This window comes from Bombus vosnesenskii, unplaced genomic scaffold (assembly GCF_011952255.1).
Source record: "Bombus vosnesenskii isolate JDL3184/JDL3185 unplaced genomic scaffold, Bvos_JDL3184-5_v1.1 scf7180000013334, whole genome shotgun sequence".
Taxonomy (NCBI): domain Eukaryota; kingdom Metazoa; phylum Arthropoda; class Insecta; order Hymenoptera; family Apidae; genus Bombus; species Bombus vosnesenskii.
Genome location: NW_022882972.1, coordinates 224,280 through 1,135,293, shown reverse-complemented (window position 1 = coordinate 1,135,293; position 911,014 = coordinate 224,280). Strand labels below are relative to the sequence as shown.

The 911,014-nt window shown below is 33.8% G+C and overlaps 88 protein-coding genes, 9 long non-coding RNA genes and 2 other non-coding genes across 190 annotated transcripts; 49 read left to right on the top strand and 50 right to left on the bottom strand.

The window, feature by feature from the left end:
* Positions 1-10,976: 10,976 nt before the first annotated feature.
* LOC117235902 (basic helix-loop-helix transcription factor amos-like) lies at positions 10,977-13,154 on the bottom strand. Its single transcript, XM_033498365.1, has 2 exons — positions 12,996-13,154; positions 10,977-11,264 (listed from the first exon to the last, which is right to left on the bottom strand). The coding sequence occupies exons 1-2, from the start codon at positions 13,152-13,154 to the stop codon at positions 10,986-10,988; spliced, it is 438 nt and encodes a 145-aa protein (XP_033354256.1). The 3' UTR covers positions 10,977-10,985.
* An 848-nt stretch (positions 13,155-14,002) lies between these two features.
* On the bottom strand, positions 14,003-14,414 carry LOC117235931. The gene has a single exon (XM_033498421.1). The coding sequence runs from the start codon at positions 14,301-14,303 to the stop codon at positions 14,004-14,006; it is 300 nt and encodes a 99-aa protein (XP_033354312.1). The 5' UTR covers positions 14,304-14,414; the 3' UTR covers position 14,003.
* A 6,985-nt stretch (positions 14,415-21,399) lies between these two features.
* On the bottom strand, positions 21,400-29,283 carry LOC117235901 (odorant receptor 13a-like). The gene is made up of 8 exons (XM_033498364.1): positions 28,602-29,283; positions 26,871-26,996; positions 26,691-26,811; positions 25,561-25,822; positions 23,622-23,744; positions 23,404-23,494; positions 23,181-23,320; positions 21,400-21,667 (listed from the first exon to the last, which is right to left on the bottom strand). Exons 1-8 carry the CDS (start codon positions 28,743-28,745, stop codon positions 21,400-21,402), a joined length of 1,275 nt encoding a protein of 424 aa, XP_033354255.1. The 5' UTR covers positions 28,746-29,283.
* A 3,270-nt stretch (positions 29,284-32,553) lies between these two features.
* On the bottom strand, positions 32,554-67,995 carry LOC117235889 (soluble guanylate cyclase 88E). Of its 6 annotated transcripts, none has more exons than XM_033498344.1 (13): positions 67,819-67,995; positions 48,511-48,704; positions 47,057-47,270; positions 46,293-46,566; positions 44,829-44,952; positions 44,215-44,356; positions 42,347-42,473; positions 40,506-40,710; positions 39,756-39,902; positions 38,669-38,801; positions 36,087-36,314; positions 35,552-35,881; positions 34,311-34,696 (listed from the first exon to the last, which is right to left on the bottom strand). In XM_033498344.1, the coding sequence occupies exons 2-13, from the start codon at positions 48,676-48,678 to the stop codon at positions 34,311-34,313; spliced, it is 2,478 nt and encodes an 825-aa protein (XP_033354235.1). In that variant the 5' UTR covers positions 48,679-48,704; positions 67,819-67,995. The 6 variants fall into 6 exon arrangements, with proteins under 6 accessions (XP_033354238.1, XP_033354235.1, XP_033354236.1 ...); XM_033498345.1 differs by lacking the exon at positions 67,819-67,995 and adding an exon at positions 67,624-67,645; XM_033498342.1 differs by lacking the exon at positions 67,819-67,995 and adding an exon at positions 63,634-63,789.
* Positions 67,996-69,910: 1,915 nt separating this feature from the next.
* On the bottom strand, positions 69,911-77,051 carry LOC117235891 (sugar transporter SWEET1-like). The gene is made up of 6 exons (XM_033498348.1): positions 76,473-77,051; positions 75,243-75,320; positions 74,855-74,978; positions 71,677-71,832; positions 70,448-70,567; positions 69,911-70,352 (listed from the first exon to the last, which is right to left on the bottom strand). Exons 1-6 carry the CDS (start codon positions 76,547-76,549, stop codon positions 70,245-70,247), a joined length of 663 nt encoding a protein of 220 aa, XP_033354239.1. The 5' UTR covers positions 76,550-77,051; the 3' UTR covers positions 69,911-70,244.
* Positions 77,052-77,808: 757 nt separating this feature from the next.
* On the top strand, positions 77,809-78,643 carry LOC117235892 (26S proteasome complex subunit SEM1). Its single transcript, XM_033498349.1, has 3 exons — positions 77,809-77,979; positions 78,069-78,165; positions 78,402-78,643. The coding sequence occupies exons 1-3, from the start codon at positions 77,895-77,897 to the stop codon at positions 78,448-78,450; spliced, it is 231 nt and encodes a 76-aa protein (XP_033354240.1). The 5' UTR covers positions 77,809-77,894; the 3' UTR covers positions 78,451-78,643.
* LOC117235888 lies at positions 78,539-82,903 on the bottom strand. Its single transcript, XM_033498341.1, has 10 exons — positions 82,756-82,903; positions 82,333-82,669; positions 81,352-82,053; positions 80,955-81,288; positions 80,547-80,881; positions 80,248-80,473; positions 79,833-80,171; positions 79,579-79,732; positions 79,343-79,506; positions 78,539-79,254 (listed from the first exon to the last, which is right to left on the bottom strand). Exons 3-10 carry the CDS (start codon positions 81,999-82,001, stop codon positions 78,955-78,957), a joined length of 2,502 nt encoding a protein of 833 aa, XP_033354232.1. The 5' UTR covers positions 82,002-82,053; positions 82,333-82,669; positions 82,756-82,903; the 3' UTR covers positions 78,539-78,954.
* Positions 82,904-85,280: 2,377 nt separating this feature from the next.
* On the bottom strand, positions 85,281-87,889 carry LOC117235961 (actin, muscle). The gene is made up of 3 exons (XM_033498479.1): positions 87,740-87,889; positions 86,632-86,782; positions 85,281-86,539 (listed from the first exon to the last, which is right to left on the bottom strand). The coding sequence occupies exons 2-3, from the start codon at positions 86,755-86,757 to the stop codon at positions 85,535-85,537; spliced, it is 1,131 nt and encodes a 376-aa protein (XP_033354370.1). The 5' UTR covers positions 86,758-86,782; positions 87,740-87,889; the 3' UTR covers positions 85,281-85,534.
* A 1,939-nt stretch (positions 87,890-89,828) lies between these two features.
* On the top strand, positions 89,829-91,193 carry LOC117235962. The gene is made up of 2 exons (XR_004493755.1): positions 89,829-90,069; positions 90,876-91,193. It is a non-coding gene; the product is annotated as an uncharacterized LOC117235962 (long non-coding RNA).
* A 403-nt stretch (positions 91,194-91,596) lies between these two features.
* Positions 91,597-95,629, bottom strand: LOC117235960 (actin, clone 205-like). The gene is made up of 2 exons (XM_033498478.1): positions 95,478-95,629; positions 91,597-92,997 (listed from the first exon to the last, which is right to left on the bottom strand). Exon 2 carries the CDS (start codon positions 92,969-92,971, stop codon positions 91,841-91,843), a length of 1,131 nt encoding a protein of 376 aa, XP_033354369.1. The 5' UTR covers positions 92,972-92,997; positions 95,478-95,629; the 3' UTR covers positions 91,597-91,840.
* Positions 95,630-98,673: 3,044 nt separating this feature from the next.
* On the bottom strand, positions 98,674-101,348 carry LOC117235959 (actin, clone 205-like). Its single transcript, XM_033498477.1, has 2 exons — positions 101,201-101,348; positions 98,674-100,549 (listed from the first exon to the last, which is right to left on the bottom strand). Exon 2 carries the CDS (start codon positions 100,526-100,528, stop codon positions 99,398-99,400), a length of 1,131 nt encoding a protein of 376 aa, XP_033354368.1. The 5' UTR covers positions 100,529-100,549; positions 101,201-101,348; the 3' UTR covers positions 98,674-99,397.
* Positions 101,349-107,723: 6,375 nt separating this feature from the next.
* On the top strand, positions 107,724-116,637 carry LOC117235883 (angiotensin-converting enzyme-like). The gene is made up of 9 exons (XM_033498335.1): positions 107,724-107,897; positions 111,135-111,492; positions 111,988-112,306; positions 113,525-113,749; positions 114,652-115,015; positions 115,307-115,468; positions 115,712-115,966; positions 116,049-116,224; positions 116,371-116,637. Exons 1-9 carry the CDS (start codon positions 107,887-107,889, stop codon positions 116,427-116,429), a joined length of 1,929 nt encoding a protein of 642 aa, XP_033354226.1. The 5' UTR covers positions 107,724-107,886; the 3' UTR covers positions 116,430-116,637.
* LOC117235881 (replication factor C subunit 1) lies at positions 114,829-122,629 on the bottom strand. The gene is made up of 18 exons (XM_033498334.1): positions 122,271-122,629; positions 121,995-122,126; positions 121,727-121,867; positions 121,100-121,144; positions 120,928-121,033; positions 120,426-120,841; positions 120,173-120,352; positions 119,697-120,101; positions 119,451-119,616; positions 119,153-119,368; positions 118,419-118,645; positions 118,014-118,348; positions 117,524-117,742; positions 117,275-117,448; positions 117,119-117,194; positions 116,855-117,037; positions 116,606-116,777; positions 114,829-115,001 (listed from the first exon to the last, which is right to left on the bottom strand). The coding sequence occupies exons 1-17, from the start codon at positions 122,277-122,279 to the stop codon at positions 116,649-116,651; spliced, it is 3,159 nt and encodes a 1,052-aa protein (XP_033354225.1). The 5' UTR covers positions 122,280-122,629; the 3' UTR covers positions 114,829-115,001; positions 116,606-116,648.
* Positions 122,630-122,894: 265 nt separating this feature from the next.
* LOC117235880 (DNA-directed RNA polymerase III subunit RPC1) lies at positions 122,895-129,264 on the top strand. Its single transcript, XM_033498333.1, has 20 exons — positions 122,895-122,938; positions 123,209-123,344; positions 123,403-123,552; positions 123,629-123,964; positions 124,053-124,385; positions 124,458-124,595; positions 124,704-124,901; positions 125,354-125,590; positions 125,725-126,058; positions 126,134-126,383; positions 126,473-126,702; positions 126,778-127,128; positions 127,184-127,352; positions 127,410-127,749; positions 127,846-128,033; positions 128,155-128,302; positions 128,404-128,556; positions 128,613-128,813; positions 128,908-129,041; positions 129,148-129,264. Exons 1-20 carry the CDS (start codon positions 122,895-122,897, stop codon positions 129,233-129,235), a joined length of 4,158 nt encoding a protein of 1,385 aa, XP_033354224.1. The 3' UTR covers positions 129,236-129,264.
* A 107-nt stretch (positions 129,265-129,371) lies between these two features.
* LOC117235904 (parkin coregulated gene protein homolog) lies at positions 129,372-130,669 on the top strand. Its single transcript, XM_033498370.1, has 4 exons — positions 129,372-129,728; positions 129,793-130,111; positions 130,199-130,348; positions 130,414-130,669. The coding sequence occupies exons 1-4, from the start codon at positions 129,624-129,626 to the stop codon at positions 130,572-130,574; spliced, it is 735 nt and encodes a 244-aa protein (XP_033354261.1). The 5' UTR covers positions 129,372-129,623; the 3' UTR covers positions 130,575-130,669.
* Positions 130,667-134,236, bottom strand: LOC117235903 (probable glutamine--tRNA ligase). 3 transcript variants are annotated; one of them, XM_033498368.1, is made up of 10 exons: positions 133,911-134,236; positions 133,417-133,721; positions 133,120-133,322; positions 132,781-133,036; positions 132,406-132,703; positions 131,876-132,255; positions 131,473-131,791; positions 131,170-131,390; positions 130,895-131,087; positions 130,667-130,827 (listed from the first exon to the last, which is right to left on the bottom strand). In XM_033498368.1, the coding sequence occupies exons 1-10, from the start codon at positions 134,031-134,033 to the stop codon at positions 130,777-130,779; spliced, it is 2,349 nt and encodes a 782-aa protein (XP_033354259.1). In that variant the 5' UTR covers positions 134,034-134,236; the 3' UTR covers positions 130,667-130,776. The 3 variants fall into 3 exon arrangements, with proteins under 3 accessions (XP_033354259.1, XP_033354257.1, XP_033354260.1); XM_033498366.1 differs by having other exon boundaries at positions 132,781-133,057; positions 133,132-133,322; XM_033498369.1 differs by having other exon boundaries at positions 130,668-130,827; positions 133,132-133,322; positions 133,911-134,235.
* Positions 134,237-134,447: 211 nt separating this feature from the next.
* On the top strand, positions 134,448-135,718 carry LOC117235905 (EEF1A lysine methyltransferase 1). Its single transcript, XM_033498371.1, has 5 exons — positions 134,448-134,463; positions 134,670-134,902; positions 135,044-135,191; positions 135,279-135,488; positions 135,551-135,718. Exons 2-5 carry the CDS (start codon positions 134,753-134,755, stop codon positions 135,682-135,684), a joined length of 642 nt encoding a protein of 213 aa, XP_033354262.1. The 5' UTR covers positions 134,448-134,463; positions 134,670-134,752; the 3' UTR covers positions 135,685-135,718.
* A 469-nt stretch (positions 135,719-136,187) lies between these two features.
* Positions 136,188-138,884, top strand: LOC117235965 (myb-like protein D). The gene is made up of 6 exons (XM_033498489.1): positions 136,188-136,418; positions 136,550-136,603; positions 137,060-137,329; positions 137,426-138,221; positions 138,289-138,497; positions 138,620-138,884. The coding sequence occupies exons 1-6, from the start codon at positions 136,323-136,325 to the stop codon at positions 138,695-138,697; spliced, it is 1,503 nt and encodes a 500-aa protein (XP_033354380.1). The 5' UTR covers positions 136,188-136,322; the 3' UTR covers positions 138,698-138,884.
* A 3,450-nt stretch (positions 138,885-142,334) lies between these two features.
* Positions 142,335-143,288, bottom strand: LOC117235971 (mitochondrial import inner membrane translocase subunit Tim13-like). The gene is made up of 3 exons (XM_033498510.1): positions 143,029-143,288; positions 142,887-142,955; positions 142,335-142,469 (listed from the first exon to the last, which is right to left on the bottom strand). Exons 1-3 carry the CDS (start codon positions 143,131-143,133, stop codon positions 142,371-142,373), a joined length of 273 nt encoding a protein of 90 aa, XP_033354401.1. The 5' UTR covers positions 143,134-143,288; the 3' UTR covers positions 142,335-142,370.
* Positions 143,289-143,435: 147 nt separating this feature from the next.
* LOC117235963 lies at positions 143,436-147,249 on the top strand. Of its 2 annotated transcripts, XM_033498482.1 has the most exons (4): positions 143,436-143,727; positions 144,233-144,556; positions 144,804-146,245; positions 146,700-147,249. In XM_033498482.1, the coding sequence occupies exons 2-4, from the start codon at positions 144,307-144,309 to the stop codon at positions 147,150-147,152; spliced, it is 2,145 nt and encodes a 714-aa protein (XP_033354373.1). In that variant the 5' UTR covers positions 143,436-143,727; positions 144,233-144,306; the 3' UTR covers positions 147,153-147,249. The 2 variants fall into 2 exon arrangements, with proteins under 2 accessions (XP_033354373.1, XP_033354372.1); XM_033498481.1 differs by lacking the exon at positions 143,436-143,727 and having other exon boundaries at positions 144,175-144,556.
* Positions 147,250-147,497: 248 nt separating this feature from the next.
* On the bottom strand, positions 147,498-152,115 carry LOC117235968 (venom acid phosphatase Acph-1-like). Of its 3 annotated transcripts, none has more exons than XM_033498501.1 (8): positions 151,896-152,114; positions 151,703-151,825; positions 151,458-151,582; positions 151,175-151,291; positions 149,809-150,022; positions 148,882-149,090; positions 148,201-148,542; positions 147,499-147,816 (listed from the first exon to the last, which is right to left on the bottom strand). In XM_033498501.1, the coding sequence occupies exons 3-8, from the start codon at positions 151,542-151,544 to the stop codon at positions 147,553-147,555; spliced, it is 1,233 nt and encodes a 410-aa protein (XP_033354392.1). In that variant the 5' UTR covers positions 151,545-151,582; positions 151,703-151,825; positions 151,896-152,114; the 3' UTR covers positions 147,499-147,552. The 3 variants fall into 3 exon arrangements, with proteins under 3 accessions (XP_033354394.1, XP_033354392.1, XP_033354393.1); XM_033498502.1 differs by having other exon boundaries at positions 151,703-151,812; XM_033498503.1 differs by lacking the exons at positions 151,458-151,582; positions 151,703-151,825 and having other exon boundaries at positions 147,498-147,816; positions 151,896-152,115.
* A 29-nt stretch (positions 152,116-152,144) lies between these two features.
* On the top strand, positions 152,145-165,774 carry LOC117235967 (venom acid phosphatase Acph-1-like). 3 transcript variants are annotated; one of them, XM_033498497.1, is made up of 7 exons: positions 152,145-152,285; positions 159,892-160,018; positions 160,341-160,451; positions 160,913-161,178; positions 161,548-161,831; positions 162,241-162,449; positions 164,866-165,774. In XM_033498497.1, exons 1-7 carry the CDS (start codon positions 152,245-152,247, stop codon positions 165,100-165,102), a joined length of 1,275 nt encoding a protein of 424 aa, XP_033354388.1. In that variant the 5' UTR covers positions 152,145-152,244; the 3' UTR covers positions 165,103-165,774. The 3 variants fall into 3 exon arrangements, with proteins under 3 accessions (XP_033354388.1, XP_033354390.1, XP_033354391.1); XM_033498499.1 differs by lacking the exon at positions 152,145-152,285 and adding an exon at positions 154,477-154,847; XM_033498500.1 differs by lacking the exon at positions 152,145-152,285 and adding an exon at positions 158,935-159,054.
* Positions 165,775-168,104: 2,330 nt separating this feature from the next.
* LOC117235969 (venom acid phosphatase Acph-1-like) lies at positions 168,105-171,645 on the top strand. 2 transcript variants are annotated; one of them, XM_033498505.1, is made up of 8 exons: positions 168,105-168,142; positions 168,289-168,555; positions 169,163-169,355; positions 169,576-169,751; positions 169,840-170,086; positions 170,739-170,865; positions 171,011-171,213; positions 171,440-171,645. In XM_033498505.1, exons 3-8 carry the CDS (start codon positions 169,167-169,169, stop codon positions 171,578-171,580), a joined length of 1,083 nt encoding a protein of 360 aa, XP_033354396.1. In that variant the 5' UTR covers positions 168,105-168,142; positions 168,289-168,555; positions 169,163-169,166; the 3' UTR covers positions 171,581-171,645. The 2 variants fall into 2 exon arrangements, with proteins under 2 accessions (XP_033354396.1, XP_033354395.1); XM_033498504.1 differs by having other exon boundaries at positions 169,157-169,355.
* Positions 171,646-174,030: 2,385 nt separating this feature from the next.
* On the bottom strand, positions 174,031-176,731 carry LOC117235966 (multiple inositol polyphosphate phosphatase 1). Of its 7 annotated transcripts, none has more exons than XM_033498490.1 (9): positions 176,606-176,731; positions 175,805-175,995; positions 175,389-175,699; positions 175,191-175,316; positions 174,977-175,121; positions 174,797-174,897; positions 174,624-174,733; positions 174,352-174,546; positions 174,107-174,275 (listed from the first exon to the last, which is right to left on the bottom strand). In XM_033498490.1, the coding sequence occupies exons 2-9, from the start codon at positions 175,971-175,973 to the stop codon at positions 174,107-174,109; spliced, it is 1,326 nt and encodes a 441-aa protein (XP_033354381.1). In that variant the 5' UTR covers positions 175,974-175,995; positions 176,606-176,731. The 7 variants fall into 7 exon arrangements, with proteins under 7 accessions (XP_033354386.1, XP_033354387.1, XP_033354381.1 ...); XM_033498491.1 differs by lacking the exon at positions 176,606-176,731 and adding an exon at positions 176,479-176,599; XM_033498492.1 differs by lacking the exon at positions 176,606-176,731 and adding an exon at positions 176,337-176,423.
* Positions 174,569-179,717, top strand: LOC117235970 (protein lin-37 homolog). Of its 3 annotated transcripts, XM_033498509.1 has the most exons (8): positions 176,696-176,781; positions 176,879-176,957; positions 177,061-177,199; positions 177,267-177,482; positions 177,738-177,921; positions 178,027-178,175; positions 178,298-178,355; positions 179,476-179,717. In XM_033498509.1, the coding sequence occupies exons 2-7, from the start codon at positions 176,879-176,881 to the stop codon at positions 178,317-178,319; spliced, it is 789 nt and encodes a 262-aa protein (XP_033354400.1). In that variant the 5' UTR covers positions 176,696-176,781; the 3' UTR covers positions 178,320-178,355; positions 179,476-179,717. The 3 variants fall into 3 exon arrangements, with proteins under 3 accessions (XP_033354397.1, XP_033354400.1, XP_033354398.1); XM_033498506.1 differs by lacking the exons at positions 176,696-176,781; positions 178,298-178,355 and adding an exon at positions 174,569-174,587 and having other exon boundaries at positions 178,027-178,262; XM_033498507.1 differs by lacking the exon at positions 179,476-179,717 and having other exon boundaries at positions 178,298-178,596.
* Positions 178,666-184,374, bottom strand: LOC117235964 (ankyrin repeat domain-containing protein 13D). 5 transcript variants are annotated; one of them, XM_033498487.1, is made up of 15 exons: positions 184,069-184,374; positions 183,184-183,319; positions 182,983-183,107; positions 182,604-182,649; positions 182,388-182,531; positions 182,172-182,243; positions 181,578-181,758; positions 181,268-181,493; positions 181,063-181,191; positions 180,836-180,986; positions 180,592-180,753; positions 180,401-180,501; positions 180,229-180,317; positions 180,109-180,112; positions 178,666-179,818 (listed from the first exon to the last, which is right to left on the bottom strand). In XM_033498487.1, exons 1-15 carry the CDS (start codon positions 184,165-184,167, stop codon positions 179,753-179,755), a joined length of 1,731 nt encoding a protein of 576 aa, XP_033354378.1. In that variant the 5' UTR covers positions 184,168-184,374; the 3' UTR covers positions 178,666-179,752. The 5 variants fall into 5 exon arrangements, with proteins under 5 accessions (XP_033354378.1, XP_033354375.1, XP_033354374.1 ...); XM_033498484.1 differs by lacking the exon at positions 180,109-180,112 and having other exon boundaries at positions 180,401-180,498; positions 184,069-184,373; XM_033498483.1 differs by lacking the exon at positions 180,109-180,112 and having other exon boundaries at positions 184,069-184,372.
* Positions 184,375-186,419: 2,045 nt separating this feature from the next.
* Positions 186,420-191,496, top strand: LOC117235899 (kinase suppressor of Ras 2). Its single transcript, XM_033498362.1, has 16 exons — positions 186,420-186,572; positions 187,116-187,259; positions 187,354-187,501; positions 187,606-187,869; positions 187,932-188,085; positions 188,169-188,347; positions 188,421-188,684; positions 188,767-188,906; positions 189,292-189,415; positions 189,471-189,682; positions 189,763-189,939; positions 190,299-190,484; positions 190,567-190,700; positions 190,772-190,909; positions 190,979-191,108; positions 191,226-191,496. The coding sequence occupies exons 1-16, from the start codon at positions 186,420-186,422 to the stop codon at positions 191,376-191,378; spliced, it is 2,700 nt and encodes an 899-aa protein (XP_033354253.1). The 3' UTR covers positions 191,379-191,496.
* A 51-nt stretch (positions 191,497-191,547) lies between these two features.
* Positions 191,548-193,594, bottom strand: LOC117235900 (lys-63-specific deubiquitinase BRCC36-like). The gene is made up of 7 exons (XM_033498363.1): positions 193,484-193,594; positions 192,868-193,036; positions 192,581-192,785; positions 192,407-192,495; positions 192,237-192,338; positions 191,977-192,079; positions 191,548-191,900 (listed from the first exon to the last, which is right to left on the bottom strand). Exons 1-7 carry the CDS (start codon positions 193,576-193,578, stop codon positions 191,758-191,760), a joined length of 906 nt encoding a protein of 301 aa, XP_033354254.1. The 5' UTR covers positions 193,579-193,594; the 3' UTR covers positions 191,548-191,757.
* A 1,220-nt stretch (positions 193,595-194,814) lies between these two features.
* On the top strand, positions 194,815-200,707 carry LOC117235874 (E3 ubiquitin-protein ligase TRIM37-like). 5 transcript variants are annotated; one of them, XM_033498313.1, is made up of 17 exons: positions 194,815-194,936; positions 195,020-195,196; positions 195,527-195,792; positions 195,886-196,096; positions 196,171-196,487; positions 196,574-196,783; positions 196,840-197,019; positions 197,090-197,204; positions 197,273-197,463; positions 197,553-197,895; positions 197,986-198,100; positions 198,651-198,753; positions 198,831-199,291; positions 199,413-199,605; positions 199,684-199,859; positions 199,928-200,000; positions 200,104-200,233. In XM_033498313.1, the coding sequence occupies exons 2-17, from the start codon at positions 195,128-195,130 to the stop codon at positions 200,126-200,128; spliced, it is 3,048 nt and encodes a 1,015-aa protein (XP_033354204.1). In that variant the 5' UTR covers positions 194,815-194,936; positions 195,020-195,127; the 3' UTR covers positions 200,129-200,233. The 5 variants fall into 5 exon arrangements, 4 of the variants coding, with proteins under 4 accessions (XP_033354204.1, XP_033354206.1, XP_033354207.1 ...); XR_004493743.1 differs by adding an exon at positions 200,462-200,707 and having other exon boundaries at positions 194,821-195,196; positions 200,104-200,286; XM_033498314.1 differs by having other exon boundaries at positions 194,827-194,936; positions 195,075-195,196.
* A 113-nt stretch (positions 200,708-200,820) lies between these two features.
* On the bottom strand, positions 200,821-204,650 carry LOC117235876 (F-box only protein 21-like). Of its 3 annotated transcripts, XM_033498321.1 has the most exons (10): positions 204,330-204,646; positions 204,199-204,270; positions 203,558-203,830; positions 203,052-203,487; positions 202,833-202,963; positions 202,374-202,524; positions 202,080-202,289; positions 201,922-202,017; positions 201,608-201,836; positions 200,821-201,529 (listed from the first exon to the last, which is right to left on the bottom strand). In XM_033498321.1, the coding sequence occupies exons 3-10, from the start codon at positions 203,776-203,778 to the stop codon at positions 201,339-201,341; spliced, it is 1,665 nt and encodes a 554-aa protein (XP_033354212.1). In that variant the 5' UTR covers positions 203,779-203,830; positions 204,199-204,270; positions 204,330-204,646; the 3' UTR covers positions 200,821-201,338. The 3 variants fall into 3 exon arrangements, with proteins under 3 accessions (XP_033354212.1, XP_033354211.1, XP_033354213.1); XM_033498320.1 differs by having other exon boundaries at positions 204,199-204,650; XM_033498322.1 differs by lacking the exon at positions 204,199-204,270 and having other exon boundaries at positions 204,330-204,647.
* A 274-nt stretch (positions 204,651-204,924) lies between these two features.
* Positions 204,925-208,706, bottom strand: LOC117235877 (tektin-1). 5 transcript variants are annotated; one of them, XM_033498323.1, is made up of 8 exons: positions 208,601-208,706; positions 208,044-208,153; positions 207,657-207,872; positions 207,123-207,413; positions 206,746-207,018; positions 206,434-206,656; positions 205,676-205,894; positions 204,925-205,593 (listed from the first exon to the last, which is right to left on the bottom strand). In XM_033498323.1, the coding sequence occupies exons 3-8, from the start codon at positions 207,740-207,742 to the stop codon at positions 205,456-205,458; spliced, it is 1,230 nt and encodes a 409-aa protein (XP_033354214.1). In that variant the 5' UTR covers positions 207,743-207,872; positions 208,044-208,153; positions 208,601-208,706; the 3' UTR covers positions 204,925-205,455. The 5 variants fall into 5 exon arrangements, with proteins under 5 accessions (XP_033354214.1, XP_033354216.1, XP_033354215.1 ...); XM_033498325.1 differs by having other exon boundaries at positions 208,079-208,153; XM_033498324.1 differs by having other exon boundaries at positions 208,621-208,666.
* A 59-nt stretch (positions 208,707-208,765) lies between these two features.
* LOC117235875 (E3 ubiquitin-protein ligase Bre1) lies at positions 208,766-213,901 on the top strand. 2 transcript variants are annotated; one of them, XM_033498319.1, is made up of 16 exons: positions 208,766-208,948; positions 209,057-209,230; positions 209,675-209,861; positions 209,933-210,121; positions 210,193-210,314; positions 210,383-210,619; positions 210,694-210,819; positions 211,040-211,213; positions 211,296-211,553; positions 211,645-211,776; positions 211,867-212,135; positions 212,207-212,360; positions 212,437-212,550; positions 212,647-213,031; positions 213,105-213,199; positions 213,308-213,901. In XM_033498319.1, exons 2-16 carry the CDS (start codon positions 209,081-209,083, stop codon positions 213,587-213,589), a joined length of 2,874 nt encoding a protein of 957 aa, XP_033354210.1. In that variant the 5' UTR covers positions 208,766-208,948; positions 209,057-209,080; the 3' UTR covers positions 213,590-213,901. The 2 variants fall into 2 exon arrangements, with proteins under 2 accessions (XP_033354210.1, XP_033354209.1); XM_033498318.1 differs by having other exon boundaries at positions 212,629-213,031.
* A 4,414-nt stretch (positions 213,902-218,315) lies between these two features.
* On the bottom strand, positions 218,316-252,021 carry LOC117235863 (ATP-binding cassette sub-family A member 5-like). Of its 2 annotated transcripts, none has more exons than XM_033498296.1 (26): positions 251,738-252,021; positions 240,148-240,316; positions 237,999-238,296; positions 233,153-233,274; positions 227,399-227,572; positions 227,133-227,314; positions 226,841-227,045; positions 226,670-226,745; positions 226,370-226,523; positions 226,031-226,217; positions 225,813-225,956; positions 225,577-225,727; positions 225,420-225,493; positions 224,888-225,352; positions 224,452-224,801; positions 223,966-224,372; positions 223,633-223,893; positions 223,286-223,553; positions 222,974-223,148; positions 222,551-222,887; positions 222,115-222,389; positions 221,888-222,034; positions 221,433-221,812; positions 221,134-221,341; positions 220,709-221,048; positions 218,316-220,638 (listed from the first exon to the last, which is right to left on the bottom strand). In XM_033498296.1, exons 4-26 carry the CDS (start codon positions 233,243-233,245, stop codon positions 220,535-220,537), a joined length of 5,157 nt encoding a protein of 1,718 aa, XP_033354187.1. In that variant the 5' UTR covers positions 233,246-233,274; positions 237,999-238,296; positions 240,148-240,316; positions 251,738-252,021; the 3' UTR covers positions 218,316-220,534. The 2 variants fall into 2 exon arrangements, with proteins under 2 accessions (XP_033354187.1, XP_033354188.1); XM_033498297.1 differs by having other exon boundaries at positions 224,888-225,340.
* On the top strand, positions 228,679-230,603 carry LOC117235867 (tubulin polyglutamylase complex subunit 2). The gene is made up of 2 exons (XM_033498307.1): positions 228,679-229,068; positions 229,753-230,603. The coding sequence occupies exons 1-2, from the start codon at positions 228,825-228,827 to the stop codon at positions 230,355-230,357; spliced, it is 849 nt and encodes a 282-aa protein (XP_033354198.1). The 5' UTR covers positions 228,679-228,824; the 3' UTR covers positions 230,358-230,603.
* Positions 252,022-255,734: 3,713 nt separating the features above from the next.
* On the top strand, positions 255,735-255,829 carry Trnay-gua. The gene is made up of 2 exons: positions 255,735-255,771; positions 255,794-255,829. It is a non-coding gene; the product is annotated as a tRNA-Tyr (tRNA).
* Positions 255,830-256,078: 249 nt separating this feature from the next.
* On the bottom strand, positions 256,079-256,151 carry Trnar-ucg. The gene has a single exon. It is a non-coding gene; the product is annotated as a tRNA-Arg (tRNA).
* A 515-nt stretch (positions 256,152-256,666) lies between these two features.
* Positions 256,667-257,923, top strand: LOC117235869 (COMM domain-containing protein 5-like). The gene is made up of 4 exons (XM_033498309.1): positions 256,667-256,965; positions 257,052-257,244; positions 257,318-257,464; positions 257,585-257,923. The coding sequence occupies exons 1-4, from the start codon at positions 256,869-256,871 to the stop codon at positions 257,766-257,768; spliced, it is 621 nt and encodes a 206-aa protein (XP_033354200.1). The 5' UTR covers positions 256,667-256,868; the 3' UTR covers positions 257,769-257,923.
* A 156-nt stretch (positions 257,924-258,079) lies between these two features.
* On the top strand, positions 258,080-259,535 carry LOC117235868 (NADH-ubiquinone oxidoreductase subunit 9). Its single transcript, XM_033498308.1, has 5 exons — positions 258,080-258,295; positions 258,370-258,435; positions 258,586-258,830; positions 258,910-259,155; positions 259,244-259,535. Exons 1-5 carry the CDS (start codon positions 258,232-258,234, stop codon positions 259,406-259,408), a joined length of 786 nt encoding a protein of 261 aa, XP_033354199.1. The 5' UTR covers positions 258,080-258,231; the 3' UTR covers positions 259,409-259,535.
* Positions 259,457-267,424, bottom strand: LOC117235866 (monocarboxylate transporter 13). Its single transcript, XM_033498306.1, has 5 exons — positions 267,133-267,424; positions 266,383-266,595; positions 266,172-266,298; positions 265,896-266,075; positions 259,457-262,054 (listed from the first exon to the last, which is right to left on the bottom strand). The coding sequence occupies exons 1-5, from the start codon at positions 267,275-267,277 to the stop codon at positions 260,845-260,847; spliced, it is 1,875 nt and encodes a 624-aa protein (XP_033354197.1). The 5' UTR covers positions 267,278-267,424; the 3' UTR covers positions 259,457-260,844.
* LOC117235872 lies at positions 263,161-265,889 on the bottom strand. The gene is made up of 5 exons (XR_004493741.1): positions 265,031-265,889; positions 264,024-264,870; positions 263,755-263,911; positions 263,464-263,629; positions 263,161-263,302 (listed from the first exon to the last, which is right to left on the bottom strand). It is a non-coding gene; the product is annotated as an uncharacterized LOC117235872 (long non-coding RNA).
* A 5,096-nt stretch (positions 267,425-272,520) lies between the features above and the next one.
* On the bottom strand, positions 272,521-274,152 carry LOC117235870 (iron-sulfur cluster assembly scaffold protein IscU). Its single transcript, XM_033498311.1, is given in 5 exon segments — positions 272,521-272,800; positions 273,037-273,115; positions 273,184-273,248; positions 273,251-273,407; positions 273,951-274,152. Coding segments are annotated over 5 exon segments (579 nt in total). The 5' UTR covers positions 274,122-274,152; the 3' UTR covers positions 272,521-272,693.
* Positions 274,153-279,175: 5,023 nt separating this feature from the next.
* On the top strand, positions 279,176-280,869 carry LOC117235871 (UPF0547 protein C16orf87-like). The gene is made up of 3 exons (XM_033498312.1): positions 279,176-279,484; positions 279,868-280,056; positions 280,137-280,869. The coding sequence occupies exons 1-3, from the start codon at positions 279,434-279,436 to the stop codon at positions 280,365-280,367; spliced, it is 471 nt and encodes a 156-aa protein (XP_033354203.1). The 5' UTR covers positions 279,176-279,433; the 3' UTR covers positions 280,368-280,869.
* Positions 280,636-285,089, bottom strand: LOC117235865 (monocarboxylate transporter 12). Of its 2 annotated transcripts, XM_033498305.1 has the most exons (7): positions 283,730-285,089; positions 283,184-283,327; positions 282,652-282,935; positions 282,026-282,540; positions 281,520-281,740; positions 281,035-281,349; positions 280,636-280,763 (listed from the first exon to the last, which is right to left on the bottom strand). In XM_033498305.1, the coding sequence occupies exons 1-6, from the start codon at positions 284,343-284,345 to the stop codon at positions 281,174-281,176; spliced, it is 1,956 nt and encodes a 651-aa protein (XP_033354196.1). In that variant the 5' UTR covers positions 284,346-285,089; the 3' UTR covers positions 280,636-280,763; positions 281,035-281,173. The 2 variants fall into 2 exon arrangements, with proteins under 2 accessions (XP_033354196.1, XP_033354195.1); XM_033498304.1 differs by having other exon boundaries at positions 282,026-282,935; positions 283,730-285,088.
* An 825-nt stretch (positions 285,090-285,914) lies between these two features.
* Positions 285,915-294,631, top strand: LOC117235864 (glutamate [NMDA] receptor subunit 1). 5 transcript variants are annotated; one of them, XM_033498301.1, is made up of 18 exons: positions 285,915-286,082; positions 286,375-286,552; positions 286,901-287,152; positions 287,944-288,138; positions 288,292-288,392; positions 288,630-288,803; positions 289,564-289,677; positions 289,756-289,903; positions 290,282-290,495; positions 290,553-290,705; positions 290,821-290,978; positions 291,188-291,422; positions 291,725-291,873; positions 292,239-292,396; positions 292,489-292,661; positions 292,867-293,120; positions 293,202-293,277; positions 294,240-294,371. In XM_033498301.1, the coding sequence occupies exons 2-17, from the start codon at positions 286,391-286,393 to the stop codon at positions 293,244-293,246; spliced, it is 2,685 nt and encodes an 894-aa protein (XP_033354192.1). In that variant the 5' UTR covers positions 285,915-286,082; positions 286,375-286,390; the 3' UTR covers positions 293,247-293,277; positions 294,240-294,371. The 5 variants fall into 5 exon arrangements, with proteins under 5 accessions (XP_033354192.1, XP_033354191.1, XP_033354189.1 ...); XM_033498300.1 differs by lacking the exon at positions 293,202-293,277 and having other exon boundaries at positions 285,916-286,082; positions 290,571-290,705; positions 294,240-294,631; XM_033498298.1 differs by lacking the exon at positions 293,202-293,277 and having other exon boundaries at positions 285,916-286,082; positions 294,240-294,631.
* A 46-nt stretch (positions 294,632-294,677) lies between these two features.
* LOC117235873 lies at positions 294,678-295,339 on the bottom strand. Its single transcript, XR_004493742.1, has 3 exons — positions 295,271-295,339; positions 294,853-295,190; positions 294,678-294,776 (listed from the first exon to the last, which is right to left on the bottom strand). It is a non-coding gene; the product is annotated as an uncharacterized LOC117235873 (long non-coding RNA).
* Positions 295,340-296,326: 987 nt separating this feature from the next.
* Positions 296,327-299,085, top strand: LOC117235907 (sorting nexin-12). The gene is made up of 4 exons (XM_033498375.1): positions 296,327-296,653; positions 297,421-297,516; positions 297,681-297,805; positions 297,903-299,085. Exons 1-4 carry the CDS (start codon positions 296,489-296,491, stop codon positions 298,006-298,008), a joined length of 492 nt encoding a protein of 163 aa, XP_033354266.1. The 5' UTR covers positions 296,327-296,488; the 3' UTR covers positions 298,009-299,085.
* Positions 299,086-299,287: 202 nt separating this feature from the next.
* LOC117235906 lies at positions 299,288-301,821 on the bottom strand. Of its 2 annotated transcripts, none has more exons than XM_033498373.1 (4): positions 301,374-301,821; positions 300,996-301,178; positions 299,772-300,927; positions 299,288-299,688 (listed from the first exon to the last, which is right to left on the bottom strand). In XM_033498373.1, the coding sequence occupies exons 1-4, from the start codon at positions 301,566-301,568 to the stop codon at positions 299,606-299,608; spliced, it is 1,617 nt and encodes a 538-aa protein (XP_033354264.1). In that variant the 5' UTR covers positions 301,569-301,821; the 3' UTR covers positions 299,288-299,605. The 2 variants fall into 2 exon arrangements, with proteins under 2 accessions (XP_033354264.1, XP_033354265.1); XM_033498374.1 differs by having other exon boundaries at positions 301,363-301,460.
* Positions 301,822-302,382: 561 nt separating this feature from the next.
* Positions 302,383-303,997, bottom strand: LOC117235896 (cyclin-Q). 2 transcript variants are annotated; one of them, XM_033498357.1, is made up of 6 exons: positions 303,840-303,997; positions 303,453-303,586; positions 303,286-303,383; positions 302,981-303,199; positions 302,668-302,898; positions 302,383-302,587 (listed from the first exon to the last, which is right to left on the bottom strand). In XM_033498357.1, the coding sequence occupies exons 1-6, from the start codon at positions 303,875-303,877 to the stop codon at positions 302,492-302,494; spliced, it is 816 nt and encodes a 271-aa protein (XP_033354248.1). In that variant the 5' UTR covers positions 303,878-303,997; the 3' UTR covers positions 302,383-302,491. The 2 variants fall into 2 exon arrangements, with proteins under 2 accessions (XP_033354248.1, XP_033354249.1); XM_033498358.1 differs by lacking the exon at positions 303,840-303,997 and adding an exon at positions 303,709-303,800.
* A 278-nt stretch (positions 303,998-304,275) lies between these two features.
* LOC117235895 (alpha-methylacyl-CoA racemase) lies at positions 304,276-307,314 on the top strand. 3 transcript variants are annotated; one of them, XM_033498355.1, is made up of 6 exons: positions 304,278-304,420; positions 304,665-304,800; positions 304,886-305,027; positions 305,099-305,242; positions 305,317-305,563; positions 305,655-307,314. In XM_033498355.1, exons 2-6 carry the CDS (start codon positions 304,693-304,695, stop codon positions 306,160-306,162), a joined length of 1,149 nt encoding a protein of 382 aa, XP_033354246.1. In that variant the 5' UTR covers positions 304,278-304,420; positions 304,665-304,692; the 3' UTR covers positions 306,163-307,314. The 3 variants fall into 3 exon arrangements, with proteins under 3 accessions (XP_033354247.1, XP_033354246.1, XP_033354245.1); XM_033498356.1 differs by having other exon boundaries at positions 304,276-304,800; positions 305,123-305,242; XM_033498354.1 differs by having other exon boundaries at positions 304,278-304,800.
* A 310-nt stretch (positions 307,315-307,624) lies between these two features.
* On the bottom strand, positions 307,625-309,994 carry LOC117235894 (serine/threonine-protein phosphatase 2A activator-like). Its single transcript, XM_033498353.1, has 8 exons — positions 309,668-309,994; positions 309,508-309,593; positions 309,194-309,397; positions 308,916-309,133; positions 308,709-308,833; positions 308,519-308,619; positions 308,331-308,438; positions 307,625-308,262 (listed from the first exon to the last, which is right to left on the bottom strand). The coding sequence occupies exons 1-8, from the start codon at positions 309,693-309,695 to the stop codon at positions 308,131-308,133; spliced, it is 1,002 nt and encodes a 333-aa protein (XP_033354244.1). The 5' UTR covers positions 309,696-309,994; the 3' UTR covers positions 307,625-308,130.
* A 797-nt stretch (positions 309,995-310,791) lies between these two features.
* On the top strand, positions 310,792-314,274 carry LOC117235910 (SWI/SNF-related matrix-associated actin-dependent regulator of chromatin subfamily A-like protein 1). 3 transcript variants are annotated; one of them, XM_033498382.1, is made up of 12 exons: positions 310,792-311,153; positions 311,394-311,656; positions 311,768-311,883; positions 311,957-312,063; positions 312,132-312,266; positions 312,347-312,524; positions 312,602-312,765; positions 312,829-312,993; positions 313,095-313,256; positions 313,377-313,484; positions 313,561-313,735; positions 313,815-314,274. In XM_033498382.1, the coding sequence occupies exons 2-12, from the start codon at positions 311,512-311,514 to the stop codon at positions 314,187-314,189; spliced, it is 1,830 nt and encodes a 609-aa protein (XP_033354273.1). In that variant the 5' UTR covers positions 310,792-311,153; positions 311,394-311,511; the 3' UTR covers positions 314,190-314,274. The 3 variants fall into 3 exon arrangements, with proteins under 3 accessions (XP_033354273.1, XP_033354271.1, XP_033354272.1); XM_033498380.1 differs by having other exon boundaries at positions 311,226-311,656; positions 313,815-314,189; XM_033498381.1 differs by lacking the exon at positions 310,792-311,153 and having other exon boundaries at positions 311,227-311,656.
* Positions 314,275-314,532: 258 nt separating this feature from the next.
* On the top strand, positions 314,533-356,092 carry LOC117235936 (mitoguardin). 3 transcript variants are annotated; one of them, XM_033498430.1, is made up of 9 exons: positions 314,533-314,872; positions 315,081-315,228; positions 315,350-315,493; positions 353,318-353,505; positions 354,219-354,356; positions 354,485-354,597; positions 354,689-354,857; positions 354,967-355,200; positions 355,272-356,092. In XM_033498430.1, exons 1-9 carry the CDS (start codon positions 314,780-314,782, stop codon positions 355,587-355,589), a joined length of 1,545 nt encoding a protein of 514 aa, XP_033354321.1. In that variant the 5' UTR covers positions 314,533-314,779; the 3' UTR covers positions 355,590-356,092. The 3 variants fall into 3 exon arrangements, with proteins under 3 accessions (XP_033354321.1, XP_033354322.1, XP_033354323.1); XM_033498431.1 differs by lacking the exons at positions 314,533-314,872; positions 315,081-315,228; positions 315,350-315,493 and adding exons at positions 350,157-350,483; positions 351,806-351,993; XM_033498432.1 differs by lacking the exons at positions 314,533-314,872; positions 315,081-315,228; positions 315,350-315,493 and adding exons at positions 351,012-351,257; positions 351,806-351,993.
* LOC117235937 (protein unzipped) lies at positions 316,279-350,056 on the bottom strand. The gene is made up of 5 exons (XM_033498433.1): positions 349,712-350,056; positions 323,134-323,332; positions 321,230-321,603; positions 319,388-319,722; positions 316,279-318,728 (listed from the first exon to the last, which is right to left on the bottom strand). Exons 2-5 carry the CDS (start codon positions 323,330-323,332, stop codon positions 318,218-318,220), a joined length of 1,419 nt encoding a protein of 472 aa, XP_033354324.1. The 5' UTR covers positions 349,712-350,056; the 3' UTR covers positions 316,279-318,217.
* A 1,840-nt stretch (positions 356,093-357,932) lies between the features above and the next one.
* Positions 357,933-359,137, bottom strand: LOC117235939. Its single transcript, XM_033498435.1, has 4 exons — positions 358,743-359,137; positions 358,542-358,666; positions 358,354-358,464; positions 357,933-358,153 (listed from the first exon to the last, which is right to left on the bottom strand). Exons 1-4 carry the CDS (start codon positions 358,883-358,885, stop codon positions 358,035-358,037), a joined length of 498 nt encoding a protein of 165 aa, XP_033354326.1. The 5' UTR covers positions 358,886-359,137; the 3' UTR covers positions 357,933-358,034.
* A 351-nt stretch (positions 359,138-359,488) lies between these two features.
* LOC117235940 (actin-related protein 2/3 complex subunit 5-C) lies at positions 359,489-361,259 on the top strand. Its single transcript, XM_033498437.1, has 3 exons — positions 359,489-359,742; positions 359,831-359,903; positions 360,845-361,259. The coding sequence occupies exons 1-3, from the start codon at positions 359,582-359,584 to the stop codon at positions 361,082-361,084; spliced, it is 474 nt and encodes a 157-aa protein (XP_033354328.1). The 5' UTR covers positions 359,489-359,581; the 3' UTR covers positions 361,085-361,259.
* On the bottom strand, positions 361,222-362,967 carry LOC117235938 (programmed cell death protein 10). Its single transcript, XM_033498434.1, has 5 exons — positions 362,659-362,967; positions 362,271-362,448; positions 362,037-362,169; positions 361,788-361,952; positions 361,222-361,707 (listed from the first exon to the last, which is right to left on the bottom strand). Exons 1-5 carry the CDS (start codon positions 362,728-362,730, stop codon positions 361,623-361,625), a joined length of 633 nt encoding a protein of 210 aa, XP_033354325.1. The 5' UTR covers positions 362,731-362,967; the 3' UTR covers positions 361,222-361,622.
* A 412-nt stretch (positions 362,968-363,379) lies between these two features.
* Positions 363,380-367,178, top strand: LOC117235933 (pre-mRNA-splicing factor syf1 homolog). Its single transcript, XM_033498424.1, has 15 exons — positions 363,380-363,421; positions 363,504-363,652; positions 363,729-364,050; positions 364,115-364,414; positions 364,503-364,644; positions 364,751-364,902; positions 364,980-365,200; positions 365,283-365,445; positions 365,507-365,620; positions 365,696-365,858; positions 365,940-366,049; positions 366,125-366,328; positions 366,409-366,622; positions 366,706-366,852; positions 366,971-367,178. Exons 1-15 carry the CDS (start codon positions 363,380-363,382, stop codon positions 367,045-367,047), a joined length of 2,520 nt encoding a protein of 839 aa, XP_033354315.1. The 3' UTR covers positions 367,048-367,178.
* Positions 367,179-367,316: 138 nt separating this feature from the next.
* LOC117235935 (F-box only protein 42-like) lies at positions 367,317-370,057 on the bottom strand. 2 transcript variants are annotated; one of them, XM_033498427.1, is made up of 7 exons: positions 369,801-370,057; positions 368,917-369,260; positions 368,668-368,825; positions 368,457-368,587; positions 368,196-368,335; positions 367,990-368,126; positions 367,317-367,911 (listed from the first exon to the last, which is right to left on the bottom strand). In XM_033498427.1, the coding sequence occupies exons 1-7, from the start codon at positions 369,922-369,924 to the stop codon at positions 367,371-367,373; spliced, it is 1,575 nt and encodes a 524-aa protein (XP_033354318.1). In that variant the 5' UTR covers positions 369,925-370,057; the 3' UTR covers positions 367,317-367,370. The 2 variants fall into 2 exon arrangements, with proteins under 2 accessions (XP_033354318.1, XP_033354320.1); XM_033498429.1 differs by lacking the exon at positions 369,801-370,057 and adding an exon at positions 369,365-369,387.
* On the top strand, positions 369,928-373,139 carry LOC117235934 (protein O-glucosyltransferase 2-like). 2 transcript variants are annotated; one of them, XM_033498426.1, is made up of 8 exons: positions 369,928-370,145; positions 370,815-370,938; positions 371,101-371,312; positions 371,406-371,617; positions 371,690-371,934; positions 372,029-372,266; positions 372,354-372,641; positions 372,736-373,139. In XM_033498426.1, exons 1-8 carry the CDS (start codon positions 369,935-369,937, stop codon positions 372,853-372,855), a joined length of 1,650 nt encoding a protein of 549 aa, XP_033354317.1. In that variant the 5' UTR covers positions 369,928-369,934; the 3' UTR covers positions 372,856-373,139. The 2 variants fall into 2 exon arrangements, with proteins under 2 accessions (XP_033354317.1, XP_033354316.1); XM_033498425.1 differs by having other exon boundaries at positions 372,342-372,641.
* A 504-nt stretch (positions 373,140-373,643) lies between these two features.
* On the bottom strand, positions 373,644-376,650 carry LOC117235908 (basic salivary proline-rich protein 2). Its single transcript, XM_033498376.1, has 6 exons — positions 376,159-376,650; positions 375,932-376,008; positions 375,781-375,862; positions 375,485-375,692; positions 374,210-375,405; positions 373,644-374,122 (listed from the first exon to the last, which is right to left on the bottom strand). Exons 1-6 carry the CDS (start codon positions 376,216-376,218, stop codon positions 373,913-373,915), a joined length of 1,833 nt encoding a protein of 610 aa, XP_033354267.1. The 5' UTR covers positions 376,219-376,650; the 3' UTR covers positions 373,644-373,912.
* A 605-nt stretch (positions 376,651-377,255) lies between these two features.
* LOC117235919 (copper chaperone for superoxide dismutase-like) lies at positions 377,256-379,007 on the top strand. 3 transcript variants are annotated; one of them, XM_033498405.1, is made up of 7 exons: positions 377,256-377,461; positions 377,507-377,730; positions 377,810-377,999; positions 378,077-378,143; positions 378,232-378,413; positions 378,485-378,627; positions 378,922-379,007. In XM_033498405.1, the coding sequence occupies exons 2-7, from the start codon at positions 377,550-377,552 to the stop codon at positions 378,930-378,932; spliced, it is 774 nt and encodes a 257-aa protein (XP_033354296.1). In that variant the 5' UTR covers positions 377,256-377,461; positions 377,507-377,549; the 3' UTR covers positions 378,933-379,007. The 3 variants fall into 3 exon arrangements, with proteins under 3 accessions (XP_033354296.1, XP_033354293.1, XP_033354294.1); XM_033498402.1 differs by having other exon boundaries at positions 377,259-377,461; positions 377,532-377,730; XM_033498403.1 differs by having other exon boundaries at positions 377,447-377,461; positions 377,532-377,730; positions 378,485-378,618.
* A 126-nt stretch (positions 379,008-379,133) lies between these two features.
* Positions 379,134-382,390, top strand: LOC117235912 (protein asteroid-like). 2 transcript variants are annotated; one of them, XM_033498390.1, is made up of 3 exons: positions 379,134-380,259; positions 380,521-380,723; positions 380,829-382,390. In XM_033498390.1, exons 1-3 carry the CDS (start codon positions 379,596-379,598, stop codon positions 381,927-381,929), a joined length of 1,968 nt encoding a protein of 655 aa, XP_033354281.1. In that variant the 5' UTR covers positions 379,134-379,595; the 3' UTR covers positions 381,930-382,390. The 2 variants fall into 2 exon arrangements, with proteins under 2 accessions (XP_033354281.1, XP_033354280.1); XM_033498389.1 differs by having other exon boundaries at positions 379,134-380,723.
* A 4,967-nt stretch (positions 382,391-387,357) lies between these two features.
* On the top strand, positions 387,358-389,970 carry LOC117235913 (protein asteroid-like). The gene is made up of 2 exons (XM_033498391.1): positions 387,358-387,417; positions 387,483-389,970. Exon 2 carries the CDS (start codon positions 387,515-387,517, stop codon positions 389,663-389,665), a length of 2,151 nt encoding a protein of 716 aa, XP_033354282.1. The 5' UTR covers positions 387,358-387,417; positions 387,483-387,514; the 3' UTR covers positions 389,666-389,970.
* Positions 389,971-390,292: 322 nt separating this feature from the next.
* On the bottom strand, positions 390,293-392,547 carry LOC117235920. The gene is made up of 3 exons (XM_033498406.1): positions 392,246-392,547; positions 391,859-392,148; positions 390,293-391,732 (listed from the first exon to the last, which is right to left on the bottom strand). The coding sequence occupies exons 1-3, from the start codon at positions 392,277-392,279 to the stop codon at positions 391,619-391,621; spliced, it is 438 nt and encodes a 145-aa protein (XP_033354297.1). The 5' UTR covers positions 392,280-392,547; the 3' UTR covers positions 390,293-391,618.
* Positions 392,548-395,203: 2,656 nt separating this feature from the next.
* Positions 395,204-405,350, bottom strand: LOC117235911 (oxysterol-binding protein-related protein 8). 5 transcript variants are annotated; one of them, XM_033498383.1, is made up of 18 exons: positions 405,203-405,350; positions 402,988-403,133; positions 402,449-402,490; positions 401,249-401,377; positions 400,045-400,100; positions 399,747-399,977; positions 399,528-399,672; positions 399,248-399,469; positions 398,409-398,563; positions 398,157-398,335; positions 397,902-398,079; positions 397,705-397,801; positions 397,423-397,619; positions 397,217-397,342; positions 396,896-397,144; positions 396,647-396,814; positions 396,210-396,385; positions 395,204-396,126 (listed from the first exon to the last, which is right to left on the bottom strand). In XM_033498383.1, the coding sequence occupies exons 1-18, from the start codon at positions 405,220-405,222 to the stop codon at positions 395,895-395,897; spliced, it is 2,748 nt and encodes a 915-aa protein (XP_033354274.1). In that variant the 5' UTR covers positions 405,223-405,350; the 3' UTR covers positions 395,204-395,894. The 5 variants fall into 5 exon arrangements, with proteins under 5 accessions (XP_033354274.1, XP_033354278.1, XP_033354279.1 ...); XM_033498385.1 differs by lacking the exon at positions 405,203-405,350 and adding an exon at positions 403,843-404,075 and having other exon boundaries at positions 395,895-396,126; XM_033498384.1 differs by lacking the exon at positions 405,203-405,350 and adding an exon at positions 403,624-403,836 and having other exon boundaries at positions 395,895-396,126.
* Positions 405,351-406,673: 1,323 nt separating this feature from the next.
* Positions 406,674-408,683, top strand: LOC117235915 (transcription initiation factor TFIID subunit 7). The gene is made up of 7 exons (XM_033498393.1): positions 406,674-406,949; positions 407,048-407,176; positions 407,269-407,349; positions 407,435-407,801; positions 407,880-408,233; positions 408,314-408,483; positions 408,562-408,683. Exons 1-7 carry the CDS (start codon positions 406,863-406,865, stop codon positions 408,577-408,579), a joined length of 1,206 nt encoding a protein of 401 aa, XP_033354284.1. The 5' UTR covers positions 406,674-406,862; the 3' UTR covers positions 408,580-408,683.
* Positions 408,684-409,081: 398 nt separating this feature from the next.
* On the top strand, positions 409,082-413,661 carry LOC117235922 (small integral membrane protein 14). 3 transcript variants are annotated; one of them, XR_004493746.1, is made up of 6 exons: positions 409,082-409,241; positions 411,767-411,851; positions 412,539-412,593; positions 412,682-412,830; positions 412,920-413,126; positions 413,221-413,661. XR_004493746.1 is itself a non-coding variant. In XM_033498408.1 (5 exons), the coding sequence occupies exons 2-5, from the start codon at positions 411,780-411,782 to the stop codon at positions 412,962-412,964; spliced, it is 321 nt and encodes a 106-aa protein (XP_033354299.1). In that variant the 5' UTR covers positions 409,082-409,241; positions 411,767-411,779; the 3' UTR covers positions 412,965-413,661. The 3 variants fall into 3 exon arrangements, 2 of the variants coding, with proteins under 2 accessions (XP_033354299.1, XP_033354300.1); XM_033498408.1 differs by having other exon boundaries at positions 412,920-413,661; XM_033498409.1 differs by having other exon boundaries at positions 409,086-409,241; positions 411,772-411,851; positions 412,920-413,661.
* A 3,467-nt stretch (positions 413,662-417,128) lies between these two features.
* On the bottom strand, positions 417,129-420,462 carry LOC117235914 (zinc finger CCHC domain-containing protein 8 homolog). Its single transcript, XM_033498392.1, has 7 exons — positions 420,200-420,462; positions 419,592-419,832; positions 419,158-419,471; positions 418,786-418,999; positions 418,525-418,708; positions 418,225-418,421; positions 417,129-418,091 (listed from the first exon to the last, which is right to left on the bottom strand). Exons 1-7 carry the CDS (start codon positions 420,460-420,462, stop codon positions 417,663-417,665), a joined length of 1,842 nt encoding a protein of 613 aa, XP_033354283.1. The 3' UTR covers positions 417,129-417,662.
* A 296-nt stretch (positions 420,463-420,758) lies between these two features.
* LOC117235918 (MORN repeat-containing protein 3-like) lies at positions 420,759-422,732 on the top strand. Of its 2 annotated transcripts, none has more exons than XM_033498400.1 (4): positions 420,759-421,303; positions 421,654-421,946; positions 422,077-422,264; positions 422,345-422,732. In XM_033498400.1, the coding sequence occupies exons 1-4, from the start codon at positions 421,104-421,106 to the stop codon at positions 422,516-422,518; spliced, it is 855 nt and encodes a 284-aa protein (XP_033354291.1). In that variant the 5' UTR covers positions 420,759-421,103; the 3' UTR covers positions 422,519-422,732. The 2 variants fall into 2 exon arrangements, with proteins under 2 accessions (XP_033354291.1, XP_033354292.1); XM_033498401.1 differs by lacking the exon at positions 420,759-421,303 and adding an exon at positions 421,417-421,517.
* On the bottom strand, positions 422,563-440,525 carry LOC117235917 (calcium release-activated calcium channel protein 1-like). Its single transcript, XM_033498399.1, is given in 6 exon segments — positions 422,563-423,964; positions 424,516-424,644; positions 425,356-425,418; positions 425,420-425,431; positions 427,523-427,716; positions 440,272-440,525. Coding segments are annotated over 6 exon segments (1,014 nt in total). The 5' UTR covers positions 440,357-440,525; the 3' UTR covers positions 422,563-423,433.
* Positions 440,526-440,967: 442 nt separating this feature from the next.
* LOC117235916 (SEC14-like protein 2) lies at positions 440,968-455,501 on the top strand. 4 transcript variants are annotated; one of them, XM_033498394.1, is made up of 11 exons: positions 440,968-441,330; positions 442,890-443,066; positions 448,907-448,979; positions 450,672-450,715; positions 453,655-453,772; positions 453,854-454,063; positions 454,366-454,446; positions 454,518-454,717; positions 454,833-454,975; positions 455,054-455,205; positions 455,279-455,501. In XM_033498394.1, the coding sequence occupies exons 2-11, from the start codon at positions 443,016-443,018 to the stop codon at positions 455,389-455,391; spliced, it is 1,185 nt and encodes a 394-aa protein (XP_033354285.1). In that variant the 5' UTR covers positions 440,968-441,330; positions 442,890-443,015; the 3' UTR covers positions 455,392-455,501. The 4 variants fall into 4 exon arrangements, with proteins under 4 accessions (XP_033354285.1, XP_033354287.1, XP_033354288.1 ...); XM_033498396.1 differs by having other exon boundaries at positions 442,814-443,066; XM_033498397.1 differs by lacking the exon at positions 442,890-443,066 and having other exon boundaries at positions 440,970-441,330.
* Positions 455,502-455,772: 271 nt separating this feature from the next.
* On the bottom strand, positions 455,773-456,916 carry LOC117235921 (thioredoxin domain-containing protein 17-like). The gene is made up of 3 exons (XM_033498407.1): positions 456,466-456,916; positions 456,143-456,224; positions 455,773-456,060 (listed from the first exon to the last, which is right to left on the bottom strand). The coding sequence occupies exons 1-3, from the start codon at positions 456,605-456,607 to the stop codon at positions 455,904-455,906; spliced, it is 381 nt and encodes a 126-aa protein (XP_033354298.1). The 5' UTR covers positions 456,608-456,916; the 3' UTR covers positions 455,773-455,903.
* Positions 456,917-457,576: 660 nt separating this feature from the next.
* On the top strand, positions 457,577-463,334 carry LOC117235947 (ribosomal protein S6 kinase beta-1-like). Its single transcript, XM_033498457.1, has 12 exons — positions 457,577-457,858; positions 457,957-457,997; positions 458,107-458,281; positions 458,793-458,876; positions 459,076-459,209; positions 459,295-459,357; positions 459,463-459,591; positions 459,678-459,768; positions 459,836-459,952; positions 460,055-460,294; positions 460,378-460,529; positions 460,631-463,334. Exons 1-12 carry the CDS (start codon positions 457,772-457,774, stop codon positions 460,686-460,688), a joined length of 1,371 nt encoding a protein of 456 aa, XP_033354348.1. The 5' UTR covers positions 457,577-457,771; the 3' UTR covers positions 460,689-463,334.
* A 1,096-nt stretch (positions 463,335-464,430) lies between these two features.
* On the bottom strand, positions 464,431-465,443 carry LOC117235956. The gene is made up of 2 exons (XR_004493752.1): positions 465,170-465,443; positions 464,431-465,048 (listed from the first exon to the last, which is right to left on the bottom strand). It is a non-coding gene; the product is annotated as an uncharacterized LOC117235956 (long non-coding RNA).
* LOC117235948 (CBP80/20-dependent translation initiation factor) lies at positions 464,995-474,132 on the top strand. Of its 2 annotated transcripts, XM_033498458.1 has the most exons (11): positions 464,995-465,144; positions 465,613-465,830; positions 466,198-466,308; positions 468,756-468,888; positions 468,991-469,090; positions 469,684-469,915; positions 470,339-470,570; positions 470,703-470,821; positions 471,001-471,144; positions 471,367-471,495; positions 472,104-474,120. In XM_033498458.1, the coding sequence occupies exons 3-11, from the start codon at positions 466,261-466,263 to the stop codon at positions 472,332-472,334; spliced, it is 1,368 nt and encodes a 455-aa protein (XP_033354349.1). In that variant the 5' UTR covers positions 464,995-465,144; positions 465,613-465,830; positions 466,198-466,260; the 3' UTR covers positions 472,335-474,120. The 2 variants fall into 2 exon arrangements, with proteins under 2 accessions (XP_033354349.1, XP_033354350.1); XM_033498459.1 differs by lacking the exons at positions 464,995-465,144; positions 465,613-465,830; positions 466,198-466,308 and adding an exon at positions 467,742-468,128 and having other exon boundaries at positions 472,104-474,132.
* Positions 474,133-476,738: 2,606 nt separating this feature from the next.
* LOC117235941 (dual oxidase) lies at positions 476,739-493,302 on the top strand. Of its 3 annotated transcripts, XM_033498438.1 has the most exons (21): positions 476,739-476,858; positions 476,926-477,121; positions 478,552-478,632; positions 480,328-480,489; positions 483,542-483,729; positions 484,832-485,036; positions 485,110-485,276; positions 486,035-486,271; positions 486,758-487,203; positions 487,466-487,667; positions 488,179-488,505; positions 489,312-489,536; positions 489,652-489,870; positions 490,219-490,422; positions 490,506-490,818; positions 491,007-491,381; positions 491,467-491,684; positions 491,898-492,359; positions 492,463-492,618; positions 492,700-492,828; positions 492,988-493,302. In XM_033498438.1, exons 2-21 carry the CDS (start codon positions 477,040-477,042, stop codon positions 493,114-493,116), a joined length of 4,527 nt encoding a protein of 1,508 aa, XP_033354329.1. In that variant the 5' UTR covers positions 476,739-476,858; positions 476,926-477,039; the 3' UTR covers positions 493,117-493,302. The 3 variants fall into 3 exon arrangements, with proteins under 3 accessions (XP_033354329.1, XP_033354330.1, XP_033354331.1); XM_033498439.1 differs by lacking the exons at positions 476,739-476,858; positions 476,926-477,121 and having other exon boundaries at positions 480,332-480,489; XM_033498440.1 differs by lacking the exons at positions 476,739-476,858; positions 476,926-477,121; positions 478,552-478,632; positions 480,328-480,489 and having other exon boundaries at positions 483,551-483,729; positions 484,825-485,036.
* Positions 493,303-493,743: 441 nt separating this feature from the next.
* On the bottom strand, positions 493,744-499,252 carry LOC117235949 (dual oxidase maturation factor 1). The gene is made up of 10 exons (XM_033498462.1): positions 499,001-499,252; positions 498,004-498,119; positions 496,332-496,870; positions 495,773-496,029; positions 495,550-495,607; positions 495,322-495,456; positions 494,873-495,092; positions 494,553-494,764; positions 494,183-494,378; positions 493,744-494,067 (listed from the first exon to the last, which is right to left on the bottom strand). The coding sequence occupies exons 4-10, from the start codon at positions 495,935-495,937 to the stop codon at positions 493,887-493,889; spliced, it is 1,167 nt and encodes a 388-aa protein (XP_033354353.1). The 5' UTR covers positions 495,938-496,029; positions 496,332-496,870; positions 498,004-498,119; positions 499,001-499,252; the 3' UTR covers positions 493,744-493,886.
* Positions 499,253-499,383: 131 nt separating this feature from the next.
* On the top strand, positions 499,384-514,046 carry LOC117235942. Of its 7 annotated transcripts, none has more exons than XM_033498441.1 (4): positions 499,386-499,598; positions 505,798-505,842; positions 506,642-506,875; positions 509,060-514,046. In XM_033498441.1, the coding sequence occupies exons 1-4, from the start codon at positions 499,454-499,456 to the stop codon at positions 513,151-513,153; spliced, it is 4,518 nt and encodes a 1,505-aa protein (XP_033354332.1). In that variant the 5' UTR covers positions 499,386-499,453; the 3' UTR covers positions 513,154-514,046. The 7 variants fall into 7 exon arrangements, with proteins under 7 accessions (XP_033354333.1, XP_033354332.1, XP_033354336.1 ...); XM_033498445.1 differs by having other exon boundaries at positions 499,495-499,598; positions 505,798-505,966; XM_033498443.1 differs by lacking the exon at positions 499,386-499,598 and adding an exon at positions 503,209-503,314.
* A 1,210-nt stretch (positions 514,047-515,256) lies between these two features.
* Positions 515,257-520,650, top strand: LOC117235951 (smoothelin-like protein 2). Of its 2 annotated transcripts, none has more exons than XM_033498468.1 (5): positions 515,257-515,354; positions 518,427-518,502; positions 519,115-519,238; positions 519,391-519,542; positions 519,932-520,650. In XM_033498468.1, exons 1-5 carry the CDS (start codon positions 515,282-515,284, stop codon positions 520,053-520,055), a joined length of 549 nt encoding a protein of 182 aa, XP_033354359.1. In that variant the 5' UTR covers positions 515,257-515,281; the 3' UTR covers positions 520,056-520,650. The 2 variants fall into 2 exon arrangements, with proteins under 2 accessions (XP_033354359.1, XP_033354360.1); XM_033498469.1 differs by lacking the exon at positions 515,257-515,354 and adding an exon at positions 516,855-517,160.
* Positions 520,633-522,608, bottom strand: LOC117235952 (geminin). Of its 4 annotated transcripts, none has more exons than XM_033498470.1 (5): positions 522,490-522,608; positions 521,580-521,695; positions 521,380-521,507; positions 521,107-521,279; positions 520,633-521,038 (listed from the first exon to the last, which is right to left on the bottom strand). In XM_033498470.1, the coding sequence occupies exons 1-5, from the start codon at positions 522,550-522,552 to the stop codon at positions 520,982-520,984; spliced, it is 537 nt and encodes a 178-aa protein (XP_033354361.1). In that variant the 5' UTR covers positions 522,553-522,608; the 3' UTR covers positions 520,633-520,981. The 4 variants fall into 4 exon arrangements, with proteins under 4 accessions (XP_033354361.1, XP_033354364.1, XP_033354362.1 ...); XM_033498473.1 differs by having other exon boundaries at positions 521,580-521,662; positions 522,276-522,604; XM_033498471.1 differs by having other exon boundaries at positions 522,276-522,601.
* Positions 522,609-523,185: 577 nt separating this feature from the next.
* On the top strand, positions 523,186-525,504 carry LOC117235954 (transcription elongation factor SPT4-A). The gene is made up of 5 exons (XM_033498476.1): positions 523,186-523,311; positions 523,804-523,884; positions 523,968-524,074; positions 524,167-524,222; positions 525,244-525,504. The coding sequence occupies exons 2-5, from the start codon at positions 523,822-523,824 to the stop codon at positions 525,360-525,362; spliced, it is 345 nt and encodes a 114-aa protein (XP_033354367.1). The 5' UTR covers positions 523,186-523,311; positions 523,804-523,821; the 3' UTR covers positions 525,363-525,504.
* On the bottom strand, positions 524,942-528,751 carry LOC117235944 (synergin gamma-like). 2 transcript variants are annotated; one of them, XM_033498451.1, is made up of 6 exons: positions 527,569-528,751; positions 527,065-527,440; positions 526,816-526,979; positions 526,568-526,709; positions 526,307-526,449; positions 524,942-526,180 (listed from the first exon to the last, which is right to left on the bottom strand). In XM_033498451.1, exons 1-6 carry the CDS (start codon positions 528,712-528,714, stop codon positions 525,959-525,961), a joined length of 2,193 nt encoding a protein of 730 aa, XP_033354342.1. In that variant the 5' UTR covers positions 528,715-528,751; the 3' UTR covers positions 524,942-525,958. The 2 variants fall into 2 exon arrangements, with proteins under 2 accessions (XP_033354342.1, XP_033354343.1); XM_033498452.1 differs by having other exon boundaries at positions 526,042-526,218; positions 526,252-526,449.
* A 576-nt stretch (positions 528,752-529,327) lies between these two features.
* LOC117235953 (protein mago nashi homolog) lies at positions 529,328-530,572 on the top strand. The gene is made up of 2 exons (XM_033498474.1): positions 529,328-529,692; positions 529,770-530,572. Exon 2 carries the CDS (start codon positions 529,799-529,801, stop codon positions 530,237-530,239), a length of 441 nt encoding a protein of 146 aa, XP_033354365.1. The 5' UTR covers positions 529,328-529,692; positions 529,770-529,798; the 3' UTR covers positions 530,240-530,572.
* Positions 530,573-531,606: 1,034 nt separating this feature from the next.
* On the bottom strand, positions 531,607-552,465 carry LOC117235950 (lysophospholipase D GDPD1-like). 4 transcript variants are annotated; one of them, XM_033498464.1, is made up of 9 exons: positions 552,455-552,465; positions 550,477-550,481; positions 534,669-534,847; positions 534,533-534,575; positions 533,735-533,916; positions 533,445-533,665; positions 533,240-533,373; positions 533,057-533,174; positions 531,607-532,926 (listed from the first exon to the last, which is right to left on the bottom strand). In XM_033498464.1, exons 3-9 carry the CDS (start codon positions 534,790-534,792, stop codon positions 532,801-532,803), a joined length of 948 nt encoding a protein of 315 aa, XP_033354355.1. In that variant the 5' UTR covers positions 534,793-534,847; positions 550,477-550,481; positions 552,455-552,465; the 3' UTR covers positions 531,607-532,800. The 4 variants fall into 4 exon arrangements, with proteins under 4 accessions (XP_033354355.1, XP_033354358.1, XP_033354354.1 ...); XM_033498467.1 differs by lacking the exons at positions 534,669-534,847; positions 550,477-550,481; positions 552,455-552,465 and adding an exon at positions 535,784-535,920; XM_033498463.1 differs by lacking the exons at positions 550,477-550,481; positions 552,455-552,465 and having other exon boundaries at positions 534,669-535,022.
* LOC117235943 (SWI/SNF-related matrix-associated actin-dependent regulator of chromatin subfamily A containing DEAD/H box 1 homolog) lies at positions 535,368-540,115 on the top strand. 2 transcript variants are annotated; one of them, XM_033498449.1, is made up of 13 exons: positions 535,368-535,769; positions 535,872-535,999; positions 536,268-536,398; positions 536,578-536,759; positions 536,825-537,053; positions 537,139-537,472; positions 537,545-537,819; positions 537,916-538,053; positions 538,144-538,467; positions 538,550-538,851; positions 538,923-539,135; positions 539,220-539,326; positions 539,388-539,542. In XM_033498449.1, exons 2-13 carry the CDS (start codon positions 535,894-535,896, stop codon positions 539,540-539,542), a joined length of 2,496 nt encoding a protein of 831 aa, XP_033354340.1. In that variant the 5' UTR covers positions 535,368-535,769; positions 535,872-535,893. The 2 variants fall into 2 exon arrangements, with proteins under 2 accessions (XP_033354340.1, XP_033354341.1); XM_033498450.1 differs by having other exon boundaries at positions 535,369-535,761; positions 539,388-540,115.
* LOC117235945 (proton-coupled amino acid transporter-like protein CG1139) lies at positions 544,405-583,800 on the top strand. Its single transcript, XM_033498453.1, has 8 exons — positions 544,405-544,748; positions 562,980-563,026; positions 563,304-563,420; positions 564,877-565,149; positions 566,028-566,112; positions 579,629-579,901; positions 580,434-580,788; positions 582,479-583,800. Exons 1-8 carry the CDS (start codon positions 544,713-544,715, stop codon positions 582,721-582,723), a joined length of 1,431 nt encoding a protein of 476 aa, XP_033354344.1. The 5' UTR covers positions 544,405-544,712; the 3' UTR covers positions 582,724-583,800.
* LOC117235957 lies at positions 544,919-545,523 on the top strand. Its single transcript, XR_004493753.1, has 2 exons — positions 544,919-545,128; positions 545,212-545,523. It is a non-coding gene; the product is annotated as an uncharacterized LOC117235957 (long non-coding RNA).
* LOC117235955 lies at positions 582,571-590,260 on the bottom strand. Of its 3 annotated transcripts, none has more exons than XR_004493749.1 (3): positions 589,997-590,260; positions 586,197-586,344; positions 582,571-582,733 (listed from the first exon to the last, which is right to left on the bottom strand). It is a non-coding gene; the product is annotated as an uncharacterized LOC117235955 (long non-coding RNA). The 3 variants fall into 3 exon arrangements; XR_004493751.1 differs by lacking the exon at positions 589,997-590,260 and adding an exon at positions 589,377-589,612; XR_004493750.1 differs by lacking the exon at positions 589,997-590,260 and adding an exon at positions 588,199-588,665.
* LOC117235958 lies at positions 584,925-586,190 on the bottom strand. The gene is made up of 2 exons (XR_004493754.1): positions 586,025-586,190; positions 584,925-585,896 (listed from the first exon to the last, which is right to left on the bottom strand). It is a non-coding gene; the product is annotated as an uncharacterized LOC117235958 (long non-coding RNA).
* LOC117235946 (proton-coupled amino acid transporter-like protein CG1139) lies at positions 587,011-609,782 on the top strand. 2 transcript variants are annotated; one of them, XM_033498456.1, is made up of 10 exons: positions 587,011-587,252; positions 595,957-596,046; positions 600,834-600,928; positions 601,174-601,290; positions 601,877-602,149; positions 604,206-604,290; positions 604,674-604,946; positions 606,397-606,575; positions 606,660-606,829; positions 609,051-609,782. In XM_033498456.1, exons 3-10 carry the CDS (start codon positions 600,867-600,869, stop codon positions 609,293-609,295), a joined length of 1,404 nt encoding a protein of 467 aa, XP_033354347.1. In that variant the 5' UTR covers positions 587,011-587,252; positions 595,957-596,046; positions 600,834-600,866; the 3' UTR covers positions 609,296-609,782. The 2 variants fall into 2 exon arrangements, with proteins under 2 accessions (XP_033354347.1, XP_033354345.1); XM_033498454.1 differs by lacking the exon at positions 587,011-587,252 and adding an exon at positions 590,276-590,406.
* Positions 609,783-617,958: 8,176 nt separating this feature from the next.
* On the bottom strand, positions 617,959-630,607 carry LOC117235932 (LIM/homeobox protein LMX-1.2-like). Of its 2 annotated transcripts, XM_033498422.1 has the most exons (5): positions 629,713-630,605; positions 624,399-624,818; positions 620,736-621,041; positions 618,966-619,064; positions 617,959-618,421 (listed from the first exon to the last, which is right to left on the bottom strand). In XM_033498422.1, the coding sequence occupies exons 1-5, from the start codon at positions 629,834-629,836 to the stop codon at positions 618,162-618,164; spliced, it is 1,209 nt and encodes a 402-aa protein (XP_033354313.1). In that variant the 5' UTR covers positions 629,837-630,605; the 3' UTR covers positions 617,959-618,161. The 2 variants fall into 2 exon arrangements, with proteins under 2 accessions (XP_033354313.1, XP_033354314.1); XM_033498423.1 differs by lacking the exon at positions 618,966-619,064 and having other exon boundaries at positions 629,713-630,607.
* A 36,720-nt stretch (positions 630,608-667,327) lies between these two features.
* LOC117235893 (protein tramtrack, alpha isoform) lies at positions 667,328-678,243 on the bottom strand. Of its 2 annotated transcripts, XM_033498352.1 has the most exons (9): positions 677,701-678,243; positions 676,769-677,122; positions 676,314-676,667; positions 675,535-675,664; positions 673,381-674,051; positions 672,064-672,074; positions 669,644-669,663; positions 668,795-669,351; positions 667,328-668,005 (listed from the first exon to the last, which is right to left on the bottom strand). In XM_033498352.1, exons 2-9 carry the CDS (start codon positions 677,078-677,080, stop codon positions 667,748-667,750), a joined length of 2,313 nt encoding a protein of 770 aa, XP_033354243.1. In that variant the 5' UTR covers positions 677,081-677,122; positions 677,701-678,243; the 3' UTR covers positions 667,328-667,747. The 2 variants fall into 2 exon arrangements, with proteins under 2 accessions (XP_033354243.1, XP_033354242.1); XM_033498351.1 differs by lacking the exons at positions 669,644-669,663; positions 672,064-672,074; positions 673,381-674,051 and having other exon boundaries at positions 667,329-668,005; positions 677,701-678,242.
* Positions 678,244-681,158: 2,915 nt separating this feature from the next.
* On the bottom strand, positions 681,159-689,712 carry LOC117235885 (beta-1,3-galactosyltransferase 5). 3 transcript variants are annotated; one of them, XM_033498340.1, is made up of 3 exons: positions 689,585-689,712; positions 682,083-682,676; positions 681,159-681,722 (listed from the first exon to the last, which is right to left on the bottom strand). In XM_033498340.1, the coding sequence occupies exons 2-3, from the start codon at positions 682,636-682,638 to the stop codon at positions 681,208-681,210; spliced, it is 1,071 nt and encodes a 356-aa protein (XP_033354231.1). In that variant the 5' UTR covers positions 682,639-682,676; positions 689,585-689,712; the 3' UTR covers positions 681,159-681,207. The 3 variants fall into 3 exon arrangements, with proteins under 3 accessions (XP_033354231.1, XP_033354228.1, XP_033354229.1); XM_033498337.1 differs by lacking the exon at positions 689,585-689,712 and adding an exon at positions 687,440-687,904; XM_033498338.1 differs by lacking the exon at positions 689,585-689,712 and adding an exon at positions 687,447-687,904.
* On the top strand, positions 682,895-683,866 carry LOC117235887. The gene is made up of 2 exons (XR_004493745.1): positions 682,895-683,048; positions 683,185-683,866. It is a non-coding gene; the product is annotated as an uncharacterized LOC117235887 (long non-coding RNA).
* On the top strand, positions 685,178-687,821 carry LOC117235886. Its single transcript, XR_004493744.1, has 2 exons — positions 685,178-685,593; positions 687,230-687,821. It is a non-coding gene; the product is annotated as an uncharacterized LOC117235886 (long non-coding RNA).
* LOC117235884 (NAD-dependent protein deacetylase Sirt6) lies at positions 688,845-693,909 on the top strand. The gene is made up of 7 exons (XM_033498336.1): positions 688,845-689,565; positions 689,709-689,836; positions 690,904-691,022; positions 691,105-691,228; positions 691,320-691,493; positions 691,857-691,980; positions 692,157-693,909. Exons 1-7 carry the CDS (start codon positions 689,500-689,502, stop codon positions 692,643-692,645), a joined length of 1,224 nt encoding a protein of 407 aa, XP_033354227.1. The 5' UTR covers positions 688,845-689,499; the 3' UTR covers positions 692,646-693,909.
* Positions 693,910-697,013: 3,104 nt separating this feature from the next.
* On the bottom strand, positions 697,014-801,896 carry LOC117235909 (ras-responsive element-binding protein 1). Of its 2 annotated transcripts, XM_033498378.1 has the most exons (6): positions 801,793-801,896; positions 800,719-800,873; positions 727,185-727,362; positions 702,704-702,777; positions 698,116-702,501; positions 697,014-697,896 (listed from the first exon to the last, which is right to left on the bottom strand). In XM_033498378.1, exons 3-6 carry the CDS (start codon positions 727,201-727,203, stop codon positions 697,330-697,332), a joined length of 5,046 nt encoding a protein of 1,681 aa, XP_033354269.1. In that variant the 5' UTR covers positions 727,204-727,362; positions 800,719-800,873; positions 801,793-801,896; the 3' UTR covers positions 697,014-697,329. The 2 variants fall into 2 exon arrangements, with proteins under 2 accessions (XP_033354269.1, XP_033354270.1); XM_033498379.1 differs by lacking the exon at positions 727,185-727,362.
* Positions 801,897-892,120: 90,224 nt separating this feature from the next.
* LOC117235898 (dual specificity protein phosphatase CDC14C-like) lies at positions 892,121-896,778 on the top strand. Its single transcript, XM_033498361.1, has 9 exons — positions 892,121-892,530; positions 892,613-892,814; positions 893,156-893,403; positions 893,492-893,753; positions 894,009-894,138; positions 894,220-894,398; positions 894,846-894,958; positions 895,251-895,313; positions 896,469-896,778. Exons 1-9 carry the CDS (start codon positions 892,455-892,457, stop codon positions 896,675-896,677), a joined length of 1,482 nt encoding a protein of 493 aa, XP_033354252.1. The 5' UTR covers positions 892,121-892,454; the 3' UTR covers positions 896,678-896,778.
* Positions 896,779-898,137: 1,359 nt separating this feature from the next.
* On the bottom strand, positions 898,138-902,056 carry LOC117235897 (UPF0183 protein CG7083). Its single transcript, XM_033498360.1, has 8 exons — positions 901,742-902,056; positions 901,150-901,232; positions 900,822-901,049; positions 900,545-900,754; positions 900,314-900,463; positions 899,952-900,116; positions 899,680-899,856; positions 898,138-899,556 (listed from the first exon to the last, which is right to left on the bottom strand). Exons 1-8 carry the CDS (start codon positions 901,803-901,805, stop codon positions 899,359-899,361), a joined length of 1,275 nt encoding a protein of 424 aa, XP_033354251.1. The 5' UTR covers positions 901,806-902,056; the 3' UTR covers positions 898,138-899,358.
* Positions 902,057-911,014: the final 8,958 nt, after the last annotated feature.

Genomic DNA, 911,014 nt, shown 5'->3' with positions numbered 1-911,014 from the left:
AAAACAATCCACAACCTGAAGGTTTCGTCAATCCTGTGAACACAGCCGATCCTTTGGGTTCACCAAAGTCGAAAGGTATATCTGTTCGGGACAGAGCGTGGCACGGTCGTAAATTAACTGTATCGATGACGTGTCGGAAGATGTGTTCCACGTGGACGAAGGGATCGCCACATGGCACGAGTCTATGGGGCGGAGAATAAATGCGGTATCCCTTGTGTAGTGATAGGCTTGGGTGGTGGCATCGAGAAGCCGGTGTCATCTGTTGCATCGGTTACATCCTGACCATCAAAGCGTGACCGTGCTTGGTAACCGGCTACTATAAACGTAGCACAGGGGATCAATTACCTTCTAATTGGCCAGCAGAACGCTGTCACTGCGAATCGATAGTTAAAAATTGTTTCATAACGAGCGACCTTGTCATCGACAAGCAATTTCTAGTTATGTGGCTTTGATACGACGCTTTCGAACGACAAATAAAGGACAAAAGAGGAATATAAACCGATCGACAAGCATCGTTCTCTGCGTTTCTAACGGACGATGCAGGATGTGCTCGTGTTGTTCGTCGCTTAGCCGAATTTTAAATATACAATCGGTATAATTACCGCGACTCCGTGATTACCGACGCGAATAGACTGGATTTTCATGAATTTGTGGGAAACTGGAAAGCACGAAAATGCATACGATGCGTGTAATATGCAAAAATGTACGAAATTTTCAAGTTGCAGAAGATAAATATTTATTGTAGCACGTAGCAGGTGAAGCGAATTTCTATTTCTGGTTCCCAGAGCACAAAGTATATTAATTTTGCGTTAGGTTACAGGAAAATATAGACTTAATGTAATTTTGACAGCCTTTTTACTAATTTTTACTTGTCCTATTTTAACTTGATCTGACTCCTAAGTCCAGATTTAGGTTCTGCTTGTTTGATCGCATTCGTGAACACGTAATAATGCGTGGATATTATCACTGATCCTAAATGTGAATTTGGAAACGCAGTTCAAGACGTAAATCGCGTTACAAGGCGATACTGTCTTTACGACCCACAACGATTGAACTCGACGAGACGACTGCAAGGAATTAGACTATACCTTCCCTTAACTATAGACGCGATAATAGCTGAAGCAAATATATCAGCCTGTTCACACTTGTCGCAAGCTTTTTGAAAAATCCTGATCATAGAATTTAGAACGAACGGTTTCAACTTAATTTATGAGTTGTCATTCGAGTATCGTGTAATCGGTGTCCGCGTTTCTACGACAGAAACGAATCTCGTACGAGCTTCCAGATGCTTGATAGAACAAAAAATATCTGTTCGTTCGTGATCTGGTTGGATTCGTTGGATCTGTTCGAAACACTTGTTCGGCACACGAAGCTTATTCATCTTTCAGCCGTGATACCGAAACGATCGTCCACGAAATTTCGATGTCTACTGTGAATGCACCTACAGCTTTCGGGGTATTCATCGTGATCATCTGTTCGCCATATTTTGGACAGGGCGCGTGCCGTGTCGATAATACGATGGTACGTGTTCAACGACAAGAGGTAAAAAATTGCAGCCCGAAAAAATTGACATCGAGGTAACAATTTATACGGACAATGAAACATATGGTTCGACAGTCGAGCGAAATTGAGCAGCGCGCCGATGATTAAATAATAATTGGTATCTTTAATGAGGCAAATCTTCATCCACGGCGGTGGCATTTATTTTTCTTTCGGAAGTAAATATGCCTATTAAAAGCCTTTTGTATTAATACGAGCGTACATTACGCGAACCAATATTTAATTTGCAAAAATTATTACCAAAATGGTACATACCTGGAACAGCTATACAGCGTAGCTTAGCTGCGACGCGACGTCTATTTGTCAAAATCTGCACGAAGTCTGGGGCTGCATTTTAAACATAAAGTAAAACGTTCATCTCTTTTTTATAAACCTTCTAAAAGTTCAAACTGATTTCAAGTTTGCGCTCTTTGGGTTAAAAATTCTTACGACACGTATAAATAACCGAAATACGTTTACCTGCAAATGCAACTATAACATCGTAATAGAAAACCTGTATTTCGATGCTGTACGATGAAATAATCGGGACAATCAGTTCCGTTGAAGATTCCGTGACTTGATCTTCGTAACGTCGTAATATCACTCATAATATCTGAAACAATATGTGCGGAGTAATAATATATCAAAGTTTCGGTGGATCGTCGATGAAGAAACAATTTTCTCTTTTGTAAATGTTACTGTCGAAGGATTGGATTTGTTACATGCTCGGAGGCAGTTACACGTTGGAGATTTCGAGTTTCTTATTTTCGAGCAACTGACGCGTCGAAGAATCACAGTTACGTAAGAGCGGACGAGACGAAAAACGCGAACAAGAGGTCGATCGACGATAGAGAAAGGAAAGAGATGCGAGTTTTGCATTGAAAGCGGCCAAGCATTTGCGTTTCTGTCGACACGCGGTCCAGTCTAATTTTTTTCTAAAACTGTAATAACTACACGATGCATGGTTTCGCTGTTGCCGATGTCCTACCGTGAATTCGGCAATTTCGCCGCCAACTTTTTTTCTCCTCGCGTCTACTTCTGTCGCCGCATCACGACGCCTCTGCGGTTGCTCGAATACCTGCATCGATATAATACAACTGGATATTACGAATTCTCGGGATCATCACCCTAATCGAAGCGTAATTTAGGCGACGCTTTCAGCAGTCTCAGCACACCGTGAGACACACCGCAGACTTTAGGAGGATGACGATGGTTAGACGTGGAAAGCTGCGGTGGCAAGAAACCAACGATCTCTCGTGTTGCTACACGTTGATACACGTTGCGGATGAAATGGACGAATTTCTTAATGAAACGTTCCACGTTTTCCATTTACTTGGACGTTGCGAAGATTTCGTCTGAAACTATACGTCGATACTTTGCTTGGGCGCAGCCCGAACGATTTCAAATTTACTTTTAGCGAATAAAAGCATTATGTTTGCATCTTTAGCGTGTAAAAGGATAAAACGCGTTAGAGAATAAAATTGCTGCTTATAGCTATCTAGTTGACCTTAGTGTTGCCACTTTTTAATCCAAAGAGCGCAAACTTGAAAGCAGTTTGAAGTTTAAAGTTTTACTTTATGTTTAAAGTGCAGCCCCAGACTTCGTGCAGAACAACCCTGAGTTCATCTTTCGTGACGCTGCAAGTGCAAGGTTGAACTGCTTTCGCGAGTAGTGCCATATCTTGCGCTAAATCGACCTCGTAACGTCGTTGAAATAATTCGCGAAGATTTCTTTGTAAATTTTGAAACGCCCCTGCCGCTAGAGTTTGCTTTCCTTGAGTTGTACCACTGTCAGAGCGAAACAGCGATACGTAGCATCAAGGTAAAAGCAACGAGCCACTCGTTTGTAAAATCGAGCAACTGCCCGGAACAAAAAGTAGAAAAGATCGATGAAATTACGCGATAGAAGTACGAAGCAAGTGGTTCGGGGCTAAAGTTTAAGAAATCTCAAAATGCGAAGTTATTTAGCTTGGTCTCCGAACCGCTCGTATCGCTCTTATCTCCCTAACTAATTAAAAAAGCCAATGGTCGCTGCGTAATTGCTTCCCGTCCTATTCGAACATTTGTCATCAGAAATTAATTACAGAATGCTTCAGAAGAAATCTATTACGCGTACATCGCAGCGAATTATTCAAATTCCTGCATTTTCAAGCATTCAACAAACGTTGAATACTTTCCTCGCTGAAAACCATCGTAATTCCGTTAAACGATAAGATCTTTTTAATACATTTTTACTATCGTCATTTCTATGTATTAGGCTTCTAGAATTTTAACGATCGTCCTCGTTTATAACCTTTGCGATGTTCAGTCTCTGTGAAAGGTACGGCGAATTCTGCAGTTATCGTTATTGCTGCGCCTAGCGGTAGGCTAACAAACGTATCATACTTCCTTGCGGTACATAGGCGTAGCAGAAAGTGCAACTGGTTTCTCGCTAGTGGTCGCATTGTGTACGAGTTTCTATATAATAACGATTTCGAACGTTATACGTTGGTGGGGTCCGAGGCGTCGACATCTACATCGAACGACTTTCTCAATGAAGCACCTCTATCCTCTATCTTTCTTTAGTCATCAGCGGTGTTTTATGACACTGGTTGATCGTCTTATAGCGTTTTTTCACCTGATGTGTGGAATGATAGGTTTCGAATGGCAGTGTCCATTGGCCTCTCCTCTCTTCATTGTTGTTTCGCACTGATGTTCTTCAAAAAACGTTCGAGATTGGGTTGGAGTGTGTGGTGTGACGACTACTTTAGTTCAACAACTGATTTGATACTTGCGCATGTTTCGTGCGTCACCACGCGGTTATCAAACTTGAACGAGAAGAGAAAAGCCGTGTGTGTATAACACTCGGAATTTACTGCTCTGCCATATACGTGTTGGTGTTCTCAACACATGTTTGAGGTGTTTTTCTCTCTTCTCCTTTCTCTCACTCTTTCCAACGAAAGTTTAGTTCATTGTCGATGAATGACGCGACGTTTGACCTCATCTTTTGACAGTTTTCTTCGTTCTTCGACTTTTTTTAACAGCATTTCATTTTTACCTAAATTGCTGTCTCGTTGCTTATAGCGTAACTATAAGTTTATATCTTACTAGAGAAAGGTAAGAAAGAATTCTTTCAGTTTCTATAATATATGCGTTTGTCAATTTTTCCGAACACCTACGCAGAAGTAATACCATTACTTTTGTGTGACATAAATATAAATATAAATATAAATTCCTTATATATAATGCATATATTTTATATCGAAAATCCACAGCTTCGAAACAAAAATTTAGTGAATTTCATTTAGCGTTGATAAGAGACATTTTACGAAAATATTTCCAACGTAGAAGCATGGTAGGAGGAGGAAAGAGAAAGTCTGAGGATTTACCATTTCGTTTAATCGATAGGCATTTTCCATCAAAATGCCTTAATCGGGTCGGTACAACACAATTATCAAGAAGAAAATGTGTCATTTGTGTGAAAAATAAGCGAAGGAGCGACACGCGATACGAATGCAGAAAATGCGATGTCGGATTATGTATCGATAATTGTTTTGAAATTTTTCACACACAACCAAATTATTAACTTGTGTTATATTTACTAAATTTAGTTTTCTAGTTTATCGTTTTCTAGTTTATTATCCAAATTCTAGTTTATTGTAAATTTCAACGTTTATAATAAATAATTAATACTAAAAAATAACGCTCTTGAATCATTTAATCTCGTGCAAAAGAATTACTATAACTTATTACGATTTCCGCCTTGAATAGTCAATCAACAGAGTTCAGTCTAGCGAAAAAGTACTCCGTCCACAGCGATCGTCGCATAGGCACTCTAAGAAAACAAACTTAAAACAGGTTTATTTCCTGGTTATGTTATAATTATAGCGCAAACGTAATATAATTTCTGCAAATATAATTTACGAATATAAGTGAAAAAATGCCACTTGGACAAAAGATTCTTAATGAACGTTTCCAGATATTCCATAAACGAATTGAAATCTCCATCTACCAATCCAGTATACAATAATAAAATTTATCTTTGAATTGTTATGCAACTTTCGGTAATTTACTCTCTCAGATTGTTTTGAATTTCTATACGAAACGGTACGAACAGAACACCGTGCCATTTTCGGATATCGTTTCGATTCCTCCCTCGATTCTTTCCGCTCCCCCTATTCCAGGAAAGTCTACGTTATACTGGACAAACACAATGGATTCCGAAAAAAAAAAAAAAAAACTAAGGAACACGGCGCCATGGGAGTACTCGAGACGAATTTCGACCGTGTTATTTCTCTGAAGCCAGGTCAGACTAGGTTTTTCCAACACAAACTATCCTATGGGTTCCAGTTCCTTGCGGGTTAGATCAACGAGAGTTTTCATCACGAAAAGGGTTAACGAGTTTTGCGGTCGAAAAGTGAGAGAGAAAGAGAGCGGTGGCAAAATCTTTCGACACGGAGTCAGGTGGCTGGGATCGTAATTCCATAGAGGGTGCTGGCTTTGACACCATAAGGGTAGCGAGGTGTCACAAAATTCTCAATGGTACGCTCGGTCTCGCAAACCTGGAACGAATCGTTCTTCCTTTAGGATGCCGTGCACTTAGAACCGTGGCTATGGCTCGTTATCGAACAACACGTCACAGCAATTAGGGTGTAATTTCTGCCAAAGAATCGTCGGTCGCGCGCGAGTTTGACTCTGAAACCGCCCTTTCGTTGCTGTTTTCCCTCTATGACCAAATTGCTGTCCAACTATTTCAACGTTGTAATTTACGGCTCTGCCCAGAGGTTGCCGATACATTGAGATTTGGAAAGGACGTAACGACATCCTCGCATGTAATAAATATTCTTAATAATATTTTTTCGTAATGTTAAAACATTTGAAAAAACGTCCAATTGAAAAGTTATCTGGAATAAGCACGTATTGCTGTTCAAATCGCAATATTTATTATACGAGAAGCTTTATTACGTCGCGTTCGTAATGATCCGTGTGACTTCGTTAATTGTCTGACCGTCAAAGGCCCAGGCTCCTTAATAAATCTAAGGAATCACCATAAACAGGATCTTTATAACGAAATTGCAAGGATATTCGATTTACGAGTGGTCCTTAGAATAGTCCTTAGGTTTATTATTCGTGATAATAATATGAAAATGATAGAGAAAACGGGTACTTATTTAACGGGAAAAGCTTGGGTTTTCCATGAACGATAGCAGCCATGAGCTTCCTCCGCCTATTTTCATTCATTAACGTGGGTCATAACCAATGGGCATTGTTACCCTCGCTTTCCTAACGAAAAGTGTTGATCGATTAGATAAAAGAATAATTTGATTACTTGGAATAATATTTTCCATATTCTCACACCGAATTTTACGCAGACGAAAAACTACAATCGGATTACGCGCCAAAGTGTCAACGAGAGAAGTGCGAAAATTGCTGTTTTGTATCGTCGAATAAACCAGCGTGAAAGATCGTAAGCGGCACGAATTTTACCTGAAATAGCAATTTCGAAAAGTCGACCACTTTTGGTCACGCCCTAACTCCAGCTCTCAGCTCGGTCAAATTCGTCTCGTGAATTCTCTGCTCTGTTCTTTCCCCGCGTGCTCCATTAAACCAAACACACGTTTCAGTTGTCAGACGAACGTCGTTTCAGCGTTCAGCTTGCAACTGAAACGTGTTGTCTTTTTCAGAAATTTCACGATTGTACTCTTTTGTCACTCTTCGTTCGCGTCGCTAATTCGATTACACGCAACGTTCAGGCGTACGTCCTTTTGACAGCGAGTCGAATTTCCACGAAATCTTCATCGACAGAAAAAAGGATACGCACGCGTGTTTCTTCGCTCTTACACTTTTACGCGTGTTTCTTCGCTCTTACACTTTCACGCTTTTATATCGAAGATCTCGTGAAAATAAGATACCTCTGCTGATGCTGATTCGCCTTTTGTTCCATCTTCTTTTTATCATCATCCTTATCGATATTAATTCCATGTAGAAGTTGGTACATACGCGTTTTGCTCATACGATTTTGTTATTTGTTCGATTCGCGTAACACCGAGGGAAGGTGATAAATAAAATCGCGAATAAATATAATTTATTTTCAACTTTGTTTTTAATTCAACGTATCAAAGACTGTAATAAGCGACCAGCAAACTCACTCGAGCTTATTAGATCGAGCTTCACGACTTTTGAGAATATCGGTTTACGTAAATAGTTTTAACAGTTGCAATTTTGATTTAATTGAACGATCGATTTTCCAAGATTGATTGAAATGTCTCTTACACGTAGGTTTATATGCTTTTGCCGGTTGCAATTTTTGAGAAAGTCGAAAATACACGAGCAGGACGATGTACGTATTCGGTGAGACGATCGCAGTTTCTATTCGTAAAAGGTAAATGATTAAAAATTTCAATGTAAAATCCACTGTCGACGTAATAATCGCTCGTAACAGATCACTCGTTAATCGATCCGGAATCATGAAAAAGTGGAAGATGAATCAAGTGAATTGCAGCGGCGCATGAGCTAGAAAACAATACGATTCATGTTGTTGTTTTGCCTCGGTATATCAGGAACATATAATAAATAAAACGCAGCCGAAAAGATTTTAATTACCAACGAGTATCTACCGAGTATCGATCAGTTATCAACGAGTTTATTTTGCAACTTGTACACTGTCTTTACGAACGGTGACTGTATTTATTTATTTAACATTTTAAATATACTTGACGGTTTCAACAACGAGCAATCTCGTCTAAGAAATCTCACGATCAACCATCCTCTACTCAAGTCCTCTACGAAAATTATATCAGAGTGAATCGTGCACGTGCTACGAACAAATTATTTTTCTCAATTTATTTCTACTCGACCAACATTTTAGTGTGAATTTTACTAAATTCCATGTATTTCCAGGAATCTCGTGATCTCGTTTTAGCCTTGGCGAAGTATATGAGTCGCGGCACGTGTCCATCCGAGTAATTAATGATCTTTAATCATCGAACATGTAAGATTGGAAGGAATGCCTATTTATTACAGAAAGGTGGATCTTCGTTTGGAGAAAAAGAGAAACGAGAGAATCGATGCAAAACTGCTAACGAGTTCTATTGTGCGGCACGTGCCGCTGTCCGCCCACGCACCTCCAAACAGACATTTTTTTTCTTTCAATCTCGCCAATCTGCCGCATGGAAAAGGATTGCCGATCACTGTCATCCTTTCCTATCCGCTCCATCGCCAACCAATGTTCCTTTTTAATTTCTTACGAACGAAATTCCAAGACTTCGACAGGGCAACCTGCTTAACGTTACTTTGGAAATTCTGTGGATAATATCTTCATCGTTTTCCTTGTGAATCGCAAAAGATTCCCGTCTTTCCGTTTAGTTTTCTCGCTATTCCTATCTTATACGTAGTAATAACGCTATGTTATATTAAACATGTTATTAAAACAGCCATCTTCTATTAATCAGATACAAAACATCGTTTACGTTGATTTCACGATGAATACGCGTGAACGAGAAAATTTTATTTATTCGCTTAATGATTATTTATCGTTAGATTCCCTGGCAAGTTATCAGCGTGCGCAATTACACGTATTCCATAGACATACAAATTTACTAATTCATCGTTAGTCTATTAAACTGACAATTTTAAAAGTTTCCTACCGAAGATTAATTCATCAAAGCCTCGAAATTTATTCTTCTGGTTTTCCGCTTTCAAGATGATCGACAAGTTTGATCGTTTTGCCTTTGAGAACAGCTGCCAGTTCTTCGGTTTGGAAAAATTTGGATGGACCAGGGTAATGCGTAACGACTTACGAGACATTGTCGTTTTTAATTTACTTTGGAAATTTTCAAGACACGAGAAAATCTTTCGTTCGAATCTTCGGGTATTTTATTTACAATAGTTTACATCGATATAAATTTCCCATAACATATTGATATAATATTCACACGAATCTTCTTTTAAACGACTTAATCTAGAAATTATCACTTACGGTTATTCGACGTCCTCGAATCTTCGCGTCGTTCAACAATTCTTCTTTGGCTTCGTGAATTACTTATTCTATCAAATGGACGGCACGAAATATTATTGTTCCTAGCTCGATAAATGTCGAAATCGTATTTCTCCAATTCCTGACTAGCTACACAATAAATACATAAATATACAATAAACGCACGAGTCACTGGCGTTGCTCTTGAACGTTAGTTCATAAACTATTAGGTTGTCCGTAAAGTTTCTTTCGTTCTATGAGGAAATAATAAACGTACAACAGTTTTTTGTTTTATATTATTTTGTCAAATTACGTACGATCCATTTTATTCTAAACACCGCGACATTTCGCAGACTTAGTTTGTATAAAGGTGCACTGTTGTGAAAAGCATGTTTCTGAAAGAAAGACACTTTTCGGACAACCTAATAAATCGAAACAGAAGAGCATGGTACTAGTTACGAATCTAAAACGTGATAAGTAAAAATTTAGAAAGCTTCTTAAACGATAAATAATTATTACGATCTCGCGTTAATTTTTATTATAAATACAATATGTTTACGATGTCTGTGAAATTAGTATTTATTTAGGTATTACAATAATGGCACCGATATTTAAATTATCCTATTACTCCTTCAATTACGCTTTCCCACTATTTCTATCATTTCTGGCGCGTTTTATCGACTAAAACATTGAATAAATTTACATTAAACGAATGAAATTCTATGTTAAATTCTACATACGTAGCAGAAAATTAGCAGTGATACGAAATATGTATCGCGACAGCAATAATATAAATAGATTACGATAATACGTAGACATTTAAAAATGATTTAATAATAATTTAATTATATACAGGGTGGTTGGTAATTGGAGATACAAGCGGAAAGGGGGTGATTCTACGCGAAAAAAGAAGTCGAAAATATAGAATAAAAATTTTTCACGTCTCGTTATAACGGATCTCACTGTAGATCGTTGTCTCGATGGAAAAATTAAAAAAAAAATTTTTATTCTATATTTTCGACTTCTTTTTTCGCGTAGAATCACCCCCTTTCCGCTTGTACCACCAGTTACCAATCACCCTATATATAAGTTTATCTAATATATCTTTGGACTATTAGCCGTCTGTGATCGTAGTCGTGTACGATTCACGAATAAAAAGTACGAATTACATGCAAATTAACTAAGAACGCAATACACACAACACATATCAATGGAATAAATATTGCCCTGCAGACTTAAAAATCTAAACACATTGTCAGAAAGATTACTTGTACATTTTACAAAGTTATAACGATTATTACTCGATACGATTACAGTTTTGTTTGCAATTTCCTTGCCAATTAGTTAACACCAAGTTAACGCAACATTGGAATCGCCAGGCTCGAAAATATTTTCATACGCGTGAAAAATACATTTCTAAATACTTGTAAGCGATAGTTTACATACGTAGAACGTAGATACTGGAACGTTGGCCTTTCGCAGTTGTTCCTTTTTCACTGCCACTTGCCATCGTGTCTCTGAAGGAGGTCACAGAGCGCGGCGATGTAGGTCTGCGCCATTTGCAACGTCTCGAATTTACTGAGCTTGTGATCCGCCCCAAGGCTCGGTACAACTTCGCGTAATTTATCAAAAGCATCGTTCAAACCGTTCATTCGACGTCTTTCGCGCGCATTCGCGGCCAAACGCCGGCGCTTCAACACGCTTGGCGATGGCGGAATGTCCCTGGAGCGTCGTCTTCCTCTGCGAGGGCTGCTGGTAGGCGATACTTGTTTCTACAAAACCAATTTACACATCTTGCGTCAATGTAAATCGTTCATTCGTGACAGTTCATTCGTTAACCTTTATTCGCCTCTCGCGTCGATCCGACAGGTCGATGTATCGAGACGAAGCTTCGTTCAGATTAGTTACGTCGTTTACGTGTTACGAGCACCGTGCGTTTGAAACGAGATTTCGCGAATCTGCCATGTAAATTTCGATAAATACCCGGTTGAATTCGCTTGTCCGAACTTAGGCTCCTGTCACGCGAATCGAAATTAACATCTGATAGAAAAATTTGGAGCCGCGATTTGGAGAGCTTGCCAAGAAAATTTGGAAATTTGATTCCCACTCTAACGAGATACCGCGTTGTTCATCAAATTTGAAGCTAATCCGATAACGCACATGTTGGGTTGGCAATTAAGTGATTGCGGATTTTGTCATTATCACTTAATGACTTAGTTGCCAACCCAATAGAAATTCCAAGATATTTGATATTTTAAAAATGTATTGGGCTGTTCCCAAAGTTTCTTTCGTTTTGTAAGCAAACGATAGATGCACCACATTTGTGCACTATTTGTAATAACAGAACAAAATGGATATGTATATATTAGGTTGTCCGGAAAGTGTTTTTCTTTCGCAAAACGTGTTTTTTAAAACAGTGCACCTTCGTACAAACGTGAAACCAAGTTTATGAAATGTCACGATGTCTATCTCGACAGGAGAAAATGGATCGTACGTAATTCGACAAAATAAAAGAAAAAACGTTGTGGGTCTGTTATTTCTTCTTAGGCCTCTCTTCACCTGATATAAATATTTTTCTCTACTAAACATCTTGGAATTTTTGCACATACGTATTTTCACCTATTTTATTTATTCATAAATTTCATTCATAAAATGCGTTTACATTCTCCCGCGTACGCAGTGTTTCGCCTTAATGGGGTGTCCTGAATTAGAATGTTCTAAGACAGCGTCTTTTTGTGATTTTTTTTAGAAGGGAAGGAGAGAAATGAAGTTATTGAATTTTGAGATATGCTTTTATATATGTTTAATGAATACAAGCAAATTTTTTTTAAAGTAAAATAAAAAATTGTAACAGATTTCTAAGCCTATTTCATGGGCTGCAGTTTTCAATCGGCTGGAAGGATCCACCTCGTAATTCTTGATCAAAAGAAAAAATCAAAAAAGGATTAAATTATTGTATATTTTTCTTCTAGTTGAAGCAAAAAAGTTCTTCAAAAAGTTCATTTAAATAATTATTGTAGCACCTCAACGTTTATTTTTTCTTTTTATAAAACACATGTTTTCTTTAAACCCGTCGAAACTTTTAATTTCACACTATTTTCTGCCCTTTTTTTTTTAGTTCATCGAGAAGAAAAATACATAATAATTTAATTCTTTTTTGGTTTTTTCTTTCGGTCAATAATTACGAGGTGGATCTTTCCCACCGATTGAAAACTGCAGCCCATGAAATAGACTCAGAAATCCGTTACAATTTCTTTTTTTACTTTAAAAAAAAATTTGTTTGCATTCGTTAAACATATATAAAACCATACCTCAAAATTCAATAACTTCGTGTCTCTGCTTCCTTTCTAAAAAAAATCACAAAAAGACGCTGTTTTAGAACATTCTAATTCAGGACAGCCCCTTAATAGCCACGTCAGTTCAACTCAAGTTTATGTCATTTTCTTTCAGAAACAAAGTCGCGAGATCTTCTCAATTAAAAACTACGATCCATCGAGATTTACCTGCGCCGATGTAACAGGTTCCCAACAATTGCTTCTTTGCTCGACCATCATCTGCATCGGCTTGCCGGCCTCGAGGCTCTGAAATTTTTGTTCTTGAGGCGGAGTTTCGTAGCAATAGGCTGGCGGATGATACTCCACGGAACTGTCCTCGTGCAGCATCGTTCCCGGAGAGGCGGTGTGATTTATCGCGTGCTGCGGCTCGTACCTATCAAAATTATATCGATTATAATGTGATCATTCGAGCCACGCGATTAACACGTAACGAGTCGCATTCGCAAGAAAAATGCTGCTGTACATCCTTCTCATATACGTTACTACTATAGCTATTTCGATTATTTACCTCGTATCGTTTGTTCTCCAGCTGTATTGATATCGTGTAAAATACACATGCGTTGTAACAGACCATCGAGATCGTTTTTACGATTTAGTCATTTCGATAGTCGTTGCGCTAACAACGTTAGTGTTACGATTTCAAAACTGGCAATTATCATCTTAACGTCATTTCACGCTCGAACCAAGCAAAAGCAGATCGTTCGCGATGATCTCCACACTTGTCTAACGTTCATAATTATATATAATCATAATTATACACATATTTTACAAATTAAGTGCGATAGAACAACCGTATTAAACGTTCGTGTCATGCTGTTCGATAACGATAAAGTCGTTGTTGGACTATCGATAGAACACATGCCGAAACTAGGCAGCTACACGACGAGGAAAATCACTTACTTACCAAACCTGTTCGAATGAAATTTCCCTCGATATCTGTCGAAATAAAAACCACTGTAGGAAACTTCAACTTCGACTGAATTCCATTCAAACAATTATATACAACTTTCGTTTTACATAAACGTATACCGCTATTTGGTTTGTACAAAGCTACGATAATACGCGATTTCGCACAAGCGACAGATACGCGAAAACGTTGATTCGCAACTAACGGAGATGTATCGTAAAGACGAGTCGGCGAGAAATATTCGCAGGACTCGAAGCGAAAATATCAACTTACCTTTGAGGCGTTACAGGTGTCAGAACGCTAAACGAGCTTCTTTCGTACGAATCCGGCGTTCTGGAATATTTCGCAACTACCTCTTTCCCATAACTGATCGTCTCTGCTCCTTTTTGCGGGGTGATCTCACCTTTGTGCGCGTAATTCTCACTATACGCGACCTTGATAGAGTCGTAATTCGGGGAATTGTACGGCGACGGATACAAAGTGTCGTAAGTCCTGGTCGTCGTCGGGTACGTAGTTGTTACGATCTCAGTAGAAACTGGATATTCGTGGTGGTTCGACAGTAGAGCCATCCTTTTCCTCACTTGGCTACTTTCCAACGATATCTCATTAAAATAGATTAATTCTCAACACAAACGCGAAATCTCGACAATTCGAAAGACGATCTCGATGAAATTCTTTGCTGTTCCATCGGGTCGAATTTCCATGCGGCGCTTTCCTCTCAACAGCGGCGAATCCGAAGAATTCCTAGTCTCTGTAGAATCCTTATGACGATCGATGACCGATCTTCTTCTTCCAGTTACTTTCCACCTTATGAAAACACTTTTACTTTGCTTCGTGAAAATACTAATCGACAAGGTTTCCACGTTGGCGATATATTTGCACCGCGATCACAGAACAGTCTGGATAGTGCGCCGGTTTCACATGTTACGAGATTCGATCGTGTCGAATCAACAACGTTCGTTACAATTACCCATCGAGATTCGACTAAACCGAAACACAGTTTAACTTCCGTTTCACTCGTAACGAAACACCAAGCTTCGACGAATGTCTTTTCGGTCATCCACCTTCGGCAATGTTCCGTCGTATGGCAGCAAACGTTAAAGTCATCGTTTAAAATAACGCGTGGTTGTCGATCGAAAAGTCAGCGTCGATCGTCGACCATCGGCCCTCGTATTTTCCTGTACTTGCAGCGATTCTAAAAACACGCCAAGTACGCGAAGCACCGGGATCGTTTCGTCGTTTCATCGAGCAACAGCAGCGGTGTCAACAATCGAGAGGAGTGAGCGATGCTCGCGACGTAAAAGCTGGAGTTTGAGTGTGGCGCGTGCCGTGGCGTCCTTCACCGCATCAACATATGGTTCCCACTTCGTTTTATGTCCATTCTGTAGGTGCACCTGGTGGCCCGTTCTGGCTCCTTCTGCATCTACCCTCTCCTTGTCTTCGCCGGCACCGTTTTACCCCGCAGAAACCCACCACCACGAGCCGCGCTCGTCGTGCTCGCCTTTTTCCTTCTCTTCTTTCCTGTGTCCGAGCCCTTTATCGGTCCGCCGTATAACACGGCAGCTAAACGCTTGCCAAAGGACGACGGAAGAGGTAACCTGTTGATTTAGATAACAGGCACGCGAGGAGCGAGCGTACCTGTTGATTGAAATTTCGCTCGGTGCTGCGTGATCCGCGGCGAGAGTTTAAAGAGCAAACGTCGCAGAAACTTGCAACTGAACTGCGGATTTCGTGGATTTTTATTTCCACGTTTATATTATTCTATCTCAATACGAGCGCGTTTACTATATTTTTAAACGAAATCCGAATAGAAATTCGTCTCGTTTGTTAAATATCGTGGTATATTTTTTAATTATTGCGCGATACTTATCTTCTTATTTGCATATTCCGGTAGTTTAGTTCCAGTTCTTAGTTGCACATTTTTGGATTTGGACGAACTCGCGGTCGTGCAATGTGCAATACGCGAGCGATAGAAGTAGTGTTGTAATGTATATTCCACTTTGAATATTTTTTATATTTTTGAACGCGGAATGCGCGTTTCTGTGCCCTCGGACTTTGCCATAAACGCAGAAAAATTGGCAAATTGTTTGCGAGCGAAGATCGCGAGAGAGCAACGTAATACGGTGACTCTTATCGGCCCTTTGCGTTCTATTGGCTCCGCTATGGGGACACTGGCGATTAGACCGCGGATGTTTATAAAATATGCAAATATACACGGAGAATATGTAGAATTTGCGAGGAACGTGTTCGACATAGGTTTATCGTATACAAAATTATCTGGGCTGATGGAGAAGGTTCGGTAATTTTCTTTTAATCGACGACTTGTTCATGGCGAGGCGCCGTACTTTGTATTACGATAAATTATAAGTAATTTTCCTTATTTTATTGTGTTTTGCAAAGCATAATTCGTTACATTTCAAAACGATTAAAAAGTCGAGAAATGCATTTAAAATCGCATCGAAGCGTACAAATGACAACGAGGAAACATCTTTTATTATTCGTAAAGAATTTCGAACGCCGATCTAAAACTGGCAGAGTGGATTCCACGGTGATAATTTACTTCGAATTTCCAATTTTCCGCCCTTTGTACCATTTACAATTCGGAGGATAGAAAGTCTCGCTGCTTCGCTTCTTTGCATCGATCGGACGACAGATGTCTTCTTGATGAAGGAAATACAATAAGCACGCGTAATATGTGAATCTTGTTTGTCGCTGCAAATAGAAAATAATCGTAAAAGAAGCGAAAACGAAGAGGAGTCAGTGTATTTACGCGCGTCGATGAGTCGTCGCGACGTTTCAAGCGTTCAAATTCCTCCGGGAGCAATTACACCTGTGTTGAATATTCAACGAATAATGTACAACATATTTAAAATACATAGAATAAATCCTACTATCTAAAAGATATCTGAAATAACGTTAAAAATTAGTAGAGACGAATATCTATGGCTTTTTGTATCGGTATACTTACGTACAACGATGACGTAAACGTTCAAATTCCTCCAGGAACAATTATCTATGGTGACGAACAAAAGAAAATTATATAATAACAATAATAACAATAGTAACAGTTGCTTGTCGGTTTTCACCTATTGCGATCTTATTTCCATGAGCACAGAGATTTTTCTTATTTTCTACTCTTACGTTCTAAACATCCTCGAGTCTACTAGTTCAAGCAGAAAAATCATTTTTATTTTTAATATTGCTTGTAAAATTTAGCGTATTGCTTTCGCTTGCTCTTCTTTGGTTATCGACAACATTTCGGAGAATTCCTTTGTAGTATGAAATCTACACGCTGAGTATTGTGGACAGTTGTACGATATACACTTTGTAGATTGTTGTATACTCTTGTATAGTCTTTGGTTTCTAGTTGGTAGTCGTCGCGTATCGTACATTGCACCGTCTTTCGAATAATCTTCTTGTAATATGATATCTACTCGTTGACTATTATGGACAGTTGTACACTATACACTATTGTATACTCTTGTATAGTCTTTGGTTTCTAGTTGATAGTCGTCGCGTATCGTACATTGCACCGTCTTTCTAATAATCTTCCTGTAATATGATATCTACTCGTTGACTATTGTGGACGGTTGTACGATATACACTTTGTAGATCGTTGTATAGTCTTGTATAGTCTTTGGTTTCTAGTTGATAGTCGTCGCGTATCGTACATTGCACCGTCTTTCTAATAATCTTCTTGTAATATGATATCTACTCGCTGACTACTGTAGACAGTTGTACGATATACACTGTGTACACTATTGTATACTCTTGTATAGTCTTTGGTTTCTAGTTGATAGTCGTCGCGTATCGTACATTGTACCGTCTTTCTAATAATCTTCCTGTAATACAATATCTACACGCTGACTACTGTGGACAGTTGTACACTATGCACTTTGTAGATTGTTGTATAGTCTTTGGTTTCTAGTTGATAGTCGTCGCGTATCGTACATTGCACCGTCTTTCGAATAATCTTCTTGTAATATGATATCTACACGCCGACTATTGTGGACAGTTGTACGATATACACTTTGTAGATTGTTGTATACTCTTGTATAGTCTTTGGTTTCTAGTTGATAGTCGTCGCGTATCGTACATTGCACCGTCTTTCGAATAATCTTCTTGTAATATGATATCTACACGCCGACTATTGTGGACAGCTGTACAATATACACTTTGTAGATTGTTGTATAATCTTTGGTTTTTAGTTGATAGTCGTCGCGTATCGTACATTGCACCGTCTTTCTAATAATCTTCTTGTAATATGATATCTACTCGCTGACTACTGTGGACAGTTGTACGATATACACTTTGTAGATCGTTGTATGCTTTTGTATAGTCTTTGGTTTTTAGTTGATAGTCGTCGCGTATCGTACATTGCACCGTCTTTCTAATAATCTTCCTGTAATATGATATCTACTCGTTGACTATTGTGGACAGTTGTACGATATACACTTTGTAGATCGTTGTATAGTCTTGTATAGTCTTTGGTTTCTAGTTGATAGTCGTCGCGTGTCGTACATTGCACCGTCTTTCTAATCCCATGGAATACGCTGTGGACGAAAAAAGATTTGTAATCGATACTTGCGTAGTTACATGCGTAACTTTCGTATCAAATCAAATCTTTTTGTCTCTTCCTTTGGTATTTAAATCGCGTTAATTGCTTGATCGTCGACGACTATACTATTTTATATTATTTTTGACATTACATTAATTATATCTAGGAACTCGATGAGGTTTCTTATTCCCTCTACGCGGAGGCTGTCCCTTAACCAATTAACTGCATTCCATGTGCATACTCGTCATTGCTCGATTTTAACTACGCACCCCGTAAAGGATTTTTGAAAGTAAACTTGACAAATTGCTCTACTTATTGGTCTACCTTGCAGGAAACAGCGTTGATCATTATATTTCCGGCAGTAGAGTAACAAATAGTCTACTTTATTTTTAGCAGTTATTTAATAATTTAGTATAATATTTCGGAGTACGTTTTATGCGACCGATTCTTACGATTAGTCCGGTAACCGTTACTTGTTCTCTTCTGGTTAACCCGGTAACATGAAAATCGGAAAGCGACGAGAAAAAGATAGCGATGATTTTTTATATATATTCGAAAATGCATCTGGTGCGACTTCTTCGTCTGTTTTTTCTTCCGTACTAAACATATCGAAACATAGCCGTCTATTCTAATATATACAAGTAAATTCTATAGAATTCAAACTACCTGCCAACCGACATTTTTACTTTCGTTTTATTTTACCGGCAGTCATTTGCTGAGTAGAACAGATCGCGAGAAAAGAACAGTAATTTAGAACTTAGAAAATCGATTTTCTATTTTCCAAATAAAATTTGCCGCAGATTTGTTACTAACTGTTATTGTATTTCATTTAATTATTCCCAAAATAAACTCGATTTTCCAGGATCGATCGTCTGATTCGTATCATACATTCGTCATTTTCGACTGTCATAATTCAATTTCGTAACATTACGCCTCTTTTCAATCTTCCCTCTGTCCACATGTCGCATACTGTATTTTCCATATTCCACGAATAGCATACAACGTACGTACGCATCAAACGAACCACACGACCCATTCTAAGATGTTTCTGAAATAACGCTGCGAGTTAGTCAAAACGAACGTAGTATTCCTCTTGCCATCTTTCGACAATCAAAATTCCAGTACGTTTCAATTCGTTTAATTAACTTAATTAAGTAGCGTACGACCCATGGTTGATCGTACGGGGAAAATGGAGGGGAACGTATCAGAATGCAACGGTCGTTGCTCGGGACGAATCGCCTTGAGACAATTAGCGATATCCATCTTGCACTGGGATCTACCCCTGTGAAAGGGGCCCCTGGCACGGCGCGTGCCCTGCGCCAACGAGCAACTAGGGCGCATGACGAAAGGAGCCGCAAGGTGTTAGTCTGGCAAACGCGGCAGATTTCAGGATAAAGACGGCCAACCGATGGGAAAAAACCTTGTCCCGTGAACGCTCGGTCGTACACGTACAGTCCTTCCAAGGATTCGAGTCCGTTAACCCGGCAAGGACGCAAACTGACCGGAAATCTACCGATCGATGGGAGAACACGCTCGCACAGTGCGGCGTTCGAACGACGATTCGGGAGAAACACCGAAACTGGCTGACCGCGTTCGCAAATTTCCAGGCCACGTTCGCCAGATTCGCGAACAACGTTCGTACGATGGTAAGCCGCGTTAAGCGAATGGAACATCGAGTTTTCTTTGCGACGAGAAGGTATCTCTCTTTCCCACGAACTTGGACCACGTCGATGCACAAGTTTTCCCTTATTTTTGTAATCGTTGTATTGGGTTGGAAACTGAGTGATCGCGGATTTTGTCAATAGGTGGTATTGAGAAAATCCGCAATCACTTAGTTGCCAACCCAATAATTCGATAGTTTCGATCGACCAAGCTTGGGAGCTTTCGTCGCCGAATCTTACGTTTCAGAAGAGAAAGGGAAAGATGCGCAAACGGTGTTCCACGTTTATCGAAAGGAACCGTATGTTTGGCGTGCCATATGGTTGCCGGGGGCCGATTCTTTTTCGAGAAAAATAGATTGTCGACAACGAAACCGGCAACGCCGATCTATCAGAGGCTCGGCACGCGCCCCACCTCCACCTGGGCTTAATTGATTTTCGTTCACCTATCTATCGGACAAGTCATTCGAATGTCGATAAAAACTTGTTAACGACTCGTCACAGTCTATGACGTTGACCATCGGAGAGCAATTTTAATCATCGAAGGGCGGAATGAATCCAAAGGGCAACATGTGCGTGGACGTATAGTGGAATCGGTCATGGCATGGAGAACTATGGTAACCCTTAATATTCTGACGTTTGTTCGTCATGGCGTGAAGAAAGTACGAAATTAGGTGATAAACGTATGTTGAAAAATTATGCAGAGATCGCAAGATCTTAGGCGAAATTAATCGATCAACTACGTATTTGGTTGGCAACTAAGTGATTGCGGTTGTTGTCGATACCACCTAATGACAAAATCCGCAATCACTTAGTCGCCAATCCAATATATCTACATTCGCGTAGTATTTAAAAATTGTAAAAAAAATTAAATAGTATTAAATAGTATTGTAAAAAAATAATCGAAGAAAAATAGGATTAAGCTGAAAACATAACGTTTAGTTAAATGAATAAAAAAAAAATAGCAATTAAAGGAAAATCGAAAGAGTAACAATTAAACTATTTTTTATTTCAAGTACATAGTTCAATCACCTTTACGATAGCTACGCTTCTTTCGTGGCAACAGACGCTTACATTGTTTTTATAAACTCTCTTTCTTCTTTACAAATAATCGTCAATAATCATCGTTCATTGGTTGATAATTATTGAACGGAGCATAAAACCATGGTGTAAGAAAATGACGTTCGTGCAACCTTAAAACGTGAAAGATAATAAAAATGTAGTAAATAATTTAATTACCTGCTTCGTGTCTGAAGATAATAATATTATACATATGTACAATACATATGGAAATAATAATTAATAAAGTAGCAGCAGTGAAAATGGGTGTTTTTGATGGAGCAATCAAGCAAAAGTTTGATTGTAGAAATAAAAATGAACTACGAGATTTTCTTAAATGAATGTTAATTAAGTAAATAATGGTCTACGTGATCCTTCGATTAACGTTAATTAATTGTCAATATCGATATATGTGTAAAATTTGGTATTTATGATGATGATACGATATGGACCTGAATGATCATTCAACTTGAGAATGACTTGACGACGATTTAGAGAACGATCAATGTAGAAAATAAATCTTACCGCACTGAAACTCTCTAAATTTAAAGTGTAGAATTTGTAGGCTGTTAATTTCAGAGGCGTTATGCTTTTTGATAGCATCATCATTAAAAGCTTCCTGCAATTAATCGATGATAGATACCATTTGCCGTTTGTTCTGAAAATATGTACGTTCCTTTGAATCTTTAATTTGTAATCTACAATTTCTACTTTAATCTACATAATTTGATTTGTCGTCTACTTTATTTCACGAATCTATTTATTAAGTAGTACTGGAATTAGCTACTTGACTACTACATGAAACTCTATTAAGGGCGTGTCCTGAATTAGAATGTTCTAAGACAGCGTCTTTTTGTAATTTTTTTTAGAAGGGAAGGAGAGAAATGAAGTTATTGAATTTTGAGGTATGGTTTTATATATGTTTAACGAATACAAGCAAATTTTTTTTAAAGTAAAATATAAAATTGTAACAGATTTCTGAGTCTATTTCATGGGCTGCAGTTTTCAATCGGCGTGAAAGATCCACCTCGTAATTCTTGATCAAAAGAAAAAATCAAAAAAGGATTAAATTATTGTATATTTTTCTTCTAGTTGAAGCAAAAAAGTTCGTCAAAAAGTTTATTTAAATAATTGTTGTAGCACCTTAACGTTTATTTTTTCTTTTTATAAACCACATGTTTTCTTTAAACCCGTCGAAACTTTTAATTTCACACTATTTTCTGCCTTTTTTTTTAGTTCATCGAGAAGAAAAATATATAATAATTTAATCCTTTTTTGGTTTTTTCTTTCGGTCAACAATTACGAGGTGGATCTTTCACGCCGATTGAAAACTGCAGTCCATGAAATAGGCTTAGAAATCCGTTACAATTTCTTTTTTTACTTTAAAAAAAATTTGTTTGCATTCGTTAAACATATATAAAACCATACCTCAAAATTCAATAACTTCATTTCTCTGCTTCCCTTCTAAAAAAAATCACAAAAAGACGCTGTTTTAGAACATTCTAATTCAGGACAGCCCCTTAAATAACATGAAATTTACCACTGAGAAAGGAAAGAAATTTATAGGATTATAAAAGTCCTGCTATTAAAATTTATATACCACGAAAGAATAATTTTCTAATTTGTTTATATACTATCTGTAGTTAAAATTTCCATGCAATCTACGACGATTAAATAATTTATATATCCATCTCTCTTATATTCTTTTATATCGAAGATATTAAAAGGCACACGAATAAGATAAACTATCGTCATTTGTTCAATCATTTTTAAACAGTGCATAAGATATAACATAATTAACAAGTTTTCCAACGTAACACGAGATAGCGGAATGTTCTCATCGAAAGCTGCACTTTTAATTTTTCTAATATTAGCTGCGCATCAAAATCTAACATAACGTGAAATCAGGGCGAAAATATCGCGGAAATTATAGCCAAAGTATCGTTGTCTTCGTATTTCATATTTCAATTACAATTTTTTACCAAAACCTCAAATTCCAAATACTTTCGTACAACATTTTTGTTCTTCATTTTACTCGTATAACGTACAAAATTTGCATCTCTGCCAAACTATAAGACACTCTGCGTTTAATTAACGCAGATCCTTCCTCAGCGCTTTTCATTCGTCAGAAGAAAGTCGATAGATAGAAAAGATTAAAGAAAAATCCTTACGTAAATTCGAATATACGTTCGGTGGAGTCCGACAGCTGTTGTCCTGGCCAGCTTACGAATAGAAGATCGCATAGCAAGGAAATCGTCACCGAGATATATCTAAAAGCCAAGGCTGCGTTTTCTTGTATGTTTATTACCGCCTAATCGCAATGACAAACAATTAACGTGTATATCGTGTTGCTGAGAAACGATAAAATGAACTTGATCCGAATTGGAAACCGACCTGGAACTGCGTGAAGCTTACGCAAATCATGTTGAATCCTATCTGAAGCAAGTAAGACGTTGTATTTGCGTCCTCGAGTATATTAGCGAATCTTGATTAGCGAAGGAGAGATGTAAAGATCGATATTTTTATTTCATTGGAAACACTTAGAAACGAGGAGAAACGCGACAAAGAACGCGAATAGAGAACAATCTGAGACGATTAATAATAATACTGACTCGATTATGTGTTTGTGCAGTATTACGCAGTCCCTGGCATTTTCATACCATTTATCATCGCGTTTATTGGCATGTAGTTTCACGTCCATCGCGTCGCTTTCCACGAAGTTTTCTAGTTTGAATCTAAACAGTTACGATTTCACGATTAAAAGAGTTCTTCGTTTATCTTCTTAAAAGGAACGTTAATTGCATTAATCGTTCGATACAGATTGAAAGAGTATTTGAAAGAGCGTACAATGTTGGCAAAAATAATTTAAACAACGCTATCGACGATCTGCAGACTGTGTAATTTTATATTTTCATGACTACGATTAGAGGAGAAAGAAAAGATCGTTTTATTCGCTATAAATATCATAACAAGTGCTATACTTTTTATATTTCGTAGATTTTTCCATCTTCCGTACGTTTTGTGCATCTTTGCAGCTTACGAAGTTTTCTAGCTTGAATCTAAACAATTACGATTTCACGATTAACAATTTGACGATTAAAAGAGTTTTTCGTTTATCTTCTTACAAGGAACGTTAATTGCATTAATCGTTCGATACAGATTGAAAGAGTATTTGAAAGAGCGTACAATGTTGGCAAAAATAATTTAAACAACGCTATCGACGATCTGCAGACTGTGTAATTTTATATTTTCATGGCTACGATTAGAGAAGAAAGAAAAGATCGTTTTATTCGCTATAAATATCATAACAAGTGCTATACTTTTGATATTTCGTAGATTTTTCCATCTTCTGTACGTTCTGTGCATCTTTGCAGCTTTAAAGTCGAACATACATTGAATGGATAAAGATCTACTGTCTAGAGATTAATTTGGGAGTTGCATCTATTTTTGCGAATTTTTATCGCTTTATCTATTAGGATATTTTTGAACGAACGCATAGAGCTTCTCTTCGTGAAAAAATAATATTCGATTACAACGTGGCAACACGCATTCACTGTACAAAATAAACCTTTGTAACTTACTTGTCGCAAAAGAAAGTTAATAAACGACAAATGGAGCTGACTGCTAAATCAGTTGCAATAGCATTTTTCAAAATATTTTTACCAGCTTCGTAGAGCGCTCTTTCGATTCTTATTAAAAATATGAGATTTCATCGTAGACGATGTCTCTCGTTAGCTTTATTTAATTAGTTTATTTATCTAGTTAGTTTATTTAATCGTGCGTGACAATTTGAAAAATTCGAAACGTTCTAAACTATGATAAAAACACAAATTTCGCAGGAGTTCGTAGGTAATCGTAATCGTTTGAGAAAGTATGAAAAAGATCTCGAAATTTTCGATTAACGAAGATTGCACTTAAGAGAAATCAATTAACGTATTAAACGTTGAAATCTCGTTTTTAAATCGGCTAACGTTAAAAACGTATATGCAATAATATTTCGTATTAATTCGTCTCTTCTCTGGTAACATCGAGTCACAATGTAGAAACCTTTGATATTCGATGCTTTTGGAGGAAATTAATTTCAGAAATTCAGAATTGTTCATTAAATAGTTATATTAACCCTGTCAGTGTCCATAGATCAATCAGAGGAATTTCTCAGAAATATAAAAACGTATGCACTTTTTGCCTGCACAAATATCGTACACACCTTACCACTCGAAGAAACTTTTGCTAAGATTTTAAAAGCTTCATAAAAAATATCGATTGCTTGATAAATAAATTCTTCCTTTTCAACGATTTTCATTAATTGTTTCTTACTTTCCAACAATTTTACGCAGATCGTACTTTTATTTTTCAATTTCACCTTACTTTTCCATACCACTTTTCACATCAAAATAAATATCGCAATCTTTGTCAATTTTTCGCTCTATTCGTAGTCGTATTAACAGCGAAATTTTCGTGAAATTTAATTGAACAGAGGACAACGAAACTGCACGGAGATCGATCGAAAGTTTCGACGGAAATTTCTATCCATACAGTTGATACGGTTACCTTAAAACTTCGCAAAGTCCACTCTCGTGTAGAACATAGACAGCTATTATCGAGTTGATAGCCAAAACAATTGTGGTGTACGCCAAAGTGCCAATGTACGAGTGAACCAAAAGAGGAAAGTAGTATTTGTCCACGTCGACGAAATGTTCAACACGAAACGCCAACGGTCGGTCGTCGGATATATTGCAGAGTCCTAAAGCGTCAGCTGCATTCAGCAGCAATGGCATCGCCGCAAACGGTGTTATTAATCCGAATAAGAAAGCTGTGGTCAACGTAACGAATTAAAGTTGCGGAAATTTGAAAGCATCGTTTCGTCTGTTTTCCTTTCTCCTTCATTTTTCTCTTATTTTTCCAATTTTCTTACTTCCTTGGACGCTCGTAAATTTCGTAAAACGTATTTCTGATATTTATCTTCGCTAAATGAAATCTGAATTTCGAGCGACCCGAGACAAAGGTAACAAATTCTACTGCTCATCGAATTTTGCCCATTTTTTTTTAGGAAATAAAGATCGCTTTGACTGAAATTCGCATTAATCTTCGATATAATCGACAACACGCGTATCGTGCGATTTCAATTTGTCGATCTTTAATTATGCTAGTTTACTGTATGTAGTGCGAATTGTTGAAAGTTCTAAATCGATTTAGAATATTTTAATAATAATAGCAACTCGGTATAAAATCTTCCGCTCGATCTAGTAATTCCGAAAGAATTTTAACACGCGTTGTCGAGTATCTTGAGAATCTTCGAAAATGCTCGCGATATAAAAATTTATCTATCAAAAGTTTGAACAGAGTTTATATAGCGTTCGCTAAAGAGTAAGATCAGAATAAGTAGACATAGAATTTGGAAAACTAAAGCCAAAGAGCAAAAGATAATAAATACATAGATATTATGTTTGAACGATACAGCAATAGCTTCAAAGTGAAATGGATAAAATATTCTCAGGTTTCTAGGACATTCAAATTTTCTTACAATCGATCTACGTTAAGGATACATGACGTAAATGTTATTAATATATTGTATCGTATACGTTACTAATATAAATATTATTAGAAGGTTAGTACGTACGAGATACTCACAGTATTAATCACTTTTAAACGCTGTATCGCAAGTTGCAAGGTCGCCTTACCTACGAAACTGATAGTAATTTTCTTTCCTATCGCGTATTGTTCACAAAGAAGATCGTACTCGTTTCTCAGCTTTTTGTAAATTTCCCAGTCTTCTCGCATAATATCCAGCAAACGTTTCATCTGTGTGATTCACGTGAACGTTAACGTTAACTTCGACACGAGAGACACGGCAAACTTACCTGTTTGAAATTGTAAAAGAAATTGATATACTTTGCGAGGCACATCAAACTGATCATAAAAGGCGCGAAACCTTCCAGTAGCGAGTCTATGTCGTTGGCAGTTATGGCAGTTATCATACCGCCACCCTAAAAGAAGGAAATCCATACAAATTCCAATGAAATTGATATTTCGGTAAAACGTTCCACGAGAGAAGAAATGAAAATTTCTTAATAATATACATATAGCATATGATAACGACTATTACGTAACACAAGACTATTACATTCACATCAGACTATACAGGGTACATCGAAGTAAAATAACATGGAAATAATTACGCGAATCTCAACTTGTACTAATTTTCAAGCATCGTTACACGCAAACCAACTATCAACACTTTGACTGCCACGCCGAAATCACAAGGTTCGCTTAGAACCCCACGAGAGTATTTTTATTATTCAAAACATATAATGGCAAAATAGTAATAAATTGATCATATAAGACGACATTCTTCCCAATGGACCATTTATCTTATTGGTGGTCACCGGTGACCACCGTGGCACCTTGGTAACAGTTGGCAGCGACATATTGTAACAAGGCTTCGTTTATTTCAACAAACCATTCGCATTCGTTATTTCGTCGTAAGCAAAACGCGCAGAATACAGGGTGGTTGGTAACTGGTGGTACAAACGGAAAGGGGGTGATTCTACGCTAAAAAAGAAGTCGAAAATGTAGAATAAAAATTTTTTTTTTAATTTTTCCATCGAGACAACGATCTACAGTGAGATCCGTTATAACGAGACGCGATAAAGTGCACGCGTACCGAGCGAAAATTCAATGTCGATTTTCTCGAAAACAAAACCTCGAACGAAAAATTTGTATTCTATATTTTCGACTTCTTTTTTCGCGTAGAATCACCCCCTTTCCGCTTGTACCACCAGTTACCTGTATATTGTTGAAACGTGTAGAAGATATTAGTAAACGGTATTTGTTCATTCTATGTATAATAGTAAGGTATGTACACGCTTCTAACTTCAATTATACGATTAGAAAGCAGCATTTACGATTACTTTCTGAGCTGTGTTTATAATAATATTCGTAGATTACTCCTCAAAGATATGGATGCAGACACAGTGCACCGTTATATGCAAGAACTGTTTTCATTTTTTTTTTTTTTATTGACGTTCTAATAAAAATGTTTAATTGCTCGATGCGGCACTTTATATTTCAAGGTATCTTCTATTCATCGGTTATATTCAAAATGCCCTAACTGTCAATTTTCATACAATTTTTACAATTGTAAGAAGTTCGAGCGCTCCGGTCACCAATGACCACCGTGGAAAATCGACCAAGTAACGTACGCAAAAATGCAGGAAATCTTGTAGATAAAAATGTTATTTTTTAGATCGTTCATTGAGTCATTCGCCGCTTTATTACACTGTCAAAGCATGAAGACGATCGGATGTCGAAAATATTTAAAATATAACGTTTGTAAAACTATATTTGATAGCGGAACGAAAATGAAAATACGCGCAGTTATTTCGATACATTGATATTTGTTTCGCCGGGTTTCAGCGAACAGCAGAGTATACACTGAGTAACGTAATTAATCGGCGGAATAAGTCGAGGTGCGAATAATTCGAGGTTCGTTGCAATGAACAAAATAGCTCTGCAGATACAGATATTTATAAATCAAGTCCGATATCTGACTGTGAGGTGGAATATATTTGTTTCACAATGTACATCAATACCTGTAGGATCACTTGAGCAACAATGATGGGAATGAAAACGATCGCAACCAAACTCCTTTGCAGAGTAGTTTGATACGGCCAGATACCGATCGTAAATAGAAGGTACTTATTGAGTCTCAAGTACTCATATTGAGTACTATCCATGCCGAGATGTTCGATGTTTCAATGTATTTTCCACGACTACTTGCCAAAGACTGGCCTATGAAGTTTAGCCAGACCTATCAATTGTAGAACATTGAAGATCCGTTCAACAGGGACGATTACTGTCATTAAATATTCCGTTTCATAGTCGATATTCAAGGAACAGCTACGCGAAATTGATTCGTTCAATCCGTCACGCAAACGATTCCAAGCAATAGGTGAAACCACGGTTGACGATTTGTTTAATTGAAAGACTGAATTGCGTTAATTAAATTCTTCCGAGAATCTATTATTTCTGCATAAAGAATCAAAGGCGAATGAGAAACGTACGACCGAAGTGGCGTTTTCAAGTCGACTATTCATGCTGGTACACGCAATCTGGAAAATACGTAAAATGAAGTGAGACATTCTGCGAAGTTACATGCCAGTTTCGATTTATAATTAAAGGATACAGCATCGATTACTAATTAATGGACATCTAACTTGCGGTACAGTTCTTGGTTGCCAGTATTGGTCACAGCTGTGTAAAATATTATTTCAAGTTGTAAATAGCAAATAGTCGTACTTTTTTTTGGCAATAAAATATTTTATTTGCGAGAAAACTTTTTAAACGTGTTTATATTCAAACATTTATAGTCGAGATATTTCGTTTATTTTAATTTATTTTTGTCGGCCATCCAACGTGAATATTACGCTGGATTCTGAAATAAAATATGAATAATAATACGGAATAAAACGGTATTGAAAATGTGCACGTGATGTTACTCGATTCTTTATTTTTTATTTCAAGAAACGAACAGAGATGCGTTTTAAGATGAATATAAAAGCCCTTGGTGGAAGGTAGTAAGTATCGCGTAATATAAATTTTTATTCTCGATATTTATATAATCGTAAGGATTAACGATTTTCAATCGCATTAAAATCCGGAACAAGCAACGATATTCAGAAAATTATTCGTACAGCGATAATTTAATAACACGATCTTTTTCATATTTCGTAATACGTACGATGAGACGAAATAATAATATTGCGAGTAATTACGCTATTACAAGTAACGTTATTAAGAAACAATTGCAAATTTGAAAATTACATATATAACAAGCTCTTACATATATTCGTCATTTTTATTTTAAGAAACAGAGTAAGTTTTTTTTTGTATACAATTCTTCACAATTTTTGTATACAATTCATTCACAGCGATTTCGTAACGCTCGTTATCTTCGTTTTAAAAAACAAAATATGTTGTTAACTATACACATTTAGTCTTTTAATCTTTCGTTATTTCAAAATTGTTTCTTTACGTATCTGCTATAATTCTTTAGATTCGCTGTAAAGTCGTACGTATGGTTTTGTAAACGTAACACGATTGCTATTCCTTTATCGAATTTATCGAGCAACGTTCGTTGACAGCCAACAGATATGCGATCGAAGAAAATTAATTTTCAGTTAAGGGGACGATATTAAATTTATAGAAGTTGGTTCTTGAATTGTTTTTATAAAATACAGCATAAATATTAAGAGATACATCCATAATTATATTGAAAATACTTAACATATTTATTATTTGTGTTACTTCTTACAGCATGATATTCCTCATTAAATAAACCCAATGAAAATTCAACAGATCAATGTAAAAGAAAATACCGATTACGTGCCAATTGAATTGTTCCGAAATGAATTTATTACGCGAATTAAATGTAAATGAATCTATCAGACTTTAGCGTAATTTATAGCGCCAGGTGCAAGTTGTAACAGAAAATAGTTCTAACTTTATAATATCATCGTAACGAATTAACGCTTGAGATCAAGATTAATTAATCAATTAATGCAGGCAAACATTTCAAACGATATTCTTCACAGACAAAGCTTAAAACTAATTATCAAAAGAAGAAGAAAAGAGACTACTACTCTCCGCTAATTCGTTCGCTTATCTGGTCAATTTTTCGTTCACTTCGTTACATCTCGTCTTATCGTATTTCGTCGATCAATCGGTGATAAACGTCACCTCCGTTTAATAGATTTAAAGCTATCGACGCGACGAACCATGTTCGTGAAAACAGAGATTACAATCGGATATGAAAGGAGTATCTGACAGAGAAACTGGAAGAGTCACACGCGACGAGTATTAAAAGAAACCTAAGTTCTTGGTGACTTTCTGCTTCTTATTCGATTTAAAATGTACGATACGAGTATCGATATTAACTTACGTGACAAGAATATACTATATATAAATTTCATTTAAGACACTTTTGAATTGCAATCGTTGAGAATTGCAGAACGTCGGTTTCGATCGACAACGCACACGGTCCACTTTCAAATTTCCGCTAAAACCAAGTGCTACGTTTCTCGCTTGTTCCCTTTTCGTGCGCCGGCCAAATCGCTGCAAACTGTCGTTTGAAATATTAAATACGCGTTATACGTACAGCAAACAATGTTATTCGTGCACCGAGTCGCGAAAACTATTCGACTACTCGCGGACAATGTATTGCGTGCGTTATACGAGAAAACATTTTGAAATTTGTTGTTGCCACTGTTACGAAACTCGATTACCATGATTACCATTGATAACGTTTCAAATCGATCTGAAGATGTCAGTACATAGAACTACGAGGCATTTAACGCGAACACGCGAGCAGGACGCGATCGAACGTGGAAAGATGAGAGAAGACCGTGAAGTAAAATTTGTTTATTCTCGACTTGAGCTTTTAACGATTAGAGAAAATCTAGTTCGAAAATTTATCAAGTATGATTGAACGTGGCCGATTTCACTGATTGGGCTGGACAGGAATAAATAATCGTTGTACGTGTGAGAGTAACATTTGTTCGGGAGACTCTTCGTTTGCGAGAAAAATAAGTTTGAAAATTCATCCTATTTTCTTGAAAATAAAATTTTAAATGGGAAAATATCATTCTACGTTTCTGATTTATTTTCACGCGTAGAATAACTTCTCGTTGATAGTTTAACCCTGTCCAGTTTCGAATCAACCACGTTCGGGTGTACTCGATAAATTTTCAAATTTCATATTCTCGAAAACTGATCCGAGAAATTTGATTCCATACTTTTCCTTATTTTTCCGCAAAGAATCGCGTCCTGCCCGATTTTACGTGTTAGTCGAACAGACTCTGTATTTATATTTCGTAGAGATGACAAAAGTATTTAAAAACAGTCGATTAAGCGTTACATTGTTAAACCTGGATATTAACAATTATTATTGTTATCGTATCCTTCGGATGGCTACTTGTAACTGTATATTAATTTTTTATTAACGCATTTGCAATAAGTGTTTTGCAATTTTTATATTCATATTCAGACTGATTTCATATTTTACCAATACAATCGTGACAAGTATCGTAGTACTAATGAATTTTCGTTATCAAATACCTTTCATTATAGTACTAACAAAGTTTCAAAATGTTTAATATACAATATGCACATAAAATTGTTCTAAAATCGTAAGTGTTCTAATACTATCGTGAGTCAGTATACATATATCGTAAATAGACTGCGGATTTTTATACGTTTTTTGGGAAATCTGAGAATGCAAAAATACACAGAATGAAGATACGCGAATATATATACGCAAAATATTCAGAGTATTTTATCGTTTGTTAATATATTTGGTAGATAAGATAAACTATCTAGGTTTCGTTTTAATTATTTACAAAGATACAAAGTTGCTTAAATATCCGCAGTCTAATTATTTAATAACATTTATAGACACGATATTTCTATTATTTATAATCGATAGAATGTCGATTAAAAGGAAGGTGATGATAATAAATCTCTACCCTTTTTTTTTTTTTATTGTTGATCGAGATCTTTTCTTTTCGTCACTGATGTTACATCTTTCGTTCCTCGTAACATTAAAAAATTCAATAATTTAAACTACTATCTAAACGTTACTTTGCTTATCCTTCTTATGTCTGTAACGTATCTATAATAAATACTTTCTTAAAACAGCAGCGCTTAGAATTCTAAATTTATGTCTACGTATCTGTACATAAATTCAAAAATTCCAACATTGCGTATGAAGGACCATCCATCGTTCGATTCCCGACAAATTAATCGACGAACGTGCATTTTAACAGAAACGTTAAGGCATTTTTTAAAAAATGGAATTATTCAGCTTGTCTTACTATACTCTCTCTCTCTCTCTCTCTCTCTCTCTCTCTCTTCGGTATCGTTTTACGTACATTATCGGACAACTTGAAATCACTTGCTCAACTGTATTTTACATATACAGCGAATCGTCTATCAATTTCATTTATTATTTCGATTAATTCGAAACATAATAGACATATTAATTCGAAATCAATGCTATGGTATCTCTTGCTCGAATAAAATTCCGCGCGTAAAGCTTTCTTGCAAATTTTTACTTTTCATGGGATTACCTAACGATCTCATATTTTGAACAATAATGTACAATGACATGATATTTGTATATTATACGTACGATGAATGAAACGATAGATCTATAGTAGAACAACTAGAAAACGAAGACAACGAGAAACATGGAATTTGCGTCAATTGGCGCAATCTCGTCTCACATCGAAAGTGTCTTAAACTTATGCTTGCGATAGTGTAGCTTTATCGGAGTTCACACGTTGATAGTAGCGTGTGTCACTCGTCACCGTCACAAAGTTAACACTGCAATTCCAGTGAAACGTCGAAATTTATCTCTCTCGAATTTAATAAACGAAAATATTTCAAACGACAGTTTCCAACGACTGACGCAACCTCTGCGACGCTAATCCCGCGATCAAAATATAAAAGCGACCATCAGCGAAATATAAAGCGGGTTCCACGTCGTCCTAAGGGTGTCAGTGCTCGACCAATGAAAAATGAACGATATACTAAGTGTCCCACGCAACTTGGACAAGCTGTCGTTCTGACACGCTAAAAGATAGAAGAGAGTTTCGTTAGACAGAGTTTCGCTTTTTCTTAATGTAATCTTAAGATCGTCCCTGTTTCTTCAAACAACGATAAGATCACGAAGATGCGAGAACTCGATGGCTGCCCATTTTTCGTTACAGAAAATCTCAACAGACGTGTCAAAGCAGACACGCGATATCTTTTGCGAAATTGAAAAAGTTCTCGAGTGGAGAACGCTATTCAGGAAACGGTGATTCGAACAAACGGCGCGAGTCGATGCTCGGGTGAACTCGCGACGAAAGTGTACGTTGTAATCGTTCGAATCAAACTGATATCGCGAGAAACGCCCAAGTACACGTACCAAAGTTGCGATCAAAGAATCTTTTCAGAATGCATTTGTATCGTCGTCGAGTCAACACTACTTGGGTCGTCAGTCTCTGAACGATCCTGCTACTCTAAACAGGTGATTTCGGAATATTCGAAGCGATTAATTACCATCGCCCTCGATTGATTTTGTCCAACGAATTTTCCTTTCTATCTTCTATCCTTTCAGAGCTGTAGCTTGTTCCAGTTGCGTGGGACACTCTGTATACTCGCAACCATGAGTTCGATCACGCTCGGTGTACACACCGTCGAAACAACGAGGTCAACTCGTCGAGAAGGCAAATCGATGGATAGACTCTCGGCTTGTCCTACTAGGCGATGCAGCATCCGTTGCTCTGATGGCGCGTTTTGCCGCTCTTCGACATCGTGAAACCAGGACAACACTGATCCTGGTGCGTCAACGACTGCGAGTTGCTGAGATCGCTATGGAACGTGGTGTAATTCTCTTTGCTCTTCTGTCGCTTCGAGACATCGGAATCGGCAGACGCAGCTCTGTCGTCGCGAGACTCCTCCGACGACGAGCTCGAGCTCGTCACGTTCAGCTCTGGTTTCGGGTGTATCCCGGCCGATCGGTTCTCCGCGCGGGGCGATAGACTGTCCCTGTGCTGTCTGAAGTGTTCCTCGGTGTCGCTCACAAGGCAGCTGAACATCTCCGAGTTCCTGGTCATCACCGCACCCATCGAGTTCGACCTGCATTCTGAAAGTAGACAGGTTTTGAGGGAGAAATTATTAATGTTTCACTGGTAAGGATCACTATAATGAATAATGGCCTTCCGATGGCCTAATTCTATCGAGTTGGCCGAAGAGTTCGTTCGGTTTTTCTTGCAAGGTGTCTTTAGTGGCATTTAGTCGTGTCCCATTTCATTCTAAATATCATTGTTAGGATCGTGCTGTGAAAGCTACCACATTCAGCTTGCATTAAAAAAAGAAAAAGGAGCTTGTCGAGATCGACGAATCACCGCGTAACCATTTCGACGACAAATTTAGATTTCGAATTATTCGATTCGTCGGGGAATCTCTCGATAAGACGTGGACAAGCTGATACGTATAAGCACACGTAAACGTATAATTACGTCTGCCGCGTATTTTGGATCGTTGCCTTGTACAAATACAACGTTCTGATTAATTTCTTGTTCTATCTTTCCCTTTCATTTATCTTTCACTGTCCTTCGCCTTCTGGTTCTGCTTTCAACCACCGAGTTAACATCTCAACTGAAACTCGAGCTTAGAACGCGCGTCTCGCGTTCCTCGTTCTCTGTGCTTTTACCACCTAAACTTGTCGCGTCGCCTAAACTTCGAAAACATGAAAATCCAGACGGAAACGTGAAATACGAAACTCAAACGGTAGAATGTAAAAATACAAAAATATCGTGCGAAACTGTAAATTTAACACTCGGTTCTATCTTCACCGAGTATCTTCTTACATCTCCCAATGGATAGCTTTTGTAAATTACAAGCCATCGAAATTTCAGACTCTTCGCGCTCTTTCTAGCATCCTATAGCGCAATCGTATTTACGAGGAAATGATCTATCGTTTCAGAATTTTAGTTACCTTTCGAATCGGCGTTCTTCGTCGGTGAATTTGCCACTGATCGACGAGCAACGTCTTGGAACGTGATAGGCGAGTAAATTCTTCTTTCTTCAGGGATGAACGTCGAATCTGCAGGCGTTGGCGAGACAATATTCGAACCTCTCCTAGACAACGTGTCCAAGCAATTTTGATTTTCGTACATGGTGGCTGCCGTGAAAGCAGCCGGCGCCCCTGCGGATACTCTCTTCTCGGTGTTTCTCGTATTCCACTGTGTCGGTTCTTGAATGGTAATTCCTTTCGTCGATGACGATCTATGCTCCCTTTTTTCTAACCAGTAAGTCTTCATCGTACCTGAAATACACGCGATATTCTGTAATACTGCACGTTTGGAGTCGTTTCGATGCCACCTTTTTCGACCATTTCGTTGAATCTTGACGATATTTGTAATATTGGATTGGCAACTAAGTGATTGCGGATTTTCCCATTAGGTGGTATTGACAAAATCTGCAATCACTTAGTTGCCAAGTCAATATATCTCATAATGCTAATTTCATACCTTTACCCTTCACTTCTATCTCCCCTCGTTCTTTAACTTTATACGACGGTGACAATAGTTCTCGCGTGGATTCTGATATGTGTATTTGCATTGCCTGGCTGGTTGCCTCCATACGAGATGCCGTGTTCACCGAATCGCCGAACAAACAATATCGTGGCATTTTCAAGCCGACTATACCGGCCACCACAGCACCGCTATGAATACCGACTCGTATTTGAAGATGAAGACCTGAAGTAAGAAATTACAAGAGTGTTACAATCGCTAGAAAAAAGGAAACGAAAAGAAAAGAGAGGAGATGAATACGCAGGATGAAGGAGCCACGAGTGATTTCAACGACTTTAAAGTATGTCGTCGATATCGTCGTTATAAATCATTTTTTCCCTGTACATTAGGTTGTCCCAAAAGTTTCTTTCGTTTCGTAAGCAAATAATAGACACGCAATGGTTTTTGCTTTATATCATTTTATTGAATTACGATCCATTTTGTTGTTATTGGAAAATGTTGTGCGTCTGCTATTTCCTTCTAAAGTGAAATTAACTTTTGGGACAAGCTAATATATGTCGGAGATGAAAGAACATCGGTGCCTTTCTTTTGGAATTTTTAAGAAGACCCCCAATACTTTAGTCTGGACTTTTCATTATGACTGTGCTTAAATAATAAAACTTAGAAGTAGTTGTTTATGATTTAATCCGATTATGTGTGCCCGGCATTTATGATAATAGGTTTGGATTCGAAGTGACACAGCAGATCGCTGAACGTAGCCACAGTCACGGAATGGACGTTTTTACCTAACAGAGTTATGGAGTAATTGTATAGCACTCCTTAAAAATATAGTTGACCCGAGGGGTACAGAAAGATACGGAGAAGAGTATATAAATGCAGTTCGACTTGGACAAAGAGAGTTAGTTGAGTTCTACTTGTACTGTGGACAAGTAAGTTGAGTTCTACTTGTACTGTGGTCAAGTTAGTTCTACTTGTACTGTGGACAAGTTAGTTGAGTTCTACTTGTACTGTGGATAAGTAAGTTGAGTTCTACTTGTACTGTGGACAAGCAAGTTGAGTTCTACTTGTACTGTGGTCAAGTTAGTTCTACTTGTACTGTGGACAAGTTAGTTGAGTTCTACTCGTACTGTGGATAAGTAAGTTGAGTTCTACTTGTACTGTGGACAAGTTAGTTGAGTTCTACTTGTACTGTGGACAAGTTGAGTTTTACTTGCACTGTGGACAAGTAAGTTGAGTTCTACTTGCACTGTGGATAAGTAAGTTGAATTCTACTTGTACTGTGGACAAGTAAGTTGAGTTCTACTTGTACTGTGGTCAAGTTAGTTCTACTTGTACTGTGGACAAGTTAGTTGAGTTCTACTTGTACTGTGGATAAGTAAGTTGAGTTCTACTTGTACTGTGGACAAGTTAGTTGAGTTCTACTTGTACTGTGGATAAGTAAGTTGAGTTCTACTTGTACTGTGGACAAGTAAGTTGAGTTCTACTTGTACTGTGGTCAAGTTAGTTCTACTTGTACTGTGGACAAGTTAGTTGAGTTCTACTTGTACTGTGGATAAGTAAGTTGAGTTCTACTTGTACTGTGGACAAGTTAGTTGAGTTCTACTTGCACTGTGGACAAGTTGAGTTCTACTTGCACTGTGGACAAGTTGAGTTCTACTTGCACTGTGGACAAGTTGAGTTCTACTTGCACTGTGGACAATTAAGTTGAGTTCTACTTGTACTGTGGACAAGTTGAGCTCTACTTGCACCGTGGACAAGTAAGTTGAGTTCTACTTGTACTGTGGACAAGTTAGTTCTACTTGCTGTGGACCAGTAAGTTAAGTTCGACCTAGACTTTAAAAGAAAACACATTTGCTACCCTGTTGACCGTGGATTCGTGAATTGAACCTAAGATCATTGTCATTAGCATCTCGAGTATCTAATCGCCACTAATCATATTTGTACCAATAAATATCATCCACATTGTATAACAACAATGGCTAATCCAAATGGAGATTCGTTACACGCCGCAAACCCTAATGAGATATAATAGTGAGATACTTCTAACGAATCATTTTTAATAAAATTAATGATCAAGTCTTCGAAATATTCGCAAAAATACGTTTACCATTGCTAAGTGCTATATACAGTGCTAAGCGTTCTTTAACATTTCCTCTTGACTCAAGAGTAAATATTCGCAGTATTTGCGCATTATGGACGTGTTAGGAGGCGAAAGCGTGGGCGGAGGAGGAGCAGACTCGTTGTTCTACTTATTTGAAACCGAAGAAAGAATTTGTAAGCGGCAGAATCGTTTAATCCTATACAGGGTGAGTCAAGCTATGGGAATGGAAAGAACAGATCGTAGGAGGGAATATTAATTTATATAAATAACTAATAATATTTCTATAATGTCGCTTTTACTAGCAACGATATACACGGTGAGCGTGAAACGTATCTTTCCTTTTTCAAATGGAATTCAATATACGTGGTATCTGTACATAAATCAATTTTTCAGAACATTTCGCGAAATATATCGATCTTCTTAACGCGAACAGAATTTTATCCGAAATATAATTAAGTTACCTGCCGCGGAAATTTACCTGTGGATCGGTCTTTGAGATCCGTTATCGCTTCAACCATATCGAGCGCCATATCGCACACACGATCTGCGTGATCGTTCTCCTTCACTGGTGCACCAGATACCACCATGTAGGCGTCGCCGATAGTTTCAACCTAGCGGAACAAATTGCAAGGATTGTCATCAAATATACGGGAAATATTCAATACCCTGGATGAAAAAAACTATCGAAATACGTGGAAACGAACGTTTGACCCTTTCGCCTCGGCAGTCCAGTCCGCCTAAGTACTGTCACTCAACGGAAACGCTCGCCAGAGATACGCACAGTGCGCGTGGTTGCTGTATATACGTTTTCCTAAGTCTTAAAGTAACAATAATTCTTGTAAGAACCGTATATGAAATATCGTCTCACTGTCAATGTATTTAATAAATTTTTTAGCATGAAACATTATACGATCGTTTGGATGTTTGAAATATGTTGCGTGAAACGTTTTGATGTTGTTTCAACAACGAGTAACTTTAAGAAGTGATTAATAAAATATGTCGATAAAATCAACAGAAAATGTTCTGACGATAACGAAAAAATATATTATTGGCCACAGATAGCACTTGTATATGCATCATTTGGATGTCGGATATATGGGGTGTCAGACCCAGGAGTCATCGCGTACAAGCGGCGCTCGAAGCGAAAGGGTTAAAGCAAACTAACCGTGCTGGTTCTCAAGTTTCTACAAATTTTCCATCTCCTCTTCTTTCGCTAAGAATACAACGTTCCCGATATTCCGACGAAATAATTAATTAAATCGTTACTAATTGGTGTGACTGAAATATTCAACGATAATTTCTTCGTACGTAATCCGCTGAAATATTTCATATCTCGAATGTTACGTATGGTGGTATTTTTTTTTTTTTTTTTTTTTTTTTTTTGAACGTTTTAACGTTAGAAGAGTAGACTCGCATCGAGGATGACGGAGAACGCAGCAAGATTAAGAAAGAATTTTGAAAAAGACGCGCGGTTTCTTTTAATGATCGTGCGTCGCGTTGTCGAATAAAGCAAGAGAATGATTTTGAGGACGAATAAATGTCTAACTCTTACTACCTAAGAATACCTTATACACCCGGTTCCGTTCTGTTAACGTGTCGAAAAGGGAGTACATCGCGTTCAACATGGACACCACCTCCATCGGTGTGATTCTGCTGCAGATCTCTGTAAATGTCACTACGTCCGAGAATAAAATTGAAACGCTGTCGAACATCTGAAATAGTCATGATAGTGAAACGTGTTAATCAATCACGGTCAGAGATGATTACTCTTCTTCGACATCCATCGCTTTCACGTACGATAGCGTAAATGGTAGTCGTAACGAGAGGACACGGTACGTAATTTCGGTAAACGTAGCAATCGATAATTTCGTAATTATTTACAAAAGGGACGATCTGATCGATTTCAACCACTTTGAAATACGTTGTCAAGGTCGGTGTTCCGAACAACTTTTACCTGTACGCGTTATTGCAAAGTTTCTGTTTCAATGAAATAATTTGGCAAATAATTACCGATAACTTTAGACGAGAAACAATTTCTAAAATAATACGCTAAAATGTTCAAAGATTCGAAACTGTCGTGTACGTTTGTACATCGAATCATCTTGCATCGAGTTATAAAGTTCGCGATGAAAAATGTGATTCGCGAAATCTATAAAGACGTTCGAATTCTAAAATTTCTAACATCGACGATGACGAGAAACTGGTTGCTTTATGACAAAGAAAAATACTTTCGTAGTATCGGTATTCGATGGATGATAGACGATTTATTAGCGTATAACAGACAACGAAGATTCGTCTTAAAGCATTGCTCTTACCTCGCACGTGTCTATCGGACTCTCGCCGTTTCTCAAACGATCTGCCACCTGTTTCGGTATCATCTGATACAGCAATTCGTCCGTGCGTTTCATCTCCTCGTCCAACTTTCTCATAGACTCCTCTAGCTTTTTGCTTTTCAATTGCTCCTGGTCTAAAGCTAACTTCAGTTCCACCGATTGTTGAGTGCCAGCAAGCATTAGATCTCTATAACAAAAGGGTCACGTGCTACCTATCTATACAATCTGTTTCATCATAATCATCGTGCTACTGGTTTTTCGCAGCAACCGAGCAACTGTAGCACTCGCACACGCACTTTGTATTTGCACTTACGCTTCACATTTGCACTCGCACTTGCATTTTGTATTTGCACTCGCACTTGCACTTTGTATTTGCACTTCGCACCTGAATTTCCCGTTTGTTCCTTGCGCTAACGTTCCGTACACGCTGCACTTTCAAGTCTGCTCTCAAGAAGTAGACTGCAATGTGTAAGAAACGTTTGCGCTAAAGATAAAGGAAAGTGCAAGCGTATGTGTATGTGCATGTGCATGTGCATGTGCAAGTGCAAGTGCAAGTGCAAGTGCAAGTGCAAGTGCAAGTGCAAGTGCAAGTGCAAGTGCAAGTGCAAGTGCAAGTGCAAGTGCAAGTGCAAGTGCAAGTGCAAGTGCAAGTGCAAGTGCAAAGTGCAAAGTGCAAGTGCTGCCAAGAAACCAATATCACGACGTCTCGCCACCGTGAAAATTTTAAATGTAAAAGTAGCTATGATTAGAATTGCGTATAACAATGTATCGTGCTGATAAATCTCTATGGATATCGCGTACGAAATTCGTCTCTCAGTCGACGTTAATTGGTAAAGCGCCGTTTGTTAAGGATTGTGAAAAGTTTATCGCTGTTAAGAACAACGACTGAAATATTAACATTCTGGGGCTTAATAAATAAAAAGAAAAGTAGAAACTTTCTAAAGTTTTACAGTTAACCCATTAAGCACCAACATTCATCTGTGATTTTTTTTTTAATCGATTCTCGCTATTTGTATCGTAATTATGAGAAAGAATTCCAAAAATTTGTTTAATATTCCTCTCTGGATGCTGTAACTTTTGTGGAATTTGAAAAAATTGAAGTACTCTATAGTACTGGAATAAACTATAATACTTGTTTGCTAGATTATTTTTTGTTTCCAATTTGTATAATATGTTCATTGTTCTAATATATTTCTCAACCTTGGAAAAATAATAATCTACGTTCTTTTAACAACGTTGAATTATTTTACTTATTAATCACTAGTTAATCCTCTTACTTTTTCTTTTTCCCTTTTATTGTTATTCTTATTGCGTTAGGCTTTCGCCCGTTACAAGCATAATTAATAAACGGTAATAGGTAAATAAAAATTTAATTTAGAAAAAAGAAAAATAGATAAATAAAGATGAAAATAGATAATACAAATTTAACAAATAAAAGTGAGAGTGTAACGATACTACAAAAGCATATAAACAGATGTGTAAGCAACAAGTAAATAACAGATTGCATCAACAACGGCTGAACAATCAGCCCAATGATCCAGTGAACCCAACCATGAAATTATTGTACAGCAAATAAAAATACACAAAACAAAGAGACGTCGCTTTATACATCTACCATACAAATTTAACGACGTAAGTTAAATAATATCGATAATATCCATGTCAATTTATTGTATGATAGATTGCTCGTACGCAGATTATAACAAAAAAAAGAAAATGATACGTAACGATACCTCGATAAAATTTTCTCCGAATTTAAACGAAACAACATGTACATTAGGACAACTTAGGAAGGCAGAAGTAATAAAGAAATGCACTGATACCTGCTAAAGTCATGCATCGATAGATCATTAATGTAGAGACCCGTTGCGATCAGGGAATTCAAATCTGGCATAACGGGCGTACCAAGATACATCATCATCTTCCAGTTATCCATGTATATCATCTGACCTAATGAACGTCGTGGATATTTGTTACAAAGGTTCAAACAATCAATGTTGAAACGATGAAATTGCTTTGTGTCTATCGCTTTCTTACGTTGTCTCGTATTTTACGAACGCGAAACACGCGGTTCACTGTATTCGTTTCGAATTAAATCGCTCGAAACGTTTACACGTTCGAATTCGGAAAATATTTTAAACTATACGTGTTACTCGATAATATGCGTTCTTTTTTCTCTAAATCGATGATTTTTAAATTGCAAACTAGAAGCTTCCATTAAATAACAATGTCTATGTATTGCACTTTTGATACGTACGTAGTCTGTTCCAAAAGCGTGTGCAAGATTTATTTATAGAAACATTTCTGGGTAACATTTTTCGGAATTAGAACGATCGCCATAGTCGACGATGATTTTCTCTTTTCTTAAGCATATGGGTGTTTTACGGCCTCGGTGTTTCAAACGAGATAATAATTCCAGTATCGATAATTTGCTAATGGTTCTTCTCATTATTTCGCGTGTCTTAATGCCGACGAACAAGGCTATGTGTAACGTGAATATTTTAATAAACTCCCCAGTCTACGATTGTGCGAATGTTCTTTCTCGGAAGTAACAATCTAAATTATAAAGCAGACAGAGTCGTTATCTTTGGAACAGACTATACGTAAAATATAGGAAATAGAGTAAGAGAACTAAAAAAAAAATTTTTTTTTGTCACTATCGCCTATTAAATTAAAGAAAAAACGTTGCAAAATACGTGTCGTTGAAACTCAGTCGACATAACAGTTAACATAGAAAGTCACCGCTATCTTCTTCCTGTTGCATAAAAATGATTTATAAACTTGCGAGACACTCTGCATGTACATAATTTCAGGCGACGCGTCAATTTAATCAAGAATTTAAATAAAAGAAAATATGGACAAATTATACTGCAATTACGTCATACGTGGATGATACATTGAGAAGAAATTTCAAAGACTCTGATTAGGTTCATATTTGTTTCGCAAATTGACGGCGACGTAAAATCGATTTAAAATCGGCAAAGTTTTTACAGATAGTAAAACTTTTTAAGTTAAAATTGTTGTCAAAGTTAGCAGAGCCCTTTGCGTCGGTAGGCTAATTAATTCAACGGAATAATTAATATATTTACAAAAGCACGTAACAACGTGGCGATAGCAAGTAAATTTGTATAAATTGCAGCAATATATTATTCAATGACGTGGTATGTTAACTACAGCCCGATAACAAGAGCTACGATCACCGAGTTTATTAGGCTCGGTTAATTAGAAATTAATTAGAAAATATACGACTGACCGAAGTAATCGATCGAACAATTTCTGACAGAACATCGATCGCTGCTTCGTGCGTTTCCCGCCTTAGCCGTGAGTCTTACAAAGAAAATGCTTGTCTTTCGCTAGAACCGTTCACGTACCTATTTCATATACATAGATATACGTTATCATAAATAATATTTCCATCGTTCGAGGTGATAATGTCGAGGGACACCGATACACGATCTAATTTAAGCAAAAAAGAACGAGCCTCGACGTAACAGCGAATGTTTCGCCTCGTTGTAAGTGGAATATTTGTAAAAGCCTAAAACATAGTACGAAAAATCGAGATATACAATACACGATATAAACAAATGGTATAGTGTTAAATTCTTTAACGGAACAAAATAACAGTATCAAGTGGGAGAATAATCGATCTTTACGAGTGTAAACCGTTAAATGGAAATGTCAAAGAAATTACCTTTCAATCTCAAGGTTCTGTCATCTACCGAGTCGAGTTCGTCGCTCAATAAAATTTCATTTTTCTGTCGATCTGGTGGCCGTTCTGTGAGAATTGGTTCCACGGTGACTAGCTCGAAGATATTATTCGTTCTGTTTAAAATCTGCAAAGAACAGGTCACGATTATTTCCGTGAATATGCGTAGCTTATTTTAACGATTTAATTCGATGTATGAACCTAATTAAAGAAACGAGACCTGAACGAAGATTTAAGTATAACACAAATTAAATATAACAATTTAAGATATTTTTCTCTCGTAATATCCATTTTGCTGAGAAATGTGCAAAGGTTCGTGGGTTAAATATACGCGGAAATAAAAGCTATAGATGTAAATTATAACATAGAACAGGAGTAACAAGGAAAGACAAGATTTTGGCAAGATCCAATGAAGTAAACTGAGGAAAAGAGAGATTAAAGAACGACATAATGGTAAGAAGATATTACCAAAGGGAGATAGTTCGTATTGCCAGTTGAAAATAAAGGAAAGCTGGAAGGGATCAAGGAATAAGAAAAATCACAGTACAGAATGAGCAGAGAGGTGAGAAAAATAGAACATTTTTTAAAAATATACGTACCGAGTGAAATTTGAATGCAATGAGTGGCCTGACAAGGTCGAAGAAGTGTGTAATCTTTTTGCCAACTAGATCGGGTAATATTACCATCAAGGAATTTCCGATACTCCTTACGATCATGTCTGATCTAAAAACGAAAGCTTAATTACGCGCTGTACACGCGGATCGATCGATAAAAAGATAAATAAATATCATTGGTAAAGATAGAAGCTTCACCAGGACAAGGAAAATGTTTTATTGTATTATTTATAAACGATGACAGTCTTGAGATTTTCTGACCGAGACGTTTCTGCATTGCCAGCATCGCAACTAGCTTCATCGGTGACCTCTAGACACGCACCGATGCTGTATCAGCTACTTGCAACGGGATATGTGCATTCTTTATATTCCAATGTTCCAAATGAAATAATCCGACAGTTTTCGAGAAGAACAAATTGCTTGACGTGTCGTCAGCGTTGCAACTAGCTTCGTCTAGACACGTCACCGATGCTGTACCAGCCAGTTGCAAACTAGCTGATCAACCGTGGAATATGTTGATTCTTTATGTTCCAATGTCCCAAGCAAAGTAATCTAAAGGCCGCTGTCCACGAAGGGTCGCGCATTCGTATGATCTTAGACTGTGAATTTTGCCAACGTTTCGAGGTTCTCAAGTAAAAGGATCGAGGTGGATAGGTCGTGATAGGCACTGCTGCTGGTGTACGAGATTTTGTCTTCGTCCGGGTTGCCTTCTTCTCAGTTAGGAATCGCGTAAAAGCCCGGACTGTGAGCGCCGGGATTCAAACCTGGTCTTGAACGTTCGTAACCAGTTGCGCAAACCACAGCTCTGCCGTCGTCTGGCCGAGGATAGGGTCTTTGTGTAGCAATCCGTTGGAAAGTTTGCTGTCGAGTGCCGCTACAGGATCAACCTGTATCGTCCATACAATATCCTCATTATTTATTGACAAATTGGATTTTCGTCGAGCACCTCGAAATATCGACGATGTTATTGATCAGCTGAAGACATCTGTCGGACGTGCATCTGTCATCGAATTGAGCCGAATTTACGTGGTTTCAATTTGGCGGAACACGACGAACGAACGATGCCTGCTCGTACTCGCCTGATCGGCGCAAGAAACGAGGACGAAGACAGCGTCGATCCACTGTGTTCCTGCAAAGTGAAAGAACATAAATTCGGCTATGACATCGCCGGTAACACGTTGCAACTATAAAGAACGTAGCGATCGAGGACGAAAGCGTGACATTTTAATAACGCGACAAAATGAATCCTGCTAGTCGTAGATGGATCATCCAGCAGACCAAATGTCTTGCGCGTCTACGAAGCGACTCTGATGGACACGACGTTCCGCTGACGTTCGTGGACAGCGAGCCTAAGAGTTTGTAACAAGATTCCTCGGAACTTCACGATTTGTTATTCGGTTTTCTTGATATTCTATGAACGAAGATGTAAATAAACTTGCTGAAACATACCCGAAAACGATACAAAAAGGAAATATTTCAAACAAGACGGAGGCTCCTATTGGCAAATGCTTCTCCTCGCGTGTCATAGTCAACGAGGCTTGGGTAAAAGCTCTGTTATCAAAGGTGAGCTGAAAAGTGACGTGCACGGTGTCGAATAGAATCTCCTCGCGCACCAGCTGGATCTGTAATTCCTTGTGATAAAAGTGTCGGGCCACCTCTCTTATCTGACCCATCGTGTAATAAACGAATCCGCGTCGTTTGCTCCTGTAATGGAGGGTCAGGCCTGCAATGCACGTAATGAAAGTAAATGTAGACCACGAATTCTATTCTTAGCCGATGATATTACGAATAGTCTGTTTTTTCTATTTTAACGCTTCGTAATTATAGACCAGTGAGACTGGGAGTAACGAGGATGACAGTTGATGATGAAAGAAGTACTTTTTGGCTAATAGACGCGTGCTCGATGCTGCTTTGTTCTTTCGCTGGTAAAAATGTAAAATCTACACACTCGCAGGGGTCACACCGATCGACTCGGAAAATTGAAAATTGGGCAAAAATTACTTCTTGACGTTAAAAGCGCTATTTTTTGTAAACTTGCGGAAACGAGTGGTTCGTCTTTATGGAATTAAACGTTCTTCGTTCTAGCTGGACCAATGGCGTCGCAAAGCTTATTATAAGAAATGCGATTGATCGTTTTACTTTCTGAGATGATCGTGTGAAATGACGAATCGCGTAATTTCGCGGTACATGCGATTCATTTGGAAGTTTTTTACCTTGCCGCGTCTCGTTCTCGCAAATAAACGAAGGCGCTCTCATCCTAGGGTAGGAGAATTTCAGATATTCGTGTAAATTGTCCAATCCATTAAGGAAATCTCTTACGTGACGCCCAAGTACTGAAAGCACACGATCATAACCGTACTGGCCAACGAATCCTACGAAGTGTACACCCATCTGATCGAAAAATTCTTTTTCCGTTACGCCAAGTACCTGCAGTACAAGTTAGAAATGTATTCGATTGAATTAAACGATATCAATACACAGGGTATACAGTATAAAGGTACGTAAGTGATAAGGTAGAGTAAAGCTTTTCTAATTAACCCATTAAAAAACCAGACAGTGAAATAGCACGTGATAGTCACGTAAATGTAACATTAGCGAGGAAACGTAGAAAGAAAGTGGTCTGTGTACTCCTTCAGGCTGCCAATGTGCAGAGTGAGTCACCTAAGAGTTTAAACTGAAATGTTCTCGATATTATTATAACCGATTAGCTGTTTTCGACGAGTATACTCGTCACGAAGAAACGGCAATGTTTCGTGTTGTAGCGAGCCCTGTAATTCAGTAATAAAATTAAAAAACAGTCGTTTTATTACAATTCTTAATTCTTAATTCCATGTTATAACAGCCACGCGTACTCTGCGTTTGACGAGTATACTCGTCATCGCTTACCTTTTGCGACATATTTTAGGTGCAGAGTTTTCAAAGAAGTCGAAACAGCTAACTGGTTAATTATATCGGAAAATGTATCGGATAAAAGTCGAATGGCTTCAAGGGAAGCATTTTTCTTTCGACGAAACCTTTTATTTGCACGTGTTCTTTTCTTCAAATTTGTTCTTTTAAACAACGCGTGTCTCACCTATACGTGTCTCCCTTCGTCTCTTAAATGAAAACTTTTAATCTTAATGATATTCATTAACTATGCCGAATATGCCGAGATAAATTAATCCTACGGACAACTTGTTCGAAAAGCGAGTAGTTTTGAAAAGCAAATGTGAACTTGACCATCGAAAAATAGCCATGTTGATTTCATCTTCCTTTCATTGTACAAGAAAGAACATTTATTTATGTATTATCGTTTGTTTCCAATTTAAATCCAAATGAAAAATAAGATAAAACAATAAATTATCTCTGGCGTCGTTCAAACGACTTTTGTTTAAATAAGAAATCTTATTCGAGATTAAAATATTGTTTCATTATGTTATTTATTATTTACTTGGTAAATAGGACCTTGACCAACACTGACTATAACGATATACATATATCGAAATAACTTAAGTACCTAGCACAAGTATTAAGTACATAGCATTAGTATTAGTCTGATTAAACTTCATCGATACCTACTTCCACTAAATGTCCACTTATTTTTGTCTCCGACTACTGTAAGTCATGTGTTCCTTTTACAATCGATCATTAATCATGCACTTGCGTAACGAAATTAACAAACACATACGTGAATAGCCTTCTTCGCTAATCTCGGTATAAGGTTCTCAGGGTAGACCTGATGAACGCTGAAACTAGGTTGATCTACGGATGCTTGTCGTCGGATCTCCTCCCATCTATCTTCCCCGTACACCTGTCGTATGTACTCGGACATGTTTTCCAGAATTAGGCCGTACATCTTCGCTAATTTTCACTCGTTTTCTACTATAAACAGAAGAAGAAGAAAAAGTATAGAGAATGTAAAAAAAACGAAGAGTTTGATAGCTTGAGGTTCTTATTTCATTTTCTACGCATCGATCTTTCCGTTAACATCAAATGATGGGATAAAATTGGATTTCCAGTCAAGTTATACGATTTATCTTGTAATTCGCCAATTCCTGTTACGAACGATGCTTACTATTCGATGTAACGAAGTACAAGTTGGAAACTTGTTATTAGTGGCACGATAAATAGTACAATATTAGATTGCCACAAAAGTTCTTTTCGTTTTATATGGAAATAATGGATGCACAACATTCTGTGTTTTATATTATTTTATTGAATCATGTGTGGTCCATTTTATAGTAGTAGAACAAAGTAATAGAAGTACAACATTTTATGCTTTATATTATCTTATTGAATTGTGTAGGATCCTTTGTGTAGTAATAGAACAAAGTAATAGAAGTACAACATTTCATGTTTTATAGTATTTCACTACATCATGTGTGGTCCATTTTATAATAGTAGAACAAAGTAATAGAAGCACAACATTTTATGTTTCATATTATTTCACTATATCATGTATGGTCCATTTTATAATAATAGAACAAAGTAATAGAAGTACAACATTTTATGCTTTATATTATCTTATTGAATTGTGTAGGATCCTTTGTGTAGTAATAGAACAAAGTAATAGAAGTACAACATTTCATGTTTTATAGTATTTCACTGAATCATGTATAGTCCATTTTGTAGTACTAGAACAAAATAATAGAAGCACAACATTTTATGTTTCATATTATTTCACTACATCATGTATGGTCCATTTTATAATAATAGAACAACATAATAGAAGCACAACATTTTATGTTTTATGTTATTTCACTGAATCTTGTGTGGTCCATTCTGTAGTAGTAGAACAAAACAATAGAAACACAACATTTTTTGTTTTATATTACCTTATTGAATTGTGTAGGATCCTTTGTGTAGTACTAGAACAAAGTAATAGAAGTACAACATTTTATGTTTTGTATTATTTCATTGAATTATGTAGGTCCATTTTGTAATAATAGAACAAAATAATAGAAACACAACATTTTATGTTTTATACTATTTCACTGAATCATGTATGGTCCATTTAATAGAAGTAGAACAAAATAATAGAAGCACAACATTTTATGTTTCATATTGTTTCACTACATCATGTATGGTCCATTTTGTAGTAGTAGAACAAACTAATAGAAGCACAACATTTTATCCGAATTTTCGATTATCCGAGGTAAGCGCCGATCCTCACCACGCCGTTTTCTTAAAAACGAAAAGATCGATTATGATCGTGAAAACCGATACGATGATTAGTCAAACTGTTGACGTAAAATATCGATCAATTGTTATATTGATCGCTACAGATGTAACATAATATAGATAGGATACAATATAAAGTTTGAAGTGGTTGCCCGTAAAATATTTTTCATCCGAAGACGAAGAGTCTTCTGCGAATGGGCCATGCAAGATTTATGACACAAAGCTCGTAATATTTCACCACTTTACATCTGTATAATGATTCAGCATGGAATTAAAATGAAATGCTTGTCAGATATGAGCGGAGTGCATTTGATTTATTTCCGAAATGCTTTACATTTCAAATGTTTCAACTTAATCTTCTTAAAATAGTCGATGCACCGTGTACAGAAAGAAGCAGAAATCCGAGAACGAAGACACGTTGAAACAAAGAACGATATATTTGTAAAAGGAAAGATCACATGGGGGCAACAAAATCGTAAAAGTTGTAAGAAGTTAACTTTGTGTCGCGTACAGTTGTAACGTTACAATTGAATCCGATAATAATCAATCTCGTGCCTCGGTGATGCACCGTAAAACGAAAACTAGAGGAAATGTTAGAAAATACTTTATTATTGAGAAAGAAAATACCTCGATATCAGCGTAAATTTCGTATTTCTTAAATTACTTCTTAAATTTTTATTCTGTGCTTTACTGTGTATTTTAATTGTGACGAATTAATGTGTATTTTAGTTGTAACGATAGAAAACCATTTGATCATAGAGTTATCAATGATATGTCAAATACATGATACATACATGACATTAAGTTTAGAAAATTTCTTAAATTTTCTAAAACCATAAGCTTCTTGAAACTTAACGCAACGACAACAAAATAATTTAACAACAAACGAGATCTGTGAAGTGCGGAATGTAATAATACGTATTCTGATTTATATTTAACTAATGATATTGTTATATATACAATATATCTGCATATACAGTATATCATAATACCCTACACGTTTCAAATTAATTTCCAATTTTCAATTTTATTACGTACATTTAATACGATTAATATTCGACGTGTGAAAAACCGAGAGATTTGTTTCCAGAATTTGCTTCTTCCAAGAAGATAGTGTAAATTATCCTCCACATTTCGATTCATGAAATTACCAAAATATCTTTTGTGATATCTGTTCTATGGTTTCATTTCTAACTTTCTACCGTTCTATCAGATACACTTGTCAGATAACTGTCGATGACTATGTGCATAAGTAGATCGCTTGCGATATCTCGATAAAAGCGATGCTCTTAGAAACTTGACTTAACTTACATTTAATTATCCCGTTTCGAAAATAGATACAGCCGCTCGCAAAAGTGTTCGAACACTTAGCACGATAAATTTTTATCAACACGTTGTGCGCACTACGCGAAACATTCGGAAATTTCGTTGCCAGTGTAACGAGCCACTGCCATCGTCATTATAACATCGTGATTTATAATTGTAAACTTTGAAACAAATTTTTAAAAAATAATAGTAAACCATAGAAATTACGACAAATTTATTACCAATTTTTTTACACCTGGTCAGAAATTGGTACGTGGCAATTAATACAATTAATGATAAAGATGATAATCATTCAGATATCGTGGCTTATTAATATAGCGAATGACCGACTGTTCAAATACTTTGGTCGTCTTTGCAAGGTATAATACGTACGTCCAATAGATATCTTCTAACGTTGATATAAAATTTCACATTCGTTTCAATTATTACGACTATGATCGAGATGGTCGTGTTCCGTTACAGTGAACTTTATATTTGAATGAAAATGTTTTGTACAGGGTGGTTGGTAACTCGTGGTACAAGCGGAAAGGGGGTGATTCTACGCGAAAAAGGAAGTCGAAAATATAGAATACAAATTTTTCGTTCGAGGCTTTGTTTTCGAGAAAATCGACTTTGAATTTTCGCTCGGTACGCGTGCGGTACGTTATAACAGTCTCAATGGAAAAATTAAAAAAAAAAAAATTTTTATTCTATATTTTCGATTTCTTTTTTCGCGTAGAATCATCCCCTTTCCGCTTGTACCACCAGTTACCAACCACCCTGTATATAAAAAAGTTTCTAAAGGATCGCATATTTCAATTAATTTCAAGCGATCTTCTAGCCTAATTACGTTTAATGATTTTTAGACGATTTCCAATCCTTGTCATAAGAATAGATACGTTGCAAACGTTCCATCGATTATTCTTTATCTCGCTTGTATCAACTGCTGACAAATAAAACACAGTAAATAAAAATATAAATATAAATGTCACAAAGTAGTTGTAGTAAGGTAAAAAAAGTGTCATAAAAGTTACAATAAATATAAATGTTACGTGTGATTCCTTCAAGATTCCAATAATTACAGACGATACTTACAGAGTTTACAGAATATTACGAACTGTCTATATTTCATTGAAAAGATCGTACATTTAGAACTTATCGGAATCGTGTTAATCATTGGATGCTTAAGTCGATGTGCCGTCAAAGATACGAATGGTAATGCTATTTTATATTCGTCATAGTAATATAGTATGTCTAAATTTATTTTTAAGTAATTAAGTAATTTATTTTTAACTTTTAAAATTATTACTCTGAATTGACCGGTCAATATGTCGATTCGATAACACGGAAATTTTTATATCGTTACGTACGTTGACATGGGACCAATAATACGGTTAAAAAATTAAAAAAAAAAACTATGCAATCCAAATGTAAAAAATTTCTAATCCGGAAAGAAAGGACCGAAGCGATGATAAATCAGGAAGAAATATAAAAAGTTTGGAAGAGCGAGTTGGGAATACTTTCGCGAGCCAGCTGTATGCAAATATCCGACGCAATCCGATTCACTTAACTCAACTATGTTAAGCAAACTGTTTATTACATCGCTTCTTGGCATTGATACCAGGTCGGATAATAAAAAAAAGCTGGATTTTATATTTATTGCACAAAATAAACTTTAGAAATCTTCTCACTTGTCGCGATTTATTCTGGCCCGTTGCTGTCGCTGGACCAAGTCCTTTTACCATAACCGACGAAAATAACTGAAGATCAAGGAATTCGCGTTGGAACGATATTTCCCGAGCGATACGCGGGACGATTTTGACCGCTTTCGGATGCTCCTCGCGTTTTTCGATTATGATGATCACTGACCCCGCGCACCAAAGGACGAGGTCTGGCCGACGGTTTAGCTTGAATTAAAATCAAGCGTCCATATAAGTAAGAGCCTGGTTATTATTAGACCGTTCACAATTTCGCTCACGTATGCACCTTTACCGATGGATATACGCGGATAGGTTCGCCCGCGGATGAAAAACGAGAGTCCACCTTCCTTTGTGGCCGAGCGTAGCTGCACGATTTTTCAGCGATCGCTTTTACTTTTCCTAGCGTGGCAGAATTTACCGAACGTCGATCGGACGAATTTTCAAGTTGCGATAAATAAATAAAAAAGAAGAAGTTTGACTTTGAGTAATTACTTTATCGATCATCGTATTTTTAATATTTACTTTTTTATTTTGTTATTGATCACTGTTTATATGGTAATTCTATTTCGCGTAAATTATTTCTTTTTTCTTTTTCTTTTTTTTTTTTTTTATCGTATTCCACGTGTTATTTCGTTGAGCTACGATTTACAGCGTCTGACATTTTTAACGACAACACGTAGTGTTAAAAGTTTTATCGTTTCGGTAAATATAGAAAATAATCGAATTTGCTTCGGAATTTTACTTTCGCGTGTTATTTCAATTTTAATTGCGTTTAAACTTCATCGGTCGATCACTTTAACTTTCAATCGCGGTTAAATTTTTAGCATTTCGTTAAACCTTTGCGCTGCGAGTTATTTCTCGCGAAATAATTACGATGGAATTTGTAGAGATTTTGCTTTGCAATAATTAAATGAACAGGCGAGTTTTACATTCTGCGCGTACAGAAAACGAAACGATTTCAATGTTAGCATAAATAACGACGTATGATCAAACGTCGCGGTTCTAGATCGTAGAGACGATATTACACAATTTCCAAAAATATACAGTTATTACATTATCTACTAATTTAACTCGTCCCATGCAATTACGTGTTTCCACGAAACCAGCTGAGAAATATTCACGCTTAATATTTATTCTGTTAACATTGGAGATGAACCAAAGGATCAATTGGGTCACGTTGACCTATTAAAAAATCAGCAAGGGTCGTTAATGCCACCGATAATTAGAAAAATGTTCATTTTCATTTCGACATTCACAGCAACATTAGCTATTTATGACTTTAATAACTGACTTTTCAAAATAGAAGAAAAGATGCTTAGAAACATTTCGAACTTTAAAATGCCGCTTCTAACTAAATACTTTGTTAAAGAATATGTGCTAATTGTTCCCGATTTAGAAGATTTCGTGGAAAATAATTCGATTAAATTAAATTCTTCAAAATTTCATCAATCCCTCGTTGAATGTGCTTTTATAAATAACAACAGCTATCGAGCTTTTCCAACGCCTACTTTCATTCCTATTAACTCTAAGGGACCATTTCTCTTCTGCTCTCAAATTTCTTCTACTCCGATCTTTCGTCAACGTTGCGTAAAAAAGGAAAGAACGTCTTTCCCCAAAAACCGTCTGTTCGAAAAATTACTTACGATCGTTCAGGTTCAGTCGATCTTAACGAGCAAATCACAGCACCGTGGAATTCAAAGAAATTGTCAATTATCGTACATTATCCTACAGATTATTAGAAAAGTGGACGAAATTGAAAAACAACGTCACCAATGCGAAATGTTCAAAACTAGTTTTATTACCAAAGAACAAAATTTCACTCGCGTTTCGATTATTTGCCGATGAAATTATACCGTTCACGATGCAAAACTATATCGCTCGAATTTCGTAATACCATCGATATTCTCTCTCTCTCTCTTTCTCTCTTTCTTTCTTTCTTTTTCTCGCGATAAATTTCGAACGATCAATGGAAGCACACATATCTGGCAGCCGCATCTGCAACTTCTATTTATATGATGGACTAGCGGAGGACCGCGGAGTCACTAGAAAAATATCCTGAAATAAACACCCTCCCTATTAATGATTTTACTTTAACGAGCAATTTCTGTTGTGAACGCCGACTACGATCGGTTCAACTTTTATCCGAGGCTTCTTACGGCTTTCGATGGAAAAGAAATTTTCACGCGTAGGATCGTTTATGCGTGTACCATTCGATGGAAATACACATTGGCAATTTTCTGCAGATTTTCTTCTCTACGTCGTTCCAACGTATAGAGTTACGAACAAATTGTAGGACTTTGATACGTTTAAAAAAAAAAACAATTTCATTGGTTTCGCGACTCTTTGGAATTTCGGATAAAGAAGAAACTTCCCCGTGTAAGATAATTTATTATACAGTGTAATTTATTATAATTTACACCACTCGGATTCAAATACCACACATTTTCTTGAAAGCTCGCTGCTACCTGATTTATTGGATTTTACTCGGTTCCCGTTATTTTGCGTGGGTATTTTTTAACGCGTGCTTAGTATCGTTGAAAAATTCTAGGATTTCGAGAAATTTTGCAAAAAATTGCCAGGTAGTTCGTACTCTGGTATTTGGCGAAAACTTTGCGAATTATCTTGAAATTTCAGCGATAGAGAACTTTGCACGTGTTTAATATGCGCATATTTAATGCACAAGTTTAACGCTCGCGGGAGACATCTGCTTCAAGAGAAAGAGACTGCACGACTACTTTAGGTAATTGTAAGGACCTTTTCTTTTAAAGATTCGCGGATTTTATTCCTTTGTTAGTCAGAAATATTTTAACGGCCGGTCTACGATTCCGCGACGCTCATTTTCTTGCATGCTCAATGATACACCGCCGCGACATTTCGTTCTCGTTGTATTTACGTTTTTGCATTTCGCGTAATAAATGCATGCATGTCTTGAATACTTGTTTTTGTTTCAAGCACACGTCATGAACATGCTACGACGATTTTCATCTTTTAACCTCGAGTAAACGATATCGAAATAGTAATCCGTTCTCGTGTTTCGTCTATCAAAACACTGAACTATCGTTGCGTTAAGAAGCTTCTGTTCTCGTTAGAAATTTTCTAGAACCGAGAGGCGAACATTCAAACTAGACAGTCGTTGAATCGACGCGTTTTGTGTTTCGAATAATTCCACTTTTGGCGTTCTGTTGCTTTCAACGTTACTTAGTGCGATAATTATAGTTGAAGGATATTCGACGAATAATTTTTTTCAATTATTTCATACGATATCAAGTAGTTCCAATTGTTTGTTATTACAATTTTGATCATATCACATCGAGTTTCGTTCGAGACGAAATTTTTACGAACGTCAATTATCAATACTTTGAATTTGAAAATTACAAAAAAGATAGTATTCTAATGACTGAACTGGGCAAAATTATAATATCTTCGGAGTGATAGTTATTTAAAGATCAATTTCTTTGATACACCTCATTAAGGAGCTCTGTTCCACGCGAACAAATATATTCGCGGTTTAACTTTTACACGAATATTTAAGAACAAAATACCTGTTTGGTAATCTCGATATTGTTGTATCGAAGCGGACGATTAATCGATGAAATCTTGTTGGGAGGCGTTACGTTGAAATTTGTGAAACCTGAATATTCGTAAATGCATGGTATTCTTTCACAAGTTGTTCGAATAAATATACTTAGACAGTCAAATGTCCATGTATCGATTATATAATATAACGATACACACGTAGCCACGTATTTAAATAGAATTAGACATGACATAATGAATATGAATTAAAAACCTTTAATATTCGTAACGCACGTTACACATGTCCCATGTGATTCTCCAATTAGAACTATGAACACTGCTAAGTGTATCGGTTGGGAAATATCGTGTTTTCTCCAAACATTATTAAAAAATAGCGGAATGTGTGTTTATGAGAAATGTTACTGATCGTAGAGTCAACTACAATGCGCAGTTATACGTCGAGATCATCGTTATTTCATGTAGCAACGTAACGACAAAATCTTAAGAACCGACAGTGTATCAAATAGCAATCGTTTGATCTGCCGATAATGCGCTACTCTTCTCTTGCTTTTACGAAACAGGCTGGAAAAATAATTGAAAGATACGTGCACAGATAGACGTTTGAAAAAAAGCGATCTCGTCGCTCGAATTAAATTTGACCACGTAATTGCAAGATCTAAAGAATCGACGATGTATCAGATAACTATTACTCGACTTTTCAACTTCTTTTTCTTCTTTCCTGGCTCCTTTTTCGAGAGGTTTCGATAGGAAAATACCGTGTTTCGATAAAAAGCAATCGGCACCACTCGCAGGAAATTTGGCCGAGTAATTGGAAAATCTAAAGAACCGACGGTGTATCGAACGATCTCATCGTTTCCTTTTTCAAAATAATTCTAATGTAAAATAGAGAACGAGAAGAGCGTACGATATGAAACATATCGGTAAGAAGCGAGAAGCAACGATTATTGAAAATAATTTTATATACGCGTCACTCGTATCGAATTTCGCTATGTGTATAATTCGCGAATATCGCAAAAGCAAACGTATGAAATAGCTATTACACGATCTCTTAGGAAGTTGGAAGAAAATCCTGGACGAAGAAACATTTTGATAAAAAGCAATCGAGTCACTGTCACGAAACTTCGCCAAGTACAGTCGCAAATCCTTAAACATTCCGACAGCGTAACAGCGCGATCTCTTAACCGATTCGTTCGCTTCTCCCTTCGATTCGAACGTAGCGACAAAAAGAAGCGTCCGCGCGAAGATACAAAGTTTTGGTAAAAAGCATTCGCCTCACTTACGTGAACTGGTTTCGACGGTAGAATCGAAAGGTCGCAAGCCCAGAACCGGAAACACGGGTGTAAGAAGCGGTAAATAGCGACCGTTTGGGGGAGATTCTTTCTGCGGGACGGTTCTCGACCGTGCGATCTATCGACTGTGTGTCACTTCACTTGCGTCACTCGTTCTGGAAGTTGCGGCCGGAAAGAAGACGCGGCGTTACCCGCGCGCACGAAAGGAATCGTCGTTAAAACTGTGGTGGAAAATTCGCGCGGCCGTGCGCCTCGTCGGCCAGGGAAACCGAAAGGGAGATCCTCTCGAGTTGGTTAGAGCGGCGCGTTACACATTTCGTGAAAGCGTCGATTCACGTGTCCTGCGGGACTGTGTGCCGTGTACGGAATAGTCGGCCGGCCAGGAACTCCCTCTTTTTCCGTCTTATCCTACTCATCCCCCTCTCACCCTGCTCCCACCTTTTCTTCCTTCCGTCGTCGACTCGTCAAGACTACAGCGACGTCAGAAGCTGCGGATCTCCACCGCCTTTTAGGAAACGAAATCCACCTTCGCTTCCGGGACAACTCCCTCGCCTGCTGGAATTGAACGATCGCTATCAAGGGTCCTTCTGTATACTATATATTGTATACGTTAACGCGACTCGTATGGTAGATAGAATTTGACGATGCAGGTGTCATGTCAACGACGAAATCGACTATACGACGTGCTCACCGCGTCGTTTCATAGTAATTTTTCTCTTGTTTTTCTTTTTTGTTAGCAGGTTTTTTTAGGGAATGGAGTAGAAGACGAAGATTCTTTGGCGATTTTATGTGTGCTATGACTAACGATAGGTGTGTTCATGATGTCAATTATCAGGGATATTTTATTTCGTAAGTGGATTTGTAAGGAATGGAGAAGAAACTTTCTTGAATATGAATAACTTTTTAGGATTTTAATATTTGTTACGAGTAATTATAGGTGTGTTCACGATATCAGTTGTCAGGGATATTTTATTTCGTAAGTAGATTTGTAAGGAATGGAGGAGAAACTTTCTTGAATTAGAATATTTCTTGCACATTTTATACGTACTATAAATAAAAATTTATGTGTTCATGCTATCAATTATCAGAGATATTTTATTTCGTAAGTAGATTTGTAAGGAATGGAGAAGAAACTTTCTTGAATTAGAATATTTTTTTGCACATTTTATACGTATTATAAGTAAAGATATATGTGTTCATGATGTCAATTATCGGGGATATTTTATTTCGTAAGTGGATTTGTAAAGAATGGAGAAGAAACTTTCTTGAATATGAATAACTTTTTAGGATTGTAATATTTGTTACGAGTAACTATAAGTGTATTCACGATATCAGTTGTCAGAGATATTTTATTTCGTAAGTAGATTTGTAAGGAATGGAGAAGGAACTTTCTTGAATTAGAATATTTCTTGCACATTTTATACGTATCATAAATAAAAATTTATGTGTTCATGCTATCAATTATCAGGAATATTTTATTTCGTAAATAGATTTGTAAAGAATGGAGAAGAAACCTTTTCGAATAGAAATATTTTTTGAAGATTTTGTATATGTTACGAGTAACGATAGGTGTGTTCATGATATCAATCGCTAGAAACTAGTTTCTTTAGTAAGTAGACTGGTAATATTCTTCTAGTAGACTTCTTATATTTTATGTATGTACATAAGTAACAATTGATTAATATGGAATCACCACTTTTAACACGTAACAAGTGTAATTCGTACGAGTGTATTTAAAGAAATCAAGGATCGAAGTAAGAAAAATTTCTACCTTTAATATACATTTCTTTAACATCAAAAATTCGATTAGATGAAGACGACTGGTGAAGAAATCGACAGGAGTTATTATTTTCGCTAATAATCATAGACATTTCTATGTAATATTTCATTTTTATTTTAACTATTCTTCACGAGATTTTACTACACTTTTCTTCGTCATAGACATTTTTAGAAGAATTAAAACAGAATTTTTGAATCGAACCAAATTAACGATATGAATATTACGTACGCGTAACTCTACAAGGACTTTTGAAATACTTTTTTCATTAAACGCATTACGAACTCGTACAATTTTCATTTCTGATACATTCTTACTGAATAATTTTGAAAACATTTCAAAGTGAAATATCGAAGCTCCAATCTGCCAACAGGAAACTTTCGTCATATGAAAGTTTCTGTAAATACGAGTCTCAGACAATCTCATAGCATCTGTCACCGCTGTACAATACCTAACTTTGGTTATGCAGTAATTTTGCCCTACACTCGTTACGAATAATTAGTCCCTCCGAAAATCTTTTTCATGCGCATTTCTATGGATTTATGAGTTCTTTGCAACCAAATTTCCTCCTCCCTTCAAACTTACAAATTAATACGAACCGTCCTCCCTTCCCCTCGATGATACGTTAAAACAGTTTTATGATTCCTATTAGAATTTTTTCACCATTATTCGCGTTTCTCTCGGAGAAGGGAAGTCGATGAAAAGAATACAAACAGCGTTAAAAACGTACCGTTTCGCGCGACGAATTCCACCACGATTAATTTACGCAATTTCGCAACTCGATTAACACGATTCGTCAATTATAAAAAATATATATAAACGAACACGTAACAAAGAATATAAGTGACATTTTAAGACGATAAGTGGACGTAAAGCCGAACTGAAAGGACGAGACAAACAATCCGAAGACACCTAAATTATCTAAAGCTCGCCAAACCGTACAACAAACTGTGAACTTGCTTCTTAAGCTCCGTTCACACCAGCGATTACGGTACGATCACACCAATCAGACACCCGTCAACGCCAAAATTCCTTACACGTAATCCAACGAGAAGGATTTGCCGTAAGCGATTCGGCTAAGTCAAATGAAAATCTATCTAATGAAAAGAAATTCGAAGCGCTAACATTTAATCGAATTTAGACGAAACTACAGCGAAGTAGATGATTTCGGTCATTAAAGATATTGCGACGAATCTCGCAAAATGAAATCGAAATTAGCATTCGATCGTTTCTCGTCGTTTAGTGCGAATGCCTCGATAAAATCACAGGTTTTGATTGATCGTGACGAACTCTGGCCGCTAGTGTGAATCGAGCTTTACGTCGCTGATAATAAACCGTAAGCGGTTGATGCGACGCTAAATAATTAAAAACAGAAAGAAGGAATTGCTTTCGATTTATCGCTCGAAATAAGCGTAAAAACGTGATACAGATACATACATATTGTATATCATACGTTAATTCGTCGTGATGTCACAGTTGCTGAAAAATGAATTCGAGTTATTCGGACTGACGTGTAATTGGAAAATTTCGAGAATTTTCATCGTGCGATTTTCGTTGCAGATTTGTACGAACGTACGTGTCTAATATTCTTCTTGTTTCTCGTTTTTTCATCGTTGTTCGTACTTCTTGAAAATCCAGAATTTAGCGCGTCTTGTTAGCTAATAAGATCCTTAAGGGCGCGTGTTGCAACCATTTGACCGACTCGTGCGACCTCGTCATTATTGGATACGGTTATAATTGTCCAGATATACTTAACGAACGTTCAAGCAAATTACACGGCATCGAAATACTCCCTGTATTGTGCTCTAAATTGATATTAAGTCTAATGGGAGAGAGGGCTGCCGTTTCTGGATGTGCCTCTGCCATGTGAACGCAGAGGGAAACGTTCTACTTTCCGTAGCGTCCATAATTTACGAACTTGCTTCGAAAAGGCGAGTGAAAAAGTACATCGACCACGTTGACAGTTCAGGAAAAAGTTTCCAAATTACGTATATGTATATATATATATATATATATCCTTTATTCTTCTTTATTCTTCTGCTATTTTCTGTTATTTGTAATCCTCGATATAGTACGTTCTCGTTTAAAAGGAAAACTGAATTAAAATTGAAACGGAGAATTTATTCCAATTTGAATAAAATTGGAAAGAAAAATTGGGAACCTACGAACAATTTACGCTTATTGCCAATTAATCCTCCATCTATTGTATATACCGAGTCGACCAGTAGTTTCTCATTTTCTCTGTATTTTTTCTTCAAGCTTTGCTTTTTTCTCAAAACGATTAAAGTAAAGCGTAGCAATAGAATCTGTTGGACGATATTATAGAAACTTGGAAGAGTATTATTCAAGAAGTTTCAGGGATTCGTCGAAGCACGAAAATCTGAGAAACTGCCCTTAAAAAACACCCACTTAAACGATCCAATATGCAGACGACGTCAGTGAAAATAAGGTAGCAAGCGAAAGGTTGAGAACGATTTTTAAAAAAGAAATACGCCATTCGATCTAACGAGACATGATCCAAGTATCGACTTGTCTGTAAAAGAGAAAATCCACCAACTTATCAACAGAATATGCATCATCCTGCGATGAAAGAAATATTCGTCCTAAGAACAAGAAATTTCAATATAAAATATTCCTCGTATCGATCGTTAATGACGTTAATTGGTAGTATACGTTCTATTAGCTGTAGCTAATATACTGTTTGTACGAACGTTTAATGGAACATTTATTTGCAATAAATAAATAAACGTGCGTATATATCGAGCATACCAAATAAAGTTTACAATTTGCGAATCGATTTATATAAAAGACCACTTTTTTATGCTGATGATTAAATATAAAAAATTACCGAGTATAATAAGCCGCGCTTAATTAATTAATCACAGTCTTTCGAGATCCTGACATTAAAGAAATTAGCTTCATACATTTTTATTACGTGTATCGCGTGATGATCATGAAACGTTCGTATTTATGATAACATAATTATAATTTAATTGTTATATTTTAGTGAGGAGTATAAGACTGGTAATAATTACATGTATGACTATAATTATAGCATATATTCGATCATTAACCATGGAATTATTTCATCGTAAAAAGATACCTCGCCATCAATTGATCTCATTTAACAATTTCGTCAATAACTTCTCGCTTAATTGCTTTTTAATTACGATTTCATTATTTCTCATTCGATTAACATACCGAATATCGAATGCTTATAATCGCGTTCCTACTGACGTATTATCAATTGGAAACGTCAAATAACATCGTAGTTGAATATTATTATTATATTTAGGCGAACACAAATGTACAGCGATATATATGTATCGAACGCTTAATTAGACTCGATACAGAACAAAATTATTCTGCGAATTCTCTCAGAATTAACGAACCTCTCTGTTCGACGATCGAAAGAATCATTTCCATGGTCTACGTATAAACGTTACAGCCATTTACGATCTTTTTTCGAAAAACATGAGAAATCACATTTTCCATGATCTTTGCATAAAACGATAATTGTTTAATTCGTTGCGTTTAGTTCGTTACGTCGATTCTAATTTAGTTCGATTTTTCTTTGAGTACCTCAAAAATATGAATACCGTTTAATCACGCGGACTAATATCGATCAATTTAATTAAAACAACACCTAAGCGAAACATCATAGAAATTTTGTCGTATCTTAAAAATGTTCATTGCCCCTCGACTATCTCGTATCCGCCAAAATACTTCGATAATCGTACAAAAGGTCAACAAAAATGGACTAATCGTATTCATTTGGCTCGATGTTCCTTTATTATCCCGCTCGTGGAATCTCGAACATCTCTTATATGTTGTATTATGCGTGATGAAAAGGTAATACGAACACGTGTACGTAGGATCGTGAACGCTTGACTGTTGGGAAATGCCTGCCAAGCACATTTACCCTACGTATCTTGGAATCGCGGAAACTACATTTGCGCGGCTGCAATGGCAGTTCTTATTCTCTACGATGTTTATCTGACCGTGCGCTCTGTTATACGAACCATCAGCTGATTCACATGACTCGAACGCGACGAGAGGATCAGGGGATGCAGCAGGTGTTACAACGAGTCCACCTCCACAGAACAGGAACACACTCACGTTAACCTAGCTATTTTCCTGTGTGTGAACATTATACTAACAACGAGCCGAGGCGCACACTCGGGATCAATCACGAAGGGAAGTCGTGCGCGGACATGAATTTCGTGGATGCGCGCCATCCACGCGACTCTTCCGGCTACGATCGAACTTCCTTCGTGCGACCACGCTTGTCAGCACCGAAAACCGCCGTACCGAATTCTTCGTCGTTTTTCTTCTCTTCTTTTTTCTCTTCTCTTGCAATTTCCTTTTATTTGCTGTTTTTTACCAGGAAGTTTCGAAACTTTCAGGATGCGGTCAGATTATCTTCGATATACAGGGTGTTGCATACTTGAGTCGTCGAACAGCAAGGGCTTAGCTAAGAGGGAAGAATGTTACGGGAAGTTCGTCGATAAACGCTGCGTTACAGAGTTACAAAGGAGTAATCGTACGTATGAAGTAGACGGCGATCGATTTTTCATTACAGCGCACGAAAGTCGACCGTGTTATGGTGTGGGTGTAGTCGCGCGTCTTTCTATCACATGGTAGCACTTACATGTCGTTCATAGTTCTGACAATAAACGTGGCAGGACTCGAAGCTTCATATCGATAACGATGGAATTAGCATATCACGGGCCCTGAGAATTTCGTTGAATTTCAAGGATTGCGTCTTTTATTCCTCGCGTGAATTCTTCGTGCAAAGTCACTTGCGTAGAATGAACCTTTCGTTTTACGGTTGCTAAAAGTCAAGGGGTGTAAGGTCCGGTGACCTTGCAGACCGATGAATTGGTCCACCATGACCTATCGGTGTACTTGAACAAAGAACTAGCGCAAAGAACAAAAAAGCAGCAGTTTTTGACATTTTTGTACTATAATAAGACAATAGAAAATGATCAGCTAGTATTTTTAGTTGCTCGTTCGAAGATGTTCTTGCGTCCGGGCACGAGCTTCGCGTCGATGAACAACGGAATGCTAACATCTCGCAATTTCTAAGGATTCTCTTGAGTTTCAAAAATTGCGTCTTTTATTCTTTGTGTTAATTCTGCCAAGTACGTACAATTCTGCCGAGTATAGTGAAAGATGGATAGAAAATTGTTATGGACCAATTTTTCGACCTCCAAGGTCACCGTTTGATTTTTACTCCCGGCGAACTATAAAAGAAAAGTTTCATTTCACGGGAGCGAGTTTGCGCGAAGAAGTAGCGCGAGGAATAGAAAAGCGCAGTTCTTGAAAGTCGACAAAATTCTCAGAAGCTGCGAGACGTTATTTTAACTCCATTGTTCATCTTCATTAATTTATCGTTGTGAAGCTCGTGTCCGAGTGCAAGAACGACGTTTTCAAACGAGAAACTAAAAACACTAGCTAATCACTTTTTATTGCATCATTATCATGACCGTTAACCACACGAAACACCGCACAATGGAAAACGTGTAACTACACAAGGATATAGGTAACTTTTGTGCGCCGATAAAAAGTACGTCGTTGTCTGTTTCATACGTACGATCGTTATTTGCTTATAATTCTCTAACGAAGCGTTTATCCACAAGCGTTATACGATATATTCTTTTCCTTCTTAATTTCGATAGATTAAGCCCTTGCGCTTTAAGTTTGGGACACCCTGTATATTGTCAATAGAATGGAACTCCATTCGTAAGAACGAAATGTTAGTAATGGCCGATCTGGTCGAATCAACAGTTTCAAAATTTGTTTTTACTTTCGTTCATCTAACTTTATGCGATCCCTTTATTATTCCTACATTGTCTGATCGATCAATTTGTCAATTTTTGTTAATATAAGAATTTACGTGAACTTCGACGAATGTACGATTTTAAATTAAATCGTGAAACTGCTCGTACGACCGGGTCTGGTAAGGTTAGTGTTAACCGAACTTTAACTGTGCTCCTATTACCAACGAACCGCTTTTACGAACGTCACTAACATGTAAACAGTAGAGGCACGCGTTGTACGACTACTGTGACACGCTATAACGCCTTGCAGTCGATACAAGTCCGCGACATTGTTATCCGTTTAAAGAGGAAATGTTTCGTGAAATCCTCTCATACGTAAGTGAACTGCTATCAATTGAACGAAACATCGTAAGTGGTGAAGAGGAATAGGTGGACTCCTGTCATATGAACGACGTGGTTACATCGTGTGGATGATTATAAAAATGGCTTAAGCCGTTTACTTTTCGTTTCGAGATATTTACAGCTTTGCGTTTGAGGAAAGAAATGAATTCTGTTCAACGGGCGCGAAACGATCGTCTTCTGCAAAACCGACTCGATCCTACGACTCGACTTCTACTACTCTACAAAGATGGTTTCGGATTATAGGGTAACGTAAATAAACGCAACGTGAAATAAGCGATAAACTCATTTATGCTAGATTCTTGACTCTGGCCACTTTTCGTAATCGTCGACACATACGAATCGACTCTTTCCCCGGTTGGACAGGTTCGTATAAACGAATTTCTACCGTATTCGATATTCTTAACCTAAAAGGATCGATACACGCGTATGTATCATCGATATTGTCAATATTTATCGACGAATTATCTTCGTTGAAAACCTTGAAATATTGACGATATTAGCGATCGTCTGAAGGCATCCTTGGGTGTACACATATTTTCTTCGAAGGAAAAAGAATGATATTAATTTTGATGGAAGAAAGATATTAATTTTATTTTGTCACGTTGCCTCAAGTCAATTAACCTGTTGAATTACGATAGCCAGTCACAGTTTCGTGACGTAAATCACGGACCAAATGTGTCGGTCGTGAATCATGCTTCTTTTATGTTTTGCAACATTAATTTAAGAAAGTAGAAATTTTGTCGCATTTTCGTTAAGATAAATATGGAATCCGTAATATCATAGTATAATGCGAAATACAAGTATCGGGTTATGTTTCCGTTGCATGAAAATTCTTTCCATGCCTTTTTCGTTATATACATTTATATACAATATGAAATAGAACTCGTACGATTTTCATTTATTTGAATTAATGATAATATGGTATTGCGATGCGAAATAGAAATTCCGCGGAGTGTAAAACATTCATGCGACAGGTTTTATATGGGAAAGGGGAATAGAAAGTTACAGGAGTTTCATATTGTTCTCAAGCTTTTAGCACAGGATCGTATAAAATGTCTTCTTCACGGGAGAGAAACGATGTTTTTGTTAGTCACGTTTTAAAAACAGAATTTTAAATCAAGATTGATCATGGTAACAAAAATATCCGATATTTTCAAACTTTTAAGAATAAAATTCTCTCCATTGAACGATACTGATGACAATATACAATATACGACACAGTTACTTAGAAAGAGACAGATTTTATTTCGATACCTTTTACAGAGCCAGTTTTCTCAAATTACCTGGATCGCTAGAAACGTTCTCAGAATTGAATGGAAAGACAGTGTACCTCCCAAATTATTTTTATTTCTCAACGTAACTTTAACATTGATATATTTGAACCAACGATGCTTCAAGATCGTTTCATCAAAATATTTACCAATAATTGCCAATACAAGCCGTCTTAACTCCCGTGTCTGACAAGAATTTCCTTCGGCCAAGTACTTTTGCAGTCGTGGAGATCGATGAAAATCGCGAAGTCAAAGATTGAAATTAAAATGGAATTTAATGAATACGCTAGATGCGGTAATAAATGGTATCTTAATTAGACAATAATTAATTATTTATTTTTGCTCACACAAGCTTCACTTATAAGTGGTAAATGACTCATTTTTACCGAACCTATGAAGGAACCATGAAGGATCCTTTCATGCACCAAATAAAAATTTGGCGAGCTGAAATTTCCAATAATACTGCTATAATTTGCGCTTCGTTCCAAGTTCTTTTTTGTCAAACGACAAAGCCGTACATTTTCAAACGCAAACGAAAACTACGAAATTTACTTACGATCATCGATATCTTTTAATTTAACGCGAAATAAACAAAATATCGAATTTTGTTCCAACAATAGCCAGTAATACGTCGCTTCGTTCAATACATCGGAACGCTTGAGACACGAACAAACCTGATAACACCAACGCAAATCATCAACAAATAACTCGAGGATTTCATTGGATGGAAAATCGAACGAGACACACTTACCTCGTGCCATCTTCTTCTTTAGACCGTTCCTCGGCAATGAGGCTATCAAAGCAGCTAAAGAAATTATTGAAATTTCCAACACACTGCAAACAATTACCCTGCTTGCTCAAGGTAGCACAAATGAAACACGCGTTGCTACGAAAATCATTTACATCGTATCGTGCCGAAACTTGCAAAACTCAAGAAACTCGCGTCACTGGCGCTTTTTCTACTAATACGAGACGTACAATTAAGCTGCTAATTTGTCACGCTGCTCGATGAGATTACCAACAGACAAAGAGAAGAGCAATATTTCGAACGTTTCTGTAATTTAACGAACGTAACGAGATCTGTCGTGGAGATCGAAAAATAATTGAACGTTCGTCGATTTAGCGTGCAAAATCATAGAGTACCGGGTGCCCGTCAAACAATCGGACACTTTACTGGCCACCACATACCCAGACATGCTACTGTCTACTAAATAGAAGGTCACTGTTTCCTGTTATTAGTCGGCAAACTCGATCAGAAAGTCAAGCGATGATGTACGTCGTTCATATAATAAGCCGATACCAAGAGCGACTACTAACGAGCCATCGCAGACGTAAATCGCAAGGGAACCGCAGCCAGTTGCCAAGAGAATATTGCATTTGCATGCTGTGTAACGTGGCCCCCGTAGAAAGTAAAATGGTAATCACCTTTGGTTATTCTTAATAGCGCGGATCCGAGGCGAGCGCGCACACACGCTCCGCATCATACGAAGAGCGTGTCGGTCATTGAGAAATATACGTTTATTAGTAGACATACAATTGAATTTACGTAATGAATTCAATGGAAGAAGAAACGCACCTCTGTTAGCGGAGTCGGTAACCGTGACTTTCAGGAGAATAATAAAGATAAGATAAGATTTATTACGCTACAGATTGATCGTTACGATCATTACACGTATCTAAGGAATAGTAGAAAATAGTGATTTTAAAAGATAAATCGTTTTTAAAAATACGGCTGAACCACTTACTTGCCAGATCGATTAACTCTACAAGATAACAAGTAGAGGGAATTGATGAAATTACGTAACCAATGAATCGTTTGGGCAATCAAACGGTTGGCTAAAATTTAACAAGAAGCGGAGTTAACCATTTTGACCTGTGAACAGTTAAAATGATAAGATTGAAAGACTCGTAGCAAAAGCGATCCTTGTTATATTCAAAATTTGTTTGTTTTTTTTTTTTCATTTAAAATATTCTAATGAAATGATTGTCCGGTTAGTTAAACGAATAATAGGAAACGTTCAGTTATTGCGATTGAACTAGAAATAAATTGATTCTTCATGGTTAATAACGAAGAGTTATCGCATGTAGTCACTTACCAAAATCTACCATCATTTGGAGCATTGTTATTCAATTGAAAAGATCTTCCTGTTTTAAATATAACGTACAACTGAATGAATAACAGGGGAGAGATCTCTCCCCTTTTTGCGTACCACGTACTATTAATACATGTACAAAGAATGGATTTTTATAGAAAGTTTAAATGTGTAACTAGAAATAAGATATAAAAGTATAATATCGCTTAATAATCTGTGGATACTAAAAGTAATATAGACTTGGAGAAGATTTTAACCATATTTTGTACAATATCGACAATGGAAACCTCTGTACGCTGGAAATTCATGTACCGTAAATGTTTTACTTAAGCTTAAAGTATTGTTTAAAGATTATGCGATTAAAAGATATATCTAACTGATTAATTAAATATGTTACTCTGATAAAATTATAAACTTCACGATCGCAACCATCATATTAAACACGATTATATATAATATTGTGCATTTCAATTCTGAAGAGAAGTTACTTTGTAGCGTAGAATATGAAGATTGCTAAATATAAATATATAACCGATGATTTAGAAGATAGAAGCATTTATAAATTTGTCAACTGTTTTAATAGCTGACAAAGTACTCCGACTATAACCGTCTAAGTATTATTCCGCCGTAAAACTTCCGCAATGTACACAAATTCTGATTAACTTTCAATTATTTGATTCCTATATGTATATTCTAATATGTCTTAAATTATGCTAATATGTATTTTACGGCACATTGAAGATTGGTGACTTGATTTATCGTGTCACGTTAATTGTACAAATTAATCTGGTAAAGATTACGAGTAAAAATAACAGCATTAAACAAAGTCTTAGCCTATATAGAGATTTTTACGCTCGAGAATATTCAGGATCTAAAAAAATGTATGTTTCATTAGAAAATTCGTCGTTTAATAAGAATCGTCTAGATATAACAATTAACATCAATGGCTATCGGCGTTAATTATTATCCAATTCATATTTGTAGACCTTATTTTAGTTGCTAATTTGTAGGCGTGTAGAAAAATTGTAACAGTTGGAGGCACAAGACATCCTACACAGTTCCAATATTTACAATATCACTTTTCTTAATCCTTCTTTTCTTGGCTGGAAGCTTTGTCTTTCGATTTCGATGGATATATCACGAACAGGGACAATTGCGCCACAGACAAAACAAAACCAACCGAGTTCTGAAACTTTAAAAATACATAATACATTAGCGAGTGATAATCTGCGAATTTTGTAGTAATTTAGATAGTACGAAGGAATAAGAAATAGAAAATCTACTTACGATAATGAAGACGTTATTAATTATAATCCCGTACAATAGCCATAAAGATATAACAATAGTGCCCATAAATATCAGTGGGAACGGAAGGATATCCGTGTTTTTCGTCCTTATGATCTCCCTCTGATGAATCAAAAAACAAAAGATTATTGCAATCGTATAAACAAATTTCGTAAATACAGTTAATTCAGACAATCTAAATATCATTAAAGATAATGTCTAGCGTTTAAAAAATTATTAACGAAACTTCTGATTCGTATTATTTGTTTCGTGCGAACCATAATAGCAGTGTTTCTTAAACATTATGTTTGAGAATATCAGAGTATGTTTTTCTAACTCGCTCTTGTGCCGCATTCGTTCGAAATAGAAATACGTTTAACAAAGAAATCACTCACTAACTAAATTGATTCTTCGTTCGAAGTCAAGTAAAAGTACGAAGAGATATATTTAGAACTGTTTGTATGAATAAATTGGATACTAAGATGTATAATATCTCAGGAAAGTACACAGAAACTGCTACACGTTTGAAAATGAATCTCATCTGGTAAAATACTGTTACGCTCGATGGCGTGCAAAGAACATCTCGATCAACGAGAAATTGAGGCAATACGTAACGGAACTACAATAATACGGCTGTTAGATATATCCTAATTTAGCCGAGAAAATTTGAAGAACATAAAATCAACGTTAAATTCTTTAAAACATCGCAATCGTGATTAAAGAAGCTCGATAAATTTCATCGAAATCTTACCGAAGGCAATAAAATTTTACGATAACAATATCTGAAAGTTTCCAATCCAGTTGCGCTATTTCTATTTGGATGATTACACGATTTCGCATTTCGTTTGTTACGGCTCACAACTTCTTACAACTTCTTGTCGCAACGCAGAAATGTTACTCAACGATTGCAAAATTTCTCATCGATTATTGCATAAAAAAAAAAAAAATAGCTAACTATTTGAAAAGAGACATTGTATCATCGACAGAACTACATTGATAAGATAAAACATTCATATAACATATATACATGCAATGATCTTTCAATAATTATTTTTAACATTTAACATATTTATCGAAATTTGAAGAACTGAATAAAAATCTAGAGTAAAATGCTAAGGATGTAAAATAAGTAAAGAAAGATTTATGCAAACGAATAATAATGCTTGTATTATTCGTTTCGTGGGTATTAAGTTTGTTAGAGCTCTTAGCTACGTTCGTGGAATTTTACTTACAATATGTAGAAGAGGAGACGCTATTAAGAGGAAAAATAATCCTGTCACAATCAAACCGAATCTGAACTCGAGCTTCTCGGGATCTTCCACTTGTGCATACGCGAGGAAGGCCGCTACAAAGGCTGCTACCTTGCCTATTAAAGCACGTGTATCCTTCTAAAAATGCGGAAGACGATGTAAAATATTTATTCAGACATTGATACGGTTAGAAATATTTGTTCAAAGTTTCTTCGCAAAACACCAACTTAGGTTCTACGTAAAGTCTTAATTTTGCCTGACTATCGATACACAGGGTGTCCGATAACTGATAGTACAACCGGACAGGGGGTGGTTCTACATGAAAAAATAAGATAATTATATTTATAGGTACACCAACTTCACCGATTTCCATGATTTTTGAGCATATTGTAGAAATCAACATACTCTTCTTATTGTGACGTTAAATTTAAAATCCTTTGGCGACTACCAAATCGCACTCGCCTAATTATACTTGTAGCAACAGCTCATAGACGATAACGACATTTGATTGTAGTAGTAAGCGTATATGATACACTGTAGCCATTCTCCTATGTTAATGTTAAAGCATAATTCCAAGTTAAGTGGATACGAGTCTTGTTATCATCTTTGACAATGTAGCCATTGTTTGTGTACAGTATAGCATCTGTCACAGTCATCAGAAATTTTCTTAAAGGCAGATATAGATTACACTTTGATTGAAACTGTTTTTGAAATCAAAGCACGAAAGATTGGAAAGTTCTAGCGTTCAGAGGAAAAATTTACTTTTTTTCTATTGTTTAAAAAGATATTGTTAATAAGTAAATAATCAACTATTTGAATTTGAGGTTCAACCCTTGGTCAAATTTAAATCAACTTTGTCCTAAATTGAGTAATCAGTCAGTTTCTCAGTTTAAAAAGTTACCAAACGTGGCAATTTAAAAATTTAATAAACGATAAGAAGAATTGATATAAAAGAGATTACGTTTGTACTTGAAGACTGTATTTGCATCCCGAAAACGTCTAGTTCCATATAATTAGTAGTTAGTCTACAAAAAGATTTACAAAAATCATTTCCTTCTATTGTTGTCACACGAGAATTCCCCTTCAAAGGCCTCGTGCACAACTGCACACGCGAGGCTGCAAGAAATGCCAGTTATAATTCAATTAAGAACACCAATCTACATATTAGGTTTTCGCTTCGCGTTAGTCCTTTGAATCTGGCTACCGTGAGGCGGCTGGCAACGCTTACGTGAAACGATAAGAAATTAATTATAAAAATAGCAGGCGAATGAATAATTGATGTTATTTTACGAAAAGAATAATTGTTATTATCTTCATTCGTTACAGAACTAACTCAAGCCCAAATCCAATACATTGTAAGTTATAACACATATTTTTTACAATCTCGCATATGCAGTTGTGCACGGACCTTTAGCCAAACTCGCCAAAATCTCGTTTATACGTACCAGAAATAAAAGATAAGAGCTAGTTTTCGCTTGGGTCATTATACCTGCTCGCCGCAAGGCTGCTGTCAGCCAATACTAACGCATAGGCCATTACCAAGGCACAATTATAAACAAAATAAATTTTTGGCCAATATCTTAAAAACTATGACCGAGCGAGGGTTATATATGTACATAGAAAACAGTTGCTCAACATTTGGATTTCTACAATATATTCAGAAATCTTTTCTATCATTCTTGCACTATTTCCACACTCATGCAATATACACTTTCTTTCATCCTGTGCCCTCAACATTCAAGTCATCTGAAATTGTTAACTATTATTAGAAACGTTTAGTAATATGGATGAAGATAGCCTACAGTAAAATCCGCTGAGCTGGGTTAAACGTACGTGTACCGCAAACATTTTCAAACTTGATTTTCTCAAAAGCGAAGGGTGAAATGAAACAATTTTAGTCTTTCTTTTCGACTTACTTTTTCATGCGGGATCAGCCACTGGACGGTTATACTACCAGCTATCGGATATCCTGTGTTTTTATTTTATTACAATTGTTTGTAATTCAATAAAGACAATGTCTCGTTATATATTCAGCCGCGTATCTATCGGCTGTGCAACAGATTAGCAAATAGTAAATACACGTACACGTTATCTTGAAAATGTTACAAGTGTTTGCGAATGTTTGTCGCGCCTTTTGCACTACTGATGGATACATGACTTTGCTAGATGTAGCTACATTTTGGTTTCGCAAAAAAGAGAAAAAGAAATCCAACAAACTGAAAATATTATAATTTTGTATACAGGGCGGGACAGATAAAGTGTTAGGGGCTGTTCCCTCCGAAGCCATTGTAAATACTAACTTGAAATTTTTAGGTATTGAAGGGTAGAGGCACCAACATTTTAGGGATGTAAAATATTGTGGGATATATGATGCTATCCTCGTTCTTTCTTAATCAGCTATTAATTTTTCGATATTAGAGCTCATGTTATCAAACTTAACAACTTTTATCTAAAGCATTTTTTCGCGAAGTTTCGCAAAGCTATTATCACAAGAATAAATGCGTGTTTGGAAGCGAATGGGGAACTCTTTGAACATTTAACAAAATAATTCTCAAAGCAATATACATTTCTTTTGATATCTTTCGACATCTTCGCGGAGCTCCACTTATGCAAGTTATTTTCCGCTATAATTCCTTAACTATACAAAATTGAAACAGTGCCTTAGATAAAAGTTGTTAGGTTTGATAACATCTGCCCGAATATCGAAAAATTAATATGTCATCTTATTTGATAAAAAAGTAGGCGTAGCACCCTTTCCAGTCCTAAAACACTCATGCTCTCAATATCTTACAATCTAAAATTGTAGCCTCTCTGCACCATTTAACATCTAAAAATTTCAGGTTGATATCTGCAATAGCTTCGGAGAAAACAACTTGTAATATTTTACTTCTGCCTCATCCTGTATGATGCATGATGTATGATACAATAAGGAAAATTGCAATATATACAAAAATTAAAGCTACATGCTTCTAAGAGTCTTTTAGTTTCTTAAAATTTAGCAGCAAAATATACAACTTCATCTATGGTGTATATCGTAACAGAATATTAATTCAAACGTTCAAACATGGAAACTAAAAAGGGAAATAATTTACAAAGAAAGAAAGTAACATGCCAGAAAGTAACACATCATGCATTTGAATTTAGAAATATAAACTCGTACCGTGTGTGGTGAGTAATAATAATATACAGCCATGTATGCTGTATTTGTGAGTAATCCAAAAACATTAACATTAATCATTGCAGGATCCCTCACAATCCATGCATATTGAAGCATCAAGATGCACCTATAAAAAGTTTTTGATTCACTATATGTCTATCTGAATAGTCTGTATATATGAATTTCCTTCTTATACTATGATCTATAATACTTTTTTCACAGTTATGAACAGAAAACAACGTGAAATATTTCTATTATAAGCAAAAGTATTAATACTGTATTTAGATATCTTTACTTCACAAGAACAGAACAACCAGTAATATGTTTTAAATAACATTACACACTGCGTATTTATCTTTATGTCATCTATGTTAAGTAATAATGCACTTACATTCCTATGCCACCCAAAAAAGGCATGGGATCAAATCCTTTAGACGAGCCCTTTTGATAAATATCCTTACATATCAATCTACAATTAAATGACAATCAAAAATGTTATTTTTTATTACTTAATATACTTCAAATTGATAGTAATAATGTAAACAGCTAGTATGTAAAATCACACATACAATTTTTGACTTATATCTTTACAATATTTTGAAGTCACATTGATAAAATACAAAAATTTAATATTTCAAATGACCTATAAATCTACATATGATAGATATAATATATTATATATACAATTTGCTTATACAAATTGGTATATTATATTTCTATTATATAAACTATATGCTATTAGATAACTTCATATATTCATGAATCATGTTATGTCAGCACTTTTCTTTAAAATTATTATTAGGTATAGGTACAAATAACGAGAATGAAATTTGCAAAGTTTATGTATAAATATTTACGATTAATCATATAAAAAGTAATTATTTGTTAATTTTAGTTACTAATTAGTTACTAGTTATAAATTTCTTTAATCCTAATTGCTCAATTTCATACATATCTCACATGTTATAAATACATAAAAAATATCAAATAGATGTTTTTATTGTACATCAATAATAGTTCAAACATATAATTAATACTATCATTTTTGGTATTTTAATTTACAAAGATCAATGTGAAACATATATAAAAATTTCGTATGTAATATACCTAATTATTCTTATGATAAGTTTATAAAAACATATATACATATTTGTTACATTATAATTAGTCATTTAAAAAAATGGGCGACACATACGCATATTCGCAAATAAACTGGTTTAAATATTTTAATACCGTAATAATGAAAAAAAAATGATGTGGCACTTCTAAAAGAAACATACATTTACGATTTAAATTATATCATAACATTCAGGACTTTACTAGTACATATATACATATTTTTTAAATTTTATAACTTATAATTGATGGCTTTATATCAAAGTAACACAACTTCTCTCAATTTTGCCGCAATGCATGAAAAAAACAAAGAAATCTATTGTTCGGCGTATCACGTGGAATATTAAAAAAGTAGTTTGAATATAAATGTCAATGTCAAAGAACAGTTACACGCTCACGTAGTTTGTAATACACTTCTATTCCAAAACGTATAGTTTGTAATAGAAATCGAACGTTGTATTTCAGAAAAAACATAAATCGAAATTTTTTTATTTCCTCAACTTACGTGCCAGCTGACATTTGGGCCATTGTACAAATTGAGGCACATGATGCCACAAGTTCTTTGTAATCCTCCAAACCCATCGCGTTTTAACAGTTATCTTCCTTAATACTCAATGACTACTATGAGACTACGACTACGAATCACTTCATCATTACGAAACTGAATGTCCCCACCATAAACGGGGAGATTGGGGAAAAAAGTACCTAATGATTGGTTATTCCATTTACGACATTGGTGTGTTGCCCCTCGCCCCACTACGATGCGACACACCGGTAAGCGCACTCTTACACTCGTTTGCTTATCAACACGAATTCCAATTTTAATTTTAATTTCTGATGAATTGAACTATCAACGGTGAAACGTAATATTTACGATTACCTATGTTGCGTCACGTGAAAAAAAGGATACAAGGAATTTTCCGTTGTACACGATAAAGTAATCGAATATATACTTAGTTATATATATCTTTAATGTCTTAAAAGTGTTGGTAATTCGTATACCTGATAACGTTAAATTATACGATATCAATCATTAATTTACAGATTTGAAATTTATGCTTTTCGGTTTACACAGTACTTTCTGTGATATAATTTTATTATACAGCAGTGGATGTACATTCATACATACACGTATAACAAAGAGTAGGGGTATGCATGGATACAATAGTTGTATCCCTACTCTTTGCTTATAATAGTATTTTATACCTAAAAGTACATACAAGATAGTAAATTAATGTTAAGTATCTATCAGTGGTCAGCGCAATCTAGTGATATAACGAAGATTTAACTTTCTTTAGCGCAAATTTTGAATGCCTATGATGATTTGACGATTTCGAGAAATTCAATTACTTATATTTTTTCCTTAACAAAATATATAATTACAATACATTTATTTAATTTATATTATGTATATCTATTTAATCTATATTACGATATATGTATTTAAAAGATTAAAATAATTATATTATCTTCATCGGGCCAGCTTTATTATTTATTGTTATTATTAATATCATATAATCAGTTTCAATTAAGAGAACTGGTTAAATTATAGATACTTTTTTAAAGTCAAGTGCAATAATTTTCAAACCAAGTGCTATACTCCCTATATTACTTATTTTAAGCATTTTTTATGACATTTTTAGTATATGATGAAGAATACTATTATAGAATCAATATCTTTTTATAAAATTTACTATTCACTTATAGGAAAATACGTGAGGAACGATAATTTAATTTCTTTATATTAAAATAAATTTATTATAATGATTTATAGAATTCTTCTTCTGAGTCAAAGTTGGTAGCTTTGAACTTTTATTTCATGCTCGATCGTCTTTTATGCAGCAAGGAAAGTCTCTAGAAGATTCAAACGTGTTCTGTCTCTACCTCCGTAAGTGACATATTCACGTGATAATTATAAAATTTCACAATGTCAGAAAACAAGAACGATAAAGCAAAGGTTGATCTCGGATTATTAGAGGAAGATGATGAATTTGAGGAGTTCCCTGCAGAAGGTACAATAATTTAATGCTATACACTTATTATAATTGTTAAAATGGTTCGTACAGTATTCTAACCTCAATTTGACTGAATGACTTGATAGATTGGACTGCAGTTGATGAAGACAATGAAGATATTAGTGTTTGGGAAGACAACTGGGATGACGATGATGTAGAAGATGATTTTAATCAACAATTAAGGTAATTTTTATCATAACACTGTTTTAAGAAGCACATGGCTTTCAGGTTTATAAACCATCAAATAATAAACAATTCAATCTCATTAGTATGATATTTTTACTGCAATACTATTGTAATTTATAGCAATATTGTTTAATACTGAAAAATATAAATTCCTTTAAAATATTAAGAACATTATGAGCGGTTAAAAAATTGTCAAATCATATAATTTTTTAAAATACAATTATTTGTTTCAGGGCACAATTAGAAAAACAAAAGGGTCACAACAAAGGGAAGGATTCTTAATTAAATTATAAATTAGATGTTATTATTCATAAGAATAAATATGTATTAATTTCCTAAGATTTTGCATACATGTAAGTTTCATTTGATGTATATTGATAGACTTTTATTAATTGTGAAATATAATGATTTTTCATAAATATTTGTACAAAACTTAAACATTAAATACAAATGTACAATTTAAATGCATATAGTACCTAATATGCGTGAATTACATCATACAACTCATAAAGAGTCTTGTATTAATGAAAAAAATACTTGGCATCCTTAGTTTATATAATCAGGTACATAGTCTGTTTTTGAAAATTTTATATAATTCTACATTATTAAATCAACAAATTTAGTTACATATGGCACATCAATTCCTTTCGACTAAAACATATTTTAAACATATTTTAAAACATAATTAGCAACTCCTAAGACCTGTAACTTGATCAATGGTTAAATAAAATTGAGAAAAGGAATTGAATCAACCTTTTGTTATTGAATTAAAATAAAATTAAATTATTAAAGAGTTGTACTATGTTTTGACCTACATGTACTTAATAGCTGTGATGCTAGAACATCTAATATTTGTAGGTTTAAGTCTACATTAATCTTCTTTATTTCATAAGAATCAAGTAAATACTTTAAAATATTTAACGTGTCATCTTCGCCAAATACTAATTTTACATCATTTGGAAGTTTATCTAATAGTTCTTGCAACAGTCTTTTTTTTAATAGTTCCAGTGGTTCCTCAGAAAGTTTATTTTGGACGTTATGAAGTGATATATTACCCAATTGATCAAAAATTTGTAAAGTAACAGTCTGTAATTATAAGAAATTCATAACTGAACATAAAAATAATAGTACTTCTTATAACAATAAAAAATAATAAATAAATATGAATTATTACTTGTAATATAGGTTCAGTAACATTTCCAAAGAGTAGCTTTGCCCATCGAACAACTGCCTCTTGCTGCAAGGCATTATTACTTCCAACTCCTGCCAATAATTCACAAATAAGATCGACAGCAACACATGTTAATATTAGATGTGAATCCAAATCATCAAGGTCCTCTGAAAATAAAAGTAAAAGAAAAGAAACATTTTATAACATACTCAATAATTTTTATAATACATTATATTTACCTTCATAAGAACTTTTTACAGTTTCCCACCAATGAGTTAATAATGCAGAATCATTAGCACTCTCCATTGAATCAACAGCTTCGTAAGCAGAATCCACGCAAGAATATTCAGTTCTTTCAGTTATTAATTGTTGAAGTTCAGCTGCTAGACTTTTCTATTATAATAAGAGAGGTGAAATTTTATATATAATGATATGATTTATAAATTTCATTTAATTTGAAATATTTTGTCCATTAAAATTTACATTTAGTTACCGATTTAATATTCTCGACGAATCTCCACGGAATATCAGCTAAAGGCATTAATGTTGGTAACGGAACACTTTCTTCTTCTTGTTCAATTTCAAAACCTGGAACGACTGTTCTTAAAGTATTAAAAACACCACTTACTGTTTTGACTAAAAACTTGTCAAATCGAGGTGCAACCACATCTGCTTTTTTATTAGCGTTACTACTTGGACGTAAAAAATGTCGCAATTGCGGTGGACATTCACTAGCCAAGCGTGTAGTTAAAGTTTTCAAATAATTCTCTAATTCAAGACGACCGCCTTTTGGTAATACCAAATTTGACATAATAGATGCTAATTCTGGAATCTATATATTTTACATTGCACAAAATAAATCAAAAAGTACCATAAAACAGTTAATAGGTATAAAATGTTAAATTCACCTCTTGTAGACTAGTATGTAACTGAGCAAAATCGCGATATTGTCTTCTAACAGTAGCAGTTGTAGTTTCAAATAGATCAACCCCCCGTTGTTCTATATCATCAAATTGAATACAATAAAGTAATTGTTGTGATCCATCAAGAGCTGTATGAAATTCTGTCCAAGGAATTGACAAATTTGTAAATTGACTACCTTCATATACTACATAAGATTTTTCTTCCACATGTCTGAAAAATATAATATAGATATATATTTGATTTATTAAATTATTTATTAAAATTGAAAAATATTAATACCCACAATGGTGTATTTACAGTTGACTTTTGCTGCAATACATTTCTAAGTCTAGCAATTGTTGTAGCAAAATCTGTAGGTTCCTCATATACAGGAGATATTTTATCCCCTTCTATTTCAGCATCTATCTCTACTATACTTTGACCCCATAGACCTCTATGTTCTGTACCTAAGTTATGTAAATGTAAAGTAGGTCTCTTATCATTTATAGATACTGAGGTATTCTCGTGTTTAATTAAAGGTTTAGTAGATGATTCAGATTTTGGTTTTGGTAGTGATCGTGGAATCACAGCTGCTGTTGCAGATGTTATACCATCTTCTAGAGCATTGGATATAACTTTCTGAAATAGTTCTTTTATTAGTTTGTAATAATCAATGATAAGTAAAATAAGCATTATAGAATTCTGCACATACTTTGACATGTGGAATATTCTCTTCCTGTTTACTTTGAACTTTGGCAACATTTTTTGGTGTTTGTTGCAGTAAAAAGTCAGATAAATTTTGAAATAACCAATTTGGAGAACTTACTGTTTCAACAACTATTAATAATCTTTTTGCTAAGATAGATAGTAACAGTTTACATGGTAATGAACTTGTTAACTCCCATTGTAAAAATTCTTGTGCTAGGATAGTAACCATTCGATGAAGCATATGTTCTAACGCTGGCATATTACGAGAACCAGGATGTAAATATCTAAATGCTTCTTCAATATTTGGTGCAGTTCCTTTCTCAACCCGTCGTAATGCTCTACAATATAATATAATTAGTTTGAATAATTTATATTATAAACATATATATAAAACATCGTACCTTTGATATTCTTTTAAATGTAATAAGAACACATTAAACAGCTTATGAGTAAGCTTTATTTTGTCTATTAAACTGATCTTATGAAACAGTTTGGTCAGTAATTTTTTTAGCAATTCTTGTGCTTCATTAGGGAATGATTTATCATCACTGATAGATTTATACCAAACCTTTATGCATTTTAAATTTATTTCTGTTACTAAATTATATATTTCTACTGCTCTCTTTCTTTTTAAAGAAGTATCTTTTCCACTAGATCTAATTACTACTTTTTCCTTTCGCTTTTCTTTAGATACTTGTGTTGAATTTGTGTTTTTATTTGTTCTTACTTCATTCTCATATTTACTAATACATTCACTCTTTTCTTTGGAATCAATTTGTAATTTCAAATTATTTACAAATTTGTTATATAACCAATTATTAACAAATCTTATATTAAGTGGTCTATTAGCTTTTAATGCAACTTGAAATAAAAAACAACTGAGCCACACTGATAATATTATAATAAAAATAGCCCATGAAATAGAAATATATAATGGTGTCAGACCAGCCCATTCTTGTATAATTACAGATAACAATGTAACTAATATACTTAAAATCAACAATATCTGGTTCAACCAGCTCATTGGTATAACTTCCTTCATTGTAAACATAATATAAGAATACTACTTTTAATATTACATTTTGTGCCAATATAATATAAATCTGCAAAAAAAAAAATAAATATTTTTATTCCTTTACAAACTTACCATATTGTTCAGATATAAATACAAAAATGCTATTCATATAATAATTTTAATACTGGGAACATAAAAAGCTTTCCTTTCAGTAAGCATTAATTAACATAACATTGTTGCATAAAAAATTCACTGTATCATTTAAAATTATGTCGTTAGAAAATCAAATATTTTTGTAATTATTAAATCATTTTTTAAATTAAACTTATTTCCTATTAAAATGACTTTAATAATTTATGAAATTTACCTTATGTATCTAAAACATTCCTATATTACTTGTATTGACATATTGATGTTTTATACTGCAACCTCGGCATGTTTTATTCTCGTTCGAATTGGATCATAAAATTCCTTAACGAACGTAACTCGTTTCACAGATACACATCAATAATCACAGATCATTAACTTAATCCCTTTATACTTAAATACATCTGAATTTCTATCAACATTTTATTTTCTTTCGTGACTATACGATGAGACATAGATTACATTTTAGAAAGAATGGCGATCTTTGTCATCGCTTGATTATTCTCGTTTTAATAGAATAGGATACAAGATACACATGACAGTAATAATCACTGTAACTATTTCACAAATAAACGATACTTTATACAAACAAGATATATTGTTAAATTGTATTTAAATAAAGTCCTTAGATAATAAAACGTACCTGGTACTGTATCTCGAATTCGAGGTTACGAAAGTAATTGTTTTTCGCTTTTTGTTGATAAAGAACCACGTTACATATGTATGCGCCGTTGCAAGTGTTGTGACACATGCGTACTTAAATATGTAGAACGTAGAAGATAACTGAATACAGAGTGCATAGATATAAGTTTAGTATTTTTTTATTTTATCATAAAATCTAGGAAAGTATTTGAATCGTACACGTAATATCACTATTTAAATCAGGATTTTCATACCTATTTAATACAAATTGAATTTGAAAATTGATAAATGTTAAAACTATACTCCAAAATCCGCAGTCTAATTATGATATTACAAAACAATATGTTATGTGTTATATTACCATATATATGTATTATCTCAACATATTATCATTAAAATTATTTATCGACATACCTAAAAAAATATTTAGAAATTAATAATGATAATACAAGTTATAATTGAACAATTAATTAACATTATTTAAGATTCCAATAATATATTTATTATTTATTTATAAGTATGACATGTATAAGGTACAAATTTATCAAAGATATTTGTGTATAGGAAAATGTTTCATATATTTTATTAAAAGCGAAATTCCAATTAAAAAGAGGAAATATTTATAGTATACGATTCAAATCACTTAATTATTATTACTTACAATTATTAGGTATATACGTGTAATATGTACCTGTGTTTAGAAGATCAAGATAATTTCATTATAATCATCGAGAAACTAATAATTTTCTGTCCGTTCTCGATGAACATAATTTATCTATAACCTAAACCACGATCATTATATCTATATTATCACATAACTAGAAAAGAAAACTGTTCGTTAACTTATCTAATAAATCTTATTTATGACGCTTGATAATAAATTTTTAAATTTTCTTTCAGCCAAAGTCAGTAATTAACGACTCTATCTTTGAAAAAATAAATTATCAATTCTTTCCTTCTGCATCTATTCCGTTACACGTATAATAGACCGAAGAATTATGCCGTACAGTCGTTTTTCACGTTTCACTATTTCATACAAAGACAAGTCATACGATACGGTAATAATTTAAGTGGTAAAGAGCAACGATTCGTAATACATACGAATTACTCGTCGAGCTTGCTCGTAAAGCTATCCGTTTTCTAGCATTAGCATTTTCAACACGTGGCTGTCTCGTGAAGAGGCACGGAGTGTGATAAAGTCATCCTAAACTGGAGCACCTCCACCCCATGCAGGTGCACGCACGTATGCATACACGTCCCAAAACTCCCAAAGAGTGCGGGCTCTAATTTTAGTTGGTGAAGCGTCAAAATAAGCGTAAGTCACCCGGGGGCCTTGTAAGGCTAGGGAGGCAATCCCGGGGACCCCCGGCATGCACTCCCCGACAGCCACGGCATCCACGTACCGACAACTCTATTTTTGTTATTTCTTTATTTGTAGCGCAGTTTTATCGCTCGTCTTGGGTTACGGATTTTCCTTCGAACAAGAGTCTATAATCGACCGTCTTCGAACTCGAAAGATGTGAGAGATGTTTTTGTTGTGGGATTAAAGTACGATCATTGATGCTGGAGATAATTACTTTGACTGATGTCGAAACGAGTAATAGATAAATATTAGGTAATTTAGATAATTATATCCAGAAAGATAAATGGACAAGGAAATAAATGAGATGTTTCGTTTTACGATGAAATTAAATTTCACGAATAAATCGTACGGAGAATTGATAAATTTAATTATTTCTATTTTAAAGGATTTGCTGTGATCTTCTAATTGGCTCGTAATGTCTTCGTAAATTGTTATGGCTGAACAGGTGTAGCCTGTAGATCTATTTCTGGATCGAAGTATCGTCGGTTCTTAATATAGAGTAACTAATCCTCTTGAAGATTTAACGCTTACATTATATCTAATTCTCAGTGTCATATAAATAATAATAATAATAATGATAAGCGAACAGAGAATTATTCATAATTTTTCTTAATTACTGTGTAACTCTATAGTCTGTTGAAAGAAATGAAAATATGTATAGTCACTTAAAGTTGCACACAAACTGGCCAGCTGCCAGAGCACACTGTAGTTAAATGTCATGAGAACCCAAAACACAATAATTCTCTTGAACTTTATCTATAAAATCGTAATTTGTACCCGTCCATTATGTCATTGTTTTGAGTAACCGCCAGAAATATCACGTACGATAAGGTTCACATAATCCGACATTGAATTATTATATAATACAGTTTTATTATCATCAATTATATGATATAATAAGAACAATACGCCAGGCAGCAATATGAGCCGACGTTGATGCGCCTGGTCATGGTTTCCCATATCATATACTTCACTCTCGTCGATTACCACCCCGTGCGTATCGCAAATGCCAAATTACGTGCGCTTACGATTTCAAGAAAGCCTTTGTATCTGTATGTGTATGTGTGCGTGTCTGTACGATACATGTAAGTCAGCGTATACATAATGACAAGGCCGAGAAGGGCTTGTTGCAATGGCCGAGGAGATTATTATCAATAAATTAATTAACGTTAAAATAACAAACAGTCATGTTGTACAAACTAAAAAGTAAAGTACAGTCTGATAAATGTGTAGAATAAAGGCACTTCAGTAATTTTCCTTTCCCAAATCTCGTTTTCCCCCATTCTACCTTCTTCTCTCTTTCTTCCCCTTGGCATCGGTGAATCCATATGTGAAAGGGTCACAGCTCGAGCACGAATAGAAAAAAAAGAAAAGAAAGCAGGTGAAAATCATGAACCCCTGTGATCGGTGCACCACCTTAGAAGCACTTGCGGTGCACGATGCCAGGTCCGGACTCGTCGTACTCCTGCTTGGAGATCCACATCTGTTGGAAGGTGGACAGTGAGGCCAAGATGGATCCACCGATCCACACGGAGTACTTCCTCTCGGGGGGAGCGATGATCTTGATCTTGATGGTCGATGGAGCCAGGGCAGTGATTTCTTTCTGCATACGGTCGGCAATACCGGGGTACATGGTGGTACCGCCAGAGAGTACGGTGTTGGCGTACAGATCCTTACGGATGTCGACGTCGCACTTCATGATGGAGTTGTAGACGGTTTCATGGATACCGCAGGATTCCATACCCAGGAAGGAAGGTTGGAACAGGGCTTCTGGGCAACGGAACCTCTCGTTACCGATGGTGATCACCTGTCCATCGGGCAACTCGTAGCTCTTCTCGAGGGAGGTGCTGGCAGCAGCGGTGGCCATTTCCTGTTCGAAGTCCAGGGCGACATAGCAAAGTTTCTCCTTGATGTCGCGCACGATTTCTCGTTCAGCCGTGGTCGTGAAGCTGTAACCTCTCTCGGTGAGGATCTTCATGAGGTAGTCGGTCAAATCGCGACCGGCCAAGTCCAGTCGGAGGATGGCGTGAGGAAGGGCGTAACCTTCGTAGATGGGTACGGTGTGCGAGACACCATCTCCCGAGTCCAAGACGATACCGGTGGTACGACCGGAAGCGTACAGGGAGAGCACGGCCTGGATGGCGACGTACATGGCCGGGCTGTTGAAGGTTTCGAACATGATCTGGGTCATCTTTTCGCGGTTAGCTTTCGGATTCAGAGGGGCTTCGGTGAGAAGGACTGGATGTTCCTCAGGAGCAACTCGCAATTCATTGTAGAAGGTGTGGTGCCAGATCTTCTCCATATCATCCCAATTGGTAATGATACCGTGTTCTATAGGATACTTTAAGGTAAGTATACCTCTTTTACTTTGGGCCTCGTCTCCTACGTAGCTGTCTTTCTGACCCATACCGACCATCACACCCTGCGATAATTATTAACAGTGTTAGCGAGACATGGTAACAAAAAAATGGCGTACATATTGGAATTTCATGGTAATTTTCAAAATTTCCATACCTGATGACGTGGGCGGCCAACAATGCTGGGGAAGACAGCACGCGGTGCGTCATCTCCAGCGAATCCCGCCTTGCACATACCGGACCCATTGTCCACGACTAGTGCCGCAACATCATCGTCACACATCTTGTTTGATTATTAGTGTTACCTACTGTAGAAATGAAATTTGAAATGCATATGAACCTGTATTTCGTGCGTTTGTTTGCGATCATATTTTTTTTTTATTAGGTGGTTAATAGTTAGATATTGATATTTTAATGCGATTTTTACTTCTTCGCAGGCATCTTGATAAGAGGTTTGAGAATTAGGGGTTTGAATCAGTAAAAGGACGAAAATCATACGATTTTTTATGGAGCAAATGCGCGGTATTAAAAATAGGTAGAAGAAATCCGTTTCAATCACTAGAATTTGAATTGCGAAAAAGAATGTTTGGTATAATCAATAAAATATCGAGAATTTCATTAGATACTACTTACAAGCAGAATAAATATCAAAATAAATATCGTTAGCAATTTTAACAAGAGATACTAAAAAGGAACTGATAATTTAAACTAAATATTTGTCACAAGAATTAGTCGACATACTGCAGCTATCTAATCGTTGATTATTAAAATACTACCATATTTGTACGATCGAATAATTATCATCGTTAAACGTTTGCTACTCGTTGTTTTAAAAGAAGAGCGTCTAATCGTATACCAATCGAACAAAGAATCGCCTATTAAAGCCAACGGTAGCAACGTATACTAAAAAGAGCACAGGCATTGGTATCACATTTGCGGAACATCACTTCACAATGAGGATTCGATGACATGCAAGGATCCTGCAACGATCGACTGCGTTCGGTCCTCGTACACTCTCTTGGCAAGGTCGATACTGATTTCCGGTGCGAAGTCACTGAAACGACGCGAATTACACCTTGCAAAAAACCTCGTTTCTACACACTACTGTTTCCTGTTCTCCAAGGCACGAGGACCGAGCCGATCGTCCGCGATTATCATGCGTGCAACCCTCGTCTCGATCCAACGATCAAGAAGAAAGCTCACCGGTTACACACCAGCACGCTGTTTCAGCGGATGCAAACTAACGGAACACTCGTTCGATTTACCGTTCGCTAATGAGTCGAGAGATCGGCAATGGTCGCTTAGGGCGTACGTCGTGCAAGAGACCGAGAGCGGCGAGTGGCACAGTGCCGGCTCTGTGGGGTCCCTTTATCCATATCGGTTCGCAGCCGAAAATAGCGATCCGCCCCTTAGATGGAAATCTATCGTGCATTAACACTCGTCTCGGCCCGCCGCCACCGCCTAGTCCTTAGCCGCCCTAACCGTGACGCCGAGAAGGAGAGACGCCGTGCGTCGCGACGAGGCGGCGGCCGACGGCCCCCCAATCCAAATAAGGACTCGTCACGCGCCAGGGCCGTCTTCCGTTAGGCGCTAATCGGCCGAGGGTCGAAGGGCACCAGCGTCCAATCTGATTCATCCTCCAATTTATGTGCCGTCATATTCATTAACCGGAAGGTAGACACAGAGCACATGTACAGCTTGTTCTTCTTACCTAACGTGTCCTGTATCTGACGTTTCTTCATTTTTCAAAATACGTTGGAACATTCGAGGTACCTGGTACGTTTTAAATAAAGTTACGTTATAGACAAAGGCTGTAAGAAAATGACAAAATATTTTCGATCGAAGAACAACGGAGATGATTTAAAGTAGACGACGAAGTTTAGTTTCCTTTCAACTTAAATGTAGATAGAACATTTGATTTCCATCGTCGAAGAAAGGAAGAGGCGATCTCCGAACCACTATAGACTATGACGTTCCTGCATTTATGGCAGGATCAAAGGTGCAAAAATGTATATAAAATGTCCGAAGTTTATGATATTTGGCGGGTGTTTTGTTTAGATTCTATTTCTTTAGTTGTCTTAAATATGAATCTACGTGTATTTGCGTATTTGTATCTGGTAATGCGATTACGAGTGTATAAATACTTGCTGCTGTATTTAACCGGAAAATTAGGATTTACGTGTAAGTTGAATTTAATTAATTAAAAGTAAAAGAAAAATTTATGTGTGTATTAGCAGTAGTAATAGTCTATAAATATAGAGCTTAGTGAAGCTTATGGGATCTTGAGATTGCAATGTTTTTGAATGAAAAGTTTAGATCGGTGTGTCGGTAGCTTTTAATAGACATGAAAGTTTATGAGGTTCGGACGAAACGTGCTTCGTGAAAGGAAGATTCAACAAAGTGGATTTCGATGTTTACGATACGTAGTAAATGAATGTTTATCAATTAATGAACGTTTCGTTTAGGATTGCGTTATTTTCGAATTCAAGTTAGGAAGATACGCATCCGGTTAATAAGAAGGGATAAACCCAAAGAGAAACCTGGAATAAATTTCTTAAATACGAGATGATCTCTCGACAAAAGAAATCTTTCAATAAACACGTTATAGTTAAAATTTAATCGCTAGATACGTGTAACTGAAATTAAGTTGAATTTTGCGTGCCTTGCGAAATATATTTCGTGCGTTCTCCTCCGACTGAATCGACAATATCTCGGAACTATCCGTAACAAATTTAAAAAATTTGTACAAAAATTTCCACGCAGAATTTACGGTACAACGATAAAACTGTAAAAAAGTGTCGGATCGAAATAAATAAAAAGATCGATCTGCTTAAAATCTACGAAAAGTAAAATACTAAAACAACGAAAAGCATAAAAGCAAAAGCGTAACAGCCGTAGAAGTAGCATAATAGAAATTTAAATATTATCCCTCTAAAACGAACGTATTAGCCCAACCGATTATCGTTCTAATTTCACCGATTGACGTTCGATTTCTCTGATTTCGTAATTTCGAACTTTCATAAATTCGGAACTTTTCTCTTGAAATATTAAATTTTTAAGGCCGCTGATCTCTAAAATGTTCACGACAAGCGCATTATTTCGCGGCTGTCGTTCATACTCGTAAACGAATAATATATGACTTGATATGACCGCAGCGTGCCAACAATAATAATCCGAATTACAGTTGGGACGCGACGCCATTTTCGATGCTAAACGATCCGTATATTATGGTTGCGTGCAACGCCGGGTGTAAATGGCTCAATCAGCCATTTACGGCCGATGAAATGCATATAGAATCGAATTATTGGACGATTAGGCTGCTTTCTATAATTGGGAGTGCACGGGGCGACCACGTAGCTCGAGCCACCACCGATCCCCTCCACCTTTTTGCAAGAGCCACCGTCGAACCGTGCGACCGATTCGCAGATTCGCATTGCCGTGTTTCAACCCCGAAACGGCACGTCTTTATCGCAAACGAACTTCCACACGGAATCCCCTTGTACGCATACAGACGGTGATTCGATCGATCGACCAACAAGTTTCCAAGTTTCGTGACCGTGCAAGAAGATGACAATGTTCGGTGGAATGTTCGAAGGTGATGAGATTTTCATTTATATAAGAATATCGGTAGAGATTGAGGGGCTCGTGACAAAGACGACCCTTGCCAAGCCTTTTCGCTATTTAGATAGTAACGCGTTTCAGAAAATTCACGACTTAGCGGAATCGGTATTACGAAAAATGATCTATGCCCTGATCTATCGTCGAACGAAAATCGAACAGTTGTGCCAAAATTTTATAATTGAATTAGATATAGCTGTTGGATATAGCTCGATATACTTAGAGACACGCTCGTAGTTATAATGCGATACGATGAATATTTCGTTAAGAGAAATTGTAATGTACGAAAGACGCTGCGGGGTATTCTTTGAATTTCCTGAGAAAAGACAAACATAAACAAGAGTCGTTTTTGCTATCTGGCCTTTGATTAAAGTATAGCTTTCGCGGAGAATTAAGTACGTTAAAGTACTTTATCAATGTACGTTGTCAGTGATGTAATTATCGGATAAAGAAAGATATCGACGATAATAATTGTTATTTAACTTAAGTGCTGATATCTTTCATCGTAACCGTAGAGTATATTATAGAGTTGTAAAGAATTCGAGTTGCACGTAGAATTGCAAGAATCGCAATTGCAAGAGAGAGGAAACTTTATAGAAGTATGGAGGAATTTTGAAGAACCAAATTCTTCTTTTCATGCATGTGCGCTTAGTGTGTAATTCGACAATTTTAAGGAAGTAAGAAGACGGCAAAATAATTCTACGTATAAGGATATTCGGACTACCTTTTGTATAAATATCACAATTTGAGCAATTGATTAGCGTGATGAATGCAAATTTGCAGATACTGCGATGCGAAAGACACAAACAGGACAAGCACTCAATGTATGGACTACGCTAAAGGAGAAAGCCAGCATTAAAGGGGAGCGTGTTCCTGGATGAGGGCGCGTCTATCCTTAACAAATTGGCGACGAAGCTTACGATAACGTAAAGAAGTCCGTTTGGATACCCCGGTAATTTTGATAGAAGCAATGAGTTACTCCTTCGCGTAATTCAATCCATGCATGGTAGATGACGATACGTATATTACTGTCCCTTCCAAAATGTTATTTATGTTGAATACGAGTGTTGAGATTTGAATAAATATATTTTTCTAGAAATTCTAGAAATTTTAAGTTTGTTAAGCCGACATTTTACCCAGTTTTTATTGATGTATGCAAAACTTTTTTCTAGTACAGCCTATCAATACGAACGTATAGTAATTGATGGCTAGCCCCTTCCTTTCAATTTGATCCTAATATTTGCAGTGTCTCCCCCCATTGCAAATGCACGATTCTAATGAGAAATTATCCGGTTTGTATCTCATTGTAACATATTTAATCGTAATGTAGTGTGAAATAATGTTTTGATCAAACAAAGATGAAATATTTTTCGATTGGATCAGAAGAATAGATACTTCATGATTGAAGAATAATGTGCGGAAGATATAATAGAATTGAAAATAAATCGATTATTAAACAGCAATTGATATTCAGGGAATCGTAAAATGAAAAGCTACGTTTTGATTAGTTGTAAGAATATAAGACTGATTTATTCCGTAGATGTAAACTTATATACAAAAGATGACGTGTATGTTCAGACCATGTTCGTCGGAAAAAATCTCACCGCCACGTAGAAACAGTGCCGATAGAATTGAACTAACGGAGTCGCAGCTAGACGAAGCGGTACGGCAGTGAACGGTGTGTTTGGGGAAAAGGTGTAGCAATAACAATATCGATAGTAATAATAATTTGAATCGAGCATAACTGCTTAGAAGCACTTGCGGTGAACGATGCCAGGGCCGGACTCGTCGTACTCCTGCTTGGAGATCCACATCTGTTGGAAGGTGGACAGGGAGGCCAAGATGGATCCACCGATCCATACGGAGTATTTCCTCTCGGGGGGAGCGATGATCTTGATCTTGATGGTCGATGGGGCCAGAGCAGTGATTTCTTTCTGCATACGGTCGGCAATACCGGGGTACATGGTGGTACCGCCAGAGAGTACGTTGTTGGCGTACAGATCCTTACGGATGTCGACGTCGCACTTCATGATGGAGTTGTAGACGGTTTCATGGATACCGCAGGATTCCATACCCAGGAAGGAAGGTTGGAACAGGGCTTCTGGGCAACGGAACCTCTCGTTACCGATGGTGATCACCTGTCCATCGGGCAACTCGTAGCTCTTCTCGAGGGAGGTGCTGGCAGCAGCGGTGGCCATTTCCTGTTCGAAGTCCAGGGCGACATAGCAAAGTTTCTCCTTGATGTCGCGCACGATTTCTCGCTCAGCCGTGGTCGTGAAGCTGTAACCTCTCTCGGTGAGGATCTTCATGAGGTAGTCGGTCAAATCGCGACCGGCCAAGTCCAGACGGAGGATGGCGTGAGGAAGGGCGTAACCTTCGTAGATGGGTACGGTGTGCGAGACACCATCTCCGGAGTCCAAGACGATACCGGTGGTACGACCGGAAGCGTACAGGGAGAGCACGGCCTGGATGGCGACGTACATGGCCGGGCTGTTGAAGGTTTCGAACATGATCTGGGTCATCTTTTCGCGGTTAGCTTTTGGGTTCAGGGGAGCCTCGGTGAGGAGGACTGGGTGTTCCTCAGGGGCAACACGCAATTCGTTGTAGAAGGTGTGATGCCAGATCTTCTCCATATCATCCCAGTTGGTGATGATGCCGTGCTCGATCGGGTATTTCAAGGTGAGAATACCTCTCTTGCTCTGTGCCTCGTCGCCGACATAGCTGTCTTTCTGACCCATACCGACCATCACACCCTGATGTCTGGGGCGACCTACGATCGAGGGGAATACGGCACGGGGAGCGTCGTCTCCGGCGAAACCGGCCTTGCACATACCGGATCCATTGTCGACAACAAGGGCTGCTACTTCGTCGTCGCACATTTTGCTTTTTCTTCGATTTTAAGTGTCTGTAACAGAAATCGCAGTCGTTCTTAATTTCACATCGTTACTTTCTTTATATGACCGTTTGATAACATTGGTGTCTAGTATCATCAAATATTTGATTTTATCAAATACATATCTGTTTCCAATGTTATCGTAGCGAGTAAATCTATTTCCGTAGATTTTGCACTGATTTATTGCGAAAACCTGTCGGAGATTTGTGACGTATGGCACTGATACTTGATGGGTTGTAAAATTCGCTCGACAATCGTGTTTATATCAGGAAAAAAATGTGAGCAAAATCGTAAGAAATGTACGTGTAGCTGAAAGGGCTAGGAGTAAAATTCTATCATCATTTTCAGCAACTCAATAATTTCGAGAGAAAGAATTCTCGTACAAAATCCCGATTCTTCTATTTTAACTCAACAACGCAGAAAATGATTTTTATAACTTGCAAAATCCTACTTTACGTTATATTTAATTTACTAAACGAAAATCTAAGAGTCAGTTTTTAAGTAGCAAAAATATTCTCACGAAACAAAATGAAAACAAAAAGAAGAATTCAAAATAATTCTCCAACGAAAGAAAAAACAATCGTTCGCTCGATAAATATCGTTCAGTTAGAAGATATATGTACGCAAAAGTGTAGGAAGCTAGTGAAACGGTATAGGCATCGTGCAGCGCGATGAAGTTTTCGCGGAAAGCATCGACGCTCGCCAGAATTGACCCAGTTGCCTATAAAACGATAGGCAAGCGGCCCCGGCGTCGCGGCACTATTTCGGGGCGCCGCGACGCTAACTTTAGACGTACGACCGACGGACGATCCCTAATAAGTGCAAGCGACGATTATGGTGGGTAACATCGTCTCTGCTCGCCGCGACTTCGCTCGGACCACGAAAGATACAGCATAACGACGTGGCTCGCGCGTGCCAAAATTATGCTCTGCTCGCAAAAGGACTAACTTCGCACACGGGCAAAGACCTCGAATATGCCTAAACATGACGATAGAGTCGGCCATTCGCCCCGCGCAGGTATTTTTGGCACTCGTGATTAGCTGGTTAGAAGAATTTCGATATCGAGAGAAGAAATTCGCGCGTAAAATGACGATACACCAGCGAGGAAATTTTTAAAACGATTGAAAATTCGTCGATGACAGCTGTCTTTTGTAATCAGAGCGAGTATTCTTTCGAGTATACAGTTATATGTAATTTTGCAAGCAGAAAGCAGTTAGTTTGAGGTTTTAGGTTTCGATATCTTTTCATATCGTTAAGTGGATTTTGCGTTGCCGTAAATGGGATAGTAATTTATGATTTTACCGTTGGATAGGTGTTAGCAAGATGCGATGATTTTAAAGTAGATATTTTGTGAGTGCAGAGAACAGATGTAATTTGTAGAACTTGCTGTTTAATGATCTCAAATTTACTAAGATAAATGTTATCAAATAATTCAAAGACGACTTGGACCAATTTAAAGGTTCTCGTATGTCAAAATTAAACGATAGCGTGATAATATTAAATTTCATATATATCTTTCTTTTTTTAAAAATTCGAACGACAAGCGAGAAAATCTACTCTAAAAATAGTATTTCTAACTATTCTCGGTAACTTAATAAGGCCAGCGAAATCGTGTACACAAAACGTATAGAACGAATAAAAAGTTTCAATGGTGCCGTATGATTGATTCAAATCGACGATAAGAAATAAAAATTCCTTTAGAAAATAAATATCCCCAATATAATATTCGTTGATGCGTAATTTACAAATGGATATGAAATTTAAACACTAACCTGATTTAGTATTTCAAATATTACGATAAAAATATATAAAATATTAGCAAAAAAATAGATATCTAGTGTTGGATACTTTCGATTGCAAGAACGAATTTTCCTAAAGAGATCGTATTACTTGTTGCGTTTAAAACAAAGGTAGATATCAAAAGATCGAATAAAACAATTGCTTCGACATTTGACGGAAAGAAAATCTAAAACCAATTATTATTATCCGAACTTTTCGATAAAAGCCAAGATTCTATATCGCATTAATAAGCTGCAAACAAATATCGAAATACGATTTAACGTACACGATGCAGCTGAGGGAACTCTTTTAAAATTAAGCTATCGTACAAATCTAAATCGTAAATAATCGATCGTTTTCTATAAAAAAAAAATTAATCAGTTAAGTGATTTCTATTACACAAATGCTAGAAAATTACTTCTGGTTCTCAGAACACACGCAATTAACCCTCGATGCTATTTCAGATGCGAGATACCGGAAGGAAACTCGACCACTCCCTTAAAAGTCTAACAGCGTACCGCTACGCCTCCAACTATGGCTCTCTTCTATCCAAAGGATCGGTTGAAAAATCCTACGACCCGATCGATATAACAAAATCAATCGCAGGAATCGATCGGCTTCCGGTATCTTCGATGGTGTCGAGGGTTCTTGGTGGTAGCCGATAGCGTCCGTGATAAATGAAATATCGTTTCCAGAGAACAGTTTCTACGTACCGTGCACGGGACAGAGTTGGAGTGGCGTCTGTGCCTCGGGAGCGTCCCGACGTCGAATATATGCTCTCGTCAGAACGCCCCCGCATTCTCGTGGGATGCTTCTTGCCCGACAGGCACGAAAAAGGCTTGCCTCGCGTGGCGTCGCGACGCTCGCCGAACTAGGCGGCCCCAGGCCCTAAGCGGACCGAGGAAAATGCGCCGCTTTGAAAATTCACACTATCGTCTCTTCCTATGCTTCTACCATCTTTCGTTCTTGTTTTACTCTATAACGCTTCGTTTCTTCTCTTGGCCCTTCTTCGTATCCGAAGGATATCTTTTCCGAAACACGGCGTCCAAGTTTCCATCGATACCGTTTCTTCTTTCTGGTTTCTTTCCTAAATATCTTTTCTCTTATCTAAATAATTTTTTCGAAACAGTTTCGAGAAGGATTTCCACGCATACCGTTTCTCCTTCTGTTTTCTTCTTTACTTTCGTATTTGAAATACGATTTCTTCGAAAAAATGTCTAAAAGAAAGTTCCCGTAAATATCGTTTCCTCTTCCGTTGCTTTTCTTCGAATCTATGGAATAATTTTCCTGAAATAGTTTCGAAAGAAGTTTTCATAGATACCGTTCCGTCTCATTTGCGTCTTTTCTTCGTATCTGAAGAATAATTTTTCTAAGGGAGCTTCGTCAAGCATCGTTTCTTCTCCCATTTCGGGAAGAAACGGCGAACCGCTGATCTTAAGATCGCGAATCGTTTATTCTAAGAATTAACTGAAACAAACGGAGAATTTTATCGAACGGATTATCAGAGAATTTGTGCCCGAGCTTGCGTTTAGTAGCCTGTTTTGTTTCAACATGTTCCATGAAAGCTAAGTTAAACTTAGGGGCTAAGGTGTACGCTACTAGTTCTCCAAGTCACCAGTTAGGTTTTCATCTTGTTTTATTACGGAAGTCGGCTTTCGTGCCTCTATCGTTTTGCTTAAAGTGCCATGTAATGTAAGAGCTGGCTGCGCTTTGCTTGCACGGAGTATGATGTATATAGAAAGCGGGAGCACTGATTTATCTCATGTACAAATAGAGTTCCGCGTAAATTCTCCAAGTACTTATGCTAGACTTAATATCGTACTTCAGAAAGATGCAAATTGGCTGTTAACTGTTAATGTTTCAATGTCTGGAAATTGTCTCGACTCGTTGTTAAACGAGACTTTTCCATGGAGAAGTAAGAGGCAATCGTAGTTTCAGTTACGTAAATGTGGCACGTAACTGAAGCATATTTTCAAATTTTTGTTTATTTCTGTGGGTATGAACAAGTGCTAGAAATTTCATGTCGTTTCTCTCTAAGAAAAAGACAGCTTTTCCGCTTGATTTGGAGTGAAATTCACCGCAAAATACGATCACCGTCTAGAAATATAGGACACGACGAACGCTAAGAATTTTCAATACCACAAAGACCAAATGTGCTGTTGTGAATTTTGTTTGTACTTCGTGTCACCATCTTTCGTGAATTTTACTTTAAATTGTAAATTGAAAAGTTATCTTCCATGCTAATCACTTACTTTTATCTTTCATAAAATAGAAAATAGTATATTTGTTGCATGTCTCATTCCTACGAATTAAAATTTGTCTAACTCCAAACGTTATCATAGTTATCAGACAGTGTCAAAAGTCTAATGTTTAATAAACTCTTGTAAGATTATGTTTTGTCAGCACGTACAGACTTTAATCCATATTCATTTAACGTTTAAATTATTAATACATTTCCACAAACATTTTCCCTGAGCCAAACCTAACGTTTACTATAATCCTTATCGATCTTTTCATAAAAAGTACATGATGGGTCATGAAATTTAAATTATTTTTCGATTTTACTAGGGAATCGTTCAGTGCTAAAATTACATAAAATACAAACAACGGATTGCTACAGAAAATATAGACGTCTCGATGGATCAACACATTAGCTGCCACTGACATGGCCAATTGTTAATCACTAAGAAAGCAAGAATTTCAATTCTTATCGTAACTATAGAAATTATTTAAGAAATTAATTGTAGCAACCAGTGACCTTAATTGCCATTTTCTGCTTTGAGATTCTCGTAAAATTATCAGCTGCAAATGTGTTGAGCAGATCGTTTCTTCAATACGAACAAATTTAGTTTTACTCGTAGGCTGACAACGGATCGAGCTTGATCCCTGCGCGATACGTGCTCTCCTCTTTCCCCCAGATATCACAGTAGGAGGAATATTTCGAGATTACGCACCGGGACGAAAATAAATCGCAGGATCCGTAGCTCTTTTATCGGCCATCGTATTCGCTTATCGACGGAAAAGGCTTTCGGTGAACGAAGCGGGCAAAATTACGAAAATGACCAAACTCCTGGCACGTTGCACGGTTACCAAACGGCTGAGTAAAAAAAGAAAGTTTGAATTTTTCTAGTGAATATTTCCGTGGATTTAGAAAAATATATAGTAAAGGGGACCGTGCAGGAGTAGATTAGTCATTTTAGGCCAAGGTCATTCGTTAAGTCCACGTCACAACAATAGTTATTTTAAAACCACTCGAACGCCGACTTTACCCTGCTCTCGCAGACATATTCGGACTTGAGCATCGCGAAGAAAAGAGCAATTCTTTTCTACATAAATTCCTGTATATCAGATACATGTACGATGAAACACGTGTATAACAGATACACATACGACACGTGCAGCATCGGATGCTGATAATATGTAGCGAATAAAAATTCCTATGTAAATATTTGGCGAACGGATAATAGACATGTGGAATTATAATTAAACGAGAGTTGTGTTTGTTGTGTTTGTGTTTGAGATGTATTTCCGTATTTGATCGCTTATCCTCTAAACTTAGTTCTGAATAATTTAAATTCAGCAACGCCGATATGCGATACGTTGCTCGGAGTGAACGCGAAAGGATATCGAAATCTAGGGAAAAGTCAATGTCTAGTTAATCCTATTAGGGTCGAGCTTTTTGAATAAGTGTATATATTTTTATGTAACAATTTACGTTACAGGTGTTTCACCGACAAAGTCGACAAGAATCGCAGACTTACGAGAGACGGAACAACATTCTTAAGGAGATCGAACGCGAACATTTCCCAAAAGAGTTTCTGCTCTCGAGCAAGGACATCGTACATTTTAGGTACGTATTAAGGAAAGCAAATACGCCGAATGTAACAAAGCATAATTAACGCATCGAAGTTGAAAGATATGACTAATGATATGAGAGAATGTATATTTAATTTGACTTTTTGATATATCGTATAACAATATAGCAATATAATGTATAATATTTACAAAATAAATTAAAATAGAAGTATATATCGATGGTGAATTCGCTTCAATTAGCAGGCTAGGTAGAAGTAGGATTTGAGAAATTTGTTGAAGGTGCAGGGATCTCGCGTAACAGTGAGACAAGCGCAGCTTCCCTCGTAGTTGGTCCAATTCTCTCGAAGATCCTGTTTTCTTCTTGCGTGTCCAGAATGTCCCTTTCATAATCGAAAGATGCATTTGGTAGGTAGGTCAGCCGATCTGGCATCGTTCATGGGCCTCGTTTTGATACTAGACGAGGAATGGCCATCCGCGAGTGAGCTCTGTATCGAGAACCAACACCTTTGCCGGGTTCCTCGGTCATGATGAAACAACGGATGAGTGTGACTTTGACAGCCCGTTAAAGAGTTGTAGAGTCAACATATATATGATCAGCCAGGTTGTCGCATCTTACAGAGCGACACAGATGACCACAATAATGAACATTCGATGAGATCTGGTGATGATCTGGATATTGTGATATTTTGATAAAATTTCTTTATCGCAGCATGTGAGTTGCTTAAAGGAAACCGATGGATCGTATTCTCGATTTCCCCGAAGTCGATCGATGTTTCTTCGACGTTCGTGCGACGTTGCTGAATCGTCAGCAATGCGCTTAGAAGCACTTGCGGTGGACAATGCCAGGGCCGGACTCGTCGTACTCCTGCTTGGAGATCCACATCTGTTGGAAGGTGGACAGGGAGGCCAAGATGGATCCACCGATCCATACGGAGTATTTCCTCTCGGGGGGAGCGATGATCTTGATCTTGATGGTCGATGGGGCCAGGGCAGTGATTTCTTTCTGCATACGGTCGGCAATACCGGGGTACATGGTGGTACCGCCAGAGAGTACGTTGTTGGCGTACAGATCCTTACGGATGTCGACGTCGCACTTCATGATGGAGTTGTAGACGGTTTCATGGATACCGCAGGATTCCATACCCAGGAAGGAAGGTTGGAACAGGGCTTCTGGGCAACGGAACCTCTCGTTACCGATGGTGATCACCTGTCCATCGGGCAACTCGTAGCTCTTCTCGAGGGAGGTGCTGGCAGCAGCGGTAGCCATTTCCTGTTCGAAGTCCAGGGCGACATAGCAAAGTTTCTCCTTGATGTCGCGCACGATTTCTCGCTCAGCCGTGGTCGTAAAGCTGTAACCTCTCTCGGTGAGGATCTTCATGAGGTAGTCGGTCAAATCGCGACCGGCCAAGTCCAGACGGAGGATGGCGTGAGGAAGGGCGTAACCTTCGTAGATGGGTACGGTGTGCGAGACACCATCTCCGGAGTCCAAGACGATACCAGTGGTACGACCGGAAGCATACAGGGAGAGCACGGCCTGGATGGCGACGTACATGGCCGGGCTGTTGAAGGTTTCGAACATGATCTGGGTCATCTTTTCGCGGTTAGCTTTTGGGTTCAGGGGAGCCTCGGTGAGGAGGACTGGGTGTTCCTCAGGGGCAACACGCAATTCGTTGTAGAAGGTGTGATGCCAGATCTTCTCCATATCATCCCAGTTGGTGATGATGCCGTGCTCGATCGGGTATTTCAAGGTGAGAATACCTCTCTTGCTCTGTGCCTCGTCGCCGACATAGCTGTCTTTCTGTCCCATACCGACCATCACACCCTGATGTCTGGGGCGACCTACGATCGAGGGGAATACGGCACGGGGAGCGTCGTCTCCGGCGAAACCGGCCTTGCACATACCGGATCCATTGTCGACAACAAGGGCTGCTACTTCGTCGTCGCACATTTTGCTGCTTTTTTAGTGTCTCTGAAAAAGAATTTATCGTCGGTTATGCAACCAATTCTGCTGCTATATTTCCTTTCTTCATAACTAAACTTCAATCGTAACATTTATAAATCATCCAACAGCTACTGAGTCTAAGATTAAAGAGTTAGAAATTTTGTACTAAAGGTGAATTGAATTTGAATTTGTTGCTTACGAATTTATTAATCATTGCAAGAAATATGACACTTTTTCGTAAGGAAGGAGTTTTATAAGAGAAGCTTCTATTACCGATCATTCTTGAATGTACCAATTCTATCGATTTAACAATTAATTTTTACTTCTAAATCTTTTTAGTGTTTCAAAAGAATTATTGTCTACTTCAAAATCTTTATCGATATCTCAAAATAGTTGAATCGTAGGACGATGCCAGTTTCACTTTTCGTCCAAGTTTGTCTACTTCGTCCAACCCTTGTAACAATTTTCCACACTCGATAAAATGTATCCGTGCACCTATTTCCACATGACAATTGTGAAATCCTATTAATCGATTCCCTAGTTGATCACTTGCGTCACCACAAAGCACCGATCGTCCAAGACGAGCGCTACACTACACAACCTTCTTCGATACTTCTTTTCGATATACGAAAGAGAGAAAAAAAAAATGTAATGTGGAGGCTTGGCAGAATTACTAACCGTGGGGGTGAGTTGTGAATCGACGGGCGACTGAGGAGCGGCTGAGGCTCGAGGGCGCCGCGACGCCAGATATAACATCCGCAGCGTACGCGACGCTACCGAAGATGGGCACGCGGGACGCCTCCAGGGCTGGCCAGTGCGTCTGCCCACGCGAAAGCTTCGTGTGACGATGTCTGCGGACCAGACACGCTACGAACCAGGAAATTAGTATAGCGCTCGGCGTTGGAATCTCGGTAGAGGGTGGACAGTAATACGAATTTGGACGGCCCTGGCCGTCCGAGAACAGCGGGGAGAATTATGCGGCTGCCTCCCACCGGCTCCCCAACCTTATCCAAGTAGCGCATAATCTTGGCTAGAATTAGTTTTTGCATTGAACCATCGGTATTTGCGATTTTTCAACGTTAGCACGCTGCTCGAACAAATCGTCGCTTCCTACGTGATATGGCTATGTAAATCGATCAACGTTCAGGATAATTTGATATTTTATTCGGAACTCAAACGTTGCTTGTGTATCATCATCAAACGTTTCGCGATGGCTAATTGATTTTATCAGAGAGTAAGGTTTCATCGATATTTCCATGTTTATTACTAAGTTAATGATAGAAATCAGAAGGTGATTCCGCATTGGTAATGTGTTTGAGCTAATTCGTATTTCTTACGCTTTTCTATGCAGATTTGAAACGTTCTTATAGCTTGCCGGTAATTCAACAGGTCACTGGCTCGACTTGAGCGCGTGTGTAACCAAATCAAGGCACTGACGGCACCGGAGACAAGTATTAATCATTATTTTGAATCTTTCCAGCTTTTATCAGATTGATTTTATGTAGATTAGTCGATTTTAGATTCCGTCTAAAATTTAGCTATCAACTCTAAAATTGTATCTGCAAATTGAACCAGGCACAGATGATAATTTATTAAATTAATACGAGGCTTTTGTCACTTTTATCAGAATCTATGATAATCAAAGTTAATAATCAAGGATTATTTCATGACGATTTAATCAGTTTTTCAATGATAATTTTTTTAATTTACTATAATTTCATACGACTTCTTTTTTATGAAATGATGTATGTCTAATGTACAAGAAAATTTGGTATTTTGAAGAATATCGCAAATTGTAGGAAGTGTGGTTGTTTATCGTGTTAAATTTGTTACACTCGTCACACCGATATTGTGCACGAAAATATGCGCGTGGAGTATATTCGCTGCGTCATTACGTAAGATTACTCTGTCTTCCAAATCAGCAAATTTTCTGATAATTCCAATAAACAGTTGTATTCTTTTTAAAATTAACCGATGAACTTCATTATCGCAAATATTTTCATTCCTTTAATTAAAATTACTACATTTTCTTTTCCCTACTCTTGTAAGAGAACAGTCTTTGCCGATACGATGAGCTTTATGTTAGCAGAGTGTATCTTAATTATTTACAAATTATAGAATTATAATTTTACATTTTGGCGCTAAACTGTTTTTTATTTAAATACATCACTTTCCTCACATTACCATATTTTCACAGTTGTTAATATATTTTTTACTAACGGTTGCTCATTATTTACAAACGATAAGTATTTCAAACTATAAATAATAGTGGGTAGAGTGCGAATTCATTTCAATTTATGCAAATTCATATTTTTAAGCTAAACAGAAGATAACCAAAGGTCCGTTTCACCGAATATTACAGGTTATAACAGGTACTATACTTTGGATATTTTATATAGTTTTGTACACGTCTATTCTGCGCATTTCTACACTTTCAAATACATAAACATCCGCGGTCTAATAATGAGGTTCACTATTATCGTGTCTGACTCATGAAGGATGCATTTCACTTACTTTCAACATTCAATGAGTATGGTCAAGCTTCCGTACACGAGTATTCAGAATATTTTTCATTCGTGTTACCTTCTAATTTTCTTTAAAAAATGACGCCAATTTCTCTAAGTAAAAATAGCGTTAAATTCGATTTCTCAGGTTATATTCTCATACAATTGCTTTCGTCTTTTTATTTTTTGTCATACACCTATCTTATCTTTCTTTAATATCATTTTTTAATACAGTATAACGTGAATTATGATTTTCAATCAATTAGAATTGCTTCTTCTTCTCGAAATAAAAGTTTCGAATTATTAAATCGTATACTTCTAAAAATATCAATGCTTGGAAAAAATTGCTGAAAAAATTTAATCAAATAAAAAGCCTTATGGCTTTCGTAATTACCGTTAACCGCGCATAAGTTGCATTTAATATTAATTATTGTGAATTCGACTGGAATTTCGATCTGAAACAGGTGAATATATTTCCTTTAAAAGCCAGTTGTATTCGCAAACATGTGAGTAATTTCGTGAATAATGCCTTTACTATGTCGAGGGTGCTATTTTAAACTTTATGTAGATCTTGTATGTAGATATATGAGGAATACAGTTGCAGCACAGCACCCTTCTAATTTATTTCATCCAGATCAATTTATCGAACTAAAAATGGAATTTAACTATTCGTATACATTAACACGTTTTTACCGATGACATGCGTATTTTCTTATCTAAGTAACCAATCTCTTAACTGGTTTTGATAGTAGCTACTACTATTTTTATCGCGTGTATTCTCTTGTTCAAAAATTTGATTCTTTCGTACTTTATTTATTTCTCAAAACCAAGAATATAGCGAAAATATTAAGAATAAAATTTCACAATTATATAATTTGTTACTGTTCTTCGTTGAATATAATCTCGAGCGACGAATTCCTTATCGGAACAATTCCATTGAATATCTTGTCGACATCTAATTATAAAAATCAACGACATCATGATCAGATATCTTACATATTATTCGTATAAAAGAAGATGGAATTATTGAAGTTATTTATAATGATATATGTAACAAGTTTTATTGTACAATTTTTTAAATAAAAATATAAAGTTCGTTAATAAGGAAATTCTATAGAAACGTTTTTTCATAAAATATCTTATTTCTATTTTTGATTGAACATAAGCAGATATAATTATATATACAGGTCATTTTTATATTCTAAATAATATTGGGTGCCGTTACTACGAATATACATTGTAAATTCATTTTAATCTGCTATAGTGAGTTGTGGAAAAATATTGTTGATACATTAAGCAGACAACTAGAAACTGTGCACGTGCATATGGATCATCGATCACAAGAACAAACAATTTTAAGTTATGCGTTGATAATCATATGTGCACAGATGATAGAAGAGAGTCTGCTTGCTAAACGTTAATAGTTGCTTTCCAAAGTAATAATAATAGCGAGGCAAACAATTTTTTCGAAATTACGTTGAATGTTTTCGAGAAATATATTGGAGTATTGATATCAATTTACCGGCCACTACGTGGTATCGTATAATTTCGTGTTGTAAAAAAAGAAAGAATCGAAGAAGGCCTAGAAATTCTGTAAAAAAGATGAAGTCGACCTTGAAATCCTCCTTATGCCTACAGTTGCAAGAAAAAATCTATCGTTACCGTATTCTGACCTTCTTCGCGATATAAAATATCTGTCTGCAATTTTTTAACACGTTCAAGATATTTCAGTAATATTTCACATGAATAAAATTATTATTTCATATGAAAAAAAATTGAAGTATACGACGAAAAGGAAATCTTGAAAGCCATTTCACAAAATCATAATCTTTCTCCCATAAGTCTCAATTTTTCATGGTATATTTAATTCGTAAATTGTACGATATGATAAGTGGTCGGTCCTGACTATGAAGTAGCATAAATCAAGCATTTTTTGTTATTGTAATAATAAGAACGATAGCTTCTTCAAGAAAGTTATTTTTCATTTCGAGCAAAAAAACAGCTGATGCTGAGAGATAAAACTTATTTCGTGGACTGCAGTTGCATACAAGTTAGATGACGATGAAACTCGAGACTGGTTCCATTTTGGTTTATGAGGTTGTTGTTGTTATAGCCGCCAATAATAATGTTCAAAATAACATTCAGCAATTTAGGGAATTTATTTCTCCGCAAAATTGAATTCTTTTAATTCGGATACTGTAAATTCTAGATAAACTTTGACAGTGTTTTCTACAGAGAATTATTTTGTATTCTGTCGTTATTTATAATTAGGAAAATTATTATACAGAATCGCTGCATTTCACGATCAAGTAATAAATTCATCCACTTACGTTTAAATTTTTTAATTTCGTCCACTTTCTCCTATTCTTCTAAATCTTCTTTCTTAGTCTTAAAGTGACATCAAAATAAAAATATCAACAAAAACATATCACATTTTCCGTCATATTACAAATAAATAAAATCTTCTAAATCTTCTTTCTTAGTCTTAAAGTGACATCAAAATAAAAATATCAACAAAAACATATCACATTTTCCGTCATATTACGAATAAATAAAATCTTCTAAATCTTCTTTTTTAGTCTTAAAGTGACATCAAAATAAAAATATCAACAAAAACATGTCACATTTTCCATCATATTACAAATAAATAAAATAAATAAAAAAATATTACAAATTCCCTTCACAAAAGGGAAGTCAACCTGCAAATTTTTAATCATTCCCAAATACTCTATCAATCACGTTCTTACCAATTTCCTAAAATACAGTAGCTGCTGAAATGAATTTTCAAATCGGTATACCATGAATTTTAGCAACTTCTGCATGAAAAATGTTTTACCATATTGGCAGTAGCCATCTATTCTACGGTGTACGTTACATTCACTCATCGATCTTATTGAATATTAAATCGTCGTCGTGTCTTTTTGTGTCTCTTATTTCGTAAGCTTCCTTTTGTCCGCCACTATAGTTCGAACTACAGCGGTTGCTACTGATCTCACAACGATCCTCATAAATGCAATCGTCGTACAAGCGGCATGAGACTTTTTGCATTCAATTGCCGTAAGAGGAGCCCTTGAAATGAGCATGATCATCGAGAAGTACAATGATGATCGTGCGTACGCGAGCGAACATTAAAAAAGAAACCGGAGAACATTACAGTGTAAACAGGCAAGGACATTCGACCCTACGAATCAGGAATGTTAAACTGGTCGTTTGAGATGTCTGAACAGCCAGTTGATAATATTAAGCAACCGGCTCGTTAGTTTCGACTAGGGATAAACGATAAAAATGAATCCGCAAGACCTTGCGGAAAGTCGAGATACGGTTCTGTGCGCTCAACGATGCAACGTGTTCTTTCAAGGTTTTCCAAACGCTACGGTCGCGGCCGTTCCTTCAACTGTTCGCGTTTATGGGTTCATCCGAAGGATCAACTACGATGACGATAACACATTCCTGAATGTATTATTACTTTGCCAGCGTCGAACTAGACAATTTTGATTTTGTTTTATGTCTCGATAAACCAATCGACTGTTCGTCGGAGTCAGAACTCGATGAAATTTAAAGGAAAAATATTTGACACACTGAATGATAATTTTCTTGGATAGTTCAGAGAAAATAACATTTTAGGTGGTAAGTGAAAGTTCGACAAATGAAACGGTTTTATTTCGGTCGCATAATAAATAAAATATTTCAACTTTGCATTCTAACTGTGCATATGAAGTAGAATGATTGTTCAAACACGTCCGATCGGAAGGCATGGATTTGTTATATCCAGGGAGGGAAAGGGGAAAGAATAAAAATAAATGACGCGAAAACGTGCAAGCTACGTGATATATGGAGAAGAGAAACCCTGAAATATTTTATACCAATATGTCGCCAATATCAGAAATACGAGGTGCAAGAAGAGAGAAGAGAAAACTTCTGCCAGGTACTAACCATTGAGAGCAGAGAGTTTGTAAAAAAACATCTTGAATTACGTGCAATCAGCCATAAAGGCCAGAACACTATACTTAGACGAATAATAAACTGTACTTTTAAAAGAATATACCTTTATATAGAAATATAAATGTAAAAACTAATAACACGACTACACTACATTAAGATAGATAAGTACTAATCGATAAGAAAGAGTTAGGCAATGATATTAACAATATAACGTAGTAACTGAGAGAGAAATATAAGAATATAATACGATGCGAGAAATTAGAAATAAGAACCCAACAACCTCCTTAATATAATCTACGAGTCTAAAATACAAATAAATACATTATTATTATTTTAGCTATGCATTCGAAATGTTTCAATGTAGATCGAGGATAGAGATAATATTAAAACGCAAATATCCGCGAAGTAAATTTCCTATGTTTCTAAGTACGACCATTCGCGAGCAAAAAAGTACATCGCTCAAAGCCTTCATCAGCCAGGCTACTCTACTCTCTCATGGACAGAGAATCGATCTAATGAAGATAAACAAATCTTGCAACGTGTAGCAGATCATGGAATCGACATACAGTACATTGAAAGTAACTGCTCTATAATAAAAGCCGAAAAGAAGGATCGAGAGTAAAATTCCCATTACAATGTAAGACGATGGGTCCGTCAATATTAGCAGAACAGGTCCGCCGCGAATAATGTCGCGTTTGTTCATAGTGAGGAAAACATTACACCGGCAGAGAGTGGGGACGGTGCATAAAAGTTGGCGTATCTCGTGGTTCGACATCATTCGATGTGTGTTCGCCAGAGAGTGTTACACAAGGCAACGGGGATTTTGTTAGACTCGTGAAAGTTGCTCCTTAATCGAACGTAATCGTCGGTCAACTGTTCCGTTGATTCATCCAACTTCAACGCGAGCTACGAAAGGAAATGCTGCGCCCGTGAGTATCTGCTATATTTCGTACAAGCCAAAGACAAAATGATCGTTCGATCGCTTAAACTCCAACTTGGACGGTTCTAGCAACTGTTATTGGATTTTCGACCAGCCATCAACAAGTATTCGCTGTTTTCCTGTAGTTCGTTACAACACTGGTAAATACATAACAGACGTTTGCTCGCTATCTACGTTTCGTAACGAAAATCCAATCGTATCGTGATCGAACTTTTCATAATTATCAGATTATGCAGTTGTCGACGTGATACGAAATGATATGGTGTACGATCAGAACGCACTGCTATTTCTCTTTCTTTTTCCTACTCGCTGCAGCAATTGTAATTTGATTTTGAAACAATATTTTCTTCTATTAAATAGAAATGCAAAACGACGCGAGCAATGTGCACGAGTTAGATTAATTTGGACGTACGTATTTAAGGAAAAGCGAAATTTGTAAGTGGTATGGAAAATTTGATATACGAATATCTGATGTATGTAGCAAAAAAATTGAACAAATTCAGTCTCGAGAAAGTAGAGTAAACCACATGTAATGCGTATGTTAGATTGCTATGAAATTAGATGATATTTAGTATCGTGGAATTTGCTTCAGAATTAATACCTGTAGTAATTTTAAGTTAATAACAAATTAATGAATGAGATAGATTATCGTATAGGATTATGTAATGTTTATTTACTTTTGTAGATATTTTGTTTCGTAATAGTATAATGAAATTCATGTTTCAACTAGGAAATTTCACGTATACAATATTCATAAAAAAATACGTGTATTTTATGGAAACATTTTTATCAGTTACATTTAAGCTGTGTAAATATCAAATTTGATTTTATATTCGTTTCATATATCTCTTTACATTATTGTACTTTATTATTATTGAACATGGATAAATATAATTTTTTAATATTCACGGATAGAAGCAAAGCTCGAGATATGTTATAAACATTTTTGAGCAAAATTAATAGAATCTGATAAGCATTTATAGAGTAACGATCAAGTTTCGATAGATTCCAACGCGTGTTGTCTTTTATCGTTGGCTTCACGATCAAATAGAAATATAATTACATCCTGTTAATTTGTTTAAACGGACACAGATATGAACGAAACTATCGCACTTGTCTAATTAAACTATCAAGCATAGTATTTCTATAAATTTGAAAACTATCGCGCAATAAATACAAAGTACGAAACTTTTGATACAATTATCGATATTAGTAATTTTGATCGTAGTAGCTATTAGTAAATTAAAAAGTTACAAGTTACAGGTCACAGACTTCTCTTTTACCATTTCATAATTTTACATCGAATAGGTAGATTTGTGTCTTATTATAATTTATAAAATTAACTTTACGATAAAATAAAGCAAAGTTTCATTTGTTTCGTTTTACCAAACTTCCTACTGTTACGCAAAGGTATTTGTTACCGCTAATAACTTGTAATTTGTGACTTGTAGAGTTTCGCTAATAATATTAATCCGATTGTACAACGACCAACTTGGATTATAACATTTTCCTTTACGTGACTAGTCAATCCAAACATTAGAATTCTCACGAATCCTCATGAATCTGTCTGTAACAGTGATAAATTTAGTTAGACTCGTTTGCTTACGTGCTTTTAAATAAAGAACAGATTTGTTAGAAGATTTATTCCTTTATTCCTATCGCGTTGTAACATTACACGGTTGGTTGTTAGGAGCAGTTATCTTATTTTAGTCGATTGAAAAATACAAAGACCGCGGATGATTAAAGCACTATGGCCACGCGATATTATAATTTAACGCGCTTACTCTCATGAATGTACTATACTATCAGAACTCGTTACTTATCGCCTATATATGTGTGTAAAATAAATATCCTACAGTATATCTTTTTTACCAAGTTTCCCATTCAATTTCATTCAATTCTTTTACCTTACTTTGCATATTACACTCGAATGTATATCTTTTAAAACTATTAGGGCCAGCTACATAATCGTAATAGTCGTAATAGTCGTGTCTCATTCTCGATGCTAGCGATCAGACTGCGGAATTTTATGCGTTTATGAGAAGTTCGAAGATGTAAAAGCGCAGAGAACGCATATAATATGCAAATATGTATGAAATATCCAAAGCAAAATATTTGTTATAATATTTCGTAAATGAAACAAATTTCTATTTCGATTCGATTTCTTTTTTCTTTTTTTTTTTTTTATTAGTTATATTCATAAAAATACGAAAGCTATCGATCTAAGCTAAATACGAATCTATTAAGGATATTTCAAAATGTTTTATATAACACAGGCGATGTATCCTACTGTACGAGTTAGAGTATTTGTTGTATATCAGTAAATGTAAAACGTATTTCGAACTCGTTAAAGGCCTTCGGATACTAGTCATAAAATTTCACTATAATGATATCTCGAAGGACGATTTCTACATACTCTTTGGACCATGATCCGTTTTCGATCGTTTCAATGCATGATAGGAATGCAACAATGTGGCAATTCGTTAGAAGGATACGGACGAACCAAATGAAAAATATTCTAACGAGTTCTTCGACGATGTAGACTTTCAAATCGTTGAACCAAACGACTATCCTCGACCTCGTCGCTATTTGAGAATCTAACGTCGCACATGGCCGAGTATAAAACGAGAAAAATAGATAACAACGTTCCTAAATGATCAATTTATAGTGAAACGTCTTAGACGTGTTTTTCTGTCTCCTTCTCTTCTGTCGACGTATGTTTGGATTAGAGATAATATTATTAGTTTTAGGCGTAAAATTTTCATAATTGCGTTGTGAGGAAATACAAGGACAAGTCAAAAGGTACGAAGAGATTTGAGAAATTAAAACAGTTTAATATTTCATTTTTCTATATAAATCCTGCCACAAGTTTCGATCAAAATATGAAACTACTTCTATCGCTATATTTATTATATAATTTCTCACTTTAGCATGAAGTTAATGATTTCCCAAGAATATTAAAAATCAGAATTTTATATTTGCGAAAACGAGGGCTAAATTGAAATATAAAAATATAAAAATTACACCAGGACTGACGAGCCTTCGAGTACTTGGCTCAAATATTTCATAATTTTATAACGTTCCGCTCTGTTGTTAGATTCAGAAAAGATCTGCTGTTAGATTTAGAAAAATCCTATCTTTAGATTTTCGACATTCACAAATTATTTATTGAAACGTTCATTAAAATATCTATCGAACGTTACGAAATTTATGTAAAAATTCGCAGACTATTAGTGGCAGCCCTGGTGACGCTGGCACTGGGCATACCAACGTCCCAGGATGTCGACAACGTTGCAGTAGATTCGGAAGCAGATCTGCTAAAGGCCAAACAATTTCTCGAAAAGATCAACAACGAACACGCGCAATGGAGCAACAAGTATACGCTGGCCGATTGGGACTACGCGTCGAATTTGACTTCAGAAAATTTAGCAAACAAACTGAACACGTCCACAGAAGCGGCACAGTACTTCAAATCCGCCTGGAAGAAAGTGAACGAGTATCCTTGGAGCGACATTAAGGACTCAAATGTCAGACGGCAATTCAAGAAGTTCAGCGTTTTAGGACGTTCAGCGCTTCCCGAAGATGTAACGATTCAATTATTATCAAGCTACAGCATATTGACTTTCAAGTACACTGACTCGCGAAAGTATTTAAACGCTCGCTACACAAAATTGTACGATTATCGTGATCACATTGGTAAAATTTGAAATCGATCAGAGAATGTGTATAGAAGTTACAAGACATTTATTGCGAACATATATTTGATACAAAAATTAGTATACCGCGTGAATAATGGTCTTGAAGATGTAATTAGTACTAAAAATTATCTCATTAAATTTAAATTGTTTAAATTAATACTATCGTTGGTGATCGTTGCGAAGATTTGCAAAGATTCGTTCGAAATTCTACCAATATAAAGACGATAGTCGCTTCTCATCGCAATATCAGCGAAATTTCAAAATGTTTTGTATAAGAAATTTCTGTGAGCGTTGGGATATATTCGAGAGCCGCTGTACGTACAGCCGAGGAAACCGGAGATGAAAAGTGCTGGATGATAATCGATCGAACGTTTGCTACAGAGCTACCAAGAATACGAGAAAATTGTAAGTGACATGGAGAACATCTATAGCACCGCGAAAATCTGCGATTACAAGAACCGAAGTAAATGCGATCTCGCTTTGGAACCGGAGCTCACGGAGATTCTGATGAAGAGCCACGATCCGGAGGAATTGAAGTACATTTGGGTCGAATGGAGGAAAGCAACTGGCGAAAAGATGAAACCATTGTATGAAAGATACGTTGAACTGAGCAACTTAGCTGCTACATTAAACAATTATTCCGACAACGCGGCTTACTGGCTGAAGGATTACGAGGCTGATGACTTCCCCGAGCAAATTGGTAAGTTAAACATTGAGAGATGATATATCAGTAATACAGCGTATTCTACAAGAGAAAATAAGAAATAAATATCACATAAGCCATAGATCTACAATTTCATTAAAAAGTTGGAACAAAAATAGGAAATAACAGCAGATTGGTTTTTAATATTATAATATTAGAATTTAAACTATAATTTGATAAAAATTTAAAGGAGATTTAATATCTTTTTAATATTAAGAGAAATATACAGCTCTAAACGACTCTCTCATAAATTTATCGTTAGAAACATTTCTACTATAATTAATATCTCATAAAAGATTCATTTACAGAAGTAGCGACTTTTGTAAGAAATATTTCTAGCAAGTTTTAATTAAAATATAAATATTTCTGTCGATGATAACAAGTGAAACGTGGAATGATGTTTTATAAATATTCTATAAACACTTTATTGCGGGAAAACACAAATATTTCGTAAAGAAGCGTAGAAAGTTTACAGGAGAATGTTTAGTAATCGTTTCGAAATTGTTCAAACAGAAAAAGATGAAAAAAAAGTATCTAGTCCTTAACATAAATACTTAATGAGTTAGAAAATATTCAGAAACGAAATACGTATCGCGTCTCATGCATCGATATATGAACTGTGATGAATTAATATTTTCGTTACATAACGTGATTGTTAAAATTAATATTTCTTTTTTAATTTTAATACAATACATTATATTTTTCAAGGAAATATACTTCTCTCGTTAAATTCAATCCTTGTCGTTAAAAGACAATATTATCAAAAGTAAAATTAATATATCTCTACGAAAAGTATTGTGTGCTTAAAAATCGAAGACAAAAGAAAATAAATTCTAATTGTCACTGAATATTAGACTTCCAATGATGAAACCAACAACTATTTCCATTCTATTTGAAGAAACTGTAAAGTCATAAATGGTCCTTACATCGACATATGAGACGTGAAATTTCTATTACCAAGTATCTGATAAACTATCTAAATGTATTTATGTAAATATACATAATACATATAACATTTTATTTTATTGAAACGCTTACTAGCTTAATAATCATCTTGCTTCCAAAACGAAAATATTTTTTCTTTGACTTCGATAATACTTATGAAAATAGAAGTTCAAAAATGTTTCAGTGACACTGTTTAACATCTAATTCTCAACATAAGTCCGAATAAATATTACTGAAATGCTACATTCATTTGTAATAAAATATTTTCAGAGGCACTCTGGCAACAACTGAAACCTCTCTATTTGCAATTGCACGCATACGTTCGCCGAGAACTTCGGAAAAAATACGGTGAGGATATCGTTTCGAAAGATGGTCCCATCCCAGCACATTTATTGGGCAATATGTGGGCGCAAACTTGGGCGAACGTCGCAGAGTTCGCTATTCCATATCCGGGAAAACAAATGCCAGATGTCACCAATGCAATGATTAAACAAGGTTTGATTAGCATTTAGACGTCAATTAATAACATACATATACATACATATAGTAAAATTTATTTCGTAAAGAAAAAATTGGCAACAGAAATTGTATAACTCACTCTCTATAACGTTAGAATCTGTAATTTCATATTAATTATGAATGTATAAACGAATTTATTGTGCTATATTCTAATTTATATGAATTCGTTTCGATGCCCGGCGTACATTATGCTGGTGTTTATATTATGTCTGTAAATTTTACATTTAGATATAAAATCTCTGATCCTGATAGTACAAAATTATTTGAAACATTTTGAAATGTTTACTTTATAATTCTGACGAGTTGTTCAAAGGTCGCTAATTTATTTTTATATTTCGATTTTGTAGTCAATATGTAGAGATTAAATTAAGTGGAGAAAATCCACAAATATTAACAACACAGGAGAAATATTATGTCGATGTAGGATATAAAGAATACAATAATATTAATTATTATAGAGGACTAAAATCCTTAAAAGATTAATAGACAATATGTTTAAAAAAGAACTTCTCGTATGATGATCAAAATAATGGTAAATACTAATATGCATAAATAGTAATATACAAAAAATATTTGTAAAATAGGAAACTATAGTATAGTATATTTTTAATTATAAGTATAATATACTGAAATACTAATAGATATATCAATCAATAACATATGCCTTAAAATATTTAGAGATCATTTGATAATTAAAAAAAAATAATATTTAGAAATTACTTCTAGTATGTAAATCTAACGTATCTTTTCAGTTTTTGATATACAATTTTTCTTCAAATACGAGATTTTTTTCATTATGTTGATCAATGTATCAAGCTAAGAAGTTAGAAGTCAAACTTACAGATAGATTCCTGTATTCTTTATATAATCGTTCTCAGGATACAACGCAACAACTATTTTCCGTGTTGCTGAAGATTTCTTCACCTCAATCAATCTCACCGCAATGCCAGATCTGTTCTGGGAACGATCGATATTAGAAAAGCCAAAGGATCGCGAACTGATCTGTCACGCGAGCGCTTGGGACTTCTATGATGGCAAGGACTTTAGAATTAAACAGTGTACCAGAGTTAACATGGAAGATCTGTTGACCGCGCATCACGAGATGGGTCACGTGGAATATTTTTTGCAATACAAAAATCAACCCAACATTTTCAAGGAGGGTGCGAATCCTGGATTCCATGAAGCTGTCGGCGACGTTATATCGCTTAGCGCATCTACTCCGAGTCACCTGAAAACCATTAAGTAAATGATATTAATTATACATACTTTACAAAATATTAATTTATATATTTTGAACTTCAAACTTTGATTAGTTCATCTATAAAGTGTATATAATGAATTCAAATACTGAAATAATTTGTATACATTTAATTTAATGAGGTATTAATACAACTACATATATGTGCAATCTTTTCAGTAGGGACGTAATCTTTATATAAATTAATTCCTTGTATCATAGTGTATGAAAATATAAAAATTTGATAATTAAAAACTGAATATTTTATAATGGAAATACATTTTATTATATCTTAGATTATTGGATGATGATTCAACCGACATGGAGACCAATATCAATCACCTTTTCCTGAAAGGCCTTGAAAAAATTGTCTTCTTACCATTTGCATACATGATGGACAAATGGCGCTGGAATGTATTCCAGGGACGAGTCACACCAGATAATTATAATTGTAACTGGTTAGTACTGTCTCTGAGTTATTAATATATAAATTACAATAATTAAAATTTGGAGAGATTACAAAGAGAAAGAGACAAACGAAAAATTGCAAATTCTATTGACTAAAATAATTTAATTATTATAGATTAATGTAATTATTAAATTTAATTTATCATATATCTCCTTTGATATACAACGATTTTATAATGCTGATGTATTCTTTTTAACTTGAAATTCATAAATTTTTAATTATTAATAATTAGGTGGGATCTTGCTGAAGAATTTCAAGGTATTGAACCACCAGTGGATCGATCAGAAGATGATTTTGACCCTGGTGCGAAATATCATATAATAGCAGATGTTGAGTATTTGAGATATTTCGTAAGCTTTGTGGTGCAATTCCAATTCCATAAAGCACTTTGTACAGAAGCAAAACAATACGATCCACAAAATCCAAATTCAAAACTACTACATGAATGTGATATTTATAATAACAAAGCAGCAGGAAACTTATTAAAGTAAGTTTCCACTTTTCCAATTTTATAATTCACTTGATATAAAATGACTTAGAATTTATGGAAATTTATTATTGGAATATAGGTCCATGTTGGAACTGGGAGCCTCGAAACCTTGGCAAGATGCAATGGAAAAAATTACAGGCCAGAAAAACATGGACTCTGCTGGACTCTTGGAATACTTCAAACCACTGACAGATTGGCTCACAGAAGAAAACAAGAAAACTAATGAATATATTGGATGGAAACCTAGAGCAAGACGTATGTATTCTTACAATAAAATATGATTCATATATATAATACAATACAATTCAATTTAAATACAACTACACTACACAAAATACACGACTACACAAATACAGCAATACAAAAATGTGTAGTAATTTATCAAAATTTATTTGCTCCAGAATGTGTACAAACCAGATCAGAACTTGCAGCTGTTGAAACAACTGAAGCATTAGAGTAAAAAATACATTCTTCTGAATAGTATCTCATTGAATACTCCAAAAAAATTATTTCTCCGTTTTGACATAAAAGACGCATCAAATAATAGTTTATGGCATTATTTCTTGCAGAATAAAAGACAAAAATATGTAAGTATCCAGTGATAAATAAGTACATTACGAAATCGTAAATTCTTACTTTTTCCAAATAAAAATCACGTTCCAATTTTACGATGTTTGTGTTATTTTGCTTTCCCCCGTCCTCTTCCACGTTTATTAGACTTATCACTACTATTTTTGCCTTTCTTCTCAGTTTTATCAGTACTTTTACCCTTTGATTCAGTATTCTTGTTTATACCAGCTTTCTTTGCCTGAAATGCATTCTAATCAATAAATAATATCGTAATAAACATATAATTTCAATAATGTAAACTATTTTCCAATAAACCTTAATCATCTTATCTGCATCAAGGTTATCGTCGTTTTGATCAGAGTCAATTTCTTCTTCCTCCTCTTCTAAGAAACCTTCTTCTTGTATACTTGATGTTACTTTTTTCTTTGATGTTCCACTCACTATATAAGGTAGAGCCACAGAACTTTTATTATATGCTCTTGTAAAAGCAGCTTTCACCTATAAAATGAGTTTTTATTATACTTTTCTATACATCACTATGTCAAAATGATTAAAAATTATCTGGAATTTATAACATACCTTACTATCTATAATTTGAAACGGATCACGATCACCAGGCCATAGAGAAATTTCTACCAATGAATCTAGATCTTCTCTATTAACAATAAAAAATAATAAAGTTTAATACTATAAAAACTCTAATTTTTATATAACTGATCTTAATGAAATATTAACCTGAGTAAATGATAGTGGTTCATAACATCAATTGCTGTATCTACATTTTCAATACCTCCAACTGCTAAAGGTCTGAGAATAGTATTTCTAAGAGGTCTAATGTAGTCCAAGTTTATAGCCTCCTTACTTGCACCCGTAGCCAAACGTGCATGTAAAGTGATTTCCTGCATTAAGCTATAAATCATATCATTAAAAACTTCACATACAAAATATAATAATAAATGAAAAAGCTAATAATTATGACATTACCGATTAAGTTTACCAGTTTTTGAATTACGTCCAAGCCAAGCTGGAAAATTAATTTGACCACCAATGTGACCAGACATTGCTGTTCCAGGTATTACAGAAGAATAATAAGCTTGTATTGGTAAAAGAGACCAAGCATTATTACTTCTTATGGATTTTTCAACTACATCTCCTAATGCTATACTTTCAGCACTTTCTGCTACCCTTCCTAACAATTCATTTCTATATAAAAATATAAAAATAACGTTAAATACAAACAATGCTAAAATCAATATAAAGAATGAGGCATTTAACTAATATTGATTTTTTTTAATATTCCATAGATAACAACTTCTTATTAAATGAATTTAATTCTTTTTATAATATAATTCATTTTCTTGTGTATCTTTTTATAATTTCTGGTATGTAAGACGACAGACTCTAAATTACGTAATCCACCTTGCACATATAGAAGAAAAAAAGAATAAATACATTATTTTACTGAAATACATACTTTGGCACTTGAGGTATAACCATCAAGTAATTTTCTTGTACAAATAATGGTGCTATATTGTAATCATGGAAAAATAAGTTACTTTTGTCACTTATACTCATATGTTTATGTTCTTCTACGGAAAATACTTTTTTTACAACATCCCAAGGACCTAATCTCAAATCCTTATTTATATGTTTCTTTTCATTTTTTTCCTGAGAACCAGTTTGTCCAACAAATAATGCCAAATGATTTATAACTTGACGAATATCCTGATTAGTTGATTCAATTAAACGATCGAGATCTTCATTCGAAATTTGAATATTTTCTTTAAAACACATAGATTTCATCGCACCCTGCATGAAAAGAAAGAAGTCAAATAATGTGAATAACCATTAAACATAGTTGAATTCAATATTGTTTTACCCTAATTTGTTCCAATCTAGGTTTTTGAAATCGAAGATCAAATGTATAATTAGAAAGTGTTCTCATTTTAGGATTATTTCGATCATTGCAAATACAAACAATAGGTATATCAGTTGATTTGATCAAAGTAATTAATTCCTGTAGACCACCGCGATCCTCGTTACCAGCCATTCCATCTACTTCATCCATTAACAATACGTGTTTCGATGATGGTTTGCTTTTAACATCTATAATATAGAGCATTTAAAAATAACAATGTAATTTTGTTTAAATTTATAAACTTGATATTTTTAGCGCATTTGATTATACTTTAGTAGTGTATTTTATTAATTATACTTACAAAAATGCGTTCTATAAGAATTGAAAGAAATAAATACTAATAATATATATACAATAATAACTAAAATTAACTAATCCATAATCCTTTTCTCCACTAAAAAAACATCTCAAATAATTATTCACTGAAGACCAATTATTTGTTTATTAGATTTTTGTGAACACCATCATGTAATTTAAAATATATAAGGATATTTCTATATTCCATATAATAAAGATCACTTTTTTAATTAAACAGTCAACATCTATTTTGTAGTCTAAAGCTTTAAATTATTTGTTGAAATAAAATATTTATAGATTTACATTTTTTCACTAGTATAATTAGTAAAATACGGATTAATAAGAATTAATTAGTTATTTCAAACTAACTTAGAAAATATGTTAATAAATAGATATACCTTTAAAATAATTTTTTATTGTGGTATTAGATAAAAGTTCTGATACTTCTTCTTGCAGAAGTTTTTTGCTTCTGGTATTTGATGCATTAAATTCTATAAGATCAAAACCTAATGCATTACAGACAACTTGGACAGTTGTGGTTTTCCCAATTCCAGGAGGACCAGATAACAAAGCAGCTTTGAAAAAAGCTCCATTATCATCTTTTGCCCAAGGACCTAACAAACAAAATTAATAAAGGTTTAAATTGTATTAAGCATATACCAAAAATATTTTACACATGAAGAATAAAATAGTTACTAGGTCTTGTATGTTTCACTTGACCACTTTGATTTTTATGCCAATTCATTAACCAAGTGTGTATTTTCTTAGCATTACTTTTGTCCCCTTGTTGCCCCAAAATTTGTTTCATAGTTTTTGGCCTATATTTTTCAACCAATGCCTGCACTGGTATGTTCCCACTTATCTAAAAGAAAAATCTAAACAATATAAAACTGATAAAAAGGACTAATATTATTACTATTGTACTTATTTATTATTTCTTACATCTTGCAAAGTATTCATTTGTATTTTTATATCTTTCACATCAATTATTTCTTTTTTATCCTGTACAAGCGATTCTTTATATTCATTCTGTTTCTTTTCAATTGAAGATTTTATTTTTTCATCCTTATTATAAAGTTCTTGTTTTAATGAGTCCTCAATTTCTCTTTTACTACTTTCGGTTTTATGTGGTGAATGTACTTTTGCTGCTTTTTTCGTTTCCTCGTTTACAGTAATTTTTTTCTTCTTTGGTGTTGACTCTTCGCTAGATTCTGCAAATTTTCTCTTTGATCTTTCTTTTGATTTTGTACGAGGTTGTGTTACATTATCACTTTGACCTGCAGGCCTTGTACGTATCAGCTCAAGCAAATCATCTTCTGATATTTTTTTTATGTTTAAGTTGGTAGCCTAAAGAATTTATAATATACAATATAATAAGTCTAAATAAGATTTAAATATATATTGTTAATCAATATTACCTTTGACAGTTTTGCAGGACCAGCTTGGTCACCTACTATAACATAGTCAGTCTTTTTTGAAATTTGGTGTAAAATTCGTCCACCATATTGTTTAATAAGTTCTTCAGCTTCTTCTCTTTCTAAAGAATCCAAAACGCCAGTTATTACAAAACTTAATCCTGTTAGACACTGTTCAGCACCCTGAAATTTAGACATTTTTTTTTAGACATATTTTAAATTTTTCTACAAGCGATAATGCTCACTTATTACATACAACAGGGATTTCTTTTGAGCCTGGATTTCTGGCTCCTCCTCTTTGAAGATATTGCTGATACATTGCAGCATTTTGTTTTTTCTTTTCAATCTTTTCCTCATATACATCAGAAGTGTCTATCTTTTTGGGAGAAGTTTCGTTTTTTTCTTTCAGATATTCTACTTCCATCTTAGAAATAGCAGATGAAGTTTTAGAAGATTTCTTTGTATGTTTAAATTTGCTACTATTTTCAGACCCCTTATGCTTAATGTCCTCGTCTAAAATATTATTAGAATGTTTTTTATTCTTTGGTTCGTGTTCTTTATTATCCTTTTCTTGATTTGTTTTATCAGGTCTTGTTTTCTTTTTAATATCCTCTTTATTTTTAATGGGTGTCTTTTCTTTATTTTCAATACTGCTTTCATGTAAACTTGTATCTATAAATACAAACAATTAGTATATTAACACAATATGTTAATAAGTTTGGCATATTGTTTATTACAACTTGTTGATTAATTGATACCTTCATTAACTTTCTCTCTCTCTGTTAAATATCTCTGCTCAATATCAGATGTATCTAACTGACGTAAGGTAGCTTCAAAATCATCATCATTATGACCTTCAGCCTCCTGTAATATTTAATAAAATATGTATATATAATCACTTTGCAACATTATTCAAATATTGTAAATTACCTTCTTTTGTAACTTTTTAGATATCTTAGGTACTTCTTCTGCTTTCTATAATATTTAATAAAATTAATATGTATATAATTACTTTATATTATCATTAAAATATTATAAAGGATGATAAGAAGAAGGATTCAGAAGTTTTAGGAAAATGAAGAAAAAAGCCCTAATAAATGTAAATGGAAAAATTAATATTTTCAGTTATAAAAACTTTTCATTTCAATTAAAACAAATGACCTGCTTGCTTTGAGAACTATTATGCTGGATGAAAATAATGAATTATTTTATTATGATAAAATAAGTGTTTGATTACAGAAGATTTCTACACCCTGTTCCTTCCATATATATGTTTGACAACTTTATACTAGAAATTGTGTATTCTTTCAGAGATTTCTAGACATACTTTAACTATTTCATTGGTAAAATATTTTACTTTCTGACAGAACAGATAATTTATTGTTTTCATGTAGTATGTTAGTAAGTTACTTGTTTTAACCAAGACAAAGAATTATATTGTAACATTGAAAATAATTTTTTGACCTATATTTATTATAACTCTTTTCCTTTATTTGACCGGTATTATTTGTTCTAAAAATTTTGAATCCTTTTCTTATTGTCTTCCATATGTATTACCTGCTTTAATGACTGTCTAGATATCTTAGTTGCTTCTTGTCTGTTTACTGGATTTTTACCAAACATATCAGCAGGAGAAATAATTTTAATATCTTCATTGGAATCAGATTTAATAGCTTTCTTCTCCAATAACTTTGTCTTCTATGACAACCAGAATATATTATATTATATTTATCGACACAAATACCACAATATCCCCATTTTAAAAGTAATGACCAAGATTTGAAACTTTAATAACTTAAACTACGATAAATAATTATATTAAAACCTTGGGCCGTTTACGTGGCGATTGAGATTTGTCCTCATCTTCGTCAGACGAAATAATAATTCGTTTTTTGGTAGCTTTCACTGGAGCAACATTGGAATTTGTTTTAATAGTTTGAAAATAGGATCGTATATCCTAAAATGAAATAACAAAATATTGAGTTATAAAATCTGAATTCTAATTTCAATAAGTATGTAATCCTAAAATGTAGATATACTGATGAAAACAAATGTAGTTAACCTCGATTATTAGTTTTTAATAGAAAATTTCAAAACTTACCCTTGGCATGTTTCAAACGTACTTTAATTTGATAGAGACGCAATATTTAGATCAACCGAATGATATTTTATACGAGAAAAATAAACAGATAATATAATTAAAAGCACACTGGTTTAATGAATGACGCATCAACGCATGCTTTTACGATACATGCTGTTATAGTATTGGTATGTTGGCATCATAATTTTGAACTTCAGTAACGAATCTAAGTCTACTTATAATCTCTATTATATAAAACATAAAAAGATATATAAAATCTGACCTAGTGAGAAAAATATGAATCAATTAATGTTAATATTGCCATAAAGAAGTTTCATTCATATATTATAACATTGCAAGGCGATTGTTTAATTGACATAAGATTGTGGGTAATGCCGTAATGCGACGTGAGACAGCTTGTACAAAACTGTCAAATTCAAGATGGCACCACGAGTAGAGAACAACACGTGTTTAAAGAATTCTCTGAATTCTTTCGGATGTTTAATACATGATCTACGTAAAAGAGTAGTGCATGTTTTACAATAGTTTGAAATTTATTTATTTGATATCGTACAATATTTATAAATAAGCTTATACTATAGATAGCATATATTGAACGAAAGGAAATAAAATATAACCTTCACAATGGTAAAAGAACAATTCAGAGAAACAGACGTAGCTCGCAAAATGTATGTAAATTACTTTAATTTGCTTTTCTAATAGATTTTTTATTATTATTTCCATTATTTTTAATATTAAGTGCTTTTAGAAAAATATATAGATTTGATAATATGAATAACTGAATTTCTTGTTAAATTATTTATCTTTGTATTTATCTAATTGATTAGATCTTTTGGTTAATGGAAAAAGTTAATAATAAAACTGTAATGCTTATCATATGTAACTGATATCTATTACTCTTTATCTACTTTATTCATTCACTTTTTATAATTAATTAGCTCTCATGTATCATTCGGAGTGGATAGCCGCCATAACATGGAAAGGCAAGCCCATATACATATTGTGGCTAAAAATTTATATAATCAGGATGTTGAACATACTCCAGTTCCATATGGAGTTCTTGATAGGAAAATGGTAATTTTTTCATATGTTAATGCTTTCTTTATAAATAATTGTTGATGTTAATTTATAGGGTACTTGTAATAATACTACCAATTGTATATCATGTGGTAAATCTTTAAACGAATGTATTGGACACTTTGGCTACATTGATTTAGAACTGCCTGTTTTTCATGTTGGTTATTTTAGGTCTATTATTGGTATTCTTCAAACTATTTGTAAAGTAATTCATCATTTATTTCATTTAATTTCAAATTAGTTAATAACAGTGATAATAATTGTAATATTTTACTTCATAGAATTGTTCTCATGTTATGCTATCTGAAGCAGACAAAAAGCATTATTTAGCCAGAGTATTAAATCCTAATTTGGGATATTTAACACGTAAAGCATTACGTAAACAGATTCTAGATAAAGCTAAGAAAACTACAGTTTGTCAACATTGTCGGGATCTTAATGGAACTGTTAAAAAAGCCGGTTTACTTAAAATAGTGCATGAAAAGTATAAAGGTAAAAAGAAAATAGATGCTATTGTTCAACAAAAATTAGCAGAATATAACAATGTGCTTGAGGATAATAAAGCATTAGAAGGAGTACTTCAAACTGGTTTGATTAGTGTATTAAATCCTTTGGAGGTAAAAAATAAAATTCATTTATAATATTTTTTTCTATTTACCCCTTTTTGTAAAATTCTGTATTACAGAAACTATGTCATATTTTAAGGTACAAAGCATTTTGGAAAAAATACCAGAAAGTGACATTCCTTTGTTATTGATGAATTCGGAGTATGCATTACCAAAAGACTTAATATTGACAAGAATTCCTGTGCCACCAATTTGTATTAGACCTAGTGTTGTGTCTGATCTAAAAGCTGGTACAACAGAAGATCATTTAACAATGAAATTATCAGAAATAGTTTTTATCAATGATGTTATTCAGAAACATAGACAAAGTGGAGCTAAAGTACAAATGTACAATGAAGATTGGGAATTTCTACAATTGCATTGTGCCCTTTATATAAATAGTGAAATGTCTGGTATACCCCTTAATATGCAAGTATGTTATAAAGAATTATTGAATCTTTTGCTTACTTTAATATTTTAACGATAAATTATTGAACTATTTTAGCCAAAAAAATCTGGTAGAGGATTGGTTCAAAGATTAAAAGGAAAACAGGGTCGTTTTCGAGGAAATTTATCTGGTAAACGTGTAGATTTTTCTAGTCGTACTGTTATTTCACCAGATCCTAATCTGAGGATTGAGCAAGTAAGATTTCATTTAAATAAATTGTTTCAAACATTTAAATAATATATATATTTAGTAATAAAATTGAATATATATATATATATATATATTTTTTACATTTTTTATTAGGTTGGTGTACCTATTCATGTTGCCAAAATTTTAACATATCCTGAAAGAGTAAATCCATCAAATATAGAACTAATGCGAAAACTTGTAAGGAATGGTCCAGATATACATCCAGGTGCAAATTTCATACAACAAGGGAAAACACAATTTAAAAAATTTTTAAAATATGGTAACCGACAAAAAATTGCTCAAGATTTACAGGTAATTTCACGTGTATAAAATGTTGTTATGTACTTTATATGTACAAAATAATTAGTCATAATTAGCCTAAATTATATAGTGCATAGTGGAATATGGTATATTAATGAAAAGCTTAGAAGTAGAGGACTTCAACTAAGAGGGTCTCAACTATTGCAAACCTATTTAGAAAATACAGGCTAAGATGTATAAACCCGACGCTGGTAATATTGTTCCTTCTCGTGAATGTCTTTTTGCCAGTGAAATTGGCATATGTGTATCATCAGTATGTCAGTTACTAGAATGAGTCGATATTGGCTTGGATTAGATAAGGATGGGGCCGCTATTAGACTGTTGCTTGTGTTAGTGCCAAGTTAAAACATTTTAGACTATATTTTCTAAATGGGATATTTGCAGTGGATGTTGGCCGGCATATTATACTGCAGCAAAATAATTATATACATTTTGTTCAATAGTACGGTGATATCGTTGAAAGGCATCTGAGAGACGATGATGTAGTATTATTCAATAGGCAGCCGTCGTTGCATAAATTAAGCATCATGGCACATAAAGCAAAAGTATTAGATCACAGAACATTTAGATTTAATGAGTGTGTTTGTACACCATATAATGCCGATTTTGACGGGGACGAAATGAATTTACACCTTCCCCAAACTGAAGAAGCAAGAGCAGAGGCTTTAATTTTAATGGGGGTAATATGCAAATGTTATATTATTTCCTGCTTAAGGGGTGAATTATATTATGTTCCATATTAACGTGTATATATATATATATATATATATATTATAGTATTATAATAATGATATTATCATTTACTTGCTTATAGAATAAATCAAATTTAGTTACACCTCGCAATGGAGAACTTTTAATAGCTGCAACACAAGATTTCATTACTGGTGGATATCTGCTGACACAAAAGGACATGTTTTTAAATAAAGCTCAAGCAAGTCAACTAGCTGGTTGTCTTCTAGCAGGACCTGATATTGCCATGTCTATAACTCTTCCTGAACCAGCTATTTTAAAGCCAAGCATGTTATGGACAGGGAAACAAATCTTTAGTTTAATTTTAAAACCTAATAGTACTTGTAATATTAAAGCTAATTTAAAAACAAAAGGAAGAGCTTATACTAGCAATCAGGAATTATGTATTAATGATTCTTGTACGTATAATTTTGTAGTATAATTTGTTGCTCTCCTTAAAACTGCAGGAAAATAATGAAAGTGATGAATTGCAGATGTTATTATCCGGAATTCAGAATTATTAGCAGGAACCATGGATAAATCGACTTTAGGTTCAGGATCAAAGCAGAATATATTTTATATTCTATTACGCGACTGGGGCGAAGATATTGCAACAATAGCTATGTGGCGACTAGCAAGAATGGCAAGTTTCTTTCTTATGAATAGAGGTTTTTCTATTGGTATTGGAGATGTTACACCAGGACAAGGACTTCTTAAAGCCAAAGAAAAGCTTTTAAATGCCGGGTAAATGTGCATTTTTTTTGTAAATTATTAAATATCATGAATAAAAGTATCTACGAATAAGGTAGATTTGTTTTTTAACTATGATTTAGGTATTCTAAATGTACAGAATACATTCGTCAAATGGAAGAAGGACGTCTTGTATGTCAACCTGGCTGTTCAGAGGAAGAAACATTAGAAGCAATGATATTGAAAGAACTTTCAGTAATTCGTGATCATGCTGGTAAAGCATGTTTAAAAGAACTCCATCCAAGTAACAGTCCATTAATTATGGCATTGTCTGGCAGTAAAGGAAGCTTTATCAATATTTCTCAAATGATTGGTATGCTTGTCTATATACATATGTGTATATATATACAAAGAATATTTTGTTATGTAATATTTTCATTCTAATTAGCGTGTGTGGGACAACAAGCTATTAGCGGTCATAGAGTTCCAAATGGATTTGAAGACAGAGCTCTACCACACTTTGAAAGACATTCAAAAATCCCTGCAGCTAAAGGTTTCGTAGAAAATTCGTTCTATTCTGGTTTAACGCCAACGGAATTTTTCTTCCACACTATGGGTGGAAGAGAAGGTCTTGTTGATACAGCAGTTAAAACTGCAGAGACTGGTTACATGCAACGACGACTAGTTAAGAGTTTAGAAGATCTGTGCCTTCATTATGATATGACAGTTCGTAATTCAGTGGGGGATATTGTACAAATATTGTATGGTGGCGATGGTCTAGATCCTACATACATGGAAGGTAAGATATTATTTATAATATCGATCACAAAGTAATCAAACAATTATTTTAATAGGAAAAGATTGTCCAGTAGATTATAAGAGAGTATTGGATCACGTAACAGCTAAGTCGCCATGCAAAAATGAAGAACCACTAGACGGTCCTGATCTTATTAAAGCTACAAATGAATTACTAGGTTCCAAAGATTGTGAATGTCTCAGTGAAGAATTTAAACAAGAATTATCGTAAGTATTAAGCATAACTACTGAAAATAAGATATTAAATATTATTTATTTTTGCAGCACATTCCTTAAAGGTGTAGCACGCAAAATAATACACCTACGATATAATGCTCCATCGAATATACCTGTAATTTTCCAACTCGAACGAATCACAGTTTCTCAATTAGTTGAATTTATTCATACCTGTAAAGAAAAATATATGAAAGCAAAAATAGAACCAGGTACCGCTGTAGGTGCACTTGCCGCACAAAGTATTGGAGAACCGGGTACACAAATGACATTAAAAACATTTCACTTCGCCGGTGTAGCATCTATGAATATTACTCAGGGTGTACCGCGTATTAAAGAAATCATTAATGCAAATCCTAAGATTAGTACTCCAATCATCTCAGCAGCTTTAGTAAGTTCTACATTTAAATGCATTATAATGCATCTCAATAGCTATGTGTGTGAAAAAATAAACATGTTATGTTTTATTTATTGATTCATTTACTAGGAAAATGACGTAGATCCGGAATATGCTAGAAGAGTAAAAGGCAGGATTGAAAAAACTACTTTAGGAGAAGTGACAGAATATATTGAAGAAGTTTATTTGCCCGATGATTGTTTCTTATTGGTCAAGTTAGATATTGATAGAATAAAATTATTGAAGTTAGAAGTAGATGTTAACTCCATACGTTATTCGTAAGTGTACAAATTTACAACATAAAATAAAATATATTTTTTGGTAATAAAAATTTACATAAGTATACATTTAATTAATTGACAACTAAATAATTAAATTAATAAATGATAATTCATGTAGGATCTGTACATCAAAATTAAGATTGAATCCAAAATTAGTAAATGTTAGAGGAGATTCTATTATCACTGTAAATCCAAGCAAAAGTAAATACAGCATAAATTATGCCCTCACACAGCTTAAAGAGACAATTCCAAATATTGTTATAAAGGTAAAATGAGAAAATATACATATTAATATACTCATTATGAACAAAAATATACTTCCATAATTTTTAAACTGTATATGTCTTTATGATTATATAATTTATAGGGTTTACCATCAGTTTCTAGAGCTGTAATTCATAACGATGATTCAAGTGGTAAAACAAGGTATAAATTGTTTGTAGAAGGAAACAATATGCGAGAAGTAATGGCAACTCTTGGCGTTCTGGGCAGAAAAACAACTTCAAACAATACTATTGAGGTAAGTATAAAATTCACTTTTATTTACTTATCCATTATATAAATATGATGTTTTAGGTTTTCAAAACTTTAGGAATTGAGGCTGCAAGAGCAACTATAATGACAGAAATCAAATTGGTGATGGAAAATCATGGAATGAGTATTGATCGAAGACATCCAATGCTTGTAGCAGATTTAATGACTAGTAGAGGTGAAGTACTGGGTATTACAAGACAAGGCTTAGCTAAAATGAAAGAATCTGTCTTAAATTTAGCTTCGGTAAAATGTTATATATATTTATACTTTTTTAATATTACATTTAAATATATATTATGTACGTATACAAAAATACTAATAGATGATTGTTTAACAGTTTGAAAAAACATCTGATCATCTATTTGATGCAGCTTATTATGGTCAAAAGGATGTTATTTGTGGAGTGTCTGAATCAATCATAATGGGTATTCCAGTTCCTGTAGGAACAGGAATTTTCAAATTACTTCACAAATATCCTTTTCAAATTCATTTCTTCAAATTTAAAGAGACTAGTCAATTTACTATTTTAATTATTTGTTATATTTTTAATATATTATTTTTCTTAATAATAAAATACAGCTGACAAAGATGAGCCAAGAATAAAGGAGTTGATATTTGACGATCCACAATTCAACAAAACTACAAAAACCACAAAAAAATTGTAAAGTAACTGTTGTATATTTTATAGCAAAATATTTAATGTACATAAATAAAAATATGTATATTAATAGAACTCGTACATTTTTTATATTTAGTAATTTGTTTCATTTAGAACTTATGTTTAAAATAAAAATGTGTTTCTAAATATAGATATACATATGTATAGCTGTATGTAACATATGTAAGTATAGTTGCTAAGAAACATGTTTGATCCATATTTGTTGTACATTAAATTACCATAACGCAATATATCTAGGATGAATCGACGATATTAGTTACGGTGACGTGTTTAGAATTTTAATATTTTCTTCATGAATAAAATTGTATAAGATATTCTACAACATTTCATTTATCAAATCATCTTTTGATTAAACGCGAGAAAAGAATATCGGAATGGTAAATGAAACAAAATTTTGGGATGAAATTCGAAAAGACCTACCACGATATAAAAAGAGAAAACCCAGAGTTGTTCCTGCTTTCACCATTCAAGCTTTACAGGTAACACTTCAATATTCTAAACATTATATTTATGTGAACTGATACTTATATATAATATATTTAGGAAAACACTGTAGTTAAAAAACCTCCTCGATATGAATTGTATAAACCTCAACCACCTAAACCATCAACTTTTCGAAAATTCTATGAATGGGGCGTATTTCCAGTTGCATTGGAAAAGGATAAATATGGGACAAAACTTAGCTGGAAAGTTAACATCGAGGATTTAGATTTTCATCATTATTTACCGTTATTTTTTGATGGGTTAACGGAAACTGAACAACCGATTAAGTTTATAGTAGAACAGGGAATATCTGACATGTTAGAACACGGTGGTCCTAAAATTTTACCTGTTGTGCCACAATTAATAATTCCTATTAAAAGTGATTTTTCTTTTTATTCTAATAAAAGATTTTGCAAACTGTATAAAATTGTGTTTATACGATTTTATAAATTCTTGTTTATTGTAGAAGCCTTAAATACAAAAATGCCAGAAATTATGTGTACAACACTGAGAGCTCTTCAAAATCTTGTACGTTCAACAGATTGTGTTGGAGAAGCTTTAGTACCGTATTTTAGACAAATTTTACCAGTGCTTAATTTATTAAAAGATAGAAATGGTAAGATTTTAATCTATATTTATAATTTTATATAAAAATGATAAAAATTAAATTTGACATTCCAGTGAATCTTGGAGAAGGTATCGATTACTCACAACAAAAAGGTGAAAACGTCGCAGATATAATACAAGAAACTCTTGAATTACTTGAAATATATGGAGGTGAAGATGCTTTTATAAATATTAAATATATGATTCCTACATACGAATCTTGTATGATGAATTAAATAATACCTATTTATATTGTCCACTAATTATCTAGTAATGATTTTAAAATGTAAAACTCTAAAACTATAAAAAAATACATATTATCTTAACAACATAATTGTTATTTATAAATATTATACAAAACATTATAAAGCATGGTAAATTATATAACACTCAATTATTCATACATAATGTTTGAATGCATGTTTCATTTCATTTCATTTACACTTTCCCAGCATCTTCCTTTAACGTTACCGTTCTGTTAAAAACGAGCTGTAAAAAGCGAATGAAATTAGTAAGAATAGTAATATTTAAATTTAGATACCACAATTATAATTACTTTTTCTGATGTTGTATCCGGATCTACAGAGAAAAAGCCAATACGTTCAAATTGAAATTTTTCAAAAACTTTCGCTGAACGTGCCAAACTTGCATCAATATATCCAACGATTTCTTTCTTACTCTGTGGATTAATATCACTCAAGAAACCGTTTGGTACTTCATTAGAATCTTCAGGATTTTTGTGTTTAAATCTGAAAATTGTATTATGAACAAATAGAACATTGTAACTATTAGATCAATAATAATAAATTATTACATTAACTCAATACTTACAAACGTTCATATAATCTAATGGATGCTAATATAGGATTTGATACCCAGTGTATAAAAGCTTTAGGCTTGTTAGTTTCAGAAATGGATTCTTGTGTAACAATCAAATTCACGATATTACCCATGTTATCTTTTTCAATTTTTTTTATCGTTAATACTATCCCTACATGCTTTAAACCAACAGATTGATTTGGCGTTAAACGTCTAAAATCTTTTTCTGCTTTCTATAAATGCATAATGACATCTTTAATAGAATGATAACAAATATTTTCTATCATATATTTGAACTGAAATAGCATTATATACCTCTTTGAAATCAGATGCCTCAATATATACAATTTCATCAAAGACAATCTCATGTTGTCCTTTATCTGGTTCATTAGGAAAGTTAGGAACTGTTAGTTTTATAGAATTTTCATGAGGAAAATTGCTAATGGTTACTTTTAATGGTTCTAGAACTGCCATATGTCGACTTGCAGTTACATTTAAAAAATCTCTCACAGATGCCTCTAAAACAGCTGGATCAACAATTACTTGAGCACCAGTCACACCCATTTGTGCACAAAAATTATTTATAGCATCAGGTGGAAAACCACGTCTGCGAAGAGCTGTTAATGTAAATAATCTACAAAAAATATATGTACAATAAGCATCAAAAATTTATATTTTCAAATGTATTAATGTAATGAATTTTTACATTAAAACATACCTTGGGTCATCCCAATCAGATACAATACCTTCATCAATCAACTTACTGATTTTTCTTTTAGAAACAACTGTATAGCATACATTTAATCTACCATACTCCCACTGCACAGGACAGTAAATTTCTAAAGCATTACAAAGCCAATAATAAGATGATCTTCTTGACTGAAATTCTTTGGTGCAAAGAGAATGAGTTATATTTTCTATGCTGTCACATAAGCAATGTGTATAATCATAAGTTGGATAAATACACCATTTATCTCCTGTCCTATGATGAGGAACATATTTTATTCTATATGCAACTGGATCTTGTTTCCCTTCTTCCAATGTTACTTTCATTCTTAATGTAGCTTCACCTTCCTCAAGCAACCCATCCTTCATATCCTATATAGAAAATTATAGAGTTAATCAAGAAATTTTATGATATAACTTAAAATTTTGTACATACCCATAAAACATTTAAACCCATTAAAAACATTTAAATAATCAAAAATTTTAAGCTACAATAATTTATCTGAAATAAATAATTATTACGTGAAATAATTGTAAACTCTCTGAAATAGGTCTATCACGCCAGGGACTTGGAGGTGGGTTGAAACCTTTTATTTCTTCACTAGACTGATGACAAACATATGCTAAATCCTTTTCAATGAGAACTATAGCCCATTCATACAACTGCTGAAAGTAATCAGAAGAATGAGTAATTTTAGCTGGTTTATACCCAAGCCATTCTACCATTTCACGAATACCAATAAAAAATTTCTCTTCTTCTTTTTCAGGATTTGTATCATCATAACGTAGATAACATATTCCATCATGGGCTGCTGCATACCTGCAATGGAATTATACTTGAAATATAATTTATATTACAGAAATTAAGAATCATATCTATAATAGGATACAGCATACCCAAAATTAATATTAATTGCTTTTGCATGACCAATATGTAGAATTCCATTAGGTTCTGGTGGAAATCTAGTTATTACTTTGCCACCTGTTATTTTTAAATGTTCTTGAAGTAATTTGTGTGTATTTGGTGTTATAATATATCCTTCAGTTTTATAATTTTCGCCTGGTTTATGAAAATGAACTTTAGTTTTCATTAATTCACTTATTGTCTGAGCATCTGTTTTCTCATTTGTTGCTGTCACACCTTTTGGTTCCACTAAATAACAGTTAGGAAGCTTTTAAATAATGAATTATAATACATAAATTACATATAGATGAACATATTATTTGCATTAATACCATTTGATTTACCTTTTTCTTTTCCTGATTTTTGTGCTTTTGCTTGCTTTGCTGGTTTAGGTAGTGGTACAAGATCAGAGTCACATTTTGGACCTAACAAATCAAGCATTTGAACATTAAATTCATTTTTCACTGCTTTTCCATCAGCCCATTTTAGAGTATTACGTACATGTTGCATTAATGGACCAATATTAAAATGGTACCTGTAAAAACATTTTGTTTTGTAAAACTCATAAAATTCTTAACAATATGAATGCTAAATTTTCAATATTAATGTTAAAAATATAACATATATACCTTTTCTCTATTATTTCCACTTTATGTGTGCTTATTACTTTCTCAACTTCACGTTCTATTTCTTCTGGAGATATAACAATACCTATACCACATTCTTTCTCAAAAGCAGATACATTGACATATCCTTCTATATGATTAAGTAAATAATCTAACCCAGCATCTAATCTTTGAGTTGTATCTAATTTCTTTTCAGCTATGTATTTAGCAAGAAATGACAATTTATTTGCAATCTGATTCTTAATTTTCGAAGCAAGTTGATATAACAAAATTCCAATTTCTGATGTAATAATTCCATACTTATTAGCCTACAAAAAATAACACATGGTATAATCAGATATTACAAAGGTATACCATATGTAGCAATAATGCTTACATTTTGTTCAAATATAAACAAGTGAAAAGGTTTATAATATGTAATTCAAACTTATAAGATTACATCACTAAATAATAAAAAACGTAATTAAAAAGATATCTTGTATGTATAACTTACTAACCTCTATTATAGCAAGTTTCAAATTATTGGAAACTTGTTTGTTTTTTAGAGTTTCTTTAGCTTTTTGTTCACTTAAACCAATAGACTGAAATAATTTTACGTCGTCTTGTGAATCCATCATCATATTTTCTTCTTTTCTTCAATACGTAATTTAGTGTGATTTTGAAGCCGGGAATTAAGACATATGTGTACAAGATACTTGGTAAAATTACTTGGTAAATACGTGGATTTTAAAGCAATAATGTGATAAGGAATATAATCTTTTCCAAGGAAATTATTATATCTTTCTACATATTAAATCTCGTATATTTATCGTTATGCTTATGTTTTACAACCAATCAATTACATTTAAGATTTTTACATTTTATTAATTAAAAAATATGATAAAAAATTTATGTATATGCAAATTTTATATAAGGATTATATTAAATTACTTTAATATTAAATAATGAAATCAATAAATTAATAAATTGACAAACTTTAAAAATATAAAATTTATTTTGCAGAAATATCCTAATCAACTATCATAAAATTACTAAATTTTTAATAGATAGGTACAATATGTTTTACTTTCGATAAGATACCTATATTATCTTAAGTGTCAAATTGATAGTATTCTTCATTGAAAAATTTTATATAACTGATATTTATTATTTTAAAAATAATACAAATTTAACACATGTTTTAATTAATTAAAAGTTAATATTGGTTATGTTACACATATATTTGTGTACAATTAAAACTAATTGCTTTTCAACAGATACACAAAATGTGACATTTTAAATTATTATTTATAAATAAAATACATATATGTACATACACATATACAAAAAGTAGTTAAAAATGAATGAAAGCGATGATGATGATTTACAGTTATGTCCTACGACACTTGCTGCCTTAAAAGAGTTTCTTAAAGAAAAGGAAGAAAGAGAAAATCAGTTAAAACATACTTTAGAAAATCAACATTTAGATGTCTCTTTTGATGAGAATTGGGTAAGTTAATTTTTACTAAATAGATTAGTAGTCCTTAACAATTCATATTTATTTGTAAATTTGTAATTTGTGAAATAGTTTATTAATTAATTTTATATTTTACGATTAAGATGTTTAATGATTTAATAATTTGAATTTTAGCAATTAAGTCAGTTTTGGTATGATGACAAAACAACAGATACTCTTGTAAAAGGTGCTATACAGTGTACAGAGTCTGATGGAAAAATTGCATTAATATCATGCCCTACACTTTATAGTAAATTGAAAAAAACTTCTGGTGAACGAAAAGGTTTGAAAATATGTTATTTGTAATTTCATGATTTATGTAATATCAAATATGTTATTGTTATTATTAATATTAATTATTTATTTACAGTCACCCTTTTTGAGTATGATGAACGTTTTAAAGCATATGGTTCAGATTTTGTACCATACAATTATAAATTTCCTTTAAAAATACCTGGAGATATGTCAAACTTTTATGATTTAGTGATAGCTGATCCGCCATTTCTTTCTGATGAATGTTTAACAAAAACTGCCCTTACAATAAAATTCTTAGCCAAAAAGGATATTGTACTTTGTACAGGTACTTTTCATAATCAATAATCAATTTTTTAGTTCTTAATTACTTTTATTCTTACATTGCAGGTGCTATTATGAGCGATTTGGCAGAGAGATTATTGAATGTTAAAATTTGCAACTTTGTACCTCAACATCGAAATAATCTTGCAAATGAATTTTACTGTTATTCAAATTTCGATTTTGATAAAATGTTACAATAAAACTGTGTAATAAAGAAATTGTACGCATATAAAATTTTAGCGTTCTATGTTACCTGGTATTACTAACTTAACTCAATATAAAAAGAAATTTAAATTTACGATTATTCGTTATTTTCAAATTTCATATATATTTTTTTGAGCTTATGTTACTTCCGATATATTAAATACAATTTTTAATGTTTCTCATATACGAATATTATCGAATATTTAATGAAAATATTTTTCTACCTAATCAAGTAATTTTCAGTATTGTAAAGAAAATTTTTATATAAATTTAATTTCTTTTAATTAAGAAGTGAAAGATATTGGTAATACTGATACATTTGTAACATATTCGAATAAAATAATAAAATTTGATAATTTAGTTTACAATTTACTACATATTAGTTATTTTACAATGTCTACTATAAAATATGCTCTATTTTTGTTTTATATATACTAATATATAAAGTAGCAATCAATATATGATCATAACAATAATCAGATAGAAATAAAATTTTTTTCAGTTTCTGAATTTAAACTCCCTAGACAGAAAAATATAATCTCTAGGTAAACAGATGTGAAAAGAAGACACGCGATGGAAAGCGTAAATATTTACATTTCTTGAGTGTTTGTGAGAGTAATTTTTATTTATAATCATGATAGACGGAAACATTTCCATGGAGGAGGATACAGAATTACGAGATTTGGTGGTACAAACACTTGAAAACAATGGTGTTCTTGCAAAAGTCCGGGTACGATAAAAATTTTTTTAAGAACTATATTTTTTTTATAGGTTATGTAGAACACATCAAAGAACTTTCTCCCATCAAAATTATATTTTTTGTCGTAGTATTGATTTAACAATTTTTTATAATGTTTATAGGCGGAACTCAGGGCAAGTGTTTTCTTAGCTCTAGAAGAACAAGAATCTGTAATGGTATGTTCTACAGTAGATAAATGCAAACAATTTTTTTTATATATTCATGCACAAAAGTTGTTCTTTTACATCATTTTAAATCATAGCTGGTAATAATAAAATGTACAAAATAACAAAAGTAAATAACAAACTTGAATTAATAAGAGTTGCAATTAAATTTCAAAATTATATAATATTTGTCAAAGTCAACAAAATTATTTTGGATTAATTAATTTTGATCATAATTTTGATGTCCATCAGTAACAGTAGATAGAAGAATGTATTTTGTTGCTCCAGCACTACAGCATCTGTGTGTATGCATAGTTTGTCATAGTTTATTTTTACATTATTTAAATAAATGTTCATTCCTATATAGATTTATAAATAGCAAATATACATTTGATATATATTAAAGTAAATAACAACATCAGACAATGTTATAATTATAGTTTTCATCATGTAAATTAAATATTTCAGAACCCTGAACCACTTCTCAATAAAACTGTAAAACAGTACCTGGCTAATTCAGAGGGAAAATTATTGTTTTCCTTGGTTAGGGAGTTCCTAGAGTATTTTGGTCTTGATTATACAATATCTGTATATGATCCAGAAACTTATTTTGGAAAAGAATATAATTATGTTGGAAGAAATAAATTATGTGAAGAATTAGGTATTGAATCCAATGAGCCATTGCTTGGAGAAATTTTAAAAAATAGCATGAACAGTGCCTTTAATAACACACAGAAGGTATGTAGGTTAAGATTGTAAGATAAAATATTATAAATATTTTAAAAAATTAATTACCCAGAAATAAAACTGTTACAATTACGAATATTTTTATAGAATGAAACTGACAGCAAATTTAGTACAACTGAAACTACAACAAATATTGCTAATGCCACATTTGAAATTTCCATTCCAAAAGTATTAAATAATGAAACTACATCATTGTCAAATGATAATGATGTATCGGATAAATTAGAAAGCATTTCACAGCAAAGTCCAAAACTTCCAATAAATGTGACAATAACTGATAAGAGAAATAAAGAAACATCTGTTCATGTTTCAATAGATGATTTAAAGTGTGAGATGCAAAATGATTCTCTCAGGAATAGTACAACTTCTGAATACAATGAAAAGAACGATGGAATTGATAGCAAAGGGAACAATAGTATGAATTTTGATACACTCCCTACAAGTCCAAATGGCACAAGTACAGTGATGAATCATACAACAAAGGAGACTGAGATAGATACACTCATTCAAACAAGTTTACTAAATAAAACCGAGCCTTTAATTAAGTTTGATGAATCTATAGTTACTGAAATGCAAACAAATCAAAATGAAGATATAAGTAAGCAAAATAATATAAATAGTTTGGAATTACAAATAGTAAATAATATACAAAACAGAAAACCAGTTAATACTGGAAACAGTTTTGGAAAAACTGTATACTTCGAAGAAATTATTGTTGACGGAAAAAGAGAAAATATTAATGATATACGTAATACTGATACCTTTTTACAAGATTTACCATCTTTAGATAAAAAATCACATTCTATACTTAGCGATCTCCCACCATTAAATAGTAAAAAAACTAATATTAATGATTTGAAGGAATTAATGGATATTGGGCTTGGTATGTTGTTGCATATCTTTGAAACATATTTCTCATAATCTTTGTATCATAAACATAATATTTTCAGGAACTGATGGTATAGATAATTATGAAGAAGATTTTGTTTCATCTGCGTCTGGTAGTGCTTATGATCAAAGTCCTTCGAAGGATCCTGAAAAATCAAATAGTCCAATAAAATTACAAACGAAAAAACAAGATAAAATTCACAGTACTAATAGCGAGGACATAAGTGAAGAAATTGAAGATATAAATGATATACTAAGCAGCACATCATGTGTAAGTAAATTTTATATGAATTTAGATGCATTTTTTGATACATAATTTTCCATATAAAGATGGTTTTACATATATATATATATACATTTTTTTTGAGTATTGCATGTATAATTCCATTTTAGCTTGAAGATATAAACATGGATAAAAACATGTCAAATTTTGCAACGGGTATTACAGCAAATTGTGCAAAGGAACTGTAATTCATAAATTGCACTAGTGAATTACTGTAAGAACTAAAATGTTATTTCATTTAGAGCATTGATATTCAATATCCTCCTATGTCAGGGCATCAAGTATATTAATGCAAATTGCTATGAATTCATGAATTTGCAAAATTATTTTGGTTTCTAACATGGCACTGCCATTTGTGGCTCAATACTTATAAGTTCCCTACAAAAAAACGTAGAAGGGAAATGTCTGAATATATATTTATAAATGTTATATTTTCACTACTTTGTAAGAACTTTTTGTCAAAAATGTATTTTTATAAATCATGAATTTCATTTTAACAGTATTTAAGAAAAATAATTTTTAAACAAAAAATATTCTACGAAGGATATTATATTGGTTATGACATGAGAAAACTCAACTTTTTATAAAAATATTACACAAATTTTATTAAAAAAGATGAGATGTTATAAACTGATAAACTGCCATTACTCTCTGCTATTATTGTAATAAAGTGTTAAATTATATTTTTAGAAATTGAGAATATTAAAAATAAGAATCATATAAAAGTTCCATTAAAAATTTTTTATAAAATACACGTTGTAAACATATTTATAATTTTATAATGTAATAAGAAGTAGTTACTTAAAAATTCAAAAATTAAGTTGATATCAAAAACAAAGAAACACTATTTAATTAAAATGAATATACTATTAAATCATCTTTTTAAGTTATGATACATTATTAACTAAATTAGAAGAGTAATATTAAAACTCTTGCTTGTAAGCTTTCAGACAAACTGCCTTCTACGTTATTCTGTAAATATGTCTAGTATTATTACTTATAAAGCCAATTATCTCAATGTTAAAATATCTTAAAAAAGTGAAAAGTAATCAGTTACATTAATGGTTGTTGAATACTTAGTTATATCTTTCTGAAAAAATTTTGTAGCAATTTTGTTATGTTTATCAAAATAATTCCTGTGTCTGATTTTATGACTGAAGTATCATTACCTCATTTAACTAAAGTTACTGGTATAGTATTGATAGCAATATCAGTAAATCATCCGTCTAAAAATGGATTGCCTAAAAAATATATAAAATTATTTTTCTTCAAAGATAATGGTGCTAAATGCATAAAACGAAAAGTATTTATAAAAGTTGAAGTTGATATTCAATGAAAGATTAGGTGCTTATATGTTTTCTTGCATCCATGAATCGTAATATTTAAATAACTAACGAGAGCTTTAGACTAAGTAATTCAATTTTTGGGCAATCCAATACCTTGATAAACATATTGTTATAAATATACTATGCCCCAAATAAGATGCAATAACTAAGTACAATTCATAATGGATCAACTGGATGCTTGACAAATCAAAATCTGTTTGTACAGCCTGCTTCCTTCACAAAACTTTGAGTAGCACACAATTACTGTAATGTCATCAATAGTAAATATTGTAAATGATTCAAACAAAGAGATTTCATAGCTGATTAATACGTCTTAGAATTTTAATTGTATAACAAGAGTTTATTTATAATAATATTATAATTATGTCATTAACTTATTCTACATACCACATAACTCTAGTTCTACATAACTAGAAAATTGCTGTTCTTATTATAAAGATATCTAAGATATACACATAAATAAACATATTATTTTTAGTAAAACAAAATACTGTTATAACATATTTTATTTTTCATCTTTTTTTTATAACACATATTAAAAAATAAGTTGTTTATTTAGAAATTATACCATTAATCATATAAATCATTTGAATGAAGTAAAATCTTTACTTTTACAGTATTAAGTATAATGAAATCCCTTAGTTTGAATCAGCTTTTATTTCTATGTATATATTAAAGCAGGTGTGTTCCTGACCAATCAACGTGGTTACATTTTAATATTGATATAACATATAATTTTATAAAAACAATTTCAGGATGATACTGAACATTCCTACACTTTATAGAATGTAAAATATAGATACATTCCATTGTTATTAAGATTATTGCACTTTTGTTGTATTGTTAGCATTAGTAAAGAAATTTACATAAGTATTTTTCACCATAAATTATAAGAGAGAAGAAGAGAGAGAGTAATTTAAGAAATGTTTCACAACTTATCACAATATATCGACAAATTTTATTTCACATTCTGATGAAACTAGAAAGTGTTTTTGTGTAAGCATTTCTATTGCAGGGTACACAAACATTTTTATATTTATGTAATTTTGGAAATGATTTCAATTAATCCTAAGCTGATTAATATGAAATCTCACATTTCATATGCATTTTGGTATATATGGAAGTCTTGTTATATATATATAAATATATATATATATAGGATGAATTAATAAGAATTCTTACCTGAAATGCCTCATTATTATTAAAGGATATCTCATATGAAATGCATAGTAGAGTCAAAGGATCCAATTAATGTATTTTAACTTCCTTATACCTCCTCAAAGGCAATGTATTTCATATGAAACACTTTTTAATCAAATCAACGGACATTTCAGGACATCAGGATATTTCAGATAACAATTTTTATTGGTTCACTCTGTATATAAATACTTCTTTCTTTTTCCCTTTGGAAAATTCATAACATGAATACATAATTTTTTATTTTCTATACCAAACATATAAGTAAGTACAGTATAAAAGAGATTGAAAAGATATATTTTTTAAAATTAGAAGAAATATTAATGAATTTCTTTTTTATACACATATATATCTACACCTATATACACATATCTTTGCAGCTGTTTTTTGATAACAAAAAGATATGTATAACTAATAACATCGATTTGTTATGTTACAAACTGTCTGTATTGATCTGTATATATGATAATGGCATATAATGCACTGGTATGCAAATTAATTATAGATTTTGCAAACATTGATATGAAATAGTTGTAATTATTGTTATTTACTAATTTATATTATCAAATTGAACAGATGAAGTATTAATAAACCACTCACAATATTTTTTCATACAGTTCTAGAGATTTATTTTTGTAACCACGTTGAAGTATTGGTAGCTATATTGTGCCTTTTAGTGTGTATGAATAAGAAACAATGCAAATACATACTATGGAATTGCGGGATTTACAAAATACCTAAGTTACTTATTTATGATTTTGAAGTACGATGTAACAATATTCATGTATATGTTATTTATTTTATAAAGATTTTTCTCTTTTGCAATTGCTGTGTATTTTACACCTTATAATCAATCCTAGCTTATACTTCATCAAACTTATTTAACAAAATTTTATATTTTTAAGTATTTATTAATTTTTCTGTAATTCTGGGAGAGATTATCTACAGATATATTAACAGATATACGAAAGATGGGAAAAAAGTACATTAAATAAATGAGACACAAATTATAAATTTATGCATCTCTATTTATTTGTTAACGCTTTAGAAATACAGGTGGCAGTGTAATGTCACTGTGTAATATTAAAATTGGGTTTCTAATTTTTAAAATGTTACAAATGTAAAAATCTGTCTTGAAACTTAATCAGAAGTAATAACATTATATACAAAATTATTCAATATTTATATTGACATAGATTTGCTAATAAATATACATAATAATTACAGTTATAATATTTCCTAAACAATATTTGGAAAATAGTTGGTATACAATTACACAATGTACAACCAGAAACAATTTATTTAACAATTTGTACTGTTACATTCTGTCATGCTCTCTCTGTATTCGAGCACTGTACGTTTTTGATACAAGATGAAATGCATCCATATATCGATCCATACACATTGCTACACATTTCTGTAAGTAAATTAAAATTACTTACATTGTTATATTAATATTAATGAAAATGTGCACTTACATCAAATATACTTTAATATATTTTATATTCTATGAGGTCTTATAACAATTTTTATTCTTATATTTTATTTATATTTGTTTACATTTATATATAGTATAATTCAATATATTTAATATAATTTCCACATATTGTTTATATAAATATTCACAATATTTATATAACATCATTAAATAGCTTTTTTATTATTCGTATTTAATAAAATATTTGCTATATCTTTTCTACGTCTGCTTAAATAATATTTACTTAATAGTGATATAAAAAATATTACATTTAAATTTATTTTATACTTTTAAGGCTTCGAACACGATAGGTTACATTTTATACTAAGGTTACGTTCTACAAACAAAAGAGGTTACCTGTTCGGTATTATCCAGAGAAGTACCGGGCCTAATCACGCATTTTTTAAAGCATTTTTCTGACATTTTCTGAAAATACGAAACCAGGTGATATATGTTATTCATTCATTTTAAATTTGTAAATGTATTTCTACAATCGTACCGAAAGCATTTCCTGTGCATTTGCAACGGCAACTTCTTGTTTAATTTGTTGCATAAGATCACTCTTTTCTTTATCAGTCAGGGATTCAGATGTAAGTGAATTCATATTTACAGTAAAGTATTAAGTGTTTCTTCAATGTAATAATAGCAAAATCAAAAACCACTTTGCTCCCGTTTGTTAAATCCAAACTACTATGTTCTTACCGGTTCGATCGATAAACCGGAAGCACGTGAAACTGCATCTTAAAAGGTCGTTTACAAATTTACAATTCTGAAATGTTGAACGAATTAATGTTTGTAATGTATTTGTATATATATTAATATATATATATATATATATTATATTAAAAGATATTTAATTATTATGCATTCATTAATGTTTTTTTTATCTTTATGCATATCTACTATAATCGCGGTGTTACGAAACTATTAGGATGAATTCTAATTTAAATGTTATTCTCATTTCAAAGAATTGGAACACATGAACTGTATACACTAGAGATTAGTAAGGACATCGCCGATGAGCATAGAAGAAATTGAGTCAAAAGTATGCTCCACGAATTACCGTCCCTAGCGATTAAACGGCCAAACTATATGCATGTTTCTTCTTCCGGTTCTTTCGATGGGAAAAACGTGCGTAATGTGTACTTACGTACATAGCATGGAAATGCATGACTGGAAAGCAGAGTGTATGATCTAGGTATGATTCGTGGTGAGATTGGCAGTACTGTTTTTAAGTCAATTAACGGGCGCATCAACCTGAGTTGAATAGAAAATTGAAACATTACAAAATGCTGTCTAGTAAAGTATATATATTGTTTAAAAAATATATCAGTAAACATGACACAATATATAGTTTATAATGGTGTACTTTTAAAAATTCCTGTTATTACTTTATAATTCTACATATCATTCTGTCCAAAATGGAAAACGATATTAATAAAAATGAACGATTGAAACTACATGTTGAAAGCCGGAACAACGTTATTTCTGAATTACAATGTGCATATGCGAAATATTCGTACCGTAACTCATGCGAATTAGGTTGTTTGATAAATGTTATCTTTATTCAATAATTATTTAATATAATTCATCTTTATGCTAATAAATTTGATGACTACCTAATAATAATTATTGAATAATTATGTTCAACGCAATTAATAAAATATTAATAAACTTTTTTATAAATAATTATTGATGCACAGGAAATTTTACAAGTAGTTTATCAGAAACAGATGGAAAATTGTATTCTTCTATCGTCGAGGATCTTTTAATAGAAATGAATGGAAGGGAATTAGAAAAATTTAGTGATAGTAATAATACAAGCTGTTGTCGGTGTAGACATTTGTTGAATATTCCTCGAGATCTTATTCAAACTTCTGAGAAGATATCGGATTATACGGGAGAATGTGTGGATGATTTAAATTTTGTGCAAAGTATGGTCTGGTTAAAGTCAGCCACAATGTTTATGAAAACTATTTCCGTCGAGCAATTTCATTCGGTATTTTATAAACAATGGAAGAACACAGGTAATGATACAAGAACTCGATATTTAATATTTTTAACAGATATCTTTTTTAATATATTAAATTATTTCATTTATTTCATTATTTAGTTCGAAGTAGACAAATTTCAATTGGAATTTATTACAGATTATTTAAGTAGTTGTTTCAAATAACTTCATGTGAATTTGTATCTTCAAACGGATAGTTAATATGTTGTAGTAAAATAATAAAAATAAAATTCCTATTTAAGGGTATACTACATTTTTTCTAGGAAAAGATTTTAATCTTTATAGTCAAAACTTAATGTCTGATATTGAAGAGGACGATTATAAAAATTTGAGCAATTCATTAAATGATGATCAACAGAATGATACGAATTTCGACATTGATTCAGAGTATATTAGTAATACTGATCCATCACGAGATGTACACAATGAAAAACATAACACATTGCAACCTTATCACCAACAAATAAATCAAGAAATTGGAATTTTCACCGAAAAAGGAGTCAGCCCCTCCGTTTTTACTTCTTCTCAAAGTCTTGATAGATTCTTCAATGTACAATCTCGCATGCATCAAGATATTACTATGAAAAATTATATCATTCAAGATTCAGACGAAGAGTGCTCTTCTGTTTCTGACCTAATTAAAGATTCTCTGGAGAGTCAAAATACTAATAACATAGTACGAAACGAGAAAGATAAAACATTACTCGAAGGAAGCGATTTTATCAAGGAAAAATCGGCAGAATTATTTTCCGAGGACAGCGATGTTTTAACGAGAACTTTATTCGGAACAAGAGATGATCTAACTGTTGCTTCAGACGATAACGATTTTTCAGACATTATTTTATCTAACAAAAATTATTCATCATATAAACAGAATTGTAGTCAGTTAAGAGAACAATTAATTTCAAAATCGAATAAGCAGATAGTGAAACCATTGACACAAACTTGTGATTCGAATTTTTTCAATGAAAGTCCTATAATTTCACCGAATCGGATTAATAACGCATGCTCGCTTCAAGAAGACAGCGCTTACGATACTTATCAATTAAGCACAGAATGGTTACCAACGACGAATTGCATTTATAATGAAGATATTAGTATCTCGCCTAGTCAAAAAATTGCTAATATTACTCCTTATGAAAAAAAAGATATCGTGAATTACACGCATGATCTGGAGTCTCTTACCATAGATATGACACAGAAAAATTGGACTTCCAAACAAAATTTATCTTGTTCACAACAAGAAAATGATAAAAACATAAACGATGACGGTGAAGAATTGTGCGTACAAAATAGACAAAGATATAAAAATTTGATCGAAGATGCAGAATACGAAAGAAGTAGCAGTAAGAGAAAGAAATTAAAATCTGTCCATGAAACGACTGTATCTAAGGCTACCAAAAAAGAAGAGAAGAAAATTTCTTCGAAATGGTTGAAATTTACGCTTGATACTCTAAATGTGGACGACATTGCTTTTAAGTCGATAAAGGCGATTCTTATGGTTCTCCAAAATGAGAGAATAGCGAAACAATATATGAGAAAAAGATGTTGGAAAGATACTTTAGAAGAACAGGCTGTAAACGCGATATTGGATTACTGTGACGTTTCTGAAGCTGAAAATAAAACTAATGAGTATACGCAAGAAATTGTGCAGGTAGTGACTGATATCCTGGATAAGAGTATAGGAACTAGTGAGTTTAACAAGGTAAATTATAATATATATAATTTCTATTATGGATACAATACATAAAATTAGCTATATTTATTAACTTTTAATAATAATTTTTAATGCGCAATTGCTAATGTTAAATTGAATGCTATAGCGCGTATTGCATAATACATGTTAGATATACTTGTAAGTATAATATATGTACAGACATTTAAGGAATAGAATATGTCAATTCCTTGTCGTTAGAGATAAGAGGAGAAGTAAAAGTTGAACATAAAAGTTATAGCCATAATAAATGGGTAAAGTTATTAGTCATAATACAAGGAAATTATGATAGTAGCTTTTAAAAAATGCATTGTTTTAAAATACAAAACACATCTTTACACTTTGTTAGAATTGGAGATATTCCTAAAAAATTTTTAAATATTTATATGGTAATATTTAGACACGAAATTATTCTCTTATTTAATGTCATGTTTTTTTTATTTAGGTTACAATACTGACTCATCAGATCTCCATTATTTTACAATTATGCAGTTCTATGAAAGTTTGTGTCGAAATAATAAATTACTTAACTGCAAAACTAAAATCTTACGGAAATATTTTAATCTCTCTGATAAATAACAAAAAGGCCGATGTACATAGTGTAATAAATCAATTACATATTATCTTTTATACTTTAAATTTTTGCTTACAAAAATATCGAGCAGTTTTCTGTAATAAAGAAAATAATCAACTTGAAAAAGAAGAAGTAATACCACCTGTCGTCGATTTATGGAAAAAACAACTGAATTTCGAAGGTATAATAGTAAAGGATAGTATACAGACAAGGGAACGAAGGTGGTTAATGATTTTGGATGATTTTGCAGTAATTGCTATAGAAAATTTTGTTCAATTTGCAAAAAAAGCGCAAAAATTAGTCAATTTATTGACGTATGAATAAATGATTTCGTTTTAAGTGCACCATTTTAAACGTAATTTTAGTATATTGAGATATATACCAGGTACTAAATATCATATTCTATATGTATATAAAAGTCTTATAATATTTTGTATATAGTAAATACATTTTAAATATTAAAGCATTAAGTATGTTCTTTATTTGATTTATACAATTTTCATTAAAATTTCACAACTATTTGTAAATTATAATATCTACGTACTCAATATATCATATTTTATATATTCCAATTACCTATACAATGACTATATTACTATAAACTGTTATTAAAGATATTGAGATTTCAATGTTGAGAGCAAGAGATTACAGAGAGAGAGAGAGAGAGATATGTTTTAAAGAGTTTTTTAAAATTATTCGAATACTTGCAACGAATCTGAATTGATTAATACAAATTAATTACTAATAAAGTAATAACTAATAACAACGTAAATGTAATACTTTTCAATGTATGCGATACAGATCTGCTATAAATAGCATTATCTGGTATTATAGGAAGATCAATCTTTTTCCAGTTACATAATCGTTCTGCGTTTTGCGGTAATAGATCCATTATCGAATACAAAAACGTTTTAATCGGGCAAATTTCTGTACAATTTGGCATTTTCAAAGAGAGAGTGATACCATCTACTCCCGTATAGTAATTAATCTGAAATAATAATAATTTTAATATCGTTTAATCAGTTAATTAATAGGATTTATTATGTATGTATAAATGCTTAAAGTAATTAGAAAAATTACGCTGTTAATAATATTATCGATTAATAAAAATTAAATTAAGTTCTTTTAATTAACTATTACATAAAATCTTTTGTTACGTCTTTCTCTCTTATGAATATATGTATGTCACATTCTTAATTATTCCATATTGATTATTATTTTGTTTTTATCTTGCTTAAGTAAATAGCACTATCATCGTATTTTATAATTATTGTCGAAAATATATTTTAGCTTTTAATTATTTTACGAATCTCGTAATTATTTTCAACATTCGTATCTGTAATGAAATAAAATAATGTAAGAGTATGTATACCTTCACTCCGTAACTTTCTGTTTCATTGTCAAAGTACAGTTCAAATATCACAGAGGCGGCTTCGTTAGGAATATGTGGTGACCATAGATTTAGGCCTTTCAAAACACCAACGATATTTCTTTCATTGCCGCTATACATCATGAGCTTCCGTTGTTTAGGAATGCGTCCATTGATATACATCAGCGAATTTGCTAAAATTTCTTTTAGAATCGTTCCTCCATTTAATTGCTTTTGTAATGAGGTTTGCCAAAGGAGATCATATTCCAACAACGACACAGTGTACATTGCTCCATCAGGAAAGATGTCTTTTGCCCAGTGCGGGAGCGATTGTTCTAAGTCAGCCTGCAATAACATTCATTTTCACTTATGTTCTCTAAGGTTCATTTAACCGATACACGTGCTACGCTTGACACTTTGAACTTGTCGTCAATAATAATAATCCGACGGCGATAAATTAAAAAACCTAACTAACTTAAAAACCTTCTAACTTAAAAAATAACGAAAGACTATCGAAGTAATAAAAGTTAAGCATTATAAACGATGTACACACATTTTACCTCAAAAAACTTTTACATTGCGATATTTTTGTTTCAGATATGATTAATAATAGGAACGTATCGATTATACATCATGTTCGTTCATGTCCAATTTTACAAGGAGCTGCTCATTTAAATATCTTACTTTTGTCTCAAGGACAGCATATAGTAAAGCCACTTCCGATGGTCGTTGAACTTTTATTCCAATAGATCGAGATATATGATCGAACAAAGATGAATAATCCGATACTCTATCCCGCACTTGAGCCATATTCAGCACTTTTCCCATTTCGAGAACGAAATTCGGACACTGTATTCCCATTAATAAAGTATCTTCCTGTGCGACAGTGTAATCTACAAAATTGATAAATTACTATAATTTTTCTATATCGTTTGCCTATTGCACTTTCTTTACGAATTTTTCACAGGTTCGTTTGTCAGGATGCTTGAAAAATTTGTAGCGAAAGTTAAAAAAGATTTAACTAGAATTACACGTTTTATCATCTACGACTTCGTAAGCTTCTTCTTGAAAACATATTTCGCCATTCGATAATGAATGTTTTTAAATAGATTTTATAGGCTTCTATACAGAGTACTTAATATCTTGTCTTATACAGTTATATTTATATTTGTGAGGAACTTAAAGATGAAAAAATCCACAGAATGAGTATGATATGCAAAAACGTATAAAATATCCAAAATATAATATTTGTTCTGATATCTAGGGGAGAAATAAATTTTTTCGTAGCTTCCACTTCTTTATCTATATCTTAGTAAAAATATAAATTTGCCATTAAATTGTATCTGCAGTCTAATGATGACATTATGTTGTATTCGATGAATAAGACTAGTAGAGGCACATTCCAGATGAGATCGTCTCACTGTCAGAAAGAAATTATTTCCATTTGGATATACGAGGTCCAACATTGTGTATCACTGTCTCTTGAACGAAATTGATATGTTTCCCTTAATTCTCTTTAGTACCGAACTAAGGACAGTACTTGTTCGAATATTTCATTATTTGATAGAAATTGACAAATGAGAAATGAATGAAAATGCTATGAATTTTTACCTGTGGATATTGGCTGCCAATTTATATCGGCGCTCCACCTTTGAATTTCTGCTGGAGGCCAAAGACCTGCATTTACTAATTGACCAGATAGCATCGACAGTGGATATTCGGCCGTTTGCATTTTCATCGTCTCAGACATGTAAAGATCACCCAAAAATTCACCGTACACCTTTCGTAAATGGACTCCTAGATTATACATGTTAAGCATGCTGGCCTGTTAAACAAGATTAATCTAGAGTTATCATTCGTCATACTCTTAATTTATATCATGCTTTATTAAGTAGTAGAACAAATAAAAATGTTAAATCAAGTATTATCCACACGCACGATACAAAGATACTTCCAAAAAATTTCGATCAGGATGAATTCCAAAGGATCGAAAGATCATGATTGATCATAAATTTAAATTATTTCCACGACTCTATGGAGTATTTGTCTGTTTGATAAACTTGCAAAGTCATTAAAGTTATTTAGATTCATCATATTGACTGAGTCACTATTGATAGTTGTCCAAAGTACAACTTTCATTTAATGAACAAATATCTTTCAATGTATAAAAAGAAATTCGCGTGGAATTTTAAATATCATACGATAATTTGTAATGCTATTTCTATCAAATTTTTATAAAAATTTGTATAATTCATAAAGCGCTAAGTAAATATAAGATAAATATCAATTTGTAGATTCATCAGAAAGTTGCATCGTTAACTGTATAGTAACTGTTAAAATGAAAATTATAAAAAGAGTTATGAAAACGATATAATCATTTTTGGATCAATTGCTGTATCCACGCGCACGGTACGAAGATTGTTTTAAGAATTTCCATCAAAGAACAATAAGTTATCTCCTGTATTTGCTTCGATTATCTTCAATATTTGTTTAGATTTCCAGGAAATTGTCTATACAGAAGATACTCAACACCAATGGTAAGAATTCGGCTATAAAATCAATGGGAGAATATTCTAATAAAACAAATTAAAAATTATCCACCGACCGAGTAAATAAATTTCTGGATGATTAAAAGACGAAATATTATATGAAAAACGAATTAACGAAAACTTTAGCCAGAAATGACTGATTTCATTTCTTTTAGAAAGAAATTGACAAAAATGTCCAATTGGCTTAATATGTAATTTTAACACAACAGTTTTCTGTTGAAAATAAAATTCATTACATAAGCTGGCTCGTTATCAATGTTAATGTCTACATATGCTCGTAGATAATACATGAATATATGTAATTAGCTGACATATTTTCCAAAACTATATTTTAATTTTCTCTACTAATGAAGGTCAGTACTGAACTTTCTTTAGCAGGGCGTTTTAATTTATCAGTTTTTTTTTTAAAAGGAAGGAAAGGAACTTACGTTAGGCATACTGAGTGGAGCTGTGTTAAAGTATTCGTAAGTTAAACTGCGTGGTAAATTCATATCGTTGTTACCTATCAAATCCAAAATTGGAGCGTGCGTTTTATGAGCGAATACCTGAAAAATTATTTCGAGTGTTATAGCAGCTTATTCTGTTAGGTTCTCGCTTTTTAAGGAAGAATAAAATAAAATTAAAGTAAAAGAAAAACAAATAAGAAAGCTTTTAGCGAAATGCATTTGGTCTCACGCAATTTTTATTTTATTTAAATATCCTGATCCTTACGATCTGCACTAACTGCAATTCTGGTACACATTCGGCAGATCTTATTACGATATACAGTATGCTTAGCACAGATACAACCACTTTCATCTTCAGTTCTTTCGGTTCTTATTTCACGACACAAATCCCTAAAAACCATTCGACTTTAATTAAGATTTTATTTCTTTTATTTTATTTCTTTATTTCATTTTCGTCTCTCGCGACACTATCGTATTTATTTATTTTTTTTTTTCATATTTCTATCTTACCTTTCCAAATTAAGAGGAACGTTCCGTTCATTTACGGCGAACGAAAAAAGTAAATATTTTTTCTAAGTCGTTTCACTTTTAGTCTTTCGTTAACAATAGAACATGATTTGCTTGAATAGATAACTACACGATTAATTATTAGACCGACAGATGCCTTGAAATAATACCGGCGTGTTTATAGGCAATTATCTACCTGTCGATGCTTTTGTGTTCACCGCAGACACATTTGTGATGCTGACACTTGTTCTAACTTCCCATGGTAACCGCGTCGCAGTGTCTGGTTCTTGGTGTGATGATAGCAATTAGATAAAGTATTTCTCGATGGTGTCCCCGAGCATTCGTGCATCAGCCGTGTATAAATTTAATCGGTAACCTTCGCGTGGAATCGTCAACTTATCACTGGTAGCGATCTACTGGGCTTTGTACAATTCCTGGCAATCAGTTCGCTTCCAGTTATAAAGCTTCGTAATCAAAAGATCACGGATCTTATAAAATGAAAGCGCATTCGATCGAAATTGTTTAATCTTGTGACATACCATGGTATGAGTTTATCACCGATTTATGGGAGGTATCGCAGTTCAAAGTAAGAACGTCTTGATTGTTTGTTGCTTTCTCGTATAGTGAGCGTTTACCGGCATTTTTCCCCCTAATATTATTATTTTCACGTTTTCGTTTTATTAACGCGAGTTTGAATCGATTAATTAATCAATTAATTACAATAAAATTTATCATTTTTAAGGGATCATGCTTCTGAGGAACAACGTATTCGAAGATTCGTTCGTCGTTACCTCTTTTCTCTACCGTGACTTCCTCGTCATTTTCGTTGTATCACTTTAAAATTGTATTTCCAATATTTTCTTCAAAAGATCATTCATCCTTCAATTGAATTCTGACGATATCACATAATACGTGAAAACTATAGCTTGAAAACAGTATTACTTGGCTCGAGTGAATCATAAATTCCACCTTTTGTAATACAAGAACCCATGACATTTTCATTTTGGATATTGGAAGGACAAGAAATTATTGGCGATTTCACTAACTTTCTTAGAGCTAGATCGGTCCTTTGAATTTGTAAACTATTTTTGTTATAGATCCTCTGGGATAAGTCGTAGTAATTTGTTCGATAAAACAGTTGTAAGAATTGTAAATAGTCGATAAGAAGCTGATAGATAAATTTGTTTCTATTTGTGACAATAAATCTCCTAAATGAAAGAGCGTACGTTTATAATATCAAGAACGATAACCTCCACTATCTCACTTTTATTAATTGCATCAGATAATACGTAATTTTGATAAAATGAACTTTTTAAGAGGGGGTGGAATCACGATGCTCCATGATTTATTTGGGCTATCGGGCGAGAATTTTTATTTTGACACGGAACAATTCACAATGAAACGTAATTAACAAGTAAGTCTAATTATGACAGAAATGCATCTGATCAAAGGAGTGGAACTTTCTTTTCGAAAAATTAGACGTTCGAGTTGAAAATAGACTACAATATTTCGCAAGCCTATCGACATAGAAATGTTTATAAATTATATCATTTGCAATTAATAACTCTTGGAATCAATGAATGATATTTTGCAATCTAATCTCTGTATAATTCTAAATATATATATTACCTTCAGATAAAGAAACTTTTAATTACGTTTATATTGTATACATAGAAAAATATAAAAATACATCTTTCTGAATATGCATGTCATATGTTTATTATTTTGTAATGTATCCATTAGATACAAATTAGATGTGCAGTATAATATGATAAATATATTTAACAGGAACAAATAAATCAACTTGTAGAGACATACTTTTATAGTCATTTAAATGATTATTATTTTTTATCGATAAAATTTTGAATATGCTTTCCGATTCCGACAGACAATTATTTCAATAAGAGTACTTGCATATGTTCATCCAAATGAAAAATTAAAATTAGGAATTAAATTAAATTAGAAAAATACGTAGAGGATAAACTTTAATAACATATTTTAGTTAAATAATAATTAACGAACATGACATATGCTTAATAGAAACTCAGTGCATAGAGACTGATCAATAATACGTGATTAATTCGCGAATAATCATTACTTTCCATATTTTCATATTGTGTACTTATATTTACAAATTAATCAGAATTTTCGATTGCGACGCTTCGTAATTTTTGCTAATCAACGCCTATGAATCGTATATTCTTAGCGTTAATTAACGATGATATTGGAAAATATTTTTTTTAACTTTTACATTACTATAACATAAGTATAGAAATTCTATTGTCTAACATTTCTGCAGAAGACAAAAAATTATTTCGCTACAGTCGTCACTAATTACAACTCGTTCAATATGTTGATTCGTTTGATTTTCAGGTATCATGTTTGTTAATAGTTGTTCAAAAGAGAAAGGTATCAAATTTTATTTCATCTTGACTTTCTCTAAATGATTAAAACCATATAAATTTCTTCTGATCATTTTGTTTATCGGTAACCGGGTTTCCACAAACCAGTTTTCTGCATATCAGTGGAACATGTTTGGTGACAGCACAAATCATAAACCTTATCATCTACTTTCAGGTTTGAAGATTGTGTTCACGTGATAAAACATACGACCACGTGCTAAACATGCATGGTACGCTATAATAACGGATAATATTACCATTTCTTAACGTATTCATACTTAGATTAAAACTAGCGTGTTTCAGTTATCTTTATGAAGACTACGTCAAACAAGAAATCTATCCTCCCTACTTCCACTATGAGATGATATTATCTGTTATCATCGTCGATTTACTTTTAAATCAAATTTCGAAACTTAATCTTGTTCAACGAGGTTAATTTCTTTTGTTTAAGTATTGTACAGATTTATATTTACCGCGAACAATTTAACGATAGTATCGTGAGTTACTGGTCGAATAATTGTTGAGATAATACATTTCTGCGCTCGTGTTGCGATTAGTACGCAAGTAAGCTATCAACAAGACTGAACATTTAAATGCAAGGAATGTGTGTAACTTAGCGCTTGATAAAGTTTACTTTTTCACATTTCACACGCAATATTTGGAACGTTGCGCTAGAAACCTGCCTGTACATATATCAATTCCAAATCCACGCTCGGCGTCAGTTGATATTTGAACTGGAAACAAAGGTAAGACGTCAATTCTTTAAAAGTGCATACGTTTCTGCATAATATTTGAAAGTAGACGTTTCGTTCAAACATCATGAAGAAATTGTGTGTTAGATTTATATTTTCTTGTGTTAAATATTAACCACGAAGAGCAAGCAATTAAAAATATCGAACGAAAGTTTGTTATTCTTTTGTTATTAATACTAGTGATCAGCTTCTTCTTAAAATCTTCTCAATGTTTTCTAGTGCTAACATATAGATAAGGATTTGATAAATACAAATTTTCTTCTTTCTTTTCGTCTGTAGATTATTATTTTCGGTTAGGCACGATAATAACTTTTTATGTACAGTAGCAAGCATTTTGTACTGATAACAATGGAACATAATAATGAAGTGCGTATAACAATGATACAGAGAACAAAGAGTACATGCATACAACTGAATTATTCTCGATATACTAAACATTATTTGGGGAGATTCTTTCGTGAAATGAAAAAATAACTTTTGGTGAATGTTCGTATGAATGGAATAATTTAATACAATTTTAAGCTATTTATATTAAAAATTTCACCCTGTGCTACTGCAATTCTATTTAATACTACTTAAGAGTAATATTTAATGAATTCTCCAAACTATATTCCTTTCTTGTAAATCTATTCTCTTTATTCTTAAGTAAAAGAATTCTTTAAAAAAAAAATCTTTAATCTTTATTCCTTAAATAATTGCTATTATATTTTAATATATTTATTATTTACTCACATTATCACAAAAATAATTCGAAACAATCGTGTACTCTCGATATTCATGTTGTCTTAAAAATACGGTGAAAGAATAACTAATATTGAAACTTGCAAATAATAATTAAATGCCACGTTTTTTTTCCTTCACCTAGTTTTTATATATACCATGCTTATGCTATAGTTTCGTATTTTCGCACACAATCGCCTGATTATTTATAATTACACGCGAAGAGAACTAGGAAGGCGACAGCGTGTCTTTGCCGTGAGAAAATTAATGATTTTGTTGATCGTATATCAAATATCAGTCACACAGGTATAATGTGTTCGTTTCGTATTCATTATTCTACCGGAATTTATGTAACTACGAGTCCGTATCCGCAAAATCGCAGATTGGCTAATTTTTCGTATAAATCCTCGACTTATCATCGTACGATCTTTCATGAATATCGTTTCTAAGTAACTGCAAATTTTATGGTTTAACGATTCAGCTAATGATCGAACCGATTACGTGATTTTATAGTTTTTCAAAGCTTCGAAAGAATTACACAACTGCTTGTACGTGTAGTTGCAATTGTGCTACATCCTTACGCTCCTCAAAATATCCAATGGTACAGTTGTTAATTTGCGGAGTAAATCAAATTTACTAAAGACGAAGTCTTTAACGATCATGATATGATGATTTCGAACATATTTCGATATGTTAAATTATACCATAAATATACTAATATGTATAAATATACTATATCGGTGAAAAGAAGTCACCATGATAATTAATATTAAATTGATTAGCGAAAATATCAGTTATTATAGAAAACTGTAGTACATTTGTATTATAAATATGTTTTTCTAAGATCTTATTTTTTTCTCTTTAAATTATTGACCTAAATGTTGAACATATGATTATGGAAAGTAACCTTCACCATATTTTACATATGGACTAAAAATAGTTTATACTTTTTATTCAAAGTATATAAAATAGACCAACAAGATGACATTGTATTCTTAAACATAATCATTCCCATTAAAAAAAATAACATACAACTGAATTTTAATTCTTAATATATTAATTGATAGATATTTTACCAGACACCTACCTTTTATACGTAAGACAGCTGCAAGTGATTTTTGAAGAAGAATAATATAATAGAACTTTCTCTATATTAGTATTCTTCTTTTATAATAATAAAAATAGTAATAAAAATCGTGCAGTACTGTGCGATAAGCTGCACGTGTTGCGTTTAAGTTTAATCAATTAAAGCCAATTCGTGATACTACAAAATCTAATGAAATAGAAATTGATTAATTACATTAATCTGATATTCGATCTGATTATTAACACGCGATTAAGAAAGGATCAGTCTAAAAAATCGTGTTTTTATTTATATAAATTTCGTAATTATAAATCTGATATAATTTCTATTCATATATACTAGTAACTCCTGATAAATGTCTATCGTAATTCTATGTTGATAAAATATTCGTGCCTTCCGTATTTCATAAAAGAATCGAAATTGTAAGCGAATAGCAATCCTACTTGCAAAGATAATTATTGTCATAAAGCTATTTCTTTGAAAATTGTTACGTATCTTATAATTTATTATTTACAGTCATTTACACTATCAGTAAATATAGATTTAATCAACTAACATGGATCACCTTTATAGAAATACCAATTCAATAGAAACGATAAGTTTTTCCAAGAATAATTTATTCGCTGTGTCATTATTATCAATATATTGCGAGAAAGTACGCACGAACAATTGCTGAATAATTCCTATATCTTGTAAAAAGTCTTAATACATCTCTTTCCTTTCTCTCTTTTCGTGTGTTTGTCCACGTACTAAACAGCGTACAATAAGTTACGTTTGTCTCTAAAAGCTTAAGAAGTGAATAAAATATCAGATAAGACTATAAAACGTTGACGCTCATTGTCACTAAAATGTACAAGTTATTAGACTTTGAGACAACTGCATTTTGCATACTATTTGTTTTCGTTCCTTAACGTTATACCTGCTATATACAACTAGAATAAATCAATTATACAAACGAAATATTCAGACACACGTATTACAAGAACATCTTTTCTTCCACTATTTATATGGAAATGCTAAACCAGATTCATATTGTGTTATTTCACTATTTTTCGATTCGTTATAGTACACTACTTATCTAATGGTGGATATAAAAAGTATTTGTACACGATTGTATTTATTTTATTATATGTACATTGTACATTGATTAATTCGGCCCAAGTATATTAAATTGCGTATCGTTTACCAATACCAATACGTTATATGATTATGAAATTTTGATATTAAAAGTGAAATGTGAAATCTCATAAAAGAAAGTGTTTCATTAGAAAATAAGAATATCTGCAAATACTTTTAGTAATTGCTGTGTATATAAATATAATCCAATAGCAAATTTCCATATCGTTTGTACCATTAAACATTTACTAAAGGTAATTTTTAAACGCTATCCAATGTGTAATGAACAATCAAGGAAATATCAACATGTATACATAACATAAATCAATATGTATACAGAGTGAGTTAAGAAGTATTATATAAAATAACTCGTTATCTATTGATTTTATCGAAAAACGTATTAAATGAATGATTTAGCATTTCAAGGGACTTATCGGATGGATACAATTTTATTTCCCAATATCTTATACTTTCTGAGATATTAAACTAACCTTGAGTTTTTTAAATAGCACTTATTTTATAACATTAGTCGTACCAGCTGGATACTCTACAGAAAAAGATTAAGTTATTTATGCCGAAAAACCATAAATTTAGCTACTAAATTTAATACTTAAGCTACTTATCTACGTAGCTATTAGATATTTTAACTTTAACTTGTCAAGTTTAATGTATGAAAGACAAGGAAAGACACAAAACGGTGTCTTCGTAATATTATCTTTGTAGTAATTATAGTCATAACTCATTTAAAATGTTTATTTTAGATAGTATTTCTTAATTACTTTCCCTGTATACATATATATAAGATATATGACGATTCAAGGAAAAAAAGTACACAAGGAAAAGGAATGATCCGCTAGGAAATTTCGGTGTTCTTTGAATATTTCCTAATGAGTAATCCTGTTAATTCCCATGACATAGCATTTTTAGGACCACCATTTGGAACACGTGTCATCATTTAAAAAACCTTGATACGGTTTCTCTTATCGTCCTGCGTGTAATTATATGATGAAGGCCCATATGTAATGCGTTTCGCATGTAACCTGAAAATGGGGACTTCCATTTCGTATAAATACCATGCATATTCTAATGGCACCGAAATCAGCGATTGTGAAACCATTCCACAGAAAGATATGTCCGTTTGACGTATTACTGTCCTTTAAAATCATTTGCACATAGGCAACATGACCAGTATTTCACTGGCTGGTCTCACAATCGATACTACAGTGATATTAATTGCTTGTTGCAGTGTACCATTACGATAGATATTTAAATTGTGCAGACGTAAGTGTATTTCAGTTTATCACTATACTAATACAAAAAAAGAGTGAGGCGATAAAATTAAAATTGCATTGAATATAAGAGATATACTATGTGATTATTTTTTTTAATTACTTTCACAAATTTTTTTCTTCAAAATTTTTTGAATTATATATATATATTAAGAATTATTATTAAATTATAAGATATGTATATTACTAAAATTAAAAAATATATATATATATATTAAAAGATATTATCGATAAATATAAATAAAAATTTGTGGATACAATGGTATCTGATAATAAAAATATTACTACAATTTTTCTATGGAGATAGTAGTTTCTCCATGCAGAAAACATTACGTTAAGATTTTTCGCCATTGTTTAAATAACAAATTCCATGAATATAAGATACCGGTTTTTGCTAAATCATTGCTTCGCATAGCTTACAGAATAGTATGCACTTGAAAATTAATGTTTTCGCGCAAAGATATGCAGAAGACCATTCTTCAATCTATCCGTTGATACTTCACTGTTTTTATGGCTATTAACTGTTTGATTTATGACGCTGTTTATTTGATCAACAAATGAAACATGTTGCATCCTTAAAATTCTTGCCGATAACCGGTAAATGCTGACTTACAGTATTTGGACGATTTACGAGAACTGTATAGGGACAATTTAAAAAAAACATATAGATAAAAGTGTTCAAACAAATTTGAAACAAATGTTCAAACAAATGTTCAAACAAAAAAAATTGAAAATATTTACAGAATGTTCTTACTGTTTATCCAACTAAAAAATAATAATTATTTTATTAATGGAAGAAATTTCATTCGAACATTTTTACTGCTTCCAGGTCCAACATGAACAATATGGTTTCGTTTAATTATCTCAAGAATTTTGTATCGATATACATGGTCGTGGCTTTGGCTGCCATAATTGGTATCACAACTGTTCAAGCAGAGCTCAAACTAGTGAATGTGGTAAAAATTACGGTTATTTATACTTAGCGCGTTCCCTAGTACCGAGACATTCGTTCAAGCGTTCAGGATTTATGTCGAATTTTGAATAATTTTAAGTTAAAATAAGCAACGCAATCGTGCTCGAAATTTGTCATAATATGTTCTGGTTTTTCGTGAAACAGTCTACTCGCAATAATCCTTGATCAATCTCGAGTATTTGAAGTTATTTTAAATGAAATACGAATTTGAGTGATTCAAATGTTACGGCACATTCGTGAAAAAGCGAAATCAGTTAAAAGGATAGCTTAATCACGGATCTTACACGTACCTTGTATAATTTCAGTTATTCCGTCATGGCGATAGGACACCCGATGCCACTAACGATGAAAAATATCCAAACGACCCTTACCTGGATAATCCTTTTTATCCAATGGGTCGGGGCCAGTTAACTAACGTGAGTATCTCGTCTCTTCTAAATTCTCGTCGTTCCTCGAACAGTTTCTAGCTTGAACATTATAAGCAGTAGCATCTTTCTGGCAATTGCAATTGATCGATCGTTAAAAATTTTAGTCCTTGATACTAAAATTTAATTTGAATATTAATAACACATAGTTTAAGGGAATGAAAGTTTGATGATCTGTTCAAACGAGTAAGAGTTTAATATTTCCATCTATTTTATTAACCCTCGTTTAGTACTCTTGAACCGTAGACGATCCATAATGATTTGGATTTAAGTCGTTTAATTTTGTTTTACGCGACAAACATCATTGATGGCATTTGTCGCGTAAGACAAATCTTACAAAAAAAGAAAGTGAATACAAAGCAGTTTCAATGCATTACATGATGATGTTATATATACATGAAATACTTGAGGAATTTTTGATAAAAAGGATGTTGATTTTATGTGAAATTTAGAATGGCAAAATGAGAGAATATGTACTGGGACAATTCTTGAGACAGAGGTACGATCACTTCCTCGGAGATGTTTATAGAAGCGAAGCTGTCTCAGCTATCAGTTCAGATTATGACAGAACGAAAATGTCTTTGCAACTTGTTCTCGCTGGTCTCTTCCCGCCAAGTAATTTGCAACGATGGAATCACGATCTAAATTGGCAACCTATCCCCGCGAAATATTTACGACGCTACGAGGATAATCTCTTTCTGCCAGAGGATTGTCTTTTGTAAGTCACAATCTGACATTATATAATAATAACATCGTATTACAATTCGATATGTAAAAAATTTTCTGAAAGAAAAAAGGATAACGAGATTTAATAAATAAATGAAATTTCAGTTGTAACAGAAATTAAGGATTGTTCGATATACAAATCATACTTACAATTAGTGGATAGGATCAGATAATTATATATAAGCCCATTTTTTATACAATAAAAATTGCTATTATCCAAATAAGTATCAAAGCTATCGTAGAATTTATGGAAATATTATGCAATTTTGTGTATGTTATTCTTACAGAGAAACGTAGTAAGCGTAGTATGTAAAATTTACTTAATTTTTCTCTTTCTATAATATTAATTTATCGATTACAGGTTTACGATCGAATATAATAGAGTATTGCAGTCACCGGCGGGAAAACAGGAAATTGGGAAATATAGCAAACTTATGAGACAATTAACAGAGTGGACTGGTAAAAACATATCTACACCATGGGATATGTATTACATATATCATACACTGATGGCCGAGAGTTCTCTCGGTCTTACTTTACCAGAATGGTCACACGCAATATTTCCAAATGGAGAGTTATTGAATGCAACGATATTTTCGTATAACATCGCTAATTCGACTCCTTTGTTGAAAAGATTGTACGGAGGTAATATAATTTGTATTTGCACATTCATTGAGCTTAAACTTGCTAATTATCTTCTGTTATAAATCTTGTAGTAGTATAACCATTTTAAACGTAACCGCTGTCAAACTATAATTCTGCCCATTGTTATTCTACATTTTCGTTCAACTTCAGTGCATTTTATTGTTGTTTATAATATCAATTATTATTGCATATATAAACTTCACATTTTTATAAGCTATTGAAATGCACCTTTTGTACCACTTCATGTCGAATATATTCTAATTTTATTATTTCGTTAAATTATAAAATGTTTAGTTATTAATAAATCGTTTGCACGCTGATTTATCGAGCTTGCACTTTTCCAATCGCCATCGCTGTTTTATATCGTGTTTCTTCGATTTTACAATTTAAATTGCCACTTCAATTTCAGGTCCGTTCCTCCGGATCGTTACAAGGCATATGTTAAATCATGTAACCGGTGCACAAAATCGAGAACGAAAAATTAATTTATTTAGTGGACACGAAAGTAACGTTGCCGCCGTTTTGCACGCTCTTGGAGTTTTTTATCCACACGTTCCCGAATATTCCAGTTCTGTTATATTGGAACTTCATCAAAACAACAACGCTTACTACGTAAAGGTACGTAATGAGACGTGCATAAACCACATCCACATTTTTATATGAAAGTAATATTTCCAAAGACAGCGTATCATCGAATTAATGCCGATGCCGATATTAATTTATGATATTCATATAAATATTGACTTTTGACGACGATAACAAACGAATATCTTATTTATTAACGACCAGAGTTTAAAGTCAACGATCATAAAATGTATTAGTAGCTGATCTCATTAATATTCTCATTTTCTTTGCTTCCTCTGATATGTGTACATGTGCATACAATATTGCAAACATATTTAAAGTTAACGTTAATTCTTCGATACTTTTATAGTTGTGATAACGTGAATTATTGCTTATTAAAAGTCTGAGATCCCTATGTTGTTTTTATATTCACATTTCGTACAATCAACTTTTAACGCTAGTCGCTAATTAAAAAATTTTTCAACGCTAGATATTCATTTGATTGTTGTACGAAGAGTGTTCGAAGAATTTAGATACGGAATATCTTCGATAGTGTATAGTACAGTGTGTATAGTGAATATGATAGATCCAGATAGCGAATTAGTGTAAATTTAACAGCTACACTAAAAGAATAATATTTTAGGAAATTTTTAAAATTGAAAATATTAACTCACTAAAAAATATTTTTCAGCCTTTGACTCTAATAATAGCTAGAAAGTATATATTTACATAAATAGTCGTGAAGAATTACAATTAATAAACGCCTTGTTAATAGACGTGGAATTAGTTCTGCCATTCATAGAAATTGTTCCGACACTTTGTGTTGCTTCTTATTCATCATATCTCGATCAGCTATGAATCATCAAAAATAAGAATACAATTTTTATAGCTTTTAGTTTGCAATTATTTTATTATCCTTTTCAAATTGCCGCGGTCTAGCGAATAGAACTTATACCAAATATGACTATGTTTAAATGAATTTGATTTATACGGATAATATGAGACATCAGATCTAATTAATATGACAGTATGACACATAAAAAAGAAATAATTATCGAATGAATTATTCTACTCTACAATATGGAACCTCTGATACATTTAAGTAGCGAAAGAACCGAGACAATTACTCAGAAAATTACTCCCCTCGTTAATAGATTCTTTTTGCAACGAGTCAATGCTATACTGGCATAGTAATATTGTATGTAATTATCTTTGTATCATATTCCAAAAAAAGGATCATTATACAAGAATTTTATATAGAAAGTTATTATCTTCCACGATAATAATTTTCTTAGTGATTATTTATTTTATTTAAATTAATGTTCTACTACTTCGAAAAAATCTTTATTCAAGATATTTAATATTATATTTATTTGAAATAATTTTTACATTCTATCTTAGTTCGCTAAATAATATTCTTTATCTTCAGCCTAGCGACTAAGAAATTAGCTTTGTCTATAGAATCCTAGCTAGTATATGTACACTACATTTATCAACACCATCCTTTCACTTCTCCCATTCGCTCAACTTCTCTCATTTACATTTTTTTTATTCCCTATTTCCTCACTATATCTTTACTTACTATATCTTTTTTAGTAACCTATCTTATTAACATTACTTAATACAGTAGAACTCTATTTATCCGAATGAAATTTTAATTAATGTCCCGTTAATCCCTTAAGGACATATTAAATTGCAATAAGTAATCGCCTATTTTTATTTTATTATTTTATTACATAAATGTTAACAAATTCATATCGAGCAAAATTTTTCGAAGATGCCTTCTATCTTCAACAATACAGAAAAACGACCTAATCAATATGATAGATTATGGAAAGTGTACAACTCTCTTCCAAAGATAATCCTCAGCTAATCGAACAAAAAATATTCTTTAGATATTCGTACGAGTTATCCCACTACTGCGCTGTAAAAAGATGAGAATATGGCCAGCAGAATGGCACAGGGGCAAAAGGAATATTGCTCTATTTCGTTTCTCTTTGCCTCGCATTGTTGAGAATCGAAAAATTTTCGGCCAAATGCTACCTGCTTGTCTATGCGATTATGTTACACATATAGTAATAGAATTCCCTTTCTTAGTCGAGCCATCTTCTCATTACTGCATAGTCCCCTCCGAATCAATCTAGTACAGAAAAGACAATCGTATATCTATCGAAAGTAATGTTACGGAGGTAGATTTTAAGGGATTAACTGAACTTCTTCTAGTTGATTAATATTTATCTGAACGTGAGTTGTTACGTGAACGGAAAATAATAATAGTTAACGAGCTTCTATTATATGAACTCGAATTACATAATTACATAAACTGTTTATCTCCTGATAAATTCAAATAAATAGAGTTCTCCTATATATACTATTGCTTCCTCTCCTACTCTTCTATACTCTTATCTTCTATATTGGTTTACTTAAAATTATTTGTTTATGTATCTTCTATTATTTGTTATCATCGTAGGTACTTAACTACTTGGGCATTCCATCCGAAGCAAAAGAACTTCAACTACCTGGATGTGAGATACTTTGTCCTTTGGACAAGTATTTACAGTTGATAGAAGGAGTGATGCCATCAAACGACGAACTGATTTGCGACAAAGGTCTGTCACAAGCATTTGTAGACAGAAAGTCAATCGAGGAATTGAGTTTATTGAAATACAATCTGATAAGAACTGCAGGAATCATTGAAAGTAAATAATACGTGTATGAAAATGTAATTGTTAAAGATGAATTACATTCCTTTGAAACCAAAGAAAACTTCATGTTAAAAATGAAGTGTTACATAATAAATGCGTAATATACAATAGAAATGAATTTAGAATAGCTTTTAATTTATAAATTAGCGATATTAATTACATATCATTGATCTTATGCGACAAGATTAGACATGAGGAATGTAATTCATATTTCTAATTATATTTGCTCTTCCTATAAGTAATATCGTCCTTTTACTTATTTGATACTACTAAAAAGGTACGTTATTTGACGAATTTGTTTCAAATAAAGAACAGTATTATCGTTCAAATTCGAAGTTTCTGTCCCTTTTTTAGTATCTTTGGTTCTCTCGTATTTGTAGAATGTTTAATAATATGCCATATCAAACTGAAAATTAACGTTAATGGTTCATCAAAAGCATCGTCTCAAAATTGTAATTAGCGTTATTAATATCTTCTGACATTTAAAATATACGTTTGTTGCATTTTCCCATTCAGAGTCTGGACGAGTTAAATGGCAGAAAATATTATGTATATCGAAAGCATATTATAAAATTTCTGTACGTATGTATTTTATAAATAACGACGTTACTTCTGGGATGACATAGTTTATAAAATTTTATGTGTGTAAAAATATACATGAAAGAGCACCGATATTTTTGCAATTTAATTATTTATATTTTACTATAAAGAAATTAGAAATTATTGGCCACAAAGGTATTCAAATATATTTAAATATACAATGATATTTATGCACATTATATAATTATTTTGTATTTAATTCATTAAAGTATTTAACGCGCGATTAATTTAATAGATTATTTATTTTGTAACCAAAGCACGACTTGATATACATATTCACAGTGAAAATGCATTGTTTCATTCTGAATACATATTTATTCGATGTATTATGTATCAATTCACCTAACATCAATTAAATACATTTAAAATCTACAAGTCTAGTTTCATTTCATTTGTATGCCCTTATATTCACAACTTGCAGTATCGATTTTATTTAAAAATATACAATTTCAAATATATAGGATGGTGCTCAAATTATAATATATTATTTATATACTCGCAATATCGGATGTATTCATAAAAATTGATAATTGAAGAAAGAAAGATCGATCGTCAAAAGGAAATACTAAAATAATGTACTTATACAGAGTAACTCGTTTAAATCGAACATGCAAATTATTTTAGCAGCTGTTAAAGCTAAGAAAAAATGAATAAGAAGAATAAGAACGAATAGTTTCAAGATACGTATCTGATGATAATAAAAGAAGCTCCCTAAAAATCGTCTTAAACTTCATTCCAAGATCATTTTTTTGCATATCTATTAATATCTATTTTTTCGCAATGCTATGTCTTAATTTGTAACAAGACGAGTTTCACAATCCATGGCATTATTACTTTAAAGCAACAACGAACAAGAAAACTGAATTTAAAGCGGAGTACCTGCTGTAAAAATAATAAGTCAACTTATTTTATTTTCATTTCTTATGGAATTTCCATCGTAAATATACTATAATAATAATAATATGAAAATCTTGTAGCTATCGTACAGTCCATTCTCAAAAATATTTTATTCGCTAAATTGTAGGCTTAATCTAAATTAATGCCACATATGCAGACGGACTAATTAATTTATTATATGTGACGCATTAACGTATCGATAAAAGTTGTTATTTTCAAGAACTGTAATTATTCGGAAACAAAGATAAGCGATTAAAAATACTAAAAGCGAAAAATATTAAGAATAAAAGTGCCAAAATAAGGAAACTATAGTATTTCTAGCGTTTAATGCAATAGCAATAACTGCACGGTGGAAGCTACATTATAGAATGCGGATGATAATTTTGTTGATGAATTAAACTAAATATGAACGATTTAAGAATCAGTATAACATTGAAAAATCCTTGTTACTTTTGTAGCTCGCAATATTCTTTTTCCTTCTTTCCCTATTCGTATGTTGCTACGTTTCTCCTTTAATATATTGTCAGCTCGATAAGAAGGAAACCAAAGGTTGAAGTATCTGTGCGATTATATAGTTCTATTCGTGAGAACCAATAGCGTTAGAAAATATGTTATTGATTTAAGAAATCTTACATAACTTAATTTCTTTGTCTAGTAGTGACACACGCGAAAAAGATCTATGCGTCACTGTGAATTTATGACAGAATTTCAACATATGAATTCTCGCGGTTCCCGGTACTAACAATTTAAAACAATTTTCATATCATCTTCATTCATGCCAGTTTCAGTCTGCGTTGACATTCGCACATACCGTGTTTTATTTTTAAAGCCTTGACTCTGAGATTATTGTAAGAGTCTGTGATCCACTAAAGGTATTGTATAAAAAGTACAGTTCAGAAAATTGTTATCTGTTGTGTATGCAAACTTAGTTATTTTTGTTCCTGTTTCTTCAACGTGTCAACATAATACACAAGTGAGTAAAAAATTCAAGCGAAAACTCTCAAGTTTTTCTCATTGCACTTTTAGTATTTTATTTTATTTTAGATTAGTAAATAATAGATTTCTCCGTATTTGCACAATTTTTCTTTATGCTTGCTGTGAAATATATATAAAAAATTACATACGGAGAATGGAACACAATGAAATTACTGGAAAGAAAACGTTCGTTCACAAGTATGAATAAAGTTAATCTTTCTGAAATAAATGAATGATAGTACATTCTCATATTGTTTTTGTGATTATTCATATAGAAGGAAATTATCGCTACCATTAGAAAAAGGATGGAAAATAGTTTTATTGTCATTCTCTTAGAGACTTATTCTTCCTTGAATATATTATCAATAGTTTTTCGAAGTGTTTCAAATAGTTTCTTCATTTGAATGTTTGACGTTAGCAAGCTACAAAAAAATGACATTGTCTACAGATAACAATACTTTTTTTTTATTGTTTACGAATATCTAATGAATATGACATACATATATATATATATATTGTGTCTGCGATATCGATTCAAATATTATATTATCGACTACTTTACGAGATTAAGTAAGTTAACGTTTTGTTTATGTCTACGGAAACTACAAAATTATTCAAAATTTATAAAACCTTGTATAATTGAATTGTATAATAGTAAATTCAAAGTTTTAAGAACTAGTGACCTATAACGTATCCGTACTTTCTAAATGTTTTAGAACCACATAACTCGGACGTCATCGAAATTTAAATAATCAGAACGATGTTGCAGAACCAGATTATATCCGTTTAGTCTATTGACACGTGCTATGCATAAAACATAAATTGAAAGAAGTATATAAATCAAGTAGACAGAAACAAGGCGGAAGTATTTCCTAAAAAGCAATCAAGTGTTATGTAAATATAAGTTGAAAAAGTGAACAAGACTAAGGCGAAAATATTTCCTAAAAATCAATAGAGTGTTACAGAGTACAATACTCTTCTAGGTATATTTATTAATTTCTTAAAAATTTTTAATCGAACTTTCTGGCAAATTATATTGTGGTAAATAATACGGTGAATAAAATATTCATAATCATTATGATCGTGGATATATTTTATTCTATAGCCATAAGAAAAAAAAACAATAGAATATGAATTAACTGATAATGTTGATTTTATCGATAGACTATCTTCAATGATAATTTATGTGACACACCAATGAAATTTCGCAGTATGAACGAGCGAGTTCACTAAAATAGAATTACAGTCAACGAGATTCGGTAAGGTTACAATATGGTCTGTTATATGAATACTATAAAAGTATCAGGTTTTATCAATTTGTCAATAAAAGTTTCAAAGCATGTAAATATTTAGTGAAAATAGCGCTTAAGAAGTTCAATGATCTATGTTATTCTTACTAAATTCCATTGAAATATTGTAACTTTACAATTAAGTTTATAACGAGTCCTACAACATGCCTCACTGAAATAAAGCATCATAAAATTCATGCAATAAATTAAGGCAACGTCATGATAATAAATATGTATAATGATGTTACCTTAAATTAAAAAAATTTGTTCAAAGTATTGAGCATTTTTCAATTAGTTCCAGAAACATGGATATTAAATGGATCTCAAGGATCATCATTTGCCTCCTTTATTGTCAAGCATCTTGGGCCGAGCTGAAGCTCATACAAACGATATTTAGACATGGAAACAGAATGCCATCGAATATCAAGTACTATCCGAACGATCCTTACGTTAACTACACTTACGAACCAGCCGGACGAGGAGGTTTAACAAACGTATGTTACTTCTTGTATAACTATCATCATAAAAACTGTGAAATATTTATGAATTTGCACGTGTTAAAATTCCGATTCCTTCAAATTTTGCACATTCGATAGAAGATAAATTAAATGTCAATGGTGCTTGATGATACAAAATAATTAATGTCAATAATAAATCAATTCATTTTAATAATAAATGATTTTGACGATACAAAAATATTAATTTATATATTAGGTTGGTAAACTGTCCTTGTACAAACTTGGCCAATATTTTCGTGAAAGATACGACCAATTTTTAGGACGAATTTACACTTCAAAAGATATTTGGTTCCGTGCCGATGAGGTAGAGAGAGTTGTAATGAGTGGACAACTAGTAGCAGCTGGATTATATCCTCCGTGTGAAGAACAAAGGTCCTAAATAAAATTTTAGCTGCCTGATAAACAATTAACTTCTAATACAATTATACGGTAATTTGATCTAAAAAAATAAGCTTTATAGGTGGGATTCTAATTTAAATTGGCAACCGATACCTGTATGGACACCGCTGAATTCGAACGATTGCCTGTATAATGGGCAATTTTTAACAAATTTCTATACATGGAGAAATAACGTGGAGAAAACAGATGAGGCTATAGTGCAATTTCAAAAACAGAATAAAGATGTTTATAGGTATTTATCTGAACATACAGGTGGTAATATCATACAATCTAGAACGTTCAACTTACGTCAATTCTTGTACGCACAGGTAAATAATATCTTTTCATAGCAAATATTACGAGCTAGATGTTTAAAATAAATATACAATCGAAGATAAAAATAAGTAACAGGTAGTGAAAATAGGTATCAGTAAGGTTTACTCGAATTAGTACTAATATTATACAACACAAATTTGATTTATCATTGGACTGCGCTATTTATTGTTATTTTTATGAATAATACTAAAGAAAAATAGTACCTCAGTAAATATTTGTTTTTTACCACTAAATATTATAACAAATGTTGTACTTTGAATATTTGGTATATCTTTACAGATTATGTGTATCCTATGCATTTTAATATCTTTACATTTTCCATAAATGCACAAAAATCTGCAGTTTACTTATTCTTATAGCATACACGTATAGAGTATCTAGAAAATAATGGAAATTAATACATATTTCCATTTTTATGTAAACAATTTGTACTTAATGAAACTTTATTAGTACCCATTTCTACTACCTGCCCATTTATTTTTATTTTCGGCTGCATATTTATTTTTATAGTATTAATATGCTAAACATTTTCAATCATATATAATACATATCTAAATATTAATAAATAATTATATAAATAATGAGAGTTTGGTTTGACAACCAAGGTGATAGATATATTTTTGAATATTTAAAATACTCATTTAGAAAGATATTGGTTTAAAATTACCCGAATGGACAAAATCTGTTTTTCCACATGGAAAGCTAGATGAGTTAGCCGTAAACGATATTTACATTCGGACTCGTACTCCACAAATGAAGCAATTATTAGCTGGTAAATATTAAATCTTATAACTTTTAATTTTTTATTCTTCTTATGTTCGCGTCAGAATAAAAATTATTTTACCCATATATCTATATTTAATATCTACTATAATATTAATTTATCTTATACAATTAAAATAAATTCTACTTGACAGGAATGTGGATTCGCGAATGGTTAAATCATGTTGATGATCATTTAAATAAGAATGATACACGAAAAGCATTTATGTATGCGGCACATGATCTAAATATTGCTTACATACTTGCAGCACTAGACAATTTTGATAACGAAATTCCTTACTATGGTAGTACTCTGATATTTGAATTACATGAAGAGGATAACGAATATTATATTCAGGTAACAATATGATTACGCATGTATATATGCAAATTATTATTAAAAAATCATCTTTCTATAAAATATGTCTCTACAGAGTATTAATTTTGAAGTTGGGAGATAAAGATACAATTTAATATAAAAATGTATATTACGGAAAATTTCAACATTTAATTTTTGAAACTTTCACGATTAATAATATTGTTCATAATTTTTCTACATACACGATTATAACCTTTATTCACAGATGCTTTATAGAAACAAAGAAAATATTCAATTACTCAAATTCCCTAATTGTGATGACAAAATGTGTCCATTGGATAAGTTCAAAAAATTTGTAATGCCTATAATACCGACAAATCTGGAAGAAATATGTGGACAGGAATAAAAAAGTAAAGTATTAATATAAATATGGATAGTAATAAACCAATACTAAATGGATTCATAAAATGATTTCTATAATATTCTACTATTTACTCATATAAATTCAATAATAAATGTGTAATATTAAAACAATGTTTATTAAAAACATGTCATTTGTACTACAACTGCTTATTAAAACCCGAAACTTAGACTACCTATAAATCTTGTTGCTCAAATGTATTTCCTTCAATTACAAAATAACAAGGTAAAACTGTAAAAAGACTGTCTAAACTTCGGTTTCGATGATTTTTGGATATATTGTAAAACTCAACATTTTGATCAACCTTTTCTTATAAATATAAAAGCTATACTCGTTTAGTTCCGAAATATTCGCGAAAAACTCCCGATAACAATGAATTCTGCCTATAACTGTACTTATGGTTTATTTATTAACTTATGGTTAACTTATGGTTAAAGTATTGGTTTCCGACGGTCGGCCACTTATCTTCTGTTTATAATTAATTCCTATGTCCATGGTTTACTTCAAATGTTTTGAAGTTGCGAATACGCAACATGTTACATATTTAATCGGATACTTAACAATAACCTATCACACAGGTCAATAAAATCAATAAAAAAAACAATATAAACGTATACTTGCATCCATTTTTGTTAAAATAACTCAAACGTTAATAATCGCTACGCATCAAATGTTGACGATTTATAATTCACCATAATTGTCATCGTTAATTGTTATAACGTCTATATATCTCCATTCTTCCGAAATGATATGCACAAAACATAACCAAAGGTCTAAAGTTAATATATAGAACTGAACCAGTTGTGTCTAAATGAAGCAATAATCAAACTCAAATTCTGTTTCAAAAACTTACAATGTAAGCTGTTGGTAGCACTAACACTAAAATAAGCGATCGACGACAAAAGAACACAGGAAGTTCGGAAAACTACAGCACTTTGTTACAACAATATCTAGCAAAATAAGAACGTATAAGAACTAAATAAGAACGTATTAGTTAAATGAACCTAATGATAATCGATAAAAGATAATAAAACAGTAACACAAATACTACGTAGTTAAAAACACGCACTATGAAGGATATATCTTGAAGCCACGATTTTTCACAATAAAAATGATATTCTGCGCCAAAACTTCGTCCAACTGACTCCCACTTAGCTGAGAACGGCTTTTCATTTGTTTTAAACCCGCTCACAGATTAAAATATTATATGCCGGGAAGTTTATTTCAGTCAACGAACTATACAGTATTAAAATAGATAATCATAAGGAGTTTTTAAAGTTTGCTATCTTCATCAGTTTACTATATATTGCTATAATTAAGTATAGTGGATATAATGCTTTTTATTTATTAAATAAAATAATATAAATAATTAAAATAGTAAATAAATTAGAGCAATATTTTAGCATAATCTTGTATTACAAACTAAAACAGACTTGAGCGAATGTATAAGATTTATTCCACAGGCCTCGTTATTTAAGAAAAATGCATTGTATTTAACGAGTGACTTGTCTTGAGAAAATATTTAAAAAAAACTGTGTTTTCAAAATTTATATTAAAAAATTGTTAATCTAATTTATTAAAAATAAGCTTTTTTTCATATTTACGTAAATTTATTTCATTTTAACACCCTTCTCCATTTTTTTTATGAAAGAGGTCACTTCTGGGTCAATAATCCTAGGTCTCAAAAATTTTAACTCGGTCCTGCTGATCGGCCGTCTTTTTCTTATACGCCTGCGCAAGGATGTCTATATACAAACTTCGCGAATTTGATTTAATGACTCCAAAATTGAACGAATGCGGATCTTTGTAATAACACAAAATTATGAATAAAGTGTTAGTAACTTCATTTTCTTTCTGCCGTTCTAAGTTAAATAAGTATCTTTGACACGAAGTGCTGCTAGTAAAATTACTAATATAAAACTCCCTTGTAAAATATCGCTGGACAAAGATAAATATTCCGCAACTTAGGAAATATCTCTCCCTACGCGAGCAAGTAGAGTCAATATTCCATATTCTTCTTAACAGCTTAAATGCCAAGATTTATTTATAATATTGAGTTGTTTATGAAGGGATCTCGTAATTAACATAGTCTTCTAAAAGATAATTTTTATATTGTTTTTATATCAAACAATTAGTCTTTGATATATCATATCAAGCTAAGTACTATGCTCTCTACGGTGCAGTCTAAATTTTGCCGATTAAGTGATGCTGTTTTATAACTAAATGGTTTTATTCGTCAAAATAATTTTTGTTTGTAATTTGTAATTTCATAGCCAATGGCGTGATGTCGTGTAGCCCATTTTTATCCCTTTCGATGATTGAATTGTATATAATTCAAACACTCTGATCTTTTACGAGGTCGATATTTCAAGTCGGTACATACATATGTCATATATTATGTCATATTAAAATGGAACGTTCGATTCATTTCATTTTTTTTTTAAGTATAATAAACTGTAAATATATATACTTGATACAATTTATAAAGTCTGTCATGGTCCTGCATCATCCTTATGATGATTCCTCCATTGAACACAATGTTTCGAACTGACATTCCTCTTCTTGGTCAGGGTAAAGTGCTTTCATTGTAGACAGTGGACATGGCACATTCATAGGACAACCTGGTAGATGTAATGGTCTTTCCTGATGCATGAAAAGAATACTGGGACCTCCAGAACAACTAAAATAAAAAGAAAACCATTATTATATTAGATTATTATAGTTAGATTACATATAAAATATATAAATAAATATACTTGTATAAAACGAATGCGATATTAGATGCGAAAGTATCGATAACCCCAGTTCTCCAGGCTCTGTTCTCCGCATATAACGAAAATAAATCATGCGTTAAATGTTGATCTTCCTTAGCGATTCCTAATAGAGCTAATAGTTTCAAAATGGTTCCTGAATGACTAAAATACACCGATACTACCAGTCCTTCATCTGCCCTATAAATTAAGAACAAGATTTTAATAACATAATATTCAATGTAAGTAAATTTTCTAAGAAAATGATGTATTCTTACATAAAAAAGTTAAAAACATCTCTCAAAGCTGGGCAAGCTTGCTCATAAGACAATTTGTAACCATATCCATCGTTCCAATAATATTCCAAATCATCTGCAAATTCGAGTACCTAGAAAAATATCAATTAATTTAGCATAATAATTCAACAAATAATTAGACTTTAAAATTTTACTTTGAACTCATCTAGTGAAAATATTCTACACCATGGTGACTCGGAGTTTTTGTGCCATGCAGTTTCAAATCCACACATCACGTACATCAAATGTACAATTTCTAAAACGTAAATTTTATTTTGATACATTTTTCTTCTTAGTTTTGTGTTTCATAATTAGTTTCCATGTATACTGCATACCGTGATCAACCTGATAACCAATACGTCTAGAAACGTTTTCTAACATCTTCTTATAAACATTACTCTTCAAGAATTTTTCTTTTTCTATTCGCGAATCCGGATTTTTGTCCACTTCAGAACGCCAACGTTGACAACGTTTATAAAACTAGAAACTTAAAACAAAATGATCAAATAACAGAAAATATTATTATTGAATTATATAGTTGAAAATTACTCTTAACACAGGATCCTTGTGTTCTGCTTCTGGATACTGAACTCGATAACTACTGTGTCTTCCAAATAAACCAGTAGCAAAGTTCTTAGCACTTTCCTCTGTGCGTTGAGTGGCAGTGTACTTAAACTAAAAATTCATATTTTTATTTAATAAATATAATAAAAATATGTATTAATATTATACATTGTATATTTTTACTCTATAAGTTTGATTATCATAAATCTCTGGCATAAGAGTGGGAAATCTGGATTGATATCTTTCTCCAATATCGATCATTTCATTTTCTCCTTCTTCTGCTAATTTCATAATATCATCTTCGTTAAAAGTAATTTTCCACCCTTTAAATAAGTCTATATCTTCATCTGTAAATTCTGATTCATTCTCTTTATAGTTATCTAGGATAATCTTTTGTAACTTTGGCAATTTTTCAATCATGGATGGTATATACTTTTTACCAGGATATCTTGTACCATGTCTTAAAATTAACCATATTTTTCTTGAAATACAACCTGTGATTAATAAAAATTCTTTTTTGGTATTGAATAGTAAGATAAAGAATACTTTAATCTTTTATATATTGAATTATTGTATTGAATTAAATACTGGGTTGAAACCTGGGTATTCAAGAGGAGAATCATCATGGTTTGATATAAATCTATATGGTGTTTTAGTTCCTATTCTACATTTATAATCTCTATTGTCCAAAAGGCAATTGTGTGCGAAGATAAATGCTGCACTTATTGCATTAATAATTAAAAATACTTGAGCATTTAATAGTCGCATCTCTTTATTAGTTTCTGACTACCTGCAACATACAAAATTAGTATTTAATTTAAGACATTATTGAAACATTGTTTGATATGAAACTATCAAAAATGCACAATTTTATATTGCACAATTTTCTAATATGCACATACACACATATGTACTTCAATAACTTTTAAATCAGTAAATTCAATTAAAATTACAAAATTTTTAGCACTTAATAAAATGTAATTCAATACAACTAGCCAAGATACAATTTTGAAAAATTTAGGTTTTGTTACAAAAACGTATATAACCAACTAAATTAATAATTCATGTAAAAATAAAAAATATAACATTCATCATGATCGAATTCCAAAAATATAAAAGTTAATTTGGGACCAATAAAAATATTAAAAATTGAATAATTCAGTAGTAAACTATGCTATAGCGAACAAACTCGTAACTTTTACAACTACTGGAGACTACATGCAGAGATGCTTATATATTTGATTTGTGTTCCTACAATACAATAATTACTTACTATCCAACTAACATAACGTAGCTTTTATTTGAAAAGATTAAAAATAAAACAAAAATATAATTGAAAATTATTTCATTTTCGTTTATGTCGAAATATTATAGAATCATGTTAGAGTTTATATTCTAACCTTATATTTTCGAATACGCAATATTACAACATTTATTAATAAATACTTAATATTGATTCATCATATCTCTTTTTCGCAATAATAGTTACGTACAATTTTGTTTCTAAAAGAAAATTGTAATTTGTAAATTGTAATTGTAATTCAATGCTCAAATGAATTAAACTCCTTTGTGGAAGGTATGTTTGTAATACATTATTATGGAGTTTTAGAAATTGATAAGACTATTGTAAATGTTTATATGACATAATGAATGCTAATCATTTTGTGATTTAGATGGGGAAAAAGAGAAATATTCAACCACCACCTGTACCAATACCTGGTCGTGTGAAGATAGAAATAAAAGATGAATTAGGTAATAGAGAATATTATTTATACCTAATTTTTGTAGTAATAATTAGTAGAATATTATAATTGACTGTGTGAAATAATTGATATTAAAATATATTTTGCTCTAGGAGATAATGATGTACTTGTTGCAAGAGATCGTTTAAAAGGTGCTCTGAGAGAATTACTGCAGCATAGTGATACAGGATCATCAGCAGATTCAAGTGAAGAAAGTTCTGCCCAAGATTATAAACATTCAATGAAAAAAATGTAATTTCTTTTAATATGTATAAATGTTTCTTTTTCTTATAATTAAATAATATATTTTTATTTACAGTGATATGTACAGATCAAAATCAATGGGTTTTCAACAACCACGTAAAGTTAGACGCCGTAGACAAGTGCAAATGGATACTGCATTTCATCATACTTATGTAATGAAATTATTTGATAGAAGTGTTGATTTAGCTCAGTTTCAAGAAGATACACCACTTTATCCCATATGTAGAGCATGGATGGCAAATCAACCAAGAAATCCTAATCTTGTACCAAAGTGAGTAAATAGAAGACAGTCGTAAAGCTGTAAATTTCCAATTATTATTCATCTATTTTGATTTCCATGTATAATAATTTTTTAATATTTGTTTATTTCTATTATAGTTTCATAAATATTAACTTTAACATATTATAATTAACATTACTCATAAAATATCATAGAAGGACCCATTTAATTAGTTTATTACATATATTTTGAACTCTAAAAAGTAATATTAAAGAAAAATGATTTTTATACTGTTTTTATATTCAGAGTACGCAGTCCAAGTCCAGAAATAGTGAATGAAGTGAATATAAGTAATAATATATTGGATAGTAATGGAGAAGTTCGTGATGTTTATTACTTGCCACCTCCACTACCTTGTGAAGAAGCTATACCTAGAAATCGTATACCTTCACCAATACCTAGAGAAAAAGAAGAATTGATTTTAGATTATGTGAGATATCTACTTTGATGAATCTTATGTTTATCGATCTAATATGATATCATAATCACTACTTACAGCGTAATATAAATACTTGTTATACATGATACATTATAGGACGGACAAACCCTAAAATCACGAGAAATGTTGTTGAGAGAACATAGAGTACATTGGAATGCTGTGCGCAAAAAATGGCATCAACAAGCACATAAAAATGAACTGCGTTTTACGCAAGGTGCAAATATATTAAATACTATATTTAAGAGGTACATATTAAAAAATTTGGAATTACGTAGGCAAACAAATGGAATTATATAAAAATATCGTTTAGATTATATTTTATACTGTGAAAGGTAATTTTATTATAAAAACATTATTTCTATTTCAGGGCACAATCAGAATTTGAGTAACCCATTATCTGGTAGATTGATTACTATCACCCATTGGTAATAAATATAATTTTAGTTTTAGTGTCATATAAATATCTTTTTTCGTATTTTTCTACACACGTTTTATTTTATACACATAATTATACCTGCTATATACTGCTTGTAGAAATATACCTTTTTATTACAATATAATTAATGTACTGTAACTATATTTTGTTAAGACAAATGAATTCATCTATGAAAGAACTGTTACGACAAGCAATAATTCATTTTTGGAATAAAAATTTTTACAGAATAATGATATGTAGTACAATTTGTTTGTTTTTCGATAAACTGTTGGTATACTGGCAACAAGTTAAGTAATAACTCTGTTTTTGTTTTTTATTTCATACATTTGATTTGTACTAAACTTTTCAACGAAATTACTCGTCTACAATGAATAAACTATAAAGAATAAATAATATACTTTCATTACAGTGGTACTATTCTCAATTAATCGAAACGCTACTTACAATTGTATTATCACGGGTATAAAAAGGAACTTGGAATTGCCCGAACATTAAGAGGCAGTTTTTTAGTAGATTATTATATAGAATATTAATTAAAATATTAATCCGATACATATATCCCTAGATTTTGATGCTAAAAGTTTTTGAAGATTCGAGTCTATAGAGACTAGGAGAAAGGACAAAACGAATACCGTTGAAGGCTTGAGAATTACAAGCTTTTTATTCGAAATATTGACAGTCGTAACTTACAGTACGTACTTTCAACGAGATTTTATCCCTATTTATTTGATGTTATTTGAATAAATGTTAATTGGATATCCGAGAATATTCCGTCCTTTCTATTAGAGCAATTGTAATTTTCAAGACTTCTGAGTATATATATATACTCGTATATACCATGTTCCTCCATACTACTCAATCTTTTCACTCATATAAAATGTAGCTAAGAAATAAATAACATAATTTAAATCATTTACTTTCATAGTTAATGTTATATTATCTCCACCGTTTGACTTGTATTCGTAACTATATATATACATATATGTGTATATGTATATATAGTTATGTATACTGTAACTATATATCTATATATATATATATATATTATAATAACAAATGTCTGTTGTAAACAACTGGATTACTTATTTAATGTGTTTTGTGAACTGTAGGAAATGATTTCGCGCATGACAGCCACATGATGCTTGCGCAGCTGGAAGATTTCACATAGTTGTGGAAGTATAATTTGATCAAATTTTTTAATAAGTATTGCACGTTCACTTGTCTGTAAGAGATAACTCAAGCACTTGTCGAAACGTTTCTTCTTCTAACAATCGACGTTGTTCTTCTTCCAATTGTTGTAGTTCCGAAAGTCTTAATGCCAGTCTTAATTGTTCCGCCGTGTCTTCGAGCGAGTCAGCATTTTCTATATCACTTGTTTTATCCAAGTTATTCCGACCGCTCGCACACCCAGCAGTACTGTCTTGACACAGTGCCAGACTTGCCTGAATCGCTCTGCATTAAAAATGAAGTTGAAGATTTACAATGACTTATTAAACAAATTTCCTAAGAATATTATATTATTATATGTAATTAAATTATTTGCATTAAACAAAATTTATTATAATATTGTTAACATGTACAAAAGATAGAACACCAAGATTAATTGTATTTTTCTCTAATATTTGCTGCAATTCCTTGAATTTTCTGCAAAAATATTTATATATATATTTTGTTGTTAATTTTTTTATTGTCAATTTAAATATTTATTATGCATTTAATACTGATAGCAATCCATCACCCACCTTTCTGAATTTGAATTGTTGCATAAGAACACATGCAAAATAAAATGTTTAGAACTTTTACAATAAAAGCGAAATATCTGAAATGGCATATGCATTCCTATAGATGACGTATTTTCATACCTTTGTAATTGCCTTTCTTCTTCAGTTGTCATATTGGGCGTTGTGGGCCGTGATGGTTTCTGCGCTCGTAAGGCTTCCCATATATCAACCTTAATAAATTGAGTTACATTATTAGAATTTATTTCAATATAAATCTTTTTGGAGAGATATAAGAAGCTTTAGACATCTGTACCTCATCGCGTTCACTACCAACTTCCAACAAACTTTGTTGTATAGCAAATTGTAAAAGATCGTCTTCTTCTTCCATAAATTGCGTCCGAACTTCAGCACCTGCTAAGTAGATAATTACATAATATAATCGTAGATAAAATGCATATTCGATATCTTCCTTTAATATCTAATTTATATAAATATTAAATTTACCTAGTTTTACGTATCCCACTGGTGCTTCAAAACAAATATCATCAACTAAACAAGTCATTCTGTTAGTTTCTTCTAAATGTCCTACATGAGGCACTTCTTGATCCATGCCAAAAATATTTCCAAACGTTATCCTTGCATTTAATATATGAAACAAAGGAATTTCTACAAAAAGGAGAATAATTTCATCATTTGTCAAATAATACCAATTAACTTAAAAAAATAAATAAATAAATTTAAAGCTTACCGATTTTAACAGGAAATCCAGCTGGTAATTGCATTTGGATAAAATCCCTTAATTTTGCAAAGTGTGAACTAGATATTGCCATTAGATCGACGATTGGCATAATCTGTTCTTGAAGACTTAGTGGATACTGTTCACTAAGCCATAAAGTTGCCTGCAATTTCATATTTAATCATATTTACTATATATACAGATATTAGCTTAATATGTATAATGTTTTATTGTAATACCTTAAATTTCTGAATTTTTGTATTAACTTCTTTTGGTCTACCTATATCTCTTCCATTTAAATCAACGTCTGGGTCAAAATATTCCTCAGCTGTTATATTAGAAGGATTTCCGACATTGTTATATTCTTCCTAAAACGAATAATAAATTAATTTTATTATGATCACATAATGTATGTGTAAAGATGTTTAAAAAAAAGAAAATTACACTAGTAGTTGCGCTATTACTGTTTTCCTGCTGTTGTTCCGCCATTCCAAGAAACGACTGAAGAGGTGTACGAGGAGCACGAGCTCGTGCCTTATCAGGATCAGATAAATGTTCTAATCGAGTTTTCGTTATTAATTCTACATTACATGCACTAAACACTTTACACTCATGTCCATTAACTATTTCACTTTTATCAGAGCGCCATCCCCACAAACCAGCTTTATTGCTAGTTGAACATAAATAATTGTTAATGAAAACACGTGAATGTAGTAACACTAATAAAATAGCAATAATAAAGGAAAATAATTACCGTTCAAAGCTAATTTTATCCGTATCTATATAAGTAGTAACAATCGGATTCGTAAGCCGGGTTAAAACACCTTCTTCAGAGGGTTCCATTAATTGCATATCGTCAATATCTACGAGTTTAATATGCTCAACATATACTTTTCTTGTTTTGTGATCTACCTCCATCATTGTTGCTCCATCATCTGCATAAATAAATTTTTTTTATTACTGAAAAGACATATTTTAAGAAAGATTTATCGAAATAAAATTCTCACATTGTTCTATTTAAGTTTGTAATTTTCTACAACTAATTACGTCAACACTAATTCATTTCAAATATTTCTTTTTTATTTAAGTATATTTAACTACTTAGAAAGATATAGAATATATTAGTAGTAATTACTTTTGTTACAATGTCTAGATTGCACTTACCATCTAGAATTTCAACTTATTATATCAACTTTTCAAAAGTAACAAAATTGTAAGAAAATAGTAATAAATAGAAATAGAAATAAATAAATATGTAGATAAGAAAACTTTTCTACTTCACAGAAGTGTTTTACAATATTCTCTACCATTCTGCACACCACATTAATTTTAAAAGTAATTCTGTCACCTGACTCTCGTCCCACCATACTGAACACATAACTCCGTTCACATCTAATTGCCACAGGTACATGTGATGCAGCTTGCATTTAATATATACAATTATAGAACAAATAAAAGATTCTACTATTAATATAAAAGAAAACATACAAAAAAAACCTGGCGATTAAAATAAACTCAAGGAATGTTAATGTGTTCATGCAAAGAACCACATTCAAATACTCACTTTGTCCTTTGAAGATGTAACTACGATTTCCACGTTGCCACTTTGTATGATCAAACCCTAATAAAGTTGTATCGATTCTTACATTGCTGCCCTGTTTGTATACCTTGTATGTGTCACTAGGACATATTCTAGAGGCAAGGGGAACTAATAATAAATAAATTATTAGTTTAATGTTTCTAATCAAAAACAATAAAAAATTATGTAATTTATAATTACCCCAACTAGTAAACTCCCATTTCATTTCTACATAAAAGTCAGGAGCCTAAAAATATTATTCAATTTCAGTTTCATCAAATCAAGATTTCCATCAGCCATGAGAATGATTGACAAACACTTATAAGCTTCTTTAATGGTTGATGAAAAGCACATGACATGCATGTATATGTGTTTGTGAAGGTTTGTCACTGTTTCTGAATATGACAAAATTTATTATTTATGCACATATGAAAGAAAATATTCTTTCTTTTTCATAAGAATTCGTCTCATGGAAATAATTAATAAATTGTTACTACAAATGCTGAATAAGATCTTCAAATGCTCACAAACTTTTCAAGCATTCTGCATGGCTAATAAATACATGACTTAATAAGCTTACTTGTTTAAGTTTATGAAGTAATTCTGGAATACCAGCTACCCGATTACAATATCTTTGATAATCTCTATGTGCTAGCACCATTTGTATTAACTCAGGATTTCCTGTACCAACTGCCTCCTGAACCACTGTAAAAATAATAAGATTAAAATTTGAATACTGATTAATTTGGTAATTTAATAGATACAATTATATGTTTATTACCATTCCATCCTTGAGTGTTCTCTGTATTAACATTAGCTTCATGTTGCAACAATACTCCGACAGACTCCATATGACTTAAAGTCACAGCTAACATCAATGGTGTTCTTCCTCTGTTATCAAGCTTTTCAATATCATGCTATAAAAAATATCATATTATTACTTTATTAATATATAACAATTTAAGACATTTCATAAATATATTATTAAGCTATTTTAAATATATGATCTGAATTTTAAGAAATACATACATATGGATAAATATTAAATGACATTACGTGCTCTCAACATTAATAACTAGCACAGTAGTTTTATTAAGGTTTATCAAATCATTGGTATATTGAACACATAGCATCAGAAGTTACAAGTCATTGAACATTTAGGGTTTCTAACTCATACAAGGTTTCACTCAGCAGCCTCTCTGTCAGTGTATCAAATGATCTTAAATCAATATCATAATATGTAAACAATTTCAATAATTTCAAAATTAACCATCTGACGCAATAAAATATAATTAACAGAAAAATAAAATTTATATGTATGTATATATTGTATTTTATAATCTAAATAACACACATATGTGCAAAAAACAATTTCTTTATATCAAATTTTTAATATCAATAGAGCTATTTTTATCATATTTATATATATTTTTTACTTTTTGACAATTACGAAACAAGTACCCTAATATCTAACATGAAATAAAAACTGTCATCTGTCATGTATACATTTTATAGATGTTTTATAGAAAGAAGAAAACAATTGATGAATATAGTTGCTTCGCGTATCGTTCTTGTCAGTATCTGTTCAATCACAGGTACGATTAAACACGATTAATGACCAAATGACAGTTCCCTTTTTCTTTCTATTTTTTATCATTTTACCAACCAGCTTTGTAGATAATTCTTCTTCGAGTTCTACATAATTATTATTCCACACAAGCCAATGGAGCGGATAATTTTTTTGTATCGTGTCTATATTCACCATTTCTCTGAAGTTTTGTTAACGGTAACATACAACACCAACAATTATTATAAATTCCACGACTTGAATGAACAACATAAAATTTCGTCTAACAAATACATGACACCGAAACGAATAAGCAACGACTAAATTTTGATCATTCATTGACCGAACAAAATAGCTAGATAAGAAACCTTGAATATCATATTGAATGCACCAAAGTCAACGAAAGAAATGTTGCAAGTGGCGCTTATACATATATGACGCTATCAGACTTTTAACGTTCCTAAACCAATGCACTTCAACTCTACGCTATTACAGCCTTAATTCTTCTTCACCTGTGCTTCAAATGAATTTGATGTATCTTTTATTCATTGAAACATATATCGTTCTGTTTTTGTACACATATTACACATATCGTAATAAATATAAAAAAGGAAAAAAAAACAGAATGAATCTAAAATACAACTCCATTGCACGCGTATATATTAGGTCGTCCGAAAAGTTTCTTTCGTTTTATAAGGAAATAATGGATACACAACATTTTTCATTTTATATTATTTTATCAAATTAAGTATGATCCATTTTGTTCTATCAAAATAAAGATCACAACGTTCCACAGATTAGGTTTCATGTTTGTATAAAGATGCGTTGTTGTAAAAGACGTGTCTGTAAAAGAAAGACACTTTTCGGACAACCTAATAGATGATTTCAAAATTCACTCCTGCCTTACGTATCGATATCGCTAGATACATAATCAGGTTCACACGATGGCACAGAGAACATTTTGTATGTACAATAAATAATAAATGAAGACTATAGAGAAGAAATATAATAATTTGCAACTTTCATCTTTTATTGGAAATATAATATTTATATCTCCGTACAGCCAAACCTATTTCTCTGCTTATTTAAAATTTAGAAATTAAATATGTGCTCTTGCTATTTCACTATTCTTGAATATATTTTTAAAATATTGATAGTTGATTAATAGTTATAGTTATTTATAACATTTTATAATTATGTATTGATACCTATATATATTGTAAATATATAGCAATAATCGTCGTGATTTTATACAAAACTTCTTAGGTTTATTACGCATTTTTAAAATGTATTTTAGTTATAGTACGCTTGGTATAAAAAGTATTTTAACATGACATTGCAAGTGGAATTCAAAGATAGAAATGGGTCTTTTAAAAATAGTTTATAAGTTGACGAAATTTTATTAAGAAGGACGAAAAATAATTGTTAGAACTACCAATGTTTTAATATCACAACAAGCAATATTTTTAAAATTATAAAGAATTTCAAAGTCAAAAAAAAGGATAATTTTAGTTATATGGAATCGACAACATATTGAATATTAAAACTGTCCTTTTGTAAAAATAAAAAATGTGATATATTGTGCCCTTCCCTTGTAGCCTTCAATTATAATAGCATTATAATTGATATTTCACTCTAATATAACAGCCAAAATTCTATCCATACTTATCCTATGTCGTCATTTATTTCAGTTCGGAAATTTAACTTGTGATCCATGGACTCCCTGGTGCCGCAAAGCCCGCGAAGTCCTCACACACGCAAGTTATTATTTTATTATCCGAATAAAAAATATTTAATAGGATGTGTATTTATTTATAATAAACCTCTCTTCTTTAAATCTAAATCTTGTTTATGAGCAATTGATTGAATGTTTCAAATATACATATGTCAAACACATTATGGATTAAAATTTTGAGTTAAATCTTGGGTATGCATAGCAACAAAAGATTATTTAAAGGGAATCCGTGGTAGACAAAAGATCAAGAAGCAGTCTTAGAGTAAAAGATATCAAGTATGTAAATGAGATAGAGAGATAAGTATTTTATATTTTTAATATAATGTATCTATGTAAAATTCTTTATAACTCAAAGAACAACCTTCATTTCTTGTTCTATGTTTTTTTATCGTTTTGATATCTAAAGCCCATCCTATAAATAATCCTCCATATATTTTGTGACACCCTGTGCGATCGAGAAAAGCGACTTTAGGAATGCTTGGATGTCGCTCGAATGAACGCACTGAGCACTGAGATCCCGGATTGTCGGGCACCGATTGACGTCACCGATAGGCGGCCAAGATGGTTGTCAATGTTGATAAGTGGTTTGGTTACACGGAGAGTCAGTAATAAATCCGCGACCGATAGGAGCCTCGTGCGAAACGAAATTATGCCTGTGAAATAGGAAATCGGCCTCCCGTTCAACGAAACATCGGAGCCGTCATCGTGGCGCGGGATGGCGGACGACGAAGAGTTGGAGCAAGAAGATGATCGAACCTTAGATGTCGTTCAATCCATGATTGACATCTCCGCTGATCGACTTGAAGGCTTGAGGACTCAATGTTCCACCAGCGCAGAACTGACTCAACACGAAATTCGAACGCTCGAGGTACCTTGAAGAGTGCGCGATCCTTTCAATCCTTCCCTAATTTATCCTTTATTACATTCAGCACGGTTGCCTTGACCTCGCGAAGGGTTGCTTTCTGATTGTCAACAAGTTGCAAATATATTTCTTTATCGTCTTGAAATTTGTATTTATGTGTCTGCTGACGATTTATCATAATGAATATTTCTAAAGCTTTTTCCCTTTGAAAGTAATCTTCTGCTACTTTTTTTCACTATGTATTCTTTACTGGTAATGATTTCAATACAAATTAAGGAATTGTGCTTTATATATTTTAGAGTAGGATGTCTTTCGAGTTGTTGAAAAGATTTGTCTGATTTTTTTTAAATCAATCTTTTAACCACTCCATAATAAGAAGGATTTTTAAATAGTTCATGACTTAAAAATCAATGATTAAGAAGCATTTTTGGTAATCATAAAATTAAACCAAAATTGTAATGAAGTTATTTAATTTACTATTAAAGGAGATGCAAATTGTATGTTCTTTTATTTGTTTTTTGTTATTTGTATGAATGTAATATGTTTTAGGGAAAACTTATCAAATTATATTCAAAGCAACTTGTAACCAAAGCCAGAATGGTTTTAGGAGAATCATTGCCTGCAGAAATGGAACAATACCCATCCTTGCAACAATGGTTAAGAGTAGTGGGTCTTACTCAAGAATCTATTCAGGTACAAATAAATTTTTAGAAACATGAGATTCTTATTCTTATTTAAATAGTTATTGAGATTTTTTTTTTATTTCTACATCATTAACAAATTTTAGATGATTTGTTCTAAAGCTAACTCACTTGAAGCTCTTCAAGAAAAATCTGAGCATGAGTTAGGTACTATGTTGGGAGAAACTACTATTGAACATGAGGAAGAATTACGTAGACTGTGTAGAGCATTGCACAATCTTCGTCGATATACGGGTAATGATTTATTTGATTATATTTAGTAAAATTATTATTATAAATATATATTGAGATATATATACATATTTTATATAACATATTTTATATAACACTTTATTTAGACGTTCTCCTAAAAGGAGATAAGGATAACAGTGATATGAATTTATATTGGGATTCTTGGGATAGACCTCATTTACGTACTGGAGCATCTCCTAGGCCAGCAAGATCACGTACGACAAGGTGCTCTGTTCCTTCAGAAGACAGCATTCCATATCATAATAATAACAACAATCTTAACAGTGATATATTAGCACAAGCTTCTTCCGTTACATCCTTATCTTCAACTAGTCCTCCTTCCACACCTCTTTTACAAAGGCCAGGACGTGGTAAGTGTTTCTTATTTCTTCTAATTTATACAGTTGTAAAAAATGTTCTTTTTTCCAAACAGGAATTAAATTTCCAACAACTCCACCTCCTTGCAAAAAACATCAAATAGGTTTACAAAATACAATATCACAACCAGAAGTGTTTCCTTTAACTAAGTCAAAGTCTCATGAATCACAATTAGCAAACCGTCTTGAAAATGGAGATACAGCTTCAAGGTAATAATTACATTTTTAGTAACATGGTCCTTTTCCTTTTTTAAAGGAAAGTTATATTAAGTACCCTTGTATTATCTTCACAGTTGTGGAAATGATTCTGTTGGTTCTGTCGGGAGAAGAAATCGTTTGCCTACAGAATCAGGATCTTGCAGTAGTAATGCAGACATTACAGGGGAAAATCTCTTGCTAAATAGTAATAGTCCTGTTAAGTCACCACCTTATTCTAGTGCTGAAAGTGATGATAACAGTTTTAAGGGAACAGGTAAATATAATCCTTCATTTTAGAAATTTTATGTTGTTAAATGAATATTAGAAATTGTTTTTATTTATGGTAGTAACAAGTCTCCAAGTGCCAAAGTCACCGCGTACTCCGACTGTAACCCGGGGAATGGGCCATATAATTGCCCACCGCTTTACCAAAACGTTTAAAATGATGACAACCTGCGACTACTGCGATAAGCAGATGTTTATAGGCACAGGTTTGAAATGCAAAGAATGTAAATACAAATGTCATCGAGATTGCGAATCCAAAGTACCACCTTCTTGTGGCCTACCTCAGGAACTCTTTGACGAGTTTAAAAAAACCGTACAAGGCGACGGTATATATATGTCTTTTTCAATTTAATTTTATCGTTTCTTACAAATTCCTCTTCAGAATGTTTTGTAAATTTTAATTTTTAGGTATGGTAAATGTTTCTCCAATATTAAGCAAGCCTGGTATAACATCTCCCAATCATCATAATTCAAATTTATTGAGCTCTTTAAATCGAAGGGATCGAAAACGATCGCATCCACATTCTTCTATGAATATACCTTTTCAGGTATGTTAACCTCTTGCCTTACGATTTAAGTTCCAATATCGCGTGCCATAAACAACAACAAGGTCGGACACACGTCGAGCTATTTCACGGTTTGGCTGAGCGTTTGAAGTTGTGCAAATCCCACATGTCTTTTAATATGTAAATACATGTGTAAGGTACAACTAATTTTTTTTGCAAGATGTTTGATAAATAATTACTATCAATTGATCATTGAACAAGATATATTTATTATCTTGAAATGAATAATAAATCAATAACGTCGACGTACCACCTCTCACACGTGTTGTTTATGTTTGGCCCGATCAACGTACCACGTCTCTCACACGATATTGTAGGTTAAAAGGTTAATGATATAATTTTAATTTTTTTCTTTCTTTTTTTTTAGGGCGCGGATTCTAGTTCAAATACCTCGAGCTGTAACAGCTCAACGCCTTCTAGTCCAGCTTTGCTACCTGCCAATACTAGCCAAACCCCACAGGCACCTGCCAAACAACAGTTTCATTTTCCAGGTAATTCATAATATTCATTGCAATAGATGGCAAATTTATGATACCTTACTTGTAGATGTTGTGCTCAATGAGAAAGGAGGTGTTACATTAGAGACTCATCGACTCGAAGGTACAACCATGTCAAGTGATAGTGAAAGAACTGTGAGTATTTCTGGATCTGGTAGTGTTAGCACAGATTCCGAGCGAACACCGGTTAGAGTTGATTCGCAAGATTCTCAAGTCTCGGATGGAGAACCAGGAGATAGTCGTTGGCCACGACAGAATAGTGTATGTAATGCCAATATATTTTTGCAACATTATTATATTCTAAATCAGTTTGGACTGGGAATTGATGATTTTTATTACAGTTATCTATGCGAGAATGGGACATTCCTTATGATGAATTAAAAATTGGGGAACCTATAGGTATTGGAAGATTTGGTACAGTGTACAGGGGCTATTGGCATGGTAATGTTGCAATTAAAGTTTTAAATATGGATTACTATTTACACGACGACAAAACACTGGAAGCATTCAAATTGGAGGTAAATAAATGTCATAATAAAAAAATATCGTAATTCGAATGCTTCTATTAATATGGTATAGTGCAGTTCTGTTAATTGTAAAATTTCATATAAGGTATTTTACGAGAAAGACAGCTTACTCTAACGCTTATGTATTTGCTTATATATAACATGAACTGATTGATTAATTGTAGTATGTGATTAAAGATATAATGAACTATTATCTCTAATTAAATTTTTGTTCTATGTACAAATGGTTTCATTGTACAAATACTCGTAAACATAAATATTTAAAAATCTATTATGAAATTATATTTTAATATAGAATTATTTTAATACTACTTACTGGAATTAATTGATATGCATTATTGAAATTATAGGTGGCTACATTCCGAAAAACTAGGCACGAAAATCTAGTTTTATTTATGGGAGCTTGCATGAAGCCTCCGCGCTTGGCGATAGTGACTAGTATGAGCAAAGGCATGACTCTTTACACTCACATTCATTTACGTAAAGATAAATTTAATATGAACAAAACCACTATCATCGCTCAACAGATTTCTCAGGTACATAAAGAATATTATATGAATTTTTTAGTATGAAAGTTTAATTACTTTAATAATCTTTAATATGTCCTTCATTATTTAGGGAATGGGATATCTTCATGCTCGTGGTATAATTCATAAAGATCTCAAAAGTAAAAACATATTTTTAGAAAACGGAAAAGTTGTAATTACAGATTTCGGTTTGTTCAGCGTTACAAAACTTTGTTATGTAAACAGGTAAGTTCTTTACTTAGTTTTATATCGCGTGAAATGTGATTTTATATTTATCGATTTTTTTTGATAAACAGAAAAGGAAATGCACTGAGTATACCACCTGGCTGGTTATGTTATTTAGCTCCTGAAATTGTTCGACGATTGAGACCGCAACAGAATTGGGATCAGGAAGAATTACCCTTTACAGAAGCTACCGACGTTTATGCATTTGGGTTAGTGCAAAAAGATGACATAAACTGCAATTTAAAAATATTATCCGTTTCATTAAAAAATTACTATAGGACCGTGTGGTATGAGCTTTTATGTGGAGAATGGCCATTTAAAGGACAACCTCCAGAAGCTATCATTTGGCAAGTTGGTAAAGGAATGAAGCAAACCTTAGCTAATTTGCAAGCTTCGCGTGATGTAAAGGTACAAAGCATATTCAAATATTACTTTATAAAGTTCTAATTAATTTATTTTCAAGCTTCCCTGAAAATTCATAAGTCTTTTTCTTATTTCTTATTGATTTATTTATATATTTCATAGGACATCCTAATGCTTTGCTGGTCATATCATGCAGAAAATCGGCCCGATTTTGCAAAATTGTTAACTACTTTGGAAAAGCTGCCTCGCAAAAGGTTAGCACGTAGTCCTTCTCACCCTATACATCTTTCTCGTTCTGCAGAATCCGTGTTTTGAATACATTTAAGTCTATTTAAATACACTGTTGTTCTCGTAGTGTAAATATAGAACTGTGCAAGTATTGCCAGATCTTTGTTCGTGAAAGGTAAAATAAAAATAATCACTGAAAGATTCATTCGTTTACCTCTCATTTAGGCTAACAAACGTCATTAAAATAAACATGAAAAAAAATTAATGATATTTTATTTCTTAAGTAACATCACAGTTTGTATACAAAACATCGTTTCATCTTTCATAACAATAAATATTACAAAAATTAAGCGGGAATTCATTGTTATAAAATAAAAAAAATACTGAATTTAATGTACTTATATGGTATATTATAACACACAAAAAGATTGAGAAACATTGTTTTTAACCACAACAAAAACTTTCATCAGTTACACATTTTTTGTAGTTCTTGTAGTTGCCTTCGAAGATACGCAGCACGTAATTTATTTAAAGCTATCCTTTTCTTAAACATTAGCACCAAAGGCTTAGTAATTATATCTGTTATGTGAACCAATGTTCGAGTTCTCACTGTAATTAATAACTCAATTAATTTTCTCTTTATAACAAATAGAACTTCTTCATACTATAAAATAAATAAACTAACCAGCGTTATTGTATATGTTGGCAAGAATATCCTGATGATCTTTAAATGTTTCTGCCATCTCATCTTCTTCTTGTACCAAAAGTTTTAGCAAATCTGTCATTGTCTAAAAAATATATAAAGATTAAATTATAATTGAAATTTACTTATAAATTAAAAATAACCAAATCTGTATTCGTCTGAAAAATATATAAAAATTAAATTATAATTGAAATTTACTTGTAGACCAAAAGTAACCAAATCCGTATTATTTGAAAACTTACTTTTAAACATGTATTTGATATTGGTGTATGAACAATTTCTAATGGAATCTCTATTACTTTCTCATTGTGAGATTGGAAACAAATTAAAGAAATCTCTTGTTCCTAAAAAATATTTTATTTAACAAACTGAAAATGTAACACAGCATTAAGATTATTTATTTATTGTTTACCTTAGTTTCTTTACTCTCTGAAAATACTGAAAATATTAAACCCACAAAACCATGATCCATTGTTTGGTAATTTGTTTGAGTTCTAATATCTGGGAAAGTATTCGTTACATGAAAATGATTCTTTTGTAATTATAATCTGTTCTCATAACAATATAAAATAATTTCTATACTGACCAAGATGTGATGGATAAACTGTGATGTGAGGATGAGAATGATACCATCCAAGAACACGCACAGGACGTTTCAATTCTTCACTTAAGCGTTCTGCTTCAGTAACAGCTTTCAACAATTGTTCAGCTGAAATTTCTACCCTGTCTTTCTTTTTGTCCAGACGTCGCAAAATAATGACAGCTATGATTTTTGCAACATCACGTACTGTCTAACATGAATTATTAATGAAGCAATATATATTTTTTTACATATATAACAAATTATATAAATATATATACTCATGAACATACATCCCCCATTAATAGACCCATTACTTCAAAGCTTTCTGTCGATAGGGCATGTTGTAAGCATACCATGTATACGTCAGTCTGTAATTCTACTTTTGACAATGTAAATGCAGACATCGTGCAAATCTTAAACTTAATTATTATTCTCAATGTTTTTTTATAAATGGAAAGCCTGTAATCATATTAAACATGAGATTTGAAAGATTAACTTTTATATTAGTAACCAAAGGTAAATAGTATAATCATTCTTTTATATTTAAAAATATAAACTTTATAAACAAAAAAGAAAAAGTAACCTTTAATACTATTTAAAATAAAAACAAACTTAAAACCAATTATCATTCATATTGTTATTCCAATGTTTATACTTTCAATTATTCCGTTTAACAAACTTATGAAATAATTATTGTTTTATTAATGTTGAAAATCACTAAAGTTTACATACGAATTACACGCATATATATATTTATGCAAATCTTCGGAACGGAAATAACAATATTGTTTAAATTCTCGTATTTTTTAAACTTTTATATATTATTATGCAAATTATATTTCGTGAAATATTAAAATGTTCAAACTAAACTTTGTCACTAATTATGCATCGATGTGCACTTATTACTCTAAGTGGAATCCCCTTTCGCATTTGGAAAATGTGACAACCAAGGTAGGTGGCGTTAAACGACGTTTCTTTTCCAATAAATATAATCTGTACATATGAAAAGTAAATATGCATGTATACCACGTGGAAATATATATCATATACATATGTATATTTTAAAATCGATGAAATTTGCTAAACTGAAAGTATATAAAAGATTTAAAACGAGTGAAAAAGTTATAATTGTAGAAGTTATTTTATTACAAAATATTACATCTTTCTTTTTAAATGAACAAGATAAAATTATTTTAATAAGAGAGAAAAGAATAGAACATTAAAAAATATTTCATTCGTTAATTATAAATGGTAATTCAAATACATTGATTATACAAGTTCCGCCTAACTTCTGCATTTTAAATATTTCTGTAATTTGTAGACATACGGAAAAAATTTTGTTTATAATGTTACAAAGGGGACTGTAGCGTATCATATCAATAATTCTTTCTTTCTTTTTTTAAATGGGGGATTTTCGAAGATTCCAAAATTCCTATTTTTTTAATTGAACTATATGTCTTTGTATATATCAATATATACCAATTGACGTTCTTTTTCATTCTCTATAAAAGAAGTATATTAAAAGTAAGTACTTGTATTTGAGAAGAATTAGTTTGAAAGATATTTTAATTTTAATTTTGTGAAACTTATGGAAGATAAGAAAAATATAAATGCAGGAGTATTATTTTCAGGTATTAAAAGTATTGTCTTCTTTATCTTTCATACGTTGGATTTTTTGAAATTAAAATATTTTTTAAATAGATCATTTCCAAATTGAAATATCATAATACGTTTTAATTAAACATCAATTTAAAAAAATAAGAATCTTGATATTTTAAGAAATATGATTTGAAAAACAATTTTTGCGCCATTATACTTATCTTCTTGAAATAAATAATGTTTTTCCTTGAAAGTTGTTTGATTCATCAAGAACAAATGGTATTTAAAGTCTACTTAGGCAGAACACCCTGTGCATTTTACCTAATGCTCATTAAAAATTGTAGCATATTATTAACAATATTTATTATTATATCTATAAATATTGGTAAGAATAGTCTTTATTTTTTATAAATCTTAATTTTTTATTTTTCTCTTAATATTAACAATATATTGAAATTTAAATTGAAGAACAGTTTACTTTTAAAAAAGGACTATACACAATAGACATATATGTAATTCTCTACGTGCTCGTATTTTATTTTATATAATCATTTTACAGAATCGAATTATAAAAAGCTATTGAATAAAATATCATATACTCGTTTTAAAGAATTTAAAAATAAATTAAATTAACGGGATTAAATGTTTCCTGCACTGCTTGCTATAGATTACTTTACTTCAAGGCGAATTACGATTCATAACAACTTAATATTCAACAATTTTCGTCAAATTTTTAAGAGTACCTGGAGAAGCATTTCGTGTACGTTTGATAATTATTAAGTTATAATGATTAATAATGAACACATTTCACGGAAATAACGTTTCGTTAAATCGGTTATACAGTTGAGCAAATATAAGTTTGCAAAGATGAAATGTCGGAAATGTGCCTAACTTTCAGAGCTGACGATACATGCAACGATCAATAACATTCAATTAATTTTTTATTAATAAATGACTGATAGAATGGCTAGTAGGGAAACATCAATTAATTCGAAAAACTCGGATGACCACAGTGTCGAGGTTCGTAAATTTGCAATGAAATACTCCAAATTTTCATAACTGCTTTTAACAATATGCACTATAAGTCCATAATTTTTATTATTCAATCTTTCATCCAATAATATTACACAAACAATGAAATAAAATTTTAATTCAATAAAATTTCATATTTCAATTCATACACTTAGAAAGAATCATTATTATACATCTGAAAATCTTATATATATAGTAATTATTCTATATATGTACATATTATATTAAAGATTACATGCATATTATAGTAATGTAATTTTAATAGTAAGTGTTCAGCATCCAATATGTGCTAATTATAAATTTGAATTTATATTTTAGACATTGGCAGAAGTCTTCAGGTGTTTCATTTGTATGGAAAAATTGACAGATGCACATCTTTGTCCCCATTGCAGTAAATTATGTTGTTATACGTGTATCAGGAGGTGGTTGACAGAACAACGTTCACAATGTCCTCATTGTAGAGCTTCCTTGCTTTTACACGAATTAGTTAATTGTAGATGGGTTGAAGAAGTAACACAGCAGCTTGATACACTTCAAGCTGTTGGTATTTCAAACTCTAGGCATGATGATTCCAATAGAGACAGGTATTTGTAATTTTAGGCTTATAGTTCTTTGTTAGTTTAGTAATTAATAACTATATATTATTATATAGTAATAACTATGTATTTTTTAAACAGGTGTACTGTGCATCGTGAAAAATTGTCTGTTTATTGCTGGACTTGTCGTAGATGCATATGTCATCAATGTGCTCTTTGGGGTGGTACCCATTCAGGACATACTTTCAAGCCATTAGAAGAAGTTTATGATCAACATGTTACACAAATAAAGGCAGAAGTAGGTCAATTAAAGAGAAGATTGATGGAGTTAATAAGTCTTGTTCAAGAAGTGGTATGTGTAAATTTCATCCAGTATATTGAATATTATAAAATCAAAGTGTTATTTTATATTTAATGTTTTACTAGGAACGAAATGTTGAATCTGTAAGAGCTGCAAAAGATGAAAGAGTTAGAGAAATTAGAAATGCGGTTGAATTGATGATAGCACGTTTAGATTCTCAGTTAAAAGCTAAATTGTTAACATTAATGGGTCAAAAGAATTCTTTGACATTAGAAACAGAACAGCTAGAGGCGTTATTGCAAGAAGTAGAACATCAATTGCACACTTGTACTCGTTCCGAACTTATAATTAAAAGTACAGATCTTTCGCGGATGATACATCAAGTACGAAAGAAACCGATGACAAGTTTTGTTACTGCTCCTGTTCCAGCTGATTTTCATAGGTTTCATATTTATTCTTTATGCTTCTATGTAATGTAAGACCAATGTCAAGAAAATATCAATGTTTAATAATAGTTTACTATTTTAGCGAAATCGTTCCGGGATATGATAGTGCTACATTTGCAATGCAAAATTTTACACAATTGCAGTTAAAAGCAGATCCAGTATATTCTGCGCCCTTACACGTGAATGGATTATGCTGGAGGTTAAAAGTATATCCTGATGGAAATGGTGTTGTACGCGGAAATTATTTATCTGTTTTTCTAGAACTAAGCGCAGGTTTACCGGAAACATCGAAGTACGTAAAGATAATTTTATTTTTAATTACGTTTTAGTCAAAAATTATTTTTCCAGGTATGAATATCGAGTTGAAATGATTCATCAAGGATCTCGAGATACAAGTAAGAACATCGTTCGAGAATTTGCTTCTGATTTCGAAATCGGTGAATGCTGGGGCTACAATAGATTTTTCAGATTAGATTTACTTGCAACCGAGGGTTATTTAAATACTGAATTGGATACTCTTATATTACGGTAAGTTAAATATGTGATATTTCTTCTTTGTCACAATACTGTGTAATTATAACATGAAAATCAATAACAGGTTTCAAGTACGTCCACCAACATTCTATCAGCGTTGCAGAGATCAACAATGGTATATCAGTCAATTACTTACAGTCCAGAATCAATATGCCACTCAAATTAATGAATTGAAAGAGGTACTATGCAGCTTTGAAATATTCAATTGTATATTTGTACATACCTCATCACATACACTTGTTTGTAGAGATTAGCAATTGAAATATCGCGAAATGCTATGGCTGCAACCAGAGTACCTAGTGGAGCAACATTGTGTGGGTCAACATCAAATGTGACATCTATAATGATGCAGCAACAGTCACAAGCTGTTGGTGATCCATTACTTAATTCCAATTCTACACGTTCAGCTGAAACATATCAAAATGGCACATCTACAAGGTAAATTAATATCTTCCTTCTAATTGACATCTTCAAAGTTGTGAGAAACAATGTTTTAAGACCTGAACAATTTTATGTTGTTTATATAGTAGATCAGTACAAAACGTTCTGCCTGGTGGAGGTAACAGTGGTATTTTATCAGATCAATTATTGCCCTTGTGTGAATTGGGAGAACCTTCAAATATGCGTGCTCTTGGTTCCTCTTCAACGTTATCTTCTATTTCGTCCAAAACAAGCTTAAAACAACACAGAATAAATAACTTAAGCGTTGTTGAAGCTGAACCGCCTGGTATGCATAGTACAAACGATAGTTCTGTAGGAGATTGTCCAGCTACGAGTACTCACTCTCCACCTCCTTCATATTCTTCGCCGACAGTGCTTAATCAACAACAACTAAATCTCCTGTCTAGTAGCAGTAGTAGTGATAGTGGAGTAAGATATTGAAATTAACAAATTTTTGAATAATTTAATTTATATTGAATTTATATACTATTTAAATTGACTATTAATATTTATATATAGGAATTAAGTGAACATGATATATATTTGGATGAATGCGAACATAATGAACCACATCTAACTCTTCTGGATGACAATTCTAATGACGAGAATGATGTAGATGATGAAACAATGTCAGGTATACATTGATACCATTCTACTAAACGTGATATCCATAATTTGTAATATCAGATTATTCAAGCAAGCTTGATTTCTTATATTATTTTACATCATATAACATTGCAATATAATGTACTAATGTACTGAACTAGGTACAAGTTCAAACAGAGGTTCTGTAGATGATATGCAGAGACACAGACAATGGGAAAGCAAGTTAGATAAAGGTGTCGAAAATGAAAAACCCACAAATGAGAAACCAGACGAAGATTTTGTGAAAGAGAATCCTACTCCCCATACTCCCAATCACTTTCAAGCAGTTGCATAGGAAATTCTCCGTCTTTTTCTTTTTTAATTATTCTCCGTCCCTTTATGTTTGATTCTATAACAAAAAATAAATATTCCTGTATACGTATTATGTTAGTTCAAGTTACAGAAACTTGATCTTAATTTATTTATAAATCTAATGGATTTTGCTTTATAACTTCTATCAATTGCGATACATAGTTGTATATGCTTCTCTCAGTATATTTATTAATAAAAAGATATTTTTAATATGATTATGTTTGCAGGAGAAAACGACGTAGAAGTTGCAGAATCATTGACACCGTGGATTCAGAATAAGCAACGTACAAAGCAGCAGAGTAATCGAGAGGGTACAGGAGATATTCGGAGGTATGTTATTGAAGTTCAAGTATAGCTATAATTATGCTTTACAAAATAATTTTTAACAGTTTAATTTGCCATTACAGATTAGGCGGGAATGATAGTTTGGAAGATGAGATTATGTTGCAGCTATTCAAAATACAAGATCGAAATTCTGCTTGGAGTTCACTATGCTTTAATCAACATGTAGATGATAACTGTGATTCAAGAACGTCTTTAGCAGCTTTACAACACCATAATTCCAATCCTTTACAACCAGAACATGACTCAACGTCTAATGATCAATTTACTGACAAACGTTCCACGTGTTCCTCGCATCTATGCCAGCCACAAATGATGTGCAGTGGTAGACCAAAATTAAGTCAATTATCTAATATCTGTCAGCAAGAAGTTTCCGGATTAATTGCTTGCGGAAGTCAGACAAGATCTGAACCTGCAACTCGCTCAAATTCAATAGACTGTGAAAAAGAACTTCCAAATATATCTGTCGCTAATAAAATTAATCACGAGGTAGAAACATCCAGATCTGATTTGATAGTGCCAAATGGTAAGTAAACTATGTTATACAATATGTTATACATATAGTAAAATATGTTATACATTTATACACAATTTATGTCTTTATTTATATATACATATATAATCATTTGAAATACATACTGTTTCAGTATTATTGGATAGCAATAAAATTATGTCGAAGCATTTATTATCGCGACGACAATCTTCACCGTCATCGTCTGCTAACGTTAATATTATAAATAATGGAAATAACAAAATATTTGAATTCGAACAATTGCTGGAGACCATTCAATTGTCTTCGATGTTTCAAAAGGACACTGCCAGTTGTTTCAATAAATTAAGGTATCTATCATTTCTAATTATTTTAAAAGATGATATTTAACAAAATTGCATTTTTTAATACCTTAAAACTATTAATAGGAAAAATATTCCGTTAGAAGGAAAATCTAATGGTTGTGTCACTACCACTATCAAATCTACTGCACTTTCATTAGGACATGATGTTCCATTATCGTCCACAAGCAATGCAGTAACAGATTCTATACCGAGTCCCAACAATTACAGCTGGGCACCAGCGCTGTATCAACACAAACACGGTTAGTATAATCATTTATATATAATAATATTAAATGAATATTAAATCATTAAGATGATTTTACTTCAGGTCAGAAGAATGTTTTAGAGACTACCATGCCAGCATCTTCTAATGATTCTTCCAATAAATGTACCGCGGAGAAGTAAATACAATTTACTATTTTGTTAATAAAATATTACTTATACTTCTTAATTTTATAAATATAGTATATTTAAAAACATAAAATGATATTATTATTGTTACAGATCGTTAGAAGAAACTAACTCGTGAAATTCGCTTTGAATTGCATCTGTGACACCTAACATTACAAATGTTCTGTGATTTTTTTTATTTATCTAAACGTTATGTTAACTAATATTATTAAAAGTAATAGAACGATAGTAAGAACAGTAAGATTTGGAGACCTGATATTTCAATATTTTGATGTGGTAAGTGAAATACTTTATTAAAATCAATATTTTGCAGCAGGTGCCAAATACTATTAAAAAGTATAAGATATTGCATGTATATTCACGATTATATAAGAGTGATTCAGTATTTGCTGTAAAACAACTTCTTTAAACCGTAGTCGAACATTAGTAATACAAAACCCATTTTTTTCAGTTTAGAAGGTATATATAAAAAAATATGCTATGTATATAAAATATATCCAAATCTAAGTAAACTTAGGCTCCAATATTAATATATTGTATAGTCAAAATACTCAATACGTTTATCTCTGCAGATGGTTATGGTGTTACAAGTATTATGAGAACAAATTTTATATTATTTTTATGTGATTGCTTGTGATTATACATAAAGCGAGCACAGCCCATGACAGTGGAATAAAATAAAGAATATAACTAATTATATATCCATTATTATTCTACCTATTATGTACTTAAATCTTACTATAAGTACGTAAAAAAGGAGTCTTATTGTGTCGACACGTTAGAGACTTATGTGTAAAAAGTATAAGTTAATTACTGTTTGCAGTTCAAGCTTTGGCGTTTATTACATTTACATAATAAAATGTCATTAAAACACAAACCACTTCTTACTCATCACATATAACAAATACATTCGTACACATCTATATCACATATGAATGGGGTCGAGAGTTAGAAGTAGCTTAATGTTTTCAGGATGCTTATACATTATTACTTTATCTAAGCTGTTAATAGTATACATAAAACAGTGATTAAGATATACAATAGTGTGTACAAATATTTTGTATGCTTTACAAAATCTTTTATATGTATTGTTCTTTATTTTCGTCTATTTACGAGACTTATCCAAAATTATTTAGGCATGTCAAAAGTTATTTAAAGTAAAGAAACTCAATAATGGACCATACAGCAAATAAAAATGATTGTTTTTTATTAAAATTTTTTTATGAAAATATTACCTTTTTTAATATTATATGTGGAATATGCAATAAGAAAAAGATATTTGTTTTATCTTACTGTTATCTTGTATTAGAGCTAAGGAAAATAGATTGTTAAGTGGTATTGTATATCATTCCATTTTGCATGTATGTAACAAGTAATTCATTGCAAATTGTTTCATCTTCTGGATATTCTCTTGCTTTCTCTTCATTTGGTATATAATGAGCACCACTGAATTTATAAAAGTACCTGCCAATTGCGTGATGATGTATCCATCCTGGATTAGAAGCCAACTCTAAATTTTCTAATAATAAATTCATATGTATTATTTAAACATATTCTGTTTTTTTTCTTTATAAGTGAATAATAAGTAATATATTACCTTGTGCCACATAATGGCATGACCCATCATCAACAAATATGTTATAAAATGGTTGACCTGGACCATCCACTAATCCACCTATGTTCATTTCATTCATCCATTCTGTAGTCGCTGTACAACAGGTGTCCCATCCTGTTATTACACACATGTATCCATGTATTTTATGTTTCATTATCAACCCTATCGCATATTTTACGTTTGGATCTCTTCTTTTTGGCTCTACTTCTTCCTGAATAAAATACATGCAACTTATACATTTTTGTAATAAGCTGATATTATTTGAAAATCTTGACATATATTATTGATGATCTTACTTTAGATTCTAACTGCTTCTGATATGATTGGAAAATATGGACATTAAACGTCTGTAATATTAGATTTGCCTGTCCTCTTGATATTAACTCTAAATCCTAAAATTTCTTATGTAAATGAAAACTAATTTTTCGTAACAGATATTAATTTCATAAAATACCTCTGGTATATTTTCTAATTTCTTCACTAATTCACTTAAGTCCATGAATTGTGAGATATATATTCGACCTAGTTGTAAAATCGTATTTGCGTCATTGGGTTGTATCATGTATTGGAGTTCAAGAGCAGAACGTAACCTTGCAATTCTACCGTTTATATGAGTATGTTGCCTAGCAGCTATTTCCAAATTATTTGCCATTCTTGTTACTACCTGTTAAGAAGTATTACTGTACATATTAAATATTCAAAGAACAACAGAAAGAAAAAATTTTCAGGTCAAAGAAAATGTATAAACCTCTATAGGAGTTGCCGCCTCGTGAATATTATATTTTTCTACTGGACATCTTGAAACACCACCAATTCGAGGACAATTCCTCTTAGTTAGAAATTGACCACCATTGAAAACATCAATATAAAAATTTTCCGTATCCTTAAATTGTGGTCCACTAAAATAAAACATGTAATAATATCTAAAAAAAATATAGTATAGATAAAATAAAAAATCAAATGCTTATTGCATTAAGATTATCAGATTCATATAAATCTGAAATATATATTATTATTTTATTTGTTTATTCTTCATCTATATACCACTGTATGTGTGTAGATATATATAAGTCTTATTTCTAACATATAAACTATTACAACTAAAACATAAAACTTAATATAAATTAACTTAACTCAACTTAACCCTATACGAGTTCTGAAATATGTATAATTATATTAATTGTACCCATATTATTTGTAAACTTACTATGTTTCTTTCCAACGTAGCAAAAAATGAGATGGGAAACTAACAGGTTCACAGTGTATGCCAAGTCTTCGAGCAACACTTTCAAATACTATTGCTAAAGTTATAGGAATTCCCCGTCTACGTTCCAAAACCTAGATGAAAAGTTGTAAATATTACATTTATTTTATAATATGAAGTTACATGTTACCTTTTCTACTTTTTATAATATTCATAACTTACACGATCTATGAATGAATTTTCCGATGAATAATACATTTCACTGTTTCCATAGAATCCTAACCTTTTAAATAATACTTCGCATAATGCATCTGTTAGTTGTCTCGTTTCTGTAACATCCCACTGGTTGTCACCAATAATATTATTTTTCCAAAAGTTAAATCTTTCAGTTGGAATTGAAAATATAGTATGATTTGGATATTGTTCTCTGAGCAGCTCTTTAGTTTGTTCTGCAATAGTATCTAATGTTGATGATATTGCAATATATGACACATGTCTTTCTGGTTGACTCCATTGTGCCACAATAGTTGCACCACGTTCTAAGGTCTGTTGTTTTGGTGGTAAAGATAGAAATTTTTTCCATTCATCCTTCAAATGGGTTTGTTTCAAATATCGAACAATTTTAAGAGCATAATACCTATGTGTTAAATTGCTGACTCTGAAAAAGTTTATAATAACATCATTACCCAGAATTCTAAGACAAAAATACCTTATATTCATATACTTACATAGCGGGATGTTTGATTAAGTTAATAAGTTCATCTACCAGAAAATAATAAGCTAAAGGATGAGCACCTTCTTCTGGACAAAATAAAGGATCAAACTCTTTAAATTCCGAATTAGATAATTCTTGCATTCTATAATGTTTACTGGACATAGAAGATAAAAGAGAAAGCAATTTTATTCTACTACTCAAGCTACTCTTTATTTCCTCCTTCCAATTTATCATTCGATGATCCAACTCATTATTTGTTTGATATATTTCTCTCAAATGTGGCCATCTGTTATTAAAAAATAATATTATTGATAATAAAAATAATATCGAATGTTTTAAATAAGATCAGTTGAAAAGTTGTTTAAATTATGTTCAGAAAAGATTTTATCTTGTAACAATCAAAGAAAATATTTCTAACTGGGACATTCTGTATTTATAGTGTTTACAATCTATACTTATAAATAGTACATAAATAAGAATTTATATCTCGAACTTTTAAATAATAATTTGCGTTTCTGGTTTGCTAGTACAAAAATAATTTATTTGATCTATTCAAAATAAGTAAAGTCATAATCGTTCAAAGGACACAAAGGACGTGTGTAATTCACTCAATTTTTATTTGAACAATAATAACTTTGAAAAATAGCGATATACCTTTGAAAAAATTTTGTCTTCCAAAGTTTATTATTTTCATTGACAATTTTGTACAAACTCCTGCAGCTCAAACTGAAATGAACGATATCTGAAAAGCTAAGTCGTTCATCTTCCAAAATGTGCACAATTACCTCCCCAGGTAATATGATTATTGCGTCACTTGACATTTCTTATAATTTCCTTTTCTAACGTGTGATTAAACTAAATCTCCTATACGTAAAATATCATCAACAAATTGAACGAAACACATTCCCAATATATGTCTGCCATTACATTAGCTTAACGACAGAAGTTTTCTACACTCGAGAACACTCAAATTGACACCTTCATAAAGAAACGTGGACAAGGAGGAAAATTCTTACTAATACCGCTGCTTACAGATAAAATACTACCACCGCGGTAATGGCAATAGTCGGCCAGTCAGTATTGCACGAGTCACGAGTATTAACCAATAGGAACAACATTCTTTTCTAAACTAATACAAGAACTTCCAATAGTAGCTCTGTATTAAAATACACGGTTTATAAACTAATAAACAAACTGCGAATATTAATGAGAAATTTATATATGTAAAAATTTATAACATAGTATGCAGAAATATATAAAATATCTAGTGTAAAATATTTAGATTCCACTTCTTTAGTTATATTCGTAAAAATTGTATGAATATCAACAGTTTTCTAGTAACAGATGTATGTATATCTTTTATTCTCACATATGTACGTCTTTTTTTTAACCCTCCATGCAGCCTTCATATCTTACCCGCACCGCGCTTGTATGCAGGGGAATCATCAACACATACTGATGCATGCATTTTTACTTATTTACCGAAAATCAGCACTACACAATCTCAAATACAATTAAATTCTAAAAGTAGTATATATTGTGACACATAAGAGAACTTTCTATGTACGAAGACTTATTAAATAGAATTCGAGTTTTCTAAGAAATAACGAGTTTTTTAAATAAGTGATTGCTTCAACTTTATAAATAGACTGCGAATATTTATCCAAATTCATATTTTTATGAAGAAAGTTTGAAAAAATGGAATTTATGTAGAAAATTATTTGATTTATGTTTGTACTTGATAGTTTTATATGTTTTTGCATATTATTCGCATTCAGTGTATTATCTCGTTCTTAAATTTTCTATAAATACATAAAAACCTGCAGTCTATTTATAATAAATACCGCCACTTCTTTTTTTGCATTTTATTACATAAACATTTTTATGGATTCAGTCGATGCTCGAATTAATTTAATATGTGTGATAATCCATGCTTTGACGAAGAGTCATGCAGTCGACCTCATCGATTTTTAACGTGTTTATTTTAACATTGATATCTTCCTCAATTTGAATTTGTGTTTTGAGTAAATAACGCAACGATGCCTGAGACTGAAACAATAATTGTATTATCATTTATAATAAGCTGATTAAACAACAGAATGATAAACTATAAAACGTATGAACTATAAACCTCGAATATAGTTGCTTGTAGTTTCGACACAATCTCACGTAAATCATATACTTCCTTTACAAGATTAATTTCCACTAGATCTCGTGTAAGTTCTAATCCTGGCCTTTGACAACGATTACCGAGTCTCGTATGCGCCAAAGCTAAAAAACTTTCCTTCTCCGCGATTGATTTCTCAATGCGTGTAATATTATCCTTCATTTCCGCTGCTTGTCGCATGATCTGTTTCGTGTACATACATACATGTAACGTTTTTATTCAATGATTCATATTTAAACTAGAAAATGCAATGAATATTCATGCATAATTAGCAAATTATATGATGCTTACATACAAATGCATGTCAAGATATTTCGTGGTCCAATGGTTAAACTAAAAATGGAGTGTATTCTATGAGCATAATCAAGTAAAAAGTGTTGTGTAAGCATAGTTCATCAAAATGGAAATGAGCTTTCTAAGATATTATATCGAACTTTTTATAAATTTTGTTTGTTGAAATGGAATATTGATAGCTAATGATTACATATATTGATTCTTTAACGTATTTCTGTCTTATAATATAGTAACCACAAGTCTGTTACTGTTTTTTTATTTTTATTATAACTTTTTAATAAACTTTAAATGGCATATATTTATATAACATTTGTTGCTTGATTATACCTATACACTAACAAAGTTTGGCTTTAAACCTTAGGACATGCTACATAGTGGCAGAAATTTTAAGAATCTCTAATTAAACATTAATGATTGTTTCCATGTACCTCAGCGTGTTGTAATTCTAATTTTATTTTCGCTTCTTTCGTTTCTTCGATGCGCCGCCTAAAAGCCTCATCAGTAGCATTTTTCTGATCATTTAGATCATTGATCACTTGCTTTATAATTGTATCGATATAACAGCGCAATGGTCTAGCGCTATTTACCTCTTTCGAAGCGCTAACGATATTGTTATTAGTCTGCATTTCCCATTCGTTCAACTCTATCGTTCTTAATATATAAAAATAAATGTTAAAAGTTAGGTAAACTTAAGAAAACACTGAAATAAGGAAAAATAAGAGAGCTAAAGTGATACTTGCGATGGATCAAGTCGCGATGTACCATGATAAATACTTAAATTTAAATTGGTCTCCTTCAAAGTCAAGTTGTGCTTATCAATGCGCAAATTATTTTCTTTATCCTCGAGCTCGTGATCCATGTAATAAAGCGTCGCTTTAAGACGACGTATTTGTTCCTGCGTTTGTTCCAGAGTCCGAACTAATAAACTTTCGACGCCTTTGATCACTTCACATTCTTTTAATAATTCTTTTTCTATATCGTCGTGAACTAAATCAATTCCTAATCTATGCTCTCTATAATTGAAATAATAGTACAATTTAACAGATATCCTATTTTTATAAAAAGTTAAACCTATATGAAATGGTTACAGTTTTCTTTTTAGTTTTGTATATCGAACCTAAAAATGAGGCATTTTTCGCAAATGACAAAAGCGTTTTTCCTCACAGATGACAGAGCATCCATGATACGCTCCTTGTATATTGACAAAGCATCGATTTCAAGGAGAACTTCCTTCCTTATACGCAGCAGTTCTCTTTTACGAAACTCGATGTCCTCGATTTTTTCTTTCAGCCTGTGATCTGTTTCTTCTTTATTGTTTCGTACTTTCTCGGAGCTTAATTCGCAAACACGCTGAGATTCGTTAAGTAGCCGATCTGCTAGTTCCTGCTGTGCTTCAGAACATCGATACCTAATCGTAATTTTATAGATAATTTCTATATTTATGTAAATATTCTTAATTCTATAATTTAAATTCTATAATTCTAAAATTCTGTAATTCTATAATTATAATAATATAATTATATAATTCTTTTATTAATAATTTATTAATTATATAATGTTTTTTAATTTCAAATAGTTAGTATTTTGGAGTATTATATAAATATAAAGCATATAACTTCTTGTTTATAGAATTGAAATTAAATACTCGTACCTGTGGCGATTATTTAGATGCCATTGATGCAAACTAAATTTCAATGGAGGCGGTGGAGCTATTTCAGGCGGTTGTTTGTTCGGCATTGTATTTTCCAATTTTGAAAATACTGTTGTGCTTCTGAAGGATCAACGCTCTTTTAAAGAGGCGGGTTCACAGGTTTGATCTATATATGGATGAATCAGCGCAAGGATGGTTTCCATGGAAACATTTAACCTATTAAGAAATGGTTTATTTTAATTCATTCGCAATGAGGAAATTATATACTAAGCATAAGACATTGCCTGTAGCGAAATAAATCATATACTCTATATTAATCATTAAATAGATTATTTATAAAGAAATTAAAAAAAGAGCAAATGATTTAAATATAAGCCTAGCGCTCACATATATTGACTCTTAAGGTATCACAATAAATTTACTCTGTCTCACAGTTGATACGGTAGGGATCGTTAAGAATTGAAAGCTATGGATATCTAACGGTGAAACGGAGAAATCTGTAAAATTTCAATTAATTAAAAAAATGTATATATAGTGTTTCTATTTATTCTAATCATGATTTTCATTTTTATTAGTAATAATTTATTATCCACTGAAGATAATTATTTACTAAAAGATAATTTAAATATAACTCATATAAATTATATGCTGGGAATATTTAAATTTATGTACATGCACATAATTATTGTATATTGTATATATGTATGTATGTAATTGTATATTGTAATTGTATATATATACACATACATGTACAAAATATTCAAAGTAAAATAGTTATTCGAATATTTTGAAGGTAATACAACTCTTTATTCCAATTCATTAGTTGTTTCCATAAAAGTATCAATTCGCATATGTAAATATGTACATACATATATGTATGAGTCTGTATTATATGTATCTTTAATGGCAAAAAGTGATGTTATTTGCCTTCTTAGTTACTTCACCTTATATCAAATGGACTCACAGTTTTCGTTTATGAATCCAGCCATAGAATTCAAGGGTGGAAATGCAACGTGGTAACTGCGTTTCTCATCTAACTGAACTCTATAGTCACAGAGAGTGTCGATGTTTTTGCCTTATTTTTTGATTTGCCGCGTATGCAACGCCGTGACACAATGGCGGCTTCCGTTATAAGCACGTACTTTTTGTCGACCGTTTTCATTAAAATGTAAAAAACTGTCGAAAGAATAATCTTTTCGGCAGGTTTTAGGTGTCTAAAATGACATAGCGATATCGAAACTGTAAGGTATTTGCGGAGAGGATCGTTGGATGTATTAATACGCGTTACCGAGGTACGGATTACTTTTGATCAATAATAAAATTATTAGAAACTTTGAATGAGAAATCAAATACAAAGTGTTTGCCTTGTTCGTTTAAAAAACTGCTTTCACATTTTTCAGAAAGAGAAAAACGCTCGCGGCAAAATGTCAAAAAGACCTGTAGATAGTGGGGATTCGGGTTCCCAACCACCTATTAAAAAAGTTCAATTTGAACCGATTTTAATCGGGCCTATTTCAACCCTCGAAGAAATGGACATGAAAGTTTTACAGTTTCAAAATAAAAAATTGGCCCAGGTTAGTATTCAAATCATATTTTGACAAAGGTATTTATAAAACGTCAATAATCGAAAAAAATATTACCTATAAAATATAATCTTTTGACCTATTAATTTATTTATAATTAATAAAATATTGTTTTTCCATAATTAATATTATATGGTATTTTATGATTGTTGTAAATGTAGATATTATTATGAAAAAATTTTCTTCAATGTAAAATGTTAATTTATTATGTAAGCATATGATCTAGCTTTGCTATATTGTTAGTTTGTATTGTATCTTATACTGAATCAATGAACACAGACATTATATTATATTTAGACGTGTTATGATATTTCAATATTCTATTGTTGTTTGTTATTTGAAATTGATTTTTTCCAGTTAGTTACTTTTTTCATATAGTCCTTTCACTATAAGATATGAAATTGTATTGTATATTACGTTATTCTGATTTTGTAGAGATTAGAGCAGCGTCATAGAGTAGAGGCTGAATTAAGGCAACGAATTGAACAGTTGGAAAAACGACAAATGCAAGATGATGCAGTGCTTAATGTTGTCAATCGTTATTGGAATCAATTGAATGAAGATATACGTGTATTACTTCAGAGATTTGATGCTGAAACAGCTGATGAATCTGAAAATAAAAGTAAACAGCTATAGTGAACTGATCTATTAAATGTTTAGACAAATGTTTTAATGACTTTTAATGATTTATAGATGAAAGTGAAGCTACAACATCATTTCTTATGCAGCTTTCTTCATGGGACAAAGAAGAGTTAGATGATAAATTAGCAAATCGTGTTCAAGTGTCCAAACGTGCAGTTTCAAAAGTAGTACAAGCATTTGACCGTCTTTCTCAAAGAAATGAAAAGATTACTCTTGCACTTAAAGGGGAATTTGATGGAGGTATTTAATTCTAATGTATAAAAAAGAAAGTAATATATCAAATAAAAAATGACAATGTTATTATATTTCAGAAGAAGCACCTAATATTGATGAAGTTGTGCGTAGAGCAAATTCTGAGATACAAATGGAAAATAGGAACCTTCAAGCAATAAATATACAACTTCATGAAAAATACCACACTATTTCATTGAAGGTAAATTAAGCTTATTTATATTGATAAATTACATTTTATTGTGTATTAATAAGTATATCTTCTCATAGATGTCAGAACTGCAAGATACCATAACAGGGAAAGATACACTTGCCGCAGAACTTCGTAACCAGGTGGATGATCTTCAGTATGAACTGAATAAAGTGAGAGCGCGTAATGATAAATTAGAACATCACCTTGGAGAAGCAATTGAGAAACTAAAAGCGTTTCAACAAATACACGGTACAGATGAAAAAGGAAGTAATAAACCCAATACTTTAGTTGCTTCAAGTGTGTCACAGACAAAGGTATAATATTCTGTTGTCTATTACTTTTTATTTAAAATCAATGTATATATTTAATCCTGTTTCATATCATATAGCTCGAAGATTTGCAAAGGGAATTGGAAGAAACCAGAGAGTTAGCTAATAACAGGTTACAAGAACTGGATAAACTACATCAACAGCATCGAGATGCATTGAAAGAAGTAGAAAAATTAAAAATGGATGTGAGTTCTTTGGTTTTTGTACACACGTTTATGGTGTCCAGTATAGAATGTAAATTAATGTCTTGTGCAATAAATACCCATGTAGTACTTGCTTTCGCTGATTTCTTGTGTTTTACTTCTTTACATTTGAATAAAGTACACATAAGAAAAATTGGGTGGAAGCCTATTTAATATTATGATAAAATGTTGTTTTCACTTCGAAAATATCTTATATTTGCAGATACGACAACTTCCAGAATCGGTAATTGTTGAGACGACTGAATACAAATGTTTACAATCGCAATTTTCTGTATTGTACAATGAATCTATGCAATTGAAAACACAATTAGATGATGCTCGTCAGCAACTGCAATCCAGTAAAAACGCTCACTTACGGCATATTGAAATGATGGAGGCAAGTGCATTTTATTTTATTTATTTTTCTTCTTCCATTATCAAATTATATAAAAATAATATTTGTATGTTAATATTTTCAGAGCGAAGAGTTAATGGCACAAAAAAAACTACGTGGAGAATGCATACAATTGGAAGATGTTTTGGCTCAATTACGAAAGGAATATGAAATGTTAAGAATTGAATTTGAACAAAATTTAGCTGCAAACGAACAAACAGGACCGATAAATCGAGAAATGAGACATTTGATCACATCTTTGCAAAATCACAATCAACAGCTTAAAGGCGAGGTTCATCGTTATAAACGGAAGTACAAAGAAGCTTCATCAGAAATACCGAAAGTATGTATATCATTGATTTCAAATTATTTAAGGAGAGTGTATTAACAAAAGAATGAAAGTATTTACAGTTGATATCCGTGCTTTGTTGTAGCTGAAGAAAGAAATTGAGGAATTAACGACGAAGTTGGGCCAACAAACATCCCAGGAGAACAAAGAAGGGAATAATTCAGATGGCAGTGGAAAAGAAGAAGATGCATCGAATTCTCTTCCAGGTTCTGCACAGGTAAAATAAATCCTTTAAAGGAACTTATATTTCCAAAGTGTGTTATAAAAATAAGTTTCTGGGAGTTAGATAGCTTTTATGTTAATATAGATAAAGGAAGAGAGTGGAGTTTCAATAAAAAGAGAATCTGGAGAAGAAGAAGTAGAAACTATCGAAGTTGGAGAAGGAGAAGGAAACAAAGGTACCCCAGATTCTTTGACATTAACGTCTCCAACTCTAAAGAAAGAAAAAGATATTAAACGTGAAAAAGATATAAAGAAGGAAGCTGTCAAAACCGAACATCGTGATCCTGCTCATCGTGCCAAAGACACGAAAGTAGCGGAATCAGAACTTGTTAGAGATTTGAAAGCGCAACTAAAGTATGTCATATGTTATATACTATTTTAAATTAATCACTATCATAATTTACATTTGATCATTCTAATTACAGAAAGGCTGTGAATGAAATGAAAGAAATGAAATTATTATTAGATATGTACAAAGGTGTTGGAAAAGAACAAAGAGATAAAGTGCAATTAATGGCAGCTGAACGGAAAACGAGAGCAGAATTAGATGAATTACGCCAACAGATAAAGAAAATTCAGGTATTTGTGCAAGTAGACTTTTAATTGTGAATCTTTTGTCTTTTTTAGAATTTTATGAATAAGTTAATTTTTTCAGGAAAGTAAGAGAGAAGAGCGTAAAAAGTTGGCAGATGAAGATGCACAGATAAAAATTAAGAAATTAGAAGAACAAGCATACACTCTTCAGCGTCAAGTTGCTTCTCAAAAGCAGGTAACTTTATATATTTGATAAATTCTATAAAATACGAATTTTATTTAAAACTGTTGAACTATCGGTAATGCTAAACAGAATTGTGTGTGGTTTCAGGAGGAGGAGGCTCTTTTGAACGAAATGGAGGTAACTGGGCAAGCTTTTGAAGACATGCAAGAACAGAATTCTAGGCTAATTCAACAGTTACGTGAAAAAGATGATGCAAATTTTAAACTTATGACAGAAAGAATTAAAAGTAATCAATTACATAAATTAGCTAGAGAGGAGAAAGATGTTCTAAAAGAACAAGTTTCTACATTAACAACTCAAGTTGAAGCTGCTAATGTCGTCGTTCGTAAATTAGAAGAGAAGGAGCGCCTTTTACAAAATTCCCTTGCTACTGTTGAAAAAGAATTGGCTTTGAGGCAACAGGCAATGGAAATGCATAAAAGAAAAGCTATTGAAAGTGCCCAGTCTGCAGCTGATTTAAAACTTCATCTTGGTAAGAAATTTATTTAATGATACTTGTAATTGTTTTATAAAAATATCTTTCATATACTTTGAATTTTATGTAGAAAAATATCATTCTCAAATGAAAGAAGCACAACAAGTTGTAGCTGAAAAAACTAGTTCTTTGGAGGCAGAAGCATATAAAACAAAAAGATTACAGGTAATATTAACGCCTCAAATAATATATTTTATATATTTCATAGGAAATATTACAGGATGAAAATTATTTTATTCAAGTTATTGCTAACACTGCTATATCTCATTATAGGAAGAAATAGCTCAATTGAGACGTAAAGTTGAAAGAATGAAGAAAATAGAACTTGCTGAAACATTGGATGAAGTAATGGCTGAGGAGCTTCGAGAATATAAAGAAACGCTTACTTGTCCTTCTTGTAAAGTTAAACGTAAAGATGCGGTTCTAACAAAATGTTTTCACGTATTTTGTTGGGATTGTTTACGTACACGATATGAGACTAGGCAACGAAAATGTCCAAAATGTAATTGCGCTTTTGGAGCTAATGATTATCATCGTTTATATTTATCCACATGAAGAAGAAAAGCTTAAATTATTAAAATTCATGTGTCTCTCAGCTGAATTGTGTAAATCTTTCTTACTCTTACGATGTGCATCTTTTCTTATATTTTCTATTTATTGTCGTGATCATTGGTAAATGAAAAATATAGTTGCACATGTCTTGTAAAGAAAGGAGGCTGAAAAACCAAATTCTGTAAAAATATTCCTACTATTTCTTCGAATGTGATATAAAAAATAGTACTACATTTTTAATCTATTTTGTGATGATTTCACTAAATAAGATATTATTTTCATAAATTCTATGTAAGATCAAATCTTACAAAATGTGTTTTGGTTTCTTTTGTTTTTCTTTCTTTTGATAGTAACACAATGGATAAGATAATAAAAACTGAAATGTATGATAATTTTAGATATAAAATTTAGCGCTTGTATCAAATTTATTCATAAAGTTAGAAAATTTGAATTCAGGAGTAGATTCAATTTTATGAATGGTTCGAAATAGCAGGTATATTGTAATATATTATAAATAGACATTTAAAGTATCGTAATTTCACAAAGAAATGAAAACATTTGTTTGACAATTATTATTTTATAAAAAGTCCTTATTTAAAATACTAAGGGACATTTAGCTTTGTAAGAATCACTTGATACTATCCTTTTCTCGAGAAATTGAAATATTAGAAAACTAGAGACATAATTTATTATGATAAAAATATATGTAAAAAGTAGAAAAAAATGCTTAATTTAGATATCTCTACTTATTCAATTGAAATGTTCTTTTAGATTTTGCCTAGTATAATATTATCTTTCTACTTTTGTTAATAAATATCTCAGTTCTATGAAGCGAAGAAATATGAAAATATTCCTATTATATATTACATATTATTATATATATAAATAAACAAGATTAAATGCATTATATGATGTAAAAATAGAATAATAATCGTCGTTCAATAATGTAATTTAGAATATTTTGTAAACAAAGACCAAAAGATATATATCAATAGCTTAAAGCATAAATAGAAGAGAAAATAGCTTTTAAATCAAATTTTTAATGATTTATAATAATTGATTGTATCATGTTTTTAAAAGAAATTAACAAATGTATCAAGTTATATACCCAGTAAAGGATGTTTCCTAACTTACATAGAAGTCTGTTGTTATTTTAATTTGATCTTAATTAAAATTTTCTTTCATGATACTAGCATATAATTACCTCCTTTATTAGAATATTGATAATACTAATAAATATCTAACAAAAATTTGTTAATGCACATTTTGATATTCATATACTTAACTGTGAAATATATAACTGTGTTAACAATGTTTGAAAACTTAAAGCAATTTTATATTATATATGTATATTTTCACAAATTTCTACAAACAAGGTTTTATTATATGTTGATATGGTAAAAAGAAAATTATATCATTTCATTTATATAAGATTATTACAATAAATTTTGTATCTATAGTAAATCGTATAACACTTTATCATCTTTTTAATGACATGCTTGTGAAGAAGCAATGAATTAATAAGGTCTCATTGATAATCCATGAACATTCTTTAACTATAAATGTAGAAATTATTTCAAACAAAACTGAACATGAAATGTGAAAATAAATTATTATAAATCAATTGTACACATACATTAGAGTTCAATATACACAGACACTTAGTCTTTTGCAAATCATTATCACAATCTTGAAAATTAAATTTCACAAAGAAGTTCAAGTTAGCTGCAATATTTGTCAAGATTATTGCACATGCAATAGTTCAGTCAGAAATTTTTCAACTTTGGAAATGTCGAGAAACGTAGCATATTGAATTAAAGTTTTATGAAAAATTGAATTTAATCCTTACAATATTACTTTAGATTCGCATAAACGAACATTTTATTAAAATATGACACCTGATGAAAAAAACGAGCTAGTTATAAATAACATTTTGTTTGCAATTTTGTAAACCGTTTTGTATACATATATTTATTGCAATATAACAATAATACAATAAATTCAATATTGTAAATTTATTTATCCGAAGCGAGGGACCTAACGTCCCTTTTACAGAGTTAATTATTATCGTTATCGTCGGCAATCATTAGTAAACAAATCATCTAAATACCTTATTAAAAGAGACTCGCTATTGTTAAAGGGTAATCGGAAATTCTTTGATACACTTTGCACTTCATGAAATATATGACGAACACTTTTTATTATATGCAAGTTTTCTGTCCGACAAAAAGCATATAGTTATGTACGTGTACCTACGTATACGTGTATATATGTATGTAAAAACTTGTAATGTAAATATGAATGGAGGACAAATACATTTCGTATTAATTATTTCATAATAGAATTCGTGCTATCTATGGTAATGATCAAAAAATCTTCTTCAGCTAGTCTTCCCTGTGAAACGTAAGATATAATTAGTTTATACATAAAACCTTAAATAGAATCAGAGCCAATAATTAATTTAATCGAAAGCTACCGTTTTTTAAATTGTATAAAAAGATTATATAAATTTACCTCCCGTTTAACAAATTTTTTTTGTAAAAATGAACAATGTTATAATAAACGGCACCAGTTGTTTGTCGAATTGTTTATGTTAGTACAATACTTATTTCATTTTTCTCCCCAAAATTTCTAGTGTCTTTCGATACGTTACTATAATTAAATCGTTTGTATAAAAAATCTCTGGTTTATAAGCAAATAATTTCTAATAGTTTCACAAGATAGTAATAAATACACGAAATTTATTAGGTATAAACACGAAATTTTTTTAGGAAGAAAAAAAATATGCCACTGCCGAATGGGGAGAGACAAAAATGAAAAAAAAGAATAGAAAAATCAGAAGCTTAAACTTTGTGTAATCGTTACAATTCTACTTATCCAAACATTTATGCTCTGAAACAAGCAGTCGTATCAGTTTATACAGAATTTATGGATAATCGAAACATCTGCGATATTTTCGTTATTAACGTTCGCAGTACGCTCTAACGTACGCTCTACGAAAAATAAAGATTTATTCAATGGAAATAGTACTTATCCTATTACTCTGCTAATTAGTACATAACAAACACTATTAATTAGATCGAATGTACATTGCTATAAGTTACTCTAAAATTATATACTAAACAACAGTATGGATCGATTTTGAGAAGCAAGAATCTTCTCAAGAATATTTCGTGTGTATTTTTCGGGCCTTCTTGTATTTTCTTCTTTTTTTTTCTTTATATCTGTTTTGTTTATAGTTTTAAAAAACATGAAACGCTTGAAGAAGGACACTTTGTAAATGTTCAACTGATCATCTTTTTATTTGTGAAAAAGCTTCCATTTAACCAATCGATTACATTTACTTTACACAACAAATATTGTAGTTTCGCAAAGTCAACCGTTCATCGACAGGGTGTATTCGACGTGTAGTTTTCTTCTCTTTTTTTTTCTTTTACTCGTGATAATAGCATTATTTTTTTTCTTTAATAATTGTACCTATATATGAGTCTCTTTCTCTCTTAATGTCTTATGTGTGAGTGCATCTATTAAAAAGCGCGAAATCCTTATCCGATGACCGGTCGCGCGCGTGAATGCATGAGTGCGTGCATGCATGTATGGTTGTGTATGTAAATACATTGGTGTGCAAAAGATTTCAGCCGGAAAAAGAAAATTTCTAACATTATATTCGAAAGGTGATGTCTAGATGAATTTGAAATAATATTGTAATATATATGTTAAATAATATTTTAAATAATACACAAACACTGTTATATAATTGTATAATATTACTTAAAATTTTTTAAAATACCGCTTTTGAAATATAAAGTGAAAGATCTATCTGGCCGGAAGCTTTTGCACGCCACTGTATGTATGTGTGTGCAAGAATTTTTCCTTCTTTTGTTTCCACTCTTTCGTTGAAACGAAAGTCGGCCGAACAATGGCCTACGTGTAATGTCTCGATGCGAATATATGTATATATTATCTCTAAAAAATCATATGTAACCAATGACGATCGATTTTATGTTTGATTTACAAGCATCAAGTTCGACTATGCTTGTGATTGTTTGCGATGTCTCTCTATATACATTTCATTAGCTATGCTGCAAATTAATGTAAAGACGAGAAATCTTTAAATGGCAACGATAAAAGTTACTCGGGACGAGTAAAGTTCAAGAAGAACTTCAAATTAATTTAATGATATAAGATATTATTATAATATCAATATCTTATAAATGAATTTAAGTGTTTGCACTAAAAGCAAATTATGAATTCTACACTTTTATATTAATTCTTTGATTTAATTCTTGATAATAATTGATAATAATTGATTTCTATATTTGAAATAAACTTCGAAATCTAGTTTTAATAATAATATCACCTATTTGTAACAATAAAATTGTTCTTATAGAGAAATTTGAAGTCTTTTTATTTTAAATTAGAAGTACTTTTATGTTTTATTTATGATTAAATCGAATAATTCGCGAATTAGTCTAATAAAATTTGAGATAATCTAAGGATCAATGGTCACATTCTCATTGCAAACTCTTTAATTACATAAATATAAATATATATCATTAATATATATATATATAATTTATTATATGTATATATACATATATATCGATCGATGTGAAAAGCTCGACAAATATGAACGAGTCGTAACAGGAAAAGCCAAAAAGTGGCGATTAATATGAGCAGAGAAGATATAATGTAGATATGGCTACAGACAAAAAGAAATAAAAATCGCTTAGCGTGAATGCAAGTTATGTTCTATTTCATAATGTAGCAACAGTACTTGTGTTTAGGAATGTTTTATAATATTCCCGTATCTTGTAATCGTGATATACTTAAAACATAATCGGTGTTAAAAAACGGCATACATATATGTATATATCATGTTTTATATAAATATATAAATATACATGTATTTATATATTTATATATATATATATATAATGTTCATAAAATTATCTGCAGTTTTTCCTTTCATTCAAGTTAATTCCATAATTGACTAAATTGTATATTGATGTAGTATTAGCTAGAACAAGAATTGTGCGTACACAATCCCTTTATAAATGCGCGTACGCCCAACGCACGTTTCCTCTTCATTTTACATTTCCTATAGATGTAAGAATCCTTCTTACACTGAATTTTATTTACAAAAATCAATACCCCCTTACACAATGAAATTTTTATTTTTTGTCTACCTATGCACTATAATCTACAAAATATTTCATTCAGTCCTCCAAACAGTATTCTTACTATTCCTTCCGTTCAATATTTTAAAGTTTTTTTTTAATCACGGAAGATCGAGTGTACGCACATAGATATCTAAAAAAATTTGTTCTCTGATGGGACATCTTGAGAGCACATATTTTTTTCATAACATTTCAACTAATTTTTTTTTAAGCTTTTCTTTTTTACGTTTCAAATGAATTACTCTTGACGCATACCAGGCTCTCTTGGTTATGCTTGAAAACTGATCATATAAAACAAGATATCTAACCCTTTTTAGTTCTACTTATGAAATTCACTTCTAACAAGAGTTAAATTTAATGTAGCTTTATATAATGCAATACAAAATTCTTGTTTTTTAGGTTTTGCTCTTTTCTCAGTATCAACTCGTTTTGTTCAGACTATCTCATTTACTCAATATTTGCATTTGCAGCAAAATAAAGTATTTTTTGAAAAACTAAAACCATTGGGAAATAAATAATTAAATTATAACGCGGAATAGAAAATTATATAAAGAGATATTTATAAATAATTTTATAATAATGAAATTTTTTTAACAGAAATTGTTAAATCATTCATGGACTATTAAAAATTTCCTATAATGTACTTTACTGAATTCAAGTTGTTCCATTATATTTCGATTGCTTCTGCCACAGAAGTTTCATATTAAATTATTATCGTCACATTCTACCGAGGCAAGATTAACAACCTATCATCTCTTTTTCTCGTTATTCAAAAGGCTTCAGTAAAGACCATAAACGAGCTGGAGAAGTATTTATAAATACGTACTACACACTACTTTATACGCTCAAATTAAATCGCCCGATGATTGTATATTACGTAGCTTTTTTCGCTATAATAGCACCCTTTCTGAACAACGGTGCCATTCCTTTTAACAGTGCCCGAAATAATTGCGAGCAATCATAAATATCACTAAAATGAATATACAGGTGTTTTCTTCCTACGTTTATCAATGTAGATAGGTAATTCATTGAATTCACTCCATTTAAAAAGAATTTAATATTGATCCTTGGATCCTTGTTCTCTTCCCTGTCAATATTTAATATTATATTTATAATGATGATAATAACGTTCCAATTCCACAGCAATATTAATTGTGAGACCTATTCGTAATATTCGTAGGAATTGAATAATAGACTATATTACAATATAATTTCAAAATTATGAATATTACTGTTTAAATAGTATTAGTACTGTTTTTTTGCTGACAACCGAATAAATCGTCCACAGTTTCCCACTATTTACAGCTCAATGAATTTTACACATATGTCCATTTATCTCACGACATTACCTCCAGGAAGTCACTGTTTAATTCTGACGAACGTAACAATACGATACATCGGCACAAAAAAAATATGTAATTCTTTTTTTTAGCAATTAGGTCGATCGATGTATACCGTAAAAATACGTTTTCTTTCATTCACAGAATCGTTGAAGATCAAAATATGGTTTATATGGTAATCTTCAAAGTCAGCACATCCAAAGATAATATAAGGTCCTTTTATGTAATTATTAGAATACTCTTGATATTTTAGAATGCAGAAATTGTCTCTGTCATTGTGATTTTCAATAGTATGTGGGAACACTAAAGAACAAATCACTTCTTCCAATAAGAATAACATTTTTTACACTTTTTGCACAACTTGAGCAGTTCCATGAGTATTTCACTATACAACACATGGGAATAAATACACTCATTTGTATGAGTCATCATTCTCCCGAGTTAGATTCGTCATAGTGGGAAAATTTAAGGAAAACTTGCTCCAAAGTGGTTTGGCTGAAGCTATACTCTTCGATATCCAGCTCGAGCTTGGCTAATAATAAAAGTTTCAATTAATTTAATTACGTAATGTATGATAATTGAATCGTTTATTCAATGTTTACCTTTCTCCAACTGCGTAAAACACTCGGCCAGCGAGGTAACTGCATGTTGGGGAACAGCAAAAACTAATCTGTCGGCAAAGCTTTCTTCGAGAGTTGCATCTGGAAAAAGACTGGAAACAAATTCTTTCAGAATCGTAATCCTATCACCGGACGGTGTCGTTGGTGTACAATCACCGCCTAAAAGTTTCATTTCGAGGGTATAGCCTGCACCATATAAATTCTTCAGATGTTGAGTAGAACCAATACATCTTAACTCTCCTTTTACCATTATACCCACTCTAGAACAAAGAGCATCAGCTTCCTCCATTGAATGAGTGGTAAGAATTGCTCCTCTACCACCCTATTAAAAAAAATTTATCAATAATGAAATAACCTTCAACAATCGTGTGTTATAGGAAATGACAAGTTTCAGTAGAGGAACAAACCTGGAAACTAGCAAGGATTGTATCCCATAAAAACCTCTTTGACCTAGGATCCATTCCTGCACTAGGTTCGTCCATTAGAACAACTTTTGGACCTCCGATCATTGCCATGGCAAAACTAAGTTTCCTTCTAGTTCCACCCGAACACTCATGAGCTTGTTTATCGGCGTGCTCATGAATTTGCAAACCGGTGAGGTATAAATCTACGATTCTATAATATGGAACTTTGTTCTTGTTTGTAATTTTTTACTAAATATTTATTTAAGAATTGTACAGATATTCGAATGGGTCGAATTAATTACCTGCCAATATCACTCCATGGTACACCACGAATCGCGGCGTAAGATTCTAAATGTTCCCTAACGGTAATATTCTTCCATTGAGCATCATGTTGGGGACAGTATCCCATTTGTTTGAAAGCTTCTGTCATACTTGAATTAATATTATGACCACCGATCTGTACTCTGCCTCGAGTGGCCGCTTCTTCAGCTATGATAATCTTCATTGTCGTCGTTTTTCCAGCACCATTGTGGCCCAGCAAACCAAACACTTCTCCTGGCTCAACCGCTAACGAAAGATTCCTTACAGCAACTTTTCGTTGTATTTGGCTAGCTTCTTCATCTTGTTTTGAACAGCAACTACATGAACCTGTATCCTGCTGTCGGTACTCCTTTCTCAAGTTCTAATAAATATTTAACTTTAGTTGTATAATATGAATACATTATAATAATGAAAATAATATATAATAAAATAATACCTGTACTAGAACTACAGGTGGTTCTTGAACGGCAGATGAAGTAATGAGATTAAAAACTTTTTGTTTTTCTGCTTTAACGTCTGCATCTTCATGTTCTCCAATATCAGAGTTCTCCATTATTTCTTCACCAATTGAACCACCATTACGCTAGAAATGACAAGAAATATTTTTTAATGGAACAGTTTTATATTTCAATTTTCAACCCATTATATCAATTATACACTAACCAGGAAATACTTTAATACATCACTAACATTGCCACCACTCTTTTTAATGTCCAACAGTAAAAGCACGAAGAACCACACCGGACAATGCAGAAGCACGCCAAAGGCCATTAGAATGATCTCCGTGGTTAAATAATCAGACATAGTCAGATGATGGCAAGCAGCATTGATAGAGCACATTAGATGTACTCTTTCTACATAATACACTGCAGCATATGGTACGTACAATGTGTTCAGTAGAGAAAAAATTACGTGTAAAACAAACGCTGCTGTTCCACCTAAGAAGATTTTTAATTAATCCGTGGTAATAAATTATAATATTTAAACAAATGTATTTCATTATTTTCATATTCATTTATACATAAAAGTCTTAATAAAAATTGGGAGCGATATCTAAACAATTTAATCTCTGAAGTGTTAAATTGAATGTATAACTTACTAAGACCCAGCATGTCAAGAATCGTGACTAGTATAAACGGTATAAGTCCAATGAAAGTTGCAATATTGGGCAAAATGCTTTGAGCGGAATCCATCTTGTCAAAGATGTAACTCAAACACGTAGAGAATAGAATGGATGATGGGCAATAAAGCATGAAAAGACCGGCTAGGGTGATGAGCGCTGGTACTTCTTGAAGCGAAGGCACGTCAAAGAGAAATATGATGCCAAGAATACATAAACAGATGAAAAACATCAGGCCGACAAGTACAATAAAGTACGTCAGAAAGTACATCGAAAATGACAGACCATTCACACGAAGCTGATTCTTCGCTTTTATCTGAAAATAACGGATACCATAAGGAGTATTGCTTTTAAATAGCAAGCATTTATTTAAAAAATGTCATTAATAAAAACAAGACTTACTTCACGATCATAGACCACGTCCACAACTAAAGTTATTGGCAACAATACAAAATTCATTCCAATAAACAGTGCAGTACTCGCTGTGCCAATATTGAATCCCTGTGGCTGAGAAGTTTGTTGGAAAGGATGTGTCTTAACTTCAATCGGTTTTAAATTGTTTTCATTTGAGAGTAATCTAATTGGAATAAAATAAATGAATTTTATACGTGGTTATTTAAATCTACGATTTAATTTTTAATTAAATTAAATTATTAATAATTTATTTTATTTTATTTAATTAAATTTAAATTATTAATAAATTATTGACTGTACCTGTAATAAGTGTTTGATAACAAGTTTATTAAAATTGGTAGGGAATGTTGCATGGTATCATTATATGCGACAGTCAAATTGATCCTGGACAGACTATATTCATTGATATTGAAAGCAGACATATGCGGTGCGATTTTTAACAAATTTGCAAAATTCCCGTAATACTCTTCAATGTACTTCACATCTTGATTTATTCCATCGATTAAATTTGTGATATCATGGTCGGTATTATTCGCGTACAAAAGTTTAGTCTCATTTCCATAAGTATCTGTAAAAGAAAAAACGGTAGACTAAAGTAGACACTAAATTTTCTAAATTCATAAAAATGTAATTATTTTAAAACATACCAGTATTCAATGTAAGAGATTGCATTTTGATTTCAACTGTTTCAATGCTATTTAAATGGAGGCCAACGACTACTAGAAGAAGAGGCGCGAAGATAGTGAAGTACAATAACTGAATGTTCCTGATGAGTCTAAGTATCCTTAGGCGAAGCATAGCGTACAAGGTTTGGAGGAAATTAGGCCGAACTTTTATGGGGTCTAGTCCAAGGCCAAGAACAGGAGGATTTCTATCACTATGGACGCCATCCGGCAAATCTCCTGCCTCTATAGTAAAATACAATAAAATTTATAAATTATGAACTTTATAACAGTTTACAAATATTGAATTGAATGTACCTTTTGCTTGACCATCATTCTGAACAGTGACACCTTCATTCTGCAAACTCTGATAAGAAGTACTCTTAGATTGCAACGATAAAGATCTGCTTAATGCACGATTGCGCACCATCTTTTTTGATAAATTATCCATTGTGTATTCAGGGCCTTCATCCTTTTCTAAATGCAGAAATACTTCTTCTAAAGTAGTCATTGATACTCCATAGCTGCTAATACCTAATCTACTCGATCGGGTTTTAATTTCGTGTTCTATAGCTGAGAAAAGTGGTGCGAAGTTTTCTACTGAATTATGAGGTAAAATAAAGCTCAGTTCACGCCCATGACGTCTTGCTTTTTCCGCTTTTGAGACATGACACGTTACTAATCTGGTAATGGCGTGTTCTCTTGCATTTCCTTCAAGTACTAACCTGTTATACATTCACAAATATGTTTTTATTAAACATGCTTTATTTCTGCTTTTCGTTATTTAAGAAATAACCAACGTACGTTAAGTGATATCCAATACCAAATTTATTTTTTAAGAACAAAGAACTGCCACAGCATCTCAGCTTTCCTTTACTAATAACTGCTTTCCTATCTGCTAATATATCCGCCTCATCCATAAAATGAGTAGTCAATAGAATCACTTTTCCATGACGTCTAGATTGTAAGAAAGACCACATCTGTCTTCTGGAGTAGGGATCAACCCCAGCTGTAGGTTCATCCAGGATAATAATCTTCGGATCACCGATAATGGCGATACCTACAGACAATTTCCTTTTTTGTCCTCCACTCAAGTATTTCGCAAAAGTATTTGCTTTTTCAGTTAAATCGATGTCTTTTAAAGTTTTTTTCACCTAAAAGTAATCATACACGACAATCCTTTTTATTCAAAATGTATGTAAAAAATTTTATGCGACTTGTTCACTATACATTACATTACCTCATGTTCAATCATCGATTTTGGGATACCACGTACAGCAGCGAAAAATTCTAGGTGTTCGCGAGGTGTGAGAAGATCAAAAAGGATATCATGTTGTGGACAAACGCCAGTCATGCTTCTAATCATCTGCATATCATTGGAATCTCGAACGTCATAACCAAATATCAAGGCAGTGCCAGCAGTAGGTGCGGTCAGGCCAGTTAAAATATTGAAGAGACTTGTTTTTCCAGCTCCGTTGTGTCCAAGTATCGCTGTGATTTGTCCCTCGTAAATCGTTAAATTGATGCCATTTACGGCTTTAATTTCTGGCTTACGACATTTTTGGTAGGACTTGTAAAGATCGACTATTCTAATAGCTTCACGACCCTTCATCTCGCGCACCACAGGTTCAACGTCACGATTAGTCTCTTCACCAGGAATAAAAGAATTTGATTCACCATTCGATGATGGTACCTGCAAATACGACTGTGAATATATATTTTTCTATTTTCTTTCATATTCAACACTTTAAATTATTGTTAATGATACTCACCCGTGGAGCTTTTCTTTGACACCAAAACTCAGGTGTGAAGCAAAACCAAGGAGTTCTCTTTGTCCCGTATTCACCTAAATTAAATATATAATATTTGATTATTCACTATTTATCAATAATATAATGAGTATGATAACACGTATTTTAAGAAGCGTACTTGGAATGACGCAGTCAAAATAATAAGCTAAGCAAGCATAGAGAATTATGTCTAAAGTCATCATAATAAGACTTCCTCCAAATGGTATACCAGGACCTGACCAAAGATTGTCAAAGTTAACTCCTTCTCCTTGTAAATCTAATACAAGAGCCTAGGAAAAGATACACATCGTTTTTATTTATAGAATTGCCCATTCTTCATTGTTCTAGTATATTATTGTACACTGTAATACAAACCTTATCCATAGCCAAAGCAACGCCTGTTGGACTAAGAAGAGAGACTAACCAAAACGGAACTGAACTAGAGTCATTCACAAAGACTTGGATAAAATACATTAAGCTCATTATCGTGACTGCAAAATTGCCTAGTACACCGGCAGTCTGATAAGAAAATAGTTATAAATAATTTAATAAAGAACGCACTAAGAGTAGAATAGCATCAATGAAATACTTACTCGTGACGTGTCGAAGAAAGGTGTTATCATAAAAGCGAACATGATTATGGAAAAACTGTAGAGCACTACTAAAAGGAATATCGGTAAAAAGTGTGTGTGTTGAAACATTTGTAGTGTGAAAAGTAGTATTACTGCGACGGCAGAGAGTAATAAGACAAAAACGCTGTAGATAATGAACCATGATAACCTGTAATGAAAATTTTTTCATTTTTCGAAATCTGAATTTTGTTCTTCTAATATATCTTTTTTGTGCGACATAATTCATATATCATTTAGTATATGTTAATATTTGAAGTGAAGCACAATCTACTCGTTGATTTTCAAATAAGATTTACCTACCAGAAAATCGAATCCTTTAGGCCCATTATCTTCATTCCTTCCTTGATCTTTTTCTCCTTTTCGCCGACTATTAGGATCAGAAGATAAGTGACGAATTGTGAAAGAGAGAGGACCATAAAAAGAGGTATAACAACTCTCAAGGCCAGCATCCAGTCTAAATAAAAAATATCCTTAGAAATGTACCCATAAAAGACACATTAATTATTAATTTAAATCCTAAATCATATGTCTTGTTCTTATAGACAAGAATTTAATATACTAATTAGGGATCACCCATAATTAAATATTCTATATTTTTACTTGCGGTGAAAGCTTCTTTAGGGAACATTTCTAGCTTAACATCCGGTACAGTTACATCTGTATTCCCTGTGTCTAGCTACAAATTGTCAATATACAGAATCAATAGATGTATATAATAAAATTTTCATTATTATATTACAAGATTATTAACATAAGCAGCACAAAACATACTCTTATCTTTGTGATATCCATTATCATTTGTAATGCTAGGAAACCTGAGTGCAAATAGTTATTCGCAGGACATGATCCACCAGTCTCCATCGACAATACACCTCCCAGCCAATGGCTCGTATCCTTTCGGCAAGTAACTGGCGCGGAATACAATTCAGTTGGCGAAGGTGGATTCGTATATGATGGATTAGTTCTTATCTCGTATCTAGTACAAATTGCGACATAACGGTTAAACGTCTTCGATTTTTGCTTTTTTAGCTGATTACTTCTATTAAGTGTTTTTAAATATTACGAGAGACGCTGAGATATGGGTTGAGAATCCTCGAAGATTACTGCTAAAGGTACGCTATATGGGTCTCTCCAATACGCTGCTTGCAGATCATCCTTTGTATCGAACACCATGAAATTTAAGGGAAGTTTGCCAGGATAATCCCACATTGATGCCCACAGGGCATTCATCGAATTTAAAAAAGTCTGAAACAAGGATAATATCGTAAAGACGGTTACATGTTTGTAGTGTATGGCAGATTATAATGTCTTAATGACGGGAACATGTACCAAAGTTTCTGTTGAGTTTGGAACAACGGCTATTGTGTTGTTCCTGTAGCCATTGAACGTCTCGAATATACCACCCTCTTGCCTCTGCGTCGTCATTGCGGGATAGTTTGGATTTGGTGGCAAAACTTTTACCACTATCAATACACCTAGGGTGCAAAGGGGGAGGAAGATCTCCTGTAAATAATACAAAAAGATCATTAAAAACCATATCAAGATTTCTACACCTTGCTTCATTATCTGCTTTTATAATAATACAGAAATCATATCAGATTAAAAATTTATTTATCTGAAAGAACAAATTTTATAAGAAATTGAATTTTATGATATTTCAGAAACGTGTTCAGGCAAACTGTATCAAATGATTTATGATGATGAGTTGTTCAATGTAAAAGGGACTAGAAGGACTGCAAAGGAGAGCAATTAGCTACACGAAAAAAGAAGGAAAAGAAATAATATGAGTTTTTAGAAAATAATATGAAACAAATAGACAAACATTTTTAATACTAGACATCGATAACTTTTTAACTGACCCTCGGTCACCATCAGCAGCTGTTTCCTCTCGCCTATGGTTAATAATGCATACGTTAAAAATCGTACACGACGATTTCGATTGAATAGGGTTGCGAAGGTAGTATACACGATAGCTTCTGGAAAGTACCTCCCCCGTGCGTGCATAATAATTATTCTACCTGCACCCTCTTCTCCTACACCTGTCGTGCAACGTAAACCTGCGCAAGCGTTCGATACAACCCCTTGTCGGTCCGTTTGAATAAGGGAAAAGTGGATATGCTGATTCGCTTTCGTATTCCGTCACCATGACGATCAACAACGGACCAGGCTAGTTCGATTCATCAGCACAATTATTCTGGATTTACAGTTTTACGGCCATTCATAAACAATTTACGATTTTCTTTCTATATCACAAATTCTTGTTCGCCAAACAATTAATTTAATAAGAAAACAAGAAATAACGGCGCATGGCAATAAAGTAAAATAGACTGGAAAAGTTATTCTAGAACAATTGGATTGGTTCTAATTTCCGGATTTTTTAAAGTTGAAATTGCCTTTATTGTAGGCACGTTTGATAATTCTTACATAAATAATTAATTATCATTTTATTGGAAATATTTTTGGTTTAAAAATTTTAAAATTGGAAATTTCGGAAATTTCTTCTTTCTGATAAAAGATAATCGATTTTAGTGAAATTTAACTCGTACCTTTTTCAAATATTCGTAAATTTATTTTACATAATTTTAGATATATCCTAAACTTTATCGAAATTAAAAATTTCCATTATTTAAAGAAACACGGTAGTCTAGATTATTAAATATCAACCTAATCCAATTGGATAATATTCCTTCAAAATTATTTTTCATCGCTTGGAATTTCTTGGTGGACAAATTAAAAAATACATATACATAATTAGATGTCGTTCTTCGTTGATATCGTAACGGAGGATTCCTTTTACGAGAATCTCACGTTGGGTGTAGTGAAGATTCTCGAGAGTTTCCCATACGTAAAAAATGTACGAGTCGACCGTAGAAACGGATGTGAGACTATGGCCATTACCAACTGGGAGCAACGTCATTGTGTTACGCTGCCGGAGAACGTTAGAAACTTCTACGCTGCAATCGACGGTTTCCTGCTTCAGTGGAACCTCGAGATAGCAGGTAAGGCGCTCCTAAAATTGTCCACGCATTTTCATGATGCTCTTTAGTGACTTTCATTCGCAACTATTCCTTCTGATCCCGTACATTACTAGTGGTTATTTGACATTGTCATTTCCACTGTTTTAATATATATATATATATATATTCTTGCATCTATAGTTTCTTGCTGTGTAGCTATGGTTTCTCGGATCTTATCTTCTATTTACTCCATTTCTCCTCAAAACAATTATCCTTATATAATTCTGTGTTGTTTCAACGAAAATTATCCTTTTTTCGTTTTTCTTTCCAGAAAATTGTTTTTGTTTTCTTGCTAAAAATAAAGATTTCGATTGTTTTAAAAGAATAAAAGTAGCTATTAATTCTGGCTAGATTAAAAATATTCAGCCCTATTATTCAGAATGAATATCAAATACATAATGATTAATAATTCATGGTTGAAATAATTGATAGGCAGTTTGAAGGGCTACAGATGTTAATTACTTTCATTACCGAAGTCATACAATCGAAAGCAGTTATTTAATATTGTATTTACATATTCATATCTATGGATATTTTCAGATATTATAATAGATCGTATACATAAAAAATGCAATTAAATTAGAGATCCCACATTGAACGAAAACAACTACCTGGTTATTAATTATTATTCTCAAATTATTCTCACGATACACCTTCTTTACACAGGTGAAGAATTTCCTGTAGGACGTATGGAAATTGGCACGCTTTCCTCTCTAAAGCGCTACGCAAACAATCCCAAAGATCATCAAACAGATTCCACCAAGCAAGAACTCGACACCGACGCTCATAAGCCAGATAATGAAATTACTTCCAATAGCATAACTGACCTTGAAAATCCAAATTCAATTAATTTGCAAGGAAATGACCATGGTTGCAAGATGTTTGAAATCGCAAGATGCTTCCCAGAGAGTGGAATGGCCAAAGTTTATTTATTATACCGCATGAAACATGAGGAAGAATCACCAACAATCTGGTTGCATCGAGAAGATACTAATAGATGGTATCATTTGGCAAATAATTTCACCGTGTATTTCCGTATGATGCTGGTCCATTTGGGTTTGCCATTGTGGCAGTGTTGCGTGTCTGGTTTGTCTCTGCCTCCATGGGTCGAGCAAGTCTACTTTCTCATTGGTCCTCATCTACTTCCTTCTGCTGTTGAGCCCACGGAGACCATCTCTACTACCATATGGAATAACGGGCCCATAAATGTTATCGATCCAGCAATTTTTAAAGGGAAGGAAGGAAAGCAGAAGAGCTCCAAGAAAAAGTAATTTGTATGATCTTTTGGTGTTATCTGGTAGTAGTTATTGGAATCTCTACAGCAAAATGGAGTTCCCAAGTAGATAAAATTGATATTCAAGTTTAGTGGAATCTGTTCTAATGAAAGATCTTGTTATACTTTGCGGATGAAACCTTACATAATCATATTTGTATTGCTATGATAGAATAGAAGCCTGCTATATAATTATATAAAGAAATAAATATTGGCAGTAGAAGACTAATATAACTCTATTGAATTTCAGTGTTTAATGTATTTTACCCATAGTACGATTCGAGTAATAATTATCTTTCTCTCTCAAAGAATCCGCTGGTAAGGTGCAACGAAACTCTCCAAAATTCTCCTATAATCCAATATCTCTACCACCCACAGTTCTCGTAGCAATAAATTCTCTCTAACCCCTACCATCATAATACCATATTTCCTTTCTCCAAACAATATCCTCTTCATCCAACCACCATTTACATTCTCAAAAAAACTTATTCCATCGCATAAAGCAATCAGTAGAAATAATATACTCTTTTCCCTTTCTGTTGAAATTGGCCAGGCAAACGACGAAACCATTCGGATGAGTAGGTTTATTTTGAGAACTTGAGATCATGCGATGCTTCAATATTTTAGCGCCATCCTTAGTCACGTGAGTCAATGAAATGAAGTGGGCACTGCGCTTTGTTCTGATCTATTGTTCAAAAGCAATGGAGGAAGATTAAGAAAAAGATATCAATAAAGACAGAAAATTGTATACTTTTCTCCTTTTCGTCTATTTTGTAAGCGTCCACGGCGACCCTTGGCTTAGTTGGCACGAAGCTAACGCAAAAACACCGAATGAAACGAATTGGCAATACGCCCTCCCCCGTTGGCAAACGTGGACGTCTACGGGACGCGGTCACTTCGTCGCCGTCCATGGAAACTATCCGCGCATCTTTCTCTCGATTGTGGCCAGTGAATTCGGATTGCAGCTTTACTGGCATCCAACATTTCCTCTCTTTTCCTTCTTTTTCCCTCCGTCTTCCGGTTCTTCTTCTATCGCATATTCGATTTATCCCCTAGCAATGCTATTCATCGAATCCGCCGATCCGTTCACGTATAAATCTTCATTTTTTTAACTAGCTCCCCCAGGTATTGTTTCCAAAAATATTTTGGTCGGCAAATAAATGATCATTTCAAATGTTGAAATTACCAATTCGAATTTATGTCCAGTCTACAAATGTTATGTTGATTTCTACGTTAGTTCTCCGTATATAACAAGCATATTTTCATATTTTGGGCAATCTGTTGAGCAAACTGTTCACGCCAAGCTCTTTTTATCTGTTCTAGGCTTTCGAACATTTTCTGAAAAAATTCTGTGGCATTTATGGAAGTTTCTACTATATTATACAGTCCATTTTTAATTGAAACGTTTGAAGGTTTCTTGAAGAAAATTAGAATTTTGCTTAGAAGAAATGCACGTATGAAGTTTCATAAACGGTTCAGGTGGTCTGTATTAAAGGGTTGACGCTGAAATCCTTAATAAGTTTCATTTTATTTAATTATCGTGATATTTGATCTTTTCTTCTTCGAGTTCCGTATTAATAGAATGTCTTCTTTCGGGTATGGTCGTGTATTACTGTTCGTCAAAACTTCTGCGTTGACTTGTTAAGATAAAGGGCAGATCGAAGACAAGAGAGGAAAGGCGAACCTAAATATAGCTCGTTAGAGGTAGAGAAAATCGATTTATACATAAAATAAGTATTTGTATCTATACTTAGCCCTGGCCTCCCAACGCGAACCACTATTCGATTAAGACGCCTTGTGCCATAAAACAGTTAAGACGGTCACATAAAAATCCTATGAAACCGCGATCGTGTATTCCTTTTGCATGATTGTTTGAGTCAGATTGCCCGTCCATCGACAATCAGTGAAATATTAGCGCATAGTTTCTCGTTAACGCAATGTATGCCGACACGTTCAATGCAAACTTGAAGGGTTCCACAGAAACTTTAAAATGAGGTCAAACAGCTGCGCAACGATATTTAATTACATAAAAATAGCAATTTCAATGAATGATTTGCGGTTTTGTCGTTTCTATCCTGAGATATTTCACTGAATATTCGCCATTGGTAATTCACATATTATAAACTATTTAAATTGGTAAATCACATATTATAAATTATGATACAATTAACTCTATAGAGAAAATTATATTATGTATATAAATTTTGATAAGATTGATTCCACAGCGATCTTAATGAAAGTTCTATAAAGAATTCGATAAATAAAACAATCAAATCCTCTAGCAAATATACAGTAATTCATGAAAGTATTTGTATTAGTATTTTTATGAGTATAATATATGCGTTACACAAGACTTTTCAATTTCATTAGCAGAGTAACGAGACATCACGATTACATGATCATGATATCATGATTACAATGATAGAATTTCAAACCAATGTGGAAATATACAGGGTAAGTCATCTAACTCCACTACTTGAATTACTTATAAACTGTTGGTCATATGAAAAGATCTTTTAAGTTGTATAGTATCAATGGCTAGTTTACAATAAATAATATTTAATAATATTTGTTTCAAATATTACCAATGTGATCATGATTCATACACTATACAAGACCTTTTGTGTAGTATACATAATATATTTAAAAAATCTTATCAAGCGATCAAATATTTTCATCACCCACTATATAAGAGTACATATTTTGTTCAGTTTCAAGGATCGCTCATCATAAAGGATGTTAAACCTTGTTAAATCAATTTTTTAAGCGTAAATTGCTTTATAATTAACGTACCGCCGTAGTCTTCCGCTTCTCGCGTTTCTTCAACAGGATATTCCTCACGAGCATCGCTCGCAGCTGAGACAAGTAGACCCCGCACATGTCCATTCTGCGAGATGTACTTGTCTTTCTGATTTCTGCAACAGAAACGAGAAACAAATGAATCGGGTTTGAAAGAGAAGAACACATGGGCCTCCTGTTTAAACTAATTAACACGGCAGCTTGGTTCAAGCGTGCTTTAGTTTGTCTTAACGATATTTGTAGTACTGCATTACGATCCTGCCAACGCTCATGTCTCTACCTAAATCCTACGATTTTATTCAAACCTCTAAAACATGCTACTTTCCATAGATTTTTTCTATTCTATTATAACTTCCATTCCATTGATCATTCCTTATTAACGACCTCTTTAATCATAAATCAATTCATCCGATTCCCTGATCCAATCAAACGTCTTTAAACCTTCCATGCTCTCCCTAATTCGAACAAATCCTATCAGAACACAATCGTCTTTCCGTGCCCTATTACAACGTTACCGATGTCCCTAATTACTAGATCGTGGATCTTTATGCGTTTATACCAAGTACAGACACATGAAAATAGATAAAAATAAATAATTTGAAATACACGAAATACTTATTACAATATTTAGAATATAAGACACTTCTCACATGAATTTCACTTTTTTTACCAATATTTCTAAAAATATGAATTTACATATATTATCTATTAGCTACTAGAATCAATAAAATGGAATCAATAACAACCGGTCCAGATAGCGCAGATAAACAAAATATTTGTTTAAAACACGTGATAGGTTCCAGCCATTAACTGGAACGGGATATTTTCTGAGGAGTCGCTATGGTTATTTTTAGCTGAAGGTTTTTAGAATTTACCTGAATACAACTATATTACCATATTTTATTAATGATGTAGTTCTAATCTTTGATAACTCAAGGAACGTAACGCAACATGTTATACCTGCTTAAGAATAACAGAATAGAACTGTTGTATATAAAACTTCTGAATATGAAACCTATACCTTTCCTTGTTTTTTTAATAAACACAATTTAAACGTTGCGATTTGCCCTCTTACTGCTGCGAATTCTTCCAATTTATTAATGTATAATTTCCTCCATCTGTTATCATAACAAATTTATTGTATTCTTTCAAGTCATGAAAACATATCGCAGCAGAGAATGAAAGTAATAATTTAAATTAACGGGGATGATAGTTTTATAGTGATTAAATCCAACTATTCAAAATCTTGATTTACATCACTCTGATCATTAGTCGTGTCAAGAGAGATATCATAGAATATTTGGCTATTAGAAAAGAGAATCGTGACTCAAAAAAGATTAGGAAATTATAGTTCCGCGGTATCGGGCGAACCAACCGCGGGAAAGATTCTTATTGATTAACATCCAGCAGTGGCGGTTTGGCCGATGATTGGCCCCCGGCCGTGACGAGAGTTTTCACTTCGACGTTGGAGCTCTTTGTTGGAAAGTCGTCTGCCTGTGCCACGTACACCTAAGTTACACAGATACAGCCGCGATGTGGTCGATAATTCGTCGTTTGCACTATTTAAGCGTTCGCGCGTGTAAGAGCGAGCAATATGCCACCGAATATGTCAAGGTCTTCGTCATAGTTCCTATACATATTATTGACCTATGAAAAAAAAAAGAAAATATGGTTCGTTAGTCGATAAGAATATGTAGGAAGAACCGGAAGTAAAAGGTGCAACTGGAATAACTAGGTACATATGTGGGATCGGAAATAGAAGATATGGACATGGAATATGAATCTTGGAAATCTATCTCTGATGAAAGTCGTGAATTTAAACGCGTGATTTATTTGGTGATCATCGTCGGTGCTTCGTCCGTGCATTTGATAATGGATGATAAAATATTCGTACGCAGTTGGTAATCTTGCAGATATGCTATTACGTCTTCGATGCAGGAATCAAAGGCGTAAAGGCCAAGTATATCGAAGAATATGTTTGAGTATTATACCTTTATATATAAATGTATTATGTATTATATTCTATCTTATAATAGAAAATTCATTTATATTAAAATGCCTTTATATCATATTTCTTTTATGCATTGTAAGATATTAATGAAAATTGGACAATAGGCATTTAGAAGATGTAAGTTTAGGCATCAATCCCGTAAAAAAATTCACCCAGTTTTCAAAATCATAATTTAAGGCTTGTTGCACGAATTATAAACGATTTAATTTTGCTATTAATCAATAGATATACGCTGGTAGTAACGTATACCAATGAATCAGTTGATAAGCCTTTGCCTCTATTATATTTATACAATACATTTTTCTTATTTTATAATGTCATTCTGCAACATATAGTCTATTACGTATATTAAGCCTTTCTTTATTAAGAAGTTCAATTTCAACACTGACTTTAATTCCAAATTACGAGACTATGAATTATTAAGTACATACTTTCAGTGTTTAATATTTAATATAATGACATTTCAATATTTTATTGTTGGCGTGTATATATATATGGAAATATCATAAGAAAAGAGATCAATAATATTAGAGCTAATTTAATCGTATAGAATAAAGGACACATAAGTATCAGGATCTTTTTGTGGGTGGAGCAAATTTATAAAATTGTAAATATAATGTAATTTAATTGAACGTCTTTTTGAATTACTCTTTTTAAAGCATTACTGTCTACACTTTTGTGGTACAATTTCCCCCACGCGAAGAAGATTGACTACGTGGGTGGCCGAGAATATTTTCCAGAATCTATTTACTATCGCTCTTTGGGCAGAGAAAGTTAATGTTAATAGTGTTTGAACTAGTTCATACGTAGTCTCTACATAAAAATGAATTAAATCTGGGAATCGATGAATAGTGACGACCAAAAGTTTGGACAAACCAGCTTCATAGAGTTGGAAAAAACGAATTAATAAAAATTATTTTCGCTATTAAACATTCAGTGGATTGATTTTTATAAAGATACAAATATCACTGCGTGTTTTGGGAATAGTATTAAATTATCCTTTTCAGTGGCAGTTTTTACCGAAAAATAACTAATATTTTAGTATTAAAAATATCATGATTTCTACCAGATAAACAAACTTTAAAATAGCTACGTAGATATCAAGTTTTGCCATCTGACTAGAAAAATCATACACGAATAACGCCACCATGTTGTACATAAAGTAACGAGAAAAAGATGGCAATTTGCAAGATCACATGTGATACAATTATAATTAATGCGCAACGATAATCAACGATGCAAACAGCCGATAAGAAATTCTTCATGCATTCTTTTCTCTATCATCGCATCACAACGCGGCTGTTGCGTAACACTGACTTCATTCTACGTGCAAATCGAACTTCCGGCCGTATCAAAGAACTCTTCTTTATTGCAGTCGGGAAACTTCTTCATGGAAAGATAAGTAGCAACTTTTTAAATCTTCAAACATGGGCTTATTGTTATAAATCGAGATCCAAGCGGAATAAATCGAGACCAGCGAATCGTCAAATTTTTATGCAAATGTATGTTCTTATGGATACGACTAAAGAAATAGAATTTAAGTAAAGGCGTGTTTTACCTATCAAACATCATAATGGAAATTCTATTCTAGTTATTAAAATGCAAGATATTATTGATACTTTGTAACTTTTACGAACCTTATCGTTATTATCGAACGAAACTGAATTATTTAAAAAGAGATGTGAAAATACAATATTAAACGATAAGAATTAAATTGAAAAAATAGATACCTGAAATTACGGTTGAACTCTCCCAAGAATATATGTTTTAAATAATTTTCTGAGTCGTGTCCCATGGTACGAGCTACGGACGACTGACGACTAGTTGCTTATCGTATATTAAGTAACTATACAGCTGTTAGACGTTTACATCAATAACAAACAAAAATACTCGTACATGATTCATAGAATTCGAATCATAAAAGTTTCGATACTTGGAAATAAAACCGATAACCAAGCATTTAGAATCTAATTTAACCGATAGATAACGAAACGGTGACACGTTTATCGTGAAACCTTCGCAAAAATCAATATTCCCTTTCTTTACACTTGTTTGCGTAACAAAAGACCTGTTTTTTTCACGGCCGAACATTGCCATGGTATCGATAGCAATTTTTGTGCCACTTTCAGAACTGTATTTTTAGATCCTTTTCGCTCTACAAAGCTAACTGCAAAATCAAAAACGTTCTTAAAAATCCTGCTATAAAAACAACTAAATATTGGGATAAAAAATTACAACTTCTAATTACCCATCGATTTAAGACGTCACCTAACTCTAGATTATCTGTTCCCACAAAGAAGATCTAAAAGATAGATATCTAGGAAAAATGATCAAATTAACCAAAGTATAAGTATTTAATTAGAACTTAATAATATGTATAATATACATAATATAATATATATATATAATAATATATATAATAATTAGAACTGTCACCTGTAATAGTCATTGTATATTGAATCATAATCTGAACACTGCTATTTCGAAAAAAAGACCCGATAAACGTTGCAAGTTTTGCTAAGAATTCAACCATTTCATTTGTAACGACTTAATGAGATTTCGGTCGTAAAGCACGTAAAAATCCAAACCTCGATTGCTATAAAGTATCTTAAAAAAGAGTCCATTGACTTTATCCGTTAACAACCCCCTACTCGATAATAAAAGAATGGGGTCGTTCGATATCTTTCTACCAACAAGGAACAAATAAAAATCCCGAAATGCTAAACAGAAAGAAGAGATTAATCTCACGTAGCCGACTGACTGACGCAACAAATGAAAAAGCAAACAAAGAGGAGAGAAGAATTAGTTTGTTGGGGGCGTGGAACTTACGTGAATCACGTGCTGCTGGACAGTTGTATCGAAAAGGGCGACTCTAATCGGCCGTACCCTCTCCCTGATCGAAATTAGCAGAATAGTCGATGTAGTCAGAGGTAGCAGTGTCGTGGCCGTTTCTACCGTACCCGATTCCGATCGATCGTGACTCGTGAGCGGACGTACTACAAGCTGCGACAACGGCATCGCGATGAACGACGACGGTGCAATCGGTGCATCGCCGGTATACGTTTGTAATGCCGCTGCTCCTGGCCATCCTCGTCCCCGTCACCGATTATCCGTGATTTTCTCTTCGCTGTAATTCAACAAACACATTGGGTTTATAATCGCACTAATAAGATAGATAATAAATGACGGAACGAACGGATGAATGAATATTTGTATAAAGAGAAAATATTTGAAGATAAGTTTACTTGTAGTTTTGTTTTGTCTCTGTAAACTATGTAAAACCAAGTCCAATTTCTAGGCCGTCAGGCTGAAACAATCAAATACATACATGATTTTACCGATAACTACTTGCAGTTGGAATTCAACAAGGTGGTCTCTATCGTAAGAGTATAGTTTCGAAATCGATAATATTATAAGAGATATAATGGTAGGCTAAGGCCTGCTGTTCGCCAAGTGACGCTTCATAGGCGCGTATTAGACGCATTGATGCTAACAGTACGTTTCCATGCAACGCTCATTGTAAAGTAATGTGCACCCGTTCACGAAACAGCAACGAACCGTTCTCGTCGTTACGCGTTTTCGTCATGATGACTGGCGTTAACATGGTCAGTAACGAGGCGTACGTTGCAGCTATAAGTGACATATAGTATATCTAATATCTAATATGAAGTGATATATAGGATGAAAACTTGTTCCTCGTCGCTCGCTATTTTAATATTGTAAGAACAAAATGTATCTTAATGTACGCCTCGTAGATCGAACACCGTCGTAGACGTATCATCACGCCTAATAGACTATGCTTAAGCCGAAACTGTTTCACTTTGGAGCAACACTGTGGATGAACGTTGCTTTCATCCTCGTCTCCATCCAGGAATGAAAGTTCCTCCAGAATGGAACAGTGTAGATTCGGTTTTACGCTTCTGAGAAGCGACGCTTTATGGACAATGAGCCTATGGTCCAATTCTAACTGGGTTCGATTCTCTTACTAGCAAATTCCGGATTTTTATAGAAGTTTATACTTGAAAAAGTAGAACTCAAATAGAAGTTCGTTTTATGTATCTATTATGAGACTATAAGGAGTAATATTCTATTGTGAATATTTTATATATTTGTTTATATTATATGTATGCATTCTGTGCATTTTCGTATATTTAAATTTCGCATAATTGCACGAAAATCCGCAGTCGACTTGGTATATCCCAAAATAGTTCCTCTTCATCGAAATCATGTTATACGATATACCTGTTTAGAGTTTACACTATGGTTAACGTAGATGCATGTTCTGCTGAATTAAATGTCTGAAAAGTGATATAACTACTTGTATAAGAATCTATATACATCGATATACACATTTGGTGGATGATTCAAACGTGCCAATTCATCAGGAAATGCATCGACTGTATCCATTTTTGAATTAGAAATCAGTCATTTAGAATATGGCTACATTTTGTAAATTCCTGTGCAAATTGAATAAAATATCTTGTACACTGGTCAATAATCTTTACAGACCTCGATTTTCTCGCAGTTTGCGGTTTTCTACATATATAACAACATCACAAATAAAGTGCAGTTTTCTAAGGATTTTTATACAATATTATTAGAAAAGTAGAATCTCGGTAGAAAATTGTTTAATTTACTAAGCATTATAGAAGACGTTGTATGCTTTGAATATTTTATATATTTTTTCATATTATGTGTATTCCATGCAATTTTTCACTGTGAAATTTCTATGAATGCACAAAAATACGCAGTCTAATCGCGAGATGAGAAGAAATTGGTGGTAATGGATTGGTTCTTAATTTTTTAAATTAATAAGTTTATAAAATATGCGTATAGACTTATCTATGATAACCATAAACACATTGGACTAGTTTTTCTTTTTTCATTGGACAGCGAATCGTCGAACTAGATATGTTGTTTATAAAATCTTCAAGAATGCCGATTATATCTGGCGATAAAAGTGAAAGGTAACACTCACGTTTGGCTACGATAAAATCAATCCAATCCTCAGGCGACGAACACAATTCGATGAGGAAGCGAGTCGGAGGCCAAGGGGTCGACGTGTTTCGGGATGGACTCTTAGTCCTTCCGGTTTGCTCCATCCATGTGGGCTACGTTCGATTGGAACCAAGGGGTTTGCCTTTCATCTACCAACAAATAACAACGAAAAGGCTCTTTTACTTACTCGTTATGGCTCGTATCAAAGAACGAAGAAGCTTTGTTTCGCGTCGAAGGACTTAATGGCCGAAGGAAAGTAATTTCGCGAAAGATTGAAGTCGATTTTCGATACATAGACATCGTGTAAATGCTGTAAGACGAAGAAGAAATATGATACGGCGGAATGAGCTAATAAAGAAAGGAGAATTTCAATTTCTAGTAGAATGTTTTAAGTACGGGGCATCTTTCGCCGATGGTAAAAATCCCTGTCGACCTTTTACGCAGATGTTTAATATCGCAAACAATTAAGCACCGATTTACCGAAGGATGTTACGTCGATTATTCTTTAAATAATGGATGTTACGATAGAGGAAGAGGAAACGCACGTGGTGCCAGGCTTATTGAGAAAGCACTGCAGATGGTGTGACACCTAGTGAGATCATCGTCGATCGATCATTGGAATAATATGCATGCAGTGATCATCCATTTTATGTTTAAATCTTAGCAAGCCTCTTTTATGTTTGACTCTTAATACTATATAATTGTTGAATTCAATGAAATCATTTGCACACATCATATCTTATATTAGTTTCATGCGCATTTTCATGAAATGGAATTCACAAATTTTGAAATTTGCTGTATTAAAGGTGGAGATAATCAATTCATATATTTAGTTAAAAAATGTCTAACATTTTTTATTTAATCTCATTAGTATTTAATTAACATTTCATTAATATTTTAACATCGTCTTTATTATTAATATTTAATCATTGTATATTAGTATATTAAGATATGAACAATACAACTGAAAATTGTCAATATAATTCCTTGTATCCTTTAAAATATTGTTAAAATGCAATTAGAAACAGGGGGAAACGAATCCACGGATGTCACGTACACGTTCAACAAAAAGTCAGCACACGAAACACGCCACATTTCCTTCGTCCCTGAAACTTGATTCATTCTGTTGAATTGTGCGGAAACGCGAGACTCTAATTGTCTTGATTCGGTATGTTATATCTTCAGCAAACCGTATTTTGCCAGGAATTCTCTTAAAGTACTTCCTCCGTGAAAATATAGAAGATACAGAAATAAAAAATCTGATGGAAAAATGAAAAAAACAAAGCGAAAGGAGCTTCAGAAATTTAACAAATATTAATCTTTATATCGATGTCGACTTTTATATTCCGTGAAAATACGTGAAGCTTTCCACTTTATTGTTTTTATTAATAACAGCCTGCATTGTTTATGGAAAATAACGAAAGAATTTCATGTAAATTTAATTGCATAAATTTGTTATTGAAACATTATAAATATTAAAATTTAAACGTTAAAAAAGCGTAATGTATTTCTAGAATTCGAACACTGAAGAAATAATTATTAATATATAGATAATATTTATTAAAAACTTAACTCTACAGTAGAACTTATGGCGAATTGAGTTTCATTTCTATAATAGATTAAAAATAAATTACTTTCCTTGGAATAATATCGTATAAGTATTTCTTTCAATTTAATGAAAAAGTATTTTTCTTCCGTTTTTCAATTGCCCCGACTAAAATATTTAATAAGAACTCTTTCTCTAATAGCTTCATTTCCTTGAGATTTCATTTTCTTTCCATCACTTTTTCATCGACCTATTCTTACACACTATCATATCGATAGCCAGTCTAATATCATTTCATTCCTTATACTTCGCTGTGGACTCATATTTATATCATACTTTCTTCCTATTTTTAGAAATAAGACGCAGTCACAAGGCTAACAAAAATTCATTAAAAAATTATTCTATTACAAGATATCCCTTTTCTGTCGATACTTACAAATGTAGACAAAGTAGAGAAGCAGAAAATCGAAAACCCTGTAATTACAGTCACCGATACCTTTACCTTATCAGTATTCTCCTTTACGTCTTATTTCTTTCAAATTGAATTCATTATGCATATCGTATTAAGCAGAGAAATAAAATATAATTAGTGAATTAATTATAAAAAATTGTAAAAATGTAGCTACAAAGAAAATGAAAAATATTTTGCTTGTATTTCGTGATCACAATCATGATCTAAATAATTAGATTTGAAAATGAAACGTTTAGGCTGGTTAGATTAACGCTTAGGTTATAGTTAAAATGATTGAGTGTGGTCATCACGATCTTTCGCCATGAATCGTGGCTTGTTTTACCAACAACGATATCGACAACTCGTGTAGATATCTCATCTTATTATTCTACTTAAGTTTCGAACTCTGACTTGAGATTTAATCAATACACGAAGGCAACACTTTTCTAAGATTCTTATTCAAATCTAGTTCATGAATGGCGATCATTGTTTGTAATCTAAATTTACATAATTCCAATTGTCATTGCATTTCAATTTCATTCTTCAATTCAGAATTACAATATTCACGACATTACGTGTATTATTCATAATGCATAATGCAAAAAATATCGCTGTTCTCATATCACTAAATAAATATAACTATACAGATTCTTTAATCCAAAAACCTTTGATTATTTTAAAAAAATTCTCGCAGTTTCCTTATCGTGAATTCCATAATACAAATATTACTTGACAAAATTTTTATATTACTATATAATAAAGTTTCTTCAATTTCGGTTATTTGACTCTTATTTTTTTAAAAGCTTTGTTTTATTACTAAAACAAGAAATCAATCGGAAAAGCATGAGAAACTAATACACTTTTTATTATTAAAAAAAGCGTCGTATTTTTACATTTTTCCCTATTTCATAAAAACAAGTAGAAATGTAATATTTTACAATCTAATTAATTCACTTAATATTTGCAATTTTCCAAAAAGATTGAGATAGGTCAGGTTAGATTTCAACAGTATTTAAACATGTTTAAATAAACAGAAATACTCCCATCGTTTAGAAAATTGTTGATCTTAGCCTATTCTTTTTGGTAAATTTTGAACATTACGTGAATTAAACCTAAAATCTGTCCTTATTTCGTAAAAAAGACCAAAGTTAAATTGTTAAAATTTGAAAATTAAAAATTAAACAGTATAATAACTCATCAAATCCTTCCATTATAAAATCTTCAACTATTTTACAAAATTTCAATTAATTTCCTTTTGTTGCAAATTTTGTAATAAAATATTACTGTCTGAAAATTCCCATATTTTTCATTCAACAGAACAATACTATTTCTTTGACGATGGCGAAGTAATCAACAAAGAGTGCGTTTGAAATTCATAAATTTCCTCCACGTTAACTGTATGACGCAGAAGTTCATCTCTCCGTGGTGCGGAATACAGGGCAGAATTTGTCAAAATTACATTCTTATCGGGAAACCTTGGTTGTTTATAGCGGTGACATGTCGCATGATGAAATGAATAATGAAACATGGCACGATCTGACCGAAGAAAACTCGACCACACACTAGCATTTATATCTGAATTACAATTATTTATATCTACGTTCGTTTGTTATTTAAGCAATTGAGAATACGTGTACTTACAAGCAAACAAAAAATACGCACACACGCATCAAAGAAAGAAAAGAATCCAATATTCCTATGAATTTGACATAACGCAGAAGATAGTGGCTTTTTCTAAATTCTACAAATTAAAATTGATATACTGTTATCGTACGAGTAACGAAGTATTATCTAATTTTATTTTTTTTGCTAATTTCATTTTTCGAAAATTTTTGCCTTTGTGTTATTTCTCTTTATCTAATTTCCCAATTATCTTTTACCATATAATAGCTAAATATATCTGGACAATTATCTTAGCTTTTAAAAGAAAGTAATCTATTTTAATATCTGAAAATAATAAGAAATACAGCTTCCGATACGTAATTATTAATAAATATCACATTTGTAATCAAAAAATATATTTATATCCCTTTACAATATTTTACCATAAATACAACAAATATAAAATAAAAACATTTCTTTGGATTTAAAACTATTAATATAAACATCGTTCATGCCAAGTAAATAACCCCACGATTCCACACGCGCAATATCATATTTCTCAATTTACTTATCCTAACCTATCGCAAACCTAACCCTCTTTGTATCAATTTTCATACGACCTTTTTTCTTAGATGTTCAGCTATTTTATTACTGTTTATTCCTGGAAATTCGTTTCGTTCTTACTTACGTTATTTACATATATAAAATGAAAAAACTTACCATGTCACGATATCGAATTTGTATGCTCACTTTAAGAAGTGCCCGACGAGATGCCCCTAATCGTGTAACTCCGCGTCGGAGAGCACGACGCAAGACTTTTAACGAAGTGGATTTCCCGCGCGTATCCTACCGGATGTAGACACTTGCCGGCGTATAAATAATAAATACGAAATGCACGGGAGACTCTGGCTAGACGAGCAGGGTCTTCACCCCACGACATCGAGGGTTGTCGAGGTAAGGAACGAGCCAGACCAGACAAACCGACGCCATAACGACGCCTGTCGACCAACGCCGAATACAATATAACTGTAATTGCTCGAATTACGTGGCAGTAGCGTTACGATTGTTAATTATTAAATGTCCATTAATCACTAGTCTTTCCTTTCTATTACATAAAGCCGATATAAGTAGATAATATAGTTTCGAATTTAACATTGAGGTTATGAATGTGAATTATATAGGGCATTGACTAATGGAAAATTTATGTTAGAATTTTTAGAGTTTCTTTTCTTTTGTAGAGTTTTTTTATGATAAAAATATCCTTATTAAATTAAAGAAATTGAATTCGTTTAATATATACATATGTCTAATGTACTTTAATTATAATTAATGTACCGCACATATAATCTATGTTAAATTGTTTAAATTTAACAATATTTTATTGCTTTCTAGAATGTTTCAACAGCATCCTTTAAGTTTCTTCTAGCCGTTCCATTTTTGAAAATATACAATTTTTAAAGAATTTTGATGAAGGTATATTATATATACGTATACATTAAATATATGTATATTTTGTGTAAAATTGTCTAAAAATTAAAAAATCGTTTAATTTCAGATCGTACAATTCCAAAATTTAAATAGTTAAAAGAAGTTTGACATTAATAAAACATTTTCAAAAAAAAAGAAAATAATGAAGTTTAAAAGATCCAATCTTTTCCTTGTCAATATTTCTTTCTCCCACTCGATAAAAAACGAAGAATACTTATCATAAACTCAGAACTGAGTTTATCAAAAAAAAAAAAAAAAAAAAAAACAAATAATAATGATCCATAAAATTCTGGTCAGACAATATTTACTTCGATGGAGAAAAATATCGAAAAATTCGATCAAGAACTCTCTATTGTTCATACTATACCTATAGTAACACGAATATTCCATTGTAGATACACATTGCATCTGTATCCGCATACGTTGTGCAACACATATGTAAAACGACTGTGCATTATCTTCGAACACGATTGGTATTGATGTGTGCACGTCACAGGACAAGAAATGCTGGCTGTTTACAAGGAAGGATCGTTATCTTTTCTATCGTTTTAAAAATATATAAAGAATGAAAGAAAAAATAAAAGAAATAATGGATAAAAAGCTTGATTTATTTCCGTTGCGCAAGCACTGTGTAAATTCGCATATTATCTCACCTTTGCGAATAAACATGAGATATAAGCATACATGATACATCACGTAAATGAGTTTACAAAATAAAAAAAAAAGAGAAAGAAAATATATCAAGGTTGTAAGAATTTGTAGAAATAAGACAGGTGGATAATACGGTTATTTGTAACTTGTAATTAGACTTAATAGTTATACTAATACTTGTTTGCAATTTGTAAAATTATTTGGTTATTTGGTAGATAATTATGTTATTTATAAAACAATAAATTAGAAAAGAGCCCGAGGGGACTAAGCCTATGAAAAGCGGATTGCGGTGAATTATATTACGATCGTGTTTTTAGATAATTGCTGCGTTAGATCTCTATATTAAAACCATTAAACCTTATTTTCTTCAGCACCTTTTAATTCACTTGCTTTGTATATAAGTGTTCGAAATAATTGGAAGAACATTTAATTTTATTTAATGCTTAAGAAATTTCACATATATATAATATATCTATTATATTATCAGTATTTTAATATTCAATACTTTGGGAAGTAATGCAACGGTAAGTTGAACATATGGAAATAGTCACATTGCTATTTATGTAATTAATTCGCTCACTTCAATACGCCTGAAACAAGATCTTCTAATTATTTTAAACGACATACCTTTGTCGCAGCGGTTATATACAGCGATCCATTAAGTAGGGACCAACTTAACACCAGCTACTGCAGTTGATGTCGCAAATTAATAACGGATAAGAGACTTTAGAGGACAAACGTGACGTAAGAAGTTTCACTCGCGGAGGTAATTTTTTCCTAGGTCAAATTTTTTTAACGGCGATATTATGGCTCTTGCAATTGAATTATTCGAGAAGATATGCTATGGTGGAAAAAGTTCCACTATAATCCTTTTACACCATCTATATTACGTTTCAAAGCAAGATAACAGCAAATAGTTTTTATGAATCACCCTGTATAACCATTAACGTATTAACTTCTTACACTGTTATTTTAAAAGCTTTTACCCAATGGAACTGATTTAAATTACGAACGAATGACTATCTTTAAGAAGCTCCTTCCGTTCGTCAAGAAGTAAAACTTTGCAACGAACAATGAATGTATAAAGGAAAAATAACAGGATTTAATGGTGGCGAGACAAGGGAAAACGAACAAATCTGCGCGTACATAAGCGTATAATCTCGAAGCACTACAAAGACCTTAGGAGATTGCTTGTTGCAGTGTACTCGTCATACATGTATTCAGGATTTAATCGTGTATGACGAAAATCGTGCAAACTATAGATAGCTAGATAGAACATCTCGTTACAATCTGTATTGTTCTCACGGTAAAAACAGGAACTATCAATGTTAATTCAATGTGAATTTACAAGGTTATGTTTACCTCAAAAAATGACGAATAAGTTGATTCTACTTTATGATAAGTTCCTAACCTATTTTATGAAATATACAGCTTCAGATCTCGAATACGAAATATTTAAACATAAATTCATTTTGTATGAAAGCTGATTCTGAGACTTTAATTTATTCATTGAGGTTATGATAAAAATGTAGGTCCTATAACGTATTTTAATTTTGTTCCAGTCATAAATTTTATGAAACATAAACCTATTTTATAAAACACAAGGTTGATCTTCAACACGAAATATTGAGACTTAATTTAATTTCTTATCGGGGGTTCAAATCTCTAATTTATTTCTAATTTATACTATAATTTGGATTTTACGCAATATTTTCAAGAAACTTCAATTGATGGATCTTATAAAGTATCTTATTTTTGTTCCAATCATTATAGATTTGTAACTCATTTCATAAGCATAAATAAGTTTGATATCAGATACGAATTTCTGTAACTTCATTTCATTTTGGATCGAGGCTAACATTTCCAATCTATTCATCGACATTATCATAAAAATTCTGATGTTGTAAGTAAAGTATTTTGTTCCTAGGATAAAGAACTATAATGCCAATATTTTTTGTTAAAAGCATTCTTTCTAGTTTTATCCTTAAAGAAAAGAATTCATGAGTAGATTTTCTGAGAAGCTGATCATTATGGATTCGCCATTGGGGTAATACGAAAGCTCTGATCCTATGTCCCATTTCGCTGTTCCCTATAGAGTTCTCCGTTTGTCCAACTTTATTCATTATCCCGTGTTACTTCATGTTCCCGTCGCGTAATTCTTAACCTATCATTACGACCGTGGTAAAAAATTAAAATACCAGAATAAAAGAAGGATAATTCAACTGGAAGCTAAATCTTCATTATCAATTTCTTGAAAACGTCAACGATAAGACAATTCTGTTTCACCGGTTGAGGAGGCTTTATCAGCCGACATCATTTGCATCACAGTTCCTGTATAGGTTCACTAATTCAATCTGTCAGTTGTTATCAATTTCGCTCGTTTATCTGCATTAACCGGCAACATTTCCATTCCACGAATATGTGAAAGGAAGAAACGAATAGAAATAGAGATGTTACCGACGTGCATTTTCTTAAAATATTGATACGCGAAAATTATACGAGGGAAACATGATAAATCTATATTTGACTGGCTGAGAATCATAGTTCACTGTTATTTTTCATAAAATTGTGTTTTACGTTTATTATTATAAGAAATACATTACACTTTTCCAAGTCATAAAAACATATAACGAATAGCAGAGAGTGAAGTTATAACTTAATTAAGAAACTAAAGAAATAATACCTGTGAGAATTGAAATATGTTACATATATAGTTGACAGTGTATTCAATTTTTAAACGAAAGACAATAATAACTTGTCATGTTTCTCTTCTGTAGTCTTCATTTTTTCCAAGAGTCAAAGGACCGAAATTTTATTCCGCGTTGTCAATTATACACTCGACATTTTCCAGTCTTACTGGTGAGAAAAGAGGCCATAAAGAAGCCGTAAAACATAACTGCGTAAAGGAAGGGGGGGGTCGATCCGCGAAATGCAAAGAAACATCGCATCGTTTCCATCCGGAAGGTCTAACACCACCAGCTGTGTTCTGTGCGCCAGACGATGGGGGATATTTGCATTGAAAAACTGGTCAAAATTGGATTCTAAGAATTGTGCTTCCTCTGCAATATCTTTGTTCACAGAAAAAGTTAAATAAGAAAAATTGTAACATAATTTGTCAAAAGTTTCCTGAGAATTTATACTTATTCATGTTATTTTCTTACAGTAAATAGAAATGAATAATTTATTTCTTTGAGAAGTTCGACACTAGTCACTAGTCACTAGTTACTACGGATTTTTATGCATTTATAAAAATTTAAGAATTACAAAAACGCACGGAATGCATATAATATAAAAATATATATGTAAAATATCCAAACTATTGCACTCGTTATAATATTTGATGAGTGGAACAAATCATTGTATCTTTAAAACTTTAAATTTGCATAAACATCCGATGTCAGTTTGGTTTTTGAGAATAGAATAGCGTCTTTTATAACACGAAAAAAAGGTCGTGCCAATACTGTGTCCCAAATGCAAAGGATTAACACGGCCCGTAAAGCTTCACAATCTCTGTATAGTTTCCTTTCTCCCTACATACTCTTATTCGCTCCTCCTTACGAAATATTTTACGTGATCCAAACCAAACAGATGAAACTCTTACTAGTATTTTTCACTTGTCACTTTGTTTGTCATCATATTGTCGTAGGTTTTCTGCGAGCACTTTGTGGCTGCACGATTATCGATTTGGAAAACGTAGAGCGGAAAGCACCGGACATGTCTCGTTATATATACTATGTACATATAAAGACCATAGGAGGAAACATAAATGTTAATTTATGACTAAACAAAAGAATTTTCAAAGGTCCAAAGATATAAGTCTTTTAAAGATAATTGATCAAGTTTTATGATCCAATTCCAAAAGCCAAAGATACAATTATTAAGACAAGCTCTATTTTAACATCTGCGATACTATAATATTATGACTAGCGATATTTTGACAATTTGAAGCGGACGGAAAAACAAATATATAGACGATTTTGATAATATGGGATTGATTAACAACGTACTGAATCTTAAAACTACTCTATTATAAAAAAGATAGAAAATATGACTTATCGTGCTTTTTTCCTTCATATAGTGTACATAATATATATATATAGATTTGCTCATAAAAGTGTTGATTTGCTCATAAAAGTAAAATAGAAACCTTCTTTGAATATACTACGGGTATTATATGACACATTTTGAAATTTCAAATGTTTTATATAACAAAGATAATATATATATATAAAAGGTGTTCGAATATTTTCATCAGCTACTGTATTAATGTGATGAGCAATAAAGATGGCTATTCATGCTACATACCAACTTTTAACTAAATGTATCTTGCACTCTAGATATCTGCTAACTTTATATCAGTTTCAAATTTGATCAATATAATCATAATAGTCGTGTTTCATTATATGCTCATAATATTTCAAAATGTTTCATATAACATACATACAAATTTCTTGTCGTAAGTGTCCACATACTTTTGTGAACCAATGTATATTCACGATCATAGAATTTTCGTATGTTGCCCGTGGTCGTTTTTTCGCTTCCTTGTCCTTTTCACAAGCACGAGAAAGAGAGAGAGAGAGAGAGAGAGAGAGAAAGAGGGAGAGAGAGGGTATCCCAACGTCAAGTCGGGTCTATCGACCGGAGGAGAATCAGAGGGTGGAAGAGGGTCAGAGACGCGGAACCACACTAGAACGAAAATTCCGTCCAATTACCGTTCTTATAATACGCACACGGTGTCGACATACTATATGTCGTATTTGCACACGGTATAACTGGTTACAAGAGACGCGTCACCTTTTATTCAAACGGTCAATGGTATCTAATTCATTTAGGACGCATTTAAAGCAATTATTGCTTTTGCACTGGTACGTAGAGGTCGCTAAACGTCGTACCACATCCTCGTGGTAATAATACCCTCGATCGAGGATAACATCTTTCATCCAATTGTTTCCATCTTATCATACATATGTTGCGATTCGATGAAGAAATTAGGGTCAGTTTTCACTTGGAAATCAATGGTTCTCGAAGGTAACGTGAAAGTTCGTCCCTCATGCTAATATGCACAAAGTACAATGGCTGAAATTGATCTACTATGAAGTCTCGTTTTTCGTACGAATTACTCAACTTACTTTCCTTTCGTGTTTCTGATATCTTATTATAATTATCCTGATTATTATATTATATTGATCAAACACGAAGATGGAAGATTTACGATTTAATCATGGCTCCGTTGCTAGTCCAAAGTTTCTTTTTGTGAATCGATGCACGATAACATCGCCGATGCAGTACGCAGTACTACACCGGACGTATGTTTCTCGATGCAACGTTCCGATGGAGAGTTCATGTCCCTCTACTGTGTTACGAGACATGTCGAAATGGACAGTTACCCAAAATACACGCGCGCGTACCAACGAACGAAAGCGGAAATTGTAACTGAACCAAGTGAATGAAAGGGTGATTGAAGAATAAGAATATAAACTAATAAAATGGAGAAATAGTAAAATATCGCCAAAAATAGCAAACTACAATTAAGAACATATCTTATACTAAACAAAATATGCTAATGTATATAAAGGAAACAATATAAAATATGGCAAATAAAATAAATATAAAGGAAAAACAATAATACGGGAGGAGGAAAAACTAGATAGTAGATCCTGCCCCTGTTATCTTTCTTCTCTCTTGTTCAACCATAGCATTCTCACGCTCTCTCTCCCTCTCTCGCAACTCCCGCTTCACTCTTCGTGAAAATCGATTCGCTACCGGCCTGGACAGCAGACCATGTCAAACATGTACTCAAAAGTATTACCTTTTCCCGCAATGAAACGTTACCTTATCACTGTCTCGTATCAAACTAGCAATCCTCGTACGAAGATCTTCACGGTACGAGTCACAAAAACTCTTCGACCGGCATAACCAGTCTTTGTCTTGCTATCGTTGTATTACTGCTACGAACTTCGCTAAAACACTGAAAAGGCGACCGTTCTGACCGATACAAAGGCAAACGAACGATATCGCGATTTAAACAGTTGCGAGTACGAATAAATGAAAGAAAGTCACGAGCAAACACACCCTAAGTGAACATCCGTCGACCGACGACGCCAGACTGCGCGAGAGCGCCACCTTTACCTTTCTCGCTTGTTCTGCTCCATCCCCACCACTAACCCTTTGTGTCATTCTGCGTTCGCTATCTCACTCTTTCTTCGAGTCGTTATAACTTGCTCCATCTCTTCTCCTTACCACCCTTTGCTCTATCATGTTACTTCCGTTTCGTATTTCGATAGTTTCTTTATACATTATTAATTTTTCTTATTTACTTTATCTTCATATACTATGCTTTTCTTCAGTCTCTTTAATAAACTACAATCTTCAGTTTCTGTTTTTATTACTTTTTATCATATTGTGCGCAATATATGCAGCACTAAGTAGTACAGTTAAATGAAATTTGCCTCTTCAAATGGCCATTATTATCCCCCCCAGTTTTTTAAATTAACTTCATGGAATGAGCCTCTAGCTCCTCTTTCACAATTTATATTATTACATACACAATTAATATTATTAAAGAAATTTTACAAGTTTTTAACATCGATAAATTCTCTTAGATAATAACAAGCTCGATAACAAAACAGAAGCTGTACATGCAAACTGTACAAATTGCAAATCGTCTCATTATGCTACCAGATGCAAAATTGTAAAATTATAGAAAAGAACTCTATAACCTATAACTTGCGACTTGTCGATTCATTAATACTATTAGTCGATAAATTGTTGTACAAGAGAACCTTGGTGTGTTACATATATAAAAGAAACAAATATGTCAGATACCTATATCACACTTAATGAAGGATAGATTTAGGATTTCCTAAACATATATATACCTCGATAACTAACCTGATAAGTTAATAAAATACATACATAAAACTATATTTTGTCATCATTCTTTCCTTGTTACGTTTCTTTTACGTTTCTTTTTATATTATTTACTTATTTTCTCTACTTCTGTAATGTTTTCGTGGCAACGATCTGTCTTTTTCTATTCTTACTGCCTTCGTTCGCCTTCTCGCTTCGCACCCTGTTCCTAGTCCACGAATCCTGTCTCGATTCGCACATGCGCACAACGCGAAACCGCCGTCGCGAATAAGCCCGCGTCTGCGTTCTTCTAATGTTGTCTGCCTTTCTGTTCCTTTCTCTATTCTTCCACCCCATTCGGTCGAAATCGTCCGTTGAAGTTAGCGTGATCCGAAAGAAATTATCCGTTAGTCCCACCCTTCTATATTTAATAGAAACACGGTGTGTCCGTCTGTCGACGTCAGCCGGTGGATAGCGACATACATTTCCATCCTTCTACCACCCTATCACTATTATTGCGGGGAACGTGACCGCGTGGGGATAAATTATGTATCTCTAAACAAAATGATTGCTTCAACCCCTGACTGTTATCTAAGAGCAAAAAAAAACCAAATTAATAAATATAAATAAGAATGAAATTTCTTCCGAAATAAAGTTAATACCTTAGACAAACCATGTTATTTTAGTATATATTTTCTTATTACGTAATCTAGAATTTAATAGTAAAGCTTAGGATAAATTGTTAAAACAAAAAAAGTGATATGTAATTATGAATAGAAGTTACGTTTATTTCAAAATAGAGTTATTACTTTGTATAGCTTTCAATATTGTAACATATTCTTATTATATTTACTCAATAATTTTTTATATGGTGAAGAGATGGCGCTGGCAATCGTAATCAAAAAGTATATCGGTGTACCGATAGAAATGATTATTTAATGCGACAGAAATGCGTAACATACGTTCTTACTGTTCTCGTGCCATATGTTACCTCCACACACATGCAATAGTTATCCACATGCAATTACGTTTATGTAAATTCGAACTTATAATTAGATTCGTAAATTCATGATTAAAGCGATTATATAACGTTACTTATTAACGACCAATACTACAATCGCACTGTATGACGGGGACACTTGTCTCGAGAAACAAATTGTGTTTGACAGAGGTCTGAGGGTATTTGCCAATATTCGTAAGTATCTTCGAGCGGTCTTGTATCACTGAACTATACTATGAACGAATTTTCAGCTTTCGCTAGAGCAATATCGAATATTTGCTTCTGAGGAGTATGGTGCCTACTATATTATTGATGCATTCTCCTTATAGTCTTCTTCTATCCAAGAACTTCGTACTTCAGTGGTTAAAGAAGTATGTATAATGTATTCGTAGCTTTTGTAGTTAACAATATTATGATATTCCTGCAATTATAAACATAAATTGCAACGATTTTATAATATAAAACACGAAAAATTCATAAAAATAAAAGTTGTAGTTATGGAATATTTTTAATGATAGAAATAAATATTCTATGAAATAAAATATGTTTAACGATCGAAAATATATATAAATGTTCATAATGACAATTTTTGTTACTTTTAATCTAATAAAAAATTCCAGTTTCCAGAAAGCTGGAAATCACAAAGTGGCCATAAACACGTACCACATTATCCGATGAATAGTTGGAACGAAATTGTAAGAAAGGATTTATCGAAAGTACAATTGACATTTAGGTGTGGTCTTATCAAGATATAATCACTAAATTCCGATTAGAAAAACGGCACACCCAAAAAGATTTTGCTATTAAAAATCTAATCAACATCTATCGCTTTACTGATTTCTAAATTAGATATTTTTAATTCAATATACCGATGATTTTATTTTGTTTAATATTTTTATTCATTATATGCTTATAATTTACTATATTTTTCAATCTATTTTAATGAAATAACTGAAAATCGATATTCTTTAAAACCCCATAATCAATAAATAACGGTGCGATAATCGAACGTTAATTATCGAATGATAATTATCGAACCACTAATGGCTCGTTTTCATGTTATGAAAATAATTTCCGTCAGATTATCATATGTTGTCACTTGTTATAACCAGATAATAATTTGCTAATTGGCTACTGGTAATTAAATTCACTCAGCGGTATTTTAGTTACTTGAGAAAGACCTCCTTCTTTCCAAATTGACGGAACATTAAAGGTGCCCGCAGCAAATATAATATTGTTTTAGACAGTAAACCATTACTAAGCAGACAATTTACTTGAATTATAACTTTGGCAAATCCAATTAAAAAAGTAAACAGTTACTTCATTATAAGTCATATTCATTAACTTTTCTTTCAATAAATTTTTCTATGAACATTACATAACCTGTAATGCTAACTCGCTTATTTTTGCAATGTAACGAAACGTCCATATTACTTTTACCAGAGTAATATAAAATCTGATATAATATCTCAAAAAAATATCTTCGATCTTTGTATTCGTAATAATGTCAGGACATGCGAAAACCATTTCGTATCATCTGTGCGTCATATTTATTCCTCTATCTTCCTCTACCAAATGAAATGTTTCCGAGTCACGTTCAGCGTTTACAAACGCGTATTTGTCACCAAAGAATTTAAAATTAGTTTTATAATAACGGAAAAAGAATTAAATATCACATTATTTCATATTATTTTGTATTGGTCTTTAACAAAAAAGTTATCCCTTGCTTTTTCTGCTACATTATACATTGATACTATACCTGAAAAATAATTTCTTATAGTAAATGTCTTAAATTTTTCATTAATTTTGTGTTTCATAATAAAACTAAATCCTACATCTTTAATCATATTTAGTATTTAAATGAGATAAGAACATTAATCATAAAATATATTATATAAATAATTAAAAAAAAACTAAATTACTAACATTTATACATTAATTAACTTCATATACCATCCTGTGGCACAACGAAATTGTAAACCTTCGATAGCTCAGTTGGTAGAGCGGTGGACTGTAGTTGGTTTCTTAAAAATATGGACATCCATAGGTCGCTGGTTCAAATCCGGCTCGAAGGAAATATTTTTTTTAATTTATGTAAAGGTTTATTAATAACAGTTCGATGACACTGAAGTAACATATTTTGATCTAATATTATTAATTAGTAATTCACAAAAATAGTAAGTATTCTTAATTGTTTGATCTTTTTCCCATTCTCTTTTCCAAAAATAATGTATGTAGGATATAAAGAGATCATTGTAGCGAAAGCAATGTATTATATGTAATACAAAAATAATATTGAACGGGAAGAAAAAATTAATTTCTTTCGACCGTGACAGGACTCGAACCTGCAATCTTCGGATCCGAAGTCCGACGCCTTATCCATTAGGCCACACGGTCCCTTGAAAGAACATAACCAAACATAGTATATACGTCAATTTAAAAAAACATAATTATTTATTATATACAAAATTTATTGTTTTACAAAATTTGATAATATACCTTCTCTTTTATACACATAATATGAACAAAGTTAAAACTTATACCATACTTCCTTTCTTATAATATATTCTTGTAATAACTTTATCGTAAAATTCAAATCGAGAAATCTATATTATCTACATTTATAAAATCCATATTTCTCGGAATAGATATCAACTATAATGGCATCCTCATTGATTAAATATAGTAAATATAGGATATACCTTAACATTATATCAAAGATGAAGATTATATTCTTGACTAAGGCATGAATAGACGTAACAATTAATGAGACTTCATGTCTCATGTTCTGAAATATCGACCACGAAAATATAGCGGTGTCTCTTATGCCCTCTGCGATTTGTTATAGCATTCCTACTTCACCATTTGTTAATCAAACAATCATTATCCATATTACCATAGACAAAGTTTTGTACATATCTACTAGGTGGCATTAAACACAGAAAACAAATTGTCAGGCTTAATACATAATAAATTTGACAGACCTGCAGTATTTTATTAACAATTTCTTACAATTTTATAAAAGATATTAATAAATGTACCTATACAGATAAATTGTCACATAAATTTTTCAATTTTTATACAAATAAAATAAATATCAAAGTCAAAATAAAAATGACAACCTTCCAAACTCAACTTTTGTATGCTTTAGGAAATAAAATAAAGGTTCTTCCGGATTTAAGAAAAATATTTCTTCGTCCTTTAATACAAAGTAAGTTTAATTTGTAACACTATACTACTACAATATTTCAAGTATTTTGTATTTTAATAAATAATCGCAATTTATTACTTATATAGTAGCTGTAAAAGCAATAAATCAAGAATACATAGAAGAAGGAATATTAGATAGAATAAGTCAAAAATACAATATACCAGAAGAAACTGTGGATGAATATTATTCAGTCATCTTTACAATATTAAAGATTCATTTGGGCACAATATCGCAAAGTATTAAACCTGCAGAATTTAAACAAATATTAGAAGAACTGAAGTATGTATTTTACCATATATTACATTCGATTATTTTTAATTTTGTTTTAGTAAGTATGATATTATTTCTACAGATTATCTTCAGAATGTATTGATGACCTATCTATAGTAGTATATGGTCAAAAGCGACCAGAATTAATATCAGGATTAATACAGAAAACAAAATTTTATCCACACCTAATAGCCTGCAAGTGGCGTATAGATATTACTATTTCTTCTAGGTACCTGTTTAATAAATTATAAATTTTGTAATGTTGATATGTGTAATACAAAAATTCATTTTACTCATATTTCTATAAATGTTTAAGAAATTATCTGCTTATTAATGTGAATATTTTTAGCATATTAAATAGAGTCTTGGAACCACATATTATAATGGAATGGACATTTAGCAATGGAAAGCGTCAAATATTTGAGTTATCTTTGTCAAAGTTTCATCAATTAAGACATGCCATAGCAACCATACTTGTAGATATGCGAAAGGTTGAAAAACAATGTGCTTCAAAAAATATTCTATGTAGCTGATGGTGGTATGAAAACTAACAATATAAGTCTTTTTCACTCTAACCTTGTGCAATATTGTATTAGAAATAAGGAACAAGATGTAAGATATCCTTTTTACTTCAAGAAACTACATTTCATGTAATAATGTAAATAACTAATAAAATTAGTTAACTTTCCCTTGTTCTTTTATTTTACGGAGTTTATTATTTTTAACTACATGAATTCGAATAAAATAGTTCTAAATAGTTTCTACTAGTTATATCACATTTGATATTTTCACTGTATATGCTATTTTCATCACGTAGAATTAAAAAAATATTTTTAGTATCCTAGTACCTTTAAAAATTTCAATGTGCTATGTAAAGCGCGAAAGACATCGATATCGTTAACTAGAGTGCATACTGAATATCGTATCTACATACATATGCCTAAGTGTAGGTGGATCTGCCTGTATTCTTGAAAAGATCCGAAGCCCTTTAGAAAAATGTCATCGTTGTTAAAAAACTGTTGGAGGCTGTCACAAAATCTATCTATTACAACACCAAAATGTAAGTAAATTTTATTGATAATTCTTTGATTTTCTGTTTTATATCATGTAATAAATTATAAACTATATCGATAGGTTATCCAAAATTTCTTCCCTTCATGAGAACAAGTACCACGGAAACTGAAAAAACAGAATTACAACGTACGTAAAAAATTGTTATTTATAATATATTTAATAATGTAATGTTTTTAAATGTAAAGAATTTTTATCATATATATTTTATAACCTTTTCCTTAATCTTAATACTTCTTTCTCTAAATTACATTTACACAATCTTCTTTTATTAAACAGCAACAATGCGTAAAATCAGAACAGATGTAGAAGCCATAAAGGATATGGGTTTATATATTAGTGCATGCTTACCAAAGTATGTGCAGAAGGTTCAAATAAATGCTGGCGATGAACTTGAAATATTAGTTTGTCCACAAGGAATTATTCCAACGCTAAACTTTTTGAAATGTCATCATAATACTCAGTTCACTTCATTATCAGATCTAACTGCAGTAGATGTTCCTTCTCGAAAATATAGATTTGAGGTAAATTTGTATTTGAAAATTAATACTCCATATAATACTTCATATAATAAATATAGTTATGTAATGTTTTGATTATTAGGTTGTCTACAATCTTCTTTCTCTTACTTTTAATTCACGTATTAGGGTAAAAACATACACAGATGAATTGACACCTATACAGTCAGCAGAAAGTGTTTATAATGCTGCTAACTGGTACGAACGAGAAGTGTGGGACATGTATGGTATACTATTTTTGGGTAATTCAGATCTTCGTAGAATTCTCACAGATTATGGTTTTGAAGGACATCCATTAAGAAAAGATTTTCCTTTAAGCGGTTTTGTTGAGGTAATTTTATAATATAATTCTAATGCTTCACAAATGCTTTGGCTTCAATTGGTAATATATGATGTAAAAATTATATTTTTAAACATAGGTACGCTATGATGATGAATACAAGAGAGTAGTATGCGAACCGCTAGAATTAACGCAAGAATTTCGCAAATTTGAATTATCCACTCCATGGGAACAATTCCCTAATTTTCGTCCTGCTGAACCTGAAAAAAGTAAGGAAGAAGATTCATCTAGAGATAAAAAGTAAATTACATTTTTATTGTATGTTATAAACATGTATTGAAAGAAACATGTGTTAGTCTTTATATTAATATTTATTTAATACTACCGTGCATTCTTTTCAATAAAATAGATACAAAGTATGACAACGAAAATTTTTAGTAATTTGTTTATTGACCCTAGTAGCATGAACAATTTATGTATTTTCCGTGTAAGATAACTTCAAGTGAAATATGCGCATTTTGTATCGTTTTATATTTTACATATTGTATAATATAAACGTAATTCGTTAATTACAAAGTGCTTATATCCTAATTTTAAGGCATATTTTTCGGTGAGTTGTAAACAAATTGAATCAAGAACGAAATTGACTGATCCTATATTCAATATTTACGTGTATATAACAATAGGAATTACTGTATATTCTTTCCTTAAGAGAAGTGTACAAGTACTCAACCTTTGCTTTATACAATTATACATACACTAAGATTATTTTATATGCATTAACCCTTTCGCTTCAAGTGCCGCTTATAGGCGGCATCCGCGAGATGACCTGTGGGTACGAGTACCGCATATAGGCGACGACTCCTGAGTCCGGCACCCCATATATCCGACATCCAAATGATGCATATACAACTGCTATCTGTAGTCAATAATATATTTTTTCGTTATCGGCAGAACATTTTCTGTTGATTTTATTGACATATTGGATTAATCACTTCTTAAAGTTACTCATTGTTGCAACAACATCAAAACATTTCACGCAATATATTTCGAACATCCAAACGATCGTATACTGTTTCATCTTAAAAATTTATTAAATCCATTGACAGTGAAACGATATTTCATATACGGTTCTTACAAGAACTATTGTTATTTAAGAGTTAGGCAAACGTATATACAGCAACCACGCACACTGTGCGTATTTATGGACTGGACTGCCGAAGCGAAAGGGTTAAATTATATTATTGCATCTTTCATTTTTTTTGTTTTACTTATTACGTTAGCACCAGCAATTAGAACGTTTTCTAAACTAAGTACTTAAATATATTCATATATTTTACTTTAGTACTAATAAGAACTTACTTTCGCGAAATAAGTTTTCTTTTCAAATGTAAGGCAAGACACTTCCAATTTACGAGAAAGGAGAACCTTTGTCTTTTTTAAAAATATATCTTTTGAAAATTGTTTCCTTATCAATCCACTTGAAAATGTACGCGTGGATGTATATATATAACGTCATCACAGTGCCAGTAGTATATATGTACTTACATACATAACATTCATTCTAACATCACAGTATTTCGTAAACATGTCTCTCGTTATCGTGTGTGTGCGCGCGTGTGTGAGTGTGTGTGTTTATATGTATATATTGTATGTAATCGATACATGTTAGATGAAATTCTACAATGACCATATAATTAAGCTCTTGTCCATCATGAAATATGCCAGTTAGTGCATAAACTATAGTTTTTCAATTGGACTCGCTTTCTCTGCGACTTTTTGTCGTTTCCTAATAAATGGAACAAAACCCCACAACGACGCGCCTACCACTAGAATAATTCCTAAGATGCTGAAGATCGGCCCGTAACTGCCGATTTGTTCAAATACAACGCCGCAAATTGGAGGGCCAACCAACTGTATGATTCCATTTACGAACAACGAGATACCATAGGAGGAAGTTAACTTCTCGGTCCCTAACATATCGGCCATTATAACCGCGGTGATACCAACGTAAATACCGGAAGCTAATCCGAAAACACCGCAATAAACCGACAGGATGGTGTAGCTTGTGGCTATGGGGAGAAGAGCCAACGAAATTCCAGAAATGAACAAACCGCCAACGAAATACCAATGCTTTGGCATGATCGAGACATCGGATAGCGCTGAGCCTCCGATACGTCCTATCAGGTCTAATATAGAGACGGTCGAAAGAAGAAGGGAAGACATATTTTTGTCGAAACCCAACGATATAGCGTACGCTGGTAACAAGATGACGAAATTCGTATAACTGACAGCGTTCGTTGAATTGGAAACCAAGATTACCAGATAGATAGGATCCTTCAATAAACTTAAGTCAAAGAATTTGTTCCTCTTCTCTTTTACTTCGTTCTTGTTCGTTTCTTCGGTACCCCTCCTCGTGAAGGTGCTCGATATCGCGTTCAAGGTCAACGTAGACGCCCTTTCCGGATGTATAGCGGAAAGCGTGCTTCCATGATACGGCGTGCTGATATAATTAAAAGATGACATGCTCGGTGACTGTAAAGGCGATTTCTGACGTTTCGATAGCCTGGCAGAATCTCCGCCCCGTTCCGGAACAGCGTGCAACGCCGGAGTGCTGTGCATCTGGCCTGTTATCTCCCGTCCCGTGGGCATGCTAATTTTTCTCGTTCGACCTTGAACTGGCGTATTCTTGTAATACTCTAAAGCGACACTGGACGCACTCTTTGGTACCATTGGCGCGGCTTTTTCGTTTTCGTTCGAAGAAGAAACAACATGATTCGATTGCTTCTCATCTTCGGGACTAGCTACTGTGACCGAGGCGGCCTCCAAGTCGACGTCGTTCGATTTGCTCGACGACGATGCTGGTACCATGTGCCTTTCCACCGGTTCGTACAAAAGAGCACTCGCCCATACATTCAAAGTAACAGCACCCATTATTAATACTGCACCTCTGTAAAAAAGTAAAATGAGCTTTAGCGCTTTTTGTTCGGCCCAACGATAAGGTTAGCTATAGCTTACAATATCGTCATCGGGATATTCCACGGCTGTTGAGAGGAAAAAAATCGTCACTTCGTTAAACCAATTACATAAATACTGATTTTTAACAAATACGCTTTTCCTTTAATATCGGTACTTAGTTTTAGCTAATTAACTGTTTAAAATTTTTTCCGTGATATAAATATGAACATTTCAATTAAGTTATGCTGTTAATCAATCACTGAAATACAATGATTGTGCAAGCATGGAATGGAATAGGAAACATTTGAAAATATTTAATGATCAATTTTTTTAGAAAGAATAAAAAAATATTTCTCTATATAGTGATTCATGACGCAATGAAATGAAAATAATTTAAAAGATCATAAATAGAAGCGTAAAAACGCTTTATTATTGTATTTCTTGTGTACTTGCTAATTATTTTATTTTATTATATATATAATTACTTTATATGTATAAAATATCTTTTTATACTATATAAATTGTAAAAAGAGAATACAAAAGATTAATATCAGGTACAGTTTGTTAATACTCTTAAATGATTCACTTATCATAATCTTTGGTAACCAACAGATATAGTATAACATATTCCTAACTTTTACATTAACATAATCTTTTCAATACTGGTTTATACGTATATATCTCGTGAATTACCATCAAGTGTTACAAACAAAGCCTTATATATTCCAAAATACATAAGACTTATACTAATCACAGCTCTTTTTTTAAATAACCTTAATAAAAAATTCATTAAGTATTATACAGATGTTTCATAGTCTGCACCGTTTCCAGTTAGAACAGACTATGATAGATAATTTGTACGTCAATCTGAAACTGTTTTATTTATGAACTAAGAATAAATGAACAAAATAATATTTAATATTTAAATATTTCAATAAAATAAATATAGAATTAAAATGAATTCAACGAGTATGAAACAAAAATAAACGAACAAAGAGCTTAGCAATATTTCTTTGAATATCAACAGACTTCTATAACTAATACTTAATGTTTTCGAGAGAAGAAGAAATACTAAGAAAGAAAGAGTGTTACTCCTTTCCCGTTTTTAAAATAGATTGAGATGGAAATTATATTTTTAGCGTGCGTTTCAGATCGCGTACAATACATTCTGCGGTACGAGAGAAGTTCATCTTCTTCGAAATCGCAATTTGTTCCTGTCTTCTCCCATGGACACATTCTTCTGCAACAAAAGAAAAAATAAAAGGGACGTTTAGACGAATGGAAACGTTCTAGCTTACATCTATCGGTGTAGTAATATATATACATATCGTATATATATATACATATATTGTATATAGCATATATCATAGTACGAATACAGAATATAAAAATTGTGTTTACGTTTTGAGACTCGTTACGTATAACGATATTCCACATTAGCATTCGGCACAGATTAAAATATTCGTTTCGATACACGCGTGTTAAATCAACACGATTAAAGTTCTTCCGACGTAAAACGTGAGTTTTAGACACACCGCGTGCTGTTTCGTGTCGCTGCAAAGTAAAACTATGAGAAAGTGAAAAAAAAGAGAAATATTGGAATTAAAAAAAAAAAAAAAAACAATCTTGAAATGAATATTGAAACTGACTTACATTTGGTATGGCGCAATTTATTAATTAATTTATACGTACTTCGACTTTGTATTTAACTCTGCTACGTCTTTCGGTCATTTTCAACCCAATCGTTTCCTTTATTCTTAAAAATTTTTCAAATTTAAGAAAATTGTGAGAGAATCGTTGTTAAAATTTTTATTAACGTTATCTTCATTTTAATTCCACCAAATTTTTCCTAAAATATCAAAAATCTTTTTGTTTCTAGAAACGAGAGATCGAGATATAAATATTCGAAGATCGTAGCAGGATTAATACACGTAAATCGAGAAAAAAAACAGTCTACTCACATGTTCACGTTCGATCGACAACATATTATCGACATACATATGTACATTATTGTATATTCATAAAACCAAACGAAGAGAATAAGAACTTCAGTATACGTATTTGGTTCTAAAACAAATATAATACGTAACCAGAAAAAAAGAAGATACAAAAGTACAAGGAACAAAATTAATTTTTTGATTACTCCTATTACACAGCCGCGGTTAAACAATGCGAAATGCATAAAAATTGAACTTATCTTAATTCTATTTTTGCTATTACGACACATATTAACTCGAAACACGTGAGCATCACGCGTTCTCCATTTATAATGTGCACACTTAAAATGTGCAAGTACTTTCAACGTCAAACCGTACGTTTCCACAGTTCTCGCATGGACATGATTATTACATATGCACACACAACGAAACGCACGCACGTGTAATTATAATTTTTTACTTTTGACTATTCGATAATGGCATATGCTCTACCTTTTTCCTTCTGTTTTGTTATTTTGTTCTTAAACGAAGCGTATCATTCATAATTAAAGAAGACAAAGAAAGAGGCATATTATCTTCTTTATGTGCACATGTATTCCGAAGACAAAGAATTACACTTTATGCTAAACTGATGGTACTTTAATTCTAATACTTGATTACGATACAGACTGTTTCGTTTGCATCGGCAGTTAAGTATCTAAAGCGAATGGCAATTTCACGACACACAAGGATTGCATCCAGATCTTTAAATAACCGCCCAATGAAGGAACTCGTCTTTATCATCGTGGAAGAAAGTCATCACAATAGGTTGCACGATACTGGCCCAGATCTTATTTCGTCCTTTTTTATTGTAGTCTCGGTGCAGTTGAGTCTAATTTAAAATCAAGCGTTAAAATATATTACGCCTGGCAATTTGGTTTGGTAGAAATGGTAAAAGATAAAAAAGCGTGATAGGAATTTAGATCATTAAAATACGTGGCATAGAACAAAAACGTATATATATGTATATACGAAATATATATGATTCTTACCTAAACCATATCAGATGAATTATGTGGCATTTTCCACATGCAGAATTCGGGTTTAGTACATAGAATATTTCTGCGTGTTTTTGAAATTAGAATAACGTCAACTAGTCGCGAGCCTATCGTCTTTTTGACAGCCAACGTTACCGTGTGTATATCGAATGGTTAATGTTCGTTATCTTTAATGACAACACATTTGATAAGGAGGCTATAAAACAGCTATAGAATGTTGTAAATTTCGCAGAGATATACAATAAAATTGTGTACATAAATGCACGCGCGTGGTTGATCCAAGTATCTTGTAAAAAAGAACTACACACATGCATGATTGATCATCGTCACATTTAATTAGTTGTAATAATGATGTATAAATACTCACCGAAAATAATCTTCACAAAATATATATAAACTTTCTAAGACAATAACACTTTATTTACGGATCTTCATGAGAACAAGATGCACGTGATTATACACAAACGTCTTGTATCTTTTTCTTTTTTCTTTCTTTTTTTTTCGTGACACTAATTGTATCACAAATTATATAAAAGTTGGACAAATCAAGCTCACAAATCACAGATACATTCAATTTTGTCAAAAATAAAACGAACGTGTTAAAGCATATTTTAATTAATTACATCGTTTAATTAATTAATTTTAAAACATCATTAATAAATTATATTAATTACTGTTCTGCAGATAAAATGCTGTTAAATAAACTTTTTATAGAAATAAAAGAAAAATTCAATTTTTAATTTTAATCATTTATAGTGAACCCTTGGTTTGTGGTTTTTTAGCAATCATAAAACAATCTTTCATAGAGATAATAAAGCCATACCTGTTGTTGTTTTAGATACATAACGAAAAAACGTACCTGTAACCATACTCTCGTAGAAGAATTCCTAGGATGGGTGGAAGAAATATTGAACCTAATGCACTACCAGATATGCAGAGCCCATTTGCAAGTCCACGTAACCGTACAAAGTATGAAGTTACTATATACACAGTTGGGGGAAAAGATAACCCTGCTCCAGTTCCTACCAGAACACCATAACTAAAAGATTGAACAAACAATAAGATTACATATTTACATAAAAAATGTAATAGTATGCTTTTAATTTAATAACAATAATAATATATTAATAATTACCTGACACACAAGAAGGCCACAGAGTTGGCAAAATAACTTAGCATCATTCCTGCAGCAGCAAATGTTCCTCCCAGTAAAGTCACTGTTCTATAGGAGTATTTAACTGATAGTACACTGGAAAGGGGTCCTACAACAAAAATTAATTTTCTTATTCTCAATTCCAAATGTTTGCCACTAGGTAATAGTTTCACTTAATTTTAATTAAGCTTACCAAGTGAACTATACAAAAAATAGCATAAAGCTGGTATCCAAGCAGCTGCAGAAGGTGATGCATCAAAAACTTCAAGAAATTCAACAAATAAAACACCAAAGGATTTCACTGTTCCTGGAATAAGTAGATTGACCATAACGGATGCTAAAAGTACAAGCCATCCCCATCCTCCATCTGGTGGGACTAGGTCCTCTTCAGTTGTTACATTTTTAACTAAATAAAAAGAATTATGAATATTATTATTATTTATAAGTATATACGCCTAGATTCTATTAGTTTACTCAATTCATACTTATTGTTTTAGCATATTTTATATATATGAAAAACAGATTTCTTTTAAAAATTTAAAAAGTTCTTATCTTTTATATAGAATTAAAATACTATGTTTTTAACTATAACATATTTGAAATAATTTCGTGTTAGAAAATTTTCCATGACTATCTGGAGAGATAGTAACACTAAACAAAATATGAAAAAAAGAGCGTAAAACATCAATAATTGTATATTTGTATTCATTATTAGAACTCGTTAAGAAAATTTAAAATTTTCAGTGCACATCATATTTTTAGTCATTGCTAAAAAGAAGCAAAAAACGATTTTTAAAAAGATCACAATGAATCTTTATTGCGTTTCCTATCTTTTTACTCGTAAATTAATATATTTACATATAATTAGTGGGCGAACATTGATCCCTTCAGAAAAAAAAGAAAAAAGAAATAAAAATGTAGATTCTCAATGTAAATGACCTACCTTGTTTATTGGTCCCATTGAAGTTGCTTTTTTTCTCGTTCTCAGAGTGCTGCGATACAAGTCTATAGTTTCCTTTCTTATTTTTGCTTGCACCGAATTTGATGTTGATACCATTGTCTTGATCTTGGACTCGTTGCATTGTCATCAACCTTTTCTTTTCCGTTCACACTAGCGCGCGCGCGCGTATACACATGTACAATATATATGTATATCTGAATGTAATTATACAAAGGAAAAGCGAAACGAGAATCCGTTGTTTCGTTGCGAATAAAGAAAATCTAACGTCACCCGTCGGCACTCAAACGCGCTAATAACTCAACTTGATTAAGCCTTAAAAATATCACGGGAATTAACAGAAAAAATAGAAAGAAATAAGCGAGAGAGGAATATAAAGAGAAACGATAATGCACCGAATTACACCGAATAGATAATATCGTGGCCTATGAGTGACCAGCATCAATGTTCACAAACTGCAGGATCAGCAGTCGTGTCCTCCTCTTCGATCGCTTCGGACTTCATCAATTTCAATCTAATGCTGGAGGTCACGGTTAGACCGTAGCTTTTTCTGTTTCTCTGATAAGGCGAGCCTCGTGAACCGGTCATAGACCCCGATGTTCGCATAAACGATTTCCTTCGAAATTGTTGAAACGGGAAGTATCTGCGATCCAATTGACTCGACGACGCCACCAACAGTAACCCGCAATATGATATTCTGTATAATTTCACTGGGGTTACACCACCGCCCGTGCCTTCTGCTTTCGTTACTCCTTCAAATTGCATAGAGCACATAAACAATGGCATGTATACGGAATATTCTTACGCACGATTCACTGTCATTCCATGCAGAAAACGCTTCGATTTGCACTATCGAGTCACGTATAGAGATATCAAAACAACTTGTCCGTCGCGGAACGACTGATCAGCTGTGTATCACGCAGGGCCGTTTACCACTACTTCATCTTGTCTCCCACCATATCCACATTCTCCTGTTTCAGTCTTGCCTACCGGTATTTCTCTCTCACTCTCTTTAAAACAAACATGTATAGGAGTAGCCTTGATAACTGGCCGGAATTCTGCTTTGCTAACTGGTCATCGCTATCCCCACTATTTCTTGTAAATACATATTTCCATAAAGAATGGAAGATTACGCTAGTTCTTGGTTAAATGGCCATGAATGGGGATCTTATCTGGCCAACTACCGAGGGAAATATATTTTTATGAAATACCCAGTATATATCTATTTCCTCTTTCGATTGAATATGAATAAGATACGGATAACATTTCTTTATCTTATATACAGTGGCTACAAAAAGTATTTGCACATATCCTTATTTTCCAACAAAGTAGTTTTATCAGTGTTCTACATTTCATTTTCATAGTATCAAATCTTTGTAGTTATATAAAAGTATTACTAAATGATAAAATTTAATATACTTGAACATAGTTCATTAGTATGTAAATGTAGCATAAATGTAAATATTTAGTAACGATACCTGGTTAATTACAATAGTATGTAAATGCTACAGTACATATAGTGATGTGCAAATACTTTTGAAGTCATTGTACATAGCACCAGAAATAATATTCACCTCCACAAAATCGATTCCAAGAAAAAGTGGGGTTCGAAGTGGTCAGTTAGTATGAACACTTTTGGTATTTCCTTCAGTTCGCTTACCTTAGGCTTGCTTTGCTTACTAATATTCAACTGTTTATATATATATATATATATATATATAACAAAATATATTATATATTTAAAAACTTGGTATCTTAAATTAGATAATGGATATTTATTGTACTATTTCTGTACTCATCCCTGATATTGAGGGCCGAGAATCATAGTGATGTGATTATAAATCACTGTTAGTTCTCGTAAAACAGTGTTGTGTCTTTATCATCTTAAAATCTGATTATAAAAAATGTCGTTATTATGGCAGAGAATTAACTTTTTATTAACAGAACGTTTGTTAATGAAACTACTGCCAAAAATTATATAATGGTATATATGTTGTATTTTGTATTGACCCAGGTTTTGGCAGCATCTACGAAACGTGGCTCAAAATATGTGCAACATACACACAACTGTTCCCGTAAAACCAATACATGACATCTTATAATTGTAAAAGCTTTTATTTTAATAAATATTTTTCAGTTTCATAATAAAATATGACATATTAAAAACTTAAAAGACGCGACTGAATTTAAATTTTCCAAACCTTAATTTACACCATAATCATTTTTAATTCATCATATACATATAGATCATATTAACTGGCCAGATTCAGTCCCAACCAATGATCAGTTAGCAAGGCAGTTAGGTATTACATCTTTTCTTTCTGTCGTCTCCTTTCTCTTATGGAGTTATCTTGCTCTGTTATACCTTCTGCAGGTCAGGTCTGTACAGTAAGAAAGAGGACGTGTATACTAAGGAATAAAGGAATGGAAAATTTAGCATGGTATACACAATAGCGAAGGAACTCACTCTATGAGTCACAGGAACCAAATGTAGGATTTTTGTCCTCTGTGATGCGAACGCAGCATGAATTTAATGTTCCTCGCCCGCGGCCGCGTCCCACTTTGAGAATAGAGAAATCGAGGTAGGAAAAACAAGCTTCACGAGCATCGATAAGCCTCGTGCCCGATACTGAATACCGAATGAAAAACTGTTTACGACCTCGGCTTTCAGCTTATCACAGAGAAGGTAAATTTTGAAGCGACTCATCGTTGAGTTTACCCACCTCTTCAAAAACCATTACTCGATGATCCCTTCTGTGCGTTTGCAATGAACTACTCCATGGGATTTTCCGCCTCACACAATGGATACCTTGCAATTTGTAATGTGGCATTAACACTGGAATTACCGATTATTCTATGAAGTATATATTATACTTCACTATATATACTACACTATATATTATAGTAAGCATGTATATAAAGAATAATATATATTATATAATAATTATAATATATAATATATGGTACAGTATATAATTTTTGTATATAAGATTATAATATATAAATAATTTTTACCAAAAAAATTAAAATGAAAGAAATACGGAATAAAAGTAACTGTTCGTTCATATATTTTACAAATAATTACAGAAAATCTTGCAAAATTCACTGTAGTAAGACCGCAAAATTTCTATGAAAAATTAGGAATTTATTATTTTAACCACTTTGGTAGTTCTAGTATCGATAAATGTATTTTTTATCATGTTAGCGATAATATTTGAATTTTAAAAATAAAATTGATTACTAATAAATCTGCGAATATTACATATATAATTGCAGGTAAACTTAAATAATCTAAATTATAGTTTATCTATAACATTTAAAAATGCATGGAATAAATAATACTTTCAGCAAGTCTACGTAAACAGTTTTCACATAGTGACATTACTTAGTTACGTAGAAAAACAATATTCTATCGTTTCAGTCATATCACAAACTGCTGGCATCGTGTGTTTGTCAGAGAAACCATTGTGCGTACATTTGATGATGACTATTCAAAGAATTAGAACGAAATATTTGTGATAGCGAGACCAACTTAATTTCCTCGTTGAGCATCTATTATGCTATGGCAAACGAAGATATTACAAGCAGAAAAATACCGAAAAATTTTATGTTAATCTTAAATTTATACATTCATGATTTATGTGAAACATGCTAGTATACTGATAATATGTTATCTGTTTGCTATTAATTAATCTATTCCGGTTTTTTAAAAATGATACATGTATATAGTTTATATATAAGGTATATATATATATATAATTAAATTAATTATTATTTTATAAGAATAATTATTTTGAATAAATTATCTCACTTACGTGTACTCTTTTTTTTAATCAAACTGAATGCTCTACTTTTTTCAAGTACATAAAGCCAGGCACTTCATTTTTATCACACATTATATAGAGCGTATATCTGACAATATATGTTGGTACATATATTCATCATACGCATAACAGATTTGTATTAAATCTACAAAATTCTGATAAGCCCGTTCGAACAATTTCCAATATTCGAAAATACATACACGATGCTTCTCATTATATAATTATATTATATAATTACGCATTTTGTAGTACGTCTAAATAAGTATTCATAAGCGATCTTTGTTATCGATCTTTCTCAATGAGGTAGTTTGATTTATCGGTTCGAAAAATAGCGGGGAAACACATATTAGGCACGCATCTAACTATTATCGAATAAAATAGGAAGATAATATCTCGATCTCAAGATGTTAGGATCGTATGCAGCTATGAAAGAAAAGCCATAGACAATGTAAATTACGAATTAACGAGCTAATTGTTCTCCTTCGTGAATTAACTTGAAACGCACAATTGGCAGCAGTAACTACACATGACTCAGTCTATATTCGTTCTTATTAAGCATCAATTGGTGTTGTGATGGCAGTTATTATAAGAGGGATGCATACAAGTCACCGATCCGAGACTTAATTTCTCAAATTCATTTTAATCGTTTCGAATCGAACTCTTATTCTTGGAAATTGCTCGCCCGTGAGTCTATATAATTCCACTATGTGAACAAAGATATAAGAATGTGAGTAAATATTTGATTGTGTATCGCGACTATGAGGAAATTAAAATGCCTTCGTGCAACAATACTTCTCATTCTGCACTGATCACGTACAATATTTACGAGCGGAAATACATACATATTTCTATAGTATAGTGTATAAGAATATTAGAGGATACATACAACAATCAGTATGAATCACGAGATACTGGAAATTTTAATAAATGAGTTTATGCACTAGAAAGATATGATTCTACTTGAATGATATGCCGTGAAATATAGCTTTTGTATCAGGACTTTTTTATCATCAAGTGCGTATTTTTATTCTATCAAATATCCACAGCAGAAGTTGAATCTAAGATTGAAGCTGTTACAATGGGCTATATTGTGATCATTGAAGAAATAATATTTATCGATAAAATGTATCTGTCCCTTGTTCTCTCTCCTTCTCCTGTTCGCTTGATTACGTTATTACATCGCTGATGGCATAATGGGTTCTTGTAAAAACAAGTACAAATAGGCATGTTTCTGTCAACAGCTTAAATTGCCACTGAAATACTTCATTAACGACGTGCATTCGTGTCAACAAAAATGTTTATCACAACGACATGCTGCTTTATTTGTTCGCATATTGTTCTAATAAACAGCAACAGCATTGTAAGAAAGTTTCCCATTGGATGTATCATTTCTTAACTTCTACAATTGAAGAGTAAGAATAATGGAAGATCATTTCAAAGTAATAATACGAAACTTGTAATTGGTACTTCATGAAATTATTTAACGAAATCAGAGGTAATGATAAATTGATGATAGTATTGATATATAAATAAATGTTCTAATAAAAATTTTTTAATTAAATATATTTATTTTCTTTTCTGAAAGAAGAAAAGATAGCATACATCTATAAGTGCTTCTACATATGATTTTAATTTATAACATTTTAATTTATGTAAATGTCACAATTAGTAGAACAGAGCAAAGCTGAACATACTGAATACTACATCTGGATATAGTCCACATTATAGTGCTTCACTTGTCTTATCACTATTCTCATTGATTTTCAATTTTTGCTTTTGTTTTATACTGTAATCTGACAAAGCAGCCTTAATTGCATCTTCTGCAAGCACTACAATATATAAAAGAATAATGTTAAATAATGTAATTATTTTTCTCAATATTAATTATACTGAATACTTCCAGAGTAGAGATAACTAGTTGTTAAATCTTCCATCTAAATGGATACTTTAAGTTTGTCTTACTTTACAAAACTATTGGATATTTATTTCTTTACGACAGTCTTCACAATTTTTCTACTCGTACTCTAATATTTAAATATTAAATTTATTAATAAATACCACTTACTTGAACAATGGAGCTTGACGGGTGGTAAGCATAATTCTTTAGCAATGTCAGTATTTTTGAGGGCCAGTGCTTCATCGACCTATGATAGAAATCAATTAATTACCTTTGTTTTAAACGAATAGTTTTTGGAAACACAATAATACTTACAGTTTTTCCTTTGACCCATTCTGTAGCTAAGGAACTGGAAGCAATAGCAGAACCACAGCCAAAGTTTTAAACTTAGCATCAATGATCTTTCCTTGTTCACAACCTTAATCTGAAGTTTCATTACATCTCCCGCAGGCTGGTGCTCCCACAACACCTGTACCAACCTTGGGGTCATTTTTATCCAAAGAACCTACGTTTCTTGGATTTTCATAATGATCTATCACCTGCAACATAATCAAAATATAAAATATAAAATATGATTATAATATGATTATAATATGTATACAATAAATAAAAATTAATATAAATATGTTATATAATACATGTATATAGTTTACTAGTTGTATATAGTTTACTATATACATGTATTATATATATATGATGCTAATATGATATAAAGCTTTATCGTAATTAATGTTTCATTTGTTTCTTATGTTGTAAAATAATTGGTAAATTATTAATTATACTTATTATATTAACAAACGAATATATTAATTAATTTTGGAAGAGATGATTGTCATTTTGCCAATAAAGTATGAAGATAACCTAAATGCTGTAGAATACTATAAAATCGATATAATATGTAAATTGTTAGGTTTGTAAAAATGTATTTTTAAGATATAACTGCATCAATGTTATACATGAAGGTCAAACTTTCTGTCTATATGTCTTAATAATAGATACAATATTGATTGCAAAATGTAATGCAATACGTCTGTCAAAACTGTCCAAGATCAATACCGCAAGTTAAACCAATAAATACCCACATTTGGATGATAAGATACAGATGGAACGCTTCGAAATGTTAATTTCGAGGCTTTATTGAGCCCCGAAGGCAACGATCGTAGTAGAGACATCGTGTTTAACAGAAGAAACTCATTGTTGTGCTCACACTTTACGCAACTCTTTATTGAAACAATCGATTTCAAGCCGCGCATGAGTATGCCTGAAGTGTTGGTAACTCTGCTTCAGCCTGGAAATATATAAGAACAAGAAAGGGTTCCCTATTACTATTTCGTTGTACCAGCAAATCATATTCATTTAATTAGTCTCATACTTTAAAAATAATAATTTCCGTCATAGCTGATTATATCTATGAAGATCACAGAAAATGTTGTTGATTTTCTGCTTTTGATGTTATTTCATGGTTAAGGAGATATACTTTAATATAACATACTTAAGAAGAGGATCAATCGATTCAGCTCAAAGATATATATAAACCTTTTAGCATCAAAAGACAAATCTACGAGCTTTTCCGAAAACAATTAATGGTATATCTCTAATATTTAGAATATGATAATCAATACTTTTAAGAAATCAATATTTTTAATGTAAATATTTTTTAAAGAAATTCAACAAGCATGTGATTGGTTTATAAGATATTGGATTTTAAAGTCGTTGTCATACAAAAAACCAAAAATATGATCTATCATGCCTTTCTCCTATGTTTTTGTATATGATAATATTTTTAATCGCCAATTAATTTGCCAATTTTAAGTATTATAAGAATTGCTGCGATTTATTTACATGTGAAGTTAATATTAAATCCGATATCTACATATATATTTCAATATCTAACTTACAATTTCAAGAATGACATATCAAATAAGAAATAACAAAATCTAAATAATATTAATACTTTAAGTATGTCGTATATATTTTAAATAAGTTGAAAGGATAGAATATTTACAAAAAATGATAACATAATTGCCTTTATAGCATAAAATAATAAAACTATCGTATCGTAACGCATTCACAATTGTTTTCAAATGATCCTATGGAAGAATTGAATCGTTTTGATGCATCCAGATTGCAGTATTAACGTCTACACTGGATGGACCCAAAAATGGACATCACCAAAACGATTAAAAAAAAAAAAGTATATCGATGTCCATGAAATAGTACGAGGACCATTTTCTTCTCCAAGATTGATGAGCACACAACCATTTATCACGTTTTCGTCTTATCAACGACAAGAAAATTATTCCAATGTGCGTCGAGGTATTCCTGATACTTGGAAAGAGTATTTAATTGCTAAGGGATTTTGTAAGGGATTTTGTACGGAGGCGTACATATTACAGAAAAATTTAATACCTTTCTGTACCAGATATTTCATCACTGACAGGCTATGGAACGATACACGTTTACCTTTTATACAAGGAATTCCTGATCCATGGAAAACTAGAACTCTTCATCGAAGCCAGTCCAGTAAATATCCCCGATTGCGATTTTCTCGCACCAAAAATATTTGTTCTACACGATTTGCGTGCGTGTACGATGGAGACGACGAGGCAGAAATAGAACGCGGTGTCCCGTGTCAATTTAATAAAGTTCATATTGATGATAAAAAAGATCCTCCTCAAGAAGGACACCAAGAATCAAATTATTCGCTAATTGAGAGAACATTCAATGACAATTTGCAGGGAGTCCGGAAAAAAGAAAACAGATACACTAGTCAGTTATCCTTTAAGAAAAACTCGGAATTATCGAATCGCAGGAAACCTACAGAAAAAGTGAAACGTGACCAACGTACTGAGACTGTTGTAGAAAAAACTCGTCCTAAGTCTCAAAAAATTATTTCTAATAAAAATCTTAACAAGCATACTCATTCTAAATATACACATCACAAAAAGGATCAATTGAACGATAAAAAGCAATTTGCATCAAAGAATGATTTAGAAAATGGAATAATTACTAAAAAGGAAGGCCAAACTACTTCTAAAAATGCAGCCGATGGAATTGCACAAACTAGTATAATACTAAAAGATAAAATCGGTGAAGTACAAGAATCTTTTCCCAGAAAACACACAGAGGTAAATACCCAAATGTATCCTAATAATATTGCCTGTTGCAATTGTATACTACATAGTTATATCCTTTCAAGTATACATTGTTTTCGTAATTGTACGAGTCCATTGAAAGATGTGAGCTTGTCGAATAGCGTATTGTGTGAAGAGTGCGAAAATATTTATTGCAAACGGAAACCAGAGAAATTAATTTCTCCGAAAAAAAAGTTAGAATTTTGTACACCAGACCCAAAAAGGTACGCGAAACATAAACAACGAGTATATATGAAGCGAGAGAAAAATTATGAATGGACAAAGCAGAAGATGTACACTTGTGTGCAGAAGGTGAGGAAACAATTTGGGGAACAAAACAGACTAGACCATTGCACAGAAACAAAGGACGCGATCTTCCCTAAGCAAGAACTAAAACTGATGTGTTATTACTGTAATAGCCCTGATCTGAAAATTGAGCAGATCTCTGCAAACACGTCTGGTCGAAACACGCGCTCGTGTATCTGTAAAAAAGCCTCGAACGAACAAAATAAGATCAGGGATTGCGTTACGAAACATTCAGTTACAAAAAGTCGAAGGAATTTTATTCCAGGTTCTAAGAAGCATAGTTACACGTGCATTGGAAACAAAAGGCACGTTTCTAAGTGTGACCTTGACTGGGCGTCACCATCGATGACTGCTAAATGGGCACATAATATGGCTAAAAAGAATGATTGTGAATTCTCGAAGAAAAATGGTTGCCATGATAAAATGTTAAAAGTAGAAACCGAAAGAACTAGAATCGACAAAGAAACGAAGAGGAGCGAAAGTACTCAGACGTTTGGCAATATCGTAACAGGTGAAAAGTAGTCGAAATGAAAAAAGCACCAAAAGACCTTGCTCACGGTGATCAGTTATTTATAAATAGTTATTAGTTATTTGTAGATAGAAAAGGGAAAGGATATAAAAAAGAAGCATCAGGAGATTGCTTTTGCAATGTTATAAATAAAAATAAAGAAATGGATAAACAGACTAATATCATGATTAATGAGTATGAAGAAATCGAAGATGCAGAATTTCAACATTTGGAATCCAATAAACTCGTGCGCTGTTCCATATCAGATAGTGGAGAGAATGCGGACGTATCCGATAATACAAGTGTCGACTTTAATGCCCAAGATAGATCGTCAGTAACTTCAATAACTTTCATAAAACGAATGAATAATATTACTTCAATAAAGAGCCAATATCGGCAAAGAAATCCGAAGAGAGTTTGTCACTTTCGTCGTACATCATCACGAGGAATCGCGTCAAATTTCGGGCAGAATTTAAAAATCGAAGGTAAATACTGAAGTAACTTTCCAATTGCTTCGCGCATTGTTGTTTCTTGTCCTACGACTGGTAAAAAAAAGACGAGGATGTTGTAGGCCATGAAGGATTAATTAATACGATAGAATGGGAAAGACTGAGAAATGCGGAATATACTATGTAATATACAAAAATTTGGTTGCAGAAAATACGTAACACGTACAGTTGTTTACTTAAATCGTCCTAAACACTTATAGAAATCTTCTATTAAATAAGTGTTCGATTACTTTTGTGAGCTACTGCATTTAGTAATGAGTAAAACATTGTTTTAAAAATCATCTCACGTATGTAATATGATAAAGCTGAGAATAGATAACAGAGAAAGATAATTACACAGTTCGTCGACAAGTTACACTATTGTTCTTGTAGTTAACGTGCAGACTCAGTAAAGAATTAGAATAAGATCCTTTATTAACACTGACGTAAAATCAAGATAATTGGATGAATAATATGTAAAAAATTAACAAACTTAATTATGAAATTATTATGCTATAAAATCATATATATATGTATCTAATAAGTGGTTAAAAAGAAATAATTTGAAGAAAATTGTGCGTGGAATAAATACGCGTAAGATGGAACATTCACCTTACTTGGGTATATACTTTGATATCACTCGATGAAGTAAAAAAGTGTTTAAAAAGTCAGGGTAGTATTAATATATGAGATAAGAGAATTATTTTAGGGAACATCTGTCTTTTATCCGATTATTTATCAACGCGGGAAGGCTAAAGAATTATATAAGAAAATACTGCACTAAGTAAAAACGATAACTCTTTGTTTAATACTGGTAGAAAGTTTGCAAAGGTAAAAAGTAAAAAGTAACAGGCTGGAAATAATAAAGTAATAAAACTAAGAGGAAAAGGATATTTTTACCAAAATTATTTAAAATACTTGTGTACTAAAATTATTGAAAAATAAGCAATTAATTTGATTAAAATGTATACCGTTCATTTTAAAAAATAATATTTAGAAGCGAAAAAAGATAAAATCTAGAAATATTAATTAGTAATATGTATATCTTTGTTATTGAACAAAATGTGCATACCCCAACCTAACCAATTCAGATACCTGGTAAAACCAGATCTTTAAAAATTGAAGTGCTTTACAATGAAATTAAAATACTACGATCATCTTAAAAATACGTAACGCATGAGATATGAAAAAGTTATCAATAAATCTTAACCATTAAAGTTCAACATCTTAAGGCAACGAGTGTTCGATTAGAACTCGAAAGATTTAACAACTATTTCAAGAATGATAAAACGCATTTATATTAAACGAGCAAGAAAAGGAGCAATTAAGAATACCATAATCGAATACAATTTAAAAAGATAGGATTTTTAGGTTTATTTTATTAATATAGAATAGATATCAATTAGTTTATGTAAATACATAATGCTACAATGACAATAAACTTTGATCTGATACTAACAATTAACTACCTATATTATTAATAATGTAAGCCACCATGAAAGTTAAATAAATATTAAAAATAAATTTTATGAACATTGATAATATCAGAGATACGTAAATAATTTACATATCGTATATTTACGTATGTAAAACATACATATTACATATAGAAATTTTCGATGTGTACTTATTTAAGTATGTTCATATTTCGTACATTCATTCATTAAAATATGATTAAGTATAATAATATCTACATCTGAGAAAATAACAAAATTGTAATGAAGAGAAAGAGTAGAAAGACTATGACAAGTATCGTGTTATCACAAAGCTTAAATACTTACTAAGCTGAAAACTGGAAATACATTTTCACAATGTGAAATAGCATGAATTCTGCGATTGGTCCATTCTCGTAATTGACTTTCACTGCCATCTATCAATTGAAGTACGAATCATTTTACATTGTGTTCCTTTTATACATTACGGCTGTCATTACTTATTAGCGTTATGTTAAATGTAAAAAAAAAATACTTAACGTTATAGTGAACACTCTTAAAATGCATTCTCATCGATATAAAAGCTATTTTCGTGCTATGATGTCAATATTCAACGACATGGTTTAACGATATAGTTATCTAGTCATATTTTTTAATTGTAAATAACCTTATCCTTATTAAATATTTTTCCGTAATATGGCCAAGACTAAAACAATCAGTAAAGGCTGCCCAAAATGTGAACAGCAGGTAATTTTATATTATAATAATTATTTTATATTTATACCAAACAGTTATACACATATATATATTAATTTTATTTTGAATATTTTTTGTACCTTTATTTATTTATTACACTAAGACTTTTTAAATGAACTGGGAAAATTTCAGTAAAACGGAAATAAGATTATTTTGTCATAAATTTTTCTACTATCTACTATATAATTAATTATTTCATTGTATATTTTAATGTAAGCTTTGAATAATTAATTTTTTTATACGTGTATAAGAAAAAATATTAAATTTTAATTTTGAGTGCAAACAAATCTTATATATTTATTCAATTATATATGTATACAATTGATAACTTATTTATATCACTTTATATTAATTATGTGTATTTGTTTATTAAGGTACCTGTAGCTTGCAAAGCTTGTCCATGTGGTCATTCATTCTTTAATGCAAGACGAAATTCAATAAAAAGTCCTCCTAGTCCTGATAATGGAGTAATGAAAACAAGACGAACCAATCGAATCAAGCGTGAGAAACCAAATTATTATGATGCTTTAGAATACGATAAACAATCAAAAAAGAGTGCAAAAGTAAGATACTCTTTAATATTCTATATATAAATATATATTTTGAAATGAATAATTTGTGTAAAAAAATTCAATCATTATAGATCAGAAAAGCAACAGATGCTGCTAGTGACATAGACTGTAGACAGCTAAACAAGAAGAAGAAACGAAAGGTAAAAGGTAAAGGGAAAAGTGGAAGTAGTAATGGAATAGGAGATGATGATGATGAAATGGAAGGAATCAATGGTCTATCACCAGAGAAACAGCTCACATGCTCTTTGATACTACAAGAATTAAATAATAAAATGAGAGTTGTAGCCTGGAAACCGACATAATTTTTTTCTATTGTATCATATTTTGTACTATAAGAAATACTAGTGTCCATTTTTAGTAGAAAGTAATCATTTTATATAGATGCTGGACTATATTTGAAATGCTATCTATTCATTGCATCAAGGAAAATTAAAATAGTATTACATAATGTTATGCATGAATTAATAGCATTAATTAGCATGAATTAATTTATGGTAATTTTGAGATTTATAAAGTTTTTTGAGCATTAATTTATACATTATCTTCGAAAGTAGACAAATTAAGACTACATAAGTGAAAAGAATACAATTTTTATTAAAGATCATTGTGTTTAATTACATCTGTTTGTATGAAAAATATGTATTTCCTACTAAGAGATTGTTTCTTTCATCGTAGGACCTGCCGCAATTCTTCATTTTCTACAAATAATCATAATGTAACATGTAAATATGAATAATGTACATAGTGTTTATGTGTAATATATAAGACAAATTACAACTGGAAACCAGATTCTGTTTTTTAAAAGTAGTTCTTTACATTGTATATAAATCTAATATGTATAAGAACGTTTTTGTCCTATGTTATTTCTTTTTATTTTTAAACGTAAATGTGTAAATGAGAGTGTCGTTTACCAATAAAACAAAATGAGACATGTGCATTTATATAAAAACTTATAAAAATTACCCTTACCTGCCGCGAACGAGGTATTTTATGTAAACGTTTCGAATACACTGAACGAAGCAATACATCATAGTAGAATAATTGTAGCGACAAATGTTGTGATTTATTAGATTTCTAATACACATTCAATCACATTCGCAAAATATTTTTATTCTTTTGCAACCACCTCTCCTTGACAGTTACTGTTCTCATTATTAACAGTCATCTTCGATGATTCCGATACTTCGTTAAAAACCAGGAGTAAAGGTAGACCTCCCATGACCATGCACGTACCCATGCATAGAAAACATACGGAGTAACTCCCTGTTACATCGCGCAGGTAACCTGCAATATAACATGAAAACATTAACATAAATAACACTGATTATTTGTTTATTTAAGCAAGACAATACCTCTGCGACTACTACACAGAATCGAGTACTTTTAAGTTCATTAATTGCAATTAATATTTATTTTAAACGCTGTACTGTATTAAAATTCAAATGATTTCATACCTGCTAAAGGCGGAATAGAAATAGCTCCAACGCTCTGGAACATCCTGACAAGACCATAAGTAGAGGATATTTTATCAGTTCCGTATTGGTCTGCGAGAAGGACGGGAACCAAGAGGAACCAACAGCCTAAGCATAATCCATACATGCCTACAGAACATGCTAACACGTAGAAAGAATGGGCCATTGGAATTGCCAGTACAGCTACACCAGCACCCACGACACTGTTTAAGAAGAAAATTTTTATTAAATAGTAAAGTTCAATAATACAAAAATAAGGATTATATACAAAAATGATTTGCACACCTATATTTCCTATAGCATGTGCACATTAAATTAGGTTCAAGCGTATTAAATTTCACATCATTTAGTAATACTTCCATATGACTATAAAAATTCAATACTATGAAAATGAAACGTAGAATCTGATAAAAAAAATATTTTATTGGAAAATAAGGATCTATGCAAATGCATTTTGTGGACGCAGTATAAAAATTTCTTGAACGTACCTTCCAATGTATCCTTTCCGCCGATCAAAAAGTTTCAAATCCGAAAGCCATCCAAGTCCTAATCTTCCGCATAAATCAAGCGCAGCGGAAATAGCGACCAGGTATCCAGCTTCCGATTTCGTATAACCAGCAGCGTGTACGTATGCCGGAAGATAGTACAGCATATACGGACTTCCGGTTGACATAAGACTAACGGACAAACACATCATCATGAATTGAGGATTTTTCAATAGAGACAGATCGATGTATTGCGCTATCCTTTGCATCACTGTCTTCTTTTCCTTTGGCAGTTGTGACTCGTTCTGAGGAACTGGATATACCGCCGTGACTGACGACTTCAGCGACTTTAACGACGACCTTGCCTTGTAAACGCACGTAGAATCGGTCGATAGATCTTCGACACTGTGTAATATACTCGAGCTACGTATCTTCGAGATCGGTTTCATCTGTAGACACTCGCCCACAACGTCTTTCTCCTCGTCACTGTCTGTCAGCTCGACCGCCACTACACCGTTCTGATGAAATAATTCGTTCAACAGATTATGTTTCGTAGTCGAATCATTGGCGAATATTAAATCTAACTTCTGTTGTTTTGCCGTCTCTAATTCCTTTGCTGTGCTCTCGACCTTTTCCGCCTTTTCCGGCATCTCTGTGTCTTCTGGCGCGTAATTGTTCTCCAGTGGCCGGTATAGGGTTGCGCTGACACACACGTGAAGCATACAACCACCAAGTAAAAGGATGGTACCGTGGAAACCAAAATTATCCACGAGAACCTTGATCAAAAGCGGAAACACGAAACTGCCAGCTGCTGTACCAGATACGCATATTCCATTTGCTAGTGCTCGATGCTTGTCGAAGTATTGTGAGACGAGAATGATACCTGGTGTTGTCGACAGACCGCTGCCAATGCCTAAAATTGTTATATTAATTGATATGACAATAAATATTGTCATTGTACAAATATTTAGATGTTTATAATTGGATTAATTGTATTGTCCAGTTGTTCGTTCGTATCATATTCTTGCTTTCTTTCTTTCAAGCATGCTATCCGCATTTTCTTACGTAACCCAATGACGAAACCTGATTATATACATATACATACATATATTGAGACGAACGCACGGCGAAGAAATTTGATAAAATCGATTACCCACGAACCTGTCAGAACTCCAAATGTAAAAAAGAGATGTATCAACTTTGTTGCAAAGTAACTTATCGTTAATCCTAAAGCACAGAACAATCCACCGATGAAAACGACAGCCCGACAACTATACTTCTGGCACAGCATGCTCGTCACTGGAGCTGTATTTGGATTATTCACATATTAATATTTAGGATAATAGCACAATCTCTTCACATTGTCATAGTCGCACATGTACTTCAAAAGTGTCACAACTCAAAATAATTCAATCCTGTGTTAGATGAGCATCAAAATCGTCAAAGAACGATCTCAAGAAAGTTAAGAATGGAAAATTACAAAAATAATATTTGATCATCTATCTATCTATCATTCTAGTGTTTATTCTTTACTTTAACATTATGTGTTTAGTAAATAATTTTTTATAAGTTTCCAAATAGTTTCTCGTTTTCCCTGAATAATTTGTTTAGAGTTGTGTCACATTTTTAGTATTATTATTTTATTAAAATATTGATTAGACTTCTAAAAAACCTACTTTTCACTAAAACATCTTGGCAAATACTTACCAAGCGCGAGACAAAGACAAGACAAGATAGCGGGTATCCAAGAAGCGACCGAAGCTGTGGAATCCTTGAACGTTTCCATCACCTCAACGTACAGCACCCCGTAAGATTTCATCAGTCCAGTCACCCAGAACTGAACGAAAAATGCTCCGCAAACGATCACCCAGCCATAACCACCATCTAATGGAACATACTTGATATTTCTCGATTTTTTCGTTTCGCACTTAGGTTTTTTCTTCTTGGTACTAGAAGTTATGCTCGATCGAAGTTCATGAGACTTGGCAATCAATGGCCTGGCCGTGAGACTCGATATGGTCAGGAGATTATCGTTATCCTCGTCCTCGATAGTCTCTGGACTCTGAAGATGCGGTGGCACGATCGGTGTTGAAGTTGCTGTTGCCTGGACGGCCAACGAGGCTGGCCTTTTTGGCGAGGGTACACCTGTGCTCAAATCGAAGACGGGCGCCGAATGTATCGACAAAAGGGAGCCCAGTTGATTTTGTTGATTCATATTCTCGTCGATGACAGTGGTGCCGACCATCTCCTGCGACGCTGTCGCACAGGCGACAGCGTCACGCTCAACCGAATCCTGCAGGCTCCATTCTCGTGGTAATGACATATTTCCGTGGATTCGTTCACGCGAGGGGGACCGTAATACATTGGAGTTACGTTGCTTTTCCTCTCCTTCGTTTGCTTCTGCTGGCAAACAGTCTTCTTTTCACCTGCTTCACCTCTTCAGATTCTCTTTTATCTCTGATAAAAAAACGGAATCTTCGTTTTTCTAACACTCTATATTTCTATTTATGTACTTGTCTCTATGTCTTGGGGTCGTTTTCTATATCTTCCTCTATCTATCTTATTAGATGTCAACTTCTGTTCTATCTACTTTCCTCTATTCTTCTTTTTCTATTGTTTAAACTCTCCAAATGTAATCTTCCTGGTCTTTCGACATGCACCTTATCAAAATCGGTCCACCCCGATTTGACTTTGTTGTTACCTATCTACCGTTGACTTCCTTCTCACCATTTACACGTTCTCCAAGGTTCTCCTGACTCTGTCTAAGGGTGCTTGGTAAATAACCGAAGTGAAAAGGGTGCGCACGCAGAGGAGGTCGCCACCGAGTGGAAACTTACGAGATCAATATGCAGCCACAACTGACGCACTGGCATCTCGCGGTGTAGTCACCACCACGTGGCTTGGAAACAATGCAGGGGCCTATCGGTTTATTGTCCTGCCGGTCGACCCACTTTTCCATCCGCCTTGGCCTCCACTAGCTTGTATGACCATTTCCACCCTGTAGTCCCTACGCCTGGACGATCTTCGATCGGCCTGCATCGCGTGTCCCTTCCCGTTTTGCAGCTTCAATTATTTCAACATCTTTAGAAACGATGGAGGTCATCGGAATTAATCGGTGGAGAGACACTGATTCCAGGGAGATAGTACGAGTTGTTACGAACATTGGGAAGTTCTTTTAAACTCTCCTGGCAATGCTTTTTCTTCTTGTTATGCTATGAATCTATGGAAGAAACAACTTTGAATTAGAATTAAATTATTCTTAGTTGTTTATATTTTGTATGTTTATAGGATGTTCTTAATTGTTTTGATAATAAGCAATTTGGCTAAAAGAATATGAACTAACGTTGGTTACGAAACATGCCAAGTAAGAAAGACAATAAACTGTTGTATAGTTACGCAATATTAATTAAAATTATTTAAGATATCTTTAGGCTGTTCTTTAAAATATTCTTTAAAATATTAAAAATATTTAGGATATATAAAAAGAAATACTATCTGCCCAGAAACTTTTGCACACCACTGTATGATAAGAATTGATCGATTTTTCCCACTATTTATCATTTCTCGTTTACGAAAATAGAACTCAGGTCAACTTAGATAAATGAATTCAATCAGCAGAAGTTGAGTTAGTCTCACTAACTAAAATTTCATTTTGATAAGTGAAATTCTACTGTACTTTAGTTGTATTGGGAGATTAAATGCACATGTTTGGTCGAGATCTAAATAATCCTGAGAATAAGGAAGAAATAAGGAGTTTGAAACGAGCAGGGAAGTGTAGATTATTGCAACGGTCAGAAAGAAATTGTAAGGTTGCCTGGAAAATAGGAAAACATCCTAATATTGCAATAGTGGGGACGAAGTCTGTGCGCAGCATCCAAACGGATCAATGAATCTCCGACTTCTGTCTTTCAGATCCACCTTCGCGCTCGACGTTAACACTGGGTCTGTTCATGGTGCACTCATTGTCAGATAAGGGCGTGAACGGGTTTTAAATGAATCACCAGCCAATCCGTACATCCTTGAATATTACGTGAACGATCAACGACTGTAGACTGATCCGGTACGTTCAGATTTCATTTTTGAGAAAATGTCCTTGGAGATAAACTGCTTCAGAAGAATAACATGTAGTTGAAATTTATGTTCTTGCAAATTATTTACGTTATAACGTTAAATTTATTGTGACATGTTAATATAATTAATTGTAGATCTCCTATTATGATTATAATTATTAAAAACTGCCACAATTTTTATGGTTCATTATGTATGTATGTATAATTCTTTATTGTATATTACCCCTATTTATATTTTAGTTCTTCGATGAAATCCATTTTGAAATTCATTTTTTTTCTTAGATCGAACTTTCTAATAATGAAATACGAGGGTGTCGCATTGTTCATTTCCTTAATTGTTTTGAACGATGAAGTGCACAATGGACTCGTCGCGAGCCAATTCAACAATCCCACCTTCTTTATGATCGGCGGCGTTTTCTCCAATAATGACAGCAAAGAGTATTTCAAACGAACGCTAAACGTAAGTAATATTCAATGAAAACCTTCCCATAATTTAATCTTTTTGTATAAGACCTTCTTATTAGTTAACTTCTTATTTAAAGTAGTTATGTCTGAAACTTAATTCGCTTCATTTTAAGAATTTATTAAATTCTAGTTTAGTTTAATTAAATTATCTTAATTTTTAAATTCAATTCCATCTCTATAATGCAAAGAAGTTCAGTTCGAATATACAATAAATTGAAATTTAACTGTTCTATTTAATGAAACATCGAATAGTTAGTCAAAGGATAATTGTAGATGTTTATTCGTCGTACTTTCCAAGGAAGTATTGAGTCATAATTAATTCCATATTTGTCCCGGTTTCTAGACTTTGAACTTCAACTCGCAATATGTCAATAAGGGAGTGACTTATAAGCACACGGTAATTGAAATGGACTCCAATCCAATTAAGACGGCTTTGAGCGTGTGTAACTCTTTGATAGCGGAACAAGTGTACGCGGTGGTAGTTTCTCATCCCCTTACAGGGGATCTGTCACCAGCTGCTGTTTCTTATACAAGTGGCTTTTATCATATACCCGTTATAGGTATATCTTCAAGAGATTCCGCATTCTCTGACAAAGTGAGTCCATTAGCAAATATAACGAAGATCTCTACTCTACACATGAAAATTGATTAGAATTATTGAGATATTCTAAAGCAGTGAAAAATTTACATACATTTTCTTTTATAAAATGTAATATTAATTGTTCTAGTTATTAAAAATAACTAACTACAAATATAAATTATCTATGATGTTAATTAACATTTAATTTCTAATTTATTATAACAAATATCATACAGCACATTTAACACATTCACTACGTATATTGCAAATTCGATTTCGTCAGGTACTCTTATAAAATATAATATTTGTATGACATCGACTGGCATATAGAAAAAAAATTAAATGTAACGAAATCTTGAAAAAAATAATAATTCGTACAACATAATATTCAGTACTATATCATTGTGCTAGCGTATGAATTATTATATTTGGCGAGTATCGAGTATTGTAATTTGTACAATATGTTTAATATTCAATATTACTATATAATATTCGTTAAATATAATAATTCGCACCAGACATATATGTGCTTATAATTTCGTATTATAGAAATAGAATCTTTTTACATTTATTGGGGCGCGGCACGGGTTATGAAAATACGATCAACAGTGAACACGTTAAATTGTAGTTCGTCAAAGGATTTGTACAAATAAGATTGTCTGTAATACTTACTACGTCATTGTCACATTATCCGTATTACATGTTACGTTAAATATCTGTATAGCATACGTGTGGTGCGCGTTCTAGAAAATATTGTGTAATAACATAAAATAGCAAGATTTATCTGAAGTATAGTATTCTTTCAGAACATTCACGTCTCCTTCCTAAGGACAGTACCACCATATTCGCATCAAGCAGACGTATGGGTTGAATTATTGCAACACTTTAGCTATAAGAAAGTGATCTTCATCCATAGTTCAGATACAGATGGTCGAGCATTGCTTGGAAGATTTCAGACGACTTCCCAGAATTTGGAAGATGATGTTGAAATTAAAGTTCAGGTATATCTAATGAAATTTTCTAATCTTGTTTGAAAGACCTATTAGAAATAATTCTATGAAAACAACGTTGTATAATTACATATAACATAATTTTATGACAATAACGAAATTAGTTTGTTAGTTTCTAATTGAATTGTAATGGATTTGAAACAGGTAGAGTCTGTGATCGAATTTGAACCTGGTTTAGATAGCTTCACGGAACAGTTAATGGAGATGAAAAATGCACAAGCTAGAGTTTGTCTCTTGTACACTTCGTAAGTACCAATTACTTCTATTAAAATATGCTTTACATCAATCTGTATAGCAATAAACTTTTCAAATTATTTAAAATAATTGTAATATATAAATCACTATTATATAAATGATATAAAGCTCGCACAAAGCTCTATCAACAAAGATGTTAAACTTTTATCCTATTTGTTAAGAGAAATAAATACTAAATAACAATAATGAATAAATGAACGAATGAAATTTTGTTTACTCTTCAACAGAAAAACAGACGCAAGTGTGATTTTTCAAGACGCAGCAGCATTGAATATGACTGGTGCAGGATATGTTTGGATCGTGACGGAGCAAGCCTTAGATGCGCCTAACGCACCGGAAGGTCTTCTCGGCTTGAAATTAATTAACGCGGAGAAAGAGAAGTCTCACATCGACGATAGCCTGTCAGTCCCTTTCTAATCACGTATAGACATCCACGCATGTATGTTGCGTCCGTAGTTTCGTGTCTTACTACTGAAAAGGCCTAAAAAAAAAAAAAAAAAAAATGAGAATAAAAGGACACACGATACCTACGCATGAGAAGACTTACAATTAGAGTGATTGAATGGACATCTTTACGATACTTCGCAACAAAACAGAAAGAAACAAAAACAAATGTCTTTCTCACATTTCTTCATTCAAACTTTTTCTGATGTAGAATTGTAAAATTGCATGCAACGCACAGGAAACACGCATCCTGATTTCACAGCAATGTACAACTGATTTCAGATCACTGGATCACATACTCTCTTAGCACACCTTCCAATCTGTCCAATGGATATTCCGTATCGTTCAGCGAAACGCTGAATGTGCTTTGAACGTTTAGGATATGTGTGTACGAGTAACGTTGCCCTGTCCCTCTCTCTCTCTCTCTCTTTCCCTCTTTTTCTTTCTCTCTTTCTCTCTCTCTCTCTCTCTCTCTTTCTCTCTCTTTCTGTGAAACAACCTATTATCCATTTCAGATAAATATAACTAGTAGTTAATGAACATTCCACGGAGTAATAAGTGGTTTTGATGAAAATAGTAGTCTCGGACTACATCTACCATTTGGATATTGTTCGATCAAGAAGAATTTATACCTTAAATTTTACTATTTTAAATTTTCCAATTTTTCTGATGTATGATAGATCATAATTTTACAATCTAACAGAATATACATTTCAGGATAGTGCTTGTATCCGCCTTACGAGAAATGAACAAGTCGAAAGTAATCACGGAGGCGCCAAAGGATTGCGGAGATTCTGGCTCGATATGGGAAACCGGCAAAAGCCTTTTCGAGTACTGTTTACTTCTATTATGTTTTTATTGATATAAATCAAATGGTATCTTGCTGTTATGAGTTCCACTCTGTTTTAGATTCATCCTCAAAGAGGTACTATCAGATGGTAAGACTGGCAAAGTAGCGTTCGATGATAATGGGGATCGCATTTATGCTGAATATGACATCATTAATATCCAGGAGAATGGTAAAAGGGTCTCCGTTGGGCAGTATTTTTATCCAACTGTAAGTGAGATTAAAAAATAAATAGAATTACATATTAAAAATGCAGAAGAATCCTCAAATATTCACAACAAAGTAGATGTTAAAACTCTTTAGCTTAAATCTATTTACCTTCTTCAAAAGTTTTCCTTAAATAATTAATTGAAAAAGTATAGATAGTTATCTTATTAAAATAACTTGAATATACTCTTTAAATATAATATCTTTTTTATATATAGTATCTTTATATATAGTATCTTACAGTAAATTTAATATTTTACTTAATCTGATATTATATCAAAATTTAAATATTAGTATAATATTGAATATTTTCCATAAAAAATTAATTGTTTGAAAGATATCTTTTTACTTCTCTAATATTGGCATTCGTATTATCCGTAGAATGGTACCAAAATGACATTAAGTGTCAACGAGTCCAACATAACGTGGCCTGGCCGACTGCAAACTAAACCCGAAGGTTTTATGATTCCTACGCACTTGAAAGTACTTACTATCGAAGAAAAGCCATTTGTTTACGTTCGCGAGATCGCATCCGGTGAACCATGTCTTCCAGAAGAGATTCCATGCCCTCATTTTAACGTCACAGAACATGAAAGTAAGAATTTACTAAATATCACAAGATATAGCATATCTTATACATTATGTACAATAGATCTTCAAACATTTACAGCTACGAAAACATATTGTTGCAAGGGATACTGCATGGATTTGTTGAAAGAATTATCAAAGACCATTAATTTCACCTATAGTTTGGCTCTGTCTCCCGATGGACAATTTGGCAGCTATGTGATCAAGTACAATTCAGGTGCGACAAGTAGAAGCATGGTAGAACAGTTGTAGATGTAAGGCCTCGTTTCGATGTGAACATACGTGACTATGAAACAGATACTAGTATTTAATTTACAAATTCCTTGTTTCAGTTGGAGGAAAAAAAGAATGGACAGGACTTATCGGAGAATTGGTAAATGAAAGAGCAGATATGATCGTCGCTCCTTTGACGATTAATCCGGAACGCGCCGAATTTATCGAGTTCAGCAAGCCGTTCAAGTATCAAGGCATCACTATTCTTGAAAAAAAGGTACAATAACTGATAATCTAGTAATATTTATTAATAACTAAGTAGTTATATATTTTAAAATGGTTAAAGATTAATTTAAAACTATAATTATATCATAATAATTAAAGAATATTTAAAATAAATCATAGTTCATAGTTAATAATTAGTTAATAGTAATTGAGACTATTAATTAAAAAAATATAAAATTATAAAAAGAATTTTTGGTTTAGCCATCAAGATCATCAACCCTTGTGTCGTTTCTGCAACCATTCAGCAACACTCTATGGATACTGGTGATGGTGTCGGTACACGTAGTGGCTCTAGTTTTGTACCTCCTCGACCGGTTCTCACCTTTCGGGAGGTTCAAGCTAGCAAACACTGACGGTACCGAAGAGGACGCCCTGAATCTGTCCAGCGCCGTTTGGTTCGCCTGGGGAGTACTTCTCAACAGTGGAATCGGGGAAGGTTTGATTTTAATTATATTATTTCCCCATGAAACAATAAAAAGACACTTCATTCAGACGTATAAAAAAATTAAATTCTATACAAATTATTATTTACAAAAATACATTGACATCAATCATTATTAACATTGAACTTCAAAATATTTATAGTAAGCCTTATAACATTCTTTTGTCAATTGAAGTGTAATTAAATTGATTACTCGTGGATGAAAATGCCGCCGCGTAAAAATAGTTTCATCTCTATAAATGAGGATTTTACCTGAATTTTATAAATATTATGGATAAACATAATTATTTTTGCAGGTACTCCACGGAGTTTTTCTGCTCGAGTGTTGGGTATGGTGTGGGCAGGATTTGCAATGATTATCGTTGCTTCTTACACTGCCAACTTGGCTGCTTTCCTCGTGTTGGAACGGCCGAAAACTAAATTAACTGGCATCAACGATGCTCGAGTAAGAATGAAACTAATAAATAATAAAAATAATATTGTTTTTTATATCTTAAGTATCACCTTAAAATTTACAGCAAATTGTTATTACAGCAATTTATATTACATAAATATACATCATATTATATGCATATCAAAGATATTGAATATAAAAATACTAAAAACATTTTACAATCTGTTGTAGTAACAATGATTTACATCTTTAATTTTTCATTGTATTACTTTTGGATCACTCTACATACGTATACAAACGTATATGTAATATATCGATTACATCTATTGTTACCTTTGCTACAGCGTACATATTGATTTTAGTCAAAGTAACGAAGACGTTACACTACCTGTGCAACATCATAAATATACTTGCAGCTTAGAAACACCATGGAGAACCTTACGTGCGCCACGGTGAAGGGCTCAGCTGTGGACATGTACTTCCGTCGACAAGTAGAATTATCCAATATGTATCGTACAATGGAAGCGAACAATTACGACACTGCTGAAGAAGCTATCAGAGATATAAAAATTGGGTAAAAAAAATAAATAAAGAATAAAATTTGGATTATCATAAAAATTTAAAGTTCAAGAATTGACGATTTTAAGGATATTATTGTATTTGTAGGAAACTCATGGCTTTTATCTGGGATAGTTCTCGATTAGAATTCGAAGCTGCTCAGGACTGCGAATTGGTAACTGCTGGAGAGTTATTTGGCCGTTCCGGTTATGGGATTGGTTTGCAAAAAGGTTCCTTATGGGCAGACGCTGTTACTCTTGCTATCTTGGATTTTCACGAAAGTAAATTCAATAAAAATCATTATCTGAAATAATTAAAAACTAATAATGAAATAATTATCATATATCATATATAACCATATATTCAAAATTAATAAGAATCATTAAAAGAATAGAATTAGAATTATTGGATAAATTAACGTCCCGTAATATAAAAATAAACATCAAGTTACCAATAATTGTTACTAAATATTTATTACACTATTAGGTGGCTTTATGGAAAGCCTTGACAACCATTGGATTCTTCGAAGTAACGTACAGCAATGCGAGCAACTTGAGAAAGCTCCAAATACTTTAGGCTTAAAAAATATGGCTGGAGTATTCATAGTGGTCGGTGTTGGAATCATAGGTGGTATTGGACTTATCATCATTGAAGTAGCGTACAAAAAACATCAGATTCGCAAGCAGAAAAAGATGGAACTGGCGAGACATGCGGCTGATAAATGGAGAGGTGCGATCGAGGTAAAGGATAAGCTTGATTATAGATTTTGGATTTGGAATCGAACTTCTTTCGTTCGATGTCTTTTGTTCTCCATTCCTCAGAATTTTGTGTTTGTCAGTAAATCGCAAGCAGCCAGGACAAAATAGGGGAGCAACGCAGGAATTCTAACAGACTTCAGTAACGACACCTAAAAGAACATGATTGTCAAACGAACACAAACATTCTAGATTAAAGCACAACGATTCATACGCTTTGCAAGCTTTAGATATAAACAGGCTAACTTAATGTTAATGTTTAATGCAGTAAAATTCAATTTTGCATTTTAGAAAAAAATAGTGTAAAATACGCAACGAGAAGTACTTCGTCGTATTTGACATTATAATTGCTGCTTTTATGATGCATCAAATATTTATACAGTTAGCATTTTATACTTTTCTCCTTTTATATTTTATTTTGACTCTTTCTTGCAAAAGTGTGTATAAGAAAAGTGGAGCTCTAGTTCTTACAGTCCCGTTGCAGAAAGGTTAAGCTATATATATATATATATATATATATATATATATATATGCAAAATATCATCATTAGATTGCGAATATTTATGCAAATCCATATTCTTATGAGCACAATTAAAGAAGGGGAACCTAAGCCGAAATTTGTATTTCTTATCAAATATTAGAAAAAGTATTCTATCTTGGACTTGTGTTATCTTCAAATGCATCGTGTGCATTTTCGCACCTTTAAATTTCTCTTACACGCATAAAAGTCCGCATTCTAATCATTATAGTTAATCTCAAATACAATTCATACAGTAGTGCTTTGCTAACTGGTCATGAAACTTTATCTGCTCAATTATCGAGGGAAGTATAATTCCAGAAAATTCCTAGTATTTTTCTTCTCTATTAACAGTTATATGACACATTTGTTCTTTTTACATAACGTAACGCCAAAAGCTCATTCTACTAACAATTTAATTCTAAGAGAGAATAAGGATAAAAATAGCGATGACTACTTAACGAAATACTGCTGTATTACGATACAAATTCAGTAGAATTAGCCAAAACAATAAAACGAATGCAGCTTTTTTTCAATACCCCTAGTATATTTGTCTAATTTCTATTCTTTCGATTTTTAAAATGCAGAAACGAAAGACTCTACGAGCTTCGATAGCCGCTCAGCGAAGGATTCAAAGTAACGGCCTTAACGATCCTACGACCGTAAGTTTAGCAGTCGATACGGTAGCTAGATCGAACGTATCTCCGCGAAGTCCTGGTCGGGCATGGCCAGGGGACAGTGACATCCGTCAACGACCTATACCACGTTCAGACGATATCAGATTATCGCCCGCTGCATACACTGCAAACGTCTCACATCTCATAGTGTGAAATAACTCGTTCTCATCGATTACTTGTACATCGTAAAATATCAACATGTTATATTATTACCTGAGAAAAAAGTTTGTTAGATATGACACATATGTAACTGTGTTGAAAATGATAAGTTTGTTTTATACAATAAAGACCGTTACTTTAAAGACTCTCTTACCGTGTTTTAGTACCCATTAATCCTTTAAGGAACAACGTTGCATTGGCGCAACATTTTATTTGCAACATTCTTCAGTTAATCTATATTAGCCAATTTTGTGTTTTAAGGATACTTCTTACACCCATCTCCTACAACTTCATAAAATTTTGAAGAAACAAGTATAATAACAGTTTTTTTTTAATTATGGAATATTCTAATGTAGTCTTTTACCCTGACAAAACAAGTTACTTTATTTGCGTTTTCCAATAATACTACGTTTATGCAACTTCTACGAATTATCTTCCTACTTAATTCTTACTGAATTAACTATGCTTTAATTGATGCCGTATTTGTTATAAAAATTGTCACGTATAGCATTTCTTGTTACTGGATGAAGTCATACTTTTTAAACAGTAACAGATAAAAATATCACAAGATATTGCTTCGGGTTGCTGGCCCGGAAGTGAAGATATTTCAAATATTTAAGGTCATTATTATCTCTTTAAACCGAACTATAGTATATTTAAGTATATTTACTTATAGACCAATCGATGCATTTTTCTTATTTTCTATAAAAGAAATACTAAATAAAATAAAAGTTGATTAATTTAGAAAATTTTAATTTTAATTTTATAAATTCTATACTAACTGTATAAGTGATAAAATAATACATTTCAGCTGTTAGAGCTATCGTATAAAATACATAGAACCAAAATTTGTAAGCGCCACTTTTGTTCAAGGTATCAATGTAATCTTTAATTTAACTAATTCAATACATTTGTATCCTTCTTCTTCACTTCTAGCACACATTATTTACCATCTCGATTGTTTGATTATTAGGCTATTCGAAAAATTCGTAGCTTTTTATATGAATTTCTATAAAATAATAGAACATTCAAACAAATACTGCTTTTAGTTAGATATTGAAGAAAATTAAGAAGAAAGGAATTTGTTAATAAAACAGATTTCTTTTTTCAATGAGACAATATTAAACCTCATATAAAAATATAATACTTTTTTAGTTTAATTCACTCGATATTCAAAACTTACCAAAAACTTCAGATTTGAGTTTATTAATAAATTTATTTAAACAAGTTTGAATGAATGAAAGTACATAAGTATATGCTTTCGTTGTTTAAAAAATTGTTGGCCTTGACAAGAACAATCTAATATCTTTGAATACAAACATAACAGAAACGTTAACCTTTAATAATGTTATTTAATAGATGATGCAGCTGCAAGTAGTAATTGGTATTCGAATCTCACAATTAGTTTCGGAACGATTCGATATTTTTCAAGACCGTCAAAATTTTGAATCACTTTGAATAGGATTCGATGCCCTATAACTCTTGAAAGTCTTATAAGCCTTGGAAATCTTGTAAGTCTTGAAAGTCTTGAAAGTTGCATTGGAATACATTTCCGATACCTCAGACATTTTAGATTTTGTTTAATATCTTATGACAATGAAATATTCAAAATACTTGTAAAATATTGACTACGTGTTAAGCTTTCAAAATTTATTAAAGTAACCAAGACTTTCAAGACTTAAAAGACCTTCAAGATTTCAAAGATTTCCAAAATTTTTAAGGAGTATCAGGGTATTGACTCCTATTCAAAGATCAAATTTTTCGCCACAGTTAAAAATCACGGTCGTATTTGACAACTCATTACTAACTGTGAGTTTAGTTCGTGGGTTTCCTCTCTACGTCCATTTCTTCGTGCCATGATCACAGATATAACACATGAGAACAAATTGTGTCAAGTTTCTCACCGCTGTCATTTGACGAAGTTTCGTTATTCACTGTATCGGATTTGTGTTTCTTAGGTGGTCTTTAAGCGGTTTAATTAATTTACTGTTGAAAAAGGTATGGCGGATACGACAGTGGACGCTACACGTCGTTTAAATGTTAAAAAACAAACACTGGACGACGCTTATGCAGCGCCTGCAAATTTTCTCGAAATTGACGTGATTAATCCAATCACACACGGCGTCGGCAAGAAACGGTATACCGATTATGAAGTTCGCATGAGGGTGAGTGATAGGCCCTTATTGTTTTATTTCATAATTTCATTCTTTGTCAGTTAATGAACATAACCGACCATTTTTTTCATTTTGATGTCAGGTTCTCTTGCAGTTTCGATGTATAAGATATCGTATTGTTATTTAAATATATAAACTTTGTATTTCTCCAAGTATAAAATTTGTTTAATTCCTATTTATTCGTCGACTCAATAAATTAATAAATTTTTTCTGCAATTAATGATATTTTCTGTGAAAAAAATTTCGTATTGCGGTTAATACTTATGTATATACAGTCACGGTATTGTTAAGCCTTGTTTAATAATTTATGAAAGATTATTAAAAAATTTTTATGTTTTCAATATTCTTTTTTCACATTAATTTTGTTTTTTAATACGAAAGTAATACTAGCGATGGCGTTATTAGGACTGCTAATTTTATTGTGGACATTAACCAAATCTATCATGGGCTGTGTCTGCTATCTTACTGTTAATGATAAAATTGGGTAGATACAAAAATATGTATACTGTTGAAACCAGTTATAGGCCTTAGATTAATATATATGAATCGCATTCCAGAATTCAGGGGATAATAATATACATAAGCAAATTTTTTGTAAAATTTATATTGAAATTATTCTAAAATATTATTATATGTATCTTATGATCTTCTTGTTCTTTTAAATAGAATTAAATATAAATTTTATATTACATTCCTTCTTTTGTATTATATTTGAAATGTTGAATAAATGAATTATAAAAAATAATTCTTTATTTCAGACAAATCTACCAGTTTTTAAAGTAAAAGATTCCACAGTAAGAAGAAGATACAGTGATTTTGAATGGCTGAGGACTGAACTAGAAAGAGATAGCAAGGTCAGTTGGTAAAGTATATGTAAAACAAATAAAAGTAAAAGATAAATTCCTTTAAATCAAAGATAATATTAATATCTCATAACAGAGTTAGAAAAATCAATACGTTTTATTTTTTACTAGAAAAAAACAGTATTAGTAAATAGAAAATGTTAATGAACTTACAGATAGTAGTGCCTCCATTACCAGGAAAAGCTTGGAAGCGTCAGATGCCTTTTCGAGGAGATGATGGTATTTTTGAAGAAGATTTTATTGAAGATCGAAGGAAAGGTCTAGAAGCTTTTGTTAATAAGTAAGTACATATTAACCAAGTTAAATATACATTCCATTTATTTTTAATATGTAAAAATATTGGATGAATTATACAGAAATCTTACCTGATATTTCAGAATAGCAGGACATCCATTAGCACAGAATGAACGGTGTTTACATATGTTTCTGCAAGAACCTGTAATAGACAAGAACTACGTACCTGGAAAAATACGTAATACATAAGTTACAATAAGACTTATTGCAAGTATATTTTCCTCCCCACCTTCAATATGTAAAGTTATATTTGAAAAGTTATCTTAAATCTTTAAGTCTAAAATTTATTAAGATCCTTCTGTATTTATGCAATATTTAATCGAGCTTTTTACACTGTGATGTTCAACCAGAATTTGCTTTGTAAAAATTGTGTTTCAAACACATAACTAAATATTTAGAAGGATCTTATTATTCATATCATTATCAGTCATAGGGAAAAATTAACTAAGTTTTTTTCTTTTAATCTTTCCTCTTTTAATAATACTGTAGTTTGATAAAAAAACTTATAACATTGATATTTATCATTTTCAGAAATTGCAATATAATGTTGTATACAACAAATCAATTAATATATAAATATACAAAATTTATGGATTGCAAAATATGGCTTAAAAAATAAAATATTAAGATAAAAATTATTTATTTACAAGTTGTTCAATAGAAAACATAATACAAATTTGACCTTCTTTAATAACTTTTTATCACTCTTTTTTGTATATGAATAGTATCAATTTAGTAAAATAAATTGAATAATTAACTATACCACATTGTTTTCTATTGGATAACTCGTAAGTAGCAATAAGTTCATTTGTAAACAGTGCTATTGCAAATAAGTGGATAAGATAAATCGATTTGAGAATGAAGGTAAACCTCTTAAAAATTGTTTATAATTTGATATTCACTGCATAAGAAATACTGTTAAAAATCTAAAATTTACTAAACTTAGATCCTTGTTTATTAATGATAAAATATATATATGATTAAGGTGTTCTGAATCTTCTTGTTACGCTCCTTGTTTTATTATGAGAATAGGATACAGGAATGATATTACTTCTGTACTGGATATAAAAGTAAAATTAATAATTTGTATATATATTGTGTTTTCATATTTTCTAAACTTACATTAGAAGCAACACTTTTTAAATATTTATAATTATCAAAGGGACTATGTACAGGGCATAGATTAAACTATTTTACAGTGTTTCAATTAAGTTATAATTTGTATTACAGGAGAACTTTCATTAAATATATTTCTTCTCTCATTAATATATAATAAATATATTTGTGTATAAACAAGTGCACATGTAACATTCACATAAGAAATATTGTCTATCAATATAAATAATAAGGAACATACAAAAAATTAAGACTGTGACTTAAATGTCACTTTTAGAGCTCTAATATTTAAATAAGAAAATCTTAACACAAACGGGATTTGTCAGTGTTTATTTTGATTAAAAAGTATATGTAACTTTCAATAAAAAAGAAGTAGTGTTGTAAATTCAAACTTCATTATTTCTTAACAAATTAAAAGATTGCTAGAAACAACTCACAAAATTATTATTCTTTTCTATTGATATTGCAGACATCTTAAACACATTTACGTAAGTAATATTTAACACATTGTCTTTATGATGAAATATGTAATTATGCCCTTTGTTAATCTCAAGCTTAGAACCTCTGAAATTTAAACAAATACAATGTTGATAATTCATGTTGATAATTGTTATGTAAAATGTTCTGTGACATTTCTTTTATTTAATAGATTAAACTATGTAACAAATGTTTATAAATATACATCCTGTTTAGTTCTAATGAATTTTTTATTTTTGAAGTATGTTTCTATATACTTGCTTACACAGTCTTGTTCTGGAAAACAGAAATAAAGTATGTACCGCATATGAGGATATTTTTATTAAATATTTTAATAAAATATTTCAGTAGATACTAACCAGGAAATGTATTCTCGATAATAAGCATATCAGCTATATGCTTGGCAACTACTTTAAAGAGCTGTCTATTTTTTATTCTTCGTTTCTTATAGAACGGCATTAAGTATTTTACAATCCATGGTGCTATTCTTTCTTTACATGCTGCTAAATGTTCTTCTATACAAATTGGTGAATCTGTTATCATACCTTCATCATCACTTTCTCCAAATAATTCAATAAATTTTTCCTTAACTCTTCTATGTCTTCTACAATCTTTTAAAGATAATTCTGTCATTCTTGCCTTTAGTTTTGATACTTGATATACACGTTCAACAAGCCAAATATTGTTTATTCTACGTTTTTGCTTGTTTTCTGTTGTCTCATTTTCTGTTGATGATGATTTATTATTACTTTCTCTGGTTTTCATCTCTTTATAATAACTAAAACTATACTTTCCTCTACTTGTATTTGATGTTTTTATGTTAGTGTTCTTAACCGAGTTAATCTTTATGTCATTACTTTTAGCCGTGTTAATAGAACCATTAGAATTATGTGGGAGAAGAGCATTAATTTCTTTATCCACATTAGCTTTAGTAACGCCTGAATGTTTCTCAATTAATGTCATAAGATCACTACTATCATCACTGTCACAAAACATATCTTCCATGTGTTGCAAAAGAGAATCCTGTGAATTCTCATCATCAATTTGAACATTGGATTGATTTGTAACTTGAATATTAGAATTATCTTGTATACAACTAAAAATATTGCTATCTTCTTCTTTTATTGTGTCTTCATCCACTATCATTTTATTGCATGTCTCTTCATCTAAATCATTGAATTTATTGTTTTTTACATCATTAAGACTAGTAGAATTGACAGTAGGTGAAGCTGTATTATTATAGACAGTCAATTGAGAAGATATATCATCCATATAGTCTTCATTTTCATCATTTATATCATCCTCTTCTTTATGCTTTAATATTTCCTTTGTTGAGGACAATTCTTCACAATTAGAGGTGATACATATACTTTGAATGTTATCTGCCCTTTCTAACTCCGCCCATGAATTAATTGTTTGAACTCCAATGTCTACCTTAGATGGTGCGGTTTTCAAAAATATCACTAATTTTTTATAGGCTTTTTTCTCTGATGTATGTGATTTTACATCTGAAATCTATAAATATCTTAATTTCAACTATTAATCAACTTATTAGATCAAACTACATCAATAAACAGAATTACCAATTTCAATATATTTTGCCTGTATAAAGTGGTTTCTAAAGATGATCGAACTGCAAGTAATTCCATTTGATTTGCACACATTTTCAACTGATTACTTGGAATCTCTTCATTCTTCTCCTTATAACAAAGGATGTAATTGCTAAGTAAGCATTTATGTAAATAGGAAAAATATATAGTACGAACCTGTAATTTAAATTTAATATAATACAAAACATTGAATTAAAACATAATTAAATATTTTTATACTTTACAGATATATATCTGTATTTAATTAATTAATTATAAATTACAAAAATAATTTTTAAATTCAAATATTTAAAATTATATTTAAATTTTAATATATCCAAGTGTTTAATGGATTTTTTACAGAAAACATGCCGTAGTAGTCAGTCGAAGAAATTCATCATTCAGATCAGTGGGAATATGAAATTTGTTCGCTGAAAGTGAAGGTATTGAAATTGAAAGAAGATTGTTAATATCTTCGAGACTAGTGTTATCATCGCTATCCCAAATATCAAACTCTTCCTGTTCTCGTTTCATCGTAAATGGTAAAAATCTTTCCATTTGATCCATCGTTATGATGGATTGAGAACAATTTCTTATCAAAATTTTATGTAAAACTATTTCAAACTTCTCACTGACAAATGCCGTAAATATTCACCGGGCAATAATATTCGATGTTCGACTTTCTTGTGACTCAAATGCCCATTTATTATTTTATAACATGAATATAAATAGACATTAGGTTTTATATCAATGTTAGAATCAAACAGATAAGTATTTTTTTGTAATCATACGAAAATAATTTTACTTATATCTATATATATATTTGACCACACAATAGCGATTTGCCAGCAACTAACTTCACACATGTCAGAACTCAAACTGTATTGTATAATAAATTGATTTTTCTATAATTTATTATGCTAGTTAAACTTTAGGTAAAGATTTCATACATATAAATTTTGTCAATATATGTTATTTTGGAATGTTGAGTAATAATTATTAATTGGGATCTATCAAGAATTACCCGCCACTTTTTTCTACATTATTAAATTCAAAATATGCAAAAATTTATATGAAATATAGAAACAATTTGATGTTATTAAAAATTTTGATGTTCTAAAATTTCTTAATTTTCTAAATATTTTAATATTAATTAAGTAATTAAACTTTTCAAATCTCTATAATGTATTATGATTTTATTATAAAGAAGAAGTAATTAATTTATTTTATATTATGATGAATACTATCAGTTTGCATATTGGTAAAATAAAAAATGCACGTCGCTTTTTCCATACTATTTTCTTATATTTCAAATATCATTGTCTTTTAATTTAAAAATAATATTAATGGTATAGAAAAATACAAAACACAAAATCAGAAATATTCTGTTTGATGGCCTTGATTTATATTTGTACTCTTTCAATACCAAGTTTTATAAAAACGTCGAACTTGTGTTAATATACAATGAACTCAAATATCACTGAAATGCTTCAGTTGTCTCTAGTTTCTGGTTCTTCATCGTATGCTGCCATAACTTTCTCCATTATCTCCCAAAGTTTATCTCTTGTTAGGTCTTTACAGAAGACCTGGAAAAGATAATAACTTTACCTTATGCTTTTAACTAATTCCTGATCTTCATAAATTTAAAAATGTTCTTAATTGTTACATTAAACCAAGGTTGCTGGTCACATTCGTCCATTAATGGTACTACTACACCATAAATTTGAAGTGACAAATTAATACAAGCGATTGCTATTAAATTTGGTGGATAATCAAGTATAGCTGGGGAATGATGAAAATCTTGTAAAAGTGCCATGCTTGTTTTTGCAACTGGATATTTAGACCATTCTTCCTCTCCAAACCATGCTTGCAAAGATCGTAAATAATGTAACATATACTAAAATAATATTTTCTTATTTAGAATAATTATTTATGGTTTATATTTTAAATAACATAAATTATATGCATTTACTACTGACTTTGTGCGGATGTACAGGAGTCACTTGAAACTTGAGCATACGCATAATTAAAAGTTCTGCTTGGACAATTGCATCTCTCATGCTCCAATATTGATCTCCTAATTCTAATGGTTGTGATCCTCTATGTAATGTGCTGTAAGATACATTCATTACATCTCTAATTTTCAAATTATCATCTTTCACTTTTCCTGCTAAGTAAAGACAAGTAGCAGCAATTAGCTGAAACACGTGCACATCTATGTAAATATAAATTATAAAGGACATATATTTGAAACTTTAATTGATATTGTAAATTAATTATTTACACAATTATCATAACCTCCTGGAACAGCTTCTTTTGTAAACCTATGATACAATGTTGCAGCTGTAGCAATAGTCAGAGGATGAGCTTCCAGTTTTAAACCTATAATTTATAAAGGTTAATATCACTTTCCACTATTACAATATAAAACTAAATAATCAAAGAACTTACCACATTCAAATATAAATCGTGAAATTGTAAAACTATCACTGCTCTTTGTGTAATCAATCGTAATGCTCTTTTGCAAAGTGTTTCTCTTCTCCCGTTGCATAGCTAATACATCAATAACGTCTTTCATTTTGGAACTGTATGGATACAATATATTATTTTTAATTTATTACAAATTGTATATATGCATACATATAGTATTACTAAAAATATTGTAAAAATTGACTTAATCAAAGAAAATAATATATGTTTAACATACTATACTTTATCTGGGAAATGAAATTCATTAAACATTGTTGTAAAGTAAGTTATAAAAATCACGAGCCGGCGTACAGTCAAAATTTCGCAAAGAAATTTATTTCAAATAATTCATGTATTTCCTTAAAGTACCTTAAAGTTTCCGTACTAGTAGGTTCCGTCGGATTCATTTTGGTGATATATATTCTATTTGAATTTGTCTACAATTAATGTAATTTGTTTTGTTACAGGTTACAATATGTATTTATTTATTGCACACTGCGTATCAGTGTTACCAGTTAATATATTCCCTTTCCTTAGTGACTTTAATACCAATATTAAAATAACTATATCCGATAAAGATTCTAGAATTACTGATCCTCAGAAATTAGAAATAAATAGAAGCTGTTAAAAATAAATATTATCTGATATTTTGTATGTACCCTTCAAACGAAAATATCTTAAAATTAAATGATGAGAATAGTATAGTTATTAAGGTCGGATAAAGAAGGTTGACTTCGTTTTTTCATGCTCTGCAAGAATATTGAAAAATAGATATATGGTTCTATTTTTAAAAAATAATAATGACCTTGAAATCTCGCAAAAAAAAAATCATAAGAAAAAATTAATTCTACCATTACGCGTGGTCCTTAAAATAATGTAACTTCATACAACAATAAATGGAGAAGATATATAAGTGATTCCATTTAACTGGACCACTCTGTATCGTAAGGGTATAGTTTTTATATTCATACAAATGTATTTAAATAATTTGTTAACAATGTAATATGTACCTCGTTTAATTAAAAATGAATTTTCACTTATCTGTAAAAAAGATTTCATCATTTCTTAAAGAAATTTAATAAGTTTTAGTATCGTTGAATTAATTATTCATATTGATTTCTGTTACTATGCAAGATTGCATAATTAACTTTGATACAACTGTAATTAAAAAAGTGTGAACTCATTCTATGATAGTTTTCATGGCGCAGATAAGATCACAAATATGCCTTTAAAAGGTATAAATGTATTAGAATTAGCTGGGCTAGCACCAGGCCCTTTTTGTGGAATGATATTAGCCCAATTTGGTGCATCTGTAATCAGAGTGGACAAGGTATAACTAATGATTAGGCGATCATGTTTTAAGCTCGTTTTTTGGTCATGTATATATCAATTTTTAAATATTTATTTTTTTATAGATTTATGGATCTTATAATGCCATTGATTGTCTGGGTCATGGAAAAAGATCAATTGCGTTAAATTTAAAAGTTTATGAAGGTTCTAATATATTTAGGAAATTGATCAATCAAAGTGATGTGCTTATAGACCCTTATAGACCTGGTTTGTATTCTTTAATAAATATATTATTGTTATTATATATATCTTTTAGATATTGATTAATATTAAAATAGGAGTAATGGAAAGAATGAAACTAGGACCAGAAGAACTTATGGGAATAAACAAGAGGTTGATATATGCCAGGTTAACAGGATTTGGGCATAATGGACCTTATGCTAATATGGCTGGACATGATATAAATTATTTAGCTTTATCTGGTAATTTAAAAACAACATATGTATTCTAGCTTACTTTATTTTAAGTAAGGCATATTTACTAAACTGCTTTTCAGGTTTATTATCATTATTTGGACGTCACAATCAGAAACCAACACCACCAGTCAATTTAGTAGCTGATTTTGCTGGTGGTGGATTAATGTGTGCTTTTGGTATAATACTAGCATTATTTGAACGTAGCAAGAGTGGTATTGGTCAAGTGATTGATGCATCAATGGTAGATGGATCTGCATATCTAGGCAGTTGGTTCTTTAGATCTCAAAATGTGCCTGGATTATGGGGAAATCCTCGTGGTAAAAATATGTAAGGATCTCTAAGTTATATCATTATCTATTTCCTATTTTTTTAATAGTTTCATATAAATAAATAATTAAATAATATTTCTTACAAATAGATTAGATTCTGGAACACACTTTTATGATACTTATGAAACAAAAGATAAACAATATATGTGCGTTGGAGCAATTGAACCTAAGTTTTATGAGATATTTTTAGAGAAACTTGGAATTTCATCTCATGAAATGCCACAATTTGAGAATTTTGAAGAAAGCCGTGAAAAATTAGAAAAGATATTCAAACAAAAGACTCAAGCAGAATGGTGTGCCATATTTGATGGTACAGATGCTTGCGTAACACCCGTTCTAAATTTAAAAGATGTTGCATCACATGCACACAATAAGGAAAGAAATATATTTAAGACTGGAGACAATGGTTTGGTAACTCCAAATCCTGCTCCACGTTTATCTCGTACTCCTGGAATGTCTAAAAAACATGAAAGAAATGCTAAATTGGGTGAGCACACTACAGAAATTCTTACTGAATTAGATTTTAAACCAGAAGAAATTGTTAATTTAATAGCAAATGGAATTGTTAATCAAGGAATGAAACATTCTAAACTTTAACACGTTGACGCCGGTGTGCGCCATCAGCGGGTCACACATGTCTGTCACGAGGGGCTGCGATGGGTCACACATGTATTTCACAATATAGGTAGTGATCCAGCATTGCCCCACGAAGCAGATAGTGAATTCGGGCACCGGCGTCAACGTGTTAAGCATGTAATTTATTTTCATTAAAATGTTTACATATATTTGTTAATTCATGTAATAATATAAGAAAGGTTGTTAGTGTCCTAAAAAGCGAAAAGCTAGCAGTTTATATTAAAGATTACTAATTACTCTATTTAATGACAATCAAAACTATCAGTAATCATATTTTTATATTTTTTTAATGCAACTTATTGTCATCAAGAAAATAAAGTATCGATACTAATGATAATTTGTGCAACATGACTTTGGTATCTTTTATTGTTTCTGTCAGAATTTACAGAAAATAATATCAAAATAAATATTATTCCTATGACGTATATTTTGTGCATGTTTCATTTCTTATGCAGTCATTCACATGACTGTCCCTGTTAACTCTTGAAGGTCGACACGAACAACGTGCTCTGAATAATTGTATGTTCTTCAGGCACAGTGTATGTATATTTATGGGGAAGAAACGAAAAATTGCACTTTCATTGTTTAACGATATACAATTAAACTTTAATACACTTAAATAAGCTGATACACCATAAGAGTTACGCACGTGATTATGCCCCTATTTGAGGATTGAATGTTTACAGTTGAAAGTTTACAGTGTATCTTGCTTGTATAAATGTTTGAGAACGTTTGACTTCTACAAAAATTGGAAAATACCTGTATAAGTCAATGGGGGAAGAATGTTTGTGTTCTCCTCGGAATGTCCGAGGTTTGTCTCATGTATTCAGAATGCACGTTGATTGGTTGTTATCAAAATTTAATTTTCTAATCAACAGTACCCTGAGTGTCAGGACTACCCTTCCATACGCCTTCTTCTGGTAAGGGCATAACCTGAACTGACACGAGATGTTCGTTTTTCCGGAAAGATCGTGATATTCCTCCTGGTCAGAAACTTCGGCAATTTGTACTGTTATAATATATTTCCAAATTGCCCTTTAGAAATACTGAATTTATAACACATCTCTGGTTATTAAGTGTGCATTAAATTAAAATTCTAAGTAATCCTAAAAATATGCTGTGTATTACTTATAATATTTAATAATTTAAGAATTTAGCTCAAAAATAGCTTTTTTTGCAATCGTGCTAATAGCTTTACCGATGATGGCCTCATGTGTTTCTTTTGTCTGTACCCGACGGAACATCTTATGTGTAATATATATCTTAATAGTTTATAGTGGATAGTTCACTTTACATATTTACATATATATTATGTTGAATTATTTGTAATTGAGAAAGCAGTATTATTATATTAATATATAGATTATTATATTTATATTATATATATATATAGCTGTATTATATATTATTATAAAAGCACTTGTTAGTGATACAATATTTATTCTATCATACAAGAAAATGCTTGTTAGTGGTTGTGTCTGTATACAAACGAATTGCTACTAACTGGGTGAAATTAAAAAGTAATCTATTTTACAGTATGTAAGTATTCATATTGAAGCAATTCTCGTGACAATGTGTGTTACATATTATGAACCATTTTTTGTAACTGATTAATTTTATTTACAATAAATAATCGTATTAACTAATTTCTAGATTATCTTAGATAATTACTAACACATTGTTAACTAATATGACTGACATTTCCTAAAATAAATTTTTAATAATTTACAAATAAAATTTATATATAAAACACATATATTTTACGATTTAACAATGGAAAAATTGGTGCAGCATAAAAGCAACATAATACAATTATTTGTGTCATATATCTTGAAATTTAGCATACAATTGCAACATAGTTTCATTATAAATACCGGATATTTGTTACAAACTACATCAACAGATATGAAGCGTATTTGTACAATACTATTACTGAGTCGGTGGTGGTTGTAATGGTTGATCTCGACGAGGTCCCCTTTTAACAGGTGGAACAGACGCCGGTTTTATCGATAATAAAGAACCAAATAAAACATGTTGTATAACAGGAAATTTTGCTAAAACCTGTGTATGATGTTTAAAACGTCATTATCTAATTATCATATTAATAAGTTGTTAGCAATAATATTTACCTCAGCTCTGTACATTTTAATAAGACCATTATTTACTTTGGCCCAAGAAGATACAGCACTAACATTCCATAACTGATTTGAATGTTCAGCAAATGGACCTATCTTTACCTAAAATAATATTTGCCTTTAAAATATATAAAAACGGCTAACAATACAATATATGTGAGTGCATATATATGTATACAAACCTTTGAAATAAATTCAATACAACCAAGAAACATATATTGCTTGTTAAAAGCTTGAATAATATCTGGTTCAACAAAATGACGAGGTTCTATACGAGGATGCCCTGAAATGTATATCATTTTTTGTGTACATTTATGTATATCTTTGAAATACATTATGATAAAAAATAAAAAAATTGGTACAAGGCAATACCAATTAATTGAGCACTTCCCCATATAAATGGGACAAATTGATAGTCATCTAAGCTCCATACACCATGACTACCTGCTGGTTCCATCCGATAAGTTAATTGTAATCTACGCACTAATTCCAGATATCTTACAAAAAAACAAAAACTATTTTAATCTCTGGAAATACACAAAATATTAGGGTAAGAATATCAAGTTCAATAAAAATTACCTGTTAAATATTTTTACAACTACAGCTACTTTATCATCCTGTGTGAAAGCACCAATTTTGAACATACAACATAAAAACATTAAAAATGCCATTTCATGTCCTGTACCATAATCTATACGCGTTGGATTTCCAAAGCCTTCATATAAATACTGGACTATTTCTGGAACTGCTCTATGTAATTTTTCTGGCAATACTTTTTGTAATTCTGCTATTCCATTCTGAAATATTATGAATCGATAGATTTTGAAGATGGCTATGTAAAAGTAATATATATTTACCTGTTGTAATCTTTCGTGCCATTCTCTAAATGATTTGTTACCAAAACGTTGAGGCTGCTCAGTGGGAGGTATCTGTGTTATCCATTCATCAAATTCATTAAGCATTTGAACAATACTGGCTATTGTAGGACTTTGTGTGTATTCAACATTTAAAGCTTTTCCCTGAACCGATTCATTTAAAGCCAATATAAATCCCAAGTATTCCTACAAAATATTTTTACATGTTTTTTCATACGATAAAGATCCTTGAATATTGAAAATTGTGATAATATCAAATATCATTAATAAAAAAGAAATAGTATGCAAATTCTTACAAAATATGCTTCGGATTTTTCCCAAATTACCATATCAGATGGTACTTTAATCGACTTTTTCGGCATGACGAATTCATGATCGTCGGCTACAATATAATTAAAAGGCAATTACTCGATATTATTAAATATATTTATTTTAATTAATGTTTGAAATACGTACGATTTACAGGTGACTTTGACGTTGACATCGTACTTATCACAGAATTTGGTTATTATTCATTGAAAATATACGTATAATTAATAACAAACAAAAAAGAAGATATATTTACGTTATATATACAAACACATGTATATAAGATGTATGCAAAACATTTGAGTTGCAAACGTATATTATTAAGAGTTAAATTGCTTTGGACATTCGTAATAGAAACGTACGAACCCAACTCTGAAATCGTTAAAATTGAACAAGATAGATATTAAAAAATGTTTTCAATAAGTTGATTTTGATCACAACAAAATTTCGTACGGTCAAAAATTTATAGAAAAATTAAATAATGCACATACATATATCTTTTTTACATTAAATCCACTAAAAGTTAACTAAATCTTCAAAAGTTACTGAAAATATATTTTGACCCATGATTATACAAAACAGGTTTCAACATTCATATACCGAAGCCTAGGGAAAACAGTACAAAAATTGAGTTTTGACTAGTTGTGAAAATCAACATGGAAGACAAGAAGGTTCTCATTCTGCGCATGTGTGATATGTTCTGAATGTCTCAGACAGAGATGGAGACGTTTAGCTCATCTTCGTCTGTCTCGCAAGAACGCGAACTTCGTTGATCATCCATGTTGATTTTTCATAATTAGACACGATTCAATTTTTGGACGATTTTCTCTAGCGAGTTTCGAAACCTGTTTATATGATCGTGTTTTAATCAGCGAGACAAATCAGGAAAGATAAATAAAACCACGTGGTCAAAATCTAGGGGATACTAGGATTCGTAATTTTGAAATATTATAAATAGGAAGTTATTTCTCTAAGTTTGAGCTTTTTAAGTTAAATTATATTGATCAATTTTATGTATAGATCTCATTTATTGTGGTATTATTCACGGTCATATAAACAGGTTTTGTTACTCGTTAGGGAAAATCATCCGAAAATTGAGTCATGAAAAACCAACATGAAAGATAATAAAGTTCTCTTTTTTGCGAGATAGACAGAAATGAGTAGAGTATCTCTGTCTCTGTCTGAGACATTCATACCATGACACGCATGCGCAGAACTGAACCTTTTCGTCTTCCATGACGACTTTTCACGGCTCAATTTCTGGACAATTTCTTCTATGCTTTTGGTATATGAGTGTGGTTTTGTTTATATCCGCTCCTTATGATGATTTACTCAGGTTAACTACTGACAAATATTTTTCCTTAAATTACGTAAACAAATTGTGTTCAAACTTTAAATCGACTTAAATTCTAACTACGTAATTATCAAATACGTCAAATACGTATTAATATTTTTTATATATCTTGTACAAACTGTGAAAGCTGTATTATGCAGAATAAGATGACAGGATAACATAATTTAGATTGTGAAATAAAAGAAAATGGGAAATTATCAGTATTATCATTTATTTTTAAAACTATATTGAATGTGTACGATTTATAAGAAAAAGCGTTTATATATATATATATATCAGGTTTGTATATACTACAACAAAAATCAACATTTTTTTATCATACAAGCTTTTTAATAAAGTTTATATTATAAGCATGAGTTATTCCCAAGAAGAAATAGAAAAAAAGCGTTTGTTAGCTTTACAACGTAGAAAGGAATCTCAATTGAAAAACAGTTCATTAATCCCTAATGCAAATACAAGAAATAGGATTACTTCTGCTAATAGTAGTATCATAACTAATGAAAATAAATCACACAATAGCCCAAAAGTTTTTGGACATGGTTCGTCATCAAAATATGTTGACTATAAAGCAAAATCTGAGAACAATTGCTTCAAGCATAGTGGAAAACTTAATAAACAAAATGAACGATTTAATCCTATGTCAACAAAGAATTTTTTTGGTCAGAAATCTTGCATTACAGCAAAATGTTACATGTTAACTGACGAAAGATTTGTATTAGAAACTTCATCATATTTTCCTCCACTTGTTGAGGCAATAAAGAAAGTTTCAAGCAGATCATATGGTAATATAAGAGTAATATATTCTTAAATTTAACATAAATAAATAAATTTTAATTGCTAAACATAGAATATATAAATAACGGTACCTGTTATATATCATATTTTTATTTTAGATATGAAAACTAAACAATGGAATTTTCTTTTAAAAGACTATGAAACAGTAATAGAAAAGGTTATTAATTTCAAATCTGATATACAAATTACAGGATTACCAAAACCAGTCCTTCAGGTATTATATTGAAGAATAATATATTGTATTTTGTGTGTGTATGTGTATGTATATACATTTGAAATGTTTTTAGATTTTCAGGAAAAATGACACCTCAATGAATACTGAAAATATTGATCTATTAGACATTGATCCTCAGTTAGTAGGGAATTTAATGCCCTTTCAACGAGAAGGAGTTTGGTATAACTACATGATTTACATGTGTTTTTAAATTTAAAATAGGATAGAATTAAATTTATTATTTTCAGCTATGGAATATCTAAAGGTGGTCGTTGTATGATTGCTGATGATATGGGTTTAGGAAAGACCATTCAAGCACTAGGCATTGCGCATTATTTTAGAAAGAATTGGCCCCTCCTTATTGTTACACCCGCTTCAGTCAGGTTTGACAATGAAGAATATGCTAGATAGATATATTTCATTGTATTAAAGCAAATAGTAAAAATGATTTTGAAAAATTTAGGTATCAATGGACAGAAGCAATATATACATTTTTGCCATCTGTACCTGCTCATTACATTCACCAATTTGCAAATACCAAGGACTGTATTGATAGTAGTAAAATCGTTATTACAACATATGATCTTCTAGTCCGAGCGATGGACACGTTTGAACGCCAAATTTTTGGTTTTGTTATTTTGGTATGTTAAAAAACAATATATTGATTAAATATAAATAGGAATATATATATAACAGGAATAAATAAATTTATGTATAGGATGAGTCTCATGCATTGAAAAGTCTTAAAACTGCGAGATTTAACGCTGCACAATGTGTAGTCTTGCAAGCGCGTCACGTTGTTTTGCTATCTGGGACACCTGCTTTATCAAGACCCATGGAATTATATTCTCAAATAAATCTTATAATGCCAAATTTTATGGGGTAATGTAAAATGTTCGTTATATGTAATTTATATATGAGTAAACAAGTATTATTTTTACATAGATATCAAGAATATGGAATTCGGTATTGTGCAGGAGAAAAAACTTCATATGGATGGGACTTTAGTGGATCGTCAAACATGCAAGAATTGCAGTTATTATTAAGACGCACTTGCGTAATTCGAAGATTAAAAAATGATGTTTTAAATCAATTACCGGCAAAAAAAAGGTGAAGAATAAGTATACTTATATCAGATTATTTGGATAGTACATAAGCATACATTTGAATTTGTATAAATATAAATGTTTATTTTACTAAAAAAATTTTAGAGAAGTTATTATACTAGATCCAGGCTTAATAAAAGTTGGTACTAAAGAAATGGTAGAAATTTCCAAGAAACTAGAGCGAGAGGTTCTGAATGGTATAGAAAAACATCGTACTCTTTTGCACTACTATAATGAATCTGGTGTTGCTAAACAAAAGGCTATATGGTATATATAAATAACATTTTTATTTAGTAAATAATCACTAAAGTTACAAATACAATTTTATATAATAAAACTATTTAGTATAGTAATGAATATTGTCTAATATGTATAATATTATTTCAGTGATTACATTTCCAAGCTGTTCATGAATAAACAAAAGTTCATTATATTTGCCCATCATCAAAATGTTATGGATGCTATTTGTGATGTTGCAGAATCTATGGATATAAAGTAATTATACTGTCTGCATACACTAGTGTATAAAGATAAAATTTTTATTTATTCAAAACTTATTTATGCGTTTTAGATATATTAGAATTGATGGAAAAACAAATCCAGAACGCAGAAAATATCAAATCGACCAATTTCAAAACTGTGACGATTGCATGGTAGCAGTATTATCAATCACAGCAGCAAACGCCGGAATTACATTAACATCTGCGAAACTTGTAGTTTTTGCAGAACTATTTTGGAATCCTGGAGTATTTATCGTTTATTTTATTTTTTGAAATCATAATTACTTAAAATCAGATTCATTTAATATAATCTGTTTTATTATAGATATTGTGCCAAGCTGAAGATAGGGTACACAGAATTGGTCAAGATAATAGTGTTATCATTCAATATTTGGTTGCAAAACAAACAGCAGACGATTATTTATGGCCGTTAATTCAAAAAAAGATGAATGTATTGAACGAGGTTGGACTTGATCAAAATTTTTCTCTAAAAGATATTGATGTCACTGTACAAGCATTCAGTTCAGAACAAAAAACCTTAGATAGTTTTATGGATAACTCACAAAAAATAGTACACAGTAACGAGAATGTAACAAAAAATACATCACAAAGTCAATTTTCCACAACTGAAGAGCTTAAAGAATTACTTGATTTAAATGACGAAGACTTCGAATTTTGTGATTGGGATGATATGAAATGAAAAACTTATTTTTATACAGTATTTTGTTTACATTGTGAAAAGTGTATAAATGCATTCAAATAATAAAAGCACGAACTATTTTCTACATATTGTATATAAACATAGCTATTAATAGTAATAAAGTTTTTCATATTAAAGAATGTGGATATTTTAATAATGTTAAAAAATCCATTAAAGAAAATATAAGAATATTACCTAGAATTTCGTAATAATTTTTATTTTTCAATTACGAACGCATAATATCTTTTTATTATACAAACTTTATCTCGTATATACAAAAGTACAAAAATTAGATTTCCTCCAATTTTAAAAATTCGAAATTACTAGTAGTTTTAAGTTGCTATTGCAGTGTTTACACTAGTTTTATTAATTTGTGTTTACAACGAACGATAATTCAATAAATGCGCGAGCAGATTTAAACCCACGTTATTGCACGTCTTATATCAATATAGTAATAGCTTATACTTTGAATATTTACCGCACAAACGAATGTTCTTCAATGCAGTGTTTCTCTCGAATCTAATGTTTATCTGTTGGTTTAAGCCGTGTGAAAATATCCATTTATATTGTTTATAACAAAGATACTTGCAATGTCCATTTTTAACGCGCACCAGTTTTTAGGTGCATTGTGTAAACGTTATGTAATTTCACTGCCATCAATAAATTTATCTAGAACTCAAAAAGCAAGTATCTCTTTTTGAGGTTAGAATAAATATATTTACATTCTATAATTTCTATATTATATAATATTTACGGAATGATATTTTATACTTTTTTAATTATTTTATTACTCTTAGTAATATGATAAATATTTGTATACAAAATTTGTACGATATTAGTTTATAATGGAGTAGTCAATTTTATTCTGATATTTTCCTTTTTTTCTTGTAGATTTTTATTATTTGTCTTACTGGAGGATCATTACTATTAGGAGGACTAGCACAGTTTTTAAAGAGACGTAGAAGACGTCCTCGTCCTTCAAGAAGAACCCTAAGGGAGCTAAAACAAAGATTTACTGCTGCAAAGAGCTCTAATTTTGGTAATTTATTACAATAGCATATAATTTTATAAGTAGATATTAAAGAAATTATGATAAACATATAATGTAAATTTTATTAATGCTATAACAAAATCTTATGATATTTATGTCTTATTTGTAGATGTATTATCGCAAGCATCATGGGCAAGAAAAAGTGAAGCTAGCAGCAAAAGTCATATAAGTGATCGAGTATCACTTATATCTTCTGTTCCAGGAGGTCCAGATGCTGATGTAAGACTTACTCCACAACAGTATGGGGTTCTTGGTAAGTGTTTTTCATACATGGCTCTCATAGTTTTCAATGTAGTTGTGCAATACCTTAAATGTGCCTTTATATTTACTATACCTTATATAATTTCTAAAAGATTCTGGAATATTTTAATAATATTTTTGTGATTATAAAATTTGAAGATAAAATTATATCAACATTATCGATCTATTTATACTTCCTTATCGGAATTAGAAAATGAAATAGTGGAAAACAATCAGATATTTAAATGTTTTTTAACTTTAATGAGAATTTTTATTATACACAGGGCTGGGGGTGTACAGTAAGGTAATATCGTTAAAGAAAAGAATAATGTAGTAATAAGACAATGTAGATACATTTTGTAGCACACGAAATATTTTTCACATGTGTGTGCTTATGCATAGAGAAGGAGAATAAGGGGGAAAGAAACTACATTTGTTTTTACATAATAATTTATATCATAATAATTTATAAATAATGTATCGGTGCAATGCACATATTTCTAAAAAACTGGGTTGTTCTGGGTATTGCTAAATGCAGTCATTTTTACATTGGAGTTTTTATTAACATTTTCTCAAAGGCGTACAGAAATATGAAGAAGCAACTAAAAAATAAGCGGTAATTTCTTTTCTTCCAAATATAGAGATATCCCTATTATCATTTGTATCTTTCATCAATTTTTATCTTGAAAACATACTATCCATTTACTTTGGGCCACGTCCATCGCATCACTTTATTCACAATGAGAAAATATTGCTGACAGTATTAGATATCATTATCTTGCATTACTTTCTACCTACTTTTTTTTTCTTCTGCTTCATTTAAACACGCAACATTCTAAAATTCACATGTCCCAATCTCGCAACAAATTATTGCTTTCTATAATAATTAACAAATTATTTAACAGAATATGTCACATTCCTTTACATCTACATAAAATTTTTACTGAATATCACAATATTGTGATTAGGCTTACTTCGGTTAATGTTATTATAAACTCATGGACAATGTGTTCGTGTTCGAAATGAATGTTTCCTTCTTACATTTTTTCCGTTAGTGCTATAATGTAATAAAATATGGATAATTCGTACGATGTTATTTACCACTGTTAGAAAAAATGATAAATGATTAAATAAGTTCGTAACAATTATACCTAATGAGAGTATAGAAATTACGTTATATACATATACAAATGTATCAAGAAAATATCGTCGAAAGAAAAAAAGAGAACGAACGGCATATATAATTATTTTTCCTGAATTTTCGACATAAAGACGTTTAAAATTAAACGTAGTTATTACGTTATAAGTCCATATTTCTCGTCTCGCTTATTAAACAAATGTACCTTACAAATTATTAACGTATCTATACAAATTAAAATACTGCATTCCTTTGTTATTACAATTTCCATTAATAATTATTTTCTAGGAATCTGCAAGCCCTATCACTTTACATGAGACAGATGGGTACACAAAATATTGTATTATTTTTACAGAATTGGAAACAAATTACCTTCAATAATATAATAATTGAAACCTACTAACCTACTATACCCATTCTCAAATAACGTGCACTTCTTTCAATATTTTTATTATGTAGCAATCCTCCTACTATTTCATTTTATCTAAGGGCTCCTCGAAGCTTTACATCAGTCAGACAAATGATATTGAAACATCGTTGAAAAAATACAGGTACCCATCCACCTGTACTCTACATATTCTTACTCGCTACACCTTTATAAATCTTACAATTGTCTAAAATTATACTGCAATCTCAAAAATATATATTGTAATTGCGTTAACTCGCGAATCTTTGTCCCTCCGTAATCATTTTTTTCTTCATCATTTTTACCTTCAATTTCCCACTCGTTTACTCGTCGTTATTTCTCCCAATTTTTCAGAAACTATACATATATTTATATATATATATGTATATATAGTTGCCCGAGAATAATACCTGCAGTAATTCTAAACTCTCTTTGAACACGATTCTCAAAGAAAAGGGTATCATCCTTTCTGTATCTCATGTGTTTACTCTCTATTTTCCCATTCAAAGCTTGTTTTCAAAGACTTTTCTAGAAGAAGATCCTAGAACGTGCACTTTTGCGAAGGCATAAAATAGTTTAGCTGGAAAATCGATTCACAGCGAAGATTAGTTTAAAGACGGAATGTCGTTAGTTTACACATTCATCAATTAATTCAACAATATAGAGGTAAATGTTAACGATCCACAGGCTGTTGTTAACATGTCCATATGTTGGCTGGCGATCGCTTGTACTTACTTAACATTCGTCGTGAGACTAGCTCATCGCTTAAGGTATCCCTTTCATTTGCTATCCTAAACGTGTATATATATATATTTTTTATGTATATATATATATATATATATATATATTAAATATGAAGTATTTTTTTTTATTCATCTTCGAAAGGCAAGCATTATGTCAGCGTTGACATCGCGGTCTGACTTGATCAGCGATTTATAATCAAGGTAGCTTTTTTTATTTCGTTACATACTCTGCTATATGTACGAAATTACAGCAACATCTTGTGTGTATTTGTATTCAATTCATCTATTTTTTTTTTACCTTTTTTTCGCTATTTCCATTTTTGTCTTTTTTTTACGATTTTTTTTTAGTCTGCGTTTTGTGATAATCTCTGGACATTATTTTTTTTTCCTCTACGAATATATTACTATTGCAACTTAGGGCTTAGGATACTCTCGGAATCATCGATCTTTTCACGTAATTTTATTGACCACCGTCAGTAACGAAATTAATAAAGGCAATCCTACGTTTAATCTAAGAAGAGACGACGCTCCGGAGTACGTCACCTCTACCTTGTTCTTCAGCGACAACGGTCCACCGTCATCGCTCTGCATGTTAGACAGATCCGATTTCTTCCGTGGTATGATCATGTTCTCGTCATGATGCTCGCTCTCTTCCGTACCGTAGTCCTGTCGAACGTCGTTGCTTACGTTCTGCGGGGTTGCGGTGGTGCTCGGTTCCGTGGTAGGTGGTATGGTGGTGGTAGGAACTAGACTATAATTGGCAAGGAAGTAAATGGGTCCGAATATGGGTTTTACATCGAACATGCTCTCTTCGGCGCGAATGCCGCTTATCTGGCGAGACCTCGTCTCTCCATCCTCGTAATGGGAAATTAATTTTCCGGAATAGGGTACCTCCATGGAGGTGTAGTTCGCTACCAGACTCACGTTTATTCCTGTACCGGGCAGGAGATTAATTTTTACCCTGTTTTAAAAAAGTAGCGTATTAGTATTATTGGAGACTTGGACACAACGATTGTAAGATTGTTTCAAATGTTATAACATAGTTATAACATATTGTTGGATTGGATATTATATTTTATATGTACTGCTTAATATCTCATTTCTGTGCAATATAAAAAATAATTTAACAATTTTGTTTAGTGTATTGTAATATTTGATACATTAATATATCATACTCTCTCCATCTCTCTTTTACTTAGACAGATTGCAACTGTAAATGTTGTTGAAAAGAAAAGATGAAAAATTTAGAAAAAAAGATACAGCGTTTTTTCATATTCCATATAATATCGCTACAATTAGCTTTCTCTGTATATACATATTTATATAGATTTATATAATAATTTTACTGCGACAAAATAAAGATAACGACTTAAAACATAAGAATCTACTATAAATGGAATTATCTTTTCAACATTTTTCAGAAATTTTCAAGTATCAATTAATGCCATTCAATCGATAAGCAAAATAACGATAAATTATGTCAATAAGATATTTTTTCTGATAATAAATGATCGGATATTGTTCGAAATATGAATTATAAATCCTATAAAAATTTAATACATCTGACTTTCCACACACTATGCGTTAATTGATTTCAAACTATATGGAAAATATGCTTACGTGTATATGTCGGTATTATTGCTAGTTTCCTTTGTGCCCCACATTATATTCGACAAAGCCGTACCGTTCGTCAATTTAATTGATGTGTTTAAGCCTTTTAGTATGGCATGGCCTTGACCCCAGTAAATGGAATATTTGTACTTGTAACCAAAAGCTTTCGCTATTGTCGCATTTTCCGTTCCATCATTAACGATAGTCGCGTTGTCAAGTTCAAGGGATGTACGATTAACCACTCGCATTTTAGGCCAATTCAATTTAACGTTTTCCAAATCGTAGGAGGTCGGTTCCGTCTCGACTAGGACATCGCCATCCTTCGCGGTTTCTTCGGTACCATCCTAATGGAAAAAGGTCATAATGTTTTATTAATAGTACCGTGACCCTATTAAGAAAGATAAAAGCGCAGCGGGTTATTGGTTTCCTAAGATACTTTAAAAGTATTAATTGAAACATGGATTAAAATAAAATCCAATATTTGGTCGGTTTTAATTCTGAGAACATATTCGAGTTCTTGTTAGAAGGAATAAGAATATTGCTACTAGTTACTGCTGCTCTGAAATCGTATTTATTTCCTGGAAGATAGAATAAAATATAAATCAACGATCGATTTGTTCAAATATTGAAACTAGCTTAACTTCTATTTCAAAGAAGTAATACCTTCCACAACGTTATGCGAAGAATTCTGAAAATAATAAATTTCAATATTTGAGATACACTTGGTTCATATTTCGAAAAAGAAATACTCATTGCAAGTTACGCGTAGTTAATCTAAGATCAACTACTGGCAAAATAGAGTTCTCCTTATCTAAAGAATGTACCAATTAATTAAATAGTCGATGAACGAAATCATTCCATTCATCGTCCAATCACGCAAACTCCGATTAAAATTTCATCGACTACTTTCTCCAACATCCGCATTAATCCCTTCGTGCATAACTTTTAGAAATTTTTATGTGTGAATTATATGGATTATTTGATCATTAAATTGAAAAAAAATCCTTGAGGTTCCTTCTCACGTCCATAATATCAAAAAGCATAATGCAGTACTATAAATTGACTGAAAGAAATTGCAAATGGAATATCGCGTTAATACAATATTGATTCTTAACTATTAATCGGTACCAGGGGCGAACATTCGCTTGAGAAAGATTTAAATTAAAGACTCTACTCGAAAGTTCGGTTTTATTTTTATATCCTTGTGTGATCGTGACTCGATTTTCCTGTATTTAATAAATTCCTATCAACAAATATGTGCTTTGAATAACTACGTCAATTATAATTCTCATATTAGCTTCCGATATTCGCAAGAATTATATTCCTTATATTCTTCTCAAGTACTTTCAATCTTACGTATTTTATTTTCAATTCCAATTATACAATTTAAAAACATAATTATATTATTTTCAAACATTCACCCACGGTACCATTAATATAATATTAAAGAATCATATCATCTAGAAATTGACAAGTTCACGTTGTATTTTAACATACGATGAAAAACCGTTCCCACATAAATACACGAGACATACATACATACGTATATGAGAAGATTAATTCACCGCAAATCCTAAAACTCGTCTTCCCCATCATCCGTCATTTCAACAGAAAAAGACCACCCCCAACCGCCTGTCAACCGCAACCTCACAGTTGAAGGAGCACCCTTCGCTTCCTCCTTCTTCCCGTCGGTTTAATCTCCCACCCTGCATTAACCAACCACCTTGCAATCCAGCTTACAAGCGTTACGCTCTTTAGTAAGCGTCGCTCTTACTAAATCCAGGGGAGAGAATTAACACCCTGTAGATCCCACCCCGCTCTTTCAGTGTAAATCGCGGAGCAATTACTTACGTCTTTGACGTAGCTGATACTCCCAAGAATACGTTTATTCAAGGTGCCGATATAATGGGTGTATCTCGGCGATGAGGCATTTTTGTCAGTTTTCGCGGGATGACGCGCAATGAACATCTTCTCCATGGCCACGGCACCAACCGGTGTGTTCTTGTATTTGTCCCAGTGCTCCCAGTTGACGCGGGCTGCACTGTCCACATTTTCTAACAGGTCGTATTTGTCGTACGACTGCACGTTACCGTGAATCGTCACTGTGCATCGTTGCTCGTCACCCTTCTGACTGCCAGCCACCCAGACGGCCGTGTGCAGTACTCTGCATACGTACAGGGGCCTTCTTCTCTCCGATTTCTCCGCTTGATTGTTGAACGAGTTGTCTGTGAGAAAAAAATGAACATAAAAAAAAATAATGAACATAATGAATATAGAATACATCTACGGTATGGTACAGTAGCTGACGGAAGTATCCCGACACTCGTAAGAACCTGTTTTTGGAACATATATTTAAAGGGGCGAACGTGCTCATACAACCAATTACGCGGTTTAGGTACTTTTCTTAATTTTGATTACTGGCTTTAGTCTTGTTTTTTAAATCAGTACAACGAAGAAGATTCGGAGAGAGCAATGCATTTAATAAACAATTTATAGTATCTTCGTGTAAAAAATATTTTATTATTTATATTATTATTTATTAAATATTACTAATAATCACTTTCAAAAAAATACCTTTTCCTAATTTAATTTCCTTATTTATGGATTATTTAAACCATAATTACAGTGCTAATGGTATTTCAAAATGCTTCATAATATATGCTGTATTATGTAAACATAAAAATTGTCTATGATGAGTGTCAAGTACTTTCATAAGCCACTGTATTCTTATCGCGAAGAAACAGACAGAGGGTAGTAGAGGGTAGGCCAGACTAGTCAGGGTAGACGAGAAGATGAAAATGTAAGTGCAGACAATTGTATATTTGTATTGTTAAGGGATAAACCGTCTGCGCCAGGTACGTAGGCGAGAAAAGTTCGTTCATGAGCCTTTTGAAGATGATGTCGAGACGATGCTTAGCGACAATTAGCGGCGACGGGAAATTAACACGAGAATGTAACTGGCCTCGGTTTCCGAGTATGAGTGATGCGTTGCTCTGGTGTACAATAGCCTCATTAGATGCCTGGGGATGATTAAGCTAGATGGTGTTTTATGTTTGCTTAGACGTTTTCTGAGGAGAGACCGCTCAATTAAAAAAGAAGATGCGACGTAAGTTGTAAATATTCGCTTTTCAAATTAATTTGGGTGGTATCATGGTGATCGATACGTTAGTCATTTCATTCTTAGTACTTAATTGAGGAGGAATGATCTGAAAAGACTGGATAAAAGTTAACACACGTTGCATCTCATTGCATCATGCATAACAATTAAAATCGTCTCAGTTCGTTTCAAATTAACACAAGAATTTAACATTGTAACATTTTGTACGTACGCGGTGGTATGTTGTAATTGAAGTAATGTAATTCGAAATAGGCATAAAAGTATTTTCATCGACAGTCAAAGAAAAGCAAAAGGGACGAATAGAGAGACAAGTGTGTTAGAAGTCTTGAAATTTACTTTATATCATTTATCGTATCAAATAAACTGACGAAAGTTAGTTTTAAAGAAGTTGTTGACTAAATCATGCATCTCATTAACTTGGTTTCTTTCTGGTGAAGAAAAAGGTCCAAAAATCAATTTCTGTCCTGTGCGTTTAAGTATTTCTTACGCGTGGCATAGCGAGACTAAATTAAAAAAGAGAAAGCGACGAGGATGATCGGGGAATAAAATTAAAGTTTCGTTGAACGTAAAATTTCTGGTCGACCTTGCCAGAGAAAGGACCATATTTTGTTAAGTTCTCTCGTCTGGTTGCACGTACCTTCCGATTCTTCGATCGCAAAACCGCCGATGACTATTTCCTTGGATGAATCGTAGTAAGCACGGGGAAGCCAGTTCAGAGCGGTCGAGGTGACTAATTGCTGATACTTTGACAGAATGTGCACGCTGTTGTCTGCATTCGTCAGCAACAACAGAACACCGAACAGTCCAACAGCGAGGTAAACCTTTTGCCAAGACATCTGCAATTTTATCGTTTTGTCATTTTTTGCGTTGAAAAAGAACAAGCAATAAGAAGAGAAAAGAGAGAAATACACCCGTGAAACGGTTGGAAAATTCACGTGCAAAGTCTAATGTCGAAGTCTAATCTACGAAGGGTTTAATCTACGTTTCTTCGTTGCATGTAATGAAAAAGGAAAAGAAAGGAAAAAGGAGAAAAATGCGCACGAAACGCTTGGAAAAGTGCACGTGCACAGGCTAATATCGTATTCGAATTTAATATAGGGAGGGTTGAACATGTAGTAAACGGAGGAGACGAGCTCTAACGAGATCGTTATTACGATATAGCAAGCTAATTCAGAGGTAACCCGAGATACCAAGGCGCAGTTTGCACCGCGAAAGGAAAAATATCAACAGATTTAACATCGTGTGCGTTACTAATTTTTTAATGGGTTTATATTGCTAATGGATCGAAACTGTGAACTTTCTTTGCGAATATTTTCACAGGGTGACGTTGCGGTATAATTGACTCTTATTTAGATTCTTTTGAAAGTCATCGCGGTGTTGGAAGGTTTAGAAAAAAATTCTGGTCTTTTATTTCTAGATAAATAAGACTTTCTTAATGGTTGGTTTATACGCAAAGAGAATATCTTTAATAAGCATTTGTGTACGTATAAAGAAGCTGTTTAAAAGTTATAAGTTATAATTTTTGAATAATATCGTAGAGTACAATCTTCTAATTTTTGTGTTGCTTCAAACGTAGAATATCTTATATTCGTTCATCTCACAAATTATAAAGAATCTTATAAATGATCAATTTCATTAATTTCACAAAATATCGGATACGACATTTGTCATGAAAGTAATCTGCGAATCTTTTTTCTTTTTTTAAAGGCGATATAATTTTTTTCTAATAGAAATAACGATAAGACGATGGTGTTCTTTTGAAAATCTACGAGGTTTCCAGTTTCTAAATACGATGTTACGTAACGTTCGTTCTGCCGTGTTTTATAGCGACCTTAACTTTTGTAACAGTAATACCTCGCCTCTTTGCGATTATGTTTCTGCTTACAGAGCGTATCTTTAACACAGCCCGCGTATAACTGGATCTCCTACCTTGCTTCGTGTGTATTCGCTTCAGTTAGTGGCAAGGAAACGAAACGAACGCGCGAATACTGCGGGAGAGAACCAACCCGCGATCGCGCCAAAACAATTTCTCGCTACTATATCGTGTTCATGGCCGATTCTTTCCTTTTCTTTTTTTTCGTTCGATCCTTCCCCTTGTTTGTTATTTTGTTTCAGGAAATTCTCGACGGAGAAATTATTTCGCAGATCTGACGGTCCGTTCATAAAATTAGCACGTACCGTATGTCTAGTGAGAGAATTAATCGAACATTGAATCCACTGAACTTTGAAAGGAAGTCAAGGCTTCGTGGAAACAGAATTATATAAATAGATGTTAATTTTCGATACTTTTGAAAATTAAGATTATCGAAATGGAACTTGAGAAGCTCCAAGAAGTCAAGAAGTATTTCAATTTATAGAGATAGCAATATCTAGATTAATATATATATATATTAAATATTTTTAATAAAATAGCAACAGATTAAGATTTATCAAAAGAGACAGGTTTTGAAAAGGAAATTAAGAATTTACTATTTAGAATATTTAATCGCAGAAGGATAGTACGAACCAACGCTGAATCGAAGAAATATTGTTACTAATACCGGGTGTTCTTTCCAACCAAATGTTGTCAAGATAAGAAAAAAATGTCATATAAACATATGCATGTTATTGAAAGCATTGTTAAAGTGTTATCACAAGGAAATGACACACGAAACGAACGGAACGCGTTACTACGGTACAAAGTACTACGGTACAAATAGATCAGGAATATTTACATCTTAGCAGTAATAGTAGTCAGATCGGTATCGTAATATTTCTACGACGTCAACTTGAAAGAGTAATAAACGAAAGCTTCAAAGGGTAATAAACTTAACTTTTTGTCGCTGCTAATCTTGCGTTAATAAGAAAATGTTTATACTGTGAGCTGTAGAATATACTGGCAATGTATAGCTATAAAAAATTGGTACACTCTGTATATCTGCTTATACACTTTTGTAATATTATTACTTTCTTATTTATATTTGTAATCAGCTTATTACCTGAGCTTCTAATGGAAATAAAGAATAAGAGTAATAATAATGGGAATATTTAATTGTAGAAAAAATAGAATTGGACTTAGATTTCTTTGGACGAATGATGGAATAATTCATAACCAGTAAAAATTTTATCCTCGTTTATATAGTCACACGAAGATATATTGAATATTTTTATTTTCCGCGCATCTATGGATCTATATAAAAAAAGGAATTATTCTCGGACCAGTTTCAAAATTACAATTTAGAACGATCGATTTTTCCATGTTGCTCCAAGTAGGTCGAGAATTAATATATCTGTAACTATAAGTATCAAAAGAGATGAAACTAGAGAAAATCAGATATCGAAAGTCGGAAAAGCTTCTACAATCGCCCCGAGATAGAAATCTAAATTTCCTGCTGCAATTTTATCTAATTTTACCTGACAACTTATTCAACATTTTCAAAGTTATCGAATAAACATTGTCTAAATATGTATTTAGAAAAGCCAACTTTCAAACGTATCGAAAATATTAAAGTCAAATTTATTTATTTATTTGTTATACACGGGATAACTCCCATTGATTAACTCTGTCCAAAAAATAACAAATTAATTAATTCTCCTTAAAAAATAAAAAAAAAACCCCAATGACCACTAATATCGGATATTGCGTAAACACAATAAAAAAAAAGTGTCTCCTTACATCGTAAAAAGGTCACAGCTTCTCTCGATTAATTGCTCAGCAAGCTTTATAAGCTTTATCAGCCATTCGATACTGTTCCTATAACTCCAGTATACTCCTTTATACGCGAACAGGCGATGCAAAGTGTTATATTATAGAGCTACATTCAGCTACTTTGTTATCCAGTCATAGACCTGAAATTTTAAGCACAGTTATTATTACTGTTGGATTATTACTATACTCGTGTGTATATTTGTACAATGTAAACCGGAGATCACCGGGTAGCCAAAAGGCAAGCGAAAATAAAGATTATATATATACAAGGATCCATATATATATGTATATATGTACTTTATATGCGTTTTCAAAGATCTCAATGTCGTAACGGAAACCGCAATTTTACCATCGTTAATGGGGTTCATAAAATATATAATATGGAGAAAAAGGGGATAAAAACGATACATGCTCGTAAAGATGTTCGTCTGGAGGGAAACGCGAACGCACTAGTTACCTTTCAAGGTGTGCTCGGTATACGCATATATCTTCGATATACGAGTTATCGTAACGGTTCCGTGGCATATCCGTTTACGTGATAATACACTTATTTTATAACGCCCGTGCCCCACTGCGTTCGATTCTTACTCTTTCGTTTCAAGATTTCGCTTGGCTGCCTTCTGAAATCTATCCGCGAACGCACACGATGTACGCGTAAGTGTAAACGTCGCTGGGATTTTCCCAAACATTTATTTAATATTACATCGTTATGGACGATTTAATACAACGAGGGAAAATTATTCGAGCATGATGACGAGGTTTGCCGGAGGTTCTATCTATTTATACAGGACTAATTAAACGTTAAGCAAGCGAATTCCTTAGGGGAAACTAATTTCTGGAATTATTAAAATTTCTAGATCGTTCGTTTTGAAACATTGAAATATTAGTTGAACTGGTTTTCGTAGATTGCATAGGTCATAGGTGATCGTAACAGTTTGCTGATATGGTAATTCATTTTGTAGTATTTATTTCGTCAATTCTATATTTTACATTTGTGACGAATTGGAATGGAACATTGGAAATTTTACGAAGTTACCTAATTACGGGCTTTAACATTAAGAGAATTGTTATCGTAAAAAAATGAATTATGTATTAAATATTATTTAATGGAGAAAGAAACAGCCGAGTGTTAGAAAGATTCTAGCTAAATCTTTATTCTCCGTGTAATCACCAGTTGTTGGGACAAGGATTTTTACATCTAATGTGTCAATGTTGAAGTATTTAACCGAATTGCATAATTCAATTTCTTAAATGAAATTGATACTGGTCGGGATTCAGAATCGCATGAAACGAAAAACACAGATGCTCTTTTGTTCCCCTAGCTACGACGTCACGCTTTAGATTCAGGTTTTTGCGCAACAAAACAAAGAGCGTCCACCTCTCTTTGTGAACCCTAATCTCTTTCGTTCGCCAAAGTGGATTATGGAACGGTCTCCCTACAATTTGGAGCTATCCCAAAAATCAATGAGTTGTCTTTTATCTTGCCGACCTTTTTAAGTACTTCTATTATCGCCAAGTTCTAGTTTAGACCAGCTGGAAAAATATTTCGAATTTCCTCGGAACAATAAATTCCATGTATACTTTGTTAGTCTGGAGACTAGTAAAGTGATCAGTTGCAACTACTTATTACTATCGATTGAATTACAGACGACTCTAATAATTATCTTATCATTGCTTAATTAATTTTTCTACTAACTAATTATCTAAATTTTATGTTGTTTTCTTTTATATAAAAATCGATTTAATGTAACCAATTCTAAGAAGATTCCTTTCATTCTTTTTAAAGCAAAGCACAATAATTAAAAGCAATCCCATAGAAGAGATCTCCAGTTTCATTACTCGATAATTAGGTTCAATTTTGGTCCTTCAAATTTCATTAATTCTTCCAAATTGATTTCAGTTGCGTCACCTTACCATTCACCTAATTGTGAGAAACGCAATAAAATTCGAACCTCCGTGGATCATGTGTGGTTCGTACTTACTCGTAGTTCAACAAAACGTTTCCGTTCTGCTGTACGATTTGCGCGGATGTATCGGTATTGTTCGAGTCGCGATCGAACGATTGAAAAAGAGCTTCGATCCAGCTGAGATACCGTGCATTGTGCGTTCTGTGCTAGACACGGTGATGGTCGGTCGAGCACGTTGAACGACTGGCAATAAAACCCCCTGTTGTATCTAAAACCGAAACGAGAATACCTCTCCACTCGAAAGGGAACGTTTTCCCTGCAAATTGAACGTATTCAATCGGCCAGTTCGCGATTCATTTGCTCTTTAACGCTTCAATTATTATTGAATAATTTGCACGTGAACTTGTTTCACACATAACACGTGCAGATTAAATTCAGACGAAATTATTTCTTTATCTCGAATACTATATATTCCGTAAGTTCCCCATTTTTGAATTGTATTTTTAAATTCCAAATATAATACGACGATACTAAGATTATTATAATATTACTATAATAATAATTATTATTAAATATCAAATATAATATTACAAGATGTTCGGTCAGAAGTGGAAAATCGATACTCGAGAAACAATCAAATATTTAACAACAAACCGATGAATTTTATTTTTATATACATCGATTATTATCTCGTTATAGATTATAGATCGTTCAACTCGTCTCGAACGATAACTGTCTTCACATGATGTAAAGAAGATAGTAGTTATCAGTTTGAAAACATTTATGGTTTGTTCATTGAATCATGAAAATCGTAATAGACTTGGGAAATCCGTTTAAATCGTCGTAACTTATCACGGATAAAAAGTAGTAAGATTCTGTTCTTTTTTGTGGTTCACTTAAAGGATTAATTATTTTCTATATTAAAATTATATTCTTTTTTTTTTTGTATTTTAACAAGTCACTAATCGAGTAAACGGTAAATGTATATTCGTTTTTAGTAAAATTCATCGTAAGTTTTTGTGCGTTGTGTCTCCTCTACAAAAACATACAATATAAAACTGCACGTCTCTTATAACTGGATTGTGGATATTTGTGTAAATTCATATTTTTCTGATTCAAGAGATGCAATCCAAAGTATCGCTCGTTAAATCTATACCATAAGGAATACTATGTCTTGGGTATTTTATATATATTTTGCATCCTGTATTTTATATCTGTATTATATACATCCTGTACATATAAGTGTAATCACAACGGAAACGACGATTTTCTCATGACCCGAGAAAGATTCGACAGAAAGCATTAATTAATTCCATCGAGTCTCTTTCTATTCAGGTAAATTTACCGATACAGGTGTGTAAACTTAGATCAGAGTGGTTGTTAGCTTGAATTCTTCGGTTTCGATACATTATGGATCAGCTGTGAGAATTTTCCGACGTTCTATTTCCAGTTGCTCGATCAACCGAGCCGTTTTATCGAACGACCAGTCCGCTCGCGATTTAATTAGCCTCGAAAACGAGGTATCTCCTGTCGAATCTCTAGCTACATCTTCATTTATATTTCGAAATGGAGGTACGTCCCACATAAATGCGATTTAATAGAAGATGAACCAGCATTGGATGCAACGAGCGATATCTCGAAGATAAAGCTTTAGTTTAGAAAGCTACAAAGTAAGGGAAATACTGGAAAAATATTGTCGTAGTCGAATAGGGTATTCCCACGAGGAATGAAAATCCCCGAAAAATATTTATGCAAATTTATGCTTTATAATAGAATATAACTAGAACGTATAGATAGGTATTTATTTCGTACTTAAATATTTTACACATTTTTGCATATTATGCGCAGTGTTACAGTGTTTGTAGAGTTTCTTACATTTAAATGTTTTATGAACGCAAGAACATCCACGATCTGTTAATGGGAATTATTACTAGAGGTATCTGTCTCTCCAAAATACCCAAAGTACCTAACCCAGTCCAAAAGATATTGGATCGCAGTACTTTAGATACCGAAAGATATTTAACAGCAAAGTAAAAGCAAGAAGAATAGTCTTAGCAGAATGTCAATCGCGTATTACAAATATCCAAACAGATTGAAACTTCGAACATTGAAAGATATACGTTCGATCAGGTATTTGAAGACGCAGGAGGTGATAAACAGAGTATGTGCAGATGGATGTTAAATAATCGAACAGCCAATCGAAGAGATTGCACATTTACGTTAAAACATCTGTTGCAATTGCTGACCTATTCTAAGAATGCGCGTGAAAATTATGGATATTTAGCGATACGAAGGCACGTGACAAAATTGCACGCTATGCGTGTAAAATCTTCAAGGATGTCATTATATTCAACGAATTAGGATGCAGATCTCCCTGTTCGTTTGATGAGTAAAACAATTTTCCCAGTCGTTCGTGGTATCATATTCATAAAACTAGGAAACTGCACAAACATTTAATGATATTAGAAACAGAGTTACGAGAAAGATTTCTCAAAGGTAAATTCTTTGTGTGAAAGATGAATAGACGGAGTCAAAAAGTACGAGACACTTGATCCTGACATTTGGAGGTCCCAGGTACCGTGTTAAACGAGTTTATCATCATTCGACCGAAAATAATAGGATAAAGAGGTGGTGCGCACGTAGTAGGTGGCCTGTCAACAAGTTGTTGAACGTTACCTTGCAACCGGTTTCACCGATATGCGAAGCGTCACGTCGATAATGTCTCGGACACGAGTTTAAAGAGCTTCAGCCTTGTTGGTTTTACCGATACTTTTTTTTACCCTTCTGTTGGAAACCGATGGAAATTCCTATTCATGAGACGGATGGATTTCATCTGTCTTCGTTTCACGCGCGCTACTGTTCATAAATACGACGAACGTTGCTAAGTTAAACGTATAAAATAAATAAATATATGAAAATATACAAACTACGCTTCTTTCGAGTGAAAATCTTCGATCTAATTGTTGTCCCTGATCTGTTATCCGAAGCAACATACACACGCAGTTAGAAGATATTAAAACTGCTGTAAAGACAGTAGTTAATGCGAATTAGTGTAAATAAAAAAGTAATGATCGAAGGTAGATGGAGATTATTAAATTTATGGATTTACTGATTTACTAATTCTTGAATCAGCGTTTATTTAATGGAATGCGCGATAATTGGATAGAATAAAAACGGCCAAGTCACGATCGATACACATATTGGATTATCCAGAGTATTTGTATCTAGACGCACTAATAATAATATTTATCTTGATTCCATGAAGTGTCAACGATTCATTAGAGATAAATATAGAATTCTCGAATGACGCAGTTATATTCCTTATTCCAGTTTCATTAAATCCCAGCTGCGACAAGAGGTAAAAAATTAATAGCAACGAAACGTTATTCTATCATAAGTTGGAAATGTAATAGAAATATTAACCTTTCGATTAAATTGCACCAGATGCTCAGATACTTATGGATGGTAATGTAACTTGATTGCGTGTACGCATTATTACGACTCGAGAATTTTTATGATCTCTCCGTGACCTCTCTTTTACTTCGTTTCCTTCATTTTTCCTTTTTTCGTGTCGCGTTCCTCATTCACAATGTCGAATCGCTTTTTCATACAGATCACGACTGTACTGGAATCCCAGTTACATCATTTTCCGGCTTCCGCGCGATTCACGTCGAGGGAGCGCAAATTGGCGATTTAATCACCGCGTTTCCTTTCGAAATCGTTTGGGACGTTCAACCATTCGGAATAACTACAGTTTCGAGGAAATGGACATAGGTCGGGCGAAATTGTTCTTTAGTTAGCGAAGAGCGAAGATTTTCGCGGCTTTTTAAAAAGAAGATACACAAATGAACGATGAACGATGAACGATGAAAAATCAAAATCATACGATAAATAGATTACTAAATGGAAACTGGCTTCTTTTCTTGAATTATATAAAATTTGATTTTTTACTTATTCGGTATCGTTTAAGTTTTATATATTGCAAAAGATTGACTTGAGAATTTGTAGACATAAATCATCCATAAATCGGCAATCGTTACTTTTCTTGCGAAGGATAATTGCTAAATATGAGTTTTCGTGATCAGTTGAAGTAACGAAGAAATTATTTGACTCGACTAACGTTGTCTCGAAATAACCATCATTCGTTATTTTTCTTATGAAGGAATAATCACTGGTGATCCTTAAACATAATTCTCTTCGATAAACTGAAGGAATGGAGGAATTATTTAATTTCCACAATATTGTCTTAAATTGTTATATGAAACAAGATTTTCTGCATTATACGATCAATATTTATTAAATAAACGCTGATGCACGAATTACTAGATTAGCAAATCTATAAATTGATTATTTTACACAACTCAACAACTTTCGATTGGACGACGATCAAAGTTCCGCTAAAAGTTGATATTCCGCTGTTAACCGACAAAATTACTCAACGTAATTTACTCCGTTCTCTCGAAAATCAAAAGAAAAAAACACTTCGTTTCATCCGTTACTCTTTTGATCATCAAAAACGCTCGGTAGCCCTTCAGCCTTTAAAGATTCAATTTCCCCGAGAGTGACCATGAAAACTGACAACGAGTGTCAGCAAAAAGCAAAAGCAAAAAATAAAAAAGGAAAAAAGAGAAAAATTAGTTCTCTCTGGCTGCGGCTTTCATCGAGATAGATTGTTTGCGGTGACGCGATTCGATACCAATCGATGGCACATCAAAGGGAAAAGCCGCGCAGCAAACAAACGTAATAAAACAGAAAGAACAGAGAAAGAGGGAAAATCTATGCACCCTAGTCAGGGATGATGATAGCCTCGTCAAGGTGGACGATTGACAAGATTTACAGGCTAAAGGGAAGGAAAGACAGAGATTATGTATGCCGCATGCATTATTAACCGCCGGCTTCGTCCTTCGTGCAATTCGGTCAGACTGGATTCGTATATTTCATTTGACACGACGCCGACCTACTGACCTTAACTGTGCGGAACTTTTATATGAACGAGGAGACTACGCTGACACAGAGTTTATTTAATTGAGATCGTTCCACGTACCAGAGAAGGTATACAAACGCCTGGAGACGAGAAACGGAGACGACACAGCGGGAGGATTGCGATTATCTCTGCGGACTTGCACGAAATTCAAGGTATTCGTGACGATACGATGGCGAGTATATGTCGTTAGGTACGTCATATATTATGCTTGGCTGGCTACGATATTTATGTAACGGTCGTTTCGGGGGTTTTTCCACTGAAATTTTATCACTGTTTCAAGTATAAAATGAATTATAAAATTTAGAAAATTTGGAAACATTTAAAAGGTTCGATCAAATTTAATAATACCATTAGTGCAGATATACGGATAGATGTATTCTTTAACGTTTGCTATTTTCGACGTTTCCGCATAGAAATGTGTTTTGTACATTTTTATTAACTTTGTATTAAATTTATACGTAGATATCTGTGGTAGCTATTACGTACAATATTGAAAAGTTGATACAATTTGTAAGCCAAGTGCTATTCCAAGGTTCACCAGACTGAATCCAAACTATCTGTTTATCTATTAGATTTATGTAATGTCAAGTGTAGTTAAACGAGTAAGGACGTTTACTTTAAGGTCTAAAGGATATTTAAAGAATGTCGAGGCGCGTGCGGAGTATAATAACGTATCTTGCAAACGCAGCGTAACTATAGTAATAGTCGTATTCGTTACGTTTATACAACGTTAAGTAGCTCTTGTTCGAAATGATTCTATTTTTAAAGAATCAATTCTCGATTGCTGATCGGTAGAAACGATATTATGACAAATTCTCTCGTTATGTAATCAGCTACAGGATACGTTAGAACGTCTGGAGTAGTTTCTCTTATTGTAACAGAAATTATACGAAGAAGTAACTTCAGAGTATCTCGTTACCTGAAAAAGTAATTTGAGAATATATAGTACTGTCGTTTTATAGAAATAATTTTTCTTCGTTATTTAGAAAAATTTCCCTCAGTTCCAATTAAATTCTTTCTTTCAACATTTCTCTTCGTTATAATATACACTGTTAGCCAAATTAATTTTCTAATCTCCATAAATGAAATTCTTCTGCGAGCTTTTCATCGCTCTTACACACTTTCTAATTACTCCATCATAGATCTGTTATTACGTTTGCATTATTACGCGTGTTGTAGCATAAATATTATATCATACTGAAATATTTATATATTATGAATAAAATTCGTTAGAGTTTTTTAATAAATATAATCAATGACTGAAGTTTATCGCTGGTAATGTAGGAACAAATACAAATATTTAGTCGAACTATTATTCCAGAGGAGCACAACTTCATCTACTGCACAGTTTTTCGTCCACTAGACGCAACTTTCTAAAGGTGTAACAAGCCGAAGAGATATAATCTCCTCTTGGAACTATAGCTAAAGAGGTCTTTGACCTTTCCAGCGCCAAGCATTATTCCTGTCTTGACCAAACAACTCAAAACATCTTCTCAATTATCCTAATCATGCCTCGCAAGAAATACCATTCGACAGATTTCTTACTACGAATTGAAAGAGCAAAGATGTTAAACACAGCTATTGAGAATTGATTCGAGAATTATACTTCTGTTTACTCATTGTATCTTTCCTTATAGAGAGTCACGAGTTATTTTGATAAAAAAAAGCTACAAAACTTTCCATTCGAAACAACTCGTTGATCGTTTCTCACAAAAGTTGAGACCCTAAAGCAATTATCAGTAACCCTTTTCTTAACATCTTCGAAACGAACGTTATGCATCCTTTCGAATCTTATCGTAAATGGGATAACATTCCTTGTCAATAAAATCTCATTCGATCATCCGATCCTAAATACTACTCCAATTTAAGAAACCTTTCTCTCGATGGTACGGATCTGAAATGAGAAAAAATTCAACGGGAAAATCACGCGATACATATACCATGATGCATCCACGGTGAAACGTTACCGATGAAATTAGATAATTGACTTTCACGCTGAATTAGCCACGGAATGCCTTCGATCATCCAAGAGGCTAGTAATTTTAGAGAAAGTCCCGCCATTCTATCGCCGTGGATCGCTCGTTGATTTCGTGTTATATCGAAAGCAGTTCTCGAGGATATAGTTTCGTGGGAATGTTACCATTTTTTGGAATTCGTTTTTAAACCTTGATCGTCTAGCGTGCAATCATTCTATAAAACAGAGATGATCTAAAGTATGATAAAAATAGGCCTCAGAATTGTGTTTGTGAGTTATGTATCTCAAAATCAAATTATTCCAAAAAAAGACGATTATACTAATTATGAATGAATGAATACTAGATTCTAATACGATTCATATTTTGCGAATACAGTTATGTATAGAAATAGTATCTAAGTAGAGAGATGTTATCTACTAAATATTATAAGATGTGCTTCCTTACGTATCTTATATTATACGTATTTTGGTGTTTTCCATTGCATGAAATATTCGATACAAATCCGCCGTTTAGTAATCGATAATTAATGTTCAATGTATACTTCATACATATGCGTATAGAAGGAAAGCTAATATTATTTTAGAAAATATCAAGAAAAGCAAACGTGTATTAATGAAACTTAATTTGTCTATGCTGATACTGCTTAAAGGGTTATTAACAAACAAAATCTAAAAGCTAGAGGTTTTTTAAACGGTTATGCGATATGCATTGCATAATATTTGTATTCTATTTCAGGCCTGAATCTAAAACAATAATTTGAAACTCGTACAATTTTTTACAAGAAGATATCTAACTTTCATCTCAAGATAAATCTACAACTTACAAATTTCCAATTTTCCAATTAAATCTATTGAAATATAATATCGATAAATAAATCGTGTTAGAGATCTCAGAGAACACCTGCACGATTTCTAGGTAAATTCTCTGACACGTGGGAATATTTTAATCGTTCTCAAACAAAATATTTACATTCTTATCGAACTGAACAAATATCGGAACGAAGCTGTATCCTGAAGAATACTCGGAACATCTTCTGTTGATCGTATCGTATTTTGTATCGTTGCAGAGGGACGATAATCTATTTATCACTGCATATATGTAAATTCTCGATGACTGGTCCCTTTCATGCGCAATCGATCAACACACCTTTCACGATATACCAAAGGTTTCAAGTGTCCATCCTTAAACAGCCTTTAAAATTCGACCTTCGATGCTGTAATGATACTATTCTCTTGAAACACCTAATCGATTCTAGCCCGAGAATGTGGTTTTAGAAAATGAGAGAAGATACAAAATATTCGTAAAATTTTTAGCCTTTGAAAATCTTCAGATCAGAAGATTATAGACGAGAAAAATATTAGTATTAATAAATACTACTTATATTAGTAAGTGTTCTAATATTTGTACCGATGAAATGTTCGATAAAGATGATAGACGACAATCTCTATAATACAGGAAACAGTTTTATGATTCATCCGCTGAATCGTAAGATAGCGTGGTTAATTAATGGTTGCAAATAAAGAACGGATGAAAGAAATATCCTCATATTTGCTCCTCGATCTTCTACTTTACGACGCGTATAATTGGAATAAGAATTAAGGTTTTTCTGCAAAAAAATGTCTAAGTCTTATTCGCAAATGGAATAAAATTGATCTAATTCTATGATTAGAATTTGGTGATACATTCTATGCTACAGTTTTAGGTACGCAGCTACACTCGATATAGAAACCAGGGGGTTAGTGAACCTTCGTTTTCCAAAGCAACTGTCTCGATACTCGAACACAAACATTTCTAATTTTCACGACTCGCAAAATCTTTCGTCTATTGCAAGTATCGTAGAAATAAAAATCTAGAAAACAAGTCATACATTTTATAAGCTAATGCTACGCTGATCTATGTCATTCGTACTCTGATTAACAATTGAGAAACGCGTCGTCCAGAATTATTCGCGGTTTAAAACAACGACTATGAAATGAACGCTAGTTTAAAAAAAATTGTATTCTTACATTCGTCTTCTAATCGTCTCGATCGCGATCATTTTGATTCGTGCAACATCTTGAGGCAAGTTGGCGTGTCGCGAATCGCTGCAATTTCCCAAGTCGGCCTCAAGTTCGAGCAAAATGATAATCAGACTGATCTTCATGAGATTAGCCGGTCTGTTCCGTACACCGAACGAACTTAGCCTCGATTTCGCGCCACGTTACAGTTCACAAACGGTCCGGTTCATGAAACGCGTGACCAGCTCTCGAATTTATATAATCCGCCAGTGTTGATTAAATAATTTCTTCGCGTGAGAAAATCGTTCTGTCGTGTCTGATAGAAAAATTGCTGAAATTTTCCAACGTCGACCGCGTTAACGGGCTACTTATTGCAATTGCACCGCTGTTGCGTTGTTTGATAACGCACTTCCTGCATCGTATAACCACACGTTACAAGTATATATGTATATGTATGTTACGGTTAATGCATTAATTCAGCAAATATATATATTTAGCCAGTTAATAGGATTATTAACTGAACGTATAACGACACTTTTTAAGACCATTTTTATCGACTATTTTTAAAAGACATACGTTTCACGCTGGCAGGTTGTTTCCATTTCCAATCATGTCAAATTAGTAATTTCCTATTCGATCATAGTGACATTAACAATCATATTTCTTTCTCGTGATCTTCATTTCATTGTAAATTCCGAATTTACTTTTCGTACAATAAGATGTTCACCGTGCACGTTTATTTCATTCATTGATTCGATAAATCAATGTATATCTTACGAGCAGCGAAACGTAAAATTTTACTATTGGAAACTGAAGAGCTTCGTCGGCTTCTTTGTGCCGTCTCTCCATTCAATTTAAAATATAGAACCATTGGTTCGTAGCAACCTGTATGATATGACATCATGTAGGAGGTAAAAAACACGAGGACGTGGAATAATTGAAAATACCTTGAATAATGAAAAGATATCAGACAGGACATTTTACTTGGAAAGAACGCTACTAATATTCATTATACGATATTTATCAATTATCACGATATTAATAGCATTACTATTGTTGCAACTTGTTTGTTCAATGAATACCAGATATTTCTAAGTCGAATCAGGAACGTTACGTAAATACGTGCGTTGTCCAGTAAGCGTATAACTCTCCAAATTTTCTATTTTTATCGTGACACACATATACCTGCATGCATAGTGCCTGTGCTGTACACTATCGAAAACGGAAAGAGTAAACAGGGGTCGCAGTTGGTATGCCAGGGTGGTAGATAGGGCATGCCCTTGCCTTGGAATACCAAATGAGGAAGGTATCGACCTTCCACGGTCGTGCTATCAGCGTTACCATGATAACACCCCAGTGTGACAATCCACGCCAGAGTCAAGAACACTTCTTTACGGTTTTGCTTCTTAACCACGTGCACACACGCGTAGTATTCTACGTGTCTCTCCTTCTCGGTTATTCTTTTATTTGTGTCAGAAAGCGAGGAAAAAGGTAGAAAGAAAGAAAGCGAGAGAGAGAGAGAGAGAGAAAAATACCGCGACAAGTCCTTCAGACTATGGTAATGACGAAGAAGAAGTAAATTCTGCCCGGGAACAAAGCAAACGTCACGGGGAGACACCTCAGGTACACCCTGCCTCGTCGCCAGTCAAACACAATGGAACAAAGAACTGTACTGCACTGCTTTGCTGGTTCGTCACTTTTGTTTCCCTCAGAGCTGGTCTATATTGTATACTGAACGAATCCTGTATCAGGGAGGATACTGACGAAGTTAGTCGTGTCAACGTCCTTGACTTTGTATCAACAATTTAATAGGTTTTGTGTCGTTTCCAGATGGAATTTTTAGTTCGAAGCTTTAATTCGATAAGTATTTTATTCGATAAATTAAATTTATTGGAGAAGACAAAGTAATTTATCATTTTTGGATATGGGTAATTTATCTACCTTGGAATTCTCTTATTTCTGTCAATCGTATCGTTATATTTGTATTGAAAATTCGTATCTTCAACGAAAGTGACTTATCGTTCCATTGTGGAATAAATAAATGGAATTCTACTACGCTTTAATTTTCTATTATCATGTTACTCGGTAAAATCTATTCCTTCGATAATCACGCGTACATAACGTTATATAGTAACAAAGTAATGATAATACAATGATGATATACGTAAATTGTATAATTAATATGTCTAACGAATCCAACGAATATTTGATAATAGATGAATATATAATATAATATAATAACTAAATCCAGTAATAATATGGAATGAAAATGAACGAAGCAACATTAGAAAAGTTGACAGTCACAAAGAGTAATACTATCATGAAATATGGATATTATTAAAAAAAAAAAAACTCAATAAAAAATCAACTACGCAGTCGCTCAAGACGTCAAGAACGAATTCAAGAAAATTGACCCCGATGAGAACTTCCTGCTACCGAGCAATCGATAATACGCTCCAGGGGTACGTGATTCATTGCGTGCCACGAATGGGTCAGGCTCCATCGTTTGAAATTCGTCAGAGCTTCCGAATTATTCGATCACTCGATTTCATCCGTCTTAAACGTTCGTCGCTCTGCTATGAGACGCAAGAACACAAAGTTTGCCGCCAGCGCAAAACAATTAATCAATAATATACAATTTAAATGAACATAACAGTCGTACTTGAACGAGCATAAAGCACACGCATTATATAAGTATACCACCGGTGATACCGGTTTTTTTTACTCAATGTTTTGGTCACACGAACGCGAACGTGGCTTCTGAATCAATTTTTTTTTCTTTCTCTTTTCTTTTCACTGTTGCAATTGCGTAATGACGCGAGAATATTTTATCATTGCTGACAATTGGACACTCGACATCGCGGAACAAGATGTAAAATGCTGGCGACTTAAGGTCATTTTGGTATACTTATTTACTATACCGATTCCATGAATCGTAGAGTTCCCTTGACCCAAAAAAAGCCTCTCGAACAATCACCAATTTCTATTAGTGAAATTTCTCTCGCTATTACGTACCGATATTCATCTGTCCTTCCAGTAAAATTACCAAATTCATGAAAGAAAAAACGGTATTTACCGTTCAGAACCGACTGCGTTGCATTTCATTATTATTATTATCAGCAAAAACCTTCAATTTCATATATAGTTATATATTTTTATACGGGGTGTCTAATATGCCACGTAATATAGTACTTCCGACTAGGGAATGGTCCGATGTTCACAATTAAGACGAAAATGTAGAATAAAATTCTTGGTCGAAAAGGCTTAGTTCTCAAGAAAATCGAATTTCAACATTTGTCTAGTATAACACGAGTTTGACTGATTGATTGGATATGAGCGAAGAATCGGCATGTAGTTGTTCTACGTGCAAGAGTAAGTTAAAAATATAGAATAGAATTTGTCCATTTAGGTCCTCGTTTTCGAGAAGACGTAATTTGAACAGATGTAGCGGGAAACTGGTATTTGTAAAACTCGTGTCTGATCAATTTTCAAGTTTGATTTTCTCAGGAACGAAGCGTCGTACGAAGAAGCTCTATTCTATATTTCCAACTTACCTTTTCACCTAGGATCACTCCCTTGCCATTTTTACCACGATTATTGAGACACCCTGTGTTTATGAAACGAACGTACAAACAGTCGTTTATTCGCGATTTTATAGTTATTACCGTAATACGGTAAATTGGCTGGTACTAAGTGATAAAAGCGACAAAACACGTGAATTTGTATTTCTTTTAAATGCATCACGAGGTAACAGACTGCGATATAACGAAACCGATCACCGAAAAGGAACTGATACGAATGGCGAGATATGAATATCCTAGTCGACAAGGCGACTGCCGGCTGCAGTATCTATTTATCACTGTCAAGGGCACCTATGCAACCGGATCGTCTCTCCGCAGTCATTGTTAAACTCATTTCCGTCCCTCGATTGCCCGTGAGTGCATTGAAAATTGAACCACCAGTTTACGGCTAGCAAGACCCCCTCTCTTCTCATCGTGGACATTGATGTCACTCGGAAGAGGACTATGTTTGGAAGTAGTCATACGTAAAATCATATTTTTAACCCGTTAAGGCTCAGCATTTCGTCAGTATGATATTTCATTTGCGGTTCTTTTCTTTTTTTCGATTAACTTGCATTATTGAATTATGTTCTTTTAATTCTGTAATAATTATCAAAAGGGATTCCAGGCATTTAATTGATATCTTTCCCTTTCTTCCTTCTTTTTTCTTAGTCCCTTTATTGCACTTGAAGCTATAGTTCTACAGAGCCGATCAATAAATTCAACGTATTATATGCTTAACGCTCAACAATGTTTCCGTATTTTATCGTTCGTTATTTCTATTGTCTCAGTCAGCGTAATCCTTCTCAGTCTTCTGATATTCTGCGTTTGCCTCAAGCTTTAATTTTACGAAGAACTTGTAACGTTATGACAAGCTACTTTTCTTTTTTAAATCGTGGAAATTTCTTTTGTGAATTATTAGTGATTTATGTGTCAGGCTTTTGTCTAATGCTTCCTCTTATAGTTTTACCTGTGTCAGCAATTCGTCCTTTATTTGAAAAGAAGAGATTAATTTCAGATATTCTTTTTATGTATCTAATAGTCCCATATTTACAGAATATTTCAATTATACTATGATTAAATATAAATTATACTTATAGAATGTCTAAATGCAAGATTTTCGTTCTTTCTTCTTTTTCATCCATTTAATTCGTTTTACCTTTACGTGTTTGGAATCGGCATATTCCTTCTGTCAGAAGTTGTTAAATATCTTTCCATTATGGTGTTCTGAATCGGTGGATGCAATTGAATTCAATGAGTCCCATTAGCTTTTATCTCGTGTCTGATGCAAATCCGTCTGAATAATCGAATATGAACGAAGCTTTGTATTTAATTCCAGGATGGTTTATTCAAGCCGTTTTAGAGGCAATCCTCGGTCCTTCAGATCCAATTCAACGAATCCTCCACTTCAATTTCGATCCGAGAGATTGGAATCGCGCTCCTTGAACTCGTCTAACCGATGGCGCCGGTTTTTAACGCTCGATTTCCACGATCTTGTTTTACAATGTTTCGCTGTCTTCTTGAACTCGTGTGATGCGCCTGATGTTTTCCGTTTCAAGGCAATGTTCTTTCTAGCTAAATGCAATTAACGGACTAGTTTTCATGCCATGCATCTCATGGTACGATCTATATATACAAAATACATATAAAATAATCTACTTTGCTTCTTTTCTTCTTCCTCATCTTCTTCTTCAAATAAAATATGTATATACGTAATTTTAAAATTAATAAGCATATTTCAGCGTCAGTGTAGATTTCTATATATTTAGCAGACTTATTTCTTCGTAGAAAGAACATATTTCTTTACACTCCATAGGTTAACTGGGTCGTTTAAGTTCAACCTTTTTTTACCGTTTCTAGCCTTTTCAAAATTCTATGACATTTGTCAACGTCTTTATTGTGTTATACAACCGTTCGTTCAGTCAAATGTCTAAAACTTTTTATAATGAAATGTACATTCTGTAAGCGTTCTTATAAAAGGAAAAAATTCAAGGGTGAAACTTCGTACGAATAATCATCGATTCAGTTTATCTATATGGCAAAATATTAATAACATTGAATTGTATAATATTATATAATAATATATTGTGGAATTAAAAAATCATATAATATTCTGGAGAGAATATGAAATTACGTGGTCTTTCGAAGGTACCAAGAGCCTATCTGGATCACTGTTAAGGCTAAACTACCAAGAAGCCACATCGTGGCAATTAAGTCTGCTGTTTACACCCTACGAAACGTATACGCGAAGCTATACGAAAAAAAGAAACCATAACGCGACAATAATTAGAACCTACTGGAATGATTAGCACCATAATCTCCGAAATATTTATACCTACGTACGTATGTATGTATATTATTTTAATTGTTCGAATTAAGAGGAAAAAGAGGAATCACAAGGTGACTGAATTTTTGAAATTACTCCGATGAATTGCTAAGACGGAAGTGGAGATCACCACAGAGGAAACGAGAAATATCTAATTCCAAAATGCGAATGCAAACACAAAGGGAGAGAAATTCTTCTAAAAATGACTTTCATCACTCAAATAATAACAAATCTAGCTACGTCTACTAATATAGTTTCAGTGTCAAAAGACAAGCTGTACTCCTTTCTCCGTCATACAGTTTGTAGAGAACACATCTCAGACTTGCACGCGAAATCATCTCGCGATTCTCGACCGATGATTCATCGCGAGGTATATAACGTTAAGAAGTAAGTAGGGCCGTTTAAAAACAAAACCGCTAGACGATTCGTCGCGGTACGGTCTGTTGTAAGTTTCCATTCGTTCAACGACTGTGTTTCTCGTGGCTTGAAGGAGATTTTTTAAAAATCGATCGAAGGATAATGTTGGCGGTGGAATTGTCAGGTAGATTGAACGTGGCTAGACGGCAGCTCTATGAATAATTACAACGTCACTGCCGCATTGTACGTATTTACACGCCGACCTTACGCCACTTTCCACCGTACCAACGTTTCCAGGTACTCGAATTCCGACTCGTTCCACACTTCAAGCTGATTCCACCGAGTACGAAGCACTCCGCACGCCCACGAGAGATGTTCTCTAATACCTTGATGACGTTCAATGGATTCAAGCGGGTTCAACTATGTGCCTCGACCGATCAGAGAACTCGCGTTATTCCAATGAAACTCACAGAAGAAAGAGCAGACAATTTTATAATAGAATTATTGCGAGATGAAGAGATTTTTTAAACACTTAGCTATTTGCGATTTTCAGGTTTTTGGGCTGGGAATGCTGAAGGTTTTATTGGTAGAAAATTCTTAAATATCACGTAGAATTTTCAAAGGATTCAAATTAAATTTCACAGTCAATGTATCTTGGAATTGGGGATCGTATGATCAGAGCATCGATGGAGGCTGAATTCTTTCGAAAATTCAGTAATTTCCAATTTATTAATTTTTCAAAAAGAAGGTGCCGGGGGAGTTTGTTTTCGAAACGTTATCTTACGAAATATTAGAAGAAAATGTAAAATCTTCGAGAAATTCAAATCAAATCTCGTAAGCAGAAGATAGAAATTATAGGAGACAGAATTCCTCAAAAGAATTCAATAATTTCTGATTCATTAAGGAGGGTTCTCTTTCTTGACAATCTTCGTACAAACTCCAACAAATACAAAATACATTTCCAAAAAAAAGAGAGAAAAAGAAAGTATTCTCTGGACAAAATGTCTTCTCAAAACAAAATTCTTTCTGTGCTATAAATATTTATATATACTGTATATAAATACTATAAATAAAATCACTTGCTCTAAGAGGAAGATATAAAGCCTTCCAGACTGATAAATTCAACCACCTCAAACCACAATGAATCTGTATACCATCCTGCTGATATTCTATGTATACCTCGCTTTAGTATACTAAACTTTGTCTGGAAGAAAGAAGCGAAGGAACTCCAACGGGATTTCCGGTGCGACTTTCGTGTTTGCCACGAAGAAGAGCGGAGTGTTAGGCGTTGGACCTCGAGTTTATCGAGATACGGAGGATCTTTCCAGCTGACGTGGCTCGTACAGTGTGACCTTCATCGCTCTACTTTACGAAGGCAAAAGTCTAAGTGGGGGGTACGTACACCTTTTACCCTCTTCCTATTCCACAATCTCTCCAACGCTTATCTATCTACGTGTACGCAAGGATAAGTTAACAATATTAATACTGCTTTCACGTAAAGTGATACTGGATATTTTTATCCATGAACAACGTCGATTAACCCCTCCGCGCCCACATCTTTTACCCATGCTGTCATACCGTTCGTCTAATTCACATCTTAACCCATTAAGGACCAAGTAAAATCTAGGTTGAGGAAATAACGATGAAGAAGGTATTAAGTACAAGTATTTGGCATTCTGTTTCACAGGTTACCACAAAATTACCGGCAAACATTTCCTCGACATCGTCTCCTGTCGACAATTATCATTGTATTTGTAGACACGTATTATCGTTGATTATATACCCTTAGCTAGATTCGCTCCTGTTTCTTATTGAAATCTATGCTACTGATATTTCTTGTAACTTCGACAGAACTCGCTTCTTACGACTTTTTGACGGAAAACGTGACTCACAAACGTTAGTGAACATACATGCACGTGTATTTAGAGAATTATGTACGTACGTGTATTATGAAGTAAAAGCGTGGGCGAGAAAGGGACAGAGTCTGAATCCCTCAGCGCGAAAGGATTTAAGCTAATCTAAATCAAATTTTATTTTAGATAGAAATGAACGTGGGTGAAGTTAGATTTTCTACGGGGCAGAGCCCCTTCTCCGCCCACGCGTTTGATTTGCTATGCATACGCCCCATTAAAACCACAACACAATTCATGATAATGATTTCGACAACGTATTAAAAAGTTATGGAAATCGGAGGCGACGTATAATTTATGTTACTGTTGAATTAACAATATTTCGTAGTAACTTTTATCATTTTCCTTTTCTGCTTTATTCTTTTATGCGCGAAAATGAATGTTCGGATACAGACGCGTATTCGATGATAGCATATGGCGGTGAAGGTAATAATTGCTGGCGAGAGATGATATCAGTGAAATGATGGTCGATGGTTTCAGCGTCTTGATAAATAAACATCGACGATGAACTCGGTGTCAGTGAAATCGTGTCAATGAAAACATTGTCGATGAAACGATCGACTGTGATTTATAGACAACCCCTACTTGACAATGTTAAAAAATAGAATGTAACCTAATCGAAAACAACGCCTATGAAATCTTCTGTTGAAAGATGAATAATCAGAAAGATTAAATATCCTTTTTTTTTAACCAATCAAGGACCAACGTTCCGTTAAGACATTTATTTTACAATTTCATTTTAGTTAATTCACATTAGTGAATTCATATTATGATAAAGAATTCTAATTTGCTCGATATTTATTCGTTATTGTTCCTTTTTCCATTTGGATTTTATAATTTTGTAAAGTTTAAAAAACTTGAATGATTTCATAGAGCTGTGATAAACTATTTCCTCTTCAAATTATGGTACTATGGCCTTCTGCTTGCATTTACGCAATTTTTACGCATTATTTCATTGTTTAATCCCCTTAATGAATTAATTGCGAAACAGTTATATGAATATTTGATTTTGTGAAATATTATCGAACGATAGCCTTTCTCCAGAACTTAAGTGAGAAGAATGTGAAAAGAAAGAAGAGTAAACTTTCTCTATTTGTCATACTGCGGCGCTAACTCAAGAAGACAACGACTAATGGGGGGTAGAGCATCCACGATGATGCGAACCAGATTATGAAAATCAGAGCGAACCACGTAGGTTAAAAGCTCGTTGCGGCAAGCGATAATGATGTCACTTTTATTAGCCTCATCAGGGTCAAAGCATCCTCGACAGGGGATCCACTATTACCTAATAACCGACACGATCATATCATGTATCTTGTTAGTGATCTGTAGTGAAATTTTTGTCATATCGACAGGTCATCACGCGTGTCACGCGAACGTCTTGCATGATCGATTTTTAATAGTCTGGTTTATTAATAATTCTGTCTCCTCCCTTTCAAAGCCCCCTTCGATCCTATTTTCTAAATTTTGTTCCATCTCAGATCTCTTCGAAACACGAAATACAGTGAAATTTTAAAAAGTGACGTAATTGCGTACACGGGTTCCTCGCATGATCAACTTCCGAAGGTTTCACCTGGTTTATTAATAATTTCCACTTTTACTTTCTTCTTCGCTTCAGCCTTTTAATCTAACAAATAACAATATGTGGAATCAAAAATTTCATAAGGTTCTTTTGAACTGGATAAGATTGTTCGAATGGTCGATTTATTTTCTTAATTTAACTTTTTGCTTATTACTTTTTTTAATTATTTTTAAGTCGGACGTAAAAAAGTGGAATATTTTTTAATCGATTGATTGAGTGATTGATTTTACTTCTGTTCAGTCACAGTTGCTCAATTCTTCAAGATTCCGTTCGGCTTCTGAATAATTTCGTCCTCTGTTCATCTCCCTTTTTTCTAACTACTTTGTTTTTATAGTCGTTATTATGAAACGATCGTTAAGAATTTGTTTACACGTAGACATGAAATCAGATCTAAGAAATTGTCAGTATAGGAGGTACTATCAGGTCGTTGCCTATAGGTGGTGCCTATGTAACTGGGTCGCTGCTTCGGAACATCAGTTTGTGTTTCGTTCTATCAGTCTGTTCCATTGTAATGGATTTTTTTTTTCCGAATGCCGGTTCTTCCATTTACATCACCCCTATTTTCGCAATGTTCAGTCGCTGCTTTGGCAGAGATTCAACACGTTTCCATGTCACGAACAAATTAATAGTTTCAATAGAAGTTTCAAACAGAATTCCACAATTGCTGAGAAATATTCTATTATGGGGAGATAGTAAATTGTTAGCAATTATAGAAAAATATTAGCAATACTAAATTTTTGACATTCGTAGAGATATTGTGACAGTGTTAAGTTTAGTATATTTCTTCATTTGCGCTGCCTGCATAGTAAATTGCAGAAATATTTAAATAGCAAATTAGAAACAATAGTAACATTAAATTTTCTAACGACATAGAAAGAAAGCAATGCTAAATTTTTGACAATTATAAATAGATAGTAGTAGTAGTAAATTCGATCTTCTATTACTTGAATAGTAAATTAAAGGAACATCTCTGTTTGTTTAATAGTAATTTCATTTCCAATGACAGGTAATATCAAACGATACAATAATATTCGTCATGAAAGTGATCGATCGAGAAAATGTAGTAAATCTTTGGCATGTTAATATTATCAGGATATTATTCATCAAACTCGCAATCATGCTCCTTTCAACATTCGACGGTGTGCATCTTCATTAACTTAACCGAGCGTAGGTATTATTCGATTATGCACGTGTATTATCAGCATTATGATATGGAGCGCTATTATTCTCTCTTTTTCATGATGAAAAATGATATGAAAGTGTTAAAACGCGGAAAATTCCAGCAAACTGTTCCAATCGAAATCGTACGACCATTATTGAAAGCCATTATTATCAATTGCAATCGAATTGCAAAATAGCAAAATTACTTGTTATTTTTGTACAAGTTCTTCGATTTTTTCTCACAAGTCAATCTCATTGCAATAAAATTAAATTCTCATAACATAAATAAAATGAATAAATTCTAGTCCTTCACATTAACCCGTTAAGGATCAAGTATGGAAATAATGCATGAAAGTTGCGTAAACGCATAATTATTGAAAAATGTCAAGTAATTTACATATTCTCTCATCAAGGTATAAAAGTCTATTGCTATAATAGATATCTTGCAGACGCTCGTTATACAAATCAGAAACAAACAAAATATTTAAAATGTAAGAAAAAAAGTAACTATTATGGTCGTGTAAGTTTCTAAATTTCTTTACAATTTTCTAAACTGTAAGAGAAAGAAATATTTAAGTAACAACTAAAAACATCGGAGGTGAGAAACATTTTAACAAGATTTCATCATCGCAACAACGTTAACGCAATGTTGGCCCTTTTTGGATTAGGTTAGCATATAAATGTGAATGGACCTCTTTCACGTTCATTGATTTCACTCTAGCAATTTCGGTTTCACCGTATATTTAATCTTTCACAGAAATTCGTTTCGATTTCATTATTCCGTATGCCAGGATATGAGGAAGTTACTCGGCCGGATTAACATCCTTCACATTTTGCACACAATACGCCTAAATTGCGGTGAATCACTCGTCAAATACTCTCTATGCATCGTGTTCCGAGACGCCTGCTGTACTTTAAGATTTAATAGAAGCACATATGTGTACAGAGAAGTTCGTATAGGGCAAGGTGTATATAACGGATACGCAAATATCACGGGTGCAGGAAGTGCGCGTGTGCTAGGGAAATTTCCAAGTTCACCAGCGCACCAGGCACCTCCATCGATCTGCTGGTACGCGGTGCTATTGCTACATTTACGGCATTCACTTTTATTCGAGATTCAACGGATACAAGGTATTGACCCCTGAACTTGACCTATACCGAAGATATACCTGATCTTGAACAATTACAGAGACAGACTAGTTCCTCTTTTAAAAAGATACCGAACGTTATAATATCCCTAGATGTTCGCGGTGTCGTTTATCCTATCGGAAATCACGCAATATTTTGAAATCTTTCATTTCCCCTACTACGCTGTTCGCTCGCATCGATTAATTTCCTAGCCGAAAGTCGACAACTATCAACTTCTTATTTAGGGAAATATTATAATACAAGTACGATACTTTTGTAATAGTAATAGTAATACTATTTAATGCTATTTGGAAGAAATATAACAGTCACATTTTAGCACTACATTCAGACGACTGAAATATAAAGGTTCGAAGAGAACAAAATGAAAGACGTACGAGAAAGTACATAACGTAAGGATAAATCCAAGTCTTTATCCATATACTTTACGAAAAACCATAGAAAATTTTTCAAGGTGATAAATTTATATAATTTTTATCAAAAAATTACAAATTATCTAGTATTGACGAGAAGACTCGAGATCCCTTAGAATGCATAATGTTGTTACAGTGAGGCATTTTTCAAAGAAACCCCTAGCCAGGAGCGTTCAATAATCGTAGAGAAGGAAACAGTCGTACTTACTATTGCATTATCTTAATCCAAATAATGCGAGCGAGTCCAAATGGCATCAAGGGGACGGGGATTACGCGGTATGGCACTAGGTGTTGTCCAAAGTTTTATTCTGTTGTCGCGTAACAGAACGACAATGCGTTATGGAATATTTATGTATTTGATACGTTAAAAAATATTCGCGTGTCAACGGCCTGCCGTAGCAATCGTTGAAGAATATACAAGCGCACTACACCCGCCAAGCAAGCGGCAAGCCGAATAACTGACGCTAGCGCGAGGACTACAGAGTGTGTGTCCCACCCTTCCTTCTTTCTCTGCGCGCTCACTCGATCTAACTTGATCCTTTTCTATCACCCGTTGCTTTCGCGTTCTCTCTTTCTCTTCTTTATATCGCCTCTCTGTAACCTACCTCGTCGTGGTGATTCCAGCAGTGCACTACTAGCGCGCCGAACCTCGGTGCCGCAACGCGTGCCTGGAGCACACTTTGAGACCGCGCGCGCCTCCCAGCTGCCGTATCGACCCCTCCCCATTGGATGACACATCCTCCAATAACGAACCTCCAAAAGGATTACGTCACTTTGGTATTATTGACGCCAACCATCCGGCAGCATCGCCAGTGCTGGATTCTTCAGGGTGTATCTTTTCCTCTAATGGGGGTTGCGAGAATTCTCAAGGGGTAGCCAGCCGCACGAAAACCTCTCCTCGTCCAACAGTCGTACGAAATCTCTATCTTCGTTAAATAAAGGATATTTCACTTCCACTTGCCGCGAATCTGAGTACCATGGTTTGTACAATTTGAGCCGTTTACTAGGTTATCTTCCTCTTCGATTCACGAATTTTCTGTTGAATTTTCCGCTTTTATATTGCATATACAGAATATCCTAGGTTTTTCGTATGACTTTGTCAGTGAGTTTTATAGGTAATATAATATGTATAAGGATGTATCACTGGTATCTGATAGGGATGAAACTTAGAATTAGCGAATAATGATGAAGAAAAGGTGGATTTAAAATTATATTCCAGTTTCCTTTTTTAATAGTTCATACATTTTGGAAGTGTGATTTGAATTTGTATATACTATGAACATACGTATAATTAGGCAATTCTTTACAATTAGCAATTAAGTTATTAATTATAATATTAGTATCAGTATATGTCATTTGACCAATGATGAAAAAAATTAAAATTAACGAAACGCCGATACTTATCTTCCGTGAGAATACAGTTTAAAAATAAAAGCTACAAATGTTCGTGTAATGTTTGAATTTTGTAATTTTATATATAATTTTTCGCAGCTAAAATATTTTATAGAGAACTGTTTAAGTTATTTGTTATGTTTTCCAATAACAAAATTCATCTTTTTTATACGAAAGCTGATGAAATTCACGTGAATGAATCAAATTTATGCTTGCATAGATACGTCACTGGAAGACACCCCAACATTACTCCCTCTGTTGCATATATTTTTTCCTCTATATCTATTCCCTTTATCCGAGGCTAAAGCAGTTAAAATAAGCCTTAATAACGGATCTATTCATTGATGCCTTCGCTATACCAGGTATATTATTTATACTCAAGTATCCACGTAATTTTTATGTACGTAAATTTCATTTGATACGTGTGTGTGTGTGTGTGTGTGTGTGTGTGTGTGTGTGTGTGTGTGTGTGTGTGTGTGTGTGTGTGTGTGTGTGTGTGTGTGTGTGTGTGTGTGTGTGTACACATATACAGTGTGGGAGAAAAATAAGCGAACAGGTAGTGGAAATAGGTATTAATGAAGTTTCGTTGATTACGACTTGTTAACATAAAAATGGAAATAATTAATTTCAATTATTTACTAGCATAAATAATCGATGTACTATAAAGATATATAATAAATAAAACTAAAGTGTATATAAACACTAGTACTGCTTCGATTAAATTTCTTGATATCTACTTCTACTACTTGTCCATTTATTTTTGTCCTCGACTGTATATATGTTAGTAAGAATTACTTCAAACTATTCGGCTTGTTAACGTAAATTGATACAATATTTATACCCATAGCAGTATTATAATGAACTTTATAGACAGCCATTGATGTAGATACAAAGTTTATTCTTGTCTCAGATTGAAAATAATGCCAGCACCTTTTGGACATGGGTACCCGTCTTAATTGGTGATGGCGCGTATACGGTTTCCGCTCTCGTGACGAATTTCGGCGTATGCGCGCCGATTTATGACTGGCAAAACGTTGAATACGGAGAATGTCGTCACCGACTCGGAATTTAAATCCTGCGACAGTGTGACAACGTTAAGTAGGTGCTCTCAACCCCTTACTCTTTGCTGACTGGTTGACACGCCGACCAACAGGGTCTCTCATCTGTAAATTTTCTGCCGTTGCAAAATCAGTCGTTGAACTTACCTTTGCCTCTTGTGCGAATGCCAAGTACCAGAGTCGCGACGCTCGTCTGAAGCTTCTTTCCGTCAAAGCATTTCCTGGTTGTCTGAAAACATGCATTTCGCTATCTGCATCTTTCTAATCCGAACTAGTTGCTCTTCATCCCGTTCGTGTTTCTAGAAGATTGCATTTTTTAAATTGTACAGTTGTTTCTCAATGATTACTTAAGTCTGTTAAGCGGGAGAGACAAATTAATTCGTCAGATTTCCATTTTCTTAGAAATAATATTTCTTTATTTATGATTCTAATATATTTTATATTAATATAAATTATGTCGTGTCACCTGCAATTTTTTTTACTTTATTCATTTATGCATATATTTATATCGAATTTTATTATTTATCACTATAGAATTCAAAGGTTCTACTTAATATATATATATATCTTTCTTTATTATTTATTTTTGCACTTGCCACCCTCTTGCATAATAATTTACGAACTATGTAATAATATTCAGTAAGTTACAAGATTATAGAACGTTTACTCACAATTTTACAACTTGCATCAAATAGAATAATTTAATAACTTTTAATTTCTAAAATTTCATTTGTTTCATTAATGCAAACTATAATGCAAGAAGATTTATTAGTACGAAACCTTGTAACTTGTAACCGAGCAAAGATTATTAAGTTGATAATTACAATAACTCAAAGAAAATGTGTTTGCAGCATAGACTGTAGATAAAACAATGTTCTAAATTTTAACAGCACAACGATAGAAGTAATCGATTGATTCTGAAAGTATTAATTTATCCTATACCTTTTGTCTTTGCTTCGATCGTAAATTAAACTACGGATGTTTATACAAACTAATATTTTTATGAATATATTCAAAGAAACAGAAACTAGATAATAATTTATTTCATTCTTCAAATATTATAAAGAATGTTTTATTATGTACAAATTACGTACATTTAAATTTTCTGTAAATAAATATCTGCAGTTTAGTCTAATGTGTGTCAATAAAATAAAAATTAAAAGTATTTGCTAATTAATAATATCGCGAATATAAAGTATATTTTTTGCAATTTACAACTGTACATACGTGGACCTCTTTCGAGTATTGTGTAGAAGTGTTTCTCAGAACGAATTAAACGAGTTCGAATTCGTCATTTGCGTGGTACACTCCGAAGAGGAGAATGAAAATTGACAAATGTAAAACGATGTAACTTAATGATGCAGGATTGGAGGCTCTGGAAAAAGCTCTCTATTGCTGGGAGGATGCTCTTACGGCGTTCAGCTCTTCATTCAGTAATGGTACACTCGCATTACCGTCGGCAGCGGATGCGGCATTTACGCAAGATGTGCAAGAACTCCTTGACATGGGTTATCAAATTCAGAACCATGCAGAACTCCTTTTTATCGACCAGGTAACCATATCTGTTCTATCTGTACTGTATTTTCCTTTCCGTTTCATTACTCAAATAAATCTCACTTATCTCTGATGTTATTTTATCATTGAAAATGGAAAAATGGCTGTCTATTACAGGATATTTTATAAATATCTAATTATACTCATTCTACAGTATACTATAAAAATTATTTCAAGTATTATTGATGCAATTTTGCTGGTAGCTGTAGAAAGTCCTGAAATTTATTTTGTTGTTGAAAATAAAATATGTTTATTATAAAATATTTTGGAAATGTTTAATTATAAGTATTCTCATTTTAGAATATATTATTAAAGATTCTTTTAGAAATTGTTAAGACAGGTTTGCTGATGACACTGAAAATTTTATACTTCTGAAATCTTTTCTATGTCATTCTATACCATTCCATTCCACTGCACTCATCAATTGCTTTTTCGCCATATAAAAAAATGCAAGAATTAATCCAATTTAAATGATAACTGACTAGAGTAATTAGTGCAATGAGTTACTTGACCTAACAACAAGCAAGGAAGAATTATTGCATAGGAAGTTCACGGCATCGCTACTGCGTTCATTCAAATCTAAGCACATAAAATGATCTTACAATTATATTAACTACATTTTAATGGGTAATCTTATCAATAATTGAATTCTAATGTCGCGTACAATATAAAAATAAATTATAGGAAAGTAGTAAGTTCACGTTTTTGCAGCATTCAGTATTGTTCCGGAATGAAGATGAGGAAAGTATAGATAGCCACAAACCTTCGAACATAGGTAGTAGGATATCCGGTAAGGATAAAGCAGATGCTGCGTCTTCTCCGGAATCTTTTGAATCTGCACGTGATGGAGTAAGTTTAGATTTTATTTATATATTTTTTTTACTTGCATATCATATTATTTTATTCGATATTTTTACATAGGTATTATATTATTTTATTTTTTTTTTTACTTACACATATATATAATATTAATATAGGTAGCAGATTTACGGGAATTTGAAGAATTCTCCGAATTTTTCCCGCACTTTGAAAAACAAAAATTATATCACGCTGCACTCAAACAACACGAAGACAAAAGCATTTTATGCAGGTAAATTTTGTTTAATTTTTATGATATATTTAAAAATGTAGAAATTTATATGCTTTATATAAATTTATTATAATTTATATTTTTATTATAGACGTTTGCACACAGAGTTAGTAAAGTGTGGCTCGGACATTGAATATTTAGCAAAGGTACATTGCTTGCGACAAGCGTATACAAAATTGTTCACTATATCTTCTGCCACAGAATGGATCGCGGACATAGGCAGACAAGTCATTAGTGATTTGATCATGTATGCAGACAGGGTATACACAACATACATCATTTTCTTCTACTTGAAAAAGATATAAATATGTATATCTTAAAATAGTTTAAATTGGTTTTTAATAAATGATTTTTTATTTTCAATATTAGGATCCCAAAGATTATCTAATGCATTACGAACGAATGTTAGAATTTTTACAAGAGCCAAGCAATCATAGTATGATGGAGGAGGAATTAACCGGAAGAGGCGTCAAATGTATAAATTTCTACGATGTTCTGATTGACTTTATTTTATTAGATGCTTTCGAAGAAGTTGAAAAACCGCCTTCATCAATTAAAGCTATTTTACAAAACAGATGGATATCCGCTAGTTTTCGTGAAACTGTAGGTACTTAAAATAGTAAATGCTTTTTTAGTTTAATTTCTTATTGATGTCTATTAATTTTATATTCAAGGCCATTGGAACTGCAGTTTGGTCAGTTCTTATGGGTAAAAGACAAATGCTGAAATATGATAAAGGATTTCTAGCCCATTTTTACTCGATTTCTGAACAAATTTCTCCAGTGCTTGTGTGGGGTTTCCTAGGCCCAGAAGGAAGTTTACGTTCTACCTGCCACTATTTCAGAGATCAAGTAATAGAATTCCTTGTAGATATATTTAATTTCTTTAAAGTAAGATATACTACTGTTGATAACCTCGCTGAAGATATACTCAGGGAAATGAAAATAAGAGTCGAAAATATAAATCAAAGACTTTCTCTAGAAGGTTGTTAATCATGCATCATAATCATAAGCACTGTATAGCAGTGTCAAATATATATAGAATGTTCTAACAATCTTTACCCTTTTGTATTTGTTGCAAGTTGTCTGTCCATATTTATGCACATCAGTGCAACTATTGTACGAGTTTTATGAAAGCTGATATTATGAGTAAAAGATAATTGAATTTATGATGTAATAATATTTCTTCAATCTCTTTCGCATTTACATTATTTTGTATATTTCAATTCAAAACACACATGAATGTAGGAGTGATTCTTTATATAATTTTATTTCTTGTAATATGTATATTGTATAGATTATATGTAGATATTAATCTCAATACGCTTTTAGTACAAGAATTTAGAACAAGATGTTTAACCCTTTTAGTGCCGATCGAAAGAATTGTACCTAAGCGAAAAGTACCAAATCAATTTGATGTAATTTGTAGTTTGAGAAAAAAATCATAAAAAGGAAAGTAAGAATGATATTTACAAAATTCAAAACGGAACATATTACAAAATAAAGGGGGAATAAATTAATGCCAATTAAAAAGTGTAAAAATCAGTTTTTTTTTGTAAACAGTATTTGCAAATAAGAAGAATAATCGATTGGTCATAGTTTGATGTGGAATACGTAATATAAAGCATCAATACTGCATTCTCAATTATTTGTAGCAAAATTTCTAACATCAAAAACAAAGCTAAATGATAATCCCATGATGCGTAGGAGGATTACTTGCTCCAAAACAAGTGAGCTGGTATAACATCACTAAAATAACATTCTAATATTATTATAAATATTTATAGTTATCCGGCTATTGAAAATGTGTGATATTTACTTATTATTACTCATACAAATAATTTACTTAGCATTTATGGTTACTAATGTATACATCGTGTAATCCTTTATTGCATATATTACAAATTGTGCGTGATCTCCGCGTAAGCCCACAAAAAATTTTATTGTTGCTCTGTCGACGCAAGATTATTTTTATTTTGTGAAACATAAGGAGATATTCTGTTCTAAACAGTGTTATTCAAAATCTATGACAGTCTCAAGCAAATCTCCCGTATCGAATTTTTATTTTATGGTACTAGCGTATACAGTCTCGGTATCAATCATCGCGAAATATAACAAAAAGTTAATTCCATAAACAATTTTTTCGATTTGTGGAACATCTCACACAGTGCTTCTGCAGAAAAATTCAACCATTTATAACGTTTTATAAATTTATTTTGAGATAAAGTTCTCTCGCGACGCGATTAGTAAGGCACCATCGCATACACAACGATATATCATTGTTCGGTACTAAAAAGGCTAAATATAATTATTTTATTATAAAAATGAGTTTTAATATATTGCTATTATTTCAACGTTACCAAATTGTTTATATACTACAAAGTAGTTGTAATGATATAATGACAAACTATTTGTAGCATTTAAAAGTAGTATGATGAAAATGTTCCAATTCCTAATATATTCCATGAAACATTACTATATGATAGTATGAAGGCACTAATAATAATGTCCTCTTTATTAATAAATTATTAGAATATATACAGTTTTAATTAAGAAACTTTTGGAGAAACATATTTGGTTATTTTATTTCACGTTATAGATCTATTTACATCATCTCCTTACTATCAAATATAAACAATATTTTTTTATAATCTCTTATAAAAAAATAATCGCTTATAAACATTATATAAAATACAAAGAGTCCATTGCCAAAGATAAGAATAATATCGCTACTGATAACCCTGTAACCAGTATGAATATGTATTTGTTTCAGTACAGTTATACTTTACGTTTTATATTACCAACATAGCGTGAAAACATTCCACTATTGTAATTATTTAAGTGTTACTTCTTGCAAATTAATCATGGATAACAAATACAACAAATTTTATATACAAAGAAATAATATGCTATGTAAACATTGTTCATTTGTCTTCATTCAGTCTCGCATTTTATACTGCACTTATACAAAATGAATACATGCTAAAATATTCGAGACACAAGTATTCTATCTTATTCAAGTATGGAGCATGATCTTTTTCTCACTTATAATAATGAATGCAGTTGGTATTAATAATAATTCATTTACATTTATTATTTATTTCAAAATCATTCAAACATTACGTTCAGTATGAATTTTTACCTAGATGATACTATATGAAATATGTAAGTGTAATATGCCATTCTTATTCTCATTTTTATATTTATGCGACAGACTTCACAGCGCCAAAATGATATCTTTATGTATAATGTACATCAGAGTATTATGTATCATCGCATGCAATATTACAGCTCAGTCAATAAACAATGCATATATGTAAAAATTTAAGAAACAAATTTAACTAATATACTGTTCCTTTATTTAAAGATATATTTACGTATTACAAATATCACACTTTGATCACATATGTTTATTATATATATGTATATATAAGTAGTTTAAAAAAATAACGCATCCATTATTTCATCATCAGATTCTTCTTCATCACTCGATGGCACGAGTGGCATTATTTGAGTTATATTATTTCTACGTTTATATTCTGCAAAACTCTCCCTTTCTGTGATAAAATAACTTTTGTTAGACTCTGCATAACGTGATCATCAATAAAGATTTACTAAATATTACTGTCAAACATTAATCGTTAATATTCTCTTCTTTATATAAACAATTATATATATAAATATATATATAAAACAGTTATATGAATAAACATAAAAAACTGTTTATTATTAATTAAATGGTATGTGTTATAATTACCTATATTTTTGAAAGACTCAAGGATCCAGTCCTTTTTATATATATGATCTGGATCTACGCTGATTAAAGGATTCTTTTCCATTGCGATAAATAATCTTAACCATTCTGTCCCTATTATTTTGATAAAAATTATATAAATACATAATAAAAATAATATAACAAATAAATAAAAAGAATATTTATTTTACCTTTATGTGCTTTTACAAGTGTAATCTTAACTTCTCTTCCTACATTTCTATGGGTTGTTTTTTCTGCTATTACAGTTCCAAAAAAATATGAGCAAATATAATATTTTTTTGAGTTTGTTATTGTGCTAGAAACCGATATAGACATTTTTTATATAATCTTGCTAGCGACATTTTATATTAGATATCAGATATTTAAAATACCTAAATAATATGTGATCACATTCAACATGGAGAAAATATTCCTTTATATCACATAGTAAAATACGTACGATGACTGTAGTATCAGTCTGGTACCATACAATTTTCGGTGTGTGATATTTACTCACAAGTTTTAAAAAGCTCATAACGTAAAGTCGTAGAAAAAGTGTATACACTTATTACATGTAAAACAATATAAAAATACGATATCACTTTAAGTTTTCATGAGTACAAAATCCATCCTCCTATTCGTGAAATATAAGTATCTAACAAACAAATTTGAATTCGGAGAAAAAGAACAAAGAATCATAAAGATAGTAAACTTAAAAAAATATACTGAATTGCAAAACTATTGTATTCTGAAGAAGAACAATAAACATACATATAAGAATAACACAGATATAATAATATATACATACATATGTAGATGCATACATAAACTTAAAAAGACAGTTCATGCTTTTGATTGGTGGAATTTTTTTTATATATTTATAATCAAGTACATATTTTTCGATTTTTATAATTTCATATTTAACAATGATGGCTTGAACAATTATTTACAACGATTTACATTACAAATGTAAAATTAAGAAAATAACTTTATTTGTAAAATAAAACTAAATTTTTAATTTGAAACCTTTATTTTTAAACGATAAAGTAATATTTTTAATGTGAAAAGTAAAGATAATAATCTACAAAAATCTTCAGATTTTCTTTAGCGGCTGTTCGAATGAAAGACATACTATGTATACTATATGTTTGAAGACCAATAAAGATTCATTTCACGGCGTTAGTTGATAAGCCGGGCGTAATCACGGTAAAACGTCAAACACAAAGATAAAATGTCAAGAAACGATGGCAAAAAAGATTCGTCAGCGTCAGCGTTTCGAAAAATCGATGTTGATCAATACAGTGATAATAATTTCAGAGAAGAAGACGCTGACGGAGGAATAGGAGGACCTACAGGCCCAGATGAAAATGAAATTTTGACACTTCTTAGCCAATATCCTTTTCATCGCTTTTATATAGATATAATAACGTTACAGTGATTTTTCTTATGTTTCATCGCATTTTCCTTAATATTTATTCAAGGGTAAGAATGCAGAAGCACTGATATCAGTATTGAGGTCTGCACCACTTGGGTGTAAAAATCAACAAGTAAAGGTAACCTCAGAAACACGCCCTTTACTTCAGCGTTTAACATACGAGTTTATGACGTGATGAAATTTATTTTTATCATTCTAAAGTACACTTTAGTACATGTGGTATAAGATATATTGTTCCTTTTATATTAATATCATGAATACATAATTTCATAGATTACAAAAATTCACAATTGAACATATAATAATCAAAATATTCGGATATAATATTTTCCATTATACTACATTTATCACGTTATAACAACACAATAATTTACACAATGATAGTTTTACCATAAAGGGGACAATATATTATATGTACATTATCTTATAAAAATATTTGTACACTTGCAAAAACCTTTCATGAATATATTATATATGTTATAGGAAACATTTAAAAATTTCATTTACACTATAAAGAGATCTAGCTATTATAGTTATGTTTGTAAAGTTTGAAACAAACCTAGAAATGTATATGAAAGCCATAAGATATTTAATGCAAGTATATATATATTTTATGATAATGATAAATGTATTTAAACAGTCAATTATCCATAATATTAATAAGCTTCTAAAATGACTATTCATGCTGTGTATTAATTTTTTATTAAATATATGTTTGCAATCAATATATTGTAACTTTTATATACTCTTTCAAGTTGATATCAAATTTTACCAGTGTAATCAGGATAGTCATGTCTGATTATAGTGTTAGTAAAATTTCAAAATGTTTTATATGACACATACAATATATACATAAAAGATTTTTATGGTAAGTGTTCAAATGCTTTCATGAGCTGTGAATTGTGTATATGTTTTATGTAATAAATATGTTTCATGATGTAGTATTTAACGAAATGAAAATGTGTACTGATTTTATTTTATTAAAAAGACATAATCTTTATTTTGTATAATCTACATATATGTGATTTTGCAAAAGCCAATAGTGATGATATATTACAGGATAACGCAAGGAATCTGACGTTAAAAGTTCTTCTAAGTATAAAATCTACTCAAATAGATGATTGCTTAGCACAATTAGATCGTGACTTGCTGGATGTTTTAATGAAATATATATACAGAGGATTTGAAATTCCAACGGAGGGTAGTAGTAGTCATTTATTAACCTGGCATGAAAAGGTATACAATATCAGTGGTGTTGGCAGTATTGTACGAGCGTTTGCAGATAGTAAACGTGCTTGAAAAAATTTGTACATTTTCTAATGATGTTCATTATAATAATTACCATTAATCCTTACTGTTACTCATTGTCATTGTTAATACAATGAGGATGTAGATAGAGGATGTAGATTCCACATGAAAAATATAACACATTGGTGTACATTTGTTATCAATAAAGTAATTTTTATTTCTTATATATTTGGAGAAATGTCTTTCATTTTAAATCTCCACCATTATTGATAAATGTTTTTTGTTTTTAAACTAGAGTCTTCTATGTTTTATGTACAAAACAATAGTACAATATATCAGAAATAATATTTATATTTTTTATAAGAATTTTGTATATTATGTATCTATATATTCGTCTGCATGTAATAATTTTATAACAATTTAATACATATAAAACAATAGTACCATATATATATGTTTTATATTAAATGATAATTAAATCTTATTATCAAATACATAACGAAATGGATAAAATTAGTATATTAAATAAACTCTATAATAGCTATGACCTATTTCATTATTGCGGAAATATCATTTGACAGAGCTTTCATTACTCACATTTGTCCGTTACTGTGAGCATTATCATATTTGTTTGATGTATCAAGTATAATGCACTTACAAATACTGCATTTGCTCTATAACAAGAAAATAGTTGTATTTTTAAAGAAAATATGATAAGTATGATGTATGATAATTGGAATGTAGTGATGCTTACTGTCCTTCTTTAAAATATTCTTTTAATGTATTGCTAAACCTTTTGCTGTATTTAACAAATTCTCTTTTTCTCTGATCCAATGCCTGTTTTCCAGCAGAACCACGAATAAATGCAGTTACTTCATTCACTGCATCCAAAAGTTTCTTTATTGCGCTTGCAATTTCTCTAAAACAGGTGTATTACAAAAGCATGCTGTATGATATAAATAAAACTATTTTGACTACAATATACATAAGTATGGAAACATACTTTATTGTTTCGAGAAAAGTTTTCCGATCTGTTATTTCATCAGGAATTCTGCTAAGTATTCTTTTTAAGGAAGTTGATTTACGATTTAATTCCTGGAAAGCATCCTCAGACCTAGATGATCTATATTCTACAACTGTAATTATAGTATAAAACAAATACAGAATATTAATCATGTTAAACATAGTATTTAATTATATTTTACTCATATTTTATTTTATTATATTAGAATTATACCATCATAATCAGAAGCTGCTCCTTGTAATCTTAAAACACTCTCATTCATATCAAGATTAAGTTCTGCCCGTCGTATTATACCAAGGATTAAATCGTATGTAATTCCTGGATGGGAATTTTCAGCTTTCAATAAAGCTGTACGTAATGTTTGAGCTGCCAATACATTTTGTCTTTCTAGCTATGTAACAATGGATTAGAGAAATCAATAACAAATATGAAATAGAAATGTATATTCTTCAATTAAAATAATCTTTTAAGATATACATATGAAGAGTATCTTGTTTATATATTCGTACAAATAATATATTCGTAAGAGGTTTCTGTAAGTGTTCAAATATTTTAGTGAGTAACTGAAATTACAATCTACAAGTAAAAGAAATGTCAATACCTTCATTAATATTGGTCTTAAGATGACAGGAAGGACCAGTGATGTAACTGGAGTCTCATCGCCCATTGTCATCCTTTACAACGTTTATTTAAAAGTATAGTTCAAATGTAATTAATTCGTAATCGATTAAATGCGGCTAATTGATTTCTTAATTGGCCAGTCCAGGTACAGATTGAATTGTTTACATTAAAAAGTATCTGTTTCGATCATATTCCTGATATGACAGCTGTCACGCTTAGTGTCTCATTCCAAAACGAGGTAAACAGGTTGAGCAACTTGATTTTCAGATGAATACCTTTATTTTAAATTTTTCTCGAATACGTAATATTTTGCAATTTTTTTAGTAAATTCTGAAATTAGGGTAATAAAACATTGTAATTATTCGAAAAATATGATAAAAGTATTCTCAATACACCAAATATTTTATCATCTTACAATTCCACGAATATTTTTAGTAGAACATCTCTAAACATCTAGTTTACCAAATATATTCCCTATTATATTCAGGTGCGATACCAAATGATTCTAAATTATATTACGGACGATCAATGAAATAGCGCCTTAATATAACGCGGTTAAAACGAAGTATATCAAAATATTGTAGTAGAAAATAACCTTAAGTATAACCCCACAATTATCATTTGATTATACGTATGGAATATTGCTAATTTATTATTGTACTTGAATTAAATACCTCATATAATTATTAGAATCTTCAACAATGTTGGAACGTAAAGATCCAGAAGGAAATTTATATGTTTTTGTAAGTAATTTATTGTATATAACCTCACTTTTTTTTGTGTGGAACGTCACTGTTCTTTTATTTGTCTTTTTTTATGGAATAGAATGAAGAAGATTTACCATACGAAGAAGAAATTTTGAGAAATCCTTATTCCGTGAAACATTGGCAACGTTATATAGATCATTTAAAAAGTACAAAAAGTAGTAATTTAAACATTGTGTACGAACGAGCGTTAAAGGAACTTCCTGGAAGGTAGAGGACATGTCTTTTCTGCTTTTTTCTGTCAAACAATTTTTTATAAAATAATCAAATTCTCGTTTTTGATTAGCTATAAGTTATGGTACAATTATCTTCGTCAACGTGTCAACCAATTGAAAGGGAGGTGCATAACAGATCCGCTTTATGAAGACGTAAATAATGCATTTGAGCGTGCTTTGGTTTTTATGCATAAAATGCCCAGAATTTGGATGGACTATTGCACATTGATGACAGAACAATGTTACATTACGCGTACTCGTCAAGTTTTTGATCGAGCACTTAGAGCTCTCCCTATCACGCAACATCATCGTATATGGCCATTGTATATTGAATTTTTAAAAAAGCATAATGTCTATGAAACTGCAGTTAGAGTTTTTAGAAGGTATCTTAAGGTAAGATAGAATATTTTTATTTATCTTCATGACCTATATTTAATAATGTGTTGTTCATTTTTAGCTAGCTCCAGAAGATACAGAAGAGTATATAGAATACCTGATATCAATCGGGAGGCTTGACGAAGCAGCTGTGAAACTTGCACAAATTGTTAATCAAGATGATTTTGTATCAAAGCATGGAAAATCTAATCATCAATTATGGAATGAATTGTGTGATTTAATATCAAAGAATCCTTCTAAAATAAAATCTCTTAATGTAGATGCAATTATTAGAGGCGGTTTAAGACGTTATACTGATCAGTTAGGCCCTCTTTGGAATTCTTTGGCGGATTATTATGTTCGTAGTGGTTTATTCGAAAGGGTATTTTAAATAATTTTTCGATTTTGTAAAAAATATAATTTATTTATGTTTTGTTACTGTATAATTTCAATACTTTTATTTTGTACAGGCGAGGGATATTTATGAAGAAGCAATACAAACAGTGACTACTGTTAGAGACTTTACTCAAGTGTTTGATGCTTATGCACAATTTGAAGAACTTAGTCTTAGCAAACGTATGGAAGAAGCTGCAAAAAATCCTACTGAAGATGGTACAGGACATATATATATATATATATACACACATATATTTAACTATATAATCTTATTTAGTATATAATATTTACAATTTTTTATTGTCTACAATCGTATTCCCAGATGATATAGATCTAGAATTGAGATTAGCACGATTTGAACATTTAATGGAAAGGCGTTTATTACTTCTGAATTCTGTATTACTCAGACAAAATCCTCATAATGTACAAGAATGGCATAAAAGAGTTAGGCTTTATGAGGGACAACCACACGAGGTATTTTTATGAAATTTTGTAATAAAAAATTGTTTAACGACTTTTTTATTATTATAAGTTATAACTTCTCTTTTTAGATTATTAATACATATACAGAAGCTGTACAGACTGTACAACCACAATTGGCAGTAGGTAAATTGCATACTTTGTGGGTTGAATTTGGTAAATTTTATGAAGAAAATGGTCAAATAGCAGACGCTAGAGTAGTTTTCGAGAAAGCAACTCATGTTCCCTATACTAAAGTCGATGATCTTGCTTCTGTATGGTGTGAATGGGCAGAAATGGAAATTAGGCATGGGTATGGAATTCTATTGTTTTGTAAGATAGTAATTTAAATGTATCATCATTCTGTAACTAACGTAATAACTTCGTTCATACAGAAATTATAAAGAAGCGTTAAAACTGATGCATCGCGCTACTGCTATGCCATTCCGTAAGGTAGCTTACCATGACGAAACAGAAACAGTTCAAATGAGATTGTATAAATCTTTAAAAGTTTGGTCTATGTATGCTGATTTAGAAGAAAGTTTTGGGACTTTCAAGGTATATTTTGTAAATAACTTTATTTATAAAATTTTAAATTCTTGTACTTTTTCATTTGCAGACCTGCAAAGCTGTGTACGACAAAATTATAGATCTAAAAATCGCAACGCCGCAAATCATTATTAATTATGGACTCTTTCTCGAAGAAAATAGATATTTTGAAGAAGCTTTCAGAGTATATATTAAATTACATAGGAATACTATTTAATCTTAATAATCACCTTCCATAACATTTAATTATTATTTTTAGGCTTATGAAAAAGGTATTGCACTCTTCAAATGGCCTAACGTTTACGATATATGGAATACATATCTTACAAAATTTTTAAAACGTTATGGTGGAACAAAGTTAGAACGAACGCGAGATTTATTTGAACAATGTTTAGAATTTTGTCCACCAAAATATGCCAAAGGTATTTTTACATAATACATATTTAATATAATTATAAGTTCAACAAAAAATGATGTCAATATTAATTCTTATATTATTGTAGCCTTGTATTTACTGTATGCAAAATTAGAAGAGGAACATGGTTTGGCTAGGCATGCAATGTCTGTATATGAACGAGCAACTAATGCTGTTCTTCCTGAAGAAAAATTTGAGGTATGAAGCAATATTTTATAAAAATGTAACGAACATAAATTTAATAAAAATTCAGTATATGTATACGTCTTACAGATGTTCAACATATATATTAAAAAAGCAGCAGACATATATGGTGTCCCAAAAACGAGGCAGATATATGAAAAAGCTATCGAAGTACTTAATGAAGATAATACGAGAGAAATGTGTTTACGGTTCGCAGAAATGGAAACGAAATTAGGAGAAGTTGATAGAGCTCGGGCAATATATGCGCACTGCAGTCAAATTTGCGATCCAAGGGTATGAAGTATTGTTTGAATCATTTAAAGATAATATTAAAATTAATATTACATACATGTATATCTTTATACCTCGTTTAGGTGGCTTCAAATTTCTGGCAAATATGGAAAGAGTTTGAAGTGAGACATGGTAATGAAGACACTATGCGTGAAATGCTTCGAATTAAGCGTAGTGTACAAGCTATGTACAACACTCAAGTGAATATGATGTCTGCACAAATGTTAAATAATACATCAAACTCACCATCTGATATACCAGCAGATGCAATGCGTCTTTTGGATAGTAAAACACAGGGTATAGATCTTGTTATATCACAAAAGAAGTAATTGAAATATTAAATATATAGTTTTACTAAAGTAATAAATATAATATTGCAGATAATATTACCACATATAAGGACAGTATTAAATTTGTTCGTGGTGCAATAGAAAAAGATGGTAAAGCAGAATCTCAAGTAAACAATCCGGATGAAATAGATATTGATATTGATGACGTTGATGACGCTGAAGCAGATGTAGAGGAAGGTAATATAGAATATATAATAATACATCAAAATTTTTATTACATTTCATCGCATGTAATGTATTTATAAATTCTTTCAGAATTTGTGTTTTATTTTCTTATTCGTATCTTTATTTTTAGACATACCTGTTGAGAAACAAACTATTCCATCACAAGTATTTGGTAGTTTAAAGACAACTGATGGTGAAGATGATTAAGGCATGTATAAATTGTTGGAAAAAGATGTAAATAATAAAATTCACAATAAAATATAAGATTTGTAATTGGAATACATCGTTGATACAGCTAACAAAATATTACTTTCAGCGACAAAAATTAATTTTTCTATATAACTCTTTCACAGAAAACAAATCAGTATTTTAGACTATTCATCATAAAATGTTCTTACAATTTTTTAATAATATCATTTAAACTAATTTTTAGTAGATGATAATTCATGATAGGATCAAAGTCAAGGCTAACAAAATTAAATTATCTTTTATCGAACATAAAAGTGTATTATTTATTATCCTACAAAATATTAAATAACATATCTTGGTGGATTTATAAAATGGAGATCATTGTAGACTTCAGGCTCATCCATATCAGGATGGCTTTGTATATATTCTTTAGCAATACCTCCAAACACTATTAATTCACCACGACCAGCTACGAGTGAATAAAGAATTCTTTCATTAGGACCTGACTGATCACTGTGTTTTAAAGGAATCCACGAAGCACTACATTCATCGCATAAAACATTCGTAATGTCTAACACAAATATGGATAACGTATTTCTTGTTTTCTTTGCAGATTTTGATTGCGTTCTTCGATTTCTAATACTTTCTTCCATTCTACGAAGAGATTCTAATTGTCGTTGTCGATGACTGTTAATGTCATAACGCACTGGTTCGTTGCGAAAAGCGGTCATACTTAACATATTATCATAACATAAAGTTAAATTCTTCGTAAAATTAGGTAGATGATGCGAAGGACGTGGATTTTGTACAGATATTTCTGAGAAAGATCCATGTCGTCCATTAATGTTTACGTCTCTATCAATATGAGATACAGTCCCTTGTCTAAAAATGAAATACAGTCCAATTATGGATATCAGTAACTTTATAATCAGTAATAACGATAAATTTATATGATCAAACCTTGCATGTAATGGAGATGAATTATTTATTCTTGATGAAGGTGTTGCTTGGCAAGTCACTTTCTTGAGCGATATACTCATATCGTTTGGCTTATTCTGACACTTATTTATACTAAGAACAATAACATGATTTCCTACCTATTAAATTAAAAAATAATTAAACGATACAAAACATCGTGAATTGTATGTTAATTAACAAAATATTACCTTACAAGCCTGGTGGCACCAAATACGTGTTGGAGCCCATTCAGTATTGTGCATGTTCACTTTTTTCCACGTCCATGCTGTACCTTCCATTTTCAATAACCAAGCATCATTCATAGCAACATTAGGTCCAGTGCAACCTCCTAATATTTTTGATATTTAGAAATTTATATTGATATATTTAAAAAAAATTACAAGAAACTCTTGCAATCAGAAGGATCTTTAATATCTATAGGATTTTCAACTTATTTTTGAAAACTTTACCTAATATAAGGAGATGTTTATCTCCAAGCTCAATCTGAGACTGACCATAACGTGGTTGTGGTTTCAAATTCGAAGTAGCTTGCTTATGCCAACTATAGGAATCCAAATTTAAACACCACACGTCATTGGATCTGTCTCAAAATAGTACTTTGTTGTTATTAAATCAAATTAATAATTACTAAACAACATGCAATAATTTTAGATGTTTTACCTATATCCATTACATATACCACCAAAAACAATCATACAATTTTTGTGAATTGATGCAGAATGTGCTGAAGTAGGTGGAGGTGTTTCCAAGGTGTTTATAGCAATCCATTTATTGGATTCTATAGAATACACATGTAATTCATTGAACAACCTTGATTGCTAGAAACATACATAACAATATTGAATATTTCTCATTTGACCGATTTAAATATTTCTACTCTGATTAGTGATAACTTTTATCTAATTGTACCTGGTGAACAGAATATAGCGCTGGGTGGGACCAGCCACCAAATAAAATGAAACTCTTTTTGTAATACAACATAGTAGCACAAGCTTTTGGAGATGGATAAGTTCCCATTGTAATTAATCTGACCCATTTCCTTGTATCCAAATCTAATCTCCATAAATCATTGAATGTTGTGCACGTAGCAGTACATCCACCAAAAACATACATAGAGTTTTCATATGTACAAGCAGAATGTGAATGTCTCTTTGCAATTGTAGGCATCCAGTGTTTAGATGGCCATGAACTCCAAAGCAATGATCCGTAAGTCACAGATTTATGAAAGTGTGTTTTATTGTGTTGTATTACATCTGCAACAAAAATATGGATTTTATTAATTTTTAGAAATATATCAACACTGATAAAAACTTACAGATATATTTATGGTGGCTTATGAAAGTATTTGAACACTTACCATAGGGAAATTTTTATGTATATTAGTAACATTTGAAACCAATCTGAAAATGGATATAGAAGTTACAAGACATTTATTGCAAACATCCATTTAATAAAAAATTAGCATATAGCACAAATAACCATCTTAAACATATAATATATGTTAAAGATGGCCCAACTAAATATTTAGGTCTACTAATATAATTGACTGTTTAAATACTTTCGTAATCTCCACAAAACATATACTTGCATTAAATATCTTGTAGTTTCCATATACATTGAAAAATTTGTTTCAAATTTTAATATAATCTGCATACTGTGTCCCATTACAATATTAATAGAATTTCAAAATGTGTCATATAACACATATAATACAATACATTCATAAAAGATTTTTATAAGCATTTCCACACTTTCGTAAACCACTATATACAGAATAATCGTATTTTACATACTTTTGGTGGCACGAAACCATCTTTTGGACACAAGTTTACATTGTTGAAGATTCTTGTATGGTGGAATTAAACTTAAAATATATTCTAATACAACATCTGGCAAATCATCAATATTACACTCCATTTTGCGTTAAATGCTTCTTAAAAATGTTCTACCGACGAACTTCCTTTTATATTATGTCCAATTTGGGAAATTTCCCAGGCAAATGAAAGTTGTTACTATCTTAAAGATTCGAAAATCATGTTTCCTGTTACTTTTCGCTCATTCTGCAAACGTGAGAGATTCTCATCTGAAAATTAAGGGAATTTTGTATATGACCAATTTTACAATATCTCCACGTCATGGTAGATTATTCTATACATATTATGCATTTTACTTAATCTTTTCATTAAGTTACAAAATTATACAGGATAAATTACTACAATTTTCATAAATAAAAAAATAACCTAAAACTAAAAAGCATATGTGAAGCTGCGATATAATACTAGAGGCGGATCTTTACATGTTGACTATTATAGAGTTGATATTCATTTAACAGTAATTAAGGAATTTTTAAATCCCGTTAATTTCATTTCTTTCCTTCTTTATCAATTTGTTTTAATAATTATTTTCCTTATGTATCCATATTTGCGTACAGAACGATGTCTTTATAGAAAATCATAACTGGGGAAAAGAATTGTAGTATAATTCTGAACAACTTCAGATTTTTGTTCGTTACTCTCGATTTCAAGAACGCTGTCTATGGAATAACCGATTTGGATTTATTTTAAGATAAATGTTTTTTATAATATACTTAGAGTGATAATGATTAAAGAATGATAAAGAAAATAAACTTATTTTACTTGAGGCCTTGATAAAGTTAAAATTTTTGTGAATCTTTTTAATGAATTTTTATACAAGGAAGAATTATATTTACATCTCTACAGTGTATCAGGCGCTTTGAATCTATCGACAGTTATCTTCAATAAGAATGATATTTATATTAATCTTCTTGTTGGTTATTTGCCAACAAGAAGGAAGAAATGCTGAAATAAATCCATCGGAAACAATAATTTGGGGTCCAGGATTGAGGCCAGATAAAGTGACAATGCGAGCAAGATATATTTTTCTACAGTTTATCGACCTACAAGGCAAAAAGTATGTTTTTCATTTTTATTACATATAGATACGTATATTAAAAAAAATTATATTATATATTATAGAAAATATCTAAATATGAATTCAATACTAAAGTTTAGTTATATTTTTTAAATATATATATATATCTCTTTTTTTTCACTTACTGAAAAATTGCTTTAGTTTAACAGAATCACCTGGGAAAGATATAATAACTGTATCCATACAAGGGCAAACTTCAACAGGTCACATGTGTCATATATGGACACAAATTCTAGACTGTAAAGACGGAAGTTTTATTGTTAGATATAAATTACATAATACCTGCTTCAATTTCAAATTAAAAATAAAAATGAAACATAATAATTTACCTATCCTATTGGTGGAATCTAAAGGTATTATATTTGTTATCTACTGCATAAGTCTTTTTATTACCTCTTGTAAAATAATTATTTCTATAATATAAATAATTTGATAAAAATTTTTAGGACCTGTTTACGAAGAAGAATGTTACTGTCCAAATTCTTCTATTAATAGTTGGTTAGAAAATTTAGGATGTTCAAAAAGTTATAAACAAATGCAAGATGATCTTGCTCCTTTTCCAAATGTTGACTTTGACAAAATGCGTGAAAGTATTGTAAAAACATACGATCGGCCAGGAAGCGTTAGTCTATGTCACTATGTAATTCAGTCTAACAAAGTAAATACTATTGCAATCTGTAACTTTAAAATTCAGTTGAGACTATATATGAATTAAACTAGATGAAATAAGATTTTTAGGGAATGTCATGGCCGCTATGTAGGCTTTAAGATATTTATGGATTCTATCCTCCTATCTCTTACTCGCAAAGTTTTATTGCCAGATATTGAATTCTTTGTGAATTTGGGAGATTGGCCACTTGTTCCAAAAGAGGGCAAAAATTATCCTATCTTTTCTTGGTGTGGCTCTTTTGACACTAAAGATATTGTTATACCTACTTATGATATCACAGAATCATCGTTAGAAGAAATGGGAAGGTAGTAATTTAATCGCATTTTTAACAATTATTTTAGATCATAATACATGGTATATTAAGCATTTTTCTATTTGCTAATACTATATGTAAAACAGGGTAATGTTAGATATGCTGTCTATACAAGGTAATACGGATACACCATGGAATGAAAAGATAGAAAAAGTATTTTGGCGTGGTCGAGATTCCTGTAGAGAACGACTCAATTTAATTGATATTTCCAGAAAATATCCTGATTTGTTTAATGTTGCAATTACAAATTTCTTTTTTTTTAAAGATGAAATGGATAAATATGGTCCAGAACAAAGCCATGTGTCTTTCTTTCATTTTTTCAAGGTAAGATCAACACAGCTATGAATTATGTAGTTTAAATGCAAATGTAAAAATAATTAAAAGGTAATAACATTGCAGTACAAATATCAGTTATGTATAGATGGTACAGTCGCAGCTTATCGACTTCCATATTTACTTGCTGGCGATGCCTTATTATTAAAACAAGAATCAAAGTATTATGAATTTTTTTACAATAATCTTGTACCCGGAAAACATTATATATCTGTTAAAAGGGATCTGTCAGATCTTGTTGAAAAAATTATGTGGGCTAAAGAACATGACCAAAAAGTACTACAGATTGCCAAATCTGCTAGACAATTTGCAAGGGATAATTTGTTACCAGATAATGTATTATGCTATCATGTAGTTTTGTTTCATGTAAGAAATTCCTGCAAAAATTATGCAGATTCAACTTCATTTATTTTTTACTTAAATATATATCATAGAATAACATGCTTTTTTTACACTTTAGGAATGGAGTAAACGCTTAAAGAGTAAAGTTAAAGTATTAGATAACATGGAAGAAGTGCTGCAACCCAAGCATTCTTGTAAATGTTACAACGCCGATGGAAAACTTAAAGAGGAGCTATAATGTTAATTAAATTATTAAGTAATACGATTACTCGATTTTGCTACTCGATGCATAAATAACATGTCCACTTCTTTTATTTCCAAAATTTGAAAATATATCTTTTTACGAGATTATTTTCTGGTTTTAATCATCCAAACATATATTTAGATAATATATTATATGAACAGAGAACAAAGAGAAATTTTGTACATAAAAATTTTGTAATATAAAATGACTAAAAAATTATCATACATAAGATTAACATAAGTAGTATTCACAAAAAAATATTGTACTCTTTGTTACCTAGATATATATATATATCTATATATATATCTTTATATACCTATGTAAAAGATAAAAGAAATTCTCAAGGAAAAAATAAAAATCAATGTGTAAATTCATAAATCTTTTAATGACAATCAAGAAAATATAAAATTAGATAAGTAAATAAATTTATTCTAAAGCAAAATATATACTGAAAGCTGTAAATAGTTAGTACGTATTGTATTATGTGTCATATGTCATAACTTGGTGTGACAGATATGTTTATACTGTATTATGAACACCAAAATTCTTAAACTGCACACGCATAAGCATATATGTATTACAAAATTAAATAGCCACAAACGAAAGTAAAACTTTGATGTCACATTAAAAGATTTATAACAATATTTTAATGAATAAAATATTTGTTCAACGATGTTATTCTCGATAAAATGAAACTTTAAGATATATCTTTTGAAGATTTTTGTACACATTAGACCATGTATATAGTTTGCAATATCTACAAATCCTTTTTTGTAATGAAGTATATTTTGTAATGTTAAATTGGATATCTTATTTGAGGAAATTAAAATTATTCAAAAAGTTTTGATTTCTCATTACAATTGTAATAAAATTTTAGCAGCACCTTTCCTTAGTAATATATATATTTTCTATTATTTGTTTCATTATATAACACTGGACGATATGCTATCAAGAATTAAATTAAAGTTTAATATGTCATTTGTTCTGAGTTTGTAGTTAAATCATTTTTATATTAGAATGAATATCGTACGAATTTACATTAATATATACTCTATTGTGGAGGTGGCTGATATCCATAACCACCATACTGATTTGGTGGAGGAGGTCCTTGAGGTCCAGGGGGAGGAGGCATGTGTCCACCAGGTGGACGCGGTGGATATTGAGGATATCCTTGTCCTGCTGGTGGTGGTGGATAACTCTGAGGAGGATATTGTGGATGTCCGTAATGTTGACCACCTTGAGGTGGATGAGGAGTGTATACCTAGAATTTATATATTTATATTAAGTATAATTTATATTATATTAATAACAGTTTAAAATATGCTTCATATTTTTCAATCATCTGTACCTGTGGCTGTCCTCCTGGTGTCGGTGGTACATATGTCTGTGTAGTAGCTGGACCGTATCCAGGTTGTGGTTGTGGTCCCGGAGGTGGAGCAGGACCCTGTGGAGGTCCTGAAGGTGGTTGAAATCCACTTGGAGCAGGACTCTGAGACTGTTGCTGTTGAGGCTGTGGCGGTGTCTGAGATTGTTGTTGAGACTGTTGTGGTTGATGTGGAGATTGATGTGCAGAAGGTTGATGAGTTGATTGATGAGAAGGTTGATGAGGTGGTTGATGAGGAGCATGAGGAGGTTGATGTGGGGATTGATGCGGTGGTTGATGTGGCGGATGAGACGTTGGGTGAGGTGTTTGATGCACAGGATATCCGGATGGTGCAGGTCCCGGTGGGGCGTAGTTTCCACCTTGCGAAGTAGATGGTGGAGCGCTACTTGGTGGGTAAGTTTGAGTTGAAGCGGACGGTGTACTAGTTGGTTGGCTACTCTGAGCATAGGTATTTACTCCACTTGCAGAGGCAGTACTGAATGGTGGAGATGTAGAAGCTGGACCATATTGCGTTGCACCAGGACCGGGACTTGGTTGATTACCATAATTCGGTTGAGGACCGGTATTTTGTTGAGATCCAGGTTGAGGAGGTTGAGCACTAGAAGTAGGGGGGGCCGGATAATTTTGAGGTGGAACGTTATTTGCATATGCTTGCGATGAAGGAGGAGGATAATTTCCGGGTTGACCAGCTCCGTACGCATTTTGAGGCGGAGCTTGAGACGGAGGTTGTTGGTAATTTGGTTGTGGGCTAGGACTACCATATTGACCAGGCTGTTGCTGTTGTCCGCTTGACGGGAAGTTTTGTTGAGAAGGATTAGAAGGAGGATAGCCTTGTTGATTCGGTGGTGGTGGACCATATCCTGTAGGAGGCTGAGTTGTTCCTGGTGGTGGATATCCACCTGGTTGAGGACCGTAACTATTCACGGTAGTTGGAGGACCATAGTTCGGTTGTGTTGATGTGCTGTATCCCTGTTGTTGGGAAGTATTTGGTGGTCCATATTGATTTGGTTGACCTGGAGTATATGCAGATCCCTGTGGTCCTTGATAATTGGTACCTGGATTTTGATTGGCATATTGCGTAGGATAACTTTGTTGAGAAGGTTGTTGAGGGTAACCCTGAGGTCCTCTATATTGTTGTGGTCCAGGTGCAGCAGGTGGTCCTTTGAAATAATAGTATATTAGAGTAAAAAGATAACATTAATTTCTAAAAATTTTATATTATATTGAAACATAACATACTATTCATAGGTCCTTGTCCAGGCATAACAGGACCACGGTATCCACCTTGTGTCATTGGTTGTCCTTGACTAAAGCTTGACATTGGTAATGTCGGTTGAGTATTTGGAGGCATATCACCTCCAGGTCCACTTGATCCTGTGGGAGCATTAGGAATGCCCTGTGGATTCATCATACCATGTTGGGGTCCATTAGGGATCCCTTGTGGAGGCTAATTATAGAAACAAAGATAACATTAATATATTTCTAACTTAGGTATTATACCTTAATATTTCTTTAATATTTAAAATATTCCTTACTGGTAGCAATGCTTGTATATTTTGATTTGCATCAGCAATGGATGCCAAATATACCAAATTGCGATGCAACATCTGCTGGTATCTAAAAAGAAATCATATTATAAATATATTAATATAACTTACATATACTTTAAAAACATTTATCACTTACTGTATACATTCTTGTGCTTTTCCTTTATTTTGATATTCTTGTATTGTTTGTATGAGTTGACTGTTTTCATCAAGCATCTATATCAACAAATTTATTCATATAAATGATTAATTCAATATTGTAAAATATCATAACATTATAGATTACAAAACCATGTAACAAAAAGAATGAAATTTCAAGAAAACTAGTAGAATACAATGTTAGTGATGATATATGATATTCATCACCTTCTGTATTTGAGCAGGATTCGGTGGCGGCCTGCCGCGTTGAGCAAAAGTCACGGACATGCCTTCAGATAACTTATCGATAGTCAAAAAATCACGATTGGATGCAATTTATTTTCACTCCTATTCTTTTTCACTTAATTTTCCAGTCGTTAGTTCTCTTTTCTGTATTGCTTATATTCATTTGAAGCCTTAAAACCTTGCTACAGTATTGATAGCCCACATTGTTGTACTGTACTTTTAACTTTTAAAAAAGAGTTATTACCTTCAATGTAATTCTGCCTCGAAAAACTAATCAAAATGCATAATCTTATTTTGCCAAGATAGAATTTTACCGAAGAAAAAATTTAAATTTAGCGAATCACTGCTAGCAATTGCTTTGCAAAATTGTAGTTTTACAAATAAGATATGGTGGCTGTCCATATCTAAAATAGAAAGCTTGGGAGTAAAGCGACCGTGTGGCAAACACGCAAACTATCGCGACAAAATATACCGTAGGAATGCGATAGTAAAAACTTAAAATCCGTTACTTACTAGAATGTATTAGTAAAAACATGCATTTATTTAAAAAGTAGATTTTAATGTATACATTGGAAACAGTTTTTATACTCCTGTATATTAATCAATAGTAGAAATATCCAGAAACTTATGAGGAAATTAGTTGAAGATTTTATTTTTATTTAAATGATAAAAATTCATATCTTTATTATTATATGCGTAAGTTAACAAGTTTTAGACTCACATTTCGCTTCATCCCTTTCGTGAAACACATAAGTGAAACTTTTATTTCACAAATTATATTAAATAAAACTAGGTAGAATATACAGATTATCTCATGTAACGTAGTACATACTACTAGTTAGAGGATGATTTTGATGACTTTAATTGATAAAAATAATTGTTACCGCCTATAATGAGAAATTTTTAAACATATTATTAATAATATGTTTATGGAAATTACTATATTTATATCTGTATACAAAGAAATATTATCAATTTATTATTTGTATATCTGCTGAATGCAATTTGAAATATCTTTTATCCTCTATGATATAAATGTTATATATTTTTATGTATAATTTCATAAAAATTTACTAAAAGCATCTTACAAAATGGTATCATGCCTTTCCTATTTACCGGCATAATTTCGACCATTCACTTAACGTAAAAGTATCATATAACTGTATCATATTGCGAAAAACGTAACCTCAAATCAGTGAGGATAAATTTATCTCATTTCGCAATATCGAGAAAAAAATTACTGATTTTGCTCGTAAAGACATTATATAAAATGACTACAGCAAAAGTAAATAATAAAAATAATTGAAAAATAAATATTATACAATTATAGTAATAAATATTTTTTATAATTTTAGATCGAATTTGCGGTGGAAATGACTTGTCGAAAATGCGTTGATTCGGTACGGAACGCTTTAATTGGCGTAAATGGAATTAAAAATATTGATATATCATTAGAAAAAGGAAGTGTTATAGTTGAAACAAATTTACCATATTCTATAATTCAAGAAAAAATTGAACAGACTGGGAGAAAAGTTGTTTTAAAGGGATATGGAGGTAATAATATAGTAATATAATGTATTATATTATTATAATATTTCTAAAAAATGAAATTGAGCAATATTTTACATTACAGATAGTTTTAGTGCAGTTGCGATGTTAGGAGGGAATTCAGGATATACCGTAGATAATAAAATAATGGGTGTAATAAGATTTGCAGAAACTCCTGATGGATGTCTTATAGATGGAACAGTTGATGGTTTAGCACCTGGTAAACATGGCATGCACATTCATGAATGTGGTGATATCTCTCAAGGGTGTAATAGGTGGGCATTTAAAGTTTTTATTTTTTGTTTTCCTTCTTTTCTATTTTTATTTGAGATATTTTATGACACATTTTTAGTGTTGGAGAACATTTCAACCCAAATAATACATTACATGGTGGACCTGAAGATGATGCATTTAGACGGGTAAATATTGAGATTTGTGTTCATATTGTAAGGAAATCTCTATGGTTAATAGTTAGTATCTTGAAATAAAAAAATTTTTACTATACAGCATGTTGGAGATTTGGGAAATATAATGGTCAATGATTCTGGTAGAGCTACTTTTAGAATAATAGATAAACTTGTAAAAATACCTGATGTTATTGGAAGATCCTTAATTATAACAGAAAAACCAGATGATTTAGGAAGAGGTGCTGATCCAGAATCTAAAATACATGGAAATAGTGGAAATAAGTAAATACTACAGTGACATTATTATGATGCATATAACGATTTGTTATATTTAACATTCATGTATGTTTTAGACTGGCCTGTGGTATAATTGCTCGTTCATCTGGCTTATTTCAAAATACAAAAAAGATCTGTGCTTGTGATGGACTTACATTATGGGATGAAAGGGATAAGGCACTTAAAGCTAAACATGATTTTTCTGGAGCAAGTAACAATTGTATAGTATTTTAAATTTTTTAGTATCTTTTTAGTAATTATATAGTACAATATTAAACGTTAAAATATAATCATATTTATAGATCTCAAGTATGTCTTCACATAATACATTTTCTGCACATGTATATATTCCATATATACTTAATATTTATTTAAAATAATAATAAATTCGACTTGTTTGTAGATAATTCTTATAAAGTAATTTTTAATTTTGCCTTTAATCTGCTTATATATGTATTTAATTATTTAAATAACAACTTTTAATATAAGCTTTTATTTTTTTCGTCTTTTTCAGCAAAATTATAAATAATATATAAAGAGGCTACAAACTGGGTTTTGCAAACTGAATCATTCCAGTAAAGCATTTCTACGTGCATGATATAAAAAGCACAAATTGCATTATATCTTTCGTAATACGTAGATTTAGTATAGTTTCCAACATAAATATTTTGTATAAGATAAATTATTACATTTTGAGTGTTAGAATATAAAATAAAGAGAGTAGTAATGTAATAAAATTAGAATTTGTATTTGTTATAAATAATAAAATATTATATAAATATTCTCACCTTAATAACCTTATTTTTTCACAAACATTATACATGTTTCATTATAAAATGTAATATAAATTGTATAACCTTTTTGTAAGCTATTATAAGCCAATTATAAGTCACAAAGCAGCATTGATTTCTTGAAGAGAAATGTACAAACCTAACTTCATTCATATATATGTGATAAAAATTGAAAACTGAAGATAGGAATAAAAATGGTATTTCTTCGTTACATTTTCATCGGAATTGTGTAATATAAAACTATTCGTGCGGAAGACATGTTCTTTTCACATAACCTATATTGCTAGTGTGTACATAAACATAAAATCATACAGTATGCAGAGAATGACTTTTAATATACAGTATGTTTAATTTGTGACATTGAACCTACAAAAAAGTGTAGAGAAAAAAATTCATAATGGGAATTCCTGGATTAACTACTTATATAAACAATCGTTCTGACCGTTATCTGGAGTATTATGAATTGCACAATACATATTTGGTAATTGATGGAAACAGTGTTTGTTGCTCAATATATAATTTATATGCAAAATGTAATTGTGCATTTGGTGGTGATTACGATAATTATGCGCAGTGTGTTTCAGACTTCTTTAATGATTTATTAAGATGTAAAGTAACACCTCTGGTTTTATTTGATGGTGGTAGTGAAAATAAAAAATTTAGAACTGTTATAAAAAGAACTAAACAGAAAATCCGTGCTGCATGGTCATTTTCTCCACTCAATCAAAGGAACATGAAATTTTTTCCTTTAATGTTACAGGAAGTTTTTATAGATGTAATGAGAGAAAAGAATATTAGACACGTGCAATGTCTATTCGAAGCTGATAATGACATAGCATCAGTAGCAAGGATCTTGAATTGTCCAGTACTTAGCTATGACTCTGACTTTTATATATATGGAACATTATATATACCATTTGATACATTAGATACTTATGTAGTTAAAAATCCAAATGGAAATGGTTACATGAAATGCTGTAAAATTTATAAAGTTGAGAACTTGCTTAAATCTTTTAAAGGACTAGATCAATCAATGTTGCCACTGGCTGCAATATTACTAGGTAATGATTATGTAAAACGTAATACGTTCAAGAACTTTTTTCGCCACTTGAAGCTAAGAGGAGCATCAAGAAAAAAGCATAATCATCGACAATGTTGTATAGAAACAACTTTGAGGTGGCTGAGCAATTACACTTTGGACAAAGCTATCATTGAAGTTTTAAGTAGATTAATTAAGCCTATCCGACAAAAAATATTAGACTTAATAGAGATCAATATAAATAGCTACACAAATGCATCTGCTGAGATGCTTTTACCTCTAGGTTTTTCAAAAGATTATGTTGTTCATGTAAATACATATCATTTGAATAGAAGTTTTAAATTTGATGGAGATATCAGTTCATTGACATACATAGAAGAAGTTTATAAAGAAGGAAATAATGAATCAAGCGAAGAAGAAGATGAAGATGATGAAATTGAAATGGCAAATATATGTAGTAAGACTGAACTAGTGCCTCAAAATGTAGTTAGTAAATTGCCTATGTGGTTTGTAAACGAATTTCTTATGGGCAAATATCCAAAATATTTTATGGATTTAATAGTTCGATATATATATGTTTGTCCTGTACAGGTGGAAGATTATCGTTATCCTTCTAGTATCATAGTAAGCTTAAAAATTATTAGTGTTATATTTGGGATTTTAAAATCAGCAATAATTAGTAGAATATGTTATATGAAATATATGGTGAGAACACAAAATAAGAAGATTATATGCTGTAAGTTACAAAGTACAGAGACTATGAATAATTTTAGACTACCTTCTTTATTCAATCTTAGAGATATCCCATCACTTACTCAAAGAGAGATTTTAAACAATACTTTAGGAATTACAGATATGGATTGTATAAATGAACTTCCACCAGAATGGATGTTGTATATTGGATGTATTAAATATTGGATACATCAAGAAGAATGTTCTTTATCTCATGAATGTTATTTATATTCCATATTTATTTGTATGTTATTTAACATAGTCGATTCCAAAATTGGAAGATACAGAAGCATGCATACTTTTCAGAAAAGATATTGTCAATTAATTGAAACTGTGAAACAACAGAGGAAAAAGAACAATTGTGATTCATGTTATACAATGAATCAATTATGTGGTAATCAATACAATGGTACAATCATAGAAGCCTATAATGAAATTGACTATAATGACTGTGTATTAGCAGCACCATTCTTTATCTCTTATTTTAATATGAATAAAGAATTATATAAGAATCCAAAAAAATTTGATAGATTTACTGTACATGTATTTGCAGAGTTTCAAAGTTGTCTGAGACATGCTATGAATCTGAATGCACTTCTGGAGTATCCTTATCCACAGACCAAAGTTGCAAATTTATTTAACGGTACTTTATTGTATAATCTGAGTAATAATTTTAAAACACGCTATAATATTGAAGAATACATAAATATTGTTCTTCAAATGTCTCCAAGTCTCTTAAGATTATTTAATACATTTTTATTAAAAGTCAAATCAATGTTTCCATTTAAGTTTCAGGATGGAACTAATCTTCGTAAAAAACGTAGAACAAAACCTAAACATCCAAAGACTAAAAAAAGTATTTCATCTATAAGTGATTCTGAATATTTTAGTGCAGATAATGATTTAAATGAAGCATGTTATGATCCAAATAATCGTTTTTCTATGCTCAACCATATATAATGCATATTTTCATTCAATATTACAGTAGAACTCCATTTATATACCAGGGGATAAATAGTATTTTTTTTGTTTTGTTTATACAATGTCCAATGTTTGTCTAATCAGGTATTCAATAAAGTTTCATTGAAGTAAATGCAGTTGATATAAACGGAATTCTCTGTGATTAATTCTGTACTGTATCACATGTAGTGTATGTAATGTTTTTATACTATGTACTAATGTATGTATATATTTGATCTTTACAAGTATATTTTGATATATATTTAGAATTTAAGTCTTAATTGAATTAATATTTTTCATAGAATAAATTATTATATCTTCAATATACATAAAAATAAAGAGGATGGTAATGTAATACAACTATAATTTGTATTTGTTATTAATAATTATATGAGATTCATTTCTTCATCTCATTTTATCCTTTATTTTGTAATTTACAGGTTACATGGGACAATTGTAAAGGGTATAATTTATAAGAAATAGAAATCAAATTTTATCATACAAGACTTTGTTTTTAAAAAAATTGATTTTGAATATTATTTCTCTAATAAATACTGTATTTTCGACCAATCGCGGGGAGACGCAATCGCGAGGAAAGACGTCAACAGGAGTCGTAAATTCCCGTTACGATTATAGTAATCGACATCATAATTGATCGATCCCCTGATTTCGGTTAAGATAATAGGGGTGATTCAGTTAGTATAACAATGTGATTCACAGAATTATAAGCTATATATTTCCAACACTTAAGTTACACTGTTGAGTAGGTATAAATCTTAGATAACAACTTGTCGCACGAAGGTAAAATAGATATGCACATCAGAGCAAGGCTCTTATAATTGAATTTAGTATGTTAGTAGACGTAGTACTAAAGGATGTTTAATAGAGGAGGTGAATGTTCGAAATTCCCCAGAACCGACTTAGATAATTGATGTGAGTTATACTCCTCTAGCGTTGTGCTTAGACTTAGACGTTAGGCGTTAGATTTTATACTTAGTTGTTGACTTTTCTAGCGGTGTAGAAGAAGTAAGTTGGGTGACGATGCTGTGTTGGAGGAAAGCTAGCGATGGGTGTGTCTAGCGCACAGGGCCATCGGATTTGTTCATGACATTTTTGGTCAGGAAAGTGAGGGCAGTATACATTGCTTCTGATTGGATAAACGAAGATTGGTGGACTAGGAAGAGTCTTAGCCGCCCTCGATAGAAAGTTGAAGTACGGAAGCATCGTACGTGAGAAAAACTAACTTTCCCTCGTCAGTCCGTAGAAAATGATTCGGAAAAAAGATATTTGTTGGGTCTGAAGGACCTTAGCTAGCAAATTAGTGGGATTTATGATGAGTCCTTAAGACTATTGAGGATACGCAGTAAGGATGAGTGGACATCTGGTTCCTGTCTGGCCCGCGGTGTATGGCCTGGTCTAGGTAGAGGGTCACCCGACGTAACATCCTCCCACCGTTGAGAGGGTACCGATCAAAATTTCTGTAAAGGTAGAATTAATTGAAGCTGCCGTCCAACTCTTTGTTGATTGTTGATTGACCGTATTCTGCTGGATCGCGTTGGCTCGATAGTTGGACGAGCTGTGTGGCACCTAGATCCACGATTGTGATTGTCTAGATGAGGCCGTTGTTGCCAGGATGAAGTTAATGATACGGCCGAAAGGCAGGTGCGTTGAGGATATGTTGTCCTTCCTGTATTCTGGATTGCCGTGGTCCTCGGCATTACCTAGATATTTTCCGTTGAAGTTCACGAACCAGGAAGTGTTGTGAAACATCTCGGTCCATGAAGGACCGTGGAAATCCTCGTCTCAGGAGGTGTCGTTGTGCATCTCGCCGATTTCACAAAGGCACGTGCAATCCATATGTGGTTGCGCAATGAAGACGTGAAGGAGGTCTATGGTTGATTGGGAGACAGGGCTCTCCCCGCTGACCCATTCGTATCGCGCCTTCTTGATGATGCTTGGTGGTTGGACCGGTCCAATTATCCGCTAAAGACAAAATCGGAGACATCTTACCTTCCGTTTGGTTAGGTTCGGATCTGGAATGGGAAGATTTTACATCTCGGTCCAAGATGCTCGTCTCCGCATGAGTTGTTGCTGTCCGTAGATGCCATAGCTGCCAGGGAAAATTGATGGCCAGGCCTAAGGATTGTTGCGTCGAAAGCATGTTGTCCACCTCGTAGTTTGGATCATCGTCGTCCTCGTTTTTTCTAAGACATTTCCAGTTGATATTCACGATCCAAGAATTGTCGTGGATCACCTTGGTCCTGGAAGTGTCGTAGGACATCTCGTCCCATGAAGTATCAGGTAACGCCTCGATCCAGGAGGTACCGTTGAAAAGAACTCTGGTGGTGCTTGTTATAGATTCGTCAAGCACGACGCGGAGTTTTAGAGCTGATTGGGAGACTGAGCTCCCGCCGATGATGTGTACGAATTGAGTTATTTTGTTGGTGCTTTTGCTTCCACGCTCAATCAGCGTAACGTTGCACCTTGTACTGCCGTCGGAGTCCTCCGTCGCAATTGTCTTGTAAGCTTCCAGTGGGGCATGACCGTCCCCGATGCGTTTCATTAATCGTTTGTCAACGGCAAGATATGCGTCTGAGGTAGTTTCTGGATGATCACTCTCTTCCTCGTCAAGAACCTCTAATTCCTCTTGAACAGAGTTTGTTCTGTTCCACGTGTCGTCGACTGTTTCGTGGCAAGACATTGAGAGAGTTCCGCTTTCCTTGTATTGTGTTTCGGAAACACCAGACCCTTGAAAGTATTGCACCTTCCCTTGACCTTCTCGTTCTCGTTTCGACTGTTGATATTGATCGACCATGCTCTCCAGAAAGTTGATGGTGATCAAAGACTTGTCCGATATAGCGCTCTGTGGCTTTTGTGGACAAGTGTTGAGATCCAATGGGCTGTTCTGAAAACCATCGAAATTAATTAAATGATCCACCTTGTAGGCTGCAATGAAATCAACGAGTATAGTGTTTCGTTTCAGGCCACTCGTCGGTGTGGCCCATTTTGGCGATAGTGTAGTAGGAGACGGCATGTCGTCTGGTAAGGTTTCATCCTTCTGTTGATCCAGAGAATTAAGCGAGCGACTGTCTGATTCAAGGCGTTTGATGGCGTTGAATCAGATTGTTGTGATGTTGATGATGTGAACGAGCTTGTTTTATTAGATAGTTATTCGGTTTTTCCTAATAGGTGCGTACCCGCTTTCTCCGTGTTTTTAAGTGCGCCTGATAAACCCAAGGACCTCTCTAAAAAACCAGATGTGCGTCGAAAATACTTTTAGGCTTAAGAAATTCTTCAGGACAAACGGATTGAATGAAGACACATGTTGACACAATATAGTGAAAAGTGAAGAGTTATGGTGGGTTCTTAGGTTTATTGAGGGTCGGAATGACGTTACACAAGCCGTTGGCTGTCCGGTCGCGAAGGCTGGAGTGCAGACGTTTTAGGCGACGTAACATCTTCCCCCCGTTGAGAGGGCACCGATCAAATTCTGGCTGTGGAGTCAGGTGCGTCGTTTGTGAATTTCCTTCGCTCCGTGTGGGTGTTCGGATTCGTCTGGATCTGGTTGAATGGGTAAGGGGACCAGTCTTTTGACACCACGGTCCAGGATACTTGTTGCCGTCTACACGGTAGCGGTCCGTATGATTCCATCGATTCCTGGATGGACCTTGATTATGCGGCCCAAAGGCCATTGCATAAATGGTACATTATCCTCTCTGAGGATTACTACGGTGCCTTCACGAATGTCATGTTTGCCCTTATTCCATTTGTTGCGGCGGGTCAGCTCGTTAAGGTACTCTCGATACCATCTGCTCCAGAAGTGCTGTTTAATCTGGTGGATACGCTGCCAACTTGATAACCGGCCTGATGGAACTGTCCTAAAATCACGCTCCCGTAAACTTGTTAGTGTGTCACCGATTAGAAAATGACTGGGGGTGAGGACAAGGGGATCTTTCGGATCGGATGATATGGGAGTCAGTGGGCGTGAATTAAGAATGGCTTCAATTTCAATCACAACTCAGATCAACTATCTAAGTCGGTTCTCAATATTGTTGAACATTGACCTCCTCTATTAAGCATCCTTTTGCTACGTCTACTAACATACTAAATTCAATTATAAGAGCCTTGCTCTGATGTGCATATCTATTTTACCTTCGTGCGACAAGTTGTTATCTAAGATTTATACCTACTCAACAGTGTAACTTAAGTGTTGGAAATATATAGCTTATAATTCTGTGAATCACAGTGTTATACAAACTGAATCACCCCTATTATCTTAACCGAAATCAGGGGATCGATCAACTCGTTGTGTCGATTATCATAATCGTAACGGGAATTTACGACTCCCATTGATATCTCTCCTCGCGATTGTGTCACGATCGGCATACTTCAAATCCGACGGACTGACGATGGAGATAAAGATGTGGCGGCACTCGGCGACAATGTATATCGCTGAAGTGCCTAATGAACCATCAACATCCCAACGGTCCTTCTACCGAAGGTGTTAGAACAAAGAGCACGTGGCAACGGTCGCGGACGCCTAGCAAATGCATGGACGCTGGGGATGTTGAGGGATGACAAAAGGAAGTAATCGGATCCGATCGAAAGTAAAATCATAAGAGTCAGTCTTAGAAAGTCACGCCTAGAGTTCGGAAGTGGATTGTAAAGTGGATTGTTGTTAGAAAAAAATAAAGTTTTCTTTTTTTTATTTTTCACTTCAAATTTCTTTTTTTTATTTTGTTATTGTTTCGACCGTTCGCGGAGAGACGCGATCGCGAGATAGCACGTCAACGAGAGTTGTAAGTTCCCGTTACGATTAAATAATCGACGCCACGAACTGATCGATCCCTTTATTTCGATTATGATAATAAGGGTAGTTCAATGAGATTCCACAGAATTAACACAAATAAATTAATGTTTATTTCAACAACTTATTAACTAGAAAGATATAAATGGAACAAAAAAAATGTAACTGCATTTTGGTTGATACGCAATGCGCGACATATGAGATGTGTTGACGGTTCGACTTCTCGAAAAGTTCTGAACGCCTTTCGATTTTTTTCGACGTTTTTGGAAATCGCTTAATAAACCATGCGCTTGCCACTACAATGTTTGTTTGCCGGGCAGGCGCGACGATAGTTAAGAATATGACGTATGGTAAGCCGCATGACGTAATAGTTATTTTACGCGACAATTGCGTCTCCCCGCGATTGGTCGAGAATACAATACATACTTAACTATATCTCGACCTGTTGAATCTTTATCTATGACTAATGTTTCTAAGTATTTACATCTGTGTAGTGATTGCCGGAGAAAATTCAGCAACAGCAGGCTGAACATTATTGTTATTATTTCAGAAGTTACTTGGAATATTTCACATTCTATTGAATACACAATTCTATTTTTTGTTGTGCCATGGTGTATTAATTTTTATTATTGTATTGTATTGTATTGAATACAGAATACCAAAAATTTTGTTATGTTTTTAGTAAGTATCCTTTTCATAAGCATGATATATGTGTGTATATTATTAACATATTGTATATTTATTAGTTTGACGTGTGATAAAAAAAAACAGGAAGATAATGGGTATTCCAGGATTAACTGCTTATATAAAGAAGCATCGATTTAATTTTTTAGAGCACTACGAATTACGTGATACGTATTTAGTAATTGATGGAAATAATATTAATTATTTATTATATAGAAATTGCACACGCAATAATTGGACATTTGGCGGTGATTACGATAATTATAAGCAATATGTATCAGATTTCTTTGATGACTTATTAAAGTGTAATGTAACGCCCTTAGTCTTTCTTGATGGTGCTGTTGAAAGTAAAAAATTCAAAACTATTATTAGAAGAGTGAAAAGCAAACTAAATATATTGCCAACTTCTGCATTCAAAACTAATTATCCAGAAATAATTTTTCCTTTGCTAAAGGAAACAGTTTTTATTGATGTAATGGAAGAAAAAAATGTTCGAATTGTACAGTGTCTCTTTGAAGCTGATGATATTATAGCATCAGTAGCAAAGATATTAAATTGTCCAGTTCTCAGCCATGATTCAGATTTTTATATATATGGATCATTATATATACCATTTGATACATTAAAAACTGATGTAATTAAAAATTCAGATGGAAATGGTTATATTAAACTTTGTAAAATTTATAAGATTGAGAAATTATTCAAATATTTTACAGGATTAGATCAATCAAAGATGATATTAGCTTCAATACTACTAGGCAATGACTATGTAGAACCTGGTACATTTAGAAACTTCTTCTGCTATTTAAAGTTGGATTCATCAAGTGTGAATTATTATACCCGACAACAGTATTGTATCAATAAAATTTTGCTATGGTTGAGTAAATATAGCTTGCATGATGCAATCATTGAAATTTTAAGTAGGTTAATTATGCCTATGCGACAAAAAATGTTGGATTTAATAGAGACGAGTATAAATGGCTGTAGAGATGAATGTGCTGAAATACTTATAACTTTAGGTTTCTCAAGAGATTATATTACTCATGTAAATACTTATTACTTCAATAAAAGCTTTAAATTTGATGGAGATATCAATACATTGACATATATAGAAGAAGTTTGCGGAAGATATAATGAATCAATTGAAGAAAATAAGGAAGAAGATGATGAAATTGAAATAGCAAAGATATTTACTGAGTCTGAATTAATGTTTAACACTGCAACTATTAGTGATTTGCCTATATGGTTTGTAAATGAATTTCGTACTGCTAAATATCCATCATATTTTCTGGATTTAATAATTCATCGTTTATATGTATGCTCCATACAAGTAGAAGATTTTCGTTATCCTTCAAACATCAAAGTAAGCCTAAAAATCCTTAGTATCATCATTGAAATTCTAAAATTAATGATAGACAATAATATAAATTATATAAGATACTTAATGAGAACTGAAGATAAAAAGATTATGTGTTATAAGTTAGAGGCTACAGAAATGAATATTTTTGGACTATCTTCTCCATTCAATCTTAGTGATGTCTCACTACTTACTAAAAGAGAGATTTTAAACTATACTTTAGGAATTACAGATATGGATTGTATAAATGAACTTCCACCAAAGTGGATATTGTATGTTGGATGCATCAAATATTGGATACATCAACAAGAATGTCCTATATCTTACAAATGTTATTTATATTCTATATTTATTTGTATGTTATTTGATATAATAGATTTCAAAATTGGGAAATATAGAAGTATAATGGTTTTTAACAAAAAATATAAGCAAACAATTGAAGCTATAAAGCAGAAAAGAAAAGAAAGCAATTATAACCCATGTTGTATAATAAATAGTACAATTCACGAAGCCTACAATGAAATCGTTCATGACGACTATGTACTAGCAGCACCATTTTTTATTTCACTTTTTAAAGTAGATGAAACATTATATAACACAGACAAGTTTGATATACATATAGTACACGTTTTTGGTGAGTTCCAAAGTTGTTTGAAACATACTATGGATTTGAATACACTTTTGGGATATCCTTATCCACAGATCAAAGTTGCACATTTATATAATGGTACTTTATTGTATAATCTATGTAATAATTTTAGAACTCACCATAATATCGAAGAATATATCAATACTGTTCTACAAATGTCTCCAAGCCTCTTAAGATTTTTTAATACATTTTTATTAAAAGTCAAACCAATGTTTTCATGTATGTTTCAAAATAAATAATATTGCTCTACAAATCTCTTAAGGAAGACAGGAAGACACTTTAAGACATCTGAGAGCATGAGACAGGAAATTAAAGTACATATCACTAAAGATATAAATATATAAGCTAAATATATAAGAGTGGTGCAAATGCTGGAATATTAAAGTAGGGAAATAAAGGAGGGAAGCCAGTAATTACTGGCACAAGTAAGATAAGGATTGATGGAAAGGTAGAATAGATATTGATAAGAGAGTGAAAGAAGGGAATGTGAACTCTATGGGATCAAATATGCAAGCGCATAACAAAAAACAGAATTAGAAAGGAAGATTAGTACAGGAGACATAGTTCATGAACAAGGAAAAAATTGGAGAGATGTAGACTGTAGATGCAGAAGAAAAGAAAGGAAAGAATAAAGGGAGAGGAGGTACTTAGTTAAATAGGTAAATTAGACAATTAGCTCTAGTAGCATTCGTTCTATAGAGTAAGTAATGGATAAGTAATGAAGTAAGTAATGGAGCTACCAAAAATGGATTAAGCGGAAAAGATGTCGGGGGAAGGTAGAATGAATCACCTTTAGCACTAAATTTACAAGGACTTCATGTATACATATTCCTACTATGACCGGTCTTTAAAACAATTTGTATTTCTTAATATAGAATGAAGATAATAGCCAGTTTGATAGTAAAAAAAAATAGTTTTAAAAATTATTAAAAATAGTATTAAAAAATATTAGTAATTGAAATAAAAATTCTTGCCTCGAAATTCCTTCTCTTGTGATTTTTTTATTTAAAATCCATGCATTTATCCCGATTATGATATTGAAAAATACTTGTAGAGGGCCATCTCCTAGATTTGGATTTTACAGTGAAATAAATGCATATAATTTTGCAGTAGATAGATCCCATTTAATTCCCAACACTCGAAATGCCTCTGTTTCCTTCCGCTTTCAGTTTCAGAATTGAGTTTTCGAGAGACTACTATTAAAAAAAAATATAAATCGTTTAACCAGTCAAATGACCAGTCGTGATAGGTAAGACGGATTACATATTATTCTCACAAAACACACAATAAGAAAAGAAGTGAATATTAAAAAATTCATTGTACGTATATTATAAGAAAAGTCGTGAAGCTAAATGGCAGTGCAATAACGTTGTATATAAAAAATTCTAAACGAAATTTAAAAAACGATCATTTAAGTGGTCACAGTAGGTTTAGTGTTAGCCATCCCAAAAGCTGGTCTTCATCTGAAAAAAGCTATGCTCTGTGTCTGGTGGAACTAGAAAGGAATCCTATATTACAAGCTTCTACCAAACAACCAGACGATAAATTCGGAAAGGTATTGTTCGCAATTAGACGAATTAAAGACAACAATTGAACAAAAACGTCCAGAACTAGTGAATCGGAAGAACGTCGTGTTTCATTAGAGCAATGCGAGACCTCATGTGTCTTTAACTATTCGACAAAAGCTATTGGAGCTTGGTTGGAATGTGCTACCTCACCTACCGTATTCACCAGAAATTGCCAAAACTTTAACTCTTTGGTCGACGTAAGAAATCATATTGAAAAGTTTTTCGTCGAAAAATCTGACAAGTTCTAGGAGGATATAATATTAAAGTCACGTGAAAGATGGAGAAAGGTTGTAGAACAAAATGACACTTACACAATTGTATCTGTATAATTCAATAAATCTATTTCGAAATTTAAATGTGCCGCGTTTGAATTGTCCTTAAAAATCGGAACGAACTTTTCGAGTGACCCAATAACAATTAGGTAGATGATAGACAATAGATTTGTAATAGTAAAAAGGAAAAGGGTAAAATAAGGTTTTGTGTGTGAGTGTATGAATGTGTATTTAAATAATTAAATAAAAATGCAAGGCACTAGGAAAAATAATGCAAACCGAATTCCCTTTATGATCAGAAGGTTACTATTACTACTATATAATAAGGTTTCATTTAAAATTCATTATGTCTTTATTTACTATGGTCGTCATTATTTTTGGAATATTTCCTGTTTTTAGTTCGTTCCTTTAATGTAAAATGATTTTTGTTCTGATTCCTAGCTTTTGAGATACGGAATTTAGGATACTGAAAGAAATATTAGAAATTTTTTAAATTAAAGACGATATAATACAAATTCATAAATATGAATTTAAAAAATAGTTTAATTTTGAATAAAATTTGTAGGACGCATAATGATATATTTATAATTACGTTTTTATATATCTCCCAAAATGCAGTGAACGCTGTTTTAAGTGCATTTGCTTTTTGCCTTAGAGTAGGTAAATAATACAAATCCTCTCCATATTTTAATATTAATCCAACACGTACAGCACAATCCAATTTTCTCTTTAATTCTTCGGTGAACATTCTTACATTATTTTCAACTGGATAGGAACCACGTAAATATTCGCTAATGAGATTCGATGGAACATAAACTTTACGTAAGTGAAGTCTTTTTATCGCTGCAAGTATCATCTGTGGTGTTATGGAAATATGACCACCTAATTGATTTTTACATAAACAAAATGATGAATGTTCAATTCAATGAAATAAAAAAAATTTAGAATCGATAAAAGATACTGTGAAGAATAATCTCACGTGATTTAGAAGAGTAATCGTTATGAAGATTCATTTTATATGAACCAAAAATATTTGTTTTTCTTTTTTTGATAATTTTGTCTATTCCGGCACATTATTACTTGAAAGATTAAAAATTACTATAGTAGATATTAAGATTTATAAGTACTCATAAAAGGCAACTTTATATTATCCGCATTTTTATAAGTTACGTCATAATAAAAAAGCTGAACGTTTTCACGTTGTGTTTCCTTGGTGTTTTCTTACAAATATTAAACAGATTGTTTTGTAAATGTTATTTTTGTATTTTGTCTTTTAGTATGTTCTTTATTTATTATTATATTATATATTACTTACAATATCGATTTATTCTTAATACAAACAATAAATCAAAATGATGCAAATATTTAAAAAGATACATATGTATGCATACATTAAGAAACCTAAAGTAGTATATATTTTTAATTATTTATATATATATATATATAATTCTTTATACATATAAAGTTTATATGTCTGAATTTGTAACATAAGAATATTATTAATTACTCCACGATAGCTTCTTTCGTGTTTTGATAATCTTAACACTACACGTCGAACTATCACAACGAATTAATATTTATAATCTTTTGAACTTAAATAAGTTACAATATAAAAATATCAGGTACTCTACTACGGAAAGCATTTCACGACATAATAAATATCATAAAAGATTATTAGAAGGTGCTTATGTATTTAACAATACTTATACTTCTTAGTTTACTTTTAACATTTTTGCTTTGAGATATCAAAAATCACTCAATTATTATAAAGGATTGTATTATATAGAAAGTTAAACAATAAAAATAGGAAACAATTACGAACTTTTGTGCAAAGTATGGTGTAGATTTTAAAGCCATACTTGAATATCGATCATTCTGTCTTTTATAAATACCGACTAAATAAATTTAAATCAGATTTAACATTTAATGGGTATGTAAATTTACACAACAAAAATAAATTTTACAGCTAATTGCAGTGCTCTAAGAAATATGAAATATACAGCGTGTTCTCATAATTTATGATTTTTCAGCTGTTTGAATAAAAGAGTTAATAACCAAAATTTATCTGTGTTAAGTGAACAACATTTAACAATAATAGACATTTCTGAAATTTTGTATAATAATGAAAACAAATTTTTTTATATTGAACTCAAGATCACTTTTGAATTTTAACGTATTTAACGAATTTTAACAATTTTTACTTATTATATTGTAAAGCATGTTAAAACAAATTAAACAAGCATAAAACATGACATCTTTGTTCATATAGTACCAAGTTTACAGTTTACAAATACTGATAAATAGTATTTGTATTTTGTATTTTTTTTTGTATTTTTTCAAACAACAGCTATTTGTTATTATTATATCTTACTCACTCAAGATATAAACTTTGATTAATGATTTCCTTTTATTGTAGTGCTTTAAGTGGCTGAAAACTCATGCAACAGGACATTAATTTGAATATAATTTTTCTCATAATTTTTATGTAAATAAAAATGTTAATAATTAAGGAATATTTTACTCCTCTATTTTAAAAAAATAATATTCATTTAAATTGCACTAAACATGTAGTAACAGTTAAAAAATATTTATACATATTTACTATAGAAAAATAATTTCTATATATATAAAAAATTAGTAAAGGATGGTATTGAAATTTTATAGATCATATTATTTATAATTTATTTTTATAAACGAAATTAATTTATACTAATAATAAATGAATTATTATTTATACAAAGGTTTATCTGTCTTTTGTTTTATTGAAGTATGTACACTACATATTAATCAAAGTAAAGATATTAAAACATCAATTAAATTTTATTTTTATGTAATTTTTTCATAAACAAGGACATTGACTACCATTTAAAAGTCTTATTTTGTTATACTTAGTATTGAAATTTTATAGATCATATTATTTATAATTTGTTTTTATAAACGAAATTAATTTATACTAATAATAAATGAATTATTATTTATACAAAGATTTATCTGTCTTTTATTTTATTGAAGTATGTACACTACATATTAATTAAAGTAAAGATATTAAAACATCAATTAAATTTTATTTTTATGTAATTTTTTCATAAACAAGGACATTGACTACCATTTAAAAGTTTTATTTTGTTATACTTAGCTAAAAAGTCAATTCGAAGCTTTGAACTGATACAGAATTATTAATGTATTTATTATATGCACTTCTCGCCAAAAAGATAACCCAGGTGTGCTATCTTTAATTTCTCAATGACGCGTGTAAAGTTTCTCGTCTGTAATATAATATAATATCAAAACATTATGAGCTCAGAATAAATCTTATAATATTTTTAATTATTTTCAACGAACCGCATATTCTGAGCTCATAATGTTTCGATATTATGCGTTACAGACGAAAAACTTTAAAAATTAAAGATAGCATACCTGGACTATCTTTTTGACGAGAAGTGTATGTATATTGTCAATATTTTTAATTTTATATGATATATTGTTAAATTAAAAAATTATCCATCACAAATTGATATTTCAACAATGGCATTACTGTGGTCTAAATTGTTTTTATTTTACTAAATATATTCTTTCATCTTTATTTCAAGTTCATCTTTATTTTTAAAGTAAACATTTAAGTATGTCTAATAAAATTACAAGAACTTTTCAATCATTTGTAAACATATTTAGAAATATGCTTTAAATTATATAAGTATAAAACAATCATCAATAAAACTCATTCTAAATATAAAAGCATAGTATTGCTCTAATATTAAATGCATCATAATATGTTTATTAACAGGAAGATGCAAATGACACAAAATAAATTCATGATTTAAGTTATGTAGCAAAAATTTGGATGTAACTCTTGTTTCATATCATGTGCAGAATTCTAATATTTGATACTTATTTTATTAGGAATTTCATTGTATTAATCAAAATAATAATACTGATGCACTATAAAATTAATTCTATATATTACTTTAAACTGCAATTAGCTTTTCCTATTTTATAGTCGCCATAATTCCAAGATAATAAAATTTATAATAATATATGTCGTTATATCTTTACAATTATCTTATTATTATCATCGATACATTTTACTATTGAGCGCCTGCAGTAAATACTACAACATCATTAGAATTTCTGAATAAATATATAATTATTTTCTTGTGCATTAGCACATAAAATATTATATATAAGCTCAAAATATTACTATTGATAAGCTCAAAAAAATTCCTTTTACCTTGTATAGTTCATTGCTGGCGTGAGGAGCGTTTAACAAAAACTATAAGTGTTATATTAATCACTAGAGAATGTAGCTTACATTTATATAGCCATAACGTACCATCTTACAAATCAAAAATTAAACTATCCAAAAGCTATAAATAAAATAACATTGCACTACGATTACCTGAATAAGTATATCTTTAATAGTTCTAAATTATTTTACTCTATCCATTTAGCGGTATTCTATTAAAAACGGCGTGTTTTATTATCTCCCATAAAAACACGTGTAAATTAGGTACTTCAAATTTTAAGATTTTTCTTTTCAAAGCTTGTTCCTGACGCAAAAGCTGATAATCCGAATTGAGAGAAGATAAATAATATATACAATTTATACTACGATTCTGTTATCATACTCTTCAACCTCCGCTAGGTTCATCGGTCCATATTTTTACAAAGTATTGTACAGAGAAAACTATTATAATAACAAGAATCGTATCAATGAAGCTTTTCAACATATTTATACTATGGTGTTGATAAACTTGTTCTCTTTGTATTATAGCAAGTTGTTCTAATATGTGTTTTATATGATTAAGTCTATCACTATGTTCTAACATTTGTCTTTCTATGTCCTTTATAAGATCCATTATCCTTAAAAAATATTTCCATGTTTAAAATTAAGGAAAGTATTGTTAGTCGTCATTCTATAATCGAGAAATAATAGAAAAACTTACCTAGCTGTAGAACGTTTTCTTTTACCTACTGACTGACTAGAATCTGAGTGTACCTCTGCAGAGGAACTCCCAGAATCATGAGCGGTCTCTGTTAATGGTAAATTATTAGACAACTGTCTTTTGGAAGATTTTAATACAGAAAGCGAAGAACGTGACTCAGCTTGAAGAAGTGGAACCTGAAACATGAGTGATAAACTTTTAAATTAGTTATTTCGTTTTGAAAAAATGAAAAAAAGGAAATGTATTTATAGTTCACGATTATTTTTTGCTTTTTCAGAGCATAATTGATATAAATAATCAAAATCTTGATTTGAATGATTATTACAATTGTATTATAATTAGTAATCATCAATAAAACTAATAAATTATTTAGTTTTCATCAAACATTTGTTTATTTACAAAATAAAAGTATTATTTACATTATTTAATTCCTATACCTGTGTCTGTGGTTCAGTTGATACGATACTTCCAGTACGCATAATTGGTGTTTTGTGTCTAGTTTTCGTACGCACTATGTAATCTTGTTCATATTGTACAACATCATTTCTAGGATCCCATGGTCGAACATCCGCATGTCGATAAACCCAGTTACCCGTTATAATATCCTGATAATATTAAAAAAATTATATTGTTCAGAATATAAATAGGAGCTTATGAAAGCAGTTTCTTTTATTATTATTTAATACCTGAACAAAATGCTTAGGAATCCATTCCTGTCCTTTAAGTTTTCGTTCTTTAGCACGCTCTCTTTGTGCTTCTTCCAATTGAGTTTTTGCGTCAGTAGCAGCAACTTGATCATCGCCATTAATTGCCTGAGTAACATCGTACCATAATTTCTCACTTTCCCATGGACCTTGATGTTCTAGAGGTACAGTGTACTTTTTCAATCTCTTTTTACGTATTTCTGGAGTAGGATTGAAAAACACACTTTCTTGCTGCAAGATTAGTTGACATAGTTTAATTTAACCATTAATTACTGTGTATAGAATCCTAAATAAGCAACATACCCCAGTTCTTTTATCTGTAATTAATATTTGACCATCCCAATAGCCTGATATAATAGCAAGAGTTTCTTTTCCTAGACGTATTCCTCCTGTAACTTGATTCATTTGTTCTGCACCTCCAAGAAATGGCTATTGAATGAGTAATCACACAAACACATATAATTAATTTTATGACTATTATTTTAAGTTTATGTAACATTCCATATTACCTTGAGTTTGAATTCTAGTTCAGTATGATAACCTGTCTTTTCACAATTTATATGAACTTTCCCACCTAATTCCATAGATAATGTTCCCATAAGAATACCTTTACAATGGGCATAAGGTATCGTCATTGTATAATCTTCTCCTCTGGGCAACATTGTCAGTATTGCAACACCATCTAAAACTGCTGATGTTGAATTTCCTGAAAAATGGAATATATATTTTCATATAATGACTGTCTTAGCAAAACGTTTCATTTTTTTTAACGAAAAAATATATATATTTACCATAAAATTTAGATTTAGCAATAATTGTAGCACTAATAGTAAATCCATCTTGTCGATTTGTAACATAGAAGCCTGATATAGGTGGATGATGAGACAACTATTAACATTGAAATGTTTCGTATAAGTATGTAGTAGTAATAAAGATGGAGCAAGTACATATAATTATAAAAAATTAAAAAATTTTAATAATTGTACACCTGTTCAGCAATATAGAAAGTCCTTGAACCATTAGAATGCTGCCAATAACAGCGGAAAGTTTCACCCAAAAGCGGGTTGTATGGTTTCTTCAAACCCTGAGGTTTTTTATAAAATCCAGATAAATACCATTTAACAACACCTTTCATACGTGTAAATGCATCATCTTCCACTACTGCTCTGTAAGAACAAGAAACAAAGCATATATATAATAATTTTATTCAAATGTTTCTCAAAATCTACAAATTTATACTTACTGGGACAATAAATCTGCATGGTAATAAGAATCAGCCAGTTTTTCTAGGAACGAACGAGGTTCTAAAATAAAAGTCGGCAAGACTACTTTCGATAAATCCATGCCTGGTCGAACTTGTTTCATCAAGAACCATATTAAAGATTTTTGTTCTTCCTGTAATTCTGTAACTACTTCTCCAGCCTGTATCAAACACAAATATAAAAACTCTAGTATCAATTATGGATAAGACTCAATACAATATAATTTATTTTACCGCTCCAAGGACTTCTTGCTCATTCGCAACATATAGAGTTTCGTTAATTGTTTCTTGTTGATCTTCTTTAGCTGACCCTTCAGATTCACTGTCTGATGCACTAATTTCTGCATCAGCTGCTACTCCGTTCTCTGGCTGGCTAATGTCGTCCAGGTCTATATGTGAGGAGTGCATAGGATCTAGCGTTACTACTGTTGGAGTATCATACTCCAGGACATGTACAGAAGGAACAGTCATGCGTCGAGTGCAAGACGTAATAGGCTTGGAGATAGAAGATTCAAAATGGGGATAAGTATCTCCATCACCTAACATGTCTACAGTATTCGAAGACAAAATAATATCTGTATCTGCAGCGACAGGTGGAGATTTATCGCAAAATTGTTTCTCCCAATATGCTACTGCATGATATAACTGCTGAAACATTGGAGTTGGTGAAGGACAAACACTTTTAGGATTATTTGACATAGAAGGTGTTAAAGGCTGAGGACATGATAACAAACGTCTTTGAGGTGTTGTAGGTGATTGAGGAGCATAATTAGACAAGCATACTGTGGATATTAAAGCAAGTGTTTAAGGTGACAAAAGTCAGGAAAGGAATGACAATAACAACATAATTAGTACCAATAACTTCCATGAATGAAGCTTAATTAAGTATTTTTCTGAGTGCTGTCCTTGTACTAAAGTCAATTGTAATGTATTAATGTATAAAAGAGAAATGTTACTTCTTATATCAAGTAAATTTCTTAAAAGAAAAGGAATAGTAGAATAAAAGTTAACATTTTATGTAATATAACATACATCTTGATACGTTATAAAAAATATTGTTCTGTTATACCTACCATGTTCATCAAAGTGTTTTTCATAATCTGCTTCACTCCACTGAGTTTCATGAGTTGTTGTAGTATCATGTGGTAAAGCACGCGGTAATGCACTTGTTGAGCGTACTATTAAAGATGAACAACGTAAAGATAATTCAAGTGCATCCAACCAACATTTACCAGCTGCCTGTGAAGGTGCTCTAAATATTAAATAAGATGTTGGCAAAGGTTGTACAACCGCACCTATAAAAATGATTAAGTAGAAATATATTTTTTCATTTGTAGAAAATTCATTATTTACCAATAGCTTCTTTCTCTGGGCCTCTTGGAGCCCATATTGACTGTTCCAAGGGATGAAACAATTTAAAACAAAATCCATCTTTCTTGCTTGGACGTTCTATTACTTGACATGTATTAAGTAAAACCGTTCCCACCCAGTGATTACTCTGTAATAGGTATATGAATATAATTATATATGAAGCAAATAAATACTTTATTTAAAAGTAATATAAATGAGCACTTTTGTTTTTGGACTTTTGTATAGCAATAGTAAACCAGGCTTCAGGATGCACCACAATTTTGTCCAACTCTTTAATGTACCACGAACTTTAAGCCAATCGCTCATAACAATAACAGTTGGATCTTTAAACGAACTTAAGAGTTCATTGGCAACTCTTTTCTTCTCCATCCGGTAATTCTTTCTTTGAGCCTTATATGATTCTTTTCTTGTTAACTTACAAGAATCTAAAGACTAAAAATTATACAAAAATATAAATACCTTTTCAATGTCTTAAAACGGTGCATTAAATATTTTATACCTTATCAGATGCGTTATCTGTTTTTTGATTTGTTTCTCCCATTGTAGTTGTTAAACCTATAACAATTAAATTATTCACAAATTATTTTTTTAAATATTAATTTAACACTGATATTATAACAACATAAAAATACAGTTACATTCATTAAATACTAACTTAGCAATAAATATTAATGTCCAAAAATAGTTACAAACAAAAATATTAAACAGTTCTTATTTAGAATATATCTATATTTATCATAATTTTAGTATGTGAATTATATGATTTAAAACAATGTATGTTATATATAAATAAATTATTAAATACAATTATGAACTAAAATCTTTAATAACTTTTATGAATATTTTTTTAATTTTCATATTAGATGTGTTTTTTAAAATGAGGAAAATATGCAAACGATAATATTTACTAAAAGTTGATAAATGATTTAATGAATTATATAAAATATTATGATTATCACTCTAGTAATTTTAATATAACTTCTTTTTATTTACAATTAATTAAAACCGGAAGCCTTAAAAACAATAAAACTTAAAACATTCACATAACAAGCTTGGCAAATAGAATTCCAATAATACAGAAATAAAAACTCATTGTTCTATAAAAAAGTTCACAAGTTTCATTGAAAAATTTATAGAATTGGAAAAAGAATAGTTTACAGTTCCTTATTTATTACAGAGTACGGTATGTTATACAAATAAAATTATTTCATATAATAGCTTCATTAACATAACGCATTATGCAGTTAGCATCTTCGTATTAGACCTTTTAATCACATTTTTTTTTATCTGTGTTAAAGATCACATTTAACAAAATTTGATTGTATTTATCTTAGGCATAAGTTAGACTTATGTAATACTTATAAACTATAAGTTTTATATGTAATTATTATACAGAAAATTATTTATTTAAAACTTATATTCATAATAGTAATCTATTTAATATACATATTTAATAATTTATCAGCCAAAGAAGATTATACAATATACAAAAATTACATTTCAGAGCTTAAAAATCTGAATAATAATATGCATAGTATGAAAGGAAAATATAAGCCAAACAAGAAATAAAAAATATGCAGTTCTTTACAGCTAATCAACTACTTGTACAAGAAATAGTAATAATTTACACAAAAGTCAAAAAAGCACCTGACAAATTTCGAATAATTGTCCATTATGATATTAACATAGCTTTGTGTTTATACCTGGAGATAGTGGAGGTGCAGCAGTTGCAAAATTTACACTTGTTGATAGGGACTCTGTTGATGGAAGTTTAGGTAATGTTGCAGATTGAACTTGAACACTGCTTCGTCGAAGTTGTTGATCCACTGGTTCTATATATTTAGTTTTGTTCACAATTACAATTACTATTTATCAATATTTTTACAACTGTTTCATGTAAATATGTATTTTTCAATCTTATATAAATATCTATCCTTTAAAATCACAAACTCTAAAAATTTTTGAGCTATAAGCTACTTAACAATAAAGATACTAAGATTAAATTACATCATATCACATTCTAAAGTATAAATCCATTTCAGCAACGCTAATTATGAATTGCTAATAACATTAAATTTGAAAGACAGAATTTGCAGTAAACATAATTATATAAAATGTAGCTCCAAATTTTAATTAAATTTATTAAATTGCAAAAGCAAAGAAACTTTAGTACTAAATAAAATGTATACATCTATTACAACATGCAAAGGTCCATAAATGCACCAGAAAAGGTTACATGCACAACAAGTTACATATTGTTGTCACAATGTACATTACGTTATATATGTTCTAAAAATTGAGAAATATGTCTCTAAATAAAAATATTGTTTACATACTATTGCAAACTATAAGACAGGAATAATAATAAATTTTTAATACTAACACATGCATCTATTATACTACACTGAGTAACATAAAATTGGTTCATGCATCAGAACTTTTGAAGACACGAAGAACATTATTTTCTAGCTTACATATAATATTCCTTATATAAACTTATGAATAAATGTTCATGTTATATAATATACTATGACATACTAAAAAGTGAAAAATGTGCTAACAGCATGAATGTATTATGTTAATCTTATACATTCAATAGCATGGCGTTTTAATAGTTCTAATAATACAAGTTATCCTTTTGTTTAATGTGATAATGTTAAAGGAGATCATATTTAAACAATAAGTGAAGTTAATTTGTGTATTGTAAATTTTATTTATAGTTTATTTGATAACATAAAATGATGATGCAATAAGTTATTGGAAATGAGAGAATGCTAATAATATGTGTAATCTGAAAATAGAATATTATACATATGTGTATACACACATCTACTAATTTATCTTTATGATTCTAATACTGAGGCTTGCTACTATATGCACACAATATATATTAATAAGCCTACCTAGCTTACTTGGTAATGTACCATATCCACTGTCACTAACACCTTTAAATGATAATTGCTATATTCATTTCAAATAATACTCAATAAATTATTAAAATAATATCCTTAGCCACTAAAATTATATAGACAATATAGCCACTAATATAGATATACATACATAATTTCAAAACTTACTTCTTGAAAAAATATAACAAATTACAAATATATGTTAGTAATAAAAAAAAGTATAATATAATATAGTAAAAATAGTATATGTATATGTATCAAGGCAAAACTATTCATTTAAATCACTAAAAACTAATCATTACCTAAATTATAATAAAAGAAAGTTGTTCTATAGTTTGTATTTCTTTGCTATAAATATGTAATTCCCACATACATAATATATAATTATATATACAAATAAATTGATATTTATATTCATCTATTATCCATCCATAACTTTCCCTTTCATGGTACATTTGCTCTTAAGAGTATAAAAATGACTTTTAAAATATCTTTTAACAATATAAATGTTATAATATTTATATGATACTTACGGTTACTAAGTGATCTGCTTACATTCGGCGGTGTCATGGTCTTAAAGCAATCAGATGTACTTCCAACAGACATAGAGTGGGTTTCTGATTGTGATGTTCGATGTTCACCTCCAGGTACCACAATTGGTTGGGAAATCATGATGGATCTATTACATCAAAAACATACATGATCTTACTATATAATTTTACAGTGGAGTGTAATATAAAAATATTCATATATAACAACAATAACAATAACAAAAACAAAAAATAAAAGTGAATATTGCAAAATGAAGAATGATTATAGGTACACCAACTATTATCAAGTAATTTTCAAGATTAAAAGAATGGTATAGATCGTAATAATGGTCACAGTACATAATGTATGTCATTATAAAATGCTATGTAATGATAATTAAATAACTATGCAACTTTAAGTGATGCATTTCTTTGCAAAATAAGCACTATAACGAATAGCAATTACTCCAACAAGAATAACAAAGCAAAAATTCTGAATAATATGCCTGAAATGTGTTAGATATCCCATTCATTATAACATCACACATCTAAAGTTATAGAAATAATATTACTATTAAAATAAATTATTTACAAAATGAATATCTGAAAAAGGTATTAAATAAAGTAATCACAACTTACCTGATTTCGAACAATTGTTTGTCCAGTCAATACTTATATATGTTATAACAGATAATGATTAATTACACTTATAGAAGTGTATCAAAGTGTAAAAGACGACGACATGAATATTACATATTATATACAGAATTAAAATTTCAATTACGATTTCAAAATTAACTGACTTTTTTAGTGATTTAGGTAGAAACATTCGAAGCAAGGAAAAGGGAATATACATACACCGACGAGTGAAGTACGACGGCGCGAGCGCAAAGTCCGATGTTCCATTGATCACTTACTGTTATAGCTTAACTATAAACATATGGGCCTAGTAAGTTATTCAGAATGAAGATGTACGACGCATAAAACGTCGCTATTATATGCCTTATTATTGATGCAGATTCAATAAAGCGTAAACATTTTAACGAACGAAAATTGCTCCCAGGAACGACACACACGATCTACAGTTACTCAGCATTGGAACATTTATAAAAACTTTTACGAATATATTACGTGTGTTATATAAAACATTTTAAAATTTCATTTGCACTATACAGAGTGTAAATGACTATCATGATTATATTTATAAAATTTGAGACAAATCTGAAAATGTACAAACAAAAAATATTTGCCTTTATTATTTTCCAATAAAGCATCTTTTTACCAGGTCCTATATTTCATTTTCATAGTATTAAATTTTCATGGTCATATAAAAATACTATTGAATGATATAAAATTTAATATCGTAATACCTAATTAATTAGTATATAAAGCTATAATAAATACAGTGATGTACAAATATTTTCTGCAGCATCTGTATAGGTATAGGAATTATAATAGGTATATTTAGTATAAGTATATATTTCACAAAGATCACAAAAATATTTAAATAATCCATTATATTATGTATTAATATCCAATCAAGTTTCATTATATTAATAAACCCAAATATTCAGTACAACCACTTTTAACACTCATTATATGTATCATATGTACATATGTATGTTTAAGGTAGCTATTCATGCTATAATTTTAATCTTTTACTAAATATACATATGCCTGCAATAAATATCTCGTATAGCTTCCATATACATTTTAAGATTAATTCCAAATCTGATTAATATAATCAGGATAGTCGCATTTCATTACAGTGCTAATGTTTCAAAATATTTTATATAACATATATAATATAAACTTTAAATTTTTCTATAGTAAGTGTTCAAGTACTTTCATGAACCACTGTATTCGTAGAGTAACGAAACAATTAAGTACGTTAATACGATCTCCAATCGAATTCATTATTCAATCAATAAAATCATTATTCAATGAATGAAATATATAATAGGACTAAATAATCGCACGAAAATCATACGATAAATATTTTCTTGTCGTGTATGATATAAATCAATAAAATTTTAAAAATAATGCTTTTATGGATAGAAATTGTGAATAGTTCGCAATAAATATATACATACACGTATCATCGATATCGTCCGAAAAAAATAGTGAAAGAAACATCTTGCTCGGTGTTGTGAATAGATTGATTGTGTCAATTGTTTGTCAGAAACTTATATGAAGAATTTTTTTGCAAATTATTTACCGGAATTTATTGATGCCCATGCGTATCTTCACATATTACGTTGCACAAGTAAAAATGTGCAATATAGAAACTGATTTTGTATAAAATATGATATAATTGTGTAAGGTGTGAATTATAACTGAAATATCTAAAGAACACACTTAAATCTAATTCGTCTTCAAAACAACACTAAGCGCAATCTAAAAGAAACGCTATCTATATATTCTTTTACATTAAACAAACCGGACAGCGGCTATCATTACGTCATATAACTGAGTCATAATAAATAAGAACCTTTTATCCGTATGTATAGAAGATAATTTAATAAATTGAATGAATTATTTCAGAGATATATTTCTTGTGTACCTTACTTTATTTATATTCAATTCTTTATATGTAATCACTATATTATTTATATTTATTATATTTCATTATATTTATTAGCATTATTTTTATATATCACTTTAATATATTATTAATATATATATTATCATTATATTATTTAGTTTATTTATTTATAATAAAGATAATGTTGTTGGAAATTAGACATAATAAAAAAAACTAGTTTTTTACATTTTGTTTAACATTAAAAGTACCAATGACTAAGATATAAAACTTGTACTAAAGGAATCAAAATGAAAGGTGCATGAAAAAATATACAATGCAAGAGAAATAAGCTTCTACCCATATCTTTTATTAAAAAATCATTCAAATATCTAAAAGTGCATTAATACAAATTGATAAAATTTCTATGAAAAAATACAAATTTTGAACATTCGAGCAGTTCTAGTTTTAGTATGTATCTCTATCTCTATCCAAAGAACCGAGTAAGCAGAGTTAAATAAAATTACTAGGGAAAATAGGCTCGGGGATTCACGATTCTGAGGTATAAAATAGGAAACTATTTTTACGAACATAACCCTTATATGAGAAAACCACAGGAAGATGTAATATTAATATAAATCACGGATGATATAAATTAAGCAAATATATCTATTTCATTTAAACAAATGTATCAAACAGCTCAATCTAAACATTTTCTGTAGTAATATAGTTATCCCTTTATATCATAATTCGTTCGCAATTAAAAGCCAATACTTATAGTCCATCCATAATCTCTTCGTGATTGCTGCGGTTGCAATCACGTTTTTTTGTTTACGTTTACTGTCTTGTCTCGTTGAATCATAAACATAGGAATATGCCCATGCGCTAGACAGACTATAGTGTAGTGTAACGTGACTAGTTATGTTTATTTTTCTGACTCGATTAACTGACACACCATGATCATATAAACAAGTATCGACACTTGTTAGGGGAAACCGTCCGAAAATTGAGTTGTGAAAGATCAAAATGGAAGACAACGAAGTTCTCGTTCTGCGAGACAGACACAAATGAGTAGTGTCTTTATCTCTGTATGAACATGCATAGCATGTCAGGCATGCGCAAAACGGAAACCTTCTTTTCGTCCATGTTGATTTTTTCACTATTCAATTTCCAGTTTTCCCTTGGCTTCGGCAGGCTTCGGTATTTGAGTATCGACGTCGAGACATGTTTATATGATCGTGCAGTTGGAGTACAGATCGCAGTCACTTGTAAATTGGACAGAATATAGTTTCGATTTATTTATAAAATATTCTAGAAAGACTTATTATAAGTTACAGTACTTTAATTTTGAAGGAATATGAGTCGTCATCCAAATACAGATTACCAAAAAAATTGTGAGCCTCAAGTAGAATTGGAAAGTCAATTTATTTTGCGCTTACCACCAGTGAGTTCATTTTAATATTTAATCTCAGTCATTTAAAATAGTAAAGCGAATAATATGAAATTTTGTATAACTATAACAAATGTTTTAATTTTTTTAAGGAACCGGCGCGAGTTTTACGAGAAACACTACGGAATGGATTGTCTTTAAAAGATAGATTAAGTATAAAACTGGAAAATGATATGCGTTATGGTGAGGCTAGATTCGATCATTGGCTTCTTCATGGGAAGGTAAAATTGCAATAGGTTTTCTTTTATTTATATATAAATATAATAATACGAAAAAGTAATAAAGGAAACTCTAAAGGAAATTCTAACTCTAGGTTGTTGATTTACCAACGATTGTAGAATCTTTAAAAACTATTGATAACAAGAGTTTCTATAAAACTGCTGATATATGTCAGGTAAAGTTATTTGTAATCAGTTTTATATTGTTCACTTATATAATTTTTATTTCTATCATAATTCATTATATTTTAATGTTCATAGATGTTAATTTGCAAAGAAGAAGATGATCATACTACCACGGATGAAGAGTCTCCAGTTAGGCAAAAGAAAAAAGATCCTAATAAAGTAGATAAAAAATTTCTGTGGCCACATGGTATAACTCCACCTACTAAAAATGTAAGACGTAGAAGATTTAGAAAAACCTTGAAGAAGAAATATGTGGAAGCTCCAGAAATTGAGAAAGAAGTTAAACGTTTGTTAAGAGTGGATAATGATGCAGTTAATGTTAAGTGGGAGGTGATATGTGAAGATGAAGATCAATCAAAACCGAGCAAAGTGTCGTCATCTGGTACAGTGAAAACTAAGAGAGAAAGTATCAATGGCAATACATCTCAAAGTTTTGATGTTGGTAAGTTGGTAGGATATAAGCAGAAATACAACAATTATGATATAAGATAAATAAAATATTATTGTTTATATTGTATAGCGGAACATGATATATTTGGCGAACCTGTAAGTGATAGTGAGGAAGATGATGAGGAAGCAAATATAAATGTAATGGAATTGGATGAGAATAGTCGACTTTCTGCAGACAGTAGAGTATCAGACTCTAATTCTATGCAAGCTGCATATTCAGAGAGGCCTAACAATATTGAAGCAAATAATAGACTTTGCACAGTATTCAGCAAAGAAATGTTCCAAAGTGACAATAATATGGAAACAGACGTAGAAAAAACAGAGGATACATCTATATCAAAAGTACCTAAAGTTGAACAATTCCATTCAGAATATATCATTTCAGATAATTTTTCAGAATTACCTTGTGTTTCAGCATTAAAAGGTATTGTTATATTTACGTATGTATTAAATTTGTATTACAAATGTGTATATGAACAAACAATTCGTTTTTAAATATTGTAGATTCATTGCAAACACGTCTGGCGACTTTACACGCCGAATTAGCTGAACTGCGTCAAAGAAGGCAACAACAAGAGCTTGCAATAGCCAACATTGAAAATGTTAAATTGAGGCAAAGACTTCAAGAAATATTGGATAATTTATTAACGCAAGAAATGCAAAAGGTTCAAGAGGTGCGCAATACTATTATTCAATTAGTACTTTTAATGTATTATTTCTATATTATATATTATATAATTATTATGTTTCAGATTCAAGACTTAGAGTAAGGATAATGTTGATATACATATAATTAGAATAAATTAAATATTATAATCAAAATATCTATTTACATTTGTGAAGTTCCTTGCAATAAAAGGCCAAATCTATCTATTGTATTTCGTTACTTTCCATTTTCTTTTAATTAATAAAAATCTAATATATGTATATACACAATATGTAATTATTTGTATACAATTATACTTTTTTTTATTTTACACGTCTTTAACATGTACATAAAATGTATACAAAATATAGAGTGTTAAATAAAATACAAATTGTTTTCATTGTTTTCTATAAATAACCAAATATGCGTATCGTGTGCAAAATGAAATTATAATGTAATGTTTAAAATATAATATTCAGAAAACATAATTTATTTAAAATTCTCGAAAGTTATTTGTTATGCAACATGCAATTATTCGATACAGACAACCAATTGTTAAATTCCAACTCACACTGTACGACACACAACCATAAAATGCACCAATGAAAGTTCAGCTTGGATATTCGTCAGTACTCGACTGAGACATTAGAGATACGACAAGACGAGTGTAATGGCTGACACGTATTGGATGTAAATATAAGCACGTCCTTATTTTTTATACAGTGTTAAATTCTACTTTATCGCGAAGGTTATTCGCATTATACTTATTTTGCTAAAGCGACTAAGGTATGTAAGGGTTTTATCATTTTTTCCTTCACGATCGTTATTTGTTTGATGTATTTTTTTGTCTTCATTTGACGCTAATATTAATGGACTATGAGCAAGCTGTTGAACTGTCAGTTGTTAAACAGTCATTATTTTGTTCGATAATTGTTTGATCATTGTACGTTAAATTTTTTTCATCATATTCCATTTGTACTTTTTCTTTAATTTGTACTATTCTCTGTAAAAATTATTCTATACATCGAATATAAATATTCTTCTACATATTCATTTAATCTACCATTTTTAATATTATATTTTTCAAGATGTACCTAATTCTAGTATTTGTGTAAAATCTATTCGACAATTAAAATGCTGAAAAAAAGAATGACAGAAAGAGGTTTGATAAACATATACATAGCAACAATAGAGGCACATTCCACGTGTCATTTGTATAAATAAAATCACACGCTGAAATGCGCCGAGTTTCATACAGTGTTTTGTCAACATATGCAAGAAATTTGAATTAGAAATTTTAATAACCATAACCACCATAATATTACCCATTAAATCTTGTAACAAGAATTTTACTTTGAACATTTTCTATATTTTTGCATATTATGTGCATTTTGTACATTTTAACATCTTTAAATTTACCATAAGTACATACTAATTCGCAGTCTAGTTATTAATAAAATAAACCACGTTTTTCTTCTCTTGAAATTTTTCTTAATATATTAATCGTTTTTCCGTTTGTCGATAATGAGAGAATAAGATTGGGACATCAAAATTCGAAGATATAAATAAATGGATAAATGGATGTAAAATGCCTTAAAATAAATCTCGCAGAAATGTATTGAGTACAAACATAAATTTGTTTTATTTTTATATTTATTATAAAAACGGAGAAAACGGCGCTATTATATGTAGTAATCTAATATTAATCTAATATTACGATAACTTAATGATAATTTTCATACAACAATGATTGTAATATTTTTACATTTTCTTTCTTTACTTATTTCATTTGTAAATTATCGTGGGACGAAATTACATTGAATAATTCCACCTTATAAGCGACATAGTATAAGATACGATTTCACGCGCGCGATTTAGAGTATTTCCTTTCGTTTCTGATAATCGCCATCTAAATGAGTTCATTTACAACGGTTATTCAGATATATATACATATATTATGATATAAACACAATGCAAAACACAAAAACTAAATAATAATGTTACATAGAATTGATATAGAATGGCTCATGAAAGTGTTTGAATATTTACCATAGAACATTTTCATGGTACCTATATCGTATGTGTATAAAACATTTTGAGAATTTCTTGGCCGTTTAATAAAATACGACAATCGTAATTATGTTGGTAAATTTTGAAACCAATAGGAAAATATATATATAAGTTACAAAATATATATATATATATATATATAGTATTTATTGCAAACATATATTTAGTACAAAATTAATATACGGCATGAATAGCCAACATACATTATATATATTATATTGTAATACATGGACATATTATAATATATGTTAAAGATAGTCTTGCTGAATATGTGGATTTATTGGTAATTATGGATTGGTGGTGAGTTTCGTAATATACGTATTGTGTTATTAACTGGCCTGTTATTTTGTTAATTGACCGCTATTATCCCTACCATTCCTTAAGTTTCAATTTTTTATATTTTTATAGTTCCAGTTTTGTAAGTAGTGTTTTTTTTTGTTTTATTAATTGATCATAGGTCGAAATCTTATTTAGTCAATTATCAGGATAGATATTTATATCTCTAACACTCAGAATATCTCTCCTTTTCATTAAGTGGAAGTAAGATGCGAATACTTTACATGTTTCTGTAGGATAATACACCCACGCAATAAGTTCCTAGTATGGTAATTATGCAGTTTAGTGACTTTGAATTTTTATTATTTTCTTTCCTTTTACAATATAAGAACAAATTTTAGAAATTTAATGTCTTTACAATGTTAAAATGTTCAAAATCTGTCAAAGAAATTAGTTTAAATTTATTTATATATGTTTTATAAAAAGAAAGTATTTTCATCATTTAAAAGATTATTGACTTATACTTATTATAGCTTAACCCAATCTACGTGGAATAAGTCTTGGGTGTATTATTATAGGAAGGTATTGTTAACTTCATATTTTACTCGCATTTTATGAAAAAAAGAAATACTTTGGATATTAAAAATTTATCTTCCCCGATAATTGACCAGGTTAGGTCTCAATCTACTGTAAATCAAATAAAACACTGCTTATAAGGCTGGAACTTGCAAGGAGTGGTGAGAATCGTAATGGTCAGTTACATACGTATATTGCGAATATGTAATATGTGTATTGCGAACTCATTATTCGAATGATAAAGTATATTGTACACACGATGCTTTAGAATAGTTATTATAACTGCATAATATGATTATATAGCCTAATTATTAATATGGATTATAATAACGTGTAATTCTAGACTTGGAGTTTAATACATGATAATTAACCCTTGCTTTGATTTGAAGCACAGATACTGCGATGGCTGACGAGGGATTTGATATGTGCGAATATATGTGGAGCGAATTTGCTATGCAACGTCTGCTTTTGATCGTAAGTGGCAATGATTGACTGTAATTTTCGTTATTACTTTTAATTTAATTATTTTTAATTCTTACGTCTTTTGGGTCATCGCCGATCCAAGCGTGTTTTTCTATTGTTAAAAAATTTCTTAAATTTTGAGAAAACATAAACGATCATTATCAATATAGTTTTACATAAAAATTTTTCTTAACATATCAAAGATGTGTTTGATTGTCAAAACAAAATGATGGAAAGACTAAGACATAAAAATTCCAAGATCGTACAGTAAAAAAAAGTATTACATATGTCCATAAGTTTCTTAAGCTATATACAAGAAAAATTATATCATCATCGTTTGCTTTTATTATTACGATGTGTATGTTTTATAACATTTTTATCCGACTTATTTACAACAATCAGTAAATTCGCAATATAGCATATAAATGAATGCAACGTTGGTTAAGGTAAGGTGTGTTTCCTGTACGTAATAGCGAATACATTATTTTTGTCCGATTTGTAAGAATTTGTCGCGATAAGCGATAAGTTTTATGAGTTTGTTTTACTGATTATTTCGCAAACGTTACTTAACATAAATAAATATGAACAAGTAGATAAAAACCTGGTAAAGATAGTATGTAAGATGCATATTATCAAAATAACTAAAAAATATTTCCCTAGTCATGTTTATAGACCTTCGTCAATATTTTTTCATTTCAGTTGCGACAAAATCAAAATTATTGCACGGATAATGAATGCTTTAGCATGTCGCGATGTAAGTATTTTTTCTATATTTTACTAGTGAAGTTAATGTAAATTTTGTGAATCGACATAATTCATAATCTTCGTCATTTATTTTCTAGTGCCAGGACCACGCGATACTTCGTCGTCCTCAAACTTTTTCATGACCACTTTGTTAATTATTGGATTCGCTGTTCTTATGTATGTTCTTAGACCAAACTCTTTTCGTCAATTAACCAACAACACAGCTAAAGATCGAGATAACGAACGCGTAAGTGGCACATTACTTGCAGTATAATTAACTCTGTTTTTATTTTACTTTAGATTTTTATCGTAATATTCATACAACTTCTTTTTTAGGATTCAAACGGCGACCCTCCCGTACCTCCACCGACAGCACAATAAGAAATGTAATATGACAAACACTGGATTTTCATAGTAGAATCTGCCAAACTTATGATAACAGAAGAACTAGAGAGAGAATAATTAATTCATTCGTTCGATTTATAAAATATAACTAGTATATATTTAATCTAACCAAATAAGAACTATAACTTCCTTTCACAGGTTTGAGAATCATTATATTTATACACTTTAACGAGTATATACATACCCATTTTAATTTCTGCAGTTTTACTTATTAAAATCTATCACATGTCAGGGGACCTGTGCAAAAGAGAAAAATATAATTTAACGAGATTATTTTCGTTAAATATAATACGTAATCGAATCATCGATGTCGTGCCACAGATTGTTGGAAATAGTCTTTTACGAACACGTGGCACTTTTAACATTGAAATTGCGATTTTTAAACTGGAATAATAAGAACTTCTTCATCATGTTGTTACTGTGATTGCACATATTGTATATCATAGGGGAAAAACTGTTAAAAAAAAAAACTGTTAATTTTGATATTCATTATTGTAAATAGCCTGAGTACCTGTAATTCGATAAGGGTATTGTATTCTAGTATTTATATTAAATTCGATAATGTTTTAATGTTTAATTCGTTTTATAGGAGATGTAATTGAACTTTGTAGACTAAAATTTGTTGATGAATTAAAAAACAATGTAACGATGAACTAAAATATATTGCCGTTTATTTATGCTTTTTATATTAGTTTTGAGGGATTCTGAGAATATAGGCGTACAATACACATTAAAAACAATACAATGAATTGAGGCGATCTTTTTTCTTTTGTAATAGGATTGAAAAACTAAATATAATAGTATTACAGTTTCATGTTGCTCAGTACAAAAATTAAACATTGGAAACAGTATCCCCAATAATTTCTGTTGAATTACATTATTTGTGCTATTCTGTATGATCTATTACGTTGGAGCCCTATTTGAATCCTAATGGTTTTACTATACACAAAATGATTTAAAAATAAAATTTAATGTAATCCATATTCACATAGTGAATATGAAAAATGAAATATTTCTTTTTTATTTGTTGTACATTCCTCCGTCTTATTTGTAACAATAAACATGCATTGTATTTTATATTTGTTTTCATTGTTTACTTTATTTTGTAACAAAAGAACAGATTAAGGTGTCATAACAATGTGGAATATTGGTAAGGTTTTAATGTTTTGTTTCTTGAAAAATACAGTATTATTATTTTCCAACTGAATAACAATATATATTTCCATTTGCTTAAAATTAGTAATTTATATCGTTTGAAGAAAATGTGTATTGTAATTATATAATATTTCATCATGACTCAATTATCACAAAAAATTATTATAAATATACGTGTATTTCACAAAAAAGATAAAATATGTGTAATGTTAATGTCTTATTGAATCAATACACTATTTTCTAATTACATATTTATGGATATTTAATGTACGTATATTAAATGCTACAACACGTACTATTTGTTTAAGAAAGTATTTATTACGTGCATCATAGCATTCTACACCACTGGATCAGTGAAGATCTACAAAAAAGTAGCTGTAAAATTGACCTGGACCTTGAAATTCAGGGTCATTTTTTAATTGCATCATATTCTATACTTCTATTCTATACTATATCGCGAGGATCGAAAGTCTTAAAGGAACCATGGGTCGCATTCGACCGTTCTCTTAAAAAAAGATGTTAATTAACTTTAGAATTCACTTTATTTGTAATTATCTGTTATACCCGATATATATCTGATATATAGCTGTCGATTTTGTAAAGTGTCTGACATAACGCAGGCCGGTAAGAAAAAGACATTGCTTGGAGGGGGAATCATATTGCCTTACTATATCGTGGCATCGATTCTAAGCAAAACATGATCGCAGCGAAGGTCACTGTTGCGTTGCAAATATTCGTAAACCGTCTCTGGTTCATACTTTCTACTCTTGCTTCTTTTTGTCATAGATTAATCTGTAATTCTAATGTAATAGATTAATGCATCTGATTTCAAAATATAAGTACATTACAAACAATGTGAATTCGAAAATTTATAAAACTTTAACATTTTTTTCCAAGAGGACTGAGATGATTTGCGATCCATAGTTTCTTTGAGTCTTTGCACTCGACGGCCTTTTCGGTCGAGCATAGCATCAACTCGAGGTGATTTTACATGTATGTGACGAGTGTCTTGTAGGTAATATAAAATGATTTTATACAAAAATTAACTTAAAAAACATTATATTTTAATAATCTATATATATTTACATCTTTAAACATATCATTTTTTAATACTTTTTCTGTATTTTTTTTACGATAATTTACAAAACATGTATCAAGATGCATCTTTGGCTTATCGGCAAAAGTATCGCAATAATAAGTTGTTTCGTGTCTTTTTCTGCTTTGTTTCGGTAAGAACACACCTTACAATCCTTTTTTAAAATTACATGGAGCTCTTCATTTAACCGAATTTCATCACAATTAGCAGCAGACGTTGAAGCTTGATCTCACGGTAGTCGAATATCTCCTCTCAACTGGTCTACTAAAGTTTTTATAAATCGCAGGTGGTTCAGCGGCCTTTCGTTCTTTTGCTTTTTTATAGAATATATGAATTAATTAAAGAAATTTCCAAATCCATTTTTTTAGAGCTTCTAGATTTACAAAACTATAATACTTCTGGCACGATCGTCGAATCTGAACTAACGTCGGAGACGTTACCAGAACCATAGTTTTGGAAGGATTTGAGCATAAGTATTTCATCTCCATCTTAAAGTGTAACACTTCACACTTCGTAACAAACAATATAAAGAGCTAAGGAATCTATTTACGAACCAATACTGTGTTCTCATCAATTGGAGAGGTCGAAATCTAGCATAAACAGGGACTGTCGCCTCTCACTCTCCTTTCGAGTTGCTACATGGAACGCCATAGCGACTGAGAATCATCTCTCGAGTGCAAAGGGTTAATCCTTATAACGAGTAAAATATGATGCAGTACAAAAATTCGACCTTGAAATTCAAGATCAAAGTCAATACCGCTACCTTGCCGCTATCTTTTTCGTAAATCTTCACCGAGCTAGAGTTTCACAATAGAATAACCCTACGATGCTCGTGACAAATTATTTTCAGACATCGTGTACATCGAGAATATAAGAGATTAGCTTTAAAAATTATAGTTTTAGTAATATTTTTCAATTTTTGTTTTAAATTCAAATTCTGTTCTCACGTCATTTACGTTTTGTACTACGCAAATATGTTAGAAATAATCGAATATTTTAGAGAGGAAAATAAATGACATACACATTAAATATAGCATTGACGTGCTTCTGTTAGTATTTTGTTATAATTATTACAAAACACAAGACATTCCTTTCCTTATTTACATATGTACACAGTATCTTTTAGAATTGATAAACTTTTTGCTATTATTAACCTTCTAATTAGAAAACATGAATGAAAATTTCCATATAAAAATAGCAAAAATAAATTCTTTAATTAACAATAATTTCAATTTCAATTCTATGTTTATAGAATCTGTGTGTGTATAAAACATGCAACAGATATCGATAAGTAAAGAAAATTAATTATTCAATTATTTATTAACACGTTTGTTACCATCATAATATATGTGTGTGTGTGCATATGTATGTATGTATGATGTATATACTATTCTAAGAGACCACTGTGACAGATATGATTTTTTATTTTCAAATTACATAAATAAGTAAAATGTATAAATTCTGAATTTTATAGCTAGAAACTAGTATCACGTCTGTGTCATATCATATAATGTTTGCTCTGTCTATTTAGTTTAGCATATTGTGTATGTGCATAAATGAAAATGTGTGGCATAGTGTGTAAGACTAGTGAAGCTAAAATAGATAGATGTTTCACATGCCGCGTGGTTGCGAACATGTTAAAGAAAATAATTATGCATAGACAGTTACGATAATAGAACAAATGTTTTAAATGCATATATTGAATTTATATATTTTCATAAATGGATAAAAATATTTACCAATTTTAAAACGAACTGGACATGCAGAAGAAATGTGCAATGTATGGTGGTAAGTATAATTCACAAGAAAATAAAGTTTGAAATGTTTTTTGATGAATATGAAATGGTTTATGTTCAGTCACAATGTATCACGTGAGAAAATGCCACTAATTAATAGAAAAATAGTATGTATTTGTACTTTTCATAAGTAAGACATTATGAAATTTTGTTTAAAATTATAAGCTTTTTCGTTTTCCAGACATAAGTAGAAAGATCAATTAAAAGGACCATTAGATTTTACTCCAAGGCCCGCCCTCCTACATAAATTCATTATGTGAAAAATTTTAATGTGCCTTCTATAATGATTAAAGGCCAATGAAACTTTGAATTTGTTCATTAATTATTGAGGATTAAAAGGGGAAATCGAAGATTGCATAAAATATACTAGGTGTATTTTTTGTTCCGAAAGATAAGTATAACAATAGAGAATAAATCTGTTGTTTGTACGTTTCCTAACATAAGATTTATGTTTAAAAATGCCATATATTTTGGACTAACTACAGATAAAAATATATGTCATTTTTTTAATTAGAAATATAATATATCAAATGAAATTTATATCTCTGTACCTTCCCAGAAAATGGAATTATTGCTCATTTATAAAATATGATCATTTTTTCAATCATGAATTATAATGACATACAACTATTCTTGATGAAGCTTTGCTAATGTATGTCTTACTTTCTGCAAAACCCCGGTCATTTGTTCATACTTACCTGTCGAATCAGGTAAGTTCTCAAAATTAATTAAATTGCAAATATTCTTTGAAAATTTTTCAGATGGTGGCAATTTGTTATACGGAGACGTACTCTGTAATACAGGCGTACCAAAGTCAATAGACTTCACACTTCCATGACTTGTATTAATTCCATTTTGACGGATACGATTTAATTCTGGAGTAATCTCATTACTAGGTGGTGGCATATCAGATTTTGATACTGAATTCGAAGAATTGCTTTTTGATGAAATATCTGAGTTTGATTTCTGGAGTTCTACAAGCAGTTGCTTTTTCATATTCTCCAATTCGGATAACGACGGAGAATTCGCTCGTAAAGAAGGCGATGTAGTGTCTTCCTGAAATGTTTTGTACAAAAATGTTTATCTCATCTTTTAATACACGCTACGAAAATATTTTATCCTTCTCCTTATCCTTCTATAATTAATACTGGACGAAATGCTAAATGTATGTAATATCTTTTATACATACTAATGCTTCAGAAAATTGTAATTCTTGAGAATGATAATCTGAATCCTCAGATATTGTTGTTGATTTTGATAATAGTGGTTCTGATGGTTTTGCACAAGATTCTTGTGGTAATAGTGGTTCTGGCGGTTTTACAGGGTCGTCCAGAGGCAGCGGCGGTATAAACAGCCCATTAGTAGGTACGCACTCTACCGGACTATCTACTTAATACAAAATAAAAATGTTTTTATAACATATGCATTTAATTAGTAGAATACGTGAATTTTGAAAGAATTGTTGTGTGTGAATATACAGTTTCTATACCTTCTACATCCTCAATTTCCATTTCAGTAGGTTCTGGAACTGGACTGTCTTTTGATGTATTACTAAAAACTTTGAGTTTTTTTCTCTTATATCCATCGTCTGCCATTCTTCCTTTTAAGTTTGACAACATTCTTTGTTTGCTATGAAAAGTCAACATTGTTGATACAGAATATTTCCCATCCTCCTATTGTTCATAATAAATGTTTAGTATATTTGATTTTGTAAAAATCTATTACTTTTATAAAATTTACTGTTGCTTACATCCCAAGTACCAGGTGGAGCTGGTACATTAAAACCAGGAAAGTCATATATTTTTTTTATATCATATTGATCTCTGTCTCTTTCTTCAACGATATGTCCTGGTTCATCATTAGGATCTTCTTCTGCAATGCCATCAGAATTGAATAGGGACAAACCAGAGTGTTGCAAACGTGCTTCCTCTAACCATCCTGGAGGATAGCCAAGCTTCCTCATTCTAAGAAAATTATTTTTATATACAAAAATTTAGATTAATAAGCATCATACAATCCATATTTGTAATCTGTTTACATTTAACAAATTAAATACTTTTCTTAATTTTATTCTATTACCTATGATTTTTTAAAAATTATAACATGAAATTTAATTAATTACCTATATATATGTCTAGGTAATTCATTACTTCTGAGACCTAGTGCATTACGTAAATTGTTACTTAATTGACCAGGGATTATATGATCAAATCTATGATTATTTTCCAAATGATATCTAACACCTTTTGAATTTCCTTTCATATTGAAATTTTTTCGATTTGCTTCTATAGCAGTATAATTTCGTGGTTCTGTACAATCTCGTAAATTATGATTTCCCGAACAATTAAAACACATAAACCTTTGTGAGTTACCCTCTGGATATTTACTTGATTTCAATTTTGTATCATCAAACACATTATCACATAATATATATTTCTAAAATAATAATAACATTAAAACAATAAGAATAATTAACAATTTAGCTATTCGGAGCAATCAGTATTAAATAGTTTTTTCTTATATGTAAATATTGAACAATACAATAAAAAAACAGACCCTACTATAAGATGGAACATCAAATTCATCTCCAGGTCTTGGCTGTTTATCTACAGTAAATAATGTATCACATATTATATCCTGACTATCATCACTCCCTGTCGTAATATCGATAGATTGACTTGTAGAGTCAGTATCATTATCCCAAACTTCTAACGTTAAACCATTATCATTTTCTTGACATTTAATCTTGGAAGATACTAACTCCTCTAGAAACACTTTTATTCTTTTACTATATTGCCTAAAAAATTCAATAAAGGAAATGGAATTAAAAGTTACCTCGATACAAAACAATTAATTACATTAAAAACTAGTTACATACTATTATTTTAATATATTTACTAAGTGATGCAACTCACTTAGGACCAAAATAACTTATTTTATCATATATAATTAGAATGATTATTTTATATATAACAAATTGAAATAAAGAACGACACTGATATATGTATGTTTATTCAGCCATTATTCAGCTTATGTCGTTTTAGGTTATATAAACAAGTATTAAATTTACCCGTTCTACCCGAAAATTTATAAAGACTAATATATACATATATATGTCCATATGTACATATATTATATATCAATAGCAAATAATAATTTTTTACCATGCAATGTTTTCATCTCGAAACATAACCTTCAAAAGTGGTGTCGATGAACTCTCACTATCGCAAGTTTCCATTGTAGATGCATTTTTATTATTATCCATATAATTATTGGTTACGTTCATCTTATCCGCATTGTTGTTCGGTAATGAATCTTTCTCAATTGAACATTCACTTTGGTCATTGTCAGTAATATTGATATCTTGGCTTGAGTCTAAATCAATCACCTCTTCGTCGGTGTCGTTGATGGTAATCGTTGAATTCATGGAAATACTATCGATACTGATACGAAAACATAGATAGAACTATTTTATATTATGGACGTATGATCTTTTGTTATGTGAAGCTAGCTTCCCTCTTCTGCCTCAATGAAAACACGACGCTTCAATCTTATCAAGTTTTCTAAACGCAATAAAACTTAACTGTAGGGGCGCTCTCATTCGTGTGCAAATAAGCGTGGAGTAGATTTTCACGAATTTCATTATTCGGTATGACAAATTTTTTTAAACGAGCAATCTTTTTATTGATAATTATTTGTCATACAATAATTTTAAGCATAAAGGGTATAAGTTTTCCAATGAATTTTAGCGGTCTTATATTAATATCTTTCATCATTACTTAGTAGAAAAGAATATTTCGTTCGCACATTTCAAGGTGGTTAATCACTGTATATTATTCGAAATTTTTTAATCATAAAGTATAAAAAATTATTAATAATACATGACATTGATATATTATTCTTACATTTGCAAATCGAATATTTTATTGCATATTTCAATTTTATTCGTATTCGTTTGTTCGATCATAAAGTGGTGCCGTTGTCAAAATGAATGATCAATTATACTTTAAAATGAAAGATTAACCATTTTAACATGATTGTTAAAAAAATTATGTTTTCAAAATTTAAATGAAATCTCTGATAAATGTTACAATGCCTTTTTTAGAACTCGTTAAAACTTCATACATTAAGCAGAGAATAGGGAGCTCGAAAAGAAATGGTTTGCGTCATGCCATTTTTAGCCCTCAAAGCAAAGGACTTTTCAAAAGTCATTACATTGGCGAATGGAAGGACGACATAAGAGAAGGCATAGGTAAAGAAGTGGACAGGTATATTAATTATGATATGAACTAAATATTTTAGAATGATCAAAATAAAATTTGTTCAATGTAAATAATTCAGATAACATTGCCAGAAAAAATTACGCAAATATAATATTGTATTTTGCAACAATTAAATGTTATGGTATAATATATTTCAATCTATTGCGGCTTTTAAAATATATAAAATTTGTGTTACAGTCAATGAATTAGAACAACTGCTGTAAGTAATTCTGAATAAGGATAATCATTTGAAATATTTATTTTTATTATTAATTAATATTATTTAATATTTGTACAGTCTTCTGATATTTTTCACATGTTCGAAAACAATTTCAATTTCGTTTGAAATTTCATAGAGATGGATGGATGTACAATGGTAGCTGGCTCAATGATAAAAAACATGGTTGCGGTATTTTGAGCAAAATTTCAAAAGAAGACCATACTATTCATCGATATTATATTGGCCAATGGGTGGCTGGAAAAAAGCAAGGATTCGGACATAACTGGTTCGAAGATGGTTCTTACTATGAAGGTGACTTCTGTCGAAATAAACGACATGGTTATGGCCGTATGTGGCATTGTAATGGAGATTATTACGAGGGCGCTTGGAAGGATGATTTTTACCATGGCATGGGATTGCTCGTTAAAGGTTTCCTAATTGATGTCATCTGTTCTTTTTACAACCGACCTTAATAATGTTTCGGCTATAAATAACGAATAACTTATCGTTATTTTCCGATACACTAATTAAAAGTGGGTGAGATGTTTAACTTTTGCAGAAAATGGCAACAAATATGAGGGTCAGTTTATTAAGGGCAAGAAAGAAGGTTACGGCACATTTTATCACATAATTACCGGTCAAGAGCAGCGTGGTTTCTGGACAAATGATTGGTTCATAAACGGAACCATGTCAGATGCAGATTTTCGACAATCTGCAACTCGTCCAACACCATATCCTATTCCGGAAGTACGTAACGATTATAAGTAAATTATCAACATTATTGTAAAATTTTTATTCATTGATGATAATTTTTATTTGGTTCAAAGCTGAAGGTGATAACGGATATTAACAATGCTCAAGATACTTCGGAAACTATATATGATAACAAAAAGGGGGAATCCTTTTCCACTGAACCTTTTTGTAAGAGAGCATCGAAGCGTATAGTTCCGAATATATGCGTGTCCATAAACACGTGCCCTTGTTTAAATTCCGTTTTATGAACATATATTCTTACAGTTTAAAATAACACGTAATACAGAATGAGTCGATGTTATTTGTATAATTTATTCTAGCAAAAGTACTTCAATTTTGCATATATTTCTTTCTATCAACATATGTATACACGTATAAACCGTTTGTTTGCAATAAAAGCTATGTACAATAATTTAATTGCCGCTTCTTTAGCGACGGCAGTAATTTTGTACAGACAGAGACGATAAGACTGAAAGTTATTTTGTCTCCGCGTAAAAAGCTTTTCAAACGTTACTTGAGCACGGGACTTATTATGTGAAAAGAAATAAACGAACAACATAAAAAGAACTGTGAATAATACCGCACGAGAGGCATGTTTTCGAACAAATTAATAATAAGTACATTCAATGCGAGCTAGTCACGCATTGTCAATGGAAGATATAAACCCCCATTCAAGACTGTTGCTTTTTGAGCCATAGCTAAGGATACGTTATACAATAAATCTTATCGCGTATCATTGCTCTTATAGGTTAAGTCGCTACGCGAGAAGGGGAATGTTTCACGTTTATACATACATATATCCTTTTACCAAAAATTACTTTTCAGTACGTGTACAAATTCATTGCGATATAATTAAACATCGGTAGCAATATATCGCTTCGCTCGCTGAAAAAAACAGGTGTTCCCTTTCAAACTTGTCGCATGTAGGCGAATAAAAGTGTTGAGAAATATTATAGACAGTCACTTTTGATGCTTTCAATACAGTACCAATCCTCATCTTCATAACCCATTCTAATCTATCGTTTGAATTGTTTTAATACGTAATAACATGTATAAGCTAAACAATGCAGCATATGCAGATAATTAGAGATTCATTATCCTCCACTCAGAGAGGTTATCACATTGTAAAAGTAACACAGATCATGGATTGTGCTTTACCATGTTCAGACTACGTGCGTCATGCCAGCGGTCTGTAGTAAATTCACACCATTTCTACCTTCAACATCGGTTGACTCTATTTGTTCTTTAAGTAACTCCAGTTCTCTTATACCGGACACAGTGACTTCGTATTTGTGGGCCACTAAGCTCCGATAAAAATGTATCGCAAATGCGAGGAAGATTATTAGTACTGGTATTAACACGATACAAGCAGACCAAGCAGCCACTTGTGAAAAGTCATAGAACTTCACCCAACAAAGTATAGCAATTTCCAATAAAAATAGTAAAAGTCCTAGAAGAGTAGAAAACGCCCATGCCACTTCGATGTACCAGTGTAGACGTTCGTGTGGAGATTCGTGTACTAAGCTTATGCTATGCAGATTGCATACAGCTTCGATGTTCGGCAAAATACACGTTGATATCATTAAAGCTAACATGTGAACCGCAACCAACAACGTAGTACACACGGCGAAGGCGATTAACATCTCTGAAGGTACTTTCGTATCGGAATTCAACTGTACTTCCACCATAGCTACCTGTAAAGGAAAAATATTTATTTATTAATATCTATTAACATATATTAAAATGTGTATGAAATATTTAACAGTGAGTTTATAATCTGTGTAATGAAATCAATTGCTCAGAGTTATTTCCTTTATTGTTATATGTAATCGTCCTTTTTAAAATAATTTTACAATATTTTTATGCAGAATTAATTCAACTCTAGACTAACTATTTGTATATAAATTGAAAAATAAATATTAACTTTACTGTACCACTAAGTTTTAAGAAATTCTATTAATGCTGAAATAATATTGCGGGGATATATCTCTTCTTGTTCCTGAACTCATTTTTAACAAATTATAATCTACGTTACTGTTATCAATATTCCTCCCTTGTCTGTTCCCTTTGTTCCCTTTACTATTGTACTGTTATTATCACAATGTGAATTTATTAAGTCTGTTATTTTTTAAAATGGAGAACAAAGAGCTAAAACCTAAAAAAAAGTATTGTTCTAAAGTTTTGATGATTCAGAGGTATTTTAGATTACCGAAAAAGAGATTTATTAAAATATCCAGTTATGTACCATGGCAAAGCCGGAAAGTAGAGCAGACGTCTTGCTCGACGCTTTAAGTTTCGCTCGACTGAGCTGCAGTTTTCTCCAAGAGAGATAACCCGGCGTGTGAAGGCCATCTCCCGACTGCGACATCTTTGACTGGTTGACAGAAAAGAATAACAGACAATATAGAGGGATTATTAACACAACGTTTGTAAAATAGAATTGAATGGAAGCGAATGGTTGCATAATATGCTTAATCGAAAACAGTACGCTAACTTGTGTCTCAAGTATCGCGTGAGTATAGTGACCAATTATATGATTCAATTGAAACTTCACTGATTTATACTATAATATTATAATTAATAATTATATTATATATTATACAATTATTGGTACATATATTATATATAATATACAATATATATTATATTGTATTGCCGTTTGTCTATTAAATTTTGTATCAGTCAATGTTTTCCCCTTTAAAATTTCATTAAGAAATTTCACATCTTTGGGAAAATCAGAAAATTGTTATATGGCATACTGATTTCTACAAAATGTTTAGGAAGTTATAAATATAAAAGTTGATTCATGGAAAGCCTGTATCTTGAGTATTAGAATAAATTATTTTTAAATTTGAATCACAATCATGAAACTTACACGTAAGTATCCTAACTATGTTTGCCGTTTTGAAATAGCGGGAGACCAACAACGGTGGTATCCATTCGGCATTTCAGAATCGTGGTACACCGTCCGTATAGTAAAATCGTTGTTAAAAATACATCTAAGATAATTGTACATCTAGAGGTAATCAGCGTTTGGATAATTGGCGTTCAACTGTACAAACACGTAAGAAAGAAAGGCACGTACCGAAAGTAGATGGCAACGTCGGTGCCAACAGGAGAGCTTGCCAAAAGTCCTGTGTAGGACAAAAAACCAACGGGTGCTGAACCAAACAAATAACAAGGAAAATTAATGGAAAGCCTCTAGATACAACGCAAGAGAGAGAGAGAGAGAGAGAGATTCATCTAAATACTGATAGATTGAATCTGTGGGAAATCTGGCAAGCGACAGCACGATATAATCAAGTACAATACACCAATGAAAGAAAAAACAGAATAATACAATCTTTCAGCTAATTAGTAATTGTAGTAAATTGTTAGAAAATGAACATTTTTAATCTATATAAAATAAATCTAGAGAACGGAAAGATATATCCTTTTTACATTTAACTTCTATATTTATATAAATAATTTATAACTATATATAATTCTTGTTCATTTAAATCAGTGGAGTAAATTTATGAATTGAGATTACGGTTAGTCTTGTACACAACATGTAATAAATCAATTCCTCTGAACATCGATTCACGCACATCCACAGTTAGTATACACATAATACTTTATACATCAAGCTTCCGCTAACGCAAAGTTGTTTATACGTATTTTGTGTATGTCTGTATTTTATGTAAGTGAATTCGTTGCCGAGAACACGATCGTTAACGCGAGAATAATTATGCGATATAAATGATTATGTTTCATTATAAACTAAGGAAGCGATTGGTAGCGATATAATTTAAGAAACAGTTTCGATTGATCTTATCGGTATTTACAAGGATTCCATGAATGTTAGATAATATTCAATTTTCTGCTTCTCTGTCGACAACATGAATATCTTCCAAGTAAAGATCATCAACGACTCTCATGAGTTTTAATACATAGTACTTTGTTCACCAGATCGTAAATCGTCAACGGAATTGAGTTTTAAACAATGATATCAAGAGAGCATGATTTATCGAATCAAGGCGGGCAACAAACAAAATGATCTCTTGGAGTTGGAGTTCAATTGAATAGCAAACACATGGAGTATTCAATATACGTTATTGTTTGTAATCATAAAGTCGACTGAATTTTATATTTCAATATTGGAGATTCTAAGGAGTTTTTATTAATTCTTAGTGAGATAGTAGACGCTTGGCAATTCTGACGAATAGGATATGGAGACAGACGTAGAATTATCCAAAGCGAATTGCTTTCATGGATATGTTAATATTATTATATACGTATAATACATGGACGTTTATCCTATTAAGGAGATTCACAATTTAATACTTTGAGGACCGACTACTCTGACAAGCATATTATATATATAAAACGGTTCAAAACGACCAATATTATATCTAATATATTAATAACGGTTTCGTACTGTCTAAGCATTAATATCGGCAATTAATACTAGTACATATATCGTCACCAAATATAGGCAGAATTAGCTGTAGCGGTACCGACAGTTTATTACGAATATCTAGAAAACTAAGCCTGAGCGGCGGTTATATGTATAGGAAAAAGTTCAAGCGTTGATTCCTACAAGGTGTTAAAAATTCATCGGAATCATTGATAAGATATGTTGATGAGATATCGATAATTACCATAAATTCATATGATTGTATTGTACATTTATTATCACCTCAACATGCTTTTTTAATTTTCTTAAATTGTGAATGTGTACTTTATCAGCGAGCTAGTTGTCCATACGTTATACACATTAATACTAACATAGAACTCTTCAGATAATTCTGCATCTTTCTTCTATGCAATTGTAATATATAAACAATTTTGTTCTATCTTAAAATTATTTACAAACGCAAATATTCATAACATAATCATAACATCTGTAATACCCGGAATACGTTATTTGACTACCATGCGGAACGTTTGAAGTATCTTCTACAGCACATCAAAAGTATCAATATTTATATTTCAGCGATAAGATTCGCTGGAGTTGCTTGTAGTATCAAAGCCGGTTCAAAATGACCAAGCATCTGCCAATGCACATGCGGGTGAACGATATAATCCTAATAAACGAGAAAATAAACGAAAAAGTTGTCGCAGGTGAAAACTGTATATGTCAAAACGTACATATAAGGTGTTATGGAAGAAGACTACGAGATAACCGTATAATATCTAGCGTAATACCCGGAGAGAGATAAAAAGGAAACGAACTGCGAGATCAAAGAGACAAGGGGAGAATTACCGACCTGACAGTTGTGAAACCGCTTATGGAAGCAGTGACCGTCAGCGTTGCGCAGATGTGTGCGTGCCACGTGTACGTGGATGGGTAAGTGCGAGGAGGGGAGTACTGCTCCGTCCTCCGCGCCAAACACTGAATTGCGTCCAGTGCTTGTCGACCATATGGACATCAGGCTTGTTTCTTGCGTAGCTCTGATAAAGGCTAAAACAAAAAAAAGAGCGTTACATTAGATTATACGTAGATTTTGAAATAACGGTAACTATTTATTAAACTGCGGACATTTATACATTTATGAGAAATTTAATAGTGCAAAATGTATACACAGAATGTATAGAATGTACAAAAGTATATAAAATATTGGATTGTTAGAAAAATTCGTAACGAGTGTTAAGAAACATTTAACTAGAATTAGACTTTCTATCATCTTTTTCCTGACAAACTACTTGTCTTCTTACGTATCAATTCATTCAAATAGCTTTTATAGGATTCCAAAGTATTTCACGAATTTTGTAAGTTGTTGAATATTTCAAATAAAGTCTATACTACATTGTAAATTTAGAAAAATATAATATCTGTATAAAATTATAACGTATTAAATATAGGTCTGTATCAAAAATTATAATATGATTTTAATCAGCTATAGGAACAAAATTTAATAAATGTTACATTGTGTAATTTAATTTAAATCTAATTGTTTACATTGTGTAAATTTATTTTATGGTAATTATTTGTACCTGAAATTTAACTTTGGAAAGATTAAAAAATATCTTTATATATGAACAATATGCATAGATTAAATTTATTTCAATGCACTTGGCGAGGAATTATGTCAACTAAGAATCAACTTTTCATGACACGTGCATATTTTCTGTATAACATTCTACATGCGAGAACACACCTTAATGCAGTGAATGACATGTTTCTAAAGAGAGAAAGTGAATGTAGAAACTGGTTTCGGCGGGACAATTATTTCTTGACCCGCGATAAAGTTGACCCAATCGTTTTCACTCCTTACATTTATGCTTCTTTCATTTTATTACTATATTCATTGCTTCTTTTAGTCGGCTATTTGTACTGCGCATTGTTGGGAAAAAGACTAGCGGCGCGGCACAGGGGCAAGGGAGCTACTGCGCTGTATTGTTTACCGTCACGCGTTATTGTATTGTTTTACTTGTATTAGGTCGTCCAAAAAGTTTCTTTCGTTTTATAAGGAAATAATGGATGCACATTTTCCGTTTTAAATTACTTTATCGAATTACGTATGATCCATTTCGTTCTATCAAAATAAAGATCACAACACGTTCGACAGATTAGTTTTCATGTTTGTATAAAGATGCGTCGTTGTAAAAGACGTGTCTGTAAAAGAAAGACACTTTTCGGACAACCTAATATATGTAACACTTTCGGGCAATACGCGTGCTTATCTTTATGATTGTGCTAAGTCTATAGAAAATAACGCTAATCTTCCTTTCATACAGTAGCTCACAAAAGTATTCAAACACTTATCGAGACTTTTTATAGATATACTATGTGTGTTATACGAAAAATTTTGAAATTTCATTAGCACTGTAACAAAAGTCGATTATGATGATTGTGTTGCTAAAGTTTGAAACAAATCTGAAAAAATACATAGAAGTTACAAAATGTTTAGTGCAAGTATATATATATATATATATATATATATATATATATATATAGATATATATATATATATATATATCTTTACAGAGATCACAAAAATATTTACATAGTCAATTATCTATTAATATACCTAATATTGAGGCTTATTGGTAAGCCTAAATATTTAATAGGATCATTTTGAACATTTATCAGCTACTTATGCTACTTTATTAATCTTTTACTAAGTGTGTGATATTTACGCAGAAAATGTATGTACTTGCATATAAATTTTCAGATTGATTCTAAATATGATCGATACAATCATGACAGTTGTATATCATTATAGTGTTAATGAAATTGCAAAATATTTTATATAACATATACGATATGAACATAGAAGTTTCGCAAATACATACATAGTTAGTTCAGACAACTTCGTGAACTATTATACGATAGTGTGTATAACCTTCACTGTTGGACGGTCAATTAACGCCTTCGAGAAATAAAGTTCTCACTTTAACTTTACGTTCACGGTGACCGTGCAACACGTAGGAGACATGGAACGAGGAAAGAATGAGATTTAATTTAAAGAGATTTTGAATCTCGTCTGTATCATTTCCAACGGTCGTTAATAGCAATCGAATGATGGGGGCGCTGCACGCACAACGTTCTCTTTCATTTACGCGCTATTACGCAAACGATACATTTCCCGCAATCTCTTTTATCCAAACGCCACATAAAGGCCCGAGTATTGAGATACAAAGGTGATGTTTTCTTTTTTCCGTCTCATAGTTATCAATCGAACTGATTCAGCAATTGATATATTTTCGTTTCGCTGGGTCATTGTACCAAGTAAAATCGTCACACATATATCGTAGCTAAAAATACGTTGGTACTTAAAAAGATAAGTAGCATTTCGGGTAAAAATAACTGAAACTAAAATTATCTATTGAAAACGAGAAACAAAGAGACAGTTACTTAATAGATAGGATGCTTCTCGTAACTGGACCAAGCCATAATTTTAAAATATGTAATAAGCAATACACGAAATTTTCATTGAGCAAAATTAAATGTCTTCGCGTAGTGCGTCATGTGTTTCGAAGATTTCAAAGTAATCTCCATTTTTTAAAATTGTATATGCTTTCATATACAATTTGACTGGTGATTTATTTTAGTGAGTTTCAGAGACCAATTATGTACTTGCATATGAAACCAGTTTTTTTCGCGTAACTATTCCCGCTAATTTAACCTTGACTGTGGTGTTGTTGAACAAAAAAAAAAAGTTTGTGGAGATTGGACCAAGATAAACAACGAGAGAAAAAGAGATTCTTCTCCAAGCACTTCGACAATGTTATTTTTTTTCGAATTATACACATGCTCAAAGGTATTCGAACTACGTTCCTCTTTATAAATATCGAAAGATAACTTCAGCAACGAATTATATACATGCTACAATGTTTAGATCCTTTCATATCTGAATTGCAAATGTAGTATAGTGTACATTAATCATCAGAGGTCTATCAATGGGTGCAAAGTGTAACTGCATCGTATGAAAAAGTGTATGGCATTGATTAGGTAAACTGGATAAAAACCGTGGATTTCAAATATTTAAAAATAAGATTAAACCAGATGCTATACTGATTCTAATTATACATTTATATTTGTTTTATACTATTCTCATTGTCTGTATCAGAGGCAGCGAGAAAATCGAATGAATTCTAATAACACTCTTGAAATTAATTCATAGATTGTGATAAATATAAAAAGAAAAGTTGTTTTAGATATAGAAAATAAAAAGAGAAATTCTTTTAGGTATAGTTTCCTACGAATGTCTATTGGAAACACTTGCAATGAAATTTTCCGTAAAAAGACCATAACGAATTGCCTACAATGCCATTGGATATGTTGCAACTAATATAGTTCAGAGATACGTGCCAATATCACTAAAAATACAGGGACCGTAGAACGCATAGAGAGCTTGCTGTTACGGCTCACACACGAAATTAAATATTCACGTTGCTAAATCAGAGTGATATGTAAGTTGTTACTTGCAAAAAATGACTAACATAATCTGATACGCCCGACGAATATCTACATCACGTCATTATGCACGAATATGCACGAGATTAACAAATTGCCGGGAACTTTGCGCTAACATGTTCGTGTGAGTTATGAATACCCATATGATAAAGAATAGATACAGTCAGTCACAAACATTTATATACAGCAAAAGCACTCTTCGCCGTTTTTCAGAAAAGATTAAAAGAATTTATACTTATATCTTAATATAAGGTGAAATTTTTTTGGTATATTGATGTATTTCTAGAAAGAATTAAAGAGATATAAAAGTATTGTAACTTGTAAAAGTTCTAGGACGCCATGTAAGAAACTACAACCTTAAATTTTATCAATACAGGATCGATAAGATTGCAGGCGGTTAGTAATGTGTATCAAGAAGATATACCTACGAGAGATTAATTTAATATTTAATATCTGTCTTTATGATTTCATGTAAAAATAACAGGCGTATATACTCTTTTGTGAGATTGTATTTTGTATTATTTTTTTACTTCCTGAAGGATTGTGTTATTTTTCCAAATATGTATTTGGCTCTATTAATACAAAATTTAATTTGAAACAAAATTACTGGAGCTAATGTCTTCATTTTAATGTAAAAGATGTATGTGTACTTTTGTTACTGACTGTACATCTTGTCAAAATGAAACACAGGACAAGTATTAAGCAAAAGTTTAAAAATATGATATCATCATAAAATATAGAGTCTATTGTGACATAAAATAAGAAAAAGAGGAAATTGAGATTATTTCTTTATATATAGTTCAGGTCAACAAGTTGAACTGAAAACAAGGAAAAGAAAACCGCATAAATATAAATAATCGTTAGGTGAAATTAAATGAATGTAATTCATTCACATTCGTATACGAAGCAGCAGACATATGCCGATGAATAATTATAAATGTGCAACTGTATTTACCATTTTGGAGCAGTTTGGAGGAGTGTGTGGTTGAACGCGCGAACTCATAACGAAGATCAACAATCTACACTCTTCACGGAATAAAGGAAAAAAATAAAAGGAATCAGATGAAAAAGCACTTTTCGAGTTGAAGACACCAGTATTTAGTCTAATATTACGACAATGAAAAGATTGAATAACGAAATATGTACTTGGCATACAACTAAATTACGTTAAATGACAGCAGTGAAAGACACCAGTATACTGAATAAGAACGCCGCGAAACGGCATCGACAAACATCAACGACAAACCACGAAGTTAGCCGACGATCGCCGAACATTTTCGGTCATCTGTGGGTAAGTTAGATTAACTACCCGAATGAACTTATAATTGAATAACATATGTAAATTAGATGCAAATTCCTTATTGCGAATGATTATTAATAAATCACAATATATATCTATCTAAATATTATTATTTAATTAAATTCTTTTTTTTAATTATATACTATATTTTAATTATATACTATATATAATTAACATTATATTAATAAACATTTTAATATTATTAATACATAAATAAAATTTTTTTTTGTCAGATTCTCAAAACTATGATTTTAAGATGATTATATGTTATATATATCTTATACGATATCCAAATGATGAATGTGAATGAAATTTGCTTATATAAGTTATTGATGACTTTAAACAGGTTTTTATAGCGTTATAATAAAACATTCTTTTCTATGCTAAAAATTCTATACTTATGATTTCCTTTCCATTTAGATCAATTACTTTCAAATGAAGATATATTATAAGGATCGCGTGTATTTGATTTGAGGAATAAAGAGACGCACTTTGAAGGAATGAAAAAATTATTATTTTCAATGCAGTGAATAAATCAGTACAATAAATCAGGAACAGGATTTTCATTAGATATCATAAATAAAGTTCTTTTAAATTTAAACGTTAATTTTTTATTATATATAAATACAATATCTATTAGTTTCACTTAACTTTTTTTAAATGTATTTCCGGAATTTTTATGGATTTTCGAAGATAAACCGAAAGCAATCACGTGTCTTCTTGCAACAGCAATTGCAACAGCTTCGTTTACATCATATGATACATCTACATCAAAGAACGGATGAAAATGTAAACTAATATTTGACCGATGTTCAAACAAATTTATCGTCCTTTTAACGATTTGTAAACATTTTTAACACCTTAAATTTTGTAACTACGTATAAAAGGCTCATCAAGCGGATAATAGGAAAACATATACAGTAGCTATAAGTTGCAACAGAAAGTTAATTTATGATATAGAAATTTTGGAAAGCTTCATTCTGAAACACAAGACTCGTAAAGAAGTTATAGGCGCGAAATAATTTCCGCTAAAGAAAACTGGGGAGCAATATAGCTGGTAGGTAATTTTACTTATGGGCTTCTCATGGCAAGCGTCCAGGATCATTTCCATCGAAGAGAAACGCGTCGCCCGCAGTCATGGTCAGGGTATCCCTAACCTACTTGTATTGCTACCGACTGATCTATTTAAAACCTGATCCCTACAGTGAAAATTCACTTTGAAATGAAACTGTTCACTTGTTTTGATATTACCCTCGCTTCGACCGACATCAGGCGTGTGACTAACATGTTGATAAATTACTGATCATAAGCAAATATAGCATGCTCAGAATGGTTTCTATTCTCTTTATGAAGTATGAGAATTTTACGTCATATTTATAATACCTTTCTTTTATATAATTGTCTAGAAAATTATCTGGATGATTATTTATAAACTTATTTATTATCTATCGCTACTATTATTTAATTACTCATAGAAGTAAACATTACCTAAAAATTTGCCTACAGAGATTTTGGCGAACCTGTCCTTGATCGAAACAAAAACTCTTAACTGCGAGATTGATTTACAAGAAACCGTTCCAATATAAGGTACCTAAGCTTGATTTATCGCAGTTCGCAGGAATTCCGCCTGAAAAATCAATCGCCCCGAGGGAACGACAATTTTAGAATTGATTCTTGTACCGTTTTAAAGATATCCAATAATAACCATGGAAAAATATTTTAATACCTAGATATAAAATTTACTTAACTAAATATAGCAGTCATAAAGTTTCACGTAATTTATCCGCTTTTCTTCTCTACTATTTTACCCAACATCTTAGAGGATTATTATATTGACTACAAATTAAATAAGCCAACAAAGAGCATATTCCGCAGGAGCAAAAGGGTTTTATGATATAGTTGAAACAATTAATTAGTCGGCAATGCACATTGAAGAAGTGTGATGCGCGTAAAGATTAATTTCAAGAAATCGTACCGAGTTGTTAAGCCCATTACCTCGAGATACGAATGTCCTAGAATCTCAATTAATAACGTCATTCGTTTGTGCGCCGCCTTTTCGTTATAGAATTTCTGCGAGTTTTCAATGGGAAGTTCTTATTTTCTTATTATTGCATTCTTCGTGTTCATAACAGATTATTCACGGTATCCTGTTATTACCTGGAAATCATTGACTGCACGCCGGTTTCTATACAAATGTATAAATATAGCAATGTCGGATGATTGGATCTAGGAAATTCTACACTTCATTTTGGATAGTATTTTTATCACGGAATGATAAAAAATTGTAATATGGTAGAATTAGAAGAACAAAATAGAAGAATTAATTACAGAAGAATATTATAGATTTCACTAATGAAATATTAATAATATCATACATGTAACATCGTAATCATGAAATCGTTAAATAAAAATAAGTACTGTTCATACTGATGTATATCAATTCTAAGCTATCTCAGGTGATAAGGGAGATGAGCGTATGACCAATAATTTGTACAACTTTCGTAATTGTTAAAGAACAAAACGAACAGCAGCAAGTAGGTGTGCGTAACATCATCGCAAATACATAATACCATGTTGTTATCGTCGAAATAAGGAGAGCGAAGAAAGTTTCGTAACAATATATTTTCCAAGGTAGATTTTAAATCATGAAACATGTAGCCTGAATAAAATATAACAAACTTGCAAAATAAAGCATCAAAAATCCCATTCGAGTTTTATTTCAACTTAAGATCCGTTCTCAACGCGAGAATTGATTGTAATTTCAACAAATAAATAAAAAAAAAAAAACTTAAGATCCTTATTATAATTTAATGTTTTAGTGAACAATCTGTAATATTCCAGATATTCGAAATGAATATGTACGTGTGAAAGTAAAAAACTAAGTCGATCACGTGCGTATGTACCTATAACTTCCTAATACTGAATTCGTTATATACAAAACATCAATATTTGTTCCAAAGAATGTGCAAAAATAGAAGAATAAAAAAATGATGAATTCGCCGAATCACTTACAAGAACCGTACTCAGCTCGTCGACGGGTTTCCATGTTAATAAGCAGCACACTATTTAATATAGGAATTCCAATAATTTAGCACCGATAGCTCTTTAGAATTTCTTACCAGAAAGCACATACAAACGACACAAGAAAATTGTTTCTGCTCTTCGAAGCGAACGAAGAAGCACTTTCTTCGTCACTTGTCCAGATCTTTATCTAAATTCCCACTCGCGACTCGACTTTATCATGACATTAGTAAGCCGGTAGATATCTGTTTGTTTATTTTCCTTGGCTTAATATCATTTGTTTCTGCAATTACAATAACTCTGTAATTTTACGAAACTGAATCGTGCATTCATGTTCCTCGGCAGACAACTATGGAATATGAACGAAAACTGATTGCGTGCGTGAGACGGCGCTAACTGTATCACTGGATCGCTTCGATAAATTATATTTATCCTCCTCGGTTTAGACGACAATGTGTCCCCACTCGACAGCGGGAATATAACATGGACACACCCTTTCACCCGAAGATGGGATGAACGATGGAAAATCACGGAAGAATAAAAGGATTGAACGAGAGGAATGCCAGATGTGCCCAATATCGTTGGATGTTATTGTGCATATGTAGTACTTAACTAATCACGCTACGATGTGGAATATCTCGTTTCAGAGAGTTCGAGAGAAAGGTATACCTTTTAAGAGCTAGTGTATTTTCGACCAATCGCGGGGAGAGACGTCAACGGCAGTCGTACATTCCCGTTACGATTATAATAACCGACGCCACGAGTTGATCGATCCCCTGATTTCCGTTAAGATAATAGGGGCGATTCAGTTTGTATAACACTGTGATTCACAGAATTATAAATTATATATTTTTTCCACTTAAGTTACACCGTTGCTTGTAATATATATCGTCGACAATGAGTTAGCGTATAGAGACGCGATACACTGGCACAATATTCGTTGAGGATAGAGCAAGGCTCTTAGAGTTTTGTTATAGTTGATTAACCCGTTACTGACCTGTTGACTTTTCTAGCGTTGTAGAACAAGTAGTTGACTTTTCTAGCGGTGTAGAAGAAGTAGTTGACTTGACCCTCCTGATGGCGTAGGGGAAGTAAGGTACAGTGATGATGCTGTGTCGTAGGAAAGCTAGTGATGGGTGTGTCTAGCGCACGGGACCATCGGATTTGTTCATGACATTTTTTTGTCAGGAAAACGAGGGTTGGTGGACTAGGAAGGGCCTTAACCGCCCTCGATAGAACGTTGCTAGTGGGAAGCATCGTACGTGAGAAAAACTAACTTTCCCGTGTCGATATTCTTAAAGAAGCGATTTAGAAAAAAGATATTTGTTGGGTCTGAAGGACCTTAGGTAGAAAATTCCTTAGATTTACGATGGGTCCTTAAGACTATTGAGAGTATGGGGTAAGGATCAGCGGACATCTGGTGTCCGTCTGGCCCGCGGTGTATGGCCTGGTCTAGGTAGAGGGTCGCCCGACGTAACAAACAACTAGACTTTCCTACCTTTCGATATTTCCTCCGGAACAATGTCGCCCAACGTTTAGTTTTCCCAAAACCATTTTTACTAATAATTTTCGCGTGACAAACTTTGAGATATGGTATGACTGTGTTATGTGATATGCTGATGTGTAGATGTTGAATGGAATAGTGTGGAGATGTTGCTGGAAACATAGCTGAAATAATGCGAGGTGTTAGTTTTGGTCTTATAACTGTATTTTGTGTCTTTTAAATTACTAAATATGTACTTCTTGTTTATGCTTGTTATGTAATATGTTGATATGTAGATCTTGGATAAAGAGGTATGGACAGGTTACTGACTAGAGGATTAGTTGTGTTTATGACTTTAGAATTATATTTGATGTTTTCTAAATTACTAAATAATTCATTGTTTATAGACGCCGAACTTGTTATATTATGTATATGATATTATAATTATATTTAATATGTAAGATATATTGAACGAAATTATACGATGAGAAGCTATTGTCGATATTGATATTTATCAATTTTAGACGAAACGTGGATCAAAAAGGAAATGAATATGACCATTGATTGATCAATTCTAGAGAAAGATATCATATTTATAATAAAGAGATGCGAAGAATAAATCAATTTCATTCAAACTTTAAAATATATTAAATTTTTTAACAATATTATTACAATTTTAACAAGATCAAAAAAGGTATCCAAATTTAGAATAAGCGCCACTGCTTCGGGTCATTGGCTTTCAAGGTATAAACACAAACGTTCTCAGATTTATTTCCGTGTAGAACCTTGACTTAATTTTCTACATTCAATGGTATGTACACACGGATTCCTTATGTAATTCAAAGTCAAGAAGGTACGACTTCCTTCCAGACTAATTTTCTGCTTGGTAAATTTCCCGATAAAAATAATTATGCCATCAGTTATTTGAACACTCGAAAGAAGGTAAAATTTTAATCCTTTTCATAATAATGAATTTTTCTAATAGCATGCATGTAATAATAAATTGTAATGATAATATTCTATACTTATATCTATTATAAATGAAGAAATTGAAAAAAACACATATTATGATATTATTTCTTATATAAACGTAAAGAATGTGTGAATGTTCATTCATTACTTCTGAAATAATGTAACGAAATATTCGATTGGACAAGTGAATAGATTAACATATTAATATCTTGAATAAACATGATACATCAGTAGTGCAAGTGACGTAAATAAATGAAACTAATCGAATATAAAATGAACGCATCGAAAACTGAAATTTTATTAGATTCCAATATATTACTATACATTCATTTAAGGTGTCAGTTTATTTTTTATAATATTAAAATATCAAAAAAATTTGTATTAAGTAATACTTTGAAAATTTCTATTTTCTCGAAAAACTAGTTGAACAAAATTTTTTTTTTTATATTTGCGATTTATCTTTCTTATGCGCGAAATACGTATTTCCGGTACTACTTCTGAGACATGGAAATATTTATATACATAATAATATAATACATACATAATATAATTTTATTATACTATATTAGCATTTTATACAATATAAACATAACTACGTTTATATAATTCTTATTGTTAGAAATTATAAGCTACAAGTTACTGGTACTGATAAATTATCTTACTAGCAATAAAACAAATAAAGTTGTACAAATGTTATCTATTTGATGTATTTATATATTATGTAGATTAAAGGAAATGACTGTCATAAACAATTATTTAGAAAACTATTCATTAATAAAAATAGTGTAATACTTAAAATATAATCGAATATGACAGCTAACTTGTAATTGATAGGATTTAATTGTAGTACATGTATTATATGTATAGTATTGCACGTATACATATGTTTACTATATGTATTTATCGTATTTGTTGTAAAGAAAGTTAATTACTACTAATAACTTGTAACTTGTAACCTGTAAAATTTCACAAATGACATTATTGTGTAAGAAGCTTCAGAGTATAATCAACAGTATAATATAATTTTAAGAAATCACTTACTTGACAGGACAGCGATCGAAAATGTTTAACCTCGATACTGGTGAATGTGTTCTATTATACGGTGTGTTTCCCCGTCGAAATTTATGCCGGCACGAGACGCCGATAATGTATCGTTTGAAACGAATCTGCATTCTTTGATGCAGGCGCGACCGAATAGCTACAATTGCATGAATCACTTCCTTCACGCTAATTAACAAGAATACAGATATTTCAGACTGATAATATTACATTTAATTGATGAAAATCCTCGTAGGAAATGATATATCACTTAACATTCTACGCCATAATAACTGGACGAATCCGATACGATGAGTCGAATCTGTATACCTTGTCTCTGGTCGAACGCGAGAGATCGATCGAGGTTAAATGCCGGTGATAGTCAATATTTCCGACAGGTAACTTCAGAACCCTTCGACAGATGGTGCGAACAGTGCTTTAAAATGACGGCATAAAATTTAATTTCATTCTCCTCTCCACGATCCACAATTTGCCTATGATGTTAATATACAGTGGCTGCAAGAAGTATTTGCACAGCACTGTATTATTACTAATATTTACATGCTAATCAATTAGATCTAAGTACAGGGTTATCTATCATCTATTATCCAAATTTTAAATTATATCGTGAAAAAATGTTCAGATCGTTAGGTATAAAAAATATCGGTGACACCAAACTCCCCCTGTGTTATAACCTATAACTAACTCTAGCTCTAGTAGCAGCTCACAGATGGCGCATGCCATGTTTTAATTGTAGTAGTAAATCTACATATTGCTATTTTCCAAGTTCTCGCGAGCGCGGTTTCTTAAGTGGATAATCCTCTATATTAAATTCTGTATTATTTAGTAATACTTTAGTAATATATTTCATATGACTATACAAATTTAATGCTATAAAAATGAAATGTAGAATCTAATAACCAAAATACTTCATTAGAAAGTAAATTTTTGTAACCTCTGTATATTAATATATGATAGAAACACCTTAATCGAAGTAGCACAATACATGTTTATTATTGTTTAAATATCTGTATTAATATATGTTTATCAAATCCGAGCATTAAGAGGTTAGGTTCAAATTCATAAACACACTCATAGTACAATTGTTATGTTACATTCGTTGTTTTAATCTGTATAGTTAAGAGCACAGAAAAATGGCATTTTAGCCAATCTTTTTACCGAATAGATGAAAATTTGCACATTCATGGTTTTTGATATAAGAAGGATGTACTACAAAGTACTACAAAGCTGTTAATCAATATTATAATGCAGAGTTACTCACAAACTCGTGCGCATTTGAGATTGTCTAACTCAATGTTGCATTGTTCCCAATGTAAGCTGTAATCTGCAGTGGAGGAAGAGCTCATATTTCAGCACGTAGTTGATTATTCTTTTACTTCAACAAAGACAATCGAAATGACTTTTGATTGTTTCACGTTTCTTTACGTTGTATATGAACGCACACAAGATAGACTATTGCTTCGATAATATAACTGGCCATATGTCGGGTCTCATCTGACCAATTATTGAGAGAGGTATATTTTTAGAAAATTTCAAATATTAAATGCGAATGAGATATATATAGATAGATATATATATATATATAGATAGATATATATAGATAGATATATATAGATATACAGTGGCTCACGAAAGTATTTTAACATTTACCATAGAAAACATTTATGTATTGTATATTGTATGCATTATATAAAACACTTTGAAATGTTTTAGTAAGAATTATTATTCAGTAGGATTATCTTTTATGTGTTCAACAATTTATTATATGTTCAAAATCGCTGTTCATATTGTATAGTTAATTTATGTTTACAGTAAATACAACATATGCAATATATTATAAATTTTCTATTGTAAGTGTTCAAATACTTCCGTGAGCCAGTGTATATATTTATTTATTTTATATAGGTAATATCAAACGTACGCCTTACGAAATCAGTTTCGAGAAATGGAGGGGATAGCGACGGCCGATGAACGAAGCAAAATCCCGGTAGGTTAAAGCAATGGTTTGTAAGGGGTGGGGTATCCCGTGACAAGGTAATACCGGTCATCGTGAACACAGCGTAGAACAGAACGGTACCATTCTTTGGGTGCCAGTCAGCGCGCAACATTCATTTTTAGTAGGGAATTGGCTCTCGAACTGGAGCGCGGTCGCAACGACCGCAAGAGACACCTGTTGCGCCACTAAGTAAGCCGGCAGCCGCGAAACACGAACGCAATAACGATGCGCTCTATTCGAATGTGTTTGCGCGCCAAGTGACAACGTGATTTGTTGACGATTTTTGTTCTATGTTTTGAAGAGAAAGGTTTTTTCAAAGAAGAGGTATACATTGTTTACTTATCTCGGTAACGTTCCTCTTTTTCTTTCAATATTTTGAGGTGCATTTTAATGGTGGCTGTGAGATCAAACCGTTTGAAGAGAATTTATTTAATTGCAACACCGATTTGCACCTGAGGAGAGAGTTGAAGTTTTGTGGCTGTTGCATCGATTATATTTCTTAAAGAACACTTGTTATGTAATATCTTTTTAATACTGTTTTTATTGGTATATAAATTATATATGAGAACAAGATAAAATTATAAATTAATATGAAAAATTAATATACAACTGTGTTATTGAAGTATTATATTAAATATCTTACATGAATCGCTTGTAGTTCATTTCGAGTTTTGGCTAGTAACATTATACGGTTATTCCCCCAATGTAACAGTAATTTTTCACCGCCCACAATTAAATGTGTAACGCAATCGAGTTGCAAATTCGGGTGAACCTTTTTTCACTTTTCTACTTCTTTCTCTTTTTTGAATTCCAATTATATTAAGCAACATACTAATTTAATTAAAGAATATGTTATGGTACGAAAGGGACAAGTATAATTTTTCATTTTTATAAAACAAGTCATATCCGATCAGGTCATGTTTTATTTGCAAACACTATCGATTATATTAACAATTCATTTCATTTGCATTTTGTGTCTACAAAGAAGAATAACTCAAACCATAACTCAAATAACTCAAACATTGCTTACATAACACATAATACAAATTTAAGTACCTCTGAAATAACCATATACATGTATAAATTTTGTACGTCTATTTATATAGATTTTTATCACTTTACATGGACTTTATGAAAAAGACAGAAAAGTTATACACATTCGACCTTAACAACCACAACTCTATAACACCTTGGAGACACATTCTTGCTGAAATGCAATTCCGTCGTCATGCGCATAATAATGAATCGATTACCATGTAGTAATGAACGTGATATCTATTACATTAAATCGATATGATTCACTCTTATTCTAGCTTCTATAGTGGCTATAGTTCAAAATATTTGAACATTTATTACAGAAAACTTTTATGCATTGTGCATGTTACGTAACACATTTTGAAATTCCATTGGCATTCTAATAAAGCACGACTATCATAATTATATTGATGGAATTAGAAGTTAATCTAAAAATGTATATAGAAGTCGGAGAACATTTACTGCAAACATATATCTAGTAAAAAAATAGAATATAAGAGTTTCATAGAAATATATAATTAGTTGTAAATATTGTAGATTATTAATGTAATGAATAATTGATCGTTCGAATACTATGGTAATCTTTACTATATACTTGCAATAAATACCAACATATATATAACTTCTACATATGTACATATATAGATTATATGATAAACGCAATATATTCATAAAATGTTTTTAGAAGTGTAAATCAAGGTAGTTTGTGAATCACTGTACATCATACATGCTATCAAAAATTTCGTATCTGACCATTGCCTGTTCCTAACAGAGATTAAAGCTCAATAGAAGAAAGTCTTGCGTGACACCTTGTGACTCAAACTCTATGTATTTTGTTGCTGAGGCAGAAATAAACGAGGTAAACGACAGGTAACGGTAGCAGGAGGCAGAGAACGCATTATCGCAAATCAGAGTGAAAGAGCTAGAACGGAAGTTTCAAAAACCGCCAAAAGACGTACAAAAGAGACACAAGGATGTTGAAAGTAGTGGGATTGGAGGATAACCAGCGATTTGCATTGATGAAAGTAAGTCAACCATTCAATTGGAAAGAAGGTACGACCACAGGGTCGAGGTTAATAATATGTCACTCTTGAAAAGAACATTATGAACGTGTCCGGCGAATATTTTACTAACGTTCTGGGATCTTGCGATTGAGCTTTATTTAATTTAATTTTTGTTCGTTCATTTCATCATCACTATCAATTATCTGTTAAACTTTTACGTATTTCGAAACTAACCAACGAAATATATGAAGCGTATATTTCAACAATAATTTATCCGATTACAGGTAGAATCAAGTCTTGCTTTTGTCGAGTTATTATTCTCCAAACAAATTATTGCCTAGATACTTCGTACATATTATTGAATGCTTCTTGAAATGCACAATAAATTCATAATAATAAAGGTATATAATTGAGTTCAAAAAATGTGTGGATGCTGAAACTTCCATAAGTAAAAGTGCAAGAAAAAATTCTAACATTCTGTTAAGTTTCTTCCATCAAATCAAATAACTTTCATCTGAATATTTTTTCGCGTTTCTGATAGTCAAAGAAATAACAGCGTACGTACACTCAAATCGGATACACTGGTAGAAAGTTACAATAATAAGGAAAATTAATGACAAACTACAGCTTTAAACTAAAATGATTAGAGTGTCTTAATTATTTAAATGTTACGTTGTTAACTGGCAGCGAGAATTTTCTGCAAGATCGCTCTACATATGAAACAGATACAAAGACGGGAAGCAAATGTCGGTTCAGTCCTTATTGTGATTCAAATAAAAAAGATTGAAATAACGAGCAATTATCACAGCTATTTTAAATACAGCTGATACCGTATGCAAACTCGAAACCGAATAAACAGAGAAGTGTTAAATTACATACATGACCACAGAATATACTATTAATATACAACTAATTTGAATAGACAATCAGAAGTAATAAAAAATCACACGATTCACGTGATAAAATTTTTATACTTCAGAAACATTCTATAGATGAAAGAATAAAAAGACAATCATTATACATGTAAATTCTTGACTAGAGAAAATGAGATTATTCAGTACACAGGAAATACTTAATGTTGAAATAATGTATCCTTCATTGATATGCAATAAACATCAGAAACGTAGTAAATTTAATCTGACCTCGTCATTTTTATGAAGAAACTCGGAAATATAAAGTATGATACTTTATACTGTAAAGATTTATTTAAAATGAAGCTACTAAACAGTTATAACATTTAGCAATATAATTAGTGTAAGTATATACAGGATGATTCATTTGGAGCGATATAATTATCTCCTAAACCGTTCGTCATGCAAACAAATGTTTCAACTAAAACATACTCTATTTCGAGGGAGACATCTCCTGATGATCATAAATCTTGTCTAGACGGACGTGCCTTTGAGATTTCAAGCTTTTGTATATAGTACTATGTATACGTTTTTATTCAGATAAGCGTGTGCCCCATTTCGTGACGAATTCAACTCACAACATGTTGACGTTTCAAGGTCATTCAAGGTCACTTACTGTTGTTCAAAATTTATCTTTACTCACCAGAGTATTTCATCGATTCAGCCGTGAACACGATTCTAAATCACACTAATGATCGTAAATTATCATTACTTTTACTTACGAACAGAGGATATCTGCTGCTACGCCTGATACTTAGATATACTCAGTTACTGTTACAGTTGCTTCGAAGAAATCAATATTATTGTGACTAACAAACTTCACTTATCTATTCAATTTACGATGGCTCGTTATACATACAACGAAATTGTCGATGTGATTTGGTTTGTTAGAGAATGTCGAGTGAGAATGTTCGAATTATTTCTGCAACATTGGAGAGGGTGAAACTATCTTTTAGAGATAGAGCAAATCGGTGCATTGATATTCGTGGTCATTTCGAATACCGACAATAAATAACAATTTCTGGACGTTTAAGGAAGGCAAGCTTTGAACGGCAGTAAACTACCTTGAATGAGCTTGGCGTGCAAACATATCTAGGTCAATGAATTCGTCATGGAACGGACTACACGTCCATATAAACAAAAACATATGGTTCCATTTAAAAAAGAAGGAGAAAAGAATTTAAAGAAGCAAGTCACCTGGAAATCTCGAAGGTACGTTCACCTAGATAACGTGCGAAACCATAGCGTAACATTCGCAACTTCTAGAATTCGTCATAGCCTAAATTTATAGCTATCGATAGCCGAACGCGATAACTCTGAAGAAGCCTTGATAAACTTGACACGTATCGTTACTTCTATAAAAGACGTGACGTTAACAGATGCATATATTTTTTAATGTTCATCTTCTACAATGATTCTATAAAGAATATATTTATGTATCTATGTAGAATAGGTCATGAAAGTTGAACACGTACTACAGAAAAGTTGTATAAATTCATTATACATATCACACAGAACTATTTGAAGTTTCATGAACATTACAGTGAGACACGATTGCCATGATTATGTTGGTAAAATTTGAAACGAATCAGGAAATGTATATCCATAGAAATTATAATACAAGATATTTCTTATAAACATAATATGTAAACAAAGATATTTAGCAGAGGTTTTTCAAAGTATTTGAATAGCCATTACATTAACAGGCAACAGTATTTAATTAGCACTAATTATATGTTTAAGACCATTATCCATATGACTATTCATAGACCATTATTCACCAAAATGTCTTATAACTTCTATATAGATTTTTAAGATTGGCTTCAAATACCGATAACGATGATAGCTGTGCTTTATTAAATAAAATTTCAAAATGTTTTATGTAACACACATACTACATAAAAGCATCCAAATACTTTCACGAATCAGTGTATATGCCAACACTAATTATATTGTTAAATTTTACAAATCTCTACTGACTTCATTCTATGTCTACGATATTTTCATTCACATATTCTGACCATTCTACTTTCTGACATGATTTATTTTTCTTTTTTCCAGTCATTCACGCAATGACACTTGCTATCATGCAAACCTGTTCGACATGGAAGTATCGTTCTATCAGTGGATCATCATCATAGTCGACGATGAACATTTACTTCCTATCCCTTTAAAACTTTCATTTCACGCTGCCGGCAGTGAGCACGCTTTTTATCATCGCTTTCGTCGCTCGCAAACGTGTCATTATGCGATGGATTTCACCCGATGAAAACTACTTTATCGCGAGACGTGGACCGTGCATACACCTCCTCTGTCTTTGTTCGTCGATTTCTTTTTTGAGAGTCGCTAAATCCATCCGTAGAGTTTAAATAACTCTTCCTTGTGAAAGACAGTTCTTCCTATACCTGTTTCTTATGTATATAATGTTTTTTGTAAACGAACGTCAAGATGATCGAGAGTGAACGGTTCCCTCGCGTAAAACGGCACTTTCTTTACCCTGCTGTTCACCCATACAGACTGACACATGGTCTTACAACGTGACGCTGATACTATTGAAGATTAAACGCACACATTTGTACATCTCCGCATGTCCATTAGCCTCCTTATACACGATTCTGTGCGCATAAATCGGTTTCATCAGGTACACGAATTGTGCTACATTGAGGATGTGACCAGCGTACTAAGTTTGATGTTTCATCGATCGATTAGACTACACGATAGTTCCTACAAATTCTGTTTAGTTAATGAACAAGGGAATTTTGCAAAAGATATTATGTAGTATAAGGAAAAGGGTTAATACCTATAGATAGTATAATAATTAAAGATTAACCAGTATTAATAAATTGTTGGATAATATTTTTTCGTCAGTCAATTAAGTTAGGTGATAGTTCCTTCGTGTATTTTATTTCATATAAGAAATTTTAATGAAGATAGTGGGAGAGAGAGAAAAGATGAATGATATTAATATATCGGTGGCCATTAAATTTCGTATAATCATTTTTCACTTTTTGTAATAGTAACAGCGGATTTTTGTCATTCGCGCAAATTCATATTTCTATAAATACTACTAAGATAAAAACTGAATATAATTTATTTCAATTTTTAAATATTATAGCGATAATTTTACGTTGAAATTTGATATATGCAGATATTCAAAATAAGATATTCGTTATAATATTTAAAAGGTTAAATACATAAATCTGTGTACAGAAAAATATGCATTTTCGTAAATATTCGTATAATTATTATTATTGGATGATAAGTTATACAAGCATACTTTGTAACTCCTTAGTTAACTTTTGTGAAAGAATAACTCCAATTCAATTTTACTTAACAAGTACCTGCCAATATCAAGCGTTAGATAGAGTTTCGCCTGATGTTCGATTTAAGCTGACTGATTTAAGCTGATGTTCGGAACTAAGCAATTTCGCGAATCGTGACCGACATACGAAGATCTTGGAAAATCTTGCAATTATGGCAATTGAGCTACGCGGTCTCTATAAAACGTGCATGAGTCTGTTATGCGCGGAAGAAGTTTTTAGAAAACAGATAAATTAACATAGAAGTAATCAACGTAATACATATACTCACCTATATATTTTTTATTTTTATTTTTTTTTTTTGATTGTCATTGATTAACGAGGAAGCAGAAAGCATATACGTCCTTCTGTGATACATTCGATTAATCGTAATATTATTACATTAATTCATTTTCAAGCGGAAGTGATACAATTTACAATGTGTTCGAGAAAAAAGAATAATCAGAATAGAAGTTGAATTTTTATCATAATCGACATTAGGAGAAATTTTTCTAAAATTTACTCTATAAGTATTTGCAAATAAAATTAAACTTAATTAAAAAATAGAATTCCAAATGATGCAATTTTCAATATGACAGAAAATATATATATTTAGAATAGAATTAGAATAATTAACATTGCAAAATTCATTCGAATGTTTTAAAATAAATGCAGCATGCAAAATAGAGTTTCAATTACAAGCACAGATTCCATACACGTCGTGTATCGGTGACCCGTATTTTGATTCTTGGTAACAGGATTGAGTTAACCTGCTGAAAAATCTACGTGAAAGTAAATAAGTGCAGGTGATTTTGTGTGAAACAAAGTTGTCTAAGATTTTTGCGCTGACCGTAAAATTGTTGGTGCACTTCCCAGAAAAACGATTTGCTTTCACTGCAAATCATGGATGAAAGGCGTGCTAGCAAATTTTCAATATAACCAATCCCTCCTGCTAAAAGATAGATGCAGTATGGCTATAAATGTTATAGAAATACGTATTTTATAAGTTATAATGTAAGATTATAGTATGATATAAGCAATGGCATAATTACGTGGCACAGCTTTTAATGTTTTTCGCTCCAATTTATATAAGTACTATGCTATTTCAGTTTCCTAACACTGTGTCATTATACTTTTGTTATACAACTATGTAAAAAGACGATAATTTTGCTAAACCTAGCTACATAAAAATTTTATCACGAAATACATAAAAAATTAACTAATTTCTCATAATCATTTCTGTTTTCATTTGGATTCTATGAAATTTGGAAAAATTAAAGTATTTATAGCATTACGAAAGCTATTTGTTTTTTAAAACCATAAATATCTTTTTTATATCTCACATTTCTTTAAAAATATCTATTATTTTAATGCATCTTTTGATAAGACACCCGTGTAAATTATTTGCATTTACATCTATTAATATCACGAATATATTTACAAGTTTATTACTTTCACGCGTCATTCTGTTACCTCGCCCTTATATTTTGATATAATAATTCTGAATTATTTCTTCGCTTCTTTCTGTGACAACCATAAACTCGCGTAGTCTTAAATCTTCTTTTTTTTTTTTTTTGTTATTTCATGTATGATACGTGAATTCTAAATTTTATTACATAACCGGCTAATTTATACAAACTTCTGATTTCAGTTTAGGCGGACAGTTCAAGATATTCTGAAACAACCGCATCATGACGATAACTTTCTACTACGTTGGCTTCGAGGTATGAATTCTTGTAATTTGTTGTAACCGTCCGTACGGTTTCTCAACATTGCATGCGTCAAACATGCCCCGAAGAAAATTTATCAATCTCACGACAAATCGCAACTTGGACCTTCATGTTCATTTATTTCATTATAATCGGCGACGTTTCCTGGCGATTATTGCTTTTATGATATGTACACCATACACAGTCGTCTTTAATGTCCCATCTGAATGGCTGGTTCAAAGACGCCAGGCACAATCATCAGAGAACTTAATCCCTTAAATTATACAAAATAAGACAGTGTTTGGAAATCCTTATGTACAGTGACTCATAAAAATATTTAAACACTTATCGTAAAGAATTTTTATGTACAATGGCTCCAAAAGTATTTGCAAATGCCCTTATTTTCCAGTGAAGCATTTTCTCATCAGACCCTACGATCTATTTTCCTGGTATTAAATTTTTCTAATCATAAGAAAAAATTGCTAAATGGTTCGAAATATACTTGATCTCAATTAATTAATATGTAAGTGTTATAATAAATACAGTGATGTACAAATACTCTTTTTAGCCACAGTATATACAGGGTGGTTGGTAACTGGTGGTACAAGCGGAAAGGGGGTGATTCTACGCGAAAAAGGAAGTCGAAAATATAGAATAAAATTTTTTTTTTATTTTTTTTTTTTAATTTTTCCATCGAGACAACGATCTACAGTGAGATCCGCTATAACGTACCGTACGCGTACCGAGCGAAAATTCAAAGTCGATTTTCTCGAAAACAAAGCCTCGAACGAAAAATTTGTATTCTATATTTTCGACTTCTTTTTTCGCATAGAATCACCCCCTTTCCGCTTGTACCACCAGTTACCAACCACCCTGTATATTGTATGTATTATATGTATACAAAATTTGGAAGTTTCATTTGGATCGTTATGATTACACTGAACACTCAAATTTGAAACAAATCGGAGAATGTATATGGAAGTTACAAGATATTTCGATACTGTAACCATTCATTTGATAAAGAATTAGTATATAACATAAATACTAGTCTTAAACATGTAATTAGTGCTAAAGATGGTCCCACTGAATAAGGCGGTTTATTAATATGATGAGTAATTGACTATTCAAATATTTTCACGAGTCACTGTGTGTAATTGTAAATCATAATTCAGTAGATGTGAATTCTCTTCTGTTTTGGTCTCTGAACCTCGTAAAAGAAAGAATCTAACATTCACTAGTATCTTCAAATTAAGTGCAACTAGCAATGAAATACACGTGATGAGAAATTAATAACTGGTTGAACACTAATAACACAAATGGAATATACTTCGTATACTACTCAAAAGATTGTCATATAAAATAATTTAAAAAAGAAAAAATTATAAATAAATATAAATTGATATATAAAGATTCTTTAATATCCATTCAGTGCAGCGAAGGAAATGTATTTTCATGAGATCATTGAATAAAATTAGACATTAGAAAATTTACAACGGAGAGCAAAAAGCTTTTTGTTCAACTATTTTCTGCGAAATTAGGAAATTTAATTTTAATCGTATAAAAAAAATATATAATAAATGAACATAACATTTTAATTAGTATTAAATTTGTTAATTTTCCAATTTCATTCGTATTATAGATATGTAATGTAGAATTAAATATTTCTTGACTCTAAAATAGTCGTTAAAAAATATATATGATTTTTAGCAAGAAAATGGGACCCGGTTGCTGCGGAGAAGATGCTACGTGAGGTATGCAGGTTTTCACCTATAATTACTGACACAAACCCATCTATTCACTTCCCTACTTCTCCCTTTTTTTTATTATTATTTAGTTTCATAAAAACCGAAAAATAAATAAATTCCTTCGCTGTAGAAAAAAATCTTTTCGAAAGGGGGACAACTTCGTTCAAACTTATATTGAACTTTCACATATCTCATATTGCGTCGGTTGCATTATACGTACGAATTATACAATGTAACCATATTATTATTAATCGCATAACTAACAGATTTATAGGACTTTATTTAATTAATTTCAAAATTCCATTATCCATATATCAATTGCATTTTTCCTATTTTATTGTATTCCTATTATCGTATATCTCTTCTTTATAATGAAATGTAATACATATTGTCAATCGGATTGACTCACACTGATATAAATATTTCGATAAATTTTTGCTTGATTAAAGAAAAACTGTGAAAGGTATTACACGAAGAAAAATCCTAATAGCATATATAAAAATGAAGTTCCTCGCGACTGTCTAACGGTATTGCCATGTAAAATTGTGCAGAAGAGAATGTAAGACCAGGCCACCATTTACTTTGCAAGGTATATACAGTGGAAAATCAATCTTGTTGACCGACTGGCAATGTGTTAGACACTAATGACACCGGTCCTAATGAATTCATTAACTGTTTGTAGTCTTATTTCAAACTGTAATACAGTTGAGGTCAACATCAATTATTTAGTATTTAGTATTGAAACATACTGACTAAATATAACTTCTGCTTTAGATACATTTGATAGTACTGGTATTAATAGAAACAAATCAAAGTAAAAAGTATAAACATACGTTGTTATTGGCAACAAAGATACAGAAATATATCCAAATAATAGATCACTTCTGAAAATAGTTTATTGAATATGAATCAGATCGAACAAAATGTTGTTATTTATGAAAATATGGAAATATATATTCTATCCATGAATTGCTCTTAAAAATAGCTTATTGAGTATGAACCAGTCGAAGCAAAATATTAAAGGTTGTTCGAGCCACAAACGATTAACAAAAATGAACGAAGAAAGAATCATTTGCCTCAGAGAGCACAAATCTTTTCATACTAAAAATAAGGATATATAGTTTCGAATTCATACGCATTCCTTGGCATACTGTTATCTAGAAATCTACGTCTTGGGGCATAATTGCGATAAGTTGCACGCTCAATGTTAGCATCGACTATCACGTTAATCAGTCATCACCTTTCGCGCTTGATGCTCTATAGCTCTAGCCATGAATTTAACCGAGAAAGTCTGAAGAAACACGTTTCACGATCTTTTGAATTTTCACTGACTTGTAGATCGTCTACGAAGCGTTAACGAAGTATACTCTCTCTATGGTCTAGTGGCCAACAGAAGGAAAAAAAAAACAATTCTTCTACACAATATGCACTTTTCATCGCTTCAGATGCTTCACAGTATAGTACTTCCGAATTCTTTCCGCTGTATTCGCAGTTAATTAATTATTACAATTAGTTTAATTAATGAGCGAAGTACGAGCGGTACGTTATTTATTAAAGAAACGTTTGAATTTATTTATATTAATTTATTTCTTATATTATTATAGGATTTTTATATTTTATACCTATTAAAATATTAAAAAATTTTATTATCTTACCGAAAAAATATACGATTAATTATGAAATTTAATACTTGAAAGTAGCTTTATCCATTTTCTTTAAATTGAACTTGTACCATATTTAAACTTATATTCATATATATATATATATCTGATATATATATGTATATATGAAAAGAATACTTGTTCATAAAACCGGGAAAAATCAGTAAGTTCTACAGCTCACACTTCAAGCTGATGAGCAAAGAGAGAGCAGAATAACTGTTTGTAATGCAAACAACTGCAATATTTCATACCTGCGTGTATATTGATCAACCTACTTTTGTACACATTTCTTTTTACATTCATATATTTCGTTGCAAAATTATAGTTAGAAAATATAAAATTATCATTAACAAATTAACGAAGAAAGCATATTTCATTTGATAATTAAATTAAAGTTTAACGTTATTAATAGCAAATGTAATAACTTAAATTCTCTTACGCGAAGATGGTGATTGTAATTTTTTGTTTTGTGCCTGCATCGGTTTATAAAACCGATAAATAAAAACAGAAAATAAAACGTTGGAGAACTTGATACACGATTCGATGCTTGTAACGCTACCCATATTGTGCCATTATCGATTTCCATAATTAACGACGTTGAAAAATGCGAAACGATCCTAATATCGCGATGCGTACTACTTTCTTCTTTCGAATAGAATTCCGGATATTGCAATATGTTAGCTGCAACTATAATCCCTTTCTCCCCTTAAGGCAAACTAGAAATTAAATTTCTCAATTCCACTTAATTCTTAGGTATTAAGAGAACGTTTATAAAAACAGAAATTTTCTTTGAACTATACAGGATGTATGTATCTGTGTATCTCTGGTAATAATCGCTCATGGTACCGATGTTCTCTAAAACTTCAATCATTCTCTAAATCTTTTATTTCTATGTACATAGAAAGTCATCAATTCGATTATCTTCAATTCTCTATAAAATTAATAAAAAGAAAAAATTCATACGAACATATGTCATATTTAGTGTTTCTTGCAAGACATTATTTTGATAATTCTAGTTGTAGTGTTTTTAGTCTAAAATTATATTTTCGAAGTATATATTGAAAATTATACTTTTAAACTTATAGATTTTTTTGTCATAATATTGTGCATTAAATTACATTATATCATTATACACAGTACTATATACAGCTTAATAGTCTTTAGGATTTGAAATTCACAAAGTATGAATATATTATTTATATGAACATTTTTTACCTACTTTATTATTAATGCATGTACATTATATTTATAATACTTTTAAACTAAAGATGTATTACTTTTTAGTCTATGGAGTGGCGAAAACAATGGGAAGTTGACAAATTAACCGAATGGGATCCTCCTCAAATTTTGAATGACTATCTACCTCACGGTTTATGTGGTTTCGATAAAGATGGTGCCCCAGGTAAATTGTAGAATATATGCTCACCATAGCCGTAATTGAGGATGAAACATGATGAAATCAATAATTCCAATATTTTTGCAGTGATTGTAGTTTATTTCGACGCATTAGATATTTATGGTATTTTGCATGTAGTCTCGAGAAGGGATATGATAAAGGTGACCATAAAACGTCTAGAAGAATACTTAAAATTATGTAGAGAACAAATGTTAAAACACGGTCCAGCAGCTGGTCAAGTGGTCGTAATTTTTGACATGCAGGGTTTTAACTTGAAACAATATCTCTGGAGACCAGGTAAAATTTATGTATATCGACCATGATTACATAACTTCCTCAGAGTATATTTTGTTCGACTCTTTAAAGTATCATTGCTAGTTGTTTCGTAGCGTTTTTTCGTTAGTTATATGTGCTCGTGGCCCATAAAAACAAGGTAACCAATGAAATGCTTATATAAATTGAAAGAGTCATCTGTTCAATGAATTTGTAAGAAACGATCGATTAGTGATGTAATTTTTCCTAAAATGAAGCTGCTTTTTTTATCACCCAATTAAATTAGTTTATTGCGATAAATATTAATTCATAATTCTATTTTCCAGCTGGAGAAGTTGTCATTACTTTAATCCAAATGTATGAGGCTAATTACCCAGAGATTTTAAAGACCTGTTACATAATTAATGGTACACTTTTTATATTACAGATAATCATATAATAAAATGATTGATGGTTTATATCTCGTATTCTTTTGTAGCTCCAAAGGTATTTGCTTTTGCATTTTCCGTGACGAAAAAGTTTATGAACGAGTATACCTTATCAAAGATTCAAATATACAAATCGGATCCTGCGAGATGGCAGACAGCGATATTCAGTAACATTGACAGAGATCAAGTGCCTGCTTTCTTTGGAGGCACCCTTAAAGATCCTGATGGCAACCCAAAGCTTGGTACCAAGGTAAAGAAAAAGGAAACTAAGAAAAAGGAATTTATATTGTTTCAAAATTTGGACAAATTTCTTGATAAATGAATGCGATGATATTAAAAATATTAAAATTTTTCTTTATGTTCAGATTTGTCTTGGAGGCAAAGTCCCTAAAGAAATGTATGTAAATAACACAGAGAAAGATATGGAGAACTTTACAACAGTTACAATTAAGAAAGGTGGGAAACTAGAGCTTGATATCTCAGCATCTGAAATGGGATCTCTGTTAAGGTATAAAAAATTCATAAACTAATTATGATATGATATAATTCTATATTTATTAATCGTGAATGGTTGGGAATTGTATAGCTGGGAATTTCGTACAGAGAACCATGACATTAGATTTGGTATTGTGAAGAAAGATTATAATGGAACACAAAAAGAAGTGATACCAATGCGACGAGTGGCTGCCCATCAATTAGATGAGATTGGAATTTTGACTTGTGAAGTACCTTCTACATGTGAGTAGGCATTGTGTAAATAGTTGCATCATAAAAATATCAGATACTTCATCAATAACTTTATCTGTTGTAGATTCCATTATTTTTGATAACACTTATAGCATAATAAGAAATAAAAAAATCCATTACTCCGTGAAAGTTATACCACCGACAGAATCACAAGAAATAACACCAACAACTTTATAATTAATGTACTTAGAATAATAATATATTATAGAAAATATTCTCTCTGAAAAATACATTCTATACAGTGTAATTAATATTAAAAGAAGTCAATGCTTTTATGTTATCGCTAATCTTTTTCTTTTTTAATTGTTTAAAAATTTATCTACATGCTTCGTTGCACATTACAAAATGTAGTTCTTGTTTTATTTGTGATAATTATAATGATATTATTATATATATTTATGGTATATATATATTTGTGGTAATTGTATATGTTGAAATAATTTGTAAAAAAAGGGAATTCTTATAAGAAGACATATGTAAGTAATTCGACTAAAGTAAGATACTATTACAATACGATTATAAGATAGTTCTATATCTCCTAATCTTGTAAGAGATCACTCTGAGTACAAAATTGATTGTTTACTATATTACTTATAACGAAATAACATTTAGTAAAAAATTCATTGTTTAGTGACTTACAAAACTGCTCATCTTAAGTTTCACTGCTGTAGCATACGAAATTGAATTATTTAGTCATCTTCATCGGTAAGTAACATTTCAATCAAGTCAATCTTTTGACATTGATCACCTTCTAGACGTTTTTGTGTATTCCATTTTGCTAAGGTTGGCAGTACTCTTAACTTTGTAACAGAGTTTGTTCGAAATGGACAATTCAAATCCTTCCAACTAGAAGATAGAAATATTTCAGACTAAATTTAAAATAGAAGTATACACTAACATATACATTTTATTCTATTAAATCACCTACAATGGTCGATCTCCAACTTCAACTTCAACCAAGTGTACTGATTCTGGAGCTGTTTTAAACCCATCTTCTATGAAAGGTTCCGCTGTAATAAGAATAAAATGTTTTATATTTATATAGATTACTAACTTATTAATATGGTATATTATAAGCTATATATTTTGCAGTATTTAAAAAAGGTGTTTCTTAGTCTATCATGTAATTATATTAAAACAAACATGTAACATGGAAAGATACTGATTCTAAGTGGTTTTATGGAAAGGAAGCAATGTGTCATAAAATTAAGGTTATATATAAAATAAATGACTATGGTACAGCAATTATACCTTCTACGCAGTCTGGGCACCAACTTTTGCCATTAGGAAGTTTTTTACCACTATAAAGTACGTATACTGATTCATTAGATTTGAAATTTTTCATAAATTTGAAAAAATTCTCGTATCCCTCTACGTGGTGCCGTAAAACCATCTTCTATTTTTTCTTTTTAAATGGCAAAACACAGTGATATTAAAACTTAACGAGTATTTTTGTATTCTATGGATTGCAATATGTTACTGCGCAGCAGCCTCTTATCAATTGTAAAAAGGTGACACCTTTTGCACGAGATATTTTCAGTTGATATTAATCCAATTGATAAGAGACGGTTCGTTCCGATTAATAAAAATGAAAGTAATTAATATTTCAATCAATACACATTTATCTTCAAGTTATATTATGATTTATAAAATTTTGTAATTAAAAGATAAATATTAATTCAACAAGTATCTTTCCAATAAGTCATAATGTCAATATTCTATGCCTTATGCCTATACTATCGTACACACTTATTATATACATAATATATACATAATTGACTGTTTAAATACCTTTACATACTTTTACATTACATATTTACACTTGATATATTTTTGTAAACTAAATATATATATACTAAATACCATCTAATTTATATATATAATTTAATCTTATAATACCATATAATTTTATCTTCAAATTCATTTAAAATTTCATTCGTAATCATATTACGAAGCTAATTTAATAATAAAAATTTTAAAATGTTTGAAAACAGACAAATTAACAAACAATATATTTATCAAAGTTCCCTATAAGCGTTTGAATACTTTCGTAAACAACTGTATCTTCTATACGTACACTAATATGTTCATATATTCATGCATTGAATGTTTCATCACTTCCTATGTTCTATGTGTATTTGTAATTCGAATAACGTATAACTTTAAAAATCTGTTGTAGATTGTCGACTTTTATAATTAGTAACACAACGATATTTAAATGAACCGCGGAAGATTCCACCGTGAAGATTTGGCAATAGTGTTGTAGAATTCCGTAGTTGTCAATTCCTTGCAGAATTTTGAACGTGATCGCCCGATTGGTCGAACCATACACACTCCCACTCCGATAACATGCCGATGACGAGGTTCCACAACCAATCGGAGTGCACGTAAGGCCGAGGGTGTTTGGTATGCTCTCAGGACAGGGCAGCTTGTTCGTAGTAATTCAAGGTTTTGATCGTCTAACAATATTGTTGTGCTATCGTTGTCTGTTACAAAAGAAATAATTCGCCTTCGACGGCCGCGAAATCTTGTTGAATTTAATTTAGCCGCGCATAGAATGGCAGCAGTTTTTGATATCGAATTGCACGATGCGGACACGGTAAATAGGGACGAGTCTGATGATGATGTTATCGAGATTGGCGAGGTAATTCTCCATCTGCACACGAGCACTCCAGATTTTCTTATCGTCATTTTCTTTTCACGTACCATAACATTGTCCTATACGTTTTTCTTTTCACGTAGGAAGAATACGATGCGAATCCAAACGTGAATGAGATAACCGAGTAAGTAAGCTTGTCCTTTACGCTTCGTATATATGCATTATATATCTATCTATCGTGCCTGAAAGTTTTTCTCATGGTGCTGACAATTTTTTTTCACATTGCCTGCTAGATCGGAGGGTGTCGAAACAGTACCTATATCGGAACAGAATGTAAATCGTGGACGGGAAAGAGCTGGACCGCAGGATTTCGAACTTTGTAAAGTTATCGGGAAGGGTGGTTATGGCAAGGTCTTTCAAGTGCGTAAAATTACGGGTAATGACAGTGGGACAATTTTCGCGATGAAGGTAGGAAAATTTTGGTTTCTCCCTTTCCTGTTTATGTATTGGATATCTTATCGATGTCATACGATACGCATGGAATAATATTTTTATTAAGATATCGATCTTGTTTCGCGAAAAATTTTAATTCATTGTTTTTCTTCCACTTATATAAGTTCTTTGTCTTCCCCTGTTTTCCATGAGATTTTTGCATAATTATAATCTTTTTTTATATATGTATTTTTTTCAAGTATGAATTGCTTTGAAAGAGTAGAGTTATGATAAATAATTGAATTTGTATTTTTGAATTTTTATGAATTTTATTAAGAAAAATGTCTATTTATTGGAAATATATATCTATTCTAGAAACAGTTATGTTTAAATATAAAGTAATAGCTTATACGTAAATTGTTGTTTATTTTATGAAGTTAAAAAAAGACTATAGTTCATATATATTGATTTTTTATTCAATATTATGTATATGTTCAGTGTTAATTTTACCTCTACTTCATTTTAAACACATTTATTTAAAAAATAGGTCCTGCGTAAAGCTTCAATCATAAGGAATCAAAAAGATACTGCACATACTAAGGCTGAAAGAAATATTTTGGAAGCTGTAAAGGTAGGTCAGAGCTCCATGTATTTTAAAAATTCAGACAATTTTTGTATATTTGCTATCTGTTAATACTGTGAGATAAAAATAATGTTTAATCAATATTCATCACATTATAATTATTTTAATACACAAATACTAATTATATTTTTAATAAACCACAATGTGAAAAATTCATTAAAATATGTATATGCTTTGTATCTGGCAGCATCCTTTCATCGTAGACCTTATGTATGCTTTTCAAACTGGTGGCAAATTGTATCTAATTCTGGAATATATGTGTGGTGGTGAACTATTTAGACACTTAAATGATGAAGGCATTTTTCTTGAAGAAACTGCTTGGTAAGTGAAACAAAAACATTTTAATAATCATACTTTGATTGTGATCTAGTTTTAGAGGAAAATTAAGCAAATCTTATTTTTATAGCTTTTATCTATCCGAAATAATATTGGCCCTGCAGCATCTTCATTTACAGGGAATTATTTATAGGTATTTTAAAGTTTCTGTGCATGTCAAATTAAATAGAGTAGTTAAATGTATTTTATGATGTATCATTATTTCTATGACTTAATTGTGCTTTTAATAAATTTTCAGAGATTTAAAACCAGAAAATATATTATTAGATGCAGAGGGACACATAAAACTAACTGATTTTGGTTTATGTAAAGAACATATACAAGATGGCACTGTCACACACACATTCTGTGGTACTATAGAATATATGTAAGAAAATTTTTGTAGCTATTGATACAAATGGAATTTTGCAATCAGGTGACACTAATATTGATATATATATACTTTAATAAAAGGGCTCCAGAAATACTAACAAGAAGTGGACATGGTAAAGCAGTAGATTGGTGGAGTCTTGGAACTTTGATGTATGATATGCTCACAGGTTCAGTAAGTATTATTAGAGATATTGAAATGAATCAGCAAACTTTCTAACATTTGTATGTTCAATGTCTAGCCACCATTCACATCTGATAATAGAAAGAAGACCATTGAAAAAATTTTACGTGGTAAACTAAATCTACCACAATATCTAACGCCTGATTCCAGAGATCTCATACGAAAATTATTGAAGGTTAATTTCTTTAATTACAAAAATTGCTTCATTCTAAATTATTTAGTAACATGTAATTACATTGGAAATATTATTTAATAAGATGTAATTTTATATTTATAGAGGCAAGTTGCACAAAGATTAGGATCTGGACCGTCTGATGCGGAACAAATAAAAAGTCATCAATTCTTCAAGCATATCAACTGGAATGACGTAATTTCTCGAAAATTAGAACCGCCTTTTCGACCAACATTGACAAGTGAGGATGATGTGTCACAGTTTGATAAAAAATTTACAACATCCGCACCAATTGATTCTCCCGCAGAATACACGTTAAGTGAATCCGCCAATAGAGTATTTCAAGTGCGTTTTCAGACATTTTCTATATCAGTACTTTTTAAAGATATTTATTTAATTATCAAACAAGTTTTTTATATTTTTTTCAGGGATTCACTTATGTGGCACCTAGTATACTAGAGGATATGTATTCACAGCCACGGGTAATAAATGCTAGAAGTCCACGTAGGGGCAATATGCGTGGTTTTTCTCCTAGAGGCACGCATTTTCATTTACATAATAATCATGTACAAAATCATAGGTAAGCGTATACATTATTATCTATGTTTATTGTAATCTACTTCATTAAAAATAATTTTTTATGTATTGCAATTCGATGACCGTGATTGTGACAATTTGTAGACACAATGGAGTTGGACATGGCAATGTAGAAGATACAGAAATGATCGAAATCGGCTAACTGCCACTTTTTTATAGTGAAAAAATGCTTAGCATTTCGGCCTAACTGCTGAATATCCATGACCAATCCTTGTGTCTCAGGGAGGGATTTTATAAAACATAGATGGAGTAGCAAAAGGATAGGTCCAATATCCAGTGCTTCATTGGATGTTCAGTAGTTAAATGTAGCTAATTTTTTTTTTTAATCAAATCTAATTATAGTACAGGTACTAATTAAGATTATGCTTTAAGAGCAGCGACGCAGTAGTTATTTGGTAGCATGTAATAAAAAATATATATATTTATGAGTGAAGAAGCTCTTGAGACACGAAATAATCAAGAGAGAAAGAGTTTTATTTACTTATTTTGTCGTTACTAGCTATGTACTGAACGTTATAACAAGATGCATTATTCGCATACATTATAGGCAAAGTACTGCATACCTTTCATTAATCCGTTAATACGTAATCACTTTATTGTGTTTTTTGTACATATGATTAGCAGGTTGGTTGGATATTCATATACAGATATATATATATATGTATAGAAAGAGAAAAAAAGATGCACATACAAACGTCATTTATGCAAAGTGCGACAGACTGAAAAATTCCAGCACTTTTAGAGATTCATAAATTATACTGTTAATACAAAAGTTTGACGTTCAACCATCCTGTAATACTTGTATATTTAAAAGTGTAATAATATTGCGGTGTACGCATGCTTAAGTGTAATTAATTCAAGAAAAAAAAAAGGAAAGAAAGAAAGAACATATAAAAGACAGATAGATTTAAATAACGAAGGTTCATAGCTGCCACAACCGCTCCGCCGCTCAAAATTCTATATCCGATTGTTCATTTACAAAAATATTTTCAGCAGTAATAACGTTTCCATGGCAATAATGTAAACAATAACGCATCTGCACGATAGTCATAGAAAGAAAACGTTTACGTAATACTGCAACGGAATTGTATTTGTACAATTGAAAGTTCCTAAAGTGTGAGTTTGAAACTCTGCAACTTATATTCCAGACTTTGAACATACAAATACCATTTGTAGAAGCCCTTGTTTCTTCATTCTACGAAAGTTAATTTAAACACTTGAATGCCTTAGAGAAAAAAGGGAGGAAGTAAACTCCTGTATAGTTTTGTGTAATTAACGAAAAAATGTAACACAAAAGCAAGTTACCATGGTAACAATGTTACTGCGAAATGTTGATTTTCCGCTACCAAAACATATTTCGTATTTAATGCTCGTGTTTATATGCTGTTCAGTGTGACATTGTACTGCAATTTATTTAAATATCTATTTGTTACGGAAATATTTATATATTATCGAAAGCTAATATATTGGTTTTGACGTACACACGATACACAATAGTAAAGATTCGAAAGAGATAGTGTAAAGAATAAGTGTTTAGAGTGACTTGTTGGCCGCTCACCGAGAAACTTCAAACTACCCAAGTGTTCACAGGCCATACTATTTGGCATTACAATTTTATCTATATTTACTATAGCGAATGTACACACATGGTCGAAATGTTAGAAAATTCCCACTGCGAATATTACATTTCGACTATGCATACACACAAACAAACGCATATATATATTGTGTGTATATATATATATATATTGAATGTATATATATACCGTATATATATGATTATACTATTCGCAATTGTATTGTATTACAAGAAAAGCGTGTATTCGAAGAATAATTTATAAGCTACTTTTTCTGTACGTATCGAATGATGTATTTTCGATGTTGAAGCGAGAATCTGTCTACAGAGTTGCTCGAATAAGCTGATCATCGTGTTTAATGTTTACGGATTTTTCTGTAGTAGAAAATACCAGAACAAAATGTGTAAACGATGTTGATGTTTCGTTGCATCGTTCTGTCGGATTTATAAAGTGAGGTATTAGCATTTAATTGATAACTGTAAAAAAACCAGCATTACGTCAGTAACGGCGTCACAATGTATTATCATATCTACATATATAATGTACTATAATTTTTTATGCGTTTTTTGATAACAAAGAACATTATATAAGGTTGAAATCTCGTTTTGGAATGTATTAGAACATTTACGAAGAGAAAAACGAAACAAGATGATAACACATTTCATTACTCGTTTAAAATAAGAAACTTTGTAGGTAGATTCTACAAAATATGCTTTGCAACAACCGATTTTGGTGCTCGATACCCTTTAATTTGATTGGATTCTAAGCGGCCTGAATACCATAACTAATTTTTATACCTTAAATGAATATCGATTATCGTAGTACATACTACTCTATTTAAATCTTGTACATTACGTTCTTTCGTAGCCATTCAAAACGATTACGAAAACGAATTTAGTAGAAATTTAAGATTTATTTTTCATAATATTATTTTCAATGTAATAATAATAACAATAATAATAACGAAGAAGCGTGTTATGGTTACCCACGAAGCACAAGATATATATTAGTTAAGCGCTTAAAAAAAATAAGAAAAAAAGGAGATATCATCGAATGATGTGCAAACGAAACACTAGCCATTGGCCGGATCAAGTGATAAATGGTTTAATGCTTCCAATTAAAAGAAATATAGATTCTTCAATTGACTTATTGCTACCATGGTTTGTAATCCTCTAAATCATATATATGAATAAATATAATGATTTGTGAAATACTTTTGTCATATTATATCTCATCAATTTGTTCTTATTCTTGGAAGAAGTGGAATAAGAAATCTTTATTTTGAATTTGTTACTATTTAAACATTTAATGAGTAACACAATTGTAACATTAATTTTGCTATTATTTCATTATTATGATATTGCTACTACTGACACTTATATTTCTGGGCAAAAGATTACTTGTAATCATTATAGGTACTTAAGATTAACTTATTAACTTAAGCATAATATAACAATCGAATTAATTTTTAGAAACTTATATGTAAACTTTCTACAGTTATTTTGTTATTTATGATTAGACAGATGTTTCTACATTTATGGAAAATGCAAAACATAGTACACAAAAATACATAAGACATTTAAAATATTCAGATTGTTCAATTTTTAAATTATAAGTCAGATTAACAAGATTTTTCTAAATTAATAGAAAAAGTTCCTATTGGAATGTAACCAGTGATATTTAAACAGTAAATGTGTATAGTAAATAGTAAAATATTATTATTGTTAAAGCTAATATATAATTTTAATTTATAATTATTCTACTGAATATAACTATATATATTTATAACTATTTCTAATTATTCATTTGCTGTCAATTTATATGAAGATCATGCAAGAAAAATATGATAAGTCCATTTTTACTGATTGTTTGGATTTAAGCGACAAAAATACATATTTAATTCTAAAACCAAATGTATATATATATATATATAGTTCTGACTTAGAATTGTTTGACAAGATATTGAATTTTAAACTTACTGTTCAATGAAAGACAGAAAATGTGACTTATCATGTTTTCCACCTGTGGTCTTGCTATATTTTGCAGTCAATCAAAGTACCTGGATTCTTCTGGATAGTATAGATAAATTATTATAGCTGTAATTGTAACCATTGTCAAATTAAAAGTATTAAATAATTTCAATTTAATGAAGGTAGTATGTGTTACTTCTAATTATTGATTAATTTACAAATTTTGACAGAATTCACATATTGATACCAAAAGTCAACTAATGTGTCTAGATTCCTATAGTTGATATAGGAATATAATATAGTTAATATAGGATATAGGAATAATAATAATAGGATATAGAGTATAGATAAACTATAATTGTAGTTACATGTTATATCCATTGTCAAACTGAAAGTGTTATCCCCGAACAGCTGATTGCGTTTAAAGGACGTTCAGACTAGGTACTACGTGTACCATACTAATGTCGTATTGCATATGCGTGTATGCAACGAGAATGGAGAACTAGCATCACTTGCGTGGGTGCGACCATGCGTGGTCGAAGATTCACGGACGGCCTTACGGATCGCAGATGATCCAGCTCAATCGTCGCAACATGTGCACGCGTAAATGGCATTGCCTCGAAACGCTCATCCTTCCGTCCTCGGCGAACTATGACGATCCGAAAGGCGTGAACACGCGACACACAAACGTGCGTTAAAGATCGATGGTGTACATACGTCGCAATTCTAGTCGCCGAGCATATTCGCATCGATGTTGGTCTCGAAAATCGTTGAATAAAAAAATTCGTATTAGTGATCTCTATAAAATGTCTCAAGTGTTTTTAAACATTAAACATAAATCGTTAAATCTATTGGTAGGTTAAATTAACGATTCATAATTTTATTCGAGTGTGGGTCTAGCCTGAATTTTTTAAAATACAATTTTTAAACTCGAATCTTCCCAAACGAAGTCAAACTGTAAAAAGAGAAATATAATTATTATAGTGTACACAGTGTGAAATAATGGTTCTTATTTGGTGTATATATGAAGCGTCTATTATCTGAATTAGAGGTTTGTGTTTCCTCTCTTTACTTACACTGAACTGAATTACGGCTCTAATGAAAAGAAAATAAATTGAATGCCTATTGAAATAAGCTAACTGCGCAGAAGTCGAATTACAAAAAGAGGAAGTATTTTTTTAATGAATGAAGAGTGATGGGTTTAGTATCTGAAAAGTTCTAGAGAAACTTAATTAGATATATTAAATTTAGATACCGAATATATATATAGATATCGAAAAATTTTATATTATTTTTTCTGTTTTATTCATATTATTTTCTATTTACTTTTTGTCTATTATTACCTATATTGTTATTTTATTTATATTGTTAATCAAATCAGAATTCTAGTAAAATTTGAAAAAAACAATAATGCACTAAATTGATTTAATTACGTCATAAATAAATATAAAGGCGTGCTCAGGGTGATGGTATAATTGCAAAGAAACAAGGATGATTCATCACGATAATTTGAATACAGGTTCGCGGTCTCGAATCGGTTGATCGAGTGCCAGCATCGAGAACGACGTCAGTGCCGCGGCTCACTTCCGGTCCTCTGCGCCGGTAAAACGAAATTCTAACCGAACGAACGATTATCTCGAAACTTTTCAACGAATCATTCAATACTTCGAAGCAGTTTTTTCAAATTTGAAGTAATTACAACAAGTCTTCCTTGTTTTGCGATGTATTATAATACAGGTTAGTAAAAATCTTAAACTCAATTCATAAATTTTCATTGACTACATCATCGGCTATCTATTTCGAAAGTACGATGTATCTTGATTACAAAAATTGTGAATTTTGAAATCTTGAAATTTTACTTCATTAATTTAACCGAAAAATAGGCATTAAAAAATTTTTAGGTTTTTATTAAGGTTAGATTACTATTAAAGTTACATTTTTATTAAACTTTAGATTTTTATTACTTTATGAATGATTATCTTATTTTATTATTTAATAATTATTTTACAATCAATTGTTGTTCTCTTTTTTAAAATTTTAATACCATAATAGGAATTGAGTATAGAAGAAGGTGTAATAATAAAGTATTTATTGAAACGTATAGTGTAATTGGTGCAGAAGCTCGTTGATCTTCTCAACCGTTGTAATCAAATAATTGCTGTCGAAGATGGTACGCGTTGCACGTTTGTCCCACACGAAAGAAGAAGCGTCAAAGGTAAGTTAATTAATGGAAGCGGAACTAAGATGAAGATTCGTGGAAAACGGAGGACAGCCTAGTGTATATGTTGTTTGCCTAAGAATGGTGAATACATTTGCAGCATACTGCGTTAGTCATAGATATTTCAGACGCAAACGGAAATAGAACCGATGCCAAAACGTGTCGCACGTTTTCGATTCAATTTTTAATCGAAGTTAATTACGTTTACATTAATTTTCTGTTATACAATCCTTGATAATAATAACTGTCAGCGAAAAATAAAGGAGACAAAATGTAATGCATTGCTACGTATTTGCATATGTTAATGCACTGCAATAAAAAAATTATGATTAATTGAGAAAAAATTAGCAGGTTTGAATAAACTTGGATATAATATATCTTCACTTATGTATTATCTAGTTCGCGCCATTCATTATTCATTCATTCCATTTTTCATTAAAACAGTGTCCAATTATATTGCTAGTAGCATTATCATAAATTTTACCGATATATAATCTACTATTACTATTTTCGTTATAACCACTGAACTCTTGATTCACCATTACTCTATGTAATTTTACACACTAAATTATACGATAACTGATGAATAATACGAATAAAAAAGTTTCTTTTTAAGATTATAGAATCAGTTTAAGATTATTAAAATGAATTTTTAATAATATTCCTATGATCTTCCGATGATTGCCGATTAATAGTTTTGTACTGATTTATATTTTTGTTCTAATCACTGTCACGAGAAAACACACTCTGCGTACACTTAAGTAAAAAAATTCTTGGCGCGAATAGAGTGTAATCTAATTCTAAGAAATTCACCACTCGAGCTACTTTGGGTTCACTACGACATACAGAACACGAGGATTCCTAAATTCCTGTAATACCAACATTCCAATCGCGTCAGGTCTCCAAGATTTTCTCATTACAATAAACAATTAAAATGTTTACAAAATCATTAGATAAAACTTCTACACAAAGGGAAACATAAAGCAAATGAGATATTAAACACGGTAAACTTTGGTACAAATTAGACGATAACTTCCTTATGCACATAAAAATATAATATGAAATCTAATGAATCTAAAATCCAAACAATCAATCGGATAACTGATATTTTACTGTATTCGACGGTCCAGAAAACATAAATGAGACATTAAACACAGTAAGTTTTAATATAAATTATATGACAACTTCATCGATGTGCACATTAAAATATAACATAAAGTCTAATCATTATCATTAATTCAGACTTCATATTCGTTTATCTTCACTCATACTCTTCAGAGCGACTTCCATCACTTTCTACTTCGAAGAGGCGAGAGAACACGCGGTAGTTCATCGAGAAGAACCGTGGACGTCCGCGTTCGACAATTTTCGGATCCACCCTAAAAGCGTGTTTCGTCGACACGAAGCCGAGGATGACTCTCGTCGGATATTTCAGTCCACTGTTAGCGCGGTGCAGCGCGCATTAATACGTATGTAAGCTCGTATCGTGTGGCTGTATATTCGCTGGTTCGTTTCGCTCGCTCGCTCGTGGCCGTGCTGTCTATTATTAGTCGACAGTCATCAGAGTCGGCTGTATCAACGCGCGGTCGAACGACAACGCGGAAAAAGCTGGAAGAAAATTCGACGAGAAAACGCGAGAAAACCGCGTGATTTTTCGCATGTCACGTGTCAATTGATAGACGGCCAGTAGTTACTGCTCGTGTTGCCGGCAAGTTCGCCGTTCCCGCAGTCACTGCCACCCTACCGCGACAAGGATATCCATCCGACGCTCTCTCGACGCCCTTGGAAACGATGATGATTCTCACACGCTTTCCACTGTGAGTTTCCCCTGTTTGTTTCGGTACTGCGTCTTTTCGTCCACCGAAACGACATGTACAATCAGAGTCTCTTTGTTGCAAGCACGTTTTCTTTTTTAATCTACACGTTTTGAGAAGTAGAGAACATTCTGAAGTGTTTCTAGAGATTGCTTTATTTCCGAGGCAGAATCGTATTCTTCTATGTTCTCGATTTTATTATAATTATTTATGTATAGGAATTAGATGTTTGAATGAATTAGGTAATAAATATAATGCGAAGAAATTCTTTAGAATAATTGCTGTTTTTATATTTAATCTGTATGTTAATTTATTGAGAATATTTTGTGATAGATTTTGAGAGTTACATTTGTTTGAACATTTGTTAGAATAAATTGTTTACAAGTTGGGATTAACCATCGCTATAGTTCGTTTGCCTCTAATTAAATTTTCATAGGGGATAAAAAACGATATAGCAATGCATAGATATAATGGTATCGACAGGATTAGAAAAATTTTAATATAAAGTACGGCTGTCCTTCTATTATTAGAGAAATCAATTTAGAACGCTATATACAGTTGTCTGTAAACAATCATTGTCACATTCTTTTGCACAGCTACTTGAAATTAATTTGTTGTTTAATCTTGCAGATGAGGGATGCGGTTCCACAGAAAGGAACTAACAATAATAATCATAGCAGTAATAATAACAATAATAACAACAACAATAATAACGTAACCACGTTAAAAAGTAAACCTTCCTTGGAAATTTATCGTCCTCCAGGTTCATATTTTACAGTTTTTATTTTATTATATCACCTTTTAAATATCATTTTATTTTTAAGAAAATCAAAGAATTTTTCTAAGCTCTGACATATTTTTTTAGGAGGAAGAACGGAAGGAACTACGGCGAACACGACTAATCCACGATTAAACGTGCATGCCAAGGAGTTCACTATGAAGCAGAACGATTCGCATCCTTCTAAGTGAGTATAAACTACTTATGGAATACCTAAGACTAGGTCGACGTATCGAGAATGCTTGAAGAATGTGTAGAAAGCCAAGACGAATTTCTTGCAAGTAGATTTATTATTAAAGCAATTTCTAGAGAAAAGATCAATTAAAAGATATCCATTAGAAATAGATTTTATCTTGACATAAAGAAAATAATAAATTGTAATCTGATTATTAAATATTGACATTTTATCTAAAAAGAAAGAAAAGATACGTGTATTGTGTATGTTTTAAACAAAATACCTTTCTAATAGAGAAGTAAAAAGAGTTGAAAGTAATTTCGAAACCAGATTCATTTTTCGAAGCGTCTTGCGAAATCTAAATATTGTAGATTAGTATTCGGATCAACGTTCGAAGTGAAAGATAGAGTGCAGGATTGTTTCAGCGTGTTGTAATGGCATTTTGATAATACTTATAATGTTAAACGATATTACGTCAGAAATATAGACAAGTGTTACACTGTCTTATTGCGACCTATGTGTGCTTAATAAAAAAAAAAACAATAATTTCAGTTCAGCGTTTTGCTATCTATTTAAATGATCGGCGATTAATGATCTTGATTCAGGTCTCGGACAAATGCTTCAGAGCGATCTCCGTATTATTTGCAACACAGCAAGTCGAGTGGCAACGTGCATCGGTATCTTTATGCTCAGCAGCAACAACAAATACAACATACCTTTCAGCAACATCATCATCAGACATCTCGTCATTCTCAGAGCGGTCACCATTCGACGGGATCTGCATTACGACAGTCACATCCGCTCGATACCTCAGCATCAAGTGGAAATATATTACATGTAATGGAAGTATATTACATGTAATCATCTATTTATAAAATTATATCAATCATCGATTGATAGAACATGGATAAGATATAAAAAAAAAGAAAATACTCAAAATATTAGAAGAGATATGAAAGAAATGAAGTTATATAAAAATAAATACCTATTAGCAAAGGTGAAATGAAAAATATTAGAAAAACAGAATACTACGGAAGACGACAAGTATTAAGCATTTATTTTTCAGTATTTTCTTGTTATAAAAAGATTAATTTTAATATAGATGTAATGTATTATTCAAAATCATTTTATTTTATATTATGATCTAAGCTGTTTAGCTTTGCGTGTTTTAAAACCTGTGAAAAACCTTGTAGAATGGAATGCAAGCGCGCGTAGGATGAACGTGAAAGTATCGCGTACTAAATACATTTTGTAAAACAGGGCTCGGGTAGGGTCCACTTCAACGTAGATCAAAACGATGTCAAAGCAAATGCAGCAAAACCTGCTAGGCTCACAAAATCGTTATCCTTTGTTTCTACTTATGGACTGAAACGATCGAAAAGCTTGAATGCAGCCGACGTGTTGGCCGCGAAGGCGGTGAATATTTCAGACGCGTCTGAATTGGGAAAATTTCCACCTGTGATTCAGGACACGCTTCTGAGAGCTATAGAAGGTAACGATAAATATTAAATATAATAACTTTATGTTTTGAGGGCGAGGAACAATATTTGTTAATTACACTGGTATATTAATTTACTGGTTAATTAATTTAGACACTGGTTAATTATAATTTCTTTTTATTTAGATCCAAATCTATTAAATGCTCGAACTCTAATGGAACTCGTGCGACATATACTGGAGAGGGTGGTCGAGAACCGAAAGTATGCTGAACCAGCAGCGAAGATTTGCATCACTATTATAGAGGTTATTATTCGTTGAATTATAATTTAATATTAGAATGTGTACAGTGTCGAGCATATAAATTGGAACATTCTATTTTCATAATTTGCGTGAAATATTTATTATTTATATCTCTATTATTATTATGCCGCGAAATGATAAAATTATGAAAAAAAATCATGATGGAATATTTTGTGATGCAGAAAGAAACAAAGGAAACTTTTTTGGAATCCTTATTAAACACGTGCCAGCAATGGTATCAAGACCGAGTTAAGATACTTTACGACGGCTCCAACTATCATCGTTACTCCGCCTTCATGACGTTTTTGAACGAGATGTATTGTCAGGTAGAACCAATTTGTCTCGTAAAACAATCTGTGATAAATACTTGACTCATCGAAGTCTATAATACAATGGGATGATCTTTAAGTGATCGTGCAATTGATAATTACGTTCTGCAATACTAGCTATGTCGAACCAAACTTGCTTTTTGCCATATCGTGACTCAAAATGATTGGCGCACACACATACCTATGTATTCTCGTACATATGCATGATTTCGGTTACAGCTAAAACGGAGGCAACTTCAGTTAAAGACACAACAGGAGGGCGTTCCTCCCGGACGTGTTCTTCTCACACTGCTTTGGAAGTGTTGCCAAGATTGCTTACAGCCTCCAGTTGTAAATTCTTTGGCTGAGGTAGGTTCAACATAGCACCAATACAAATATTAGATCGATGCGTATGAATTCTTGCTTTTTTATATAAAACTCTAAGATCTATGTAACTTCCTTGAAACATCATATTATATTTACTCAAAATAATTTATATACGATTTAGCGTACTTCCTCAATAGATTAATTATGTATAGAAAATCTTTAGATGAAGTTGTTACAGATTCTTTATTTACAGATTTTTTAAAAATAATTCTTACATTAAAAAATTGTCTAGAAAAATAAATTTCATGTTTCGAATGTAAGTACATATGAAGTAAGATTCGTAATAATGTAGATCAGTTCATTATTGTTTTTTTATAAAGAATCATCATTATACTTTTTCATAAAAACGTATTAAAGATATAACTGAATTTTGAAATTAAATTAATGTTTAATCATATGAATTGTGATTATGAAATTAAAGGGACAACACTTTTAAAAGTTGAAATATATAATTAAATAGATTCTCAAAATCTTGCCTTACATGACATGTAATTACATACTTATGGAATGACCTACGACATATATTAGATTTACATTAACATAGTTATACTAAATAAAATGACAAGAAAGTATTTCTTTTCGTGTTAAAGACTGACTGTCTGTTCTTCATCCTAACCTGCATCGGCAAAGACCTGGACACTGAATTACCTGCCCAGTTGCAGCAATTGCTTGGAAGTTTAAGAGACGCTTTTCTCGCGGAAGATACAATACTACCTTCAGTCAGGAAGACCCTTTTACAACTGATCGAACTTCACGCCGCGCATTGGCAGCTCCCAGCACCGGCAGTCGTTTATTATTATCCTGGATCGACCTCGAAATGATGTTCTCGCCCTCTTGATCCTTCCGTCCGTTCGTTGGTTTTCTGTGTGGATACGTGTAGACTTGTAACGTGCGTGTGAGTCCGTTAACAGAATTACTTGTAATTGAACACATGCAAACTGTATGGACCACGTGAATAAAAAGGAAACGAATGCTGTCAGTGGAGGCTGCAGGGCGTAAGAAGCTATTTGAAGGTGACAGCCTGGAGCAACGTCGCTCGTTTATTGGTTTTACATGTCCCATTATCATGGAAATATTAATTTATGGATAGTGGCATAGCTTTTGAATGTTGGTTGTTTTTTTAAAACAATTATATCGCTTAAATTTATTAGAGGATCTTACAATTAAAGGAGAAGTTGGGATATTGTGAGACGCTATAATATTTGATATTATAGATTCATTTTCAATATTTAGTTCGTATAGTAACTTATGCAATGTTGATAACCCTCTAATAATTTTAAGTCTTATTAACCATTTGCGCTAGAATAATGTGTTATGCGCATCACTACTTAAATATCTTAAATGGGAAAAGGATATACATAACACGTTGTTCGATTTTTCTCTATTTATATTTCAAAATTGAAATTCACAACGAAAATAATGTTATCAATCAATCGTATTACAACCATATTACGTGCACACATTATAAGATTTTATACTAAGTACTAGCTCGCTGTCGATTGTTATGGTTGGCTGTGTTAAGAACGTCTATCGATCAATTACCAGTGCAAGTGGTTAAGAACATTAGTTTATTTACACGATTGTAACGTAGCGTCTTGAATGCGTAATAAATGGTTCCAAAATGCAACTAGGAAGCTGTCTGTGACGCGTTCTTGCAAAATCTTTGTTAATGTTCAGGCGATTATAGATGGCTAATGCGTCAGCTTTGCAAGATGCGAATGACCGTGATCTCGTTGTTGCCACAAAGAATGATTGTGCCTCGTGCGATTTTGCAAAAAATGATTTACGATGATCGGTATTGCGCTTCTCTGTGAGAGATGTTGCAATTCGCGGTCGATGATATTCACAGTCGTTTTGTTCAAACGAATTCTTGGATGTCCATAATCCATCGACGCGACGATAGACGCGTTTTCTAACGGTTCGAATTAGAAATTACTGCGTTAGTAAGTCAATGGGTTAGGAAATCAGGGTCAGTCGAAACCAGTGCGTTGTTTATCCGAATTATCCCGCGAACATCGCAAGATCTGAGGGATTCAAAGGACAGGTTAAGGTTCACGGTTGAACGGGGACCTTAAGAATTAGGCATGTATATGCGTAACGAAGCGACGAATGATTTTACGGGGCCGATATTTGCAGAGAGTACGTCATCTTTGGAGAAACGAAGAACATGGATGATCACGATCTTTGATAGACATATTCTATTTCGAATTTTCCTCAACTTTTTCCGTGAATACGATGCTATACACGAAGTACCTTAAAAAAAGTAAAAATGAAGAATAAGAAGAGACGAATCGAATCAAAAAATGATAAAAATTACCGTCGAACTTGTCGAACGATACAATTTACAAAAAACGACCCTTACGTGGAACGATCTGAACGTTTGCGATAATGATGATCGTTATATAGTTTTCTGTTCTTAAGCTTGTGGAGTAAATGATGAATAAAAAAATGTAAAATGTTATTGTACCTAACGGTGTGTCCTGGGTGCATTAAAATTCGATATCGAATGATTTTGTTTCTGTACATATTACACAATATCGATCACACGACACTTGAGCAAAGTAGCGCATGTGAATTACTTAAATTAAAATACAGGTGCACGATTCTTTTTTGTTTCAACTCGTTAATCGCTTTTCAGCCTTGTTTGTATAGTAATGACGGTTTTAATTTCAGGTAGTAGAACAAAGGATATACCGAACCGTAGACACGAAGACATGTATTTCTCTGTGCGATTGCGTATAATTTGAAGACTATTGGTAAACGGTCTGTGATTCATCATAGAAAAGATGAAGAAGCTTTCTGGAAGGGAGCGGTCAAGCAGAGAAGAACGGTGCTTAGCATGACATATACTCTTAATAAGGAATATGCCTGCCTGATCTCCTTCTCGAAATGCAATCGCCTTTGCTGATTCGTGCCAAGGGCGATAAAAATCGCCCGGTTGCAGAAGTGCAAGATCTCTTCGCAAGTTGACTCACTCTGTGCGTGTCTTCTTCGAGAAGCTTAACTTCTCTTCATTAGAATTACCCTCAATTTTTATTTAATTTTATCCCATTAACATTACTTAAAGATATTTTTCCAATTTTTCAATATCTTAAATTCTTTTTCTGTTTAAATACTTAACAAAAATGTGTTATTAGGACTACTCTGCAATTTTTCAATTTTGAAATACATGGTCTATATATAATCTATTACTTAAGGATGAGTATCATAGAAGTTACAAAATCTCAAAGCAAGTCTAATGTCGAGGAATAGCGTTGCTTAACTATTTATTTTTCTAGTCTAACTTTTACTTTAGGTGGTGTAAAATAGGAAAAAAGAACACACCTGTGCGACTGTTCCCATAAGCAGACAAGGAATCTGTAATATTATCGAGATATTGCAACTGTTCCTTCATTGGTAAAACGAAACACCTGTTACATTATATTTGATCTGATGTAAAGAATAGGAATTAAATACAGGCTTGGTTTGACATGTGATTCTATATCTTTTACTTCTTGAAGAATATTGTTGATAACTCAGTATTTCACTTCAGTAGTATTGTAAATGTGCCAAGATTTATAGAATGTTTTATAAAGAATGTGATTCTTTATAGATGACGTTATTTCCAAGGAAATTGAAATACGACTAATAGAATAATATTTATCGACATGCAAGAGTCTCTAGCTAGGTCTCCGACCATATTTCTCATAATTTTTTCTAGAAGAAATAATCGAAAGTATTTTAACTAGTATAATAAATAATAATATGTATGAGAGGCAGGTCTTTATAATTAATTCTAAAATAAATTTCTTTAATTTTTGCTTTTGAGAAAGAGAATCAAAAATTTGTCTGATCAGAGATTCATATTTTTATGCAAAAAATATCATACTTTTCATATTTTACATAGACAATTTAAATAATTTCTAAAAGATCGTGGATTACATGGATATGAATTATCTTCAATTCACTCTGTTGATTGATTATTAACACATATTATTGGGTTGGCAACTAAGTGATTGGGGATTTTGTCATTAGATGGTATTGACAAATCCGCAATCATTTAATTGCCAACCCAATATACAAGAGTTCCAAAACATCCATAAAGAATGAAATTCTAAAGGTACCCGACACTTTAATCTACTACATAATATTTAAAAACACTTCCAACACCTTAGTATTTTATATATTAATACCAGAACTACTATATTACACTATATACTATAGAAGTACTATATATTTCAAGACACTTCAGATCTTGTAATACAGTATATATCTACGAATACCAAACTACTATACTATACTGTGTATTATAGAAGTCTAATTGCAAAATACTTTAAACTACTTAACACTGGAACTACTATATTATGTCTGTATCATAGAGATACCACTACGTCAAACCACTTACTTCATAATCGAGCAATATCCTTGTGTCAAGGTCACGCATGATGCCCTCTACCCGTTCTCAATTTTCAGCGTCCGGAATCAGAGGAACAGAACGCGGAACGCGAACGAATTCCTGCTAAACGTTGCCATCACCGGCTGCCAGGATGTTCTCTGCCGGTGTCCGTAGCCTGAGACGTCCCGTCATCGACCTTGAAACTTCAGGTCGGAGAACCGAGAGAGGTTTCGCCTTGGGTAATCGGTGCCGCGGACTCGAAAACTAGGCCTGTGCCTGCGGTGACGTCGTCTTCGTTATACGTCCCGATGTTGTATACGGTGAACGAACGGTGACGAGAGGCGTGGAGACGACGAGGACGAAAGAGACGCGAAGCGAGCGTGGAGGAGCAGTGAGGAGAGCAATAAGACAGAACGTGTTGGTGAACGAAGGAGAGAGAGAAAGAGGGAAAGAAAGATATGCACAATGTATACGGAGAAGGAAAGAGAAAGAAAGACAGAGGCGCGTTCGCGGTAACGAAACAAATAGGCCGGCGACTTTCACCGCGTATCCAAGAACGGCAACACGACATACAGCGAACACAGGCTGAGCGCTCTTGGCCCAAACCACTCGAGTATGAGGTATACCCTCGCTCACCAACGTCCTCGAGGGTGGGGGGAATCCTGCTTCGAAGCCGCCAGACACGAGGCATACCCTGAGAGCCAGAGAACGGACCTCGATTCTTTTTCTTTCGCCCGTGTGTCGCACGTGTTGTCTCTATTCTCCGTGGTGGCCCGGCTACGACCTCACTGTGCCTCCATCCTTTATACAGAAAGTGTCTTTTCGTTGATCTCCGTTGTTTTGATATCTCTTTCTTTTTTTGTACAGTATATGTCCAAAAATTGGATAACGTTCGAGTCAGCTTGTCGCGTACCGAAGTGTGTGTCACCTTGCACGCCTTCCTTGTAGCCATCCCTCCTTTGAATAGATAGTAAGTACACAAGCGGTTCGTTATACAGAGCCGGAGGATATTTCATACGAAGCATGCATTCCCGCAGTCGACTCTGAACAGAAAGCATCGAGTAGTGCGGCAGTTTTTGTGCGCCAAGAGAGAAACAAAGTGGTGATCAATCGTTGAAAGAAATGCACGGGTGCGTGTTGTTACGCTGACGATGACACGACGACGACCACCAGATTCGACATGGATCGACCTGCTAGTCTGGCTGCTTTTGATCATCCTGCCTGCTGGAACCGGTACGACTCTTACCTTATGATGCTAGATCGCTGCACGCGCGCGATTCCTTTATCCGCTCGAGCGAACTTGGAGCGACGAAAGTGTACCGAAAGTGAAAATGTGGAGCAATGATGTTCCAATCGAGGAGATTTCATTTTGCTATTTTATAGTTGCGAGAACCAGTGGAGTGTTTCTTGATCTCCGATATCAGGAATGAGTTTGTTTTAAAGTAAGGTATAAATATTGATCCATAGAGGTAGCTGAGAGTTTTGAATTGATTGCTGAAACTGATTCATAATTAAGATTGTCTGGAAATGATATAAATAGTGGGTTTAATGAGGTACATAAATGGTTATGGATGATTATGGTAACTTTGAGAATGGAATTTATGGATGAGTATGACTTTGGATAAAGTATCACATGACCGAATAATTTTTAAGGCGTAAAGAATTTATGGTTTTTAAAGAAAAATGCAAATTGTATATAGTTTTGTAAACAAGTGCCTCCCTTGTGATTTTAATAATTTAGTAATCAAATCACGTTAATTTAGTTAATTTGAGTACTGTGTAACAGAAGCCTCAACCAAATTAGATCTGAGTCTTACTTCACCTTGTTAATTCTACTCTTTTTTGTTTCTTAAGGTCATTACAATTTAATTGGCTTATTCCCTCTATGAAAGAGCTTTAAAATTAATTCTACATTCGTTTCTCGATAAATGTACAACTTGGTTGATCATAAATTAAATCTCCCCCTAATCTCTAACGAATAATTTACGTGCATAGTTGACTGACTGATCGATTATCTTTTATCCGTGATACACCTAATCGAACCACTCCACGAGCAATCCTAAAAATGGTCGAGGGAGCCAGATCTTGTTTGAAAAATTTTGTTTCTTTCCTAAAAGATTCCAAAAACGATTCTAAATTAGGAACTTTATAAACAATAACAGGCAAAGACGATTGAACGCCTCCAAAGAATTTTCAATATTTCTAAATAAGTTCATGATTCCAAAAAATGAACTGAAGGATCACAAAAATAATCGAAGCAGATCTCGTTTGAAAGATTCTGAATCTTTCCTAAAAAAAAGTTCACGATTTCAATAAATGAACTGAATGATCATGCCCCGAAATATCAAAAAAGTAATCGAAACAGAACTCGCTCGAAATTTGTTTCATTTAGTTTTGAAAAAATATATTCATAATTCCAAGAAACGATCCATAGATGTATAACGCAATGCATGCCTTTGAATTCATCGTACACGATCCGATCCATCTACGAGTAGTTAAAGATTTCCACTTTATTGATGTCTCTTCTTGGATCCTCTCGTGACACTTACTTTTAACATTAGAAAACTTTCATTTCGTCGAAAGAAGACTGCATTTCTCGATGCAATTCGACGCTTTCTTGTTCATTATGATCTTAGAAAATGTTTTCTTGTTGTTTCTTACAGGAGTTGCGCATAGCTATGCGGATAAACAAAGGTACGATGGATGGTACAACAATCTGGCTCATCCTGATTGGGGATCGATCGGCAAGTAGTTCAAATACTATTGCTTCGTTGTCTTGTTACTCTGTTTAAATCTGTTTCTCTGTAAACAAGTTGCATTCACAGTAGAATAGGATCAGATCGTTATTATGCAGTAGGACAGGCTCAAATTAGGGAAAAATTGTCTTTTAGAAGAATATCGTAAGAATACTTTTAAGAAGATATTGATAAAATATTGATAATGGAATATTGAGAAATATTGGTAAACTGCGAGGAAGATAGGAGGTTTGGAATGTAAAGAAACTGCTTTATGATTATATATTGTTTTGTTATAATTAAATGATACAATTTAATGTTTGATAGAAATCGGGGACAGTGAGATGGAACAAATTTTCAGTAATTTTCCCTAGCTTTTCATTAATATTCACCTGTACGTTGTTACATCTGTACGATTATTAAATTTGCATTACAACATGGAAATTGTTATAATTTAAACAGAGAAAGAAGAGAATTGTAGTTGCAAATATTTTTTGTTGACATTGTGATGCGGCTCGAATTGCAATGGCGTGCAAAGCCAATGGCGCGTAGAGTGAAAGGCGAAAAAAGTCGCTATTTTGTTTCAATATAGGCTGGTATAAAATGGCCAGCAAAAACTTTAGCACCGTGAAAGACGTAATCAGCTCTGCCGACAGAAATGTTATGGTTCTTTAAACATGAAAATCGCCGCCCCTCGATTATTATACTAACATTGATGTATTCTATTCAACATGAACGACATTGCTACTAACGATACTTTGAAAATAATACATATCCATTAAAAAGACTAAAATCTACGAGATCATTCTCTTTTTATCTGTCTAGAAAAAGGAATAATTAAGTTACGAATGAATCCTGTCAGCGACATTTGTTTTTTTATACCAACAGAATCTTTCATTTTACGCTTTAAATGTTTGTTACGTTTTTTACGCTAATTTTCTGCCTTGTTTAAATGACACCATATCTTATAAAGTGTTCTTTCCTGCGTGTTAACTATCTATGTACTTCCTTACAGAACGCTAATGATTTAGTCAAACGTATAATGTCGTACGGAGTTCATCGTTTGTGCTAATAGAGTAAGAAAAGAATAACGGAATAGTGGATTTTTGATTCGGTTCTACAGTTCTTTCACAGCATTAAAATAATTAAAATATAAGGTATACGCTTATTTAACTTTCAATAGTTATTATCGTTAGATCGTAAATAAGTTATACTAGTTTGGATTAAGCTATTTACCTAATAGAGAGTTGAGGAAACTCAGAGGAAGAAAAATACGCATCGTATTATAAGTTGAGCTGAGAAATTATGAGTTTTAGGAAAGATAATTTCCTCGGGCAACGTTGTAATGAATTCAATTCGTAATCAAAAGTTACTATAAAAATGGCATTTAGTCTTTCAATTTTTAAGTATTTCACTTTAATCATTGTTCTGTGTTTTATGTAAAAGATGCCATTAATAACACTTTGCCTGTGAAATATTCAGTGAAAATACAAATTAAATGATGCAATTGTCCATGGCTATAACTATGATCCATCGATATCGAAGACTTTTTAAATAACCCCAGATAACAGGGGAAATATTATTCCAAAAGAGAAAAGATTTAGCGAAAGTGCTGAACGACGATGCTTTGTAATAAATAATTAGAAAAAGAAAGGAATTGATTATCAGATCATGTCGCTCTTAACACGCTTTGTACATCCGTAGACAGCAGGCTGATACGAAAGATGCCAGCAGCATATTCCGATGGGGTTTACATGTTGGCTGGCCAGGATAGGCCATCTCCGAGGAAGCTCAGTCAGCTTTTCATGCAAGGTGACGATGGTCTGCCATCCGTCAAAAATAGGACAGCATTATTTGCCTTCTTCGGTAAGAACATGTCAACGTTTTTGATCATTTTAAACAGTGCATATTAATTGTCATTTAATTTCACGAAGTGTATTAATCATTGTTCATCGATTGAGGCGAAATAAGTACAGATAAACGTAAAAACTAAATTATAATTAACGTCCAAAAAAAAAAAAAAAAAAACGCAAAAAAATATTCATTCACCAGAAAATAATTCTATAATAGATTCGATAAAAGGAAACGGTTTATTTATTATTTCACGCTATCTATTCCTCGATCTTCTTTGCCTAATCAAAGAAATTAACAAGAATTTCATCATAGCAGCGAAGTCTGTAGACTAAACAATCCAATAAGATCGTTTTACATTTACTGCATTAGCATCGATGACTCAATCAGGATAAACCTAGACAAATTTACGAGAAAATTATTACATTATTAGCATTCTAACAAAGAACCAAAATTACGGCATTTAAAGTATCTTTTTTCGTTTACCTATCGTGAAAAAAAATTTCAAAGGTCTTTATAGAAATTGTAAATTTATTTCTCTTCGATCTCACGAAAATGATCAAATTGCTAGTATTTCGATAAAGAACAAAATGTAAAGTATCTTTCGTTTATCTCTTTCGAAGAGAAATCCCAACAATTTCTAAAGAAATTTTGAATTATTTCTCTTTAATTCCAAGTATCGGAAAAATCAACATGATTTAATAATAATGTCGTCATACAAGAAAATTGTCACTCGGAGATATTTCGAATGAATCAGGTAATGATAGAATAGCATGTAGAATTACCATGGCTGACGGTGCACGCATTCGAATATCTGTGCACGTTGTTGCGCAAACAGTAAGGTGTCCGGGTGTCGGAATAGAAACGAGTATCACGAGGTGCAGAGAACTTTTTGATCCACTTTTCACGGTAAAATATTCTGTGTAACGTATAATGAAGTGTGGTTCACGTTGAACCGAGAATTATTGAAAATAGGTATTGAATAATTGATTCGTATTTAATTTAGTTTTAAGGATTGTTACAACCAATAAATAAAATTGGCAATTATTTTCATTAAATCAAATTAGAAATTAGAGATGTTCTGGAGAAATAGAGCTTAAATAAAAATTTGTTTCTCCTGTTCCATGCAAATAATGTTATAGACACCATATTTTGGATATTTCGTACAGTTTTGTACATTACGTGCATCCTATACATTTTTTCAAGTTTAATTTTTGTCAGAAATGTATACACGTTCGTAGTCTACTAATAAAAGTAGCAATTTTATTAAATTTGAGTCAAATTTTTGCAATATGTGCGAAAAGGTTTCGTTGAATGTTTAATGATACTGTAAAAGATATAAAAATGTATTCGTAAAAGACTTTCGATGATATGAATTTCTGAAATTCATCAAGCACACGTGCATTTAAATTTCCATTTCACTTAGATTTCTCTGTGAAAAATTATATAGCGATATGCGCATGCATCATGTCGTTATTATGTTCATTGTTTCTCTTATCAATTAAGTATCAATTCAGTATGGAACTATTAATGAACAGACAGATTAATAATGGCATACAAGTACCAGACGTTTTTCTTAGAAACTTGCCGCATTATAATTTATCGGCATATGTACTTACATGGAATTATCCTTCAATATATTTACATAATAACCCAAAGCTTAAATACGTAGAAGTAGCAAAAATAACAAATTTTTCTATATTTCAATATCTTATTATGTATATGTACATTTATGAAACCGTAGCGAAAGTAATTTTTCTAAATTAGTTACGCGTGTAGAATTATCAGTTACAAATGAAGGAAAAGGATATGTCTAACGATAAAGGAAATTAAGTAAAGTGTATATAGAATACTAAATTAGTACGCAACGAACGTAGTATATATTGCAGAGATGAACCTTGGATAGCCAATTGAATTAAATTAAGAAAATCAGCACTCAAAAGAAACATCCAGGAAAATTTCCAGACGATCCAATGTGTGTTTCATTAAATCAAATTTCGTTACAACAAACGCGCTTAAAGAGAAACGATTCCTCAAAAGTTCGAAGAAAAATGAATTGAAGCAAATCGAATTAGGAAATTCAGCATTATAATTAAATTAAATTAAGAAAATTAGAATTCAAAGGGAAGCGAATTTAAGCGAAGAAAACCAGAATTAGTATTATTATATTTCTCTCCGTCCCTTATTTCTTAGCGTAATTAGTCTGATTTCTGTATATCTTATTGTGTACTCGTTTAGTATGTGTTTTCGATTTTCTACTTCTGGTGTTATACAGTTAACATGGTAGGTTCTCTTCTATTTTATATTTCATTCCTTGTCTTATCGTCGTTGTCCAACCTAGTTTGCCAGCTAATCTTACCTATACGATAATTCTTTCTATCGACAATGGTACATTTAATGGTCCTATTGCCGTTATATCCTTAATTCTTTTGTTCGTCTCGCTGTATGTATGAAGTTTGTTGCTCTGTTTCCATCGTCGTATCACAGCTTTTGGAAATATCTTCTATTACGAATCATCGTACATATGTTGCTGTCTTCTATTTCCTGTAACGAGCTGGTATCCAAGCGACTCGATTTCTCTTTTCGTCCGGTGTCTTCTGGTTCGTTATTTTCAATAGAAAACCAGAATTACAAAATGCTTTAGGTTTCCCAATAATTCGATCTGAATTCAATTGATTTAATTCGAACGAAGCAAAGTCGGAATTCTAATTAGATTAAACTTAAAAATTCCAAATCCGAAGCAGTCAATTGGCCAATAATTTGAAGCGAACGTGTTCGGTCTCACGTTCTCAATTTTGTCCCAAAAACCGTTGCTTAAACCGGAATTAACAAACGTCGTGGAACCAGAGCAAAGGAAAGTGCTGTGGATTCTTGAAAGAAATGCAAAAACTGGAACACTCCCCTGAATTCCATCCGTGTCGATTGGTATTTGCGGCGAAACTCGACAACGGAAGCGACCAAAGGGGAAAAAGTGATCCTTCGAGAACCGGTTGCGCGTTGCAACCGCTTCCTTGAGAAGTAGAACCTCGATCGCTCTTCATCGAACCTGCGTATGGAACCATTTCAGGGCAACTGGTCACGTCGGAGATAATCATGGCCAGCGAAAGTGGCTGCCCCATAGAGTACCATCGAATCGACGTGGACAAATGCGATCCGGTTTTCGACAAGGAGTGCCAAGGTAACAAGTACATTCCCTTCCGTCGGGCGGATTATGATCGGCAAACCGGACACAGCCCTAATAGTCCACGTGAACAGGTAATTTCTTGCTTTACCCGATTTTATTTATTCACCTGATTTATATATTGATAGATGGGAATATGTGAATGATCTGCGTCGTTGAACTTTGGTTGAACATTGGAAGGCGAGGTTGCCTTGTGGTATTCTTGGGAACGTATAGTATAATATAGAATAAATGTAATGATATTTAACTATATATGATAATTACCAAATATAAGAATACGTTGTGTATTTTGAGGGATTTTCGACTGGTAATATAGAAATAGTTTCGAATTTCAATTTAGGTGGAACGTTTGTATCTAATTTGAATTTGACTTAAATTGTATTTGAATTTAATTTGAACGTAATAGGATCTGAATTTAATTTAGACTCGAGTTTCGGAAGTTGAATTGTATTCGAAAATTTAAATTTATATTTGAGAAAGTTCGATCGTTTTAATAAAAGTAAAAAAGAAATATTAAATTTGATGGATATTAACTTTATTCATAATGATAGAGAAAGTAGTGGTCATTAAGAGCTCCGCAAGTTGTTTCTTGCGCTTCTTTTCAGCGTATCTTATTATTGCGCCACCGGGTAAAGCGTATTGAACATTTTTCACGAGAAACCGTGTCACGTACGAGACACAGAAAACTTGTATACCTACCATAATTTCTCGTTTATTTCATTACTTTTTACGCGTAAATTCATATACGTATATATTAGATAATTCCATAACTAATGCTATTTTTTCGACGATTAAACTTAAATTAATGGATTTTGTCACGAAAAGGCGTATATAGACGTACCGAAAAATGGCATTATTTATAATTTAATAATATTTAAATATAAAATTTTCGTAAAATATATCATTTCCGAATATAAAGTTTAACGGAAATATGTAATCTTCCAACATATGATTTTCGGGGTTTAGAAATATTAAAAAATTGGTAAAATTTTATAAAATATGTAATTTTCAAATATAAAATATATAATTCCCATATATAAAATATGTCGAAAATAAACATTTGCGTAACATAAAACTTTCGGAGCTTGAAATATAGAACGGATTTCTATTATCAAAGATTATTCAGATATTGGGAAATAAATCGTGAAAAGTAGCTCTGAATACGTGAGGTTGCAGATAAACAAAGTGACGAGTTGGATCGACGGTAGCTTCATTTATTCGAGCAGCGAAGCATGGGCGAACACCATGAGGTCTTTCAAAAACGGCAGCCTCCTTATGGAGCCTACCAGGAAATTTCCTGTGAGGAATACAATGCGTGCTCCACTTTTTAATCATGCTGTTCCACACGTTATGAGAATGCTCAGTCCGGAACGTCTTTATCGTGAGTTCAATATCTTTTATCATTGTACGTGACGATTTCAAAAATTTGTTTCATTCTGACAAATCGTATTCAGTTCTCGGAGATCCACGAACGAATCAGCATCCTCCGTTACTGGCTCTTGGAATATTGTTTTATCGGTGGCATAATGTGATTGCTGCACGAATACAACTGGAGAATCCAAATATGTCTGACGAAGATATTTTTCAGAAGGCGAGACGTGTTGTTATAGGAACGCTTCAGGTTTGTTTATTGTATTTAAATAATTATTAAATTTGTGTGGCCACCTATTTATTATAGATTTATCTAGTTGGATAACTTTGATATAAATCGCAAACTGTCGACTGACCTATCGTTTTATTATAGATTATTATTGAAAAATAAGATACATATTTTTCAAACTTTAATATACATACAAATTAGAAATATTATTTTATATAACGATGAATTCATTTACTTAAAGCAACTCGTATCATCTTATATCTGTTGTATTATCTACAATCTAATGGAATTTTCTCATAATTACACGGATTGCTATTCAACATAAATTCATAAAGATGATCAGCATCTCCATATTCGATATACACATTAATTAATTCGATTACATATTAAGTACCTAACTTAATCACAACAAAATACAGATGTAACATATACTTTCTATCCATAAATTGTCACTCCGTTGTCGTCGTTACAAGTAATGCTATATCATTGTCGTGTAATTGTACACCGTTACTGTAACTCGGTATACACGATGTACTAATTTCATACTACTTGAAGAATTAATACGAACTTACCAACTGTAATCCTTTATGAAATCTACGAGTATCGTCTTTATATCGTTTAACCATATTATACTATACTGTTTATTTACTTCATTACTTGTTACTTTTTACGAATATAATAAAATTCGGAAGTAATCCTGTTTTTCTGCAATTCGAATTTGTAGACTAAATAGAGAATTTGTCGCGAACAGATATTAACTTTTTCTTTTTAAATTGCAGAATATCATCTTATACGAATATATTCCAATACTTCTTAATGAAGATCCTCCAACGTATACAGGATACAAGCCAGATTTACATCCTGGAATCAGTCACATATTCCAGAGCGCAGCTTTTCGATATGGACACACGTTGATACCGCCAGGATTATATCGTCGAAATGAAAATTGCGAATATAGAAGAACTAATACCGATCAACCTGCGATTAGACTTTGCTCCACTTGGTGGGACTCCAATGCAAGTGGTGTTTAAAAACAAATAGTTTATATTAGATATAGATTATATTTCTATATATTAATTGTGAATATAATTTCAATTTCCAGTAAATATTCAATAACTTCCAATAATTGATAAATTTATATTTCTAATAATTTCAAATATATTAGGTTTCCCACAACATTTTTTATTTTACATTATTTTACTGAATGATGTCTGATCTATTTTGTTCTACAGTTAGTTCTACGTATCTTTTTATTCTATTTTTTGTTCTACAGTTAGAACAAAACGGATCATACATAATACAACAAAATAATATGAAATAAAAAATGTTGTGCATCTATTATTTCCTTATAAAACGAAAGAAACTTTTGATATAACCTAATATATTCTAGATATCTTCTAATAATTCTAATATTCCAGCTTTTAATATCTTACTTTTACGTTTTAATTAATTTAAATGTAATTCCATTTAACTTAGATAAAGTTATGTTTCTATATTCTTAGGAAGTTTTAACTAACAGCACGATCGAGGAACTCCTCATGGGCATGACATCGCAAATAGCAGAGAAAGAGGATAATCTCCTTGGCACTGACATTAGAAATAATTTATTCGGACCTATGGAATTCTCAAGACGCGATTTAGGTGCTTTGAACATCATGCGAGGAAGGGACAACGGGCTTCCAGATTACAATACAGCCAGGGCACATTTCAAGCTACCTCGTAAGAAAACTTGGAACGAAATCAATCCGGAATTATTCAATAAAAACCCTTCGCTACTGCGTACGTTAGTAGAAATTCATTCGAATAATCTAAACAATGTGGACGTTTACGTTGGTGGAATGTTGGAATCCAGTGCCGGCCCTGGAGAACTCTTTTCAGCTGTAATTAAAGAACAGTTTCTTCGCTTGAGAGATTCTGATAGATTTTGGTTCGAAAATGAAGAAAATGGGTAAGTGGTGATGCTAGCATTGATAGGTATTATATTGAATTTAAAGGTGTAGCATCATACGTGGCATCAAATTTTTAAAATTCAGGAAGTTTAGAAAGTATATAATAAAATTTTGTTCCATTTACAATTTATTGAAAGAAAAAATTAATAGTAGTAAGATAACGATACCAAATTATTAATTAGTTGCTTATATAAAAATTTCTAAAATAAATTTCAAAAGTAATATTGTGCACTAACATTTATATTATATTTTATTTTTTAGAATCTTCACAAAAAGTGAAATAGCAGATATTCGTCGGGTAACTCTGTGGGACGTAATAGTAAACGCGACAGGAATACCAGCAGACGCCATTCAAAGAAGTGTGTTCAACTGGGAAGAAGGAGATCCATGTCCTCAGCCTTACCAACTCAACTCGACAATGCTGGAACCCTGTGTTCCACTGCAACGTTACGACTATTTCGAAGTAATTATTATTCATTATCATTGGTGGAAGAGATAATTAAAGTGTTAATCGATATAACTGCACGTACAACCGTATGCACCCTAAATATAGAAGCATTTTGAATTTCATGTTACAAAAGTCATTTCTAAAATCCGCTTTTAAAAGTATGTCTTTTAAAATGAAAGAGTCTTTTATTTTTTGAACCAAAAATGTAATTGAAACACAAGAACTTAAAGAGCGTAGGCGGTGTTGAATGAGCTAAATTAAAATAAGTCAAATGAGTAGGCAGTACTACAAAGAAGAGACAATGCCAAATCGACATCGTATAGTCCTTCTGTTACATATGTATCTCAAATCGCATTTCTTGAAACGATAACCAGTTTAACCAATTTCAAAACCTCACGATATCTCTTCCAGCGGCGGTCTATTATACAACATTACGTAACAAACTATCTTCCTGGAACTTCACGTTTTCCTCATGTTACCCTATATGTACAAACTCTGAAAACTATGTACATCTACTCCATTACAGGGAAGTGAGCTGGTGTACATATACGCCTGTGTTTTTCTCGGTTTCGTTCCGATTCTTTGCGCTGGCGCCGGTTATGGTCTGGTCAAGCTGCAAAACCGACGAAGAAGACGTCTAAAAATTCTCCAAGAAGCGATACAAAAAAGGAAAGATGGCAAAATCTGTGTGGACAAAATGATCGTACGAGAGTGGTTACACGCGAACCATCGTCGTCTGGTCAAGGTGAAATTCGGGCCGGAAGCGGCTCTGCACATCGTCGATCGCAAGGGAGAGAAACTGCGCACATTCGATTTCTGCGACGTGAACACGGTCACGATAGAAGAATCGCAGGTGATTGCAGCAAACTTTTACGTTTTACTTTTGGAAGGAGAATCCAATCAAGAAATCTTGGCTGAAACTTCGTAATTGTGTAATATTGTATAGAGTTTTACAAAGGGAACAGGTGAATTAAACACATGAAAATTTGTAGAGACTGGTTCTCTGGTTTGGCTCACCGATTTCAACGGGCCGAGTTGATATGCGAAACCCATGTAATTCCACGCTTTCGTGCGTTTAAAAATGTTTCTTGCTTCATAAGATGGAATTACGCTGGTTATTGTTAGTATGATTAGGGCAATGTCTTACTGTAGTATAGTGTCATTACCGTGATTCATTAATGAATTAGATTGCTAAATTTTTTAAAATAATTAATATAAGAAGAATGTAGTTGACTGAAGAATTCAAATATTGTATAGTAGAAAGTACGTTTATTCAGGAATTAATCATTTTTCTACAATATAGTATTTTACAAAACTTAAATATCACGAGAGTAATCAATTTATTATGTTGAGTTTCAGTCAACATGTTGATATTCAAGTAGTTATTAATAAAATATTTGTAAATTCTATTTATTTTTCTACACTTTCTAAGTTATAAAAGCATAAAATATATTTCATTAAAAATAATTTTACTAACAATGGTCTAGCGTGCCTGAAATAGAGAGCATTCTATATATTATTATTACGTAGAATCAAGGGATTCTCCTTCTTATCATTTTCTTTTCGTTAGGCAAACAAAAATTAATGTTAAAAATGTTCTTAACATTTTGCGTTCTTCGCACAATCTTCTGTACAACGCATTAATTGATATTTATTTAGGAAAACGAGAATGGTCATCGTAAGGCGTTGGTTCTATTGCGGATACCGCGAGACTACGACCTTGTCCTTGAACTGGATTCGCTGGCCTCGCGTAGAAAGTTCATTGCGAAATTGGAGGCATTTCTGGCGTCCCATAAGAAGCACTTCACTCTGTCCCAAGTAAGCAGGGACATTATGCTTGCAAAAGCGGAAACGAAGGAACGCCGCCAAAAGAAACTCGAGCAGGTACTTTTTTTGTATTCTTAGTTCAAATCGACTCCTATTTCGCCTTTTAAAGCTTTCAACGTATCACTTCCCGCTTTGTAAACTATGTAAGGCTAGTTTTTCCCTTTTCTGACAGTTCTTTAGGGAAGCTTACGCCCTGACGTTCGGTTTACGACCTGGTGAAAGGCGACGACGATCCGAAGATAGCGACAGCGGTGAGGTCGTTACCGTGATGAGGACGTCGCTTTCTAAAAGCGAATTTGCGAGCGCGCTTGGAATGCGTGCAGACGCTGTATTCGTAAAGAAAATGTTTAATATAGTCGATAAAGACAGGGACGGTCGTATCTCGTTTCAGGTAAAAGGTGTTGAATTTTAGAAGTGGAATTTTTAAGTTTCACACCTTTGTACGACATATTTGTGCGACATATTTTGTATATATTTTAAGTTACAGTTTCTTTGACTAATTAGCGCTTTCGGTTGATAAATTTCTCATTTTCGTTTAAGGAAAACATAATGTTATTAAATTATACCAATTATTTAATTAAAATTTAGATTAAAAAGTTTTAGCTTAGACTTGTATTCAAAATTAAGCGTTAAAGATTAAAAATAGTATATTAATTAGTTAAAAAGCAATAACCAAAAGCTAAGAATTCATCTATTTTAATAATATATCAAGGAACTAAAACATATATATCCATTTTAGGAATTTTTGGACACTGTTTTATTATTTTCACGCGGGAAAACCGAGGACAAATTAAGAATAATCTTTGACATGTGTGACAAAGACAGTAACGGAGTCATTGACAAAGAAGAGTTATCAGAAATGCTCAGATCTTTGGTAGAAATTGCACGCACAACTAGTCTATCAGACGATCATGTTACAGAATTAATCGATGGAATGTTTCAAGTAAACTTTCAGCTCCAAAATGTCTATCGTTAAAGTATCCGTATCCAGAACATCGATTGCATCTCCAATATGGTTTCTTTCAGGATGCCGGACTCGAGAGAAAGGATTACCTCACGTACAACGATTTCAAGCTGATGATGAAAGAGTATAAAGGCGATTTCGTTGCGATCGGTCTCGATTGCAAAGGCGCGAAGCAGAATTTCCTCGACACATCGACGAATGTAGCTCGTATGACAAGTTTCCATATAGATCAGCTTCCACCAGAGGATTCGAAAACCTGGGCTAAAAAACAGTGGGACGCTGTTTCGACATTTCTCGAGGAAAATCGCCAAAATATTTTCTATTTATTTGTTTTCTATGTCACAACCATCGCTCTATTCGTCGAAAGATTCATTTGTAAGTTCCTTTTTGGTTATTTTAAACCTAGGACTACCAAATCTGTCCAAACATGTAATAAGTTCTTTTTTTAACTTACACTTTTCTTTGCAATTGAACAGCTTTCTGAAAAAAGGAACTATAATAAATACATGCATAGATACTGAATATATTTTCTAGGGAAATAATTGAGTCGTTCTAAATTTTAGACTATTCCTTTATGGCTGAACACACGGATTTGAGACATATTATGGGAGTCGGAATCGCCATAACTAGAGGATCTGCAGCAGCCTTGTCTTTTTGTTACTGCCTACTCCTTCTAACGATGTCACGCAATCTTTTGACTAAGCTCAAAGAATTTTCTATTCAACAATACATTCCTCTTGATTCTCATATACAATTTCATAAAATTGCTGCGTGCACTGCGTTATTTTTCTCCGTTTTGCACACAGTGGGACACATGGTGAACTTTTATCATATCTCGACTCAACCATTAGCTCATCTTCGATGTTTGACCAGCGAACTTAGTTTCCCAAGCGATGCTCGGTTGACAATATCGTTTTGGCTTTTTAGAACAGTAACAGGTAGATATTTAGCTTAATTTTTATTTACTACAAATTACTTAATAATCATATAAATGTTTTAAGTAACACTAAATTATTTTTACAGGTTTAACTGGGATCTTGCTATTCGTTGTAATGACGATCATTTTTGTCTTTGCTCACCCAACTATTCGTCAAAAAGCGTATAAATTTTTCTGGTCCACGCATAGCTTATACGTAGTTCTATATGCATTGTGTTTGATACACGGTTTGGCTCGTTTGACTGGTTCTCCGCGATTTTGGATTTTCTTTGTTGGCCCTGCCATTATTTATTCTCTAGACAAGGTAAATTGAGTGATTATTCTATTGTATTTTATTGACTCTATTATTCAGATTTATAATTTTATCATCTAATTTTTCTATTAACTAGCTGTGCTTTGTGATAATTTATTTTTCAATTTTCATACATAATAATTACTGCTATTAATTATTATATTATTATCTTATATTTTTTAAATTAATAAATTCCTTATTAATTATTACACTATTATTTTTAAGATGGTGAGTCTCCGTACCAAATGTATGGCACTGGACATCATCGAAACGGAACTGCTACCTTCAGACGTGATTAAAATCAAATTCTACAGGCCACCAAATTTGAAATATTTATCCGGTCAATGGGTTCGTCTTTCTTGTACCGCATTTAGGTCGAACGAATTTCATTCGTTCACCTTGACTTCTGCGCCACACGAGAACTTTCTCTCGTGTCACATTAAGGCGCAGGGACCGTGGACTTGGAAATTGCGCAATTACTTCGATCCCTGTAATTATAACCCGGAAGACGAGCACCCGAAAATAAGAATAGAAGGACCGTTCGGTGGTGGCAATCAAGATTGGTACAAGTTCGAGGTCGCTGTGATGGTTGGCGGTGGCATTGGTGTCACTCCCTACGCCTCCATGTTGAACGATCTCGTGTTTGGAACTTCTACCAATAGATACTCTGGAGTTGCCTGTAAGAAGGTAATTATAACTGAATTTTATCGTATTCAGATAAAAAAAATGATATTTTTGCATAATATAAATATTTAATAATGTTTATGTTATTACGTTTTATTAAATTTAGGTTTATTTCCTTTGGATTTGCCCTTCTCATAAACATTTCGAATGGTTCATCGATGTACTAAGAGATGTCGAGAGGAAGGATGTTACGGACGTGTTAGAAATTCACATATTTATTACGCAATTTTTCCACAAATTCGATTTACGCACAACCATGTTGGTAGGTTATTGCACAGTTATAATTTGGGAAATTCCATTTTTATTATATGAACACGAATTGAATTAAATTTCTTTGTTACAGTATATTTGTGAGAACCATTTCCAAAGGCTATCCAAGAAAAGTATATTCACTGGGTTAAAAGCGATAAATCATTTTGGTAGACCCGATATGACGTCGTTTCTAAAATTTGTTCAGAAAAAGCATAGCTACGTAAGTGTTAGAATTACTTTCGCTTAATTAATACACATTGGAATATTTAATCTTAAAATTAAATAAATTATCACGAATTAAAATGAAACGTTATGAATATTATTTAAAAAATTAAATATACTAATCTAAATATTTGTTTTAATTAAAATGTTGCCGTAGGTTAGTAAGATAGGAGTATTTAGCTGCGGACCGCGTCCTCTGACGAAGAGTGTGATGTCATCCTGCGACGAAGTGAATAAAGGTCGACGCCTGCCGTACTTCATTCACCACTTCGAAAACTTCGGCTAGTCTAGTTGATATCATTTCAAGAAAAGAGTAGAAGAAGAAAAACGATGGACTCTATCGTGAATCTCGTGCAATTCTATCGAGTGTACATATTTATGCGCGTACGCGCATGCCTTATTTATATAACAAATATTATATTTCTTATTTATGATTACAAAAGAATGAAAGAATATTTGTTTCTTCAATTTACTTATGATAAAGTCAGTATTATTAATGTCAGCCCTATTGCGTGATATGACATTGATAAATAGGACTGATCAAACTGAGTGAAAAGATTTTCAAGCTCATTATCCTGGAACTCCTACATATCTCTTTAAATTAATATCTTCTTAACCGCTTAAGGATTGAATTTTTATTTAAATTGTATCGAAAATCTGTATCTCTTCTTCTATTAATTCAGTTTATTAAATATAATTTGAATTACGAAATGATTCTAAATTTAAGAAAATTTTCCTTCTGGAAATGTCAAAAGGTTCAGTGAGAATTTATCACCTATGTTAATTTCTCAATTAATTAATTAATTAATTTAAAGAGACATCCGATGGTAATTAAGTAAATAAAAGCGTTAATTTAGCTTATGTCCTTAAGCGGTCAAACAATTAAGTTTATCAAAAAAAGTAGAAAAGCATATTTCACTGTAGTTACTATTTATTCCCTTCCTTTCTCCATAGGAGTTCTAGGGCTAAACTTACAGTTTTAAATGAACAAAAACTTCTGTTAAAACATATTGAGGAATTTGTTAACACTAAAAAAAGATTATGTAGCATTTATAATCAGGTATTGATAGGTCTACGTGAAGACGATGGAAACGGATAAGACCAGTTGTTCTTTGATGAGTCTTCATTAGAGTCATGATGAAATTCTGAAGGCTCGTGTGACGTATATCCTCGATTTATCACACCTTGTGTCTCTTCCTTGATATCGTGTCTATTTTGTAGCTTGGAAGACAATTGACTGAAAGGATAAAAATTCCAGATCTATGTAATAAGTTCTAAATCGCCATACTCAAGCCTGCTGCTGATTAATCCAACATATCATATAATTAAGCAAACATGAATTAAAATAGAACCTTATTATACGATCACCAAATGAATCCTCGATTTTAGGTAATCTTCGCCTGACGTTCCTCGTATCGAAACTCTCTTCTATGATAACATGTCTGTCGTACGGCGTATCGTAATCAACTTCCAATATCGTAGAGAACTGATGAGGAAAAATCATTTCTATCGCCGTAATCACCACTCCAGTGAACATACATCCGATACCTAGAAGAATTCACTTCCTGAGGATCCAATTTTTCCTTGTTCATCAATCATGTATTCTATCATACATTCAATTCAAACAACATTTCATTTTCAGGCATTTAGATATAAAACCGTAGATCTTCTTAACTTAGATTTCAGATTTTAGGCTTTAGAGCTGAAGACAAAAATACTAACCAGCTAACAATACAAGCCAATAATTCCATCCCAAATTAAAAGCAAGAATGGAACCATCGATATGTGCAATGAGAGGCTCGCAAGGTAAAAGTGCCCAGTAGATTAAATTGGTCAGAAGCATACATATCCCGGTGAAGATCATGCCGTAAGCGCCATACCGTGGCACTATTATTAATAACAGGTTCATCATGGCCCAAGAAGTAAAGGACGTCCTAGAAAGAAGCAATTAGTCAACGTATAAATAAAAACGAAAGATACAGTCAGGACAGAAGAATGAATTAAGAGTGACTCAATGGCAAAGGTATTTTCTCGAGGCATACCAGAGCATTAGCGACGCGTAATAGCCAGCCTGTCGATATTTGCTTCCCCAGGAAAAGCCTTCTTGATGAAGGCTGAAGTATTCGGCTAGAGAAACTATAGGAAACGGTGCACCCTGGTTCAATGCTTGCTTAAAGGCACTCGTCATCTCTCCTGTACTCCTCCACCAGAATCTTTCGTTATACTCCACGTCGTCCATTGGATTTTCGCTACTTGGTAGCACTTTATGTGGAAATTATTAAAATAATGAAAAGAGAATAACTGAAATATTAAATAGCGTTATATAAGAGCATTAATTTAAGATGCATCAAATTGTGTTTGAACCCATTTTCTAACAGCTGAAGCAAGTCATTTGTAATACTGTTTCATAATTGAGAAAGTGACCTCGAGCAGACAATTGATTTTGGACGCACAATAGGCTACTGGCGGCAGGTTTATTATAGCAACTTACGCCTGTAGGTGATGTTTATATGCATCAGACCGATATATCCTCCGATTTCCGCAGCAGTTTTCTGTCTCGAGAATGCACTGTATGTGCTAACAATGGTCGCGGAACTGGTGTGCCAGGATGATCCATATTGAGCGACTGTAATCATATAAAAGGAATCGCATACATAGATATACATATAGTTCAATGGAAAAAAGTCAGTTAATTGCGAGCAAAGTGGACTACACAAACCTTGGATCGACGCTCCAACGAAAAGGCTCAATGTCACCGTGAGAAACGTGCTAATACGCTGTCAACCATAAAAATTTGTAATTATAGCAGTAACCAAATAACTAAAAATTATACTCATAATTATATCATTAACTAGAGAATTAAACTTTAAATTAGGGCTAAAAAGGGATTAAACTTCAAATTTGGGATGAATAAGAGGTAAAAGGAAGAAGGAAGTACTGACCTCCTTTCGTATTCCAGGAAATATGACAAGGAACGCGGTAAAGATGGTGCCGAATATAACAAACACAATCACTAGAGGAACATCTCCCGTGACAGGCGTACGATTACTATAGCTATACAACGTGGGTCCTCCGTCTATACGGAAAGCGTCGAACCATCCCTTCATCCTTTTAATCGAATCTTCGAGTTCCCTTCGACCTTCAGGGAACCGGCCAGTTCCGGTTCTCCTTGCAGACCACTTGGCATCAGTGGCTTTCCCTGAGCATCCATCGAGTATAAATGTAACAGAGAGCAAATCACGGTGAATTTTATCCTTCTGCGCTCTTTATTTTCAAATCAAACGTCTCTATTCTTGGAAAATCTCTTATATTCGAGTTTCTCTTCGGAAAATTTCTTAAAGTATGAAACAATCACGTGTGACTTCTCGTCTCAAATTTTTCTGACAGATTTTCTTAAAACACACAAAATCCTTTCTTTCAGTTCAAACCAAAGCGAAATTAGGATCACAGTATAAGTAATAGGAAACAGTATAAAGTCAAAGTTTCTAAGAATTTGTGTACCTTAGGTCGCCACGCTCTGGCTACCAGCACCCAAGGACGATTATTGTGAAAGAACGATGCACGATACGGGCACCTGCACTGCGAACATGGAAGGTTCGAAGGCAGCTCGAACACTAAGAGCCACAGTAGGTTAACGGGTCTTCGAAAGCGATCTCCAGGCATGGAGTAGAGGGGACTGAGAGTCTTAATGCGTTTAAGAGGGGAGCATGAAAGAGAAAAAACGGACCAGGTGGGGCTGGCTAACTCTCGAAGGAGTCAGCCACCACCTAGTCCAAATAGAGGAGGCGAAGAGAGACAAAAGGTGTTCTCGATCAGCTGAGCCAGGAAAACGCGGCTCAGAGCGAGAGGTGCGTGTCTGGCGCGTTTTATTTCGGCGGATCGGCGATCGATGATCCCGGATGACGACACGAGACGTGACACGTGAGCGTGGATCGCGTGGCATGCTTGATGGCACGCGGGCGACTTCGACGCCTGCACAGACGATGACGCTTGCACCTCGATTCCCGGGGAATTTTTTTCGTGCTTCGTCACACGTACACCTGAAATAAATTCTGGTTAAGAAGAAGAATATTTAAATGAATTTATTCGGAGATGTGAATATAATGGATTATGTAATGGATTGCATGGTTGTATATCTAAGGTATGATTGTTTATTATTAAGAATAACGTTAAAAATGTACTACTACTTTGTGTTTCGTCACATGTATGCTTAAAATAAGTTCTGATTAGGAAGAGGAATATCTAAGTGGACTTAAAGATGAGACTATAATGGATAATGTAATGGATTGCATGGTTGTTCGTTTAACGTATGAGTATTTATCATCAACAATAATACTAAAAATTTATTATTATTTCGTGTTTCGTCACATGTACGCTTAAAATAAGTTCTGGTTAAAAAGAGGAGTATTTGAGTGGATTTACTTGGAGACGTATCATTAGTTGATGCATTGGATTTTTAGGTTGTTAATTTAAAGAGAATATATGTTTATTAATTGATCATAATCTTACTATCAATGATAATATTAAAAATTTGTTATTACATGTTATGACTAATCAAAACATGAACATGGTCTTCTTGTAGAAGTTTAAATGTAGAAAAAGTGCCATCAAAGTTACTGGAAATAAATTTTGTATCTCTGTAGAGAATTAAAGATGTAATCTATTCTCCTTAAACGATTTTTTAATGCATAAATGTAAAAGAAACGTCTAAAAGAAAATATAATAGCATTATTCCACAAATTTTTGAAAGTTCTTATAAACCTGGAATAATGAGACAAGTGAGTATAGGAAAGTAATATTAAAAGCCAAAGAACAAAAACAGCGATAAGACATGCAACAGTTAATCGAGTTTCTGGGGTAGTTGAGAATGTGTAATGATGTTGCTAGATGATCTGCATGAGACTATGATGATTAAACAGAAATAAAGCAACGTGGATTTAGTCTCATCCTGCACGTCAATTAAGTAACGTTCATGCTTCAAGTTCAATTAGTTCAGGAGGAAAGAGGCACTCTAATTACTTTATAATTATAAAAAATAAAGATAAACGGTGTCATATACATAAATATATATGTAACTGGATTTCAGGTGCAATTAAAGCTAAGAATCAGCATCGTAGACGTCCAACTAGCAGCATTTAACTATTAAAGGAGACTACATTCCAAAACTACATACTCATTATCCAACGGAAGGTCAGTATCATTCACTTCATCAAACTCGTTCAAACCCACTATCCTTCGTCTTATATCTTCCACTAATTTATGTTCTATTTCAGGCTCATTCTTATTATCCTGAAATTATAATAGATAGCGCTTGTTAAAGTAATAATATGGAACGTTTAATAAAATTCGTAAGCAATTACGGTAGTGTCTATTTATGATTTTTACGTAATTAGTTACAACTTTACTTATTTGTCTACACTATATTATTAGTTAGTACATATTATTCTCTTTATTTATTACTTCTCCTGGTTTACTAATTCTTTAGAAATATGTTGCATTATGTCTTCTTTATTCAGATACATAATTAATAACAGCTTAAAAACAATGATTTATATTGATAAATTTATTTATCACAAGAACATGGCATAGATAATCCTAAATTTCAAGGTATATATTAAAAATAACATCTGTAATCGTCATCTTTCTTTGTACTTTATTTGTAAAAGTAATTACTTTTCATGGCTACGTACGAGACTTTTAAGCGACTTAACTCATAAAACAAAGATCTCTCCTACAATCTGAAAACTATTCTATCCTAACAGGTACTGTCATGGAATAAAATTTCACCCCATACGAATTTCATTTTAATCTGATCGTCTCGCGATGGTACATCATAATATTGCAAACAATATCTTTTTGCTTCTCATCTAATACTAATATTCTAATTCACGTTTTACAATTTTATCTAATAGTAATAGAACCTGTATTCGCTTAACATCATTGATTTCTAAATTAAAAAGAATAATCTTACACGAAACAACACCCATGACACAATTAATTTAATTAACTGTAATTTCGTTTAACGACAGCTTTTAAGCATTAAAAAGCCACATATCTATAACAACAACGAAAAGCCTAAATCCAACACACTAACCGATCACCAGAGTAATATTTCTAATCGAGCCATAGAAACTCGTCAACGCGGACAAGCTCTCGAACCGAACTCTCACCTGACTCACATCCTCCGCTCCGCAATAAAAGCAACCCACAGAATACTGGTCAACGGAGTTACTGGAACGTAAAATCCCGGATACGAGCTACCGTTTTTCATTCATACGGCCACGGCCAGGTGTCCACTCGACTGGTACTCGCACACGTAGCTTGATTATCACGCGCGACGTTCGTTTAGAAGCAAAGAGGAGGATCCTCTAGTCTGTGCCAAGAAGGTGGACCACTGGTGAGCGTGTGTCCGCGTCCGGTACCGGAAGCGTACACCTCGATCCAATCGTCACGACGTACACGATAGCGAGGTATGCGTCCAGGCTGGTCCATAGTGCCGGCAATAACTCGGCTGCTATTTCAGGAGATCTAATTCGAGCCGGGTGACGGTAAGCTTTTAACAGCAGCGCTGCTAGCATCATCCACCGTCGTCGCCAGTGCCACCACCACCACCACCACCACCTATGGCACCTCCACCACCACCACCACCGCCAAAGACGACGATAACCACCGGAACGAAGAGTCTGGTGGCAGAGAGGCTGGTGCTCGCGCAGTCTCCCGTGCGCGCAGTTCCTCAATACACCGACACTGTTCCTCTGATCCTTCAAGGTAAATCATATATTTCACCGTTTTTTAATTAAATCGCATCGATTAAGCTATGGTTACGGTGGGGTGTTCCGATGAACTGTAGTTTCGATGGATACGTCAGAAAACTGAAATTCAGAATGTCTCGTATAACGCGCGTAACATATTTGGAGAGGATTTCTAGTCACTCGATACATACAAACCATGTGTCGCTTTTTCGAATAAGATTTTAACGTTTTGCGGCTCGTGAAAGTATTTGAATACACCAGAGCAATGAAATAGCAATTTAGAATGTTTAGGATAACTCATAATATATTTAGAAAAGGTTTTTAATAGCCTGGTGCATATGAACCACGTGTTGTTTTCTGAAATAAGATTTTTACAAACGCTCATAGTTATCGTAGAAAACTTTCATGTATATGTACTTGACTAGAAAAACTGCGCATCGTTGTGTTTATTATAGCATTTACACGTTAATTAGTTAGGTGCAAGCATACTTAACAACACTTACATGTGATCGCAAAAGTTTGATACCATGAAAATGAAACGTAGAACTTGATGAAAAATTGCTTTATTAGGAGACACAATTTTTTTTGTAACCACTGTATATTTAGTGCAAATGAATTATTCGTTATATTAATAAACCCGAATATTCAAAGGGAACATCACTTAACGCTTATTATACATATATTTAATATGGCTATTCATACTGTATACTGATTTTTTTACTAAATATATGCTTATAATAAATATCTTGTAACTTATATATATATATATGTACAGTTTCAGATTGATTTCAATTTTATAATCACGATAGTCGTGTGTCATTACAGTGTCAATGAAATTTCAAAATGTGTTACATAACATACATAACATATACATGAAAGTTTCCTGTGGTCAGTGTTCAGATACTTTTAGCGGCTACTGTATGCATATACAATGATTTTTACGAATGTATGCATTCCGGCCTTCGAACGTTTCATTTGTCAGAACACGCGTTTATTGTAACTATAGCCTTATTCGCTCTTCGTCGTCGATCTTCTTAAACCGTCAAGCTTCCTTCCCTCTATTTACTCGCTGTTAGGGAATGAAGTATTAAGAATAAATAATAGTTGGTTGTAAAAGAGAATCGTAAAACGAAGATGAGCAGGAAGACAGGGAATTTGAATAGAGAATTCGTGTTTGAAAAACAGAGTTTTAACGCGAACGAAGAACTGCCAAGAGAGACTCGTCATAGCATTGATAATGATTAAGTTGTGCTACAACGATCGAAGATTGTTGGACGTATGCCCCTTAAGTTGACTCGATTCATGTACGTCGCCAAAATCGGCCAGCTTTCAAGCAACAAACTGCTCGCTTGGCAGACGTCCACGAGGAACGTGTGGACCGCGATCGCCTCGAATTTGATCGCCTGGTATCTCGCGCGTTTTGGAACAGAAGGTCGTAAGACGCATATTTTGCATAAATGTAAAATCGTTCGCTAAAGCTCAACGAAGACCAATCAAGCTTTCTTGAGGTGGACATTAAAAAATTATTTATTTCGAGTGGCTGAAATTCAGTGGCTTTCTAATCTCTAGGATCTTGATGCTCTCTTACCAACGAATAGCAGTTGTTTCGATGAACTTATAATAGATGCAGGCGATATAGCGAATGTATGAATCATAAAATCGCTTAGTGATTAAGGTTTACAACTCTCGACGACTGTGGCAATTAATTCGAGACATAATAGGTTTCATAAGCAGCTTGATGTTAACTCACAATCAATTCTTTCTTTGCGGTATATCTAAGAGAAATGAAACCTAAGTGGAAATTTGTTAGATGTCATAATGATTATGCTACACTTTCGATATTTTTTGTATTTCTGTATGTCTGTGCGTCTTTTAATTTTCCACAAACGCGTCAATCATCCGCAATCTATCTATCATACCGCAGTGTTACTTCGATTTTTTTTATTTAAAAGAATACTAAGCGAATTCCTTTTCGTAATAACATTAAAAAGATTCGACAATATATTTCAATTAATCGAAGAAAAAATGATAAACGATAGATACTTTCGCTAACGCGACAAACCACAGAAAAACCTTTAATGGGTTTAACTATGTTTTATGACCTTACTGTATCGTCTATTATACCTTTCTACGTTAATAAATGAAACAGACATGAATTAAGTAGGAAAATATTTTGAAAAAAACTGAAGGCAAGGAGACGTCTGCCACGGTGAAACTTCTCAGAACTATTTATAAAGCACACGGCCTCGTGGTAGAACGCGGTTGCCTATCATGGTCGTCCCGCGTGCAAAGCAAACTGACCGGAACTTTCGCCCGCTTTCTCACCCTCGATCTTGCAGAGGCTTTGCAAACTTGATCTTTGCATAAGTAAATGATGTGCGTTTCGTAGATGATAGAGGATTCTTGCTGAGTAACGTCTCGCTTTAAGAGTCATTGACACGACCTTTTTTCTGGGCTTCTGCTGTTAGGAACGTATTTACGAATGTACGTATGGACGTATTAAAATGCTGAAAGCTGGACGAGACGAATGGCAAGTTCTACGTAAGTAGGTTTTTCGTTACCTGAAAAGTTTGTTGTCTTCTGTAAATAGATAATATACTTTTCTTATGGCAAGAAGATTGGCAATTTATACGAAGAAGGATTTAAGTTTGTTTGATTTAATATCCTAGTCTAGTTTGCTTTTAATCGAACGTTCTAAGTATTAGACTTATTGTTAGACGGTTAGTTGATTTTTATGGATAAGAAGCTTTGTTTGCAGGAAAATGAGCATTTAACAATCCATAAACAGGTTTTAAGGTTTCGTTAATATTCCAATTTATTTTAATATTCGTGGTACTTTCTAAATATTAAAGTTACGATATCGGCTCTTCCGAATAGGAAGTGCATTACACTGTTTAATCTATAATAAATAACATCGTGGTGTTAGATTTTCTTAGATTTTCCCCTGATGTATCCTTTTATAGTGCACAATTATTGAAAGTCGACGTTTGTGCGTAGGTTTCTTGTTATTGGCAAAATTAGCCTTCGGTGGTTGGATATTACCCAAAAATTCATTATACTCGATGGATATTTCTTAAATGCTTGAAACGAATATTTTGCAATTTCTCAATCTCTTATCTAAAAATTGAATCCTCCATTATTATCATTACTACTTATTCTTCTTATCATATTAATTTTATCATATTAATTATCACGTTAATATTATTATTTCTACTTGTTTTTTCTTTTATTATAGCTATTCACAATTATACGCAATTGCAATGGGCTTTCACAAAGTCTATAGTTAGAAATTTGTCATACGAAACAACGATAGGTACAGAAAACGTAGAAACTTGCACGTTCCTTAAAATACTCTTTATGATCACGTTGTGTGAACGTTTAGTGTTCGTTCTCTGTCCCTTTGTTGCTATTCTAAGGTATCAACACGAGCATCTTTTCCGAGTGACTAAAAAACACTTCTCAAGAGATTGGAATAATGCCGGAAACACGTTTAGGAATAACACGCGGTTTTGCAGCTTTTGCGTTGATTTCTCAGCGAAAGAAGTGAATGAGTAAACGCTCTTGGATTGCGCAACGTTCACGGAAACGTTTATTATAGTACACAAAGCAACAACTGTGTTTGTTTAACTCTATTTCCAAAAGATTCGCAGTCAACAGTGATACGAGCATAACCGAAGATCGAAACACTTTTATTACCATCGATTAAAGAATTCTTAAGCATCCTGATACAGTGTACGTATCGTTTCTCGTTGCTGCATTTTTATAAATATTAATTTCTATTTGTAAATTTCGACTTGTTTTATTCATTTCTATTTATGTTTATTTATTTTTCGCCTTATTTATAATTCGCTCGTTCTCTTCCATTCTATAAGATATTTTATTACGTCAACATTTTTCGAACGATATACAGCGAATAATAGTCGAACGTTCGTAATACGAGCCTCTCAAAATCCAAAGTAATCAATTTCACTTTCTGTAAATTTCTCGATATTATTAATAGATAATATAATTAATGTTCGATTCTCGAGAAACCAGTGATCTCCTTCCATAAGTTTATTCATCGCAAGGATATGACAGGAATAATAATAAATGCGAAACATTAACGTCATATCTCTATATCTTTTAATTTGCGTAACTAACCAGCGCGACTTCTGAATAGTTGGTATAAGTGAAAGAATTAATTGAAACTAATTCAGCGCAAGGTTTAAACTTCGAATGCTATGAAACTATTTCGTGCGGCATTAAACGAGACGAAAAACGTTCTAGAAACGATCGAGACAGTGGAATAATTTACGAATCACGATTCCAAATATGTAATCGGTATACTGTATCGGGAGCATAGCTCGCATAGAATCGGCCGCAGAGGACTTCCTAATTTCCGTATTCGCGAAAACGGGTCAAAGCTATTTTCGCGCGAGGCCTGTCGTGTTCGAAACAGCCGCCAACGCTTCTCTGCCATCGAGAAATGCACCAGACTAGACCTAGAGTCGTTCATTTAACGTTCTCGACCTGGACGCGATCGCATGCGGTTCATTTTCGCGGAAACGCTGGATCGGGAATCCTGAAAACGCGCCGGTTACTATACTCACGTCCAATGAAAGTGGCTCAATGTCGCGGTTAAATAAGAACTGAGAGACGAAAAGTGACGAATTCCTCGTCTTTTTTCTTTCTTCTATCGTGAAATAATCGGAGGAGAATAAGGTGATTACAGAAACTTTTTGTGACAAAGGTAGATTAACATTGTGAAATTGGGACAGAAGAATGTGAAAATTGTTGTTTTTGAAAAAATTGTTCGAGCAAAAGTATGGGATAATATTGTGACTAACTGGAAATCGACAGGAAAGAGGTATTAATTTTCACGTGGAGAAGAAAAAGGTAATTAGAGAAATTTTCTTTAGCAAAAGTAGGTTGATATCGCGAAAATGGGACAGAAGAATAAGGAAACTTTTGTTTTTGAAAAATTTGTTCGAGGAAAAATATGGGATAATATTGTGACTAACTGGAAATCGACAGGAAAGAGGTATTAATTTTCACGTGGAGAAGAAAAAGGTAATTAGGGAAATTTTCTTTAGCAAAAGTAGGTCGATATCGCGAAAATGGGACAGAAGAATAAGGAAACTCTTGTTTTTGAAAAATTTGTTTGAGCAAAGATATAGGACAATATCGTGATTAATTAGGCATCAAAGAAGAAAAGATGAAAATTTCTGTTTTTAATGTGGAGAATTTGGAGAAGAACGAGATAATTGCGAAAGAGTATTAAAGTAAAAATAGATTACTTCGTTCGATATTGTGAAATTGGGACAGGAAACGTCGAAATTTCTGCTTTTGAATAGGGTTTGAGAGAGGAAAAGTGAACATTCGTTCTGCTTGAACGTAATTTAAATGTTGAAGAAGAACAAGGTAATTAGAAATTACGTATTTAGGTAAACTAGATTGATATCGAATAGGATTTGAAACAAGAATAAAGTGAAAATTTCTGTCTTTATCTTGGAAAAGTTAGAGCGGAACGAGGTAATGGGGAAATTAGGCAAAAATAGATTAAGATCATAATTGAATAGTGCGATTGATAAAGAAAAGAAGAAAATTTCTTTTATTCGCGTGGAGAAGTTCGAAAGTAAATAACTAATAAAACACAAGCAAAAGAAATTTATTAAAGTAGAAATAAATTAATATCGTAGTTGAATAAAAATTTCAAGAGCAAAAGTGAACAGCATTCTGTTCTAATGCGAGAAAGTTCGAACGGAGCTAATAACAAAACTCGAAACAATAAATCACTGTTATTTTTAGAATTCGGATAAAGATCAAGAAACAAGAGAAGATAAATTGAGATTTTAGTTGAATGAAAAAGTTTCAACAGAGAAATAAAGAAAGATTTTTTTCTAATATGAGAAAGTTGAAACAGAACTAACAAACAAAGGAAACTAAGGACAGATTGTTATTGCAATTAAATAAAGATAAAAAAATAATATTTAACCGAAAAAATACTTCAAATCGATAACAGAATAAACGTGAAATAGCAAATAAAAAGCAATATACAAATCTTTTTGTAATATGTAACAGATGTAAAATGAACGTTATAAAAAGAAAAAGAAATGAAGAATCATACTGTTCGTTCGAGTTCGTTTGTTATTTCATCGATTTATTTTTACTACGCTTGTAATACCTTACGAATATCGACAGCTCGCTTGAAGAACGATGTTTGCTTTGGGTTCCAGGCAGCCAGTCGAAGATCCAGAGGATCAAAATGTCGGAGGCGGAAGGTGAGGTCTTCTTTACGAGCTGGCGTCACGATCTTCTTTGAATATCTTTGGCCTACGATTATTCGAGTATCGTATGATAGATAATGAACGAGCGAAATTGGTCTACGTTAACTCAGGGAAAAATGTACGATGATCGCGGCTTCTGAATAAATACGATAGGGCGTACGATTGTCTGCAAAACGTAACATCATTAACGAAACGTTACTTCTTCTCTTCTTTTCTCTCATCTTTCAATCCTGACATTCTTTTTTCAATTCATCACATTGAACTATCGAAGGACATTCTTTGCACGTGACTGACTACTAAAAAAGGAAGGATTAAAAAACCGAAAGAAAGAAAATAAAATGAAGTACGTACATCTTTCTGCGATGTAACCATTGCTGTGTTTTCTGCTACGTTAACCCTTTAACAGTGTAGCCTCAAAAAGGTTCGAGAGAATCATCGAATACAATACCACATTTATAATATATTAGTAATCTATCGTTATTTAAAGCTGCAAAAAGTATTAGCACATTGTTGTGTCTATTATAACATTCAGGTTCAGGTTTATTAAATTTCATATTATTTGCCAATACTTTCGTGTAACTACAAAAATTTGACTGTTTAAGAACAAAACGTAGAGCCTAATGAAAAAAAAAAATGAACTCTTTACTGGAAAATAAAACCATGTGCCAATACTTTTTTGTAACCACTATATCTTGATACAAATGAAAGGTGTGCAGATCCATTGTTGATAAAAAAAACTGCTTCATTCTCTTCATCTGACACGTTCCATTTTAATGCCATTAAATTTTTCCAGATATTCAAAACGTCGTGGAGAACCATAATCTCGAGAACATCGTCGAGGGAGAAAGTGGAAAATCAAATACCGTGGAATATTTAGACACCTGCGAGGATATCCCAAAGGAAACCGTAAAAGAATATCCAGAAGAGACCAAGGAGGAATTATTCAAAGAGGAAAAAGAGAAGGAGACGTACGTGGAGAACGAGAGGAAATCGATGGAAATAGAGAAGAAAGAGGCCGCACAACCAGGTTCGTGACGCACGGTAATTCGAGGATAGATGGATCACCTGTTTCGAATCGAACGAATCTAGCTCAACGCATTCCGTGGTTGTTAGTTGCGTGCGAAATGAAACGCGAAGCAATTTCAAGGATTGTTAAATCCTTGTGTTTTAGTCTGTTATCTTCTGACTAAACAATCACCTAACTTCGATTTAACAGACCTATATAATTGTTATTTTCTATCGATCTTTATGGTATAAAGAGCACTATGCTATGACCTGGATAAATTAGGCTAACTCTACTGGAAAAATTCGTGACTTTGTTTCACCACTTAATGCACATGCCTCTGATATATGTGGATCTATGTGTGATAGATTGTTTTTAGTCTATCGATTATTTTATTCGCTCATTTTCACGAACTTAAGGTATCTTATACTAAGATATTTTAATATGTATAATATAAGAGATATATTATACATTTATTTTCTGTGTTCCAGTGTCAATTGGCTATTATAAAGTGTCAGTTAATTATTATAAAAAATTCGCAAGTCGAAGAAAGATTTATACGTTAAGGAGCTAAATGTTGTTTAATATAAATTAAATGCACTAGCTTTTTATAGCAATCCGAACACTTTGATTTTTAAGCTCTTTCAGATTAATCTAAATGTATGAATTCAAGAAACTTGAAATATCTTGATCAATGTAACCTGGTATTTACTTGACTTGATTCTCAAGTTTTTACACTCGTTCGCGTTCAACCAGTTGCTTATTTCTTGAGCGAAGTAGTACGTGAATTTTACTAAACTGTAAAAGTTAATAAGAAATTAATAATTAAAAGTAGTATTTCTTATCTTCTTATAGAATTTAGAATATAAATGAAAATGTTCGTGTCAGGAACTATGATAAAAGGAATGAAATTATTGCAGTTTGATTTATCTATAATCTAGTAATTATAAATTAGATCTTGTCAAAAATAAACAGTTGTCCATTTACTTTTGAATAGTGCCGTACATTTCATGCAAACTAGAATCGCTGTTATTTTAATTATGTTAATCACTGTACCATGGACACAATTAGAATCTACAAGAAGAATTTACAACTTCAAAATGAAACAGCACAGAATAGAAATGTAAAAAGTCCTCTTATCAAAACGAAGATATAATTCTACTTTCTTAGTTATCGGTTAAGAAGAATCTCAACCAATCCCAACTGTTATCTATAAAATTGGTGTAATAACGAAGAGGTTGATCCATCTGGCTCCTTACCAAAGAAGCTAACCACCAATAAGACCCATAAGTAAAAACCTACTCTCCTTACATATATCTACAATATCGTCTCCGTATCAACTTTTACAAATCAACCCAGAGAAACGTCTTCTTTTTAAAGAAGAAAAACGTGAAAAGGAACGAATGATGGAGTATCGAACTGGTTTGAATTTCGAATTAGCTGCTCATATGGGGCCGATCTCTCGTCTCGCTGCGCGGCGTCGTTCGCGATTCGTCAGGGCTCTCTCTCCTCCGGTGGGCAGCTCCGCGAGGCGTTGAACGAGCGACCGAAAATAAATCCCCGCGGAGAATCCCGTGGCTTTTAAATAAAGCGAGCGCGACTGCCGGTCAAGCTAAGCGGCTCCTCCTCGCGAAAACGCGTTTCACGCGTTCCTTTTGCGTCTCGAGCCAACACACACCGACTTATTCTACTTCCACACGACTCTTGATTCTCTCTGGTCTCGCTAGAAAAATCAACAAATAAGAAATATCAAATACCCTTTCTAGTGTGACCAAAAAAAAAAAAAAAAAAAAAAAAAATCATAGTAACGAAAGACAACGTACGTAAAAGGTATAACAGAAAAATAAAAAGGTATCAGAGACGAGAGAGGTAGATATCCCTTCGTGTATCGTACTTCCTCGTGTACCTTTAAAACCAGTTAACATCTCTAAACGATAGAAAAGATTCAAAGATGAAAAAAGTACATCTCCTCTCGTCTTTCGTGCTTCCTTGTGTATCGTCAAATAAACATAGAATATAAAAAGGACACGAAGATGAGAAAAATAGATCTTCCTTCGTATACTGTCAAAAAAAAAAAAAAAAAAAGGGAATCAAAGATGAGAAAAATAGATCCTTCGTGTATCGTGCTTCCTCGTGTGCCGTCTCTGCGCTGTGTGTCCTCAGGTCGTCTCTGGGTTCAACCCTCGTCTCGTGTCGTTTCTTTTTCAGCGAGTTCGAGCACCGTGGACAACGACGAGAAAATCAAACGAGAGGAAACCTCGACAAGAAAAGAAGGGACTGAGACAGGTACCATCGATGGACGAAACGAGAACCAGCCAGTCGGTGAGTGGAATTCATTGCCGCTACTGGTAGAACGTCTACGCGCGGCTCTCGAGCTCACCCTAGGGGGTCGCCGCGAGGACGAACCACCAGCGCTTCCCGAAGACTCTGGCGTCGACTCCGAAGAGGACTTCCGGATTCGTACTTCCATGGAACAAGTTCTGGGCAACTGCAAGGAACCAGAATTGAAGAAAGACTTGAAATTCCTCGAAGATTTGTTACTGTCGGATATACAGACCGCTTTGTCCCGTCTTCGAGAGACTTTAGAGAAAATCGACGTGAATGCGCTGGCGAAACACGGCGCAGCTTCTGATCCTACGAGTAAATTGCAGTTATTAAGGTTGGTATCTAGTTTGTTGTCTAGACTACAGATGCCTGAGGAGACCACGGTGAAGATTCCTGTGCTTCCTTCGACGTCTTTGAGCAGGAGACGAAGAGGAACGAGACACACTATCGGTGTTTCTACGGAAGAATTGGCGAAAGCTAGGAAGTGGTTAGAAGAGGAAAGAAATAGTCTCCCTTTGGGAGAGATCTCGCCTGTTATAAAGGAACAGAAGGAGCAGAATATATCTACAGTTAGTGCGATTGACAGAAAGCCGGAAGAAGTTCGCGATAAATGCACGAAAGACGCGATAAATCAAAGACAGTTACTAGAGGATAAGAATAAAGAAATTAGGGACAACAATTGTGTGTGTCGTGGGATTCAACAGGTGGATGCAGCTGATACTAAGACTGTTGGAGAGCTAAATATGTACCAGGCTCCGTATAGAGCTAACAATTATCAAGAGAAAGAGAATAACGAGAATATTATTGAAGATAGCGATGAAAGGAGTCGCGTAAGCAAATTGGCGGCTATTCTTCGGCAACGGGCTGAGTTAGCTTCAAGTAGTGGAAAATACGGGAATAGTAACAAATTTAGTGCAAAAAAGTCGAAGATCAAACGTGCGAACACTATTGATATTCCTAGTTACTTGAAGCTTCAAGCTGACACTCTTGGGCATGAAGCTACAGGCTGTTTGTCACTAAGAAAGCCAATTAATGTTGGAGACAAATCGTTCAATTCTAGCAATGTTACCGTTCCTACTTTTCAACCTAAGACAGAAAACGATAGAAAATTCCTGGCTTTAATTACTAAAAATAACGAAACACCATCAGTTGCGCCAGTAGTTCCCTTCAAGACGTTTGGACGCACCATGGATATGTCGTCACTGACTAATGAAAACTGGAACAGTAAATTTTCCAACATTAAAACAACCTTTGATAAACCAACGATGAGCGAAGAGAAAGATAATAAACCTTCTTTAAAGTTTCGAGCTAATAAAATGTTCCCTGGGCCGACTCAGGCACAAGTTTACTCTAATTCTACTCCAAATTATTCTAACTATTCTGCGCCAAATCCTCAGATAAAGATGGAGTCGACAGGTTTCAGGCATGCCCCCTCCTCTCCTTTTCGTAAAATAGAAAGACCTTCGCCAGGATCTCCATCCAAGGTTCCTCCATCCTATCATTGGTCAAAGAACGCTCCAGTACCAACAAACACGCTGAAAGAAAAAGCTAGAATGATGTTTGATAAGGAAACAACGCAACAATCTCCGAAATTTTCTAGAGCCAATGTAGAGAAACCTAGTTTTCCTCGACCACCGTGGATAGAACACGAGAAAAACGAGAACAGAGCTAATAACACGGTTACAGAGAACGGTAAACTGGATTATCGATCTTTTTGCAAACAGTTCGCGCCATTCGTTGGAAAAACTTCCATGGAAACGATGAAACTCGAAGAACAGCGCCAAAGAGAACTGGCTCAACGAGACAACGTTACTGGAGTGGTGGATGGCAAGATTTCTTTCAAAGTAGTTCCAGACAAACGTGTTCAGACTCGTGAGTATCCTCCTATGGAGCATCGAGGATCTAAAGACATATTCGAAGCGATAAAAACTGGAAAAGATCGTGAGAATCGATTTGGTGAGAATAATTTTGCAGATACTACATTGAGAGGTAGTTCGTCGGTGGCCGTGCAAACTGGAATAAACGAAGAGCATCAGAACGAAAGTAGATCTTTCAGAGTGACGCCTAAAATTTCAAAAGGTCAGACCTTGGTTTGTAGTAACGCTGCTGTACAGACTTCTAACAAATTGGATAGACCAACGATATCAGTAAGTGATGTAGAAAGTGAAAAACAATGGAGACCTTTATTTTGTGAACAGTCGGACTCTGATCAGGTGTCTGAAAATCGTCAGAGATTTATTCTGGATCACAATCAGAATTATCATACTGTATCCAGTGGTTCTGAGTATAATAATCCTGTAGTGGTTCCTGGTGTACGTCAGATTCCTAGTGAGCAAGGTTTCAGAGAATCCTTGCCTTTTCAAGAAACGCAGAATTATGAGAAACAATTATCTGGAAATCCTGTGAATAGTTACGAGTCTGAAGATAACCAAAAATATTCTTCCGCTTTGGTTCCTTCTGTTTTGTTTAATGGTAACAATCCATCTGACGAAATATCAAATGCAACAGAAGAAAAGGAGGATCTTCAGAAGACACCAGATTGGCCTATAGAAAGTTCGACTTTTCCGGATGATGAAAATATTCAAAATCAAGATATCAGCCCAGATATTGGAGTGGTTACAAGGTACACGTGTGCTATTGCAACAGTTGCATCGTCCGTGGATAGTCCTGAACCTCGATCAGAAGAAGTGGCAGTGGATTCCAGGACGTCTTCGTCACCTTCTCCTTCACAGTTTTCTTGGTCCAGGTCTAGACCACCAACTAACGAGACTATTGCTTCAGAGGATGAAATTCGTCGACATAACTTGCTGCAACAGAGCTTGGTTCGTCGCCTGCAGAATGAAATCACTTCTTTGAATGATCAACCTTATCAATCTTCTAATTTTGGACAACACCTGACTGTCAGTCAAGCTCAGACTAAATCCTCGAGTCAATCTCCTAATTTAGTTCCTCAACAGCAAAGTTGTAATCAATCAAACACTGTGTTGAATCATCAGCAACAGAGTTTTAATCAGCCGAATATTGCATCCAGTTACCAGCAACAGAGTTTCGATCAATCAAATATCGCATCAAGTCATCAACAGCAAAATTACAAGCAACCAAATATTCCATTAAGTCATCAACAACCTGTAAACGTGACTCAGAATGTGCACCATCCACAATCGACTTTTAATCAAAATATTCACCATCAGCAATCGAATATAATTCAGCAGGAACAAAGATACAATCAACCAGCAAACTTCGATCGACCGACAGGTTCTCAAGGACCAAGTCGATTTAAATATCTAACACCAGTTCCTCAGAAGAAGCCAGAGCCACCTCGAGCTCGTTCACCAGGTCCAGTGACCGTGAACAGGGTGGTTGCTTTACGGGAAGCTTACGAACAGGTGCCAAACCCTCAATCGAAATCAATTCACAAGGAACGTTCTCCAGTTCCAAACGGAGCGGTGCCAATCGACTCCAGTGACGAATATTTGGTATCTTGTGCGAATAAAACCTCTAGATCTATAGTGCTCTCGAAATCAGAGTCCTGGCATCAATTGGCTCTCTCCAATCGTTATCCTCGAGCACCTAAAATAAACACACCAGCATCAACATCTTCGTTTCAAAGCTCTCATCCAAAACCACCGAAACCAAAATCTCCATCTTCTCAGAAATTGAGGTCCAAACAATTTGAAGCGTCGTCAATGGCGGACAGCGTCAAGAAGATGGAAGATAAGATCAGACAGTATTTCGATCAACCAGGTGATCATGTAGAATCGAAAGATTCTTTGAAACACAGAAGATCTCCTAGATTTGCGTCTAAAGGGATGGTTGGACTGTCTCGTAGTCGTACTATGCCTGGTTTATCTGATGAAAAATTGTGTCTTTCGATAACCACCCCTCAACAAATGCCATTATTAAACGTGAACACCGCAGATGTTGACAAAGTGTTCGACGATCTGTTCGAGGAAGCTACGAGGACGGATAATCAGTAATAAAACTGGTTTGAATCTCTTCGTTTGTTTAGCGTGACGTGTATTTGAGGAATACAGGACGTCATATTGGATCTTCTTGGATCCGCTATTTCTTGGTGCAGCTGGATGATTTGTTTTATACTAACGATTCTGGTTGTGGAAAAAATTCACGATTTCTAGTCGTCGATAATTGTAATTATCCTCCTGTCTTAGGAGAAGATCTCTAGTATCGTGTCCGAATCTGAGGTACGTCTTGGACAATTATCGATCTGCTCGCGACGTTGCAGAGTGTCTTTCATAAATTAAGAAATCAAAGGGAACGAGTAGAAAAAATGGATATAAAACTGTGTGAGGAGGAACAAGTGATAGATAACATTGTAATATTTAATTGGCAGCGTTGCTTGTTGTGATGCGGAGAAGACATTAAGTGAAGCTTCGAAGCTACCAAAAGGAAGTTTAAGTGAAGTGACAAATAAAAATAAGAGATCTTCATATAGAAACTTAAAAAGGAAACAACAACAAAACAAAACAAAAAAAAAAAAAAAGAAAAATTACTGAAGGCAGTGGATCTGCGTGGATTTTAACAGAGGAGATCAAGCCAACGTCGAAAGTCATACATACGTTAAAGTGAAGTGAGCATAAAAAATAATAAATATTCGTATAGAAATAAAATCAGAAAGAGGAGTTACTGAAACCAGTTGATCTATGTGCATTTCGACAGAGGAGATCAACTAACGACGAGAATTATACACAACTAATTAACAACATTATTTGTTGTGTATGACGCGACTTATAATACAGAGAAGACATTAAGTGAAGCTTCGAAGCTACCAAAAGGGAGTTCAAGTGAAGTGAAAAATAAAAATAATAAATCTTCATATAGAAACTTAAAAAAGGAACAAAAAAAAAAGAAAAGCAGTGGATCTGCACGAATTTGAACAGAGAAAAGATGAGCCAACGTCAAAGGTCGTTCGTCGAGGAAACAAGACTGAATGCTAAAATGATTATTGCTCGCGTGTTCAGCACGAAAAGGGGCGCGCGTTTTCTCATGGAGAAAGTTTCCTCTCTTGTTTCGCGTCGAAGAAACGCCCCATGTGCGCTTTTCACTCTTGTTTGTTTCATGTTTCATTTTTTTCTTAATTTTCTTTTCTTCTTTTCTTTTTCTTTTTTTGTTCTTCTTCTTTTAATAAGCCTCGAGTCGCGCTCTGCGCGCGAACACGTTTTGCGGACGGACGTTCAGAGTTGCTAGAAGGTCGTGCCAAAGCCCGAATAAAGCAGTGAGTCACAGCCCTTCTTTTGTTGATCCTTTTTTGACGCGCAGTAGCGTGTAGCTTGCACCAGCCGGACTGTGCACGAAGTTTGAATAGTAGCATACAGTGATGAACAAAATTGTTGGCACATAACATCCTATTTTCTATAAACTTATGTGTGAATTTGGGAAAACACGATTCTTTGCTCAACGTTCTTGTGAAATACCTTGCGTAACTGTAGAACCAAAATCTTGAATACTTAAATCGTTCAGTACGAGATGGAAGGTAGAACAGGGTAAAATCTGACCAAAATCGTGCAAAATTACAGTTAGACTTACAACAATTTCATTTTATTGTATCCTGAGCTCAATTTTTGTAATATCAAAAATATTCTATTATGTCGGTGCTGTTGTTATAAGATAGAAATAAACTAGTTTCTATCTTTTTTCTCTTTCTTGTTTTCTTTAGTCTATCGTTTAATCCACTGTTTTTGCGGGGAAAAAGAATAAATTGTTTCTAAATACGAAATATGTAGTTCTTTCTTTATCACGTCAACGTATAAGAATATGTAACGCAGTATACAAAAATTCAGTATTATTAAATGGTTTTATAATTACGAAATGCACTATATGAGAAGTAGAGTTTGGAAACGGTTGATCAATTTAGAAGAAGTATTTTCATGTCAGAAGTATTTCAATATAAAATAGATGTAGATTTGAAGATACAAGATTTTTGAAAAATATTTGATTGTTACGTTTCTTCAACTCATTTGATAATATTAGTTTGCATAACTAATGTCATTGATATAATTTGTAAAGGCAACTCGTTATACATTTTTTATTATTTTATTATTTTTTGCTATTTATTTTTATAGCACAGCTGCTTAATGAATTTTGACGATGCAACAAAAGAGAATTGAAAAAAGGAACCGTGAATTTTATAAGTTTACACAGAATTTTACAAGAAAATCTGGTTTGTGGTGATATTTTTGTTCATTACTGTATATTAGTACATCTAGGTGCAGTAGAATGCAAGAGGGGGACCTTGTCTGACTATTCACGTCCAGTTTTACTTCCTTTGACAGATTTTTGTTTCTTATATCCCACTTACTTCTTCGTCGAGTATTAATAACTGCCAAGTATCACCGTGTTACTATTTTAGTTGAGATAATTGATAGACAGTGGATCTTTATGCATACTTTTATGAACTAAATTGAACTAAAGTAGTAGAACCTAAATAGAGATCTGGTCTTAAGTACTATAATATAAATATTACAATGAAATATTCGAACGTTTAGTAGTTTCTATAAATTTTCTATAAATGAATAAACATCCATAGTCTAATAATTAAATTCCCAAAAAATGTATACAGTAATTATGTACAGAAGAATACTTTTATTTGGCAATAGAATTATTATTTATTGAGTCAATGCTTCCGTACAATTTATTATTAGATTTTGTACCAGTTTTCTTTTATTAAATTTTATACAATATTTTGTGTCCTATTTCTTCAGTATATATATCTTTATATAGTAGCTAAAGAATTTAATTACGTGAAAATTCAATTTTAAATACTTGGACAATGTCCCCCCATAAAACAAGCGACAACACACACAATCCTGAAGCTGTTTGAAACTAACGAATCTAATTGCAATACAGTCAGAGAACATTTTAAAGGATCAAATATGCACTTGGAAGCCTTAAAACAGTTCAATCTTAAAAATTAAACAATGATGGAAAAAAATACCGGAAGCTTGATGATCTTTAATTTACGCACGATTTATATCCTACACTCGACGCTTGGATTCTTGGCGGAAATGGAGAATGTCACATTGATTGCTGCATTAGCAGATCACAGAATCACGAGGAATATTACTAAATAGATAAATTGACATTCACTCTATTAACACTCGTGACTCGACATGCTTTCCTTTCTCACTTACTAATATAATTTACATGAATTAATTTAAACAAGAAATGATAACTACTAATTATAAATTCGTTAAATCCGGAATAAACTAAGATTCTACTGCGTGTGTCAACTGACAATAATCACGACGAAGAAAAACGTAAAGCTTACAGTAAAGTGAAAGGACTGAGAAAATAGTTAAAGCTACTGTAGAATAGATCAACAAAAATGTACAGTACTTTAAGAAAGATTCTTACAAAAAAATACTTCTTTAAGGAAGACGTTACGAAAAGGACTGACTGGAAATTACAAAATTAATAAAAAATAATAAAAAATTAATAAAATAAACATTGACAGATCAAGAAACACAGTATCGGGTTCTCGTTTTACTTTTAAAATATTTCAAATAACGAAAAGAAAAATGAGTATTTAACAATTATCAAATACAAACGTTTAAAATAAGATTGAAAGTAAAGTTCTAAAATAAGATTTCAAGTTTTTAAAATGGAATTTAAAATAGAATCAAAAAGTGCTCTCACGATGGATCTTCGATCAGAAAGTTCCAATAAATAACGAATGGCTCTTCGATTAACGGAGAAGCAATTGGTCCTCTATCGACACAAAAATAGCGTGCCCCGTACACGTGCATTTATTTGCAGATTGTAAATACAGAGAGAGAAAGAGAATCGGGAGACGCGCCAGCCAAGTTTCCAAGTCTTCGTTCGCGGAATCAATGAGGAATTGCTTCTGGCGATTTCAATCTTTGCATTTTCGCGCCGGAAAAATATATACCATTACATATGCGCATATATATAAATCGCCACATGTTTTCCGTGTGTTCAAAACGCACGCATACACCTACTCAAAAAGGTACGAGTGTGTGAAATTTACGCACGAATACCCATTTCGGTTGAACTTTGTTTCCAGCTACCTATATCGAATTTGTGACCTATTTTGATTGTCATATAATAGCTTTTGGCAAATAGAATGAAAAATTTCAATTCTATGGCGCGGAGATCGTTATTTTAAAAATTATGCGTATACATAAAATGTATGCATACCGTACATTTTATTCGAACATATGTACGTTTTATTCTGCTCGTTGATAATTATATGAAGATTCACAGGAGGATAACATGAAAATTATATTATTGTAGATTTGTTTATTTTAATTTCACTTTACGATTAAAAATAATTGACAATGCAAAAAATCCGCTAGGTTCAAATATGTAAACGTTCTAATAATAACGACGAGTTGAGAAAGTTTGATACAATTCAACGGTATGATTAAGACAAGCAATAGTTTAATATCTTCGATATTCTAATATTATGACAGGCAATATTTTGAACATATCGTTTAGCTGCAAGGCCGATAAAAACGCAATTTTATAATAATAGTATTATAATATTATCTCTAAATAATTGTTAAAATAAATAAATAAAAGATGAATTCGCTAAAAAAAACTGAAATTTCCATTTAAAAGAGTAGCAAATGTGGCTTGTCGAGTGCTTCCTCTGTAATTTTCATCTATTATAAAAGAAAGTGACAAATTTGCTGTGACCCAGAATGAACCTCGGCTCCTATTTGCATTTTATTTAAGAGTTTCGCTGCTAACTATCCTCACACGAACACAGAGAGTACACAATTTAGATTAGAAGACTTTTAGTTTTACATTCAGCTCCACGTGTTCCTTGTTATTGGAGCGATTTCGTCATCGCCTCGTTGCGGCTCGAATCACGAAATCGGGAACGAAAGATGATTTTGTAACGACCGTGTGTTATAACAAAATGTTGTAATCTATCGTTTAAATCGTTAAATAGATCGGAAAAAGGAAAACAGCAACCTCGAATCGAGGAACAGCGACGAGGTTGAGAAACGAAAGTTTTAGTTGTTTTATTTTTTTTTAATTTAATTTTTAAATTATTTTTTTAGTTTTGAATTTTGCCCAGTCCTAATAATAATTCTCACAAATGTAGCGATTTTCATTGACAAACTTTTTTAATTAGATGATAGAGAAATTAACATAAGATGGGATGACAGAATGCATTTCAATGAACCCTAACGTTTTATGATTCATTTTTTTTTTTTTTTTATATAATACGTCTTCAATTTAAATCGTTTTATTCGTTTTTCAGCTCGTAAGAAGCCGCTATCGCCGTTTGCCAAGTTTCGTGAACTCGACAGACAAAATAGCGCCGCCTCGTCACCCAGGTAATCGTTTACGAGAGTTCTTTATTTATGTAATAGGTATTTTCGTTTTTACTATCGGTGAAAGAATGGATATTATTAGACAACTGGTTTCTCTATTTCAGTTGTGCCACAAAAATATATGAAACTTATATTCCTTGGAATAATTATTGTTACTTAACTGTAACGACGACCAGAGTATTAGATATAATTTAGGATAGTAGGTTTATTTAAATTATAAAATGAATAATAGAAAAAACTTATAAAAATTAGAAAACAAATATTCGAAAAATTGTAGATTAGAAATTAAATACGGACTTAACAATTTCTAACTATAATTTGAAATTTTTAGATCAATATTCTAAAATCTGTATAAAATATATCTTTACAGACGTAATTTTCCATGGTTGAAACTAAACTCGATTTAAATTCTATTTCCCTAGTTGTGCTGATTAAAATATAATTTTGCATAAAACTTTGCACTCTATTACTGTTAAATAAAGTTGAAAATTAAGTCATAAGCAATCGTTCAAGCGCAATCTTCGCTAATTGACTTAATCCGCCGTACATTTTATATTTATATGCACCTTCCATTTCTTCGAAAGCTTAACCGAAGGCTTTTCCTTCTATATTTAGTCCCGTAAAGTCACCGGCAACAGAGTTTCGATTCAAGTTTACCGAGCCAGCGGTGCGGGACAACGCGGTGCAAATAAAAGAGCGGCTACTGGCGTGGTGCCGTTCCAAAACCAAAGAGTACGAGGTAAATCCGCCTTGTAAATGGAGCTTCACACGCGAGAGCGTCTATGTTATTTGCAGAAAACACGCGAATAATCACACATCGATAGCCGCGAGAAAATTACGATGTTCGGAAAATTAGTGAATCGCGTTGCATAGCTGCGTTTTCTATTGCAGAACGTGCAACTGGATAATTTCTCGACGAGCTGGAACAATGGATTGGCGTTTTGCGCTTTGCTTCATCACTTTAGACCAGACGCTTTCGACTATCACTCGCTACGGCCGGAGAACCGCAAAATGAACTTCGAGTTGGCGTTTACGAAAGCCGAGTAAACTTCAATTTCTTTCTTCTTCTTTCATTTTCAGTCTTTCTTCGGACTTTCTTTTTTGTATCATCCAAGAGCTACTTTCCTGATGTTCTATAGTTTTTATATAAATTATTTATTGTTCCATGGTTCTGACGTGTCCCTCTAAAATATATTCGTTGAATTTGAAATAAAATAGGCATTTATATCTGTAAAATAAATGAAAATGTAGTGGAAGAAATTTAGTACGCGTAGTGTATGACTTTGGATAGACAATTGATTTTACTCAAATTTATAAATACTTTAACATATTAAATTGTATGTTAGATCTTAGAAATGTAACTTAGATCTTTATGATTTCTGAAAAATTCTTTAAGTATCACCAATGTTAAAGAGTGATTAAATGTTTGTAGTGAACTCGCCGGGATAGCACCGTTACTTGATGTCGAGGACATGGTGATGATGCGCCGACCAGACTGGAAGTGCGTCTTCACCTATGTACAGTCCATCTATCGCCGCTTCAAAGACGAGGATTAAGGACTTACTTTGACGCTTCTTAATGGCGTTCCGCAGTGCAAACCCGACATTCAACCGCCTAATACGATTCGCGGATCGCGAGTCCGTCTGCTGTTCATTTGAATAGATCATCAAGGAAACGGCGCATTCTCCAAATATGAAATGAGAAAAACGAAACAAGCTCAGGCGAAATCCTCGGGCGGAGAACAGTGAAGAAATAGAAAAAGTTCGCTTTTGCGCATCTGGCATTCAGCAACGCGTTCAGCAACATTTTTACGCACGACTTTCCTGGCAGCCTTCCAATGAATGTATAATTATTTTTACCGAAAAACGATGCAATAAATAAAACGGCTTCCTCGAACATGTAGTGCTGTGACTGATGCGTGAACAAAACATACCAGTCATAACAAAAAAGGGAACTGATGTTATAGCATTGATGTTATCGATGGAATTCAAGGTCTTCTACGCCAAAGATTTATGAAATAAACATGTGATGCTAGCAATCTGCTCGATTAGTATCGTTATTTTTTGTTAACGACGATGTAACACGAACCACGAATTTTTCAGATAGAAGGTAATGAAAGAAAATTTCAACTCGTATTAGAAAATCAATTTATTAATTATAATCAAAAATATCTAACATTTATACTATATTAAGTGATATTCTATGAGATAAATACATCTGTAGTTGCAGCTATGGTCTTAGTTGATTAATTAAATGACAAAGTAATATAAATAAGTAACCAAAGATAATTAAAATGAATTAAGAAACACCAACAAATGTCTCCATTTTTAGTTTATCGGATCTTTACTCAGTCAGACTTTCTTGTTAATCACGCAACCCGTCAATATTTATTATTAACGAGTAGATTACACATTGTGCCTAATTTAAAGCACTGTATTTTAATCATAAGGCACTAATTAGTACGTGAGTGCAGAACGTTAGATTAAATGGTATCTTCTAAAGAATTATTTATATCATTTCTATCTTCTCCAAGCATTTCCTGCAAAACAATGTTATATTTAATTGCAGAGAATTTGAACATTACAGAAGAAGGATTGGTTACAATACCTGTAAAACTTCGACTAGTGATCTCGATTCTTCCAACATTTCTTTATATATGCGATTTTCTTCTTCTAATTTCTCAACACGCTCAGTCAATTCTTTGTTATCTTCTAACACATCCTCAAGCGCTATCCGTCGCCTTTCAGCCAAGACTTCCCAGTAATTTTCACTAGGTCCAGCTATTGCAAGCATGAAACAAATATTTCCAAAATCAATAATTCGATAATTACACGAAGGATTATAGTTTCCCCTAATTTTTTCTTTTGAATAAAAGCATACCTTCAGATGTTAAGTCTTCAACTTCAATTTTTATTTTTCCTCCTCTTGAGGTTTGAACTGCTTTATCTTTTAAAATTACTTTCTTACGTTTTGGTTTCTCTTCATTTTTAGATTTTTCATTTACTTCGCTAAAAAATAAAATGTAATTTAAATATGACATTTAAAAAATATAAAACAAGCAAATTGTAAAACTTATTTACCCTTTATGTGTTTCTTTTCTTGATAGGGAAGATCTCAGCATCCTCCTACCACCAACTAGATTTTCTTTGTTAGTGGCTGTCGGCTGCAAAACGTGCAAAGACTTTCTGACCTTATCCTGTTTCAATAAAAGATAAAAAATATGACATATGATGAAGCCTCTAATTATGTTACCTGGATCATGTGCCATGCTAAAGATATAAAAGAAATTAGGAAGTACAAAATAAGGATAGTAAGAGAAGATATTCTAAATATGACATGCAAAATGAACTTGTAATACAATAGAACTCCATCTATGGAAACAAAATTTTGGTTAATGCTCTATTAAATGGATTCCCATAAAAATTGTATAAATTCACTTATTTTCAATTACTTTGACGTGTTTGTTCCCTGATAAATTTCCAAAATAAATAGTCCTACAGTAATGATCCAACTTATTTGTATATATTACAGTAATTATGCAACTTAAGATCGTTACCCAACATTTAAAACGGCGGTTAATTAATAATCAAAGTTTGTAAATAAATGAAGATGGGTAAGATAAGAGTTTCATAAATTAAGATGTTTATAATTTCTAATATATAAAATTCCACGAAATGATGGAATTTTTGCAAAATTGTAATGTAAGCGATAGTTTACTTTGCAATGATTATTATAAATGAAAAGTGACGAAAAACGTCGTTACATGTATCACTAACCTTAGAAGCAACAGTTTTGGCGGTAGAAACCTTTGTGCCACCTCCAGGTTTCATGATAGTGGCCGTTAAAAACGCGAGTCAGTTAAATAATTTAGAATAAATACAAACTATACACGTGCATAGACGGAGAATGATAGAATTCAATAATATATCCGAACTACAATATTTCCAAAACAAATATTTCTTATGTACAAATTCGGAAGAACTAACCCACCTTCATCCTATGTGCACGACAAACGACAAATGCTTCGACGCAGAGTGTAAGATTTTCCCGCATTTAGTACGTTACTTATTGGTCCTTAAATTGCTGCTTTTGTAACGCAATGATAACACTGTTAAGGATAAAGGATAGTTTCTATGACAAATAACGTGGATATATAAATGAAAAATTATTTTATACCACTTAATAATTGCCTAAAAAAGCAGAACTATTTTATTTTTATCAAAATAAAAATGTTTGGCGTGAAAGAAAGCATCAGATATTTATTGGTACAAAAAATTTAAATAGGTTTATAAACATGAAGTATTTTAAACTAAATTAATTAACAAATTAATTTATAAACAAAGAAATTTAAAAAAAGAAATTACTGCAGCAGTTTATTTCGGAAGATGAAATTATAAATGTTCCTAAATTAATCCTCATAACTAGCTATTTTCACTAATATACATTTTTTCGAATCATCCACACTATCACCACGTAGCGGCGAAAGAGTAACACTAATCGTTATTGCTATCCTTGCCGCATACTATCTCTCTCCTTGTCTAAAAACTAGTCGCGTGCTGCCATCTATTCGATATAGAAGGATCAGTAACTTGGATCGCATTAGGATAGATGGCAACACACTACTTGCCGTAAACAAAGAGATGGTGTGCAACAGATGTATGCCTTGTTTCAGACAAGTAAGTGTTTCGGATCCATTTTATTCAGTCGCAACCAGACCCTTGTGCGTACATGACCATTGCTGGGCGTGGTAAGAAGTAATTTGTTAAAAAGTTGTACTTATTAAGAAGAGAAGACGTAAATTGTATCAAAGAGGTAAGCAAAAGTGGTAATGATAATTATTAGTGTATTATAATCTATAAAAGTGATTTCGAATTAGTTAAATTGAACTTCTAAACCAGATACATTTGATTAAACAGCAACAGATATAATTGCTTAAAGTAGTTTGATAAACATATCCGATTTTTCGGTCTCATTTGAGAGGTTATAGTCAAAAAAGTAAATCAATATTTTAGAATAATTTAGAATACTTCTGAATTGTGAATATACATTCTCGTTCCTCTAGATTTTGATTTTATTTTGATACTGTGAATAATGGATATTACGAAGTAGCTGTAAATTGCATTTTGTTATGTTATACTGTGTATACTGTACTATAAACTACAGACTATAAAAGTAATAATTAAACTGTCTTGTAGTGAAGAAATTACTTGTAGAAAATCATATATTTATTTACATTACATTAATATTATCATTATCTATATTGCCAAAAATACCTGTTATTAAAAGATTAAATTAAAATTATAGGTGGAAAAATACGCAATAATGGAAACTGTGGCTAAAGATTTACGTGGCCTAAGAGCTTGTTTAGTATGTTCCTTGATCAAGGTATACCTTTTTCTATTTCTAACTATAATATATGCTATAATTATCATCATACAATTATATGACTAAAAATTTTAATCTTACAGACATTTGATCAATTTGAATTTGATGGATGCGATAATTGCGATGAATTTTTACGAATGAAGAATAATAAGGATAATGTTTTTGATTGTACAAGCTCCAATTTCGATGGGTAAGTCATATAAATAATAAACAGTTTTCTGGTACAATATTTGATTTTCCTGTTGTGAAATCAAATTACTAAAATTGATATTATATGTTTAGTATGATTGCTGCAATGAGTCCTGAGGATAGCTGGGTTTGCAAATGGCAAAGAATAAGTAAGTAAGAAATTTGTACCTAGACACAATAAGTTAAGATTAAGCAAGAGAAATATCGTTATTTTATTCTTGTACACTTTTACAAAATTATAACAGTTACATTATCTCATAGTAAATCATACTATAAACTGTTATCCTTTATTCTACATTATTTTGACATCTTACATTTTATTAATGCTGCTTCAAATTTCTAATGTATTAACCTTTCCTTTTTTTTCTCTTTAATAATTATTTTTGGCAGTGCAAATAACAATAATCTATATCATGTTTTATATCATATTGTAAATGTATTGAAAGGCAGGACTTTGTACAAGTTTTTTAAGCCAATATTTCAATACAAAAAATGCAACTAATATAAAACAATGCAATATATATATATATATATGTCGGAGATGAAAAAACATCGGGATTTCCCGTTCGGAATGTTGGGAAAAACCCAACCAACTACGTCACTAGACGTAGCCATGGTCACGGCCTTTAAGGTTTTTAAGTAGAGCCATATAATCATTTCATACCTGCGTCAGGTACACGTCCCTTCCGTGACCCGCTATGTCATTTCGAGCCCGAACCCATTGTCATAAAATCGGATTAGAACATTAAAACTATTTCTTATTTTTATTAGTTAAGTGCAGCTATAGTAAAAGTCTGGACTAGGGTATTGGGATTTTTCCCAACATTCCGGATGGAAAATCCCGATGTTCTTTCATCTCCGACATATATATATATTGCAATTTAATAAGTTTGTGTATCTGAGATTCTTAATATTATATATTATTATACATTTATACAGAATTTTCACTAATATGTATGACAGTATGTATAATTATTAAGGAACATGCTTATGTGCGTACACAAGATTCTATTTTAACATATTTTAATTTCATGTATATTTTGCATTAATTTTTTACATGCTGTCTTTTTCATTTAACTTAAAACAAAATAAGTGGACAAAATCTCTTGCTAATAATTATAAATATTTGCTGTAAAATAAGTGAGATTCAATCTTTTTTTCTCCTTTTAGATCGGTTTTGCAAAGGTGTATATGCAATATCAGTATCAGGACGATTACCAGCAGGTGTTATAAGAGAGATGAAAAGCAGAGGAATAGCGTACAGACCACGTGATACAAGCCAAAGATAATTTCAAAGTTTGTATTATTACTACCATATTTTCTTGTAATATTATTTATTAGAATATTGTAATTATTTATCTAGTATTTGCACTAAGAATTTTATAAGATTTTCATGAAAATATTATATTGATTTGATTGATATGAACTTTTGTTCAGGTTCCAAGAATTCTCTTCTAATTCCTTCAACCTTTTTGACTATAATTAAGATTTTTGTAAGATTTGCTCGCAACTCTTTGCATTTTCTCTAATTCCAAAAGATTACAATATATTAATATTTCCTCTAAATCTCTCAATATCTGTACAGATTTTTAAACAGACTAGTTAGTAATATCTTGAAAACATTTGAATTTAAAGAATATATACAACTTGTGTGGAATCCATTTTCTCTTATCATAAACACGTTCCACATCACTTTTTCAAATCATGTTCGTGTTATTCGATAAATTTTAAAAAATGGTAATATTTGATTTTCTAATTATTATAGCTAAATACAAAGTTAGTTTGCTCTGATTTTCTACAAATTCTCATGTAATAAGTTAATGTGTGTACATTAAAAATTTACGAATTTAAGTTTCTGTTTTTTTCTTTCTAATACAGATCAATATCAAATATGATTGTTACCTGGACACATATTCAAATGAGAACAGACTGGATGCCGCATCACGGGCAAATTATTGTTTACACAATTAAGCCATAGATTAGCACAAGTAACGTGATAATTATTTTCATTATAAACTACCCTGCCACTAGTAATAACTGTTAAACAAAGTGAACAACAAATGGCTTCACCTTGATGTAAAGGCCAAGCTGGTAATTCCGTAACAATCTGAAATGTTTTATGCGAAGATATAGAGACATGTATTTGTATATAAGATATGTACATGTATTATATGTATTATAAACTTAAGACTCTAAATTAATAAAAATTATATAAGATAGTAATATTTCTTACTGGTATGTTTGCATAAAATGGTTCCATTTCTGCCCAAATTCGATCAATATCCATTAATAGCTCATCAAAACCTATTATATTGATATCCATTTCCTTATATGAAAAATTAACCCGTCTACAAACAGCTGCGACTTCGGCTAAATCTGATTTAAAAAAGAAACACACGATAATAGCGGTATATATTTTAGACCACTACAAGAAAGTAATTCGATAATTTTCCGAAATTAATTGATTCACATAAATTCTTGAAGTATTACTTACTGCATAGAAAGTTGTATCCTTGTACTGAATTTAAAACTTCATGTAATACAAGTTCTGAACTAATGTTTGTAAATATATTTGCAGCTACTTGTAATAATAATACACAGCTCTCCATGTATTGCTTCCATTCCCAATATTCTGACTGTAAAACCAAGTAGATTATAAATCCTCTTTTATATTCTTTGTATATATGCTGAATATATAAAAAATATTTGCAATACGTATGTAATGTATAATATCGCAATAACCTGATGTGTAGTATCTACTATTTGCTCATCTTCAGTATTTGACGGTAAGAAAGACTTAAGATCTAAACTAGGCACAGATCCTGATCGAGTTAATGCATTTGATGCACCATTCATGAATTCTATACTATTAATTGATATGGCATCTTCCTTCTGAAGAGCTTTCCCTTAAGGTAAAATGTAATTATAATGATACTGTCTACGATAAAAAAAAAAAATTAAATATCAGAAATAATATACAACATCAATTACCTATCTCTAAGGAGCGTTCTTCTACATTATCCTCAAGCTTAAGATTGTCAAATGATTCAGAAATATCTGGCATAAGATTAAAATCTGCTGCGTTTGCATTATTATTGTTAGTAGATTTAAACTCAAAATCTGTAAAAATATCGGCAAAACTGTCAGTATCTAAAGCATTTGTGGCAGGAGTATTACTAGCAGGTTGTTCTGCAGACACAAATTCTCCAAATTCATCAGTTGATTGATTGCTGTAACTTGCGTTTGCCTCTGGTTCAGTTGACACAGTTGTTTCTTGAACCAATGCACGCAAGGCACTATATTTATCTTCAACAAGTTGTAGATTCATAAGATCCTGTTGAGTGGATTCCATTGTTGTTGATGAAACCTAATTATGAATTTTTAATTATTAATAAATACTATTGAAAAATAACAAAGTATTTTTAGTCACTTTTCTAGCTATAACTAATTTCTTTTTTACTATTTTTTTAATATAATTTATGAAGATTAAATTACCTTATCCATCCATTCTAATTTATTCAACACATCTTTGTCATTAGGTAAATTTATAATTTCTGTACTTGTATAATCTTTTACATTCTCACTATGGTCCTTGGGCGGATCATTATTTCTTATCACTGTATCCTTAAGAATTACTGTTTTAGATTGATTTTTTATTGCACACTTAGGAAATAATTCTGATAAACAATCCAATGTTGATTGATCTTTACTCTGAGACATTGTAGTTAATGGTAAAGATGTAATACGTGTTTGAGTAGTGCCATGAGCAGATTTAGCATTTATATTATTCTTCTTTGACTTCTCCATTGGTTTTTTAATACCTAAATTATGATTTGCAAGTCTACTTCCAATGGCTGAGCCCTGTTTTGTATCCCAAATTGGAATACTAGGAATGTTAGGAATTGGAGCACTTTGAAATTCAGAAAAGTCATCACACAGATCTGCTGTTGGTTGATGTTTAGAATCTAATTGAGGGCGGGAAGTTTGCTTCATATCCTTTGATACATTATTTGAATCCCATATGGTAGTAGAAGAGACATAAGACTTATTATCAAAACATGAAATTTTTCCAGGTACATTGTTCGTCATTTGCACATTTAAGTCTGAAGATATGACTCCTTGTTGATGCAATTTCATTTTTCCCTTAACTTCCAAGGAATATCTTTCATCAGAGCTAATAAACCCGATTTCAGAACTTTCTTGAAGGTTTTGAAACTTAGCTGCAGAATTTAACTGAGTTACAGGCTGTAGATTCATTAAACATTCAATGTTCAAATAAGGAGTAGGTGGAAATGGAAGTAGATGTAATATATCTAGGCTATTGAACGTGTAAGAAGCCTGTGCTGCAGCAACAAGAGCAAGAACAATATATAATTCTTGCTCTGTGAGTTGTCCAGCATACTTTTGATTTGCCAAATTCCATATGTGTCCAAGGACTTCTGTAGGAAGCTGACTAGTGAGCAATAAAGGAAAGACTTTGTTTGTATCGACCAATAGCTCGGTTTGCATTCCATTGGTTCTGAGTTTGTCCTCTCTCACCGCTTCCCATACCATCTTATAGATTGGTGGTAAAGTAGTGGAATTAGTCCACAGCCAAGTTGGCAATTGATTCAGTCTTTTATCCATGTGAGTCTTGTTCATTATTAATAAACTGATGTTCGACCGAGCTTTCGCTATGACGAGCTTAAATTACGTGAACTCGTCGAGTAGTATAATTTCATCCTTCAGCTTACTACCCTGGTACATACATCAAAGTTAACACTATAAACATCTCACTCGATTCACACGATCTATTTGAAATTATATTTCCACATGTCACTTGTGTTACATTTTTCATAGATCGTTTCCATTGCAAAGGATGTACGAAGAGTAACGTCGTTTCTCGATTAGATCAGAATTATAAATTCGAGATAATAATAATATATAAATAGAGACAACTGCGTGGCAAACAAGAATTAACAATTCAGATGTCACCGGATGATCACTGGACGACGTTCTGTTACGAAGGTAGATCCGCGACAAGCGACAAGTGCGATTCTGTGTGATGGAGTTTATTCAAATTTCAAGTTTGAGATGATTCACACTACAAATAACGATGTACAATGATCTCCATTTTTAGTATGATATTCGTTGAATGTAAGATAAAACAAAACACATTTTGGAATATTCTTTATGTAAAAATATGATTTATTAATACTTTGCTGATTTAGTCAATATCTTTTCTAGGCCATAAGTGCTTCCTAAGTCTCCTTTTAACGAATTTATTACCGTCAAAGAATATAAATCTAAAAAATAACAAATGAAATATGCCAATTAATTATCGATAAAGTAATAATTACATTATTAAATTTATAAATATGAGGTATAATGGATGAGAAAAGAGAATCATCTTATTTTATGTAAACGTCGCAATTACATATGAATCGCCTTAATGTGTCTTTCGCTTAAGGGAATGTTTGTGGTATTGCCGCGTATAACAACATTGTCTAAGTAATTCCTTTAATGTTTAATATATTCAGTATTAATAGCTTTTATTGCTGAAATCGTTACAGAATTGTGCATATATTCTCACGATAAAAATAAGTAATATCAATTAACTATAAAAAGAGAGATCTTAAGGTACGTGAAATAATCTCTCTAATTTATGCGGCTTTAGTATTTTGAAACGCAAGTCTAGTATGAATTCATCATTTTAGGTTACATTTCAACAAATCATCATAATAGGATGTCGACGGATTTTTATATACGATATTATGTAGGTCATAAAGGAAAATTCGGTCATGAATTTCTCGAGTTTGAATTTAGACCTGATGGTAAACTACGATATGCGAATAATTCAAATTACAAGAATGATACAATGATTCGAAAAGAAGCGTATGTACATCAGTGCGTGATGGAAGAACTAAAGAGGATTATTCAAGACTCTGAAATTATGCAGGAGGACGATTCTTTGTGGCCACAACCAGATCGCGTTGGACGGCAAGAATTAGAGATTGTAATTGGCGATGAACATATTTCGTTTACGACTTCAAAAACTGGTTCTTTATTAGACGTAAATCAATCACGGGATCCAGAAGGACTAAGATGCTTTTATTATCTTGTACAAGATTTGAAATGCTTAGTGTTTTCTCTCATTGGACTACACTTTAAAATAAAACCTATATAAATATATATAATTATCATACAATGTATTACAAGTTTAAGTATCTTTAACTACTTCATTGTGTAAGAAAATATATGATAATTTTTAATTAATTTTATGTATTTTATTTAATTGATTGTGATATTAACTCTTATCAGATAAAAGTCACAGATATTTATATATTAAGATACATTAAATAATTTGAGTCATAACTTAGCTGATTATTCATGTTTGTAAATCATTAATCATACTCCTTATTATTTGTACATGAATGCCTGGATGAAAAACTAGTATATAATGTACATTGTATTATAGTAAAAAAAGTATTAATAAAAGATAAAAAGTGATTATAAATAATGCAGACATCTTGTATATGTGATAGTAGAAAGTAAGCACATTGTTCAATGTTGGCCGACTATTATAATTAATCAAAAGAAATCTCATGTAAGTATGTGACTTTTAGGTTATAATTTTCTAACCTAAATATTAAAAATTTAAAGAAATTTTAAAATACATATGTTTCTTAATTAATACAATATTTATCTAAATTGTATTCTGAACAGTAGTTTGTTTTTATTACTCCTATTTTTTAAAACTTTTTTTGCTACAAGATGCGTATTTTTTAACGTTAGAGTAAAACATTAATATCTTACATTTTTTAATTTTATTTAGTATGTTTAAACATTTTAGATGTTTAAATATATTCACAAATACATGTAAAAATTTAGTGCAATCATTTTAAGATAAAAATTATGTTACAAGTATCATCTATTGTAATAGTGATTCATTGTATATGTATTGCAGAAGTAAAATGTCCTCACAAGATACTCAAGCAACCAACTCAAATCATAAGTATTCAGATCGAGTTGTTACAGATTCAGTACACTCACGGTTTCGATCCTCAAACGTATATTGTAATATTTGCAACATGAGTATTATTGGAAATCACTCTGCTATAGAAAAGCATTTTAATAATTCTCATCCTTCTAAGGAATTTTGTTGTTACTGTAAAGGCAAAGTGTTCACTTATGTACAAATGCCTATCGATGATTGTACTCAAAAACCAAAGCAAATTGTTTACCATAAATGTAGTAATAACTCTTGAGTATAATTACTAATTAGAAGTATTTAGGAAAAGAATATAAAGGAATCATTAAAAAAAAATTTATATATTTAAATAAAATATATTATAGAATTATATCACATTAATTTGTGTGATATATAACAGAAAAAACAGTATATACAAGTATATACAACATAAATATACAAGTATGAAAAAATATTTGAAATTACAAAATTTCATAATGACAAGTGCAAAAATATATGATATAATTATCGATCAAATAACATGACAAATAAATAACATTTATGTACCAGTAAGAATTATAAAATTGCAACTTACAAATATTGTTAGAATTTATTCCAAATATAAAAGTACACGTATTTATGCATAATATAAATTTGCTCTCTATACAAGTTGTGATTAAGAACTGTTTGCAGTATTTTTGAAACCATAATTAAGACAGTTATATGATACTAGTAATACTAATAGAGAAAAACGTATAATTTGAGTAATTATATAACAAATAAATATAATGAAATGTAATTAGTTCTGTTAAACTGGTTATCACTCATTCGTGATCAAATAACGAATATGATTCCTTTTACATTTTATAATTGTCTAGTATTGCAGATCATACTCAATGTTATATTCCATTAATGTACCTGTAATGCATATATGTATAGAGTATATTATTTATGTACCCTCATGCATGTAAATATATCCTTTTTTAATTTTCTATCAGCTTCTTGATGAATATAAATACGCGAGCGAATTAAAGGAGTATTTTATATAGAAGTATGTAAGTTATTTATCAGTTTCTTGATCTTTATACTCAAAGATATGTTGCAATAAAGCTTATATAAATAATTAAACTTTATGTGTGCGATATTATTAATAATATTTGCATCCCTATTACTAATGACTGTGAATTGCAATTTGTTTGCTTTAGTACATACAAAATACTATAATAATACAATTATATAATAAATGCGACTTAACGTAGCTGTAATAATCAAACATGTTTTGTGTATCAGTTTTCAATATATAAAAATCTATGATAATGGTTTTATAAAATACTTTTTTAGACTAGATTATCGAACTTTGTGAACTTTCTATTTTGAATATAATCGAAATATCGAATATATTTGAATGCGTCAGAAAATATTTTTAGAATGTTTTTTTTCGAAAAGCGTCTTTGTCCACACATTTTATAGTTATTTTTCTCATTGTATTTTACTAATATGTCACTATTCATTTTCTTGAAACTTATTTTTATCTGCCTTATGTATGTACAAGTTTTTGAAACAAGCTGCTCTTACTTCCTTTTGTTAGTATACAATAAGCAATAGAAATATCTTTTTTCATAATCTGTAAGTAATACATGTCTATCAAATAAAAGTTCGACACATTCTTCACTTATAACAGCATGTACACGTACTTCTCAGAAGTACATCAATAAATATCTTATATACTATATATATCTTATATATTAGTATCATTCTCATTCATTGCATTTAGCGTCTTATTCGATAGAACAATTATTTAAAAATAATTTTAATTTTGTAGGATAATCTGTCATTACACCAGTAGCTCCAAGATCAAAAGCTTTCTTAAATTCTTCTTCTTCATTTAAGACCCAAAAATAGATCTATAAAAACGTATTTAAATATTTTTATATGCTATAAATAAAAATTTTTTCAACATATACTTATTACTAACAGCACTGTTTTTAATCTGAATTATATTTCCAGATTTAAACTAAACAGTCGTTAACTTACATGTATTCCTCGAGTTCTTAAATGATTAAATAAGCACTTCCTCATTAGTAATACATTAATAGTCCTTATAATTATTTTTTCCAAGGGTAAGAATTTTATACTTGGACTTCCTTTGCATCTATAATAATGTAATATTGAGAGAAACTAGATTAGATTCAATACTGAATAAAATGTTTAGAATACCTTAAATAAATGGAAGGTAGAAATATCTCTAAATGTGTTTCCTTTAGAGGTATAAATGGTAATAAACCAGTGTATAAGAAAACTATCAACAGAGTTACACGTCTCATGGAAAATAACAAATTTATATTAGGATTCTGTAGAAAAAATAATTGAAATTAATATCATTATGTTAGTATACAAATATTGTACTATAAAAACTAGGTACCGTCTTATAACATTTCTGTGTTATGTCATCATTAAAGTTTCCCCATACAGTATACTCCTCCCGATTATATTCCTTTATTAAATTAGATACTTTGGTTATAAGTTCATCACTGTTAACTTTAATATCAATATTAATTGGTATATTAGGGAATGCTTCAAATACTTCTTTCAATAAAGCAAATCTTCTATCTTCCTCCTTTTCTGTGCCAATATATTCTACATCTGTTAAACTACAGTTTCTAAATCATTTTATTCAAAAATGTAATTTTTTTAAAAACTGTTTAAGCATACCTGGATCAAAATCTATTGGAAGACGTGGTTTCAATAGAGGTAGATCTTTGTAATTTACTTCTGAAATACTTTTATTTGTGCCTGTACTACGTAAAAGATTATGGTCATGACATACAACTACTTCTCCATCTTTTGTTAAATGACAATCCAATTCTAACATTTGTGTACCAATTGCTACAGCTCTGGAATAAAATTACATTTTCATAAAGTGTTATATGCAGTAACTCATGGAATTATTTGAACACTTACCATAGAAAAGTTTTCTATGTATATTATATGTGTTATATGAAACGTGTTGAAATTTCATTAGTAACATTCATAACAAGACATGGCTATGATAATTGTATTGACAAAATTTGAAACCAATTTAACAATGTAAATAAAAATGACATTTCAAATGTTTTATATAATATACAAAACATAATACATTCATAAAAAGTTTTCATAAGTGTACAAATATTTTTGTGGATTTTTGTATAACCAGAAAAAGTAATTTAGAGAACTATTTTTAGATAAATATCTGTTAATTTAATAATTCTTTGTGCTGCACACTTAAGATGATGAGTAGACTTGTAGACTGTGGATTTTTATGTAATTTCATATTTTTATAAAAAGAATTAAAGAATTGGAACTTAGATAATAATTTGTTTCGCCCACTAAAAATTATGATGAGCACTTTATTTTGAATATTTTACATACTTTTGCATATGACATGTACTGGATTTTTAATGCACATTAAAATTTATCATAAATACATAAAAAACCACAGTCTAGTAGTGAGTAAGAATTTTAACTAACCGTTTAAAAGCATGCATCGTGTTTTCATAGCCTTCACCTGCCCCTGCAAAATTATTTTTTTATTAGTATATATATATATCTTTCCTATGTATGTAATGATCTTAATTATCTAATCACCAAAAATTTCAAAACACACCCCCTCTGTGACTGATATGCTGGCACATAAATTTCACTTGTTTCTTTTTATGTAATAACGTTGGATATTTAAAAAGTATTATTGACGTTAACATATAACCTCCTACCAACGTATACAACAACATTTTATATCTGTCTATTATTTTTTATTCGTGTAGCATATCGGAGCATGTCGCTATTAACATGTAATGTTGTGATTAACATGTAAATGAACGTTTCAAGTGACAAGTCACCAACAGAAGTCAAATGAGAATTCCATAATCAATTTTGCTATATCATAGCCTTTACTGCATACTTGACAATTGCAAACGTTGTAATTATAAAATCCTTTGGGTGAAATTATATGAAAAATTTCCACGTTAGTTATACCTTCCTTTTTTTTAGTTATATATACAAATAAAACTATATATTATCAAATTCTTGTTTCATTCTATTTTTTCATTTAATGAGTATAAAACTAGAAACAAAGTGTAGATTTATTTTTTGTTGAATAAATTCTTGTAAATAGAGGAATCTCTCGTGAAATAGAGAACTTTTGGTACAATTATAAAATTAATTTTAATATTTATATGTTATATTTTCCCAAAAGAAATTGTATTAATATTTAATAGAAATATATTGCGTAATTGACCATCGTTTTGAGTAATTTTTTATTAAAATTTCCACATACATAAAATGATGTAATATCAAATTTCTTTTTTCCCTTATTTCATTATCCAAAGAGTATAGAGAAATTGGACCTATGTGTAATTTTCGTTGAACAAGTTCTTACCGCCGTGATATAGAATTTTCAGAGTAATTATAAATCTCATTTTGATTTCAACTGTTGCATATTTTCTAAAAGGATATTGTATTATTTCGTAGAAAAATATCACGCGATCGATCATCATTACATTAACTTTTAATCAAAATTAATTTCATTTATACAGTATTCTGATTTATGAATTACACTTTTTATAAGTTCTAGTAAGCATAATTATTCTCTTTTTGTATTCTTTCCGTTTTGATTTCTGAAAGATAAGAAATAATAAAAGGGTATGAAGGAAATTATATAGTCATTAAGAAATTCGGAAGCGAAATAAGAGGAATTACAGGTAAATAGGTAATTATATTAACCTGTTGGGCATCTATCTCTCGGAGCTTTTACGAATGCACCTGTCAAACAAGTTTAAAAGCTGCCTTTACAAAAATGTGTTTTCGCCAGCGTCTCTCATTCGTTTAACGAGATGTCGGATTCGAATTCACCGAAAACAGATGCGAGTAGTCCAAGCCTTTCGGGAAACTTACGACAATTTCGATTCCAGAAGAAACAACTGAAACCGTTGAACATGTGTAAGAGTCTATTTATTCACGAATTTCAATTTTTAGGTCAATACAGTCGGTGTCCATCTTTTGTTGTTATGTTATTGAAGAATAATTTCCTATATATGATTATTATATGTTTTTAATCATTATTTTCAATTAATTATAATTTTATTTGAATGTAAAAATTAAGAAATTAGAAAAATACACTTTACACATATTAATTGATAATGACAATGTTATTAATATTTGTATTCCAATGTAACTGTGAGTAAATAATCACAGTGTTTTTATTTAGCGGATGATGACAGTAATTTGATGGGATCTAAGATACAATTTCGGCGTAAGGCAGTCAATGTAATTGAAGACAGTGACAGCGATGCAGGGAGTCCTGTTAAAAAAATAAGCTCTTTAGATCATACAGATAAGGTATATATATATCATATGATAGCTTTATATTACTAATGTTTTATAATAAAGTATTTGCTCAATTATAAAGTGTTGATGATAATGAAATTAATTTTGTTCGAAGTATATGGGTATTTTTTTTATTCTAGTAGCAAATCATCTTATGCTGAATGAGAATTTAATTTTCCATTATTATGTAGGACATATCCAATAACATAAATTGGAATAGTGACGAAGGTGATGAAGATACTAGAAATAGTAGGAAGAGGACTGCTAAAGAACCTTCTAGAACCAATAAGAAAAAAAAACGAAAATTGAATAACGAAGAAGATGTAGACATCGATTCAGATGAAGCAACCTTTAAAGATAAAGTGTTTGATAGGTATGCATCTAGACATTTGGTGTGTGTAGAGATTAATTTTAGCATTTCTTTTCAAATGTTTATAGTGATGAAGATTCAGATATGGAAATATCTAATGAGCTTACAGCTGATAAGAAAGCAGTCTTAGAATTTATGCAAAATGCTCTTATATCAGAATTACTGTTAATGTCTCAATGTTCTCAAAAGAAAGCAAATGCTATCAAAGAAGCAAGGCCATTTGAAGATTGGAGAGACTTAGTTCAAAAGTTCCAGAACAATAAATATCTAGATACAGAGCTTTTGAATTCAGCTCAGGTAAGCAGCTCAAAAAAAAAATTGTAAAATTTTTAGTTTTCATTTGCAATGTTATTAAGATAAATTATATATTACAATGAAACAGGAATTGCTAGCTACCAGACATGCAGTAGAAGCTCTCATGAAGAAATGCCTCCGTTTGTCTACAAATATTGAAAGAGCTGTGGCTGCAAGAGCATCGGCTATCACAAGTCAACCCAAGAGATTATCCTCAAATTTAAAATTAGCTCCATATCAGATGGTTGGATTAAATTGGCTTGCTGTGATGCACACTCAAAATGTTAACGGTATACTTGCGGATGAAATGGGTTTGGGAAAAACAGTGCAAGTAATAGCTTTTCTTACATATTTGAAAGAGGCTGGCCTCAGAGATGAGAAAGATGGACCACATTTAATCGTCGTTCCTAGTTCTACGATGGGTAGATACACATTATAGGTTGCTTTGGCCTATATTATTTTGTTTGTAATCCGTTTTTATTTTATCCTTGTAGAAAATTGGAACAATGAGTTGGAGAGATGGTCGCCCGGTTTGAAAGTTGTACAATATTATGGTTCTCAGGAAGAACGAAAAGAGATGAGATTAGGTTGGCGAAATGGTGATTTGGATGATGTTGACGTATTATTAACTACATATAATTTAATTAGCAGTACACCGGAAGAACGAAGATTGTTTCGTGTTATGCCTATTCATTATGTTGTTTTCGATGAAGCTCATATGTTGAAGAATATGGGTACTATCAGATACGAAAACCTAGTTAGAATTAATGTATGTGTTCCCTCATCGCATTTTTACATAACACTTTTTTACATTTTTTTACATGTACTCTTTTTTACATGAACCAAATTATCGATTATTTCGTAGGCTAAACATCGAATTTTGTTAACGGGTACCCCTTTGCAAAACAATTTATTGGAATTGATGTCGCTTTTAATATTTGTGATGCCTTCACTGTTTGCTGGCAAACAAGCTGATCTGAAGAGTTTATTTTCAAAGAATCCCGTAAGTTCAATATGGTAATAGTAATAGCTAATGATAATAATAATTTTAAAGAAAGTTAAATACTATGTAACAATGAGTATTACATTATAGAAAGTTCCATCAGTTAAGAAAAATAGTGAACAGCCATTGTTTGAACAAGAACAAGTGAAAAATGCGAAGCAAATCATGAGACCGTTTGTGCTTCGCCGATTGAAAGCCGAAGTCCTTCGAGATTTACCAGAAAAAACCGAGCGCGTGATTAAGTGTCCAATGATAGAGAAGCAACGAAAGATGTATACTAATTTAGTTGCTGAATTTTCAGCTGAGGCTGATCAAAGCACTGAGGTTAATGGTATTGGAATGATGATGCAGCTGAGAAAATTAGCTAATCATCCTCTTTTAGTACGAGACTATTACAACGAGTCCAAATTAAAAGTATTTTTGCAGTTACCTTTCTTACATTTATTACGAATGAATTTATAACATGTAATTTTAATAATTCACAATTTTGTGTTAGGTAATATCAAATAGATTAGCAAAGGAACATTCATATAAGCAGAAAAACCCAGATTACGTATTTGAAGATTTACAGTGGATGTCAGATTATCAAATAAATCAATTAACAAGAACGTACAAAAGCTTAGCTGGATTGGGCTTACCTCAAGAACTAATTTCAGAAGCTGGAAAGTTAAAGATATTGGACGAGTTACTACCAAAGCTGAAGGAAGAAGGGCACCGAGTATTAATTTTCAGTCAGTTCACCATGATATTAGATATTTTAGAAGAATATTTAACTATTAGAGGACGAACGTACTTAAGGTTTGTGTTACGTACTTTTTATCTTTTATATTTTTCATTATTATTACTCTTTTACGTGAATATGGAAACAGATTAGATGGAAGCACACCAGTAACAGATAGACAGTATTTAATAAATCAGTATATGGAGGATGAAAGTATATTCATATTTTTACTATCTACGAAAGCTGGAGGCTTGGGGATCAATTTAACTGCTGCCGATACTGTTATAATTCACGATATTGACTTTAATCCTTATAATGATAAGCAAGCGGAGGATCGCTGTCATAGAGTAGGTCAAAAAAGGTATGCTTTTTATCACTAATTTATGTCCTTTGAAAAAATATCAATAAATGTATGCTCTATAAATATATCTGACACTATTTTTAGACCAGTTAGTATAATTAGATTATTAAGCGAAGCTACTATAGAAGAAGGCATATACGAAATAGCTCAAGATAAATTACATCTTGAACAACAGATTACTGGTGAAGAAGGTAAGTGCTATGAATTTTGCCCACTTTATAATCCAATATTAAGCATGGAATTTGTTCACAGAGAATGAAAGCACGGACAAAAAGAGTGTATTAAAGTTACTTAAGATGACGTTAGGGCTGGATCACAATAAATCGTTATCGCTGTCTCCAATGAAGAACGGGAGAACAAGTAATGGGTTATTGGACAATGAAGAAAATTGTCATATAGAATTTTAAAGAATCTTTTGTTTGAACCTATTTTGTATTAGCAGAAAATTTAACATCATTTTTATATACATGATATGTCTTTGTGATTGCACAGAGGATAGAAAGAAAAAAAAAACAGATAAAAAAGGAAATTAAAAGTCAGCCTTGCAGTTATGTACCGTACGTATTTCTTAAATTTAATTATTGCACATTTGAATATGCATACATGATTTTGAGTGACGTTATTTGTAAATTGTGAAACCTTATTGGTACATCGCATATGCGCTGTATTATTCTTCTATTTATATGAGCATATACGTATTTAGATTCATTCGTGACTTTTACATATTTTGTCTGATATGTTTTGATATTTAATGGTATATTTTGTGCGTAAACTTTAAGAGAATCGTTAAGACTGCACAATATTTACTAATAACACAAGTTGATGGTGAATAGCCGAAGAAAATGAATAAAAGAGAAGTTGATGTAAGAAAAAGGGGATATAATGTAAACAGTGTCAGACTAATTGATATTACTGTACACACATTCCTGAATGAAGAACTTGATCTTTGTACAAAATCATTAAAGATATTATACACCTTTCCTTAGACTTAATTTATTATCTTGTAATACACGCGTTAATACTTGAGCGAATTTAACGAAAATCTAGAACTTAGTAAAATTACATAGTTAAACAAATTAAGAATTTACGATCAGATGTTAAAGGTAATAAAATCAAATATTTCAAAATATGGATTTTCAAGATGCTTTGTAGTTATTATAACTGTTAAATTACGCGACTAACTGATTAGAGAATTATCCTTAAACTTAAAGTAATAAATACAATTCATTCATTTACTTTTATTTATCTTTTTTAATTACGAAAATTAAATAATTTACAATTTTTAAGAAGCAATGAGTTATTATAGTCTATATTATAATGTATAAATGATACTTTAATCTTTCTAATCTTGACGCACATTGATCTTTCAAATTACGAAGCTATCGAGTCTTTTTACTTGAAGATCGATTATAACATCCATCATAAATTTTAATACCACTATTAATATAGAGTATTATAGAGTGTCAAAAATGAATTTTATTCTTGTGTATTATTAAATACACAAAAACTCAATTCCAAAAATGTATTGACAATCCTTAAAATACATTCATATTTAATAAATCGATCTTCTTCGAATAGTCTTATAGAATGTAACTGCCCAAATTGTATAGAGGAAGAAAAATTCTTAGGATGTTATAGGTATGCAAATACATTCAGATGCATAGAGATACAAATTATTTAATATTTTTTATACAAGATGTCAAATCGTTGGACAATTTACACATCTGCACAATAATTATATTATCAGGATACGATACAAATATCTTCAAGAAGTCAATAGGTGTCGCAGTAAATCTTGCGTTCATCTAATACCTTTCTATGTCGATAATCTATGACGTACATTGAAAATCGTATACTTCCACGATCGGAATCTACAGTTACACGGGGTATTTGAAAATAATCTATCACGATTATCACAATGTTATTCTACGACTTTGGATTGGTATTGATTTGCAAAAAAGTAACTGCAAAATTAAACTTTGCCTTGTAATTCAAAGCCAAATTTTTGTTCTTATTGCATCGTATTGTACTCATCACGGAGATCAAAGCCTTAAAGGAACCATCGATCGCAACTCAACTTTATTTGTAATGCGTTTACATTTTGCAGTCACATGTAGGAATAGCACCTGTTATCGCACGTACATATGCCAGATGCATCTTTACATATCCTATATCTTCCTTTCTTTTTCTCTTTCTTTTCTTCTCGTTATTTACATTCTATATTTCGGCCAATTTTCTACCCAATATTACGCATTGACTTTAGGCAATAAAAACTATATTTAATCCGATATTCTAATTATTTAACGGATGTAACTCATCTACCCAAACTATGAACGATATCTTTCACGACTCCTAAAAGCCATTTGTGTCAGAACTGGCGAACGAGCAAGCCACAGATGAGAAGCAAGTCTGCATCCTATTCACCATGATCCAATCATTTCATTCAAAAATTGATAGATTGGTTGACTAGTGTGAGATGGAGAATTATCATCGACCGACCTACCAATTTTTTCATCATCTAAATTTAAGGCGCAATTTTGCTCAGAAACTTGGCCGGGATATAGAAATGTGAGTCCGGTTGCTTAGATAGCAAGAAAGGAAGAATAGAAGATATGGGATTTATAATCGTGGTTTTGGGGCATTTACGTGCGACACTAAATGATATTTCCTTTGTATTTGACTGCAAAATGTAAATATTATTATTACATATAAAATAAGTTCGAAAGCTAATGGAACTTTAACATTTTTTTTCCAAGAGGACAGTTGAGTTACGAACCGTGTTCCTCTGAAATTTGTTATCCTCATCAGAAGAATACGATGCAATAAGAAAAATTGTGACCTTGAATTTTAAGACGAGGGCCATTCTTGTGGCTATTTTTTTTTGCAGATCTTTATCGATCCAGAGACGTAGAATAACACTATGATGCTCGTGACAAATCATTCTTTCCTGTGACATTACGTCGATAAGTTTCCATAATTTTGTTACGATTCTATTGCTATTCATCCGGATGAAAACTTTCACTGGGAATTCTGTCATTTGCAATTAGTCTCTTCCATTTATGGACCTACAATTTGGCATATGAGATAATTCTAACTTTTCAAAATTGTATTATTTGAAAATCTTCGGCTGAGACAATTGAAACATCCTTCATTATCAGTGAGAGGTAGAGGTCCGAGTAGTGGAGGATGAAGCTCGTGGTGGGGATGGAGACGCGAAGGATAGAGATAGAGAGGCGAATAAAAGATAGAAAAAGAGGGCGAAAGACAGAAACTAAAGTAATAGAACCGATGCCGAAGCAGAATGAAACCCACGTGGTATCTAACGTCTTGAAACAGTTAAAAATAAAGCACGCATATTTGCAGTAGATTATTAATAAACACATTGGTTGTTCTTCACATTTCTAATAAAGGATACATCGCAGAGGAGAAAGATAAAGAGCATAACGTTTAATTCCCTTATTTCATTGACACGATTGGTCATAGTCGTAAATCTATTCTTTTTTAATTCTTTTCGAAAGATTATCATTGGCCAAATCAGCGATTAACCTCTTCTTTCGTGTTGTATAGCGACAGCATCCAGTTTTATTTATTTTTAAAGCAGTAGTAGGTGGCGTGGGTATCGGGCATCTGATTTGTCAAACTAAAGCTCACCAGGCAACTAACAAAGAAAAATATACAACACATATGTATATGTAGTCTCTGTAGAAGTCGCTCATCAGGCGATAAGATTAAAGGAAATGCCTACCCGGATCTAGCAATTTCACTGTTCTTCTTCTGATATCTTGCGTTCTATTTATTTGGTTTGCGAATCTAAGGAAATAAGAATGAACGAAGGGCGGTTCATTAGAGCACATAATGATCGAGGTTACTTTATGGAACTTGTTATTTAATTGTTCAAGCAGCGCTTGTTGACACATTTATCGAGTGTTTTTCTTGAAAGTTCTAGGACAACGTCGAATAATAATCTCAATATCCATTTTATCCCACAATAACAGTATTCCTAACTTCCACAGATGATTTACGTTCTTTATCCTTATTTTACGATTTATATCCTCGTGTTTATAAATTATTATCGTGTATGGTATGATAAACTGATTAATGATGTTTTAACGTGTACTTATACCTACAGATTATAATTATTTATCATTCGTACTATTATTTATCTTTTGAAACACGCGAAAGGAAAACTTCCATTTAATTGATTTACAACTGCAAGTAAATCATTGTAACTTCCATGATTAACTGATTAATGTCTGCAATCACAAGTAAACGGTCATATATCGTTCGACTCACTGCATAATTAAACCATCCAGATAAACATTGATTCTCTATTAATCTTTCTACGTTACACACAAATCGAATCACCAGGTGCACACATCAATTTTTAATACCATCAGTATTTACGGCGATAAATTTGCGTTACTATCGACCGTGGTTGAATTGAATTAAATTAAATTGTACCGTTTTATCGATGGTAAGACTATAACAAAAATTGCGATAAAAAATTAATTCAAGTATAAAACATGATTGAAGAATTTTTATACTACAATCTTGCTCTTATTTTAACAAACAAACTTCTACTGTTTCAAGAAAATATTTCGTACAAAGTTGAAACGAGGAAATCGCGCACGTCACTAACGATTTTCTCATACTTCGCCCAAACTTGAATCATTTTTTTTTACTAGAAACACACGATTACGATCGACAGAACGCAACAAGATTAGTTCTGCTCTTTTCGTGTCTATGTGACCCAAACCAGATTAGATATTAGACATTCCAATAAAGCATATTATAAAAATATGGATTGTTCTTAAATATTCTTAGTATTCAATATCTGCGTACTCCACGCTTCTTATAAATAAAGTATCCAAAAAAAAAAAAAAAAAAAAAAGAAGGAAGATCTGAGACACGAACGTGAAAAAGAAGCGAGGAGAACAGCAGGGTTAAAGAATCTGAGAAGAGTATCTTCAAGTTCTTTGATTTTTGCCGATGGCTTGTGTTATCGAGCGGGAAAATTCACGGTAATCAATCGTTGGGCGCCTAAAACGTGGCTGCATTAACGTAGCAAAGAATTACGAAAGGTAAAGTGTTTTTTAAGGTAAACCGGCACGTTTCACTTTGTAGATGCCGGTGTTGAGTAGGCTTGGTAAAGGTACATACTCGAGCCGCATCGTCGCTCGTCCGAATCATGCCGTGAGTGACCAGTAAACGAAATGGCAACGAGTACTCTGTGTGCCGTGTACGTGGTATGATGCTATATAAATAATACTTGGCGCGAACCCTGATCAGTCGAGTTGCGGCGGCCGTACCTGTCGCAACACACAATAATGCATCGTACCATAACAAACTGAAACCGGTTGTCCTTTTTCACATCTTTCGCTGCTTCGCGTTCTCATTTACCTTAACCTTGTTCCGTACTTGCGTCGTGCGACTCTTATATATATATATATACACATATATTTCTATTTTATTCTTTTTGACGCACCGCATCCAGGTGATATACTTCGTGTGTCTCTCTTTCCCTCTTTGTCTCTTTACCTTATTTCTCGGTGTGTACAGAAGAAGTGACCCACCAGAATGTCGCACGACAATTTCGGATTTACCTCGAGTACGGTGAGTGACACTATTTATATTTACTTTGCTCTCCTTGCTTATGTTTATCTTGTTTACGTAGGATGCTCGCACTAAATACATCGATTACGCACTGATATGCTTTGTCCTCCACGATATATGGATCGTTCTTTTTTAGCGGGGATTTATATTCAGATTGTATCGATATATAGTATAGGAAATTGTTAAAGGTCGATTAGGCGAATTGGCATTACTTTTAACTATGCCATGTGATGTACATTTTTTCGAGACAATTGATATTTAAATCGTGGGTAGGGATAGAACAGAGATCTGTTATCCGCTGGGTGAATTGGCGGTATGATTCAATTCTTGTTTCATTCGATCCTTTTATCATTTGTATATCTGTGTTAATTAATGTCTAGGTGAGTAGAAATGGACGTATTCGCTATAGATATATTAATATGACACATGTAATTCGATTGTAGTTCGATTACTTTCATTTCAGTTTGGGAAATTTTATTTTTCTATGGAGTATGAAGATTGTTTTCGTCTCGTCAATCTAATTGTTTAAAAATTGTACGATATACTGTGGTCAATATGAGTGACGTGTTTCACGTTTATTTCTTCTCTTCCTCTTTAGTAAAACTTTTCTTTGGGAGAAGAAAATTGGAATACGTTTTACATAACGAAATTTGTCATTTTATAAAATACGAAGAAAATATGTTTGTTGAATTATTTTAAAATTATATAGGTATACTTGTCAGAATTTTCAATCGTAAATAAATACTTTAGGAAAAACGTGATATTTTCATCATAATTTGTCGCTATAATATTTTTCTTCTCCACAAGTATTAAAATTATCGTTCATTAATAAAAACACCATTTATTTTGTATTTCGTTCCAAATATTTTATTATACAATTTTATGATAATTTCTGCAATTTCACGTTCTAATCTATCTCGATTATAATAAAAATTGACTAATTTATGCGCTCCTGCTGTAGTATTTCAAGATTCTGTTTCTTCAAATACATCTAAAATATACAAAAATATGCGAAAGAAGGTTATACAAAAAAAGATTAACATCAATTGAATATTCAAAATTCACCAAATACTGTAGACTTTTTGACGAAATTTTTCATCTTTCACATTCAAACAAGCAATAATACTAACGAAATGTTACTATACATGAAGTTAAAAATGTTTCGTATTAATATAGTATATCGTTAAACAAAATTAGTAAAACTATTAAAATATTCATTATGAGCCACTGCGTATTCGATTCCGCGGTTGCTATTAATCGAATGATCTCGAATATCATCGAAAAGGGAAAGTTCTTGTCTGAATGAAAAATTATCCACATCGAAGGACAATATTGACCAGAACTATGTGACGTCAATGCTCGCAATACGCAGAGGAAATTCGTGATTTAAATTGAAGCAAGTTTTTTATGCTCGAGATCGGATCGAATTCCTCGACAAGTTTTTTTCTCCCGAGATTTCAGTCATTAGGATGTGAAATTCGATTGGAACTGTGAACCGCTTTTGTCGAACGGTCAGTGAAACTGTGTCCTTCGTATCGAGATTACTATACTTTTTTATTCCTTTTTTTTTTGCGAGTTCCAATCTTCTTTTTGCGATTTATTAGATTTGTAGTTCCTGAACGAGAAAAAATTAAATAATTTCAGCCTGAAATCGACCGATCTCATCGTGACTTATAACTTCTTCATTTGCAACAGTTGGTGGTTGATACTATATTGTCGAGGAACCTTTTTTAGTATTACTTTCACTTTCTTTCTATGATTGTAATCGGTTTTACTGTTTGAAGATCGAATTTTTGTTTAAATTATGTCTAAAGATTCCGAATTTATTTGTTATTAATTTAGTAACATTTTGATGTTCTAAAATAAAAAATTACGACTAAGACTAAGAAAGGTTTCTAAATATAAAAAGAATCTTTCTTCTAAAAATGTTGAAAATTTAAGATTTCTTTATCCAAGTAAAATTGTGAATTAATTATTACTTAATTAATTAACCAATTACACGATGTTACCGATATTTCTTCTGATAATAAAAAAGGGAAAAGTTTTTAACTCAAATATTACAAAACAAATGAATACTATTAGACAGACAAAAATGAAATGAATATTATTTATTGATCGGAAATATGCTTATTCACGTTGAACCAATTTCTTCGATTCAACAATTCACGTTATCACAGGTAATCGTTAGGATGATAAGTAAAAATTCGGTAATCCCGTAAATAGATCAGTGAACCTTATCCAAACAGAGGTCGTTACATTGTTGCACACATAGACGCGTGAATAAAAAAATTTATGTTAAGAATCGATAATCCCCGTGTTGATATTGTGGATTTAGGTATTAATGTGAGCAATTGGAATCATTGACAATAAGACGTTTGTGATATTTGAATTCGTTCTAATAACTGTAATATATATATATACATATAATTTGTGGAATTCAAATATCAGGGCACTTTTGCGCAATTCAACCAATATGTAAATAAAATCTTTCAAATTACGAATCATCCGATTATTATACTATTTCGCTTAATACCGTAAAATTCTAATTAATGATAAAAAATTAAATATATGAACACCTAGAGATAGAATAGTTCAAGTAATTTCATAATAAGAAAAATGTCTAATGTTGGAATATATGAAAATTAAAAAAACTGATAATTCGTGTAATTTCGTAATCTGGAAGCTCTTAATGTGAGAAGATCGGGGGCTCGAAAATCGGAAGACATTATCTAAGAATCAAAATTGAGGTTAATCTACGAACCGACAAATGTCATTGTATCATTCCCTCGTTAGAATTTTGCTTACCTCTATCTGATTCATAGCGTGCAAATCGTATACTTGACGTGTCGTTTTCCTTGAAGCGATTCGACAGCTTTTAGCAGGAGAATCGAGGAAAAATGGTTTCTGTCCTCTGGGAATCGACCTTAGTACCGTATCTCTGAGAGAGAAAAAAAATTATTGCCCTCAATAACAATACTGGCCGCGATATCAAATGTTTGTTACACTGATTACTCAGCTCCGTCATTTGGACTTGTTCGTCTTGTTTTCGTAGATCGTATTACCTGATAAGGAGGAGATCGTTCGAATGGAACTTTTTTAGGGAATGTTCCTATGATAATAACAGTTACGTGAGAAACTTAGAAATTTTCTCGCCGAGGTAAAGCAGTTGATCAAACGATTATTACAGATTGCATGTGAATTTTGTCGAGGCGTTAATATTCGATAGTAGGCGTTTTAAACGCAATTTTTCATTCGATTAGGTTCGCTACGACGACGAGAGGACATCAAGTTTCGCCTATCGTAATAATAGTGATTTATTAGAAGAGAAATGAAATTTTGATAGCAAATTTTGAATGCGGATTTTTATGCATTTATGTAAATTTAGAGATAAATAAATTTAGAATAAATAAAAATATACGAAATATCCAAAGTAGGGTAAGACAAAACGAATCTTCACGCAAGTTCCATCTTTTTGGTTGTGCCCACAACTAAATATAAATTTGCATAAAAATTCGCCGTCTAAATATTACCATCGATCATCGATGACACGATTATTATTTGCCAGAATTCAAATATTTGTCTTGGATTTTCTAATGAAAAGTACACACATAGCGACACTATGTCGTTATGAGAGAATAAAAATAAATGATAGCGATTTCAAGTAGAGTCGTGGTCTATTTGCATGCTTCCATTGATCAAAGTTTTATGAACTGAACTTCCAAAGGAATTGACGCCTTAAACTTTAAGTGAAACTTAAGTGAACTTGTTAAAGGTTATACACACAGGAATTGATAGTAGCTATTTACTTCTGTATGTTTGTATATATGTAAGACAATTGAACACCGGATAGGCGGCTAACTCGTTGCTTCATGATCGTTTCTGTAACTATTTTATTGACATTCTTGTCAGATGCGACACATTGATAATTTGTATTCAGTGATCCTTATGAAGAATTGAAATTAACGTTTACATAACAATGTAGCCTGTGCTTCTGTTGCATCGAAATATAATGTATAATTCATGTTACGAATGTGATTCGATGTTATAAAGCTAATAAATTTTATTATGCAGATACTATATATAATAATACTGTTCGTAGATGCTATAATAATTATCATTTCACACAGTATATATTAAATATTAAGTATTTATTAATATTATATTATATTATATTAAATGACAATCCATTAAGGACCAAGCAGAGGGATAAAGCGTAAAAACGAATTCGAAATTCTGAAAATTCAGAACTTTGAAAATTCGAAAGTCTGGTACTTTGGAATTTTGAAGATTCGATGCTGCGTTAATTTAATTTGCCGATATAAATTATTTCAAGTAGTTGAATCGAACCAACAAATCTAACTGCAACCAAGATGTACATATTTAATAGAAGCAGTGATTCTAGAATGACTATGTCTATACGTAACTTTACGCACGTGTAAGAGGAACAGTAAACGATGTATTTATCAATATTCTAAATGATATAACAGTATAACAATATGATTGGCGCCAAGGTAATTATAATAGATATTAACTTAGGTTCCACGAATACCGAAGTATGGCGAAAAGCATTAAAGTTATTTGAAGAGCTTGGTCTATTTATTTCGCCTACCCCACTTAGTTATCGATCTCGAAGTCGATCTATCCGCCAATGAGATTCAAATTACATATTGCGTAGATGTTTCCTAACCTATACCAAGTATGAGCACATGATTGAAAATATTCCGCTAGTTTTCGAACGGATTGATGTTAGTCATGGAAATGTACAAGTAACAAATTTTATCATAGCACTGTCAATATTTGTACATGGCAGCTTCTCGTTTCGTCGATTTAATACATATTTTGTTCTGGTGTAATGTTTGTTTTACATTCAGGAGGTTAGACTCGATGATTTCGTAATGGAGGAATTTATACGCTTATTTTAATTTCAACGAGATGTCTCCAATTATCATTGGATTGCGCAGAAAGAATCGAACCTTTAAGATTCCAAATGCTCAATTACTAGATAACGAATATTTAAACATTTATTTGTAAAAGATTGACAAATGTGCAGGATGCACGTAATATGCAGAAATTCGCAAAATATTCAAAGTAAGTCGCTCATTGTAATATTTAGCGAGTAGAGCACAATTTTTATTTAGTTGTATTTAGTTCTATTTAATATTTAACGGGTGGACTATATTTTTATTTAGTTATTTTTAGTTCCATTTAAAATCTAGCGGATGGATCAAACGTGATTCCATTTAGTTCCATCTAGTCCCAAAAATATAAAATTGCACAAACATCTGCAATCTATTAATTACGATGATTTGTATATAAAATTTCTATATAAAATATAATTACTAATATTAAGGAAAATAATTTCTTTATTGAGAAAGGTTCCCTTATAATCTATTAATTGTTTCATTTTTTATTTCATTCTAGCGTTATGCAATAATTTTTTATACACCGGTTAATGAATTCTATCTGAATAGAAATTCTAAATGATAAGAAAAAGCAATAGGATTAAAATCATTCATTGATAAACAAAGACGACCTTGTATTTGAGAATGTCCTTACATTCCTACACGCTTAATAATTCAATTGTTTTGTGTAAATAACAGGAATTATTATCTACGCGTGATAACAGGTAAAAAGTTTATACGACTCATCTGTCTATGCGCGTGTGTTTATTCGTATTATGATTTCTGTCGCATTATAACAGGATATTAATAAGCTTGAATTTATTTTGGTTTACTTTACGTTGCGAGTTTCACAAGTTCGCTTATTGTAGAATGTAATATTTATTTGATAATTGTTGCGTAATTATCGGAGTACACGGTTTTAAGAGAAAGGAAGGATTGTTTTAAAGGCAAATGTTGATTCTGCGATTAGGCAAATACGTAGTTATTAGCGTGGGTAGTTGATTAGGAATTAACAAGGTGTTCGCATTTAGGTAGCGTATCACGTAGCATACTAAACAGAAGATTTGACGAGAGTTCAACTGAGGCAGTGTATTTAAGCAACGGATTAAATGTAACGAGATCCGATGTTTAATAAATTTTGAAGATTCGATAAGTCGGGTAAGAAAATATGAAAATGTAGAAATTTGAAATTTAAGAATATCGAGAATTTCACATTTCGGGATTTCATAAACTCAAAGGTTTTTATAACTTTGAAAGTTTGATGGTTCGAAAATTTGATTGGTTTAAACGTTCGGTATCGCAAAAATTTGAAAACTAACAAATTCCAAGGCATCAGACTTTAATAACTTGATAATTTAAAGAGCTAATTATGGTCGATGGTCTATTGTACTTAACGTTATTTCTTGAGCCTTATGTGACATATTACACGATCTTCAACAGCACATCGGCGACGATGCAATAAACAAAAATTATTATCAGTAAATTTCTAGTCACGTTTCTGTGAGACGTAAGTATCTTTTTGGCTGAGAATCATCCAATATTCGCGCAGCTTCGAAAGATGTTAATCGATATAGAAATTAATGAGGAACATGTGCGTTTGGCTTCATCGTATTTTCCTAAAAAGGAACGGCGTAACTGGTCGATCAGCAACCGTGAAATAACTTTCTATTTAGTTGGCCAATAAATTCACCTGTTTCCCCGATGCGCGTACGGTTTACACAGTTATTTGCAAAAGGTGCCATCGATAACGTTTTTGTTGGATAATAAGTCGCTTAACTTGTGGCCACATAACTTAAACAAACGGTATCATAAATCAATATGAACTTTCTTTTATCTCATTTTAGATTATATTTCTCAGAACAAGAAAACGTTAGAGTTTTCCTTAATTGTTTCAAAAATTGAAAAATTTAGTACTTTAGCGATGGCGCCGTATGCTATCAAGGATTATTTTATAGATAGACAGATAAATAACTTTATTTTGCTATCTTTCTACCTTGAAAACGTAATTGGCACTTGATTGTTCATACAATATCAATGTACATATACGTCAATACATTTTAGGGATAATTACAATACTTAAAATAATTAACATACACGCGAGCCTTATTCAGCGATTCAAGGATTAGTTTATATTTTAGATTATATGTTTTAGAATCGAATAGACTATTAAAATATTTTTCAAATAACGCTTTAACAACTGATTACTGTGATTAACGTATCTATAAATCAATAGGGATTATTTCATTTTATTCTAGATAATATTTCATAGAACTGCAAAATACTTGAATCTTTTTAAAATAGCATAGGAATCGATAGATGTAGAGTTTCTGAAGTTTGTTATTCTATATAATTCTCAATGTTAAACTGTATGTAATATTTAATTTTAAAGGATAGAATTTTGTAAACTCCAAGTGTAAACGTTTCTTGGAATTCATTAGAGAACATTTCTACTTAACATTCGATATTGAATTAAATAAAAGTATTAAATTTCAAAGACTAAAATTTACAAAACCTTATGTTCAATACTAAATTCCAGAGAAAATTGTTCGGCCCACTAACATACGTATAGATACTAAACGAAATAGCGAGCACCAAGGAAAGTAGAATTGCCCAGAATAGTACGGACACGTAACTTCAATGATCTACACATGTGCAAAAATGTAATACGTAGAAAACGATGTTCCACGTTGCAAAATCAAGCAATTTTTTTAAGTTGCATAAAAAAAGAAACGAAGTGATTCACTCAATGATAAGACATTTAAATTGTTTCAGAAGGAACATTCATTATCGCTCAAAGTTTCCTACAACGAATTATGTCAAGAAACGTACGCTTTATTTTCGTAAACAAGGAAATGTTCTCTGTGAAAAACACGGAAGTCGGTTCTATTCTTTATTCGTAGAATTCTATACAAGCCTAAATGTAAAATTGTATGGAGCAGCGTGATTGGTGTAACGAGATTTCCGGTCGACTCCGTGTCCCACCGATTAGTCGGTGCTAAATTGCTGGATATCCTCCTCCCGCATTTCTCGCTAATCTCCTTAAAAACTGGCATAACGTGTCAGTTTCAACACGATATCTTACGCGCCATAACGATGCGATGCCTGTCTTTGGCACAAGATGGATTACTTGGAGATAGGTCGATAATCTGCGAATATCTCCCGATCGTGATTTAATTCGAAAGACGAGGGACTCTATTTTCTATGGAATTTTTTACCGAACTTATGAATCAGATTGATCATCGATTCTGATATTTAAACGTCCTATAGATGTATATCATCACACCGTTGTATTATTTTATTAGAACTTTTATCTTAGAATTTCTGTTGACGCCTGAACGAAACAAACATTTATATTTTCTTTTCTTTTCGTTAGATATTTTTTCACATTATTATTCTTTAAAATTTATTCAGAAATTTCTCATTATTTATTCTCCCTCTGTGTGATAAATAAATTAAATCTATAGTAGTAATTCGTTTGTTCTTTGAGAATGAAGAATAAAATTAAGAAATTTACAAGTAGAATGGCTTTTGACACATTCGTGTAATGAGAGACAAATAAAACGACATTATTTACGATAATTGAATTACAAATTACGTACGTAATATTCCACATACACGACAAATGTTTATTAATATTAAATACAGAAATGAACGATCAATATTTGTGTGTTAATGTTTATTTCAAAATTATCTTAATTAATTGCATAATTCGAATCATCTCAAATTAGGAATGATTGATTATCGTGTTTCCCTTGAAACACGATAATTAATTAAAAAGCAGCCCGAATATAGTGCCGAGAATCTCGTATTAGCTTATATTTTTGAATAATTAATAATTTGTACTTTATTCCTTGATATTTCTCAGAGTCATGTAGGAATTATACAACTGTAATCATTACAGATATTAATTTCCTAATCTTTAATAACCAGATTTTCGATCGAACCATCCATCACATCTCCTAGTCCAGTTTTTTCTTATCCAAGAATTAATTATTTTATCAAATTGTTTCACGTTTAATCTCTAAAATTTACAACACTGTGATTTCGATACCAATAAATTAGATATCATCGAGATAACTTTATATCATACGAACAAAATGTTTAACGTTGTTTCCGTAGTTCTTAATTGCTTTATTATCGAGCTTTTTACATTTCGAGAAAAACTAATTTTTTTTTATCAGTCGTCAATGTAGAAATTCATGTTTGTATGAGGAACGTTTCATCTGAAGAAATGGAGCATTTATGATGTTGATCATCATACAAAATACATGAAACGTTATAAAAAAAAAAAAAAATGTAAAATATCCAAAATAAAACGCTCGCTATAATAAATATCTAGCTGAAAGAACAAATATCTATTCAAGTTGCATTTCCTTAGTTGGACTTGTAGAAAGGCGCACAGCTCTAATGGAAATATGAAGTTGTATAAATATCCTCGGTCTATTAATTATGATATCGCTATAATATTATATTATATAACATAGGAGTACTATTATTAAACTTCGTATTTCTGTACAATTGATATATTTATGAACAGAAATAAAGAAATAGAATCGAAATAGGAAACTTGTCTCATCTACTGAATATTGTAACGTGCATTTTACTCTGCATATTTTATGTATTTTTTTTCGTATCACGCGTATTTTGTAAATTTGTACACCTTGGGATTTTTCATAAATTGTAATTTATCGGAAGCTATAATGATAATTCTGCGCGATATGAAGCGTGAAACGGTGAGAAGGAACGTCGTGCTGTAAATTCGATTTTTCATCCAATTAGACTTTGCTCCTGTTAGGAAATAAATTACAAATGATGAAATTGAGCGTAATCCAGTTAACAATGGCTGTTTAAAGCAACGAGACGAGCAAGCTTATTTCAACTTGAGACTTGTTTCAACAGAATGATAATGGCGATGCAGCTTTCGATGACTTTAAACGAAAAAAGCAGGTATCAAAGGCTTAAGCGATTCATTTATTCACTAACTCGTGTTAATTGCCGGCTGTCAAATGAAAAGAAAGATCGATCCAAGTTTAATGAAATTCTTAATTCCGGTCGAATATGACGATAACGTGGCTTCATCGATCCAGTTTCATTCGCTTACTTTGATTAAACTCTTTTTAATTACCGGTTGGAACGTACATTATCTTGTAAACGATCTTTATCGTGCAATTAGGAGGAACTAAATCCGTAGAAAAACATGTTCCACGTATTAGTTCTCGAATGTTTCATTTTATGGATATGATAATTTGGTGATGTGGGACAGTGAAACTATTGCTGAATGTTTAGTTATGTTTATTTACATTAAAGCTATTAAACTTTAATAAGTATGTTATAATTAATCAGAATTAAAATATGTATATATATATATATATATACATATATGTGTGTGATTACAATTTTATTTCAATGAAAGTAAACGTTATTGTTATCAAAAATATGTATGTAATATCATAAGATTATAATACGTCGTACATAATAATAGTGATATTTCAAGTGGCAAATATCACTTTATTTTTATGAAAAACTAGCTAATGAGATGCTATCAGCAAAACTATAAGAAAGACATAAAATTCAATTAAAAATAAGAGTATCTCAAACAAATATGTTAAAATTCTTTGTTTAAGTAACCAGTATCTTTCCTTATCAGGATAATACCGATTAACTATTAATCAAATAATAATATCTTATCGGCATCTTCTACATCAGCATGTTATACTGGTACAAACACAAGAACGTGTATGATGTACTTCTATGTAAGTACATCACAAAAAAAGAAAAAAAAAAAAAGAAAAAAGAACACCTTCGAGCAATTTTGAAGTTACAATCCTTTTATTTACAGATTTTAAAGACAAATTGTTTTAAGAGTTTAGTCGAGCAGTATGTTTATTGAAGTAATAACATCCTAATTCTCTGATTCGACAGCATAAATCGTTGTTGAGCAATTTACGTTCTCTGGATTATTCACGTGTCGTTTGTGTCATCAAAAGATTTTTAAGATTTCCTCGATACTTCCTCCTTCTTTCCCTCTTCTTTTTTTTGCTTTATTAAATATTCTTGTAATTAGCATGTAATTTCAATGATTCGAACGTATATCACTTCGACAGCTGCGATTAATTTTAAACAGACTCACGTAGGTTATTCGTGTTTCATGGGAAGATTCACCGTTTTCTTGATCGTCATCTGACAAATGGATGTTATTTTTTTTTATATAAATTCAGATCGTCAAACAATTTGACGATTAGAAAATTTTCTGTGGAATTCTTCAAGTATTTCAATATTGATATTTCCTTTGTTTATTTCGATATTTTAATTATATTACAGTTTTATCTCTATTTATTTATATCTCGAACTACAGGCTTCTCTTTAGCTTTATTTCCTTTAATGTAGTCACATATGTAGAGGTCTATCTCTTTCTTTTGGTTCAATCAGTAAATCAACATATGTACGAAAATATCATTGGAATTCCCAAAGAACGAACTACCGTAGTTAAATTTGAATAATCTTGGTAAAAATATTGCGAACTCTTGATCGCTCAGGTGCCAATGTTAATCGATAAAAATAGTGAGAAATAAACATTTGTGCTGAGAAAACAAACAAGAAAATTCCATACACAAGAGGTGAAACATTTCCATTGTTCCTATTAAAAGTAGGTCAACGAATGGTAATAAAATGAATGGTAACAATTAATACTCAATCTATTTATTGTCAATATGTGAACAATGGTAACTTAATTCGTGCCACGTTCGTAGTTAACAGCTCTCAATGACGTTGAAATGTCATTGGAAATCGTTAATCGACGAAGCGCAACGCTAGTTACATTATGTATCGGGTAAAGCACCGATCAACTATATTAATACTTGTTCCATTCATTCTTCATACGATTATTTAATGATATATCTGTATTATCTGCTTCCTCTTACAACACCATCGATTTATTCTTATGTCAGTTTAACGGTGCCTTGAACAATATCCGTCTCGAATTCTTCCGCGATGCCAGTATCGTCATTCGTATCGACGTCGATGAACGATCGGATCGTTAATCAAATTCAGCTCCTGGTTTTCGTAGAAGCGACCATGAGAAAAGTCGATATGACGTGCAGCAACTCTGAGAAAGCTGTATAATTTGATTGGTCGTAAATATACGAGTATCTCGCATATCTTTATTCGATTCTACGTATTTATGACGTGTGTAATTAATTTTAATTTGATTGTAAACGATTATCTTTTAATAATTAATATCTTTGAACATTTCAGCTGGTTTGTGATATTTCTTGAAACGTTATCGTTTCGGGAACGTTCCTTCTATCAGAACGATATTAATCTATTTAGCGACGAATTTATTAAAATCAGGGGGACAGAGTCGTTCATTATTTTTCCTCGACAAAGTAAATATAAATAAGATATTAGTTGTGTTATTGTATTTCTTGAAATTACACGTCGTACGAAGAATAGAATATTTATTCAAATTTTTATTTCTTCAGATTATATCTCATATGAAGGAACATACGCTAATTTTTATATTTATGTATTTTTCATTTTTATATTACATTTATATCCTTTGAAATTACGCTCAATATAAAAATAGAATATTTATTTGCATTATTACGTCTTTCGAAATCATTTTTCATCAGCGTTTTATGAAGAACAGAATATTTGTTCGGATTTTTGTCTCTCTTCGAATCATCCTTAAATTAATGCAAAATTTAGAGGAACGCATCATATATACTAGAAAAATGACACTGTCGACCATAAGTATTAAGACAGTTACTGAAATTTGATATAAGTAACATTTTTCCCATTGCTTTTATTTTTTTACTTATTTTATTATAAATCTATTATTCCCATCGTATTATATATGGCTTCTAACATAAAGCAAATAAAGTAAAATTTGTTAGAATTCTTCGCTAAACACAACAGACAGATATTTGTGATCAACAGTATATATCAGAAGCTAAGAACGAGCTTGCTTTGTCAGCAAATCAGTGAATAGGGACGTTCTTGGTCAGACACGTATAGCTATCTTTTGTGACTTCAGTGATGCGACAATATCTCCTATCTGACGTTCAAGGAATATCTATCTACGTAGGAAAAATTTGATTTTTCGTATCGTTAATACGACCTAAGCCCTTAGTCTAATCTATAAAATATATCTTTTTTTTTTTCTTTTTTTTTAAAGAAGAATCCCGTGATTCTTCAGTGTAATAAAACTTTTTTCATAATTACATTCTTATCGTTGAATCTCTTCAAGTGTTTCTTATTGCAAAGTACTACTTTGGAATAATTTTGCGAAGAATATTTTGATTTTTAAAACGCATGAATATTTCAACAGAATATTACATATAATATTGGGTAATCTGCAAATATCGTATATCGGAATTATGTTAAATAAAAATAAAAGAATATAATATAAGATAATAATATATGATAATAATGCATAAATCTTGTCTTGTTTTATCGATACCGTGTTAGTCTGATACAATGACGTTTTGTCATGCAGAGTAATTGTTTATCAAATATATATACATAATGAGCAATTATAGTTAAATAGCCACTTCGACTGAGTCAGTTGGAAATATCTGTATTAAATAATTATAATTGAAACTAGTAAAGCTTATTTAACACATTTCAACATTCTCTTCAATTTTTGAATACACAGTAATACGTTTTTTACATATGTAATTTAATTGAATTCAGCGTTAAATTATATTTACATTAATTTTTACATTAATTCTTGTATTAATTTTAATTTATTTTATATTAATTGATGAATTCGTCAACAAATTATGAATTTCAAAATATTGATAATACCGATATCGAGTTAACTTGCCATTTCGAATGTTATGGATGTTATCAGTAATTAAGATTACATGTAGTTTCCACTTCAGCAGAATTCATGCAAAGATTTCGATTGCACAATGAACAACAAGTAGGTAATCTATTATCGAGGAATCTCTTTTTATCTTAAGACCATAATCCTATACTTACAGCGTCTCACTGTCTATTCGTTAATCGAAACTGTGACGTAAAGAAGTAGGAAAAATATTTATCTAACAAGCCGATTATTATCAATTAAATTACACTCCTTTCTTAAAAATTTCCTAAGATTGCGTAGTATTGGCAATGTCAAATATCGGAGAATTGAAAGGTAATGAATAATAAAATGAAAAGTAAACGATATGTGAAAGAAGAAAGGAAAAAGGAAGATCAAGAAAATGAAAAAATTAGGAAATAAAAAGGGTAAGTTCAGAGGAAAGTAAATATCAAACTATCAATATAAAGAGATATAAAAATAAGAAAATTCTAAACAAATTAACGAGAAATTCAAATATCAAACAAGTAATTAACAAGATTGCAAATAAGCATGTATACTATGTAAGAAAGAAATATTAAATATCAAAGCATACAAGAAAATATAAAAAAGGAAAATTTTTAACAAGAAATCTATAAACTAAAATATTAAAAAAATACAGGGGAAACAAAACAAACAACAACTTGAGACAAGGTAAAATTAAGAAAAATCTGTTATTGATAGTGCAAGGTGTTTGTTTGCAGGAATATCTTGCTGTTTTTTTTTGCCGGATAAGCGATAACGGGCAGTCATGTCATAATCGTTTAGGATCAGGGACCATCGAGCAATCGATGTAAACGGAAATTTCCACGGGAGACCGCGAAATGTGGCCATCTGCGAAACTCGGAAATATTTATTGGTACGAGTTCGCGGTACCCTTTTGGTCATTTCTATCGTGCTTATGTTACACAACGCGATTATGCATTTGCAAATGTACAGCATCGTGGAAAAGTTTTAAACAATGCAATGACACTACTTGGAATTAATTTTACTTTGTTTCAACTTCTTGTTTGCCTGATCTTCCTTATATTTTTTAATATTTTTAAATATTTATTAGTTTTTACGTTCCTTTCCCAATTTTTTTTCTTTGTGTCCTTTGATATTAATTTTTCCTTAGATTCGCTTCTCCATTTTCTACTTTGTTAATCTTCTTTATCGTTTCTCTAGTCTTGCAAATATTAAGAGGTTTTGCTCATTTCTTTGAAACTTCTCGTTTGATGTTTGATATTTGCCTTTCTTTAGAGACTTACCTTTTCATTTCCTACTTTTACAATTTTCTTTATTATTCCTCTTCTATTTGCGAAATTGGATACTAACAATATTTGTTAATTCAAGTAACAATATTACAAGCTTTAATAATCCATCTGCTTTATTTGAAGTTATAAAATAAAATTGATTCTCTGATAATGACAAAATATTTTATATAGTACATATTTTGTATATTTTCAATTTCTATATGTTTGCAGAAATAAATCTTTGGATTTTCGTTCTTTTTTTTCAATTTTTTATAGCAAATAAAATTATTATGAATGTTATATACAGTGGAGTACAATAAAATGTCTAAACAATAACAATGACAATAATAAGATAAAATACACTGTAGTTGAAAAAAAAAGAGATATAATCGACACGAACAATTGAATTACGTATGCATATAATATAGACGAGTGTTATTCATACACTAAGAAATGTTCAGTGCATTGAAGTTAGTATTACTATAGTGTATTTATTATAATATGAATTTTAAACTTTCTTTTGTCCTGTATAGTCAACACACTGTATGATTGAAATGTTTTGCATGTTAGCGTATGTCGTCATACTATCAAGAAGCATAATCAAGAATCCTGATCAGCTATAAAGAACTATTTTCTGTGATTCATCAAAGATGGTAGATGATCTTGGTCGATGTCAGTAACGCCGTTTAGCTCTATCTATATAACCTTCTTTCATAATAGATCATTCTTGAAGTCGATCATCACTTGGTTGAGACATTATTCGAGACGTACAATGAGTAACCTTGAACAGCAATAATTTGCATAGTACGATTAGGTCCGAGTCGAAGATATCTGTCGAAAGCTCTTGTCGAAATTTTTCGTTTATTATAATTTCTTAATAAATTGAGAAATATGAATCAATACGTTATTATTACATCGTTTATTGTTATAGTGTTCTATTATTATTATTATGAAATGATAAAAATGTAAAATATTCTGTCAATAATATAATACGTGATTCTTTTTTTTTTTAAATAACTTCGAAATTTCCTGATATCGCGGTTTCTTAAATTTATTGAAACTTTTCAATAATTCCTTTTTCTTACTAATTTTTAATGAAACGATATTCTACTATGAAATAATCTTTTTAATGCTTTCAAAATTTGTCAATAATTTTGATTTCTTAAATTTCTTTAAATTTCAAACTTACTATAATAAATTGTCAATTTTCTGCATTGCTGTCTTTTTCTCTTCTTTTTTTTTTTTTTTTAACCAATCTATTTCTTGACTAATATGTCGATTAGGAATAAAAAGGAAGCAGTGACATAATACTGTTAGACGTCGATTATGGTTCAGTGTTGTGAGAAACATACAGATTTCAATGTGTCGTGTTTTCTTCCAATATACGTATGGAATATTGTTTAGGGCTTAGATAATGGAAAGTTTATGGATCTTTTGCAATCATATTTTTCGTTTATTTTCACCTGATTTTCTACATTCTTTTATTTCTCTTATTGTGTTTTCTATCTGAGATGTATCAGGCAATGGAATAGTTTCTGGAGTATTTGTTTCAGAATATCGAATGTTTTTCGACAGTCTGGAACATCAGTACAAATTGCCTCGAAAATGACTTTGTTGACTTTTCCAAGTAACCATCGCAGTGAATTAAATTAACATATCGATATAATATTTCTTTCGAATAACAACTTTGGCGACAAGAATTTTACTTCTCACTCGCGCAATAATTAATCGTTTCAACAATGAACTTTATTATTCTCTTTTCCATTATTCTGTTTCTGTAACATTCGAATTCAGGCGAAAAAAGAAGACAGATTCTTCAGACAGAAAAATTTTTCTCCGAAGATATAATTTTAAAGCGTAAGAGCGTCCTTGGAAAATTGTATAATACAACTAAAAAATAACAAAGTTACAACAATGTATCTAATTGGAATTTTAAAACTCGATCAACCGAATATTTTTGCATTGTACCAGGAATATTATAAAAATTGTCCTTCGAATAATCAAACAACGTCTGCATCGATCTTTTAATTCGCTCGAACAATTGCAAATGTCAACGTATTATGTCACTCGCAATTCCGATAAAATCAAGTTTATTCCTCGTAAACGTGCAAGATATTATTTTCGCGAGAGAAAAAAAAAAAAAAAAGAAAAAAAGAGAGATATCATCGTAGGACTCACCGCGCGTTCCACGAAGGCAGACTAAACGCAAAATTATGCACGTTTGATGTGCTTATTATCGAAGAATATTGAGGTTGATCGATTTGTAATGTATGAAAGTCACGTTTATCGTTTCGTGCAATCGTTATTCATCGTGATGGGCCGTGAATTACGAAACGACGAAGATTCTCGTAAAAATCCGTGTAAATCCGTGTTCGGATTGTAAACACCGGAAAACAACGTTTCTTGATTCTTATCGACGAGATGTAATCCCCGTTGACAGCAGATTTGTTTCGTTGCGGCCAGTTGCACGGTCAGATAATTTGTTGGTAATCTTAGAGGTGTTATTTCTACAGGGTGTGGCGTGTAACTGGAATCGCTTCGATTACTGTGCAAATAACGATGTTAACGAAAAATATTGCAGAACAGAAAAGTTAAATGATTTCCAGAGGAACATAGTTTATCGCGATTAACTTTTTTATAGGAGGATGCGTAGAGGATATACGAAGATCGGGATTGTTTTTTTAAAACATACTTGTTTTCTTGTGTATGGATTCTTCGAGATATTCTGTGTCAGGTAAAATCAATAATTTGTGCGATTTTTATATGAAACATCTCGCTTTTTTAATTAAAATATCTCACTACTTATTCATGTTTTTTATATATTGTATCTTAATATTTTTTATATTTGAAGAATATTTAAAAAGATTATATTTTAAAAAATAAATTGTTTATTTGATTTGATCTTCGTATGTTCTTTATCCTCCTTGAAAAAAAAAGCTAATCACACCAAATTAAAATTATTATTTACGCAGTAATCGTTCCAGTATGTGCGCCACACTGTACGCGAGAACAGTGGCTTATTGTAGCATTGATATAGTTAATTATGTTAAATTATACGTATTTAATAGCAGCTATGTATGTATGTACTTTTATATGATTACAAAGGCTTGATATTACGAAGGCGAAATTACAGGATCTGATGGAAAGACATTTTTTAATTTTCTACGTTAACATTATTCTCATAAATATTAATCATAGTAATTCGTCATAGAATCCATACTTAATGAATAATTTCTTTGTGTTTTAGGATGCTTTGGACACTAAAGGATGGTCATCCAAGAACAACCAAAATGGGTATGTTCACGATATTATTATTAAATAACAAATTTACTTTCAAATTTAAATAGACAGATAAAATAATAAAAAAAATGTTGGTCTTCTAATTGCAAAACGTATCAGTGATTAAAATACCGATTCTAAAGAACGTTAAATATTAAAAAGAACTGTTGATCGTAGAAAATATTGTACGCTAGAAGGAAATATTAATGACAAATAGACTGCAAAATTTTCATGTAAATTCATACTTTGCGAAGTCAATTCAATTTGATTCAATTAGTCTCGTTGATTCCAGTTACGACCACAAGTCCAACATCTATGTTATGGAGCTCGAGGAGAAGAAGAAAAGCGTGCAGGAGTACGAAGAGGACTACGATCCTTACGTTCACAGAAATGTTACCCATCCAACTACGTAAGTATCTGTTAATTTCCCTTCTTTTTATCCATTTATTTACCCATACACTTTATTCGTTTACGTTCTATCTCATTTTCTTCTTCTGTTCCTTCTATACAGGGTGTCCTGCAGCATGTCGGGGAACCGATGGATTCTACACGCGAAAACAATAAAAATGGTTCATATAAACATATGCCCTATTTAACCTCGCGAATTATAGCGAATTTTATATTGGAGTAATTCCATTGAAAGACGACAGTAGTCAGATTAATTTTACCTTCCTATCCATAAACAAGATTTCCAGAAAATTCCAGCAACAAGAAGAAAAAAAAGGAGAGAATAAGATGATAAAGAAACGTCTCTACTAATCTTGTGCTGGGATGCAAAGAGGTCACTTTGAACACATCTCGTGAAGATATGCAAATGCAGTTCGTTCGAGAGGAAACTCGTTATAACTCGAAAACAAAGTCGAATAGGCAATATGTTTATATGAACTGATTTTATTGTCGATTTTATTGATTTTATCGACACCTTGTATATTTCTTTCTTCTTCCTTTCTAATATTATTATTTTATTTAATTTCAACTTCACAGATTCCCGGAAATGGTACCGACTTTACAACATTTTTCCAAACTCGCGCTTTCTTCGTCTCTTTCGCGCTTGTTTTAACACATACAAAGTTCATAAAACTGGGTTTACTCTTGTACTTCTTCTTTCCAATAAATTCACGCAAATCGAACTTGATCAGGACGGATAGATCGGTTCTAAACGAAGAAAGAGGAAATAGAGGAGAGGAAAAATGTAAGTCGATATCGTTCGGTAGATTAACGCAATCGCCTGCATTTGCATAATGTCGAACGCGGTGCGCATTCGAAACGACGACGTTTCGTTTATTCTGACCGCGTTTCTCTGGATACAAATTACGCGGTAATTTATTGCGGCGATTAGTCACGAAACGGAAGAATAAGATTGCCCTCGGAGAAATAACTTGGAAACGCTGACACGCGTGGAAAAAGGTCGATGACGTTTTGTCTTGGAATCTAAGTTCCTGGAAAGTTATAGTTATATCTAATCTAATCTGATTCTATTCGGCTTTAACGTAATTAAGACGGTACATTTTTAAATACTACTAAAATATGTCAATTATTTCTATGGATAATTTGCAGCACTGCGTCGAGGAATTGAAATTTAATTTTACCCATCTTCTTCGTTTTAGGGATTATCAATTAATAAAGTATACATTTTTCTTGATATCTGCATTCACCCTATTAACGAGACAGTACAAAGTTTTTATTTTCTATCTAAAATACTTTTCTTTCAAAATCTTTTATCCTTTCTTTTTTATTAGAGATTTCTTTCTCTTTTTAAAATTACCTTATTATTTCCCTTGAAAACCATTCATGAAAAAATAAGAATTTCTCCTTTCCTATTAATTTTCGTGAAAATAAACTGAAGAAAATATTGAATATTTTAGGAGTTGGGAGACGTTGCTACATCTGCTGAAAGGCAGCTTGGGTACGGGAATCCTTGCTATGCCAAAGGCTTTCTACCATTCTGGATTCGGTATTGGTATAGTGGCAACAATAATCATAGGTCTATTCTGTACTTATTGTATGCGGATTCTTGTCACTTGTGAGTACGAGCTTTGCAAGAGGAAGAGGGTAGCTTCGTTAAGTTACCCTGCTACAGCGGAAGCTGCGTTGTTGGAAGGTCCTGCTCCGTTCAGGCGGTTTGCTAAGGCTTCCACGTGAGTATTTACACACAGAATTTTCATTTTTAATCAAATATTTACTTTTTACTTCATAAATAGCTTAGAATTTAATTTTCGAGAGATTCTAAACGTTACATTAGAAATCATTCGTCAATACATAGAGATCATGTTATAAAACGTATTAACGTATGATATTAAATATTATATTTAATTCGTTAACTATATTAAGAAAGTTTTAGTAAGTCGAATGATACTAAAGACGCTAAAGTTAAAGCTTGACTTTTCACAGAAAGCGTATCTCTAATTAACGATTGTATAAAATAATTTTCATTTATTTAAAATAGTCATTTGATGATCGAATAAATACACGAATAAGTTTTTAATATGGCAAATTCAGATTTACCTTAATAGTTAAAGCATCTTAGTAATTGATAAAGCTAAATAAGTGGAAATTTGTGATACGATTCTTAGAATTACTAGCGAACTTTTAATAACTGAACAGATCTATGTAATGAAATTCTGTAAATAAAAGATTAAAAATATTTTAGTATAGATATATATGTAGGATTTTCAATTTGCCTTACGTTATATTTTATTTTATTATGCGAATGACTGAATATTTATTCATATTTAAATAATTATCTTTATATAATACGTTATAACAACTACCATTATAATTATTATAATAATACGTTATAATATGTTATGAAAACATGGTATTATTATACTGAAAATTATTTCACTATTAAATATCAAATATCAAAATTGTATTAAGTGTGTCAAGATCACAGTGTAGATAACAAAAATAACTAAAGAGCTGCGTTTGCGTGCGCGTAAGCATGCGATCGAGATTATCGCGTATACAATGAGAACCTTGCGGAAATTTCAAGGCAGATAAATCCTTTGTTTTGCAGTCACACGATAAACGCATTCCTTATGGTATATCAATTGGGAACTTGCTGCGTCTATACTGTATTCATCGCCACGAATTTGCAACTGGTTAGTACAATTATTAATTAATCGTACGCAAAATTCATCGTAGAATTAAAATCATTCATAGAATCATACAGCGATCTTTGTCATAAAAATTCGAATTTTCAAATCGTACTTGAAGAATACTCAAAAGCTCCAACTTTTTGAAAGGGGCCATTGACTATTGTCATCTCCATCGACTGGCAGCTTTTAAAATTTCTGATGAAATCGTTGAATATGTTCCAATTTATAAAATCTTGAACAAGCATCCTTAGTACAGCAACAAATGTTTATATATCTTTTCTAAAAAAATCAACGCTAAAAGAATTCAAACCTCACTTACTGTTAAATAAATTAATTAATATTTTTACGAGCAAAGAAACGGAGAACAAGGGAAGATTTTAATTAAAGTTCACTAAACCCGATTTAAATATCAAATTGGAATATTTAGATTCAGGAAATTTAGATGTAATTAATATCAATGAATTTTAATTATGACTTCGCTAATGTTAGCTATATTTAATCAGAGTGCGTGTGAAATTAACTATACTGAATTCAAAACTCGAATCAAATTCAACTAAAGTCAATTACGGTTCAATAAGAGTTAATTAAATCCAGTTCAATTAAATCCGATTAGATTTCAGTAAAACCTAATTAAACCCAACTTAACTAAACCCAATCTGAATTCAGGCAGTGTCAATTAAACGTAATTAAACTTCAGTGAAATTTAATCAAACGCAACTTAACCAAATTCAATCTGAACTTACGCGACATTAACCAAATCCAAGTCAAATCTAATCAGACTCTATCTAAATCCGATTAAAGTCAGATAGAATGCACTTAAATTGAACTAAATTCATTGGGAATTCAGCTAAAGTCCCCTAAACCTAGTTACTGTCACTACTAACTAATACTAATGCCAACTGAACTCAATTAGAATTTTTTAAAATTCAGTTACACTTAATCAACATCGATCTACCGTTAATCAAACCCAATTCCGTTAAACCTACTCAAACTTTGCCTAAAACTAATTATATCCACTCAGAATGTAGCCAAATTTAATGTAACCCTAAGCGCAGCTTTCTGACAACCAAAACCAACCGCGCGAACTCTCAGTCCAATTACAATCTTCATACATTCGATTAAGTTGAATAAAAATCCACCTAATGTTAATTAAACGTAATTCAAATCTACTCCAATTTCGTTGCAACCAATTAAGTCCATCCAGCTGAATTTAACGTAACTCTAAACCCAGCTCTCATCGTCAATCTAATCGCGAGAACTCTCAATCCAATTAGAATGTTCTCAAATTCAACCAAACTTAATAAAAATCCATTGAACATGGATTAAACGTCAATTCCGTTAAACCTCGCAATTCTAATTGGCGTCCGATTAATGCCAGCTAAATTCAATTAGAATTCTCTTCGATTCGAATTTAATCAAAATCCATGTGACGTCGACAAAATCCCATTACCATTAAATTTCATCTAAAACTAATTATATTCAGCCAGAATCCAGCTAAATTTAACGTAACTCTAAACTCTGCTTTCCAAACAAAACTAACCGCGAGGAGAACTCTGAATCTAGTTCCCCTACCAACTGACCAAATGACATCACCTGTTTCGTTGCCACTATTCTCTATCATTCCGAGCAACGTCGGCACAACGGTGACTCACGAGATTTCGCTACTCTCGTTAAACTCGCGCTGATCCAGCTTTTACCGCGAGGAATCCCGTTCTCGAGCGGCGCGACTAGAACCGTGTACGCGATGTGTAGGCAGAGAAAAAGAAGCATGTAGGTCAGGGAAACACGCCGCGAGGAATAAACGATTAGACGGTCGACGCGTCGCGTCGCGTCGTTATGAACCTCGTGAGTCAAGGTGATAATACGTGGTTCAGGTTCGTTGACATTTCATCAGGCGACAGGATGAAGTCAAGTTTCTGTTTACGAGGACACGTGTCTCGTTTTGGTCACCGGAATTAGGAAGAAGCTCGAGAAATCGTGTACAATGAGTAATGATAGCGTTGACCGTGAAGTTACTTAGAAGGCGTCCTCAAGTACTCATTTCCTTTTATTTAGCTTTTGGTTTCAGCGTAGGACACTTGCTTTCGGTATCTGGAATAATATTTTAGCAAGGTTGTATCTGTTTAGAGTCTGTAACGTGTGGGTTTGTCGACCGTCTGTCTTTGCTTTTTAACATTTCTCAAGCTTAATGGTTTGTTTTTTTATTTCTCCAGTCATTCTTTAATTTCAATTTTCTATATAATATTGACTATTCTTAGTGATCCTAATCTAAATTTGAATTTTACGTTAAAGGTTTCAGAGCTTGAATTCTGGTTAATTGTTTTAGACTTGGAGAATCGAGGAGGAAATATGGCAAATAGAATTTGTTAAATATCGTTTTCTGGCGTGTTTTATAAACTTTTTAGAATATTTTTTCCTACGTTTCCTTACCAAATTTTTCACGTCTATGAACATTTTTGAATAAATATCTTTCCAATATACGCTCCTGACTCTTGATATCAATTCATTTCCGATATATTCCGATATATCATATTATATTTCTCATATTGTTATGCAATGTTTCTTACATCTTAACAAATACTTCCAAACATAATCTGCTGATTATTATCGAAAAGTGCCATTGGAAGGCGATTATGCGATAAATTACTTCATTAAAAGAAACCCACAAGTCATCATCCTGACATTTACAACGTCTGCAATTTTTCTCTTTCTTCTTTAACATTGGAATTCCTACATTCGACGCATAACGTTCGCTTAACGTTACAATTTTCTGTCGCACTCGTAACTATGCAAATAAAACGGACCTACTACTTTTATATCTACTTGCATGGGCGCAAATTATGCAGTCGACAGTAAGGACTTTCAAGGACCAACTATCTACTTATATACTGTACAGATATTTCACGAAGCATTCAAGGATTTACCGCGTTCTCCTAAGAACCGTACAATGTATAACGATTATGCGCTTTGTTACATTGTTGTATCGAATCGAAAGGACTAGCTTGACCTGTTATAAATTATGTAAAAAGGGTCGCCTCCACTAGATTCCGCTTCGATACTTTGCTATATAACTTTGTTGCATTCTCCTAGCGAGGGAATTCCCCTCACGCTTGGGAACGAAATGAAAATTTCAATCGACTCGTTTGCTAATTCTTCAGAAGTTCATTAGCCTCGTTCAGTGACAGGCAACTAGACCTTTTATGGTTGGCGCAATTGTCAGAGTTAACCGAGTGTTCTCTTTCTTTACTAAATTATTTAATCCGAGCTACTGGCAAATCGTACGACGAATAAAAAAAATATCGGTCGAGGGTGGGATCATTTTCGATCACATGTCCTTTTTCGTCTATAAGGATTTACAAATGAAAATGATTTATTTTATTTTATTTTATGTTGATTTAATGTTGATTAGAATAAAATTCATCTCAAATGAATTCTTTGATAAAGACAGTTTATATACTAAATGTTACGGTTGTCCCAAAAGTTTCTTTCGTTTTATAAGTGAAATAATAGATGCACGATATTTTTTATTTTACATTATTTTATGGATTTATCATTTTGTAGTAACAGAATAAAATGCATCATACATAATTCATATCACAATTTTATTGAATTATGTATGAGTAATTATGTATGAGTACATTTTGTAGTAATGGAATGGAATGGATCAAACGTAATTCAATAAAATAACATAAAAGAAAAAATGTTTCCTTACAAAGCGAAGAGAACTTTTCGAACAACCTGATATTAAATAATTTACTATTTAGTTGATGTTAATGTTAACGTTTCAATGATATTCACTCAATGTAACTACTTCAATGTTGACGTATCAGTACAATTGTCGATATTATTGGATTATTACTGAATACTACCATGTAAATTACTTAAATATTAATCCAATTATATTAATATATTCAATTTCATCACAGACATTGATAATACTTCAACGCCACAATTTCAACATACTCAGTGAACCTGATACACCTTCCATCGATACAGTGTTCCTATATGGAACTGTGCGGTCCTAATACAATCCTTTCGCTGTGACACATCACGTAACAAAACCAGCTACGGTGACTCACGAAACTATTTGAACACGTGGCATATCAAACATTTATGGAAACCCACATGTATCATGAACGTTATTGAAACAAAATTTTCCGAAGCCTCTGAAGATATTTCAACGAAGGTTTATAGGTAGACCGCACTTTTTTATACGTTTCTATAAAATTTCAAAATGCAAAAAAATGCACATGATACATAAAGATATAGAAAATATTGCTTATAGTAATTTAGGAGATAAAACAAACCTCTATTTGAATATCTCGTAACAAATATCTCCGTACATTTTCCAACATCTATCAAATATTAACATACCATCTTGCCTTTTACTAAACTGTTAATCAAATTTGAATATCTTCCGCGATATATTCAGCAAAGTCTCGTACAATAAATATTCAAATATCTTCCTGAGTCACTCTATATCCCAACAGGTGTGCTTCTCTGAAAAAGAATTCCGAAGTCCGCCGGGTATTCAATAAATACCAAATACCGGGTAGTCAATAAATCAAGCAACATCGTTGCAGGCATAGGTCATGATCTTCCTTATTTCCCTTGGGAGAAACCAGTGTTCTTCGACATTCACGCGCGGTAGCGCGCAGGATTCTAAGTTCTCGCGAACGTTTCATCCAACGTTCTAAGCCACTTGCCGTAATAACGTGTGTCGTAACGCCGCTTAACTATCCATTACATTGCGTAGTATAGTTTGCACTGGTGTACGGCGAAACCGACGTACACCGCCCTCTCATTCCTCGTCCAGTTTCTAAACGAGTTCCACCGTTGATGGAATTTCGTTGAAGATAATCGTTTGCCCCTAGTATCGGCTAGGGGATACGGTCATGGCAACGCACAATACGGCAGACAGTGGACAAAAATCGAAATAATCGTCGTTCGATGTTCATCTTATTATTCGATGATATTCGTCAGTCTGTGAATAAGGAAATTTAACGCAAAAAATAATTTCGTCGAACATCGATATGGAATTTGTGAAAATCGTTTGTACATGAAAATCTAATCGCTTGGAAATTGGTTCGTTGTATATTCTTGTTTGTTGGTTCCTGTCACATAGCGTTTGGAACATCTTAAATATGGAGAGTCTGAGTACGAGATATGTCTAATTTTAATTTCCAATTTAACAGTTTCTTTCTTTCTTTAAAAATCGATTTAGAAAGAAAAGGTTCCAGCTGTTCTGTAATTTTTATTGTTTTGTACCCAGAAGGTACATAATCTTTGCTACAGTATCTTTTTAGTGAAATACATTGATAATGATCGATTTGGTTAAAAAGTGGATTTCTGACCACACTTGTCTGAAAGAAATTTTTGAAGCTGTACAAAAACCGTCTTTGAAATCTTAAATCTCGTTCGTTACTAAATATCGAAGCAATATCTGACGAAACGGAAGACAGGATAAACGATTTCTGCATGACACTTGCAAAGAAATGGGAAGATTATTCTCCACATCAGCGGTTTGCTTAGTTAAACATCACCGTGTGTGATTATACAAAGAATAATAAATATTCACGACTCGATCGTCAAATATTTAAACTGAGTCAAAGAGTAGGTAGCTGACAAAGAGCTGATAAACAGACTCTTACTCACGTCGAATCACTTAATATCAAGTTTCAGGAAAAATGCACGTTATATGCATTTTTTAACCTTTGTCTCGAGTTCTCATTCAAACGCCTCACTGTGCAACGTTTTCTTTCCCGTACATACGCATACTTTGTCTTTGGACGCAGAGAACACGTTGCATTGGTAATCTGTTGAGAATGGTTTGACGAAGTTTGTTTCAGTTTAATTTGGTTTACTTCGGTCTGTTTGAGTTTCTTCCAATCGATTCTCAATTCTTTTGGAATAGGTTTCGATTGGATGTCGTAGATCTTTTGTTTGTTGCAAGTGGTTTGACGAAGTTTAGTCAAGTTTACTTTCATTGATAATAAATACCACTTGATGCAAAATATTTAACATCTAATCAGACTACAGCAACAGCAAAAAATCTCACCGATCATTTGTTATATAACAGAACAAGCGACCAAATCAATAACCACAGGCTATCATTCAATTTCCCAATCGACCAATTAAACTCACCACTCTATAATTTTCAATTTTTTAAAAATAATGATAAGACTGGGTAAGAAAGAAGGAACAGGATTTAAAGGACTGCGTTCTAAACGGAAGTTCCAAGCTGAACTCGAGGACTGATTAAACGTAATAGTTCGATCTGTTGTGTAACGCACGTGAACCAATCGGAATCGGTTCAATCTGGCTGCAACAGGAAATAGGGTGTAGTTCTCTATCGGTTCGAGGGTAATTTTTTCACGGCAGAACATGTCCATTCGTGCGCTCTGAAATGAAATCGAACCGGTTTCGCTAATATCTGAAACCCTCAGGGAACACACGCAGTCGATTGTTCCTCGATATCAGAAACCACTTCTAAATTGAAAAATATAGAAAATCGAAGCACGAGGAACAAATTGGAAATAACGATAATAACAATAATAATAACGTCGTTAATTAATCGCCGCAGTGTGTTACACATATTGTCAACCGTCCAAGAAAACATATTTTCTATTGTACCGTTCGTAACAAGCGATATTTCATTCAGTTCGTTCTTTTCTTTCGTTTAAAAACACCTCTGCACAATATGTCAGATAAATATGATAAATATTACTTTTATATATTTATTTGTCCTTTTCGAGAATTTTTATGTTGCCTTGTATTACTTCGAATATATTAGAAGCGTTTATTCAAGTGCAATTAATTTGATCGGAAATATTTCAAATCTGTAGGCATAGAAATGAAGACGTGTATTTAACAAATTTGAATTTAAATTCGTATAAGTGCGATTGGTAAAGCGATTCGCAATTTTCTTGCCTTAAAACCTTAAAACCTTAGAATCCGATTAATTGATATCGAATTCCAATAAAACTCCATTTATCTACGGGACGGTTGGTAACTGGTGGTACAAGCGGAAAGGGGGTGATTCTACGCGAAAAAAGAAGTCGAAAATATAGAATAAAAATTTTTCGTTCGAGGCTTTGTTTTCGAGAAAATCGACTTTGAATTTTCGCTCGGTACGCGTGCACTTTATCGCGTCTCGTTATAACGGATCTCACTGTAGATCGTTGTCTCGATGGAAAAATAAAAAAAAAAAATTTTATTCTACATTTTCGACTTCTTTTTTCGCGTACAATCACCCCCTTTCCGCTTGTACCACCAGTTACCAACCACCCTGTATATCTCAAATTCCGAATTTAAATATCACACAAGTCGAACCAATTTCGTTCCAGGTTCTATCAATTAATAATTTATTAAGCAACGAGTAAGATTAATTCTTTTTAACATTAATTTAACCTTATTGTAAACTATTTACCTTTCAACGAGTTTGGACGATTAAAATTCCACTGTAGTTTCTTAACGTACGAGCAACGATTCTAAACTCGTTGTCTATCCAGTGGATGCCCTTGTAATCTGATTAAGGTGTTCTGCCCTCTTAATCGTACATCCTGAATCAAGTCAGTGAATTAGAATAGCGAGAGCTGTCCGCCACGGTCGTGGAGTCACCGCGAAAAAACGAGATAAATCAAAATGGTACGCCTGAAGGCGATCTACACGATGTAGAAGGCGTTTCAATTCGACGATTTCTTTTTCTCTGACTCGTTCGCGATGTCTAGAGGACTTTTGTTTCGAGACAGGAACGAGGAGGTTTACATTTCGCTTCGTTGAGCAGAGTGAAGTACGTTTTATAATGCAATATGTTACCGAACTTTGGTGTTCCAAATGAAGAGACAAGTCGAAGATATAGAATGGAATTTTTTCATACGACGTTTGGTTTTCGAGAAAATCGAGTTTGAAAATATGCCAAGTACATATTCACTTGGCTTACGTCGGACTGAACGAAAGTTATTAAGACTTGACAAGAGATAATTCTATATTTGAAAATAAGTCAAAAGCGCAGAATAAAGTTTCTTCGTGAGATAGTTTCTTTTCAGAGAAGAATAAATATGCAAATTTAATATACGCGTGTACTAGATCAGTCCTTAACCAAACACGTCTAAACTCTATTTCCTTGAGAACCAGGTGTGCAACGGGAAGACTTTATTCTGCATTTCTGATAATATTTTCGCACGTGAAATAACTTCCTGTTGATTATTTACTTATACCCAGTCTGTAATTAGTCGACTTTAAATATACTTGATAAATTTCCAAGCTCGATTTTCGCCAGAACAAGGCGTCACAGGAAAAAATCCTATCCTATATTTTTTACTCGTTTTCTCATGTAGATCCTCCTCCTTTTGGCTTGTGCCTTCGGTTTGGTAACACTCTGTATACGGTATATTAATTGGTGAAACGTTGAGAGCAAAGAAACGTTGACAGCGGTATGTTGTGTGATACTGAGTCTGACAGAATTGGCTATTTATAGAGAACCATTCATTTATTCTATACGGATATTATAATTTATTAATTGGGACGTTATAGGTTTTGGATATAACGAGCGATTTATTCGCAGATTACTATGATTCTTAAATTATATTTGATATGGTAGTGCGCGTCTATAGCGAAATAAATTCTTACATTGAGAATAAAATATATTATAGTAAAATGAAATATTTGTACTGCAATATTATTGCAATAATATACTATTTCGTGCTCTTTTTATCTTTCCTTCTTGATTGTTCTACGATTTCTAATTTGATGTATTTAACAAAGCAGTGTGCCGATGATGGAATACTTATTTCTGATACTTCTATATTTAACATGGTACTACGTTTTATCTATCATTCCTTGGTTTATCGAACTATATACCGCATAGTAATCTATACGTAGTGGAGCGTTTATTTTGGATATTACTATGTTTAACATGACAGTATGCATACAGGGTGTCCCAGCTAGGGCCAGCCAGGCCACTTAAATATCTCTGTCGCCTTTAACGCGATGAAAAATATCCGTAGCTCGAATTAAATGATTTCCAAAGGGAAATATCATGCAGCAAGGTTTCTCGTTTGCTCGCTTTTTTTCTCAGTCTTTCCAAGGTCATCGTCATCTTTTATGTATGAAAGGCGTATTTTTTTTCTATTGCATCTTGTAGCAGACAAGGGAATACGTATGAATATGCCCGAGTCATGACCTTCGGATCATTTTGAACACCAAAAGAATGACGAAATTGTAAAACGGCGTTAGCATGGTATGTAAATTTACAGTTTATGTTATTAAATGTTCAAATATATTTACGTCTAGACATTTAAATGCGTTCGTCCGGCTGGAACATTTCGTGTAACAATATATTTCCTCCGTAACGTAACTCTGTACTAAGACTCTTACCATTTACTTTTCTTCGCCAGTTTTACTACAGTTATGGTACTACTTCAAGTACTAATGTCATTACTTTTACTATTGGCTTTTACTCTTTCGCCTACATTGCAGTACTACCTTATTCGACTATCTCTATCATCTTTTCCAGAGTAAGAACGCGTATCACGTTCTTCTTCTCCGTATGCTGTTACCATTAATTGCAGTATGCATTATACGTAGTAAATACGTTTCACAGTAACCGGTACCTTCACCATATCATTACCTACATAGCCATAACTATCTATACTGAACCGTACTTATTGCACGTTTCACGTGTAACCTAGTACGTAGTAACTGGTATTACTACACTTGCTGTATGCCCACGTGTAATCAACTAGCATGTGCCGTTACTATACTTACTACACGTTCCACGTGCAACATAGTGTAGCATCGTACGTGTAACACTGTAGCATCTGAACGGAAAAATATTTGTCTAGAATGACAGTTTTGGACGTTTTCGAGGTCGTTGAAGTCGAAAATGAGGTTCGTTCTTCACGGAAATAAGACGCACAAAATTTCCACGTACGACGAAACTTGTCGATGCGTCACGTTCTCGTAGATTTTGACGACACCCTTTTTTTTTCAAATTTCGTACTTTTAAACTACCGTGTGGGCTAATTTACGTGCGCTTGAATCGTAAGTATTGCAGTAGGTTTGGTTTACTTTTTAGTTTCGGTTAGACTACTATGTGTTCACACAGGAAGCGATAAAATTGGCATTGGCTGTGCCATTACTTGTTTTGTTTCGTCACTGCAGTTGAGACCTTGGCCGGACAAATGTTCATAAGGTTGAATTTTTTAAATCGTTCGTTTCTCTGAGATATGGCCATCTTATTCCGCTTTAGCGACGAAAATAACCGCCGAAAAGACACGTTCAGTTCGAAGATTTTACAGTCCGCGTACTGTATTTTATCTCAGCATCGTTACATTAATTAATTACGTTACGTGTTATGTTTATTCTATTCAGATTTTCAGATATTACTCAGCGAACACGTGGACATACTTGTTCGATAAAGAACGACAATCACGTTCTTCCGTCGTCCGAAGCACGCATAATTATCGTGATCTCAATAAAATCAGCGATCGTGAAAAGCGTTACGCGATTCTCCGATTCTACATATAGTTTATCGGCAGAAACGTAATATGTTTCTACGATCGTTAAGCTACGTTCACAACAAACACGTGGAATTTCTTTCCTTTCCTTTCCTTTCGTCGAGAATACGTTTCGCATTGTTAGGCTAATTTTCTATGAAACGATACGAATAAAGTGGCGGAAGAGCTTCTCTGAAAAATTTGGAACTATAAAGGTATTTGTGTCTCTTTTGCTAAGCGACGAAAGAAATCTTCAACAAATTCGGTTGCGCAAAAGGATCTGTTTACTTTTTTTTCTAATGAGTTTATTCTTGGTTTTTATTACGACAAGGAGACTGTCTGATGTCATATTTGTATTCTTAGTGCCATGGTTGCATGTTGATAGTTGATATTGATAAGTGGACGTGTGAATTCGACTTTAAAGGAGATGAAAAATAACAGGAAGACATATTAACATGTAATTCTTTTTCCATTTTCGTGTTGCTAATAATTGTGATGAGAATATCGTGCGCGAATATGATGAAAATATTCTTAATATTCTGGCAGGTTGAAGATTTTACAAGAAATTTAAAATCAATCGCGATAAGTTTTTATCAAAAAGATTAAAATGTAACTTTTACAACGACGTATCTGTAACATTTGAAATTAGGCGCGAAGTTATTCAAAAATTTGTAATTTCTTATCAATAATAAGCTCGATCAATCCCTCGATAATCAAATTTCTAACCAGATTTTTCACTCCAACATCAAAAACAGACGGTGGTTCCATCAAAATGAAAAGTGCTGGATTTTGAAATATAATTACACGTTTGCATAGCAAAAAATATCTTTCAAATCCCTCTGAAAATTATCCTCTGAAATAAATAGTTCTACCATGGCCACGTATTTATCAACAATTGTTATCGCGAATGTTTAAGCAACCTCGTGTTTTCTACAAGAAAATATTAAATATTGTAACGAGCACTGTGCTTTGAATATTCCACATATTTCTGCGTATCATGCATTTTTATCTTTCATGCATCTTTACGTTTTTCATAGATGCAGGAACGTGCGCAGTCTAATAATTATATAAAATACGTTCGTTGCTATAATGACGTTTACGTAAGTTTACCATTGGGAAGAAACTCTTTCTTTCACGGAACACGCTAGGGAAATTGTACTCGTCCCGGGAAACTCCATGTATCGTGGCAAAAATGAAACTCCTATTAGAATCGCGTTCGTTGCGTCACGTTTCTCTATTACGTAAGGCGAAGGTTGAGCCGATGGTAAATGGTATGTGTTAAGAACGGAGTCGCGGCCCATTTCCGGTCGCCCTTGAATTCGAAACGCAACTACGCCCGATATCGACGACACTGCGAACCGATAACGATCGTTGTGTCGACGTTACACTTGCAGAATTCCAGCGTGTTGCGTGAAACGATCATTTACGCGTTAAGGCCGCTGTATCGAAATTGAAATTCCCACTATACGTTATCTCCTATATCATCTATACACGATGCAAGTTCTAAAGAGCTCAGCCTTATCGAGACGGTGCTATTCATCTTCGAAGTTGAAAGTTTGAGCGCGTAATTCCCTTAATAAGTCGCTGCAAGAATGTCCGTCTGATTAATTACGGAAAAAAACAGTTCTCGTAAAGTTGTTGAAGAACTAGCATGTTGTGCAAGTTGGCTAGAGGAGTCTTCTCTTCCTTTCTTCTTCTGTTTTTTTTTCAAGTTTTCGAATAAAGGTAATGCGGTAATATCGGTATATTATGACGCGAAATTGCCGATCTGTTCGTTTCTGAATTGTTTGTCAGTGTAGAAACGTAGAAAGTATAGGACAGCCAAGAAATCGCTTCCTACAGATAGAATCTGAGCCGTGCGCGTCGAGTCTCGCGAGCAACGTATTTTATTTCTGAATTTATTGTATTGTAACGCTGTAAATATTCTAAACCATAGAAATTACACGGTGTAAAATGGCCAACCGTGCGACGCTTGTCATTTTTGTTTCGTATACGAATTCTTTTACAATTGCACTGTGAAATGATTTTCAAATTGATGATAATTTACAGGATAATTCTAAGGAAAAGTGGAGTTTCTTTTTGAATCTTCTTGGCAACGCCTCGAGTCTGTGTTCGTATCTTCTTCAGAATATTATCATAATACAAATCATAGTACAATCTTCCTAAGGAAGGAGGGATAGCATAAACAATTTCATCATATCGCTTTCATTAAAAAGATTGTCCTATTGAATGAAAGAAAGTTGATTTCGTTGCTGATACTTGTTATCACAATTATTAAATATTCACCTTAAAACTTGTCCAAATGTAATTGTTGCCTTTTCTATCTCATTTTATAGTTGTCATTCGTGTTTGTACACTGGAGAGATCTTTTTGTACCAAGAGGTACACCAAAGGTATTTATTATCAGAAAGAAATTATCATAGATAGATGTAGAAAGAATCTCGCAGAATATAGGAGAATCTTGTTGTTTAAATTAATTAATCGATTAATTTTCATACTGAATTACTTGGTTGTTAATACCCTGAATCAAAATGGCATGAAAATCCTCGTGATATTGGATTGTAAATCGATTTTTCAATTCAGCTTCCGAGATTTCAGAAAAATAGGAAGATGAATTATGTCAGTTCTTAAAACGTATAAAAAAAGTAAAGAGAAGATTGAAAGTTTAATGTCTGTGATTGTCCATTTACGTGCAAAAGATCGATAACAAGTCAAAATACGTATACGTTGTACATAGACGATTAGCAGATATTTTTGTTTTTAATTTTACACGACATCTACGTAAAATAAAATTGAAAAAATTGAAAATTTTCTCTGCGTTGTGAAATATAATTTGCGAACGAAGAAATTTGAAAAATCATTTCTATCATCGCTGGTAACATGCAACTAACTTCCATTGCATCTTTAACTGTTTATATTCGTATCAACATTTCTCATGTTATCATTAATATCAAATTAATTCCATTTTTAATACGTTGATTTTTTATCTTAACCAACATTGTTTCTCTTTTTGTTTTCAGGCATTGAAAACATACGTTTCTGACATTGATGTCAGGTTGTATATGTTGGCAATTTTGATACCTTTAATTTTGGTCAATTGGATCAGAAACCTGAAGTTCCTGGCGCCGTGTTCGACGGTCGCTAATTTCATTACGTTCGTCAGCTTTGGCATAATATTATACTACATCTTCAGGGAGCCTTTGTCGTTCGAGAATCGAGAAGTGATCGGAAATGTTGAGAATTTCCCTCTTTATTTTGGCACTGTGCTATTCGCCCTTGAAGCTATTGGCGTGGTGAGTACTCGTTCGGTATTTCAATATTTGAAAGTTTGGAGATCGAAATTACGAGAAATCCGAAGATCTGAAAATTTCGAGATTCGTAATTGAACACCTTAGAGATTTAAAAATTTGGAAATTCGAGAGACCAAGAATTACAAAATTCCAAAGCTTAGAGAATTCGAATATTATCGCAGGTTTGGAAAACCAGATTCTTGAATGTTCGTTGGGATGTAAGTGTAAGCTCGAAAGTTCGATAATTTGGAAATTGGAATACTCGAAAATTTAGCAATTCGGACATTTAGATAATTACAAAATTTAGAAAATTCGAAAGTCTACGTATTTGAAAATATGCAAGTTGGAAAACTCGGCAGCTCAGAAATTTTTAGTACTTAAGAACTCTATGCTTCAACATTCCAATATACAGAACTTACAAAATTTCCTTAGCCAAATGCTAAATTTTCCAAATCTCAAATATTTCCATATCTCACATGCTATATCTACGAACTACTTTAAACTGCAACCACATTGTCGAACCTTCTTGTTGCAGGTAATGCCATTGGAAAACGAAATGAAGAAGCCAAAGACTTTCATACGTACGTTCGGCGTCCTAAACATTGGAATGGGCGTTATCGTAGCTCTCTATACAGGACTAGGTTTCTTTGGTTACGTTCGTTATGGCAGTGGCATCAGGGGTAGCATCACCTTCAACTTGGACGAACCTTTAGCCCTCGCCAAAAGTGTTCAAATCTTGTTGGCTATAGCCATCTTCTTCACTCATCCGATTCAATGCTACGTGGCGATCGACATCATCTGGAAGGATTACCTCGCACCGAATCTTGAGAAGAATTCGCATAAGCTGTTGTGGGAGTACGTCTTGAGGACTTCGCTCGTCCTTTTCACGTGTAAGTGAATGCTTCGTGTCCTTCACCCAACGTGACGTCAATTCGAGCCAGATCGGACGATGGCCGTTGTTGATATAGTATTCAGTTGCTCATATCGTATATTGCTCAAGTACCAAAACATTTTTCCCTGTACGATAATTCCTTGTAACGTTGACGTCGATGCTTCAATAGCCTTCGCGCGATTAGTCTGCGAAAAGGTTTTGAATTGTTTGCTGTAGCGATGAGAGTAATACCTTCGTAAAGGATCTTTGATTTTTGATAGCGATTAATAGATACATAGTTTCGTTCTGCTTCTGGTCGTTTGGTTTGTTAGTACTTGCTTATTATTATATTTAGAATTGATCGGTTTTCTTATATTTTGAGTTTTAGTTTGCAATAGGATTAAGTGAGAATTTAATTAATTGTAGAGTGAATTGATTACAATTTATTGGAATTGAGAATTAATTAGAATTGGAAATTTAAGTTTGGTGTAGGTAAGCTTTCTGCGGTTATTCCACGAATTCTCCTTTTAATAATAGAGGAATGTGTTATATTTGATTCTATTTAAATGCTGAATTTGTTCTTCTAATAAGTAAAGAAACATTTCTCATTGAAGGGAACTTGATTTTTGATCCTAATTTACGTGACGTAGTTTTGCCTCTATCTGTGTAATCTATTGATCATTAACTTTGTTATTTTAGCTGCACGAATTGATATGGAAGTAATTGATTTTATATCTTGGGGCTTTTCCTGGCTTTAATTGTACAGGCTTAGTCGCGTTTGATTCAAACTGGTTAAAACTAACTGTTCCACAAATATACACAACTGCTTTAGATTCTCCCTGACCTGTGACTCGGTCTCTTCTAACTCGGAGTAATTATTCCAGAGGCTTAATCGAATCTAAATCTAACTCGCTAAAGGTCTTGTTTGCCTCTTACTTGCTTCTGATAATTCAAATTCCCTATAGAACAAAGTTTTATTTAGAAACTGAAACGATCGACTAAATGCAAAACTAAAACTTTATTTCTTATTCTATCTTTAAAATTTCCTAACAATTCAATTCTAATAAAAATGAGATAATAATTACTCTGACCGAGTATACTAAAACTTTAATCGTATTTTTTCACACCCTGTCGTTGACTAACCGATCAGATGTTTCTACAAAATGTTGTAAATAATAGAAACAATGTTATCAGCCTCTCAACTTCACAAAACAATTACTCCGATCACACCAATAACTTTAATTATCCCTACTGCCATCGTAATACTGATCAATCGACTGAAGTATCTCTACAAAGTCCTCTAAACGACAAACATAATCCTATCGATCCTCTCACTCCACAAAATAATTAGTCTGATCACACTAAAACTTGAGTTATCCCTACTCCCATCGTAATCTTGACTAATCGACTAGAATTGTTCTACAAAATCTTCTGAGCGATAAAAATAATCTTATCGATCCTCTCACTCCACAAAATCATTAGTCTGATCATACTAAAACTGTAATCATCCCCTCTCTGCAATCCTAACTTTATCTAATCGCTTCTCTACAAATTTCTCTAAATAATAAACCGTAAAAGAACATCAAAGTTACAATCCCTTCGTCCATCTCAACTTTGACTAATCACTTGCTACGTCTCAGAAAATTTTTCCAAACGATAATAGTAAGAAGAATTGATGCTATAATCTCTTTTCCTTTCGTATATTTCAGTCCTGTTAGCCGTGGCGATTCCGGAACTAGATCTGTTTATATCCCTGTTCGGTGCTCTGTGTCTCTCTGGTTTGGGCCTGGCGTTCCCCGCCCTCATTCAAATCTGCACATTCTGGCATGTGCACGACCGCACAGGAAAGGCGATAATGATAGCAAAGAACATGTCGCTCGTACTTTTCGCGGTCCTTGGTCTCATAGTTGGAACCTATACGAGTCTCCGTGACATCATCAAGACCTTCTCTTGAACTGTGCGCCCTGGAAATGGTACAGTAACAGGTCGGTGAGGAGTACATTAGGAAAGAAGAATGAGAAAACGAGGTAGAACGAAGCGGTAGAAGAAAAGAATTAATGGAAGAATCAGAAGAAGATAGAGTGACGGGAGGAAAAAGAAAAAATAGAAGAACTATGGCCAATGTGATAAGTTAGCTGTTTAATAAAACCAGCGGCTCGATTGGGCCGCGTATAAGATCATCTAATACTAATTTTAAGATCTTCCATTTTCTTGATGGAGAAGATGTATTTTCTGATGTATTTTTTTTTTAGAAATATGCGTTGATCGCGTGAATAGCAAATAAGCGAGGAAGATTGAAAAAGGTCGACGCCTGGCGTGTCTGATTTAATGGTACAAGCGTGCTTGAAATGCGGTTTATTATAAAATATGGTTGTGAATGGTATCGCCTGACAAGGAACTGTTTCTTTTTTTTTTTTTTTTTTTATCGTTTCCAAGCCGTCGTGTCTTCTCTGACAGCATGGCGGATGGAATTTCAATCGAACAGTGATATTTTGATACTTGGTCGGTTAGATCGCGAGGAAAAATAAAGACGTTTATTTATGAACGTGGAGGCAGATTGAGCTGCACACAGTTCGACCTTTAACTATTTAACGTGCATGTAGATTATCATGACGTGCTGTTCGTAACTTGAAGCAAAACAGAATAATTAATTTTTCGCAATTTTTTTTAACTCTGTTGCAAGTCTTGAATATTTATTTGCTGAAGAAAAGAAAGTACAGTGCTGGCCATAAATACTTGGACACTTCGAGATATTAACTAGGTTTATTTTTCGATTATTTTGCTACAAATCTGTTACTTCATTTAAATTCATTTTTTATTTCAATTAGAATTGCTTTATGCAGCAAAATTCTAAACGAGGTAGGATTTGTCAGAGTCTTATAATAATTGTAACAATTAGGTGTCTTAATACTTATGCCTGGCAGTGTACGTATATACGTACGATACAAATCAATTTTTATACGTATGATGAGCAAAAGTATTGGCACTGACCAGCTTATCTTGTAAGCTTCTGTGAAAAGATTTGTAAAAATGAATAAAAAAAAAAAAAAAAGAAAAACAATCACGGAGACATAAGAACAGTTATAAATCTCTGCTATGAGTAACTGTCGTAAAGAACTGAAACCTCTGCTCGATTCAGTCTTTTTTATCACTTCCGGATTATGTGTTTGCAGAACGTTATTATTTTCACAAATTTCTCGAATCGATTTTCGTATCAGTTTTACAGTAATTGATGCTTAATGTTTCAATATGAACAGTCTATTTACTATTTTATTATTATTGCACAGCTAAGAGGCTTGATATATTTACACTATAGGCCTGAAAATTATTTTACAAAAAAGAAAAAAAAAAAAAGAATCGTAAATTTTACATTACAGCAGTAAAAGTGCTTTTATATTTTGTTCGAACTTAATATATTTTGTAACGTTAAAGAAATATTTGATCGGAGATAACGTAAAGAATGCAGCAGGGTTAAGCACAAATCTATCAGCTTGTTGATTGTTGTTCTAAAAGAGAAATTCATAAATAATATTTTCATTGTTACGTCGAATCCAAACGACTGAATAACACATCTTGCGTAAGGTGTGAGGCGTTTGCGCGTTAAGTGGTTAAGAATTATCCGATGATTATAACGCGATTATGATCGAGTAAATGTGTTCTAACCGCTATGATTCTCGTCTAAGCTTAAGATTGATAAGTGAAAAATGAAATGTGTTCATCGACGATGATGAGAAAGCTCCGCTTGAAACATCATTTCATTTTTTTATTCGAGAGACATTCGTTTCTCCAAAGCAAGCGACTAGCTTTGCCAGCGAAACTCGTGTTTTTCTCTTTGTAGGAATATCATTTCGCCATTGTTTCCGTGTTCTGGACAAAGAAATCACGGTGCAAATTATTTCTACAGACAATTGGCAACTAATTAACCGAAACAAGGAATGATATCTCGTTGAATTTTCGATACAGACGATGTATGTGAAATAAAATTCATGAATATCGTGGATTAGATCACGGAATTTGATACAGACGATTTATGTAGGATAAGAAACGAAACAGATGATGATCGCGAAAGAACAAAATCCCTCGGTTTTTAAGTACAACGTAACTATATTATTTATTAATTGTATTAAGGTAAAGTAAATTTAAAACAAGTATGTCTTTTTTTTTATATTAATAAAGCCAGGCTGTACTTGTTACGCCTTGCTCGTTCAATTAATAAATTAATGTCGAAGATTATGATCGATTATTGTGTGGATTATAAAATGGATCCCTTTTTGTTTTTGAAATCTCTATTTTATTGCTGAGAATATTATCAGTTGTAGCCATGAATAAATTTGTTGTGACTAGTTACAAGGTGATTGTTTATTTTATGAAAATATACCAACAATCCTTAAACTATTTCCAAAGTTTCCATATAAAATCTGCAATACATAGACTACGTATGAATTTAACTTAATATGTACTTAATATGTAATAGGAGTGCGTATAGCCCAGCTATAGCTTGGAACAACGTAATGGATACTCAAGGACACAAACCATTTCCCCCCACCACATTACTCTGATACTCACTCTTCAATATACGTACTAGTAATTTCAGGAAAAATTACGAATTATTATTTTTAAATATTTATTTGCCAAGATTCTTTTAGTGTGACTAACTTTTGTTGATGCAATGCTTTTACTCTGATTTCAAATGAACTTCCCAAGAGGAGACGCAGAAAACAGAATAAAACTTATACCCCAGTTTTCAGAATATATCAGATGTTTCAAAAAGTAGTATTATTACTGGAAATGAGATAGAAGAAAACTTTTGAACAGAAGCTTTCATTATTCACATAACGCAGCTTAGCCTACTTTTAATATAGTAGAACTTTATGCGCTTCTTTTATAAAGGAACTTGGGAACAGGGAAATTTGAAAGATTCTCCTGAAGTATTATTCTACGAATTTCTTTCAAATTTACATAATAAAATCCCTCTATTATTTACATAATAGAACTTACTCTAATTCAAATATAAAGATGTGTTAGACGCAGAAAAATTGGTCCAAAACTCCTGATCTTTTTACGTAAAAGATTTCTTTCTTTGATCTAAACGTCGTTACAAAAAGCTTCTCTCTTTCAAAAAGTTTCCTGTAAAAACATTCACAAAAAATCCCAGTAATTTCTCTTTCCATCTAACAAACTATTATTTAAAAAACAAAACAAAAAAAAAAAAGAAAAAAGTATACGACAGAAACTTTCTATTACACCGTACTTACACAAAGTAAAATGATGCAAAGCTGGACCTTAGAGGGAATCAAAACTGTCCAGGATTATAGAGCAGGGTACAGTGGGGAAAGTTGACGGTGGTGGGTTTCAGCGCAGACGCCATGAGATTTTATTCCAGCAAAGGGCGTATAGATCGCTACTGGGGTGGCTGCCCCCACATACCTGGAAGCGAACCTGGTGCAGACAGTTTCTCGTCACACGTGTGCACGCGACCCCATGTCGATAAGACATTCGTCCGGATGTGTGCGGTCAGCACACGCACCCTCGTGTTTCACATCGGCGGCTTAGCACGAGGCAACAGTTATTTTCCCTGAAAAAAGACCGTCTAACATAAGTTTGGCCAGATATAAAGAATCGTGAAGTTCCTTGGTTATTTCGGTGATGAATTCGAAGTTTAAACGTGGACTTGCGTGTGACAATCTGTGAATGACTTTGGATAAATAGTTGAGATAGAAGCTGGAACTAAGCTAAACCTAATGCAACGCTAATTCACGGTGCATTAAGTTATGGTCGAAGCAAGTTTGTAATTATTGAATGCTTTTGAATGATCGTTCAAGGTATCTGGAATATAAGCCAGAGTTAAGTTAAATCCAATTCGAAGATAATTTACGGTGCGTCTAATTAAGGTTGAAGCTCGCGTGTGGTAATCATTGGATGATTTTGAATTATAGGTCGAAGCGTGCGGAATATAAGCTAGAATTAAGTTAATTGAAAGCTACGTTGTGCAGTGTCAAGACGAAGTTGGTGCTTGTGCGTGGAAATTATCAATTGTTAATGCAAAGTTAATTGAAATATGATCGAAATGTAGCTCTTTGAGCGGCAAATTGGATAAGTTGAAATTGAATTTGGTATGTAAAAAGTGGTAAACGCGTTAAGAAGAAAGAAACCTAATAAAAATTTAGTCCTTTGAGTAGCAAAGACATGTATAGCGAGCCGTTTATTCTCAGCGTCATAAAAGTAACGCAGTTGGACTGTGGGGATTAATAGAAAGAGTGTGAACGAGGAAATTTTATGAGACGCTGATTAACGTGGTTCGATCGTAACACTTTTGGATTTTAGTTCAATGTTCGGGGGTTGGTAGGTTACGTAACGTGCAGCTATAGAAGGGTCGTCGATGGTGCAGAAGCGATACACTTTCAGTGTAACCCTGAATCCTATTTCTTCTTCTTGGAAATTATAACATCGATTTTCTTTCTTCGTGTGACGAGGGGATGAAAAGTAAGTGTTATTTAAAGATTCTTTTTGTATTGACGCTACAGCTGCTGGTCTTGAATGCGTGCTTCAATATGTCAGAGATAAACGATTACAATTTGAGTGATATGATAGAAATAATCAAATATAGAATATAATATAATAATAATATGATGATGATGAAGAAGAAAAATAATATGCAATAATAGTCCTATTTTAATAGAATTAATGTTACTAGGAATATTTGTATATTTTTATTAATTGTAAAATAAACGATCTAGAACTCGTAAAAATGATGAAATTGATAGTTCTTTGTCAGTGAAGGGAATTTTTGTTCCTTGTAAATATTAGTTCCTAAATTCTGTGATATAATTTTGAAAATATTGCTGAATATCGTAGTATTATTTTGAAGCCTGATCGAAGTACCTTGTTGCTTTTTGGCATCAGCTCTGATTTACCTTTCTTTGTTAATTTAGTTCTATCAAAATACACGAAGCATATATAATTACCCTTTTAATAAACTTTGCGTCATTTTATTAAAATCATAAGTGACTCATTGTATCTTTTCTATCTATACTATTCCATTAAAGTACGTTATTGTAAAAATTACAATATTACCATTTTTTTACTTTTTTCTCTTTTGCTGTTTTATCAAATTATTTTCTCTTATACTTTATATCATTTTCCCCCCCAAAACACGTAAGCAGGAATTACAAACTTTCTCTCTTCTAAAGTAAAAATTATATTTAAAGACACGAATAATCATTTGCTGTTGTAGAATTTACATTTAAATACATTTCACAAAAAGAAACGCCGCTATTTTTGCAAAATACCGAATACCCATTTAATAAAAACAAAGTAAATTTCTCCTTAATCTTAAGAACTACAAACGAACTAATGATTATTAATAATGCAGAGGAAATCATAGTGGGTCGAGTGACCGAGTAATACCTCAGCATATACGTATACACACCTTCTACGATCAATATATCCCCTTTGAACTCGTAGGCTGATCCGTGCATCATACTGTGCTCAATTTCTTTATCGTCTATCCATGCGAATAACCGCAACGACGGCAAGCTGTCTCGTATCACTATTGTTATCGATCATGGATAAATATCAGAGGGAGCAGCTTTATCAACGAGCTTACTAATAACACTGTATTAATGTTACTCTTGCACTTTGTAAGACAGATATCTCCTGCTTGTGCAAATTCATATCTTTATGAACACAATTTACATTTATAGTTTAATTACGTGCTCGTGTTATTTTGATGATTCTTATTAAATATTAATTAGTATCAAAATTGAGTTGTGGGTACTTAAAGTTTGGGTTTATATGATTTTAAGAAATTTAATGTTTCTTTGTATTCTATGTTTAAATTTATCTCGTAGTTTATATTTTACAATTTGAAGAAGGTCAGGGGTTGAGAACGTAGCTTAGAAGATGATAAACTTATGTAGGTGTGGAACGTACAATGTGGAAAATTTATCTGGTAATTTATATTTTACAATATTTATAATTTACATTTAATCATAATTTAATTATATTTAATTTATACTTAAAGTTTGGGTTTATATGATTTTAAGAAATTTAATGTTTCTTTGTATTCTATGTTTAAATTTATCAACATAGTTTGGAAGATGATAAACTTGCGTAGGCGTGGAACGTACAATGTAGAAAATTTATCTCATAATTTATATTTTACAATATTTATAATTTACATTTAATCATAATTTAATTATATTTAATTTATACTTAAAGTTTGGGTTTATATGATTTTACGAAATTTAATGTTTCTTTGTATTCTATGTTTAAATTTATCAACATAGTTTGGAAGATGATAAACTTGTGTAGGCGTGGAACGTACAATGTAGAAAATTTATCTGGTAATTTAAATTTTACAATATTTATAATTTACATTTAATCATAATTTAATTATATTTAATTTATACTTAAAGTTTGGGTTTATATGATTTTAAGAAATTTAATGTTTCTTTGTATTCTATGTTTAAATTTATCTCGTAGTTTATATTTTACAATTTAAAGAACATCAGAGGTTGAAAACATAGTTTAGAAGATGATAAACTTGCATAGGTGTGGAACGTACAATGTAGAAAATTAAAAAAATGGTTTGATATGCTTATTAACCTTGATCAATGGTAACCTTTGGTTCTTTTGGCGTTCGTACGACTGTGATTCCCTTTGTGGGTCAATCGATGTGTTCTCCTCCAAACTTGACGCTAATAGGTACATATAATTTATATGATTCACATGGCCAAATGGGGTCGTTTGGCCTTCTTTTATAGGCATCCTTGTAAATCGAAGAAGAAACCATGTTTGCGTGAGTTATGTTACTCCCTGGTGACGTCGAAAAGTGTTCAGCAAAGAAGAATTCAACTTCCAAGATCTAGAAACTTCATCTCACATCAAATTCGAATTTCTAATATCAGGTCAAAACTTGCTTGCGAACGAAATTCCCAAAAAATATACGTTTCAGATCTCCCAGACTTGAACTGTCAAAAATTCTGAATTTCAATTTTAATTCTAATTGCCGATCTCCAAATTCTCTGGATCTCCAGAATCCCAAAAATTCCCACACAAACTTCGTCTCAATTAATTTCAATTTCTAAACCTCCAAATTCCTTGGATCTCCAACATCTCCAAATAAACTTTGCAATTGCAATTTTCAGATTTCCAAATTCCCTGGTTCTCCAAAATTTCCAAGATCTCCGAAAAAAAAAAAAAAAAAAAAAGAAACAAAATCTCACCTCGATTCCAATTCCAATCCCATTTCCCAGATCTCCAAATTGTCTGGATCTCGAGAATCCTCAAAATTCCAAATTCGACACCTTTCTCTCCGGTCTGAGAGCTCTCTGTGCTAGAGCAAATGACAAACTGCTGATCTCTGCTCATCGTGAAACGCGTCTGAAATCCATCTGCTCCCCGTGGTTGCACCGGAGGCGTAGTATCTAAGTCTCGTCACGTGACGATGAAGTTCGCTCGCGGTTTGTCGCGTTGGAAATTGAAATGTTCCGCGGTTTAACGCGGCCCAGTCGCTAGACATCCTCTGGACCGTCCACATTAGCGTTAGGAGATCCATCGTGACGAAGAGATCGCGTACATCGCGTCTGGCGGCTCGATTTTTCGTTTTTCCCCCGCTGCGGATGTGTTTAATCTGGTGAGTCTAGACGAACAGAGTTCTCCGTCATTGTCCACCCTTAACGAACGTGTTCCTTCTTTGCTACGCTAATTTGCTTCTTCTTTGTTAGGTCTTACGAGTACTCGTTTATCCCTTCCCTTTCTTTCGTCGTAGTTTCAGTTAGTCTTCTAGAGTCGTGGTTTGTGTATTATATTTTAGGGATTGCGAAGAGAGATTTTTGCGAGTCTCGTAGCAAAATCGTGGCCTCTGAATCGCGTTGAATCGCGAGGTTAACGTTTGGAAATTTAAAAATTAGGATATTTGAAAGTTCGCGAATTTGTAGTTTGGAAATTCGTGAGCTCGCGAGTTTGAAACTTGAGAATTTGCAAGTTTATCTGAATGTTTGGGTGCTCGTAAATTGGAAAATCGAACACTTCCGAACTCGGGGATTTGAAGTTTGTAAATTATGAAGTTGAAAGTTCGACAGCCCGCAAATTGAGAATTTCTATATTTGTGAATTCTAAATTCAAATATTCGGGAATTTGTTAATTTAGAAGAAACTTAAAAGTTTGAAAATGTCTTAATGTAAATAGAAAAAGAAAGAGATATCATTTCTTTATATTTTTCCAACGATTGAAGAATTTTGTTAAACGCTGAATTCATCATCCAAGAACAAAGCCATTGAATTGCAAACACTGCTTAATTGGATTCTTTCAATAAATTTTGTATGCACTTGTGCGTTAGTCATTGTTTGAAACAATTCGAGTGGTGCACAATTTGAGAAGACTGGAACTTTTAATCTCTTGGTATAAGATTAAAGGTTGTTGGAATTTTTATTAATAGAGTTAGGTATGTTTCTTCATTTCGCTTCTAATATTATAAATTGATCGTATAAAACAAATTGTATAGTAAGAATAGGAATACTGTACAAAGGGTCAGAGGAAAGATTCGCTGATATTAAATTGAATCTTGAATAGAACTGTGTATCGATAGCATCGTACAATGACAGAGAATTAGTAGAGTGAAATACATGTACGAATATAGACTGTGTTAGCACCCTAATAAAAACGCTATAAACCGTAATTGATTGGTGAAATACGAACTTGTATCAAGTTAAGTTGCTAAACTCTCTTTCTTCTTTTTTTCTTTTTATAACTTGTAATATAGAAAAAAAATATATATATACACACACACACATATATATATATATTACAATTTACTGTGGACAAATAAAAAGTGAGATCGTTTATCGGTATGAATTCTATATTTTTAGAATCTTTCTTTCAACGTTCAATTTTTATTTTAATTTAATATGAAACGTACGAAAAATGAAAAGCGTAAATTCATATATTGATATTAATTGTAGAAATTAAATTTCTTGCAATGTAATTTCTTGCAATCTTCTATTTTCAATATTCTCATTCCGTTTCAATGAAGCAGTCAATTTTTATAAATTTGTTATTTTAATTTATTGCTCATAGATAAGAGATAAGACAGAATTTGTTGTAAATTCTGAACAATTTTGAGAGTCGTTCTTTCAAATATGACTTTCATGTGAATACTCGTGATTTTAACTGTGATACGATTATTTTAATCGATTATTCTAATCGATTATTTTGTGAAAGATAATCGGTCGTCGATATGATGACGCCAATTGGAATAGACAAATGGTTAAACTATTGCATAACGGTCGTCTCTCTCAGTCTCTCTTTGTCTCCCCCCACCCCCTATCTCTTCGATTGTAATATCCTTACTTTATTACATTTAGGACGAAGGACAGGAGTCGATTAAGGACAGAGGAATCTTATTCCGGATTTAAATTAATTATTTGGATGTAGCAAAATGTTGAAGAAACAATTAGATTATTCGTGTAATTTCCTATTTCTATTTACTTTCGACAAAATGTTTAACATGCAATATTATTCAACTCACAATTGTTTACCATTACATTTAGGACGAAGAACAGGAGTCGATTAAGGATACAGGAATCTTATTCCGGATTTAAGTTAATTATCTCTTTGGATGTAACAAAATATTGAAGAAACAATTGAATTTTCGTGTAATTTCCTACTTCCATTTACTTTCGACAAAATGTTTAACATGCAATATTATTCAACTCACAATTGTTTACCATTACATTTAGGACGAAGAACAGGAGTCGACTAAGAATAGAGAAATCTTATTCCGGATTTAAATTAATTATTTGGATGTAGCAAAATGTTGAAGAAACAATTAGATTATTCGTGTAATTTCCTATTTCTATTTACTTTCGACAAAATGTTTAACATGCAATATTATTCAACTCACAATTGTTTACCATTACATTTAGGACGAAGAACAGGAGTCGATTAAGGATACAGGAATCTTATTCCGGATTTAAGTTAATTATCTCTTTGGATGTAACAAAATATTGAAGAAACAATTGAATTTTCGTGTAATTTCCTACTTCCATTTACTTTCGACAAAATGTTTAACATGCAATATTATTCAACTCACAATTGTTTACCATTACATTTAGGACGAAGAACAGGAGTCGACTAAGAATAGAGAAATCTTATTCCGGATTTAAATTAATTATTTGGATGTAGCAAAATGTTGAAGAAACAATTAGATTATTCGTGTAATTTCCTATTTCTATTTACTTTCGACAAAATGTTCAACATGCAATATTATTCAACTCACAATTGTTTACCATTACATTTAGGACGAAGAACAGGAGTCGATTAAGAATAGAGAAATCTTATTCCGGATTTAAATTAATTATTTGGATGTAGCAAAATGTTGAAGAAACAATTGAATTTTCGTGTAATTTCCTACTTCCATTTACTTTCGACAAAATGTTCAACGTACAGTATAATTCAACTCACAATTGTTTACCATCGCAATGATTTAATAATATGATTTCAACTATCGTATCGCATGCGCTTCCGACTATACAGATGTCAATAACTGTAAACTATATATCATTATTTATATAGAATACAATAGAGCAGAATAATTATATCGAATCGAAAGATATTGAATTTGCATAATGAAAAATTTTCTACAAAATTCCTCTCATACCTGTCTATTCCTCCAAAATTGACAGAAATTTTCTACATCGCTCAAGGTATCTAAATTTAAACTTCATAGTCCAATTTCTCTATGTGAAAACGAATATGATAAAATATCGCTCGGTCCAACGTACTTAAACGAGCACGAAGCTTGTCAAAATTCTCAACCGAGTTAAAAAAAAAAGAAAAACAGGAAGCAGTACGAGGGGAAAAATTCTAACACGACTTTGGAAGTGTGTCCTTACAAAGGAATTGGTTGAATAATAATTTCAGTAGCAAATTATCTAATAACAATGTGTTTTTGTCTAATAACAATGATTGTGGAATTTTCATGTAACAATTATCGGATGGCAGGTGGTTCGGTTATCAGGTGGCACAACTCTTCAGTTCTAAAATTAGCTGACGCGTAAATATATTCCCGGTGACATTGTTTCGGTGCCGAGCGTTCATGAGCCGGTTGACGTGTTCCCCTAATGTACTCTGAGGAAGTAAGAATTAGGAGATCGATTACTATACTTAAGCTGCGTCGAACGCAGTGCGACGCGAGGGCGTCGCTCAAGTAGTCAAAGGTGACGCCATTTTCTATCTCTTCCTCTACCGAAATTTGCAAATCGAAACTTTCTTTTCCAAACTTTTGTAATCTGCGAAACATGGAATTATAATATCACTATAATACGTTATTTTTGCGTTTATCTACTTATAATATATTATAGTTTCTTCTATAAGCTTGGTATTGCGTAATGTTCTCTGCAATACAATGAAGAGAAACAGATGTGGTTTCACTTAAAAAGCTCATAGTTACGTGATGCGTACGATTCAGTATGACAGCAAACTAATTTAATTCAACATTGTAATTAGTATGCAACAGATATGATACAAATATAAAAAAAAAAAACCACCCGAAAATAAATGGTTTGTGGTATGTATTTCATTTTTGAAACTATTTAGACCGTGACATAGATATTTTTTATGTTATAAAAACAATGACGGTATTTAGGTGGCCTCTTTTAGCTGAGGCATCTCGCATAATATACGAAATGTCTGGCACGTGTATCATTCGCTCGATATATAGAAGCAATGTTTCCTTTTTCAAGAAAATGTCAATGTTTCTTTGACAAAAGATAGATTGTAATATCTGCAAGTGAGAGACATCGATACATAAGTACAAGTGTATAAAGTACGTAACAATGTAGCTTAGATGTATTTTCAAGATTCTTAGTTGTATCATTTGTCGTGCACATGGTGCACGTTAAGCTTGGTCGACAGCTTTGTTTGATATATGGCCGCAAATGGCTAACAATCATAATAGTTATAATAAGGTGTGTATCTTTATAAAAAGGAAGATATTGTTTCCTGTTCTATTTCTCACACGTTTATTTACCTATGTGTTTTTTCTATTTATTTTATTGTATACCGAAGATCGGTCAATATTTTCTGGCAGTGAATTACGTATGACGTCTCTAGCGTGGACAAACATTTGAGCCAAAGTATACTGTTCGAAATACGCAATTCGAGGATCACGATTCTAGAGGACGAAATGAATCTTGACCTACATCTCACCTGAAAGAAACGATCTATCTTCTTTTTCCATACCAATGTACGTGGTAAATGGTTTGAGCGAGTGTTTTCATTTATTTTCCTAGTTTGAGCCGTGAGCTCAAAGATGAAAGTTAGCTCGCGAAGTACACGGAGCAAATTGAGAATATTAAACGAGAATGAAAGAAAATACAGGGTGTGCCATAACACGTGGAACCCTACTTCAGGAGTAAACACGAGACACAAAAACAATGAAAATGTTCATACGGACATGTGGCCCGTCTGACCTTGTTCCAAACTTGTAGCCATCTTTGTGTTTCAACAATCCTCGATTGCTTACCTTTATGAGAGGCCCTCGAAATGGTCTTCCCCGGCTTTGTATCATTTGACATGCGCCTGGAAATTCTGAAAGTCAAGCATTTGTGGATTTATTTCAACAGAAACGTGGCTGTAACTTTGAAAGAAACTTAAATAGGACACGTGTTCGTGTGAACGTTTATGTAAGCGACGAATGTATAATAAGCGCATGATCTTTTTATTAGTTCGAGTAATCTGTGCAACAACGATCGACTGTGGATGAATTATACGTAGATGTGATTTTTTTCGTAAGGAGGAAGTTCGAGATTTGAAACCCGAGGAAGTTTAATTGCGCTTAATGCAAACACTCGACGTAATTGCAAGGAATTGGGCATGAATAAATTATGGGGATATTTGCATGAGTTTTGAGCGATACTTGGATCGTTACAACGGCAGGAAGAATATTGTATCGTTTTGAATATTTTGTTACAGTAATGGCCGTTTAAATTACAATTTTCAGCTCGAGGCGGAATCAACTCGTTGTTAGTAACAAATTACTGAGTCTACGATTGAATAGTAAACTTGCGACTTTATTAATTTACTTCAGGGGAATTTAATTATCGAGTATGAAAAGATCATAGTAAATAAACTTGTAATCGAATTGATAACGTCGTTTGGCTCTAACAAGTTTCACGTTTTGTAGGAGAAGTCAGCGACAAGGAAGCAAGGAAGTCAGTAAACACAGACGACAGAATTTTTTAAGAAAGAAGCAACCTTATTTCCGGCGTAACAGGTGAGCGCGACCAAGTTCACAATTTAGTACTAATTACTATGGTAGAGAAAATATTCTTACCTTAGTTTCATTTATTATACAGGGTGATTCTACGTGAAAAGAGAAATCGAAAATATAGAATAAAAATTTTTTTCTTTTTTTTTAATTTTTCCATCGAGACAACGATCTACAGTGAGATCCGTTATAACGAGACGCGATAAAGTGCACGCGTACCGAGTCAAAATTCAAAGTCGATTTTCTCGAAAACAAAGCCTCGAACGAACAATTTTTATTCTATATTTTCGATCTCTTTTTTCGCGTAGAATCACCCCCTTTCCGCTTGTACCACCAGTTACCAACCACCCTGTATTATATTATTCGTTCATTTGTTGTAAGAAATTATGATGAGTAGGAATATTTATGTATTTTTCGGAAACTTAAATGTAGAATTAGAAACACTCAAAATATCTACAGTGCATAGTGTATTATACCTTCTATTACTGTTTCGTAAAAATAACATTCATAAAAAGAAAAATTTGCAAAAATATTCACAGTTTAGTAATTGCATTATTATTATTATTATACTATTAGATTCTAAATATAATTTATTAGCAGACAAAATATTACACGTAATAGGAAACTATTGAATTTTCACCGTATCGAACTTAATTTTCTAAAAAATGGAGCATCAAATGACAAAATTCTGTTTCACGATTTCCATTTAATTTTTCACGCGAAATCGCCTCATTTAAAATATTACTAATTATGAGATTGCTAGTTACGGGCTGTTACGTGATATACGTTTGTAGCATAACTTAGTTCATCGGAATATTTTTCGATATGGACATTCAAAGATCAACTATATATACCTACATACATATTTTATTAATTTTTGCCTGCTGGTTACAAGACGAGGTTGATTTACATACATTTCTCATTCACACTCCCATCCAACCTGAATACAGACTAGCGTTCAGAGCTTAACTATTAATACTCCTGGGTCTTCTGAAAATTTATTTCACCATTCTGTTTTACGATTTTGACTTAATTCTTCGCTTAGAATCATCCTTGTTAAAATTACTGCTAATTATATAATGCTATTTATGGCATGTGCACATCGTTTCTAGCTTAGTTCATTGGAAGTTTTTCGGTATGAACGTTCAAAGGTTGAGTATTAATGGTCGGAACACAATGTCAATGACCAAATGAAATTGTTAACCAGCCGGTCGTGGCTGCAACATCGGGCTAAACGCCGTTTTGTACGCGATAATAAGCACCACTGACACAGATAAATGAGCGCCGAATTTAACTTGTCGCATTGAACCAGGCTATGTCAACGATTCGTTCGGCGTGTGAAGCCGGTGTAAGTAAAGCTGCATTGCTTATGCACTTTATTGGTTTTAATCAACGTTTTAAGTAATAGAGACGCATAAATTGATGATAAAATAATAATCACAAATTTAAGGATATAAAATTTCTATCACATTCTTATGGAATTATAGGAGTCGTAACGGGGTTGAAATTTGTTATTGCTTATTATAGTTCTTATTAACAAATATTCGTAGGTTTTAATTTATTAAAGCATTCGAAAATAAAAGTATCATTGATTCAGTAGGAATTTCAAACCGAGGATTTTTAAATTATTAATCTAATTGTACATTTACTGAGAAAATTTCGTCATAATAAAACAGATGAATTATCGCATATTTGTATAGATTTAATAGATTTTCTGACGTCTTAATATTAATCAAGATATAACGTATTAACAAGAGTTTTCAGTCTTTTAACAAACTCGATTTGTAAAACAATCGGTCGATTATTCAACAATTTGTAGAAATCGAAACGTTTCTATTTACTGTCGATAGATGATCGTTTCGAATGAGCTAATTATTGCTAGAACTTTAACTAAATATCAAAAATATAGGAATTGTTAAACGATATGTTCCATTCTGCAATTTGTATCTACGTAACAAGAGGATTAAATGCGATATTTAAATAAATTAAACTCAACTCGATCGGAAAGTCTATCTCACATACCGATCGCTCTTTATGCAGGTAGTTGGAATTAGAGTTGTAGATTTGATGGTTGATGCAACTAATTTGGCAGTTCTACTAGTTTCTGGTCTGATTAGTTTGACTATTTCTGACGTTGAAAAGTTAGACAAATTTTTCACACGAAGGTAGATGATAGTAATTACAATTTTTCCGAAAAAGCAGATAATAAAAATTAAATTAAAGTCAGTCAAACTAGAACAAAATTTAATAATTATGAAAAGAATTACTACATCTGAATTTTCAAGTCTCGATTTTATTTCCTTTTAACGAAGAAAATCGTAATATAACATTGAAATGAGAAATCGCATATATTTAAGATTCTTCCATATTTTCCTCCAACTTAAGAGACTCTCTAACGATTGTATCGGATACAATCCGAGGGACGACCGTTCATTCTGATTTTAACACGCCATTGTGTTTCCACGATTGATCATTATTCAATCAAAGGGAAATCGTGCACCGGTTCAAGCATTCTAGCCTCTATTCTGTACGCTTCATACGATAATTAGATAATGATTTCCTTATTTCTGCATGTTTTCGCGTTTCGAAGAATCAGTTCAACGTTACGACGACACAGACTCTGCTTGCACCAATCTAATTGCTTCGATTTTACAATATTTTCAAGCTTCTTCAATTGGAGACCATCAAACATATCCTTCAAATCTTCGTATGTAACGTATAAAACAAGAATATACAAAATTTCGTACGTAATATGTAAAACATATGTAATACAATCTAATTGTTCTTATAACTTCATTTTCGTTTTCAATTAAAATGTCTCATTTACCATTTAATGTTATAATAAAAATACTAAAAGTTGCTCGCGTTTCCTATCTGCCTTTTAAATAAAATTATATCATTATTTATCATTATTTATTTTCATAATTTTCTAGATATAAATTTTATTTCTAATTTAGAAACCAGTTCGATTAATGTAAATCGACGTAAACCCATACGAGTTTTTCTTTCCCTTTTTAAGTAACGTTAAATTACACGAAACAACGAGTAAATATTTTAAATTCAACGCAGAAGAATATTTTATTGCGATAGATGTGAGGAGGGTTAAATTAACGCAAGACTACGATAAATTATTTACAACAAGTGGAGCAGAAAGTGTATGTTCTTGAAATTCTAAATGATTACCACCGATGGTTTTCTTATTAATTATAAAAAGGAGACTTTAATCTGGAAATGACGTTTACAAACAGACAAAATTAAAAATAAACGATTCATTTACTCTCCATTAAACCATCTTCTTTTCTATCACGCGTTATTTATCAAACATCATCGGAATAACTTGCAAAAATTGTGCAGTTTCCTAATTCTTCAAGAAATTTCCTGAATCTTTAAAAAATAATCCTTTCACCAAAAACCTGATTAAGGTACATTTGAATTTTTAAAATTTGTACAATTTCTCCCAGACCTTCTTCCCATTTTTTTTTTTTTTTTTTTTGAGAAACGTTCATTGCACGAAAAAAAGCAATAGAAGATAAAAGCTGCTTCTTGTCCAGATCTACAACTTTTGTTCGACGTTTGTTTTTTGACATAATCGATAACTTAGAAGATACATTTAAATAACTGTTTCTAATGTTCAAGGGACCAGGGCACGATGAGTTGTCGCGAAAGAAACATTGAAAAAAGATTTTCATACAGTGTAAATAAGAGCCATCCTCTGTAAGCTGTTCACATCGAAAAATTCTGTGCAATCGCGTAGAAAACCTTTTGATATTGGTCTGAGACGACGTTCGTGCCGAACGTGGATCAATTGTCCGCGTAGCAAACGGCGAAGTGAGAACGCGCGGTTGCTATATAACCTTCAGTAAGTTAACTACACATTTGACCTCAATGCAATAATTAAGAGCAATCAGTTCGCGAAAGAATGTGCTAAAGCTACGCGCATCGTCCGCGGATCCGAACAGATTCGCGATGATGAATTGCCGTTTTTATCGCATGTAAATATGTACGTCGTCTTGTTCCATATCGGCAAATTGATTAGGAGCTTTAATGCAGCAGATCTGGGTCGTACCTTTCATCCTGACGCGTTTCATGTATCAGTTTCCGTGAACAGGATGCTGATCCTGTATCTTATCAATCAAACAATCAAAGATTCACGTAACAAGAAAGAAGTATTTATGTGTATAATTTAATAATAGAAATAAAAAAATTGATGAAATTATAACGAAGTCAGCATGAATCGCAAAATACTTGGGCACTAAAATTTCAGAAACTGAAGTTAACGACTCGTATGAAAATACTATTATTATTGAAATAATATACGACGATAAGTAGAAATAACAAAATGTAGACAAACACATAAGCATAACACGCGAATGATCTGTTTATATACGTGATCATTAACGACGACCATGCTTCGTGAAATTTCTATTTTGTCGTTTATTAACAACTTATTTAAAGGGCTAAAAATACAGGATACTCTTTATCCAAATTAGCTCAGCTAAATATCGTATCGTTCCTTTAGAATTTACCGTCATCTATGCCATCTTTGAGCGATGAACGAACTTATCAAATTTCATTATACATATACATATACTTGAAAGTGTTTTGTATAATATATACATAAAAAATTTCTAAAAGAAAAATAGAGAAACTTTTCAAGTCAATGTGTCCAGACATAACCAACTGACCTTTACAGATAGTAACTTTTAATTCTGATAACTATCGTTTCTTTTCATCCATTTCTATATACATTTGATTTAATAAAATTTTCCGTGATTTTTCTGTGAAAAATTTAGAAGCGGCACGAGAGACTAATCGACAAAGAGAAAATGGAGAACGCCAAGGAGGAGACGATAAACATGCAGCTGATCGGTTCCGAGAGTCCGTACAAGTACGTCTGATTCTACTTCAAAGTTTCTGTACCAAAAACCCAGAAGAATTTATTCAAATTGACAATAAAATGTATTGCAAAAGTGCATGATATTTTAACGTTATTCGGTGTCTCTTCTCTATTGCTTTTAATTTAATTGTGTGCTATGAAAATAGTATTTAGAATTCGCGACATGTAACGTTTGAAAATTCGATAAATAAAAGTACGGGGACGTGGATTGCATTTGCGAATTGATACGGTTGCAGAGTTAATAATGAAATCGCCGGAAGTGGTATAAATGCATCGGAAGTTCCAATATCGCCGACCACAAGCCCAGAAGATTACGACCCTCACAAACATCGAAATAGGCCAAATCCGACATCGTGAGTATTTCAAATATTTGCCAATAGTTTTATCAAATGTCTACCTTGTACAGGAATTTCGAGGAAGATACAGCTTTTTATTCCAAACATTTCGGAACAAAATAGGCTACCTTATATTTCGTATACGTATCAGTCATTTAGTCATAATTTAGTATCTTTAAATATTCATAATATGCTCTCACAATCTGCGACCTTCTTATATCAAACGCATTCAAACCCGATTCAACATCGTCAAGCACACTGCTACGTGAAAATTCCAATGAATTTCACCTCTTTCAAGTTAATAACCATGCTAAGAAATTACATGCACAGCATTTCAAGTTTCCAATTGCTTACATTTACCAAAATTAACTTGCAACAACCTGCCTTTCTTCAAAACAAAAAATACACCCTTTCGATCTTAAATTTATTTCAACGCAGACTTTAAGCAAGTGACAACTTAAATTCAAATAATTCACAATTCATGTTTGGTGATGTATTGGTTCGGTTAGAATTGGTTTGACAGATTTTGTTCTATAAAAAAAAAAAAAAAGACCAGATACAAAATTGGTAATATCGCATCCTTTGGATGTTTTTTAATTTTTAGAAACGCGGAGACTTTGATACATTTATTAAAAGGAAGCCTGGGCACCGGAATACTCGCGATGCCAAACGCGTTCTGCAACAGCGGCCTCGTGACTGGTGTTATATCCACAGTGATCATAGGGGTGTTGTGCACTTATTGTTTGCACGTACTAGTGAAAGCTCAGTACAGACTGTGTAAACGGTTAAGAGTTCCTATATTGAGTTATCCACTGAGTATGAAGCACGCTCTAGACCAAGGGCCTTGGTGTGTCCGATGGTTCGCACCCTACGCGCCGTAAGTACCCACGTTAGTTTCACTCACGTGTGCAGACACTCATACATATACTCATTCACCCATATACATAACGCATAGTTATCATTTACGAATCTTCTTCATCATGCAACTTCTAACCTTTGAAAGTTTAATTTGTCAACATTGGAGATGCCAATTGACTTATACCAAAGAAACCGAAATGAAAAATATACAGTGAAGGGTAAATGTACACGTATATGGGAATAAATATATAAATGAGAAGAACAGTCTTTAATATAGGAAATATTATTTGTGTGTTTCTAAAAGTGCATCGAAAATGTTGGAAACTTTTACGAAAGAGTAAAAACCGATTACTCTGTTCCGGTCTTTATAGCGTTAAGAAATAAGTTTCCATTCGATGCGACAAATTTTTAGCCGGTTCCATAGAGATGATAATTGATATTTGCTTAGGTTGCTGAAATTAATACGAGGTGTGGATTCTCATTTAAGATCCACCGATTGCTACGGATTAACATTTCAATTAGAAAATGTCATTGGTTTCATGTTTTTGATATTTGCATTTGTTAATTGGATTTAGGATAACAAAACGGTTTAATTGTTTCAAGAATTTTCTAAGGGTAGTTACCCGATATAATTCTTCGGAAATTGTGAAGAATCTTTTTGGCCGTCTCAACAAAATTGTGTTTCGAAATAGGAAAGAGAATTTGATAGTCCGATCATAGTCCGAGGCGTAGTCTTTGTCTGATCATAGCCGATCGATTCTACTTGCTGCGTATTCCGTGCAGTTTCAGGCAACCTCGAACGATTGAATAATAATTATAAATCAAAGGAATTTATTGCAGTATTGACGTATTTTGGAAAAGACGACTCTGTAAACTGTACTTTTGTTTATGTGTCTAACGATCGAACAGGTAAAATTTAAATTTAACAAAAATCAATTTAAAAGATTTCTCGAAGTAAATAACGAACATTGTTTCATTCTACAATACATATATATATATACAGGGTGGTTGGTAATTGGTGGTACAAGCGGAAAGGGGGTGATTCTACGCGAAAAGAGAAGTCGAAAATATAGAACAAAAATTTTTTTTTAATTTTTCCATCGGGACAACGATCTACGGTGAGATCCGTTATAACGAGACGCGATAAAGTGCACGCGTACCGAGCCAAAATTCAAAGTCGATTTTCTCGAAAACAAAGCCTTGAACGAAAAATTCTTATTCTATATTTTCGACTTCTTTTTTCGCGTAGAATCACCCCCTTTCCGCTTGTACCACTAGTTACCAACCACCCTGTATATATTCTTTATTTTTCTTAATGTATTATGTGTACAAACAAGAAAGGAGATTGTTTTACAAAAGACTTCGAATAGCGTAATTCCATGCTTCAGGAATTTAAAATTCCTTTCTCGCTCGCATGCAAAATTAATTCGTTCCATTTTTCATATAATGATCGACATCTCTATAATACACACTATAATTTCAGTGAATTCGTACTAATATTATTATAATATACTGATATCATATACAGATATCCCCCGCATAAAACACGGTATTCTTACAACACGAACTCGCTCTAACACGGTTTAAGAATCGGCGAAATTGTAGAAAAGGGAACGTAATGAAAATTTTGTCGGATGTTTCTTAGTCGAGCAATCGTGGTGTATTGTCTCAGATTATTGTACGGAATTTCTGAACATTGAAATTTTTAATCCATTTTTAGTTCTTCGAGTATTAAACTCCTGCACAAGACATTTTTTTTCGCTATAGGGAAGCTTTTCTCATAAAGATAAATAGTATTAGAATGCAATAAGTTAAGTCAATTATTGATAACTTTGACACTTTTCGCAAAACACGGCATTTTTTCGATATCTTATTACCGTGTTATACGCGGGATATCTGTGATATTAATACATCGCATCAACAATGTACAGTCGTCATTATTAATCTGCAATCAAGGAAAAAGAAAGAATTCTTCCTTCACTCATAAGCACACGAAGCACGCACAAAATCATCTCATCAAGCGGCACGACAATCTTTTTTCAACTATAACATGAAAGTTGCTATTATATTTGCAGAGGACTCGTAGACGGGTTCATGATTGTGTATCAATTGGGAATATGCTGCGTTTATATCGTATTTGTAGCGTCGAATATCAAGCAGGTAAATAGCTGGTGCCATAGAACAACTCTGCTCGCCAAAACGATGGCAATTTATAAATCCTTCCTCTTAGAAAATAAGAAGCTAGATAACGAAAAGAAGAAGAATAAAAATCGCAGAAACAAGGAAAAATACCAACCGACCAACCAAACAACGAACCAGCGTATAATAAAACAAACAAACAAAAAAAAAAGTTAAAAATTAATCTCTATAATTAAATAATCGAATAATATATTCACGTAAATGTAATTTATCGTGATGTAAAATGAAAGAGTTAATTAATAAGAAAAAGAAAGGAAAAATGGAAAAAGATAATTCTTTGATTGGCATAACCGTTCGAAATTCATTGATATCCTTGTCTTTCGTTCTTCTGTTGATAAATGTAGGTGGCAGACCAGTACTGGGAACCTTTGGACGTTAAAACCCATATGCTGATTTTATTGCTACCGCTGATTTTGATCAATTACGTTAGGAACCTCAAATTACTGGCACCGTTCTCCACCTTGGCGAACGCAATCACGTTCGTTGGACTGGCGATGATCCTAGTGTACATGTTTGACGATCTACCGTCGATCAGCGAAAGAGAAATGTTCGGTTCACTGAAAAATTTCTCACTTTACTTCGGCACCACGTTATTCGCTCTGGAAGCTGTCGGTGTGGTAAGTTTAATTCGCGTTTCGTTTCTCCCTTCCCTCTGTCTTCTTCCCCTTCTTCTATGTCGATCGATGTTTAATCGTTTCGTTGTTTTTACGTAAAGCATTTAGTTTAAATTCATTTTTAAGTCTTCCTTTTTTATTGTCTGTCGGATGTTCCAAGTTTTGATCGTTTCTACACGTAAAATTGAATTTTTCTTCAGTACGATCGATTTTTATTTTGCTTTTTCGTTAGCTTCCTCTTTTTCGATTTATCTTCTCTCGAAAGTTACAGAGTGGACGTCGACTAATTCTTTTTAACCGATATCGTAAAGAATTTAGCTTGAAATCGAATAGTAATCTAGAAAATTGTATAGAATTTTTGTTTTAAATTTAATTTTATAGTCTCCTTGTTATCGTAAATCACGCTATAATTTATCGAATAATTCAACTATTAAAACCACCCCTATAAACAATTTACAAAGCTTTCCCTAAATCGACATTAAAAAATTCCACGATTAAGTGAAGCTATTTTCCTCGAAATCTCTTCTTTCGATTTTCAATTTCTCAAATCGTAGAACAGAAAGATCGTTTTAAAAATCCTAAGCATTAAATAATCATTCATAGAAACACGTACACGTGATCGAAAGAAACGTGAATAGAATATTTTCTACTACGACGAAGACACGCAATTTAGAACAATATATCGCTCGACGCGTGGCTTTTTCAATTTTACCATACGTACCCTCGATCGATCTATCATTTGGCCTCGTCGATCATTCCCTGTGACTGTTGGGCAGAAACGAGTAGCCAGCGCTTAGAATAGATCAACGGCGCCGCTGTATCGTTAATAAACAAATAACTGGCCACTTATGGAACAACTTTGAGATTGTCGTGATCAGATCATCAGTGCGTCAATGCAATCCCTGCTGTTATTTCTCAGATGTTCTCAGCCTCTAGCGAGGATCACAGTGACTCTCAGATTCTATTCGACGCATTCAGATCGTTTTTGATCACGAAAATGCAGACTGCGAGGATTATGAAAATTCAGTTACCAAGATTATGAAAACTCGCTTATGAAAGTTACGAAAATGCAGATCTTTTCATTTAATTAAAACATTAATTTAATTTAATCAAGATTTCCATACAAATAAGTCATGGAGTATGAATACCGTGAATTCGTTTATGATCTAACGTCGACTAGGAATTGTTTAGAGATATTTTTCAACAAATAATGTACGACTAAGTACTATTTGAATAATTTAGATGTAAAAAAAGCACGTGCTAATAAAAAATCGTTTTAAAAAAGAATGATAATTCCAAAGGATCCCTGTTTAACTGTTGAATATCGTAATAAGAACAAAATAAACTGAATGTATATTGTTCAAATTACTGTGACACCATGAATAGAGTATTTTCAAAGTTAGAATTTTTCTTAAAAGAAAACGACCACGTAAGAGATACTTTTCCATTGCAGATAATCGCACTGGAGAACAATATGAAGACTCCACAATATTTCGGAGGGTATTTTGGCGTTTTGAACATAGGAATGACGGTGATCGTAGCCCTGTATATTCTTATAGGGTTTTTCGGTTATATAAAATACGGATCTAGCGCCAGTGGTAGCGTTACTTTTAATCTACCCGCGGGTGAAGTGTAAGTGAATTTTGTTTTACGTTACCTTTCGTGATACTACTACTTTTTTAAAGTTACCATGATATTTGATTTTCATTCTTACAGAATGGCGCAAAGTATCAAAATAATGTTCGCCATCGCCATTTTTATCACGCACGCCCTTCAAGGATACGTTCCAGTTGATATTATCTGGAACACTTATCTCGATCAAAAGATACAGAAGAGGAAGATCTTCTGGGAGTACGTCTGTCGGACTGTTATCACTTTAGCCACGTGTAAGTTTACCAAGGGAATTCCGCGGTTCGAGTTTTAATCGTATTTTTATCGCTGTTACTTTCATTAATTAATATACAGTATTAGTAATACTAACAAAAACACGATCGAAGCTCGAAGAATTATAAAAGGAAAATTATTCCGTATATAAAATGTAAGAAAACAGGCGAGATTTTAACCTCTTAACCTACGATTTATATTCGAGAATTTTGGGTCGAAGACGTAAACGAGCTATTATACAGGGTGGTTGGTAACTGGTGGTACAAGCGCAAAGGGGGTGATTCTACGCGAAAAAAGAAGTCGAAAATATAGAACAACAATTTTTCGTTCGAGGCTTTGTTTTCGAGAAAATCGATTTTGAATTTTAGCTCGGTACGCGTGCACTTTATCGCGTCTCGTTATAACGGACTCACTGTAGATCGTTGTCTCGATGGAAAAATTAAAAAACAAATTTTTATTCTATATGTCGGGTTTACATTAGAATTAGGGTTAGGGGCGTGAAACGAATCTTCGTTTGGGTTACGCGTTGTCGTTACGCAATAGAGAAGACATTGACTAATGCAAATACGATTATTATAGAACCGGACAAGTAACCGCGGTAGTTAGGTACTCGAGAAACTAATGACAATGATCCTAGGTTCAATAACGAATCCGCGGTCGACGGGATGATAGATGAACGTACTCACAAAATCTAAGTCGGACGCGTAATATTCACTGATCGTAAAGAGTTACTCCTTTCATCAATGAGATCGCGAGCGAGAATGCCTTTCCCGTCCCGATGATGCCACAGAGGAAAACTATAATGGGGTGTGTCTAAGGATACGAGATCATCGGATTCGTCGAGAAAAGCCTTCGTTCAGAAAGTAAGGGAAATTGGCGTTGCTGCTAATTGGTCAATCTCCATATCGGTGGTTAGAAAAAGATGCTAGCCGCCCTCGAGGGAAAGTTGCTAGTGGGAGACGCCGCTCGTTGAAAAATATGTCTCCCCTATCTTCCCGTAGTTGGGACAAAGACTGTTTGTCTGTTTGAAGGACTTTAGTTAACTAAACCTTAAGATTTATAACGGGCCCTCGGGCTAGCCGAACATGTACTGCGGAGACGCATCGACATCTGGCAATCATCTTACTCGAAGAATAGGGTCTGCGTGTGGCGAGCCACGGGACAGAAACCGTTGGAATGTTTACTGTCGCGTGTCGCCACGAATATTTCTTTTAAGGAGAGCTATAGAATTACTCCATACCTTTGTTAGACAAAGCGTTCATCCCGTGACCGCGGCTACGTTCGGCGACTGACTGTCGCCTCGAGCCCAAGCTCATTATCACAATTCTCGAATAATTACAATCAGGTTGAATAACTACAATTGTTCAATTACAGCTATAGTAGACTCTAGGTTACAATGTTGCGGGATTATCCAAAATTCCAAAGGCTCCGGTGTTCTTTCATCTCCGACATATATTTTCGACTTCTTTTTTCGCGTAGAATCACCCCCTTTTCGCTTGTACCACCAGTTACCAACCACCCTGTATATTATATGAAATATTATATTTGACCTGATCCTCGTACTACGGGCTACGCCCGTAATGGTTACGTTTGGCCCGATTATCGTACTAGTTGTAGGTTAAGGGGTTAATATCGAGATTAATTTTTATTAGTAACATTAGTAAAACGATTGAAATCCGTAGAACCCTAAATACGTATGCCGATGGATTAAAGAACTTTTATACGCAACAAATAATTCTCGACTGTTTCTTTGTGCCGTATAAAAATCAGATTTATATCTACTTCACAAATTTATCGAAAATAATATTTCCGTTCCTTTTTTTCTTCGTTTCGTTTCAATTATTGAACGTCGCATAAGCCACTTGTCGTATTAGCGACACAGGAGCGAGGTTTACAGTTTGTTGTACAATTTTGCAGTACGTTTTTATACATTGTATCGTTTCAAGAATCATAATTCACCTTTATCTTATACTCCCAGAAATCAATGTACAATTCGTACTGAATTTTATAATTTGATAAAGATAATACGATGCAAATTATCTAATTGCAACATACCCTTCAACTATAATATTTTCCTCGCTGAAACGCTAAAAGTGGACATACGACGATCGCGTAGTAAGCCATCGATATTTTATACGAAACGTGTGCTGACATTTATCAATTTGCGAGCGTGTGTTATCCGATCATCGTGAAAATTAACAATGAAAAATATTCTTTTTGCAGTCACTTTGGCCATCACAGTTCCCAGATTGGCCCTCTTCATCTCCCTGTTCGGTGCTCTCTGTCTGTCCGCCCTTGGCATCGCGTTCCCAGCGATCATCGAGATCTGCGTGCTCTGGCCGAACCGAGACTTCGGGCCTTGCATGATCATGTTCATCAAAAACATATTTCTGATCGTATTCGGTCTCTTGGGCCTCGTGATCGGCACGTACGTCAGCATCGTCGAGATAATAAGGTCATTCAAGTGAAGTTCGCGAGCGATATTTAGGCAGGAACGATCGAAGGAAGGCAGACAGTTTGGTGAAGAGGTAGGAAAAGCAAAAGAGAAAGAGAGGCAAAGAGACGAAGAGTTTGGGAACGAGCTTGCTCGAGTATCGAGGACGAAGTCACGGCTTCGTTACAAGTTTTATAGCTTAATGAACGGCGCCTTTTAGGTAGACAGGTTATCTCCAATGCGGCTGGGAGTCGTTCTTAGTGAAAACATTCGCGAGCAATGCATTCCGGAAATGCTTCTCGTCCCGCGTGATCGCCGCCATTGTTAGAGCACTTAGGCCAAGTTTAGATGTTTTATTAAGAGTTAACGGCGAAGAGTCGTTCAGTGTTGGGTTAAAGAAATATCGTGGAAGTCGATGGGGCTCTTCGACGTTCTTTCGAGTTTAATTGGAATTGGCGGTTGCTGATGGAATCTCGCGGAACATTAATCTACGTATTTATCAACCTAATGCGAGATTATACCGCACGTTCCGTTTAGCTGATTGTTAAGGATTTTAGATTCGAATCGTGGCGAACGTTTGTAGAATTTCTCATGTTACTATAACGTATATTGTGTATTGGGGGAGGAACGAAATCGGAAGGGGATTGTTCGAGAGACATTCTCTAGAAACGATCAGATGAATATAGAAAGTAATTTATAGATTCTTACTTTTGTTTAAAAGGTTCTTTTATACTAATGTTTCATTCTATCTCTCGTATGATATTTTCGAGTTGGAAATTTTGTAACTTGAAGAACCTTTCGTCCGAGTCTCTAATTTGATAGAATTCTAATATACAGGGGTAACTATTGGCACAAGCGGAAAGGGGGTGATTCTACGCGAAAAAAGAAGTCGAAAATATAGAACAACAATTTTTCGTTCGAGGCTTTGTTTTCGAGAAAATCGACCTTGAATTTTCGCTCGGTACGCGTGCACTTTATCGCGTCTCGTTATAACGGATCTCACTGTAGATCGTTGTCTCGATGGAAAAATTAAAAAAAAATTTTATTCTATATTTTCGACTTCTTTTTTCACGTAAGATCACCCCCTTTCCGCTTGTACCACCAGTTACCAACCACCCTGTATATTCTATAGAATATACTATATTTAAATGTTTGTTTTCAATTAGGCTACGAACTTCCAAAGAAACAGGTACCAGGATTATTGGTATATCGTAATGGGTATATCGAATTTCAGGTTTCAGAGTTTAGCCGTGTGCTCTTAACGCGTGAAATTTGGCCTAGTTTGGAATGAAGAAAAGCGCAGATATATCATTCCAGTCGAATATAGTCGTTGATGAATTTGAAAATTCCACATTATTGTTCAAAAGGCCTCTGAACAGCTTCTAAGCTTCCGACATAATAATCGGATATTTTATATAGATCATGAAACTATCGAGCAAACATTGATTTATAAATCTGTTGATAAAAGTAGCAAGACTTCGACTATCTTACTATTCTTCTGTAAGGCGATTAATTGTATAAGTAATGAGAAGGAATGTTTCACATGTGCAGATCGAAAAATTACCGTAGAAGTATTGATCTATCAATTAAAAAATTGCTCGCAGAAACAAAGATCAAGATAATCAACTAATCATAAATATAAAAAATGAACAGAGCCTTGCACAGGGACACGACTTATATGCAAAGTTTTCAACAAATCTGATCGTTATAAACAAAATCATAGTATTCACAGCTATATCGATGGAAAAGCTTCCCTTTCGAATTAGAAGTATATTAGGTCAAACGAATATCGTCCATTTAAATAATACACACAAAGAAGAGTGCCCCAGTAACACGGTGCCTATGTAAATGATTAATACCTAGCACACTTTAGTTGCACTGCCTGAGAGCATATTAAACAGAACAAACGTGTTCTTTCAATTGCTCTTATAATCCGAAAGTATCTGAATTAATTACACGTAGAAAGCCAAGTAGACGATCTGTAAGATTTAACGTCGTAGATGATTAAGACGCGTAATTTTACAAGCCAATTCTAATTCAAAGGTACAATTATTAACGATTGTTTATGAAATTGAATTTGAAATGTTCAACCATTCGACTTCCATTTTATGTGCAATTTTATACGTGGTCTGTTTCAAAAGTAACGACGTTGCTTCATTCGTAATTTAGATTTGTTTTTGGAAGAATATCTCGAACTTTTCAAACCAGTTCAAACAAATTTCCAAGAACATTGCATTTTATTTCTAATACAATTAATTTGGTTCCTAATTCGAATTTTTGCAGAAAAATATTTTCAAGGTAATTTTTTAACCATTTAAAGAGATCAATCCTTGTCTGATAAACTACGTAATCTATTTCCGTATTTTTGGAAATTCTTTTTCTCGGAAATTTCGGTAATTATACTTTCAGAAAAGATCGTTGATCTGTAATTCAAATTTATAAACAGAAATATCTTCGAGAAATATGTTTCCAATTATTTTAAAGAAATAAATCCTGTAAGATTGTATTCCATCTCTGTATTAAAAAAAAAAAAAATCTTTTCCACAAACTCTTGAAAATGTTATTTCTAAAAAGAACTACACATGCAATTTGATTACTTTTGGAACAGTTTCATAATATCAAGCGATTGTTAGGTAGAATCATACGATGCCTAACACTGAACATAGAGCGCTCTTCGGAGGAAAAAGAAACAAAAAAAAAAAAAAAGAAAATAGGAAAATTATAAAAAAAATGTGGAAGAACCGTCGCGATAAACGAAAACCTGTGATCGAAGATTTTATAGAGGAACGGACGTTGCATTTCTACCGAATTGTTGATTGTCGTCGTTGAACGAGTTTACAAACGTACATACGGGTGTTAATTGTTCTTCAACCACGAAACCGAGATATGTTTTTGTATTTCGTTCAAGAGCTTTTCTTTCGTTCTCGATGATACGAGTACTTACGTTCATTCGAATGTGATTCAAATGTTGACGAAAAAATTGGATTCCTTATATCTCTCATTTGAGAAAGCACAAGATTGGGAAAACGTGCAAGAATTAGTACTAGTATTACCGAAGAAGTAACTATAAATATCGAGAAAGTAACGTATAGTCATTGATTACACACATTGGCGAGAAAAAACATACGAACTTGAGTTGATATTACTTACGAGGATGCTGGTAACTAAAAATCAGGAAAACAGTGTGTAGTCACTGACTATAGGCATTATCGAAATTCGTATTTTTAACCGAAAGGAGTTTTAAGTTGACAAAGTTGAAAATAGGAGAAAGACTGGTATAGTCACGAAGTCTATGTCAACCGAGCCAAAAAATTTAATTTTTTATATAAAATAATTTACAGTCACGACTATAAAGTGAGGAATCCTATACTTTTATCGACTATACGATCTAGGCCAGAGAAACATTTTTGTTGGAAATAATGGTATTTATAATTACGACTATAAGACTTATAATTATTGATTACGAAGAAAAGTTTCCATTTTATATCATTTTATAATAATCTGTTATATAAACAGGGTGTAAAATGGGTAGTTAAACTATGATATCGTATCTTGCTCTTCCTAAGGATCGACATCATATGAACATATATGTAGAGATTCAAACAAACTTTCTTTGTGATGAGAAAAGTGATAGTAATACCATGTCTGAAACCACGTGTGAAATAATGATCTTTCTCCACAGTGAAAGCAAAGTTTAACTAACCTATATCGACTGCACGAATCGATTATCTCCAATCCGAGCCAAAAACTAGCAAATTCTAATCATCTCGAATTTGCCCAACCATAAACAATTATGTACTCTCTTCAAACAAAAAAGAAGGTTAAGTAATTGTTGAGCGATAACTGAGAATAAGATTTTACACGCAAATTGCATTAGATTGCGGATTTTTATGCATTTATGATAAATTTTAAGTGAAGAAATTTGCAGAATGCATATAATATACATAAAGTATTCAAATTTGAGTACGCGTCATAATTTTCATTTTGGACGAACAAATTGCCATGCCTTGAGCTTCTTTAGTTCTCTTTATAAATATATGAAATTACATAAAAATTCGCAATCTAATTATTCTACAGAAATATAGAGACAGAGAATCCTGTCAACGTTTGAATCACTTGTGTGCCATGATCGTACGCTAGGACGAAGAAAAACAACGAGACACAAACGGCCAACAATAATAAATAAAAGAAGGAAGGTCTAACCTATAAGCCGGCTGACGCCAGCAATGAAAACCGTAGCTCATCGTTAATGCCTTATTTTCTATTCGTTCGTGGCGTTTGTATAATGCATGATACTTGCGGCTGCGAACCAAGCAGGCTGAATCAAAGATCAAAGTTTAATAATGAACAAACGTACCGTGAAAACGAGACGCACCGCTACTTCTGTACCACCGTCACTGCCGGGAACTAGCTCGGGTCATCGCGCGTCGTGATGACATACACACACAATGACACGTTAAATAACACACGAGTGAAATTGAAAGACCGGTCACGACCTCCTCGTTGAACGATCCGCGAGAAACGACATCTCGTTCGACATTCACGCGGGACCGACACGAAAAGTCCCGACGCCACACGGATTCGCTCGAATCATCCTCTCCACTCCTTCGCGCTTTCGACGGGGCTACATACAATCGACGATCGCACAATCGTATTTACGACCTTCCGTTCGATTTTCGTTCGCCGCCTCTGGGACGCTTACCGAAAACGAAATTTCGCTCGGTTTGCTTCTTTTCGATATTAATCGATCGTCAGTGGCGGATCTAAAAACTTTTCTGGGGGAAGGGATTGCTTAAAAGTACACGAGTATATTTTTGAATCTTCTTTTGCAAGGTTTAAGATCTGTTTGTAATTTATATGTTAATATCTCTATCTGATACTATAAACTAAATAACTAAATTTACATTAATTGTATACTTAACAAATTTTCAGAATCTGACACAATATTCTTACATTTTATTACTCTTAGGGGACACCCCTATCGCTCACCTCTCGATCCGCCATTGTCGATGGTAGCTACTATCGATTCGTTTTCTTCGATTACTCTGGGCAATATCGTTGATCGATGAAACTGTTACAGATGACACTGTTGCTGGTATTAAACGTTTTTTTAAGTATTATTATTAAAGATTCTTTTCAATTATTTAATTATAAAGAATAGAAAAATATTAAATATTCTTTTACTATTAGGTTGTTGCATAGTGAATGATGTTTCAAGATAATTTAAACAAATTCATATCTTTGTACTGCATACTGTACTCTTGAAAACACTAAAATGAATTATTTTAAAAATATCGTCAAACCAGTGGAAGAAAGCGGACTGAAGTCATTTGAACAAGGTAATACGTACACAAAAACAGTTGTTGAATGTTTTATGATTTCGAAATAGCCGAAATAAGAGTTCAAGGTAAAGTGACATTTATTTGTTATGCAACAGTCTGATATTAACCTCTTCGGTGCGATCGTTGACTTTAGCTATCAGATATAATCATACTTATATAGTGACAATAATATGACTAACCTCGTCTATAGTGTCATAATTATATGAGTAAGATAATATTTTCTTTTGCATTATTCCTGTTTTTAATATATTTTTCTATTTATTCAAAACAAATAGAAAACTCTACACAGAACAATTATGTTTTATTAAAAAAACACGTGTTACAAAAAAGTAATTGTACTAAAATGACTATCATACCGAAGAGGTTAGAAATACTTCCCTCTCATTTCAGTAGCATTTTAACGTTCGTTGCTTTGTTAAGTATTTCGTAATAAATAAATGTTGTAATATCGTTGTTAATAATCATATGTTAATTAAATATTGAATGGTTAGGAATAATGATATTATAGTATATAGAGTTGCACGTTGGAATGAGAACTGTAGTAAACTGAGAAAGAATTGCAAAGGCGATATTGCTCGTTGCATTAGACGTGTATTATAATACGTATATTGTTAATGGTTCCTGTTGAAAATTTTCGAAGGGCAAAAATGAAAATCGAAAATCGTACTTATGGATTTCTCACGATTACGGTAACGATTGGTGCAATTAACTTCGCGTCTACGAAGCGTTTTTAATCGTTATTTGCCGACTGCGCCGACTTTTAAGTCAGGAAACGATCGTCAAGAGTTGTATGTTTCTAAAGATTTTTTCTTAAAAGATCTGCATTTTTCGCGTATATTTTAAATCTGAAGTTTTCTTTTTTTGTTTGTTTTTGGTCACTATATTTCTGATATAATAAACTCTCTATTCTTACCCGGCCTGTCTGACTTATTTCGAGCCTTTCTCCTGCGACCTTCGAGATACGTGTGTATGATTAGATATATTTTAAAACTTTAATAGTAATTTTTGCTGAAAAGATTATTATATATCTTGGGTATAGTAAAATATTTTTTAGCTTGGACAAAAGAAACATTAATATAGATTTTTTTTATTGTTAAGAACTTTTGATAGATGTAGTGAGATTTATGAAAGTTTTCATTTCGAACAAAAAGTATTTTTTAGCCAAAAGAAATACATAAATTGTTTAGATACATAAATGAATAAAAAAGAACTGAAGAAATACCTAATTAACCCTTAAGAATTTTCTAATTAAATGTGTATATAAACGGTAATCAAGAAAATCTGAAGAATATATGTATAAACATAAATCTTCCAAATCTTTTTGAAATAAGTGGTTTTAACTATTAGCTATTACAACAAATAAACTTCTTATAACTAATTACTTTTAAGTTCATTTAAAATAATATTTAAATATTCCGGACCGTAAAGGAAAATTAAACATTTATTATTCAAACAGAGACTCGATGTTCATTTCTCTCAAACATACTTAGTAACTAATAATCCTTACTCTTGCATCAATTAATAATTATTTAATGATGTCTGATGTTTAACGACATAATTTGTCATATAAAATATTGTAAAATTCTGTCTTCATATTTTTCTTCTTTCTCTATCACTTCGATTATTTCTAACAGCTAGAATAAATTGCTTTATCGATTTATTATAATAATTATCAAATGAATAAACTTATAACCTAATATACCCAATTGAATGGATATCGAACTTTTTAATATAATCGTCGTTATCATACGACCGGTAAAAAATAAGAAAAAAGATGAAAAGAGGATATAAAGAAATGATTGTTTAGCCAAGAAAACACCTTTTCTTTTTTATACAATGTATTGTAATTTTAACTAATTCACATGATTCCTAGTAAATGGTTCTTGTCGAACCTAATAGTTCGGCTATTAATTTTCTTGTAACTCATACTGCAATGCTACGATCTGCAAGTCGACCCTTTCTGAATCAATTTTAATTCATATAAACATGTGTCATATTCTTCCTACTTTTTAAAAATCGAGAAATATTTTACCTTTCTTACTATATTTCTTCTTCTTTAAAATAGAATGCAGTCAAATAATTTGTAAAATTTATTTCAGAAATTGATCATTACGCGTACTGAAATCTTTCCACAATTAACGACAAGTTTCATTACTTAATGTTATTATCGTCTTAATTCCTACTAATTAATTCATTCGTTTAAATCTTTTCTTAAATTTCATTATGAATTTCTCGAATATTTCAACTAATTGTTTAATATTCCTCGAACATTAATCCATTAAAATATCCAAACATTGGATAGTTCAAGATTTAATTTAAATGCCTAAATGTTTTTTTTTTTTTGGTTTCATTTTATTCAGAGAGGGTCAACGGAATTACTTTGACACATTGCAAAAAAACGCCGACATAGAAAAATCTCAATTCGGAATCGACGAATCACGTTTGTTAACAACAATCTGCCGAGGCAGCAATGAGGAACGAACGTACGTCGATGTTTAGATTTATATAATTTAGATTTGTATAATTTCGCTGGAAACCGAGGGGTACATCGTCATCGTTTAATATTAAATCGAATTGCGATATTCCTTACGCTTCAATGTCCTCACCACGAGAATCATCTTAATTAAATGGTAGCACTGAGAACGATAATCGTGCAGCGATGATAAAGGAAAATCTGCCGTACAGTATTTTCTTCCAATTGTCGAAAAAAAAAAAAAAAAGAAAATAGGGAAAGAGGTTAATATAACAAGATAAATTGATTTTCAGAATGCAGACATGCTTGGAAATTTAAAAAGAAATTCAGAAATTTGTAATCTGAAAATATCGAATATTCTGTACAATTCTCTTCTTTGCGAAAATACGAATATCGTTGAAGAAATTAAAATGCAAGCAACAAAAAGAGAAGCAAAATATTTAATCTTTCAAGAATAAAACAACGAAAGCATAAATGAAATTTAATAAATGGAACGCGGAACAGAAGTAAAAATAATAAACCCTATCGAAAACAGAAATAAAGAAACGATTAAAAAGTCCAACTACTGAAAAATAGAAAAATCTTCTCAATTCTAAAGGTAGAAAGATTAGAAGTTGAATAGGAACAATAAGGAATAGACAAGAATTGAGAAATCCCAATAAATTAAATGTCTATACTATACTATCCAACGAATATGATGATATAACATTGTAAGATAAAAAATTAGACAGAGAAAACAACCTAATTAAAGTATACCAATAAAGCTAAACTTCCGACGATATTTAAATAAATAAATGAAATAAATACTGCGTTGAACAAATAATTTAAAAAGGCAATTATAAACAATAAATAAGTAAACAAGAGGAAGAAAATAATGACTGTCAGAGAACGATACTGTACGGCGTTCTCCGTTTACTTCGATTGGCGAACCAGAAGACAAGAAGGACACATCGCACAGGTGCCAGCTATATCGACGAGGCAGGAGAGAACCAGTCGCGAGAAAAAGAGCAGAACATCGTTTCATTTCTTCTTTTCCATCCTTTTTCCTCGTCTTCTCCGTTTTTCTTCTTTTTTTTTTTCGCGGATTACGCGTGGTCACCACTGAAGTAACTACTCTGCATCATAAAAAGTTTGTCGATGGGATTGTGAATCGTCGCGTGTAAACTCTGGGACAACGGGGGCGCCTCGTGGGACGTTGGCCCGTGGTGGGAGTGGCTGCCAGCCTGATGGCCACCCTCCTGGCCGCCGCCACCCTCGTTCTCGCCTATGTCGAAGCCAGCCTCCGTACCATCCAACGACAGATCGCTGCTGCAGAAGCTCTCGCCTGAGTGGCCTGGATAAGCGTCTGAAATTAACGGTTGATCGCGTTGATTAGAGATTGGTGAACCATAGAGAGGGTTAATGAGCGCAATCTAGGTTATCCAAGAGGTTTGACAGTTGTGGAAATGTTTTGGAAATTTTGAGGAATTATTTCTAATAGTTAAAAGTATGTACTCTTTGATGGAGAGCTCTTTGATGGACTTTCCAAGATGTCCTTTGAACGTTCACGAGTTTTCGTTGTTTTGTTTTGTAAAAGAAAACTTTGAGAATTTTGTAAGTTCGATGGTTTGACAGTCCTGGAATTGCTGTCGAATTTTTTTGAAGAATTAATCGTAATAGTTAAAAACATTATACTTTTGACAGAGTTTCGACGAAGCTTCAAAGATGTCGTTTGCAAATTTGGGAGAAGGAAGTTTCTGAAGCTTGTAAGAGAGAATTCTTTCAAGTAGACTTTTGGACGCTTTGAAAATTTTCTTTCGGATTTTTGTAAATTTCCAAAAAATTTGAACAATCCAATTACTATCCGTGGTAGATTATTTAATGATTTTGTACGGCTAGAAGAGACTTACCGTCAGGCGAGTACGGGTTATTGGGGTTGAGCGGTTGGGTGCTTGAGGGGAAGCTAGAAGATTCCCCGTCGCGCATGTTCATGGCGTTCAAGTAATGACCTGCGAACGAGATCAAACGATTGGCATTGTACCGATAACACATTTATCGAAGCCCCATTAACCAGTCTTCGCGAAACGTTAGACAACGATAGAAAGTCACGATAGAAATTAGAAACATTGACGAAACTAGAGCGAAATAGGACAAAATCAATTTTCCTTAATGAATTTCTTTTCTATCTTCTATTGTTTCAGGGCTATGATATAGTTTGTTCCAGTCACTTAACACACCCTATATTTATTTTTCAATTATTTATAAAATAATTCAGTAATAATATTTATAAATAATTAAGTCTATTTAAACAGAAACATACAGAATGTCCCAGTATTTTTCCAGTGATACGTTGTCAGTATATTCTAAACATATGACGTTGCAAGCATTGTTAAATACTTATAAAAACAAGATGATGTTCAAAATGACCGGCAAAAGATTGAATTTATTACTTCTTCAAGTTTTCCTGATCTATTGATACATTGAACCGTGGTAATACACGTTCGTTATCGCTCATTTCGTACGTATATTGCTTTTTTCCTGCAACACTTTAACAATGTCTTTGTCTTTTAATTGATCTTAGTCGAACCTTCGGATGAGGTTTACACGGCTGTACAAAATTAATAAAGAACACATCGATATTTTCTGAGTACATTTTTGATTACGTTAGAGCGTTACATGATAAATACATCTATGAAATTATACGATGACGTATGTTCATATGACACCTTTTTCCTATCTTGGTCTGTAGAATATACTAACAAAGTTTGGCAGGAAAAAAGTGGGACACCTTGTATATAATTTAGTTATTCCTCTTTCATTTTATTTTAAACTTTGATAGTGCAGTCGATAGAGCTATTGAAATGGATTCGGAGGATGTAACGGGCCTTTTGCATAAATCGCTGCTGTATGTCATAGAAAATGAATTATACAGGGTAGTTGGTAACTGGCGGTACAAGCGGAAAAGGGGTGATTCTACGCGAAAAAAGAAGTCGAAAATATAGAATAAAGATTTTTCGTTCGAGGCTTTGTTTCCGAGAAAATCGACTTTGATTTTTGGTTCGGTACGCGTGCACTTTATCGCGTCTCGTTATAACGGATCTTACTGTAGATCGTTGTCTCGATAGAAAAATTAAAAAAAAAATTTTTATTCTATATTTTCGACTTCTTTTTTCGCGTAGAATCCCCCCCCCTTTCCGCATGTACCACCAATTACCAACCACCCTGTATATCGTAGAATATAGAAAACCACAGGCAATCAGAAAGATATCGATGCATATAATTTTTGCAACTCGCAGAATTCTTTGAGATTCCGAATCCCCGTTAAGTCAGATCCAATCCATGCCAATAATTCTATTCGCTAAACTATCGATCACTTTCTGTTTTTATTTGAATCACCTTGCACAAATTTTCATGCGATCGTATAAAAAATAATTCGATCGAAAACATTCGTAACCCGTGTATTACTTAAGCTTCTGATAGACGAAGGTTTAACACAATAATAATAACAACAACAACAACAATAATAATAATAATAATGACAGATATTTTATCAAAAACAAAGAAGCGGCTCGAGTAAAAACTCAGTGATAATAAATCGATAAGAATAAATTGAGGGCGATTCAAAAAAAGAATAAGAAGCTTTAGTAAGGAGATTGAATAAAGAATAAGAAAGTCCTTACTGTGATCGCTATGAGGACTCTCCGTTCGACGTTCCTCCTTCGGCTCCTTGTCGGATCCAGGCTCGGTTTTCGCTTTCCTCTGCAACTTCTTCATCTTCGCCCGCTGGTTCTGGAACCAGACTTGAACCACGCGCACGCTGAGGCCCGTCTCTTTTGCTAGGGCCTCTCGAACCTTTCGACAGGGTTTCGGTGAGACCTCGAACGCCGCTTTGAACTGGCGCCTCTGCGCCGACGTGAGGATCGTCCGCGGTCGTTTGGGACCCCGACGACCATCGCGGGGCCGATTTTCGTCCAGTAAATCATCGTCTGTAAATTAAGTTGGTCTCTTCAAATTTTTCTCTGAATTAATTAGTTCATTGAATTTTGAATACGTCTGAGGATCAAACGTAACAAGCGTAGGTGAAGTAAAATTGTTGCCTGAAATTTATCGTTCGTTAGAGGTGGAATTACTTTCTGGTAACATGGAATCTGGATATCGAAGATTCGTCAAGAATAGTTTCATAGGACGGTGATGTAACGAAGATGTGACAAGTGGATGTTGACGATGATAGAAAAAGATAGAAAAAGAACTGATCAGTGGAAGTGCAACTTTCGACTGAATGAAAAAGACTAGGGTAGAATTATATGGGAAGAGATTTCAATGACGAGAAATTCAGATTTAGAGGTATACATATGGAAAAGAGTATACTGATAGTATTTAAAAAAAGGAGAAAAATTGATAATGGAATGGAAGTTGAATTTTGAAAAAGTCTATGCTATTGAATGTACGTACAATTACACGTGAATATAAATATACGTGGAGGAAACGAAGAAAAGAAGAAAAACCGATAGCTAAGATATATTTAGAACTGAGAGGAGACACTGTCGGAAAAAGTATGTTGATAACGTTTGTTTGCAACAACGGATTATGTTAAGAAGTTTCGATTGACCTGAGATTATTTAACGCATGATAATACTACAATTACAAAGACAGAAACATCAAAGAGACTCGAACATTTCCCAAGAATGAAATCACGTTAATAACACAATCGCAGTGCAATCGAACTTTTCCTCGCGAAACTCTTCGCAAAAGACAGATTTAAAAAATAATTCCAACAAAGTTGTGACTAACAAACTGCTCTTCCATCGATTTCACCATAAGTTTCCTTCAAAGCAATCGCAAACCAAATCCCACGTATTTACGAAAGAACTTGAAAAAATGATCTGTCAGAGAAATCATGAATACTAATCCTTCTATTCTCGTTTCTAGATTGACGTTCTTCTATTCTCCATTATTTTTCTCTGTCCAATTCATGGAAGAATCGTTTCTAATTACGCTTGGTTTAAGTGTATTTACCTTGAAAAGAGAGACAGCCTTGATTCAAAATTCCCGCAGGCTTTTACTTTGGATGTCTTTAGATAGTAGTAGTACAACCTGCGAACAATGCAACAAGGTATGTACAATACGTTCTCGTACGTTTCGTCGATTATTTCATCTCGTTTGTCAATTTTTCTGTTCTTATTTTTATTTCTCTAACGATCCGTCTAATTCGTCTTTTCCTCATCTTTTACTATTATTATCGCTAATTTTACCATCTATTCGTCTATTATTACTGCTTTTCATTCTATCGTTCGTTCATTACTATTTTGTACTTTTTACTATTTTGTTACTATTTTTTTTTGGAAGACAAATCGACTCGTCGAATATAAGCGCGAGTTTGAGATAAAATCTGTATGAACGAAACTACGTAAAACCATTATTTGGACAATTTTTTCGTTTAAAGTAACGTCAGTCGATATATATTGTCCTGAACGGACCGCCAATCTCGGTACTAGCGAAATCGATAATAAACAGAAATCGTGATAGTCGAGCAGTTTGCTGTCGAATGTTCCGATTCCACGGGGATACTATATCGCTTTACACCTGTAAATTCACGTTATCGTATACGGTATCAAAACGGTGGATTTTCATAGTTTGCTTCGTTTGGTAATATTTAGAAAACGGTGACCAGAATTTTTACATTTAGCCGTAGAAAATGGCACGCACATGTGTGGAGAGGAGCATGCAGAAAGAATCTTCGTGAATAAGATAATATTTTTAGTGAATTATAAAAGTACCCTAGGGTCCTAGGAAATTTAAGATTTACGATTTAACACTAGAACTACCGATAGTTAACGCGAATCTATTTCTAGCAAAACCAGTCAAACTGACTGGTCTTTAAAAAATACCTAACAATAGAATATTTTTATATTTATTGATTTATCACTTTCTTACAGAAGCAATTCCATGTTATGTGGTACATTTTTGGTATTATTAATCCATCTGCGACCATAATCCCTAAACGAGGGTTGGAACGTTTATAAAATTGTAGAACCAGTCATTTTCACTGTTGTGGTATCTCTAGTGTTAGCATCTAGCGATCTAGCGATCGATCCGGAATTTTCCTGATAACCGATATCGTCATATCGAATGATACGCAGTAAAAATTTGAAAAACCTGTGGGAAGTTGTAGAAAACGTGGTTAATTGGGGTTCGATAAACAGATTGCAGGATCCTTTTACACTTTGACAAGCACCAGTCATTTTGACTGATATTGGTATAAGTAGCCTTGATACAAAATTATTTTCAGTTTGAATACATAAAAAACAAAATAAAATTCATCGTATTATTCCTTTGGTTATCGTTGCGAAAGTCATTACATCATTGCGGAAGAAAATATAACATGAAGTAGGAATTTTAAAATAAAATTGTAAAACCAGCCAATTTGACTGGTGTGGTAGTTCTAGTGTTAATATCAAAGCGTTAAGAACAACTGGCTGCGATCTATCTATTTGAAACTGAGAGTTGTGAAACGAAATGAAACAAAAATATAAAAAAGCGCATATACGCGATGATGGAGAAGCTGATATGCTTTAATAAGACAAACATAAACAACCCCCATAAACAACACCCACAACACACCCCCAACAAAGAATGAACAGTACTGAAGAAATGGAAGGCGTCGTTTATCGGTATTTTAATTGAGAAAAATTAGAGAAGTAAGATTCCAAAGAAAAATACTAAACAGCTGGAGAACGTGAAATTGGCATCGAAGAAATAGAAGACATCGATAAAACTAAATATCTTGACTTTGATTCTAATCCAAAAATTGGAGAATAACTCGCCAAACGAAAATATCGAAGAGAGAAGGAAAGTTATAAAAAAAAAATTTTAATAAAATAAAATAAATATTAAAGAAGCTAATTAAGCTGAAAAAATGGAGTAACTTTTTATAAGCATTTTACTCGAGGTGTAGGACGATCGTGGTTCAAAAGTTAGGCCCGCAGCAACCCACGCAATCGAACCTGATTCTTCTTTCTTTAACGTAAAAGAAAGAATTTAGGCTAACCGTACCTTCCCACTATTAGGATCGCAATCCTATGAAAATGCATTTGTAATTTCATTTTTAACAATTTCAATTTACAATGTAACGTAACAAGTAACCCCATAGAAGAAGAATCTTGTCGTAACTTTTGAACCACGACGAGGTGCATGTTACTCAGAATCCTCCCCTATAAGAAATACCCAAAATTCAACGAAGTTATAGTTGAACCTGATGATTATCGTGCTATAAAAAGATATTGAGAAAAGAAAAATAACGAAAGAGATCGACTGAAACTTGAAAGACGACGATTGTCACTAACCTTGAGGACTGTTCAGGTACAACTCGTGTTCGTAGTCCCTTCGACAGATGGGTTGTCCCTGGCGGAGGAAATACTGGGTGCCAGGAAGTAATGGTTGGCCGCACATACAACACGCGAAACACTCCACGTGAAACACCAAACCCGGCGCCCTTAATACGAAATCCGAGCAGCTGATCTTCTCCATGCAACGTGCACACTTCACACCGAAGATCCGCTCGTAGTCGTTTCGACAGTAGAGTTTTAGCTCACGGATGAAACATGAATGCGTAAGCGGTGTCGCACACGCGGCACACGAAAGACATTCCTCGTGGTAGTTCCTTCCAGAAACTTGCATAACGTACTTGTCGACTATCGTACGACCGCAACCGGCACATATCGTCTCCAGCAGGCCGGACTCCGTTTTCACTGAAACTGACGGCTCTGAAATCATCACAATCGCCACTTTTTTTTCTTCTTCTAACACTAGAGAAACGTCGGGAACCCTCAGAATCAATATTCAATATTCCAAGATTTTTAACGTCGATCGATACGTATTGTCGGTATTCTTCGAAGTATATGATACTCGTATTAAAATAAATTTGAAAATCTTTCCCAGCGAATATCCAAGTTTCGTTCCACGAATTTACATGTGAAAATCTATCTCTTCTTAAATGTTACTGCTTAACCCATACTCTGTATCGTTAGTTTCTTTATTCACAGCGCTAAAAGAATGGCTGCACGGGCTTTCTTTTGTCTAGACAACGTTAAACAAACGTTACGTTTAAACTGTTATCAAATTGCCAATAAATATTGAATAAATGTGAATATGTATTGTCAGTGTTGTGTCAATGTCTATTGATAAATCGCAATGTTAAGAACAATATCACTGATCGTCCGAGGACATCCTAAGATTTAAAATGTAATAGGATAAACATTATGGAACATCCAGACGATCAGTATGTATCGCCAATATTATAGGGTTCTTACATTCTGTTTATAATATTCAGAATTCTCAATATTCTATTCACAATACACAGGATACAATTAGAACACGTGCAACTCGCTTCGGCAACTGATTATACACCTAAGAACAACGAAAAAGTTTCGTATAAACGAACCTTCTGTTTTGATTTTGTGTTGTCTAATTAGATAATTAGGTTTTCACAGAAGATGCTTAAAATGATTATTTTGCGTTTCAAGACAAGCCTGTAATCTTACGTATCTTTTTATGCATCCGATTACACTCTGGATGGTTATTATTATTAGTATTAGTATTAGTATACAGGGTGGTTGGTAACTGGTGGTACAAGCGGAAAGGGGGTGATTCTACGGGAAAAAAGAAGTCGAAAATATAGAATAAAAATTTTTCGTTTGAGGCTTTGTTTTCGAGATAATCGACTTTGAATATTCGCTCGGTACGCGTGCAGTATGTTATAACGGATCTCACTGTATTATATTTATATTATATTATATCATATATTACATTATATTATATTATAATATTATAGAATAAAAAAAAATCTTTTTTTTTTTAATTTTTCCATCGAGACAACGATCTACAGTGAGATCCGTTATAACGTACCGCACGCGTACCGAGCGAAAATTCAAAGTCGATTTTCTCGAAAACAAAGCCTCGAACGAAAAATTTGTATTCTATATTTTCGACTTCTTTTTTCGCGTAGAATCACCCCCTTCCGCTTGTACCACCAGTTACCAACCACCCTGTATATTGCGTTGGCGACTAAGTGATTGCGGATTTTGTCAATACCACCTAATGATAAAATCCGCAATCATTTAGTTGCCAACCCAATAAAACCTTGTTCTATTCTGAAGCTTAGTATTTCGATATTTTTAATAGACGTTGCATACACACGGAATTCATTGTATCTCACACACGAAGATAGGTGCAGCGTATGTTTACGTGAAATTTCCTCATTGCCTTCGGTGTATAATCAGCTGCCAAAGTGGGTTCGACATGTTCTGTTACACACTGTATATCGATCGTCTAATTGTCAGTATTTATTGACAAACTGCATTTTCCTCATACGTTCTATGTTACTGACGACACAATCAGCTTCGAGTTAGCGTTCGTTCAACGATGTCTAACCAAAAAATAAAAAGCTTGAGCAACCATTATATGAACATTATAAATAAAAAAGACCCAAGAAGAAAAGGTATGAGCTAAGCTCGTAAGACACAGAGTATATTTTTCATCAAACCACCTCGTCAGCATTTCGAACATTGATACGTCAATCTGTTCTCTCAATGTTCGATAATATTGACGTTATTATGTTGACAAGATATGTTGATCGTCCGAGAGTCCGTATAATGTTGACAGCTCTGAAATATTGACGATAATATTGATCCTGAAGGCTCCTTTATTACATAATGTTATTAAGTAAAATGTATCGAGAGAGTCAAGGACTAAATTATTTATCCTATTTCACTATACATATATGTGTCTAATAAAAACATTCAGATGAATGTACCATAACATTGTTTAAATAATTTCTAATAAAATCATTTTAATACATTCATTGTGACAATAAATATTATTATTAAATTATTATTAAATCTTAACTAATCAAGGAGTAAATTATTTCTCCTCTTTTACTAATAAACATATCATATATCACATTTAACAATAAATATATAATATCTTTCGTGAGAAATACAGATACACGTGTCATTGCATTCTTCAAATAATTTTTCTAACTTTCCTTTTTCCTTTTACCACGTAACTAATTTTCCAGTAAAAAGCAAACTTGTGAAATTAACACTGCAATGCACAATTATTAGAAATTTATATTGGTTACGTTTGTTAGAAAATTCTAACAGATTTTAATTTAGACACATACGAATGTACTGTGACTGGAATAACAAATTTACGATAAAACAATGAGCAGAAAATAAAGGCAGCGAGAAGCGTTCAATTTATACTAAATATCGCCGGTTCATTAAATACTTATGGCTGTCTACAATGATATATATATATATAGCTATATAATTGAGCAACAACAATGTTTATGAACTGACACAGTCCAGAACTACTTATTGTTAGATGAATTTGATATCTAGAAAATTCACCGTGCTTTGTTATTAATCCTCGATAACGACAGGGACTTACAAGTCACATATCCATACGTCCATATGTTTCGGAGCTTACTTTACTTGCTTATCAACGTGCTATCGCATTTTTCTACATTCGTATTTTCACCATGTTACTATCAAATGATTGGTATGTATCTATTATACTAATCTTCTTTTTTTTTTTTATAATTTCATAACTAAATAAAATTCTGATTACACAAAACCGAACTATCAATTTATTATTTATAGCATTTATAGTATCTTTAATATTTATAAACCAACTAAAAGAGTGAACTCTTACGAATCATTTTACATGTATTTTATAAAACATTAAATGGATATATATATATATATATTTTACGTAAAATCGAATAAGATCTTTGCGAATGGATGTTGTATGCAATAAATTATCGTCTTGAACGTAACATATAATAAATTGAAATACATCGTTACGCAGATTAGATGTAAATTAGTATTCCTGATGAGAGAATTTCGATCTGTCAATCAAATATACAGAATCGTAGGAATCGAGGTGAGAATATGAAATTTTTCTGGCGGATCGTTTTTATCGCGAAAGAAATAAATACGCAGGGAGTTATGCCGAATGATATGGCTGTCGGACTGAGAAATGTGATAGCGTTCTGGAGCAGAGCAATATCGCGAGTCCCATGAAATTTGTCCCGTCGCTTATCGATTGTCGATAGTGATAAAGCCAGAGCAGGGCAGAACGCGGTACAATAACTTGCTGTTTACCTCAACTACCACTCAGCTGTAACTCAAAACCAAAAACTTAGACTCGTTACATACGATGAGCGATTTCAACATTCGATAATCAATTCCACGTTCTTAAAATTTTTCTTTCATTAGGAGACTCGTATCTCTGGATCATGGGCATCCAGTGACATTAGAATGGGAAAACCAGCAGAAATTAATTTGTTACATTTTCCTCGTGTATTCGCTACGAATATTCTCGAAAGCTGTTGCTATGACCAGCGCAGCTACCAAGCGACATTAAAGTGAAATTACAAAATCAAGAAAAATTGTTCTGTACGTTTTTCCTCCTGTATCTTCGATTACTCTATCGCATTAGTATAATCTGCATTAACGACGATTTTATAAAAATCGCAAAAGATTCCTACGGTCCCAGACGAGGATTAATAAATTAGTTTGAGGGAAAATTTTTTTAATAAAATAATCAATCTCGTCTTACTTACTATACGTAGGATAATTACTTTTAATTACTGCACAATAGGACCCGTATAACGAGACCAAAAGTTTGCTACACCGCATTCTATATACAGGGTGGTTGGTAACTGATGGTACAAGCGGAAAGGGGATGATTCTACGCGCAAAAAGAAGTCGAAAATATAGAATAAACATTTTTCGTTCGAGGCTTTGTTTTCGAGAAAATCGACTTTGAATTTTCGCTCGGTACGCGTGCACTTTATCGCGTCTCGTTATAACGGATCTCACTGTAGATCGTTGTCTCGATGGAAAAATTAAAAAAAAAAATTTTATTCTATATTTTCGACTTCTTTTTTCGCTTAGAATCACTTCCTTTCCACTTGTATCACCAGTTACCAACCACCCTGTATATCGCAGAATTATATAGAAAGTAAAAGTTGCTTAAAAATAAGCGTGTGTGACAATAAATTTCACAGATGCAACGTCTGTTTGCCTGAAACACGCGAGGTAAACAAATAAGATTTGCAATTGTTTCGCTGTCTTATGCTTCGGTGCAAATTTGACTCGATCGTTTCTGAATTCATCGGAAGATTATAATTACACGTTGACTTCCGTAAAATAAGGAAAACTTTACGTATTGTCTATAGAGAATTAGCTGCGTTGCTTCAAGAAAGAATTTAGTTTACTTTTGGCTTCGTGGGTTTCGTCTAACGTGAAATTCGTACGATTTCCCGCGTTATAAACGACCCTGCTCTATCAAAAAAAAAAAAACACGTATGATGACACTGTGTAGAAAAGCGTATATACCCAAATCGACGAAATTTCTACAAAAATTCTTACACCTACAACAAAACTAAAAATCAACTGGAAAGACACGACGAATAGAGATCCCGTTAAGAGATACGAATTAACAATGAAAATCCATAGGTAAGTGAGTAGATAGGTGAACATTACACGAAAGTGATTTTCTTAAGGTGTATATACTATACTCTCTTTCGACTGTCATTGTGAAAATCAATGTCGTTAGACGAAAACATAGAGGAAGAAAGTTCATTCTCACCTGCATTATTATTGTCGTTGGTAGGTCGAAAGGGAATCGGTGGTGCAGCGGAGCCCATAGTTGGTGGGCCCGACTCACTCTGCCGGTTCAAGCTACTAGGAAGCGGAGGGTAGAATTCCAACATGGTTCCTCGTGCCCTCGAGCTGTCAATTTCTCAACCCCTCCCCACCACTTTTTTCACAAGCAACACTTACTGACAATCTCTTTTTCCTTCTCTTCCTTCGATTATCCCTCCTTATCGATTCCTCTTTTCATTCGATATCACTCTCCGGAAAGAAGAACCAACGAAATTCAGTCACTTTACGTAAAAACCGTGAAACAACGAACGTGTCCTGTCTAAAAACAATGTCAAACTTCTAAGTCCTTGGACTCCACGTCCGTCGAAGTCGATAGTTCCCTCTAAAAGAACGTTCTCGAGTCACAAAGAGAAAAATCCAAATTCACAAAAGCTTCACGTCGTCCGATCGTCCGATTGATCAACCCTCTCCCGTCCTTCGACGCGGCGATAGGTCTCAAGAAAAGATCCTGTGAGCGATGCCAGACATTCTCACGGATTTGCAACATCGATGGAAGTTGGATTTCGTGGCTGATACCATCTTCGGCTTCTGTGTTATCTTCCTGTTTTTAGACCACCGTGTTCAAGGGTGGTTTTCTTGTATTAATAGGTCGACGAGACTCGTTGCTATCACGTTCAGGCGATGACTGCTCCAACGTATTAACGAGCCAGACTCTCAGGCTTTTTTGACTCCAGCCACCGCATCGACAGTGAAAATCATCCCCACCTATCGGTCGTAGACCATCGACTGAAGGGTAAGGGTCGAAGGCGGGACGTTTCGAGCAAACTAAGGGAGACCGAGGAACAAAGACGATTGGTTCATGCTGGATCCGCCTCTGAACGTAGAGAAGTGGAAAGGGTGAATGTTGACCGTGGTGCTCAACCGGATGCGCGACGCTTCCGAAGATCAATATCGCAGGACAGTGACGTACACTGCTCGTGCAACACACGGGGTGGTTACCTTGAATTTGTTTTCAATTTCCAGTCGAGCATTTGATGGCAAGTGCTGTTTCGAGGATGCCGAGACAGGGCTCGACCGCTTGTTTAGATTCTCTTAGTTCGGCGTTGTTACTTTCAATTTATTTTCAATTTCCAATTAGGCAATTTGACGACGAGCGTGGTTTTCAGGATGTTTAGAGAGGGTTGAATTGGTGGTTTGAGTAACTTACAGAGCGGCGGTGCGCTAATGTTAAAATTTAGCTGTTTTAGGGATGTTGGTTGGGAGTTCGGCGTTGCTATCCAGAATTAGGAATTACTGAAGATTCGATGATTTGACAGCGATGTGAGGAATATTGAGACGAGGTCCGATCGGTGGTGTACGTTCTATTAGTTTGAGGGTTTCGATTTGTTTTCAATTGAGAAGTGGCGATGGTGTCGTTCCCGGGATGCTGAGAAAGCACTCGATCCGTGGTTTTTCGTATTTTATAGAAAGGCGGCATTGTTAGGATTTGAGCGATCTTGAACTTGCTATCTTGAATTTGGAATCCTTGTTTGGTGATCGATAGTATAAGGAATATCGAGGTAGAATTCGACTGGTAATTTTCATTTCGTTAGATGGGATTTGATAGAATTTGAGGTTTCCAGAATGTTTGAAATGAGCTTCAATTTTTGATTTATTGTGGCGATATTGTTAAGATTTACCTGTCTCGACAATGTCGATTAAACGTTTAGAATCGCCCCTAATCGAATCTTGAAATTTAGAACTTTTGATGATTTGCTGATCGACGATCGTATTAAGAACATCGAGATAGAATTCGATTAATGATTCGAATCAAATGATAAAGCTTCGAGTTAGCTATCCCAGTGATAGTTAAAGATTCAAAGTTGTCATTTCAGAATTCTTGGACTAATCGAAGGTAGCTTTATCGATGAGATCGATGTTATTGCACATTGCGAAAAAGAACCACAGCATGCCATTGCAGTTTAAAGTAGTCACTTTCAATTCACGCAAAATATGATAAAAATAAAACCAACAACCTAAACCACCACCAAAAGAAAAAAAAAACAGAAATGTATTCTTTCTCACGTACTTGTCAAAAGTCATAAAAATCAGAAAAGACTAAAAGTAGCACAAAGATAGCATTCAGAGTGTCTTCTCGCGCACGATCACTTGCTGGTCAAGAGGAACATTTCCAAGTCGAACAATTCCAAGCAATTCGTCCCGCAAACGCACCAGCCACCCCAAATAAGCGTATGTTGGCTGTCGGTTTCGATTCAACCCCCTAGTTGATCATCGTGGCCGTCGCCGTCGTCGTCGCCGTCGTCGTCGTTGCGTACGCACGTGTTCCATCGTGAAATACTTTGCATCATCATTAGCTTCTCTCTCCCTCTTTCGACTGGATGCCCTTTTGTAGCAGTGCAACGAGGAACGAAGGGGTCACGGCCGGCAGTTTCATAGGCAACAAGGCGTATCATTCGTGGCGATGGGGGAGAGAGCGTAGCCGAAACACACAGAGACAAAGAGGGCTCTCGTATATAGGCTTTTATTTGGCAAACATCGACGATAGACGGGCCGCACAAAGGGCGGGCATTGTCGCGTATTTACGCGGACTGACAAACGGCCAAATACTCGATACGACGTCGCCTCGTACTTTCAAAATACACGGTACATCTTTCGAGTCTGGCGATATTGCACAGGCAATTCTGCTCTTCGTTTCTTCGTTATGTTCCCTCTGCGAGGGATGACACGTGTCTTCTGGGTCGTTGCATTTTCCTCTTTTCTTTCTCGTACAATTCGTATGGAAATTTTCTTCGAGGAGGATCGACGAGGCTAGACGCGTGTCTCTCGCATTTTCTCTTCTCCGGTTTCTTCGAACGAAAGTTTTCTCGATAGAAGATGGGACGGGCTTGTATCGTTTTGCGTTTTCTCTTCTTTCTTCTTCTTCTTATTTTGCTTGCTTCGGCAGAAGATTTTCTTGATAGAAGAGAACAGGATTAGGTGTATCTTCCGGTCTTTTCCTTTCCTCTGTGTTTGGTTTTTTGAAAGTATCGTTGGTTGAAAAGAGGGGAGGAAGAAGAGAAAGTTGATTTTATTTCTACTTTCTTCCTTTTTTAGGGCTTTAATATGCGTAGTTGTCTTCTTAGGCAGATTGACTAACGGACTTGGTTTCTCCACGATGTACTTCTTTCGATACAGGACGTGTAACTTTTGCATCTTGCTCTTTCTCTTCTTCTTCTTGGCAAGGATATCTCTAAAGCAGCAATATTGTCTGGCGCGGCTCGACGTTTTCTTTTCTTTCTTCATGGTGTTCTTCTCTGAAGAACATGTATCTTATACATGTGCTTTTTTTCATTGAAGAATAATTGTTTCTCGTTTCCTTAGCTTGACATTTTGGTTTTGTAGTGTACATATAGTTAATTTCAGTTCTTGTTTCGTGGCTCCTCGGAATAGAAGTTTTCTTTATTGAGAACAGAAGCGGGAACATAATTTTTGTTGTTTTATTTTCTTCTAAAAAAAACTCTTTTTTTAATTTACAACAGAACTTGATCTTTGGATATAAAATGCTTTCTTCGAGAGTGGCTTCTTCTTTCTATTATTCTATACATTATACTTTTATAGTTCTTCTTCTATTCCAAAACACTGTTACGACTTCCGTTAAATCAGAATTCATTTTTGAGATATCGAAAATCAATCAGTCAATCAATTTTCGAATTGGCCACCATCTTTCGTAGGAACGTCAGAAGATTTAGGAGGGATTACCCGACCCAGGAAGAAGAAACAAAAGGAACCCCCAGTGGCTTATTTGTCAAATATAATTTCTATATAGACAATGAACAGGCAAACACCTCTCTACGGTCAATATGCCAATTCTTCAAGGTTCTGGTCCGTCTGGCTTCCAACTATTCTTGATTAGCCTACCACAAGCAATCATGCCCCTGCTCAAATAACAAAGAACGGGAAAGCTGTAAAAAGTATATTATAATGTCATTACGATGACCATAAATTTCCATAGATATCATTTCTCAGAGCTACAGTGATGGACAGAAGGAAGTTTATAAAACGATAAGTACGAAAGACATCATAATTTTGCAAAATGGATTTACATTTAATAAGAGAACTAAAATTTATGATGTATAAATTTTAAAGTCTCTTTTAACCAAAGAAGGCAGATTTTATTGCAGATGATAATTAGATGAAATTACGAATATTAAATAAATTAATCAATAATTATTTTAATCTATTTTTTTTTACCTATCACTCTATTATCTTGGTAATTAATGGAAAAGAATTTCGAGAAACGACATGTGCTTATCATAATTACGTTAATACGTTAATTACATTATTACGTTAATGATAACGATAACGTTAATAACTGCAAAATTCAGAATGTTTTGATAATTGGAAATTTAGCCATTTCCTTTGTCTTTTCCTCTCCCTTTTCTCTTCTACTTCAGTAGTTAATTTTCTAAATCCAATCATGACTTTGCGATCGACATTTGACTCTTTCTACTTTCAGTTCCAAATTTTCCGCTTACGAACCATAATAATTCTTCCTAATTTAAATTCCAAATTTTCCCAACCTCAAAATCCCCTGTTTACAAAATTTAACTCTTTCTATATTCAGTTCGAAATTTTCCGCTCACGAACCATAATAATTCTTCCTAATTTAAATTCCAAATTTTCCCAACCTCAAAAACTCCTGCTTACAACATTTGACTCTTTCTACTTTCAGTTCCAAATTTTCCGCTTACAAAACGTAACAATTCCTCGTAATTGGAATTCCAAATTTTCAAAACCTCAAAATCACCAGTTTACAAAATTTCACTCTTTCTACTTTCAGTTCCAAATTTTCCGCTTACGAACCATAATAATTCTTCCTAATTTAAATTCCAAATTTTCCCAACCTCAAAATCCCCTGTTTACAAAATTTAACTCTTTCTATATTCAGTTCGAAATTTTCCGCTTACGAACCATAATAATTCTTCCTAATTTAAATTCCAAATTTTCCCAACCTCAAAAACTCCTGCTTACAACATTTGACTCTTTCTACTTTCAGTTCCAAATTTTCCGCTTACAAAACGTAACAATTCCTCGTAATTGGAATTCCAAATTTTCAAAACCTCAAAATCACCAGTTTACAAAATTTCACTCTTTCTACTTTCAGTTCCAAATTTTCCGCTTACGAACCATAATAATTCTTCCTAATCTAAATTCCAAATTTTCCTAACCTCAAAATCCCCTGTTTACAAAATTTAACTCTTTCTATATTCAGTTCGAAATTTTCCGCTTACGAACCATAATAATTCTTCCTAATTTAAATTCCAAATTTACCCCACTTTAAAATGCCCTGTTTACAAAATTTAACTCTTTCTAATTTCAATCCCAAATTTTTCGCTTACTAAACGTAACAATCCTTCCTAATGGAAATTCCAAATTTTCTCAATATCAAAATCCCCTGTTTGCAGGATACCAAGAAAAATCGGCGGTGATGTGTTACGATGCAAAAGCACCCCCGTGATGCGTGACCAAAGGGTGCTTAGGGGATGGTTTGCACCCCCTGTCACGAAACAACGCTGGAACCGTATCGGCATAATTACACGGACGGCGTTAGTGTCACATATCCTGAACAATGACCAGGGAGAGGACGATAGAGAATAGGAGAATGTTAGAATGGGGTGGATGCACCTGCAAGGAACCATATTTCATCCGGACGCGGAGCAACGACTTTTGTGCCTTTATGCGCCGTGAAATCGCGAGGATCACTAGGTTTCCCTAATTTCTATTATGCTCCACATAAGACCGTGCTAAATGTCGACTATCACGGCTATTGGGGATGCTCGAGTTTTGTTTCTTGTTTCACCCCTTTTCTTCTGCCTGGTAACGTTACTTCGACAGGCTTCTTCTCTTACGTGTAACATATCTTTCTTGGGAGATATTTTTCATGCGCTGTTTATATTCTTTTTGTTTAGTGATTTCTTTAATAAATTTTTATTGAAATTCGGTTGATTCAGGCAGTTGCGTAGATATTTGACGTTTATCATGTGTGTTATTTTATCAAACTATATACAGGGTGGTTGGTAACTGGTGGCACAAGAAAAAAGAAGTCGAAAATGTAGAATAAAAATTTTTCGTTTGAGGCTTTGTTTTCGAGAAAATCGACTTTGAATTTTCGCTGGTAAAAATTAAAAAAAAATATATTTATTCTATATTTTCGACTTCTTTTTTCGCTTGTGTACCACCAGTTACCAACCACCCTGTATAAACGATTTTATCGCTTAAGCGAATTTTATTATCAAATTGAAATAAAAATTCTTTTCGTTGCATTCTTTAGTTTCTCGTTATAAGGTAAAACCCTGGAAATCTGTGGCAACGACGATCAAACCTTTGAGTAACTTCATGTAGAATTTTAACTGCGAATTGCAAGGGAAGATATAATTACGAATCATAAACAATAAATAAATTTCAACTTCGCTGATCAATAATTGCGATTAGTATAAAACCGGCACGAAAGCAATATTTACAAATATCATGAAGCTAATAACAGTCTGAAGAATTAAATTTCATTTTAAACACTTCCAGCCAAACTGTCTGCTGTCTCTCCGCGAAAAATGTTAATTCTCGGGACAATTTTCCATTAAACAGGTCAACCAAGAGGGAAAAGATGGACTTTATCGATTCAATAAAATGGAAATTTCCAGCTTGCATATTTTCCTGATGCTTATCATTTTGCTTTAATAACGCGAGCGTAGAACGTGTATTATAAATTCCTTTAAAAAAAAAAGTGTAGTGTACTGACAAAGCTGAAGAGGAAAGAGATGGAAAGTGGAGGACCACCCTCGATCAACTTTTTCACAAGTTTTCTGCACGTGGCTGTCCTAGCACCCTTTGGTTACGCACAAAAGGGTGCCCCGCATCGTAATACGCGTCGAAGATTCTTGGGCCCAGTTGCGGCATCGGGATTCACGAAAGGGTGGATCGAATTTTAAATTACCGTCATTCGTTATAAATTATGCGACGAGTATGGTACAGGTCGATCATAGAAAAATCGATAAAGGGTTGTTAAAATTATACCACCTTTTTTCAAATTAATCATATTATTAGGAATATTATGTTGGGTGGAATATACCAGTGGGACACTTGTTGCGAATGATTTCCAGTTAGGGGTTGTTTCAGTGGTCGCATCATTAACGCGTAGTACATTCGTCCTGCTTTTGTCTTTATTCGCGGTATGATACTCTGTATGAGAAGAAACGCGCGTTCCTCTTTGTCTATCGGATCGTATCTTCCTATTAATTTGCATACTGTAATTTCCATACGGTGCTTTACTATCTTCGAGGTCAGAAAACTTCAAGATCGTAATTTTCCAGCACGCGTGATTGAATTGCGAAGAATATCGGTCGCTCGGAGAAATTTGAACACAATTGTGAAAATATTCTTCGAAAGATAGTCGAGGTCTTTGGCATCGTACTTGTGGTATCGTGGTATCGTGAAAGAATCATTAGAAAATCCCGGTGAACTATAGGTAGAAGAGAAAAGTGACGAGGAGTTGGGAAGGTTGCGAAATCCCGATGGGTCATGCACATTTAGAACATTGGGCAATTGAAAAAGGTGTATGTGACCATTTCAAGTTAACAGTTGCGATACACGTATTCATCGTAGGAGTACCGAGAACTCTGGTATAATGGGCACGTCTTAGTGGAAAAAGCGGTACGTCACAGGTGGTTAGTAGTCGATAGTTGTTGTTGCAGTTTACGATTGAGTTGCGACTAATTGCAGTTACGAGTAAGCTGCGACTAGCTTCACTTACGAGTAAGCTGTGACTAATTACAGTTACGAGTAAGCTGTAACTAGTTGCTCATGAGTTGGTCGGAATTGGTCGTTGCTCATGAGTTGTTGAGTCGTTGTGAGTTGCAAGTTGTTAGCTGTAAATTGCAAGTCGAGTAGTTAAACAGATTTACTTTTTACACTTTCCTACATTAAGTTCTAATTAAATAGTTATAGTTCCCTGTTTCAGTGACAATAGATAAATCTATATAATAAATAAATAGATCATTATAATTCTGATCTCTATACTATCATACATAGGAACATGCGTACTAATTTTCGTAACGTTAGATACTACAAATGATATATAAATATATTTGTCCCTTATCGTGACTAGTAATCGGTTAACGTAGACTAAAACACTCGCAGTCCGGAATAAAGATGAAGAGCTAAGTATCGAGGTCGAAGGTAAGAGATGGAAATACAAAAGGTAAAGATCAAGATTCAGATGAAAAGTAAAGAATTGAAATATGAAAGTGTTTTTGAGTTAGAGGAGCAACGTCTGACAGTCAAAAGCGACCTATTCTAACGTGGCACATGTCCTCAGGCTTGTTCAACCCTCGTGACGGTCTTAGGCGGACATTCCACGCTGGTCGGCCCCGGATAAAATGTAATAACGCGTCCTCTTCAGGCTGGCGCGCACGAATCCATCTTTCGTTAACGAGGGTGGAAGCTCACGATTGCGTCCCAGGAATGCGTGATGACTACTTTGTCAGGAATGCGTCGTGGCACCCATACGCGAAAACGGGAGCGAGCGAACGCTCCAGTTGTGCCTGCAACAACCACCATCCGCAGCCAAGAAATCTTCATCTACCCTTTTTCCTCTTTTCTTCCTCCTCTTTTTCCCTTTTCCGTCTTGTTTTACTATGTAGAATTCGAGACCAGTCGATTTTCCTTTTCTTTCTTCCGACTTTTTCTTTTTCTTCTTTTTTCTTCTTTTGTCTACTAGAATTCAGAAGAAGAAACGTTCTCACTTTTCTTTTCGTTCTCCCCTTTCTTCCCTTTTCTCCTCTTTAGTCGATAGCTTTTATGTAGCTCGCTTTTCCGTTTGTCTGATCGTGGAAATCTCTAAGCGAAATTTCACCCACTGCCCCGCCAGGTAGAAAACTGAAATCCGGGGCACGTGCTCATTTCCGATGAAATACGACGTAATTTTGAAAAAAATCGACGATTTTATCGTGGGAAATAATCGTCTGATTAGCTGACGTGAAATCTGAAGAAATCTGAAGAAATCTGAAAAATCTGTCTATCCCGCAACAGGGTTCGATGTACTATATCGTAGGATACCAGTTGAAGATTAAAAAGTAAAGAACTAGATATATAAATATAAAAAATATAGAAAAAATAATTCTTATTTAAATATGTACTAAAGAGAAGAAACTAATTTTTCCACTCAGGCATTGTTAATTAATAATATTGTATTATTACGTAATAATAACATCGAGCATATGCGATAAAAACATTTTGCCTACATTTGTTTAAATTTCTACATTTCATTTGTTTTACCAAAACGCACAAATTTCTTTATCTTCTTTTTCTTCTTTCTTTGCCATTTACAATGGAGGACTAAGACACGTCGATCTTTCTTTGCTGTCTTACTTGACTTTTTCTGCTTTGCTATTTCGCTGTTTTCCTTCTTCTTTTGTTTTACTAAAATGCTAAAAAACGTTGCTCTTCCCTTTCTTTCTCTCTTTCCTTTTCTTTTCTACATCCTTCTATCTCTTTCTTTGCCAACTACAATCCAAGACTAAGACACGTAGATCTTGCTTCCTTTTCTTATTTTTCTTCTTTCTTCGCTTTCTTCTTTTCTTCGATTTTTCGTTTTGCCAGTATCTAGCACCAAGAAACTTGTCGATCGTGTTTCCTTTTCTTTCTTACTTCCCTTCCTTTCTCTTCCCCTTTTTCTTCCTTTCCTCGCGCTTTCCCTCTCTGCTTTTCTTTTAATGGCAAGGGATGAAATTCTATCGGGCGACGTGAATTATTGCCAATTGTTCTATCGTTACGTTGAAACTTCTAATTGTAAGTTTCGAAACGTTTGCTTCATCCTGGAAATGAATGTCGACCGAGAAATAGTTTTTCTACGGCGAATTTTGCCAATTTAATTTCCAACGAATGAAATGAAAGATAAGAGTACACGAAATTTTGAAATTTACCAAAAATTAAAGAAAACTTCAACTGTCTAAAATTGACATAACGAATAAACTAGAAACTAAACTAAAACAACCAGACGTGGCAATACAATTTCATTGTATTATAAGATATCGTATCAAAACACGAGTAAACACGCTTTCGATTATTTTATCGACAATTGCACGAGTCCAACCGTGTCCAGCAATGCTAAAATAAATCAAATCTAAACTAAAATATAAAAAACCTTTGTGCTGTATAAACGAACGAAAAAAAGTTACGAAAAATCACGAAGCTTTACCAACGTTTCAGAACCTTTCACATCTGCACGAAGCATCATGCACGGTACAAAAAAAAAAAAAAGTATTAACAACGTGATAAATCTCTCTTTGATCGCGGTCAAGCTTCCCTTTAAAACTTCTGTCGGCTTTCATAATTTCCTCGCTCGCGGGCCAATTAATCTTCAGCCCTTTGAACGAAACACGCTTTCGAAAAAGTTTCCTTTTTTCCAATTTTTACGTGGGTGTGTTTGCCGAGCGTCGATGCCCGCCATTCCTCAGGGCTTGCTGCCTTCCGATTCGCTCGATAAAAAGGACACACGCGGTGGAAAGCAGCCAGCAGAGCAGAGATACGATACCCTCGCAGTTTCACTCGATACTTTCATTCCCTTCGAGACGATTCTTTTGAGGAACGCGAGGGTAACGTCGCTCATGCAGAAACTCGACGCGTACTTAGAATGCTTTTCCACGGCGGAGCAGAAGACTGGAAAGGAGGAGACGGGTTGGAAGCGAAGTGCAGAGAAATTTGAGAAAGAAGAGCTGAGATCGATGATTTTTCCCATTGTTCGATTTAGAAGATTGGAATTTTTATAGCGGCTTTGGAAATGTTGGAACATATCTGAATTAGAAATGAAAATATTCGGTTGATAACTGAGTGATTACGGATTTTGTCGTCAGGTGGTATCGACAAAATTTATTTTTATTTTTATTTTTAGTATTTTTAATTTCGCGCCGCCTTCGACCAAGTTGCAATGTAATTTGATATGCTGTTCAGTAAGCGAATGAATCATCTGAATCGTCGTATGTGTTTGAGTATAATGGAAATAAAATTGAGATCATTTTATACTTTTTAGCGCATTTCGAAGTCGATTGTTTTTTTTTTTTTTTTTTTTTTTTTTTTTGGTAAAGAGCCTTTCGAAGATTGCTTACTTGCGCCGATGATCGCAGACGGATGACGCGTTTGTTTGGCTCCTCGGATTTCGAACACGATCTTGTTTGAGCAGGTTTCTGGTTTTTGATATGTTGAGACTTGGAAAGTTTGAGGAGTGAGAGTCAATGATACTGCTGAGAATGCTTGGTACAGTGTTTTTGAGATATTTTCAAAAGTGTACTGTGACTGATACTAATACTAGTTCTGCAAATCTTTGCGTATTTAGAACGTTTTTCAGGGAAAATTTGAGGAAGTAGAGATTGGAAGTCTTTCTCATTGTTTGTTAGATTTTATGTAGAGAGGTTTTGCTTCGTTTGATGAGAATGGTACGTTTGAGCATTTTAGTTCCTATTTTGGTATATTTGCAGTACTACAATGCTTCAAAAATTGAGGTGTGAGTATATACTCATTAAATGTGAGACTTAGGTTTTGGAAGGTTCAATCTCGGATATCTTAAGTTTAACTGCTCAAAAATTGGAAAAGGAAACTGTGAAGCATCTTTTATTCCGTTAGATAAAATGAAATATGAATATTTGAAGATTCTAGTGAACTACTAGAAAAGTATGTTTGAAGTAGTATGATCGAAGTTTTGGAATTCAGACGTCGGATGTCTAAAGTTTCAATGTTTGAAGTTTGAGTGTTCACAATTGAGAATGCTCGAATTTTCCACGCTTGAAATTCGATTGTTTGAAATCTGAGTTGTCAGAGTTAAGTCGCAGCTGTTGAAATTTTATCTGCTGCGATTCGAACTTTCTGAAAACCGGTACTCAACTCCTTTAAAAGATAAAGCTTCATCTGTCTGTATATATTCGAAAGATTAAAATTGCGCTTGCTTTTAATTGTTCGATTCAGAGTGGAGAAATTGAATCTTGCATACATGAAACAAAATTTGAAGAGAATTGGAGCGGGAGGAATTTAAGTTATCCGCGAAAGAGAATTCATTTCGCTTAACTAGACAAATGCATGCAGAGTTTAAGGCCGGTACGGACACCTTTGTCTCCTGAATAATAAAAAAAGCTACTATTTAAATATTCATATTCCCTATGAATATATTCTCATCTCTTTGCCATTCAAATCTTACTCGTTATGAAATCTTTTTCTCCGTTCTTTCCTCCTAGCAATATCCTCACCTGCAACCATGATGCAATATTCCAGTCATAAATTAACACTCTTAATGCTCAACATCTCTGACAAACTCACACCTAACATTCAATCATCATTTTCAACGATATAAAATATAGTAACACTCCTGTCTTTCAATTTCTTCCTTTGCTCATAGATAATGATTATTGAAATTGGCTAATTGTCAACTGGTTATGAGTCGACAATTAGCATTTTAAAAGATTCAAAGATATAAAATATAGTAACACTCCTGTCTTTTAATTTCTTCCTCTACTCACAGATAATTATAATCGAAATTGGTTAATTATCAACTGGCTATGAGTCGACAATTAGCATTTTAAAAGATTCAAAGATATAAAATATAAGAACACTCCTGTCTTCTAATTTCTTCCTCTACTCACAGATAATGAAATTGAAATTGGCTAATTATCAATTGGTTATGAGTCGACAATTAGCATTTTTAAAGATTCAAAGATATAAAATATAGTAACACTCCTGTTTTTCAATGTCTTTCTTTACTCATAGATAATGAAATTGAAATTGGCTAATTATTAACTGACTATGAGTCAACAATTAGCATTTTAAAAGATTCAAAGATATAAAATATAGTAACACTCCAGTCTTTTAATTTCTTCCTCTACTCATAGATAATGAAATTGAAATTGGCTAATTATCAATTTGTTATGAGTCGACAATTAGCATTTTTAAAGATTCAAAGATATAAAATATAGTAACACTCCTGTTTTTCAATTTCTTCCTTTACTCATAGATTGATGAAATTGAAATTGGCTAATTATCAACTGACTATGAGTCAACAATTAGCATTTTAAAAGATTCAAAGATATAAAATACAGTAACACTCCTGTTTTTCAATGTCTTTCTTTACTCATAGATAATGAAATTAAAATTGGCTAATTATTAACTGACTATGAGTCAACAATTAGCATTTTAAAAGATTCAAAGATACAAAATACAGTAACACTCCTGCCTTTTAATTTCTTCCTTTACTCACAAATGAGTATGATCGAAATTGGTTAATTATCAACTGGCTATGAGTCGACAATTAGCATTTTAAAAGATTCAAAGATATAAAATATAGTAACACTCCTGTTTTTCAATTTCTTCCTTTGCTCATAGATAATGATTATTGAAATTGGCTAATTGTCAACTGGTTATGAGTCGACAATTAGCATTTTAAAAGATTCAAAGATATAAAATACAGTAACACTCCTGTCTTTCAATTTCTCCTTGTACTCGTGAATAATAATTAAAAAAAATAATGATAAATAAAGATTCATTTTCACACAATAACGTTCTTCCAAAAAATTGTTAAAATAACTATTGTTTTATATCTTTACCTACTATCATCGCCATACGATACATTTCCATATAAAACTCCTCCTCCTTCTCGATCGTACCACGATTATTGAAACACCCTATGTATAAATTTACGACAACCACTTAACGTAAAACGTAATCGCCAAAAATTCGCCAACTCAAACAGCTCTTCTATCTGTCATTTACTGAATAAATCCGCTAAACGCTTCACGCCTACGCTCCTCAAACAGCTAATTCGCCCGTCATCTATGATATAACTCCCCTCTGTCCAAGCATCTACGCACAAAGACCAGCGTAAAAAAGTAAACAAAAATCGAGGGACGTGGAGTCGACGTTTGGACGGCAGACGGCCTTACGATATAGCTACTCGGCAAACAGCCACCCTCTGCTTCAACCTCTTCAACCCTCTTCAACCCACTTTTCAACTCTGTTCGGTCCACCTTCGCCACCCGCCGCGAGATTTTCGATGGACGCGCGGCAATCGAGATTCACGGCGACTTCCGGGCCAGATACGAAAGCAAGGTGAGCGTCGAATCGCGATTAACAAGAAGCGTGCAGCACTTTCAAAGGGCGATTTTCCGCGTGGTTCACCCGAAACGACACGTGCCGCCTCGTGGCCCTCGTGCGACCTTACACGATTGCCATTCGCGCAGGAACAACTTGTCCCGTGCAACAGCCATGGGTCGGTATCGTGTTTTTTTTTATAGTGATCCGATGTTGTTCGGATACACCGGTTCGCAAAAAAAGTACTTAACCCCTCGCCATGCCATTTAACTCGGAAGAATCCGGGCTCAAATGTCGGAGATAAAGTGTCGGAACTTGAAATATGATATCGTGCGATTGAGTGGGTAGATATGATAGTCGCGGCCGTGTTTAGAAAAAAAACACCATTCAAGACGTTCACAGTAGGCGCGAAATTAAGACCACGAGTGAGACTCGTGATATTCAAGATTGGCTGAAATTTCTCATCACGAGTCAGACTCGTAAAAGTATGACAAGGAATTAACACTAGAACTACCGATAGTTAACGCGAAGCTATTTCTATCAAAACCAGTCCAAATGCCTGGTCTTTAAAAAATACCTAATAATAGAATATTTTTATATTTATTGATTTATCACTTTCTCACAGAAGCAATTCCATGTTATGTGGTACATTCTTGGTATTATTAATCCATCTGCGACCATGATCCCTAAACGAGGGTTGGAACGTTTATAAAATTGTAGAACCAGTCATTTTCATTGCTGTGGTACTTCTAGTGTTAGCATCTAGCGATCTAGCGATCGATCCGGAATTTTCCTGATAACCGATATCGTCATATCGAATGATAGGCAGTAAAAATTTGAAAAACCTGTGAGAAGTTGTAGAAAACGTGGTTAATTGGGGTTCGATAAACAGATTGCAGGATCCTTTTACACTTTGACAAGTACCGGTCATTTTGACTGATATTGGTATAAGTAGCCTTGATACAAAATTATTTTCAGTTTGAATACATGAAAAACAAAATAAAATTCATCATATTATTCTTTTAGTTATCGTTGCGAAAGTCATTAAATCATCGCGGAATGAAAATGTAACATGAAGTAGGAATTTTAAAATAAAATTGTAAAACCAGCCAATTTGACTGGTGTGGTAGTTCTAGTGTTAAGTGCTTACTGCGGCCAACGTTTACGTGCATAGTTGCTTATCAGAGTAATTCGGACGCTTATAGAAACCTCTTATTAATAATTCGTTATTATTATTTTACACGTATACGTGTGTTGTACGGAGAACAATTTGGAATTTCATTAGCGTAATAATTAAAATGATTGTCACAAGTACAATATTGGTAAAGTTCGGAACGAAGTTGAAAACGCACTTTTATCTGCCAAGATACTCCAAATTGTAGAGGGTGTGCGTTAATTAGCGCGTATCGGTATCGCTTTTCAAAATTTTGTTGCCTTTCACGATGTCTGGTACGTATCACGGGGAAACGATGCTGTGCGCGCTGTATCCACCGTTCAAAGAGCAGCGAAACGCACTTTTGTTTGTCAGCATATCTGAAATGCGAACAGGCAGATACATTTACGCGAATATTTGCACGAGACTTTCTGAAACGTTATATTTCCCGATGTCCAGCGTATGTCGAGGAAAACCAGCTATACGCGTTTTGTTCGCCATGGAAAGGGGAGGAAGAGATATAGAGAGATAAAAGGAATATAGAAATTACAAGAAAATATTTATTATATACAGGGTGGTTGGTAACTGGTGGTACAAGCGGAAAGGGGGTGATTCTACGCGAAAAAAGAAGTCGAAAATATAGAATAAAAATTTTTCGTTCGAGGCTTTGTTTTCGAGAAAATCGATTTTGAATTTTGGCTCGGTACGCGTGCAGTATGTTATAACGGATCTCACTGTATTATATTTATATTATATTATATTATATTACATATTACATATTACATTATATTATATTATAATATTATAGAATAAAAAAAAAATTTTTTTTTAATTTTTCCATCGAGACAACGATCTACAGTGAGATCCGTTATAACGTATCGCACGCGTACCGAGCGAAAATTCAAAGTCGATTTTCTCGAAAACAAAGCCTCGAACGAAAAATTTGTATTCTATATTTTCGACTTCTTTTTTCGCATAGAATCACCTCCCTTCCGCTTGTACCACCAGTTACCAACCACCCTGTATAATAAAATATATAATAGTTTGTTTACGTTTTCGGCCCAAAATTCTCGAACGTAAATCGTAGGTTAAGGGGATAACGTCTAAGTAGAACTCAGTTTACTGGTCCACGATTCAAGTGTAACTCAACTTATTTGTCCACAATACAAGTAGAACTCAACTAACTCCCCCAGTCCAAGTGGAACTACACTTATATACTCTTCTCTGTACCTTTCTCTGTACTCCTGGGGTCAACTATATTTTTAAGGAGAGCTATACAACTACTCAATACCTCTGTTAAATAAAAACGTCCATCTCGTGGCTACGTTTAGCGACCAATTGCGTCACTTCGAGCCTAAGCTTACTGTCACAAATCTCGGGCACACATAATCGGATTAAATCATAAACAACTACTTCTAAGTTTTATTATTTAAGTACAGCTATAATAAAAAGCCTAGACTAAAGTATAGGGGATCTTCCCAAAAATTCCAAAAGAAAGGCCCTTTCATCTCCGACATATACATACACATGGACCACATGGACCTGGTTATTTTCGAAGATGGTCTGTGAAGTAGTCTCAGGTGGACATTTTTGTAAAACGCAAACGATATTCGTTTGTTCATCGTCGAGAAAAAAAAATGGCAGCAAATTAGACAATTTGTCATCGGCAGCTTTACGAACATTTTTCATTGATTCGTAAGCGAGATACGATCGTGCACGATTTGTCCAATGTTCCGAAGGCTGGCGAAGATTTTCAAACGGCGTGACAAAGATCGACGAGTTTTAAGAGTTTTAAGAAGAAGAACGTGGCTCCGTTAAACATCGACCTTATTGTCGGAATGGATAATTAAATCTTGAAATAATTGGATTATACGCTTGTACCGAATATCCTGTAGCTTCTATGTACATTTTCACATTTCTTTAAGACTTCATCAACGCGGTCACGATGGTCGAGTTCCGCTAATGAAATGCCAAGATGTTTTGTATAATACGTACAATGTATTCATAGAATATCTCTACGCGTGCAACTGTGTATTTATATGTAAAAGAAAAAACATTTTACCCTGTGTTTTGCACAGACCCCTGCACGAATCACAACAACGATAAAAATCTGTATTTCTTGTAGCGAGAAAAAAGCGACAATGGTTGATCGCGTAAAAATAAGTACACACTACGTTCGTATCGTATTGATATTGTAAAATTGTAAAATCGTTGGTCAGACACGGACAAAACGACAGGCGCGGGCGGGAAATCAATTTTCCATCGAAATGTTTTGCCTGCTGTCTGGTCGTGTACGACCAAGAAACGTAAGCATCGATGAAACACGAAAAACAATCGGAATAACAGCACAAGTGTAGCTTCTGGCCTGTTTGCATGGCGGCCGTCGTCACCCGGATATGAATCGGCCGTGTGCTCATGTGATTTTGGCAAAGAACAATATTTATTCGCTGCTGTGGCCTGTGTTTGATCGTTCGGGCATTTGAAAGTACCGATCGCCCAGTTTATGCGTTCCACGGCTCCAAAAGGAAAAGCCCAATTTGGACGAAACGCTGCACGCTCGAAGAACAGCTAAAAATATTAGTTACATAGTTTATTTTAACCGTGGCAACTCGTGTTTGAAGGGTGAAACCTCGAGTAAAAAGTTCGACCTGTTAACAGGTAAGTTTCAATTGCACGGTTGCTCGGGTAACAGATAGAGCAGAAATTGGCTGACTTCTGACACGGAAGCACGCGTTACGGTGGAGGAAAAATTTTCACGAATACGTAAAAAAGGAGCAATACAAAAGATCGCAGTGTTTTTGCAAAATCAATGGTACACGTATACATTGCATTTGGTCGGCTCGTAAGGTGATAGAAAAATTCTGAGAAGAATCGCATGCTGATACTTTACACCTTTTACGTGTCCATTTAATATTCGAATTTCTATAAAATGAAAATCCGAATAACTTTGTACGTACTAGGTCTTTCGTTTTATAAGGAAACAATGGACGCACAAATTTCGTTTTACGTTATCGTGGGATGTTGTTACGTTAGCGAAAGACGTGGCTGATTGTTTATAAACGTTGTTAAGATATGTTAATGTTGTCAAGGAGTGTTGTGAGCGTTACCAAGGTTTGTTAAGGGAACAAATGAGCGTGGTAATGCTGTGAGAGTTGAATTAATCGTGGTCGAGAAAAGTTCATCGTGTTGCTGTGACGTAGAAATAGTGATAAGCGAATTCGCGAAATGCGATATTATATTCAATTTTGCGAGAGTGTTACAATATCGTGTTTATCATACTGTCTTTCCTGTTAATTTATAATAAACATTCCTACGTTATTTTGCCGAATTACGTGTGTGTTCTATCAAAATAAAGATTACAACGTTCGACAGATTAGGTTTCGTGTTTATACAGAGACGCGTTATTGTAGAAGACGTGTCTGCATAAGAAAGACACTTTTTGGGCAACCTAATTCTTGAAATTTGCATGTCCATATAAGATGAAATTTACAATTACAATTATACCGATCGCATCGATCATGTTCCAATATACGAAATTTTTGCACGTTTCCGACAGTTTGCAAATTAGCAGTGTGATACAAAGTGTTAAATGCACGTACGTGAAATTTGAAGGAGAAAATCGTCAAAAACCAACGACACCGTCAGATATCGTTGGACACTGTGGCGTGTAAAAATTTCGTCAACGCGACTGTGTTTCCACGTGTCGATCGTTCCAGAAATCGAGAAGAATGTCGCGTGTTTGCCGGAAGAACGGTTCCCAGGTTTGGGTTCGTCCGTCCCTTGTTTTCGAAGCGCGTCGCGCCAGCAATTTCGGAAAGCCGGTCACTTTGCAAATAGTTGCTCTCGTTTGCGAACTGGCTATGAAGATTTCATAGCGATCGTTCTTCCTATTCAACGACCATGGGGTGGGCCTCGAACCTATCGTATTGACAGAGGTCACGTGGCGAGGGCTCATCACGTGCGCTCCTACGCCCATGGGAAACTCTCAGCAAAGAGATCGCCTCGATCAAAAGTCAGATTTCTTGTTCCGAGTTCCTTTGATCTCTTTCGCATTGATATTATTCATTGATACAACTTTAAACGAGAACGTTGTATATTATATATATATAGGGTGATTTATTTGCACGATATGCCCGTTTGTAGCGACATTAAGCGGCGTTCAAATTATCGTCGATATCAGTGCCGATGTTTAAGGGTCGCAACGTTGTATTCACGACAATCATGTAACACAACTGCGTACGATAATGTTGAGAACCTTGAATATTACTGAACGCTTCCTTGGAGAATTTGGTCGCTTGAAATATCCAAAAATTCGTGTAGAAGAAACGTACGACGAACTTTTATTTCGCTTCTTTGGATCTTCTTCTTATTTGTTATGGATAAAAACGACGCGTCTTAAATAAGAAATAGGAAGGTAGAAACACAGAGGAAACAGAGATATGGTGTCCGATAGAAAAAATACGAAACTGGTGAGTACAAGAGAATGAAACTGTTTCGAAGCGATCGGTCTACTATGAATGACGGTATTGATCGAGCGAAAAGTATACGTTTATGTTGCATTTACAGGAAAACGTAGTACGTAAAACGATTATTATAGTATTGTACGCTATGTGATTCTAAAGGAGACAGTGTAATTACACTTATATGTAATTACAGTGTAATTACGGTTATAGATATTCGTAAAATATCATATACGACGAACGAGCTTTTTTTGCACATCCGGATGAAAAGCTGCGCCCTCTAAATAAGAAATAAAATGATAGAAAAATAGAAAAAAAGCAGAGAATCGTATCGTGTCCGATAGAAAAAATACGAAACTGGTCAGTACAAGGGGACGAATCTGTTTCCAAGCAATCGGTCTGCTATGGACGACAGGCTTAATTGAATGAAACGTACGTTCTACTTGTAGGAAACCGTAGCGTTTAAGCACGCACGCGACCAGAGAGGAGTCTCCTATTCGATCATTATGCCCCCGACGTAGCTACCAGCAAAACCACCCTTCTGGCCGAAGGTGTAGGTCGCGCGAGCCGCAGTCACGTGTGTGTCACGTGCCAGGGATTACTAATTATGCGCCGAGAACGATCATAATATCCTGAGCCCAGTAGGCATACTGCATAGATACAGTTAATATCTGGCACGGCAAACACCACCACCATTCACCGTACCGATTTATGAATAAAGTTCCTTGCTCGAACGCCGCCCTCGATATTTGATTTTCACACATGAGCATCATCGGGTTCATCCGACGTCTTCCGAGCATTTCTTCCCTTTTCTTCTTCTCCCTTTTCTTCCCAGCAAGAGTTTTCGCATAGCGAAAGTGGAAGTAAGCTTTGATAACGATCGTCGAACGTTTCCTTTTTACTTCGGGCAACGAAGATATTTTATGAGAAATTTTTAGACAAGATACTTAAAAATTAGGTGAAAAATATTCGTGGGACGACCTGATGCAATGTGTAAGACGCAGTACGGTAGAAAAGCGACGAACTATCCGAATAAATTAATAGAAGCTTTTTGTGTGTGTAATTGGAATTCTAAAGAGAATGGAAAATAGGAAACATCCTCTGAATTTTGCTCGTTTACTGAACCGTCAGTAATTAAATGCTAACACACATGTAATAGTTTCTCGATTTAGAAATCCCTATCTGTCTACGTGTCGATTAAAAATAAATGATATTGTATTTTCGACACAAACCTACAACGAGCTTAACTAAGATCGATCTATCTTCGTTAACTTTTATTTTCCAAAACCTCTTGTCGTTTAAACCTTCTTTTATCATTAAATACTTAACCAAAATAATTAAGCTTTACATCGTTAAAGCAACACAGCACACGACTGAAAGCAAAATTCACGAGTCAGCCGAAACGAGGAAACGAAAAATCAGTTGAAGGGTAAAAGGAAACACCGATTCGTGAAAAAGCATCCCTCTAAAGGGTGTAAAAAAAGTCCCTGGCGGTATTTCCCGATGGACATAAATTGGCTACGCCCCAGATTCGCAGGATCAACAGGCTTCGAGAAGGAGCGAAGGACAAATTGCGAACGATTCGCGTTCGTGTTGCTTGTTTCATACAAGTTCGACCAGTAACTACGAGGAGAGTAGCCGATAGAGATGAGAGGATTTTTACGAGCAAAGGCCTAAGTGAAATTCCCTTTCCAGCACGAAATATTCCCACCATAGCGGTGTTAGGAAGGGCGGTGAACGGTCATTAATTATTTATGTGCGGCAAGACGTAACGATCGCGACGCGTGTCGAGGCTTTTAGCGGCTACGAAGAGACCTTCTGGCCGAAGGTCGCCACCTTTGCACCTTCCGATCCGCCCTGGGGAAAATCTGCGACGACTTTATTACCGCGAACATTCGCACGCTTGATGAACTTTGTTTCGGGCGAAACATTACTACGCGGCTATTTCTTCTATTTGCCCTTTTTATTTTTCTATTTTAATCTTTCGTTTATCCGTAGATATTTGCGTATTTAGCGTTTGGAATTGTTCTTGATTTTTTGGAATTTTTGTATCATCGTTTTATTTTATGGATATCGAACGTCGATTAAATTTGTCGTTGCGGCAGATTCTTGGAATCGAAACGATTCTTTTTTTGTTACGGATATTTGTGCGTTTAATCGTTTGAAGCTGTTCTTGAATTTTTCGAATTTTTCCATTTTATTTATCGATGTCGAGTGTTAATTAAATTTGTTATTTTGAAATATTTCTGCGACGTGATTGAGTTGAACGGGAACAATTTTTTTTTTTTATCATAGCTATCCGCGAGTTCAGTATTTCAATTTATTTTCAATTTCTAAAGTTGTTGTATTTCACTCGTTAAAATTGATCGTCGATTGAATTTATCATTTTGGAAATGAATTTTCAAATGGTTAATATCGACGACTGACATTTTCTAAATATACGATACTAAATTTTATATTATAAAATCATTCGGTATATATTAAATACGCTGAGAAATCTTCAGTTAATTATTATGCTGGCATCAAATTGAAAAAATTCAATACTCGATGGAAGGTGGCATTAATATAATAAAATACTGTACTTATACGCCTGTTAGTCAAAGATTCAATTTTTTATCCTTCGGACAATTCTTTCTAATTCAACAGATTAAGCAACCACAATATTATTCTTGCATTATTCTTTCGATCAGAATATTTAGTATTACATGTTCACCACGGTTCGATTTAATTAACAGCCCTATCGATATCATGGACGTACCGCGAATGATAACGATGTATGGACAGCTTTCTGTTCTCAGGAGATGAAAAACTCTGACGATTATTCGTTATCATTCTGAAAACATTAACATATGCTTCGTCGTTTCAGGATTAATAAGGTCGATTAACAAGACCGATTCGCCGCTAACTGCAATTTTAATCCTCCTTTTCGACCCAGTCATATTTGAATCTTTATCTTGGAATTTTTCAAAAATTGCACCAGCATAATAAAAATACCAATTCGATACTTATTTCGAAGAACAAAATTCTTCTAATCAACATTTCATGAGCTTAATTCTCCTTAATCAACAGATTCTTGATCGAGCCATTCAGAAGCCACGTTGATCAATCTCACGCAAAACACAAAAACACGATATGACGTTACACCGTTTTCTAGATTTCCCTTAAAGCTTGCCATCGCTTGTTATTATTTATTTCCTTACGATGACTCAACTTACGAAAGTAAATCGTTCGTTTCTTCGGAGTTGAATATTAACCGTGAGCTTACGTACTGAAATTAAGAAATTAATAAAAAGCGCAGCTATGATCGGTTTGGCTTCTGAGAGGCTCCATTGGGAATATTAAAAACTGGTTCAGCCAAGGAAATTATTTCATTGCCAAAATACAATCAAGATAGCCAAAAAGTTCGCGTATACTGGAAATTTGTAACTCGATCTAGTGAATTGTAATCAAGTAAACCGTAACTAATAATACACTATAAATCTACTAAATAAAATAAACTATAATATACTAAAAATTCTCGTCATTTGAAAATCGATCAACGTTGCAAATTCGCCTAAATCCAGAGACGAGGAAGATCGATGTATTAAATATGGCGTCGAGGGGAAGCTTGGTGGATCCCTGCGCATGGAGCAGCCCTAGCATGGTACAAGGGATCAACATGAGCTTAACGGCAGGCGCCAATATACCTAGCTACCCCCTCACCCGCACATACCGACCAAGCCGTCAAGCTGTGGTATTAAACGGGGCATGCGTGAGGTCCACGGTGGTTGGTCACGTGTACGTTTCCAACCACCCTCCATCCTCGCCACCCCCTAACTGACTGTGTGCGTACATTCTTACGATTTCTAAGGAAGTGTTGCCTCCGAGAGCCACGCCACGGGACAATTAAATTGAACGCCAGCAAGGGAATATATGTATAAATGAAGATATTAGTAAGGGTGTAATGATAGTTTTGCAGGGGTTGGAAATGGAATCTTTAAATCTCTTTTTGTATTCAGAAAAATTTAGGGAGATACTTGGAGAAATTTCGTAGCGGAGGCTTGGTATTCTCGTGGTGGTTGACTTTTAGAATATTTCACTAAATGTGTTTGGGGTTTAGTTTAAAAGTACAGACTCATGGGATTGGAAATGGAATCTTTAAATCTCTTTTTGTATTCAGAAAAATTTAGGGAGATACTTGGAGAAATTTCGTAGCGGAGGCTTGGTATTTTCGTGGTGGTTGACTTTTAGAATATTTCACTAAATGTGTTTGGGGTTTAGTTTAAAAGTACAGACTCATGGGATTGAAAATGGAATCTTTAAATCTCTTTTTGTATTCAGAAAAATTTAGGGAGATACTTGGAGAAATTTCGTAATGGAGGCTTGGTATTTTCGTGGTGGTTGACTTTTAGAATATTTCACTAAATGTGTTTGGGGTTTAGTTTAAAAGTACAGACTCATGGGATTGAAAATGGAATCTTTAAATCTCTTTTTGTATTCAGAAAAATTTAGGGAGATACTTGGAGAAATTTCGTAATGGAGGCTTGGTATTTTCGTGGTGGTTGACTTTTAGAATATTTCACTAAATGTGTTTGGGGTTTAGTTTAAAAGTACAGACTCATGGGGTTGGAAATGGAATTGTAGCGGCATATGAGTTAGAGGACAATTCAAATCATGTTGCTGTTTTGCCTCGGAGCATCAAGATCGTTAGAATACACGTAATGTAAAAATAAATAAACTGTGGGCAAAACAATGTCGTCGCTACGTGCAACCGAAAAGAGTTTCAGTTAGTTGTCGATCAGTTATCAACCAGTTATCAATGAATTATCAGCGATCTAATTAACGAGTCATTAGCGATCCTATTTTACGACTTATACACTGTCTTAGCGTATCGGTTAGTACGAGCGTCTTTGCTAGCATTATCTGTATACTAATTTATCATTTTAAATATATTTGACAGTTTCAACAACGAGCAACCTCGTCCACTAAACCTCACCGACCAACCATCCTCTACACATAAATCCCTACAAAATCTTTGAGTCCCCTTTTGTATCTAGAAAACTTTGGGAAGATAATTGGGGAAATTTCATAGCGGAGTCTCTGTATTTCCGTGGTGGTTGACTTTTAGAATGTTTCACTAAATGTGTTTGAGGTTTAGTTTAAAAGTACAGACTCATGGGATTAGAAATAGAATCCTTCTTTTGTATTCAGAAAATTCTTAAATACTTAGGGAAATTTCGTAACGGACTGTTGGTATTTCCATGGTTATTAACTTTTAGAGGTTTAGGTTAAAAGTGCAGACTTATGGAATTGTAAATGGAATCCTCCTTTTGTATTCAGAAAATTTTTACATACTTGGGGAAATTTCGTAACGAAGTGTTGGTATTTTCGTAGTGATTAACTTTTAGAACGCTTAAGGAAACGTCTTTATAGATTAAATTAAAAGTAGAGACCCACGGGGTTGGAAATGGAATTGTTGGATGATTTTGGTTTGGAATTTGTATTTTTTTGGAATTACTCGAGGAGAAATGTTAAGAAAAGTGGTGGAGTTTTAAAAGAAGCGTAGTCTTCCTAAATTGACCTACAAGTATAGTTTGATAGGTATTGCACGTGAAATTCCCTATTAGATCTGTTAAAAAATTGCTCGCTATGGAATTATTTTATTATTTGGGAGATGTTGAGGAGAAGTTGAGGAGAGTTTTGCATTTTTCATGATGTTCGACTTTACAATTTTTTTAAAACGTGTTCGTGAACTTTATTAAGAAACGCAGAGATATAGTTCCTTTGGTTTTGTAAGAAAGAAATTTAAATATTATTGTTCCTCTATAAATAAGGATTTCGAAAGAATATCGAAAGATGGAGATCGAATCCTTTATAAGAGTCTCGCGTTTTGCTTTTCTGCGTGGTTTTATGAAAACAGTAAAATTCTAAGAACAACGAGGAATATAAAATTTCCAATATTTCTGCTACAATCAAACTAAATTCCATCGTATTCGCGAAACAAAATTATTCGCCTCTCCTACGAGCATGTAAAACACGCGAAATCTAAAATTTCCTATTTCGTTGCAGCCATTCGCGAAATATCTATAATTTCCTGAATGACATATCGCATCAGATATACAGGGTGGTTGGTAATTGGTGGTAATTACAAGCGGAAAGGGGATGATTCTACGCGAAAAAAGAACTCAAAAATATAGGATAAAAATTTTTTTTTTTAATTTTTCCATCGAGACAACGATCTAAAGTGAGATCCGTTATAACGAGACGCGATAAAGTGCACGCGTACCGAGCCAAAATTCAAAGTCGATTTTCTCGAAAACAAAGCTTCGAACGAAAAATTTTTATTCTATATTTTCGACTTCTTTTTTCGCGTAGAATCACCCCCTTTCCGCTTGTACCACCAGTTACCAACCACCCTGTATAGCCAGTAACATTGCCAAAATACTTGCAAAATTCGATCAACGTACCGTCTCAAGTTTCCCTCTTTTTTCCTTCAAAAACAAATCTGCATGATTTTTAAGATTTTCAAGATTTTTCTAGTAAAACTGTGTTACGATAGAATCGTGAATATTCTAAAACGAACCGGCGGTAATATCTAGATGAAGATAATAAAAAATTCCAACGAGAACCGATCTATTTGCAATCCTTTCAAGAAATGAATCAAATCTAAAGTGGGGATATTTCAAATGATCCGTGCCGCGATTAATTCCGCCGGAAACCGGTCGATTTTCTTCCATCGTCATCCCCGGAATTCCCGCTTTTCGAAACGTTCTTTCGCAATTAATATTTCATGTTTAATATCGTCGAATATTTTTATTACTACGAAATATGAATTCCGCTTGTTTTTACGTCCTCCATTACTTTCATCGCTAAATTTCAAGTTTATGCGTATGTATGTATATCGATATATGCATGCGCCGGTGTAATTAACGAACGCAATTTTTCAAATGAAGTACACGTGGAATGTCATTCAATTAAATCAACCTGACTATAAAAAGGAGCTATTATTGTCGCTTGAAATTCGTTGCATGCAACTGTTATTAAATGCAACAATTTCGAATGAGAAAGCACGTTGACTGGAAAATTCTGGTCATATTAAAGGCTGTAAAGATATAAAAATTTGTTTAATAGAACGCGTGTAAATTGTATAAATAACGTGATCGCATAGATTATCCGGCTTTTAATTCCAACCAAAAAATTCCTTACGATCCAGCTGCAAGATAAAAATATTCGAATTCTCCAAAGAAAGGTGAAAAAAGCAAACACTCGAGCGTTTATCGAAAATCCATAATCAGATCGACATTTATGCAAATTCACCTCTTTTATGAACACAATTAAAGAAATGGAATCTAATTACAAATTTCTTTCGTCCCTTCAAGATTCCAACGAATAATTTACTGCAGATGCTTTGCATATTAAATCGCAGATTAGTTGAAAATATAAATTTCCTTCAAACGCATAAATATCTGCTCTTCGATTATGATATGCATCATGTAGGTGAATTTATGGTATTTTTATTATAATATAAGATATTTTTTACTTACTTGTTATCGTAATTTTACCCATATTCCCATAATAAATCTTTTTATCGTGCAAGTTTAAATTCAGATTAAGAGCTAAAGGAAAGATCATTTGGACATTTACATTCGCGATGAAACGTGTTCGAAGAAAGTCGTTCCCTTTTTAATTTCAGGGAGAAACGCGTTATTTGCGAAGCGTTAAACGCGTCGAATAAGCCGCAAGACATATCTTAGTTATTTAGAACTCGACGTTGTAGGGAGAAGCCTCTTTCATCCCTTCGAGTGTCCTGCAAGATTTAATTAAAAATCGGCCAGACTAAAGCGGCACACACGAAAGATACGACGCGTCCTTTGCTATGCACTGTTTTCGATTTTCAGGGAAACTTGGAACGCGTTCAATAGGTATGTTTACTTTATAATTTATTAAATCAGGATTCTCTTGCACCATAATTTACCAACTAATCGTATTAGCAAACTGTGGTTAGGGTGGTTGGTAACTGGTGGTACAAGCGGAAAGGGGGTGATTCTACGCGAAAAAATAAGTCGAAAATATAGAATAAAAATTTTTCGTTCGAGGCTTTGTTTTCGAGAAAATCGACTTTGAATTTTCGCTGGGTACGCGTGCGGTACGTTATAACGGACCTCACTGTAGATCGTTGTCTCGATGGAAAAATTAAAAAAAAGAAATTTTTATTCTATATTTTCGACTTCTTTTTTCACCCTGTATACTAAACTGCTCTTTTACAATTTCATTATTTTCATCGACATCTTACTTCATCTTCGAGAGCAAAATTTATTTGTAAAATTGTGCTCTCTTACAATTTTACTATTTTTTTTCTCAACGATTTCGGAATTCTTCTTCAAGGGAATGATCTATTTGTAGACATTTATTTATTCCTCTACTAAACTTCTTACCGTTGCGTAAGAGCAATTATTAGCATCGATTACTTGTAACTTACAATTAGTTAGGTCCGTGCAAGAAAATCCAGACGTCGCGAATTTTTCTAATTCTCTGGAGGTGTCCAAATTAGAAATCGACAGAGTGGAACACGCGATTTTCTGAAGGGTGCGCTGAAATTGACAACTCGTTAATTTTCTTCAAGAACGTGTCAAGCTAAACGTCTTATCGAAAGATACGACAATTCTCGTTTACGAAATTAGCCTGGCGGAACACGATGAAAAGTTTCTTCCAACGTATCGAAAATCATTTCATCCCGACGATTTTATTCCAACGTTGAAAAAAGACGTAAGAAAGAGCGAAGGCCGAGCTTAAAAGAAAAATCAGCGTACCTTAAGAGAAAAAGAGGGAAATTCTAAAGCATTGGTTCCCGTTCCTTTTTCGCAGCGTCGATCGATCTCCATACATCTGGAAACGTTCCTCTGCCTCTGAAATTCCTCCTCCAACCCTCGTCCCAACAAAAACATCCCCCGAGACAGGTATCCGGAGTTCCATAGAAATGGCGGAAAAGCACGGTACGTTCCGTTCTCTGTCCATGCTCCGGCTCTAACCTGTGCTGTAGCATTGTATAAAGCGCAAGCCTCGTCCTGTAGTAGGTGCCTCCCTGCTCCTCCTCGCCGCACTATTGACGGGAGTTTTAATAAAAGTACCCCCACCAGGAAAGCTAAACGTCGCAGTGGAAGGACCCGGTGAACGCCGAGCCAAGAAGATATTGGGTAAAGCAAAGATCGTAAGGACACTTACAGACATCGGGCCCGGGCGAAATTTCGGAGCAGATTGAGACCACCGACGCTTTACTCTCCCCCATGGCGACTACAGTAATCGTAATTTTCGCAGTGACGGCGACGCCGAAATTCTCCTTTAACGACACAGCGAAAATCTATTGCGCGCATCCGGTTCGTACGACGGCCAGGTTTTTCCGCATTTTCCAAGCTTTTTTGCAAGTTGATTTATCGACGTTGGTCTTCCGGTTTTTATCTGAAATATCACAAGTTAGATATAGGTAGAGAAACGATCGAAAGCCAGAGGAAGATACGCGATGGTAGGATGTAGATAGGTCGAAAGAAATAAAGCTACACATGAATGTGTAATGTAAATTATTTTCTAGACGCAGAAGGGAATATACGTCGTGAGATGAGAATGCGGACGGGTGTGGGTTTGGGATAGCGTTGGATGGTGCAAGAGTTGTGTCGGAATGAGCGAGAACTAGAAATATGTAAGCCAAAGCCTGTTTGTAGACTGTGAAGCGGAAAAATAAATAAATTAAGAGTTAGATGTCAGTATGGCGAGTAGATTGCGGATTTTTATGAGTTTACGGCAAATTTAAATATACAGGAGTATACATATAATATTGGAAAAATAGTGGCATTCGTTGGAATATTTAGAGGATGGAAGATATTTCTCTTCTCGATTCAGTTTCTCTCGAGATTATTATTTATTGAGATTCGAATTACTGTAAATATATTCACAGTGGAATGAATTTTTCATTTATTCAGTATGTGTTGATTATCGTGGTAGCTTTAACCAGGTCAGACTTCGAATGATCAAAGAAAGTCGACGCACAGGGAATGAACAAGATATGGTACGATCGTTGAAAACGAATTCTCAATGGATGAATCGTCACTAGATCACGCTCTAGTGCGGCGTAACACAAGGTGGCGAGATCGTCCTTTGAATATAAACCCCGGGACCATTATGACGCCTCGTCGATCCCATAGAAAGACGAGTCTCGGTTCCAGTGGATCCTCCAGACAACAACCACCGATCCACCGTTTCCACTATTCACAGACGGCCTCTGTATTTGACCACAAACTGTTTTAATCCCTCTGTTACTTCTATTTGCGTTTCTCAAATCGTTGAGCAATATCCGCTCGCTCGTGATCCGATGTTACGTGGCCTGGCCACTCTTTAGCCGTCATCGTAGCTGGATGTATCGATCTCTCGATGAATCCACGCCCTATGCATACGATTTGAAGAAACTGAGAATGCAATTGTTCGGAATGTGGAACGAAAATGGGAAAAATTTGCGATCGTTTGGGGAGAAGCGAAGGGGAAGAAGTAGCGTGCAAGTGACGTTTAGCTAACCCTTTGTCGAAGTAGAATGGAGAAAGGAGTAGAAAGTTTTACATTTTACAGGCTACCATGGATAATTATCTTGAATTTTCCGATCATATGTACTGTACCGTAAAGAATATTTAGTATTGAATAATATTAAAATGTTTCGTTCTACTTGCTTATCTTTGTTAATTTTTTAATTTAAAAAAGATTAAAGAAGGTGAACTTTCGCTCGTGACAGTTTTTAAACATTACGTGATATTTAGTATGTAGGTGTCGATTTACGATCTGATGATTTCACAAGGAAGAAGGTAAATATTACTTTCGATCGATCTTGATAAATCAGCTGAAGTATTCAGTTGCTTGCGTAATTATACAATTGTAACAATTATGTAATTGTCAATAATTAATCGTAACATAAGCCTCGTCGTACGATTCTTCAAATTACGTTTCATAGCACAGTATCTTAATTTGACAGAAAAACGGATACCTCGATTAAACATCCAAAAGGAAAAAGAGGATGGAAATAGAAGCAGAAACAAACTGAATTATTATTAGAGAAGTTTCTATGGCAATATAAATATACAAAGATGCAGATGATGTAAATTGAACAGTACGATTAGTCAGAGATCGGCCAGGATTATCTGACCATTGGTTCTTACATTTGGGGATGGAACCTGTACGAAGTAAGAAAGAACACAGTGAAACACCTGTGATTAGTTTGCGGGCTTCGGTGGAACAGTGCGGTTAGTCGATAGTTAAGCAAACACGAGAACTTCGTGGCTAATAGCGTGTCAAATCTAGCGAGGATAATCGGTGAAGGCCCGTCAGCTGTGTCCACAACGATACTTTTCGCTCTTGTCTTTTAAACATCCCAAAGCAGTTGATTTATTGACTCGTACGTACTATCAGGTGATCGTCTTATCAGCTTTCTGATCATCGTCGCTGTCTATCAAATGGCCATTGAATTACTCATCCCTGTTTTTTAATATTTATTCGTTCTCAAAAATGGGGATCAATTTTTTTGGTTATCGAATTATTCCCCTTTTTTTACATTCGATTATTCCTACAAACGAGAATTAGATTTTCTAAAAAACTAAGTCAATGGAATCATGTTTTTCTTATTAAACGAAAAATTAAAAATTACAAATATTATGCAAATCCTTTGTATTCTTGCAAGCTTCGCGTTGGACAAGGAAATCTGCTAATGTTCTTCTCACTGCGCTGCGCTAAACAAGAATCCGATTTCTTCTTACAACCCCAATGTAAAAAAAAAAAAAAACAGATCAACAAAATATAAAAAAAAAAAAAATAGATTCTACTAATGTTTCTCTCCCTGCGTTACGCTAGAAGAGTATCCGAAAGGAAGAAAATTAATCAAATCCTTAAAATCTCCTCTTACAACCTCGATATTAAAATAAAATAAAATTCGGTAACGTAAATTAACTAAAAGAAAGAAGAGCAAAAATCAGAAACTGCGAATGAAATGTTGCGTTAACATAACATCGGCCGTTAACAGATTAATCCTTGAGCGCGTGCACACGAAACCTTCAAGTCGAATGAACTTTCATCGCTACCGAAGGTTCGGCCGAACTTAACGGCCGACCGGGATAAGGTTAAAGGTTATCGTTCGAGGAACGACGAAAGAGGGAACGCGTAGCCATGAGGCTTGTTTTATGGCTCCGCCCTCGGTACTCTTGCTATTCCACCCCCGCGAGTGTGACATGCGCGTTCACAGCACCCCACGACGGTTCTCAAACTCAATTCTCTTCCACTGAAACTGAGACTATCTCGTTGAATAATCCGGGATTACCGAACGAGTGATCTTTTTCCAAATTTTGGGGACAATCGCAAATTGATGGACGACCATCGGTAGAACAGACGGAATTACGATTCGTTAAGTGTTCGTGGATCCGCGTTGTGTTCCATTGATCTTACACCTGGTTCTAAACGCTTCTGTGCCAAGGTAGACGAGGATCGAGAAGTTCCACGTTCTTTTTCATATCGAGCTTTTCAGTTAACGTTGGAATTATCGACGACTAAGGCGTGAAATTTGTACCAATTGGAACGAACACGAGTATCGGAAATGAAACTTGTGTGAAGAAATACGCAGTGCAAAGTGAAGCAGAGACTTTGATTTAGATATCAGGTTGTCACAAAAGATTGTTTCATTTTGTGAGAAAATAATAGGTGCACGACAATTTTTGTTACCTATCGGAACAAAATGGACCATACGTAATTCGATAAAATAATATAAAACGAAAAATGTTGTGCGTCTATTATTTCCTTGCAAAACGAAAGAAGCTTCTGGCAGAACCTAATATTTTATAAAGAGTCGTTAGAATTCCTAAGAACGTACGGCAGTAAGTGTATGAAATTGTGATGAACAATTAAATTAAACAAATGAAATAAATTCAATTAAAAACATGGTTATAGAAGTGTCTGAAAAAAGACGCTATATGTGGATATACTATGTATGATAGGATGAGTTAGATACAAATGTAATGGAATTGCTGTAACATAGAAAAGTACAAAACTAATCGATTAATAAAAATGTATGTTACTTTCTGACGACAAATGACCATAGAGAGACGATTTCTTGCGCACGTGGTTACTAATAAAACGTAATAACACAATGACAATGTCGAATAAAATGAATGAAATGGATACCCATGTCATATACCAATATCTAAATCTCAACACAGAAAGAAACACCTTAACGTAATCTTTTTCAACCGATAAACCAATCTTCTGTAACATTCTATACACATGATCAACTTAGAAGATCATCCATCTCTACCAAAACATCCAAAAGATCGAAAATCTATGAACCAACAAATGAACAATAAATCTAAACACGTTAGACAAGCATCTTGATCCGATGATATCTCTGTTCCACCGACTGGTAAACCGATCAGTCTGCATAATGTGATTTAAACGTCACCCTAACGAGATCAGGTTCGGCCCCAAGGTTCGGCTCGCTGCAAGGTCGACGCGAGCGAAGGGTGCAAAACGATTAATCCGTGACTTTTCGTCCGAAGCGGGATCGAAACGTACCGTTATATCCTTTGGTGTAGGAAACGGGACGAGGGAGCCAGCTGTCGACAGGGTAGCGGCTGCACGTACAATATCACCGTGGCTTTTGGGGGATCCAAGATGACGGTCCTCTCTTCCGTCGTGTTACGCTTTAGGGAGTCTCTCCTCTGGCGTCAGCTTGCGAGGGAAGAAACGAACTGGCTGACCCTGCGGACCAGCCCATGGAAAAACTGTCCCTTCGCGCGGTTATTGATGTATCAGCGATACGATATCGCAGGAAAGAAAACTAACGCGTTTGTGCAAGATGAAACTCGCGTATTAACGCGTTCATAGTCGCGTAAATTTGATATATCTTAGCCCGGGAACCGCGACAGATCGAAATATATCGCAGCGTTCACATTCGATTTCGCAAAACGTTATATTGTGTTACGTTTTATTGTGTTTTTATTAAACCATTCGTTTTTAGAAATTCTTGAAATCTGCCTAATTTTCATCGTCGTAAGAGACTTGTTGCTAGTGACACGTGCGTCATCGATGACCACCGTGACATTCGACTCGAGTAGAAAGTTCCAGTAGAATTTACGTTTGGTAGCCTTGAGTTTGAATAAGATTTTTGTAAAAAGGTGGCTACTGGTTTACAAGACGAGAACACGATCGAATCACACGTTGTGTTAATGTACGAATGCGTGATTATTGGACGAAAGTGGTTTCGACTGCGGAGCCTCGTGTTATCTTCAGGTGAAAGTTGGAATTTTGCAAAACTTATGTTTGTTAGTCTTAAGAATTTGTAGAATTTTCTAGACTCCCATGGAGACTCGATTTTCTTGAATTTTTAAATGCTTGGAAGTGTCTTGGAGGTAAGTCGATCTTCAACTCGGAGAAGAATGAAGATGGATAAGTGTGCGATTGTGTTTCGTTTTTCCAAACGTTTGGTCGAAATTGTGCAATTTGAGAAATTTGTGTTTAATGATCTTGGGTACTTTGCGAAAGCTTCCAGGGAGTTTTCCAAGTTTCGAATGCACGGTAGTCTTAGGACTTTAAACTTTAACTCGTAGAATGAACCAAATTCTTGACTGGTCTTTGCATAATCTCGACAGTCGCGAAAGTGAATTCATTTCCTTGGAAGTCGTACAAAAAAGTCCATTAAAGATCCATTAATAAACATGTATGTGCAAATCTATTCGTTTAATTTGCATCCAGATAAAACAGTAAAAAAGATACCAGAACTTAATCCTGTCTCGAAACGATCGTATCACGATCGTATCTTCGAAATAAACAGAAAAGACGACGATACGTATTTCCATAACTGTCACTGCAGCCGTGTTGGATCACATTCTTTTTATTTTTAACTTACGAACTTACGTCGCTAGTTTTACATAAAATATACTTAATCGATACAACTGCGCATAATATACTCGTGATGCCGAGAAAAAATATATTGCACGTATGCTACATTCTCTGACGTCTTATATTTTACTTTGTATAGTGCGCGAGACATCTTTGTGATTGCAGAACGTAGAATATCGTAACGCATCCTTAAACAGGCTGAAAAATACATTTTCTCTTGTACCAAGCTCTCTCTTTCTGTCTTAACAAGCGACAGGGTGTATCCATTGAAAACAAAAAAGATTCTTCCAAACGGAAGAACGAAATATTTCCTCGATATCCGTCCTCCAATTTATATTACAGTGTCTTTCTTAAAACAAACTTAACGCTCACTCATTCTCGTACATCGAACCGAAAATCGTTTCTCCGGACAAAATTGCATACGATGCACACACTCTCGTTTTATGCACGTTTCTTTCGCGACAACACGAAGTCACGTGCCGCGTCTTTCATTTTCTGTAACAAATATATCTCTATACATATTATATATATCTAATATAATAGAACTTCTGCAAACGGCTGCAAAATATTTCATTTTCAGCAAAGGTTCAAAGGTTTTAAAGACACGACTCCTTCCTCTCCTTCGTTCGTAGAAAACTATACTCTTTGTTTCTTCCTCTCGCGTTTTTCTTTTTCTCTCGACGGACACGACGATTCCGTTGCTTTTTGTCGAAGCAACCAATCGGTTCTTCCGTTTTGTTATCATAGAAAAAGTTCTTCGAATAAATGCAGAAAATACACGTTTCACTGGAAACGAAGGCTCGTTGGAGATCTGCGACACGATAGCCAGCACGCAGACCTCCCTTTAATATCAAAACGATCAGATCCGACTGTTTCGCGAATATCAATGTATAAAGTTCCCTTGGAACCGGAAGTCGACAGAAGTACATATGTACAATTAAGCCATCAAGTTATTTACACGACCACGAATAAATTAATTGGTAGAAACAAGCTGTAGCCTGTTTATCTATTCAGGTCCCATAGTCATTACCGCGTACAATTTTAATTAAAATCAGTGTAGAATTTTTAAACAGAGCAAGCAAATGGTACGTGTATTTTTATTTGCTTACCTTTTTTAAGTACTCGTGTTTTATTTACTTATTTTTATAAGTATTTGTATTGCACATTATATATATATATATATAACATTTATATTTGTATGTATATGTGTATCCAAATGATTATACAAATGTCGATTTTGTTGCAAAATTTGCTCTTTTTCTCTCGTTTTTAAAATAAGAAAGAGACGATGCAATTAATTGATTGTATATTTAATTGAATATTCGACATGGTCAAACAGCCTTGAGTAACCAGTTGCTCATAAACAGGCTACAGCAGTGAGTATTTATGCAAAAATACAGAGTGTTTCAAATAACCAGAACCTTATATAAAAATCGTTTCTTCGATTCTTACTTCGCAATATTTCCTCTACCCTTGAAGAATCCATGTGATTCGTTCTGCTTATATGAAACAGCCTGTAATCACTTCTAATCAACTTAGAAGTTCGAGAAGAACGACGTTGGGTTTCTCTCGAGTTCACGAAAGAACGACAATTAACGCATAATTAAATATCAAACAACTGTTGTCCTTGAAACTCATCCCTTAGATTAATTATATACGATATGGTATAAATTACACAATTATAATTTAACGTATAATTCACAATTATACCCAGGCGTTTCTCTTTCTCACGAGACACAGTAGAGGACAATTTCTGGTGCAACGAAGAAGGTACGACAGAGTACAAAAGCGAGGAGGAAAGGGATAGGCAAATACCTGGATATTCTTGGACGCTGCTCTAACAGGATTCTACCGTGGCTTCGTTTCAATTCCCGGACGTAAAACCATCGTTCCTTCGTGTTAATATTTGCGACGCTCGGCGTCGTCAAAGCCGCGTCTCCTGCTGTTCCAAGCCTCACAGATATCTTCCGTCCAAACATACTCTGTTTACTTCCTGAGGAAATTCTTAGACGCATGTCGTGAAACGAGCAATACAATTTTTAATTAAGAGATCTGTGGACGAACGTTGTCAGTAGATAGTCTCTCGATGACGCAACACGTGCGTCATTGCAGGAGCGATCATTGGACGATGTTGTTCTTTCCAAATGACAATCTACTTCGATCGTCAATTTTCTGGTCTGTTAAAGGAGAAATTTAGATTTCGATTAATTAGGTAAATCTCAAATGATTTGGGACTTAATGTCGAATCGAATAAACCGTGTGGGTTGAGATTTGTAGAGCTGCACGTGTGTTTGTGACAGATCAGATTAAAATTCAGGTAGCTTGGCTTGATCTTCCATGAGTTAAGCTTGAGTTTTCTTCTTTTTGCTGGATCCCATAAGCCCACGGTTAAGTTCTTTATATTAAAGTTGGATTGGGATGTGTTGAAGATAAAATTAATTGAACTTGATGGGGTATTAATCGTTGGTCTGATCAAGTCTCAGTTTAATCCGCGTTAATTGGATTTGATTAAGTGCACGTCGATTAAGTACTATTTCTACTTCTCAAGTAGAATCTATCTTTTCCTTGTATGTTTCCTTGTATGCAACAAGTCACACAAATTCAGAACTAATGTTTCATTATCCTAGTGAAGACTTCTATCGTATCTTCCTGTTTGTCAAATTGCCCAAGAAAAATAGTTTCTTTAATTATACGATTGATAAGGAAACGTGGACTTTTTTCTTTTTTAGTAAATTAGTTCCCTCAAATGTCTATCACCAGAAATAGAAATTGTTCTAGATTAGATAAAACGGTGAAACTATTAATGTACATATTTCCCAGTCGAAAATTATGCATAAAATTTCTGAAGCCAGTAACAAGAGACATAATTTCACTTACAAATTAGATTAAATCTTACTTTTCCTATTGTAAATAAGTTGAAAATAAATCAGAGAATCTTAAATAACATCCCAGTCCTTTTAATATCTAATAGCACGAATGATTATCAAAACTCTCGCTCCTAATTAATTTACAACTGCCCGTGTCGTCCTAATAATATCCTTAGGAACTTTCGTTTTCAATTCATCTTCTTTGCTTTCATCTCCAAATATCGTCTGACAAGGCAGACGACAATGCACAAAACAGTGGACAAAAAGGACTTGTTATTCCAGTTCCTTCAGGTTCTTTTAAACCATCAATAGTTAACTTCCCATGGTACTTCCATCGTCAAGGTTCACAAAAATCGTAAAACGAGGTGTATCGATATATACAAAGACGTAACTGAACCTCGACGAAAGGACAAAACTTAATTCGGTAATTGTGAATCACAAATCGAAGAATTTTTATTCAATTTGTGATTCTCGTTAAAAGACACACACTCAAAATTGACGTGTACGATTCGAAAACCCGAATTTACAGACGTAAACGCGTTAAACTGAACTGGTTTTCGGTAAAGGTTTCAGCTTCAACTCTCGTCGTTGCTCGTGGTAGTCTTGGAAACAGGGAACGATGCAGAGGTTGGCTTGACATTCCGGACAATGATACTTCGTTTTCCTTCGAAGTGTCCTCCCGTGGGCGTCTATCGTGTTCCAGCAGTGCTTGCAACCCAGAGCTGGCCCTGGCCGTAACACTGGACAGTGACCGAATCGTAGGTCACCTGTATTCTCTCGAGATTCCCTGCCCGTCGTCTGTAACAAATTTATACTTTTTTATCAATTAATTTCATAATTGCTCTAACATTTTGTCTATAGACGTCTGCCAATGAAAATCATCCCCTTGGAACATGTAAATGAAGAATTTCTATTTGAACTAAAATTCTTCTCACTTAAGCCATAAATCATACATATACGTTGTTCCAAGGAGGTCCAATTTTTCAATAACTCAATACATTAATATGACAATGATAGAATAAAATAAATACAAATAAATAGACGTTACAAATCTTCAACTAAAAGTAACCAAAGTATCTTCTCAGAAAATACTTCGTAGTACAAATAAAATATTTTTCTTGAAACTATTTATACAAGTCCTCTTCGTTTAATAAGCCATGGTTTTACCAAACCGTTTCTCCCTAAACGTCGCAACCTTAGGATAGGTCTCGAACGATCAACATATATCGTTAATATTTCAAGCTTCTCAACTGAGAGGATCGATACATGTCGTCAATACAATATCGTCAATATTTATTGATAAACTACATTTTCGTCGAGAATCTTGAAATATCAACAATATCATCGATCGTCTGTACACTCTAACGCTTAAATCCCAATGCTATCACCTGAACAACTGAACTGCGAATGTTTATGCTTCATAGCTTTATAAGCACAACTAAGGAAATCCAACTTACAGAGAAATTTGTTCCGCTCGCTAAGCAACGTATCAAGTACGTATTCTACTTTGAACAATCTATATGTGCGCGCTTTTAAATCCTTCGTAAGTGCATAAACATCCGCATTCTACTATTAAATATACCATACTTGTGGAGATGAGGAACTCCGCCTAAGTTCCGTGGTTTTCACCCTCAAGCCAGATGATGTGGACCCTGCGGTAGTCTCCGTAGTAGTTGTAGCGATAGTTGGTTCCTCTTTGATTTCCTCTTCCGTTTTAACAACAGGCGCCGGTTCCACTACGATCGATGGACTGGTGGTCCTCCTGGGAAACTCTGGGTTCGAGTGTTGCCTGTGCATCCAGTAATTCCCACTGCTGGATTGTTGCTGACTAGACAAGAGCGGATGAGAGTGTTGCTTCATCAAATAGGATGGCTGAGGCACGGTCAACAGGTTCGTCGAGGTGGTCACCGTCAACAGACTAGGCTGGTTCACCAGAATCGGTTGCGGTGGCGACGAGATTCTCGTTTCCTCCCAGCTCCTCGACGTTTGTGGCAGGTTCAACGTCGGCGCCGTCATATAGATAGAAGACGAGACGATATGAGGTGAAGACGTCTCGCTGTCTGGCGACAAATGATTCGATTCCTTCTTCACCCGGGGCTGACGCAACAGACGACACCTCTTCGGGCCTACCTGCTTACAGACTACTGGAACGGAAAGGGAAACGATGTTAGAAGTTGAGATCAGAGGTGACATGGATGAAAGTGGACATTTAAAACAAAGTTTCTTCAACTCTTTTTTAAAGCGTCCATGATGTTTCATACGAGGAGGAGGGGATAATTTATTAAATGCGGTAATTGTGACGATTTATTTAGTAATTAGTAATTGGCTGAGTACTATAGTTTGTCCGTCATAATTATAATTTTATTTTACGATATACAAGATCATGAAAGGGATGAGAGAATTCAATGACCATGAGTGATTAAATTAATTTTGAACAAACTATAGCACTGAAACTACTGAACACTCACAATCAGGTGATAGTGGTTAAAACGTGCTCTTCGTGTATGCAAACGACAAAATTTCATTAATATGCGGGCACAGATATTTCCTGCTGAAAGAGTTAGATGGTAGTTCGTAAATAAAAAAGTTTATTTTTTATACAGGAAAGTCGCTACATAAATAAAGATTAAAAAAAACAGATATCTTACGTGAACAGAGTCGTAAGCCTGGCCAGAAACAACTTTTAGTTTATTCTTCCTTCACGAGATTTATTAAAGGCGTTATACAATAACATTGACACATCAAAACTCGACTCTCTGCATATAAAATTCGGTACCGATTTTAAACTAGTTGCTTTTTTTTTACACCTCACTTATTTATTCTGTTTTCCTTTTTTTTTTTTACGAAGTATCAATGTTTAAGATAGTGTACATTACGATCAACATTTCTTTAACATTTTATATTCATCTATCGTTTTGTACAGACGTTCGGAACGAAAACAGGAAGCAGCGAAACGCGCTCGATTTTCGCTAAAAATGATTAATCGGTTATCTCGAGTAGTCAATTATTTTCTAATGAAAGAATTTCATTGAGATTTCATGTGATCGATGTAAAAATTTCGGGGGAAAATTTCGATTCCTACGTACACTTTACAATTCAACTATTTTACAATGCAATTACTTTGTGAATTGATATTTTCATTATTAGTCTAATTTATAGAAACGAAGACAGAGGAACAAAAATTTGCAAATCTTTTGCAAATCTTTCGTTATTTAGTTCATGTACGAGTTAAAAACGTGGATCTCCAACTCTATTAAATGCCAAGTACGCAAAAATGAGTGATAATACTCGTTCGTACAAATAAACAAAAAAAGTTATGTTATGTACATTAAAATTCATTTGCGTCTATTTAAATGCTGAACAAGAAGATAGTATTCGTTTTAATTCTAGCGTCGTAATATAATATTTTCTCGCTTCAATGGAACACTTATACATCATTCTCTCTTCCTATTTAAATATAAAATCAGGAAAATTATTATACAATTAATTTTGTCGAGAAACTTTAATCCTTGTCTATTTTAAAAAAATATCGTAAGTTTTCGTAGTAAAAGGAATTAAAAAATCGAATGTTGACATTAACTAAAATCATTTCTCCAAGAAAATTGAAAAAATTCTCGAACCATCAATGATAATTTGTCACATCGTACACATCTATTTTTCAATACATGCATTACTTTCTTGTATTCCCTTACTCTTTTCTTTTGCTCTTTAGGTTATACGTGTAATTGTACGTTAACAGATCGACGAGTTAGTCAGGAAAGCGTTTGTTCCCGCGGATATTGCACTTAATTAGCACTTATAGGCTACAACATCCTAAATCAATCGGAACTATACATGTAAATAATATACATATTGATATTAATTACATACTTCAAAAAAAAAAAAAAACAGATAATTCACCAATGAAAATTGCGACAAATTTTGATGAAATTGAAAAAAATTAAATTGTACATTTAATCCTTCGTAAATATCGAAGAACAATTCGAATACGTTAGAAAATTACCTGATTTTCGGTTAAAACGAAAGACAGTACAAGAACTTCACAGTATTTGTACTAAAGTGATCCTGCACGCTAATAATCGTGCTACTATACCCTGTAGCCTGCTGCCTCTATGTACAGGGTGTGCTATAAAATGTCTCATTCGATAAACAGCAATGTTTTAATGATTACCAGACGCGATGTTCCTCCCAATTGCATGAAAGTCATCCCCACCACTGGGGGCGATAACCCTCCTTAACAGGTCCTGGCGTTTTCTTTGACACGACGACTAAGTGTAGTGTAATTTGATCCGAATTCAAAATTTCCACGAAACAATACTAATTTAACAATGGCAATTGTTAATCTCTGATTTTTTGAAAATCGAATTTTTACTAACGTATTTATAAGTTTTCTTTTGATTAAGAAAAGATATACGATATATTTAAAATCTTTTTTATATAGATATTTAATGCGCGAGAAAATATAAGTTAATGCCATTAAATAAATAAATATGTTTCAAGTTGTATCGTGTTTGATCTTATTCCAGTCAGGAAAACCTGACAATTGATAGAGGTTTTATTCATAAAAAATTAAAGATAAAAGTATTTCATCGTTGCGCTAGTATTATGTAACATAACCCAATAGATATGTTTTTTTCTTTTTCTTTTCTTCTTCTGTCACTCGCATTATCGCCCTCTACATTCGACAAAACAACGCATCCGTATCTATACTTAGGATCAAGTCCCGCATATAAACGATAATTGCAGGCCGTGTCACCTGATTTTCTGGCAATTATCGTGACATTACAGTATTGCAAAAACAACGAGAATTATATTTGAATGAAATGTTACATGATATCGCAGATACAGCGGTAAACTACTTTTTCAACTGAATCACCAGGATTCACAGACATTTTCTTCACTTCATAATTGAGTTAACCTTACAATTATGTATTTTATGAAACACCCTGTATAATAGAATTTTTTACGCGGAATAATCCGTCGAAAATTTTGAACAAATTCTTTTAAACAGTGCAACCTTCACAAAAGCTGTTATACTCGTTATAAAAAATATAAACGAGTTTAGATATTCTTTACAGATAATTATGATCCGTCAGAAAATGTATATTCATTTTCAACGATTGCAAATTATTTGTAATACATGTATTGACGACGCATTGCGTTTCACTTCTCGCTCGTAGATAAGTCGTTAATTCCGTAGGATGTATTAGCTACGTATTTTTTATATATTCTTGATCTATGTTTCACTATCGCTACTTTTATTCACTATGTACAAAAATGTCGCGACATGGTACAGGCTAAAGTTGATAGAAAGCGAAATAATTCCGACGTATCTGCGTAAGATTATTCCACCAACTTTAGATTATATCGATATTCGTGTGAAGACCGATCGTGCATCGATAAAAACGTGAAATTAAAAAATCTTCAATAGTTCGCCCATAAATATCTGAAATTACAAACTAGCAAGTATATGCTATCAGCATATGGTCGTTCCTGCGCTATCACATTCGTGTGTAATTCAAATTTCAAAAGATACGATGTAAACTAAAGGAACCTGTTCCAGAATTTTTCTTTTTTCTTTACCCTACGCCGGAACTTCCGGTGCTCGAAGAGAAAGAGTTGCCGTCGTCCACTCTGAACTCGTTCACTCGCAATTTATTATTCTAATTGATTCCAACGAGTATCTGATGAAATTATTTATTTAGCTCTTACACGATCCTGTTTTTCCAAAACGGTGACAAGCCAGGAAAGAAATATGTACAATCGTTAAGAATTACAAGTCAACGAGCTCCAGCGACAACATTTTCCATTATAATATACATGTATCCATCATGTAAAAAATCTGTAGTGTATAAACTATGATATACTGACGTTTTCAGTTGTTCGAGATCATTGCGTTAGTCGAAAAGCACTTTTATAGATACGTATGAACTAGGCAAAGAAAATATCTAAAACTGTATCGTTTCTCTTCATTTAACGAGAGAATACGCATTCTCTTTCGGATGAGTATTGACGATCTAAAATTCTTCCTCCACACGCTTGTTCGGTATTTAATACTTTTCAAGCTCGTCTATACAAGTGACCGTTGGTATCGGCGTGTCATAGCCAGTGGCTCACATCGCGTTGTAGTTAACGCCGTGTAAATTGATTGGCATTGTAGTGCTGGGCAATGCGTAATCCGTATGCCTGCTATCGATGTAACCACTTAACATCGTATGAGGACTATGAGTGGTTAGCATGGTATGCGTGCTGTGGGTATTGTGTGTACTGTGTGGGGTGGTGGGAGGGCCCATGGGCGTAGGACTCTGCGAATTAACCGGCTGCGCCGACGGGGCTGGCGGTGGTGAGGAATTCACTTCTTGCTTGACCCTCGATTTCAAGCTCGGTCGATTGTTTGGGTAACCACGCTTTTTGTATTCCAGCCAAAGTGTTCGATTGTTCACGCCGAACATTCTAGCTGCTTTACAGAACCCTATACCGCCGTATCGAACGGCGTCTAACGCTCTGATAAAATTCTCGTCTGCCTGCGGATTTGTCGATCGTTTCCTTTTAATTGCGGTCTGTGGACTGGCGCAAGGACTCTGGCAGTTACTCGGACACTGTGCCGACGGTGATGGGCCACTTGACGATGCGTGCTGCAATGTCCCGTGCGAGGAGTTCGGATAATTCGTCAGGGCGCAACTGGAACCAGTCGTGCTGGTACCAGAGTACTGATCGCTGATGGTCGAAGAAGCTGTTATTTCGGGCGTGGTAAAAGCTGATGACGCTTGGATCGACAGATTCGTTTGACACGAGGACAGAGCGAAACGTGGATATGTATGCTCCATAATAGTCCATTGCAATCCTGTGGAACAGACCGGTTCATACTTTGGTCAGAGCACAGGAATATTATTTCGTTAATGGCAGTATGTATGTTTTCATATTGGCGCAAAGATAAATACTAATTATAGGTGTATATTATATATATATAATATATCATATGTATATATTATACATAATACTTATGAGACGTGTGTTGCCTTTTCAAATGGAATATTTAGAAATCGAATAGATAAGGATCTTTAATAGGCAAAAAGAAATTAAATATTCGTGTAGTATAATAAAATCGTGATTATTAAAAATGTATTGTTTACATATATATATATATATATATATAGATATAAATATATCGAAACCTGGTAGCGGTAATGTATTCGTATGATAATAACAAATAAAATAGGCAATTCGGCAATAATTGGCTCAATCGTAGTAATTAGACTATAGAATCGGAAGAAGATATCTAATTGAAATTAAATGTATTGCTTTATGCTACTATGTGTGTAAGAAAATAAAATGAAGATGCTAAGCTGTAAGCAGAAAAGAATGGAAATATATTTGTAAAAATTTGTGTGGAAATAATGGTATATGGGAATATTAAGAATAGAATATCGTGGCATGGCACAGATACATTTTAAAGCACATTTGTCATACATATTTTTGATATAGGAAAATGTGTCCAGCTTTTTATTACATGAATTAAAGGACAGAGTAAGGCACACATACACACTCAACAATGTTTAAGGCCCGATTTTACTGTCCTCTAAAAGAACATTATACATTGTGTGCTATGTATCTGTGTACCATGATGAATTTCATGAATGAGACTAGCCTTATAGAAATTTGCACTACTAATTATGATTTTTTTTCCTCTCAACTTTCGCTCTATTTTCATGTCAAACGTCTGTTGATTTTCCTTGTGCAGTACATTTAAACGCATCTGTGCCAGCATATAATGTGTGTAAGTATCATTTGTTCGCATGCAATTTCGATACCCACCACGTTCACTATAGATTTTGTTTCGCTACTAAACTACTAAGATATATACTTTGTGCGAGAGACAGATACATCATGCATATTTAAAATTGAATTATTGCCGCTTGTGCATAAATAAAGAACAGAGTTACCAAATATATGTACATATATTTGATAAAAATTGAAACATATTTTGTTTGAAATATAAGTAATCTTTCTTTCGGACAATCTGTAAAATCTAATTATTAATAATGGCCTTAATTTTTAAGATATATATCTTTACATGTAATTAATTAAAATAATCTATATCGTATATTCTACTTATATTGTATATACAAAAACTATTCCTAATATTTTTTTAAATTACCGCTTATGATAAACTTCAAGTATTTTTTTATTGAATATATTTGGAAGTCATAAAGTTCCTTCTTATATTATTTTACAATATATATTATAAATATTTAAATATACAAATCTATATCAAATATCCTAAAATAATCTCAAACTAATTGCACACATTAAGGAAAGTTACTTACCCTGATGTGCGGGTGGTTGTGAAGAAACTGTACTCTGTGCAACGTTTCCTCCTGACTGTTGACTCACATCTTGTAATGAGCCATCACTTTGTGCGGGAGTTGTTGCCGAACTATTCTCCATGTTACTCATCTGAAATGAATGACAGTTTTATGTTTTAATACGTTATATAAAAATTAACTATGATATTAATATATCAATTAATAAACATAATATTTTATATTCTTTTTATATATAAATACTTTAGGAATAATAATATTTAATACATTCAATACCATGACGATCACCGGTAATCGTCACTGAGCTTTCCATTTACGTCTCTGAAGGTCGGAGATTCTTTAAATTATTTTAAAATATGTATAACACATTGTTACTTATACATTCCTAAGATTAATATTAGTTTTTAATAGTACTAAGAAAGCATAATAAACAAGGTGCATTGGTAGACAATGTAACACTGTTTTATTCATGAACAATTTTTAAATGATTACATGGGCATATTGCGATGAACCGCATTAAAACATGGCAAGCAATAATAAGGGTTACTAGTACAATCTCCACAGAATGTGGTTACTTTTTTTGTACGATTTTTTGCAAATTCTCGACCAAATTTCTTCACATTTTCTTCATAGCATTTTTTGCATTGTCGTCTAGTTTGTCGTGCGCTTCCATCTTTGCTTTGTATTTCGTGGCGCTTATAAGAAGTGGGGTCATAAGTGACGTGAACGGAAAGTCTATATAAATATGCATTGCAATGAATATGTTAAACAAATATACTTACGATCGATATTTGATCTTCATCAATACTTCCTTGAGATTCAGTACTAGTATTAACAGGTCTTCTTAGACTTTCGCTACCTTCTTGTGAAACTATCAACGGTTCTGGTTTTACAATATTAGTGGCAACTAAAGTGATTTCATTCATTTCTTCTGGTTTCTCACCAGATCCAGATGTTGATCCCGTCGATGATTTTCTTAATCTCTTTCTGCGAAAGGATGGTGATAATGGAGAAGGGCTAGGTGAACAAGATTCCCCACGATCTCCTCCTCCAGGTTCACTACTACCACTTGGCCACTTGGTTAAAGAAGCAGTGTGCATTTCTGCAAGTCCTTTTATTTTTAAACTCTCTGCAGTCTATAAAAAAAAAATGCAAGGAAAGTTATACCAAATTACATTATTACTACTGTAATAAATATAAATGATACCAAAATAAATTCTAAAGTGTTTCAAAATACCTTTATGATAGATGGTAACTGATCCTGTGATATGTTTACTTCACCATAGTACATAAAGTCAACCATGATTTTTAAGTCAGAGAATTTTACATCCTTTAATATGACGATTGGATGTTGACACGGATTTACAGTAAACAATGACTGAAAATATGTGCTGCATGCAGACAAAACAACTTTGTGTGCCTGAAGGTGTCTGCCTTCAGCAGCTAATGTCACATCCACCAAAGTCTCATTGTTCAACAAATTTGAAAACACCGAAATGAAATTTGGTTGATGATTGTTCCACCGTAAACAGAACTGTTGCATCGACATCACAGCAAATAGTCGAATGACTTCCGAACACTGTAACTATATCTGTAAAATCATTGTTCTCTTATTTACCCATAATGAAATATATAAATGTGAAATAATACCCATATCATATATCATTAACAAAATTCATTTCACGAGATTTCCAAAAATAAACGGCAAACAATGTTGAATAAATTTCTATCATCCTCCACAAAGATAAAAACAAAGAAAACAAGAAGCTTGCGATAAATAAAATTATTGATGAAAGTTCATGTCAGTAATTATAAACATCAAACCGTCGTCAAAATGTATAATTTCCTTTACGTGGAACACAAAATTATTAAATAACTCGTGATGAAAATACAATTTATCTGCTATCGTAATTTAACTGAAACGAGCCACTCGATGACGACAAAAACTCGAATCGAATTTATCAACTTATGTCGCGGGGAAGCGAGTTGTCATTTCCTAAAAAAAACGTAGAAACTACTCGTGCAACTGTTGAAATTTATCGCAAATGATTTTTTAAGAGGATAAAAGAAAGACAGCTCAACAATACGGTTACAATCGCTTAACACACAACAAATAGATATAGATTCGTGAGGATCGCGATAAAAGGCAGACAGAGCGAAATTGCTCACTTTCAGTCCGAACAAGGATTCCTCGACGATAATATCGTGGTTAACAGGGTATCCGCTGGTGAACACGATGCACTCCGATATCGAGATTGTTTTCGGTGTTTATTAGGAAAAACAGTGTTCACTCGACGCTGCCATATATTCGACGAAATTTTCCACAACAGACTGAGCGGTGACGCTTGTGTAATTCACAAATGACGTCATAGGCGAAAAATTAAGATACCACGTATGGCGGGCGGTAAACTCCACAAAAATCACACCGACAGATATGTTGATATCGTGAGTAAATTTCTCATACAATCGACAAATACTGAGATCTTATCAACGTGCGTCCTTAGAAAATCTAACTTGATCAATATAGCAGCCGACTTAGAGTGACATCTATCGACGATCTGTCAAAAACTACGTTTCTTGCATCTTTTGAAATATTTTTTCTTCTTTTTCTCCCTTTTTTAAGAATTGTACATTTTTGAATGATGATAAGACAGTATGTACGATTATGAAGATACAAATTTTTATGGGCGTTTGAACTTTTATTTCGGAGCGATTCGAAGTTTTTTAATCTTGGAAAAATTCGAGTAGCTTCGAACATAATTCGATGAAATTCTTGAATTTTTAAGTTTTGAGTGCGTGAATCTATTATTATTTATAAGTAACGTGTTTTAAATAATAAGTATAATATAAGGGACTACACGTATAAGATATAGAAAATAAGATATAAGAAATTATATATAGACTGCGGATTTTTATGCATTTATGCGAAATTTGAAATTACAAAAATGTATAAAATGCATGTAATATTCAAAAACATAAAAAACATTAAAAGTGAAGTACTTGTTATAATATTTAACAGATCAAATATATTTTTACGTAGATTACATTTCTGTACTTATGTTAATAAAAATATGAACTTGCATAAAAATCCGCAGTTCCATGACGAAGTCTCAAGACTACAAGATTGAATTTTTTTAGAAAAATTCGAGATATTAAATTATGTTCGAAGTAATTCGTATTTTTCGTCACATATAAGTCAATATTCGAAACAATTCGACATGTCTCAAAAAGCGAATAAAATTATTTTTGGGGTTATAGATAGCGTGCAATTGAAACAATCCGTAGTTTATTGAAATTATAAGTATTTTACTCCATTACTATATAAACATGTTCGATAATATACAATGAAAAAACCTTCGGTTTTTTCTACATAATGTGACGAAAATGCTGCTATAGTTAATATAAATTAAATAAATAAAAAAAAGGTTGTTTAATCCACATCAGAGAATAATAGACATGATACTTTGCTAACTAATAGTCACCAACATTTTGTACGTATATCTATAAGTGTATACAGAACAATTCAGAATTTACAGATCTCCATTGCAGCAACAGTGAAGCGTATTATATTAATTGTTACCGTTTAACACATATATTCTCTCTCTCTCTCTCTCTCTCGCCATTTTACAGAGAAATTCATGCGCTTCTTTTGCAAATCGTATTCGTTGTATTCTAGATTGAAACAAAGAGAGAAAACGACAGAACAACCGAGATTTAAATATGTATATCGTCGGTTTGCCAGAAGGTTGATATACTTAAAAAATTGTTACTTCTATAATGAAAAAATTAGTTCTATAGAAAAAATTTATTTATTAAGATGAAAATATACTATTTAATAAGAATAACATACTTTAAAATAATATTTTAATCCTTTTTTTAGTAGTAAATAATATACACAAATAATATATACCCAGAACGTAAAATCTTTCTTGTAATTTATTATCTATAGGTGCTAAACGTAAATGGCAGAATGCAGGGAGGGAAAAAGTTGCATAATTGTATAAACATACAGAAGCACAAACTGCTAAAATTACAGAATTGTGTACTATACAATTGGGTACTAACAATGAAATGAGCTCAAGGTTGCAAAAGATAGAATGTGAACTTGAGATAATGCAACATTACACAAACTCAGGATATTTCAAATGCGATATAGAGAATCAGTAGCCAAAACAAGAGAACTTAGCTGGCAAAACGTCCAGGGTGATGAAACTAGAAGAAATAGTTACACGCGAGCATAATCAATTAGTTGAAGTTAGCCCAAAATTGAATTTAGGAAATACCAAAACTACAGATTTGGAGATTAAGCTAATAAATGAACAAGATTCCAAACACTGCCGTTAATTATAAAACGATTTCATTGTTAAATAGTTAAGTAATTAATAATTTCCAATTTGAAACCTATATTAAATAGATTTCCTGAAAAATATATTATTGTCAATTGCAATTTTTAATGGGAAACTTTTTATATAAAACATATTGCTTGAAAAATATAATATTTTCAATTGTATTACTCTCCTAGCAAACCAACTGAATATAATTATAACATATGTGTGTGTGTGTGTGTGTGTGTGTGTACATACGTATACTGAGGTATATTGCATCATCGATAAATATGAAAATTGATAGAAAGAAAGGTGCGTGTAGGTTCAAGATCCATGTTTTCGCTAATCATTCAAGGAGCTGAAAATTAGAATTTCATTCGAATCGTCAGATAAACGATTCGCGTTACAAGAACAAGAATTTCCAGTTTTTAAGCCCTCCTAACTCGCGAATGGACCCTTGATTTGGGGTTTTACTTATTGGTACCTAATAATCTCATTTTATATAATCAGATTTTATATAACAATTTGATATCTTAAATTTTGAATTGAATATCTATAAATTTGTTTTTATTCCTCGATCGTTTTCTGGCCCTATAATCTTGGGATTATAATACATTTGTTTTTGCATCAGTTGATTCACAAAAAGGAAAATTTCATTATGCGATGTTAATATGATATGCATCGCTTGATCATTTTTAATTAATTAGTCAGATAGTATTAATTAAATTAGTCGGATATACAACACCAAACAAGGAATATACAAATCATTGTGCGTTGATTGTGATGCGCTTCATCAAATCAGACACGCTTTTAAGAATTTTATTGAAACGTTGATTACGTAATATAGCCGTAAGATAGCCGTCACACAGATATAAAATTACGAAAGAAATTATAATATTACTTTTATAGTATCATTATGGAAAAGCCAACCACAATAAAAAAATATTATATTATTCCGAAATATATGATTCGATATTTAGAAAAAATTTCCCTTGCAACGAAGTATAATACTGTAAAAATACTGTGCAAAAAATTGAACACTCACGAAGAGAATTATATCCGTAGAGAATTGAAATGCAGGAAAAGTGTGCAAAATATCAAGTACCAGAGAAATTTTTTGTTGTATTAAATAAGAAAAAGATTTATGCATCTGCCTTATTGTTAATAAAATTTAATAATCGAAATATTTCGTTTGAGAATTAATTTTTAACCCTTGTTTATATCTAAAGGTTACTGGGGATAGGCAAATGAAAGAATTTTAAATCGCGACGACGCTTTTTCATCTGAAAAATTATCTTGAGGATAAAAATGATCACAGATGCATAAATGTCTTTCGCTCATTCGAAATGTTTCAGTTCACTAGGCTTTCGCTGCTAGGCCGTGGTTTAGTGACCAAGCTCTGTAAGGCTCTTATCTCGTTTTCAGTAAGGTTTGGAGGTCCGAACAGAAACTCCCTACGAGAATTTGGATTTGATAGAAGGTCCTGCATATTCTCGTTAGTTAGCACCAAGTAATGCAGAGAGGTTTGTGTTAAATTTACTTTCCTAGCTAACGTCCCGGTAATATGAACATCGTCGATCCAGAAATATGGCTCTTTCTGTGCCTCACGATACAAAAGAAATACGCTATCGGGAGAGTAGAGTATAGCCCATCCGGCACAATACGCAGGATAGTGTCTGCCAGGGTATTCTCGAGGGGAGACTCTCCATTTGGAACGCCAGGATCTCTTCACGGTACCCGTGGGTAGAAGATCGCACAGGATCAATCGTCTGGCTCCCCATGGCGATAAATCACGTGTCAAGAAATCCAGCATGGCAGGTATATGAACAAAAACATCATCGTCTAATTTTAATATATATTTGGCACCTGAAACGGTAAAGAAAAGGAACATCTTTCAGAAAATTCACATTTATAAAGAATATATTTCCGTAATAAATTCATATTTATCACAGAAATTTACAATTATAGATTTGCCCATAACAGTTCTTTCTCCTATTGGAATAATATTCAAAATAATCTTGGAATTCCATCATTGTTTGAAGATATTGCAAGTTCTAGGCATATTTGATAATATTAAGAAATCTTTCTTAAGAATACCTGATAATAAACATACGTTTATCATCGGCTATGAAAGAATTAACGAAATATCATCTGGCAATAAAAGAAAAGAATTCCGCTATATTTAATGGATTAAAGAATTATTCAAAATATCACACAAAAACTTACTTGGACAATGATACGTAGCCCACTTCAATGCCATCACATGCTTGTAAGTCATGTTTCTGTAGGCATCGAGAAAGTTGCCTTGTATCAAATCTTTGAATTTTCTATTCTCCTCTTCCAGCATCGTCTGATATCCATCAGACGAGCCGACGAAGAAGAGGAGCGCCACCTCCGGAGATTGCTGGCCCCATGTCTCCCTGACCACGTTTCTCTTAACAAAGTTTTCGGGAGCCGAATGAACCAGCATCAGCAGCAACGGGTGCGTCCGGTTGCACGGGTCATTGTTGATCGTGAACCGGAAGTCCTTTATGTCGATCAAGGTGGATTTGTCACCGAACGAAAGTTCGTGCAGTAAATACGGTTGCGGGGAGAGCGTCACGTTTCCGGGAAGGATTAGCAGATATCCCGGTGCCGACGCGCCGCTGCTGTACGGCGTCGGTGAACCGGAGCTGTCGATGTGAAGCCAGAAGGAGAAGCATCCAGTCAGTGCCAAGGCGACCACGAAAATCAGAGTGTAAGGCGACGTACCGGAGGCATGGAGTCGCCGCTTATCCAGCATACTAACGAGTCCCTTACATCATACACGTCTAAGTCCGGCTGAAGAAGATAAACACTTGCGTTAGATTTTTTTATTCGTCATTTTGATAAGAGTGTTTCGTAAATAGGTGAACAAACTTTGGTATCGTATTTTCTACACATTTCAAGAAAATGAAAGAAAAGTCTATAAAGGTCAGGCAACTCTTGCTTCTCAAGATGTGAGCACTTGTTCTGGAAATTTTCAATAAAGCGTTTTTTTATCAGGTTCTATACATTTTATTTTCATATATATGAATCACGATTATATGCTCTATAATATTTCTTTCATAGATAATAACGGGAATGTTCGTGAACTCCTGAAGTGGACGGTTCAAGCTGTAGATATATAAGTTGAGGAGTATATACAACAGTGATTTCGTTTGTGAAGAACATGTTCGTCACAACTCACTGCTATAATCTTCAATATTGTATCTCACCTTGTTCATATACTTTTAATAGTCGATCATGTCTTGAATATTACAATACAAGTAGCGATAATACAAAATAATAAGATTGTTTAATTTTCCAGAGATTGACAAATTAAAGATCAATACCTAAATATCAATTCAACAAGAATGAACGTTGAAACGCGTAGACTTTTGAGTTGGTATGCTTCCAGCTGGATGAAAGACAGCCAATTATCGATATTTTAGGTGTACCTTGAACTAACGTCGAACTTAGATCGCTAATAACATTCACTGATAAATGGCAAAAGAGTTTGCGGCCAGTTGAACATTTGAAGGAGGCGAAACTATAATAAAACTAAATGAAAGTGCATACCAGATGAATTATAAGTGAACGATTTAAATGTACGTGTATATTCTACAATCTCTTACGGACGACTGACACGGTGCTCACGTCGATAAATTATCTTTGATTTTTCACAGGATTTCTGACAGGAAATGTTATAACTAGCTATATATAAAATATAGTTTGTATATTTTTGTACATAAGTTGGTGATCCTGTATGATACCATATCAGTGATAACTGATACTTGAGATTAATATAGATAAAAATGTGACAATTATTTGATATGTGTAACTTGTGTAACGTGTTATGTTTTGCTCGTTGTATCTGTAGACAATTTAATTTTTATACAATTTAATGACAGAGATATCTCATACGTGATTATATAACTATAATTTCATTTAAAAACTTTTGGCACATCTTGTATTTGTTCTGTTAATAATGCACAGGAAGGTATAGGCGAGTTAGGTATTATCCCTTTGAATAATTTCCATCCTCCCATGACCGTGAACAGTTTAAAAGTCTATGTTTCAAATATAGCCTCTCCGAGGTTATAGCATTTGTTTAAAAACGTATAGATTAATTTCAGTTTCGAAAGGCCCTGGTGGCCGATAGACATGAAATTTGAGGAGGCTTGATGAAAGGGGAGCAGGAGAGTGTGAGCCGCAAATATAAAATTTTAGTTTCTGGTATTTATTTATTGATATATTTCCAAGATATTGATACAGAACTTGCAGTACTGTACATTAAATCCTGTCTATACTGATGTTACTAATGCAAGCGTCATTACTGAAATAACGTCACCATCGCCGTCGACTGTCGAGCAGCCAATGATGCAATAGTGATATCGGCTTTGGTATCTATGGGGTGTTCCACTTACAACCCGGCCACTTCTTTTTAAGCTACGTTATATTTACATCTTAATTTCGCTGGCCAAAAAATATTGGGTTACACCGTACTTAGTGTAATTTTGGATACCGTACCGGATACTGTCCGGATGGAGATAGAAAAGTACGAGTAATATCGGTTAGGACTAAGCTATATATTTTTCCTGTCGAAAGGCTACTTTGCCAATTTCGGTGATCTCAAAATATGTCGAGAAATTTTATATTTTGAACAACTTTTTCCTATACATGTAACCAATGGTTGGCCTTAGTTTTCGAGTTATACGCAAAATATTTCGCCATTCCGCTTTAGTTTTCAAGCTGGCTTAGGTTAATACTAATGTTAATCCAGCATTTGATAGCTTAAACACTTTAAGGAATAATTAAATAAAATATAAAACATCCTTTGTGCGGCTGAAGTTACAGTGATCTATTTTACGTGAAACACCCTATAGATACTGAGGCGGATATTGCTGCTGTATCATCGCCTACTTAAGAGTTCACGGCGATGACTACTACAGCAACGACGGCTGTATTAATAACGTCTGTACAGACAGAATTCAATGTATACATTTCTAAATGTCTAAAAAATGTTTAATATTTTATATTTGGGGTCCACCACCGCCATCAAATTTCGAGTCGATAGGTTACCGGGGCCCTTCGGAACTTCAACCCAGTAACGTTCCCATTTGGTTTATTTATATCCCTTTATCATTCAATAATTACTTCAAAGTAATATGTAATGCAAAAATTATTACATATTATTTAATCATTGAACTATATAAAATTTGATGAAAAGATAATAACGATATTTTTCTTATAGATAAAAAGTATTCTTCCCTTCGGAAGCCATTTTTTCCAGTTCAAAATTTTCAAAACTCTTCTGTCGACATTCTCGTTCGATTTCTAAACATAACGTTCTTTAATGAATTGTTTTCTGTAATGTAGGAATAATAGCTGGTGACACCGGCTATTTATCAAAAAATTACAGCTCTTATCGCATGGATATATCGGCCATTCGGTCGACGTGGCAGTGTTCAACGATCCTCAAAGCCTAAAACATCTTGTTCAGGTTCTACATTATTTTTTCATATAAAATCAGTGTATTTTCGATGCACTCAGTGCGACTCAAAATAATTTTTTTATCTCTTTTATATGGAAATATAAAAATAAGGCTGGCAGCCTTTCGTTACTTCATAGACATCCTAGATCACTAGATCTTGGAAAGTATATGGGACACTCCGTTGCATAGGAAAGAACATAGCAATTGCGTCACGACTTATTTAATCGATACATAAATATTCGTGTAAGTACCAAAAAACTTGTTACATATAAATTCCATTCTTTGGCTACTAATGTTCGTATTAAACGAGATCAATACACATGATAATAAGTCAAGTGTGAAAAACATAATTTTGTGCATGTGAAAGAGTAATATATATATTTATTTATTTTTTAAAGTAATGTACACACGCACAGTAATGTATACACACGTATATATTACTTTGTATGTGCGCGCGCGCGCGTATGTGTGTGATGTACGTACTACATATTTCATTGTTTCGAGGAATTTTAATGCAAATGATTACTGTTAAGGGTAACTTATAACGGGTGATAACCTTTCACCCGAGATTAGCTTTCATTACATGATTACCAACTTCAAAATAAATAATTCCGCACTTATGATATCATAACAAATGCAGAGAATTATTATATTGACTTTACTATTTTAATTACATAAATTTTTTATTTTAAATACAGAACATTTTTATGTTGAGTAAATAAAATTCATATTACCAACGTTTTAATTAACTTTTTATAAGTTGTTAATTATCTGTAACTTTTAGAGATTGAAAGGAAAATTACTACAAATATTTTTGTGAACAAATTTAAACACCATATTACTGTAAACCGTGCTAAATTATGCAGCGTTTAGAAAGTGCTGTGAAAAAATCAACATTCCAGAACCTTCACTTTTGATATTCCGAAAACGTTTGAAACTTATTGTATTGCAAAATAATATTATAGTATAAACACGTTTTGTTTTCTAAAGATCCTCATCTCTGTTTCCTCGAAACAAAGGAAACATTACAAAGCTGGTTGCTTTACATGCTTCATTAATAAGTCACAGAGAAACTTGTTACTTGTTACACACCTCGGGCCTCGACAATTAGATAGATAATTTATGAAACAATGTACATACATAATTTCCCTTATCAATTTCGCAAGTTTAAATATTTCTATAAATAATAAAGTTCGAAATTTTTATTTCTAGACAAATATCTTTTTAATATATATCGTTTTTAATATAATATATATGATATAATTATTAAATATTTCTATTATAATTGTCAAATTTATAGAATATTAATATACGCATTATATTCTAAATATAAATTTCTAAGTAAATCGTTTAATATATTATCTTTTTCAGGAAGCTAACTTTCTTGTCATGAGAATATGCAGGATATTTCTACCTCTTTTCGCAAAATGCTAGTATCATATTCTACGATTAAAAATAAAAGAAAAATGTTATATAAACATAGATTCAAATATGCTTTATTAAAAAATTATAACAAAGATTCAAAATAACAGACTAGTTTTCGTTCAATGGAGTATATGAACAAATTGGTGATTTATGTAGTTCCATCTTAATGACATCTATTCTTATCTATCTATTCTTCTATTCTTATAGTGTATCGATAATGAAAACCGTAACTGTTTTTGTCATAATTTTTTAAGAAAGAAGAAAGCATTTTTAAGCCTATGTGTATATAACATTTTTCTCTTATTTTTACTCTTAGAATATGCTGGTGTCATTTTACGGGAAAAAATAGGGACACCCTATATATAAAACAAGGATATACTGTAATATATAATTTATTATGTTACTATAATATCATTTAATCAATTTCTAATATACATATATTGTTTTCTTTTAGAGTGATAATTCATCTTCTCATAAGAATGTACATGAAACAAAAAGAAGCTTTTGTTAATCGTGCAACATACGCATCATCCTCAAACACTACTATCGCCTAAACGCTTCTATCGAGAAACGAAAACAAAAGCATCATGCCACAGTACCGAAAAATAGCAAATGTGTAACCCGACCCGACCCAACGGAAAAAAAGCAGAAAAATTATACTTACAACTTACGTGCGATAAAGAGCAATGAAGACTTCGCAGCATCTGTCGCCCAGTTAGAAATCTTGTCTTACACATTCGGCACAGTTGACATTAATGCCTCGACGTCGCTGAAGCGTAGTATAATGTAATCACAGGGAGTTTGAGGTTATGCTAGATGAACGTTAACGACAACGTCGTATTTAACGGCTGGCATATCACTATTGGGCCAAGAAAACGTAAACGCGCGTTCTCGAAAGGAAAAGCTACGTGAACGTCAACAGAATGTGGATATCTGGGATTGTTCAACAGCTCTGTTCCTTTTTTTCCTGACACCCTTCATTTTTCCCTTCCTCTTTATTTGTTTAATCGTATGCCTCTCTATACGACCGAGACAGATCGAACCATGTGTAGAAAAATTAGCTAGGATATGAAACCCACAGTGAGATGCCGTGGCCAAAGAGCGAAGTCCATTTGAGCCATGAGTCGATGGTGAACACGGTGTTCCCACCCTACGACTCTGCGCCGTCTATTGGGCGCACCCTCTTCAGTCGGCCTTGCGCATCGTGTCAAATGCGGGAAATTCAAGTGATCGATTCTCTCATTTCTTTGATATAATTTTTATTAGAGATCATGATTTTGAACTGGTATTAATACACTTGATCTGTCAATATTCGACTACATAGTATTAAAAAGACACGTGTACTTGTACATTATATGTGTCCTTATCCTAATCCGTGCATAATTGTATAATTAAAATTATTATTCACGCTGTATACTAATGTTTTACTAAACGCATGCTTGCAGTAAATGTGTTATAGCCTCTATGTATACTTTTGAATTTCAAATTTTACTATTATATTCACGATAGTTATGTCTCACTATAGTGCTAATGAAATTTCAAAAAGTTTCGTACAATGCATATAATGTATTTATAAAAATTGTCTGTGGTAAGTATCCGAATATTTTTGTGACCTGTTGTATTTAAATACACGTATATTATTTTACGTATATTTAGTTAAGATAAATAATACAAATAATGCATGAGATTTCATAAAATTTTTTAATCGATCAATTATTTTTGTATCTTTACAGATTTATGAATAAATTGGATAACATGAAAGAGTATACCGTGTCATTTGTTTTAGACCTAGAATCTTTTTAAGTAGTATTGTTAAAAGAATGAATTATGATATAATATTTCATTTAACTTTTACATATCAAAGTCCTCTTATTAATTTTGTGCAAACTGTAATGACTAAGAGTACCAAACTTCCAATGTTCAACTTCTAAATATTCAAAATGGCACTTTCTCTTATTTTATTTAAACATATTAACTTATTTCACTTTATACAACGATATTTAAGACTAAGATATCTAAGACTAAGTAGAATATAAGAATTTATTTATATAGAAAAATTTGTGAAATCATAGGGGATCGTACCAATATTTATTATAAAATTCATGTTAAAATACTTCAAACGTCAAACGCTGAGCGAAAGCACAGATACAAAGTAGCGCTGGAAACTTTACAGGGCGAATCGATAGGAAGAGGAAAGCGGTAAGAAGAACGAAAACGCGCGCTTTATATCGCACTTTACAGTTCTTCAACTAAACAACTAATTGTTTCAAATATTACCGCGAACGAATTTTAATAACAAAGAGTGGCTGTAGATGGCGCTGATTGTCGGCGGCATGAATTGAATGGACGCGAGAAACTCAAGCGTCTGCAGCGCTATAGCCACCTCTCCCTGGGGCGCATCCTGCGCATGCGTTGCACGTTTATTATCTTCTTTCTGTTCAAGTGCCATTTCATTGCATGCAGTGCAGTCTATAAAACAGAATGCGTTCTCGGTGGATCTCGAGTTTCCTATCACTTATCGTCATTCGTAGCGTATAAACATAACAGCACGCGGTCATTAACTTACAAATTGTTTACGTGTCGTCCGACACATGGGAAACCGTTGATATCGTGCACGAAATGCCAGTTTTCGTCTAATAAAAAACACGATCGAGCCATTGTTAGCGTCGTAGTCGAGGGTTTTCGGAGTCGAATAATTTGTTGAGCGATAACGCGCGAGCAAAAATGTCATGCAGCTACGCGGACGGTCTCTCGCAGTACGAAAACAAAGGAGTGCTGGGCCTGGAAGAGGTAAAAACCGTTTATTCACCATCGCCCGTTTGGCGGGAGTCGGCCATCCGCGACGATTTCCAATCGTTCGCCCACCCGATGTGTGAAAACTTAACTATCGCCTTTTTTTTATTTCCTTCTCTTTCCTTCCTTTTTTTTTATAGAGATACGACAGCGTTGAGGCGTTGCGACTGAAGTGCGGCCTTCTAGCCGATTGGATACAGGCGGCACGGCACGTAGTCGTTCACACCGGCGCCGGCATCAGCACTGCTGCGGGCATTCCGGATTTTCGGTGATTATCATTTGTAATTTTTCGCTCGAATCCCCACCCTACTTCTAACTACTTTCATCCCCTCTCCCCGAGCAGCTCCCGATCGGCTCTCCCGTAATTCCGATTCTCTGCTTATGCGTTCGAAAGCGCCACTGGGCCAATTCTTTTAAATTAATCGAGCGGGAATAACGGAAGCGGCGAAGAAACAGCCCGAAATATTTCCTTTCGAATCGACGCGTCCACCATTGTTGCGTGCGACAATGCCTCACCGTGATCTATCCCAAAACGCTGATTAACTTATGAAATCGAGCAGAAACCATCGAATTAACTCAAGTTTTCCGAAATAAATGCAGAGATAGAATGATAGCTAATAATTCTAATAATTATCTTTTTTTTTTATTTTACGAAAAAATTATGAATTAATTTTTTAAATAAATAATTATTCTTTTATCCTATATATAGTACGTAATGTAATTATATTACTTTATGTTGTGTGTGTGTGCGTGTGTGTGTGTGCGCGCGCGTGTGTTATATGTAACACACATATGTAACATGTTACATACACACATACGCGCATATATATATATATATATATACACACACACACCATAACATATGCCATTTTTTATAATTTAAATACATTATCTTTTCTATCATAAGTAAAAAATTATGAATTTTATGATAAATAATAATTTAATTGAAATTAACGTTCAATTATATTTTTTATTTTTTATATATCTATTATGTTTTGTTTCTTTTTATGTTATATTTCATATATGAGTCGCACACAAGCCCTACTAATTAACTCCATAAATTGGAAAGTAGGAAGAGATGATGATACAACATTATCTTTTAATATATATTTTAGAATTTATTGTTATTATCATGTTATCTCTCTGATAAATTAACTTGTGAAAATAGGTCATCTACTTTTTGAAAAATGATTAATAATCTACTTAGATAATGAAATTGAAAAATTGACAAAAAATAAAGTTGATCAGTTTGGCTTCTGAGAGACTCATATAGATATATATATATATATTGAATATTTCTAATAATTTCCATATACTATGTATATGGTTTCTTAGAGGTACAAACGGAGTATGGACATTAGAGCAGAAAGGTTTGAAACCTACAATGAACATTTCTTTTGACGAAGCAATTCCTACAAAAACACATATGGCATTGAAAAAATTAGTAGATGCTAGTGAGTACAATTATGATAATACAGAGCAATTATATACTTTCATTTCATAGAAAATTTCTGATCAATATTATTTTTCCTCCAGAAAAAGTTAAATTTATTATAAGTCAAAATATTGATGGCTTGCATCTTCGATCAGGAGTACAGAGACAGTACCTTGCAGAATTGCATGGAAATATGTTTACCGAACAATGTGATAAATGTGGAAGGTTGGTATTCTTTTCCCAAAAATTACATTGTACAATTACAAATTTGCAAAATATTATATTTTATTTCTTTCATTTGTTAATGTTCATCTAGGCAATTTATTCGGAATTTTGCAACTAAAAGCGTAGGAAAAAAGTCCCTGGACACTGTATGTAGATCTGAGCAAATTGGTGGTCGTCCGTGCCGTGGACGCATGCACGACACCATCCTCGATTGGGAACACAACTTGCCAGACAGTGATCTATCTTTATCTGACTTACACTCTAGGTAAATCGGCAAAGTCCTCTAATGAAATAAAAGATATTAATTTTTTTTATATTGCATCATATCACAGAGATAAGTCTCGAGGCACTGTGCAAAAGTTTTTAAACAGGCAATAAGAATATTGTAATAAAGTGAACGTACTTTGTAATATAATTTAATGTGAAAAATTTGGTATTTTTTGCGAACAGATAAAAGGAAGATTGCCTAACAGTTGATGTATTAAAAAGATTTGTAAAAACAATTCGTTGATCTGAAAAATCCTATATTGATATCTCAGGTTTTAGTTAAGAATTATTTACGACAATTATTTGGTTTGATAATGCTATTGTGGAAAAATGTATTTAATAAAAGTATATACGTTTACAGTGTCGCGGATTTAAGTATATGTCTTGGGACGACACTTCAAATTATCCCGAGCGGTAATTTACCTCTGTACACCAAAAAATACGGAGGTCGTCTTGTTATATGTAATCTACAATCCACAAAACATGTAAGACAACTTTTTATCTTTAAACTACTAACAAAGTCTTTACTCTAAACTTTGAATAATTAACCTGTTACTAATTTAATGATATATTTGTGTAAATTACTATAGCATACTGTGGTCAGTATACTCGTTTGAGTAAAAAATTAACATAATTAAAAAAACAAAGGATATTATTTTAGGACAAAAAGGCAGACTTAATTATCAATGGCAATGTTGATGAAATAATGATCAGCGTTATGAAAAAGTTAGGACTAGAGATACCCGAGTACGAAAGTACAATGGATCCTACACGTAATTCTGACACAACGTCCAAAGAAATGGACTGGACGATACCAACGAGCAGAATAAAAGAAATGAACGTGTTGTACAAAAAGGTGTGCAAACCGATGAGAAGGAAACGGAAGACCTTCATGTACGAGCGGGAAAGAACTGATACGAAACGAGAGACGAAAACGAAGAAGCAAGCGTTCATGATGAAACAGGATATAAAAGCAGAGGATACGATGAACACAGCAAATCAGGTTTGCAACAACGCGGTAGTTCCAGAGGATATAAGCAATAACGCGGTGAAAATCGAGGACGAGATAAAAGACATAGAACAGTTCGACTTCACCGCGAACAACATGACTCAGCCAGATCCTGGGTTGGAAGTGAACGACATACTGTAGCATGATTTAAGCAGGTGGTGATCCAGCGACCTAATACTCCTATTAATCTTCAGTCTTTGTTAAATTTATTTACGAGTGCATATAGAATGGATGTTATCTGTATGTGAAGAATGCCTAAAAAAAAAGTGCTATTGATTTGTTTATACGAAAACGACAAAAGAAAACAAAAAAAAAGTAAGAAAAAAGTAAAAGTATAAGTTTATTAACCGGTAAACCGCTTTTATCGTCAAGTCAGAAAGCGCTGCAATACGTGTAAATATGTGTAGTAGTACTTTCATAATCGCTTCCATGTTCTGTCCGCTTTTTCATTACTAGTAGTTCTCTTCTTAATCAGAGAAAATCAAGAGTTTTTCCAAGTGATCTAATGTGTATCATACTCTACTGACATACACGTATATGCATGCACACCATGTTTTTCTCCATTACGATACATTAAATGTTAAGTACGTAAGATGATTTATTTAGAATCGTTTGTAAGGTGTTGAACAGAGATTTTGTAGTACAGCGTCGATCATGAGATGATCTTTCTTCAAACGGATCTTGAAATGATCGTAAAGAGCGCAGCTATAACGTGTTACGTTCAAGTGCGTTTAATTCGTATATCTATATATATTATAGGTATAATACTGTTCGTGTTTTCCACAGAAAATGAAAAGAAACATGACCAAAAAAATCTTCCATACACGAAGCGATTATCGGAAGATCCGCAGATGTTTTAAAATTGCACCGGAATAATAGTAAATACTCGTTGCTACTTTGAACGTTTAAGATTGAAATCTTTTAATAGAAAGCTCCATACGAGCCTCGGTGTTGTTTGATCGAATCTAATAGTTAAGTGTCTCTTGTTAAACGCACATACGTTTGTATAATCGTGATAGAACGACTAAAAGCGTTTTGTAGGTAAAGAATGAAACGGATAATGGGACCGCGAATGTTACTCCCTCGACAATATGTCTCCCGAGCGAGTTTAGAAGCGGAAGTGCAAAAATTTGAAAGAAAGAGAGAGAGAGAGAGAGATAAAGTATGAGAAATAAAGTATGGAAATGCAAGCGAGTCTTTCTTATATCGGCATTCGACGCTATTTTGTCGATAGCGTTTTATAGTAGAACGCAGATTAGTGAAATGTGTAATATTTATATGTAAATAGTGATATATATGCTTGGTTGCTCCTAATAATTTATTACTTTAATTGATATTATTTACTGGACGTTACTATTAGTGAAATATTATAGCATTCGACGGGAAATAAAATTGTGGAAAGGGATTTTTGTATGATCACTATTTCCTATTCTATTTTTGATAATTTGGGAATTAAAATAAGGAAAAGGAAATGTTTAATTTTTCATCTTGATATGGTATATTCTTATTCATAAGCAAAGTTTAAACAAGGATACAAGATAATCATATACTTACACGTGCGCTACAATAATTACTTTATAGCATAATTCATTTTAAACGAATTAAGAAAAAACATCACTCCAAAGATTTAAATACATTTCGCCTCTTTAATAAATAGATCTTTTTCGTTTACATATTTTATATTTTTTTTGCGTAGACTTCACCGTCACGTTGCGCTGCGCTACATCGACGTGGAAATATTTTTGAGATCTGAAACAGCGTCTCCCGTTCTTTTTATGTCAACTAGTCCTTTTTTGCACTAGCGTTTTTCTTTTTTATTGTTTCAAACATTTTCCAAATAATATTGAATTCATATACATACATGAGATTACGTGAAACCGCATGTTCAAAAACATTAACGATGCAAATCGTTTCGTCAATAACATTATATAAAATAAAATTAAAATTAACAGATAATAATTCTTTTTGAGGAATTGTTTTATATTATATCTTTGAATGTATTAAAAGATTTTTCTTATATTAACAAAGAAACACCGATTCAGAGTAAATTACTAGGGCTGTTTTCCGTGACTACAAAGCATAAAAGCTAACGTTACGTTTTGATTTTCGTAATATTAATAAAAAAAATATTCCGATATTTTGTAATAAATATACATTATTGTAATAATTATACAAGCTTTCACAGATTCTTTTATCGATAATTTATGCTTCGAGCATAGATATTAACATTTTCAGTATCTCTATATTTACACATTTATAGTTTATATATCTGTATGTATATACTTAGGAATTTGTTAATTCCCATTGGACACATCTATGTTTAAATCGTAACCGTTGACATCCTTAACCTTAACATTAGCATAGCGGTTATCCCATTTATATTTAGTCGAATAGGGGATTCCTTGAAATTCGACGTCACGAGTTGCTACGTATCAATAGTCAAAGCAGAGAAGTCTTCTTTTTTATACATGTACTGCGCGAACGAAATTATCGATGGATCTTAAGATTTTTCCATCGAGATCTATAATTTATGGAATAAAATTTTCAAACTATACACGTTCCACGCAGTACATATATAACATATGTGTCGAAGAAGAATCTAAGTGCTATTGACGGAACTTGAAAGGAAACGGAAAACACCCCGAATAAGTTTGCAAACGGCCGACTTTCGACGAGCGCAGACATCGATTCGCAAGCAGCCTTTCTCGCTAAAGAAGGATAAATACGGTGAGCTTTAAGAAGGGAAAGAGAAAGAGATAAAAGTGAAGATTGATAAGAAAGGAAGAGGAAGATGATGAAAAAGAAGTATAAACCTGCATGTTTATACATTCACAAATGTATGCATAAAAGAGATCATGTAATGAATGACAAAAGGCAAGAATGGAAAATTATATCGGAAGCAGAACACCGCGGAAAGAAAATAGGAGAGGAAGAAGGAAAGAAGTAATACGATTAGAAGATACAAATGTTTTATCGATTGGTTCGACTTGTATTTCTGGCGTCCACCGAGAAGGCCGATAACCGACATCAGAATCGAAGCCGACTATTTGGTATAATTGCATTTTTTTTAAACATTGTCCTCTCGGTTCCTAGGGGACTCGAACGAACGAGGACTATGCACGATACGACGTGGAACATAGACCTATCGAAATGTTTAGTTAGACTATCTATGTACAGTAATCATTTATCCGACGGAATAGAAATCGATATTACATATATATATTTATTTATTTATATAATTATATACGATAAACTTTCTTTTCTATATTGCTCTACTTGCATATTATTGAATCGCGTTCTTCGACTTGCATGACGTCTACCGAGAAGAACGTATGCTATCTTACCGACTGGGCTTCGCGGTCCGGACTCTACGATCAATAAATCGAACGCGACTTTTCAATCTCTTTCGGTTGTCTCAGTTTTCGATTCGCGTTTCGAGACACCTTTTCCTTCAGCAAAAAACAAGTACATTGCTGACAAGGAAAACTTTCCATTTAGTGAATCTCGGTTTTAGGTACGTGACAAACAATAAATAGAAGTACGTATTATATGGCTAACTTAATTCGTTGTGTAAAATGTATCTTTGGGTTTTAGTACGGCTCGCTCGATTAATGAAGAGAAAGTCACCGATTAAATATATGCTCCGTGACGTTCTCTTGTTCCATTCCTGACCAGGGCCATAAATCTTTTGTTTTGACACGACTTTGTATTGACAAAGCTTAATCGTGCCCTTTTAATATACAACGCTAGCTCTTAGAGAAACGTGTAAGCTTATTAGAAACGTGTGATTCACACGTATTTGTGGTTATAATATGTACATAATAGAGAGAGATACGCGGAAATATTTTAGCCCATGTTTCGTGTGGGCGCGAGAGATTAGAAGAAAGAGAAGATAGAAAAAAAAAAAAGAGGAAAGTAGGTACTTAATTGACGCGAATATAAGCGAAAGTGGCTTTGCGTTGTTTTTGTCAATTCTCTTTTTTGTTTTTGTCATTTCTCTTGACTCGAACAAAGCATGACAATTTGATGAAATTTTATTGAAATAGGCCCTTAATTCGCTTATGTTGTTAAAAATCATCGAAATTCACCCACAATATAATCATAGATTTAATTTCATGTAATTTGAAAGGTATATTTTTATCGACATCGATGACGTCAGTTATAGTTTAAAAATATCATCAAACAATTCATGTTTGTTAAAGGAAAAAGAAACTTACTAACGTCAAATTATAAAAATGTGTGAAATTAAGATAAAAGGTCTTGTGTTTATTAAATTTCTTCTTCTGGAACATGATGAATATTTTGTAAGATGATATTTTAAACAGTCAGTCTGATGTTCAATAAAAATAACCAATAATAGAGAGTGCGTTTATTTGAAAAGATGTCCAATTCACTCGAATTATCTGGAAATCTTATGAAACCATCGATATATCGAGTGAATTGTAACATATGTAAGAAATGACTACAATACTTTTGTAGTCACGCAAAAATGAATTACTACAATAAGTATTGCTATATAAAAAACATTGATATATTGTTGTATTTCTTCATTTTTTCAACAAATTTTTGTTAATTAAATTAACTATCAAGTAAATAACAATTAAAAAGGGCTAAAAGAAAATCAAAACTCAATTTTTAACAATATTTATCAATTTATCATACTTATTAACACGCATGCACACTTTTGTTTCTCAAATAAGTACCTACTTACACTATCTCTATTATACAAAGATCAACTTATCGATTGACTTTCATACACGTAAATGGGGGAGGAACCTAAGGCACGATCGTGAAATGTCCAAAAAAAGCAACAGCTGATTCTACTTCACTCATGGCTACGCTTTACTCCTAATAACTTGGCGGCGTCATCAGCGGATGCCTGTAGTACTCTGTCGATGAAACTCTTGTCTCTTATTCCCAGCAGGTTCGAGATCAAATCATTATCCGTGCTCTCTGCATCTGGATTTGCGTTTGATGGAATACTGGCCAATTTTCCTGTCAGAGTGGTTAATTTCTCGTATGGATTGAATCTTATTAATCCACTCGGGGCTGCATCACCGGTCGCGACTGGAGTAACAGTTGGTAAAGAGATTCTGTCTTGAATACGGGAATTTGCGTTGTTGGCTGTCACCAGAATTTGTTGCTGCTGTTGACTTCGTGGTGTGATCGTAGGTGGCTGTGCAGGTGAATTTTCTTCATCTCCGCTTGTACCAACATACATGGTAGAATCAATGGACTCGTGCTTCTTTCTGTGCCGCAGCATACTATGTTTCAAGGTGAATCTCCTGCAGCATATATCGCAGGAGAAAGGTCGTTCTCCGGTGTGTGTTCTCATATGGCGCCGTAGATCCTCTGCAGACCAGAACCGCCTCATACAGAATGCACATACAACCTGGAAGTAATAAGAAATTAATTATTTTAGTTGCAGTTCGCATGTTTGGTTAATCAGTCATCTGTTACGAAATAACGCTACTTGCAATAGACTTGATATAGAGCGTAAGTTAACCATAAATAGACTTGATCTTAAGGTAAAGTAGTTCTATCTACGAATGATATTCACAACTTATTTACGCTCTGTATAAGTCTTTCTTAAAAAGGTAGACGTTCTTACCTTCCTGTTACTATAGTCTGGGAAACGTCCCCGTTTTTCTTCTCCGTCGCTGGTATGATGTTGCGGTGGTGGTTGTTGTTGGTCTTCAACCGCGTCGATGTCCATGTCCAGTGCCCCTTTCGCCACTAACATTTCGTAGGATTTTTTGTGGTTCATTTTGATGTGTTCGAGGCAGTCGTGTCGTTCTGCGAAACCACAATCGCACAAGTGGCACTTAAAAGGCACATCACTGGGCCCAGGTGATGATCTCGGTGAAGGTCTCCTTGACCTAGCTGTTTCGTTGGCCAATTGTGAAGCGCTAGAATTCGATTTGGTAAGTCCTGGCATCGAAGAAGTTTCTATCCCTTCAGACACGCTCGAAGACTGACTATCATAATCAGTTTGTTCGTTATTCGGCTTTGGACACTCCTGTGGACTGGTTTGAGGTTCACTGGATGGAGTGTCCGATCTGGTCTTCATCTTCCGAGCGTGTTTAGTGGAACGATGTTTCTTTAGGTTACCCAACGTTGAAAATGTTGAGCTGGGACACTGATTGCATTTGTAGGGTCTTTCAGGAACGTTCCTCATGGAGAACGAGTTACTATTGCTGATGACCGCTTGAGAATCTGGAGAAGAAGAGTTCCTAACTCTACGCATCTTGTTCGGATTTGCTTTATGTTTTCGGAGCAAATGACGGTCACAGTTGGATTTCGTTGTGAATAGCAACGAACAGTGAACGCATTGATAAGGTTTCTGTCCAGTGTGTGTCAAAATATGTCGTCTGAGAGACGAGGTCCATGGAAATGGTCGTTCACAGTATGGACAGATTACTCTGTTCGGGGCCATTGAATATGCAGATTTCTTCTTTTTTTTCTTCTTTTTCTTTTTTTTCTTCGACGCGTTCGTCGAATGTGATGAATTTACAGAGTCGGATTTCTCATCACTGCCAGAATTATTGCAATCACTGTTCGATGCTACTAGACCTTCTTCATCGCTTAAATACTGGGGTTGAAACTGCTGGTATTGTTGGGAGGCATTGTCTAACAGTTCTGACACGCTAGCGAGATCAGGTGCTCCATCCTCCATCTTCTCGCTGTTCATATTAACTGATTCCGTTTTGATCACTCTGTCAGGATTCTTTTCAACTGAATTTTCCGTCACAGTAGCCTTCTCCGTGTCAGATTTTTTCTGTTGTTCAGTAACAGTTTGTTTGTTCTTCTCCAGCTCAACATTTGTCTCGTTTGGGCCATCGTCTGAACATTCCATGGCTTCTTCTTTCACTACAGTTTCTTTCGTAGATTCTGTGGCTTCCAATTGTCCTCTCAACAGACTCTTCTCCTTTTGATCCTGAGATTCTTGATTTTCTTTCTCCTGTGGCCCTTCGTCTATGACCAGTTCTTCTTCAGAGTCATTGTCTTCCATTTTGTTTGCCTTTAATTGCTGTGCCAGGATAGCGTACTTCACATGGTCGGAGATAGAATGCCTCGTAAATTCCGGATTCGTTGACTGTTCCACTTTTGGCAGGATGTTGTTGTACGATTGACTGCCTTGAGAAGTTGCCTGTCCAAGGTTTTGAATCAGCGTAGGATGGCTGGAAGGTGGTCTTCCCCTTGTCGAGTGACCTCCTCTGGGTCGCTGGCTCCAGTGCTGAGGATGTTGTTGTTTAATGTGCCTTTCCATATTGCTCCTCAAGGTAAATCTCGCTGAGCAATGTTCACAGGTAAAAGGCCTCTCAGTTCTGTACCTCCGTTGCTTTTGTTTAGGCATCAGGACTCCATTTTTGATCACCATCTTCACAGAATTGGACGAGGGGAGATTGTCTGATTTATCGCGGGTTGTTAGACTCTTGTTGGCCATCTTAGAAGATATTAATTTGGCATATTCACTTTGGTCGGTTGTTGAATGAGACTGGGAATTCATGTCTCTGTTTTGAGAAAAGGTGGTAAATCCCGCGCTACCTATGGGTGGCTCCACCAAAGTACCTCCACTTGTCAACTGTAGACCTCTGACCAATTCCTTCTGTAATCTTTCCTTCATAGAGAAATCCTGGCCAAAGACATGAGGATTGAACATGTACGGTGGCAATATTCCAGCTCCTACGCTACCAGGGAATGTACCGAAGTTTCTGTAGATTGCGTTAGCGTACAGAGCTTCCAGAGATGTAGGTTGAGAGCTACCCTGGCCAGCCTTCAACAAAGCCTCGGTCAACAATAATTGACTGGTAGCACTGTACAAATCTTTTTGGTTTTTTCCAAAATGTTCGTGGGCCGCGGCGAAGTTATCGTCCTCCTTCTCCTTCGACTTCTTGCTGAGATCCAGTACGTCCATGGAAAGGTCCAACGGACCGTCTTCGCCTATGTTTTCCGATATGTTGAGACCTTTTTTTAAATTCATAGGACTAGCTTGTATTCTTTGGTGCGAATCTGTTTTGGTTTCTGTGACTAGAGATACGCTACCCTCGGACGATCTCGACTCCAAATCGTCGTCCAACTTCGAATAATCCGATTTGGCATCTTGACCAGGTTTTGTCTCCTCGGAGTTCCTTTGGGTCAGCTCCAAAGGCTGACCATGTCTTGAAAACGCATCATTTTTTTCAAAGTGGCTAGTGCTGTATATCGACATCGAGGAATTTTGCAGCTTCGCCTCTTCTATTATTCTGATCTCACCTCTTACCTCCATAGAAACCGGAGGATAATGCATTTGCGCCTGGTGGTGAAGATCTTCGCGTTCTTGCGGATATACCAGGCTCTTCCTCACTTCATCCTTCAAAACTCTGGGTGAGTTTCCACGTTCCACGTTCTCGTTCGTAGAATCTTCATTTGGATGATAGATGAGAACGCTCTTAATGTCTTCTCTTGTCAATTTTCCATGTCGGTTTCGTACATGGCGCTCACAATTTGCTTTAGTTGTGAAAGCGTAATTGCAGAGAGAGCATTCGTAAGGTCTGTCGCCATTGTGAGACCTCAGATGCCTCACCAGAGTCGCTTTATCAGTGCTGGTATAAGGGCACATATTACAAGGATATGGCATGCCAGGTCCCACGCCCATGTGCGCCCTGTTGTGACCTTTTAGGGCTCTTAGATTAGGAAATATCGAGGAACAGAGCCTGCAAGGGAACTCCCCTTTCAATTTCATTTTTCTGAACTCCGCAGAAAACGCGTCTTGAGCTTCCTCCTCGTGGTACTCTGTGCAATACGTACTTGAACTACCAGAAGAGTTTACACTGGTATTAAATTTGATGTTGTTCTCGGGTGTGCTGGTGTCTGATCGAAAATTCTGTAAGATAGGTCCAGAGGTGACAGATATGATACTCTGGATATCGGCAAGATCTTTGCCTTCCTTCGCTTCCCTCAAAGCAGCCTTGTTTTGAAGATCCAAGCCAGCGAAGAAATCGTCTCTTCTCGATTGGCTATCGTCGGTTGTTCTGCTTTGCAAATTCATCGTGCCGCAGTCAGTTTCGTGGGCGTCCAACGCGGATCTACAAGGGAATGCTCGCAGACATTTGGAGCATTGGAATTTGGCTACCTCGCCGGAAGCTGGCCGGTGAAGCGATTGTTCGCAGACAGCTCTAGCTATTGCTGGGAACTTATCGGACGAGAAATCAACGAACGTTAAATCGTTGAAACCTACTATCGAGTTTCTCAGATTTCTCGTGGTATTTCCCAACGAGTGTTCCGCGAAATGTATCATGAACCGATGCAGATTCAGTACTCTGTGGTTTTTGAACGACAAGTTGCACGTGTCGCATTTCGCGGGGAATTCCGGATGACTTCGTTCCAGATGCGATTCTAAGATGGCGCCAGTGGCAAAATCCTGTCGCCCGCATACTGGACAATTGTAAACGTTCTGATTGTCGTCCGATCTCGATTTCATCTCGCTTCTCGAGCTATTTAGAAGAATCTTGTGCCTCTTCTGTGTTTCGCTGTCGCTCGCATAGTTAGGATACTTTCTCTTTCCAGTTAACGACGAGGTCTGTTCCTCGTCCCGTTTGTCCCCGATATTTGGCGAGTTTCTTTTTGTGATCTCGTTGTTGTTGTATTCCTCGAGATGTCGCTGCCTGGATGATTTGTCCGAGTCGCTGCTACCCTCGGAGTCGGTGCAGCTGTTAGGCGAGGCGCCTCTGTGCGCTGTCCTCAAATGCCTGTTCATATTGCCGTTCGTGGTGAACGCCATCTCACAGTACTTGCATTTGAACGGCCGTTCCCCGGAGTGCACCAACACATGTCTGTCGAGGGAACTTGCAGAGCTCAGCACCTTATTGCACACGCCGCAGCAATAGTCATCCTCGCCGCTACAGTCTGTGCTGCGAGGCGAATTATGGCCGCGTAGGTGGTTCGTTAACTCCCTGGAGGTGGGCAAAACGGTCGAACAAGCTGGACATGGGTGTGCGCTTTCTGGTAGTTCAACCTGCAGAAACAAGTACGGAGACTGTTAAACGAGTTTGATTCTCGAATAGTAAATAAAATAATATACAGCGGAGTATTTAAAGATAATTAATAGCTATACACGTTAGGTGACAAGTTATGGTGATAGATGGCGACAACGGAGTTTGTTAAATAGGTACTTTTATATTACTTGACTGGACTACTTTTATGCAATTTGAACTTACACTAGATGGTGAGGATGCAGCATCAGCTGGTGCTTCGTTCTCATTTTCCTGGGTGGGTCCGTTCTTAACAGTAACTGAAACATAAAGGAAAATCACTGTAAGACAGTTGCAATCTATATTAATATCTTGATACTTGATTTAAAGTCGAAACAACGTTGTCTATACCCTCCTATATTGTTCAAATTTTCTTTAGAACTTATATATCCTAACCTATTGTCTTATTATCCTAACTACAGTATCAATCCTTTGATATCTGATATCGATACATTTTTAGGCTTACGGAGTGATAATCTTTCTGCGTAAAAAAACAAAATAAATAAATTCCATCGAGATATTGGCTTTTAAGATGTCGATGATACATTTGTCTTCGTCGATTTATCATTACTTTCACATCGTTCATTCATATAACGATTCTAATATAACTATATTAGATAGGATTATTTTCCAAAATATATCGAATAAGAGAAGTTTCTTCTACGAGACAAAGATCATCGCTGTACTTGGAAGTAGGTTAGAATTTTCAGCTGTTCTATACGCGTAACTAACCGATAGCAATTTCATCTGGCTCGATAATGGGTTATTGTTTGTAAATTTTTTAAATTGTAGCAAGCGAGCGATACGATCGCGTCATAGAAATAGACGCGAACCACGCGCGTCTTCCGGAAGCTGATAGAACGACCGCAAAGAACGCCTCGAGGCTGCTACGATGACACTTATCAGCTACTTGAACCACAATCGTCCTTATTTACTAAGTCTTTTCTATTCTGCAGGCTACCGTTGGAGCAAACTTCCGAGAACGATATGATGTCGAAAATAATGTCCAGTATCGTTACAAAAATATTACAACATCGATACGACGTTCATATAGATGTTAAAATTTCGTAGCCGCGAAGTGTCTCGTCGTTTGAAATTATCGATTGTGTGATTTGTTAAAAATCGACGATAATTCAGTTATTATTATTTCCGAACTCTTATTACGATTTGCGTTATATCGATAAACTTCAGATATTATTACTCGATGAAATATCTGAAAGCGACGACATTCGGAGATTATATTATTAGACGTGTCTGAAGCGTATCGTTAAGTTACCTGAAACGTTGAAGGGTTCTGTTATATCGACTGACGTAACTAGAAATTTTATCTGCGTATCGAAACAATTCGAATGACCTAACAGCGAGATCAGTGTACACGTAATTATTTGCGATAGAGATCATTTGTACCATCACGATCGTTCAGCGAAATCGACTTGTCCTAATTCGAATCCACGAAACCGCAACTAAGAAAATTCACTGGGAACCGCAAACGAAACCGATGAGAAGCAAACATTGGATGAAACAAACTAAGAGCAACTCGTCTCGAAGTATCAATCGGTAATCTTATAAAGAACGAATGCAGAACTACGCTGGAATGGAAGAACTACGCTGCGATTGCGATATACGAATAAACAACGGTGAAATATGAGGAAATAGCGCGTTCGAGAGCTTTTGAAAATAAAAATTCCAGTAGCGCAAACGAACGTGATCTTGTACGATCGGCTTTATCTCGCTCGAGCGTTCTCTTTTCATCCGACAAGAAAGCAGATTAAGAGCGGCAACGACAACGTCGTGCGTCGTCGATTCGAGCCGTAACACGATACAGGCGAAACATCTTTGCTCTGTTATCGACGATCAATGGTTAGATCGACTCTAACATTACCGAGAAGACTGAAGATTTCGTAGATGTTTTTTAACCTCATATTTCCTCTCCTGTGCAGTTTCGTCGTTCGTCGTTGTATAAGCGGAGATCGTCGATCGTAGAAATACGTTTTCGTTGGACAGAGAAGGAAGAATGTGAAAAAAGCAGAAAGAGTATGAAGAAAAAGTTAAGACGAATAAACCTGTGATAAAAGCTCGATAGAAATACCGAACGATCTTCTATCGTTCTCTTATCTATATATCTGAGTAATATTTAAGTGCAATATTATCGCTATTTTAATCTATGAAATATTCAAAGTTTCCATTATGTCAAATCTTGTTACAACGTTACACGCTCAAGAAGAAAAGTGTAACGCTATCAAAATGATCTTGCAACACGTGTGTTCGATATACAGTTAATCTTTGCTTTTAATTCTACGAATTGAATAATTCATTCGAGCTTCTTTGCCATTTAATCGTCTTGCACAGACCTAAATGTAATTTTACCGCGATCACGTTGATGCGTTCTGCGGCAAATTGAAATATGCAAGAATGTATATGCACGCTAGATAAACAGACTATATATTTCAAATGAGATTCTCTGTTTCGTTCATAATTATATTCGTAATTACAAAACGTAATTACCGTACATATGTATCTAGATATAAACATTTCTAACTATCATAGTACTTCACAGTTACCTACAATTAATAAAAATACAACATTTCTACCAACATTTCTGCCAATGTATAAATATATAATTATATAACTAAATGTAAATATAATTATATCTCTAAGTATAACAAATTGCCATTGGAATTTCCATCCCTGAAACTTCTCGTCGTAAACGTGTACTGCACCTGTAAACAATTCCAAATCGTTTCAAGCGTCTGATTTTAATAAGACGACGAGCCTATAGAAACCTAGCGGACAAATCGCTGGCACAAGAACAGGCCCGGTCTTCGTCGATTCGATGGCAGGACGAGAGGAACAGGTGCGATTAAAGCCGGTCTCACACGCCTGGCATTCCGCTGACAAACGCGTCGGCCAGGTGACTCGATTCATGCGCGTAAATCACGCGGGCCAAACGGGTTTTCGGCCAGTTTAACTCTACTCCGATTTAACTTGCGGTTTGCGTCCACGTTTAGCGGACAGGTTGGCGTTTAAGCGCGCGAATAAATTCGACACGAATGATGTACGTGGACGACCGCCACGACCTAACCTCCACTCGTTTCTCGTTTCGTCGCGTTTAAAGCTTCGTCCACAAGAGCGAGCACTGTGCGCACGATAGGGCCACCATAAGTCAAACACCGGTGAAAATCGCTTAATGTGATCAAACGAGACGATTCAACGTAGGCGATGGAAGATTCGTTGATCGAAACGATGTGATGGAGGATAGAAAAAAGAAAGAAAAAAAGTATATAGGATGATTCTTTGATCGATCGTTTAGTGCGAATACCTCGGTAATATTCTATTAGGTTGGCAACTAAGTGATTGCGGATTTTGTCATTAGGTTGTATTGTCACTTAGTTGCCAACCTAATAAATTTCGATCGATCGCGATTTGACTGTAGTTTTGAAACAGGTTTAGCCGAGGAATAAGTCGAGGAAGAACAATTCACGAAATAAAGATATATGTCAGAAGCATCGTGTAAGTCGTTATTTTTATTAGTTGGTTGGTATCGTCATAGTTTGTATAAATGTCAGTTTGAATTTGTCTATGTATGTAATTGGGCGAGAATCATAACATTACGATTTTAAACGCGATTTAGATGTGAATTTGAATGAATTCGAACATCGAAATTTGAACATTCATTTTATGTGATAGTATAATATTTATTAATATTATATTTCCGATCTTCGAATTTGTATTAGGTTGTCCGTAAAGTTTCTTTCGTTTTGTAAGGAAATAATAGACTCACGATGTTTTTTGTTTTACATTAGTTTATTGAATTATACACGAACGTAATAGAAATAGAAGTGGATCATACGTAATTCAATAAAATAATATAAAATAGAAATTCTTGTTCATCTATTATCATCTTATGAAACGAAACAAACTTGTCGGATAACCTAATACATAAATAGGTAGACAATATTTGAATGTTTGAATTGAAGTCGAAGTATCTGTACTTTTCAGTTACTTCAATCTCTCCATTTAAATGAGAAATGATTTAAACGATTGAAATATTTCAGCACGAACCTGAATTTTCTGCATCGGCAAACGCTTGAATATAACGTTGGCTTGTGAATATTTCGATATAAATCCGAGCACGTAACACGATTTCGCATAGTCGAAGATAAATGTCGATTCGAATTTGAGGATTCTTTAAAGGATATTTTTATTGAAGAAGTTACTTTTTACCAAGCAACGTACGAGTGGTAAATATTCAGTGGAAATACGAGATGTAAAGTTGGCAAATAGAAATGATATGTTTTCAGTTCTTAGAAGATGTTCATATTTTGTAAAAATTATTGAAGAGCATTTGAAACGCAGGTGATCGATTCTCCAAGTTCAAGATTATCTATTTGATGGCGCCAGATACCTATGTAAGTATAGGAAATGTTTAAAGGGTAACAACGTGCTCGCAAAAGCCTGCCTGATAACTTGTTGCTGCAAAGTAAATAAACATTTATCTAGCTGGCAAATGAAAAAACCTACTTATCTTTTGCGCAAGCGTGACTACCTTCTTATCTGGATTTCGAGAAATTTCGTTTTTTAAGTATTATCTCGAATGATATGTTACAGTCAACCGACACCTCGCATCCAGCCGATCAACGTTGAAAAATCAAGTCCACGTTGAAAGATTAACTTCAAATTGATCGATAACAGATTATACGTTTAATCGATAAGCCAACAAAAATTTCGCCACCGCTAAACATCGAAGCCTGAAAGAAGCGCAAAAATTGGCAATTTCAGACGTGAACATTTTCAGTCTGCAATTTGTTACGTTCGGTTGAAATCACGCACAGTTACGTATTGGGTTGTCCGAAAAGTTTCTTTCCTTTCGTAAGGGAATAACAGACGCACGATGCTTTTTGTTTTATATTAATTTATTGAATTATGCACGAACGTAACAATAGAAATAGAACGAAATGATTATATGTAATTCAATAAAATAATATAAAATAGAGATACGAATCTTAGAACAGGATATTTAAGTTTCTTTGTAAAAATTGCGATTTAGCTTCTATGTACGTGTGCAGTAGTAGTAGTAGTAGTGTATTTGATTTATTTTTTATTTTTTATAAGGAAGAGAACTTGGCTCAGGCACATACGTAAATATTTAATATTTTTTCAGCCCAATGATTCAGGCCAAATACTCGCAAAATGGTAAAAGACGATCGGAAACTGCAGGAAATGGTAAAAAGCGAGAAAAGTGCGACGAGGAGTCACATGAAACGAGAGAAGACAACGCGAACGATCAGGTGGCCGCTAACTCTGTTTAGGAATTCGAGTGAAAAATTTCACGTAGTTGCAACTGTCCGATATTGAAAATTGGAAGAGATTAGAAAATAATATAAATCAGTTGACTGTCCGCTATAAATATCGGTGGCGTATGAAATCGAGGAGAGACACGGAGCAGGCGAGTCTGGTGAAATTCGGAACAGATCCGTCCGTCCTGACAAGTGGAAATCCAGCTGCTTTCCATTTCTAACGATCGCCGATCGGAGACCAATGGTTACGAGGCTCTGTCAACCACGAAAACCGATTTCTATTTTCTTCCCCGGCCACTTCCACCTGTCGATCGAAACTTACGACACTTTCGACCATCGACGATTTCTAACAGCAAAGATAAAAAAAAGTTCCATTTAATTTAAGTTTCGTTCATTTTGGGAAGTTTCTTCTTACGAAGAAAGAATTTTCTTTTACAGATATGAAGAAGAAGAAGAAGAAGAGAAGAGGCGTGGAACGTTTCTTCCAGTCGCAGCGTAGAAGATCGATAAGGTTTCTTCTTCTTTTAATCGTCGCGCTTCGATGAATGACAATATTTTTTCGATTACGTTCGCGTTGTTGTTGATTCAGCAGAGTTCAGAGAAACGTACGCCATGGTTAGAAACGATGACAACGCTCCTACGTCGATTATGTCGAACAGAACTTCTGCAAAGTGTCTTCGACCAAAGATTCCATTATTCTCGACGATTCTCCGAAACGATCGTTCTCTTCGATGGAAATAAATCGTTTCGTAATTTTCGTTTATTCGAATTCGATCAGTTTGTCGATCCGTTCGGATCACTGTAATCTTCAGTTTCCGTAGACCGAACTCGCGAGAGAAAAATCTATGTAAACGGAAACAAGTAAACGTGTTCGATGATAAAAATTGGCGGCAAATTTACAATGTTCAAAAATTGTATAATATGTTACGAAGAGAAGGAAGTTAAGCGCGAAATTAGACTAAAGCGATCGGACGTAAGGTTGAAAGTAACGCGTTGTTTGTCGAGAGATCAGTGCGAAGATATTTTTTACGAGATCGTTCGTCAGATTTTCTACGATTTTCGATCGAGAATGATGTTTCGTTATCGACACTTGTTTCTCGAAGTTATCAGAGATTCCGATCGTTGGACGCGGAAACGATCGAGAGAGCGAAAATTGAAAATGATCGAAGAAAAATGTTGACGGGTGACGAAACGATGTTGTGAAATCGATTTATGAACGTTGCCGGTTTATTAAAGAAATATTTAGGAATATTGACCGCTGATCGGCCTTCGGTCACGAAAACTGATTTGTGTTACGTATTCCTCGAACCGGAAGTATTCTTCGAATCGTATATTCGATCGAAGAATCAAATCGAATTGAAAACACTTTTGGTAATTGTTGAACAAATACGAATGACACAGGTTTTCATTGATAATTTCAAATTTCGTGCCAAGTGAAAAACATTCAATCTCGCTGTGTTCGAGTTTTGTCAATATTTTTCATACTAAACAGCGTTCTTCGTTCCATAGAGAAATTTCATTCAAAATAAAAGATTACTCGAAAATCGAATAATTTCCTCAAACTTGCCAACGAAAATCAAAATTGTTAACAACGTTGCTCTATTTGTGCAACCTTCAAGTCTGCCATCAAGTTCTAATTTAGGTACTCGTACTTTGGATGTTCGGTTGCCAATGTACGATAACGCGAATCCATATTTTCATCGCAACCATAATTTCTAAAAAATGTTCACCTAACCTCAACTGTAGGAAAATCATCCCTTTCTATCATCGTTAGATCGAATTTCATCCCATAACCTATCATCATCCGGTCAAAGAAAACAGAGATTTCTAAAAACTGTTCACCTAACCTCAACTGTAGATAAATCATCCCCACCATTGTCAAACTGCATCCAATAAACTGTCATCGTTCGGTTAAATAAAGCAAGATTTCTAAGAAAAAGTTCACCTAACCTCGACTATACAAAGTAGATAAACCATCTCTATCATTATTATATATATTAATGTTCACCTAACCTCACCTATAAGTCGCTGTTTGCTATCTTTTTTAATGTGAAATCCAGCCAGCGCCAAACTAAAAATAGGGCAGAAGAAACAAAATAAAAGGTCTAGAAGATATCGCAAATGAACAAAAATTCGCTTGTAACCAATTCCTTTCGGTCGTCAATCTCGGCATCGAGATGTTTCTCGAATAATTTTTCAGCGGTAAGATACAAAACGGTATAGCGTACGTATCGCCATTGAGCAGAAAGGGTCTTTCTTTAAGGGCCGTGCGCCACGCCCTGTATCCGCAATGCACCCCCTGCGAGAGAGTTCATGTTGCAGGGAGTCGTGGAAAAGGGAGCAGTGTCAGTCCATCGAGGGCGTACATGCGCACTTCCGCCAACCGGCGCCTCCTACGAATCATAGTGATGCTGCGCTGAAGCATTGGTGGGGGAGATGCCCGCCATTGGCCGCTTCTCATCTGTCCAGAGCTTTTATCTCGTTCCCCTCTCCTTCGCTCCACTAACTTCCCTCTCTCTGCTACGCGTCCCCTTTTCTCCTCGTTTCTCTATCTCTCGCTCGTATTTCAGAACGTTTTCCCTCTCTCTCTCTCTCTGTTTCGTTACATATATACATATTTTTTCTTTTTCTCTCCTTCGTTATATACATATGCCTGTCGTGATATTTACTTGCCTTCCTGAAAGGCGAGTTTTTAAACGCTGGGATTCAAAAAGGTTCTTTTACCCGATAGATTTGAAAAAGAAGGCAATGAACTCGACGTTTCCGTAGCTTGTCAATGGCCTCTGCACCATCCTTCCTAGGTGAAATTTCTTGCTTCGAGACCGAATCATGTCGAGGGATGCTGTGTGGAGACTTTGGAATTTTTTGAGGTTATGAGTTTACGTAGCATCTACCTATATCGCTGTTGCGTTTCTTTTAGGTTGCTTGATTTATTGTCCTTGCCTTTTGGATCGGTGTCGTGATTAAACCTAACCTTAAAACTTTTACCTCAATTTCATGCTGCGATACTGATCGTCGAAAAAATCGACGCCGATGTAGTCGCGTGATGCTGAATCGGCGGTAGGAATTTTTATTTCCTTTCTATCAAGCTTCGTGAATCACGAAGTAAAGAGATTTATGACGACGAACATAACGAACAAAGTTCCACGTATTTCATCCGGGGAATGTTTTGCTTTGCTGTTAACTTGTTACTACTTTCAACGGCAATAGTATACGTATATACAAGACTAGGCTAAAAAAACAATGTACATATTACTTAGAACAGTCGCTATCAAGACTAACCTCAAATCGTCAGTCCGCGGGTTTTTCTGCATCTACGACAAACTGAAAAATGCAAACATATATATAACATGCACATCGTAACAAAAACTATATGAAACACCCGAAATTACACGTAACGTGTAAAATATAAGAACCATATAAAAATGTGAAATCCATTAGAATAGTCAACATGTCGGGCAATGCTCTATCTAGGTTATATTTTCTCAATCATCTTGCCGAAGATACGAATCTGAGCATAGATATCCGCAGTCTGTTTATTATTATACACCTAGCATTACCATAACGTTAGACATTAACGTTCCTGTATATAGAACATTGCCAGGACATTTTATATTTTTCCACACGAATAAACTTTTATACGATGTAATTCCTACACGACGTACATATAAATTCACTTTACGCATATTTCCACCTTTTCCTCGGTTCTCTATGCTCTCATCTTCCTCTACCTCCCCCTTCCCCCCACCATTCGTTTTCTTCACTCGTCTCGTCTCTTCGAGCGAGTAGCTCGTCGTCGTCGTCGTCATCGTTGTCGTCCAGGCTCGCTCTTTCCCTAGCTCTCCTCTCGCTCTCCTCTCTCTATCGTTCCCCCCACTCACCCCCTACGTCCCCGCTCTCTTCACGCTCGGATACACCCACGCAGCACCACGCAGGAGAAGCAAAGATGGCGGTCGGTTAGTGTGTTTCGAGAGTCGTAGCCCTGACAACCTTGGACTTACCCAGCCGTAACACCCTGCCACCCTCCATGCGCTCTGGGTGACACATACGCTCTCTTTTTCTCCCATCTTTTTCCTTTCTAGTACTCTTTCGTCTCTCTCTGTGATATACGAGCCCCCACGGAAGTCATAGTCGATTGATCTCACTTTTGGATAAGCTTTCCAATTTCATTACGCAGGCGATTTTAATTCCAAATTGCGAGTAACATTTCATTTAAAACTGGCAGGTTGTTCGATCACGGGAAATTGGGTATCGTAGCGACAGTTTTATTTTGCGCTGTGGTCATTTCGGTATTCGTGTGATACAACGTGTTTTTAAATGTCCACGTATTAAATGCTTTACTTTCCATCGTGTTTTCGTTAACGTCTATTCGTCGTGGAAATTCGGTATATTCAGATTCTCAAAGTTTCTAACTCATTTGCGACGTTGGATGTTAGCAGTGTTTCAACTTGTTTGGACTTCCAGAGTTCCCAGTTTTAGGGATTTTCGTATCAGTTCTAGGGAATTTTATGGTATGCACAGGCACGTGGTTAAGTCGAAAATTGAACAATCGTTTCTCGCCACAGTTTTCTTCACGGTTCAAATCTCCAACATTAGATACGTGCAAGAATTTCCGCTACAGGTAAAAGTTTCCTAAATTTCGATACAAAATTCCAGAGACCATTCCGACGAGTCTAGTTATTTCAAAGTTTAACATTCTTTCTGATTCTCGCGGTTCCCAATGTATATTTCTTAGCTTCCAATCTTCTTCTAACTTCTAACCTAAGACGAGGCAAAATTCCTATTGGCCATTTATTCTGAATCGCAGCTGAAAAGCGATATCCAAAAGAAACTATCTAATATCGAAATAAAATTCAGAATATCAATGCTAAACTAAAGGAGGGAAAAAATTCGAAATTTCCAACTCTCTCTCAATTACCTTCGTCAGTCGATAAATAACGGATCGATGAACTTTTCTATCACGCACTTCCTATTTACGATTGCCTGTTTAATATTTTGTTCGCGAGTACATCTGATCTGCATACGTATACTAAATAAGAAGATGGCTGGACTAAGAATAACAAAGATGAACGTACTTGTACATATTCGTAAAATCCTAAGCATCCAACATCGTGATAGCCGATACCATCGTAACTTTCCTGTTTGTACATGGAACAACAATATTCTATCAGCCAGACTTTGTATAGTATGTAGCGAGATTAGATTCTAATTCTCTTGGGTCCAAAGTTTCCACGGAAGTATTAAGAGGCAACTCGATAGAAGACTTAGGTTCGCGACGATGAAAGATCGATATCTAAATTGTATCACACAGCCTTATCACGAGACTACTCCACATCCAGCTTTCGCTTCTCTTAATTCTGCCAGTAATCCGGCAAATTATTTCCAGCCATACGTTGATCAGTTCGATTAAACGAGCTTTAATCTGGCGACCTCGACGATCCACGTTCGGCTTGCACGATCAACGTTCTCGCTATCAAACTAATATACATCAAATTTGATCCTCAATTTACTCGTCTGTTTTCATCGACATTGTCCTGAATTGCTATAGGTAGCTAGATATCCGATACGTTTCTTCAGTTTCCATTTCATCGCGTCCGATCGATATTGATATTGTGTTCTCGCGACGAGCAAGTGCAGTCAACGTATTATTTCACGCGAACAGAAATTACAAATAAGAATTGTGTCGGAAGATACGAAAGAATCTTTGTACCGACCGAGACAAGGTCGCGAAAGACGACTATTATTATTATTATTATTATTATTATTATTATTGTTATGTATTATCTTTAAACGATGAAATTAATTTTGCTAAAAGCGTCACTCGAAATATCGTAAGCGAGAAGAAGAAGAAGAACGGAAAAGCGAAATTATTGTTATATATCGTAGCAATCATTGTATACGTATCATATTTTATATGAACGACTATATTACAATAATCACACGATTTCTTCGATCGGCTCGAACTTTTACGAAATATTACGATTACGAAATATATATATATATATATATAGATATACGCGCGTGATTATCTCGTCGCAGCATGATCGACAGTCTTTCTCTGAAAACTTAGATCTGTGCGTGTGTAAACACGGGAGTTGACCTCTAGATCACGGGAGCAAACAATGTAGAAGCAGTCTCTGGATCGTATCCGATTCTCCAAGACGACGAAAAAGTTTCATGTATTATGGATTTTTTCTTTGCTTCGTGTGTATTGGTTGTTTAGCTTGTTCCTTTCTATTTGGAATTATTTTTAGAATTAAGAGAGTACAGGAAGAAAGTACGGCGGATTTCCAGCTATGGGAAATAGACTGAAGGAAAAACGACTCGTAGCGAAATTACGATAAGAGAAGTGCGTTCGTTGGAAGAAAAATTTCTTTTTGCAAGAAATTCTGCGAAAATGTCAACTTTCCAATAATAATAAGAATATTATTAGATAAATGCCAATGCTAATAAATCTTAATTAATAAATTGATGGTAATAAGAAATGCACTGAAGTATATTCATTGTTTTCCTGACTTTTTCAAAAATGGACCCGTGCCATTTTCAAAATAAACGCTCCAATATAATTCTACTAAACTGTACCATACGAGCTTCTCCTTTTATTAGTGTCTTTCTTTGGCAAACATGTTTTTCACGACAGTGCACCTTCGTACAAACGTGAAATGTCTGTGAAACGTCGCGGTGTCCGTCTCGACAGAACAAAATGGATCGTCAAAATAATACAAAACACAAAACGTGGCGCGTCTATTATTTCCTTATAAAACGAAAGACCACCTAGTACATCGAACGAGACGTTATTTTCGATAGGATCAGAGTCGGATCCTATTTCCTTCAAATGTGTTTCGAGAAGAAGAAATCACGTAAAAATTCGATTTATCCGAATATTCACTCTGAATTCACTCTGAATATTCATTCTGAATCGAACAATGTTGAACGAGATAATTATTTTCCAGACAACGAGAAACGGTAGAATTCCATTTTTTCGCGCGTATCTATAGAGGAAAAAATTAAAAAAGAAGAAATAACGTCGCGAGAGAAGGTCGTTTTTATTAATAGAAATATAGCAAGCACGCACGTGAAAAATAGACGAATAATTGTCATAATATTCATAGTTAAGCGAGTATGGTTATAAAGAGCGTGTTCCTGTATGAATACTCAGTATTCCGCATGTTGCGTTACGTGCGTAAAACGCGTGCACGTTTTATTACATTGTTTATCGTGTATTCAGAGTATGTAATCGTTCGTATATCATCCTTATGTCGAAAAAATTAAAGTTATTATGTTAATCGTCATTTTTTTTTCTTATTCATATAAACATAGCTCGATGAATGGTTTATTCAACATAATTTTTCGTAACTTTCGTAAATTTTTCGTAATTTTCGTAACGAACCGTAGTAAAGTGTAGACGATCTCTTCCCTTCGACTAATCACGTCTAATAATATAAGAAATTCGGATACCATCGGAAAATTCTCATCTCTGCTTTTTTCTAAATTTTCACTTTCCATTTCGCTCTGTACCTTTTTCGTTTATGTAGTTCACAGCTGCCCGACTACTGGTTTTTTAATAGAAACGGGATAAACACAAAGAGGATTAAAGCGCGATAGACGCGGCGAGAACGTTCAAACGGCGAAGGAAACACGTTTCTCACGTTTTCAAGATTTTCTTGGGAACACCGGGAGCGCGGCTTGGATCCATCCGTGCAACGAACGCATGAAAAATGAAAGGCAACGTTCGTCTGGCGGTCGGATCGAAGCGAGGAAAATTGTTTCTCAGGCCTGGCGGCGAAACCAGAACGAATCTTTAATCCTGATATTCTAATTTCTTCCGGCTCGTCCACGTTTTCTCCGTGCACGAGGAAATCTCGTTTTGCTTTCGGCCAGTCGAAACGCCTGGCGATCTTAACGAGCTGTTTCTCTCTCTGTTTCTAGCACGCCCATCCACGTTTCCCAGCTCGTTAATCGATAACAGCGAAACGTTTCCTGTTATCTTTCGGCCAATTCGTTTAAAATATACTTTTATCGGAAATAAACCGACCACGATCAAGAGATTCGGCGAATGTTTGACGAACACGTTTGTTACGATCGTTTCGCTCCAAAGATACTGTACGCAGTTGGAGAATTTGATTCGAGTTGATGATTTGATACGGATCGGAATTAAACGCCGCGAGATACCAATTAAACGGCGTAAGGAAGATTTCTTTGAACCGGATTATCGAAACAGTTGAAATTCTTGGGAAACTCGAAGGTTTGGTCGAATTGCCCGATGGATAAACGCGGCTGAGACACGTTTAACGCGGATTCGATGGAAGGAAATTACTATCATACTGCACACTGCTATATTTCTTCTTTTTCTTTTTACAGAAACAAATTAATTCCAATTTATAAATAATTGGAACTCTATCAAGCCTGTTACGTAGGTAGATAGGATTTAATCCTGGCTATGAATCCTATTTCTCCAAGCAATCTTTCGTTGTTTTAGATTTTTAGTATAACGATATAATAATCAAATAATTGCAATAATCAAAGGATAAGGTGAACGAGCTCGGCATTGGATTTACCATTAATCTTTCGCACTCCTATGTCGGGTGTGATTTGACGTCGGTTTTTATCTCAGCAGCTTCTCTGTCGAGTCCCACTCGACATTTTCTCTCAAAATTTTCTCAACAAAAGGAAAGCAGGATTGTATCCTGGAAATTGTTTCAAGGTATATCAAACGTTTAAAAATTACAAAATACGATAATAGTATTAATAAAACTGGTATTTACATGAATTTCTATTTAAATCGTCTTATTTTTTAGTTAAATTAAATTTCAAATAAAACACTTAAAAACTGCTTGGGAGCTGCTGCTGACGAAATTGAAATAAAATTCCGAGTGCAAAGGGTTAAAAGTTTTCCAAGCAACGACAGGATTAAGTTTCCTGCGGCGAAGCGAAGAACATTCGACAATTTTCAATTATTAACTGCTAAACGTGACTAAAAATAAAAAATTGCCGGTTTACTCGCCGTGTTCGTGTCTCTACTTTCTTCTTCTTCTTACTTTATCGTATTCGTTAACAATTGCCATGATTACGTTCTGTCGTACGTTGTCCACGATACTCCGCTACGTATCATCGCGATGAATTATCTGCTTGGCAACTAAGTGATTGCGGATTTTGTTATTATCACCTAATGACAAAATCCGCAATCATTTAGTTGCCAACCCAATACGTTAGCAGCTGGGAGACGTCGAACGAAAGTAAACAAAAAATGTGTAAACGTTGATGATATTTAATAATTTCTCTGGTCTGGGCAAACAAACGTCTGATCGGATGCTTAGCCGAGAAACAAACATGAGAACTTCCTGATATTATAAAATTATTGAATGTAATCAACGAGTAACACCGCCATAATTACGTCGGTGAACGTGGAGCTGTGCTTGAATCGGCCATTTCTTTCCCACCGACCTCGTTGCTCCAAGCTTTCGTAAAGCGTAACGACAATCGTGAAGCTTTATTTCTTTATGACCACATAATCACACGTTGAAATAAGGAAACACTAAGGTAAGGAAACAAATTGAACAATTTTCTTGGCCAATATGTATCTGATCGTAACATAATTCGTGCTGCGTTCGTATTATGTAATTTATGTTACGATCCAAGAACGTTGAACGCTATTAGGATAAGAAGAAACTTTTCGACTGTTTTTCGTCTGACGAAACAAGCGGATATTCTTAATGAAATTTCCATCTTACTATATATTGTAAATATATATATATATATATATATTTACGTAAGTTCGTTTAATTAATAATATTGTAGTATAGTACGCGTTCGTTTGATTAATAATATTATAGGATAGTACGTTCGTTTAACTAATGACATTATAGTATAGTACGTTCTTTTAATTAATAACATTCATATTCGTATATTACGTTCTTCCATGGTTTGCGACATTTTATACTATCGACAAAATTGAACAAAGATTTCAAATAAATATATATACATAAACTGAAGATATTTATATTACATGTATAAATATTTATTTGGAATCTTTGTTCAATTAAAAATGCTGAATTTTGTCGATAATGTAAAATGTTAGAAAATATAGAAGAAGCTAATATCAAAATATGAATGTTACTAATATTTATACAAATAGAAGATATTTATATTACATGTATAAAAATTTATTTGGAATCTTTGTTCAATTAAAAACGCTGAATTTTGTCGATAATGTAAAATGTTAGAAAATATGGAAGAAGTTAATATCAAAATATGAATGTTACTAATATTTATACAAATAGAAGATATTTATATTACACGTATAAAAATTTATTTGGAATCTTTGTTCAATTAAAAATGCTGAATTTTGTCGATAATGTAAAATGTTAGAAAATATAGAAGAAGTTAATATCAAAATATGAATGTTATTAACATATATACAAACAAAAGATATTTATATTACACATACAAATATTTATTTAAAATCTTTGTTCAATTAAAAACATTGTATTTTGCCGATAGTATAAAATATTGCAAAATATAGAAGAACATAATATCCGAATATGAATGTTATTAATATTTGTACAAACAAAAGATATTTATATTACACATACAAATATTTATTTAAAATCCTTGTTCAATTAAAAACGCTGGATTTTGCCGATAATATGAAATGTTAGAAAATATAGAAGAACGTACTATCCGAATATGAATGTTATTAATTAAACGAACTTATACTTGTACGATCTAATACCATATTCGATTAATACCGTATACCTGTGTAGAAACCTTCGAGAGAGCTTCGAATAAGCTTAATAAGAAAAACAGAAAAGATGGATATAGACGAATGGAACGCCTACACTGTGTCGACCAAGTATCGACTAGCTTACTGACTTCGATCGGACCGACATGACCGACAAAAGAAGCGAAAACTCGTTCCAAAAATGGTCTGTACGAGTCAACCATTCACAGTATACCGCGCATCTCGTTGCATATCATTTCCAGGCAAAGGAAAAACAGGTACCGAAACGTGCTCGATTTAGATAACTGTTTGTTCAACGACAATGAAACGACGAAGCGGCGAATCAAAGGAATATTTTCTCGAGCAATTTCTATTGACCAACGTGTGCGACCCAACGCAAAGGATGTCACGTAAAGAATCTTCGTATACGTGGCCCAACCGAGTGTTTCCGCATATACCTAGAGACGCGGTCGTCATATCTACAACCCGCTGCGTATGGATCGTTACCGGAGAGAGCTTACATATTATGCAAGAGGGAAGAGGGAAGAGGAAAGAGGGCGGTTGCAATAGCCGGTAGATTGGCAAAGTGAGCCGCGGACAGTCGAACGATTTCGCGATTTTCTTCCGCAAGAGCCGCTATTTTACGATGCTCGAATTTTTATACGCACAGGTTTACGCACAGGTTTATAAAATGATTTGCGATATTTGACGAGAATTTTGAAAACGAAATTCTAATATATAGCGAAGATAATCTAAAGATAACGAAATTTCTCGTGTCTCGCTCAACGACTTCGGATTATTTCTCGACGTTGGAAATACAGAGTGGTTGGTAACTGGTGGTACAAGCGGGAAGGGGGTGAATCTACGTCGAAAATATAGAATAAACATTTTTTTTTTTTAATTTTTCCATCGAGACAACGATCTACAGTGAGATCCGTTATAACGAGACGCGATGAAGTGCACGCGTACCGAGCCAAAATTCAAAGTCGATTTTCTCGAAAACAAAGCGTCGAACGAAAAATTTGTATTCTATATTTTCGACTCCTTTTTTCGCGTAGAATCACCCCCTTTCCGCTCGTACCACCAGTTTACCAACCAGCGTGTATGTAATCGCGGAAACAGCGCAGTAGAGGAGAAATGTTCGCAAGCGACACAAGCCTGTTCCTAAGAAGAAAAGTGAAATTAAAAGAACGACCAGCAACGTAGTATAAATCTGTAGGTTTTTTTGATTGGTTTTTTTTTTTTTTAGTGCGACGAGGATTTTTTTGTTCTCTTTTGAATGGTTAATTTTGAAGTTTACTTTTCGTTTAACGCGCTCTTATAATCGACTTAACGAATTTCTTTTGGATAGAAAGAACGTTTTTGTTGAGAATTGTCGATATACGAACACCGGATATACGCGAATTGAACGAATTTCCTGGTATTTCCTAGAACGAATTTCTATCGAGTTTTTTCCTCTAAGAACATCCTAATTCCTGGAATCCTTTATAAATGGATACAGTGCCTATTTAGAACATGAATTATTTATATTCGCCGATGAATCTGCATTTTAAAATTACTGCCACTAAATCAGCCGCGAGATGCAGGCTATCGATTCACCTCGTTCTCGCGATTCTTCTTGGAAAATCGGGTCAGTGATGTAGTCGGCGATGAAGTAACAATCATTATACAACGCGAAATAAGATGCATGCCGGAAGAAATCGTTCAAGTTAAATAATTGTTAGCCGTATGCAAAAATGTCTATTAGACCGTGCACTTTTTATCCGAATTTATAAGAAATTCGAAGATGTAAAAATGCGCAGAATGCACGCAATATGCAAAAATATGCAAAATATCCAAAGTATAACACTTTTTGGAGTATTTGATATAAAAGGAAAAATTGTTTTTCTACTTTCTACCGTTAACTCCATGTCTTACATTCTCATTTGATAATTATAATTAAAATACAAATTGATAGAACAACACGAAATTGCACAAACATTCGCAGTGTAGTCGTCAAAAATATTTCTTCTTATCTAGAAGATCAAGTTCACGCGTATTCCTCTTTCCAAGATGACCGTCTTTTTCTTATTTCTTTGTAGAAGATACAAAGCTTTATAGAACAACTCGTTTCCGATCTCTGAAAGCGAATTTTCGGAGACTTCGATGCGAGGAAAGTGGTGAAAACGCCACTCTCCAACGACCACCGACGAGACGAAGGATAATTGGGACGTCTGGTTGGAGGGCAAGGACCCCGAGGGTGAGAAAAGGGAGCGGTTGATTTTCCATGCCACGCCCTAATTCACCAGCCCTTCCCTACGAAAACCTGCTTTTCTCGCCTGTTACCCTCCACAGACTCCCGTCGAATTTGTATCTCCGCGTCTTTCTATTTTCTTTCAAACAATTTTCTCCCGGTCTGGTCTTTAAAAAGATTTTTAAAAGCTTTTTTTTTTTTTTTTAAATAAAGTTTCTGTCGGAAGATCTTCTGAACGTTGTTACGAGAGAAAAAGACACGTTCGTTTTATCTCGTGACTTGTAACGTGTGTTCCGGTTCCATCGAACGAAACGTTTTCCACTGAATTTTCAAAGCAATGTCAGCCGATAAATTAAAGGAAAACGAAGGATCGTTATCGATGCCATTAACGTTTTAAATCGTGAAAGAACATCTCGAAATCTTCCATCCAGACGGAGAATATTTCATGAAATTGCTTCTAACTTTTTGGTATCGTCGGTTGTTTTTGATTCTACAAAGTTCTCATCAATGGGAAATTCCAAGATGCGCCATTAATCATTTTCTGTTTTCTTATCTCATAGCAGGAAGTATAACGACCCTTGTTTCAAGAAAATTACACGATTCATCCCTTTATTAACTTTATCGATTATTCTTTTCCTATGTCAAGGTGAAAGCTATTTTTAAAACTTCTATCTCAAACAAAAATTGTAAAAAAAAAAAAATGCAAAATAAGAGGAAAACACGATTCTCTGCGAGACGTGCCGGTAGATTTCCACGTTTCTAAATCCTGCACCAATTTTTTCTACATCTGTTTAACCGGAAGATTAATCGACGTTACGTATTTCCAACCAACGCTCCATTCGCACGTATTAAAAATTTTATTAACAATTAATCCTTGTCAGAAGTCAAACTCGCCACTTTTCAAACTCACGGTCAAACACGAAACTCCGCTACGCGAAACTGAAGCAAATTTCCCAGTAAAAAACGAACAAACTCCACCGCGAACCACCTGCTACTTAGATTCAAAGTTCCTCGCCGACTCCTCGTATCTTCTCGTCTTCGAACTTTCAACCTTTTTCAATCCTCGTTTCGAAATATCTGCCATTAGACGAAGCAATTCCACCCCCATTTGTCGATCGTACGAATGAAACTATTAGTTTGCCCGAAAAGCGTCTTTCTTTTACAGACGCGTCTTTTACAACGACGCATCTTTATACAAACATGAAACCTAATCAGTCGAACGTCGTGATCTTTATTTTACGTTTTTTATTGTTTTCTTATAGAACGAAAGAAACTTTTCGGACGACCCACTACTTCGCGAAGCGAGCGACTTTCAAAGCCACATCCGAGTGTATCCATCGCAAAAGCGAAAATCACGAGAAAAGACCGAAATAAACAGCGTTCTAACGTTGTGACTTTTATTTTACGAAAAAAGTCGTGCATTCATTGTTTCCTTATAGAATGAAAGAAACTTTTCGGACCACCCACTACTTCACGAGGCAAGCGACTTTCGAAGTGACATCCGAGTGCAGAAGTGAAAATCACGAGAAAAGAAGGAAAGGGCCGAAATAAAGAGCGTTGGAACGTCGTTCGAAGAATGCGACTGACTGCAAGATACCGCAGTTTCCTCATCCTCGAGGATCGTCAGTCAGTCCTTTTACGGGAGCGGTTCGACAAATAATTTCCAAGATAAGAAGAAGAGTTCAGGTCCTTATCTACGTGCACTTGGACAGGCATGACGCCTGTTTTCCTCTCCCTCTTTCTCTCTCTCTCTCTCTTCATCCTTCTCGCTTACCTTGTCGATACTCGTCGATAGATTAGAATTCAGACACGTCAGCGTCGTGGTCGCGAGATCGCTCCGCGCCTTTTCTCCTCTTCCCACGACAGCCTGAACCGCGTGCGTATCGAGCGACGCCGAAAAAAATCGATACGAGGCTTCCTGGAAACTGAGTGGCCGGCTGGCTGGTTCTGGTGGGATACCAGAGCTACGATTGCGTCAGCGGCGATCCCCGTAATCTCGTTATCTCGTAAGCTTCTCGTTCCACGGACGCGAATTTTTCCCCTTCGAGAACATGACTAGGTGATATCGCGGTCGCGTTTCAAGAAGCGTCATAGCTTACGGATAGAAACGCGAAAAGCTGGAACCGTCGTCGAAGCGAGTCGTCTGGCCGATTGAAATTTCCACTTTTACGCGCACAGTCCAAGAGAAATAGAATCGAGATGGAAGTTCGTTTTAGTCGGTGGATCGTGCGGGCGGTCGTTGTTTATGCGTTCGCGTTGGAGAAATCGAAGAACGCGAAAGTGTAGGCAAAGAGATCGACGAGCAATGGAAAATATATAGAGAAAAAAGAAAAGATGTAAAAGAGGAGAATCGTCGTGGGAGTATTGTAATTGCACGGCGAATCTTTGTATTTATGATAGGTTTCTAGGCTCGTAGCTAAAGGAATAGAACCGATAGAGTAGACTGCAGATGTTTATGTTGCTATGGGAAGTTGCAGGGTGTGAAAGTTTACAGAATGAGAAGAATAATGCAAAAAATGTGTAACAATGGAAAATCAGGATGCAAGTTTTCCTATTAGACGGCGAACCTTTATATTTTACATTTTGATGCGCACAGGCGGAGAAACACGGCTATAGAGATAGAAATAGTAATTTGTTTTAGCTGCTACCAGTAGGCCGCGTACGTTGATATATTTATGGGAAATTGCAGGGTGTGAAAGCGTGTACAGAACGTGAAACATAATGCAAAGATATGGAAAAACGATCAGTCGTTCTGCAAGTTTATTAATTAAAATGTAAAACACAGCGAACCTCTGTGTTTTACATTTTTTATTCGCATAGGCGAAGAGATAAAATTCACTGGTTTTGTTTATGCGTTTATGGGAAATTTAAGGCACTAAGAATGTACGGTATATGTACAGTATATACAAAGATTGAGAATTCAGTTTCCGCACGATTGTACGAAACTTTTTGGACAATTTCGTTCGAACATAGGAATCTTTCTTAGAGAAGAGATAATTATTCGATTTAAATTTAGAAGACATCGATCTATAAGAAATCGTGGCTCCTTTAGATAAGCTTCTTTTTTAAGTATTTAGATATTTAACGATTTTTTTTTTAAATAAATTCAACGATTTCGTTCGAAATTAGAGAAATCAATTTAACTGAGAATTACGTAAAATTAGAATCGTGATACTTCGAACGCATCTCTCTCTCTCTCTCACAAATTTCGTAAAAAAAAAAAAAAAAGATAGTAATTTCGAGGCTGTTTAATTAAATGAAAATTCTCTGTTTAATCAAAAATAGAAACTTTTGGTGGATAAGCGTTAATCTTGATCGAAGATTACGTAACAACGAGATCGTGATATTTTACATGCACTCGTTTCCACAAATTTTTCTTACAAAAGCTATACGAACGTGCAATGACTATTTCAATTAACGTGGTCTAACCGTATTTGAAAAATAGAAATTGCATTTAAACGGATCAACTTCGATCGGCTATTACGTAAATCGGCGATTATGTTCGTTCTTTTAACTCTAAAAAAAAAAAAAAAAGAAAAAAACGTTACGCTGTTCTTCCCGTTCGTGTTGAATCTTTCGATAATTTCTCGATCAAATCAGCTTGTTATCGACCTTTAGAATAGAAATTTTTGCCGAGATACAATTGTCTCTCATTCGAAATTACATAATACCAGCCATATAACGTTTCCAGTGCCATTTAATCGAATTTTGAAAAAAATCTGTTAATCCTTCGATTACCAATACGTCGAATCAATGGAAACTTTGGTGGGGATACGATTTTATCTTCGATTGCAGAACAATGAAACCAGCGAATTATCTCTTTCTCTCTCGTCTAATCGTGTTTTATCATCCTCGCTATATTTTTCCCCGTCAGATACAAATCTAAGGACGAAAGAATCCAATTTCTGATAAAACTGTGTCTCACCTGACCTAATTCGAAAAGCAGGAGAAAATCTCTGTCGTCAATTTCGTTTCTGCAAAGTTAACCGAACTGGTTCTCGTTTTATCGAGATTTTATGGGAGACGAAGACCATCTGAATTTTTATTTACCAATCAAACGTATCAAAAATGAAAACAGAATATCTAATCGATAAATAAAATTCGTACAAATAACTCAACGAGTTGATCGAATTTCTCAATATCTTGTTTATCTGATCGATTCTCTCATATCTAATTTCCGTTTCCTTTTATTTTACAAATTTCCATAAACTCCTCGATACGTAATTTCTGTTTCCTCTACGTTCTGTTCGAGAAACACCTCGAGGAAGGTTCTCGAAAGAAAAGTTACGGTCACATGGAAAATTAGAAGATAATTGTCATTCTGTTTCCGATATAGCAGAAATCGTACTCGAGTCTAATTGGCTCAGCAGGAAACCACGAAACGCACAGGTCTATCGTTTATCGAGCATTTTCAGCGACCGAACGAAACGGAGTCTCGCGTAACATTGACACGCGAATTTCAATGGAGAACGTGCGCCGCGTTCTTGAAACGAAAATCCCATTACACGCAGACTTAATGGAGACACCGATAGGCATCGATATTTTCTGTGCTAATCGAGATACAAAGCGAAAGCAGAGACAAAAGGACGAAGAGGAAGAGAGACAGAAGTGGCGAAACACAACGGTCACGAACGATAATATCTCTCTCTCCTTCTTCATCTTCTTCTTTGTTGTAGTACTCGACTTGCTCATTAGCCATCGAATTTCGGTCGTTTCCTCGCATCCTGTTGCCTCTCGGCCCAAATATTCCCAGGCCACCGATAAACCGGCCTTAACATCGCGTTAGGTCGATTCGAAAAACAATAGACGTCGCGTTAAAATAGCGAAAGGTGGAAAACAAGATCGAACGAAATTTCTCGAAGTCTAATAAAAGAATTCTACTTGTTTGTTGCTTCTTCTTTTTGTTTTGTCTTCTTTTTTTTTTTTTTTTTTTGTATATCTGATCGGTCTCCTTGAAAAGACTCGAGGAACAAACAGCGAACGAAAATAAAGCGTTTCCGGGATGGACGACTTTTGATCTCGGCTGTTCGGAGAGGTGGCATTCAAGTCTCCGCACGATGGAATTAAAATGGCCGTGTTAATGGAACATAATGATGTGCTTAATTCGAATGATTATACATAGCGATAGGAAGATGGCGTCTGAACGAAGGATTCGAATATTTGTCAGTAGCGTTTTTTTCTTTAACGAATCGATCCTCGTCGACGATGCAACGCTTTGTTTACAAAGGTGGCGAGATTTTCAAGAATTCTCTAAATAGCGAAAAATCGAAATTTCGAAGATCGCCACTTTCCATCTTTGCAGTTTCCCAAGCTTGAAACTCGTTTCTCGGTGTAATAAAATTTACCGCGTGGAATCTGCAAATTTGTTCTCGAGCGAAGCAACGTCGTCTACGTATTTGTTATTATTTCATCGTTTGGTCCTTGGAGGACTAACGTTCTAGATCGTCATTAGTCTGTCCTACCTAGTTAAAATGTCCTATCTATCGTTTCGAATCTGGCGAGAACCGACGTTTTATCGTCTCTATTTGTTACCTTTGATCTGCTCCAATGTGAAATTTTCAATCGTCGTTTTCTGACGACGTAAATGTACGGCTTGAAAAAGATACAGAGAGTGGAAGATGGAATATTGAATTATTCATTGAATCAGGACACGTTAGATAGGACATTTTGACTAATTACAACGAAAATCTGAAATATTCCTCTCGTTCTCTTAACGTCGCGGTTCGCTACAAATTGATCGGCCGCAGCATCCTCTCCGCTTGTTTATTTCCAAAGAAACTACAAATTTACAGCCACGACGAGCTATTGAGAACAATTTTCGAGCTATGAACAATTTTCAAAAGATCAACTCGATCGATTTCTTGTTTGATGTTCGAAGATACCGAGGATATTCGAGTTTCCATCTACGACACGCCAATTAAATAGCGACAAAATTAATTATAGATTCTACACGACCAACAACGATATGTTTACGGATCAAATTATATAACGTCACTCGTCTCGTCTCGTCTCAAAACGAACCTTTGAACTTTTAATCGATCTTTGTGTACGCGATAGATACGCAACGATTGATCTAAGAAGAAGTTTGAGACGATGGATCTTGATCAATTTTTGTAAGAATCTGTTAATAAATCTGTTAATAAATCTGTTAATAAGAAACTGTTTCCATATTTGTGTCTGTATGTTATCTCGGACCAGAAGAGTCCTAGCTACGATCACCATTTAACAAACAAAACAGCGGAACAAACCGAAAACAAGAGACGCAAGAAATCGATCGACGTGACGAGAGAAAATCTCTTATCTGCTTCTCTCTGTCGAGAGAGACAGAAAAAGAGGTGTAGAGAGAGAGAGAAAGAGAGAGAGAGGCGTATCTCATCCAGTCACCTGACCACGAAACAGGAAGAAGAGCAGACGTACCTTTTGTCGAGTAATCCATTCTTCCCTCAGTTTAGCGCCGTGATCGAATTATAAAATTCCAAGGTCAGCGGCTCAGGCACTTAAGATCCAAATAAATGGTGTAGGTTGCACTTAACACGAGATTTCCTCACAGGGACCACATCAGAAATGAAATCTCAATATATCACTGTTTCGCTTGCTGTACGATGCAACGACAACTTCGTTTTAATACTCCAACTTGTATATCGGTATTATACCGAACGATACACAGAATATTATATCGGGCGTTATATTAAATATTATATTACTAACGAATATAAGTAACGAATATGACTAATGAGTATAACTACCGTATATTATTAACGTATATCACTATCGAACGTTACCAACGAGGTAATATAACGAATATAAAAAAGAGAACGAAAAATAATTTACACGCGCACAAACGATTATCTATGTATTCATACGTTAGTGTAATACGGTATTAACAAATCTTCACAGCTTCTGTGTATCTCGATAATTACGTTCCGCGAAACACAAGTCCGTTTCACGAAACGCAAGTTCGTCCATTCGGCACAACGATCACCGAGTCACTATGTCTTCTGTCTGGCTCTTTAATTTGCTTCGATACACTGTCTTCGAATGTCACATCCACGCGCTACGATGGTCTGCGGACGAATAAGGTACTCCCGGCTCGAGTCTGGATACTTATCGTCTGTCACGGACACACAGATATAATCCGAGAGAGATAGACCGATTCTGACGGAGCGTGGTCATGTAGACTGAACCGACGTGACGGTGTGTGATATATGTATATGCAGAGGAACACCAAGTCCGCACGAGAGAACAGGTCGTAACAGACCAACTCACCGCGGAGAAATGACACGATGAGCTTCTGACAATTCCTCTTAGTCTGCGCACGAGAGCCTCATCATCCCTTCTACCTGTCCCCCCACCCCCTACCTGCCCCGTATTCGGCTCCGTTCGACCGCCCGACCCCCACCCCGTCGACTCATAATCCCCCCCACCACTCGCATGCCACCCTTCTTGCTCTCACTTGTTCCCCCGTCTTCCGTGCGCCACGCTTCTCTCCCCCTATTCTCTGCCATACGCCCTTCCACCAACGCTTCTCTTGGTCCCCGGTGCGCTAACAATGTTGAACATCACTGCTCTAACGTTTCTTCTCTTTTCTGTACTCTATATTTTATCTGTTTTCTCTTTATTTTGGTAGCAGAAACTAACGTTGCTGCGGGATTTATTAAAACCTACGTGATGTACGTTGTTCCGTACGTTGAACGGTAAAAGATGTACCGAAATTCGCGCGTTTCAGAACAGCGTTTCTCTTTCTAGTACATAGCATCTAGTTTCTAGTAAGCGTATCCTTCGATTTCCATCGGGCGGTATTTACAATCGTGCGTCTATCTATCTCTGTTTCCGATTCCAGCTACGCGTCCTTGTTTACTTTTTACGCACGGCTTTCCCTGGATCCTATACCAAGCCCTAACTCCGTCCTATGCATCATCCTTCGTTATGAAATGATTCATAGTATTTATGCATTGTCGCTTGTTTGTCATACGTGTGTCTCTCTCTCTCTCTCTCTCTACGTAAAAGTACCACATCTCTATTTTTCATACTAGCGTGTATCCTTCTCTGGTAAACAGTACAGAGCATTACCCATCCTTGTTAATCTTTCGCGTTTCTCCTGACTCTTGCGGTCATCCCCACTCCCGAAGCCTCTCCCGCCCGGTCACGTCGCTTCCTAAGTCCTTACGTGTTTTCCACGGGAGAAGCGTGTACCCTCTCGGGCTGTATCTCTTTCTATTGCCTCTCTTTCTACCCCTACCCGAGCAGAGGGCAGTCGGAGCATCCTTATCGCGCCCCAGGTGCTTCCTTCTCTCGCCTCGTGATCGTTTTCTCGGCTCCTGTCTGCTGTCCCTCCTCTCCCACGCGTCTCACCGCCCATCCCCTCCACTCTGACCTTTCTCTTTCTCTCCGCGCTTTATCTTATCCCCGCCACCGGCGGTCCGTACCTATGCCAACGCCGCTATATCATCGAGTACAGTGCGCGCACACACATCGCTCGCCTGTAAATGTGTGTGCGTGTCGCCGGATGGGAGAGCGAACGCGCGCAGCCACCCACGCAAGAGGGACGACGAGCTTCTCCGGACCATACGATATGCGAGGGCAGGCGAAGCGAGTCTTCCCTCTTTCCAGCCCCGGCAAACGCTGCATCGTTTCCGCGCACTGCAACGGCAATTACATAAAGGGATGACGCGTTTCCACTGATCTTCTTAACACGGCGCGTAACTTCTTCCTTAACACAGACCATGTTTATGTAATTTTTCGACCTCGCGAATCTACGAGAATTTAGCTGAAAGCGGTGCGAGAATAGAGTGGCTCGCGAAAATGCCCGCAGGGACATTTTGCAGCAGAAACGACACGTACGCGCGCTGTGCTTCATCGACACTCTAAATGTCACTCGGTTATCAAAATGATAATCGGTGGAATCTTAAGCGATGATAAAGGCTGTGTATAGGATATTTGGTACAAATTTGGACATGTTTTGCAGGGTAGATAAACGTCCATAATGGTAATTAGTCATAGTGTACATAGTATCCAGGGACCATTCCTATATGACTATTCGTATCGCGTACGTTTACCAAATATAAGTTTGCGCTATTTATTTTCCGCTTTCTATGTACCTATGCGCAGAATATTTACAAAAATTGGTAGCAAAATTCAGCAACTTGTATTACTCGTCGAAACGTATAGCGTATGATGGACCAGTTGCTCCGTTCATTCGATTGATGCGACGAATCGAAAGCTGTTGCTAGATGATGCCGCTATGACGATGCGTGCAGCTATGAGGAGACGCGTGTATCGAAATAAACGATGGATGGAGAAGTTCGAAACGACATTGGTTTCATACGTTTTTGCTTGTTTTCGCGAGTTTGGCGACAACTTTTACAGACACGCGGCATATTTTCAGCTTGGATTCGAACTTCACCGATGTAATCATCGCGACTCATTCTTTGTTTGCTAATGAAATTTCAAAATGTTTTATACAACACGCACAATATACGCACGTAAAGATTTTCTCCGATAAGTGAGACTACGAATACTATTGCGAGCCGCTGTATCACGAAATAGGTAGATGACTGATACCAATACGATAAGAAATTCTTAGTACGAAAATTACTAAAATTCAGGCTGACCAGTTAAGAGAAAATTGCGTATCCGCAGCTTGCTTAGATCGAGTCGTCGCTATCAGACAATTAGAAAATTAATTGATTTGTACGTACATTAAATAAAAAAGGCGTTAGATGCATGTATGTTGATATTAATTTGAAGTACAAGGATAGACATAGGCATGTTGACAGAGTTTAGATTAAACTACGATTATCATTCCGATTAATTTTGTACGTGTAACTGCAAGTCACCGTATAGCCGAAAGGCAGACGGAAATGAAGAATTCTAAAACAGAGAAAATGAAAAATCTCAACTGATAATGAAAATGAGAAAAATGGATATCTGGTCGTCGAATAGGAAAAATAATTTTTCTCGAAACCACCTTTCGACCAGGTACATGAATCCGAGCGAAAAAATATACGCTATGATGTATCGATAATAAGCCGTCTTTTATCCTACCTACGTACTATTGCGCATTGAATTTCTACTTTTCTACCCATAAAATACCCTGTCACTATTTTCTGTTGGGATAATGGCCTGTAAATATTCCAAACCTCCCAACTTCTACATAATAGGTAAAATATACAGATGCAGGCAATCTCCTATTTTACGATGTTTAACGAGGACGAAATTACCATCCCGAATATCTACAGTGTAATTATACAACATTCACTCGCTTTGTAATTTATTGCCTCTGAGCAGTTGCTCGTTCAACGTCTAAAACGCAGAAACAATCAGCGAAACTTTATTATCGGAAAATTATTGACTGATCTCCTCGTATTCATTATGCGTGGCCCCGGCTGATTTTTGTGCAAGAAAGGAACAGCCTTTTAGGATTAGAAAGTAGGACAAAGATTTTCCTACTGAAAACAGCTGTGAACCCGTGTATCTTAATTATTCCGATTAACAAACCGATCCCTCGTATCTTCTTATGATAAACGTTCTTCGATTAGTTTAAGAATGTATTTTATGTATCTATGGTCAAGCGATATCGCTGCTGCTTGCGAGGTTTTTCCAGCAAACTGCGTATGTTTTTCTTTGGTTGGCTTGAGGTTTCGGACAACGCGGAGGAAACGATCGGAGGAATCGCATATTTTCGAATTTGTCACGATAGAAATTCTATCTTTTAAATTAAATTTCGTTACATTGATAAAAGAATTTTATCAATGTAAATGATTGGTATAGTAAGTTATTGTTCTACGGATCGAAATGCTGCAAGCGCGTGGTCCATTGTTGTGTTAGGTTTATCAAATTCAGGTTTAAGGGTTGAATGTGTTTGATTTAGAAGATGAAGAAAGAAAGGGTAGAGATAGGCGAAAGAACGTATAACAGGAAGGCTGATCGTTGCAATTTATAAGTTGCAATTTATAATGGTCACTTGGTGTTTTATACAGGGCGGTCGGTACAAACGGAAAGGGGGTGATTGTACGCGAAAAAAGAAGTCGAAAATATACAACAAAAATTTTTCGTTCCAGGCTTTGTTTTCGAGAAAATCGACTTTGAATTTTCGCTCGGTACGCGTGCACTTTATCACGTCTGAAAATTCTTTTTTCGTAGAATCACCCCCTTTACGCTTGTACCACCAGTTACCAACCACCCTGTACAATTTAGTTGAAATTACAGGTAAAACGAACTCCTCTCGCGATAAATTTCATTTGATATGTAACAAACGTTTGTTTAAATATACAGAGGGTGGAGGGTTAAATATACTGAATTTGTTGTTATTTAAAAGTACTTTAAATTGATTCAGATATTCTAGAAAATTAGAAGAAGGAATAGAACTGAACGAAAGGCAGATGTATCGATATCACGTTCAATATTTTAATATTTCTAATCTTCGGTCATGCATCGTGATGTATTCCAATAATTACACATTATAGCTGCTGAGAAGATCGTGAGAAGAAGAATAGTAATTATGTAACGAGAATATTAATCTTTGAATCTTGCAATTAATCCGATGTAAATGAAATAATTTGGAATTATAGAATAGTGTATTCTGTAACGAGAATATTAATCTTCAAATTTTGCAATTAATTCGATGTAAATGAAATAACTTAGAATTACACGCTTGCACGGCGTGGATGCCTGTGAATGATCTTTCTTTGCAATTTGATGATCAGCCTACCTAATTAATGCTGCCACTTTTATTATCCTTCTTCGTTACTACCAGCAGGCTAATAAACCCTTTAGTAATTAAGGAATATAAAACTCGTATGGAAAAGTAGGTTGAAATGGACACTTTGCGTGCTGCGAAAATAGTTGATATAATAGTTAATTATTTATCACAATAGCATAAACGTGTCATTCGTGATAACGAGAAAGAGTATGAAAAAAGAAAAAGGAGAAATTTTACGCATTTTCTTCTAAAAAGCAAGATCATATAAATTTTAATTAATATTCACTGATTATGGAAATAATCTCTTTTGAATTCTTTTAAAATCGAACAAATATCTTTACGTTAATATATCTTTATTTACATTTTTATATTATTATCGTTTAATGGTATTATCTACTGTTGCATACCTAATTAAGAAGAGAACAGAGGAAAGGAAGAAATTACAAAACTAAGAGAAACCGTTACATCTATTCAAATCTTTCGTTAAAGCTTTTATGCGTTGTATACCCCTATGAAACGCTATAAAAATCTTATACCTGATGGTAGCAAAAAGTGTACAACCTCCCTGAGGTGTGTTGGTCAAGTAGCGGTATTTTCGGGTGCAATAAGGTAATGTAGGACAACAGCTGACTCTGCGTATTATTATCCTCGAGATATTAGAGCCATTCTGAAGAAAGGACTAAAGCCAGTTATCCCACAAAGCCCATAACCTTCTCAACGATGTATTGTTTAGGCTGACCGGCATATTAATATCTAATACTTGAGACACGTAGAACGATTTCGTTGGATTTAGATACATTTGACGAGGGCAGCATTTTGAACTTCGAGATTTTCAAACCTCCAAACTTTGGAATTATTCAATTCTTCGGCTTTTAGATCGACGAATATCGGAATATTGTGAATTTCAGAATTTTCTCGAATTTTACGCTCCCAACTACATATACAAATCGTGGGAATCGTTAGTTTCCAGAATTGTTGCATCTTTTAACGTTGGCAATTTCCAGCTTCCAAACCGACAAATTCGCGAGATCTCAAAGTCTTTAAAATGTCCACTTTGTATTTTACAAAGACAACGAGTAAATAGAATTTATATATATAAAGAGTCTGGAGTTTCTCACTTGCCCGATATTTAAGCTTCGAAGTTATTTCATTTCTAATTGGTTTTCTAATTTATGTAAATTAGTTTCCTTCGACCTTCGCCAGAAGCACCCTAAGCCTCTTTTCATCCCTCGAAAATGTCATTTGTCACAGATTATCTCCTTTCGTTGTAACGTAAAAAGGACCATATTTTCTATTCGTTAGAAACAAAATAGCAAGAAAAGATGAGAAAGAGGGTCGAGATTGACCGCGATGGTCGTATGGTCCATCGTGAGCTTTGATGCAGAAGAAAGGGCTGCAAGGGGAAGTAACCCTTGTCGTTACTACGAATCTCGCGTCCTGGACCTGTCGGAAGTCAAATCGGATGGGCAAAAAAATCAGGATCACAGTTGACTTTTAACCGTTTCCGCTTCTACCTGCCATTCACGGGATCCTCTCGCGTCACCGCATCTAAAACGGACATTGTCCCCTTTTTGCTTGACCGGAAGCAAAAAAATCTGATTTATCTTAAGCGTCACATGCAATCGACGAAGAATTCTTCTCAGTGTAAAATCGCTTGTTTTGACACGTTTAGAATTGTTGATCGAGATGGGTTGAGAAGATGTGGAGAAGAAATGGACGACGAGAGAAGATGAAATTGCGATTCGTACAATGTATTGTTTATTTTCTGACTGTCAGAAAATGGCATATGGGAAATATAGAAATTATAGGCAACAGAAACGATATAAATTGAAATGAATTTCTTTGCGGAGAACGGAACGAAGGATAATTGTATTTTAATTTCTCAGAGGAACGATGGATAAATATCGAATGGAGGTAGGACGAATTTTGCACTAATTTTTCTATCTACTTTTTGATAATACTCGGTGAGTGTATTGTTAAGAAAGTACCAACTTTTGGAAGATACTTCCGGTCAATGGACGACGTTTCGTAAGAGAGATATTACGAGTATCGTAATTTTTCAATAGTCGATAATTAAAATGTATCTGTTATATATATAGCGTAATAAATAACTGCCTTTTTTATTATCGATAAGAATTATAAAAATTAATAGCCATTAACTTTTATCAGCAGTTATTTATTACGCTATATATATATATATATTAGGTTACACGGAAAGTGTTTTTCTTTCGCAAACGTGTTTTTTACAGCAGTGCACCTTCGTACAAACGTGAAACCAAGTCATAACAAAGACAAAAAAACCAAGACATAAGAAAATGGATCGTACGTAATTCGATAAAATAATATAAAACGATATAGCATTTAGATCTGCAGATGATACACATACAACTTACTGAACTTTTGAACATGTTGAAGCAGATATACCTCATAGCATCGTTGTGGGGCCAGTAATATACACGCTATACACTGAAGATATTACTACTGTTACTAAGACCCCAATATTTGGATCTGCAGATGATACACATGCAACTTACTGAACTTTTGAACATATTGAAGCAGGTATACCTCATAGCATCGTTGTGGGGCCAGTAATATACACGCTATACACTGAAGATATTACTACTATTACTAAGACCCCAATATTTGGATCTGCGGATGATAATATAAAACGATAGCGTCTATTATTTCCTCATGAAACTTTAGCAGGTATACTTTAATTGATAATTAATTTTTAATTAATAACTGAAATGTAAACAGAAGCATTAACTTTTGAGAAAATTACGCCTGTGCTATATTTTACCAAACTTCTCGACTAATATGTTTAATAACGTGGTTCAACAAATAATCGTCGATATTATACGATTAATATAATTAACATCGCTGATTAATTTACCCGATGGAATATTTATTGAAACGTTTCTCGAAAAACCACTTCAACGGAATTACAATAAATCTTACGACGAAGAAACTGCGCGTGTCCGTGGAGAAATAAGAGGAAAGGAAGTGGTGGTAGTGAAAAAACCGGGGCAATAAGAGGAATTAGCATTAGTTTCTGGCAAATGAGTCGGTTGTTGAAATGAATCAGTGAAAGGTATCTTTACCTTTTTGAAAGGTATCGTTTCTAAGTCGTAAACAAAGGTACAGCACATGGTCGATTAGGATGATCGATGCATAATATAGTCTTCAGTTTGTTCATAATGTTTTGCACATGTAGCTAATGTTCCATACCTTAGGCCATTTCTACGACACGTAACGTGTTACCTCTTCGTTTTCCATTTTATTCTTTTCTTTGTACCTTCCAAGACCTCTTTTTCTTTTCTTTGGATAGCAATCAATTACGAGCAATTGTCACGGAGAATTTTTATCAATTACGATGCGTTATCATGGCACAAAACGTAACATTACGATAAGATTTTCAGTATTCTTCGGCAGTCAAATTCATTTAGAAGGCGAGTTGCTAAACGATCGGAATGTTTAGCGAAGCTCGTGTTGTAGCGGTTATTGAATTTCGAAATTTCTTCTGAAAACTGTTGATATTTTGAAGTTTCTCCGTGTAGTTTCGTTGGTTACGTAACAAGAAACGTTACAGATAAGCTATTAGCGTTTTCGATTGCGATCGCCGTAGGATCTCAATGTTAAAGTTGTGCCAAGAATCAGCGATTTTCTTTTTTGTATTCCATCGATTTTAGTTTTCTATGGATCATGTTTGAAACTATAGAAATTATGCAATAAACTATATCGTTTAATTATTCGCTATTAGCAACAATAAAACGGCGATTAATCGTAATCGATCGGAGAGTCGATGATATAATAAACTACTGTAACTTTGTAGAAATTTATAAAATTTTCTTTTTTATACAGGGTGGTTGGTAACTGGTGGTACGAGCGGAAAGGGGGTGATTCTACGCGAAAAAAGGAGTCGAAAATATACAATAACAATTTTTCGTTCGAGGCTTTGTTTTCGAGAAAATCGACTTTGAATTTTCGCTCGGTACGCGTGCACTTTATCGCGTCTCGTTACAACGGATCTCACTGTAGATCGTTGTCCCAATGGAAAAATAAAAAAAAAATTTTCATTCTATATTTTCGACTTCTTTTTTCGCGTAGAATCACCCCCTTTCCGCTTGCACCACCAGTTACCAATCACCCTGTATACACGTCGATTACAGCGAATTGCATCATAGGAATAAAATTCCTGGAATGGAATTTATATTTATTTAAAATAGCATGATACAGACAACGTCGAAAGTTGTTCAGATAATACAACGATGTAATATTTTCCAAAGGAATACAATTTCTCAGATATTTCAATTGCAGCGATGCGAAATACGTTGGAAGAAAAATGATCGATAGTGTAACGTTATATTAATATGTCAGTTCGTCTTACGACATCTTTAAAATAAATATAATAAATATAATAATAAAGATATGAAGTAATATATCTTACGATCTTAACGCTCCTTCCTTTCCATCCCTTTTTCAACATCGTAGTAAATTTGTTGACGTTAGAATGCTGGAAAAATCGTAATCACCCAATGTACCACTCCTACGTACAATTCGTTTCCTTTTGCATAATAGCCGAGTATCCCTAAGGTACATTTAGCGTGTAGAATTAGGGTTATTAGACAAATTTTCAAGAATTTGTTGTTTATCTCTTTAACGTTCGCGATCGGGTACAAGATTACGGTTAATGGTTTAGACGCAAGCATCCAAGATAAGGGATTACTCTCTTCAAAATTGTTGGGGTATTGACCGTTTTAGTGGCAGGGCATTTTTAAGAATCTGTGTCGGATTCTGACACGCGGTGCGATAGAGTTTCGTTCATTTATTTGAGGAACGTCGACCGATACGATCGCGCTGCTCTTTTTTTTCGTTTAGGCAGGTGGTTTACGATTATTTGAAAAAAAGAAAAAGGAAAAGAAAAGTAATTACGAGAGGAAACTCTGATATGACTTACGACGAGCTATATTTGGGGTCGGGGTTCACGATCGTGATCGAACATAGTTGAGCACAGCATGATCGCACTGCGTGGCGCTAAAATGGTTAAGATTAGGCTCTTGGAAAGATATTTATATAATGATGTTTGGCTGCAGATTTTGTGAATAATCGCAGATCACAGCGAAATTGTTTTCGAAAGGCTACGTAGGATGAGACGAAGTGGTTCAGTGGTTGATGATCAGATATCCACGTATAAGGGAAGATAGAATTACTCGCACTACAAAATTTATCTTCGAACATATTTTACAATTTTTCCAAAGAATGAAATACGAAACGCCTGCAAGAAAATTCCTATATAGCGCAATTTTCCATGATTTTCAGCTCCACCTACACCTGCTAGTGCAACGAGCCGATTACTTACTTGAAAATTTATCTTCAAATATATTTGATAATTTCTCCAACGAACGAGATACGAAACGCCTGCAAGAAGATTCCTATATAGCGCAATTTTCCACCATTTCCAGCTCCACCTACACCTCCTAGTGCAACGAACCAGTTACTCGCAAAACCAACTGCTACGAAATTTACCTTCAAATACATTTGATAATTTCTCCAACGAACGAGATGCGAAACGCCTGTAACAAAATTGATATTCAGAGCGATTCCGCAATTTCCAGCTGGATCGTGGATATCGTGGCCAGGATCGGAGGAGAGGCGACACGGAGAGGAAAGTAGGCATCGACCACGGTTTCCGGGACGGAAACCTGTCAACGCGACCGCGTCTCTCGTGGCAACGGACGACAACGTTCGTTCCCTTCGTCCGCTTCTCTTCTGATAAGGTGTTCCCACAGGAAAACGCCCTGGAAACATCACTACGGCAGTTCGTAACACGGTGATGCTGCAACACGTCAATAACTTTTCTCGTTTTGGGTGAGAAACCCCGTAGCTACGCTGATAAAAACCAACGACCGTGGCGATTAGATCGCTCGTGTTTGCTTCTCCTCGCCCATGTTTGAACGATGATGTCACCGTTGGTCCATCCGGTTCGGGATTAGGTCAAAGTCTCTGGCCAACTGATAAAAATCGAACTGTTCATCCCAAAAGGAAACTGTATCGATGGAAAAGAACAGCTTCGTTTCATTTTCGTTTCGTTTCTTCCTCTTTGTATTTTCGCTTTGCGATCTTTCTTTTGTTCGTTAGATCGGTATAATGCAGGCTGTTGGATCTTTTGAGAGATTGCTGATTTGCTGCTGTGATTTATGTACAATTGTCTTGAGTTTTCGTGCACGATGTTGAAATAGGCTTCAAAATATTAAAAGCGAAGCGAAAGAAATGAAATTGCATCGACGAGAAGAAACAGCTTCGACTTTATTTTCCATTTATTTTACAATTTTTCATCGTTCCAAGATACCGCGCTGAGGATTAATAATACCGTTGCAAGACTATAATTTCGAATCATTATTCATTTCGAGTCGCGTTTTGGCAAAGTAAGAATATTGGAAATTTTGCTTGGAATTTTCACGACAGAGAATTTCTTTCTGCCAACAGTCGCTTCGCAAGAATCCGTTGAAAACGAACAAATTACGCTTTCTGAATTTCATACCGAAAACACGCGAAATCCATATCTCCGGTTAATCATATCGATCGAATATTGACCAGAGTATCGGCGGTTTCAGCTCGTTAATACCTTTTCCTCTAAATTTGAACCTTATCGAACAAGATTAATGAAGATACGAAGCAACGTTCGAGCACAAGATCGACACCAACTTCAACACGATTCGCGATCTCTCGTCCCATTCCATGTTCCATATTTCACGAGCTGTTTCGAATACAACGATTGATTCTAAATTTAGCGAAAACGAGAAAAATCGCTGAGAAACGATGCGGTCTCGTATCGAAGCACAGCATCGTTACTAAGAAATCTGCAAATTTCGCTGGATATTTCCGATTACCAGCCGGTTGGCCACTCGCGAAGCTACGAACGTCGACCACGAAAAACAAAGTTGCCGCACGTTAGATATCAATTTGATGAGTAAGCGTTTTATCGTTCGTCAAGGAGCGAGTACAGAATCTTTTCGAGGTCTTGTGAACGAAAGCTAACGTTTTCGTATCTGGCAGCCAGATAATTCCTCTATCTGGAAACCGACGCGTATCGATGACATAGTCATATAACGTTGCTATCTGATTCGCGGAATCAGATTATAATCGCCGATGTTCCCAGTACATCGTGCGATATCATCTGCCAGAAGCATTTCCTTTTTTCTCTTCCGAAGAGAACAATCGAGTTTCGTCGTCTCTTCTTTACGAGTAAAGCGTATCGAAACGCGTGGCTCGTCGCCGAGCTTGCGAAGGAACGCAGGTGACACGCGCTGTGATTTTGACGAAAGTTCACGCAAATGGAAGTTTGCAAAAGTGCGCATTATACTTGGCGAAGAATTTCCGCCCAATTGTTTGTAAATCGTAAGCGGCAGAAGATACGAGGAAATGATCGAAATAAAAATTATACCGCGTCTGCAAGTCTATAAATGCGTGGGAAAAATTCTTTGAAAAAAATCGCCAACTGTCTGTGTAATTTTTGTAAAGACGAGATTTTTTCCACAAATTTTTCCCGCTTCTTCGTATCTTCCGTCGTTTACGATCGGCAAGTACTTGCGTGAAGAATCGGCTCGGATAAAGAGGATGATATTTTATTCGAAATAAAATACGGCTACGAACAGATTGGGGTTAAATTCTTCTAGATAATTTTAACGAATATTTGTACAAGGTTTCATCGAAATCGGGGGAATTCTTCGTTAGATTGAGCATTCGAGAGGATCGCCGAACACAGTTGCGTATGTCGTCTTTGTATTTGTGAGATTAAATATTAATGCAACGACGCGAAATTTCTTTATTTTGAATGTTTCGTTAAGAGAAATTTCATCGACGCGTTAATGAAATTTTTCTGATTAGGCTGAGACCAAACACGATATTACTGAAGATAAAACACTAAAACGACGACGAAATTTCTCTATTTCAAATTGCTTATTAATAAACATTTAAATTTCTCTATTTAAAATTGCTTACTAATAAACATTTCATTGACAATTTCGCCGTTGTCGAGATTTTTCTGATTAAAATCATTTTTTGGTCGAGACCAGACACGATACTACTACGAGAATGATGCAGAAAATAATATACGTTCGGTTGTAGAAGCCATATGAAGCGATAGAACGACAGAATAAGATGAAACACTAAAGCGACGACGAGATTTCTCTATTTCAAATTGTTTAATAATACAAATTTCATTGACAATTTCATCGTTGTCGAGATTTTCCTGATTAAAATCATTTTTTGGTCGAGACCAGACACGATACTACTACGAGAATGATGCAGAAAATAATATACGTTTAATATACATAGGAGCCATATAGAAATAATTATAGAATCTAACTTCGTTCGCACGTTGATACAGATCATAGTAAATTGTCAGTTTAAATAAACAATATCGTCGTTGTTTCGTACATTTCGAACGCCGACGCGAATTGAAAACGCAGCGAGGGATGCGACGAAGCAAATGCGACGTGGTCTGTCGCATTTTAATGCTATTTCGATGCTAGAAACACTTTTCCAAAAATAACTACCGACCCATTACAACTTGGTTTATGAAACGATGGTACTGAAGCGATGGATGATGAATCATCGTTAAGAACATAGATGTAGGAATTCAAATTGTATGCGATGGCAAACATTCCAGCCTTTTGTCTCTTGCTCCGGGAAGATGCATCAGACGAGCCGGACCGTTATCTTTTTGCTAAATTTCAAGAATGTGTAGGCGAATGACGCTTCGTAAGGAACGATGATTTAAAAGACTGCGCGAAACGCCGATTATGTTAACCGGAATATTACGTCAAAGTGGATACGACAAAGCTAGGTATATAAAAAATAAATAAATAAATAAAGTTTGGTCAAAATTTTGTATCATAATTGTGTAATAATATTTGCATTATCTTCGTTTCAAAGTCTCTTTGCACTGGCTGATCCTTCGAGATGGTCCTCGTATATTGGCAATCGTTAAATTTTCTGAGACTTTGTGCGCGATATTTCGTGCCTGATGCAACGTGTACAGGTATCTGCTTCGAATTACGATTTTTCGTAATATAAATGACGATTATTCGTCAAATGCAAAATACATTTCGCAATCGATAAATATATGCTATATCTAAACAATTGGAATTTTTGTCAGCAAGAAAATGATATTTCGCGGCTTGGAAGATGTGCGTAGCATCGTACAAAGAAATTTCGACACTCGTTAGGGAAAACCGTCGGAAAATTGAGTCACATAGAAAACGACGAAGTTCGCGTTGTTTGCCAAGCAAACAGGAATGGGAAACGAGAAATGAGGAATGAGTCAAGCTTTAGGTCCAGTTTATACAATTCTGGTCCATAGTACATATTCTTACAAGTAAATACGCGTAGGAAAATCTCATCGTATAACATGGAACTTTGAATAACATTTATGAAAATGGAAACGGTGTAATTAAACCTTCGACCATAGCAAAAGCAAATTATGGCTGTACCGTTTGCTCCGTGTCTAAACAAGAAGTTTAAACATTGCAGGGGTTGTTCCGGGCGAAAAGAAAACAAAGAGGATTCGTCGCGCTTGGCCGAACGTTTTATTTTCCCTACACTGTATTTTCTATCCTGGCAGTTTTCTTAAAATATATGTAAGCGTACTGGAAAGATAGGATAGATCGTTTATTGCTCTTCTTAAATAAAAAACGCTATTCTTTCGTTAGTCTTTATTTTCACAACATCAAATTTTTTCATCAATTCTTTCTTTTTTCCTAAGAGAGAGTTGGTACTAAATAACACGAAACGTAGTATTTTTTAGATTAATTGGTACATCGATGGCTTGACGAGCAAATATTTCCCGTCCATTTTCCGCAATTTCGAGAACAACGAGTTATTTTCTCTATTTTCGCAACATTAAATTTTTTCATCGATTCTTTTTTTTCATAGTCAACGAGAGAGTTGCTACTAAATAACATAGTATTATGTAGTATAGTATATAGCGGAAACGTAGTATTTTTTAGGGTAATTAGTACATCGATGGCTTGATGCGCAAATATTTCGTCTCCATTATCCGCAATGTCGAGAAAAACGAGTTTGAAAAATTTAATGGTATCCTGTAACTAGATAAATACTTTTATTCGTCGATATTTGTCGTATTTATCGATACTATCGTAATACTGATCGCAAACCGTGTACCGATCCTTTCTAAAAATATAAAACGACAAAGGTGGGTCGTTCTTTCTTGAAATTAAATATAATAAAAAAAAAAAAAATATTACCTCTGGCAAATTTATAAAGCAGACATAATATAAAGGACAAAGAAACAAATCAGAACTATTTGTTGCATATAAAAACACAAATTACACGAAAGTCATAAAACGCTATAATAATACGACGTTATACGATATGGCGTACAACGCATAATATACTAATCTGATACTGTAATATATCTATAGGATGGTGTACAGGTATTAGGTTGTCCGACAAGTGTCTTTCGTTTCACGATGCGACAATAGATGAACAACAATTTCTGTTGTATATTATTTTATTGAATTACGTATGATCCATTTCGTTCTATTTCTATTATTACGTTCGCGCATAATTACTGAAAATGACAACGTGACTTCGTGCTCGTCATCCATATGCAGATGCGTTAGTTATAAGAAATAGTAACTAAAGGATGATCCTAGTTGCGATCGATAGGCTTAAGATGCCTTTTTGTTTTTATCCCTAGTTTTTGTAAGCGCCTGCAATGAAGGTTTTTTTTGGCTCAGAACGGTGTGATAGATTTGTCCATTCGATAAAATAATAACTATTCTGATCTTACCTCTGAGTATAGAAATAACAACAATAATTCAATAAATTGATATAAAACAAACAACATTGTCCGTCTACTGTCTCCTTATAAAACGGAAGAAATTTTTCAAACAATCTAATACTTTCTCTAATTATTCCGCTGCTAATTGTTTTTCGTATCGATCGTTCGAATATCAAAGAAGCCTGCATTACTCGATTGCACGGAGAGTTTGATACTCGAAACGGTGGATCCAATTGTTGGTCATATTCTAACGGATAACCTACATTCGAGTGGAATTGATACGCTCATGAACGTGCACGTGGATTAGCCGGGTGTCTTTCGTATGCAACTTTCGTCGCTTCTTTTCCTCCGTGTACACCTTTATTCACGTGTATCCATCGTGAACACAAACGCGTAACTATACGCGCTCACGGTCAGATATACAGACGTAAATAAGTGGGCCTCGTACCGTTGTCTCTCGTGTCTTAAAACGAAACGGACCCACTATATATATATAAGGGAAAGAGGAGAAAAGAATGCGTGGCGAATAAAACGTTGCAGGTAATAAATTTTTGTCAATTGTCTTGCAGGTGATTTGATTCTCTTCACTCTTTTCTCCGCTCTTTTCTCGAGGAATAATTTATATTCCTTTCCACATCTTTCGATTCTTTCTTTGCGCAGCTTTCCTATTTCCGACGTTCTTTTCCTTTTTTCTATTTTTTTTTTTTTTTTTTTTTTTGCTAGGAATAGTTTGATCGTCGCGTAAAGTTAGTCGCTCGTAGGTCGTAAGCGCGAGAGTTTACATTTTTCATTTCTATTCGATTTAACGCTAATTGGAAAATTTCGAATACGAGTGGATGCTCGAAGAGAGGAAATAAATAAATCCGCTTAAACAGATCCTAACGCAGAGAAAATATCCTAATTAACACTTTGACTGTCACACGCCGAAATCGCACGTTTCGCTCAGGACGCCACAGTCTTCTAACACAGCGCACCGTTAGATGCAGCATTTCTTCTCATTTTCTTTTTATCGATGTTCTAATAAAAATATTTAATTCTTCAATTTTTCAACTTTTATTTCGGTTATATTCAAAATCCTCTAACTGTCAATTTTCATTTAATTTTTACAATCGTAAGAAGTTGAAGCGCTCCGGTCACCAGTGACCAACCGTCGCGTCACAGGAGAAACCGTGGCGGGTCATATACGACCAACGTGGCAGTCAAAGTATTCAGTGAAATGCTAATTATAATTAAGGAGTTTCAATGAATAAGCAACGTTATACAGCAGATACACGGAGAATTTCGAAGAATGTGAAGTCGATCAGCGAAATTGATTTCTCTCGTACTTATCTATCGCACGGTATAACGACGAGTATACTACTCGATGTTACTATAGCATAATTATTCAGCATGATGCGTGTTAAAATAGCGTCTATCTATATGAAAATATAAACTACTCTAAACTAACAAATATCGATGTTAATCGTATATTTTGCATCGATCTACGTTAACGCGTTAATAAATCTCACGTTCGAAGATTTCGATCTAAATTAAAATTTAAGAAAGAATGAATCATGATTCGTCAGAAAGTATCAGACGTGTGTGTGTATGCACGTTTCTATGTATATGCCGGTAGTACCTGTAACGAACAGATGTCTGGACGACTCGTGTAAATACAAAGTACCTGTCTAGCCTCACCCTGGCAGCCGCCCTTTCGCCTCTCCGCGTCATTATATGCTCATCAACCACCTTCCATGGGGTTGCGACTTTATAACATGTGTGTCGTTAATGTATAACGTGCACGCGAGACACTCTTTGCTTTCCTTCTACTCCACGCACATTGAATTTTCCACTTTCTTTCAATCATCGTCTACTATCATTCTTCTACTTGTTTGATTATTCGATATAGATATCTGATAAATAATTGTAATAATTATTTATTTCCTATGGTTAGTTCACGTTGCGCCGTTCTGTTCTAAAATTTCTACATTTTCCTTGCGATTTTTAAATTTCCTCCTCGAGATGGTCGTTTCTTCATAAAAATATCTTCCACAGTTTTCTCCTTAGGAATTTTGATCTTCTCGTTTGCTCAATTCTTTGGTCGTTTCGTATAGAGAAAAATGCGTATAAATATGTTTTACAATTTTGTTTGTAATAATTAAATTTTGGAAACTTGGAAATTTGTTTCGTATAGAGAAAAATGCGTATAAATATGTTTTACAATTTTGTTTGTAATAATTAAACTTTGGAAACTTGGAAATTTGTTTCGTATAGAGCAAAATACGTATAAATATGTTTTACAATTTTGTTTGTAATAATTAAATTTTGGAAACTTGGAAATTTGTTTCGTATAGAGAAAAATGCGTATAAATATGTTTTACAATTTTGTTTGTAATAATTAAATTTTGGAAACTTGGAAATTTGTTTCGTATAGAGAAAAATACGTACAAATATGTTTTACAATTTTGTTTGTAATAATTAAATTTTGGAAACTTGGAAATTTGTTTCGTATAGAGAAAAATGCGTATAAATATGTTTTACAATTTTGTTTGTAATAATTAAACTTTGGAAACTTGGAAATTTGTTTCGTATAGAGCAAAATACGTATAAATATGTTTTACAATTTTGTTTGTAATAATTAAATTTTGGAAACTTTTTCACCGATGATTATCTTCTTATCGGTGTGTTTCTGGAAGCTGAATTCCGAAGATAGCGAAGAAATTGAATTTTGTACAGATTCGTGATACTAATTTATCGCGTTGTTATCGTCGATGCCAGGATTAATTGCAATTGTTTAAATGTAATACAAAATAACATTCGTGAAATATTTAACAATTTCATCATCGCAAAAATCCTAAACCCGCGTAATGAATGCAATTCTTTAACCAACATCACCCTTCCTACTTTCCATTCGAAAAATCAAAACCTAAACGAGACACGACGAGAAACTACTTCTAAAGCGCATAGAAATCAAGTCGCAATAATTTCCCAACTAACCGATTCGCGCAATAATCCATTAACGAATGATATTAGGTGGTCCGAAAAGTTTCTTTTCTTTTATAAGGAAATAATTTTTTATTGTTTTGTATTGTTTTATCTATTTTCTTTTATCAAAATAAACATCACAACGTTTGACAGATTAGGTTTCATGTTTGTATTTATAAAGATGCATCGTTGTAAAAGACGTATCTGTAAAAGAAAGATATTGTTCGGACAATCTAATATGTCCAAATTGACGAGTTACAAATTATCGATCATCTTCCATGATCCGATCAACTTGAAAATAATTTGTAAAATCTGCCTGTCAAATTTCATTTGTCTCAACACCAATGTTGTTACTGTCAAGCAACGGTATTCGTTGACATTTTATCGTCCGTTTTCTCTGTTTTTTTTTTTTTTTTTTTTTTTTTTTTTTTTTTTTTTTTTTTTTTTTTGGTAAAATATTTGAAGTTCGTAAGCTTTAGGTAAAGGGTCGATATGCGCGTGACACGAGCGTGCTGTCACCGGACATTAACATTTGGCCCACACTTGACAAGACTTAGGTGCCACCGGATGTGAAAATGTTAATATTGATAAGGCGTAAGTAGCCTTGTCATCTGGTAAAGTTCACGATAATGACATTGTGGCTCGATTCTACAAAAACGCCCAGGATTCTTGTTCGCGGATGCTCTTCCGGAAATGTTGGCGTCATCCGCGTGAAAAATTACGCCGGTTGACGTCAGTCGACCGATTGTCGACGATAATCGGAAGACAGAGAGAAAAGGAAAAGTGTAAATCAGATTAAACGACGATTTTAACTTCGTTTCTCGTATTGTACGCGGCAAATGCGTGCTGATCGGATGTTGTGTTTCACGGACTTTGTTTGTTCAACTGGAATTACTACCTCGTAGTTTGTACGTAAATATTCTGCAGCATAAATCGTTATAATGCAGACGATATGAATTACAACAAACAGATTCATGTAACCGTGTCCCCAACTAAATAAAAATTAATAACATTTATTTCGACGAGAGCTACGACTAAGTAATTGCAAGAAAAAAGAGTCCAAAATCCATCGTTTTGAAGGTAGTTCACCTTTGATAATTCTGGCGTTAAGAATACAAAAATTATATGTTTTTGATATGTTCATATAATATAAAAAATACTATCTTGTATATTAGAAATATATTATATATGTATTATACGTATTATGGAAGAATAAAAAAATTCACAAATTAATAGTATTCATTTTGGGGAGAGGTACGACTAGGTAATTGTAAGAAGAAAGACTCCAAAATCTTAATATAATATAATTCTTGTGTTAAGAATATAAAAATTATATGTTTTTGATATGTTTATATAATATACAAAATACTATCTTGTATATTAAAAACATATATATGTATTATACGTACTATAGAAGAATAATTATAATTATAATAATATTATTAATATTATATTATTAATGTAATATATAAAATAATATTATTATAATTGTAATTAAAGTAATATTATTAATAACAATTATAGAAGAAAAATTCAAAAATTAATAATATTCATTTTGACGAGAGATACTAGATAATTGTAAGAAAAAAGAGTCCAAAATCCATCGTTTTCACGGTAGTTCACCTCTGATAATTTTTGCGTTAAGAATACAGAAATTATATATTTTTAATATGTTTATATAATATATAAAATACTATCTTGTATATCACAAACATATTATATATATATATTATACGTATTATAAAAGAATAAATAGAATAAATATATATATAATGTGTTTTTAATATACATTTTTTATTTGGCGACTCGCGAGGAATCCTCGAGGAACTGTAACTGTACAATGATTCGACGTTTCGCTTGGAAGAAAGGCTACTTTCGTCGAGAGAGAAATAATCGAACAAGCATCGAGTAACACGCGTCTTCACGTAGATGAGAAGCAGATTACAGATCGGTCCGCGAGCTTTTTATGCTTCCCGTGTTTCCGAAGTCTCATTCATCTGTGAACGAAACGCTGTTTGAATTACGAATGAGCAACGGCCATTGGTCTGCCCTGTCCCCGCGTATTTTTATTCAACCGCGTCGATGCTGGACAAGATTCCTGGTCGAGTCTCGAGATTTCCCTCTTTTAATCGAAATCGATCGAATACGCGACTTCATGTTTTCGACGATGTAATCAAAACGAGTAAAACCTCGCTAGAAAATTGTTTTACCTATCGAGTGTCATACAGTGGAAAACATTGTATTTCCAATCTTAGATATCAATTTCAATGTAGAAAATTTTATATATTTCTTTAGGTTATGCGCGTTTCGTGTATTCAAATTAAATTTTCTACAATCGCGTGGAGAACATGCGGTCTATCGGTGAATTTTTAATTCTGCCGAACATATTCAACGTCGAACGAGAACGAGGACGAGGGAGGACACTGAAACTCCTTAGCGATGCTCGAAGATTGTGACATCGAAAGCGTGCAATTCTATTTAAATCGCAAGAAGATGCATCGCGGAGAGAGGAAATAATTTCGCGATGGAAACTATTTTCGTCCAGCCCCGAAATTTCCTTCCTTTCGTCGTCGACATAAATCGATTAGTGTTTCATTTGTGCAAGACGTTTTTGATACCAGACTATCGAATAAGAGCGAAGTAAAAACGAGGAAACTGAAAATATCGCTCATCCGTAACACGTTGAAAGAGAAGATGCTGAAAGAAAAATTCGACAGCTCAAGTTATAGCGAAAAATACAGACGTATTTTGTCTATGTACACGAAACGCGTCTCTTTCGTTGGAAACTTTAAATCCGATACAAAAATGTGTCGTCCTTCTCTCGAAAACGAATTGGCAATTTAGTTGACGATATTAAAATCAGTTGCAGCATTTATACCGTGTACTTGAAATTTCGTGCAACTTTCTATTTACATTGCAAAGAGATATATAGCGAAAATGCCGAATATATCAGTTTTTAGCAAAATTAATTAGTTCCAGGATGGAAGCGTTCTCGGATAAATTGAAATCGAAATTGATCGGCTTTTACTTCCGAGAGATGCTTTCATCGTCGGACTGTTGGATAAGAAACGACGAGAAAGGCAACTAAAGGAACGATATTGGCAGTTCACGGTATCGAAAGTGTGCAACATCCGATTTAAATTGCAAAGAGATGCGTCGTGAAGGGGCCGAATAGTTTCGTGACGGAAGCGTTTCGGACAGATGGTATGTACTGCTTTCTCGCGTATGGTTTCCCGTGCATCTACTCGCATGAACGCTTCCCCTTGCTCAGGTACGCGTCTACGCTTCGGCCAGGTTTCCTCGAGATCCTCTCGTTCACCGAATTTCCTTCGTCCCATTACGCAACGCAGCTGCGAGAGAAGTCGAAAAACTTCTCCATAAAGCTTCATATATAATCATCTCGTTATCTTAATCTTGTTTCGACACACGATTTTAAGGAATTCTCAACGCCATTGAAACTGACGATTATATGAAATTTGCAAATTATATGAAACTCGATGGTTGACAAATTTCAACCAGATCTCGCGGTATAAAATCGAAGACGAAATTCGTTATTTCGATATCATACGCATGTTGCCAACAGTATATCGTTTATTTGAATATTCCAGCTTCTTTTAAGATTTTAATCATTTTAATAATAATTTGTAGAATAATCGTTTACGGGATGAAGCGTAATTTATGCAAATTTATCGGATAACAAAATTCGCGTCATCTTACCCGTGAAAGGATAACGTCTCTCAGATTTCCATGTTCTGAGGTTCGGAAATCGATCCAGGATCTTTTGGATCGGCGATTTATGATCCAGGCTGAAACCTCGACCTGGCAGGAATTTCTCGCGTGGCCGCTTCGGAAGGAAGCTGCGAATCGCACGATCCACTGACGTACACGTACTTACATGAACACACTTGCATACGTGTACCTGTCGTATCTTCACATGTTTTATTTCAATACGACACGCTACAAGAACACTCGGTGTTGTTTAAATCTCGTGTAATTACTTTCAGATGAATATCTTTTCTAAAAATCGGTAATTATCCGGAGAAATATTCATTCGTCGCTGCTTACATAAATATAATAAGATCTAATTGAATTGTTTGATAATAATAACTTTAATAATCGAACTATCCTTACTGCGCAAAGTTGGAATTTATTTATCCACCGACAGCGTGTGCATGGCGAAATCAAAATTCCTATCGCAACGTAATATTCAAATCAGAGCGGTTCAACGTTATTTCAAAATATATTTTAGTCGAACCGCGAATTTTTGCGCGTCATTGTGCGAAATTTCGAGATCGAAGGATGCATCAAAGAAATACATCAAATATGTAAAACACAGTATCCTTTACGATATCCGAACGAATGAAACATTTGCCCGTGTAAATTCCATTTTGCAAATTCTATCTACGAAGATACGAATTCGCATAAATATCCGCTAGTCTGGTCGTCGTTACGAGATCACCGACGCAGTCCAATCTGTCCAAGTGTGAGTATAAAAAGAATCCGAAAGTATCATGTGGTAGGTCTGCTGCTCATTTCGTGCATCCCGTATAATGGTCCCCGCCGACCGGAAGTGAGCTACCTGTCTCTCACGTGTGTGATGCAGCCAGCCTCCCAACGTGATGCAACGCAACACGGCTTGAGGTCGCATGCGTGCACAGTGCACACAGCTGCACGGACAAAACCCACGCACCGGCTTCCACGTCTCTGCCTGTCACGGTGTCCTATGTTTCCCGATGCACCACGTTGCCGACGACAAAGTGTCAACGAGAGACAGCCAACTTCTATTGGTCGGCGACGTGCTGTTTCGAATGGTCGTAAAGTAGTCTGATCAAACTCCTTGAGAGGAATGACGATGATCCAGAGAAGGGAATTTTCTAGAGAAAATGCTATCGGATTTTCTATGAAGTCGCCAGGAAAGGATTGTTTGAAAGTCGTGTGATTTCTGACGAATCGAGACGCTCAAGTCATCGACTCGCAGTCTGTAGATTTTTACGTATATTTTATAATAATTTCAAGATGCAGTAATAGGCGAAATGTAGGAAATATGATAACTACGACGGTAACTACGCGTTACGATATCAAGTACATGAGATAAATCTCTTTCAAGATTAGATCTCTTCAATTTCCTTTACGTCAGAGCGATAAGGAGGCGAGCGTAACTTGTAAGATACTAAATATATATTTTCCGTCGATATTCGCAAAGAATTGTTGTTTCAATTTCTCACCTTGTCTGTGAGAAAGCGTGTGAAATCTGCAGCGTTACGCACACCATACACAAATTCAGAATAAACGTTATTTATCTACGATTGCTCCTTATTCTCCTATAATTGACTCTTCCTTTTCTATTTATTCATCGACTTAGATTCATTAACATTCATAGAAGAACGTAGAAACGTATAGGGTAACTAAATACATACAATATGGAACAGCACTTGATATGGAACACTGCGGTGTCTCTAACTATTGGGTTGGCAACTAAGTGATTGCGGATTTTGTTATTAGGTGGTAATGACAAAATCCGCAATCACTTAGTTGCCAGCCCAATAGACAAGTGACTAAGAAAATCAATCGACGATAGCGTAAAATATTTCGTTGAAAGGGAAAGAGAAGCGCGAGCTATTCACCGAGTTGTTAGCTTCACGTGGAAATTTCTCGTTGCATGTGAGTGTTCGAAAGGTGAGTTAACCCGTTCGAGAATTTTGGGCCGAAAACGCAAACAAGCTATTTGTACAGGGTGGTCGAAAATATAGAATAAAAATTTTTTTTTTTAATTTTTCCATCGAGGCAACGATCTACAGTGAGATCCGTTACAACGAGACGCGATAAGGTGCACGCGTACCGAGCGAAAATTCAAAGTCGATTTTCTCGAAAACAAAGCCTCGAACGAAAAATTTTTGTTCTATATTTTCGATCTCTTTTTTCGCGTAGAATCACCCCCTTTCCGCTCGTACCACCAGTTACCAACCACCCTGTATATTATATTATAATATTTGGCCCGATCATCGTACTACGGGTAAACAGCGAAATATCTTGGTGAACACAGGTTAAAGGATATTACTTTTGTCCGATTTATCGTTAAACACGTTTTGGTTTCTGAACTTTCGAAACATATTCACCGTCCAATTTATCTTCCTCTTAATATAATTATTTCTCTGTCTGAAAAATACAAAAATAAATCCATGTGTAATATGGAACACGTCAATGACACTGTTACCGACGACGATGACATAGAATTGATATTTATTTTGCGGTGGTAATTAAAAAAAATAAACGAAAGAGACGACAATGGTAAAGAGTAACCTAACATGTTCGATGTTTTCATCGAGATCGCGAAGAACGTGCATCAGACGCGTGTTCGGAGACAGAAAGTCAACGTGATAGAATATTTTTATTTAAACGATCATTCATTTTTCGCAGCGAAAAAAAAGTTTCTTCAGCGTCGTTTAACATTCGCGTGACGACGACGTCTGCGTCTGCTCGGACCTCTGGTTCCCATTTTTCCGAGATTTCCGATAATTGTAACAGTTTTATATCTTCTCGTAACACTTTTTAAATACAAGGTAGCATAATCTCCTAACCGGGAAAGACGAAACATCTCGTCGTGTCAAACGATCCCATTGGGTGTGACGACATAGTTCGTCACGACATCGTGTCTGTATGGAAATAATTTCCCATTCTAACAATTTCGACATAGGCAGGAAAATATTCTCTGGTTAAGAGGTTGAGAGTCGAGCGTTCTATCGGTTAATTTTCAATTCCGCTTCCTCTCGGCCTTGACAGACCAGGTAGACACAAGTCGAATAATACTTAGATTCGTTGCTGGAATTAGAGTAACGCGAAAATTATTCGTTGGCTGCGAATCCGGGCCTCTGCTAGTTCCTTTTCCCAAGTTTCTCTTCGGTTTCGTTTTAGCGATAGGTCGATGCCGGAAACGCGACGCGTCGCTCGTAAAAATCAGTTGCGGCGAGCTTTTCGCCACTTCTACGAACCCGCTGTCGCATTTTTATCGGTTTGGATTCTGAGTTTATTCTACACCTGTGCTTTGCACGCGTATAACGCTGTACCGTATTTCCGAAATTTATATCAAACTAGTTTGCTCGTTGGTTTTAGGCTGATTATTCTTAAAAGAGACGCAAACGAGAATTCCGAGATTCTTTGAAGAAATCGAAGAGAAGACATCGTAGGCGGGAAGATGGACAAATTTTGATTCTTATATCGGAGAATGTTCTACGTACGAATGAGAATACGAGTAGCATAAAATTCAAGCGTAATTCCGCCTTGCAAATAATTATTAACAAAGTTAGGAGATGGTGTCGCAACGTGTCGCCTCTATAGAGGAAGACACAAGTGCCGATAAACCAAATAAGAGAGAATTATTTCTTGCTTTTCATCCATTTCATTTAAACGAGCGGAACATTGGATTTTCCTTACGACTAAGAAGCGGCGCGTACAGGATTTTCCATACAGATACACTTTTCCTTTTCACGAACTTGGGGCCACGTTAACGCGCAAGGTTTCTTTTCTTCCTGAAAAGCATGTTTCTTGGCACTTGCAACAAGAAACTGTTTTCTGCAACCCGCTTCTTCAATTATTCATCCGTCGATCGTTTCTAGGGACAACAGCCAAGAATCGAGAGGCATTTCGCACATGTCAGAAATTCGTTAAGCGCGATCAAATTTTCGACGAATGTAACGCGATTTTCGCGAAAACCGGTCGAGTCGTGGGATCGTTAAAAGCCCGACAATTGCAGACGGGGAAAAGTGGAGACCCGCCGAGGAAAAATTCCGTGATTCATCGAAGAAAATTACTACGTGGCGATTATTTCGAATGGAAGACGAACGACCGAGTGAAACAATTAATTCGTATTTTACCACCCGCAGGCCAACTTCCACGATTTCCATATCGCAGGCTAAACAGCTTTCACGCGGAGGAACTAACCGAGACCAAAGAGCCGTGTTCTCACCATGGAATAATACCGCTCTCGGTCGGTGGCGACGGTAGAAACAATAAAAAGAAGTAGAAAAAGAAAACATCTATTCGATGAATACAAACTAATCTTCCTTCGGAGCGTGCACACCGCGATGCACGATGCTCGGGAGGCTGCATCGCGCACGTGGGAGACAGGTAGCTCGCTTCCGGTCGCCAGAGACCATTGTACGGGCCACTGCGACGTTCCTGCGAGTCACAATGTTGCCAACAAATACTACGTGCCCGGGATTTCCCTCAGTGTGGTCCATCGGTAACATTATGGACGTTTGCAACGTTAGAATTCATCGAGACGAACTATTCTCATAGAGAAATCGATTGTGCGGCTATTGATTTCTCAATGCGAAGGTTTCGAGTTCAGGCAGACCGATCTCGAAGATTTCACTTTGGACGGATCGACTTGGCTGAAAATTTGCAGAACCGCGGAGATGCAATGCGTTGCGTTTGGGGGGGAAAAATAGAGTACACGTTGAGGGAATTTCATTAACATGAATTTCGTGTTATCGTGAAATTGAAATGCGCGTTGAACGAGTAAGTTGAATTTCTCGATATAAAGTTAAAGTTAAGTTCATTGCGTTGCGAGTGTTGTCGAGTCGTTCGAGGTGGACGATCTCGAGACAGCCGCGTATTCTCCGATCTTAGATTTCCACTTCGATAGCAACGCGGTATAAAATGCAAAACTATGATTAATTTAACAGTACTTCTAACGTAATAATAATTTACGAGTTATTGTTACATTTATATTTATATCGCAGCATTTCAATTTGTTCTTATTCGCACGTGCAATATTGCGCCAGATAGAATTATATTTTCTATCATTTGTTTCCTATTATTGCTATGCTGTTTTAACAGAAGGTCACAGATTGCATAAAAGGCTCGGGCGATTCCATTAATTGAGGAAATTTCAATCGATCGAAACGGACAAGTATTTTAAGATTTCAATCGTAAATTGTCCCTAAATAAAGAGAACGCACTGAAGTATATTCATTATTTTCCTGACTTTTTCAAAAATGGACCTGTGCCATTTTCAAAATAAACGCTCCAATATAATTCTACTAAACTATAGCACACGAGCTTCTTCTTTTATTAGGTCGTCCGAAGAGTGTCTTTCTTTCGCAAACGTACTTTTTACAACAGTGCACGTTCGTACAAACGTGAAACCAAGTCTGTGAAATGTCGCGGTGTTCGTGTCAACAGAACGAAATGGATCGTACGTAATTCGAGAAAATAATATAAAACAAAAACGTTGTGCGTCTATTATTTCTTCATAAAACGAAAGAACCTTTTCGGACAACCTAATACATTTCGATTTACACTTCGATCCGATGTACATTTATCGAATTATACAGGTGCCATTTCCTTCCACAAGCTTCCTGCATCTTTCACGCCACTCGAATATTCCATCCTTCCAGAAACTCGGGTTTTTCGACGAGAAACTTTTCCATACGATTTTTCACGTCGACCAAGTTTCCTTAAGGATCGCAACGAACTTTCCGAGCCACCCAATATCTTGTGATTTCTCTACACAGCGACTAGAAAAACTATTTGCACGTTGCATCTGTTACGATATTCGTATGCTGCTTACTTAGGTCCAAGCGCGTTAAATTTCATATCGTTTAGTGGTATCTTAATACGAACACAAAAGTTTGATATTGCGAGAATGAAACGTAAAACCTGACAAGAGGAAGTATATAATATATAATATAGCATTAGGTTGTCCGAAAAGTGACTCTCTTCCTTAAACATATTTTTTACAACAGTGCACCTTCGTACAAACGTGAAACCAAGTCTGTGAAATGTCGCGGTGTTCATCTCAACGGAACAAAATGGACCGTACGTAATTGGAGAAAATAATATAAAACAAAAAAACGGGGGGTCTGTACAATTACTCTTTGCAGTCGCTGTGTGCATCTTCAGATTTCCTTCCAACTTTACCAATACACCGGCGATAACGACGAGTCTTATCAACGATGTTAACGAAATTTCCAAACGTGGAAAAGCGTAACACGCCTAACGTGAATACGTTTTCACTTTTTATTCGATAATCTACGAATGTAAAGAGTATGTAGAAGCACTCGAGTACTTTCGCGAACAATCTCTACGTACGTACGCGTACAAGGATCGACTACATATAGAAATAACGATAATAAGTACACGCAATTACCACTCTCCCTTTTTCTTTTCCTCCGGGCAACTCGGCCTTTTCTTTCCACCGACCGAGTATGTAAAACGCGAGGAAGTTTATTTCTATAGACGCCGCTGCCGCCGCGTCTTTCAGAACGTTTCCTGTTTGTTAAAAGAACGCGATAATGGTCTGCTACCCGTCACGGACAGAGATTTCTTATCCCGATACTGGCTAGGGACTTTGATTGTTCGAACCGCTTATTAGATCTTTTCAACATCTTGGATATAATTAATGATAGTTGCGATTGATGATCGTTTTCATTGTTCGCCGTCGTCGCGTATTGTTGAGAAGTCTCATTAATCTCTCGTTAACGGGCCAGTCCAATAACAATAAAAGCGCAGCGTAGGAAATTCGTTGCTGCAAATCGCCTGCCATTTTCTTCCACTTTTCTATCGCGTTAGAGTACCTCTCACCCTACGCCATCGATTAACGTAAATGAAAATCTGCGAATCGTTTCCTATGGAAAAATCCGCCGCGAGTCAAGTGTGTACAAGTGAAGGGTGTGTTTCGAGGATTTCTTCATCCTCGATCGTTGCACCACCGTCTCTTAACGCTTTTCCGCAGCGCAATATTTCCCGAGAATCGAAAACAGACTCGGAGAACGATCGTTACACTATCGAGGTTCGGACGATAGTCGAATCGGTACTAAGCATCGGCGAAATTTTACACACCATGTTTGCAACTTACCAATTGCCAATGTTAATTAATTGTTATCGTTATAGAAGAAGAGATTGCGAGTAAACGAACTTTCTTATTCTCGTACTATTTTCGTGGGCACAATAACGTTGCATTACGTTTCCCATCTATTGCCTCATCATTTTTATCAGTTTCACTTTTATCATCGTTTCTTTATCGTCTTACGCGTCACATCTCTGTATATCTTTTACGTAAAGAGGGACTTCACGATGGATTTAAACGAACTTCTTCTTGCAATTTTCAAACGACGATCGGCATGGCAATGGACGAGATGGTTTTGTAAGATTAATTTACATAAATATGGCTGATATAACAGGTGCGAAATTAAACTTATAGCGTCGATATTTATAACGTCGTATTTCAAAGATAAATTAAAGCCACAAGCAAAGAAGCTTTTTTACATTTCACCTCGACTTTCGACAAAACGAATTTCTAGTCATCCGTTAATCTCGCGTGCGAACCGGCATTCTTGTCTCTCGATGAAACTCGTAATTAACCGCGTCTGCAAAGATTGTCGCAATGATTAAACCCAGTAGCTCGACTAACTGACATTCCTTTATGCTAATGTCGTTCCCGTTTAAATAGTTACGTAATGAACGGTGCGGTTGAAAATCCGATTAATTCGATATCGTAATCGTAGTTTATCGATTACGCGGAGGAGAACAATGAAGCAAACCGACTCCCGGAAGATGAATCGCGAGGCAATCGGTGTGCACGATAAACCGCGCGTGACAGGCTCAACAGCTCAGAAGTAACGTTATCGTCACGTCGATAGCGATGATAAAAGCCACAAGTGTCACAGAACGAGTTTACGTGCCCGACCAAACAGAATCTTCGGTTCCGATCGGAGTTCGTGGTCGAATTTTCACGGCAGAGTACCTTGGAAAATTGTACTATACCTGGGATATTTATAGTTCTACTTCAAAATAATATATGCTAACCTTCTTTGTTTTTTTTATACAGGGTGATTGGTAACTGGTGGTACAAGCGGAAAGGGGGTGATTCTACGCGAAAAAAGAGGTCGAAAATATAGAATAAGAATTTTTCGTTCCAGGCTTCGTTTTCGAGAAAATCGACTTTGAATTTTCGCTCGGTACGCGTGCACTTTATAACGGATCTCACTGTAGATCGTTGTCTCGATGGAAAAATAAAAAAAAAAAATTTTTGGCGTATTTCCATGACGATGCTTGCCTTATCGAGATGCATAGTTTCGCATAATTCAAATTAACAGAAATAATATAAAACGTTAAACGAGAGGAAAGTTATCGTTTTAATAGAACGAACTAATCTTCGACCCTCCATGCTATAGGATAACCTTGAAGTCTTTAAACCTTTAATCACTTGCCAGACAATTGCGCATGCAAAACCATTTAATTTTGTCTAATGGAACTTTTCTCTACTCTCCACCGTTTCGGAGTTACGACTCTCTGGAATTGTGTGGGGTACACCGCGCGGCGTAACAAGCCTAGTTTCACCTTTTTCAAAGTCTGTAAAATTCCCGATATAATGTAACGTTCCAGTGGTAAATGTGAAATAAATTTGTAAAATTCGTGTAATTATTAATTTGTAAAGCCACGTATCCATGTAATTATAAATTCTAAATTTATAAATTTCTACGATCCATACGAAATTGGAAATTTGTAACATTCGTTAAACGGTTCGTTTAGATTTCTTAAATTGCCAAAATTCGTATAAATTGTAAACTTGCAATTGTCGCTTGGTTCCATATATTCGAAAAGCTGACTTTCCATGGAATTGCCTCGCATTATCTGATTTCTGCTCGCTGTATCGTGCACCCACCAAGAGTAAGAGCAAGGAGTGGGCAGTGCACATAGGTCAGGATAGTTAAGAGCGTAACAAGATAGCGTAGAATCAGGTCATTTTTTCACTCCTAATCGCATATTACACGTTTATTTAGTTTAGTTCTTTTCAAACAGTTGTTTCACAAATATTGTCGTTGTTCGGTATCATTTTGATCGCGCGAATCTCAATAATCCAACGAAGGTGATCTCGCGACAATAATACAACAACAACAACAACAACAAGAAAAATGATATTTTTTCCTATTCCGGTAATTCGATAGCAGGCTGAATTACGTGGATGCGTATCACAGATAACGGCGAGGCCTGCTACGAGCTAGCAATTCCAGGAATTGGTGGGGATAACTCGTGACCCTGTAAAATATGTATAAGTGGACATATTCGTGGTCATATACTGTATATTATCCGGACACTGCGTACTAACTATAAATTTCTAACATTGGTACATGTAGCGAATTGTAAATTCGTGAAAGCTGCGTAGTCAGAAATTCACAAATTCACAAACTCCATATTGTAAATTTGTCGAATTTGATAATTATAAATTTGCAAAGTGTGTATAGTTATATATACTCGTAAATGTAGAACACCCACGTAGCTATAAATTTGTAAAAGTGCATGTGACAGAAAATCTGTAAAATCCTCGCGATTGTAAAATTCACAAATTAGCAAACTCCATATTGTAAATTTGTCGAATTTGATAATTATAAATTTGCAAAGTGTGTATAGTTATATATACTCGTAAATGTAGAACACCCACGTAGCTATAAATTTGTAAAAGTGCATGTGACAAAAAATTTGTAAAATCCTTGCAATTGTAAATTCGCGAGCTTCGTATAATTACGAATCCGCGAATTTGTGTTTAACTATGTATACTTCGTAAATTTAGAGCATCCGTGTAGCTCTAAATTTGCAAAATTCTTATGAACGTAAATTTGTTCAGTGCATGTGACAGAAAATTTGTAAAGGCTACGCAATTGTAAATTCGCGAGGTTCGTATTATTACGAATCCGCGAATTTGTCAAATCCACGCAAACATAAACTTGTACAGCGTGTATAATTACATACACTCGTGAATGTATAACATCCGTGTAGCTATAAATTTGCAAGATCCTTATGAACGTAAATTTGTAAAGCTAAACATAAACTTGTAAAGCTAAACTCGTAAATTTATAACATGCGTGTAGCTCTAAATTTGTGAAATCCATATAACCGTAAATTAGTTCAGCGGATGTGACAGAAGGAAATTTGAAACTTGCGAAATCCGTGCAATTACGAATTCCTATATCTGAATCCATATATCTGTGATAATAAATTTGTGAAAACCTGCTTACGATCATAAACTCGTAAACTGATAAACGTCCGTGTAACCTGTGAATTCGTCATATTCGTTCACTCTCATTTGAAATTTGTATATCGTAAATAATATTGCAAATATATAAATTAATTTCACGACTTTTATCTCGTTTCCTGTATTCCCAATATCTATCGATCTATTCTGATTGACGACGTTCATACGCGATAAAACACATTTAATCGTCGACGAACTGGCTTCTCAAACTCTCCACGAATCTGCCGTACGAGATCCCCCATCGTGTCGCCGTGTTTGCACATCTGTGATCTGCTTGCGTTTCCAGCAAGTCGGTCGCCTTTATCTTCCATTTTATTCCGCTTTATTTACAAATTACGATCTTTCTCATCGGTATTATCACGTGCGAGCAACATACTTGCACATACGCGAGTGTACGACTCTTTAAAAAAAGAGATCGACGTTGAACGTGTTATCGAAATTCGTCGCGAATTCAACACATCCTCCGCGGCGGCTGATAGAGCGAGCGGCTGTTTCATCCGCCAGAAGATTTCGATCTACGGATTCGATATCGCTACGAGTTGATAAAACTTCGGAGAAGAGGATGGAATTTTTTCAGAATCGTTGGCTCGCCCGTACGTGCGATTATTTGTAAGCTCGGAGTTGGAAGTCGGACGACCGTGCGCGTTCTAGATCATCTGCTGATCATTTCAGAATCGTATGATCGATGCTTGATCTGTTCGTTATCTTCGTGTTGACAATTTACGCATGTTTGCTATTTTTCAACTCTCTTATTTTTTCAGACGGTATTATTTTTCATTCTTTTGAGGTTTGACTCGCGATGACCTTGCCCGTTGATTTCGTTCTCCGATTATTGGCTCTTTCAACAACGCCAACCTCACCAGGCCCGTTCAAATGACCGCTATCAAAATTTAATTTAAAATTCTACAGTTTACTTATTTCAAACTGTTGCCTCTTCTGCTCGTCTTTAGCTTCATCTAAATTCTTGTATTAACAGAATTTGAGAAATTGACTGGACGGATGATATAAGGATTCACATAGAGTTAGACGAACGAAAGAAACAACGACGAGCGTACAATTTTGAATTAAATCTCGAAAGCGATCGTTTCACCAGGCTCGTTCAAATGACCGCTATCAAAACTTAATTTAAAATTCTACAGTTTACTTATTTCAAACTGTTGCCTCTTCTGCTCGTCTTTAGCTTCATCTAAATTCCTATATTAACAGAATTTGAGAAATTGACTGGACGGATGATATAAGGATTCACACAGAGTTAGACGAACGAAAGAAACAACGACGAGCGTACAATTTTGAATTAAATCTCGAAAGCGATCGTTTCACCAGGCTCGTTCAAATGACCGCTATCAAAACTTAATTTAAAATTCTACAGTTTACTTATTTCAAACTGTTACCTCTTCTGCTCGTCTTTAGCTTCATCTAAATTCCTATATTAACAGAATTTGAGAAATAGACTAGATGAATGATATAAGGATTCACATAGAGTTAGACGAACGAAAGAAACAACGACGAGCGTACAATTTTGAATTAAATCTCGAAAGCGATCGTTTCACCAGGCCCCGGTATGCTAATCGTTGATGATCCATAAGTTTTATACCTTGCGTAATATGCACGTTTGTTCGTTCCGTGCTTCCCCATCTGCTTGTTGAACGTGGATAATCTCTCAGTTTCTGACGATTCGTTTTACGTATTTCGCGTTGTAGTGTCAAATTTTTACCAAAATCAACTAATTCTCTATTTACCTTCTATCGATGTTAATTTCCTCTCGCTAAAAATCATTCGTGTTTCTCCTGTAATCATCCCATCTCTAAATTTCTCACCTATTTCCCATCCAACTAACTGAATTTCAATTTCTTTCGCTCTCCATCGGAACATCTATCCTCTGAATCTTAATCTGAACTTCAACGTCGTATAGAATCACATTATGATTTAGAATGTAGATCGAAATTAGAAACACGTATCTACATCGGTAGATAAAGAGAGCTAGAGAGAGAGAGAGAGGGAGACAGAGATAGGGAAGAGATTTGAAAAGTTGAGCAGAGAGAGGAAGCGGAATATTCCGTCCGTTTCTCTGCGCGACCACAACGAGACGGTGCAAACAGCCACATCTTCCACGTTGTAGGAAAAAGATACGTCGAAGATATAGCGACTTAGGAGTTTGTCGAGCGGATGACAAAGGCGTGTTCTTTCGTCGCGGAAGATAATGTACGTTCGTGTACACAGGTGGCAAGACGCAGATGCTGCGTTTAATCGTCGGAGGTCGTGCTAGCTGGACGAGCAGATATACACGATCGATGTATCAACGATCGTTCTTCGTCACGAGCGAAACAAATTTTCGTTCTGTTATCTTTTCAAATTCTAACGAAAATCGATCGAACGAGCTGCTGCAACAAGGAGGCAGCTTTATCGAACTCTTAGCAACCAGCCGAGAAGAATTTCAAAATTAAGTGGTCCGTCAAACCGTGTTAGGGATTCAACGAACGTTACGACGATTTTTCTAATTAATTCGATTTCCAATTGCCATTACTATGACTTTTCTTCCAATAAATACGATTTAAATACTTGTCGTTGCAAACTCTTAGGTTCGATTCAATTTTTGCCTCTTCGAAGCTTAAGTTTGAACGAGACTCGGAGAACGAGCCGGATTTGAAACGTCGAACGCGAATGTTAAATTTCTCGCTCTCGATTACAGCATCTAATTGAAAGAATATTTCTATGAGATCTATGAAATTTCTGTGAAGGACTGAGATTTTACTTGGAATTTTACTTGCAACACGTTGCAGGTAGAATGCTTCAGGTCTCTGTTTCAGAAAATCCACATACTTTGCGAATCAAATTTTCAGAAACGCGTTAGAAGTTCAGCATCGCCTGTGTTTATGCGAATTTATATTTTTACAAATATCGCGACAAAGATCCGTTTCAGCCGCCAAAGATATACGACACAATCAGACCGCGAATTTCTATATATTTTACGAACCTTGAACATTCTATGTACGTAGTTTCGTTTATTACACGGTTCCGTGCATTTTTCTGCTTTTAAATTTCCTCTAAATTCGCAAATATCGCGGCAGAGATAAAAATTACCCGTAGAAAAAGGAACCGAGAATCGATCGTTTCGACGTAGCGTGAAAACGACAAAGCGTCGGACTCAGAATCCTTCGAGTCTCTTGAGAGAAGCGGAAGTCGTTGTGCCGCGAGCCGATCTGCCAGCCGAGGAGCGTTCGAAGCCGAGAAGAGAAGAAGCATAAGCTCGCATGAGCACAAAGAATTATTACATCTTCGCGGTCTGGTGCACGAGGCTGTGCGTTTAGTCATGCCACGTCCGAAAGTGGCCTCTGGCAAAGAAGGAAGAGGAGAAGGAAGAAGAAAAAGAAAAGAAAAAGAGAATCAACGACGTTGAGCATAACAGGAAGCGGCACACCGGCTACACGACCAAATTATCGAGATTTCCTCCTGTAGACCACCGACGAATAGGACAATTTCAGTGGCTCGGTGTTTACGAGGAAAGATTGTAGCCGAGTCTAATGGCTCCTTGGATATGAGAATATCAACTATAGTTCAGCACCACACGAAGAAACGTCGTTTCTCTATTCTAACTATAGTATGTCATGCGCGGACATGCTACGGCAGATAAATGGCAAATTGTCGTTGATTGCGCGAATAATTGAAGATCGCGGGAGAAAAATTTGTAATGGTCATTTCACGAGAAACAAGTGTAGCAAATATTGCGTTGGCAATTAAGTGATTTTGTCAATACCATTTAATGACAAAATCCGCAATCACTTAGTTGTCGACCTAGTAGCAAGAGTGGACCAAGTTTTGTAGCAAATTAACGGCAGATAAGAGCAATATTTCGATAATACGACGCGTAATGTTTTTGGAATTGTAAGGAAGATCGAGCGATAGATACGATATTTAGTTAGGAAAGGAAATACAAGTGGATTTGTTAAATGGAAACTGATAATGCGACGGATATCTCTGTACACTGTAGCAATTTCTTTTGTTTATTGTTTTATATATATTAATATATTATATTATATATATATTGTTTATTAGTATATTAATTATTCTAAAGCAAAATAATCGTAATAACAAGTTGACGTTTTTCAAAATTCTTAGATTCCACGAAACACGCAATAATCCCAAATTTCTAACAATTTCCTCATTTTTGGCTTCTAAGAGCTCAACCTGTAACACAGAGTAACTTTTAGTTAAAATGTGCGAAACACGTATCACGCACATTCGAATTGCTGCGCCTTTTTTATTACAATAATTTTACTATTTAGAGTAGAATAGTACGGTTATATAGGATATTGTGGAAATTTTCTATATAATGTTATTATATGAATAGTAATATATATTATCATTAAATCAGCATTACCATTGATAAACCGCGATAAGATTTGTTAAGGGGAATCTCTAACTTTGTAGACGTACGATTTAATTTCAGCGGTTAATTGTAGCTTGGAACTTGCTTATGAGAATTTTGAGACGTTTCTTCGAGAGATTGATAGTAGTGTTAATTGGTTAATTAGTAGCTCGATGCTCGATGCGAGATGAGCGATAATTCAAAATATGGATGTTAATAATACCTTGATCGAAGTATGAACGAGATACGAATGCTGAGCGTAAATTACCACATTTTCTGTCGTTTTCACGTTGATCTTGAACGTTCACGGAAAGAACTTATCTATCTAAGAGGTTCGATAATCAAGTCGTTCGCTGTAAATCATAAACGTCGATTAAAAATTGCTCTCTTACTCCTTGCGCTGTTAAAAAATTCTTTCGCTTTACCGTCATCGAATTTCTCGATAAAATAAGATGAATTTACTGTGCTTGTAATTTAAAGAATTATTCAAATTCAGCAATTATATTAACATCGAGCGTCTAATATTTAACGCTATTCGTTTTATTCATTTTCCTATAGAAATTATCTGTATCTTTGTTCCGTGTTATTTTTTATTATTACTCCGATTGACGTTGTATTATCGTACACAGGCATTTGGCATGTGCTGACATTTAATATTCAAATTGTTCCAACAGATCTACGTAACGTATTAATAATATATTAATGAAACATAACGTATTAATAAAATAAAAAAATTAAAAACAGATGCAGCGCTGCGTAATATTTTCTGCCAGTACGCATAACCCAATCCTTTTTTTTTTTTTTCTTCTCATTTAGCCGAAGCATCGAACGAAACAACGTTTCACGAAATGCAAACGAAATTCAAACGGAAATCTCTTTGGAAAAATGCGATGGAGGCTCCTGTCTGGGTCGGTTTATTTGTATTTCGCGGCTAGATTGGGCTCGTTAGCCGTACGATCGCGCAGCTAGATAGCCGAGGCTAATAGTTTTCTTCGTAGAAGGATGCACGCGAGCTTACAAGAAACATCCGCAAATTTTATCTGGCCGTCCATTTACCGTGACGATGCCGTATCGTCGATTCTCTGGAAACTGATCTCTCTTTGCGAACCGCTTCTTCTAATTCTACCGTTACGCAGTCGTTTTCACGTTTCGACGACTGTTATCGATGACGAAGCTGCTCGAGCTTCTCGAGTTTAGTCACTTGCCAAGGTGTCTAAACGTTTCACTCTGCGATATCGATCCTTAACCTTCGCTGTTTTGGTTCTTTCTCGGGAAATTTCCCATTTCCTTTAGATTATTCTTGTTCCTTTCCTATTTTTTTCTATTTATTTATCTCGGTGTATTTTATATTTTAAATTTTATTTTATTATATTTTACTTTATATTTTATATTTTCCCATTTCCTTTAATTTATTTTCCTACTTTTTTCTATTTTCTATATTTTTATTTTCTATTTATCTCGGTGTATTTTATATTTTAGCTTTTATTTTCTTATATTTTATTTTATATTTTCCCATTTCCTTTAATTTATTTTTGTTCCTTTCCTACTTTTTTCTATTTTCTATTTATCTCGGTGTATTTTATATTTTACGAAGATTTCCTTAGATTTTTAGCGAACTTTCTGTTTCTTCTTCCTCGCGAACTTTCTATTTTTATCGAATATTATTTATTATTTAATTATCGAATATTATTTATTATTTAATCGAAATCGATATCGCGCGCAGAATTTTTTTTAGAGACCAACTCCCCATGTGAAGATATTTTATCTCAATTTTACAGAAATATTTAACTTCTCCTTTTTAAATACGTCTCGTTTAAAAAATATATTAACAATTTTATCGAACATTTCTAAATAAACCTACTTCGTATCCTTTGCCTTCTCAAACACATTTTATCCTCAAAAATGGTGAAGTATGTTATTCCATATTTTTAATAATATTCTCAATACTCGCTTCTAAATTCGATTAAATATTTTATTAAATACTATATACGTATTCATGAACGACTAGTGAGAATATTATAATTAACCATATTTCGAGGCAAAATATATTTAAAAAGAGAAATAATACGTTTATTATACATAAATGTATTATATATATATATATAAATAACAATTTATTTTAAAAGGCATAAATTTTGACTGGTTTCGATGATGGAAAAATTAAAATGTCACGAGTGTAATACTATACTAATCTCTGGGGCTTAAGGAATTATCTACACTTTAACTTATCATATCGAACGAACGAATAAAGTGTATAGGTACATAATACGTTAGTACATTATTCTTTCTTCAATTGTCTTAATTTCATCGTATCTATACTATCGACATATATCGAATCGAGATGAAATTAGGAGAAAAATTTGTACGATGTACACGGTATTCGTAAAATAAAATATATTTCCCGGAACGTAATATTAGCTTGCCTTTCTTGTTTTATATTATTTTGTCGAGTTACGTACGGTCCATTTTATTCTGTTGAGTTAAACACCGCGACGTTTCACGCACTTTCTTTCACGTTCGTACGAAGGTGAACTGTTGTAAAAAAACATTTTGTTCGTATCTTCGACGTTTCAATTTCGTTATATGCTCGCTATCAACGTAATAAAATGAGATGGAATTAGAACGAAATTAGTAGAACACACGCGGCATTAACAGAATCTCTTCTGGTAAGTAAACGTTGGTAATTTAAAGTAGAATCGAGCAAAGGGTTTGAATGTTAAACGACAGTTTCGAGTGTCTCGTGGCGAAGGTATAAGAGCGAAGAGGTAGAAGCGGGGAAGAATTGAAAATTCGGGGTTCTTTTATGGCCATTTGGGATGCAAGTCAGTGGCCGTTTGCAAGCGGGGTCACTGAACGCGTACAGTTTCCTGGGCAAACTTTCGTTCCAATGTGTTTCCGTGAGGTTCTTCCTCTCTCCACGATACAGCACTATTTTTACACGTGAAACACAAAGCCAGCCCGGCAATTACCGACAGGAATCAGACGAATCAAACTCGTCTACGTATTTATACGAATCAATGATTGATTTATTTGAATTACCGGCGTATCTGTGGAAATCGTCTTTCGAGATGCTCAACGTTGAACATTTTTTTCTTTTTTTTTTCTTTTTTCGTTTATAGAGTCGTGATATTCATGAGAATGTGAAACTAAACGATAATAAATAAGATAGCATGTTAATAAAATCGAGACCGCTGAAACTTTATTTTCAAGTAGAACGAAAAGAAGATGTAATTTGATGGAAAATTATAATCAACAATGGAAGAAACATTTATAAATCCATTCTGTATGGATTAAAATTTAATTTTCAATAATTTGCAATTAACTCTCTCTAGATATCTATAAATTATGAAAAGAAAAGAAACGAGTCGTTAATTTTGACTTGAAAAAATAAATCACCAAGTAAGAAAACTGTTCTGTAGCGAATGCCACCAATCTTCTTATCGTCTATTAATCTATAAAAACAAATATTATCGCGCCATACTGTTCCAATAAAGCAGCCGTAATAAAGAGTAAATAAGGAGTAAAAAGGATCTTTCTACTCGTTAGTTTGTAACTACACATAGCCGGCCGTAATTAATTCGGACACGTCGCGATGTTAACTGAAATCGAATACTTTCCACGATTCCTATTTTTCAGTTGTTTCATTTGAAATCTTCTCCTTGTTTTCCCCGTGTCATACTCGCGTAAATCAGATACCTGGTACACGTGTTTTCTTTTAAACGATTCCCGAGATTCTTCGATACTCCTCCAAGTCTGCGGAATATCACGCGATATTTGTTGTCGTTGAATTTCTTCAGGCGAAGTAGAATCGAAACGGAGACGCGGAGAAAACGAAAGAAGGTGGCGGTACGCGAATGAACGTCTAAATTCGATGCTTTTCGCTATTTTTATCGTTTCGCGTTAAATCATAAAATCACGATTGGTAAAATAATCCAACGATAGATGATAGGCGCGCTGTAACGCAAAACAGCAAAATAAAAAGAGAAATTTGTTGGACTTTTGAGGTAATCGTGGCGAGCAGGTGTCTCGATGCTTTTCACCGGCGCTGTAATTTGCATTCTCTGAAAAATAAGCACGTGTCCGCGTATCAACGAGCGACGTTGTACAACGACGTGAAACGATGGCACGCGACGTTAAGGTGTGTGTCGGCGGAGACGAAATATAAGAGAAACGGGACTAGACGAATCGCATAAGTACTGCATCATAGCGGGATCGTACGTATTAAATGACGTCTGTCTGGCGTTCCTCTGTCATTGCCTCGTCTTTCAGAAGATGCATCCACGAAGCAAGGGCACGAGGAGGCGAATCGGAAGCGAGTAGCAACGGCTCGATGGAATTCGCTTATGTGACGAGGCGCGTGGAAAAAAAATCGATGAGATCGCGATACACGGTTTAGCTGGAAGAGCGTTTACTCTTATTCCGCAGACTGGGCGAAATCAATCGGCAATACGACCCGTTCCAACGCCGCGAAAACGATTCTCTTCCACTCTCGAAAACGCTGAACATCGATGATCCTTTTCGTATCTTTTGCACGGATTCTGAGTGTACTATATATCAAGTATATTCTTTCGCGTTCCAACAGAGGCAAATACGAGAGAACGTTGCGTTTGCCGTGAACGCTTTGGCTGAACGATTTATTAAGAGACGTTGTCGATCGTTAAAACGTGACGCATCGCGAAGAGAAGGAGCGATGCCGATTTTCGGAATTGATCAGCCAGACACTTTGTCGTTCGTTGGAAAATATGGGCAAAAATTGCGACTGGAGTAGAGAACTTGGAGTAGACTGTCATCGGCGTGCTTGCGATTTATTGAAAGAAAATGAGCAACGGAAAGAAAATGTTGATAAAAATATAAATAAAATGTGGATAAAGATTTTGTTTATTGAGGAGCCTTTGATCAAATAACTGTAGGTTAGGAGTGTGATTTATTAGAATAAAAGAAAGAATAGCGATCTTCTGAATTGATGCAAGAAACTCTTTATAATTAATTAGAAAATATGGATTGATATTGAGATTGTTATGGGCTCTACGGTTAGACAAATATATAACTTTCTATAAAGATTCCGATTCTTACGAGACCATCGATTAAACAACCTATGTACACGACTTCGATTCGTTAAAAAAAAATAGAAACAATACCAATCTTTTAAATCGATCGGCGAGACTGTATATAATTAATTAGAAAGTATGGACAGATATGGTGATTGTATTGAACAATTATAGGTACGATTTCGATTCATTAGAAAAACGAAACAATGCCAATCGCTTGAATTGATCCAAGAAAGTCTTTATAATTCGTTAGAAAGTATGCACAGACACGTATAATTTTAATTACACATGTAATGTTCTATAGGTACGACTTCCATTCGTTGGAAAAACGAAACAACGACAATCTTCTAAATTGATGTACGAAAATCATGAAAATTCTTTGGAAGATATAGACAACATTTTTAATTGACATGGGCCTTTCAATTAAACAATTATGTGAATATCGATTTATCTAAGAAAAGAAGAAACAACGACAATTTTCTAAATTGATGTACGAAAATCATGAAAATTCTTTGGAAGATATAGACAACATTTTTAATTGACATGGGTCCTCCAATTAAACAATTATGTGAATATCGATTTATCTAAGAAAAGAAGAAACAACGACAATTTTCTAAATTGATGTACGAAGATCATGAAAATTCTTTGGAAGATATGGACAACATTTTTAATTGACATGGGCCTTTCAATTAAACAATTATGTGAATATCGATTTATCTAAGAAAAGAAGAAACAACGACAATATTCTAAATTGATGTACGAAAATCATGACAATTCGTTGGAAGATTTTAATTGACATGGCCCCTCCCCCCAATTAAACAATTATGTGAATATCGATTTATTTAAGAAAAGAAAAAACAACGACAATCTTCTAAATTGATGTACGAAAATCATGACAATTCGTTGGAAGATATGGACAACATTTTTAATTGACATGGGCCTTTCAATTAAACAATTATGTGAATATCGATTTATTTAAGAAAAGAAGAAACAATGCCAATCTTCTAAATTGATGTACGAAAATCATGACAATTTGTTGGAAGATATGGACAACATTTTTAATTGACATGGGTCTTTCAATTAAACAATTATGTGAATATCGATTTATTTAAGAAAAGAAGAAACAATGCCAATCTTCTAAATTGATGTATGAAAATCATGACAATTTGTTGGAAGATATGGGCAATATTTTTAATTGACATGGGCCTTTCAATTAAACAATTATGTGAATATCGATTTATCTAAGAAAAGAAGAAACAACGACAATCTTCTAAATTGATGTACGAAAATCATGAAAATTCTTTGGAAGATATGGACAACATTTTTAATTGACATGGGCCTTCCAATTAAGCAATTATATGAATATCGATTTATTTAATAAAAGAAGAAACAATGCCGATCTTCTAAATTCTTTGGAAGATATGGACAACATTTTTAATTGACATGGGCCTTGCAATTAAACAATTATGTGAATATCGATTTATCTAAGAAAAGAAGAAACAATGCCGATCTTCTAAATCGATCCACGAGACTCATTAATAATTCATTAGAAAGCGAAACAAAATCTATACGATTGTACAGTTATAGAATCGAGCAAGAGAGAGATAGAGAGAAAGAGAGAGAATTCATAGCTCAAATTCAATACTCGAGAAAGAAAGGGAACAATTTAAAAGAATTTTCTAAACGTTTTCTAATTTACCAGAGAACAAAAACAATCTGTAAAATCATGGAATTCCATTGTACGCGAAGCAGTGGCGCATCGGCTCTTACAATATGATTTTGCTGAGTATCATTTTGGTATTTCCAAAGATTTTCGAGGATCTGGCCAATCGTATCTCGCCGGTGAGCCAATAAGAGGCGTTCCGTTTCTTCGATGTCACACGAGACGAAGTTTGCGCAACTTCGGAATACTTTTCCTCGCGAACGATGCACCTTAAGGTATTTGTAGCGTAATTCGACTTTCTTACAAATTCTTCGAAATTTCGGCGGTAGTCTATTTAGCATATTGTCTAAACACGCGTCGATCTTTAAAGCCTTTTCGAAATGAAAATACTCGTCTTCGATATTGGAAGTTTTCACCAGGGACGAGGAACGATAATTATCTAAAATTTTTCTTATAAAACACGTCAGTTGCAAAAACTTTTTTATTACTTAATTGTTGGATATTAATGAGAAAATGCAAAGAAAATTAAAGAACAGTCACGCGATTAAAAGATTTCGATTTTTAAACCTTTCGACAAATTTCGACCAATTTGAAAGCCGAAAACCTAATCCGGAGCAAAACGATATTTTCCTCGTTGACGGTTGCTACGTACGATCGATATACATATAATTTCTCTCATTGATAACTATCATGAACTATACGGAAATAAATTTCCCTGATCGATAACCATTATCGGGAATGAAAAAGTGTTTTCGCCTACTGACGACTATTATTCGTAACCAAAAACATTTTGGTAGAGAAAGATAATTGTTGTCTTGCGACTCTTTTCATTTTACCTATGACAGTTATGGTCTCTGATTTTAACGCGTAACTATTATAGTAAACCGTTGGAAAAATGACTCTTTGATTAATTAGAAAATTGACAAGAATAAAATTAGAAAAATAACATCTTAATAGAAATGATATGTACGCGTAGCGTTAAAACGACTAGAAGGATCTTTGTAACGAAAACTCTGGTCGTCGCCTGATCGTTCCCAAGCAAAAATGGCAACGTGAAACGCGCAATGTCGGTGATTTTGGCGCCCAAAATGCCGTTGAACGTCATAACGCGAGGTCGCTGTTCTGTCCATTTCAGAATTTTGTTTGTTAGAGTGTGCGCGCGTAGAAAGTGCAGACCACCGAGAAACGTCTCTTTAGAGGGAGAATGTGAGACATGCGTGAAGAATATGACTTTCGAGACACGACGTGTCTTACTTTTGAAGGATATCGTGGCGCTGTAAACGCGTTAAGACCGCAGAAATCGAACATGTGAGTGCGTAGGCTCGCGGATTCTTCGCACACCGAATGACCGAACAAAGAAAGTACGCCTCGTCCGGAAATCAGAAACCGAGCCGCGTTCTCTTCCGATCCTCCGCATTTCCTCGAATCGATCGACGAGCTTCGAGTAAGCGAATTCCTCGCGATCGACCGTTACCAACGAGATCTTCTAGTGGAAATCGAACGTCAACTCCAACCAACGCGATTATTTTATGTTTGACTTTGCTGCGTTACACTTGTTTCTTAATTCGTTAATAATATTCAGACGACGTAAAGATATTCACGCGGAGATACGATTCTGTATGGAAATTCCGATTTCAATTATTACTAGATCGCGGATATTTATGGAATTTCATATTTTTTTTAAATATAGTTAAGGAAATGGAATTTGGATGGGAAATTGTTTTATTTATAAAATATTATAGAAATTATATATGGAATATTATACTTTGGCTATTTAAGATATTTTTGCAATTGTGAAATTCTGATTTCAATTATTACTAGAGATATTAGTAAAGAATTTTATATTTTTGTAAATATGGTTAAGAAAATGAAATCTGGATAGAAAATTGATTTATTTATAAAATATTATAGAAATTATATATGGAATATTATACTTTGGCTATTTAAGATATTTTTGCAATTGTGAAATTCTGATTTCAATTATTATTAGAGATATTAGTAAAGAATTTTATATTTTTGTAAATATGGTTAAGAAAATGAAATCTGGATAGAAAATTGATTTATTTATAAAATATTATAGAAATTATATATGGAATATTATACTTTGGCTATTTAAGATATTTTTGCAATTGTGAAATTCTGATTTCAATTATTATTAGAGATATTAGTAAAGAATTTTATATTTTTGTAAATATGGTTAAGAAAATGAAATCTGGATAGAAAATTGATTTATTTATAAAATATTATAGAAATTATATATGGAATATTACACTTTGTCTATTTAAGATATTTTTGCAATTGTGAAATTTTGATTTCAATTATTACTAAAGATATTACTAAAAAATTTCGTATTTTTGTAAATATTGTTAAGGAAATGGAATCTAGATGGAAAATTGTTTTATGTATGAAATATTATGGAAATTATATATGGAATATTACACTTTGGCTATTTTAAATATTTTTGAAAATTATGTGCTTCTAAATCTATGTATCTTTTTGTACCTTTAAATTTTCTCGAATATTTTCCCATGATAATATTTTTATAGACAGATAAAAATGATAAAACTGGTTATCATTAATTTTCAATGATCACTATTATCTATTGTCAATTTACACGTAAAAATGTTAAAGGGAAAAGGGATTAAAATTTCCCTTACCTACAACCTTTTATTCGAATAATACCTAATGAACAAGCAAACTGGTATTTACGGTGAAGGTAAGTTGTTTGAACAGCCAACCCCATAAATTTTAAATCCAACCTTAGTTAATGCACAGAATAATTATTTTACGAGACGCTATTGTTTTCCAATATTTGGCTATGCAAATGATCTCAAACAAACGTACAGCAATAAAGAACTAAATATAATATAATATAGAGGATTAAGACAATATCGTGTGTACCACGTTCAGTAAAAACAAAATAAATAACTAAGAGACAAACCAAACGAAGAACCCTATGATTATCCTAAGAATATTTAGGTCAAGAGGAAAATGATATAAAAAGTAGAAAGTAAAACTTCGATTGGGCCGTTCGTAGTACAGTTCGCTGGATAATTTTTGTCTCCTTGAAAAACAGATAAATGAAATTTAATTCTTATCAGAAAAGCGACTTCTACGGAATTACATAGTTACAGCATATCGCCTCGATATTAAAACCAAGTGCTGACGATTCAAGATTTAGGAAACGCTGAAATTCGCTTCAACTCTATTATCTTATCTCGCGTTACCATCGAAAGCGACAGAGAGATATCCTCGAATCGGCAATTTTTCACGCAGTCAACTTAGCAACTTTTTCTCCTTCTATTTTTCTTCTCTTCGTTAAAACGCCAATGAGAATGAAGAGATAGAGGGAAAGGGGGAAAAAAAGGATGCTTATCGTCTGGCCAGACGCAGAAACTGCATTATGTTTTCAAGACGCGGATGTCTGCAGGAGTCGGAAACTGTGCTTACAAATCTTGCTCTCAATTGACGGTGTTCCTTCTTCCCCGTCGCTTCTCGAGGTGGCTCACGATGGAAGAAGGAAATGACGCCCTGTGCATAACAAAATGACGATACGTCAGACTGTGGCACCGTTGCTTTCCACGAGCGACGTGTGACACGCATTACGCGACAGATTCATCGCGGATGCGCGTGTCGAAAGAAAAAAAAAAAAAAAAAAGAAGAAGACGAAAAAAGGAGAAGAAAATGAACTCGAAATACCGTGGAAACGATCGAAATACTTTATCGACGTATCTTTATCGATTGAGTAATTGAGAGAATCCTAATGTCAATAATCCTCTTGCGCACCTTTAGGAATTCTTTCTTTCTAATTAAATTACGTTCGTGCAAATTTGTATTTTCCTGGATACAATCGAAGGAATAGGACTTAGGCAGAGATCTGATTTATTTATTAAATACCATACAGAGTATTATTACTTTTATAGGTTTGTATTTTTATATGTTGAATATTCCCGTGTCACTACATTTCTCATAGTTGTACAAAAATCTGTCCAATGATCGTCTGTTTTTAATATGCTACTTGGCCCTGGAGTAAAGTCAGCAGCAAAAGGACTGCTCGACGATGCGTTAATGCTCGAAGTTTACGTCAATGAAATCAAACTGAGAGACACAGAGACCGTCTCACAGAGCGTGTCAGCCAAACGTTGTGTTCAACGTTTCACAAAATTATCCCCCGATGCGCATAATCGATCTACAAAGATTTCCACTGCTCTGAAATTAGGATTACTTTCCAAGTTTCTTTTCCTATTTTCAACTTCATCTTTATCTTCGCCGTGTTGCTGGTTCATCTTCAATTTTCAAGAACGCCAGCGAACCAACGGTCTGATCTGGTTTGCTGGTTTAGAGAAAAATTGTAAATTGATGCAAGCGGTTCTGGACGTCAGAAACGGGACGAGATTACCACGCGATCGTCCATTACATAATACGTTACGCGTAACACGTTAACTCGAGGGAAAAGAATTGCTCGGACACCGGGCATCGTCGGTTTGTTATGCGAGGGGCATCATTTCCTTCTCGTGGCCTCCGTGAGAAGAGGAGAAATGATAGAGAACGATGACTGGAGACCAAGGAACCGAGAGAACAGCTGCGATTCACCTGGCCACGCCACCCAACAGTCTAAAGTTGTCCTCCTTTCATCAATATTCTCCTACTACCTTCCTCTTCAACTTTTTATTGCGATATAACTTCTTACGCGTATGTCTAATATAGCCTTTTCGTGAATAAAATTATAGTAGCTGGTTGCATAGTTAACGTGTCATAATGATTGAACGGTAGTATATGGCAGTAGTATAGCGGTAGTTAATTTATAATTGTTAAGACTTGTCTTCATTGTCGGTGTTTTTCTATAGAGGAACGTTTTTTTTTTTTTTTTTTTTTGAGTTTCGTACTTTTAAACTTTAATCCTTCGAGGCTTCATATTTCTCTCGACATCTTTTTCCTCGATTTTCTCTCAGTGAGTCAAGTTCTTTCAACAACGTTGAGTCGAGCACGTAATTGACTTGAAATTTCCATTTGCTGTTACGGTTTAAAGAATTTCAAATTATCAATTTTTAATATTTAGCTAACCGAATAGGGAGATCTCCCCTCTGTGAAGAACATCGCAGTCTGACCGAACGGGGAGATCTCCCTTTTGACTTTAGCAACGCTTTTTCTTCTTTTTTATCGTTGTTATCGTCAGCTATTGTTGGCAAATAATTGCACCACTTTTTCCGCTTTTATGAAGTACAGTATATAATAAAATACAGCAATTTAAAATTGTTAAAATTAACGAAAAAGTTACACTATCAGTTATGACTAAATAAAGTCATAATCGAACGACGCTATGCTGTAAAAAAAAAAAATATTAAAATGCTCTATGAATTTTTAATTTCACGTTTAAGTCGTGTTATTTATCTTTGATCATCTTTCATGTTTTCAATTTTACCTATATTTTTTGTATACTTTTAATTTCATGTTTTGTATAAACAATACGTGAAATCGTTAAATAAAATCATTGCCAAGAATATAATTGACCACTTAAATAATTTGTAGACTTCTTTGTTTTTTTAAGTAGTCGATATTAGTCCTCGATACTTGGAAAAATCCGCGAATAATCTCTGATCACTGAAATTCCAGAAATCTCCTATTTCATCATCGGAATCGGAATCAGACGCGTCCATCATCTGGTACAGGCACGTTTTGCCTCTTTCGATGCTCCCAAATTTTTCTCGTCGATCGTTGCTCTTCGACATAATCTCTTTTCACAATTGTTATCTCAATCCTTGAGCTTTGCACCACTTCAAACTCTCTATTCTAAAATGTAAAAGGTGTCAAGTTGGGAAAGATTAATTCTTAAGAATCTTTTTAGAGAAATTAGGAATTGCATTGTCTCTCAACCCTCGACCTTCGACCTTTAAATGCTAATTCTGTACCATTAAGCATCCAGCCTTAAGAATCTCCAATCGCTAATGTTTCCTAAACTCTCGATTTTCTCCTCTTCTTCTCTTCTGCTCTTTCAATCTATCACATTTGCCATAAATAACATTGCTTCGACTGCTAATTGCATATTTTGTAATCTCTAGCCTTACGACTCTGTGGCCGCTAAAATGCCCTAAATTCCCAATTTCCTTTCACTTTTCACTTCTATTCATTCGATGTATTATACCCACCATAAATCACATCCTCCCAGTACTCAATTTCCGACCCATAAAGGATTTGCAATTGTTAGCTGCGCACAGAACTGCACTCCAAATTTAAAATATTCTTAAGGACTCTCCATTCTTTTTCTTTCGTCTGTATCTTTTTGATCTACCAATCCCACGTTAAATAATCCTAATCTACGATGGTCCATACTGGGACCATTAAATCGTCCAGTAAACAGCGTAAACCCTCGGTCGTCGGATCTCATCTTCCCTCGAATTTTCATCGAGCAACTTTCACCCTCCGAACACGTCGTTCCATCGATTTCTTCATCTTCGATTTGCCATGCACGATACGTCGTTTCCTTCTTCAACTTCTACCTCGCTCTGAACGCAGTACACGAGGATCGAGAGAAGAGAAGGAACTCGATGGAGAAGAGAAAGGCGACGAAATACGAAGTAAGTGCTCGCTTACACTGTATGTGTACCAGAGGAACGGCACGTGTTGTACGACCGGTGGCATTGGCCGGAACCAGCTCTGTTCCGGGCAACAGGGAACGCGTGCGTCTGGAAACGGGACACGGGAAAAGGGCTCGACCAAAGATGACGGGTCAAGTGCAATCAACACGGCCACGCAAACGACAACGACGTTTATATCCAACACGTGTGCAACTGTGGTATATCTCGAACAGATATAGGCAGATATACGTGTAAGTTGTTTCTTATTCTTCTACTTTTCGCCGAGAACCGCTTCCGCTTAAATCCTAATCGGTGAAACCAGAGGTCGAGTGGATTTTTCTTTGTTCGCGAGACAAGGAATTGAAATTGATCGTGGTTTTTCGTCTTGATAGGACAGCTAAGAATTGATCATTTTATGCGAAGATGAAATTGCTGTGAAAGAGGAAGTGGTGTATATATGAAATACATTATTAAGGCTCTTATTTTTTCAATGATTCCATACGTCATTTAAATACTATCGAATCTCTATAGTCATGCGAAAGTATAGTGGTGCGCTATATGATGGAGAATTTAATATAGTTGGATTTAATTAATCGTTACATAAATGCTATAATAAATACAACGGTGTGTCGATACTTTTTGCAAGCATTGTAGATGTAACAGGATTGCGATATAATGATGTTAGCTATACTTTTGCTCGTGTTCTTTGTACGTTTAGACCGAATTGATACGCAGTCGATCAATCGGACCAAAGTCTACATCCCTTAAGGGGGGTGAGGTTAATTCGTACAAAATAAGGCATGTTTTTGTGAATTATTTGTGACGACACAGTTAAAATCTTTTTATTAAAACGAATGGTACATTAAAGTATGACGTTCGAAGAATATTGTATAAAATTTTCACGGAGAAATATTAAAAAATACGGCAATGGCAGTAATTATTCGGACGTGTCTCGGAAAATTGCGGTGCCCCTGACAACTTGGTGCTGGATCATCTGAAATCAAAAAATCAAAGTTCATTCGTTAGACAACAGTTTTGCCCAGGTAACGCTGGGAGGGTTTTTCGAAATTTCAATTTTTCACTTTTTTGGAACACTTTGAAGGGAAAATTAACCGCAAGTTTTCGCAAAGTCGGCTAATTTATCCCTTCAAAGTGTTCCAAACAAGTGAAAAATTGAAATTTCGAAAAACCCTCTCAACGTTACCCGGGGAAAACTGTTACCTAACGAATGAACTTTGATTTTTTGATTTCGGATGATCCAGCACCAAGTTATGAGCAATTCTACTTTTTTCCCAGACACGTCCGAATAATTGCTGCCATTGCCGTATTTTTTAATATTTCTCCGTGAAAATTTTATACAATATTCTTCGAACGTCATACTTTAATGTACCATTCGTTTTAATAAAGAGATTTTAACTGTGTCGTCACAAATAATTCACAAAAACATGCCTTATTTCTGTACGAATTAACCTTACCCCCCTCCCCCCTTAAACGTATTGGGTTGGCAACTAGGTGATTACGAATTTTGTCATTAGATGATAATCAGATGGAACATGTATTCTGGTAAAAAGCATAGAGATTTTGCACGCGTTAAACCACATTTCACACACATATTAAAATACCGTTACATAATTCTACGGTTAATTATACGAAACGATAAGAACTAAGTTATAAAATTGTAAAATCATGCTAACGAATGTTTCAAATTTACAACAATCGTACCTATGCTATTGATACATTTCACTTGTCAGAATAAGAACACCGTCAACGAATAAGGTTTCTTACCTTCGTACGGTTCTAAAATCGCAAACGAACGTATCTCGAAGAAATTGACGACGAGAGACGTCGATTACGGAGATGTGAATTAAGAGCCACGAGTGTCATTCATCCGGACCACTCGCGCGTGTGAAAAGTGGACCTGTGACGACGTTTGCACTTTAGAAACGACCTTTTCAGCGTTTAAACCGGAGCAGGGGCCGATTTGTACCGAAAGAAACGGGGATCCTGGCGCTTGTGCGCTAGTAGCGCGTTTCTTTTCCTTTTCTGGCGCGCGTGCACGCGCGTAATCACGTGAGTTACCCGTTTTGCGGGTCCGGTGTCAAATCTTCGTGGCGTGGGACCACGCACGCTTAAAAAGCCGTTTTCGGCCTCTCAGTGTCGTCGCGGAACGCTTACAAATTGCCCCGTTTAAACGGAGACAAGAAACGGGAGATTGAAACGAACCGTTTAGCGCTGAGTTTCGGAATTTTTCTGAATTAACGAAAATTAACTTAAAATTAAATTAAAATTAATTTCTCTGCGAATGAACGTAATTCGCAGTAACCAGAGAGAATTTGTTTGTCGTCGAAGAAGTTTCGAAATTGGATCGGACAAGAGACTATTTACTTCTTTTATGTCTTTGATGAATCGACGATGAAAGAAAAGAGACAGAACTCGGAGAAGAAAGTTTCCTCGGAATTTTACAAACAATCAGATTTAATACGATTTCAGTTAGGCTTTGAATCGATGGCGATACAAATTTTAGTGCGAAGATCCCCGTAACTTGAATAATTTTGACGCTGTTTTGAGTAACATTTTCTTTTCTGAACACTACCCTTTTGCCGATCGAACGCGATAAATTGATAAGAAGATGATTAATAAGAAGTTTCTGGAACGTGGAAAAGAATGTTTTGCCGCAATCTCGTAGGAAATAAAATTCGATACGGTTCACGGTTGAAATGGTTAAAAATTGTTGCTGAAACAGGGCCGAGGTAGATCGGACTGGAATTTGCAAAATGAAAGTAGCTAAAATTTGATTCCAATGCAGGTGATACAGAATTTGAAGAAACGCGAACGTCTCAAGTGAATCTCAAACTCTCGATAAGACTTTTTCACCATTCTAATCCGATCTAATGTCGTCGAATTTCGATATAAAAATTGATAGAAACGAAACAAGTGAAAGAGCGTGAAGTTAAACGAAGTTTCCCGTACGTTTCAAAGAAAATGAAAAATATCTCGATAGAAAGGATCCAGCTACATTTTCATTTTACTCGCGAGCACAATTTGCCAAAAGTCATACGCTCGTCTTGCATTCCGCGAAACGAGCGTAACTTTGTGACCTGGACCAGCCGATTACCGCGAAACTTTATCGTTTTAATCTGCCGGGATCAACCGCTAGTTCAAATAAGATTACCGTCTTATCTGACCGCGTTAACAGAAACGTGGATGACAATAATATATGTACCAGTTGCTACGACACCTTTCCGACTCGCGTAATAGACAAACGCGAAGATAAAAGAAGTTTAATGTCGGCGTGACTCATTTTTGGAATTAGTTAGGCAGCAGTGTTTAGATTGTGTGGGTATCGTAACTGTGCAAATTGCTAACTCACGCGAGGCGTACAACATTCGTAGAACGTTTTCGTTCAATTCCCATGAAATACGGAAATACGCGATATTTATGTGTATCGAACATTTCTGATAACATCGATAACACGTTTGAATGAAAAATATTTTAATTACGAAAAATTTTGGAATATTTGTAAATATTTCTCTGGACAATATAGAGCATTTACAAGGAGGCGTGTTCAAATTTTCTCAAGCTATTCGCAAGCTATTCGCTGTTATTGTAACGATATCATCGTGCGAAGTTACTTACTCGTGTACCTTTGTTCCTTCTAAGGGGTTATTCTGGTCTAGAAATTTGAAAAAATCGAATTTTTTTTTCATATTTCCAAAATTTAGACATTCAAGAATACGCCCTTAAAAGGATTTTCCAAAATTGCAATTATTTTATGAGTTACAGCCATTTTTGTGACGCGGCATCTGCTTCGGTCCGACCGGAACCAAAACTTTAAACTTTTCTCGAAACTACTTTTTTCGAGTTAGCGTGCACGATATCTCGAGTTCTAATGAGCCGATTTATTTTAAATTTGGTGTGAATATTCCTTATATACTCCTCTATCGTCCGGAACACGCTCAGCTCAAAATCTTTAATATTACTATTTTTTAAACGTTCGGAATTGTAAAAGAAAAACGTGCGAAATGAGAAATTTGTTTTCGAACGGCCGTCATTCTGTGAAAAAATGTTGTATTGACTTTTCCAAGGTTTAGACGATAGCGGCATCCATACTAATTAAGAATCCGTTCGCATTTTTTGTTTCGGATGACCAGAAGGGTTGATATCGTGCACGCCACGACACCCCATTTTTTTGGCGCCACCCACTTTGCCAGCTCATAACTTTTAAAAATATTGAGCTTTTTTTTCAGTGAATTTTTTACGTAATCTCGAAATGTCAATAAACAAATGCTAAGAAGAAGGATAGCAAAAATATTTTTTGTTTCGCTCGTACAGTGCTTCAAAAATCGCGCGAAATTCATGCCTCTAGACCAGAATACCCCTTTAAAACAAACAAAATTCCGATCACGGTGAGACGACAAAAGAAACGAAGGATATTTGCAAATTTTCAAGTCCTTGTTCTCGTTCAACCCACGGGAAGATCAGCGACTTTCTACTTTAAAATACTAATAAAGTATTCTCTAGAGAACGAAAAAAAAAAAAAAAAGAAGGAATAGAGAAAAATGGAAAATGACGAGAAGACGGAAACGCGAATTTAATTTAAACCACAGAGGCACGAGCCTCTCGGTTTCTATCTCGTACAGTTACAACACACGAGTAGGGTAAAAAAACACGAGCTCCATTTTAAGCGACCACAAAACTGTTTTTCCGTCTCTTGCATGCTCGAAACGAGGAATCGTTGCCTTTCGACGTGGTTTAATCGCGAATTCTCGAGGATCGATGCGAGCTGTGTCACGGATACCGAAGACAGAAAGAAAGAGAGAAAGAGAGCGGAATGAACGATCCACGGATAAATCAGACAGCCGTGTTTTCTTTTCCGTGACGAAAGGTAAGCTCGTATCCCCAAAACGCTCCACTTCCACTTAATTTCCACTCGAACGAATATTTCTCGTTTCTCTGTTATATACTCTCGACTTATTCAACCATATATCGTTATATCAGCGTACCGCTAACCGTGGAAATGTTTTGAAGAAACGATAGATCGAAGGGAGCGAAGATATTGCTCCGACTCTGATAAGATCGTCTTTCAATTGGAAACTTCTGTAATTATGAAATTAAAAATTGATAGCGAAGATAAATCAGATTCGCGCGGATAGTTTCGCTTCTTGTAAACGTACGTATAACGTAGCTTGTTTGTAACAAAAATGCAAGTGTGTGGATACAGAAAAATAAGAAGAAATTATTATTACAATTAGAATTATTATAATTAAAATTATGATTGGAAAGAAGAAAAAAAAAAGAAAAAATTACCTAGACATATTTTAGAAGGTAATTTATGCAATCGATAAATGGAATTATAAGAATCCTTTTTTTCTTTTTTTTTTTTTGTATTATTGAATTTCTATCGCATCTTTTTCGCGTTTTTTTATATTAGAAATTTCGATTTGTCGATCGCTGTAACGCGGAACTGCTCGCTTTCGATCATTTCCATCGCGTTAGTCTCCCTCTCTCCTTCTCTGTATCTTACGATGAAACTACCAGTGCGTTTTCGGAGCTAGTGATTTCCTCTTATCGCGCGATCGACGGCGTAACGCGCCTTCACCGATTCCAATTCTAAAGAACGTAACCGCTCGCTTCCTCGTCTCTCGAGGCTTTCCTGGTTCCTCACCAGCTAGCTACCCATCCTGTTCTTCTCTCGTAACATCAAACGATCTCTTTGAACATTAACGTCGATACGCTCAAGTTCGATAAGCAAATTATACCGGAACAGCTTAATTAAGATACCGCGTCTCGATAGAGCAAGAAGCGACACAAGTTGCAATTTGAAAAAGAAAGGACGACGAGAGTGAAGAAACCGTTGAATGCTGATGTCTCAATGGATACTCCACTCTTTTCCTCGCGCGTATTCCGATCACGTTTCCTTCAAATTAATTGTTTAGCTCGTGGCTTTTTTCCTCTATCGTTGCGATTATACCGTCCGATAAAGGAGTAGCTATTTTTTTATTAAAAATCGCTAAGACCAAAGACGCACGGCTAATTGGAACACGGTAAATCTAAAAATGAAATTAAGACGGAGGAACAAAATAAAATACAAACCTTGCGAAAGACAAAATTAACCATTTAGCCTGTTTTACCTACTACAGCTAAATTAATTACTTGTTTAATTGCCACCTACGCAAATTAATGGGTGGAAACGTTGTAGCGTGTTCTTCGACGATCGATCGATTACGTTGTAGCTGTAGTTATCGATAAAGGCGTGCACAAAGGCGTCGTTGTACGCTACGTACTATGACACTGCGTAAAACTGGCAAGATTTTCTCGCGAAAACATCAAAGCGTCGCGACGCGAACAGCTCAGCGAGGATTACGAGGCGCGAGCATCGTATCCGCCTTGGCGTTTTAACACACGTAAACATGTTCCAACGTATATAAACACATATGCAAGAGAAGCGTGTAACCGGCTATCTCGGCTGGCTGGCCGCCGGTTTCTCCCGCGCTAATTAGCAAAAGTTCGCCGTGCAATAAACGCGTCTAGTTTTACGTAACCCAGCTGGACAAACCTGGCGGATTGCGAGCGAGCGAGCGTACGATCTACGGAAATAAATGGCGATATAGCGTAGAGAAGAGGAAGAGAGACGAGTTACGTCTGCGTGTCTCGGTGAAGTTGCTACGACACAAGCGACGAGATAGAAACTGTGTTGAAACGAGACATTTTTTCTTGCGTCTTTTTAATCTTCAAGATCGAACTTTTAAGGAGCGTCGTTGATCGGTGATTTTGTTTTCCAATTCTTTTTAAATTTTAAAATTGATTTTCTACGCGGCGAAGATCGAAGGCAATTTTGGAATTTCTCCGTTGTTTGTCAGTTTCAAGATTGTTTTTTTTTTTTTTAGGAAGCACGGTTGTTCGAATTGTGGTGGATCGAACTTTGAATTCCGAAGAAAATTTTCAATAGAATTCTTAGTCGTTCGGATCCTAACGCTTACGTCTCGAGCAAAGTATGTGCGAACAACATTGGACACGAACCGAAGGGATCAGGTTCACATTTTGTCACCTGGCGAACATTGAATGTTAAATTTGCAATTTTACCTTGTAAATTAGGAAAACGCAATGAAATACCCGCTTGTCGAAATTCAGCCTTATAAATCCTAAATATCCGACTCTCCCAACTTTCGAGCCTTAAATGGTGAATTCCAATTTTTCTATTCTCAAACGCCGCGCAAAATTCCCAACTATACAAATTCCAAACGCCTTCCAGCCATCGAATTTCCAACTTTCAATCCGTCGAACGTTCAATCGTAGTAAAATCCGTCTTTCAAATCTCCGACTCTGCACAAGATTGCCAACTATACGAATGCGAATACTTCGCAAACTCCAAATTCCCAGACTCGTAGATCTCCGAATTGCCAACCTCCGACACTTTGAAACTCCGAAACTTGCAAATTCACCTTCCAATTACCAAGTTCCCAACAGCGTTCAACCCACGCGAATACAAATCTCAACACGAATACTCGAAAATCTTGGTGCGTATGTCAGCGATGAACGTGACTCAAGCAACTTTCAGCAACCTCCGTGTTTCTGCAGACGATCGCGAGAGATAATTTTCGCGAGACCACGTAAAAGCACGGTTACTTTGGCGAATCGTCGAGCAGATAATATCCGCGAACAGCGAGCACAGCCTCTCTCTTCCTGAATCGGCGTGGCGCGTTGCCATGGGCTCTCGCTTTCCGGACAGCCTCACCTCTCCGTTCACTGACCATTTATGCTCGACTAATTTTACTGGAAACACACACACAAAACGCCTCTCGATCTAGAGGAACCGGTCAGAAGAGGCCGCGAATCTCTTGCGACGCAGGTCGATTTCGAAAAGTTCTCGCTTTCGAAAATCGCGATTTGAATCGTTGCTCTCCCCTCCTCCTCTTCTTCCTCTGTTATACTTGTTTGGTTGTAACGCAGACAATTTTCTGCATTTTCCGTGCAGAACGAATTATTAAGCGACGGGCCACGCGTAACGATTCGAGTTCACCCGCTTGGTAAACACGTTGTTGGCCGGTTCGATCGAAGATCGGTGAAAATTCCGTTTCGTAAGGAGCCTCTTTTCTGTTTCGAAAGGGGAGATCGGCTCTGATTATGAGCTGGTTCCTCGTGAACACTCGCGGAGATGTTGCCTTTTTTTTCGTCCTTTTGATTTATTTCGTTTTATTTTGTTCGCCTTCTTGGTTTCCTGTGAACACTCGCAGAGATATCGTTTCTCTTTCGTTTTTTCTTTTTTTTTTTTTATATATATATATTATTTTAGAAGGATTTTTAATGATTCATACTTCAGTGAATCTTAAGAAGGATATACGTACGTGTTCATAGATATATGTACATATATTATCGTTCGTGATTGTTCGAACGATTTGGAAAGTCGATGCACGAATAATTAAAATTTCAGACACGTTCAGTCTTGTGAACATCTTGGTGAGATGTTCGTTTCTTTCGTTGGCTTTCCTTATTTGTTTTGTTTACTTCTTTTCCTTGATTCTGAACACCTGCTGAGATGTTGTTCGTTCCGCTTCTTTCCTCTTCTGCCTTTATTTTATTTCACCCAATTTTCTATAGTTTCTTGGTTTCTTGGTTGGCCTTTTCAATATCTTCTTTTATTTTATCTTAGCAGCATTTTTAATGATTCATACTTCATTGAATGCTAAGAAGGATACGTTTTTATATGTGTATATTGTCGTTCATAATTATTCGAACGACTTCAAAAGTCGATGGATAATGCATGAATAATTGGAATTTAAGACACGTCCAATCTTCCGAACACTTGGTCAGATGGTTGCTTTCTTTGATTACCTTCTTTCATTTTATTTCACTTTATTTCATTACGGTTTCCGACGATTCGTACTTCACCGAATCCTAAGAGCAACGCGTTTATACTCATCGATGCTCGTAATTATTCAAACGAATTCAAAAGTCGATGGATATTGCTCGACTAACTGAAATTTAAGACACGTCCAAGCTCCGATCGGTAATACGATTTAAACAGTGTTCGTTGTGTTCCAACAGAGAATCTGATAATCACAAGAAATCCTTAGTTTTATCACAGAATTGACATTCGAGACAATATATGTCCAAAGTCTTTAACGTAAGATTGAAACAAGCGAACATGCGGCTCGTCAACAGCAATTTCTTTCATATTTTGTTCGAACTTTCTTATTAGAAAAATACAATTCGATCGAAAATGATTGAAATTTAATCGAATATCGATTTAAGAAGCTACAATTTTCACGTCCACTTTCCGCATCTCCCACGGGAAACTATATGTTGAAAATGGTTGATTTATCGTTTCACGCGTTCAAACACGACGATGCCATCGTAAACACAAGATGCAACCGAGAGAAAATAGGATCAAATATATCGACTAAAAGATCATGGCTTTTGTTTAAAACTGTACTGAAAAGAAGTAGAAATAATTTTCTAAATGATAATAATAATGACTAGTTATCATCGAGTAATCGGACGTAATAATAATATACAGGGAATCTTGTTTATACGGAGCACAGGCGGATTGTTGAACTGAAGTTACTAAAAAAAGAAAATATCTGACTCGAATTACGAATCTGAGATTTATCTAATCAAATAGAGAGTCTTCGAAAGCGTTCAAATACCGGAAACTTTAGAATTAAACTAATACGAGCAGATCGGGTCTTTATTTTTTAGTGATATGAGTTCGACAATCGAGTGATTACCATGTTCAACGTATACAGGTTTTACAGGTGTACAGGTACTTAACGATATCTGGCTAAGAAAATCATTTTCTTCCTTTTGCTACATCTCTCGACAAGAACCATTTTCGTTTCGTTTGTTAAGTTCACATATTTTATCCTCTACATTTTAACGTTTAACTATTCGATAATCCACGATATACATAGAACTCCATCGTGGGATAAAATTGATGAAATGAGATTTCACGTCGACTACGATAAAATTGTCAATTTTTTTGAAATTATATCGTTGGAAAACAGTGCTCGTCCGAAATCTCGGCTATCTAAGCGTTGGACAAACGGGTGGAATTTCGGAGAGACAGGCGAACAGAAAATTAAAGCAAATAAAAAGCGATTAACGACGAAAAAGAAAGGAAACGGTAGAAAAGAAATAGAAAAGAAAGGAAGGAAAACGGGGAAAAAATATGGTTCGGTGTCGGATCGTTAGAGCGAGCGGTCCGGACAATGATAATTAAAAGTAATTAAGAACCGTGAAATGAATTTCGCAACCGCACTATTGCGGAAAGAAAGATAGTTACGAGGCGATCGAGCTATCTCCGGCTGTTTCCTCCTTTTCACGAGATACACGGCTTCGTTCCGTCGCTTTTATCGGAAGCATTTCGGCCCCAGCCCAGACAAATAAATAATCCACGCTCGTTCAATAATTCATGTTGCCTGTTAACGTGTATGAAGAACAGGACGATCGTCTGTGAGCCACCATCCGATCGTTTTTCGGTCTTCATCCACGTTGCGTGTCACATCATTTATTTGATGAGTAACGAGCTGCTTTCAAAACTCGATTTTTCTCCGCCTTTCACGGCTGCTTATCCCTCGATGTGAATTTTATTCGGATGTTGCGTCGCGTTCGACGATCGAGGAATGTGAGCTTCGTATGATTTGTGAACTCTGTTTTTCTGCTTCGATGTAGAAGATGTGGACGCGAGTTTTGTTCTTCTTCTGCTTTGAGTTAATTTCGTGTAAATCTCGAGAGGAAGAGGGGGAGAGAGACTTGAAGAAATCGAAGGAACTGGAGAGAAGGTTGAAGAGGATTTGCGTAAGAGATCGTGAGAAGTTGAAGATTTTAAAAGATTTGGAGATCGTAAGGGACGAGAAAAATGTTTAAAAAGAGGTGGGAAATGCCTAGAAGTAGAATAAAAGTAGCAGAAATCGTTTAAAAGATAAATTGCATTCTAAGAAATCCTGAGAAGTCCAACAAAAGCCTGAGAAATAATAAAACAATTTATTGACTTGTACAAAATTCTATTAGCTTGTCTGAAAAGTTTCCTTCGTTTTATGAGGAAATAATAGACGCACAACGTTTTTTCTTTTATATTATTTTCTCGAATTACGTACGATCCATTTCGTTCTGTTGAGATAAACACATTTCACAGACTTCGTTTCACGTTTGTACGAAGGTGCACTGTCGTAAAAAACACGTTTGTGAAAGAAAGATACTTTTAGGACAGCCTGATACAAACTCTGGAAACGCCTAAGAGCATCAGAGAAAATTCTCTCGAAATCTAAACAATCGGTAACAATCATCTCGATTAGAAAATTTCGAAATCCTAGTGAATTATACAAATTTTCTCAGAATCCAAGAAATTGTTAAAATGTCCTGTTAAAAATTTGAAGTCCCGACAATCCCTCGACAAAATCTCCTTAGAATCCTTCGATATGGACTTCGCTAATTAATAAAAAAAAAAAAAAAAAAAAAAAAAGAAAAGACCAATGAAAGCTGGACGTTCGAGTTGATTCGCTGACTTCCTATTTGTGATTCGACGATAAATTGATTTAATGAACTATATCTTCCTGTTGGAGTGGCCAGATATGAATAAAGAGGAGCAAAAACTGCTGGTAGTATCGTTGGTATCGAATTCGCAATCTCCACTTCCCTGTTTTTCATTCCAGTCGCACTTTCACCGATTTCATCTTGGCGAACTTTACATCAAGCTTGACGCAGATTCACTGATAACGATCACTAGACGCATTATACCTATGTTGAGCAAAGTTTAAAGAAAAAATTGCGTGATGCCGAGCCAGTGAATACGAATGGATGCAATTAACATCTGGAATATTTACATGTGCTGGCTCCTTGATACATTTCAGTGAATGTCTAATTGAAACTTAGAAAAAAAGAAAAAGGAAAGAAATTTACGGTAGTGCTGGCTAATTGCGATTAAATTGAGAATAACAGAATTTTCAGTTGTTAACATTGTAGAAATGAAATGTAGGATAAAGTAGTGAAGTAACAATTGGATTTTATTTTATTGTTGAGTCGAGCAAAGAGGCAGAATTTAGCGCGGAAGTAAAATCCGCAATAAAATAACCCAATTTTTCGGTTGTTTATTGAAATTATTAATCGACTTTTTTAGATCGTTGTTAATTAAATGTAAAATAACCAGATAACTGTGAAAACGACGTAAGAGACAGAGACGAAATATTCTGCTCGTTCTTTTAGTGGAAAAATCAAAATTGTTAGATATAGTCATAGACTTGGCACGAAATGAGCGATAATTGAAGAGATAAATGTGTTAAGTATCTAATAAAAACACGAGATTCGTGATATTTAAAGATCATATATTTGCTAGAAAAGAAATATTTAAGCTACATACGTCGTTGCACAATTTGAAATAAACATTCAGCCCCAAAATGGAAAATTTATTCTTTGTGAATTTTCTTCTACTGCAAATATACCGCGTTCGAACAAATAAGCTCTGTCTGTGGTTTAACCTGCTTAACTTTCGTCCCATGGACGAATAAACGGAATTGAATTTCCACTATACGAAAAATGAAGAAATTTGAACTAACGAAATATTATTCGATATTTCTTCATGCTTAAAATAGTTTCTACGGATATAGCGTATATCGTAGATATTTGTTCCATTATTTTGACATATATCAGATAGACGAAACTTTCTGATTCACCAAAATCATCAGGTGGATCCGATGGAAAATACGATAAAGCATGGAAAGCGCACGGAAAATCAGGTTCAGCAGACGCTATAAGGAAGCGATATTTCTTTCGTAGCTATTTTTAATGGAAACTGAAAAAGCTTACGTAATGATTCGTTACAGAAGAACAACAAGGAGCTGTTCATCGCGATGGTTTTTACCACGCGGACTTTGTCGGTGAAACTTCCTTCGGATTCGGAAGAAAAGAAAGTTCCTCATCCAGATACGGACACGATACTAAGCTAATCATTTATATTAGAAAAAAAAAAAAAAAAGAAAAGGTAGGATTCGGAAATAGATAAGAATAGAAAAATCATTTCCTATTTCATCGAGATTTTTATCTATTTCTCATTCAGGTTATTCAGGATATCGTATCGTTCGTTTGATTAAGATTTACTTTTGACGAACGTCTAACGAGATACTTCTTTTATTCATTTGGAATTTTATTTCATTTGATTTTCGTTTGAAGACTTCGATTTCGTAACTTCGTACCGCGTCGTCCTCTTAAGAAAAGAAATAAAGTTAATAAAAATTCGTCTCAACTCCGGCAACATTAACATATATTTTCTAATCTAATAGAATATTTCTCATCTAACAGTTATTAAAAATCTTTTAACGAACATCCACTCATCCTCTTCAATTTTACCAAACTTTATTTCAACCTTATAACGCGAACAAAATTTTTAACTGAAAAATGTTCCACATCGACGTTGAATTTGTCAAAGAACGTGTTAAGTTCTTTTCAATTTTATTCGTACGCTTAAGAGAAGAAATAAAATTAGCAAAAGTTCTATCTGATTTCGCCAACATTCGCATACATATTTTCAAATCTATAATACGATATTTCTCATACATGCGCTTTATTTAAAATCTTGAACGAACCTGCATCCGATTTTGCCAAGATTTATTTCGACCTTACAACGCAAACAACATTTTCTTTATTTAAAAATGCTTAATATAGACGTTGAGTAATTCCCTTCATAAATTCTCCTCAATTTTACCGCCATTTACTTTCCAGTCCGCAATGATACGTCTTATTCAACGGCTTGAACAAGCCGTGAATTTTTGTTTGCTTTTGCCCTAGCATTTAAGTAAACGTTAACTTTCGACAATTTGTATTCGTAAAGGTATCAATTAGCGTCTTTAAGGACGATGATCGGAAGTCGAGGAGTGAGCACGTGCAAAATCCTACCTGCACCAGCTGCCACATTCCAATAACAACAGATACTTGATCACGAGGATTTTGAACAGGTTTTGGCAAGCGACATTTAACACGGGTCAGGAACCACACCGTGCATTCTGCTCGATCGTGTTCAATGATTAATTGGCGAAGAAACACATGTCGAATGTATCGACGTCGTTCGAAGAACGCTCATCTCAATTTCAATCGTGCACACGTGTTTTTACCGTTTTCCACAAACTTAGAAAATATTTAACGTATATTGTAGTACAATTTTCCGACTGTTGCAACTCGTGAAAATAATTTCTACAATTTCGATCTTTTTCTTCAAATCCAGTGGTTTCCTGTGTAACGCAAAGATCTTCGTCTTTTACTTCATTGATATTCATTTACATTCAGTTTTGCATTCTGTGACGACAGAAAATTAATTGCGGATAATAAACGCGAATTGCACGGAAATATGAACGATCTTTCGATCGGAAAAGGAAACTGTCTACTCTACAAAAATTGCAACGTGGCAAATTTCATCAGGACGACACAATGACGTGACGGAATTTTCAAAGGACCTTTCTTTTACAAAAATTCTCACGTTAAAAAATATCGTCGCGAGGTGGTGAACTTTGGAAATGTTTCGTTCCTTTTGCTTAGAGAATAAAACTAGCTACAGAGATTTATCGTAACACGAAGACGTTATGTTTTCTGTCTTCTTTCTTTTTAGCGGAAGACGACTCTGACGCGTAGGAAACGTTGCAAATTTCGTCATGAGGTTGTAAGTTTTTTTAAACGCGACGACATTTCTCGAGAAGAAAAATAGGCCGAAAAAGTCTATTACAAGATGAGCACGTTATATGAAGAGAAAATGGAACTGGCGTGTTTCGTAAGAGTGCACAGCCGGGGTTACGATGCGACATGTTCATCTTGGAAGAAAACTAGAGCTATTAAACGAGTCTTGCTACACCCAACGCCATAAATCCCATAAAGCTTCCGTCTAGCTGAACGTTATAGCGTCCGCTATTTCTTTCGTCCAGTTGGACTTCCAGTTTTAGGTGGAAACGCCATTCGACTATAAAGAAACTTCATAGCCATGGGATCTTGTTGATGACGCCGTGAAAATGTCTGATCACAGCAGCAGATACGACCAGTATCCGCGGTTACGTGACTACTGGTACTGGCCTGTGAGAGGTGTTCGTATTCAAAACGCGCCTCAACGCTGCCTCTGCGCTTCAGTTTCCATACTCTATCGTTAATCCGAGCGACATTTTAACCAAATTTCCAATTCCTTAACTTTCCGCCTCGAAACGTGGGAATAAAACCAATTTTTGCCACGCGTGCAATTTATCGGCGTAACTTTACGAGCTAAAGACATTGGCTTGGCAACTAAGTGATTGCGGATTTCTCAATACCATCTAATGACAAAATCCGCAATCACTTAGTTTCCAACCCAAACAGATGAAAAAGATTTTATGTAATTTTGTAAGGGGAGGGGAAGGTATTATTTTGATTTCGTTAGTCGAATCTCCCAATTTTTCCAGATATGAACTTTACTTTTTTTTTTAGATTAAATTATTTATTATAATTTAATTATTTAATTGAATAATTTAATTATTAGATCGATTAAATTATTCAATTAAAAGGAAGCATTTTCTTTTAAATTGAGAAACGTAATTGTTTCATTCTTAGGAAATCAACAGGAAAAGATTCTGCGACGTTTTACAAAGGAAGCAGATATTGTTTAGATATTTTATAGATAGGCTATAGGTGTGTGTAATGGATAAATCAGTTGGCGTCGATGTATGTGTACGCGTGTGTACAAGCATTATCTTCAACTGTTACCTGTTTCGACTTCCACAATTACGTATCGGATTAGGCGTGGTCTGGGTGTGCTTTGTCCGCTGCATCAGTCACTTTCGATCGAGTAAAGTGCGTCTTTGGAACGAGCGAACGGAATCTGCATTCTCGTCGTTGAATTATTTCTTAATTTATAATTATTATTTATAATTCACTGATATTTCGGTAGTAAAAATAAACAAAAATTGGTAGCGTTCACGGTGATGTTATTACGATGTGAATGAACGTTCCGTTCGAAAGCAGATCGAAAGGTTTGAAGGTTTAGGTTCAAAGAGACTTCAACTTACGCGATCGCAAGCGGAGTGACGATCAATGTGGCTTTTGAAAATGCGAATTCAATCGAAGAAAATCTCAAATACGCGGCAAGCTGACTTGCCATTATGTCACACGTATCGCACAAATACTTCTATTTCATACGACTTATTATCTGAGCGCGGAATGAAATCGTGACAGGTCGTTTCATCATCGTTTAACTTATTTTTATTTTCGTTTCATTTCGGATAGGAATTGCATTAAATTCGCGGCACAGGTAAATTATTCTTTGAATTTCGCACGATTCTTTGTATCTTGTCAATCGTGGATCGTAATTTAGTCGCGTGTAAGCTGATATTTTTAAATCGCAAGTCGGCACAGAAAAATCTGCGAGACAACAGGTCAAGGTATTGAGTGACGTTTATGCAAAACACGTTGTTGACACAAACGAGACGAACGACATTGCGATAGGGTCGTAATCGTGATACGGCGAAAGAACGAGACTGAGATGGTGAATCGTGTGGCACGCGTAATCTCTGTAACGCTACACTTCTCTATTATCTGCACACTACCTGCGTTTTATCCGCGTTACATCCTGTATATATGTTATTACATTCGTACGAAGTATGTGTACACAGGATGTTCGTGATACATCCGCGTTGGAAACAACCGTGCGATTTAAAGAATCGAGTTCTCCTCCGGTGTTCGGGACGAAATAAAACTTTTATTTGATCGTCCAATTCGCAGACAGTTTACTGTGACTTTGTACTATAATTTCGTTTCAATTGAAATTTGGATAAAAATCATTCATCGAATTAAGGTAATTAAGGGAAAATATCGTTGCATGGTATTATAAAATTGGATCGATTAACGAGGAACATTGTAAACTCGAGGCGCGACGACTCAAGAAGAATATCACACAGAGATTGTCAAAATGATATTTAAAGTATAATAAATTCGAGAGAAGATTTCAATATAAAGCAATTCCCGACGCGTATCTCGGATACGTACAATTTCTCTTAATAAAACTGCAGAAAATTACGATGCGGAAGAACGAAACGCGAATATCCGAATGTACTTTGGAAGAAGTTGCTTTATACTCGTTATATTCGTATGTGAGATTAATTCTATTAGTATTTCGTATCGCGCAAGATTATCTAAAAAAACATCTAATTTTCCAATTCAACGAAATACGATATATTAGATACATTACGTATATTATATTATTACATGTACATTAGGTTGCCTGAAAAGTTTCTTTTGTTTTATGAGGAAATAATAGACAATGTTTTTTGTTGTATATTAGTTTATTGAATTATGCGCGAAGATAATAATAGAGAATTCAATAAAATAATATAAAACAGAAATTGTTGTTGATCTATTATCACCTTATGAAACGAAAGAAACTTTCGGACAACCCAATACTATAAAAATATATTACACAAAAATTGACCAAAATCATATTTTCTGCTCTGAAGAATAAGAATAAGCCTATTCTTATATATCAACCTATAATAAATTTCAAAGTGTTTCTCCATACTTGTGGAATCTATATCAGAATAAGATTAAAAGTGTTCGATTTTCGATCTAATCGAGATCAAATAAGATAAAAGAAACGAACAATTCTCTGTTTTGAAATAAAACTTCGTGAAACTACGTTTCCTATCCAGAACAGTAGAACGCGCGAATCTTTTATTTACGAATTACCTTATAATGCAATATCTTCTGATACAAAGAATTACGACTGATCACTGCGACGACCACACCAACTGCTCGTTCAGCAGCGTTATTTTTATTCTCTTCCTGCAACAATCTCGTTCAGTGAGATCAGCAGTCTCGAAGACATCCTATACACGAGCGAGCAGATCGAGCGATAAGACAAACAATCGCGAGATGGGACACCTCGTATCCTTTTGTCGCTAACACCACGATGTACGTATCTTTCGCAAGAACAACGTGTCTATATTGTTTCGATGTGTTATCATTTAACACGGCGGTACACGCGTGCACACATCATCGCCAGGTACACACAGTGTCACACGTTGCCACGTGCTGAAATACTCAGCTGTTGAGTCTGCATACGCGTATATCCGATTCCTCTTGCACTTAGCCTTCTGTTCCTTCTTTTCGTCTTTTCCTCTCTCACTTCCCTGTCTTTTTTAATCTACCACGTTCGAGACTTTAGCGTAGTTTTACAAAAACTTCTTCGATCGATACGCACCTCGTGGTACTTTTGAAGATTATCATATATTATACAGGGTGGTTGGTAACTGGTGGTACAAGCGGAAAGAGGGGTGATTCTACGCGAAAAAAGAAGTCGAAAATGTAGAATAAAAATTTTTCGCTTGAGGCTTTGTTTTCGAGAAAATCGACTTTGAATTTCCGCTCGGTACGCGTGCGGTATGAGCGAAAATTCAAAGTCGATTATAATTGATCTCATTGTAGATCGTTGTCTCGATGAAAAATTAAAAAAAAAATTTCATTCTATATTTTCGACTTCTCTTTTTGCGTAGAATCACCTCCTTTTTGCTGTTGTTGTGATCGAAGGAAAAGGGAAGAGGGGGAAAAAAATTATAACGAAACGCTATGTTCAGAGCAAAAATTGGTCAAATTTCTTTAATTTCTCACTTCACTCGATTTTCCTTTCGACGGAGGAAAAAAGGAAAAGCGAAGAAGACCATCGAACGCTACATTTCTTCTAAAATTGACTCAACACAAATATTTTCCGGCCTAAACCGATTTTCTCTAATCTTTCTTTGCACTCGGTCTTCCCTAAAAATATACAGACAAAAGTATACAGTTAAAGGAGAAAGAGAGGAAACGGGATATAATCGTGAAACATGGTATTTACCACAGAAAAATCACCGAATCCTGTGTAAACTATATGCAAATTGAAATCGTAAACGTGTAAAAATTTGAAAATTCTTGGAAATATCATACCATCGGTTTCGTAATTGACGAAGTTACGACTAGAGTACGGATATTTATGCAAATTCATATTTTTATACCGACAATGCTACTTTCGTAAACGCGATCTGAAGAGACAGTTCTCGTCGTTAAACATTACAAGTATTACACTTTGATTGTTTTACATATTTTTGCATATCGTGTACATTACGCGTATTTCCATACCTTCAAATTTCCCACGAATATGAAAATTCACGGTCTAATCGTAATTTCCTTTATCTTTCATCTGTGTTCGTGAATTCAACAGACGCAGTTGATTTATTACAATAGCAAAACGCGGCGTACGTTATTGTATTTTATGAAAAGCGACGACGCACCGACCATCATCGTTAGGCGTCGCTAATTAGATTTGTACAACAACGAAACGCATTGTTTTACGAAAAGCAGCAATCGACTGATTTAGACCATTAGAAATCTTCCCCGTGTAATTAAACATTTCGTAAGGACACGCAGATTACATCGTTCTATGAAAAATAGCAATGGACCGACACAGATCGTTACAAATCTGAGATGTAACTAAACTTCTCTAACGAAACACAGATTAACGCTACTTTACCAAAAAGTATCAACTAGCTTTCGACGCTATAAATCTCAAACGCAATTAAATTTTTGTAATAACAGAACGCCTTCAAAATTCCTGTAAAAACAAGATCATTCTACGAAACACACCAATGGTCTTCTGACTTGGCAGTCTCAAAGTAAAGATAATTAAACCTTTCTAACAAAAGCACAGATTCACGTCACATTTTGTAAAACAACAGCGATGCACTCGACCAACGTCATGACGAATTTCGACTCTGTCTATAGAAGAAACATAACGGAAAAATAGAAGAAACATAGTGGAAAAATAGAAGAAACAACGTTTCTTGCGATCCTTTGGAGTTCCACGAGCGTCCAGCGGTATCTGCGCGTGTAACGGGACGCTTTTACACAATGGTAGTACGTTGTTGCTCGTGTAGAGGAGAGGAGGTGAAAACAAGGAGAGACAAGAGGGGTCAGAGGGTTAGGAAAAGCCGATTCAGAATCACCGAGCACGTTGTTAATGTAGATTGGCCGATTGCGGGGTCGATGAATCACGTGGTTTCCGGGCTGCGTGTCCGCACGCATATCGAGGCACGCGTTGACAGAACGCGGCTCTCGTGACTCATGTATTGCTCAGGATCCTGAATCTTCCAGCTGCGATTTGCACGAACAATCCCGGGACGAAATTTGTCTACCGTTGTTTTCTTCTTTCGGAACCGTTCGTCGTTAGGACAACGATCACCCTCGTTTGATTCGCGATATTTTCTTCACGAATTTGCTACACGATTATACAAGAAATTGAAAGATTCGATGAAATGCTCGGAGAACGTGTTTACTTTGTAACACATAGTCGTATAATTTATTTTTTACTGTATTAGGTACTGTTCATCGAATACAATGCAACAGTATTAAGTTAGATACGAAAGTATTCCATTTATAAAGATACACTTCGACCACGAATTTTCATTATATTCAACAGACATCTATAGATATATTTCATATGTGACTCGTGCAACGCGCTCGTTTATAGACGAGAGAAATTCCATTTTTCCGTAGCGAAGGAAATTCAAGAAATTCTCTCATAGTGCGAATTCCTCGCAAATAATTCCCAAAAATTCTGCGACTATTCCAATGAATACAAGAGGAAACAGTAATCGTTTGGAAAGTCCACTGCTGAATACTCTTCGCTCTAAAAGGACTGCGCTCTAATTACAAATATTTCCAAGTTATACTTCGACTTATTCTCTGTATCAAGTTATTTACTTGCCTGCAATTGCCTGTGCCGAATTGAAATTCTAACTTAAAATATTCCTCGTTCTCAGGTCCCCGAATTATATTCAGAATTGTCTCGTAAATAATAACAAAAATTTCCCAATGGACGAACCTTTGAATCGGAGGACCAAACGAGCGATACGTCGATAGTCCGGAGAAACGTGTCAAAGGTCGATGGAAGGACTTTGGTCACTTTGGACGCTGGTGGGAAATTGTTTCCGAGTGTCAGGATATCTGGAATCGATCGATGCCGTTATAAACGTGGAGGAAAAGCTACGAGCAAGAAGATTGTCGATTGATAATGTTGCTGGTGCGCGCGCGTTATCAGCATCAAGTACGAGCGTCTTCGTAAACGATAAACAGAAATGGCTACAGTATAAACACGATGCGCCTTGGATACATAGTTTGATATTTAATTTTTTATTTCGTCCGCCACTCTTCCCCGCTTCGTCAATGAACTGCCGCGTGAAACGATCATCGATAAAAATGTGCTCGAGAAATGAAACGAGTATCGAACGCGTGACTCGATAGAGCAGAACACGTATTTCGTTTCTAATTTTTTCGAAAAGTCAACAGAGAAGTTACGAGATTGTTTGATTTCGATTTATCTGATCGATTCAGTGGAATTTTAACGGGGAAAGAAAATTGTACGCCTCGTACGGTAGATCGCGCGTACATTCAAATGAAAAACAAATATTATCTCTTCTGGATTGTTATCAAGAAACATTCTAATGGAATATAATCGAAGTTTCAAGTCGATTCGATTCTCTGTTCTAGGTATTAATTTTCTCTTCGTCGATTAATTCTGTAGAAAATAATAAAACGAAGAATTTCTATCGTAGAATAATTAAATGCCATTCTGGAATCCTCGAAAACCTATGGTTTTCGAAGAATGAATTTTTGAAAATGCGGATCCTCTCGCAATTAAAGGGCTAACCAGATCGAGCAGCTGCGAAATTGTTTATCGATAGAATTTGAAACGAACTTTAGACTCGATGGATTTATTTGCTGGTGATGGTTTTCGATCGATGTTTGAGCAAACTGTGGCGAACCTTGGCAATGATAGACCTTCTCGAACGTTATCTTTACTTGGGAACGTGTTGAGAAGACGCAGATAATAATTCAAAGCGCCGACTATGCGTTGAGATTTCAAAATGTGTACTTGTGTTGCATGATCCGAGCGTTAATTCATATTCATAATCATATTCGATGCATTCATATTTAATTCATATCCAGTTGATATTCAATTCATAGTCATGATCATGTTCAATGGTGTTCCGAGCAGAAATTTCCAATTCGTCGGTGAATCGTATTTCAGATACAAGTATCATCTAAGTATGCAGAATGAGGTGTAAACGAATAATGAATACGTAGTAGACAGGACGCGCGACACAACGAAACGATACTGATTCTTAACGAAGGCCCAAACATTTTTTACAATCTGCCACTACGTATGTATAACGTGTATACTTACACACGCGCATCGACACGATACAATGGCCGTTGTTATTATTATCTTCGCTATCGATATCACGCGACGAATCAATCCTAACGTAATTACATAATTCATTAACACAATGATCCAACGGCACAATTACAGTGACGTTTAGCATATAATAAGATAAACACGTTATACCTGACATAGCGATCTGAATAGCTACATACGTGCACTGGCAATAACGTCGAAACAAAATTAATTTAACCCGTTAACGCACGACCAGCCAATCGTATTCCGCACCGATAAACACGCATCACGTTTTCGTATTTCTAAAGGCACTTGCTTTCTATCGGCTTCCATCTCGCGCTTTGCTTCTTATCGGACTATAAAAGCGCAGGATCGGAATTACAGCGTTAGAATTACAGACAATATATCGTTACATAGGCAAGAAACGATCGCGTTGAAAATAAGGTCGTGCATTTTTCAACGGTTATAGGAGATTGTACGTGAAGGGGTTAACAGCGTAAAGAAAATAGAAAGGAGGAAAAACAGGGACAAATTGTGGGAGAATTTTTTCGAAGGAAGACAAAAATCAGACTCAGAATGAACGTCACTCACCCATGGTATCTTCGGTCGTCTCGCGAAGCTAACCTTTCCACCAGGTAACGAGGAAGAATCTCCGACGCCTCATACAACCGATCGTTCTCTGTTTGCCAATCGAATCAGCGGATCGATCGATTGCGCAGTTACTCGAACGGAATCGGCTCGCGTCTCTGCAACCAAAACAATTCCAACTGTGTCTCGCTGTCCTACTAATTCAGGTAATGAGACGGTAAACTGTATAAATGCCATTGTAAATATCGTTTCATAGTGGCGGTCGTTAATAACTCAATTTCGTGGTTCGTGTGAAATGAGTAAATAAAAAAAAAAAGAAGAGAGATAAAAGAGACGTAAATGGCAGGAAGGAATAATTTCGATACTGTTAAATAACACGCGTCTGTTTGTTAATCGAACGAATCGGATTTTCGTTACTCGGTATCTTTATAGATTTGAAGAGAAGATATCGAATTATTTAAATCGAGGACTATTGACACTGTGTTATCTTCTCGTATTAAAATACAAACTCACGATTTTCATCATTTTCTCTGCATTATTATTATGCTATTATATATCTGATAATACTATCAGTATATTTCGTTGCTCCTATGTAGATAAATATATCGTAATACTACACTGTTTTTTCGAAATTAATTATTAACACGATATAACGTAAATGTATTTCTATTATTATATTCTTAAATATATCAGATTGCCCGAGAAGTGTCTTTTCACGTCTTTTACAACGACTCACTTTTATACAAACATGAAACCTAATCTATCGAACGTTGCGATCTTTATTTTGATAGAAGAAAATAGATAAAGTAATATAAAACGAAAAATGTTGTGCATCCGCTATTTCCTTACAAAACCAAAGAAACGGACGACCTAATATATCACAGTATGATCCACAAGTTGTCAATAATTTCTACTATTCACGGAACAGCCAGTTCCAATAAATTATCGTGATATTCACGCGTCAGGAAATTAATAACAAATTACGTATATCCATAATAAAAAAAAATAAATTACCCTACGTGACGTTAATCGCTACTTTGCGCAAACAAAATAATTCCTAATCTTCCTTGTACTTACGTCGTTTACCCTTTCGACGTTATGTGCTCACTCGCGGCAACGATTATCATCCACGCGTGTTTACTCTCGCGTTTAACAAAAATACAACGGTACCGTGTACAAACAACGGTATTAAGGGTTGAAAGAAGAAGGAACGATTGGAAGGCAATAGGAAAAAGAAGAAGGAATAACTGCATAAACGAACTGTCGCTAGTATTTCACCGTTATGTCAGACGCGAGAGAACGAGCAACATTCCTGGACCGTGTCCAGAAGCGATCTGAATTCCTCAGCAGAGAATTCCAACGAGACTGTCATTCGAGGGTCTCAAGGTGAACACACGGTGGATCGGCGATCTGCGTTTCGCGTATGAATGAATACCGGTCGATCCCCACGCTGTAGCTTCGCGGAATCACCCTTCGCTCGTGCTCCAGTTAACGATCGGGGGGACGGCCGATTCTTCCTTTCCTCGCAAGAAGGGACGACCCTCTTTTTTAGCGTTTCGCATGCAGGATATGCGTATTCAAACGCAACGGATTTTTCCAACGATCCTCTGTTTAACGCGTGCTTCGACGATTGGTGAAAGTTCGGCTGGCTGCGGTTGTGACAGCGTTCGAGTTGCGCGAACATCGTTGCGGAGTAAAACTGGTGTTTGCGGAAAATAGAGGAAAGAGGCGCGTGAGAATGTCGAGAAGATACGAATTTAAGGGGAAACGTAGCGGAATTTCGCGCAAAGGGTAAGAGGACATTTTTATACGAAAAATCACGTCACGTGCGCGCCACTTTGACTGGCAGCGGTTACGACGGTGTTCGAATCGCGTGAAAATCGCGTTGCAGAGTAAAACGTAAGGCGTTCGCGTGGCATCGAGGAAAGATAGAGATATGGCGGAATGTTTAAGCTACGTTTGAATACGAACGTTTCAACGTGGATTCGAAGGAGAACGTAGAAGATTTGGGCGGGAGGAATGCGTAAAGAATCATGTTACGTACGCGTGACTTTGGCTGGCAGCGATTATCATAGCGTACATGTCGGACAAAAGTTATCGGAAAATAAGGCAAGTGCTTGTTTGCGGAATATGTATCGAAAAAAAATAGAGGTTTGACAGAATGTTGAAAAGGTAGACGAGAACGCGACAGAATTCCGCGGAATGAATAACAAATTTTTGCATAAAAGATCGTGTTACATATGCGCGACTTTGGCTGTCATCGATTATGATAGCGTACAAGTGGCGCAAGAATTATTGCTAAATAAGACAGGTATCTATTTGCGGAATATATATTAAGAAAAAATAGAGGTTTGACAGAATATTTAAAAGATAAGAATTTCAAGAAAAACGTAAGTTAGAACGAGACAGACGAGAGGATCGGATGCAAATATTTGCAAATATTGCAAAACGTCGATATCTATAGCCGAAAAAGGTTCGCCGTGAGATCGTTTCATCGTGCAATTTCCTATAAATCGAACGCAGCATTCGCTCACAGCGACTTTCCATCGGTACGCCGCGAATTTTTATTTATTTACGAAGAATTTGAAGATAGAAAAATTATAAAATACGTACGATAGAGAGAGAAAATCATATTAAAAGTATCCGAAATATAATACTCGCCATAGTAATTAACAGGTAAAGAAATTCTCTATCTAGATATAGAAACGCGAATTTGCATACGTATCTACTTACGAATGTCGCATGCTTGTGTTATAATAAAAGAAAAAAAAAAATATCCGACGTTGAAAAGTATCTGATGTTCGTAGGAAATCTCGTGTTTGGAGTATTTCAGGATTTTTTTTCTACATCACACACTAGATTACAAATACAGATTACAACTTACGTCGTAGAGGAATGAGTGAATTGAGAAAAAGAAGAAAATAGGACCGTCGAGGATCGAAATATTTCGAGAAATATCGTTGAATCTTTTCGTACTGTGTTCGATCGATGACTGATGCTATCGATTATACAAAATGTTACTTGTGCTAGGTAATAGCATTTATCATATTTTACGTTGAATATTCCGTAAACATAAGCGAAACTTCACTCGTAAACGATCGAGATTATGATTATGGATAATGTATTATCCTACTTGCTGCATACGTTTCAACGCATGAGAATATTGTCGATATGTGATTTCAACTGAAATGACGTTGTCGATTGAAAATTGCGGAAGTATATTGAAAAACACTTTTTCATGATAATTTATACGAAGCATTGTATATAAAAATAGAGCTTTCTTGACCTATCATACGTAGCATATTGTTAGATTCAATTACAAATGTCGTTTATCCAACTTACTACGTACTCTGTTTGTTTTCGTTCCTCGAAATATTCTTAACGCCGTTGTGTCTTCAATTCAGCTGTACGTTGGATTTTGCGCAGTTTATTGAATTCTACAAATGCAAATTAAAATCCATGAAACGTTGGAATAAAAACGCGCGGCGAGTATTTCTCAAAATTCGAGGAATAAACTGTCACGAGCATGTCTTGAATTCACGAAACGTTCACGGTGCATTTTTACTTGAAATTATTTTGGTAATTCTTCGACAATTTTTCAACATCTTTGATTGAATTTTATCAAATTAAGAGCAAGATTTGAAAGAATACCGTCAGCGAGATACTTGGAATTTAGATAAAGTCGGATGCTAAGCTCTGGACGGTACGTGTGAAGGTAAAAAGAAGAAAATCGTCTCCAACGTAGACTCCTATCTTCTTTCAATATTTATTCGATAATCGACCATAGAACACTCTGTATATCCAATTGAATTTCTCAGTACACGTAATAACGAGACATTAAATAATCGTTCGATTAAACGTTCTCGAAAAGTATTTCGTTGAAGCAGATAAGCATCTATTGGGTTGGCAACAAAGTAATTGCGGTTTTTCTCAATACCGTCTAATGAGAAAATCCGCAATCACTTAGTTGCCAACCCAATATCATCGCGTGATAATGCGAATTAGAAATTTTAAGGGATGATATGCAGAAGAAAGGCCGAGGTATCTAGAACGAATCAAGTATTGATCATCGAGTATTCAAAATCGATATAATCGCTTCGTAAATATTAACATCGATATTATAAATAGCGCATCGGGTTTCGTGTTTCGTTGCAAGCAACCTAGAAAATAAATGTCGGTCACCGATAAAGCTGAATAAAATTAATCCTACTCTGTTCGATCGTGTCAACCCTTTCGCGATTACGCGTTTGCTTATCGGCAAATTTCAAACACTGGCCGATATATCGATGTTTTGGAGATTTTTCAAAATTCAAAATTTCCACGTGTCTGTGGTTCTTCGGCTTTCGACCAAATTTCTTTTTTTTTTTTTATTTATTTATTAAAATTTACAATCAATTCTCGCATTGAGAATTTTCAGTAATTTTAGACATGGCTAATTATTTACAATAAGTTAATACTTATTACAGATAAGTACAATTTATAAGTATTATAAATAAGTAAATATTACTTAATTTAGATAACTAATTGAATCTAGCGTTTAGACCAAATTTCTGACGGTACGTTGAGCTTTGTTTCGACGTATCGCGAACCTTCTGATTCATTTTCCCGGGGCAAAACCGAAGGTTTAAGATCTAAAACGTTGAAATCGTTTAACGTGTAATTCCATGTATCACGCTTATACGTCTTACTTGCGGATGATTCACATTTTCGTGAACGCAAACGAGAGAAGTGGAATCTCATTCGCCAAATATTCTGTAGCTACTACGTTACAGATACTTTGATTACGTGTAATAATACTGACCATTCGAGTTTCCTGTAAACGCATAAACAGTCCCAATCTAATCGCATGTATCTATCGGAAGTGAAAAAGAAAAAAGAAGAAAATTTTGGAGTAGTTTTAAAAACTATTATTTTCCTCCGCTTCTTAATCACAAGTCGAACAACGTGACTCGTGAAAGACCGATAACGCAGCTATCCTATCTCGCAATGAAGGAGAATAAATTTTCATATGCTACGCGAATTAATATCAACTGTCCCGACAACACAGAAACACGTTGTTGACTGGTTACAAATAGTCCGAATCGAAGGTAATGGTAGATTAAAGGGTTCGAAGAAAAGGTCTACGGCCCACTATCGTCAGATTATTCGAATTTCGAGGAAGATTTGAAACTGGCGGAAACGAAAATCGAATACTTTCTCCCGACATTCCGTTCTGGTTCGAGCACGGTTTATTTACACGTAGCGATAGTATTTCTAAGAATAGTGCACGTACGCTGGTGGAGGCGTATTATCGGCCGAGTACCAAGGCGATCCTGCTTTTCACGTAATTACGAGCGAAGAAGACACTTTGCGTTTCGTCGTTATCGTTTCGTGTGTCTGGCGAGCCGTTTTAACTTTTTCCGCTTAGACAATTCCGCATCGGTGGAATTCTACGTTGCAAGAGAAATATCGTACGAGGAGGTCGCTTTAGTCCGGAAGACCAGAGCAAAGACTCGCGATAGATAGGACGATGTAGAAAATAATTTATATCTGTAGCGGTGGCTGCAAGTTTCCAGCCAAAGCAACAAAGTAACAAGGAAACGAGCTAAAGAATTTTTGCCAAAGGTCTCTGTATTCTCGCAAGTATAACGTGTCCTGTATCTTGTAAGATGAAATAAAGAGGAAAAATCGCTGCAAGAGAAATTTTATTAAATATGTAACCGATCGAAATAGAAACTTTTGCAAGGAAATCTTCGATTTCGCAAACAATTATGTCTGCAAGATTTCGTTATGAATTTTATAAATTTTTATCACAATAATTAGATCTGTCTTTAGATTTGACGTTTCGAAGCAAACGAGCTTTTCTACCAAACATTCGCTTTTCCGATGTCTATTTCGAAACTCCAACGATCTGGAATGATAAAAATTGGGCAGAGGTTGATTGCGCGAGTTGTTGAAAGCTTTCAGGTTCCTAGAATTTCATTTAACGACAATATTCTCCTGTTTCGATATAAATTCTACGGTTTCGGTCTTTTCTTGAAACATCGACTCTCTCGCTTTTCCACTGACATATCATCCTAGAAAATTTTCCATGGAAGTGGAGCGATAATAGTATTTCTATCCTCTGTAATTATTCCATCAACGATAGTACGCCCGCGTTTTAAATTCTGCAACCTTTGTCCTTCCTTACGACGTACACTCTCTCACCTGTGCCACTTTTCCTTCGAAATCTTCCTGCAAAATTTTTCACGCGAGATTAACGATAATTCGATTGGACGTAGCGCCAGGTAGAATTAAGCGAACGTAATATTTCCAATATTAAGAGCTGTTGCCATTCGGATAAAGTAAAATTGCGAATTCAGTTACGTGTTCGTATTTCGTCTTCCAGCGAGCAATTCGAAAGTGAAAAACGTAAAAGCGGAATAAAATGAAGAAAGGAAGAAATACGAAAGAAAAGGTGTTGTACTGCGTTAGATGCGTCTCAAAAGTGATTTACGAGGTTGAAAGTAGACCGGCTGGCGATTGGCAATCGCGTCGGAGGAAAGCAACGCAGGCAACCGGTGATTTGAACGGGCGGTGTTTCCTCGCGCGATTTTTCCTCGTGCTCGAACTGGCCCGAAGGAAACCGGTCGTCTTTATCATCGTGACGATAAGTCAGGCGCTTGTCCGCTGCTTGCGCAACTATTATGCGCCAGAGAAACCGTGCTTCGTATGCAAAAAAACGTGCTCGTTTCTTCTTTCGCTTCCCCCTTTTTTTTCTGTTTATTTCCATCGTTCTAAATGTACAAGCAGATTACTTTTCCTCTGCTTCGTAAAGAAGTCGAACTCTTTTCATATATTTTTCTACGAGTTTTCTACATTTTGTTTATTCGCCGGACGTAAGATAATTCGGATACGTCGACGCTTTCGTTAAATATTTATATATGCATAATTAATATTTATATAAAGATTCATTTCTTTTTCTTGTTAATAAATCTAATTTAAACGCTTACTTTCGAGATCTTGGAAACTATAATTTGCACGTTGCGATAACGTTGAATATTTATAAAAGAGTAAGTGCTAGAATATTATAAATATATGATAAACACGTGGTTGTAGGTATTCGGAAAAATGAAAGATTGTCAGTAAGCGTTCAAAGAAACAGGCAGAAAATTCGTTTTACATCGTTTCGTCTTTAGAAGGGTACAAAGTGGAGCGTTAGAAAGGATCGTTTTGAATGATTGATTTTATGCTTTCTCTTTTCCTCGTTTTAAGCTGTTTTATCGTGGTTAAAGTTGAGTTCAACGAGGAAAGATAGAATTAAGTGGAAGAGAAGCGATAAGAGATCGTATTGAAATGAGTCTGACAAGTGTACGAGAGGCTGGACCATTCGAGAAGTGGGGAGATAAATATCAGGATTGGCTGTGGTCCAGAGACCAATAGCAAACGAGAAGATTACGCTTGCGCAGCATCCGATCTCTCTCGGCATTCATCTCTCTGGGGATACTTGATTTTTCACGAAATGAAGATGTAAAGCAGAATAATAAAAGGATATAGCGGAATGATAAAACAAAATTACAAAAGGTATTGAATAAAATGCTGTGGTGAGAAAGTAGTCATTAATTTTATGAGGTAAAGTAAACTTCAAAATAAATTTCAATATTAATGTGTGATATTAAAAATTATAATTTTTACCGTTGTACCATTTTGTAAATTCTTTTTGGTATTTAAACGATCGAACAATATTTGGAATAATATTGACAGATGACGATATAAATGTTGTTCGTTGTACATTACAGAGGCTCTTATACCATTTCCATTAAAATTTTAGTTGCTTTTATTAAAATTATAATTTTTATCATTGTACCATTTTGTAAACTCTCTCTGATATTTAAACGTTCAAACAATATTTGGAGTAATATTGACCAATAACGATATCAATCCTGTCCATATCCTATTTACATTACGCACACTCTTGTACCATTTTCATTAAAACTTCTAGTTGCTTATTGTTAAAATTATAATCTTTACCATTGTACCATTTTGTAAACTCTCTCTGATATTTAAACGTTCAAACAATATTTGGAGTAATATTGACCAATAACTATATCAATCTTGTCCATATCCTATTTACATTACTCACACTCTTGTACCATTTCCATTAAAACTTCTAGTTGTTTATTATTACAATTATAATTTTTACCATTGTACCATTTCGTAAATCTTTTCTCATACTCGAACATCTCATATTCAAATAATATTTGTCCAGAATTTTGTTCATATTCTATTTACATTACACATGCTCTTATGCCATTTCCATTAAAACTTCTAGTTGCTTATTATTAAAATTATAATTTTTATCATTGTGCCATTTTGTAAACTCTTTTTGATATTTAAACGATCGAACAATATTTGGAATAATATTGACAGATGACAATATCAATTTTGTCCATATCCTATTTACATTACACACACTCCTGTACCATTTTCATTAAAACTAGTAGTTGCTTATTATTAAAATTATAATCTTTACCATTGTACCATTTTGTAAACTCTCTCTGATATTTAAACGTTCAAACAATATTTGGAGTAATATTGACCAATAACAATATCAATCTTGTCCATATCCTATTTACATTACACACACTCTTGTACCATTTCCATTAAAACTTCTAGTTGTTTATTATTACAATTATAATTTTTACCATTGTACCATTTCGTAAATCTTTTCTTATACTCGAACAATATCCAAACAATATTTGTCCAGAATTTTGTTCATATTCTATTTACATTACAGAGACTCTTATACCATTTTCATTAAAACTTCTAGTCACTTTTATTAAATTTATAATCTTTACCATTGTACCATTTTGTAAACTCTTTCTTTCTTTTAAACAACATGTAAGCAATATTTGGAGTAATATAGACAGACAACGATATCAATCTTGTTCATTGTACATTACTGAGACTCTTATACCATTTTCGTTAAAAATTCTCCTTGCTCATTGTTAGTTACTGCTGATTTCTATAGAAATTTGAAGATACAGAAATGCAAAGAACGCATGCACCACATACAAATGAATAAAATATCCAAAACCCGGTAACTTTATCGATACTCAATAGATAAAACATTTTTCTATCTCAGAATCCCATTTTGCAAATTGTATTTACAGACACGTCAATTAACAAAAATATAAAGTCCACTTATTATCAACCTTCGCTCTTTCAATTAAGAATCACCAATTTAATAACTTTCTCATTAATGCCAATCTTAACCGAATCAAGAGACAGACAGACAAACAGACAGACAGATAGGTGCAGTTAATTCTCAATTTCCCTGAACCAAACAAACCTTCCACTCGACTGTCTCCATCAAAATACAAGAACGCTGTAATGATCACAATATTACAATTTCAGCAAACGTTAAATCGCTTTTGCCAACATCTTTCTCGCAAGATCATCCAAGAGAAACAAGGAAGAGGAAGCAAAGGGTCATCGAGGAGAGAAGAACCGGAAATAAGGCGAGGAAGAGAGGTGGGCCAGGCCAAGATCTGGGGTCATAGGTTCGTATACCTGCACGTTCCACGGGGACTTTGTCCGCTACCTGTTCGATCGGCAACGTGCGTGTGGAAACGTCGATTGTCGAAGGGCTGAGGGGACGCGATGATCCGGTATAACGGGAGAGGCTGTCAGGTACGCAGGTCAGAAGAGACCCAAGGGTGAAACGTTGCGGGTCACGCAGGTACATAACCCTCCAAGGGGCCCGTTTAAATGCCCTTACTTCGCGTTAACCCTTTCTTCGACACGCGAGTGTTAAAAAATCTTCGATAAAATATGGTATACCGCGTTTCGTTGACCGGATGCTCCGATTGGAGGACACTTGGCGAAGAAAAGAAATTAATGCGAGGCCGGAAGAACAGGAAGGTGAGGAGGAAGGGGGCGCAGACATCGGCGAGCTCGGAGTTTAGAAACCGTTTGCGTAGTAGGAAGGAGATGGACAATGGGGTGGAGAGAACCGTTGGGTGTTTGCGGAGGAACAACGAAGAGAACGATCTATCGGGTCATGTTCTTTTGGGCTGACAAGGGTTGATCGATGACGACTGGTTCTGGTTTGATGTAATTTCGCGCTGATTAATTTGTTGCAACCCAAATGGGCATTGTATACATTGACGAATTAGGAGAATCAGATTGGCGATGTTTAGCGTTGATACGTCGCTAATGAAATAGCTGATAGGATTCCTGTGCGTCTTCTTTGCTTCTATTTGAAAGCGTGTAAGGGGTAAGAGGAAGCGGCGGATGGAATTTCTTGTGAATTTTCTTCGAATACGTTGAAACAGGAGAAACAATCATCGACGATATTTTAGAGATTGATTTGTATACAAATTAAGGATAAAAGGAAAAAGGCTTGGTTTCAACTGGTCATAGTTATAAATAAGATTTTCTGTATTCCTTTTTCGAGTAATCGCACGTTGAAACAAAGTTAACGGAACGGGTATGTAATTTCTTATGCAGAAAAGTAGGTTCGCAGATGATGAAACAGAAAAAATAAAAAAAAAAAAGAACAAACGACAGAGAGAAACTATGATTGTCACGGTAAAAACGAACGACTCTGTTGAAGCGAGGTTTGTTGCAAAGGTAGCATTAGTCACGTTGTAGGTAGTAAATAAATAAAGATAAAAGTAACGGTTGCAAGAACGATGGACGGCGGTATAACTTGCTACAATAAAAATCTACTTATTTTTCTTTTTCGCAGATTACAAATTTTTATACTCGCCTTCGAAAAATCTTTATGTCTTGCAACGATTATTATACATTTTTACGCATCGCTACACGCATATTAATTCTCTTTCGAATTTAGCAATGATAAAATGCTTGGAATTTCGCTTCGTTGGTTATAATTTGACTCGTAGATCGGAAAATTTATCGGTAATGGACGTTCTAGAGAATTACAGATTCAGCTTCTAAAGTTAAATATTTCTTCCAGATATATCTATTGAATAATGTAAAGAATATGACGATGTAGTGGTCATGATAAGAGAGGCGATAAACTTTTACTGACGTGCCTGGTTAAATTTCAAGGCTCTGCACGGAACGCGTGCAATTCTCCGAGAAAAATTCGCTCGAATCTATGACCTACAACACGTGTTCTTAATATCCGCGACAGAAACCAAGCAAATAATCTGTTTCTCACTTTTTGAAATTTTCCAATATTTAGGTAGATCTCCAGGTTCGAAACATTTGAATTTTTAAACTTTTAAATGTTCAAATTTCCAAACTTCGGAAGGTTTGAATATTTATATTCTCAGATTATCGATCGTTCGAGATTCGAAAATTTCGAAGCTCGCACATCTCGTACTTTCGAAATTGTCAACGGCTGAAATTTTCAAATTTTCAAATTTCCAAAATTTTAAATCTCCGAATCTCCAGTTCCTATATTTTCCAATGTTCAAACCGACAAACTTTCAAATTCCCCTGCTTCGATCCTTCAAAATCAATTCGAACGTAACCTAACGCTCGATCCTTTTAATTAAAAAATTACGGAAAATTCTGCAAGAAAAGAGTTGCCGAAACGCCACGAAATCCCGAAAACCCGCCAGAATCCCCAAAAGCCAATAACAATCGAACTAAAAATTCTCGAGTTCTGCAACGGAAATTCACGTTGCGCCATCGAAGGCGACCTTCTCCGCGCCCAACTGCTCACGATATCCAACCTACACGTAGCTACGTGTCGGTTGCTCTACATAAGATCGAGTCACCACCCTAATCACCACCCTGTAAACATTCTAACGGTCAAAAATTCCAACCGATCCAACGTTCGTCCTTCCAAACCATCAAACTGACGGACTGCATCGTCCATGATCGTCGCAACAATACGAAAGTGGGGACAGAGATAGCCGTTGCTCTAGTTAACGAAATGCTGTGTACGAGCCTGGCACGACGAAGTCCAGAAGCAAAGAAGAAGAGAGGAGAAGAAGAGAAACGAAAGACAACGCCAATAATGTTGGAAGGTTTTCGTCCAGGTGCGAGGATATCCCGCATCCCTCAACGGTTCGTCGCATTAGCGTTCTCGCTGTGTTTCCCATCGTCCGTGGATACGCGTGAGCTGGACACGGAGAAGGTCACCTGTGTCTAACGGAATTTTTCGACCTGATTTAAATAGGTTCCACGTCGTATCACAATATATATATATATATATCATATATATCACGCACACAGTGAAACGTACGGGGATGTCCAGGTAAAATTCGATGACCGCGCGTTCCTTTTTGCTCGCAGCGGCAGAGAAATTTGCCTTTTCCAGGTAGCCAGAGTCCGTCCATGGGAAATCCATGGGAATCTAGGCCGGGCTGACCATTCGCATAGGTCAGTCGATCTCGAAATTAGAATATCGTCAACCCTTTGGTCTTGATACGTCTCCGGTGTCTAGCACACGTCCCCGGGACCTTTCTCTTCCAAGATTCCCGGGTCTTGGGCTTTTGATTCTTCTGCAGGGATGAGAGATTTGTTTGGGGAGGATGGTGTTGTACAGGTATGTTACAAGGGAGGATGAAGTGGACGTGGCCATGGTCCAGGGGATGAACATGGGAAACATGGGACGAGTTATTGGGTTTCCATGGGTTACTCGGTTTAAGATAGTTTCAGCTAGCTGTGACGGTTTCAGCAGGCTATGCTTCGTGCATTTATGCGACGCTTAAAGCTGTAGAAACGTGTACGACGTATACATAGTGTGCGACGAATGTGTACATGTATATGTAAAGTATAATGATGATCGTAATATTTAGCGGGTAAAACGAATCTTCGCACAAGCTCAGCTTGTTTTAGCGGTGGTGATAAAAATCTCCGGCTTAGCAGCAAGTGAATTGGGAAACGAGAAGAAGAAAGGATAGGGAGAAAAGTGTGAAAATTCACAGTTTTACGATTACGAAGATATTAAATGTATAGTAATTTGCTTCGTTTATTGAACGTTGCTGCTTGAACCGTAGCGATGTTACATGTGACGAGTCAATTTTCGTAATCTGTTTTCAAATATAGATCGATTATCTTTCGTAACTTATTACGATATCATTATCATTCTTGCGTAAATAACATAGAAACGAATTGCGGTCGTTATTTTCTTGTAATTAGGATCCGAAGCAACATAAATTAGTTATTTTTTAAAACTGTTCTTCGCGTTTCAATACGCACAAAGTAGTTACAGAGGCAAAATGGCAAAGATATAGAAAACGAGAACAGACGGAACGAGTAAGACCGATCACGTACCCAATCTCGTTCGTTCGATTAAATTCAATTATCGCTTCGTGGTCAAGCTTAATCGTATCGCTTTAACGAAATTATCGTTTCTCGTTCGAGTTTCCACGTATTATACGTATCAAGAAAATTACCATTTCCTGTCCAAATTCGATATATGAACAAAATACGTTGCGCATAGAAAACTGTAAAATAAAATTTTGCTCAATGAATTTTCGTAGCGTGTTCGATGGAGAATAACGTTTGGATGGTATACGGTGAAGAGTATTTAAGAAAGAAAATATTCAGGCCGCGTTAACAGGTAAGTACTTGGTATCGCGTCTCTTTACCAAAGTATACCAACTCGTCGGTCGGTTTGAGCTTCCAGAACTACTGATACATCGCGATTAACATAAATTTACAGACGGAACGTCCGGTGTACTGCCCTGCGACTGCCTATCAGCGTGGTAACTGTCTGCTTTGCATACGCTTAATTCTTAAGCGTTATTTATTTCTATAGATGCATCGTGCTTGTTTAACAACCGAGAGAAATCTACCTGTTTTGCATAACAGATATTATATAATATTAGGTATAATAGCTGGTAATACCAATTTTATATTTAAATACGCGTGTTATGATAAACGTACGTAAATATTTGCTACTCCCTGTGTGTAGATTTTAATTTGATAATATTCATTTCTTTTTTTTTTCAACATAGATGAATATCTGTGTCTTTATGTTTCTCACGCGTGGAAATCGTTTATAAAATACGAAACTAACGTAATTTTATTCAATTAAAGATATTTGCATTTAAAGACGTACTAAATTATAACATTACGTAGAGAGATCAAGCGAACATTTTGTTGTTTCGCGTAACCTCGCGCAATTTGTTTGCCTTTCCCACCGTTCATAGTTTCTTCTATTTTTAACGCAAATTTCTTCTTTCTTTCAGAAAGATCTAAATCACATGTTCCAATTCCAAAGAGGCAAGATTCGCAAACAGTTTGTCAGGATTTTCACTTTTCAGTCTCACCTTAACCTCTCGTCAATTCTCTTAAAATTCTATTGCAAGAACGTCGATTAATTGAATTGCACGCGACTAGAATAATCCGAAACCAATGCCATAAAAATTTCCCGGAAAACTCTCGGCTCGTTGGACCTCGGTTCTCACTATCTTTCGCTTTAATCGTTAAAACCGTAACCTGTGAATGTAATTTTCACATCGATTTCAAATACCGATACAATCATTCAACCAAGACGTGTTACAACGTTCGCGTTATTCCAAAATGTTTTGTATAACACGGATGATACGCTACATTCGAATACTTTCGTTGATAAACGATAGACTGTTCGTCGCTCTTAAATAATTTTGCAACGAGAAGAAACGACCGAGTTGCCGGTTCTGTTTCTCGATTAACTTTAAATTAAATTAAATAACTTTCTCTGGCGAACTTCTCGCGTACGTGACAATCCTATCACCGACCAATTTGCATTCAATGAAGCGACAAAACGAAAGGACGCAACAAGAAAAGATGGTCGGCGTAGTAAATGAACAGCGGGTGACGTCCGGGACAAACACATAATCAGACGCAAGACGATAGAGTATCCTCCTGACCTGAGGATCAATGAATGATCGACATCGATCGGCGATGATCCATATTCATGGCGGATTCGACGAGGCGACGACACTATGGGGGCAAAAAAGGAAAAGAGCAGGGAAAGGAGAAGGTAAAACGACGCGTCTCGGTTAGCCTCGAGCATCGGCCCGACCACGACTTATTCGCGTGAATGTAACGATGATGTTGCGCGTACCGAACGGGGTCGTAGGTCGTCGCAAACAATCCCAGTGTGTGGGAACTCGTGTCAGAAAACGACTGCGTTCGCTTGCAGCAAAAGACTTCGGGCAGAGGAGAGGGCGATCAAATGCTGCGGAGAAACTTGAAGATGATCGGGCAATTAATAGAAAATGAGAAACCGCGTTTCTCATGGAAGCAATTTTTAAAGAAAATCATCGCTTTGCTTGGGGAAAATCGAAGTTTCACGGAGGTTTGTTATTTGTTCCGAGGAGTTTAATGGAATTGTAATAGAAATAGATTTGATAATTGAAATAGATTTGAACATGGACAGAATTTGATTAGTATTGAACGATTTCGGGATGTTTGGTGTTCATGGAGAAAAATTGCGATTGGAATTATAATAAGAACTCGTTACGTTCGTATCGCTTGAAACGGATGGTAGAGAACGTAATGTTTCCTGCGTATCGAATGATTTCTACAATTCGTAGATTACATTTTTGAAACATGAAATTCGACGGTGATCGAACGGTACGAGATAGATAGATGAAAGGAAGCTTTAACTTCTTGAAGGAAATAACAAAAACGTATTACGACAAAATTCTTGAAATCATTATTTCCAACGATATCACCAATAGGTACGTTAATTCTTCGATAATCGCAACAACAGCAACACGTGCCACCTTGGAACAGAAAAATATGACGACCATTATCTATTACTCGGTCGTTTCTCCATCAGTGCTATTTAAACCACCATTCGAACTACAGCTAAACTAACTCAAACTTACATATATATCTGCTACATCCTTGTCGTTACTCGTCAATAATCGACTCTTAGTCGAGGTAAATTCGCTAGCTTCTCTGGCCTGGGCTAATTGTACGTTTGCTTAATAGTTGTGTAATTAGTCACGATAACGAGGACGTTAATGCCTTCCTTTTTTTTTTTTTTTTTTTTTTCAAGCGCTTGTTGCAGATACTTTCTGAGGTAAGAAAAACAGGAACCAAATAGCTGTATGCCGGCGATATGCTCGGCTAATGCCCGTCATTGGTTATATTCGACATATCTAGAGTTGAAAAACGCGTGACTCATCGTCGCGTATCTGTGACGAACACGTAGCAAAGAATTCGCGTGCTCTCCGGCTAGAGCATTAAAAAAATATGGAGGTTCTGTTTCCAGTTTTCGAAATAAAGATTTCCATATATTTCAAGATGTACGTGGAATTCGCAACTTACGAGCTTGTTCAATGTAGCCAAGCAAATAAGAAAGTTCTCACTCGAATGTAAAATTCAACCCTTGCGATCAAGTTACACGGAACTTCGAAGCTACAGGATTTTTAGTATTTAAAAAAGTATTTAAAATTTGAGAGCTTCTTTGATACCGAAGAATATGACGAAGCGTTCGTACAAAGTTCAACCCTTAAAATCGAGTTACTGCGACGTTAACGAAACAAGAGGAACTGGTAGACGACTCGTATCATTTGATCGATTATCCTAACTCCTTCTTCGTCAGCCTTAACCACCCTTCATCCACAATTTACGATGCTCAATTTTACACCGAAATGAACCTTTACTATCACGTGATACTTGTTTTTCAATTTATTGAGACAATTAACAGTAAACCGTAGATGTTTCGATGCAAATTCCTACGTTTCCTTCCTTATACCTCTCAATTTTCCTACAAATGTGAGAAATACCGAAAGCTTCAGCGTTTCTAATTCGATCTGCAGAGACTGTACAAGCTCGCTGTATCTCAGCTCGCGCTATGAAACAGAGCTCCATTTGTTTGAACGAAATTCTAATGGACATCTGACGAACTCGTCGAAGACGTGAATTCTTCTTATACATATAACGAATAACTTTATTATGAAAGGTAGGTATAAACGATTTAATTTTCACAATCGTTCAGAGATCACGTTGATCGACATAGATAGTAGCACAGAAAAAGACTATACTTTTGAAAATTTTCCTTGCTATCTACGACCATCTAAGCTGTTCTTTGTGCTCTGAGATGTCGAATATTAATTACCATCAAGCTGCGAATTCCTGTGCGTTTCTAGAAAATTTGAAGGTGCAGGGAATGCACGTAATTTAGGAAAATATACAAAACGTCCAAAGTCCTAATATTTTCGATAAGGTCTAGTACATGAAACAATTTTCTACTTAACATATTTATATTATACGAAACAGCATAAATATCCACAGTCTACTAATCAGTCAATTTAAAAGATTGTATAATTAATTCCTATAATATCGGCTAGCGAAATTGAATCGTCTTCGTAAAAGATATCGGTGTTCTATCAAAGATCACAGGTATCAGAAAACTAGCGATCGGAAATATGAAATACGAACCGTGTAAGTAGTGCGACAGATTCACGTAAACGAAGTTCCATCGTGATTGAAAGTGCGCGTCCGCATAGATAGAGCTGTCCCGTCCCCCCTCGCTGCTTTTTCGTCCGTCGTTTTCCTCTCTTTCAGCGGATAATCGTTAAAGCAGGTGTCCCCGACGAGCGTGGGAGAGCGGAGCGCCACCCAGCGCAACTCCCAACCCATTACTATAACGAACACCAAAGCGTCACCATGACGACCCGTGGAGAAACACACGTGGGGTTGTACAGCGGCCCGCTCCCGTTTTTTCTCTCCCTCGCACCCATACGTCTACCGTTTCCCCTGCCCCTTCTATATTCACCCTCTTCCAACAAGCAGCGCAGAGTCTTCTCTCTTCACCCTCGCTCGTTTCCTCCCTCTCGACATTGCCTTTTCGTTCTTTATATACTCTTGGCTCACTCTGGCCACGGTGGCTCGTGCTTTTTCAGCGAGCAGCGCGAGCTACCCTCGCCCTTCGACCTCTTTCACCCACAGCCGGAATATCTCCGACTAGCCGTCTCTACGTTTGTGAATTAAAGCCCGAATGAGCCAGCCAACGTTACCATGGCCACCGGGCTGGTTGCCATCGCGATACTTAGGCACAACATAAAATCGCCACTTTGACGATTCGTTTCGGGCCATTGATGCCACATCAGAATCAATTTCACCCTCCTCATCGTCCTCTCGCTATGTCCCCTATCTATATATCTATGGATAGACGTGGGCGTAATTCGTGGTACGAGGGAAATCAGCAAGATGATCACCGTGACGCGATACAACGAGGGGATGAAGCAGGCAAGATGGAGGATAAAGTGACGTTCAAAAGCGTCCAAAGCGTAGAATTACTATTGAATTACTCGGCGAATTATAATTACCAGGTAACTCGATCGCATCGTCGTACTCGTTTGAGTCGTAATTCGTTCGTTCGAATCTTTCGTTCGATTAGATCGCGATGGAATTCGCAATTGAACGATGTGATTGAAAAACATAAATGCAAGATCGAGTCACGTACGAACACGGATGACAACGCCTTATGAACATGCAACGAGTATAGACGTGAAAGGCAAATATAAATATTTATCTCGCTTCTTCCGAGTCGCGAACTGTAATTAATCGAGAAATTTCGATTACGTAATTCGATTAGAACGTAATCGAGTACAGCGTAGGTAAATTACGGTGTGATTGAATTAGCACAACCGCGTTGCACACTTCAATTTCCGGAAAATCGATGTTGAAAATCAATCAACTATATACATAGGTGTACGTGTTTGACCAACTTCTGGAAGTATTGGTTGGAGCAGTAAGTTTTGTAAAAATTATATATGCCGTCTTGTGATAATGATATAATATTTGTAGATAATATCTTGTATTATACAGGGTGGTTAGTAACTGGTGGTACAAGCGGAAAGGGGGTGATTCTACGCGAAAAAGAAGTCGAAAATATAGAATAAAAAATTTTTTTTTTGATTTTTCATTTGATTTGAGCGAAAATTCAAAGTCGATTTTCTCGAAAACAAAGCCTCGAACAAAAAATTTTTATTCTATATTTTCGACGTCTTTTTTCGCGTAAAATCGCCCCCTTTCCGTTTGTACCACCAGTTACCAACCACCCTGTATATAATATTCAATATATTATAATCCTTGATTATACGAAATAGCACTTGGTATACTGTTTAAAGAAAATACGGATAAACTCGTTGCTCAACCTGATAGAATAATCCAAATAAAAATTTCTTTGCGTCGAACCCGGAACACTGGAACCTTTTGAACTGACCATTTATTTCACAACGAGACTTCAAACCTCCAAACTCAGATTTCTTTTCCTTTATTTTGTACCGTAGAATCTTCCTGTAGATTTCACACCCAAGTACAGATGTAACGAATTTAGACTCGCGGTGTATAAATCGAATATTCGTATCGACGATGGTAAAGTTAGTTCCATTTTCAAGCCTAATTTTTATCGACGAACGTTCATGATCCACGTTGAATCAGCTCGGTTTCTGGTCGGCTTGTTTCTTGCTCAGGCAAATGACTTTCTTAGAAAGGGTTCACCACGAACCTGACCGCTATTGGGTCGGCGTAATTTTGTTTAATGGTACCTTCGATGACGAGGCACGCGTAACATACGTTTGGCGAATTATGGCCTCTGTCGTGTGGACGATTGTTTGTTTAGGTTCGATTGACGTTGAGAATCGTCGAAATGGGGTTGATGTCAGAATATTCCTCTCTCTGGATTTTGTAGTTTGGTTCGCCGAATTCTAATGAAATATCTTCGCACTTGTTAGACTGGAAATAGTGTTAAGATATTTCTTGCTTCTTGGTTTTACATTGGTCGATAGAATCTTGTTGATCGTAAGATTACAAAATCGAAGAGATCGACGGAACTGACTTTTTCTATTTGTCGTAATTTCTTCGCTCGCTTTTTCATCCTTTTCTAGATTTCTCGTGAATTCAGATGTTCATCTTCGGCGAATTATAATTTTCTATTCATCGAACATTTCTCTTCTATTTCCATTGATCTACAAAATTCTTTAACCAACGTCACGCGTCTCTTTACGTTAAGATTGCTCGAATTTTCTTTCCTCGTACAGAACTGAACACTTCATCGTCATCTCGTAGTTATATCTGATTCGAACGTTGCGAAAATAAATTTCGTATTATACGAATTACTTTTCCAATCAATTTCCTATCTTCTTTTTTTTTAACAATTTCTTCGCCTCAAATCTTTCGTCTAATTTTTCGACAGACTACGACATTACGTTCTTCCGCTATCTAGCTATCTTTCCAATTATCATTCCGATCTATCTTTTGTTCTTAGCTCTAAAGTAAAAGCAGCGCACGATTTCGAGTTTCATCGCGCAAATAAAAATCAATGGATCAGGAACATTTTTCAGGTTGGATTTTTCCCACCGTCAGCATACACATTGCGAGTTGGACGTTCGTGCAACGAACGCATAAGCACTGCGTCACACGGATATTTAGGTATTTAGGCGTACCCACGTGTGCATTTAGGTATAACGATCTCAAGTTCAAGCTCACACGCCACACGGCCGTGAACGGTTCCATTTGCTCGATAAAGTCGAAAACTCTCGCGACTCCGACCAACTTTCTTTCGCCACGTGCCAGGCGAGATTGAAATTAATTGAAATTAACGGAAGCACGGGCTACGTGTCCGCTACGTAAGAAAATTGAAAAATAAGATCGTGAAATTTGATTATTGGAAAGTTATTTCCATTTAAATCGTCTTAACGTATCATTAAGACAGAGAAGATATTAATTAAAAAATTAACCAGGTTTGATATTGATTCTAGCAACAGTTTAATGTTTCTTTTAGTTCTACGTATTTATGTAATTTTGACTGCAAAATGCTTATGTTTGATTGTTTTTAGATTAAATTTGAATTAGATTTGGATCAGTCTTAGATTAGATTTCGACTGTGTTTGCATTATAATTGACTTAAACATAGTATAACTCTTCTAATTCTAAGAAATAATCGAAGAGAGTTTCGAGCAGTGTTTCAAATTGTTATTTTTTCCACGTAAGTAACGCGTCTTGGGGAAAAGAAAAATTATACGAATATATTCAATGTACAGTGAAATTTCGAACAAACTTCCCGGAAAGGTATTGTATCGTTGTTCGACAAGGCGATAAATTGTTCGTGATAATTAGTTCCATAAATAAATAATTAATATATAATCTTCCTACTGATGATGATGGGAGAAATAGCACCGCAAGTGACTTTTTAATTTGTTCGAAAAATTTGGCTATTTCGATAATTTAAAATGAAAGAAACACAGAAAAAGACTTAGCAACTGCGGTTATCTGTGACTTAAGCAATACAGTTGGATAATTTCTGTTAACAGATATGGTATCAATAAATGTAGATAGGAATTTTGCTGTTTAAACGACCACTATGTATGAAAAACATTTCGCAGAACTACTTATTCGATTTCCATGAGATATTCGAGTAACTACAAATATCGATTACTTTCAATGTTAAAGAAGCAAATTAAAAAAGAGATACCTCGAAGATACATTAAGGTAGCAGTAATATATAATCGATAATACAAATTTTAAATAATACTTTTACAACAAGAAGTTCAGCTAAAACAAGCGAATTATACAGTTTCGGATCAATTTTACATCAAATTTCCATTACGCTTAACGTAAACTTGGATCAGCCTCGAAATTGACTCGGTTTAAATTTCAGTTAGAATTTCGATTAAGCACTGCAGCTGAATCTTACATTTCCGTTATATTTGCATCGTATTTTACTTAAACCCGAGATAAGTTTAAATCAGACTTAGTTCAAACCTTATCTATCTTCGAGTCAAGTTCGTATTACGAGTTTAGACTAATTTTGGATTACATTGAAATTTATTTCAACTTTGCTCAAGTTTCGATTAAACTTATTTCAAACGTTAAGTTTCCCAACCATGTAAGTTCGAAATATAATTTCGCATTAGATTCAGAGTAGACTCGTCGTAGAATTCGGCTGCATCATTTTCGACTGCAATTTAGCTTTCAATTCGATTTCAGCTGTTTCTAATTTTTATTTGGATTACGTTTGGATTAGATCAGGTTACGGAAGATCGTTTGACGGAAGTTTCGGCGACCCTCGGGCACGCTTTCGATCGTTCCACGAAGCCGGAGCGGAGCAGTCGCGCAACAGAAGGCGTTTTACACGACTTTCCACGTCGCGGTATGCACACACGTCGCGTCAGCTCCGCGACGGCCACGGATAAAGGCGAACGCACACGCGAAACCGAGAAGCGCGTCGCGCGAACATCGTTACGTGATCCGCGATTGTTATGTAAATATGGTTGCTCGCTTACACGCCCGCGGACGCAAAACGTCGTTTTTCACCGATTTTTCGTTCCCCTCCCCGTCTGCTCTTCCTAATTCCCTTGTTTTCCTACCGTGGAAACGTTCGACGTTGCTGGTTACGATGAAAATGAAATTGATTCCTTTATCGTTCTTGCTACCAGGCTACGTGGCGATTTAATTTCCTTTTTTATGTTCTGCATCTTTAACACGATCGCTAATGGTGTTACGTGTTCCAAATTGATGTTTCAAACTCATTTATTATTTGCACGTATCTGTTCGAATCATTTAAGAAACATATTTCACATTCTAATCGAATGTCCTCATTATCGAAACTTGAACACTCGAATAGTTTATTCTGGTATTTACATCGTTTGAAAAATATATTTTTAGAATTGTAATTTTCCAACGTTCCCGCATAATCTCTGTTCTCGAGGAACGCGTACATTTTATATTCTACGGTAATTTATTCCCCTAAATCATCCGCATTCCCTTGAAAATCTCCAATCCGTAGCCTCAAGAGACGTTGCACTAATTCATCCTCCTGTGCAATTCATTGTAAAAAAGAATATTACAAGTTACGCTCTCTAAAAGTGTCCATTCTACACCTTCGAAAAAAAAAAAAAAAAGATTTCCATAATTTATTCCTCGACGATAAATCATTAGAAACAAAAACTTTAGAAATTCCGCAATTTCGGCGTTATCATTAAGAAAGAAAAAAAAAATGTCGAGAATCACGATCTCTAAAAACCCTGGTAATCTACAGCCACGAAAAAGATTCGCGAAATAATTTATTTCTTCAAATCATGGAAAAAAGCGAAGATTAAAAGTCTGAATCTTGAAAAATCTCAACACATTTAATCTTCGGGTGGAATTTATTTCGGAGATAGGAAAAGGCCGGCACGAACGGTTCGAGCGATGGCCGCGATAGGGAAAGAATCTTTCCGCGTGTTCCTCGACGATGGGCGAAAAAAGAAAACTGGAGATCACGTGGGGGCGTCGAGTGAAAGTACAACAACAGACGCTTGTTAGAACTGGATGCTTGTTAGTTAACGATCGGCGTGGCCAATAAGATGCAGGGCCGCTCATCAGCCCAGTTATTTATTGCGTGCGATTGCGAAAAACGCCGCATCGTGCATCGGTGAGCGCCTCCACTCTCGTATCTTCATTTCGATTTCGAATTACGCAGCTCGATCGTCTGCACCGTTTTATACGTTTCTATTATATTAAACGATTCAACCGTTTTATTTCTGCAAATCCATCAGCAAACTTATGCTGGATTTACGCTTGATGAATTGTCGAAGCGAGACGATCCGATTTGCTTGTGTTTGGCGATGTCTGAAGAGGTTTGGACACGAAGTTTTTGCGAAGATATTTAAGATATACGGATAGTGCGTATATAAAATGTACTGATATTTGGTAGAGTGAATATCACGGTTCAAATTTAGATAGAAATTCAAATTGCAGTTTAAATATCTCTGCAGATCGTATTGGCATTTTCTATCGCTTGTTCTAATAGGAATATGTAAGTGGAACGAATGAATGGGTCGAGTGAGTGGTAGTAAAATAAGCGTAAATCGTGTAAAAAGTGTGCAAATAGTAAGATCACGAATATACATATTATAAGAAGAAAAGTGTTGTAACATTTCGTCAAACGTGAACCAGGATTTAACCACTTAGGTACGATGCGCCACTATAGTGGCTTCGCGGATGTCATCTTATATTACGACGCGCCACTATAGTGGCTCACTCTACTGACTCATTCGCTCACCGTTTCAACTAAATAATCTATTTCGGTTGTCTTGCATCATACTTTTTTGTCCTCGCAATGTTTTATAACAGTGTTAACAATGTATACAGATGTAGTCTTTGTTATTGATACGCCAGTGTCAGATAACAATTGTTGCTTTCCCTTAAAATAAATATGCCATTATTAGATGCTGTTTTTAACATGTCGATTCGTATCCTTGTAATCTTTTAAAATCTCCAACCCGAGAAACTCGCTACAAAATAGGAAACAAAGAACAGTTTGAAGAACATTATCGCGCTATGAGTGAGAGAATTGTTACTTGAGTCGCGATATAAAATATATCATACTCAATTGTATTATTAATTATTGAAATAAATTGTGAAAGTTCAAGTATATGCATCGTATCCCTAAGAAAAGTTATAATTTAATTATCGAAAACTTCGTTCCAATGTGCTTGCATAGAGAACAGCATTATCCGTCTCACATTGCAGTGCTGTATCGTTTACGCGTAATTCGCGTGAAACTCTGCCGTACAGAGAAACAGCCCCGTACAAAATTCAACTATACCTACGAGATTAGGGCCTCCTTCACCAAACACGCTTCCGCCTCGCAATTTCTTTTTCTTCCTCGCGATTTACGATCTGTGTACATTTAAGAAAAGACCGAGATTTATCGTATACTTTGCGTACATACGTACTTTACGACTTATTAGTTTGTCCGGCACATTGGAATTTCCTAAAATTTCACAGCGCGTTGTTCGCATGTTCGTTATACGAAAAAGTTCGAAGGGCAACGAATCGAAAGGCCGGGTGGATTGGTTGGTCGAAAGTTATGGCAATTGTTCGTGGCATTGTTCGATTCTTCGTATAATTCATGCGTTGTGTTGTTCGATACTCTGAATCATATGTAAAGTAACGTAATAGAATTGTGTCGATGTGATAAAAATTTCAATGCTCTTAGAAAATTTCAGTGACGATTTATTCGCTCTGTTCAACGATTATGGTAAATTTTCACTTTGATATAAACACTGTAGAATAGAGTTAATACGACATCCGTAGTGTACATGTAACGTTGTCTGGCTCGCTTCAGCGACGATTCGCGACTGCCGAAATTCACTATTTCCCCTTCTATGTCGATTCGTTTGGCCTATGATTTCGCTACACGCACATAAGCTGTTATAGCCGTTGTTTGTTTTTCCTTTTATCGAAAATTAATTTCAATAAATTTCCCTGTCTGCTGTGTAATATAATAATAATATGTAATTATTTAAGGATAGTTAATTAAGACTAGAAGAGAGTCATTTGCTATCTGAGAGCTCAAACAAAAAGTAAAAATAAATTATTTTTTACTTGAATAAGTCCAAATGTTAAAATGCAATTTTCTTTTTTATTTACTATCCTTCTTTATCTTTATTTATTGTTTATCGATCGTTGAACAAATTTATTTTCAAACAGATATAGCATATGAGTGATTTCTGTAAATTACGATTCATAATTTTTAATAATGTTTGTTATCTATGATGAATACGCTAAAATCGAATAGATTTCCGGACAACTTGTTCCAAAAGCGAGCGATTTGAAAAGCAAATGTGAACTGCGACCTGTCTATTGAAAAATAAACACACCAACCTCGTGATGGTTTCATTGTACGAAATGGAACAGGTAGAAGACAAAAACAAAGACTATTACCATTTGTTTTCCATTAAATTCAAATAAAACATAAAACTTCGTATACAAATAAGAAACAACGAATAAATAATTTTTGCCGCTGTTTAAATCACTTTTATTCAAATAAGAAATTTATTTCCCGTATAACAACTAAAATATTATTTCAATTCCTTACTTATTATTTAATAGGTAGATAAAATTTTGCCCGACACTGTCTATGAAATATTCTTCGAGTAAATGTAATTCTATTTCTACATTATTCTCGTTATTTTATCTAATTAATATCCTACTCTGAATGTTCATCCAATAAATATAATTCTATCGTCATATCACAGAACAAATGTCCACAATTATATATCACCTTATCGACCTCGATATATTACCATTCCGCAGTAAATGTCATTTAAATAAATGCAACTCGATCGTTTATAAAGTCTGCCTTCCTTTTTAGTTAGTGGAACTCTCAACTTTAACATGTACCCTTTTATCTTACATTGTTAATACCACGTGCTTCGTAAAATTCTTCTTAAAGTAAGTGTAATATGACAAGTAAATTCTATCGTTAAAAAATCGTTAAAGAATGTCCACGATCAAACGATCGTATCTTTTTCTGTTTGATTTCAAGGGAGCTTTTGTATTCTACACTCTACGCTCTATTCTACCGACATATTCTCGTGCAACGATTGCGAATTCGTGAACAGGTATGGCCGCGGAGGAGCGGCAAAGAAAAGACGCTTCTGATAACGATAAACGTCATATCGCGTCGTCCCCCTTTTTTCCTTTCGCCCCTTGTTACAAACAGCTTTCCATTGTCGACTGATCGCATTATGCACAAATATGGCCTTCCACTTCGTCATAAATCTTTAAGTTTCATATATCCGCCAGATAGGTGAATATTATCTATAATAATTTATCGCAAACTTCTCCAAAAAAAATATTGACTCTAATTTTCATTTCAATTTCCTTCCATTACCAATACGTTCGATTTGCTGGAACTAAATTCCACTTATAAGAAAAAAAAAAAAACGTTGTATTATCGAATTCCGTTCGTTATTCTAGTTTCGTAAAGGTTCATTACCATTACTGATATTAATAAATCATTCTCAAGAGTGACAAATAAGATAACAAAGTCACCGGTCCCATTAGATATTCGCCGAGATGTCCTCGACGCGCAGAAATCTCTCGTGGAAACAAATCTATCTGTCGATTCTCTATTCCATGCAAATTCTATGCAGAACGTATGGAAATGAGCAAATTCTACGGCAAACATATTTGTCACGGTATCTTTGATAATATATTACATGCGCGTCTGTGCACTCGATGATTGTTCCGAAACGTAGTAACTTTCCTGGAGGATCTTTCTAGCAGGCACAAATCGCTCTTGTTTCTTCGTAAAATCAAATTAAACTAATCGCTTTTCTTTTTCCTAAGGAAAACAAACGTACGAAAATGACAGATTAAAATGTCGCTGAAGTAATTTTTCTTTTTACAAATTAAACGAATATGTGTGCCGTGGCTTCAAATGATCATTGATTCGATGTAATTTAATAAATATAGAAATATTAATACTATGCTTGTTATATAGTTTTGACTTCTCTATTTTTTAACAAGCGAAAAACATGAATTTCCATAATCGTCTGAATAATATAAACGTCAGAGACGGTGTCAAGCTGAAGCTATTACGAATTACATGCAGCCAATAACCTGCCTGCAAAAGCCCCGGAATTCGTCACATCGAACGCCCCTAATTTTCGGTTCCCAAGTGCCTGCAAGGGTCTGCCATTTCCTCACCCTCGATCTCCCATGGCGCACATTCGATAGAATGGAGCTTTGGGCAACCAATGAACCGTTTCAACGATTTTCCCAGCAGAAGAAGTAACAGGTGAATCAATGGCGAACAAGTGAACTTTCATATGTACTTATGTAGCTATCTCAAATATGGAAAGAAAGTTTTTATTGAATTATCGTCTGTATCGCCTATTGCGATTTCTGTGTCGTTATTGTTTATTTCGTAGCAAGAAAATGGCAGATCACGTGACATTGTAGCAACAGATGACGATAGTGATTAAACAATAAAGAAATTTATTAATTTATCAATTTATTCATTATTTTATTAATATTATTAAATTTTCGATATAAAATTGATAAGAGTGTGGCTAATTGTAAAACTTAGAAATTTGTAACAGTGTCTATAATAGTAAGTGATTGCGGATTTTGTCATTAGCAATAATAATGTAATATATAATATCGTATAATAGTAAACTTGACTAATGTACGATAATTAATACAATAATTTGATAAATTATATTTACTTTATGAAGTTATACCTAAGAGCCAAATTTGTTAATAAAACTGTCGATAGAATAGCAAAGTTGATAAATAAAAGCTTTTTACTGGAGCATTTTTTTCAAAAGTATTTTGGAAAAATAAAGCACAGATACATCTGGAAAAGGTAAAATAACGTGGCAACACTTGACGATACGGAAGATCGGACAAGTCGATTGTCACGTTTCACGGAATAGTTTAAGCAAACGGTAAAATGTCCTTCCTTGGCTCAGTATCGAGTATCGAGCAATAAAGCGTCGAAGAAGTGATAGCGGCTAATAGACACGTAAACATCTTCACTCCAACCTCTATGCACGCTGTTTCTTAAAACATTTTCACTTACGTTCTAATGTAAATCAATTTAATAGCCTTCGTTACGCTGGTTTCCAAAGCCGGATCATCGTATTCGCAATATCGCGAAGAATAAACAAAAAATTTGAATAGGCCAACGAATTACCGAATCAAAATAATTATTAAAACATCGAAAAAGTATATCATCGACCTTCGATTATTTTTCACCTACTTGCACATAATGTTTTCAATATAATATAAAAAATAAATATATTCAATATAATAATTGCAAAATAAACGTATATGTAATGCAATGACGAGGATAAAAACAGGATATAACGCTAATGCTCGTAATATTTGTTATTTCTATTTTTCTATAATGTTGGATTTAAAAATACGTTTTCTATACTTTAAAACATTTTAAATTATACAACGACTTTCGAATATTTATTTCGAATAATCGTTACAGATTAAATAAATAATTTTAATTTCTTGATATTACGACTTTTCTTCTTTATACACTCGACACTGTACTGAAAAAAATTCCTACTTTTAACATTTCTCTTTAATCGTAATAATATCGTTGCAATTGTCAAATCGATGATTCGGTTAATTTTTCACCAATCCACTCTCGAGCAAATTTACTCGTAAGATCATTTTCCGTGAACGTTCGCGAGTACGACGTCAATTTTCGACGATCGATAATCGAACGATCGCTTCTTAGTCCACTGAAGAATAATTTTCATTTTCTAGATACTATATTTCCCACTCGATATCACTCCATTGATTATTCGCGTAAAATTCAATCGCGAGTTCTGAATAATCGTAAGAACATACTAAATAGGTAATTACCGGGTCATTAATCAAATTAACTGTACGCACGTATCTTGATCGACCCGAGCGTCTAGATTTAACGCGTCGAAGAAGGGAAAAGTGAAACGGAATTTGTTGGTGAAACATGGAAACAACTGCTAAGCTTCTTTAAATGGTTAACTTCCTCCTAGTGTTTTACATTAAATGGAACTTACAGATAGTAAAGATAGGTTTTATTAATTATACAATTTTTATGATATTATTTTCGTACGTTCACCTTACTTTTCACGTAATAACAGGAGCAACGCACCATAAACTATAACTATAACTATAGTATCTGTAGATATACTCTATATGTACTCTATTCTCTATATAATATACTCTACTCTAAAAATAAAAATGGAAATCGAACATAACGTGGAACGACTTTTACGATTTTACAAAATTACAAGACACAAAATATCTGATTATCATACCAAATCACGATTTTCATATCAGTACATATCTATTACATTCACGTACGTCCTATTCTTCTAAAATACAAACGAAGCATAACACTCGATGAAATTCCTTCCTCGCTTCAAGATACTTTTATTAATAAAAATCCTGCAGCTGTGACAATTTCAAAAACCTACACCCTACGACACCCAGTAGAACTTCTTTCGCGCTCCAAGATATTTCTTTCGATAGAAGACCTTCATCTATGAGATTTTCAAGCACCAATATCCTACAACAACTAATAAAATGTCATCTTGGCCATAAAATATTTTCACTGATAAAACGCCTTCGTGTAGAAGAATTGCAAATTACGGTACAGTGCACGGCAAATGAAATTTCCAACGCTGTTCAAAATATTTCTATTGTTAGAGAACGTCCGCCGCTGAAAATTTCAAAATGCTACTCTATCTATCGTTTCTGCTACGATCGAAGGAAAACCGAGAAACAAACCCTTCGAGCATCGATCGACGAGGTTCATACGGCGTCAGAGTGATCCCGATAGTAAAAGGCCAGAGCACTTTCGCTTTTAGCGAAAATTGCTGGTAATTACGGGTCGGCATCAATTTTTCCTTCGTCGTGTGACAAGTGCAACGACACTGTGTCCCTCTGTATACGTGTGTCTCGCACACACGGAAACCATGCCATTGGCCTGTTTCCCGGGGACATTTTCATATGCGCTGGAAACGAACGAGAGGATCGTTGACCGTTACAAGAGCAGAGGCAGATACCGATTAAAAGTGAACGAACGTGAAACGAGCCGCGCCGAAGAAGAGAGAAAGAGAGGAGAAAGGTAACGCAACGTAATGGAAATGTGGATATGCGGTTGGCGCGTGCGCCTGCAGTAGGGCAGGGCAAGACGACAGCTGTTTCAGTCCTGAGGCAACATCAGTGTTGCACCTGCCTACTTGCTTTGCCTGCCTGCCTGCCTGCCTGCCTGCTTGTCTGCCTGCTTGCCTGCCTGCCTGCCTGCTTGCGAGTTACAGCGAACTCGCGAACCGAGTTCGAGTTCGTACGCTTGCCTGCTTGCCTGTTCGCTAAATCTATAACCACCTACCCACCTACCAAGGCTAGCAGACTCGCTCTTATTAGGTGACTGATCTCTCAGTCTCCTTCTTCTTGTACCCTTTCGGTTTGTTTGTTGTTTTTCTATTTTCTTTTTTCTTCTTGCAGAGGTTTGGGAATTTTGGAAGGAACAGAAGAACGAGAAGTTACGGTGTTCTTTTTTTAAATGGTTAATGGCCGGGCTGTACGATTTTCGGATTGGCGGTTTGAATTTAGGGAAGGTTAGGGAGGAATTCTTGAGAACGCTGTGGATATAGTTAGGTAGCGGCGATTTGAAGATCCGGTCGTTTCTAATCGATAATTGCAGTTCGTTTGATCAGCGAATAGATTGGAAGTTTATGGCTCGAGGAAGTTGGAAGAAAGGATCAAGGAGTTCTCGAGAGGCTCATAGAAGTTTCCTGTCGATGATCACTCGATCTTTAACAGGCTTCGTGTTTAAACAGGATGTTCGATATGTGGCGTTTAATAAGTGAGAAATTATCGCGCAATGCGACGAATGCTGTGGATTTACGTGCAGAAGGTAAACGTATTGGAAACTTCACACGATCAAATAGATCCTCGATCGACGATACGTCGTAGACCGTAGACTCTCAGCACGTGGCTCGTCAGTTGATTTTAGGCGGACGATTAAATGCTACAATTAAATTTTCGAAACACATTACGCGATAGAAATTCGATAAGAGAATAGTTAGCGAAAAATTATTTACGAAAGTGGATCTGGAAACTATGAAAGTTTGAGAGGCCTATGATATTGAATAGACTATAATTTCGAGGATTTTCTGGCGAGTCAGCACGACTGAGATTCACGCTTAGGGCAATAAATTTGATCCAGGTGGGTACCCCTTTATGCAGTTGGTAAGACAGACGTAGGCACGTGTTAAGAACGTTAACACTTTATTTTCGGATGCGTGTGCTCGCATAGTTCGGTGACGACCTAATGTATCGGATGCGTCGTCGTGTCACGGCGCCCGCATAAGCAAGCGTGGCACGCGTCACGACGCCTCGCCGTCGATAAACAAGGCGCTGGAAACCAAAGGTAACGGGATTTAAAGACCGATCTCTGTCTTCGACCTCCTCTTTTTCTCTCTCTCTCTCTCTCTCTTTTCCTCTCCTTCTCTTCCAATCTAATTTTATCGCCTAGAGAAATTCGACAATTGTTTCGCTCAAGTAGATACGTTTTTGGCGTCTGTGCTTGAACTACCTTTTCCACTGATTAGAGTACACTCGTCAAAGCGACGTATTGTAATCGTATTATACCGTTTCCGGAGTAGAAATTTCTATAACGAGAAATTAGAAATTAACAAAGCAATTTTAGATTACGTTGGTTTTCGTACTCGTGTGCGTGTAAATGTAACCATCGGCAATTTACGACACGTACGAAGATAGAGGAGTCGTAAATAGAGGAATTGTTATGTTCAAGTGATTGGTAAACTTTTTCAGTTAGTAAGTTAGGTTAACGGCTTGCTGTATTATATTGCTATATTATCTAATGACGAGCATGTTTTTGAATCGGACACGACATGAAAAGAGAGAGAGAGAAAGAGACAGAGAGAAAGGAACGGAACTTGAACGTGGAAATGAAAAGAAATTTAAATTGATTTGGTTTTGAGTGGTGTCCAAGCGTTGTCTATCGGAGCTTCGATCACGCATATCGATAGATCCCAGCTCGTATGGAGGACTGACAATAAGAATCGCGACTTAGAAGGTGACCGTTGTCACTGCAGGCCTACTTCATGGCGGAAGTCTCTTGACCAATCAATCCGTCGATTCTTGGTCAACAGGTCACTCGGATCAAATGGAAGAGAAAATTAATGCGGCTCGCCGTCGTGGAATGCTTCTACATTTCATTATTCTCCCATCAAATCACCTTATCATCGACAGGAATAGAACAAGCTCTTCTGAAAGTATACCTTTGACACGTTCGAGATTAAATTATCGTAGATTTTCAAACTTTTTAACGACGAGCAAATGACCAAGAAATCGTATGTGACCTTCTGACAATCGGAAATCAGATTGATCAATTCCGCGTTCGATACATTTCTCAATTTCATTGTTCAGGTATACAATTGGCATTCCACTTCTAAATAGCAAAGGATTTACTTTCGTGAGTTTCTTTATCGCAGAAAAATTGGTAAAATTAATGGTAAATTCCAAGGTAAATTTTAACAGATAACGTTTAGAATATTTTTGTCGCTTGGAGATTCATTTTAAGTAGAATCTCATTCATTTTAATAGAATCTCCAAGGTTACATGAAATGCATATTCTAAACAACTAAATGAAAAGTGTACTGTCCATTACGGAAGTAAAAACAACAAGTATTCCATACCACTGTTCTTGCATCATCCAAATCTTATTTCCTTCTATCTGTATAATCGTACTACTATCTATAACAGAAATGAGAAATGAAAATTAAAATTCAACCCTTAAATTTCATCACGAACCTAAACTCCATCATCGTCTCCTCTAGACGATACGTTTTAACGAGTCATAAATTCGACAACAAATCTGTAGTTCTTACCATGCGGCTGCCTAATCTTCTAATACTATACATATCTATTTATCTATAAAATGATATCGTGTATTAAAATTCATCTCTGGCAAATCTCACGACAAGCAAAAATTCCCCGCGTCTTTCCTTCGAAGCCTAAACCCTAAATCTTCTAAATTTTATCAGAAACTCAAATTGCGCTATTTTCTTCGGATAAAAAGAATTGCAGCGAACGCGATGGATTGAATGGAGCCGAAAGGAAAGCGCAAGAAGAGCGGCGGGCAAGAAACCACGAGGGTCACAATCGAGCGAGTCTGAGAAACGAACGCACGCGGTTAGTGAATTGTAAAGAGAAAAGAGACGTTACAGTTAGGTCTAAACAACAGGCCTGTTGCTCCCGCATATAATACGCGGACGAGTGCATGGCATATAATATGAGAAAATACCTCGTTACTTAGATTCCGGTAATAGAACCACCGACGATGCCTTCTCTTTTCGCTCGGCCCGTCGGTCTAGCGGCAATTTATTAACGTAACCTCTGTGATTAGATCGCGATTTAATAAACGACCGTGCGCCAACAACGTCGAATTAAATGTAATAAACTCGATACGGGCTTTAGCGTGACCCGATTGCGACACACAGCCGACAAATGTTCCATGATAAAGCAGTCTGCAGATCTTCGATTAAATCTTTATTCTCTAGGCAACTTGGAATCGCATACGCGATTTCGTGCGAATTTAACTTGGTTTAACTGCGAACTCCGTGTAAGGTTCGCAGAAATGTTCCTTTTTTTTTTTTTTTTTTTTTTTTTAGTTTATTAGAAACCAAATTGTTACGAAAGAAAATAATAATTTCCTATTTTATCATCTCATTACGTGAGAGAGTTTCGGATTGAAAGAGAGAAAGAGAATGGATTCTTGCGCGTTTCGTATCTTTATACGCGCATTAATATCTTGATTACTGCGAGCTTAATGAATTGGAGTAATGAACTGTCCCGAGTTGATGAATAACGCACGACCACGTTACCAGATGAAAAACAATTGCTGATGTATCTGCAACTTTGGTAAGAACGGTTCGATAAATATCGAAACGAGATAACCATGTTAAGGATCGTTAATTAAACATGAAATTTCGACGCGAACGTACGTTTAAACGAACAAAAAGTGGCGATTAATTAACTCTGGTAATTAAGACGTCCATACGCTAAATTATATCGACGCAGAAAAAGAAAGGAAGAAGAAACGAAAAATTATCACAAGAGAAGACAAATGACGAAGGAAAACGAATAGAGAAAGAAGCTTTATTTTTCCTAAATGAATGAACGAAGCTGCGCCCACAACGATGAGGCGATGACAGATGTTGCAACCGTATTAGATAATTAATCTGATGGAGGAAGGAATGGATGCTCGAATGACGGGCGTGGAGGGATGATTATCGAGCTCGTTTAGTTTTATTAACTCGGGATGAGGGCGATACCCAACCTCTCGACTTTGTGCCCTTTCGATCCCCCGTGATTTCTACCTACCACCCTGTAACGGATATCTAAATCTATATAGAAAGCGAGAAGAATCCTGTGAAAAGTAAACTTTCATCGTTTGGATAAAAATAAAATTGGGGAAATTGGGCTTTTTACCCTCGTGAGAATTTAAACATAAAATTGCGTGAACTGTGATATTATCTCTTTTTAAAAATATTTCCGATCTCTTTTTAATATTTTACAATCTGCTTAAATATTTCAATATCGTGTACATCGTGTAATAAAAATAATTTATTCTGACAGTGTTGTATCATAATAACGTATCATGAATGTTAATCGATAATACTTTAAGGAAATACTTAAAAAACTACAATTTTCTTTCAATCGTCATTTTATCAGTCTTCTATTAATCTTGCAATTAATTTATAAAAGATTCAGTTTCCTAATTATTTTCACAATTAGTCAGCGTATATATTGCTTATGTCAGCAGCAGCCACGTGACTTGAATTTCTTAACAAATTCAAAAAGTAAACTTTTGTTTACGAACAAAAAGTAAAGGAAACATTCATCGAGTAATACTGAAATTTCTTCTTCCAAAAACAACTCTGCTAGACACCAACCTCAATCATCGTCAAATCACCTTTACCTCCATTTGCACCAAATCACCCAATATGCTCCCGAAACTCTCCCACACCATTCCACTTTCCCTTCGACAACGATCACCCACGATCTCGCAAACTTCCTCCGTGTTCTCCTCCGGAGATCGATTCCAGGGAAGCCAATTAGAGCAAAAAGTTGGTGATCGATCGGTGTGCAGGAGGGTGAACGTCGAAAGCAAAGATAAAAAACAGCGAACAGAAAGGAAGCAAGTAAGAAACAGGCAGAACGAGGATAAAGCTTCGTTCAGATTAGCCAAGTTACTCGAACAGAAACCACAAGAATTCAAGTTTCAAATGTCTCGAAGCGTTTAGAACAAATCCTTCCAATCATTTCGAAAAAGTCAGGTGACTTGATTTCAAGTCATTGCTCGTAAAGATCAAGTTACTTGTCTTCGAGTTTGCGTTCACACGCTTAAATCAAGTTGCGCAACTTCAAGTTTATATTCGCACAAACCAAGTAACTTGACTTCAAGTTTATGTTCATATACGTCGATCAAGTTGCTTGGACCTCGAGTTTGCGTTCGTACAAATCAAGTTACGTAATTTCAAGTCAAACGACTAAATTTGTCCGATTATTCAGTAACCTTGCTGCAAGTATATCTGTCTGATAAAAACTAGATACCGCACGAAGCATCGTTTCCACCTCCTTTCGGTTGGACCCAAGTGGAAAGCAAACTGAACGATTGCACTTAGAGTCATTAAAATTCGATTAATTCGACTAATCTGAACGAGGTTTAGGCCTGTAAACTAATCTGAACGAAGCTTAAGAAAGCTATATATATAGTCAGAAGTGGCAGAAGGTCCACCCACGCTCGATCCATGGAGAAGGATAAACAAACGATCTCCCCTCGACTCGAAAAAGTTCCTCGGCCGGTTTCACAACTCCCTCATCCCCCTTCGAGTCCCTCGATCTCCCTAAAAAGGTGGAGGGGCCCTTTGGTAGCGTGGTGCCACGCACCCTGACATTATCTGCCGGTTTATTATATAGGTACCTGGTGGCACGCGCCGGCCCAGGCAACAGCTGCTCTCGCGGCGAACACCGGAGGTGGATGAATAAAGTGAGAGGCACACCTTGCTGCAGACGCGTGCCGGCAGCCTTCAAGATGTGAATACCGAGATCCTTCGTGTGTCTGGCCGTTGCCCTCTCGCTTCTATCTCTTAGAATCGGACCCGGTGAAATTTCGCTCTTTGGACAGACACGGAAATTCTACTTCTACTGGTGTGTCGTTTTCATGCTCGTTCTATATCGTACGATTTATTATTGCGGATGAATTATCGTAGTTCGCGTACTATGAGTGGAGGATTGCTCCTCTAATTTTCTTTCACTTTTTTCATGACTCTTACTGGATGTATGTATGAAATATACGAAGTATTTTATGTATTATTCGAGTATATAAGTTATAATCACCTAATTTGTTATGATTCTTCTTTGACTGCATTTTTATAAATAAGAAATAGAATAGAATATTTTGCAAATTTGTAATTGTAGAATGTAATTTTTGGGGAAAGAAGACCATCCTTCCACATTTATCACGTTGTTCGGTAAACATATTACCTTGCAATTCTGCAAGACACTGTCTCTGTATTCCTGATCGAAAATGCAAGCCATCGATACTTTGGCTTGTAATAAATCTAATTTTTTCTGCAGGAGAAATAATATTATTGAGAAATTTTCTATGAAATGAAAGTATATAATCGCTTGGTATTATCATAATATCGTATAGATCAAACGATTCTGTCGTGTGTACATCGTAAAAATGTATTACAAAGGAAACAGTTTCTATGTTCTCATTCGATCTGATAAGTATAAACAATTTCATAGTACTAATATGATACAAGATATAATAATTCTAATAGATATATCTCAAAAACTTCATCTTCCTTGCATCACGTAATGTACAGAGATATTGAACAAACATCAAGTATAGTCTCGAATTTGGTCACGAAAGAACATGCTATTATAAATTAGAATTCCAATGCAGTTAACCTTGCATCAACTTTATGTTGCTCCAACGAGCTTGGAAATATAGTCTGAAAAGTGCACCACTTTCCCTCCGTCATAAAACCCTGCGTAAAACAACAACCGTCGCGTAAAAGACAATAAGCGCGAGTAACACGTCCACCATAAAAGTAAATACACCGAAGGGGATGTGAATGGGAGCGATGCATCTGCGAGGAGTGCAGAAGATCGCGCGACCATCTTGCAGATGCGGGACCCGATGTTTGCGCGTGTGTAAGAAGTCAGCTCTCTCGAGTCGTATATCGCGGCATTCATCCCGGAGCATGAAGGGTAGCACCTGCTACCTGGCCCAACAATGCTCTCGCTCGGATGAAGATCCTCGCATAACATTTTTTATCACTCAAACAACGACGAGATGGAGACCGAAGCGAGCCGAGTCGAAGAGTGCAGGCTCCGCGTCGTTCCCTTAACCCAGATACGTCCGCAGATATTTCCAAGCAATTCTTTACTTTTACTTTCACGCCGCCGCACAACGCGACTTGCACAGTGAACAAAAATGGAAATAATCGTCGTTCGATTTTGATCTTATTATTCGATGATATTCGTCGGCCCGTGAATAAGCAAGTTTAATGTAAACAATAATTCCGTCGAACGTCGATGCAGAATTTACACTCGTTTGTCGTGCATTCTGGCTCGTTGATTTTTATTAGGTAGTGTTCGTTATATCTTAAATGTGGAGAATTTGAGCGAACATACGTGTAATTTCAATCTCCAATAATTTCCAAGAGCAATTTAAAGAATACGGTTCAAACTGTTCTGTAATTTTGAACGTTCTGTGTCAAGAAGGTATTGCATCATATTGGTGTGTAACTTTTTCCTGCTACAAACTGCTACGTTCAATGTCCTTTTTTTTTTTTTTTTTAATGAATTGGATTACTGATCACGCTTGTTCCAAGAAAATGTTAAAGGTTACACAAAGTCTCTGTTCTTTACCAAATGTCGTCGCAGTATGTGACGAAACGAAGGAGAGGATAAATGATTTTTGCATTGCGCTAACGAAAAAATGGGAGGCTTGCTCTGGATTGTCACTGGCACTAGTTATTTAAATATCACCGGGTGTAATTAGACAACGGAAGAAATATCCAAGATATTTCAATTAAGCCAGAGAGTAGGGAAAATACTAACGAAGATTTGATAAACAGGTTTTTACTCGCCTTGGACCCTGCGATACCAAGAAAACACAGAACGACGCCTAAGATTAACGTCCGTGAGACAACAGAAACGTGCTGGTTATGCTCTTTTCCCTGTCATCTTCGTATGTAGAAATAATTGCAAAATATTGCACTATAAAAACGCAAAAATTAAAAACGCCAAAAGATTCGTTCCCACAGGCCATTTGTTTGCGGAAGCTTCCCCTCCAAAGCTTAAGTTCAATCCCAAAAATGCTTTTTATATTTAACATTCAACTTAACGTAGTAAAAAATCGTAGTAAATACGACAATCTTAATCGCGGAAAGTCGAGACTCTGGAAAATAATAATCCAAGCATATACTTTATACGAAGAAAGACGTGATACGGATCGACCTTTCGAACCGCAGAAGAAGATCTCGCGCAGGATATCGATAAGATCGGATCTTTGATGTGATGTAGCCGGCGCTACCTGTATCGTGGGTCTGCGAACGCCCGTTTAAATTCATGAATGTCACCTGCTGGCTGAAGGAAGGCGGCGGTGCTGGCTTTCAGTCGAGCCGCGCGGATACACAACGAGATGCGTATCAACATCCGACGACAGGGTGCCCGGCTCTCTGGCCCGCCTTGAATTTCCCGCCAAACCGTTCATCATCCTCGCCCGTAATCACACGTTGTCGATCGTGATAATGGCTGAAACGTAACCGCCAACCTAATTAAGACTATCATCTGTGACAAAGTCTAAACGAGCCGCGGCTCTCCCGTACTTAACTTTTGCCACTGAAAATTCGCTTTAATATACTGACTACACTGGTTGGTTCATTTTGGGCAATAAAGGGTACGTGCGAAAGGTATTTTGAAATTATGGGATAAATTAGGGTTTTTCGAGAGGCGAAGATTTTTGGGTTGTTACGAGTCAAGAATATGTTTATGGGACATCATTATGGGTTTTGGCTGTTATCTAATTTCATTTTCGTAGACCGTGAAATTTTAATCTCGTCGTTCTCTGAGTTTGTATGACCCAAAATGAAAATTATGCCTTGGCGTATCCATTAAAATATGAACGCTGTGTTTAAATATTTGGCTTTAGCAACTCGGATGTATTCTACGCGTCTTTCGTTTGACAATTCGTAGGGAAGACGCGCTTAGGGATAGAAAAATGTGAAATACAAGCGAAGAGGATTGTACAATGTTTAACACGTTCGCTGCGGATCTACTTTTCATTGTTTACCGCGCTGTATGTTAACAAATAATTTTTGTATAATACCTGTTTCTGTTTTGCGAAACTTTACATGTTACGTGTAAATGTACGTTTAATGTGAATTATTATGAGATACCTTTTCGTAGAAATTAAATACAAATCAACGTACAATACGAATTATTTAAATAGCGTTACGTAAGAAAAAGTGGTAACGCATACGTGTTCGCATCTTTAGGATGGAACTGACAATAACCTACTGATCGAAGGCAGCTGGACCTTCCTCGAGTCATCTGCTTGTGTAGCTCGCGATGCGATAACTATTCCCCCTTCTCGCCACAACTGCATTAATGGATATTTATTATCGTCATCGAAGGTGGGTACCCAGAAGACAGCTGACTCGGAGAGGAACGCTGTTCAACGTTGGATGATGCGAGCCAACGAGATAACTTGTTTCCGGTCCTATCAGAAACTCCATACCCACTTTCGATTCCAGTGAAAATGTTAGCTACGTAATATCGCATAAACTATAGTATTTTCACCGTATATTTTGAACCAGTTAAAATTATTATAATTATTAGTAAAAAAAGTTTGAAATTTATTTTGAAATTTATTCTAATCCTCAAATTGTCTGAAATTATTTACGTGCAAATACTAAGAAAATTCAAATTTTTACACTTATTCATTTTATGTTATTCGCTTTATACAATTTATTTATTTCATACCTTTCGATGCATCATTTATCGCGAGATTAAAAACGCTTTAGATTGGACAATTTTATTAAACCTGGTCAGCTCGGAGTCGTCACGCAACAATCTCGATAACCAAATAATTAAACAAAAAGAATCTCGTTCTTCAGATTCGTTGTTAACAAAAAACACAGAAAATATGTAGAAATTTTTACTTCACGCGTATTATTTATATCTCTCGTCTAACCGTGAACCCTATCTCGCAACAAATAAAAAAAGAAGAAGGAAATATAAAGCACAAGCGTTTCTTCTGTTTAATTATTAATAGAATGCCGACTTCTAAACTAATTCTGTATCCAATACATCTAACAACCGAATCCAGTGTATTTCCACCGCAGAAACGATTATCCTCGACAAGCAATTAATACACCTCTCTGCTGACCAGATAGAACGCAAATATTTGACGCAGCCAAAGTGTGCAATTCCATCCGGGGGCCGTGTTTCGTGTCGCTATGGTGGTTTCGGCACGCGCGTACCACTGAAACCGAGTGTGGGAAGAGCACACAATCAAACGCTCATATTACTCACACACGTGAATACACGTAGAAATAAAAGAGAGAGAAAAAAAAATAAGTAGAAGGGAATATAAGAGATGATGGTATTATGTCATCCGGAAAGGCGGGAAATGTTCTCTGGTAATATCGGTCTCCGGTGATCAGATAGGAAATTGTATAGGGATGTTTAACGAGGAGGGTAGAGGCGTAAATGCCACGCTCTTAAAATGTCAGAACAGCATCCCTCTAATAGGCTGATACGTACCATTCTGGCGCCGACCTATTGTCGATGTATAGTTCATCAAGTTACTTTGTCACGGTTTCGGGTCATCTTTTTACTCGTAAGCCACGAGGGGAGAACCGTGAGATACGTAAAAAGGTTTCCCCTTACCATCTCTTTTCGTTCACCTTTTTTAACGCCGAGCAGGGATGCCTTCGAAGGTATCTTTTTTATCACGTAGATTTCTTTTCTTTATTTTTCATGGTGGGTGTTATGTAATATTTTTTTGGAACAAATTCAAGCCTGCGGGTAATTACACGATACGATGAAATTATAAGAAAGAAGTTTATTTAAATTTATTAATAGATACGGGAAGGTGAAAGATGAAAGTTAATTTAGAGATTGACAAAACATGACGCTGTGGTTGTAAAATATTTTTGGAAATAAGTTTAATTTTCTACGCGGAAAGAGGTTAATTAGAATATTAGGGAAAGATGTAGGTGTAGTTTTATATTCTGCTGATTTACAAATGAAAGATTCTTTGGAAAACAGTAGAAAAATGAGCTAATATTAAAAGGGAATTTTAATCGAATAACAGAAGAATTGGAAGATAAATGGTGATTTAGTTAAAATTAATTAAAGCAGAATTCGAATTAATCGGAGAAGAATATAAGTTTCTCAACTTTATAAAATTCCTGTAGAACCACATATATCTTGTTGCAGAGGAAATATGAATTTTTAGCATTAACGACGTTCGTTGAATCTCATTAAGGAAGATGTAGGTTCCACTTTGAAAATCAAACGGCATTTCGTTCATCTGATAACGGGAAACAATGGTATTAGCTGGACTGAGAAAAGTGAGAATTTTTAACACGAATAATTTAATGGAAAGTAAAATTGTATTGCATCTGGAAAAATGCAAATTCCGCGGAGTTTTCCTCGCTTCGTGAGCCGAGAGGCATTTCGTTTATCGTGTGGTAGGAAACGATCGCGTTGTTTAGACGGATGAAACTTAGGAATCTTTGTTTTCGAGCGCGTTCGCGCAGCATTCTGTCACGGTTCGAAGATGCTTTTAAATTTCAAGACGAGAGAAAAGGCAAGAGGGAGCGACTCGAGCTCGCAAGAATCGCCTTTGTTCTTTCTGCTACGCTGCCGTACCGTGAAACGGCAACTTTCCTCGATGACGAGACGCTGAACCGATTATACAATATCAAAAAACGAGTTCTGCACGCGATAAATTTCAACTTGCTAATCGAATCCACCTCGGAATCACGAGGTGTCATCGAATCATTGCTCGAACTATCGTGTAAATGTAAGAATAAAGATTACGATCAGTGATAATTATATTAATTAAAAATACATTCTGCGACTGGTTTCGCCTTTTATTTCAGTCATTAACCTACTCTGTTAACTGTGTCTCCCAGTTATATACTTTTTTTCCAGCCGTACGATTGTATCGCGTAATAAAGTTCTGCGTGTTATGATTTTCATATCAGAGGAAAATACTACATACATATTCTTTAGGAATAAAAAGTAGAGCTTCTAGAAGATTGCGTACGTCTAAATTATTCGTATGGTTAAATTATACGTATTTCAAACGAACTAAATTACACGCAATTAAACGTAAATAACAATATAATTTTCTAGAATTAACACTTTTCAAGTAAGTGATATTACACGCACTCTTTCAACATCCCGATATCTAAATATTCTATATTTTCCTGATTATAATTGAAGATGATTAAATTTCAACAGATTTGCTCTGTCTGTGTGCTGTAGGAAAGGAACGAATTGACACTGTATGGTCTTGAACAAAGCCTCCATCTCCTTATCTTCCCTTACATGTTCCAAATTACTCTTTCGATTCTCGGAACACGTAACCTTCGATACCTAATCTATTTTTCAACTTCACCATATGCCTTTTCACAAATACACGATGACTCGCTTCGATATTCCAATATTTCATAAAATTCGAACGCTATATATCTTACTGCTTCTCATTTGATATTCAATGTAAAAAGGAAATATATCTTTCTCCACGAACCACGATATTTTTTCTTTTTTTTTTTTTTTTTGTTTAATATACGTATCGAAATATTCGACTAGCAAACAGTGATTCACGCTACTAAATTTAGGATCATTGAAATGAGATAATTCCAAATTGCAAAAATGAAATATTACAGCGTAGTGTATTTCCATCTATCGCGAATCGCAGGACGAAATATATAAAATTGACAGTAACAATCAACGCGTCGACTGTTTGAAAAAATTGTCCGACTATTAAATACGAGTCTCGTCGTGCCTCGATTCTGCGATACTTTGAGCGTGTTCCAGAGCGAGGAGACGGCCAGTCGAGCGGCGCACGGCCGAGTGTCACATTTTTTCCCCGTTTCTCTGTGACGTGGCCACCCACACACGATCGTCGCGCGTATCGAAAGGAGGAGCGTGCACCTATCGGCGTGCAAATGTGTCCACCGGTGGTCGATAACGGACAGAGACGCCGCAGAACTGTTGGATGTTCATCGGACACCGTATATCCTGTTATTCGGCCTACTATGGAACGTTCGCGTCGCAAACAGAGAGAAAAGAAATAGAGGAGCGAAAGAAGAAGGCACAGACGACGAGCAGAAATATTTTTCCTGTTCTTTTTTTCAAGCGGACGAAGATTTGCTCCGTGTCTCGTTGCTGAAGAACGCACATCTCCCGCTACGGATATTCGATCGAAGTGAAAACGATCTTATCTAAGGCAAAACGACTCCGTATGAGATCGGCGTTACGTTTCGCGCGTTATAAATATAAACGTTCGCGCGTGTCGACGCGATTAAACGACTTTATAGGAAGCTTTGATTGCACACGGGCTACGCAAAGTCCGGTATTTACAGGTAGAACTCCGTTTATCTGAACTGGTCGGGCGATAAACAGTTTATATAATTGGAGGACATATACATAATAGGAACTCTGCAATTTTCTCTGCTGTTATTTTTCGTTCACGTAGTAAAGGAATCGGCAAAAATTCGGTTAAACGGCCATGCAAATTTGAAGCAGCGAAAGATTAGAATTTTTGTAGTATTTGCACATCGCTGTATTTGTTATAGCATTTACATACTAATTAACTCTCCTTTACGGCTAGATGGCTGCGGGTATGATTCCTCTATACGGAGCAACTCGCTGTGAATATTCGCTTTGCGTAAAAAAATAGTTGATCGAAAATGGAACTCAAACACCGAACATACAAATAGCAGATTTCTTTCGAGATTTTTTTAGAAGATATTTTTAACGCGCAATAGAATACAACCGTAATCGAATAAACGAAAATTAGACTTCGCGTAATTAGTACCGAATAAATCACCGCGCACGATCGTCGATTATAGTGAAAAATGAAAGGAGATTAGCTCTAGGTACTGTATTCAATTTTGTATCAGTCGATACTACTTTCATACGACTATAAAGATTCGATGTTGTGAGAAAGAAAAGGAGAGCAGAATAAAGAAACGCTTCGTTGAGGGATAATAGTGTGCGCAAATATTTTTTGTAACCGCTATAGTGACGTATACAGACAGCGGATTTAATGGCGTGTTTAATCAAATTTCCATTTACGATGGCAAAGAAGAGAAGCTTTGAAAGATCAGTGACACGAGCGATCACCATGATTTTAAAAAATGACGTTACGATTGACCAGAGCAATGATATAATACAAAACAACTGAACTAAATAAACTAACTATATAAATAATTATTAGCGACACCTTTTACTGTTGGAAAAAATGTCTGTGACGAAAGTTACTAATGTCATAGACGCAAGCGTCGATTTAAAATTTTCTTTCGTCAGCCTCCGTAAATTCCACGTTTGTGAACGATGCTGATAAACGCGTAGATCAGCCAGCCGATGCGATTCATATGGAGTCGGGTAGATCGGTGGAAATGGTTTGCGGGAAGCGCGTGCCTTCGCGAAACTGGGAAAAGCAACGACGTCTGTGCCGTTTGCACTCGTGACCGGCACGACTCATTAGCGACATTCCACGTTGTTGCCTGACTCATCGGCAATACCTTAGGCCCATACAACTCTGCATACCTGACTACAGAAGCTCATATTGTGATTTCGATCAGACGAGCTCGATAGGCGATCTCGTTCTACCTTTTTACGACCTTGCAACGAGAAACGATAATGCTACTTGCTCACTCGTTTCGTCATCTTTCATACTTTCCAGCGCCTTTCGGCGAGTTCTCCTCCGTTCTCCTCTTCGTCGCGTGATTTCCAGAATTTTCTAACGTTCCTACTGGAAGCTGAACATTTAATTCTTGACGCAATTGCAAGAAATACAGGAAAATTTCGTATGTTGGGATTAAATGTGAGTTTTTAAAAAAGCGAAGATTTATATGAAGCTTTTTCGGATATAGAAGATCAGTTCGATGATCTTTTAACGTACTTTTCACGATAATCATATTTTTAACGGTTTTAAGAGATCTCATCTTTTTCCCATTTAGATAAGTTTCCGGTGAGCGAAGATGACGATAGCCGGATCGCGCAATGTTTGGAAAATACGAGAGACGAGAAAGAATCTCGAGTTACTGTGTTTAAACTCGTATAAAATAATTGGCCAAAAATAGACTTTGTCTGCTCCATACGTAACCATGAAAGGTGCTCTGAACTTCTCAGTTTAAACTGGAACCAAATGTTTTACATAGCACGCTATGCTAATAAACCGATTTTATCCTAAACTGTGATGTACGAGTTATTTGAAACTATTTTTCTTAATAGCTTTTATCTTGAACTGTGATTCATGAGCCATTTAAAACTATTTCTCTTAGTGCCCTTAAATAGACGACTTAAGCCAGATAAAAAATTTCCAGCTTAAAACGAGAATTCGCGTTTATCGCATCTCCGTGATGACGGCAGAATTCCTCGAAGACAATATGTAATTAAAGATATCCGCATAGAGCTGCAGGACGAGGATGACACAGTGCTCCCGAATGAATTGCACGAAACAATAATGGCGACCTATTCTCCAGCTCGTCCGTCAGTGAATTAGGGTAGAAGAGAAGGAGAGCGTATTTTTCGAAGGCTTATTACGCGTCTCGAATCTCGCATAGAACGTCATGCAACAAGATGCCTGTAATCACACTCGTTCACACACACGTAGACGTATATACACGTATACAGGGTGATTAAAAAAGCGTGGACAATGTACGATGCGATCGTAGGCATCGATACAGCGAGGAAAATTCACTTACAGGAATATCCTTCGACATTTATTTAAGTTGTAAACGATTTAATTTTACGCTAAAAATATGTACAGTTGTTAGTTGTCGTATTGTCAATGAATCGGTCGAAGCTTCTTTTCTCTCTGTTTCATTTATACTTCATGGTTTTTACTCTGAAGAAACAGATGACAATAGAATTTTCCGGCTGTCGTATTGAATTAAAATTCGTAGTAAAACGAAATAGTGCTCCCATTAGGAATTTGTATGAAACAATGAAACGTTCGGACAAATACCGTATTTTAATCGGGTACTAAAGTCAATTAAGAAGCATCGAAAATTCGCTTATGATATAGAATTCGCGTATATCTACGAAATTTTAAATCGTATCTGGGATATTCATTTTGACCTGTTTTATTCGTCGAACACAATATAGCATTGTCATTATTAGTTGCAAAACTTGTTCAAAAAGATACAGACGAAAATTGAAATAAAAAGCTTGTGAAAGTTGTTTGGTGAAACGAAAAAATTGTCAAAGACAGACCGCTATGAGGCTATACGTAAATGACAAATAGTGTATTCCCTTAGCATAAAATTAAATTATCTATACAATATCTGGAAAAATAAAGCTCAATCGACGTGTTTGTACACGAACATTTTTCATTCTAAATATCGCTCACTTATTTTTTAGCAGCCTGTATAGACACACATACAGAGAATGTATGGTACCTTGAATTCGCGTGTTCCGCGGATCGTGGGAACTGGTGTAGTATCTTTCAAGAGCGTGGGTTGCCAGTGTTAGTGTTTATTCAACAGGCAGAACAATGCACAGGACTGTCGGTGCTCCGTTCCGCATTGCTGCGCCCAAGATCATCAGCAGCCAGTTTGCTACTGTTCTAAGTGTAGCTTTGTCACTATACGATGACTAACGTGTACCTGGACCTCGTCCTCCCTCTCTAACAACAACGTACGTTGATCGTTATTTAATGAAAATGTAAGTGTTCGGATTACGTGATGTCTGAGAGACACCGGATTCTTACGGCTACGATTGTCTCTTGGAAGCGTTATACGAAGAAGGAAATACGTATTTTGATTTTACCGTGATGTATTAAAATCAATTAGAATCTTCCTGCGATTTCTGAATCACGAAGTTCCTCTTTTCGTCGAAATTTCGCGAAAATTTTGCAAACTTCGTAGAATTCTCAAGTTTGAAAAATTCACAGCAGCCTTCCATTAGAACCTTACCACTCTTCGGTTAATAAATCGCAAAATTCTCTCGCTTCAACGATCCATTTGGAGATAACAATGTTCATGTCGATACAAACTTTCACAAACCTCCCAAAATAGTTCGCCATCGGTACCAACAACGTCCTAATTTTACAGAATTCTCATAAAGATCAATCACAGACAAACATAAGATAAACATAACACAGACAAACGTAAATCACAGAATCTCCTCGTTCGTTTCGAAATCATGCAGAAACCTTGGCAAAACTCTCGAATCGGTTCTTTACCATTATCGACGTACCAACCTTATGAAGCTCTGCTCAACCTTGGGAATCTTCTGTTAGGAGCTAACCTTCCACCGATTTACAAACCGGCGTTTATAATTGTCTGTGTGCAATGGCCAATTTCGAAATCACAAAAATCCCTCCACCAGCGCAAACCTTCACAAACCTGTGAAACGATCTTCTCCAGTACCAGCATCCTAGCATTACGAGGCTCTAGAAATCATTTATCGAAATCTGAGCCCGCAGTCTGTAAATCAGCACTCGTAATTCTCCGATTCTAGCGTATTTCATGATTTCGAAATCCCAACAGTTCTCCCATTATCGACTCTCGCAAACCTCCTAAAGCGGTTCTCCGCCAGCAGCTAAATGCATCCCAGTTCAGCAAACTTGCCAACTCGACGAAACGCAACGTTCTACCTCGGCAAACCAAAAACAGTCGTTAACCACCCACGCAGCACCCATTCCTTCGTATTACATAGATTACGCAAGAATTTCTCGTAGCACGGTGAATTTCTCCTTCAATAAGGCCTTAAAGAGGTGATTCTGGCGGCGCCAGTTACGCAAATGCCAATTGGTCCCCTACCCAGCCGGGTTAACCTCGATTCTCGTTCGCATCATCTCCCGTTTGCGGTCGAACAATGGCGGCATTACGCGGCGCTTAACTCGCGTCTAGATTTCTCAGCTGCGAGTCTGCGTTCGCGTTAACGCAATTTCCACGAAAGGTGTGTACCCGAAGCACGGAAGACAGCCCGTGGAGCTGGCGAGGTCCCCGGTTATTGATCGGTTGGCTGGCTGGCTTGGCTCGGCTGACTGGCTGGCTGGCTGGGTTGATTTTACTCCCGGCCTGAGGAGGACCATACTGGATGTGGTATGGATAATGGTCGACTATACGTATACCAGTTACACCCACAGCTGTACGTGGAAGCTACACGTAAGCTGCTATTACCGCATGACGCAGATATCGGTTCGATTATCAGACAACCGGTCCAAAGATGTGTTCGTGACGATATGTGAGGTATTGGGAGCGGATGTGTACTAAAAAAACCAACAGCCTTTGTCTAATCGTTCCAACTATTGATAAATCTTTCGCGATTTTATAATAGGATTTCTTGTGTATCGCTATTTGCGTTATACATGTACTGAAAGATTCATAATTTTTTGAATTCTTCACATAGGCAATTTCCCTCGTTGGTTACGTTTTTGTGAATTTGTGTATTTTAACGAGCAATATTTATTCTGTAAAAGCGGAAGAATTAATTTTTTAAGAAATCAGATCTGGATAATACAAATTAGAAACCAGTTGCACCGAATGTTTTGCGCTGGTATCTATTCCAGATAGCGAACTCACTCAGCTTGTTGAATATTGAGGTTTTAGTCTGCTTTTGTTGTTAAAGCCTCGAATACTACTCGAAACAATTAGACAGTCCTCCGTGTTATATTGATCTTTCTAACTACCGCTCATACATAATTTTTAAATGACTGTCTCAACCTCTTACGAACTATAATATTACGACTATAGTATTTCTTAAATGTCATCATATGTAACACAATTGTCGACGATTATTTCCTATGGAAAGCTCGAAGTATGTATTTCTTGTATGTAAAAAAATATGTCATTATTTGTTAAATCGTTCATTCTAAGTTCTTCGTTTCATTATACTGTCAACCTTTATCGGTATATTCGACGAACATGTCAATGTAATGGAGCTTCTGTTTGCTTGATTGCTACAATAGTTCATTTATTTTTTCAGGCAGTTTGCAGTTATTTATTTGCAGCTTCTTTAAATTTGGCTGGCGCTCGATAGAATTGTGCGGTGGCTTAGACGTTGTTATTCTCTTAACGAAGATTAGGTGTCGTCTCGTAGGGTTTCGGCCGGTTCGGAAGCTGATACGAGCTGCCGGCTTCGTTTGAGAAACGGGAACGATCATCGATCGCGAGAACAATTTCTCAATGCCGGAAGAGTATTTTCGTGACGTTAACGAAGATTTCACGGATGGTGTATAAGGTTGCTTTACTTATAGATGGTTTTACGTAATCGATTACTATAGAACGAGTAAAGACAGAGAACGATACGAAGGGATGTGTAACGAAAAATTCTAACAGATATTTCTACGAATTTCTTTCAAAGAATTTTCCAAAAGGCCAAAAATTATCCAACGCGATTTCATTTAAAACGAATAATTTGAATCGCGAAAAAAAAAGAAAATTCTACAGCGACAAATTCTAACAAATATTTCTATAAATTTCATTTATGAAATTAAGAAAAAAGAATTAGTAGACTAGCCTGAATAATTTTTCTAATAAAAATTAATCCGAATTATGGACACATTTCTTTCGTGAAATTTCGGAGAATTTAGTAGTCTCGTCTGAGTGATTCTCCTTTTAAGAAGATAATGAGAATTATAAGAGAAAAATACTAAGATGTACTTTTATAAAATTTTCCACGAAATTTAGGAGAAACGAGGAACTATTATCAGCAGTTCTGGATTGGTGTACGGGAAAACGACGCAGACAACGAGGGCTGGTGAGCTCGGCGGTGAAGCGAGGATCCAAGGTAGGTGGTTTCGTAGCCTGGCAACCTGGGCTAGTTCCAGCCGTAACCACACCCTCGATTGACCAATTTATTACTCATCTAACAACCGTCGGCTACTGTGCGCCGCAGTGTGTGATTCTGATGAGCCGCACGGTCGATCCAGCTAGCCTGGATCGTTGCAGCGTTTGCGCTTGGATAACCTACATTTCGATGCTCTCTCTCCTTTTCAATTACCGTCTGATAATCCGCCGACTGACTGGATCGATACCAACTTTAGTCGAATATTTTTCGCTCTTTTAGTTCTTAATTCAGCATCAATTTCTCAAAGTTTCATCTACTAAGAAGATCTTACTTTTAAGAAGGAGTCGCTTAAAATTACATCATCCAGGCTTTAAGAGATTCATTCTCTAACATCCTTGAAAAATTCAACCGTTCAACGACCAATGTAAGAAAACCTATTGCACGAGAGCAACGATAGCATCATGAGGGCATCTTCATCGAGTAGGTTTCAAAAACATTCATCCTTTCAACGTCATGCTTTCGATTAATCTACTCCTTCGACGTGCAAAAGTTCAACTTCTTATCGACCAATACGAGAAAACGTGGGATCCATTGCGCGAGACGAACGACGGTCCCAGTCACACCCCTTCAACATCTTCATCAGCATATTGTAGGCTTCAAAAATTTCATCCCTTCAACGTCACGCCTTAGACTAATCTATTGCTTCGACATGCAAAGTTCAACCTTTTAGCAACCGATATAAGAACATATCGAGCCCACTGCACGAGACAAATCATAATCTCAGCCATACCTCCAACATCTTCCAAACTTTAAAACATTCGTTCCTTTAACAACCAATACGTATGAGAAACTAACGAACCCATTCGACGAGACTAGTGATGATCTCAGCCACCCCTTCAACATCTTACGGGCGATTGGTAAGGTGGGCGGAGGTACGAATGCGAGAATTCGCGAGGAAGCCCTAATGATCGAGCGTTTCTTCCACGAACCCGGGGGAATCTGATTCAAGGGGAGGAAGAGAGGCGTGGGTGGACGGGCGCCCCGCTCGCGCTAAAGTCAGATCTCCAAGGTTTTATAGGTGTGTTGGCTACAAACGGTTGCTAAGCTACCTGGCAGGGAGGCAACCGGTCAATACCTCGCCTCTGCTTTACCTCCGCATGAGCTAAAACGTCACCGGTGGAGAGTTGCTCTCTCCACCTGTCCCAGCCCCTCCCGCACGCCCCTGTGCCCACCAACAACCCACCCCGACCCTGCCGCCACCAGCAGCAGCACCAGGACGCGCAAACGTCCCCCTCCGTCGTGTCACGCCACCATCCCGACCGCGTTTCTGCTCCTATAACCCACGGCCGCTAACCCCTCATCCGTATTTATCTCTATCTTTCTCTTTTTCTCTCTTGCCGCCGATATTTTCGCCCCTGTTCTTCTTTATTTTAGTTATTTTCGAGAATCTTTTTTCAGTCAGAAGTTCCTATCACACACGGCTGCTATCCTCTCGATAGTATCTGTATCTGCTTCTCGCTTTTTCTATGTTTCTCTAGCAGCTTTTCGAGCTGTTCTTTCTCATTTTATAGTCCCTGGAGAATTTTTTGTTACTCGGTAAATTCTCACGATCCTCGACCGCCAACAACTCGTCTGTATCTATCTCTGTCTCTTTTCTTTGCTATTTCTTCGTTTCTTCGTGGGTCTTTTTCCTTTTTGTCCTTTCTGTTTCTCTTTGTTCCGTTGGCGTTTAAAGATTTTTTTTTAATTAATTTATTTATCAATCTTTTTTAATTGGACGAGTAAATATCGAGCTCGGACGAAAGAGGCAGATTCACGGGATCGGAGGGTGAAGTGGAATTTTTTGAGTCGCGATGGAAGTTTGAAGGTGTCGAGGAGGTGGAGAAATGCGTGATTCTCTGTACTCGCTTTCTCCATTTTTTAATTTGAAATTATATATAGATTTGTCTGACGTTCGTGACAAAAAGGATAGGTATTTTAGATAGAAGATAGAACAATGATAGGGATGGTGAAGAAGAATCAGGGTGTGGCGGTAGCCATTTCAAAGAATCGAAGATATTGAGAATTGTACAGAATGCAAACCTTTCTTTCTGTTCTTGTGTTTTTTCACGTCTAATGGAGATTGAAAATTCCTTGGGTTTTTCTGTTGAAAAAACATATTACACGAATCCGCCACCCTTTTTCGTGGGGGTGGCATTGTAGTCTAACGTCCACGCGTGTTTCCACAGGAAATGAGGCCGTGACTAAATGGAATTAATCCCATGATGCAACGCGCGCAGGTTGATGCGGAGGTGGATGTAGGTTGATCAGGTGATGTGAACAGCTTGTGTTAACAAGGTAGGCTGTTTCTGTGGGGTTAGTTAAGGTCTGAAGATGAAAATAGAGTCATTTTGGGTTTTAACGTTACGTTAGAAGCTTCTCTTTCAAACACATTTGTTCGGAGAATATCCGTTTCTTTCTCAACGATTCTCTGTGTCTTTTAATTATAATTTCTTCTTGGTTAATATGCTCTGATAATATCTCGATAATACCTAATATTTGACTAAAGATTTCAATCTTCTTTGGACTGCAAATTTGTATATTTATTAAAAGATTTATCTCGCCTATTAAACGCTATAACGAGAATTCTACTTTCCAGATTCTGCCTATTACTTGTACTTTATGCATTTTTTACCTTTAAATTTCACGTTCACGCATACAAATTTTCATTCTACTCGTCGCTCTCTTTCAAAATCTTTTTCTCCTATCTATCAGCTTCCACCAAAAAAAAAAAAAAAGAAAAGAAAGGGAACAGAACTTCCTCAAATTCTTCCCAAAATTCCTTTTTCAAAATAAAACTACGGTACCCAGCACGTATAATTCTTATTTTTCCGCAATTCAAATGAAATTTACGTGCACTGAGGTGAATTTCAATCGAACTCGTAGGCAGGTGATGTGATATCCGCACCGTGTTCCAGTCCAAAGTTTCCTAATGCACAATGGATTAAGTGAAATGTAACATAGGAAAGAGAATAGAGTGTTCAAGATCAATGTCCTCGATAAGATCGTTCCGAGCATTATGCAATTTTGTACTAATTATTACGTACACACGTGTATCGAACGGCGTATCTCTCCGCATTTTAAACGCACGAACCTACCGACATACGTATATTCGTGTCCATGTCTCGGATTACATTATGCCCACCTTTCTTCCTTGTTTCTCGGAACCATAATTGCACGACCTTCTTAATTTTAATAAGCTCTCTACGTCGCCGTATCATTAACGAAGCTTCAAAATTACCCGTTGCACGTTTCCAATTTTATTCGATTGAAGGGTTTTAGCATCTTGCATTTAGCGTCTCGTCGATCATTATTATAGTATTTTAAAAGACTCGATGAATGGAAGATCGGTGTTTCAGTTTTAGGAAATTGAGACTCGACCCTTTCTCGAAATTCGTGATTTCCTGTAGTTAAACTGAGAGTAGTCCGGTTACTTTCGTAGATTTGAAATGTTAGTTAGTCATGTTAGTTTTTTTTACAATTTACAATAATTAAATATTAAATGCATACTTGTGTATAATCGAAGAACCAAAGAGAAACTCAATTGCGAAGAATACTATCATTTTCAAACTTCTAAGAACACGATTTAAGAGCCACGAGAGGGTTAAAGATAAAAATTGATCGACTACAGTAGCAAACACAAGAAAGCTTAAAACTGATACACCATGATAGATACACGTATTAGTAACTTGTTGCTGAACACGTTCTACTATATCGGTAACGATCATTTATTCAGAGATGTACATATTTATCTATTAACTGCCCTCGTTACATATAATTACATTTCATACTGTGATGTTTCTTCTGTCTTTTATCTCATATAGCGAGTACATGCGTATGTACCATCGTTGAATTAATTAGGTGGAAATATACCAACGATAAGTTTCGTATAGCATGGTAGACTATAAAACCATGCGTAAGACTGCGAGAACTTACATACAATAAAAATGAAATATGAAACCCGATAAAAGGAAGCTTCGCAAAAAAAAAAAAAAAGAAAAATAAGAAGTCATGCCACCATAAATATTCTTCTCCGATGTGTATTACTAAAAATTCCCTCCGTGCGAAAACCACCGCGATCATCAACAACCATCCATCGAAGATTTAAAAAAAATTCGATCCACAGCAAGACAGCAAGGTAGAAAAACGAAATGAAACCGGAAGTGGCGGTAGCTGGGTCGATCGCTCGGCTCCCCTAAGCGCGGCTGCTCCGCAATAAAATTATCTACGGAACGGGCGATATCTCCCTTCGCGCGTACTCGTGTTCACGCGTGTTCCTTTCGTGGCGACCGAGCCAGCCACCTATTTCCGGGAACCGTAGCCACGGGTCGCCCCGCGCCCCGTGAAGCCCCAGGGACCAGTGAAAGGGGTGCACTCCCCTCTCTCTGTCTCTCGTTCACCTTGCTCTCGCTCTGCACCACCCGCAAACACGCAACACACGTTCTCTCCGTGTCGGTGCATCCCCCGTGCACACGGAGGGCCGATGCTTCTCGCTTGCTCCACCAGCGCGCCATTTTTCGACTCGATGACAACGTCACATTCGGACCAAGGCTTCCTTTCCTCATGGTAAAAGGTCGCCTGGACAGGGACACTCCCTCGCCTACTTACGTTATATTAGCTACGAGTTTCCTTGCGGCTACTTGCGGTTTGCTTGCACGTGCACAAAATTGTGTATAGTGTGCGAGACGCATTCGATACGTTGGACGATGTTGACGAGATACGGTCGATGTCGATGATGTTACTATATTATACGGTAGTTTTATGGATCACGTTTGTCCAGAATTTTAACTAAATTGGGGACTAGAGGGTTTCGTGTTCTCTTTGTTAAGGGAGTTTGACATATAGGGAATTTGACTAGATCCACGGTCGAGATACCATTTTGCTGTTCGTTGCTTTTCTTCTTCTTTCTTAGGATTATGAAGGTTCCAATTTGTTTAATATTTTGTCGCATCAGATATGTATATATAGGAAACAGTTTTCGAAAATTGTTATTGGATTTGGTTTTCCCATCTCTTTCCTCTCTTCTAATTTAATCTCCATTATTCTCACGGATGAGGCTAGATCGCTTAACTTTATTCACTATGACGAATAATCTCGCTGACAAGGCTGCTACTAGTAGACTTTCCTTCTCATTCTCTGTGTTGTTTGTTTCTAACGTTTTAGAATTTGGTTTCAGACAGGGAAGTTCTTGCAACCGATGTTTGGGGATTGGTGAAGTAACAAGTTATTCGAGGACGAGATCGTAGTATCTGTGGATAGTGTTCAAGCAGGAACTTCTGGTGAATTTGATTCTTCTGAAACTCACAGTTCCACATTTGGCGATTTATGAGAAATTGTAGTGACAGCGGAAAGTGAATTTTTAGTCTTTCGAAAGGTACGCAATATGGTTAATCGCTACACGTGTAAATGTAACGGCAAATTCTCGTTAACTTTCTTAACGTTAATCAGGAAGGTGCAGATTAACCGAGACTGAGAAACTTCTTAGTCCCAAAGTTTCCGAGTTCCGAACGATCATCCGATAAGATCAGCTCGTTAAGATGAATAATTGATTCTCGTATAACCGAAATGCAAAGACGCCAGGAGCTAAAGAGTTCCTAATGACACGCGAGAAAGCAACAATGTTTAACCTAATCTACCACCATTAACAGATCCCCTAATGTTACAACAGACTCAGTTCTTCTAATGACACAAATATAGTAAATAAACTACCCTGTAGATAACAATTAACAATACAGTGTCCTACACGTATCTTCCAACGATTACTTATCTCTTCCTACTTCGGAAGCAAATACGGCAACTCGACTACCGATCTTTATGCATTGATGGAAAGTTTAAAGACGTAAAAGTACTAATATAGTGCATCATTATCAATATCATTCAAACATATATGTTATATTAATTTTGCTATTTAAATCACATCTGTCTAGATGAAATATTAAGGAATTCCAATGTAATATCAGTATAATTAATATATTTGAGGGATCTAATTCTATTTTACTTTGTTAATATTTTATTTAAGTAGCACTTGATCTATTGACAAATCAATTAGAAATGAACAAAACGCACATGATGTATAAAATATCATAATATAAAAATACACGATATATCCAAAGCATATCTTCATAATATTTAATAAACAGAAGAATTTTTTAAACAAGTTCAAGGCTTTCAAATATATTCGTAAAAATATGAATTTCCACAGACATGCACACAGAATGCACATAATACGCGAAAATACATAATTTTTTATAATATCCAATAAATAGGGATTTTTTATCCAAGTCTCAGTGTTTCTAATTATATTCAATATACATATATAGATGTGTTCCGTGAACGTGAACGAATATATTAAATTGTCCGAAAAGTGTCTTTCTTTCGCAAACATGTTTTTTACAACAGTGCACCTTCGTACAAACGTGAAACCAAGTCTGTGAAATGTCGCGGTGTTTATCTCAACAGAACGAAATGGATCGTAAGTAATTCGAAAAAATAATATAAAACAAAAGCGTTGTGCGTCTATTATTTCTTCATAAAACAAAAGAAACTTTTCGGACAACCTAATACATTTCGATTTACATTTCGATCCGATGTACATTTATCGAATTATACAGGTGCCATTTCCCTCCACAAGCTTCCTGCATCTTTCACGCCACTCGAATATTCCATCTTTCCAGAAACTCGGGTTTTTCGACGAGAAACTTTTCCATACGATTTTTCACGTCGACCAAGTTTCCTTAAGGATCGCAACGAACTTTCCGAGCCACCCAATATCTTGTGATTTCTCTACACAGCGACTAGAAAAACTATTTGCACGTTGCATCTGTTACGATATTCGTATGCTGCTTACTTAGGTCCAAGCGCGTTAAATTTCATATCGTTTAGTGGTATCTTAATACGAACACAAAAGTTTGATATTGCGAGAATGAAACGTAAAACCTGACAAGAGGGAGTATATAATATATAATATAGCATTAGGTTGTCCGAAAAGTGACTCTCTTCCTCAAACATGTTTTTTACAACAGTGCACCTTCGTACAAACGTGAAACCAAGTCTGTGAAATGTCGCGGTATTTATCTCAACAGAACGAAATGGATCGTACGTAATTCGAGAAAATAATATAAAACAAAAAACGTGCGTCCATTACTTGCTCATAAAACGGAAGAAACTTTTCGGACAACCTAATAAATTTGCATGGATATCCGCGGTCTAACAATAATTATCTTGAAACTTTCCAACGGGATGTGTATACTTCCCATCCACAAGAAACTGAATTCCCAGCAATCCCATCGAGTTTTTCCACGAATCGATCGAAATACATATTCATAAGGCGAAGTTATACACGATGCCCTCATCCAGAGAAGAGCAGCAACGTACCCGCAGGCGAGTCGATTCCTCGGTTTCAGCCGCGTGCACATCCTCGCCGCAGCCTCGTTGCTCACCTGCGTTCACCTGTCTTCCGTTCGCTCGTTTTCTTTACCCCAACGTGGGCGAACGTGCGCTCGATCCACATTGTGGCGACCATTTAAACATCAACCGTTTCCCAACAGCGTTTCCAACGGCTCCCACACGTCGCCGATTAGACAGACACGCGGCTTGGAACTCGATTGCGACATCACAAGGCGGACTGTTCCTCGTCCAGCGTATATGGAGATTTTTTCCAACGCGCTACAGCCAGACAATCGTTCGTTGTACTCGTTCTCGCTTTTCTATTATATACAGTAAGCACTTGGGTATTGTGGCGCCAAATAGGATGAGTTTCTTTAGAAATGAAACTCGTGGTCATCGACAGTCAAAGGTCGTTTAACTCTTTAAGAGTGTAATAAAAGGAGGAAAGATGGAGAATTGAGGATTTGGGAAATAATTATCTCTTTCGCCTAGATTTCTTGTATTTTTCTGCTATTTTTACTACCAGACATAAGAGACGTATGGTTTCGCATTTTTATGGGATTCGAGTATTGATAATCGGAATACAGTGAGAATACCGAGCGAGTGTACGCTTCAAAATATATTCACAAGTTCTTATACATACGCGCATGTTGCACAAACGTTGAAAAGTATATAGAAATAGAAATTAGTAGAAAAAAATATAGGTAAGTCGATATTATGTGAACCTTATTCTTGTAAGGTGTGTATTCGCTCTTCACTCTCGCTATATGTACGTATGATGAAATTTATAATATTATATTAGATAGCTGGCTCTGGTCTCTCGGACCATACTATAGAAGACTAACCATAATTCTTGTTACAAAGTTGAAATAATAAAAGAAAAATGTATTGTACAAAGGAATATCGTATTGGAGAACGCCTATACGGACTAGTGGTAGAAGGTTTTTAAGCGAACTTGAGGTAGTGTCTGGATCCCAGAAGAGCTATAGCTCGAGAAAGCTTCGAATCCATATCTTCCAGTACCACGGATCGATATTTAACAAGAGTATTCAAGAAAGAAAGACATCGTGCTAATACTCGAACGAGACTTCCTTACACTGTGTCTATTTTTATATTCTTTAAACTCGCTTCTATGATAGAATTACCGTTGATAGTTGCAAAAAAACAAAGTTGCACGTCCAATTAAGGATGGCTGTGTTGGAAGAGGCTCACGGTAGAACGAAGTCCAGCGAAGAGAACGAACGAACAGGTAACGCGCTGTGTTGCATTGAATGTTAATTAATGAGAATTGCGATCGACGTGTACGTTTCGGAAGAAATCGAGAATATAGAAAGTAACTAGAGGAAGAAGAATCGACGTTGGCTGCAGGCTGGGAACTATAGCGAGGTGTCTGTGAAGCAAAAGCCAAGGAAACTTGTCTTTTGTCAGTGGCATTTCGAGTTCAACGTTCTCGTTGGATGCTATCACGCGATCCAGCCGCCATCATTCTCCCCGTACTTCTGCGAAAAACCAAACTCGATAGTCGTTTCATAATTTATGCCTGGTATAGCTCTCTCGTTTCCATTTTCACGCTCTGCACGCTGCCAGAACGGTGGAATAGTACCAGTTTCTCCGTTTGGTACGTACAAACGTATTACGATCGCGATGATCAAATATAGGTTTCACAGTGTATCGACCTTACAAACGATTCTTTCGTTTCTCTTCAGAATTTGAATATCATCAACAGTTCTATAATAAATTTATCCGCGAAGTAGAGCAGGTGGACGAAAAAAGATGTAGGAAATTGTTCCCTTTCTTGCAGTTTTCTTGACCATTTACTCGTGAATTTCCATTTCATTGCTCTTCGTTGTCTTTCGTTTCGTTTATCTTCCTTTTAGCGTAGAAAGAAACGAATTCGTATGGAAAGATAATTCAATAACAGTATATGACGCAGGCGAGATATTACCCACGTTTGCTTGAATTTCTTCAATGATTATTTCAAAATCGTTCGTTCCTTCCCGAGATTCTTTTTCTTATTTGCGTTGTTAGCTAATCTTCGATAAATAACCGAATAAATAATCAAATTACAAATAAGCTTTAAATGTAATTTGTTAAACGCAATATTGAATAAATCAAATAGCTCAAGTAGAAAAGAGTTAAAACTTCGAAGCTACTTCACGCCTTCTGTCAACCACGAACCATTTCTGGTTATTCTTCCTCATTTCTCAAATGACCGCAAGCTAATCACTTTGGATCCCATACGGTCAATTACGGAATGAGATAATCCTAACCAAATAACAAATCCTAATTCAACCTATTAAAGAAGAATCGGTCACAACAAAACATTGAATGGTACAGAGATAAAGCTCGAAAACTATAATTTCTCGGCCTCTGTCACAGCCATAAACCCGCTTACCAACCTCCTTAATTAATATTTGCATAGATGACCACAACATAAAGTTGTAAATTAAGAATAAAAAGGAAGCCATTGATTTCAACCTATCATAAAATATAATAAAATTTACAACTATAGTCGTTGCGACCTCGAAGGATATTAGAGAACTACATAATCGTGATCAAGTTACAAATAGCCCTTCGATTTACTTACAATTGGATAAAGGAATACAAATAAGCCGCAAAACAACAATCAGTCGCAATAAAATATTAAATACGATTGAAATACCAAAGCAAGGTTAACCTTCGAAGCTACTTCATCCCCTCTCGCAACTATAAGTCCTTTCATCATGCTTCTCTGTTTCCACAGTCCTAAATGACCACAACGTTAGAGGAAAAAGAGCCTAGGTTACCGAAGTTATTCGTCCATCATCGTTTATCCAGACCTAACGAGCCTATAACTCAATCCAACGTCAGGATAAAGTACACACGAGTGGCTGTCAAGTCGACAGAGAGGGCGAGAAGCAGGGAGGGCATGATTTCCATAGCAATCTCGAATCGCTTCTCAGCAAACGCACGAATGCATTAAGCTAAGTCCCGTAGAGCGGTTATCTCGTCCGCGAGAATTGATCAAGATTAGAATTCCCACATCCGGAAGCGTTTCTTATAAAGTTTCCCTTTTCCTTCATCTTCCGCGACCGCCTCTGGCCCGGCCTCCTCGCGCACCTTCTACTTTTCTTTCATCTCTTCGCCCGTGCCGCGCTTACCATCGCGAAACGATGCACCTGCGGATATATCATGCGTTCACCATGGCGCGGCGCGGTGCGCAAAACGCGATTAAACCGATTTCTTCCAGAACAGAGCAACGGAGAAGCTCGGTAGAGTCTCGAGAGTCGTAATTAATACACGAGTGCTTAATGGATTTTCAAAGGTTTTCTCAGCAGGAAAATCATTTCTTCCATAAGGTAAACTGTGGAATGTTACGCGTCTATGGGAAATTCTAAGGTTCAAGAATGTACAGAATGCAACGTAATATGCGAAAGTATATGAAATTGTTGAAATTATCCTGCTCGGAAATAAGACAAATGATTAGGTATCTAATTATGTTTGTTAAATATCTTATTATATTTAGTGACGAACGCGTTGACGTGGTATCCTAGTTGTTAGAAGAATACAATATTTGTTCTGTTTTCTACGTCATTCGTTCCTCGTTTTCCTTTTATTTTTCTTAGGCCAGGCTAAAGGAAAATTGGAATCTTAATATGTTAGGACATGAACGATGAGATACTTCCTATTGAACTTTAACCCTTACGCTTTGTTTTATCAGCTACAGTCGTTAAACCTAACTGTTTCCTTTGAAGACATTAACGCGATTAACATGAAAATCATGAAAATATTGGACGTAACATAGGTCTAACGATTTCCAATTTTCTGAACTAAATGAAATGTGAACTAAATTTCTGCGTTATAGTTCTTGCTCGTAGTATGAATTGTACGGATATTACAAGATAAGAAGAATTGAAATTGTTTCTCCGTGAAAAGCGAACAATATGACTTATCGTGTTTCTTTTCTACGATGTTGGTGTAAAAATACAACGAAGAAAGTGATCGTTGACTTTGATCTTTCTTGAGGATGAATACGTTGAATTTCATAAAATCACATTCCACCTACCTTTTGATTTTATTCGCCGATAAAAAAACCAATCTGTCTTATCATTTATCTCGAGATCAGATAAAGAAAAAGCCAATTCTTTCCACTTTAACTTAATTGTTAATCTATTAGGTAATTTCACTTTTACTTTTTAATTTTGCTTTATCTCGTTATCGAAAGTAAAAGCAGGTAGATAATCTCACTGGCACCGTTTAATCGTAAAAACGCAACGTTTACGTTGCATTCCATCCCGTTTTATCATCGAATGTTTGTAAGGAGCCAATAAGAAAGCCTACTGAGTGAACATCCATCCACAGAATGCATCTTTCGCCATCGGAAACAGACAGCGAACTCAGCCTTCGGCAGACGCCATGACTCATTCGACAGACTTTCCCGTTACTCACCGCGTCCAACAAATTCATCAGCTGATATCCTTCATACATAACTCCCTTATCGCGACATCGCGTCTTTCTATCCATCTTCGTGCCGTTCTTTTGTTCCGACCAACGAGTTGGAAATAAAAAAGAAAAAGAGAATAAAAGAGTAAAAGATACCGTAGGTAATCAGCAAAAGTAAATGACAGACTTTTTAACACGGAATAACTTCTTTTCAAACTTGATCGAACTATCTCATTTTTCCCTTTTTCTTTTTCTTTTTTTTTTTAAGAGTGAGAATTACTTTGCTAGATGACGTGTAAAAGAAACGTTGCAAAAATTGTAGCTGGTCGGAATCGCGAAGAAAAAGGTGAAGATCGCTTTTTACAACTTTTTTATCTAGGTTCGTAACGAAAATTTAAACAAGATACACGGAGTTTTGTTTCTGTATATGTTAGAAATAGTATGAGGCAAAACAGTGTATACGAAAGTTATTCATTGATAGTTTCAGCATAATTGTTCGGTGTAATTACTTCGATATTTGTTAATAGGACGAAAGCAGATACGTAATCCCAAAGTCAGATGATAATAATAAATAAATATAGATTCAGTGATATTTAGCGTTAGTATTGATCCAGTAGGTTTAGTAGAAAATCTTACGTCTTTGAACCTAACATACTCAAATATTTCCTGTTAGCCGCCAAATTACACTGAAAGATCAAGAGAAACCAACAGAATCAGATGCGAATAAAAAAATTCAGAAAAGTCATCGAGATACGTTTCTTCTATGCAGTCTTCGTGCACAAGTAGATTTTAATATGAATATTAATATAAATGGACATTTTTCTTCATTTTTTTTTTCTGACGAGAAAAGGCGTCTGAGGATTTACACGCGACAACGCTGTCACAGCACGGTGAATATCTTCCGTGCAGAAGTTATGCTTCTCGTTTATCAACTTGCCTTTTGTGATACGCGATCTGCTATATTTGCACCGGTGTCATCGAAGCAAATTGTCGCTGGTATAATACGAGAACGGTTCTGAGAAAACGGATGCGGCGCTAATATTTCCGAGCCACGTGTAACACGCAACACGATCGTTCGAAAGATCGCTAAACTCGCACAATTTTCTCTAGACTTTACACAGATTCACGATCTTCGTGTCTTTTCACATTCATCGCACTATATCCACGACGCGCGTTTCCTGATCTTTCCTATCCTCGAGATTCAAAAGGTATATTTTCTTAACAATACACCTATGAAAATTTAAATAAACAATGAAGTTCTCGCTACCAAAAGGATTAAAGAATTCTACTAATAAATTTATTCTAACGTTTGTTTAATATTATAATTGTCAAGATGCAGAAAATATCTCAGTATTTAACAACCCGTATAAAGAAATAGAAATCTTTTCAGATTCAAAAGCAAGAGAATTCTCATCACATTGATCAAATGAAACATGCTGTTGCAAAGTTAACAGATGATTTTCTAAATGATGAACAATTTCATTCTAATATTTATCATTCGAATCCTCGAGACCAAAAAAAAATAATTCACCTTTTGGCAGTCCGTGTGTAATAAGAATATGCAAATCGAACCAAGAGAAGCCTTCTAGATATAAAAATAAGAAAAGAAAATTTCCATTACGTTAAAAGGGCAGATATTAATTGGCAATTTTATTATAGAATTGCGAATTCCAAAAAAAACTCTGTCGTATTTTAAACGAAAAATCTTGAATGGAGAAGCTGACAGGATACGTGATACAAAGTGTTACGCAGAAACAAGTCACACGTCATTAAAATAATTCTCATTTATTTGGTCGCACCTCTAGAGAAATTAACCGATGGTAATAAATGTTAAAAGTAATAAACGACATCCGTGTAATTATCATCGCTATCGTTCATAAATTCGCCGGCGCATGACATCGTGCCAGGCTACAATGTGATCAATTCAATATGCACGATAACCGGACGTGAGACATTGTAAATTGTTGCAAATACCACTGAATTATTGGCGAAAGTATATCGCCGATATAAATGCGAGATGTTGCACGCGTTTTGCATCTGTTCCTTGTCTGCTCGTGCTGTGTAATTTTTCGCCGAGCATACTTTCGATACAAAGTCACGTCTCGGCTGTCATTTTGACAGGAACCAATTTTTAATCGATGATTATCAAGTCACGTTTCTGTCTTTAATTACGTACAGCGAGTCTTTTAGTTTATTTTAATTTGAATAATTATTCCGCAAAAAAATATGCCGCACGTTTTAATTCCGTGTTGCACGGGTTACATTTTTCCACCAATGTAATTCTCTTCTTAGGAGATTGATTCGGTTGTTTTCGAATTACAAGCTGTTAAAAAGAATTGAGAATTGTCTCGTAAATCCTAAGGTAACCAGGACTCGTAAAACTCGTATCAATCTTCGTGTTTCATCGTGAATTCTTAAGTGAGGTCTTCATGTCGGCAATCTTTATAACGCGTCGTTCAAAAGAATATTTGTTACAAAAATTCCGTATTAATCTGACGGATCAGACATCCCCTCTCGATTCATTTGAACCTATTGAGAATTAATACCGAACCCCCTATGCTGAATTAATTACGTTTTCGTATTGTTAGTGTTGAATTCTCAGAAGATGTGCGTTCGTTCGAAAAAATATTGATTGGAGTAAAAAAAGCACCTATAACAATTGCAAAATATATAATTATTATCATCGGTGGTATAAAATATGTAAAAATTCTCTATTATCTCATGATAATTATTTAAACATCTAAATGAAACATTATCTCAATATCCCAACAAGCATCATGTGCGTGCTCGTCCAGCAGACTCGCACACAGACGAAGTGTGAAACATAAAAAATGCAAAACATCGAAATAAAGGTATCCTGTTCTTCTTAATGCACTGTAATTCTCCGTGCGGATAATTAAGGGGACCAGAGGAAGAGGGTCGAGGGGCAGAAGAGAAAGAAAACCCTCGAGGAACACCCTCGGCGTCGAGGACAGAAAGGATGATGCGGCGGCCACGTGCAAAACCGTATATGGTACCTACGCTAATTCACTATATATAGTTTGCCGATTTATTGCAATTTCAATTCTCGATTTTAATCTGTTTTTAAATGTACATATTTTCCTATTATATTTATCGAATTTATCATACATATATCGATAATAAATTCCACATTATTCAATTTTACAACCTAATTATTAATAAATTCGTACCAGTTACATTAGTCTGATAGCTTTTGATCGATTTGTGGTAAAAATATGTTACGAGTGACCAACACGGTGACTTCGAGTCAATTAAAACGAAACGGTCGACTATCTTGGAATGCGATACTTTATTTAGTATATTGATATTGCGTTATATTTAATATATCGATATATATTAAAAGTTATTTTAGTTTTCCTGGATGCCAATAAACAAATTTTCATTTATTAAAATATCCGAAAAATATTTTGTTAAAATAAATAAAATTTACAATTTATTAACTACCCACATGCACATAAAAAAGCTACATGGAACGCAAACTCCGCGTAAATTGTGGGACCAGAAACTCGTCTGCGTTTTTTCACTACTCATCAAGCATAAACGAACCGGTGGCTCTCGGAATTAATATGCATATGTATTCGATCGTTCTAGGCCGGCTGATACGGTCCCGAGATCGAATAAATAATCATGCGGCATTATGCGCTGGATGACCCTTGATTACTGACCTCCTCACCTCTTGTACCCGACCACGCGTGAATTATTCATCGTCCTCGGTCGCGCATCCTAAAAACTCATCACCTGGGCCGAAAACATCATCTCGTGGCGGCTTAATGAATACCGTGGAACCTTTGGTTTCCTTTACGATCATCGGAAACGGTGAATCTACATGCGTCGTATTGTCCACCGTGAAACAATCGAGCTATAGCAACCGATTCTTCCGTATCTCTTAGTTTTTAAATTTGTATTTTCAGAGTTCTGTTTCTGGAATATCTGATCGATCTTGTAGGAATTATATTGTTTTCCTATGACCCCTGGAATCTATAATTCAATTACCGTATCACCTTTCTTAAAGCACGCGCGTCCAAAGAAAACACCTTAGAATCGAAAAATGCTCGAATTAGAAATGATCACTAGAAAAGAAATCGCAAGTTTCGAGTCCGAAAATATTTCACAGAGGATCGTAAACTTTGTCAAATTCGTCCTTTGAAAATTCCCTCGGACAGAACTAAATATCGCGAAAGCCAGTGTCATTTTACAATCTCCTATTTCCACGAATTATCCCTAAAATCGAAAAGAGCATTGTAACATCTCCGGAGCCATAACGCAAATCTAACACAAATCTAACGCAAATCTAGCGCAAGCCCGAAAACCATACCTTTCCGCCTAATCTTCAAGAGTCTATCAAATTCGAAGCATCCAGAATTTTCTCTAGAATTTTCTATTTCTACGAATTACGCCTGTAACCGAAAAACTCAATTACTCCCACCATCGCCCTGAAGAAAACGAACCTACGCATATAAGGCATCTTCGAAACCATAACTCAGGTGTAATGCAAATGTACAAACCATATCTCTTCCCCTGTGATCTATAAAATTTCGAGTGTCTAGGGAATTTTCGCGCGGCAACGAAGGCCCGCAGATGCGTTTCCCGTGCAGATGTATCCACGTCCGTGGAGATACGCGCGCATTACCTTAACACAGGCTTGAAACGGCGTGTGTAGGTCCACCTGAGCGAGCAGACGAGCGAGTGAGCACGGAGGAGAAGGTGTCTCACATGGGTGCCTCTGTTCCCTGCAACACGAGTCCCACAGATGGGGGAGACATCCGGGCAGCTGACGTTCAAATGAAACTGACTGACTGACTTCGGCTTAACCGACTCCACATCCTTCTTCGATTAAGGAGAACTACGTCCGGGAGAAGAACGTTGGAGAACGGAGGATGGAACGTTTATATATCCCGTCGAATTGTTTTCCCTGTCGACGTTAGGGAGAGGAAGGCCTTTAGCCTGTCCCTTCATCGGTCACACACTCGCTGCAATCCTCTTTGTCTCCATTTATTTCTTCCTTTCCAACCGGGGAAACTTCCAAGAAGAGTAAAGAAGATCTTTCTTGGACAAATCTTGCCTGATATTCTGTTTCTTTTCTTTTTTATGGAATTTAATTGATAGTGTACAATGGGCGATATTTGTACGCCAGCAAATTTATTGTTGCTTCTATATATCGATTAATAAGATACAACACTGTTATATGATAAATTTAGTACCGTTTAGTAAGCGCTTTCGTACGATTACAAAAATCTTATACCATGGAAATATTAATATCGCGATTGATATTTATAATAATAATAATATTTATTATTAGCATAATATATTTATAGAATTTGTTATATTGCAGCGTTTTCAATCTTCTGTAAGTATATCTCGCATACTTTGTTCGAGTAAATTTCCGTTATATTTTCTTACAATTTTGATAGGAATTTACATCGTGATCGGAAATGTACTAACAATAATAAATAATTGTAAAATCTCAATTAATAAATAATATCTCTGTTCTATATAATATTACGTATCCAAATGTATTACGCGCAACTTGATATACGTCTTACGTAACTGATACTATTCTTTCTTTAGAAATTTTCCAATTTTTATTAAATTTCAGGTACACTATGACTATCTTATATCATTCCTTAGATTTACGCATATTTATGAAGACTGAAGGCATTTTATAGCTTCCTGGTCATCTTAGAGACCGATTTTTGGGAAGATCGAAGTATCTGAAGAGATCTCATGTTTTTTAAATTAACGAGAAGATAAAGAGGAATTTAAACGTGTCAGGGCGTGAGAAGAGCGTAGAAAGTGAATCGTGAGAAGTAAGCGTGACGAATTATGGAAATATTACAGTTCTTCTTGGTTACTTTTGTCCGTCATATATTATACAATCCTTTATGCTTCATTCTTTTCAACGTCTATTTGACGCGAGAACGAGGACGAAATGTCCTTGCCTAGACAATTTGTCAATCCTTCGTCGATCTTCTCTGCAGAATTTTATCAAACTACAATATCTTAAGAAAATATTCCAACACTTATAAGAGCCTGTTACGAATACACTGTGCCTGTGCTGTACGTCCACGCATGCGATGACATTCTAGTATCATGATCATATTGATAACGTTTGAAACAAATTTGAAAATGTATATAAAAGCAACAAAATATTTGATGCAAGTAGAGATCGTAAGAGTATTTAAACAGTCAGTAATCCGTTATATTAATAAGCCTAAATATTTTCAGTGAAATTATCGTTATATGTTTCATTTTTTAATTTTTTATTAAACACACATTTGCAATAAATATCTTGTAACCTCTATACCTATATAAATGTTTGAATCGATTTCAAAGAGCAATATGCTCGTGAAAATCGCACGTCATTACAAAACCAACGAAATTTCAAAATGTTTTATGCAACACGTACGTTACATACATCGATGTTTTTTTATGGTAAACGTTCAAATCTTTTCGCGAGCCAGTGTACGTTGATATCAACGTGATTCGATAAGATTGCGTGATATACGCAGAGAACGTGCCACGTAATACCTCGATTCGCGTTAATTTAGCCTTTGTCACAGGCCATCTTGTCGTAGAACGATTAGCGAAAGATGATGGAGCACGTGGTTCTTTGGATCCATCATCGATCGATGACTTCATGGCGTTAATAGTATCTTTATCTTGTCATCTACTTTCCCTGTTTCAAGTTGATATTTCGTAACGTGTACGTGAGTGATATAAAATACTGATCGTTAAGGTTTAATTGGCTGAGACAAGGAATTACTTACAAAGTGAGTCCGATAGGATCTGTAAATACATACTAATTTAGTTTGTCAACGAGGTTACAAGATATTCGATAATTATTATAAAAATATCATTTTTACATGATTTTTAAAAATCCTCAAATAACTTCTATGATGTAGTTCTTCCAAAGAAACTGCCTCGATATATTCATACTAATTTCACGAATTTCTCCAAACATCATCCTTCTTCGTGCAAACTGTTCCGCCAGAATTATACCAAATCGATTAAAACATCAACTCTCATTGTCCAAAGTATTCTCAACGAATACCAAACAATTCATATTTCTCCAGAAGCTTCCTCTCCCAAAAATCTCAAACCAATCCTCAAAAAATCCACCAACTTTAAGGCCATCGTTACAGTGGATGCAGTGTTCTGGCAAATGACGACTCAAACTCGATTTTCTCGTAAACTAAGCTTTAAGTGAAAAGAATTTTACTCCATACTTCGTTCTTATTTTCATAAAGAATCACCTCGTGTCAGTTTGTACATGTCGTTCGACCGCAGTCTATATATTGGGTTGTCCGAAAAGTTTCTTTCGTTTCATAAGGTGATAATAGATGAAGAACAATTTCTGTTTTATTATTTTATTTTATTTTATTGAATTAGGTATGCTCCATTTCGTCCTATTTCTATTATTACGTTCGAGCATAATTCAATAAACTAATATAAAACGAAAAACATTGTGCGTCTATTATTTCCTTATAAAACGAAAGAAACTTTTCAGACAACCTAATATATAAATATATATTAAGCACATCCGTAGATTCTTCGGAAAGCATGCTTTTCCTGTCTTCAATGAAGTTCGACTCGACGCGTCGACCGAATAAAACACGTACACAGATCCTTACGATCCTATGCGTTACGACGTTCAAATGTTTCGTTCGGCAAATCGACTATTGGTCAGAACGCGCATCCGCTGTAACCATATCGCAAGCCATAGAGCTAAAACTGCAGCTCGTACTCCATCGAGATGTGATCCCCGGCGCCGTTGTTCACGGTGACCAATTCCAACGTACGCCGGGTTCACAAGGCTCGCAGGATACCGTGTAGAACGAGATGGAGCGCGGCGTTTGCTCGCATTTGCAAGGGGGACCAGAGGAAAGACAAGAGCGCAGAGAAAGGGACAGAGATGGAGCGAGTGAAAAAGGAAGGTTGGAAAAAAGGAGGAGATAGCGTTCATACCCCAGGGACGGGGAGTAGCCCGTAAAACGACGAGGGCCGGACCAGGGCTTCGATAAAGGGAATAGTAGTGCGACGAAGAGAGCAAGAGAACAGGAGAGACAACTGGAGAACGAGGGAGAGAACGGGGAGGGAACGGATAAGAGGAAGCGTGGGCACTCAGGTGTGACTCTCCCGCGGGTTCTCCTGCCTCTCCTTGCCAGCAGCAACAGATACGCGGACCTTGGTCTCCCCGTGCACCTCCGGAAGTGCTCTTTATCTCTGTCGGTCTGTCCCCTCGCCCGTACCAACGTGCGTGCCTGCGTGAGTGCGTGCACCAGCCCGTCTCGCTCCTCTCTTTATTTCCCCGGCTCTGGTCTCTCCCTCGGTTACAGACCACGTAGACTGCAACGGCTGCGTTTCCCTGCCTGATTAACCGAAATTTCGATCGCACGAATCGTATCGACCAAACGGTGAATCCGTGACAGCGGCGCTAAGGTTTTCTTTTTTTCTGTTTTCGGCAACGTTTCGGAGGTTGCGGACGAAGGGTTGCATTGGCAGGGGAGGTTCGTAGAGGTTGACAAGGAAGAATGGGATTGTACGTAGACAGCGTGTTAGATGTTGACGTTTGATAGTTTGCCACGTCGGATCACGTACTGTTCTTTGGATTTTCTCTGAGGTTCGATCTTTGGCGATCGTAGGACGCGTATCGCGTAACCGCTCGAACTTGTCGAACTAACCGATTACGTTTCTTGAAAATCGATAGCAAGACGTTTTCCGAAGTTCCATACGAGAACACGTAATTAACGTTTCGTTTCGTTGCAATGATTAACTTCGATGAATTCTGTCTAGTTCAGCTTTTACCTAACGTGTAAACTCATAGTACACGTTTCATACGATATACGTAGTGCACGTACTCGTTAGAAATAAAGTTTGAACTTTTGCTGGTAGAATTATAGCGATGAGTTGTAAGTAGTGTTTGAGTTTTGTAACTATATATTACTTATTGTTATTAAATTTTGTATTTTTACTGCAACATATACGAGGATCAGGCTTAATCTAGAATCTTGTCACAATAATTTCGGATTTATAAAGTTTTTAACGAAATTATATCGAGTTCCTTATACTACGATGGAAGATTCTACTTTCATAAGACAATCGAGTAAACGTGAATTTTAATCTACAATTTTCCTAGGCAATTGAAAGAATTCAATTAAAGAAAGAGTAGAAGAAAATGATGTTAGGAGAATATACACATAGTGTCTATTTGAAATAACGTAAAATCGTTGGTTGGTAGCTTATAGCTAGACAACGAACGTGTGTACCACCTGCTATACACACTGGCCTCTAACTGTTCGATTCACAGCTCTGCTCGAGGCAATTTCCTTTCACAGAGCTGAAAAATGAGAATGTTAATTTTTCATCGAACGCCCGACCGAATACGTCACCATGTCACCGACGACGCTCTAAATCCAACGAAGGCGGACGTTTCAGACGCAAATAAATTCAAGCAGCTCTTTAGATAGAAAAGAAAACAACAGAATTACATAACGTTAGTGTTAAAAAGGAACCGAACTCTACTCGTTACGCGTCTCTCTCCGTGGAAGTAATTTTACAGATAAAATATTATATTTCCATTACAGAAAACTCGACGAATAAATAGAATTCACAGAGATCGACGCAAACAATTCTCAAAAGGTAAACACTTTGAAAATTCAACAAGGATTAAGTTCGATAACAATTTTGAAAAAAACTTACATTCTTTTTAAATCTCAAGGGACAATAAACGAACCATTCCTCTTCGCTAAATTAAAAAAAAAGTCATTGAATTTACACACATTTTAAGAAGAATAACTTTTTGAAAAGAAATCTATGGAAGAAATATACCGATCCCAAATATGATCGAATAAACTATTTCTCCTCGTTAAAATAAACGAATAAAACAATAAAATGCACAGATTTTAAGGAGAATAGAGTACGGAAGAAAAATCTCGCGTAAGAAATGAATGGTTTGCTTGGTCGATGATACTGCTCCCAATGCACGGCGCGTCGCAGTCTCAGGCAAGAAGAAAACCGATGCAAAGGGGACATGAAACTCGGTGAAATTCGCATTACGTATTACATAGCGATGAATCCGATGTGTCTTCGAAAGGTAACAAGCGGCGTGCAGGTGTACGATACAACGAAGCAACGGAATGATCGGCTGTTACACGATTAGACGCATTTCCCGCATTTATTTACACGCAAGACTAACTAAGCCGGCCCACGTAAGTGCTGGAAAGGAGGATTTTCTTAGATTTCGCAACGATGCATGCCCCTTTCGGTAAAATAGCTTTTACGTCGATCAGTTTCAAGCAAGAGGAAGTTGAAGAGTTCTTTACGATATTCTTTGTTAATTCTGCGACTTTCAATATTCTGATGGTTACGTATTTTCAGGTCATCGTCTTTCTTAGATACGTGTAACTGTTAGCTAAATTATTGGAAATTTGATAGTTGTATTTAAAATTTTAATTATATTTAATCATCTAAAACGTCGATAGCGTTGCAACGTTGCTAAACTAAAAAAATAACGACCAAGTATTTCTCTATATCTATAAACATTCTATTCTTCTGCAATTATATAATTCGGTATTTAACTCATTATTCTTGTGCATGTAATTAAATATTCCGATTTAATCTCTGCTAAATATCTCTATAAAAATTGACCGAGAAATTTGAATACATTAGCTATATTATTAGAATTGAATGTTCTACTTCGAAATACTAATAAACTATTCTTCGATATTGAAATATTATTCTATTCTTCTATGATTAAATACTTTAGTATCTTCCTATAACAAATTTCTACAATTTTTTCCATATAATTTCAGATTTGTTAAAAAGAGTAACTTACCCAAAGATCATTTAAACAAAGAATCGCCTTCATCTTCTCCATCTATCTTGTTATTTATAACAAAAAGCGAAGCGTATTCGCGTTCGAGTAAACAGAATAGAATGAAAATGGAAGCAAAACCGGAGAAACGAAAGAATTACGGAGATGGAATAGCACAACGGAATGGTTGGGCCGGTGGGGCTTAATCGGATGAAGAGACCGACAAACTAGACGTTCTCTTCAGCTTTAGAAACATCGACGTATGTGGCAACTAATTTCGTTACTTAAGTTATACGATTGTCCGATATTAGAAATGATCTTCCTCGAACCAGGCGAACGTCTTTCTTGCGTCTAGTTCGCGATGAACAGTTGGCTGTTTCGAACGAACTCCATACGCAGCTTATCTAACTGCTCTTTCTTCATACGAGGTTTATCCGATCGTGCAACGAATATACCGGCGATCTTTATGAATGCACGAGAAATTTGAAAGTGGAGAAATCCGCGGAGTGCAAACAATCGAGAAAAATGGACGCGTAGAAAATTGAGTTTAGAATAATTTATAAAATATTCACAGTATAATAGGTAAAACAATTTTCTATCCAGATTCCATTATACTCGTACAACCTTTCGCGCGAGTGTATCGTATCCGTGGAAATGTGAATTTGCATAAAACTGCTCGGTCTAGCAACGAATATCGTGAGTTACTGTAGGGAAATTTTCGAGATCTTTTTATCGTAATATAAAATTCAAATGTCCGTAATCAAAATCCAATTAATCTGAATTACGTTCATAAACGATGAGACCATATAATCCAATGCTCGTCAAGTGCAAGCACATATATTCAGAAGCGATCACGATCTCGATTGGCAGCTCGAAAGTTTCCAAGGCTCGAGCAGCGACGACCGAGTTGGCGAGGAATTAAGAAGCGGAGAGGAAAGGGCGTATGGGAATAATCGCGGGAAGCGGGGCGTCTTTTTTTTTTTATTCTTTCGAGAGAAGAGGGCACCTCTGCTCTTTTTCCATTCCTGAGAGGAGAAAGGAAGCAGAGGCCGGGCGAAGAGAACAGAGACGAGAAGAGATGCACGGAGAAGCAATGCTAATTCCTAGCTTGGAGTTGGGAGACTCAGAGAGGTTTCCCACCTTCTACGGTTTCCCTCTTCGAGACAGCGCGACGGCCACTCGTCTGTCAACCATTGGCGATGATAATGATTTCGCTTGCTACAATCGTCTCCGCTCGATTCACGACCGTTGTGTGTCAGTCAGCTTGTTTTAACACTCGGCTGATATTTGGCTCGTTTGGAAACTAAAAGCTCCAAGCCGAAACAAAGGAATGCATCTGTATCAATGAGGCAGAACATTTCAACAGGAGAGACGTATCGATAATAAAACTTGATTTCTTCATCTTTGTTATCGTCCAACATATTTTTAGAAGAATTCGAATTAGGTTCGGTGAATTTGTACACATTTTATAAAAAAGAAAATACACCACGCGTTACTAGCTTTGTATAAGATCTATTTAATTAGGGATCAAGTTATTTCAATTTTTTTTTTTATAAATATACAGAAATCTTTCGTTAAATTATTCAAATATTTATATGTATATTTTAAGGAATATATCTTTAGTATTCCGAGAAATATACTGCAATATTTCAAAGAGAAGAGACATATTTATAATAAAATTATAATAAAATATAAACAAGCTTTATGCCTCTTTCGATCTATTTATCATTTATTATTCGTCTTAAATTCTATTTCTTTAGTACATAAAATACTGTATAAAGCACATTATGAAAATATTTTGTCTAATTTTCAAGATCTTATATCCGAGTCGATTACATCGTACGTATTGCACAACTACGTGTCAATCGTTACATGTTACGGAAAATGACTGTAATACCTGCTTGGAGAAGATACTTAAACGTGTCAAGAAAATAACTAAATTCCTGCCATAATAATAATAATCTTATTCCTAAAGAAGTTGATCTTGTTCACACATTAGAAAATTTTCGACCAAAGAATCGTTGTTAAGCGCATCCGCTTTGAATCTGAGTTACATAATACGAGAAAATATAACAATTCCAATCGACCATATTTTCTAAAGAAAATGAAAAAATAATAAATAAAATTCCAAGACTGAATTCGTCGTTCCACGATCGAGATACAACTACGTATTTCTTCCTGCTGTCCGTACTTTATTCCATTTTACACAAATCATCGATAACGCGAGTAACGCGAAGCTTGCCGCTATTATCGGTCTTGTAACGCTAGGACGTAACATCAAACGAAATCGATGACAGAGATAATGGACGCAGACAATATGACGTCGAGTACTGAATATAAATCGTCCCCGAGTTAGGACGTTCGCGGATATAGGCTTTGTTCGTAATTCTGTCCAATGATTTTAGAATAAAATTGCAGGTTTTATTGAAACCACGCGACATCTGTCGGAGAGCCAGCAAAATAATGGACAACTTGCCAGATAAATTCGTTATGCCGTTTTTATACCTACCCTTTTCTCACGGTTCTAATCGAATAAAATAGTTGATACTATACGAATCAGTGTTACAGCAATTTTATATTCTATAAACGAATAATACCGTAATAAGTTCGATAAATTATCGTTGACAGCAAATTTGTTGCTTAATTTTAGTGTCTTTTCTTTATGGCCCGCTTGTTTGTTCGTGTCGAAAGATGGTAAAAGAGATTCATGAATTTATTCCGCCTTCTTTTTTTCTACAGACAATATTTCGTAGTTTCTAGTGTTGACAGTTACGAAATCGAGATATGCTCCGTCACTGGCCATGCAATTCATAATTTTCTCCGTGCCTGTTTCTCGATCGAGAAATATATCATTTTATATAGTCTGATTAACGTCGCACCTGTTATTGGGAACTCGCCATCTCCACTTCGATAACACAGTGGTTCTTCGACTGATTCAGCAATTCTTAAGTTAACGTAAGTATGTTCTATGTATGTTGTTAATATAGGGGACAATTATTACGAGAAGACTTACTACTTCCTAGTTGATATCGCGATTCTAATAACAATCGGTCGTGTTTATTGCAAATGTTACAAGTACTCGTCACTTATATACCATATACAAAAGAAGTAGATTAGTAGAGATCAAAAATTTAAATCCTTCTATTTGTGAAACAAAATGTCTTAAAAACTGTCAACAATATATTCGTCTGATAGTCTGATATTCGGCTATATAAATATTTTCAATCAATCACAAACGCTCTTTTTTAGCATTATTTAGTAAACTATCTTTTCAAAATTCTTCTCTTCAGTACTCTATGAATGCAATAAAATGTGTTAATCCCATTTGATAAATTATTTTCTGAAAATTTTCAACAAATTTTTTTCAGCTTATCCACTGCATCACGGACACAAACACGGATTCGTCAAAATCGCACTGAGTGAATTATTTTCTCCAAAGTTAATGAAAATATTTATGGATACGATTCCATTCCCCTTCAAGCTTATCTGTTCCATAATAGGAAATAAAATTTGTCAATCTCGCTTAATAGAATAATTTCTCAAAATTCTTCGACAAATCCTAATCTTCTTCTACCGTATCTACTCCGTGTCTGATACGAAATTCGTCGATCCTATTTACCAAATTATTTCCACCAAATTTTCAACAAATCTCAATTTTCCTCCGGTCTATCTATTTCATGATCGATGTAAAAGCATTGGTCGCGTCTACGATCGGATCGATCGCGACGAGCAAGCGAATGTCTGTCACTGGAATCGGTAGAAAGTCGAAATCCCTGGTCGCAATGGTCGAGAACCACTATCCGTTGTTTAGCAGTTGTCATTTCGCGGATAGTAGTCGCGAGTTACGATGGCAATACGGGAAATGCTACACTCATCCACCCTGGCCAGGCAGAACGACCGTTACATCGCGAGCTCTTACCGGCCTTACCGCTGTTCTCTCTCCTGCGTCAATGGTCAATCGTGGAAAAAAGGAAAAAAAAAATAGAAAATCTACTCCGAACACCGGTAATTTCCATGAACCGACCATATCGTCGATGCGCACTGCGATAAACAGCATCTTACGTCTGATTTCTCCGTTTGCAGAGACTACGTAATTTAAATACAGACTTTTATGAAATAGAGATCGTAGTCAAATGAGATGTTCCACGGTATGATTATAGTTTTCTGTCATAGTTTATCATTTAGAATGATTAGTTCGTTTAAATAGTTTTTAAGATACAACTTATGAATGTTTTTAATAAATTAACATTCATTATGGAAACTAATATTTTGATAAACGATGATATGTCTATTTGTTTATTTATTTAATTTATTTGTAAGTTATATCATGAGCTTGAAGATTGTATATGATAGGATGAAAGTAATATAAGTGGAAATTTTAAGGATTTATATTTGGTCGCGTATTTCAATTGTTAAAAATTTAGTTTGATTTTTAACGTTGATTAATCCTAATCTTTTCATACCTAAAAAAAATAAACGCGATGGATTTTGTATACGTAACAGAGAAGAATGTTTTACGATAAATAGCAGCGGACTTAAATTGGCGATGTTTTAATTTCGTACGTGAGATTTTACATTGGAAAGCGCTTTTAGCGTCGAAGCGATGATTGGAAAACTAAAACATTGTTCCTTTCGAATTTCACAGAACGCCGGGGAATCTGTGACGAGTCGACGAGGCACCAATGATCCATGAAACCCAGTTCGGAGAGCGGTGATCTGAATAAAAGTACGACACAACTGTGCACGTTTCAGAACACGTTCTTCTTTTTTCTTTTTTGCTCTTTCCAGATAAAATCTATCTACCTTTACTTCTTGCTAATTAAATGATTTAGAAAATAAATAAATACGAAGTTTTACACGAACTTGCCAAAAGAAAAAGATCTCGTGTAATACGGTAATAAAATTTGAAAAACATCGATAACCTCAAGATCGAAAAAGACAATCGAAAAACAGAAAAGACGAAGAAGAAACCAATCGCACCAAGTTTACCAATTCTAACGTTGAAATATTTTTTCTCCTACTTACTCGTCGTTAGACTGCGGATTTTTATGTAAATTCCTATTCCTGGGAATACATTTAAAAAGGTGGAATCTCGATGAGAAATTTATCTATCCATGTCAAGTATTATACCGAGCATTGTACTTTGGATATTTTATCCTACCTTTTCATATCATGTGCATTTCCTGCAACTCCGCGCTTTCGAATTTCCTATAAATGCATAAATATCCGCAGTCCACTTATCATCCGCAACCACGTTCGAGTTTCCCATCCTCTGTTATCTCGTATGTGTGTGAGGGGACTTTTAAAGGAAGAAAAATGCAGAACCACACGCGTTATCTAAATGCACGTTAAGGCAGATATGTATTCGGTTCATGAGATCGACGAACGTTTTAGAAGGTTCACGCGACGCCTGATGACCGGAAGTTGTCGATACCGTAATGTTCGGGTACCGGGCGAACCGGAAGCAGGTCCCACGTGTGCTACAGAGACGCGTAAGAAACGGAGAACGAAAGAAGTGGAAGGGATATAAGGAGACTGGTAGTCAGTCACAGTACAGTTGAGACTTTCTTAACGAACGACTCAATAAATCAATCACGTAAAAGAAACTTATACGCAATGGTTTTTGCATATGTATGATGAGTTATTATTAAAAGACTCCCCTAGCCAGACGTCGATTAATTTTCACGAAGAAGAGGCTGCTTTCGCAAGCGTTACACCTTGTCGTTGCGTCTTTACGCGCATTAGTATACTTGATGCAATTCTTAATGCGTGTTACATGCCCAGTAATTTGATGTTGCTTGGCTTTACAAGTGTTTTCGGCGTTAGTGAGCTGTTGAGTTACTACGTTTTGTGTTATCGTTAGTCGTGTTGTTTTGCCTAGGACGAATACGTATGAAACACGACTTCCTTAGAAGAAGCATCAAGTTCGTTGATCAGATACATCACTGACCACCAACTTCTCCAAATAAATTACTCGTTTCCATATTTTTATTTATCCTTGACACATATCGCGACAATAACGAATTTCGAAGAAAAGTTTTAGATAGAATACTTGTAATTTCCAGTTTATGTGCTGCATATCCAGGTCAACCAGTCAAATACCAAGTCATAATTTTTATAACAAAAAATATAATCTCAAATTGTAATCATATTTGCGACTTTAAAAACCGAACATCCGAACAACCAAAACCTGTATTTCCATATTACACGATGCAGTCTCCGCTTCTCCTCTAATTTGTCAATTCTCTGATACTATTAATTTGATAAACCATGGTGCAAAAGTCCAGATAACGATATGTATAACAGAGAAAGAAAATCTGTCCAACTCCAAAAGCCAAACACTCAAGTACGGAACAACAAAGTACCAATAGATATCAGAGTATCGGAATACCAGGATACCAAAGTACCAAAAATAAGTGTCGTCGACATTCGCATCTCCGCACGACCATAACTCAATGCAATGCATAACTCTGCTTGCATGTCGAACGATGCAACGATTACGTCCGCGATATTACAGCAACGAGGATAGGACAAATGATTATAGCGTTGGTAAAATGGTTTTCCCAAGGTCACGATCGGGACCATCTCCGTTTTCCCGACGAGAAAGCTCGATAAAGCGTAGCATGGCGTGGCCACGGCCTATGGTGGCGGTGGCGGCGGCGATCACGATCTCACCGCATCTAAAATCACCCGGCGGTCCTCGTGATTGTATTAATTCACTTGACAGAATACAGAATACGGGACGCAGAGTGTATACAGATGCGGCAGCGTGCCGGTGTTGGATGTGGATGTATTGTCTTCTCGGCTCCTTTCTCGCATTAGCATAAGAATTCAGCGTGTACATGATCCGCGTATCAATCGGCGTCCCGGTGAATCAAGACTTAAATCTTGCACCATGATCACCCGGCGACGTTCGAATGTTGAAATATCGTCATCAAACGATTGGAAACCAACGGGGGACGGCTACGTTCACCCACCGTGATGCTACAGCTCGGACGATCTGTCGTTCGTACGTGCGAATATACCGCCTCTTAGGTACTCGGTAGCGTCCAGCAACGCGGATTGATTCGTGCCATTTTTCCAAATGAAAGTTTATTAGCAGCGAAATTGTCAGAGTATTCGATCGTTCGATCAGGTTTCACGTATAAGTACCAAGTTATTGTATGATACGATCGTATCGTATTTTTGTGCTCGATGATTATTTTAAGCTCGAGAGCGCATACCACTGTACTTGATTAAGTACGATTATGTTCAATTGTAATATAATATGTTCGATATTAATGGTGGAATTGTCAGAGCGGTAGGCATTTGATCGTCCGAACAGGTCCATCGATGTACATCGTAGATACAAAGTCTCGAATCGAGGATTTCTGGGAAGGGTAGGCCCGAGTTGCGAGTTGTGTATTTTTGGAAGGAAAGGGGATTCGCTTAGAGGAAATCGTTGAATTGTTCAGAGAATCCAGTAGTGGGGATTCTAACCCCTTTGATGTGTCTGAATGGACGTTGGAATGTTTTGCATACTGAAGTTTAATGGTTCTGAAGAAGACGGAGTATCCTGGAATTTGGAATTTCTCGACGTTAGAATCGAATACGTTTCGAAGAATTTAGCGTCTAACGTCAGAGATTGATACTTTGTCTAGCAATCAAAAATGAAGATTTGATGTTCTCGGAAGAATTAGAATATTTCTGATACTAGAGTTTCATCATTTCGCAGAACGTTAAAAAATTGTCAACGATCAAAATTTTATTATTTTCTCTATATCTATATATATATTATTGATCATCCATAAATCATATTGCACTATGATTATTTATAAGCTGTAAATCGTATTGCACTATAGTTATTCATAATCCATGAATCATATTGCGCTATAGTTATTCATAATGCTACTATTTTCTAAGTTACTAAATTTCATTTATCTCACTTCCAGGTCTTAATATTAATTATACATAGAAGACATTAGCTTCAGAATAAAACTATCTAACCCAGAATACGAAGGTTGGAATTGCTCGCCGGAGTCTCGTAACGTTATCGATATTTTAAAAGCCATCGCTTCTATAAAGTATTATTCTTAAATCACTATGGCTCGTGTTTTCAGCAGCTGCACGAAGGCAAAAGATTGTAAGGATGCTCTGTACCAGTTTCATTTTGGGACCTTGTTTTGACTCTCATCGTCCAAGGCCAAGGAGGCCCGATTTCCGAAATTTATATCGAGCCAGTTCCAGAATATTAAATCGAAAACCTTCTGTGTGCTCTGTCTCGACCCGAATCGCGCACAGTTATGAAGATAAATTTGCAGCGTCGTCCAAACAGAATGAAGCTGCATGTCCAACATCCTAACGGGAATCACGTAGAATCGCGATAAGTTAAAATGACCACTATCACGTCATGTAGTTTCAACTTCCTGTCTTCGATAAATCCTTGCATCATTCTGACGCGTTTCAATCGAAAACAACCCTTATTCTTCAAACTAAACTGTTTCTTCCAAACCATAGGATAATTCAAATTCGATGAATTATGTTACTGCGATAATTTGTAAAGAACATTACGTTAACATGGTGTAAACTAACAGGGACCAAGTATTCAAATATCGTGTAAAAGTTACGTAAATGCAACGGTGTCGAAGGATCTAAATAAAGTACCTGAAACATCGTTTCGCCAGGATACAAAATATGTGCTAAAGTAAGAGACACTTCTCAGACATCCAGCACACAAACGAAGGATGCAAAAAGGTTTTTCATCATTTAGAGAAGAGTAGTTTATCATAGTTTACCATGATTTGTTTTTCATAAAATTGTAAGATTTACGTGGGACAAATAGAGAAAAAGAAAATGTTGAGCACATCTTTGGAATCCTCTTTCAAAACCACGATATTGACAAATAAACGAAGATCGATATATTTGATATTGGTCGGCGGTGGATAGAATGCAAGGTAATATGCAGAGATACATAAAATGTCTGAACTATGGTCGTTCTTATAACATTTAGCGATGAAATAAATCTCTGCATAGATTTGATTTATTTAATCGTATTCGTGAAAATTTACATCCGCAGCCTAAATTAATTGAAGAAAAGATTATAAATGAAATGTTGCTTTCGAATTCAACATTTTCCTTCGATAGATTAAAAGGAAACTCTATCTCGAAAGAGTTAACAGATATCGGTCTCCTGCGTACTCGAGCAATTGCTCGAGAATTCTTTGAAACGAAAGGTTCGATCGATCGAAATGACAGCAGGACGAAAAAGAGGAAAGCTGGCAGTTTTCTCTTGCAACAAGGAAGATTGAAAAGGCGGGACAGCGGCGCGGATGTGCAACACGGCCAACTGAAAGGATCGACGATCCATCCAGTGGCTCCAGTCCCAAGAACAGAAATTGTTACGTGCCCGCTCCGTCGTCGTGATTCGAATGCTCATGCGTATCGACCGCGGTCATCCAGCGACGAGAGGAGAGACAAGAGAGTTCCGTGGCGTGGCTCGAGCGGAGAGCTTTCTTCGACGCGTGTACACACGCGTCTCTGTCCCCCAGGTGAAACACACACGTACAGGGTGTCCCACAATCAGTCACGCAACCAGAAATAAAATCATTAGATGTGTAACGATGAATTAGGAAAACTCAGAACAATTATTTATTAGTATCTTTCGGTGTCATTTAACTCTTCTCTTAACGTGTCTCTGTTTTTCAGGCGAAACACACATCTACAGGATGTCCCACGATCAGACGCGCAACCAGAAATAGAATCACTTTATGTGTAACGATAGATTGAACATTTTTGAGTGAAATTTCTAGTATGTGTTATGTTGGATTTCTTTTTTGAGAAAGTTTAATTGGGTATCACTTTTTTTTTGAGTCTCATTTATCTCTGCACACATGCGTCTCTATGGTGAATGTCTTAGAACGTCACAGAATAATTTTAGCAAGGAATTAATAAAATTTACGAACGAAATCTTTATTTTTGAGGAATTTTAACTGAGAAATTTTTCTTCTTTTTCGAGATAGATTTTTGTTTCAACGAGGCATGCGATAATGTCAAAGTATAGATCCTAAGAAATACACGTTAAGAATGATTTTTAAACGATAGATTTGCACGACAAAGGAGGAAAACTCGTAGCTCTGGCATCTCTTTGGCACGAGTAACGTAAATTACATAAAACGACAATTAAGAAGCCAGGAATTGAAAAGAAACCAGCCAGATGCGTCGAACCACTTCAAGGAGGAATCCCCGGGACTAAATCCATTTCTTTTTCTTTTCATCTAGTGCGCGTAACATATAAAAATATACAAATACATGCAAAACACACTGCTTGTTCCAATAATTAATACATAGAAACAGATCCTTACATATGCACTTGGATTTCACGTTCAGATGCGCTCGACTCAGTGCAACCTAACGATAAGCCTACTCAAAACAAATCTTCTATTAAAAATCTCACAATTTCTCCATTCGTTATATATATATAATATATATATATCATACATATAGAATCCTACTAATCTTGATAGTAACATGATTACAGGACACCCTGTATCGGTACACGCATAGAGACGATTGTTATGCCGTGGTAGTTTGGCGGGACGATGAAATCCGTGCTGGTAGAGAGCGCGTGCACACGAACGAGCTCGTCAAAGGCGATTGTCCGTCCACGCGGAAGCAGAGCCACCGCTTCGCGAGCATCTATCCCTCGATCGGCCTCTCACTCGCAGAACACGTACACCTCGTGTCCCCGTACACGTTCCTTAGCCTCTTCTTGTATGCCGGTATTTTGGCGGCGGTGCGTGGATGTGCCAGTTACCTTCGCCTCACGCCGCTCTGCAACGTCCAAATTATCGAATAGGAGAGCCAGCCACGATGCTTTCGCGACCAACATTCCAATGGAGCTCGTCTCGATTCCGATCGATGACATTTCGCCAAGTGAAATGTAGTCTGTATCGTGGCTTTTGATGGGCGGGTTCCACTGGATTGGAGGCTGGTTTTCTCGAACGAGTTGAGTTAGTTGGACGAAGGATGCTCCCTTCGGTGATTCTTTCGATAGCTTGATAAAGGACGTTCCCTTTGGTGATGCTTTTTATAGTTGTTTGATGAACGATTTGGTAATTCGATGAAGGATATTTTCTTTGCTGATCCTTTCGATAATTTGGCAGAAGATTTGTCAGTTTGGTAAAACATGCTTCCTTTGCTGATCATTTTGGTAGTTGCTCTGTAAGGCATTAGTTAAATAAGTAAGATTCGTTCGACTATTCTTTACTTGTTCTTTCGATGACGTTTTGATAAAGAATTTGTAGAATTACATCGACAAAGGATGATAGCTTGATAATCTTTATGATCGTTTAATAGAAGATTCGTCGAATGAATGAGGCTTATTTGGTAAACGATTTTTGGCTATCTTTCTGCTACATCTTTGATCAAGGATTTGTGAGACGAGTAAAATTCTTTTGGTAATTCTTCGCATATTCTTTTGATAATCATTTTGGTATGGGATTTGTTAGTTTGATAAAGGATATTTCCTTTCCTGATTCTTCTGATAGAAGATTTGTTAGCTGCTAAAAGATGCTCTTTTTTCACGATCCTCTCGATAGTTGCTTAAACCTGGCCGCAGAAAGCAGAAATCGGGACAGCTGAAAACCAGGTCGATTAAGAAGAAGAAAAGGAATCAAGGGAACATCTCCCTCTACGGTTAAGCGATTTCTAAGCCGGCTAATTACGCTTCCAACTGGTATCGTTCGGGATCTATTTTAAGCGCAACGTATCTCGGGTAACGTTACGCGAGCTGGATAAGGCTATTGAATACCGACAACTGGATTCCAATTTTGCATTTGCGATGTACGCAATCGCGTTCGTATATGACTACGCGCCTCTCTTCAAACATATTACAACATTTAATCACAGCGTGGAACAGAATTATGTTATGAAACCTTAAAAAAAAAGACAAAAAATGTAGATAGAATTTTCATCAACTTTGGATAAATAAATAAATAAAGAAATATTCAATGGTGTAACTTTGCGTACAATGAAACTAAATATCCCTCTCGACCATTGCCTTAAACAAATCTATCATTCGTGTTACTAATTTTCCCACTGTATTTATTATTATCTAGTTCTGAATTCTGATTCGTACTCCAAATCTCTAACTTCCGCGCTTGATACGTTCACCGTCTTTTCAATGATGTTTCAATTAGCAGATTACGAGGATCGCGATAAACGATTGTAACTCCATGGAATATAATTTTTGCAAATTCCTAAATCGTTATCTTGAACTGTACCTGCAACATTCTCGCTGGAACGCAGAATTCCGGTCGATTAATCGTTTCCTTAACAAATTAATCGACCGTCGCGCTTTCTATGAAACCAGAAAGTGTTCGTCTAACGCTTTGTGAACAGGGATGTGCGTACCTAAACGCGCACGAAACTTTCAGTAACAGATATCGATCTGGTAAGTTAATCTCTGTAAAGCCGAGTTACGATTAAACAACTCGTCGGAGGAATTCCCTCGAAGGACAAGCGCGATGAGTCGACCATAATCCGGTCGTTAAAAATTTCCAGAAGGTGGCCACGAGACAGAACGCTCGCGACCAACATCCTCTGCTGCGGTCATATGTCGTCGTCGTCGTCGTGTGCGGCACGAAGATCCGCTCATTGTTTCTCTAATGCATATTGACTATTAACAGCGAATCCGCTTTTCCTTATACGCGAGGATATAACTACGTCACGTCCTTATTCGCCCGGCATCGTCTCGATCGGCCACGCTCATCTTCCAACTCGCGGCCATATTCGGCCCTCCCACCCACCGCACAATGCCAGCCGCATTCATAAACCTTATTCCTTACTCGCCAGCCGATCAATCGAATTCAAATAATCTGTATTTATGCTTGTTTTATTGTACATCATGCGTCTGCGAAATTTTACGACTCATTTTTCTTCAGAGAATCACTGCAGCACGTGTCACGTGGTGCTCGTATAACGCGACCAGAAAATTGCTACCGCGCCCAAAATTGAAATTGGAAATACTCTACACGCGTGTATACGTGTATATGATGATAAATGTTAGAATTCCTTCGGACATAGTGGGATAAGAAAGGTTCCGCCTTTTTAGTACGTGGGTTCGCGTAAGCGCAGTGAGATGTTTCTCGCCCCATGTTCAAGTACCAAGATAACTCGGAGCACGACGCTTTCCGATATATCCCATCGATCTGGTTTTGTCACAGATATGACTAACACACGCTTAATGGGCGCAAAAGACACGTATCAGTTTGATCGATACACCCTCGTAACTCGTTTAGAGCGGTCGTAATTTGAAATAAAATTTCCCTGCAACTAGAGACCTTTTTGTTGTCTTAAAATTCTGCGCGCTAAATAGTTCGATACGCAAGACGAACAAGGAGAATGATATTTGTAGTTGAAATACTTGGAACGATTAAACACAATTTTTAAGCTCTTATGAAAATTTTATGAATATTATAAGTTGAATAAATATTAAATATTAAACAGTATATTATACATATGAAATATCCACATTGCATCGATACAGATTACATCGATTTATGTTCTCAAGATAAAAATCTACGCAAGAAATTACCGAATAACCAAAGTAGCCAACGATGAATGGAATCTACGGAAGAAATGATCCGAGAGAAATGGTCTGTAGAGTTTAAAAATGTACCATCTACAAGCATCTTGGCGTTTGAAAGAGGTGAATTTACAAATATTGTAAGGAACGGTAGTCGATACTAAACAACAAGTTTGAACTGAATCATTCGAACAGATGACACATTATCGTTATCTAGTGATTCATCTTGTATTCGCAGTAACTAATCCATTACAATGCTGCAAGTACTTCTCCCAATTAAACATCCCAAATTCCCCAACAAACCAAACAATGACTTCACCCGAAGTCTGGGACCGAGTCAACCGCAAAAAGGAATACATCATCGCGCGGAGAGGACTAAGACGAATTGGGTGTCGAAATTTCACGCGACTCGAGTACTAATTAACCGTCCATAACTGGATTTCCCTTTGCTTATGAGAACGAAAGCTCTGCTTCATTGCGATTTCTTGATCTATCCTTTATCTCCGGTACTAGTAATCGTATCTAAGAATTAACTTAAATAAATTAATCCACCCGACGTAATTAGAATTTCAATTAGTCGTAGCAAGCATTTTGAAAGAAAAAATTTCTTTGATTATTAATTGTGATAGAAATTTTTTTAAATTCCTTACTTTTCACCAATGTTTTAGGACTCATCTTTATCTGCAATTTTTCTCAAATTAATAAGTTTGCCACATTATTTGTCTAAACCTGTCAAATAATTCATGTACGGTTATACGCATAAGAATATATTCTCAGCTTCTGTACTATACATATAATACATAAATCTGTTCTCGCAATCGGATCTACCTTGAATTCAAATCGAACGATAAGCGAGTAAAGCAAGATTTACACAACACTGATAGATAGTATTAAATAACCAATGCCAACAAATAACTCCAACGAATTCGACTCGACCTTATCATTGTTTAGTTACTCTTACACGTGTCAACTTATCATCTCTCCGATAAAGATAACATACTCCGAGTACGAGACTCCAACTTATAAGATAACCTTATGTAGTCTCATCTTAAGAAACAAGATGATTATCTGAATAGTTTCTTGCACAGGTCGACGACAGGTAGCCACAGAGAACGAACGACATGGAAGCGACGATTTCCATTTATATTTGTTTATTAATAGACTACGGATTTTCATGTGTTTATGGGAAATTTGAAAATGCATATGCTGTGCAAAAAGAATACATGAATTATATTCGTTGTAACATTAGAAATAACAGAGGTTCCAATTTTTCAGTTATGTTTAGAAAATAATTTTAATAAGAAATATCGTCGATCCACTAACTAAATTCAAATATAACAAAAGGCTAAATCAAAAGATATTGGATACACCCTGTATATTTATTCATTTTTACCAAAAGCTGCATTCTATTATACATTAAAACAGAAAAAATACATTTTTATTAAGTTTCTATTCTACAACTGAAAGACTTCATTGCAAGAATTTTAATTCTTAATAAATTTCTATTCTGCAATTCTAAATGTTGTCGTAAATTCCATCGTACATTTTATTCTAAAATTTAACGCTAGACCGCAAAATTTGTACGCGCTTAAGGGAAATTCGAAAATGCGAATAATACAGACGATACGTAAAGGTAGAATATACAGGCAAACGTATGGACAGAAATACATGAAAAATACAAAATATATAAAATATGCAATTTTCTATCGATGTTCTATTTATTTAAAATGCCTTCGAAACGCATACGAATCCGCAGTCTAACCATCGTGCAAGTAGGAAGCTGAATGAAAAAAAGAGAAAATGGAAGAAAAGGGGTGGTAGTACAGGAAGAGGATATCGCAGACGCGAAGAATAAAAGATGCAACGAGGAAAGTCGTGGTAGACAGAAAAAAAGGAGCGACGACGAGATAATTGTCGAAGGGGGACATTGGGAATGGAATTATCGAGAGGGCGGAGAAACAAGGAGAGGGATAGAGAAACAGAGAGGCGAGAAGTGGGAAAAGAAAGGCGTGTGGAGAGGGGCAGATTTATCGGCAGAAAGGGGAGGAAATGGAGAACAGCAGGAGACGGAGAGTACGGAGAAACCGAAGAGATGAAGGGACTGGGAGACGTTCTTGGTAACGAAGCCATGGAGAAACGAAATTTGAAACGATAAATCGTGTACGAGGGAGATAAAGGCAAACGAAAGGGGAAACCGTGAGAAACGGAATGTCCGAGCGAAAGATATAAAGAAGCTGTGAATAATATTATGGAGGAATAAAACACGTGGAATGTTTATAGATTGGAATGGAGAAAGATGACGAAAGAAATGTGAATGAAGAAGATCAAGATGAAGAACGAGACGAAAAATGTAGTAAGTGAGTAATATGAAAAATTATATAACAAATAACGAAAGACAAATAAGATAGCAAACATGAAACTGTTAGGTTGTAACATTAAATTTCCAAATGTATAATTATGATCATATTATAATAAGACTTTCGATTGTATCAACTGTTAATCTGTTCTCTAAATTGATTTAAATGTGCGAAATTATATTATAAATCTGGAAGAGTTAAAACTGGTGAGCTTCGTAGACAGACAATGAAATTTTGCTCTTTAATTCCGTCCTTACGAATCTTTCTCTTTGTCGAATATTCCAAATCGCTAAAAAACCTAAATATCAGTAAGAGGATGAAACTTCCACCTGAAGTACTATGGTTTGCCTGTTAAAAACGATACATTTGCCTATTGGAGAGTTAAGTGGTAAAACTCGAAAGCCCAGTCGCAAGCCACGACGAAAAAAGAAATACGTTCCAAAAATAACGAAATTGGTGAAATTCTTACGCAACAACGCCTAAAAATAGCAGTAGAAAGCAAAACGGTTCGATCGGTAAACAGGCGAAGGAGCGAAAAATGACAGAAAGAAGAAGAGAAGCACCGGAGGAGGGAAAGAATTTTCTCAAGTTTACGAAAGTCTAGAATGATAGGCGAAATTTCGCGATATTCGTACGCAAGCTACGGACAATTAAATACGACGACAAGCGTGCCGATAAATAAATAAACAAAAAATAGCCGACAAAGTTTCAACGTGAAGGATCATATAAGCTCGTTAATCGTACGAGAAAAAAAAACAATAAAATAAGAAAAAGATGACAAGAATGAAAAAGCAATTTAGCTGATGGAGGGTAAAAACTCGCAAGGACGCGTGACTGAAAGACAACTACCGTTCCAAAAATAACGAAATTGGTGAAACTCTTACATAAAAACGCTGAGAAATAACAGTAGAAAGCAATAGTTCGATCGATAAAGAGGCGAAGGAACGAAAGATGACGAGAAGAGGAAGAGGAGCACGGAGGAGGGAGAGAGAGAACGGCGACTGGGCGGATTTCGAATGCATCGCACGGATCGCTACGAAATCTCGGATTCTATTAACGGAGAAATTATAACGGATTGACGGACGCAGGGAATGGATGCACGGAACGGATGGACGGAGCCGCCTTGTTGTCCCGCGAAAGATTTCTCTTGAATCGTAAATACCGATCAGTCGCTTTACCGGTTAGGCCTCACGTTGCATGTTAAACCACTTCCCGGTGCATTCGCAAATTGTACCGCAGTGACATAGTGGAAAAACAAGGTGGAGGCAGTGGTTGGGGAGAAGAGGAAAAGTTTTACGCAAGATGGTCAAGGTGGAATACGTTGAGATTCTTCGTACGAGAAGAATGGAAGATTTAAGAGAGATTGCCATCCGAGGCTGGTTGTTTCTTTGCCTTTTTCAAATGAGAACAATATTGCGATATAAAAATTGCAGAAAAACTGTTAGATAGGGTCAGAGGCTAGGATTAACGCGTTGACCGCTACGATGGTCATCGATGATCCACGTTATCAAATCGACGTATCAAAGGAACTGGATAAATTAATAAAATTAAGTTTTCGGAATTTAAACTGACTTATGATCTATGGATTTTATATTGCGTAATATTTTAATGTTATTGGAATTATTATTATTATTGCACTATTTACATTACTGACTTATAATCTATGGATTTTATATTCCGCAATATTTTAATGTTATTGGAATTATTATTATTATTGCACTATTTACATTACTGACTTATGATCTATGGATTTTATATTCCGCAATATTTTAATGTTATTGGAATTATTATTATTATTGCACTATTTACATTACTGACTTGTGATCTATGGATTTTATATTCTGCAATATTTTAATGTCATTGGAATTATTATTATTATTGTACTATTTAGATTACTGAACATATTGCAACATTTTTAGAATTGTAAATATTTCCTAACACGTATGAGTTAATGAAAATGGTACACCTCGGTGTCGACTTTTTACGAAACTTTTTAAAGACGTCAAGAGAAATGATCAAGGCATGCAAGGACGTGCACTTTAATTAAAAGTAACGCAACTGTAATTATAGTCTGAAAGCAGAGAAAATGAAAAACTTTGACTCACCCTTTGTAGCGTGCGTTGATATTTCTGCAACTTCTTCTTGTCTCTAACCCTGCGAACGTTATTAGAACATTGTTAGAAATGAATTGTCGGAACGTCAGTATTGTGAAAATATAAAATGCATTATTCTAAAAGTGTATTGTATACGAATTATGATCCAAAAGAAACGACCAATGATCAACCAACTCTTTAGAAAAAAAAGTTGAGAAACGTGGAGACTCGACAGACATCTGGCAAACATGAGATCAGTAATTTGGCGTGGCAAATAACGATAAATTTAGGAGCAGATTTTATTTTGTTAGAAAATGAAAATTGTCCAAGGTACACGTATTATAGAACCAGTAACTCTTAAATTCTCTCCTGCAACTAAAAGAATGACAAAATATAAGAAAGAAATACATTCCCTTTTCATCTCATTTGTTTTTCCAGGTTCAGAGAATCATGTGTTTGGTTAATTACAATTTTGTAATTAAAAACTATCTTTGACAACAAAACAGACAAATCTATGACACTATCCCCAAATTAATATATATCACGATAATAAATTAAAAAGAAGCATATTGTTTTCTGTGCAAGATATGACTAGGACGTCTTTAAAAATCAATGACCAATCACAAGGAAATTGCGACGATAATAATTTTCATATAATTTACAAATGATTTATCAAGGTTATAACATGGTATTGTTTAATTGCCATACAAGCTGTGTGGTTTATAGAAAATAATTGCGCTTATAGGAAGAGCACGTTTCGATATCCTTTCATCATGTACGAACAAACAAATTATGCACCCTCGAAAAGAAACTATCGTACTTGCGATAATAGAAACATCAACCCAGATGGTACTTACGAAATGAATACTGACAGAAATTTGTTTGTTTTGTATTCTTTCTATACTATCTTATATTTATCTTTTCCTATTAGAAATTACTACAGTTTATAAACATCCAGATGTTACTTATATCTGTGAATATATAAAAGACAAATTCTATTTTGCAACGTTATACAGCGGTCGAAAGGATGTAAAAAGCACATCTAATATCCATTTCTTTACAATCGATGACGAGCTAATTTACAATAATTTTTACTACGATTTTGGCCCTTTAAACCTCGCCTGTTTATACAAGTAAGAATTTAAAATCCTTTTATACTTCTAAATAAAATTTTCATATGTCCCTCGAGTATTATTTTTTGATAGCGTCCACCATATTTGTAATAATTTATAATTATACGAAAAAAAACAAAATTTGAGATAATAATTTCATAGAATTATTTGTCGTATAATTAAGAGAATTTGTATTTAATTATACTGTTATACAAATTGTACGATATTATATAGCTTGTATAATTAAATAAAAATAATTGAATAAAAATTCACAATATTAATTAAAAAGAAATAAATGTAATACGGTTGAAAACATTGGAATTACTATCGGATCGTAATACTGTTAATAATGTTTTTTACAGATACTGCTGCAAAGTAAGTAAGAAGCTCGAGAGCCCAGGAAATGAGCATAGACAAATCGTGCACTATACATCACAACGAGATCACAAAAGGGCAAATTCCGCATACCTGGTTGCCTCTTACGCGGTATTATACCTGAACAAAAGTCCAAGAGAAGCTTACAACATTCTTTTTATGGGAGGTGAAATTCCTATAAAGCCATTTCGAGATGCCTCTATGGGATCAGCAATTTATAGTATTCATTTGTCAGGTGACAATTTAGCGTGGAAATTATAAACTGGAGAATTAACTCTACTGAGTGAAATTAATCTTTTATATAATCTATTTTATGAGAATAGATTGTTTGAACGCTCTTAAAAAAGCAGTTTCCTTCGGCTTTTTTAATTTCTGCGACTTTGATGTGGTTGAGTATGAAAAGTACGAGGACATGAGAAACGGTGCTTTGAATTGGATGGTACCGCAAAAGTTCCTGGCTTTCGTTGGTCCAAGCACGGAACCAGGCACACCTTATCATCCACCTGAGTGCTACATTGATTACTTTTTAAAGAACGAAGTCACAGCCGTGATCAGATTAAATAAGAAAGCATACAGTGCATCGAGGTACAAATCTAATCCATAATCACAGAGTTCTTAATAGTTTCAACTAATGATTTTCAAACATTCTATAAGATTATCTAATTGTAGAAGAACTACATTATTTATTGCAAATATTGACTATTTCCTAATCTTTAAGATTTATTACTCTATTAATACTGAAAGAATTATATTTCCCTGAAACTCTTAGAAATTATACGGTTACATAATTTGTTATGATTCTAAGTTTAGAATGAAATTAAAGCGATGCTTTAAAAATAGATTCACCGATGTAGGGATCACGCATTACGATATGTTCATGCCAGACGGCACGGTACCACCGAGAAGAATACTGAATGAATTTTTGCAACTAAGCGAAAATACCAGCGGTCCGATAGCAGTTCATTGCAAAGTTATTTGAAGTTCTTTAAACAATTTTCTTATCTATCTTCAAATTTTATTTATTTTATTTACTATATGAATAATATTTCAGGCTGGATTAGGAAGGACAGGTTCATTAATTGCCGCATATTTAATAAAGCATTATAAAATGACGGCAAGAGAAGCTATTGCCTGGATAAGGATTTGCAGACCTGGTTCCGTTATTGGACACCAACAAGCCTGGTTAGAAAATATAGAGAAAAATTTGTTGAACGCTGGTCAACGATATAAGTAATTCATGTTTCCTTTATTAGATATAAATAGTAATATTGCAATAAAGATTCTTGATCATTGAATAAAAAAAAACCTTAACCCTTTAGAAACTAATAGGACAAAATATTTCAAGGTAACTGTTAAAAGGATCGCTGAATCTTTATAATTTGTATTTTTCTGGCATCATTGAAGTTTATTAAAGCATAGGATCTCGTTGTAAATTGAAATTATTTCATTTTAAAAATTATATTTAATTTATTATTATCATATTATCGCATTATATTGTTGCCGTATGTTGTATCATTGCATTTATTATTGAAAGAAAATCCGTCTCAAAAGGATTAATACAGAGAAGAATTGTCTTTCTTACTATTAATTTTTAATGAAAAATAAAAAAGGAACACTTGACGTATAAATAATATTCAGTACATACCTATATACATCATGGTGATGTATTATTCGCAGACTGAAGTATTATGGCGATGGCGATGTAATATTGCACCATAAACGCGGAATATATTCGATCGCAGACAAGTTGGAAAAGAAAATACACTATATGCCTGATGGAGGGTGCACAGGTAGGACTTTATGTCTCTGCCTAAAATCAACCAATGATCGTATAAGAAAAGAGTATAAAAGCAATAGAATTTTTTATTAGAGGCTAGTAAAGATTTTACCTATGAAAATTGTAATTTTCAATGCAGCCCTTATATCGAAGATCTTCAATTTCTGCTTTGACGAGAAAGTGATGATCTAAAAAAAGAAAATAATTAGAGAAAAAAAATGGTGAAAAATGTTAATTTTAAATTAGGGTTAGGATTACATTAAATTACGGTGAAAATGTTTCAATGTAAATTTGTATTGTTTCAGAACCAAACTACGATAGTCTGCCGATAGAGAAAAAAGGCAAAACGAAATTTACGAGAATTTTAGGTATTTATTCAATATTTTATAATTTTCGTACTTTATTTCTTAATTTTTAAAAAACACAAGTAAAAGATATGCTACTATATAACTGCTATAAGGTAATATATATACGTAGTACGTTACACTTTTTAACAAAGTATTCTTTTCTGATTGAAAATTGTGTTTCTAAGTTAATTCATGTAATTATATCGAAATTTTAATAAATCTTTTATAGTCTAGCATAGGTCTGCTGACCTTGAAAAACTAACATATAATATTTTGCTCTGTTACATTACAAAGGCTATTGAATTATATTATTATACCTTTATACAAACCATAGTAGTTGAAATCCTCATTATGAAAGAGTGTTGGCATAATTTGTAACGTAAAATTAGGAAAAAATTCAAGAGTACGTCGAAGCATGCAGGAAAGAACAACCGCGCGCCAAAACTGCTTCAGGAACATGCCCGCGCATCTCAATTTCGATTACTAATCGATCGAGATTTCTTACCACGTAGAAATATATGTACAATTTTAACACTTATGATACCTTAACAAATGAAATAATCATAGAAATTGAAACAAAAAATTAGTACAAAATGTATTTTTATAAGATTTCAACGTAAGAAGACATTTATTTACAGAACAATCATTATCAATTTCTTGTCGATTATTCAATACTTCATATCTATCGATAGCTGCGCGCGCAACCAATATGAATTGGAATTAATAATGAATCGAAATTAAATTAAAATAAAATTATTTATAAGAACTGATGACTCAGAAAAGTAACAGGGAATTATTAAAATATGTTGCAGCGAATATTATGAGTTTAAAGGAAAATATCAATAAAACAAGTTTTCGCGCCAATAGATCTCATACCGAGCATTCTGCGCGCGCATCCAATTTCAATTAGTTTAATTTACAATTTCTAACATAGTGGTAGTGTTCTTTGTCTTATGCAATTTTCTTGTTATTTATCAACATTACGACGGAACTTGAATTATGCAGTCATTGTAAAGGTATCTTTTAGTGCATGTATAGAAGGTAAACTACAAACTTGAAGAATATAAAAAAGAATTTAGACTATGTAACTAATCTACATCGTTGAATAAATAAATAAATTTTGTCCTATGCTATGCAGGTATTATAATACAATTTTTTTTCTTTTCTTGCTCATAGGAAAATTAAGAAATCTCCGCGGAACAGACGATTCAGAACGAACTCCACAGAAATACAGGGCTACGGATCCATATATTATGACACAAGGAGATAGACTGAACGAAATCAAAATGAACAAATTCAAACCATCTCGAACTTCAGAGTCGCGACAAAAGAATTGCATCTCTTACGGATTGGACGCTTTGAAAAACGCGCGTCGAAGGAAATAAGTAAGTAAACATAAAAGAAAAGAAATTATTTTATTTCGTTTAAACACGAAATTTACTTCTTCCTAGTTTAATTTGAATTATAATTGAGATTTTTTCAAACCATACAATATATATATATATATATATATATATATTTTTATAATTAATATATAATATTAATTATATATAATATATTAATTAATATATAATATTAATTAGTATATATATATATATATATATATATATATATATATATATATATATATATATATATATAATTTGTTGAAAAGAAAATACACGAGGATCAGTAAAGCCTGAAAGAAATATTGAAGGAAAAATGATTTATCGAAAATTTTTTTACATGATTTTATAATCCATTCAATACAAAATGATTCGTCCTTGTATAAACTAAATAGAGAGATTTCTCGGGAAGAATTATCAGAAATAATTATATAGAGAATACAATTTCTAAAAGATCCACTGATTTTCTCTTCCTCTGTGTTTTAATCCTACCTTTTCTTTTCTTTTTTGAACATTTGTTATTGCATCGGTGAATGCTTCAATGAAGCTTGTTTAGAGAATTTTATGCTCTATATATTTACTTGAAAATAATTTCCACGCAAAACTGTTTCGACAAAAATCGACAAAAACGGGAGATATTCCATCAAAATAGGATTTTGAGAAACAAGAACAACTGCAGATCAACACGCAGATCCGCATCTCTTAAAGCTTTTTTTGTACAATTATGCGTCAATTAGCACTTTTCTTCAACAACAATATTTATTCCATCGCTTTCACTTTTGAATCACTATCAAATCTTGATATATATATATATATGTACATATGTACATATGTACATATATATATATGTATATATATCAAGATTCGATATGTACATATATATATATTGAGATCATTCGATATTTCAAGTTTGAACTTCAAAGGAAATGTCATCTGTGTCCAATGGTGGAAACAGAAGGGTACAACTTACAGAGATTTATATCATAAATCATGGACCACAAAATTTCTGCTAATTCGGTAAACAGGAAGGAAAATCGTCACGAATCTGTGCAGTTAAAAGTGACAATCAAAGTAATTCATCGTTCATGCTTCGCGCTCCAATCTCGAACGCGTTTTTTGTTATTTATATTTTACGATTATTACTCATTACAGATCTTATAATCGCTGTAGATTATCAACTATCAAAGTTTATACGATACATAAAACATATTCGCCTTTATACCCTATGATTAGCAGGAAACAAGTTCATATAGGGTATATACAATTGTGCAATTTAACATCAACGTGAAATCTCGAATTTATAGAATAGAAAAAGAAACGAAAAGAACTTTCCTTCTGGCATCGTAAGCTAATGAGAAATTCATGATATAGTATTCCATATTACGCGACTAAAAGATTAAAGACTAATTCAGTTTTGTGAGTACACTTATAATCACAAGAATTATGTAATGCCACAAAAATTGTATAAGAAAGTAATTAGTTAATTATCCTTTCTCTTTTTCTTCTGTTCTTTGTTTGTGTTAATACAAAGAAGTAACTTATTTAAATATTGCAATTTAAATATTATATAATGTATTGCGCTTTGAATTTTCATCACGTATCACAATGATCAGAGTTTGATAGATAAAAGCGTAAAAAACAGGCCATGAATTTAATTCCTCCCGCTCTGATAAATACTTTTTTTGTTATTCAATATATAGTTTTATCATTTTTTGATAGACTTTTACAGTTTTACATTCAATTCTGCACAGATTGAATGGATAATGCCATTCTAATATGTATAATATATATTATGCCTATTAATTTGTGTACCCAAAACATCGCTTTTGTGTCATCATTTATCTTTTTTTTGTTTCTATTTGTCTGTTATCTTAAACACGCGTTAAAAAATTTTGGTTTCTCGAAAGTTAGATATCATTTTTTTTACTTGCACTAAGCACATTATAATATTTTACTGTCATGTGTTATTAATCGTTACTGTCGTTATAATCATCATAGGTTTATCATTAACTATCAAAATTCTTATTATCCTTTGAAACTACTCCCCTCTCATATTTTTTTTTCTTTTTATTATAGAGCTCAGATATTACAATATTCATCGCTCACGCAAGATCCTTTTTTTTTTAATTTTTAACTATATTTAAAACTTATAACCAAAAGATAAAAACAGTATATTAAATATGATATTATTGAATATTGCAGACACTTGTACCCCTTAGTTGATCATCTTTTTGCTTTTTTCGTGATATTTATTCCTTTTTTTTGTTTTGTTTTATTTCTCTGGGTTTGGATATGCCAGGAAAAAAGATTTATGTATATCGTTACAAGCAACAATACATGATATTCAAAATGATATCGCTTGATTTTCTGAGCTTGAAACCGTCATTGCATCCTTCGTAATCTTCCTCTCTTTTTTTTTTTCTTTGTTTTTATGTAAAGTCCTCGTGATTTCAATGTTGTTACGTTAGTGTTAAAAAAAAAAAAAAGAAACTGCATCAGGATTTTGCATGCATTTGCACTCCCGTTACTTCTTTTTGCATCATACAGTCTTTTTTCAAAGGTGATGTTATGCAATTTCCGACAGAGTTGAAACATGCCTATTTTTTGTTTGTTTTCATCTTTTCAAAAATTGCTCCTCAAAGAGCGCTTTATAATGCACCATGTTGTATAAATTATCAAGGTCACACAGCTCTGTATAAAGTTACACTCGCGATGTGTTGATTTGCCATGACTTCGACGATCGCGTCGCGTATACCATAACAAAACGTACACCCAAATGGATTTGTTGTGTTCGTCGAGGAAGCACGGTTCAATACTACTGGCCGTGCACTAGCCTTCAACTGTTCGCTTATTCTATCCCATTTCGTGTAGGCAGTGATCTAAAAAACAAACGATCGATGAAATTATCTTAATCTCAAACACTTATCAAACATTTATCAAAGACTCGTTGAAGCTGCTATTATTTGTCTTAACTATACATCTCATTCAGAAATATATCGTACCGTAACTGGAGAAGGGGAAACATCTATAAGTTTCCCCGATTCGGTGGAATTATTTTCTGGTGGAAGAGTTAAAGAAAACTCGCAACGATGGTACATGTTAAAATTATAATGCCCCGGGTAATTTGTGTGTAGCACAAACTTCTTAACACATTGGGTTTTGGCATCAAATAAAATATCCTACAAAAAATGACAGAATGTTTAGATATATATTTATTTCGATTTGCTGATTTACTTTTTTGAAGTATGGAATAGTTATTAAGAGAAAAATGTACCAATCCTAAAGTAAAATAGTTGTAGAAGAAATCCGAACGTCTTATTTTATCGCGTTTGTGTGCGTGAGGGCTATGAATGCGCATCTTATCTTCGGCTTTGAAAAAGACTCGAGATGGTGCTCCCAAAGCACTCAGCACATCTTCACAAGTGTCACCAAATAACACCTATAATTGTGTATATTGTACAAAAAATAAGAATGCAGCATACAGCAAAGTTCAATTGTTATAGATTTAAAAGTTCTCTCATTGCTGTAACGATCATATAGCTCACTTTAAAGGGCACTTACAATGTTTAAAGAAGTTTAGACTATACAATACTTTGGGATAAAAATTGTACTACAAACTAAATTATAAAATATAACCTCTTTGGTTAAGCAGCGTTTTTTTGGCTCCAGTAATACCCTTGTTACAGAGCTACCTTCTGTGAAAAGGTGCAATCTAAGACCTCGTGTACGCATTTTGTCTCGCATGACATCTGCCTTTTCTAAATACAAATTGTTATGATAGCAAACCTAACAAAATGTGATTATGTAATATTAATCTTGCTTAGATATTCGTATGTCCTGTTCTATACACCAGCAAAAAATAATTACAAGTGGTAGAGGTGGTGGTGGTGCCTTTAAGTTATGCTCATCGCTTCCACCTCCAGCACCCATGTTACCAACATAAATAGCTGTTTTTGCCACAAGGGGAGATGTTCCATTTGGGAATTGCAATGATCCTAATCCATGTGCATATCCAGGTTGGAACTTTGAATCAATGGGGAAGTAAAACGATAGTCCTCGAAAATTTAAGACAAATACCTAAAAACCAACATTATTTGATTGCACAGATTTTTACTAATTCTTTACATAAATGGAAACACTATACTTGTTTATCACTATCGTAAACACCAGGATGGGTTGCTCCAAATGAATGTTCAATCTGTTCAATAGATGGCAAAACCTCTGGTGAATTGAATGGCAAACCACAGTATTTGAGTTTAACTAATTTCATGTTATAAATCTCAATTATTTTGAGCCTTTGCACCACTGGGTCGAATATAAGCCGAACTCCATCATGAGGTAAGTTTATTACTAAATCTACTTCTAAAGGATTCTGCATGTGTAAAACATACAATTTAATTCCACATTAATTACGCAGAAGTAAAGAATATGATAATAACATATAAATCTAATTTTTATCAATATATACTTACACTATCACTATAAAGTACTTGTACTCCCCTTATAATGCCCACTTGGGATTGTATTATTGATACAGATTGGGAAAAATGCATGCCTGTAAGAATAACTCTTTTTTAAAAGTAGACCACACATTATCGTTATTTCATGAATTGCTTATATTAAACTATATGCGTATCAACATAATTATTTCAAATAATATCATGACTCTCATTAAACTCATATCTATTTATAAAGTGATATCTTATTAAAGCGTCAATTTCCAATTAATTATTAGCCAATTAATTGACAATTCAGCAGCAAAAGTTCAAATAGCGAGGCAATACGTGTAAACAATTACATAATAAGCAACAAAATATTCATAGTGATCACCATTTTCTTTGTTTACGCGCGATTGTCAAATGAGGTGTTTACAAATAGAATGAAATAGCAAAGTACGAATGCTGACATGACGACAACATCAATAAAGTTCAATTTGAAAAAGAGGAGAGAGTATAACGGAAATTCTCTGTTCGTTTTCTAAATTATTATGAATTAATTTGATGATCGCAAAATTACGCGTAATACGACGTAGCCGCGATACATCGCGAGTATTTCGTCACTTGCCTAAAATAAATTCCCACTGCTCGCAGCCGAGGGATCTTTCGGGCACTACCTCGAGTTCCAACATCTCTAACCGATTCCTTTTGTTATTTCCTTTACTTTTATAAATTAAACTAAAACAGAGTGCACCACGCGTCTCCAAATATCATGAGAACTGCGTTGTTCCTTTGTCTACGTATCGCACTGTTACTAATCACCAGATAGCCATATTGCTTTCCTAAACAATAAACCTCAACACTCTACTCTCACTGCTAGCAAACTGTCACCGAACAGCTGATACGTGCCGCGAATTACGTGAAACAGAATCAGACTACCGACTGTGTACGGAAATGTCGCCATTTCGAAGAAAAACTTCGTTTCTTTCGCTTTAGATTCCGCCACATATGCAACTCCGTCGGCTAAAATTAGTAGCGCGAATATTTGAATTTTGCTTCAAAAAACCTTTTCCTAGGAACAATAAAAATTTGAATTAACAATAATTACTTTGCTATTTATTCAAGATGTTTAATTTTGTAATTTTAATGTAGACAATGTTACACTATGTCGTGATATATTTGTTGTTTAAAAAAATGTATATCGACATTGAAAAATTGGAAATATTGATTGAGAAGTTCTATGTAATTATACGAGTTGTAAATAAAGCATATACGAGAAAATGATTTGATTTGTAAGCGTATTACGTATTATTTTCATTGATCACATACTAATCATGTTGACGTACCTTTTCTTCATTCGCGCCGCGATACCAATCACGTGTACAGATGTTTCCAATTACGAGATCCACATTGTAAAACATGCCTGAGATCTTTCTAAATTCAAATTTAATTTAGTAGTAAATATTTACTCTTTTTCTTATCTTTTTTAAATCCTTTTACATTGTACGAAGACGTAACGTGTTGATTTCGCACAACCGGAATTATGTTTCCCTATTTTAATAATTCCTTTCTTTTCGAAATTTGTTTATTTTATTATATTCTAAGTTTCATAAAGTTGAACGAAATAAATTTGGAATAATAGACAAGATTCTTAATAAGCGGACAAAGAAAACTCGATTTAGCAAGTTTGCAATAAAAACGACACAACTTCCCTTTATTATAAGATGTCGGGGTTAAAGATCATAGATAATAGAATCTTGTATTCTTCGTTAACCCACGCCATGGGGGGTTTTACGATCGTGAATACGCGAAAGAACTTTCGATAGAACAATTGAAAATCTTAGCATGAAAGAATCGTTTCAATCATACTTTGTTACAATAGAAAAGAAATGAAAGAAGAAAAGATATAGAAAAATTGCTCGATTATTTATAAAATACTTCGATTCTTCATAAAAAGAAAGAAATAATATGATGTAAACAAAAAGCTTCTTGATTGTAAAAATTCATTTTATGGAAAGTATCAAGGTTTGTGATAAATATATTGGAAATTTGAGAATGTAACGCAAAAGATAGTCAAAACATAAAATAATCTTTCCTGAGATATATATGACGCACTCTTAAAATCATCCGGATAACAAAGTGCGGTCTTAAGATAATAGTCTGCGAGAGATTCTGTTTACGAATTAATAAATTAAAAAATATAAAGATCATGTATACATTTTATGTGTGAATTAAAAACTGCAAATAAAAAAATAATCTTATTTAGACTGTAAGATTTTACAAATTCACCTTTTTATTTTTATAAGAAGATCAATGTTTCTACTCTAATACAAAGAAATGTCTAACTTTCTACTGAATAAGTAATTATAAATCTATTTGAAATCAATATCATCGTGAGATAACGAATTTAGATAAATTTTGCGATCAACGTGAGTCAAAATAGATAAACCTTCTTTTTAAAAACCTAATAAAGTATAGTTACAAAAATCAGCACTGAAACACTTTTGTTGCATAAAACCATTACTACAATAAATCTTATAAATTTATCCGAAACTAAGTGTCATCGTTGGTAAACAATTGAGATAAATTTATCATTCTCTGAATGAATCTCAAAACCAAACAGAATACTTGAAAAATGTGAGTCGTACCTACTTGGTAAAGCTAAGAGAGTTACACTAAATCGCTATTACAACAGAAATATTTTCATCTTATTGTTACATTAGAAAGATATTTGAAACTATAATTACTATTATTGGTTGAAACTACAGATAAATTTATCGGTCGCCTGAAAGAATTTTAAAACGAACGAAAACATTTGAAGAATGTAAATAGCGCTTGGTAGAGTTACGGGTTTTAACAAAACGCCATTGTTACAATTGAAATACTTCTTCCTCGTGAAACGGTTGTTGGTGCATACATCGCGCGGTCGTGCCCACCATGTTATGCAATCAATTATGATAACCATATCATGCGCTACACAGTCGAGCCTCCAGAAACGTCAAGCCACGCGTGACTTTTCTACGAATATGTATGCGTTCCGTATTGTGTATATTGTATATGTTTATGCAAAATATATCGATAACTCTGTGACACCGGGTCGAAGCTATCGAAGTCTAGAAAAATATGAGAAAAAGATGAAAAGGGGAAGAATGAAGGCGATAAGAGGCGAGCGATTTCGAGGAATTCATTCGAACCAAAACACAATGACTCTTATTTCAATTCCATCTTCGATTCTATCTGTCTTTCTCGAGCACTACATTTATTTCATTGTTACACGAAGATCACAAGTAAAAGTGTTGTTATTTCTATACTCAGAGGTAGGATCACAATAGTTATTATTTTATTGAATGGATCAATCTATCACACCGTTCTGAGCTAAAAAAACCTTTATTGCACGCGCTTACAAAAACTAGGGATAAAAACAAAAAAGCATCTTAAGCCTATCGATAAATTAATCGATTGTAACTAGGACTATTTTCTAGTTACTATTTCTTATAACTAACGCATCTGCATATGGATGGCGACACGAACTCACGTTGTCATTTTCAACAAAAAGTATCTTTCTTAATTTTCTAATCTTAATGTCACTTTATGACTAAAGGAGAATATTTTAGCAAATAGTAGATAAAAATGGAAAGAACCCATTAGATTCAAAATATAGTCGATGAAGATTATAGGAACTAAATAAATAACAAACGATATTTTAATATTCTCATGAGTAATGTTTTTACTGTTGTAGACTTCCAAAAGATATAAGAAAACCTTAGGATACTTACTCAAGTCTGTACTACATTATACAATTAATTTTTAATTATTTTTAGGGAAAATGATAGTAAATGCACAAATAACACAAAAACTGAATAAACGTACTTAATTTGGAACTCAAATAGAAAATGAAATTATTTGAAGAAACATCATAAAAAGATTTAGGAATATCTGAATAAAAAGAATACGATTGGACGATAGTTTAAATGGAAAAAAAGAAAAATTGCAATGTAAAAATTAGTAAAGTTTAATATGCAATAAATCTTTACAAATTAATTAACCTCAATGCTATACTATCACAAAAGAATCAAATATTTTTTCTATTCCTTTATTTAGAATTGTAAAAAAAGAAGTGAACCAGCATACGTGGTAACTCGAAACAAAATATCTAATATTCTCATGTGTTTACAAAACCACTATCAATAAATTTAATACGAGATTGAACTCAATATATCTATAACAATTTATGTACAATTTTAAAAAATATACCTATTAATTCGAATCAATTAACATGATCACTTGACAGGACAAGGTCCACGGTATCAACTTTACGAAAGGCTCAGGTAAACAAAATACGCAGATCGATGTTACGTCGTACAAATGTCTTATCTTGATCCGTAAACATTTTTTTACTAACAAGATCCGGCTTCATCGATGACTCTTGACATAGGATCTTCGTGGATCGAGAAAGAACGTTACCAAAACTATGGAAATGTATCTACTGAACTACATATACATACAACTGCAAGATTGTGAGGAAATAAAATACAATAAATAACACGTTCAAAAATCACGTTATTGTTTACCAACTACGTATCTCACTAATACGTAAACATCGATAAATGACATGGCAAGAGGACTTTGCAACATTACAACATTATTCTTATTAACACAGTTCAATTTTGTCGTCTGACTCGCAAAAATATTCGTCCGCTTGTAGATACCTTTCATGAATATTATCATGTGTGTTATGTGAAACATTTTGAAATTTCATGAATATTATCATGTGTGTTATGCGAAACATTTTGAAATTTCATCAACACTGCTATGTGACTCAATTGGTATGATTGTATTTGTATTTGAAATCAATCTGAAAATGTATTTTATTACTTTCAATTACTCTTTGATCTTTTTTGTTGCAGTAAAGTATTTATCAATAAAAACGATGGAAAAAGTAATAAGAAAAAAATTCATCTTCGTATTTGTTATTTTTCTTTGTTTATGTTTGTAATTTGACTGATAAACGATATAAATATCGTTTAGATTTCTGTATAAATTTCTGGGCAATTCGTGCACCATTCGAGACTTGTTTACACACTTGTACGCATTCGATTAGCACAAGCGAGCTACTGTTTTGTCGTTAAGAACCTTTCTTTGTTTTTCTCCGCTCATCTGGATGCATCGATGAATAATCTTCGTATATCGCGAAGATAGAAAAGAAATTTTGTGACGTTAATACGTAGCATTTTATACGAGGGATAAGAGGTCGATCAGCAAGCCTTAGCTGTTCGGAGAAAAAAATTTTCCCCGATAAAAAAGGAACAACGTGCACGCAACATGAGTGGCTGAAATACAAAAGCTGTTATCTCTACTCAGCTGAAAAAGCATTCGGTCATGATCCTTTTATCGTTCCCGATGGTTTCGCGAGATTCTTCGTGTTATATTCCGTGGTCTGGCTCGCGCAGACACGCAAACACCACTGGACTAATCATTAATTAATCGGACAGGGTGAAAAAAAATGCTGGATGTTGATAAACTCGCTGAATGTTACCTTGAAATGAGACATTAGCTAAATAAATCATTGCAACAAAATCATCAAGTATACGATTGCTGTGTTTGCAGACAGTTGTATTTATAAGCAATTTCAATTTAACTCAGTTTCACTTTGTTTGAGAGCTCGACTCAATACAAGTTAGATTTAGTTTAAGTCGATTCAGTATAACTGATTTCACAATGCAATCGATTTAAATTAATTGAAATTAGTTTAAGTCGATTTATTTCCATCTAATTCAGCTTATGGTATAACTTAGTTTAACTCAACTTTCAGTAAATGTTAACTCAATGTAACTCAACTTAACATACCTCAAACTGAATGTAATTCAGTTTAAACTTAATTTAACATAATGTGATTTAGAATAAAGTCAGGCTAATCCAATCTATTTCAATTTGATGCAATCTGATTCTAATTAATTCAACTTAATTTGATTCTAATTCTATGTAATTCAAGTTGACATCGTCTAACTTACTTTCACGCAACTTAACTCTAATTCGATTTAATGAAATTCAAACACAATCTAACTTAGCTCCGAAATTAAATTAATTTAACATGATTAAACTTAACTTAACCTTGACTCAACTTCGTTTGAACAGTATGTAACTCAGTTTGTTTCAAAACATACGATGCTACCTCGTTTTCTGATATTTATAAAAAAAGGAATTAAATAATCGATTTATCAGAGGCTGACTTGTACCGAAGATATAGGTCACAAGTATGTACATATAAATAAATACGATATTTAATGTCTGGCTTTCCTTGGGGGAAACCTTTAAAACTTTTCTGTCAATGATTCTTCCAGGAAATTAATCGTTCTCTGGATTGATTAATGGCAATCCGGGTCCGTAAAGTCCAAACAAAGTGCGATGTTGTTCGAGAAGTCTCTGTAAACAATAATATTGTATGAATCGCATATAGTGGACAGCTTAGATCAAAGTACAATGCTTGAACTTAATTTCTTTCTCTCAGTAATCTCGCCTCGATGTTGTCTTTCTCCGAACGTCTCCGAAGAGCCAGCTCGATCGATTTCTTCTATATAATCGATATTAGTTCATGTTTCTTCAATTACGTGTACATATTATTGCATCAATATTACCAAATTATTTGCCAAATTATTACGTTGCTGAAGATATAAAACATCTCAATACATGCAATATAGTATCTAGAAAATGTTATTTAATAATAGAACTATCGACTTTTACGCCTACCTAAATATATATTGAAGACGATTATAATTAAATGGTTCTATTAAGGAAATAAAATTTTAACGAGATAAAATCCTGTTAATGGATTGAATGTCTAATAATAAAATTGAAATAATATTTTGATGCAACGGTTCATTATGGAACTCGCAAAAATATTGTAGATTATAGTTATATGTGACATAATGAAAGACAATGGATATGTATGATCAAAAGTCAATGTTAATTTTATCAGAAGTTATTAATATTCTTCATTATTATAAAAACAATAATCGCCAAACAAAAAAAAAAGTCATTCATAAGAAAAATACGATGACCAAACGATCTCAATCTTTGTTGATGAATTTATCATGCTCAGCTGTAGCAACTCCCTATTCATTTTTTGATCCCATTATAAATGAACATGCAGAATGCATCTCTTTGCCTGTAGTCTGGTCCGTAGTTCACTGTCTGACCGCGATAATTCGCGAATGCCACATTTTTCGCGATAAAGTATGAGGGACGACAAAACCTATTGACATGATTTAGGAAAAAATATATTAGACTTTATTTACCATCGAAAACGCTATTTTATCTATTTTTCCATCGTTTCTTGTTATTAAAATTAAAGATCATACATTCATCATATTCATAGTATACGTTATGTTGACAATAAACTTTCATACTTAGCCGTATATTTAACAGTGAGTTTCGTATTTGCGAGGAATTTCGATGATTGGTAATTAAAGAAAGATATATTGGACCGAGGATCAAAAATTTGTAATTATGATTAATCTGATACGCAATTCAAAACTAAATATTGTTTTTGGAATAGTTATCGTAATATTTAATAAGAAAATGATCTAAATCTGTAGCGATTGAGCCAGAGGAAAATTGGAATTTTTCCAGTTTTAATCTTTAAAATAGAAACAGCGACGATTAACATATTCACCAAGGCAGCGATTAGATAGAAATTATTTGGTGAACGCTCTATTGATTTCAGAGTTAATAGAAACTCGTATCCTAATCACTGTTCCTTTAACCAATAGAAAAATCAATTATCTTGCAGATAAAGTGCCAAGGACAGTGACACGAAGAAAAAACGATTTAACATTCGTTCTAAGATCGTTTCAATTTCATATCATTAATTATATTGCCAATTTTATTAATAATTTATATTAGCTACCATTCAAATTGGACTTTTAGACAGATATACAATTATGCGATTAATAGTATTTGATAACATTAGAGAATATTCCGTTCTCTATTGTGCAATTGGAAGTTTCAGTAAAGATTCAAGAGAAGTTTTTGCTTCACGTTATCAGAATTGATTCATTTAGGACAGCAATTCTGACAGTGTTCTACTGCTTATACTTTGAACTACATATTATCCCATCGATTAGATACGAACATCACGATCCACATCGATTCAACGTTCATTTCTAAACAATTTAATTGTTCCCCGGACGAGCTGGTACCGTTTGAAACTGGTGGAATTCTAATCGATTATTGTCGGGTTGAGCAATCGTTGGATTTTATTGATCTTTACGAAACAGAAAATATATCGATCTATCTAAATATTTTGGCGTGCCGTTCTTTATAGGAAATTTCTACATTTTCCTAATTTTTGAACAATTTTATGGACTTCAACTACAGTAATAAAATTACGCTATCGTGTATTCAGTTTGTCACACCTCAGTGCAAATGTGTCGAAATTCGAAATCATTTTGAGCACGCACATTTCAAAGGCTTTCAAGTTAAGGCAAATTTAAAAATATCCGTAAAACTTGCTCGTTCGTTATTGTTAAACGCTATTCTTGAAAATCTTAATTCTCACGACCCTTTAATACTACAATATAGCAAGTGTTTTATTTACATACAGTTAATTCCCTCATGCGACTACATATAATAATCAGAGTTTTAATCATTCAATTTGTCGAATATCATTTCTCCAAATCTCAATTTACTGAATAATCCAAAAATATCAAACAATCTTTATCTCTTATTTCCTTTCAACATTCATACAACATGCATTCGACGCATGCAATGGTAAAAAGTCGCTCGATAATCGGGGATAACCCGATCGATCATAAATTGAGCTGCTCATCGATCTTCCTCGAGGTTTTGATAACGATTCTTAACAATTCTTTTTCATATGTAATTTTAACTTTTTAACAGCTTTATATATATAACCACTCTACAATTCAGTGAAGTATAAATCATTAAGAATCGGAAATTTCATTACGACCTAGCAATAATAACTTGTACAATTACAATGATACATATACGACACGCAACATGGAGCCTGAAAGATATTAACAAAGGAATCATAATCGCAAAATCTATGTACGAATGATACTTCTACCTCAAGATACTCCTACGAAACGCTTACAACGTCACAACAATCCTAAGCTCAACGATGTACATCAATGCCCGCTACCAACAAATACTTGATATAGATATAAACAAGATATAAACTAGATATAAACAAAGTTTATTATTAACCGTTTCTTGTGACGATATTTAAGCCGTACAAAGGTACTCCGTTCAGATAATTAAAAGCGAAAGAACACATTGTTGATCTTTCGCGATGTCGCGTCGCGTCGCATGCTGCGCTAGATAGAGGAAAGGGAAAGTGTTGGCGCAAAAATAGAAGAACGAGTGACGGGTAACGGTTTCAATATAAAACGACACGGCCACTGCAACCGATTTCGTTTTAATGCAACGCGTGGGCCGATCAATCACGGTGCCGCGATTACTTTTACTTCGATCGACTCGCCCGGGTGCAGTGCATTCCAAACCGTGTAATAGTGCGTTATGTTCTTCTTTAAATAGTTCATTCCTTCCTTTGTTTCTAAGTGTCATCGACCATTACCGCTAGCTTCATACATCGACCGCTACGAATTCACGGCTTGCTGCTTGCTCAGTACCTACTACTACATAAAATCTCTTCGTATGTTCACCTCAAAACGACTTCAAGGCTGTCACCAGATTGTCACGAAATAGGGAATACAGAAGGCTCGATCAATCACGTTCGACGTCTTTGCTCCATCAATCGTGTCATCGTTTTCTCGATCGATAGACGTCGGGGGATCCTGAGGAACATCTTCTTTTCTTCTCGAAATAATAATCATCTTTTAAATAATCTTACGTTCCTTCATAATTGAGATTCTTTTGAAGT

Coding starts and splice junctions, on each gene's coding strand:
- LOC117235899 (XM_033498362.1), top strand. CDS start 186,420: ATGGCGGACGACGAAGAGTTGGAGCAAGAAGATGATCGAACCTTAGAT. Junction 188,348..188,420: donor TAACAGTTTTAAGGGAACAG/GTAAATATAATC, acceptor TATTTATGGTAG/TAACAAGTCTCCAAGTGCCA. Junction 189,940..190,298: donor TGGAAGCATTCAAATTGGAG/GTAAATAAATGT, acceptor TTGAAATTATAG/GTGGCTACATTCCGAAAAAC.
- LOC117235944 (XM_033498451.1), bottom strand. CDS start 528,714: ATGAACAAGACTCACATGGATAAAAGACTGAATCAATTGCCAACTTGG. Junction 527,441..527,568: donor AATTAGAATGGATGGATAAG/GTAATTTAATCT, acceptor ATTCATAATTAG/GTTTCATCAACAACAATGGA. Junction 526,710..526,815: donor TAGTAGATACTACACATCAG/GTTATTGCGATA, acceptor TTGGTTTTACAG/TCAGAATATTGGGAATGGAA.
- LOC117235868 (XM_033498308.1), top strand. CDS start 258,232: ATGTCATCGTTGTTAAAAAACTGTTGGAGGCTGTCACAAAATCTATCT. Junction 258,296..258,369: donor ATCTATTACAACACCAAAAT/GTAAGTAAATTT, acceptor CTATATCGATAG/GTTATCCAAAATTTCTTCCC. Junction 258,436..258,585: donor TGAAAAAACAGAATTACAAC/GTACGTAAAAAA, acceptor TTTATTAAACAG/CAACAATGCGTAAAATCAGA.
- LOC117235960 (XM_033498478.1), bottom strand. CDS start 92,971: ATGTGCGACGACGAAGTAGCAGCCCTTGTTGTCGACAATGGATCCGGT.
- LOC117235896 (XM_033498357.1), bottom strand. CDS start 303,877: ATGAATCCGACGGAACCTACTAGTACGGAAACTTTAAG. Junction 303,384..303,452: donor ACGATTTATATTTGAATGTG/GTAAGTTCTTTG, acceptor TATAAATTATAG/GTTTAAAACTGGAAGCTCAT. Junction 303,200..303,285: donor CAGGAGGTTATGATAATTGT/GTAAATAATTAA, acceptor CACGTGTTTCAG/CTAATTGCTGCTACTTGTCT.
- LOC117235895 (XM_033498355.1), top strand. CDS start 304,693: ATGCCTTTAAAAGGTATAAATGTATTAGAATTAGCTGGGCTAGCACCA. Junction 304,801..304,885: donor CTGTAATCAGAGTGGACAAG/GTATAACTAATG, acceptor ATTTTTTTATAG/ATTTATGGATCTTATAATGC. Junction 305,243..305,316: donor AAATTATTTAGCTTTATCTG/GTAATTTAAAAA, acceptor ACTGCTTTTCAG/GTTTATTATCATTATTTGGA.
- LOC117235959 (XM_033498477.1), bottom strand. CDS start 100,528: ATGTGCGACGACGAAGTAGCAGCCCTTGTTGTCGACAATGGATCCGGT.
- LOC117235953 (XM_033498474.1), top strand. CDS start 529,799: ATGTCGACGGATTTTTATATACGATATTATGTAGGTCATAAAGGAAAA.
- LOC117235883 (XM_033498335.1), top strand. Junction 111,493..111,987: donor GTTCAGCGCTTCCCGAAGAT/GTAACGATTCAA, acceptor CGTTTGCTACAG/AGCTACCAAGAATACGAGAA. Junction 113,750..114,651: donor CAATGCAATGATTAAACAAG/GTTTGATTAGCA, acceptor AATCGTTCTCAG/GATACAACGCAACAACTATT.
- LOC117235889 (XM_033498344.1), bottom strand. CDS start 48,678: ATGTACGGCCTAATTCTGGAAAACATGTCCGAGTACATACGACAGGTG. Junction 44,357..44,828: donor TTGCATTCAAATTTCACTCG/GTACGTATATTT, acceptor TGTTCTTTGCAG/ATTTTAAACAGAACGAATAA. Junction 40,711..42,346: donor TCGATGCATGACTTTAGCAG/GTATCAGTGCAT, acceptor CTTTTGTTATAG/AGATCTAATGCTTGCTGGCA.
- LOC117235949 (XM_033498462.1), bottom strand. CDS start 495,937: ATGAAGGGATGGTTCGACGCTTTCCGTATAGACGGAGGACCCACGTTG. Junction 494,765..494,872: donor TACGCGTCGCTAATGCTCTG/GTATGCCTCGAG, acceptor GCTTCTTTCTAG/GACGTCCTTTACTTCTTGGG. Junction 494,068..494,182: donor TTTGGTGATCGTATAATAAG/GTTCTATTTTAA, acceptor TTATCCTTTCAG/TCAATTGTCTTCCAAGCTAC.
- LOC117235932 (XM_033498422.1), bottom strand. CDS start 629,836: ATGTTGGAATTCTACCCTCCGCTTCCTAGTAGCTTGAACCGGCAGAGT. Junction 619,065..620,735: donor GAGTCCTCATAGCGATCACA/GTAAGGACTTTC, acceptor TCTCGTTCGCAG/GTCATTACTTGAACGCCATG. Junction 618,422..618,965: donor TAACCCGTACTCGCCTGACG/GTAAGTCTCTTC, acceptor CGTTAATTTCAG/ACGCTTATCCAGGCCACTCA.
- LOC117235877 (XM_033498323.1), bottom strand. CDS start 207,742: ATGCCGAACAAACAACCGCCTGAAATAGCTCCACCGCCTCCATTGAAA. Junction 207,414..207,656: donor CATCTAAATAATCGCCACAG/GTACGAGTATTT, acceptor AATTACGATTAG/GTATCGATGTTCTGAAGCAC. Junction 207,019..207,122: donor GAAAAATGCCTCATTTTTAG/GTTCGATATACA, acceptor TTTCAATTATAG/AGAGCATAGATTAGGAATTG.
- LOC117235933 (XM_033498424.1), top strand. CDS start 363,380: ATGTTGGAACGTAAAGATCCAGAAGGAAATTTATATGTTTTT. Junction 365,201..365,282: donor GAAATGGAAATTAGGCATGG/GTATGGAATTCT, acceptor TCGTTCATACAG/AAATTATAAAGAAGCGTTAA. Junction 366,853..366,970: donor TGAAGCAGATGTAGAGGAAG/GTAATATAGAAT, acceptor CTTTATTTTTAG/ACATACCTGTTGAGAAACAA.
- LOC117235864 (XM_033498298.1), top strand. CDS start 286,391: ATGAAATACGAGGGTGTCGCATTGTTCATTTCCTTAATTGTTTTGAAC. Junction 287,153..287,943: donor ATTCCGCATTCTCTGACAAA/GTGAGTCCATTA, acceptor GTATTCTTTCAG/AACATTCACGTCTCCTTCCT. Junction 289,678..289,755: donor ACCGGCAAAAGCCTTTTCGA/GTACTGTTTACT, acceptor ACTCTGTTTTAG/ATTCATCCTCAAAGAGGTAC.
- LOC117235884 (XM_033498336.1), top strand. CDS start 689,500: ATGTCATGCAGCTACGCGGACGGTCTCTCGCAGTACGAAAACAAAGGA. Junction 689,566..689,708: donor GAGTGCTGGGCCTGGAAGAG/GTAAAAACCGTT, acceptor TTTTTTTTATAG/AGATACGACAGCGTTGAGGC. Junction 691,229..691,319: donor CAATGTGATAAATGTGGAAG/GTTGGTATTCTT, acceptor ATGTTCATCTAG/GCAATTTATTCGGAATTTTG.
- LOC117235869 (XM_033498309.1), top strand. CDS start 256,869: ATGACAACCTTCCAAACTCAACTTTTGTATGCTTTAGGAAATAAAATA. Junction 256,966..257,051: donor TCTTCGTCCTTTAATACAAA/GTAAGTTTAATT, acceptor TTACTTATATAG/TAGCTGTAAAAGCAATAAAT. Junction 257,245..257,317: donor CAAATATTAGAAGAACTGAA/GTATGTATTTTA, acceptor TTATTTCTACAG/ATTATCTTCAGAATGTATTG.
- LOC117235939 (XM_033498435.1), bottom strand. CDS start 358,885: ATGAGCTTTTTAAAACTTGTGAGTAAATATCACACACCGAAAATTGTA. Junction 358,667..358,742: donor TGTGATCACATATTATTTAG/GTATTTTAAATA, acceptor ATCGGTTTCTAG/CACAATAACAAACTCAAAAA. Junction 358,465..358,541: donor ACTTGTAAAAGCACATAAAG/GTAAAATAAATA, acceptor TCAAAATAATAG/GGACAGAATGGTTAAGATTA.
- LOC117235898 (XM_033498361.1), top strand. CDS start 892,455: ATGTACGAACAAACAAATTATGCACCCTCGAAAAGAAACTATCGTACT. Junction 892,531..892,612: donor TAGAAACATCAACCCAGATG/GTACTTACGAAA, acceptor TTTTCCTATTAG/AAATTACTACAGTTTATAAA. Junction 894,399..894,845: donor AACGCTGGTCAACGATATAA/GTAATTCATGTT, acceptor TATTATTCGCAG/ACTGAAGTATTATGGCGATG.
- LOC117235919 (XM_033498402.1), top strand. Junction 377,731..377,809: donor TGTTTTAAAGGGATATGGAG/GTAATAATATAG, acceptor TTTACATTACAG/ATAGTTTTAGTGCAGTTGCG. Junction 378,144..378,231: donor AAGATGATGCATTTAGACGG/GTAAATATTGAG, acceptor TTTACTATACAG/CATGTTGGAGATTTGGGAAA.
- LOC117235952 (XM_033498470.1), bottom strand. CDS start 522,552: ATGCGGGAAAATCTTACACTCTGCGTCGAAGCATTTGTCGTTTGTCGT. Junction 521,280..521,379: donor TGAAGACTTAACATCTGAAG/GTATGCTTTTAT, acceptor TGCTTGCAATAG/CTGGACCTAGTGAAAATTAC. Junction 521,039..521,106: donor CACTAGTCGAAGTTTTACAG/GTATTGTAACCA, acceptor ATTGTTTTGCAG/GAAATGCTTGGAGAAGATAG.
- LOC117235938 (XM_033498434.1), bottom strand. CDS start 362,730: ATGACAATGGGCGATGAGACTCCAGTTACATCACTGGTCCTTCCTGTC. Junction 362,170..362,270: donor AGCAGCTTCTGATTATGATG/GTATAATTCTAA, acceptor CTATAATTACAG/TTGTAGAATATAGATCATCT. Junction 361,953..362,036: donor ACTTTTCTCGAAACAATAAA/GTATGTTTCCAT, acceptor CACCTGTTTTAG/AGAAATTGCAAGCGCAATAA.
- LOC117235892 (XM_033498349.1), top strand. CDS start 77,895: ATGTCAGAAAACAAGAACGATAAAGCAAAGGTTGATCTCGGATTATTA. Junction 77,980..78,068: donor TGAGGAGTTCCCTGCAGAAG/GTACAATAATTT, acceptor ATGACTTGATAG/ATTGGACTGCAGTTGATGAA. Junction 78,166..78,401: donor GATTTTAATCAACAATTAAG/GTAATTTTTATC, acceptor TATTTGTTTCAG/GGCACAATTAGAAAAACAAA.
- LOC117235906 (XM_033498373.1), bottom strand. CDS start 301,568: ATGGATCAAATGGAAAGATTTTTACCATTTACGATGAAACGAGAACAG. Junction 300,928..300,995: donor GGCAAAATATATTGAAATTG/GTAATTCTGTTT, acceptor AGATATTTATAG/ATTTCAGATGTAAAATCACA. Junction 299,689..299,771: donor TATCGAGAATACATTTCCTG/GTTAGTATCTAC, acceptor TCTGTTTTCCAG/AACAAGACTGTGTAAGCAAG.
- LOC117235941 (XM_033498438.1), top strand. CDS start 477,040: ATGACACGACGACGACCACCAGATTCGACATGGATCGACCTGCTAGTC. Junction 491,685..491,897: donor TTATTTATTCTCTAGACAAG/GTAAATTGAGTG, acceptor ATTATTTTTAAG/ATGGTGAGTCTCCGTACCAA. Junction 492,360..492,462: donor CTGGAGTTGCCTGTAAGAAG/GTAATTATAACT, acceptor TATTAAATTTAG/GTTTATTTCCTTTGGATTTG.
- LOC117235881 (XM_033498334.1), bottom strand. Junction 118,646..119,152: donor AATAAAAAATTATTTTAAAG/GTATATCTATTT, acceptor TCTATATTATAG/ATGTTAAAAGCAAACCATCA. Junction 117,449..117,523: donor AAAACTGGTAAACTTAATCG/GTAATGTCATAA, acceptor TATGATTTATAG/CTTAATGCAGGAAATCACTT.
- LOC117235904 (XM_033498370.1), top strand. CDS start 129,624: ATGGTAAATGAAACAAAATTTTGGGATGAAATTCGAAAAGACCTACCA. Junction 129,729..129,792: donor TCACCATTCAAGCTTTACAG/GTAACACTTCAA, acceptor TAATATATTTAG/GAAAACACTGTAGTTAAAAA. Junction 130,112..130,198: donor ATTAATAATTCCTATTAAAA/GTGATTTTTCTT, acceptor TGTTTATTGTAG/AAGCCTTAAATACAAAAATG.
- LOC117235963 (XM_033498482.1), top strand. CDS start 144,307: ATGAATGGAAGGGAATTAGAAAAATTTAGTGATAGTAATAATACAAGC. Junction 144,557..144,803: donor TAAACAATGGAAGAACACAG/GTAATGATACAA, acceptor CATTTTTTCTAG/GAAAAGATTTTAATCTTTAT. Junction 146,246..146,699: donor GAACTAGTGAGTTTAACAAG/GTAAATTATAAT, acceptor TTTTTTATTTAG/GTTACAATACTGACTCATCA.
- LOC117235911 (XM_033498383.1), bottom strand. CDS start 405,222: ATGGGCATCAATAAATTCCG. Junction 397,343..397,422: donor AACTAGAATTCAAACTCAAG/GTAATATGGAAT, acceptor CTCATTCAATAG/CCATTTCTTGGAGGTGCAGA. Junction 396,815..396,895: donor TTCCTAAGCATTTTGTTCAG/GTATTAAATAAT, acceptor TAATATTATCAG/GATATTATAACGGGTAACTG.
- LOC117235948 (XM_033498458.1), top strand. CDS start 466,261: ATGGTACGCGTTGCACGTTTGTCCCACACGAAAGAAGAAGCGTCAAAG. Junction 468,889..468,990: donor GGAAATTTATCGTCCTCCAG/GTTCATATTTTA, acceptor ATATTTTTTTAG/GAGGAAGAACGGAAGGAACT. Junction 470,571..470,702: donor GCTTCTGAGAGCTATAGAAG/GTAACGATAAAT, acceptor CTTTTTATTTAG/ATCCAAATCTATTAAATGCT.
- LOC117235867 (XM_033498307.1), top strand. CDS start 228,825: ATGTCGTTCTTCGTTGATATCGTAACGGAGGATTCCTTTTACGAGAAT. Junction 229,069..229,752: donor GTGGAACCTCGAGATAGCAG/GTAAGGCGCTCC, acceptor TTCTTTACACAG/GTGAAGAATTTCCTGTAGGA.
- LOC117235910 (XM_033498381.1), top strand. CDS start 311,227: ATGAGTTATTCCCAAGAAGAAATAGAAAAAAAGCGTTTGTTAGCTTTA. Junction 311,657..311,767: donor AGTTTCAAGCAGATCATATG/GTAATATAAGAG, acceptor TTTTTATTTTAG/ATATGAAAACTAAACAATGG. Junction 313,257..313,376: donor GCTAAACAAAAGGCTATATG/GTATATATAAAT, acceptor ATATTATTTCAG/TGATTACATTTCCAAGCTGT.
- LOC117235888 (XM_033498341.1), bottom strand. CDS start 82,001: ATGTTTACAATGAAGGAAGTTATACCAATGAGCTGGTTGAACCAGATA. Junction 79,733..79,832: donor TCGTCGAGAATATTAAATCG/GTAACTAAATGT, acceptor TTATTATAATAG/AAAAGTCTAGCAGCTGAACT. Junction 79,255..79,342: donor TTACTGAACCTATATTACAA/GTAATAATTCAT, acceptor TTATAATTACAG/ACTGTTACTTTACAAATTTT.
- LOC117235922 (XM_033498408.1), top strand. CDS start 411,780: ATGGCTGACGAGGGATTTGATATGTGCGAATATATGTGGAGCGAATTT. Junction 412,594..412,681: donor ATGCTTTAGCATGTCGCGAT/GTAAGTATTTTT, acceptor TTTATTTTCTAG/TGCCAGGACCACGCGATACT. Junction 412,831..412,919: donor AAGATCGAGATAACGAACGC/GTAAGTGGCACA, acceptor CTTCTTTTTTAG/GATTCAAACGGCGACCCTCC.
- LOC117235965 (XM_033498489.1), top strand. CDS start 136,323: ATGATAGACGGAAACATTTCCATGGAGGAGGATACAGAATTACGAGAT. Junction 138,222..138,288: donor ATTAATGGATATTGGGCTTG/GTATGTTGTTGC, acceptor TAATATTTTCAG/GAACTGATGGTATAGATAAT. Junction 138,498..138,619: donor TACTAAGCAGCACATCATGT/GTAAGTAAATTT, acceptor ATTCCATTTTAG/CTTGAAGATATAAACATGGA.
- LOC117235875 (XM_033498318.1), top strand. CDS start 209,081: ATGTCAAAAAGACCTGTAGATAGTGGGGATTCGGGTTCCCAACCACCT. Junction 209,862..209,932: donor TGATGAATCTGAAAATAAAA/GTAAACAGCTAT, acceptor AATGATTTATAG/ATGAAAGTGAAGCTACAACA. Junction 211,214..211,295: donor GGCATATTGAAATGATGGAG/GCAAGTGCATTT, acceptor TAATATTTTCAG/AGCGAAGAGTTAATGGCACA.
- LOC117235891 (XM_033498348.1), bottom strand. CDS start 76,549: ATGGGTTTGGAGGATTACAAAGAACTTGTGGCATCATGTGCCTCAATT. Junction 75,321..76,472: donor GCCCAAATGTCAGCTGGCAC/GTAAGTTGAGGA, acceptor ATTTAATTGTAG/ATTGATATGTAAGGATATTT. Junction 70,353..70,447: donor TTAATAACGTCTTCATTATC/GTAAGTAGATTT, acceptor GTATTTTTAAAG/TTTCAGAACTCGGTTGGTTT.
- LOC117235902 (XM_033498365.1), bottom strand. CDS start 13,154: ATGCTGCACGAGGACAGTTCCGTGGAGTATCATCCGCCAGCCTATTGC. Junction 11,265..12,995: donor AACCTGTTACATCGGCGCAG/GTAAATCTCGAT, acceptor TTGGTTTTGTAG/AAACAAGTATCGCCTACCAG.
- LOC117235874 (XM_033498313.1), top strand. CDS start 195,128: ATGACTGATAGAATGGCTAGTAGGGAAACATCAATTAATTCGAAAAAC. Junction 196,097..196,170: donor TAAGTCTTGTTCAAGAAGTG/GTATGTGTAAAT, acceptor ATGTTTTACTAG/GAACGAAATGTTGAATCTGT. Junction 197,205..197,272: donor AAATTAATGAATTGAAAGAG/GTACTATGCAGC, acceptor ACTTGTTTGTAG/AGATTAGCAATTGAAATATC.
- LOC117235908 (XM_033498376.1), bottom strand. CDS start 376,218: ATGTCCGTGACTTTTGCTCAACGCGGCAGGCCGCCACCGAATCCTGCT. Junction 375,406..375,484: donor TGGACAAGGACCTATGAATA/GTATGTTATGTT, acceptor ATTATTTCAAAG/GACCACCTGCTGCACCTGGA. Junction 374,123..374,209: donor CACCAGGAGGACAGCCACAG/GTACAGATGATT, acceptor TATAAATTCTAG/GTATACACTCCTCATCCACC.
- LOC117235968 (XM_033498501.1), bottom strand. CDS start 151,544: ATGAAAGTGGTTGTATCTGTGCTAAGCATACTGTATATCGTAATAAGA. Junction 150,023..151,174: donor CTCCACTCAGTATGCCTAAC/GTAAGTTCCTTT, acceptor CTTGTTTAACAG/GCCAGCATGCTTAACATGTA. Junction 147,817..148,200: donor CAGAAAGTTACGGAGTGAAG/GTATACATACTC, acceptor TTATTATTTCAG/ATTAATTACTATACGGGAGT.
- LOC117235920 (XM_033498406.1), bottom strand. CDS start 392,279: ATGAATCTTCATAACGATTACTCTTCTAAATCAC. Junction 392,149..392,245: donor CGATTACTCTTCTAAATCAC/GTGAGATTATTC, acceptor AAAATCAATTAG/GTGGTCATATTTCCATAACA. Junction 391,733..391,858: donor TTTGGGAGATATATAAAAAC/GTAATTATAAAT, acceptor TATTTCTTTCAG/TATCCTAAATTCCGTATCTC.
- LOC117235876 (XM_033498320.1), bottom strand. CDS start 204,365: ATGTCAAGTGACGCAATAATCATATTACCTGGGGAGGTAATTGTGCAC. Junction 202,964..203,051: donor AAAATTCATTCATAGATCGT/GTAAGTTATGAA, acceptor CTTTTCATCTAG/GTTTTGGAACGTAGACGGGG. Junction 202,290..202,373: donor AGGCGGCAACTCCTATAGAG/GTTTATACATTT, acceptor ACTTCTTAACAG/GTAGTAACAAGAATGGCAAA.
- LOC117235950 (XM_033498464.1), bottom strand. CDS start 534,792: ATGTTGTTGTATACGTTGGTAGGAGGTTATATGTTAACGTCAATAATA. Junction 533,917..534,532: donor ACGATGCATGCTTTTAAACG/GTTAGTTAAAAT, acceptor ATTTTATTCCAG/AGCTGTAGCAATTGGTACAC. Junction 533,666..533,734: donor TCCAATAGATTTTGATCCAG/GTATGCTTAAAC, acceptor GTAGTTTAACAG/ATGTAGAATATATTGGCACA.
- LOC117235961 (XM_033498479.1), bottom strand. CDS start 86,757: ATGTGTGACGATGATGTTGCGGCACTAGTCGTGGACAATGGGTCCGGT. Junction 86,540..86,631: donor TTGGCCGCCCACGTCATCAG/GTATGGAAATTT, acceptor TAATTATCGCAG/GGTGTGATGGTCGGTATGGG.
- LOC117235885 (XM_033498340.1), bottom strand. CDS start 682,638: ATGCTGGATAAGCGGCGACTCCATGCCTCCGGTACGTCGCCTTACACT. Junction 681,723..682,082: donor GGCTACGTATCATTGTCCAA/GTAAGTTTTTGT, acceptor TTACCGTTTCAG/GTGCCAAATATATATTAAAA.
- LOC117235945 (XM_033498453.1), top strand. CDS start 544,713: ATGTCGCACGACAATTTCGGATTTACCTCGAGTACG. Junction 563,027..563,303: donor TCCAAGAACAACCAAAATGG/GTATGTTCACGA, acceptor CGTTGATTCCAG/TTACGACCACAAGTCCAACA. Junction 563,421..564,876: donor AATGTTACCCATCCAACTAC/GTAAGTATCTGT, acceptor TGAATATTTTAG/GAGTTGGGAGACGTTGCTAC.
- LOC117235946 (XM_033498456.1), top strand. CDS start 600,867: ATGGAGAACGCCAAGGAGGAGACGATAAACATGCAGCTGATCGGTTCC. Junction 601,291..601,876: donor AATAGGCCAAATCCGACATC/GTGAGTATTTCA, acceptor TTTAATTTTTAG/AAACGCGGAGACTTTGATAC. Junction 604,291..604,673: donor TAGCGTCGAATATCAAGCAG/GTAAATAGCTGG, acceptor TGATAAATGTAG/GTGGCAGACCAGTACTGGGA.
- LOC117235954 (XM_033498476.1), top strand. CDS start 523,822: ATGGAAACTGTGGCTAAAGATTTACGTGGCCTAAGAGCTTGTTTAGTA. Junction 523,885..523,967: donor TAGTATGTTCCTTGATCAAG/GTATACCTTTTT, acceptor TTAATCTTACAG/ACATTTGATCAATTTGAATT. Junction 524,075..524,166: donor ACAAGCTCCAATTTCGATGG/GTAAGTCATATA, acceptor TTATATGTTTAG/TATGATTGCTGCAATGAGTC.
- LOC117235915 (XM_033498393.1), top strand. CDS start 406,863: ATGAGTCGTCATCCAAATACAGATTACCAAAAAAATTGTGAGCCTCAA. Junction 406,950..407,047: donor TTATTTTGCGCTTACCACCA/GTGAGTTCATTT, acceptor AATTTTTTTAAG/GAACCGGCGCGAGTTTTACG. Junction 407,177..407,268: donor ATTGGCTTCTTCATGGGAAG/GTAAAATTGCAA, acceptor TTCTAACTCTAG/GTTGTTGATTTACCAACGAT.
- LOC117235863 (XM_033498296.1), bottom strand. CDS start 233,245: ATGGACATGTGCGGGGTCTACTTGTCTCAGCTGCGAGCGATGCTCGTG. Junction 225,494..225,576: donor TTTTGACTGCGTCATTCCAA/GTACGCTTCTTA, acceptor TATTTAATTTAG/GTGAATACGGGACAAAGAGA. Junction 221,342..221,432: donor CCATGGAGTGATATTGGCAG/GTAATTAATTCG, acceptor TCCATATTATAG/AATCGTAGATTTATACCTCA.
- LOC117235871 (XM_033498312.1), top strand. CDS start 279,434: ATGGCCAAGACTAAAACAATCAGTAAAGGCTGCCCAAAATGTGAACAG. Junction 279,485..279,867: donor GCCCAAAATGTGAACAGCAG/GTAATTTTATAT, acceptor TTGTTTATTAAG/GTACCTGTAGCTTGCAAAGC. Junction 280,057..280,136: donor AATCAAAAAAGAGTGCAAAA/GTAAGATACTCT, acceptor CAATCATTATAG/ATCAGAAAAGCAACAGATGC.
- LOC117235916 (XM_033498394.1), top strand. CDS start 443,016: ATGTTGAAAGTAGTGGGATTGGAGGATAACCAGCGATTTGCATTGATG. Junction 443,067..448,906: donor AGCGATTTGCATTGATGAAA/GTAAGTCAACCA, acceptor TTCTGATTTCAG/TTTAGGCGGACAGTTCAAGA. Junction 454,718..454,832: donor ACCCAAAGCTTGGTACCAAG/GTAAAGAAAAAG, acceptor CTTTATGTTCAG/ATTTGTCTTGGAGGCAAAGT.
- LOC117235943 (XM_033498450.1), top strand. CDS start 535,894: ATGTCGGATTCGAATTCACCGAAAACAGATGCGAGTAGTCCAAGCCTT. Junction 537,820..537,915: donor AAAACCTAGTTAGAATTAAT/GTATGTGTTCCC, acceptor ATTATTTCGTAG/GCTAAACATCGAATTTTGTT. Junction 539,327..539,387: donor ACAGATTACTGGTGAAGAAG/GTAAGTGCTATG, acceptor ATTTGTTCACAG/AGAATGAAAGCACGGACAAA.
- LOC117235900 (XM_033498363.1), bottom strand. CDS start 193,578: ATGTACAGATTATATTTATTGGAAAAGAAACGTCGTTTAACGCCACCT. Junction 192,339..192,406: donor CAGAGAGTAAAGAAACTAAG/GTAAACAATAAA, acceptor AATATTTTTTAG/GAACAAGAGATTTCTTTAAT. Junction 192,080..192,236: donor TATCAAATACATGTTTAAAA/GTAAGTTTTCAA, acceptor TATATTTTTTAG/ACAATGACAGATTTGCTAAA.
- LOC117235865 (XM_033498304.1), bottom strand. CDS start 284,345: ATGTCATTACCACGAGAATGGAGCCTGCAGGATTCGGTTGAGCGTGAC. Junction 282,936..283,183: donor TACATTTGGAGTTCTGACAG/GTTCGTGGGTAA, acceptor TAACAATTTTAG/GCATTGGCAGCGGTCTGTCG. Junction 281,350..281,519: donor TTCTATTCCGCCTTTAGCAG/GTATGAAATCAT, acceptor GTTATATTGCAG/GTTACCTGCGCGATGTAACA.
- LOC117235921 (XM_033498407.1), bottom strand. CDS start 456,607: ATGGTTTTACGGCACCACGTAGAGGGATACGAGAATTTTTTCAAATTT. Junction 456,225..456,465: donor GTGCCCAGACTGCGTAGAAG/GTATAATTGCTG, acceptor TTCTTATTACAG/CGGAACCTTTCATAGAAGAT. Junction 456,061..456,142: donor GAAGTTGGAGATCGACCATT/GTAGGTGATTTA, acceptor TCTATCTTCTAG/TTGGAAGGATTTGAATTGTC.
- LOC117235909 (XM_033498378.1), bottom strand. Junction 702,502..702,703: donor CTGCATCCTCACCATCTAGT/GTAAGTTCAAAT, acceptor TTGTTTCTGCAG/GTTGAACTACCAGAAAGCGC. Junction 697,897..698,115: donor CAGACTATAGTAACAGGAAG/GTAAGAACGTCT, acceptor TATTACTTCCAG/GTTGTATGTGCATTCTGTAT.
- LOC117235966 (XM_033498490.1), bottom strand. CDS start 175,973: ATGCGACTATTAAATGCTCAAGTATTTTTAATTATTAATGCAATAAGT. Junction 175,317..175,388: donor ATGATAATCAAACTTATAGA/GTAAAAATATAC, acceptor ATGAATTTTTAG/TTTAAGTACACTGCCACTCA. Junction 175,122..175,190: donor ACAAGGATCCTGTGTTAAGA/GTAATTTTCAAC, acceptor TTAAGTTTCTAG/TTTTATAAACGTTGTCAACG.
- LOC117235937 (XM_033498433.1), bottom strand. CDS start 323,332: ATGTCTTGGCAAAAGGTTTACCTCGCTGTTGGACTGTTCGGTGTTCTG. Junction 319,723..321,229: donor GTATCAGCTACGTCAAAGAC/GTAAGTAATTGC, acceptor TTTTTCCATTAG/GATGGTACCGAAGAAACCGC. Junction 318,729..319,387: donor AATAATACCGACATATACAC/GTAAGCATATTT, acceptor TTTTTAAAACAG/GGTAAAAATTAATCTCCTGC.
- LOC117235912 (XM_033498389.1), top strand. CDS start 379,596: ATGGGAATTCCTGGATTAACTACTTATATAAACAATCGTTCTGACCGT. Junction 380,724..380,828: donor AACTAGTGCCTCAAAATGTA/GTTAGTAAATTG, acceptor TGTCCTGTACAG/GTGGAAGATTATCGTTATCC.
- LOC117235880 (XM_033498333.1), top strand. CDS start 122,895: ATGGTAAAAGAACAATTCAGAGAAACAGACGTAGCTCGCAAAAT. Junction 123,345..123,402: donor GAGTTCTTGATAGGAAAATG/GTAATTTTTTCA, acceptor GTTAATTTATAG/GGTACTTGTAATAATACTAC. Junction 126,703..126,777: donor CAATATTTCTCAAATGATTG/GTATGCTTGTCT, acceptor CATTCTAATTAG/CGTGTGTGGGACAACAAGCT.
- LOC117235931 (XM_033498421.1), bottom strand. CDS start 14,303: ATGGCTCTACTGTCGAACCACCACGAATATCCAGTTTCTACTGAGATC.
- LOC117235907 (XM_033498375.1), top strand. CDS start 296,489: ATGGCGGATACGACAGTGGACGCTACACGTCGTTTAAATGTTAAAAAA. Junction 297,517..297,680: donor AACTAGAAAGAGATAGCAAG/GTCAGTTGGTAA, acceptor ATGAACTTACAG/ATAGTAGTGCCTCCATTACC. Junction 297,806..297,902: donor CTAGAAGCTTTTGTTAATAA/GTAAGTACATAT, acceptor CTGATATTTCAG/AATAGCAGGACATCCATTAG.
- LOC117235936 (XM_033498430.1), top strand. CDS start 314,780: ATGTCCATTTTTAACGCGCACCAGTTTTTAGGTGCATTGTGTAAACGT. Junction 353,506..354,218: donor AACTCCTTTTTATCGACCAG/GTAACCATATCT, acceptor ACGTTTTTGCAG/CATTCAGTATTGTTCCGGAA. Junction 355,201..355,271: donor CCGCTAGTTTTCGTGAAACT/GTAGGTACTTAA, acceptor TTTATATTCAAG/GCCATTGGAACTGCAGTTTG.
- LOC117235901 (XM_033498364.1), bottom strand. CDS start 28,745: ATGGATAGTACTCAATATGAGTACTTGAGACTCAATAAGTACCTTCTA. Junction 25,823..26,690: donor AATTACTATCAGTTTCGTAG/GTAAGGCGACCT, acceptor CGTTGACCACAG/CTTTCTTATTCGGATTAATA. Junction 23,745..25,560: donor GGACTTTGCGAAGTTTTAAG/GTAACCGTATCA, acceptor GTAACTGTTTAG/ATTCAAACTAGAAAACTTCG.
- LOC117235894 (XM_033498353.1), bottom strand. CDS start 309,695: ATGTCAACGTCAAAGTCACCTGTAAATC. Junction 309,594..309,667: donor GTCAAAGTCACCTGTAAATC/GTACGTATTTCA, acceptor ATTATATTGTAG/CCGACGATCATGAATTCGTC. Junction 309,134..309,193: donor GGCACGAAAGATTACAACAG/GTAAATATATAT, acceptor ATAATATTTCAG/AATGGAATAGCAGAATTACA.
- LOC117235940 (XM_033498437.1), top strand. CDS start 359,582: ATGTCAAGAAACGATGGCAAAAAAGATTCGTCAGCGTCAGCGTTTCGA. Junction 359,743..359,830: donor ATTTTGACACTTCTTAGCCA/ATATCCTTTTCA, acceptor ATATTTATTCAA/GGGTAAGAATGCAGAAGCAC. Junction 359,904..360,844: donor GTAAAAATCAACAAGTAAAG/GTAACCTCAGAA, acceptor GATATATTACAG/GATAACGCAAGGAATCTGAC.
- LOC117235905 (XM_033498371.1), top strand. CDS start 134,753: ATGAATGAAAGCGATGATGATGATTTACAGTTATGTCCTACGACACTT. Junction 135,192..135,278: donor AACTTCTGGTGAACGAAAAG/GTTTGAAAATAT, acceptor ATTTATTTACAG/TCACCCTTTTTGAGTATGAT. Junction 135,489..135,550: donor GGATATTGTACTTTGTACAG/GTACTTTTCATA, acceptor CTTACATTGCAG/GTGCTATTATGAGCGATTTG.
- LOC117235903 (XM_033498366.1), bottom strand. CDS start 134,033: ATGATGATGGATTCACAAGACGACGTAAAATTATTTCAGTCTATTGGT. Junction 133,722..133,910: donor TGAAACTTGCTATAATAGAG/GTTAGTAAGTTA, acceptor TATTTTTTGTAG/GCTAATAAGTATGGAATTAT. Junction 131,792..131,875: donor TCTGATTGGGATGACCCAAG/GTATGTTTTAAT, acceptor TATTTTTTGTAG/ATTATTTACATTAACAGCTC.
- LOC117235964 (XM_033498483.1), bottom strand. CDS start 184,167: ATGGTGAATATAGACACGATACAAAAAAATTATCCGCTCCATTGGCTT. Junction 182,532..182,603: donor ATGGGAGTTTACTAGTTGGG/GTAATTATAAAT, acceptor ATTTATTATTAG/TTCCCCTTGCCTCTAGAATA. Junction 182,244..182,387: donor TTACATCTTCAAAGGACAAA/GTGAGTATTTGA, acceptor ATTAAATGCAAG/CTGCATCACATGTACCTGTG.
- LOC117235918 (XM_033498400.1), top strand. CDS start 421,104: ATGAAATCTCTGATAAATGTTACAATGCCTTTTTTAGAACTCGTTAAA. Junction 421,947..422,076: donor CATGGGATTGCTCGTTAAAG/GTTTCCTAATTG, acceptor TAACTTTTGCAG/AAAATGGCAACAAATATGAG. Junction 422,265..422,344: donor CACCATATCCTATTCCGGAA/GTACGTAACGAT, acceptor TTTGGTTCAAAG/CTGAAGGTGATAACGGATAT.
- LOC117235967 (XM_033498497.1), top strand. CDS start 152,245: ATGAGTTTATCACCGATTTATGGGAGGTATCGCAGTTCAAA. Junction 160,452..160,912: donor GTCGGGGCCAGTTAACTAAC/GTGAGTATCTCG, acceptor TGTGAAATTTAG/AATGGCAAAATGAGAGAATA. Junction 162,450..164,865: donor ACAACGCTTACTACGTAAAG/GTACGTAATGAG, acceptor TTATCATCGTAG/GTACTTAACTACTTGGGCAT.
- LOC117235935 (XM_033498427.1), bottom strand. CDS start 369,924: ATGGAGTGTAATATTGATGATTTGCCAGATGTTGTATTAGAATATATT. Junction 369,261..369,800: donor ATGGTTTCGTGCCACCAAAA/GTATGTAAAATA, acceptor TTTTTGTTGCAG/ATGTAATACAACACAATAAA. Junction 368,127..368,195: donor GGTGCCACCAGGCTTGTAAG/GTAATATTTTGT, acceptor TTAATTTAATAG/GTAGGAAATCATGTTATTGT.
- LOC117235942 (XM_033498441.1), top strand. CDS start 499,454: ATGGCACCTCCACCACCACCACCACCGCCAAAGACGACGATAACCACC. Junction 499,599..505,797: donor TGTTCCTCTGATCCTTCAAG/GTAAATCATATA, acceptor TTTGGGTTCCAG/GCAGCCAGTCGAAGATCCAG. Junction 505,843..506,641: donor CAAAATGTCGGAGGCGGAAG/GTGAGGTCTTCT, acceptor AAATTTTTCCAG/ATATTCAAAACGTCGTGGAG.
- LOC117235913 (XM_033498391.1), top strand. CDS start 387,515: ATGGGTATTCCAGGATTAACTGCTTATATAAAGAAGCATCGATTTAAT.
- LOC117235934 (XM_033498425.1), top strand. CDS start 369,935: ATGCTTCTTAAAAATGTTCTACCGACGAACTTCCTTTTATATTATGTC. Junction 371,313..371,405: donor CCTATTGGTGGAATCTAAAG/GTATTATATTTG, acceptor AAAAATTTTTAG/GACCTGTTTACGAAGAAGAA. Junction 372,642..372,735: donor ATCATGTAGTTTTGTTTCAT/GTAAGAAATTCC, acceptor TTTACACTTTAG/GAATGGAGTAAACGCTTAAA.
- LOC117235866 (XM_033498306.1), bottom strand. CDS start 267,277: ATGACAATGCAACGAGTCCAAGATCAAGACAATGGTATCAACATCAAA. Junction 266,596..267,132: donor CAATGGGACCAATAAACAAG/GTAGGTCATTTA, acceptor CTTTTTATTTAG/TTAAAAATGTAACAACTGAA. Junction 266,299..266,382: donor TTTTTTGTATAGTTCACTTG/GTAAGCTTAATT, acceptor TTTTTGTTGTAG/GACCCCTTTCCAGTGTACTA.
- LOC117235914 (XM_033498392.1), bottom strand. CDS start 420,462: ATGAATTCAACGATTACCATCAACGACACCGACGAAGAGGTGATTGAT. Junction 419,000..419,157: donor TTACCTAGACATATATATAG/GTAATTAATTAA, acceptor TAATTTTCTTAG/AATGAGGAAGCTTGGCTATC. Junction 418,422..418,524: donor GGAAATTGAGGATGTAGAAG/GTATAGAAACTG, acceptor TGTATTAAGTAG/ATAGTCCGGTAGAGTGCGTA.
- LOC117235893 (XM_033498352.1), bottom strand. CDS start 677,080: ATGTCGATGCAACAGTTCTGTTTACGGTGGAACAATCATCAACCAAAT. Junction 675,665..676,313: donor ATGAAGATCAAATATCGATC/GTAAGTATATTT, acceptor CATTCATTTCAG/ATGAGTAACATGGAGAATAG. Junction 674,052..675,534: donor ACAACCACCCGCACATCAGG/GTAAGTAACTTT, acceptor TCTGTTCCACAG/GATTGCAATGGACTATTATG.
- LOC117235969 (XM_033498505.1), top strand. CDS start 169,167: ATGGATATTAAATGGATCTCAAGGATCATCATTTGCCTCCTTTATTGT. Junction 169,752..169,839: donor CCTCCGTGTGAAGAACAAAG/GTCCTAAATAAA, acceptor TAAGCTTTATAG/GTGGGATTCTAATTTAAATT. Junction 170,866..171,010: donor AATGAAGCAATTATTAGCTG/GTAAATATTAAA, acceptor TCTACTTGACAG/GAATGTGGATTCGCGAATGG.
- LOC117235971 (XM_033498510.1), bottom strand. CDS start 143,133: ATGAATTCACTTACATCTGAATCCCTGACTGATAAAGAAAAGAGTGAT. Junction 142,956..143,028: donor ATGCACAGGAAATGCTTTCG/GTACGATTGTAG, acceptor TCGTATTTTCAG/AAAATGTCAGAAAAATGCTT. Junction 142,470..142,886: donor CTCTGGATAATACCGAACAG/GTAACCTCTTTT, acceptor ATTTACTTACAG/AAATGTGTAGCAATGTGTAT.
- LOC117235897 (XM_033498360.1), bottom strand. CDS start 901,805: ATGTTGGAACTCGAGGTAGTGCCCGAAAGATCCCTCGGCTGCGAGCAG. Junction 900,464..900,544: donor CACCACCACCTCTACCACTT/GTAATTATTTTT, acceptor ACATTTTGTTAG/GTTTGCTATCATAACAATTT. Junction 900,117..900,313: donor AACGCTGCTTAACCAAAGAG/GTTATATTTTAT, acceptor ACACAATTATAG/GTGTTATTTGGTGACACTTG.
- LOC117235947 (XM_033498457.1), top strand. CDS start 457,772: ATGGCAGCAGTTTTTGATATCGAATTGCACGATGCGGACACGGTAAAT. Junction 458,877..459,075: donor ATATTTTGGAAGCTGTAAAG/GTAGGTCAGAGC, acceptor TGTATCTGGCAG/CATCCTTTCATCGTAGACCT. Junction 459,358..459,462: donor TTACAGGGAATTATTTATAG/GTATTTTAAAGT, acceptor ATAAATTTTCAG/AGATTTAAAACCAGAAAATA.
- LOC117235951 (XM_033498468.1), top strand. CDS start 515,282: ATGCAACAAAAGAGAATTGAAAAAAGGAACCGTGAATTTTATAAGTTT. Junction 518,503..519,114: donor AGCGCCGCCTCGTCACCCAG/GTAATCGTTTAC, acceptor TTCTATATTTAG/TCCCGTAAAGTCACCGGCAA. Junction 519,543..519,931: donor TTGGCGTTTACGAAAGCCGA/GTAAACTTCAAT, acceptor AAATGTTTGTAG/TGAACTCGCCGGGATAGCAC.
- LOC117235970 (XM_033498506.1), top strand. CDS start 176,879: ATGGGGAAAAAGAGAAATATTCAACCACCACCTGTACCAATACCTGGT. Junction 177,483..177,737: donor AATCCTAATCTTGTACCAAA/GTGAGTAAATAG, acceptor TTTTATATTCAG/AGTACGCAGTCCAAGTCCAG. Junction 177,922..178,026: donor AAGAATTGATTTTAGATTAT/GTGAGATATCTA, acceptor GATACATTATAG/GACGGACAAACCCTAAAATC.